The 931,169-nt window shown below is 37.1% G+C and overlaps 40 protein-coding genes, 3 long non-coding RNA genes and 1 other non-coding gene across 83 annotated transcripts; 20 read left to right on the forward strand and 24 right to left on the reverse strand.

Moving 5' to 3' along the window:
• Nucleotides 1-1,701: 1,701 nt before the first annotated feature.
• On the reverse strand, nucleotides 1,702-108,255 carry LOC118274874 (T-box transcription factor TBX3). 8 transcript variants are annotated; one of them, XM_035592626.2, is made up of 8 exons: nucleotides 107,745-108,253; nucleotides 68,789-68,902; nucleotides 67,924-68,077; nucleotides 30,822-30,917; nucleotides 11,795-11,953; nucleotides 10,585-10,661; nucleotides 4,771-4,907; nucleotides 1,702-4,162 (listed from the first exon to the last, which is right to left on the reverse strand). In XM_035592626.2, the coding sequence occupies exons 1-8, from the start codon at nucleotides 108,062-108,064 to the stop codon at nucleotides 3,585-3,587; spliced, it is 1,635 nt and encodes a 544-aa protein (XP_035448519.1). In that variant the 5' UTR covers nucleotides 108,065-108,253; the 3' UTR covers nucleotides 1,702-3,584. The 8 variants fall into 8 exon arrangements, with proteins under 8 accessions (XP_035448519.1, XP_035448521.1, XP_035448520.1 ...); XM_035592628.2 differs by lacking the exon at nucleotides 68,789-68,902 and adding an exon at nucleotides 70,305-70,418 and having other exon boundaries at nucleotides 4,771-4,889; nucleotides 107,745-108,250; XM_035592627.2 differs by lacking the exon at nucleotides 68,789-68,902 and adding an exon at nucleotides 70,305-70,418 and having other exon boundaries at nucleotides 11,795-11,941; nucleotides 107,745-108,247.
• A 108,029-nt stretch (nucleotides 108,256-216,284) lies between these two features.
• Nucleotides 216,285-218,058, reverse strand: LOC118275169 (adenosine deaminase 2-like). The gene has a single exon (XM_035593035.2). The coding sequence runs from the start codon at nucleotides 217,938-217,940 to the stop codon at nucleotides 216,423-216,425; it is 1,518 nt and encodes a 505-aa protein (XP_035448928.2). The 5' UTR covers nucleotides 217,941-218,058; the 3' UTR covers nucleotides 216,285-216,422.
• A 5,221-nt stretch (nucleotides 218,059-223,279) lies between these two features.
• Nucleotides 223,280-226,398, forward strand: LOC118275125 (adenosine deaminase 2). The gene has a single exon (XM_035592990.2). The coding sequence runs from the start codon at nucleotides 223,354-223,356 to the stop codon at nucleotides 224,884-224,886; it is 1,533 nt and encodes a 510-aa protein (XP_035448883.2). The 5' UTR covers nucleotides 223,280-223,353; the 3' UTR covers nucleotides 224,887-226,398.
• Nucleotides 226,399-237,797: 11,399 nt separating this feature from the next.
• Nucleotides 237,798-247,950, reverse strand: LOC118275140 (adenosine deaminase AGSA-like). 2 transcript variants are annotated; one of them, XM_050696742.1, is made up of 2 exons: nucleotides 246,537-247,950; nucleotides 237,798-238,083 (listed from the first exon to the last, which is right to left on the reverse strand). In XM_050696742.1, exons 1-2 carry the CDS (start codon nucleotides 247,825-247,827, stop codon nucleotides 237,869-237,871), a joined length of 1,506 nt encoding a protein of 501 aa, XP_050552699.1. In that variant the 5' UTR covers nucleotides 247,828-247,950; the 3' UTR covers nucleotides 237,798-237,868. The 2 variants fall into 2 exon arrangements, with proteins under 2 accessions (XP_050552699.1, XP_035448901.2); XM_035593008.2 differs by lacking the exon at nucleotides 246,537-247,950 and having other exon boundaries at nucleotides 237,798-239,446.
• On the reverse strand, nucleotides 240,616-242,246 carry LOC118275163 (adenosine deaminase AGSA-like). The gene has a single exon (XM_035593030.2). The coding sequence runs from the start codon at nucleotides 242,158-242,160 to the stop codon at nucleotides 240,688-240,690; it is 1,473 nt and encodes a 490-aa protein (XP_035448923.2). The 5' UTR covers nucleotides 242,161-242,246; the 3' UTR covers nucleotides 240,616-240,687.
• Nucleotides 243,228-250,512, reverse strand: LOC118275167 (adenosine deaminase 2). Of its 4 annotated transcripts, none has more exons than XM_050696743.1 (2): nucleotides 250,366-250,512; nucleotides 243,228-244,965 (listed from the first exon to the last, which is right to left on the reverse strand). In XM_050696743.1, the coding sequence occupies exon 2, from the start codon at nucleotides 244,802-244,804 to the stop codon at nucleotides 243,302-243,304; it is 1,503 nt and encodes a 500-aa protein (XP_050552700.1). In that variant the 5' UTR covers nucleotides 244,805-244,965; nucleotides 250,366-250,512; the 3' UTR covers nucleotides 243,228-243,301. The 4 variants fall into 4 exon arrangements, with proteins under 4 accessions (XP_050552700.1, XP_050552701.1, XP_050552703.1 ...); XM_050696744.1 differs by lacking the exon at nucleotides 250,366-250,512 and adding an exon at nucleotides 245,344-245,415; XM_050696746.1 differs by lacking the exon at nucleotides 250,366-250,512 and adding an exon at nucleotides 245,298-245,391.
• Nucleotides 250,513-252,507: 1,995 nt separating this feature from the next.
• LOC118275092 (adenosine deaminase 2-A-like) lies at nucleotides 252,508-254,657 on the forward strand. Its single transcript, XM_035592950.2, has one exon. The coding sequence runs from the start codon at nucleotides 252,566-252,568 to the stop codon at nucleotides 254,060-254,062; it is 1,497 nt and encodes a 498-aa protein (XP_035448843.2). The 5' UTR covers nucleotides 252,508-252,565; the 3' UTR covers nucleotides 254,063-254,657.
• Nucleotides 254,658-261,853: 7,196 nt separating this feature from the next.
• Nucleotides 261,854-268,197, reverse strand: LOC118275174 (trafficking protein particle complex subunit 3). Its single transcript, XM_035593044.2, has 4 exons — nucleotides 268,019-268,197; nucleotides 267,734-267,939; nucleotides 267,006-267,204; nucleotides 261,854-261,996 (listed from the first exon to the last, which is right to left on the reverse strand). The coding sequence occupies exons 1-4, from the start codon at nucleotides 268,055-268,057 to the stop codon at nucleotides 261,910-261,912; spliced, it is 531 nt and encodes a 176-aa protein (XP_035448937.1). The 5' UTR covers nucleotides 268,058-268,197; the 3' UTR covers nucleotides 261,854-261,909.
• A 276-nt stretch (nucleotides 268,198-268,473) lies between these two features.
• Nucleotides 268,474-277,915, forward strand: LOC118274775 (uncharacterized). 3 transcript variants are annotated; one of them, XR_004783505.2, is made up of 7 exons: nucleotides 268,474-268,919; nucleotides 269,402-269,540; nucleotides 269,887-274,708; nucleotides 274,937-275,031; nucleotides 275,380-275,607; nucleotides 276,226-276,359; nucleotides 276,947-277,095. XR_004783505.2 is itself a non-coding variant. In XM_035592473.2 (6 exons), the coding sequence occupies exons 1-6, from the start codon at nucleotides 268,620-268,622 to the stop codon at nucleotides 277,753-277,755; spliced, it is 5,613 nt and encodes a 1,870-aa protein (XP_035448366.2). In that variant the 5' UTR covers nucleotides 268,474-268,619; the 3' UTR covers nucleotides 277,756-277,915. The 3 variants fall into 3 exon arrangements, 1 of the variants encoding a protein (XP_035448366.2); XR_004783506.2 differs by lacking the exon at nucleotides 275,380-275,607; XM_035592473.2 differs by lacking the exons at nucleotides 274,937-275,031; nucleotides 275,380-275,607 and adding an exon at nucleotides 277,687-277,915.
• A 351-nt stretch (nucleotides 277,916-278,266) lies between these two features.
• Nucleotides 278,267-289,941, reverse strand: LOC118274571 (luciferin 4-monooxygenase-like). The gene is made up of 11 exons (XM_035592144.2): nucleotides 289,723-289,941; nucleotides 284,670-284,877; nucleotides 283,897-284,095; nucleotides 283,297-283,419; nucleotides 282,620-282,794; nucleotides 281,904-282,032; nucleotides 281,170-281,295; nucleotides 280,727-280,810; nucleotides 280,199-280,345; nucleotides 278,983-279,148; nucleotides 278,267-278,447 (listed from the first exon to the last, which is right to left on the reverse strand). Exons 1-11 carry the CDS (start codon nucleotides 289,876-289,878, stop codon nucleotides 278,314-278,316), a joined length of 1,647 nt encoding a protein of 548 aa, XP_035448037.2. The 5' UTR covers nucleotides 289,879-289,941; the 3' UTR covers nucleotides 278,267-278,313.
• A 1,609-nt stretch (nucleotides 289,942-291,550) lies between these two features.
• LOC118274573 (luciferin 4-monooxygenase-like) lies at nucleotides 291,551-518,573 on the reverse strand. Of its 13 annotated transcripts, none has more exons than XM_050696725.1 (22): nucleotides 347,049-347,169; nucleotides 346,485-346,646; nucleotides 345,850-346,057; nucleotides 345,303-345,495; nucleotides 344,851-344,973; nucleotides 344,248-344,422; nucleotides 343,793-343,924; nucleotides 343,294-343,419; nucleotides 342,913-342,996; nucleotides 342,280-342,426; nucleotides 341,731-341,896; nucleotides 299,593-299,759; nucleotides 298,429-298,636; nucleotides 297,909-298,104; nucleotides 297,153-297,275; nucleotides 296,564-296,738; nucleotides 295,331-295,462; nucleotides 294,761-294,889; nucleotides 294,382-294,465; nucleotides 293,589-293,735; nucleotides 292,216-292,381; nucleotides 291,551-291,772 (listed from the first exon to the last, which is right to left on the reverse strand). In XM_050696725.1, exons 2-22 carry the CDS (start codon nucleotides 346,632-346,634, stop codon nucleotides 291,645-291,647), a joined length of 3,159 nt encoding a protein of 1,052 aa, XP_050552682.1. In that variant the 5' UTR covers nucleotides 346,635-346,646; nucleotides 347,049-347,169; the 3' UTR covers nucleotides 291,551-291,644. The 13 variants fall into 13 exon arrangements, with proteins under 13 accessions (XP_050552682.1, XP_050552678.1, XP_050552679.1 ...); XM_050696721.1 differs by lacking the exons at nucleotides 341,731-341,896; nucleotides 342,280-342,426; nucleotides 342,913-342,996; ... (4 more) ...; nucleotides 345,303-345,495; nucleotides 345,850-346,057 and adding exons at nucleotides 328,583-328,748; nucleotides 329,513-329,659; nucleotides 330,062-330,145; ... (4 more) ...; nucleotides 333,356-333,551; nucleotides 334,702-334,909 and having other exon boundaries at nucleotides 347,049-347,166; XM_050696722.1 differs by lacking the exons at nucleotides 341,731-341,896; nucleotides 342,280-342,426; nucleotides 342,913-342,996; ... (6 more) ...; nucleotides 346,485-346,646; nucleotides 347,049-347,169 and adding exons at nucleotides 301,566-301,731; nucleotides 302,058-302,204; nucleotides 302,500-302,583; ... (6 more) ...; nucleotides 308,185-308,345; nucleotides 309,638-309,740.
• Nucleotides 311,896-322,556, reverse strand: LOC118274574 (luciferin 4-monooxygenase-like). Its single transcript, XM_050696734.1, has 12 exons — nucleotides 322,397-322,556; nucleotides 320,246-320,411; nucleotides 318,447-318,654; nucleotides 317,093-317,288; nucleotides 316,482-316,604; nucleotides 315,707-315,881; nucleotides 314,876-315,007; nucleotides 314,187-314,315; nucleotides 313,708-313,791; nucleotides 313,122-313,268; nucleotides 312,350-312,515; nucleotides 311,896-312,078 (listed from the first exon to the last, which is right to left on the reverse strand). Exons 2-12 carry the CDS (start codon nucleotides 320,390-320,392, stop codon nucleotides 311,951-311,953), a joined length of 1,635 nt encoding a protein of 544 aa, XP_050552691.1. The 5' UTR covers nucleotides 320,393-320,411; nucleotides 322,397-322,556; the 3' UTR covers nucleotides 311,896-311,950.
• Nucleotides 334,643-346,064, forward strand: LOC126911205 (uncharacterized). Its single transcript, XR_007705722.1, has 2 exons — nucleotides 334,643-334,780; nucleotides 345,929-346,064. It is a non-coding gene; the product is annotated as an uncharacterized LOC126911205 (long non-coding RNA).
• Nucleotides 349,469-360,035, reverse strand: LOC118275118 (luciferin 4-monooxygenase-like). Its single transcript, XM_035592979.2, has 12 exons — nucleotides 359,838-360,035; nucleotides 356,926-357,127; nucleotides 356,174-356,381; nucleotides 355,335-355,533; nucleotides 354,768-354,890; nucleotides 353,861-354,035; nucleotides 353,204-353,344; nucleotides 352,474-352,599; nucleotides 352,207-352,290; nucleotides 351,671-351,817; nucleotides 351,045-351,210; nucleotides 349,469-350,440 (listed from the first exon to the last, which is right to left on the reverse strand). The coding sequence occupies exons 2-12, from the start codon at nucleotides 357,079-357,081 to the stop codon at nucleotides 350,313-350,315; spliced, it is 1,653 nt and encodes a 550-aa protein (XP_035448872.2). The 5' UTR covers nucleotides 357,082-357,127; nucleotides 359,838-360,035; the 3' UTR covers nucleotides 349,469-350,312.
• Nucleotides 363,544-380,908, forward strand: LOC118275067 (fatty acid-binding protein). 4 transcript variants are annotated; one of them, XM_050696756.1, is made up of 5 exons: nucleotides 363,544-363,687; nucleotides 374,420-374,564; nucleotides 377,541-377,707; nucleotides 379,229-379,339; nucleotides 380,722-380,908. In XM_050696756.1, the coding sequence occupies exons 2-5, from the start codon at nucleotides 374,483-374,485 to the stop codon at nucleotides 380,782-380,784; spliced, it is 423 nt and encodes a 140-aa protein (XP_050552713.1). In that variant the 5' UTR covers nucleotides 363,544-363,687; nucleotides 374,420-374,482; the 3' UTR covers nucleotides 380,785-380,908. The 4 variants fall into 4 exon arrangements, with proteins under 4 accessions (XP_050552713.1, XP_050552712.1, XP_050552715.1 ...); XM_050696755.1 differs by lacking the exon at nucleotides 363,544-363,687 and adding an exon at nucleotides 367,400-367,552; XM_050696758.1 differs by lacking the exon at nucleotides 363,544-363,687 and adding an exon at nucleotides 373,818-373,837.
• Nucleotides 385,449-389,118, forward strand: LOC118274822 (fatty acid-binding protein 1-like). The gene is made up of 4 exons (XM_050696759.1): nucleotides 385,449-385,617; nucleotides 387,432-387,595; nucleotides 388,103-388,210; nucleotides 388,960-389,118. Exons 1-4 carry the CDS (start codon nucleotides 385,548-385,550, stop codon nucleotides 389,014-389,016), a joined length of 399 nt encoding a protein of 132 aa, XP_050552716.1. The 5' UTR covers nucleotides 385,449-385,547; the 3' UTR covers nucleotides 389,017-389,118.
• Nucleotides 391,819-393,816, forward strand: LOC118274878 (fatty acid-binding protein 2-like). Its single transcript, XM_035592639.2, has 4 exons — nucleotides 391,819-391,986; nucleotides 392,465-392,634; nucleotides 393,121-393,228; nucleotides 393,689-393,816. The coding sequence occupies exons 1-4, from the start codon at nucleotides 391,917-391,919 to the stop codon at nucleotides 393,743-393,745; spliced, it is 405 nt and encodes a 134-aa protein (XP_035448532.1). The 5' UTR covers nucleotides 391,819-391,916; the 3' UTR covers nucleotides 393,746-393,816.
• Nucleotides 395,482-397,958, forward strand: LOC118275186 (fatty acid-binding protein 1-like). The gene is made up of 4 exons (XM_035593056.2): nucleotides 395,482-395,643; nucleotides 396,242-396,411; nucleotides 396,843-396,953; nucleotides 397,715-397,958. The coding sequence occupies exons 1-4, from the start codon at nucleotides 395,574-395,576 to the stop codon at nucleotides 397,769-397,771; spliced, it is 408 nt and encodes a 135-aa protein (XP_035448949.2). The 5' UTR covers nucleotides 395,482-395,573; the 3' UTR covers nucleotides 397,772-397,958.
• Nucleotides 400,375-402,868, forward strand: LOC118275187 (fatty acid-binding protein 1-like). The gene is made up of 4 exons (XM_035593057.2): nucleotides 400,375-400,535; nucleotides 401,453-401,622; nucleotides 402,151-402,258; nucleotides 402,721-402,868. Exons 1-4 carry the CDS (start codon nucleotides 400,466-400,468, stop codon nucleotides 402,775-402,777), a joined length of 405 nt encoding a protein of 134 aa, XP_035448950.1. The 5' UTR covers nucleotides 400,375-400,465; the 3' UTR covers nucleotides 402,778-402,868.
• Nucleotides 406,013-411,226, forward strand: LOC118275188 (fatty acid-binding protein 1-like). Its single transcript, XM_035593058.2, has 4 exons — nucleotides 406,013-406,178; nucleotides 409,657-409,826; nucleotides 410,378-410,485; nucleotides 411,104-411,226. Exons 1-4 carry the CDS (start codon nucleotides 406,109-406,111, stop codon nucleotides 411,158-411,160), a joined length of 405 nt encoding a protein of 134 aa, XP_035448951.1. The 5' UTR covers nucleotides 406,013-406,108; the 3' UTR covers nucleotides 411,161-411,226.
• LOC118275194 (uncharacterized) lies at nucleotides 413,658-415,718 on the reverse strand. Its single transcript, XM_035593064.2, has one exon. It carries the CDS (start codon nucleotides 415,605-415,607, stop codon nucleotides 413,679-413,681), a length of 1,929 nt encoding a protein of 642 aa, XP_035448957.2. The 5' UTR covers nucleotides 415,608-415,718; the 3' UTR covers nucleotides 413,658-413,678.
• Nucleotides 416,174-431,648, forward strand: LOC118275053 (probable ATP-dependent RNA helicase kurz). Its single transcript, XM_050696719.1, has 19 exons — nucleotides 416,174-416,357; nucleotides 416,702-416,884; nucleotides 417,347-417,527; nucleotides 418,073-418,555; nucleotides 418,964-419,179; nucleotides 419,829-420,070; nucleotides 420,579-420,725; nucleotides 421,534-421,683; nucleotides 423,093-423,255; nucleotides 423,765-423,984; nucleotides 424,614-424,842; nucleotides 425,897-426,022; nucleotides 426,518-426,658; nucleotides 427,659-427,814; nucleotides 428,622-428,817; nucleotides 429,251-429,475; nucleotides 429,985-430,126; nucleotides 430,900-431,102; nucleotides 431,508-431,648. Exons 1-19 carry the CDS (start codon nucleotides 416,283-416,285, stop codon nucleotides 431,585-431,587), a joined length of 3,558 nt encoding a protein of 1,185 aa, XP_050552676.1. The 5' UTR covers nucleotides 416,174-416,282; the 3' UTR covers nucleotides 431,588-431,648.
• LOC126911250 (U6 spliceosomal RNA) lies at nucleotides 428,934-429,037 on the forward strand. Its single transcript, XR_007705764.1, has one exon. It is a non-coding gene; the product is annotated as a U6 spliceosomal RNA (small nuclear RNA).
• LOC118274873 (luciferin 4-monooxygenase-like) lies at nucleotides 432,681-441,682 on the reverse strand. The gene is made up of 11 exons (XM_050696733.1): nucleotides 441,460-441,682; nucleotides 440,470-440,677; nucleotides 439,100-439,295; nucleotides 438,585-438,707; nucleotides 436,621-436,795; nucleotides 436,131-436,262; nucleotides 435,555-435,680; nucleotides 434,913-434,996; nucleotides 434,279-434,425; nucleotides 433,457-433,622; nucleotides 432,681-433,119 (listed from the first exon to the last, which is right to left on the reverse strand). Exons 1-11 carry the CDS (start codon nucleotides 441,613-441,615, stop codon nucleotides 432,992-432,994), a joined length of 1,641 nt encoding a protein of 546 aa, XP_050552690.1. The 5' UTR covers nucleotides 441,616-441,682; the 3' UTR covers nucleotides 432,681-432,991.
• On the forward strand, nucleotides 450,280-685,801 carry LOC118275113 (apyrase-like). 5 transcript variants are annotated; one of them, XM_050696739.1, is made up of 12 exons: nucleotides 450,280-450,504; nucleotides 458,654-458,876; nucleotides 459,778-459,975; nucleotides 463,924-464,054; nucleotides 467,089-467,239; nucleotides 467,953-468,079; nucleotides 469,186-469,343; nucleotides 469,734-469,815; nucleotides 470,384-470,542; nucleotides 471,063-471,211; nucleotides 472,160-472,301; nucleotides 685,791-685,801. In XM_050696739.1, the coding sequence occupies exons 1-11, from the start codon at nucleotides 450,392-450,394 to the stop codon at nucleotides 472,283-472,285; spliced, it is 1,617 nt and encodes a 538-aa protein (XP_050552696.1). In that variant the 5' UTR covers nucleotides 450,280-450,391; the 3' UTR covers nucleotides 472,286-472,301; nucleotides 685,791-685,801. The 5 variants fall into 5 exon arrangements, with proteins under 5 accessions (XP_050552696.1, XP_050552695.1, XP_050552693.1 ...); XM_050696738.1 differs by lacking the exon at nucleotides 685,791-685,801 and adding an exon at nucleotides 637,192-637,202; XM_050696736.1 differs by lacking the exon at nucleotides 685,791-685,801 and adding an exon at nucleotides 532,751-532,762.
• LOC118274759 (uncharacterized) lies at nucleotides 468,622-849,487 on the forward strand. 5 transcript variants are annotated; one of them, XM_050696748.1, is made up of 7 exons: nucleotides 468,622-468,625; nucleotides 822,890-823,058; nucleotides 824,070-824,226; nucleotides 824,781-824,898; nucleotides 825,538-825,669; nucleotides 826,657-826,870; nucleotides 827,473-827,918. In XM_050696748.1, the coding sequence occupies exons 2-7, from the start codon at nucleotides 822,896-822,898 to the stop codon at nucleotides 827,625-827,627; spliced, it is 939 nt and encodes a 312-aa protein (XP_050552705.1). In that variant the 5' UTR covers nucleotides 468,622-468,625; nucleotides 822,890-822,895; the 3' UTR covers nucleotides 827,628-827,918. The 5 variants fall into 5 exon arrangements, with proteins under 5 accessions (XP_050552705.1, XP_050552706.1, XP_035448346.2 ...); XM_050696749.1 differs by lacking the exon at nucleotides 468,622-468,625 and adding an exon at nucleotides 798,439-798,442; XM_035592453.2 differs by lacking the exon at nucleotides 468,622-468,625 and having other exon boundaries at nucleotides 822,838-823,058.
• LOC118275152 (apyrase-like) lies at nucleotides 488,927-506,963 on the forward strand. The gene is made up of 11 exons (XM_035593019.2): nucleotides 488,927-489,192; nucleotides 497,953-498,175; nucleotides 498,779-498,976; nucleotides 499,919-500,049; nucleotides 501,478-501,628; nucleotides 503,566-503,692; nucleotides 504,234-504,391; nucleotides 504,816-504,897; nucleotides 505,576-505,734; nucleotides 506,171-506,316; nucleotides 506,793-506,963. Exons 1-11 carry the CDS (start codon nucleotides 489,074-489,076, stop codon nucleotides 506,916-506,918), a joined length of 1,620 nt encoding a protein of 539 aa, XP_035448912.2. The 5' UTR covers nucleotides 488,927-489,073; the 3' UTR covers nucleotides 506,919-506,963.
• On the reverse strand, nucleotides 518,543-529,415 carry LOC118274782 (uncharacterized). The gene is made up of 7 exons (XM_050697121.1): nucleotides 529,293-529,415; nucleotides 521,919-522,142; nucleotides 521,159-521,318; nucleotides 520,310-520,477; nucleotides 520,015-520,037; nucleotides 519,402-519,707; nucleotides 518,543-518,713 (listed from the first exon to the last, which is right to left on the reverse strand). The coding sequence occupies exons 2-7, from the start codon at nucleotides 522,088-522,090 to the stop codon at nucleotides 518,559-518,561; spliced, it is 984 nt and encodes a 327-aa protein (XP_050553078.1). The 5' UTR covers nucleotides 522,091-522,142; nucleotides 529,293-529,415; the 3' UTR covers nucleotides 518,543-518,558.
• Nucleotides 541,917-556,819, reverse strand: LOC118275225 (alpha-tocopherol transfer protein-like). Its single transcript, XM_035593126.2, has 6 exons — nucleotides 556,614-556,819; nucleotides 545,990-546,146; nucleotides 545,224-545,341; nucleotides 543,942-544,076; nucleotides 543,190-543,403; nucleotides 541,917-542,547 (listed from the first exon to the last, which is right to left on the reverse strand). Exons 1-6 carry the CDS (start codon nucleotides 556,774-556,776, stop codon nucleotides 542,393-542,395), a joined length of 942 nt encoding a protein of 313 aa, XP_035449019.1. The 5' UTR covers nucleotides 556,777-556,819; the 3' UTR covers nucleotides 541,917-542,392.
• LOC118275226 (alpha-tocopherol transfer protein-like) lies at nucleotides 559,400-569,950 on the reverse strand. The gene is made up of 6 exons (XM_035593127.2): nucleotides 569,648-569,950; nucleotides 564,815-564,968; nucleotides 563,922-564,039; nucleotides 562,800-562,934; nucleotides 560,734-560,947; nucleotides 559,400-560,141 (listed from the first exon to the last, which is right to left on the reverse strand). Exons 1-6 carry the CDS (start codon nucleotides 569,808-569,810, stop codon nucleotides 559,987-559,989), a joined length of 939 nt encoding a protein of 312 aa, XP_035449020.2. The 5' UTR covers nucleotides 569,811-569,950; the 3' UTR covers nucleotides 559,400-559,986.
• LOC118274755 (alpha-tocopherol transfer protein-like) lies at nucleotides 571,404-585,275 on the reverse strand. Its single transcript, XM_050696760.1, has 7 exons — nucleotides 584,896-585,275; nucleotides 582,178-582,334; nucleotides 581,742-581,863; nucleotides 577,041-577,046; nucleotides 575,437-575,555; nucleotides 572,533-572,746; nucleotides 571,404-572,118 (listed from the first exon to the last, which is right to left on the reverse strand). The coding sequence occupies exons 1-7, from the start codon at nucleotides 585,053-585,055 to the stop codon at nucleotides 571,964-571,966; spliced, it is 933 nt and encodes a 310-aa protein (XP_050552717.1). The 5' UTR covers nucleotides 585,056-585,275; the 3' UTR covers nucleotides 571,404-571,963.
• Nucleotides 586,175-594,463, reverse strand: LOC118274758 (alpha-tocopherol transfer protein-like). Its single transcript, XM_035592452.2, has 6 exons — nucleotides 594,253-594,463; nucleotides 590,322-590,478; nucleotides 589,796-589,913; nucleotides 589,309-589,443; nucleotides 588,434-588,647; nucleotides 586,175-586,648 (listed from the first exon to the last, which is right to left on the reverse strand). Exons 1-6 carry the CDS (start codon nucleotides 594,413-594,415, stop codon nucleotides 586,494-586,496), a joined length of 942 nt encoding a protein of 313 aa, XP_035448345.2. The 5' UTR covers nucleotides 594,416-594,463; the 3' UTR covers nucleotides 586,175-586,493.
• LOC118274763 (uncharacterized) lies at nucleotides 610,468-620,455 on the reverse strand. 2 transcript variants are annotated; one of them, XR_007705721.1, is made up of 7 exons: nucleotides 620,228-620,455; nucleotides 614,540-614,696; nucleotides 613,641-613,758; nucleotides 613,110-613,244; nucleotides 612,458-612,671; nucleotides 611,194-611,692; nucleotides 610,468-611,045 (listed from the first exon to the last, which is right to left on the reverse strand). XR_007705721.1 is itself a non-coding variant. In XM_050696751.1 (6 exons), the coding sequence occupies exons 1-6, from the start codon at nucleotides 620,385-620,387 to the stop codon at nucleotides 611,538-611,540; spliced, it is 939 nt and encodes a 312-aa protein (XP_050552708.1). In that variant the 5' UTR covers nucleotides 620,388-620,434; the 3' UTR covers nucleotides 610,468-611,537. The 2 variants fall into 2 exon arrangements, 1 of the variants encoding a protein (XP_050552708.1); XM_050696751.1 differs by having other exon boundaries at nucleotides 610,468-611,692; nucleotides 620,228-620,434.
• LOC118274765 (uncharacterized) lies at nucleotides 636,052-641,145 on the reverse strand. Its single transcript, XM_035592463.2, has 6 exons — nucleotides 640,931-641,145; nucleotides 640,217-640,373; nucleotides 639,844-639,958; nucleotides 638,314-638,448; nucleotides 637,387-637,600; nucleotides 636,052-636,256 (listed from the first exon to the last, which is right to left on the reverse strand). The coding sequence occupies exons 1-6, from the start codon at nucleotides 641,088-641,090 to the stop codon at nucleotides 636,102-636,104; spliced, it is 936 nt and encodes a 311-aa protein (XP_035448356.2). The 5' UTR covers nucleotides 641,091-641,145; the 3' UTR covers nucleotides 636,052-636,101.
• Nucleotides 648,326-665,240, reverse strand: LOC118274757 (uncharacterized). Of its 2 annotated transcripts, none has more exons than XM_035592451.2 (7): nucleotides 665,092-665,240; nucleotides 653,348-653,522; nucleotides 652,536-652,689; nucleotides 650,359-650,479; nucleotides 649,889-650,020; nucleotides 649,074-649,287; nucleotides 648,326-648,596 (listed from the first exon to the last, which is right to left on the reverse strand). In XM_035592451.2, exons 2-7 carry the CDS (start codon nucleotides 653,514-653,516, stop codon nucleotides 648,442-648,444), a joined length of 945 nt encoding a protein of 314 aa, XP_035448344.1. In that variant the 5' UTR covers nucleotides 653,517-653,522; nucleotides 665,092-665,240; the 3' UTR covers nucleotides 648,326-648,441. The 2 variants fall into 2 exon arrangements, with proteins under 2 accessions (XP_035448344.1, XP_050552704.1); XM_050696747.1 differs by lacking the exon at nucleotides 665,092-665,240 and adding an exon at nucleotides 660,127-660,195.
• LOC126911206 (uncharacterized) lies at nucleotides 676,759-677,639 on the reverse strand. Its single transcript, XR_007705723.1, has 2 exons — nucleotides 677,154-677,639; nucleotides 676,759-677,002 (listed from the first exon to the last, which is right to left on the reverse strand). It is a non-coding gene; the product is annotated as an uncharacterized LOC126911206 (long non-coding RNA).
• On the forward strand, nucleotides 686,598-697,207 carry LOC118274760 (alpha-tocopherol transfer protein-like). Its single transcript, XM_050696753.1, has 7 exons — nucleotides 686,598-686,716; nucleotides 687,538-687,760; nucleotides 689,270-689,426; nucleotides 690,737-690,854; nucleotides 693,135-693,269; nucleotides 693,874-694,087; nucleotides 694,974-697,207. Exons 2-7 carry the CDS (start codon nucleotides 687,601-687,603, stop codon nucleotides 695,126-695,128), a joined length of 939 nt encoding a protein of 312 aa, XP_050552710.1. The 5' UTR covers nucleotides 686,598-686,716; nucleotides 687,538-687,600; the 3' UTR covers nucleotides 695,129-697,207.
• LOC118274761 (uncharacterized) lies at nucleotides 699,031-706,743 on the forward strand. The gene is made up of 6 exons (XM_035592460.2): nucleotides 699,031-699,313; nucleotides 702,046-702,202; nucleotides 703,516-703,633; nucleotides 705,169-705,303; nucleotides 705,747-705,960; nucleotides 706,507-706,743. Exons 1-6 carry the CDS (start codon nucleotides 699,154-699,156, stop codon nucleotides 706,659-706,661), a joined length of 939 nt encoding a protein of 312 aa, XP_035448353.2. The 5' UTR covers nucleotides 699,031-699,153; the 3' UTR covers nucleotides 706,662-706,743.
• LOC118274754 (very-long-chain 3-oxoacyl-CoA reductase) lies at nucleotides 729,737-756,624 on the forward strand. Its single transcript, XM_035592449.2, has 6 exons — nucleotides 729,737-730,097; nucleotides 741,936-741,982; nucleotides 746,457-746,532; nucleotides 747,124-747,292; nucleotides 754,982-755,150; nucleotides 755,528-756,624. The coding sequence occupies exons 1-6, from the start codon at nucleotides 729,920-729,922 to the stop codon at nucleotides 755,855-755,857; spliced, it is 969 nt and encodes a 322-aa protein (XP_035448342.2). The 5' UTR covers nucleotides 729,737-729,919; the 3' UTR covers nucleotides 755,858-756,624.
• Nucleotides 794,190-815,647, reverse strand: LOC118274752 (potassium channel subfamily K member 18-like). Of its 2 annotated transcripts, none has more exons than XM_035592446.2 (3): nucleotides 815,269-815,647; nucleotides 797,082-797,801; nucleotides 794,190-796,510 (listed from the first exon to the last, which is right to left on the reverse strand). In XM_035592446.2, the coding sequence occupies exons 2-3, from the start codon at nucleotides 797,698-797,700 to the stop codon at nucleotides 795,714-795,716; spliced, it is 1,416 nt and encodes a 471-aa protein (XP_035448339.2). In that variant the 5' UTR covers nucleotides 797,701-797,801; nucleotides 815,269-815,647; the 3' UTR covers nucleotides 794,190-795,713. The 2 variants fall into 2 exon arrangements, with proteins under 2 accessions (XP_035448339.2, XP_035448340.2); XM_035592447.2 differs by having other exon boundaries at nucleotides 794,915-796,510; nucleotides 815,274-815,637.
• Nucleotides 833,602-837,357, forward strand: LOC126910595 (alpha-tocopherol transfer protein-like). Its single transcript, XM_035592456.2, has 6 exons — nucleotides 833,602-833,791; nucleotides 834,392-834,548; nucleotides 834,875-834,992; nucleotides 835,675-835,806; nucleotides 836,507-836,720; nucleotides 837,203-837,357. The coding sequence occupies exons 1-6, from the start codon at nucleotides 833,629-833,631 to the stop codon at nucleotides 837,355-837,357; spliced, it is 939 nt and encodes a 312-aa protein (XP_035448349.2). The 5' UTR covers nucleotides 833,602-833,628.
• On the reverse strand, nucleotides 837,192-849,561 carry LOC126911207 (uncharacterized). Its single transcript, XR_007705724.1, has 2 exons — nucleotides 849,487-849,561; nucleotides 837,192-837,434 (listed from the first exon to the last, which is right to left on the reverse strand). It is a non-coding gene; the product is annotated as an uncharacterized LOC126911207 (long non-coding RNA).
• An 11,114-nt stretch (nucleotides 849,562-860,675) lies between these two features.
• On the forward strand, nucleotides 860,676-873,767 carry LOC118274766 (alpha-tocopherol transfer protein-like). The gene is made up of 7 exons (XM_050696754.1): nucleotides 860,676-860,855; nucleotides 865,336-865,495; nucleotides 868,059-868,218; nucleotides 871,000-871,114; nucleotides 871,964-872,095; nucleotides 872,570-872,783; nucleotides 873,512-873,767. Exons 2-7 carry the CDS (start codon nucleotides 865,336-865,338, stop codon nucleotides 873,658-873,660), a joined length of 930 nt encoding a protein of 309 aa, XP_050552711.1. The 5' UTR covers nucleotides 860,676-860,855; the 3' UTR covers nucleotides 873,661-873,767.
• A 1,317-nt stretch (nucleotides 873,768-875,084) lies between these two features.
• LOC118274753 (alpha-tocopherol transfer protein-like) lies at nucleotides 875,085-886,826 on the reverse strand. Its single transcript, XM_035592448.2, has 6 exons — nucleotides 886,675-886,826; nucleotides 885,697-885,868; nucleotides 879,011-879,227; nucleotides 876,635-876,818; nucleotides 875,891-876,107; nucleotides 875,085-875,509 (listed from the first exon to the last, which is right to left on the reverse strand). Exons 1-6 carry the CDS (start codon nucleotides 886,696-886,698, stop codon nucleotides 875,352-875,354), a joined length of 972 nt encoding a protein of 323 aa, XP_035448341.2. The 5' UTR covers nucleotides 886,699-886,826; the 3' UTR covers nucleotides 875,085-875,351.
• Between the last annotated feature and the right edge of the window lie 44,343 nt (nucleotides 886,827-931,169).

Raw genomic sequence — 931,169 nt, forward strand, 5'->3', positions numbered from 1 at the left:
TAGAGGAGTCAAGAGTGTGTTACTGATGTGCTATGCTACGTTACTGTGGATGCGTTTGGGTTTGATCAACCTTATTCATTGATTTGTTACATAATTTAGTGTGTGATTATTTTCTTCTTATCTGGTGGAAAAGCACCCTTATTTTGATGATAGAATTGAAGAAGACAAATGAGTCTCAAATTGTATCGAAAGGATTCTCGGGGTTCGATTCCCGGGTGGAGCAAAGTATTTGCTGGGCTCTTATCAAAATTTTTCAGTAGCAGCACGGAGTCAGGAATTGAGGTATATGGCAATAGGCTCACCCCCTATTACATGGGACTTATAACACAAATGGTGAAAAGTGGGTGTACATTATATACCGGCATTACGTGCCATACTGAGCACCTCTGCCTACACCTTCGAAGATAAAAGGCGTTGCAACAACAACAAAAATCTCGCTCACTTCACTAGATTAACTTAACCTCTTATCCTAAGCACATCAGTGGAACGTTTCGCGTCGCACCTCACTCGCGTCGCCTAGCTAGGGAACTCATAATACTAGTTTAGCATACAGATCTAGCTAAGTGGGCGAATAACACGGACGCGATCTGATACGGACCGACCAATTACGTACGTGACACCTCTAGATGCCATCGTGTTGCCAGTTTACTCAGTAAGTCGAGTCCCAATTACGTGTCGTTGTTTTACGATGTAAAGTAATGTCGTGTAATTGTTTGAAATTATTATGGCCATAGTTAAGATGGGTTCGGTTAGATTCTCAAGCCTCGTTGGTCGAGTGGTTGCAAGTGCAACTGCCGGGCAAGGCGTCTCGGGTTCGATTCCCGGGTCGGGCGAAGTATTGATGGATTTTTTTCGGTTTTTCGAAAATTTCTCAGTAGTAGCACGGGCTCTGGAAATGTGCCCTGTATATGGCAATAGGCTATCTCTTACATGGGACTTACAACATAAATTGTGAAAAGTGGGTGTACACAGTGGCATTACGTGCCATAATGTGCACCTCTGCCTACCCCTTCGGGGATTAAAGGCGTGACGATATGTATGTATGTAATTGTTTGAAATTATTATGGCCACAGTTAAGATGGGTTCGGTTAGATTCTCTGCCTGTTAGCTGTTAGTCCGTTTCCTGATTGTCTGAGATTGTTTGTTGACAGGTTTCATTTTTTTTTTATAATTTATTTATCTATGGTTTTGTGGGTGGCTGTTCGCGGGTTTGCTGGTGACGTTTTAATAAGTTGGGTTGTAGTCGGTTGTTATTTAAGAAAAAGACAGTTGTAAGATGTTGAGAATCAATATGGACAAAGAGGTGGGTGAAGATTTCAGGCAATTTAAGTTCATTTTTTTTAAACTAAGAGACATTAATTTGTTCATTTTTTTTGCGTTTAGTGTCTCAAAAGTTCAAGCATTTGTAATAATATTTTCACTATTCGAAATTAGTCTTTTAAAAAAAATATTGGTTTAAAGTTGGCTCATCAGGAACATGATATATTTAAGTGATCAGTGGTTGAGTATGTGATTAGGTATGTAGGTAAGTTCCAACCTGTTCAGAATTCTAAGATATCCTGTAACTTTCAATTCGAAATATCGCACGGAACTCGATCGCAGTCCGCCGTGTCATTGGTTGTGATAATAATCTTGACCAATGACTGGCGAGAATGTGATGCGACAGAAAGAATCAAATAAGGGGTAATCGAAAGAAAACAATTATATTTTTTGTCAATAGATTGATCTATATATTTTAATGAATAATTTTTAATTACAACTGTTGCAAAATTACAGTCTCCTTCCATTTGACGAAGCTTAACGTTGTCTCGTTTGTTTGTTTGTAGAAAACATAGCAAAAACAATTCTATATTGCAATCAAATCACTTGCATGATGCGATGTGACACTTTGTTTGACATTGATGGAAAAATAAAAGAATAACTTGCTTTGTTTATGGTTTACTTTAGTACATAGCGACCTATGACGATTTATAATTAAAAAAAAAAATATTTAAAAAAAGAACGTCATTTTTTTGTCTTTGTTCATGTTGCAGTCAGTTTTGTGAAATCCGACTTTGACAATAATTACTAAGATATATGTACTTTTATTTTTATCTAATGTTTTGTCGTATTTATGTAGCTTTGAAAAATAATAGTTAGGTCATTATGTACTAAAACAGTATTATCTATTTACCGAGCTCTCTATTTCTGCTTAACTTTAATGAATTCCATGGAAAATTATATTCATTTTATAATTATTATTATAATTATATATTTTGTATTTTTAACTACAATATTTATTAACTATATATTACAAACTTTAACTTATAGTTAGATTTTTTTATCAATCGTTTTTTTTTGCTCGCGTCCGATTGTTGCTTTTTTGAGAAATCGTTTACTTTTTTTGTTACATTTAGCCAATTGAAGATTAGAATTTTTACAATAAGTATTTAAATATGTATTTATTTAGTAGACAGTGTTACAAGTCATGTTAGAAATTTTGATAATCAGAAATAACATGTTAAAAATATCATCGATTAATTCTTTAATCGTCTCTTACTTATAATTTAAAAGATCTAGTTATAATTAACTTATAAAACTGTCTACTGAAGTGATATTAATCTTTTTACACGATAATTTTACCAATTTTTACAACATTTCGAAGTAAAAATGGGTTTAAAACAGTTTAAATTTAAATAAATTTGTACTAAAAAAGCAGCAATCGGACCCATGCTATCTCACAGCACAATTGACAAAACATATTTTCAAAATATGTCTATTTATTAGTTAAACACGTAAATATACCTTACAAAATGTATTTACAAAATAAAGCGATATCATTAATAATATTTAATTATTCGAAGTGGGAAATGAAATTAATATTTCGACTTTACGGGTTGTAGTGGTGACGTCAACACAATATTAATAAAACACAAATATCCCAAAGATATAAAAATGAAATTATAAAAAGAACATCGTAAAGTGAATATGAAGGAAAAAAACGTCAAATAACAGGTATTCTAATTTTAACATCTAGAGAAAAGTCATGCAATACAAGAAACTCCATTACTCTATTATAAACCACACATTTTTATAAATTTGATGTTGTCACTTCACTTTTGGCATTCACGCGCAGCTCGTTTCCATGGTTACCTATAATATAACATCTCATCTACAATCCGCGGACAGTCGAAATCAGAGTATTAATTTAAAACTATTGCTATTGCGGTGTTGCTATGTGACGCTAACGTGAGGGTTGCTACGCTCGACGGGCGGTGTCGCGAGGACAGACAAATTAGGAATAATGGGATTTGTCAGAGATAACTGTTTAACTGTAACAAACGGGAATCAGAAATAATGAGAACAGAGATGAATGTTTCCAGGTTTTGACTTAGATGGAACTTTGTTGCTGGAGAGTCATGTCGCGACCTCGTCCGTCCGGAGAACCTTACATCGTGAATCCTAATGTAAGCTTAACTATTTACAATCAGTATACGAATATCGACCCGAATAGAACTCGAAAGAAAAAACAAAATAGGAACGATACAAAACGTCGGCCGGGGCCCACCATATAAATACACAGGTATGTACAGTACTAGGATCGATCAGTCCTGGGTCTCGACGTCGAGGCCGTTCACCATGCGCTCGATGCTCTTGAGGTCGGAGGCGGGCGGCGTGGCCGGCGTGGTGGAGCTCGGCGCGTCCGGCGGCGGGTCGGCGGACGCGGCGCGCGCGGGGGGCGAGCCCGGCCGCGGCCGCGCCGGCGACGAGCTCAGCGACCGCGCGCGCGGCGCCACCTGCTCGAACGCCGAGCCCAGCCCTGGCAGCGCGTACGGCGCGAACCTGTGCGCCTTACCCAGCGCAGCTGCACCATGAGGCCCGGGCGGCGCCGGCGGCGGCGGCAGCGAGTACTGCTGCAGCAGCGGGTGCAGGTTGAACAGCAGCCCGGGCGGCATCTGGTGCGGCGGGAAGAACGGCGGCGGGTACAGCGACGGTGGGTACAGGTACGGCAGCAGTGGCGGCTGCACCGGGGGACCCAGCGACACGTCGGGCGCCGGCGAGGGCCGCGAGGGCCCCGCTGGGGGAGAGGGCGCGCGCCCCGCCGAGCACGACGAGTCGGAGCCCGCCTCGATGCCCTCCTCCGCGCCTGAGTCACCGCCGCCTCCACTCGAACTGAACCAGGCTGCAAGAGAAGTGCTGTTTAGAACCTACAGGAACTTAACTACAACAAAACACCAAAACTGTGTGAAAACTATTGCATGTAAACTGGACAGTGTAATTACGCGCTAACGTGAACAATTCCATCGATTAATCAAACTCTAATAATGCGATTGAATGCATAAATAATGCTAGAAACTAATTTTATGCTAACAACGAACAATTTGAAATTAGAACGATATCATTATTGGCATTACACAACGCAATACGAATGAATGAACAAGTGAACTGAGAACGAATGAACTGAATCACTGAACGAATCAATCACTCCATACAACCCTGTAAACGCTCGCGTCCGGAAATCACCCATCGCCAATACAGTTACATAAATTATGTTCCATAATAATAACAAATTGTCTGTGAAATGTACAATGAAACTATTTGTTATTTCCTATTCTAGGGCTAAACTGGCATTAGGATTAGTCACCACTGCTTTGTTGGGGGTTGAATTATGCATCACTGTTGTTGTTCGCGAGCCGACAATTCATTGCTCAGCTATAAGAACTATGAGGTATATAAAACTGAAATGTGTACAAAATGTGTGGATTAATAAGAAATACAATGGATACTTACAGCTAGTGTTGTGCTGCGTGGAGGTGGCGGGCGGCGGCGGACTGGACGGGCCGCCGACGTCCAGCGGCCGCTCGTCGTCATCGTCCCTGTTGTCTGACCGCGCGGTCAGCAGCGCCTGCCTGCGGTACACGGACAGACTACTCGTGTTATCATCTTATTTTGTCTACCAGTTATAACAGAGGTTACATTTCGGAGGGATAGGGAAAATAAATAAGCCTATTATAGTAATAAACATTGTCTAAAGTTAATACTTTTAAAAGTTGGTACTTTTGACAGGGTTTATTGCTGTAATCCACCTATTTGCCTTTGCTATACAATAAACAAAGCACGAGTAAGAATATTTCATATTTTGGCAGTCGATATTAGTGTCGTTTTATTAGGGATTATACATAGATAGGTTGTAGAAAGGTTTGTAAGATCTTAAATAGAGTTGACATAAGATGTAATTGTCACTGTTTTTTATTGAAACTCGGAATTAGATTTCAGAGGATCAGCCTTACTAATTTCTTATTACTAACGAGGCCAAACAATTGTAAAACTTAATATTTTTCATTTAACCCTGTACACCAAACTATTTCACTACGAAAACCAAAACAATTTAAATCATCCGAAATGTCTTTGCAGCGTGGGGTGTGAATCGTTTGACATTTGACGTAATGGGTCGCATCGACCCCCGACCGCCGGAGAAAGGTTAATCATTTTCTAATGATGGTGAAATTTGAGACACCGTCGTGACGCCATTATCTATGGTGTTTTACGTAATAGTTTTCGTATAAAACACTTTACGCGTGAAAAAAGAAAATTGAAGGCCCATATTTTCTTTAAGGCGCAAGTCGTGTAAGTAATCCATCATTTCTATTCTATGTTTAAGATTGAAATCGCTTACTACATTTGGCTGATAGACTACACATTTGACAGATAGCAGCGTTTTCTGAAAAACTTGATACTTTAAAGTTCTGATCCACAACTCAAGCGTAGAGATATAGAGAGTATATAGAGAGAGGATGCTCAAAGTCCAGATGCTGAAGACTGGCTTGGACTGCAAGACATTCTGGACTCCTGCTTTTACAAAAATTTGGAAAATCTCCCTCAGTCATGGAAACGATGACTTTTAATCGCCATATTTGATTAAGAGAAGTGTAAACAATTGTGTATAATTGATAAGTAGTCTTGGTAATTGCTCGCTACCACCGCTGAGTTATTAAAATTGAAGATATGTTGTACAGTCACGCGATTATAAGTACCTGTTGAAGATTACTGTGATAGCTGACGTATTTACTTAGATTTTCTGGAGTTTTTAAAGGGCCTATTGTGTATAGTAAATGGTCTGGGCTTTGACTATGTTTATTAGTTTATCTTTTTTTGAGAGGGAAATATCATTCAATTCCTTCTCTCACCTTGAGCGAGGCGAGAGGGAGTGTTACACTCTTACTAACTTAACCTTGACTAAACCCCGTCCCTACTCTTACTTTTCGAGCCGGAGCCTCGGTAACTAGCTAGGCAATCCGCAGCTCTGAATTTTTATCTAATGAGTTTGTAATAGCAATAAATAAAAGTAAATGTAGATTTTTTTAAATATCATAAATTTACTAGTTTAACTGCGACATAAAATCAAATAACGAACCACAAACAAACAAATCAAAATCAGAAAACGAATTTTTAAATTAAGAATTCTTAAAAATAAAAACAAAACAAATTCGAATCACATTTTTTTTCTAATTCGAACATGAACACGAAAGGCCAAGCCAAAACATATCAATCCCCTCGCGCGATAAACGCGTACAATATTTTTAAACTGTACGAAACGAAAAAAAAAGAATAAATAAAAAAAAGATTCGTCCCAAACGTTTAGCTCACCCCAAAAAAGACAAAAAGGAAAGCAATTATTTGCCTTCTGTCGCCCATTGAACAAACAACTCTTTATCATCTACATTGTTTTACTGATCCCTAAATACGGTCCCATCTTGGGTTTCCGAGGTTCCGTACTGAATTCATTTTATTAACTCGTCTCATTGTCGACTGATAAAATTTAATTTGGACCACCCCTTGTTGTGTAGGGCTGGCACTGTTTAGTTTCTGGAGTATTAAGATTATTGGAGAATTATTGTTATTAATTTTGATTGGGATTGGGACTAATTATGCGATTCGAACTTTTGATGACATGGGTCATTGGTAGTGAGAATAGTCATCATCAACTATCTGACCGTAATCGAATTCACTTCGATCTTTTGTATTGAAAGTTACAGAATAGCCTATTTGTAATCGATACCTAAATGCATTACTAATGTTTACATTTTATTAATATAAAGTTCCATGTAACTGTAAAATACTATCGTTGAAAGATCTTAAACTTTTTTTTATCACAATATACAATTGGGTAGTTTTCTAGGTCAAAAAATATTATTTTGACATTTCAATATAATAAAATATCCCAAAAATAATCGTACGTTTTAATCAATTAATTTGACGATTAAACTTAATTTTTAATTTTTCTTACACTGAGAAAAGAATATGCTATTTGACCCAAACAAATTAAATGTCATAAATTGTGATTTCATACAAAATTCATAGAAAACTAAGTAACGTTTTTGACATTTCAATAAAAGTAACTAATTTGACTAGTAGGAAACTACCGTATTGACACAATATTTAAACATTGTAAAAATTGTACGCACAATTTCGACAGCCCTAACTTAAACTGTTAACATTAGGGTGTTCACGTTACAATGTAAACTTGCGACGCAGGGGTGGCCTGCCTTGTAATTTTGCCAAATTTTTATCCCTTAAAACGGCGCGGTTAGTTCGGGAGCCGCAAGGGGGCGCCACACTCTATTCTTATGCAGACAAGGATAGTATACTAAGTAGGTATGAGTAATATATGTTTTGTCTTTTTTTATTGTAAGTAAATTGGATATGAGTAAGTTGGTTGGCGTTTTACGTAGTTTTGTCTATTTCTAACATTATTAATAAATGATTTCGGTGACTGAAGTATCTATGAGGTATTTTTGACACTCCATTTTTACATATTACAAAAATCTTATAAGAGCCTAACAAATAAATCATATTAACTAAATAATACCGATTTGAATTTGTGTGTTTATTATCAATCTTTTACCTTGGCCTTAATGTAATTGAAAACACAAGTAGTTTAAAATAAAGTCCAATTCCTAAGGTAATTTCTAACTCTTGTTGTATCCACCCAAAGGTTGATACGTTTTTCATCATACTTGATTTATGTTATACGCTAATTCAAACTGATAGTAGTAATGGTTGAAAAAATATTTTCACTGCCAGTTACGTTACCTCAAAACACAGACCTCTGCTTACCCCTTTAACCGTTGAAAATGACCTCAAAACCCGTCTTAATTAGTAGCTGGAGACAAATGGGCATTCTCCCGGCGGTGGGCGATGTCAAAGGGGTGTAGTCTATGGTCGAGGTATGTTACACGGCTGTACTGGCGGAATGGGGGTAGGGTTGACTGAAGAATGTTCGAAGATTTGATTGAAGAATTTGTTATGTGGTCAATTATAATGACTATTGTGTAAGGTACCGACACTCTAGATTAGGAACTTAATTAGGCTAAACACTGTACTCAGTTATTTAATGGTTATTTAACCCAGTCCTTAGAAATTGTTTTCTATACAAAAACGTTACTAAGGATTAGTTTAAGTAAGGAGTGCGGCAGTAAGTGTATTATAAATGCAAAAGTTTGTGAGTTAATAAATATGTTTGTTATTCAATCACGTCAAAAGTTCAAAACGGCTAAAGGGATCGGAATGAAATTTGGAACAGATGTAGATTATGGTCTGGAATAACACATAGGTTACTTTTTATTTCACGGTAATGCGGACGAAGCGACTGGCAGAACCTAGTAGATTTAAGAAGAAGAAGAATGATAGATATTTTTATAATAACTATCGTGAGATATACTAAATTAACTAAATATTACGGTTTACTCGTGTAAATTAATGGAGAAAAGTTCTAGTTACTAGTTTCGAGTCACAGAGGGACCCGACTAGTGAATGACAGATGTTGTTTCTACTATGCAGAGATTTCAGAATTAGTTTATGATTGTATTTCAATGAAAATGAAACACTTTTCGCCTCCGAATTACCATTCCCAACACAGTCTACCTCGAACCAAATCCGGAACCCATTTCACTAACCTAAACCTTTTTTCTCACTCTAAACACGGCCTCATTACTTAACTAAATGAACAACAATATAAATAATTTAGCACTGGCAACCCTGCCGCCGGATGTGTTATGCGGCATGTGTTGCCATCGTACCGGCTTTTCCGAGCGCGGCGTTTGTCAAAACGTTCACGTTTCCCGCGCTTCCGGTGGCCATTTTAGAAGATTCGTTCGCAGCGTCCGTCCGCCGGCCGTCCGGTCGCCGCGCAGCCGTTGTAAGCGCATTTAGGACCGCTTCCGTTACCGGACGTGGCCGGTTCATGTTGTTTCGTGGTTTCAGGGTGTATTGGTGGCGATTACTGGGATACTGCCGTATCATAGGTATCCCTGATGGTAGTGTAACAAGGACTATGCAATAAAGCTCATAATAAGAACGTTTTGTATTTTGTATTATTTACCTACTTAATAATGGGTAGTTTCCTCAGTCAAAATTAAATTATGTCGACTTTCTAATACAATAAAGTAGGTATTAAAAAAGAATCACACTTTCATTCATATACTTGACCTTTCTAGTAATACGTCTGCTATTTGACGTAAAATTCGCATACTTTCATATAAAGTTTTTAAAGTCTCGAAAAAAGTATTGCATTTGACTAGTAGAAAACGAGTCTATTTAACACTTACCTACACTAGCTTTTACTTATACTCACAAACTATTCCTTTGTGAATAAGAACACTTTAATTTATTTCGTAAACTATAACAACTATTGAAAAGTATTTGGCAACAAACTAACTACAAATAGCATTAACAAAACGCCGCCTAATGCAAGCTAACGATGCGCGCCATAACTGATGGGTATCACCCACTAATTGAGCTCTTGTTCGAATTTCAAATAAGGTAGCGGAACGGCAACCTATCCCCACAGCCGGGCAAATTATACGGCGAAGAAAAAAAAATAAACTAAAGCTGATTTTATCGCGGAAATCCAATTTTCTCCCTTGCACGCCAAAGACGCTGGAAAAAAGCGCCAAGTCGAATGACTCCGCCATTTAAAGCGTTACCCGCCGTGTTCAAACCTCGAACACGAATAAGGAGGCGCCCGATTGGTTTAATTTGAATTTCCAACGGCTCGGGACTCGGAAACGACGCCCTGTCCTAATTAATTCTGAAGATTCACAGATACCACGCTAATTTAGTTAGCTTTTAACTTTACTTAAATAGTCGGTCGCCAGTTTGCGCCGCCATTTGTCTTTTTGAAGCCCACCAGCCCACCTACGTAGTTGAATTATATTAATAGATATATTTTTTCCATTCGTTCGGTTTACAAGGTAATAAATTAAGCAATTAACTATTAAAATATAGGAATGTGACTATTAAGTGATAGTTTGGACGTTTATTTTTTTTATTTTGGCCTCGTTAAGTAATAACTCTGTTGTATAAACGTAGTTGTCTGGCCAGTTATGTTGTTTCAATTTGAAAATGGAAAGCGTCGATTGAGACGCGGAGTAGTAAGTAAATGGAGTCCTCAATATCATGTTTCAGAGACTTCGTACGATGCGTAGTCACGTGATGTTACGTAATTCTAATTGGTTATTGACAGTGTATGTGTGTTGTAACTCCATTGACTTGCCACTGTTTTGTGGGAGATGTTCCAATTAGTTCCAAGGGTTAGGTACTTACTTCTTCTCCCGTTTGCCCGCTCCCGTATCTCGGAAGCCTTTCGCGAACGGATTGTTGTCGATCTTCAATTGTGTTATCTGTGGACAAAAAATTAATTAAGCGTTTTGTACAATATTAGATAAATAAGATTTAATGTCACGGGCATTAAGGAAAAATTTTGGTACAATTCTTTATAATTCTAACTGATCTAATTGTCAGTTATTCTCTTTCTACTATTACGATCTGATAGTTATTTCTCAAGAGAACTGATGTAACTTCTGTTGTAAAACATATATTATGTTGTACTTAAAGGAAATAAATTCTTACTATTTCGATATCAGAAGCGATATAACACTTTACCAACATTGCTTAATACCATTTCTAAACAATAATTACGAAACTAAGGCACTATAAGGTATTACACCATGTTTAATAAGTGATATAAATATATACGATTGTCATAAAACTATTCCATTTACTTTGCTTGCGAAGCCGGGAAGTAATGAAAACGGTTACTAATATATTATCATTATGTTAAATTTAAATGTTGATTTAGATTATTTCCTTTCTAAGTATTGCATTTGTGAGAATAACTTATGATATTACGTAATATTATTATTTAGAGAGGGGATTAATTTGCATTAATCCCTTTTGTTTCTTAAAGTGTCTTGTCACTTTATAAAATTAATGTGTTTTCATTTAATGTCAAAGAAAAGGGGACAGATGACAGCAATATGACATTAAAATATGATTTAAATGCAATGATTTCTAGATAACTAACACCTCGAGAAGTAATTGATTAAGTTCTTAGACCAATTGCTGTGACAGAAGCTGATATATTAATAGTCGATTATTAAACATCTATGCATATGCATATTTATTATGCTTCGAGACTGACTTGTTTTAAATATCAATTGATAAATAATTTATATTAATAGTTTTCTTTATTTTCCGAGACTAAAGGGTCTTGTGATTAGAAGTTATTTATTACTTCTTTTTTTAAAAGTAGGTAAACTTTTATTTATAACAATATATGTACTTAACTATAAAAAATCATAAAAAAATTCGTCCGCATCGACGTCAACAAGGAAAATACCTAGTAATGAACTTTAATTCAAGGATTCATTATGATACATAACTGGCGAAAAGTGTTCAATTCAATATACTCGTATGCGCTGTTCCTAAGGGAAATACATTTTTTAAATTTAACAAACAAAATATTAACACTCACCTTTTCATTTTGGTACGCGGTAACCGCGATGAACTCCGTCTCCTTGAAGACGTATGTCCTGAAGGTGGAGTATGGCAGCTTCAGAATGTCGTTGGCCCTCACCAGGTGGAACCTGGGCTGGTACTTGTGCATCGAATTCAGGATCGTCTGTGTAACACACTTTAGACAGCTTAGGAAAGTGCTCGCATCACTCGTATGTTCATGTTATTGCTAGATAAAGGACATTGTGGAAGTAAGGGAAAGCTTTTTCATAATTATAATAGTGTCATTAATCAGGAAATCAAACCTAGGATCTTAAGTTTTCTTAAGTTAAGTATGAGCTCAAAATATCATAGGAATCATGCTCATACTAAATTGTTTTGATACATGATTATCATTAAATTATCTCATTTTGCGATTGTAATCATGCTTTTTCTAGATTCTCAATTGAGAAACAGCATAATTTTACTACAGATCCGATAAAAACTGCATCCGAAAAGAGTATGACACCAACAATAATTATAGTTCTGACAACGCTTGCGTTAGTATTCAACCTATTAACTAGTGATGTTAAACCTATAATCTATATGTAAAACATGACAGCTGTTTATTTATCGCCATTCTCCCCACACGCGTGAAGCATGTAAACAGGCGGATTTTCTAATATTTTATTCCTTATACTACAATGTTTACAATTTACGATCACCTCACAGGCCAGCCGATTGACAGGCAATAAGTTTAGTTCTAGAAACATGAAGTGATAGTGTTCGTGTATTTTATTAGATACATATGTGATGAGAATAAATAAAATACATTCAAAGTTTTAAGTATATTTTATTTTTATTTTATACATTTTCATGATGCATTTTTACACGTGTCACTTCATTTTATAATTGCTCATGTTAGTACTCCATTAATTGATTACTCCGTGACAATTTCGCAAAATGGCGGCGATATTTTTTAGCGCGTTGCAATTCTATGAAACTATTTTATAGCTGGTTAAGCTAGTCCCACGTGTAAACGTGCAAAAATCAATTTCTAACGGCCATAAGAACGATTCTCATATCGGTAGCCTATTACGATAATAACCCATCTTTTAAATTCCACCGACGCTTCCAACCCCCATGTCATTAAGTATCATTATCGTCTGCACCTATGAATGATGTATGAACGCATCGCGATCTTTTACCGCGATCGCTGTTACGGGAAATCATCCTTAAATTGCAACAATAATTTGCGTGATCGATGGGAAATGGTTAGCGTTTGTAATAGAATTATTATGACTAGTTCAGTTGTGACTAGTTCATTATTAAGTAGGGATTTGTGGTGAAATAACTGGCGATTAAAGACAGCTGTTTAATCTTTTAGAAGCATTTATTACTTACTAAGAAAGGTGGTAAAATAATTCAGTAAATCTTTAAAGAGTAGCACACGGAATCTTTGTTTGTACGTAATATTTGGCACGAAATATTATCAGCTGTGTGTTTCTGTAAGTTGTTCTGAATTTAAACTGCAATGAAAGGAGGTTACTTACTTTTTTATATTGCCTGTTATTCTTTATTTGAATTACGAAATGTTTTGTTGTTGCTAAATTCGAAAAATGAAAACCAACATTGTTTTTTTATTTATCCGTTAAATGTTTGTCAGCCATTTTTATACTAGAAGAGATAGATGATTATTTTTAAACGCGTAGCACTTGTAGGTAGCGTAGCGTTGTTAAAAAGAAGAATATGCCTATGTATTCTCCTACATAATTTAAACTATTCAAATTCCCATACATAATTCTCTCTTTAATAATTCGTGTTACAAGCGTCCAATACCCAACCATTTCACTATTTCACTATATCATTGACAAAATTCTTCAACTACTTTTTCCCACAAAGTTTGTGACATCACGACAGACAGACACGCCTCCGTTTAATATTAGATACGTTTGACAAGCATCGTGAACTGAAAGACACATGTTACCACACGGGTACGCCCGCGAATTATGTGTTAAAATATTACTTTAGTTATAGGGCTGGCAGAACAAGAAACGTTAGGAATATTATTAACAAATGTCACGGTAAGCTAGAATGCATTTAAATTCTATCTTCGCGTAGTTTTTAAAAGTTTTTGTTAAAGATAGGTATGCTATATAAAATAATCAGTTATTTTAATATCAAAATAAGGAAAATGTGAGATATGTCCATCTAAACTTTTATTAAATACGTAGTTTTCAGCCAGATTACAGTTAAAACAATGTATTAAAAGAAATACTTGAATGGTAAAGATCTTTGAACAATGATGACATCTTAGTATGTGTGTAGCAGAAACTAGAAAATACTACAAGGTTCATTTAAATTGATTTTAAACGAATGAAAATAACTTTAAACTAACACGGTTCCATTCAAAACATTAACAACTCAAGATCAAAGGACCAAAAACAAAACAAAAAAAAAATTGAAAATTCAAACACGAATTTCCCGCTAATTTTCTACACAATTTAAACTCACGTCACTCATGACAGCCCTGTCAAAACGTAATGACAGGTCGCGCGACCCCGGCGGTTAAATTACTATGTAGCACTCCATTCTTTGTGGCCCCTCATACTCCGTGTCCACGTAACACTTATGATTTTTGTATGACCAATGTTAATGTACTGGACAGTTTAACGGGTCATTTGTCTTTTGCTTTTAGCTCGCAACTTTGTCGTTAATATTTAAAAACGGCTGTGATTCAAATTATGGGGGAATGTTGTAGGTTATACGGTAGTCTTTTGTTTTTGTGGAGATTCTTTTTTCGGTTAAAATGGATGGTTAGACTCTAGGTGCTTGGGTAAACGGGGCTCCAAAAGCCGGAGTAGGAACGGTTGTGATTCTTAGTAATTAAGAGTTTTTTAAGGGGGGAAAAACATCCAAAGCTTTGGGCGAGACAAGAGGGAGTGTCAGACTATTATTGACTAAAAACCACCCCATTCCTATTTCTGCCCTTAGAGGCGAATCCTCGGTAAAGTGGCATTTGGCTACAAGCTCTAGACCAACGGATTCAGAGATAATCGAGCTAAAATTGAGATTTTTGAATTCAAAATGTTCCATACTTCATATTCCTGCAACTAAGACATACTTATAACTGTACATCGACCACCAAACAAGCTAAAATTCCCTTCAACAAAATCCAAACTAATTTCAATTCTGTAACAACCATTTCAAGTCACAAATTCCTTTATACTTTAAGTAAACCGTCCATATTATATTAACAACATTCATATTACATTCGCATAACATCTAGATACGCCATTGTCCTAGGTATTGTAAAAATTGTCTGTTTGTATGCAAAACTGTTGTTTGGTATGCATTGCGGGTTTTGTGCCGGTCAGTATGTGGTGCGTATCAATATTCATGGCGATGTATCATGTGCATTGGTTAGTTATCTCTTTAGATTATTCCCATGATGTTTGTGCGAGGTTCACTTTAAGGGATTGTTAAATATGATTGTTTTTATTTCAAAATACGATTCTTCTTTGTTATACAATATTAAATTTTACCTAAAAGGGCAATAGTAGAAAAAAAAACTTTGCAAAGTTTATTTTAGTTTAAGTGTAACACGGATCAATTTTATTTTGTAAGGAAACGTACAGATTTTTATGATTGGTTGAAATAACTTTTGGGTCTAGATCCTTCCTTGTTTATAAACAGGGCTTATATATTGAACTAGAGACTGAAGATCTAAGAGAAGATACCATCGGTCTCTATTTCTTTACTAGTAGGCTAATAGGTACTTCTACTAGTCAGTGGTAGTTAGTTATCTTGCCCCGAAAGGAACGGTGTTATTTAATAAACAACAAAATGAAGAATATTTGAAATATAAAACATACTTAAATCCAAATGGTCCTTCCACCCATTCAAACTTCGAACACAAAACAAATCACCAGCCAGCACTAACTCATTAAAAAGGAGTTTTTATTACTTTTTATTAACAAATTGTGCGGCCCCCACACGTTCGCGCCGCCCCATTATCTTCAATTACTCTCATTAGATTTGACCAATTCATTATGACAACATCCGCTCATACTTAGAATTTTGTTTACAATCGTTCTGATTGGAGCACTTCCTATGTGGATAAATGCTATTAAGTTCTAATCAAGAAATATACAAAAGATTATTTCGATAACCTGTCTCTGTTTGATAGACTGGGAGGTCTGGCCATTTGACGTCATGTACGCATGCCATTTGTGTTTAGAAAACCTAAATTAAGTTTGAATTACGAACATAGAGATGTTCCAAATTGGAAGAATGACTTTTTGACATATTTTTTTAGAAATAAATAGTGATTATTGACTTGTGTCAATTTTTTTTTAAGGGGGACAATCATCCAATGACTTCTCCGCCTGGGCGAGGCGAAAGTGAGTGTCTCTCTGATTCTTACTGACTAAAAACCAACCCGTTCCCACTCCTACTTTTCTAGCCGGAGCCTCGGTAAATCCGCTAGGTAGTCCGCAGATCCAGACCAAGTCAATAATGAACAAAACAAATAATAATGAGTACGAAAGATTAATTGCTAGCGCTTCTCAAAGATACTTAAGTATAACCCAGCAAGAACAACCGCAGATAAAACCCTCAAGATACATTAAAAACATGCGTACAAAAGGACCAAGTGACTGTCATTTGCAATAAACGATAACGAACGCGTCTTAAAGACATCATAACTACAAATAAGATGAATAGCACGCTATAACAAGAGTGGACAAAGAAACCTTTTGTTTTAAACCCTTAAACGGATTGTATCATCAAAATTTACAACGCCATTAATATATATAACTGATTAAAATATCTATTTTGACGCTCCGATCATCTCATCAACTCAGAACGATGTAATAAAGACTTTTTTTTTCTCGAATGTTAAGCTAACGAACGCGCACCCAAAGTCGAAGCGATAACATTAAAATAAAATTATAGTTGTTCCTTACGTCGAGTTTAATTACCGGCCTCTTATTGGTGCGTCCAATTTCTTTATTTTACGGTTGGACAACAATTTATATGTTAATCGATGGCGCGGTGGTCCCGCGCGGCGCCGATGATGCATCGAGTATCGATTAAATGTAATCGCCTCCTCTCTAGGATGTGACGACATCTTGTTCCATTTTTTTGATTTATGACATCGCCCTGTTTTTGAATTTGGAATATGTTTTATTTTTTTCAGTAAAGACTCTTTGTTGTCGATTTTTTTTTGAATTGCCTATCTCTTTGGCTTATAAGAATGTTATTGCCTTGATATGCCAATTGTCATGTCATATTCCCTCACCCGGGAATCAAATTCGAGGCCACCATCGAGGCAGTCGAGGTTGTTAACATAAACATATATTAAAGCAACATAAAACGAGTCATGTTTTTAAAGCCATTTTACTTATTTCGTCTCTAGACATTTCTTAATTAGTTTAATTACATCTTGAGACATAAAAATTAAACTAGAATTCATTACTTGTTCGTGGCGAGAGGTGGCGCCACTAGTCAGAGCGTTGAAATCGCTTCGACACGCTCACAGATCATAAACAATAATTTGTTTGATTGTTCTATGATGAACTGTCTATGGTATAATCGTTGCGCTGCGGCGTAATTTTATTAAAAATAAAGAAACATCAAAAGGTTTTTACGATTTTCTGGAAGCTATTAATTCTTGTCTTGTTAAGAAACGGTGGGTTTTTATCATAGGCATTTCTGTAATTTACACAGCACTCACTATTACGGTAGAAAGACGTTACTGAGAAAAAAAGATAAACCCATTCAACAGAATATTTTTAATAAATTTAATTTTATCTTAAATGTATTATTACAATCTAAGCATAATTGATTTTGCGCAAATTTTCATCTTTACGAAGCTGTCACAGTGTTTGTTTAGTCGCGCTATTCACCGTAAGATGGCGCTACGAGTACACACATTTCTCAAGTGTCGTTATTCATCTCCAATATTTTTGGATCTGCCTAAAGTTTGTTTCTTAGAGGTTAGGTAGGTAGTTGAATTCAAAAGCGAATTAAATTCAGTAGTTAATATTTTAATCTGAATGCAATTTTTATGTTTAACAAGATGAAAATGTCTCGCTACCAGAGTAAGCTAAATATAATTCTAAAGACGATAAAATAAGAACTATGTTTAAAATATTTTTTCTATAAGAAAATATCGTGATTCAAAGTAAGAGCTATCGCAACTAAATAGAATTAAATATAGAACGCATATCGCATTCTAGGCGACGCATTGCCGCCCGTCCCCACATTCGCGCCAAACGGCTAATTCGCGCGGCAAGCATACGCGCCATAACTCATATCAACTAACCAATCGCCGAGGGAGCGTGCAAACATACCTGCGTCTCTTTCTAACCTACTAGAAACCCGAGCCTTGTTTGTTTTTCCTTTTACTTCCTTTGAAATCTTATTTTGAATTTTATTCCTACAGGGGCGTGGATGCAACGATGCGTTCGCTCACTCCCACGTACGGGACGCAACTGCCGTCTCCGTCTCGCTTTTTGTAATTTTAATTCGCAGAACGCTATCGAAACGTGATTCGAGTCTATAGAAACTTTTTTATTGCAAATGTTCGGAATCCGATGAGGCAAAGACGGGATTTCGGCAAAGCTTATGCAGTATCGAGTGAATTCGAATGATGCATCTTCATGTTTTAGTTGGGCAGTGTATATGCCGTCGCCATTTTCGTATGTGACCAAAATTGTATCTAATCTCTAATGGAAATCTGGCGATTCATTTGTTTTGTCGTCAGATTCGACATGTCTACAGTGCTTGCAAATTAATTTATCAGAGGAATTAATGCAGTCAAACCTTCCACTCATTAAGTAAAAGTAGCCTCAAGTTTAACATAGCGCACAGACTTTCGATCTTGGGCATCTACTGCAATGTTTTAATATTAAACATATTTCATCAAACGAAACGCGTCTCAAGAGACTATAAACTCCACTCTCCCGTCTCATCACAATAGTTGATAACTAAACCATCTTAGCAATGAAAATATATCCAATTAAGACAATCGCTTGAATATAATCCCTAAATCATTGCAATTCCTGTAAGCGAGGATCTATAGTAAATACAACCATGAAAACATTAAAACACTAAAGTCTATGCGTTGTCCTACACAGGAACATGAATTACTGTCTTGGATCCCGTAATAAAATAAATCAGAAGCTTGTAAAATAGACCCATTTCATTAAAACAAGATTTCACAATACAACCAACGGAAACGCGCCCCAAAGGACCACAAACTCCACTCGCTCCAAAATATAAAATCTCACATCTCAATTAAACCAAATATCTCACTTTGGACGCGTAAGGAGCCACACATTTTAAAGCTTAAGGTAAAACAAACGAAGGATTACTAAAGAGAAGCCGACCACCAATATTTGTGGCCAACAGTTGACAAGTAAACCGACTTAGTATTGTGTCAACATAAGGGGTTCACTAATGCCCCTTTTTACCACAAAAAGCATCGACAAATATTGGATCAAATGCGCAGTCGCTAAGGAGTTATTGTTTGTTATTTTAAAGTTTTAGGTCGCATATCGATTTTTGGTTATTGAAGTGTGACGGGAATTGTTCAGATTGTTTTGGTCTTGGTTCAGAAATTTTTGGTCCTAAGTTACGTTTCGTCTTCATAAATCTATCAAGAACTGTTAGCTGTACAATATTTGTAGTTTGACAATATTTTCAAAAAGTATGAGGTTTTGAAATGGTTACGAATCATCAAATTGTAACTTTCAATCTAGTCAGTGTAATATTGCTAAGTAAAAAAATCCATGAGATCCATCACTGCTTATAGTTTCTATATAGTCAACAGAAAAAAACAACCTATCAGTATAATCCACTATTACAACTTTCAATACTTTGCATCAAATTAACCAAATCACCTAAATAACAAACTTCATCATAGTATCTTCAGTCAGTACCTGAGCAATAAGACGCCAGGCATCCAACAATTTCAGTTGCACAAGAGTGGTCCCATTAACGATATCTTACTACGAAATATCTGTTTATGCAATCTGTGAGAGCTTTCAGAAGATATCGGAGAACAATGTCAATGGGTTTATAGTGACGCGAGAGATTTATAGACTAGAGTAAAGTAATGTAAGTGTTTGACGAGGAACTCGACTAGTTTCAAGCCATACTAAAGGCTCATATTCATGAACAGCATTACGCGACACACGACGCGGCATTTAAATTTGGTATGTCTCAAGAAACAAATCAATGATAAGAATATCGAATCACCTGAGCTAAAGAGCCAAAAAATTCTAAATATAAAATACTTCACTCATTATCAATACTAAAAAATCTTAATTTATAATATAACCCCAAAAAAAAGCGATAATCCCAAATCTTTAATTTAAGAAATCTCCCACCAAATCCCATGGATGCACACCACAGAACAATTGGAGTTGCGCGGGAGCATCCATTAGCGATTAACGAGCGATCGGCGGGCGGCCACTAAATTAAAATAAATATTTGCCGGGCTCGCCACAAAGCGACGCCGCTTTCATCCGCGCCGACACAGGTGCCGACCAAGACGTACAGTCAACCACTTACTTACTGCACTCCCTGACTATATAATTCTTGATTAACTTGAAGTTTTAACTAAAATATGGGAAACTAATTATTTTCAAGCAGTTAATGTTGAACCAGTTGTGCTGTTTATAGAGCAGGTTGCAGTTGCAACTTTCGTTTTCAGTTAATTTAAAATACATGTTGTGCATGGTAAGTGCATATGATAATCAAATAGTAGCATTGAAAAAATATGGTAGCTTAAGGCTTAAATGTTTTTGATAGATGATAAAAATTAGACATAGTTTTATCCATTGCCCAAACTTAAAATTTTGCAACACGAAATTTCGTGTCCAAAAATTCTCAACTAAAAAATAAGACAGTTTGAAACAGGTTGAATTTATTTTTCAAAATCGAACACTAATATAATATAATTTAACTTGCAAACCATACCAGCTCAATAAGCGTTGGTACGCAAGCGACGCATATCATTAAGCAGCGAGCTTTAACAGCGTAACGACGTATCGACCAGTACATATGTATCATGATAAAATAAACGATTAAATACATACGCCAGTTGTAAACATGTTCCGAACAGTTTACTGGCTATTATTTTTTATTATTTTATTTCTAGATATTAGTTTATGTCTGTCTAGAAATGTAATTTCTTGTTTGCCGTTAGTTTAGATCTGAGTAAAATGTAGGGAGACGGAAAAAGGCAAGTCTGATACCCAACTACATAGTTAGAACAGCTGAAAGACCACTTAGTGTCAAGATTCTACACCACATTAGCCACAGAGTGGAGCTCATGGGGACAATTAATTTGATCCAGAGTGCTGCCAGGATGATCCTCAATCATGAGGTAATAATCAGAGAGAAGAGATAGAAAGAATTTAGTTTCTTTTTTAGTTTACAGTTGAAAGGACCACTATTGGTCCTTTAGGTTTGATGCGTTTGTCATAAAGAGAAAGAAATAGTAATAAGTACAATTTAACATCAGATGGCTTGTATGTAAGATTTAATGTTATTGCTCTTGTAACAGGAGCACCGATACGCAAAGAGCTTCATTCAACACACCATCTACACAAACCTACTTAAAAATAATTGAACTATACTATAATCTTCCTACCATATTGTCAAGTTAAGCTAAAATAATCTAAAACTGGTCAAGTAACTTACTCTGACAACAGGAAGCCACAAGTAGTCAACACCAAGTAAAACCTCCTTGCTCGTTAAGCAAACATTTTGTCTATGGAGTGAAATGTACGCCTTTGTTTTTTCAAAGACCATAGACACCTGATCGTTCCGTATTGACATTTGGATTGATAGGAGTTTGGACAGGTGGCCGTAACTAACGGATACTGACAGTTAGATTTGGAACTACTAGTGTCGCTTTTGGAAAAAGGGAGTTGGGCCTCTTATGAGTATATGTTGTTAGTGATGGTAAAGTGGAACATACTTGTTACCATGTTTGCTCTTTCTGGGCTTGTCACAAGATTCTACTAAGAGACTACAGATATGATATGTTTAACAGGGACCATTCAGTAGCACTCTCTGATAAATCTAAAGTTTTTAAACAGCGATCTACAATCCGCTAGTCAAGTCCCTCTTATGTAGGGAAAGCTTATTATAGTCCAACAGAATATTGTCATTTAGTTTAACAAAACTCGAACGGAAAAAGATTAATTTTATAATTTACACATCACATGGAGATTTTTAAATTTTTGTTAAAACTTGACTAGAGTAATAGGTACCAGAGTTTATAAGCAGTGTCTTTAACATTTGCATGATCAAAATAAACAAACCAGTATCACTTTTCATCAGTCCTTTTACACCCAAAAACGCATTAAACTTTACAAAGGCACAAAACTGAAAAATACTAACAGCAAAAATGCACATCCATATAGTTAAACAAAATAAAAAACTACACAAAAAAGTCCAGTGGAAATAAAGGTGAGCACAGAAGTGTTAACATTTGACCAGGCCGCGCAAACAGCAGTGTGTACAGACCCTTTAACGGTGGATGTAATCTGTATTTGTGTACACTCAGCTTAAATGGTACTGTGTACGTTCTGTACGAGGCTTAAAGGATATTTGTAGGTTCGATGGATGCTAATAACCACGAAATTTTAAGGAAAATTGTAGTTTGAAAACTAACTAAGGTTTGCAGTAGCTCTCATTATGAGAAGAAGGTATTTTTTTCAATACTGGAATTCTTCTGGCTGATGGTTATGATTATGATAATGAGGAGGGAAGGTAACCATCACCAAAGAAACCTTTAAACTTGAGGTAAAGTAGCTCAGATTATGGGAAAGGTGAGATAAAAGCAAATACTCTAGAAAAAGGTCATTATTTCAACAGTGAAAGTCATTTGGCTGATGGATGAGCTGATGGCAATAAAAAAGGGAAAGTAATCATCACCAAAGAAACCTTTAAACAACAACTACAAGATATTTAGCTAATAAATCCAATCAAAGTGTTGATAATACTACTCAACACACGAAACGTAAATAAACAAGCGCTATCAAAGATCGACAAGCTACTCCACAAACGAAAAACAAATAAAGTGTAACCAACCAACGTCTGTAAAGAGACGATTGAAGAAAACAGACACATTAAGTCATTTCCATATGCACTACACGGAAAACTGCCGATAAAAGGAACTTTAGTACTAGAACATTCATTAAACATACATACATACCAAACACTAGATATTAAAACTATAAAAGCTACCATAAGTATAAAATCACTACACATCACCATTACACCAAGACCCCTCATGCGGATCAAAGGACCAAGTTAAACAGCTCTAGCTAAAATGGTCGTGTTAAGCTGCCATTTTGAAGAGAGCTTTGATTTCAAACGTGGTGGTTTGATGGATAGCTCAAGTAAAACTGGATGTCGGATAGTTTGATGTTAAGAATAATGACAGGAGCCGTAGGTATGTTCCACATTTTAATGTGGAAACTGAAAAGGCGTTAATGGAACGTTTAGAGGTAAAATGGATGGTAAATATTATCTTTTTATGGGTTCCGTAGGAATTGTAGGACGATGATGATGCTCTAATGATATGGTGGAAGTTTCAGTTAATGTTGGGCTTAGTTAAAATCATGTGTTTAGTTCCTCGTTGCTTAAGTACTGAGTAGTGGTTAAAATATCATCTGCACGGTTGGCGCAGTGGCTGGGCTACCGGCAACGTGCAACGTGTCCGATTCCTGCATGGAACAAGTCTTGTGTGATCGACAAATTGTTGTTTCTGGTCTGGGTGTCATATGTATGTGAACTTGTATGTTTAGAAAGCACCCACGAAACAGGAGGAAATACTAGTGTTAGGTAACGTTTAAAAAAATATGGTGCCCTTTGTCAAAAAGCGAAAGAACTCTACTTAAATACTAAGTTGTTACCAAAAACCCAAAAAATCTGCAACATTAAGATCTTAACCTTCAGACAGTAACAAAATATAGTGATGACAGAAATACTAATAAAAAATCATCTTATACGTACGATTAACATTTACCCAATCAAAAGTAATAACACTCACAATAAGTATAAGGCAAAGAAATAAAAAAACAAATTGAAACAGTGTAATTTGGAATACAAAGCCTAATTCAATACTTAAACAAAATAAAACCAACCTCTTTTATATTTATAACTATAATAAATGAGTTCAGGTCTCATAAAATTATATGATCAATGGCAGGGCGCCACCTGCCGTCGAAAACGCACAACTATGTCGACCGATGCGCCAGCGCCGTAGTTACAAAAACTCGTTGTTTTTCACGAAATTTAAACCTTATTTTTTTAGCGTGAAGATTTGAATTCCTTTGTCATTTAGCATTGCTATTTGTATAGAAATTAATAATTATGAAAATTCGTATTGTAATCTCACTTCCTGATCTTATTTATTATCTTTTGTGGTTAATCAATTAATTAGTATTCTATAAATCAATGGGTTTGTCAGTGTATTTCACTTCGTAGTTACTTAAATTATCAAAAATGTGGAAAAAGCTCGTTAATTCATTGCCAAGGTGTAATAAGTTATTTGGAGTGGAAATGAGTTATTTGGTTTTAAATTGTACTGTCTTAGTGCCTATAGTATCATATGGTAGAGCCTAATTTGTTACAATACAAATGGAAAGAATTAGTCGTGGTATTTCCTTCAGTGCTCCTACAGTTGTCTGATAAAAAGAAGAAAAGAAAAGGAATCACAACTTATGATTAAAAATCTAAACATTACTCGATTTTAAACTAGACTGATAGGACTAATCCGATAAGAAATGCCGGCCTCATTTATTTATTTAAGAGATTGATGTGTAAAAGAGTTACACTGTAACCTAATTGCAAAAATAAATATAATTTATCATTTATCACTGACTCAGGTCTTGAACCTAAAATGTTCATTAAAGCACACACACACACACACAACGTTACGCCTTTTATCCCCAAAGGGGTAGGCAGAGGTGTAGGTACATAATGCCGTAATGACGCAGTATAATGTACACCCACTTTTCCCCATTTGTGTTATAAGCACAATACTATTAATATTAAAGCACTACACATTAAAAGCCTATAAAAACTATATCAAATTCAAAAGCCTTACAAAAAAACCCTTGAACACGAAAAAAATAATCTTTATACTCATGTACAACAAATAGTTATCGATATCCCATAAAACATGGGTAACGTTATGGTGTCTGACACGCTTACCATCCGTATCCATGGCTAATCCCATGGGCCTACCGATATAGAGGGGGCTAGGGTTGTTGGACTATGGTGAAAAAACACCATGGTTGGAAAAAGCAGGGTGTTTCTTATAGTATGTTTGGGGATTGTAGAGATTATATGATATGATATGGGTTTTTGTAACGGGGTAAGTAAATGAGTGTTACCGCCGTACTCAGTTTTTTAATGGTCACTTAATCCAATACTTAGCTTAATTTTTTCGATACAAGGATTAATTTAAGTAATCATTGAGTGCGGCAGTTAGATACACATTTTGTTAGTTAAGTCTTGTTTTACTTGAGTAAAGAAGAACAGCTTTGTAACTGTCAATTCGAACTGCCAAAGTGAGCTCGATCGCATAACGCTCGATGACATGGTTATAGAAGTCTAAGTTTCAAAAATGTATTGTATTCCAACATCTAAATAAAAACACTTAGATTGTTTCATTAAATATCTATAGTAAAGACGATTGTTTCAAACCAGTCATTTGCTAGCCCTAGAAAAGAGCGGTTAGGGTGACCCTTAATTGATTGAGTTCGAAGATTGATCGACTACTTGTAACTGGGAATCGATATTGTAGGAAATGTTATCTATGTTTAAAATTGGAAATACATACTTTTTATAACATCATAAAAATATTAATTTTGATACGGATTTTGCTATATAGTACGATGTACGGTTATAAGCTAAGCTGTTAGACAAGAGTAACAATTAAAGTCATTGAAGAAAACCTGGTTACAAAGGCTGTAATTGTAAGGATGTTGTCATAATAAACACATAAGGGACATAAGAGAGTTAGAAGGACCAACGAAGCAAAAATGAATAAACGAATGACAAATTTGTTTAAACAGATCATAATTCAAACGAATCTAGCCTTAACCTATCCGTAATAAAAGTCAAACAGCTGACACACAACACCCTATGCCGTAATCACTTAAAATTAAAAAAGGACCATACTATTCTACCATTATACACCCAATTACCGACTTCACGAACACATGTCATTCACAAAAACAAACAACTAACGACATTATAACTATTTATTACCTAATCTATAACAAACGCCTGTTAGTTTTCCTACAAAACCCCTAATCATTTCATAATTAACTAAGTTTTTACGCCAATTTTTGGGCCAACCTTTTTTTTGGTCACGTCTTTAACGAGGTCCGTGGCACCCAAGGTAATAGGAGCTCTATTTTTGGTGGTATTAAGTGGATTATTCTTTGATGGTTGTTTGTATAACAAATATTTGTGTTGGGTGAAGAGTGCGGGTCTATATAATTAGGCAGCAGACACCTTGGTGTGATGATCGTTGGCGCCTCCGGCTCCTAAGGTGACCATATTGAGTTATTGCACCGGGACACTCTGATTTATTTGGTCCTTTGGTACGGAAACCTTTTGTGTCGATGATTTTATTGGTTTCATAAAGCGTTTGAGGCTTGAGAAGTTGTCGGCAAAATTGGTGTGTGAGAAAAGGTTTTTAGGTTTGATGAGAATTAACTTGATGTAGATATGAAACTTATCGTTCATACAGCATACATTTCAGAGTATAATATCAGCGAAAGGATAGAAGGAATGTAGTAACAATGTGTCTCAAATCTATATTACTATGAAGAATAATAGAGATAAAATTTATCAAGTATTATTATTTGACGTGTAAAAGTGTTATTTTATAACCTATTTGCAAAATAAATATCATTTATCATTTATCAAGACTATTTTATTTCTAGTCCATGTTAGCAAAACTTAAGCGAGGGAAGTCGCAGACAAAACCTAGTAAGCAATAAAATAATATCACCTTTGTAAAGAATTCGTAATATCTAATAACAAACTAAAATGGCATTGGTATTAGTACTAATTAAAATCATGAGAATGTGTGAACTAGCAAGTAATGGATATGCTACCTTATAAGCGAAGGAATAAAAACTAATATTCATTAATGGTTATAAAAAGAACGAGACAGAACATATTTGTAAACGATATATAATGTAATATGTATGCTACTTATAATTGTAGCTGATTAATTTAAAATAAATTAGCTAAAGTGTATCCAGTTGTACCTATAGACCCCTTAACTCGATGACAGAGCCATCTGTTTCTAATAAAAAGTCGAGTTGATTACATAATTATCGTTAATTGCGATTGGATACCATGGCTATGGCTAGAGAGAACTGCGGTACATTGGTATAAATTAATCAGCTCCACTGGAGTGATACAACAAACTCAAAGAAAACCGACGTCAAATAACGCTTGTGATGTGTTTCGTCGTGTGAGTGAGATTACCAGAGCTCCCATCTTCCCCTTCCCCCTTCCCGTATATAAAAGGCTAGCCACGCACTTGTAACTCCTCCAGTCATATCATAGTGCCCATGTGCAGCATTGATTGCTTACCATCAGGTGATCTGTCAGCTCGTTTGTCGCCTCATTGCATAAAAATTATATTTAGACGTCATCTTTATAATCACATCAGATCTCTATTCTTCTCTCTCTCTTCCAGTTTTGCCATGGTGTCCATGTGCGACACCGATTGCTTACCATCAGGTGATCATGTGCAAGTTTGCCACCTTACTCCATAAAAAAAACATATTCAGACGGCATCTCTATCACCACATCAGATCTCTATCTACTCTATTCTTCTCTCTCTCTTCTATTCTATAGCACATACATAGATACACCATATAAAGACCTCACACAGTTTCTAGAGAACAAAAAAGTCCATGCTATGACGTCACGCATGGAGCCCCTACAAACACGTCTAAAGTATGCGATTACTAACATTAATAACAATTTCTTGGCGAAAATTACCCCCTAACTGGTGTAGACATGGTTTATATGAGTCATGTAGTTGTATAACAATATACAGGGTGTAACAAAATACCCATATACATCAAGAAGCACTGATGAATACAGGTTGAATAGAATCTCTACACGAAGTTTCAGCTTAAAATACGTTTAAAAAAAAATTTACCAAATACGTGTCACAAAACTACAGGGATCACTCGCTAATATTACGAAACATTTCTTCTGTTAATCCGATCGCCTAGATCAGTATCAACCTGATTTTAATATCTAATTTTAATATTCAAAATTCATAACTTGGTTCCATGAAAACATGAGTTTAAAAACCCTTCCCGTATCGTTTGTTATGTTATCTAGAAACCGTGCACTTCATATGTATACCCCTTTTTGTTACACCCTGTTTAGCTGTTCTATAATTACTTCTGATTGGTGCAGGTCAATGGTTTGGATTGAAATTTTGGTTGTTACATGTTGATCTGTAGATACGAATAGACTCACTGCCATACTCAGAGATATTTAATGATAACTTAAACTATTCCTTAGTAACGTTTTGTATAGAAGACAATTGCAAAGGGTTAAGTAACCATTAAATGACTCTGAGTACGGCAGTAAGAGAGTATTATTTATTTCTTTATTTGTTGACATTTCAAAAGTACCTCTTTATGGGTTAATTGGATTTGACTTTGAATTTGATACAGTATGTTTTTAATGAGCTTTAATGAGTGTTAATAAAATATTAGTTTTCACGACAGTTTCCAACTAACTTAAAAATGTTTTAAATATTTTCATTAACTTCTTGTTTTTTTCAAAGGAATCTAGGCTTTAAAACGAATTACCGGTACATTAATAAAAATCTTAAAGATTTATCATTTCTAAATTATATTTTCCATTCAATTTCAATTACTTACAACACCATCATAGACAAAAACAAAAACTAAACAGGCCTCAAAACAAAAACCTCCTTGATCACCGTTCGAAAATTAAAAAAGTAACCGTCAAAATATATTGTCTAGGAACGCCCAAAGCTATTTGTGTAACGGACATCTACTTTTGGATGAAAAAACTGGATGATGAACATCATAACAGATGTTAATGATTCTATTATTTATGGTCGGGCATTTTAGACCCTTTACGGCGTTTACACGGTTTCCTAAAAACGGGAAAGTATGAGGAATGATGGGACTATAGACAGAAGGGGTCAAAACGTTTTGATTATCAAACAAAGGGTTGGAAAGATACCGTTAGAAGAAGATTAATAAGGACTGTTATAATCTCATTTGTGACTACTTTGGGATTTCACGTCATATACATATATTTAGTTACTTATTAAGTATTGGACTGCCTCGTTGCTCGTGTTAAAAGCGCGTCTATCAAGGACGATTTTCAGATCGTGCAAAGTATTATTATATAAACGAGCAGACGAATCACCTGATGGTAAGCAATCGCCGCCGCCCGTGGACAGCCGAGAGCGAAGCCAAGGCGTTACAGGTGCGTTGCCTTTTGGGGGTTGTTGGGGAATCGGGGTTGGGAAAATTGGGTAATTGGGCCTCCGGTAACATCACTCACACAACGCAAGCGTTGTTTCACGTCGGTTTTCTGTGAGGCCGTGGTATCACTCCGGTCGAGCCGACCCATTCGTGCCGAAGCATGGCTCTCCCACACATTATAATAAAGCCTATTTGTTTTTTTTTCAAAATGCCGTAATATTTATTATATTTGTAGTGACCGGTGTTCGCAATAGGCTGTAACATAACTTATATGAAGATACTATATTGTAATGTAAAACATACCCCAAAGGTATAATATAAAAACTGTATTTCTATACAGAAATAATTTTTAGTACTTGAAGACAGGTGGTGTCTAATTATATGGTAGATATTATGTATTTTTATTACAATCAATTTTATGCATCTTTGCATATGTAAATAGCGGATTTTATAAATACATTGTGTTGATAGCCCACCCATGTAACTGATTATGATATTTGTTTTTTAATATTTTAATGATTGTATGCAAAATTAGGAGTATTTACTGAACCTAAAAGATTCTGCGGTTTTCTGTTCTCCTATCGAGCTGGGAGATTTGGTAAACCCTCTTATGTAGAGGAGATCTATAGTATGGAATGTCTATATAGACATTTTTAAGGGGGACAATCATCTAATTACTTCTCTCGCCGTAGGCTCGGAGCCACAAACCACCCCGTTCCTACTCCTGCTCGTTGAGACTAGGCTATTAGCAGTCTATAGTGGACATTGACTGTTGATGATGAGGATGCCCATGTACCAGGCATAATATTTAAAAAATAGAGGTCATTGGCGTGTTATTGCAAAGACCTCCGTGATACGATCAACAGTGGACAGAAACTGGCTAAATACGTTGGCGATAATGTAACATTTATTTCAAATTTTCGAAAGAACATTCTATGTTTGAAATTGTACAAAACATTTTTTTGTGCGTTCTATTTTAGATTTTTTATTTCTAGCTAGTAATAAGACAAGGTTGCGTGTCAAAAATTGACCATTTATCTCAAATTTGATTGGACAATGACTTCATAACTACGTCATCGCTTGGCAGCCATTTGAAAAATATTATTTTAACTTCGAAAGTTATTAGTAGAATAGGAAATTATGTTTAATTGTTTAGTAGAATCAGATTAGAATGTTACCATGTCATAATTTGTTAAAATTATGGTATGATATGAAATAAAAAACACGAAGAAAATTATTTCGAGTGTCAATATTTAAACGTTAGTATAAATAGCATTTACACCGATTACTTCACAGTTTTATTTAAAGTGATTAATATGACACGCGGGAAAATGCACAGATAAAATATTGAAATGTCATTTACGATCATAGATTGTCAACCTTTTTTTCGTAGATACATTCATTAAAATTGTCACGATAGGTGAGGTAACCTATTTTGATAGATATTTTTTATAGTTTTTTTTTTTGTGAATGTTTATTTTATTTTTTTACAAATTTTCTTAATAAAACAAAATGATTACTAACCAAATGATCTGAGTGGGGTTCTCTTGGCGCACTAGGACCTGCGTTGGGCCACAGCAACTTTGACAACATCCGTTGACTTTGGCAATAGATGAGCTCCTACGAAGGAGAAAAAATGAACTTTAGTTGGTTTTGAATAAAGGCTCTTATCGCCTGACGGGAGTGTCGTTCCTTTGCTAATGGGGTGATTACAGGTTGGGTTAAATTATCGCCCATCGTTGTCAATCTTTTACACAATTAATAAGAAGGCAATTAGAGACAGTTTAGCGTGTTGGTTAGGGCATATAACGACATCCTACTTTTATTAAAATATTAGTCACTGGTCACGTTGATGTACAAAGAAAACACAAAAAGAAATTATACATTTGTCAGAAATCCAGTATCAGCGCTCTCTGATAAACCAGAGCCTTTTTTTAACTGTGATAGTGCGATCTCCAAAGAAAATACAACAAGAAAATTTACCAAGAACTGTTTGTTTCGCCAGTATTTACGTTTGTCAAAAATTTGGTATCAGCGCTCTCTAATAAACCAGATTCTTTTCAAACTGTGGTAGTACGATCTCCAACCTACTTACCAAGCATACTGATTTAGGAAAAACGTCATAATTATATAAATGTTCAGCAAAAGACTGTCAAGGTGTCAATACCTAATATCAGGATACTTTCTGAACGTGAAAAGAGTTATCCAAAACAGTTCAACTATCAGTTATTACTTCCAGTTACCTCAAAAAAACGTAATTAGGACGATCTCAGTCAAACGCTAGACTAAAAACCAAAAAACCTTATCAACTCCGCCTACGCGACATCGTGGAGGGTCTTAAACCTACATTTCGTAGAAGAGGTCCATAGCATAGCTTAACAAGCTCCACCGTACTCAATGAACGAGATTATTAATAATAACAACACGTTTTTACTTGATGCGCAAGCGCCGCTGGCGATCGGACTTAATGTCCGTGGCTGGGGTTACAAACTTGAGGTCGTATTGTAAAGAGTTTCATTAATTGTGATCTTGTGAGGGCGTTTCTTTTATTCATTCTTATTGGAATGCTTTAATAAATAATTAAAATTATAAGACTATATAAGAACATATTGTGCACGTAACTCGCTTCAATATTTTGGATGTATTGTAATTCTAAATAAAAGCTGTCTTTACTTACAATTCCTCAAAATACCTTATGTGATAATCAGCAATAGTTCTAGAAACTACTACACCAATGCAGTTAGAATACCGAAGAAAATGGAAATGTAGAAATAGCTTCGCAGTAAAATTTTCTTTAGATTACAATCTTAACTTTAGTAAAACACAACAAACATTCGAAGAAAAACACACAAATAACAGCTAAACACATTACGTGCACAAAATTGCATCTGTCAAAACTTTTGAAACGTCAAACTATTAAAAAATGTACCTTTACCAAAAATGTTGTCCACTCCTGGACGTTAAAAAGTATAACGAGATGGTAATAATAGGTTGCGTTCCGTTCTCGCCTGCAAAACAAACATTGGACAAGCGAGCTCCGAGACAGAGAGTGCTAAATTACTTTAATTATGGTGGAAAGGAACGGTGCCGTCATTTTCTGATTTACGTTTTACAATTTTTTAGTCAACAGTTTTTTTGAATTTCGATCGATTTCGCCGGATATGGATGTGATTTCTTTTTTTTCGTTTTTCTTTTTTTTTTTAAAACGTCTTATGATTATGTCATTTAGATTTTTCGTATTAGTAGATACTTCTTTAGGTTTATTTAAAAAATTGGTATGTATGTTGTTTTATTGTGTAATTAAGCACATTGTTGTTAAGCTTTGAATATTAAATGAGTGATTGCGTTTGTGGAATTATTTTATAGACATTAATCATAGATCATAAACGATTTGTTGAAAGGAAAACGGTATTTAAGACTAATAATAGTTAGATAAATACTTCAATAAAAATATGTTTTCTTAGTTATCACGAACAATTATTTGTATGTAGCTATCAGGAACATTAGTTTGTGATATAAAAAATATTTATTTCAAGTTTTTCCAAAACTTGAAATTATAAGATAAGTACTTACTATAAAAACAATACTTATTTTAAAATTTCAAACAGATTAATAAAATAAATAAATATTGACGTAAAAATGCAAGGTGTAGTATCTGTATTCACACTACACTGTGCAGTGGGCGGCCATTACAAGAAGTAACATATAACGTATTTATAGATATAATCTGTGGTTGATACAGCTGTCATTATTGTCGATTTTTTTTTTGTTTTTATTTTATTTGTTCAAATTGTAATCGGATGTTTCATTTTGTTAGTAGTGATGAAATTAAACGGTTTTATTTGTAGGTAAATATGTTTGATTGGTGACTGACTAGTTAGTCAAGTGGTTGAAGGTGTGACTGATGAGATAAGGGTCTTAGTTTTGATTCCCGGATCGTGTAATGAATGTTGCGGGGGAATTTTTGGTTTTTCGACACAAAAATCGTTTGTAGTATGGAGTGTGGATTTATACCCAGTGTATGACATTTTTTTTACATGAAAAGTCACTATATCACTTTTCCCACTAGAAACACTTTTGGACGCTTTTTAAATGATGCAGCGCGTTCCCATTGGATAAAAATGTCTACCTATGTCTTATTCCAGTCCATAATTTACCTCTGTACCAAATTTTACCCCGACCTCTTCAGCCGTTTCGACGTGATTGAGTAACAAACATACAGACACAAACTTTCGCATTTACAATACTACTAAAATAAGATGTGTATTACCTACTTGATAACTATCCTTAACACTTTAAGCGCCACGGGGGTCACCGGTGACCGACGTTAGCGGAGGATTTGCCTTCAACACTTTTCTATTGGCAGTCAAAGACTTAAGATTATACTGAAAAATAAAACCTCCCCCTAAATATAATGTGGATCGATTAGATTGTATCCATATTATATCCAACACGTTACCCCATGCCCGATCCCCATCTATAGGCCCGATGGGATCCAACAGCTGATATACAAAAACTGAGATTACCATACATAAAATTTACATAACATCACGCCTCAATTCCCAGAAGGGGTAGGTAGATGAGTAAAACAGTAGACTCTGACATTAAGTCTTGTTATGATTGTGCAAAAACGTTTTTATACTGATTCCAGTCAGATTAGATTATTTTGTATATTATTTGTGTTCACAAAACAAAACAATCTGATGAAAAGTTGGACATTGTAATATGTGGTCCTATGCACCGTTTTTTATGGTATAAGCCGGTACACGAGCAGATGTAATCACTAGATGGTAAGCAATCACCGAAACACCAGGGCCGTTACAAGTGCTTTGCAGGCCTTTTCGGGGTTAGGAATTTAATTCATCATATTATGTAAATTTTCTACTCACATCTAGTCTAAGAGCTGGTATTAATCCAATACCATTTCAGTTTCACATACTACTTTAGATGATTGCATAGTAACTGAGTTCAATCTCTGACTCTAACTACACTTAGGCATTAAATCCATCTCGTTATGAAAGAAAATTTTAATCTTAGCAATGATAAGATAGATATTTATTAAAATAGTAATTTGCAGCACCTAATAATAGAGTAACCTTTAGTTTCCTCCATCGTAAAGAGAGTTATTCCTGTCACCAAGTCTTAAAAACAAGATATATGAATACTCCTTGAATACTAACCTCTAATATTAAAGCTAACCTAACCAATTATTTATTAGAAATCAAGTAAGAATCATCAGAGAGCGTTTCATAAACATTAATTGCATCTAAGTACACGTCCGTCTGTCAGTAAATTATCAAAAACCACAGAACCAGTGTGGAGATCACGTAATTGTGTGTAAACACTGTTTACAACTTAATACTACGACATCAGAATTTAATTTACTGTTAGCCACGCTGTGTTTATAGGAAATTGTAGGTCTAAGATGATACGGGAGGCCTAACTCGCAGTCTGCGGCGGATAGTATCGAGGGAGATATTTTTTTCTCAGTTTTCATTACGTAGTAGATGTTTTGTCCTCATATCCAAACAAATTTGACCTCTATCCCATATGAAAACGTCAAGAGACGGCGACAGAAAAAAACATTATGTCAAGAACTTAATCAGGCAACGATCGCTTGAGCCCCGTGAGCTGTAATTAGCGGGCAGTTGTACGAAATATGAATGGAGGCTGCGCGGGCGCCGAGTGCCGCGGGCGCGACCGCAACACCCATAACATTGAACATCAGGTCACTACAAAGTCAAGTAAAGGACTCACATTATTCGCAAGTAATGATAGACCTTTTTTAAACAGCTCACGAACCCAGCATGACATCTAGTTGAAGTATCTACGATCCCGTCCGGAGATATTGGCCAATAAAGGCGAACCGTAGACGTATAAGGCAGCCCTCCGCCGCGACGAGACGCCGACAGAGCGAAAGATCAACGCTAATTAAGCGCCATAAAACCGAATATCGTTCTCATACCGTCGTTACCTTTCACCGCGGCCGACAACGAATTCTATTGAAAAAAAAAAAACCAACTCTTTTTGGACTTCACATACACGAGCGCACGATATGAGGATGGTAATAGATTAATGATATAGGTTGCGAGGTCTGTATTTAAAGGTGGGTTAGCGGGGAGGGCGCGCGCGCCGCCACCCGCGCCGTGCCAGGCGGGCGCGGGGCGCGGGGCGCGGGGACGCGCGCGGGACGGCCGCGCAGGCGCCGGTGGCGCGCCGCGGGGCGTGCTCGGCCCCACGCGTACACCTCTTATTGAGAAATTCCCGAGATGATGCATAATTCTCGTTTTGGTTTCCTCTCTGTAGTTATTTTACTCCTTGTTAACAATATTACCGATTCGGTGACCGACGCAGACGCATATTTTATCTGTTGCTTTTAAACTTTAACTGGACGCTTGATTTATGGGCATGGGTCGAGTGAGGTTGGTGAATGGCAATGTCCAAATTGGTGCTTTTAGACAAGTTATTATCTTTACACAGGAAACAGTAAACGAGATTCACAACACAACAGCAGTAAGTACAAACATACAAATACGAATTAAGTAAACGGACCTACATTCCCCGTCTCCAAATTCCCAATCAGACCCCCATAATCGTATAAGAAACGAAACCGAAAGTCCACTAGCTCCCGTTCACTTCCAAGCTGTTAAAACACCAATCTCTTATCAGACAGTTATGTTAATAAGACATGCTAATTCCCAAAACCAACAAACGGGGAGTAAAGGGAGCAAAAAAAGGAGTTAAGAGCCCCGAGGTGGAAAAAAGAGCAAGATTGGAGACGGCGCCAGGCGCAATTACGCAGCCACCAGCCACCGTGGCCGAAACCAAGGCTTGGAATGCGAACAGTATTCTAGTCGAGCCTTTTTTCAGTCTAGATTGTTCGTCGAATGCTTTGGTGGAAGTTTCTCGGAATGATTCGGAAAAAATATGACAATGTTTCAGAAATAGTTCCGAGTTGTAGACACGGCAGAATTTGGACTGTTGCTTGATTGAAGCTGGTTCTGTGTTTGACAGTGTGGTGTTGTGAGTTTTTTTTTTTGAGGCAAGTTTGTTCGGACTTTGGGAGTGGAAATTAATAGATATTTATGAAAATTTTACCTAGATAGTAATCAATGAGAATAAGAGGAGGATTGTGCCGTGATTTTAATGCCCAACATTAAATGTCGTTTGATTTTTTTTTTTCATATAAATGATGAAACGCAAATTGTATGTATTATTAAGATAATAGCTGGGTCATACAAATTACTTTTATTTTTTAAATAAAATGACACTTTCGTATACAACAAGTTTTGCTGTATTTTAAAACAGACGTAAACGACTCAAAGTTTTGTGCAGTAGCTTTCCGACGGGACTTGAGTTCAACAATGTTCAAGGCTTACTATTAAAACTTTGATTTTAGTTGTTCAGTGGTCGCAAGTTTTACCGGACAAGGAGTCTTGAGTTCGATTCCAGGGTCGGGAAAAGATTGAAAGATTCGGGAAAAAATTGGGCTTATTGCGGATTTTCAAAAAATTCTCAGTAATAGTGCGTAGTCTGGAATTGTGCCCAGAATATGGCAATTATTACATGTGACTTAAAACACAAATGGTGAAAAATTGGTATTGGTACATTGTATAGCAGCAATTACGTGCCTTAATGTGCACCTCTGCCTACTCCTTCGGGGATAAAAGGCGTGACGTTGTATTCTAAGCAAACTTTAACAAATAAAGCCAAAGCATTGTTTAAATAAACAGTTCAACGTTCCTACACACAAGGCTTCGTTTTCAAGCAATATTCAAGTTCCCTACAAAGCAACTTGAATCCAATAACTTATATAGAAAAGTTACTTTTTACTTCACAAAAATTAGGTCACAGCAAACGTTTTCACCAACCGATTACGATTACGAATAATCGAGTATGCAAATTGTTACTTAGAATCGATTGTGGACTGTAGAGAGTGAAATAGCCAATCGGCAACTTCCTAACAAAGGAGAATCGGTCAGGACCGGACATTCTAATCCGGTAATTTGAGCGTGGGTAGGCGTGACCGGACGGCCCGTGACGTCAGAGCTCTCGACCAATCAGAACGCGCCGGTAATCTGATTGTCACCCTTGTGTCAATAGAGAAATAGATGCGGTGTCTGCCTCTTGTATTCAAGGCTTTAGATATTGTCCAGAAGTAGTTTTGTTCGAACAAGAATGGTTGGATCTTAACCAGTACCGATGGATAGCGATGATGTAATTTTTTATATGTAAACTTTTCACCATTTGTGTTATAAGTCCCATGTAGTAGGGTGTGAGCCTATTGCCATATACTGGGCACAATTCCAAACACCGTGCTACTACTGAGAAATTTTCGAAAATCCGAAAAAAGCTCAGTAATACTTTGCCACAAATTTATTTTTATGCCAAGAAGTATTCCAATACGAACTAAAAATGTAAGTTGTCAGATATTTTAAATGTATGAGTATAGGTTAAAACAGGAATAGTGTTATCTCACTTCATCCCTTTCTAAGTAAAAACCCATCAGATATTCACACCCCTTAACAGCATACATTAAAAAAAAATCGCATCAAAAACACGACGCATGACCCTAACGTACTCTAGCCCAATTTACCATCAAACTACTTAAAACACATTGCAATATAAACCTTAATCCCTTTTAATAGAAGTCTTAAGAGTATTTTGACAACTGTCTTTAAAATTAAGTTAAAATATAGGGTGGTGACACAATGCATGCGTTGGATTAGTTGCAACAAGCTTACGTCACTAAAATAGTAATGGCTGCCGTATTATTATTAATAATAATAATTCGTTATTATTATTAAATTGGATATAGAGAGTGTTATAGTATGAAGTGATTGGTGTTGTGGCTCTAGGGATTTTAGGGGTGAAAGATGAGTGTTGGTTTTTAAGTGATATGTGTGGGTAGTTTATAGAGCAGTGTACATTATGGGCGAATAGTCTACTGCTTGCAACGCATATGTAAATAGACAATGATGATTGATGCCAAATCTCGAGATATCGTGAAAAAGAATTGTTCAATTATTGAACAAGGAAGGCACTTTTAAACGTTAAAGCAAATATAATAATATTAAAAATGTCTGTCAGTCCTCTAGTGAAGCTATTTGCTCGTTCCAAAGTGTAGATTCCTATGGAGAAGAACGAGCAAGAAACTCCATAGGTTACTCTTTTTCAATCAGGTTCGCAATACAAATCTTGTTACATATAGAAGCCAAATTAAATTTTTATAAAGACCTATTCCGTCAAACGTCAACTGTCAAAGATTACAAAAAATCCGAAAAACCCACAGACGGGTCACTCCATCCAACTCTCTTAGGCAGATATATCTCGGCCGCGACCGGGTATCTCTAATCTTTAAAACCCGAGTCGGAAGCGCCTCAATTAACTTTAAAACGTGTTCAAAGTCTGGTAATTAAATAGATAAAGACTTCGATTCTGGTGGTCTCGGGGACCGGAGACCGTAAAATGTACTTTTCGGTAGCGATAGAGCAAATGACACGGGACTGCGACTTACGTAAGTGGTTTATAATTTTGGAGATTTTTTGTTTTAGTTTTTAGCGTTCTTGGGATTGGTGACGGATTCTTTTTGGTAAACGAGCCGACGGATCACCTGATTGTAAGCAATCGCCGCCGCTTGTGGACGCCCGAAACACCAGAGGTGTTATAAGTACGTTGCTGGCCTTTTGGGGGTTAGGAATTTAAGGGTTGTTGGGGAATCGGGGATTGGGAAAATTGGGAAGGGAAGCCCAATTAAGATAATTTCACTCACACAACGAAACACAACGCAAGCGTTGTTTTACGTTGGTTTTCTGTAACGCCGTAGTCGTATCAATCCGGTCGAGCCAACCCATTCGAGCCGTAGCATGGCTTTCCCACAATTTTATAAAAGTCGTACATTTTGGGATTATTTGAAATGGTTTCAACTGTTTTTGCTAAACTATCATTTAAAAAAGGGAAGGTTGTTACTGTTACAATTAAATTGTGTCAGTAATTAACTATTACGGAGAAACATTCTTTCAATTGCTTTTTTTTCTCTAACGATTAATTTATAACTATACCTACGCCCAGCATCCATTTTTGCAAGTATCATGTAAGTAGTTATATAAAAGATGTTTGAAGATGATGCGGGTCGTAAGATCAGCGCGAATCGAACATGCGGGCGATTTCATTACTCGTCAAAGAGTAGTTTATAAAAGGTAATATGCTAATAGGTATAGAATGAATGAGAGATTTTTAACTGTTTCTAATAATAACAAGGAGTGGACCCTAAACAGTTTAGTATAAAAATGGCGAGAAGGGTCCAAAATAGCATAACGTCGATTAAAATAGTCAATAAGTAGACATTCCTAGAGACCCTATTCCCAATCTTCTCAATCCCCGATTCCCCAACAGCCCTTGATTTCCGAACCCCCAAAAGCCGGCGACGCACTTGTAACGCCTTTGGTGTTTAGGGTTTCCATGGGCGGCGGCGGTTATCGTCAGGTGATCCGTCTACTCGTTTACCGGCTTGTAAGGTATTTCTTAATATTTTTATTATTGTATAATGTGGGTAAGCGCTTTATTTTAATAAACCAGTCAGTTTCCCAGCCCGGTGTTTGATTGACGTTCCATTTGGCGACGAGTATTACGAACCTATTTAGTTTTCATTACGCGTGTGATTTTGCTCAAGATGCCAATCGGGAAGTTGGAACCATTTAATCTAAGTTCTAAACAATGGCCTGCATACATACGTCGGGTGAATCAGTATATTTTGCTAAATGATGTCAAAGATAACCTAAAAGTGCCCATGCTCATTACGGTCGTGGGTGAACCCACATATTCTCTGATGTGTGACCTATGTTCCCCTGGCTTCCCGGAGAATAAAAGTTACGAAGAATTGGTGAAGTTGGTTGCCGATCACTTGGAACCGCAGCGGTCAGAGATCGCAGAACGCCACGTGTTTAGGCTGCGGCGGCAACGTGACGGAGAATCCATGATGGAGTATCTACAAGATTTAAAACATTTAGCAACGACATGTAACTTCGGTATAATGCTGGAAGAAAACCTTCGAGATCAATTTGTATCGGGACTTGCAAATAGTGCAATGCGTTCGCGAATATTTGCTGAGAAAAACATCAAATACAAAGAGGCGGTGGAGCTGGCTCTGGCTTTAGAGGCCGCAGAGAGGCACGCGGAGGTGAGCGCGGCGACGACTGCCGCAGTAACGACCTCAGGTGCAGGCGGCGACGCGGGCGAAGGCCTACATAGGACCGGCACAGGACGACTACATACGAGCGGCGCGGGCACACGCCGGCCGGGGCGCAACCCAGGCCCGAGGGCGGACGGTACGGCGTCGAGGGGGGGCACCCCTGCGGAAACTCCACAGTGCTGGCGGTGTGGAAAGTCACATCGGCCAGAAAGGTGCCGTTATATTAATTACAACTGTGATGAATGTAACCAACGCGGACATTTAAAGGTGATGTGCAAAACAGTGCGTGTGCGTGGTAGTGGTCGGTCCAGTAGGCAAAACTTCGTAAGTGACGATGACACGGAAGACGAGGATTTGTTTAGCATCGAACTGGCGTCTAAAGGTAACAAACCTTATTTTATTAATGTGAACATTGACAGTTATATAATTAAATGTGAAGTGGATACGGGAAGTCGTATTACGGCTATCAGTGAAGATTTTTACAAACAGATGTTTGCAAATAAAACAATCCAATCGGATAATCTTATGTTACGTTGTTACTCGGGTACGCCGATTGACTCACTGGGGTATATTTTAGTTGACGTTAAACTTGGTAATGTTACAGCAAACAATTTGCGTTGTTATGTAATTAAGAACGGTGGGCGACCACTGTTGGGCAGAGATTGGTTAAAGTCACTTGATGTCAAACAAATCAATTTAAACGACATTATTACGGATCCATGTATTAATAAGTTAGCTATGGAATTTCCCGAGGTCTTTACTGATAAATTAGGTAAATGTAAAAAGTTACTCCAGTTGCAACTGACCGATAATGAGCCGATTTACGTACGAGCCCGGCCCGTACCGTTAGCACTTCGCGCGCGGGTTGAGCGTGAACTCGAGCGGCTCGAAGCCGAGGGTACTATCTATCGGGTTGAACACTCTGACTACGGGACACCCATAGTGCCAGTTATTAAGACGAATAGCGACATACGAATTTGTGGTGATTATAAGGTTACCATAAATCGTAAGCTAAAACGTGAATTTTATCCCCTCCCGCGCATCGAAGAGTTGTTTGCTACCCTAAGTGGGGGAAGGGAGTTTTCCAAAATTGACTTAACGCATGCATATCAACAGACAATGCTGACCGACGATTCACAGCCATGTACAGCGATAACTACACATATCGGTACCTTTGTGTATCGCCGTACACCATTTGGGCTATCTTGTGTACCGGAAAAATTCCAAAAGTTAATGGAAGAGACACTGCGTGGGGTACCTTGCACGGTAGTTTTCCTTGACGATATTTGTGTGACGGGGGCATCTAGAGCAGAGCATTTAACTAATCTAAGACTAGTTCTGGCTAGGTTGCGAGATATGGGGTTGACTGTAAAACTTAGCAAATGTTGATTTTTAGAACCGAGCGTTAAATATCTCGGGTTCATTATTGATCAGAGTGGTCTCCGTCCGGACCTAAAGAAGGTGGAGGCGATCGTTAATGCACCTACACCTAGTGATATCACACAACTACGAAGCTTTTTAGGTTTGCTAAATTATTATGGCAAGTTCATTCCCAAGTTAAGTATTTTATTACATCCACTGCATGAACTTTTAAAAAAAGGTGTCAGTTGGAATTGGAGTAATGAGTGTAATAATGCTTTTATTGAAGCTAAGCGAGTTCTGTCTGGTGAGAAAGTACTTGCACATTATGAAGAAGGTCGGCCTTTAGTGCTATCGGTAGACAGCAGTGCGTATGGCTTGGGCGCAGTGTTGGCGCATCGGTTCCCAGACGGCAGTGAGCGGCCGGTCAGCTGTGTGTCACGCACACTTAATAACGCGGAGCGCAATTATAGTCAAATTGACAAGGAGGCGCTGGCAATATTTTATGGCGTTACCCGCCACCATCAGTACCTTTATGGTAGACATTTTGAGTTACGTACGGATCATCAACCATTGAGTTACATTTTCGGAGCTAAAGTGGGTATACCCCAAACAGCGGCCAGCCGCTTGCAACGCTGGGCAGCGCGATTAGCCGCATACGATTTCACTATTAAATATATTAGTTCGAAACAAAACGGCCCGGCTGACGCGTTGTCACGTTTACCGCTAGCACTGGAGCGCCGCGACACCGAGTCAATGAGCTATGTTAATTTAGTGCAACAATGTATGCCGGTGAATTTCCATGATGTAAGCAAAGAAACAAATAAAGATGTATTATTGTCTCGAATAACGGGTTATGTAAAATATGGATGGCCATCCGTATCTAGTTGCGAAGAAGAGAAGCCCTATTTTGCGCGAAAGAAAGATATAACGTTAGATTTTGGCTGTTTAATTTATAAATATCGAATTATTATTCCCAAAACATTACAGTTTAAAATATTAGAGGAAATTCATCAAGGTCATTTGGGTGTTAATAAAATGAAAAACTTATCGCGCAATTATGTTTACTGGCCAAAGTTAGATGATGACCTTGAAAGGTTGTGTCGTTCGTGCGAGCCATGTCGAATGGTGCGCGATGCAGCGCCGCGTGCCGACCTGCATCCGTGGGAATATCCTTTGTTTCCTTGGCAACGTTTGCACGCTGATTTTGCGGAATATTTGGGACGAAAATACTTGATTGTAATCGATGCGCATTCTAAGTGGATTGAGGCACTTCCTATGGATCGCACGGACGCGCAGTCAACAATCACAGCGTTAATGACCGTTTTTAGCAGGTTTGGGTTACCATCGCAACTCGTTACGGATAATGGACCACCATTTCTTTCTCACGAATTTAAAAATTATTGTATGAACAATTGTATTTCACATGTGACGTCGGCGCCATACAGACCACAGGGTAATGGTGCCGCCGAAAATGCAGTAAAGACTGTAAAGAAAGCTATTAAAAGGGCAGTTCATAGTGGCGAAAATGTGTTGCAAGCATTAAATACATTTTTATTTCATTACCGCAATTGTGATCATGCAACTACGGGAGTGCCACCGGCAGTATTGCTAACTGGACGTCGGATGCGCATGCGACTAGATGCGTTACGGCCAGATGTTAAAAAAGTAGTACAGGCTGCGCAGCAACGCCAGATAGCTCATGCGGGAGGCACGCCCCAGCCCACAATTCCAGTTGGAGAAACAGTGCTCGCACGTGACTATACCTCGAGTCCGAGTAAATGGTCTACGGGAATAGTATCTAAAACTTCCGGACCGGTGTCTTACCGCATCGACATGGGAAACGGTGTCGAGTGGCGCAGACATCGGGATCAATTAGTTCCAGTTGGGAATAAGTCGAGACTTTCACTGTCGCGAGCGAGCATCGTTACTCATAAGGGGGAGAATGGGGTGAATGATCATAATGGAGATGATACTTTTGAGGATGCATCAGATGCATCAAATGAGTTGGGGACGGAGGCGGGTGGCGGGCAGCCTATGAGTGCCGCCAGATCTAGACTTAACTCGCCGCCCCCGCCGCCGCCGCCACCGGGGGCTTCGGCAAGAACAATACGCGCGCACGTGCGCGCCGTTAATAAAGATAAAATGAAACATGTTTATTATTTTTAGTATGGTTAAGAAGTGTTAAGTTTGTGTAGCATTATTAAACACATATTGTGGTAGGCAGTAATAACGACTTTAGGAATATTATTGTATCTTCGCGTACTATTGTATTTAAGTTTAACTATTCCTTTAGATTTTAAGGGGGAAAAGTGTAAGGTATTTCTTAATATTTTTATTATTGTATAATGTGGGTAAGCGCTTTATTTCAATAAACCAGTCAGTTTCCCAGCCCGGTGTTTGATTGACGTCCCAAAACCATAATTTTTTTTTAAGTTTTGTTACGAACTTAAATTAAATTTAAAGTAAAACTTTACAATACAAAGAGCTAATATAATTAAGAACTTCAATCTACCTAAACACAAAGCGCAACCTTCATCAATAACATGTTAAAATTATCAATAAAATATCAAAGTAATATTACAACTACCATACCTGTAACTGTACCGCATTCGGCTCCACAAAGAGCATTAAAATAAAACGCCGCAAGCGCACATCTAAATGACGACAACTTCTCATTGATTTTATTATTATATTTATGTCAAAGATTAAGTGGGATTAATGTCAGACGCGACAGCTTTTACGACTACAGGTAGCGATATTGATCAGGAGTTTATAAAGGAGTGTATGAAATAAATAAGTTTTAATAGCTGTTCTTTGAGTTATGATATGATACGTATTGTTTAGTTTTTTTTATAGCAACGGAAATATTTGTGTGTTCCGTTAAAAATGTATCTTGATTTTACTAATCTGTGATGTCGATGTCTTTAATTCGTTACAATAAGTATTTCAAGAGGCTAAAAATAATTAAAATTCATTACAAAGACGCCTGAATACTATATTGCGCCGATAAACAATCATTACACGGACTAAGTGGTATTTTATTAAACTGAGTTGAACATCTGAGAAGCCGCCGGTTTCCGCGACAACTACACCTCTGTGAAATCAGACTAATTGCGCATCTGCGAACAACTCATTGGCAATAACTGAGTAACGACAATACAATCATTCGTTCATTCGTCCATTCGGTCTCTCGTTCATTCGGCGCGTTTGCGCTCAAAGGAGGCCGAACCTCAAGGAGGCCGATTTGTTTAGTATAAAGACTCCTTTATGGGCTGTATCGCCTCATACGAATTTATTTTCGCAGTTATTATGCGATTCAATTATTGCACAATGTTCGCTCAGGTTTCGGTCGCTTTTGAGACCGCGGTACCAGTTTTGAGAATTGTGTCTAGTCTCATTTTGAGGGAAGGGTTAATTATTGGTTGGGCTCTGATTTAAATGTTGAGTAAGGGCAAAATTTTAACACTGATTTTTGTTAGAAATTGGCTTCGTTTAGTAGTTTTTTTTAAGGGGGGAAAATTATCTAATGACTTCTCTCGCCTTGGGCGAAGTGAGAGAGAGTGTCAGACTCTTACTGACTAAAAACCACCCTGTTCCTACTCTTGCTTTTCGAGCCGGAGCCCCGGTAAACCAGCTAAGCAGTCCGCAGCTCCAGATGTCGTTTAGTAGCTAGATTTATCAATAAAACATAGGTACAATATCCGTTTTTAAACTTCATCATAATAAAAAAGTTAATTGCAATTACGTTGCGAATAAAAACTACCTAATTATGAAACAACGATACTAATTAAACATACAATTTATTCTACAGGCCTTTACCGTTTACATTATTCAATAATATTTCATAAAAAACAGCAAAAAAAGTACCAAAATGAAGTGGCAACAAATAACAATTCGAAAAACATAAAACCCTTTTTGACGTTTAATAAAAAAAATATTTTTGAATCCAATATGGATTCCGTCAAACGGCTCCCGAAATTCGCGCTTCAATGACCGACACCGTTATAATCTGTGGCCTTTTTGAAAAAGGAACATGTTCCGTGATTATTATCTCTTCATCGTTCGGCATTTGAAATCGGTGAATCCTTTTAGAATTCGTAATTTTAGGTTATTCGCAAAACGTTTGGTATTGTCATGTGTTTTGCGCTGTGTTACGTGAATGTATCTTAATTTATTTTAGTTTTTAATGTCTTACTATGATGCTTTAACGATATTCTATAGATATCTAGATGTTGATGAAATAATTCATGGAGGTTTTCGAAAATGCATTTAAAAAAGTTGTTGAAATATGGCAATACGTTTAAAAAGATTTACGTTTTCCAAATCAGCTTTTAGATATTATGATATTTCGCGTGTATTGTATAAAATTTCATACTCATTGTGTATCAATAGCTACCGAATATATGTTTTATCTAAAAATGCGTTTTTTTTTTAATCATTTATTCCAATTAAACACACAACAAATACATACCTACGTAGGTAATTACTTTTGAAACGTCAACATTAATGAAGAAATACCTAATAGTCAGTCTGTCAGTCTGTCCGTCAGTGAAGCTAGGCTACATAGGCATAGACTACATAACATATTGTCCATGGACATAACAGTAAGTATTATAATTTTGAAGTTTACGCGCAATGAGAGTCCGTTGTGAAGTCGCGCTCATTAGCAGAAGCAATTAGCATTCTGTCCAGTGTCTGCCTAGCCCTCGTCAGAAAATAGCCAGCTGTCAACACACCGCCATCTTGTATTCTGCTACAAAACACTGGTATGTCTCATCTGTATTACTGAAAGTGTCTTTTTTTCCTATTTTACACTAGCTACTTCCGCGCGGTTTCACCCACTCTGATCGGTTCCTATTAAACGTAGCGGATGTTTTATATAATATTATACTATAACCTTCCTCGATAAATGCGCTATCCAACACAAAAAGAATTATTCAAATCGGACCAGTAGTTTCGGAGATTAGTGCGTTCAAACAAACAAACTAGATAATATTATATGTAGATATAGATTTGATGGGTATGTCCGTTTCAGAGAGAGATCTTCATAACACATCCTATGTGTTATGAAGATGCTTTTTTAAGTGGCGAAAATCATTCAATGACTTCTCTCGCCTTAGGTGATACGAGAGGGAGTGTCAGACTCTTACTGACTAAAAACCACCCCGTTCCTACTCCTGCTTTTCGAGCCGGAGCCCCGGTAATCCCGCTAGGTAGTCCGCAGCTCCGGGTTATGAAGATGCTGTAGGTACTCTGTTCTTCGAGTAGTGTAGTTATACCTATATGTCCGAATCATCAAGTTCGGATATAAGACCTTATGGGTCACACGTCAAGATATATTTTTAGTTAACTTAAAGATAAATAAATGTAAATGAACAAAGCCATGTTTAACAGCTAGTAAATTAGTGAGTAATGAGAGAAATCTTGCAGCCGATTGATGTTAATGATATTTGCCAACTAAGTAGGGACCATTTTGTTGTATGGCGGCGTTGTATGGCTCATTTTGTATGTATGAGTCAATACATACCTCATACATACCACTTAAGATGTTTGTATGGGATGAAAATGCTCGTTAAATACATTCCTATTTTTTTTTTTGTTATGATACTACTCTACAGATTTCGCTAATTTTAAGAATTGACTATTAAGATGAGCTAGCTGTTTGCCGCGGCTTTGCCCAAGTGTTCAAAAGAAAAATCTTATCATAATATCGCCTTATTGCGACGCGATAAAGGATAGATCCTAATGTGGGGCACGTTAACTGATTCAGAAATAAAAATATTAAGACCTCACACTCAACACTCTTACAACCACTCAACTCAAAACCACCGCAGATAAAGCTATACCATCACACACAATTAAAAACCAACCCTATCAGTCACAAAATATGGCATAAAATTTCTTTAAAATTGAGACCTGACACGCATACGACACCGCACATAAAGCTACACCATCACACACAATCAAAAATAAACCCCAACATTCACAAAATACGGTTTAAAATCCCTTAATCGTTGGCGAGATAAGTCACCTACCGCATCCACATTAGGTGGTTGGTGACAAAACAAATGATGGTGTTAGTAGCATCGACCGCGTTTGAAGTAGCCGCCGGTAGCACTCCGGTAGATAGCCTTCTTTTATAGAGATTATTAGGTATTTTGGACTATATATGGTTTCAGGGCCAATCTAATAAAGAACTAGACTCATACCAAATACCTATTAGAGTATCGGATTACTGAAAATTGCATAACCTATACAGACATCAAAATTGCGACCTGACACTCTTTTAAAACCGCTCAACACTGCATATAAAGCTATACCATCACACATTATTAAAAACCAACCCTAACACCCACAAAATATGGCATAAAATCACTTAAAAATTAAGAACTGACACTCTCTTAAAACAGCTCAACAGTCATACGACACCGCACATAAAGCTACACCATCACACACAATCAAAAACCAACCTCAACACTCACAAGATAAGATACAAAATCACTTAAAAACTTAATCTTTGGCCCTACCGCATCCACATTAGGTGGTTGGTGACAAAACAAATGATGGTGTTAGTAGCATCGGCCGCGTTTCAAGTAGCCGATGCTACTAAAGCGGTAGCCGGTAGATAGCCTTCTTTTATTGGCCATAATGGCTCCGATAGGATTACTACTGAAGTGAAGTGTACTTTAGATTATAATGATTTTTTTTCTCTTTCTTTGTTTTTGGGTAATGTAATGGATTGGACGTCTTTGATTACTTATTTGATATTTTAGCGGGGGGTTTGTAGCTTTTTTTTTACTTTTTTATACCACTGTCGGGTGGCAAGAAAGCCACTAGATGGTAAGTGGTCACCGTAGCCTATGAACAACACTTTACTATTATGTCATGATTATTTGAGTAAAGTATTAGGTATGTATTATTAAGTAACTGTTGTTCCTTCAGGTTTTTTTTGCGGCACATATTCAGACTCTAAGCAATTGCTTTATCGTCATCCTCATATTAGTCACAAGACGTCCACTACTGAACATAGGCCTCTCCCATTGCTTGTGTACTCAAAATTGTAATATTTTACCTCTACACTGATTAAAGAACCTGGGATAATCCTCAAAGCAAATTACTAGAACTCACTTCCTCAATTTATAGGCGAAATTCAACATCTATGGAAACAACATTACTTCTCAAAACATTCATAGTAACAATAACCACTCAATACCATTCCTTGTTCCTATAATACACTCGACCACCTATAGCCCTTAATAATGGGAGATTTAAAAATCTGTGGAAACTACATTACTACTCCAAAAATTCATAGCCACAATAACCACTCAATACTATTCCTTGTTCCTATAATACACTCGACCACCTATAGACTACCGATACGCTGATAACGTGTTTAAATCCCACTCTTTATTACCCCTTATCACCATTTGGTCATTCACCCACACATACACACAATTACTTTTATTCCTATACACATAAAACACCCACACATTCAACAAAAAAAAAACAAACTTAAACCTTGCTCTCGCTTCGGTCATTAGTCATTGGAATTTGAACTCTGAATCAAGTGAGTTAAGGGTGTAAATAAATTTGTTGGGGTGTTTATTAAAAGTGTGACGCGGAATTTTTAGGATGCTTTTCAAAAGTGAATCTTAATTTGTTTCGATTGGTATCAGTTTAATGTAAACGTGTTTCGGATTTTTCGTTTAAAGAACTAAGTAGTGATGTGATGTGACGTGTCACCCAATTAGAACTAATTGGTGGTTTTATTTTTAGGTAAAGACTACCTATGTTATTTGGGATATTTCCTGTGCCTAAGTGAGCTATTAAAAAAACTGACAACTTTTTGGTTCTAAAACTGGGACAAAGTGTCGAATAAAGTAAAACCACAAAAAGAATTACTGGGCTATTTTCGGTTTTTTTTTAATTTCTCAGTTGTAACACGGAGTCTGGTATTGTATCCAGTATATGGCAATAGGCTCACCCACGATTAGGTACATGGAACTTATAACACAAATGGTGAAAAGTGGGTGTACATTGTATAGCGACATTACGTACCGTAATGTGCACCTCTGCCTACCCCTTCGCGTATAAAAGGCGTGACGTAGCTAAAATTTCTATTCGACATTCAAAAAGACACCAAAACGTAAACAACACTACAAACTTTTAAACACAATTTATGATTAAATTCGAAACTAAAAACGAATTCCATATTCAAAATTCAAACAAGCAACATGCAAACAAAATCGAAGCGGATAGCATTCGAAATCCGAATTGAAATATCAAAATTCAAAATAAGAATTACGCGGTGACGTCAGACCACCAAAGTGCCGCCGTCGATGAAATCAATACTGTGATCAGTTTATGGTGTATGTAGATACATGGAATGCTACTTGAGTTTTAATACTTTAGTACGTTTTATCGCTTATCTTAAAGGGATTAAGGAGCTACCGGTCTTTTCTCGATAACGCGCGCGTTAGCGTTAATAGTTGATGCATATTTATTTATCGGTAATGGAGAACGAACCACCGAAAGTTTTTTCGTATTTTTTTTTGTTTATTCTTTTTTTGAATTTAATTTTTAATCCAGGTGCCAGGCTGTCCGTGTCGGATTTTTTAAGTTGAAATATTAAATATAAATTTTATTGTTCATTCCGGTGTTGGCGGTTTTATTTGTAAATTGTAATGCGTGTTTTTGCAAATATTTGTTGCAAGTGCGGTTGGAATTTGAAGTTTTTTGTTTTAAATAGCTTCTCGTATACTTTGTTCTGTATTTAAAAAGTAGTTTAAAAACGATATTATGAAATGGCGGAACGCTTGGCATTCCCTTGCCTTCATTTATTTTTTAAATACAACAGTCTTTTGGTTTTATACTGTCACGATCTGAATACAAGTCTTTTAAGCATTAGGCAGAACAATCCACATTCAACAACCTCTTTGTTAAAAAAAGCCTTAAAAATAAATACGTGCTTTACTATCACAAAAAGCTGATGAAAAGCCATTTTTTCTCGACGACAAATTGTTATAAAAAGGTGACCTTAGAGATGAGCAAACGACCTGCCGACCGCAATCAATCTCCCGCCCACGGCTGGGCTACGGCTGGGCTAGGGCGCCGCCCTAGGCCCGCCCAGCGATCAACGCTGGAGCCTGACACGCATTGATGAGGTGATTAGAAGAATGAAGGTGGTTACATGTTGCGTAATGGATTGTGTGGCTGTAGATTTACAAATTAATTATGAAATGTATAGACGACTTGCCTAAAAGGTTTTTATAAAAATACAATTTTAACGTTGTTTGTCATAATGAGCACCTCTATTATTAGAACTCGAAACGAGATATTTACCATGTTTATTTATGTCTATGAGTTTCCGATATTTCGGCACTGTTGCAAGCGCCATGATCACGGATGAAAGACATGAATAAACATGGTAAATATCCCGTCTTACGTTCTAATGTTAGTGTTAGTGACCATGTCAGTTTAAAAACAAATTTTAATAGGGATCGTCCAGAACGCCTTTACAGTCAAATATAACAATTATTTATTTGACAGTAAAGCCAGCCTATATACAAACAATTTAAAGTCAGACAAAAATGCACAGCAATAAAAAAAAACACACACACAAATTCATTTTCATGTGAAAAAAGGGAAATTCCATAGCAATGTGTAACAAATAAAAACAATACAAAATAGAGTGTTCATTTTCGGAGGCGTGTTGTGCAAATAAAGTGAGAATATAGAAAATATTCGTTCGTTCCGCCATATTGTTGGAGGCGCGCGTCAAAGTATTTTTGTTTGACATTCATGTCACTTTTTGTATAGGGTTGATACGCATTTCTATTATTAAGTACTTATTTTTTTATATCGTCACGCCTTTTATCCCTGAAGGGCTAGGCAGAGGATGTTACGGCACGTAATGCCACTGTACAATGTACACACCCACTTTTCACAATTCATGTTGTAAGTCCCATGTGAGCCTATTGCCATATACCAGGCACGTTTCTAGACTTCGTGCTAAAGGCAATGAAAGGCTGTCAAAAAATGACAGGCACTTAATGGAAAATACTCTAGGTATCATTAGTACAAGTTTGCTTTACGTTGACCGAAAACGCAAACCCATACTAAGGGTACCGATTTGCCAGCTGTAATAAACCAACCAATCAGAGCACTGAATGCGCTTTCGTTTCGATCTCGTTCAACGTAAAACAAACTCGTACTAAGCCCTCTGACACACTGTCGATTCTTAAGCTCTAGTACTTATAGTACCCACTAAGTAAGTACTAAGTTTCAGCACCAACAGTTAAGAAAAAACTAGACTAAACAAAAATGTGTTTAGTCAAAGATAAGATCTAATTTTGACCCGTTTTCAATACTAAGCACAATGCTGTGTGGGTTGGTCTCAAGCTCTCAAGTGTAGTACGAATCTTATGAGTTCAACGTATTCAGCTTGCGCCCACGCAGCAACTTTTTGCTTTACTTTACTTGTACACAAGTGTCATAAAGTGCTGAGTTTAAGCTTATGGAAGTGTACAACAGTGTCCTTAAGATACTTTTAATATAAAGAGGCTTAATTATAAATAAGAAATTGGATAATTTTTTGCGTTTTATACTGGTTATAAAGATTTTTGTTCTATAATATCACGCTTTTTAATCGGCATAGTTGCTTATAGGTATACACATTTCGTGGTTGTATGAGAATTTTCAAAAAATCCAAATCCTTGCTATTTGTCTTGTGTATTGATTCCGAGAGTTCTTGCTGTCGCAACAACGACCACTTGACCAACGACGCGTTCACATAGTTATATAAAAATCTCAATAAAAATTTTACACCTAGCACCTAGCTTCACTGACGGACAGACTGACAAGCTATTGTATTTATTTGTTGACGTTTCAAAGAACCAGAAATTTATGGTTAAATTGGAATAAATGATTTGATTTTGACTTGGCTTACACATATACGGCTAATTTCAATAACCTATCTATGTGTAGATTTGCTTACTAGAGATAGTATTTTGACATAAGCTCGATACAAAATGTCTCAAGATTGTATCTCCATAGATAGGTTATTGAAATTGGCCGTCAGTGACAGCCCTAACAAAGAATAAGACAGAGTATCAAATACTAGCAACTAAAGAATGCGGAAAATGTAAAATTGACGTTTTCACGTCTGACAACACAGGTGTGAGGGATACAGGGTGTAATAGAAATGTTGAAACAACCAGACATAAGGCATATTTGTTTATGTCGCGAGGGGCAATAACGATACCTGCTTGGAGGGCACTTATTGGCTCTTTGTAAAAGAATATCTGTTGATTTTTTTTTATATTTTTATCAAAGATTGTGTAAGTTTTTGAGAGTAGTTTTTCTAACTTTTTATTATTCGGTATTTTTAATGTTTTTTTTTAAGAGAGGAATATCATGCAATGACTTCTTCCGCCCTGGACGTTTACGAAAAGAATGTCAGCCTCTTACTGACTAAAAACCACCCCGTTCCTATTCGAATCCGTTTTCGTGACAGCCAGTTGAACAACATATAATATGCATATTGTGCATGCATAATATTTCAAATTGCTTGATAAACTAAAATGTATCTTCTCCTATTAAAATCTGATAATTATAAAAATATACTTCAGTTTAAAATTGTCAATTCAACTGTTTTGTATCACTTACAACTTCAGCGTGTATTACAAACACTCAAATCGGATTAAAAAAGAAAAGCTACGCCATAAATATGGAATACTGACGAATTTTAAAATTTAAACTTCGAACAGTGTTCGGGTGTTACCAATATCGCGACATGAAAGCTTTTCAATCGTTGCTACTTTATGGTATTACTGAATCGCGAGTTCGAATTTCATACGATTCTATTTTTAAATAAATGGCTCTGGCTCTTTTCTTTTTATATTTTAAACTTTTTAACCCTATGCAAATACTGTTCTAGATTTGAATTTTAGATTTTTTTTTTTTTTACTTTGAGTGTAATCTGTGTAAGATCTTTTTGCTTGATGTGATCAGCTATTTTAAAAGTGGAATTTGAAATTCTGGCGTTGAATAATGACAGTATTTGTGAATTCTTATTACATAAGATTTAATAAATAATATCAATACTTCTATAGTATTTTATAATACAATCATCAGATATGACAAATATCTTCATGAGAGCTTGCAGAGAGTAAATATAACGTCAAATCATCTTGCAAATCATTCATCAATCATCTTTTCATTCTTTCTTACATTCCATTGTCAAAACTTTCCTCAAAATGTCGTTCATGGTATACATTGTTCGGCAACCACTATCATTATTTTTACACTAGCACATCAAGCTACACAATCTATCATCAAAAGACTTTCTACTTCAATACAAATCGGACAAGGTTGCTAATCCTTCGCGTAAGGGTGTAGCTAGACCTGCTGTCTTATCAAAAGAATTTCTTCTTTATTCCAAAACTGATAAGGTTGGTAATCCTTCGCGTAAGGGTGTATCTAGACCTGCTGTTGAACACCAAGGTCTAGAAAATTCAATGTCACAGACGTCTAATTAATGAGCATCATTATCTATTGACCTTGAAGCGATCGACGTATGAACTGATGGTAAACTGACACGGGAGCTACATGGCGGACATTTTGACGCGCGCCGTGCGTCAAACGCGACATTTTTATGATATTTGTATGCAAATTATGACAGAATGAATGGTTTGAGGGCTGCTGTCATATTTCATGGACTTTGGTAAAGTCGTTGTGTTTTTGGTGAGGCTTTGGTTGTGGAGGGAAGCCATGAATTTATTAGTTGGGGTCGAAGAAAATTTCGTAAGTGTGTAAGAATATTTTTTGGAAATGGTTGCCTAGTAGTTATGTATAAAAAAAACAACAGTGTCACGTCTTTTATCCCCGAAAGGGTAGGTAGAGGTGCACATTACAACGTATACCCACTTTTCACTGTTTGTGTTTTAAGTCCCATGTAATAGGTGGTGAGTCTATTGCCATATACTGGGCACAAATCCAGACTCCAAGAAATTTTCGAAAACCCAAAAAAGTGAAGTTAAGAAAGTTAGTAAGAATTAAAGTGAAATATTGGAAGTCTAGAGAAAAGAGACAGCAGGATAAAACACAAGGTAAATTATTTAAAGCAAATAAAACTCAAAATCCCTACAGAAAAAAAGAAAAAGAACATGTGGGTGGAGGGAAAATAGAAAGATTCCCCGTTATATTCCCTGGCTCCCGGGATGGCCGCCATCTTAGTTTTGCTCCAATTCCCAACAATTTCGAAGGGAACTCTCCCAATCTTTACATAGACGATGTCCAAATCGACGAAACTACTTTCAGATGTTACAAAATTCATAGGATTCCAGAACATTTTGGAATATTTGAGCAGCATGCCTAGTTTCTGTATCATTTCCCTGTCGGAACCCCGCGCCGTCCCCAGTGGTAGCTTTGTTACAATATTTATGTCGGAACTTGACGCAAAACATATTCTGCGGATCCTACCTACATTTCTTTTAGACGTATCTACTTCGTTATTTACTTTGCCTTCATATATTACTTATTTAACAACCACATTTGGTATATTTGCAACAAATTTTGGATTTATTACCCCGTTTAATTACGCTACTCCATTTAAAATTCATGTCTGAAGTAATTAAGTAATGTTTAATCGTTTTATTACTTCATCAAATAATTTTCTAGAATCTAACGTGTTTGGAATGATGAAAATGTTCTTAATACCATGTTCGTAATAACAACGATAGTTAATTGTGACTGGTTAAGTAAAACCATAAACTTTACAACATTACCCAATGTTTAATGGATGGCTATTTCAGATCGCAGAACGGTTTCCGTCATTATTCCACGTCGAAAATATCCACTTTAACTATATAAACTGTGTACACTTTTACACCTAAATTATACCATCAAGCGTGCTGCTCAAACGGAACACATAAAAAGGAACAACACGTGAAGCCGTTAGTTTGGCACCCCCCTTAATAATAGGTGATTTGGCCTCCCCTTCGCCCACATATAGACACCGACAGCCGTATTATGACCAAACTATATTGGCCCCTACGTGGCGGAAAACTCAGAGAAGTGTCAGTAGCTCTCTGATACAAATTTCGAGGTGGGGCAGGTCTTTGTTATCTGGTGATTTGGCGTGGATGCGTGCTTCCGAGCCATCCTGGAGGTTTCAGTCTAATGCCACTTGTATTGGACATTTTATTGTCACACGCTGCTACTTTTCCGTGAGTTGTGAACCTCGAATTTTAGGAAGTATGTTCTCACTGACGTTTTTATAGGCTCTAAAGGTAAAATAAAAGTGAACTTTGAGTGTTTCTAAGTTTTGCGGTTTTTTTATTTCGGTTTATATTTACTGCTGAGGTGTGAGCGTAAGAATGTTTCAATGAATTTGGAGGGAAAGCGATTGCCGTCATCGGTATGGAAAAAAAAAGTCTGGTATTTAGGTTGCCTCGAAGAACAATTTGTTCGTTTCAATTTGAATTCCGAAACAAATGATTTGGATAGATTACATTTTGTTTGAACTAGATGTTTTCTATTTTTTTTCTTTGGCTAGTGACGTAATGAATGTTAGAATTCATATTTCGAATCTCAGGGAAATGAGGCCATAGTTTGGCAGAGTCATAACGAAAGAATTTTATATAGTTAAGTATAAAGTTATTCGTAAACTATTCTTAGCAGAATACTTAAAGAATCCGCGAGAGACTCCGAAATATGCATATCGTACCCGATAACCGCAAAGAATTTAATAGACACATCAAACTGAAAACTTTGGGTCGCCGCAATAAAATCTCCTTATAACGAACAAGACTTCGCTCCGAGAATCATTTGGAATATTTCAGAGAATAATTCTCGTATTATACCGTTGTATTATTTTTTAATGTTTCCGCGGCAATCCGGGCGGTTTGGTCGTTTGCATAAATTTTCGTGTGAGTTTATTAGACTCTGTGGTACATGGAAGTGTCGTTTTCTCAATTTTCCCGCCAATTTTTGGGTTTCAAAATGGCTGCCGGCGTCGACACGCACGGCCCTCACGCGATACCGGCATTCCCTTTCAGCGTTGTTGAATTATTTATTTGTTTTCAATACGTGTGATGTGGCCAATAAAAATTGTTAGCGTCTCTGTCGGACATATTGTACAAGTGATTGCGATTCCGGATGCGAGTGTGTTACGATTTTCTCAGTGAATGTTTGCGAGAGAAATATTGTCGGTGTAGAAATAAGTTGGGCGACAGTAATTGTTCTGGGAAGCGCGCGCGGTATGTGTTCTTGTCGCGGCGTTAAATTGTATTTTGATATGAAGTTATGTGTGTTCCGGTCTGTGCTGCTTTTTTTACTTGGTATTTTTTCTTTAAAATAATAAATGTCGTCACGCCTTTTAGCCCCGAAGGGGTAGGCAGAGGTGCATTTTGTGCCACTGTATAATGTACAGCCACTTTTCACAATTCACCAGTGTTAAAAGTTCCATGTAATAGTGGGTGAACCTATTGCCACATTTACAAGCTCCATGCTACTACAAGACTAAAATAGTGTTTCTGTAATGCCATCTGAGCTGGTCTGTAATGCTCTAATGAAAATGCCAAGGACTGGACTTTGGGCAGTTTTATAACCTAAACAATTGTGACAAGTAATTTTTGACCGATAAGTATAACTAGAAAATTCAAGAGACGATAAAAATAGCCATACAGGTAACTGCAACTATTTCATCACACCCAATGAGATAGATATCGTTCTTAGTAGACCACCCAGTCACAGTGAGTGTTACCTAACCATAACTTAACACGTTTCAGTTAATTGCAGCCAACTGCCTGTTATAGGAATGCAATCAAGTGAGATGGTGCTGTGATAAGGCGAGTCTCTATCGCTGTTGGACGGACGTTTGCGTTCATATATCTTATTGGCTTATGTCTTTACACTAATATTACTTACACCAATGAAGTAGAGTGACTACTGACTACACTTTTTAACACCCATTTACTTAGGAACGTAAACAGCTAGACTTATGTTTAACTTCTCTTATTTAGATAGACTTTTTAAAGGGGGAAAGATATCCCGTCTTGGGCGAGGCGAGAGGGAGTGTCAGACTCTTACTGACTAAAAATCACCCTGTTCCTACTCCTGCTTTTCGAGCCGGTGCCCCGGTAAACCCGCTAGGTAGTCCGCAGCTCCGAATCACCTAGCTAGGCCTAAGAGACTACAAATCTTATATTTAAATTTCAAAAATTGCTAAGAAAAGGATCCACTTTTCACTGATACCCTGTTACAAAATTTTAAGTTTCATAATATTGTAGACGTGAACTTATGAGCTTTTCCTTCTCCTCCAAAAAAATCCTGAAGCGCAGTAATCAAGGTGACTAAAACTAATTCCACAGAAATCAACTAAGTACTCATAATCAGTTCGCAAAATCCCTTGTCCCCTTTCAGATCAGAGCCAGTCAAGTGCGAAAATCAAATATTTGCGGAATAAGTTTGTCGAAAACTGAGGTGCGTGTATCGTCTGACACTTTTTGTGGAGCGAGGGTTTGGTCAATAGTGGCCGGCAAATAGATTAGCTGAGCGTCACTATTGGTTCTCGATTGGTGAGTGAGACGAGAGAGTAAGGTTCGAGATGAGATATTGTGAGAGGGGTTAATATTAGAGAGGTTAGACTTGATTTTATAAGATTTTGTGCTGAAGTCAATACAGCTTTATGTTTTATCATTTGTTTTATTAACACATACCAATACTAACAGTGATTGAAAATAATTGAGCTTAAAAACTAGCAATTTTTTACCTTTGAGATATACATAGCAAGAATTAATTTCTTGCATGAATGTAATTGAAGTCAATTCGTAACTTTGTGTGACTTAGTGCTGACTATAATCGATTTGTCATAAGTATTTTAAAATCATCGATAGGGGCAGTAAATAGAACAAAACGGCAATACAATGTAAATTTTGGTAATTATTATTAATTCTTAAATCGCAATTGTGTAAAAAAGTGACTTCAATTCGAGTCGCCATTGGTACATTGGTAGCGTATGCCAATGCCAAATCAATGTATTTGATCCCAACTTGATCCAATGCAAATATTTGATCCAAGTGAAGCGCGCAAACATTTGGAAAGTATCGTGTGTTGTGGGAACTGCACATGCGCTGTCACATTTTTTTACTTTTAAGGATTTTTTCTTTTGTTTATTTATAGTCTAACCGTTAAATAGCTACTAAGATGTAAAAAATAACACCAAAAATCATTGATAGGAAACGTGTTTATTGTGATTCCTAGGTCAAACAGAGAGGAATCGGTTGTTTTTAACTTAAAAGGCTCAACAGCTATCTTTTAAAGGCATAAAGAAGAGAAGGCAATTTTTTAATGATGGCTCACTCTCTGTCATAAAAATTATGGACAGAAGTGAACTGTATGATACATTTAATAAATCGACATCAACTTGCATGTTTGTAAATGCACCCACGACACAGGAGTAAATCCTAGTGTGGGGCAGCGTTATTATAAAAATAATAAGTTGCAATCCTTCTGGGACAAAGGTAGGGCAATTTTATTATAAAAATAATAAGTTGCAATCCTTCTGAGACCAAGGTTTGACTCTATATGTGTGCACAAATAACTCATTAATGGCGTTCCATGTCCTAGTGCTTTCAACAACTGGTGGAGACCACAGCGAGTAGCGCCCGGATTACGGCACTAGCCTATCGATTACGTCACCGAAGCCCTAATCCGACACGTAAAACTATTTAGGGCTGCCACTTAACGATGTTTGTGACGTCACACTACTTTTTTTGAAGGGGGAAAATCATCCAATGACTTCTCCCGCCTTGGGCGAGGCGAGAGGGAGTGTCAGACTCTTACTGACTAAAAACCACCCCGTTCCTACTCCTGCCTGTCGAGCCGGAGCCCCTATAAACCCGCTAGGTAGTCCGCAGCTCCGTCCCACTACTTTATTTATAGAAATGACACAAAATTATTATAAAACTCTTTCAAATTGAAACACTAGGTACTGATTCATAGATGAGTTTTTAGAATGCTTTAATATTTAATAAAAAAAAAAAAATATGATGATAAAGAGAGAGAAAATCTTAATTTACTTCCAATTAGATACTTTACTGAAGTACAAATTTCATGTCAATAAGAGTTTTGTTACAGAGTAACCGCCGTTCTCAGAGTCATTTAATGATTACTTAACCCAGTCCTTAGTAATTGTTTCCAGAACAAATTACACAGGAATAAGTTTAAGTAATCATTAAAATGTCTTTGAAAACAGCAGTAAATATATATCAAATGTATTTAGTCTTCAAACAAACTCATTCTGGTCTACATATAACACAGTTTTTGCGCGCATCCCTCTTGCGCATTCATAAGTAAATTCTAATTACGTATTACGAGTTGACAAGTTACCAGTAACTATTAGTGTTCAAGTTACGGCCTTTTATGGGAGTAACCGCCGCGGGTAATTTAGACCGGTATAGAAACCTGGACGAATGATCATAGACTATGTATACTTCATCGTCTTTGACATTGACAGCTCTGGCAGTTTGGGTTATTGTCTTTGCTTTGTGTTGACAGATTGGCTACTTGTTTTAAGTAATAGATAATATAGAGTAGTGGTGTTACTCCTGTTTTTCCTGAAGAGGAAACAGTTTTAGTAGTTTCTTTATGATAATGTTTGATTATTGTACTATTTCTTATAGCAAAACCCCTACAAATTTGGCAAACTTCACCCTCCCCTGTTTATTTAATAGACTCAAAATAATACTGTGCTGCATTCCAAATTCACTCTTACGTCCAATACTCAGATTTCAAAATCCACCAAATAAATACTTCATACCAGTTACACCTATTGTAGCCAATCTTTACAAAAAAAAACAGGTTTTAGACAGCCCTACCAACACAGCTAAAACATAAGGGCGTGTACACACGGTGTCGTTTGAAAAACGGCTGTGTTTACACTAGCGCATGACCCCAGCGATCAGATGACAAATGGACAACTAGCAACTATACCGTTACCGATACTATTCCGTAACTGTTACTGTCAATAATACTGTTTGATTGGTCAGTTTAATATTACTTAGGAGTGTTTTTTTAAGGGGAGTTAATATACAAGTGATGGTTGGTGCAATGAAATAGGTATGGAAAGGCAGAGACCGACTAGAGAACGACGCATTACACAGAGACTGGGTAGCAGTAGTTTTTGTCCAAGAACTTTTAAACTCTAATCTGATTGAACAGTGTAGACATTATAGCACACCCTCTAATGTAGAGGAAGTTCAGAAGAGGAAGGAGTAGGAAAAGGAAGCGATAGTTTCCATTTCCATCGGTGAATTTATTGCAGGCGACAGAATGACTAATGATCAAATACTCAAACGACACTCAATTTTAAGAATAGTTCTGTCACTACAAATTCTTTATAAAAAACAGAGACAGAACGATATTTAAGTACAACTTAAAATTGAGTAGCGTTTCAGTATTAAGCCAAAAGGCTCAAAAGAGATTGCACAACTGGGAGAAGTTACAAGTCTACCTAATTCACAGAAAAATACCAAACAACTTATCATAAGGTTACTCTATAACTCAATAAAGGAAAAAAAAACAGCGGCCCAATCAACTCGAAATCCGAAAGCGCCGTTTTATCACTGGCCAGTATCAACTTTTATGATTTTTAATCAACTTAAAATTATTTGAAAACCGAACGCCGGCGCCAGTCGTAATCAAGGTGCGTACAGAACAGAAAAACTGTTTTTTTTTTTCGGTTTTTTTTTTTGCAACAGATTATTACATTATTCGTGTGCACTTTGTATGGAGAAAATGGTCCCGTAAACTATTATATGGGACTCCTACAAAAGTTTTTTTTTGACAATGGCGAATTAGTTGCGAAGAAAGGGTTGGAAGATTGCGCTACTTAGATTAGTTCGCTCTTGAGGTTTTTTGGGCTTAAGATTTTTTTTCGTAAAGCCTTGATTTTTGAGACGGTTTCACTAAAAAGAGTACCAAAAGGATTACTTGTGAATTTTATCCCTTTTAACAAACAATAAACTGAATCACATTAGTTATATTTTAGAATTTCATAAACCACCTAAACCACCATCTTTTTTTTATGGAATAGGAGGCAAATGAGCAAACGAGTCACCTGATGGTAAGCGATCAGCCTAATTGTAACCTAAAAAAAAATATAACCTATCTATCACCCAAAACAATATACACAAAAGCTACCTATTCTCAAAACCGCTCGAACCGCACCGCTCGATAAATTAATCCAGTGGAACACTACCCAACCGTTAAGACGATAGCCCCTTCGCAAGATTTTATCGCCCTTAATAGAGAACAATTCGGTGGGGGCTGAGCATTTTGCCTGAATGGCTGCCAAAGGACATCACCTTTTGATCAATAACTGTACATAAATTACTGAACATATGGCCTTCGATGCTCGAGCGAGCACCGGCCCAGGCCTTTGTAGCACAGTTTGTATTTACAGGACTGTACGAGTATGTAACTCAGTTTTATTGGCTGTCTTGTCAATGTGACTTTTTAAAATATGTGATCTTAGAATATTATTTTTATTGCGAATGTATGAAAAGCAAGATGGTTGGGCGCCATTGTTTTTCTGTGAATTGTATTCTGTATAAAAAATTTGTGGTTTTTGCTTAAATGGAAAAAAAGGACAGATGATCATTTGATATTTAACAGAATTCGGTGATTTTGGACTAAAGAATACACTTGAAAATATTTTAGAAAACTGAAAAAACTGAAACTTCTTCTTTAGGATCGTAAGCTTCGCTAACTGCACCCTTAGTATGAGTTTGCTTTACATCGAACGAAATCGAAACGAGACGAGAACCAACCAATCAGAATGCCGAACGCGCTCTTATTTCGATTTCGTCAATCGTAAAACAAAGTTGTAGGTACTAAGGGTAGTGTATTAAGATATTTTTCTGCACAAAAAAGAGTATTTATTTAAGGTTTCCAAACTCCATAGTTACAAAAGTTCGAAAGTTATATGAAATAATTTGTTTATTTAATACTACTGCTACTCGCGGTTTCCTCTCCCCAATTTCCTTAAACAAACAATAGCTACTATTAACATAAAAACGTAAAATTCGCTTACGTAAGTTACGGGAAATAGTTGACAAAAAAATTAAAGCAAAAGAAGCCATAAGCCGTTTCATTAAGAAATATTTTGTAATAAAAGATTGACCCTTAAGTAGCTTAAGCCCAAGTTTTTAAATTCGATTATGAAGTAAACATGGGACTGTGCCATTATGTAACAGTTTAATGAACTTTCAACTTTATTTGAACGTATTTGGAGTTTGTTTTTACTTGTGAAATGTTTGTACGCCAAAATACTGAGATTAAGTTGTTGATACTCGTATTTTGAGTAGTTTTTCAAGGCCTGTAAATAAATAAAGACCATTTTGTTTAAGAAAGTAATCGGCACATATAAGTTGCTATCGTTGTTCTCAATATTTTAAACACAGTGTTAAACTCCTAATTTATACATACATACATAACCTGTCTCCCATGGGGGTAGGCAGAGACAATGCAACGCCAGTTGCTACGAATCTCACATACCTCTTTCGCTTCATCAACAGTCAGGTATTTTCATGCATGTTCGTTGCTTAAAGGTACTTTTAATTTGGCCCTTCATTAATATATCGCAAATCTGGTCACCTAATTTATATTCATAGGTACGTATTAAATTAATAAATAACTTGTAAGTATCTAGAGCTTAGTCTAACATAAACAACTTCAAACCCGCAGACTCTAAAACTTCACCCAAAAAATAGCTCAGCGCCAAACTTTTTGCAAGCAAGCAACAGATGTGAAATCGAACAAAGCCTACTCGAAACGAATTTAACGCTCGAAATACTTAAGCCATAGACAATTAATGCCCCATATTAAAGCTACCTCAGCTTCCAAATTTAAACAGGTAACCTCAAAATGTGAAATCAAGATGTTTTTCGCTAATCTTTTGAGAATAGGCCCCCCGATTAGACGAAGTGAATAGTCTTGATATTTGTGCAGCCTTTTGTAGTAAGGACCAAGATGTTTTGATGTTATTAGTATTGTTACTTTTGTGTATGGATCAAGTTGGTTTAAGTAGAGATAAAGTTAAATGATCAAGGTTTTTCTAAAGAGACAAAATCATCCAATTGACGTCTTCTGCCTTGGGTGAGTCGAGAGGGACCAAACTCTTACTGATTAAAAACCACCCCGTTCCTACTCCTGCTTTAGAGACGGAGCTCCGGTAAGTCCGTAGCCGTCCGGCTCCGATGTAGGTATAATGTACGCTACTAATGTACCTATTAGCCCGTTTATGAAAAAACCTAAACATGACAGTTAAAACAAAATGGAAAAAGCTTTTAGTTATAATTGTTCAATTATGATGCTTATAATTTATTGCACAAGAATCAAAGTTGTTTACGCAAAATAATAATTAAAATTTATTATTAAGAATGACGCGACACTTCAGCAATAACTTTGTAAAAACCAAATGAATTTAAAATAAGAACAAAATGATTTAAAAAAGGAACAAATAATTTTATACGCCATTACACCCTTTATTGATGTATTTATGGCTATAATTAATGAGTGCAATACATTTAAAGCAGATTGATTGATAAAAGGCATCGTCAATAATATAATTTTACGCTTTTTGCGACTTTAGATTGTACTTTTATTTGAAACCGTAACGGCAATCCTGGGTTTTAGCACAGCAATAAAGTTATTGTGGTTCTATAAAGGCTTTGACAGATGAGCGAATCGAATTAATCTAATAAATGCTTTATTTTATTTCGTAGTAGATTGGTAGCTACTATTACAAACTACAGAAGTAGTAACAGACTACCTAAAAATAAATTCTGAAAAATTTATAATAATTAAAAAATAAAATACACAAAATTGACTATCTTCACAAAAATAAATTTGTCAAAAGAAAATAAAGAAATCAAACGGAACGGAGCTAAAAAAGTGCGCTAAAAGTTAATATTCTCAATTCAAAATATTCATAAATCGAACAGCAATTGACAAAACGCTCTACAATTTATAATTTTATTTATTTTCAAATAAAAGTATTTAGACATACAAATCGAGTATACACAGTTCTGTCGGCTCACTTAATGTTGCCAGTGGTAATAAAAATTTAAGGTGTTGTAAATAATCCGGATTGCCGTCAATATATCGTCGGTTTGATTCACGGCTGAGGTTGGGGCGTTTGTTTTAAAATATTTATTAGCAGCTAGAGACATTTTGTCAAATGCGCGGTTAATTAGTTTGTGAATCGGTTCGTGGTTAAATTATTATGGACATTCCTTTCGGCTGTGTCAGTGGGAATAAGGATTGTTTTTTATTTTTGCCGCCTGCACAGTTTTAGTTTTTATTAGTGCCTTTGTTCAGTAGTGAATGTCTTTTGGCTTTATCAACAGTCTATAAGTGGCCACTACTGACCAAAAGCCTCTTATCGCATGGTCCACTCCACGCTTGCTCAATGCTGATTGGCGATTTCAAATTTATAATTAGCAATTATAAGTCCACTGTTCAGGTTTCCTCACGATGTTTTCTTTCACCGTTAGTCAGTGTGACTAAATAATCTTAGAAAGTACATATAACTCGGAATAAGTCACATTGGTACTTGCCGTTGGTAGGTTTTGAACTCGCACTCTCATGCATGAGAAGCGGGTGTTTTAATTCTTCTTATTTTGGCTTACATAGTTTGAAACTTTAATTTTGTATCAGAATCATCACTGTATATGGATATAATCATCGTCAAAATTGATAATGCTATTAAAACTATTATTGAGGTTAAAAGTGACACCGATAAAACGAAGCCTCGAGTAAAAACTAGTATCAATATAAAAAATAAATAAGTCATAAGCGACAATTACTTTAAGAAAATTACATAGCCATCAATTGCTCTATATAATACATTTTATAGCATAATTGAAAATTATTAAGTCATCAAGCGTTATTATCTAGTCCAGCCAATATTATATACTTCAGTCTGTTATTTACTTGATGCAGTTTACCTATAAATATGCTAAATCTAGACCTGTCTAGAATTTATTTTGCGTAATGACTAGCCTTGGTATTGGGTGACGATAGATCAGTTTTAGCTGTGAAGGCTTTGATTGGGTCATGTTTTTATCATGGTACAACATAGGAAATGTCAAAATTGTGACAAGTAAGAGTCTATGGCTAGGTATCTACCAGTCGTATTATAGTATTTCAGTCGGATTTCAAGTAATTGCGAATTTGAATACCATGTTGGAAGTCCAAAATCTTTTGCTCGTGCTCCATTAATTCAAAAAAGAATAATTTGTAACATTCTAAACTACAAGATACAGTTACAACAAACCACATTTTTTTACATCGCTTAAAAACAATAGCCATAGACACAATATTTTTTTCACACAGCAAAGGGCTTCACTTAAACAGCCTAATATTTCAAATTAATCGTTACTAACGATTGTGTCGATAATATCTATATGAAATATTGATGGCCGTCCAAAAATCGGCATGTTCGTCAGAGCAGGGGACGAAAAAAAAAAAGTTTAAAAACAAAACACATCTATCTTGTCAAACTGTTTTTTGTGTTACAGAACGGAGCTTTTGAGACAGAAAACAATAGGAATGTTCTTTAATTATTACTTATAGAGGTTTTTGTTGAATACTGTATTTATTGAAAAACGATATTGAGTGTTTTGGTAATATCACATAATTTAAATAACATGTTTTATAAAGTGAAGAAAATCTCTTGCAATTATCAACACAGACAAGTGAAAATCTGCAAACGTATCATTCATTTTTGTAACCCACCATCAACAAATAAAAACAAACAATAAAATCATACGCGACAGATGAGAAATACGTAAAAATACATCATTCGCATCGACGTAGTCAGCTGTTGTCAAAATTCTACGCATACCTCTCCGCGACCGTCGTTATTTCAATTACCTACGCCCCTCGTCAAAGACAAAAGGCCTGACATCCCGAAAAAAGGAAACAAAAAAAGCATACAAGCGCCCATCGAGTGAATTAAAAAAACAATTGTGTTATCTATGATTGGATCGCGGTCGTGTAAACGGTCAAGTGTAAGTTACTAAAAGAACCCGCCTTTTTCTTTACAGTAGCGGTTGTTCGTTTTTTGAAAATGGACTGTGCAATTTTTTTTTGCTAATGTCATTCCGAATCGAATTTCGGGTGGTTCCTATTTTGAATGGTGGGTTGTCTTTGGCCAGACATCTAATTATTGTGATTGACAGCTTTCATTATTATTTGACAGATGGATACTTTTTGGCGCCAATGTCTTGCAAACATTTTACAGCATATATTATGCAATATTTGTCCAATTCTAATGAAAAAGAATACCTATATAAAACATTGACGACATATCATCACATCCGCATCGAATAAACAATAAATTAACAACGAAACGATACAAAAATTAAAACCTGTCAGAGAAACATAGGGCTCCCTATCAACACGCTATAAAAAAAAACCTTTATACATTTGAAGTGTACGTTTAACATGGTGATAATCTATAGAATGAGGTAAGACGATGGGCACCCAATGTAAATATCAGTAATAACCGTGACTCGGACAATGGGACCCCGCAGACAGCGACAGGGGGCCTAGGGACCCAACCTCGTTTTAATTATAATATCACCCACATTATGAAACTTTTTGTCACAAAAAAATAATCAGACTGCTACTTTTCGGATGCAGTTGTTGATTCTATTGTTGGTAACTATTTTTGTGTGTAAATTGTTCGTTGTTGACTAAGGATGCGTGAAGTGGTGTATAATGGGGGCTTAGGAGCCGTGGTTTGGTAAAGGAACCGAAGTTTTTGAGGCTGTTTTGTAGCATTTTGTTTTGTCTGTGTTACAAGTTTGTTTAAGCAACTTTTTAGCTAAGTTTCTGATGTTTAGAAAGGTCGTTTTGAATTATGATGATTAATTTTTGTGACTGTTTATTCTTGGTCTGCTTAAGAAGAAAATACTTAGGCATATTAAGGTTTATGGTATGAAAAAACGTCCGGTTCCTTTCCCCCACAGCTCCGCAGCTAAAAAAGAAGTCGGTACTCACGAAACCATGCTTGTCACTTATGTTGTTCGTCAGTTTCAGCTTGTGGAAGGAGACCACCTTCTGCATCCACTGCTCGCCCGTCGACGGCGAGTCGGGGTGGATGTACATCCTCTTCGGCATCTCAGGGTCTGCCTTCCCAGCCACCATCCACCGACTCCGAGAACAAACGGACAAATTCAAGAACACACGATAACCTTCGCCTTCCACTAAATTGACTTAATAAACCAATTATATCAATCAAAGAATTCTATTCGTAATTGTAAGAAAGTACTGACCGATTGACACGAATTTTTTAATAGTTCATTAACTAATGAAAATTCTCGATACAATTGATTGATTGATCATCATTGGTCTCAGAAATCAATTTTAATTTGGCGATATAATCATTTACTTCGAAAGCAACCTTGTGATCGTTCTCAAGCGTTAGACATGCAGTGTTTATTAATGAAATACATGCTCTAAGTGATAGAAATAAGCAATGAAATGCTAACAACGGTGCATACGAAACAATGTGAATGAAAGATCTGCGTGCAACGATTATTCATACCGGAATGTGCGATGTCAAAACAAAATGTATGTAAATTGTAACAGAATATGATAATGCGGTTAAAAAATGGACTCAAATCCCCAACGATGGAATCTCGTCGCAAAATGTAACTCGCAAAAGAAAGAACAGTAAATATAGGTGGCATTGTCCCCGAGCCCTAACCTGAACGCAGATCTCAAACATCACACACAATTGCAACAATACGCATGCTTCTTGCCTCACGTTTATCAACGAATTACATTAAAATAAGATCAACTATCTTAGGCCCGTGTTCTACAATTTTCTTATTTTAATTTAATTCCATCTCTTTATTTATACCTGTTGTGGAATTTGTATCTGCAATCGTCGGCAGCTACGATGTCCATTAGCAAAATGTATTTTGCTTTTTTATCAAGACCAGAAACGCGAAGTTTGTAGGCAGGAAACATACGTCTGCAAGCAATCGAGAGAAAAACATGGGTTGGGACTTGTTCTTTTGCGACAACGATTTGACATCACGTCGATTGTGAGACATGTTGCTGAACTAGTTTCACTTTTTACGTTCATGTACTAAGAAACGCGTGTTTAGCTTGTGATCTTACGCCGTTTTTAATTAGCTTTTATTCATTTCATATCGCCTTCATAGACGAGTGACCGACAGGTTTACAGCCGAATGGATTATTCATTAGAACGCTCGAGTTTCGCATTGTTTTTCGTCTAATCAGAGCTACGCGATGAGGTGTCATAAACCATTTGCGACAAACAAAAAGCCCATGTTTCCGCCACGAACGACCAAAAATGGCGAGGAGCGCGTCCATTGTGCGGTTTTGCAGTGTCGCGAATCGTGACCAACGCACGTGATCAAATGCGGTGTTACACCAACTTACAAGAATACTGCACCGATACAAGCAAGTCCGAGAAAAAAACCGTCTGGACCTCGTTTAGAATCCCATCTCGTAATTGGTAAGTAATTTATGTACGAAAGATTTGTAATAATTAATTACCATATTAACGGCGCTAGGCGGCCGCCTTTGTCGGCGTCTGTATCGGTTTACGGCTGACTCACAGTCGCATTTTGGACCGGAATGCTCGGGTCGTATTAATTAACGGATATTAAATCGAAGTTTATCGGCCGCATCTCGATGTTGCCAAACCTGCGCCCGTTTGATACTCCGAGTCGATCCGACTGAGCGAGGATCGAACCTTATCGCGGCTTGTCATCGGGAATCAAACAATGTACGATCAAATACGATGATTATCGATTTCAGATGCAGCTCTGAGGGATGTGCACAGCACCCGGAAGATTCGTCTTATTTTTTGTCATCGAGATCTCCCAAGGAGATTGTCGCCGCGAGTTCAGCTCCAATTTTAGTTAATTTGGTAGAACAGTACGAGTCGCGTCGGTATTTCTCACCTCTGGTGTCGGCCCGGCTTTTTACATTACCGCTGCGGCGTTTGAGACAAAGATATTTTAATGATATTACCCATTGGATGCGAGTTGAATCCTTAATCGTCGGATCCTGGCGGAGTCCAGTTGTCGTGCGATGTCGTTGCCCTTAAATTAAGCGTGTTTCGTACAAATTGTTTGAGCGCAATTAACTAACGCATCGGAATCGTTTCGTGATGGGAACTAGTGCATTGCGTGGGGAGAATCACAAGCTAAATGAAAACAAGCGTGTAACGGAACGCTGTTAGAATGGAATGAGCATCTCCAATCAACGGTGATATCTATAAACGTGGAGCCGACAATGTGGCGTCAGGGCGACGCCAAATTCTCGGCCGATGTACATTGAGAAGCAGACACGTGAAGACGAGGGGGGTGATGTAGTCCAGCAGGCAATGGTTATGGGTCTACCTGTTGTGGAACTTATATCTGTAGTCGTCTGCGGCGACGATGTCCAGCAGAAGGATGTATTTGGCCTTCGCGTCTAGTCCAGAGACGCGGAACTTCATTTGAGGGAACATTTGTCTGCAAATTGTAAGGGGTGCTGAATAATGTCCCAAATTGGCGGTTTGCTGTAAGGATACACATAGAAACAACTTATATCTAATTAAATAATCGGTATCGCTCGCTACCTGTGCCTTATGAGAACAGATAAACCTTATTGCTAAAGTTGTGTGTGTGATACGAACTTAATCGAATGGATTTTATAGACGATTTCGCAGAAAAATGTTTCGGTAACGTGTCGTCGTGTCTCGATCGTATTTCATAGTATTGCAAAATATTAATGGGGAACTATTTAAATTCTAAGATTCTCCGTAATACCTTAAAGATAAAAGATCTCTTGATCATGGTAAAGTCGAAATTAATACATTTTTCCAGCTTATCAAAAAGACTTAGAGACTGGAGCCCTGGACATCTTGACATCATCAAGAGCCCCCATCTAGGAAGCGAGTGGTTCGAACAAGGATAATCAGAGTCTGACCAACTCATTAGGACCTTATTTATAGACTCTACGTGATGCTTAACCGACAGCTTGATAGATGTCGTGCCGTCTCCACACATGATCCGAATGCAGATTTTATAACTTATGCTAACAATACACGCATCTCTTTCTCTCCTCTCAATTTAGACAGAGAGGTCCGTTTCACCGTTTTACCAGCTATCTTTTAGTATCTGATTTTGAACACTGAGTGGATTTTGAAATCAGGTGTTTAGTGCATCCGGTTGCGGTGCTTTTTTTATTGTTTGTATGTTTTAGTACTGTTACGCGACCTCGGCGTAATTTGGATAGATTATACGCTCTATTTAAATTGCCATTAGGTACAGTATAGGTTTTACGATTCGGTGTCAAGCTTAAGTGCTTTCTTATATGTAAGTTATCTAGTAGGTGGTTTTATGTCAAGGGATCTTGTTAAGATACTAATTCTTGAAAATTAATAGATTTTCAAGGATCAAGTTTCGCAAGTTAAAGTTTAAAGTTTTCTGGCAAATCACATTCAGTGAAATAAGGTTTGTAGTGACGCATGTCACAGATGACAGAAGTCGCACATAGACGATCGACGAATTAATCAATGGATGACGTCATAAATCCAACATTGTATATATAAAGTTTATATGCGAATAAACATGGATAGACGAGCAACTGTTTGGCAGAAAGCTCACCAGGCACGATCACCACACTTGGTCAGAGGATCCTCTCCTTTTCTTAGGGAACTTTACTCTCTGTTACCTCAATAAAAAGTAAATTACTTTCACCATTACTGGACTCTATTGGAGTAGGTATCTAAACATAATATTCTCGAAATACAACTCTTATAACTACGAAAATAGGGTTCAAAATCACACATTATTTAGCAAACAGCATTTAATCAACGCTTAAACAATGCGTATGAGTACTTAATCTAGCCAATTAGTAGGTACCTACTATTCTAATTATCATTTTAACAATCAATTAGACTTCAGTTCAAATGTATTAAATGCCTATATAAAATTACAATCGGAATAAATGGTTTCATAAACTAATTAGTGTTGTTTTTACCATAGCTTATAGGTACTTTTGTAAAAAGTAGACAAGTGATTGTTTATGGTTAGACATCTGTCAATAGAAATATGATTTATGGTTTTTTTTTTATGTATTGAGTAGAATGTATATTGATTTATTATAATAATATGACGTATAGGTATGTCTATTTTATTTTATTTACTTTTCCAATTAGAGAATTATGTTAAATTTTAATGGAATTAATTATTACAACTGTATGTGATTAGAGTATCATAACTGGGTACACCAAATAGCATTTCTTTAAGCTTCTATCTCTTTGGTATTACTTAGAATTAACGTGAAAAAATATCACTTAAGACTAACGAAATTATCTGAAAAAACGGTGGGAATATGATTATTGTTTTGACAACTTTGACAGTTTTTTTTTCGGACCATAGACTACTGCACTACTTACAACAACTGTCATTATAGACTTTCATTTGGCAAATACAATAAGAGTATCAGTTTAATACAACTATTTTTATTAGTTTTCAGTTATTGTATTTTTAATTTCTTGAATCGTAATTCTGCTTACTTGCTATTTCAATTTACTTTCGACATTGGCAGAATAGTCGTAATGGGCTGTATTTGCCATTAACAAAAATATAATAGACTTTCATTTGACTACTAAGAGTGACAGTTTAACGTATTTTGTTACTAAATATTATAACAACTAAGTAGCCGTTATCCGTTTTTATTTATTTATATTTATAAAGCAGCTAGTTGTAAGTTGTAACTCTATACAATCGTTGTCGCTTGCAACCACTGTGTAACATAATATGGCCCGTTATTTGCAAACCTGTAGCTCGTCGATTTATTCTACTTTACGCTTTGATTTTGTTAAGGGAAAAACGTAAAATATTGATATTAACGTTTATGTTTAAATTAGGTATCTCTAGGTAAGTAGAGGTACTAAATTATCGTCTACTAGATTGTAGTAGGAGTTTGCGATAAGCGTTTTGCCAAAAGTCACATGTTTTGGAATCGTAGAATGCAGTATTTTTATAAATGGGAATTGCATTGAGCGCAGCAGTTAAATTTGGTAACAGACACTCAAGTAATTTTTTTCTTTCTTGAATGGAAACCGACTCTCCTTAATACAGTGACTATACTACATAGTCAAATTAGACATCCTAAATAATTTTCACCATTCACTAAAATGTCAACAGTTAAAAAACACATCAAATGTGACATTTATTAACAAACAGAAAACTTAAAAAAATAAACGAGCGATAAAAAAAATATAATAACACACATACATTTTCAAACTAAACATTATAAAATCAAGTATTCTAAAAGCGGCAACCATTTGCAATTTTCCCTTATAACATAACACGGCTTTGAAAAGCGAACTATTATTACGGAACCGTCATAATATTGAAATGATACAAAATTATAGACATTGTCAATCAAATGTCAAACGGTAGCGTTCACACTCCAAAGAGGTTGCATACCGAGAATTATAGTCTGGCCATAGACAATATTTATTGGCAGAATGTGTTTTATTATTGGTTTGTGTTGCGTTTTGTTGTTCGAATATTTTATTGTATGTAGGTAATAAATATATTGAATTATACAAGATTGCGTGTTGATTACAATTATTCTTTTAATTAATTAATTGATAGCTTCTATTTCTAAGTCTGTTGTAAGTGTTTAATCTTTTACACTTGTAATTGTCAAAGTATACCTTATTCTTCTTTGCTTAAATAATGAAGTTGATTTAGATTATTATTAAAATATTTGTATAGTATTAATTACAGTCTCAACATTTCTTTTTGTAGATTGGAATGTTAAAGAAATATTGAATGGAAAATTTATAGATAAACTAGTTATCGATTAACCGGGGCTCCGGCTCAAAAAGCAGGAGTAGGAACGGGATGGTTTTTAGTCAGTAAGAGTCTGACATTCTCCCTCGAGCCGCGAGAAAAGTCATTGGATGATTTACCCCCTTAAAAAAGGACTAGTTATTAAGACTGTCCATCGTGACATGACTTTATTACTTTGTTAATGTAACGCATTCCCACTGATGACATCATGTTCAGTGTAACGATACTGATTGACTGGGCAAAGTGATGATGTGTGAATACATTGCATTACTGCAGGGTTTAGTCGGACATCGAAAATAAAAAACCTAAAATCCGTTCATTTGTTTCGAAAACTGAAGTGCTAGGTTTAGTTTAGCGAGCCAAAGATCTTAATGTGTTGACTCAGATCTGATCTAGGTAATGCATAAAATATTTTTTATGATACGTAATGACTAAGTTTTTCATTGTGAATCATATTTTTTATGTAAACGCTTTGTATATGATACGGCAAAAACTTTTACAGGCTTTGAACAAGCTATCAATTTTATCATATTTTTTCCAATAACTGTACTCTACACGTGTTGCCAAGTTTCTTCTACGATAGAATTCTCATTAATTATGAAATATCAAACGCAATGAACCATTAATAAAACACTAAACGCAAAAACATCAATAGCGAAGTGAAAAAAAAAGAAACTATAATTTTACATGAAAACTTTTTGCTAAAACGATCCATTACCACAGCTTAATTGCGTGTTAAACGAAAAAAAAAAAAAAATACAACCAGAGAGCATAAATTTATCATTTTTGACATGTATGTCAAAATGGCGCCATTTTATGCTATGTGTGGTGATTAATTAAAAATCCCTCTTTCAATTACGGGGCGCGATAATTGGTGTAGTAGTGGAAATTTTCGCTTTTTTTTTTAAAAGTGCAGGCGGTTGTGGGGGTGTTCTCTGCACATTGACGCATTCTTGCGGCTTCGTTCGAGTACGGTGGGTGGCACTGTACTTTACTTGACTAGCGCTAACCGGGCGGTTAAGTTGTGGATAGTTTTGTACTATGCAACTGTGGATTAGGTGTTAAGGTGTCTTGTAAGATGGTTAGGTAGTATTTGTTTGAAATATGTGTCATTTTTAGTTTAAACTAATTTGGAATTAATGACATTTTGATTTTGACCACAAATTAGGCCCTATCACTCAAATTGTCAACAATGCACTTATCAATATATCTGATGATATCCTCATTATTCATATAATAATTCTTGCCCTAAGATAAGTATTTGTATTAACAAATACTCACACAGTTAAAGTTATATAGAAACTCAAACATACATTACTCAAATCATCACCACATTCTCACAAACTCTAAGCCCCACAACGAAACAAATTAATCCTAGTTTAACCACTAGTACGCGTCACATGGTGCCACCAGCCGGTCACTCCACCTTATCTTGCAACGAAGCGACGCCTGCACTACACACATGTATAACTAAATCAATGGCGCCTATTGACACCGAAACTGACACGGAATTTTCGCATTTCGCAAGAAATTTCGCATTACGTGATGAAAATGGCGTTATTTGAGTAATGTGAGAAGATGGTGCGTGGAAAAGTAAAGGGATTGATTTTATTTTTTGGTTAGTAGAGTTTATATTTGTATAGCAATTAAAACTGTAAGCACAGCTCCGTAAGACACGTGGTGATGGTAGAATAGAATACTTTATGTCACCTCACCTAGTCTTCTTGCGAATATCATAATATCCTATACATTTGACAGATACAGAGGGCTTAGTACGAGTTTGTTTTATGTTTAACGCGCCGAACGCGCTCTCGTTTAGTATTCAACGTAAAGCAAACTCGTACTAATGGTACAGAGCTGCAGTGTTCTCAGATAGACCAGATTTTTTTAAATCTTCAATCTTCACTTTCAAGCATGAAGATAATGACAAATATCTAGCCTTTATAGAAGATGTTCATAACCCAGTAGTGGATTACAGTCTTATATGAACCATATTTTGACATGAAACAATACCTTACTAGCGATAAATGACAACACAAATATAAATTCAGATAATACATCTAGTTTTTACTCAAATTACAATTCCATAATAGACAGCTATCATTTGCAACACATGAATATTACAAAAACAATTGAATAATATTTACACTTCAAAACCGTAGAGCAAAAAAAACTTAATAGTTCTAAATTTAAACAGCTGTCAGAAAGAAAATGGCGGCAAACGATTAACATACAAGGTGTTGAAGCTAGTTTCTAACGCGTAAATAGTATTAAAAATAATTTTTAATAGTCGAAAATGGAACGAATTAAAATTCCAAAGATTAAGGCTGAGGCATGCCTTCACGATGGCTTTATAAATAAAATTGGCGCTAAAATATTTCTTTTTGACATTCTATTTTTTAATTAAATTGTTTGACTTATGTCACAATTATAGTTGGAGGTTCTTTAGAACCTAATAATTTTAATACTTTTGCCGTCACTTAACCCAGACCTTATCATTTGTTTTCAATATTAAATCGTTACTAAGGAATAGTTTAAGTAATCATTAATCGTCTCTGAATTTACGCTATCGACTATCATGTGTTAAGTAATTATAAATAGCAAACTTACTACATACATGACAACAATTGATTATAATCACATATAAATAAGACATAGTAAATGATAAATGATATTTATTTTGCAAATAAGTTACAATGTAACTCTTTTACACGTCAATCTCTTAAATAACTAGATGAGGCCGGCATTTCATTGAAACAAACTCAGAGGTCATAGTCTCTTTTAAAGTCCACACAAAATCAATTAAAGATGTCGGAGAAAAATTGACAATTGATTAACTAAAACTAAATTTTCGAAGTGTTCAGAGCGTTACAACAACGTAAAGCAGTGTGTCACTTCTAGTCCAACTATAGCAGCGCCATGTGTGGTACATCCGACCTCTAACATAGCACCTCGATCGCCTATAAAGATAAGCCGAATTCCGCTACCGAACACCATCTGACTAATTAATAAAAAATAATTAAGGAATTTATACGGCCCCCATACGTTAGTTTACTTGAGAGAAATGTTTTTAGAAAATTAGGCAGGTAAGACGTATTTTTGTTATAGATGAGATGTAAAGAAAAAAAGTTAAAGACAATTTTGTTATGTTGGCAATAATGGTTTTACGTCAAACAACATAACCTTTTTGGCGGAAAAGTTCATGTTTGTAAGTTGGTAGTACAGACTTAGTCTTGTTAGTATCTGTCAAAACACTTATTTGAAATTAGAAACTTTTCTAACTACGCTTCGCTAGTGCTAGTGCCACACACTAAAACTAAAACAGTAAGTTTAAAGTAGTTTGAAACTTTGCAAAAGTTAAGAGTAAACATAATACCTAATTTGATTTAATAACGCCTCTATACCTAAGTCAATAAGGACTGTTTTCAAAACACTTGAACCGTGAAAAATTCTCAAAGCAAACTCACACACAGAAAGTAAATTAAACTTCGATAAAAACTGAAGTATCCTATCTATTTACTTAAAACAATTTTGTATTAAAAATCTCGACATTTCACACAGAAAACTTAAAAAAAAAAAACGAAACGTCAATTTATTTGACACAATAAAACATGACGAAAACACCATAAAGTTGCGCCTTTATTGTTTTAAGGCAAAGGCAATCGTCCCATACAGCCAGAGGTTGTATTATAGATATTAAAAGGACATTTGATGGCCCTGTGATTTAAGACAATGTGTGAGCCGTAAGTTTTAAATAAAAAATGCTATAAATAATGGTTAACAAAAGCGTTGTCATCTCGTTTCCTTATCCGAAGGCTGACGGTAGCTTTGATGACCGAATTGGAGGTGTGGAGTTGCCTTTGTGACCACATTTTTTTATTAAGTTTAATTTCGATGTGGTTAAACTGGGTTACTGTTTTAGTTGCAGTTTTGAAGGTAACTAGAAGCTATTTAACGTGTTTAAACGTCTCCATGTATTTTAAAACTGTGTAGAGTAAAGAGAAATGTCTTTATAATTCCGATACATATTCAGTAAAGCGAAATCAATAACCAAAAACTTACACAAATCATAAAACGAAAATCATACAGAACAATGTACCAAAACTAAACTTTCTTTCACAAAAAATAAATAAAAATTAAAATAAAAAAGTGAGTTCGTCTCCACGCCAGCCAGTAAGATGATAGATAAACGGCTTGTAAGTTTCGTACGGCGCCACACTGGGGTGGCCTCCCGTAACTAAAGCATGTATCTAATAATGAACCTTAAACTTGATTCCCTATCTCATTTTTAGGAGTTAAAATTCCAGTAGTTACTCTCACTGCAGTTAAGTGTTGTTCAAATTTGTATGTTGGTACTATTAGATTAAGTTTATAATGTTGGTACTATTAGATTAAGTTTATAATGTTGGTACTATTAAATTAAGTTTCTAATGTTGGTAGTATTGGATTAGTGCTGTGATTTTTTTTTCAAATTCTTTTTTCGAATTGATTTAAATATGGAGAAGGTTGCACTATTGGATGCCAAAATCATAATTGTGTTTGACTTAGTAACAGAAAATCGCCTAAAAACTAGCATTTGTCAAAAGGGATAGATTTTGAGCATTTTTAGCCGCATCTAAGCTCGATAGTACGATGACCTTAGAAAGCTTAGATAGGGGCAGACTCGGTGCAACTCGAATCAGGTCATGCAAAAAGTGCGAAGACATATACGCTAGATTTCATAACTAAAAGCTATGAAACTAGAGAAGGTAAATTTATTAGTAAACATACATAATTAAATGTAAATATTGATCGAGTTTTAAAAAAAGAACCGTAGCCGCCATTTCTTTCTTACCATTGGATTAGAAGAAATAGTTTCTTTTCTTTTTATTAACTAAGTGGGTCACCTGATGGTAAGCGATCAGCGCCGTCCATGGACACCCGCTACACTAGAGGAGTCACAGGTGCGTTGCCGGCCTTTTAAAAAGGTCTTTCTTAGAGAAAAGAAAGTGTCTAGTATAGAGTACCAATTTTGATTTTTGCTGCACCAAATGATAACTTATCTCACAATACTTACCCATACGAGAAACCAAGACACAATCTTTGCTCAATCCACTTTAGCTCTGAAGGTCTACACGAAAAATTATAGCAACAGCAAGCCTTTTAATTACGAGAACTTAATTAATATGGTAGACAACGCACCGGACGAACCTTACAAAAACATTTGCACCTGCATTCAATGTTGGATTGTTGGCTGTTGGCTGTTGGCCCTAAAAAGGTACAGCTTTGATTTTAAACCCTTTTCTGTGGTGATTAAAGTTGGTTTTGGGTTGCAGTTGTTGAATTTGGTTGTTGGTGACAATTTTAATTGGTTTCGTTAGGCTGGGATTTGTAGTTGAAGCACTATTAAGAATCTTAGTAGTGTTTAAAATTAGAAAAAGGTTACTTTATAAATGTTACAAGATAAATAATCGTTTTACGTAAAACTATGGAAATAGCAGATCCAGATTTAAACTTCACCAAAAAAAGAAAAAAACTAAAAATAATAACACTAAAACGCCTCAATCAAATTTTCACGCGCGATTAAACGGCTGGTTATGCCCAAACCGACAACCGTGATAATACTGAACGGGCAATAAACAAAACAAAAAACTAAAATCATAAACACGAACCCGAATCAAAAACATCAATAATAACCCTTCATGGCGTCACAGACGTTTTTATCCCAAGAAAAAAACGCATGAAAACAGATCGCGGGCCTTTTGATCCGTGCCACGACAAGTGACGATTAGTTGCAGCGACAAAAAGATGTCGAAGTTGATGTCGTTGTCATGTCGCAGTGTCGCGAAGGCGTCGTCGATGGACCGCCAGATAAGGTATGAGTAATGATATACTTGAAACACCACAATCGTTCCTTACAAAACGTATGGTATCTACTATGGTTGATAACGTTTAGGATAATGCTTTAGTTATTTGTTTTTCAAGTAATGATGCTGATAAGTTTAACGATGGATTTTATGATTTACTTGAAGGATTGTTTGGATTCTTTAGAGTTGAAGATGTGGAATTGTCATTAGAGTGTTCAGATCAGGATGGTAAACTAGATTCAATTAATAGTGGTTTAAGAAGTCATATAATTGTTGAAGGAAAGTTCAGAACAATGTAAAACAAAGTGAAATTGCCACTATAATTCGTAAAACCATTAAACAAATCAAGACCTAACGGAACCAACTCCTTTTTATTACAACACTTGACCCACAAAATTAAAATACAAAACCCACTAATCGTCCAACAATTAAACGAAAAACGTGATGGACTTACTAAAATAATCGATTCACTTTCCAAAGTAATCGACTAAACGTAATCACATCACTAAGAGAGCAACGAAACCTTTATTTGGCGATTAATTAGAATTAGCCAATTAGCCAAAGTCACACATACCTCGATCTATTTACGTGACGAGCATACTTATGTATCGTTATGGTGAGAATCTGAGGCGAACGTGACAAGCCTACGAATTCGTCACATGTCTTACGTCTTATGGGACGTCTTGACATTATTAGAGTACTCTGTGATTTGTGAACATGTTAAAAAGGCAAATTAGATGTCTATGCTACAATGTAATGGACGGTGAGGACGATGACACGGTCGAAACGGACATTTTTTCCTCAAACAGGTGGACAAATTGATGAATTTGTTATGTAATGTTGGTAGCGCATTTAACTGTTGTGGTTAAGTTTGTATGCAAATTTTAAGTGTGTGAGAAGCTATGAGAGACATCAATCTAGCCGATGATATACCTACGAGCAATAGAAGATTGCATTAGAATTAAAATTGAAATTGTCAAAAATATTACCAACTTCAAAATAATAATGATGACTACTAAATCATAAGTAGCAACATAAAGAAATAAATCGTTATCAATCGCGCGAAAAATTTCGAAACATCGTAGTTCCATGGAATTAGCGCAAAATTTGAACAAAAAAAAAAAGAAAGAAAAACGGCGACGCGCGAGCCACAAGCGGGAGGGAAAAAAATATAAAACCTAAGATGGCGGCTTGCTTACGACGAAATGTCGGGAATGTGTCCACGTGGAGCCGAATTCAGGGCCGAATGTAAACGCTCCCGTTCTATATGCTTTATTTTGGATGTCTCCCATTTGTTATACATAATACATGTAGGGTCCGTATCGCGGGATCGCGACTGTCAGAGAATTTTCGACGGCGCCATCCAGCCCGCCGCGAATACAGGCTGATGTCGTTTGGGGCTCAACAATAAAGCGTGAGAGCGAAATAAAGGGAGACAGGAATACGATAATAAGAAATGTGGTACACGCAACTTAAGAGAGTAATATTATTATTGGGAGACATGTTTTTGTGTAAGCAATTTTAAACAGGACACTAGAAATTCGTACCATGATAATAGTAATGTCATCAAAATAAACATGAACATTAAAACTAATCCTCAAAAAGTTTTACTTAAAACAAATCTCACTATAATTAAATCAGTCATGTAAGAACATAATTCAAAAGTGGCTCCTACTTTTAGTACCATCCTCTATGGTCCAGATAGCGGTGGATCGAACAGAGAAAGAACACGACGCGACATGAACTTATGAGTTAAACTCGCTGTGACTTTTTGTTTCGCTCCGAACGCGGAAAATTAGCTTTGTGAACAAATACGCTCAACAGACTGTAGTTTAAAGAGCAGACAGAAGTCTTGAAGTTATGGTGGAGAGTTTGGATTAGATGGTAAACTTTATGGTGTTCATTAGAAAGATGAATGTTGAAGTGTTTGTAATGTCTGATAATGACGTGAATAAGATGATTTTTTATAGGACAAGCCCGCCACTACCTCTTAAACCACTATAACTCCTGTAGCCAGGATCTGTAGATATCACCATGAAAACACCGGAATACTGAAGTCCGACGCGTCTAGGGACATGAATCATCATGTCTTGGATCCCGCAACGAAATAAATTAGAGGAGAAGAAAAGAAAACGATAGTTTGAGAACAAGATGAAATTAATAATTTCAAAGAAGTAGGTGATTCTATCTAACACAGTTAGTTATAGTTGCAATAAATCGATAATTTTTGTCACACACAAACATAAATATCATCATTTCTAACATCAAATATATTCTAAAACGATAAATATACAAAAAAAAACACAATTAAATCATTCAGCTCTTGGTTTTCTAGAAATCCTTGAGTTTCGAACTAATTTTAAGACGCATCTACTTTACTTATTTGTTGCCATTCGTTCTGAGTAATCCTTGGAGATGGGAAACTGGGTGGCGTCACCAGAATACAAATAAACCAGGTAATGTTTTAGAAAAATAAGCAAAATTCGCGTAATGTACGCTTGTCACGTGGCATTTGAGGTGAAGATGGAAAATTAGCAAGATTTAAATGTAGGCGCGTCTGTAATTTATTTAAGTATGCAAATTTAGCTTTAGGTGGTTTCTTGCAAGTCAAATATTCGGTTTACGTGATAATCAGCTTGTGTGAGAATAATTGCTAATTATTTCGCGGTATTGCTTCGATGCTCGCGGCCCGTGGATAATGCTGAACGTATCCAAATCGGGTATAATGCCTATTATAGCTGTTTTTTTATGTAATGATTCTAAGAAGTCGCCAGTAAAGTCTGCATCCGTGATGAGTTTTGAGAAATATAACTGCTTTTTATTCATTAAATCATCTTCTTTATGTCAATCTATATCAATAATCAATTCTAGATGTTTCATTTGCAAGATAGCCATAAATAAATGTCTATTCTTAAAAATCTGTATATCAATAAACTTCAAAGAAATTCAACATCACACGACAAAACCTTGTCTTTGACGAAGTTGAAACCAATAAATAATAGAAGCAACCTTCGAAAAATTAAGTGCATTATGGCCTTCAAGCTGCAAAGTGGCATCGAACAGAAAATTGCCACTTACAATTGCTAGTGTTAGATTATATTGAAGTTATATGCACGCGATGTCAACGATTTATTCCAATGGTTTACCCGTCGTTTCTTTTATTTAGATACAGTACCTTCTTTAGTACAGGTAGCTAAACAAATGTTTCTCTGTTTTGGAGCGTGTAGGTGATCTTTTTTCCTGAATATCTGAGTAACTGTAATCTGTGAGAATATAATTTTGCATCATTATAATCTTCCTTCAACACTAAGCAATTGATTCTTATCTCATGGTCTATAATCGACGATGCTACTTCATATCAGATCTCTAATCGTCAAAGTCGATATTAATATAAAACATAAAGGTACCTAAAGTACATGATACAAAAAACAGAACACTCATTTAAAATAACTAACACAAATCCCCATCTAACAAACAGCTGCATCAAAATCAGGCGACCCGTTTCCTAGATACGTAACACACAATATACATAATTTACTCCTAAATAGGCTGAAAAGACAAATTTTTCTCACAATAAAAACTCATATGCATTTCAAATTGTGTTACATTTGCATCTAGTTGTCTTTCCTTTTTTTATATGGTTTTTATGCTACTTAATATTCACCGTTTATAAGGGCGCCTGGTTAAGTTTTTAATTTATTTAATTGTGTTAAAAATATGATAAGTATGCTCGTAAGCTTTCGAGTGCTAGTTAATTCTTTTATCGAATAGGCAAGGGTGTTTTTAAGCCAATGGCAACATTGGTAAGTTCTATAGCTTAGAGGGGTGGACTGCCAACTATTTATTCGTCACGAACTAACTTTTTAGTGGAGTTCTGTTTTTTAATGAATGGTGTTCCCCAAGGATCGATACTTGGACCAATGCTATTGTGTAAAGTACAGTATAAAAATCAGTGTTTACTTAGAATAACATTACTTAATAATTTATTAGTATCAACAAACGCTATATGTCTTGGAGACAAGTCACATCCGGGTCGGCACAATTGTTACAAACGAATTCTTAACACGCATACTTAATGTTCTTCAATCGACGCCTCGTCCATCTCACTTGGGTATTTCGGACATATCGGCTGATTCGCGAATACGTGCTTAGATTGCATAATTCCGTCGGTTTATTTGGGTTTCCTGGTTATTAGCAATTGTTATTAGTTCTTGGAGACTCTATGTCTGGCGGCTCTGTGATTGATGGTGGTAAACTCGATGATGATGTTGATGTTACATTATGGAGATGTGATGCCTCATCGTAGATTTGATATAATTATTACAGCATAATGTGTTGTTCTTTACAGTAAAGGATAGACTGGTATAGATGACCAAATGTTCATGTTTTACTTGAAAGAAAGGAAGAAAGAAAAACAGTCGTCTAAACTATGTGCTAGTTCGAATACATACCAATAATACTTTTCCCAACTCGAGGATCTCAAAGTCATTATAATTACTGATCTAGATCAGATGCGATGGTCACTAAGATACAAGCCAAGTAATTGGAACAAAATTACTAATCTCCGTAGGTATCTATAAATAGGAATTGTCATCTCAATTGAACAGAGGGAATTAGGCATTGCTCCATTGTCTGGAATCCGGTGTATGACAGGATCGTCCTCCGTTGCATGACTGCATAGAACGGAATATTTGGCTCAGTAACGGTAGGTGGGTACTTTACAAAGATATACTTTTATCGGTTCTTCATCTTTAATCATCATGCTTACTAAATACAGTTTTGAAACTTAGTTTTCTAAACTGTGAGTTTAGGTTTCTTAAGATGTTTTCCTTCAGCGTATGTTTGTGGTATGGTGAACCAAAACAAAGTGTACTTATTTACAGAATCAAGTGGTAAGTAAGATCACTCCACGGTTTTAAATTTTAAGTCGTGTTTTAACTGACTCGTCATTTCAATATCATCATCAACCTAGTAACACGGGCTAAACTAACATTTGTTTTTTTTTATGGAATAAGAGACAAACGAGCAAGCAGATCACCCGTTAGTAAGCGATTAACAACACCAGAAGGGACACAGGTGCATTGCCAGCCTTGGAATACGCTTTCCTTGAAGTTTATATTTTTCTTGAACATCTACATTGTCCCTACCCTTTCGTGGAACCAGTCAACTAGCTTGACATTTTACCTAGCACAACGTCACAATGCATTAGCTATATCCCTGAACCGTTTACAATCATCAGTCGAAGCACGTCCGTCACACTCAGTTGATTCAGTCGCTACTGAGCTTACGGACCGTGCAGATGTTTATTTGAAGCAAACCATGAGACTAGGTTCTCAGTCGTTACTGATGAAATATCTGTAGAAGGCTGGTTATGACCAATAGGTCAGATCTGGTAGGATATACATTTAATGGTAAAAAACGTAATTTTGACATGGTTCATCAAGTGTTCGCTAGTGAGATTAATTTTATTAATAAACCTTATGTATTGAGATCTATGATCTATACTTACAGCAACAAAAATGACATTAACCTTTTGAACGCCAATGGCATGAATAGATGTCATGCGCAAGCGTGCCCTGTGCGCCACCGACATCTATAGATGCCAAGAAACAGATCACAGAGAAAAACAAAATAAACACATTCGATAACATTTTGGAATCCCTAATATTTTCAGGGTTATTTCGTTGAATTTTTATTTTTATTTTAATTTTTATTTTCGTTGCTTGGCGTGGAGGGCACAGCGAAGCGTTTATGCTCTGGCGGTCAAAAGGTTAAGCTATGACTGAGACTCTTAAAATGGAAATCATAATAACTAGTATGAAAAAATCAGCTGTAGAAGTAAATTTGAAAGAATTTTCTTTAGTCACTTGTACGGTATGACATCACACACAGACCCTATGTCATTAGTTGTCTACAGAATTCATCAACAAGGCAAATAAGGTCCATCTCTATCTATAAATGTATTTGGAAATTAAAAGCCATTGTAATTTAGGCATCCATTCCTAAAATAACCAGTAAATACAATTTAACGGTTCTAAACAAATAAATTGAAACGTTATAATGTCGGGTCTTGTCGTAAAATGAAACAACACCTAATTAAAATATACGAAACCTTTGCTTTATTTCTGAGAAACGACTAATAAGACAAACAAAGTTAGGTAGGTACCTACTCCACGTGATTATTATATTGAGAGGTGTAGGTGTGAGAAAATCATAGACATATTATGTGTGAGAATTCTAAAATAAATGTAATTAAGATGTTTTTTAGCTTTCAAAATATTTCATTACATAGTAAATATTGCATATTTTTGGAGCTCTGGAGCAGTATCTAGCCTTTACCCCCGAGCATTTATAAAAAGACTGATGACTGTTGATGAAGTGAAAGAGGTATGTATGTAAGATTCGTAGCAATTGGCGTTCCATAATTTCTGCTTACCACCATGGTAAACAGGCGTGAGGTTATGTATGTAAGGAGCAGATCTATAAAAGGACTCGGTGCCCCTTTTAGGTGAAAATGGTGACCATTGTCGTCCACACTCCTTAGTCTTTCTCCCCAAAAAATGTGCATTTTCAAGGTAAGTTGTTCCATCTTTTACTAGAAACCGTCATAGTGTTTTACATGATGCAATTTCTTGCATTCTAGCCAAGTGTCTAAATAGTTTAATATAGCAGTATTTTTAGTCTTACTTATAGCTTAGATTGCACTCCATCGTACAAGAAGCATTTACTCATACTACATCTCTCCAAAATGATAAAACTAACCTCAAAACCGAACAAACCCATCCTCAGTTCCCAAAGACAACCCTCTTTATACCTTAACGACCATAGACCAAAGTTCACCACAGACTATAAACAAGACTATGCCCATAGATAAAATATTATATAAATTCTGTGACTCAATTCGTTATCTGTAGGAATAAATCATGCTACTTAATAGCATTTTAAGTGGTATTATCTCAACTGATTAGAATACAAAGATTCTTCTTCGCTTGGATCAAAGAATCCTTTCTTATGACCTTCGGTCGAGGCTTGAAGATACCAGCATAAGAGGTCCTATTGATAAAATATGATGTCCTCTGTAAAGTGTAGGGTCAGAGCGTCAAATCGCTCAGATACGAGGTTTTTATTTCAGATGAAAGGAGTAATTGTTTACGAAAAATGGTGATTTCTGTTTTTATTTTTTGATGATTACTTGTACTATGGTCGTTGTGTTTCGATGTTTCTCATTTGGGTTGTGGTCTGTTACTTTGTCATTAAATTGGTCGGTAAAGCAAGCGATAAGTTCGGTGTTTTAGTCATTCATAAACCAGGGCCTTTGTTTAACAGTGGACGTCTTCCGGCTGATGATGATGATGATGAAACCATACAGTAAACGAGCTGTACCTGTATAGCTCGTTTGTGACCCCAGTGGTAGAATGAGCTTCAATTTTTTTAAATCATTCTTAATTGTTTAAAATAAATTTAGGTAATACGTGCAAGCCAATCTTGTTCCATCTAATTTTTAACAGATTTACAACTTTATCTATCATAGAATAAAGTCTTAATTTGTAGCCTCAAGTAATTTTACCCCACAAATAACTTTCTTACATCTGGTCATACAATACTACCTGACCTTTCTATGACGTCACAGTCTATGTGTCCATCTATGGGCAACCCTCCTGGTGTTTACAACCAGTTTATAAATTCCTATAATTAATTGGCTAGTTATTAATTTATTTCATTTTTTCTCTCATCAATATGAAGTGCCCTTGTATGGATAGAAATGATTATGTAATCAATATGACTAGTTGGAGATGTGTAAGCGGCATTCTTGATGATAATTTGTCTTTGAGGATAGATGACAGTCTCTAAGCGACACTGATGATGGTAAAATTGCCTTGCCTATTATGGGAATACTAAGAAAATTCAAAGAATTTAGCAAAAAAAATCTCGGTAAACCTCCACTTATATTTTGAACTCTCATTTTGCGTCACATGTTAAATGTCATACGTTGTTGATCTATCACAATATCTCTAATATCATATTATTATCTACATCTATACCAAATTCCATTGAAATTGATACAACAATTTAGCCACATAAGATTACAAACACACTTCCAAAAGAATATTTTTTGCAATTAGCATCTTACCTAAGTCCTTACTCTTCCCAATGTCAAATGGGGGCAATATAGGAGTCTTATAAGTCAATCGGCACCCTTAAGCTACAAGTGGCCAAATTCCGGCATCCATTGCAAATTGGGGAGTTTGGGGACAGAGGGAAACGACTTAACCCATTTTTTACACCTTTTCGGGGAAAGTTGGGTAAATTACTCTTCTAATTTTTAAGAGGGTGTTTTATTTATGGCTAAGTTTGTGTAGTTTTAGCAGCGGCGAAACTTACAGGTAACTTACAGGCATTTATGCGTTATTTTTAGTTGGATGGGACATTAAAACCAATCGAGACTCGATTGTCTTAGCAGGTAATGTCTCATAAGAAGTCTCATAAATTTGAAAATATCAATAAGTAATTTCCATCGCATCATGGGTCTGGATTTTGATATGTAAGATGTAAATAATACTGCACGGTTGGCGCGGTGGTTGGACAACCGGCTGCCGCGCAACGTGTAGTGTGTTTTCAGGTCTTGATATCATGTGTATGTGAACTTGTATGTTTGTAAACGCACCCACGACACTAGAGAAACTCCTAGTATGGGGCATCGTTTAAAACCACCGTCAGATCCACTATCAGAAATCCCCTCAGCGAAGAAAAAAACAGTCTCAATTGTCACAATCCAGTCCCGATTAGCACTTCAACAATTTTTTTCCTTTTTCACCATTAATCTATCCGTTTAATTGAAGGCGACAATAGTGAGAATTCTCCGTAATCTTTAGATTTAAAATGGCAGACCGTGTCTTAGCGAAACTGATTGACGAGCCACACTTTATGAGAGAGGCTAATTAACTTAAGATTCTATTGAAGCTGTGTGCTAATGGATACGGCGTTTAATATTGAGGTTTGTTTTTCTTTTAGTTGTTGAATTGATAAAGATTTTATATGTTTATATGTATTTTGTGGTGTAAAGAAAAACAAAGGCGGTTCCCTTCTTTTAAAAAGCTTTATTATTTCTCGAACATGGTAGTTGATTATTTAAATGTGCAAACACCGACTCATTGCATAATGCCATAGGACCACCTTATAGGACTAGTATTAAAACTCTTTAAAAAAATATCTTACTAATGCCTGTGTGACAGTGAACTACAATATTTAGAAGAGTTGCGATATTATAAAGAACTTTCTCACCCTCTAAAAAATATATATTCTTATAAATGTCTGTGTGTATGTCATTTAATGTCCTCCAGTATATTTATGGTATTACGGTCATGTACCATGGTGGCCATACTTTAAAACACAATGATTGAATATGTTTCGAGTTCCTAATTAGTAGCAATAATCATTTGTCTAAATAGTCTAGTCGGGCGGCGCCGGGTTCGAGGCCTATTCAAGTATAATAAAGTGACATACTACAGGTTAATGCAAAAGGCTCACTCGGGACAAAATGTACTGTATTATCAATGTTTGTGATTTACGTAGAAGAGTTTAATTTAAGTTGTGTGAAAAAATGAATCAATCGCATATGAATGCATTTGTCATCTTCCTCTCTCGACACTGTCGTATGAGCCCAGAAAGTGACTCTCACACTACAGCATTACTACTAAGAGACAATTAGAACCATATCTGTACCGTAAGTATGAGTTTACTTTACGTTGAACTAAAAGGAAAGGAGAGGCGCTCTGATTGGCCGGCGCGAATGAACCAACCACTCAGAGCGCTCCATTTCGATTACTTTAAACGTAAAATAATCTCGTGTTAAGCCTTGTGATAAATCCGAAAACTTCTAACCATGAAATTCCAACCCGACACAAAATTAACACTATTAAAAAGAAACTACTTTAATTCTTAACATCACACGATTACAAAACCAAACTAAATTAACTTAACCTTCTGACCATCCCTACACAATGCCACAACCGAACAGATCAAATAAAACATCGGAGCCTTAACGATAGCAATAAAAGTTAATGTTTTTAACTATAGCACCAAAACAGGGGATTCTTGGCAAAAACTGACGGTGGACCGTGAATGTTTATATACATATTATTTATCTAGGTATTGTAGAGTAGGGAACTAGTTCTGTAAAGTATCTGGGAGTGGTTGTTTTTGTTCTATGCAATTGTCTTTTGTTTTTGAGAAAATTTCGATTTTTTTTTTTTGTTAAGAGAAAATTGTATCTGGCTTTTATTTTATCACTTGTTTTTAACCGACTTCAAAAAAGAACATTCTTAGTTTGACTTGTATGTATTTTGGCCACGTTTGGCTGAATCGATTTTAATGTGGTTTTCAGCATAGTATTTTTTCTGACTCAGGGAAGGTTTGAGGTATAATACCCGACTTAAAAAAAATGGATGTTCGCACTTCAACACGTGTTTTAAGTATTGTCCGCGATTGATTCGTATTTCAAGTCAAACGTAGTTTTCTACAATAAATAAAGACTTAACAGCACCGACATAGAATCACAAATGGGCAATCACAACTCAAACTGCTGTTAAAATAATTCAGTTGCACTACGGAATGGTCAGTGTCAACCAAACGTGTCATTGTGTCATTGACCTCCCAAGGTGATATGCATTACTCTTGAAACATGCAAGGAGAGTGATGAGAAATCCATTGACACACAATGAATTAAAGGTTATTGCTACAATTTAAATGATAAATACAAGCAAAATCAGCTTCATTGATAGACTGGAAGTCCTCTGATGTTGCTGGTGTCCATAGGTGGTGCTGATTGCTTACCATCAGGTAATCTGTGTACTCAATCAACCTTTTTCATGGTATAAGCCGGTAAACGAACAGAATGATCACTTTATGGTAAGCAATTACCAGTGCCCATGGACACCTGAAACACCAGAGGCGTTCCAAGTGCGTTGCCTGTCTTTTGGGTGTTAAGAATTTAAGGGTTGTTGGGGAATCGGGAATTGGGAAGGGGGTAATTGGGCCTCCGGTAACCACACACAACGAAACACAACGCAAGCGTTGTTTCACCCGGATGAGATAAAATGTAGCTGTGAGAACAATTGAATAATTTTGGAGTATGTATCGGTTTCTCAAAGGGTCTCTAGTATTCTGAAATTATTAGTCATAAGTCTGGAATCGCTTCCAATTGCGTAAAAACCAGAACACTACACTACAAAATTGGCACCAATAACATTCTAGAGAACGCTATATTTAGCGGTAATCTAAAGTAATTTTATAACCGAGTTCTAAAATTAACTAATTTACTTACTAACATTGTGGCGTGTAAATGTTATTGCACTTACAGCGGCTTTTACGCTTTTACTAAAGCGATTCACGCTGAGAGAGTAAAGTGTAGTTATTGCAAGTGAAGACCACACGTGTCGTGTGGGGAATAAAATCTATAATTATTAATTATAATAAATTATGCGAGCGTTACTTTGTATGTCTGTTACTTTTGCATCCTTGAACTATATGATAGGAAAGTGTGAAGACAGATTCAAATTTTAGCAAGAACCATATGAAATTGTTTTGAAATTATTCTATAAAGGGTAAATTGGTGGCAAGAACTTTGTATAGAAAATCAATCATTTGCCTTGTACCTAAGTGATCTCATCATTATAATATAACTCTATAAGGAGTAAGGTTTTCTGGAGCTGCGGACTACCGGGTTTACCGGGACTCCGGCTCGAAAAGCAGGAGTAGGAACGGGGTGGTTTTTAGTCAGTGAGAGTCTGACACTCCCTCTCGCCTCGTCCAAGGTGGAACAGGGCATTGGATGACTTTCCCCCTTTAAAAATTGATAAGGAGCTATACACAGAAAAATAGGTACTCAAACTACGCAAAACGCAAAATGCCATTGTAGATAATACTAATAAAACCCAACAGATGTCACGAGCAAAACTAAGTGTTATACCAATAAAATTATTCTTATGTTTGTACGTAATAATTAAACTTGGTTCCTAGACATTGTGAGATGATTTAATATCCATATTTATCAACATTGTTGCAGCGATAATTTATTACGTTTCGTAGTAAAAGGATGTTTTTGAACTCCCTAGGTGGCGCCACCGGCGAGTTACGTCTTGTCGCTGTCAAACGGTTGTTTATTTGTAAACATGATTGTGTACTAGAGAAGCACTAAAACTAAAGTTTATGTTTAATGTTTGTTTTTAGTTTTAGTAGGTGTATTACCTACATGGGAAAAGTGGATTATTTATAAACATAAATGGTGAAAAGTGGGTGTACATTGTATAGCGGCATTACGTGTCGTAATGAGCACCTCTGGCTAACCTCTTCGGGGATTAAAGGCGTGACGTCGCTTTTTAAACTATTCCTTAGTAACTATTTTGTTCTGAAAACAATTGGTAAGGACTGGATTAAGTAACCATTAAATGACTCTGATTACGGCAGTGACTCTTAAATTTGTCTCAAAACTACCACCTACAGGTTACAACCAGAGAATTCAAAAACACTAATCGTCTCTCCACCTTAAAAATCAGTTAGCTAACAAAATAAGAAATGCTGATCACCGAAATTTGTCTTAAAAACTTTAAGCTTAAACAGTAAGTGATACGTTTACAAGAAGTGTAATTAAATGGTCGGTATCTTTAAGATCTTGTTTCTCAAATGCTTTGGTATGTCACCGCGGCGGTGGCTTTGGGAGTTTTTATTTAGGTAGGTATATTTTGTCCCTTTCATTTTGTTTTTAATCTAGGTTTGTTGTGGAAAGGTTTTTGGTTAAGGATTAAGTGTGTTTAGAATAGTAGAACATGAATTTTGGGATGAATAGTGATTGCTAATAGTCAAAATTGGTATCATTTTTGTTAAAGGGGGAAATCATACCAATGATTATACCGCTTTGGACGATGCAAGAGGGAGGCTCAGACTCTTATTAGACTAAAAACCTCGCCGTTCTACTCCTGCTATTCGTATTAAACACACTTGTAAAATTACTTTAAAATAATTATAGTAACTATTCCAATTACAGTTGCCAAGTTTGTGCAAAAGATGTCTTAATTGGATTAAATAAAAAAAAAAAACTATTACATACTAAAATAACCAACCTTTACGTTATTTCATTTACATGAAAAAACCGTAAAAATAAAAGAACTTTTTAAACGTTAATAAATGATGTCGGATTACCACCAAATATGACAGTATTTAGTCGGTTAAATATCTATTAAAGGAGGTATTCCCGGGTCTGTAATTAAGAGGAGAGCCGCGGTGTGATCGTGTCCCCTCGCGGTTTCAGTTCCCTCTTAGAGAGGTAGAGGGACCTTGTCGTGTGTAGAAATGGGGACTAGAAAAATTATTTCATTGGTTTGAAGATTAAAATTGTAGTGTATTGCATGTGTTAGGTTTTTTTTTTTTGAGAGAGGAAAATCATCTTATGTCTTCTCCTGCCTTGGACGAGGCGAGGAGTATCAGACTCTTACTGACCAAAAACCACCTCGATCCTACTCCTGCTTTTTGAGTCGGAGCCCCGGTAACCCGCTAGATAACTGGTATAGCGCTAATTTAGGTATGATTTTTTAACAAGCGAATTTTATTTCAATGGTTTTTAGATGACATTTCTGTAAAACTTTAATTTTTTTAACAACTAAATGTACAGTAAAGTAAAAATCTTCAGGTTATTGCAAAGTTTTTTGCTTTGGACTACTGTAAAAAACACCAATGCCATTACATTTTGATTAACAAACACAATTATTTTGCAATTCATCTAAAACACACAATTTTCTCATGCTTTCTGAACTACTCTTCAATAGTTATATTTCCTAACCTAAAATCATTACAGAACAGGACTATCCCACACCATCTTTGCAGCATGGCCAGCCTACAAGTTTCAGGGAGTAGGGGGCAGAAACTTTGCCGTTTCATTTATCCGTGCCAATGGGGAATTTTAATGCGAATAATTATATTAAATGTAATTGATTCGCAGATTCTTAACTGAAGGAGGTTCCATGGTGATTTGAAAGGGACAAGTGATCTCTGATAAATAGGTAAGTAGCATGTGAAGATGCTTCATGGGTCAAGTGGTTGCAAGTGTGACTGATGATCAGAACAATGAGTTTTTAGTCAGATTCTTGAATTTTTTTCTGATCAGTTCACCACATTGGCACTTATATTGCAACTCTCCATTAACGATTGTCTACCGGAGGCCTATTTACCCGTTCTCCCCAATCTTCCCAATCCCCGATTCCAAAACAAACCTTAAATTCCTTTCCCCCAAAAGGGCGGCAATGCACTTGTAACGCTACTAGTGTTTTGGGTGTCTATAGCGGCGGCGATTGCTTAACATTAGGTTATATTCGTTTGCTGGCTTATACCACAAGAAAGAAATAAATCAGAATATATTATCATTGGAGAAAAAAAAAATTGGTTTCTCTCATCAATCACAATCTTTAACAATTCAAATTGTAAGTGTTAAACTGGGCTAATATATCCTAGATTACTGGATAGGCAAACATAATTTCAATCTATGGAATCTGGTATTTTGTAGGCTCGTCCAGAACAACATGGAACTTGTCAAATAAAAGGTGTGAAATGGGTGTAGCATTTTATGTCTCTTGAAATGGGTCACCAACACCAAGCCAAATTTCACATTATCACGAAACGGTTTTATAAAGCAAATTAATTATAATTATTTGTCATTTGAAGGTGATAGTCTAACAAATTGTTATTATCTATGCATTATAAATTTATAACGAGGTTTAGATAGGTTCACAATAGGCTATTAAGTTAAATAGCATGCGTTATTCTAAGGCGGTTGTAGGCGCTATTAATTTCACCCTTACTTTAAAATTACACTAGCGCGCAGATAAGCTGCGCATTCTAAATTCAAAAACCGAGTAAAGGAAACATTATTCACACCTACATTCTTTTTTCAAATTCAATTTTTTATTACATTTTTTTACAAGCCAGTATCAAAGAAGTTTAAAATTTAAAGTATTTTTATCTTGTTCCATTTTTAATTTAGTGTTAAAATCCCGTAGTTATAGATAAGATAAAATAGCAAGGAAAAAAAAAACAAAGTAGAATGTTGCCACACGGAGCGTTAAGCGTGAAAAAAAGTTCCCACTTTAGCACTACATACACAAACGGTGTTGCCATCTAATGAATATTGACAGCAATTATTAGTAAGACAAGTTCTCACTACGAACGGTTCTAAATATGAATATTACGTGGAATCGTGCCATGGAGAGTTTTCAACGATTTTTCTTTTTATTGTGATCGCTAGAAATCATAAATATGGGCGGTGGTACAATTTTACACGCTGATGCTGTTTCGTAAATAAAGCAGTTTAATTGGTAATTTATTTAGATTAGAAATGCTTCGTTTGGTCTAATACGAGTATTGTCTGATTTTAATAATTTTGTATCATTGTTTGAGTTATAAACGATTGTCGATCACGGTGCTTCAATATGTATTTCATTACTTTTAGCTTATTTTACCAACATTGATATTAAGTCCCATCAGAACTTAACTAGAATTAATTAACAAATTACCACTAAAGTATCACAAGTCTGCCAAAAACTTGCAACCGCTAGCCATCTTTGTAAACGCAACTTCTCTCACAAGGAGAATAGGTGAGTAGCCGCGACGCGTTTGCGGGGACAGCGACGCCTCGAGGCGCCGTTGTCAAATATTTAAAAAGTAAAAAGGCTGAATGGAGTACTTCTAAGCTTTTCGATGTATTTAGCCCATTTATAAAGTCATTGATGAATGATGATAAAGATATGATTGAAATTGAAAGCTTGCATTGTGTGTGTGAGGTTACCGGAAGCCCAATTACCTCCCTTCCCAATCTCCGATTCCCAAACAACCTTTAAATTCCTAACCACCAAAAAGGCTGGAGTGGTTTTTGGTCAGTAAGAGTCTGACACTCCCTCCTCACCCAAGGCGGGAGAAGACATTGGATGATTTTCCCCCCTCAATAAAAAAAGCTAGAAACAGCACTCAATATTAATATTGCCCAACGTGAGAATCAAAACCAACACTCCACAAACAAACCTAATCAATTTAACCTACCACAAAAACACTACACTACTTAACCCTAAACAGCAAGTACCATCAATAAAAACTTTGTACAACGTGAAATGGCCACCTTATACCATAATTGATTTATTCAGCTCGCGTGTATAGCAAATGTTATTACAGTTCATATCGGGTACTACATACCTACTATCACTTTAAATGGTTATAATATCGGTACTGAGTACCGAGTGACAGTTTTTTTCTATCAAATTACTTTAATAGGCGTTGTAGGGTTAACGTTTGTAATTTTTTTTTATCCATTTTTGTTGTATTTATTGGCGTTGTTAGGTTAGTATTTGTAGCTAACGTTGTAAATGCTCATGTTTGTTTGTTTATAATGATCTTACGTCTAAACTGTTGAAGCGATTATGATGAATTACTGTATAGAGTGTGTTTATAAGACCTTAACACAAAAACGACTGAACAGATTTAGATGCAACTTTGACATACAGATTGTTCAAGACCAAGTACCATTAGTATGAGTTTGCTTTACGTTTAAAGTAACTGAAACAAGAGCGCGTTCGGCGCTCTGATTGGCCGACTCGAATAAACCAACTAATCAGAGCACCAAACGCGCTCTCGTTTCGATTACTTTAAACCTAAAGCAAACTCATACTAAGGGTTCTGATTGATTAGTTTTTTCTAAGAATTAAAAAACTCGTACTAAGGATACTGTACTAATCTTTAAAATACAATACAGACTTTTAGGGTCTATAACAACAAAACTGCAAGCATATTTAAAATTCAAAGCACAAACATAACACCCTCTCTTTCCTTGTCAATATCTATATAACTACATAGAGTAAGTAGGTACTTATAAACTAATAAAACATGGCGTAGCATGCATTGAAATAATTAATCAGTCATCACTTGTATCATTTAGATACTGTTGCTTTAGTCACGGCAATCTAGGGTTGCCATCTTTCCAACTGAACTTTTAGTCTCACTTGCGTCACTAGTCATTCAGGCGGTAAGCGTAGTCATAGGTGTAGTGTCAAAGTAGGTGATTTGATGATAGTTTTCTCCCATCAAAAAAGGGTTACCATCAATCTCCTTTCTCTTTTTCCTCTGATACGTCCGTTAAGGCGTTTTGTGCCCTTGCTTTACGTTAAACGAAAACGAAACGAGAGCGCATACGACGCTCTGATTGGTTGGGCCACTCGTGCCGGCCTATGAGAGTTTTCATTCTCGAATCAGGGTTTTTGAAATATCTTTTCGCAAATGGCATTTCCGTTTGTATGAATTAAAGTAGATTTAATGTCGCGATAAAGAAAAAAATAATCCAAAATCTTTGGATCGATCATCGACAAAAACTCTATGAAACAAAAATCGATCTTAATATAAAGAATTTATATTCAGATCGGTTATTAAAATCGTCAGTTAGACATAGCCAACCCTACAACGAATCTCAACAACGTTCACATACTAAATAAATTGTTGAAGCGACTTGTGAATGTAAGAAAAACGTCACATTAACAGTCTCTTGCGCACCCATCCGTTGTATTAGATGACTGTTGCAATTATAATTGTATCTTAATGAGAGTTGTATTCACACCACTTTCAGCTAATTTTAATGGGCACTAAATTGTAGATAGACCGTGTGTGATGAAGGAAAAGAAAGTGTTTTTGCAATGTTTTTAAGAGAAGATAGTTATTACTACCTACTCAATATATTTTATTTCGTATTACACTTCTTGCACATTGTATTTAATGGTGGACTTAATGAGTACCTAGTGGTAGGTATTCTCTAACAGTCAACCTTTGGCTGATGCAGAGAGACACAAAGTAAACACAACGCAAGCGTTGTTTCACTTCGGTTTTCTGTGAGGCCGTGGTGTCACTCCGGTGGAGCCGGCCCATTCGTGCCGAAGCATGGCACTCCCATACTTATTAAGTGTATTCAAAAGATATGATAATATGACTTTTCGTCGGTTAATTTAAGTATGAGTTTGACAGTTCTTCTATACATAGTAAGTACAGGTTTTATGCTCAAGTAGGTAATCTAAACATAGTTTTATATGGCTTTACTAATAACACTAATATACTAAAATTAGTGTTAGTAATGTTTAAAAATAATATTAATTCATCCACAATTCATCCATACTGGCCTCTTACCGTCCCCTTCTTACGAAATTAATTACAATATCACCGAGAATTGTGATAAGTGCGGCCATTATCGCTTTGTTTACATATCGAGTTACTTGCCGCGCCCAAAAGATGGCGGCATAGTCGAATTACTTATGACTGAACGGTTACACTTACCTACAGCTGATTTTATACTCATCTTGTAGATTTTATAATTGACCTAGTGTCTCACCCCAGCTTCGCAAAATTGCAATGGTGATATATTATGCATGTATTATACATATAAACCTTCCTCTTGAATCATTCTATCTATTAAAAAAACGGAGGTAATAATTAATGAGTTATGCTTTTGGTGTTCACACATTATATGCCTATAAGCCAATAAGTCTTGATCTATCTATATGTTAATGTTGCACCTTAATCTGTTCAGTTATTTTTGCGTGGAACTGTGATAAACAGTTCATTTATATGTACCTATAGTTATTAGATTTTTGTAAATGTCGAATTTTTTATTCGATGTAATGGATACACCTGCCGATAGTATCTATCTTGGCACCACATAGGTCATCAAAATCGCTTCAGCCGTTTAGGCATAAGATCATTAGGTACAAACGAACTAACAAAACCATAATCTCCTCGCTTAGCGAAAAGATTGGAGATTGGTGTTTAAAAAAGTTCAGATTTTTCAGAGGGCGCTTGCAGATATTATAACAACATTTTTTTTCGCACAATCCAAAACCAACATAGAGTTGTTTATACACTTCAAATAATAATTTAATAAATGATTCATGCAAACATGGAAAAAAGACATAACTACAAAGCTTTACTAATCACAAATCAACTTTAACACTTGCCGATAGAGTACATAATCGCGTGTTGCGATAATGTGCTGTAATTAGCACATATATACTGTCACTATACATAATGGGTGGTCTGTGAAATAAATAGCCACTCGGACATAGAGTTGTTGGTTTTTTTTTAATTAGCTTATCTATGACTCTAGAGTATAACTACTGATGTATCAAGGCAGTTGCGTTTTATTTTTTTACTAGCTACTTCCGCGCGGTTTCACCCGCTCTGCTTGGCTCCTATTGGTCATAGCGTGATGTTTTATAGCCATATAAAGAATTATTCAAATCGGACCAGTAGTCCGGAGATTAGCGCGTTCAAACAAACAAACTCTTCAGCTTATAATATTAGTATAGATATTTTTTTATGTCGTCACGCCTTTTATCCCCGAAGGGGTAGGCAGAGGTGCACATTATGGCACGTAATGCCACTACAATGTACATCAACTTTTCAAAATTTATGTTAAGTACCATGTGTGGGTGAGCCTATTGCCATATACTGGGCACATTTCCAGACTCCGTGCTACTACTGAGAAATTGTCTAAAAAGCCTAGTAATACTTCACCCGACGTGGGAATCAAACCGGAGACCCGAGAATAAGTTTAGTGATATTATGTCAAAATTGATTGTTACTATTTGAATTATGTATATTTAAGTTACGTACTTATTAAAATACTCTGATAAAAATAAGGTCAATGGCCGAATACAGATAGATAAATTAATTCATAAAAATGTAATCATTTTATTTATAAGTTTTCATTCACAATTTTGTTTCTTTTTATTAATGGATAGTTTTTGTGTCCGTTTATGTTACTAAGCTCCTAAATGGCTGCACCAATTTCGATGAGGTTTTTTGTACTTTTTTTTGTAATATGGTGATTAATTTCGGTAGTTTTAGTAATGTTTTATGTAGGTACTATAAAACTTGATATTTTAAAGTATTTTGCTAAGCACAAATAGATAGGAATAAACAATTTACAGAGAACTTCAAAGAAAATGAGAAGTTTCTCCATTCGACGGCATATTTTTCAGTCGAACAGTTATGGAATATGCAAGTTTGTGACCTATCAACAACATACCTAATCAATGCAAATAACGAACATTTAACCAACATCAATAAGGACTATTTTGGCATAACACATTCGTAACAAAATCTACACATATAGCCTAATGATAAACTCCTCAGTTGGCGCCTAGATGCCCTGGAGAAGACCTGTATAATTACTAAAATAAACAACAAGAGTTGCCCTCAAATTAATAAATCTTTGCCAATATTAATAATAGTAAATAATTGAACAGATATTATTGTGTACTTGTAACTATTCATATAATAATATTAAGATGTCATCTGTCCGTCGTTGTGTCAATAATTAGATGCATGTTGATAGTCCATAGATGCTTTGTAAACGCACTAGTAACTAATTTAACACTGTCAAAAATATATCTGTCACTACAAATACCTTACAAAACGACAGAGATAGCACGATATTTCAGTACAACTTAAAATAGAGTTGCGTTTCAGTGTTCTGGGGGGGCCTAGGTACTCCGGTTCTCGAATCCGAAGTTTCGTTTAATTTTCGGTCGTAGGTTTTATTGATTTACTAATAGAATTAATTGAAATATTTTTTTATTTTTAATTTCGTATCATAACCTATTTATTTATCTTCATTTCATTCGTTCATTTTTGTTCACGAAAGTAGCAATAAATAGAATTGTAGTATGCAATCTGCGAAGTTTTTTCGTTCGTTCGTTAAATTAGAGTAGGCCCCCTAGTGTTACTCTCTTCAAATCAAGAATGACTAACACATCTGTCTATCCCTCTCACGTAGAAAGGCGTAATATTACACTATTTATATACAAAGTTATTGATTACAAATTGCAGCCGTTTCTCCTTTGACATAGCGTTATCAATAAGGAATGTTTGCTTGTAGTAATTATGTCCGTATTTAAACAACTTGTGTTTAGAAACATGCAATCAATTGATATCTTAATGCTATTTGTTAGACTGTCGGTAATTCCTCAAAGAAGAAAGATAATTAGAAGATAAACATATTAATAAACATGGGTTTAATTCGCCAAAGGGCAGACTGGAGTGTGATAAATGTTGCATCCGATTTTCGTCTTTGTCGCACATTATGTAAGTTGTGATTATGAGTCTTATGTAGTTTAGGAAGAGTTCTAATTGCTATATTACCTAATTAGCTACTAGGTACATTTTCCTATTACGTGACTCCGTAATACTATGAAGAAATTTGAAAATTCGTTGTGGTAGGTACTTAGTTGACTCCTTGATACTTAGTTGACCATATTATGTTTATTTAAACAACTATGTGCTATTTATTGTAACTTATATTTTATCTTACAATTGTTAATTATTATTGCCGACTGCACTCCACACACTGACTTAGTATAACAGTGCGACCATCATGCACTAGAGTTGGGACATAACCTACTTACTATTTAGTGATATAATTGGGCCTATCTTCAATTTTTTTAGGCGTTGGACTAACATTTAGGACACCTAAGAGCAACCGCGAAAAACCTAGATAGTTTTATACACTCAAAAATGAATCTAAAATTGTATCTACACACAAACCAACACACGAACAAAACTATACTTTGATCTACAAAACCAAGGAAAACACAGAATACTTACCTTAATAACAGTCTAAGCGATATTTTTCGAATCCTGCGCAGCGATTAAGTTATTATTACAGCGCCGTGTCTATACCGTTTAAGATTGATTTTATGGATAAATCTATGGTTAAACCATAGTTAATTTATTACTTAGCAGTTTATAAAATGGTTTTATAAAGGTTAGTGCGCCTACGTAATTATAGTCTAAGGTAAATTTATTTGTATTGTTTATTTTATGCCGTGATTTATCCCTATTGGGCAAAGATTTTTTTTAAAGTTACTGTTGTTAGTTACTAGTCAAAGCTTTGGAATTACTTTAGATAGAAATTCGTTGGATAAAGTCCTCTAATAGATTTCTTTTAAATTTCACCGAGAGAAGTGGAAACTAGCGTTTTCTTTTCTTCTCTTCCAATATCTTTTTCTGATTTATTTCGTTAAGAGATCCAAGACAGTTATTCTCGTCCCTGACTTCAGTGTTCCGGTATTTTCATGGTTTTATCTACTGTAGATCCTGGCTTACAGGAGTTGCAGCGGTTTGGGAGGTTGTGGCGGGCTTGTCCCATAAAAAGAAATGGCACTCAGTAGGTATTTTGGCAATACCTAATTCTCTAAAAACAAGTGATTGATATTGATTAACCATACTAAAAAATAATTTAACTCTTAGCTTAAACCACAAAACACCTTTAAACAATTCTCAAAAAATTCTAACTATAACAATCCAAGACAAAAAAAAAGGTTTCCACGCACCAAAGAGGTTGGATGAAAAAAAAAACAAACTATAATAAAAAACAAAGTCACGTAATCAAATGTTTGTCTACGAATGATATGTCATTTGATAATGTGACAAGCGAGAATGACATTGCGTAGAATGTCAAACTACTTATGTGTCGGTTGTAATTATATGCGCATGGGCACATTTTGACCTAAGTTTTAGGCTACTGTATTAGGTAATTACCTATATTGTACGCCTTAATTTTTATTACGTTTTATTTTTTATTTTCAAATCTTTCAATTAGTTTTTCGTTAGAAAAATTTACTTGTATAAACTGTCAAAGGGATTTGGTATCTTTTTTTTGGACTAAAGATATTATTTTTTTCTTTTTGTCACGAAAAACGAAATTGCTTTTTTTATTTATTAAAAATACTAGCTAGCCCGGCAAACTTCGTACCGCCTCAAACATATTTTTCTCACCTTTTTAACCTTCACTGTACTTAATTCAAGACCAAAATTTGCTAAATCGGTCCAGCCGTTCTAGAGTTTTAGCGAGACTAACGAACAGCAATTGATTTTTTCATATGTACAGAGATATAAGATTAATGAAGTACCTACTATCTACAACTTATTTTTGTACATGCTTAAGTATAAAAGCCTAAACATAGAAATTCAACTTTAAGTTCGTTAAGTTGGATCTAGCATTCCTTGGAAGTTGGTTCAAAACTCATTGTGAATTCCACTCTACAAGTCCCTACCATAAAATAACCATGTAAATATGTAATACAATGTTTTTGTTACAGATTAGCCCCCCCTAACCAACTCCTAGGCGTGGTTGCAAGATAGATTAGGGGGTAAGTTGAAATATGAGGTCTGATCCGCCTACTTAGGGGTCCCTTGCACTTGAAACTTAGATTATCTAATATTGGATATAAGTAGGCCTCTTTGGTTGAGTGGTTGTGATTGTTACTGCTTAGTAAGGTGTATTGGGTTTGATTTTCGGTTCGACAAACTAATTGCTGCTTTGTTTTTGCTGAAAATTCGCTGTTAAAGCAGATTTTTAAGAGCCTAGAATAATTGTGCGATGCTTTTCGATATTTAACTGTAAAGTAAGTAAGTGATAAGTTTCGTCACGCCTTTTATCCTTGAAGGAGTAGGCAGAGGTGCACATTACAGCACGTAATGACACTATACAATGTACACTGATACTGATAATAGACTCATTATTTCTTACAAACTTATTTAAGAACACTACTATGAAATCACTTATACATGTTTAGGTACTATACAATATACTACTATACTATACTGTAGATCTGATATAAAGAAAAAAAATCTGTTGCAAGAATGGTGAGTAAATTCAAAATAATGTCAGCACAAAGTTTACAAGCAAAAGTTCGGGCACTTATTTTGAAAGACTCGGAAAGCGTAGCGCCACCGAAAAAAAAAAATTGTCCGTCATGTTTTCTTTTTTTTTTCTTACACCCCGAATTCGGGGAGATTTTTCTCACAAAACGCGCTTTGATGTTTAAGTGTTACCCGTTCTTACTCTTCCCGTTCCCTTTACTGATTCGTTGCGTCCTCATTCAAGTGAACTTATTTTCTTATGCTAGCATTTGATCTTTTATTTTTGCTCTATTTGTTTTACTTTAAAAAAAGAAGGATACACAACTTTTTTATAGAAACGGTATGACTATAATTTGACAGTTATGTTGTCACACACTATTTTTTTTTAAGATTGAACTAGCGGATGATGCCAGAGTTTCTATGAAATCTGATCCCACCTTCCAATAGTGTTACATCATTAGATAGGTAATATTGAGCTGAATAAAAGTTACTATGGCGCCAAGTTACAAATCTTAGTCCGTTCAGAGTTATTCTTTATTAAACACTAGCGACCCGCCCCAGCTTCGCATGGGTGCATTGGTGATATATTATGCCTGTATTATACATATAAACCTTCCTCTTGAATCACTCTACCTATTACAAAAAACCGCATCAAAATCCGTTGCGTAATTTTAAAGATTTAAGTATACAGACAAACAGACAAAAATAGCGACTTTGTTTTATACTATGTAGTGATGCTAGTTTTATCATTACGGAGCGTTTTTTATCGGTATTGATGATTTTTTGGGTCTTGAAAATGCAGAATGAAGAGTGATATAGGCTACTTATTTTTGTTTGATCACGCGACCAATGCCGTGGGTTACAACTAACAAGTAAATCTAGTAATAGAAAAGTTTTATTCTATATTTAGTTATCACTAAAGCTAAATATAGTAATAATAGCGTAGCGTGAAATAGTTTTAGTCAACACTAACATACACTGCTAACAATTTATTCAGTTTCCTAGAAAATAATAATGTTTTACTAACCAACGAACAAACTAATTCACGGTAAAAATAATTACCTATAGCGTGAATTTTAAACTGTTTTCAACTATGCTTCCTAGAATGTGAACATAAATAAATAAATAATTATGCGTCGAATTATAAATTATTAAATATAAATAGTTTTATGAATGAAATGATTAACATGTTTAAAATGAATGAACTCGATTGACCCACAAATTATTAAACAATAATAAATAAACATAAATAAAATAATAAATTAATAGTCTCTACGTAATAAGAACGTTACAGTGAATTAATACCAAAAAAATAAGATGAGAGCGTTTTTTTTTTATTTTGTTTTTTCTGTAGTCCGCCATCTTGCGCGGCAAACATTTTTAAGTTTTTTTTTTGTTGAAATCAATTTTGTTAAGTATTCGTCTCCAAGTCGTATTTGTAATCTATGTTATATGGTTTCAATGACTTTGAATTTAAGCTGTGGTTGTGTGTAATAAACTCAAAAACCTAAAACGATTCTTTAATCGTTATTTTCTTTAGTTAATCGGAAAATTAGAGCTATAGTTAGGAACTACCGACTCATAATATAATAATGAGGAACAAATTGTTTTGTTGGTACTGTTCATTTTTTGTTTATTTTACTCTTAAGGTTTCGAAACTATTGAACTGATTTTGACCGTTCTTTTTCTAGTTAATAGAAGTGTACATTATAGAGAGCCTATAGGCTATTATTTTTCCGAGTGAAGCCGACACGGACAACTAGTTCTTACAATAAAAATTATAGAACGAATCGTTTCAGATAAAATAAAACTTCTTACATTAATCGTTAAATAGAAATAAATCTCAGTAAAATAAAATAAGTAAATATGACTATGGCATTCTATAGTAAAAAAAAATCTTAAAATAGATTAGTTATCTAATCTGTAAACGCAAGCTTTTATTTTACAGTAACTAGGTAGTTAAAATGGATTAAATTATCGATCTAGCCGATGTCTACCAATTTATTAGGAGATATAATTATTTAAAAAAAAATCATAAACAATAGTTGTAGTAGCCATGTAACCATAAATCATATAAAACTAAATTTTGTTTACTTTTAGACACTTTTGAAAAGTTAATTCTAATTTCGAACCCGCCGCGCGCCATGTTGATTGTTGACTTAGCAGACAGACGTCATTAAAATTTTATTTTTTCACACATTACACTAAACAGTGTTGGGGAACACACGTTTTCGCGTGTCGCGTATTCGGTCACGTCAAATAAATTTGTCAGTAGTGATGTGCGTGCGTTACATTGTTTTATTACATGTTAGGTAGGTACCTATGAAATGGAGAGGTACCTAGTAGCACATAAAATTTTTCACGCACCATACCGTATTGTAAATAGTTGAACTATAATTCTCAGAAAACACGACAACTACATGGGTTACATGCGTGGTTAGATCTGACGTTTCCTATTTTCTTTTTTCTACATTTGGGTCGACCTTTGACCGCTATCTCGCCTGATGGTAAGTGATGATGCGGCCTACGATGGAGCACGTCTGCCCATAAGCAACCTATTCACTCGGGCTTTGAAGACACCCAGGTTATACCCATCAGGAAACACAGACTCCGGCAAGGAGTTCCACTCCCTAGCAGTTCGCACAAGGAAGCTTGAAGCTTGTTTCCTATTTTTTACTGTTTTTTCGGTATAAAAAGGTTAATTTAAGTTTGTGTGTAAATATTATTGTGTATATTTTGAGTTAAGAGCCTGTGTTTAATTGTATTAAGTAAGTAATAAGTTTGAGTATCGCTCTTAAAAAGTTCCTTCAGCAAAAAAGTTTTGAGTTCGAAACTAGAAATATCTTTACATCAAATTACCTAATAGACGAGGTATGAAAAATTAAGTATAACTAGTAATATTAACTAGTGCGTCATTTAGGTAATAAAAAATTATTAGACACGTATTATTTATTTTGTCATATAAGATAACAATAGGAGATAGAGAACGAATGAAAGTTTAGGAATAGGAGCAAATACGTAATCTTTGAAAGTATTTGTTTCGGTAAGAAAATAAAAAATATTTAAAAAAAAACTACAAGACGGAAATAAAATAAAAAATTAATCATCTAGTTACCCTATTCTTAAAACAACTTCTTTATAACTAATTAAAATAGCGAAAAGTTTTTGATAAATGCCCTGTCAATAATGTGACACAAACATGTCAGAATTATGCATGTTTCAAGAAATTAAAGCTTGTTTATTTGCATAATAGTATTCATCTCGAAATTACCTGCCAACTGCAATTTATGGAAGCATTAATCAGGTAAACAAAACAGAATTAAATACACCAAAATGGCTAAGAAGGCAATAAATAAGAGCCTTTTCTTATTTTAGAATAGATTATCTAAAATGTTATTAACTATTTATCATAAATAATATGATATAAATAATACAGTTTCAATACAAACAGTTTTAAACCAGTGTTTGTTTTCTACAGAAACAGCCAAAAAGATTTCTTGTCAGTTCTTTTAGAACGTATTCATTAAACAAACATTTACTTTTCACGTCGATTTTCGTCAGACATTTTAGCATAAAAATGTTCTTTCTCAGTTTTTCGACAGTCATACACAAGGAATAAACTAGGAAACAAAATAAAACTACAGTTTGAGCCTCGCGGGGTAATTAATGCGACAACACGTTCCGACGGATGATAGTTTTTGGCGAAAAAATACGCCTATGCTGACATCCCACCCTACGTGAGCGCGAAAAATAATTAGCAGAACTTGTTCACAACTAATTACTATGAAATACCTACAAAGACGGACCAATAAAACATCGCACTAATGTTCAGTTAAACCAACTCAGTGCTCTAAAACAAATAAACACCGGAACGAAACGCCTACACCTAACCATAAAATAGAGCAGCTTTAATAAGACCGGTAAATGTAATTAGGCAAGCACCTTTGTATGTATGAAATTTATTTTATCCTCTGGTGGCAATTATTCGAGCAATGTGACGTAATAGCGTGACTGGTGGGCCACAATTACTTAAATAACTTGCGCTAAACTTTACTGGATTTCGGTCTCATTATTTTGATATTTGATTTCACTCTAGAATGCGTACCTCATTATTTATAGTTCACCCATTTATGAAAGGTAACAGTTTACACTGCAAGCGAATGTTCAAAAAGGCCTAACTATTAATTGTTTTTGTAAACAAGTCCATGTGACTCCGCGAGCGGCGCCCCGCGCGGGGCCCAGCGCGGTGCGACGAGGTTATCTACAGGCCCTGCTCATCTGCTCACTTACCGGTCAGTGCAGGTGCTAGCGTATCGTTTGGCAGTTCATATCACACACAACACTGGCACGTTCGCGGTTTACAGACACGATCACAGACGTCGGTAGCGAGCGACGCGATGCGGCACGGGGCCGTACTGACCTGCCACTCTTGGTGATCACCATCTCGGTGCCCAGCTTGTGGAACTTCTCCCACAGGTCCTTGCCTTCGAGCGTGACCTTGGGGTCATCGACAACACCGTCGTCGTCAGGCGGCAACGGTGCGTACGGCGGCGGTGGCGGCTTGAGCAGCGGACAGGGCGCGGACAGCGCGGCGGCAGCAGCAAGCGCGGCTGGCAGGTACGGCGGCGGCGGCAGCGCGCCCGCCGTCAGCAGCGCCGACACCGAGAAGTCGCTCGGCCGCGGCGCCAGCAACGGGTGGAACGCGACGGCGTCGCGCCGCTCCGCGCCCTCGAAGCGCATGCCCGCGCCGCCCGGGGCCCACGGCGCGCGCTCCACGACCGGCGTGCCCGTCGGCTCCAGCGGTCGCGCTCGCGCCCGCTCATGCAACGTCCATAACGCGCCGGCTGGCGGCTCGTGCGACACTCGCTCTTCCCGTGGCGACACCCGCTCGCGCGGCAGGCGTCAAACGACTGGCCGCCGGCGGCGCCGCGCGCGACACCCCTCCCGCGCGCGCCGCCCAATCGCGCGTGTTTCCCCGCGCGCCCCCGCGCCGGGCGGGGCTCCGCGGCGCCGCGTTGTTTTTTGGTCGCAGGCGAGGTGTCCGCCGCCGCCACACCTCGCGCGCGCTCCGCTCCGCTAATCTGGTTAATGCGGCGCGCGGGGGACACAGCACCGCGGCGCAGCACGCAGGCGGCCAGACATCGCGCCCGCGCCCGCGCCCGCCGCCTCCTTCTAATTGGACACGTTTCCGTTGGTTCATCAATTGAGCTCGTTACGGCGTATCTTTGTGCGGCGCGCTAGAGATGCGGCCGCCGCGGCTGCCGGCGACACTAACTCCATGCTAAACTTTTCTTACTGTCTGTAGCTGCTGGGCGGCTGAGCTGTGCCTACAGCACTGAACAACTAATTTAAGTTTGTTTGTACCACTCAGACTCAGACTTTCTTCGCGTTTCATTTTGTTTTGGAATTTCACACAGTTCTAGTACCTAGTTACATAGTTTACAAGTAACTTATCTCTGGATCAATGTTGAACACACTCTCGCTGTTTATGAGAATATTTTGACTTACTTTAATGGCTCGACGAATTTAGTTTCTTTACTCTTCTACTTTAGGAGCTACTCTGATTAAGTTGAGCGCTAAGATTCGTTTTCACTGACACCGCTGCTCTGTCTGCCTGATATTTAACAGCGTGTGAAGAGCTTCACTATAAAATATAGAAATGTGTCGGTGGCTAGTTTACTTCTCACTGCTATTGTTCATGAATAATGTATAGCGGGCTATAATTTAGTGTTGAATTAACACTATTAAAAATAATTATGATGAGTAGGTATTTTTTGCCGCAGCGGTCGGTAGGTTAGGTACTTAGTGTGTGGTTATTTATCTTTCTACATTATTTTTCTCCCGATCTAGTACACCATCGCAAGTAGGTATTTATTATGTGTTTTCAGTAGATATTTATTTGATTATTCCTACGATTCTTAAAAAAATGTTTAGGAACCATAACATTTCATGCTGGTTGGTCGCTTTCAACCGGCATGGCTGGAAATCATTCGGGAAAGCTTAGGCCTGCCTCAATGATTCTCAAGATGTCCACGGCTGAACATAGGTTCAGTAGTGGACGTTTTGTGGCTGATATGATGATGATGATGATGACTCGGATTGCATAACATTTTGTTTTGCCATAATCTCCTTATATCTACCTACTTTACAGGCTTGTAGGAGATCGCAATTTAAAGTTCATTCAGGTTTATCAAGACTGAGACCAGTCAACACCGCTCTTCAACCGTTTCCATGGATCACAGATCAGGTACTTATAAGAAGAAAAAATCCTGGATAAGGCAAACCTTTTTAAAGGGTTTTATTTAGATTGGCCTGTTTGTTTGCTCATGATGAAGAGTCCCTCTGTAACTCGAAACTAGTAGAGCTTTTCTCAGTATATTTACGTGAGTAAACCGTGATCTTTAGTTGATATTTTTTCCGTTTTAAAATTAAGACGACTACTAGATATCTTACATACCTAGATAATATAGAATAATAAGATGAATTGATCATAATTACTTCTCATAAATCTACTTTAAGCCATAAAACAAGATATCTAGTCCATCATTAATGCTTGCCTAGGTATCAACGACATTTTAAAGAATTAAATGTAAAAATAAAATGTATGTCTGACGCCATAATTTACAGTGTATCACATAATGTATGTTAGGTATATCATCATAAAACTAGTTCTTTTTAAATTAATACTATCTTTCCGCCCGTAGCTGTATCGCTGTGCACCTAATTCAGTTTTTTCACGAAGTCAAAGTCAAAATTATTTATTTCAAATAGACCGGGAAGGCATTTTTGAGCGTCAAGCAAATATTACAATATTTAAAAAAATGTCAGTCTGTCGGTCAGGCCTCTAGTGACGCTATTTGTTCGTTCCAAAGTGTAGATTCTAGTAAGTAGGTCCCGATTTTGTCAGAATACTTTTTTTACTCTTGTAAGGCAACCGAGTTTCCGATGTAGGAATATTGGGATATAAATTAAATAATAACCTAAATTACTTGCTATCGAAAAAATAAACTAATGGTTAAATATTTTTTCAAATATATACGTTACCTCACGCCTGCCTCCCATTGGGGTAGGCAGAGACGTTGGAACGCTAATTGCTACGAATCTTACATACCTTCTTCGCTTCAGACAAACAAAACTTCAACAGTCATCAGTCTGGTGATGCATGCTCGTCGGTTTAGGGTTAGGGTAGGTACTTTTAATATATCGCCAATCAGTTCTCTACTTAATCAAATATTATATTAGATACCTATTCAGACGAAAATTTACAATGTCAATGTTAAACAGCGAATAAATTAAAAACTAGTTGTTGCTTGGTCGCAGTCAATTTGACGCTAATTCATTAATTTCATTTTTATTAGACAAAAGTGACACAACACTGTCTCTCTATTTTTTAAATGCTATTTGGTTATTTGATGAATGATGAACGCGAAGTCTAGATGGTTCAAAGTCAAAGTCAAACAATTTATTCCTGTTTAACCATAAATAGGTACTTTTGATATGTCAACAAATAAAGAAATAAATAATATTTTGTCAGTCTGTCCGTCAGTGACGCTAGGTTTTCGTTCCAAGTGTAGCTTTGGACGAGAACGACCAAGAAACTATTATGGTTACTCTTTTTAAAAAAAATACATGATTACAATTTCTATTAATTTCATGTTTACTTACTATTTCTATTTAATTCAAAGTAGAGATAAAACCCGAGATGATTATATTGTTAAACCCTATTAAATACGAATTATCTAAATGCGTATATTTTACACATTGAAAAAATAGGTAAGTATATTTTCAATTAGACCTACATTCGAGTACCTTGTTATAATACAGAATAAAACTCATCTTCTATGGTAAATTAAATAAAAATATAAATCTTTTTAAAAAAATGCCTCTATGCGGTTTCAGCTTTTCTCGGAATTTCAGCTTAATGGGTTTAAGATGGGTGTCTGGCAGTAGAAGTCATACTCTCTCACTTCATACTCTACAAGATAAACAAAAAACTTCTAATCACAATACAATTCTTTTTTGAAACGGTGTTTAAACACAGGTAGGTACACAACTAACTACATTACAAAAAAGTAGCAAACAAAACAATATCTTTTACACCATTCAAACATAGAAGAACACACATTATTCTCAAAGAAACCTAGCAGCATTAGTCCTTCTTCAGCCATTAATAGTTAACTACTTATGTGTGTACCAGTTTTACTAGTTGGGGAACTTGTATCCATTTTAGTTATCAACTCGTGGGACAAAACGCCACTGGATAGTTTGTCCTTGTAATAAAATATCAATTAATGTTCGCGCCTTTTCTCTTTGATACATGATACAGAAGTGTTATTTGGTCTATGTACCTACCTATTTGTTTAAGTGCGTATGTGAAATTGTATGTTTGTAAACGCACCCACAATACAGTAGGAAATCACAGTCTGGGGCATCGGTAAAAAAACTAAGTGAATACGTACATTAAACCTACTCATTTGATAGAGACGAGGCAACGCTCTCTTCAGATAAACTTGGACTTAGATGTGACTTGACTGTGATCCAAGTTCCAAGCCGATTGCTTGCATGAAGATTTTTTAAGGTAAACAACCACAGGTTTAAAAAGCAATAACACTACACGAGAAACATAATGAAGAAACCACTAATCAAGTTAATTATTTTACTGAACCAGATTTTTACGATATGTTTGGCATAATTCTGGCAAAAAGAGTTCTGATTGTAAATTTTTCTACGCCTTCAGGAACTTTAAGATCAATAATAACTTAATTATAGTGTTAAATAAACAAAAAATAATGTGAACATATAATAAATCAAAATTAATTCAATAGTAAATACAAGTTCTTTATACGAATAAAACTTTGCGCCGTGCAAGAAACTTGATAACAGCGCCATCTCTGGGTGAGTAGCATTGAACTAAAAAGCAAACTTACGTATTCAACGGTAAAATAAATGATTTTCTCTTAACTATTTCATATTAGTAACATTTTTATTCCATAATTAAACAGTTTTGATACTTAAAATTCTCATTCGGGTATCCTCAAAAATTATTCTAATATTTCTTTTCGATCTTCAATATCATCAATACTTAGGTAGGTAACTTAGCGAATATCCAAGTTTAAAGAAACAAGGCAGGTAGGGACCTAAATATTCAAAGTTAGCAATTATTAAAATGGCCGACTACACCACGCAATCACAATTAAACACTGAGTATTGATTAATTTCCATTTTCCTTAGAACTATTTTGCATGCACACAAATTGCCTTAAATTATTCCAACGCGATCGTGGCAGATCAACCTACACCTACTTTCGAACTTATTTAATCAATATTCAACCTTCCTTTATAGCTGTTAGGGTTGAAAATCGATTAAAGAATATTGGCAGTTAAGTATAGCATGATATGCTTACTCAAGTTAATTAAGTTTGACGGACTAGGTAACGAGAAAATATTTAAGTGGTTTGGCTAATTGTTACTGCAGCAACTCGATTTATGTAATTATTATTGTTAGATGTGATTTATGGCTTTATTAACCCGTAGAAGATACCTATGGAACTGCAGAGAGCTACGGATTACCTAGCTGGTTACCGGGGCTCCGGCTCGAAGAGCAGGATTAGGGAGAGAGTGGTTTTTAGTCAGTAAGAGTCTGTCAGATATTCCCTCTCGCCTCACCAAAGGCGGGAGAAGACATCGGATGATTGGCTAAACTTAATGAAAGTTAGGCAGTTATGTACTAACGTGGATACTAAAAATACAAGTGCTTGTTTGTTTAAATGTCTTGTATTGAGATTTAGAATTAAAAACTTGAACGAGTTTGGTTAAAGTATGTCGCGTGATGACGATAGAGTACCTATAAGTAGGTATCTACATTAAGAAATCGATGTATGAATTAAAAAAAAGATTATTTCATCCATAACTTATAACTAATCGTATGCATTTTGTTTTTTGTAACTTCCTGTTGGTTTTAGAAACCAATCAACTAATGTTAGTGACGTACCGCTTCATTTTGATATCGATATACCTATTAATTAGTACCGAATCGATCATCAAAAAGGCGAAATAGACTTTTCTGTCCTAAGACAGAGAAACACTTTTGCTCTTCCCGGAAATTAAATTCGAAACCTATTGGTCGAACTTAAGACCACTGCATTGGACCAAACATTATGATAATGAGTTTCAGTACAATTCCAGAAAATTGAAAAACCAATAATGAATCGAACCTGAGACCCTTGTTCGTCAAACTCAATCAACGAAGCAGGAAGCGAACTTACTTACCTATTAACTAATGCTTAACTTAAACTAATCGATTACACGATCGCGTGTCAGAAATTTGTCCATTTTCCATTAAAATCGTAAAATTGAGTCGTTTAGCAATAAACGCAATGAACGATGTATTTAATTGCTGGCCAATCCAAATAGATTGGTGTTTTAATTTAAGTATTTGGTTGTACCTAATAGTGTCAGCAGACGTCTATACACGTTTTGATTTAAAAAGTTGGTCCACATTAGGATTTTCCTGTGTCGTGGGTGCATTTACAAACATACAAGTTCATATACACATTACACCCAGACCTGAAACAGCAGTTTATGGATAACACAAAGAGTTGCTCCGTGGGGAATCGAACTCGAAAGTAACAAATGTTATTGAAATTGAAAAGACTGCACGGTTGGTGCGGTGACTGGGCAACCGGTGCCGCGTAGCGTGTAGCGAGTTCGATTCCCTTACGAAGCAATCTCTTTATGTAATCCACAATATCTTATTTCTGCTCTGGGTGTCATCTATTTGTATATTTGTAACCTAACTTTTGAACTTACGATACAGGAGAAAATCCTAGTGTGGGCTTAAAGAAATCAGACTATAGATAAGTAACCTAAACACATTTACTTACAAAGCGAAATAAATTCATTAAATCACAACCAAAATAGAAAAACGCCTCGCAATCTTCAAATGAGTCACAGTGACACGAATATTTCAATTCCCCATTATCTATCATCTCGAACGTAGCACACCTCCCCCTCACCTCAAATCTTCTAACACCATTAACACAATCATCGAATTTCTCAATCCGCACTCATACCTCCCCTCCTGATCTTAATACAACCATATCAAAGTGGGAATGAAGGAAAATCTTCAATGACAACGATTAGAAAATTCGGCGCCTTAGTGTGACAACGTTGTAAGTGATTGGGGTTCAGTAAGATATTTGTGTGATTTTTGGCGTTAAATTCATTTTGAGAACGGTTGATATTTTTGAAGAAGTTGTGTGGTGAATTCATTGGTTTTGATATTAGGTAATTGTAGTTAATTTTAAGATGTAATTAGATTATCTTGTATTAAGTCAAGTCGGCCAAACGTCGACCCATTAAATGTAAAAAAAACTTAATACTGGGCATTTTTCGGTTTTTCGAAAATTTCACAGTAGAACCACAGAGTCTAGAATATGCTAATCCTCTATAACATGGGAATGGGACTTATAACACAAATATTTAAGTCCCATACTATATAAAAAAAACTAGGAGTACAATCATAAAAAATATACAGAACCCTCCCAACAAAATAGAAAATACTCAAGCGTCAAATACCTAATATTTAAATACATTTATTAGAGGTTGCGGCGCGCGATGTGACCGCGCCGCTCGAGAGCTTGTTACCGAATGAGTATCCGCGACGCTCGACACTCGAGCGGACGATTTGAATATTTCTCGTTATACCCTCCTTCTAAGGTTTCCAAATACGAATTTGGTATTAATCAAATAATCATGTTTATTGTAATTTTTGTTGTGTGCTCCCAATTCTGTGGCTTGTCTATTGATTTTGTGGTTTTGGCATTTTTTTACGTTGTTGGTATTTTTATAAGTTGGAGAAGGTTGACCAATTTTATTAGTTGTGTTGATTCTTCTGTCATAGAGGTGAACCATGTCGCTTCTTGTTTCAAATTGAAATTCGACCAAACCACAATATATTTTGCCCGATCCAGGAATCAAACTAAGATAGCAAGTAGATAGATAGTTCTTTAACCGTGGGAGAGACATGTTTCGGCACTAGTGGCCCGGCTTGACCGAAGTGATACCACGACAACAACTCTTCCGTTGTACATTCAGTCAGAAAAATATCGGGAATGGATTATTTATTTATGGTTCCAAATTGAAATTTTTGTTTTTTTTGTTTTTGATAGATTGGCACAACTGTTTTCCATTTTGGGGCGGAGTTTGAGTTGCATCTGTTGTTTACATTAAATACAGTGCTATTTTTAGTTATATCATATTTAGTGTGTATTGCTAATTTCATAATGGACAAAAACATCGAACAAAGAGTTTGTCTTAAATTTTGCATTGCCAATGGAATTTCGTGTTCGGAGTCACTAAAAATGTTACAGAAGGCTTACGGTGAATCGACTTTATCAAAAACTCGTGCTTATGAGTGGTACAAAGCGTTCAAAAGCGGTCGAGATGTGATGGAAGATTTGCCTCGCTCTGGTAGGCCATCAACGTCTGCAACTGAAGTTAACATCGCAAAAGTGAAGGAAATAGTGACTGAAAATCCTCATTCAACTTTGAGAGAGATAGCCACCGAACTTTCTGTATCTCACGAGTCGATCCGTACCATTTTAACTAATAATTTGGGTATGAAACATGTTGCCGCTCGGCTAGTCCCAAAAGACCTGATTTTTTTCCAAAAACTCAATCGCATGAGAGTCGCTGAGGACATGCTAGAACGAGTCAATTCCGACCCAACATTCATGAAACGCATTGTTACTGGTGACGAGACGTAGGTTTATGAGTTTGACATGCAAACTAGTCAACAAGCTTCGGAGTGGCACCCATTTTCAATTGGTAGAAGACATAAAAGAATTCGCGGCGAGAACTGACCTCAATTCCGGAAACAGCGTTTAAAAAATGTTTTGATGATTGGATTATTCGTTGGCGTAAGTGTATCGTTTCTAAAGGAGCATATTTTGAAGGTGATAAAATAAATTTGGATGAATAACAAACAGTTTGTGTATTATTGATCTTTTCCCGCTACTTTCTTGACAGAGTAGTATTTCGTTGGGTAAGTAAGGTTACCGGATTCCTTACCATCAGGTGACCCGTATGTTCGTTTACCGGCTTATACCTACCATACAAAAAGTGCAGCGTTTACAAGTGTAGTATTTTACACTACATTAAATATCTATCACTAAATAATAAAATACATTTCTAGCTCCATACTTTAACACTAGTTTTCATTACTGAAAAATACTTATGATTTATGCCATGTTGACACACTTTGAACGGAGCCCCGTGCCAGTAGTAGCAGCCAATATTTGAGGCAGGTGCCGCTTGCCAACTTTACTGCTGATGCCAATTCCGTTACTATACTTAATGATATAACACATACTATGTAATGCAGTGTTTTCTACCGATAAGGTAGGTACAGGTGGTGATCTAATAAGATAATTCGGTGCCCCTTATCGCTGTTGAAGGTAGTTTTAGTAAGGCAGAAACCCACACACTAGTCTTTCTCTCCAAAAAGGTAGGCGCATTTTTAAAAATTTACTCCAGTCCTCAATATAAAAAGGTAAAGGTTATGATAGATTTTCTGTAAGCATATATTAAGTTGCTTTTAATACAAAGATGCTCATACGAAAAAGGTACACGTCTAAGGAAAACTCTTTCATGTGAGGTGATTTTTAAATTTTCATTTACTAAACTAATGCCCTGGTTTCCCCAGCTTTACCATCAAATCTTCAGCGTACTGTGACCACTGCTGACTAAAGGCCTCTCTTAATCACCACGCTTGTTCGATGTGGATTGGCTATTTCAAGCCTATAATTAGAAATTATAAGCCCAGGTTTCGTCACAATACTTTCTTCTCCGTTTGTCAGTGGTGTCTAAATATTCTTAGAAAGTACAATATAACTTGGAATTTTGGAAATAATCACGTTGGTTTTGTTCTGAAAACAATTGCTAAGGACTAGGTTAAGTAATCATTAAATGACTCTGAGCTATATCTATACTATATACCTATTATAGTTATGTATGTAGCAATATAAGTACGTAGCTACTCCCATAACCTTAAGATATTGACATTGTCACCTTACACGGCTTCGAGCCATAATCGGCTAACCATTATCGATTAATCGACACAAATGCTCATGTTATTTTTATTGAAACCTCATTAAATACTTACTTAAAGGCTAATAGGTACTTAGTAGTTAGTACTTAATGTGTAAGACCTAGGTTTTATAGGAAACTTGTGGACTTAGGTTATCTAGGTATTGCTAAGGCAGTAAAATCATAGATATTATGGATTATTTGAGTGTATCTATTATAACCTCACGCCTTTTATTTTATCTCCGAAGGGGTAGGCAAAGGTGCACATTACGTCACGTAATTTCACCACCACCACTTTTCAACATTTGTGTTATAAATCCGATGTAATAGGGGGTGAGCCTATTGCCATTTACTAAGTACAATTCCAGACTCTTTGCCCGACCCGGGAACCAAAATCTAGACCCTTGCCCATTTTGCGAATTTCATTATAATTTAAAACGGGATGTTTACCATGTTTATCAGTTTTTATGAGTTTCCGATATTTCGGCACTGTTGCAAGCGCCATGATCACGGATGAACAGTTCATCTAATGATATTATTAGTGACCGTGTCAGTTTAAAAACTTATAGTAGTTATTCACGGAGTATGATTACGTAAGTTTTCAAATGTAAGTAAGTTATATTTTAGTATCTGAACACTTAAATATCGAAAGTTAATGAAGTAAGCAAGACACTCGTTCTCATTTCATGCCATACTTCAAGACTTTTTTTATTATTTTATTTCTTGAACAGTGTCATTTTTACAAACTGCTAAAGATAATGGTAGTATTGCAATTAACTAATTAATTGTATGCACACATATTGTATTAATTAAGTTTTGAGTGCTTTTCCACCAGAGATGTGCTATGCTACGTTACTGTGGATGCGTTTGGCTTCCACCAATTATAATATTCATTGGTACACATAGCTTAGCACTGGTGGAAACGGACTCAGCTAAACTATGTTTTTTATATGGAAAGATGCGTGCTATGGATAGCTTCCCTATTATCGATACATCGTATACTCGAGCTGCGCATCTTCCTCGCACAGCTAGTATCTGTGGAAACAGTCACATAGTTTCACAGCTTAACTATTACATCTTCGTTGCATAGCTACATAGCACATCTGCTGTGGTGGAAAAGCACCCTTATGATGAGTAATGAGTAAATTTTAATTGGATCAAGATTAAAGGTGATATTGGTGTCTAGTTTCTCAAGTTTTTGATAGTGAAACAGCTGTTTGATATTAATTATAAACAAAGGAATGTCGGCCTTATGACATTTTTATTAATTAATTTTTGAATTAATATACATACATTGTAATTGATCTGCCGTAATTATGGTTTTACACCTTGGTTCAGTTTAGTGCTTAGTGTTTTGACAGCTAGGCTATTCTGTAACCATCAATTTGCACGTTCGAAGTGAGCTTGATCGCATTATTTTATTGTTTTGAAGACGTTGCCCCATTTTCGTTAAATGTGCAGTCTATAATATAAGCCGGATATTATGAAAACCACAGCAAGACTAGGGGTTTAGGGTATCTAATTTAAACTAGTCTGCCACCGCCAGACAACGCAACTGATACATCACATCAACAGCCCAGTCGCCACTACTGACCGAGCCTCTTCTCTCATGGAGAAGGTTTGAGCATTTCATACTTATGATTAGGAATTATAACCCCAGGTTTCCTCACAATGTTTTCCTTCACCGTTTGTCAGTGGTGTCTAAATAATCATAAAAAGTACGTGTAATTCGAAAAAAGTGACATTAGTACTTGCCTTTGGTAGGTTTCGAATTCGCACCCTAATGTATGAGAAGCGGGCGTCTAATAATACTAGGTAAGGCTGACACGAACGACTACGCCCTTTTAATAATCTAACATGAAAAGATTTAAGAAGTAAGATCAGATATAATATATTGTCTTACTTAAAAAACCCTCATATTTATTTCAAAATCGAAAACCATTTGCTTTACTCGAAGACACTATTCAAGACTTTCTTATTAACGACTACACAACCAATAAAAGCAGTTACTAACTCAATAATCCCACCTAAATAAATTGTCTGACTCTAGAATCGAAGTCGGAACACAGTGATACACAACATACTTTCACGCCACTAGATAACCTCATTAAACTAACAATGATTGTAAGTACACGCTGTAATTATTTACAGGGTCGGATTGGGTGGACATTTTGGGATGGAACCTGGACCCCGTATTAGATTTAGATTTCAGCCATGATCGTCTCACTGCAGGGCAAAGGACTCCCTCATTCTACTTTTCTCTGTTTAAAGCTTTTTTTGCGCCCCGTATGTCTAAATGGCAACTACGAGTATATTCAATGCAATGGCCATTAAACTTAAAATTTTGACGAGTCCAGTCCAGTGCAGTGGTTTTAAATAGCGATTGACAAAATAAATAAAAGTCTATTTAAACGCTTTTCAGATTAGTTTTAGTGTTATCCTTATTTTAGGATTAGGATATACAGAGTCTTCTGTGACTTTTACCTAAAAAAAAATCTCGCAATTTTAGAAAATTGTAAGTGATGTGAAAATAATTCGTCCTAATGACATAGGGCTGTTAAACTATTGTTTTGACTTGCGAAATTCTAAAGTTTGGTATGAGCCAATAGCTTCATTAGACAATGAATCAATGAATTTACAGAATGTCTTTGACATCCTTGTGATTTTCAAAAATTAATTTGTTTTCTCCTCTGTTTTAATAGAATTGTTCCACGTACCGTACAGAGTACATACTTACATAGTTTTCAGATAGAAATATAACTTAACTAGACGGGCAACAGAGCCCCAGTCCGTCTCTGTGTTTTATATCGCTTCACGGTCACCGCGTTAGATATACGAGCTGCGAATAATCAATATTTCTGCACTCTCTCTGGTAGTTACAGCCATTCCTTGAACACTTGAAGTTATTCATTGTTAGCCACTTCACACACGAGACGTATCGTGAAGTAGGTGTTTTTTTTTATAGTAGAGGATAAAAAGTGAGGGTTTTTTTATGGTATAAGTAAACGAGCATATTACCTAATGGTAAGCAATCGCCGCTGCCCATGGACACCCGAAACACCAGAGGCGATACAAGTGCGTTGCCGGCCTTTTGGGGGTTAGAGATTTAAGGGTTGTTGGGAAATCGGGGATTGGGAAGATTGGGAAGGGGAGTAATTTGGACTCCGGTAACCTCACTCACACAACGTTGTTTCACGTCAGTTTTCTGTAAGGCCGTGGTATCACTCCGGTCGAGCCGGCGCATTCGTACCAAAGCATGGCTCTTCCACTCTTGACTAGACTACTTAGTTGTAATATTTCAACATAGTCCATTAATATAACCAAACTAATACACAAACGTCTTTTTTCATTCTTGGAATGCGACCTCAGTACTATAGGGAGTTACTGGTAATTGTAACCGATCGTAATTAGTAATGGGAACTATTAGCAATTGTGGCCGCACCATAACCTATGCAAAACCAGTATAAACTGACCTTTGACTGTGTGGAATGATGGTGCAAAGTGAGGTCATGATAAACTGGTTGTGTAGCTTGATGTGTTTACCGTAATTACTGGTATCGGTCACTTAATACGAGCTGTTGCTAACCAAGGAATTACAGTGGTGTTGTATTTAGTACTGGGGGGTTAATGTTGCTTTGTTGTGTTTGAATTTTTTTTATTTCTGTTGTTCCTAACTGATATAATTTTGGTGTCTTCAATGCCTGAGTGAATATGTTGCTAGTGGGCAGGTGTCCGATATCATATAGGCCGCATCGTCGCTTACCACCAGGCGAGATAGTGGACAAACGCTGACCTATTTCCAATATAAAAGCTATATTAGTTGGTGATTAAGTGCGAAACATCTGAATTGTTCACTTTGTTGTAAAGAAATTAATCACTAATATTTTTTTAGGGGATAGAGGAAAGGCTGATGATATAGTGAATCAGTATTGAGCAGTGATTGGACACCCAAAGAGTTACGTAAGTAAAGTAGTGAACTATGTACGAAGCTCCATTTTTAAACAACAATTAGCTGTATAAATAGTACGATCAGCTGCTGACCAAAGCCTCTTCTCTCACGGGTTGCAGCCTTAATCACCATGCTTGCTTAATGCGGGTTGGCGATTGCACACGTATAATTTAGACATCATGATAAGCCCAGATTTACTCACAATATTTTCCTTCACCGTTTGTCAATAGTATCTAAATAATCTTAGAAAGATACATAGGTACCTATCTAGGTATGTGTCTTTTGTTCTAAACTATGTATACATAGGTACACTAAATCTAGATAGGTATAGGTACACAGCTATTTATTCTTCTACGTAGGTACCTAGGTAATACTAAAGTACGCTACGTCTTGAAACGCAAAGAATTAGGGCCCGCTATCGTCATATGAATCGTCCATACGCACATACGAGCCCTAGGCCCCTTCAAGGGTCCCTTACAGGGCTCCTGAAGCACTGAAGGACCTCTCACACATACGGAATCAGCGGTGCGTGCCACAGATCTTTCTAAGGCGTACAAGCACTTTTGTATAGTCTATGCCTTTACGAAAGAGTTTCTTTTGAGTTTACGAGTGTCTATGGTCGGAGTACTCGGCGTGTCTTGCGTTTGTTGGAGTGATTGATTCGTTTCGTGTGTGCGTGTGTGGGTGAGAGTTTTTTTTGTTATACGTAAAACTAATAATACCTAAGATGAGATTGCCACATTGACAAAGTGGTTGTAAGTAAGGGTACCTATCGAGTACTTATTATGTCTTGGTTTCGCTTCTCAGATTTTAAGCATTTCAGAATTTTGTGTCTGATATTACAAGTAGGTATGGGATTTTTAACGCAACAAGCAAAAACGATCTAGGTATCTAATGTGTTGTGTGTGTGTGTGTGTGGTATAGAAAAACTAAGATGAAATTACATACTAATGACAAAATTATTTCTATGCGGCTTTAGCTATGTAGATAAGTACACACTCAAATATTTGCTTAGGGTACAGCGCCATCTAGCGGAGAGTGGCGTTAGAGTTTTGAAACTTCGATACGAAAAAACATTTACCTTCACAAATGTGTTTTTCTAATAACAGATTGTAAAATTAATTAGAATTACATTTTTGTAACGTGATATTACAAAAAAAGCAATGTAGGAACGCCCAATCCATACAAACCTATGTTTAAGATATTATTTTGTATTATTTTGTAATGTCGCCCTTCTTTAATTTAAAATATCTAAACTATGCACATAAAAATGAATACAATAACGTATCAATGTCACTTGAATACTTTGTACAACTAATTAGGGTTGTCAGCCGATACCAACCGACATTTTCAGACGCAACCCTGTGTAAAAGTCACTATAAGAAAACTCAATGTCTTTTGCACATTTCCTAATCTATCGATCAAAATACCAATACACTATCAACTTAATCGGAATTTAAAAAAAATAACTTGAACCTTCATTCTTTAGGTTTCTTCTGCAGATCTCAAAATGCCAACTTAGGTACTTTCAAATTAGACATTTCGAAAAACAAAAAAAGTAAAAAAATAACAAACTTCTATTCTATACAAATATAGCACAGCGACGGGCGGCGTCGTACGTTAAAATAAAAAAATAAAAATAAAAAAAAAACAACAAAACATACAATTTTTCTGTAGAAGCCCCGGCATTGTGACGTTTGAGCTGCGTATGCGACGAAAACGAACAACCCGAGCGCTTGACGACACCCGACAGAGCGAGATAGAGATACACTAACACGCAAGAGTAAAAGAGACGGCTATGTTATGGGCGTTTCTACATCGATTTTTGTACCCAATTAATGGTCAGTGGGCTTCCAAGTAGGCGGGGCGTTTACAATCCAAGCTAATAGGGATCGAGCTAAAATGATCTATAGATCACTGTGCGGCGCTCGCGCACTGGTATTGTTATCGTTAATATCGTGGATTATTTATTTTATATCTACGTTTGATGGCAGAATAAATTTTCATGTGCCATTTTTTTTTTATTTATTTCAATTTGGATTTTTATCGATTTTTTGGGATCGGGAGGTCCTGTCATGTGGATTAAGTTTTAAATATAGTGTTTTAATTATATTTTTGACACTTTGAAGGTGATTCAGGTAATTAAATATTTAAGCTTGGTTATGGCTGGTGCGTTTACGATGACAGCCGACTACCTGAGGTGATGCGTCAGGTCTGTATACTGGAATATGGAGGTTATCGATTAACTGGTCCAAAAGGAAAATGCTGTTTACGATTCAATGTGAATTGGGTTTAGGATAAGATAACTAAGAAGAGTCAATAAGGGTTTAATGATATTTTAGATGAAAATAGGTACTAGGTCTGCAAAGGTCTAGTAGATCTGATAAGACCTATCCAAAAATGGGATCCATAGAATCCATGAATCTCACAGATGGTTACATAAGTAGATATGACTAGTATATTACATGTTTTTACTTGGATATAGTATTATTCGTTTGATGGATTATTGCTATTTCAACTTTAGGATTATACAATACAAATATATCATTCTTAGTATGCGTTTTCTTCCTGATACAGAGCTGCGGACTATCTAGAGGGTTTACCGAGACTCGGGCTCAAAGGATAGGGACGGGGTGGTTTTTAGTCAGTAAGTCTCACTCTCTCTTGCCTCACCTAAGGCTAGAGAAGTCAATGAATAACATTCCTTCCTAAAAAAAAACATGCGTTTTCTTGTCTTTGTCTTTGATCTATCCATCATTAAGTATCATCAACCTATTTTAGTACACTGCTAAACTTTTGGCATTATGACAGGCAGACGTGCTCCATCGTAGGCCGCATCATCACTTAGGTACTATTAGGCGAGATAGCAGCCAAACATCGACCCATCAAATAAAAAAAATATGTATATATCCTAACTTCTCGTGACACTACTGACAGAGGTTGGGTTGAGTTGAAAAGTTGAAGATCGAGCCCAGAAGCATGCTATCAGAAAAGTTTACATAGGCATGGTCCAGCTGTGACCTATATGGATCTGCGAAATTGCTAACCTATCTTGGGTATACCGAATTATCTGAGCCCAATATATTAAAAAGTCTAGACCCCTTATTAGGTACATCCTTAGAATAACTAGGTGCCGTTTTAATAAATAGGAGAAAATCATCTAATAACTTCTCCTGCTCTGGGTCAGGCGAGTGGGAGTGTCAGACTCTTAATTACTAAAAACCACCCCGTTCCTACTTTGATTTTAGTCGGAGCTCCAGCAACTCCTTGGTTTGTCCGCAGCTCCAGAACGGGCATCAGCCCTGAACAATTAGGTGCTTACATTATGATATGTGATAGTCTAGTTGCAAGTTGGTAGGGGCGTGAAACCACAGGCTTGAACAAGATAATGTAGTACATAAATAGATACTTCAAAATGTATCATAGGTTGCATTAATTACCTTCACCAAACCGACATTTAAAAGGTACTTACACACAATCACTCATATGTAAGGGAAATCACATAAACCATTAAAATAATAATAAAACAGAAAATTATGCAAATAGCTCTACTGTGAAACTTAATAGACATTAAAAAAAATCTCTATGCCTTTCATCAGATTCCATTACACACTGTATTTAAGCGTAATTCTAAAAAAAAATAATTCAATTGTCGATGGCAGCCGGCGTTCCGGTCCCTCGATGACGTATAATTAGGGGTAATTTGACACTTCACTGTGGCAACCCAGCGGAAACGCGCCAACCGCCATTGAAACAGATAGGTAAGCGTTTGGAAATTAGTTTTGTTCAGTTAGATAGGTTTTAGTTTATGTTTGATTGACAAGATAATTATTAAGTTCTTTTAATTTATTTAGGAATGAAGAATGCTATTGGGAACGTTTAAGTAGCTCTAGCAGTGGAAGGAAACGAGCCAATGATGGCAATGGTAGGAAGCCTCACTATAGCGAATGCAATTGCTGAGGAATAGATCCCAAATTGTATAACTAAAACCGAGGCTGTTACTAAACATCAATCACATTCATGACTCCTTACCATTGTTTAACAAAATCTGGTCGTTAATATTAATATCTCGTACTCATCAACCACTCTTAGATTTTTTTAAATTCTTTTTATATTTATTCTCCACGGGTTCTTGGTCCGGCGCCCTTGTCATACATTTTTAGAATAAATCTAATCATGATAGTGCCTATGTTGCATGCACACTACAATTAACCACAACTATAAAATTATAAGTACAAAAATACTTACGCCTTAACAACTCTTAGTTATCAACCCTCAACTACATTTATTTACTACATACTTACCTATTATATCTTATTATGTCACTCGACCAAACCAATTAACTCCCCAAGCTCCCATATGTCAAACTTTAAAATTACAGACCGTGACGTTAAGTAGGTTACGAAAGTTTCCTTCAAAAGAAACCAACAATATCTCATTACGTCAACGTATCGATAATAAACGACATTACTAACCCACAAATCATCGTTATTTACATAAATAAACGTATCATTGGGCCATGTCAACAACGGACGTCAATATCAAATTAATAACGATTTTTAAACAAGTCCCCCATTTTCCCCGCTCTATTATTATATTTTTTTCCATTGGCAACACACAGATTTCGAAAATCGAATTTTGAACATCTGTCGTCACTCAATACGAGTGTATTGTCTGTTTTTTTTTCTTCGTTCGAATTTTGAAAATGACAAAAGGCGTTCACATTGGCTTTGTGTCGTTTACGTATTTCGTATAAATTATGTACCTATTTACTTTGTTGTATAAAAGTAAATATACCTAAGTTGGTAATAGAAAAACAGCTACATATCTCCTTAGGTGATTCAATGTTTCCTGAGCTGCGGACTGCCTAGCGGGTTACCGGGGCTCCGGATCGAAAAGCAGGAGTAGGAACGGGGTGGTTTTTAGTCAGTAAGAGTCTGACACTTTCTCTCGCATCGCCCAAGGCGGGAGAAGTCATTGAACAGATGGAGGGACTTTCCCTTTCAAAAAAAATTAAATGAAAAAGGTGATTCTATGTTTATTCGTTGAAGAACTTATTTACTTCTAATATTGGTAATTATTAGGGTAGCCCATCATTATCATTATCATATCAAACATAGACTTCCAATGACTTCCAAATGGACCAACTTCTTCCAACTACTACCACACAGACGCAAATGGCATCCATAATGATCCAGTCTTTACCAGAGCTCTGGCTCGAAAAGCAGGAGTAGGAACGGGGTGGTTTTTAGTCAGTAAGAGTTTGACACTCCTTCTCACCTCACCCGAAGCGTCAATGATTCAAACTTATCGCAAAGGGCAAAAAAGTCAATGATCCAGACTTAACACCACCAAGATCAATTTCAAAACCTAATCTTAGCCTCCAATTAGACGTAACTCCACAAAACCCATCAAAAAAGCAAACCCAAACGACGTTTTTTAATCAAACCATGTTCCAGAAAACCGTTTCAAAACACAACTAAGACAAGTTAAGCTGAGGATTACATGTAGATGGTCGGCTTCGGCGTGTAACCAGTGTTGCATTACACACGGCTGGGGCGGCATCGATATATCAAATGTCTTTTACTAATATGGCGTCGGATAAACATGTGGTTTTGTTGTTAGAAAGAACAGAATGAGATTGTGATCTGAGAGGGCTTTGGATAAGGCTTGGTATGGTGGTGGCTGTGCCTTTAGGTATGTATTGATGATGTTGATCAATTTTTTTTTCTATTTAAGAAATTGGTAAGGTTATGAATGATTAGATAAAAAATTAATGAAACTTGAATGGATACAATAGATGAGTAATTTTTGTTTTAATGTCCGTCTTGTAGATTGTTTTAAAATTAATTATTATTGATTATTGACATGTATTTTTTTATTTTCCTACGGAAACAAATACTTTTGAAGATATTATATAGTTTTGAAATATCGCGTGACGTTACTTCTAGACACATTTTATACGTAGATCAAACAAATTATACATTTTATACGAAACAAATACGAAATGACGTACCGCAAGTACGTCATTTCGACGAATTCCTAAAGTTTGACTCGTTTTATCAAAGTATTTTTATCTTATATGGGAAAATATTATCTCGCCAATAATAAATTATTATTCTACCATAAAATTCAAAACAGTTTATAAAAACAACACAGCGTTCCATTTATGACAAAATTTCAAAACCAACAAGGTTTTATTACACCTAAATCCATAACAGGCCACTAATAAATAAAAAAAACCATCTCATTCTTAATTCAAATGCGACTCGATGTTGCCAACATGATAAGTGAAATTCCGTCAGAATGGCGTCTAATTGTTTGACATTAAACAGGGTAATTACAAGGAGAAACATATTCCATTAGTTATGGTGTATGGACAATTGATGGCACCGACTTTTTATTATACTTAACGAGCTTAGCAATTTCTTTTTTACAAAGGATGTTGTCGATTTCAGTTAGTGCGTCAATTAAATTATTGTCGCACGCACGGGAACGCTGGTTGAATGCCGTTGATGGAATAGTTTTTTTTTTCTTATGGAATAGGGGGCAAACGACCAGACGGTTCTCTTGATGGTAAGTGACCAGCACCCGCAACACCAGAGGAGTTAGTGCTTCTGAAGTTTTCTTTAAAATAAATGGAGCATTGGAAATAAATGTTGATCTAAATATATCCATGTACTAAATAAGACAACTGTCCAGGTGTCTAATTTACAATTAACCTCAATATTTATCTAATCATAAACTAGAATGCAGATTCATAGCTCATCATCATCATCATCATCATCAACAGCCTGTTCTCGTCCACTGCTGGACATAGGCCTCTACAATGGCACGCCACTGAGCTCGATCTTCAGCTCTACGCATCCAAACACTACCAACCACCTTGCGGATAGCTAATTACTTCTTAAGGTTAAAATGGTAAAGTTACCTAAAAATATTGCTAACTTCATTGATAAATAGATAGAAATCTGATATACATAGATTCTGTAGTAATGACGAAATCAAAAAAGTTGGATAACAAGAACGAAGTAACAAATGCTCTTTGTATGATACAAAGAGAAATACCGTGGGCAACCACTGTATCGGTAAGCTTTTCATATACCCCAGAACTTAGCAAAAAATATACTTAATTGCTACCCCTTTTTTCGGCACATTTTTTTACACTAACCACACTCAAAACAACAATAGAGTTCATAGACAAAAAAGCTTAAGAGTATCGATTCCCACCCACGTGAATCGAATAAAAAAACGTTTCTCATATCAGTATCGTTTTGAAAAACCGCAACTGTCAAAATATGTGAAATCGATTAAAAAGCGAGTACTCGATGCATCCTGTCTGCTGTGCATCGAATACTCGAAACGAACAATAGGGAAGGAAGTGGTGACCGCAAGTGGGAATTATTGGTACATCCCTAATTATACGATTTTACTATAATTTTGCGGGTAGCCCGAAGTAAGGAGTGAATATTTAGGAGCTAGGGTTGTAGCTGCGGATATATATTTTTATTTTCTTAACAAATACTCGAGTGAATTTTTAAAGGGAAGATTTCTATTGGGTGTATTATGTCTAGAAAACAAAAACTGACCTTTAAGTCCATACTTCTAATGCCGAGTATTAATGCCAACATTAGTAGACGTTAATTTTGGTTTCGAATATCAGAAGCAACAATAAGAAGAAAAAGGTGGTTAAATGTAAAATATAATTATCACAAACCAGAAATGTTACAAGTGCGTTGCCGGTCTTTTGGCGATTAAGAATTTAAGGATTGTTGAGGAATCGGAGATTGGGAAGGGAGTAATTGGGCCTCCGGTAACCTCATACACAACGAAATACAACGCAAATGTTGTTTCACGTTGGTTTTCTGTGAGGCCGTGGTATCACTCCGGTCCAGCCAGCCCATTTGTGCCAAAGCGAGGCTCTCCGACACTTAAGACACATCTTCATTACTAATTTCTCAATCTCAATCTCTCATTATAGACATGTGAAACAACAGTAAATATAAATCACCTACATAAAAACTACGTACTTAAGCAACAAAATCCCATCCAAACTTAGCCAACCCTGTTCCTTCAAAACTCACCAGCTCCATTGTAACGGTAGGCAATTTCAAATCAAACAGCATTAACGTCTACTTAAGGCCTTTGTGTTGCCATCGAAAAAAATGTTCCGTTCCATATTTAAATTATCGACAAGATTGCCAGTGTTGACCACTTTTGGTGGCTAAAAGTAACAGCCTTTTGAACGAATGTGAAAATTAATAAGTGCTTATGAATAAGATGAAATGATTGGTTTTCCTGTGTCATTACCAACTTGCCTTCAATTTGAAAGGGTTTATAAAGATTGTAAGTACCTAGGTATTATGGTAGCGTCAGGTGTTGTACACAAAAACAGGAGAGCCATGCTTCGGCACGAATGGGCCGGCTCGACCGGAGTGATACCACGGCCTCACAGAAAACCAACGTGAAACAACGCTTGCGTTGTGTATCATTGTGTGAGTGAGGTTACCGGAGGCCCAATTACCCTCCTTTCCCAATCTTCTCAATCCCCAAAACCCTTAAATATCTTACACAAAGCACTTGTAATGCCTCTGGTGGTTCGGGTGTCTAAAGATAGCGGCAATTGCTTACCATCAGATGATCCGTCTCCTCGTTTACCGGCTTATACCATCCAAAAAAAACAAATAGGCTACATTTTACACATTATCATGCACGGGGTTACTAGGACAATCATATCAAACGATGGAATTACTTGAATAAAAAACATAACACTCCTTCTGGCGCAGTGGGGTAAAAATAAGAAACCATTTCTTGACATAACAAAAATTGTCGACCACCGCCTTCCAAGTATGTAAAATATTCATAATTCGTGAAATCAAAGCATCAAAGTTCGAATCTCGAAAATAATAAAAGACGGCTTACCTATTGATATTTGAGAACAAATTAAGATAAATTAATAACCAGATAACATAATTACCCACAAACATTTCGTTAAGAATCCGCGTCGACAGATAAAAAAAGTTTTCGATACAGATCTGAAGGCTGGCCATCTTAAAAAAAAATATAACTGTCATATCTTTTGAAATAAGAATCAAAAATTCGTTAACGTTTTTCTCATGTCTGGCGTAGGCGGGGGGAGATGTGTGTAGTGAAATGTTGCAGTAGACTCATTTAGAACAAATTTTTGACACTCTGGAATCAGTATATGTCACTGTTGAGTCACTATATGTCACTGTTGAGTCACTATATGTCACTGCTGAGTCACTATATGTCACTTGTGAGTTGAGTCACTATATGTCACGGGACTTTTGGTATACCTACGATTTTCATAATAACTGAGTTACATTACAATTTATGAAAAGAAATGAAATGAGGGCTATTCTGATTTTTGACGTGTTAAAAAATAAGCTTTTTTGCTTCTTTTAAAATAGATTTCTCTTGAATTCTGGTAAACTGGGAACTAAGCGTAGGAACTAAACTGAAAAGAAATAAGAGAACTATTAGCAGATAATTACGGTTAGGTATATTATTTGTGCCTAACTATCATCAACTCAGAACTGCTGATAATACAGGAACTTGGAAACAGAAAACGTTTTTTTTTTTTAATAAAAATTAAAGATCTATTAAAGTAAATCATAACGTGATTTTTAGTTAATTTAGTATTTATCAATATAGTTATTATTACCTAAAAATAATAACAAAGTTCTTACCTATCCATAATTTAATAAAAAAAAAACACGTGTCTGTAACATGGTATTACTGCATGTAACTACACGACGTAGCTAGGGAGGGGGGAGTGTTGAGGTTAGTCGATCGACAATTAATATTAAGTTGGAATCTGTGGGATTCCGCGCCGCTGTCCGAATTTTATAGCGGCCGGCGCCACCCAAGCTGCGGCACAGAGAGCATGGAGCTGCCTCATTAAAACAATTTGTAAGTTTTACTTAATTTTTAGATCTATATTTAAAAAATAAATGTAAAGTGGAGTAATGTTTACCGGGGGCTCAGGTTCGAAAAGTGGCAGTAGGAACGGGGTGGTTTTTAGTCAGTAAGAGTTTTACATTCCTTCCCGCCTCGCCCAAGGCGGGAGGCGTCATTGGATGATTTACCCCGTCCAAAAAAAAAATGTGTAGCAATGTTAGAAAATTAAACTTATTTTATAAAAAAGGGAGCCGCTTTTAAATGTTAAAGTGTGAAGGTTCAGCTAAACGCGACATAACCGTGCACAAACTGAGATTCTCCTTTTTTGAAGTCGGTTAAAATAACAAATATCTTTTAATTTTATCTTGTTTGACCTTAAATATTATCTGACCTGGTGTAGTAGGTAGTGTCTAATTAAGTATTCATAGTTCACATGTGTACATTTTAATTTTTATAGAAACAGATTTAGTATTGGATATAAAATAGACACAGTCAATTAAAAACTTGAACTCTGCTCTCCTTGCCTGTTTTTAAGTCTTTGAAATATGACCATAATTCATTTTTATCACTATTGGCAAACCAATGGTAGCAAAATTACACCAGAAACCCAATACATTACTTATTAATAGTTAATAATACCTACTTAGCTACTCACAAAAAGTTCTTCAAAAAAATATTTCACAATCGAACATCATCTCCACAGCCGTGGTCCGCCCGCGGCGCCTAGACCGCAGCGAGTGGCGCGTTCCGACCGCGCTACATTATTTATGCGACAGACACACAACACTACGGACAATCGCATTCTTTATTTAAATAATAACTTTGTACCTACATACTGCTAGCTGGATGCTGGCCGGATTTTTTTTTGAAGTTTTTCGAATTCGAACGTATTTGATTTGAAATTGTGATTTGATTTGTAGGTTAGATTTTATATTTCAATATTCCTTCGACCTTCAAACCTTCAAGAAAAGAACATACACCTTTTTAAAAAGGCCGGCAACGCACCTGTGACTCCTCTGGTGTTGCGGGTGTCCATGAGCGGCGCTGATCGCTTACCATCAGGTGACTCGTTTGCTCGTTTGCCTACTATTCCATAAAAAAATTAACTCTTTATGCACATGAATGTGTATATAGGTGGGCTTAATGCCGTAGGCATTTTCTACCAGCCAAACCTTTAGGTGATGCAATGAAAAACCAGTGGTAGGTGCATGGAGCAAGCAAATTAAGAAAAGCTATATAATGTTCTGTTATCAGGTAAAGCAATATTTTATTCAGAAAATTTTAAGTATTATAAACTTTCAATAGACGCAACGTCACGTCTTTTTATTTCCCAAGGGTTAGGCAGAGGTGCACATTACGGTACGTAATACCGCTATACAATGTACACTCACTTTTCCCCATTTGTGTTATAAGTTCCATGTAATACCCCTATTACCATATCCCTATTGCCATATACTGGGTACAATTCCAGCCTCCGTGCTGCTACTGAGAAATTTCGGAAAAAGCGAAAAATACCCAGCAATACTTTGCCCGACCCGGGAATCGAACCCGACTAATCGCGAAACTTTCAATACAATTTTATAAAACAAAATTCAAATACCGTACCTTACTAGAATACTAATAGAGAGCGACGTTATTTTTTTTAAACGCGTAAATATTTCAAATATGACAGCTGTCAACAGATGACATTCACGTAATTTTTTAATTAGTCATTTTTTTTTGCGGGAAACACCCACGACGCTCGGCTGTAGGTAAAATTGAGTGTCTGCGCATAGTACAGGTGCAATGTGAATACTTACATAAAATACCGAGCATTAATCGAATACAATGATCGATAATCGATTATTAACTCGTTAATCGGACTGCCCGCACTGTTCGTTTAATTACATTTCGAGTAAAATTTTATTTTTAAATAACTTTCGTGACATTAAAATACTGTTTAGGCAATTTATTATGTTGGAAATGTTCATTTTTAGCAGTCGTAAAAATTAATTTGGTAATTTTAAAAATAAATTGCGAAGTTACGTTCGAAAAGTTTTTCAATTCGAATGTTATTGCATTTTGTGTTTCTATCAAAAACAATCATAGGTTTATAACAAAACTAAAGAAAATTAAATCCAAGGTAATAAGAATCACGATTTCCTTTTCGTAACTCTTTTTCATCATCATCATATCGTCACGCCTAATCAGAGGAGGTAGGCAGAGGGAATAGGCAGAGGTGCACATTATAGCACGTAATGTCACTGTAAAATCTACACCCACTTTACACAATTTCTTTTTTGGGTGAAACTGCAAGTTGCTCAATGCTCATGGAGTGCCCTCAGCCCTTAACCCTCATATGGCATCATCAGTTCGTTATCATCCAATCTGTCAATGCTGGATGTAGCCATATACACTTCTATAATAACACACAACTGAGCTCAATCTTCAGTTTCCAGCCTATAGGACCAAAACAAAAAAAAAATACAACCACAGGTATCCAATCAGAGCCTATCTAATAAAAAAAAAAACAGAAAAATATTAAGTCTAATGTAATGAATACGTTCAGTTAGTTACGTCCCGCGTCAAACAAGATTTTTGTAAAACGATATCAACCTACAACAAATAGACATTTGATGCGGCTGTCGTCGCCATCTTGTGGGAAAATTAAAAATATATCAGTGCTTTGGCGCGTGAATGTGACAGGTGACGGGTGACGGGAAAATATCGATCTTGTCTTTGGTTGGTAGTCTGTGGTTTGTTATGTTTTTTTTGTGTTATTGTTTTGTTTTTTTTTTGTCTTTCTGAGTGGGTTTTAGATAGTGTGGTTCGTAGTAGATGAAACTAATTACTAAGTATTGATAGCTTTAGTAAGTACTTAGATATAGACTGGTGGGCAGCTGGACTGGCGTTGATTCCCGCACAGATCAATGTAGGTTTGTGAATTACTGTAGGTAATTTTTAAATTACCAGTAATTCACAAATTATTGTTCCAGGTTTGGTTGTCATGTGTATGTTAACTTGTATGTTTGTAAATGCACCCACGACACAGGAGAAAATCAAAAGATGGAGCAACGTTTTCTTAAAAAAAGACTTGAGTAATAATATTTTATATCTTATCGTGTAAAAATATTATGCGTCATATTTTTTATGATTATATTTCGAAAACGATTAACCTATCTAATTTTACAAATTAAAACTCACTCGTAATTAGAACTCTATCTTACAAATCATTAGGTAGGTACAAAATAAGAAAACAACACTATCGAGTATCGACCAGTAGAAACGTTGGGGCAGGGAATGTATTTATGAATATGACTTGCATAACCCATACAAAAACTCCATTAGATACAGCAACACTCTCCAAATATCCAACCAATAGGAACATGTCATTTCACCAACAAATAGCGCTCTAGGTGTTAAATTTAACACCTCAATCCACAACCGAAAACCAACCTTATACTCAGACAGTTATAATCCAAAATCATAAACCACTAAGTTATCCCTTAAACAAAGAACAAAGTTTACACATTGGAATATACTCCTTATTACAACGAGATAGAGTTCACCGTTTCTACTGATCATGGTGTGACTATAGGCGTCAGTTTTCACACCTTACCATACAAGCTAATATCGACTCTCTGGGCTTGTGAACACGGTTGGTTTTCAAATGAAGGTGTGGTAGTAGTTGTGTTGTTTTTCAGTTGTATTGTAAAAAGGTGTCGGGTTTCGCGCCTCGGGCGTTAAGGGTCGGTATGCAGGTCTCTGATTGGTGGACTGTCCCTCCGTACCATTCGCTAGGTGTTGATTACCAGAGATAAGTGTCTGATATACAAACTTACTTGTCTGTGGTTATAGTTATGTCTGTCATACATTGGAGGGAAGGGAAGTTTTAAATTTGGAACGTTGAAGAAGAAAAAAAAATATTTTTGACATGTTTTTTTTTTGTTAATAGTTTACTTAGTGTAAAAATATCATATAGGCTAGGTAGGTATAGTTAAGTGTGGGAGAGCCATGCTTCGTCACGAATAAGCCGGCTCGACCGGAGTGATACCACGGCCTCACAGAAAACCAACAAGAAAGCTTGCGTTTTGTTTCGTTGTGTGAGTGAGGTTACTGGAGACCCAATTACCCAATCTTCCCAATATCCGGTTCCCCAATAACCTTAAAGTTGTAACCCCAAAAGGCCCGCAACATACTTGTAACGCTTTGATGTTTTAGGTGTCCACGCCGGCGGCGATTGCTTACTATCAGGTGATCCGTCTGCTCATTTCCTGGCTTATAACATAAAACGTGATTATTTTAGGACATCCAGAAGTCCTTGTACCTTCTAATTTATTTTTGTATTCTTAAGCTACTAAAACTATCTTAAAAGTACTCATTATAATCTAAAACATTCTCCATTAAATAAATCCAAAACAAGATGGCCAGACAATAATAAAATAAAACCTATTTCTGTTCATCATCGCCTTCGTTCAAATTCTATTCAAAGCCAACATAGCACCAGCTCAGCTGTCGTACCATTCAGTCCATTACCTAAATATCTAGACAAATAGACTAGGTAGTAAACCTAGGTTGATCTTGTCACGATTCATTACGGAATATCAAGAGTTTAATGGTTGTCCAAAACCAAGGCGTAGCCAGGTTTTAGTATCGGGAGAGGTTCAAGAAAGTAAAACGAACAAAACTTCCTTCATTCATGATAAAAAAAAAACAGTTTATGTAATTTAATATGTAATAAATAGATTCATAGTTAGTCATAGAGACCTTTGTCAAACAGGGGATGTACTATACTAACTAGAAAAATAACGCTCTGTAATGTCTAGGGAAGCATTTTTCGAGGGATTTCGGGGGTTTGAACCCCAAAACCCCCCTGGCTACGCCTATGTCCAAAACCAAAATCTATACTTAAGTCTTTGACTGCCAATAGAAAACTGTTGAAGGCAAATCCTCCGCTAACGTTGGTCACCGGTGACCACCACGGCGTTCAATGTTTTAAACTATGGAGTTTCTTGCTCGTTCTTCTCCATAGGAATCTACACTTTGGAATTAGCAAATAACTTTACTAGAAGACTTATAGACAGACGTTATTTATATTATTATACGCCGCTTTGAAGTTCAAAAGTGCTTTCCTGGTCTATTTAAAATAAATAATTCTGACTTTTGACTTTGCCCAGTACGCAGCATGAGTTCGAAGCAATAGTATTTGTCGATAGTCGCTAGCGACGACGTAAATTTTTTGTATGTCAAATTTTACAACGCCTCTACCGGTCACCTGTGGAACTAAAATTTGCCATACTTTACCTAGTCAAATACTATTGCTTCAAACTCATGGGTACTGAAAGCCCTGTCGACGACAAAAGCAAGCGACGTTGCCGCTCTGGGCACTGGACTCACTGGAATGGCAACGTCGCGGTTGTATACTCCTTCGTCTTCCCTCAATCCAAGTTATTTGGAGTCAGATAATTAAGTCAGTCTGTAATGCTCCATCCATCGTGTTGATAATGTGGTACCTAGTTTCCAACTAGTCAAATTCAATATTTCATTTTTTATCGAAATCTCAAAAGCGAGATTGCTACATTGAACGCCGTGGTGGTCACCGGTGATCGACGTTAGCGGAGGATTTGCCTTCAACAATTTGCTATTGGCAGTCAAAGACTTAATATATTATTATTAGAACTTATTACGGGATATTTACCATGTTTATTAATTTTGATGAGTTTCCGATATTTCGGCAATTAATATATTATGACGTCATATTTTTTTGTGTCAAATAACACATTTCGTCTAAAATTTATTAGCCTTCAAAATTCTGATAATAAGTACTTATAGTCAAATGAATGAATGAAAGTACATTAGATCATTTTGGGACATTAAATTGTATTGAAAAGTATTTATTTTTGACTTAGGCAACTACCCTATCCCAATTGCCAATAGTTTTCGATACAAAATCGTGAAGTTTAAGTGAACATTAAATGTTTCTATTTTCCACAGTAAGTAAATAAAGTTCCTGAACAACTTTTCTCTCGCTCTCTGCCAGCCCTACTAATCAAGATGGCGTGTATTTGTAGTGTTCCGCGTAACGCGACCGATGCGACACGACACGACGACGCGACGCGACAGATTCGGTGCACGATACGTGACGAGATTAATCGCAGTTGCGTCGTTCGTGACGCTGCGTTGTGTGTCTATTTATATGGAAGCAAGTCATATTTTAGTTTGTAGTTATACTATTATTTTTAAATGTTAAATAATTTACTTTTAAAACGATTATTTAGACAATTTTTCAGTCACCATGTGGTCTACCTTTTTAGCGGGTTACCAGGGCTCTCGCAGAGTAGGAACGGGGTGGTTTTTAGTCAGTATGAGTCTGAGACTCCTTTTCGTCTCGCCCATGGCGAAAGAAGTCATTGGATGATTTTCCCTCCTTAAAAAAACCTAGACATTTTTTTACATGATTACCTATAATTAAATGGAGGGGTTTTTTGAATGGTCATTCAGACCATATGTCTATCTGAGGCTTAGATAATAAATTACAAGTTGTTGCAAAATGTCAATTTATAAAGTTTAAACATCTAATAGCATTTTAAACGATAATAAACATCTTTCTCCGAATTTGAAAAGAGCATTTTACTACACTTTTTCAAAACCTTTTTCTATATCCAGACTGCTTACTATCTCTCATGAAATGTAGGCCCCCCTACTAGACCTAATTATCACAGTAGGTAAGACAATATTAGAACAACTTCAAATAGGTAACCCAAACAAACAAAATACCTTCGTTTCACCAGAACACCAAACAAAAACGAAACGCCGACCGAACAAAGACTCATAATTCGCGTGAAAACACACACACACGCACACACACACACACACACACACGACAAATAACACATAAAGCTGAGCCTACGGTATCCACATTACGACACTGAAGTCCACTAAGGCGATTACACTAGGGCAGGGGTTGCCAACCTTTCTTGGTCAATCACTACTTTTCGGCCATGCTTCTTATAAAATTTCTTGATAATAATGGTCACGGTAATTAGATTCCTACGTCATAACTAGTAAAATCCAAACTGCATTGGAGAATGGCCGTTTTATATTAAGTATTATCATTCTCTTGTGACTTCTCTGTTGCTATAACTTCATCAATTAATGATCCGTCTGCTCGTATATCCTATTCTATCCCATAAAGAAATCTAGTTAGGTTAGGAATCACTATTATTCCGTACTACTTTTTTTCTCCCTTTTTAACTACAATAAGATTTTCCTGCACCGTCGTGTTCGTTTTCATAAAAATAGTGACTTTTGGATTATTAAAATCAGTTGCTCCTCTCAGTTGTCTCCTTTGACATAATTTTAATCCAAGTTTTAACCTTCTACATATTATTTATTAGGCAGAGCTATTATCTTGTTTATTTTTAATTTCACGTACCACATTTCGTCTTCTAGTGGTCAGCGGCCCACCGGTTGAGAACCACTGCGTGTGACTAGAGACACCCCCTGAAATTGATCCCCTGGGGGACTCCCCCACTTGGGGAGAAAGGTTCTTTTGTGATCACCCCTCTATTTCCCAACTGGTCAGTGAGTTACAGTCTTGGAATTCAGGATTGCTTGTGTATGGGGATTTTTATGGCGCTGTTCTGAAGATGAGGTGGGTTTTATTAAAAGTGTGATTTAAAATTTGTATCTTCTTATGGATCGTGTGATTCAGTATGTGTAAAGAGATGTTAGTATGTATACATGATATGCAACGTCATGCCTTTTATCCCTGAAGGGGTAGGCAGAGGTGCACATTACGGCATGAATGGTTGTATACATGAATCATATAATTTATTGTACAGGGCAAATATGCTGTCAGGACTGCGTCGTTGTTCTAGTGATCGCAAGTACGACTACTGGACAAGGGGTCTTGATTCTTGCGTCGGGCAAGTTTATTGAGCTTTTTGGTTTTCCAGAAATTTCTCAGTAGCAGCACGGAGTCTGGAATTGTGCACAGTATATGGCAATAGGCTCACCACCTATTACATGGGACTTATAACACAAATGGTGAAAAGTGGGTTTTCATTGTACAGTGTCGTTAAGTGCCGTAATGTACACCTCTAACTACTATTAGTGTATAAAAGAAAGGAAATCTGAACAAGTCAATAAGTTTTAAAATACAAATATTTGCCGACTCCGTAATACACACGATATAATCACATAGAAAAGTTTCTCAGTTACACACGACCATATATTTATACAAACAGAAACTACATCACCTATTTCAGTGAGCAGCATTTCCAATGAAACCATGTCAGTTTAAAAACTTATATATTTTACGAACAACACTAACACTCACTAACATTAGAACTTAAGACGGGATATTTACCATGTTTAACTCATAGACATTAATAAACATGGTAAATATCCCGTCTTAAGTTCTAACATTAGAGTTATAGAACAGTTCTAAGAAATCTAACTTTCCAAGTAGTAAGTACTCCAGACATCTATTTCTGTATCAAAACAAGAATAAATGGACAATCACGGAACCCCACACCCATACATTAGACAGTTGACACTTGCAGATACTTCGATCTTTATCTATGTATAAAACTGTACTGGAAAATATACCAACTTAACACTACAACCCAGCCAAAGAAAACCCACCCTTATGCCCTTACAACAAAGTCTAATTCAAACGCAAATCTAATCCGTTACCTTGCAAAAACAACTACTTAGATTACCAAATGTAACAAGCGAAAACCAATCTTATGTTTAAGTAATAAAGTCCAATACACACGCAAATTGAATTGGTTGTCTTACAAAGTTAGGCTTGCAGTTCTGTTATTGGAAAATGGGATTTATTGGGTTTGAGTTAGAGTTGGAAATTGAAGCAAAGGTGGAAGTGATACGGAAGGCGCGCGAACGTCAATATTAGGTGGACAAGGCGAGCGAAGTAACGACGTACTTTGAATAAAACGAAGGGAAGTGGGTACTTTCTTGTGTAAGTAATTTTGTACAGCCACCAGCATATCAACGTACTCCAAACTGACAGTTTTATTCATTGGATTTTGAACTTTATAACAAATATGGTAAGGTTCAAAATGGAATGAATAAATTTGTTAGAAAAGGATAGGTTGAGGTGCTGGTGATGGTACAATAGGACATGTTGGTAATAGTATCGTGTGGGTTAAGTGGTATTCTGTATTTGGGGTGTTTTATGCTAAGAGGGGTCATTGAATGCTTGAACTGATTGATCGAAGATGGTTGGGGGTTCGAAGCCAATTTTCGTATGTTTGACAATGTATTTGCTTGTACTAAGCATTGGTTATGACAAGGATCCATTTTTGACATTTCAAGACGACCTGTATAATGCAATGTAGTTGAAACAAAGGATATTTGTTGTATTTATGTCATTGATACATAGTTAATAAACATTTGTTTTTGTTTTAATAAACGTTGCTCCACACTAGGATCTTCTCCTATGTCGTGGGTGCGTTTACAAACATACAAGTTCACATACACATGACACCAGACCTTTTTCACCAATATAAGGTACCTATATGTATAACCTATATAATAAGATTGCTCATTACTACATTAAGTGTAGGGATTGATAAAAAAAATCAAAGACGCTTTTACATTTAGCAGTGGCCATGTATAGTTTGATTGATAAGTTCTTAGATAGACAAGATAATATGATCATCGTGAATCATCTAATGACTTCTTTGACTCGGGCGAGGCGAGAGGGAGTGTCAGACTCTTACTGGCTAAAAAGTTCTACTCCTGCTTTTCGAGCAGGAGATAAACCCGCTAGGTAGTCCGCAGCTCCGGATCAGATGATAGTTATGCTGGAATAAAAATGAAACAACTCATTCAAAACCAAACACCAGTGACATTTTCCAACTCCATATCTTTATTTCCCCACCAAAAGGCATCAGAGACTTAAATCAAAACACAACCTATTCTAGAAACTAACTTGACCGAATACAACACAAACACCTAAAGTAACTTCACCTGTATGACGTCATAAGCACGGCTTACTTACAGTAGATACAAGTATATCTAAGTCTAACTTAACTACAACATATTAACTAGGTCACCGTTTAAATGGATTTCGTTAATAGCCTGTATAAGTATCTGCTTTTAAAAGTTTTACCGATAACTACTTAACTTTAAGTAGTGTGTGGATATTGTAAAATATTATTAGTTTGGGCATGTCCGCCTTTTTGGTGCTGTTGGTCTGTTTATTTAGCCTTATTTTTAGTTTCTTCGTCTTAGCTTTTTTTTTCTGATGGGAGAACATCATGCATCGGCGAGGTGAGAGGAGTATGAAACTCTTACTGACTAAAACCACCCCGTTCATTCTCCTGCTTTTCGAGCCGGAGCCCCGTAAACGTGGCTTCGTATTAGCTAGAAGTCTTTCACTATCTGAAGAATTAGAAATTATAACGAAGAAAATATTACCTATTTAAATCCTTTGTTAGCACCTAGACTTCTTCAAAGAAACTGTTCTGAATACGATCTTTAGCTCTTATCTACTTCATCCACAGCCTATAAGTGGCCGCTGCTGACCAAATGCCACGCTTGTTTAATGCGGGTTGGCGATCTGAAACTTATAATTAGAAATTATAAGCCCGAGTTTCTTCAAGATCTTTTCCTTAACCGTTGGTCAGTGAAAACTAAAAATCATACTTTTTCCTAAAAGAAATGAATGAGTCATATATGGTGATGTTTCGAACAGTGACAGAGAAAATAGTTGATATAGGACTGATTCTACAACCCATGTTTGTTAATATACTAGCTAAAGAAACAGGCGATTAGTAAGCACTTCACTATTTACCACGAAACGAACTTATTTCACGAATAGCTCGTCAGGTTATTGAGACTTCGAACAACAATAATTTGTCTGCGCTCCATTCCATTTACAAGCACCTACCATTTCAGGAGCTCACTCCAATCGTTCTAGGAACAAACTCCATGCTAATCCTTTGGAAACGTCACTTTAATACGTAACATTTCACGTCCCAATGGCTAACAGGCTACCCAGTCATAATAGACCGAACATTGGCTTTAATTTAAAGCTATTTGCTGTAATTTAAGACCAACACGTTCACGTACATTCGCGTGCAGAAGCAAGCGGAGGAATCTAGGGTTGGGGGGTTGTAGGGGGTCCTCCTACCCCCCACTGCCACCGCGCGACGTCCTGTCACTGACAAATGGCCCGGAGGAGAGCTCGACCCCGACACCCCTCTTCAGGCTCGCGGTGAAGTTACGGAGCCCATGGATAATTTTGTTTGGTGTAGGAAAGATTATGCTTATTTTATTTGCTGAATGTAACATTATTGCCTTTTATAATATGGGTTGATGTAGAAACAGTGTTTTCCTTACTAGTGTAAGTAGTTTTCAGTCAGTTTATAATGATTAAATCCAATAAATCCTACGTATTAGATACGAATGAATGAATGAAAATTTAAAACTTGTTGCGTGCATAAATATCAGTTTAGAGGACTATAAAACATACTTAGATCATTTATTAACGATCAAAAGAAATCATAACAAACCAGTAAAACATTTCACCCAAAATATTCCAAAGTAAATATTTACCTTCACGAAATATAATCCTGAAACTCCGCGACTGCACCGCGAGCCTCCCAGAGGGGTGCTATAATTTCATAGGACGGGCGTCGCCACGCTTATCTCGGGCGCGGCTGCAGGCGCCGCGAGCATCGCCTCTGCCTACCCCCACTCTATTGTATCGGGAATTTTCGATAAACCACATTCTTAGTACAGTAATAAATCATGAGACGTGTTTGTGGCCTTTGTTTTCTGAATTGCTGTAAGCTTTTTCAGGAGGGGACCGTTTGGGAGTAAAGATATAACTTTTGCGTGTATGATGGAGGTTTTTTGGTTTTGTGTGGAGGAGTTTTGGTTGGGTTTTGGGGTTATGTAATAAGGAGTTTTATACATGATAGGATGGATTTTTCTTTTTCATAAATGGATGTTCTTTAATGTTTATATTGTCATTACTAACTTCGGATGTAGGGTGGTGGATTTTTTTATGGAATAGGAGGCAAATGATCAGGCCGGTCACCTGATGGTAAGCGATCAGCGCTGCCCATGGACACTTTAAACACCAGAGGAATCACAGGTGCATTGCCGGCCTTTATAAAAGAAGTAAGCACTTTTCTTGAAGGAAGGTTTTAATTTGTTTTTGGGGTTTCATATAAACGGTGAATACTTTTATATTAGTCAGAAAAAATTACATTTGCTGAATCTTACCTACACATGAAAAACATTACTTTTTTGCATAATCATCCAAGTAACCCTAGTCCAATTGGTTACTAAGGTAACTGTTTTTTTCTGTTACTGTCTGTAATCTCCAACTTATCCGCCAAGCGTGGACATTAAGTACGACAAACTTACGCAGACAAGCCAAATACTCTAGTAGTGAACTATCAAGAGCTAATGATGCCTCTCATCCTCAGATCACAAGTCACATTATCACAACTTGCTTCCGAAGTAAATTAATTCGTTGTCCGTTTGAACGCGAGCGTACATGTGCGCGTGACGTTGAGTAATGTCACTGAACATAGCTAGTCTTAACGACACACCACTGCATAGACACCACATCAAATTATTATGTACAAAAGTTTATTATATTATAATTACACAGTTAGTGACAATCACAATTAGGTAACACACAGACAGCAGTAATATAGTTCAAACAATAATCTAGGTACAAGGTAGGGCGCCGCGCGACGCAGTCGCGCGCGCATGTGCTTTCACTACGGGCGTGTAGGGCCGACTGGCGACGTGAGGAGCGGTGGGAACGCCGCGGCTTGCGTTAGCGCGCGAAGCGCGTAACCGACGCGTCGGATGATATTCTCGTTATAACACAGCACGTAAACGACGCGACGGATGATATTCTCGCTACACACTCCCCCTCTAGTTCGGACATAGCGCCCTCGCGTTCGGACTAGCATCGAATTTACGGGGTCGACCACGCTTGCGCTTCTCACGAACCGGAGACACGATGTCGCCGACGAATGGCGTTAAGTGTGACACATGGTACCGTCCAATGTGTTCAGCTCGCGTAAGTCCCTCGATAACATAAGTGGTGGGACTTACCACTTCCCGAATACGATACGGGCCGTCTCTCCTAGGGATGAACTTCGCGGTTTGTCCACGGCCTGCGTCGTTCATACTCTGCGTCTTTAGGAGGACAAGGTCACCTACCTTATAATCCGGAGGCGTACGTCTACCTTCATCAGCATACTTCTTCCTGATGGACTGGGCCTGCTCATGGACATCCCTGGCATCTAGAAGCGCTGTCGACAACCTACGAAGGTAAGGCGTAATACTCGGTACGAAATTATCGTTATCCACGATGGCTTTCATATCAGCCACGACGTCAGATGGTGCGCGCAGCTCCCTTCCGAAGGTAAGAAAAGCCGGTGAAAACCCCGTACTCGCTGTCACGGCTGAATTCATCGCAAACCTTATAGCTGCGAGATGGCGATCCCAAGAGGCGTGGTCCTTCCCCACCAGAATTGCCAACTGGGGTTTGAGGTCCCGGTTCTTGCGTTCAACGGGGTTGCTTTCCGGGTGGTACAACGGCGTCAAAGACTGTTTGATACCCATCACGTGACATGCCTGTTGCATCACCTCAGCTACGAACTGAACTCCGTTGTCGCTGACCATCCTACGCGGGACTCCAAACCTCAAGAAGACTTCGCCGATTAAAATCTCAGCGCACTCTACGCTGGTGGCGGTCTCCAACGCAAACAACTCAACCCAGTGAGTACACACGTCCTCTATAATAAGAATCCAACGGTTACCTTTAGCCGTCTTCGGCAAAGGTCCAAACAAATCTACTGACACGACCTCGAACCGGCGAGTCGCAGCAGGCGTCTGCAGTAGTCCTGCAGGCTTCTTGTTGTCTGCTTTATAACGCTGACAAGCAGCACAACGTCTAACATAGTCAGCAACGAAGGTTCTCATACCTACCCAAAAGTAGCGAGCTCTGATGCGCTGCAGGGTTCTCTCAACACCGAAATGACCTGCGGTGGGAGCGTCATGGAAGTCAGCAAGGATGCCCTCTCTTTCATGACTCGGTACCACGAGACAGGCGGAGTCAGCGTCGTCAGCCTCGGGTGCACACCGATACAATACTCCATCAGACATCAGATAACCTCGTTCTGACCAGCCCCTCCCCCTAGACGGATCGGAGTCCTCCAGATCCTCTACGATCGTCTTCAGCTCGGGGTCTTTGAGCTGGTTATCACGTACGTCGGCAGGTGCCCTGTGCGGTATATCTACAGTTACTAAGCATACCTCGCATCCACCTGGGTCCTTTTCACAGCAGGCGGGGCGGCTTAGCGCGTCTGCAATCACGTTCACCTTACCGGGGGTGTACTGGATCTGTAAGTTATAAGCCTGAAGGGTCAATGCCCACCTTGCCAAACGGCCACTGGGGGACTTCAAACTCATCAACCAACGCAAGGGTTGATGATCGGACTTAACGATGACCTCTGACCCTTCGATGTAGCCCCTGAATTTAGTCACCGCCCAGACCACAGCTAGTGCCTCCCTTTCCGTGGTGGTATAGTTGCGCTCAGCTGGTAACAGCAACCGACTGGCGTACTCCACAGGCCTCTCGTCAGGGCCCTCCCCCTGCATCAGAACTGCTCCGAGACAGTAACCACTACTGTCGGTATTAAGTGAGAAGGGCTTACTTTCGTCGGCTTGACGGAGTATGGGCGCGGTGACCAGGAGTCTCTTGATGTGCTCGAACGCAGCCTGCTGCTCCTCATGCCACCTCCACGAGCTATTCTTCTTGAGAAGGTCAGTTAAAGGCTTCGCGACAGCGGCGTAATTCGGCACAAATCGCCGGAACCAGCTTGACGTAGCTAAGAAACCTTTAAGCTGCCTCTCGTTCTTCGGGGCAGGCATGTCAGCTATGGCTGAGGTCTTCTCCGGGTCTACCTGCAAACCACCGGGTACAATAATGTGCCCCAGGAACCGCACCGAATCACAGGCAAAACAACTTTTCTTGCGGTTAACACGCAGATTAAATTTATCCAGCCTATCGAAGACTGCCTCCAGATCCTCGAGGTGTTGTTCGAAGGTGGGCGACAGAACAATCAGGTCATCTAGGTTTCCTAGAATACTCACGGGTCTACCACCACCTCGGAGGTCTGAGGACGTCACAGCGCCGTCACTGGAATCGAGCGTCCGCACTGGTAAAACCAGGTTCGACCGGAACCGGTCGATCAGTCTCTGGAACGTGGCACCGGAGTTGCGCAATCCCATGGGCATTCTCTTAAACCTGTAGGTGCCAGAGGGCGTAACAAACGCGGTCTTGTCACGGTCCTCTTCCGCGACACTTACCTGGAAATAGCCAGAATGAAGGTCGAGCGTTGACATGTAGGCGGTGGTCTTCGCGGCATGAAGAACGTCTTCTATGCGCGGCAGTGGGTACCGGTCAGGCTCCGTCACAGCATTGAGCTTGCGGTAATCCACACATAACCGGACGCCACCGTCTTTCTTCTTCACCAACACTACGTTCGCGGCCCACGGCGACTCACACTCCTCTATAACGTCTGCTCGCAGCAGCTTCTCGAGCTCACCGTCCAGCAGCTGCTTCTTACCTGCCGACATCCGGTAGGGTGGTGAGGCGGTAGGCTCCTGCCTCTCGCCTACTCGAATGTGGTGAGTAGCGTAAGATGTAGCTGGTCCCTCGGTGGCGAAGCGCGCAGCCTTAGATATTATAAGCTGGTTGAGCTGCGTCCTCTGAGCAGGTGACAGCTTAGATCCCTCGTTTTCTCTCAGTGCCAGGCCGGTGGTGTTAACCTGCATCAGCTCTGCGTCACTGGTGGACATAAGACTGTAAGAGCGCACAAAGGGTACCTTCACCTTTGTGGAATCTGAAAAGTACCAACAACCACGTTGAAGGTCAAGCAAAATACCAGATTTCGTAATAAAATCTTGTCCGAGAAGCGTCCTATTCTCCGCCCCTGGTATAACAATAAATGTTGTAGGTACAATACGTCCCCGTACTACAACATTCGTATCGCACAACAACACGTCACGTGTATGTTGGGTCCCGTCGGCCAACCCTATCGTGCGGCGGGCCGATGTAAAACTAGTCCCGTTCTTTAACAAAATAGCATACAAACCGGGGCTAGCTAAGCTTTCGGTAGCGCCGGTATCAAGCACAGCGACACCTAATAACGAAGCCACTTCAATATTTATCGTCGGCTGCGACGTGGAGGAATCGTGTGTATAAGCACTTTGGAAACTTACCTTCCCGTCGGCGGCCGCGGCTGGTGCATCTTCCTTGCACTTGCCTTTACAAGTGGGACATTTCGACCGAATAACGCCTTCACGACCGCAACCATAACAAGCTAACTCATTACCTTTCGACTTACACTCGTCCATCGTGTGTCCGAAACGTTTGCAGCGTGCACAGCGTGGTCTAACACGTTTAGAAGTCGCGCTACTACTATCTATGTTCGAACTAGAGTCGGACGTAGTCGTTTGAGGGTTAACATTTTTCACCGCAGCCGTTTGCGGGTTAATATTTTTACCGGTCGAGGTTGAAGGGTTATCTTTATCACGTAAATTCGTGTTCGCGGTATTATTGTTGTGAGACGATGTACTAGATTGGTTCGCTTCGCCCAGCATCTCCTCTACGTACCTAGCTCTCTCAAGTAGACAGTCGACACTACTTACGCTATCACGCGGAACACGTTTACGGATTCTACGGTGTAACAGGCCATACACTATATCGAGTTGCATTTGTTCTGATAAAGGATATGGTAACCGCGAAATGTTAGCACGCACACGCGAAATATATACGTCGGCACTTTCACTTTGTTGTTCTGTCGCGAATATGTCGCGTAAGACCCTGTGGGCTGGGCGCGCCGCGCCGTACATGAAGCGCAGCCGGCGTAACGCGTCGTCCCAGCTCTCCACCGTAGGTCGCACTCCTCGCCACCACACGGCGGCGTCTCCGGTCAGCAGCATCGGCAGTCCTCGTAACGCGTGGTCGTCTGAGACGCCTGCGCACTCCTTGTAGACGAGCACGCTCTCGATGAACGCTTCCACGACGTCGGCGTTGCAGGCGGCTCCATCGAACCGAGCCGTGCACCGGGTAAAATTGCTCTGCGCAGTGTGCACCGCGTGCACTCCTGCAGCAGGAGGTTGAGTCGACCCCCTCATCACGCTGGCCAGGATCCTAGATAGCTGGTCTTCTGACATTGTGATCATATTCGTATCGCGTCGGTCCGTTGTGGTAGGTGACGCCGCCGCCATGTTGTCGTCCGCGGCGGTTCCCGCCACTCGCGTATCCGTGAACTCTTCGTCACTATCACTACTGCGGTTCTCGATGGCCGTCTGTCCGCGTGTTTTCGGCATCTTCTCGAGACACGACGGTTACAGCCTCGGTACAGTAGGTACACAACAGACTTCAACAGAGCGTGGAATACGTTCGCACTCGCGTAGGTACTTTCGAGCACGAGCCACGAGTTGGGCGCAATTTTGTAATGGATGTACAAAAGTTTATTATATTATAATTACACAGTTAGTGACAATCACAATTAGGTAACACACAGACAGCAGTAATATAGTTCAAACAATAATCTAGGTACAAGGTAGGACGCCGCGCGACGCAGTCGCGCGCGTATGTGCTTTCACTACGGGCGTGTAGGGCCGACTGGCGACGTGAGGAGCGGTGGGAACGCCGCGGCTTGCGTTAGCGCGCGAAGCGCGTAACCGACGCGTCGGATGATATTCTCGTTATAACACAGCACGTAAACGACGCGACGGATGATATTCGTTTTTAGAAATAACTCAGACTAAGTGTTCATAATATTATGGAATTTGGATGATGTCTTATTTGAGGGGAAAATCATTCAATGACTTCTTCCGCTTAGGGCAAGGCGGAGGGAAGAGGAGAAAGATTCAGACTCTAACTGACTACAACCATCCTGTTCCTATTTCTGCTTTTTGTGCAGACAGACATTTTTTTATTGTAATATTAGCTTGACGTTCAAAAGTGTCTTCCTAGTCGATTTAAAATAAATAATTTTGACTTAGACTTGACTTTAACATTGAATTTTACAAGCTATTGCAAAGTTTACATAGAATTTTAACTTCAAAGTCCTATCGCCTCTACTTTAAGCTACTCTATGTCCAACACAGTGCCTTTGTTCGTGAGGAGGGTGGTCAACTTATGGCGACCGCGTTACCTCCGCGGTGCGATCCATTGAGGAGGTGAGCAGAGGTGTAGATATCAGTTTGTGGTAATACTGAAGGATTGGGGATTTGGTTTGTGGAATTTAAACTGTATTGGAATGTGTTTTAAATTGATTGTTAGTTTTATTAAATGTTTGGATTTGGTTATGGTATTTTTTTTGTAATGAAATGGAGTTTCTTGCTCGTACTTCTCTATTCGAGCACCTAGCTTCACTGACAGCCGGAGCTGTGGACAACGTATAAGTTTACCGGGTCTCGGCTCAAAGCAGGAGAAAAGGAACAGGGTTTTAGTCAGTAAGGGTCTGACACTCCTTCTCGCCCAAGGCGGGAGAAGTCATTAGTTGATTTTCAACCAGTATAAAAAATATACTTGGCTAGATGTACCTAAATACCTTAACTGGCGTGAATACCTAGATATCAGAACTTTCATTTACTTCAAAGTATGTAGTAAACCATATAAAACTAGCAAAAATGCACCATATACCGCATGTAGAAGTAAAACAGTGTAATAAACAAAATGAGGTAAAAACACAAAAATAGCTAACTGCATCTATCGACATTTCAATTTCAAACATCACCCGTAAAAGCCAAAAGAACGAAACAAAAAAAAAATAGGTACTTTCAAAATTCGTAATGTTCCATTTCCCGCTTTTAAAAAGTCGGCCATCTTGTCTCGAACGTGTCAACTGATGGCGCTGGCAACTTGTTAATTGTATCCTTCCTCGGCGGTTAGTATTTCGCGCCGCAGTTCACAAGTTTTCTTCTACACGACCTCTCCATAACTTTATGGTCTGCGAGGAGTATTAAAAGTTTTGCTCTTGAGTTGTTTCGCCCTTGTCTAAGGAATGTTTGTTGATTTGTGGACTGGAGCGAAATGTTTTGTGTTTCTTGTAGATAGAGAGTTGAGTAAGTAAATTGAAGTGTAGGTGTCAATTTGTAACACTGAATTCTTTTTTTTGGTTTTGTGTGTGTTTACAGATATACAATTTTCACACAGACCCCAAGTGACAATATTTCGTTCGTTTTCGTTCGTTCGTAAAGCGAACACGTACTAAGGGTACACAAATTACATTCTTAATTCAAAGTTATCTGATACATAGCGGATATCCAGGCATTGTGAAACAAGTCCTAAATAGGGTAAGTATGTAAGTAAGTTAGGTACATATGTATATGTACGCTACCAAGAATTCACAATGTTAAAGAAAAACAAAACACTACTGCGCAAAAATATACGCAAGTAAAAATGTAAATAAAAATAACAACAAACATAAAGGCGAGCACACACTAACACACCCGGGTTTTAATACAGAAGCGGGTGTAAAACCCGGGTAGGGGGTATTATTACACCTACGCGGCGTGCGTATCTCGGTTATTTTCCGGATAATTTCCCACAGACTCTAGTGGGCAAGAGACCGTGTTAAAGATGGGGGGGTTTGTGACGTCATGTGTAGGTACTGTAGTCTACTATGTTTTGTAGGCGAGATTATTTTTTATGTACGTCGCTGTAGGGTTAGGTAAATAGGTGATGTTGGGTTTGTGTTGTGGTTGAAAGTATGGTATGAATGTGGATTTTCTTTTTGATATTTATAGTAATGTCTAGTAGGGAATAAAATACGTAAATTATTAATAGTAACAATTTAGTGGCTGGTCTGAATGTTAGTAATGGTGTCAACAAAAGATGCGTGAACACGATAAGCTGATAAATATTAATATATTTGAACACTATAAGCTGATAAATATTAATGTATTTTTTAAGGATTTTAAGGGTTTTTGAGTAATCAGAGATTGGGAAGATTGGTAAGGTCGGTTTTCTGTGAGGCTGTGGTGTCACTCCAGTCGAGCCGGTCCATTCGTCCAAGCATAGCTCTCCCACACTTAAAATCATCAGTGGTTAGGTAGCGAGAAAGATTTTGATCTATAATATAAATAGACAACTTTAATATCTATTATATCATTATTAATAAACAAAACGTTGTTCTACACAACCCGCAAGGTGTAAGCAGGGATGCAAATTACGGTACGTAATGTCACTGTACACGTACAGTATACACCCACTTTTCTCTATTTAGGTTTTAAATCCCATGTAATAGAGGGTGAGCCTATTGCCACATACCGAGCACAATAGTAGACTCCATACTATTACTGAGAAATTTTTGAAATATTGAAAAAAGCCCAGTAGAACTAGTATTAATTAATTTTTTTGTGTGAAAAGAGACTTTGGGTCAGCAGTGGCCACTTATAGGCTGTTGATGTGTGTTCTATACAACCTCACACAGCCCAAATACACGATACTAAAGAACGAAACAGCTACACTACAGTACACGAGGCTGATTTTTTTATACCAAACAACGAGATCCGAATTCGACAAAACTAGTTTCTTTCCAAATGACGAATTAATCACTTGAAAGTTACCGTTGGGATATTTTTTTTTTTCGAATATTTCCCGAAGCATCGAGACGGAACAGATCGTTGTGACATTTCGGTAGTACTCTTACAACGTAAGTAAAGCCGCGGCCATTTTGTCCGTTTCTTTATTTATTTTTTTATGAGTAATCGAGCAGACGTATTACCTGATGGTAAGCAATCGCCGCCGTCCATGGACACTTGAAACACCAGAGGCTTTACAAGTGCGTTACCGGCTTTTTGGGAGTTAGGAATTTAAGGGTTGTTGTTCGGGAATGGGGATGGGGAAGATTGGGAAGGGGGAATTGGGCCTCCGGTAACCTCACTCACACAACAAAACACAACGCAAGCGTTGTTTCACGTCGGTTTTCTGTGAGGCCGTGGTATCACTCCGGTCGAGCCGGCCCATTCGTGCCGAAGCAAGGCTCTCCCACACTTGAAACCGGGTAGGTACAGGCAGTGTGTAATCGTCTTTATTGTCACTTGACATTTGATTGACATATTTGACAGTTACGTGACGTTATGGAGATGTTCTTTGACAGATGAGTTTATTTGTCATTGATGGGTGTGTGTGGGTGTATTAGTTACTGACTTCCGTTCGCGGTTTTGCTTGTGTGAATTGTGTCCTCATAATTTGATACCTAGTAGGTATTATTATTTCTTATTATATAAAGATTGCGGTGCTAGTACATTCACTTGTCACTTGTTATGTTCATTTAAATGTTCTAAAACACCTTTCTCTTTGTTTTTACCACTAAACTCTACATATTTTTATCTAGCTACTTCCACGCTGTTTTACTTGCTCTACTTGGCTCCTTTTGATTGTAGCGTGATGTTTTATAGCTTATAACTGTCCTTGAAAAATCGGACCAGTAGTTCCGGAGACAAGCGCGTCAGCTTTAAATATTAGTATAGATAAGTATTATTATGTTATGTTATTAAGTAACTTGTAATCTCTCTCTGTTCATTTAATTGTCTCGAACACATATAAAATATGATGTACATACATACAAAACCGATTTCATTAAAAAACTAACCACGTAAAAGAAACTTCAGCTACTTATAACAAAATATTTCATAAATTTTGTGGTTACATTGTGTCCTCACCTTTACAATTTATAGGCAAAGAGTTGTGGCAATTATGCTCAATTTGTGCCGAATTTGGGGGCTCTGAGTGCACCTGTAACTTTCTAAAATAAACAGACTTGCAAACGATAGGCTTGTTTTAAGGTAGCTTTATTTTCGGCTAGGAAGGATGGTAAGTTTGTGAATAAAAATTGTAAGTACTGTTTTATTTTTAGAGCCCAAAGATTGTTGCTGAAATTAAAACAACATATTATAAGTTTTTATTAGCGATAGTACTAGTAATAAGTTTCTTCTTGACGGTTTTAAATCGAACATGAGGATATCAATCTATGTACTTATGTATATCTAAAAAATGACAGCGTTTAAGTAATCTGGCATTGTGTAACTTTACAGTAAAAACTAAACGAGCTTTTAATTTTGCCTGTTGGTCTTTTGTGGACAGCCCTAATATGACAGCCAGTGAAAAGATTTCGCTGCTACTTTCAGACTATTTCCAAATACTATCCTATCATTAGACTAATGAAACAAATAGTCAAAACAATAAAAATTAACTCATTTAACGCCATGGGGGGCAAAAATGACCGGCGCTAGCAGAGGATTTGTCTTCAACAGAATTTTGTAGGCAGCCAAAGTATTTAGTATAGCCATATTTTTTTACAAAATCTCTCTCAACTTACCCAACATCAAATATCACAGGAGCCGCTATTTTTTTCAATGCAACAATCAAATTTACTCCAACAATACATTATTAAACACTTCAATACACCGTTTAATCTCTAAACGTTCAAATGGACATTTAATTTTAATCCTACGGCAGCCATTTTGTTTGAATTACCTGAGGCTAAGCAAGTGATGTGAAGCTGATGACGGTTGTCTATTTAGCGAAGCAGAAATGGTGACCATTTTAAATTGTACCGCCTCATTATGTCACTATTGGATTGACATTAAGCTGGCAAAAAATGCTGAGCGGTTGCGAGTCGCGTTTTTGAGTTTTGGGTTCTGTACTTATGGTATTTAAATGTAAGAGCTGGTTATGGGTAGCCTTAGTAAGGGAAGAGGTGGGATGGTTTTCTTATACTATCCCTTGGTAAGTACTAGGTTATAGGTGGATGAAAATAGTGAGCTTAAGATTAAGCATTACTGAGCGTACGAGTCTGGCACTCTCGCCTCACCCAAAGCGAGAGAAGTCATTGGATGATTTAGCTTTAGTTTAAGGGAGGAATCCCTTACTAAACTAAAGCTAAGCTAGTAAATAGTTAGGTAGTGCAAGGGAAGAATACTTCAAGTATAGCATCTAATTCTTAGCATAGCATATCAAGTATAGCAACATTAGTTTCTCTTTAATCCTCACATAAAATATACCCATTAGCCTCTTCATAACAGAACCCTTTTTTGCTTTTTGAGGGGAAAAATCATCCGGTAACTAATAAGGCAGTCCGCAACTCCGGGTTACTAGCTTAGCTACTGTCACAACCTATTTATACTGTCTTATTAACACTCGCATAATATAGAACCCATTAGCCCTTTCATGACAGAACCCTAAAAACCCAAATCGCAATACAACAATAGCAGCGACATTTGGCAGCAAGACAATTATCCATTTAAGTGTACAAATACAATATTTGCTCAAGTGTAAACGAGAGTATTCTTAAAGGTTTGCATCGCCAATTGAGTTCAGGTAGAGTTTATGCAATTATCCTTGTTATACGGAGACAACTTACTTTTAAAGGGATTTGGGAATGTCACACGGGGTTTAGTTAGATCGATGTCTTCTTTGATGCGTGCGTACGTTGGGCGGTTTACAAGCAATTGCTACTAGTTTTTTTTGTTATGAGAGGTTATAAAGAATTATTGCAGTGCAGAAAGCAGTTAATTCTTATAACCATAATTATTATGTTATCGGTTTAAGTTTTAAGTCATGGTAGAGGCTCATATTCATGAGCGGCATTCCGCGATCACTCGCCGCGTCATGTTTCGCGGAATGATAACAAAATTAATCCTATGATATTGTTTATGAATCTAATTGTGGGATGATTTTTATATTGGTTAAGTTTCACCCAGTGATCAAAAATATAATGGAAAAGATTTTTTTTATATTATGATTTTCATAACATACCATTTAGAGAAGTTAACAGTGTTTTTCCACCAGAGATGTGCTATGCTACGTTGCTATGGAAGTGTTCGTCCACCAATCATATTGATTGGTGCACGTAGCTTAGGCACTGGTGGAAACGGACTCAGCTAAGGTATGTTTTTATATGGAAAGATGCGTGCTATGGATATGTACTATCGATGCGTTGATATGTTTGTGTAGTATGGAAGGCTTCCCTACTATCGATACATCGTAAACTCGAGCTGCGCATCTTCCACGCACAGCTACATAGCTTAGTATCAGTGGAAACGTAGCTAACTATATAGCACATCTCTGTTGGAAAAGCAGCCTTAGTGATTCCAAAATGCGAGCGTCAGGTGACAATTTGTAACGTAAGTATTTTGCAAAATTGTATTTTTCATTAAAAACTAGACTTAAATTTGTTTTGTTTGTTATGTAAAATAGTACTTAATATACATAATTCCAAGCTTAATTATCCTTTGTCACGTACACCTCCCGCTGTTTTCAAACCACCGCGTCGTTGACACCCGGCAAAAACCTAACCTCAAAAATTTCAATTTTTTTAACGTCACGCCTTTTATCCCCGAAAGGGTAGGCAGAGGCACCCGTTACGGCGCGTAATGCCGCTATACACACTTTTCACTATTTGTGTTATAAGTCCCATGTAATAGAGAGTGAGCCTATTGCCATTTTACTAGGCACAATTCCAGACTTCGTGCTACTACTGAGAATTTTTCGAAATCCTGAAAATAGCCCAGCAATATTTTGCCCGACCTAGGAATCGAACCCAATACTCCTTGACCGGCACGCACTTGCGATAACTCGATCAACGAGACAGTAATTAAAAAATATAACCCAAAAAATTCCACGTTTTTTTTTATTATTAGAACACGTATACATAGATCAGAAACGTATAAAAAAACAATTATCTATTCATGACAAAACATCTAAACTGACGAAAGAGTAGGCACACGCGAAAACATTCCTTTTACCATACCATAGCACAGAACAGAACAAGAGAAAAATAAAAAAAAAAAACAAAAACAAAAAAAAAGACGCTCTCTCAAAAGAACTGCAGACATTTAAATAAAGAGCATCTCAGCGCGTCGGCGCCAACGGTCCGCGGTTTTTTTTTTATTCAGCGACCACGATTCAATTTGCTGAGGATCGACTATGGAGGTCAGAATGTCAGGTTGTATGCCGCTAATTAACTAGGGCGCCGGCAGTTTATGGAGAATTACTTATACCTTGGATATTGTATGATCATTCATGGTTTGTGAGGCTAGGAGACGTTTTCTTTTTTAGTTTTTAAAAAAACGTTGCCCCCATTAGGATTTTCTCCTGTGTCGTGGGTGCGTTTACAAACATACAATTTCACATGCACATGACATCCAGACCCGAAACAACAATCTGAGGATCACACAAAGAGTTGCTTCGTGCGGGAATCGAACCCGCGACACGTTGCACGGCAGCCAGTTGCCCAGCCACCGCGCCAACCGTGCAGTCTGAAGAGGTAGGATTATTTTCTTGGCTATTTTAGGGAACTAGAAGCGATCTATGTTTGGTAATTCGGGTCTTACAGGGAGTATGAGAAACAAATTGCTTTCCATCAGGCGGGTCTTAGGCATTTTTTTTTTATTCAGCGACCACGATTCAATTTGCTGAGGATCGACTATGGAGGTCAGAATGTCAGGTTGTATGCCGCTAATTAACTAGGGCGCCGGCAGTTTACGGAGAATTACTTATACCTTGGATATTGTCTGATCAATGATCATTCATGGTTTCTGAGGGCGTTTGATGGGGAAGGATTATTTTCTTTGCTAGTTTGAGAACTAGACTAGATCACACGACACGTTAACTAGTCTGTTCCACGTCGGGCAATTCGGGTCTTGTAAAATCTATGACAAACAAATTGATTTCCATCAGACGGGTTTTAGGCTCCTACATCACCTAAGTAGTATAAAAAAAACTTAACATATTGAACGCCATGATGGACACCTGGGACCGACGTTTGTGGAGGATTTGCCATCAACAGTTTTCTATTGGCGGTCAAAAACTTAAATAAATAAAAAATTGCTTAACCTGTCAATTCCGGATCATAACTTCCTTATTTTTAGCCCTCAGTTAGATCGATAAATCCAAAAGAGCTGAAAGAACATCAAAGTCAAAGTCAAAATTATTTATTTCAAATAGACCGAAAAGGCACTTTTGAACGTCAAAGCAAATATTACAATATAAAGAAAACAAAATGTCAGTCGGTCAGTCCTCTGGTGAAGCTATTTCCCACCCAAAACAAAGTTAGTAATAAAATAATAACCACGTAATAAAATGGTTGGAAACCTATAATTCGGTAAACCCTTCCGAGTTTTTTGATACCTGGTGACAGAGTATGAGTTATGTTATCGCGGCGCGCGGTGGTTGGAGATGCGTGCGCGCAGCGGGGGCGCCCGCCATTGGACCACCCGACTGGACAGGGTTGTCGCGGTTGTGAGCTCAAGAGACGATGACAACCCTGTGAAATCGATGTTTGGATGTTTGTCCGTCAATCACGCTGAAACTATTGAATGGATTTTGATGAAATTTGGTATACAGACAGGGTATGAACTAACTTGGGTGATAGGATACTTTTTATCCCACAGGAACGAGGGTGAAGTCGCTGGCAGAAGCTAGTAGTAGATACTTAAAAAAAATTTTTGAGTGATTGTTGTTTCGGGTCATATGTATATGAAATTATGTTTGGAAACGCACCCACGACACAGGAGACAATCCCACGGCTGGGCAACGTTTTTAAAAATAAACAAAAATATGGTGTTCCAGTCATGTTATATTATTTCTAAAGTCTCTCACTTCAATATGAATTTTCATACACCCTTTAGACCTTCCTACTTCTATAAATCCATACCCAATTTCGACCGTCCAAGCCCAATTTCTTCCCCCCCACATACACTACAATATCGACATACCATTTCATGAAGATCCGATGATAGTAGCCGACAGATTAAGTATGAGTTATGCTATTAAAGTGTGGTCTGACGCAGCGGGGTACTTTTATACTGGACCACCCGATCGTATAGGGCTGGCTACAGTATAAAGACGGTTCAATATGCATCCATACGTAGTACATATACACGGTGTAACAAAAAGGGGGTATACATATCAAGTACACGGTTTCTAGATAACATAACAAACGATACGGGAAGGGTATTTTAAACTCATGTTTACATGGAACGAAGTTATGATTTTTGCCAATCGCGCCGCCGCGCAAATAAAAATTAGGTAGACAGGTACTAGGCGATCAGATTGACAGAAGAAATGTTGCGTAATATTAGCGAGTGATCCCTGTAGTGTTGTGACACGTTTGTATGATTTGAAACTAAGAACTATGCGATACCAAGTATTTGGAACCAACCTTTTTTTTTAAACGTTTTTTAAGCTGAAACTTTGTGTAGAGATTCTATTCAACCTGTATTCATCAGTGCTTCTTGATATATATGGGTATTTTGTTACACGTTGTATATACTTATTATATTACATAGTAATTACATTACGTACTGCCTTGTTGGTCGAGTGGTCGCAAGTGCGACTGCCGGACAAGGGGTCTCGATTCCCGGGTCGAGCAAAGTATTACTGGGCTTTATTCGGTTTTTCGAAAATTTCTCAGCAGTAGCACGGAGTCTGGAATTGTGTCCAGTATATGGCAATAGGCTCATCCCCTATTACATGGGACTTATAACACAAATGGTGAAAAGGGGGTGTACATTGTATAGCGGCATTACGTGTCTGATAATAAGGAATTGCCGCCGCCCATGGATACCCGAAACATCAGGGGCGTTATACCTAAGTGCATTACCGGCCTTCTGGGGGTTAGGAATTTAAGGGTTGATGAGGAGTCGGGAATTGGGATTATTGGAAAGGGGTAATTGGGCCTCTGGTACTCACAAAATGAAAAACAACGCAAGCGTTGTTTCACGTCGGTTTTCTGTGAGGCTGTAGTATCACTCCGGTCGAACTAGCCCATTCGAGCCGAAGCATGGCTCTCCCAAATTTTCTCAGAGCAAACTATGTAATTGCTTAGCAAAAATTAAAAATTGTGAAAATCTTTAAATCCTGTGTCTCTCCTCACCTATCTATCTGCAAGAAAGCATTGAAAATAATCATTACTTAACTGTACCGGTCGATCCAATGGCAATGACATACTAACCATTGAACAGTTTACAGTTTACCGCAGCATAGCACCTAGGTTCGCTTCCCATTTAAGGTAAAACACTCGAGTGTAACTCCTGTAGTATTTGCATAAAACATTGTAAGTATTTATTAGGTACAAGTGTTCGATTCTCCACAAATGTAGCGGTCAGTATATTTATTTGAAACTTGTGTTGTAGAAAAGATTATTGAGCAGAAGTATAAAATGTTTTTATTGAGAGTATCAGCCATGTCGTTAGTATATCTTCTAAGGTTACCTATGGCAAATAATGAGATGAAGCAGGGGGAAACAAGGAGAGATATTTTGACAGAGGTGAGTTTGGACAAGGGCGGTCTCTAAGGATAGGGATAGGCTAGGTAGAGGACTACCTAGACCTAAGGTCTACGGCCCCTATTACGAGACGAAATGACTGGTAATGACATATTATGTGGTATTTAAGATTGTGGTAAATAAGATTCTAAATATGATGATTTTACCAGTGGACTGCCTAGCGGGTTACCGGAACTCCAGCTTCAAAAGCAGGAGTAGGAACGGGGTGTTTTTTAGTCCGTAAGTCTAATACTCCTTCTCACCTCGCTCAAGGCGGGAGAAATCAATATTGATTTTCGCCCCTCGAAAAAAAAAAAAGTTTATGTGAAGTTAACCTTCTACCTTACCTATACTGTGGCCATCAGCTCTGAACCTAGCACTCTATATGGCGTTAGAGCAGTATCCCAAAGAAACGGTTTCCTTGAGCAGTTTTTCATAAGGAGACGTAGGGTTAGTGTTCCAAAGTTATAATAAAGTTTAAAACATTATGTTGTAAAGTATCGCTTGTTAGAAGTTATTCGCTTGTAAGTGAACGGGAGTTTCTTGGTTCTACATTTTAAAATAACGGGTAGTCTGATTCCAAGGGTCGGTTAGAAAATGTTAATAGTATAGTAATTTTTCGTATAGTTATCAAATATGTTTGTAGTAGACTCTCTTTCTGTACTTGTTCTAAACTACTTTGAGTAAGCACTCTTTCTCCTTTCATATCAATCTTATATTTTTCACACAAAATATCGAAAGTTTTATTAATAGTTTTGTTTTCTTTGATCGCCTTCAACGTTTCCTTTTATATCTTAATTCAGCACTCGCATTTTCATCTCTTTCTCATCTTAAGCCTATACCAATAGTGTCGATACCACCTTTCTTGGTGTTATGACCATCGAACTTTTGATCATTGAATTCAATTCGAGGTTTCAGAAATTTATTATATTATTTATGCTTAAGATTTCTAAGACAAGTTTACATAAATCGAATCTTGTCACAGAACAACATACACTTACATCAATTTCCTCTAGACTATCCCCATCTCACTCTAACACGTACATTTTGACATGAACATGACAGTGACAGCAACATTCCTAAACTGTCCTGTATCCCTGCTTATACCCTTCTTGCAGCATCACCACGTGCTCTCAGGCGGCGTCTTTTGTCGGCAGATCAAACGCCACGCGTCGCCGCGCGCTGTACACTGAGTTGCGCGGGCGCATCGTAGGCGTAAGGGACAAGCGTTTTGGTAATAGGGATTTAGGATTAACTGGATTTAGTTTAACCGTTGTCGAAGTACAGTTATGTGTAAAGGGTTCGATGGACATTGTGTTTTCGGTAGAATAATTTTGGAAAATGAAATGTGTTTTTTTTTTTTGTAATTTGTGCAATTTAGGTAACGGTTGAATTAGTAATGAAAAGGGTTTTATGCACATGTCGTTTTTAATGAAACCATATAAAGACATAATAGGACAAACATTTAGAAATTGATATTACAACCACTAAACAGCGATCTATTACGGACAACCTTTGGATGGATAAGCAGTAAGGGCGAAAATGGAAAAGGAATAAAGATTCGATTTAACCCGTCGTCGTGTGACCAACATCATCAAACGTGGATCCATGCGAGACACAAAGTATTTTCTAGTGTGTCTTATATACCGGCAAACAAGAGGTTAAAGCTGAAGCTTAGCTTGACTTTATTTTGTCATTCAGTTATCATATTTTTAACTAATATTCTAAAATAGATCATCAGATCGGCCACATCTTCGCTTCGTTGTCCGGACAGTAAGCGGGTTGGTGGCCAAACGCAGACCTATCAACGATAAAAAATTATCTCATTTCTGCCGGTATTTTTTTTTATGTATGTACACCGATTACGTGGGGTTTGTGACACCAACTCCTAAATTATCAGTGGATAGACACAGGCAGTACAATGAATAATAGTTACTTTTTTGTTTTTTTTCAACGTAGTTTTATGGCTATATAGCCTTTGATGCAGGCTTCTATCCCGCTAGTCTCCTGCATCTTGCACCGCATCACATCTGCATTTACAGTGCTGGAATGTAATGTCATACGGCGCGGGTGAGCCTTTCTAATCGATGGTAACCGGAAAGGGTATGTATGTATGTATGTATGTATGTATGTATGTATGTATGTATGTATGTATGTATGTATGTATGTATGTATGTATGTATGTGCTTTTGTTTTTGTGCCCATTTTGACATTGCGTTGTTTGTCTAGTAGTTGTAAGTGCTGCTGGTGAATGTGATGGCTTGGGTTTCCGGGTAAGGTTAAGAGATTTTTCATTTTTGAATTACTTTTACGCTACATATATATGTAGTATCATTTGTTATGTAATAGGGCTAAGGTATAATGCTGAAGACTCATTTTATGTAGCTATATTAGTACATCGTTAAGTAATCATCTGATTTCTATGATATCCAATATCAGTTTCATTAAAATTTCTTTCAATGTCTTACTATAATAAGAAAGTTTGTAAGTTTATATATTTGTATGTATGTTTGTTACTCAATCACGTCAAAACGACTGAAGTGATCGGGATGAAATTTGAAACAGGGTTAGATTATAGTCTGTAATAACACATAGGCTACATTTCATCCCACGGGAACGCGGGCAAAGCCACTGACAGAAACTAGTGTTGCATAAAACGAAATCCAATTTATTGTACCAACCAAAAAACTTCCGTAGAAATTGCAATTAACTTCCCGCTACAAAATAAGGTTCATGCCACATTTACGCATTTTATTCACAAATACCGAGAACACATCGACATCGCGTCGATACGGTCAATTAGTGCGAGGCCACACATGCGTATCGCGACGCGATCGCAAATCGCGTCGGTCGCCGGTGTGTGCTTGCGCGAATTTCTGTTACCGTCATGCGAAGATAAAATACGGGAGATGGGAATTGAGGCTTGTTTTCTTCGAAGCGATTCGAGTTTATAAGTGGTTGTATTGAACTTTGGTTTTAGGGTTGATAGTGGTTTGAACGCCCTCTGTACCACAAAGGGTTAATAGTGGTGCTCTCATAGTGATGGCATAATATATATCATTAAAATATTTATCAGTTTTAAACTGACATGGTCACTAACACTATTGTTAGAACTTATGACGAGATATTTACCATGTTTATTTATTTCGATGACTTTCCGATATTTCGGCACTGTTGCAAGCGCCATGATCATCGTAAACAACCCGTCTCAAGTTCTAATAATAAAATATTTATCTACTTACAATCGAAAAAGGAGCTGTAATGTGTAACACCGTATCAAATGTGTTAAATACTAAACTTTATCAAATATGAAAACATTTTTAGTGACTCACATCATACATTAGGCTCCTTCACATCAACAGCCTATGAAGTGTCCACTGCTGATCAAAGGGCTCTACTCACACGAAGAGTGTTTGAGCATTATCACCACGCTTGCTCAATGCGAGTTGGAGATTTCAAACTTAAAATTTGTTGCTGCTACAATCGTCGCGTCGTGTGTCGCGGAATGCTACTCATGAACATGAGTCTCTAGCAAAGCTTGTAGTCGAGTTTCTGGTCAAACAGTTACAAGAGCAAGCCGATAACATAATTATTAATTTAGTATGTCTCAAGAAAGTTCTAACAAAAGTATCACTTTCTGCCTCGCACAGCAAAACTGTGGAATGAGCTGTCGTCGGCGGTATTTCTGAACCGATACGACCTTCAAACCTTCAAGAAAGAGCGTACTCCTTTTTAAAAGGCCGGCAACGCACCTGTGTCTCCTCTGGTGTTGCGGATGTCCATGGACGGCGCTGATCGCTTACCATCAGGTGACTCGTTTGCTCGTTTGCCTCCTATTCCATAAAAAAAAAGTATAGCTTATAAAAATCTAAATACATTTGACCACACAGTATCGACATAAATACTTGACATGTAAACTACAAGCGTGGACCCGCGGGTCCGTGTACAAAAATGAATTAATACATAAATAAGGTCAGACGAGGTATAAATAAATAAATACAAATGTAAGCTACTGGCGCCACGCTCGCCGGCGCGGACGATCCTCTTATTGCCCAATATGTGGATACAGGTGGGGTGGAGATGCTGTTACAACTAATTTCTTTTAGTATAATACTATTTTGTTAAACATCATTATGTGAATCTTTTCTTAGGATTTTAATAAGCATCGAAAATCTTGTGAAATGTTTTCTACAATAGAAAGAGTTAGAAAAAAGCTACAAAGAAAGAGTCAGAGACATTAAATGGTCAGTTATGCCAGTCCTAAGCAATTGTTTTTTGGACTAAATCGTTACTAAGGAATAGTTTAAGTAATCATTTAATGACTCTGAGTAAGTTTAATGAATCTGAGTTCACGATATCAAATTAAAAGAAAATGTGTGAGAAACAATTACGCGACTTTTGATGAATAAGGAAATCATTTTTTTCTCGATAGTATATTGCACATACAAACTTTTTTTAATGATATTCGTTTAAAGTATTATACCATTATTCAATTTCTAAAACAATAGAATATGTACCTGTAAGTTAGCATCACTAAAATTAACACATAATCACGTCAAAAACAACCAAATCCACCAAAACAGCACCTCAGCTCCGCAAAAAAACACATTGCCAAAAAAATCCACCCGCAACTCTACTCCACGCCACTCGCACATAGGCTTATCCGATTTATAAACGCAATATTGTATTTGTATAAAACAATAGCCTTATTATAGGTGGTTCCCTGTCGCTTTTACATTCTGTTTTTATTTTGTCCCAACACAACTCAGGCCAAATCGTTGCCGTCCGTTTTCTTATTAATATTTTATATAACAAATGTTGGCTGTGCGTTTCTATGGATTTCTTTTCTTTTTGGGTGAAAGTTACTTCTTTGGACTAGTGGTAAGGGATCTTGCCTTTCAAGGCTTGAGTAAAGTGTAATTGAAATTTTTAGTTTTTTAAACTGGTTCGTTAGTAGAGTGATTGCTGGGTCAGGCAAACTGTTACCGTAAACTGGTACCGTATAGGTTTCTTTTTAAGATTAGGATTTATTAGAAATAACTTGATGCCTAGACGAATACCCAGTGGCAATAGACTTATCACCTATTATAAGGGACCCCGTAACATATTTTTTTTTATATCACGATGGACGGTGGCAAAGAAGCATACAACTCACTAAGGTGGTTACCGTAGCCTATAAACATTATGAATGAATGAATGCTGCATCAGAATCTGCATCGTAAATATGCATTTCTGCTGCGGATTGCCTATCGGGTTACCGTGGCTCCGACTCGAAAATCAGGAGTAGGAACGGGGTGGTTTTTAGTCAGTAAGAGTCTGACACTCCTTATCGTTTCATCCAAAGTGGGAGAAGTAATAGAGTAACTTTCATTACTCAAAAAAGATACATTTCTATCAACCCCTTCGTGGTTTAAGATGCGTAATATTATATATCTCATACATTTTATTACAAGGAAGTCCCCATCAACGCAATAAACTTTCAACAAGTGAATTAAAAACGTGTAGTTATCTACCTAACTGTTTTACCATTAACTCATCATCTTATAGAACACCCACGGTTAAATAAAAGGTGGTCTCAAACCGGTAACCATGTACTAAATAACTGAACCATACGAACCATCGGTTAACATACATTAATTAATACAATCATTGATCATCATGCGCACGCGTCACTCGTTTGATCAGCCGCCGCCCGCTGATTGGTCGACGATTAAAAGAATCAATTCGCATTGGCCCGTTCAAATTTGGAATGATCACTGTGACTAATTGTGAAAATTTTTAGTTGTTTATGTGCGCAAGCGTTTGTAATCGATTCGACGTGTTCACTACTTGATTTTAATTTATTCTGGTTTTGTAATAGACCTGGCTGATTGAAATAATAAGGATAGACATGTTTGGAAAGTTTTTCAAAATTAACACAAAACGGTATTCTATCTCTTTTATCTACTTTGTGTGTTCGACACAAGTCTTTGCTGGAGAAGAAATTATAATATATTTGTTCCACTTGATTACTTGTACTTCTACAATCTTACTTAATTAATATATGTACTATACTGTCATATTCATTAAGTTTTTAAATAAATACTCTATTTTTGGTTTATTGAAACTTTCTCAGTAGTAGCACGGAGTCTTGAATTGTGCCCAGTATATAGCAATAGGCTCGCCACCTATTACATGGGACTTATAAAAAAATGGTAAAAAGTGGGTGTATATTGAACCTATAGCGGCATTACGTGCCGTAATGTACACCACTGCCTACCCCTTCGGGGATATAAGGCGTGACGTTGCGCTATAAATTATATTTTCAATTCTTTTAAAAATAGCACAAAATTAAGCCGATAAATAAAGGAATATTGCTACAAATACTGGCCCATAACTTAAAATAGTTTCAAATCAAACCGTATAATTTATGTCCACAACATTTAACAACTGGCCAGTGTAATTTAAGCATAAATAATTAGGTAGTGTTCCTCAGTTAAAAATAAATTATTTCGACTTTTCAATACAATAAAATATTCAAAAATAATCACACTTTCATTCATAGATTTGATGATCTACTTAACACATTGAACGCCGTGGTGGTCACCGGTGACCGACGTTAGCGGAGGATTTGCCTTCAACAGTTTTCTATTGCCAGTCAAAGACTTAATTTTTTAATATTTCTAGCAAATTTTCTGGAAATAAGTCTGCTTTTTGACGTAAAAATCTGATGACGTCATAACATAACGGACTATTTCAATATAAAAATCATAGAAAATATAGTTTTTGACGTTTCGAAAATAGTATTGAATTTGACTAGTAAGAAACTAACATTAGAACTTAAGACGGGATATTTACCATGTTTATTTCTGTCTATGAGTTTCCGATATTTCGGTACTGTTAGTAGGAAACTAGCCTATTAAACGCCATATTTATAGTTCTTAAATTTCACTTAAAAAGTCACTTAAACCCAACCCTTCGTGTGTATTCCACAATCCCTTTGGGCGCTAATGTCACGCCTCCATAACGTACTTTACAACAACAAAACTAACAATCAAAAACCACAAAACAGCCAAAACGAACTCTAACAACATAACCTTTAAAGTACAATTTACAATGTCAACAAACTAGAGTAGAACGGGGTAATATGGCACACTAGTTTGAAGAATAAGACTTCAGGTGCCAAGCAAATTTAACTTTGCATACAGTTTCGTTTCTAAGTACAACGTAATAAGGTTTGAAATTGAATGTGTTGGTGATTTGCTAAGTTTGCAAAGGTTAGGTGACAATACCGACGCCATGTTGGTTTAGTGGGGAAGTGGGGGAACTATAGGGTGACTAATAAGAGGTTTATGGCACTTTAATTGGGTCCGCAATGGAAATTGATAGGATAAATACAGGGAAATCGATGGTTGGTGCTTTATTCAAACAACAAGAGCTTGCCTTCAAACCAGCCATGTGTGGTTAAGAGGTTTTTGAAGTGGGGGAGTTTTAACGAACTGTTTAGGAGTCGTTGTGTCAAAGAAAACTATAGGAAACGATGTAACAAACATTAATTAATTATGTCTGATGTTAATGCATTAATTGCCGAAAGAAAATTGTTGAAGGCAAATCTTTCGCTGATCGGTCGGTTAACGTGTTAAAAGAAAGATATATAAATATTTTAAGTAGTTACTTAAGTAAACAGGTATCTAATAAGTAGGTAACTACCTAATGGCAAAAGTTGCAAGCGAGATTCAGCAGTTCGTTGTTTTAACAAATGAGTTGGTCATTTTATCGTACCTAAAAATTCGCAGTATTGACCAGTTTTCAACAGTGTCAATAAAACGAATTTTATTTTGATTTCTATATTATCTTATAACTCGACATCGCCATTGTGATTATTTTTATTACTTTTTTCCTTTCAAAATTCGATTCTTTACCCAAAAATATTAGCCATTAAACAAGCAATCACATTCTATTTCCAATTCCACCCCCACCAATTACATAGACATCAAACAACGGGTCTAGAAGCGAAGCATCTACAAAAATTACTAGAGCACAAACTGAAAATATGGCCCAACTTCTAAATAATAACACAAAGAATTTCATATTGTGGGCTTCAGAACTTCAAGTGCTAATTTCAGGCTCTTTGCCTCAAGTTGGGTTTGCACTTAAGGGCAATCGGGGTGGAGTGGCTATATTAGGCTATATTGGGCTATATTAGAGCCAGCTCGTGCGAGCGAGCCGTCTCCATGACACCTTTAGATGTCCGGTCAAAGCCGCTACTAGTGGATTGTTCGAGAATTTTGTACGGATAGTGAGATTTCTTGTGATTTATTTGTGTTGAGAATTTTCTATGTGTAGTATTTTTTATTAAATCAAAGCAAGTAACTGTTGTAATTTGCGAGAAGATAAGTGGATTCTTTAATTTGCTAAACGATAAGGGTCTACTTAATTGACCTTTTTTGACGGGTACTTTTACTGACTAAAAACCACCCCGTCCCTACTACTGCTTCTTTTAAACCAAAGGCCTCCTCTCACACAGAAAAGATTTGAGCATTAATCACCAACGTTCCTTACTGCGGGTTGGCGCTTTCAAACTTGTAATTAGAAATTATAAGCCCAGGTTTCCACACAATGTTTTCCTTCACCGTTTGTCAGTGGTGTCTAAATAATCTTAGAAAGTCTCACATAGGTACTTGCCGTTGGTAGTTTTCAAACCTACACCCTCATGCATTAGAAGCGGACGTCTTAAACCTCTAGGCCACAACGACACCTATACTTAAGCAACAATAATATTCTCCATTCATCAAAGAATCAATTTGACTTCTAGGAATAATCTTGTTAATTGGTGTTAAAATACGAATAGTAATTAAAAAGGTTTAATGCAAGTTGCTTCTAACCAACTGATCTAGAAGTCATTTAGTTAGAGTGCTTTTCCACCAGAGATGTGCTATGCTACGTTACTGTAGATACGTTTGGCTTCCACCAATCATATTCATTGGTAGACATAGCTTAGCACTGGTGGAAATGGATTCAACTAAGACATGTTTTGCGTGCTATGGATGATGGATATCGCGAGTGGTGTAGCTATATGTGCATAGCATAGTACCTACTATAGTCATCATCATAGCACATCTAACTCGCACAGCAACATACCTTAGTATCAATGGAAACGTTTACATAGTATAGCTACATAGCACATCTCTTGTGGAAAAGCACCTTAAGGCCTATGTACAGCGGTGGACGTCTTGTGTCTGACATAATGACAATAATAACAATTCCTCCATGTAGAGAGGAAACATAAAATATTAAGTGTACTTACTTGGTGAAGTAATAACATAAATCTAACTTGAGCACTCCGTATCTAATTGGTCCTTTGGTGTATGCCGATTGAATTAAAAACTTGGATTCGCAGATGACGAATACTCATTGGCGCGTTGGTTAGGCAGTCGGCTGCTGTGCAACGTGTAGTGGGAACTAGCTACCCTGCAACGTGTAGCGGGTTCGATCACGGAGTAACTATGTCTGTGATCCACAAATTGTTGTTTCAGGTCTGGGTGTCATGTGTATGTGAACTTGTATGTTTGTAAACGCACTCACGACACAGGACAATTTCTCTGATAAATAAAGTAACTCACTACAACTCGGTAGGTAAGTTTTTAAACTGACATGGTCACTAAAACTAGAATTGGAACTTAAAATAAACAAATACTTAATATCCGTGATCATGGCGCTTGCAACAGTGCCGAAATATCGGAAACTAAAAAATATCCCGTTTTAAGTTTCAATTCTAGGTAGGTAAGCACCCGGAGCTGCGGACAACGTAAAAGGTTACCGGGGCTCCGGCTCAAAGCAGGAGAAGGAACGGGGTGGTTTTTGGTTAGTAAGAGTCTGACACTCCCTCTCGCCTCACCCAAGGCGGGAGAAGTCATTGGATGATTTTCCCCCTCAAAAAAAAAAAAAAAAAAAAATAGGTAGGTAAGTACTATAAATTGCAACCCAAAAAAACTATATAACAAAAAAAATATCACAAAAAAAACTCACAAAATCCTCGACAATACAACCATAGTAGGGTTTCTTCACCGACGGTCAGTGGGGTGGTAAGATGTAGGGGTGGAGGACGAGTGGCTCGGACACTCCAGGGTGGGGTCGACATTGGCTTTTGACAGTCCACATTGCTAAGGAGCAGTCTTGGAATTCTGGCGCAACATTACTGGGATTGTGTTGTACGTACTTTGATTGCTACCGACTGTGTTGTATTGTGTTGTATTGGTACTGCGTTTGTGACGTAACTACGTTGCTTTGTGCATACATTTTGTTAAGGGTGGGTGTTTTATAACTTTGTTTTGTTTATTGCATAGGTCTTAGATAGGTGATGTATGGATAAAAGAAAGGGTTTTATGTTTAGGTGTTTGTTCACTAAAATATTACATGGGTAGTTCTTCAGAGACAACATTTTCGATGTCTATGAGAATATTTTTGAAACCAACTAACAAAAACGCATGTAATATTTTTTTTAGTATAGCTTAGCTATATCAGTTACTAGGACAAATAATATTTTTTAAATAATTCCAGTCTAGTCTAAGGTTATAGCTATAATTTAAAAACTTTTTTTTGGGGAATGTAATTAATATGAGTCTGAAATTGCTAATCCGCCCTGAGCAAGCGTGATGAAGAATGCTCGTGATTTCTCTGTGCGAAAGTACTCGAAAATGGTATTCTAAAAATAAATTAAAATAATGTGAAATTAAAATAAATACAGAGCTCATTTACATACCATTTTCAATTGTTCAACAGATTCATCTGTAACAATTTCTGATTCATCTGTGCAGAAAATATTCGAACGTCGATATCTCGAAAACTATTTTTAAAAACGAGTCCCTCATTCGAATATACGTTATTTGGTATATCTATTTTCATATGAACACGTGTTACAGATCTTAAAGTGGAATTAAATTTTGGCCATATGAATCAGTCGAAGAATCAAATTTCGAAGAACTACCCACATACATAAATTAAACTTTCTTGTGACTGATGAAAAGTTTTGTTTGAATCCGTTGCATGTACCACTTATAAACTTTCCCGTCATTATATTTATGTAATGGAGACTGTTTTCAGATGATTCTTATTTAAACCGGTATATGAGCAGACGGATCACCTGATTGGGAAAATTGGGAAGGGAGGTAATTGAGCCTGCCGTAACCTCACTCACACAACGAAATACAACACAAGCGTTGTTTCACGTCGGTTTTCTGTAAGGCCGTGATATCACTCCGGTCGAGCCGGCCTATTCGTGCCGAAGCATGGCTCTCCTACACAACTAGTTCCGCGCACACTATACCTACCATCCTACAAAATCCAACCATTGACATTTTACAATCGCCCAAAACTTCCCTTATTATAATAATTCATTCATACAACACCATTTTTCCTTCCACACAAACTCTAACATCAATAGAAGCGTTATAATTTTCCTTTCCCCTACATCAAGCCTCCTTGTTACCGTGTGGTTTTTCTCACGATATACCACCGTCAACGATAGGAAAATTTCCATATTCATTAGAAAAATAAACTTTACTACCTTGGACATAATAGCTGTTCTTGCTTCTGTCATAGCTGGTATATAATCATATAGTGGGTTGGCTACGGTAATGATATGGTGTTAAAGTTGATTCTTATAACTAGTACGGGAATCGGCAGCTGTTTCGATGTGTTTCTTAGTTTTTCTTAGTGGCTAATATTGATTTTGTTGCTTTTTTGTTCGGTTTTTGGTGAGCAGGTGATGAATTATGGTTCGTGTGCGGTTTTGTTATTGGTTGTTTCTTTAGTCAAGTTGTTAGCATAGTACGATTATTATTGACCGATGATATTTACCGATATCGAAATATTGAAAACTGTTTGCGTTCAAAACGTAGCTAGACTAAAGTTTTAATTGTAATCATTCTTCAAGTAATCATAACATTCCTCTTCAAGAGGCAATACATGTGACAAAAACCTAAAATTTTCTAACAACTATATAATAATATATACCGGTATATGGCAATAGGCTCAGCCCTATTATGTATTACATGCCGTAATGTGCACCTCTGTCTACCTTTTCGGGGATAAAAGGCGTGACGTTGCGTTAAGAACGCAGTCAGGTTTTTTAGTTTTTTAAATTACCTTTTTTATACTGACTAAAATTCACCCCGTTTCTACTCCTGCTTTTCGAACCGCAGCCCTGGTAAACACAAATGAATATTTTAACCAAATATAATCAAAGTAATTTACAAACAACAATAAGCACTCCAACAATAGACTATCTACCTATGTAGAAATATACACACAACTTGATGAACCCAGTAGAACTAATGATGAGGAATATGAGGATGCTTGCAAGTGCATGGGTGGTCCATTAAATAGGAAACGATGGGGTCAATTACTATTTGACAGCGACAATTAACTGACAAACGGACAAACAGTCGCAATGTGTGTGAATAGAATGCGCATGACATTTTATATTAGGACTCCATATTGGAATGATGATGACGATGACGATAGAAGTAATGATGAGGTTGATGAGGAATTTAAAAATTTATATGTTAGTTGTGAATTTGTTTGTGTGAGTCATGTTGGGAGAATTTTGCTTCTTAATGGAAATGTGATAGACAGTCAATGTGAAAATCTTTTTCGTTGTTTTATACACATTATTTTTTGTATGGAATATCGGGCAAACGAGCAGACGGGTCACCAGAGGAGTCACAGGTGTGTTGCTGACTTTTAAGTAGGAAAACGCTCTTTTCTTGAAGGTTTGAAGGTCGTATCGGTTCGTAAATGACGAAAAACGAAAATGAAAAACGACGACAGTTCATTCGACAGTTTTGATGTCCGAGGTAGAAAGCGCACAATTGTGGCCTGTAATAAGCCCATTCCATATATGTATTCCCTACAAATAAATATTAAAATTGAAACTGACAGACGTCAAATGTTAGGAAGAAGAAGTTACAGTTTTTAAATTAAAACACGTCAAAACTACTTTCCCTTGTTCCGTAGAACAATACCCAAACATATCAAACATGACAATTTGAACACACTGAACGAAATCAAAATAAATTAACAACACTGGGCACACAAAAACCTAATCAGTATAATCCTCAAAGATATCATCAATACAATATCTTCAAATCTACCGCATCGTATCCCCTATCCCTTACAACCCTGACAGAAGTCATATCTACTTAATTAAAAACTAAATAAAAAAAACCCAAAAACAAGAAACCGTAGCCAATTCAATTTAACCGATACCTTTGTTAAAAAGAACCCGAAAACAAAAAACGAGGTCGCATTACATATTTTCCTATGCTGAACTTAAAGCAGGGTAAATGTATCTATTACCGGCCTATCACTTCGAATATGAGGTGACATGACATCGTATCATGATACTCTAGAAAAAAAAAACAAACATGACGGCTAATTCCACCTGTGCTTTCAAAAAAAGAACGGCGGCTAAAAAAAAGTTCAAAATGTCAAAAAAGACTCAAGAAGTCAGTGAGTGAATTTGTATTGGTAGTGAAACAAGAAGGATCTATGTTTTTAACAGTTGACTAGTTAATCGGGTAATCTACAAGATGGCGGGACGTGATTTATAAGAGATGCGCAGGCGCCGACGTTTTCCAGTCGCCGCGCGCCTTTTGGTGCTCAAAGTTTTTTTTGGATACTTTATATGTATTTTGGTAAAAGGGTTAACGTGTAAGTAATAGGTAGACAGACTTACTTTGCTTCTCGTAGTATATTGTCCTATTCCTATTAATTTACTTAATAAAGAGGTTTGCATTCAATTCCCGGACGATTTATAGCAAATGAATGCTTTCCTGCTATTACTAAAGTAGAAAATCCTTAGGTGACATTCTTAGCAATTGGCATTCCATTGTCTCTGCCTACCGCCTTGGAAGATAGGCGTGAGGTTATGTATGTATGTACTAAGTAAAATGCAACAAACATACAAAGATGGTACTAATAAAATTAAAGGTTTATAAAAGGTTTAAATACTATTTACATTCATTAAATCCGCGAAACTTTATCAAAAAACAAAACTTTGAGATGCGCCTACGCCTAACCGAGATCAAAGCACCGAGATAGTCGCGACATCGATTCCACTCGATTTAGGTCCAGAAAATAAAACCAAAAACGTTCAAAATTCCAACAGAACCACGTATTTATGTCAGACGAATTCATCAGAACATGTTTCCTAAACGAATTTGTCAACGAAATCTTCGAATACCAAGGAGACGGCTAATTGACCATAATCTGATGGAAGACGCTGATTTTTATCCAATAAATACAGATACCGTTTTAGTATTAATGCACCAATTGATTACAATTACTAAAGTCGATGGTAATGATGATAGAAATTTAAAAGATGATACGAACGGAAATGATCAAGGAAATATCCTTGAAACAAAAATAATAAGATACTAAACAGCCTATAACCAACGAGTACTAACTTTCTTCACTCACCATAATCACGAGAAAGAGATAGAAGTTTATTAAACTGGTTAAAATGAGATGGAAGATGTTAAACTTGTTGGAGGTTGAGTAGACGAAGATAGAGCTATCGGTGAGGTCGGTAGAGAGAAGAGGTTACACGCCGGTATGGGTGGTCAACCCCACACAGTTGGTCGATGACCATAAAAATGGGTATAAAATTGAAACATCAATATAATAAGCAATCAAGAGCCTGACCGGACCTAATTATACAGGGCGAGTGCATGTTATAAATTATTTCATGACTTATAACTACAGATTGTTTCAAAATTGAGAAGATGTTTATTCGGGTTTGGGTGTGTAGTAAGATGATTTGTGTTTGTTCTTGGGTTTGTTTGTCTAATTGTTTATTGTGTTTTGTGTGTGTTTATTATTTTTGTATTTTATTGTTATAAATTTTTAATTGTTAAGAAATTGCCTACCTCCTTTATACGTTGTTGTGTGCATATATAAGTTGTTTGGCACACATTGTTCCACTATAAAATTGTACTCGAATGTATTGTGTCTTCATTAATTAGGTTAATTCCTATCTAAATACTAACATTACTTTTAAATACTCAAGTAGGTACGTCTTTGATTAGACCTTAATGTCAACAAACCGAGACAATTTGACCATATATAAATTATATTAAAATAAATAGCCAGCATAGAACAAAAAAATATTTAGCAGGCTAAACATAAGACCAATGTCAATTACACTAAAACAAATTTTCACTCTTTTGAAAAATAAAATCCAAAAATAAATAAATCCGTTTGTTTAGTGAACATACTATATCAGTTGGCGTTGCCTGTCATAACTGGATAATAAGTATGATTAAATTTCGACTGCCCGCGGCTCCGTGCCGTGATATTTTGTTTGTTTTAGACTTTTGCTTTTTTTAGGCCAATTTCGTTGCGTTGGAGTTAATGTGGATGAGATTTTTGATTGGATCTACTGTTTCAAGTTGGTTTTTAGAGCGATCTCCAACCCATGAGCCAAGTGTGGAGATGAGATGATGGAAAACCGTCTAATGCAGAGGAGGTTTATAGTCCAGCAGTTTACAATTTTGTGGCGTTGAGTTAATATGGATGAGATTTTTGATTGGATCTACTGTTTCAAGTTGGTTTTTAGAGAGATCTCCACTCCGTATGCCAAGTGTGGAGATTATGGTAAACCCTCTAATGCAGATGAAGTCTATACTGCAGACTTTTTTAGACTATACATATATATAGTCCAGCAGTTGACTATCACGGGCTGTTGATGATATTTTGTTGATGCATATTGCATAATCTGAGGCAGAAATATAATTTAAATTTAATCATTCAGCGTACTAAGATGCTTGACTAGTTTTAAGCCATCGTAAGAGTTCATTACTATTTGTAGTTAACGCAACGACCAATTGAATTTCTTGAAGATTAATTTGATGTAACTTTGGTAAATTATATTCTACTGAGTAACCATGGCACATCCACAAGTTTCTCCCCAAATCGGTCACAAATTTAGCAGTCGCCATGGAGCTACGTTCCCATAATTTACGGGCACCATTGGTGATAATCACGTGGTATAGTCACAGCAGTTCTGATAGCGTGGGTGGTACAGGCACAGCACATCAACGTACACCTTTAGAGGAGGGATATTCAACCTTGAAATGTTGGAATAAAGTTCAGAATGTATTAAAGATGATTGGGTAGTTTAGGGTAGCTTGCTGTGCTGGTGTTCTTTGCTCTGTTGTTATGAACAAGCGTGATGAATAGGATCTATAGTCGTTTGTCGCATATTTTTGTATTGGTGGTCGAAAATTCTTTCTTCGATAAGCTAGATTTAAGATATTTTGGTAAATATTTTATGTATTTCTCCTAAACTAAATAAATATTAATTTTTACCTTGATTGGTTCGGGTTTACCGGAGCTTCGGCTCGAAAAGCAAGATTAGGAACGGGGTGGTTTTTAGTCAGTAAGAGTGTGACACTCCCTTTCGCCTCACCTAAGGCGGGAGAAGTCATTAGATTATTTCCCCCGTCAAAAAAGGCATGTTAATTATTGCCCTCAGTGTCATCATCAATGACTTATACATAGAGTCCAACTAGTGCAAACTGAAAGTTACTGAGAGAGGATGTTCAGCAAAGGGCATCTTGTGACTGATTGATTCAGGATCTTTTCTTTATGGTATAAGCCGGTAAACGGGCAAACGGGCGGCGACGGCAGCGATCGGTAAATCGGTATCGGTAATCTGCTAAATTTTTGACACCCGAAACACCAGAGGCGTTACAAGTGCGTTGCTGGCCTTTTGGGGGTTAGGAATTTAAGGGTTGTTGGGGAATAAGGGATTGAAAAGATTGAGAAGGGGGTAATTGGGCCTCCGATAACCTCATTCACACAATGAAACACAACGCAAACGTTGTTTCACGTCGGTTTTCTGTATGGTCGTGGTTTCACTTCGATAATTGAGCCTCCTTACTCCTAACTGATGAAAATATTAAATAGGTAACAATCGTAACAAATACAACTCCTGTTACTAATGTGACTTGCAAGCGATGACACATGACGAAACTACTTCAACCACTCGACTCCTAGTTTCCATGGGAAATGATAGCCTGGTCAATTCGCAACAAAATACTGTGCTAGTGATAATTACACACCTACAATATACCACGGTCGCGACCAAACTGTGGGTGGTATGGCTAGAGAGGCTATGGTTTAGGAAAATTTAAGGACAATTCCCATTCTTACATGGCCTATATCAACAGCTTATAATAGTGTTTGGGACTTTGAGACTCCTCTACCTAAGAGGGATCATACCCCTCTAACAGTTTTTAGTCCTCTTTACAATAAGCTGAAGTTCGCAGTATAAAAGATTCAGCTTAATATTATGAAACTGTTACTACTTTTTAACTTGTAATTAAATGAGAGATTATTTAGAGTAATTGAATCAGAATGAAGCATTAGTTTTTGTATTATAGTTATATCTTAAGTATGTCACATTATGTCACCATTTGTTTTCTGCCCTATCAGACGTCTTTTTTACCGACTTCCCAAAAAGGATAAGTTTCTCAATTCGGCCGGTATATATGTATACCGATTACGTCGAGATTTATGAACTGATTTGCGTGATTCTTTTTCTACACTGATTACGACACAAACTCTTGTTCTCTCAAAAATAAAAAGCAAGAACAATCAGAATAAACTATTCAATATTTTACAGAATCCGTGAAAATCCTCCCAAAACTGGCGACACTACACTAAGGCTATTGATTGCTATCAAATTGCTCGCTCGTGACTACGCTTTCGAATGGCTAATGTCTCTTTTTACGTAACTCTATAGTAATGTCCTCATAATCCGCTGTATGATGGTCACCGTAATTACACCTAAAGTACAAGCACTTTTTGAACATTATGCCTTTCTTTTTTGGCATGGTATTTGTGTCTTTATTTTTTTAGTGTTAAGAGTTATTTTTGAAGGTTAGAAAGGAAAGGCTTTGATTGGTTTGGGAAATGGGTTCTTTTGCGTTTTAGTCGGTCAGTGCAATTATATTGTTTTTAATAGTAATTTCTCCGGTATTTTTTGTTTTTATGTAAGTACTAGCTTCTGCCAGCGGCTCTGCTCGCGTTGCCGTTGGATAAAAATCCTATCATTCAAGTCAGCTCATACCCTGTCTGTTTACCAAATTTCATCAAAATCCGTTCAGTAGTTTCAGCGTGTTTAACGGACAAATATCCAATATACCTAATCAATTAATTTCGCTTCAAAAAAATTTCGAACACCACCAACTAGTTTAGCCACCCAAGTAGCAAACCACAGGGCCGATAAAAAGACATACGAAAGGGTATTCAGCACCCAATTTCCATCAGCCTACAAATCCCACTATAATAAGAAAATAAGAACACTCCCATAACCAAACACCAGCCACCATTCACAATGATTTATCGTCATAATTTCGCTTAAACTAACATAGAAACACGTTGAAACTCCATTCGCCACCCAGCTAGCAATATAATATCTACATTTAGTTCTAATCACGGTAAGGCTATGATTACAGGTCAATTTGAGGCGGCTATCATTATTTATATTTTTTAAACGAGCAACCAACTCGATAATGAGGTTTGGCATCACGAACCTGAGTTTCGAGTTAGAGGACACAGTTGTGGAGTCGTTTGTTTAGTATTGGTGCTATATTTTTTTTTTTTGTAAGTAGCCAGTTTTAGTTTTTATACTAAATTAATTGAAGCAATCCGAGGTAGAGTCCCGTTGTGACCTGAAACTAGTAGAGCTTTTCTCGGTGAGTCAACAAGATTTTGTAATTAAAATAGCTAAATTAATTATTATGTTATCGGCTTACTCACGTAATGTTTTGACGAGGAACTTGACTAGTTTCAAGCCATACTAGAGGCTCATATTCATGAGCAGCATTCCGCGACATACGACGCGGCGATTGTCGCGCTGCTACAATCGCCGTGTGTCGTGTGTGAGTAAGCCGATAACATAATAATTAATTTAGTATGTCTCACGAACATTATAATAAAATTAAAATAGCTGTCGTAATAAGAAGTGTTGTTCTGAATTCGATCCTTATAATAATATCAGGCAACAAATGTTACAAATAGTAGACACTAAGTTCCTAAAAATTGATGAGAGTTTGGTTTTGAGCAGTGCTTAGTCATAGATAAAATTCTCTACGTTTGCAAATATCTAACAAATTTCTGTTAATGAAGTGAAAGAGATAAGATTCGTACCATTGGCGTTCTATTGTCTCTACCTACTCCTATGGGAGACAGGTGTGAGGTTATGTGTGTATGTATAAATGTTAAATGAATAATTACTGAACTGTTATTACACTCTTTCTTTTCAAATTGTTGTCTCAAGTTATTAAGTACAAAAATATCTAAGTCAAAGGCAGTCTCCACAGCGCCCTCTATGCTCGGTACACAGGTGATAATGTGGCGATGTCGCTCCAGCCGCTGGCAACACACGATTATCCCATCTGACCACACAGCTCTCGACACAGATTCATTCACTCCTACATACATGTGCACGCCCCTTTATATTTTATCTTTAAAAAAGTATGCTTTAACTGTTTTATTCCGGTTTAGAGTTTGAGAAGTATTTTTTGGTGATTAAGGGGTGCTTTTGGAGTTGAGTAGTCTTAACCGGTGTTTAATTTGATCGATGAAGGAAGGCGAGGACGTCTAAAAGGGTTCTGATAGGTGACACCGAGACAATTTCATTGCTTTTTTGGGCTCAGTGATCCCGAGGTGCGGACTGCCTAGCTGGTTACCGGGACTCCGGCTCGAAACTAGGAATACCGGGATGGTTTTTAATCAGTAAGACTGACATCTCGCCTCGCCCAAGGCGGGAGAAGTGATTGGATTATTTCGAGCTGCGGACAACGTTACCGGGGCACTCCCGCCTCACCCAAAGGTGGTACACCCAAGTCATTGGATTATTTTCCCATATTAAATATATATAAATTAATTATTATGTTATCGGCATCAGTAACAGCGTGACAATCGCCGCGCCGTGTGTCGCGAAGTGCTGCTCATGAATATGAGCCTCTAGTATGGCTTGAAACTAGTCGAGTTCCTCGTCAAACAATTACGTGAGTAAGTAATAATAGTTTTTTTCAAGTTTGTTTTTATGTTTTTAAATGCTGGCAAACTAGCGGGAATAAACAGTTCATGCTCTATGTTATCACATCAACAGCCTATTTGTGTGAAAAATAAAGAAAATTCATAATTCAGCAAAATCACCTAGTTATATTGACAACTAGTAATAATTGTATATTTATTTCGCTTGGTCAATGTGGATTTGCGACTTCAAATTTATAATTAGAAATTATACGCCCAGGTTTCCTCACAATTTTTTCCTTTGCCTTCCTTTCCTTTTCCTTTTCCTTTGCACATATTACTCGGAAGAAGTCACATTGGCACTTGCCGTCGGTAGGTTTCAAACCCGCACTCTCATACATGAGAAGCGGGCATCTTTTACCTCCAGGTCACCACGACATTCCTCACATTACCAAAAATCTTATTACAGACACATAAGTAAAATCCCATACCTACTCTTCCATACTGTCCATGGTATTCTTTTTTATGGGACAAGTCCGCCACAACCTTCCATACCGCTGCAACTCCTATAAGCCAGGATCTACAGTAGATACAACCATGAAAACACCGGAACACTGAAGTCCACATCCCAGGGAAATGAATGACTGTCTTGGATCCCGCAACGAAACAAATCAGAAGATGTTATTAGAGGAGAAGAAAAAGAAAACGATATCTATGTCCATGGTATAGCTATGGTGTCGACACTCCCGTAATATGGTGCATGTGACGCGAGGGTGGCCGGCATTGTTCGGTAGCCACACACCATGACCCGCACCATTACTGTATCGTCGGCAAAATAGTCGAATCTATGGGAAAATATTAATTATATTCATAGGTGACTGGAGTACATGTACATACATACATATCGTCACGCCTTTAATCCCCGAAGAGGTAGGCAGAGGTGCACATTATGGCACGTAAGTAATGCCACTGTGTACACCCACTTTTCACAATTTATGTTATAAGTCCCATGTAATAGGTGGTGAGCCTATTGCCATATACCGGGCACATTTCCAGACTCCGTGCTACTACTGAGAAATTTTCGAAAAACCGAAAACACCCCAGTAATTCTTTGCCCGACCCGGGAATCGAACCCGAGACCCCTTGTTCGGCAGTCGCACTTGCGACCACTCGACCAACGAGGCAGATGAGGCAGAGGCAGGTGACTGGAGTATAATTTTTAAATTGGGAAATGACATGTCGTTCGTCTAATCAAGTATTCTTCAGAAATTACAAATTTATTTGTGAGACATTTGAAGTAAAACGTTCGTTTTTACCAAGGACTCATAAAACAACAAGTGTAAAATAAGCTACATTAGCATGTGTATATAGTTTTGCCTGTCCAAGTAGAAATAAAAGACATGAAAAGCCACCAAGTATAAAAAATAAAACATTAATTATATAAACATAGAAAATGTAGGTACCTAATGTTTATTTTGTCTGCGAACCACACCAAACAATCACTGCTTATTTTCACTCACATTAGTTTAGCGAAGGATGGTATCAATGAATTATGTGCATTCGCGTGATATCTTCATCCCCAGCGGGTGGGAGGCTCCACCCTGTCCCCACACCCCCCACCCTATCCCCACACTCCCCCCTACTTAGGTGATTGGATTTTTTTATAAAAATGCTCCTTCGCTGCACCATCGCACGTTTCTTTGATCTCATATATGTTTTGATGTATGTGATAATTAGGCAGACTAAATTTCTTTTAGTCTGGTCTAGGTATAGGAGCGCCAATGATGTGGCTTGATTCTTTGAGAGGGATCCTAGGTTTGCTGCCTTTGATGTTCAGGGTTTATTCAAGTGGGTTGGTTGTTTGTGTTTGTGCGGTATATGGTAAGGAGATTGTTATGTAGACAAGTTGCATACGATGGGTCTATTTGAACAGATATATAGATAATTATGTGTTTTGTAAATGAACTAAAATAAGTAGTAAGTAAGTAGTTAGTTAGTAGTTCAAATAAGCTTATAAATAAAATGAAACAATTCATCAATATGCTATCGGCCTAGTCACGTAACTGTTTGACGAGGAGCTCGACTAGTTTTAAGCCATGCTAGAGGCTTATGTTCATGAGCAGCATTCCGCCATACATGACGCGGTGAATGTCACGTTGCTACTATTATTAACCTGATAACATAATAATTATTTAAGTATGTCTCAAGAAAGTTATTATAAACTAATAAAACAATTGCTTGTTCCACGAATCAATTGTACCACAAACGTGCTTATTAATGACGTAGGAGCTCAAAAGATTATAATACAAAACCTTAACAATCGAATCATCATTATTCATCTTCAAAGTAAGCAACGTTTCGAATCACAATAACACTTAACAATAAAACCATCCCTTCTTCAAACACGACACTATGACAACGAAACACTTACATTTGTAAATCACAACGAAAGGGAACTCGCTATAAATCCAAATATTTATAATGTTACCAGAAATACTAACAAAAATTCGCGAAAGGGTGTCCCGACACGTGTCCGAACCTAGAGGGACACCGCGCCAAATTTCCCTGACCCGTCTAAAGCTTTCGATACAGTGGACCCCTCGAACATTAACAACGGAACGCTCACGTAGCTAGAGGTCTACATAAACTGGTTTATTTCTAAAGAGATTTCATTTAATACGTTTAAAATTTATTACACTGCTTGTTTGTTTGTTGGTCGATAACAATTTCGGTTATGAAGTGGTTTTTTATGATCCCTCTCCATCAATAAAGTTTATTATGTTCGTGGTTATTGAATTATCATTGCGGTGATAAATTACGTCTAAACGCGATGCGTGGGACCGAGCTTCGTTATCTTATTTCTTTTAATTAGTATCTTGTAATAAATTGGGTAAAAATTTTGCAATGTCATCATTTTGAAAAAATATTTATTGCCTCAAAGGCGGTACAAAGTGATATTGATTTCTAAGCTTTTTGCAGTCTCCAGTAACATGAATTGTAATTTTAAGTGAACTAAAATTCATGTGTTTACCAAATAAACATAAATAACTCCTAATGTTTTAAAAGGCCGGTAACGCATCTGTGTATCCTCTAGTGTTGTGGGTGTTCATGGGCGACGCGGATCGCTTACCATCAGGTGACACGCCTGCGCGTTTGCTACCTATTCCGTTAAAAATTGTACTTTTCTAATTAATGTAGATCTACTTTAGACAAACATCACTAAATAAGTTAGAGTAATCAAAGTAATTGAATATTTTATTGTGATGTTTAACAAATCTTGACCATTTCAAGTCACACACCCTAACACAAAAATTAATCTTCCATAACTCCAAGCAAAAAAAAAAATAGAAAGCGCAACTATTGTGCGTCCCCTACCCTCTAGGGGAGATGAGACAAATTATTATTTTCCATAATATCATCACACGACCATTACGCGTCGCCAGCGATGCGTGTCCAAAAATTATTAGAACATAACAGCGTTTTTTCGCACGTCCGCCACGTCGCGCAGTCGGGGAGACACTGAGCTTTCCGGAAGTTGTAAAGTAGTGATTTGTAACGCACGCGCCGCGGCGCCTGACGCCACTTCCGTTCGCCGCCATAATGACGCTACAGCAAGATAGTCCTGTCCAAATGTCTTGTGGGTCTCATCCCCTAAATCCACACCCTCAACAGTTTTATTGTTGGCTTCGTAGCTTTTACGTTTATGCTCTGTTTAGCTAAATTTCTCTTTCCATTTAATTACGCCGGGAGTTGTAATGTGTTTGGCAGATGACATGCCCTTTAATGACTCGAATAAATGTAGTTTTCGATTCGTCGTTACGATGTCTGCTGCTAAAGTGTTTGGATCGAAATCGAGGGTCAGTCTATGAGTCTTATTTTTGAGTAGTGATATTAAATTACCTGATAAAATACTCGAGATTTTTGCATGTACAAATTATGTGTGAACTTATTGTCATGTCTTCAAGTCCCGAGTAAATAGGTTACTCATAGGTAGACGTTGACTGCCTCGTTGGTCGAGTGGTTGCAAGTGCGACTGCCGTACAAGGGGTCTCGGGTTCGATTCCCGGGTCGGGCAAAGTATTGCTGGGTTTTTTTCGGATTTTCGAAAAATTTCTCAGAAGTAACACGGAGTCTGGAAATGTGCCCGATATATGGCAATAGGCTCACCACCTATTACATGGGACTTACAACATAATTTGTGAAAAGTGGGTGTACATTGTTCAGTGGCATTACGTGCCATAATGTGCACCTCTGCCTACCCCTTCGGGGATTAAAGGCGTGACGATATGTATGTATGTATGTATAGGTAGACGTGCTCCATTGTCGGCATCATCGCTCATCACCAGGTGAGATTTTAGCCAAACGCCATTCTAATAAGAATAAAAAAAACAATTGTGTTTGAAAACTTGAAAACACACTTGTAATACTTCGCTCAACCTGGGAATTGTACTCAAAATGATACATTGCTCGGCGATCATACACAAGACACAGAACGTAAATAACTTGCTTTATTACTTAAGATGAATATTCAGCATTAACTTAACATCCATTAAAACTCCGTTTTCTATACTCAGACACCCATACAACCATCTTATAGAAACTCGGTAATTCTACCATCAATCCACACCTTCAGTTCATATATCCATGATACAGACAGACAGACAGACTTCACATCAATATCTCAAGATTGTGTTTACGCAAATTGCTCAACTAGAGCCATCTGCAATTTGAATTCGAAATTACTAGGATTAACTTTCGTAAGCGTGGTTTCAGTGGTAGCGAGTCTCATTCGTACACATTAATGATATTTTATGATTAAATTAAGTTTTTTAAAATCTTTTTATCTAGTTTGGGACAGTAGCATAAAACGTCATCTTTCTATCACAAAAACAGGGATTGGGATTACAATTGACAAAACGATTAAGCAGATAATAAATATGTGTCACATGATACTTAAAACTGTGAGAAGGGTTCTAATAGAAGCAAATTTTTAGATTTTAGTCTTGCAAATATTTGGCTACTTTGTTTCACGGATAAGAATTGTTTTACATGAACAATTACTCTATACGCTCCCTTATCCAAATTTTACTTGGGGTCGTCGGTATACGTCTTTTTCTTCCATTCTCCCCATCACGATCTCCCATTTCTAACATATCTCGTAAATCTATCTTTTCTTCAGTATTTTAAAGCATCAAACAATTCATTTTGTATTACTAGGTAACTTCTTGCAATACCAATTCCTAGTGCTAATCTAAAATCATGCCCAGTTACTTTAGTCAACAGATCAATAAGGCTTAAAAGATTTTTGAAAAAAAATCCAAACTCTGACTGCAATAACAATACCTAGAACTAAATAATCTATAATCATGCCCATTTACTTTTATCAGCAGACCATTAAGGCTAATTTTTCTCAAAACTAATTCCATCCTTACAAACATCGCTCACACACAAACCACACCCAACCTTCCTCCAACATATAGACCACAATCACATACTCTCAATTCCTGTATTAAAACGTTCAATTGTGCCTTAAGATATCGTCGGACCGTTCGTCCGTCCATCCGACAGTCGGTCCTACGATTTATAGTCCCCAGTATCTATCTTTACGGGCGACACGACCGTGTTAAGTATAAAAAAGGTATTCAGACCTCTTTTGAAGTGCGTGCGAAACTAGTTTAGGTCCAGTCTTTTGAAAAAAAGGTTTCTAGAAGTAATTGGTTAGTGATGGAAGGTTTTAAAGCTGATAGTTCTAGTTGTGATATAAATAGGATTGGTTTTAAATGCAAGGTCGTAAAAGGGTTCTGTTATTCGATATGTTTTCTTGAATGTATGTTGTCACGAAGATTTTATGTCGATGATGTATGTTAATAGTCATCTCCATACTTATAGGCTGTTGATGTATTGATGTAAGTATAGGAGTCTAAAATTAATAACGTAATTGGAGAAAATGTGTGTAGCGTTAACTCTCCTTCTTAGTGATATTTTCAAAAAGTAATGTAAGAGAAATCACAAGGAGCAAATAGGGACTTAAGTCTATTAAGTCAGGGCTGATGCTCGAACGAAGCTGCAGACTGCATAGCGGGTTACCGGGGCTCCAGCTCGAAGAGCAGTGTTGAAACCAGGTGGTTTTTGCCCAGTAAGAGACTGACGCTTCCTCTCACCTCGCCCAAGACGGGCGAAGTCATAAGATGACTTTCCCCCTCATAAAAAAAAAACTTCTATCAGCCAGATGATAGAAGGTTAAGGTTTGTCAAAGAGAGCTGTTTATACACTCAGCTTATGAATACATTATCTAAACGTATTGAAATTCCTAGTCTAGTCTAGGCATCCAAATGTGTACCTAACATATGCATAGCAATCAAATTACACCATCCTTCCAATCACCACTTTATAATACAACGACAATCCATTCTAACCATCGTTTCCATGACTATTGACACACATAAACAACAAATTAAATTACCCACAGTAACTAAACGAAACCAGGGTTGGCACAAACAAACAAAAGTATAACAAACCCCCTATTTGTTGACATTGTTAGCGGTCAAATAGCAAAAATGTTCGCAGTAACGAACTCGTAATCCGATTCGTAGTGGTCAGTTCTCTAAACTTTCGATCGGCAATCAACTGTGCTAACAGATCTATTTCGTGGGCAAACAAGCCGGGGGCAACCCTACGCACACTCGCGTTTTGTTTACACTATTTGAGTGTTCCAATGGTTCCAAGTTCCAATGTTACACGGTGGAAAAGTTAAGTGATATGTTAGATATATGTTCTGATTTTATTTGGAGTAAGAATTAAGTGTTATTAACACTGCAAAATCTCCAATAGGGATGATGACGGGGTATGAAAATTAAAAATCGATTTAGTCCGTTAGTTAGGTAGTGAAAAAAGATTAGTCACGTAGTTTTTGGTTTTGTCATATAGGATAAGAATATTTAGATAAAACTTATCAAAGTATAGGAGTGGAAGCGAATATGACATTTCTATTGTGTCGTCACGCGATTTTTTAAATCATTATATCTTCGAAAGCATTTGTTTCGTAAGAAAAATACGGGTCTAATATTTAAAAATAATCTACAAGACGGGCATGATAATAAAAATTAGTCATTTACCCTATTAGACTTTTATCAAGACAAACTATGTACGTTCTATGTTTATTAATTATTTACGCAGCGAATAAAGACAGTGTGTGGCAATCTTTTAATTGGAAACATTAAAAAGATTATTAAAAGAGTTCACTGATAAACTTGCTGTCATCACAACGTAAATATGACTAAAGCCATAAATCGTACATCTCACAACAGAATGCCCACTTAGCGGTCTATTAATTGGGTCCTCAATAAAACAAAACGCATCATCAATAAAACCTTTTATAACTATTTACGCCACTCAACAAAAGCATAATAAAGTAATGACGAGGCCCATATAGGTTCCAATTAAAACAAATTTCGTTTAAATCTCGATTGCGGCCTATAGAAGTACGAATAATACTAAAAAAAAAAAACGCACTAAAAGGAACATCCTTATTACCATAATTAAAATCGACAAAACCGATTCACGGACTGAGAGTATGTGTATACCCCCATCACTTGAACCTTTTAATTGCCAGGATCTTAGTGCTCAATTTTATGCACAGGAAATACGTTATTCAGCCCACAGATTGTTTTTGTTCAGCTTTGTACACACGATGTCACATCGACCTTAACAAAACCAGTTTATTAAAGACTCGCTTTGCATAACCTTTGTGTACATTCAACAGGTCTTTTTATACTGGATGTCTAGCTTCATGTGTAGCTGTGTGTACAAAAGGGCCATATGATATGACAGATTTATTGTCAGTCCGAATGCGTAGTCAAATTAGACGGATATATCCATCTCCTTTCTAAACGTTTTTTGTGTGATTAAGAATGTTTTTGATAATACCGATGAATAGTAATATATTCCTCTGATTGTTTGGTTTCGGGAAGCGCATGTCAGTTTTTCATGAGAACATTTTGTGTGTGGAATTAATTGCGCTGTTTGAAAGATAGGTCGGTATGTTTTTGTGTTGTGATGTGATGTAAATTCGCCTTTTTAGGGATGGCGGAATCGCTTTTTAATACAGTGAAACCTCGTTAAGTGAGACTTCAAGGGACCTTCAAATTGGTATCACTTATAGAGGTATTCCACTAACCCAGTGTCTCAGATAATCAGGTATAAATAAACATTTGTCTCATTTACAGAGGGTTCCATTAATGGAGGTGAACATACGGGTTATTTCACATAAAGAGGTGTCATTCTTAAATAAAAAAATGTGTTATGTGCACATTATAAATGAATAAGAATAATTAAATCAACAAACAAAACGATGTTGTCTCAGTTACTAAGGTTTATGCATTAAAATTCACTTGCTGTCTCAGTTATAGAGGTAACTATGATGATAAATCGAAAGAATGAATTCCAGATAAAGAGGATTGTTTTTCCCACTAATAGAGGTAATTCAGTGCCAATGTGTTGGGACCTCAGTATGAGTTGTGGAGGTTTCTCACTTATCCAGGTCCCACTTAACCAAGTTTCACTGTATTGGTTAAGTTGGTTGTTGTAGTTATTAATATGGGGAATGGTGATGAACAAAAAGTAGTTACTGTAAAACAAAATATGGATTATTTACTTTACAAACAATGTGAGTTTTTTTGTTGCATTCAAAAGATGTTTCGCAACGTTTCTCATTTTTAGCCCCTGACGCAAAAAGACGGGTGTTATAAGTTTTTACTTCTTTATTGCCAGACACTTAAATTCACTGTCGATAAGAAACGTTATGAAATAATATTCTTTATCTAATTATTGCTATATATTTAATTTAAATTATATTACCTAACTGCTGAACATTAAATTTCGATCAGTATTCCATATTTCTTCATTCCATAAGAATCGTATAAACAAAAACTCAATAATACTCTTTCGGTTTCTCGACGGTTAATACTCGAACCGATAACCGTATCAATGACACATTAACTAATTAACTTAGGTCCAATTCCAACTAGTAAGTTTTACTTAGAAAACGAATTACCATGAAGTGATGTCTATAATTGACAGGTTGCTATGCGCCCATGAGTGATGGTGGTATAACACTATGTTCCATATCATGGATAGAGAAAAATATATTAGTCGCAGTTGATGTAGCACGGAAAAATGGAGTAGTGATGGGTTCTGCATGTAGTCTATACTTATAATAAATCTGTAGAGAAGTCAATTCTGTACATTAAATATATTTCCAAAATAACTATCAGCGGGTGATTAGTGATCGATACTGACGCCAAAAATGCAATCAGAAAAATTTTTGTCTGTCTGTCTGTCTGTCTGTCTGTATGTTCTTTATAGAAACAAAAACCACTCGACAGATTTCAACGAAACTTGGTACAATTGTTCTTCATACTCCTGGGCAGGTTATAGTATACTTTTCATCACGCTACGACCAATAGGAGCAGAGCAGTGAAGGAAAATGTTGGGAAAACAGGAGAACTTACTCCATTTTTTAAACTTCCGTCGCGTGTGCAGCCTTAATGGTTAAAGCTACACAGAAATCATGTATGACGGAAATGTTCTCCTTAAAATTGTTTAAAAAATATTCCGCGACAGCAAATGTCTATCTTTTATGGTTGACTCACAATAACACGTATAACTCCCGATAGCTTAGCAGTTCGGAGCTTTCTGATTATATTTGTCTACTCTTACGTTTATAACACTCTCATTCATTCATTCATTCATTCATATTATAATAAATCTGTAGAAGAGTCAATTCTGTACATTGAAAATATTGAAAAAATAAATAGCAGGGGGTGTTACTGGATCGATACCAAACCCAAATATGTGATTAAAAATGTTTTTGTCTGTCTGTCTGTCTATCTGTACGTTCAGGCATCACGTGAAAACTAACGGTTCGATTTCGATGAAACTTGGTACATTTATACCTTATTATCCTGGGCATAAAATAGGATACTTTTTATCCTGGAAAAATACGTAAAAAAATCTTTATTTTTCAGTTTTATTCTACAGAACGCGAGCTCAACAGCAGTAGCTCAATAGAGGGATCTCCTTAATTATTATGGGCCTCGCCGTATTTGAGTCCAATAGATATTTATAAGAGGTCATTGTCAGAGTTACTCAAAATGGAGAAATAAAACTTCCACGCGAAGACCGACATCCGCGCGGACGGAGTCGCGGGCGGAAGCTAGTCGCTAAATAAAAACGATGTATTGATGGCATTAACAGCTAATGCTATACTATACTTACTTAGTATGAAACTATGGGTTTTCTTCTTCTAAAAGATGATTTGTAAGATTTATAACACTATCTTGAATAATGAGGCCCACAAGTCTATTGAGAAGAAGACGACTTTTTTAGTTAAAACTGACCATATCTACTAATAGTAGAACTTACTCGTTTACCCAACGTATTAAGACTACTCTGTCTTAAGAATAATTTAGCAAAAGGGATGACGACGGGGTATAAAAATTAAAAATCTATTCAGTCCGTCAGTTAGGTTAATGTCAAAATATTAGACATGTATTCTTTTTATTCTGTCGAAAGTACTTGTTTCTGGAAGAAAATAATAAGTACATGTCTAACGTTTTACATTACGATCTATTGTAAAACGTTTGACGGATATTAACAAAAAAAAAAGTTATTACCTTTATAAAATACCAAATTAAAGAATTAACTAGAACGACTTTACATAAATTATAATTACAATGTCAATTAAATTAAGAAAAAATATCAAATACAAAAAACAACGCAACCGATCTCTAATTCAAGCAAAAACACACTTACTTATTCCTAACTTATTCCGTAATAGCGTTATAATAGCATAATTTTATTTAGTTTCACTACCTTAATGGTTGAGTGGTCTCAAGCGTGACTTCGATTCTCGGAACGTACAAAGTATTAAATCAATTTGACGTTTCAAAAGTGCCTAATTCAGGATTAATAGACATAAATGCTTTGACTTTCACAATATATATTTTTTTTTATTAAAGATTTACCGTCTGCTTCTGTATAAAGAATATTAACTACAGAAAGATATGTTTTAAGTGTAAGGAATTGACAAGATTATTTTATAAGAATTATAAGAAGTTCCTTTACCATCTGTCTATATGAACGTAATAAACTCAAACCACCAATTTAATGTTTGTTAGTTGGTTTGTTTTCATCAATATGTACCATTCTGAGAAAAGTTATAGGTATTTAATTTGCACTGGTTTTCCGCGAAACCGCGGACGGAAAGCTAAATTATTAGAAAATCATCTATCTTTGTAAAATACGGTGTTAAATTCCATTTATGTTAACATTACTTAACAGTAACTTAACAGCAACTTAACCGTTGTACCCCTACTTCTAAGTAAATATGCAAATATATTACAATGCTCATGTAATTACTCGTCACGGCCGATATGTTCAGATGACGACAGGTGCAATTATCAATGAATTTGCTAACATTACCCATTTAAATTATGCTATTATAACGCTATTACGGAATAAGTTAGGAATAAGTTATGTTTTTTGCTTAAATTAGAGATCGGTTGTTGTTTTTTGTGATTGTTAGCGAAGATCCTTTGGGTAAATAACGATACGCCTTTTATTTCTCGAAAGAGTAATTTGTGTTTAGCAATTGTAATAAAAGCTACTTTAATTTTTCGATAATTGTTATTAATTACTAGCTGACCCGGCAAACTTCGTACCGCCTCAAACATTTTATTCCTCACCTTTAAACCTTCGCTGGACTTTTACAAATAATTCAAGACCAAAATTAGTCAAAACGATCCAGCCATTTTCGAGTTTTGGCAAGATTAACGAACACCAATTGGTTTTTATATAAATAGATGAAACCTATGTGTTCTTTCTCTAACTGCACATTCTTTCCGTCAGTGAAACTGTTCCAAAGTTCAGCTTCGAAAATGGAGAAAAACGAGCAATAAACTCCATCGTTACCGTACTCTTTTCAAAAAAATGTTTTTTTACAATCTCACTTATACATTATTTGATCCTTTACCTATTGTATATGTCTATATGCATGTTGTTTACTTACTTTCCAATCTTTCCCACTCAAAAAAAACCGTGACGTCACTATCCAATCTCATCTCCCACTAACACAGAAGACACACACGACAATGAATCAGCGAAATCTAAATAATTCTATTGTCACAGCATCCCTCACCATAAATTATACGTTAGCGAACTCCCGCCACCCTGTAGCGTCACTTCCTGTTCTAACCGGAAGCAGGCAGCCGCCATTTTGGCGAGCACGCGGCAGGAAGCAGGCGCACGCGCATCTCCGTCGTCACTTCCGTTTTGTCTATGACTATGGGATTTTAGAGAAAATATTTTGAAAATTTTTAGTGTTTACTGCCCAGTGGTCGTTAGAGTGATTTATGTAAAGTTGTTAACTCCTATTAGTAGAAATGTTTGTTTGTGGGAAACTTAAATTGTATGGGAGATATAACTGGTAAAACGTTGGTATTGCATTTAGCAGATGTGTACCTCTATAGTGCTGGATTATAAAATTTGTAACGTCGCAAAAAATATTATGGCTTATTCTAATAACAGCAATGCCTAATAAGTAACCATTTTTCAAGTGTGGGAGAGCCATGTTTTTCGGCACGAATGGGCTGGCTCGTTATACCACTTACTACCTACTACACTACCACGGCTTCACAGAAAACTGACGTGGAACAACGCTTGCGTTGCCTTTCGTTGCGTTTTCTTTACAATACCCGATTCCCCAATAACCCTTAGACTTCCTAACACCCAAAAGGCCGACAACGCACTTATGACACCTCTGGTGATTTGGGTGCTCATTTACGGCGGATTATACCATAAAAAAATTGCATTATATTCCTTCCAAAGTACCAGGGCACCATAACACGCTAAGAACTTAACACGAATCCAAACCAAGACATAATAATTATATTGTCGTCACGCCTTTTATTCTCGAAGGGGTAGGCAGAGGTGCATATTATGGCACGTAATGCCACTTTACAATGTACACCTACTTTCCACAATTTGTGTTGTAAGTTCTATTGCCATATACCGGGCACATTTCCAGACTCCATGCTAATACTGAGAAATTTTCTAAAACCCAAAAAAAATAAATAAACACTTGACCAACGAGGCAGTCATAATAAAAGACAAGACATAATAAGATAACACAAATCCCACCTATTACGCAACAAATCAATCTAATGTTGGCACAGAAGATACACAAGGATAATTAGAAAGCAATAATTCAAGCGGTGATTTACCAGAATAAGTGAATCAACATCAATTCATACATGGCGGATAACGTGTGGTCATTATGAAGATTGACGTCTGACGCAGCGGCGCAGCTCATCAATTCTGACCAGCTGGGGTGGCTATGATGGTGAGTTTGATGGGATAATTTTGGTAGAATTTTTTTTTTTAGGGGGAAATCATCCAATGACTTCTCTCGCCTTGAGTGAGGCGAGAGGGAGTGTCAGACTCTTACTGACTAAAAACCACCCCGTTCCTACTCTTGCTTTTCGAAACGGAGCCCCGGTAAACCCGCTAGTCCGCAGCTCCGGATCAGGCATCAGCCCTACTGGGCCCCATCTGTGGTGGTCTGATGGCTCTTTGAGGCGCGCGCGGAATGCGACGCGCCGCACGCACGGTTCTGGTAGAATTGGGTATAAGTTTTTAAACTGACATGGTCGCTAACAATATCATTAGAACTCGAAACGGGATATTTACCATGTTTATTTAAGTCTATGAGTTTCCGATATTTCGGCACTGTTGCAAGCGCCATGATCACGGAAGTACTCTAGAATTGGGTAGTCAAAAATAAATTATTTTGACTTTTCAATATAATACAGTATCCCAAAACAATCGTACTTTCATAAATTTTTGAATTTTTCTAACTATTTTTTGAATTAAATAGCATATATTTGACGCAAAAATTTGATGATCTAAATTGTGGTTTCCTACAAAATTCGTAAAAACGTACGTATCATTTTTGACATTTGCTATTTCTGAAAACACACGCATGAATGCTTATTCAATTTTATTAAATGCAAATAAGCGAAGGCAAAAAGTACAACTTTTTCGAACACTCAGCAAACCGCCGAATGCAGTTTGGACTCTAGGACGGTCCCCAATTACTCTCGACCCATGGCCACCGTACCCAGCAGAGATAAGTCATGGTGGTTGTATAGGATTACATCACAAATTGAATATTATGCTTAATGTGCTTAACTTACGAATGGAAATCGAATACTCTCCTTTATTCAATTTGTGCTTGGTCAGTGGAACTACTGTGAGAAAAAATAACTTAGGTAATTTAGATTTTTACGAATTAAGTACGAGTTAAGATATAATTTTTCTTAAAAACATTGTATTTTTTACATTTTCATATGAATTCTAACTACCTATCTGTTTTTGAACAATTGGGCAGTAAACGAGCAACGCATATAACACAATAATGTAGTTGTAGTACTTTTTGACAACACCAGTAGAAGTACGAATATACGAGTGCGTTACGCAAGCGTTATCTTTATTGTAAGGTCGTGATGCTGCGGTCTACCTAGCGGGTTTACCGAGGTTCGAAAAGCAGGAGTAGGATCGAGGTAGACTTCTGTCAGTAAAAATTTGACAGTCTCTCTCGCCTCACCCAAGGTGGGAGAAGGCAATGGATGAATTTACCCCCTCAAAAAAAGGTCTTGATGTCTCATGTAGACTTTCCCACTTCTAAATCTGTAGAAGATTCATCAAAAACATTTCAGTACTTTAAAAATCACAAAAAATCACTAAACTATGAATTCAGAACAATCAATCTTCTAATCTATATATATAAAACTCTTCCGTTACTGAGTGACTGACTGACTGACTGACTGACTGACAGACAACGCACAGTCGAAACTACTGGTCGTAGACAGCTGAAATTTGGAATGTAGGTTCCTTGGGATATGTAGGGGAGCACTAAGAAAGGATTTTTGGAAATTCAACCCCCAAGGGGGGAAAAGGGGTAAAAACGTTTCTATGAAAAATCTTATTCCTTGGGTTTATAAACTTGAAACTTGGCATGAACACGTACATAGGCAAGTAAATATGTTTGACATTATAAGTTTTTTCAAACTACCCTGCAATCGTGATTTAGGGGTGCGATTGGGTGACTGATTTATTAACGCACAGCCGAAACCGCTCGGTATAGGAGTCTGAGATTTTGAACAGAGGTTCCTTTAGTAACATAAGTGAGCACTAAGAAGGGATTTTTGAAATGTCAACCCCCAAGGGGGGGAAACGGGATAAACTGAGCCGGGGCTGCGGGAAAGTTCTAACGAGATACCGTGGCCCCGGAACGCAAAGGGCAACTGAAGGAACGAGGTGGGTTTTAGTCAGTAAAAGTCTGACACTCCCTTCCGTTCCACCCAGAGCGGGAGAGGTCATTTGATGATTTCCCATCCTTAAAAAAAAATACTTTGTATGACAACTTTCAGTCGTCTCTTTAACATACATAATAACATACATAATTATGTACATACATGCATAACATTAATAACATCACGCCTTTAAATCCCTATTTTGTGTTAACACTACCCATACAAACAGCTAAAAGGAAACAAGTGAAGAGACGAAATTTGTCCGCATCCATTTTTACCTAAATTCTTAACGTTAATGAGATTTACTTTTTATTATCAGGTCAACCTAATAGCCTCACATGTACGTATAACTTCGTAAGAATTTTCTTTCAACTCCTAACCGTTGAGGAGTTGTACCTTCCGTCATCAGCTCATTCACATGGGATGATGACTATCAGACGCAAATACTTAAACAGATCTATGAAATTGTCAAAAACGTAATTGCCTGTAAATTTGAGGTTTGCCCTTGATTTCCCTGGAATACCATCATCAGATCCTGACTAGGTAACAACGGGACCAACTTGAAAGTATACTCTACCGAACAAAAAAAGAAACACGTAAATCGGTCCATAAATCTCGACGTAATCGGTATGCACAAATGCATCCCTGAGTAACACAGGCTATATTTAATTCCAGTTGTAACAAGATTTCAGCCTGTGGAAGAAAAAGCCCTGTCGAGATAATTAAAAAACGCTATATATAACCGAATTACACGTGGGCGAAGCCACGGGCGGAAAGCTAGTAACAATACTAAAATCCACATGGTAACAGCAGTTAGTAGATAAACGTCAATTGAGAGTTATGTAGATTGTGTCCAATTGGTTGAAGTGCACTGACGTCTGGCGACACCACTCCTGCGCAATTGTGCTCTAAACCAATGATAGCCACTCCAGTTTAATGAACAATAACTATTTGTAACCGTTATATTATTTTATATATGTACACATCTACTTGTGACGACTGTCATTGTAATCAGGTTAAAATGTAAATATTTTAATGGTATATCTGTAGTGTGTATGTGAAAGTCATACGATACCAGAGAAAAGTAGAGAGTGGGATTGCTTTTTATATAAACAAAATAATAATAAATACGACTGCACTAGTGGTGTGATGGCTGGGCAATCGGCTGCCGCGTGACGTGTAGTGGATTTGATTCCCGCACGGAGCAACTCTTTGTGTGGTCCACAAATTATTGTTTCGGGTCTGGGTGTATGTGAACTTGTATGTTTGTAAACACACGCACGACACAGGAGAAAATCAAAATAAGGGGCAACGTTTAAAAAAAGGAAAATAAAAGAATTCGATAAGATTAATTCGGATACTCGCAGTCACCATGTCGCATAGGTATTAAACAGCAGAACGAAAACAAACTAGACAACCAAAGGTGCCAATGTGTTATATACACAAACACGACAATCACACTTCCCTCACTTGCAATCAAAACCATACATAACTTAAAACTCCTTTAAACCACAATTCGACTCGTCAAACTGAAACAGTAGCGTAGTAGCACCTTGCTCTTAGAGTGTTGCCTTAAGCCACTTCGAACCCCCTACCCATGAATAAGGAAACCTCATCAACACTCCACCGACCCCTAGGTAGGAATGAATCAACAAATATTGAAGTATGCATGACAATTTGTGAGTAAAACAAATGCTACGTGTTAGATATGAATAGAATATGCTTCTTTTCTTACCTTTTGTGTTATTGAGTGACCTAAAATCCGTCCTAATGCCGTGATATTTAAAAAAAAACGGCAAAAACCGATATTTTTAAACACTGTGTGATATAGTAATGTAACCACTTGATTGGCAACTGCTCTCTTTTATGGTATAGGCCGGTAAACGAGCAGACGGACCACCTGATGATAAGCTGCTCATGGACACCCGAAACACCAGAGGCATTACAAGTGCGTTGCCGGCCTTTAGGAAGTTAGGAATTTAGGGGTTGTTGGAGGATCGGAGATTGCGAAGATTGGGTAATTGGGTCACCAGTAACCTCATACACACAACGCAAGCGCTGTTTCACGTGAGTTTATTGTGCGGCGACCGGTGTGATACCACGTTCGTGCACATGATACACATTCGTGCCGAAGCATGGCTCTCCCACACTTAACTTGACCATCAATAAAAAGCAGATATGATAACTATTTGAATTAACACTGTCATGTATTTGTTTTCAATTAGCCTACTATTATTCCAAATTCATCAAACTATTTGCATAAGCGCTAACATATTAGTTTTCAGTTAGCCAAAGTACCTACTTATTGTTCCAAATTCATCAATAAATAACTTGCAACCATTTCCCTGTCTACATTTCTTAGCCCATTTCTTTCACATTTCCTTACACAGCAGAGCAATACGTCACTCCGTACTCAGTGCCATGTTATCACCCTATCTTCAATCCACAAATTGTCGCCATATAGCTGAGGTGCTCACCGATATAAATCTACCATTGAAAGAGGTCTCCGTGCCCATTCACTGGTTCTATTCAACGAGTGAGGACAAACATACAGACAGCGCTACGTAAACACTCCTGCGGAGGGAGATCAAAGCACGATATGATACAGGACCACGTTTAATTTGGCGCCAACGCATGCGACGCCATTTTTTCCTATTTTCGCGGGCGCGGGCGACATATGTAGGTACCTAGTACTGAGTTTTTTTTTTTAGCTGCGTTGAAGAAAGTTGTTGACTATGCGATTGTATTGTTTTATTTGTGTTGTTGAAACATTTGTCTTATTTTTTTATTTTATTTTATTAAGGACAACAAACAACATTAAATATACACATGACACAATAAATCACACCTAAATGAATTATTAAAATTTTCTTGAGTTTTATTGATTATATTCTTGTGTGGTTAACATTATCGCAATCTTATTATCACAAATGACCGTAAAAACCATAATTAACAATTTTGTGCTAAAAACCAAAACCAAACGAAAATCACAATAATTTTTTTAATATGTAACATTATTTTAAAATAGTATCAAAGTCAAAGCATTTATTTCTTCCTAAATTAGGCACTTTTGAAATACCAAATTGTATTGTCCGTCAGTCAGTCTGTCAGTGAAGCTAGGTGGTCGTTCCAAAGTGAAGCTTCGAATGAAGAAGAACGAGCAAGAAACTCCATCGTATACATATTATAATCATGTATACGAAGGAGTTAAGATTGAGATATAAGAGTTAAGATAATTTAGGTATTAAACACTTCATGCTATTAAGACCTCATTTTATTTAGATAGGTACAATAAAGTACGACAGTTCCTATAAAGGTATACTTAGGTAACATTACCACAATACAATGCCAGTATCCTAGGTGTAGATCCATGAATAATTCAGATGAGGAGACACTTAGGGTGCAAAGGGGATGTCTAGACTGTGTGCTTTTGTACCTATTTGTACCTTTATACTGGTTGTTTGTTTACTTCATATTGTAGTGTTTTCGATTTGGTATTGCGTACCTAATTATTAACATTAAGTACAATTGATAAATTGGGTTCAAAGTGCTGCAGCTGGGCTATAGCTATATTTATCGCAAAACACATCACACATGACATACATAGCTCTACAAAAATGTTTTTTGTTGATTAAAAGTCTAAATAAATTGATACATAAGAATTTTCACAAGTTAAAAAGGCCTAAGGGTGACGGCTGGCTTTTCTGTCTTCCGTCGCACTGGTTTAAACGGACTCAGCTAAGCTATGTTTTTTATATGGAAAGATGCATGTTATGGATGGCTTCCCTACTATCGATATATCACATACTCGAGCTGCGTATCTTCCTAGCACAGCTCTTGCAATAAGAACGATTGCTAATATAACTTTACGCTTGGTAGGCTAACTTACTCATTTGCACTATTAGAGAAACGCTCTACAAGTTTCAACACACACCAGGACTCATACTTTCTTTATGTCTAGTTTACGTGAACTTTTCACTCACTTAAGATTTCCCATAATGTTCCAAAACTTATAAGTAAACCGCTCACTACATTTCTACTCCCATACGATACAACACTAACACCAAGCATTAAGATATAAATCAACCTCACACACACATTAATGAGCAAACCCTTTCAATCAAAATTAAACTCAATCCACATTAGAATAGAGTTTAAGTTAATTATAGCAAGGGTTTTCTTTAACCCGCCCACTTAATAACAGTGGCGATACAAACAGTTTTTGCACTAAGAAGTGTGACAATGTACCACACATCAAGCTGATCATAACCAGTATAAACTGACCCTTGAGTCTATAGAAAGATTATACAAAGCGAGACCATGATAAACTGGTTTTGTAGAACTTGATGAGTAAAGAGTAAAGAAAAGTAAGTTATGGGAGAGTCTAACGTAAAGTTGGACTCGCCCATTTGCATTTTGTTGCAGTTAGTTATAAGTCTTTGGTGTTGTGGTGTTGATTGAGTGGTTCAATCAAGTGCGATGTCTGTAAATGCAAGTTCGTTTCTCGGGCGAGGTAAAATTTTACTGGTGAAAATATATGCAGGTTAAAATATCCCAGTTCTATTTACTAAGGTCTATACATCTTTGATTTTTATCAAATAACAAATAACTTTGAATTGAGAACGTAATTTGTAGGTATGCGTGTCTAATATTATGTCATTACCAAACCGTCGGAATAAATACATGTTTAATTTCCATACCCCATCATGATCCCTATTTAAATATTCCAAACTCCTAACGCCAAACTAAGAAATGACTTGCGTGTACCTAGTTCCTTGAACCCAGAGCCGGCCATATTGCAAGCCGGCCATAAGACCTCGTGTCGGTAGTAAAACAGTGCACTTATGATGTTTATTATATTCCTGGCAGCCATTAATTGTTGCCTAGTGCTGCTATAGCTGGGATTATTCTAGCTTTATGTGGGGTAGCTATAGTTTATACAGCGTGTAACAAAATACCTATATACATCAAGAAGCACTGAAGAATACAGGTTGAATATAATCTCTACACAAAGTTTCAGCTTAAAATACGTTTAAAAAAAATTGGTACCAAATACTTGGTGTCGCATGGTTCTTGATTTTAAATCATACAAACGTAATACCTACAGGGGTCAATCGCTAATATTACGAAACATTTCTTTTGTAAATCTGATCGCCTAATAACAATACCTGTATCAAAATAATTTTGATGTTTGGTTTCTGGAATTTTATGTATTGGAAACATTCATAACTTCGTTAGTTTAAAAAACCCATCCCGTATCGTTTGTTATGTTATCTAAGAAACCGTGCACTTGATATGTATAGGTACCCCCTTTTTGTTACACCGTGTATAAGATTTAGGAATAGTTATTGTGGGGGAAGGCGCCGCCATAGTGTTTGGTTGAAAGTTTTCATGTAAGTATAGAAGAATGGGGTAAGAAAGTTTAAGTGTGGGAGAGCCATGCTTCGGCACGAATGGGCCGGCTCGACCGGAGTGATACCACGGCCTCACAGAAAACCGACGTGAAACTACGCTTGCGTTGTGTTTCGTTGTGTGAGTGAGGTTATCGGAGGCCCAATTCCCCCCTTCCCAATCTTCCCAATCCCCGATTCCCGAACAACAACCCTTAAATTCCTAACCCCCAAAAAGGATAGCAACGCACTTGTAACACCTCTGGTGTTTCGAGTGTCTATGGGCGGCGGCGATTGCTTACCATCAGGTAATACGTCTGCCCCATTACCGGCTTGTTTCATAAAAAAAAGAAAAGAGGGTTTTCTTTAAGGGGGAGGGGGAATCATTTCAAGACTTCTCGCGTCTTGGGCGAGGCGAGAGGGAGTATCAGACTCTTACTGACTAAACACCACCCCGTTCTTACTCCTGCATTTTAAGCTGGAGGCCCGGTAACCCGCTAGGCAGTCCGCAGCTCCGGGTCTAAAAAGGTCCGGCGTTTTTCTAGGAGCATGAATACTTTCGTCGTAGACATATCACATCAACTGTTCGTGATAGTCCACTGTTAAAGTATGGGCCTGCTCTATTTAAATTGTTAAAAATAAGTTTTAAACATAAATATGTGTAAAAATAATAAAGTCGGTTAAAAACCAACATCGTTGTCTAAGCGAAGCTGCGCTCACAGCTAGTATTGTACGTATAAACAAACACATACACAATACATCGATGTATCGATACTTTCACAGCACGTAGCCCACGGCTGATTGCAATCAGCTGTAACTCTTATTAAATTGCGCCAATTCGGGACATACTGTGTATAACCGCGCTTGTTTGCGCACCCTGTGTACACGGGGTGCAGTGTGGATGGTAGTGGTTTACTGGATGGGGCATCTTTTATAGGGATTGTTTTTTATGTTTGTTAAGCCTTGTATACTACTAACTATTTAAAATAGAAGTGTGAAGAAAATGGTACCTAGGTACCTATAATTATGTTTGAATAAGCACGTAATGTTTTTGGTTAAGACATGGAACAGTGTGCAGCTCTATTCGATGGTATAGGTACTTGTGCGCTATAAACTTTTTCAGATACTTACTATACATTAATTTAGTTCCAAAATTAAAAGATTTTTTTATTTTTGTCGCAAATGGCAAGAGATAAGTGAGTGCACTGAATGCATGTGCAGATAATGCAGACCCGAAGTGTGGCTCTGGCTCGAAAAACAAAAATAGGAACGGGGTGGTCTTTAATCGGTAAGAGTCTGACACTCTATAATCTATAATTTTTATGACCCAATATCATAATCATGAGGCTTGGACATAGACTTCTCCACTGAGCAACACATTGCCACATCTAGTTTCCCTAACTCGACATATCGAAGAGCTAAATTATCCTTATCAGGTAATTTATCAGATTTTATTCGGTGGTTCCGTACATTGAGCGTCTAATATTAAACAGAATAATTTCTATGATTTGTTTGTATGTATGTAATATTGTAATAGACACTAATAAATAAAAACATGACTAATTGCTGAAGTGTTAGATAGAAGTGTGTTCATAATGAAACAATGTCAGACCAGATTTCGTGTCTTATGGCCAAACTCAAAAGTCACTCAATTTTAAGACGACCTTAAGAATAGTTCTGTCCTTACAAATTATTTGAAAATGACAAAGATAGCACGATATTTAAGTACAACTTAAAATTGAGGAGCATTTCTGTATTTGGGCGTTAGCTACTTACTATTTTGTCCAACATGGAAATCGAACCTGTGACCACCACTGGAAGCGATTTCAAGTCAAAGTTAAAGTTAAGATTATTTATTTCAAATAGTTCAGGAAGGCAGTTTGAAACGTCAAATCAAATTTAATAATACTAAAAATGTCTCTCTATCGGTCAGTCGTCTAGTGAAGCTATTTGCTCGTTCCAAAGTGTAGATTCCTATAAAGAAGAACGACCAAGAAACTCGAAGAATAAACATTTAGATACTTTTTCTTTTTTTTTGAGGGGGAAAATCATCCAATGTCTTTTCTCGCCTTGGGCGAGGCGAGAGGGAGTGTCAGACTCTTACTGACTAAAAACCAAGTTTCTTCTCCTGCCTTTCGAGCCGGAGCCCCAGTAAACCCGCTAGGTTGTCCGCAGCTCCGGATTAGGCATCAGCCCTACTGGGCCCCATCTGTGGTGGTCTGATGGCTCTTTGAGGCGCGCGCGGAACGCGACGCGCCGCACGCACGGGTCTGGTTCTGGTCGGGCGGCGAACTACCCTTGCTCGCCGTCCGCAGGCCCGCACTTACGGTGGCCGGAGATCGTCACGCGATCCCCGACGCCCGGAGTGTCTCTCGCGACGGCTGGGGCGTGAGGAGGTTCGTTCTCTCACGCGCCCCACCTCCTCCTTTGCTAGCATGACTGCTTCGCAGAAGGAGGAGACGGCATCCCAGTCCCCCTCGCTCCGCACCATGGCTTGTACCAATGCCGGACGCGAGAGGTCGCCGTCGCCGACTACATCCCTGAGGACACGGCGGTGCTCAGCCCATGCAGGGCACAGCGCCACCGTATGTTCCACTGTGTCCTCAGGACGGTCCTCGCAGTGATGACATCAGAAACAGGAACCTACCGAAACTTCCATGCCCGGTAAGCACCTGCGTCAGGCGGTAGGTGAGGACGCCGTGGCGTCTCTCAAGCCACTTCTCAAAGAGGGGACTTATCGCTGCAATGACAGTGAGCCCAGCCCTCGGTTGCGACAGTCGTTGCTGCCATTCCGCCATGAGATCACGCCGGAGTTCGTCCCGCCACGCACTGATCTGGCGCAGCAGTGGAGTTTCGCCCCGGCGACGCGCGTCGGCGCGCAAACAGAAAACGCGCACGAGCACCTTCGCCTCCAAATCCCAAGGCAATAGTCCGGCAAGGAGGTTAGCCGCCTCCCCGGAGATCGTGCGATATCCGCGAATCACCCGGATAACATTTAGATACTAAGGCTTTTTAAACCGCTACAAAAATCCCAATAACTATTAAGCCCAATCCGGGAATCGAACTCAAAATCACTCGATAGAATACCAACGAACACAAAACTGATCAGCCTCTCTGATCACCCATCTAATTACCGACCTCAATTCGATATATCCAGCAAATTCAATATTTTGATTTCCGAGTAAATTATTTGAAATCGAATTACCCTAACGAATGTTACTGATACATAATTCGTTTTGCAAACGTACAGACAAATCAATTCACATGGGATCATTTTGTTTATAGGATTTTAAACCTTATTGTGTAGGTGTTTAGAACGATAGTGCTGTGTAAAATGAGGGTGCTACTGAGTTAGGTTATTGCCCAACTAACAATTTTGCCCTATAACCAAACCTTATATCTCAAAAAAGCTGGGTAAATGATGTATAAAGGTTTTGGTGGTGACTGATTGTTGTGTAAAAGCGTTTGACAACACAGTTTGGCTCTATAAGTTTATATAGCAAAAACGACCTATTAATAGTTGATGTAAAGGTTTACTTCACGACTTTATATAGCTGTTATAGTCAGGCGTTATAGCAACCTCCATTGTGACTAGTATACAACGATTGAACTTCATAACAGTTTTAACTGTCACCCTAATGCGCCTAATTTGCGCAATAAAGGTTCGAAACGAACTCCTATGTGTCGTTTGTTAAAGTAGAGATGACAACTCAGGAATAGGACGATATTACGATATTGAGGGTTTTAAGATCATCGTTACAGTACACAGTAATATAGTGGGCACAAAAAGTCTACATCGGAGTGATTTGGTGATACAGCTGAGTTTCAAATTATCTTTATATAGCTTAATTGTCTTATAAAAGGTTGCTAATGGCCATTATAGCTGTAGTGATAAACTTATATCACAAATACACTTTTTAGAAGCAGATTGTTTTTTTATAACTATTATAGTTCCTCTATTACACAACAGTACTATAACGGAGATCTTATGTGTTTTAAAACATTATTATTGTGTATAAAGTTAGGCTAGCAATGCTTTTAAATGATAATTCCGTTTTGTAAAAGCACTTCTATCGCTCTTCTACAACAATATTGACATTTGAATAATTCTTTTTGAAGACCCATTTATAGAAAATGGTTCCGTACAAAATACAGTTCACGTCAGTGATGAAATGGAGAATAATTCATTTGTGGACAGCGATTCCAGGTGTGACAGTTTTTCAGATTGTTTGATTGATTCAACTGAAGAAAAAAACCAGCAACTACGAGATGGTTTGAAGCATTGGGCTATTAATTATAATATTTCACACGAAGCAATAAAAAGTCTGCCTCGTTGGTCGAGTGGTTGCAAGTGCGACTGCCGGGCAAGGGGTCTCTGGTTCGATTCCCGAGCCTTTTTCGGTTTTTCGAAAATTTCTCAGTAGTAGCACGGAGTCTGGAAATGTGCCCGGTATATGGCAATAGACTCACCACCTATTACATGGGACTTACAATATAAATAATTATGAAATGTGGGTGTACACAGTGGCATTACGTGTCATAATGTGCACCTCTACCTACCCCTTCGGGGATGAAAGGTGTGACGATATGTATGTATGTAGTTATACTTCTCTGACGTCATACGTAGTACCTACACAGATTTATAAACCATAACATTTATTCATTAACAAAAGTATTCATCATATTTATGGAATAAGGACAAAAAATAAAACAAAAATAACAAACAAGCTCAAAAGGAACCCTAATTTCATGTAATGGTGGATGTAATCTATCATAATGAGTACTATAGTAGAGTTAAGGAAGCTGGAACTATGTTTATAACTTAAAATAAGAAATTATTTTAGTAAAAGCTCATTAATTCGAAGGGGGCATTCAAATATGTCGTAAAGCCATACATAGTTTATCAGTAAAATTACAGTCGCACAACATTTTCTTCGTAAGAGACGAATAATTCGATTAAGTACAAAATAATATCTTAGTCACCACGATACCCCGTCACTTTTCTTATTTTTTTATTTCTCTTCTAAAACACTGAGACACTGCAGCGACGTGAACGAATGTAAAATGAATGAATGATGAATTTTAGTGATGTAATGGAATCATGAACTCTTTTACAGTACCCAAAAACACTTTAGTAGTGCTGCGGTGGCTTATATATCACAAAATTGTCATGCCTGATACCCTTATAGTTCTACTTTAACACTGAATGGAGATATAATTGCGCCACTTTCTTTGTAGATGCACCTTCTTTGGCCTTTTATTTGACCACCGTTTAGTTTTTACAAAACGTTCTATGGCCTTCTATAAAACTAACTTTTGTTGGTTGGGTGAATGAGTGTACTGATTTGGTTTTGTTAAAAATGGGGTTTGGCTTGTTGGTTTTGTTGTGAGGGTCTTGAGTGGGAAGTCTGGAGTTTGATTCTGGGTCGAGTTTTTCTTTTTTGATGCCATTAATCAATGCAACGCATGTTTTTTCTACCATTATTCTTTAAAACCTTAATTCTACTTATGGTGATTCTAATTTGTTGGTTTTTTTAGAGAAGAAAATCTCTGATACACAATAGCACTGATGGAAACAAACTCAACGAAGCTTTCTTTTTCATGTGAAAAGATGCTTGCTATGGATGTGCATATAACTATAGCATATGGCTTTCTCTACTATCGATACATCGCATTCTCGAGCTGCGCATCTTCCTCGCACCTTTAGTTTTAGTGAAAACGGTCACATAGTTTCACAGCATAGCTATTACATTTTAGTTGCATAGCTACATAGCACAGCTACATAGCACATATCTACAGGAATAGCACCCTGAGCAGAGATACGGCGGTTACCTGCATCGTGCCTTGGACGAGCCAAAAATCAATTGGCGTCAGCCATCAAATTTAGTTGAAAGAAAACAGTAGTAATAAGCCTCACGTGGTGACCAAATCAGGATTTACAACCGATCTTAATTCAAAATCACTGGATCGACCTCGATTTGGACAGAATCACATTTCTACTTATGCTAAAAAACTGAACTCAATACAAAAATGTTTAAGATCGGTTACATATTAATTTCCCTCTTAAGTAGACAATACATTTGAAACACAATGGGAACGATCCGTTACATCACCATATGTTCGACCAAAATGATGAGTTCGACCGCAATTTGTGCGCAAGCGCACACACCGACCACACCAGTACGTGCCAATTACTAATTATGGTAACACAAAAAAAAATACCCCAGAATTAAGGTTTTTTAACATAATAAGATCGCGTGTGGGTGAACTTTTTTTGTAATATTTTTTCTACTATTTCGAAAATTGATTATGGATTGGTATAAAAAGTTAGTTCACCGTGAGTTTGATTGGTACTTCCTTCCTATGTTTTTGTTAGGGTGATCTTCGAAATGTATGATTGTCATTTGTTGGTAATATACCTAGGTATGTGTTTTCATTTAGTTTTTTAGTAGGAGAACAGTCATAACACGATTTTTAAATCGAAATTACATACCTATATTAAACTTAGGTACTTTACCTGAGATATTCACGCCCGTGAGCATTTTTTACATTTGATGCGTCGACGTTTGGCCGCTATCTCGCCTGATGGTAAGTGATGATGCGGCCTACGATGGAGCACGTCTGCCCATAAGCAACCTATTCACTCGGACTTTGAAGATACCCAGGTTACACCCATCAGGAAACACAGACTCCGGCAAAGAATTCCACTCCCTAGTAGGTGATATTCCATACCTATATATTTTATGATAAAAGCGTCAAAATGAAATTAAGGAATGATAAAATGAGACTTTATTTACGCATAACTTTTTTTTAATTTACCAAATCTTTTTAACAATGCCAATCTCCAATCCCACAACGTTTTTACCAAAGAATAGCGCGTGCCATCTTTAGCTGACAGTTGGCACAATTCTTACAAAACTATTGTTTATAATTAGGCCAAAATAATGACAGACCCATTGTCCCTACCCTAGGAGACAGAAGACGCGACACAGGAGACAGTTGCCAACAATTATCATGGGACACAAAAGACCATGAAAGACCCCATAGTTATTGAAATTAAAAAGCCATTATTAATAGACTGTACAAAATATAATAATGGTATAAAGATGTTATTGTTTTGTTTCTTTTTTTTCTTTTTAAGTAATTACTGATTAATAACAAAATATAATAAGTAGAAACGGAAATTCAATTAAGATACGTGAATAAAGAAGAGGAGGAACTGTTTTGTTGTTTGGTTTGGAGTGCAATTCCTGAACTTGTCTCAAGTTTATTGTTCAGGTAAAATACTTACATAATAATATTATGCCTTCTTAGTACTATGAAGTATAACCAAAGGATTAACAGTTTTTTAATGCAATAAAAATCAAGTTAGTATAAAGTCTTCGTTTTTAGAAAGCGCTGTGTGACATGTGCTAATATGTAGTTCATTACGGTGCTTTTCCACCAGAGTCGTGCTTTGCTACGTTGCTGTGGATGCGTTTGGCTTCCATCAATCAAATTCGTTGGTACACATAGCATAGAACTGGTGGAAAGCAGCAGTTACTGTACTTTGTTAGTAGTAGTTAAGTAGCAGATATTTTGCGACGGCGCATCTTCATAGCATATCTTACTCGCACAGCTATATAGCTTAATATCAGTGGAAACGGTCACATAGTTTGGCTACATAACAGATGTGAAAAAGCACCCTTTGTCGGCTCTTACGACAGATTAGAAATGGCGACATACGAATTCTACACGTATGTACACTATACGCATATTTTTCATGTGTATATATCTGTGAATATGGGTATACGAGCAAACGGATCACCGGATGGTAAGCAATCGCCGCCGCCCATGGATACTTGAAACACCAGAGACGTTACAAGTGCGTTGCCGCCCTTTTGGGGGTTAGGAATTTAAGGGTTGTTCGGGAATCGGGGATTGGGAAGATTGGGAAGCGGGGTAACCTCCGGTAACCTCACTCACACAACGAAACACAACGCAAGCGTTGTTTTACGTCGGTTTTCTGTAAGGCCGTGGTATCATTCCGGTCGAGCCGGCCCATTCGTGCCGAAGCATGGCTCTCCCACATAGATAACATTTTTATACTGAAGGGCATTCTGTGACATAGGTACCAACTCTATAATTTACAAGTCTTCGAAATCATTACAAGATCACGAGACCGCAGCCGACAACAATTGAATGGTAGAACGACATATTGCGAACGGGAGCCAACACAGATTAATTCCTTACCAATCACCAAGATAAATAAGACATAATCAACTAATTATTAACCAAAAACCAACCCTAACTCTACTAAATAAGGTCCTATCAAAAAAAATCAAGTGTAAACCTAAATTTGTTTCTCTCAAAGTAACAAATCGCCTCAGAATGGTTGAAAAGATCCGTTTTTTCGTCGATTGGGTGTCATTAGGACACAATTTGGGAGGATGTGGTCTTCCGTGATCATTGTATCGTCACTTCGTGTCAATTGTCGGTGTTTTTGGTAGCACGCGATGGTTAAAGATGGGTAAAGGTGACCCCTTGTGTTTTGGGGTGATTTGGCAGCTGCTGATGAGGTGGATAGACAAAAAAGAGCGGATAATTTGGTAGATTACTGGTTTGGAACTGTTGTTGATCATGTTAGAGGTAATGAGGGATTTGGTGTGTTGTTTTATGGAATTAGTTGAAAACAACGTCACGCCTTTTATCCCCGAAGGGGTAGGCAGAGTTCCTCATTACGGCACGTAATGTTAGTACAATGTACACTCACTATTCACCATTTGTGTTAGTTTAAGTCCCATGTAATAGGGGGTGAGCCCATTGCCATATACTGGGCACAATTTTAGACTCCGTGTTACTACTGAGAAATTTTCGAAACCGAAAAAAGCCCAGTAATACTTTGCCCGACCCGGGAATCGAACCCGAGACCCCTTGTCTGGTAGTCGCAATTGCAACCACCAACGAATCAGTCGATGGCCAAGTTGCCATCAATTATTTGTTATTTATTAGCTTTCGACATCTTATATTGCAGTGCATTGCATTGTTCTCACATAGTTTAAGCAATCGAAACAATGTAACCAAGAATTGTATTGTGAATCTGATTGAAAAAGAGTAACCTATGGTTCTTTTCTATAGGAATCTATACTTTGGAATGAGCAAAAGACAGACATAATTTTTTTATATATATTTGCTTTGGCGTTCAAACGTGACTTCCTATTTGAAATAACTAATTTTGAATTTGACTTTGACTTTACTCTAGTCGATGTTTATAGCATAGACATTGGAACGCAGTTGTACAAATATCAATTGAAGAGCTTTTTTTAGAAATCTTTATAAACACAACTTTGTGGTGAAAACTATTTTTTTTTCTTTCATAATATGTTCTGGTTTATTCGTAGTAATAATGTGTTCTGGTTTATTAGTAATTTACTTAAATCAGCAGGAAATAACAATAAAAAGATTTGGACTGCCATAAAAACTATAACCAACTTACAAAAACCTAATAATCAGCCGTTAGAACTCTTAAATATTAAAACCTCACCAGTAGACTCCTTAAATGAAGTAAACAATTATTTTTCGAACATAGGTTCTGAACTAGCCAAAAAAATTCCTTCCGGTCTTAGTCCACTTCCAAACAATGTCTCAAATACCGACTCTATCTCTAACTCTCTTGTTCTCCTCGAGACAACTGAAGAAGAAGTTGAGAAGATTATTATTAATTTACGTCCTGACTGTGGTTCGGGCTGGGACAACATCTCTCCACTTGTGTTAAAGTATTTAAAAAATATCATAGTTCCTCCTCTTACTTTTATCCTAAATAGATGCCTGGCAGAAGGTGTCTTTCCAAAATGTCTAAAAAAGTCTGTAATCGTGCCTATATTTAAAAGTGGGAATAAAGAGGATGCCTCTAATTACCGACCTATAGCTATGCTTCCAATCTTGTCAAAAATATTTGAAAGGATAATAAATAATAATCTCAAAAAATTTTTAGAAGACAAAAATATCCTTTCCAAAAACCAATATGGCTTTAGGAAAGGTATCTCAACCACTGATTGTTTACATAGTTTCAGCGAATTCATTGTTGACAAATTGGATAATAAAAAAAAATGTTTGACTATATTTTTAGATTTGCAAAAGGCTTTTGATACAGTCTGTCCACGACTCTTAGTAGATACATTAGAAAAACTGGGTATTAGGAATAATCAACTAGCTCTTTTTCAAAATTATTTAGAAGATCGCACCCAAATAGTTCGAATAGGAAATACGTTAAGTACAGAAAATGACATTAACATGGGTGTGCCTCAAGGCAGTATTTTAGGCCCAACTCTGTTTCTTTGTTATATTAATAACTTATGTAATCTAAATATTAACAACTGTCAAATACTATCATATGCAGATGACACCACACTAACCTTTTTCGGAGACACTTGGGACGAGACATTTAGCTCTGCTCAAAATGGCTTTAATATAGTTACTCACTGGCTCGCTATCAATAAGTTAACATTAAATGCAGCCAAAACTAAGTACATCACTTACTCAATACACAATTTCTCAACCATCCCTAATAACTTTAAAATTTACGCTCATTCTTGTCATTCCTCTGTTTTTAATTGTTCCACTTGTCCAAATATATCCAAAACCGACACAATAAAATACTTAGGCATAACAATCGATCAAAATTTAACTTTCAAAAAACACATTTTTAACTTAACGCAAAAGACTAGAAAACTTATTCATATTTTTAAAAACCTTAGACATGTTACATGCTGGAAAATAATAAAAACTGTGTATAAATCACTCTGTCAATCTATTCTCCGTTATGGCATTTCTATTTGGGGTGGCTCCCATAAATCTCACTTCCTTACAGTCGAAAGAGGCCAACGATTAATTCTAAAAGTAGCACTATCCAAACCCAGACTCTACCCAACTACTTCATTGTATAAAGACAGCAACGTCCTTACAGTTAGACAACTCTATATACTTGACATCATCCTCAAAAAGCACGCATCTATTGATCTCCCTTCAATCCAAAACAAACAAAACAAAAGAAGATACTTTGATGTTTGTAATCCAGTTCCAGTCCACACATCCTTTGCCCAGAAATTCCTCAACTATAGAAGTAATAATTTATACAATAAAGTAAACAAAAAACTTGAAATCGTTAAACTGTCCAAATTAGAATGTAAAAAAAAAGTTACTCAATGGCTTTTAGAACTAGATTACGAACAGACAGAACAACTACTCACTACTTTATGCTAGCGCATGTCAATCACACATTCTCACAACATGGTATACATGCATGCGTACATCACTTCACACACAAATATGTATTACTTCTCACCACATACACACGCACTCACCACACTCTTACAAACACACACAAGCAGTCGCACACACGTTAATTCACACACACACACGCACACGCGCGCGCGCACACATACACACACACACACACACTCAGATTGGTACTTTTTAAATTTTATTACTAATATTTTTTTATCTTTTTGTTTAGAAGAAGTTTTAGTTTTGTTTATTGAAATTATTTTCATATAAATTTATATAATTTATAAAATAATAGTCCATATCCGTCCGTCCGAGGGAAAGGCCAGGAGCCCATAGTACAGGTTTTCCTAGTTTGGGTTCCTGAATCCCACCACTTGTCTTTTCAACTGTTTTAAACCTGGTCGTGTAACTTGCTACAAAATTTATTATATTATTAATTATTATATAAGCTTAGTTTTAAGACCAATGTCTGTATTAATATGGTGGAAAATAAATAAATTTTATTATTATTATTTTATTATTATTATTATTCATGCCTGCTCGTTTGCCTTCTATTCCATAAAAAATGTCCCTGTAACGCGCCCAATTTCAGTATTCCGATATTTTCGTGGTTGCGTCTACAATAGAACCTGGTTCACAGGAGCGGTTATCTCCATATTACACTTATTATTCCTCAAAAGATTTGACAGATGTGCATTAAAAATCAAGTCAAATCTGTAAAATTTTATATACATACACAGTACAGGATACACAGTAGCTCCTAACAAAATTGCAAACAAAAATAAAACAAAAACAAGCAATCACATCTATCTTCATCAACATAGGAATGTAACCACCTGCCTCCCACAAACTAAAGCCCCAACATCTCAATCAACACAATTTAGGATCTTTTAACTTTATTTACTTAGTCAGTATGCAAATGTTGACAATCTTCAGGGTGGGGCGTAACAAAGGGGGCCGCGTTCTTTGATCCAGCCGGTGTCACCTGTGTTCCGAAGAACAGGAGATTTATAACCGGCGTCTTCCCCAACCTTATTGTATGGGACAACTGTCTTCTTAGTCTGAGAGCTGTTGACTCGCCAAATGAAATTCATCTTGTAAGGCTGGAAATATGTTAGATTTTAAATGGTCATGTACACTTTGATGTGTAATCTATATACTTAGTAGATTCAGGGTGTAAATAACCAGTATAAACAGACCGTTTAATGCAAATAGAACATACAAGCTAGATCATGATAAACTAGTTAATCAAACTCATGGTTTAGGTGTGGAAGGCTTGACCGGAGTGTTACCACTGCTTAATAGAAAACCGCCGTGAAACAACGCTTGTGTTTCGTTGTGTAAGTGAGGTTACTGGAGGTCCAATTACCCCCCTTCCCAATCTTCCCCGATTTCCCAACAACCCTTAAATTCCTAACCCCAAAACACTGACCATGCGCGGTTGCGATTACTTACCATCAGGTGATCCGTATGCTCGTTAACCGGCTTATACCATAAAAAATTGTGATTTCCAAGGCTAAATGACTACCATGTCTTGACTATTGGCCTAACCGTATTACAAACCATCATTTTACGAATACGTAGCGTCACAGGACAAACATTAGTCGGAGTGTTCAGCAGCTCCTAGACTATCTTTATTGGGAGCAAAAACAACTGATGAATGGCTTTTTGGGGTCCCAAGCTGTAGTTTCGCATTTTGGCTGTCCATCAATTGAAGTCTTGCGTGTGCTTGGCCCCTGATATTCTGATTGTTTGTGCTTTTTTCTTTAATTTGCTTTCGATCTTTGTGTTTGTAATGCAACTGTCGTTTGGCTGATGTACGGTGGGTAGATTGTCATTGGATCGAGTCGATATAAGGTTAATTGAAGTTGTATTGGTAGAGAGTGTATTTCAAAATTATTTGACTTCACAAGTATACAGGGTAAATCAAACTTACCTATTTCCTTTTTTATGAAATGAACCGGTAAATGAGCAGATTGATCCCCTGATGGTAAGCAATAGCCGCCGCCCATGGACATATGAAACACCAGAGGCATTACAAGTGCGTTGCTGATCTTTTAAGGGTTAGAAATTCAAGGTTTGCTGGGAAATCGAGGATTAGGAAGATTGGACAGGGGGGTAATTGGGCCTTCGGTGCTCAACGCAAGCGTTGTTTCACGTTGGTTTTCTGTGAGGCCGTGATATCACTACAGTTGAGCCGGCCCATTCGTGCCGAAGCTCTTCCACATTTACTATACATTTCCACTAATCTATCATAGAAAAAATAACTCACAAACACCAACACAACACCCAAATATCCTTCAATAAAACACACAACATCTTACAACACATCACCCATCAGAAACGGAGACCGCCAAACTTTTCCCCTAAAATAAAAATACTTTAATCTGACAATAGGACCATTCATACATTCGTTCCCCCGACAATCATTCGGTCAATTTGACAATGGCTGGACCCCTGTTTTGATAATATTTGCCTGTACCCCCAAACAATTTGATTTAAGTGGCTCTAGTCAGGATATGAATTGAATAATGTATCCTGTTACAATTATTTTAAATTCTCAAATTGAATGGCCGTGGTAAAACTTTGCTGACTTGGCTGTTGCTGAAGTGGTGGTTGCTAAACTGTGACAGACCTTCTCTAAAGAAGAAGTGCCATTGTACTCCGTTGAATTCCAATTTACCTACCTAATTATCGAACCTGAGAACTCTTTAATCAGTAGATACCTAATTCTACTTTAGTCCGGTTACGTACAGTAGTAATTTCTTTAAAAAAACCCCGACAATCTCCATTAAAAACGTCTATATCATAAATCACTCACGGTTTGGGAGTAAGCAGAGATCCAAGTACCAACGCAACGCATCTTCAACCGCCATGTCATTCTCACGACTCTGACCCGAGATGACCCGCGCAGATATAGCCCTTATTACAACGGTGTAAGAGCTATAATTGGGCAAAACAATTGTTCCGTCGTGACGCACATTTTTGGGAGACGAAAGAAATCTTAAGATTTCGGTTTTTGATAAGTTTTGCTTTTATGAATTGTAAATTTCACTTGGTTTATTCGACTGTGGCTGTGGGTGAAGCTATGGGTTCTTAATTCGATTCCTATGTTGACCAATGTGACGTAAGATCTCTCGCCGCTTTACTTAATGAATTTATTTGTTAAAATCAGGTATTTCGAATTCGGGTTCTGTTTTGGTAAAATCATAGTTAGAGCTATGCATTTCTCTGGGCTACCTAACTATAAAGACACCAGAGTCCCTACACTACACTGCGACAGTCTACGTTCTACTCTAGTACTGGTGTCCAAGCTGGTCACGCCGTCACATTGGTTGCTCAACCGAGTGGACCCCAGGTGAGTAACCTCTTTTTTGGGACAAGCCCGCCACAGCCTCCCAAAACCGCTGCAACTCCTGCAAGCCAGGATCTTTAGTAGATACAACTATGAAAACTCTGGAACACTGAAGTCGCCCGCGTTCCAGGGACGTGAATAAACATTCTTGGATTCCGCAACGAAATAAATCAGAAGATATTATTAGAAGAGAAAAGAAAACGAACTCCTAGACGAAAGTTTACTTTAAAAAAACCAAGACTTCTCCAAATATTTACTTCGATAGTACTGGCTACTCGCTCATAGATGGCGTTGGCTGTACCTTAAAAGATCGTATTGCGATACCGTAGCGACATCTAGTGCTTAATAGACACTATAAACTTCTGTATGCAGTACCAAGCAAAATTAAAATCAAATAATAATACAATGTAATGGTAGATTTATTATTTTACAATTTATTTTAAAACACGTTATAACGTACATTATTGTAAATAAAGAAAATAAATAAACCATGTATGAGTTTTTAGTAAATTTCAAGTGTTCAACTTTAAAATTCTTACTGTATTATAACTTTATAATACCTAGGCATAGTATAATAGCAAACAATATATATCGTCGTCACGCCTTTAATGCCCGAAGGTGTAGGCAGAGGTGCACATTTTGGCACGTTATACCACTGTACAATGTACCTACACCCACTTTTCACCATTTATGTTGTAAGTCCCATGTAATAGGTAGTGAGCCTATTGCCATATACTGGGTACATTTCCAGACTCCGTGCTACTACTAAAAATTTTTCGAAAAACCGAAAAAATCCTGTCATACTTTGCTCGACCCGAGAATCGAACCCTAGGCCCCTTGCAAGTCGGACTTGCAACCAGTCGGCCAACAAATTAAATTCTGATAATGTTAATGATCAACCAGCGATATTATTAGATAAACTTTTGATCTCAACTCATACATACTAATATTACTTTACGCTCATTTTGACACGTGTAATTAACAATGGTACCTACATTATAATTATGAATATACTAGCTTCTGCCAGCGGCTTTGCTCGCATTCCCATGGGCTAAAAAGTCAGCTGCAGCATACCCTGTCTGTGAACCAAATTTCATCAAAATCCATTCAGTAGTTTCAGATTGATTGACGCACTAACATCCAAACAAACAAGCATACATTTGTAATAAAAATTATTTTATAATATTTATGATATTAATATTATACTATTTCACATTTATAATTTAATATTAAAAATAATAAGTATATAGTAATATTATTATATTATGTCTAACAGTCGAGACGAGATGACACAGTAATAATTATTCTCACTCTTAACGCGAAATAAGGTACCTAAGTAATACTTATTCGCAACCGTCTGTCGCTTCACATAATTCTATACTTAATTAATCAAGTCTAACTTTCCAACAAGGACACATCAGTGATAACATCTCTCACAAACCTATCCCACCGTTCGTTGAACACTTTGAGCAGTCTCGCTTTACCTTCATCGTCCAGCGCACTGTACGTGATGGAGTTCAGGGCGAGCTGCTTCAGCATCCTCAGGTCCGCGTGCTTACTGGCCACGCCCATGAACGCCACGAAGAAGTCGTGAGACAGTGGCTCCGCGCTCCAAGCGCCAGGGTCGTCGCTGGACAGCACTACAGGCGCGCCCATAGCCAGGTACGAGGCCAAGGGGTGGTTCCTCACATCGTGCACCAACGACAACACCACGTTGGAGATCACATTCACTTCCAAAGCAATGTCCTTCTTCATCACAGCTGACATCAGAGACGGGTGCTTCGTCAGAGCGTATCCGTGGCCTATCCTCTTCGAGCCTAGAAGAATTGCGTCCACCAGGTTCTCATCAACTGCAGTTCCTGACAAATTAGTCTCTCCGGCGTGGAAGTAGTAATTTATCTCATCTTTTGCCTCATACAATATAGGAAGGTATTCAGTCAATGGTTTCCCTGTGTTCTCTTGACCAACGAGATCAAATCCTGCTATCATATCTGGCATTTCCACTTTTAACCTTCTCGTCATATTTAAAGCTGCTAACACACTCTCAAATCGGCTTTTGCTTTGTGTTACAATTAGTTTTACTCCAACGAAATCTGGATGGTCCTCAATGAATTTTGCTGTCGTATTTTTATACAATTCTACCATGTATTCCTTGGTGTGTTTCGAGCCATCTAATTCGTATACACCGTACAAACTTATTCTGATCTCAGCATACATTATGTTGTCATTGTAGAATTGTTTCAGTGTCTCATAACAATACCTTTCTCTTATTGGTCGGTAGGAAATCAAAGATCCCATAGTTTTGCCAACTTTACTGAACCTCTGCCAAACTGCGTTCATATCTTGGTAGTCACAGTCTACTCCTTTATCATTGTAGATTGTTAGATATTGTTTTAACTGAGTATCAAAGGCTTCTGTGCTACTAGCATTGTTTCTAAGTTCACTGACGAGCTCCCATTTAGTTGCACAAGGTTGGTCTGGAGTTTTCGTAGCGTAATAAAAACTCAAATCATTATTTGCGAAGCAGGCATACAAATAGTCTTCATACGTAAACTGTATCAGTACATCTTCATTCAATAGCAACGTACTATGCACATGCAACAACCCTCCTTTAGGCATTTTCCTTATAATTTTATAAACCTTCGATTTTTCTATATCTTTCTTATAAGTAAAGTAGTGTTTAGCAAAATTTATCCGCTGTGCATTAGAATTACTAAGTTCCTTCTCCTTCCATTTCATCAGTATATTATTGGCTATCGTTTCATTTTCATTCAGGCTTACTTTTCCACCAACAGCTGTGTGTATTTCTTCGGCTAATAAAGCACTTCTTTCTTGATAATATTTGGTTGGAACGTCAGCTGTATTTGCATTTATAAGTAGACACAGAGTGACACAGAAAACTGCAGTATCCATGTTTAAACTTTTATCTACACTTTGTTTATATGTGTTCTCGTCTTCGCAGTTAATAAAATACTGTTTGTTAGGTACTGTATAAGTTTTATCTGCATTATTTCATACCCGGGTCAGCTGTTTGTTATTGTTTTTGTAGTAAACATTATTAGTGTCATTTCGGGCCAAATGTTAAGAAACTTTGTCGCGAAGATTTTAGGTTTATACCTGACCAATGGTAATGTTTTTAGTCTTGTTGTTAGTTTCGTTTGTCTATGGCTTTTATTTTACTGACCAAAGGTATTTTTTACTTGTTTTTATTCGGTTTGTCTATGGCTGTTATTTTACTGTTAATTTTTACTGGCGAATTTTGTTTTTAAAACATGATTGTCTAATTTTAATAAATTAAAGTCATTGTTTTAAATAAATTTCAAATATAGTATGTTGTTGGTTTTTTAATTATTATATCGTCACGCCTTTTTCCCTGAAGAGGTAGACAGAGGTTCACATTATGGTACGGATTGCCCCTGTACAATGGACACCCACTTTTCACCGTTTGAGTCGTGTTGTTATACGTCCCATGTAATAGGGTTGGTTTTGTTTACAATAAACTTTACTTATCAAAAATTATATAATATGTATTAGCAAAACTACGTATTACAACTTTGCTACTACAAAAGGAACAATCAAGCACTCACGGACCTCTATTAAAACTTCCAATATATTCCGCAAGGTGGCGTCCGTATCGCGCTTGTGTCCAACAAAGGGAACTTGAGTAGTGGTCACTCTTGTCTTGTTACAGTTGATGGTTCGTGTACTAATCGATAGATGGCGTTGTTATTAGATGTGGACTGACTACTGACCAATGTTAATAAATAGGTAAGTACATAATATAAAATGCTTTTGTACTCTCGTGTTTAGTTTTTTTTTTATTTTCATAATATACATAGTATCATGCCTTTTTTGTATTATAGTCGGTAAACGAGCTGACGGTAAGCAATTGCCGCCGCCCATGGACACCCCAAACACCAGAGGCGTTACAAGTGCCTACTTACTAAGACTACTACCTAGTTACTAAGAATACAGAAGTATCTAGAACTTATTTCTAAAGGAAAATTAAACTAATTCAAGTAAGTAGCAAAAAATGTTTCGTGAGTGACATTCAAGGTTATTGCAACCTAACCCCGTTTGCGTAAGGAGGTGTGATGTTATTACTGCGTTTTCTACCAATAAGTAGTTTATAATAAAGATACTATGAATTGACAACATTTACTTTTTGTTCAACTTCATACGCACTTTTATTATTCAATATGGTCAAATTGGTCAATACAATTTCATGGCCAAATTGAGAAGTAAGTTAAGCCTTAAATAAGGGAGGAGAGATGATAAAAACTGCAATTATGTGATAAATATCCTTTTTTTTAAGGGGGAAAACCTGCTGAGCGAGTATCAGACTCTTACTGACAAGAAACCATATCGTTCCTGTTCCTGCTTTTCGAGCCGGAGCCCCGGTAACCTGGACTTATTCGTCAACTCGGCCGCAATAAACTCGTCCGCGAGGTCGAGTCGGGAAATTCAACCACTAATTATTTTTTTATTATGCATCTCGGCCGAACCACGTGGTCGAGTTGATGAAGCTATATATTCGTATCTTTTATTCGTCAACTCGACCGACATTGAAAATATGAGGCATTATTGTACAGTGACATACAAAAGTGTTTCGTTTCTAATTAAATGTTTGTTCTTCTGGGTATATTGTATAATATAAAATAACTTAAAATTAGAATTAAGGACAGATAAAAAGATGTTTTTTAATCAGACATTGCTCATTTGAATATTAGGTTCATTTCTTTCCACCGATAAAAATTCTAAGTTGCGAGAGAGAGACAAAACTATTTTAACTAATCAGGATATAATTATGTAAGGTCATGATTAAAATGCTACATTTTACAAAACTAAAGGGTGATTCTAATGAAACATCTACGATGTTTGTGTTAGCACAGCACGCATTTTAATCGGCCTAACAAAATAAATCTTTCCATGATATGCCTTAAACATTTTCTACTCAAATCTACTTTTTCTACTCGGTCGAGATGACGAATAAAAAAAAATCTCAAAAATTAACTGGGTCGACTCGACCGCATAGTGAATGTTCCTACGGTCGAGATGCACAATGAAATAATAGGTAGATTTAAATCTTCCCAACTCGACCGCGTGGTCGAGTTTATTGCGGCCGAGTTGACGAATAAGTTGTAACCTGCTAGGCAGTCCACCCATTCCTGGAAACACATATGGTGGACGAAATCTTGCGTACACAAAGCCATACCGTGCAGTCAAAAGACGTCATCAGTCCTCATTGCATGACGTCGACCTAAAATTGTGGTCTTTGCCATAATACCATATTATTTACATGCGAGAAAACGCTACTACGCGTACGATGTCGCGGGCACAGCTAGTAAATTAATAAAACTGATAACATAATAGTACATTCGACCTTTCACCTAGTACTAATACGAGTAATTAATTATGATACATCATAATCTAAACGCATTTTCCGTCAGATAGAATCGTTGATCCCTAGAACTGCAGGCGTGATGCAATTTATTTGTGTAATGTTAAGTATATTATATTATTTTGAAGAATTTCCACTGTTCCATCAAATTGACGGATGCAGGTTATTCAATTGTCGTGTTTAAGTTAATGGTGCATCAATTTGGTCTTAATCATCACTTTTGGAGCTGTCTGTTAACTTACGTGGAAGTCTGTAACAAGTAACAGATAGGGACTTTGGGGAGGAGAGAAGCATTTTCTAAATTCTTGATTTTTGATTGATTTCCATTACAATATTTGTAACTCCAAACGTGGTACTTACCTATCCTATTTATTTCACGTGTGATTTTTGACCCAACCCTTATGAAGCCGGATGGTTTTTGTGACGTCACCCGTCAATGTCGTGGGGGATACGTCGTGGGGGATATGTTGTTGTGATGCGTTTGGCTTCAAGCATATTCATTGGTAAGCATCGCACTGATTGAAACGGATTCAGTTGAGCGATGATGTGACCGACGAGCATGCCTATCTATGAGCAACCTGTTCACTCGGGACTTGATCTTGTTAATGTCTGAGCAATCATCATCATTGCATCAGTGCTCTAAGGCTGTTTTTCAAAAAGATGTGCTACGTTGCTGTGGATGCGTTTGGCTTCCGTCAATCATATTAAAAAATTACTTCGCTCTATTGACTATCGACAAATACTATTGCTTCAAACTTATGGTAGAGGTACTGAACACTTATTGTGTATTCAACATCATATTAATACTAGTTTTTTGTTCTCATTATAATTCTTCAAGTTTTTGCACATAAACAACAAACAAATTATGTTTCCTATATGTATATTAAACGATTATGTTTTTTGTTCGTTACTCACTTAATATTAAATTTAATCACACTGTTAAGTTGTTATTGTGGTTAAAATAAATTGTATTAGTTAAATCATATAGTTAATGCGAGTTCTGGGAAAATTGTCTATTCTATTGAATTATCTGTTTAGTTAAACGTGACATGATTATATCAACCGTTTTCTAGGTATTGGGGTGATGATTTGATCCGGAGCTGCGGGTTTACCGGGGCTCCGGGTCGAAAAGCAGGTGTAGGAACGGGTTTTTTTAGGAAGTAAGAGTCTGATACTCGGATCTCGCCTCACTCAAGGCGGGACAAGTCATTGTATGATTAGCCCCGTTTTTTTAAGGTGGTAGATCATCCAACTTGGGTGAGAAGAGAGAGTGTGTAACACTCTTACTGACTAAAAGCTACCTCGTTCCTACTCTTGCTTTTCGAGCTGGAGCCCCGGTGACCCGCTAGGCAGTCCGCAGCTCCGGAGCCGAAGCGATTACCGGGTTGGACGAAGTATTTTAGAGAATTTTCGGTTATTTCAAGAATTAGTGCGTTGTTATAGCTGATAGTCTTAACTAATTAAAATTATATGTATGAGTATATATTATGGTTATACAAAGTCAAAACTAACGAGTAGGTAATCACTCTATCAGAGAGGCAATCAATACTGATATAAATTAAAAAAAATACAATAACAATAAAACTTTGAATATGGGGCCTCAACCTACGCAGTTCAAGGCCTACCCAAGCATAATTTTGTATTAAAAAAGTATAATTAAATAATTAAAATTTGCCAATTTAAATAGTTGAAACATTAAAAATAATAATTTGTTAATTAACAGCGTTCGAAGGGACTCAAGTCCATCGTGCCCCATTACTGCTTTTTAAAGTATTACTGCTTTTTTTAAAGGGGGAAAATCATTCAATGACTTCTCTCGCCTTGGACGAGGCGAGAGGGAGTGTCAGACTCTTACATGAATATACATACGATACACACACCAAAATAACATGTTTTAGATTTTTTGTCTGTCTATTTGTTCGTTCCACCTAATCTCTGAAATAGCTGGACCAATTTTAAGTTTTATTGGCAGGTAGCTGATGTACCAAGGAATAAATTAAGCTACCTACTATTATATAATTTTTTTTATTAAGAAAAAATAAAACAACTCAAATTATGTTACAAATGATTATAGGTACAACGCGGATGAAGTCGCGGGCAGCAGTTAGTTTATAATAAAATACGCAAATAACTTGTCTCCAAGGTAAACTGGTTCATATCTATGGGTTTAATTAAATACCTGAATCATCTGTTATAATTTTTACGTAATTATAATTAGTGCGTAGCAAAGAAACGTTATGTATACGAAAATTTATTGTTTAAGAAGAAAAGGTAGTGTGGATTAGGCCTCTTCTGACTAAAACCCCCCGTTCCTACTCCTACTTTTCGAGCCGGAGCCCCGGTACCCCGCTAGGCAGTTCAGTGGACTATACAAATAATTTTCTATTTAGGCATAACATTAGTGAAATATTGCGTACTTGTTACAACGTACATCAAAAGACGTCATCCGTCCTCATTGTATGACGTCGACCTAAAATAAATAAACTACTTGGTATAATAACGGAAAAAATCAGCATGTACCTACGTCCCACTATTTTTTTCCGCAATGTCCCGTCGGACTGCCTTGCCCCGACCTGTTAAATATATTCATACTGTTGGTACTTGTAGACCTTCATTAAATCAATCATACAGAACTAGATCATAAATAAAAAAAAATATTGTAGTGTTTTTCGAATAGATCAGATTTTCACCTTATTTAATTCACCTCAAACAACACCCAAAATCTTCTAAAAATACAATTAAGCACTTTACTAAATAACTAACTGTGACACACCGACACACCGCTATAAACCAAGCGTTCATTAACCACGGGTTATCCACTCAACAATAAATGTTTTACGACATATATAAACGAGTGGACCGCACAGTTCCATAGTATCGGCCGAGGCGTGAACACTACGACACAGAGCCGAATGTCCACGGAACATGGACACAGTAACCGCTTTCACTATCTTGTGCCTCCTTATCGTAGAAGCAAGAATCATCCCAGATAACTACAGCAAAGAAAGGAGAGCATTACTAGACGAAGAAACACTCACAGCTGTCGGTGGAAAACAACACCTAAATGAAGATGAAACGATAGCAAACGATATACTCATGAAATGGAAGATGAACGAACTCAACGAGTCCTACATCAACCCGCAACATTTCAACTTCTCTAAACACTACTTCTCATACAAGAAGGACATTGAAAAATCTAAAGTGTACCAAATTATAAAGCGGATGCCCAAAGGTGCAGTGCTACACGTGCATAGCTCGCTAATGCTGAGCGCCGATGTTCTAGTGAAATTGACGTATGAAGACCATCTGTACGCGTGCTACTCACATGACGATGTGCGATTATATTTCTCGGAGACGACCCCAGACCGACCTTGTCCGACTAAGTGGGATCTTGTTAGCGAACTCAGGAATTCTTCCGGTGATCCCGCGGCCTTTGATTCACAATTGAAGAAATATTTCACACTTGATAAAGATGACGGTGAAGATTACAATTTCGTGGACATTAACACAGTTTGGAAGAGGTTTGATAAAGTGTACTTTGCTATTAAATCGTTAATTTCATACCGACCAGTGCGGGAGAAGTATTGGTATGAAACGTTACAACAGTTTTATGATGATAACATTATGTATATAGAAATTCGTTCCGGTCTACAAAGTCTATACGAATTAGATGGCACAAAACACAATAAGAAATATTTACTCGATCTCTACAAGAAAGTGACAGAAAAATTCATTGAGACACATCCAGACTTCATCGGTGTTAAATTGATAATAACTAAACACAGAGCTCAAAGCATCGACCAGGTGCTGGAAGCTTTGAACATGGCGAGGAGATTGAAAGTTGAGGAACCAGATATGATAGCAGGATTTGACCTTGTGGGCCAAGAAGACATAGGAAGACCGCTGACAGATTTTCTACCCGCACTATCTGAAGCGAAAGGCGATATAAATTTCTACCTACACGCTGGAGAGACAGCTTGGCTAGGAACTTCAGCTGACGAGAATCTGGTGGACGCAATTCTTCTAGGCTCGAAGAGGATAGGCCACGGGTACGCTCTGACGAAGCACCCGTCTCTGATGTCAGCTGTGATGAAGAAGGACATTGCTTTGGAAGTGAATGTGATCTCCAACGTGGTGTTGTCGTTGGTGCACGATGTGAGGAACCACCCCTTGGCCTCGTACCTGGCTATGGGCGCGCCTGTAGTGCTGTCCAGCGACGACCCTGGCGCTTGGAGCGCGGAGCCACTGTCTCACGACTTCTTCGTGGCGTTCATGGGCGTGGCCAGTAAGCACGCGGACCTGAGGATGCTGAAGCAGCTCGCCCTGAACTCCATCACGTACAGTGCGCTGGACGATGAAGGTAAAGCGAGACTGCTCAAAGTGTTCAACGAACGGTGGGATAGGTTTGTGAGAGATGTTATCACTGATGTGTCCTTATTAGATACTAATGTAGTTTAGACACTTTTAGGTTTAAAATCTTTAAGAATACAATTCCGCCTTTGACAAGATGGCGCGTATCGTGACCTGTAAATATAAACTCAGTACAAATGTATACAGTAAGTAGGAACTAAGAAGTGAGATTATACTTTATGAGTAGTGTCTGTATTATTTATCTATTTTCATGCAATCGTTTATTTATATCTCAGTGAATGCAATTATAAAATATACGCTTATGTACATAATTATGTCATCGTCTAGGGCTCAAAGTCAAAGTTTTCTTTTTCGACAATGTCTCTTAGATATCTTTGCACCTACGTGCAAAGCTCCGGAGCTGCAAACTACCTAACGGGTTTACCGGAGCTCTGGCTCGAAAAGCAGGAGTAGGAACGGGGTGGTTTTTAGTCAATAAGAGTCTGACACTCCCTCTCGCCTCGCACAAGGCGGGAGAAGTCAGTGGAATATTAACCCATCAAAAAAGAAGGTGAAAAAACGTCTGAGACATCGTAGTGTTTAATTGAATGACTGTGTCTATAAATAATATTCTTAGATAGTTCTAAGAAAACCTTAAACTATAGTTAGTTTAAGGTTGATTTTGCAATGTTTCTTAGACAGAAGAACTGTGTGCTATTGTCAGTTCCACGGTTTATCTTCAAAGACATACGTTATTACGAAGTGCATTATAATCATACTAATTATTTATTTATTTATTAGTGTTACGTGAACTTTATACAAATATATTTTTTAGATCGAAAGATTATATGTATCTGGTTTTAGAACAAATATGTATAAAGAGTTTTCAAGTAGGTAGTACTTTAATAATGTACCTATACCAAATTTATATTACATTTATGTTTATTAAAAAAAATCGTGTCATTAGTTCACTGACACACAATTAGATAGTTCATTGACACTAATCAGCTGATGCGTGCTATGTTTTTAAAGTTTTTTTTTAAATATCTCAATTACTAAGTAGTACGGAACTTGTAGGTCGAGTCGTCTCAAGAACACTCAATGTAAGGTCTCGGATTCAATGCTTGGCTCGGATAAAGAATAGGGTAGATGACTAATTCTTATTTTAATGTCCGTCTTATAGATTATTTTAAAATATTAGGCACATATTTTTTATTTTCTTACGGATACAAATACTTTCGAAGATATAATAATTTGAAATATCGCGTGACGTTACTTCTAGTTACGTTTTATACGTAGAAATGTAATTGCGTAAGAGTGGAAACCCCTAAAATTTGATTTGTTACTGCTCGATGAAAAAATACTGCTTTACCCTGTTTGTACCTTATAATAATTAAGTCGATTTATTTTTAGTTTTATCTATTAAAAGACACAATCATGTAAACGAGTTGCTATGTAAATAATCTTTAATATACATAGGTAATGTTAAGATATTGTATATGTAAATTAATCTTAATGTAATTTATACGATAATTAATGAGGTTGTAATCGATTAAGTTTTTATAATTATGTAAATAATTAATTAATTAATCTGTGATTGTTTATTAAATCTGATAAGTTTATCCTTTATTCTTTTATTTATGCGTTTTATTTCAGGCTATATGTCTTAAAGAAGCGAAGCTATAGTTTAATATAATTAAGTAGATTTTGTTCGTAAATTCATGCACATGGAATAACCTTTTTAGACACCATGGGGCTTAGAGTCCTTTTCCACCAGAGGTGTGCTATGCTACGTTGCTATGGATGCGTTTGGCTTCCACCAATCATATTCATTGGTACATATAACTAAGCACTGGTGGAAACGGACTCAACTAAGCCATGTTTTTCATATGGAAAGACGAATGCTATGGATGTGTGTTAAAGATGGCTTCTTACTATCGATACATCGTATACTCGAGCTGCGCATCATCCTCGCACAGCTACATAGCTTAGTATCAGTGGAAACGGCCACATAGTTTCACAGCTTAGCTATTACATCTTCGCAGCATCACATCTCTGGTATAAAAGCACCCTTAGTCTGACGGTTTGACCTGAGAGCTAACCTATGTCAACAGTTTTCATTAGAAATGTATAGTTTAGAAAAACATGTTTATAAGTCTAGATAAATTATAGGTTCATTAAGTGATGTAATTATGATAATTGTTACGTCAACAGTAGGTACTCAAATGTAGATAGGTAATGACCTGTTCTGGGAATCGAACCTAAGAAGACAGTTTACTTGAAAACAGGCGTACAATACTTATGTAGGTACCCAAGAAGTACTTTACACCAGCTATGTGTATGAGTCCCATTTAATAGGGGCGCCCCTTTTTCCACACACTGGACACAATTACAGACTCAATACCACGGTGAGAAACCTAAACAAATTAAATTAGATTACCTTACCCGTCCCGATTACCCAAGACAGATGTCTTGCTCAGCAACCGCACTAGCGACCCCTTGACCAACGAGGCAGTCAACAATATTATCACTGTCATCATCATCAACATCAACCTATAAGTGGCCACTGCTGACCAAAGCCTCTTCTCACACGGAAAAGGTTTGAGCATTAATCACCATGCTTGCTCAATGTGGGTTTGCGATTTCAAACTTATAATCAGAAATTATAAGCCCAGGTTTCCTCACGAATGTTTTATTTCCCTGTTGTATCATTGTAAATACATAATATTTTAATTTCTAAGAATAGTGATAGGTACTATCCCGGATCATAGGAAATCTAATGCGTAAGACGCGTTGTCGTATTATTTATCAATAAACGTTAGCAATAATCATCTTTAATCAACATGTTTGTTTTGTATTATTATGTTAACGGGACTTTTATTTTATAGGAACCCAAGTCATTCGTATATTATATGTAAACACAATTATCAAATGTTTATGAATTACCTACACTTACTTATAGAAATAGGAGTTCCCAAGCGGAATCAAACTCTCGACACGTTGGGCAGCAGATTTATTTAGAGTGACCAGCCAAATAGGAATCTATATAAAAAAATATTTATGTTTATAAGGATATATAATTTTTATGGAACAAACCGGTAAACGAGCGGACAGTTCACCTGATGGTAAGCAATCGCCGCCGCCCATGGACACTTGAAACACAAGTATGGGCGGCAATTTTGAAACACCAGAGGCGTTATAAGTGCGTTGTTGGCTTTTTGGGGTTTAGATTTTTAAGATTGAATCGGGGATTGGGAAGATTGGGAACCTCAGTAAGTAACTCCAGTAACCTCAAGGTTGTTTCACGTCGGTTTTTTGGTAAGACGCACGGTCTTATCACTCTCCAATCAAGCCAGCCCATTCGTGATGACGCATGGCTCTCCCACACTTGAATTCCATGCTTTTTTGATCAACCTGGAACTCATGACTTTACCTTCAACAATTTAACAAGACTGCAAGACTTTAGAAGCCTTTACAACCGCGACCCAATACAGCAGCATGTGGCATTGACAAAATTACAACATAACCAATAAAAAATGTCACAGAAAATCCTACACTACTTCGTGAAACATTTTTCTAGAATCTTCTAAAGTGAAAATTGGCATAGCAAAGCGTACGAACGAACAGACAGACAATAAAATTATTATTATAAAATTGTACGTGATTTTGTTATTATAAGGAGTTTATTCAATTCATTCTCTAATCGATACTATTTCATTCTTGTTTGGAGTAACGAAAAGTGGGTCATTTATTTTTTATAATGTGACTTAGTAACATAATATTGGAAGAATGTTCTCGAAGACTGTTCTGGTTGAGTTGTTAATGCAACTGCACTACTTTCTTGTTCGATCTTTAGATTTAGTGAACAGGTCACACTCTGAAGAACATTAATTACCTTGACTTTAGTATTTAAATAAACGGCTTTAGTTAATTAGTTGCTATGCTATCAGCTTATTCAAGATTAGTATCAATCCATGCTAGATACTAAGGAAGCTGCATTTATAGAGTTTGTTTAAGAAGAGAAACTCATCCAATGACTTCTCTGCCTTGGGTGAGGCGAGAGGGAGTGTCAGACTCTTACTGACTAAAAACCACCCCGTTCCTACTCCTGCTTTTCTAGCTGGAGTCCCGGTAAATCCGCTAGTCTCTATAAATATCTGAGGCCTTAATACGATTTTGCTTTATGTTTATGTATAACGAGAGCGCGTTCGGCGCCGTGATTGGCCGGCGCGAATTAACCAACCAATCAGAGTGCCGGACGCGCTCTCGTTTCGATCTCGTTAAACGTAAAACAAACTCGTACTAAGGGTTTAGATATTTATAGAGTTCCATTGCTTTCGAAATACATATTTGGAAAGGTTAAGAAAGAGACATCGAAGTTATCTATTATAACGTCATTGTAAGACCTTATTAGTTAAAGATAACCTCTGCTGACCGACATAGATTTTTGTAGAAATGAGAATTTACGTACTTACCAATAAACAATAAGGAAGTAAGTATAACTTCTAGTGTGGGAGAGCCATGCTTCGGCACGAATGGGCCGGCTCGACCGGAGTGATACCATGACCTCACAAAAACGCTTGCGTTGTGTGAGTGAGATTATCAATCAGAGACCCAGCTACCCCTTTCCCAATCCCCGATTCTCCAACAACTCTTAAATTTCTAACCGGCAACGCCCTTGTAACGCCTCTGGTGTTTTAAGTGTCCATGGGCGGCTGGCGATTGCTTACCATTAGGGGAACCGTCTGCTCGTCCATCGGATTTTACCATAAAAAAAAACTTAAAATCATTGACCACGGTTTACCAACTTAAATGAATGGAGAAAAGCTCTACTAGTTTCAAGTTATAGAGTAGGAGTAAGAGTGCGCATCGTCGCCGCGTCTGCGCACGCTGCTCATGATGGACAGTCCCTCTGTGACTCGGGAACGTAAGTAAACCGTGATTTTTACTTAATTAAATATGTCCCACGATAGTTATTTTACAAAAATAAGGAAAAAGTAAGTAGATATGCAGAGGAGATATCTAGGTAAACATATTTTATTTTCTTATTTTTTTCCTGTTCGTATTGGGGTATGAATTTACCAACTGGAAACTTACCAAAACAATTACTCATTGGAAGTTTTACTTTTTTCGCAGGAACACACAGTCGGATAACCTAAGTCGGTTAAAAATCTTACTGTATATAAGTATACATATGTGCCTCTACCTACCACTTTTACTTAATTTTTTCTGTGATTATAACGGTAAGAACTCGCTACAGTTTTAGAAGTTTACTTGTTTTGAGATATTGGGCTGCAAACTATGAATAACATAACAATAAGCATAATATGAATAACCTGATGGTGAGAAATGGTACAAGTTCTGCAACGTCACGCCTTTTATCGCCAAAGGGGTAGGCGGAAGTGCAGCTACACATTACACCACTCGACCAACGAGGCAGTCATTGGTAAAAGTTCGTGTGTTAAATGTATGTACGATGGTGAACCACCCCATGGTGCCATGAAATAGAGGAATGAGCCTATAGCCATACACTGAGCATACTTCCACATTCTATGGTATTGCTAGGAATTGAAGAAAGGCCTAAGAAGCCCAAGTTACTCTTCTGAACAATTTCAAATGGAAGTCTGCCAGGTAGACAAATGGTATAAGCCGGTAAAAGAGCATACAGACCACCTGATGGTAAGCAATTGCTGCCGCTCAGGGATACCTGAAACACCAGAGGCGTTATACGTGCGTTACCGGCCTTGAGGGTTAGGGATTTGAAAGTTATTGGGGAATAGGGGATTGAGCTTTCGGTAATTTCACTAAGAAGCCCAAGTTACTCTTCTGAACAATTTCGTTTTCAATTAGCGAACAGATCAAACCAAATATACCTAATATAGTTACTTAAATACACAATATGTTTACGTGGGTTATTAATATAGCTTTAGTCTCGAGATTTAAAAACAATGTCAACGTCACGCCTTTTATCCCCGAAGGAGTAGGCAGAGGTGCTCATCACGGCACGTAATGCCAGTGTATAATGTAATTTAAAAACAAAGCTGATTAGGCATCAAATTTTATACTGTAATAACTTCTTGTAGGACGTGCTTTTAAATATCAGGTTCAGGTTTATTAGAGAGCGTTGCATCCATCCCGATCTCTGTAATTACCTATATTTTTTTTATACTATTACATTATCCAATCACTGAAAATAATATAATGCACTTTGATACTGCTTTACGTCTATTGCGTTACAGCTATATGTTCAGTTGAAAACCAGTGTCAGGCACTAGATGTCTGGCATTCATGCTGAACTGGACCATTTTTGGTGCAACCGTCGAGAATTTTTAGTGTTTTTGTTTTGTTAATATTTATGTATATCCACATTTATTATATTTTTATTATTCTCTTTCTTACTTTATTTAGCGTGTACTGTTTGTACCTGATCTTGTACCAAATAAATGATATAGTAAAAATGTGCAGAAAAACAATTGTTGCTCATAGCATTGTTCAGGCGTCTTAATCGTTACTATAGTCAGCACTAGTCTAGTAGTCCTGATCCTGCCAGGTGGAAGTGGACGTCTGCCAGGTAGAAAATAGTATAAGCCGATAAACGAGCAGACGGATCGTCTGATGGTAAGCCATCGTCGCCGCTTAGGGACACATGAAACACCAGAGGCGTTACAAGTGCGTTGCCGGCCTTTTGGGGGTTAAGAATTTAAAGGTTATTGGGAATCGGGGATTGGGAAGGGGGCCTCCGGTAACCTTACTCACACAACGCAAGCGTTGTTTCACGTCAGTTTTCTGTGAGGCCGAGGTATCACTCCAGCTTTTTAAAGAGATTTTGCATATATAATAAATCTACTTTTATATACATACAATAATTCCTTAATTCAATAATGGTACAAAAAATGCATGAATCATGGAAACAGCTTGCATTATCTGTAAACTAAAATTAGTATCGTTAATAGCTGCGCCGTATAAATAACACAATTAGTTCTATTCACGGATGAGCAGCATTTTGTTACAAGGCAGGTTACACAGAAGGCGAATATCAGTGATCGGTTTTATCATAAAAAGTAGAGACAATATTTTGACATTATATAGTCCACTACGGGTCTCGGAGGTTTGTTGAGGATAACATAAGAGAGTTAGTCATAATATCAACTAGTTTAGGTGTGGGAGATCCATGCTTCGGCACGAATGTACCAGAACCACCGCAGTGATACCACGGCCTTCAAGAAAACAGATGTGAAACATCACTTGCTTTGTGTTTTGTTGTGTAAGTGAGGTTACCGGAGGCCCAATTACCCCCTTCCCAAACCCCGATTCCCCAACAATCCTTAAATTCCTAACCCCCAAAAGGCCGGCAACGCACTTATGCGTTACAAGGTGTTTCGGGTGTCCATGGGCGGCGGCTTTCCATCAGGTGATACGTGTGCTCGTTTACCGATTTATGCCATTAAAAACAAAAAATATTTTCGCCCCTGAATAAAATAAAATACTGTTCTATTCGATCGTCACCAAATGGTAACAGGCAAAAGTGGAGGATGGCATAATAAAATTTTAATTTAAACCTTAAATAAATCATATTTTACTTTATATGTATTACTTGTCCTTCTGTCCATTCCTGCCCAGTGGTATCACCGTCAGTGTCGGCGCCGCAATCGCAGCGTGAATGTTCACAGTTGTGCACCATTACATCTCTGTCGAGCCCCTAATTAGCTGCACTTGCAGTTATACAGCGGCGCATACCTCGGGAATTGAGATTTTTGCTTTTAACTATAGAAGTTTTAGTAGATGAAATAATCAAGTACACAGTTTGATATGATAAGGACTGTCTCGTTGATTAGGATTGCCTCCTTGAATGAGTAGTTTTTTTTTATGAAACACACCGGTAAAGGAACAGACGTATCACCTGATGGTAAGCAATCGCCGCCACCCATGGACACTTGAAACACCAGCGGCGTTACAAGTGACGTTAAGGGTTGTTGTTCGGGAATCAGGGATTAGGAATTGGGCCTCCGGTAACCTCACTCATACAACGAAACACAATGCAAGCGTTGTTTCACGTCGGTTTTCTGTGAGGCCGTGGTATTACTCCGGTCGAGCCGGCCCGTTCGCGCCGAAACATGGCTCTCCCACACTTAGAATACCTTAAAATGGGGTGAATAGATACAGAAGAGGGGCGAATAGGTAAATGTTGGGTAAATGTTCAAACATCCAATCCCCATTCTTGTGTCTATATACCCATTGAATTCTATTCACCCCGTTTTACCGTTACCTTAATTTTATTAAATAAACATACCTAAATGTCGACGTCTTTCGACCAAAGATATCTTCTTTATCTTATGATCCGTAACTCACAAGTCAAAGAACGCATTCCTTTTTTAAATCCCAGCGACGCTCTTATCTATTGACGGCCCTGATAGTTTACCATCAAGTGATCATATAAAAACATGCAATTCGCCTTTTATCTCAGTATCCAAAATAAAAACATTTAAAAATTCAAATTCCGAACTTACACCGTTACCACTCCTGCGCATCACAGTCACAGTCGATCTAGACACACGGCAGTGTGTCCGCCAAGTTCGAGCAAAAAACCGACACACCGGCCGTGGGTTATATTACACGAACCATTTCGGGCCAAGTTCGACCCACCTATAACTCAAAATCTATTTTATCTACGCATATGAAATTTCTAGTATCTGTCGAGATCTACTTACTTATCTAAAATACAAAATTTCATTAATGTACCTACTGTAGGTCTTGAGATATTGACGTCAGAAAATCGCTATTTTTACTATACACTCACTGACTGACTCACTCACTCACTCATCAAAAACCTAGTACTTCCAATGGTCGTATTGACTTGAAATTTGGCATGGAGGTAGGTCTTTAGGTCAAGGTAAAGGAAAAAATCTGAAAATGGCCAAGTGTGAGTCGGTTTTAAAAATAATAGGTGTAAATTCATACCCCTAAGGAACTAAAACAACAAAATATCTATATCTTCCAATGGTCGTACCGACCTAAAAGGTTACGAAGGTTTGTATTTAGTCAAAGTAAAGTAAAATAAGAAAAAAAGAAAATAAACCTTACAAAAATAAATGAAATCCCACCCATTGTTGTAAAGAAATGCCAAGTTCGATAATATTGGAATGCTTCGCCTATAAAAGAAGTGAGATCTAAATAAGTACCAAGTTCCATACACAGACCTCAGTTAAAAATGATATAACTTGGCAAGTTTTAATAGAAAATTATATACTTGACTCATTGCGTTTAGTAGGTTTATAACAAAGTGTGTGAAACTTGCCAACTTGTTATATCATTTTTAACTGAGGTCTGTGTATGGAACTTGGTACTTATTTAGATCTCACTTCTTTTATAGGCGAAGCATTCCAATATTATCGAACTTGGCAGCCTTTCACATTTATGTTTTGGGTGGGATCTAATTAAGCTAAGTTCACACTGACGCGGTCACGGGCCGTTTGTGAGGCTAATAGTTAGCCGTTCACACTAATTGGTGTCAGCCAGTGTGCAACAGGATTTATTGCCATCAATATGTAGACCACACAGGTTTTATTTGTTTGTTTATGACCATTAATGTGTTTATTGCCAGTTAAAATAATGTTGTCAGTTTTTAGTATGGCAACATTGTTGTTGAGACAATGTTTATAAGAGTCTTTAAGCTTATACCAGTATCAGCTAAAACCCTGTCTGTATACCTGGATCTGCCAATAAATACTTCATATTTAGGAAGTACCTACTCTGTTTTCTTTTCAATTGTTCCATCCAAAGGTTTTCTGGAAGAAATCATCATTGTGTGATAAGACCGGCCATTGTATGATGATGCCAATAAAGCATATATAAATAAATAAATAAGTACTAGTTGATGCACGCGGATTCGCTCGCGTGGATTTGTGCCTTACCTACATCAGCTACCTGCCAATAAAATTCCCTTCAAAATCGGTCCAGTCATTTCAGAGATCCAAACATACAGACAGATAGATAGACAAAAATGCAATTTTGGTGTAATTATATTAATTTATCATTTAAATATTATAAAGTCACTCCAATTATTATTTATTAGTCTAAATCTAGATTAACTGTTCTACGTAAAGATAACACAAAATTACTGGAAATCTTTCCGATCTTCTGAAAATTTCCTTATCGATTTCTTTACCTATCTGTTGAATGAATTATTATTAATTTATTATTGAATTAAATGCCGTTGGTAAAGGCACAGGTATTATAATCTTTGTTTCGGTAAATCCCCTTTTTTAAGGGGATTTTCGCAATCATCCAATGACTTCTTCCGCCTTGAACGAGGCGAGAGGGAGTGTCAGACTCAGTCAGACTCTTACTGAATAAAAACCACTCCGTTCCTACTCCTGCTGTTCGAGCCGGAGCCCTGGTAACCCTACTGGGTCACATCTCTGGTTATCTGATGGCTCTTTGAGGAGTGCGCCGCGTCGTACGCTCGGCTCTGGTTGTGGTCGGGTGGCGAGCTACCCTTGCTCGCTGTCCCCAACGCCCGGAGTGTTTCTCGCGACGGCCGGGGCGAGGAGGTTTGTTCCCTCACGCGCTACGCCTCCTCTTTAGCTATATTATTATAGCATGGAAAATAAATGATTAAATACTACGTAACTAGTTACCTATTAATTATTTTTATCAATAAAATTCCGTTCCGTTATTGTTAGTTTGATGATCCGATGTTGATAACAAATTGATAACTCTGTTGCCAAGTTATCAATTAGTATTAAGATAAAATATTTTGTAAAATAATGTAGGTAATAATTAGAGGTCATCAGAATCAAAATGGGTACACAATTAAATTAGTAAGACATTTTGATTTTCATTACGCATAAACTTAAATCTGAGAATGAATCATGAACCGCCTTTTTTTTCAAAATCAAATGTTGAATGATAAAAAAAATATGTGGTACGAAAAAATCTTCAAATTTCTGATCACTTACGTAAGACGGTGACGTAGCTCCTGTGTACACCAAGCCTTTTTAAGAGGGGGGGGGGGGATCATCCAATGACTTCTCCCGCCTTGGGCAAGGCGAGAGGCAGTGTCACTCTTACTGACCAAAAACCACCCCGTTCCTACTCCTGCTTTTCGAGCCGGAGCCCCGGTAACCCGCTAGACAGCCCGCAGCTCTGAGTGTACACCAAGCCTTACCTCAACAATTTTAATACGCAGATTAGGTACGGTATCACTACGACCGAAAAAGTGGAATGAAATAATTAACCGATTCGTTGCGGATGGCACGACAGACGTGCCATCCAATTTTTTTACATATGGCGTATGACACGCGTTTCGTGTCATTTTTAAATGTCTTTTATCTCGCTCAAATCGAAAATAAATACAATTCAAGGGTAAACAAGAAAAAAGAACATTTTATTCTGTACATGGCTGATGGCACAATAGGCGTGTCATCAACTGATATGGCGCTTGACACGACTGTCGTGTCACGAAATATTTGTTCGTCGCCACGCATAAAAGTGCACCAAAATGGGCGTCGCAACGAATCGGTTAATTGATCATTGTAATGTGGACGACGCAATCGGATTTAGATAGTCATTATATGTAGCTGATATCATTTTATTCACCTGTTTAATCGGACACAATATGATTGAGCAACTTTAAATTTTGCTGACAACAACCCTTAAATTACCAGTCCCCAAAAAGCCGACAACGCACTTGTAACGTCAATGATTTTTAGGGTGTCCATGGGCGACGTCGATTGCTTACCATCAGGTGATCCGTAAGAACGTTAGCCGCATTATTTATCCTCGTTTGCTGCACTTTATTATAAACTAGCCTCTGCCACCGGCTTCGCTCGCTTTCCCGTGAGATAAAAACTAGTCTATGTGTTATTCCAGATGATAATCTACCCTTGTTCCAAATTTCGTCCCGATCCCTTCGGCCGTTTCGACGTTATTGACTAACAAACATACACACAAAATTCAAAAACGTTCGCATTTATAATATTATTAAATAAAGCAACGCTACACATTGCAGCGTTTACCTTACGATGTTTATTTATAGTACAAATTATTATTAAGCCGTAAAACGTGATTAAATGATACTCAATTGACCTGATATGTAATCCGTACATAATTATCTATAAATCATCACGTACATATCAACTATTTTATTATCTAGGTATATCCCGCGGCTTCAGTTGTAACTAAGAAGAAACCAGGCAATAAATAACATGTATTAAAATTATAATCAAGGCAATTATACTTACTGGGTGTTTCGATTATGAAAATTCCTAAATCCATTCAGATAATATGGGAGTACATTTTGTTCAATAATACCTTGCCCAACGCTAGGATTTTCTCCTGCGTCGTGGGTGCGTTTACAAACAAACAAGTTCATATGCACATCACACCCAGACCCAAAACAACAATTTGTGAATCACACAAAGTCGCCGTGCAAGAATCGAACCAGCTACACAGCGTGGCAGGCAATTGCCCAGCCACCGTGCCAACCGTGCAGTCAAGTACATAAAGGTCAGTTAAGACTCACTTTCAATTCCATGCGACTTAAAGCACAACTAGTAAAAGCAAGTTATTGTATGATTTTTTTAAGAGGCACAATTTTATTGATCATTGTTAACTTACCGTTTTTTAATGTCCCAGGTTTATATCACATTAACAGCCCATAAGTGGCCATTGCTGACAAAAAAGGTCTCTTCACGCACCGAGAAGGTTTGAGCATTATACACCACTCTTGCTCAATGTGGGTTGGCAATTTCAAACTTATAATTAGAAGTTAAAAGCTCAGGTTTCCTCACGATGTTTTCCTTCACCGTTTGTCAGTGGAGTCTAAATAATCTTAGAAAGTACATATAAGTCGAAAAATAGTCACATTGATACTTTGTGCTTGGTAGGTTTCCGACTCGCACCCTCATGAATGAGAAGCGGGCGTCTTAAACCGGGCAACCACGACAGATAGGTTTGTATTACAAACTGCTGTTACCACAAATGTAATTAAGGATTTATAAGAAAGAAAACAAACATACTTACAAAGCAAATTAATATAATTTTCACAGCTATAGAAACAACAATCAAATAAGAAATACACATCGAGATTCTACACATGAACCCATTGATCTTTAACAATCGAATCAATGAACTTTGTCCAACGGATTTGAAACTCATGCACCAAGTTATGCTTTTCACTGTACGAACTATGGTATAGAGAATTCAAAGCCAACTGCTTCAACATTTTAAGATCTGCATGTCGACTGGACACTCCCACAAAGGCAACATAAAAATCATGAGTCAAAATCTCAGCTTCCCAAGGACCTGGATCATCGCTTGAAAGAACTACAGGCATGTCCTGACTCAAGTACGTAGCTAATGGATGATTCCTTGGATCATCGACTAACTTCAAAACAAGATTTGATATCACGTTGACCTCTAGAGCTATCTGTCTCTTCTTAACCTCTGTCATTAACAAAGGATGCTTCACTAAAGCAAATGCATGCCCGATCCTCTTTGTGCCAAGAAGAATAGCATCAAATAAGTTTTCATCTGAACTTGTGCCGTACCAATTCGTTTCTCCCGCATGACAATACAAATTCAGGCTAGTATTCGTTATTTCGGGATAAAATTCCTTCAAAGGCCTTCCCAAATCCTCTTGGCCGACTAAATCAAATCCCGCAAGGAAATCAGGCATCAGCTCATGAATTTCTTTAGCTATTTTAACATAATTTTTCACAGTTTGTCTGTCCACTAATTTTAGAGGAGCATAAATCAATTTGGCTCCGAAGAAATCGGGATAGTCTTTCTTGAATTTTTCTGTGACTTGCTTGTAAATTTTAGCTGTGTCTACTGAGGTATAAGTGTTGCCTTCCAAATCGTACAATGGTGGTAATACACTTCTTATTTCGATGTACATGACGTTATCTTCTCTTAAAGCCAGTAATGTGTCGTAGTAATACTTCTCCCACACTGGTTTATAAGTGAACAGAGGTCCCGTACGGATAAAATACTTCGAGAAATATTCCCAAACTGTATTCACATCGGTGTAAACTTCTTGAGGATTGTCAATCACGAGAGTAAAGAATTTTCTAAGTTTTGTATCAAATTCTGTAACATTAGTATTTTCTCTTATATCCTTTGCTCTTTCCCATTTAGTCCCACACAATCCAGTAGGGCGGTGTTTCGAAAACATAAAGCTTACATCGGATTCGTCTTCATTGAAACACATCCACAGGTCGTCATAATAAGTTAGTCCAAGCACGTAATCTGGACCCAGTATAGCTGTGTCGTGGCCATGTAGCATTGCACCTTTAGGCATACTCTTCAGTATTTTGTACAATTTAGTGTCTTTCACCTGCTCCTTATATTCGAAGAAATGCTTCGATAGATTAAAATCTTTGGGATTCCGGAAACCGTAATCTATTTCTTCACGCTTAAGGTCCATTATTATTTCATTAGCTTTTAATTCACTATCACTGAGTTCAATTGAATGTCCAACCATCATTTTTAGTTCCTTTTCTATAAGAGTTTCTCTTTCACGGAGCACATTTTCATGTATTTGTGACATGGCCATTACTATATTCGTCAACAAGAATATTGTTAGTGACCACATTTTGTCGGTTCGCGGTCCAATGTCGCACTATCTGAGATTGTAATGGCATATCTGATACCTGAATTGATAATGTTTATTTGTAACGACATGACGTAATAATCAATTTACTATGCCGATGTAAGGTATAGTTGGGCTAGTCTTGTGCAAGCATGTTCGTGCCTGTTGCGTTGGTGACAGTTACGAAACTTGAGTTCAGTCAGCAAAATATAACAATAGGTAAATGTATTGTTCGCAATTATATTGTGTTACCAAGGTTTGTTATTTATTTATACTTACTAATATATAAAGCTGAAGAATTTGTATGTTTATTTAAAGAAACTAATCTCCGGGAATACTGGTTCGAATTGGATAATTTTATTAGTTAAGTGATGCGTAGTCCATTTTCTATATAAAACATCACACCACGAGTATTAAATTAAAAATCGGGACTATTTATCTTTTAAACCATTCAATAGATTTAGCTGAAATTCGAGACAATGATTGATTGAGACTTAAGAAAAGATATAAAAATAAAGATAAAAATAAGATAGCTTCTTCAAGGCCAGCGTCTAGCCTTGATCTTTCTATTCAAGTGTTATAAGATGGATAGCACGGAAGCCTACTTGTGGTTGCGAGATTACTTCCAGTTAATCTTTAGGCGCAGCGATGTACTGCTACGTACTACAATGTGACGTCTACTTTTTCTTCAAGCTTTCTATCACTTGAGAGCTTGATGATTGGCGACTGGGCATCCCCCAGTTGTGCAGTCTCTTTTGCCTTCAAAGCTTAAGTCATTCTGTTCTGCATTTAATTCACCGAGGGAAATGTAAACTATTTAGCTTTTCTTCTTCTTTATAATATATTCTGATATATTTCGTTACAGCATCCAAGACTCATGTCCCTGGAATGCGTCGGATTTTAGTGTTTCGGTATTTTTATGGTTGTATGTAGATGCTGGCTTATAGGAGTTGCAGTGTTTTTGGAGGTTGTGGCGGGTTTGTTCCACAAAAACATTGCTATAACCAGTAAAGACTCACCCTCAAATACATGGGTCTTATAACATAACTGGTGAAAGTACAATAAAGTAGTATAATTTATTGATTCTTAAAGGATGGATTTGTATTTTGTATGTTTTTTTTAAGAGCCACAATGTTAAACATAGTTAAATACTTAAACACCTTTTTTAATATCCTAAGTTTGTATCACAAAGCGATTCTACAACCACTGTAACTAAGGATTAAATTGAAAGAAAACAAACGTACTTACAAATCAAATTAATATAATTTAGACAACAGCAGAAAAAAGCAATAACATAGCAAATACACAATCAAATTCTAAACATGAACGCGATCTGGTCCATCTTTAAGAACTGAATCAATGAATTTTCCCCAACGGATTTCAAACTCATGCACCAATTTATCCTTTTCACTATACGAACTATAGTATAGAGAATTCAAAGCCAACTGCTTCAACATTTTAAGATCTGCATGTCGACTGGACACTCCCACAAATGTAACATAAAAATCGTGAGTCATAACCTCAGCTTCCCAAGGACCTGGATCATCGCCCGATAGAACTACAGGCATATCTTGACTCAAGTACGTAGCTAACGGATGATTCCTTGGATCATCGACTAACTTCAAAATAAGATTTGATATCACATTGACCTCTAGAGCTATCTGTTTCTTCTGGACTTCTTCCATTAACAAAGGATGCTTCACTAAAGCAAATGCATGCCCGATCCTCTTTGTGCCAAGAAGAATAGCATCAAATAAGTTCTCATCTGTACTTGTGCCATACCATTTCGTTTCTCCTGCATGGAAGTACAAATTCAGGCCAATACTTGCTAGTTCGGGATAAAATTCCTTCAAAGGCCTTCCCAAATCCTCTTGACGGACTAAATCAAAACCCGCAAGGAAATCAGGCATCAGCTCATGAATTTCTTTAGCTATTTTAATATAGTTTTTAATAGTTTCCTTGGCCACTGATCTTATAGCAGAATAAATCAATTTTGCTCCAAAGAAATCTGGATAGTCTTTCTTGAATTTTTCTGTGACTTGCTTGTAACTTTTGGCTGTGTCTACTGGGGTATAAGTGTTGCCTTCCAAATCGTACAATGTTGGTAATATACTTCTTATTTCGATGTACATGACGTTGTCTTCTCTTAAAGCAAGCAATGTATCGTAGTAATACTTCTCCCACACTGGTTTGTAAGTGAATAGAGGTCCCGTGCGGATAAAATACTTCAAGAAATATTCCCATACTGTATTCACATCGGTATAAACTTCTCGGGGATTGTCAATCACAAGTGTAAAGAATTTTCTAAGTTTTGCATCAAATTCTGTAACATTAGTATTTTCTCTCATATCCTTTGCTCTTTCCCATTTAGTCCCACACAATCCAGTAGGGCGGTGTTTCGAAAAAATAAAGCTTACATCGGATTCGTCTTCATTGAAACACATCCACAGGTCGTCATAATAAGTTAGTCCAACCACGTAATCTGGACCCAGCATAGCTGTGTCGTGGCCATGCAGCATTGCGCCTTTAGGCATACTCTTCAGTATTTTGTACAATTTAGTGTCTTTCACCTGCTCCTTATATTCGAAGAAATGCTTCGATAGATTAAAATCTTTGGGATTCCGGAAACCGTAATCTATTTCTTCACGCTTAAGGTCCATTATTATTTCATTAGCTTTTAATTCACTGTCACTGAGTTCAATTGAATGTCCAACCATCATTTTTAGTTCCTTTTCTATAAGAGTTTCTCTTTCACGGAGCACATTTTCATGTATTTGTGACATGGCCATTACTATATTCGTCAACAAGAATATTGTTAGTGGCCAAATTTTGTCAGTTCGCGGTCCAATGTTGCACTATCTGAGATTGTAATGGCATATCTGATACCTGAATTGATAATGTTTATTTCTAACGATATGACATAATAATCAATTTACAATTATATTGTGTTACCAAGGTTTGTTATTTATACTTACTAATAAATTACAAAGCTGAAGAGCTTGTTTGTTTGTTTGAACGCGTTTATCTTCGGGACCACTTGTTCGAATTAAGTAATAAGTTTGGTGTTGCGTAGTCAATTTAGCCCTTACAACATCACCGTACGAGCATTGAATCAAATCTCGGCACTCTCTATCTTTAAAACCACTCAAGAGATTTAGCTGAAATTCGAGACAATGATTGATTGAGATTTTAGAAAAAATATAAAGATTAAGATAAAGATAAGAGCTTCTTCAAGGCCAGCGGATAGTTAGCACGGAGACCCTACATGCGGGCGCGAGATCTTTGGGTGCAGCGACGTACTGCTACGTACTACAATGTGACGTCTACTTTTTCTTTAAGCTTTCTAGCATTTGAGAACATGGTCATTGGTGACTGGGCTTCCCAGTGGTGGAGTCTCTTTGTGCCTTCAAAACTTAAGCCATTCTGCCCTGCATTGAATTCACCGAGGGAAATGGAAACTATTTGGCTTTTCTTCTCCTTTATAACATCTTCTGATATATTTCGTTGCAGGATCCAAGAATCACGTCCATCCAAGAATCAGTGTTTTCATGGTTGTGTGAGTATCCATAGTAGATGCTGGCTTACGGGAATTGGAGCGGTTTTGGGATTTTGTGGTGGGGTTGTCTCATAAAAGCGTTGCTATAACCAGTAAAGACTTACCCTTAAATACATGGGTCTTATAACATAACTGGTGAAAGTAGTATAATTTATTAATTGTCAAAAGATGGATTTGTATTTTTTATGCACTTGTAAGAGCACAATATTAAACACCTTTTTTATTATACTAAGTTTGTATCTAAAATCGATTATACAACTACCGTTACTAAGGATTGAAAAGAAAGAAAACCAACCAAAATTGCAAAACAAATTAATATTTAATTTATACAACAGTAGAAAACAACAATCAGACAGCAAATACACGATCAATTTCTAAACATGAACGCGATCAGGTCGATCTTTAAGAATTGCATCAATAAACTTTGCCCAACGAATTTGAAACTCATGCACCATTTTACGCTTTGCCCTATGTGAGCTATAGTATAGAGAATTCAAAGCCAACTGCTTCAACATTTTAAGATCTGCATGTCGACTGGACACTCCCACAAAAGTAACATAAAAATCATGAGTCAAAATCTCAGCTTCCCAAGTACCTGGATCATCGCTCGATAGAACTACAGGCATATCTTGACTCAAGTACGTAGCTAATGGATGATTCCTTACATCATCGACTAACTTTAAAACAACATTTGATATAACATTCATCTCTAGTGCTATCTTTCTCTTCTGAACTTCTTTCATTAACAAAGGATGCTTCACTAAAGCAAATGCATGCCCGATCCTCTTTGTGCCAAGAAGAATAGCATCAAATAAGTTCTCATCTGTACTTGTGCCGTACCAATTCGTTTCTCCTGCATGAAAATACAAATTCAGGCCAATATTTGCTAGTTCGGGATAAAACTCTTTCAAAGGCTTTCCCAAATCCTCTTGACCAACTAAATCAAAACCCGCAAGGAAATCAGGCATCAGCTCGTGAATTTCTTTAGCTATTTTAATATAGTTTTTCAAAGTTTCTGTGGCCACTGATCTTATAGGAGCATAAATCAATTTTGCTCCGAAGAAATCTGGATAGTCTTTCTTGAATTTTTCTGTCACTCGCTTGTAGCTTTTGGCTGTGTCTACCGAGTTGTAAATATTGCCTTCCAAATCGTACAATGGTGGCAATACACTCCTAATTTCAAGGTACATGACGTTATCTTCTCTTAAAGCAAGCAATGTATGGTAGTAATACTTCTCCCACACTGGTTTATAAGTGAATAGAGGTCCCGTGCGTATAAAATACTTCATAAAATATTCCCAAACTGTATTCACATCAGTATAAACTTCTTGAGGATTGTCAATCACAAGAGTAAAGAATTTTCTAAGTTTTGCATCAAATTTTCTAAAATTTGTAGATCTTCTTATATCCATGGCTCTTTCCCATTTCGTTTCACACCACCCAGTAGGGCGGTGCTTCGAAAAAATAAAGCTAACATCGGATTGGTCTTCCTTGAAACAAACCCACAGGTCGTCACAATAGGTTAATTCAAGCATGTAATCTGGACCCAGTATAGCCGTGTCGTGTCCATGCAGCATTGCGCCTTTGGGCATACTCTTCAGTATTTTGTACAATTTAGTGTCTTTCACCTGCTCCTTATATTCGAAGAAATGTTTTGATAGATTAAAATCTTTGGGATTCCAAAAACCGTAATCTATTTCTTCACGCTTAAGGTCCATTATTATTTCATTTGCTTCTATTTCTCTGTCACTGAGTTTAATTGAATGTCCAACCATCATTTTTAGTTCCTTTTCTATAAGAGCTTCTCTTTCATGGACAATTCCATGTGACGTTGCTATTAAAATATTTATCAATAAGAGTTTTGTTAGTGGCCACATTTTGTCCAATGTCCTTTTACTTGAGATTGGTATGTAATGATGTAACGTAAATATCAAATTTTCTACGTTGAGGTAAGGTAAAGTTGGGCTAGTCTTGTGCAAGCATGTTCGTGCCTGTTGCGTTGGTAGCAGGTGCGAAATTTGACTTCAATCAGCAAAATCTATAACAATAAAATGTATTAAATTAACTAAAAAACATGGTTTATTCACATAAAGAATATTCGAAGAAAAAGCTCTACTCTACTCTAGCTTAGAACCACAGGGTGGCTCTTCATCATGAGCAGCCTGTGCAGACGGCGCGACGTCGCCGCGGTGACGTCTTTTTTCTATTTTTTACGTGAGTAATTCGTGATTTTAGTTAATTTAGTATGTCTCACGATACTTATTATAAAAAACGTAATAAATTGTATGGTATGCAATTATATTATGTTATCAATATTCGTTTAGAAAACACATTAAGCACATTGTAGCTGTATGTTAAACGAAATTGAACCTTAATTCGTATGTAAGTTGTTATCGTGAAAAACGTAGGTACATACACTAAAGTTCCGTATAAAAATGTAAAAAATATTATCCAAAATATTTAGAAAAAAGAATTTAAAAACATTTCACTAATAAACTATATGACTTTTGAAGGTAAATAAAATGGATGGATTTTGTTTGACACAAAATCTCGTTGGCGTATTAATTACACTTATAAAAGGATCTAATGTTGCTTTTGTTATGTTATTAAATATTTTTGACGTTAACAAAGTAATTGTTATTTGGCATTAGAATGAGTTTGTTTTACGTTAAAGGAAATCAGAACGAGAGCACGTTCGACGCTTTGTACCCTTTTTTTAAGAAGGGGGAAAATCATCCCATTTCTTCTCCCGCCTTACTAGGTCTGGTTCTGGTCGGGCGGTGAGCTACCCGCCGTCCGCAGACCCGCACTTACGGTGGCCAGCAATCGTCGCGCGATTCCCAATGGTCGGAGTGTCTCTCGCGACGTCTAGACGTCCTCGCAGACGGTGTGTGGACGTTTATTCCCTCGAGCGTACCACCTCCTCCTTAGCTAGCATGACTGCCTCGCAGAAGGAGGAGGCGGCGTCCCAGTCCCCCTGCTCTGCTACATGGCCTGAACCAATTCCAGATGTGAGAAGTCGCCGTCGCCGACCACATCTCTGAGGACACGGTGGTGCTCAGCCAATACAGGGTACACCGCCACCGTATGCTCCACCGCGTTCTCCGGGTGGACCTCGCAGTGAAGACACCCAGGCGTTTCCTCCCGCCTAATCAGGAATAGGAACCTACCGAAGCTCCCGGAAAACACCTGCGTCAGGCGGTATGTCAGGATGCCGTGGCGCATCTAAAGCCACGCCTTGTGGGGACTTATCGCAGCAATGAGAGCGAGCCCAAAAAATTGGTACCTATCTCAGGGTCTATAAGAATTAAACACTACAAGAAAGAAAACCAATATTGTTAGAAAACAAATTAATATAATTTACACAACAAACAGATAGCAAATATCTGTTGAGATTCTAAACAAACACATGATCTTTAACGATTGAATCAATGAACTTCATCCAACGGATTTGAAACTCATGCACCAATTTATGCTTTTCACTATACGAACTATAGTATAGAGAATTCAAAGCCAACTGCTTCAACATTTTAAGATCTGCATGTCGACTAGACACTCCCACAAATGCAACATAAAAATCGTGAGTCAACATTTCAGCTTCCCAAAGACCTGGATCATCGCTCGATAGAACTACAGGCATATCTTGACTCAAGTACGTAGCTAATGGATGATTCCTTACATCATCGACCAACTTTAAAACAACATTTGATATAACATTCATCTCTAGAGCTATCTTTCTCCTCTGAACTTCTTTCATTAATAAAGGATGCTTCACTAAAGCAAATGCATGCCCGATCCTCTTTGTGCCAAGAAGAATAGCATCAAATAAGTTCTCATCTGTACTTGTGCCGTACCAATTCGTTTCTCCTGCATGAAAATACAAATTCAGGCTAATATTTGCTAGTTCGGGATAAAACTCTTTTAAAGGCTTTCCCAAATCCTCTTGACCGACTAAATCAAAACCCGCAAGGAAATCAGGCATCAGCTCATGAATTTCTTTAGCTATTTTAATATAATTTCTCAAAGTTTCTCTGTCAATTGATCTTTCAGGAGCATAAATCAATTTTGCTCCGAAGAAATCTGGATAATCATTCTTAAATTTTTCTGTCAGTCGCTCGTAAATTTTGGCTGTGTCTACTGAGCTATAGGTTATGCCTTCCAAATCGTACAATGACGGCAACCCACTTCTAATTTCAAAGTACATGACGTTGTCTTCTCTTAAAGCAAGTAACATATCGTAATAATACTTCTCCCACACTGGTTTATATTTGATCAAAGGTCCAGTACGGGTAAAATACTTGTCAAAATATTCCCATACTGTATTCACATCTGTATAAACTTCTTGAGGATTGTCAATCACAAGAGTAAAGAATTTCCTGAGTTTTGCATCAAATTCTGTAACATTAGTAGTTCTTCTTATATCCATTATTCTTTCCCATTTCGTTTCACAGCAGCCAGCAGGGTAGTGTTTAGAAAAAATAAAGCTTACATCGGATTGGTCTTCCTTGAAGCATATCCAGAGGTCGTCACAATAAGTTAGTTCAAGCACGTAATCTGGACCGTGCATAGCTTTGCCGTGTCCATGCAGCAATGCACCTTTAGGCATACTCTTTATTATTTTATACAATTTAGTATCCTTCACTAGGTCTTTATATTCAAAGAAATGTTTCGATAGATTGTAATATTTAGGATTCCAGAAACCGTAGTCTATTTCTTCACGCTTAAGGTCCATTATTATTTCATTAGCTTCTAATTCACTGTCACTGAGTTCAATTGAATGTCCAACCATCATTTTTAGTTCCTTTTCTATAAGAGTTTCTCTTTCATGGAGTATATTGCCATGGATTTGTGATGTTACTATTAAAATATTCGGCAATAAGATTATTGTTAGTAGCCACATTGTGTCGGTTCGTGGTCCAATGTACTTGAGAATGGTATGGAATACCTGATTTAAAATTTCTATTAGTAACGATATGACGTAATAATCAATTTACTATGCCGATGTAAGGTATAGTTGGGCTAGTCTTGTACAAGCATGTTCGTAGCTGTTACGTTGGTGGTAGGTGTGAAATTGGACTTCTGTCAGCAATATCTATAACAATAAAACAAATTGTAGCTGTATTATGTTAAACGAAATTGAACCTTTATTGAAATGTAACTAAGTTGTTATTATGAAAATAGTAGGTATACACCAAAGACTTGTATTAAAATGAACAAAATATCTGGAAAAAAGAAGTGAAAAACATCACACTAAAAGATTGTATGACTTGAAGTCATGGCACACAGTAACGGTACGGCTGCGGCATGGCATTTTTGCGTTTGGAAAAGCCAACAGCGAGCGGTCCACGCGCTGACAGCGCGCTTGTCGTGCCTCGTCTTTGTGATTTCAGACATTAAACAAGGTCGACTCGAAGCTGTTCCTTCTTTGGTTTGTTATGGTCAACAACTAAACCATAGCAGAACATTTATCACCTACCACCTATCAAGATGTAAATTGCTGAATACAGACCTCCCCTAATGACTTCTAGATCAGCCTACTGGAAGCCCCCTACATCCAGCGCCTTCTTACCACCTCTAATAGCTTATCTGTCCACCTTATCGGACGTTCTGCGCTGCTTTTGCACAGTACACACCACAGGGTGCAGCCTCGAGCTACAAAAAACAGTTTATCATGGTCTCGCTTTAAATAATCTTTTCGCATATTCAACAGTCAGTTTATACTGGTTTGTGTACCTTGATGTGTGGTGACGTGTTTCGTTTTGTATAGCTTGATGTGTCACTACATGTTTTGTAGTTTCAACTCAAGAACTTTTTTGTCTAGTCAAAGATATCTATTATTGTAAATGTGAAAGTTTGTGAGTGACTTGGTTGTTGGTATGTGAGTTTGTGTGTGTGTTTGTTACTCAATCACGTCAAAACAGCTAAAGGGATCAGGGTGAAATTTGGAACAGATCAAATCAAATCACTTTAATGCATCCATAGTGTACAGTGTGGTCTAAAATTTTATACAGTAATATGTTCCAACTATTAGGGATTTGGTGTCTTATTGTAAATTGTGAATAAATTATTATTTATAGGCAAATGGATTTGGTGCAATGTTGTAAATTATCAATATAATAAATTAATATCCCACGTAAATGCAGGTGAAACCAGTGGCCGAAGCTAGTTACACTGTTTCTGATATACTACCAAGTTGTGACTTAAAAAGTTAACCAACCGTTTAATAGGCTGTTAGTTTGTAAGTTATTGTTAACCGTGAACTAACGTACTGTATGTAATTTGACGACGCTTTCCCTTCACCGCTACTTCATTCACACGGCGGCGACGTAAAATAAGTTGTCTGTCAACGTCTCACATCAATATTATCTAAGACAGAAGCAGTTGAAATAGATATTTTAAGTATAAGGCCCATTGTCACAGTGTTTTTTTTATGGAATAGGGGGCAAACGAGCAGATGGGTCACCTGATGGTAAGCGATCAGCGCCGAATAGTTTTCAATATGTAAACGTTAAAAAAACCGACTTCAACCTAGATAACCCCTTCAACCGCCATTTTTCAAGTCGGGTAATATACCTTAAATATTGCCCTAGATCTGAACGATCTGACGTTTTTCTCTTAGTAAAATAGACCTAGGTACTTATAAAATAAATATTTAAAAAATGTATTTTATTTAAAACATTTGTAGGTACACAATTAAACAAATTTGTAATACATCAGACTTAGATGTTATGTTATATTTACAATAATAGCGATTTTATTGGACAAGGTAAGTAACACAATCACTACCGTAGTTTAGTTAAACATTTAATGATTACTTAAAACTATTACTTAGTAACAACTTTGTACCGAAAACCACTGCTAATTATTGGGTTAAGTAACCGTTAAATGACTCTAAGTGCGGCGGTTAGGCTAGCCTTCTCACACACGTCGAAACCACATCAAAACATAACAAACAAACAAAAAACCAAAAAAGAGCAAACTCTCGTCTCGTCTCAAGCATAGTTTCTCACAAGACCCTCAACAATTATTTAAAAACATACCCGGGAACATTAGCAAAAGAAAAAATCAAAAACAGTGGTGTGTATTACAAGCATTGGCATGCAAAAAGGGGGTTCGTTTTCAAAGTGGAAGGGAAAAAAGCGGCAAAGACCGCCATCACTCCCGCACTGATTTCTCGGCAAAGGGTTGGATGGATTAAGTGGCACTTTAGAGTACCGCCCTATGGTTAAAAAAAACATGGCCGCCAGGTCTATACGAGACGGAGTTCGCGTCACCTATCCCTTTAATCTTGTGATTGCGGTTTGCCGTCAGATCTCTAGACGTATGTTTATTACTTAGTGTTTTTGTGAATTAAAAAGTGAATTTTGCGTATGGAAGTTTAGTTTTTAAATTAAACGTTCTCATAGAACGTTTAATTTACTTATGTAGTGATACATACCTACATACTAGTTAACAGTCATGACTGTGATGACTCCACTTGTATCTTTAATAGAAGCTTTCGAACTTTCCGAACTTTCCGCTTGAACGACAAATGACTATAGGCAGGTCTATGCAAATGAAATAGCAAATATTGAATGGTGGAATACAGAAACTGCATTCTTACTATGCACCATGAATGCTTCATAAAACAGGTTCTAGTTGTCATTTTGTTCTTAAGAAAACTAATCATCATACATAATATATTATTATCTATATACTTCTATAGGTAGCTACTAATATAATAAACAGAAAAGATTTGTATGTAAGTACGTTTGTAACGAATTACCTCAAAAAGTACAAGACCGATTTTGATACTTTCTTTCATCGTTTGAATGCTAAATTATCGTCGCGTCTTTTATCCTCGAAGGTGTAGGCTGAGGTGCGCATTGCAGCACGTAATGGTACTGTACAATGTACACCCATTTTTCAGCATTTGTGTTATATAAGGCCCATGTTATAGTGAGTGAGCCTATTGCCATGTACCGCACATTTCCCGACCAGCATTCTGTGACCTTAATTAATTAGGTCGTCTATCCATTTTTTCTGACAGTGTTTTATATCCATATTTACCCACTATTTGTGATACATTTGTTCTTTGTCCCTTTGGAGTGGCTCATCCGACCGTTAGTCATATGGTATTGTGAAGCCTTGTAGTTATAGTTATATAGGACATTTTCCTGGAATTCTCTGTTGCAAGCTATGTCTGACAATCTTCTATTATACAACGAGCTTAAATTGAGTTTAGAGTCATCCAAACTATAAATTGATTGAACATGACTGAAAGAAAGGTCATTTAAGATCAGAGGTGTACTGTACCGTAATTTGCCAATTGACGGTACGTGATTATCTCAAAGAGTTTGGTTTGATTAGGTATGAAGTACATAGGTACTTTGTTTAACGTGAGATATCCAGCATAACTACTCTCTTGTTCATAATTTCTCAGAACAAAACTCGCTTTTGTTACCAAAATGCATTCTAAATTCTAAAAGTCATTTTCAATGTTTACTTCTATTTTATCCGTGATTCACGTAAAATTTAATAACCATCAGGGTATGCACGGGGTATGCACGTTGCGGAAGTAAGCAGGACTGATTTTTTGCTCGTTTCAGTCACTTAAACGGCTCCAGAAGTTCCTGCCATTTCAAACAAAAATTACTCTTGCTCAGTCGCTTCTCCTCTCCCTATTAGACTATGCTGATGTCTGTTTCATTGCGGCGACTGATGGAACTTCTTACAAACTCGTACGTCTCCAGAATCTGTGCATCAGCTTCATTTTTGCCTCCGGAAATAAGTCCCATGTGTCTGAATTTCGGAGCCGAGACTATTGCCATACCGCACATTTCGGCAGACGTCGGGTGTTCATACTTCTGTGAAATTTTCTCTAATCTCTGCATTCACGGCTCTCTACTGCCCTTAAGCTATCTTCGGGAACGTTTTGAATTTCTTGTTCCCAGAGACAAACCCTGTCGCTCCTCTTCATCTCTACTTCTCCGTGTCCCTCCTCATGCTTCGAGCCGTTATGGTGGATCCTTCTCTGTTCACGCTGTGAGGCTTTGGAACTCTCTTCCAAATACTATACGCGGGAGCTCATCATTAGATGTCTTCAGGAGACGAATTAAAGAACATTTTTTGTCGACATGATCATATATGTATGTATTTATGTATGTATTTAATTTATATTTTATTTTGTATGTATTATTTTGTCTATTGTGTAGTTTTTTTTTTTTTTTTTTTCTTTCTCTTGATATTTGTTGTTTAGTTAGTAGTTTTTATTTATAGAATGTGTTTGTAGTTTTAAAATTTTTTTTTGCGCACGTTGATTACCCGCCTATATAAAATCTCTGTTTAACTTTAAGGTTTGCTGTCAGAGAACCCAATTCTGGGTTAAGCTCGCCTTTGTACACAAGCTTACAAAATTGTATGTATCTGTTTGTATTTGTGTGTGTGCAATAAAGTATAATTAATTAATTAATTAATCAGCATTTTGTTTTATCAGTGTCACACGTTCAATAACACATGAGTTTCCCACAACACAATGAACGAATTAATATCATTATTACAATACCATTGTTACCATAAACTGCGATTTATCATTTCATAGGTCGACGCCCTGACTCAGTGGCAATCTGACGCCGGCGCGAGTCGAACGCGTTACAAACATGCGCTCAGTAATCCTAGCCGTATTACCAATATTATTCATTCACGCAAAATGTGACGACAAGTACCACGAGAAGCGGAAGCAACTCGTTGAACTTGAACTAAGGATGGCCCTCGGCGGTAACTCCACACTCAACGATAAAGAAAACATTGTAAACAACTGCTTGATGCAACACAAGTTCAACGAACTCGATTACGGATTCGACAACCCTGACCATTACAACCTTTCGCACCATTTCTTCAATTATAGAAAGCAAATACAGAAGTCTAAAGTTTATAAGATTATCCAGAGTATGCCTAAAGGAGCAGTGCTTCATGTTCATGATATGGCGATCATCGGACCTGATTATTTTGTGAATCTTACCTACATGGACCATCTTTATGTGTGTTTCGGTAAGCCTATCAAGTTCTGGTTCTCATATACCGTTCCAAATACTACATGTGATGGGGATTGGAAGCTGATGAAGGATGTCAGGAAGGCAGCAGCTAATGTGACGCAGTTCGACGCTGATTTGAGGAAACACTTCACCCTGGTCTGTGATAACCCTGACGTTGTTTACCCATCCATCAAAGAAACTTGGGATACCTTCATGGGATACTTCACCTCCGTATTCGGTCTACTATCTTTCAGGCCAAATTGGGAACAATATTTTTATGATGCTCTAAAACTGTTCAGAGCCGACAACATCATGTATGTTGAAGTACGAAGCATATTGCCCAACCTGTATGAGCTAGATGGTACTGTCTATGACAAGATAATAACAGCAAAAGCCTATAGAAAAGCGATAAACAAATTCCTCAAAGACTATCCAGATTTTCTAGGAGCCAAACTGATATTTGCTCCATCAAGGAAGGTGGATGCAAAAGTACTGGACTCTTATATACAAACAGCAAGACATATAAAGAGAGATATGCCTGATTTGTATGCTGGATTCGATCTGGTTGGACAAGAAGATTTAGGGAATCCATTAATAGAATTTGTACCTCAATTACTCCAAGCTAAAGACTTAAATTTCTTCTTCCACGCCGGTGAAACGAATTGGTTCGGTACATTGACGGACGAGAACTTAGTTGATGCCGTACTACTGGGTGCTAAAAGAATCGGGCATGGATATGCACTTGCAAAGCATCCAGCTTTGATGAGAGAAGTGATAAAAAAGGACATTGGAATAGAAGTAAATGTTTTATCAAATGCTGTGTTATCTCTAGTGAAAGACGTTCGTAACCATCCTTTAAATATTTTCTTGAGTTTGGACCTTCCTGTGGTGTTGTCCAGTGATGATCCTGGTGCTTGGGAAGCTGATCCATTGTCGGATGACTTTTACGTGGCATTCGTGGGTGTTGCTAGTAGACTTGCAGATTTGAGGATGCTGAAGGGTTTAGCTCTAAATTCTTTGAAGTACAGTGCTTTGAAGGCGGAGCATAAAGTGCGGGCGATACGTGAGTTTAATTCAAGATGGAATGATTTTGTTAATCATTTTGATTGTAAGTCGTATTAGAAACTTTGTACTTGTGTCTTTATTGTTTGTAATGATTATTATTATATATCGCCACGCCTTCTATCGCCGAAGGGGTAGGCAGAGGTGCACATTATGGCACTGTACAATGTACACCCACTTTTCACAAATTATGTTGTAAGTCCTATGTAATAGGGGGTGAGCCTTTTGTGTGAGGTAGTGAGTTTGTAATTATGAATCTTAATATTGAATTTTGGCAGTATAGGTATCTCAATGACTTATTTAACTAGTAAATGTTATACTTGTTAATATTACTTTAATAGTTCTGATACTAGCAGTTGGGGGTTATCCAAACGTGTCAATACTTTCAATTAACAATTTATTTATGTGTATGTACAGTTTTGGGTTACACATTAATACCTAATTAAAGTGTCTTCATTTTCCTCAAATATATCAATGTCTAAGCCGTCAACCATTGTTTTTGAGTTGTAAACTATTGCATGTTCTTTTTATAATGTATTTTTATCTTATAAAATTAACAAAAGCGAGACCTTAAATCTAAGTATTTCTTTGCTAAAGGAAAGCTCTCTAATTTGTACACTACCTATTTACTATATTTATTCTTATTATTTTATGTAAATGTATGTAAATACATACTACAAGCTTTTTAGTGTTGTTTTATCAGAATATAAAAAGAACAAATGCAATACTAATGTCGTTATGAATGTTATATTAAAACCAAAGAATACTTACTTTTAATTAAAAAGGTTTTTTATTTCAATTGATACAACATTCCTTTTAATTCTACGTCGATCGACGCGAGATCGACGGCGAAGAGACGCGACGTGGTAATTTTTTTACAAGTTTGTTTTTGATTGACAAACATCAATGTTATAATACAATTTTGCAACAGAGTGTTTTTCTCCGGAGATGTGGTATGTAGCTATGCTACGAAGATGTAATAGTTAAGCTGTGAAACTATGTGACCGTTTCCACTGATACTAAGCTATGTAGTTGTGCGAGGAAGATGCACAGCTCGAGTATGCGATGTATCGATAGTAGCATCTTTTTATATATAAATAAAAAAACATAGCTTAACTGAGTCCGTTTCCACCATTGCTAAGCTCTTACCAATGAATATGATTGATCGAAGCCAAACCCATCCACAGCAACCTAGCATAGCACATCAGGTGGAAAAGCACCTAAGGCCATTGCGGTGCCCGGAGGGCTATGTTCAGCAGCGGACGTCTTCTATGATGATTTTTAATCCAAGTACCACGAGTGAAACCACAGTCAGAAACTAGTGTAGGTACATTATCATAACGCCGGAACAAAATATTGTTTACAATAAAATTGTTCATTGTTTAAACAAGCCGCTTCAGTGCCGCCCGATAACGGCTCGTCTGACCTAGAGGAAACACAGCTGTTATTCTAGGTAGTATTATTTGTCACATAGCTACTTTGTTCGTGTATGAGTAATTAATATGTAATAATAACCTACGGTACCTACATAAGGAATTCTCGGTTAATCTATACTATACCTACTATATACTATATATACTATCTATACTAATATTATAAAGCTGAAGAGTTTGTTCGTTTGATTGTTTGTTTGTTTGTTTGAACGCGCTAATCTCAGGAACTACTGGTCCGATTTGAATAATTCTTTTTGTGTTGGATAGCGCATTTATCGAGGAAGGTTATAGGCTATAAATCATCACGCTACGATCAATAGGAACCGAGCAGTGCGGGTGAAACCGCGCGGAAGTAGCTAGTATAGTCATATTTGACTGTAGGCTGCGCACTACTTAGTGGATTACCAGGGCTCCGGCTCGAAAAGCAGGAGTACGAACGGGGTGGTTTTTAGTCAGTAAGAGTCTGACACTCCCTCTCGCCTCGCCCATAGCGGGAGATGTTGGATGATTTTCCCTTCTTAAAAAAAACATACAAATTAGATGACAGATTAGAACTACCAATTTAACTGTTTTTTTAGTCAAATAGACGCTAGAGCGAATGTTGAGGCATCTCCTCAAGGCTAAATCTTCAAGCTTCGTTATCCAATAATTTACCCGGAGCTACCAACTACCTAGCGGTTTACCGGGGCTCCGGCTCAAAGAGCAGGAGTACGAACGGGGTGGTTTTTTGTCAGTAAGAACGGACACTCGCCTCATCCTAGGTGGGAGAAGTAATTGAATAATTTCCCACTCTCAAAAAAAGGTATTTATGGAACGGCGTGGTTTTTAGTCATTAAGAGTCTGCCACTCCCTCTCGCCTCACCATAGACAGGTGGTCTTGGGTGTCGGGAGAAGTCTCTACCTATATCTTTCTAAGACCTATTCAATAATTTATCAATCATAACAACTAATAACTCTAATATATGTATACCTACTATTAACGCCCACAAAACGATCATATTTCACGTAATAATCGTAAAACAATAAAATTATCACCACAATAATAATTAATTATAATTCTGACTAATTCTCTATTGAGCATTGTTTTATTTTTATGCGAAAATTGATACTTTAGTGTGTAGATAAAATAGCAATAGGTGATTAGCGTAAATAAATAATTTTATGGCTACATGTCGACACGTGTTGCGATGCAAATATAGTTTCCGGGTTGTGTGAAGCGAAAACAAACCAATATTAGTATGTTTTCCATATTACTTATGAAATAAATAATTATCACTACATAGTATATAAAACAAAGTCGCTTTCTCTGTCCCTATGTCCCTTTGTATCCTTAAAACTACGCAACGGATTTTGATGCGTTTTTTTAATAGAGAGATTCAATAGGAAGGTATAAAAAATGATAATATATCACCATTGCACCCATGCGAAGTTGGGGCGGGGCGCTAGTTATAAAATAAATCCTAGAGTACAGCAACCTCTTTGAGGAGTGGCTTGAGAGACGCCACGGCGTCCTCACCTACCGCCTGACGCAGGTGCTTACCGGGCATGGAAGTTTCGGTAGGTTCCTGTTTCTGATTGGGCGGGAGGAAACGCCCGGGTGTCATCACTGCGAGGACCGTCCTGAGGACACAGTGGAACATACGGTGGCGCTGTGCCCTGCATGGGCTGAGCACCGCCGTGTCCTCAGGGATGTAGTCGGCGACGGCGACCTCTCGCGTCCGGCATTGGTACAAGCCATGGTGCGGAGCGAGGGGGACTGGGATGCCGTCTCCTCCTTCTGCGAAGCAGTCATGCTAGCTAAGGAGGAGGCGGGGCGCGTGAGAGAACGAACCTCCTCACGCCCCAGCCGTCGCGAGAGACACTCCGGGCGTCGGGGATCGCGTGACGATCTCCGGCCACCGTAAGTGCGGGCCTGCGGACGGCGAGCAAGGGTAGTTCGCCGCCCGACCAGAACCAGACCCGTGCGTGCGGCGCGTCGCGTTCCACGCGCGCCTCAAAGAGCCATCAGACCACCACAGATGGGGCCCAATAGGGCTGATGCCTAATCCGGAGCTGCGGACAACCTAGCGGGTTTACCGGGGCTCCGGCTCGAAAGGCAGGAGAAGGAACGGGGTGGTTTTTAGTCAGTAAGAGTCTGACACTCCCTCTCGCCTCGCCCAAGGCGAGAAAAGTCATTGGATGATTTTCCCCTCAAAAAAAGGGTACAGCAACGGTTTTGCAACGATCAACTTCTAATGTTAACATGAACATGTAAATCCTTTATTTACTAAGAGAAACCTATGCCTCCTTTAGGTACAAATAATGGCCACTGGAGAGATTTATAGAGGTAAAAATCCCACATACCCTAGTTTTTATCCCATAAAAGCCAAACACCTATTAAATGTTTTCCACCGTCAACGAAAAAAAGGTTATTTTACTAGGTACATAACAAATACCTCTTTTTCAACAGCAATCGGTTAAAAACACAAAGAATTACATTCATAAGAGTATCTATGTACGAGAGAGTCTATGTACCAGGCAACCATAATATACGAGGTAGTTGAATGAGACAATGAGTTCATTAGGCGAGCACCCTTCTTTTAAGGGTGTCACTCCAAGTTTCCAGCGTACAACCTAATACCAACTTATATCATAACCAGTAAAATATTCAGTAATCTTTATTCCCAAGTGTTAGAGTCTAGTTTTCTTTGATTAGTTGGTTGTGGACTGTAGTTGCTATGCTTAGTGCTTACAGAAAAAACTAAAGTGCATCTCTAGAATCTAGATGAAAGTGCTTGCCATCTGTTTTCCTATTTTTTTGTTTTAGATATGAAATTCTTGTAAGGTTTGCGTACCTACTGTGTGAGAGATATGACGTCTTAGTTTGCTTTGTGTTTTTTTAGTTAAAATATTTTTATCAGATCATTACCTTATCTGGCTTAACAGAGGGTTGAAAATCGCCAACCAACATCAATTTCGCAAAAAAATAGTCAAGATCTCGCTAGACCGAGATTGCATTCCCTGATGGGGACAAATGCAGGTACCTATTCTACTATGTCACCAGCACACAGGTTTAGGGAACCTACATTGACCACAGAGCTGCACGCACATACATCACACTAATATAGTAAAAAAAAATTTTTGTTTGGATGTTTGTCCGTCAATAACGCTGAAACTATTGAACGGATTTTGATGAAATTTGGTACCTATACTGACGAGGTATGAACTGGCGTGGTTGATATGATATTTTTATTTTTATCCAACGCGGGCGTAGCCGCTAACAGAAGCTAGCATAGCAGAAGTAAGTACGTTACGAAGGTAGATATGGAGGTAGCTAGATAATCTTCAATAGGTATCGATGTAGCTAGTTAGCTGCTAGCTGCCGATCTCGCCTCCCACTTGATTGCACTTGGCTATTGTATTCTATCAACAATCGTAATTAACGACACAGCTCATGTACAGAGTGGTCGCGTGTTACATCGTAATGTAATAATGAAAATGAGATAGGCGTGAAGGTGGATAGATCACTGGATGAAAAATGATTTGCGCCACCAATTGATATCCGCTCATCCGTCATATTCGGTCCGCAATTGCCACTTATAAGCTGTTGATGTGATGTGAATGTCGATTGATCGAAATTGGATTTAAGACTAAGGCCATAGAATACTAAGTATTCTGTGGTAAAGCCTTTGGTGTGGCTGAAACGATAAGCGATTTAACGATGATGATGTCAATGTTAGAGCACGTTTGCCTATAAGCAACCGCAATTTGAATAGAACCATTCTGAATACCTACTAGAACTTGAATTAAACACGTTAACCGCCACGTCGGTCACTGGTGTCCGACGCCTAGCGATTTGCGTTTAACAATTTTCTTTCAGCAGTTAATTCTTTAAATCACTAGTTCGGTGTAACAGTCATCCAATCGACAACAACAGTACGGTGCAGTGTCTCACTTGAAATGTAGTCGATGTCTCTCAATTGTCACTTCCCATGTAAAAATAGTCGATTGTACCTACTCGTGCCACTCCAATCAATGGGACCCATGCTCTGAATGTTTCTGGGATATTCAGTTTTATTGTCTACGTGTTTGATTCTAAAATTGATTGGTTTTTGTATGAGAATTGTGAAAATAGAAAGATACATGCCTCGATAGGTACTCGTAGAGAGTTAGGTATTTTTAAAACACTACAATACCTGACTAGATCACACCCAGACCTTTTTTTTTGAGAGGGGAAAATCATTTATTGGCTTCTCTCGCTTTGGGTGAGGCGAGAGGGGGTGTTAGACTCTTACTGACCAAAAACCACCCCGTTCCTACTCTTGCTATGAGCCGGAGCCGGAACTCCGGATCATACCCAGACCTAAAACAATAGGTACATTTGTAAAGTAGAATAGAATCGTCTCAAAAAGCATTCGCGATAGAGAAAAAAAACTATACCTATTAGCATGGAGTCTGGAAAGGTGCCCGTTATTTAGCAATATAATGTTAAAATTGGGTGTACCTCATAGATATATGAAAGAAGTTTTCTGTTTTTTATATTTCTATGGTGTACCTACATTCTACATTGCTTACACTTTTAATTAATTTTTTTAGAAAATACATCCTGGATAGTTACTTGTTCATTAAAAAAAAGCAACAAATTGTTGTTGGGAAAAGGTACTACCTACTCGTTTCAAATCAATAAAACAGAAATTCACAAGAAAATATACTTTAATTGCATTTTTCATACATTTTATACTAAAACATACATAGGTACATTTTGAGCTAATCACTATACTTACTTAGTAACTAGTAATGTATTCCTAGTAATCGAAGCGATTATGATAACTAAACATTTAATTTTTAATTTCTCAAAAGCGGTTCTATTTTTGGGAATGGGGAAGTACCTAATTAATTCATTGGTCAAGTAGGGATACACGTGGGCGAGCCATGCTTAGGTATAAATGGACCAGCTCAACCAGAGTATCATTTTACGAGCTTTTATTTAACTTTTTTGTATGTACGTGTGTGCGCGTTCGGCCATCTGATTGGTCTGCTCCAATGAAGCAACCAATCAGACTGCCGAAAGCACTCTCGTTATTATTTCGTAAAATCAACTTGGTTTAAGCTCTCTGTATACATGTTAAGTTGACATGACCATAACATGCTAAGCTGAATAAAAGGTTGAATTTTATATTTTTATTCTAAGAACAAACAAAATATTACTCTCGTATTTACAACTTTAAAAGTCTTATTCAATCAGTGCTTATCTCAAGTCCAAGTTAAGACTTAGGTTGAGCGCAATAATAATTTCGTTGTCAAACATTTTTTTAATTTCATTAACATTTATTTCAAAGTTAATTATTTAAGAGTTATTTTCTCAATTTTTACAAAATTCATTCAGTTTCGATTTCCAAAAATTAAGGAGTTCAATGTTTTATTTATGTAATAATATACGCAGATTTATGAGGGAATGTCTACAGCTAGCACAAGTGGCAAAAGTACGATAGTTTTATTATCATAACATTTATAACAGTAATACTTTACTATAGACAGGTTTTAAAAAAAGGTGTGGCGACACATGACAGAGGTCGTACATAGGCTATCGACGAGCAAATCAACGGAAGACGTCATAAATCCTACATCGCACATATGAATTTTACATACGAATATACATGGATAGAAAATTCCAATGAACAACTGTAACAGTTGGGCAGAAAGCCCGCCAGACACGATCACTTCGCCTAGTCGGAGGATCCTTCTTTTCTTAGGGAACTTTACTTTCTGTTCCCTAAACATACAATGAGCACGGTCTACTTATAACCGCGTCTTAAAATATTATTTTGTTGTTTAGATGTTTCATGTGTTTCGATCAATTATTGTCAGCTTTAGAGTGCTTTTCTACCAGAGATGTGCTACGAAGATGTAATAGTTAGCTAAGCTGTGAAATTATGTGACCGTTTTCATTTATACTAAGCTAGGTATGTAGTTTTGCAGCGCAAGTATGCAACGAATAATCGATAGTAGGGAAGCCATCCACAGCACGCACTTTTTCATATAAAAAAACAAAGCTTAGCTGAGTCCGTTTCCACCTATGCTGAGTACCAATGAATATGATGGGTGGAAACCAAACGCATCCACAGCAATGTAGCATCTCTCGTGTAGAATAGCACCCATATAGGGCTTACAAGATCTAATACTTGCTAAGCGCCATCTAGTGAACTTAATAAAAAACTTAACAACAAAAATACTCAATTAGAAATAACGTAACAGTTTTACAAACCTTATTTACAATTTAATTAATTTTGGCTTTTACTGCATTGATTATAAGGTTAATAATATTATAGCTGCAGATAAACAGTTGTCTTTGCTACTAACACCATTCTTATATCAACAAAATAGAGTTGAAAATTGCCTGAGCCAGTTGTAAATTGAGTTTGTTAGAATAAAATAAATATTTTGCTTGTAGACTTATAATGAGAATAAAATAAAGTTATACAATAGAATAAATGACTAGTCTTCACCAGCGGGCACTGCGTCTTCTAATCTCTTGATATATTTCACCCGTAATTCAGTTACTGCATCGCCTTTCAGTTGATCCTGCAAAGAATAAAAATGTTGGTTAACTGCCATCTATGATTTTGTACAGGAACTACTAACTACTGTGAATGCTTGTTAGAGTTTCGTTATGTGATCGCTAGATGGCACTACTTACGATGTTATTTCATACTTCAAATAAAATTATTTCAGGTACCCAGTAACGAGTTTAATTTATACTGTAATATTATTAAAATGAACATTTGATGGTTTATATTAGAATTTAGTGTAATTGTCTCAGGTAAGATAACAATTAAAGGATAGATTAGTTTAGCTTTTTGATTTACAAATTCTTAACATTTATAAGCAGATAATTTAGAAATCCCATTTCTTATAGCCTTATAGTCTGTTAAATAGATGATAAATGAAATGAAAATAATCTCGAATTCCGAGGTGAATTCCTAAATTGACTGGACTAATATACCTATGTAACAACTTTGTATTTACCGTGTTTCTGGCAAATAAATATATTATTATTATTATTCCTCGAACACTAAGTGTTTCTCCCATCTTAGTGGGGTTCTTAGAAAGCACGGGCCGAAGCCAAGTGCGGTCAATTTAGTATAGGTAATCTATGAATTTAAAAATTTTCTGGTTAGGCGACAAGTGTTTAATATGACTGCTTTTTGAAGAAGAAGGTAAGTTGATGGGCTAATATTTAATTCCTTAAGACTATGATGAAGGGTTTTTGGGATTACTCCCGTGGTTGATAGAATGATTGGGACAGTTTTGGTGTGAGTAATCTTCCACTGAGTTTTAATTTCTATTGATAAATCTGTATATTTTGCAATTTTTTCTGAGTGTGTGTTAGTGAGATTATGGGTGTTGCAAATGGCTATATCTATTATGTAAACTAACTTTTTCTGTTTATCGAGCATAGTTATGTCAGGTCTATTGTTGTAGATTGTTTTGTCTGTGATGATAGTCCTGTCCCAATATAATTTAAAATGTTCGTTCTCTAAAACTGCTTGTGGTTTGTATTTGTAGTAGGGTACCTTGTCGGAGACTAATTTAGTTTGTATGGCTAGTGACTGGTGAATTATTGCGGCAACTTGATCATGGCGGTGTTTGTAATCAGTCTGGGCTATGGCTCTGCATGCTCCTGTGATGTGCTGTATAGTTTCTGACGCACCATGGCATCGTCTACAGGAGTCGTTGTAATTGGGCCTACGGATAATGTATTTTTGGTAATTAGCTGTGTCGATAACCTGGTCCTGTATGGCAATCATAAATCCCTCCGTTTCAGGGAAGAGTTCGCCTCGCTGCAGCCACGCGTTCGATGCTTTCATATCGACATGAGGTTGCTGCAGGTCGAGGCGATGTCTTCCGTGGAGAGATTTACGTGCCCAGGCTGCTATTTTATCTGATTTGCTAGTTATGTGTTCATTACGTTGACGGTCAGTAGAATGTAGATTAAGTGGAGTATATTTTCTATCTATCTGGGAAATTGCTTTATGAAAAGTACTATTTTGGGACTTGAGCATGAAAAAGTTTCTTAAATTAGTAATCTGCTGATTGTGTAGATTTTGTATGTCTATGAGACCCCGTCCGCCTTCATCTCTCGGTAATGTAATTCTTTGCACACAAGATCTTGGGTGGTGTTTTCTGTTCTTGGTCAAAGATGTATTTATTAGCCGTTGTAACTTAGTAAGATCGGTTTTTGACCAGTTTATGATTCCGAAAGAATAGGTGAGTACGGGGATGGCGAAGGAATTGATGGACTTAATTAAATTACGGGATGTTAACTGCGATCTTATCAACATGTTTAACCTGTGCTTGTATTTAGCGATTAATTTATTTTTAGTGTGTTTTTGATCAATTTGGTAAGTTTGTTCGAAGCCTAAATATTTGTACGTACAATCTTGTGTCATTGGTTCTATTGTCATTCCTGAATCTAGTATGTATGGGTTGGGCTCGATAAGCTGCCCTTTACGAAGGGAAAAGGTTTTACATTTGTCAATGCCAAATGTCATGCATATGTCGTCCGAAAAAGTCTGTGTGAGATCTGCAAGAATGTGGAGTCCAGGTGTACTATTGCTGTAGAGTTTGATGTCGTCCATAAACATTAGATGAGTTAGTTCGAAATCTGGGAAGTCATTACCCTGTATTGTAAGGCCGGCTTTAGAAGAGTTTAAAAGATTTGACAGAGGATTTAACGCAAGGCAGAACCAAAGAGGACTAAGGGCATCTCCTTGGAAAATTCCTCGTCTAATGGGTATAGGATCGGTCTCTACTAGTTTTCCTAATTTTATTTTGGTGTTCCAGTGTTTCATGGACTCTGTCAAGAACTGTATGATGGATGGATGGATTTTATAATGTTGTAAAATGTAGACTAGCCAACTGTGTGGGACTGAGTCAAATGCCTTTTGATAGTCGACGTACATAGTGCAGATATCGTTTTTAAGTTTAACGCAGTGTTTCATGGCTACGGAATCTATTATTAACTGCTCTTTACACCCCTGACTATGTTTGCGACATCCTTTCTGTTCCTCCGAAAGAATGTTATTCTCTGTAATGTGTTTATATATTATTTCTGAGATACAGCCGGTAATTAATTTGTATATGGTTTGAAGACAGGTTATTGGCCTGTATTTAGCTGGATTCATGCGGTCGGAGTCTTTGGGGATCATGTAAGTTAAACCTTGTGTAATGAATTCTGGTATTGATTGAGGGTTTTTAATGAAATTATTGATATGATTGTAGATTGATGGATGTAAATAAGTAAATTTCTTGTAAAAGTAGTTATGAATACTGTCGCTACCAGGGGCCTTCCAGTTATGCGCTTTTGTAATGACGCTGACAAACACTTCTAATGGGATTGTATCTAATAACATATCTGGTATATTTTCTAGCTTTTGTTTGTCATTGTCAATCCACGCAGCAGCGTGATTGTGTTCTGATGCATTTGACCAAATTTTAGACCAGTATGTATGAAACTGTTCAGGGTTCGGACTGAGATTATCTGATGTTTGTCGACTTTGTGTGTTTGTTGTATCAGTAGCTAAGGTTCTGTAAAACTGTCTTTCACTATTAGTAAATTGTGAGTTTTGGTTTTTACGTTGAGTGCAATCATAATATCTACGGCGTCGGCTAGTTACAGCTGTTAGTTTTTGTTTTAAACTGTCCATAAATTGTTCGTCTGTTGTATTAGGTTCCTCGTAGCTAGAATGTTTACTGTACTTATGTTTTATTCTTTCAATATGTGTGATTAGGTTTAGATTTCTATTTCCATTAATGTATTGTGTCATTCTACCTATCTCTTTGCGAATAATATGTATCTTTCTGTCTAGCCGTTTCAACCAGTTTGGTCTTTTGTCTAATGGTGAGTTTTGTTGTTGTGTTGAGGTAATTGTTGGGTTGTGTTCTTTAATTTTAGACCCGTTGCAGACAGCGGCTGTGTGAGCAGCACAATATACAAGAGCATGTGTTTTTAAGAAGTCATCTTCGACTGACCCATATTTGGGTAAAACTGTGTTATTTAAGTAGGCAATTATATAAGCCAGCTTTTTGGAGGTTTTTTGTTTAGGGATATAAGGTCGTTTTGTGGGATCGGTGTGTAAATATTTATTGTATGTGTCCTCGAAAGTGTTTGTAATTTTTGTGTCAAGTGTTTCATCAGCAAAGACTGTATTTGTTGTTTCATCCTGCAATATAGCGTTACCTATTTGTGTGTTATATTGAGTATGCGGAATTGTTTCATTTAGTTCGCTACTAGATTGTTGGTTGTTGGAGTCTTCAATTGTGTAAGTATGTGGTGTATCGTATTGTGTGTTTTCTATTGTCTGTAAGTTCAGATAGTCTCTTACTTCTCGTTTAATTTCTTCTAACCTATCGTCTGAAATTAGTCTATTGTTAATAATTACTCTACGTTGATCGGCAATACGTTGTTCAGAGACATGTGCGATATTAGGGAATTTCTGTGTTATAATGGTGTGTAGTGGTTTGCGGTAAGCAGTTCTATTGGTTTCTATGTGTGTTATTCTAAAATATTCTCTTATGATTGCTTCGTTTATATCGTCAGTCCACCTTAAGCGAGTATTTGAGTTTACGGAGGTGTGCGCGTGTGTTTCAGTTATAAAAGTTTGTGAAAAACCTAATGTATCCTGAGTGTTATTACTGTTCTGAAGATCAGAACGGACCTCACTTTTTATAGACTCTAATAAGCATTCCGGGAGTAATTTGTTTCTTAAAATTGCTCGTTTCTGGTCTCCTAGTCTTTGTTTAGATATTTTTATTTCTGGAAATCTTTCGCTGAATTTGGAATATAGTGGATCTAAATAGCCCCGGACTTTGGTATCTAAATGTGTAACATAAAGGTAGGTGCGCCAGATGAACTCGTTCATTTCTCTTGTCCATCTCAATCGCGCGCGAACTTGGCCAGTGGTGGGTGCAGGATTGATGGCTTCTGCCTCCTGCACAACATCCACGGTTGCTGAGTTGATAGATATGGGTGAGGGAATAGAGGAAGAGTCAGTGTTATAGTTTAAACAAGAAAGGGGAGAAGAAGGAAGTGAGGGAAACAGGGAAGTTGATGAGGATGGTCTGCTGTCGCATTGTTCGGGTGACCCGGTAGGAGCCCGCGGACTCAACTCACTACCACCGATGGTTCGTATGCTGAAACGCCCAGCATCGGCTCCAGGCGTGCCCCGGCGATCGCCCCCGGGAAGCGATCCTATGCGTAATTTCTTCTTTGCTCTCGTCTCCATTTCGTCGATGGGTTACTATTGCCACGTTAGCCGCCCAGTAATATTATTTGTGCGTTGCCCGCCCCCCACGTGATCTGGTGTTCGATCGGGACGTGTGGTTAGATTTTAGGGGGCTTATTATTATTATTATTAAATGTTAAAACATATATAACATAAAGGGTTTCATGCTGATGGCAATTCACACAATCACATCTCTATTATTAGAGGTGGGCTATCAACGTAAATGGCGCTGATCTCTTACAATCAGGTGACTCATCTACTCGCTGGGCCATTATTCCATACAAAAATTACATTCTAAAATATTACCTGCACAAACCAGCACTGCACTTCAAGCTGTACCATCTGCAGAGCTCCTCGGATGGCTCCGGGAATCAGTGCGCAGTACCGCAACCCATTGTTGGGCATCTCCACCCAATCGCTCAAGGCACACTGGTCCCAGACCAGAGAGAACTCGTCTCCGGAGCTACTCCAGCTAGTCACTGTGGGCTGCATGTTTAGGTATAACCTGGAATTTTGGACTTTAGTTGATGATATCTGTCGTTTAGATGTGGAAATGGAGATGATGAGTAAACAATAGTTGGATAAATGATATTTATTTCTGTAAATAGGTAATAAAATAAAATTTCAAATAGCTAGATGAGGCCGGATAGATTTTCTTATTTCATTCTATAATGTAAAGCTGAAGAGTTTTGTTTTAACACCGAATTTAATAATTCTTTTTGTGTTGCATAGTCTGTTTATTGAGGCAGGTTATAGGCTGTATAGCATCTCTCTACGAGAAATAGAATCTGAGTAAAGCAGGTGAAAATGCTCGGGAGTAGCTATTGTAATATAAAGAGTTTCTAAAGTATTATTTTATTGATATTTTGTATCTAATGAGTTATTGAATTTATTCTACTTTCGTTTTTGCTATTCTTTTGCACTAACTACTAACATAAGCCCTAAACTAAAAAGTTTAACACACAACACTACCTCAAATCGCTTTGCAGACAGATTTTGCTAACAAATGAGCGTAAATTACTTAATTTCCAAACCTGAAAGCCTGCTGTATCTTGTCAGCGGTCTCCCTCATCTCCAGGCATCGTGTCGACGTTGTTCTGGCCAAGAAATCTTCGATTAGTCTAACGCCCATGTTGTAACCAATACGTTCCAATTGCTTGTTCACATCCTCAGGATTTTCAGTCTCTTTCAGCATTTGAGACACCAGAGCGCCATAAGTGAGGGTTAGGAGCTCAGAATTCTGTAAAATTATATCTGTTTATTAGGAATGGAGTGAAAACGGGGCGTTTTTAGTCCAATTAGATTGTTGACAAACTTACGACTTTCTTGGCATCGAGACGAGACGTTTGTCTAGACATTTTTGTAGTTTAACGTAGAATCTGTTCTATTTAATGTAGAATATTGTTATTTATCAACAAGAACACCTTTTTGCTGATTTAATTTAATTTACAATCTATCAAAATCAGGCAAACGTACACCACAAATCAATAGCTCAAACGTCAAAATATCGCGTTTTGTTTCATTCTCATGTAAACTAAAAACGTCATTTTACAAACAGCAATATTATTCCAATATACGAAAATGAAATAAAATAATTTAAATATTATAATTTTTTTGTTCATAATTTAATATAAAAAGTCAAATGTTTATAAAATCATACAAATTATTCTTGAATATCGAACGAACTAAACGAAAAAAAATGCGTAATTTGAGACCTCGAACTTAACCCAAAAACCTAGATTCCAGTACATCAATAAAAACGCAAGCTTTTGTTTTGTTTCTTGAAACGTCAAACTATTTCAAAAATGTCCACTCAAAGCCGTTACACAACGTAAATAATACAAATTGCTATGTTTTTATTGTTAATTGTTATAAATTACAATAAAAACCAGGAACTTTATTGAGTTATATTAATGAATTATGGAAAGAGATGAGGTCGACAAAACAAATGATGCGGGGACTTCGAACGACGATTCTCGCGGTGCTGTGAATTCTTTGATTCTCGATTACTACAAAAAGTTTGGTAGGAAGAGGGATTTAGAACAGTATTTCTCTTTATCTACGGCTCAGAGTGATATTAAGGACACCAGTGGTTTGTTTTGGCGTAAAATGAAAAGTGAAAACGATTCTTCGGATTCCGGTGGACGAAAGAGTGATTCTTCGCAAGAAGTTTGCAGAATCTCTATACGGTGCTCTCTGCCTGAACATACTAGTTCACAGGTAAATTACTTTTATTGTAAAATAGCCATTGTTATGTCAATATAAAAAAATCCGCCCCTAAAATGACCCACTTACCATTTACCTACATCACCTATCATCCACACTCTAACAATCACCAGAGAGAAACAATACTATAATAAACACTATTGTTAAGTAAAAGAGAGATAAACAAACATTGGTGCTGTTTCATTTACCATATTTGAGTAATAGTTACAAGTATGTTTTTTTTTTTGGAGGGAAAATCATTTATTACTGAATAAAACTAAAAACCACACTGTTCCTACTCCTATTCTTTGAGCTGGAGCCAGAAAATCAGCCAGGTCTCCTAAGGCTCGGTATCGGGCATCAACCCTACGGGGCCTCATCTGTGATGGCTTTTCACTTTTCTGTGTGTTGCAATTTGCACGCGCAGTAGTGGGTATATTTCTATGACCAATATTTTGAAAGATGGTGATGATACAAATTTTGGTTCCTATTTACAGGATGACGAAGAACAAAAAACAAAGACTGATTCCCCACACACTGAATCTCCTCCGATCATCATCGAGGAGGCACCCGCTGATGTATCAAGGCAGACTGATGACGAATCCTTCCACTTTGATGATAATAACTCACAGAAATGTAAGTAATCAATAGTAATTGAATGTCGGTTTAGTCACAAATGTAAGTTATTAGCAATAAATTTTAATGTTCAGTTAAACCTTGAAATAACATGCCAACCTTGAATGAAATAAAATTTTAGTATGACTTAGGAAATGGATTAAATAATAATGCTTTTGATTAGTAAGCATGCAAGTATTAAAGTTACAAATGAAGTATAAATATGACCAAGTCTTATAAAAAATTCAGTTAAAAAATAATCTAATGTGGTTATTGTTTTAATTTAGTAATCAACTATTTTTGCAGCTGTGAGTGAATGATAAAGATTTTTAATTCATGTCTAATCAATAAAATGTTCACATTTCAGCTTTAGATGCACTTCTTGACTTATCTACACACAAGCCGCTGTCCCCTACTAGTAGTATCACTTCTCAGAGAAAACTAGAATGGGACTCCCTTGCTGATGTTGGATATGGCAACGAAAGTGACAGAAAGAACTCGGCATCAAGTCTTAGCACTTTAGAAAGACTCGCTTTAAAACAACAATACTCTAACAATGATTCCAAGCAAGAAATTGGAATACCCACCTCACATTCTACTCCAATAGATGAAAATGACAACAAAACTAAAGCTAAAAAAGGCATAGGAAAGAAGACAAAGTTTTACAAAAAAGATGTTGATTTCGTTGAAGTTAATGTACCACATACTTCAGACGCAAATCCTCCTCCATCCATCAATGTCAATCTTACTAAACATATTTCTTTTAATGTTGAAAGAGACGGTGGTGTCACTATTGATAATATTAAGAAGGATGTCAGTGTGTCATCTCCCGAAAAAGTCAATGTAGAAACGTCTTGTGTAGGCATGGACAAAGAAATACAAACTACACTGCCTTTGAACAAACCAAAGGAGAAGTCCAGCAGTTCAGATGCCCCAAAACCAGTTGATCCTTACAATCAGAAGATTCCCGTAATGATCAGCTTAAATACTCTAAGAAAGAGATTGAGAAAGAAAAAGGCCAGGAATGTGAGAAGAAAATTGAGAACTAGAAAGCAGAAAGAAGTTAATAAGGATGAAACGCCTCAAGAGAAAAGTGGAGCTCAGTTGTCAGAAGCAGAGAGTTTTGAATACATGCCTGGACATGTGTATAATCAGAACAAGCTAAAAGACAATGCACCAAGACTGGACACTAGTGCTGCTGGGAACAAATCCAGTTTGGAGTCCAGTGGCCTCACTACAGACTCCAGCAAAGGATCCAAACATTCTCTCACCAAAGATTTAGAACAATGTATTGAGCTGTTAAAGCATACTTTGCAAAAGCGCTATGATGATGGAGATATGAAGAGAAAGTTGATTAAAGATATTGTGGAGAGGTTAGTCAGCTCGAAATATAGAAATGACTATAATTCTGACTTTTTGTCTGGAATCAGCAGCAAGAGATTAGGTATGAAAGGAAATAATACTACTACAAGCACTTCTGATGCTAATAATACTGAAGATAGTTCAAATAAAAAGCCAAAGAAATCTATTCTACGAAGCGAAAAATTTAATGCTAATGTTGTAGCTTCTACCTCGCAAAGTGCCCCAAACTTATTCAGTGCCTCTATTGAAAAGGTTACAAACTTAGTTAAGCCTGTAGCTTCTAATACTGAATCAGATGTGTCTAGTAAAGAAAAGACTTCTTCAGAAAATGGTTTCCCTAAAACCTCATCTGAAGAGCTGTATTTAAAATACCTAGAAGCTCTTAGACGTGAAGAAGCCTACAAAAAACATTTGAAGGATAAAGAAATGTTCTTGAAACAGAAGTTAGTGAAGTCTGACACATCTTTCAAAGTACCTGTAAGTCAGGAAGCGAAAATTAACAGTCGACTGAAAGATTTGATGAAAGACTTGACAAGAAACAACTATGATGATGGATCAGGGGATGCTAGTAAATTGGAAGGAGGCTCTTCTACCAATTTGGACATAGACAGATTAAGTGCCATACGAAACCAAAGAAGTCACTCTGTGTTTACTCTTTCCTCGAGTCAATCTGATGCCCCTAAACGGTCGAATTTGAAAAAGAAAATGCAGGCTGAGAGGGAGATGGAAGAAGCTGGTCCAAGTCAGGGTCACTATTGTTGTTGTCCTCACCATTACTTAAACACCAAAACGGAGTTTTCAGACAGCTCTGTTCAGGTGAATATTAAACATTGTGGCGACGATGTTCCAGTTGAAATGCCTTGCCAGAGTAAAGGAAAAGGTTGTTTCAAAACGTCAGGCGATGGCAAGAAGTCCAAATCGGAATGCCCCAAAAATGCTCGCGTTGTTCCTGACAGTCACACGGGAGATATTAAGTACGTATGTGTCTGTGGTGGTAAACAAGTGTCTGCGGCTGAAGTCGGCGACAATTTCATGATCTACAGGTGCTCTAAAGTGACTAATCGTGGCATACAACCCGAAGATCCTTCGAGAATGAATAACACTGGTATTCAATGTGGATGTTGTGAAATTAAAGATGATAGCATTGAATTACTACAACCACCTTGTAAGATGAATACTTGTACAGAAAGCAGTAGTACGGATAGCACGTCAAATCCTCGCAGACATTCGAAGGCTTCTCAAACGAATATGCTCATTAACATGTGCTTAGGCATGAATAACTACAAATCTTCGAGTTCCGAAATAAAATTATGTGGAACTGCCACTAAAAGTATTTTGGGTACGAAAAAGCACTTTGTGTGTGAAGCCACTAGATGCCTTCAGACCGAAATTAGTATAAACCCTCAAATCGCTGATCCCAGGTTGTCTGACATCAATATTATTTGTAACAACGAATGTGCTAGACTTATCTCTGAACAACGTAGAAGAGTTTCTGCATACAGTATAGAGTCTGAAGGAGGTAAAACGTTTAGCGATGTCAGTACTAACAGCACATCAGACAAGCTTTTAATGCAACCTGGAGACAGTTGTTGTAAATCAGAAATAACATCTAAACAGGGCCACGAAGGTACAGAGTCTAAACAGAGCTTGATTGGAAAGGATTATACAATACCCATTCTCGGTACTAATATGACTTTAACAGTGAATTTGGGCCCTGATCTTGTCAAAAAGTCCGGGCCAGTTGAAGCAGGTGTGGTTACTGAGAAGATATCACAAGCTGATCAAGAAACGTTAGCGGTTGGTGAAGTATCAAGATCTGCACAGTGTTGCTTGAATCCAGAGTGCTCTAAAATTTCCAAAACAGATGCTGTGGCTCCGCCCAAAACCACGTGTTGTTCAAAGGATAAATCTTCTGGCGTTACTTACAATACGTATCCTACTGAAACAGTGAAGGAAAAATCTCCTTTCAAACGATCAAACACAGATATAGAAAAGAAATTATCAATAAACACTTGCATGCAAACTGATGTGATTCAAATGAGAGATATGGAGACAAATCAAGGAACTGGAATGGATATCAACTATTCTTCAGTTAACACGTGTGAGAACAGTAGTCAAGTAGGAGGAGCACAAACCGTTAATCTAGCACTAACAAAAGGACCCAGAATTGGTCGCAATACAAAAGATAGCACTAAAACGGATAGTAACAGATCTCCACGTCGCAAAGCCGATTGTTGTAGCCCGAATAAAAACACGAATAGAAGTACAAAAAGCAATACAAATGATTCAAAATCTCCTAGCCGTAAGGCGGATAGTCCAAGGAGAAATAGGATTGATAGTCCGATTAATAAAAAGAGGGATAGTAGCGGACCAGACAGCGCAAGAAGTAATAAGAGTGGAACAAAATCTGATAGTGGCAAAGCTGATTGCTGTAGTTCGAAAAATAAAAATGCTGATAGTATCAAAACTGGTAGTTCAAGAAGTAATAAGAGTGAATCAAAAACTGATAGTGGTAAGGGCGATTGCTGTTCAAGAAGTAATGAGAATGAACCAAAATCTGATAGCAGTAGTGGCAGGACAGACAGTGCTAGAAGAAAGCATATTGAATCGTTAAATAGAATTGAGAAAGTAAATGTCGGTGTGCAAAAAGACTTACCAAGTGAACAAATGAAAATGAAGAATGCTGACGTAGAAACTAATGATATACCAACCAAAAATGCTAGCATTGAAACTGAAAATGGAAAAGACTCTGGCTCAAATGCCTGTTGTCAGACGGAAGATAAAGAAAAGTCTAGTTCCCAAGAAAAAGACAGGACAAATGCCCCAGAGAAAGTGCCAATGTCTTTCGACAATGAGCTAAAAGATAGGAATTCACCAGAAAGTTGCTGCTTCAATGTCAAGTGTCCTCATAACTTTAATAGTAACAAAGGACCCATCATAGATATGATACAAGACATAACACGACGATATTCCAAAAAGGATTTGATTAAGATTAAAAAGAACAAATGCTTTTCGGAAATAATTACAGTTCTGAACTATCTTTTGGAGACCGACGATAGTACAGATCCGGAGCGAAAGACTTGTTGTAGCACGAGCACGGATACGAAATCAAGTTCAGATAAAGAGAAAATGAGTAAACTGTCCGAATGTTGTTCGGATCGAATGGTGGACAAAAGCGTACAGCTTTCGTGCACGAAATCTTCTAAAGTGACTAGAGTTTGCACGGATTCCTCTGATCTCCCTTGCTCTTCAGACTTACCTACGACATCATCAGATTCCGCTGCCTGCAAAGTACTAAACAAGATCAAGAAGGAATGCGAGAAATTTCACCAAAAAGTAAAATGCAAGGGCAGAAAATGCGAAGTTTCTAGCAGCACTTCTGTTAACTGCGAAAAATGTAAGAAAGTTCACCACTGTGCCTGCAGAAGTCACAAGTGTAAGCGATCAAAGGCCTTTGAGAAGTTGCAGAAGAAATGTATCGCTTACAACTTGATAATACAGACTTCGGAGAGTATGTTGAGTGAGGAGACTGTTTGTGAGAACAAGAGTCGTCCTCTTAAGAATATTATATTGAAAGTCCCGAAAAAAGGGAAGAAGGAGGGTTGTTATAAAGTGGAGCAATGTTCTCGACGGACGAGTCCGGTGTGTAGTCCTAAGTGTAGTAAGAGTAGGCCGAAGAGTTGCCGCCACGACAGCGAAACATCTGATGAATACGCCAAGAGAATGGAGATGGCGACTGTTAGGGAGTATTTGGAACAGAATCGTCCGGACTTCGTGAAGAACACATCTCAGAGACAAGATTGTCTGAAGGTCGTCAGTGAGAGAAGGTTAGTACAGTCTATAAAGTAAATAGCACATGTTTCTGGGTTGATTATTTGATCGTACTAAATATTGCTAGGCGATTTTCATATTATTTTGTTTAGAGCTTCAGCGAAATAGGGTTTAGATTTATTTGGCAAAGATAGCCCCATTAGAGTATTTAGAAAACATTAAGTAGTTATGTAGTCTTACTAATAATACAGTAATTAAGAACTCACCGATATTTCTCACTTCAGAAATGAACGAGATCAATACCCAAGTTTGAAAATGGTTGTTGTACACAAACCCAGATGTATGGGTAATGTGTCATCTGCCCCTGTTTACTGTGGAGGTATCTTAACACTTTTGTCATTGTAAATTGAACCTTAGCGTAAGTAGTTTGAGCATAGAAAATATTAGAACGATCTATTTCCGAAAGGAGAAATTTTGAGGACATCTATTATCATCTAAATTATTCCCTTGCCGGGTCCTTAAATACATACTTAGAAAATTAAAGGGGCTTAGAATTGGAAAAAAAGAGAGGAGTAGGAACGGGGTATTTTTTAGTCAGTAATGAGTCTGATATTTCGGCCTCGCCTGGCGAGAAAGTCACGTGGATGTTGGTTCTTAAAAAAACTTAAACAGGTAAATTAAACCAATATCAACCTTTTTAATATATTTTAATGAAGTACCTTTGTAGGTATGTGCTACAAAAGTTGCGATTCAGTCGAGTCATGCATACCCTATGCGAGCGCGCCTTGTGTGTCATGCAACCCATGCGAACTTACCAAGCCGTGCATGCCACATAATGCATGCACACAGAATCCTTGCGAGCCGTGCTGCGACCCCTGCAGTCCCTGCACCCCTTGCTATGGTTCTTGTAGTCGATGTATAGATCCCTGTAATATGCGTTCCTTACAAACTATCGGTGAGTTCTTAGTTATTTTACTTGTAGGTTAGAAATTGTAGATAGTTGATTAGAAGTTGTTATTAAATATTTGGTAGAATTCACACTTAGTTCGGGTCTGCGGACGGCGAGCAAGGGTAGATCGCCGCCCGACTAGAACCAGACCTGTGTTGCGCGGGCTTCTAAGAACCATCATACCACCACAGATGAGGCCCAGTAGGGCTGAAGCCGACCTGGAGCTGCCTAGCAGCAGGTTACAGGGGGTCCGGCTCAAAAAGCAGGAGTAGGAACAGGGTGGTTCTTAGTCAGAGTCCGACACTCCCTCTCTCTCGCCAAAGCGGTCATTAGATAACTTTCCCCCTTTACAAAAAATGTAACTACATATTATTTTCAATGAGTTATCGCACTTAGAAAAAAATAAAGCTCCAATATTTGGTGGCGAGTTACTTTAATTCGCTTGAAGCGCCACCTACTGATTGCAAAATTGTTTCCACGTTGGCCGACCATATTAAAATAAAACAAAGTTAAGTCTATTATAAATCATTTTACGACGTGGTCTTTTGGTTTTTAGGATATAGTGTAAATAAAAATCTATATTCCCATTACATTCACACTTATTTGATTGTACTTACCTTTCAGAGCCAGCGAACGGGCTGCAAAGCGCGACCTGTTATCATTGCACGTGGAAAAACAACCAGATTTAACGAAGCTCACCTCTGAGGAGCTACGGCAACTTGCCAAAGACATCGGACTAGATTTGCGAAAGAAAAGAAGTGAGTAGGCTTTAATGAGTATTTACTTTAGAAGTCTCCAATTCAGTTACTATTTCAATTTAAAGTATGTAGGTACTATCGTTTTAATTATTCATCCAATAGGCAAGTATTTAGTGTAGGAGAACGTCCATTATTCTTTCAATATTTGACATTAAATCTGATTGGACAAACATACATTAGTATGCTGTATTTGACAAAGCCGTGGGCCGATCGACATTGCGACTATTGACGTCTATATTATTTTATTATTGTTTGTTTCTTTTGTTTTAAATAAATTATCCTTGAACAATGTTCAATATTTATTCACGATATTCCAATTTCAATTGTCTTTGTCTAATCTAAGTATAGGCAAGCTTTTAGCAAAACCCCTCACTTAAAGTTGTCACGTAAGGAGCGTTTTAATTTTTAAGCAAAACCAATAGGCAAGTATTTAGTGTTACTCCATTGGTCTTTTAATATTTGACAGCTGTTGTGATTGGACAAAAAACTGCTAGGTGCTCATAATCTTAGTAAAAGTTATTAATATTTTACCATAGGATCTTCTCGTGTGACTTTTATTTATTCATATGTATATTCGATGATTCCAGCTGCCCCAAAATTCATCAATGAACGTGAAATGAAAAAACATTCGGAGAAGATTTACAAAACCTTGCCGGAAGTGGTGCAAAAGAAGGAAGAAATGAAAAAGGAAAATATCAAGAAGACTAATTTATTGATGGCTAATATATTTAAAAAGGTGAGTTTAATACATATCTTACTGTGCTTTGAATTTATGATAGTTACCTATTTTTTATGAAACACGCCGGTATTCGAGCCGATGTATTACCTGATGGTTAACAATCGCCGCCGCCCATTGATTAATGATAATATTCTGGATTGTACTGTGGAAGTGTGGCAGAGCCATGTTTCGGCACGAAAGGGCCGGCTTGGCCGGAGTGATATCACGGCCTCACAGAAAACCGACTTGACAAGTGCAGCTTGCTTGCACGTTGTGTTTCGTTGTGTGAGTGAGGTTACCGGAGGCCCAATTACCTTCCTAATCCCCGATTCCCCAACAACCCTTAAATTCCTAATTCCCAAAAGGCCGGCAGCGCACTTGTAACGCCTCTGGTGTATCGGGTATCCATGAGCGGCGGCGATTGCTTACTATCAGGTGATCCGTCTGCTCGTTAACCGGCTTATAACATAAAAAAGGATTGGTATCAGAAATAAAATCTTGGCATATGTTGGTCTCTTGTAAATTAAAACCTTTATTTATTTCTTTTCCGACTTATAACATAAAAAAGATGGTATCAGAAAAAAAATTAAAACATTTATTTCTTTTCAGAATCTCCAGAAGCAAGCGTTGCGAGGATCAGTGAACCTCTCCAATTATTCACCTGTTATAAAGATTTGACACATATCAGTATTGTCCTTTGTTAAATTTGACCAAATGTAATGTTATATACCAGTTCGTTGACCAATTGTTATATTCATGTTTGTCCCAGAATTTATAAGGGTGTAAACCCGTTTTTAATTATTATTATTAATTATTAAATTTCTATTTTACTATGGAATTTGGTTTTTTAGTTTTACTCACTGCCTTATTGTTTAGTCTCGTATCCATATTTTATACGGGCAAAAATCATCGAATGTTTTCTCCTGTTTTGGGCGAGGCGAGAGGAAGTGTCAGACTCTTACTGACTAAAAACCGCCCCGTTCCTACTCCTGCTTTTGGAGCCGGACCCCGGTAAACCCGCTAGGTAGCCCGCAGCTCCGGGTCTCGTATCCATTTGGCAACATTATTTGTCTATTTATCAAGAACTCCCTTTTCGATTACTCATACTAAGGGTACAGGTGAAGTTCATGTTACATCACGTTACATTTTAATTTCTCCACCTTATCCCAAAAGAATTAAAATAAAAGGCTTTCTATAACAATAACAAATGATTATTATTTTATTAAAATAACCGCATCATAGCAGTTCATCCTTCTTAGCCGCCACCAGTTCTTTCAGCTTCCGTCTGTGTACTTTGGTTGATTGGGTCAAAGGCAGCTCATTCAGGAACATGACTCCTCCCCTCAAATGTTTGGTGTCTGTCAGCTTCTCTGAAAATGTGACAAAAAAAGATTGGATGTTTGGACTTAAATAAACCTGCAAGGTACAATCTTCATCCGGAGCTGCGGACTACCTAGTACCGGATGATTTTCCCCCCTCAAAAAAAAGGACAATCTTCCTAATCCCCGATTCCTGAGTCATTCCCGCTCGTCCACACTGTACGACTGTGAATGTTGCGTCCTATTCGTCTACACTGTGGACGAACAAAACGCATTATTCCCAGTCGTCTATACCCTGTCATCTTCACGTCTAGTCGAGACGATGGAGTGTGGACGAGCGGGAATGACTCCGATTCCCCGACAACCCTTAAATTCTTAACCCCTAAAAGGCCGACAACACACTTGTAACGCCTTTGGTGTTTCGGGTAATTCGGGTGTCTACGGGCGGCGACGATTGCTTACCATCAGGTGATCTGTCTGCTCGTTTACCGGCCTATAACGTAAAAAAGGGTTAGGGCATATAAATATAGACGTGTTATAATATAGTCAAAGTGTTTATTGAAACATCTAAACTATAAAATAATACCTTTAACCAAATTCTTGATCTCGTCCGCGGTGACTTGGAAACCTGGTCGTTGTACTACACAAGCCACGGGCAAGTCTCCGTCGTCCGGATCAGTTAGGCTGGTGACAGCCACGTCCAACACTCCAGGGTGCTGGCGAATCACTGCTTCTAGCTCCACTGGGGATATCTGGAACAGATTTGAAGATTTATACACTGTTTTATCCGGAACGCAGATCTTTGTTCTGGGGGTCATTGGATTTTTACCCCCTTCCTGATGTCAGATCGATCTGATGTGATCTGATGTTTGGTACAAACTCTTAATCTTGACTAGCAAACCCAGCGAAGTCCGTTTGGCGGCGAATGATTTTCCCTTTTACTCTTAAAATTTTCCTGTAGAGGCTATATCTGTATGTTATAGATTACCATACAATATAATTCAGTTACGTTTTTTTACAACTCCCTCCATTGTGGATATCAAAGGAAATGGCGTGATTTGTAGAATTATTGAGCTCATTTAAACGTTTAACATGAAAATATGTCTTATGTATTGTATTTTGTAGATAATAGTTTTTAAACGTGATTAGTTGTCGTGTTCAAGTGTGAATCGTGACCACGGTTTATATCTGAGCCTTACTTAAGTGCCTACTGCGAGATTGTTTTACACGTATACGTTTCTGACGGTCGGCGCTCTGATTGGCATATTCCAAATTAATCAACCAATCAGAGGGTAAACGCGGCAACAATAACTCGCATTCGATACGCTGTGTTCGTGACAGATAATGATAGTGTCACATGAATAAGATTTTTGGGATAATAGTTGTTAAGCGTGACCAGTTGTCGTTTCAAGTGTGAATCGTGACCTGAGTACCAACTGCGAGGTCACCCCCTATTACACGACTTACTGTTGATTGGCCTAAAGTGGGTGATAATCAACCAATGTAGAGGGCATAAACGCGTAACAATGTGCTCCTCTGCCTGTGTTAAAAGGCGTGACAGTTAATGTACCATCACAGAAAATAAGAAGTTGGACGCAGTGAGGTTCTTATACTTTTCAGCACTGATTACCTCCTGACTACCAAAAGAAACTCACCCCCTATTACATGGGACTTATACAACAAATGGTGTAAAGTGGGTTTACGTTGTATAGCGGCATTAGCCGTAATGTGCACCTACTACCCCTGCCTATCCCTTCGGGGATAAAAGGCGTGACGTTGCACGTAACAAAAAAAAACCAAACCTGATGGTTCTTGTACTTCAGCAGCAGTTTAATGCGCTCCACAAAGAAGAAGTTCCACTCCTCATCCCTGTACATCATGTCACCAGTTTTGAACCATTTGTCCTCAGTCAGCACTTCAGCTGTCGCCTCTGGGTTGTTGTAATAACCCTGCAGACATACTTGTAAAGTCAAACGCCTCTAGTGTTTCAAGTGTCCATGGGCGGCGGCGTTGCTTAACATCAGGTGATAAGGTATGCTTTACCGACGTTTTAAATAAAAAAAACACTAGGATTTTCTCCTATGTCGTGGGTGCGTTTACAAACATATAAGTTCACATACACATGACACCCAGACCCAAAACAACAATTTGTGGATCACAGAACGAGTTGCTCCGTGCGGGAATCGAACCCGCTACACGTTGCGCGGCAGCCGGTTGCCCAGCCACCGCACCAACGGTGCAGTCAAATTGATTTACTTAAGTTGGACTTAAGGACTTGTTACTTTGATAGGTAATTTCTAATACGTAGTTATTTAGTCAAGGAATCTTACCTTGAAATATCCAGGTATTTGGATCCATAGCTCTCCTCTTTTGTGTGGTTCCGTTACTTCTGCCCCGGTATCCACGTCTACCAACTAGAATACAATTTATAACATTTACATCAACAGCCTATAAGGCTAAAAGTGGCCACTACTGACCAAAGGCCTCTTCTCGCACTGAGAAGGTTTGAGCATAATTCACAATGCTTACTCTGGGCGGGTTGGCGATTTCAAACTTATAATTAGAAATTGCGAGCCCAGATTTCCAGTACTATCTCTATAATATAAAAATGAACCGCTAAATGTGTCGCTAAGCGCAAATCTCGAGAACAGCTGAACCGATTTCGCTAATTCTCTTTTTACTTTCACGAGAAAGTTCTTATGTAAAAATATCCAAGACGAAACCAAGTCTGTAGGGTCTTCTAGTATTTAATAGAAAAAAATATATAACATACCTTGTATTTAATGTGTGCCATTGGCTTTCCACTGGAACCCAGCGGGCATGCGTTGTTGGCAAGAGCCATGGAACCAACCTCACTCATTCCATAAACATCTACAATGTATGTTTTTGGATTCAGTCTCTGGGGACAAAAGTAAAGCACATTATTACATTACAATGATATTGATGGATGCTACTCCAGTGAAGAACTCAAAGAGCTATCAGACCACCAGATGGGGCCCAGTAGGGCTGATGCCTGATCCGGAGCTGAAGACTACCTAGCGGGTTTACCAGGCGAGCCGGAACACTTGAACTTGGACCACGGGGTGGTTTTAGTCTAAGACAGACTCTTACTCCCTCTCGACGCGCCCAAGGTGGAAGAAATCATTGCATGATTTTCCCCCTTAAAAAATTAAAAACTTGCGTGACACTCTCATCATTATCAACCTGTAAATCTCCTATTACTCTATTGAAGAAGAAGCCTCTTGCGTCATGGAGAAGGAATGAGCATAAATCATAAAGCTTGTTAAAAGTCGATAAGGAATTACTGCCACACTCAGAGTCACTTAACCTAGTCCTTAGCAATTGTAATCGGAACAAAATATTAACTAAGGAATAGTTTAAGTAATCATTAAATGTGTCTGAATACGGCAGTTAGTCTGATATGCTCTCAAGCCTCATTCATCGCGTGTAAACTTCATTGAAGAAGTTCATGGAAAATACCAAGGCAATGTTTGTAAGTCTACTCACTCTCAACTCTTCTATCATCTCTCGTGGCACAGCACTTCCCCCAAGATATAGCACATCGTAGCAGGAAAAGTCGCAGTTCGCCTTCATCAACGCAGTCATCATTGGAGGACTGCTTATCATGAATCTTGGCTGAAAGATAAGGTAGAAATGTATTTTACTTACTTAAAATTACTTTAATATTATTAAAATGCGAGTTTGTTTGACTGTATGTTTGTTTACGCGCTAATCTCCGGAATCTGGCCGATTTAATAAGTCTTTTTGTCCTGGGTAGCCTTATCGAGGAAGGCTATAGGCTATAAAACATCACGCTATGACCAATAGGAGCCAAGCAGAGCGGGTGAAACCGCGCGGAAGTAGCTAGTGCATACATAAAATGTATCACAATTATCATCATAACATCATCATCATCAGCCTGTAAAAGCACAATGCTGGCCTGTGGGCGTTTTCTACCCAAGAGGATTTGGCCATAATCTCCATGATTGGCAGGCGAGCACTTTCACTCGGATTTTTGCCATCGGCATTCCGTATAACGTCATCGGTACGTATCGCATGTAGACATTGCCGATGAGCGGTCCGTACAATGCAGATCAGTGGACGCAGTTGTATGAGTTTCTATACAAGGCAAACTAAAATCCGTTGCGTACGATGCGGGCCTGTGGACGCTTATAATATATCTTTATTCGGCTCTGCTGTACTCACTATCTTTCTATACTAACCTCATATTTTTTAATTAACTCCAGAATATGTGGCGTCGTCAGTACAGGTACAGATGATTGTATCCTCCCGTACTGAAATATTGGTCCCATAACGAAGTTGACCAAAGCTGACAACCATTGCAGAGGCGCCACGATGAGGACTGATCGTACTGGAGGGAATTGCTTAGCTTGAGGGCTGTAGAAAGAAAAATTTAAGTAGGTAGTACTTTGAGCATTGTCAATAAGAGTCATGGTGTAGGCTACACCGTGATTTGTATTCGTGTACATGTAGTTCAACAACTACTTTATGGAATAAAAAAAACGTATGAATCTAAACAGGGCATTTGATCGTTTGTTTCGATGCAACTAATATGGGCGGTGGCTAGGGGCAATTGGACTTTGCAAATTCAACGAATTCAAGCAGGTCAATTCCTTCCCTACATAAAAATGTTTGGAAGTAACATCTTTGTGTAATTCCACAACGGTTGTTGTTTCGGGTTGAGTGTCATTGGATTTATGATTAAATATTTGCATGGTATCTGATCTGGTGAAATGTGAGGATCTCAAAAATATTGTATTATCTGTTATGTACCACTTTTCTAGCAAATAAAATTGATTCGATTTGATTTCAAGGTACTTTGCCATCATTACGCGGATCGTGTATAGAAAGTAAGGTAAGTAATCAAAAAATATCTTACAAAATATAACCGCCACCAATTGACATATTCATGTGTGTTATTATAGCAGATTTTGGCAGTCCCGTGGTACCACTTGTGGACACTAGATAGGCTATTGTTTCCTGTGGATCGAAGTCTGCTAGCCTGAAAGAAAAATATTTACCTAATTATATTGAACTAAGTTTTTGACTTTTATGGGTAGTAGATAAATCGTAACATCGTTTCTCAAGCCTTGGGTTTCTTCAATTCTTTTGAAATGTATGAAAATCTGGCAATAGATCACGTCAAGATGTGACCATGTCTGATGGACGAAAATTAAATAGTATACTTAAGTAGCGACAGCGATTTACATGGGTATACGTTTTCATAAATATGGGAGTTATAACCACTAAAATAGTAAGAAAATTATTGGGTACGTACATTTTATAGCGGCATTATGTGCTGTAATGTGCACTTCGAAAGACCTTTGCCTATACTTCGGGGACAAAAGGTGCGACGTTGCAAATTAAATAAACTATATCCACAACAAAGCAAAAATAAATGCCTCATACGCAAAAAACAGTATTATATATAACTGTCACTAATCATTTAAAGATCTTACTCATATGTTTAAAAACTTACTTAAAGTCATTCACATCGATTTCTTCTCCATACGTCCCCATCATTTTAGAGAAGGACATAGCATCAGGAGTTGGATCAAAACTGATGACTTTTGAGTTCAAATTAGCTTGAGCGATAGCTTTTTGGACATCTGATACCTTTTCACTTTGGCAGAAGACGATTTTCGGTTTTAAGTTATTGAAGGTGGCTTCCAATTCACCTGTGGAAAAGATTTAGAGTAAATTATACTACTCTGACGATTTTTTTTTAATCTTTATTTTTTAAGGGACTTTTGAACACAGTTCACGTACTCTGACGATAGAAGCTTGGAACTTGATCTACTGTTCTAGTCTTTACTTATGCAAAACGCATTACTTACATGAATAAAAGGCCCTGAAATTTTTATTCGAGATCAGTAATCATCTCAACATTTCAAGTGTATTATTAATGACATTTATGTATATGTGTATACTAACTATCTAAAGTCAAAAAGTTGATGTATATTTGGTTTTTATTCGACTAAATAAATGTTATAAAACTATTAAAAAGTTTATAAAAAATGTTTATGTAGTGTTCGACTCTCTGATTGGTTGTTTTTTTTTTCGAGCCGGCCAATAAGAGCGCCGAACTTACTTTAACCGTAAAGCAAATTCATACAGGTATTTTAAATACGCGAGATTTGTATCATTTCATTTAAGACCTTTTTTGCAAACTGTCTATTTAATGAAATAATGAATATTATTAAAATAGAACATTATTATTTGGTGCCTTCTTAGCTACAGCTCTCCACTTACCAACTAACAGTGTTCTGTCAATAGTAGCAGTGGCAATGCCTTGGTACAACGCAGCGTACAGCGGTACGGCTAGGTCCAAATGGTTGGCACCCATTAAAACGATGACGTCACCAGTGTTCACACCCAGGTTCCTGAACGCGGTGGCACATCGTATAGTTCTTTTTAATACTGATGCGTTGGTTTCTGATTCTCCTGTTCTGCCGTCGATCTGTGGAGAGGAAACATATATTATTACGTATGTGAAATATTAGAATACATCGTGTCCTGCAGACTCTTACTGACTAAAAACCACCCCGTTCCTTCTCCTGCTTTTCGAGCCGGAGCCCCGGTAAACCCCCTAGGTAGTCCGCAGCTCCGGATATCGTGTCATGCTAAACCTTTTATTTTCCAAAATGGTGGTCACGGGAGATTTTACACCGAGCAAATTTTATAGTTTATAGATTTATTTATTATCCAATTACTTCTACCGCCTTGGGTGAGGCGAGAAGGAGTGAGACTCTTACTGACTAAAAACCACCCCGTTCCTACCCCTGCTTTTTGAGGTAGTCCACAGCTCCGGATCAGGCATCAGTCTTACTGGGCCCCATCTGTGGTGGTCTGATGGCTCTTTGAGGCGCCCGCGGAACACGCACCCTATGCACTGGTCTAGTTCTGGTCAGACGGCGAGCAATCCTTGCTTGCCGTCCGCAGACCCGGCCTTTATACACACCGGGAACAAAATTTAGACTCCATAGAGTCCATACGACTATTGAGAATTTCGGAATCGCTATTGATATACGTCTTTGGTGACTACAATGGTCGTTTTAGTAAGATAATAATTCCACACTCCTGTGTCTCTCCTCTCTAAGATCAAGCACGCTGTATCAGTTTACATTCAGTTCAAACGAGTGATGCACCATTCTTTCTTTTCCATTGTCTGATAAAATATTTTTAAACAAACTACTTACTACTTATTTGAAGATAAGTTTAAAAAACCCGTTAAAAACAATCGTGATTAATGAGACACGATGACAGAGTAATTTTAATAAAATTGTTGACGTAAAAATATAAATGCTTTACATATTTACTGTAGGCTGAGTTATTATAAAACCTTAACAAATAGATATGGGTGGTACAGCAAACATATCATTCGGAGTACCTAATTTGCAATGATAATTCAAAATAAATGGTTTTACGGTGCTTTTCCACCAGAGATGTGCTATGCTACATTGCTGTGGATGCGTTTGGCTTCCACCAATCTTAATATTCATTGGTACACTTAGCATCGGTGGAAATGGACTTAGCTAAGTTATGTTTTTAAAATGGAAAGATGCGTGCTATGGATGGCTTCCCTACTATCATTAAAACCTTTTTTTTTTTGAGGGGGGAAAATCATCCAATGACTATTCCCGCCTTGGGCGAGGCGAGAGGGAGTGTCAGGCTCTTACTGACTAAAAACCACCCCGTTCCTTCTCCTGCTTTTCGAGCCGGAGCCCCGGTAAACCCGCTAGATAGTCCGCAGCTCCGGAGGTAGTCCGCAGCTCCGGATCATTAAAACCTTACACCCTTTAGCCTATGGGCGACCACAACATATAAAGATGTTATACTTATGTGAACTTATTTGGTTTTGGTGGGTCAACTATCTATTTTTCTATCGCTTTGACTGAATATTAGTTTTACATTGTTCTCACATAGTTGAAGCAATCAAAACAATGTAACCAAGAATTGTATTGTGAATCTGATTGAAAAATAGTGACCTATGGAGTTTCTCGCTCGTTCTTCTCCATAGGAATCTACACTTTGGAACGAGCAAATAGCTTCACTAAAGGACTGACCGACAGACAGACGTTATTAATATTATTATATTTGCTTTGACATTCAAAAGTGCCTTCCTGGTCTATTTGAAATAAATGATTTTGACTTTGATAACCACAATAAAAACGGGCAGTTATAATGTTTATAAAAAAACAGGAAAAAAGACGTTGTTTCGCAGAGTCATTATTATGTGCAACTCTAAATTATATCATTTAATTTTTGAACTTTGCTCTTCTTGATAAATGATAAGTTTCGTTAATAAACCGAATTAAAATTCATTGTTTGTTATTCTTAAAGCCTCGTATTCATTGTAAACATTTTGCTTAGCAACAGTTGATCAACGTTGTTGATGAATAGCGAGAATGCTGCTGGAAACTTTGAACTAATATAAGCTGATGTTTTCGCTCGCCGGGCGTCAACTCTGCAGCATGGCGCGATCAACTCCGCAACACAAGTGTTGCCCGCAAAATGTTTATGCAACCATGTTGCTAAACAAAATGTTTACCATAAATATAAGGCTTTAGCCTCGTCCTCACAAGGAACATATTTTGTCGAGCGACATGTGGTCCCGGAGACATCGGGAGATGTCGGGCGACGTCGCCCGACATTGTTGACTGTGCGACAAGGAGCAGTTTCAACAATATTGTAGCGATGTCATCCGACGTCGCTTCACATCTTTAACTGATTCTTTGGCTTTAATTGATTGTCTGGTCTTTAAAAGACACTATGACCTCTCAGTTTGTTTCGGTATTTCTTCTTAGAGTAGTCCGATAGGAAATGCCGGCCTCATCTAGTTATTTAAGAGATTAACATGTAAAAGAGTTACATTGTAACCTATTTGCAAAATAAATATCATTTATTATTTATCATCGCCCGATGTCCCCAGGGACACATGTCATTCGACAAATGTTCTTAGTGGAGACATGGCTTTATACAGCACCAAATTAGTGCTTGATAGATTATGTCAATGACTGATAATTAAAAAGAATTGTATTTTTTTTTAAAGTAAAACAACAATTTGTTCTTTAGATATGCCTAGCTAATTATAGAAAAAACCAAGTGACGACATGTTTTGCAAAATTTTCCAAAAACATTATTAAAAAATATTATCTGTTTTTGTTTTTAAAGTAGCAATGTAAATATATGTTTGACGCGCTAATCTCCGGAACTATTGGTCGGATTTGAATATTTTTTGTTGCTTTGGATAGTGCATTTATCGAGGAAGGCTATATGCTGTAAACATCACGCTACGATTAAAAGGAGTCGAGCAGTCGGACCGAAATTATTGTATCTATTCTCTATTATTCTATCTACATATTTTTTTATCAGCTTCTCAGCTGATCCTGATAAACTTAATAGGAGTAATTATCGGATTAAAAATCTATTTACCTATTTATTCTAAGTATGCATTGTATCGTTATAGTGGCGGGGAGCCAGTGGATACAGGTGGCGGCTTGTCGTTCTACGTGGAGGATTAAGGGGGAGGAATTTGTTCAGCAGTGGACGTCTCTCGGCTGATGATGATGATGTTGATGATGCACTGTGTCTCACAGGAGCCAAGATACTTGGATTTGACGAAAAACATCGGTAAGATCAGGTTCCTTTGACCTTAGGGGGTAAGTTTGACTCAAATTCCCAACCAATAGGAATCCAGAACAAACCGTATATTGCTGCTGTTGCGTATAAGCAGGTGTTCCAGGTATCCATGGGCGGCGGCGATTGCTTACCATCAGGTGCTCCGTCTGCTCGTTTACCGGCTTATAAATACCATAAAATAAATCGTCATGCATTTATTAATAATCATCCTTCATCATGATATTTTGCGTAACACAAGCAGTTATTTATCTTATTTAAATTCTTTATGTAGGTACACAAGCTACAGTTAATGTACATAATGTCATAACAATATGTTATTGTTTACCATTCAGTATGTATGTAGATAAGTGTACATAGGAAGAGATATAAGTATAGAGAGAAACAACACAGTCGGAATTAAATATAATACTTTTTTTATGAAATAAGCCGGTAAACGAACAGACGGATCACCTGATGGTGAGCAATCGCCGCCGCTCATGGATACCAGAGGCGTTGTAAGTGCGTTGCCGGCCTTTTGGGGGTTAGGAATTTAAGGGATGTTAGGGAATCAGGGTTAAGGATGATTGGAAAGGGGGGTAATTGGGCTTCCGGTAACCTCACTAATAACGAAACATAACGTAAGCGTTGTTTCACGCCGGTTTTCTGTGAGGCCGTGGTATCACTTCGGTCGAGCCGGCCCATTCGTGTTGAAGCATGGCTCTCCCACACATATACTTGTTCATAATAACTATCTATAGGCAATTTCAATATCATTTTACGTCACAAACTGGAATACCTTGAAATAGTACCTAGTATCTAGATAAAGGTACAATTAAAACACTTGAATACCTTACAAGGTAATTGCCAATTCAATTATATTGAGACTATATTGCGAGACTCATAACATGACCGAAGGAAATATCTATTTATAGATTTGAAATTGTACGTGCTTCTCTACCTACGCCTTTGTAGATTAGCAAACGTACTTTTCTGTATGTTATTCAAATTCAAATTTCATTTATTTCAATTCAATTTAAGATCTTAATACATGTTTTTATTGTAAGACAAGAAGTTTATTATTATAAGACAAGATGTTCAAAATGTCACTAATAAAATAAACAACATTTCAATTCCGGTCATATTATGGTTATGGTTGCACTCCAGAGCAACGGACTACCTATCGGGTTACCGGGGCTCCGGCTCAAAGCAGGAGTAGAAATAGGGTGTTTTTTAGTCAGTAGGAGTCTGACATTCTCAATCTCTCGCCTTACCCAAGACGGGAGAAGTTATAGGATAATTTCCTCTCCACTTCCAGTATCAAAAACTTATTAAAAAAATAGGCTTTTTTGAGGGAGGAAATCATCGTCTCAGGGAGGAAGCCTCGTCCAATGACCTCTCTTGGACAAGGCGAGAGGAGTCAGACTCTTACTGACTAAAAACCACCCCGTTCCTACTCCTGGTTTTCGAGCCGGAGCCCCGGTAATCCGCTAGTCAATACGCAGTTCCGTAACAGAAGGCTTAGGTACATCATATAAATAAACCTTTTTTTTATTTGAGGGGGAAAAATCATCCAATAATTCCCCCGCCTTGGGTGAGGCGGGAGGGAGTGTCAGACTCTTTCTGATTACTTACCTGTGTTCACAAATAAATAAATTAAATTGAATTGAATTAAATAAACTCCTACCTGCATTACTAAATCAGGATCATCCTTTATACTCTGAAATATTAATTTGCCAAGATGATATCTGTCACTAGGAATCCCACTGTTGGCCACCACGCGATCCCCCAACTTGTCCAAATAGGGGGCCATCACTTCATTTTTGCACATAAATTGTTCCATATTGCACAGTTTTTTAAGAACACGCACTATACGTGTTGACGCGACTGAATAATCTTTATATATTTAACTTATTATGATATACTATATATATTTAGAAACATACCCCCCCCCCACCTTTCCTACCCCGTGCCTTGTCAAACGTCGACAGACTAAACAAGCTATCGCCCGCGACTTCGTCTGCGTTATTTTTTCCGCGTTCCATTGCGCAATTTGATATAGTAATGATATAATTAACATTGGTTTTGTATGAGGTTGGCCTTGTCGAACTTGAAATTTGTGTTTTTTTTTTAATAGAGTTTATTTATGTAAGTAAAACGCAAGATGAATAATCGTAATAAAGTACATTTACGTGTGCGTAATTCTCATGAATTTTAATTCGATTAATTGACGAAATTAGGATCTAAATACATTACCAGTTATATCAGTCTGTCTTTGTATAAAAGTCAATTGCTATTCGTTAGTCTTGCTAAAACTCAGAAACGGCTGGACCGATTTGGCAAATTTTGCCAAATCAGGTGAGGAAAAAACATGTTTGAGGCGGTACAAAATTTGCCGGGCCAAAATTTGGTACATACAGGATTTACGGACTCGGTGGTCTCAAGGGCCTGCCGAGAATGCTCATGGTCCTTCCTCGATTGAATAGAGTACAAGAGCTAATTATTAAGCAGCTATTATAGATATATTATAAAATGTTTCTCATTAAAACAAGTACCTACAGTTAAAATCGTAGTTTTACTAATTGAATTTTAATGTTGTTATTAATAATGAGACTTTTACTTTTCTATCATCAGAATAATGAATGTTTATGTAAGAAAACCAGACCCAGGAATCTAAGGGTTGTAGAGAAGTTGTGCAGAATCAAGGATTGCAAAGATTGGGAAGTGGGGGAATAGGGCTTCCGGTAACCTCACTCACACAACGCCAGCGTTGTTTCACGTCGGTTTTCGGTGAGGCCATTGTATCACTCCGGTCGAGCCGGTTCATTCGTGCCGAAGCATGGCTCTCCCACACTGATTATTTTCGTAACAGCAACCTGAATACAAATACCATGTGCAGACTGTACAAACAGACTTTCATATTAATTTATTAGTAGATAATCATGTTTTATTACTAACGCATTTACTTGATAGCGTATGTACTAGATAATGGCAGTAGTTTATAGTCGCAAAACTGATATTATATTAGAACTTCTTATTATATTATCATTATCTAATAATGAAGTCTGAGTCTGAGTCTTTGCTATCAAGGCTAGGTACGGTCTTATCACTATTATAATGATTGTTAAAATTTATGATAAATAAATTATATATTATAGTATACTTATTATGTCAGGAACATTTTGGTTGTTACTATGTTTATTTACTTTCTTGACATAATTTATTGACTCGTCTGCTTCATTGGTAGAGTGAGTTTTATTTCTTGGCTGGGCAAGTTACGACTGACTGGCTAAGCTACGACGTTATCGCTTTTCTGTTAGATGAGCCATTTATTCAGCTAAGCTTTGTTTTTACATGGAAGTTACGTGCTATGGATGCGTGTTCTGTATACGTGCTGTGCTTGCATTGGAATCGGCCACATAGTTTCACAGCTTAGCTATTACACCTTCGTAGTATAGCTACATAGCATATCACTGGTAGCAAAACCCTTATAAGGACATTAAAATAATATAAAATAACACAATAAATGTTTATTAACAAAATTAATCAGAAAATACATTAAACCCAAATCAAAAAAGAATATAAGGTTCCCTAAAATGGTACCTAGTGTTATTCCCTACGCATTGTGAGCGCCAGTTCTTTCAGTTTCTGTCTGTTAATCTTGGATGCGCTGGTGATAGGTAAACTCTTCATGAAGATCACTCCTCCTCTCAAATGCTTTGTGTCAGTCAAATTTTCTGTAACGAATATCATAAATATATGTACTATTAGCTTCTATCAAGCTGGCTTCACCCGCGTTGCGTTGCATTTAAGATTTTTTTAATAATAATAATCTGTGCTTTGTCGTCCTAGAGGCCCGGAGGTTTAAGGTGATCGCTTCTCATACGGAAAGCTGGTTCGAAACCTATCAACGGCAAATACCAATGTAACTTTTCCAAGTTATATGTACTTTCTAAGAGTAAGACACCACTGACAAACGGCGAAGGAAAATCGTGGGGAATCCTGGACCTATAGTTTCTAATAATAAGTTTGAAAACATCAACCCGCATTGAGCAAGCGTGGTGATTAATGCTCAAGCCTCCTCCGTGCGAGAAGCGGTCAGCAGTGGCCACTTATAGGCTATTGAAGTGTGTGAATCTGTGTTTTAGTCCTAACCATACCAATAAATAGAAAATACTACCTTTGACCAGGTCCTTGATCTCCTGCGCTGTGAGGCTGCAGCCAGGCTTGGGCACAACGCACGCCACCACCAGGTCCCCGCACTCCCTGTCTGGTATACCTGTCACTGCCACTTGGAGTACTCCAGGGTGCTTCATTATTACCATTTCGACTTCTAACGGAGATACCTGCAACGGAGAAAAGGTTATGGATTTAAATTAATAAACTTATTTTTAAAGTCAAAGTCAAAGCATTTATTTCAACTAATCCTAAATTAGGCACTTTTGAAACGTCAAATTGAATTGTCCGTCAGTCTGTCTGTCAGTGAAGCTAGGCGCTCGTTCCAAAGTGTAGCTTCGTATGGAGAAGAACGAGCAAGAAACTCCATCGTTACTCCTTTAAACTCAGAATCTAAATTCATATATTGTATGTATAGAAGCTAACATTAATAATATTCAATTTCAAAATATCAAGGTTGTATATAAATGGACTCCAAAAATAGAAATAAACTTTATTTTAAATAAAAATAGGTGACATTTAACGCATTTTGATTTTCAACAACTAATAAGTTACACCCATCGACGTCCTAACTCATGGTATAATTTTCGATAAATCGGACACTAGAAAATTCTATATATTGTGATAATAATTAATTCAATAATACTTATTTTCATTGCATAATTTTGATTAATTTACGAAGGGGTAGGCATTGAATGCACATTAGTGGAACGTTATGCGAAGCTATATAATGTACATTGTACCATTTCACCATGTATACAAGTCCCAATAAAGGGGGTGAAATGCCACAGTACTGGTTTTCCGTTACCACTGAGAAATTTTTGAAAAATCGAAAAAAAGCCCAGTTATACTTAGCCCGTCCCGGGAATCGAACCCGAGACCTGTTGTTCGGCATTCGCATCTGCGACCACTCGACCAACGAGGCAGTTAAATAATAATTAATTCAATAAAATCATAGTAAGTGCTATAATAAACTTTATGCTGTAATAGGCGATGGTAACACTTTAACTATACAAATAAGGGGCTAGTGTTGGCGCTCCCCCACGTACTAACTAAGTAATTCTTAGTTAGGAGATTGGTTTAGGTTGGTGAAAACGACAATGACAGCAACTTATAGATTTGGCATGTTACGGTAAATTTGTTTAAACCTAAGTTTATATTATTTGTGAAAGCTTGTAATTGGAAAATAGTTTTTAGCGAGTAATTTCTTGATTAGACATTTGGAATGCGCAGCAAACACAGTATAGCATATTATAACAGTATTATAACACAGATTTATTTTATACACGATTGAAATTATTCAATTCAGTGTTCCAATTATCCACCTTCTCTTAAGTCGATCTTTGTTCAACAGCAAAGGATAGTTTAGATACATACCTGGTGATTATTGTACTTCAATAGTGACTTGTATCGTTCCACAAAATACACGTTCCAAGATTCATCTCTGTAGAAAATGTCACCACATCGGAACCAGCCGTCGTCACTAAACGTCTCTCTTGTCACTTCAGGGTTATTGTGGTATCCCTGGAAAGTATATTAAAAAATGAATGTGATGATGTTCTGTTAAAGTACGCGTCCACAGGCCCACATCGTACGCATCGCACGCATCGTACGCATTCCGTATGACGTCACCAGTACGCATAGCATGTAGGCATTGCTGATGCGGATCTGTGGACGCAGTTGTATGAGATGCGTACGATGTGGGCCTGTGGATGCGTACCCTTAATAAGATGGATTTGGTTCTTGGATATTTATGAAAAAGTATTTAGGTGGTCCACCCACTGCACCGCGTTTCGTCGCGTAGCGTAGGATGGCAGATTTTACCATTGTACCTATACAAGTATCTCTATAAAGACGTCGAAATGCACGGGAAGTCGCCCTGCGCGCAGTTTCTACCAATCAGCGCGAAGCCTACTGCGGGATACTGCCTGAGCCGATGTGTCATACATCGGCTCCACACTCCAAAGTCCCTTTTTTTTAAGAGTAACGATAGAGTTTCTTGCTCGTTCTTTTCCATTCGAAGCTACACTTTGAAACGACCACCTAGCTTAGTGAAGCTAGGTATCAGTGAATAGAGATAGATTGACGGACAATTCAATTTGACGTTTCAAAAGTGCCTAATTAAGGATTAATTGAAGTAAATGCTTTGACTTTGACTTTGAAATCTTACTTTGAACACAGCGGGTCCCTTGAACCACAACTCTCCTTGTACGTGAGGTTCAGTCACTTCTTTATGTGTCTCTGGGTCCACTAACTGAAACAGTTTATTGGATTGTTTTAAATTGTTTTATTTACTTAACCTGTTTATTTGTTTGGGTCAAATTTTGTAATTAGAACTTATCCTATTTCTTGACGATAAATCAATCAGATTTTTGGTACACACATTTGTTCTTGATAACTATGTATAAACTATTAATACCTACATAAAAATATTTTTATGTATTACTTGTGTTCCATATAAACCAGAAATCGTAGCGTAGGAATTTATGATACTTTTATGAATATTTCTAGGTCATTCTGTTTCAATTACTTTATTATTACTAACTTACTTTACAGTCAAAGGAACCAGCTGGTCTTCCACAGGAGCCTGGTGGTGCAGGACAGTCGTGGACGAAAGCAGTTCCACTGAGTTCACTCATACCGTAATGTATGAAGACGTCTTCTGATTGTGTCAGTTTCTGTAATGGGAAAACAAAGATTAAGCAATTTTCATGATGGGGAATTAAGTCAATACCAAATAATTATGTATTTAAAGATTTCGAAGAACTCATAAAGAACTGTCTCCAAATTTCCGTCTGTCTTTACGAAAGTTGATTAAAATGTCATAAAATACATCTTACTTGTTGAGTAAAATTACTTTTCTGTTTGTGCCTGGAATCAGGTCGCTTCCAACTGGCCTATCATTGAGGGAGTTGGAATTTTTTTTAATCTTTCCAATCCCTAATTCAATGACAACCCTTAAATTCCTAACCCCCAAAAGGCCGGCAACGCACCTTGTAACGCCTCTGGTGTTTCAAGTCTCCATGGGCGGCTCGCGATTGCTTACCATGAGGTCTTAGTTCTGTTACCGGCTTATACCATAAAAAAGAGTTTTGATCATACTCGACTACATCACCAACCTTCATTTTCTCTACCAGTTCTGGTGATACATAGCTGCCTGCCAAACTCATTTGTTCAAAGCAGGTAAAGTCGCAGTTGGCTTGTTCAGCTAATGTCCTCATCAGCACTGGGTTGCAAAGGATGTAGTTTGGCTGTGAACACAGCAGTTTTTTTTAGGGGGAAAATTATTATATTATGACTTCTCTCGCCTTGACCGAGGCGAGAGGGAGTGTCAGACTTTTACTGACTAAAAATCCAGTTCTCTACACATACTTTTAACGAGCCCCGGTAAACCCGCTAGGTAGTGCCGCAGTTCCAGCAGCATTTATACATACATACATACATACATACATAATGCATACCCTCCTTCTGGCGCAGTCGGGTAAAAAAAAGTTTTGATCATGGACTCTTGAACCTTCACTACCAGGTACAAGCTGCCGCCAAACTCATTTGTTAGGTGAAGTAGTTTGGCTCAGCTAATGTCCTCATTAACACTGGGTTGCAAAGGATGTAGTTTGGCTGTGAACACAACAGTTTTTTTAAAGGAAAATCATCCTACGTCTGGGGAAGCCATGGAGGAGACGAGAAGGCCTGCAGACTCTTATGACTAAAAACCATCCTGTTCCGAAACTGCTTTTAGTTAAACCCGCTAGGTAGTCCGCAGTTCCAGCAGCTGCCTTTATGGTAAATTATTGAAGACCAGAACTAAAATACCGGGGCTGTGGAAGTGTGGACTACGGTAAAGGCTACTGGGGCTCGAGCTCAAAGCAGGAGTTGGAAAGGCGTAGTTTCTAATCGGTAAGAGTCTGATACTGAGTGAGGCAAGAGGCACCTTACTTTGGGGAGAAGTAATTTAATAACTATCCACCTTCTAAAAAGAAAAAAGATCAGAGCTAAAATGCCTCTTTCCTTTCTCTATTTTCCTCTGTATTTGACGTCACAAAATCGCGCCGAGTACGTATCCATCTTTTTTTATGGGATTCTATTTTACTTTCTTTCCACATTTAAAAATTGATAAAAGCTGTTTAATTCTATTTGCTTTTTTGGCATCAAAAGTATGGATTTAATCAGAAAGCGCAAGAAAAAGAAAATCATAATCATCAAAATCCGAGTGAATAGGTTGCTTATGTTGCTCTTGCTCCATCGTAGGCCGCATCATCACTTACCATCAGGTGAGATAGCAGCCAAACGTCGACCCATCAAACGTAAAAAAAAAACATATTTTTCATAGTGGATTTTTTATCATATCATACCCTATATTTATTCACTAGATCCCCAAAATGTTCTGGAGTGACTGGTTTTGATGTTTGTAGTCTAGTAAACTTGAGGACCGGAGAGAAGATGTAGTTGAACCCAGTTGTGATCCATTGCGCTGGTGATACCACAAACGATATCTTTATCGGTGATGGGAATTTACTCATGGTTTTCCTAAAAGATAAATATGACTTTAGGATACCTCTATTTTTTAAGCTGGTGGGATTTCTACTGGAAATTATATTTGGAGAACGTGGTTTGAAACAACTTCTAAGAGCCTACCATACTAAAGAAAGAAAAAAAAAACATTTATTTCACACGCAAAAAATAAACAATGACATGTAAGTGTATAGAGATTTGTCGATGTATGGATTTTGTCTGCGGTGAAATGGAACCAGTTCAGCATGTGCATCGAAACGAGAGTGCGTTCAGAGCTCTGATTGGTTGGTTTATTCAAGCCGGTCAATCAGAGAACCGAACGCACTCTCGTTTCGATTATTTTAAACGTAAAGCAAATTCATATTGATGGTACTGAAGACTGAACCGAATCGATTTAATTGAAATAACCATTGATATATGTCCACCCACCAGATATAAGGCAATGATATAGCCAAGTTCTCATGGGTTATCATAGCCGTCTTTGGGATCCCTGTGGTGCCACTCGTAGAAGTAAGGAAAGCTATTGTACTGCTAGGATCGAAGTCTGTTGGTCTGAAATAGAATGCCATTTAATATTAATTTTGCATACAGAGTAAAATAGATGGGATTTAATTAGAATTTTGTTTGATTCAGGACCTCCTCGGTTGTTTCAGTTTTGGCGTAAGGCAGGTAAGTAAGACCAACTAATAAGAAGACTAACCAGGGGACCTACTCCGGTTCTCAAATCCGAAGTTTCGTTTAATCTTCAGCCATAGGTTTTATTGATTCATTGATAAAATTACATATCAAAATCTATTTATATTCATTTCATTCGTTCATTTTTGTTCACGAAAGTTCGCAATAAGTAGGATTGTAGTATGCAATTTGCGAAGTTTTTTCGTTCTTTCGTTCGTTGAATTAGAGTAGGCCCTGGTTTGCATAATTTAACTTCTCACATCTACAAAAGGTCTGGCTAAACTTTAATTAATAATATGGTTTAAAGTTCCCGTTTCACTGTTTTAGCCATTTAAGACAAATTACTTCGCCTGTTTTGGGGGTTATTTTTTTCTTGTGAGCAACGTACGAATTTTAACGTTTATTCAACGATGCAGCGCGCGTTGTGTTGCGAAGGGTTAACATTTTGATGATTTTGGTTTATAAATCAAAATCTAGTAAGTATTAAGTTCTTTAGAGAGAATCACTTACTGAAATTTCTTTACTGACGCCTCGTCTGCATCATTCAAGAGTTCTGTCATTGTTTTATATATACTAATATTATCGAATGTCACTATTTTTGCATCAACTTTAGACGCAGATAGTGCTTCATTAATATCTCCTAGTTTTTTGGTCTGAGCAAAAATTATCTTCGGCCGATTAGTTTCAAATAATTGCTTTAGTTCATCTGAAATTGGAAAGCAGAGAAATTACTTAACGACTTTTAAAAAAAAGTCTGGTTTGATAATAGACAATGACTTACTTAAAAGTAGTTATAGCAGACGCCATAATATGATGAGAATAGTAGAATGTTGAAAAATCGGACTAGGTGTAGAAAAACTGGAGCTGCGAACTACCTCGCGGGTTACCGGGGCTCGGGCTCGAAGAGCATGAGTAGAAACGGGGTGGTTTTTAGTCAGTTGGACTCTGTCACTCCCTCTCGCCTCACGGGAGAAGTAATGGATTGATTTTCCCACCTCAAAAAAACTTACTAACCTCAATAAATACTTACTAACACATAAAGTAGCATCGATAGAAGCCACCTTAAGTCCAAGAAATAGCCCAGCTGTATGAGGTATGCAGTAATCTATGTGGTTCGGTCCCATCAGCACCATGACGTCGCCTTGCTTCAGCCCCATGTTGGTGAGGGAGACAGCACATCGGATGCTCCTGTCTAACGCTGAGCCGAAGGTTTCTGACTCTCCTGTCGCTCCATCGATCTGTGAGTATATGATCTTTACACTCAGTTATTCTTATATCGGGTTATATGTCATGTACTTACTACGTTCTAGGACTACTAATAAGAATGTCTTTAATAGACTCGTTAAGACTGCTTAAGTCCTCTCTTTCTTAATTTTGGCACCCCCCAAGGAGCGAAAAAATTGTTTGCTTAAAATGTTGCCGCACGTTAGGGCTTTCTCCTGTGTCGTGGGTCCGTTTACAAAGAAGTTCATAGCACATGACACCCAGACCCGAACAATTTGTGGAGCACACAAAGAGTTGCTCCGTGCGGGAATTTTGCATGGCAGCCAGTTCCTCGCACCAACCGTGCTAGTATGAACTAGCAACATGAACAATGGCAACATTATTTTTATATCCTACACTGCACTCATTGATCCGGAGCTGTGGACTACCTAGCGGGTTTACTGAGGCTCAGGCTCGAAAAGCAGGAGTAGGAACGGGGTGGTTTTAGTCAGTAAGAATCTCACAGTCCCTCGCCCAGGGCGGGAGAAGTCATTGGATGATTTTCCCCCCTTAAAAAAAAACACTGTACTCATCATCGCTTCATCATCTTTTTCTCCACACCTGTCTCTGAATTGTCATCAAGATAATCATAAAGACGATTCATAAATAACCTATAACCAATATTTGCTTTTTGCTTGCATGGAATTACATTTTTGATAATAATGCAGTCAGATAAACAATTTAATTTATTTTATTGCATTATATTTTTATGTAATCACTAGTATTAAAGCAAAACTGCTTTCCATTATCAGTGTCTGTAAGCTTAGAGATCTTTTAAATCAGTTTTATATGGTTATTTTTATTATATAGAGTGATTCAAAAGTAGGAGGAGGATTCAAGAAGTGTGAAGCCGTGTGAGCAAGAGTTACTAAAACTAAATCATTAGTATTAGATTACATATCACTATTAATGCTATTTTCTGCTTTATCACCTGCAGAATAAAGTCGGGATCGTCTTGCAGGCTATGCAGTATCAGTTTCCCTAAATGATGTCTGTCTGAAGGGATCCCGGTCTTCGCCACCACGCGAGCCCCCACCTCCTCCATGTACCAGTGCACCGCATCGTTGCCACGTTTCACCATTGTGGACTTTAGTGTTTCTGTAATAAAGACTAGTTTCTTAATCCCGGTTTATTTACACAAATGGTGATGTCTGATCTTTATGTAGTAAGGGAAGACAGTCATAGTTGCCTGATCCGGAGCTGCGGACTACCTAGCGGGTTTACCGGGGCTCCGGCTCGAAAAGCGGGGTGGTTTTTAGTCAGTAAGAGTCTGACACTCCCTCTCGCTTTGCCCAAGGCGGGAGAAGTCATTGGATGATTTTCACCCCTCAAAAAAAGCATGCATCTTTCCATATAAAAAAGTTTAGCTGAACACGTTTCCACCAGTGCTAAGCTTTCTGTATCAATGAATATGATTCATGGAAGCCAAACGTAATCACAGCAACGTAGCATAGCACATCTCTAGTGGAAAAGCATTGTAATCCCTCCCTTAGTGAGTTCCAACATCATATTATATAGATTGTATATTACTTACCTAATTAATACAAGAGTAGATCCAGGTTGCAACTATTGATGATTTACAAAAATCGTGCGAATATAGTCATCTTAAAGAAACGAAAAATTTAACTAAACCTATACAAATAAACTAAAACTATGATTTCTTAAAGTAAAAGGTTAATTGGTGTACTTCATAATTGTTGACATTTAGAATATTCAAAGACTAGAATCTGTAGTTTTTACAGTCAATGATGAAGCACATGCTTGTTGAACCTCAAACTCGATTGTTCTGAGATAGAAAAATAGTAAGTATGCGATAGAGGCTGTTCTATCAAGCAAGGCTCATCATGCAAGGATTTATCTGGACTACTTATCGTCTTACAGTAATGGACAATGGCTTTCATATGGTTGATTAGCAGAACTTGCTTAAAGGTGACGTGGATGTATATTTTTTTTAAACCTTGACCAACAATAGTATATTCTCCCGTACCGTGGGTGCATTTACAAGTTCGAAACAACAATTTATGGATCACACAAAGAGTTGCTCCGTGTGGGAATCGAACCCACTACACGTTGCCCAGCTACCGCGGCAACCGTATAGTCAATTGTTTAGTAACTCCAACCCGGGTTTACTGCTTCTTTGGGTAGAAACTGTGTTCTCATTGAGGCTAGGTGATATATAACAGTCTTTATAAAAAAATGTCTTTCGTTTATTTACAACGTTCATTTTTTACAATTGGCTATGGAATTATTAACAATTAAACATCATGATCGTCAGCCATGAAACGTCCTCTTCTAAATGTAGGGTCCAGTGACAAGATCAGCTTATAGTAGGAAGCGACTTGCAATTGTAGTTTTATTCCCTCGGCATTCTGAGTGCCAGTTCCTTCAGTTTCTGTCTGTTAATCTTGGATGCGCTGGTGATAGGTAGACTCTCCATGAAGATCACTCCTCCTCTCAAATGTTTTGTGTCCGTCAGATTTTCTGTAAAATAGAATTTCGGTTATAATCATTTTGGAAGTAACTATTCATATTTATAATAGTTCTGCGATCACAATTTTGTAGAACCGATGAACCGTTATGTATACGTATACTTAGGGCTTAGTACAAGTTTGTTTTACGTTTAACGAGATCGAAACGAGAGTATGACTCTATCTTTCGGCGGTTTGATTGGTTAATTCATCCGCGCCGGCCAATCAGAGCGCCGAACGCGCACTCGTTTCGTTTTCGCTCAACGTAAAGTAAGCTCGTACTAAGGGTACTGAAGTATTGAAGACCACACTAACCAAATGTAGTCCTGCTACCGTATTATTCTAAGCCACTAGTAGACAACATAACGCATAACTTACTCAATAATTTATATTAATAAATATTTTATTTAAGAACTAATACTCTAGTGGAATCTACCTTTGACCAGGTCCTTGATCTCCTGCGCTGTGGGGCTGCAGCCAGGCTTGGGCACCACACACGCCACCACTAGGTCCCCACACTCCCTGTCTGGTATACCGGTCACTGCCACTTGGAGTACTCCAGGGTGCTTCATTATTGTCATTTCGACTTCTAACGGAGATACCTGCAAGCCATTATTTTATATTATAATAGTCTCTTTTCAAATTTGAATTATGAGAAGACTGATACATGGCACGTTGCGTTCCGCGCGCGCCTTAAAGAGCCATCAGACTACCACAGATGGGGCCCAGTAGTGCCTGATCCGGAGCTGCGGACTACCTAGCGGGTTTACCGGGGCTCCGGCTCGAAAAGCAGGAGTAGGAACGGGGTGGTTTTTAGTCAGTAAGAGTCTGACACTCCCTCTTGCCTCACCCAAGGCGGGAGAAGTCATGGGTGATATTACTGCCACAAAAAAAGAGGACTGATAGATAGCGTCCCAATAGTACATACCTGGTGATTATTGTACTTCAATAGTGACTTGTATCGTTCCACAAAATACACGTTCCAAGATTCATCTCTGTAGAAAATGTCCCCACATCGGAACCAGCCGTCGTCACTAAACGTCTCTCTTGTCACTTCAGGGTTATTGTGGTATCCCTGGAAAGCATATTAAGAGTTATGACTAGGAAATACTGGACACTATAAAACACTATTGACTTTTTTTTAAGCACTCGATATCAATCGTGGTGCTTGTTGGTCCTCCGATGTGTGGTTGATTCACACTCATTGTAATATTAAAAAGAGTTTGTAATCAATGTGGTTCGGAGGCACTGCTCGGGCGCAGCTCTCGGAGTGCGGTCTCCTCACTTTTCGCCTCGTGCGTACTCTTTGTGCGCAGGGCCGCACTCGATATGCCACACTAGCAAGATACATATTGTAGAAAGAATCTTACTTTGAACACAGCGGGTCCCTTGAACCACAACTCTCCTGGTACGTGAGGTTCAGTCACTTCTTTATGTGTCTCTGGGTCTACTAACTGCAACAAAAAAAAAAAATATATTATAACGGTTTCAGAAGACAATTTCCAAGGAAAGGTAGACCGAAAGATTGCAAAATTCAACGAATCTAGAGTCAAGCTCCAAGTTAGGAAAAAACAGGCCGAGTATCACAAAGAAGCTGTGAAAACCTGGGTGTATTATAAGACCTAAGGTAAGGAAGGCACTAAAATGAAACAAGATGTTATAACATTTTACTTTGCCCAATAGAGCAGCTAGTTGTAATAATCCCAAAATAACTTACTTTGCAGTCAAAGGAACCTGCTGGTCTTCCGCAAGACCCTGGTGGCAGAGTACAGTCGTTGAAGAAAGCAGTTCCACTCAGTTCACTCATACCATACATTACGAACACATTTTCAGACTGAGTCAGTTTCTGCAATGAAAAAAGAAACGAATACCTTCAGTACGAGTTTGCTTTACGTTTAAAGTAATCGAAACGAGACCGCGTTTGGTGCTCTGATTGGCCGGCGCGGATGAACCAACCAATCAGAGTGCCGAACGCGCTTCCGTTTCGATCTGGTATTTTTTTATTATTACAACGTCACGCCTTTTAACCCCGAAAGGGTAGGCAGAGGTGCACATTACGGCACGTATACAATTTTTTACTTGAGTAACCCACTGTTTCGCCACTTTGTCATGAAAAGCTCTTGTGGCACAAAGCTGCCTTGTAATACTTTGCCCGACCCGGGAATCGAACCCAAGACCCCTTGTCAAACAGTCACACTAGCGACCACTCGACCAATGAGGCAGTCGTTCTAGTACTGTTATTAATTTCAGCCGATAGCCGTTTCTAAATTGTTCTGTAGGTATTATGATTTTTTTTGAGACTTGCTTGAGTAACGACTATCAGCTTCTTTGAAATTAGTATGTCGACTAACCTTCATTGTATCAACCAGCTCTTGTGGCACAAAGCTGCCTCCTAGAGTCATGTGTTTGAAACAGGTGAAGTCACACTTGGCTTGCTCAGCCAACCTCTTCATCAACACGGGATTGCAAAGAATGTAACCGGGCTGTGAACATGTTACATAATCTTGTCATTAAACCAATAACTGTTGTATCCCATATTTATAAGATTTATGTATCTGAGTTGGTAAGCCTTAATCTAATAGTTCAACTAGACGACATAATGAAGCATGTGGTACTGTTTATCTTATAGTGAGTCAGCTAGTGGCCAAACCATTGGATCGTACCATTTTAAAGGTAATTTGGAGTTTCTTGCTCGTTCTTTTATATTCGAAGCTACACTTTGGAACGAGCGCCTAGCTTCACTAACAGACAGACTGATGGACGATTCAATTTGACGTTTAAAAATTAATGCCTGGTCAATTTGAAGCATTCAAATTCGAATTAAATGCCTTGAATTTGACTTTAGGGAGGTACTGTGGTTAGGCAACTAGGACTTGGTGCTGCATTAGTCCGTTTGGTCAACTCATTGAATAATTATGATTAAGTTATTATTTTCTTCTCTACATAGTTCGGTATAAGGTATAAAATGGAATGGAATATTTATTGTAATAAGTACCCTGTATTTGTCCACTAATTCTCCGAAATGTTCAGGAGTGACTGGTGCTGATGTTTGCAGTCTAGTAACCTTTAAAACTGGAGAGATGATATAACTGAAACCAGTTGTGATCCATTGCGCTGGTGATACCACAAACGCTGTCTTTACCGGCGACGGGAAATTACTCATGGTTTTCCTAAAAGAAGAAAATGTATTAATTTATTAACAAAATGTATTAATTACCATCCCTAAATCTCACCATTGTTAGAACTATAAATGTAATTGATCTTTTTAAGGAACATTACCGCCTTTTTTAAGTCATTTTAATCGTATCGGCTTCGAACTCAAATCCTGGAGAATTGTTGTTTCAGAGGTTGGCGTCAAAATCGTCTACTAATGGTATCGAATTTGAACGCATCCTTCTCCGTGTGAGAAGATGCCTTTGAGTCAGCAAATTTAGACTGATGATGATGACTAAAGATACTGTAAGTATATCTCTACTTACCAGATATAAGGCAATGATATAGCCAAGTTCTCGTGGGTTATCATAGCCGTCTTCGGGATCCCTGTGGTGCCACTCGTAGATGTAAGGAAAGCTATTGTGCTGCTAGGATCGAAGTCTGTTGGTCTGAAAAGAAAAATGTACACCGTTTAAAAAAAAAGATTCACCGAAACTTTTTATTATCTAATCGCTCTTACGACCAACGAATGTTATGAAACTACGTGACCGTTTCCACTAATCCTAAGCTATGTAGCTATTGGAAAAAGATGCGCAGCTTGTGTACGCGATGTATCGATAGTAGGGAAGCCATTCATAGCACGCATCTTTCCATATAAAAAACATAGCTTAGTCGAGTCCGTTTCCACCAGTGCTAAGCTATGTGTACCAATGAATATGATTGATGGAAGCCAAACGCATCCACAGCAACGTAGCATAGCACATCTCTGGTGGAAAAGCACGCTCGCTCTTGCATTTAATTTTAAGTTAATATGTCCTTGATTCTGTTACTGATTCCAAAAGAACATTATATTTCTTTTTATTAAAACTCAGTCTTACTTGAAATTTTCCACTGATTCCTCATCTGCGTCCTTCAAAAGTTGTGCCAGTGTACTATTGCTATCATTGTCGAATGTCACGACTTTAGCATCCATGTTAGATAGGGATAGTGCTTTATAAATATCTTCTAATTTTGTGGTCTGACCAAAAATGATTTTCGGTCGATTCGTTTCAAATAACTGTTCAAGTTCATCTGAAATGTGGAAAATTATAATTAGATCGATAAGATGTATAAACTAGAGAGAATGAATGATATTTTTAGAATAAATTATTCTTGATAATGTTACCTAATCTAAAATAAATGATTTAATAGATATTGCGAAAATTGTAAATTACCTTAATCTAATCTTGCATGAATATAAAAAATAATCTTAATTTCCTTTGTCTGAGAAGTGGCTGGCACTGTCGATAATTCTACTTGCTGATAGACGTCATAAAATGTTATAATAAAGATAAAAGTAGGAATTAATGGTAAGCGTCTACGGGCCGGCATCGTACGCTTTCCGTATGACGTCATCAGTACGCATCGCATGTAGGCAGTGCTGATGATGCGGTGCGTACGCAGTTGCATGTGTTTCTGTACAAGACAAACTAAAATCCGTAGCGTGTGGTGCGTGCGATGCGTACGATGCGGGCCTGTGGACGCGTACCTTAATACCCATGTGAAACATAGGCGGTTAGGTATACCACGGGGAGTGCTCTGAGGAATTGTTTGGTCTTATACCTGCCGCTTCTTTTCGCCATCGACCTACACGACAGCATTTCCATCCCCATCATATAGATGGTTGGCAGGCCACAACTGTGCGCTTCTCGCGTAACTTTCTGTCTCGCACAGCAAAACTGTGGAATGAGCTGTCGTCGGCGGTATTTCCGAACCGATACGACCTTCAAACCTTCAAGAAAAGAGCATACTCCTTTTTAAAAGGCCGGCAACGCACCTGTGACTCCTCTGGTGTTGCGGGTGTCCATGGGCGGCGCTGATCGCTTACCATCAGGTGACTTGTTTGCTCGTTTGCCACCTATTCCATAAAAAGGTATCTGTAAATACACTTACTGACACACAATGTAGCATCGATAGAAGCCACCTTTAGTCCAAGAAACAGTCCAGCAGTGTGAGGTATGCAGTAATCAAGGTGGTTTGGTCCCATCAGCACCATGACGTCGCCTTGCTTCAGCCCCATGTTGGTGAGGGAGACAGCACATCGGATGCTCCTGTCTAAAACTGAGCTGAAGGTTTCTGACTCTCCTGTCGCTCCGTCAATCTATAAAATATGCTCGGTTTTATTCTCATATTGTTATGCATTTTTTTATGGTATAAGCCGGTAAATGTACACGGATCACAGGTTACAAGTGCGTTGCCGGCTTTTTGGGGGTTAGGAATTCCAGACCCGTGTGTGCCTCAAAGAGCCATCAGACCATCACAGATGGGGCCCAGTAGGGCTGATGCCTGATCCGGAGCTGCGGACTACCTAGCGGATTTACCGGGGCTCCGGTTCGAAAAGCAGGTGTAGGAACGGGGTGGCTTTTAGTCAGTAAGAGTCTGACACTCCCTCTCACCTAAGGCGAGAGAAGTCATTGGATGGTTTCCCACCTCAAAAAAAAAAGGGAATTTGAGGATTGTTGGGGATTTCGGGATTGGGAAGAGTGGAAATCCCAGATTGAATCTAGTTTCTAATAAAATGTTGATGAATTATAACTACCGCGAGTAGGAATATTTTGTTTCCAAGTAGACTGCGTTGATCAAAATGCCACAGATAATATGATAAGGATTGATATCTATCTTTACATTAACCTCTAGACACCTGAAGTGTATACAACTGAATGACAAATATTTATCAAGTGCATTCCGGTGCTTTTCCACCAGAGATGTGCTATGTAGCTATACTACGAAGATGTAATACCTAAGCTGTGAAACTATGTGACAGTTTCCACTAATACGCTATGTAGCTGTGTGAGGACGATGCGCAGCTTGAGTATGCGATGTATCGATGTAGGGAAGCCTCATAGCACGCATCTTTCCATATAAAAAACATAGCTTAGCTGAGTCCGTTTCTACCAGTGCTAAACTATGTGTACTAATGAATATGATTGGTGGAAGCCAAAAGCGTCACCAGCATAGTAGCATAGTACATCTCTGGTGGAAAAGTTCTTTTATACTAACTTCAACGAGGGGTTTTGAATAGATTAGCAGTTATAAAAAGTTTGTATTATTTTTGTCTGACAAAAAGTAATTTGCTATTTTGTGCAACTAATTACCTGCAGAATAACTTTAATGGATCGTCTTGCAGGCTATGCAGCATCAGCTTCCCAAGGTGATGTCTGTCTGAAGGGATCCCGGTCTTGCCACCACGCGAGCCCCCACCTCCTCCATGTACCAGTGTTATTTTTAACTTTTTGCATCACTACATTGTTTCACCATTTTCACTTCTTCTGTAATAAAGATATTGCGATGTCGCAAGTCAAAGTCAAAGCATTCTGGGAGATACTTCGGCACGAATTTATGACCGGAGTGATACCACGTCCTCACAGGAAGCCGACGTGAAACAACGCTTGCGTAGTGTTGCGTTGTGAGAGTGAGGTTACCATTGGCCAATCTGGTCTTCATAAATCATCGTTCCCAACAACACTTAAATTCCTAAGCCGAAAAGGCCACTTGTAATACCTCTGTTTCGGATTGCTTACCATCAGGTCTAGATGTTTATACCAAAATCACTATGATTTATATCGAATACTTTGAGGAGTTCCCTCGATTTCTCTAAGCTACCCATTATTATGTTGGTTAATTTACTATCAATGGGAACTAGAACTATCTATTCATGCAGTAGATTCAAAAAAAGCGAATATTTAAATCCGTTTATTCGTTTTGATAATTTTATTTTCGATGAACAAAACATACGAAATAATGTAGCCATTTTAGAATTTTTCACTTATGGTACATAGCAACATAATTATAAGTAATTTTATCAGATCATTTTTGTGAAGTCGGTAAAAAGTAGTTTAATTTGCTATTTTGTGCCTAATTACCTGCAGAATAAAGTCTGGATCGTCTTGCAGGCTATGCAGCATCAGCTTCCCAAGGTGATGTCTGTCTGAAGGGATCCCGGTCTTCGCCACCACGCGAGCCCCCACCTCCTCCATGTACCAGTGCACCGCATCACTGCATTGTTTCACCATTTTGACTTCTTCTGTAATAAAGATTTGGTTTATCTGCATATATTGCGATGTCTAAGTCAAAATCAAAGCATTTACAAGTGTGGGAGAGCCATGCTTCGGCACGAATGGGCCGGCTCGACCGGAGTGATACCACGGCCTCACAGAAAGCCGACGTGAAACAACGCTTGCGTTGTGTGAGCCAACAACACTTAAATTCCTAATTCCAAAAAGGCCGGCAAAGCACTTGTAATACCGTTGGTGTTTCGGATTGCTTACCATCAGGTGATCCGTCAGCTCGTTCATACCATTTAAAAAACATGATTTATATCGAATACTACTTATTCTACGATCGATAGAGTCTACGATCTTATTATGTTGGTTAATTTACTATCTTTATGTTTTTTAACTTATGATAATTCATGCAGTAGACTCTAAAGCGAATATTATGTAAATCTGCTTTATTCGTTTTCATAATTTTATTTTCTCATCAAAACTAGTTTAGGTAATAATGTAGCTACTTTAAAATTTGACACTTATGGTACATAGCAACATTAGTAATTTTATCAGATCATATTCTTTGTTATTGTAAGTTTTTATTACAGTTTTCTATACATATTACATTAGTATAAAATTATTCATGTATGCCAGATTTATATCTTTCATTACTAACGTAGTTTTACCCGCTGCTCGGTTCCTATTGGTCACAGCGTGATGTTATATAGCATCGATAAATGACCTATCCAACACAAAAAATTATTCAAACCTGACTAGTGGTTCCGGAGTTTTGCTCGTTCAAACAATCTCTACAGCTTTATACAATGTGATAGGCGTGGGACTTCTAACCCGTTAAGGCTGAGTACTACATCTAATTTTATCGACAAAAAAATAATATGGGGGGTTGAACCCCTAATTGAAAATATTGGAAAATAGTGACTTTTTTCGGTAAAAATTATTCACAAATTACTTTTTTTGTCACCAAAACATTATCAAACATATGAAAAAAGTAATGAATTAGTTAGCCAAGGTTATTAGCTACCGTTTGTCGTTTTTTTTTGTTTCTACGACGCATACAACCTTTGATATTAAAAAAGTAAAAAAATATTAAAATAGCCATAACTTTTAGGGGAGGGAATTCGACCCCTTCGACCCCCGACTTTGGTCGATAAAATTAGATGTAGTACTCAGCCTTAACGGGTTAGAAGTCTCACCCCTATCACATTGTATATTAGTGTAGATAATTATATTAAACTGTATTGTAATAACATATAGACTTACATCTACATATTAAACTATGTATAACTATGTAATAACAATGTAGACTTACATATTTTAAAATAAGATGTTAGAGTAAACCGACCCGTTCGAGAAAGCGATCATGAATAAGATCTTGGTAACGTACTAAAAATAGGTAGCTAATTTCAATTATCAAATTATTAACTATAGGTTTTGCCCGCGACTTCGTTCGCGTCAAATAATTACCTACTTCTGGCAGCACTTGGGTCTCCTACGTAAGTATATATAGTATTGTACTATACTTAGGGGCTCCATTTCTGTACGCCATTTGCTTAATCAAAAAAGAATAAGTAAAAATGTACGAATTGCACATAAATATTATGTATAATATCTATAACTCTCTGGTAATTTTAACATAAAAAAAGTATAATTATACTGAGTTTCATCACAAACGGACCAGTAGTTTATGGGTGAGGCGTGAACATATTTATAGACAGACAGACAACCCAACTTTTTTATCACATTTTTGTTATCGTTATCTACCTAGTAACACTTACTACATTTTTTTATATTTTCATTATGCAGAATTATCTCTTCTACAGTTTTATCATAATTATTATTATGTATATGTATAGATTTACACCTGTATGTAACTATGCAATATATAATATATGTATTATATGTACAAAGACGCATTTTATCTGATAAATTAGATTACTTTTGGTGATATGAACAACGAAAGGTAAACCGTGAAACGTGACTCTTTTTTTAACCGACTTAAAAAAAATAACTCATAAATACAGCCTGACTTTTTTTCACCAGCCATTTTTTTCTCAGGGTTAGATATCGTTGAAACATTCCATTTACAAATAAAAAATAACTTTTTACAAAAAGACATAACCGACTTCACTGAAGAAAGACGGTAAAAAACATTAAGTATGTAATAAAAAATCAGGCTGTATAATAAAGTTAAGTCTTTCTAAACCTCGAAGGGGAGGCAGAATTTTAACGAATGCAAAACCGTGGAAATCGGTTCGTGCTATTCTGGAGTTATAGCGTCCGGAAACTGTGACTTATTTTTATAGTCCGGAAGTAATAGCCTTCCTCGATAAATGGAGTATCCAACCCATAAGATTTTTTTCAAATCAAACCAGCAGTTCCTGAGCTTAGCACGTTCAAACTAACAAGCAAGCTCTTAAGCTTTATATTAAAGTATTTTTATTTATTATTTATTTTTAGCCGTGGTCGTCGGTAAAGTATAGATAGAAGGAAACTCAAACAATCACAATTTTATAGGTTTTGTTAATCATCGTACGGAACCTACACCAACTTGGGTGAAGTTAGACTCACACTCAGCCAGATATAAGATAATCTTTTGATTACTGAGGGAAAAAACATTTAGAAATGCTTATAAATTCGCTCACGTTCTGTTACAGACGTTTATTTAGATTAGATTTTAACGGTGCACCGATAATATTTTATTATATCAGTAGAAGGAAATTGGATCTATGTGTTAGGACGAGGCTCCATTTTTCTGTTGCGTTGCGTCGTGGTGACGAATTCCATTTATTTTTTTACAGACTAGTGGGACCGGAGTCTTAGGGTGCTTTCACCAGTGCGTCGCGTTCTCCGCGCGCCTCATAGAGCCATCAGACCACCACAGATGGGGCCCAGTTGAGCAGATGACTGATCCGGAGCTGCGGACTACCTAGCGGGTTTACCGGAACTCCAGCTCAAAAAGCAGGAGTAAGAACGGGGTGGTTTTTAGTCAGTAAGAGTCTGACACTCCCTCCCGTCTCGCCCAAGGCGGGAGAATACATTGGATGATTTTCCCCCTCAAAAAAAAAAATGGGTGCTTTTCCAAGTAATCATTAAATGTCTCTGAGTGTGGCATTTACCTACACTATTACGTCGTCACGGGCGATTTTTCTATAGATCAATGGGCTTGAGGCCGATCAGATCCTTTACTATGAGTTTGAATCAATTTGTTGGTAGTCGCTAGCGACGACATAAATTTTTTGTATGGCAAATTTTACAACGCCTCTACCGGTCACATGTGGAACTAAAATTTGCCATACAAAAAATTTACGTCGTCGCTAGCGACTATCGACAAATACTATTGCTTCAAACTCATGGTAGAGGTACTGGAGGTAGGGTGATATGCTGCATCGACGGTCATTACATTTGTATTTGAGTTGCAGCTGTGACGTCGTGCGTTAGCGCAATCCTGGTGAAGCGGACAATATATTCTTCTTATTCAGTTGCAACGATGTGACACAACATAGCGTAACAGACAAAATGGGTTCATTCTTATGGTAAAGGAGTAATAGAAAATGAAACAACTGAAAATCAGACGCCAGTTTTTATTTTTGAGTAATTTTTGTAGTAGGTATACTGTTTTATTTCATTGTCGTGGTAAGTTGGCGACCAACTCTTTTAGTTTCTGTCTGTTGATCTTGGATGTACTGGTCGTTGGCAGTTCCTTCATGAAGATCACACCTCCTCTTAGCCGTTTGGAGTCTGATAGAGATTCTGCAAAGAATATCATTGGTTTACTTATCTGCTCACTAGATTTTTTTATGGAATAAGCCCGTAAACGAGCAGACGGATCACCTGATGGTAAGCAATCACCGCCACCCATGTACACTTCAAACACCAGAGGCATTACAAGTGCGTTGCCGGCTTTTTCAGGGTTAGGAATTTAAGGGTTGTTGGGGAAACGGGGATTGGGAAGATTTCAAAAAGTAAATAAAAATGTTTATTGAATTCATCGAATTTTCATTATGGATGTCACTGTTCTTACCTGTGACCAGGTCCTCGATCTCCTGCGCTGTGGGGCTGCAGCCAGGCTTGGGCACAACACACGCCACCACCAGGTCCCCGCACTCCCTGTCTGGTATACCCGTCACTCCTACCAGCATTACTCCTGGATGCTTCATTATCACCTCCTCGACTTCTACTGGAGACACCTGAAATATGGTTTGTGGTTATAAAATCAATATCATTATCAAAAGACCACTTTTTCTTTTATCATCGTCAACAGACCACGTTTTCGTTTTTTGAGGTTGGAAAATCATCCTATGACTTCACCCGAGATGGAGCGTACGACTCTTAATGACTAAAAACCACCCCGTTCTTACTCCTACTTTTTGAATCGAAGCTTCGGTAACCCGGTAGGCAATATGCCCCAACTGACAGTCTATTTCTGGTCTTCTCTCATAATAGAGTTTGCCATTACAGTTCAGATGTATCGAACAGCACTTTTCCTTAAGTATGCAAAAAGTATAATCCCTTATTTGGATCTTACGACTCTAGTGGATCGTGAAGGAGTGGCAAGTCTATTCTAGTCACGGCAAAAAAAAAAATATACTTTTTTAACACATTAACTGCAACGTAGGTCACCGGTGGCCTACGTTAGTGGAGGATTTGCCTTCAACAGTTTTCTGATGGCAAATTTAGTCTAGCCAGGGCTTCAAAAAAGAAAATATCTACTTCTTTAGTATTATTAACAAGTCTTGAAGATATTACTAAGATGCTTCAGAGAAGATTTACGAATGTATTGACGCTCAACTGACCTGGTGACTCTTGTACTTCAATAATGACTTGTACCGATCAACAAAGAATAGGTTCCATGATTCGTCTCTGTAGAAAATGTCACCAGTTTTGAACCAGCCGTCTTCTGTCAACGTCTCTTTGGTTGCTTCTGGTCTGTTGTAGTAGCCCTGTAAATATTTTTAAAGGTTTGAGCGCTTGTACCACTTATCCTTGGTCAATTTTGAAATTGATAATTATTTTTGCCTCGCACAGTCAAGTCAGTCAGTCAGTCAATCAAGTCGCACTTGCGATCGCACTCGACCAACCGGACCGTGCGACCCGGACTGGGGTTCGATTCCCGGGTCGGGTAAAGTACTACTGGGCTTTTTCGGTTTTTCAAAAATTTCTCAGTAGTCGCTCGGAGTCCGAAAATGTGCCCGGTATATGGCAATAGGCTCACCACCTATTACATGGGACTTATAACACAAATGGTGGAAAGTGAGTGTACATTATATAGTGGCATTACGTGCCGTAATGTGCACCTCTGCCTACTTCTTCGGGGATAAAAAGCGTGACGTTGCTGATAATTATTTTTGATGCGTATATGTAAAAATTTTGATCTCTTACTTTGAACACATTTGGGCCTCTGAACCAAATTTCTCCTGGAACGTTGGGCTCTAATATTTCTTCCTGCGTCTCAGTGTCCACAATCTGAAACATATTTTTGAGAAGGTTATAAAAAATATTGATTGCTCTATATTATCATTTCTAATCAGTTTTTTATTGAATTCATTTTATTTAAGATACCTTTCAGGTGTATTTAAGAGGGGCAAATAGTCCAATGACTTCTTCCGTCCTCGGGGAGGTGAGAGGGAGTGTCAGACTTTTACTGACTAAAAACCACCCCGTTCCTACCCCTGTTTTTCGATCCGGAGCCCCGGTGAACCCTTTAGGTAGTCTGCAGCTCTAGACCCATATAATGTGTAGTACTATATATTTCCATTTTAAACATTTTGATTGAATTCAGTAACTTCCACCTATTGCAAGGGATTCGCTGACTGGTGCAAAAATCAGGCAACAATGTTTAATAACTAGTATGCACTTACTTTGACATCCACGCAACCGACAGGTTTCCCAAAAGACCCATTAGCTGGTGGATACTCGTGCTGGACGACAAGACCACCCAATTCAGTGATACCGTAGAGAACAATGACCTTATCTGTGTCTGCTATTTTCTGAAACATACCAAATTAAAAGTCATTTAATTAATGAAATGCTGGAAAACCAATGAGCTACTCATTGGTTTTCCAGCTTAAAATAGAAAATTAGAGGGCATATTTTTCTCCCTCCCACCGTAAACGCCCCGTCACACCGTGAGGCGGCAGCTGATCTACTATAGACCACCATAGGACAGGCCTGCGGGCGACTGATTGGGGGAGTCAGACGTCTGCTGTATAGGCGGGAGTAGATGTTAGCATAATGTTCCATGAGCGCCCCTCAAGGTAGGAAGCAGCCTCCCAGGGCCGCTAATAATCCGGGGCCTGCCGCAAACATAGCGGTAGGTTGTTGGGTGGGGTGATTCCGCCAAGGAAACCAGGGTTACGGCCACAGCCAGCGGAGAAGCACCGCGATGGTTTTAGCTGGTAAGAGAACGTTACGTGCCCCCGTCGTCCCCATTACGTAGGAAATCCATGAGGATCACCACCGCGATACAAAAAAGGGAACATTTTTCTACTATTCTTGCTTTTCACACAAAGATGTGATCATAGGAATAAAAGTTATTATTAGTATTTACCTTAGTTTGGTCCACAAGGTCATGCGGCACAGCGCTGCCTCCCATCGCTATGAACTCAAAGCAGGTGAAGTCACATTTCGCCTTCGCTATCATAGTTTGCACCATAGTTGGACTGGTCATTAGACAGGTTGGCTGTGAAAGGGCAACATACATTATGAATTCGTTGGTCAAGACAATCGAAAATAACATGACAAAACTTACTTAACCTTACTTAACAAAACTTTAACTTAGATTTTTTATTTTTTTTTTATTATTATTTTCTTAAGTTATTGTGTTAATTATCACGCTATTCAAATGGGGAGGGGCAGAGTCTTCTACTACAGGCATTTTTTTGTCTAAAAGAGGATTCTGTACACACTATTGTAAAGAAATTTTTGACACAATAAAATATTCTTATTCTTATTCTTATTCTTAAAACTGACAATAAGCTCAAAATCTAAGGCCTATTGTCCGCGTAAACCGCACGCTGGGAACGCTTTCATCAATGTGTTTATAGAATAAGCTGGTAAATGAGCAGACGGATCTTCTGATGATTACAATTGGTGCCGCCCTTGAGCATCCGAAATACCAGAGGCGTGCGCGTTACCGACCTTTTAGGGGTTAGGAATTTGACTATTGTTGAAAATTCAGGGATTGGGGAGATTGAGCCTCTGGAGACGTATGCTTGCTTCTTGCGCAGAAACAACGTTGAGCGACAAAGTTGCGTTCCCCACTCCTATTCAAATCAGCTTCATCATTTGTAGGTTCATCATCATCATCAGCCGGAAGACGTTCACTGTTGAACAAAGGCCTCCCTTACCCTTAGCCCTCCACTTAAGCATCTTTACTTACCTTATATTTATTAACAAGTTCAGCAAAGTGATCTGGAGTCAGTTCTGCTGATGTCTGCAGTCGGGTATACTTCAGGATCGGGGAGTAGAGGTGTTGGAAGCCAGCTGACAACCATTGGGGCGGTGACGTCAGGAACATCAATTTGGTTGGTGTTGGAAACTTTGTGCAACTCGACCTAAGGGAAGAATATTATTTTCACATCTCGTCTGTGTCTAATAGCCGTTTTTGCTAACAACCCCTAAACTATGTCTTTACTAAGAGTTACTTAACTTGAGAGGACGCTTAAATTAACTGTAGGTACTGTTAGGTGTCACTTATTGGTTGATGAAAATTTAAATGTAATTAATTGTCACCTACATAAGGTTAGATGTCCTTAAATTTTTGAGAAATTGGGTAACCTTAATCACACAATAAAACACAATACAAGCGATGCTCCCGTCGAGTAGGCCCATTCGTGCCGAAGCATGACTCTCCAAGTCTCCACAACTTAAATGGATTAAGTATACCGTATGAATGTAAGTGCTAACGCGAATAATGAGAACGCGCGGGCGCTCTTGACGGCTCGACGCGAACTGTTTTATACAAATAAGTAAATGCATATTACGATGAGTAGAAATGCTGACTTTACATGAGTACGGTTGCACCGTAAAATAACTGGTTTTCTTTCTGAGATATGATTACATAAAGACATTTTATAGGCAAATCTATGACCATCCGGTTTATAGTAAAAATTAGTGTAGCCATATACTAAAGTAAAATTAATAAAATTAATTACCACATGTAAGGTACTAAGATGTTTAAGTTCTTGTGTGTCAGCATCGCTGTTTTCGGTATCCCCGTGGTACCACTAGTTGAAGGTAGGAAGGCTACCGTCTCTTCTGGGTCAAAATCCGTTGGTCTGAAAAAGAGTTTATTAGGTTATTAATATGACGGAGAAAAATATTATACTATTAGGGTGCTATGTAGCTATGCTACAAAAATGTGAAACTATGTGTGAGTAAGATGTGCTATGAGGATGTGCCACCGCTAAGTAGTTGTGTGAGGTAGATGTGCAGCTCGAGTATGCGTTATATTGATAGTAGGCAAACCATCCATAGCACTTATCCGTAGTGCGCATCTATAGCACATATCCATAGCACACATTCATAGCACGCATCTTTCCATCCATTCCATAGGTGAACCCGTTTCCATTAGCTTAGCTATGTGTACCAATGAATATGATTGATGGAAGCCAAACTCATTCACAGCAACGCTGCCGCACAATTCATAAAAGGTGGTGGAAATTAAAAATGTCAAAAAAGAAGGAAGCTTCGTCGAAAAGTATTTTGTGTGTGAATTTTTTATCCAGGAACGAACGTTACAAGCTTAAAATTTATCTATACGTACTTGAAATTAGCGACTTCTTCATCATCCGCATCTTGTAAGATCTGTGCAAGTGTAGTATAGTCACTGCTTTCATTAAACGTAATGATTTTAGCTTCCACATCTGCTAAATTGAGTGCTTTCTCAATGTCCTTTGTTTTTTCATTTTGACAGATAATTATCTTCGGTCGATTCGTTGCAAATATTTGTTTCAATTCATCTGTAAAATTAAATTAAATTGTTGTTACTTACAAATTAATTATCACAATTTTGGATGTTTTGTTCCTCAGAGTTAACTTGCATTAAAACCGATACCACATTTTTTATAACATTGCCCCAGTCTAGGATTTTCTTCTGTGTTCGTTTACAAACATATCGACACCAGCAATTTATACTGCGCTAACTCAAAAAGCGTACTTTACAGTAGAGGCGTTTAAAGGGAAAAACGTGATAACTTTTACATTAATTAAGATACTTTTTTGAAATTTGGTATGCTTAATATTTAATTTATTCATTGTAATATCTCATATTTATATTTCCTTAATTATTTATATTTTTTGATTTAGCGCAAGTTAGCCGTATATAAACGTAATTCATCAAAAAAATGTTACATCTTATACACGTCTAACTAATGTTAGCGTAGTGTAGTACGGGACGTCGTAGTGCATGATCAATCATCTGATGCATATTTCAATATTTTATAAAGAACATGTACTTACTTACAAAAAGAATAGTCAACGTACCATTAATAAATTAATTAATACGTTAACACATAAGTATTTACTATGTAAAAGTCTGCTAGAAGTGCTTTGGACTTTTGATGATCGGTGAGTCAGTGAGTGACAAAATTAAGAAACTTTAACAAGTTGTCATTCTTAAACTACTGGTTCAAATTGACTGAAATTTTAAATATTAGTCGGATTAGTTACTGAAGATTCAGGTTTCTTGCTTTATCCACAACCGAATTATAGGGGGTCGAAAAAGGCCCGAATTGCTTCGAGAAAAGGATGGTACGGCCGTGCCGCTTTTTTTGCTCGACTTGGCATAAAAAAGCCGTGCCCCCAGATCGATTACATACTCGTATATTTCAAATTTAAGAATTTTCTCAGAAAGGGTGTCTTTTTATTAAAAATAGTAATTTAATAACAGTAGTTATTAAGAACTATTTTCTGCCATCAACTTTGCCCGCGTTCCCGTGGGTTAAAAAGTAGCCTATGTTTTTAATCCGGACCTGAATCTACCCCTGTTCCAAATTTCATCTCGATCCTTTCAGCTGTTTTGACGTGAAGGAGTAACAAACACATTCACATTTATAATATTAGTAGGATTATTAAATCAAATATACCTAAATATTATTTCTTTAACACTAAATACTCACTGACAACCAAATTAACATCAACTGGTGCCATCATGACTCCAAGAAACAGTGCTGCGTGGTGGGGTACAGAGAAGTGAATGTGGTTCGGCCCCATAAGTACCATCACATCTCCCTTCTTCAACCCCATCTTTGTGAGAGAGACAGCGCATTGGATACTCCTGAATGCGGCTGATATGTTTGTTTCTGACTCCCCTGTAGCTCCATCTATCTGTTGAAATGTAATCATGAAGATAGGTTAGATGACCAATTTTTATTTTAATGTCTTTCTGGTAGATTATGTTAAAATATTAGACACGGCTTATCATAATTATTTACAAATACTTTACGTGCCGTAATATGCACCTCTGCCAACCCCTTCTGAGATAAAAGGTGTGACGTTGCCAATATATCGTCGAAAGTATATACATATGTATGACGAGATATTGGAACAAAAATATCGCGTGACATCACATCTAGGTTGGTTATACGTAGAAACGACGTAGCTAGCTCCCACTCCATTCGTTTTATCTACACACTAGTTAAAAGTAGCCTATGTGTCATTCCACAACATAATGATTCTTTCTTCTTTGATTAATTTTATCTGAGTATTATTATGTATATGATAAAATAAATAAACACCATGTCTAACATATTTTCATTTCTTAACTGACGGACTAAATATTTTTTTTATATTTCATACCCCATCATCGTTCCTATTGCATGTTACTTTATTTTTTCTATTTATTTACCTACTTATTATGCGTTCTGCAATTATAATAACACAATAGTTGGACTTAATACCGTGGGCATTATCTACCATTCTGACCTTTGGGTGATGCAGAGAAGAGTACAGAGTATATAAAGTATAATAATATATAAAATTCTGGTGTTACAGTTTTCGTTGCCATACTCCTCCGAAACGGCTTGACCGATTTTGATGAATTTTTTTGTGCTTATCCGGTATCTATGAGAATCGGCCAACATTTATTTTTCATCCCCCTAAATGTTAGGGGTATTACAACCCTAAACTTTTTAATTTTCCGCGGAGGAAGTCGCGAGCAGAAGCTAGTAGTATATAGTATTTTTGTGTCAGTGAACTCCATTATGTATTACATAAGTACGAATTTTAATTAAAACATGTATTATCCTTTTTGTAATATATGCAAACAATTAACATATCTTTGTAATTACTATCATAAGGCATATTAAATTAACTAAAAATCACGGTTTAATCACGTACATTAAGTTTCGTGTCACAGAGGGACTCTTTATATTCTGCGGAAAACCTACCGGGTTACTGGTAAACTTGCTAGGTAGTCTGCAGCTCATCAAGCACACTTAGGAGTAAGTTTTCCTGATCCGGAGCTGCGGACTACCTAACGGGTTTACCGGGGCTCCGGCTCGAAAAGCAGGAGTAGGAACGGGGTGGTTGTTAGTCAGTAAGACTCTGACACTCCCTCTCGCCTGGCCCAAGGCGGGAGAAGTCATTGGATGATTTTCCCCCCACAAAAAAGAGAGTAAGTTTTTGTGTATAACCGAGGGAAAAAAGGAGGTTGAAGGCAGTTCTCTTAAACGTAGATTATTGAAAACGATTTCTATTTGATTGCGTACCACGGTTTTCCTTGCAATTTTCCTAATTATCATTCCTAACACAAAGTGTTCATCATTACCGGATCATCCTCTTTCTTTACCCTTAACCACTACATTTGAATCATCATCATCAGCCGAGAGACATCCACTGCTGAACAAAGGCCTCCCCCTTAGTCCTCCACGTAGAACGACAAGCCGCATTAAATTTAAAGGATAAGATATTTTATAACCTGGAATATAAAGTCGGGATCGTCTTGCAGGCTGTGCAGTATCAGTTTCCCTAAATGATGTCTGTCTGAAGGGATCCCGGTCTTGGCCACCACGCGAGCACCAACATCTGCCATGTACCAATGTATTGCGTCGTATAGAGGCCTCATATTGCTGTTATTGGAGTATCTGAAAAGTTTTAAAAGTTTCATAGATATTCAAAGTCAAAAGTCAAAGTCAAAATCATTTAAAACTAGCTTGCCAATGGCTTTCCCATAGATAAAAAGTATCCTATCACCCTGGTTAGCCCATACCTTATCTGTATACCACATTTCATCAAAATATGTTCATTCGTTTCAGAGTGATTAACGGAAAAACATTCAAAACATCAAATCTAACAATCTTTCACATTTATTGTACGACTAGCTTCTGCCAACGGCTTAGTAGTGCATTCCCGTGGGATAAAAAGTATCATATTACCCAAGCCAGCTCATACCCTGTCTGTATGCCAAATTTTATTAAAATCCGTTCAGTAGTTTCAGCGTGATTGACGGACAAACATTCAAACTTTCACATTTATAATATTAATGTGATGATGATGTGAAGCTATTTTATTATATTTCCATATTTATTTAAAATTCTCTAAATTTACATTTTTAAATAATATTTAAAACATACAATATAAAATAATATTTAAAAATATAAAAGTAGGAGCCGACCAGTAGCGGGAACATGGTCCAAGCTACCGGTGGTTAGGGCTCCAGAGACAGAAACCTCCTCACAATACGTGCCGTTTCGAGGAGTACTGCCTTCTGCATCAGGCCCTTGATCCATCCGCCCAACCCCAGCCTCCTAAGGTGATTGTCGAGGCTGTTGGGTATTAATCCGTTGGCCGACACGACTATCGGCACAATGATAGCCGAATCCACACTCCACATGTCGACAACCTCGTGAGCCAAGTCAAGATATTTTATTTGTTTATCTTTTTCAGCTTTCACGAGGTTCTCGTCATGAGGAATGGTGATATCGACTATCATCGCGCGGCGCGCTTGCCGATCTATCACCACTATATCAGGTTTATTGGCTACAATAGTCCTGTCAGTGATGATAGATCGATCCCAGTACAACGTGATATGGCCGTTTTCGAGAACTGGATCGGGCACATACTTGTAGTATGGAACCTCAAACTCAACAAGTTGATAGTGCAAAGCAAGTTGCTGGTGGATAATCTTGGCCACCTGATTATGTCTATGCAAATATTCACCATTAGCCAAACGACCACAACCAGAAATTATATGTCTTATGGATTCACCAGGACTATGACATGCCCGACATATGTCAACGGTCCCATCCTTAATAATATATTTCCGGTAGTTATTCGTAAGGATAACTTCGTCCATAATTGCACAGACAAATCCTTCAGTTTCACCAAAGAGATTACTGAATCGTAGCCAAGATACGGACGCCAGAAAATCTACACTGGGTCCATGAAGGGCCCGGAAGAAGCGTCCGTGGAGCTCCTTGCTATGCCATACCTCCTTGCGGTCATTGACGCTTAATACCACAGGTTTGCGCCAGTTCTCTTTTGCTAAAGATAGTGGAGTGAATCCATTGTCCACTGCTGCTACTTCTCGATGCATACCCTCGTTTACTTTCAGGAAATATTCCCTGAGGTTGCACACCTCACGGTTATGAAGGGTCTTAGCATTTAATAAGCCTCGACCCCCACACTTCCGCGGGATGTACAACCTCATGATCGATGAACGAGGTTATTATATTAGTTGTTATGGGTAAACTTTGCCGACTTTAAACTTTTTTATACTAAGTCATAGAATTTATTTAAATAGCTATTCTGTCTATAGAAGAGCTATTCAAATAAATGTCCACATGTTTACTATGGAGGAAGGAAGACAGATAGATCCTTTTTACCTGCTCCTTAAATGCAACCAATAACTGAGCTCATCTTATTGACACTGGCCGAGCAAAATATTATATTATATTTTAATATTAATATGTTTATTAGTCTGTACCGTACTCAGAGACATTTAATGGTTACTTAATTTCTTTTCAATACAAAATCGTAAGGAATAGTTTAAGTAACCATTAAATATCTTTAAATGCAGTACAGTCTTCTATAAATGTAATCAATAAAAAAATGTTTACTCTTCACTTACTTGTGTACAAAACCAAATATTGAGACGAGAATTATTAAAAAAAATAGAGATATTACAACAACAACCAACGATTTTTTCAAATAAAAAAAATCACTTTCCAGGACAAATAACAAGCGCTATCAGACAACAGTAGCTCTGAGCAAACTGTTTATAATTATATCGTGTCATTGTTTTAAGGATTTTATCTTCAACTAGCTGTTGCACGCGACTTCGTCCGCTTACATTTATTACTTCCAAAAGAATTTGTTTTTTTTTTCATAAAAGAAAATATTTTTAAAGAAAAGTAACTTGAGTTACTCCTTAGTACATTAGCTATCTACCAATAAAAGTTACGTCTAAATCAGTCCAGCCATTTAAGAGATTAACCAGACTACCTAGCGGGTTTACCGGGGCTCCGGCTCGAAAAGCTGGAGTAGGAACGGGGTGGTTTTTAGTCTGTAAGAGTCTGACACTCTAACTCTCGCCTCGCCCAAGGCGGAAGAAGTCATTGGATGCCCCCCCTTAAAAAAAAGACAAACACATAATTTACTATAACTTTCGTGAGACATACTAAATTTAATATAATGTTATCGGTTTACTTACATAACTGCCTCTAGTATAGCTTGAAACTAGTCGAGTTCCTCGTCAATCAGTTACGGTCAGTAAGCCAATAACATAACTGTAAAACATGTTATTTTGGTATAAGTATAGTATGTTTATTCATATGAATATAGTAAAAAGCGGCGTTGTTTTCAATAATACAGACACTTCAGCTTTATATGTTAGTCTTAATGTAGATATTAAACGCAAATGTGATAAATTTTATTACCTATCAAACAAAATAATATTTATTAATATTGTGTGAAGCGCATTATCTTGTACAGATAGTCAATATAATACCTACCTGATTTTATCTCAGATAATTTGGTTAAATGACGTCCAAGTTTATTCTTTAAAGTTAGGTAAAAATCCTAATTAATTCTGGCATTGAACTTTTTCTTCTCCATTCAAAGTAAAATTTCTCACGGCGTTCAAAACATCGTATGACGTTACTTCTTATGAGTAGAAATGTGCGTAAAAGTATTGCACCGTAGAAGTATATTTTTCTAGCTCGGTGAGTAATTTGGGAAAAAGTAAAACTGCCTTGTTGATATTTATAATTTCATATATTTATTTAAAGTTCTCTAAAATTATATTTTTAAATACACACACACACACACACACACAACGTCACGCCTTTTATCCCCGAAGGGGTAGGCAGAGGTGCACATTACGACACGTAATACCGCTATACAATGTACACCCACTTTTCACCATTTGTGTTATAAGTCCCATGTAATAGGGGTGAGCCTATTGCCATATCCTGGACACAATTCCAGACTCCGTGCTACTACCGAGAAATTTTGGAAAATCCGAAAAAGCCCAGTAATACTTTGCCCGACCCGGGAATCGAACCCGAGACCCCTTGTACGGCAGTCGCACTTGCGACCACTCGACCAACGAGGCAGTATTTTTAAATATTACTTATGAAATACAAAAAAAAAATATATAAAAAATAGAAGCCGACCAGTAGCGAGAGCATGGTCCAAGCTACCGGTGGTTAGGGCTCCAGAGACAGAAACCTCCTCACAATACGTGCCGTTTCGAGGAGTACTGCCTTCTGCATCAGGCCCTTGATTCATCCGCCCAACCCCAGCCTCCTAACATGGATGTCGAGAAGAAGAAAAGTCTTATGTAACCTACAGTGTGTCATTTACCTTAGAATAATTGTCAACCACACGGCTCTAATGTTACGATAACAAATTACTAAAATTATGTTTTATCTAATCTCTTCTTGTCTTTATTTTTATATACTAGCCTTGGCTAATATCTTTAATACGTGGTTTTGTGATAAAATATATTAGAATTCATGCTGACAGACAGTTTTCGAGAACTGGACCTTAGACCTATTAATTTAAGTCCTATGTAGAAGTTACTAAGCATAAATACTTTTTGGAATTGTGTCTGGTATAAATGGTCATACACGTAGAATAATGCATCGTCACGCCTTTTATCCCCGAAGGGGTTGTCCCGAACCCGAGACCACTTGTCCGGCAGTCGCACTTGCGAGCACTCGACCAACGGTCGGCAGTCACGTAGGGTAACTAATATTATTAATTCATAATCATATTATAAATGCGAAAGTTTGTATATTTGTTACTCCTTCACGTCAAAACGACTGAAAGGATTAGGATGGTATTTGGGATAGGGTTAGATTATGGTTTGGAAGTTATTTCCAGTTTATGCGTTAACAAAAATATCACGGTTTACTCACGTACATTCATGGAGAAAAGCTCTACTAGTTTCGAGTCACAGAGGGACTCTTCATCATGAGCAGCGTCTGCAGACGCGACGACGTCGTGCAGCCTACTGAGCCAGTAAACTGTGTTTTTTATTTTACTTAACTTAGTATGTCCAACGATAGTTATTATAAAAATATATAAATACACAATTGGGTACACAGTGGCATTACGTGCCATAATGTGCACCTCTGCCTACCCCTTCGGGGATTAAAGGCGTGACGATATGTATGTATGTATAAATACACTTTTTGGAAACAATTGGCTATTTGACAGTTGTAACAATAAAATATGAAACAAGTTTGATATGTAAGCTTTAAGGTATACAATCACTGTATAATTATTGGTTTGCATTAATATTAATTATAATATTTTATTTTTGATATTTAAATTTGTGATATTTGAATCTGTGCATTACGAGACCAAAACGCAGCGCGGCCATGATTGTACGTCAAGGGACGTCACATTTTATTAAACATTACCGCCGTACGTAAACAGTGACAGCACAACTCCACCACTGTTCTGTGAAATGTGACGTCACGTTATGGAATGTCACGTGACACGCTGTTTTCGCGCGACAATTCAAATGAATGAAGAAAATATGTTATTTTTCTATTAAATAATTATATTTCAAGAAAATAAATTATTGTAAGACGTAAAAAAGAAACATCTGAATATAATACAAAACTTTTTCGAAAACTGTCAAGTAGCCAATTCCAAAAAGTGTTAAAAGTACAGTATTGTTGTAAGTGGTTTATTACCAGGTACAAACCCGGTATAATTGATAGAAATCATAATCAGAAATAAATACCTGACTGATAAAAAGTGGGTGTTTCATCACAAATGTACACTTCTATTTATCTCGTCGGGATTTAAAAGTGTGATGTTATGTACGTACGAATATACAGCGTGTAACAAAATACCCATATACATCAAGAAGCACTGAAGAATACAGGTTGAATAGAATATCTAAGGTAACCGAACCAAATAAGGCCTACCTTATTTTTCTTACCGCCTAGCTCGTAGGTTTAAAATGACAAAGGGCTGATAATTTCAAAATCTTATATTTATTTATTAAACTTTAAAATAATGGAATCAAAATGGCTTTAGAAACAAAAATTACAATTTTGTAAACACAAATAACTAAAGTGTCACTTTGGCCTTATTGGGAACCCTATGTCTTATTAAGGCCTCAATAAAAACTAGTAAGTATTCAACTTCTTAATTATAACAAAACTTTGTCAATGCTTATAAAAAATGTAATGAGATCTTATTAATTAATTTTGGTCATTATACATCAGGCTAAACGAGTTTCTCATCATGCATTACCAAAGTAACATCTTTGAAGTCATAGGTACCCCATCATCAGTCAAACGAATGAGAATAACTTCTTGTTCTGTAGCCAATTTAGCGACCGACCTAGCTTTCGTGTAGTCGAACTACTCTTTAGATGGTGCGTACTTCTTTGGAAGTTATATCTGGCTGCAGCAGCCTACCGGGTAAAACAGGGTGCATAAAATTCGAAGGGTGAATAGATACTATGAAGAATTTCCCGATATTCATTCACCCCTTTTCTGTATCTATTCACCCCGTTTACCCCTTTTTACCATTTTAACAGCGTTTTCCATCTTTTGCAAAATCCATTGGCTTTCTTTTTAACAGAAGCTGATGGTCCGTTTTCTATGAAATTACTGAAAAACAACTATGCCGTAATAAGGCCTACAGGTTTTTTTTGTAGGCTTTATTAGGACATGGCACATAGGTAAACAAAACAACGATTATATGAAATACACCGATATTATAGCTATTTCACTAATGTGAGGAGATGGCTAAATGTATAATTGTCATACAGACAAAACACGGCACGTCGTATACTGATAAATATAAAAATACTAACAGTTTACGCTACTCGAATTTTATAAAAACTAAAGTGCGCTCCACGTCGTGATTGTTTTCGACTGTAGGTTCCAACATAATCGCGGCACGGGTTGCTTGCTGTGCTCAAATTAGTTAAGTAATGTGCATGCACACTTCTACAAACTTTGGCGACCATTTGACATCGGGAAGAGGGAAATTTTCAAAATAGGCTTTATTGGGGCATAGGCCTTATTTGGTTAGGGTACTATACACAAAGTTTCAGCTCAAAATACGTTTAAAAAAAATGGTACCAAAAACATGGTATCGCATGGTTCTTGATTTCAAATCACAACACTACAGGGGTCACTCGCTAATATTACGAAACATTCTTCTGTAAATCTGATCGCCTAGTACCTGTATCTACCTAATTTTGATATTCGGTTTCTGGAATTTTATGTATTGAAAAAATTCGTAACTTCGTTCCTTGAAAACATGAGTTTAAAAAACCCTTCCCGTATCGTTTGTTATGTTATCTAGAAACCGTGCACTTAATATGTATACCCCCTTTTTGTTACACCGTGTATATGTAGGTATGTTCAACTTATAAAATGCTTAAAAAGGATAATTGTTTATTTTTCATTTAATGTTTTTATAACAACGATGTTATCTCATTACCTTTTTATGAAGTAAAAAAGTAAAAAAAACAAAATAAAAATAAATTTACCAACGATAATTAATGTATTGTATATAAATTGTTATTCATATTAGCATAAAAACAAAAAAAATCCCACGGAACAAATCGATGATATAAATGATATAAAATTGTAAAAAAAAACAATTTTATTTGTAATTGTAGAGGGGGGGGGGATCATCCAATGACATCTCCTGCCTTGGGCGAGGTACAAAGGAGTGTCTGACTCTTACTGACTAAAAACCACCCCGTTCCTACTCCTGCTTTTTGAGCCGGAGCCCCGGAAAACCCGCTATATAGATAGTCCGCAGCTCCGGGAGTGTCTGAAACTGTTTTTTTTTTTTTTTTGAGCGGGGAAAATCATCCAATGTCTTTTCTCGCCCTGGGCAAGGCGAGAGGGAGTGTCAGACTCTTACTGACTATAAAACACCCAGTTCCTACTCCTGCTTTTCGAGCCGGAGCCCCGGTAAACCCGCTAGGTAGTCCGCAGCTGCGGATTAGGCATCAGCCCTACTGGGTCCCATCTGTGGTGGTGTGATGGCTCTTTGAGGCGCGCGCGGAACGCGACGCACAGTACGCACGGGTCTGGTTCTGTTCGGGCGGTGAGCTACCCTTACTCGCCGTCCGCAGGCCCGCAGAGTGCTGACTCTTACAGACTAAAAACCACCCCGTTCCTTCTTCTGCTATTCGAACTGGAGCCCTGGTAACCCGCTACGCTATATGGTATATCGAGACGATATAAGAGATGGAGACGAAAGAAGCGAAATAAAAGACATGTATTTATATTTTTCTGTATATTTATTGCCTAGGCAAGCTAAGCACCAGTTCTTTTAGTTTCTGTCTGTTGATCTTGGATGTGCTGGTCGTTGGCAGTTCCTCCAAGAAGATCACACCTCCTCTCAGCTGCTTGGAGTCAGTCAGCGATTCTGGAAATAAAATAACACAGTTAAAGCCTCATTTTTATTTTTACTAATTCCTTTAAAGCACTAACTAATATGCAGATTTTCAAAGCAGGATAAGAACAACAACTTGTATTGTTGAACAGAAGTTCAACAATACAAGTACAGTACAAATCCTTATAATATTTTTATAATAACTATCGTGAGACATACTAAACTAACTAGTTTTGAGTCAGAGGGACTCTTCATCATCTACTGAGCCTACTGTAGGCTGCGCGACGTCGTCGCATCTGCGCACGCTGCTCATGATGAAGAGTCCCTCTGTGACTCCAAACTAGTAGGGCTTTTCTCTCCATTTTTACGAGAGTAAACCGTAATTTTAGATAAGTCCTTACTACATTAATAGAAGACTATAATCTACCTTTGACCAAGTCCTTGATCTCCTGCGCTGTGGGGCTGCAGCCAGGCTTGGGCACAACGCACGCCACCACCAGGTCCCCGCACTCCCTGTCTGGTATACCTGTCACTGCCGCGTGCAATACTCCAGGATGCTTCATGATCACTGTTTCAATTTCCACTGGAGACACCTGAACAAATATTAGACAAATATGATGGACTGCCCACTCGGAATAGGCCACCAAACAACCCTTAAATTACTAACCCCTAAAAGGCCGGCAACGGATTTATAACGCCTCGGGTGTTTCAAATGTCCAAGGGCGGCGGCGATAGCATACCATCAGGTTATCCGTCTGCTCGTTTACCGGCTTATTCCACAAAAAACCAAAGGTGCGAAATGTTACATACAACTTTTCGCCACTGCTTTTATTAGTTACTGCTTTTTTTGAGAGGTTAACTCATCTAATGACTTCTCCCACCTTGAGCGAAGCCTGAGAGAGTGTCAGACTCTAAATGACTAAAAATCATACATACATACATATCGTCACGCCTTTAATCCCCGAAGGGGTAGGCAGAGGTGCACATTATGGTGCGTAATGTCACTATGTATGGGACGTAAGTCCCATGTAATAAGGGGTGAGCCAATTGCCATATACCGGGCACATTTCCGTGCTATCACTGACAAATTTTCGAAAAACCCAAGTAAGGCCAGTAGTTAATACTATGCTCGACCCGGGAATCGAAGCCGAGACTTTTTGCCCGACAGTCGCTCTTGCAACCACTCGGCCAACGAGGCAGCCTGTCAGTGACTAAAAATCATCCAATGACTTCTCCCGCCTTGGGCGAGGTGAGAATGAGTGTCAGACTCTTACTGACTAAAAACCACCCCGTTCCTACTCCTGCTTTTCGAGCCGGAGCCCCAGTAAACCCGTAGGTAGTCCTTAGTTACACTGACCTGATGATTTCTATACTTCAAGAGCAATTTGTATCGTTCCACAAAGAATAGGTTCCAGTACTGGTCTCTGTAGAAAATGTCACCAGATTTGAGCCAACCGTCCTCTGTTATAACTTCTTTTGTCACCTCTGGGTTATTGTAGTATCCCTAGAAATAAGATACAAATATTATTAATAGTCATTGGGCATACAGTCATGACCACAGAGCAGATAAAAGTGGTGACATTTGGGCATTCAAGTGCGGAAGAGCCATGCTTCGGCACGAATGGGCCAGCTCGACCGGATTGATACCACGGCCTCACAGAAACCGACGTGAAACCGGCTTGCAGTGTGTGAGTGAGGTTACTGGAGGCCCAATTACCACCCTTCCCAATCGTCCCAATCACGATTCCCAACAAGCCGTATATTCCCCAAAAGGCCGCCAACGCACTTGTAACGCTTCCATGTCCATGGGCAGCGATTGCTTACCATCAGGTGATCCGTCTGCTCGTTTACCGGCTTATACCGTAATTTTTTTTTATATAGGGGACATTGTAGATAATTTGCTTACCTTAAATACAATTGGACCTTTGTACCATAATTCTCCTGGAACATTTGGCTCCGTGATGACTTTATTCGTGATAGGATCCACTAGCTGAGAACAAAATCAGGATTAAAATCAGTATATCAGGTACTACATAAAAATCCAGAGAGAACCACCTTGCACAAGGTGTTATAAGTTCAGATAAGAATGAGAACTCTTTATTTTTATTGAGTGGGGAAAATCATCTAGTGATCTCGCTCCTCGCACACGCACACGACACTGCGCCAATGTCGTTTTGACATTAGTAGGCACATCACATCACATCACACCAACCGCCTATTAGTTGCCACTGCTGATCAAAGCTTCTTCTCGCATGAAGAAGGTCATTTCAAACTTTAATCATTTTATTAGAAATTATAAACCCACGTTTTCTCATGATGTATTCCTTCACCGTTTGTAAATGTCTAAATGTTCTTAGAAAGTACATATTATAACTCGAAAAAAGGGCTACCACCGACATATTTCGTAGTTAGTAGGAACATGTATGTCCGCAATTGCTTTCACGAGTCGTGTGTCCGTTAGTTTTTCTATTCGTAGAGGAAAACAAAGCAAGATGGACGCGAGCGTGCCATTAATGTCAAAGCTACATTGACGCAGTGTCGTAAACAAGTGCGAGTGTCATGTGGGGCGGGGCTTATAATCTGGGTACTTACCTTGGTCTGTATCCCATGAATTGGTCTCCCGTAGGATCCGGCCACAGAATACATGTCATTCTGCACAGTCATCCCACTCGCTTCACTCATTCCGTATAGAATGTATACTTCGTCTGTCTGGGCTTTTTTCTGGAAGAATAATGATTAGATTTTTTAAGAGACAATTCATAAATAAATCCTGCTAGATTAATATACTTCGAACCGATAAACAAATTATAGAAACAGAGTTAATTTAAATGACGTCTCCTCAATGATGAAGAATTTGATGATTGGTTATACCTACCAATCATCAATCTCTTTATAATTGAATCATGAAATCCAGAATCATATCATTTTGCGTTCTATTGTCTCTGCCTACCCCAATGGGGGACAGATATTTAGTTCTAAGTGTCAGGGAGAAGATTTCAAAGATGAGGTTGACCACTAGTATTTTTGTCATTATTATCTCTGTTTCCAATTACAAATAAGCTAATTTTGCTAATACTGTTACGTTGTCGCTATAATTTGATGTTTACTCGAAGAATGAACTCATTGACCAATTACCGAAGAGATTTTCAAATTGTTTCAAGTGTCAAAATATTTTTTATTATCTGTCTTACCTTGACTTCATCAATGACATCTTGTGATACTGCGCTCCCACCCAGTCCTACATACTCGAAGCACGTGAAGTCACATTTAGCATTTGCCATCATCGTTACCATCATGTTAGGACTGGTAGCTAAGAAGGTAGGCTGCAACAAAAAAACTTGTCAAGAAGACTCGCAGTGATTTTTTTGCTTGTTATAGACTATAATATGCTCCGGGTATATTCCCAGTTCAAATAACTTGGTATTAAATTTTGGCCCTTCAGAAGTTTTTCTGGAGCCTTTTCCTCAATAGTCACATTTGCGACCACTTAATCTTTAGATATAAAAATCAATTGCTGTTCGTTAGTCTCGAGATCGGCTGGACTGATTTGGAAAATTTTGACGATAAATTGTTTGTGGACGTCCAGGGAAGGCTTAACAGGTGAGAAAAAATGTTTAAGGCGCTACGAAGTTTGCCGGGCAAACTAGTTAATGTAATACAATTTTAAATGGAACCAAATTAAAGTCTACTAGTGGTCGCCTAGTGGCCGAAATTCGACCATATATGATTTAATTTACAATACCACTTAACGTACGTTGAAGGATAATTTTTATTTAACTCAAACTCTTTTATAAAACTCTTTTCATATGAGACGTGAGAATATCATCGCAATGTCTATCGATTTTGACGTTTTGTCAAATACGATCAGATACTATGCATGTGCGTGTAATGTTTTATTTATTGATTTAATGTACTTTATAAGCATTATTTTTGAAAAATATTAGCGTTCTCCACTTCTCCTACACATAAACTATAAGTGTACCAAATTTTATGCTCCTACGTCCGCGCAATTATCGTAAAAAGAGGTCCAAAGTTTTTGCATCACGTATTAATATATAGATGAAAGTTTTAACTTTAAATGCATTCAAGACCTACCTTATATGTATTAACCAGTTCAGCAAAATGCTCGGGCGTGATAGGTGCTGATGACTGCAATCGGGTATACTTGAAGACGGATGAGAAGACGTAATGGATTCCCGCTGACAGCCACTGAGCTGGTGACGTCACGATTACCAGCTTCGTTGGTGTCGGGAAATTGGAGAAGTTTACCCTTTAAAAGAAAAAATGGAGTTAGAGTTAGACCAGATGTTAAAAATATATTCTTGAGTAAGCCAAGAAGGACGAATTTATTCACCATTGATGATGATGATGTCTTAAGAAGCCCGTTTCGTACCAATTTGAGTTTTTCCGACTTATATATACTTTCTAAGATTATTTAGACACCACTGACAAAATTAAATGGTGAAGGAAAACACTTGAAATCGCTAACCCGCATTAAGCCAGCGTGGTGATTAATGTTCAAAATTCCTCTTCTCCGTGTGAGAAGAACCCTTTGGAAAGCAGTGACCACTTATAGGCTGATGATGTGATGATGATGATAATAAAGATTATTTAGTTAAGATGAAGTTAGAAATTACCAGATATAAGGCATTCCAATTGTTAAGTTCTTGTGTGTCAACATGGCCGTCTTTGGAACACCTGTAGTTCCACTGGTGGAAGTTAAATATCCCACTGTTTCCTCTGGATCGAGGTCTGTCGGTCTGGAAATAAATAGTTAGTAATAAAGTTTATTCGGATAGCGGAGTAGGAAAATTGAATTAACATGAAGCCTTAAATCTGACTGCACGGTTGGCGCGGTGGCTGAGAACCGGCTACTGAGCAACGTGTAGCGATTCCCGTACAGAACAACTGTTTGTGTGATCCATAAATAGTTTTTTCGGGTCTGGATGTGATGTGCATGTTAACTTGTTTGTTCGTAAACACATCCATGGCACAGGAGAAAATACTAGAGTGGGGCACGTTTAAAAAAATAACCTTAAAATCTGATTCAATGACCTTAAACCATTTCTTAATAAAGTGTTACTTTGTGTGAGAAAGTTGATAAAAATACTACAATCACTACTTCAGAGCATCTCCAATATTATTATGTGTTCTCCAAAAATTGCAGCGTCAAACTAAATCAACTCTTAAGTATACTCACTTAAAGTTCTTTATCGCTTCTTTGTCCTGAACGTCCAAGAGTTGAGCTAGTGAAGTATGCCTCCCATCATTATCAAAGGTGACCAATTTAGCTTCCACTTCAGATAGAGTCAATGCTTTTTCAATATCCTTCATCTTCTCACTTTGGCCGAAGATGATATTTGGTCTGTTCATGTGGAAAAGGTCTCTTAGTTCATCTGAAAAACACCAAGCTCATAAAGCACCAAGTTATAACCGAATTGGGCTGAATGTTAGTTTTTATGAAAATAAGTAAAGGGGAGAGAAGAGAAGAGAAGAGAGAGATGGAGTGGCGAGAGAGAGAGAAAGAGAAAGATAGAGATAAGGATATAGAGAGAAAGAAAAAGACAGGGAGAGAGAAAGAAAGAAAGAGAGAGGGAGAGAGAAAGAAAGAAAGAGAAAGAGGGTGAGAGAGAGACAGAATGAGAGAGAGGGGGGGGGAGAGGAAGAAAACTACTAACTAAAAAAAACTACTTAATTATGTGCTGTAATTAGAATTGTTTTAGTAAAGCAAGCAAGCAATTGAATCTATACCAGAAGTTTACTGCCCGTTAAAAATAGATTAGATTAATTAGATTAGTGACAAAATATATGTATTACAATCTATGACTACTTCCATCTACATCTTATCCTCGAGATAGTTCGCCATACTTTGAGTATTGCAGTACAGTGCATCGCTGCATACAAATGCAATATTTACTGAACACTTTACTATAACCAAGACGTGATACGCTACCAGATTGCACATAATTGTTAAGATTGTTTTCTCCACAAATACCTCTATAGCCTCGTACGAGTATGTATAGTATATACCGCATAGGGAGCTCTTATGACTTAATTTAAATCACATATTTGTTATCATCTTGGCTGACAATATACGAAACATGAGCGAAACAGGCCCAGTAGGAAATTCATAAAGTGCATTTTTGTTTTTGAGCTACTTTGAAAACTCTTTACAAGTACGGCATTGCAAAAGCCGCGCCATAAGTCCGTGACATTCCTAGACAATGGGATTGGGATCGAGATTGTCATTGTTATGTATTTTTTTTATGAAACACCGGTAAACGAGCACACGTATCACCTGATGGTAAGCAATTGCCGCCGCCCATGGACATTTGAAACTTGGGTTACGAATTTAAGGGTTGTCGGGGAATCGGGGATTGGGAAGATTGGGATGAGGGAAGTTGGGCTTCCGGTAACCTCACTCACACAATGCAAGCGTTGTTTCACATCGGTTTTCGGTGAGGCCGTGGTATCTCTACGGTCGAGCCGGCCCATTCGTGCCGAAGCATGGCTCTCCCACACTTGGATTTTATGATTAATACTCACTAACTCCCAAGGTAGTATCAACTGAGGCCACCATAATTCCAAGATAAAATGCCGCGTTATGGGGTATACAGAAGTCCAGGTGATTTGGTCCCATCAGCACCATGACGTCTCCTTTCTTCAGCCCCATGTTGGTGAGGGAGATAGCACATCGGATGCTCCTGTCTAACGCTGAGCCGAAGGTTTCTGACTCTCCTGTCGCTCCATCGATCTGGTAATTTAGAATTATCACTAAGTTTAGTAGATGTTGCATACACATTTTCTTTTTCATTATACGATTTTAATCTTTGTCGTTGACTAACAATACAATAAGATTTTTAGTTTTAATTCCGCTTATACGTGTATTTTTTAACATGCGGTGTGCAGCATTGCATGGTCGAATTTGAGCTGCGGGAGCCGCCGAGTCAACACCTCCTGAGGTTGCTCCGTGGAGGAACGAAACATATGTATGTCGAGTGGTATATTGCATGTTATGTGTGTGTTTTTCTATTACACCTCTGCTACATTAGCATTTAATTACGGGCGGTGCTGCACGCCGCATGATAAAAAATACATGTATAAGCGGAATTAAAACTAAAAATCTTACTGTATTGTTAGTGTACCATGGATTTCCGCAAAGTAACGCCTGATTCTATTTTATATACTTTATTGTTGACTTTAGCGCTAATGGTATTATCATGGTATTTACTCAGAGTTTCAGTCCTATTTGCTCAAAACCTTTTATGAGTAGCGATAAAATCTTTCTTTAACTAAGATTAGTGAAACATTTCCTACAGTTTTCGCTACAAACTGTTTAAAGAGTCTTGTTATACAGTAGAAGCTCCTTATTCGCGCTTCCTTCATTCGCGTTTTCACTATTCGCGGATTGAAAAATTGCGACCCAATTCCCATATTCGCGGTTTAGATTTCTTTATTCGCGGATCGAATCGAAATATCGGTGCGTAACCTAAAAAAAATACATTCGCTATCCTTTGTCAACGCGTCAGTAGAAGGATTCAAAAATAAAATAGACCTTATTACAACTACGTCTAGATTGTGACTTCTGCCTAAACCTAGTGTGACCTAAACCTGATGATAATAATATTATCATCAGGCAATCTGTATGATCAGAAAGTTCAATTAAATATTTTTTTATCTACTATTTGCTTCTTAATTTCGTCATCTAGGAACGTATCCCCTATAACCCCATACAAATTACCATTCCATATTCACGGTTTCTGTATTCGCGGCATATTTACGGAACGCTTACCCCGCGAATAAAGAGCTTCTACTGTATTATGTTTTCCGTTATATCATTATCATCATCATCATCATCAGCCTGTTCTCGTCTACTGCTGGACATAGGCCTCTCCAATGGCACGCCACTGAGCAGTACTTTATAACAGTAATAGGTGTTTGAAATTTAGTCACGTTTCTCTTCAAGTCCTAGGAAGTTAGTCACTTACATATTGATTATCTAGCTTTTGCCAGCGGCTTCTCTGTGATAAAAAGTATCCTATGTATTATTCCAGACCATAATCTACCCCTGTTCCAATTTTGATCTCGATCTCTTTAGCCGTTTTGACGTGATTGAGTAACAAACATACATACAAATAATTTTAGTAAGATAGTAGGTAACTGTCACCTATCTACAAACACTTGGCTAGTATACTCTTATAGGACGTAAGTTATCAAGGAAGAATATACTCTAAAAATAGGGAAGTTAAGTTCAATTTTACCTGCAGTACAAAATCAGGATCGTCTTGTAGGCTCTGCAGCATCAGCTTTCCAACGTGATGTCTGTCTGAAGGGATCCCGGTCTTCGCCACCACGCGAGCCCCCACCTCCTCCATGTACCAGTGCACTTCATCATACATTCGAGTAGCCATGATTGGTAGTTACTGAAATATTATTTTTATTCTTATTTAACACGTTCACTGCGGATCACCCATAATCAGCCCGTCGCGGGACTTCCAGCTAGTGCGGACGCGAAATGTGAGAACTTTCCGCCGGTGCGGGACAGTTGACAGGTCATTATAGTATTGGCAGGCTAAAAGGCCGGAGCTGCGGACTACCTAGCGGGTTTACCGGGGCTCCGGCTCGAAAAGCAGGAGAAGGAACGGGGTGGTTTTTAGTCAGTAAGAGTCTCACACTCTCTTTCGCCTCGCCCAAGGCGGAAGAAGTCATTGAATGATTTTCCCTCCTTAAAAAAAAAGGCTCAAAACGCCCGCCACGCACTGTCTGAAAGTTTATGGCAGGCTTGTTTGGACCACCACCGCATCAGGTGAAAGTAATACATTTTATTACCGAAGGTGTTAACTTTGTACCGCCTTAAAAATTTTCTTTCGCATTTTTTTAGCCTTCTCTGGACTACCACAAATAATTCTAGACCAAAATTTGCCAAATCGGTCCAGCTGTTCTTGAGTTTTAGTGAGACTAACGAACAGCAATTGATTTTTATATATATATTTATTTATTATATGCTATTTTGTACACATTTAAGTAGCATAGGTTACATTACCTTACCTAGGCGGTTATCAAACAATTATGATATTTTGGTGTTCTTAAAGAAATCATCATTGTGTGATAAGACCGCTATATAAAACGATAAGACCTTTGGATGGAATATTTTTATATTCTTAATTGAGGGCTTAGTGCGAATTTGTTTTAAATTTAAAGAGATCGAAACGAGACTTCGTTTGACGTTCTTTACCCTTAGTACGAATTTGCGAGAGCGCGTTCGGTGCTCAGATTGGTTGGTTTATTCGAGCCGGCCAATCTATGCTTTTTCTAATCAAATTTGAAGACTGTGAATTAATTAAAACAAATACTTTATTTTACTTTTTACAAATTTTTCAAAAACAACATAACAACAACATAGTTTCTTCAAAATTTACATAATATATGTAATACAAACATATCAGATAAGATTAACGTAACCATTATCTACCTAATTACTGTAGATTTTGCAAGATAGTCAATACAAAGAGCTCCAGGCATTAATATTTAATCTAGACTACTTATTCAAATACATTTTTTTTTAATAAAAACGTTGCCCCACTTTAGGATTTTCTCCTGTGTCGTGGGTGCGTTTACAAACATACAATTTCACATGCACATGACACCCAAACCAGAAACAACAATCTGTGGATCACACAAAGAGTTGTTCCATGCGGGAATCGAACCCGCGACACGTTGCACGGTAGCCAGTTGCCCAGCCACCGCGCCAACCGTGCAGTCAAACATTGTACTTACCTACTCTATAGATATATATTCTACCTATACGCTCTCAAGTTTACAATAGGTATATATGTACATATTAGCTTTGTAAAAATAAATAATTATGTAATACTTGAATACTTATTTATTTATAATATTGATATTGATCATGTTAAAAGGCCGGGCATTGACTCATCGGTTAAGGTTGATAAAACGTATGTTACTGAGATATTTTTTATTCAGTTGTGTGGTAGAGTTGATGTCGTGGTGGCCCGGATGTTTAAGACCCCTGCTTTTCATGCATTAGAGTGTAAGCTCGAAACATACCAACGGAAAAGTACCAATGTGACTTTTTCCGAGTTATATTGCTCTTTCTAAGATTACTTAGATACAACTGACTAATGGTGAAGGAAAACATCGAGAGGAAACTTTGGCTTATTTATTCTTTTAAATAAAAAAAAAAGATAAAAAATATGGCATACTTAATTTTTGTGCGCCTTCATTTGAAAAACCGGCTATAAACATAGACCACGCCGTTACGAACAAAAACAGTTTGAGTATTTATAGATCGACTTTAAAAATTTGTTTTTTTAGTTTCAAGGTTTCGCCTACAGTAGTCCTACAGCTATAAAGTTAGGTCTCCGGTCTCCAGGACCCGCCCAAGTGGGGCAATTTTTATAAATCTCCTTTTAGCAATATTTTGTACAGTTAATAAATAATTACTTAATTGTTTATTATGAGTTATATTAATTAATATTATAAACGATGAAGTCATTTAGACTTGCTTTGATTAAATGTTAAATTCACTCATCCCTTTTCGTTCAACTTAATTTCGAAAATAACTAATACCCAGAAAACGCTCAACGACACCTAGACAGGCTAAACTACCACTGACAAAATCAATAAATAAAAAAAAAACATATATAGATTACTTACATACGTACAACAAATAAAAAAAAAAATGACACAATACAAAATAAATTCACGCAAAATTTCGCGAACAAAAAAATGATATTCTCACTTCGCGAATCACACTACCGCTACGCACCGTGAATGGTAGCACTATGTGCGATATTCGCGCATAACATTATCTGCTACCGATCATATGGAACGATTATGAATAATGTATAGTAAACAATGGATTATAATAACTCGATTATACTAAAGATAAGTTAGCTTTACGTTTTCGTTTATTCGTTTTTAAAAAAAACTTTGCTTGGAACTAGGATTTTCTCCTATGTCGTGGGTGCGTTTAGAAACAAATAAGTTCACATACACATGACAACCAGAAACAAAAATTTGTGGATCATACAAAGAGTTGCTCCATGCGAAAATCGAACCCGCTACACGCTGCGCGGTAGGCGTCTGCCCAACCACCGCGCCTTTTACAATTACAAACATGTATGATAAATCTGTACTCTTTTTTAAAAGATCGATAATGATGGAACTGTGCCCAGTATATGGCAATAGGTTCGACCCCTATTACATGGTAATTATAACACAAATGGTGAAAAGTGGGCGGGTTACCGGGGCTCCGGATTAAAGCAGGAGTAGGAACGGAGTGGTTCGCCCCACTCAGGGCAGAAGAACTACTGGATAATTTGCCTCCCTCAAAAAAAAGTTAAAATACATTGCAAATTATTATGAAATATGTTTTTAGGTCTATTTTAGAGTATGGAGTCAGAGTAGCAAAAAAAGAATAATAGGTACACAGGATGTATACATATTTAAAGATACAACATTGTCATACATCAATAATTATTGATGTATGACAATGTTCTATGTGTATCTTATCTATTGTTGTATCTATGTACAACAAAATACTAGATGCCCCGGAGGATTAAGCTGAGGTGCAGAATTTGCATAATAAATAATACAATGTAACACCAGTATTTCTAACCTTCAAGAAAAGAGCCTCCTTTGGTGTTGCGGATATCTCTAGGCGACGCTGATCACTTAAAACTCGTCAAGTGACTCGTTTGCTCGTTTGCCCCCTTTGAATACGCCCTTCTTCAGCCTATAAGTGTCCACTGCTGTGTAGTGCTGAGCAAAGGCCTTTTCTCACACGGAGGTTTGAGCATTAATCACCTCACTTGCTCAATGCGGGTTGGCGATTTCAAACTTATAATTAGATTTGACCCAAGGTTTCCTCACGATGTCTTCTTCACTGTTTGTGCCCTATTTCATAGACCAGAAGGTGAGCTGATTGCCGTTCATCGAGTGCAACTCACTGAGAAACTGGATCAATCGAAAAATAACCCAAATCATACTTTAATAGAATTGAAAATCCCGATACCTAAATAACTCAACAGTTAGTAACCTTTTTATAGTTGTTACCATTCTGTCTGTATGTTTATGCATTAACAAGTTCAATATAACTTCAATGTTATACAGAAGGAACTCAAGAATTAACTATTCAAGTACAAATTAATTAAGTGATTAATATTCATGTTGCCCTATAAATCGTTTACACTTCAATTGTGTATGATTTATTAACCGTATTTGTGTTTTGTTATGAAGTATTAATTGTATGAATTTATTTATGTGGCTTCCTATTTTACATATTCTTTTTTTATGGTATAAGCCGGTAAACGAGCAGACAAATCACCTGATGCTAAGCAATCGCCGCCGCCCATGGACACCCGAAACACCAAAGACGTTACAAGTGCGTTGCCGTCGCTTTAGAGAGAGTTTATGTTCAACAAAACCCTTTCTTTTTGTTCGTGTAAAATCATCAGACTACTATCGCCCCCACTTACTGACTGAAAACCACCTCATTTCAACTCCTGCTACTTTCTGGGGCCTCAGTACCTATACCTACGGGCAATACCAGCAGGGTTTTAAACGAAATCATTCCATACTCATTTTAGTGGAAAAATATTGTTTCATTTATTTTATTAAACTTCTTTAATACAAAATTTCATTCTCTAGGCAAGTTCAGCACCATTTCTTTTAGTTTCTGTCTGTTGATCTTGGATGTGCTGGTCGTTGGCAGGTCCTCCAAGAAGATCACACCTCCTCTCAGCTGCTTGGAGTCAGTCAGCGATTCTGGAAATATAATAACAGTTATAACCTCATTTTTAATTTTAACTAAAGCAGTAACTACTAAGCAGATATTCAAAGCAAGAAATTAAATACATTACATTACATTACATATCGTCACGCCTTTAATCCCCGAAGGGGTAGGCAGAGGTGCACATTATGGCACGTAATGCCACTGTGTACACCCACTTTTCACAATTTATGTTGTAAGTCCCATGTAATAGGTGGTGAGCCTATTGCCATATACCGGGCACATTTCCAGACTCCGTGCTACTACCGAGAAATTTTCGAAAATCCGAAAAAAGCCCAGCAATACTTTGCCCGACCCGGGAATCGAACCCGAGACCCCTTGTTCGGCAGTCGCACTTGCGACCACTCGACCAATGAGGCAGGCAGGAATTAAATAATAATAATAAAATCGAGTATAAAGGGTGAAAGGGGTTTCCACCAGAAATGTGTTATGCTACGTTGTGGATGCGTTTGGCTTCCACCAATCAATCCAACCAAGCACTTAGTACACGGTGTTCTATGGATGTGTGCTATGAATGGGTTTCCTGCTATCTTCCTCGAACAGCTACGTATCTTAGTACCAGTGGAAACGGTTACATAGTTTCACAGCTTAGCTACTACATCTTCGTAGCATTGCTACATAGCACATCTCTGGTGGAAAAGCACCCTAAGACTTTTTTGCCACTTTAGTCATTTTTTTTGGTGGTTTGATGATAGGCACGCTTTATTTCAAAAAAATCTAGGCCATAACTAGTCAATTATACTTTTACATTAATATTATACCTTTGACCAAGTCCTTGATCTCCTGCGCTGTGGGGCTGCAGCCAGGCTTGGGCACAACGCACGCCACCACCAGGTCCCCGCACTCCCTGTCTGGTATACCTGTCACAGCCACTTGGAATACTCCAGGGTGCTTCATTATCACTGATTCCACTTCCGATGGAGATACCTTAGAAAAAAAGTAAAAGGTGATTTACAACAACCTTTTCTAATTTTAATACTTGAAGTATGATCAGTAGTGGCACGGAGTTGGGAATAGTGCCCAGTATATGGCAATAGGCTCACCCCTTATTACATGGAACTTATAACATAAATAGTGAAAAGTAGGTGTTCAATGTACGGTGGCATTACGTGCCGTAATGTGCACTTCGGCATACCCCTTCAGGGATAAAAAGCGTGACTATACTTTTTGTACTTGATGTAGTTATGATCCATTCCCTAATAACGCACAATAGACCTATTTACCAATTATCAGCGCTGCCTATAAACATCCGCAACTCCAGAGGAGCCACAGTTACGTTACCTACTTTAAAATGTAAATGATTTTATTACCTGATGATTCCTATACTTCAACAGCAGTTTATACCGATCAACAAAGAAGAGGTTCCATGCTTCATCTCTGTACAAAATGTCACCAGATTTGAGCCATCCATCTTCTGTCAGCGTCTCTTTTGTCATCTCCTCATTATTGTAGTAACCCTGAGAAATTGGTTAAAGATTAATTTTAATAGATAATAAGAGCCTAAACAAGGTTGGATCGTCATGAATTTTTTAACTACTAATTAGCATCATCATCTTCAGCCGAGGGACGTCCACTGCTGAACAAAGGCCTCCCCTACTAATTAGCATATTAACGCCTAAATACTGAAATGCTACAGTATTTTAAGTTCTATATAAAATTTTGTATATTGCTGTTATTTTACTAAAAATTCAAAGCAATGGAACCAGGTACTTGATTCTTGAGAGCGTTTTAAAATTGAGTGGCGTTTGCGTATTTGACCATAAATAACGTACTTTCCTAGAGCTGCCGGCTATATAGCGGGCTACCGAAGCTCCGGCTCGAAAAGCAGGAGTAGGACCGATATGGTTTTTAGTCAGTAAGAGTCTGACACTCCCTCTCGCCTCACCCAGAGAGGCCACAGAGACGTCACTGGATGATTACCCCCCTCAAAAAAAGTAACTTACTTTGAATACGCTCGGACCTCTGAACCATATTTCTCCAGGAACATGTGGTTCAGTGATAACTTCATTCGTTTTTGGATCCACTAGCTGAAATTTAAATCACACTAATATTATAAACATGAAAGTTTGTTTGTTTAGATATTTGTCCGTCAATCACGCTGAAACTACTGAACGGATTTTAATGAAATTCGGTATACAGACATGGTATTAGCTGACTTGGGCGACAGGATACTTTTTATCCTACTGGCACTTGGGTGAATCCACTGGCAGAAGCTAGTGAATAATGCCAAGTGACCATAAATTAGTGTCTAATTTTACCTGAACAGATTGAAAAGCTATTTAAGTTACTTCTTACATCGGAATTATTTTATGATCTAAACTTACTTTGAGTTCTACTCCTCCAATTTGTCTTCCATAAGACCCTAGTGGTGTAGACTTATCTTGCTGCACAACATTACCACACACTTCACTCATTCCATACAAAACGTATGTCTCTGCTTTTGTCATTTTCTGTAAAGATCGTAAGTATTGTAGAGAAGAAAGAAATAAAGATTTTTTTTCTTTTATTGAAAGTCAATAGAATACTGTTGATGGCAAATCCTCCTCTAAGGTGATTTCCCTGGCGTTTAGTATGTTAAGAAATTTAGTTCTTTCTTTTAAAATATATTTATTATACATTTTTTCCTGATAGCTTCTAAATTACTTTTAATATTTTAAAAAACACTGTTTATAGCAAAATAAACAGTGTTTCTAGGTCCCACACTAGAATTTACTACAGTAATTAGTAGACGACACCATGATACATCATGGTGTCGTCTACTATTCTAGAGAGATAAAAATCACCTTAAAATTGAAAGAAAAATTTATTAATGGCCTTACATACCTTTACTTCTGCGAGGAAATCTTGAGTGACAGCGCTGCCTCCAACGAGTACGTTTTCAAAGCAGTTGAAGTCACATTTTGCTTTCGACATCATTGTTGTCATCAATGTAGGACTGATCAGAATGTAGGGGGGCTGTAAGGAAATCAAAGAATAGGTATAGATCATTATGTCTCTCCTTTTCCACTGATCCGTATCGTACGGACCGTCACCATCATCAGCAATGCCGACATGCGATGCGTACCGATGACGTCATACGGAATGCGTACGATGCGTGCTATGCGTACGATGCGGGCCTGTGGACGCTTACCTTTACTCTTTCAGCCACTAGTCCGGCCGCCATTGCTATCTTTTCGGCATCCATTTTTATATTGTCGCAGTGTGGTTTTACGACTCTGGTGTTTATATGATGTCTAGTTTGGTAGCTTACGGTAAAATACAGCCCTAAAGGCAAGTACCTTATATTTGTCTACAAGTTCACCAAAATGTTCCGGCGTGACAGCTGCCGATGTCTGCAGTCGAGTATACTTCAAGATCGCAGAGAAGAGGTAGTGGAACCCAGCTGACAGCCACTGAGCTGGTGATGTCACTATCACCATCCTAGTTGGTGTTGGAAACTTGGAGAAGTCTATCCTGGAAGAAACAGTAAAAGATTTCTGTGAAAGACTTTTAATAACGTAGCCTGTTTTTGCATTTTTATAGCGTAGCATATGAGTTTGTTTCTATGGAATAAGCAGCTAAACGAGCAGACGGATCTGATGGTAAGCAATCGCCGCCGCCCAAGAATACTTGAAACATTATAGGCGTTACAAGTGCGTTGCCGGCCTTTAGGGGTTAGGAATTTAAGGGTTGTTGGGGAATCGGGGATTGAGAAGATTGGGAAGGGGGGTAATTGGGTCTCCAGTAACCTTACTCACTCAACGAAACACAACGCAAGCGTTGTTTCACGTCAGTTTTCTGTGAGGCCGTGGTATCACTCCAGTCGAGCCGGCCCATTCGTGCCGAAGCATGACTCCCACTTAAAGAGTTTAGAAGAACTATTAATGTTGGAGACAACTTACCAGAGATAACGATTTCCTATGTTCAGGTTCTTATGTGTCAGCATTGCAGTTTTTGGAACTCCAGTAGTACCGCTGGTAGAAGTCAAGTAGGCTACTGTTTCTGCGGGATCGAAGTCTGTTGGCCTGAGGAAAATTTTAAAGTATTGTGTAGTTATGTTTTTCAAAACTTGATATTTGTTGGTGTGTCTGGCTGGGGAGGTAAAGGTGTATTAAGTAGAATCATGCATTGTATAACAGTATTCAGGATAGGACAAGATGAGGGCGGTAGTTTTTAGTCAGTAAGAGTCTGATCCTCGCGCTTCACCCGGGTTCACAAAAATAAAGTAGAAAAAGAAAGAAAGTGAATGAACTAAAACTTATTAAATTAGATATTTCCACCAAGGGAATTTTGCGGCATGGGTTAAACAATATAACCGAATAGTATAAAATCTAAGGAACCGAATAACACTTACTTAAAGTTCTTCACTGCCTCCTCATCTACCTTCAGGAGTTGCGCCAGTGTCGTATGGTGACGGTCTTCATTAAAGGTCACAACTTTAGTATCCATGTTTAATGTCTTTAATGCTGCATCAACATCTCCAGTTTTCTCACTTTGACAGAAAATTATCTTCGGTTGATTCGTTTTAAAGACTTGCGTTAGTTCGTCTGAAATGAATTATCAAAATTATATTTTTTATTTACCACTAGCTGACCTGGCAAACTTCGTACCTTCTCAAAATAGTTCTTTCTTATCTTTAAAATCCTTCCCTGGAATTCCAAAAATAACTCAAGACCATGATTTGTGATATCAGTCCCGTCGTTCGCGAGTTTTAGAGAAACTAGCGAACAGCAATTGATATGTATATACATGTATATAGAGTATAAAAAGCCAACAACGCACTTAAAATCCCTCTAGAATTGTCCAGAATCCATCTGTCCATGAGTGGCACCGAATGCCATCAGGTGATCCATATGTTCGTTTGGCATCCAATACCATAAAATCTAAGAAAATAAACTCACCAACTCCCAAAGTGGCATCAATTGAAGCCACCATGATTCCAAGGTATAAAGCAGCATTATGTGGTACACAGAAGTCCAGGTGATTCGGTCCCATCAGCACCATGACGTCGCCTTGCTTCAGCCCCATGTTGGTGAGGGAGACAGCACATCGGATGCTCCTGTCTAATGCTGAGCCGAAGGTTTCTGACTCTCCTGTCGCTCCATCGATCTGAAGTGGTATTTAATTTTTTAAGAGTTGTAGTAAAGAAACATATCATCATCATCATCATAAATCGAGAGACGTCCACTGCTGCATAAAGGCCTCCCCCTTAGTCCTCCAAGAAACATATATGTATACTTAAAGCTTTAATGTACAATCAGTGAGAAGATTTCAGTTTTAAGCAGTTTGGTTTTGTGTTGTTAATCCAATAGCATGAGATTATGGCTAGCGAGAGATGAAATGCATAGTATAGGCTTCTAGTGTGGGGTTTAGTAAAATATTAAGGCAAGACCATGTCTTTGTCAAGAGATTTGGAACTGCTAACCTTTTCGGCGCAGTTTTCGGTGCCAACACTCTTACATCATACTTACACAGCAACGTATTTTTGTCTTTGAAAATACGTATTAGTAAATATATTTTCTATTTAAATCTATACCTGTAGAATAAAGTCAGGGTCATCTTGCAGGCTATGCAGCATCAGCTTCCCAAGGTGATGTCTGTCTGAAGGGATCCCGGTCTTCGCCACCACGCGAGCCCCCACTTCCTCCATGTACCAGTGCACCTCATCGTACATTCGAGTAGCCATTATTAGTTATTACTGAAAAATAACCATCATAATTTTATTTCTCGGAGTGTAAAGAACATAAAATATAATGTAAGGAAGACTTTTCTTGTAATAGATGGTTTTTAGCTACCTCTATTCCTAATGATATGCTATACATATAAGAGAGAGGTACAATGCCATATTATAATGTTTCTACTGTCTTTCTAGATGTATACAAAGCTAAATTTATGAATATGAGAATATTAAAGTTTTAAAAAATAAAAATGTTAGTTATTAATGTTGTTACAAATAAAAATAATGGACATATTAATCATTTATTACTGTATCACACTATATAAAAAAGATTAAATATTTACACCAGATTTAAAACCCAAAATATAAAAAGATACCTTGAAAAACATGCATGAAGTCAGATAAGAAAAGGTCAAAACTAACCTGGAATATTCTGCTATTAAAATGTCTTAAAATACGTGTTTCAATGAACATAAGTATCTGTGCAATAAATGTTTTGACAAACTGCATTTATTGCCAGGCAATATCTTCCTACTATCTGATTAGACCACTTAGATCAATTGCCATTATCTCATGGATTTAGCTCGCATCGCTTGATATGACTTTTGATAGGCATTTAGTTAGATAATTTGCTTAATTTTACAGCCGTATTTACTTTGTTTACTGTGTATACCTTCTTTTTTAAGTGTCGTAAAACTTGACGATGTAAAAAATATTAATCTATCAACCATAATTTCAGAAGGAGATGATGGGATAAATTTGATGCCTACGAAAAGCATTGGCCACAGAAAGTTCTATGAAGATAGGAGTGGAAGGAGGGTAGGGAGGCCTTTGCCCTGCAGTGGGACGACCATGGCTGAAATAAAACCATCATAAATGCAATTCGTCCAGTAATATTATAGTGACTGACTATTATAGAAATGATATCTTCTTCTTATGAAAAAATCATCCAATAATTTCTCCTGCTTTGGGTGAGGCGAGAGGGAGTGTCAGACTCTTACTGACTAAATCCACCCTGTTCCTACTCCTGTTCTCTGAGCCGGAGCCCTAGTAGCCCGCTAGGTAGACCGCAGCTCCGGGTCGGGCATCAGCTACTGGGCCCCATTTGTGGTAGTCTGATGGTCAGTAAGAGTCTTACACTTACTCATGCCTCACCCAAAGAAGAAGAAATAGGATGATTTTTCCTAACCAAAAAAAAAAAAATGCTTTTGCATGTTTTGTGTTATATTCATTTCATTTCCCGAAATTCTTATTGGTAGTAATATTTTTATCTGAGGAAGAAGTCGCGGGCAAAAGCCAGTTTATTACATAATATTATTTATCTTTTTTAAGACGATCACGCTATAATAGTAACGCACTTGATAACCGAGTGAGATAACAACGTTGACTAATCATAATGACTTTGCAGTTTTTGTTTGAAGATCAAAGTTTATTTTGGTGGTCTATTATGTTACATAATAACATGCCTTATCATGGTAAGTCGGATAATTTACAAGGTACATATTTTCCATTATTATTCAAAATTCGTTGTATTTTTTTTATCCAGATGGTGCTAGTGTAGGGCAGGTCATTTTGCTGCTGACTAGCGGGTTACTACTAGCGGGTTATCGGGGCTCTGGCTCGAAAGGAGGAGTAGGAACGGGAAGTCTGACACTTCAGACTCTTACTGACTAAAACCAACGAAAGGGAGTGGCCTTTCACCTAGCGGCAGAAGTAATTGGATGATTTTCTCCCCTTAAAAAAAGGGTCAGTTAGGCTAACCCCAGTTAGGTTAGTTTTGACAAACAAATAAATAAAAAACTTGAACCTCGTGAGTAAATTATATTTATTTTAATATCTTCTCTTTTACAACTTATTTCTATTATAAACACATACATACATAGTGCATATATCTAATATTACATTACAATAATAACAAATGTAAATGCGTGTTTGTTTGTTTGCATCGTCCTTGTATTCATTAATTGGTTTGCCGAAGCAAGGCTGTTTGCAGGTAGTATACCTAATGATATACTGACTATGAATAATAGTACTGCTTTACTACGAGTAACACTTAATGAAACAAATAAATCAAAGTGCCTTTAATGTTTATTTATTTTTATTGCAATACAGAATAAAATATACTTAATTATTATAATTCTCTTCTTAGTACACGTTCATAAATCCAGATCTTATTATTACTAGTTACAATAGGATAGAATTTTTATTTTAATGTCCGTCTTGTAGATTAATTTTAAAATATTAGATCTGTATTTTTTCTTTTCTTAGGGAAAAAAATCTTTCGAAGATATATCGATTTGAAATATCGCGTGACGTCACTTCTAGGTTAATTTTTAACGTAGCAGAAATGACGTATGTGCTCCGACTCCTAAACTTTGATTCGTTTTATAAGCATTGTTATCATATATTATGACAAAATAAAAAATACGTGTCTAATATTTTTTTCATTACCTAACTGACGGACTAAATAGATTTTAAATTTTCATACCCCGTCATCATCTCATATACATGTGAATTGATTAATACTGAAATTATAGAATTACGAAAATGTCTTTATTTGCTTATTGTACTAAAATTGTAATTAATAAGATAATATTTCATTCTTTTCATATTCGAAGGGGTGGGTTAATGTGCATAATATATTATATGATATCTATAGGTATACAAAATAATATCTATCCTTTCAGACACTGGACACGATTCTAGACTTGCACTCATATCAATTCATTTTGAGAGTCCGAAAAATACTCGTACCCCAGCTATATTTTGCCTGACCAATAAGAATAAGAGAACCTTTACTTTAAATCTTTAATTGATTGTGCTATATAATAAATTGTTGCTAATTATCAACGTCAATTTAAGTGCTATCTTCAAAACTATTTTTATTAGTAATACATTTAATTAAAGTGCTATCTACAAACTACTTACAGTAATACATTTTATAACATACTCATATTATAAACTATCAAATACAACCCAATACCGCTTCGGCAGAATTTTCTTTAATTTATTTACAGAAAAACAAGCTATGGCTCGAATAAACTTCAGTACCCTTAGTACGAGTTTGCTTTACGTTTAAAATAAACGAAACGTTCGCGTTCGGCGCTCTGATTGGTTGGTTTATACGAGCCGACCAATCAATGCACCGAACACGTATGGTTTCAATTACTTTAAACGTAAAGCAAACTCATACTAAGAGTACAGAGCGCCGAACGCGCTTCCATTTCGATTACAATGTTATTTCCCAAACAACATTAAACTAGCGTGATGATCTATAGTGAAAGTCAAATCATTTATTCCAATTAAACTATATACTTAGGTACTTTAGAAACGTCAACAAAGAAAGAAATAAACAATAGTCTGTCAGTCTGTCCGTCAGTGAAGCTAGATGCTCGTTCCAAAGTGTAGCTTCTTCGTTTATACTCATTCCTTCTCCGTTCAAGAAGATTTCCTTATCCAGCTATAAGACACTAGCTACTTCCGCCCGGTTCCATCCGCTCTGCTCGGCTCCTATTGGTCATTGCGTGATGTTTTATAGCCTATAGCCTTCCTCGATAAATGCACTATCCAACACAAAAAGAATTATTCAATTCGGTCAAGTAGTTCTGGAGATTAGCGCGTTCAAACAAACTCTTCAGCTTTATAATATTAGTATAGATAGTATAGATTTACAGGCTGATGTTTATTTTATTCCCTAGGTAATTCTAAAACCATCTGTTTCAGTTTCCTTCGGTGTACTTTGGTCGATGCTGTCATTGGTATCGCTTCCACGAAGATCACACCCCCTCTCAGTTGCTTGGAGTCTGAGAGTGATTCTGTAAGAATATTAAGAAAATAGAGTTAGTTATAGTGTTAGTGTCAAAAACTTTTGAGAAAACAGAGAAAACAGGTTCAAAGGTAACGAAGTCAAAGTCAAAGCATTCATTTAAATTAATCCGTTTGAAACGTCAAATTGAATTGTCCGTCAGTCTGTCTGTCAGTGAAGCTATGTGCTCTTTCCAAAGTGTAGCTTCGAATGGAGATGAACGAGAAAAAACTCCATCGTTACTCTTTTTAAAAAATGTTTTTGTTTTATGATCAAATGATCATCATTGAATACGTCATTAAGTCCACCTATGTGCTCTTTATGGTGTAAGCCAGTCACCTGATGATAAGCAATCGCCGCCGTCTATGGACACCCGAAACACCAAAGGCGTTACGAGCGTTCGAGTCGGCCTTTTGAGAGTTAGGAATTTAAGGGTTGTTAGGAAATCGGGAATTGGGATGAAAGGTATTTGGGCCTTCGGTAACCTCACACACACAACGAAACACAACGCAAGCGTTGTTTCACGTCGGAAAAAATGCTTTCTTGTATGCACCAAGCTTTTTAAATGAATTAAATCATCAGTACACATACACAACCAAAACCTCTATCAATACCTTTAACAAAGTTCTTGATGTCATCAGCAGTCGGTTCTTCTCCAGGTCTTGGCACCACTACTGCGACTGGCAGGTCACCGCACTCATCATCTGGTATACCCGTCACAGCCACATCGAGGACTCCTGGGTGCTGACGTATTACTCCTTCTATTTCTACTGGTGATATCTGAGGTTTGAGGGTAAAGGTTACAAATTAGTTAACTCGTAGGTATCTATAGAATACTAGCAAACCCGGAGAACTCCGTTTTGCCACCAATAATTTTCCCTGTTTTCTTGCTTTCCTCTTGATTTTTTCCTAAATGTTCTCTGTTACAAACCTCGCGGAGCCCGAGACCTTTCCAACGAATGCAAAACCGTTGAAATTGGTTCGTGTGTTCTGGAGTTATAGCGTCAGAAAGGGAAACCCGACTTATTTTTATATAATAGATAATCAGGCGTTACTTTGCGAAAATCCATGCTACACAAACTACACAATTAATCTTTAGTTTTTGCGATTGTGGATACATTTTCAGCATGCGGTGGAGCACCACACTCCCCCGCCCACAATTACGAACTCGTATCTTCATGAAAAACGGGCGTCTTATACCTCCGGGCCACCACGACAAAACACTTTACTGAATACGAACCTGATAACTCTTATATTTCAGAAGTAACTTAATCCTCTCCACAAAGAAGAAGTTCCAGTTTTCGTCTCTATAGAAAGTGTCACCAGTTTTGAACCAACGATCTTCTGCGAAGGTCTCTTCTGTAGCCTCTGGGTTGTTGTAGTATTCCTGTTGGAATTATTAAAAAAATATATGAAGGCCTTATCAGAAAAAAGAGCTGAAGAAAAAAATAAAAATGCGTGATTGTGTCTGGGTCGATATTATTAACCGATCTTACTCAAAATTCAAGATCCATTTTATTTTGGATTAAGATCAGCCCTTAATATCTACTCGTCCCAAATTGATTGTGTACCCGACCAAATTAGGTTGAAAGCAGCAACTACCCCGACATTGCAACATTCGTTACAACGGTCGGGCACCCTACCTCAGTTGCCTTTACACAATGTTACTATTATTACGGCAATTGCCATGTTCTATGGTAATTAAGGGCCATATTACAGCAGTATCCAATAATTAAACGGTTTATACCATTTTTAAAGTTGAAAATAAATTCTTACCTTGAAAACACTTGGTCCTTTGAGCCACAACTCTCCAGGCACATTGGGTTCGTAGATATCTTCTTGTGTCTCTACGTTTATTATCTAAAACAAAAAATAAATAAATAATAGCAATCAAACACAATTGAGTGATAAAAAACATGTAAACTCACCTTGCCTTGCTTACATTCGCATTGCCTACCAAATCTTCTTCGTATTTATTTTTATATAGAATTTTACCAAAAAGAAATTATTAAAATAGGACTATTAATGTAATATTCTGCTTACCCTGTACTGGAAACATCCCAAGGGTTTTCCACAAGACCCTGGTGCAATATTATCACCATGAAAGGCAATACCTCCAAGTTCACTCATGCCAAAGACGTTTATGACTTCTGCAGCAGGCGCTACGTCCTAAAATAAATATTAATCATTTTAAAATGCTATTAAAACTGAAACTGACAATGTTTTATTATGTGTAATTTTTTTTTTCACACTAGGATTTTCTCCGTGGGTGCGTTTACAAACATACAAGTTCACATACACATGACAACCAGACCCGAAACAACAATTTGTGGATCACACAAAGAGTTGCTCCGTGCGGGAATCGAACCCGCTACCCGTTGCGCGGCAGCCAGTTGCCCAGCCACCGCACCAACCGTGCAGTCAGAGTTGTTTCCTTTGCTTTAAAAACAACTGGGACACCACGGCTTATATCGGGAAGTTTTCAAATCGTTGTTATTATAATTGTTCTAAGAGGAGACCAAAAATAGCAAAGCTAAACAAGGTTATACTTAGTGTGATGACAAATGGACTCTATGAGTAGAACTTAGGTATGTAATCCGCAATGCGATTATGAAATCAAGCTTAAGTATGATAAACTTGAAAAATTGACTATATTATTAGTCCATAAAGTTTCTTCTCCAAAACCATATTTTCTCAATAATCTTTCGTCTAGTTGAACTAGGCTATCAATCGAAATGATTTCTTATTTTACTTCTATATCTTTAAAACTAACCTTCAATTCTTCAACTAACGTCTGCGGCACAGCACTTCCACCTAGCATGATGAGGTCAAAGCATGAGAAGTCACAGCGGTCGCGATCATCAGGCTTGATCAGGGTTGTCATCAGTGTGGGGCTTAGGACCGTGTAGGTCGGCTGTAAGGACCAGAATCCAGTCTTTATTCCGTTGACTCTATAATATTTTTAGTTGCAATCCTCTACTGCCATGTAATTTGATCCTTTTCAAGTGTGGGAGAGCCATGCTTCGGCATGACTGGGCCGGCTTAACCGAAGTAATACCACGGCCTCACAGAAAACCGATGTGGAACAACTAATTCCGGATTCCGAAACAACTCTTAAATTTCTAACCCCCAAAGAGCTGGCCACGCACTTGTAACGCCTCTGGTGTTTTGGGTGCCCATAGGCGGCGGCGATTGCTTACCATCAGGTGATTTATCTGCCAGATACCAGAATAAGATTTGCCCCGTTTCAGTAGCCTCACTGACCCGAGGTTTAAGCTACTACTTTTCTCTTTGTTTTTATGAACAAAGAATAAGTCAGTCTTGGCAAACATAGACAGCAGAGCAAGAATCTTTCTAATTAATATAATATATTCTACTTGAAATTGTATCCTCTAAAAAATAGCTCATAAGATTGTAGAAAATATCTTACCTTATAAGTATTAATCAGATCATAAGCATGTTCTTGCGTCAAAGCTAGTGTGGTTTGCAGTCTGGTGAACCTCAGTAAGGGTGACAGAATAAAATTCAATATGGCTGACAGCCACTGCAGTGGAGCTCCCACCAACGCGATACTGGTTGGTGTTGGGAATGTGGTGTATCTGGACCTGTTCCAAACATGAGGAATATTATTTAGGTAGATAGAAACAAAATTTGCCCTTCAGAATTGGCTATTTGATTTGTGTTCCAAAAAATTGTCATTGCGGTAATCGACCCCGTGAAATACTGTGCCTCTCTGTAGCCTGTTGAACAATGAGGATGGGTATTCACCTCCATTGATGAGATACTTATTACAGTATTGTATGTTTTGTAGTATGGGATTATTATTGGCTTGCCTACAAATTATATTATGCCGTCGGTAAAGAGTGCCCTAGACGGATATATAGAGACCAGATTGGCCATTTATTAAAGAAGGGCCAAATTAACCGACGAGCATGCATGAAAAGACTGATGACTGTTGATGAAGCGAAAGAGATGTGTAAGATTCAGGCGTGAACCATGTTTTTATTCCGTATGCCTACAAATTAGCAGTAAAATTCAAATTATCTAATTTAACTCCAAAATCATATGCAATACATTCAAAGAAAAAATCCCAAAAACGCTTTTCTTATATTGAAATTCAAACCACTACCGTCGCCACTTACTATCGTTTACGCCCATTTCATTAACGGTATAATAAATTACACACACACTACAATTTAACTGTCAGTTAGTCTTAGTAAAACTCATAAATACATTTACAAAACATGCCTCTTTCAAGAGTATCAGTCCATGTCAATCACATGTGTTTATTCTCACACTATATCGAATATAAAATTGGAAAAGAATTGATTTCTTACCATACGTAGGGTGAAACGATAGCGAAGTTCTTGTGGGTAACGGCAGCCGCTTTAGGCATGCCTGTTGTTCCACTGGTCGCTATGAGAAATGCTACTGAGTCCTCAGGGTCGAAATCTGCACACCTAATAATCAAACCAGGATCGAAAATCCAGAATTTAAGTACGTGTATATGAAACTAGTCAAGTTTGTCGTCAAAAAGATATGTGAAAATGTCGATAACATAATCATTAATTTACTATGTATCACGAATATTATAATAAAATGAAATAAAGAATGTGTTTTTCGGCTTATTCACGTAATTATTTGATGAGGAACTGGACTAGTTTCAAGCCATGCTAGCAGCAGCGTGACAGTCGCCACGTCGTGTGTCACAGAATGCTGCTCATGAATATGAGCCTCTAACATGGCTTTAAACTAGTCGAGTTCCTCGTCAAATAATTACGAGAGTAAGCCGAAAAAAATAATTATTAATTTACAATGTTTTTGGAGTTATAGAAGTTATTTTTTCAACAACCACATATTAAACTACAAGCTACTTTAATCCTACTAAATCAATGAGAACTTACTTAAACTCCTCTATAGAAGAATCATCACCATACTGTTCCATGAATTCATTAAAACTGCAAAGATAGTCTCCCTTATCGAAGCTGACTATCTGAGCATCCAAGGTCAAATTATTCAAAGACAGTTGAACATCTGAAGCTCGGTCACTTTGGCAGAAGATTATCTTCGGTTTCGAGAAGGCAAACGTCTGTTGTAGTTCGTCTAGAAGAAAAAAGGGGGATCATAAACTACATCCTTATTCGCTGGCAATAAGGATGCAATTTGTCATGTTTGTAGTTATTTTGGTCCTACTGTGTTGTTAAATCTGTTTGTCATCTAATCATAGTGCGATTGAATAGCTGAATCTAAACACTTAAATGGATCACGCCCATTTTCCCATAGTAAACAGTATGAAAACCTCATAATTACATGTTTCGAAGATGTCATTTGTGCACGTTGATGTGAATGCCATTATGTTTCAGAAATGTATAATTTATTTGTATAAAACGACAATAGAGTAGATGACTAAGAAAATTTATTTTAATACCCGTCTTGTAATTTATTTTATGTTATTATATACCCATCTTGTAATTTATATTATGTTCTTATGAAAACAAATAATTTCGAATATACTCGTAGATTAATTTGGAAAATCGCTTGACGCCACTTCTAAGTATGTTTTATACATAGAAATGACGTATGTAGTATATACTTACCCACTCCTAAACTTTGGTTCGTTTTATCTAAGTATAGTTTTCTTATACGAGAAAATAAAATTCATATCTCATCATCATCCCTGTTTGCCTATTAATACAATTTGCTAAGACATAAAAGACTTCAAAAGACAAAAAACGCCACCTACTTGCAGTCAAAGTCCTATCAACCGCAGCGACTATAACACCAAGATACAAGGCTGCATACAAGGGTATGGTGACGTCCAAATGGTTGGGAGCCATCAGTACCATCACGTCTCCATGCCCAAGACCCAGGTTCTTGAAGCAGTTCGCACATTTTACTGTCCTTTCTGTTACTGAACCGAAGGTTTCTGATTCTCCTGTCGCACCTTCAATCTATGGGTGTAAAAAATCTTTTTGTATAATATTAACTATTGCTAGACATAATACATTTATTGTAATACTAGCTTCTGCCAGCGGCTTCGTCCGCGTTTTCGTGGGATAAAAAGTCCTTTCCTATCACTCAAGTCAGCTCATACTCTGTTTGTATACCACAGCAAAAAGTTTCAGCATGATTGATGATATAATATTAGTGTGATAGGGCTTAATCACGTGAATTATTGGAGAACAGCTCTAATTGTTTCAAGAACATAGGGACTTACGGATATCGCGTCACTTCACGCCAATATCTGTTAATAGTACCGTACCGAACTAGAAGAGATTTTCTCAATTAGTTTACGTTAATAAGTCTGATATTTAAATGTATTGATGTAGATAATAATAATTAGTCTGTTACGATGACTAGACCACTCTTCTCCGTGTAAGAAGAGGCACTAGGTCAGCAGTGGCCACTTACAGGCTGTTCATGATTATGATGATGATGAACAGAAGAGTTTGATATAATTTATAGAGTGTGTTATGCTAGTTAGAAAAGTTTTACCTGTAAAACAAAATCAGGATCATCCCTTAAGCTTTGTAAGAGAAGCTTTCCGAGATGATATCGATCTGAAGCGATGCCAGACTCAGCTATAATACGAGATGCGATCTCCCCGACGTACCAGTGCACCGAGTCATTGTTCATCTTAGGGATACTCATTTTTGGTCCTTTGAATCGACTTTGGTCCTTTAGAGTTTAAAGTGGCCTGAAACAAAATTATAGAGTAAAAGGATTGACGCAGAAGCTGGGCTTACAGTTGATCTCCGCATGAAAATTTTTTTTATGTTTGATGAGTTGACGTTTGACTGCTATCTCGCCTGGTGGTAAGTGATGATGCGGCCTACGATGGAGCACGTCTGTCCATAAGCAACTTATTCACTCGGGCCTTGAAGACACTCAGGTTATACCCATTATGAAATACAGACTCCAGACAAAGAAGCAAGTTTGTAAAATATCGCACAAAAGCAGAGCTAGTGTCCAAAGTAAGGTATACTTTTTTTATTCATACGACGACACTCAGTTTATCCCGATTTCTTAGAACAATTACAGTAACTTAATAAGTTACTGTATATGTCAAAGACTTTTTATCACATGTTATAATGCGTTTACTATCCATGATAACAGTGTCATCCGATGTGCAGCAATGTAACTGCAATTAATTAATATTCATTGCCAATATCATAAGTATCATATGAGCCATTAAACAGACAAATAGACATTGAATTCTATATCTGATGTTCCAAAGTTCAAAATTCATTGCAAATAGCAGGCTTATAGTATATTTTATATTCATGTTGCTCACGCTTTATGCCTTGAAGTGACAAGGAATTGATGGCCATGTCAACACGTCAATCAATTGACATATCAAGGAGGATTTAATGATTTTGATACGTAATAATATATAGGATAAGGATTGTTTTTACTTGGCAAGTATGTGTTAGTGTCCTAGGTATGAGGCAGTGCTTCCTAGTTCTTCCTATTCAAGGATCAAGGTCTTTTGAGGCTTGTTAGGTTTGAAATAAATTGAATATATTTTACTTTCAGACATTAATAGGAAACAATGTTACCTAAAGAGTTGTGGAGTTTCTTGCTCGTTCATCTCCATAGAAATCTACACTTTGGAACGAGCAAATAGCTTCACTAGAGGACTGACCGACAGACAGACGTTATGAATATTATTATATTTGCTTTGACGTTCAAAAGTGCCTTCCTGGTCTATTAGAAATAAATAATTTTGACTTTGACTTTGAAATAAAACGTGGTCCTTGAGTCCAAAATTCAAATACCGAAAATTAATTTTAAGTTTACGGAAAACCAATTAGTATAAAGAGATAATCGTTTTTAAACATAAAATCTATTCTGTGTGAGTTTGAATGTAACTAAGATTTTGTCTATTTCTACATTTTGTTTATTATTTGCTCTTTTGTTTTATCGTCTGTCTGTTTACTGTAAGTTTTACCGGTGAATAAGCGTATTGTTAAACTTTTATCTCTTTATAATTTTTAACGAGTTTGGATAAAAGGACCAAGATTTTACAGTGATGCGATTTTATAGAACAAAGTAAAAACAATGTCGCTTTTCTGTCCTTATGTCCCTTTGTATGCCTAAATCTTTAAAACTACGCAACGGATTTTGATGCGGTTTTTTAGATAGAGTGATTCAAGAGGACGGTTTATATGTATAATACATGCATAATATATCACCATTGCACCTATGCGAAGCTGGGGCGGGTCGCTAGTAATAAATAATTTGCAAGTCACGGTGCCAACTGCAAGAACAGTCTACACACATTTTTATTTATTTATTTTTATGAAACACGCTGGTAAACGAGCAGACGTATCACCCGATGGTAAGCAATCGCCGCCGCCCATGGACACTTGAAACACCAGAGGCGTTACAAGTGCGGCTTTTTGGGGGTTTGGATTTTAAGGGTTCGGGAATTGGGGATTGGGAAGATTGAGAAGGGGAGAATTGAGCCTCCGGTAACCTCACTCACACAACGAAACACAACGCAGGCGTTGTTTTACGTCGGTTTTCTGTGAGGCCGTGGTATCACTCCAAAACACACATAAAATAAATAGACGTAATGATATAATTTATCATTATAACGTCAATATGATAAATATAGACCGAAGGAAACTGTCAATCAATCAATTAAATGAAATGTAATTGATTAAACATAATATTTTTTATTATCAGTACTTATTAATTTACTGACAAGTACTAAGTAAATAAAATTAATGAAAGTGCTTTCTTTAATATTGTTGTTTTTATTTCTATAACACTTTCATATTATTATATAGTATGGAGATAAATGAGAGAATAATGCACTTTTAGCTTACCTACTGGACCTATTTTTCCTGTAATGGGCGGCCAGCATGATAACAAATATATGGTTTAAATTAAGTCATAAGAGGTTTCCCTACTCAGTATATATCATACCTTTTATTCTCCGATGGGGTACACGAGGTATTTTTTTTTATTTACAACACATAGCTACATCATTCAGTATAAAACTACATTTTTAAAACAGGCAACCGCCCTCCATTTTTGAAAGTCACGCAATATACCTAAATCGTTTTCCTTAGTCTGAAAACTATGGATTCTGAGGTTGGGCCTCTAAATTGCAATTGACATTTAATTTTTTATGACAAAATCACGATTGTTGGTTTATTCGCCATAATTAGATTTCATTATTTCATACAGTTAATATTTTTAAGAATAAGAATTATTGAAGTATAAGGTTTTTAATTAAAAGACTTAATTTTTGAGATTTTTATCATAATGATTGAACTTCAATTGTAATCAATTGAAGTTCAATCATTTGAATAAATATATTTGTCCAGCCTAGGCACTGAAAGTAAGACTCCCGAAACGCCGTAAAAAGTTAAAACAAAAGTGAAAAATCTACTTACAGTTCACAAAGTTCAAAATCACACAAAAACAAAATTCACTTAAAGTTCAAATTCGAAATATAAATACAATAAACTTTTCAAAACAAAAATATTAGGACACCGTTTCATTGGCAAACAATTTTGGTCCTTACACACGAGTAATAAAACTGATAAATTGAACTTTAATGGAACATGAGGATGTGCTGCTTGGTCAAAGTCTAGTACAATTGTGTCCCATTCAGTCTGCAACTAGGTATATATCTCATTATATATTGTATATATGTACCTACTTAAGGTTACCGACACACTGGGCGCGAGGGAATCGATACATTAGAATCGATAGGTACTAAATTATAGTCTTAATAGAAAGTTTTATGTTCGAGCTATTGGAGTAGCTATCCTTTAATTTTCTAGTGATCACTAATACCTAATTTTTCTTCCTTACTATTTTGTCTATACTGGTATTATAAAGAAGAGTTTTTTTTTAATGGGATAAAACTGCCACTATCTCCCAAAACCGTTGTAACTCCTGTAAGTCAGGATCTACAGTAGATACAACCATGAAAACACCGGAATACTGAAGTACGGTGCGTGCCAGGGACATGAATGACTTTCTTGGATCCCACAACAAAATAAATTAGCAGATATTATTAGAGTAGAAGAAGAAGAAAACAATAGTTTCTACTTCCCTGGGTGAAATTTAATGCAGGAGACAGAATGACTAAAGTCTAAAGACACAAAAAGAGATTGTGCAACTGGGAGAAACCCAGTCGCAAATTACCAAGGAAATAAATAAAACTAAATTGGTCTTATTATATTTGATTCCAGTAATAGGTATGGCAGAAACGCCTAAATGCAAGGAAATTTGTCGTAGATTCCACAAGTTTCGTATATACCTAATAATAAACTACACCTGATGAGACAATTAAATTAAGTATCTAAAACTTCGACCCAGTACCCTTAGTACGAGTTTACTTATTGTTTAACGAGATTAAAATGAGAGCGAATTCGACGCTTTGATTCGTTAGGTCATTCGGGCCAGCCAATCAGAAGCGTCAAACGAGCTATCGTTTTGTTTTCGTTCAACAAAAAGCAAACTCATACTAAGGGCACAGCAGCTCTCAATCAATGAATGGGTAGCAGAATGCTCTACATTTTTGGTGACCTATCAGAATCAATCAGATCTCCAACAATGTCCCCAAGTCGCCTGTTTAGCAGTGGACATAATGGCTGACGGTACTTTTTTTTGAGGGGTGAAAATCATCCAATGACTTCTCCCGCCTTGGGCGAAGCGGGAGGGAGTGTCAGACTCTTACTGACTACCACATCGTTCCTTCTCCTACTTTTCGAGCCGGAGCCCCGGTAAACCCGCTAAGTAGTCCGCAGCTCCGGATCGGCTGACGGTACTTAGGCAATTAATTATGAAAATTCATGAATATCGGTCTAGCCGTTCTTGATCTTGATTTATAAATATTGATTGTATACTTTGTTTTACATAAACATCTGTTAGATAAATAATTTACTTATGCAGATAAGCTACTTCGCCTATAATAATAAATGATGTATTACTTCCTAAGAATATCGCGTTGATTGAGTCGTTTTAATTAAATGCAAAATTGTCTTGTAAAAGGTGCATGTATAACAAATTTCATCAAAATCTGTTCAGTAGTTTCAGCGTGATTGGCAGACAACAGCTAAACAAATAAACTTCCACATTTATAACTAACTAACCCGGAAACCTCGTACTGCCTCAAATATTGTTCTCTCACCTTTTAAACCTGTACTGAACAAACAATTTCAAATTAAAAATTAGCCAATCGGTCCAGCCCTTCTCGAGTTTTAGCGAAACTAACGAACAGCAATTTATTTTTATATGTAGGGAAGATATTTGTTTGAATTCATATTAAAATGAGTCCAATCAGCAAACGGTTTTTTGCCTCATTGCCTGTTTTCCTCATTCTCACCCAACGTACTGAATACGCATATAAAATTTAGTAAAAATCGGTGAACCCGTTTCGGAGGAGTACATGGGACCTATATAATAAATGGTGAAAAGTGGGTGTACATTGGCATTACGTGCCGTAATGTGCAGGTGCACCTCTGCCTACCCCTTCGGAAATAAAAGGTGTGACTTTATGTAATTTTTTTAAAGTTGATAAGTCTGCGTTTGACCACCAACCCGCTCACTGTCATTACTTCTCCCGCCTTGGGCGAGGCGAGATGGAGTATTAAACTCTTACTGACTAAAAACCACCCCGTTTTTACTCCTGCTTTTCAACCCGGAGCCCCGGTAAACGCGCTAGGTAGTCCGCAGGTCCGGAGCCCGCTTACTACCTTGCCTTATATTAGATTTATTTTGCGACTTCATTTTCATCAAGTGTATCACCACCTTTACGTATTTCTCAAACGATCGAATAGCCATTTCTTGTTCAAATATGTAGTAGGCATAAATAATGTGTTAGATAATGGGTGTTCTTTGCCGCACGAAATTATAGGGTGAAGTTGCTACGGCTAGATAAAGTGGACAATTGTACGTCAAGGACTTTGTGTTAAACTGTACCTCGTTATAATGTTGCATCGAAATAGACTATGAAGGCTATGATGAGGTAGTGGTACAATAAGTTGGAGGTTTCAGGTTAATATATTGATACTCCCAGCACCAGGGGACTAGGGGTAGGTTTTAGCGTTAGTTTTTATTAAACATTGCCTGGGTGCGTTTACAAATAAATAATTTCACATACCTACACCATGACACCCAGATCCGATACAACAATTTGTGGATCACACAACTCTTCGATTAAGGCAAGATTGAGGCAGAAGAGGCCTCTCTGGTTAGTCTCGGGTACTAACCAGACTTGAAGAATAGGGCCTTTCCCGGGAGTCAGGTCCGTGGGATCACCACTGCCTAACAGCTCGCCACTAGTTGTCTTGTGAACTGATTATTATTATTATTGCATAAAAAGTAGTCCTACTTTGTACCGACCGAAATGCCGTGCGTTATTTCATTAATTCATCAAGTCATAATGAATTGTGATTTTTTGTGCATTTTTTGTCTAATGTAATACAGTTTGATTGATAATAATTATCATTACAAGAAGATTATGGCTAGTCATCATTGTTTTGTTATTTATTTTTCATTTCCGCATATGTATCTATTTATCAACATTACTCCCGTAATGTCCCCGGTGGTCAGCTAGGCAGTCCGCAGCTCAAAAGGGTTTGCGCAGATATTTATTGAGCTTGTTGAAAATCAAAACATCCTCTACAAAAGTAGAACCCCGAAACCTATTCTTTGATGGTTTTCACACAACAGCACATAAACTACCCGACAAAACAATACAGCTTTTAATGGAATAAGCCGGTAAACGAGCAGACGGATCATCTGATGGTAAGCAATCGCCGCTGCCCATGGACACCAGAGGCGTTACAAGTGCTTTACCGACCTTTTGGGGATTAAGGAATTAAGGGTTGTTGGGAAATAGGGGATTGGGAATATTGACAAAGGGGTTAATTATATCTTCGTTAACCTCATTCACATAACGAAACACAACGGCCGTGCCGGCTCATTCGTTCATTCGTGCCGTAACATGACTCTCCCACACTTGAACAGCTACAGTTACTAGACAATAAAAAGTATTGACTCACGCAGTTTATTTTTATTAATATTTGTTTTTTTTTTATGTCAACCGACAAATGACATACTAATGACTGATGTCACATAATGACATTTATTACGTGTAATTTTGTGTGGTTGATTATGTAGTAAAATGAATTATTGTTTACGCTTCATAAAACAGCAATAACATGGAATAACTTACTGTTAACCGACTTTACAGTCTCTACAAATTGGATCGCTATTACTAAAATTATTGTGAGTATAAAATTGTTTTACATTACTTTGTAAGTCATTAATAATTTATTTGTATAATAGCTTCTGCTAGCGTCTTCTGTCCGTCCGTCCGCGTTTCTGTGGGATTAAAAGGGGATTGGGTTATTCCAGACCGTAATCTACTCCTGTTAAAATTTCATTTCGATCCCTTCAGAAGTTTTGACGTTAAGGAGTAACAAACAAACACGCGTACAAACTTTCGCATTTATAATATTAGTAAGAAGGGTACTATATAATCTCTCTGCGCATATTTGTACCTATATTTATTCGCTTTCGAAGGTACTAGACTAATTACAAGCCATCATAGTAAGTTTTTTATCGAGCAAAACGCCTTAGTATATCATAAAGCAATTTGTATTTAGGCAAATAATTAGCACTATTGCGCCTTGTAAATATGTAACAGCAAAATTATGATTATGGTATTGCATAATATCATCTAATCACAGTAGAACAGTAGTTGTTCAATATATTTTTTAAGTTTTACAACTGACATAGAAATACCTGCGTAAAAATTACATCGTCATTATGATAAACTCAAAGTGATATCATAAATGTTTTGTCATATTTGTTTATGCTTCTTGAAAGTGAAACCAGGAAGCAAAGAAAATCATCCAATGCTCTCTCCCGCATTAGGCGTGGCGAGAAGAAGTGTCAGACTCTTACTGACTAAAAACCACGCCGTTCTTACTTCTGCTTTTCGAGCCGGAGCCCCGGTAACCCGCTAGGCAGTCCGCTGTAGCTACCTACATATAGACTGCAAGTTCGCCTTTTCTTTGGCAAATAAATAGCTTAAAACCTGTATCTATAAACAAAACTCAAGGCAAGTCACTGTGGCTAAATTGCACTTTAAAGTACAGTAGCCAGCAGAATAACCTATACCTTTCCGTCAAAATTCTTTATTACATTTTCAACTTAATTTCTTTTGATTTTAAAGTCGAAAATTCAATGAATAATTTATACACTGGTGTAGGTTGACTTGCTGGTCACAGTACTAGTCAAGTGGGCAAATGGACGTGCATGACTAGTTCTAGCTAGACTGGTTTGACGACATTTTAGTAATTACGGCATAATACTAGTGTACTGATTATGTTAGCTGGATTTTATCATGAAATAACATAGAGGAGATGCCATAATAGAATTACCACCCTTCCTAATCCCCGATTCCCTAACAACTCTTAAATTCCTAACCTCCAAAAGGCCGGCAACGTTGTTTTAACGCTTCTGGTGTTTCGGGTTTCCATGGGCGTCAGATTGGTTACTATCAGGTGATCCGTCTGCTCGTTTACCGGCTTATATCATAAAAAAAAATCAGACGATGCTAGATATGGTGGCTCTGGGTCCCTCTCAACGTTGTTAAGAAAAGACCAGAAACTATAATAGGCTATGATAGTAACTATGATAATTATTTAAAAATAACGTCAATTCTGATGACTAGGAAACTTCCACATGAAGATAGATCCATTGTTGTATGAGAAAATATCTTATTTAGATATTGACAAGACTATAAATAGACTTATTAAATATCGATAAAGTAATAAATTCATTGAGATCGTACGAGTATTATCGCAACCGTCTTGGGTTTCGAAACGATAGGTACAAAGTTCAGCTAGTCAGTCGAGTTTAAATAAATACAATTTAATTAATCATAAGAATCCAGTAGAATTTATAAGGTTTCATTGAATTTTTCCGTAATTTAAACTGCTATGAGATTAGTTTTACATACTTAGTATGTCTAAGTAATTGCCCTGTGGTGTTGGTGGCTTCATAACATTGATTAAGGGTGCTTTTCCACCAGTGATGTGCTATTTAGCTAAGCTGCAAAGATGTAATAATAGCTAAGATGTGTAGCTATGTGACCGTTTCCACTGGTACTAAGCTATGTAGCTGTGCGAGAAAGATGCGTAGCTCGAGTATGCGATGTATCGATAGTAGGGAAGCCATCTAAACTGCGCTAGCATCTTTCCATATAAAACATAGCTTAACTGAGTCCGTTTCCACCAGTGCTAAGCTGTGTGTACCAATGAATATGATTGGTGGAAGCCAAACGCATCCACAGCAACGTAGCATAACACATCTCTGGTAGAAAAGCACCCTTAAACCGACCCGGTACCTAGATACTCCTGCTTCGACCCGGAGCCCCGGTAACCCTTTTGGTTCTCCACGGCCCTAATATTTAGCTTGGCCCTGACATCGAACTATATTAACTACGATTCAAGAGGCAGAAGGCCGCTAGCACTAAAAATTAACAGAATAGTGTAAATTTTGCATCGATTGTGTAAAACGAGTAGCTAAAGAGATAAATAAATACTCAAAGTATTTACTATATCGTAATCTCAAGTCATTGATGATAAGGATGCTTTTCCACCAGAGATGTGCTATGTAGTTATGCTACGAAGATGTAATAGCTAAGTTGTGAAACTATATGACCGTTTCCAGTGATACTAAGCTATGTAACTGTGCGAGGAAGTTGCGCAGCTCGAGTATGCGATGTATCGATAGTAGAGAAGCCTCATAGTACGCATCTTTCCATATAAAATGCATAGCTTAGCTGAGTTCCACCAGTGCTAAATTATGTGCACCAATGAATATGATTGGTGGAAACGAAATCTATAGCGCATTCATAGTAACGTAGCATAGCACATATCTACTAGAAAAGCACCCTTAGACTTGTTTAGAAAAACTGTTGCAGGACTTAATTTAGAGTTCATGAAGGACAGAGAATATTATAGTGGAAAAGGTGTAAATGGAAAAAATCTAACTCCTAATTGCATTCTAAATCATTATTTAAATAATAAACTTTGACCGTTCGAATCTCACGCCTGACAGTACTGACGCCAATCCATCGAAGCGTCCAATAGGTGATTATCATAATCATCATACATACATATATCATATACGTACTTATACACAGATCAAAATAAACAGGTTTAACCTTGGAATACTTAAAACGCTTCGTCACGTAAACATGGTCAGAGTGTTCTACTTTTTTCCATAATGGTTATAACTTCTGACGCATTGGTCATGTCTAACTGGTATTTTTTTAAGGGGGGGGGGGGATCTTCCAGAGACTTCTCCTGCTTTGTTGAGGGAGTGTCAGACTCTTACTGACTAAAAACCACCCCGTTCCTACTCCTGCTTTTCTAGCTGGAGCCCCGGTAAACCCGCTAGGTAGTCCGCAGCTATGTCTAACTGGTCTGGGGTTTAAAATGGTGATGTGGATTTTATTGTTCATATTAAAGGCATAAATAAGACAGCTTGGGTTTTTTGTGGTGTAAGCCGGTAAACGAGCAAACGGATCACCTGATGGTAAGCAATCGCCGCCGCCAATGGACACTCGAAACACCAGAGGTGTCACAAGTGCGTTGCCGGGTTATTGAGGAATCGGGGATTGGGCAGATTGGGAAGGGGGGTAATTAAGCATTCTCATTTTTATAGATGTAGTTTAAAAAAAATGCAGAATAAAAGAAAGTTTTGGGAAAAAATACGTGGAAACTATCAAATTATTAATTTTAAATTAATTTGAATACCGACTACTAAACTAACGTCATTTTGACATAACAAACGTCAAACTGTTTTTTTTTAACGCAAGAGTCATTCCCATTATGCCTAGTTCGAAAGAGGTTACAAGCCGCGGCGCGAAGTGCAAAGTACGATCACGCGTTTCGATTAGTTGCCGGCGCGTGCGCAGGTGTAGAAACCGCTTTATTATATATCATACTGCTTTACTAGACTGACGCGTTACGCAAAGTATTGTTTTTTAGTGCTCATTGAGCAATAGTTGTTGTCTGTGTGTGGTTCTTGTGGTGTAAATAAAAAAAAAAAAATACGTGTTTTACTTTTTTTTCCGGTGAGTGTTATTTTGTGTTTTTTTTTTTATTATTTTTTTGTTTTCCGTGTATTTGTTGTGTAGTGTTGTTTATTTTATTGTTTAAAGGTATTTACGAGTTTGTTATTATAGATAAACACACTGTCAAACAGTGAGCAATTAATCGTTTCTCGGTTTTAATCAGAATAAATTGTTAATAGAACGTATTTTTTTAGATTATTGCCAAATAATAGAAGTTTTTGGAGTTGACAAATATTTATTTATTTTTGACAAAAGTCTACCTTTTCTCAAAGTTTTCAATTGTTTATTTATTTTCTTAACAATTTTCACGTTTGCAGCCTATAATAATACTTTAGTATAATAATAGTTGCAATACAAGTTAAATCGTATCTACTAAAGATATTATCAAAATTGCAATAATCTTGCGATCAAACTTTATTGATAAGTTATTCTATTATCTGAGTAAACTTGTCATTTTTTGAGCAAACTTGGGTTGGGTTAAGATAAAAGAGTATTAGTCAATATTAGATTACAAAGTACGATTTAAAAATAAGTATTTACAGCATAGGTGTGCTATGCACCTTCTTTTCCCACTTTTAAAGATCAGTCGTCTTTCTGTATTCTACTATTAGAAACGAGATTATTAATTTTATTGTTGAACTAGCTTCTATCAGAAGCTTCATTCGCATTCTCATGGGATAAAAAATTACCTAACTATGTGTTAAAACCAAACCATAATCTACCTCTGTTCCAAATTTCATCCCGATCCTTTCAGCCGTTTTGATTTAAAAGAGTAGCAAACATCACTACTCACAAACTTTCGCATTTATAATATTAGTAGAATAGTAGAATCTAAAACAGTTTTGTATCCTTGAGACTCATCGGGTTGAATTATTTCGGTCACACTTGGTCTCTAGTAGAGTGATAATAGTTGAGTATGAGTAAGAGCGGCAAAGATTTCACCAGTTATATTTTTAGCTCCAGCCAGGAGGCTAACCTATGATTTGTATCATCATAATAATTATTAGCTATGCTATGCTCTTGAGGGTTCTTTTTCACCAGTGATATGCTATAAAGCTATGCTACGAAGATATAATAGCTGGGCTATGAAACTATGTGACCGTTACCACTAAACTATGTAGCTGTCCGAGGAAGATGCGCACCTTGAGTATGCGATGTATCGATAGTAGGGAAGATAGGACACATTCATAGCACGCATCTTTACGTATAAAAACATAAATTAGGCGAGTCCCTATCCCTTTCCACCCATGCTTTTCTATGTATACCAATGAAAATGATTGGTCGAAGTCAAACGCATCCACAGCAATGTAGCATAGCACATTTCCGGTGAAAGAGCACACTAAAAAAATATACTGAGAACTACTACTTATTATCGGTTTGTTGACTGAACAGTGGCTCTAGTCCCGTTGAATATACCGCCTCCAACTTGGGAAAAGCCCAAGAGAAACGATGTTTCTTAGGTATAATAGGTTATGCTAATTTTATTAGGAAATAACTTTAGCTATGTAGACCAATAACCCCATTTATGAATAGTAAACTAAAGAAGTTTAGGTATTGTACTTCTTTCTAATTTTGACTATGAAACGTTACTCCGCATTATTTTTGTGTGAGCATTCTGTCATATTTGACTCCTGTTAACCCGGTGATTGTAAACGAGCAGACGAATCACCTGATGGTAAGCAACCGCCGCCGCCAACGGGCACTCGAAACACCAGAGTCGTTAGAAGTCCGTTGATCGCCTATTGGGGGTTAGGAATTTAAGGGCGGTTGGGAAAAAGGGGATTGGGAAAGGGGATGATTGGGCCTCCGTTAGCCCATGGTTTGATCTAAAATAGCTAGCTAATCATAATGTTGTACTGACTAGATACTGCAAAAAGTAGATGTTAAATACTTAAATACTTGCATCAACACTAAAACTCGACTGCCTAAAATAGAAAGCGCCATAATGTAACGAAATCTATTGTTTTTTGGTAAAATATTTGTGATTTACTTGAATTACTTAACTCAATAAAGGAACAAAAGCCGTATTACTTGAATATCTCTACGAACAATACGTTTTAGCATAATAATATGGCTTTTACATTAATTATTCATCAAGTAATTATGCAAACAATAAATAATTAACATAACAGGTGGCTTACCATTGTTGGTATATACAATGTAATGTAACTAATTGTTATGTACTATTAACTTCTGTCAGCGGTTTCGCCCGTATTCCTGTGGGATAATAATCATGGTAGCTTATGTGTTATTCCAGACCATAATCTACCCCTGTGCTAAGTTTTATTCTGATCCCTTTGCTCTTTTTATGTGGAGGATTAACCAAGAAACAAACATACAAACTTTCCCAATTATAATACAGTCATATACCGCAAGCGTTGATTAATTTCGGTTTGAAGCCGGTCCATTTGTGCCGAAGCATGGCTCTCGTCGCGGGCTACAGATTTTAATTAAAAAAAATAACTTTGTCATGTTATATAACAGATTATAGGCGTAATTTAATATGTAACCATAAATAAAACCTGTGTTTGACAAGCAAAAAATTACTTTATTATTGCTTACATAAAACTGTAAATGAATTATGATAGGATTTCTATAATGCGTTCGATTGATTCAATCACGTTTAATGGAAACTTTGAACCGAACGAAATAGGTACCTATAGTTTAGACATTACAATCTATATACATATAATAAAATCGTAGAAAAGTGCTGTCTGTACATTGAAAATAAAAATAAAAAAAATAGCAGGGGTTATTGTTATGTCGATGTCGAACCCAAAAATGTAATTAACTTTTTTTTTGTCTGTTTGTCTGTTTGTCTGTTTGTCTGTTTGTCTGTTTGTCTGTTTGTCTGTTCGTCTGTGCGCGCTAATCTCAGAAACGGCTGATCCGAGTTGGATGCGGTTTTCACGAATATATTGTGGGATGCTTAAATTTACATTTAGTGTTTGTTTCATGTCAATCGGTTCATAAATAAAAAAGTTATGTCAAATTAAAGAATCACGTCGAACATTCTATGCTTATACCATTAATCTCCGCAACTATTTGACGGATTTGGTTGAAATTTGGTACAGATATAGTTTAGAACCTTAGAAAGGACATAGATATATTTTTATTTCAAAAATCAAAAAATAAAAATAAGAAAAAAATTATTTATAAATAATTCTATGTCGATCGTTACACGACTTCGGTTCATGTTATTGTTTTAATTCATCGAAAAAAGTAAATAAATAGTAAAAAGGTATGAAAAAAATAATATCAATATAATAAAACATTTAGTACAAAGAAAATGCTCTAACGGAGTATAGATAATTCTATGTCGATCGTTACACGACTTCGGTTCATGTTATTGTTTTAATTCATCGAAAAAAGTAAATAAATAGTAAAAAGGTATGAAAAAAATAATATCAATATAATTAAACTTTTAGTACAAAGAAAATGCCCGAACGGAGTATAAATAAATAATCCAAGTTGTCTTTATCCTCGATAGATGGCGTTGGGATCGAAATAGATCGCGCTATGGTTTCGTTACATTCATTTGGTTGGGTATCGGCCGAGCGCTTCGGTACTATCGTAGAAAAAGTGTATTATCAGTCGTATGATTATTTGTCTGTAGTGGTCCTGCTGTTTCGTATATTCTAAATTGGTTTCGTTGTATTTGTCAATTAATAAGTTTATTTGTTGGGTTTTCCTGGTTTTTTGGTTAAACTATTTAACGTAGGTTTAGTTTGATATCGATTATTAGTAGTTACTGTAGTTAGTTTTTTTAATAAAATTGTAAGTCTAATTTATAAATTAATTAGAATTAGATTAGATTTAAGTCGTTTCTTTTAAATTATTTAGTTTAAGCTTGGTTATTATAGCATAGAGGATAGGTTGTAATATAGTTTCTTTTTTAATTGTTATAAATTCGTAATTCGTAGCTTTCTTTAGTTTTAAGTTAGTTTAAGTCCGTTTTTAAACTATTTTTTCAATGCCCTAAGTGAGTATACATCTATTAAATTCAAACGCAGAGCTCATTATGTTGATTTTTGAAGAGTTCCCTGGAATATCTTCCACATCTCATTTTTGAAGAAATCCCGCGAGATCGGGAACTATGTGGTTAAAACCAAAAATTTGCCGGAAGTCACTATTCCACGCGAACGAAGTCGCGGGCAAAAGCTAGTATTTTAATATAAAGAACTATTTATTTATATACAATCTTGTCGTCAATCACCTAGTGACCTTTTACGGTCGGTTGATTATTTTTAAATTAACGGAACGGATAATTGGGGCATGATATCTTATAATTCTCCTCAAGACTGCTGGACAAGGGGTTTTATGGCCGAAATTATTCTTCGATTAATTATAATTTAATAATTATTATTCGATTCCTGTGTCGGGCAAAGTACTTACTGGGCTTTTTTTCGGTTTTCTCGATAATTTCTCGGTAATACGAAGTCTGGAACTGTGCCAAGTATATGGCAATAGACTCACCCCCTATTACAGGGGACTTATAACACAAATGGTGATCACTGTACATTATGTGTTAGGTATAATATGTATGTTACGTACGTATGTATGTTTATATTGAACTTAGTGTACTGCACATTACTTAGTGTAATCTGCACCTCTGACTACCCCTTCGGGAATAAAAGGCGTGACGTCGATCTTATGTATTGAAAGTACTTTTTATAAGTTGTTTTGGCGCGAGGCGAAAACTTCACGCTGTATAATTTCGGCCATAAAACTCTACAGTCCATAATACAAATACTAAGGTTATTGCCATCTGGAATGCACGCATCGCTGCTTCGTATGAAACCTAAGTAAATGCGATATTACAGCTTTCTACGAGCATTAGTGTTTGTTGTGTCTTTCTGTCAGTCAGTCACGCAGCAGACTTAGTACCTAATGCTTTTTTAATAGGTACCTTTTATTAGAAATTATATTAAATGTATACCTAGAAAGAAAGAAAGAAAAACAGTTTATTTGCACCAATTAAAAATAATATACATAATAACTTGGCTCACGAGGTTGTCGACATGTGGAGTGTGGATTCGGCTATCATTGTGCCGATAGTCGTGTCGGCCAACGGATTAATACCCAACAGCCTCGACAATCACCTTAGGAGGCTGGGGTTGGGCGGATGGATCAAGGGCCTGATGCAGAAGGCAGTACTCCTCGAAACGGCACGTATTGTGAGGAGGTTTCTGTCTCTGGAGCCCTAACCACCGGTAGCTTGGACCATGTTCCCGCTACTGGTCGGCTCCTATTTTTATATTTTTAAATATTATTTTATATTGTGTGTTTTAAATATTATTTAAAAATGTAAATTTAGAGAATTTTAAATAAATATAGAAAATGATATACATAAAAATTAATTTAAAAAAGGTTAAAAGTATTCACGGTGCAAAAGGGCCATATTACCTTTTAAATATCCATTTATTAGGTTAGAGATAATAATTAATAGTTCCTGTATTTAGGGAACGGTGTAAAGCACCCTAAAAAAGGCGACTAAGGGATTTTGTAACTATGTTTATTCGCATATAAACTTCATATGTGCGATGTAGGATTTATGACGTCATCCGTTGATAGTAACATTCCCTTTTCAATCCTTGTCACTACATCGTCTTTCAATCCACACCTTTCTCAAATAAGTTGTGTTCGACCAAACACATGATTTCTTTTAAAGTATAATCCACATCCACATCTTTCTCTAATTTGTTGGATTGTTCGACCAAATACAAGACTCTAATATAGGTAACTATGTTTACTAATAAATTTCTTTGAAGCCAATTAGAGTACGTTGGGGTAAGATCGGCGCAGGGGTAAGAACGTACAAATCAAATATCTCACTCCGTGTTAACCGGAGCGAGTGGTGGTCACCGCAGGACGGAGAGGAACTTAATGACGTGCCACGCAATCTTGATCAGCATTAAAAAATATAGCCAAATAAGTGAGATATTTGATTTGTACGTTCTTACCCCTGCGCCGATCTTACCCCAACGCACCTTATCTAATGATTTTGTAGGAAATGAATCGATTGCATCATTCTTAAGGAAATGTTGAATTGTTATCACAATCGATTCAATATTTTTATTAAGAAATCTTGTGATTAACTATAAACTCTGCGATAATCTTTATAAATAACGGTTTACTCACGTAAATATATACAGACAAGCTATATTAGGTTGGTTAGGCTGTTTCTAATAGGCTGTGGGACGTCGCCGCGCCTGGGAGCCTTAGGAAGAGTCCCTCTGTGACTCGAAACTAGTAGAGATTTTCTCAATATTTTCACTTATTCAGGTACGTGAGTAAACCATTGTTTTTAGTTAAATTAATATGTTTCATTAGTATTTAAATCTTCAGTTTAAATCTTCTTAATTCAGTAAATAAGTTAATGTATAAATATTGTAGCTATATTTTTCTACCAGCATCTAATACCTTAATGTTTTAATCACTTAATTTATAGCACATTAACTACTTACTTACTTAAAATTAATTTATCAAGTAGGTTTATCTTTTGTTATTAAATTAATTTTAAGATACTGACTGTACGATTGGCGTTGACTCCCTCTTGCCTCACCCAAGGCGGGAGAAGTCATTGGATGACATTCCCCCTTAAAAAAATCAAATCACAAACAAGATAATTAAAAACTCTACATAATAGTTACTAACCTGAACTAGTTCTAACACACAAACAACCATACTATACTATACTTAACCACTCGCACACACAACAGCATCAACAATCAACCTATCTGCTTTCTTCAATCGATTTGCAACCTTAACGCAAAAAGATAAAGTTGAAAATCCAATAAATATGTGTGATAGATTGGTATAACTTGATCTGCTTGTATGTAACATACATTTGTATTATGTTTTCAGAGTCACACAAACTGAGAAGAAATAACACAGTCGTCAACTGAACGCGTCTGAACACAGTCTGCAATGGCGAGCATAGACAAATACCTCAATGTGAAATACAAGCTGAAGTCTTCGGAGCAGTTCGAAGAATATTTGAAGTTTATTGGTAAGTTAAATAGTTTTTGTTAATTTTGATTGGTAGATAATAATAGTATACATATAGTGTGATGGTCAAAATACTCAGTAACATAATTTTAAGACGCTCTCTCAAATATTTCTGTTGCTACAAATTCCTTATAAAAACAGAGATAGAACGATATTTGAGTACAACTTAAATTTTAAGTGTGGGAGAGCCATGTTTCGGTACGAATGAACCGGCTCGACCGGAGTGATACCACGGCCTCACAGAAAACCGACGTGAAACAACGTTGCGTTGCGTTTAGTTGTGTGAATGAGGTAGCCGGACGCCTAAAAACCCTCCTTCCCAATCTCCGATTCCCCAACCACCCCTAAATTCCTATCCTAACCCCCAAAAAGCCAGAAACGCAATTGTAACGCCTCTGGTGTTTCAAGTGTCCATGGGCGGCAGTGATTGCTTACCATCAGGTGATCCGACTGCTCGTTTACCGGCTTATACCATACCATAAAAAATCTACTCATGAGATGTTAAACTTTTTTATAAATAAAAGATAATAAGTAATGTGTTAGAAACAGTCACGACAATTACCTAAAAAAAGTCTTAAAGAAATCTAAAGACTTCCTATTGCGTAGGTATATCATTATCATCAGCTTGTATCTAGTTTAAAAAAAACATATTTTTTATACACGTCTCTAATCTCATAGTTTAAATGCCAGGGTTTTTCCCATTTACATGATAAATAGGTTGGTTTTAATTATGCAGCATTCAAAGTCCGAAGTTTTTTCTGCTCAAGATAATAAGCTGGTCTAGACGTGTTGACTACGTCTTTTATCGTTAACACTTTATAAATGAATAAAAAAAATATTGATTAGTCAAGTGGTCAAAAAATGTATCCTTCTTAGATGTTTTGATAAATAAATTTCATCATACAGATGACTGTGACATTTAAATTTGAACTTTAGATCGTATGTCGTATGATATATTTTGTAACGTCATTACAAAAAGGTGGTAAGTGCGCTGCCAGTGCGCTTGCAGCCTTTTTGTATTCTTTCCAAATAAAAAAATCGTCGCCGTGCCGGAGCCGAGCCGGCCCGTACTCGAAAAGTGTGTGTAACCTATATGATATTCTCATGCCTCATAGTATTCTCTTAAAGTCGACCTTTAAAAATCTCTAACCAAAAATTTGTGAACAAACTTAGTTAGGACTTAAGTTCACGCTAAATACAAAAAAGCCGACATTTACGCGCTTGTTACTATGTTCTTCTGATTGTTTTGAGTTTTCCATGGGCGCTTGTACCTAGTCTTGGGCAACCGTTCTGCTCCGAAAAACAGAAATTGCTTACCATCAGCCTGATCAGTTTGCTTATTTATCTCCCTATTCTATAAAAGATCCACAACAAGACAGTCATTATAATGTAGGTATCTTTATTATATAATTATATTGTGGTTATGTACAGCGCATTATGTATAATTTAATGGCTACCCATGACAACACTATAATTGAACATAATTTTATAAGACATTGTTTATTCAGGGATATAATAATTACTTAGCTAATTGTTATACAGTTCTAGATCTTGTTGGTGTAAAAATATAATAATAAAAAAATATTTGTAGCAAAAAGGAAACTATTATTATATTTTTCTAGCATCTAAACTGCTTCTCCACGAGAGATGTGCTAAGTAGCTATGCTACGTAGAAAGTAATAGCTAATTTGTTTGTGAAACTCTTGTGAACGTTTCCAGTGCTACTAAGCTGTGTAGCTGTGGGAGTAAGATATGCTATGAAAGATCATGTACCGCCACAAAGTGGAAGATAGCAGCTCAATAGTATACGATTTTGTCAAAATCGATAGTTGGAGACCCATCTAAACGTTTTTCATATAAAAACAAAAATCTACCTAGTTGAATCTGTTTTCATACAGTGCTAACACTACAATACGTACATGTGGTTACATTATATTCATTTTGGAATATAATTGATGGAAGCCAAACGAATCCACGGCAAATTAGCATACAATATCTCTGGTGGAAAAGCAACTTAAGCACTCACTTTGCATCAAAAATTCTATGTATGATTTTTTAAAAAACTACATTGCAACAGTTTAATTTACATTGCTATTTTTTTAATCTATACTTATAGATATTTCATCAATAATCGAAAACTTTGCATAGTCGTTTTTGAGTAACGATTAATAAATAAACGTTCGTGTTCATTTATAAAACGTATTAAATGTACCTAGCGGTCTGACAGTTCAAATTCTAATTCACTATATTAACATAACAAATTAATTATTTACACGTTTAAATACAACTTACAGATAATTTACAATGTGACGTTACTATTTATTCGATTGATTTTCAATACTATTTTGAGAAAATTACATTTGTAGCTAGTTTCCAACAATATTTTGAATGCACGGTTGGCGCGGTGGCTGGCCAACTTGCTGCCTCTCAAAATGTAACTGGTTGCATGCTTGCACAAAGCAAATTTTTGTGTGATTTAGATCTATGAGTAAGGTACCAGCGCGGCTCATATTTAATATTATAAATGCGAAAGTAACTCTGTCTGTCTGTCTGTTACGCTTACGCCGTTACGCCTAAACCAGTAAACCGAACATTTTGATGAAATTTGGTACAGAGATAGAATAAACAACATAGACTACTTTTTATTGCAAAAAAATAGGAGAGTGGGTAAATAGGGGATGAATGGTCACATGGAAATTAGCCATTTTTAAAGCTGTAACATAGGGGAGAGTGGGTAAAAATAGGAGATGAATGATCATATGCAAATTCGTCATTTTTAAAGTTGTAACAGTGAAACTTTGTATTTAGACACTTAATGGGACGAACGAAAGAACATAGGCTTATAGCGAATAAAAAGGGTAGAAGGCGTTTTAATTTTGACCACCAACCACGCGGACGAAGTCGCGGGCAAAAGCTAGTGAAATATATAATTATAGAAAGTTTTTCTAATACTCATAGCTCTCTATCTCCATTCCAGGAGTTGGCATGATCTCCCGTAAAGCCGCCTGCGCAGTCAACCCCGTAGCAGTGCTGACCAAGGATGGAGACACCTACACCTTCACGATGACCACCTCCTTCAGAACCATCACCTTCAGCTTCAAGTTGAACGAGGAGTTCATTGAGGAGAGAGCTGATGGTGTTAAGGTGAGAGGCTTCTTATTTTTTATGGGGGTAAATGAGTAGATGGATCGCCTGTTGGTAAGCCGATAATGGACACTAGAAGAGTCAAAGTTGAATAATGAATTCTAATTAAACCATAAATAGTTTCTTTTGAAGTGTCAATAAATAAAGGAATAAATAATGGTCTGTCAGTCTGTCTATCTGTGAAGCCAGGTGCTCGTTCCAAAGTGTAGCTTCGAATGGAGAAGAATGACCAAGAAACTCCATTTAACGAGTTGGATGTATTGGTCTCTAAAAAAATAACGTAGGTATACAATTTCTCTGATACATTTTTCCAATTAATAAATTGAACAAATAATATGTAGGATAGTAATTTTATGGGCACGGACTAAGAGTCCGTGGAGAACAAATGTAAATAGGAAAAAAACATATATGTAGGACATAACTAGGACAGACCTACGACTAGGTGAACCGACGACATCGTCAGAGTCGCAGGGAACCAGTGGATGCTTGTCGTTCTACGTGGAGGACTAAGGGGAGGCCTTTATTCAACAGTGGACGTCTTCCGGCTGATGATGAGAATTTTTGATTGCAATACTCTCAATCGTTGAAAATATAGAATTTTGGACTTATAGATCAATATTATAAGGCCTTGTATCACATAGATATCATTCATTCATAAGTCATGAGAAATCGATAAGTCTGATTCGCTATTACGAGAATCTAATGCATGATACGAGGGGTTATTCCACATGAATATTGATTGTGAAATGATAGAAAATCGCTGGCCTTTGTTCAATGGCCACTTTGTTATGGAAATTGCGGAAAAATTGATAGTTTATTGAGTGAAGGTTATTCTGAATCGAATAGTAATGTTTCTTGGAAAGTGCTTTGTAGAAGTTTCTGCTAGTCATTGCCTCGTGTAATCGGTTAGCATTGGAGTATCTATATTTGGTATATTGTATGTATGATGTAGTAAGGGCAAGCTTATTGTTGTTATACACCGGGTAACTATAACATTCCAGTCTCCCTACTCCTTAACACGTTGTCATTATCATCAACTTGTATCCATCCTACTGCTGGGCTTTTTTTGATGTTGGAAAATCATGTAGTGTAAAAATTACCCCGTTCAGGACTAGCTGCTCTTCGAGTTGGAGCCCCGGCAACCCTTCAGCCTCTTCTCACTCTAAGATCTTATTAATCACCATGCTTGTTTTAAAATTGTCGTGATATTTTTTTCACATTACATGTCATAAAGCCAAGAATAATGCACAAATGTCCTACGACAAGTGTCGCCAGCTCGTTGGGCAAAGTAGCGTAGACGTTGGTTGATTTTGGTCGACATGTCTAGCAACATCGCGCGACAAGACATCGCTACATACAGTCGCGCGTTGTCGCCCTACATTTTAAGCAAAAATTTGCTTGATATGTCGCTATTTATCCCCTAATGTATCCTTGGCTTAACTCATAATATACAAAAGAATAACTATATTTTTACTATGTAAATGTACTCCATAATTAATTTATACTTTATGACATTTCCAGACCAAATCCTTGATGGTGGCTGAAGGTGACACGTTAATACAAACCCAGTCGGAGGACAATGGGAGGAAGTCTACCCATGTGCGGACTTTCACACCGGACCTACTGACAGTTGTAAGTATACCTGTAAACCTTGAGAAGTAATTATATGTTTCTGGTGCTATTTTTATTTTATATTTTTTCTATAACTGTATAATTAACTGTCGTGAGACATACTGAATTAATGAAAAATCCGCTTTACTCACGTGAAGTGACGAGAAAAGCTCTACTAGTTTCGAGTTCGTGCACGGTGTTCATGAAGAAGAGTTCCCTGTGTGACTTGAAATCAGTAGAGTTTTTCCCATTAGTTCTTGTACTTATGAGAGATAACGCAGGAACAATTTCGATGATTATTAAAACCCCTATCACAGGTGCCGTATGTTAGAGCTGATTAAATGTAATGTTACTTATTAAATTGGGTTGTCAGGCACTACATATTTGAGATCAGCAGTGATCTCTGATAAACTTGAAGCTTTTTGAACTGCAATCCAATTTTGACCCGCTTGTCAAGCGTGGAGATTATAACAGTCTTCTTATGTAGAGAAGGCTCGTAGACCACCAGGAAACTATTACACGCAGTTAATGATGATGTCCAAAGAGTTTATATATGATATTTTTGTCAATAAGATCCCTATTTGTCTTAACCCTTTTCCCATAATAAGTAGCCCTTGCCTTAATAATGAGCCTTTAATTACAAGCTAAAAGCGACTAAACGGCTCATACCCTCGTTTAGAAATTATAATGAGCGTGCAACTAAGGTAATTGTTGGTTAACAAGAATTGGAACGTGGTTTCCTTAGAACTGCTTCAAATGAAGGCTAGAGAGCATCCATATTTAATTTCCCTTTGTCAAGCCTTGGGGTGGTTAAATTTTAAATGTATGATGGTAAATTATTTATAGGTATACCTAATTATGGTCTAGTTGTCTAGTTGGTAACTAGACTGCTTTCTTGGTCTTTGTAAAGAGTAATGGCGTGTTAGGTTATGTAACCTAGCCAAATTTCACTTAACGATTGTCTACATCGAGATTAGAAAACTATATTACCTAAATATTTTTTTCCTTAAATGGCAGGTCCGAGTCTCCAATGTTGTCGCCTACACTGCTAGTGTTGAGTAAATTATATAGGATTGACTTAATTTTTGACACTTCTCAGTGTCATCCCTGTACATTGAGTTTCCTCCACTCTCGGTGCACAAGTGCCAAAGTGGCATTTGGCTACAGGCTCTGGACATCTTTATCTCAACGCAGTGAATTGGTATGACACTGACAAATGCACATGTATTATACCAGACCATAATCTACCCCAGTTTCAAATTTTATCTCGATCCCTTCAAGCGTTTTGACGTGAAGGAGTGACAAACAAACAAAGAAATATACAAAACTTTCGCAATAATAATATTGGCTGGCAAAGCCGTTGACAGAAGCTAGTTATTTTATATAATTCTTTTTTGTTACAGGTATCCACTGCAGACGGTTGGGAAGGCAAGTGTGTGAGAATATATGAAGTAGTCAAGGATTAATTAAATTAATAAATGTGTAATTAGTTTGTTATTATTTATGTTATACGGGTGGTCGTTATAGCTGAACATATAAAATTATTATTGTATTTTTGTAAGTCAATAAATATTTGGTTATTTACTGTAATTTAGTTTTTATCTCTGCCTATCCTCCTGGTATTTGTCCTTGTTTTATTCCAGACTTATCATAATACAAAATTATAAACCAGCAACATTTAATTTATATCAAAATAACAAAAACACTTACATAATATTATATTATCTTATAATATGGTTCAAATTAATATTAAAATTACATGAAAGTATTGGATCGACCTTTACAGTGATCAATGGATCGTTTAAAAAAATACAATATTTATAAACTCGCTACGTTATATACCGTAATTACTTTTTTTTCAATATTATTTATTTTATAGGCATAAGTAAGCAGTAAAAACAGCAGTAGTAACAGGATAACACTGACGCGTGAACTCCTTAAATAAGTTGATGGCAGCAGATGAAATAGATTTGGCTACAATCACTAAAAGATGCCTAACATCCATCATATTCAAATTAAATTCGTGCACTACAATTTACTTAACTACGGATCTTTCGTTTAGACACTAACATTCAACCCAATAAAAACCGTATGCAAAATAAGCATAATAATTTAGTGCGCCTATCCATATTTTTATAACAATCGGTTGCTCATTATATTCATTGCTATAAAGAAAAAAAACAGCGCCAATCTTACTTAGGAAAGTTTACACACGCGCTCGATAGATGGCGTTAGTAGTCCGTTTAAAACTCGCTATGGTTTCGTTCACAGCGTTTCACTAGGTTCGAAGGGACTCTTGGAAGTTATAACAGTTAGGTGTTGCCACACACTAAAGCGAACTCCGTCGTGTATATATTTTTGGAAAAAGTCGACATTGGGATCGTGTATAGTCGATCTTAGTGTTGACTTTTAATAATTAAGTGAAATATCGTCTGTTATCTCTTTAAGGGGTATTCAGAGGTAGACCTACCACAATATTTCACCATTTATCATAATCGCGACTGCCTCATTGGTCGAGTGATCGTAAGATCGCAGGATCGATTCCCAAGTCGGGCAAAGTATTAATGGGTTTTTTTTCGGTGTTTTGACAATTTCTCAGTAGTAGCACGGGGTCTGGAATTGGGCCCAGTATATTATGGTAATAAATAAAAGGTTAATAAAAGGTTTTATTGATTTACTAATAGAACAACTTTAAATAACGTTTTATTTTTAATTTTTAATCAAAACCTATTTATTTATCTTTATTTCCTTCGTTCATTTTTGTTCACGAAGGGTCGCAATAAATTAAATTGTTGTACGAAATCTGCGAAGTTTCGGACGAAACTTCATTTTTCGTTGAATTAGAGTAGACCTCCTGATTTTACCAATCTTTTCTTAATCAGAGAGCACTTTTATAGCATTAATTATGTTTGTTCTACATCATTAATAATTGACAAAAAGGTTTTCTTCTAAACTCTAATTCGTTTTATCTAAGTGTTGTTAAGTATTGTCCCAACAAAAATATTTCAATACCAATCACTTTCCATATTTAATTTTTATGTTACCTTAGTTTTCTCTTTTGCAGAATCTTTATTTAATTTTAAACCATTCAATTGCCAAGACTACAGATTTAACTAATTAAATTAAATCACAGCCGTTAAATATCAATAATTAGAAGATTATCACTGAGTTTAATAGCATTATCTGATAATGAAGATAAATTTAATTGAAACATACATTTTATATCCATTCACATCGCACTTGGTTTAGGATATAATTTCAAAATATTACTTCTAGATCATTCTTTTGATATCAAAGTAAACACTCCTTGACTGCACGATTAGCGCGATGGCTGAGTAACTGGCTATCGTGCAACGTGAGGGTTTGATTCTCGTGCTCCATAAATTGTTGTTTCGGGTCTGGGTGTCATGTGTACCTATGTAAAATTGTATGTTTCAAAGTCAAAGTCAAAGTCAAAAAAATCCGTAGGAGTGTGGGGAAAGTTCGAAAAAAAAAACACTAATTGACACTAATTTAAAAAATAATCGAAAAAAAAAGCCTGATGCAATGGGTAGTTGGATCATTGGGAGTCCTTTATCTTGCCCTGCAGGGTGTTAAGACTTAATTGTGAAGTTAAGATTTCACAATAACTTTGACACTCCCAGATAATTAAAATTGCACCTTACCCCTAAAGCATTAAAGTGCAAAAAGCGCTTCTAAAGACCACACAATATCTCTTGCACTTTGATCCATATAATATCACGCCTTATTTTATCAGAAAGGGAACGGCACGTACCTATCTACTGATAAATAAGTGCTGCAGATCTGTACCCTTAATACAAGTTTGCTTTACGTTTAAAGTAACCGAAACGAGAACGCGTTCGATGCTCTGATTGGCCGGCTTGAAAGGACCAACCAATAAGAGCGCCGTCGTTTTGATGACGTTAAGCGTAAAGCAAACTTGTACTAAGGGTACTGTGTAAAATTGCAAATAATGGTAGTACAGCAATTTGGGATCAATCCGATATACATTAAAGATAAGACGGTTGTATAAATGTAATAAAATTAAATATTAATTGGTATTTTATAACTTGTACGTCATAATATAATATGTCGTGGTGGCCCGGAGGTTTATGGGTGCTTTTCCACCAGAGATGCGCTATGATGTATTTGGCTTCCACCAATCATATGGTACATATAGCTTAGCACTGGTGAAAACTGAGTCAGCTAAGCATGTTTTTTATATGGAAAGATGCGTGCTATAGATGCGTGCTGATTATGTTTGCTAAGTATGTGTACTATGGATGGTTTCTCGCGCATCATCCTCGCACAGCTACGTAGCTTAGAATCAGTGGACACGGTCACAAATTTTAACAGCAGCTAAAGATGGAATATCTTTGTAGCATAGTTACATAGCATGTGGAATAGCACTCTAAGACGCCCGCTTCTCATGTATGAAAGTGCGGTTTCGAAACCTACCAATGGCAAGTCCCAACGTAACTTTTTCCTAGTTATAAATGTTCTTCGAAGATTATTTTAACACCACTGTCAAGGAAAACATCGTGAGGCACGCGAGTAAAGCCGCGGGCATCAGCTAGTTTATCAATTATAATCTAAAATGGGCGTGAAATGAGGTTACACACTAAATGACCTCATTTCCTTCCAAATTGGCAAAGAGCGAACATTCTAGTAAAAGAATTGAATCAACCAATTTTATTTTATCTTTAGATTACAAAGTACTAAAGTAGATATAAGTAGCAATATCTACTAGTACCTATAGTGTTTACATCACCTGATATTTAATCATTATTTAGCAATAAGATAAAGAAATGTAACAATTATTACATTTATTACATTTGCAGCGAAGAAATTGAGTGGTTTATGTAATGTTTAATGCTTACTTACTTACTTTATGAAGGCAAATATGTACTGTAATTGTGTTTCGAAAGTGGTAGATAAGAAATAACAAATGAAAAGCAATTATTATTGTAATTACCTACTTAACGATTATTGCCTTTTTTTAACCGACTTCAAAAAAGGAGGTTTTCAGTTTGACCTGTATGTAGGTATGTATGGTAAAACGGGGTGAACGGAATTCGTGGGGGGAATAGATACAGAAGAGGGGTGAATAAATCTTGGGAAAATGTTCTAAAATCTATTCACCCTTTGAATTATATTCACCCCGTTTTACGGTACATATGTTTGTGCGCGATTATCTCGCGATTGGCTGTACCAATTTTGATGCGGTTTTCAGCATAGTATTTCCAGAGCTAAGAGAAGGTTTAAGGCGCTTAAAAAAATTGGAGGCGTTAAAGCAATTTGAAGGCGGTTCGAAAAACATAATAACTTCTGTACCGACACAAAATCTATGATTTTTATCGTAATGCAAGTATGATATAATCAAATGATAATACTGTTACTACTACTTAAAAGACAAAGTTGTATGTTTGCTTGTTTGTTTGTCTATGTAACTGTTTTTTTCACGTACTTGCCATTTCTATGATAATCCTCGTTTCCATGGTCGGCGATGATCCGTAGCTGTCAGGTGATTTTTTATGGGACAAGCCCGCCACAACCTCCCATACCGCTGCAACTCCTGTAAGCCAGGATCTACAGTAGATTGTATCTACTTTACCATTACCATGCCATACCAGATTGTATCTACTGTAGATCCTGGAAATGAAAACCATGAAAACACCGGAACACTGAAGTTCGGCGCGTCTCAGGGACATGAATGACTGTCTTAGATCTCGCAACGAAATAAATCAGAAGATATTGTTAGAGGAAAAGAAAATAAAATTATAGTTGCGATGTGGACATCGCTCAATGAATTTGAAGCAGGGGAGAGAAGGATGATATTTTGTATTTTGATTTTTACGTAGGAAAAACCTAGTCTAAGAGCTGTTAAAGTTGTAACCGATGACATTTCGACACACCTTTGTGTTAAAGTTGTAACCAATGACATTTCGACACACCTTTGCACACTCAAACTATGAAAAATCCAGTTAATCATAGTTCCGCTTTGAAAGATCTTTCTGCACATTCAGCAGTCAGTTTATGTCTGATGTGTTGTGTACATAAAGAAAGCCGTTGCTATTGAGAGTTCGGGATGCAATAAAACTTATCAGCCAAAACAAATATAAGATTATCTATATATCTATATCCAAAGGATTACCTAGCAGCTATATAACCCACTGGCTCATCCTTGAATCCCTTCAGTTTGCTATTCGAAGTAACCAAACCTATCAAAATGTCTTTCCTAGGCAAGGAATACAAATTTGAGAGGCAGGAGAACTTTGAGGAATTCGTGAACTCTTTGGGTAAGTTTTTTCTTTGGAGTTTAATTGTCAAAATCATTGTGGTTATCCAGAAATGCATCTTTTCATATTAGATCCGAGTGATAAAACTTTTGTTCAGGATATTTTGGATTATTTATTATCAATGACCACCGAAACTACATTTATTGGTTGTGGTAGCATTTTTTTTTTCTTCTAATTATAGTTTTTGGGGATATAAGCACCAGTAAATAATACTTTGTTTTAAGTTAAACGTATCAAAAAAAAAAGTGTGTTTATTATAATGTACTCTTCAGTTATTTATGGGATTATACCCTATAAAGTGTACAGACAATTATTTACAAGCAGACGTTTACATTTTGCTGAAGTACCTATAAACAATGGTTATAATCGGGCGTGTATCGATGCAACTTTTATCTAATCTCAAAAACTGCAATCGGCTTACAATTTTCTTGAAACATTAAGTAGCTCATGACCTCATGTTATGACTTTTGTATTTGCAGATACACTATCAAAGTCAAGAGTATTAAAATGATAAAACCTAACCCTTGTATTTTGTATCTATTGCCTGGTTTTTTTAAGGATGATAAAACATCCAATGTCTTCTCTCGCCTTGATGATGAGATGGAGTGTCATACTCTTACTGACCAAAAACCCCCTTTCTAACTCCTGCTGCGATCCGGAGCCTCGATAACTCAGTTATCCGCAGTTCCAGAGATACTGCTTAGTTGTAGTAGAACCTTAGCAAACATGGATAGCCATGTGTGCAATTAGAAAATTTTCATATGAAGACTTAAATGATATCAAACCCAGTTAATTATAAATGTTTTTTTTAGTAAAGGGCGACAACCGGTCCTGGCATAATATAGTAAGACACGACCTTACCCTGTTATTTTACTAGACGTTCAGTATCTTTGCATTCAATACCAATTAATTAGGAATCCTTCACGGCAACCGTTTCTTGACTTTTGGCGTCTATCATAAGCTCTCATGTTGCTGGCAAATCCACCTTTGTTTACAAATATTCTTCCACAGAGTAGACACGTGAGAGTTCCATTAATATGATTATAATTAATTGCCGCTGGTTGTCGGGTTTTAACATCTGCATTGCGTCCAAATTGGCGTTTTTCTATGCAATCGAACCACCAGCAACATACACAAAAATATTAATTCAGTCTATCAAGTTCAAAGATTATGCTAATCTAAAGGCCGTTGTTTAGATAAAACATGGCGTCACTGACAATATCGGTAAAGCCGTGGACTTGACCGATTGGTGCAGATATTATGTAATTTATGATTATACATCCAAAATCGATCAACTGTCGCATTGGTTTCTAAGCAAAAAGAGTTGAATTTTCGTCATAGAGTGGTAAATGATGAAAATTCTTCTCAAATCAAGTAATGCATAAATGAATGTCCTTCCGAATGCATGAACGTTCAAGAGATGTAAGTTGCATCACCATTTGCAGTTGCAGCCAATGAAAATAATCAAAGAACAGTCGTCTAGCAGAAGTTAGTTAGTAGTTATAGACTTTTTTATGGTATAAGCCGGTAAACGAGTAGACGAATCACCTGACAGTAAGCAATCGCCGCCCAAGGATACCCGAAACACCAGTGTTACAAATGCGTGGCCGGCCTTTTGGGGGATTGGATGTTTTTTTTTTTACATTTGATGATGGTAAGTGATGTTGCGGCCTTCGATGGAGCACGCTACCCATAAGCAACCTATTCACTCGAGCTTTGAAGACACTCAGTTTATCCCCACGAGGAAACACAGACTCCGACTTAATTTATTTAAAGTAGCAAAAAATATTTAAACCAAAGTCTTTTTCTTACAGGTCTTCCCGCAGAGCAGACTCAAGGTTACCTCAACTACAACCCCATCTTGAAGTACACCAAGAATGGAGACTCGTACACCCTGACTTCCGTCACTGCTCAGGGCACGAAGGAGGTCTCCTTCAAGTCTGGAGTCGCCTTCGATGAGACCGTAGCTGGCAAGAAGGTGACTTTCTATAACTTCATGTTTTAGATCTCTTTCAGCATTTCTTTATCAGTTTATTTTAATTTAATTTCTTTGAGACTTTTTATGAGATGTTCTAAATACATGTTTGTGATGTAAGACATTACAAACACAGTAAACAATTGTAAAATATTTGTATTGATGCTTTAAACATAACATTTCATCATATTTGTCCTTATATTTATTTGTTTATTCGCATTTTTAATATTTGCAATTTACTTCATGTAGGTACTAGCTTTATTTTATTTCATGTAGATGCTAACTTTTTTATCTTTTAATCACTGGATGAATCAATCAACTTAACTTTATTTACTATAAGTGTTCAGAGTCTGCTATATTTAAATTAACTATTTTTAGAACAAACTTGATGATAAATAATTGTGTCTTCTGCTTTCCTATAACTGCTATTCATCAATGTTCATTGTTGTCCACCTTCTTTTCATCTTCTTATTCCATTATAATAATTGGGCTTTCTTCCTCTTCTTTCAGGTCAACACCACTTACACCGTTGACGGTGACACCATCACACAGGTCCAGAAGTCTGATGATGGAGTCCTCACCATCACCAGGACTTTCTCTGGAAATGAGTTGGTTGTGGTAAGTTACTGTGGAATCATATTATACTACACCAATAGTGAATATGACAGTCGTTAACGTCATACTATCAATAGCCTGTGATAGTCTATTGCAGGACTATTTTAGGAGCACGCAATTTAAAGGGTAATGTTCATCAGAGATCTCTATTAGATAATTATTTTATGGGACAAGCCCGCCATAACCTCCCATACCGCTGCAAGTCCTGTAAAGCAGGATCTACAGTAGATACAACCATGAAAACATCGGAACACTGAAGTCCGGTGCGTCCCAGGGAAATAAATTACTGTCTTGGATCCCGCAACTAAATAAATCAGAAGATGTTTTTAGAGGAAAAGAAAAATAAAACGATAGTTTTTACTTCCTCGGTGAATTTAATGCAGGAGACAGAATGACTTAAAGTCAAATATTATGTATTAGTTTATGCCAGCGGCTTCACCTGCGTTCCCGTGGGATAAAATATCCTATGCAATATTCCAGACTATAATCTACCCCAGTTCAAAATTTCATTCCGATCACTTCAGCCATTTTGACATAGTTGAGTAACATACATATTACTTTCGTATTTATAATATTAGTAAGATGCCCCAATTAGGATATTAAGAACCATGAGATTATATTCAATTGAATTTCGTTAGCACCTCGTGCCTTTTCTTTTCTTGAAATAAAGCAAGAAGAAAAATAGGGTCACTATTAAACACACTTTCACAAAACAACTTGCAATAATTAATTTCAATCGTTTTTTATTTCAGACCCTGAAGACCAACAAATGGGACGGTGTTGCTACTAGATACTACAAAGTTGTTTAATTTATTTTATTGTACCTCAAAAGTATTATTAGCTGCCTTTCGGACTTATTATATTTACTATTTGAATTTATTATTGTTATTAAAATAATTTAATTTTACTTAGATTATTGTTTTATTTCCTAAACAGAAGACTAATCTTAAAATACAAATTAATTTTGCCATTAGAGGGCTTTCTTGAATCCAATTCCGATTGATAGATATTGATGTTATGAAATTTCGTACTCTTGAGTCGCAATACTAGCGGTCTTTGTATGTTTGTCCGTTAATGACGATGAAACTACAGAAGAGATTTTGATGAAATTTGGTATACATACAGGGTATGAGCTGACTTGGATGATAGGATACTTTTATATTACGAGAACGCGGGCGAAGCCACTGGCAGAAGCTAGTGATTAATAATTTAAGTGCAAATACTAATTACCATCGTATCATTTGTTTAATGATTAAAATAAGGCAAATCAATCGTGATCATTAAGTTTCAGCTAAGATAAAGATTGAATTTTAGGATTTGTAAAGATATTTCAACAAACGAGAAAATGAAATAATGTGTCTTCATGATGAAATGATAATAATTGTACATTTACGACTTTATAATTTCTAAATGACCACTAAGTATTTGGAGATAAATTTTAAAATAAATCCTAAATAATTCTATGAATAAGATCTCAATTAGCTTATCAAGAAGTTACAGTTTATCAGTGAAACTGACTCTCCTCAGACTGCATTTGATCCAACGAGACTCTTTTTATGGTATAAGCTGGTAAACGAGCAGACGAATCACCTGGTGGTAAGCAATCGCCACCGCCCATTGACATCCGAAACACCAAAGACGTTACAAGTGCGTTGTCGGCCTTTTCGGGATTACGAATTTAAGGATTGTTGGAGAATATAGCACCCTAATGACCAATTACTTCTATCGCTCTGGGTGAGGCATGAGGGAGTGTCAGACTCTTACTGACTAAAACCCACCTCATTCTAACTTTTGCTTTGAGCCCCGTCGTCACTCATGGGTTCTTTGTAGCCTCAGGAGCCCAGAGTAAGCAGGGGTTAAAATTAAATAAAATTGAATCTTCGAAATGTCTCTAAAGGCGTTTCAATGTTTTTCGTATCATGGATGCATCCTGCATCACACGTAGAGCAAGCTCACACTAAGAACGATTGCGTTGTTCAGTAAACTATGCCAAAAGTTCAGATATGTTAACTGTCATTAATTTCGCCAAACCGTGGCAGTCCACTGCTGGAGTATTCAATGAGAGCGCTGATTCGAAACCTACCAACGGCACCAATGTGATTTTTTCCGAGTTATATGTACCTTCTAAGATTTTATACCCCACTGACAAAAGATGAAGGAAAATATCGTGAGGAAACCTGGGTTTATCATTTCTAATTATACGATTGAAATCGCCAGTCCGCGTTGAGCAAGCGTGGTTATTCCACTCAAACCTTCTCCGTGTGAGAAGAAGTTTTGGTCAGCAATGGACTGGTTATGTATGTATGTGTGTGTGTGTATGTGTGAGAGAGAGAGAGAGATCATTTTTGGAAAAAAAACCGAGTAATTCAGGTATGTATAAGCATTCGGAGTAGGTCTATTAAGAGGACCCAGTGCCCCTTACAGGTGTTGAGGGTGGCCACCGGGGTGGTTTTAGTGAGGTAAAAATCCCACACTCCCTAGTTTTTTATCCCCAAAAAGCTAGGCGCCTTTTGAAGGTTTCCCCCGTCACCAAAAAAAAAAAAGGTATGTAAGGCAACCACAATCAACCGTTTATAAATAAAATTGATATTGATAATCTGGGTCATAATGTCAAACTAAAAACTAAATATCGCTGTAACATTATTGACGTGGTACCAATAAAAGTTTTATTGTCTGCAAATGATAAGCCACCTGTAATGGAATATCGGAGTATTATCGGAATGACTAATTTATAATTGGAACTTGAACATTTGACTGATACCCAAAGTTTTTTGAATGGAAAGGCAAAGTCACTTACTATTATAACAGTAGATGAACCTCTGTCTACACTTGATAGAATGACTGACTTGATGTTCAATTCGTTTTCTTCTCCTCTAATAATATCTTCTGATTTATGTCATTGGGGGATCCAAGACAGTCATTCATGTCCCTGGGACGGGGTGTTTTCATGGTTGTATCTACTGTAGATCCTGGCTTACAGGAGTTGCAGCGGTTTGGGAGGGTGTGGCGGGTTTGTCCCATATAACAATGGCTTGATGTTCAAACTCTTCACATAATGCTTAACAATACTTAAAGTGTTATATCATCCCGATTATTTTCAAAGTGTGCCAACTGAACAAGTAATAATACAAAGTATAAATACAATAAAACTGCACCTTGTCCAAAGATATGTCTTCGGATTTCGGCCATTTTACTTAAATTTAAAGAGCCTACACACTTGCCACTTTCTATATCACATGACCAGTGATACTAATGATTTTGTTTTAACTACTAAGTAACGACCCGAAAAATTTGGTTTTAATTTTATCTTAACAGAAAACTTGTCATAATACCTGAAACGTCTCTCTCCTTTTTATGTACCAAAACCAATAACTATGACTGACTATGCAACCAGGAATATAGAATAGGGGGCAAACAAGCAGACGGGTCACCTGATGGTAAGCAATCAGCGCCCCCATGGACACCCGCAACACCAGAGGAGTTACAAGTGCGTTACCGGGCTTTTAAGGAGAAGTACGCTATTTTCTTGAAGTCTACAAGGTTCTTAACTATTACGATTGGTATCTATCACTATTTATTCCCTTTTATTGCCACTATAAAACCAAATAAATTATAATTTATCAGGTAGATAAGTACTACGATATAAGGTTACGAAACTTCAAAAGTCAGGCATTGAAGAATAGTTTTTTCTAAAAACTAACCGTGAAAAATGGCTTTCCTTAACAAGACCTACAAGTTTGTGAGCCAGGAGAACTTCGATGGCTTCCTCAAGGCATCTGGTACGTTATTTTAAATGCTTTTAGTGGATCATGTTCCTTTTTAAAGGATGATGAAGATAACAGTGACGTAGCCAGTTTTAATTTTAAATTTTAACCACCAGTGGCTCAATTACCCCCCTTCCCAATCTTCCCAAACCCAGATTCCCCAACAACCCTTAAATTCCTACTCTCCGTCAGGCCGGCAATGCTTGTAACGCCTCTGGTGTTTTACGATAGCGATTGCTTACCGTGGATGATCCGTCAGCTATTCTATAAAAAAAAATTACTTAGGTATTATTTATTCTAAAAATACATGTACTTAATATTATTACAAGTGAGGGGGTAAAGAGATGTTTCGTTTAATTTATCTTTGTCATCATCCACTGTCTTATAGTTGACTGTTAGAAAATGTCAATGAAAAAGAATAAAAATATGAAATACTTTACCAATACATAAACCTAAGAAAAATATTAAATGATCATGACATTCATCATTTCAGGTGTCCCCGATGACAAGATCGAAAAGACTCAGAGCTACACACCAGACCAGAAGATCACTAAGGATGGTGACACCTACACTTACATCGTGTCTGGTGCTCTAGGCACAAAGGAAATCAAATTCCAGTCTGGAGTTGAATTCGATGACAAACTTGGCGCTGAACAGACTCCCGTAAGTGTTATAGTATCTACTAATGCAAAGATCATATGAACAGCCTATTTATAAGTGGCCACTGCTGACCAAATGCCTCTTCTCGAGAAATTTGTCAGCCCAGATTTCCTCACGTTGCTTTCCTTCATCGTTTGCCAGTGGTGTCTAAATAATCTTAGAAAGTACATAAAACTAGGAAAAAGTGACATTTGTACTTGCCGTTGGTTGGGTGCTCACTCACACAACAAAATACAACGCAAGCATTGTTTCGCGTCGGTTTTATGTGAGATTGTGGTATCTTACAGAAAACCGACGTGTAGTATGTGGTAGCACGACCGGAGTGATACCACAGTAAGTGGAAGTTAAGTGGATGCATGGCTCTCCTACACTTATTGGATTGAATGTCATGAAACTTTCATTCCAGTCAAAATTGACTACAAAACCAGAGATTTAAAAAGGAATAAAATGGTGTACTCGGAACTCTAATGTAGGTTTTTTGTTCAACAGGTCAAGAGCACAATCGTAGTTGACGGCAACACAGTCACTCAGACCGCTAAGGGAGCCACCGGAGTCGCTACCTTCAAGAGAGAGTACAACGGAGACGATTTGGTTGTGGTGAGTTCATTTTAATAAATTTTCCAATAATACTGTTCCATTAACTAAAAATCACGGTTAACTCACGTTCCTACATTAATGAAGAAAAGCTCAACTAGTTTCGAGTCACAGAGGGACTTTTCTTCATCGGCTTACCGTGATTTTTAGTTAATTTAATGTCTCAAGATAGTTATTATAAAAAATACTGCTCCAGATTTGGAATACATTGGTTTCCTTGAAACTTAAACTCTGCAAAATATCTTCATATCTATGTTAGTCATTTTAATTTGGCAAGTGCTCGTTGTTGCAAACTAAACAACATAAACACAAAATACTGTTATACTTTATAAATAATTAAGAAGCAACAAAATAACACAGACTAATGGGTTTTAAATACATCTATAAAGGAGTACCTCAAGGTGCTATCTTAGGACCATCACTATTTTGTAAAATTTTCAAATTATTTTGTTTGTTCTTTCAGACCATCACCATGGACAATTGGAACGGATCCGCCAAGAGGTACTACAAGGCTGCATGAACAAACTAACCAACAAACGAATAGTCCATAATTTAATTTATTTTTGTAATAAAATCGAAATTATTAACTAATTCTGTTTTGTTTTTTTTTTTGTTATTAGAGTCACACGAATATTTTATGTTGTGGCACAAACGATACGAGATCTTAACCTATAATGAAATAGTAATACATTTTGAAAATATACAGTGATCCAAAATATATTGAACGATAATAATCTACTAATTGACTATGATCTTGAATAATACGGTAACACACTAAAGGTTGTTGCTATAAAGATTCAGTGCATAGAAACTTGCGGACAACTGACAAGGGGAGTCAGGTGTCTACTGCATGGGCGCGAGTAGGCGTTAGCATTGTGTTCCACACGTGTTACTCGAGTCGGGGAGGCATCTTCAAGGCCTGTTACGTTGTGGGAGCTGTGTGCACGGCCACAGGTTAAGGAGGAACACCGGTGTCGGTGGTTTTAGCTGGTAAGAGTCTACCACGCACCCCCGTCCGTACTTCTTCAGGACATAAATAATATAACACGATATTTAAAAAATTACGCCATGTTCCAAAATTACGCCAGATCAGTTATTTACAATTGTTCAAGTATTTTTCCTCATATTACTAAACATTTTTTAACTATCTTAAAGTAGAACACTTTTGTTGCTAATTGCTTGGTGATAGTCCATATCAGTATCATATTTATCATGCTCATCATAAAGTTCAGTATCGATAATAAAGACTTAACTAAAAAATCTTTATCTAAGATACTACAAGACGTTCTTTTTGCCCCCTATCAGTTTTTGATGATAAAATTGTCACCGGTAACTTCGATTACTAAATTAATGTGATGTTTAATGAAAATTGCAGGTAACGTTTATATACGGCAAGTGTTATTTATCATTCAAATATTGCGATTAAAATTCCGAAAGGAAAAAGTGTTTTATGGTATAAGCCTGTAAACGAGCATCTGATGGTAAGCAATTGCCGTCGCCAATGGACACTCTATGGTATAAGCCGGTAAACGGGCACTTGATGGAAAGCAATTGCCGCCACCCATGGACACTGTAAACACCAGAGGTGTTATAAGTGCGTTGCCGTTTCGGGGTTGGGAATTTAAGGGTTTTTGCGGAATCGGGGTTTAGGTAGATTGGAAATGGGGTTGGGGGCCTTCAGTAACTTCACTTACACAGCTTTTTGCTTTTCGGAAAAAATCTCAGTAGTAGCACGGAGTTTGGATATGTGCCCAGTATATGGCAATAAGCTCATCCTATTATATAGGACTTTTTGTGACATTAATTGTGAATAGTCGGTGTACATTGTACAGTGGTATTACATGCCATAATAAGCACCTTTGCCCACTCTTGATAAAAAGGCGTGACGAAACTATAAAATGGAAGGTGAATTTTCCCTTTTCAAGATGTGACTATCAAATTCAAAATATCATGCTTGATAGTCTTGAGTCAAGAGTCACATCACTCTATTCCTTATAGTGTTATTTTAGTGTCAGACTCTTACTGACTAAAAACCAGCCTGTTTCATCGCCTGTTCTGCAAACCCCTGCAACCTGTTTAAAGTCTTCTGCGGCTCCGTATCTGGCATCAGCTCTACTGAGCTTCATCTATGGATTAATAACATTTAAAGTTATAATTAGCAATCGAACTTCCGATATTGCAAATTTAATAACACAATAACAAGTACAAATTAGTCATTAAAAATCCTTTTGTAAAATCATTTTGGTATCGTTTATATTCCTTATCATATCTATGAGATTAGTTTTCATAATAAATACTGTTAGTATTGGGAACCTAACAATCAGTTGACCTGAAGATCTGAAGCAAACATGTCTTTCCTGAACAAGAACTACAAATTCGTCAGCCAAGAGAACTTCGATGGGTTCCTCAAGGCAGTTGGTAAGTGTTCTTTTCCCGTCATCAAATTTTAGCAGCCTGTGAAAGTCCGCTACTAGATTATTGTTACTTCTTTACAATACATGAGAGTAGGCTAGCTTGTCCCTATTTCGTAATATACCTGTCAAACATCATCATTGGTATAATACATATAACATTATACGGCAGGATTACGTTACTTCTTTACATGAGAAGGTTTGCCATAATCTCCAGGACTGGGAGGTTCAGAGTTGCCAAAGAGCGCTTTATCTTCTTCACAAATTGGTTTTATAGTTCCATTAGTTTTGACACTGTATTGTTGTTACATTTTTCTTACATATGTATACAATAGGTAAAGGTAATAATTTAAGATTAATTGAAATAAATGTTTAGACTTTGACTTTGATGCTGCTGTATGGTATCTGTCATTAAGGTTCATTTCTCAATAACATCGTTATCAAGGGTACCTGTAAGAGTCTACTGCTGGACCATAAGCACTTGGCAAGTTTAAAAGGATTAGTTTTATCAGAATGCCATTGCATGATCTCTTTCAATGTGTTTAATTTCCTCATTATTCTTTTATAAAGAAATGTTATTCAATATAATTTATAATTAATTACAGGTGTGCCTGAAGATAGGATTGAGAAGCTGATGAAGTTCGCTCCAGATCAGAAGCTGACCAAGGATGGAGACATTTACACTTACTACACAGTAACATCTGATGGGCCTCAGGAAATCAAATTCAAATCTGGAGTAGAGATTGATGAACTTCTTGGCTCCTCAAAAGTGCCTGTAAGTAAATAAGGGTGATTTGCTGTGTCGTAAATGCTTTTGGGAACATTTTGAACTATTTCTAGACCACATCAATTTAGGAATCGAAATCAAAGCTCCTTAATGAAGACAAACTTACATCTACTTAATTTTTTATGATTTTAGACTCAATATATATTTTTTATGAGGAGTAATTGCCATTTGATATTCTTTTCGAGTAAAAATGAATAAAATTCAAAGTCAAAGTCAAAGCATTTATTCCAATTAATTCCTAATTAGGTACTCTAAAATAACAAATTGAATTGTCTGTCAGTCTGTCCCTTAGTGAAGCTTGATGCTCGTTCCAAAATGTAGCTTTGAAATTAAAATCTGTACTCCAGAATTTATTACACAGTGCCTTATTTTTTTATCAACAAGAAGTAGCATTGTTTAACCAATGTTTCGTCTTCCAGGTTAAGAGCACATACGTGGTTGAAGGTAACACAATGACACAGACTGTCAAGTCTGCTGAAAAGGGAGTTGGAGTCTTCAAGAGGGAGTACAATGGAGATGATCTTATTGTGGTAAGCTAATTAAAAATTTTGGCACTTTTATTAATTCCATTTAATATGTTACATGATATGTTTGACTGCACGATTGGTGCGGTGGCTGGGCAACTGGCTGCCGCGCAACGGGTAGCGGGTTCGATTCCCGCACGGAGCAACTCTTTGTGTGATCCACAAATTGTTGTTTCGGGTCTGGGTGTCATGAGCATGTGAACTTGTATGTTTGTAAACGCACCCACGTCACAGGAGAAAATCCTTATGTGGGGCAACGTTTAAAAAAAAAGAATGATTGCATTAATGTTACGTGACTACAATTTTTCCAAAAATTATGTTCATTAGCTTTATTTTATAAATGCTTTTGTATGCTATATTATTCAAATTCAAATTCATTGTAGATCACAGGTAGGTACATAATACATTTGTTATCATAATTTTTTGAGTATTTTACTAATACATTTAAATTCCATAAGTAATAGACCTATTATTCGAAAATTTTATTAACCTAATACTTTTTAATCAAGTGATCAAATCAAACTTTATTTTACTTTCGATTCTATTCTATGCTATACTTCGATCGACATGTCTTATGACTTTATAATAACTCTCGTGAGTGAGACATACTAAATTAATTACTAAATTATAGCCTGCGCATCGTGTCTGCGCACGCTGTTGAGGATGATGAGTCCCTCTGTGACTCGAAACCAACAGAGTTTTTCTTCATTAATTTACGTGAGTAGACCGTCATTTTTAGTCTTATATTTTGTTATTTTTCTTTCCAGACCCTTACCCTTGATAAATGGGATGGCGTTGCGAAGAGATTCTATAAGGCCGAATAAATTGGTCTTCCTCATCACACTCTAGGCTGAAATGTGGTCATCACGTCAGAAGCAAGCTTTAAAATGCCTCGTCATTGTTCGCGTTCCTTTTTAATTTTATATTTTTAATTTATTCTATTTATAGTTAGATATTGTTTGTGAAAGCATTTATTAATTTTTATTTATAATAAAAAATCTCTACCAACTACACGTCATTTTTATTTCTTGAATCTACATATTGAGGCTTTCTATTCTAAGTGGTAGGAATAATTGCGAGAATCCCATTATTGGCATTAACTCCTCCTTTGTAGATAAATAGATAGTTACGCGCGATGCGCGGATGACTTAACGGGTTGCCGGGGCTCGAAGAGCAGGAGTAGGAACGGAGTGGTTTTTAGTCAGTAAGAGTCTGACACTCCATCTCGCCTCACCCAAGGCAGGAGAAGCCATTGGATGATTTTCCCCCATAAAAAAAGGGCAGAACAATATCGGAATCTTTGTAAAACTTTTCAAAAATTCACTAGTACATGAGTGTATTGACTATCGTTTCTTATTTTTGGAAATAAGTACGGTAGCTAATAAGATAAAATATAAACATCGAATACAGCATTTAACATGATTGCATTTATTTTAATCGTTGTTTATCAAAAAAAGTCATCGTGGCTTGTCAAAATTACTAGGAAATTAAAAATTGATCATGATACCACTACCATAATCTCGATAAAAAAGTGTGCAAGGCTCGATATGCCCTGAAGGCTACTACAAAATTTTGCAAAAAATACGTAATTTAATATATTATTGCAAGTGTGTTGTATTTATAGTTACTATGTATGTGCATCCAAGCTACTTAAACGTGTAATAATCTCAGCAATACACAGCAGACTTATGGAACATCAATATAAAATTGAGTTCATGTCATAATGTTAGTTATGTTTGTTATATGTTGGTGACACTTAATAAATAAATAAATAAATAGTTACCGTACTCCTCCGAAACGGCTTTACCGATTTTTGCCACATTTTATATGCGAATTCAGTGGGTCTAAGAATCAGCTACTATTTATTTTCTAGACATCATTTATAAGGCAAAACGATGTTTGCCGGGTCAGCTAGTATACGTATAAAATCCATACAATACATATCAAATTTTTGTATAAACTGTACCTACATATTATCACGTTTCTTTTTTTGGGTGTGTGAAATAAATGTTTTTGTTTCTTCATTTCAATTATTCTTTAAAAACATATACCTAATGTTTTTATAAAAATAACAACTATCATTCAAATCAAAGTATTACTCAGCTATTTTCGGTTTTCAAAAATTTCTCAGTAGTAGCACGGAGTCTGGAATTGTGTACAGTATATGGCAATAGGCTCACCCCCTACCACAAATGGTGAAAAGTGGGTGTACATTGTATAGCTAATGAGCACCTCTGCCTATTCCTTTGGGGATAAAAGGCGTGATGTTGTACATAACAACCATAATTTAAACTGCGGTTTACTTGTGCAGTCAACAGTTAACGTTTACTTTTAATCCGAGATAAGATTGGAAATGTAACTAGACCTTTATCTGTCAATGATTAGTAATCTATCCTTGTTCGCTTTTAACAAACAATTTACAAGGTGTTTCAAGAGTTAGTAACTAAGTTATGTTATAAACATGGAGCTAATACAAAGAGGAGATGCCATAACTTTTTTTTTGCGGAGGGAAAATCATCCAATGACTTCTCCCGCCTTGGGCGAGGCGAGAGGGAGTGTCAGACTCTTACTGACTAAAAACCACCCCGTTCCTTCTCCTACTTTTCGAGCCGGAGCCCCGGTAAACCCGCTAGGTAGTCCGCATTTTCCGGATCAGGCCTCAGCCCTGCTGGGCCCCATCTGTGGTGGTCTGACGGCTCTTTGAGGCGCGTGCGGAACGCGAGTGATGCCATAACTGGATTTCATTTTAACAAAATGCGTGACACTTTACGGGATGCGAGTGCGAGATCTTACAAATGTTACAAACGTGTTCTCACTTGACAAGTTGGATGATATACAGAGATTTATTGATTTTATATTTGAAAACACCGACTGCTTCGTTGGTCAAGCGCTCGCAACTACAACAGCTGGGCTGGGTGTCTACGGTTCGATTCCCAGGTGGGGTAAAGTACTATGGGCTGCACTGGGCTCTTTTTTGATTTCCTGAAAATTTCTGATTAATTCTTACGTCTGGAATTGAGCCAAGTATATGGTAATAGGCTCACCTCCTATTGCATGGGACTTAAAACTCAATTGGTGAAAAGTTCTGCCCAGCCCTTCGGGCATAAAAGACGTGACATTACGATATGAAACTCTCACAAAAAAGCCAGAATAATCAGTATGATGCAATAAATTAATTAGTTGCAATTGAATCATCCAACAAGCTAAATTTTCTTCTTAGACATCTAGTTATTTATAATCACGAATAGATCAGCCATGCTAGCATGCATAGCTTCAACCTTTCTACCCTGATTAATAGCTAAAAGATTATAACCATAAAAATTAAACCCCATTTTTAATACTTAACTTTCTTGTCACTACACCTCAGCAATATTTTCTCTCAATGACTCAACCTTATCTAGAAATCGTTTGATGGCTCTAATATTATCTTTATCTACCCGATTACTGTTAGCATATATATAGCTAGGCTCTGTATTACCATAGGCATTGGATTGTGATACACAGTTGCAACTATCAACATGGCTTTTCTCGGTAAAACTTACAAATTCGTGAGCCAGGAGAACTTTGATGCTTTCCTCAAAGTTGTCGGTAGGTATTACTTTACAATATATTATTTATTTAGATTTATTCAAGTGATTTTAATTTTTATACTTAACTGCCGCACTCAATGACATTTGATGATTACTTAAACTATTCCTTAGTAGCGATTTTGTTTCGAAAACGATTGCTAAGGACTAAGTTAAGTAACCATTAAATGACTCTGAGTAAGACAGTTAGTGGCTTATTTTATGTTTTGATTTTTGGGCTTGAGACATACTTTCATTAAATGGCAGGTATAATTTGTATTTGATTTATTTAAAAGCATTTCTACTCAATACTACTATTAATATCAGTTGTTTACATCAGACTTGTTATTATATTACTGTAATTTCAATTTCAAGATTATTCACAAAGAAAATTTACCATTTTGCTTAAATTTATATATTTTGTTACTGTCAGACTGCCTGCCGACATTTGTTAATACCAGACATTTACAATCTATTTTGTACATTCATGAGACTATGAATGAAATCTGTGAATGATAAATGGATATGATTTCTTTATCTAGATACTCTAAAATACTCGTCTAACATATTTATACCTACTTGAATTGTGGAAAACCATTAATAATTTAATTTTTATTGCACACAGTAGACGTTTTTGAAAATCTAGAATCATTAACTGCTGATTTCAATAACCGTTCTCAATCCAAAATCTTTACATCAAGATCGATTTTTGACATTAGTTTCTGTTCAAAATGAAGATCGGTCCAAAGATTTTGGATTAAGATTGTTTATTGAAATTGGCAAAATAAGTCCCAGTGATGTGTCTTAGGTACTTTTGGATAATTTTACATTTGAGAGATCCAATCAATTTCTTGCAAATGTCTAAAGTAGCAAGTAAATAACTTAACTGGTATCAATTTGACTCTAGAATCCATAGTTACACAAATTTTCTTGCCACAGGTGTTCCTGATGAGAAAATCCCTGCCATTCTGAAGTTCGCTCCTGACTTCAAGCTGTCCAAGGATGGTGACACCTACATCTACTCCACAGTCAGGTCTTCAGGTCCTACTGAAGTGAAATTCCAATCTGGAGTGGAATTCGATGATGTCATTGGCGAGGATAAGACTCCCGTAAGTATTTTATGGATGCATCATCGTCATTCTCCTTCTATTAAATAATCATTAAAATATGTCATTATCTATTCAATATCATCATAATAGGTTGTGGAAAAAAAAAGTATTCATCATATTAAATCATGTCATTATGGACATCATGGTATTATGGACATGGTTTATTATGTCAACTTTAAAAAAATATCTCATATAGTCTAAACCCAGTCCGTGAACTATGGACTACCTAGCGGGTTTACGGGGTTTCGGCTCAAAAAGCAGGAATAGGAATGGGGTGATTTTTAGTCAGTAAGAGTCTGACACTCCTTCTCGCATCGCTCAAGGCGGGAGTAGTTTATCTCTGGATGACCCCTTCAAAAAAGGGATTGTTTTCGGAACAAATTCTAATGAAAAAAACAATCATTAAATGTCTCTGGGTAAGAACTAAAAGTCTAATGATTTTAGTAATTTATTGTCATCACCAAAATATAGTATGATGATAGAAATAAAAAATCAGTGGAAATGATCAATACTCATGGTGTTTTTCAGGTCAAGAGCACATACACAGTCGATGGAAACACAGTCACACAAGTCATCAAGAGTGACAGAGGCAGCGCTAGCTTTAAGAGGGAATTCAACGGTGACGACCTTGTCTTGGTAAGTATTTCTGATTAAACTAATATTATTAAGTTTAGCTCAAAATTCTAATACTAATTTTTCTAGTAATTGGGAGATGAATATGCGGCCAAAAAGTATATTTTATAAAATTTGTTGACAAATAAAGCAAAATTTTTCGATTTAACAAAGGCTTTTGATTGATGAAGCTTTGAGTTGAATATGCGTAAATAAATTTATTCTATTCGAAAATATAGTATAGTTCTAATATATACTTTATATACATCATAGCAAAATAGTGGTCCATTAATTATTACAGCTTTAGTTAGTAACTTTATGACATACATTTTAGTGGAGTGTCGCAAGGTTCTATCATAGGACCAACGTATATTCGGTACCTTACGACATTGCTTTTTTATTTTTGGAATTAAACATTAATAGTAATACATGTTTATGTCATTTTGTATTGATTAGTTTTCTAACCATTATTTGTTTATTTTTCAGACCATCACAGTCGACAAATGGGACGGCCAAGCCAAGAGATTCTACAAAGCAGCATAAATTAAAATAAAATTTTAAGTTACGTATTTTATTAGGTTAAGTAATTAGTAATTTATTATAATATTTAATAAAAAAAAGCCTTTACATTTTTATACTTTAGTATTTTTATTTACCCGCCAGAGTCGAACAAAATGCATTTCTATATATTTATTACAAAACACAACCTTTGAAATCACGTTTTATGTGTAAAAAATTCCGGAACTGCGGACTGCCTAGTGGGTTACCGAGGCTAACGAACAGAATCTGATTTTTATAAATGACTAGCTGCCCTGGCAAATTCATACTACGCCTCAAACATCTTTTTCTTAAACTTTAAACCTTCTTTCGACTTCCACAAATAATTCAAGACCAAAATATTAATTAGCTAATTTGGACTAACAGATAGCAATTGATTATTATGTATGTAAATAGTAAACACCAGTTCCTTATTACGCAAAATGTGTCAAAAATATCTAGAACTATCTACGCTCAACCTACTACAACATGACATCATCACTTTTATATCTACAGAAAACTGATAATAAATACGTCTAAATATAATACTTGATTGATCTTTTAATTTCCCGTACAATGATAAGCTTAAGATATATTATCATTAGTAGTAACAAGTAATTAGTGTTGCGCCATATTAGGGCGTGCTTTTGGTGCAAACTGATTGTCTATCCACGTCAGAGGCGTTAGATATCTGTATGCTGCAGATTAGATTATAATACCACTTTTTGCTATTACCAAAATGACACGTTGCGTATTTTTGATCGACTTCAAAAAAGGAGATTCTTAGTTTGACTGTATGTATGTTTGTTGTGTGCGGTTATCTCGCGTTTGGTTGAACGATTTTGTTGTAGCTTTTTAGCAAAGTATTTTTAGAGGTAGCGGTATAGAGAAACTTTTTCAGACATAGTTTCAAGCCATGCTATTAGGCTTATATTCATGAGCAGAATTCGATTAACAGAATTTCGACAAACTTAACCAAAACTAACCAAACAGGATATTGAACCCATATACTCGAGCTCTACATTATTGTAACTGGCGCTAAAGATTACGAGATCATCGATTAGATTAGATTAGATTATGGAATCAAAGTCCACGAAGTCACTGACTGTTCCACTGACTCAGTGGCTAAAGTGATGTCATTAAAGCTGACTAGGCCACGTAAGTACACATTGAGCCTACAGAAATAATCCTACTAATATTATAAATGCGAAAGTGTTTACGTTTGTTTGTTTGTTACTCCTTCACGCAAAAACTGCTGTAGGGTAGATTATGGTCCAGCTAAGGGTTTTTTTTTTTGAGGGGGGGAAATCGTCCAATGACTTTTCTCGCCTTGGGCGAGGCGAGAGGGAGTGTCAGACTCTTACTGACTAAAAACCACCCCGTTCCTTCTCCTGCTTTTCGAGCCGGAGCCCCGGTAAACCCGCTAGGTAGTCCGCAGCTTTGATCAGGCATCAGCACTATTGGGCCCCATCTGTGGTGGTCTGATGGCTTTTGAGGCGTGATGAACGCGACGCGCCGCACGCAGGTCTGGTTCTGTTCGGGCGGTGAGCTACCCTTGCTCGCCGTCCGCAGGCCCGCACTTACGGTCATTGAGATCGTCTCGGGATCCCCTACGCCCGGAGTGTCTTTCGCGACGGCTGGGGCTGAGGAGGTTTGTTCTCTCACGCGCCCCGCCTGAGCAAGTAGCTAAAAGCATGACTGCTTCGCAGAAGGAGGGCTACGGCATCCCAGTCCCTCTCGCTCCGCACCATGGCCTGAACCAGTGCCGGGCGCGAGAGGTCGCCGTCGCCGAGAGACATCCCTGAGGACTTGGCGGTGCTCAGCCCACGCAGGGAACACCGCCACCGTATGTTCTACCGTGTCCTCCGGGCGGTCCTCACAGTGATGAGACCCGGGCGTTTCCTCCCGCCCAATAAGAACAGGAACCTACAAAAAACTCCCATGTCCGTTATAAGCACCTGCGTTAGGCGGTAGGTGAGGACGCCGTGGCGCCTCTCAAGTAAAACTCCTCTGAGGGGACTTACCGCTGCGATTACAGCGAGCCCAGCCCTCGGTTGCGACAGTCGTTGCTGCCATTCCGCCATGAGATCGCGCCGGAGCTCGTCCCGCCACGCACTGATCTGGCGCGGCAGTGGTGTTTCGCCCCGGCGACACGCGTCGGCGCGCAGACTGAAGACGCGCGCGAGCACCTTCGCCTCCAAATCCCACGGCGGTAATCCGGCAAGGAGGTTCAGCAAAGCCTCCCCGGAGATCGTGCGATATCCAAAATCACCCGGATGGCCATGACCCTCTGAGACGTGAGCAGCGCCCGAGCTGGCCGCCGCATCAGGTTCGACGCCCACACAGGGGCGCCGTAGAGGGCCATGGACCGCACGATCCCCGCGTACAACCTCCGGCAGGAGGCATTTGGCCCCCGAGGTTGGGCAGGAGCCGCTTAAGTGCAGCCCCCGTCCGTTCCAACTTAGGAGCCAAACGTCGAAAATGCTCCACGAAGTTCCATCGACTGTCGAGGACGAGTCCTAATACTTCATCGTCGTCTCGATGCCGATGGAAACTCCTCCTGCCGTTATGCATGGGACCCACCCGGAGGTGGCGCGTTCCCGCGGCCATGAAAGTAGATTATGGTCTGGAATTACACATAGTCTATTTCTCATTCCACGAGAACGCGGGCGAAGCCGCTACCAGAAACTGATACTACATATTTGGAGATTAATAAATTGATAAAAATGTCTAAAAATGTAGATACTCTTGTCATGATGAGCTCTCATCCGGCTAGTTTTCAATAGACCTGCCCTTAAGAACAGGAGTGTCATATACCCGACCCGGTACTGTACCTCCGGAGCTGAACATTTCAGTAAGATTCTAACACTACCTCTCGCCTCGCCCAAGGCGGGAGAAGCCATTGTTTAATACTCCGCCCTAAAAAAAATTTTTATAAACAGCTAAACCATAGCTACATCAGTGACCAAGGAACCTACAAAAATAGACTTATTATGTTTTACTTTTAATTCAATAAAATAAGCTAATGATAGCATCATAGCATGAGTGTAAAATATATTCTATAAATAGACTTAATCCCAAAAACTTACCAAATACAAAAAAATCACCTTTTCCTAAAGTTAAAAAATCACGATGCATCATCAATATCAAAATCAAAGTCCGTTATTTCAAATAATATATGAAAAAATAAATCAGAATTGAATCACTCGATCACGCATAGTATCTATCAAATTGCAGTTTATCATATCTAAGTAGATTAGGCTTGGGATATAAGTGTGTGAGCTCCGTGATTTTTTCACATTCTATCGTTTAACGGAAGAAGAGTCAATAAGCCAAAATGTCTTTCCTCAACAAGAACTTCAAATTCGTGAAGCAGGAGAACTTCGATGGATTTCTCCGTGCTGTCGGTATGTGTGCAAATTTTATCTTACTACTTGTATTTTGTGAAAATTTTTAAGCATTTTATTAAGATAAGCCGGTAAACGACTTACGGTAGCGGACGGTAAAGCAATGCCGCCGTCCATGGACTGACATGAGTCACTAAGGCGTTACAACGTTGCCGGCCTTTTGGGGATTAGAAATTTAATGTTGTTGGGGAATGTTGGATGGGGAATAATTTGGCCTCCGATAGCCTCACTTAAAACGAAACACAATGTGCAAGCATGATTGTTTAACGTACGTTTTTCGGTGAGGTCGAGTAGATTAGGGTCTGCAATAACACAAAGGCTACTCTTTATATCTCACGGGAATGCCAGTGAAGCCGCTAGTTACAGCTATTAAATGTATGTAAATGAAAACCTCCTCAATTTTTAAAGTTAGTTAAGAACGGTGTTTATTTTTCTCAAATAAATATCCCGCCCTGTTACGTTAACCTTTTAAAGTGGAAAATTGTGAAAAAAAAATTAATAATGATTTGTGTTATTTTTTTAAGGAAAAGTTTTGCTTCGTTTATTTGATATTTTTATTAGGAATTAAAATAAGCAGTTAGTAATCGATTCTACTTCCTGATTTAAAATAGTGTGACCGTTTTACTTCAAATCCATAAATACAAAAAATTAAAATTATTGCCCATTTTAATTAGATAATAAAATTAGTTTACGTAACACTATATTCTAGAAAATTCTTGGTTACGTTAATTATATCTTTTAATTTTCAATTAGGTAACTATATAATCCGATAAGCCCTTATCAAAGGCACAACTCCGGATACATACAGAGATTTATCGCCTATAGGTACATTTTTAACAATTTTTTTCATGAATTTATCAGTTTATTTAATCGACTGATCTCTTGTTACGAGTTAATTGAACTAACTTGTAACATTAATTTGTTACATTTAGGAGTTACGTATACCTACCTATTATTTTTTTAGTGATTAGGCAGCAGGTGTTATTTGATCTTACTCCGATAAAATACAAAATATTTTACTTAGGTAAAAACAATTAACATGCTTTACCTCGTCAGAAAATACCTAGCCTGAAACTTACACACATTGGTACATACAAATAAAAAAGGAAATTTACTTTGATAGACCTTTAATCAAATCTGCAATGATGTAGACATCACACTATCTTAGAAAAACATGTATTGCAATCATAAAATAATTAAAATTGCCTTCCAACCAACCAGCGGCGGCCTTACCCATTGCGAGGCTCCGGGCGGCAGGTCTTTGCGAGGCCCTTTGTCCTTCGTAAAAAGTATGTGATGCGAAAGTAGGTCTGGTTGTTTGGTTTAGGTACTTGTTATGGTTGACGAGAAATACTAAAGTTATACAAATAAATAAAATTTGAATTTTAAAAGATTTTACTTTGAAAGATTTGCAAAATTAACAAATACAGAGATTTTATTGTAACTTTCGTGAGAATACTAAATTAATTATTATGTTATGCTTACTCACGTAGTGTTTTGACGAGGAACTCGACTAGTTTCAAGCCGTACTGGAGGCTATATTCATGAGCAGCATTCCGCGACACATGACGCGGCGATTGTCGCACTGCTACTGCTACTGCTACCAGTAGCAGTAGCAGTAGCAGTGCGACAATCGCAATCACAACAATGCGACAATCGTCGTGTGTCGAGTTCCTCGTCAAAACACTACGTGAGTAAGCCGATAACATAATAATTAAATACTTTTCATTTTAAAATTGATGTTTGCGACTTTTCCTAAGACTAAAATTTTTAATTAAAACAGAATAATCTAACGAATGAGCTACGTCATTTTCGATGGAAAGAAAAGCAAGGGCTGAAAGCCGATCTTGTGTCATCGAATTCCTCAAATATGTTTTAATGATTTTTAGCCTCGAAAACCTCCTTTCAGCAGACGCAACTGTAACAGGTGTGGTGGCAATTATTCTAATTCGATAGTGGGGTAAACTTCGGTTAATTTTTTTCTATTATGTATTCAGCACCGAGATAATGTCGTCGTTTCCTTCATACACACGAATGAATATATTCAGTTCTTCGTACAATTCATGTCCATCAATATCACATGATTCTCCTACTGTCATAGATATTTGCAAGTCGCTGCATCGTTTCAAAAGTTCACTATCACTAATTTCCTTTAATCTTTTTGTATTATACATGAAACCAAATATGCTCTCATGGTGTTTAAGTGCCTCAAACCTAGGATGACAGCTTGCGCGCACGTTGTCGACAATAACATAAAAATAGTTTATTTTGAAAATCTCTTCCGCATTCAATTCATGAACTTCATCTTTCCCTTCATAATCAAAATGCCTTTTTTTACGTCGTCTTCTGACTTCTTTAAACTGTCTGTCAATCTCATTTTCCTCGGCTATTTCTCTCGCTGTTACAAGAGATGACTGAAAACCATTTTCTCGATAATTATCGAGCCAATTTGTGAATGCGTCTATCTGTTGTATAGCCACATCTAATTGAACTTGCTTTGTAACATTTTACTTATAACATTTATTTTTGTAAGAATGTCATACCATATGACAAGTGAAACTACAAATTCGTATGTAGTTATTTCCTTTTCTATAGAATGGCATTCACTGAAAATACAATCCGTTGTATTTTTGTTAAATTTTTAAGATTATCTAAGCACCACATATGGGATCGGAAAACATCGTAAGGAAACGCGTTTTGCCTAATTAACCAGGCGTCAACCTACCGTATCACGTAACGAACAGCGTATCAGCAGCGCCTAAAATTACGTAAAATCGGATTACGGCCAACGACACCGACTAGATAAACGTTAGTTAGTTGTACGGAGAAACGTAATTCGGGGACGGAAAACGTAAGCATTTTGGGGAATATTATTTTTTTAATTCACCGTTACTAGCCTGTTCCGATTAAAGGCGATTACGTTATTATTCCGATTATCATTTGCAGTAAAACAACTAATACAAACCATTCTGAACGGCTCGAGGCGATACGGTGACGATCCATTTACTTTCCGATCCCATATGTGAATGCTGAGACCCTAAAGCATCACTATCCTATCGCAGAAGTTGGTATTTAATTCACTGATGCTAGACCTGCATTTCCAAGTTTCCTGAAAGTGGGCGATAATTAAATATTGTAAAATTAAAGCTGTTTTAGTAATTTTAATGGAATTAGTTAAGTAACTAACTTTATTTTAATTTACCGCTATGTTATAACCTGAATAAGTAATTAAGGATCAAAATAAAAAGTTTAAAAAAATCTATATTTTTTTAAATTTGCTTGGGTTGTGTAGCGCGAGGCCCTTGCAAGAGCGAGGCCCCGGGCGACTGCCCTGTTCGCCATCCCCTAAGGCCGCCTCATGCAACCAACGATCAGACCTTTTACTAAAAAAATACTCTAATTTATCTACTTTTTCGAAAAATTTTATATGATTGAATGAGACAAAACTTCTTCAAAATCCTCAAAATTCTGTATCCAGGTTTACCCGAGGAGAAGATTGCTCAGATCCTGAAGTACTCTCCTGACCAGAAGTTGGTGCAGGATGGTGACAGCTACACCTACATCACCAACGGCCCTGAGGGTGTCAAGGAGATCAAATTCAAGTCCGGTGTCGAATTCGAAGATGTTATTGGCACTGACAAAGTTCCCGTAATATTTTGAATCAAAGTATTTGGATATTATTAGAGATTGTCTCCGTATGATTTATTTTAAACTTGAATTTAGCTAGCTAACTTTGTTTTGCTAATAGACAGTTAGATTAAGGAAGACACTTTTATACTTTTGTAATGCGAATTCAATCCGCATTGAGCAAGCGTGGGATAAAATTAATATTCCGTTCCTCCTGAGTGAAGAATATAAGCTGTTTGTCAGCAGTGGGATATTCTATAGGCTGATTACAATGAATCGAGAATAAAAATATGAAGCAGAAATTCGTGAAGAAAAAAATTAGCGTAATTTTTAAACTGATAGGTAATATACCAACTTCTTCCACTTAATTTTTAATCAAAGTGCTCTTATATCTCAAGACATCAAATATAAGTAGAATAGGTCATTGTTGTGGGTACCTATTTTTTATGGAATAGGCAAACAAGCTAGGGAATCAGAATCACCTGATGTTAAGCGATCATATCCCATGGACACCCGTAAACCAGAGGAGTTGTAATCAAGGATTAAACCAATAATTGTTGTTATGTTTTCAGATCAAGACCACGTACACAGTCGACGGCAACGTAGTGACACAGAACATCTCAGCTCCCCAAGGCACAGCCGTCTTCAAGAGGGAATACAATGGCGATGAACTTACCGTGGTAAGTTATTTGCTTTAAAAACCAAACTTTAAACATTATTTTGTTGTTTTCTAAATCTCGCAATACAAAACTAAGTAAAACCTATATAAAAGAGCTGCGGATTAAGCATTTTACCGGGGCTCCGGTTCGAAAAACAGGAGTAGTGAACGGGGTGGTTTTTAGTCAGTAAGAGTCTGACATAATCTCGCTCGTGTCGAGAGAAGTCATTGATATTTTACCTCCTCAAAAAAAGACCTGTATATGGATCAAACAGCAGTTTCTATAATACTATCGTTAAAATTAAAAAAAACACGGTTTACTTGGACTTTAACGGAGAGCTCTACTACTTTCGAGTCACAGAGAATTCGTCATGAGCAGCGTTGCAGCCTAAAAATTTTTTCAAACATTTAAACTCTTCTATTAACGATTTTGTTTCGAAAACAATTGCTAAGGACTGGGTTAAGTAACCATTAAATGACTCTGAGTACGGCGGTAACATCTAAAGTTAACCCGTCGTGTGCCCGAACGCAGATCCACGCGAAACACAATGTGTTTTCTATTGTTGTCTTATATACGGCATACGAGAGGTTAAACCAAATATATTGAAGCCAAATTAACCCAAATATATTTTTGTTTCAGGTCATCACCGGTGACAAATTCGACGGTGTTGCCAAGAGGTACTACAAGGCTGAATAAACTCATAGCTATTAGTAATTACGTTAATTTATTTTTATAAATAATAAATATTATTATTAATTAAAACTCTCTTTTTATTTCATTTTCGTATTAGAAATCGCTGTAATTTTCTCTTTATTTGACTTTTTCTAAACGAAATGGTTCGGGGTTTACAATGCATTTAAAGCCTGTTCCACAACGTCTATAGCCGCTAATTTCCCAGATCCCTTTGAATTAAGAACTTAATTTGTAGGAACTATCTCGACACCAGCAATTTATAATACGCTAACTCGAAATTCAGAAAAGAACTTTTTTTATGCCAAGTTGCTTAAAATGTGTGTTTACATACGTTCATAAAAAAATTGAGAAGAAATATGCAAAAATAAGAAAGTTACAAATCTTATAAAACGCTAGGTAAAGGTTCTTTTTAAATCCCACTCGATTTCATATTACGCCAACTATTATTAGCGGAGTGTGCGCGCGGATCACTTTGGTCAAAGTCCGTGCAGACACTTTCTAACTCATAGTTAGCGTAGTTTAGTCGCACGGACTTTTTGCGTTCGTGTGTATACTTGTTCGTTTGTAAAATGAACGACTTAGCGACTTTTACGTAGTAAATACTTATGTGTTAACGTATTAATTAGTTTATTAATGGTACGGGACTATTCTTTTTGTAAGTAAGTACATTTCTTTATAAAAATATTTAATATGCATCAGATGTTTTTTGATCATGCACTACGACCTCCCGTACTACACTACGCTAACATAAGTTAGACGTGTATAAGATACAACATTTTTTTGTGAATTTCGTTTATATACGGCTATCTTGCGCTAAATCAAAAAATAGAAATTTTTAAGGAAATATACAATATGAGATAGTTACAATGAATAAATTAAATATTAAGCATACCAAATTTCAAAAAAGTATCTTAATTAAGTGTAAAAGTTATCACGTTTTTCCCTTTAAACGCCTCTACTGTAAAGTACGCTTTTTGAGTTAGCGTAGTATAAATTGCTGGTGTCGAGTCTGTCACATAAGTTTATTGTACAGGTACTAAACGCCGATTTTTTAATCAACATATAACTTGTATTCATAGTAAATTGACGTCTGTTATTTTTGTATTGAAAAACTATAAAAAAAATAAATTATAGGTTCCGATAAGCAACGTACCTATGACAATTTTAAAAAGTTGTTACTTGTTGTTACCCAGTTGCTACCTAAAGCATGAGGGAGTGCCATAATATCAGCTTAATGCCCTTAATAAGTTACTGATTGCTTTCAAAACGATATAGAATTACGACCACACCTACCAACCAAATGAGGTTAAGCAGACAAGTCGAAATTAGTTGCCATGGGGTTCTCGATATACTATCATTCAAGTGGTTTGATAAGATGCAGTATAGTTAGTTACCTACTTAGAAGTATCTGGATTGGTATCTTAACAGTAGCCAGTAGCCACACCTCATAGAATAAAATATTTGTTACCTAAACAGACCCCGAAGCCTACCAGGACAAACAAACCTTGCTGGTCATCAAGAATGCGTCTACTGAGAAAGGAGTTTCTGTAACCCTAGTATGAGATTACGTTTAGAGTAGTTGAAATGAGAGCGCGTTCGGAGCTCTGATTGGTTGGTTTATTCTAGCCGGCCAATAGGTCTTACTCTCGCAAGTTACCACGGCCCGATTCGGAACAGAAACACAGATTAAGGGTAAATCATCCAGAATAGGCTGGATGTTAATCAGAAATTCTGAGTTTCTGACACTCACTAGTGGTAGTTACTAATTCTGACTCTCCCTCTCACCTCACATGGGCGAGACGAGAAATTTAACGATTTTTGAAGTTGAGTCGAATATCTAAAGATAGATTTTTACTAGACGATATGACAGTGGGTGTGACTCTCGGAAAATAAAATGTAAATAGAAATGATGATATTCCATGTAAATAGTAGGTATCTAAGTATTTTACCTACCCACTCGAGGCGTGGACTGATTACAATCTTGATTTAAATTATCAAACGGTAGTACGTAAGTAGAACACCATGAAGATAAATTAATTTGATATGAAGATACAGATAGATACCCATCTACCTATATTTTATTATTTTACAGGAAGGCGTCAAAGTAAATGGAACGCCTTTGCAACAACTCGGAATAATATAGATAAAAAGGTTTTTCAAAGATCCAAGCCATTATCCACTATATCATAATAAGTTAAATTAGCCTCGTTGGTTGAGTGTTCGCAAGTACGGCTGCCAGGTATGGGTTCTTGGTTTCGATTTCTTGGTCGGGTGCTGCTGGCATTACATGCACTTCTGCCTACCCCTTCGGAAATAAAATAAGCGTGACAATGCAGATAAAATAAACCAAAATAATTATTATAGTTATAACTAAGTGGTCATAATCGTAGTTAATTGCCGAGTAAAGTCTCAAGTTTCATCCCCGGTTATACTATAGGTATTTTATAAAATCTACAATAACTAATTAAAATTAAAACTACATTTGAAAGAACAAAACAGATTTCTTTTATGTTTAAATATTTTAATCAGGTTTAACCAAATACAAATCGCAGAACACGCATATAGGATTTTCAATTTCTAAATCAGCTCTAGATGTAGCATTGCAACACTGACATGTTAAATAATCATCTGATGTAATAGGAGTAAATGTTGCCATACAAAACATATTTAAATGTCCACTTTTACACGTAAAACCTTCAATTTGTTCATCACAGCACTGACACACATATTCACAGGAATTTTCTAACGCATTTAACACATTTTGATCTAATTGAATCTCCGTTTTATATTTCTTCGAATAATATTCCAAATATTTCTTTGTACCGTATAGAGACTCCATATCTAGATCACTTAATTGACCCTCATCTTGGCATTTTGTGCATAAACTGTCTAATAACTGATTTGCATGTAAATAGAGGATTTTTTCTCTCACAACATCCGTGGAAGTCTCCGGTAATGTAATGTCAACTAAGCGTAAAACTTTCCTTAATCCAGAAATGTAAGTTAGGAGGATTAAATAGATTTTAAGCTTATAAATATCTCGTGCACCTGATGCATAAAGTTCATTATAGTCCAATTTTGGCATCCACTTTAATTTAGTAATTTGAAACCGTAATAATTCAACACAATCCCAATAGTGCGTCAATTTCTTCGTTGGATTTGATAATAGAGTATCAAGCATACATTCTGGTTTCATTTCTTTGCCAATAAATATTATTTCTAACTTAAGAGCTTCTTTTCTAGCTTGTACTTTGCGTTCAACCATAGCTAAAGCGCACATTACATTGTTCGGTGAGAATCGTAGACTGTACAGTTCGTACAATGGATAAGGTTCCTTAATGACTAGAGGGATAAGGTCTACTTTTAAATTAGCAGACAGAGTAACATTAACTTTATAAATTGCAACATTTACTGCTGTTACGTAAATGCCATCGCAGGAATAAACAATGTCCGATATTCGATGATCATTGATATTATTTAAATATTGACTAAGAATGTTGCCATCATTATCAATGGCTTGTACCAACAAATGTCTATGTTTGCTAGTGATAAAAATTATTTTATCATTCATTTTTAAATATTTTAAGGCTACTGCCGTCATTCTGTCCTTATGTGGCCAAAGCGGACAAGTTTTTAGAAGCTTAATGCCATCAGATTCTAATTTCAAATCGAAAGCAGATATTTGTCCCGTTAGATTCGTGCTGACTATGAAAAAGCTGTCTTCTGATTTCGGTATCCACCGTATGAGACTCATATCTTCCATATTTGTAGTAACATATCCAATTAGTTGCGGTTCATTCATACTACTGAATAATTGCCAAAATAGAAGTATACCATTCTTCTGTGCTGTGACGAAGCAGCAGGAATCATCGGAGTTTAACTCCGGAGCCCAGCAAATGGCGGATGTTTCAAGAATATAAACAGATTCCTTGAGTTCCTCAAAGTATCCTGGCTTTTTGTTGTGCTCTAGAAGTTTTGTAATGTAGGGTGACAAGTTCAGAATGCTTTTCCATACTATTCTATCTTTGACAAAGAATTCTACTCCTCCAATATTATTTAAGACTGCCAGAACAGAATTACTCTTCAGAAAGTCTTGTGGAGACCACTTGCACATAGTTATGCTCGTCATTTCTTGGGTAAGAGCTTGATTGTGAGGCCAAAACGCTGAATCTAGCAACATGTCTGTGAAATCGGCGTTTCTCATTTCTGACTTTAAGAAATTTGCTTTACACACTTCTGTGGCAGGACTAGTTGTAGGGCTGACTAAAGCACTCTCAGCAAAGTCAAGATTTCTGTCTAAACACTCCAAATTATACCCATATTCGAGAAAATGCAAACGTTTGCTTTTACGCACAGCTAGTACGGAGTTTCGCCATGATAAATGAGCTATTTCGTTCTTTGTCACAGGTGTACAGCGTTTTGTTAGTTCGATATAAGTTTCTTCTGCCATTATCTTTGTTCTATAATTTATTTTATGTGTCGGTGTACCTTAAATTCTACAATATTTCCAAAATATTAAAATAATTCAGTCGCTCAAGTCTGAAATAAACACGTGAATCTGACGTTTGTCAATTGACAGTTGACACATTGGACAATACTGACAGTTGACAGTGATTTCATAGTGTGGAGCTAAATTTCATTTCGTTCATAGTCGATTAATTAATCGAATAGTTTAATTTAATATCGCATATGAAAATCAAAATAAATAATCCGCACTTTACAATAATAACCTTAAGTTAAGTACTTAATATTTCGCCACACTTGTGTATGTGGACTGTATTGTGTGTGTCCATATTGTTTACTTGCAACTTTTTACTTCAACACCTTGCGTGCTTTATGTTGCGGCTTTTATTAATATTATAACGATTCATTTTATGATCTGTATTATAATAATTGAAAAGATTATTAAAATGTAATATTGATTTATCCTTACAAAACGAACTAAAATAGTAATTAACGCTATAGATACTTAGTAAGTTTTTCGTATCACAACTCTAGCTGTCAAAGTATTAAAAAAAATAAAGTCATAACAAAAACACGTTGTTTTGATGATTATCGTGTGAGGTTTTATTACTGATATTTTACTGAATTCATGGTGTTTTAATTAATAAATGAATTAGTAAACATGGGGAAAGGACGCTATAACGCTAAAGCTCGCCAAGTCGTGAAGACTGACATAGATAATTCGAAAACTAGTGAGGTAACCAATTTTCATTTATTTATTTTATTTTACAGACGAAACATGTGCTAATTATTGTAAGAAGTTATTAAAATTGTTGATATAATACTAAAGTTATTTTATAACTACACTTCTATAATATTATTTATGCGAAAAATTATCATTGCCCATTTGCCATCATTTTCCTAAAGATAAAAAAAAACTTATGTAAAATAATACTTGTATCGTTCTAGATATATAATAACAAGCAAAATTAGTTTTATATTAGTATTTTTTTAGTTTTATAGGTAAAATTTATGCTTATTGTCAGTTAACACCACTGTACATGAGATAAAATTGACTACTTACATTATTTCAATTTTCAGATTCAATTAGAATTCGCCACCAATGAATATGGAGCTACAGACTCGACCAATTTACTGGCTTTACCGTCAAAGAAACGCGACACTAAGATTGTCAAAGAAAAGAAAGAAAAAACTAGATTTCTTTCAAAAGCCCAAAGGAAAAGATTAGAAAAGATTGTTGAAAAGAAAAAGAAGAAAGAAAATGTAAGTATAAAACGTGATACCTTATACATGCATACTTCATTCACTGCATGGTTGATGTGGTAGCTGGGCACATAATGTGTAGCGGGTTCGTTTTCTCCACAGAGCAACTCTATATGCGATCTACAAATTGTTGTTTGGTCTGGGTTTCATGTATATGTAAACTTGTATGTTTGTGAACACACCCACGACACAGCAGAAAATCCTAGTATGGGGCAAACTAGTATTTAAAAAACAAGTACATATGGGTTAGTCCTTCAAAATTACCTAGCTCAGTAGGGAAAAAACTAGAGAGTCTGAGAAATTACCGCACTAAACCTTCCCTGGTGACCATCATCTGCACCTAAAAGAGGCATCAAGTCCTCTTAGTAGACCAACCCCAGAGCCTTCATGTGCTATGTCTGTTATGGTACCTTCCAATAAACATTTATATATCATCCTTGATGAATTGACTTTATATTTCAGAGGGCATCTCTCCTTGAATCTCTGTCACAAGTGCAAGCGTCTGCCGAGGAAGTGCAGCAGTTGACGGGCATATCTGCTGTCCAGACCATTGGGCTGAGGAAGCTCAATGAGCTGAACTCCGAGCTGACTACACAAACAGTTAGTGAGGAAACTGAGAATAAGAAGTTTAGTAGTATCGCTGGTGAGTAAACTAATGTGTTTTCTTTTAAATTCAATTAGGTACCTACAGGGTATGCAATCTCAGTCTCGCAAGATGAATGAGATTGCTTTACTTAACGATTTTTCGCCCATTTTAGAAGAGAAGACTAAGTTATTGTTCCTTTCAATTATGGTTTGATAGTTAGATAATATGTGTTAAATTAGAAGTAACTAGTAACCGGGCGATATAGTCTCTAAAAGGCAAAGTCCCTTATTAAATTACGAGTGATGTGGTGGCCTAGAGTCCTTCCTTTAATAAGTAAAAAGTTAGTTACTTAATTTGTTATCTGATTAGTGACTTTAGGGTCAGATCTAGACTCCATTCTCCAGTGTTTGAGACCTTCAAACCATCTGATTATTAGGCACTTTAAGTACCACTAACTTCTACACTTTCGTGAGACATACTAAATTCATTACTATGTTGCACATGACGCGGCGACTGTCTGATGAATTTCTAGCATGGTTTGAAACTAGTCGAGTCCGAGTAAACCGATAACATAACAATTAATACGTTCAAATTCACCCCAGGTGCCAAGAAACGTCTTCGACTGTTAAAAATGGATAATGCAGAGAAAATTAAAAAGAAAAAGTATGATCCTAACGTAGTTGGACTGGAAGAGTCTTCGGAAGACAGCAGCTCGGAATCTGAAGAGGAAAACGATGATAATGATGATGAGGAACCAGAAATTATCAACGGACATGATGACAAAGAAAAAGAGACTCCAAAACCAGTTGATAAGGTTGATATTACTGTGGCAGATACAAATGATTCTAAAGCAGAAAAAACAATAGAAATTCCAGATGATAAGAAAGAAAATGTAAAGAAAAATAATAAAAAAGAAATTAAAGTTGAGAAGAAACCGTTGCTTGAGCATCCTACGGTACATGTGGAAGTGAAAAGAGACCCTAAGATTCAGGTGGCAAGGTTGAAATTGCCTATACTGGGCGAAGAACAGAGGATTATGGAATTGATCAATGAGAATGAATTCCTTATTGTTGCTGGTGAAACAGGTATGTGATACGTTTAACATAGTGGGTTAAGCAGAAATGTACCTAATCCGTTTCTATTATAATAACAAATCAACAAAATGTCATTAGCACATGCGCGTATAGTTCCAAAATACCTACCTAGTTACTAGTCTTCCTATAACGCGGCCGCAGACGCCTCGGTGCTAACAGCAGAACATGCAAAAGCACGCCCGCTTTATATTTAGTTGTTTTGTTATAGTGATAAAAATAAAACTAACAAATACACAAAAATAAATTCTTTGGAAAAGTTGATTATAATCATGAGTACAAACACGTGTTTAAATATCGTTCACTAATTACCAGACACCCTATATAGTTATTTCATTCAAAAACGTATCAAATGACTAAGTCCTCATCTTTGCTTTATTATAATCCCCATTTTATCCACAGGCAGCGGTAAAACAACCCAGATTCCTCAGTTTCTCTACGAAGCTGGTTATGCAGAACACAAAATGATAGCCGTCACGGAGCCCCGTAGGGTGGCCACCGTGGCTATGGCCGCCCGAGTCGGGTATGAACTCGGACTGACCAGTAAAGAAGTCTCCTACCTCATGAGGTTTGAAGGCAACGTTACTAAGGACACGAAGATCAAGTTTATGACTGATGGTTTGTATATTATACTTATATTGCTGGCCTATTTTAACTTTTAAACATTTCTCTGGACTTCCACAAATAATAAATGGTCAAATATTGCCAAATCGGTACAGCCGTTTTAGCGAGACTAACGAACAGCAATAGATTTTTATTTATAGATACTCTATTTTTTATAGTAAAAAAAATACATGCTTTGTAAGCATGTATTTTTTTTAAATAATGAGTTGGTAGTTTTGGTTTGGGTTTAGAAATAAAATATTATTTACAGTATTCACTCGCGTGTAAAGTTTACGTACAAAGTTGAAAATTCTGTGAAAGATACCCCGACTAGTTTCGATACAAATTTGTATGCGCTCTGGTGTAGCATGAAATTAATCGAGTGTCTCTAAATTAGTGGGGGCATGGTTTCTTTTAAAGTACACTTAAGTTAAAGTTTTATCCTTTACTGATATTATACGTAAAGAAATATCGTTTTGTTTCCACTTAAAATTAAAAAAGGAAAATAGTTTTATTTAATAAACCTTAAGCTTATTTTTTATAATTATATTTTTTTCTCTATATCACGATATTTTTTGTAATCAAACCACTACCACCTAACCACAGACACAGTTTTTATATAAATCCCATACCTAATTTATAATCATACCAATTTCCATTACAGGTGTACTCCTCAAAGAAATTCAATCCGACTTCCTGCTCAGCAAATATTCAGTAGTCATCATAGACGAAGCCCACGAAAGGAGCGTGTATACAGACATTTTATTAGGTCTGCTGTCGAGGATAGTTCCTTTGAGGAGGAAACGAGGATCTCCCCTACGGCTCATCATCATGTCTGCCACGCTTAGAGTCGAAGACTTTACGGAAAATACTAGGTTGTTCAAAGATCCACCGCCGGTTATAAAGGTGAGTTAAACTATTATCATAATTTCTAATTATAAGTTTGAAATCACGAACCCGCATTGAGCAAGTGTAGTGATTAATGCTCAAACCTACCATAAGTGACTACAGTTGACCAGAGGCCTCTTCTCGCACGGAGTAGGTTTGAGAGCATTAATTACTACGCTATAGCTCAATGCGGGTTGGCGATTTCAAACGTCTAATTAGAAATTACACGCTCAGGTTTCTTTACCGTTGGTCAGTGGTGTCTAAATAATGTTAGAAAGTACATATGTATAACTCGGAAAAAATCACATCGGAAGTTGCCGTTGGTAGGTTTTGAACTCGCACCGTCGAGTCGTGTATGAGAAGTAGGCGTCTTATACCTCTAGGCCATCAATATTGTGGGAATCGAACCTGCGACATGTTGCATAGTAGCCATTTACACAGCCACTGCGCCAACCGTATAGATCGTTTCAGAGACTCTCTCTCAATATTACTTTACTAATCACCTCATTAACTTTTTATTTAACAGATAGACTCGCGCCAGTTTCCAGTGACGACGCATTTCAACAAGAACACAAACAGTGATTATTTGAAGGAAGCGTATAAGAAGACTGTCAAAATACACACTCGGTTGCCAGAAGGAGGTATATTGATATTCGTGACTGGACAGCAAGAGGTAAATCCTAAAACATGTCATTTATTGGAAGTTACAACAGGATATTTACCATGTTTTTCAATTTTAATGAGTTTCCGATATTTTATCCGTGATCATGGCGCTTGCAACAGTGCCGAAATATCGGAAACTCATTAAAATTGAAAAACATGGTAAATATCCCGTTGTAACTTCCAATTCTAGTGTTAGTGACCATGTCAGTTTAAAAACTTATATCATGTTATTTATGTTTAATACAGTACTTGGTTCCGATGATTTGTAGTGTAGTGTTAAGGTAAGCGTCCACAGGCCCGCATCGTACGCATTCCGTATGACGTCATTAGTACGCATCGCATGTAGGCATTGCCGATGATGCGGTCCGTACGATGCGGATCAGTGGACGCAGTTGTATGAGTTTCTGTACAAGACAAACTAAAATCCGTTGCGTGTGGTACGTACGATGCGGGCCTGAGGACGTGTACCTTTAGAAGCTACACTTTGGAACGAGCATCTAGCTACACAGATATACAGATTGACGGACGATTCAAAAAGTGCCTAATTAAGGATTAATGGAAATACTTGCTTTGACTTTGATTTTCACCTTTCATAACCCGTATCTATTAACACCGACATCGTCTTAATTCTCTTTATATCTTTCCCAAACTCTGTTTGCCGTACTCAGAGTCATTTAATGGTTACTTAACCCAGTCCTTAGCAATTGTATTTGGAACAAAATGGTTACTAAGGAATAGTTGTCTCTGAGTGTGGCAGTGTGTCTAATTTCAAACCATTTTTAATTAAATCTATCAACTAATATTCTAATAACTTCCAGGTGCACTACCTAGTCAAAAAGCTAAAGGCTGCCTTCCCTTACCGTAAAGACGTGGATTACACGAAGCTGATCACCAAGAACAAGCCGGTGTCCGACGCTGATGCTGCACTGGACTCCGAACCTGAGGATATTGAGTCTGATGATGATGAGGTAGGTTACAAGAGTTTTGTGGAACAGAATATAAAAAAATAACCCAATTCCACGAAGGATTATTGATCTAAATAAGAGCGGAAGAGATTGACCTAAATAAGAACGGACATATTATGCTTACTTATCACCAGGGTAGCCAAGTCTGGTCGAACTTAGGTCGTCAAAACACAAAAACATATCAATGCGCATTGGAACACATATTTACAAAGCCATATATTGTGTACTAGCTACTTCCGCGCGGTTTCACTCGCTCTGCTTGGCTCCTATTGGTCATAGCGTGATGATTTATAGCCTTCCTCGATAAATGCACTATCCAACACAAAAATAATTATTCAAATCGGACCAGTAGTTCTGGAGATTAGCGCGTTCAAACAAACAAACTAACTCTTTAGCTTTATAATATTAGTATAGATTTATCTTATATTGTGTATTTATCTTTGTGTATTTTTATGGTATAAACATCAGGTGCGTTACAAGTGCGTTGCCGATATTTTGGGGGTTAGAAATTCAAAGGTTGTTGGAGTATCGGGAATTGGAAGATTGGGAATTTGGGGGGTGATTTGGGCTTTTGTAAACTCACTTACACAACGCAAGCGTTGTTTCACGTTAGTTTTCTGTGAGGCCGTGGTATCACTCCAGTTGAGCCGGCCCATCTGTGCCGAATCATGGCTCTCCCAAATCAAATCAAATCAAATCAAATCAGCTTTATTGTGGACCATAGGTATGCATTATAAATACAGATCTTAAATAATAAAATTAGTTCAGCTATGTCCCGCCGTTGAGGCATACAATAATAAAATATACATCAGAATTTAAAAAAACAATAAAATTATACATTATTAATATTCCAAATTATAAATAACATCCAAATTAAATGTCAAGCCTTATAAGTCGTAGTCGTAGTTTATTATTGCCTATTACATTCAGAAATTTATTTGTTAAACATAGGTACATACACACATAACAAAGGTCGTACGGATTAACAGAGCGCAATAATAAGTCAAATAAAGTAGGTATAACTATTGCATTCTTATTGTTTGTCAAATTTATCCTTAAGAAATTCGTCCAAAGTGTAATAGCACTTTTCAATAAGTAATTTTTGTAATGTAGTTTTAAATTTAGATAAGGGCATTTTTTTTATTGTATCTGGTATTTTATTATATACTTGAGGAGCAAGACCGAAAAAACTTTTTTTATATAATGATGTTTTACATCTTAAATTACATAAAGTGTTTAGGTATTGAGAGCGAATGGGTATTTTTTTGACATCAGCCATTTTTTTAAATAAATTAGGATTATTTTTGACAAAAATTGCGGTTTCTAAAATATACAAAGCTGGGAGAGTTAAAATTTAGATATTTCAAATTTCAGTGTTCTATTAATTTAATTTGTTTTTCATAATTTTATAGGTGGAGCGAGAAATGAAACGCGCCCGCAAAGCTCGTAGGAAGGCTAAGCAGAAGTCTAAGACTTTACCAAAGATCAACCTGGATGACTATGACATGCCCGAGGATGATGGCCAGGCCGACCTGGTGGATGATGAGGATAGCGAGGGACATCTTAGTGATTCAGGTTTGTTTTATAATAATTTTGGAAACAGAGAGTAAAGTTCCCTAAGAAAATCCTCTTTTGATCCTCCGACCAGGCGAGGTGACCATGCCTGGCGATTTTCTATCCATGTTTATTGGCATGTAAACTTTAAATGTCTTCTGAATTTTTTAATACACATTTTTGTAGGAATTTAAGAAAAAGAAATAACTAAAAAGACGAGCCCCCCAATTGCCCACAATTTTCTTTTCCGCTTCCATTTTTGATAATATCCCTAAAACCTTCTCTAAAATCTGAAGAATATTATGCTGCAAATCGCATCAAAATCATTTCAGCTAAACGCGAGATAATCGCGCACAGACATACATACAGACATACAAGTCTCACTAAGAACCTTCCTTTTTAGAAGTCGGCTAAAAATTGCTCTAAAATACTATTCATATTCACAATTTCATCCGAGAGATGGCACCACATTCGAATAAGGACACCCACATCACTCCACTAACCAAAACCCAATTCTCAAACCTTTCTAGACGCTGAAGAAGACTCCCTAGCACCGTCCATCAAGTCCTGTCGCCAACCACTATGGGTGCTACCTCTGTACTCAATGCTGAACCAAAATAAACAAGCCCGGGTATTCAACCCCGCACCGGCCGGAGCGAGGCTCTGTGTTGTTAGTACTGATGTAGCTGAGACCTCAATCACTATACCCTCAATCAGATACGTTGTGGATACTGGCAAGAAGAAGATGCGGTGAGTAGTCTTTATTGTGTGTGTGTTAAGTGCTATTTTTGCTTGGCGTGTTTTAGTGGTGAATCTAGGCAATTTACTTTTATAACACGCGCGCGTGTTTTCGCATGATTAGCTGTTAGCAGCAAGGCGCCCGCATGCGCTTTATCAGAAGACTAGTTAGTAGGTATTTTAGAACTACGCGTGCGTGCGTTAAAAATGAAACTAATGAGTAAAAAGTTTCATTAAGAAAGTTGTTTGAAATCATGAGTAGATTCACGTGTTTAAATATCCTTCACTAATTACCAGTCACCCTATATATGTAGATAATTAAGTATAGTTGCATATGGGTTATTTCTCATTATTTCTTTACAATTTAAAATTCGATATAAACTGCAATAACATGACATGTTACTTTTTATCCTGAAAATGCGAGCATAGCCGTTGGCAGAAGTTGCTATTAATCTGGTCTGGGATGAGACGGGGATTGGGAAGATCGGAAAGGGGGGTAATTGGATCCCTCTCCCCACACTAGTAACGCCTCTGTTCGAGAGTCCATGGGCGGCGGCGATTGCTTATCATCAGGTGATCCATCTGCTCATTTACCGGCTTATACCATAAATGACTAATTAAACATAACCCCCCATTTCCAGAGTATACGACCATACAACAGGGGCGAGTGCGTGGCGCGTAGTATGGACATCCCAGGCCAGTGCGGAGCAACGCTCGGGGCGCGCCGGACGAGTGTCCAGTGGACATACGTACCGGTTATACAGTAGCGCAGTGTTCCAACACGAGTGTCCTGAACAACACCCCCCTGACTTATGTAGGAGGCCTGTCGATGATCTAGTGTTGACGATGAAGTGTATGGGGATTGATAAGGTAACTACATAATATGTTACGTGTTTTATAACCTAGAGCCTTCCTCGATAAACGCACTATTCAACATAAAGTATTCATAATTAACTATTTTTGTACAAAATTAATCATATTATGTTACAACTAATGGTGATTTCAGAGTTTCGTTCGTTTTTTTTTTCACAAAAATTTTGTCTGGGAATACTGAAACCATTTGCATGTCACATGTAATACGTTTTATTTTATCTATTTTCATAATAAATAATTGTGTTCATAAGTGTGGATAAGCCATGCTTCGGCACGAATGGGCTTTACAGAAACAAACGTGATACAACGCTACCCCAATTACCCCCCTTCCCAATCTTTCCAATCCCCCATTCCCCAACAACCCTGAAATTCCTAACCCCCAAAAGGCCCGTAACGCACTTGCAACGCCTCTGGTGTTTCGAGTGTCCATGGGCGGCGACGATTGCTTAGCATCAGATCACTGTTATTTTTTTATGTTAAAGAAATACTTCTATTTAAAAACCAAGTTCATTCAGAACTTATACAGATGTTCATACCAGGGATGTTATGGATATGGAATTTCGGATATGGATATGGATACGGATAGTGGATTTTTTTATATCGGTTCCGGTTTCGGATACGGATAAGAAATTATTCCAAATTATCCGGTAGTTTCGGATAGTTTCGGTTACGGATATTGGATTTCTAAGGAATTTCAAAAGTAACATACAAATAGATAATCAAATGGTTTTATTTATAAATAGGTCTTCATTGGCAGGTACTTTAATCTGCCTAAAAGTTACTTTTCGTAACTTGTCTCATGTCTCATTTAGACTCCGCTCCTATCCGAAATTATCCGGAACATTTATTTCAGTTTCGGTTACGGAAATGGATATTTTTTTATTTCGGATATCCGATAGTTTCGGTTACGGATGTGGATATCCTTAACATCCTTGGTTTATACAGATAGAGAAGAGTACTTAGTACCGCCAAGAAGGCAAAAGTAATTTTTGAAACTAACCAAAATAAATGACTTGGACCAGTTATGATAATAATTATTCTCCCTCCCCAGGTAGTAAACTTCCCGTTCCCGACGGCCCCCGATAGAATGCAGCTCCGCCTGGCTGAGAAGCGGCTGGAGGCACTCGGTATACTGGAGAAACCACCGATGAAGAACATCAGGAAAGATGATGAAGAGGTATCAGAGTATTCTTTTTGTTGTAATTTTTAACCGATTTCAAAAAAGGAGGTTCTCAGTTTGACCTGTTTGTTTGTATGTTTGTGCGTGATTATCTAGCGTTTGGCTGAACCGATTTTGATGCGGTTTTTAGTATAGTATTTTTTTGACTTAGGTAAACTTTTTAGAGATATTATCTGACTTATAAAATGGAGGCAAAAAAGAAAATTTAAAGTTCCTTTAAAAAAATAACAGTTTTATGACATTACATACTAATTACACTTTACTCAATAGGAGTTTTAAATACCGATGGTCAATAAGAACGGGAATCAAACTTCGATTCCCGTGTTGAGTAAAGAGTAATAGACTCATCCCCTTGAATGATTGATGAAAATAGGTGTTGGATATGTTAAGTAATATGCATTTAAATGTTAAACATTTATTTTTATTTAAGAAACTTGTCCACGTTTAAAACTAATTGCTAGGTACAATATTAAATAATAATTTTCCCCACAGGTATTAAAAGTGACTCCGCTAGGTAAGGCAGTGTCTGCCTTCCCCCTGTTACCTCGCTACGGCAAGATGTTAGCGCTCAGTCACCAACAGAACCTGCTACCCTTCACTATAGCGCTGGTATCTGCACTCACTGTGCCAGAGGTGAGAATCTCTCTCAACTTTTATAATTACCAATTTATTCAATTTTGGACCTTATTGTTATAAGGTCCAAAATGGTTGTAGATGTGTGTATCAGAAATATAATAACTAATTCAGTATTCAGTCTATTCTAATGCTATATGTATCCAGCAATATTTTAATTATTATGTTATCGGCTTACGTTATAGGAGCCTCTAGCATGGCTTGAAACTAGTCGAGTTCCTCGTCAAACAGTTACGCGAGTAAGCCGATAACATAATAATTAATATTTTATTTAACCCTAAGTAACTATAAACCCTAGTATTTAACCCTACCTAAGTTGTGGTGACCCGGAGGTTTAAGATGCCCATGCTTCTCATACATGAAGGTGTGGGCTCGAAACCTACCAACGGCAAGTACCAATATGACTTTCCGAGTTATATTGGTCCGAGTTATAGTTTATAGTTACATTCTAAGATTATTAAGATACCACTGACAAACGGTGAAGGAAAACATCGTGAGGACTTATAACATAAATAGTAAAAAGTTGGTGTACATCGTACAGTGGCATTACGTGCCGTAATGTGCACCTCTGCCTACCCCTTAGGGGATAAAAGGTGTGACCATACTTGACTGCACGGTTGGCGCGGTGGCTGGGCAACTGTCTGCCGTGCAACGTGTAGCGGGTTCGATTCCCGCACGGAGCAACTCTTTGTGTGATCCACAAATTGTTGTTTCGGGTCTGGTGGGTGGGTGTCATGTGCATGTGAAATTGTATGTTTGTAAACGCACCCAAGACACAGGAGAAAATCCTAATGTGGGGCAACGTCTTTTAAAAAAAAAAATTAAGACACCACTGACAAACGGTGAATGAAAACAACGTGAAGACTTATAACATAAATAGTAAAATTTGGATGTACATTGCACAGTGGCATTACGTGCCGTAATGTGCACCTCTACCTACCCCTTTGGGGATAAAAGGTGTGACGGTACTTTTTTTCTAATATACATATGTAATCTCCAGGTAATGACAGGCAAACCAGACAGTTGGCCCGCGACCGGCAACGTGCTGCTACTGGGCGACCCTGGAGTGTTGCTCCGAGCTATAGGCGCTGCTGAATATGCCTACGTTAAGGGGGAAGAGGAGATCTTCTGCGCTAAATATGGACTTAGAGAAAAGGTAAATATGGCTGTAAAGTCCACCGCTATAGTTAAACGTATGATGTTATCAAATTTCTGAGTCAAATCGCACACTCATAGACAAACTACTCACATATGGTGAAAAGTGGGTGTACATTGTACAGCGGCATTACGTGCCGTAATGTGCACCTCTGCTTACCCTTTCAAAGTACTCATATTTTACTCAAATTAAATTAATTAATGAAAGTACGATTATTACGGGATATTGTTATTATATTGAAATGTCAAAATAATTTATCTTTTGACCTAGGAGACTACCCAATTATTTACCTACACTTTTTACCGAGATCCCCAAACGTAAAAAAAATTGCCGACATAGTCCAACGGATGCTAAACAGTTGCGCTATGCTTGCTAAAGCATAGCGCGGAGAACTGACAGACGCTCGGGCAGAAAGGTTTTCGAGCGGAGACCGCGTACTGGTAAGCGCAGTCTAGGAAATCCACCCACAAGGTGGACAGACGACCTGATTAAGGTCGCTGGTAGCCGCTGGATGCAGGTCGCTTCCAACCGACCTACCTGGAAGTCATTGGGCTTTGTGGCTGATATAATTATGATGATCATGATGTACAATCGATTCAAGTTTGATTAAGTCTTATAAGTTTTTAAACTGACATGGTCACTAACACTAGGATTGGAACTTAAAACGGGATATTTACCATGTTTTTAAATTTTAATGAGTTTCCGATATTTCGGCACTGTTGCAAGCGCTATGATCACGGATAAACTCGTCTAAGTCTTCGTTCTAACTCTCCAACTCAATTAATCTCTTATCCGTTCCCCTACCAGGCTATAAAAGAAATACGCAAGCTTCGTAAGCAGCTCACTTCAGAGATCAACCTCAGTGTGGCCGGGGTCAATGTGGCGGTGGACCCCGAGATGAAGCCCCCCAATGATAACCAAGCGAGGCTGTTGAGGCAATTGGTACTCAGCGGTTTGGGAGACCAGGTCGGCAAGAAAATAGCTCTTGATGAGGTTAAACAAGGTTTGTTGGGTATTATTATTATTATTCGAAATGTCTTTTTGAATATTATTAGCTCGGTATTGTTTAGCTTTAGTTTTTTCGGCAAATAAGTCAAGATAGTTTCATAAAAAAACTCAATATTAAATAAGAATGAACTATATACCCTTACAAATACAGAGAAGATTATCATGGCCCCTGCGCAAGGATGATACATCCTAAGAAATAGAGTCCACATTACCTAAAATTATCTGCACTACATGCACTGCACTAGCATGGTAAAAAAACATCGTATTAAGAATTGCGTTATTCAGTTTCTGTTCTCTAAATAAAAATGAACTTTGAAGCTTTAGAAATAGAGTCCATTATTCTTTACCATCTACAAATTATAATAATCACTCACTACTTACTTACTACAAAAAAAATTACAAGCAATTTTAACCCTTAACACCAACAGGAGAAGACAAAAGAAAGTTCAAATACGCGTACCACTGCGGCGAATTAGAAGAGCCAGTCCATTTGCACTCCGATTCCATTCTGAGGAAGTCCATACCAGAATGGGTGGTATTCCAGGAGTTATATGAAACTGGAGCCGAAGAGAGAAGGAAGATGGTGATGAGGAATGTGACTGCTATAGAACCAGAATGGTTGCCTTTATTGGTGCCTCAATTGTGTAATTTGGGTAAGAGTTTTTTGGTTTTTGTTATTTTTAAATGCTTTCTTAGTAGATTGGTATACGCAAGTGTGACTTGGGTTAGGGATGTCGAGATTTCGAAATCAGGTAATTACCTGATAATAGCAATTGCTTACCTGATGGTAAGCAATTGCTATTATACACCCGAAACACCAGAGGTGTTATACGTGCGTTGCCGGCCTTAATTGGGCCTCCGGTGACCTCACTCACACAACGAAATACAACGCAAGCGTTGTTTCACGTCGGTTTTCTGTGAGGCCGTGGTAGCACTCCAGTTGAGCCGGCCCATTTGTGCCTAAGTATGGCTGTCCCACACTTAAAGAGGGGTTACAATTGAGGTTATTGGAAAATTAAAGATCTGACCACCTCATTTAAATAGAAAGAAGAGAAAGAAGACAGAAAGTGTGTAGCCGCTATTGGTCAAATCATCTTATGAAGCCCAAAGGAAGAGTAACGGTTTTTTTTATATTTCTTTAATTTTCTTTTCTGTATTCTAGGTGAACCACTAGATGATCCACCTCCAAGATACGATGAGAAGTCAGGACGAGTGAAATGTCATTTCAAAGGTACTTTTGGGAAAGCTGGTTGGGAGCTACCGACTGCTGAAGTGGACTTCCCAGAGAAAACGGAGAGATACAGGTAATTGATGCTGTAAAATTTTATTTTTACTTCTTTGTAGAATATTTTTATTATGACAGTCTACGAAGTTTCGATTCGTAGGTTAGGCAAAAAGTGATGATGAGTTTTTACTACTAGACTATTTCGAAAAATAATGAGACTCATAAATTTTAAACTTTGCTCTAGTGTTTTTATAAATTCGACGTAAAAAATATGACGTCGAGGTCTGCAATAGTTATTGACATCCAATCAAAAGTTGCATTTATTTCAAAACCAATAAAGTCCAAAGTCGCATACACATCCAGAGTTTCAGAGGAATTTCCTCCCACGGACCTTCCGATTGTGGAATGAGCTCCCTGCCGAGGTTTTCCCAGTAGGCTACAATATGGGGTACTTCAAGAAGGGAGTAAATAGGTTTCTTAAGGGTCGGTAAAGCGCATGTAATGCCCCAAGTGTTGCAAGCGTTCATAGGCCACGGTAACTATTACGCAGTTTGTAATGCTTTCAAATAACGACAAACTTTTTAATGCACAGACAATTAATACATTACACTGTAATAATTACAGACAAACAACATTAAATTTCTTATACAAACTGTAGGTGGCGCTAGTATACATAATATAATATTTTTTTTTTTACTAAACAGCTTAGTAGTTAGTTAGATATTAAACTGGTACAAATAACAGTAACCACTTACAATCAGGTGGGTCGTGTGCTGTACTGTCACCGTCGTGGTATAAAAAAAACTAACATTCAATATCCCACACTATTTTAAACTATACATTTTATTCCAGATGGTTCGCCCGTTTCCTGCTAGAGGGCGCTGTATTCCCTAAACTAAAGAAGTATACAAGTTCTCTACTATCGCCACCTTCAACCATGGTGAAGACTTGGGCGAAGTTGCAGCCCAGAACCGAAGTGCTTCTGAAGGCGTTGATTGCGAAGCGCGCGGGTACCCGAGACGCTATGCGAAGCGTTTGGGAGGAGAATGGTTCTTGTAAGTATTATTAATTGTTAAATGGTTAAAAGAACTATAAATTATACTTAATAGCTGCTTCGAAAAATGTGCTATCTTATGGTAAAAATTGTATCAAAGTTCTCATAGTTTTAGAGTTTATTGTGTTCATACAGATAGATGAATAAGGAGACTTTAAAAAAAGTTGAAAATTTAAATGTTAACTGTATCGTCGGTGTAACAAAATAAACTTTTTGTCTTACTAAATATTAAAAATAAGTGCGTATTTTTTAGAGTTATAGGATGTTTATTCTTTTATTTAATTTAATTGCTAGTATAATATGATATACTTATGATAATACTTAAAATTATGCTTTTAGCATAAATATTTAAAAAATAATAATATGTAACTTAAAATTTTAACATCATTTTTGTTTTAATCCACAGTCCTTCTCGACGAGTATCTAAAGTGGGTGCCGGAATCCGCTCACAACGAAGTCAGCTTGTACTGGCCGCCTCTGAAATAGTCCTGTGTTAAATATATTCCTGTAATCTTGTAAATATTGTAAATATAACGTTATTGGAAATTATTTGTCTTTTCTTTTACAATAAGAGCCACTACCGGCACGGCACTGTGTGGCATGGCGACGAATTTTGATACTAATTAAGTTATTTTGAATCTTATTTCATTGAGTTTAGAAATTATTTTACTTTATTTTGATACCACGATGCCAATGTACAAAAATCGTTGGATGCTGTGTCATGCCATCAGTGAACGCCTGGCCTAATATAGCTAATATTATATTCTTTTGGTTAATTATTCTTTTAATTTATGATATGTTATATCTATGAGACGCCACATCTATGACACGTCTTGCGCTATAAGACATCACAGGTACCGCTAACACTGTTTTTTTGCGTTGAGGAAAACATCAATAAAACATAGTCTTACAAAACAATTTCTTTTATTAAAATCAACAAGTAACTGGTAGAAAAGGAACGTTACGTTCGACAATCGTATAATACACTTCATTGTCATACATATTAGATCATTTTATATTCATTTAAATTTGTTACAAGTTTATTGAGTTTAACCCGTCACCGATTCGCTTACCTTAACAAGTAAAGGTAGCATAGTGCAGAAATATTTTTGACTTTATCACCAGTCAATAAACTTATAATTTGGACAGTTTGGGTTAGCACATAGTAGTGTATGGTAATGGGCGTTCCTTTATAAAGGTAAGCGTCCATAGGCCCGCATCGTACGCATTCCGTATGACGTCATCAGTACGCATCGCATGTAGGCATTGCTGATGACGCGGTCCGTACGATGCGGATCAGCGGTAGTATGAGTTTCTATAGAAGACAAACTAAAATCCGTTGCGTGCTAGTATCTGAATAGGGTAGATGACTAATTTTTATTTTAACATCCGTCTTGTAGATTATTATAAAACATTAGACATTTATTTTTTATTTTCTTACGGAAACAAATACTTTCGAAGATTATTATTAAAAAAAGAGTTAAAATATCGCGTGACGTCACTTCTAGATACATTTTATACGTAGAAATGACGTATTTGCTCCCACTCCTAAACTTTGATGTGTTTTATTTAAGTATTGTTATCTTATATGACAAAATAAAAAAATACGTGTTTCACTACCTTACTGACGGACTAAATAGATTTTTGATTTTATTGTAACTTTCGTGAGACAATCTAAATTAATTATTATATGTTATCGGCTTATTCACGTAACTGTTTGACGAGGAACTCGACTAGTTTCAAGCCATGCTAGAGGCTCATATTCATGAGCAGCATTCCGCGACACACGACGCGGCGATTGTCGCGCTGCTACTGAACTAGTTGAGTTCCTCGTAATTTAGAATTTTAATGTTCATACCCCGTCATCGTCCCTATTAAAATAATGATTATTTATACTCTAGGTAACTCTAGGGCTAGTTGTCTTAATAATCTTCTGTGAACTTTTGTTGTGGTCGTCATAGGCATGGAATCCATGAAGATGACACCTCCTCGCAACCTCTTCGGATCTTGCAACGTATCTGTGTATGGCAAAAAAAGGAAAAATTGATAATTAGTTAGGTAGTAGGTCTACCTACTTCAATCTGTCTATCCGATTTTTAACTTTATGTTTCTTGATATAAAATCGAAAATACGATAAAAAAGGGGCAATGCCTATGGTGCCTATGGGTGGCTGGGCAACCGGTTGCCGCGCAACGTGTAGCGGCTTCGATTCCCGCACGGAGCAACTCTTTGTGTGATCCACAAATAGTTGTTTCGAATCTGGGTGTCATGTGTATGTGAACTTATATGTTTGTAAACGCACCCACGACACAGGAGGAAATACTAGAGTGGGACAAACTAAAAAAAACACCATACCTTTAACTAAATTCTTAATTTCTTCAGCACTAGGTTTGGCTCCAGGTTTGGGCACGACGCAGGCTACCGGCAGTTCCCCCCACTCGTTATGTGGTATACTCGTTACTGCTACGTCCAACACACCAGGGTGTCTGCGGATCACTCCCTCTATTTCTAGTGGCGACATCTGTGTAAAACACCATATAACTAAATAATTTCTTCAGCAGTAGGTTTGGCTCCAAAGCAGGCTACCGGCAGTTCAATAACTCGTTATGTGGTATACTCGTTACTGCTACGTCCAACACACCAGGGTGTCTGCGGATCACTCCCTCTATTTCTAGTGGCGACATCTGTGTACAAACATAATATTTGGTTAAAGAGGCTCTTTTAAGAGTAGTCTTTTGAAAGGCTTTAAAGATGATATTCATATGTTTTTGCCCTTTGGTAAAAGTGTTTGCGCATTCCGAAATATCGAGTAAAACGAGTTTTAGTACCGAGATCCGGCTGCAGATTTGTGTAGTTTATTGAGTATCTTACATGGTAAAATCAACATTATTACTCATATTATTTATGAGTATAATATAATATAGTTAGTTAGTAGTATAATCTACCAAGTTGCAAATCAAAATGGGTGGTGGTCTGATGGCTCTTTGAGGTGCGTTCGGAATGCCTCGGGTGTGAGGAGGTTCGTTCTCTCACGCACCCCGCCTCATCCTTAGCTAGCATGAACTTATAACCGCTGGCTTACAAAGCTGTCAGTATTATCAATAACTTGGATACGTAGGCAGTTGCCCTCTATTCTAAAAATAAAACTGAGCTCACTATAGCTAAACAAATTCTTACCCTATAATAAAAACACTTGATTTGCATTCTGATCCTCTCCACAAAAAAATAGTTCCAATTCTCATCGAAATAGAATATGTCTCCGGTTTTCAACCATCCATCGCTAGTTAAAAGTTCTTTAGTGGCTTCAGCGTTGTTGTGACAACCCTGAAACAAAAAAAAAAAACTATTTAGTATTGATAAATGAGACGTGGGTAATGATAATATGACACAAGTAAAGGTTATTTGAATGGGCTTGTATTGTTTTATAGTGGAGTAAGAAGACCATAGTTTACCAACATGAAGTAAAATAAGAAAAGATTTTTATGGAAAAAGCCGGTAAACGAGCAGAACGGATCACCGATGGTAAGCAATCGCCGCCGCCCATGGACACCCGAAACACCAGAAGCGTTACAAGTGCGTGGCTGGCCATTTGGGGATTAGGAATTTAAGAGTTGTTGGGGAATCGGTGATTGGGAAGATTGGGAAAGTCCTCCCTTCCCCCCTTCTTGGGCCTCCGGGAACCTCATTTACACAACGAAACACAACACAAACTTTATTTCACGTTGGTTTTCTGTGAAGCCTTGGTATCATTCCGGCCGAGTAGACCATTAGAGGCGAAGCCACGCTTAAAGTTTAGGAAGCAAGTTCTTACCAGGAATGGAACTGGCCCTTTGATCCATAATTCTCCTTGAACATTCGGTTCGTATATCTCTTCCTGTGTATCCACATCTAATAACTATAAAAGAAAACACAATATTTTTCATTAAAACCATATTAATTAAGTACTTAAGCTACCTACAAAAGCTATTATATTGACGGTAGGTAGCTTATTATCATCATCAACAGCCTATTAGTGGCGACTGCACCAAAGCATTCTTTTCACACGGAGAAGGTTTGAGCATTAATGACTACGCTTGTTCAATGCACCCGTATTGAGGTAGGTAGTTAATATACATTAAACCTTTTGATTTTGACAATACTTGAAATGACGAAAATCAGATTTTCACTTTGCGTTACGTTAGCGTAAGTTATTTAGATAAAATATTTTAACTAAAAAAACACGGTTTATACACATACAGTTATGGAGAAAAGCTCTACTAGTTTCGAGTCACAGAGGGACTGTTATTGACGAAACGTGCAGCGTGCGCAGATGCGGCTACGTATCCTGCTTTTCTCCATTAATGTTGTGTGTGAGTGATTTTTTATTAAATTTTGTATATTTTATTATTATTTTTGGAGCGTCCTACCGGTATAATTTAAGTCCCTATTGTGTCTAGCAGTCTTGAAACCTCACCCGATATTGGAAGCAGCTCATCTGTTTTCCGCACGACCCTGGAGCAGGATTATCCCCGAAGAACCCGAGACCGGCCAGCTCACTCATTCCAAACAGATTTGTTACTTCTGTGTTCGGTGATAAAGTCTGAAATTACTTGGCAAATAAGTACGTATATACATAATTATGTAGGTATGTTATAGGTTAAGAAAATATTTTTTGGTAGCAAATAAATGTTTAAAGCAACAATCTGAACTATTCTATAAGTATTAGTACCTAATCATAATTATTTATTTTTCATAACTAGGTATTATTTATCATTATTCAATGAAAATTATAAAATGCTCGGTGCAATGGACTAATCTCAATCATGTTCCAGTCTATTTTCATATATGTATGAAAAAAAGTTCATATATTCATAATACCAATTGGTCGACCGATAGATAATCAGATAGAGATTATATTAACGCCAAAATACTGAAACGCCAATTTAAATATCTTGCTATCTCTGTCATTAAAATAAGAGTTGGTAGTGACAGAACTATTCTCGAGAGCGTCTTAAAATTGAGTGTAGTTTGAGTGTATGACCATAAGCACCTTAATTTCTTGGATGAGGTTCAGAGGCACAGGGAGGCCACATAGCATGATTTCTTCGTAACAGGTCAAGTCAACTTTATTCAGTTTCAGCAGAGACGACATCAAAGTTGGGGAGAATATGGAATATGTTGGCTAGAAAAATAATAATATAATTAATTTAAAAATTTAAAAAGCAAATAACTTGCAAAATAAAAGATTTTTATGTCACAAGTTTGATATAGATGACCCGGAGCTGCGGTCTACCTAGCAGGTTACCGAGGCTCTGGCTTAAAGTGCAGGAGTAGGAACGGAGTGGTTTTTAGTTAGTAAGAGTCTGATGCACCCTCTCTCCTCGCCCAAGGCGGGAGAAATCATTGGATGATTTTCTTCCCTCGAAAATACCCAAAACAAACGCCTCTGGTGTTTCAAGTGTCCATGGGTGGCGGCAATTGCTTACCATCAGGTGATACGTAAGCGCGCATACCGGCGTGTAGGTACCATAAAAAAATACCCTGTATTTGTTGATGAGATCAGTCATAAGTTCCATGGAGAGTTTCTGGGAGCTCTGAACCCGAGTGTATCGTAGTACAGCTGATCTGATAAAACTGGTCATCGCAGTGGACCATTGGAGGGGAGATCCAATCAGCACCAGCTTTGTCGGTGTCGGGAATTTCGTGTATTTGGACCTGTAATGAAAACAAGACAAGATTTCTTATCCAATGCGCCATAAAAATTTGTAGGATTTTTTTGAGGGGAGAAAATCATTTTATGCCTTCTCCCGCCCTGAGCGAAGCGAGAGGGAGTGTCAGACTCTTACTGACTAAAAACCACTCCGTTCCTACTCCTGTTTGTCGAGGCGGAGCCCCGTTAAACCCGCTAGGTAGTCCGCAGCTAAGATAGCTGATTAGTTTTTATTTCAACGTCTGACTTGTAAATTATTGTACAATATTAGACACGTACCTTTTATTTTCTTACGGATACAAATATTTTCGAAAATATATCGATTTGAAATATCGCGTGAAGTCATTTCTAAGTACATTTTATACGTAGAAATGATGTATTGCGACTCCTAAACTATGATTCGTTTTATCTAAGTATTATGGTTGTATATGACGAAATAAAAAATAAAAAAATACGTGTCTAATATTTTTTCTTTGCCTAACTGCTGCTAGGGAGTGGAACTCCTTGCCGGAGTCTGTGTTTCCTGATGGGTATAACCTGGGTGTCTTCAAGGCCCGAGTGAATATGTTGCTTATGGGCAGACGTGCTCCACCGTAGGCCGAATCATCACTTACCATCAGGTGAGATAGCGGCCAAATGTCGACCCATTAAATGTAAAAAAAAAACTGACGGACTTAATATTTTTTTAATTTTAAGACCCCGTCCCAATAGGGATGATGACTGGGTCAAAAATAAATTATTACAACTTTTCAATACAATAAAATATTCCAAAATAATAACACTTTCATTAATAGATGAAATACTTAATTTTCGATTTTTTCTAGCAAAATTTCTAGAAATAAGTCTGCTATTTGACGTCAAAAATTTATGACGTCATGATAGAGTATTTCACACAAAGTTCATAGAAAAGATCGTTTTTGACGTTTCGAAAAAAGTATTGAATTTGACTAGTAGGAAACATGCCTATTGTCATTATAATATTAGAACTCTGTAAACAGTCATGCATTTTATAAGCATAACAAATACGTATAGTCAAGTTGATTCGAAAATCTGTTAAATCTTTTTGTCGACTAAAATATAATTCTTCCGTATCCGCAGAGTAGGTAGGTCGGTATACGTTTTCAATTTATTTCGCGAAGGATTTTCGAAAATTGAAAGGATTTGAGTGTCATCGGGAAATCCAATCATACTTCACCCGATCCCAATTTCAATCCAAGACCAATTAAATTTGATTCAAGTCGAATGCTGAATTACGATCTCTTTCGATCGTGGTCTCTGAACCAATTATGACAAATTGATAAGTCAAATAGGGTAGATGACTAATATTTATTCTAATGTCCGTTTTGTAGATTATTTTAAAAAAAAAAATACGTGTCTAATAGTTTTTCATTACTTAACTGACGGACTAATTAGATTTTTAACTTTCATACCCCGTCATCATCCCTATTATACACATCACATCAACAGCCTATAAGTGGTCAGTGGTCACTGCGGACCAGAGACCTCTTCTCGCACGGAGAAGGTTTGAGCATTACCTGATCACCACGCTTATTCCAAGTGGGTTCACGATTTCAAACTTATAATTAGAATTTGTAAGCCCAGGTTTCCTCACGATGTTTTCCTTCACGAATTGTCTAAATAATCTTAGAAAGTACCTAAACTAAACTTTAACGTAAACTTGGAAAAAGTCACACTGGTAGTTGCCGTTTGTAAATTTCGAACCCATTCTTACAAAAGAAGAGGGCTTAAGAAGAGGGGGTTTTAAATCTCCGGGCTAATACTATTTGGACTTACCAAATTTGTGGTAAAAGTATAGCAAAATATTTGTGTGAATGAGCTATAGCTTTAGGTACACCCGTGGTCCCACTAGTGTTCACGACAAACGCTGTTGATGTTTCTGGATCCAAATCGGTACACCTAGAAAAAGAAAACAAATATTATGACATCTTATCTTCTCTCTCTCTCTCTCTCTCTCTCACTCTCACTCTCGCTCTCACTTTCGCTTTTTCTCACTCTCACTCTAACTCTAACTCTCACTCTCACTCTCACTTCGCTCCATATTCTCTTTTTTTTCTTTTCAACTCTTTCTCGTACTTTCTCTTTTTCTTTCTCTTTCTCTTTCTATCTCTCTCTCTCACTGTGACTGACTCTTTGTGTGATTCACAAATTGTTGTTTCGGGTCTGGGTGTCATGTGTATGTGAAATTGTATGCACCCACAACACAGGAGAATATTCTAGTGTGAATCAACGTTTCTTTTAAAAGAAAATCTTTATTAATAACTTTATAATGATCAATGAATATAACTTACTGGAAATCCTCTACGGGCGTATCATCTTTATACATTTCCATGAAATCGATATAATAGCAGAAATCTCCTTTGTCAAACGTAATGATGTGTGGATTCAAATTTAGGTTGAGCGAGATCATTTGTGCTGTCGAAGCGACATCGCTCTGACATACGATTATTGAAGGCTTGGTAACAGCTAGGAGCGGCTGTAGGTCGACTGAAAACAGAATAATGTATTACTGCCACACTCAGAGTCATTTAATGGTTACCTTAAATACGATTGCCATATGTAATTGGGTAGTTTCCTTGGTCAAAAATAAATTATTACAACTTTTCAATACAATAAAATATTCAAAAATAATCACACTCTCATTCATAAATTTGATGAACTACCGTACTTAATTTTCGATTTTTTCTAGCTAAATTTCTAGAAATAAGTCTGCTATTTGACGTAAAAATCTGATGATGTCATAATAGAGTATTTCATACAAAATTCACAGAAAATATAGTTTTTGACGTTTCGAAAAAAAATATTAAATTTGACTAATACGAAACTAGCCTATTATACTTTATCTTAATGATAGATACTGCTACATAACCTCTCAGTGTGGGAGAGCCATGCTTCGGCACGAATCGGCTGCCCCAACTGCGAGTGATGCTTGCGTTGTGTTTATATACTAGTGAAAAAAACCGGAGGCGTATTTACCCCTTCCCAAAAATAATCTGATATTTATTTTGGAAATAGGTTAAATGTACCTAACTTTTTACACGTCAATCTCTTGAAATAACATAGAGGAGGCAATAAATATCTTTCCAATACTAGTATTCCTACATCGACCCTTAATAGGATCAACAACATACTTGTTCAACCTCTGGTGTTTCGGGCGTTCATGGGCGGCGGCGATTGCTTACTATCAGGTGATCCGTCTGCTTGTTTACCGGTTTATACCATAAAAAAAGCAAAATAACCGGTTACAGAAAAGCTGCTTAAAAATAATCTGTTTTACTTTTTTATTTTGGCGTGATAATGTTTAATTTTAGCTACATTTAAAACGAGTAGTAAGAGTTTGGCCTTGAACTATTCCGCCACATGGATACTTGAAACACCAGAGGCGATGGTACAAGTGCGTTACCGGCTGTTTGGGGGTTAGGAATTTAAGGGTTGTTGTTCGGGAATCGGGGATGTGGAAGATTGGGATAATTGGGCCTCCAGTAACCTCACTCACACAACGAAACACAACGCGTTGTTTCACGTCGATTTTCTGTGAGGCCGTGGTATTACTCCGGTCGAGCCAAGTCTATTCGTGCCGAAGCATGGCTCTCCCACACTTAGAAATTAGCAATACAAGTAGATGTACTTGTGTTTTCAATAGCCTCAGATATAAACTTACCAGGCGGCGTGTCCGAGTAGATGCCACATACAACGATCCCTAGATACAGTCCAGCATACAAAGCAATACTTAAATCTAAATGGTTTGGAGCTAATAACACCATGAGTTCTCCACGTTTGATTCCCAATTTTCGCAGACTCAACGCGAAACGAACTGATCTTTCCAAAACTGATCCAGACGTTTCTGACTCTCCTGTCGATCCGTCAATCTGGAAAAATAATATTTGTTGCTTTATTTTTTTTATGGGATAAGCCCGTCAAAGCCTCCCATTCAGCTGCAACCCCTGAAAGCCAATTGATCTACAGTAGATACTTCCATGAAAACACCGGAACACTTGGCTCCGGTCGCGTCCCAGTTACATCCGAATGACTAGTCTTGGATCCCCAACGAAACAAATAGAAATTAGTAGAGTAGATGAAAAGGATTTGTTGCTTGAGTTCAAAAAAAGAAACAGCTGTCTCATGTAGGTATAGATGGTGATCAGCCCTCATTCTAAAAATACCCCAAAAAGTCCAGGATCATTAACCTAATTAATTTCAAACTTACAATTATAAGTTACTAGTGACCCGCCCCAGCTTCGCATGAATGCAATCGCGATATATCTGATGCATGTTGAATACATATAAAGAGGTTTCTGGACATGAATCAGTCTATCTATTAAAAAAAACCGCATCAAAATCCGTTGCGTAGTTTTAAAAGCTTTTAAGCATACAAAACTACATAGGGACAGAGAAAGCCAATTGTTTTATACTATACTACTTCCGCGCGGTTTCACCCGCTCTGCTTGGCTCCTATGAAAATTTTCGTTGGTCATAGCGTGATGTTTTATACGCTTATAGATTCCTCGATAAATAAAACTGTCCAACACAAAAATAATAATTCAAATCGGACCAGTAGTTCCGGAGATTGGCGCGTTCAAACAAACAAACTCTTCAGCTTTATAATATTAAGTATAGATAGTGATCAGCCCTCATTAATAATATGTATTACCTGCAATAAAAAGTCAGGATCATCCTTAAGCCCTTGTAGAATCAATTTCCCCAAATGATGTCTGTCGGAAGGGATTCCAGATTTAGCAACTATGCGACTGCCTAGATCGTCCATGTAATAGAAAACCGCGTCGTTGACTCTCCTCTGAGGCGGCATGTTGAATATATTAGAGGTTTCTGGACACTTTAGCAACTGAAACAAATGATATTTAAAGTAAAATTATACAAAACAGGGGCGTCTCGTTGATGAGAAACAGCTTTTGGCTGCTTTTCTACCAGAGACGTGGTTATGCTGCGAGGACATTATTATAAAATAATAGCTTTTTTTTTAGGTGGAAAATCATCCAATGACTTCTCCCGCCTTGGGCGAGGCGAGACCACCCCGTTCTTACTTTCTGCTTTTCGAGCCGGAGCCCCGGTAATAATATAATAGCTAAGCTGTGAAACTAACTGAAACTAAGCTAAGTAGCGGTGCGAGTAACTTGTGCTATGAAGATGTGTAAAGTAGCTGCACGAGAAAGATGCGCAGCTCGAGTATGCGATGTATCGATAGAAGGGAAACCATTCATAGCTGTTCATAATGAAGAGTCCTTCTGTAATTCGAAAGTAATAGACCTGTTCTCCATTAATTTATGCAAGTAAACCGTGATTTTATAGTTAAACTATTATAATTAAGAAAATTTGACAGCCTCGTTGGTCGAGTGGTCGCAAGTGCGACTGCCGGACTAGGGGTCTCGGGTTCGATTCTCGGGTCGGGCAAAGTATTGCTGGGATTATTTCGGTTTTTCGAAAAGTTCTCAGTAGTAGCACGGAGTCTGGAATTGTGTCCAGTATTACATGGGACTTATAACACAAATGGTGAAAAGTGGGTGTACATTGTAAAACGGTCGTAATGTCGTACGTGTCGTAATGAGCACCTCTGCCTACCCCTTCGGGGATAAAAGGTGTGACGTTGCTTTTTTAATTAAGAAAATATCAAAACCCTAATTCTGCCCGAAGTCATTATTCTTAGTTTTCAATAATAACCTAATTGAGCCGGTTTTAGGCGACAGTATGGGTGACCAATCTATTATGGTCCGGTCAAGGTCAACCGTCGTGAGAAAATTAATGTGTAACATGAATAACAGGATACTGATATACCTGAATTAATTTCTAATTACAGAAACAAGACTGCTTGCTTGGATATACCCTATATTAATGATTTTAAATTTAATATTTTTTAAAGTCAAAGTCAAAGTCAAATCATTTATTCCAATTAAACCATATACTTAGGTACTTTTGAAACGTCAACAAAGAAAGAAATAAACAATAGTCTGTCAGTGAAGCTAGGTGCTCGTTCCATGTTGACGGTAGAGCAGGTAACATTTTTTTTAAAGGAGGAAAATCATCCAACGACATCCCTCGCCTTGGGCGAGACGAGAGGGAGTGTCAAACTCTTACTGACTAAAAACCACCCCGTTCCTACTCCTGCTTTTCGAGCCGGAGCCCCGGTAAACCCGCTAAGTAGTCCGCAGCAGGTGACATTTAATACCAGTTGGCACCACTGGTGGTGGTGTTACAAGCACAGACTCTCTCATTTGAATGAGATCGATCTCTTTTAAACCTGAGAGCTTTCTCTGATGAACTTGTACTGTTTTCAAAGTCAAAGTCAAAGCATTTATTTCAATTAATCCTAAATTAGGCACTTTTGAAACGTCAAATTGAATTGTCCGTCAGTCTGTCCGTCAGTGAAGCTAGGCGCTCGTTCCAAAGTGTTGCTTCGAATGGAGAAGAACGAGCAAGAAACTCCATCGTTACTCTTTTTAAAAAAATGATTTTTACAATATCTCTGATACATTATTTGATCATTTACCTATTGTATACAATGTGATAGGGGCGAAACTTCTAACCCGTTAAGGCTGAGTTCTACACCTAATTTTATCGTCAAAAAAAAAAATAGGGGGTGTTGATCCCCCTCCCCCTAAAAATTATATTTTTTTTATAGGCTATTTTAATATTTTTTTTTACTTTATGTGATATCAAAAGTTGTATGCGTCGTAGAAACAAAAAAAAACTGGCCAAGTGCGAGTCGGACTCGCCCTTGAAGGGTTCCGTAACAGCAAGTAGATGACATAATATAAAAGGTTGTAAAATAACTTGGTTTTACATAGTGTTTGTATGAACGACAAAGTTATATTTGCGGTTTTTGAAAATGTTTTATTTCTTAAAAACTAATAATGATATCTCGTTCAAACCAATTTTCGTTGTTAGTTTCTATTGAAATCTACAGCATATATTTTTTTCAGTATTCTCACTTTCTTATTTTGAAAGTTAGTGGGGGGACACTATTTTTTCCACTTTGGAAGCGTCTAACTTTCAAACGATTGATTTTGACGAAAAGTGTTTTTGGGACCCTTAATGTCTTTTTTAAAGACCTATCCATAGACACCCATCACGTATATGTTAGTTGAAAAAAAAAATTTTTTGATTCATTTCCATGTATGGAGTCCCCCTTTCATTTTTAAATTTATTAATTTTTATTCAAAATTCGAATAGCGGTTATTGAAATACATCATCCTACAAAGTTTCAACTATGTAGGCCCAATAGTTTCGGAAATATATGGCTGTGACATACGGACGGACGGACGGACAGACGGACGGACAGACAGACATGACGAATCTATAAGGGTTCCGTTTTTTGCCATTTGGCTACGGAACCCTAAAAAGACGACAAACGGTAGCTAATAACCTTGGCTAACTAATTCATTACTTTTATCATATGTTTGATAATGTTTTGGGGAGAAAAAAAAAACATATCTGTATTATTTTTACCGAAAATTTTTACCGCTATTTTTCAATATTTCTATTGGGGGTTTAACCCCCGATATTTTTTTTTTGTCGATAAAATTAGGTGTAGTACTCAGCCTTAACGGGTAAGAAGTCTCACCCCTATCACATTGTATATGATGTAGGAACAATGTAAAGTAACGCCTAAGTCTATTCTATAATATATTATTTACATCTAATTTATATTTTTTCTTTATCCCTATCCTCTCTTTATTTTTGTAAAGAACCGAAAATATGATGAATTCTCAGCTTTTTTTTCATAAAAAGCAAAGGCACAGCAGAACATCTTTGAAAGATGCTTTGAGCAATTATTGCTTTCACAATATAGGTCTCATCGTATCGTATGAAAATAAAAATAAAAAATGAACGAAAATAAAACATAAAATAACTAAAAACCGACTTAATTAAATATTTATAAAATTTTATAATAATAATTAAATTAATATTAAATAATTAACTTACTGCTAGTGATATAAAAACCTACAAACACTTTTACACTAAGAATACACTGGTATACCACATTAAAATTTATATAAGACTAAAGCTACTTCATACACAACCTCACTATAAAGTAGGCTGGCTATGTATGAAAATAATAGCAAATAGATAGTAGTAAATGTAGAAAAATAAATTATATAACAAAAACATAGGTAAGGGATACCTGTTTTTGAAATTTTAAATGGCACTTGTCCAAATTTTGTTCTTGTTTTTCTTGAATTTCCACGTGTAATAAGTAATAAAATAAGTAACAAGTAATAAAATTAACTAGATCATATCCCGCGACTTTGTTTGTTTTTAATAGTTTTCAAACTTATCTATGTCTAGTTTATATGCTTTGGAACGATATGAGTATGAAAAATGTCATTAAATGTCCTTTTATTTGAAGGGAAGGATATTTTGAAAATACGAATACGATATGAACTCTGCTGCAATTTTAAGATTTTTTTTTATGTATTGACATGTTTCATGTTTGTAGTATTTTAAAATTCGTATACAGGATGAATTGTAAAGATATTAAAGATTTTTGAATTTATACCAGCAAAAGTATAGTTTAAAGTATATTATGCATTGAATTAAAAAAAGAACTAAAGAACGTGCTTTAAATCACTGAAAAGCTATACAGCATATAAAAAAAGTATATTTAAGTAAAACCTTCCCACATTAAAAATTACCTAAATGAATGAATAAAATGACCTGAATGACTCGAATCCTGAAAACTCATTGAATGTACATTCGGAGTTTTCAGGACATAAAAATAATGGTGAAAGACAAACAGACAACCAGCTTAATCTTTTAGGTACATATACCTATGTATGAATAAGCGAAAACATATAATTGATAATGGGCCATTAATTTGGAATATTTATAAAATTTTCTAGAAGGTTTTTTGATTTTTTTTGTCTAAGTCCAAATTAAAACTATATGATAATAAGTCTGGTTTATCAAAAATAGTACTTGTTATTACACCATAATAATTCTGGTATATAATAATGCTTGTTATAAGAAAAAGTCTCTTAAAGTGTAGGAGAGCCATGCTTCGGCACGAATGAGCCGGCTCGACCGGAGTGATACCACGGTCTCACCGAAAACCGACGTGAAACAACGCTTGCGTTGTGTTTCGTCGTGTGAATGAGGTCCAATCTCCCTTTCTATATCCCATCATCAACAACAGCCTATAAGTGGCCACTGCAGGCCTCTCCGTATAAGAAGAAGATTTGTACCTCATTCACATAACGAAATACGAAGCTTGTGTTGTTTCACGCCGATAGTCTGCGAGGCCGAAGTATTACACCGGTCGAGCCAACACATTAGTGCTGAAGCATGGCTTTCCTACACTTAAAAAAATATTCCATAGAAATCTGGTATAAACCACATTAGGCCGAAGTTTGTTTTTTATAAAATACTAATTAATAAACTGGTATAGCGTATAAAATAGTAATTATTAGATTTTTTTTAATAAAAAAAAACTATTTTGACCGTAAAAGTGTCGTTTACGCAATAAAGGCCTCGGGTTATTTTTTTTTAAAAGAGATAAAATATATGTAGGTATTGTTATGAAATAGCTATTATATCTATTAATAGATGTTGAACATCGTAGGTAGAATAAACACAAACAAATTTGTTTACTTGGGAAGTAGGTATGTTTACAAGAAATGGGAGGACGAATGCGAATGTGTGACAGTTTACTGCTAGATCATGGGCCTTAACGCGACGGATAATCTAAAAAAAATAAGGCAAAATTGATATAATACAAGTACCCATGTGCCAGGCATCCCCAGGACGAATAAACTAAAAAATAAAGGCAAAATTGTTATAAAACCCATGTGCCAGAATTCATTGCAATTCATTACAAGTATACAATGTGATAGGGTTGGGACTTCTAACCCGTTAAGACTGAGTACTACATCTAATTTTATCGCCAATAAAAATAATATAAAGGGTTGAACCCCTAATTGAAAATATTGAAAAATGTGATTTTTTCGGTAAAAATAATTCACAAATGATTTTTTTTCTCACCAAAACATTATCAAACATATGAAAAAAGTAATGAATTAGTTAGCCAAGGTTATTAGCTACCGTTTGTCGTTTTTTTTTTTTTGTTTCTATGACGCATACAACCTTTGATATCAAAAAAAAGCAAAAAAAAATATTAAAATAACCATATTTTTAGAGGGAGGGCCATCGCATTCGACCCATTCGACCCCCGACTTTTATCCATAAAATTAGATGTAGAACTCAGCCTTAACGGGTTAGAAGTCTCACCCCTATCACATTGTAGATTTCTTTTTGTGAATTAAATAAACAAACATTGATACACATAATTTTAATATACGTAGGAAATATGCAAAAATCCATACTAATAAAATTGACGTCATATACCTAATAATAATGTAGGTATAGATATAAAATACACAGACAATCGTTGTTGACATTTCGGAAAAAGTATTGTTTTTATTGTAGGTATAAACTGGTAAACGAGCAATCGTATCACGTGTAACATCACTGACGTCCATAGACACTCCACAAATTATATTATTACTAGCAGACCCAATAGACGTTGTCCTGTCTACACGTCTTTAATTTGAAAATTTGTCGGATCCAATGTAAAACATTCCAAAATCAACAACTACTAATAAATTAAAAAATAATTAAAAAAAACATTGTCCAGCGGACAAAATTGTGAATCTAAACCATTCTCAGATCCCCTTGAACACAAAAATTTCATCAAAATCGGTCTGGTCGTTTAAGAGAAGTTCAATGACATATGTACACACTTACAGATAATTATGTGCAGTAGAAAATCGCTTCATTCAATAGGGATGATGACTGGGTCAAAAATAAATTATTACAACTTTTCAATACAATAAAATATTCAAAAATAATCACACTCTTTTTTACACTTACATTTAACTACTATTAGTGCATAGTTATAAAGTCATTTATGTTAGAGATGCGCTTAAGCCCTTAAAGGTACGCGTCCACAAGCCCGTATCGTACGTATCGTACGCATCGCACGCAACGGACGTATTTCTATACAAGACAAACTAAAATCCGTTACAACTGCGTCCACTGATCCGCATCGTTCGCACCGCATCATCGGCAATGCCTACATGCGATACGTACTGATGACATTCTTGGTAAATAATAATAAATTCACTGCCGATGTTATTAAGTTTTCCTTTTTTTGTTGGAAAATTACTAAAGTAAGAAGCAAGCAACAGGCAGCCAACTCATTTGTAATTGCTCTGGTACAGCGGGTGCCCATGGTCGACGACTATTGCTTACCGTCTGGTGATCTGTCTAATTGTTTGGCTAAACAAACAAAACAATCTTATTAACATTATAAAATAAATAAACCAGCTTTACACTAACGCCTGATTAAATTGTAATAGCATTACGCTTATCGGCGTCTATCTAAATAGCCAAATATGTATAAACTCCACAAACTATGAATAAATGATCAGGTGCTTTAATCTTGTATTTTGTTTTTCGTTTGTTTGTTTGAACTCACAAATCATCGGAACTACTGCTTCGATTTGAAAAATTATTTTTGTTTTGGATAGTTCATTTAGCAAGGAAGGTTTCAGGCTATAAATTATCACCATACAATCAATAAGAGCCACGTAGAGCGGGTAAAACCGCGTTGATGTAGCTAGTTAAATTATAACTCCGTTGAACTTACCAGTTTCTAGACTGACCTATAAAAAAAATATTTTCTACGTTTGCTGGGTCGACCTTTGGCTTCTATCTCGTCCGATAGTAAGTGATGATGCGGCCTACAACCGAGTACGTCTGCCCATTAGCAACCTATTCCCTTTTTGGAAAAACCCCGAAAACTCTAAATCCAGACTTCGTTTTACAGCTGTGCTGTACAATGTTAGAATTTTTAGAAAAACCGACACAATAATACTTTACCTGACTTTAACCACCGAAACATACGTAGGCAGTTAAGTGTAGGTTAGTTTAGTTACCTTAATTCATCGACTGCCCTCATTTCTTTTCATATTTGTCAAAACGTTTTCAAGGAAATCTAACAATAACCGGCCCACGGACGTCCTCTGTTACCTCTGTAGCTCTCTATCGATCCGCTGTATAGACGTCATAACGATATATTAACAAGCGAAGCTTTGAAACGCTGCACGTGTTTCACATTGTCGTAGTACGCAGGAGTAGCTTTCAACGTCACGCCTTTTATCCCCGAAGTGGTAGGCAGAGGTGCACATTACGGCACGTAATACAATGTATTTATTCTCGCTCACGCTTTACTCTTCGCTATTTATTTGAATTTTAGAAAAAACCGAAAAATGCTCAGTTGTACTTTGCCCGACCCATTAATCGAACCTGAGACCCCTTGCCGCATTTGCGACCACTCGACCAACGAGGCAAACCAGTAAGCTGGAGTAGGCAATTTTTTTCAATATTATACTCCATTTTTTTTATTAGAAGGGTTAAAACATCCAACCAATGACTTCTGCCGCCGAGGCGAGAGGGTGTATCAGATTCTTACTGACTAAAACCACCCCGTTTCTTCTCCGGTTTTCAGTCGGAGTCGCGTTAGAGTCGGAAACTCCCTCTCACCACGTCTAAGGTGGGAGAAGACATTGGATGATATACACCACTTAAAAAAAATTGTATTCAAAATAAAAATTCACGAGCTGTTCATGATTAAAAAAAAAATACAATAAATACTCTTCCTAATAAACTACTCAAAGAAAACGAATTAAACTTTAGCCATGAAGGCTGCCTACGTCATTTCCCCATTACCTTCCCACACAATGTAAATAAAGATAAAAGTTGATTCTAAAAAAAAAAAATAAAAAAATATACTTGAATGGTGTTTAACTACAAAGTTGTCATTTCCTTAATAATTAATTAATTTATTTTTCCTTCTACAATTTTTATGGTTGTGTGTATCATTGCAATTAAAATGTTATCTTTTGAACTCTGAGTCCTCATTCGTGATCATGGCGCTTGCAACAGTGCCGAAATATCGGAAACTCATAGACATAAATAAACATGGTAAATATCCCGACTTAATTTCTAAAAAAATAACTCTACAATATAGGGATGATGATGAGGTATAAAAATTAAAAATCTATTTAGTCCGTCAGTTAGGTAATGAAAAAATATTAGACACATTTTTTTATTTTGTCATAATTATAAGATAACAATACTGAAATAAAACGAATCAAATTTAAGAATGAGAGCAAATACGTCAATTCTACGTATAAAACGCACCTGACATCACATGATATTTCAAATCGATATATCTGCGAAAGTATTTTGTTGTTTTCGTAAGAAAATAAAAAATACATGTCTAATATTTTAAAACAATCTACAAGACGGACATTAAAATAAAAATTAGTCGTCTACCCTATTGTACGAATATAACTACAGTACATTAGTACATATAGACCCACTAGGTACTACAGATCCTGCGCGTAGAAATTACATCAATAAAGACATGCTTCGCCCCTCCAAACCAGCTTGAAACTTCAGTGTCTATCCACGAGCAGAGGGGGACGGTCGCGCGCTCGCTATGCTCTAAAATAAATACATAAATAAATAATCTTAGTGTATTAAAAAAAATATATAAAAAAATAAAAATGTTGGTAGTGTGGGGTCTTTTAGGTATATGTGTGTGCGTGAACGGTTTTGCTTTGCCGTTTGAAGGACTGTATAAGCTGGATATTATACATTATAATGATTTTCATGCAAGGTGAGTGTTTTTTGTCTGTGTCTTAAGGTTCATTTTCGTTTGGATGTTTAGTTAGAGAGTGTTGTTTATGCAGATTATGGATTTTTTTTCGTAATTGTTTGAAAAAATATTTTTTTTAATTCATATTTTTTTAGGTTTTTCTTCTTCGTTAGTAAGTAGAAGTAGTAGTAACTAATTGATAATTTATTGTAAAAAATGATTTGATTTGTATCGATTGTAGTTTTACGCGGTTTGACCTAGAAATTAGTGAAATGTTAAAGGCCAAAGGTCAATGACATATGCGGACAACTGTAGCGCCAAATGTCGTTCGATTTTACATAATATCATCGTTCTTTCTCTTATTTAGAGCATAAGTATAATGAAACAAAAAATAGAACAATTGATACTATCTAATATTTTTCTTTTTTCATTATTGCAAACGTCAGTTCTGTTATGTATTGTAGAAAAATATAAAGATGAACGATATATGTAGCAAGGACGTTGCGAAATTCTTTATGATTTATATTATAACTTTCGTGATACAAACTAATTTAAATTTAACTATTATGTTGGCATGTGTATGAGCCGAAAAGGCTTACTCACTTAACTGTTTGACGAGGTTTCGCTCATTTCATGAATATGAGCGTCGTACATGATGTAATTTTTTTTTTGATAACGGAGAAAACCTATAAAAGACGCCTCGACGATCTTTTTGGGCATAAAAGGCGAGACAGTGTGGGAATTTTACCTCACTAAAACTACCTCTGGGGCCACCCTAAACACTTGTAAGGGGCACCAAGTCCTCTAAATAGACCTGCTCCAGAGCCCCCACGGTGCAACGCCTGTTACGGCACATCCCTAGGGAGACTAGCGTCTTCCATGAGCTTCACTATGCAAGTTGCACGGCAGCACGTGACCACTGTGCCACCGTCTTCCCTGAGGTCACTGGGTGGGTGCCTAGAGTCCCCACCCTATGCTCCCGTGGCCCCAAAGGACCGCTTGCAGTTGATGCAAGCCGGATTTCAGGGTATTAAGAAGCGACGCTTTCTACAGGCAGGATCGGCTCTCTCGCGATCCCGCTTAGCAGCCTCCTTTTGGGACATTACAATCTCACAAAAAGAGACTACTTCCCTCCAATTTTCTGTCTCTGCCAACATAGCCTTAACTGCTGCTGACATAGACAAATCTCGCCCGATCTTGGTAACTAGGACTTCAGTAATAGCCTAGAGTTTTGTTTTGTGTCCAGTGTTTAGACAAAGGTTTTACTTTTCAATTACAATTTTCAATTTTCAGCCATGATCGTCCCACTGCAGGGCAAAGGCCTCCCTACCCTCCTTCCACTCTTCTCTGTTTAAAGCTTTTTGAAGACAATTCTTGTTATACATGTCGAGTTCGTCCCGCCATCTACTTTTGGGCTTGCCGCGGTTTAGGTTTTACTTTACCGTTACATAAATTCACAAGAAAATACATAAAACAACAATTGTTCCCTAACCTAATAGCTTGTTTGCTCAGTTTCCAGAATCTCTATACCTATCCTTATCACAATATTCATTGAAATCGTTACAGCTGTTTCCGAGAAAGTGTTTATGAGTGCATTAATAAACATGAATACAAATATTGGTTATTTAATAGCTTTGTAATTAATGTTAATGACCAATTTACCGATGTAGTTATGGTGTATAAGGGAAACAGTGATTATGTAATTAATTAACTATGTAAAGCATAAATTACATTATAATACTTTGACTATACTTTGAGATTGGGGAAAATCGCGCAAGTGGTGTCAGACTCTTACTGACTAAAAACTTCCCCGTTTCTACTCCGGCTTTTTGAACCGGAGCCTCGGTAATCCCACTAGGTAGTTCGCAGCTGCGGATCAGGAATCAGCCCTACTGGGCCCCATTTGTGGTTATCTGATGGCTCTTTAAGGCGCGCGCGAAACATAACGCGACGTACGTAGAGCGCCCGCGTCCCCTTGGAATATAAAGGAACCTATGTGTTATTCTAAATCGTAATCTATCCCTTTTCCAAATGTAATCCAGATCCCTTCAGCCCTTTTTACGTGATTAATTAAGAAACATACACATAAATTCACAAACTTTTAGGCATTTCTTAAATTATAGCAAGATCATAATAATTATATTCTAGTTCTAAATCTAGACATAAACCTGTAACTAGTTTAGTAACAAGCTTAACTGTTAATCTCAAGGCTCTAGGTTCAATCAAGGTCGTACTCTATGCCCTAATTGGGCAAAGTATGTTAATAGTCATGTCGGTAGTAAACGCCTTAAAATAATCTAGGTTAAAAATAGTTAAACATGGATAATATTCACTAAGGAGCATAATTTTTCAATTCATTAGAGTCAGAATAGTCTTAAAAAGTACACATGACTCATTGAAATGAAATGAAATGCCACATTGGTACATGCCATTGGTAGGTTTTGAACCCACACCCTTATGCATGAGAAGCGGACATCTTAAACGTTCTTTGCCCACATATTAAAGAGTATAATTCTTTACCAGTCTATGTTTTCTAAAGGGTGTCTTTATGATTAGGTTACTTAAAAGCAGGCGTGACCCATCATTAATCGCATCATTGCTTACCACCAGCCGAGATAATGGTTAAATGCCTAAAATAACAAGTTTACAAATAGGTAACCAACTAACATAACAAGGTTACGTTTTTTTTGAGGGGGAATGTTACTCCTGCCTTTGGGGAGGCGAGAGGGAGTGTCAGTCTCTTTCAGACTAAAAGCCATCCCGTTCCTACTCCTGTTTTTGAACCGGGGCCTCAGTAACCCACTAGGTTGTCCGCAGCTCCAGGTTGTGCTTCAGCCCTACTGGTCCGTATCTATGGTGGTCTGATGTAAGAATAACAACAGTCCCTTATATGCTGTTGATGTGTGTGATGTGATTACTTGTTCCAAGATATTTTCGAGCTGTTTTAATATGTTTATTTATTTATTTAAAACTATAGCACATAAACTGTGATATTGGTAGACATTAAGTCTGCCATGTGCCATGGTCATTCTCTGAGATATATAACTTCTATTTCCATCCTACTTTAAAGACTTAAAAATAATTGTGGATACATGCTAATTAAGATCTTATTACGTTCTCATTAAGGTTCATAGTTAGTCCATTGACGTCTCTACCATCATGCAAAGGCGTGAGTTTCACCTAATACTAAAACCATTTACATAAATACACATTGTTAATTTCTCTGTCCATTCGAACATGTCAAACAACATTAACTCTTAATGTTTTTAAGATAGAGTTGATTATACGTTTGCGGCGTAGACATGCCATTCCCATCTTTAAAGATAAGTGGTTCGTTATCAATTTGTTATCAATAACAACATGAACGTAAGCAAATGTTTCGCTTAGTATTTGTATACGAATCATTGGCTGCATATTTTGTTATCTTATCCAGTATAAGTACTAATATTTTGAAGCTAGAAGCTAAAGAATTAGAAGGGTTTTCTTTATATTTGCATATGAAAAAATGGACTTTTTTTGGGACAAGCCCGCTGCGTCTTCCTAAAACTGTTACAACTTCTGTAAGCCAGGATCTATAGTACATACAACCACGAAAACACCAAAACACTGAAGTTCGGCGCGTCTCAGGGGCATGAATATTTGTCTTCTTTTTGAGGGGGAGAAATCATTCAATGACTCCCAGGGACATAACTGTCTTATTTTTGAAAAATCATCCAACGACTTTTCTCGATTTGGGTGAGCTGAGAAGGAATGTCAGACTCTTACTGACAATAATCAACCTGTTCCTACTCCTACTTCATTCCCTTTTAATCTATATGGTTAGGTCAGGTCGTCTGCAGCCCCAGTCAGGGTATAGCCTGGCCTCCCAAATATATCGGATTCTAATATGAATAGAAATATACATAGAAAATTTTAATATAACTAGAAAAACGAAGGAATGCAAAAAAAATATCCCATTATCAAACAAATAATAACTCTCGCTTCCATTTTGTGGTATTGATGACATTATGGATTAACATATTGAACCATTTACATGAAAATTGTTTTATTAAACGTTTATCTAGAGTGAAGCTTATCGGATTATTACAATAATATATTCAAGCCTTTCTCTTCCTTGATCTTTAATATCAATTTATATGCCAAATGTCTCAAACACGAGTAAATACTTTATCAGAGTACTAACTTCTTCCTATATATCTATTCATTATTTGCGTAGCTGAAATCATAAAATCACACTATAATAAATGTGAATGTTTGGATGTTTGCCCGTTAATCACGCTGAACTGAACTGAACTATTAAACGAATATTGATGAAATTTGGTATACAGACAGTGTATGAGCTGACTTGAGTGACAGAATTTTTATCCCACGGGAACGCGGGTGAAGCCGCTTACAGAAGCTAGTGTCATAAAGTAAATATTCGTCAAGAAAATTAAGGAAAAGCACCTGAGTAAAGTTGGGATTGAAATAACTAAATAAATAAAATAATATGACACATTTATTAAAGGTTTAACACATTTATTTTATTCTATTCAATATTACTTATATGACACAATTATTATAATTGAATGTGATACGTCTTATTGATCATTACAATGGTATTCTTAAGGAAAAAAAGAAGAATTATCTCATTGACAGCTCATACAGAAACTATAGCAGATATTCTATAATAGAAAACAAATAATAATATAAATATAATTAATAAAAATTCTACGAAACTGAGTAATAAAACGACTTTGCTTCCACCAATCATGTTCATTGGCACACATAGCTTAGCACTGGTGCGTGCTATTGAAAAGCATGGTGGAAAGCATCCACCATGCTTTATTTACCATATTTTATTTGTGTATTTCGAAAATCCCATGTGATAAGGATCGCCCTATATTTCTTTTTAGGATTCCGTAGCCAGGCAGGCAATAAACGGAACCCTTATAGATTCGTCATGTCTGTTTGTTTGTCCGTCCGTATGTCCGTATGTAACATGGATAGAAAATCCCAACGAACATTAATTGGGCAGAAAGCCTGCCGGGCATGATCACCTCGCCTGGTCAGAGGATCCTGATTTTCTTGGAGAACTTTATTCTGAGTATAAAACGATAGTGAATTCTTTTTTCAGAAGTTTATAATTCATAGGCTTATACTCGTTTATCCTCTATTTCAATCGATAGCCGTACCAATCACAGAAATATTACAAATTAAACACTTTGTGTGTTATCTAATCAATGATTATTGTTATACATATACATACTGGTTGTAATGATTACAATTTGACCTTGCTATTAATCAGCTGGCCGGTTCACTGATACAATAATGTCAAGATTCTGTGACGAAATCTGTGGACGGTATTTTGCGAGTTGACCGACAAGTGTATTAATTAATACCAATACTGTTATATATATATATATCAGTAAATTATTATCTGCCTCGTTGGTCGAGTGATCGCAAGTGCGACTGCCAGACAAGGGGTCTCGGGTTCGATTCCCGGGTCGGGCAAAGTATTACTGGGCTTCTTTCGGTTTTTAGAAAATTTCTTAGTAGTAGCAGTCTGAAATTGTGTCTGTATATAGCAATAGGCTCACCCCTATTACATGAGACTTGTAACAAATGGCCAAAAGTGGTGTATATTGTATAGCGGCATTATAATGTGCACCTCTGCCTACCTCTTCGGAGATAAAAGGCGTGACGTTGTGTGTGTGTGTGTGTATTATACTCTGATAAAAAATTCGCATAAATTTTCTGACTATGACAATTTTCTCATCAACCTATCGAGAAAGTCCTCTGCTTAACTGTGATCTAGATGATGATTTAAGCGTGACTCCGGTAACCTTATTCTCACGTCGGTTTTCTGTGAGGCCGTGGTATCCATTTTTCCAGAAGCATGGCTCTCCCACATTTAAATATCTTTTTTTAATCTTTTCTTAACTTTTAAGTGATGTGAAGTAGATGATTTTCCCCTTCAAAAAACCTAACTGGAAAAAAAATATGGTCGGTATTACTGATTCACCAAAATCTACGCTTTGTTTATTCAGAATACTTACCTTTATTTTTCATAAAAATGGCTCACATCACATCCTTTTAGTAAATTGTTTATTAGGTACTTATTTTCCGTATCTTAAACAAAATGTGGGTACAAAGATGTTTCTGTCATTACATAATGGAACGGGCTTGTACTTTCTTTTTTAGAATAATAAAGAATTTTCATCAAAGTGATGGTTTCTGAAAGTATATTTCAAGGTAGAGTATTATTATTAAAATGTAGGTATTTGCGATATAAAAGAGTCGCATTGGTGGTCGCAAACGTGACTGTCGATGCTGTTATTCTTGTTTTTTATCATCTGATGGTAAGCAATCGCCGCAACCCATGGACACTTGTAACACCAGAGGCGTTACAAGTGCGTTGCCCTCTGGGGGTCAGGAATTAAAGGGTTGTTGCGGAATCGGAGATTGGGAAGATTGGGAATGCGGGTTCGTTAATTGGCCTCCGGCACCTCCGGTACCTCACTTACACAACGAAACACAACGCAAGCGTTGTTTTAAGTCGGTTTTCTGTGAGGCCGTGGTATCACTCCGGTCCAGCCGCCCATTCGTGCCGAAGCTTGGCTCTCCCACACTTAAACCCATAGTGTTAAAGCTATCATGTTAAGATGAATAATGCTTATTTGTCCAATATCACATAAACAATGAAAAATATCTATCAATTAAACTAATGGCTATTTGAATGTATTGTTTGTTTGTGCGCTTGTGTGTGTGAGTATAATATGTACATACATACAGGTCAAACAGAGAACCTTCATCTTTTTTAAGTCGGCTAAAAGAAAATGTGAACGAGAAGTAAGGACTAGTTAAGATTTCAAGTCAGATACTTGAATTGCAACAATGTTTTTGTTTATCTACTACAACCTTGAAGAATCTAGAGCAAGTCATGCGTTAAACTGTTTTTATCTCAGTGCGAGTAAGCAGTAGTTTCTGAACTTAGTACTCGTAGAATTGCGAAATATATCAAATTCTTTATTGGATTGTTTTCCACTATAAAACCTCATCTCCACTAGGAACATTTGTCGAGCGACATGTTTGCCCAGAGACATCGGGCGATGTCGCCGCGACATTGTTGAACTTCTTTTTCTCTGTTCTGTGGTTGAAACTGTTCCTTGTCGCACAGTCTAGAGGGCTCGATGCTTAATTAATTGATATAGAATCTAAAACGCCATGGCACGTACATACACTGGGTGGTTGTGGTAGTCAAGAAAAAAATTTCAAACAAAATATATTATAACCGATAGCTGAATTCTGGAAACTAGACTCTATATATTGCTAGGAGATTAGGGTCCATAGCTTGATTATGTAGCAGGGAAAATGTAGAAACGAAACTCGAAGAAATGAGTGAGTGAGGTTATCGGAGGCCTCAAAATGCTGACAACGCACTTGTAACGCCATTGGTGTTTCGAGTGTTTTTGGGCCGCAACGATTGCTTGCCATCAAGTGATCCTTCTGCTCGTCACATAATCATAAAAAAAGTAAATCCCCGTGCGTCAGTCGGTTAATGACAAACTTAAAAACAACTAAATGTATATTTATGCGGTTTCCTCAAATGATAGAGCAGTTTTTGGGGAAGGATAATTTGTGAAAGTGTTAATAGCTCTGTGGGAAGGCCAGTTATTACTAATCATTGTGAAAAAGGTATTAGGATGGTTTACCACCAGAGATGTGCTATGCTTGCTGTTGATGCGTTTGGCTTCTACCAATCATATTTATTGGTACACATACATAGCTTTGCACTGGCCAAATACAACCTTCTGTCTTCAAGTTTCATGTGAATAAGTTGGTTATGGGCAGACGTGCTCCATTATAGGCCGCATCATCACTTACCGTCAGACGAGATACGTGATCCATAATTTGATTTGGTCAAACGTCGAACCGTTACAAATAAAGAAAATGTGTCAGATTTCAGCACTTATGTGATGATTTCGAAATGTTTCAAAATCAAAGTCAAATTTATTTAATTCAAATAGACCGGCAAGGCACTTTTGAACGTCAGAGCAAATATTACAATATTAAAAAAAAAATCAAATTAAGTCTTAATACGAAATAAGCCTATTTCCACACACCAGCTACAAATTCAGACTCTGTGGTGCTACAAATTGTATTAACGGATGCCTATCTTCTTTTCCAGATTCGAAGAAACTTCAGTGGACACTCCAAGCTGTAGATACAACAACAACTCCTGCATCGGTGGTTTCCCTCGCCTCTACAAAGAGATCCACACACTTTTAGAAGAGAAACCACACTCTATAGTCCTGAACGCTGGAGACAGTTTCCAGGGAACCTACTGGTATACCCTGCTGAAGTGGAATGTTACCCAGGAGTTCATGAATTTGATACCCCATGATGCTCATGTAAGTTGAGTTTTTATATTGTGAGTTTATGTAACATACTATTATTATACTGCCTCGTTGCGCGAGTGGCCGCATATGCGACTGCCGGGCAAGGGGTCTCGGGTGTCTCGGGTTCGATTTTTGGGTCGGGCAAAGGATTACTGGGTTTTTTTTGGGTTTTAGAAAATTTCTCAGTAGTAGCACGGAGTTTGGAATATGGTATTTTACTCTATGTGAGAAAAAAATTTATTAATTTACAAATGAGATAGTTTCGTCAATAAAACGTCGGAAAATGTTAGTTTCAGTACTTTCAGTACGTTAAATCAGTGCTCTTGTGTTAAGTGTGTTGCTTAAAATTAAATTGTTTTTTATGTTCTCGGTACATTTTTTTCTCTTTAATAAATATGTTCTTACTTGCATAGTTCTTAATTAAGTAGAACTATTTATAACTTATTTGATAGCGTACCTACATACGTGCGTAGTTGGTTACGCTCTATTAGTTTGTGACTAATTATGATGAAATGTTGTATGAAATAGTTGTATATCTAGTTTAACTGAACTAGGATTACAACATTAAAATACACATACATTACATACATAAAATTAATACCGTATACAAAATGTTATTTTAATATTCCTAGTGAGGAATAAATGCTATTTTATATTCGCACTTCTGACTATGCTGTTGTGAATTTTATGACATGTATGCCCATAAATTTATTAAGTCTTCTCGCTAAAACTCGTGAACGGCTGAACCGATTTGGCTAATTTTGGTCTTTATTTGTGGAAGTCCAGGGTAGTTCTAAAAGGTGAGAAAAATGTTTGAGGCGGTACGAAGTTTCCCGGGTCAGCTAGTACAGTATAAAAATGATTACCTTTCCTAAATCTTAATGTAATTTACTTTTTACCTTTTCTTTCCCAGGCACTAGGAAACCATGAATTTGACGATGGGCCAGAAGGTCTGGCTCCATACCTCAAAGCCCTCAAGGCTCCAGTCCTCGCAGCCAACATGGACGTCAGCGAGGAGCCAATCCTAGCAGGACTGTTCATCCCACACATCGTTCTGAAGAGGAAGGGGAGGAAGATTGGAATTATTGGGCTGATCACTCCTGATACTGCGGTAAGTTTATATTTATGGAACACGCGTTTTTCGATCTTTTTTTTGACGGGAGTGTAATCATCCAATGGCTTCTCCCGCCTTGGGAGAGGCGAGAGGAAGTTTCAGATTCTAAGTGACTAAAAACCACTCCGATCTTACTCCTACTTTTCTAGCCGGCGCCCCGGTATCCCGTTAGGCAGTCCACAGCTCTGGATCACACGGGACTTACAGCATAAATTATGAATAGTGGGTGTACATTATACAATGGCATTACGTGCCATAATGTGCACCTCTTACCAACTCGCTTCCTCTTTTATATACTTCTACATAACTATAGTCTTCTACTACGTAATGACTGTGGCTTACTTCCTATTACTATGAAAAGGAAACGGAGATGGAATACTTATAGACTCTGTGGCGACACATTGATAAGTAACAAGTGACAGATGACAGAAGTCGCACATAGACTATCGATGAGCAAATCAACGGATGACGTCATAAATATCCTGCATCGCACATATGAAGTTTACATGCGAAATAACACGGATAGAAAATCCCAACGAACAACAGTTGGGCAGAAAGCCCGCCAGGCACGATCACCTCGCCTGGTCGGAGGATCCTCCTTTTCTTAGGGAACTTTACTCTCTGTTCCCTAAAACTCCATAATAACCTTCTGAAGAATGGATTGGAAGTGCATATGCATGCAACCTTGCAACCTAAATGTTTTCAAATCTTAAGTGAATAGGTTGCTTACGAGCAGGCGTGCTTTAATGAGGGACGTGTACTGGTGGTACAAAGATAGACGCCCGCTTTTCATGCATGAGGGTTCGGATGCGAAACTTATCAACAACACGCACCAATGTGACTTTTTCTAAGTTATACCTACGTACTTTCTAAGATTACTTAGACACTGACAAACGGTGAATGAAAACATCGTGAGGAAACCTTGGGTTATAATTTTTTATTTTACGTTTGAAATCATCAACCTGCGTTGAGCAAGCGTGGTGATTAATACTCAAACCTTCTCTGTGTGAGAAGAAGCCTTTGGTCAGCAGTGGCCACTTATGGACTGTGGATGGCGACGTAAGCGTGATTCATCGTCGCTTACCATCAGACGAGATATCGGCCAAGCGTTTTTCTATTACTACACAAAAATGGTTGTATTACAATTTATCTATAGAATGTCATTATCATTTGCATTATCACAATATTTCTAAATAAATAACAATTATAAAACATTACTTAAAAACAGAGAAATGTAGAAAATATTTTGTAATGTAGAAATGAGGTAATCCTCGTGTTACTTATTGCATATTTATAATTATGTAGAAAACCTAGACTTCGTATCTATTTTACTGTAAAGATAAGCACATAATATTCTTATGTAGGTAATTATGTTAGGTACTTACTGGTATGATTTCGTCATGACAATAATAAACTATTGATTATAGTGTGCGCGGAACTAGTTGGCTGCTCCTTAGGTGGCGAACAGGAGATTTTTTTGTGGGTAGAAAATCATTCAATGACTTCTGCCTCCTTGGACAAGTCGAGAGGAGGGAATGTTAGACTCTTACTGACTAAAAACCTGTTCCTACACCTGCTTTTCGAGCCGGAGCCCCGATAAAACCGCTAGGTAGTCCGCAGCATCAGCCCATTAGGCCATCAGCCACATCTGTGGTGGTCTGATGAGGTGCACGCGGAACGCCACTACCATACGCTCGGGTCTGGTTCTGGTCGAGCGGCGAGCTACCCTTGCTCGCCGTCACTAGGTTAACAAGGGTGAGGGGGTGGTTAGACTACTGCTTGCAACGCATATATAAATAGACAATGATGATTGATGAACAATATCGAGATATCGTGAATAGTAATTGTTCAATTATTGAAACAAAAGACAAATGAAGTTTTAGACGCGAGGCCAGCTAGTACCACGTGCACAATAGTGACGTCACACATGCCCCATTATTACTTGCCTATAAAAAAATGCTCCACATGAGTTACACATGACGTCATACATATTTGTAACTCGCAATCTTATAGAAAATTCATAGCTAAAATAGTTTTGACGGTCCGAAAGACGTATTGAATTTGATTAGAATTTGTATTTCGTATATTACAATGGGAATATCCAGGATTTTTATCCTTTGGAGAATAGTTATAACTTTAATGCGTTGCCAGCCTTAAAGGTTACTGCGGACTGCCTAGCGGGTTACCGGGGCTCCGGCTCGAAAAGCAGGAGTAGGAATGTGGTGATTTTTAGACAGTAACGCCCGAATACTGAAATGCTACAAAATTTTAAGTTCTACTTAAATATCGTGCTATCTCTGTCATTTTATAAAGAATTGATAGAGACAGAACTAGTTTTGAGTGCGTCTTAAAATTGAGTAGCGTGAGTATTCGGACATAAGACTGACATTTCCTTTCGCTTCGCCCAAGGCGAGAGAAGTCATTGGATGATATTACTCCCGCAAAAAAAAAAAAAAAAACTTTTGGGGTTCTCCGCCAACCTTACTCACACGGTTTTCTGTTATGCCGTGGTATAACTCTGGTCATGAAATTATCTAAGCCAAACGTATGAGTTATGAGGTACTTACATCATGCGGAAATGCGTGTTATATCACGTCGAGTATATACGTTTTAAGGTGAAATTCGCGTGCGGACTTTTCAATTCGATTTTTAATGTTTATGTTACTTGGTCATGCAAGTTTTGAGGTGTGAACTTCATGTGGTTAGCGTGATTATAATTATTGTACAAAGTAATTAAGTTCAGTATATAGGTCGATTAAGGTATTATAATTATTAGGGGATAGCAGTGCTTTGTTTAATTGTTGTTATTTGAATTTATAGTTAAGGTCAAAGCACATTTAGGTAACAAGCGCGGCTCCGGCTCGGCTAAACAACGGTTTGTGGCTACCACTAGCTGCCAGCGTGCTTACGGCGCGTCGCCCGCGAGGTGCAAGCTTGCAGTCGGCGCACCGACTACGAGCGATGCGACGTTGTTTCGCTTGCGTCTGACGGGTGGGCCGCCAGCGCCCGCCTCGCTGTCGGCGAGTAGTAAGCACATAGCCCGCAAGTTTCGTAGGTAGTGTGCGGTCCGTACACTGGAAGCGCACGAACGCCTTAACAACTTCAGACCCCGAACAACAATTTATGGATAACACAAAGAATTGCTCCGTGCAGTAATCGAACCCGTTACACGTTGCGTGGTAGTCGGTTGCCCAGCCACCGCGCCAATTATGTAGTTGAATTAATTGAACATAGAATTTTATAATATTATATTCTTGTATACGCAATAACCAGCTACCTACCGCTACCTTAATTATTATAATTAACATGTTTGCGTATAGGTACTAAGTACATAGGTAGGTACAATTAAGGAAAAACACAGAATCGATACTTATTATATATTAATTTATTTGTGCGAAATTGAATTATGTACCTTTGTTTTTGTAATTACCACTAGCAAATACATTTTCTAACGTATTTTTCCTGAAAATATTCTCGTGAAAATGACGGCAGAGTAATTACAATGATACCTTATGATCAATACTTGTTTTACAGTTGTTCATTATAATTTATACAGCTGTATAAATAAAATATTTTATACTTAAACGTGTGCAAATAAGGATACACTCAATCCGCAATGCGCAATCATAGTGATTAATGCTGAAACCTTTTGATTTCAAAGAATTACTTCGTTTGGGAATTGAACCCGCTACCTGTTGCACGGTTGCCTAGCCACCGCATCATCCGAGCAGTCATATAAAATACTAGCTTCTGCCACGCGGTTCCACCCGCTCTACTTAGCTCTTCCGCTCGTCTTTCTCGATAAACGCACTATCCAACACAAAAATAACTATTCAAATCGGATCAGTAGTTCCGGAGATTACCGCGTTCAAACAAACTCTTTAGTTATATATATTATAGTATATACTATATTATTGATATAGATATATTTTATTTTCTTTGCAGAAACTATCATCACCAGGCAAGGTGAAGTTCACTGACCCCAAGGAGGCAACTAAGCGTGAGGCTCGGGCGCTGTATAGGAAAGGAGTGGACATCATCATCTTACTGTCTCATTGCGGCTTCGAAGCTGACAAGTAAGTTGAAATAACTTCTTTCTCTTAAATTTTGCCTGATTACAATACCTATTTTCCCGTGTATCGTAGGTAAAACATAGGTTTCTTTTATGTTATGCCAAAAACTAACGACAACAATTGTAGATCACTTAAATAGATGCTTATCGCAGTAAACGAACCTAGGGCTCTTTTTTTGAGCTAGGAAAATCGTCTAATGGCTTCTCCCGCCTTGGGCGAGTGTCAGACTCTTACTGACTAAACGCCAAACCCGTTCCTACTCTTGCTCTTCGAGCAGGAACTTCGGTAACCTGCTAGGCAGTTCGCTGCTCTAGGTCGGTATTAGCCCTACTGGGCCTTATCTCTGGTGGTCTGATGGCTCTTTGAGGCGCCCGTGAACCTTTTTTTTTGAGATGGTATAATTATCCTATGACTTCTCTCACCATGGGCGAGGCGAGAGGGGTGTCAGATTGTCTTGACACTAGTTGAGTTTTTATATGTTACGAAGTTATTTCATATAGTTTTCTTTGGTGACCAATCTCTCTTACGTAAGAAACAATATTATATCTATCTACATAGTAAAATAATAACAAAAAAAAAACAATGTATCTTAAATTACTCCTACTATATGTGTAACATACTTAACTCAGACACAACGTGACTCTCACATAAAGTGCTATAAGATAAAACCATCTCAGTGGTCCATTGAAATTGTTCAACCGACCGTTTGATCCTACGATTGTCTATTGTTCCATAAACGAGACGAGAACATACGATAAAATTGCTCAATTAAAGTCCATATGTGACTTCACTGGGATAGACTACGTACTTAATAAATAAATGAAATAATGATACATTGTGTGTCCGGGCTGATGACGTAATAGCAATTGTTGCTGAAGCTGAATTTTCATCAGTACCTACCTCTACCATGACTTAGAAGCAATTGGCAGTATTTTTTGATAGTCCCTACCAACGACGTATATTCTATGTATGGCATATTTTACAACGCCTCTGCTGGTCAGCAGTGGAACAAAAATTTGCCATACAATTTATTATTGCTTCAAGCTTATGGTAGAGGTACTGAAAACTTTTCATTAACAGCCCGGTAGGTCTACGTTGGTCTCAAACGTCCATAATAAAACTATTTGAAAAAATAGGAACCGTTATCAAAATTTAAAGTGGCACCTTCATTTCGGGTAATATACTTAAAATCTCCTAAGTATGAAAAATACTATGTTGAAAACCGCATCAAAATCAGTGCAGCCAAACGTGAAATAAACAAAGGTCAAACTGATAAACTCCTTGGTTTAGGTCGGTTAAAAATCAAAGTCAAAGCATTTTTTCAATTAATTCTTAATTAGGCACTTTTGAAACGTTAAATTGAATTGTCCTTCAGTCTGTCTGTCAGTGAACAAAAGAGGGTTTTAACGTAATGTCCAAGCTTAGTAAGCAGGATAGAGATCGAACTTCGGGTGCTTTTCCGCCAGAGATGTGCTATGCTGCATTGCTGTAGATGCGTTTGGCTTCCACCAATCATATTCTTTGGTACACATAGTTTAGCACTGGTGGAAACTGACTTAGCTAAGCTATGTTTTTATATGGAAAGATGCGTACTATGGATGGCTTCCTTACTATCGATACATCGCATACTCGAGCTGCGCATCTTTTTCGCACAGCTACTTTGCGGCAGCGCATCTTCATAGCACATCTAACTCGCACAGCTACATAGCTTAGTATCAGTGGAAACGGTCACATAATTTCACAGCTTAGCCATTACATTTTCATAGCATAGCTACATAGCACATCTCTTAAAAAAGATAAGATTTATCAGAGAGATATAGTGAAATAATCTATTTGCTTTTGACATAGGTATCTGACTCATAAGGTAGCAAATTACATATCACGAGACGATCACGAATGTGACAATTTCTTTGTTATCTAACTCTATAATCTTAAGTTAAGCAATTTTGGAGATTAGGTCGGACTGACAGACATAAAATGTCAATAGACAGCTGATATCAATGTTATAAGTAGTTAGCAAAATTGCAGATGCTCAATTGTTGACCTAATAAGATAAAGAATAAAATCTATTTATGTATTAAAAGATAGGAATTTTCTTTAGTAGTCAGGTACAACTCTAAGCCCCGATTCCCCAACAACCCTTAAATTCCTAACCCCCAAAAGGCCGATAACGCACCTGTAACGCTTTTGGTGTTTCGGGTGTCCATGAGCGGCAGCGATTGCTTACCATCAGGTGATCCGTCTGTTTTTTTACACCATAAAAATATATATAGGTATAAAGTAAACATGGACGAAGCCACCGGCATTAGCTTGGCTATGAAGAATGGCTGTGCTAATAATGCTAACTATTTACATATAATCTTTCTAAAGAAATACGCAGATCTATACAAATTTATTTTTACTCAATTCAAAACGGTGTTAACATTTGTTTAAACAAATGTGCAAATACCATGAGTAATGAAATTAGTACTTAACGCAAATTCTGTGAAAACGAGGAAAAAGTACAGAAACGTTTTATTATTTGAACAAAGACATTTTGATGCTAATTATTCAATTCAGGTTTCCTTGAATCCTCTATATTGGTGATGTCGTCGACTGCTGACTAAGAAACACACACATAACAAAGAAAAGAGGTCTGTTGATGACAAATTATGGTCATTGCACACAAAAACGCAATAGCACGGCGTTTTTGCTTTGAAAATAATACAAAATGGCTGTAAGCACCCTGTCAGCACGCGGACGACGCGCTTACACCCTTTTTATATTGACCTTGTAAAATATGTCATATAGAGGGTGACTCGACGTCCAAATGGCACCAGATAATCGGCAAGGTTCCAACTGTTATCAGAAAAATATAAAAAAATTTAAGTCCTACAGTTTTATACAGTCCTAAATTACAGTGACTTATGTGTTATCCACAAAAAAGTACACGCTGTGCCAGTCTTTTGACTCTTGCAGTGGACTGTCACCCACTGCTATCAATGATGGTGATTAAAAATACTTCCATATCTAATTGGTTCCTTATTTATGTTTACAGGGAAATAGCTCGTGACGCAGGAGAACACATAGACATCATTGTGGGCGGCCACAGCCACAGTTTGCTCTGGAACGGCAAAGCACCTAGCGGGGAGATTGTCGAGGGTCCCTACCCCATGTTCGTTGAACCAACTGCTGATAAGAAACATGAGGTAAGTAGAAGAGATACGATTTTAGCCCCTGTAGGACTACTCCGGTTCTCGAATGCGAAGTTTCGTTTAATATTCGTCAGTAGGTTTTATTGATTTACTAATATAATTACTTAAAATAACGTTTAATTTTAAATTAACATCAAAACCTTATCTTTATTTAATTCTTTAATTTTTGTTCACAAAAGTTCGCAATGAATAGAATTGTAGTATGCAATCAGCGAAATTTTTTCGTTCGTTCGTTCGTTGAATAGAGTAGAGTAGGCCCCAGAAAAGATAGACAGAGCAGCCTGTAATTTATGAATGTAATATCAACTTTTTATAAGTTTTAAGTATGGGAGAGCCATGCCAATGCATAGTTCGTAAACAAATCACCTGATGGTAAGCAATCGCCGCCGCCCATGGACACCCAAAACACCAGAAGCGTTATAAGTGCGTTGCCAGCCTTTTGGGGGTTATGAATTTGAGGATTATTGAGGACTTGGGGTGGGGAAGGGAGGTAATTGTGCCTCCGGTGACCTTACACAACGTCACTTCGGGTCACGTCACTTCACGTCGGTTTTCTGTGAGGCCGTGGTATCACTCCGGTCGAGCCGGCCCATTTGTGGCGAAGTATGGCTTTCCTACACTTAAATCAATCTTCACTTGAATCTGACAATTTTTGTATAAGATTTTCTCTTATTGTGATCTCAAATTCTCAATGTTCTTTTTTTCAGGTTCTGATAGTCCAAGCATCAGCCTTCACCAAGTACATGGGGAACCTGACCGTATACTTTGACTTCCGAGGGGATTACGTCAAATGGGAAGGCAACCCGCTGTACCTAGACCGGTCCATTCTTGAAGGTAAAGTGTGGAAGTAATATTACTACCATAATAATTAATTAGTTTCATCAGCTCAGCAGAAATTCAGCTAACATTCCAGTGTAAAATTACCTTACCTTGATAATTCGAGAAACTGTGAAATACTTAAATTAAGTCCGAGGTCCGAGGATTCAATTCGACCAATTTTTAAACTATAGAAGAGATTTAGATTTAGACTTGGGGTTCTTCTGTAATCGTTTATTAGGCTATACTCAAACCTGGAGCTGCGGACTGCCTTGCGGGTTACCGGGGCTCCGGCTCGAAAAGCAGGAGTAGGAATGGGGTGGTTTTAGTCAATAAGAATCTGACACTCCCTTTCGCCTCGCCCAAGGTGGGAGAAGTCTTTGGACGATTTCCCCCCTCAAAAAAACCTTTCTATGCCAATTCTTCCTAGAACGAGCGCAATGATCATACTTAAAATAAAATAAAATAATGAATAAAGGAATTAAAAGACGAATATTAATATGTTATCTAATTGATAACTATGTTGCATAATATTAAGGTTATTCTATAATTAGATTAACACTAGATAACTCTTGCATGATAACCCCATGTGATATGAACTTGACATTGCTTGAATGCTAAAAATTACAAACATATATATTGTAATTCATGTGAATGTTTGCATTTTGATGTTATTAATACATCTACGATGTCGTGGTGAAATCTGGCTATTTGGCCACATTTTGAACGTACTTATCTAAATCATTTTACCTACTTAAATATGATGTCTTTGAATCCAAGAATCAAACCCAATTTTACGTCGCCTTACCTATTGATTAAAGAGACAACATTTTCTACCCCCAAGAGGTAGGCAGAGGTGCATATTACGGCACGTAATGCCGCTATACAATGCACACCCATATTTCACCGTTATAAGTACCATGTAATAGCGGGTGAGTCCATTGCCATATACTGGGAACAATTCCAGACTCCCTGCTACCACTGAGAAATTTTTGAAACACCGAAAAAAACCCAATAATTCTTTGCCCGACCAGGAAGTCCTACCCAAGACCCCTTGTCCGGCAGTCACACTTGCGACAACGAGGCAGTCAATAATTTTAACCTATCCCAATATCTGTTTTCAGATCAAGTGATAAAAGATAAGTTGGCTCCGTATGCGAAGAGAGTGCATGAGGCTGAGAATGTTCCCGTCGGTTCAACTGTCAACACCATGCGGTTTGACGACTGTGTCTTCGGAGAGTGCACCATTGGCAACCTGCTTGCTGATGCCATGGTTGAAAACGTGAGTAAAGATTTTTGAAAACAGAACTTTAATGATTATTATTAAGGTCTAAAGTTCAATGTCCACTAATTTGTTCCCAAATGATATCTTTAATAATGAGAATTTAATGATTATATCTGTACCCTTAAAATGAGTTTGCAATACGCTTAACGAGGTCGATATTAGAGCGTGTTCGGCGTTTTGATTGGTTGGTTCATTCGAGCCGGCCAATTTGAACGCCGAACTCGCTCTCGTTTCGTTTTCGTTTAATATAAAGCAAACTCGTACTAAGGGTTTAAAGGTTTATTCAAACAAACAAACTAACAATTAATGGATTTAAAGGCAGTAAGGCTTATAGATTTTATTTTGTCTTCGATCTGTGTTTTTAAATTAGGTTTTATCTTATTTCAGGCTAACAACGCTACTTCGAACGACATACATTACATGTCATTTATCCAACGAGGAAACATTAAGGCATCAATTATGGAAGGAGGTGAGTTACTTTATAACACATACTAGCTTCTGCCAGTGGTTTCGCCTGCATTCCCGTGGGATAAAAAGTATCCTATCATCCAAGTCAGCTTAAACTGTCAGTAAACCAAATTTCATCAATATCCGTGGTGGTTTTGGCCAGTAAGAGTCTGATACACCCTCTTGCCTTGCCCAAGACGGGAGTAGAAATTGGACGAGTTTCCGCCATAAAAAAACTACATAAATTAATTGATTATAATGTTATCGGCTTACTCTTGCAACTGTTTGACATGGAACTCGACTAGTTTCAAGCCATGCTAGAAGCCAATGCGATCAAGCCATGCGAAAGTTAGAATAAAATTACATAAATCAAGATTTTTTTTTATTGTAAACCTTTTTTGTCTATCAAAATTACTTTTTACATGAATTTTGGGATACTCGTTAAAAAGCCAAATAATAACGTATAATTTATTATGCCCTTTTCATCATCGCCTACTTACGGTTAATTAGATCAATACCTAACAACAACCGAAAGTTTCACAATTTTCACTCCTATTCCGAATCTACTAAATGCGCATTCTCTATTTCAGTGGTAACAGCAGGATCAATATTCGAGCTCTTGCCATTCAATGATCGAGTGGAGGTCTTCGACATCCAAGGGAAGTACATACGTCAGGCTCTGGAGAGGAGTGTCATTGACGCTTGGGCTTACAATCCTTTTAAGGGACCCTGGTTGCTGCAGGTTTCTGGTGAGTAGGGACTTATTGGTATAAGTTAAACAATAATAGACTCTATTCTTCGAACGATCGTAGTTCTTTTTTATGGTTCAAGATGGTAAACGAGCTGTCGGATAACCTAATGGTACGCAATCGCCGCCGCCTTAAAACACTAGAGGCGTTACAAGTGTGTTACCGGCATTTTGGAGATAGGAATTTAAGGGTTGTTGGGGAATTGAGGGTTGGAAAGTCGCAAGTGCAACTGCCGGGCAAGGGGTTTCGGGTTCGATTCCCAGGTCGAGCAAAGTATAATTTTCAGTAGTAGCACGAGGTCTGGATTTGTGCCCAGTATATCCTTTGAGACCTTACCACAAATGTTGAAAAGTGCGTGTAAAAATTATACAGTGGCATCAAGTGCCGTAATGTGCACCTCTGTCAACCTCTTCGGGCATAATAGGAGTGAAGAAACTCTTTTTAAAGTCCCATTAATACTTATTAGCCAACACTCAAGAATGATCGCTCTCTCTAAGCAGTTCAAATGCTATTTTTAAAGGTCTTCGAGTAACCTACAACGTCTCACTACCTGAGAATCATCGCATCACCTCTCTAGAGATCGGAGAGAGCAAGGAACCTCTTGATGATAACAAGATATACCATGTCACTGCACCTTTGTACCTCGCTAATGGAGGAGATGGTTTTACCGTAAGTATTTTTTAAATTTTTACTCTATATATTTTACTCTATATATGTAGGAATAGGGGTCAATTTTTCAAGTTATCTATAAGATGTGTGATGACTTCTGAATAGACAATCTTCATTACCTTCCTGTACCCTTAGCATGAGTTTGCTTTACCTCGAATGAAATGAACCAAGCGCCGCACGCTCTCTGGTTTTGATTTCGTTAAATGTCAAACAAACTCGTTCTAAGCCCTCTGTACCCTTACTATGAGTTTGATTTACGTCGAACGAAAACGAAACGAGAGCGCGGCGCTTTGATTGGCCGGCGCGAATGAACCTACTAATCAGAGCGTCGAATGCGCTCTCGTTTAGCTAGTTCGCAACTCGCATGAAGCCCTCTGCTCTTTGCGCGGGTGTCGTAAAAACCAACTAAGAGACTATGCTAGACTAAAGGGATCGCGAGACGATCTCCGGCCACCGTAAGTGCGGGCCTGCGGTCGGCGAGCAAGGGTAGCTCACCGCCCGAACAGAACCAGCCCGTGCGTGCGGCGCGTCGCGTTCCGCGCGCGCCTCAAAGAGCCATCAGACCACCACAGATGGGGCCCAGTAGGGCTGATGCTTGATCCGGAGCTGCGGACTACCTAGCGGGTTTATCGGGGCTCCGGTTCGAAAAGCAGGAGTAGGAACGGGGTGGTTTTTAGTCAGTAAGAGTCTGACACTCCCTCTCGCTTCGCCCAAGGCGAGAAAAGTCAGTGGATGATTCTCCCCCCTCAAAAAAAAAAAAAAAAAGTCTAAAGGCCTCCACAAACAAATGAAATAAAAATTGGTTGGTTTCTAATTACTAGTCTGCTAATAGGGATGATGACGGTATAAGAATACCCTATCATCATCTCTATTAAGAAACCCCATCCTTTAAATAACAAAATTAAATTAATATTAAGTTAATACTTAACTCTCCTTTTTCATTTCCAGATGTTCAAAGAAGGAAAGCATAACGAAAGAGACATTGGACGCGATCAGAAGATTGTAGAAGAATACATCAGATCTCACTCTCCTCTCGACATTCAACTGGACGGCAGAGTAATAGTTAATAGTTGACTGATTTAAACCAAAAAAAAAAACAAACCAAATTCATAATAAATTTATTGAAATTATACATCTTACATATGTGAACATTTCAACCATTTGCGTGACGTCATACAGTATCTAAAACTTAAGTGTTAGATACTGGATGACGTCACAGCCCGTCATGAATATGGCTCCCGATGTAGCTTGAAACTTGACGAGCGTTCCTCGAAAAGCTCACTTGAGTAGAATGTATATTTCAATTAAAATAATCACACAGATGATTGAAATAATGGAGGGTTAACATGTGCTCACTTTTTTAAAAGATGCTCGATGAGGCTAAGTTACTTTGTAACTGAGTTTGATAGTCAACACTTTGGTCAGCGTAATGATGCCTCCATTATCTCATTATCTGTGGCCGCTCTTGATACAGTGTGTTCTGTTTTATTTAAGTGTCTAATTGTGAATTTATTTATGGTAAAGTAAATATTATGGCGTGATTTTAAAAGTTGAATTGTGTAAAGAAGGTTTGTGTATAATTGAACAAAAGTAGCAACTAGGAACATGATATGGATATATAAAAAATTATAAAATTATAAACTTGAAGTTTTACATTTTTTGATTAAAAACTTGTCTAAAAATCTATTTGAACAATCTATGAAATAAATTATAAATATAGTTATTTTATGCAAATTATTTTTTTATTTTAAATCAACACACTGTACAAGAGACGATTTAGACACCCAATTTTAAACCTAATTACTTTAATATAAGGTACATTATGATTTTAAATGTTGTGATATCTATCATCTTTTGCTATTGCATCCTTCATTAAGTCGCTGTCAAACAGTGCCTTAAAATCTTTCTATTTCATTCCTATTATGTTTTGTCTCTTTCTAATTCGTAATTTAAAAAAGTCGTTAAATTAAACGTAGAATACTCTATTAGACAAATTGCATACAAGCTAGTCGAATTGAAATTTATAGAAATGTCAATGTATATGACATTGACGTACGATGAATATGTCAAAACACATGTCAATATCACTGATGACTTATCTTTCCGACATCCTTTCAATATAGGACTAGTAGAAATTCGGCCCACTATCATCCCTATAAAGTGGACTTCCCTTGGGTGCGAACGAAACGATTCGAATTCACGTTCCTAATTCGTGCAGCCAGGGAATGGAACTATCTGCCGGCTTCTATTTTTCCTGAGAAATACAACCCTGTTCTTTATCTGTATTTCTATGTATGTGTGCTCCATCTTCGGCCACATCTTCGCTTTGCTGTCGTGGCAGTAGGCGGGTTGGTGGCCAAACACAGACTTACTTATCAACGATAAAAAGGAACCTGATGGCCGTTTTTAACAACCACCCCTACACATCTTTTAACTAAAAGTTACCAAAACTAACGCCATACCGTTTAGTTTAGACCTCTTTAATTAAGAGGTTGATGTAAATGCAGTGTATGAGTTTTCTATTCAATTCGATTTGAGTATCGTAGTGTAATACGTATCTATAATAGCGAATTTAATTGTGATCATCTTTTTGTAGATATAATGATGATTTTAAGTAATTTTTTATTCGTTTTTGGAGAAGTCGTGGTCAAGAAATTAGCAAAGTTAATATCAAGATGGACAATTCTCTAATAACTTCATTTATTTAATTGGCTTTAGTTGAAAAAAAGTCAAGTTTAAAGTTAAAGCTTTGATATTAACTTTGGGCCGCGCTGATCGCTTATCATCAGGCGACTTGTCTGCTCATTTGCCACCTATTCCACAAAAAAAAAATATATTACATAATTTCATCCTCAATGAGGCACTTTTGAAACGTCAAATTGAATTGTCTGTCAGTCTTTGAAATTATGTGCTCGTTCCAAAATGTTACTTTGAATAGAGCAAGAAAATCCCATTGTGGCTCTTTAAAAAAAGAGGCTGGCACTCCATCTGTTAATGTAATTTAAACCATGTGTGTTAACAATTAAGAAATAATTTAGAATGTGTTGTCATCTTCAATGTTAATAATAATTAGTTCTAAGAATTTAAGACATTTTTTTTAAATTTATATTTTAATAATGGGTGCCATTCTTGCTTAGGCGCATCGTTTATGTTTAAACGATTAAAAATGTTTTTTTTTGTGTATATAAAACTCATAATAAAACATACCTACGTCTTAGTAAGAAAATAAATTATTATTTAGAAATTATTATTGTTTTTTCTTTAATATCGTAATACCTTAATCTAAATAATATAAATCCCATATTTTTTAATATCGCGGTGGGCGAAAGTTTTAGACGCTTCTCACGCATGAGGGCGCGGTTTTAAAAACTGAATCTCAAAAACCACAGCGGCAGTCTGCAGCTCCAGACAGAGTCTGAGTGTTATATTATGTATATCAATTAATTTATTTATTTAACATTTTATTTACAATCATAAGTACCTATATATGCAGATTTAATGCCGAAAGACATTAAAGACATTCTCTCCCAGTCACCAGCAGAATTAGTTTTGTTTTAATTCATACAAAGTAACACACTATTATGGTTTGACAAAAAAAAATTGCTTCAAAAGCTTTTTAAAATTATATGTATAAAATATATGCAATATAATACTAAAATACTCAAACAAAATTCATGTCTAACCAAAAAAAAACACAACATTATTGTTAGGAGATCCAAAACTCAAAAATATTCACGAGTTTATTTACACTAAAAACTAGAGCAACAAATATCAAGCCAGACCAATCAAAGTTTGACACGAAACTCACATCACTTTTCACTCACACACTCACATAACAAAAATACCCTAAATAAAAGTCAGGTCCCATCAAAAATGCTACCCATAACCGTAAAAAACAGTATTTTTCCCGCCCCTAACAGAGGTATGTTCCAGTTTTTGTCATACACACTAAAAGTACCCTGTGTATACCATGCCTTATGCAAAAATACGAAAACTCTGCGTGAGTCGCCTTTGGACTCGTAGGTTCCGTTCTCTGATGAGTTGGCAAGAGTTGAGACCGACTCTCGCAAAGCGGTTGCAAAGTATTACCACCGTCGTTTGTCATAAAGAAGAGAAGAGACTGGTATTCAGCAGGGGTTTTGAATTCAATACAGATGTTTCTGTTGAAAAATAAAACGATTTAATTGATGCTGGGTTTGAATCAAGACCAGAATAAATTATAAAAAAAAACATAATATTTAAGGGAAAATAAGCAAAAATACTTGCCTGTCATAGTTTCAAAGTCAAATCATTTATTCCAATTAACCCATATACTTAGGTACTTACCTTAGGTAGTTTCAAAAAAACTTCAACAATTAAAGAAATAAAATAAAAGTCTGTCACAGATTGGCTGCTTACACACAACTCGAAAAAAATAACTAAAAAACGTTTTCCACATATTTCGACGAAACTCTAAAAAGAAAAAAAACGCCATCAGGTAAATGGTGGGTGTCGCAAGCCTAATGAGAGTGAAGGAGCATCCATATTTGACACTTGTTCATTGTGTTTCACTGAAACGAGGTAGCTAGAGCTGCTGTGTGGAATGAAAGATGGATGGCATGGAGTAAAACCAGGGCGCATAATTGGGTAGTTTCCTAGGTCAAAAATAAATTATTTTGATATTTCAATATAATAAAATATCCCAAAATAATCGTATTTTCATTCATTCATTTGACGATATACTTATTTATTTAATTTATCTTGCTATTTTTTGCGTAATAAGTATGTTATTTGACGCAAAAAAATTATGACGTCATAATTTGCAATGTCATACAAAATTCATAGAAAAGTAACGTTTTTGACATTTCGATAAAAGTATTGAATTTGACTAGTAGGATAATACCCTATTGTAACCGTCTTACTAACGCTACCTGTCTAACAACCGCACGCAGAGTCATTTAATGGTTACTTAACCCAGTCCTTAGCAATTGTTTTCGGTACAAAATCGTTACTAAGGAATGGTTTAAGTAATCATTAAATAACTCTGAGTACGGCAGTTAGTCATCATCATCATCATCAACAGCCTTCAAGTGGTTATTGCTGACCAAAGGCATCTTCTCACACATTTGGCAGAGTAATCAGTGAATAAATAAAAAAACAAACATCCGAACATAGTACCTCCTCATAAGTTTTTAAACTGACATGGTCACTAACACTATTATTAGAACTTGAGACGGGATATTTAACATGTTTATTTATGTCTATGAGTATCCGATATTTCGGCACTGTTGCAAGCGCCATGATCACGGATATAAACTATTTCTCCTCATATATCGATAGTAACTCCACCTTTTTTGAAGTTGGTAAAATACAATTAATTTATAAAACCGATGTTAATGTTGAACTAAGCAGGATGCAAAAAACATAATATCTTAAAAAAATATATCAACCTTAAAGTTATTACAATAATTAAACCCTCTTAATAGTATTTCGCACAGAATACTTGTGGCCATTTAATTTGAATGAGACTAGAATAATAATGCAGTACTTCTACCTACCCTTTCTAGAGACAATAGGCGTAATGTTACAACCCTTGCAGTTTTCCTTAATTAAGTACGATAATAATAGACATTTTCGTTATGAGGAAACTGCTACTGATATTATTATATTTCTTTCGGAATTTTAATTTTTTTGAAACACATTCCGTAGTGCACACTTCATAAAATTTCTACTCTTCTAAAATTTAATTATATGTCAGTATGAAGTTCTGTTCTGGACGTGGATGATAGAAACAATGGATGCGCTATAAAAATACAAGGAATAGTATATTTCCGTGTCTTTATGAACTAATGTAGTTTTTATGTGATCTGATTTTTATTATTATTTTATGAAAAAAATCTAAATGTTAGTACTTACATATCATTTTAAACTATTTACATAATTGAGTAGAACATTCTAATCAATTAATCAATCAGCATTTTGTGATATCATAACAATATGTAAATATTCACGTTTGACGTCATCTACATCTCCTAGCTTAAATAATTATTGTTTTAAATTATCCTGTTCTCCATCAATTTACATCATCACTAACCGAAAAGCCAAACGCGACCTACAGAGCATACAAAAATTACCGCATCCACCATCCATCCACACTCCAATCATTTTAATGTGTGCTTATTATTTTTTTATTTGCATTATGAGAACAGGGCAGCGACAATTTCTTTTACAGCTCTCTGCTATGAATTTTGTATGAAGCATGAACGTTGCATTCATGTTTTTAAAAGGACTCTCTTGTACTGGTATTTTAGATTGTAGAGATTTTTTTTTCAGGACAATGTTGAGGTTTTGTGTTGCAAAATCTGTTGTAGAAATTTTGAAAAGGCTTATAATAGGTTTGCAGAGTTGTGTTTAAAAAACCGATTTCAAAAAATAAAAACTAAAATAGCGAAGAATGACTATTATTATACTACTGGTATACTTTATCCATTAAAAATACCCTTAACCGACGAGCATGTATGAAAAGACTGATGACTGTTGATGAAGAGAAAGAGGTATGTAAGAGTCGTAGCAATTGGCGGTCCTTTGTCTTTGCCTACCCCCATGGGAGACAGGCGTGAAGTTATGTATGTATAAATAAATACTGATAGATATCCACCCACTGATAGGATAGAAGTCGGTGCCATAAGTTCTAAATAAAATTATTCATTAAAACCTTAATAGATACCTAATTGATATGTAAGCTGTTTACAATTTTATGGCCAGTATGATGATATAATGAGTACTTGACTTGAGAATAGACTTATAACACAAATGAAGAAAAGTAGGTGTACATTGTATAGCGGCATTATGTGACCTAATATGCACTTCTGCCTACCCCTTCGAGGATAAAAGGCTACCTCCATGTTACAAAAATCTCTTTTTTAACATGGCTACTGACATGTTAAAAAAGAGTACCTCCTCCTTTTTTGAAGTCGGTAAATAGCAAGGAAATAATCTCGAAATGATTTCCTGTATCATTTAGTTTTCTTGTCACGTATATTTTTGGTTGAAGGAAAAAAATTGCAGGAAATGTCACGGAACGAGGTCCTTTTAAGACTAACTGATGGTTGGGATGAATAGCATTGCCATTAAAAATAGCATCACGACGCATTTTCCTCTTAAATTTACGACAGAAGTGTATACTGTTCAAAAATAATAGCAAAATTATGGTTAATAAGATCAATTTAAACATAGCATAGCACATAGCTTAGCACTGATAGAAACAGAGCTAAATTATGTTTTTTATATGGAAAGATGCGTGCTATGGTTGCGCGGTATGGATGCTTGCTATTGATGTGTGCTATGGATGGCTTCTCTACTATAGATACATCGCATACTCGAGCTGCGCATCTTCCTCGCACAGGTACATAGCTTAGTCAGTAAAAACGGTCACATGGTTTGATAGTTATTACATCTTCATAGCATAGCTACATAACACATCTCTGGCTGAAAAGCACCCTTAATGTTTCTTAATATTTGACCTGACGATCAAATCTGTGATCGCATCTTCATCTTAAACAATTGCATATTTAATAACTCAATCCAATCAATTTATGTCTAACAATAAAATTGTCCCATTGGCAAACGAAGGTTACAATCAGTTACTTTGACAAAATACAATAAGACATAATTTCATAAATAAAAAAATATACGAGTAGTGGTAATTCGAAACTTATTGTCTAGCCTCAAGGTTTGAAATCGAGGTTGTTTTCTCTAAATCATAATTAAATACGTGACAAAAACATTTGAAAACAAATAGAGAGTGAGTATTCAATGATGATGTCAAAATGCAATGCTGGGTCTCAAGTCTTCGCCAAATTCATTCAACATTAGATTTATAAGGTTTCTGTTAGGCCTTCATAGACATCAGTCGAAGTTAATATATATCCCACCCAAAACATAAATGTGAAAGGATGCCAAGTTCGATAATATTGGAATGCTTCGCCTATAAAAGAAGTGAGATCTAAATAAGTACCAAGTTCCATACACAGACCTCAGTTAAAAATGATATAACAAGTTGGCAAGTTTTCACACACTTTGTTATAAACCTACTAAAGGTGCAATGAGTCAAGTATATAATATTAAAACTTGCCAAGTTATATCATTTTTAACGCAAGCCCATATCATTTAACTGGATCTGTGTATGGAACTTGGTACTTATTTAGATCTCACTTCTTTTATAGGCGAAGCATTCCAATATTATCGAACTTGGCAGCCTTTCACATTTATGTTTTGGGTGGGATTTCATTTATTTTTGTAAATTTTATTTTCTTTTTTTCTTATTTTACTTTACTTTGACTAAATACAAACCTTCGTAACGAATTTTAGGTCGGTACGACCATTGGAAGATATAGATATTTTTTGTTTTAGTTCCTTAGGGGTATGAATTTACCTTCATTATTTTTAAAACCGACTCACACTTGGCCATTTTCAGATTTTTTCCTTTACCTTGACCTAAAGACCTACCTCCATGCCAAATTTCAAGTCAATACGACCATTGGAAGTGGTCTAGGTTTTTGATGAGTGAGTGAGTGAGTCAGTCAGTGAGTGTATAGTAAAAATAGCGATTTTCTGACGTCAATATCTCAAGACCTACAATAGCTACATTAATGAAATTTTGTATTTTAGATAAGTAAGTAGATATGACAGATACTAGAAATTTCATATGCGTAGATAAAATAGATTTTGAGTTATAGGTGGGTCGAACTTGGCCCGAAATGGTTCGTGTAATATAACCCACGGCCGGTGTGTCGGTTTTTTTGCTCGAACTTGGCGGACACACTGCCGTGTGTCTAGATATCGATACAAAATAAATAAATTATCGATATAATACAATATCTACATAATCGATTTGTATCCAAAATACTCAGATTAAGAATGAATTTCTATCGTATAAGAATCGTGATTGATCACCGCACTCGCACTTTCGAGGGTATGGAAGACACTACCAAACCAGACCGTAGAATACTAATGCTAATTTATTTAAACAGAATAACTCAAAGGTGTCTGACTCATATAGTGACCTATCAACGCACAGCCCATATCATTGGACGGATCGGGCTGAAATTTGGCTTGCAGGTAGACGATATGACGAAAACATCTAAGAAAGATCAGTGATCAATTCTACCCCAAAGGGAAGGAAGGTTTGTATGAAACTATATTAATTTTAAACCGATCGAGCTGATACGTGGCATGCATAAAGTTACTATGACGAAAGCATCTCCTAAGGATTATAATAAATGCCATTAATAATAATCTATAAGATAAAAATAAGTCGGGTTTCCCTTCCTGACGCTATAACTCTAGAACGAACGAACCAATTTCCGATTTCCACGATTTTGCATTTGTTGAAAAAGTCTCGGGCTCCGTGAGGAAAAATCAAGAGAAAAGCAGGAAAACATGAACAGAAAGTCATTGGTGGTGAAAAGGGGTTCACCGGGTTTGCTAGTACTTCTTAAAAATATTTTAGCATGATTTGCTCGACAGTAATGTGAGATTCAAATATGCATTGTCCAGTACTCGATCATGCAGCCATTGTGCTAACTGATCAGCTGATTGTTTCTCACACAAAGTCTTTCTAGTAAAGGGTCCGATAGAAGGGCTCGCAAGGTTAAGCTAAACAATTAAAATACGTTTTTATCTCAGAACCTTGAACTGGCAGTTGCACCTGTGTAGTTTCTATTTATGTATTATCCATTGTTTATTATTGTATTACCTAACACACTTTATAATGCCTCGTGGCAACTGCGGCTACCGGGCAAGGGGTCTGGGGCTCAATTCACACGTCGTCGGAAACAATATTTCAGTGGTAGCATGGAGTTTGGAATTGTGTCCGGTATGGCAATAGGCTACCCCTATTAATTAGATCAATGGGACTTATAACATAAATGGTGAAAAGTGGGTGAGTGTATATTCTACAGTGGCATCACGTGCCATAATGTGCACCTTCTACCTACCCTTCGGGGATAAAAGGCGTGATGATAATATACAACTTTATAAATTGAATAGTCGTAGCTTAACTACTGATTATGAGGAGATTCTATCTCAGTATTACGATTATTCTTAAAATTAACAACAAATCTCTTGTCTCATACTGTCGTGAACAACTCGCGAATTGTTCGCAAACTATTTGTTGAAAGTGAGTCTATTGTCAATTTTCTATTATATTTATTGTATCAATTATAAAATACGTTGATAGCATTTTTTATACAAAGTGTCTGGACTTTTTCATTCAGTTGTGCTAGGTATTAAATTAATCTTTTTCTAAACGTCTGCGCTAAACATTAATTCTGTATCAACTAATGGAACAATTTTAGATGGCAAAGGGAATATAATAGAATTAAATTATAGCATTATGGAATGCAAATAAATATATAATGAATATGAATAATATCAAAAACAGCGTAGAACCCAGAATGCTACCCTGCGTAAGCCCTTTTTAAGAGGGAAAAATAATCCTATGACTTCTCTCGCCTTGTGTGTGTCGAGAGGAAGTGTCAAACTCTTACTGACTAAAAACCACCCCGTTCCTACTCCTGCTTTTCGAGCCGGAGCCTTGGTAAACCCTAGGTAGGTAATCCGCAGCTCCGGATGCGTAACCCTACAACATAATTATGTTCATAATTAACTATTGGAAAACCAAATACATTATTGAAATGTCTTCTTGTATTACATCGTGCCCAGTATATGGCAAACTCACACCATAATTCCATGAGACTTATGCAAACACAAATTGGTGAAAAGGGTATACATTATCATTAGAACTTAAAACGGGATATTTACCATGTTTATTAGTTTGTGAGTTTCCGATAGGCACTGTTGCAAGCGCTATGATCACGGATGAACTGAGTATATGAGTGTACATTGTACTACAGTGGCATTACGTTGCATGCGTAGGCAGAGGCCAATGTACATGTACATAATGCCATGTACATATCATATACAGATACATTTATCCCTTCGAACCCATATCCTTGGTATAAACTACAGTACATCACGGCATTTATCGTGTAAAAATTAACACCGTTTACTTAAATTTTATAATCCTACGATTAACGAACAATGGAAACAATTGTTTTTACTATTTTCCTTGTGAACTGATTCGATTTCAATTTGTATTATATTTTTGATGCAATAGGGTTGTAGATTTCATTTTTTATGAGTATTATTAAATAGGTTTTTATAGGCTATATAGGTTTTATTAACAGGATACCGGTAAAGCAGCTAATGGATCGCCTGATATAAAGCATTAATAATCGCCCATGGCCACTTGCAACACACGAGGAAATTTTTTTTAAATTTAACTGTTGATCTATGGAAGTGGATTCTAATCAGTGGTCTGTAGAAGACAAAAAATGGTTCGCAAAATGAAAAATAAATAGACATGACTACATACATCTGTTTAATAAATACCACAGTTTAAAGCTCAAATTCACTTACATCAAAGGAGACACCTGAGAGGAGCAACTTTTTTCAATAATCCCAAAGTTACTATTCATTATAAAAGTGTTCTTTGACCAGGTATAAGTAGAGAAACGCGTGATTCATGGTTTGATCCCTGAATGCATAGACCAAGACTTGCTTTATGAAATAGGTGTCAAATATGCTGTCCGCACTGACGGATCATCTAAGCCTAATCACATGAGAGATAGACGTCATGTCTAAATACGTATAGCAACATCAAAGGAGTCATAGATGCGTTGCGGAGACTACGTTCTTTTCTCGATAGATAACAAACATAAAATGCCGTATAACATATTATACAAATGTCGCTGAGATGATGGCCCTTTTGACATGGGCATGTGGGATTGAAATGACTGAATATTAAAATAATATAAACATATCTTGTCATTGTTAATATTTAATTGTTTATTTTTATATATTTACTGTTTTATTATATTTCGCTGTTTCTTTGTTCTTATTGTCTTATATTATTCTTCTATTCTTATTTGTGTTTTATTTTAATTCTTTTATTTCTGTGCGTATCTACTGTTGATTATTGTATAATGTGTGTTGCTACGAATATTTTAAGCCTTGTATCCATGGTAAACATTTTGTTTAGCAACATGGTTGCATAAACATGTTGCGGGCAACACTTGTGTTGCGGAGTTGATCGCACAATGCTGCAGAGATGACGCCCGGCGAGCGAAAACATTAGTTTATATTAGTTTGAACAAAGTTTCTAGCAACATTCTCGCTATTCATCAACAACGTTGACCAACTGTTGCTAAGCAAAATGTTTACGATGAATACGAGGCTTAACACTTTTTTCGCCTCGTCGAAACATTTAACACCAGAGGCATTACAAGTGCGTTGCCTTTTGGGGTTAGGAATTTAAGGGTTGTTGGGGAATAGGGGATTGGGAAGATTGGAAATTTGGCCTCCGGTATCCTCACTCACACAACGCAAGCGTTGTTTCACGTCGGTTTTCGGTGAGGCCGTGGTATCACTCCTGTTAAGGCGGCTCATTCGTGCCGAAGCATGGCTTTCTCACACTTAAATTACTATAGAAGCGACAGCCCTATTATCCTTGTGGTAGACACTTAGCGATAGAGGTCGCTATGGTAAATGCTTAAATAAAAACTTCGCATTTACTCCATTTCCTTGGCCTATTCCGAACTAGGTTGGGGTCGGTCCTGGTTGTAATTAGATTTTACTTAATAACTTAACTACTGAACGCATTTTAACACCCGAAGGAATAAGCAGAGGTGCGCAACTATAATGACAATAGAAAAAACAAAAACTAATATAACATCATTTATAAAAAAACGAATATAACTATTATACCACTATTTATATATTATGAGTCCCATGAAAATGGGGCGAGAAAATTCTAAAACGGAGAAAAACTGACTAGCAATTATTTAGAAATTATCGCAATCTGAAAAATTATATAACTAAAGTCTGTACAAAGAAAAATACAACATGGTGGTTTTATTAGAATTAACACACACAATACATGAATCACTAGCTTGCGTGCAGCTGTTACAATGCCACGTAAAGGCCTTATTGTCACAATACATGGAAAAGAAATGGACCTAAAATAAAAGAAATACGACAATTTCAAGCATAATTTAAAATTATAAGTCAGAAGGTTCTTTTCCATCAGAGATGTGGTATGCTACGCTGCTGTAAATGCGTTTGGCTTCCACCAATCATATTCATTGGTACATATAATATGTAGCTTACCATTGGCGAAAACGAACTCAGCTAAGCTATGTTTTTAAAATAGTAGTTGCCAAGGTTCAGACTCCAGGATCAACAGACTTGTTTTCAAGACACGTGAATGAAATTGCAACTTAAAATAGATGGAAATAGACAAATATTTTTTGCTGACTATTTTGTTACGGTTCAAGGAACATTAGTCTACATTTGCCAATATAGACTCAAGGCTGTCGTCTGACAATAGATTTTAAAATGGAGAATGTAAAACCTAAAGTTAGAATTAGAAATGTTGTTATTTTTGTGCAACGGAATTCTTTAATTAGTCGTGGTGACTATGCGGGATTCTGATCGATTTATTATTTGTAATATAAGGTGAGATATACAATAATTTTATTCATTTTTTTTTTAATGGTATAAGCCGGTAAACGAGTGGACGGATCACCCGATGGTAAGCAATCGCTGCCGCCTATGGTCACCCGAAATACCAGAGGTACGAGTGCGTTGCCGGCCTTTTAGGGGGGTAATTGGGCCTCCGGTAACCTCACGCACACAATAAAACACAAAGGAAGCGTTAAATCACGCTGTTTTTTTTTTAATTATAATTTTAAGCTTGATTTTTTTAATATATTGTTTAAATTTAAAATATATGGTCGATAATCGCGTTTTGTTCAGTTAAGGTTCTTAAGTTCGTGTCAATATTTCATTTAAACTTTTATTGAATTTAATTTGAATTGTAAAAAGTAACAGTATGTTTCAATTATATTAAAATTAAGGCAACTAATGACATGCAATTTAATAAATACTAATTTAAAAACTATTATCAAAAATCATCGCTTACGAAGCATTCATAGTCAAATACATATATGCGAAATAGTTAGTTACTAAGCAATTTTATTACCACCAAATCTTAAAACTGGTTATTTATAAAATGAAAGGTTTACAACATCAGATGAAGTTACGTCAGTTACATAAAAAAACATAAATTGTGCACATGTACAACTTTCTCTCGGTTCAAGAGATGTGCACAGTCACGCATATGTGTGCCGTATGGTTAGAAATAGTAGACAGGTATAAGTGGCTACTGCTGACCAAAGGCCTCTTCTGACACGCAGACGGTTGTACAAGTATAATTAACTTTTAATCAGCACTGCCCATTGACAATCGCAACACAACAGAAGTTGCAAGTGCATTACAGGGCTTTTGGGTGTCAATTTTTAGCGGATTACCGGGGCTCGATACTGCCTCGTTGGTCGAGTGGTCGCCAATGCGTCTGCCGGACAATGGATATCGGGTTCGAGTCCCGGGTCGTGGGTGTACATTGTATAGCAGCATTAGCTTTTTTTTTTTTTTTTTTGAGGGGGGAAAATCATCCAATGACTTTTCTCGACTTGGGCGAGGCGAGAGGGAGTGTCAGACTCTTACTGACTAAAAACCACCCCGTTCCTTCTCCTGCTTTTCGAGTCGGAGCCCCGGTAAACCCGCTAGGTAGTCCGCAGCTCCGGATCAGGCATCAGCCCTGCTGGGCCCCATCTGTGGTGGTCTGATGGCTCTTTGAGGCGCGCGCGGAACGCGACGCGCCGCACGCACGGGTCTGGTTCTGTTCGGGCGGTGAGCTACCCTTGCTCGCCGTCCGCAGGCCCGCACTTACGGTGGCCGGAGATCGTCTCGGATCCCCGACGCCCGGACTGTCTCTCGCGACGGCTGGGGCGTGAGGAGGTTTGTTCTCTCACGCGTCCCGCCTCCTCCTTAGCTAGCATGACTGCTTCGCAGAAGGAGGAGACGGCATCCCAGTCCCTCTCGCTCCGCACCATGGCCTGAACCAGTGCCGGGCGCGAGAGGTCGCCGTCGCCGACCACATCCCTGAGGACTTGGCGGTGCTCAGCCCACGCAGGGCACACCGCCACCGTATGTTCTACCGTGTCCTCCGGGCGGTCCTCACAGTGATGACACCCGGGCGTTTCCTCCCGCCCAATAAGAAACAGGAACCTACCGAAACTCCCATGTCCGGTAAGCACCTGCGTCAGGCGGTAGGTGAGGACGCCGTGGCGCCTCTCTAGCCACTCCTCAAAGAGGGGACTTACCGCTGCGATGACAGCGAGCCCAAGCAGCATTAGCTAAGGCGTAATGTTCGTCTCTGCCAACTCTTTCGGGGATAAAAGGCGTTGCACTTTGCACTGGGGCACGAAAAAGAGTAGGAACAGGGTATTTTTTAACCAGGAAGGGTCTAACACTCTTACCTCGTCCAAGGCGGGAGAAGCCATTAGATGAGTATGAGCTCTAAAAAAGGGTGTGACGTATTCTAAGATTAGGGATGGGAAATGAGCGTCTTTTTGGAAATTACCAAATGTATAAGAAAACTTAAACTAGCGATACAAATAATATAGACCATGTACCTATTATATCGATACCCTATAGCAAACCAGTTAACTCCTTATTAGTACCGGAGGCCCTTAAAACTCTATCATCCTTTATGTTCCATAAGAGGTTAACAAAAAAAAAAAAAAAAAAATTGCCGAAATATGGAGTTTGCTGGTCTGCCATTAATTGGCACCATGGGGATGGGGAAGATTGGGAAGGGGGTAATGTCTCATAAAAAAAAAAAAATTATACTAATACTTTCGGTTGAAGTCTTGGTCCACTCATTAGGATCATTATTAAAAAAAAAACAATCTAAGTTCGACGAGTACAGAATTCTTGAATATTGTATGAAGGTGTTTCAAGGGGAACATTTCATTTTGCGATGTCATACATCGACAAGAAACTATTTTTAAAGGCTTAACATTATTTGCTCGTAGATAGCGCTACGTGTATCAGATTATCGATATCTTATTATCGATAGTTTCAGTTAGCATCCCCTCTCTAGTCGAAAATAAAACATAGGTGCGCTTCGAGGAAATAAAAATTAATATTTTTAATAGTTCCTTGAAGCGCAACTAACGGGTGCGCTTCGAGGAATAAAATAGGTGCGCTTGGAGAGGTGCGCTTCAAAACAGTTGCGCTTCGAGGAATACCTCACTGTTTTGATCTTTAATATTATAATTTAGATGTTGTATTGTTTATCTTTTTTTTTATTATTATTATTTTTGTTTGTATCTCTGTACTCTGTACAAGAGGTCTCGTCCGGTTTCTATGAGGCACATTACCCTCATAGAAACCGGACAAGAAACAACGCTTGCGTTGTATTTCGTTGTGTGAGTGAGGTTACCGAAGGCCTAATTAGCCCCTCTTCCCAATTTTCCCAATCCCTGATTCCCCAACAACCCTTAAATAGGCCGCCCCAACAACCCTCCTAACTCCCAAAAGGCCGGCAACTCACTTGTAACGCCTCTAGTGTTTCGGATGTCCATCGGCGGCGGCGATTGCTTACCATCAGGTGATTCGTCTAGACTTTTACCGGCTTATACCATACAAAAACATATTTGAATTTGATGCAAAATATTGTGCCTACATAAATAAAATGTTAAGACGACGTATTTGCATACAATTGAGAGAGGAAATCAATATTCTGGTCACGACTTGTAGTTTTTGACGTAGCAGCCATGGTTAGCAGACAGTGAAAAGTGAAATGTAGTATTTAGCATTTTTTGTTCAACTTTCATGAACGAAAAGTGATTGCATAGTTTAAAGTAAAAAATGTATGCATTTAAAGTCTAAAAATGTATTTTTGTGACTTGAATTATATAATTTTAAAATGTATTTAAATTTTAGTGTTAAAATGCGCTGTATTTTTTAAATAATATGAATTTAATAATGTTTAAATTTTAGTTTTAAAATGCGCTGTTTTTTTTTAATAATGGAAAAACTTTTTTTCTTCGTTTTATAATTTCAGTCAATTGTTTTTTTTAAAGTACCCTTAACCGATGAGCATGCTTGCAAACACTGATGACTGTTGATGAAGCGAAAGAGGTATGTAAAAATCGTAGCAATTCGCGTTCCCCAATGCGAAACAGGCGTGAGGTTATGTATGTTTTTTTTTATCAATTCTTTCAACATATTGAAATTACGCTTTAAAACATGGTTTTAGCATTAGTGTTCTATATTCTTCACGTTTCTTTGTATGTATACATATATTATGAGATACTACTTTTTGTACCAATGCCAAAATTTATATTTAGTCATTTGGCATGGCTCTCATAGTTACTTTCGCGTCATGCGGACACGTTTTACGCATGATCTAATTTTTACTTTTTTCCTTATTTCCATTTTAAATCAATATTACTAGAAAATCTTTTATAAAGACATTATTTTAAAACGATGATTTAATTACGAATTAAGCGTTTAATTATGCAATTACCCTTATTAGCTAAAAAGATATTAACGACTAACAATGCTTCATTTTTCCAAATAATTAAACCAAGTTCAATTATGGTAAAAATTACAAAAGTCTGCAGTGCAATTACACAAGCAGTTATCAATTTTAATTAAACCTTATGCAAGGAGTGATAAGGTTAAAATTCATATAAGTTTATTTCACGTTCATTTGTGTTTACAGATTAGAGTAGTGGGCTAAGCGTAGATTGTCCGTGCAGTCTTATTTAAACATCGAATAGTGAATGTCGTCGCGGAAAAAAATCGACATTTTATTTTTAAATTTTTAAACTAAAATTTAATTATTTTTTTAGTTTTAGTTTTTTTTTGTTATATTTTTTTGTTTGTTTTTTTAGTTTTACTTTATCAATGTTTGCGTTATATAGTTTTTTGTTGTGTTTGTGTTTGTGGACGGTCAGTTCCAATGTTATACGAGGGAATGACTTGTATCAGTTGGATATTGTGCATTACAATGACTTCCATGACAGGTAAGATATTTTATTAGCATATTTTTAGTTTTTATGGGATTTTAGTTTTTAGTAGTGTGTCTTTAGTTTTTTGTACACTGTCATACGGTTTAACGATCATTATCCAATATTAACACATTTAGCGCCATAGGGGGCAAAAGTGACCGGCGTTAGCGGAAGATTTGCCTTCAACAGATTTTTGTTGGCAGTCAAAGTGCCATTATTATGAATGTGAAAGTGTGTGTGTCTGTTTATGTATCCGTCTGGTACGGCAAAACGGAGTGATGAATTGACGTTTTTTTTAAAGTGGATATTAGTAGTTGAAGAGATGGACAGTGACATAAGCTAGTATTTCCGCCGTACTCAGAGTCATTTAATGGTTACTTAATCCAGTCTTTGGTGATTGTTTTTGGAACAAAATTATTACTTAGGAATACTTAAACAATCATTTAATATCTCTTAGTTTGAGATGGTATCTTTCGAACCCTCTACTTCCCTAAAATTGGAGGTGGAATTTTGTATGGGATGTTCTGAAAGTTTTAAGGTAGAAAGACGGACAACTAGGGACTGATCCAAAAAAAATGCTTATTTTTTTTATTAAAGATCACGCTACCATAAATAAGAGTAGAGTAGAGGGTGAATCCACGCGGGGCTAGCTAGCTAAATAATAAAATAAACTACTTAACAGATTAGTTGTATGATACACAGACAGATTTTTCCTGGTAGACAGTACCATCTACCAGGAAAAAACCCATTTGTTATTCCACATTTCAATCTATATCGTTGCCAAATTTAGTTAGTATATACCCGTTCAGTAGTTCTGGCGTGAAATAATAACAAACATATGTACATACATTTATACAAACTTTATTTTCTATACTAATAGAGAAATAAAAGAGTTTGTGTGTTTCAACGCGCTAATCTCCAAAACAAGGATATACCATTTATTGAAGAAGGTTATAGGCTATAAAACATCACATTACTATCAATAGAAGCAGATAAAAGCGGGTGAAATCGTGCGGAAGTAGGAAGTAATATAAGAAGAATTACACGCACGTAATTCGTTTAAAAATTAAGTACCTATAGTTATTAAAAATAATTGGCTTTTAAAAGATTTACAATAATTACAAAAGGTTAATTTTGCAGAGGAAAAAATAGGAAAATTAACGAGGAAAATGCTCGTGCTTGCTAAATTGGTATTGTATTAATAATACAGAATTTCATACTAAACGCAATGCAACGTCACGCCTTTTATCCCCGAAGTGGTAGGCAGAGGTGCACATTACGGCACGTAATGCCGCTGTACAATGTACACCCACTTTTCACCATTTGTGTTATAAGTCACATGTAATAGAGGGTGAGACTATTGCCATATACCGGGCACAATTCCAGATTCCGTACTACTACTGAGAAATTTTCGAAAAACCGAAAAAAATCCAGTAATCCTTTGCCCGACCCGAGAATCGAACTCGAGATCCCTTGCCCGGCAGTCGCAATTGCGACCGATCGACAATTAATATTACAATTTCATACTTATGCGATTACATTATTATGTATTATAGCAACGAATACACTGTTAATAAATGAATAATGTGTTGAAACACATTTTTACTAACATAACAACACACTTTTATTGTTTCGAAAAGGCTAACGTAACATCGTCCACAGCCTATAAGTGGCAACTGACCAAAAGCCTCTTCTTGCACGGAGAAGGTTTGAGCATTAATCACCACACTTGCTCAATGTGGGTTGGCGATTTCAAACTTATAAGAATTGATAAGCACATTACTCACAATGTTTTCCTTCACTGTTTGTTAGTGGTGTCTAAATAATCTCAGAAAGTAAATATAAATCGGAAAAAGTTACATTAGTACTTGCCGTTGATAGGTTTCAAACCTGCGCTCTCATGTCTAAGAAGCGGGCGTCTTAAACCTTCAAACCACCATTACATTTAAAAGACACATTTGAATCAAAAATAAACTCTAAACAATAATTGATGTGAACTAGTTCACGCGTGAATTTAGCGTTCAAGGTCGTTATTGCGACATTTCCAAACCTAATGTCACATGACAGAGGCCACAACTGCAGTTACTGAATGAAATTTTAACCTGTAACCTTAGTACAAGTTTGCTTTACGTTGGACGAGAGTGCGTTCGGCGCTCTGATTGGCTGGCCTGAATGAATCAGCCAATGAGAGAGCCGAACGTTTTGATCACTTTAAACGTAAAGCAAACTCGTACTAAGGTTAAAATTTCATTCAGTTACTGCAGTTGTGGCCTCTGTCATGTGACATTTGGTTTGGAAATGCCGCAATAGCGACCTTGAACGCTAAATTCACGCGTGAACTAGTTCACATCAATTATTGTTTAGAGTTTATTTTTGATTCAAATGTGTCTTTTAAACGACGTGGTGGCCTGAATTTTAAAACCTGCTTCTTATGCATAAGAGCGGGCTTCAAAACAAACAGCGGGTAACAATGTGATTTTTTCCGAGTTATATGTGTTTACTTTCTAAGATTATCATCAATGACAAGACGGTGAAGGAAAACATTTTGAGGGAACCTGGGCTTATAATTTTTAATTGTAAGTTTGAAATCGCCAATTCGTATTGAAGTAGGAATGGGGTGGTTTTTGGTCAATAAGAGTCTAATACTTATTTAGAGAGCAGAGTGTAAAGTTTCCTAAAAAAGGAGTAAAGATCCCTAAGATCGGAAAGGGAGGATCCTCCGACTAGGCATGATGATTGATCATGCCTGGCGGGCTTTCTGCCCAACTGTCGATCATTGTAATTTTCTATCCATGTTTATTCACACGTAACCTTCACGTATGCGTCGTGTGTCTCGTTATCTGTTCTGTCATCTGTCACTTATCATCTCATATGTCGCCACACTCCCGCTTGCCTCATCAGTGATGGTAGGAGACATTCGATGATTTCCCCTCCCTCAAAATAGGAAGAGTACGTTTTTAAACCCACTTATCGAACTTAAACTTAACATTGTGATTACAAAATATGGTAAACCAATCTTACCGCTAGTAATTTGTTAAAGTATAAATAATAATTAGTAGATAATTATGTCCATTTGTTCATACAATGTGTACCTACTTCTTGCTTTAAAGAATTGAATAATTATATGCATCGCTTCATACTATGTAAGATCCTCACATTAAAATTTGTTATTTCCCGACATCTGATAATGCTCTATATTTTTGGTAGTTATAGAATCTTTTTAAAAAAAAAATAACTAGGTTTTTCACTTTAAGCTTCGTAGTTAAAAGTCTATTTTTAACCACTTGAACCAATGAGGCAGCCACACTCAGAGACATTTTTATTTTAAGTTCAAAATAATATAAATACATAGTTTCAAGTAGGTACAACCCCTATTATTAACTTTCTGACACAACTAATAAATATCAATTTTCCTTTATTTATTTACTTAATGGATTTTAATAGTAAAATTATGTGCACATATTAAAATGATTATTACTGTAATTTACATTTATAAATAAATTGATTATAAGTACATATCGGTAATAAAAGATGACACGTGTAATTACTGGTGATGAGAGCTGGCGAGGATGATAAATTAAAAAGCTAATTTGAAATTTTCTGTTAAAACTAGTGGACCAGACAGACGTTGTCCTGCCTACACGTCTTTAATTTGAAAATTTGTCGGATCCAATGTAAAACATTCTAAAATCAACAACTACTAAAAAATAAAAAAATAATTAAAAAAACATTGTCTAGCGGACAAAATTGTGAATCTAAACCATTAGCAGATCCCCTTGAACACACACAAAAAAAATTATCAAAATCGGTCCAGTCGTTTAAGAGAAGTTCAGTGACATACACACTTACAGAAGAATTATATATATAAAGATATATGTCCTATTTTCGAATTTCGACGTGTATTCTTATAGTACCTTTAGTCAGTAAGAGTCTGACTGGTGAGAGTGAGCTCTCACCTGAACTAAGTTGGGAGTCATTGGAAGCTTTTCCCCCTTAAAAAGGCGTGTACCGACCTGCAGTTGCGGACTACCGGGGTTACCGGGACTCCGGCTCGAAAAGCAGGAGTAGGAATGGGGTGGTTTTCAGTCAGTAAGAGTCTGATACTCCCTCTCGCCTCACCTTAGGCGGGAGAAATCATTGTTTGATTTCCCCCCCCCCTCAAAAAAAGCCTCCATGTACTGCATACTCGGTGATAATCACACAAAAAGTGTACCTACATGTTGTATGAAGGTCGAATGTAATAAGTGGCCATTTTTATGCTGCAACCAAGTTATTATTAACCTTAAGTATATTATAATTGGTGCCATGGTCGCATGAGAACCAAACATGGGTATGAAGAAGTGCCTGGGTTACTTATAGTATGTAATGTACTGTTTAGACATCAAATTAATTATTATGTTACACGACGCGGCGATTGTAGTAGCGCGGAATGCTGCTCATGAATATGAGTCTCTAGGATGACTTGAAACTAGTCGAGTACCTCGTTAAACAGTTACGTAAATCGATAACATAATAATTAATTTAGTATGTCTCAAGAAAGTTGTAAAAAAATATATATGTTTAGACAAAATTAAATAGTGCCTTCGGTCACCTCACTCATAAAACGAAACATAACGCAAGCGTTGTTTTATGTCGGTTTTCTGTGAGGCCGTGGTATCACTCCGGTCGAGCCGGCCCATTCGTGCCGAAGCATGGCTCTCCCACACTTAAATTTTATTCGACATTGTGCATCTTGAGTATTATAAACCGTTGGTTTTGTAGCACACAAACTTACAACCACTATTCCATTCATTGTTTCACATTTCACACCTTTATCATTAGTTGTCGACCTTGGTACAATATTATGTATCTATCAATGAAATAAAAAAAAAACAGGTTTTTCAGGTCAATAACCTTTAATGTAAATATTCTGAATAAGTTTTGTGCTTATCAATATTTTGAATGCCAAATTTTCTTTTTGTCACATTAGAGGATGTTCATTGTTCAGTAATTCACATGAGGCTCTAATAAGAGACGGGGCCTCAACAAAAAATCTTAGAACCTGGAATGATGATGAGAAAATGGGATTGCGCGTACGAAGTCGTGGTAGGTCGTGGTGACCCGGAGATTTAAGAAACCTATCAACAACGAGTACCAATGTAACATTTTCCGAATTATATATGCACTAAGAAACGGTGAAGGAAAACCTCGTGAGGAAACCGCCAACCCGCATTGAGCAAACGTGGTGATTAATGCTCAAACTTTCTCCTTGTGAGAAGAGCCTTTTGGTCAGCAGTGGTCAATTATAGGCTGATGATGAAGGGGTTTTATATATTTTTATTTATTTCACTTCCACAAAACCATTGTAATGGTTTGACTGTAGGATCGCTGAAATATAGGTATTTAAGTACAATATCTTAGGCGTTGTAACACACAAGCTAAGTAGCTTAAACATAGCGAATATACAGGGTGTCCCTGAAATCGACGTCCAACGGGCACTAGATGATCAGCAAGGTTCCAACTGTTATCAGAAAAATATAAAAAAAAGTCCTGCAGTTTTAAATTACAGTGACTTATGTGTTATCCACGAAAAAGTACACCCTGTGCCAGTCTTTTGACTCTTGTTGCTCCAAAACTTTTTTCGTCTGCAGTCTTCCTTACATTATCCTGAATAGTGCTTCAGTAATATGGAATCATAAATTCTTAGCCAACTGCTTTAGATTGGAAAACAGTGTCAGTTTTAGATGAACCAAATACTCTGAATAAAATTTTCAACTTACTTTAAGTGATTGTACTGAATAAATTACGTATGGCGCTAGTAGTGGCAAATTTCACCAAAGTTGGCGCAATTAATAAGGATTATAAAATGGTATAGCACTTTGCAAATTATTTCTTAAATTCGACACAAAAAAGATTTTTCAACGAAACTCCGTTTCGATGAATTTATTCGAACTTACGAATGCTGCAAGCGAAATCACGGGTAAACAGACAATATTGTTTGACAAGAGATCCTCGCTGATTTTCAACATGATGATAACAAATAGCGTGCTAATTATAATAATTAAAAGTGCTGTCTAGTGCATACGAGGTTATAACGTATGATTTGAGTACACTATTAGAATTTTTAGTAAGTTCAAATAAATTCATCGAAACGGAGTTTCGTTAAAAAATCTTTTTTTGTGTCGAATTTAAGAAATAATTTGCAAAGTGCTATACCATTTTATAATCCTTATTAAATGCGCCAACTTTGGTGAAATTTGCCACTACTAGCGCCATACATAATTTATTCAGTACAATCACTTAAAGTAAGGTGAAAATTTTATTCAGAGTATTTGGTTCCTCTAAAACTAACAATGTTTTCCAATCTAAAGCAGTTGGCTAAGAATGTATGATTCCATATTACTGGAGCACTATTCAGGATAATGTAAGGAAGACTGCAGACGAAAAAATAAAGATTTGTAGCAACAAGAGTCAAAAGACTGGCACAGGGTGTACTTTTTCGTGGATAACACATAAGTCACTGTAATTTAAAAACTGTAGGACTTAGAATTTTTTTTATATTTTTCTGATAACATTTGGAACCTTGCCGATCATCTGGTGCCTGTTGGACGTCGACTTTAGGGACACCCTGTAAATTAGGATTGCTTTAATTTGTAGCCGAATATTCACAGTAAGTAACGGATATGAAGCAAAACAGTTGTCTTCAGTTCTTTCACACGGGTATCACAAAAACAGTTCTGTTATGTTATCTACACAAGTCACACTATTATCATTCCATTTGTCATTTGATTCCTATAATTATCAACTAACTTAGCTTCTGCTATCAACTTCACCCACATTACTGCAATAAAAGTAACCTCTACAGGTGTTATTTTGTCTCGCGGGTTTACCGGGGCTCCGACTCGAAAAGCAGGAGTAGGAACAGGGTGGTTTTTAGTCAGTAAGAGTCTGGCACTCTCTCTCGCCTCGCTCAAGGCGGAAGAATTCACTAGAAGACTTTCCCCCTCAAAGTACTTATCAAGTTTTGTTAGAAAACGCTAATCTTCAAAACTATTGGTTTGAATTTAAACATAATTTTTGTTAATCAGTCCTTTTTAGTAAAGAAGACTATAAGATAGGCGTTGTACATGTAGAAGCACGTCGGTTAAACATGTAGGTATAAGCTATCAAACATCACGCTGCAATTATTAGGAGTGACGAGACGACCCATGCGGGAGTAGCTATATTCATCCTTTAGCCAAAGACTACAAACAGGAGCAGGAGTAGGAACGGAGTGATTTTAAGTCAGTAAGAGTCTGACACTCCCTCTCGCCTCACCCAAGGCAAGAAAAGTCATTGGATGACTTTCCCACCTCAAAAAAATCTAGATTTTTTAATAATAATTTTGACATGTGAATTTGGTCTTTTGTAGCCTATTTAAGTAAAATATTAAATTAATTGTTTCAATACCATAAAACTATGCATGTTGTGATGTTCTATAAATAAATGACAGGAAAACAAACACGCATGTCCGGACTACTATATACAAGGCGAGAGGATAATAATGTTCAAATTACAAAAATATTCCTTTTGTTGGTATTGGTAAACAATAACTATATTTAGGAATTACCTGTTATATATTTAGACATGGCATTAATTTTTTAAGTTGTCACTCTAATTGTGCGAGCTTGTATCGATGGAGATGTACCCTTACTTTATTTAAAGGGGTAAAATCATCTAATTATGTCTCTTGCCTTTAGGACTAGTTTGCTTTACATTGAATGAAAACGAAAAGAGAGCGCGTGCGCTTTGATTGGCCGGCGCAAATGAACAACCAATCAGAGTGCCGGACGCCATTAAATAACTCTTGCCATCGTAGGTGAGGCGAGAGAGTGTCAGATTTTAACTGACTAAATAACACCCCGTTCCTTTTCCTGCTCTTCGAGCCGGAGCCCCGGTAACCCGCTAAGTTGTTCGCAGTTCCGGCATCAATACTGGGTCCTCGATCGTAATAACTTTAAGCACATAACATGTGTGTAATAAAACTTTAAGCACATAACAATGTAACGTGTTACTGAAAAAACCACATGTTGCAATTTACTCTTCTATAGATACAATTTGTCAATACAACACAATACAATCGATTTTGTGTCCCATTGTCAATTTGTATTCACTGTTTCTATGGAAAACCTTCAGACTATTTCAATTGTGACGTCAATATGACGCATTTGAATGTGTATGTGTGTGTGTGTGTGTGTGTGTGTGTGTGTGTGTGTGTGTGTATATATATGCGATGCTTACTAGCATCATCAATAACTATGTCTGGTACTGTAAGATACACAACACAATTACAAACAATCACACAAAATTGTTTTTCAAACAAAACTTAGAAAGAAGATTCAATTCGCTAAAAATCTGTTCTAGTGATTTTAATTGCACGGTTAGTGCAGTGGCTGCGCAACCGGCTGTCGGACAACTTGTAGCGGGTTCGATTCCCGTACGGAGCAACTGTTTGTGTGATCCACAAATATTTGTTTCGAGTTTGGGTGTCATATGTCTGTGGACTTGTATGTTTGCAAAAGAGAAAATCCTAGTGTGGGGCAACGTTTGCAAGCGCCATGATCACGGATAAACAGTTGATCCGTGGATCAGTTCAGATTAGCAACAGTGCTAAAACATCGGAAACTCATAGACATAAATAAACATGATAAATATCCCGTCAGATCAACAGTGCTGAAATATCGAAAACTCATAGACATAAATAAACATAGTAAATATCCCGTCTCAAGTTCTAATGGCAATATTCTTTCTACCCAGATTCGAGGAGACATCAGTCGTCTACCCAACATGCTCATCCAACGACACCACTTGCTTGGGTGGGTTTGCCCGTCTTTACCAGGAAATCCAGACCCTATTGAAGGAACGTCCAGGAGCCTTACTCCTGAACGCTGGAGACACTTTCCAGGGGACCTACTGGTATACCCTGCTGAAATGGAATGTCACCCAGAGGTTTATTAATATGCTGCCCAATGATGCTCATGTAAGTATTGTTATGATGTAGTCTCCATCTTAGGAATGAACAACCCACTCTATTAATTACTAAAATTCATTAGATTTCGACTGTATTGTTTTAGTAGTTTAGTTTAATTTTGAATTTACACACCATAAATCTTCAGAATTATGCCAAACTATGCTTACTGACGATATAATTACCTTACTCTTGAGTAAGCAACTATCGTTGCTGTAGACCGCATTAAGTGTTTTTACAAGTTAAGTTACTGTGTGGTGGCCCAGAGGTTTAAGACTTATCATGCATGAGGGTGCGGTACGAAACCTACCAACGGCAAGTACCAATGTGACTTTTTTTCAAGTTATATACTTTCTAAATTACATAGACATCACTGACAACGGTTAAGGAAAACATGATACAACCTTCTCTGTGTCAGAAGAGGCCTTTGTTCAGCAGTGGCTGTTGATGTTAATGGATTTAAGTTACTGTTGAAAGTATCATTGTAGGCCAAATTATCCTGGAGAGCTTCTATAGAACCAAGACTCTTATACTTACCAGTTATGTTCACTACTAATCAATAAGAATATTCCTTAAAATCTATCTTCTTAATTTTAACGTTCTCTTTTCTTCAAGGCCCTAGGCAACCATGAATTCGACGATGGAATACCAGGGCTATTACCATACCTCAAAGCTATGAAGGCACCAGTGGTTGCAGCCAACCTCGCCAGCAGCATCGAGACAGGATTGAATGGCTACTACCAGCCTCATGTGGTGGTGCATAGAAGAGGACGGAAGATCGGCATTATTGGACTTATTACTAAGTCTACTGAGGTGAGTGTTACCGAGAAGTTCTTTAGTATTTTTATGAGGACGATAAAGTGTTTTGTTTTACGAGGTAATACGATTAGTTTCAAGCCACGCTAGGGACTCATACTCAAGAATATCGCAGCAACAGTGACAGATGACAGAAGTCACATAGACGATCGATGAGGAAATTAACGGATGACGTCATAAAATCCCTATATCGTGCATGTTAAGTTTACAGGTGAATAAACATGGATAGAAAATCCCAACGACAACAGCTGGGCAGAAAGCCCGCCAGGCATGATCAACTCTCCTAGTCTGAGGATCCTCCTTTTCTTAGGGACCTTTACTCTCCGTTCCCTAAACTAGTAATTATTGTTAGACGAATACCTTTTGCCTTTCGATTCAGTGATGTATCCTTTTTGTTTTCTTTTTCAAGATATATTCTTTTGCAAAATTATGAATAGTAATTTCTAATAATTCGTTGATTTAAATTAATTCGTCAAGCAATATCAAAATACAAACTGTTACATTGCTTAGCGTAGTTTTAATCAACATTGGTATTTTGTTTCGTAGTTTTATTTCTTATCTTATATTTTTACGGTATAAACCTTTAAACGAACTGACGGATCACCTGATAGTAAACAATGGCCGCCTCACATGGACACTCAAAACACCAGAGGCGATCCAAGTCTGTTGCCGGTCCTTTGGGGGTTAGCAATTTAAGGGTTTTTAGGGGATCGAGGATTGGGAAAATTGCAAAGGACGGTAATTGAACCAGTAACCTCACTTACACAACGAAACATATCGCAAGCGTTGTTTCCCGTCGGTTTTCTGTAAGGCCGTCGTATCATTCCGATCGAGCCGGCCCATTCGTGCTGAAGCATGGCTTTCCCACACTTGAAAAAATATATTATATCCAACTGATTTAACTTAGACATCTAAAATATTTAATTCTCTTGTTTGCAGCTCCTATCCAATGCAGAAGGTGTGACATTCCTGGAGCCAATCCCTGTGGTGCAGAAACAAGCACAGTTGTTGACAGACCAAGGAGTTGATATTATTATCGTGCTTTCCCATTGTGGACTCGAAGTTGACAAGTAAGTAGAGATTTTATTATTAATTGATGAGTCCACGTTTGACCGCTATTTCGCCAGGTCATAAGTGATCATTTACGACCAGGCGATTTCGCCTGGTCGTAAAATTCAATCAGACCAGGCCGCATTATCATGCGGCCTACGATGGATCAGGGCTGCCCATAAGCAACCTATTCACTCAGGCCTGGAAGACACCTAGGTAATGCCCATTAGGAAACACAGACTCCGGTAAAGAAATCCACTCCTTAGTAGTTCGCATAAGGAAACTTGAAGCGAAGCGCTTCGAGAGCGAGGGTTTTACAACATATTGCATGCTTTTCGACAAGGTAGAAAGGGAAGAGATGGGGAGGAGGTGCGTCCGTTTTACCCACGTGTAGCTATTATTAGAAAACCTGATATAATATATTTCCAAGTATATATTTAGTCTTCATGCTTGTACAAAAATTAATTAGTTTACCCGATCTGTGTCACAAATTTAATTACAATTACAACACAATTGAGACTAAGCTAAATAGTCAATACTTCTTATTCACTCGGTTAAGAGTTGAACGTATTTTTAAGAATACTTATGTATTTATTAGAACTATGTACTTCAAAAATATCATGGATACTTATTGCATAATATAGACTATCATCCCAAATTCCAACCAAAATTACCATCAAATCAACCACAGTCAATATTAAAATATATCACCCTGCATTACTTTAACCATCCTTCCTCGACTTATAAGAGCAATGTTTTATTAGCATAAATTCAAACCAGTGCTTCATCTAACCAGTGACAATTTTATTGGAAAATATAGTCGATAGCTTTACCTTTGCATTTAAATCGATTCTAAGTCGATGAAATAAAGTCTTGAGATAAATCTAGATGCATAGATCAGGGTTTATGTTTAATCGGTTATTGGTTAAGAAAAGATTTTTTTAGGAAGAAGATAAAAGAAAGGCAATTATTTTTTTAGGATAGGTTTTCCCAAATTTTTGTAGATCAAGGACCAATTTTTAACTAGGAGATTCGTCTTTTTTTGTTTTATAGCATTATTTCATATTGTCAGTATGTATATGTGAGGATTATCCTAGATCAAAGGGTCCCTCAATATGTTAACTTAGGAAGTTCTAGCGTTTATATTGCGCGTTGCATTGTTCTCACATAATTATATGTACAATATTGTTTTTTTTTTGAGGGGGAAAATCATCAAATGACTTCTCTCGCAAAGGGCAGCTCCGGAATTATAATTATGTATCATTGATAGAAAAAAAACACAGAAACGTATTCCTCCCTCTTTGGGACGAGATGGAGTGTCAAACTCTTACTGACTAGCGTAACTTAAAAGCATAGTGTAGTCATTTTGCTAACATTCAGGATTGATAAGTTTGTTAAGGTAAAAAAAATCGAAACACAGAATACTAATCCTATTTTATTTTTTGCAGACAAATGGCAAAGCAAGTTGGAGAGAACATAGACATTATAGTCGGAGGTCACTCTCACAGTTTACTCTGGAACGGCGAGGCGCCGAGCAAGGAAACTGTTTCTGGACCCTACCCTATTATTGTGGAGAGTGAGGCCAAGCCTGGACACCAGGTATGTCTAATCATTAGCTTTATTATCAACAGTCTGTGATATCAGTCTGGGCATCTGGATTGCAGGTCTGCTCTGAATAGTAGTGTTACATTGTTCTCACATAGTTGAGGCATTCGAAACAACATAACCAAGAATTATATTGTGAATCTGATTGAAAAAGTTAACCTATGGAGTTTCTTACTTATTCTTCTCTATAGAACTCTACACTTAGGAACAAGGCAATAGCTTCACTAGAGGACTGACCGATAGACATTTTAATACTATTATGTTGCTTTGACGTTCAAAAGTGCCATCCTGGTCTATTGGAAATAAATAATTTCGACTTTGCTCTCCTCTGCGGATATTAGATGCTCTCTGCTACCCAGTTTCAGTCAAAATGTGGAACTTGATCACTGTCTCTAATTCAAAGTCTTTCTATTAATGCATGTTGATATTTGATAATAATAATGGAGTTTCTGTTATATTACGAGATCCATCCAGATACTTTGGATTAAGATCCGTTATGTCCTAAGCTTTAAACAGAGAGGAGTGGAAAGAAGGTAGAGAGGCTTTTGCTTTGCAGTGGGACGATCATGGCTGAAATCTAAATCTAAATCTAATGTCCTAATATACTTAACTTCGACTGTTTATATTTGCAAGAAGAGTTGTTATATAAATGTGGAATATACGAGTATAATATACCTGTTTAAACCATTTTCAGTCTACGCACGTGGCCTTAAATGTGGATTTCAAACAGTTAGGTAATTTATGAAAACAAATTCGATTTGCATCGCGGTCTGTTTCATGTTGTGTCAAAGTTCGTAGACCGTTGCAAAATAAAACGATAAGGTGATAATGCAGTTATGATTACCTCTTTGATTTATAGTGTATTTTTAAATGTGTGATTTACTAGTAATTAACTCGTTGGTCGAGTGGTCGCAAATGCGATTGCCGGACAAGAGGTCTCGGGTTCGATTCCCGGGTCGGGCAAAGTACATATTACTGGAGTTTTTCAATAAATCTTCAGTAGTAGCTCGGAGTCTGGAATTGTGTTCAGTATATATAGGCTCACCTCCCTATTATATGGGACTTATAAAACAAATAATGGTGAAAAGTGGGTGTACATTGTGTAGCATTACGTGCCGTTATGTGTACCTCAGCCTACCCTTTCAGGGGTAAAAGGCGCACAATTCCAGACTCCGTGCTACCACTAAGATTTTTTTTTAAACCGAAAAAGCAAGTAATACTCTGCCCAAACCGGGAATCGAACTTTCATTTCGAATTCATACTCGCTATCATTGTAAAATGTAATTTCAGCAAATTAACTTATATTTAGTGCCAAGTTATATGACAGCGAGCCAATTATTTATCAATTAAGTTAATATCACAACAAATCAAGTGGAAGTAATTAATACCTATTACTAATTAATTAAAATTATTAACTGTTTCATTATAATTGTGGTAAATGAGAATAATATGCACTGAATTAATTCTCTATTTCTTTATAATAATGTTGTTCATTTGCTATTATTGTTTTGCTTTTAATCATTAACGTTTTATAAATAATTATGTTAACATTGACTATGGCTTTTGGCTCAAATCATTCTGTCTCCTGCATTAAATTCACTGAAGAAAGTGGAAACTATATTTTTTTCTTCTCCTCTAATAAACTCTTTTGATTATTTCGTTGCGTGATCCAAGAAAGTCATTCATGTCCTGAGACTTCAGTATTCCGGTGTTTTCATGGTTGTATCTACTGTAGATCCTAGCTTACAGGAGTTGCAGCGGTTTTGAGAAGTTGTGGTGGGCTTGTCCCAATTATAGATAGGTAACTTAACTTAGCATTCGTGATTACTAAACTAAGCGAATCACTTAAGTTGAACCAGGATTCATTATTGTTAAAGAACCTATTAGTTTATTTTCCTTTACTTGATGAAACACTTATCTTTTTATTCCAGGTTTTAGTGGTAACAGCATCAGCTTATACCAAGTATTTAGGCAACATGACAGCATACTTCGACAAGGCAGGAGAGCTGAAGTCTTTTGAAGGATCGCCAGTCTTCTTGAACCGGTCTATTCCTGAAGGTATGTGTTATTGGATCCTTAATTCTTCTTTATAGATTTCAAAGATAAAGACAAGTTTAAGTGGATAATGTCTTAACTTGGCTTGAAATCTGGCAAGCTTTTTTTGGTATAAGCCCGTAAGCAAGCTGGTGGATCACCTGATGGTAAGCAATCGCCATCACCCATGAACATCCGTAACACCAGAGGCATTATAATTGCGTTGCTGGCCTTTTGGAGGTTAGGAATTTAAGGGGTTGTTCAGGAATTGGGGATTGGAAAGATTGGGAAGATAGCTAAATGGGCCTTCGGTAACCTCACTCATACAAAGAAACACAACGCCCACATTGTTTCATGAAAGAATAAACTTCATTTAACTAAATATCCTATTATTAAGAAGCGCATTATGGCAATCATGCATGTATTTCAGGTAAATCCTCCCGAAAACATTTTCATTTCAAAAAGCAATTCAATTTGGTTGTTTAAAAATCACAGTCTAGGAATATTTCACCACCTCTACTTAATTTAAGAAACACTAAGCTAATTCATCTCACTATTTCCCCAGATCCTGAAATCAAAGCTCTTCTCCAGCCCTATACGGAGCATCTCCACAAAATCGTGAATGAAGTGGTTGGTTCTGCTACTGATGATATGGAGATGGACTCGTGTGCTTACCAGGAGTGCGCTCTTGGCAACTTCTTTGCAGAGGCATTCTTGAATATCGTAAGTATACATTTAAATTCTTTTTAAAAAGACGTTGCCCCATACTTGGATTTTCTCCTGTATCGTGGGTGCGTTTACAAACATACAAGTTCACAAAACACGGACACAAAACGATTTATGGATCACACAGAGATTTGCTCCGTGCGGGAATCTAACCCACTATAGGTTTTTTATGGTACAAGCACAAGCTGGTATACGTGCACTAGAATCACCTGATGGTAAGTAATCGCCACCGTCCATGGACACTTGAAACACCAGAAGCAAGTGCGTTCCCGGCTTTTTCGGGGGTAGGATTAAGTTCCTCACCCCCAAAAACCCCCAAAAGGGTTGTTGGGGAATCTGGGATTGGGAGGATTGGGAAGGGGTGTAACAGACATACACATTTATAATATTAGAAAGATAACGACTTTTTCTTCTTTTCCAGTCACACGAATTACACCCAACAACGCTACCTTCTATTTCCTTCCTTCAAAGATCAATGATTCGCAGTTCTTTACTAAAAGGAGGTGTGTGAGTATTTTATTTATTAACTCCAATATTTTGGAAATGGTTTGTACGTCTGTGTACTTTTCTTTTTCTGCGTATGTAAAAGAAAACAATATTTCCAATATAGTTTCTTTTGTAACTATAATCAGGGGCCATCCATTAATTACGTCACACGTTAAGGGGGAGGCAGGGGGTCGACGAAGTGTGACTTTATGTGACAAGGGGGTGGGAAGGGGTTTTAAATTACGTGACGCCACATTTCAATTATTATAATCTAACTGTTAAAACACGAACTTGAAAATATTGTCGAATAACAAAAAAAAAAAAATGCAACTCTATCTGTATCTACCTAAGGTTTTAATTGTTTTGTCAGCCACTTGCACCACTAGCACTAGTATTACAAAATTATAATATGTCTAGTTGTAGAATTATAGAATGTGATGTCACAATGTGATCAATTGTGACAAGGACGGGAGAGCCGGTTAAAAAGCACAAAATTCGTGTGATGGTCCCGTCATTACAAAAGGAAGACTTCTATATTTTAGATTTTGTGGTCGTATTAGCTGACCTTGTATTTTATACTCTAACACTATTTTCTTAAAAACCAATATTGTTTATTAACTCCTCTTCAATCGTTCTCCTAACCTTTTTTCTCGATACAGAATCATAATGTGTATTTCTGTTATTTTAATTTCCAGATATCACAAAGGGCTCGATAATAAATATGTCACCGTTTACGAATAGAATGGTGACATTCGTCATCTCTGGTATTCACATTGTGGAGGCCATGGAACGGTCAGTCATGTTCCCTTGGAGGCCGAAGCCCTACATCGGACCTTATACACCACATTTTTCTGGTAAGTCCATTCTTCGTGATTTTTATAATTTATGGTGTATCTCGTCTCTTTCTTCTTTGTATCTATGACTCGGAGTTAGAATATAGATTCGACTATTGGAATTATAATTCCGATTGCACACAGAGAGCAAGAAAGAGAGAGCGGGAGGGGATAGAGAGGGGAGAGAGAGAGAGAGGGGATACAGAGAGAGAAAATTGAAATGAGAAACGCCACAGGCACATGTCGGCGTTGTGTCGTTGAAAAGTCTAAGTAAAATTACAGCGACGAAACCCATATAAAAGGTGGTATCGTAACTTATTCTTCTGAATAGTTGACATGTGATTTTTTTTTTTAACTTAAGCATTACTGATATTATTGAGATGCTACTTAACCTTAATTTTATATGTACAGAAATAAAAAAAGATCTAGATATAACAAATTATATTTTGTTTTCAAGGCGTGAAAGCAACAATCAACACGACGTCCCATGAAGTGGTGGAGATGCTGTTCAGGGTCGGAGACCAGTACGAGAAGTTCGACGTGGACAGAGACTACCAGGTCACAACCCTGGACTTTCTGACTAGAGGAGGGAATGGGTTTGCGGTAAGCATAAATTCTTTTAGCCTTTTGAAACTTATTGTATTTCTTCAGAGTTTTATACCTATATAGTAGTGTTTTAGAGTTATTTCCATTATAATTCTCGAGGACCGCCTCTTTGGTCGAGTATTCGCAAGTGTTGGTCTCGTCTCGGGTTCCATTCCCTGGTCGGGCAAAGTATTACTGGGCTTTTCGAAAAAAATCTCAATAGTAGCACTGAGTTTAGAATTGGGCCCAGTATATGGCGAAAAGTAGGTGTATATTGAAAAGCAGCATTACGTGCCATAATGTGCATCTCTGCCTACCCCTTTGGGGATAAAAGGCGTGACGTTGCAAAAATAATTCAAAAAAAGCTAATATTATCTTCTAGTACATATCTCTTTCAGCTAATAATATCTTTTTCTTCTCACTTTTAAATATTAGCCAGTTTGAAAATGATATTAACTTTATAGATTAATACTAATTTCTGTTATTTTTTCCAGATGTTCAAAGAACACGGTCGCAATATGACTGTGTTGGGAGTAGACAGTGATATTCTAGAGAGGTACGTCAGGAAAGCATCGCCCATCGTACCCCACCTGGACAAAAGACTCACCCTAGTTAGCTGATAAAAAATAAACCTTAATTAGTTTTAAATAAAGTATTTTCTATGATGGCTCGTGTTTTATTGGCTTTTAAAATCTACAACCAATATTAGGTAGGCAGTTGTTGAAAAATAGACTTTCCTGATTGGTAATTAAGGTAGATTTTTTTAAATTATGAAGTGATGTGAATTCTCTGTAATACTAAGAAACCTATATGAAATTTAAACTCTGTGAAGAAATACTGCTGACCAGTAAATTAAGATCGGTCAAAGTTATCACTTTAAAAGTTTGTTTAAAGGCTCGTCTACATTGGATTTTCTTTGTTGGATCTTTTCTTATAGGATCTTTCAAAATCTCTACATAGGATCTTTCGACACTGGCATAATGCTCATGATTTTGAGCTGGTCATGTAAATTAACGGACTGCTTAGCATGTTACCTGGACTCCAGCTCAAAGAGTATGAGTAGGAAAGGGGTGCTCTTTAGTTAGTAAGAGCCTGATACTATCTTTCGCCAAGATGGGAGAAGAGATTAGATGATTTTCCCCCTTTAAAAAAGTTTCTAGCCACATTTTCCAGATTCACAAATAATAATTTTAATGAAAGAAAATAACACTATTATGTTACACGAAAATTGTTTTATTCAAAATTCAAACTAACTACAATGGAAACAGGGCTTTAAATTAAAATTCGCTGAACGCAATCCCGATCGGAATCCATTGATTAGCTAATTTACGATTCATTGAGTTGAAAACTTAAATCATTTTAAATATTTTAGCCTTTTGACTTTTGTTAGTTTAATTGGAATTCTTTTTAGGTTTGATATTATTGTAGAGAGATTTTTCTAAGGGGAAAAGCCATCCAATGGCTTCTCACCTTTGGGTGAGGTGAAAAATTGTGTGTGTGTGTGTGTGTAAAGTGATTACGAAGGTTTTGTAACATTGTAGTGCACTGTCACGGTCTATATTTATACAATCATCTTGTCATGTAATGGCTGTATTAGCGAGTTACCGGGGCTCCGGCTCGAAAAGCAGGAGTAGGAACGGGGTGGGATTTTAGTGAGTTAGAGTCTGGTACTCCTAAAAAGAAACTCTGGCCTACTACTGAAATGTGTTTGAAATACTGAAAAAAGTCTAGCAATACTTAGCCGACCCGGGAATCAAACCCGAAAACCGTAGCTGAGCAATCGCACTTGCAACTAGACAAAAAAAATGCATTTGTGCAATGTTTAACTGCCAAAGAAAATCCAAGACGTCTATCTTGCTCGCCATTGGTAAACGTCACTTGTCACCATTTGACAATGAGTCAGTTATTTGCTATCAGAACGTGTTGATTTAATAACGAGATGAATCTACATAATTAATTTTGATCAGACAATGACTTGTAACAGCTGGTGACCAGTAGGGTGTCCAAAATACTCAAATTGTGAGGACAAGTATACATAACTTCACGCCAGTCTCCTATGGGGGTAGGCAGAGACTACAAACCGCCAATTGGTACCATTCTTATACACCTCTTTCACTTCATCAAAAATCATCAGTCTTTTCATAATATGCATGCTCGTCGGTTAAAGGTATTTTTAATTGATAATGGGGTTAAGTATTTATAACATAATCAAAAATTTCAAGGCTCAAAGTATTATTAAATTGAAGTTAACTAAAATTTTGTATACAATTGTAACTGCAATATACTGAAAAACGTGTCTAGTTACATTAGGGCTAGCTCCATTTCATACAAGATTCATTGCGGTTTTCTTATTGGATATCATTTTCAATAATAAAAGCAATGGACGAGTTAATGCACATTTAAAAAAAATGCATTTTAGCGACATAATTCTCTGCTTATTCTTTCAAACAATAAATAAATTAATAATTAGTAATTTAATTTAAATCTCCCAAAAATTTCACAAAATCCTAGTCACTCTACTCCACCTCATTGCTATTCCTACCCCTAAATCTTTTAGAATTAAAACCTCCTTTAGTTTAACCAATTAATTTTAATAATATGCTAATGAGATCTTTGTTTTTGAGGTAGCTGCGAGCAGACCGCTTGTTACACTGTCCACCTGGTTACAATTCTCAAATCCAGTCAAGTAAGAAGTTTTTTCAATTGTAGATGTTGGTTTACTAGATAAGGCTTGTAATTTTTTTAAGGGGAATAGTTTTTGTTAGGTCATTTTGTGCGTTCAAGTGTGGGAGAGTCATGCTTCGGTACGAATGGGTCGGCTCGATCGGAGTGATACCACGGCCTCACAGACAACCGACGTGAAACGTTTCAACTGTCTGCATACAACTTGCAATACATTGCAGACTTTGGTTTCTTAATAGGCATGTTTCCTACTAGTCAAATTCAATACTTTTTTCTAAACGTCAAAAACGATATTTTCTATGAACTTTGTATGAAATACTCTATTATGAAATTATCAGATTTTTACGCCAAAAAGCTAACTTATTTCTAGAAATTTAACTAGAAAAACTCTAAAATTAAGTAGTTTATTAAATTTATGAATCAGAGTGTGATTATTTTTGAATATTTTATTGTATTGAAAAGTTTTAATAATTTATTTTTGACCTAGTCATCATCCCTATTGCGAAATATGACACTACAACACGTCACCTCATACAAAATTATACCACATCTAGTAACAAAACATCTTTGTTCGCCAAAAAATTTTATCACGAAACTTGGAACACGGCGATGGGCGAGTTCCTTCGGGAGTTTCGATGGAACCCGACAGCTGGCGCTGTCCGGAAATAAAGGGAGAAATCACTGATTATGTTCACTAAGTATTATTTTGTTTGTATAACTTTAAAACTTAATGCTTTTGTTGTTTACTTGAAATTGATATATAGAATAGAATCAGGCGTTACTTTGCGGAAATTCATGCTACACTAACAATATAGTAAGATTTTTAGTTTTTATTCCGCTCATACATGTATTTTTTAGCGTGCAGCACCGCCCGCAATTATGCTCATGCAGCAGGGGTGCAACATAAAACACACACACAACATGCAATATACTACTCGAGTGGTAAAAATTTTACTGTATTGTTAGTATACTTGAAATTGATACTTTGAAATGCGTAAGTTATTATAGGAAATATGTCTTAATATGAGAGAATAGTACAAAAGGATCTTTGGATTACCATAAAACTGTCACAATTTTTAGTCCAATGAATGGTAACTCAGCTTCCTTGTTGCTTATAAAAATATTCGAAACTTACAAAATCGATTAGAAATCGAATCCGAAACCTCACGACTTTCAAACATCCAACAAACTTCCACTCAATTTTCTATCACATTTTTCTATAGAAATAAAACACATAATAAAAAATTCCACTTTCATACAAACAAACTCAAAAACCAATTTCGAAAAATGTTCAAATCGGTAACCAAACATACTATCTATTTTTCAGTTCAGTGGCTCGCACGTGATTTCAGGAGATTTTCACACGTGTTTCAGGGTTTACAGGCGATCCACTCGTTATGTACTACGTGACGTAGGAGCTGAGGCTGAAGCTGAAACGCTTCCTTTCATGAAACGTGAGGAGCTGAAAGTTTCAGGTTATGTCGTCATTTTATTGTTGTACGAGTAGGTATGACTGAAAATTGTAACTGTAGAAAATATTGTGTATGTTTTTAACCGACTTTAAAACAGGAGGTTCTCAGTCTGACTGCAAAAAAAGTCCTTTCGTCAAAAAAAGTTTACTCTAATAATACAATAATACACACGGCAGAACGGAGTATCCCTAAGCAGCCCGACCCGGGAATCAAACCCGAGACTCCTTGGCCAGCAGTCGCTTCTCAGTCAATCGCATAGGATAATCCTTTATTCAAAAAAAGTTTACTTTAACAATACAATAACACACACGACAGAACGGAGCATCCCTATGCAGGCCGAACCGGGAATCGAACCCGACACTCCTTGCCCGGCTGTCGCACTTGCGCCCACTTGACCAACGAGGCAGCCAAAAATAAACATTGCGACTTTAGGATTTTCTCCTGTGTCGTGGGTGCGTTACAAACATACAAGTTCACATACACATGACACCCAAACCCGAAACAACAATTAGTGGATCACATAAAGAGTTGCTCCGTGCGGGAATCGAACCCGCTACACGTTGCGCGGCAGCCACCGTGCAGTCGACTCTGATGTCAATGTTTCCTGAAATATCTGATCTATATATAAAACCCTGTTATTTGACTAATAAATACGAAACTGTGGGTTTGGTAGCTACGAGTATAAAGTAATCTTAACCACTGAAAGCTATAAGATATTAATATCATTAAGCTGAAAAAAGCGATAAAATTTTTAAATAACTTGCAATAATAAAACGTACCCTAATTCTTTAACTGCTGTGTTGATTAAATGTTGCAATTGCCGACTAAAAGTTCCGTGTTTGGTTCCTGTGATAAGTAAAATGTTCTTAGACTATCTTCCAGGTTTTCCATTACACACAAATAGCACTTAGTCTGGATTTTTTCTTAATGTTGTCACGCCTTTTATCCCCTAAGGGGAAGGCAGAGGTGCACATTATAGCTCTGTCTGGATTTCTGTCAAAAACCCACCCTCATGATGCTCAAAACATAACTTCCCAAAATTGTAATACTACTTCAATTATTAAAAACCGACATTACATAGTATGATATGGCATAGACACCTCTACTCTCTAACCCTAAACCCCCTATTTGTACCAATCACAGGCTTAATACCCAGGGGTGCAAAAGACCCGCTCTCCTGTCAAATAAGATCGGAGTTACATATGGGACCACTGTGCAGCTACTTATTCATGTTTGACTTTCACAAAGGTATAGTTCAAACGGTTTTTGGGATCCGGTCAATGACTTTTTTTTAAGAGTTAGGATCTTAGTTCGTACAATCTCTCGGCAGAAGCCACCTGACGAAACTGACCACAGCAACTGGAGAAGTTGTTGCCTCTAAGCCGGCGGTTCTTTCGGAAATAGAGGACTTCTATAGCCGGTTATACGCTTCGCATGCATCTCGCCCTGATCCCGAAAATGAGGACTCTAGAGCTACATTAACGCGCCATTTCACTGAAGACCTGCCAGAAGTCAGCATTGGCGAAGTCGAGATTGCTCTTGGGCAGCTTAAAAATGGAAAAGCCCCTGGAGAGGACGGCGTTACCACAGAGTTGCTAAAGGCTGGAGGCAAACCCGTACTGAGGGAGCTCCAAAAGCTTTTTAACGCTGTCCTATTTGAAGGAGAACTCCAGAGGCGTGGAGCAGAAGTGTGGTCGTCTTGTTCTTCAAGAAAGGGGACAAAAGCCTTCTGAAGAACTATCGACCCATTTCGCTTCTAAGCCACGTCTATAAGCTGTTCTCAAGAGTGATCACGAACCGTCTTGCGCGAAGACTCGACGAATTCCAACCACCGGTACAGGCTGGATTTCGGAGCGGATACGGCACCATAGACCACATCCACACAGTGCGGCAGATTATACAGAAAACCGAAGAGTATAATCAGCCCCTGTGCCTAGCATTTGTGGACTATGAGAAGGCCTTTGACTCGATAGAAATCTGGTCTGTCCTGGAGTCCTTGCAGCGATGCCAGGTTGATTGGCGATACATCCAAGTGATGAGATGTCTTTACGAAGCCGCCACTATGTCCGTCCAAGTACAGAATCAGCAAACACATCTCATACCATTGCATCGAGGAGTGAGACAAGGGGACGTCATATCCCCGAAACTGTTCACTAATGCAATGGAGGATATGTTCAAGACGCTGCACTGGAAAGGACGTGGCATCAATATCAATGGCGAACACATCTCTCACTTGCGATTCGCAGATGATATCGTCATAATGGCAGAAACGCTGCAGGACCTACAAGGGATGCTGAACGACCTGGCTGACTCCTCTGCACGCATCGGCCTACGGATGAACTTGGACAAAACCAAGGTCATGTTCAATGAACATGTTCTACCGGAACCGATTGCGATTCACGGAGCCGTCCTCGAAGTTGTTCAGAAATATGTCTACCTCGGGCAAACGTTGCAGTTAGGTAGAAACAACTTTGAGGATGAGGTGAATAGGAGAATTCAGTTGGGTTGGGCAGCTTTCGGAAAACTCCGTCGAGTCTTCTCATCGTCAATCCCACAGTGCCTAAAGACGAAAGTCTTTAACCAGTGCGTCCTACCCGTAATGACATACGGTGCCGAAACGTGGACACTTACGGCTAGACTGGTCCACAAACTCAAAGTCGCTCAGCGGGCTATGGAAAGGGCTATGCTCGGTGTCTCTCTCCGAAATCGCATTCGAAACGAAGTGATTCGGCAGAGAACCAAGGTGATCGACATAGCCCACCGGATCAGCAAGCTGAAGTGGCAGTGGGCCGGCCATATTAGCCGCAGGATCGACAACCGTTGGGGTAAGCGAGTCCTGGAGTGGAGACCGCGTCTCGGTAAACGTAGTGTAGGACGCCCCCAGGCGAGGTGGAGTGACGATCTGCGCAGGATGGCTGGCAGGAGCTGGATGCGAGTCGCTAGTGATAGAGCAAAGTGGCGAACAATTGGGGAGGCCTATGTCCAGCAGTGGACTGCTATAGGCTGATGATGATGATGATGATGTTAGGTATGTTTTTGTATACAGTATGGAGTTCACTCATATGATTTAAATGAAACTACAAGTAGTACTAGTCAATAGAAGCATAATACAAGTAAATATTTCAACGATATTAAAAACAAATATCAAAAAAAAACATTTATTAAATAAATCAAGTATTAAATTCTCACAGACAGAAGAGCACACAGAAGACCTGTAATGTTGGCTAGCCTGTCTCGCTCATTTTTCATATAATATAATCTAATATAATCGTAATATATAATATAACATGTGTTTTAAATTACCGAAGCATGGCTCTCCCACACTTACCTCTTCTCCTCAGTCCTCATTAACTTAAATTAATTATCCTCATTAGCTTTTTCGTCAGCGCAATTTTCGATCACACGAGAGATGCTCCACATTACGTGGACAGGTCGAAAATTTCGCTGATTTTACTATTCGTTCGGCCATATTGAAATTAATTAGTTCCGGTAACCGATGGTTTTAAACTCATTTCACCTGTTTTCATTAAATGGGCATATTTGAATGGTAATTTGTGTAATAGTGCTGTAGTGTGGTAATTAAATGTGGACTAATTTGAGAGAGGAGCCTTTCTCATCATTAAAATGGAACCTCTTCCATTTGGCGTGGACATGTGGCGCGTCTAAAAACCCCATGGGCTTGTGGGCCCAAGTGGTAAGCGAAGAAGAGGCAGACTTTCAGCTAATTGAGATGGTGAGATAAGAAAAACTGCTGGCCAATACTGGATTCAACTCGCCCAGTCTGGAGAGGACTGGACATCTTTCTTAGAGAGAGAGAAGAGGCTCAGACTCTTTGATCCGTAAAGGGGCTCATTCAGACTAAGCCAAAAAACAAATATGAGAACAGAATATAAAACTAAACGCAATAGAAAGAAATTATAAGAACCTTCAATATTATAAGGTGATTCAATATTATAGGCAATTTATTTTCTTTATTTACTTTTTAATTTTTCTAAATAATCCGTTTTTTTATTTTTATTATTTTCATTTGAGAGTACCATTTTGGTTGAGACTGATGACTGTTGATGAAGCGAAAGAGGTATTTAAGATTCGTAGCAATTGGAGTTAGCCTTTGCCTATATGCCTATATATGCCTATGCCTATCATGGGGATGAGAGACATGTTGAGGTTATGTATGTATGATATTTTTGTTAAAGATAGATTTTCTAGTCGGTGTTTTGCTGATTTATACAAACCATTAACGTATATCTCTCTGATAATTTCTTTAAGAAATAGCAAAATTCGTGGATATTTATAGAATTTTTGGAAATTAAAACCCAAACAAATAAGTACTCTGTGGTACTCAGAAATTAAACTGAAAATTCCTTGTTTTGACGTTAAATTAAATTTGAAATTACTTGACTTAAGATTTAAGCAGGCGTCAATTTAACAACGATTTTGAATGAGTAGCATGATTTTATATTCTTTTCATAATAATTATATTATTTTTACATTTCAGTACTTTCAGCTTTTAAAACACTTCTTTCATTTATTATGTGTGGGCGTTAAAATAATTTTAGGAACAATTTTTGGAATATTAGAACCTTTTAGGGCATTCTAGTAGCTGATCAAAGCATTGCGTGGGTGTCCTAAAGCGACGAGTGAAATTGTTCCTTAAAATAAAATCTGAATTTTGATAATATTACGGACATAATATTTTAAGTTAGCCAAGAGTTCACAAATAATTGTATTTATATAAAAAAAAATACCGTTTCCTCCACACTAGGATTTTCTCCTGTATCGTGGGTGCATTTACAAACATACAAGTTCACATGCACATGACACCCAGATGAAAACAATTTGTGGATCACACAAAGAACCCGCTATACGTTGCACGGTAGCCAGTTGCGTTGCCCAGCCACCGCGCCAACCGTGTAGTCAAAGTTTGACATATAATTAAAAATAAAGTATGACATAGCATAGTAGATTTCTTATCTTTAGTTACGTTGTATGAGTATGACTAGACGATGAGCGGAAAGCCAGAATCTTAAGATAAAGGTTTTCCATTACCTAACTAACAGACTAAATAGTTTTTGTGTTGGGTAGTGTATTTATCGAGGAAGGATAAAACATCACGCTATGACCAATAGGAGCCAAGCAGAGCGGGTGAAACCGCGCGGAAGTAGCTAATTAAAAAATAAATATGACATAGCATAATAGATTTCTTATCTTTAGTTACGTTGTATGAATATGACTAGACGATGAGCTGCAAGCCAGAAACTTAAGATAAAGCTTTTTCATTACCTAACTAACAGATTAAATACTTAGTTTTTATACCCCGTCATCATCCCTATTGTACCATTCGGTGAAAGAAAATAAAAATAATGTTCTACTGTCGGTACTTAATTTTACTTTAGATACTTTTAAATCTCCACTGTTTGCTTTGTAGAAACTGAAGATTGTTGATACAAAGATAGGTAAATTATGGAAATGTCTGGCAACAGATGACAGATGACGGCAAAATATTACTCTCGATTTTTCGAAAATTTCTCAGTAGTAGCACGGAGTCTGACATTGTGTCCAGTATATGGCAATAGGCTCACCCCCTATTACAAGGAACTTACAACACAAACACACAGGTGAAAAGTGTAAACTGTATAGCGGCATTACGTGCCATAATGAACACCTCTGCCTACCCATTTAGAGATAAAAAGCATGACGAAACGACGATATTTTCAATACATATAATTATTATTATAGGTACCTACATATCTTAAAACCTTTGGGAGTATTATACGTACATTATAATATGTTTTATTACACGCCAATTCCAAACTTAATGCTACTTGAACAGAACCTTTTATCTTTATTAGGCAGATATATGGATTCTTAATGGATCACAATGCGAAATTCATGTACCTTACTAATGCTATACATTTTTCTTTCATATTATATTGACGTATGTCATTTATCGTGGGTATAGAATTGTGGTGAATTAATCTTTGGTATTAAAAACTAGAATGAATGAGCCTTTTAGTAAGCTTTTTGATTACTAGCATCTGCCTGTGGCTTTACTCGCGTTCTTGTGGGATAAAAAGTAACCTATGTGTTATTCCAGATCATAATTTACACCTGGTTCAAATTTCATCTCGATCCCTTCAGCCATTTTAACGTGATTGAGTAACAAACATATAAATTAACAAACGTTTGCATTATTTTAATTTTGCTGCCATTACAAATTTGTAGCAAAGTCTGTATATTCTATTTATTCTGGAAACAATGAAAAATTTTAAATATGCTAACAAATCAAGTCTGCGTTCGGCCACCAACACGCTTACTGCCAGAAGTAGTACTTATTTACTTACTTACAGCGTAGCACATGGAAAAAAACTAAAATCTGGTGTTTTTGTTTCATAAATAATAAACTGCGTTTTTTATCTTAATTGCGTCAATACCTAATGACAAACAATACGAGTAAAAACATTTTTAATTCAGTTTTATGTCCCAAAATATCTCTTGAGCTTAATTAACATCAGACAATTAATTGACACTTTTCATTAATCTTTAAAACACAAAAAAAGGTTTTAAAAAATTTAAAAGATTTTAAAAATTTTAAAATATTATTTTGTCTTAAAATTTTAAATAACTCATTGTATTCTAATAGTTTCTTTTTCGTCATTGATGGATGGCATTAATTAATTGTTACTACATTTTATTTTTAAAAGTACTTTATTTAAAAAAGTGTTAATATAGGTAATATTACTGTCCAGTCACTTTTCTTTAGAAATAATGCTTAATGCTTTTTTAGTAAGTATCTATATTAAAAATAGATGATTGTACTTTTTTAAATCAAGTAAACCAAACCGTAACCTAAAGCTATATTTGTATTAAAAATCCCTCTTGCCTCGCCCAAGGCAAGAGAAGTCATAGGACGATGTTCCTCCCTTAAAAAAAGAGGTCTTGAAAGTAGTCGAGTTCCTCGTCAAATAGGTGAGTGAGCTGATAAATATAATCACTACATAGTATAAAACAAAGTCGCTATTTTTGTCTGTTTGTCTGTATGCTTAAATCTTTAAAATTACGCAATGGATTTTGATGCGTTTTTTTGTAATAGGTACAGTGATTCAAGAGGAAGGTTTATATGTATAATACAGGCATAATATATTACCGTTGCACCCATGCGAAGCTGGGGCGGGTCGCTAGTAATTAATAAAACAATATTTTTGTAAGTAATTAAATGACATAATATGTACAGGCTAAAAACAATAAAATCACCACACTAAAACTGCCACATCCAGTAACTCAACATCTTTGGTGGAATATTTATTCAACCAAAAAAAAACCGTCGTTTCCCCAAGATTTTATGGGATGGCTGTTCAAATATTTGTGATATTTTATACAGACGATAAAAACGTCATTAAGGCTACATTGTAAGGGAAACGAGGAAATTACATTCCCCCGAGGTTTGGGAGGGAAACAGAGTATTGTTGATCAATTGTCAATAGAAGATTGTGGAATGGTTTACAATATACCTACATATAATTATAATATTATATCGAACTGCAAGATTGACGCTGGCTGCCGTGCAACGCGTAGTGGGTTCGATTACCGCATGGAGTAACTCTTTGAGTCGTCCACAAATTGTTTCTTCGGGAATGGGTGTCATGTGTATGTAAAATTGTATGCTTGTAAAAATCCTAGTATACCACGTTTAAAAAATAATGTAATATAATTATATGATGCTTTCAAGCTCCAAAACTGTCATTGTTATTGTAACTTAAAACACTATTTGAATCCCCATAAATGACGTTCTTTCTATTTTAAAGGACTAGCTTAAAGAGTACTAGGTATTCTAGAGTATAATATACTGAAATCGTTTACCATGTATCAGAAATAGGAACGGGGTGGTTTTTAGTCAGAAAGAGTGACACTTCCTCTCGCCTCCCCAAGGTTGGGAACAGTTGTTGTTATATTTTGTAATCCTGAATAACATCACGTGTTTAGATATCGTTCACTAATTACAAGTCACCCTATATATCATCAAGGTACACCATCATAGACAAAGCCAAGTTATTGAAGACCGACGAGGTAATAAATAAAACAAACAAATACCCTGTAATCCTCCATTTAATCCAAACTTAAAGTTCTAAACGTCCCAGCCATCCCCATGTACTGATCGTTGAATTTGTCTCGTTGTCGCTTCGTCTCGTCAGTGCGAGCCCTGTTCATCTCCTTCATGACTGCTTGGTGTTTTTCTGAACTTAATTGCTTGACGAGTTTTTCTGAAAAAGGAAACACAAAATTATAGTTATCAAAGCCTCTTTGTCATACGCTCATTTATGTGGGAGAACCATGCTTCGGCTTGAATAGGCCGGCTCGACCGGAGTGACACCACGGTCTCGCAGAAAACTGACGTGAAACAAACGCTTGCGTTGTGTTTTATTGAGTGAGTGAGGTTACCGGACGCCCAATTAACTGCCTTACTAATCTTCCCAATCACCGATCCCCTAATAACCTTTAAATTTCTAACCCGCAAAAAGCCAGTAACACACTTGTAACGCCTCTGGTATTTTGGGTGTCCATAGTCAGCAGCGATTGCGTACCATCAGGAGATCCGTCTGGTCGTTTACCGGTTTAAACCATAAAAACAGTAATTAATTATGCTAAAAATTAATACATTCATTTAGAAAACAATACAACAACTCGATTTTCCTTGTTTTTTTGCTTTTCTCTTGATTTTTTCCTGATTTTTTTTTTGCCTATAATCCTCACAGAGCCCGAGACCTTTCCAACGAATGCAAACCCGTGGAAATTGGTTTGTGCGTTCTGGAGTTATAGTGTCAGGAAGGAAACCCCGACTTATTTTTATATATGTAATAGAAATATATTATACACGTCTTGCCTATTTATACGGGACAATACTCTAAGTTTATATAATTATAATTAATATACTTATGTAAAACTATTCACCATGCAAAACTGCTAACGAAGGCGCCTTCCCCCCGTATTCTTCTGGAAGAACATCTTCGGACAGTAGTTCTCTCAAGGCTTCCAGAGTTGGAGCCACGTGCAGCCTGCTAGCAATCTTGTCGGAGAAGAAAGGCTTTATGAGCTTTATAAAACCATCAATGAATTTAGAACTGGTTAGGAATATAATCCCTTTTATTTTTGAGCCGTATCCTTCCTGGAAAAGAGAAAAGAAAATTATTAAACTGTAGAAAAAAATCTCGGGAATTTGTAGTATCTGTTGTAGGAATTGTAAAAAATATCTATAAACAACATTGAAGTTGTTTTATATAGCAACAAATATTATACAGTCGACCCTCGGTAATTAAAACCCTTCGATAATTCGAACTTGTCTCAAGGTCACTAGAAATCACTTAATAGTTTGAACTAAAAGAGTAATTGCTACGTAAATCAAATCAAATAATTTATTTGCATTATACAGGTATAAAAGATGTTACAAATAAATACAATGTACTGCACCCTATTGTAAGAGAAGCTATTAGTAACTGTTTAATTGTGCCATCATCAGAAGAAAGGTACTACAACTAAAGGCACATCCTCCGCCAATGTCGGTTACCGGTGACCAGAATTGCGTAAAAACTGTTAAGCAGTTAAACAACAGTAGAAATCTTACAGTTTGGATACGATGAAGTCATTTTTTTTTCAGCCACACTCAGGTCTCTTTCTAGAGCTTTCTCTAGCTCTTAGATGAAGCCATTAAGATCAAAAATATACTTCTTAATTATTCTTTTTCTTAAGATATTTATAAGCACAATCATCGAAACTAAATTAACTATACAGTATGGTGATTACTGACTAAAAATCACCCCGTTACTACTCTTGTTCTTCGAGCCAGAGCCTTGGAAACTCACTAGGCAGTTCGTAGCTCCGCAAAAAAATGATTCGCATTTATACTTACAACTATAATAACTTTGAAGAGTTGAACAAAATCTGAAGACTTGACATCTATCGTTGATTTGAGTTTGAGTACGGAGACCCTGTGGTACTCCTTGGTTAGATTTGGTAGGAGCGTCAAATATCTGGAAACACAAACAAAAATACAATTTTACAAATACATTAGAAAGAGTGCAAACGAGACCACTGATTGAGGGGTTTAGGGGTCAATTCTCGGGTCTGGCAAAGTATTACGATTTCAGGTTTTCAAATGGATAAATCCGATCGATCTGAAAGTTATTGGGGAGACGTAGGCACTAGACTACTAAACATAAGTCATTTGATGGGTCGACGTTTGGCCGCTATCTCGCCTGATGGTAAGTGATGATACGGCCTACGATGGAGCACGTCTGCCCATAAGCAACCTATTCACTCGGGCTTTAAAGATACCCAGGTTATACCCATCAGGAAACACAGACTCCGGCAAAGAATTCCACTTCTTAGCAGTTCGCACAAGGAAGCTTGAAGCGTAGCGCTTCGTGTGAGTGGGTATCTACCACAAAGCGGTGGTGCTTCGCCGATGGAAAGGACGATGAAATAACAAATATTCTGCTGCGGTTGACACGGCAGTGCCGTGCAACGTGTAGCGGGTTCGATTCTCGCACCGAGTAACTCTTTGTTGCTCAGTGATTTACAAATTGCTGTTTTGAGTCTGGGTGTCATGTATATGTGAAATTGCATGTTTGTAAACGCACCCACGACACAGGAGAGAATCCTAATGTGGGGCAACGTTTTTAAAAGAAAAAAAAACATAACAATTAACTTACCCTGTATCTAAAATAGGAGTAACATCACTATCGAGTATGTTGACAACTTGGAAGTACTTGGGGATTAATGTCTTAAATGTTGCCAACTTGTCAATCTGTTTCTTTGCCCTTTCTATGGAACCATTGCTTGTTACTATACAACGTTCTATGTAGTCTTTACCTGGAATAGAGGAAAAAGAGATTACTCTACCGTCTACCCAAAATACTTCATAGCATTGAGATAAGAAGAAAGTGTTCTTAATCAATATTATATTTTAACATGAATGCACGGTTGGTGCGGTGGCTGGGCAACTGGTTGCCGTGCAACGTGTAGCGGTTTCGATTCTAGCACAGAGCTATTGTTGGTGTAAATCACAGATGTTCTGGGTCTGGGGTGTGATGTGTATGTAAACTTGTGTGTTTGTACATGCATTCACGATACAGGAGAAAATCCTAGTAGCATATTGATCATCTGATGGTAAGCAATCGCCGCCGCCCGTGGACTCCCGAAACACCAGAGGCGTTCGTTACAAGTGCGTTGGATATAAGGGTTGTTGGGGAATCAGGTATTGGGGACGGGTGCAATTTGGCCTCCGGTAACCTCACTCACTTAACGAAACACAACGCAAGCATAGTTTCACGTCGGTATTTTGTGAGGCCGTGGTATCACTCCGATTGAGCTGGCCCATTCGTGCCGAAGCATGGCTCTCACATACTATTCTCTGCACGTCTGACCAACCATTCGAGGACTAAAATGAGTCAAGGCATGATATGTACTTACTAAAATCTTTCTTCACTAAATGCTCTTGTGTCTTCAACCATTTCTCTATAATAGCGATTGCTTCCTCTCTATCTTCTTTCTTATCAAGGTTATGTTCTCTTCTTATCTCTTCTACTACTTCTGGCCCGAATCTTATGAAGTGATCCTCCGGTTCTCTTATCGAGTCATCCATAATGGTATTTAAATTTTATTTTCTAGTTAACTCCCTTCTGAGATCACCGTTTCTGTAAAGAATTAAATTACAATTAAATTATAACTTTCGTGAGACAATACTAAATTAGTTATTATGTTATCGGCTTACACTCACCGATTAACACTTAATATTAGCAGATACAATTTCCCAACTATTTGACAAGGAACTTGATTAGTTTCAAGCTATGCTAGAGGCTAATATTTATGGTAGTAGCAGCGCGACAATCGCCGCATCGTACGTCGCGGATTGCTGCTCATGAATATGAGCCTCTAGCGTACCTTAAAACTAGTCTAGTTTACTCGTCAAACAGTAATGTAAGTACGCCGATAACATACTTATTAATTTACAATTTATACTGTAAGAAATCTATAAGCACATTAGAAATTCTATTTGCTTATAAAAAAAGACAATCGGTTTGTATAATATAATATAACAACTACAAGTTTGTCCTTAACTCAAATTACATTTAGAATTTCACAATGAACATGAATGACTTTAAAAATTGAATCGTAATCACTTTACAAATTCATTTACAGTAAGCATTAAATTTTATGACAATGCACAATAAACTTTACAAAAGAATATTATGAATATGGCCAGAATTTCTAAGCATGACATGCTAGTCTGTATACCATCACATATAGGGTCCAGTAGGACAGATGCCTGACCTGAAGCTGTAGACGACTAGCGGGTCACCGGGGCTTCAGAACGAAGCGGGAGAAGGAACAGGGTGGTTTTTAGTCAGTAAGAGTTTGACACTCTCTTGCCTCCAACAAGGCGGGAGAAGTGTAGAAGTCATTGGATTATTTCCCCCATTAGAATCAATAACCGATCTTAATATAAAATCATTGGATCGTTTTAAGTTTTTGACAGAAAGTTCACTAAAATCAATTAAGTTCATAAAGCTTAAAAAATCAAATAAAACATTAACGGAGATAAGCGCGTTAAAACAAACATTTATTTAAATTTCATTTGAAATAATTTATAATTAAATTCAATCATATTTTTGTATTGTATTTTATGTCTGTAGGTACTTATTTAATATTTGGTCATCAACTTTATTATTTTAATTGTTTATCTATTTAACTGTGGTATTGTTATTTTTTTCAATTTAATTGCGGTTGTATCTATTGTTTGAAGTGACATGTAAATTTTTTCTTCGTCTAATAACTCGATAAATTATGTAATCCTTGGTTAGCTATAATTGAAGATGCATTGTGTTAAATATGTTAAATGTATTTTTTTTTAGCTTTGTATCATTTTTTATACTTAATAGCATGGCGCTTGGCCACCATCTCGCCAAAACTCCTGAACAAATTCTAACCAATGTTCGCACAAATATACAGCGTGTAACAAAATGACCATATACATCAAGAAGAACTGAAGAATACAGGTTGAATAGAATCTCTACACAAAGTTTCAAAAAAAAAATTGGTACCAAATACTTGGTTTCGCATGGTTCTTTCAAATCATACAAACGTGTCACAACACTACGGGGGTCACTCGCTAATTACGAAACATTTCTTCTGTAAATCTGATCGCCTAGTGCCTGTATCTAACTAATTTTGATGTTTAGTTTCTGGAATTTTATGTATTTTAAACATTCATAACTTGGTACAATGAAAACATGAGTTTAAAAAACCCTTTCCGTATCGTTTGTTATGTTATCAAGAAACCGTGCACTTGATATGTATACCCCCTTTTTGTTACACCATGTAGAGGAGACCTTGAAAACAGTTTTTTTTTTATTCTATTACAAAGTCACCTCCAATGAAACAGTAGCTTTTTTAAATCAACAATTTGCCTAACATCTTACCACACACTTACTTTGAAAACACAAAAACGTCAACTGAACAACACACTATAAAAACTTCGAATAAAACACAGTTTAAAAAGTTAGAAGTAAAAACTGAAACACATAAAATATTCACTAGTTTTTACTAAACTGTATAACTAGATACATAATATATAAGTATATATGTAATGTCTAGACTCACTAAAAAAGGTAAACAAATTATAATGCGCGGATTGACACGTGAGCAAAAATATGACTGACTGCATATGAAGCAATGTACACACTACCTACTTAATGCAAGCGTATCAGTAATTTGAGTGCCCCTGACAAAGAAAATTACACGTTATGGTTATAAGAGTGCTTTTCCACCAGATATGTGCTATGCTACGTTGCTGTGGATGCGTTTGGCTTCCACCAATAATTTTCATTGGTGCGTAGCTTAGCACTGATGGAAACGAAGTTAGCTATGATTTTTGAAGTGCTATGGAGCACACATTTTTCCATATAACATAAATAACGCACAAATGGATGCGTGTTATAGATGCGTGCAATAGATGCGTGCTATGGGTGTGTGTTTTGGATGGCTTCCCTAATATCGATACATCGCATACTAGAGCTGCGCATCTTCCTTGCACAGCTACATAGTTTAGTATCAGGGGAAACGGTCACATAGTTTCACAGCTTAGCTATTACATCTTCATAGCATGGCCGTACAGTTTCGTATGGTGTGTAACCGCCATAACGAATGTTAAACACATTGACGTCAATCGTGTAACAAGAGATTCATTTTGTACGTAATGTTCGTTGTAAACAATAATTTAACTATTAATAATTAAATAATTAGCTTGTCGTTAAAATGTCAGGCAAATTATTAGCTTGGTGATTGAATGTCGTTAATTATATTGTGTAGTAACTGCAGAGTAGATATTGCTGACATTACTCTTTTCAAGGTTGACAGTCAGTCGATATTAATCCGATCTTAATCCAAAATCTGCGAATTTTTCTTTTTTATGGTATAAGCCGGTAAACGAGCAGACGGATTACCTGATGGTAAGCAATTGCCGCTGCCCATGGATACCCGAAACACCAGAGACGTTACAAGTGTGTTGCCGATTGCCGGCCTCTTGGCGGATAGGTCTTTAGGGGTTGTTGCAGAATGGGGGATTGGGAAATTGGGGAGGAGGGTAATTGAGCCTCCCATTAACCTCACTCACACAACGAAACACAATGCAAACTTTGTTTCATGTTGATTTCCGTGGTATCACACCGGTCGAGCCGGCTCATTCGTGCTGAAGAATGGCTCTTCCACAAACAAAACAAGTTCACTTAACATTAAACAAGAAGGCACTCTGACTACCTGGCTCCAATGAACCAAATAAACTCGTATCAATCTCGTTCAACGTAAAACAAACTCGTACCAAGCCCCTTTTTTTGTTGACGGGGGAAACCTTCAAAAGGCGCCTAGCTTTTTGGTGCAACGCCTGTTATGGCACTTCTCTATGGAGACCTATATTATGTTACACTTATACCTCTCTCGTACTAAGCCCCATAAACGAGGATATTATGGCGAATCTTTTATAGAAAAGGCATTTTAATAGTAAACGGTCACAGACTGCTGACTATGTTGATGACTGAACTACTATATAATGTGACAGTCAAGGACGAGATTTCAAGTCAGAATTATCTTTTTGTGATTTTAAATCTTATGAGTAACTACACAGAGTCTAGTCTAGATTAATTTTATCAATGTTATGAATAAAAATAAGTTGTTTATCTCTCTAGGTTCTGTGAACTAACGACCTACCTGTCTAGTTATTCTTTTTCTTGTGTATCTACGGATTATATATCAATAACCTCTTGTATAGGTATGTTTTTCAACAATATTTGTTTAAAATAATAAAAAAGGAAATGTCTAGGATTATGAGCTTTCTGTACATAGGGGTATTTTTTTAAGGGAGGAAAATCATCTAATGTCTTCTCCCGCCTTGGGCAAGGTAGGATGGAGTGACAGACCTGTACGGGCTAAATAGTTCAATATATAAATAATAATTGCTGCCCTTTATGCCCGAATACTGAATTGCTACTTAATTTTAAGTTGAACTTAACTTTCTCCGTCTTTTATGAAGAATTTATAGAGACAGAACTATTCCTGGAGTGACTTAAAATTTAGTGACATTCGAGTAGTTGACTGTTAGTCTCGCTAAAACTAGAAACTGACTGGACCGATTTGGTTAGTTTAGAAGGCGAGAAAATCATATTAATTAAAAATTTGATCTTAAGCCAAAATCTTTGGATCAATCTTCTTTATGACAGAAACTCTATAGAACTAATGTTAAGTAATTCAAATATCGGTCTTAATCGAGGGGGAAAATCATCCAATGACTTCTCCCGCTTTGGGTGAGGCGAGAGAGAGTGTCAGACTATTACTGACTAAAAACCACCCCGTTCCTACTCCTGCTTTGAGCCGGAGCCTCGGTAACCTTTTACGTTGTCCGCAGCTCCGGTAATATAAACATGTTGCATCGGTAATATAATTCAGCAGTAAATATATTCATGCGCGGCAGTAAACAAGATTTTTAAATTAATAGGTACTTAAAGCACTTTAGACAAACACTAATTAATAAAATAAATCTAGACACCTTGGACATTTTCAAAACATAATTAATTTTAAAATTTTGTAGTTTTTTTGATGTTGAAAAATTTTATTAATTTTAGTATTTGTTGTTGACCTTAAGTTAAGCAAAATTTGCATTAATTTGCAGACATGAGATAAGACTGAGACATGTAAAAAATTAAGATACCGGTGGTTTAGTACACCTTATTACACCTATTTTTGAGTGCTTAATTTTGGTTTTCAAGGTCGTCAAGAAATTGTTATTACGCAACATTTTTTGAAAAGACAGATTGCTAGAACCAGTTTGGTGGTTTTTTTTTCGTTCCAAAGATGAAGGTGACACGTATTATATGTGTATATGTGACTAGCAAACCCGGCGAACTCCGTTTCGCCACCAAAGATTTGAATTTTTCCTAAATTTTCTTTGCTATAAACCTCATGGAGCCCGAGACCTCTCCAACGAATGCAAAACCGTGGAAATCTGTTCTTGCGTTCTGGAGTTATGGCGTCAGGAAGGAACTAAGTATACGTATGTGCGACTCGCACATTTTCGCATGAAGAGTCTTGAGAGAAGGAGATGGGTTGCTGATTTGAGTGCATTGCATAAAATTGCTAATGGCTCCTTTGACATTCAGTTACTTGACCAGTTAAACTTTAAGATACCTACTCGATCTGTGCGCACTCCACAATTATTTAGTATTCCCTCTAGCAATAACAATGTTTCTGAAAATAATCCGTTGTCCAGAATGTGCAATCAGTATAATGTAATTTGCCATAAAGTAGACTTGTTTTTAAATAGTTATAAAGAATTTAGAAATTATCTATATAAATTGTAATAACATATTACTTCACTTTCGCTGTTACTAATGAAGCATGTTAAACATTAAATCGACACCAGCAATTTATACTACGCTAACTCAAAAAAGCGTACTTTACAGTAGAGGCGTTTAAAGGGAAAAACGTGATAACTTTTACATTAATTAAGATACTTTATTGAAATTTGGTATGCTTAATATTTAATTTATTCATTGTAATATCTCATATTTATATTTCCTTAATTATTTATATTTTTTGATTTAGCGCAAGTTAGCTGTATATAAACGTAATTCATCAAAAAAATGTTACATCTTATACACGTCTAACTTATGTTAGCGTAGTGTAGTACGATGGTCGTAGTGCATGATCAATTATCTGATGCATATTTCAATATTTTTATAAAGAATATGTACTTACTTACAAAAAGAATAGTCAACGTACCATTAATAAACTAATGAATGCATTAACACATAAGTATTTACTATGTAAAAGTCGCTAAGTCGTTCATTTTACAAACGAACAAGTATACACACGAACGCACTAAACTACGCTAACTATGAGTTAGCGCAGTGTTGCACAGATTTTGACCAAAGTGATCCCCGCGCACACTCCGCTAATAATAGTTGGCGTAATATAAATCGAGTGATTTCAAAAAGTACCTTTACTTAGCGTTTTATAAGATTTGTAACTTTCTTATTTTTGCATATTTCTTCTCAATTTTTTTATGACGTATGTAAACATACATTTTAAGCAACTTGGCATAAAAAAACGTTTTTTCCAAATTTCGAGTTAGCGTAGTATAAATTGCTGGTGTCGAAATGCCGTGTACAGTTATAATTGGACTTCAGATTAATGTACTATTATGTTGTATTTACTGTGCGGAATGTCTTAGTCTGTAGTCTGTCACTGTACCTATGAAAATAAATAAATAATTAAAATAAATAAATGTATATGTTTGTAATAAGACACCGTTATGGAAGAGAAATAAATTAAATTATTATTATGTTTGTTTGCTGCCATTCAGGGACCGCAGGGTCCAGGACCTTTGGAAGGCATACGGAGAGCCGATGCCAACTCGCAGAGGCCCGTTCACCAATTTTAATCTAAGTGAAATGGAATATCAGCCGACAATAAAATTTTACCGGAATTATTATTTACTAGCTACTTCCGCGCGGTTTCACCCGCTCTGCTTGGCTCCTATTGGTCATAGCGTGATGTTTTATAGCCTATAGCCTTTCCCGATAAATGCACTATTCAACACAAAAAGAATTATTCAAATCGGACCAGTAGTTCTGGAGATTAGCGCGTTTAAACAAACAAACTAACGCTTCAGCTTTATAATATTAGTATAGATTTATTTATTAAAAGGTACATGTTAAAGAACTTATGAACTAGTGTACAGTCCGACAAAACTATATATCTAGTTTACCGGTATGCACTATGGAAGTGCACTCAAGGACAATCCCCGGTTGATGCTGGACTATTGTGAAATAGGCTCATCCCCTATTACATAGGAATTATAATACAAATGGTGAAAAGTGGGTGTACATTGTATAGCGGCATTACTGCCGTAATGTGCACTTCAGCCTACTCCTTCGAGGATAAAAGGCGTGACGTTACAGTATTGTAAGTCAGTATGAAATATGGTAAAAAGAAATGATAGGGTTATGGATGTGAGTGGCTATGAAATAGTTAACCGGTTAACTATGGAATACTGTGGCCCTTGCCCCTGACTAAGATTGATACATACGGTTAAACACGTATGTATCAATATTATTATTGTAATGTATCAATGGACTACCTAGCGGGTTTACCGGGGCTTCGGCTCGAAAAGCAGGAGTAGGAACGGGGTGGTTTTTAGTCAGTAAGAGCGCCCACAGCGAAAAAAGTTACTGGCCGATTTTACACCCTCAAAAAACAAATCAATAGGTATCAACAATAGTTTTGAGCACATACCTTCTAATACAGGAACTTCCATTCAAAAATATTGTTAATCCTGACAACAATAGAGTATGTTTGCAAAATTTTCCGACTGAATTTTACAACGCAACCAACTTAAAACACACTTTAAACGGCCACTGAATTTAAAAATAATATACCAAAAAAAGAAAACAATATTAAATTCACTTATCGCTTCACTATGAAGCGGTCAGTATCATCTGAGCTGTGAGATAAGAATGATACAAAGACGCTATGTTTTCAAAATGCTACATATACTGACATATGACCATGAAACCGCATGCAAGCAAAAAAATACAGCCAATCATTGGTCATAGGAAAAAATTGCTCATTACGCTCGTTTACAGCGGGCTGGTTATTTCAGGCTCCGTTATGCAGTCGACTCTTGTTAATTTGAAAATGGAGGGACTCTTTAAATATTTCCAATTTTAAATTTTCGTCAAATTAAATCCTAATTCATGGAACAATCTGCCTTCACTAAGAGACTGATCAAAACACAGACATATATTTTTATTTTTAAACATAATTTTAATAGCTGACTTTTAAAAGTGCCTTTGACTTTGATTTTGTCAACTTTTCCTTTTATAACTATGTTTATTTTTGTCATCCAATTTAAATTTGACGATCTCGAGTTTTATACTTAACAACACATTTGACTATGGATTCTAATCCAGATTTTATACTCTATCATAATGTAAGTAGAGTTCAAAATACTTCAAAATAAATTTATAACTCACTATTTTGAGAAGCAACATTAGCATCTACTTACCAGGTATCCGTTTTAAAACAATTATCTTTAGTTATAGTCTTTATAAACACAATATTCTTCACTAGAGAATCAAATATCCATCCCTTATCTTCTTTTTACTAACTAAATACACGTTTTATTACATATTTAGTTCACACAACACACTGTTATTGTCGTTATAACAAGACTACTATGATAATATGTCTTCTACACTTATATGCGTATAATGAAGTATATAAACATAGTCTGGTAGGCTGTCTGTTTATCTATTTGCTTAATAGAAACTCTTATCTATAGAGATACTCAAAGATATAGAATTCTTGTTGTGGGAAGTGGAATTCTTAGAAATAGAAATACCTTTTAAGGTGTTTATTATACCTAAGTATACAGTGAAACTTGGTTTAGTATTTGGTTAAGTGAGAAATCTCTACAATTGGAACTCATACTGAGGTCCCAACACATTGGCACTGAATTACCTCTATTAGAGTGAAAAAAAACATTTCTTCTTTCGATTTATCTCTATAACTTAGACAGCAAGTGAATATTAAATGCTGCGGACTGCCTAGCGGGTTACCGGGGCTCCGGCTCGAAAATCAGGAGTAGGAACGGGATGGTTTTTAGTCAGTAAGAGTCTGATACTTTCTCTCGCCTCACCCAAGGCGAGAGAAGTAATTGGATGATATTCCCTCCTCAAAAAAAAAGTTAATATTAAATGCATAAACCTCAGTAACTGAGATAACATCGTAAATATTAAAACTGTATTAAAATGTGCATAATTATCTGGTTTATCTAAAATAACCTGTATTCTCACCTCTATTAATTGGTGTCATATGTACATATGTAAACGCACCCAAAATTAAAGAACAGGGCAATGAACCTATTAAAAAAAATAACAAACCCTCTCATGAAGAGGAGGCTTACAGTTCAGTATCTATTTAATTGACTACGTATTTCATCTTCATTATTTCATTTTCATTGTGTTTCACATATAACTAAATCAAATCAAACCACTTCAATGCATCCATAGTGTACAGTGTGGTCTACAATTTTATACAGTAATATGTTCCAACTATGGGCCCTATTGGGCACCGCAAAAGTACTTAATCAACTTACATAGTAATTGGTAACATTGTTTTAAATAGTATTAAAAGAATTATAATTATAACATTTATAGGTAACATTTTCATTAATAATATAATAATATATTAAAATTCATAGCTTGGTAACAATTATTAAGACTATCAAATTCAAATTAACTAATAATGCGGACGACGTCGCGAGTATAACTAGTTTAATAATAGTACTATGATTAGCAATTTCGTCTTAACCATACTCTATTACAAACATTATGTTGTTATTATTACGATGACATTGTATTACGGAAATTATGGACCGGTTAAGCGTGAGTCGTATCTTAGAGATATTATTATTATATTATTTTTGATATTCTTCTTTAAAAAAAATCTATCTTCACACTAAGATTTTATCCTGTATCGTGGGTGCGTTTACAAACATACAAGTTCACAGACATGACACTCAGACCAAAAGCAATAATTTGTGGATCACACAAAGAGTTTCTCCGTGCGGGAATCGAACCCGCTACAAGTTAAGCGGCAGCCGGTTGTCCAGCTATCGCACCAACTGTGCAGTCACATATGTTTATCCCCAAACTAGGATTTTCTCCTGTGTGATCCACGAACTTGTATGTTTGTTAACGCACCTACAACACAGGCGAAAATCCTAGTGAGGGGCAATGGCTTTTTGAAAAACATAATCTAAAATCTTTTGTCCTCTATAGAAATTCTAGTACTACGATAAGAAAATTAGCTCAAACACTTCTTATGACGTGAGTCTAGGTGCTTACCCGCTTATCTTGATTGATTGACTGATAAAGTATTATGATAATGTCACTCTTCATTTTATTCTTATCACAAATCTGCACCTATATAGAACTATAATCTATCTCTCTCCGGTGGTGTCGGTCTTTCGTCTCATCGAGTTATGAGAGTGAGGGAACCAAGGAATAGAGAGTGCATCTGTTTGCGCTCACACTTGTATACTAAAATATCTGCTGCATAGTGAGCTAGTCTAATTAGACTGATGGGTCACCATGATCGGAATGTCTCGGGAGATTTGTTATAGTAGTCTAAGGATTGACAATCTGAAGTAGCGGTAGACTCTTCTCATCTATTGGAGAACTAGTAACCACTGGGGTAGTTTTGTTCTAAGCTGGTAATGATTTGGTGGTTTGTCCAGACTTGACTGCTCTTTTTTATTGAAGGAGAAGATCATCCAATGGCTTCTCCCACCTTGGCCAAAGTGAGAAGGAGTGTTAAACTCTTACTGACTAAAAACCCCGGTAGGCAGTCCGCAGCTCCGTAGGTCCGTCAAAAGACTTAATTCGTGGGTGTCTTAAAACTGAGATTAGTTATCGGAAGTTGGCAACAGCGTAATAATTTTTAGTAATATAACTGGGATTCCTAAATTGCATTTAGTTGTAGATGTTATAGGATTTTCTGTGACTTCTCCACACCTTGGGTCAGGCGAGAGGGAATTTCAGACTCTTACTGACTAAAAACCACCCCGTTCCTACTCCCGCTTCGTCTCGAAAAGCAAGAGTTCCTACTGCTGGAAATATATTTATCGAGCAGTGGACGGCAGAAGACAATTGCTTCAGGAAAAGTATCCACTTGTCCTCGAGTAAAATTTAAAAAATAAAAATGTTCACTGTTTAAAAATTATTACGTTTGCTGTACATAATTCAGCAAAATTGACGTAGGTACGTGTATGCCAATTTTTTATGCCGACTTTTTTGGCGTCATGAACCATCCGTTTTGTGTCTGTTTCTACGTCTTTTAACATTAAATTACAAGATAAATATTCGGATAATGTCAACTTCGTATATTAAATAATAATAAAAATAAATAAATGCGGTGTTTTAGCAATAATTAGATTCCGCTGTATTCCGTCTAGCATTACTGCGGTCTTGAGGGTCAACCAGTTTTTAACTTCCTTTTGCAATATTAATGTTTGTTTTTAAAAAACACTAAACCACTTTTATTATTAACTAAAAAACAGGTTTTTTTTATGAAACTCGCCGGTTAACCGAGCAGACGTATCACATGACGGTAAGCAATCGCCGCCGACGGACCCTTGAAACACCAGAGGCGTTACAAGTGCGTTGCCGGCTTTTTGGGGGATTGGAAAGGGGGGGAATTGGGCCTCCGGAAAGCTCACTCACACAACGAAACACAACGCAAGCGTAGTTTCACGTCAGTTTTCTGTGAGGCCGTGGTATCACTCCGGTCGAGCCGGCCCATTCGTGCCGAAGTATGGCTCTCCCACACTTTGAACTGTCTTGACTTTACACGTTTAATCACGTATATTAATGGAGAAAAGTTCTACTAGTTTCGTGTCACAGAGCAGCGCAGCCTATTTTAGTTGCAGCGCAGCACAACGTCGCCGCGTCTGCGCAGGCAGCTTATGATGAAGAGTCCCTTTTCATGGTCGTATCTAGTGTAAGTAGATCCTGACTTACAGGAGTTGCAGGGGTTTTAGTGACGATGAGGCGGGCTTGTCCCATTAAAATAGGCACTTGCTAGTATTCGGTCAATTTCGGGGATTAAAAGAGTAACTGTATTATACTGTAGATCAATAATCGGTATACTTTCAGTGTTATTTTTCTATTATATCGTGTTTCTTTGTGTCCACGAGGTCATAACTGACTGTCAATTTTAACAAACTTGAACTTTTATGCAATTAGCTATGACTTCTTGCGCAAAAGCACTAATAACGCGCAGTAACTCGTAATTTTTTGTCTGTCAACGTAATTGAAGTAGTTGGTAATGCTCATTAGTGTTTTTTAAAGGACTTCAAATAAAGTATGTAGGTAGGTATGTCTGTGCGCGATAATCTCGCGTTTGGCTTAACTGACTTTAACGCGGTTTTCAGCATAGTATTTTTTAGACTTAGGACGTTTAGGTACATTATTCGACTTACAAAAATTAGTAGTTTCAAATATTTTTCCATTGCTTTTGGTTTCAAATACTTTAGCCATCATCATAGCCAAGCATCGTCAATAATAAGCCCATAATAGTCCACTGGTGTATTGTGGGCTCATCTATATAAAATAGTCTAGTAGACGCTTAGTAGACTCGTTGGAGATTGTTAGGTAGACCTCGACGTTTATCTTTGATCGTTGATAAAATACCTTCCTATATTATGGGGTGCCACAAGTTATGCCGACACTTGCACTTAACCACGACACTGTGTCAATGTGGCTTTGACTTTGGTTGTCACGTTTGCGTCCATTTTACTTTGTTTTTCTTCTACGAATAGGAGAGTTTTTCCAGTACACTGGCTGACTGCAAACACACAAGCCTACCTATGGCAAAGCAACATTGGCGCAGGGTCGTGAATAAGTACCATTTTTGTTTTTGAGGGGTATAAATTATGCAATTACTTTTTTTGCCTTGCGCGGAGCGAGTGGAAGTGTCAGACTCTTACTGACTAAATACCACTCAGTTCCTACTCCTGCTTGTCGAGCCGGAGCCCCGGTAAACCCGCTAGGTAGTCCGCAGCTCCAGATCAGGCATCAGCCATACTGGGCCTCATCTGTGGTGGTCTGATGGCTCTTTGAGGCGCGCGTGAAATGCGATAGTGACAACCAATATCAAAGCAACATTGGCACAGTAAAGTTAACAAAAGTGCGAGTAACTCTACACGTGATAAATGCACGTGTAGCCTCTTATATACTAAGTAAGTATATAAGAGTGTAATGTCGTCTACGTAATTATATATTGCTTGCAAAACGGCTAATGACGTTTTAGTACGTAAGTAGGTTGAAATTGATACTATGCCCGTTAAATGGAATTATTGAAATGTGATACGCTGTTATTTTATCAACTTGTTAGGGCTATATTTCACCGGGACACCACGGTGGCGTGAAGCAATCGCTGCCGCCCATTGACACTTGAAACACCAGAGGCGTTACAAGTGCGTTGCCGATCTTTTGGGGGTTAGGAATTAAAGGGTTGTTGGGGAATCGGGGATTGGGAAGATTGGGAAGGGGGTAATTGGGCCTCCGGTAAACTCACTCACACAACGAAACACAACGGAAGCGTTGTTTCACGTCGGTTTTCTGTGAGGCCGTGGTATCACTCCGGTCGAGCCGGCCCATTCGTGCCGAAGCATGGCTTTGTCACAGTCCCGCTGGCGTTGACAGTGAGCGTGAGAGTAAAATCAGCCTAAAAATACTTTGAACTTCTTTCGGGGAGTTACTTAAATGTAGAAGGAAGTAAACAAGAAAAATGACATTTAATTATAGGTAATTATTATTATTGATGTAAACTGAATGAAGTCTAGAATACTTTGCCTTAATTGCTTTAATCACTTTGTAACTAGGGTGATTAGGTCATGGGATTAATTTCTTAGAAACTAAACGCATATTGTGGTTGAATTATAAACGAAGTAACATACTTAGAACAACGAATACCTGGAAGCAATTTTTTGATTTTTGTGTGGAATATGGGAGAGTTATGCTTGGGCACGAATAGGCCGGCTCGACCGGAGTGATACCACGCCTCGCCAGATAGCCTCGGAAACGGATGTGTTGTGTTTCGTCATTGAGTGTGGTTAACGGAGGCCCTATTACGGGAGGTCATCCCTAACATCTCCCATCCCTGAATCCCTAAAATTTTCAAATTCCTAACTCCTAAAAGGCCGATAAGGCACTTGTAACCTCTGGGTGTTGCGGGTGACCATGGGCGGTGCCAATTGCCTCCGCTTCGATCGGTCTGTTCATTTACCTATTTTTTTATTAATTAAAATTTACATAATTAACTTTTACATCAAAAATCGCCAAACTGTATTACAGTTTGTTGGCGATAGTGGCGCTCTCATACTTATACAATGTTATTACTTATTACCTGCTTACCTTATAGTAAAATACGGAGTTTATTTCGTGATTGAAGTAATAATATAATTACTATAAGTACATTTGCCACCATTAATAATTAGGTACCCTATATTACTATGCTGGAACCTAGAATAAAAGATGGCACCCATTACCAGTACATATGTGACTAGCTGATCAATGAGATCTTTCTAGAAAATGTTTGTTCTGTAGCACTTACTTACGTTGCTTATGTTACGCCTTCATTTTATTAAGAGCAATCCTCTATAGTGCGCAAATTAGTTATCTCATAAAGTTAGGTACTATAATAAACCTAGAAAATTATTCGATGATATGTATTTTTTTTCTAGCAAGCTTCACCATTAATTACAAAAGAAAAATAAATATTAATAAACGGTTGCCGGTTTGGTTAAAGGTTTTCAGATTCCATTTTCAAAAACAAAGTTGATTAAATTGAACTCTCAGTGAATAGGTACTCAATACGTTATAGTAGGTTATTTTTTTATTTTGTTTTTTTATGACTAAAACCGAAATCGAACAATAATTTACATAAACTTACTACTACTATAGTTTTTGCGCTAGTGACAGTTGCCTGTATGACGTTGACGTCTCTCAGTACCACATGATTAGGGATGGACATTAGAAAGATCTTTTTTATCGCTATCGATACTCGCAGCGTACATTGAATTCTCATTAATTTCTTATCTACATTTATTTAAAATTATCTAAATTTACATTTTTAAATACTACAACATACAAAATAAAATAATATTTAAAAATATAAAAATAGGAGCCGACCAGTAGCGGGAGCATGGTCCAAGCTACCGGTGGTTAGGGCTCCAGAGACAGAAACCTTCTCACAATACGTGCCGTTTCGAGAAGTACTGCCTTCTGCATCAGGCCCTTGATCCATCCGCCCAACCCCAGCCTCCTAAGGTGATTGTCGAGGCTGTTGGGTATTAATCCGTTGGCCGACACGACTATCGGCACAATGATAGCCGAATCCACACTCCACATGTCGACAACCTCGTGAGCCAAGTCAAGATATTTTATTTGATTATTATCTTTCTCAGCTTTCATAAGGTTCTCGTCATGAGGAATGGTGATATCGATTATCATCGTGTGGCGCGCTTGCCGATCTATCACCACTATATCAGGTTTATTGGCTACAATAGTCCTGTCAGTGATGATAGATAGAAAGATAGATAGAAACAACTGCTGAGCCTGTACCAAGCGCAGGTTCGGTCATGTATGGAGTACTGTTCTCACTTTTGGGACGGCTCGGCTAAATGCCAGCTAGATGCGCTCGAACACATTGAAAGGCGTGCCAAGAAGCTCATCAATGATGATGCGCTTGTGGAGGCCCGGCTTCAAAGCCTTGAACACAGGCGCAAGGTCGCAAGCCTTTCCGTTTTTTACCGGATACATTTCGGAGAGTGTGCGGGGGAATTGCACAACTTGATTCCCCCTAGTCCTTTTCCCATTTTCATTATTCACATCCTCTGTGTGGCTAACAGGCACCGACCAGATGTTGCGCCAATATGTGTTAGTTGAATCAAGTTATATGTACCTAATGTAGTAAAATTGAGGTTATATTATATCATTGCAGTTTTTTGTGTTTTTTACGAAATACTTTTGAATAATTTTGGTTGTGTTATGGTTGTAAGCAAGGAGCGTGTGTGACGTGTCGAAGATCTGACACGTTTGGCTCTTCATTCAGCGCCCCGAACAGTCGCTACAGTCGAAGACAAGTTTTTACATTCAATATTCTGCACTTAGGGCTTATGCACAACACGTTTTTAAACGCGCCGTCGACGCGCGTTTTGGAAACGCGCGTCGCCGGCCGTTCTCTTCTCCTGCAGTGCAGTTTGTAGTCGTTTGTATCGATACAAACGCGCGGCACTAGCGCGTGTGGATCGATAACACGCGCGTTTGCATTGCTACACACGCGTGTCTGTATCGCTACACACGCGCGTTTGCATCGCGACTGTATCGCTACAAACACGCGTCGACGGTGCGTTTTTCTCCTACAGAGCAGTTTGTTGTCGTTTGTATCGATACAAATGCGCGGCCCCGGCGCGTTTAAAAAACGTGGTGTGCATAGGCCCTTAGAAGCAGTAGGTAGGCACTAACCTTTTAAAAACTAAAAAAGGGACAGGAGGATATATAAATAAAACACCAATATTAGTATAAAATATGTATTAATCATCTTGAATAATTAGGAGAATGTCATCGTAGAATTGTGTAGGGGTTCGGGGTACGTATATTTTCTTGGTATCTTTCCCAACTGAGATACCATATTATACAGGCTGAGATGCACGCCACTGACGAATAACTGATAAAGTCGCCTCATCTTCCAAGACTCTTCTGCCAATAGAGTTACAGCGACCAGTCGCAATCGTACAATTTACACAGCGATCTATGTCGTCAATATTCGATTGATAGGCTTGTTGCAGTTGTCCAAAATAGAGAGTCAGGTAATTTATAGATTCAAGATCCGTCAAAAGTCCTTTATAAAGCCGAGGTCGTGGGGTTAAACAATAAAACATGGAAAATACGTGCGCACTTAGAGCGAAACACAACGAACGAGTGTCATCCAAAGAGTATAATAAGTATAGGGAAAGTGTCATCTGTCAATCGGTGACTGACTGAAGTCAGACAGAAGTGTTTTAAGAAGTTTAAATCAAAGAGTACGTTATACATACATTATTTTACATACATTATTACACAACTTAATTTAAGTTTTCTCGCTTCCTAGATAGAAACAAGGTACCATATTTTGTGATTTCCCTTAGAAAAATATGACGGTTTTTTTAATATACATTTCAACTAGTTAACTGCTGGGCCCAAAAGTCCCCTTCTTCTTTTAAGAATGATACGGAACGTTACTGAATGTGTCATCTGCACCATGCTATGCGGTAATAGTATAAGAAAAAATTAATTGTATTTACACAACTTATAATTCAAATCGATTTCGTACAAAAAAATATACTGACAACCCAACTTAGAAAATGCTAATTACAAAATAAAATATTACAAACAGCAAAAAGATATGTTAGTGAATGATTATTTTCTGAGCGGCGATTGACACAAACTGACATAGGTCCACCAAGCAGCGCGCCTCAGCGGTCACTGCCGGTCCGCGTAGGAATGAAAGAGAAACGAATAGATGTCATGATCGGACGACATTTTGTTCGATTCGTTCTGAGTTATTTATCATGAATTATAATAAATGCGGCAGATCCTTTTATTATTTTAAATTACGTCACTGTTATTAATTTTATTAAGATATGTTCATAAATAATATAGTTACAATGGCTAGAATTTCAATTTAAATGGTTAGTTTATGATTTTTTTCTATCGAGAAAATTTATAGAAAACGTGTTTTGAAGAAGGTGGTCCATTTATAAAAATGATCAAGATTAACATATATTTTTTTTGTTGCTCTAACATGTAAACATTGGGCAAAAACACTGTTAAATCAATCCTATTTTGACAATGCACAGCGCCTTAAGTCTTAAATCGTCGTATTGCTAAGCCATTTAAACCTTTTCCACTTTAAGTGATGATAATGTTATGGTGCGATGTGAATTGGTTTAAAAATTCAATCCTAACTCACCTTTGAAACCAAAATCATCCAAAATACTTTTATAACACCAAAAAAGCAAATTTGGCACGAATGGGCCAGCTCAACCCGTGTGATACCATTACAAAAAACTGATGTGAAACAATGCTTGCGTTGTGTTTCATCGTATGAGAGAAGTTGCCAATCTTCCAATCCCCAAAGTAACAACAAACCTCAAATTTCAAACGCCCAAAAGGTCGGCAATGCACTTGTAACTCCCCTGGTGTTTCGGGCGTCCATAGTCGTCGTCGATTGCTTACCACCAGATGATATATCCGCTCTTTTACAGACTTACCACATACAAAAACAAACGCCTGAAGCTTCTCTCCTACAAGGAAATAAACCTCCAATATCACATCACGTATTTCGATACTCCATATAGAAGTGGTATTTTCAAAAATGTAGCAAAAGATATCAATGCGAGGTGGTATCGTTTGTCGCAATATCGAAGCCGCTGGCTTGCACGTTCCACAAATATCACAGTCCAATGCATAGCGCTTCATACAGTCAGAAGTGGAACTGAAATCTTCATCATTTTATAGATATTTTTGGTGCAGCTTCAATTGATCGAATGATGGCAAGTTGCGATTATTGAGCTAAAGGTCTCGATTCTCTAATGAAGAAAAATATTAGTGACTAGCTTTTGCCCGCGACTTCGTTCGCGTGGAATAGTGACTTCCGGCAAATTTTTGGTTTCAACCACATAGTTCCCGATCTCGCGGGATCTCTTCAAAAATGAGATGTGGAAGATATTCCAGGGAACTCTTCAAAAATCAACATAATGAGCTCTGCGTTTGAATTTAATAGATGTATACTCACTTAGGGCATTGAAAAAATAGTTTAAAAACGGACTTAAACTAACTTAAAACTAAAGAAAGCTACGAATTACGAATTTATAACAATTAAAAAAGAAACTATATTACAACCTATCCTCTATGCTATAATAACCAAGCTTAAACTAAATAATTTAAAAGAAACGACTTAAATCTAATCTAATTAATTTATAAATTAGACTTACAATTTTATTAAAAAAACTAACTACAGTAACTACTAATAATCGATATCAAACTAAACCTACGTTAAATAGTTTAACCAAAAAACCAGGAAAACCCAACAAATAAACTTATTAATTGACAAATACAACGAAACCAATTTAGAATATACGAAACAGTAGGACCACTACAGACAAATAATCATACGACTGATAATACACTTTTTCTACGATAGTACCGAAGCGCTCGGCCGATACCCAACCAAATGAATGTAACGAAACCATAGCGCGATCTATCGAGGATAAAGACAACTTGGATTATTTATTTATACTCCGTTCGGGCATTTTCTTTGTACTAAAAGTTTAATTATATTGATATTATTTTTTTCATACCTTTTTACTATTTATTTACTTTTTTCGATGAATTAAAACAATAACATGAATTAAAACAATAACATGAACCGAAGTCGTGTAACGATCGACATAGAATTATTTATAAATAATTTACTTCTTATTTTTATTTTTTGATTTTTGAAATAAAAATATATCTATGTCCTTTCTAAGGTTCTAAACTATATCTGTACCAAATTTCAACCACATCCGTCAAATAGTTGCGGAGATTAATGGTATAAGCATAGAATGTTCGACGTGATTCTTTAATTTGACATAACTTTTTTATTTATGAACCGATTGACATGAAACAAACACTAAATGTAAATTTAAGCATCCCACAATATATTCGTGAAAACCGCATCCAACTCGGATCAGCCGTTTCTGAGATTAGCGCGCACAGACGAACAGACAAACAGACAAACAGACAAACAGACAAACAGACAAACAGACAAACAGACAAACAGACAAACAGACAAACAGACAAACAGACAAAAAAAAAGTTAATTACATTTTTGGGTTCGACATCGACATAACAATAACCCCTGCTATTTTTTTTATTTTTATTTTCAATGTACAGACAGCACTTTTCTACGATTTTATTATATGTATAGATGATTGCTAAGTTAAAATTATAAAAAAAATATTATTCGTCAGTGTGATTATAAAATGATTCTCAGTTTTGATTTTTGATCTGGGTAAGATAAGGCTTTGTTCGACTTTATGAAAACTTTGTCAATAGTGTCAAAAAGTTTGGAATTAGTATTTCCCAATATTAACCAATAATTACCCTCTATAATCGTATACAACTTATGAGTCCTACTATCTAGGACCATTTTATAATCTAGGATCTTTTAGAGGAGGCCCTTAATCTAGCAGTGGACAGTCAAGGACCGTTGAAGATGATGATGAACTTAGAAATTACTTAGGTATAGCTATTTCAAAACAGTAAGTTCAGTTTTTTTAAATGTTTTATATTTTTTTAATCTTACAACTAAGAAATATCCGTCAAGAAAACCCAATATTTCCATTCTAAAACTACATAATAAAATTCCTTAAAATACGGCAAGTAATAATTAGCTTTTCCCTGACTTCGCTTGCGTTAGCACATGTATTTTATGGCGATTTTGGCCACGGTATCTATTAGGTTACGTGATACGTGATAATATTTTTTTAGAAGTAACTATAACGTCAAAATGTCGTGGTGGGCCGGAGGCTTAAGATCCAGCCTCTCATGCATGAGAACTCAACCCCAATTGAGCAAGCGTAACAATTAATGATCAAATCTTCTCCGTTCGTGAAGAGGCCTTTAGCCAGCAGTGGCCACATATAGACTGTTAAAGTAGTAAAATAAAACTATAACGCAAGCGAAGCCAAAATACCAAGCTACATACTATAGTTTACATTTAACCAAAAATCTACAAGAGATTTAGTCCACACTCAAAGCTCGGAAAGATCCAGGCATGCCAAGATATTCTTGATTAAACTTCTCAGCATTTCTCTTCCCTTCTTCTGTGCGAGCGCTGAACATCATTTTCACGTAATCCACATACTCTTCTTTGCTCAATTCTTGCACCATCTCCTCTGAAATCATGTAAAAATAAATCATTAAATTATGTGTGTTCTGTTGACTATCTTTAGGAACGAAACTGGGGATATATTTCTGGCGTGTTAGATTTGTCATATAGAACCGTAGGAGGATCCTTCTTTTCTAAGCAACTTTACTCTCTGTGCCCTAAACGGGTGCCTCTTAAAGGTGCTGATAACGATCGGACGAGCTTTATTAGGTTAGTAATACAACAATCTCACACTTCCTATTTTTTCCTTAACAAGCTAGACGCATTTTGTAGGCTTTGCTTGTTAACATAAGAGATAGATAATTAGTACAAGATGTTGGTGATACTGCCTCGTTGGTCAAGTGGTCGCAAGTACGACTGCCTGGCAAGAGGTAACGGGTTCGATTCCCGGGTCGGGTAAAGTATTACTGGAGATTTTTCGGATTTTCAAAATATTTGAGTTTAGAAATGTGCCCGGTATATGGCAATACGCTCACCTCCTATTACATGTGGACTAAATAACATAAAATTGCGAAAAGTGGTTGTACATTATACAGTGGCATTATATACCAAAATGTGCACCTCTGTTTACCCCTTCGGGGATAAAAAAAGGCGTGACAATGACGATTGGGGATTCCTCAGATCTTTGCTTTCTCATTTTGATCCTTACCTTGTAAAATCTCCACAGACTTCTCAGTGCCACCATACTCGACTGGCAAGATATGTTTAGGAACAACTTTATGTAAGTCCTCCAATGTACGTTGGACGTACATTCTATTGCCAACCTTTTCACTTATAAACTGTTTCACTGTGTTTATGATCAGCTCTATAGCTTTAGACTCTGTCACTATGTTAATACTCTTCATTCTGGCTCCATAGCCTTCCTGTGGAATAAAAACGTGTCAAATATTAAAAGTAGGGTAGTAGACACGGTATGAAAATCAAAAATATAATTAATCCATCAGTTAGTTAATAAAAATAATGTTACGTCATGTCATTATGTCTTGGCATTGTTCTCATATATGTATACATTTCTTTATAGGAAAAATGCATTAGGGAAATTGTAATCATGTATTTTTAAAAGAGTAACGAATGGAGTTCTTCTCCATTCGAAGCTACACTTTGGAACGAGCACCTAGCTTCACTGACAGACAGATTGACAGACTATTATTTATTTCTTTATTGGCGTCGATGCGGATGATTATTTGATTCTTTATAAAATAGTAAGTAAGTATTAGTTCACTTTAATTTTATTTTGTTCTATATTTTAGTTGTAAATATTATGTTATTTTTTCCATGAAGGCAACCGAGTCTCCAATACGAAGTTGTTTACAATACTACTAGTGTCAAGAATCGACTATATTGCCAGTATCGAGAAATATTATGTTATAAATAAATCCATTACGTATAGACGATACTTACGACCAAAATAGTGACGAACTGTTGCAAGTCGACCGTGCTCATCTTGGATACAATGTCGAACATGTTCAGCTCCCGGCAGTCGTATATTATGATGAAACCGTTCACGTAATCGTTGGCCTTTATGTACTCGCACAGCTGGAAAGTAGAATAATATAATTGATTAATTATCGTCTTGAATAAAACTGATTGTAGTTTTTAAGTCTAAGTTTTATAAGGTATTTTTTTAAGTACGAAAAATTATTTAATGTCTTCTCCCACCTTGGGCGAGGCGAGAGGGAGTGTCAGACTCTTACTGACTAAAAACTACTTCGTTTCTATTCTTGCGTTTCGAACTGGAGGCCCGGTAAACCAGCTAGGTAGTCCGCAGAAAAGTCAGATAAGTTGTCTCTCTTAACTAGGAGACAAATAAATGTCCCACCATAACGAGCGAAGCCCACCAATTTCACCTGACATATAATATATGGCGACAACGCGCAATTTATGTCCACTGGTACAACAAATGAAATAGTGCGATTTTCGAAACATCACTTGATGCATTCAGAGACCCGCGATGTTGCCAGACATGTCGAGCGAAGTCTGGCAACGTCGCGCTACTTCATTCAACTTCGATGGCGACACGTATCGCAGGACATTTGGCTTAATAATTCTTCGCTAAATGGGACCAAAAAATTCTTCCGACGATTAACTGCATTTAACCTTTTCTTTTGGTCGTTAGTTCAAAATAAGTCAAAAGCATCAATTTTCTTTATCGCCTACATTTTTTAAGTCTGATAATATACCTAAAACTTATCTTAAGTCTGAAAAATACTATGCTGAATACCGCATCAAATTGGTTTTATTCAATATCTATACAATGTGATAGGGGTGAGACTTCTAACCCGTTAAGGCTGAGTACTACATCTAATTTTATCGACAAAAAAAAATATGGGGGGTTGAACCCCCTCCCCCTAAAAATTATGGCTATTTTAATATTTTTTTTTACTTTATGTGATATCAAAGGTTGTATGCGTCGTAGAAACAAAAAAAAACGACAAACGGTAGCTAATAACCTTGGCTAACTAATTCATTACTTTTTTCATATGTTTGATAATGTTTTGTTGAGAAACAAAATCATTTCTGAATTATTATTACCGAAAAAATAGCTATTTTTCATATTTGGGGTTCGACACCCCATATTATTTTTTTATACCTTAACGGGTTAGAAATCTCACCCCTATCACATTGTATATACATACATGTTACACTGAAAACCTCCATTTTTCAAGCTGGTTGAAATACTTACAATTAAACAATACTGGAAATACAGCATGAAACTTTCAGAAGTAAAGTTGAAACTTTTGATTTTAATCAGCAGGACGCGGTAGTAGTCGTCGGTAGGTGTGGGTAGAGGTAACAGCGATCTGAAATTTGGGAAAATATTCGAAATACTTATACCATTTGCTACATTAATAATTTTCAGTGTCCGACGAAAATAAACTACAGGAATAAAACAATAGCAATATAATATTTTCGTTAAAAAAAATGAAGAAGCTATATTATTTTTAAACGTTGCCTCACACTAAGATTTTTTCTTATGTCATGGGTATGTTTATAAACATACAAGTTCAGATGACACCCAGACCCGTAACAACAATTTGTGGATCATACATAGAGTTTCTCCGTGCGGGAATCGAACCCGCTATACGTTACGGGGCAGAAGGTTGCCCAGCCACCGCTGCAACCGTGCAGTGAACTACATAATACTAGCTTCTGCCAGCGACTCCGTACGCATGAATAGTTGATTCCCGTTTTTCTTGTTCCCGCAAAAATTCCGGGAAATCCTCTCTCAGTACTCCTCTACACTCTTTTCCGTGCGAGGATCGACCCCATATTATGTTGCCGAGCTATAATAACCTTAGTACGAGTTTGCTTGACGTTTAAAGTAAACAAAACGACAGTGCGTTCGTCGCTCTGATTGGTTGGTGCGAATGGGCCAACCTATCAGACAGCAGAATGCGCTTTCATTACTATTCTATTTCTACAAAATTAAATAATAAAAATCAACTTACGCAACTTTCAAAATGTTTTGCAGTTCCGCCTTCACGTTGGTTTTTGTGAAGAATTTTGGTAGCAGAGTCTTCATGGTGCACAACCGGTCAATTTGCTTCTTCGCCTTCTCGACGGAGCCCTTGCATGATATCAACGTCTTCTCCAAGTACACCTTGCCTGAAAGCATTTTCAAGAACAGTTTTATTTAGCGGTCAGAAATTGGTGATGTGATCCTCGCCGTGTTGTATCTCGCACAATGCTGCTCAAGACTTAGAGCCCCTAACGTGGCTTGAAAGTAATTAAATTAGCTCGTCAAACAATCACAGACTATAAACATGATATAAAAAGTCAAACATAATTTATTAAAAAAATAGATAACATAAAAAAAACTGTAGGTAATCTCGGAGGGGGTAGATTTTACTAATTATGATTGTAGCTGCGGACTGCCTAGTGGGTTATCGGGGCTCCGGCTCGAAAAACAGGAGTAGGAACAGGGTGGTTTTTAGTCAGGAAGAGTCTGACACTTCCTCTCGCCTCGCCCAAGGCGGGACAAAGCATTGGATGATTATCCTCCACAAAAAAAGAGATTGTAGAATCCAATTTTTCTTTGTCAAAAAGTAAGTCAATGTCATTTATATCTATTTGTTTTTCTATTCACTAGTTCGACTGGTGTTATCTAAGTCATTTGGTACATAATACTAATGTCAAGTTGGTTACGCAACCAACCAGTTGTCGGTGGCCGATGACCAAATCAACCAGTGTCTAGTGTTTGTTTTGCTATCTCTTTGTAGACACAAACGTTTGGTTGGCTACAGTGATTGGTTGTGAGATTACGGTGTCCTAAAGATACCTATCGCTATGGATCTCTGCTAAAAAAGCACTTTCAAGGACTATGGTCCTTTCTGTCCAGAGCTGCGGAGTACCTCCGGAGCTGCGGACTACCTAGCGGGTTTACCGAGGCTCCGGCTTGAAAAGCAGGAGTAGGAACGGGGTGGTTTTTAGTCAGTAAGAGTCTGACACTCCCTCTCGCCTTGCCTAAGGCGAGAGAAGTCATTGGATGATTTTCCCCACTTGAAAAAAGGGTCCTTGCTGTGGATGCGTTTGGCTTCCATTAGTCATATTCATTGGTACACATAACTTATTAGCAGTCGTGGAAACGGACTTAGCTAAGGTATGTTTTTATATGGGAAGATGGCTGCTATGGATGCGTAGTATGGCTGTGAGGCGGTAGCCGATCTGCGACCTACATAGGAGAGGCATTTTGAACCATTCCAGCCTCCATGCTAAGCTACGTAGTATATACGTATTGTACTAGTTAGGTATTCTATGTTATATTAAAGTACTAAGAGTATAATAATTAGTTATCACCTACTCGTGAAAATAGCATAACAGTGTTAACAGCTAATGGTGTACAATTATAACTATCGAAGTATCGAACGTGATGCCGTTCTTGGTATTGGTTTCATACTCGTGCCATAATAAATCGTTATAAAATCGTGCAGTAGGTATGTTAATGTGTAATATTATAGAAGAATAATTATAATGTATTTTCCCCGTTTCATGCTAAACGTGTAGTGACGGAGAATTCATACCATGAAACAATTAATATAAAATGTAGGAGAGCCATGTTCTGGTATGAATGGGCCGGCTCGACCGGAGTGATACCACGGCCTCACAGAAAACCGACGTGAAACAATGTTTGCGTTGTGGTTCGTTGTGGCTACCGAAGACCTAATTACCAGCAATTTCAAGTGACTGACTTAATTAATTGAAGTTAAGACTTATATGAACTAATTGAGAAAAGATCGACTACTTTCAAGTCATATCGGGACTCTTAATGGTAAGCAGTGTGTGCGTGAATAACGAAAATTATTTATTTATTTATTTATTTATTCAATTTCCATATTACATTACATTACAATATACTAAGCCCCACAAAACCGTTTTAATAGTTTGACTGTGGGGTCGCTGAATCTCTATGTTAATAATATATGTTTTTACAAATTAAAAGTGTCTAAGTAATATAATTTTAATTTACGTTTAAATCTAATTAATTTTGCTTCACTCCTTATGTCTGCTGGCAGATTGTTTAATAGGTAAGGTATTCTCTTGTATAGTGTCCTGTCACCATAGTAATTGGACAAGAAATATTTAGTTATTCATCTCTATCGAACGTCGAAACGGCTTAAGGGATCGGGATGAAATTTAGAGCAGGGATAGATTATGTATTATCACACAGGAACGCGGGATAAGCCTCGGGCAGAAATTAGTAGCTTATATATTTTACAAAATTTTAGTATAAAAATTAGATTTGTCTGCATAAATTATGTCTGTGTATAGTCATAAAAAATCTTTACACAAGCTTTCGAAAAAAAAATTCTACGTAGGTAATCGTGGGCAACATTCATCAATGTAATGTTTTAATTTGTAATAAACCTTGTTAACATATTATTATGTTTTTTATAACATAAATTTCATGGACTGTTTAAGAATTACGGTTTTCTCATATTAAATCGGTTTTTACGATTAGGATGTAGAACCGGTTTGGAACATATTTTTTCCTATAATCATTAACATTTTTTTTAATGGTTTATAGGCCCATAGAAACAAACAAAAAACATTTCAAAATTAAGTAATTCTGTGACCTTTTTATTGAATTAATGATGTTTTGTAAGTTATACAAGACTTGACATAATATTTATTAGGTGTTTTTATTTTGTGAATTATTGGACAAGTCCATTGATTTTAACTACATCATACGAAAGAGTACATCAAATGTGAGCCATGCTTCGGCACGAATGTTCCGGCTCGACCGGAGTGATAGCACGGCCTCACAGACGTGAAACAAAACCGTCGTGAAACAACGCTTGCGTTATGTTTTATTGTGTGAGTGAGGTTAGTGGAGGCTCAATTACCTCCCTTCCCAATCCCCGATTCCCCAACAACCCTTAAATTCCTAACCCCCAAAAGGCCGGTAACGCCTTTGGTGTTTCAAGTGTCAATGGGCGGCGACGATTGCTTACCATCAGGTGATCCGTCTGCTCGTTTAACGCCTAGCTTCACTGACGGACAGACTGACGGACAATTCAATTTGAAGTTTCAAAAGTGATTAATTTAGGATTAATTGAAATAAATAATTTGACTTTTGACTTTTTACACCATAAAAAAACATGTGTAGGTATAAGAAAAAAAACCTGAGCAATGAACCTATTGTCAATCAGACCGCCCTTGGAAACTTTGTTGGTAGTGTAAGTACCAAGTATAATTAGTTTTATGAGTTTCCCGTAATTATCATTATATTACTTAGTTATTTTATGGCTGATATCCTGCTATAAATTTTATTGAAGCCAAGGATACACTAGGTGACAATTGTCCTGTGTCACGTGTCGCCAGCGACGTTAGGTAATTTTGACTGCACGATTGGCGCGGTGGGTTCGATTCCCACACGGAACAACTCTTTTGTGATCCACAAATTGATGTTTCAGGTCTGGGTGTCATGTGTATGTGAACTTGTATGTTTGTAAACGCACCCACGACATAGGAGAAAATCTCAGTGTGGCTACGTTTAATAAAAAACGTAGTGCGACGTTGCTGGACTTTGGAAGACATGTCTGGTAACACCAACGTCGCTGTGGACATAAGTTGCGCGTTGTCGCTATATCACATCATCACTTCAACAGCCTATAAGTGACCACTGCTGACCAAAGGCCTATTCTCACACGGAGAAGGTTTGAGCATTAATCACCACGCTTGCTCAATATGGGTTGGCGATTTCAAACTTTTAATTAGAAATTACAAGCCCAGGACGATGTGTTGTTCGACGATCACGATGTTTTCTTTCACAGCTTCACAGTAGAGTCTAAATAATCTAAGAAAGTACATGTATAACTTGGAAACAGTCACATTGGTACTTGTTGTTACTTTTTTTTTTGAGGGGGAAAATCATCCAATGACTTCTCCCGAGGCGAGAGGGAGTGTCAGACTCTTACTGACTAAAAACCACCCCGTTCCTACTCCTGCTTTGAGCTGGGGGCTCCAGCTCAAAGCTCAAAGTAACCTTTTACGTTGTCCAGAGCTCCGGATACTTGTTGTTGCTAGGTTTCGAACTCGTACCCTCATACATGAGAAGCGGGTGTCATACACCTCCGGGCCACCATGACATCACCATATAAGACAGGTGAAATTAGCCGGCTTCGCTTGACATGTCTCTGATACAATGTCTTGGGATAATAGTGACAATCTGATCAGTCATTATCCAGTCATAAATGCTGTAATTAACACGAATAAGTTTTATAGAGATGGATGGGAGCAATTATTGTCCATTTAAGTATATCATTCACGGAGCAATAATCGTATAAATAATAATTATTCAGTAGGTACTTAAGGTTAGCGTGTTACTAATAAAGTAATATAATTTATGTAGGTACAGTTTATCCTTCCTAAAAAGTTACACATAAACTAAAACAACATGTCTTTGTGCGTTTTATCGTTCCATGAGCAAGAAAGAGTTTTTTTTTATGGTATAAGCTGGTAAACAAGCTGACGTATGGGACAGCACGAAGGAGGTGGCTTGACCGAAGTAATACCACGGCCTCACAGAAAACGTGTGAAACAACGCTTGCGTTGTGTTTTGTTGTGTTACCAAAAGTCCAATGACCCCATTTCCCAATCTTCCCAATCCTCCATTCCCCAACAACCCTTAAATTCCTAACCCCCAAAAGGCAACGCACTTGTAACGCCTCTGGTGTTTCAAGTGTCCATGGGCGGCGGCGATTGCTTACCATAAGATGATACTTCTGCAGTCAATCATTGGTTCTATACTTGACTTCTCGTCGGTCATGTCTGTCTGCCGGCCCATAGCGATGGAGCTTAGAGAGTGTAGCAGTTCGCACAAGGAAGCTTGCTTGTTATTGATTACCTTAATTAAAATCTGTTTGAAAATCATCATTTATGATACATAATTTCATGAAGGTCAAGGTACCTATATCTATGACGTTATATGACCAATAAGGTCTAATTCCAAAAATCTGGTTTGACAAGCCGGTACCAAAATCACGTGTCAGTACAACATGTGTTTTTTTTTTTAAACTGGAATTCAATTTTTCGATTTCGAACAAGTTATTTTTTTGTTTAATTATAATAAATCAAATTTTTGTATTCACGATGACGTCTGATTGCTTTAAGACTTGGAAGTCGTCTTTAAGGATTATGGGATTATCATAATGTTTTTTTTTTTTTATTTCTTAGTAGAAACTCACTCACTTTCCCAGTTGTAGTATTACCTAGTGGTAATACTACAACTGGGAAAGTGAGTGTTTGTTTGTTTGTACTTTGTTCACGTTGCAACGAAGAGAGTAATAACATACATGATGTTTTGTGTGAAGTTAGTTAGGGAGTTGACAGTGACAATGGCTACTTTTTGTCTCTCTCTAAACTCCACTTTTTTAATAAATATTATGTAAATAGATAAACAAATTGCAACTAAATAATATGTAAGTATTCTTGTGGTAATAATTATATTTAGTTGTAGTTCATTGTAGTGTATAACATTGGTTCTCTACAAAAAGACCAAGTGCCTGTAGAGAACTAATAATTATTTAAAAAAATCCCTACTTCCCTAAAAATAGGGGTAGAACATTTCGCAATTTTCAAGTCGCAGAGCTAAAAATTGGAATTAACTATTTGTGAGTAACAAAAATATCTTAAAAAAGCGCGCGCCAAGCCGCGGGCGGAAAGCTAGTCTGAAATATTTGCTACAAACATGTTTGATACGCTAATAGTGTGCACATAACATGAAACTAGTTGCGGACACAATCGCAACCGTGTTTGACCCGTATTTTTGAAATCTCTAAACTCAAAGAAAGATTACTAATGCCTCACATGTGTCGTGATGGCCCGGAGGTTCAAGCTTCTTATACATGTATGTGCGGGTTCGAAACCCACTGACGGAAAGTAACAATGTGACTTTTTCCGAGTTAAATAAATGTACTTTCTAAGATTATTTAGACACCACGGACAAACGGTGAAGGAAAACATCGTGACGAAACCTGGGCTTATAATTTCAAATTATAAGTTTGAAATCGCCAACCTGCATTGAGCAAGCGTGGTGATTAATGCTCAAACCTTTTTCGTATGAGAAGAGACCTTTGGTCAGCAGTGGCTACTTATAGGTTGTATATGTGTGTGTGAATGCCTCACTTTCTACATGGTAAACAGCTTAATCAGCCATTAGGAACAATTAAGTACAGTAACGTTTTCACCCTTTTCTTTCTGTGGTTGGTTTACCACCAGATATGATAAATGATATTTATTTCTGTAAGTAGGTTAAATAAATAACACTTTTACACGTCAATATTTCAAATAGCTAGATGAGGCTTATGTGCTATGTAGCTATGCTACAAAGATGTAATGGCTAAGCTGTGAAAAAGTAATGACCGTTTCTACCAATACTAAGCTAAGTAGTTGTGCGAGTAAGATCTTATGCTATGAAGTGCCGCCACTTATGCTATGCCGCCACGCAAAGTAGTTGTGCGAGGAAGATGCGCAGCTCGTATGCCATGTATCGATAGTAGAGAAGTTATCAATAGCACACATCCATATCACGCATCTTTCCATATAAAAACATAGCTTAGCTGAGTCTAGTGATTTTGATTTAATTACAAAAGATTAGAATAAAGGTCCAGCCAATCTGGACAAACGACAATGACATAACAAGTAAATAAAATTATTATATTTTTTAATTTTGCTTTTATGCTAATCTTCTTAAGATGAGTTGTTGCATTTCTGGTTATACAAACACACATACACAAAAACATGAAATGAAACCAATTAGCACACGACTAAAGAGACACAGCGTTCTTTGTATGGTATTAATTTTTATGACTTCTTTTTGTTACCTAATTAATTCCTTTTTTTTATGTGGTCAAATACCTACTTAAAAATATAACGTAATAGCGTACGCTGCAGTGTTGTATGTGTTGTAAATAAATAAATAAATAAACCTAAATCTTGTAAATTATAATCTCCAACCCACTTGCCGTGGTGGCCTGAAGGTTTAAGACGCCTGCTTCTCATGCACGAGGGTAAAACCTACCAACGGCAAGTACCAATGTGACTTTTTCCGAGTTATATGTACTTTCTAAGATTATTTAGACGCTAGACCACCACCACATTTAGACAAACGGTGAAGGAAAACATCGTGAAGAAACCTAGGCTTACAATATCTAATTATAAGTTTGAAATCGCCAACCCGCATTGAGCAAGCTTTCTCAATTCTCAATTTGGTCTGCAGTGGCCACTTATAGACTGTTGAAATTGATGTTGAACCCGCTTGCCAAGTGTGGGGATTTGGCAAATTTACTTATACGGCAATATTATCATCTAGCTGTCAACAAGGGCTGAGAATCATGATGAAATAAATGACAGAATTTATACATTTTATACAGGAAGGAACTACAGGTTTTTATGTAATAAGCCGGGAAACGAGCAGAAGGATCACCTGATGGTAAGCAATCGCCGCCTCCCATGGACACCCGAAACACCAGAGGCGTTACAAGTGCGTTACCGGCCTTTTAGGGGTTAGAATATTAAGGATTGTTGGGGAATCGGGGTTGGAAAGATTGGCAATTGTTAATTGGGCCTCCGGTAACCTCACTCACACAACGAAACACCAAGCAAGCGTTGTTTCACGTCGGTTTTCTGTGAGGCCGTGGTATCACTCCGATTGAACCGGCCCATTCGTGCCGAAGCATGGCTCTCCCTCACTTGAGGTTGGCCTTTTTATATTAAAGAGTTTTGAAATTGCCTCATATTAAATTTTAACACTATTAAGCAATAAAGGTCCTAGAGTATTCACAAATAACATTAGCCAATCGTCACGTTTTAAATTAAATTTGCCAATAATAAACAACCTTTGGTTCTTGATTGCTTTATTGGACTAGTTACTATTACTAATGGTATCGAACGGGGATTTCCAATGCAAGTAGACACATTAACTATTCCACTTTAATTATGCAAATTCTCTATAATCCTACATTTTATTATATTATTTTAAATGCAAAAGTTTGTATGTTGTTTCTTCGTTGCTGTTTACAACAAAACGGCTGAAGGGATCAAGATGAAATTGGAAATAGGGAAAGATTATGGTCTGGAATAACACATAGACCTTTTGATCACACGGGAATGCCACTGGCAGAAGTTGGTATATAATAAATGCAAAAATGTTTGTGTTTGTTTTTATGTAGGTATATTTATTACTCTTTCACGTCAAAATAGCTGAAGGATTGGAAATGAAATTTGGAATAGGGGTAGATTATGGTCTAGAATAACACATAGGCCACAAGATGATAGTTCTTAGTGATGATAATATATTTATGTTTGCTCCTTATTTCACTCGTTTTTTATTTCTGTGAATGGAAAAAGAGCAAAAAAAACTACACTCGCCATAAGACAACCCCCTAAGACTCCCTTCCACCGACTCTTACTGACTAGAAACCACCCTGTTTCAACTCTTATACTGAAGCTACGGCATATTTGGTTAGCTTTGGCCGTGACCTAGTGTAGTGGTTAGGTAATCGGCTGCTGTGCAACGAGTTGCGGGTTTGAATCTCGCACGAAACAAGTGTGGTCCATAATTTTGTTATTCCGGGTTTATAAATTATTTATTTATTTATTTTCAGTCATGGCTATCCCATTGCAGGGCAAAGGCCTAAGGGTTTATATCTATACATATAATAAAATCGTAGAAAAGTGCTGTCTGTACATTGAAAATAAAAATAAAAAAAATAGCAGGGGTTATTGTTATGTCGATGTCGAACCCAAAAATGTAATTAACTTTTTTTTTGTCTGTTTGTCTGTTTGTCTGTGCGCGCTAATCTCAGAAACGGCTGATCCAAGTTGGATGCGGTTTTCACGAATATATTGTGGTATGCTTAAATTTACATTTAGTGTTTGTTTCATGTCAATCGGTTCATAAATAAAAAAGTTATGTCAAATTAAAGAATCACGTCGAACACTATTCTATGCTTATACCATTAATCTCCGCAACTATTTGACGGATTTGGTTGAAATTTGGTACAGATATAGTTAAGAACCTTAGAAAGGACATAGGATATAATAAAAAATAAATTTATTCCGGACATACAGCGCCATATATTGTTCAATTCCGTACTTATAGTACTTATAGTACGGAATTGAACAATGTCGGGCTGTTCCTATACTCCGTAGATTGATGGCGTTGATCGCGCAATGGTGTCATTACAATTGTTCAGTTCATGTTATTGGTTTTAATTCATCGAAAAAAAAGTAAATAAATAGTAAAAAGGTATGAAAAAAATAATATCAATATAATTAAACTTTTAGTACAAAGAAAATGCCCGAACGGAGTATAAATAAATAATCCAAGTTGTCTTTATCCTCGATAGATGGCGTTGGGATCGAAATAGATCGCGCTATGGTTTCGTTACATTCATTTGGTTGGGTATCGGCCGAGCGCTTCGGTACTATCGTAGAAAAAGTGTATTATCTGTCGTATGATTATTTGTCTGTAGTGGTCCTGCTGTTTCGTATTTTCTAAATTGGTTTCGTTGTATTTGTCAATTAATAAATTTATTTGTTGGGTTTTCCTGGATTTCTGGTTAAACTATTTAACGTAGGTTTAGTTTGATATCGATTATTAGTAGTTACTGTAGTTAGTTTTTTTAATAAAATTGTAAGTCTAATTTATAAATTAATTAGATTAGATTTAAGTCGTTTCTTTAAAATTACCTATTTAGTTTAAGCTTGGTTATTATAGCATAGAGGATAGGTTGTAATGTTTTTTTTTTTTTAAACTTTGCCCCACACTAGGATTTTCTCCTGTGTCGTGGGTGCGTTTACAAACATACAAGTTCACATACACATGACACCCAAACCCGAAACAACAATTTGTGGATCACACAAAGAGTTGCTCCATGCGGGAATCGAACCCGCTACCCGTTGCACGGCAGCCAGTTGCCCAACCACCGTGCCAACCGTGCAGTCAAAGAAAGAAAGTTCGGAAAGATTATAATATTTCTTTAGTTTAAGTCCGTTTTTAAACTATTTTTCAATGCCCTAAGTGAATATACATCTATTAAATTCAAACGCAGAGCTCATTATGTTGATTTTTGAAGAGTTCCCTGGAATATCTTCCACATCTCATTTTTGAAGAGATCCCGCGAGATCGGGACCTATGTGGTTAAAACCAAAAATTTGCCGGAAGTCACTATTCCACGCGAACGAAGTCGCGGGCAAAAGCTAGTAATAAAATAAAGTAAAATAAGGTCACCCCTTTTATCTACGGAGGGGTAGGCAGAAATGCACAATATGGCACGTAGTGCCACTTTCCAATGTACTTTTTTATGGAATAAGTGGCAAACGAGCAAACGAGTCACCTGATAGTAAGCGATCAGCGCCACCCATGGACACCCGCAACACGAGAGGAGGCACAGGTGCGTTGCCGGAGAAACTTTACAATGTACACTCACTTTTTACCATTTGTGTTATAAGTCCCATGTAATAGAATTTTTGTTTTTCTAATTTGGTACAATCGTGAACTTCAACTTAAATATAATTTGTGATATTATTAATAGATTAAAAACTTTAACTATATACTTAGGTACTCACTAAAATCTTTCTTGACCAAATGATCCTGTTTTCGTACCCAGTCATCCAGGATTTTGATAGCTTCGTCCAATCTCCCAGGCTTATCCAAATCATGGATCTTCCTTATATTCTCAACTGTGCCTGGTGGCATTCGCAAGATCTGATTCTCATATAACAGCTCCATTTTTGCACTATTTTTTTTTTTTACTTTTTTTAACTAGTTTATAAGGCTTTTTTCTAACCGTTCACTTTGCAGTACTCCGTTGGACTGTTGGATAGTGAATGAGTATGAGTATATAAAGTTACAAATCGACTTCTTATGTCATAACCGACGTACAGTCGTCGACACAGATTTCGAAACGGTTATCCAACTAGTATAATCGTAGTCGGTTTGTTAGACTGGTGTTTAACTGTTGGTTAAGAGATTGGTTTTGGTGTTTGGTTTGGTGATCCTTGAAGCTAAAATGGGGAAGTTTTTAAAGTTTCTGGATTTTTTTTAATGCTATAAGCCGGTATATAATGATGATGATTATATTACCTGATGGTAAGCTATCACCATCGCCAATAGACATCCGAAACACCAGAGGCGCTACAAGTGCTTTGCCGGCCTTTTGGGGGTTTGGAATTTAAGGGTTGTTGGAAATCGGCGATTGGAAAGTTTGGAAAGGGGGTTAGTTGGGCCTCCGGTAACCTCACTCATACAACGAAACACAACGCAAGCATTGTTTCACGTTGGTTTTCTGTCAAGCCGTATTATCACTGTGGTTGAGCCGCCTATAGCGAGGCATAGCTGTCTCATACTTATCAGGTCTATCTACTTGTTTAATTGTACTCTAGACATTTGTTAACACAATTATAATTTTAAAGAAAAACCGAAAACCTAAATTGCATTTTTTATGATTGAGAATTAAAAGCCACTTAGGCTATAAAATATAAAATCTATGGTTGAAATAAGAAAATAATAGATCAGAAATATAATACTGATCGAAAAAAAATAATTAAAAGACAAAGTGGTCGTTTGACCACAAAGACACACAAGGTCATTCGTGGCTCAAAAAATCTCAAAATAAGGTCGTCATTGGTCAAAGAAGTCACTGCTAAATTTTGGAAATTGGGAGTCTTGAATTAGAATATTTTTATGGTAACTAATTGGGAGAGAACAGTAACATTACAGAAACCCTGCCACGAATTTTTGAATTGCCAATTATCTCCAATTGCAATCGTCAAATTCTTCTCACCTCGTCATCCTCAAACCCCCTAAAGGTCGGTACCAAACTTGTCACGCCTCTGGCTCAGCAATGAGCATAATCAATAATTATGATATCGAGCATTGTAATTCTAAATTCCACTTAAAATTTCCGGAAAAAAAGTTTATCTTATATCTTATCCCATAAAAAAACGAATCACGTAATGTTAAGCAATCAGCGTTGTCCATGGACCCTTGCAATATTAAAGTAGTTGCAAGTGCGTTGCCAGCCTTTAGGGGTCAGGGGTTTGAGTGTTGGGAATTTGGGGATTGGGTTGAGGTTTTCTTTCACGCCATAGCTTCTTTTTTTCCGAAAATTCTTAGTAATGGCAGGGGATTTGGAACTATGATGTTAGATATCATGATCGATTATGCTCATTGCTAACTCCTTGTTTCGTATATGACTTTTAACTTAAGCAATTAAGGACAAGAGTTATAATTTGTATGTGCACCTCTCTCACCTCTCTATAGGGTTGATGTCATTTTATAACACATAATCAGCATCTCTGAATAATCATAAACCTATTTTTTTATAACTTTGTTTCGAAACCATTGTTTTACAAAGTAAATATATGGAATCGCTTTTTATTGTATCATTAAGTATTGACAAACTGATCATAAAATTGTGTTTGCATTTACTAGGGCAATTAAAATAATCAATCCGGTTTATAATAGATTGGCATCAACTTTTAAGGCTACCTTAAGGTCAAAACGTACTCAACAAGCACGTCTCTGGATCAGCTCCAGGCATTTCTTCTCAGAGTAGTCGGATAGGAAATGCCGGCCTCATCTAGCTATTTGAAATATTGACGTGTAAAAGTGTTATTTTATAACCTATTTACAGAAATAAATATCATTTATCATTATCATTTGCTAGCTGCCAGCGTGGTTATGCGTTGTCCGCGAGGCGCAAGCTTGCAGTAAAGAGGTACCCTAAAGGCTACTGCTTGAAATGTTCGGTATTTTCAGAGGACGTTGCTGCCCGGTTCTGACTGACTGCCTCGTTGATCGACGGGTCGCAAGTGCGACTGCCGGACAAGGGGGCTTCGAGTCCGATTTTCGGGTCGGGTATTTTAATTTAAATTTTAAGATTAATGGGCATTTTTCGGTTATACGAAAATTTCTCAGTAGTACCACCACACGGAGTCTGGAATTGTGTCAAGTATATGGCAATAGGCTCACCCTTTATAACATGGAACTTATAACACAAATGGTGAAAAAGTAGATGTACAATAGCGGCATTACGTGCTGTAATGTGCACATCTGCCTACCCTTTCGGGGACAAAAGGCGTGACGATGCGTTGTTACCCGGTCTTCGTAAAACGTGTAGTCACTTTCCAAAACTAACAGACTATGGTTTCAATTCTTTTTATACGTTCTACTCACCCAACACTACAAGGTAAGGTTACATTATTTATTCTATTCTCTCAATTTCGATAATGTTTAAAATGATTTGTAGCAGCATAGCCAATTTTTATTTCCCAAATAATAAAATGAAAATCGTTTATATCAAACTAAAATATTTTATTTTCAAAACCCGTCACTATACTTTTTAATTATATTACAATATAACGATATTGTGAACTTAAATGACTTTGTTTCTTTTTAGATTGCAACATAATGATTAAATAAAATGTCAACACAATAAAATTTAAAATAGTATTTCATGTGACATCCAGTTAGGATTAGGTATAATTTTATTTTTATCATTAATTTACATAAAATGTGTGATAAACATATATACAATCAGACTTGGCATACTAAAAATAACTACAGAAATCACATAAAATCTGCTAACAACTTTGCTATACATTTTGTGCATAATACGTATTGTTTGTAGTTGTCAAACATGATTATGGGCTCCCAACACGGCCTGAAACTAGTTGAACAACCTCGTCGAACAGTTTTCATGACTAAACTTTACAATTAATTATAATTTTGTTTTGATACCAAAACTTAACTAAATATCACGGTTCTATTAGGTAGGTAGGCTACGCGACGTTGTCACGTCTGTACATAATATTCATGATGAAGAGTCCCTCTGAGACTCGAAACTAGTAGAGCTTTTCTCGAATAATGTACATGAGTAAACCGTGATTTTTAGTTCAGTTTTTATTTAACTTAAATATAAAGATAACATTTGCAAAATTAATCTACACTCATATTTCTGAAAGACCCTGCCATGCCCAAGTACTCCTCGTTGAACTTCGCAGCCACTCGCTTGGATTCATCCGTGCATGCCTTGTTCATCATTTCCATATATTCTACGTGTTTCTTCGACGATATTGCGTCTACTAACTCGTCTGTAATCAAAATAAAGTAGTAGAATTAGAATCAGGTGTTCACATCATCACATCAACAACTTATGAGTGACCACATCATCACATCAACAGCCTATAAGTGACCACTGCTGACCAAAGCCTCCTCAAAATTTTGAGCATTAATCACCACGCTTGCTAAATGCGGGTTAGCGATTTCAAACTTATAATTTGCAATTATAAGCCCTTTCCTCACGATGTTTTCCTTCACCGTTTGTCAGTGGTATCAAAATAAACTTATAAAGTAGATATAACTCGGAAATGATCAGGTGTGGTTGCGAAAATCCATGCTACACTAACAATATGATAATTTTTAGTTTTTATTTTGCTGTAGATGTACTTCCAATATACTTTGTGCAGCACCACCCTCCCGCAGCCAGACGTTCACTGCTAAACCTTTTTTTTTGAGGGGGGAAACTCATCTAATGACTTCTCCCGCCTTGGGTGAGGCTACAGGTAGTGTCAGACTCTTACTGACTAAAAACCACCTCGTTCCTTCTCCTGCTCTTTGAGCCGGAGCCCCGGTAAACTGGTGAACTTTAACACCTCTAATGTTAAAATTAAAAATGTTTCTCACCATGTATCTGAACAATAGATCTCTCGCTGCCTCCATATTCAATAGGCAGGATATCTTTAGGTACGTACTTATGCAAGTCTTCTAAAGATTTTTGCACGTGCATCCTCTTGGCAATCTTTTCACTGACGAATTGTTTCATCAACTTTATGATCAGTTCCACTGCTTTCGAATCTGATAGCATGTGGACACCCTTTATTCTAGCACCGTAGCCTTCCTGAAAGTATTTGAATGGATGTTGAGCTTAAAACTACTATTTTTTTATTGAAGAGCTGCCGATTTCAATAACCGATTTTGATCCAAAATCTTAAGATTAAGATCGATTTTTGATATAACTTCTATTTGTTTATTTATTTCTTTTCTTTTTTAAAAACGTTGTCCTACATTAGGATTTTCTCCTGTGGTTCACATGACACCCAGATCCGAAACAACAATTTGTGGATGATACAAAGAGTTGTTCCATGTGGGAATCGAACCCGCTACACATTGCATGCCCAGCTATCGCGCCAAACATGCAGTCATCTATAGAGCGATCAGATTTGTGGTTTTGGCGGTCAATCGTACGCAGCAAAAACCTGTGGTAAAAAATGTGTAAATCGCTTTTCAATGCATAAAAGACAGTTGACAGAGGTTACTTAACGTACATAAGTCAACTATACGTAATTAGCTATCAAGGAAATTACATCAATAATACCATTGTTATGGTTTAATTTCTTCGAAGGTATTTTCTCTGTCTCCCATGCCTGTCGTAATTCATATTTCTTTAATTACATAGTTGCTATTTGTGGCGAATAAATTGCCCTTTCCACTACATCTTTGTCAAGGAAATACCTTGAAAATCCTTCAATTAAGTCATCGATTTAGTATTATTATATCAATTAATGGTATCAGAAAGAAAAACGTGATATAAGTTTTTAAACTGACATGGTGACTAACAATATCATTAGAATTTAAAACTGGATATTTACCATGTTTAATAATTGGTCGGATGAGCTGTTCATCCGTGATAGCATTTGCAACAGTGCCGAAATATCGGCAAATCATAGAAATGAATAAACATGGTAAATATCGCGTTTCAAGTTCTAATGATAAAACCGATAGTTCATACATTGTAAGTTTGAGTACCACATGTCCAATTCGTTCACAATAATCTATTATTTTATTGTAACTTTCGTGAGACATACTAAATTAATTATTATGTTATCGGCTAGTTGAGTTCTCGTCAAAACAGTACGTGAGTAAGCCGATAACATAATAATCTATTAAATAAAAATAAGTCGGATTTTCCTTCCTGACGCTATAACTCCAGAACGCACGAACCGATTTCCACCGTTTTACATTTGTTGGAAAGGTCTCCGTGAGGTTTATAGCAAAGAAAATTCAGGAAAAATTTCAAGAGAATTTTCAGAAAAACAGGAAAGCAGGGGAAATCATTTGTGAAACGGTGTTCGTCCGGTTTGCTAGTATTACATAATAAAAAATTAAATTAAAAATTTTAAAAACCCCCGACAAAAAAACTTAATTTCTAACTTCTTAATAAAAATAATAAAAGAAACTTAATCTTAAAGTACCTAAGAATATACTAATAATTCTAAAAGAAAATACGTCGCGTTGGGGGACGCTCCTAATTATTTCTTACTTATCTACGATTTTTTCGTAAGTATCACATGCTTGGCGTTAACATTAAAGTAAATTGATGTTTGAGTACTTAACTATAACGCAGAAAATAGAAATACAGCGGCGCGGGCGGCGGTGTGCAGTCCGTATTCATGCGGTCCCCCAACGTGACGTATTTTTTTTGACGTATTTTCTTTCAGTGCGGTTTCATTTGAGACCCCATCCCAGTATATTTGCAGACCTTCGGTTAATCTCCCCACTTTCACCGCCCATAACTCTAAAACGGCTCAACCGATTTTCATCAAACATGTCTAAGAACACTCGCACATAAGTCCCCTTTAATACGACAAAAACTAAATTGAAATCATTGCATCCGTTTGGGAGTTATGATGCCACAGACAAACAGACAGACAGACACCACTCTTTTTGCGTCGGGGGTTAAAAATACTCACCATTAATATGGACATGTATTGCTGCAGGTCCACAGGATTCATCTTCGTAATTACATCCAGTAGATTAGTTTCTCTGTAGTCATCTACTATAATGAAACCGTTTACATAATCATTCGCTTTGAGGTATTCGCTCACCTGAAAATAATTCAAATAGATTATAATTATTATAAGATTGAGAGTAATTATACAGTGTATTTATTCAAATAATAGTTATAGATATTTTTTTAATGAGGGAAAATCATCCAACGATTTCTCCCGTCTTCGGCGAGGTGAGAGGGAGTGTCAGACTTTTACTGACTAAAAACCACCCCGTTCCTACTCCAGCTTTTCAAGCCGGAGCCCCGGTAAACTCGCTAGGTAGTCCGCAGCTCCGGAGTCAAAGCATCAGACCTAATGTGCCCCATCTGTGGTGGTCTGGTGGCTTACTGGTTAAAGATTTACTCACGTAAATATTGAGAAAATATCTACTACTTTTTTATAGTATAAAGCGGTAAACGAGCAGACGGATCGCCTGATGGTAAGCAATCGCCTTCCATGAACACCCGCATCGGTTGCGTTACCGGTCTTTTGGATGTTAGGAATGTAAGGGTTGTTGGGGAATCGGGGATTGGGAAGATTGGGAAGGAATTGAGCCTCCGGTATCCTCACTCACACAACGAAACACAAGTGTTATTTCACGTCGGTTTTCTGTGAGGCCGTTATAACACTCCGGTCGAGCCGGCCCATTCGTACCGAAGCATGGCTCTGCCACACTAGTTTCGAGTCACGATGAGACTGTTCTTCATGAGCAGCCTGTGCGGATGCACATCGCGAAGCAAGCTGGGCGACAGCGCTGTGATAAAGAAACGAGCTTTTCTCCATATTTATGTGAGTAAACCGATTTTTTAATTAAGTGTATTTATTGATATGGTCAACAATTCATAAGTAGTGTGGTTATGGCAAAGAAGAGTTCATATATCACCCCCCCCCCATAGGTAAGGCATTAAACATGCGACAGAGACTGAGCAACAAGGCTGTCTGACCAAACCTAAACCATATAAACTGTGATCTCAGATCACACTCCCAATTAGTTTGTATAAACAAAATTAACTCCTATCTAGTAGAGGTAAAGGTTTAACTTACAACGACAGTGTATCGGAAATAATCCATGATAGTTTCTGCAGTAAGGTGCTTGATTCTAAACTTAATGAGTAATATTCGGTAGAAGTTCGGTGTCAACTTCGGTAATGGGATCATCCATCTGAAAGAAGAAAACATTTATTTATTTATACTTTATTGCACACATACATAAAACACATTTACATTGTAATTAATAGTAATTAAAGTACAATAGGCGGTCTTATCACACACGGCGATTTCTTCCAGACAACCTTTGGATGGAATTTATCATATGATCTGGGAATGGGTAGTGCGTGCACAATAATTCAAAAGGGAAAAGAAAAGAAAACAACAAAAAAAAATTGACATAATTCTAAGTAATAAATAAACTAATATTATATAGTGTGTGTGTGTGCACATGCTTATGTTATTTATATTGTCTAGATCAGTGTTATTTATACAGTGTTATTTATATTGTCTGCCTCAACCGGTGGTCCGATCGCCACTAAAGGTCTGTAGAAGACAAAAAAGGTCGTCGGTCGATTAAAATAATGATACAGCAAAGTTAAGAATGAACACTCATTGCAATGTCTTTCGCTTCAGGCGCACAAGTGTGAATACTGGGCAAGGGGTCTCGGGTTCGATACCCGCGTCGTGTAAAGTATTACTGGGCTTTTTTCGGTTTTTTGAAAAATGCTCAGTAGTAGCACGGAGTGTAGAATTGTGCCCAGTATATGGCAATAGGCTTACCACCTATTACATGGGACTTATAACACGACACATATAACATAAACGGTGAAAAGTAGGTGTTCATAGTACAGTGCCATTACGTGCCATAATGTGCACCTCTGCCTATCCCTTTAAGGATAAAAGGCTTGCAAATATGAGGATATGATATGTTCTGTTTATTTACTTACGCATTTTCTGATACATAGGCCAAGTCCTTGGCGTCGGTGCACGTGAAGAATCGAGGCATCAGGGTCTTGAATGTGCATAGTCTGTCTATTTGTTTCTTCGCCTTCTCGACAGAGCCTTTGCACGATATCAACGTCTTCTCCAAGTAGTCTTTGCCTGGAAATGGTTTTATTATATTATAGTTTGTTATTGCATATTATGGCAATAGCCTCACCACCTATTACAAGGGACTTACAACATAAATTGTGAAAAGTGGGTGTACATTGTACAGTGGCATTACGTGCCATAATGTGCACCTTTTCCTACCCCTTCGGGGATTAAAGGCGTGACGATATGTATGTATGTAGTTTGTTATAATATAAAAATAAGTCGGGTTCATTCATATTCATAGTCCGCAGCTCCTATTGTATTGGCTTAAGCTGTCAAATTATGCATGTTTTTTTATAAACAAACTAGCGACCTGCCCCAGCTTCGCATGGATGCAATGGTGATATATTATGCATGTATATTATACATATTATAAACCTTACTCTTGAATCGCTCTATCTATTAAAAAGACCGTATCAAAATCCGTTGCGTAGTTTTAAAGATTTAAGCATACAAATGGACATAGGGACAGAAAATGCGACTAATGTTTTATACAATGTGGTGATAAATATTACATTAAAAAAATAAATTTCATCACCATAACGAGACCTCATGGAGGTTTTTTATTTGACCTCCCTAACATATAACCTTGGCCATCATACTTTAAACCGGTTTGAACCTTAACCCACTTGTAATAGGTATGTTTATTTCTTGAATACTTTGCTCAAATTGTATTAATTGTTATTACCTAACGACTTGATGAACTTCGTATCGGTTCAAAATTATCATTACTTATATGATTTTTAAAAATAAGGTCGTGGTGGCCCGGAGGCTTAAGACGATCACTTCTCATGCATGACGGGTTTGAAACCTACCAATGGCAAGTACCAATGTGACTTTTTCCGAGTTATATTTCTGTACTTTAAGTCCAAGATTATCTAGACACCACTGATAAATGGCGAAGGAAAACATAATTTCTAATTATTGCGTTAAACAAGCGTGGTGATTTATGCTCAAACCTTCTCCGTGTGAGAAGATGTTTTTTGGCAGGCCACTTATAGTCTGTTGATGTGATGTGATTAAAAAAAAACCATTATGTTTATTATCAACACATTATTTTAAAGTGAAAATAAATGCAATGTCATTTGTTTTTTGTCATATAAATTAATGCCAACCTGATACTAATTTTTGTATTATTATAAAACTCAAAAAATCTTATTTAGCTAAACCAGTTAAGCTATATTTTCGAATATTAAGAAGGGAAACCAACCAGTTTTTATCATACTAATCACTTTAATATTATAAATGCGAAAGTTCATTTGGTTGCATTGCATGTTTGTCCGTCAATTACGCTGAAAGTACTGAACAGATTTTGATAAAATTTGGTATATGGACAGGGTATGAGCCAACTTGGGTGATAGGATACTTTTTATGCCACACGAAAGCGGACGAAGCCGCTGTCAGAAGCTAGTTTTTTTTATATAATGTTCTAGTAACCCGCTCCAACTTTGCTTAGGACCCGGAATTCATAATTTTCTAAGTATTTATTTTTCGTAAGAACTTGTTCGTAATAATAGAATATTATCAAATCAAGTAAAAAATATATATATATTAAAATTTATTTCGGTGTAGCCATTTAAAAGCTATATGCGTCGTACATATCTTGATATCTTTTTTTTTATTTAGACATACTTTTTATACATTGTTACATACTCTTCCTCACTCTCTCCTGTGTCGTGGCTGCGTTTACAAACATACAAGTTCACATACACATGACACCCAGACCCAGAACAACAAATTATCTAATAAGGACATGCAACTTGACCTTTTTCTCAAAATAATATTAGATTTAACATTTTTGACTGCACGGTTGGCGCGGTGGCTGCGCAACTGGCTGCCGTGCAACGTGTCGCGGGTTCGATTCCCGCACGGAACGACTCTTTGTGTGATCCACAAATTGTTGTTTCGGATCTGGGCGTGATGTGTATGTGAACTTGTATGTTTGTAAACGCACCCATGACACAGGAGAAAATCCTAATGTGGGGCAACGTTTTTTAAAAAAAAATTTTAAAACCACAGTAGATCTTATCTATGACCAATACCGACTCAAAAACTAGTCCAAAGAAAAATGTATGCAGTGACGCAGATGCATAATGAAACAGGAGTTTTTATAGTTAAAATTGCTCTAAATCGGTTTCGGTTTTGGTAGAAACTCGTTTTCTCAATACGTTGCTCTATTTCGCCGTAACAGACGGACAACTACAGACACATAATTATGCAACAAGACACAAAGAATCTGTGGGAAACTAGGGCTTATTATATTTCAAACTAGCTTCCGCCCGCGGCTCCGTCCGCGCGGATGTCGGTCTTCGCGTGGAAGTTTTATTTCTCAATTTTGAGTAACTCTGACAATGACATCTTATAAATATCTATTGGACCCAAATACGGCAAGGTCCATAATAATTAAGGAGATCCCTCTATTGAGCTACTGCTGTTGAGCTCGCGTTCTGTAGAATAAAACTGAAAAATAGAGATTTTTTTTCTACGAATTTTTTCCAGGATAAAAAGTATCCTATTTTATGCCCAGGATAATAAGGTATAATTATACCAAGTTTCATCGAAATCGAACCGTTAGTTTTCACGTGATGACTGAACATATAGACAGATAGACAAAAAAAATTAATCACATATTTGGGTTTGGTATCGATCCAGTAACACCCCCTGCTATTTATTCTTTCAATATTTTCAATGTACAGAATTGACCCATCTATAATATACATCATTGAATTGAATGAATGAATGAGTGAGAGTGTTATAAACGTAAGAGTAGACAAATATAATCAGAAATCTCCGAACTGCTAAGATATCGGGAGTTATACGTGTTATTGTGAGTCAACCATAAGAGATAGACATTTGCTGTCGTGGAATATTTTTTAAACAATTTTAAGGAGAACATTACCGTCATACATTATTTCTGTGTAGCTTTAACCATTAAGGCTGCACACGCGACGGAAGCTTAAAAAATGGAGTAAGTTCTCCTGTTTTCCCAACATTTCCCTTCACTGCTCTACTCCTATTGATCGTAGCGTGATGAAAAGTATACTATAACCTGCCCAGGAGTATAAAGAACAATTGTGCCAAGTTTCGTTGAAATCTGTCGAGTGGTTTTTATTTCTATAAAGAACATACATACAGACAGACAGACAGACAGACAGACAGACAGACAGACAAAAAAAATTCTGATTGCATTTTTGGCGTCAGTATCGATCACTAATCACCCGCTGATAGTTATTTTGGAAATATATTTCATGTACAGAATTGACCTCTCTACAGATTTATTATAAGTATAGATAGATTGCCAACCCCCATTGAGCAAGCGTGGTGATTAATTCTCAAATTTTCTTCGTGTGAGAAGAGGCCTTTGGTCAGCAGTGGCCACTAATAGGCTGATGATGTGATGTGAGTAGAACATAACAATAGGTAAGTAGGTTTGTATTGTGGGTTTGTTTATCTTAAACAGTAATAGGTACCTATGGTAGTAAAATATTATTGCTTAGATACTAAAAATTGTCGTAAAGATCGAAGAAAAGGTTAAATAGGGTGTCTTATTTTGGAATGCAAATCAGATCTACACCTGTTCCACCGGTTATTTCTGTGACTGGGCAATTGGCTGCCGCGCAAAACGTAGCGGGTTCGATTCCCGCACGGAGAAACTCTTTGTGTGATCTACAAATTGTTGTTTCGGGTCTGGGCGTCATGTGTATGTGAACCACGACACAGAAAAAAATCGTAGGGTGGGCAACGTTTATTTAAAAAAAAATGTTTTGGGGTTTGTGTAGAATCTTCTGCGCATTTGGACGAAGCCTCTAGCAAAAGCTAATCTTTTCATCCAAAAGCGGAACCCGATGACTTAATAATGTAGTAATTAATGTACATAATTAAACAAGTATAATGGAAAACTTGATTTTGATAAGGTTCTCATAATTATATGAATAGCCTTGTTAAGGTGATGAGGCCTAAGGACAAAAAATATTTTTATTGAAACAGTGGTCATAGTTTTTTATATTTATTTAAAGAGAGTTGTCTTATGACCAGTCTTGATAATATAGAGACATTTGCTTACTAAAGATAGAATTTATGAAGAGGAGATGTCATAACTGGATTTCCCTTTAACATAGGTAATGTGTGACACTTTACGGGACGCAACTTATTAAAAGTGAAACAACTTATGCTTCCTTTAAAAATATATTATACACGAAGAATGATAAATATTCAAAATATTAAGAATGTCAGAAATAATTTACAAAAAGAATAAAAGTAAACGAGATCCGAATTAAAATCTGACTTTACTCTAAAAATAATTCGCTGTGACCTTGAATTAAACAGGAAAAATATCCTGAATAAAACAGGAAAAAGAAATCGAATAAACAATCCAAAACAGTAAAATTGTTTATGTATTTAATGTGGACTGCAATAAAGAAAAATAGACTTGAAACAATACAACTAAGACCTTAAAAAAATACTTAAAAGAAAACCGACGTGAAACAACGCTCGTGTTTCGTTGCGTGAGTGTGGTCACCAGAGGCCCTTCCCAATCCCCGATTCCCCAACCACCCTTAAATTCCTAACCTCCAAAAGGCTGGTGACGCACTTGTGTTTCGAGTGTCCATGGGCGTCGGCGATTGCTTACCATAAGGTGATCCATCTGCTTGTTTACCGGCTTATACCATAAAAAAACAAGTACTTACTAAAGTCTTTCTTCGTTAAATGATGCTGTTTTTGAATCCAATCGTGCAATATGTTGATAGCTTCTTCCAGTCTTCCAGGTTTGTCTAAATTATGGATTTTTCTGATAGCTTCCTCAGTGCCCGGGGGCCTTTGCAATACGATGTTTGATCCAAAATCACCCATTTTTAAAACTCTCTAAGCTAAACTCTTCTTAACTTAAACACAATATAAACACGTAAACTTATATTTTTGAAAATGGAATTCTTTAATGTTTTTTTTTTTTTATCTTAACCTCCTTGATACGGAATCTCTTTGATAACTATTAAAAATGGCCAGTGGACTTATATTTATAACCTTCTGTTTATGTATGATTCGAATCATGTTTCAAAATTGGAGGTCGCTTAGTGTTCGAAATACAAGTTCGAAAATTCAAATTAGATAACATTTTTAAATAACATTCTTTTAGATTAAATTAATTGTCTTTGTTTTATTTTATTTTTTTACTTTAGTGGCAAATGTGTTTTTTATGGGAGTGTGATGTTTTTATTTCTACACTTTTTCTGTGACTTTTAATGTACCTCTTGATTTTGTGCGCCTTAACGCCTCTGGTGTTCCGGGCGTTCAAAGTCAAAGTCAAAGCATTTATTTCAATTAATCCTGAATAAGGCACTTTTGAAATGTCAAATTGAATTGTCCGTCAGTCTGTCTGTCAGTGAAGCTAGGCGTTCATGGGCAGCGGCGATTGCTTACCATCACCTGATGAATCACCTGACATAGTATAGAAAGATTGTAAGATTTATGCATAAAAATAAATATCAATGTGCTTATCCTCTGTGATGTTATAATAATATATCTTTTTCGACTTGCACATTATGTTTTTGTTTTATAAAATAAATACAAAAATAAATAAATCAAAAAGACAGGTTTTTTCGAAACTAACCTATGAAATCATATACAAACGTAGATTGTATTTTTGAATAATAATTATGTAAGAATACACTCCGTCTAGCATTTATACATACATATTATGTATACCGAAGATATGACATTAATTTTATTTTGTGTCTGCGCATTTACATTATTTAGTAAATGCGTTGCTTCCTTAAAAACGCTTCAAGAAAAACTCGCGTGGGCGGCGTGCTTAACTCTTAAAATTAGCATAAATGAAGTATACATAAAAACATTGACTGCCTCATTGGCCGAGTGGTTGCAAGTGCGACTGCCAGGTTCGATGTCCTGGTCGGGCGAAGTATTGCTGGGCTTTTTTCGGTTTCTCGAAAATTTCTCAGGAATAGCACGGAGTCTGGATCCGGTATATGGCAATAGGCTTACCCCCTATTACATGAGACTTATAACATAAATTGTGAAAAGTGAGTTGTACATTGTACAGTGGCATTGCGTATCTTAATTATGCACCTCTGCCTACCCCTTCGGGTATAAAAGGCTTGACGATATACTTACATGAAAATATTATTTTTATGGGGGAGTTTCTATCCAAGTATTGCCAGTCCGCCTACGTAGTTTCAGTACTAGATCTACCTAGACGATTTAGTCCCAATTCGGGCAAATATTACTGGACATTTTCTCGCTTTCTCAGGAGTAGCACGGAGTCTGGAATTGTCCCCAATATATGGCAATAGGCTCACCCCTATTACATGAGACTTATAACATAAATTGTGAAAAGTGAGTTGTACATTGTACCGTGGCATTAAATGCCATAATGTGCACCTCTGCCTACAAGAGAAAAAAGGCGAGACGGTAAAAAAAATCTAAGTCTTCTAGATTCACCAACATTTATTTTGTTTTCACCAATACAATACAAAATAATAAAACAAATAGATCTAAAAGCAAATGTAACAAATACTTTACAAATGTAATGGTCTGGAATAACACATGGGATACTTTTTATCCCACAGGAACGCGGATGAAGCCGCGGGCAGAAACTAGTGTAATTATCAGTGATAGGAATAGGTAGTACTTATTAGCCTAAACTTTGGAGAACAGGGAAAAGGAATGAAGTACTATATTTTTCCCGGACAACGCTTATATACAATAAAAACAATATGCCATTTGGAATAAATTCGTGTTTTTACCTAAAGTTTGCGAATAGACATAACACAACACAGTCGTTACAACTATTATCGTTTTTATAAAAAGAAAAATAAAACGCAGTGAATAGTACCTACGGAAAAAAATATAGTACTAAGGAAGTCTCCGTTCCTTTCTCTGTTCTCTGTTCAAAGTTTAACCTAATGCAAAGGCACTACCTATTCCTAACACTAGTGATTATAAACTAAACAAATGACATACAAGCCTAAGTAAAATATCAAACAAAATTAGTCAACAATTAAATTCCTAAAAGAGCCAGGCATTCCCATGTATTCCTCGTTGAATTTGTCTATCGGTCGCTTGGTCTCATCCGTGCAGGCTTTGGACATCATCTTCAAATACTCTATGTGTTTCTCAGAAGATAATTCTTCTACCCAATCCGCTGTAACCAAAATAAAGGCATTAAAACATATTTTTATAGTAATTATGTTACAGGGACTGCCTCGTGGGCAAGGAGTCTCGGGTTCGATTCCCGTGTCGGGCGAAGTATTGCTGGTTTTTTTTTCGGTTTTTCGAAAATTTCTCAGTAGTAGCACGGAGTCTGGAAATGTGTCCGGTATATGACAATAGGCTCACTGCCTATTACATGGAACTTACAACATAAATTGTGAAAAGTGGGTGTACAATGTACATTGTACAGTGGCATTGCGTGCTATAATGTGCATCTCTGCCTACCCCTTCGGGGGTAAAAGGCGTGGCGATGATGACGATATATTGCAGGGCCGCACTGGATACAGATGTTCATTTATTGTTGATTTATTTTTATACTTTATTTAGAATAATGTAAATAACTTACCATGAATTTTCTCATAAGATTTTTCTTTACCTCCGTATTCTTCTGGCAAGAGATCTTTAGGTATAAAGTTATGTAATTCTTCTAAAGTTCTCACAATTTGAAGCTTTTTAATAATCTTCTCTTTTATAAATTGCTTAGCAGTCGCAACGAGTAAGTTTATAGCTGTCGATTCGGTGATAATGTGGATATTTTTTAATCTTGCGCCATAGCCTTCCTGAAAATTATAATACCATCAAAAACATCCTGTAAAAAAATCCAAGTTTCGCACCTAATCAGTTTTTCTGCCGTAAAAAGTTGTGAGATCCATGTAATACCAAGTCGGTTATTTTATTGAGTCCCTACTTAAGGGGTCTTCCCTCTTAAGTTATTATGTAAATTGTTATCATAAATATCAACATTACATTTACTTTACGTTTTAAATCGACACCAGCAATTTATACTGCGCTAACTCAAAAAGCGTACTTTACAGTAGAGGCGTTTAAAGGAAAAAACGTGATAACTTTTACATTAATTAAGATACTTTTTTGAAATTTGGTATGCTTAATATTTAATTTATTCTTTGTAATATCTCATATTTATATTTCCTTAATTATTTATATTTTTTGATTTAGCGCAAGTTAGCCGTATATAAACGTAATTCATCAAAAAAATGTTACATCTTATACACGTCTAACTAATGTTAGTGTAGTGTAGTACGGGACACCGACCTCCCGAACGGCGTTGGCGTAATTTGTTACGCCGACGATACGCTAGTGTTAGCGCACGGGAGGTCGCACCAGGCGGCGGCCAACTTAATGGCGAGAGCGGTTGCGACAGTTGTTGATAGGATCCGGCAATTGGGACTCGAGGTGGCGCTCCACAAGTCCGAGGCCATGTGCTTTCATGGCCGCGGGAACGCGCCACCTCTGGGTGGGTCCCAAATAACGGCGGGAGGAGTTTCCATCGGCGTCGAGACGACGATGAAGTATCTAGGACTCGTCCTCGACAGTCGATGGAACTTCGTGGAACACTTCCGACGTTTGGCTCCTAAGTTGGAACGGACGGGGGCTGCGCTTAAGCGGCTCCTGCCAAACCTCGGGGGGCCAAATGCCTCCTGCCGGAGGTTGTACGCGGGGATCGTGCGGTCCATGGCCCTCTACGGCGCCCCTGTGTGGGCGCCGAACCTGATGCGGCGGCCAGCTCGGGCGCTGCTCACATCTCAGAGGGTCATGGCCATCCGGGTGATCCGTGGATATCGCACGATCTCCGGGGAGGCGGCGAACCTCCTTGCCGGATTACCGCCGTGGGATTTGGAGGCGAAGGTGCTCGCGCGCATGTTCAGTTTGCGCGCCGACGCGTGTCGCCGGGGCGAAACTCCACTGCCGCGCCAGATCAGTGCGTGGCGGGACGAGCTCCGGCGCGATCTCATGGCGGAATGGCAGCAACGACTGTCGCAACCGAGGGCTGGGCTCGCTGTCATTGCAGCGGTAAGACCCCTCTTTGAGGAGTGGCTAGAGAGGCGCCACGGCGTCCTCACCTACCGCCTGACGCAGGTGCTTACCGGACATGGGAGTTTCGGTAGGTTCCTGTTCCTTATTGGGCGGGAGGAAACGCCCGGGTGTCATCACTGCGAGGACCGCCCGGAGGACACAGTAGAACATACAGTGGCGGTGTGCCCTGCGTGGGCCGAGCACCGCCAAGTCCTCAGGGATGTGGTCGGCGACGGCGACCTCTCGCGCCCGGCACTGGTTCAGGCCATGGTGCGGAGCGAGAGGGATTGGGATGCCGTCTCCTCCTTCTGCGAAGCAGTCATGCTAGCTAAGGAGGAGGCGGGGCGCGTGAGGGAACAAACCTCCTCACGCCCCAGCCGTCGCGAGAGACACTCTGGGCGTCGGGGATTGCGGGACGATCTCCGGCCACCGTAAGTGCGGGCCTGTGGACGGCGAGCAAGGGTAGCTCATCGCCCGAACAGAAACAGACCCGTGCGTGCGGCGCGTCGCGTTCCGCGCGCGCCTCAAAGAGCCATCAGACCACCACAGATGGGGCCCAGTAGGGCTGATGCCTGATCCGGAGCTGCGGACTACCTAGCGGGTTTACCGGGGCTCCGGCTCGAAAAGCAGGAGAAGGAACGGGGTGGTTTTTAGTCAGTAAGAGTCTGACACTCCCTCTCGCCTCGCCCAAGGCGGGAGAAGTCATTGGATGATTTTCCCCCTCAAAAAAAAAAAAAAAAAAAAGTGTAGTACGGGACGTCGTAGTGGATGATCAATCATCTGATGCATATTTCAATATTTTATAAAGAACATGTACTTACTTACAAAAAGAATAGTCAACGTACCATTAATAAACTAATTAATACGTTAACACATAAGTATTTAATATGTAAAAGTCGCTAAGTCGTTCATTTTACAAACGAACAAGTATACACACGAACGCACTAAACTACGCTAACTATGAGTTAGTGCAGTGTTGCACGGACTTTGACCAAAGTGATCCGCGCGCTCACTCCGCTAATAATAGTTGGCGTAATATAAATCGAGTGATTTCAAAAAGTACCTTTACTTAGCGTTTTATAAGATTTGTAACTTTCTTATTTTTGCATATTTCTTCTCAATTTTTTTATGACGAATGTAAACACACATTTTAAGCAACTTGGCATAAAAAAAGTTTTTTCCAAATTTCGAGTTAGCGTAGTATAAATTGCTGGTGTCGAAATAAAATAAATCAACTTAGTCATCGCACGTAATCATTCAATACAAGTATCTATACTTGTGTTTTCATGCGTCAGTATACCATAATTAGAAAAATAAAAATTACGTGTCTAATATTTTACAATAAATAATCTACGAGACAGATATTAAAATAAAATAAAATGTCATTCACCCTAATTCCTGGCAAATGCAAGTACATAATTATGAAAATACATACAATTAATGCATTGATGAATTGCTGTACATCGGCTGTGCTCATTCTTGTAACTAACTGTAGCAGGTTCAATCCGCGGTAGTCGACTATTATTGTGAACCCGTTCACATACACTGTTATATCTATATTGTTTATGGTAAAAAAAGAATAAATAAACAAAATGTATTTGTCACTAGTTGTCACCCGTTTGTCGTAAATAAAAACTCCTAAAGCAAACACGCATTTTAACTGAATCAATTCCTACGAAACTACCATCAAGCTTAATATCAAAAACATAGTGGTCACAATCGAGCCAGATTTACGAACCGAGCTAATTGCAAAAAACAAGTTATCGAAGATATCGGCCGGCCAACGAGAACAATAGCGACATCGCATTCCGAAGGTCCGTCATTAATGAATGAATAGAAGCAAAAAAAGGTGCAATGACTACTAAGGAGCTAATAAACGTTTTAGAAGACACAGCTGCTTTATTACAAAAAACGCAAGTAAACATTAAGAAATGTCCTAAAACCAGGCTGACAAAAGGTTACGTCGAGGCAAGAATAAAATGTATAGACGAATATTGGACAACATTCAGAGAATCTCATCAACAATTAGTCAAGATAACAACGAAAGAACAAAAACAAACGTTAAATTACTTCGTTAACGAGGATTTCTATACTTATGAAGATTTATATCTTGTGTTATTAGCCGACTTGCAAGACCTTTTGTCGACGATAAACGCATCGTCCCTACCCACATCATCGAAAAATAATTCATTTACAAATACGACTAATGATCAACTCGTTAGGCTGCCGAGGATACAACTACCAAGATTTAGTGGGAATTATGAAGATTGGCCTACCTTTCAAGACTTATTTATTTCATTAGTTCATGAAAACACGGCGATTAGTGATGTTCAAAAGTTACACTATTTGAAGAGTAGTGTCACTGGAGAGGCCGAGGTGTTATTGAAACCTATTCAAATAACTCAAAGTAATTATGAACAAGCATGGAGTGTTCTCAAAACCAGATACGGTAATAAAAGATTGATTATCAATTCAGTTTTAAAGAAATTATTTTCGCAAAGAAAAATAAATACTCAATCTGCAAATCAAATAAAGAGTTTATTGGACGTTACAACGGATTGCTTAAACAACTTACAAAACTTAAATATAATTACGAGCTCTTGGGATCCTATAATCATTTTTATAGTGATTCAGAAAATGGACACAGAGACTCACAAAGAATGGGAACAAACCGTTTGTACAAATGAAGACGATAAATTACCTACCTGGGATGACTTAAGACAGTTCATGCAATCAAAATACCGTACCTTAGAACTTGTAATGTCAACATCGGGCCTCCGTGAGAAGTCTATCAAAGAGCGTTCACACTTTGTTACTGCTACAGCCTCAACTTCACCATCGTCGGGAGATAGAAAATGCGTGCTATGTAAAGAAAGCCATACCTTATGCCACTGTAAGGAGTTCTGCAAACTGCAACCTGCTGAGAGAGCTGAATATGTTAAGTCAAACAAACTTTGCTTTAATTGTTTGGTACCAGGACATTCCGCATACCTATGTAAATTGCGAGTCTCATGTCGTATATGCAGTCGACGTCATCACACTCTGCTACACCGATCTAAGGACGCTACTTCTTCGGTACAATCTGAGGACACTGAACAACCGAAAGTAGTACAACACGGCGTAGAAGAGAAGGAGGAACTAGTCAACACTACAATCGCGTCGCATCACAGTACCAAACTAAGCACAAGTCTAGCACTACTGGCCACGGCAACAGTTTTAGCAAGGAACGAACATAATCACACTGTTGTTCTACGTGCACTGGTAGACCAAGGTTCGCAGGCATCATTCATTAGCGAGAAGGCGACACAACTACTTAAATTAACCAGGCGTACAGCAAGAGGAAGTATCATTGGAGTGGGATCTACAAAAACTAACGTCAATCACGTGGTACAACTAAGGATTGGTTCTCGATTGCATTCAAGCTTCGAGATCAACATTGAAGCATACGTCATGAGTAAACAGTTAACCACGAAAATCCCTTCCAAAGCTGTTACTGTCACACATTGGCCACACCTAGAGGGACTCAACCTGGCTGATCCGGAGTATCACAAACCGGGTCCAATAGACTTGCTCCTTGGTGTTAAAGAGTATGCACAAATCGTGCAGCAACAATTAATCAAAGGTCCTCCGGGTTCTCCATGTGCACAAGAAACAAACCTGGGATGGATTCTGTTTGGAGAAATCAATACCAGTGTAAGAGAAGAAAGTTTTCTGGTCCTTCATCAACAAATAGAAGTAGAAAACATGTTAAAATCCCTTTGGGAAATTGACACAGACAAGAAAAGAAAATTAACAAGAGAAGAAAAGCTATGTGAAACTATATATGAAAAAAATCAGACAAGAACAAAAGAAGGAAGATATGTAGTAAGCTTACCATTTAAAACTGAAAAACCCTTATCTCCTAATGGAAACACTAAAGAAATAGCAAGAAAGAGACTACTACAGCTTGAAAGAAGATTCAGAAAAGAGCCTACACTAAAAGAAAACTATCAAAAGGCCATGCAAGAATATATAAAATCAAACTACATGGAAGAAATACCTGAAAATGAAAGTAATAAAAACAAATCTGTGTACTTACCTCATCACGCAGTTGTCCGCGCTGACAGAGAAACTTCAAAGACACGCGTCGTATTTGATGCTTCGGCTAAAGGGTCGAATAACGTTTCTCTCAATGATGAGCTACTTGTAGGTCCTCAACTGCAAGACGACCTTAGAGATATTGTTATGCGATCGAGACTATATCGTGTCTGCTATGCCAGTGACATCCAGAAGATGTATCTTCAGGTTTTACTACACAAACAAGACGCCGATACATATCATCGCCTTCTGTGGCGAGAAGAAGAATCAGATCCAATCAAAGAATACCGTATGCTTCGTGTTACTTTTGGTACAGCTTCAGCACCCTATCTAGCAGTCAGAACTCTTCATCAAGTGGCTGACGATGAAGGTGAAAACCATCCAGAAGCCGTACGAGTTATCAAATCAGATTTTTATATGGATGATCTGATCTCAGGCGAGGATACAGCAGAGAAAGCTATACAGACAGCTCAAGAAGTGTCATCTATACTGCAAAAAGGTGGCTTCATATTATCAAAATGGTCTTCGAATTCTATGGAGTTTATGCAATCTATAGAAGCCAATAAGAGAACAACACGAGTACACTTAGATTTAAAATTAGATGGAACTGTGCAAGCCCTAGGTTTGATCTGGAATCTAGGAACAGATCAATTTCAATATAAAATAAACTTACTTCCAGTGTCAGATAAAATTACAAAAAGAACAATCTTATCTGACATGCAGAAATTGTTCGATCCTCTGGGATGGATCGCTCCGAGTTTGATCTTGGCTAAAATGTTAATACAAAAATTATGGTTGGAAAAGACTGGCTGGGACGACAAAATAAGTCAAAACCTGATTGACGAGTGGTTGACTATCCGTAAGGACTTTGAAGGAGTAAAAGAAGTACATATTGATCGATGGCTTGGCACATTAACGAGTGAGGTAGACAAAATAGAAATTCATGGCTTCAGCGACGCTTCCACGCGAGCATACGCAGCTGTAGCTTACGTCCGAATAAAGATGCGGGATGGCTCAGTGTCAACAAAACTGCAAGCAGCTAAGACTAGAGTGGCACCGCTACGAACTGTGTCACTACCACGGTTGGAGTTATGTGGAGCGCTGTTACTGTCGAGATTGCTTAAGCAAATACAACAAGCCATGCGAATACCTACCGTAAACATCTATGCATGGACAGATTCAACCATCGTCCTTGCGTGGTTATCAGGCGATCCCCACAAATGGAAGACATTTATAGCAAACCGGGTTGTAGAGATAGCTGAAAATGTAAATAACAACCGGTGGTTTCATGTCTCATCTGAAGATAATCCTGCAGACATTGGGTCACGGGGTATGTTAATAGTTGATCTAAAAAGGTCCAATTTGTGGTGGAAGGGTCCAGCTTGGCTCTCTGAAACAGAAATAACATTAAAACAAGAATATGAATCTACTGATTTAGAAAGAAAAAGAGATACAATACAAGCAAATTTAAAAGTAAATATTGAAGAAGGCCTAACGTCACAGTTTAATGAGTTTACTAATTTACAAGAACTGATACAAGTAATAACATACTGTCGAAGATTTTTAAATTTTAAGAGAAGCTTAGATAACTTGGAGAAGAACTTTACTACAAAGGAATTAGAAAAGTCACTTATGAAATGCATAGAATTAGTACAACAACAAGAATTTAAAGATGATATAGAAAGGATAAAATCAAATAAAGCATTAAAAGGAGAAAGTAAAATTAAAACATTAAATCCTTACCTTGACGAAGATGGTATCCTCAGGGTGGGCGGTCGACTTCGTAACGCGAATTTGGATGAGCAGGTTAAACATCCTGTTATATTAGGAAACAAGAACACTTTGGTGCCTTTGATTATCGCCGACGCACATGCTCGCACACTGCACGGTGGTGTTCAACTTATGTTAAGTTACATAAGCTCAAGGTATTGGATTGTACGAGCCAAGGCACTTATAAAATCCTGCATACACAAGTGTCTTATATGTGCTAGACTAAAAGCGAAATCAAGAACACAGTTAATGGGTGACCTACCTAAAGTGCGAGTCACTCCTGCTCGAGCTTTCCTACACACCGGAGTTGATTTTGCAGGCCCATTTAATATAAGCATGTCTAAAGGAAGAGGCATCAGAACTCAGAAGGCATACATCTGCGTATTCATATGTATGTCAACCAAGGCAATGCATCTTGAGTTGGTAAGCGATTTAACCTCTGAGGCCTTTATCGCTGCATTCAAGCGATTTGTTGCAAGAAGAGGAAAATGTAGTGATATATGGAGTGATCAGGGCCGAAACTTTGTTGGGGCCAACAAAGAACTGATGGCTGCATGGAAAGAGGCAAATCTGGTCTTCGAAGGTGTAATATCAAACACACTGGCACTGGAAGGAACACAATGGCATTACATACCAGCGTACTCACCGAACTTTGGAGGCTTGTGGGAGGCCGGCGTAAAATCAGTAAAACACCATTTGAAACGCATTCTAACCACCAATCTAACCTATGAAGAAATGACTACGGTGTTGTGCCAAATTGAGGCTTGTCTCAATTCTAGGCCGTTGTGTCCTATCGATGATAAAGATCCAGACTGCATAGAAGTCCTTACACCTGGACACTTCCTTATTGGTGAAGCTCCTATCGTGGTACCGTCACCTAATTTCAAAAACATAAATATGCATTCCCTATCGCGGTGGCAGTATACACAAAAGTTGATTGGCGATTTCTGGCGACGTTGGCAACAAGAATACTTGACAAGATTACAACAACGTCCTATTTGGTTAAAGAAATCAGAAGAGTTCAAAATCGGTGATGTTGTCTTGATAAAGACCGACGGATTACCGCCAGGAAAGTTTTCCCTTGGTCGTGTGGTAGATAAGCATCCCGGAAAAGACGGCATTACTAGAGTCTATAGTATCAAAAGTGGCAACAGCGTAGTGAAGAGATGCTGTTCCAAGTTGTGCGCATTGCCAATTGAAAATGAATGAAGTTTATGCTAAATTTCACATAAAATACTCTTAAGACTATTATGATTAGTTTAATAAGTATAGTAATAGTAAATATCCATTTTAAGATTTCCTATTGTTATGTTTAGAAAAGAACTATGTCCTTTTGGTGGGCGGCATGTTATATCTATATTGTTTATGGTAAAAAAAGAATAAATAAACAAAATGTATTTGTCACTAGTTGTCACCCGTTTGTCGTAAATAAAAACTCCTAAAGCAAACACGCATTTTAACTGAATCAATTCCTACGAAACTACCATCAAGCTTAATATCAAAAACACCAACCTAAAATACTGACTGCATCGTTGGCCAAGTGGTTGCAAGTGCGAGTGCTGGGCAAGGCGTCTTAAGTTCGATATCCGGATCGGACAAAGTATTGCTTTTATCTCCGATGGGGTAGGCAGAGGTGCACATTATGGCACGTAATGCCATTGGACAATATACACCCACTTTTCACAATTTATATTGTAAATCTCATGTATTAGGTGGTGAGCCTATTGCCATATACCGGGTACATTTCATCTTTTTTCATAAAATCCGAAAAAAGTCTTGCAGTTCTTCGCCCGACCCGGGAATTAACCCCAAGACTCCTTGCCCGGCAGCCGCACTTGCAACCATTCGGCCAACGAGGCAGTTACAGTAATAAAATTATATAATGTTATTTACTTACAATTACAGTGGCTTGAAAGTACTGAAGGATTTCTTCAGGTGTGTAGTCACTACTGAACCCTTTAATTAATATTATTCTGTAGTAATCTTCTGTCAGTCTTGGAAGAGGGACATGCCATCTGCAGGAACAATTATGTAATATTTTATTTACTGTTTATTTACATGAAATAAATCAACCTGTAAATGTCGTACTGCTAAGTAAAAGCTTCTTACACGTTGAGTAAATCGCTACTACCTCGCTTAACAGATTGATGTTTTAATAGTTTTATAATTTTACAGATTTATAGATAGATAGGTTGATAGATTGATGATAGGTTGATAAACTTATAGATTGATAAATTAATACATTTTAGATTAATAGATTGATATATCAATATATTGGTAGATTGGTCAATTGGTAAATTTATAGATTGATAGATAATAATTTACTTACGATTTCTCTAAAACTGTGTGCAGCTCAGTTTTCAAATTATATTTTGAAAATAGTTTTGGTATTAAAGTTTTAAATGTACATAAACGGTCTATTTGTTTCTTCGCTTTTTCCACCGAACCCTTGCTTGATATGATAGATACTTCTAAATAACGCCTACCTAAAAACATTAAAAATTCATTATTCAATAACATTTTTTTTTTACATTAATGATGGGTCGACGTTTGGCCGCTATCTCGCCTGATGGTAAGTGATGATGCGGCCTACGATGGAGCACGTCTGCCTATAAGCAACTTATTCACTCGAACTTTGAAGATACCCATCAGGAAACACAGACTCCGGCAAAGCATTCCACTCCCTAGCAGTTCGCACAAGGAAGCTTGAAGCTTGAACTACTCTGCACACTCACCGAAAAGTAACCGATAAAAAACAGAAATCATAGCACGCATCTTTCCATATAAAAAACATAGTTTTGCTGAGTCCATTTCCACCAGAGCTAAGCTATGTGTACCAATGAAAATGATTGGTGGAAGCCAAACGCATCCACAGCAACGTAGCATAGCACATCTCTGGCGGAAAAGCACTCTTATACCTAACGGATTTAAAGACTTTTTTGACCTTGCAAATGGTCATTAAGATTTTAATAAAGAATAATTTGGCTTTTTGTACAAATAAACCTTCACACAAACTAGTTTTAAATAGTTTTATTATAATACGAACTAGCCGACCCCGCAAATGTTAAGTGTTGGTTTTCTTTCTTTTTAACCGACTTCAACAAAAGGAGGAGGTTCTCAATTAGACCGTATTTTTTTATGTATGTTAATTCTTACGTAAGAAACTTGTCCTAACAATAACAAACCCCACCAGATCGGTTCAGCTGTTCTCGAGATTAGCGCTTAGTAACACATTCAGTGATTCATTTTTATATTATAGATTGCCTGCCTCGTTGGTCGAGTGGTCACAAGCGCGACTGCCGGACAACGGGTCTCGGGTTCGATTATCGGTTCGGGCAAAGAATTACTGGGGTGTTCGGTTTTTCGAAAATTTCTCAGTTAGCACGGAGTCTGGAATTGTGTCTAGTATATGGCAATAGGCTCATCTACTACATATTAAATGGGACTTATAACACAAATGGTGAAAATTGGGTGTACATTGTATAGCGGCATTACGTGTCGTAATGAGCAGCTCTGCCTACCCCTTCGGGGATAAAAGGCGTGACGTTGCGTTGCTTTTATCATTTAATTAAACCATATAATATATGATATCATCTTGTTTGACAATGTATAATATAAGCCAAGTACTAACTCAAAAAGAAAAATACATTTTTCTTTTTGAGCTAATTTAAACACTCTTTACAAATACGGCAATCCAACAGCCGTGCCACATGTCCGTAATATTTCTAGACAACCTACAACAATACAGCTCTTCTGTGGCCAAGGTACATGAAGATGTTCACACAGAATTTAATAATTGATATATTATTTTTAATTTTCGGTTTTCGTTGAAATATTTAGATGTATTATGCTTCTGTGGACGAGTCCTATTTGTAGTTGGCATTTAAGTCATATGACTGATCTCCATACTGTATATTATCAGCATAATTTAGTTGTGTCGGATCTGGTATGAGGAAGCGGGTTTAAAACTTGGCAGGTTCCAATGCACTTTTGTAGCCGGTTCGATTCCCGCACAGAGCAATTCTTTGTGTGATCCACAAATTGTTGTTTCGTGTCTGGGTGTCATGTGTGTGTGGACTTGTATGTTTGTAAACGCACCCACGACACAGGAGAAAGTCCTAGTGTGGGGCAACGTTAAAAAAAAACAAACAAACAAAAAATTATGATGAAATAAAATAAATCATCCAGTTAGCTAGCTAGTTTTATAGAATTGGTTAAAAAGTCACCAAATCATATTTTCTATTGGATATACATCTAATAACAAATAAACACAGGCAATCCTACTAATATTATAAATAAGACTGTATGTTTGTTTGTTACTCCTCCACGTCAAATCGACTAAAGGGATCGTAATGAAATTTGGAACAGAGGTAGATTATGGTCTAAAATAACACATAGGCCAAATCCCACAAAAGGACGAAAACCCGTGCGAAGCGGCTCGCAGAAGCTAGTAAAATATAATTAGAGTTAGAATAAAAAATATCTTATGACATAACAAAGGCATGTAGATTGCTAGATAAGCCGAGAAAACCTATTGTCTTCAGGTTATCATTTGATTTAATTAATTATCCAATTACAGATCTGAAGGCCGCACACAATTACTTTATACTAGCTTCTATCATCGGTTCCGCTCTCATTCCCATGGGATAAAAAGTATCCTATCACCCATAGGTACCAAATATCGTCAAAATCCGTTCAGTAGTTTCAGCGTGGTTGGCGATAAAACAACCAAACAAACAAACTTTCACATTTATAATATTAGGGTAGATGCAACTGTTAGCAATAACAATTTTACTCGAATTATTTTTATATACCTCTTATCTTGTTGTTCCTGCCTTCATTGAGTCGATCCTGTCGGCCAATGGGCTGATCTCTAAAAGCCTCGACAACTATCTTAGGAGGCTGGCGTGAATGGATCAAGGGACTGATATTTAAACCTTCTACGTACGAGAAGAGGTTTTTGGCCAGCAGTGGCCTTATAGGCTATTGACTGATTAATTTAATTAGATTTGTAAATGAGTAACAATACATAGTTAAAATAGCTTACTAAAATCCTTCTTGACTATATGAGGCTGCTTCTGTATCCAATCTTCCAGAATATCGATAGCTTCTTCCAGTCTTTTCGGATCATCCAGATTGTAGATCTTTCTTATATTACGAACGATTTCTGGAGTAATATTTAGCAGAGAACTTTCAATTGATTCCATTGCCGACAATTTTACCGAAAAATACGAATCGATAAATTTAATAGTAATATGTGTTAGGTAATGCTATTTTAGTTGAACTGGTTGTCTGATGTCAAATACTAAATTATTTTTATATATAGTGTTGACTGTATTTGCTAGAGATTGGCGTTAGACTGGTTTTATTACGACCAGTAGTCTATTATAAAACTTTGTATCAATCGTTCTTAGTCACATGTTTATACTGGGGACAAATTATAAATTATTTATTTTCTAGGTAAGTAGATTTTCTTGTAGCTTGGTCTAGCGTGATGTTTTATATCTTATAACCTTCATCGACTAAAGATTTTTTCTTTTTGGTACCAGTACTTCCGTGGATAAGCACGTCTAAATAATCAAATTATTTAATCTATAATATAAAAATAAGTCTGGTTTTTCTTCCTGACGCTATACGCTTATTGCTTACCATCAGGTAATACGTCTGGTCGATTACCGGCGTGTTTCATAAAAAAAATCCAGAACCGTTTTCCATGGTTTTACATTTGTTGGATAAAATTCAGGAAAAATTAAAGAGAAATGAAGGAAAACGGGGAAAATTATTGGTGGCGAAACGAAGTTCGCCGGGTATGCTAGTTTAAGTTTTTTTTAATAATTATATGTAGCAAAGTTATAAGAATTAATCAAAACTGTAATTCTATATTTAAAATATAATTACGATTGCAAAAAATACAATACAATAAAATATTACTCATTATGTTAAACTTAAAAGTTCGAAAAGCAGGAGTAGGAACGGGGTGGTTTTTAGTCAGTAAGAGTCTGACACTCCCTCTCGCCTCGTTCAAGGCGGGAGAAATTATTGGATGATTCCCCCCCCCTCAAAAAAGGGGCTGTATACTGTTCACCGATATGAACGCCGTATAACGAGTAAGCCTATTGAAGAAAGAAAAGAAAGATTTTTTTTTATATTTTCACCATTGTAAGAATGTACTATTACACCAAATTATTTAATTTCCGAAAATCAAACTCATAATAGACATTTATAAGTCATCATTACATACATACATTCATAACCTCACGCCTGTCTCCCTTGGGGGTACGATTACCTCGTCATTATAATATTTTTGATTAAATAAAAGCCTCAACCTACAAATATACATTTAATGCTCTGATTATTTTATTAAAAATTACAATAATGTCACCATAAAAATAATATACATCTTATTAGGTACGATACCTAATTTGATAATTTATTTATTACAATTAAATATCCAACAGCCATTGGTATTGCCTAAAATAATAATTTAATTTTAATTACAGACTTATGTCTGTAAAGCCAAATAATTACAGGTTCATTTTACAGATCGTGCATCCGTTGGCAGCGTGATTTCAATGCAAACAAAATCTTCCCTCTTTACAGTTCTACGATAAATTAAAATGAGCCTTAAAACTAATAAGTTAAGGTCTAATCTACACTCAAAGCCCTGAAGGATCCAGGCATGCCTATATACTGTTCTGTGAATTTGTCTGACTGTCTGCAAGATTCATCCGTTTTGGCATCATTCATCTCGACAAAGTATTCCATGAATTCTTGGGATGTTAAAGTTTCTCGCCATTGATCTGTAATTGAAAAACAATGATTAATATTGCTTGGTATAATATACATAAAAACTGCCTTTATCATATTTATTTAGCCCCATGTGTTGTGATAGAGTCGTGATGGACCAAAGGTTTAAGACGCCTGCTTCTCATGCATGAGCACCCTCATTTCGAAACCTACCAACGGCAAATACCAATGTGACTTTTTCTGAGTTATACGTACTTTCTAAGATTATTTAGACACCACTGATGAACGGTAAATGAAAACATCGTGAGAAAACCTAAGCTTATAATTTCTAATTATTAGTATGAAATCGCCAACCCGCATTGCGCTAGCGTGGTGATTAATGCTCAAACCTTCTCCATATGAAAAGAGGCCTTTGGTCAACGGGGGCCACTTAAAGGATGTTGGTGTCATGTGATTGTGATAGGGGCAGAAAATACAACGAGGCTATTACGACCCTAACAAACGTCTTTAGTTTCTAAAACATTCCTGCATCTGATCTTTCGATAGATCTGGTCACTTATGGGTCTTGTCAAAAGTAGTCCTTGAGCGACCTTTTGAAAAATCTCTCTTATGAAATGGAACTTAAAACTTATTTGTTTGATCAAAATTAAGTAACGACCCGCCCCAGCTTCGCATGGGTGCAATGGTGATATATTATGCATGTATTATAAAAACGTATCAAAATCCGTTGCGTAGTTTTGAAGATTTAAGCATACAAGGGGACAGAGAAAGCGACTTTGTTTTATACTATGTAGTAAATCAGGGCTTTTCTTTAGGGGAAAACAAAACATAATATTTACATGTCCATTAAACAACGTCAGTTAACGTAATTAATTCCCATAAGGTACAGCAGTGCGCGATAGTGCAGCCACTTTACGCTGCTAATTATATTACTTCGTTGGCCATATAATATGGCTGGAAGCATATGTGGACCTTCAATGTAATTATTACATACAATTAATATAGGAACTTTTTTAAGAGGTGGATAGGGTAGCAGCAACGTGACGCCTTTTATCTCCGAAGGAGTGGGCAGAGGTGCTCATTACGACACGTAATGCCCACAATGTACACCCTCTTTTCACTATTTGGTGTTACAAATCCCATGTAATAGGGGGTGAGCCTATTGCCATATACTGGACACAATTCCAGACTCCGTGCTCCTACTGAGAAATTTTAAAAACCCGGGTACCGAAAACGAGACCCCTTGTACGGCAGTCGCACTTGCGACCACTTGACTAACGAGGCAGTCGGTGGTGGTGGATAGGGGTATACGAAATGTTAAATTTGACAAAACCCTATCATCAGTTGTGTTGCAAATCTTTTGTGATAGGGCCTGAACGTAATGATGAATTTAGGACGAATAGATGTAGATGTTGCAAGACTGTAAGAGCCTTTTCACATACTACACTTTGGAACGAGCACCTAGCTTCACTGATGGACAAATTACTATTTAAGGTTCAATTGAAAAAAATATTTGAATTTTACTTTGACTTCGTATTTTTATCTCTTCACACCATCGATCGCTCAATTTACAATATTAGGGCAATCACTGTGAACGTTGTTGCTACTGATAACATCAAAAAGTCCTGATCCAAAGCTACGGACTGCGCTGCCCTTCGAGCCGGAGCCCCGATAAATCTAGCGGTCAGTAGGAACGGGGTGGTTTTTAGTCAGTAAGAGTCTGACACTCCCTCTCGAAGGCGCCCACCTCACCTCACCAACCTCCCTCGCCTAAGGCGAAAGAAGTTATTGGATGATTTTCCCTCCTTAAAATAGCATCAAAAGTGAAAATTCCTTACCAGAAAGGACCTGCAGAGGCTTCTCAGTTCCACCATACTCCACAGGCAGTATATCCTTTGGTACGAATTCGTAGAGAGTATCAAGATTTTTGTGCATATGTATTCTTCCTGCTAATTTAGTACTTAGGACTTGTTTGAGAAAACTGACTAGTGTGTCCAGCATTTTCGATTCTGTTATTAGATGGATCTGCTTTATCCGAATCCCGTAGCCTTCCTGGAATGAAAATAATATTGTTAGATAGTAATGTACTGGAATGTACCATAACAGGTCTTGCACCGTGGTGGAGTATGTCTATTAGAGGACCCAGTGTCAGAATGGCCGCCGGCTTGGTTATAGTGAGGCAAAAATTTCACACTACCTAGACTTTCTCCCCAAAAAGCTAAGCCGAAAATTTCCCCTGACATCGAAAAAATAGCTACATAGTAGCTACAGGGTTCTGTAGCCTTAAGAGGCTTATTTTGTTGAACCCCTTGATCACTGATACATTAGTATAGGCAGATAATTTCTGTAGCTCATTGGTTCCAAATATTCAGTTAAACATAGTCACGATAGAAATAATAGTGTTTAGTAGAAATTAAAAACATCATTGACACTATCGACATCATCTTTTAATTTACAAGTTGTAATGGTATTAATAAACCCAATGCAATAAGTAGGTTAATATATTTAAAACTGTGAGCAATCTGCTTGTGGACCTGTTGCTTTTATATTTTATTAGGAGTCACTTTAAAATGTAGAGGTGCCTAATAGCTACTCACGAACAGTTTCACTTATTGACCACAGGGGCATGTTTTTTAGCATATAACCTTACACAATAAATGGACTTTCCAATAGAAAAAGATAGAAAGAAAAGAAAAGTATATTCGATACTGACCGTCATTAAAGTGATGACTTGTCGTAAATCCATCGGTGTACATTTTGTCACGAAAGTAAGAATATTTGCGTCCCTGAAGTCCAGTGTAACTACAAATCCATTATTGTAGTCGTTTATTTTAATATATTCACATATCTGAAACAAACATTTTGCAAAATATTATATATGAGTAATTTTTAATGGCTTTAATGAGGGCTGTATAAAACTAACGATATAGTTATGCTAACATGCTTAAAGTGAAATTGCTGATAATTATAAAAATATAATATCGTCGTCGTAACGTCACGCCTTTTATCCTAAAAGGGGTAGGTTGCAAATGGGTAGCACTACGGCGCGTAATGCCATGCCAAAATCGCAAAAACAAGATGGCAAAATGCCCATGTCGAAAGGGAAACCACCTCAAAATAATTCAGTTTATTTTACGTTTCACGATACCGAAACGATACCACGTTTGGTAATCTGATTGAGCAGCTTCAATGAAACTTACCATTACAACATATTTGTAGAAAAGATGAATGTGTTCCGAGTTATAATCATCGGATTTCACGTTGAACAGTGACGCGCGATAATGTTCCTTAGTTAGTCTGGGTAAGAGTGCATATTGTCTGAAAACAAAAAGGCTAGATGTAATGTGAAGAAAGGAAAACTGTACGTAGAGGTACATATTTTATATTTAACAATATGGAGATACAAGAATTGGAATACTAGAATAGAAACATGGTAAATATCCCGTTTCAAGTTTTTAGAATTTAGATAGTAGATAGTATCAGCCAACAGAATTTATCATTACCCTTATTACGAGTTTTCTTTACATTAACCGAAATCGTCAATAGATTGGCCGGCGCGAATGAACCAACAAATCAGAGCGCCCAACGCGCTTTCATTTCGATATCCTTTAACGTAAAGCAAATTCGTACTAAAGCCCCTGAACATTTCCGTTAATACTTATCATCAGATGGTTTTCGTCAAGAAGAGTGATGAACATTTAATTTTAGTTCGTAATTTATACTCACACAATAGGTTTTAAAGAATCAAAATGTCCTTTGGATACTGATCTTGGATAATACTCTGGCAATAAAGTTTTGAAGGTGCACAGTTTGTCTATCCTCTGTTTTGCTCTCTCCACCATCCCTTTGGCTGAGATCAACGTTCTCTCTAGGTAGGCGCGAGCTGGAATTAGAAAAGAGTTTTTTATGGTATAAGCCAGTAAACGAGCAGACGGATCACCTATTGGACTAATCAGGTGATGAATTTAAGGGTTGTTTGTTGGGCCTTCGGTAACCTCACTCACACAACGCAAGCGTTGCTTCACGTCGGTTTTCTGTAAGGCCTTGGTATTACTTCGGTCAAGCAGGCCCATTTGTGCCGAAGCATGGCTCTCCCACACTTCAAAAATATGTATTATGAAACATCAAGTTTGTTAGGTTATTAATATATTATAAGGTTTTTTTTTGACGCTGCAAATGGGAAAGACAGAGGTTTTGTCTAGAATTATCTCTTGCTTCTAAAATCTTCTAAAATGTCCAAACTACCGCGACATGCTTATTTTTTATGATTAAATTTGACTAAGTATAACAGTAAAACACAACAACACCATCAGATTGCACAGAATGCAAAATTTTCTTCTGAGAATAAGAAGCTATCTTGTTTTAGATTATGTTATGTCAGAGGTTCAAGGAAAAAAATATAACTGGTTAAGTGGAGCATTCAAGCAATTAATTCACACACACAAGACAATACTAGGCACTTAAAATAATTGCACAGAGTTCATTGTTGAATGGCAGCCTTTTTATGAGCATAATCTTTGACTTGCCGTTTTTATGTAGATTACATTTGTTAGGTATTATAGTTTTTATATAATTATAAAGTCCTGTTTTTGTTACGTGTTTTTTGAGCTCTGACTGCTCTTAAACTGCAATCTATCATTAAACAAATAGTATAAACCAGTTTTAATGGGCTTATATTGTATGGACACCTAAATTAGAAGTAGGTACCAAATATCTGATCGATCAGACAACAGGAAGGGGGTTCAATTATTACTAAATTGGACCCAAACAAACAAAAAAACAGGACAAGCTACATAAACCAAGGAAGGCCCCGGCTCGGCTCTTACACTGCTTTTGGCTACCATTAGCTGCCAGCGAGCGTACGGCGCGTCGCCCGCTAGGTGCAAGCTTCTAGTCGGCGCGCCGACTACGAGCGATACCACGTAATTTCGCTTGCGCCTAGCGGGCAGGTCGCTGTCGCCCTGCTTGCTGTCGGCGAGTAGTAAGTACGTAACCTAATTAGGTCTCTAGGAAACAAATGTTTTTCTTAGTTTCTTCTCGTCAGTTCAAAGATCTTTTCTTTGACATCATGTTATACATACTGTCATCTTAATTACTATGCAATTAAGTTTAAAATCAAATGAAGTAATTAACCAGTGTTGTTATCGGACACATAGGTATAGCTACTTTGGTCACTGACATAGTTCTTTTTTTTATTCCTGAATACCAGTGCCAATGCCAGATAGCCTATAACCTTTCACCGTAATGAGATTGTAAAACGCAAAAAGCCAAAACAAATAAAAAAACACAATGACCTTATTTTTTTATTGTTATGACTATCATTAAAAAACATGTTTGGTGAATGCGAAGGAAGCTAAAGAAGTATTAATGTAAGAATAAATAAAAAAAAATTGACAAACATCACATTAACAGCCTATACATGGCCACTGCTGACCAAAGTCTCGCCCAGAAAAAGTTTGAGCATTAATCACTACGCTTACTCATTGCGGGGCAATTTCAAATTATAATTAGAAACTAGTCGCCGAGACTGGCTGCGGAGATGGCGAGTAAGAGTGTTGCAGGAGGGATTGTGTCCCGAGTAGTGAAGTGAGTAGTTCGCCGTGTAGTCTGCAAACAAGGAGATCTCTACCCGGAGCTGGGACGCTATGTCACTGTTGTACAGTGTGAAGAGAACGGGAGACAGTACAACTCCTTGCGGAACGCCAGCCCTCTTTAGGTGAGAGGTGGAAAGTGTCCCTTCGATGTGATATCGGAAGGATGTGTTCGACAAAAAATCTCTCAAGATTAGCACGAGACGGTTTAACACGCCCTGTTGCTATAGCTTGAAGATCAGGCCATTGTGCCAGACTTTGTCGAAGGCTTTCGCAAAGTCAAAGAACAGAACCCCCTGTTAACGACCGATTTTTGGCTTGATGGCCAATGACTTCTCTCGCCCTGTGCGAGGCGAGAAGGAGTGTCAGACTCTTATTAACTAAAAACCACCCCGTTCCTACTCCTACTGTATGTCAACAACCGTTTGTTATTGATACTAACCTAAAATGTTTGTTTGTGTGTGCGTGGGTTGTTGTTTTCGATTAGTTTTTATTCGACATAAACATTATTTTTTGTCTCCGATGCAGGTAAATTATAATTTATGTGCATTTTATACAAATTAGTTATATTATTTATTGAATTGCAAACAAAAAAGTTCAATCACAATTTCGATATAAACTGTTCAGGTAAACTGTTATTTTTTATGGTTTAAGCCAGTAAACAAGCAGACAGGCTACCTGGTGGTAAGCAATGACCGCAGCCCATGGAAACCCAAAACACCAGAGAAGACAAGTGCGTTGCCGGCCTCAGGGGGGTTTGTAATTTAATTTAAGGGTTGTTAAAGAATCGGGGAGTGGGAAGGGGAATTAGGCCTCCAGTAACTTTACTCATACAACGAAACACAACGCAAGCGTTGTTTCACGTCCGTTTTCGGTGAGGCCGTGGTATCACTCCGGTCGAGATGGCCCATTCGTGCCGAAGCATGGCTGCCCCACACTTAAATTTTTAATATACCTTACATTTTTTATTGCAGTTTTTCTGTCGTAGTTTGCACGTCATAGCATTTTTAATTAATGTATTATGTAATTTGTACACTAATGGTAATACTACATGAATTATACGAATAATTAATTTCGAGATAAGACCAACCATTGTACGCATATTACTTAAAATGTATGTAACCTACGCATTTCATAATATATGTGTACCATAAAGCATATATAAATAAACTAGCTACTGCCAGCGACTTCACCTGCGTTCCCGTCAGATAAAAAGTATCCTATCACCCAAGTCAGCTCATAATCTGTCTGTATACCAAATTTCATCAAAATCCGTTCAGTAGTTTCAGCGTAATTGACAGACAAACATTTATAATATTAGTGTGATAAATAATTTAAAAAGTAAAATAAAATTATATTGGTATTGTTAATTTTATATACCTACTTACTAGCTGGACTGGCAAAGTTCATACCGCCTAAAACATTACATTGTTCTCGCGTTTTAAACCTGCCCTGGACGTCCATATATTATTTCAAGACCAAAATTAGCCAAATCGGTCCAGCCGTTCTTGAGTTTTAGTGAGGCTAACGAACTGCAATTGATTTTTATGTATGGAGATTACAGAAATGAATGATAACATAACACAAATATTATTAATATGATTAAGCCACTTCTGTTATAAATAAATACCACGTATACCTGAGATAAGTCTTAAAAAAAATTAACACTTTATATGGGTTAGCACTGCTTGTATAATTTTTTTCTTACTCTTTGCTCTTTGTCATATTTGTTATATTGTAAACAATTTATTGTGGTCTTTATTTTTTTAATTATTTTATCTGTGCATATTCTTAATTAGCTAAATACAAGCAATTATTATTATAAACAAACATAAGATAACTATCTGTAAATATTTACGTAATAAATAATACAATTAAAATTATGTTTATACAACATTAAATAATATAATAATATCCGGCCTCAACCAGTTATTTTAAATATTAATGTGTAAAAGTGTTATCTTGATCTTATATATAACATATATAAACAAATATAACCAAGTTACTAAAATAAATATCATTTATTTATTTATATTTTATAAGTAGAAAATATTAATAGTACTTACAAAAATCCTTTTTGACAAAATGCTGTTGCTTTTTCACCCATTCTTCCAGAAGATTCACGGCATCATCCATTCTTCCATTTTTATCCAGGTTCAACTCCCTTCTCACTTGTTCCAGAGTGTCTGGGTGAAATTGCAGAAGTCCATCTTGTAGCACTGACACCATTTTATCCAGTCACTTGATCGGCTACTCACAGTAAACTGAATGAGATTGGTTAAATGTGTGTTTTATCTAACTACATATAATATTTTGTCCTATTATGTATGTTCGAAACTCGTTTTAAGAGCCACCAAGACCTACGTTTTATAATATGGATTGTTATTGTTAGATTGCTTCGTTGATTAAGTGGTCGCAGGTCTGCTGGGCAAGGGGTCTCGGGTTCGATTCCCTAGTTGGGCAAAATATTATTGGGCCTTTTTTCGAGGTTTCGAAAAATTTCTCAGTAGTAGCACGGTTGTCTGAAATTGGGCCCGGTATATGGCAATAGGCTCACCTCCTATTACATGGGACTTATAACATATAGAATGAAAAGTGAGTGTACATTGTACAATGGTATTACGTGTTGTAATGAGTACCTCTGCCTACCCCTTTGAGGATAAAAGGCGTGATGTTGCATATATTGTATGACTAATTGTGACGTCACTTTTTATTCCCCAAGGGAATAAAAGCCCAAACCCAAGGGTTGAGGTGGACTTTTCTTCTTTTACTAACTACTTCCGCGCGGTTTCGCCCGCTCCGCTTGGCTTCTATTGGTTATAGCGTGATGTTTTATAGCCCATAACCTTCCTCGATAAATGCACTATCCAACACAAAAAGAATTATTCAATTCGGACCAGTAGTTCCAAAGATTAGCGCGTTCAAACAAAGAAACTCTTCAGCTTTATAATATTAGTATATATTATATTAATAATATTATTATATACTAGCTTCCGCCCGCGACTCCGTCCGCGCGGATGTCGGTCTTCGAGTGGAAGTTTTATTTCTACATTTTGTGTAACTCTGACAATGACATCTTATAAATATCTATTGGACCCAAATACGGCAAGGCCCATAATAATTAAGGAGATCACTCTATTGAGCTACTGCTGTTGAGCTCGCGTTCTGTAGAATGAAACTGAAAAATAAAGATTTTTTTCTATGATAAAAAGTATCCTATTTTATGACCAGGATAATAAGGCATAATTATACCAAGTTTCATCGAAGTGGAACCGTTTTTACGTGATGCCTGAACATACAGACAGACAAAAAAAAATTTAATCACATATTTGGGTTTGGTATCAATCCAACACACCCCCTGCTATATTTTATTCTTTCAATATGTTCAAAGTACAGAATTGACCCTTCTACAGATTTATTATAATATGAATGAATAAGAGCGTTATAAACGTAAGAGTAGACAAATATAATCAGAAAGCTCCAAACTGCTAAGCTATCGGGATTTATACGTGTTATTGTGAGTCAACCATAAAAGATAGACATTTGCTGTCGTGGAATATTTTTTAAACAATTTTAAGGAGAACATTTCCGTCATACATGATTTCTGTGTAGCTTTAACCATTAAGGCTGTACACGCGACGGAAGCTTAAAAAATGGAGTAAGTTCTCCTGTTTTGCCAACATTTCCCTTCACTGCTCTGCTCCTATTGATCGTAGCGTGATGAAAAGTATACTATAACCTGCCCAGGAGTATGAAGAACAATTGTACCAAGTTTCGTTGAAATCTGTCGAGTGGTTTTTGTTTCTATAAAGAACATACAGACAGACAGACAGACAGACAGACAAAAAAATTTCTGATTGCATTTTTGGCGTCAGTATCGATCACTAATCACCCACTGATAGTTATTTTGGAAATATATTTCATGTACAGAATTGACCTCTCTACAGATTTATTATAAGTATAGATAATGTGGTGTAAAGCCTTACATCACGACTCGTGAGAGTCGGTATTCCACAATCCTCCCGCCCTGAGACCCTCAAGGAAGAGGAGGATCGCGTTCCCTATCGACGTAGGGTAAACTACCCAATTATCAGCACTTTAAGAGTTAGTCCTAATTTAAGTCAATTTATTATTGTGAAAAAAAGGCTTTCACCCGTTAAGGTAAATTTTATAGTTATAATATTTAATAAGGAAGACAATAATAAAAGAAAAACATGATTGACCTCTATCCAAGATTATTTAGACAAGTAAGAATAAAAAATGGGTCTGTCACCATTTACTGGCACCATCTCCACCAATTACTAGCATAGAGCAACCCAATTATCAGCACCTCACTATCACTGTTAGGAATTGCATTAAAAAAATTAGTTACATTATTAAAACCTGTTTTAATTTATTTTTTACATAGTTAGTAAGTAGGTAACAAAATAATTACTTATAAACTAATAATACTTTTATCTGTATAAGTCGAGCAAAAAAAAGCGTCTCGGCCGTACCATCCTTTTCTCGAAGCCATTCAGGCCAATTTCGATCGCCTATAACTTCATTGTGGATAAAACAATAAGCTTGAATTTTCAGATATTAAGCAAGCATTGTACAAAAATAGTTTATTTTAATTTTCATTAAATTTCAACCAATTCTTTAAGAATTATAACATGTTAAAGTTTCGAAATTTTGTCACTGACTGACTGATCATCAAAAGTATAAAGCACTTTTAACAGACATAGAAGCTTAAAATTTTTGCATAAAATTAGTATTTAGTACCTAAATCAGGGGAAAATCAAATACTTTGTAAATTCAGTCCAGTTTTTTAGATACATCAACTGCATCAATAACTTTGTAATCCTATAAAAATTTATGGGGTTACAAAGTTATTGATACAGTTACAATTTCATCACACCAATAACTTTGTAAACCCATATAAATGTATGAGATTACAAAGTTATTGATGCAGTTACATTTTATTGTTTAATGAAATAATTGAATCTACAAAAAGAAGTGAGATACCATCAAAAACATTCTGTAAAAAAATCCAAGTCGCGCACCTCGTCAGTTTATTATGTATCGTAAAAAAATGTGAGATCCATGTAAGTAATACCAAGTCGGTTATTTTATTTAGTCCCTACTTAAGAGACCTTCTGTCTTAGGTTATAATGTAAATTGTTATCATATCAATATTACATTAATTTTACGTTTTAAATAAAATAGATTGACTTGGCCATCGCATGAAAACACAAGTATACCTACTTTTGTTGACATTTCTCGTATTAAATTGTTTAGTCTATTTCATGACAATGAATTACGATGGTCTATTGCACGATTACCTACGTACGATGGCCAAGTAAATCTCTTTTTTTTAACACCTTTCCGTTCAGATGGTTTTTCAGTAATTAAAATGTCCTGTAATCTGACTGGTGTTAGTAAATATTGTTGATTATCAAGACATACCAATTGCGCACTACTAAAATAATCTCTAAAGTTGTCGTAGCTTGCATACCATCTACAAAATCTCTGCTAATAATACTGGTAATAAAACAAAAAATAAGAAGAGAAAAAATAAATAGAAAGAAATAAGAAGAGATGATGATATTCTAGGGAAACCAATTTATCAGCATGCTTCTGATCCAATTATCAGCACCATGCTAACATTTGGATTTTGATGGTATAAACTAGTTTTACAAAGCAAAATCAATTCTTTGCATAAAATAAACATAATTTACATAAAAAAATATGAAATTAGTATTTATGTACTTTTTTCCATTTATCATCACCAGTGCTGATAATTTAGAATTTACAAAATATTCGATCCATTTATCAACACTACCTATTTTACCAATTAATCACCAAAACCTCAAATTCTATTCTTCAGATTATCATCAAAAATTATCTCAAATATCAGAGAAATCATTAGTTTCAATATTAAATTTGTAAAAGATACGATATATCATAAAATGTAAACACGTGACCTTAACGGCGATCACAAGAAACTGGCAAAAACAGAAGAAACTGCAAGACACAAATGTTTGTTTACATAATTTCCATCAATTTGAGGTCTCAAAGTATGATTTTCCCAATAGCAGGATTCCAAAAACATACATTTATTTATTTATAAGTGTGGAAACCCAAATTAGTAAGTGAAAACCTTAGAATTGGTCGATTTATTCAGAGTGCTGATAATTTGGTGCAGTGCTAGCAATTGGGTAGTTGCCCCTATATTGTATTCCCTAAAACTTTAGTGAGGATGGTGGTTGTATGGATGGCTGCTTGTTTCTGTATGATGTGTATGTTAATGTTGGAGTCTAACTGTGTGCAATATTTGTGGATACTTTTAGCTACCATTCCGGACGCTCCTATGACTATGGGTACGACTTGTGCTTGTGTGTTCCATAACCGGGTTATTTCTTTTTGTAATAAATGATATTTACTTAGTTTTTCTATTTCTTTGGCTCCTATATTGTAATCTGATGGTACTGTTATATCTATTAAATATGTTTTGTTATCTTTTTTATTTATGTAAATAATATCTGGTCTATTGTGCGTAACTGTGACATCTGTCTGAACTGGAATCTCCCACATTATTTTGGCTGTATCATTTTCTTTGACTTGTGGTTGAGTGAGCTGTTCTTTCCACCATAAGCTGGTTGTTTCCATGTTGTGTTTTTTGAGGAGGGTCCAGTACACGTACTGCACCACGTTATTGTGTCTCCTGGTGTAATAGGTGCCAGCCAGCTGCTCGCAGCCCGCCATAATGTGTTGTGCGGTCTCGTCTTTGACACCACATAGCCGGCACTTCCCGTCCACCGCTCTCTTAAGCACGTCTCTTTCGTGCTGCCTGGTGACAATGGCTTGATCTTGTAATGAGAATATGGATGCTTCTTGTGAGGGAGATATTGCCTGCTTTTTGAGCCATCTAAACGAGTAATTGGTATCTATGTTTTCTTTATCTATCTGTAAAACTGTCCGTGTAGAGGTTTAGCTTTCCATTTTCCTATTGTGTATTTTATTTTAGCAGACTTTATTTCGCTATCTGTACATATTGTATTATTATTTATTTTAAATTCTATTCTATTTTCTTTTGCTTCCTTATCTATCGAATATTTATCTCTAGTTTTATCATGCATAGTTATTGTTTTTATAATGTAGTCTGTTTCACGTTCTAAATATTGTTGGTATTTAATTATTTGTGTTTTGTGCAACATTTCTATATTTATCAGCCCTCTGCCTCCTGTTTCTATTGGTAAATATAATCTATCTAAATCCGCTTTTTGATGGTGTGCTTTGTTCATGTTTAAAATTTTCCTAGTTTTTACATCTATATTTTTTAAATCCGAACTTTTGTAATTGACTACTCCAAATGAATATAATAAAACGGGAACTGCAAAACACCTGGTGTTTTCCAATTGTGTATCTTCCTCAATGCAATTCGTAGTTTATCTAAACCTATTTCATCCAGATTTGTCTCTTCAATATTGCTCATTGCTGTTTCTATTTCTGTAATCCATTCCGCGTTTTTATTGTAACTAATGGGTTGTGATAGTATTGATGCCCAGAAATGTTGTATTTCGTCTTTCGTCGGTAAACTGTTTATAGTATTATTATGTTCTGAAAGTGACTTGTAGAATTTATGTTGGTTCTCCTGAAACATTATGTTTTGCGTTTTTCTTTTATCTATGTCGTCGTATCTTTTTAGTCTAGCGGATAGTGCTTTAATTTTTTGTTTTATTATTTCCATAGTATTATCACGATCATTGTCACTGAAAATATTGTATTTATCGAATAGTTTATTTTTAATGTTATTTATTTTCCTACTATTTATTCCACTTCTAATTTCTGTTAACCTACCTAGTTCTTTTCTAAAATCTTCTATTTTATTTTTAATTCTTAATTTCCAAGGGGGGTCTTTTTTGGGTTTCGGTTTATTGTTTAATGTATATGGAGTCTGGTTGTTGATTTTAATCAAAGTACGAGCTACTGCATATATAACATCGTTTATGTGACGTAATGAATTATCAAATTCTAAAACACTTGGGAGGTATTTATTTATTATTTGCATGTTAGCTATAAACGATTTTGAAAATTTTGGTTTCGGCAAAAACTTTCTATCTTTAATGTCGGTGGCTCTAACTTCAGCTAATATTTGTAAAAACTCTACTATAACAGGATGTTGGTCTTCATGAATCTCTACAATTTCTGTATTATCTGTGTTAATAGTTGGTGAATTTGCTTCAATTTCCATAGTCGTTCTTTCGTGTGATGTAATAGGCACAGGTGTCGTGATTGCGTCTTGTTGGAAATCTATTTCTGTTACAGGGGAATCATTTAAAGGTTCAATAGGTGAGTTCTGCACTTTGAGTTTAATTTGGGCTAAAACTTCGTCTGATATAAGTCTACGGTTAAGTATCGTGCGAGCTTGGTTTGAAAGTTTATTTCCGTCAAATCTATGTATTTTTGGGTTGTCAGGGTTTCGGGAGCAGAACAAATCATAGAATCTTTTAATATAGCCCGTTCCACCAGTTTTAGCTTTGAAATAACAAAACATTAGTTCATGCTGTTCTTCCGTAGTCCATTTTCTTCTACTATCTATATTGTCAAGTGTGTGTGAGTTTGTGTTAGGTGTTGGTGATTGTGTGATTGATATCGGTGTGTGAGATCTAGAATTATTGGGTGTTAGTGTTGTTGAGTGTTCGGAAATTAAGCTAACTGTATCCACTGTTTGTTCTGCTTTGTTTTTAATTAAAGCTAATTCTTCTTTAGATATGGCTTTACCATTAAGTATTATTCGGGCTTGATTGGAAAGCTTATTTCCATCTAGCTTATGAACTTTAAAATTGTTTGGGTTTCTTTGTTTAAATGTATTATATAGTCGTTTGAGATATCCTGGTCCTTCTGCTTTAGATTTAAAATAACAAAACATGAGTTCTCGTTGTTCTTCTATTGACCACTTTCTTATTCTTAAATTATCTTCTGAACTTGTCGTGGTCTGAAGTGCGGAGGTACCGGCAACACTTTGGGTCAAAGACCCGCATTGCAAAGCATCCTCGGCGTGACGGTTGTGTTCGGCTGTTGCATTTTCAGGTTCCCCGACTCTAGCCCGCCTGTTCAGCGTAGAGCCACTGACGGTTCGCATGCTGAGACGTCCAGCGTCAGCTCCAGACGTGCCCCGGCGATCGCCCCCGGGAAGCGACCCTATACTAGAATTACTTATTTCTCTCTCCATCTTGAAGGTGCACTAGAGCTTCGTTGGTCACTGTTAGTTATTTAACTGTATTAACAGTTAACAGCGTCCGCCCCCCACGTGGCTTAGGTGGTCAAGCCGGACGTGAAGCTAGATTTATGGTTATATTATTATAAATTAGACATTATAATTATATTATATATTATATTATAGTATTAGTATAGATTTTCAATTTCAACTTTCTACAAAATTATCGTTTTGATAATGCATCATCACCTATGGTTGGCATAATTTGAAAGGTCAGCTCTGACGTTTGTCTATCTATGTACCGCTATAACTTGTTATGAATGCTCTGGAATGTCATCGTAAAGAAATAAAAATATTCAATTCATACTTAATATTAATTTATTGCTTCGTTACTCATACGCTTTCATAAAGGATATCATTTATGCGCGTCATTTTTATCTGTATATTATAGAAATGCCTTTAAATAGATTAATTATCTAATAATAATAATATACAAGAGGACGCCATTACAATATCATACCTTCAGGTTAGTTACTATGTTGATGTTACGTCTGTTTTCAGATCTATCGTAATTTCCATATAGTTTCCTTGTCAAGATCATCGTTCCATCAATCTCTTTCTCCAGATTTATCGTAAATTAATTCATTTTCAAAATCGAAAGTAGTACTTTATTTTATACATACATACAACATAACCTCACGTCTGTCTCTCATGGGGGTAGACAGAGACAATGGAACGCCAACTGCTACGCTTTTATTATATTAATTTTTAATTTTTTTGAAGGGGGAACAACATCCAATGAATTCTCCCGCATCGCGTAAGGCGAGAGGGCAGTGTCAGACTCTTACTGACTAAAAACCACCCTGTTTCTACTCCTGCTTTTCGAGCCGGAGCCCCGGTAACCCGTTAGGTAGTCCGCAGATCATACGTGCCTTTTTTTTGAGGGGGGAAAATCATCTAATGGCTTCTCCCGCCTTAGGTGAGACGAGAGGGAGTTTCGGTATCTTACGGACTAAAAACCACCCCGTTCTTACTGCTGCTTTTCGAGCCAGAGCCCCGGTAACCCGTTAGGTAGTCCGCAGATCCTACGTACGTAGGAACCTTGGGTATACATAGCTAAGTTAAGTATACCCAAGGTCATCGACACCAGTATAGCTTGTTTCATTTTTTTTCTAGTTCGTAAAACATAAAATGAAATGCGTCATGATTAGTTTTTAGAACGAAATTATTATTTCGTTATGGGCTATAAATAGCGTATGAATTTGAATATTATTATGGGAGCCTTGTTTTTGTAAGTTATTTCAAACATAGTGTGTGGCTGCTCTGTGTTAAAATTAGTCTCTTTTAGGTACCAATCGTATAAAAGAACATTGGAATAAATAAGTCAAGTGTGGGAGAGCCATGCTTCGGCACGAATGGGCCGGCTCGACCACAGTGATACCCCGGCCTCACCGAAAACCGACGTGAAACAACGCTTGTGTTGTGTACCATTGTGTGAGTGAGGTTACCGGAGGCCCAATTCCCCCCTTTCTAATCTTCCCAATCCCCGATTACCCAACAACCCTTAAATTCCTAACCCCCAAAGGGCCGGCAATGCACTTGTAACGCCTATGGTGTTTCAAACGTCCATGGGCGGCGGCGATTGTTTACCATCATGCCCGTCGTGTGATCCGTCTGCTGGTTTACCGGCTTATACCATAAAAATGGTATATTATTTTGTTTTGACCCAAAATCGGATGTTTTTTTTTGAGTTACCACAAAAAAGACTGTTTTTGTACATTACAATGTTTTTTTTTTATATTTTATGGGTCGCCGTTTCTGAGAGGTTGCAAATATTTTTCCAATAACCCATTATATTCGGCAATGACGTTATATGTATTTCCTTAGAACTGATTAAAATTCAGTCTGCAAAACACATAGTTACCTAACTACGCAGGTTTAGGATGTAAGTGTGCTTTTCCACCAGAGATGTACTATAGCTATGCTGCAAGTATATAATTTATAGCTAACTTGTGAAACTATGTGACCGTTGCTACTGATACTAGAGAAAATGCGTTGCTCAAGTATGCGATATATCGATAGAAAGGAAGCCATCAATAGCATACATCCCTAACACGTTATATTGAGGATAAAAATGCTCAAATACGATCACTAGTTACACGTTAACTTAAAGTATTTATTTATTCCAATGCAGTCTAGGGATCCTGTGGCATCAAGCAGATATTTTTTTTATGTGAAAGATTAAATTATATATTATTATTATTTGTATAGAAGCATTATTTCAAAATTGTAAGTGTACATATGTGGGCACTATGTTTGAAATAACCCGCTATTTTATTTTCTTTACAAATTGGTTTTATTGTCCCGTTAGTTTTGACGTATTGTAATTACATTGTTCATACATATATTGTATACAATAGATAAATAGTGTATCAGAGAAATTGTAAAAAACTTCTTTTTTAAAAGAGTAACGATGGAGTTTCTTGCTCGTTCTTCTCCATTCGAAGCTACACTTTGGAACGAGCGCCTAGCTTCACTGACAGACAGACTGACGGACAATTCAATTTGACGTTTCAAAAGTGCCTTATTTAGGATTAATTAAAATAAATGCTTTGACTTTGACTTTGACTTTGACGCATCAATAACACGCACGCATCTTTTCATATAAAAAACATATCTTAGTTGCATCTGTTTCCACCAGTGCTAAGCTATGTCTACCAATGAAAATGATTGGTGGAAGCCAAACAGCACAGCAACGTAGCATAGCACTCATGGCGGAATGGCAACAGCGACTGTCGCAACCGAGGGCTGGGCTCGCTGTCATTGCAGCGGTAAGTCCCCTCTTTGAGGAGTGGCTAGAGAGGCGCCACGGCGTCCTCACCTACCGCCTGACGCAGGTGCTTACCGGACATGGAAGCTTCGGTAGGTTCCTGTTTCTGATTGGGCGGGAGGAAACGCCCGGGTGTCATCACTGCGAAGACCGCCCGGAGGACACGGTGGAACATACGCTTGCGGTCTGCCCTGCGTGGGCTGAGCACCGCCGTATCCTCAGGGATGTGGTCGGCGACGGCGCCCTCTCGCGTCCGGCACTGATACAAGCCATGGTGCGGTGCGAGGGGGACTGGGATGCCGTCTCCTCCTTCTGCGAAGCAGTCATGCTAGCTAAGGAGGAGGCGGGGCGCGTGAGAGAAAGAACCTCTTCACGCCCCAGCCGTCGCGAGAGACACTCCGGGCGTCGGGGATCGCGCGACGATCTCCGGCCACCGTAAGTGCGGGTCTGCGGACGACGAGCAAGGGTAGCTCGCCGCCCGACCAGAACCAGACCCGTGCGTGCGGCGCGTCGCGTTCTGCGCGCGCCTCAAAGAGCCATCAGACCACCACAGATGGGGCCCAGTAGGGCTGATGCCTAATCCGGAGCTGCGGACAACCTAGCGGGTTTACCGGGGCTCCGGCTCGACGGGCAGGAGTAGGAACGGGGTGGTTTTTAGTCAGTAAGAGTCTGACACTCCCTCTCGCCTCGCTCAAGGCGGGAGAAGTCATTGGATGATTTTCCACCCTAAAAAAAAAAAAAAAAAAAAAACGTAGCATAGCACATGTCTGGTGGATAAGCAACCTAAAACATAACATATTATTGACAAAAAATATTATATAAGAGGGATTACGAAAACATTTCACAATGTTATCACAAAAAATTCGCTAAAGAAATTAATCTTATATTGTTCGTTTATGAATTTATGTTTATAGTCCAGTCAATTTAGTATTTCACCTCGGAATTCGAGATACCCAGCTGTAATTTTGTATATACTTGTATATTGACCCCCTAAAACTTGTCTCAAAACCTACATATGGTAGGGTGTAAGCAACTATTAAATTTTAAGGTCCAAAGGTCCCGAAAAACGTTTGTTTGCGCTTTTTTGAAAATATCTTATTTTCTATGGGTATTTGGTATTTGCATTCAATACCAATATTGTAGAATACAAAATTCTCTACAACTTTTGCGTAAACTTTTTTTTATACGGTGAACCGTTTTCGATGTAGAGGGCGGAGAGTGCGCGGTCACTGCATCTCTTCAAAAAATTTTTTTTCGTCTAACCTATCAGTGATGGTTGTCTATGGATAGAACATTAAAAAATACGTAATGGTTCCTAAAACAATTTTTCGTCAAAATCAATTGTTTGAAAGATAGACGCTTCCAAAGTGGAAAATTGAGTAGCAGTGCGACAATCGCCGCGTCGTGTGTCGCGTAATGCTGCTCATGAATATGAGCCTCTAGCATGGCTTGAAACTAGTCGAGTTCCTCGTCAAAACATTACGTGAGTAAGCCGATAACATAATAATTAATTTGGAAAAATGAAGTTAAAAATGATATAACAAGTTGGCAAGTTTTCACACACTTTGTTATAAACCTACTAAACGCAATGAGTCAAGTATATAATTTTCTATTAAAACTTGCCAAGTTATATCATTTTTAACTGAGGTCTGTGTATGGAACTTGGTACTTATTTAGATCTCACTTCTTTTATAGGCGAAGCATTCCAATATTATCGAACTTGGCATCCTTTCACATTTATGTTTTGGGTGGGATTTCATTTATTTTTGTAAGGTTTATTTTCTTTTTTTCTTATTTTACTTTACTTTGACTAAATACAAACCTTCGTAACGAATTTTAGGTCGGTACGACCATTGGAAGATATAGATAATTTTTTTGTTTTAGTTCCTTAGGGGTATGAATTTACACCTTCATTATTTTTAAAACCGACTCACACTTGGCCATTTTCAGATTTTTTCCTTTACCTTGACCTAAAGACCTACCTCCATGCCAAATTTCAAGTCAATACGACTATTGGAAGTGGTCTAGGTTTTTGATGAGTGAGTGAGTGAGTCAGTCAGTGAGTGTATAGTAAAAATAGCGATTTTCTGACGTCAATATCTCAAGATCTACAATAGGTACATTAATGAAATTTTGTATTTTAGATAAGTAAGTAGACCTCGATAGATACTAGAAATTTCATATGCGTAGATAAAATAGATTTTGAGTTATAGGTGGGTCGAACTTGGCCCGAAATGGTTCGTGTAATATAACCCACGGCCGGTGTGTCGGTTTTTTTGCTCGAACTTGGCGGACACACTGCCGTGTGTCTAGATGTCCTATCCATAGATAACCAACACGGATAGTTTAGATGAAAAAAATTTTTTTTGAAGAGGTGCAGTGTCCGCGCTCTCTCCTCCCTCTATCTCGAAAACGGTTCACCGTATAAAAAAAAGTTTACACAAAAGTTGTAGAGAATTTTGTATTCTACAATATTGGTATTGAATGCAAATACCAAAAGCCCATTAGAAATGAGATATATCCAAAAAACCGCAAAAAAACGATTTTTGGGACCTTTGACCCTGAATTTTAAGAGTTGCTTACACCCTACCATATTATGTAGGTTTTGAGACAAGTTTTAGGGGGTCAATATACAAGTATATACAAAATTACAGCTGGGTATCTCGCATTCCGAGATTCTTACCTAATTTAACCTTATTTGACTGGACTATTAGGTAATACATTATTTTGCATAAATATATTTTTGACTATAAACTAACTTTTCGCCTGCAATTTTGTCTGCAACTACATTTTTTTAAATATCTTTTTATCAACATATGAAATCTTTTTTAACCGACTTCAAAAAAGAAGGAGGTTATATTTGTCCAGTATGTATGTATGTTTGTGCGTAAAAGTGTTTGTTACACTTAGATTATTTTTCAGTTTTTGTTGTATGTTTACCTGCATACTCAGGTAACTGTTTGACAAGGACCTCGTTTAGTTTCAAGCCACGCAGGGCAGGCTCATATCATAGACTCTTAAGAGTGTTTTTTTTTTATTTATTTTTTACGATTGATGGGTCGACATTTGACTGCTATCTCACCTGATGGTAAGTGATGACGCGGCCTACGATAGAGCACGACTGCCCATAAGCAACCTATTAACTCGGGCTTTGAAGACACCCAGGTTATACCTATCAGGAAACATAGACTCCGGCAAACAGTTTTACTTTCTAGCAGTTCAGAATTTAGCCATAGAAACGGCATACAAACTTAAATGTTACGTATCGAGAAATAATAGCCGTTTTAATTATTAAATAATTGGATAAATTAACTACTGCAACTAATTACGTAGGTTACTGTGAGAATTTTATAATTTTTCCCTAAGACAATTAAAAGATAATTACGTAAGCGAGCAGGAAAAAATAAATCTAAAACAAACAAATCTGAAAATATAAAAAAGGAGTAAAGTTTAGGAGTGTGTAGTACCTAAGTCGTGACGTCACCCGATATTTCAAGTCAATGTATCGCCGAAAGTATTTAATTTTGTTTAAAACATAGGTACATGTCAAAATTTTGAAAATAATCTACCAGTATAACATTTAAAAAAAAGTTAACTACCCTAGTATTCTCAAATTGATCCGGAGCTCCGGAATACTTAGCGGAAAAGCAGGAGTAGGACCGGGGTGATTTATAGTAAATAAGAGTGACACTCCCTCCCACCTCACTCAAGGAGAGAGACGAAATTGGTTGATTTTCACCTCTTAAAAAAAAATCCTAGTAGTATATGTATATACTAAGCGGTATTTGAATCCACGATACGTTGCGTATTACCTATTAGCTCCTACGTAATTAGTAAAAGCTAACTAGCTACATCAATTAAGTCAATCATATTTTATAAAGGAGGGGGTAAGCCTATGGCCTTGTACCGGGTTCAGTTCCGCAGTCCATGTTGCAAGTACCTAGTAAATATACATATAAATACAGTAATACAATAATACTTTGCCCGACCTCGACCCGAGAATTGAACTTGAGATCAATCATATCTATTACTGTGAATTACATGGAGTCTGTCTGGGATTTAATATTATACTTGTTCTTTATTTTCCAATTAATAGAATGATGTCGGGGTATAAAAATTAAAATTTTACTTAGTCCGTCAGTTAAGGTAATGAAAAATTTTAAACACGTATTTTTTAATTTTGTCATATAAGATAACAATACTTGTATTACTATTACACTTATACTAAACAACACAAAATTGGACGAATTTGAGGACTTAATGTCTTATGCCATTTCGGTATTTTGTAACGAGTTTCATTTAGACGTCATTACAACTTATAAATAACGTTTTAACGTTGTATGCCGTTTGTTTATTACGCGGCCATGTTATCAGGGTTGAGAAAATTTTGTTCTCCTTTTTTTCTTTTCCCACAGGTGTCCTAAGAGCTGAGTGACTGATTTAAAACAGACAGCCGTATTTAATAAACCTGTACATTTGAAACTATTATCTCCAACCCTCCTGCCAAGCGTGGATCCTATTTTATAAAGTAGTTATTTTATATTATTTTTTTATAATATTTATGATACACAAAGTACAACGTGTCCTACAAGCCCCCTATTACATGAGACTTTTAAAACAAATGGTAAAAATGGGGGCACATTGTACAGTGATAATATGTGCCGTAATGCGCGCCTCTATCTACCACTTCGGGGATAAAAGGCGTGATGTTACTAAGTGATAAGTAACGTCGCAAACAAAACCTAGTCATACAATAAAAACTTTATCTCAGTACGGAACGTATCATTAAAGTCAAATCAAGCAAAAGGTCGACCGGAGTGCTTAGGTCCTGCACATTTAACATAACTGGACAACTTGATAAATGCATTGATCGTAAACGTGACACTACACGTGATGTCTATGTTATTTATTATGTATAACAATGTTATTCCCCACTATACTCATTATCCAGTATGGTTTTATCTTTATAAAGATTAGAAATGCTCTATTGTAGCATAAAGCTGACAGTGTTGAGATTTTTTAAACAGATGAGGACAAATTACCCCCTTTCTAATCCTCCATTCCCCAACAACCCTTAACACCTTCACTGCGGTAATAAAATGTATTACTTTCACCTGGTGCGGTGGCGGTCCAAACATGCGTTCAATAAACTTTCAGACAGTGCGTGGCGGGCCTTTTGAGCCTGCCAATACTATAATGTCCTGTCATATCCCGCACCGGCGGAAAGTTCTCACATTTCACGTCCGCACTAGCTGGAAGTCCCGCGGCAGCGATTGCTTACCACCAGGTGATCCGTCTGATCGTTTACCAACTTATATCATAAAAAAATAGAAGTAGCTAGGTATCTGGAAATACTTATTAATACAATGTCATATTTACCTCTTATAAAGTAATAAGATAATTCTATTGAAATAATATGGTAATTACTGAACACATGAATTAATCATTTATTAGACCAGTTTACTAGTTTGACTGCCTCGTTGGTCGAGTGGTCGCAAGTGCGACTGACGAACAAGGGGTCTCGGGTTCGATTCCCGTGTCGAGCAAAGTATTACTAGACTTTTTTCGGTTTTTCGGAAATTTCTCAGTAGTAGCACGGAGTCTGGAATTGTGCCCGGTATATTATGGCAATAGGCTCACCCCCTATTACATGGGACTTATAACACGAATGGTGAAAAGTGGGTGTATATTGTATAGCGACATTACGTGTCGTAATGTGCACCTCTGCCTACCTCTTCGGGGATAAAAAGCGTGGCGTTGCAGTTGCTTTTGCTTTTTACAAGTTTTAAAGTATGGAATGATTAAATGAACAGTTTAAGGGTGCTTTTCCACTAAAGAAGTGCTATGTAACGTTGCTGTGGATGCGTTTGGCTTACACCAATCATAATCATTTGTACACATAGCTTAGCACTGGTGGAAACGGACTCAGCTAATGAGTAGTGGAAATGGACATGCACAATTACACACATCCATAGCCTGGATGTGTGTACTATTGATACATCACATACTCGAGCTGCACATCTTCTTAGCACAGCTACTTATCGGCGGCACATCTTCATAGCACATCTTACTCACACAGCTACAGAACTTAGTATGAGTGGAAACGGTCACATAATTTCACAGTTTAGCTATTATCTCACAGCATAGCACAGCTCTGGTGGAAAACCATCTTGAAGGCCGTGGGGGTAATAGTGATCTGCCTTCAACAGAATTTTGTTGGCAGTCAAAGTGTTAAATGAAACAAAAATACTAAATAATATTCCTTTATTTGGCACTTAAATAATATATATCACCTCTTCCAATTTATTTATTTATTTATTATGTACAATTTATTTTTTATATTAATCTAATTGTTCTATAATACAAACCACTTCCATGATAAAAACATTTTGATGAGAGCAGTGTGAGTCCTTTTTTTAAGGGGGAAAATCATCCAATGACTTCTCCCGCCTTGGGTGAGGCGAGAGGGAATGTCAGACTCTTACTGACTAAAAACCACCCTGTTCCTACCCCTGCTTTTCGAGCCGGACCCCCGGTAAACGAGCTAGGTAGTCCGCAGCTCCGGATCAGGCGTCAGCCGTACTGAACCTCATCTGTGGTGGTCTTATGGCTCTTTGAGGCGCGTGCAAAAGTGAGTCTTAGGAGCGAAGTTCTGATTGCAATTCTCAATGCTCTTTAGTACTTAATGTGAATCTTTATACAAGACTAAGGGCCGATATGAATAGCCTATCCCAATCCAAAATGTGTGGATAATTAGCTACTGACTGTAACATTATTATGGCCGATTGGACCTATCTATTGGATAACAAACAACATCATTAAAATGTCTATTTATATAAGTTTTTAAACTGACATGGTCACTAACACTATTATTAGAACTTGAGACGGGATATTTACTATATATTTGAAATATCGGAAACTCATCGAAATTAATAAACATGGTAAATATCCCGTCTCAAGTTCTAATAATAATGCCTTTTTATTCTTGTTAGTACTTTTGCGGTGCCTAATAGGTCCCATAGTTGGAACATCGTACTGTATTAACATTGTAGACCAAACACTAGACTATGGATGCATTGGTTGATTTGATTCTACCACGAGATATAATTTTATCCTACCAATACAATAAAAGTAAAAGTTTGTATGTGTGTTTGTTTGTTACTCCTTCACGTCAAAACAGTTGAAGAGATCGAGATGAAATTTGGAACAGCGGTAGATTATAGTCTGAAAAAACACATAGGCCACTTTTTATCCCATGGAAAAGCGGGTGAAGCCCCTGGTAGAAGCTAGTAATTTACAAAGATTTTTAAAAACATGTTTTAGTCCACACTCAAAGCTCTGAATGAGCCGGGCATTCCGACATAGTTCTCAGTGAACTTGCTGGATTGTCTGCATGATTCGATGGTGTTTGCTTTGTTCATCACGCTCATGTACTCCTGAAACTCTTTGGAGTTTATCGCTTCCACCCAATCTCCTGTAATGTAAAAAATGTTTGTTTAATTTAGTGATTTCATTTCTGCGGGCAGCAGCTAGTCTAGTCAAGGTACTATCCTCTGATTTGATAAGAGTATAATTATTAATTTTACCCTTTAAACATAACTTTCAAGTAAATAGCCTCACAAGTAAATAGCCTCACCTCCCTATTACATGGGAATTATAACATATATGGTGAAAAGTGGGTGTACATTGTATAGCGGCATTACGTGTCGTATTATGCACCTCTGCCTACCCCTTCGGGGATAAAAGGCATCAAGCTGCGTTGAATATAACTTTTATAAAACAAAGTTGTTGTCCTCTGATTTAATCAGAGTATAATATTAATATAACTTTTATGAAAACTAAATTGATTGAATTGCAGAATTACGTGTATTTCTGAATATGTGTATTGCTATTATTTGGGTACAGGCGCTTACAAATATTTCACAATGAATATTTGTACTACTGCCTATGCCTCATGAGAATGTATTGTAAGTATTTGTGTTTATAGAAATAAGTAGTAGTATAAGAATCATGTTTAGATATCCTCTCGCCTGCGGTACAGGATTTTCTTAGTTCAGACATCTAACATTGTGAGATCAATTTTAATTACTGCAGTTGTATTATTATAATAACTATCGTGAGACTGTCCTCTGTGACTCAAAATAGTATCTACAGCTTTTCTCCATTAATTTAGTATGACTCTCAATATTGATTATAAATGTCTTTATTTTTTTATTTAAATTATTTCCAAAATACTTACTATTCAACTCCAAAACAGATTTCTCCTTGCCACCATAGTCTGATGGCATGATTTCTTTAGGAATAAAATCGCTCAAGGTATCAGCAGTCTTATGCAAATGTATTCTGTCAGCAACTTTAGCACTGAAGACTTGTTTCAGCAATGATATTAAAGTATCTATCATCTTGGAGGACGAGATCACGTGGATGCTCTTTATCCGACAGCCATAGCCTTCCTGGAAATTATAAAGAACAATTTAAAATGTGATTTAGACATTTTATACCTATATGACCTCATTGTAATGGTTATTTTTCAATTGAACCGATTTTTATGTGGTTTATCAGCATAGTATTTTCCAGACTTGGGAGGTTTTAGGTAAAAAAACCCGACTTAAAAAATGGAGAAGGCGCATATGAAATTTAGAATGCGGTTTATTTAAATAAAGTTTTATGTCTACACTCATTTCTAATTGCTGTTAATATAGTAAAATTGTGGCAAAGGTCGAGTAGCATACTGGGTTTACCGAGAGTCCGGCTTTAAAGGCACGGGGGACGGTAGGAACGGGGTGGTTTATAGTCAGTAAAAGTCTGACACTACCTCTCGCCTCGCACAAAGCGTGAAAAGTCATTAGATACCTAATGACAATCTCAAAAAAATACACAACGGTACTTACAGTCATCAAAGTGATAATTTGCCTCAGCTCTATAGGATTGATCTTGGTGACGAAGCTCAGGATATTGATTTGCGTATAATCCAAAATAATTTCGAAACCGGCACAGTATTCAGCCTGCAGCATGTATTCACTGAGCTGAAATTAAAAGCAAAAACATGTTTTTGAGCACATAAGCATCAAACCTATTCATTATACCTAGGAGGTTTAAGACTTTACTTCTCATGCATGGGTGCGTGGTTAGTATATATGCGTAGGTACTTTCTAAGATTATAAAGCAACCAATTTTAAAATTTCGTCTATCTCTTTGTGAGAACTCATCAAAATTGGTAGAGCAGTTTAGGAGAAAAAGCATAACAAGTAAACTTTTGCAACAAATTTAATAAACCCTTAATTTATTTCTCCAGTGAATAACTAACAAACGTAAACTATATTAGTTTTACATCGGTCAAAAAATTTGGTCAAAATGACCCCTTAGTGTCAAACATACCCGATTTTACGGTATTGATAAAAAATGAAGTGTAAAAAACTTACCGCAGTCAAGTATTTGTAGTAGCTGAACACGTATGAAGACTCCAGGTTTTCGGAGACAAGCTTGGCGATGTAGACCCTGGTATACTGAGGAGTCATTTCTGGGATATGTGCTGTGTGACTGGAATATACAGAAGAGAATAATTTAACTAGGTGTCTTTGTATCCGGGCGTCGGGGATCGCATGACGTTCTACGTGGAGGACTGAGGGGGAGGCCTTGTTCAGCAGTGGACGTCTCTCGGCTGATGATGAGGATGATGAATCTACTTCGTCAGATACGTATGACGTATGTCCACTTGAGGACAATGGTATTCTTTTTTATTGTCTAATTTGGTTTGGTTTGGTTTGAAAGACACCTTCAGAAAATTTGGTGTTGTGGCTAATGTGTTTTATTAAACAATTATGTTAATACTTTGAAATTTTTTTTTTTATCCTCAGCTAAGGGGTAGGCAAAGGTGCACATTACGGCACGTGATGCTACTGTACTATGTAACCCACATTTCACCATTAATATTATAAGTCGGATGTAATAGGGAGTTAGTCTATTGCCGTATATGGGGCACACATAAAGAATCCGTGCTAATTCTATGAAATTTTCGATAAACTGAAAAACCTAGTAATACTCACTCGCTAATAATCACTCCACCAATAAAATTGGCAGTCGACAGAAAAAAAAACTATAATAAAAAATAAGTTGCCTTTTCCTTCCTCACACTATAACTCCAGAAAGCTCGAAACCATTTTCACGGTTTTGCATTCGTTGGAAAGGTCTCAGGCTCCGTGAGGTGTGTAGTGACGACAATTTAGAAAAAAAATCAAGAGAACAGCAGGAAAACAGGGAAAATCATTAGTGGCGAAACGGAATTCGCCGGGTTTGCTAGTTATATCATAGAAGTACTCACATAATTTGATGTATCGGTTCCAATTCTTTCTTGACATCGATGGGACTGAAGAATTCTGGCATCAAGGTTTTGAAGGTACATAATTTATCCAACTTCTCTTTCGCTCTCTCCACTAAACCTTTTGATATAATTATGAACCTTTCTAGGTATTCTCGAGCTGTAACCAATAAAATACAAAATTATTTATTATTATAAAAATATTTTTAATATTATTTTAAACTTAAAATCATAATACGCATGCTGTGGTTACCTATAATTGTAAATACAGATAAGCTTAAGGTAGTTTGTATGTAACTGTTATTTCTATTGTGCAATATTGCTGTATTTATGTTGGTGACACTTAATAAATAAATAAAATAAATAAATTATGTAATCAGCTGTGAGTAAGCTGTAACTATTTGACGAGGAACTCGCCTAGTTGCTTGCAATGGCTTGCCATGCTAGAGGTTTATATTCCTGAGCCGCGGACTACTTAGCAGGTTTACTGAGACTCCAAAAAGCAGGAGTAGGAACGGGGTGGTTTATAGTCAGTAAGAGTCTGATACTCCCGCTCGCCTCGCCCAAGGCGGGAGAAGGCATTCCCACCTTAAAAAACAAACGGGCTCATATTCGTGAGTAGCATTCGAAACACGACGCGATACTGCGAGAGTAAGCCAATTAATTTAGTATGTCTCACTAAAGTTATAATAAAATGACACAAAATACAACAGGAAATAACCTATTGATTCAAGCTGCAACTGGTTTGGCATTATGGTTTTTTGCTAAGTAATAAATTTTGTTAATACAGGTTTTACACTCATTCTCAGATTAAAAATAAAGTCATTGCTTAATATAGAGTGCCTTTTTTAAGGAAGGAAAATCATCAAAATAATCCTCTTGCCCTGGGTGAGGCTTGAGGGAGCATAAGACTCTTATTAACTAAATACCACCCCGTTTCTACTCGGAGGTTTACTCTTGAATCCAATTATCGATCGACATTGATATTGTAAAAGGTAATCTTATGTTGCAACACTAGCACCCATTGCATACAGATGTGGCCCAATAGGGCTGATGCCTCATTCGAAGCTGCGGACTACCTAGCGGGTTTACCGGGGATCCGGCTTGAAGGGTAGAAATAGGCACGGTGTGGTTTTTAGTCAGTAAGAGTCTGACACTCCTCGCCTCGCTCAAGGCGGAAAAAGACATTGGATGATTTTCCCCCCTTTAAAAAAAGCACCCATTGCATCCGTATTGCGTGGATATTAAATGAACTAAATGGCGTTCAGATTGGCTTTATATTCCGTACTCTGAATGCTAATTTAACAGCTACGATTGGGTTTGTATAATTTTGACATTGAATAATTATTGATATTTTATTGGATTGAAATTGCATTGACATTAAGATTGGATTCAAGAGCAAGCACTCTGCTCAGTGCCCTTAGTCCAAGTTTGCTTTTCGTTGAAAGTAATCCAAACGTGAGCACGTTCGGCGCTTGATATGGTCGGTCGAATAAAGACCAATCTTAGCGCGGTAATGGTACGGAGCTGTGGCCGCAGTAACTTAGACATGATTACTCATTGGAAAGATTCTGAATATATCTAGTTTACCAGACTTAATCTAGATTTAAAAAGACAAGAATATTTGCCCAACTGGAAGAAGTCATTGGATGATTTTCCCATTTTGAAAAAGCACCATTGCATCCGTAACGCGTGGATATTAAATGAACTAAAAAATATTCGCATAAAGTTTGGCTTTATATTCCGTACTCTGAATGCTACATTTAACAGTAGGATTGGGTTTGTCTTTGACATTGAATAATTATTGATATTTTATTGGATTGAAATTGCATTGACATTAAGATTGGATTCAAGAGCAAGCGCTCTGCTCAGTGCCCTTAGTCCAAGTTTGCTTTACGTTGAAAGTAATCCAAACGTGAGCGCGCTCTGATTGGTCGGCTCGAATAAACCGACCAATCCGAGCGCCGGTAATGGTACGGAGCTGGGCCGCAGTAACTTAGACATGATTACTAAACATTGGAACACATTCTGAATATATCTGGTTTACATTCAGACTTAATCTAGATTTAAAAAGACAAGAATATTTGCAAATGAAACTGGTTAGAAGGTCTTTACTAGGTTTCACCTTTTCTGAAGGTTACAATTGTGACCTTAGGCGATCAACTTGAGCTAACAACTATGAATAAAATGTAAAAAAAATATGTAAAAAAAAAAATATTCGCATAAATTGTTTAGGAACATGGTTGATCGTGAGGTTGTAATTAATCACATATTTATTAGGATTATACAGGTGTGTCGTATAAATATTAAATAATATTATTTTGTCATTGAAGTATATTGTATAGACATTTAAACTTGGCTTAGTCAAAGGTTTTCCTTAAAAATAAATCTCTCATAAAATATTTGAATAACAACTCTATAATCTATACGGCTATACTCACATGTGTAGTTAAAAGAATTCGTGCACCGCTAAGCTCCTCTCCGCCCCGCTCCGCGTCAATGGAAACGCGGCCTAAATGCGTTCTTTAAAGTCAAATATCCGATACACCTAATATAATGTAACATGTCGTTTCGGGTCTGGGTGTCATAATAATATGTGTGTCAACTATTGTATGTTTATAAACGCACTCAAAACAAAAACAAAAAAAAAATCAACCCAATCATTACCGGTGGTATTATTTCATATGTTTGTACGAAACACTCTGTATATTCTTCCATTTGTTTTTTAGGCCCAGAAGTTATTAAAAATAATTAAAATATTCAACGATTAAGATAATAATGATTTATGATGTTGTAAAGTAAATTTTATGGATTTGTACCGTCTTTTTTTTAGTATAGGTAAGTCTAAACGAGCAGAGGGATCACCTGGTGGTAAGCAATCGCCGCCGCCCATGGACACCCGCAACAACGGCGTTACAAGTGTTTTGCCGGCCTTGTAAGGATTAGGAATATAAGGGTTGTTAGGGAATCGGGGATTGTGAAGAGGGATAATTGGGCCTCCGGTAACCTCATCACTCACACAACGCAAACGTTGTTTCACATCGGTTTTCTGCGAGGCCGTGGTATTATTACTCCTTTCAAGGCAGCCCATTCGTGCCGAAGCATTGCTCTCCCACACTAATATTTGTTTATTTTCTTCATTGCAAAATTTATGAATCGTACAAGGATATTATAAATGAACAATCACATTGTTATTTTTCAAAACAAAGTCATTAAAATGCACAAAAATTAAGTTGAAACGATTGACAATAATTATAATTAATTATTGCATTTAATTAATTTTACGACAATGCATTAATTGTTATTATTCAAAAATAAACATTCAAAATGTAATGGACGGTTAAATAAACTTATTCTTAACAAAAGTTTGTAATGTTTTTAACCTTGTATATCTTTTAAAAAGGTTTATTTTTACTTCACGGTATCCTATACCTACCTTCGGTACCTAGGCACCACGGTATACAACAAAGAAGGATATAAATAATAGTCTGTCAGTCAAAGTAGTGTCAGTCTCTCCGTCAGTGAAGCTAGCTTCGTCACCGTCACCGTGGTATATCCGCAGTGAAGCTAGCTTCACTGACTGACAGACTATTGTTTATTTCCTTCTTTGTTTCAAAAGTACCTACCTAATTATATGGTTTAATTGGAATAAATGATTTGACTTTGACTTTATATAAAATGCAGCAAATCGTGATGTCATAATTATGATTTTTATATACCACTGTTTAATTGGATTGTGTATCTACACTCAATCTTAAAGATTAATCTTTAATATTAAAGATTGAATAAATTAATTAATATTTCAAATCAATATATCGTCTAAAGTATTTAATTCTGTAAGAAAAAAAAATACACGTTTGTTATGTTTTTAATTAATCTACCAGACGGACATTAAGTTTGCTTTTCCACCAGAAATGTACTTTGCTATGTTACAGTGAATGCGTTTGACTTCTGCTAATCATATTCATTACTATACATAGCTTAGCACTAGTGGAAGCGGAATCATGTTTATGTTTTTTATATGAAAAGATGTGAGCTAGGAATATGTGCTATGAATGGCTTCCCTACTATCGCTGCATCGCATACTCGAGCTGCACATTTTTGCACAGTTGCTTTGCGGCGGCGCATCTTCATAGCACATCTTACTCGCATAGCTACGTAGCTTAGTATCGGTAGAAACGGTCACATTTGTTTCACAGCTTAGCCGTCACATATCCGATGGATAAGCATCCGCAAACAAAGGAACGACCTAATACCAGATCCCATGTTATTAATGACTTTTTTAACAAAACCCTAATAATATTTTTGTTTAATACAATAATTGAATGCCTAACTTGTCACTCTACCATCGACACAATACTCGTAGAAACATTGACAACCTAATTAAAAATTACGTACCTAAGTAATAATTAACACATATTTTGTACCAATAAAATTAAAACAATAGTAACTATTGCTTATCGTGAGAATGTACCTATTCTTGCTAAAATACCTTTCAAAAAAAAATCTAAAGATTATCGAACCCGGAATCTCCCGTTTTATAGCTACCTCTGACAATAAATTATATCTAATTAAATATCCAAAGCTATGACGTTTGTTATATTATTTCGTGAGAAAATATATCTATTTGGTGATTTTGTTTAGATCTATACCTAATCCTTATTATAAATGCAAAAGTTTTTATGTATGTTTGTCTGTTTGTTACTTCCTCACGTCAAAACGGCTGAAGGTATCGAGATGAAATTTGGAACAAGGGTAGATTATGGTCTGAAATAACATATAGGCCTCTTTTTATTCCACGAGAACGCGGACAAAACCGTTGGCAGAAGCTAGTAATAATAATATAAAAGTTACTCTATTATTTCCTTGTTATTGTTACTTATAATACGACACAATATCTTCGTTTTAAGGGATCGAGAAAATATTCAATGATTCTCGCCTTGGGCGAGGCAAAAGAAGTCATTGACGAGAACGCGGACAAAAGTGTCAGACACTTACTGACTAAAAACCACCCTGTTCCTGCTCCTACTTTTCGAGCCGTATTAGCCCCGGTGACTCGCTAGGCAGTCCGCAGCTCCGGGTCGGACGACAAAATATCTTACCTACATACAATTCGATACCATAATAATTATGGCTTTGAAAAGAAATACAATACTAATCTTTTAAAATAAATTAACAAAACATATTGTCACATATTATAATCCAACTTATTGCACAATATTAATACATTATATTGCATATAAGGCATTATTTCTTGTCAACCTTTAGGTGTTGCGGAGACATTATGGTAAGTGCAAACGTGTTTGACTGACAGGAAAATTTTGATAAAAACTACTTAATACCTAATGGACCAATAGATAGATGTATGGTACAAATAGGTACATACAATAATATATTATACTTAAATACATACATATTTAATAGATACAGCACTCAAAACAAAATGTTTATTATTTAAAGCCCATGTAGTTGTGACTCTATTGCTTAACTATACCAGGCACAATCCCAATGCTCGAAACCGAAAAGACTTGAATTTACAAAAAAACACTTAGTACTAATCTAGGAATCGAACCCAAAATCTATTACTCGACGGTCGCAGTTACAACCACTGTACTAACGAGGCACTCATCACACTGTACTCAAATTATAGCAAATAAACCAAAAAAAAAAAATCCAGAAAAAAAAACTCACGAAAATCCTTCTTAGCGAAATGCGGCTGCTTTTGCACCCAGTCCTCCAAGATATCGATGGCTTCCTCAATTCGTCCCGGTTTATCCAAGTTCAATTCTTTTCTCACTTCAAGCAAAGTATTAGGTCGAAACCTTAAGATACGGTCGCTTAAACTTTCCATTTTGCAACCGACCACACTGTTTGGGAGCCAATCAAAAACTGAACTGGACAGCAAAATTTTAATGACTTATATCAACTCGTACGATGTAAGGTGTTTAAAGTTGTTCTACTCTTAGTAGCTGCAAAAGCGACAATCGACTACAGAGTTGGAGGAACTCGGTAACGATTTATGTTGACTAGTTTCTGCCAGTGGCTTCGCTCGTGGTCCCGAGGATAAAAAAAATAAAAAGATGTGGTGTTTAAAAAAAATATAGGTAGAAAACTCATCATTTAATTATCGTCTTCTCGCATAGGGCGGCTAGAGGGAGTCATGAAATTCTAAGCTAAAGTAAGAGACATTTCACGACATTTTTGATTCACTGACCTATAAGTAACACGTAAGAGAACAAGGAAGAGGTTAGTTTGGGCGCTTCCTCCTGCTAAGCAAAATTTTGATAAGAGATGGTTGCTGAAAACAGCCGCTAGACTCTTACTAACTTAGCCAAAGCCAAGCTTTTCCTATCCGGAGCCACTAGTCACGTCCGCAACCTCACCAAGCATCGACCATAATGGGAATTATCCAGAAAGTCCACCTCTGTATACCCTTTAAAAAAATCAAAGAGATATTAATTGTTGGTTATAATTTTACTTTTGTGAATTTAACTGGTTTGGTTCTCTAATTAAAACTGTAATATGTCCTCTTAAATTATTAAGACTTGAATAGTTTTGATAAGTGCTTATTTTATGCAACCGTGACCTTATATATTTTTATTATTGTTTTAGCTTAATTATTCGAGTTGCAAATTCACAAAGCATTTTTTGGATAAAGAACACTAGACTGATTTTTATCAGATACTAAAATGGTATAATTTTGGAGATTTTTAATTGTAAATGGACCGGTTTGAGACATTGGTTTTTTTACGGTATAAGCCGGTAAATGAGCAGACGTATCACCTGATGGTAAGCAATCGCCACCGTCCATGGACACCCAAAACACCATAGGCGTAAACAAGTGCGTTATTGGGGGTTAAAAATCTAAGGGTTGTTGGGGAATCGAGGATTGGTAAGATTGAGAAGGAGGGTAATTGGTGCGTGTGCTCACATCCTATTAGGTACTCCTACTATGACACGTGACTGCACAGTTGGCGCGGTGACTGGGCAACTCGCTGCAGTGCAACGTGTCGCGGGTTCGATTCCCGCACGGAAAAACTCTTTGTGTAATCCACAGATTATTGTTCCGGGTCTGGATGTCATGTGTATGTGAAATTGTATGTTTGTAAACGCACCTACGACACAAGAGTGAGAGTCCTAATGTGGGGCATCGTTTATTAAAAAAAAAAAACATCGGCAAAGTTTACAGTAGCAAAATTTTTACCGCTAACTTTGTCAATTGTACATTGGAGCCTAGCATAACAATAATTAGATAACCTAGACCTTTGTAAGGTCATTAAGAAACGTAACATTACGAAGAATTTAATTGTACAATGTTGATAATTGAACATTCAAGTATTGTAGACACATACATGTAAAGTCTAGTCAGTAAGAGTCTTTTTTTTTTTTTTTTGAGGGGGAAAATCATCCAATGACTTCTCCCGCCTTGGGTGAGGCGGGAGGGAGTGTCAGACTCTTACTGACTAAAAACCACCCCGTTCCTTCTCCTGCTTTGAGCCGGAGCCCCGGTAACCTTTTACGTTGTCCGCAGCTCCGGATCAGGCATCAGCCCTACTGGGCCCCATCTGTGGTGGTCTGGCTCTTTGAGGCGCGCGCGGAACGCGACGCGCCGTACGCACGGGTCTGGTTCTGGTCGGGCGGCGAGCTACCCTTGCTCGCCGTCCGCAGACCCGCACTTACGGTGGCCGGAGATCGTCACGCGATCCCCGACGCCCGGAGTGTCTTCTGCGGCGGCTGGGGCGTGAGGAGGATCGTTCCCTCACGCGCTCCGCCTCCTCCTTAGCTAGCATAACTGCTTCGCAGAAGGAGGAGACGGCGTCCCATTCCCCCTCGCTCCGCACCATGGCCTGAACCAAAGCCGGACGCGAGAGGTCACCGTCGCCGATCACATCCCTAAGGACACGGCGGTGCTCAGCCCATGCAGGGCACACCGCTACTGTATGCTCCACCGTGTCCTCCGGGTGGTCCACGCAATGCCGACACCCGGGCGTTTCCTCCCGCCGAATCCGAAACAGGTACCTACCGAAACTTCCATGTTCAGTAAGCACCTGCGTCAGGCGGTAGGTGAGGACGCCGTGACGCCTCTCTAGCCACTCCTCAAAGAGGGGACTTACCGCTGCTATAACAGCGAGCCCAGCCCTCGGTTGCGACAGTCGTTGTTTCCATTCCGCCATGAGATCGCGCCGGAGTTCATCCCGCCACGCACTAATCTGGCGCGGCAGTGGACTTTCACCCCGGCGATGCACCTCCGCACGTAGGCTGTATACGTGCGCGAGCACTTTCGCCTCCAGATCCCACGGCGGTGATCCGGCAAGGAGGTTAGCCGCCTCCCCGGAGATCGTGCGGTATCCACGGATCATCCGAATGGCCATGACCCTCTGGGATGAAACCAGCGCACGAGCTGGTCGTCGCCGTAAATTTGGCGCCCACACTGGGGCCCCATAGAGGGCCATGGACCGCACAATCCCCGCGTACAACCTCCGGCAGGAGGCGTTTGGTCCCCCGAGGTTGTGTAGGAGCCGCTTAAGAGCAGCCCCCGTCCATTCAAACTTGGGAGCCAAACGTCGAAAATGTTCCTTGAATTTCCACCGACTGTCGAGGACGAGTCCCAGGTACTTCATCGTCACCTCGATGCCGATGGAAACCCCTCCTGCCATGATCTGGAACCCACCCGGAGGTGGCGCATTCCCGCGGCCATAAAAACACATGGCCTCGGACTTATGAAGCGCCACCTCGAGTCCCAGCTGCCGGATCCTTGCAACGACTATCGCAACCGCTCTCGTCATCAAGTCAGCCGCCATTTGGTGCGACCTCCCGCTTGCTAGCACTAGCGTATCATCAGCGTAGCAAACCACGCTGACGCCGCTCGGGAGGTCGTTGCGCAGCACCCAGTCGTAGCCTATGTTCCACAGGAGCGGTCCCAGGACCGATCCCTGTGGAACACCGCGCGACATCTCTCGCCGGTTCCACTCACCTCGGTGACCGGGGTAGATGACAGATCTGTTCGTCAGATAAGCCTCGACTATACGACGGAGATAGGTAGGCACCCGATGATATCGCAGTGCCTCCAAAATGCAGCTCCAGGGCAGAGAGTTAAAGGCGTTGGCGATGTCCAAAGACACCGCCACGACGACCCTACCCCTGGATACTGCAGACCCCGTCGTAAGGTCCCTCACGCGCATGATGGCATCCACCGTAGAGCGCCCTCTGCGGAAGCCGAACTGGCCGTCCGCGAGGTCCGGCCCTGTTCCCGTCAGGTGCGCGACGAGGCGGTTTGAAATTATTCTTTCAAATAGTTTTCCCACCTCGTCGAGTAGCACGATGGGCCGGTACGCGGACGGAGAGTCCGCAGGGCGCCCTGGCTTCTTCACGAGGACCAGTTTACCCGCCTTCCATGATAGCGGGAACTGGCCCCTCTCCAAACATGCGCTGAAAAGACCAATTAGTCGAGGCCTGAGAGTCTCCGAAGCCAGGACCCACGCCTTCCCAGGCAATCCGTCGGGTCCCGGGGCGGTGTTCTTGGCGCCCATCCAGCGCACCGCCACTCTCAGCTCTGCCTCGGTAGTCAGTAAGAGTCTAACAAGTCATTTGTTGATTTTCTCCCCTCAAAAAGAAAACCTATGCATAGATTCTTCTATTATAAATACTTACAAATTCAAATTCAAAATTCTTTATTGTGGACCATGGGATTGAACATAATTACAGGACTTAAATAATGAAATAGATCAACTATGTCCAGCACTTTGGGCATACAATAGTCAGGTATGAGCATGAGTAGCACATTTAAAAAAAAAGTATTACTGGGCTATTTTCGGGTTTTCGAAAAAATTCAGCTTGTATACAGTGCTTATACAGCTTTAATTCTACATTTTATTTCTTCCTTGTGTTCATTTGCGATCAGTCACCGACTATGAGTAGATTGGTTACGTGCATTGTACAATGGCGAGTGTGGCTCCCAGCTGAGACTACTATAGCTACAACTGGTCAGGGGCCTTAGTCTGCTATTGCAATTGTGTCAGAATGGTGATCACTGAACAGTGCAAGAGGGAAGGAGCTATACAATCTACATAGCTCCGTCCCTCTTGCACTGCTCAGTGATCGATCATTCTGACACAATTGTAATAGCAGACTAAGGCCCCTGGTCCTAGGATCAAACGCCGTTTTAAGCGGGTTTCTACAAAATAAACTCAAATATATGTAGAAATGCTACTCGAGTGGATGCCTACTGCTTTCCATTATCCGGAATGCAAACTAGTTTACCGGCCAAGTGGGAAAAAATTGTACTTTACTCGGCCAAAACAAAAAAAAAGTAGGTGTTGTTTATTTTTTTAGCCAATACTCGGCCTATAAATGCGTCATACCAAACCAGTTTACAAAATTTACTGGAAAATTTAAATGCCAAAGCCAGTACAATAAGTTTATTTAATAATAATATTTTTATCGCTTTTGAAAGTGACGTATGTAGACATAGGTATAATTATGTATATTGAAGGTTATTTTAATTGTTCATTACATTACTTACTAAACATCTTTTAATTCCCAAAGGAAGTGAATTATATTTAAACACGTGATTGTAGTCATGATTTTTTATGGTATAAGCCGGTAAACAAGCAGACACATCAACAGATTATAAGCAATCGCCGCCGCCCATAGACACTAAACACATCGGAGGCGTTACAAGTGCATTACCTTTGGGGGTTAGGAATTTCAGGTAAGCATAACCTTCCTACCCTTAAGCGTTATTAAGTAAGTAAGCAAGCTGTTTTTGAGGGGGTAAAACCATTTAATGACTTCTGTAGTCTGCAGTTCCTGATCAGGGATCAGCTCTACTGGGCCCCATCTGTGGTAGTCTGATGGCTCTTTGAGGCGCACTGGCGTTCTGATTGGGCGGCAGTTACCCTTACTCGCCGTCTCTCGTGCCGAAGCATGACTTTCCTACCCTTAAACATTACTCAATTAGAATCATTCTGAATGATATCCTGAAATAATTCTATTCTGAACAATCATTATATGACCTTGAGATAAGCTAAAACATAATTTGTCGTGTGTCAATGTCAATGCATTGAGTTCTCGATTTGTTTCGATTCGAGTATCGTTTATGTCACTCGGCTACTCGTCTAGCGAGAACCAAAAACATATAGTATTTGTTTAGATGATTTCAGTTGTTTGCACTAAACTCAATCAGTGGTCTGTTTACTTTTTTTAATGCTTGTAATAAGGCCATCCAGAGGTCAATATAAGGCTTTGCTACTTAATTTAATCATTGAATATGACGTCAGAAGTAGTTTTTTTTTTAAATAGGTTAGTAATTTTCTTTATACGTACTATACCTATATATACACTCCCTCTCACCTTAGGATTTTCGCCATTGGATGATTTTCAAAAAAGTGTATACATTTAATAATAATAATTTTACTCATGACCTCAAGTTGTTTGCTCCAAATAACAAACAACTGATGGAACTACTGAAAATAACTGAAAAATTTAGTAGTTCCATCAGAATGGAATTTGGAGTAGATAAATGTGCTGTCATGCATGTGAAGCGAGGAGGGATTGTGGAATCTGAGGGTCTAGAACTCTCAGATTTCACAAAACTAAGAGCGCTCTCCGCAAATGATACTTACAAGTACCTGGGTATGTCAGAGGGATTAGGCATTAATGGGCCGGACATGAAACAATCGTTACGGGAACGCTTCTTTGGCCGCCTGAATAAAGTACTGAAAAGTTCATTATCAGGCGGAAACAAGGTGCGAGCCTATAACGGTTGGGTCATGCCGGTTCTGATGTATTCTTTTGGTATACTCAAGTGGACTCAGACTGAACTTGACACCCTGGATAGGCGAGTCCGAACACTGCTGACTGCAAATCGTATGCATCACCCTCGTTCATCGATCATGAGGTTGTATATCCCGCGGAAGTGTGGGGGTCGAGGCTTATTAAATGCTAAGACCCTTCATAACCGTGAGGTGTGCAACCTCAGGGAATATTTCCTGAAAGTAAACGAGGGTATGCATCGAGAAGTAGCAGCAATGGACAATGGATTCACTCCACTATCTTTAGCAAAAGAGAACTGGCGTAAACCTGTGGTACTGAGCGTCAATGACCGCAAGGAGGTATGGCATAGCAAGGAGCTCCACGGACGCTTCTTCCGGGCCCTTCATGGACCCAGTGTAGATTTTCTGGCGTCCATATCTTGGCTACGATTCAGTAATCTCTTTGGAGAAACTGAAGGATTTGTCTTTGCAATTATGGACGAAGTTATCCTTACGAATAACTACCGGAAATATATTATTAAGGATGGGACCGTTGACATATGTCGGGCATGTCATAGTCCTGGTGAATCCATAAGACATATAATTTCTGGTTGTGGTCGTTTGGCTAATGGTGAATATTTGCATAGACATAATCAGGTGGCCAAGATTATCCACCAGCAACTTGCTTTGCACTACCAACTTGTTGAGTTTAAGGTTCCATACTACAAGTATGCGCCCGATCCAGTTCTCGAAAACGGCCATATCACGTTGTACTGGGATCGATCTATCATCACTGACAGGACTATTGTAGCCAATAAACCTGATATAGTGGTGATAGACCGACAAGCGCGCCGCACGATGATAATCGATATCACCATCCCTCATGACGAGAACCTCGTGAAAGCTGAAAAAGATAAACAAATAAAATATCTTGACTTGGCTCACGAGGTTGTCGACATGTGGAATGTGGATTCGGCTATCGTTGTGCCGATAGTCGTGTCGGCCAACGGATTAATACCCAACAGCCTCGACAACCACCTTAGGAGGCTGGGGTTAGGCGGATGGATCAAGGGCCTGATGCAGAAGGCAGTACTCCTCGAAACGGCACGTATTGTGAGGAGGTTTCTGTCTTTGGAGCCCTAACCACCGGTAGCTTGGACCATGCTCCCGCTACTGGTCGGCTCCTATTTTTATATTTTTAAATGTTATTTTGTTTTTTATTTTTATAAGTAATGTTTAAAAATATAATTTTAGAGTGTTATAAATAAATATATACATAATTTTACTCAGAAATGCCATTATTTCTTTACACTTTTCTAAGTATTTGTTTCCATAAGAAAATAAAAATATGTGTCTAATTCTTTAAAATAATTTACAAGACGGACATAAAATAAAAATTAGTCATCTTCCTTCTTAGAAATTTTAAGTCCAGGTTTCCTAATGTTTTCCTTCACCGTTTGTCAGATTATATTATTATGAATTAATTATCATAGAGACACGGAAGTATAACATTTTGATTATCTATTTATAAATAAACAATAAAAACATGTACGTAAGTATATAAGTCGCGTTACCTCTTTTTTATACTAAATTAATATTCAATATTCATGATATTATATTCGACATTATTGCGGTGGTAAGCAAGTATGCACATCGGAGCTGCGGACTACCTAGCGGGTTTACCGGGGCTCCGGCTCGACAGGCAGGAGTAGGAACGGGGTGGTTTTTAGTCAGTAAGAGTCTGACACTCCCTCTCGGCTCGCCCAAGGCGGAAGAAATCACTGGATGATTTTGCCCCCTCAAAAAAAGCAAGTATGGACATGTCTGCCTGTGAGCAACCTATTGACACACACACACATGTCATACTCTTCAATAGGTGCCTTCTGCTGGAGCAGGTCGGCTCTCCCAGCGCGTTGGACGGCACTGCCAAGTCAGCCCAACTTGGCACAGCCGTCGGTAAATTTAATTTAAGGGGGTAATAGAATTATGTTAATGTGTAAGTATTTTTAGTAATAATTATAGTTGTAGTTTGTAACATATGTACTTTAAATATTGATTATTTTTACTATAAAAAAATATTTATGACGAGGGCACGGACCAGAAGTCCATGGAGAACTAATAACTTATAAATATATTAAAAAAAAAAATCCTTTCATCAAAACTCAAGATCCTTCTGAAAAATTGATTGGCAAAGAATAATAATATCTGCACCTTGGAGGTTCGCACAAAGCAGCTCAAAGCCAATGTTAACAGCTATACATATTTACCGGACAGGACACGTTTTATTTTGAAGGGTACAATCATCCAATGACTTCTCCCGCCCTGGGCGTGTCAGACTCTTACTGACTAAAAACTACCCTGTTCATACTCCAGCTTGTCGAGCCAGAGCCTCGGTAAACTCGCGAGGTAGTCCTTAGCTCCGTTACCGGACACCATAGTGGTATGCCCAGTCACGTCACCAAATTAGACAAAGAGTTAAAACAAATCTATCGAATTCGCTACACGCTACACAGTAGCCGGTTGCCCAACCACCGCACCAACCGTGCAGTTTTTATTTAAAACGTTATTTTCGCATTATTTCGCAATACATACATAGTTGCCTTGGTTGCAATTGTTATAACCAAAGTCACATACATATAATAATAATACATCTTTGTCAACTTTAATACAATTTGACGTTAATTTATGATAACAAGGCTTGCGGTGTAAAATCAAATGTTCAACATTGTTCTCGACAACTTTTTGCAATGTTGCTGTTAGAGCTAAGTATTAATTATAATAAAAACACATTTATATATAAAAAAATATGTCCTTGACAAGTTTTACATGCAATTCACTATGGTCCTTGTCACGTCACAACGTCACGCCTTTTATCCCCGAAGGGGTAGGCAAGTGCACATTACGGCAAGTGATATTATTTTTTTCTGTTTTTTATAAAATAATAATTTATGAATGTTTATATTACTTTTATATTTGTTTTAATTATCGTTTTGTTTTTTGGTGCATCGTGCCCGGTGCAAAATAAATATTTTTTCTTTCTTTCTTCTTCTTTCTGATGCCACTATACAATGTACACCCACTTTTCACAATTTGTGTTATAAGTCCCATGTAATAGGGGGTGAACCTATTGCCAAATACTGGGCACAATTCCATACTCCGTGCTACTGCTGAAAAATTTTCGAAAATCCGAAAAAAGTCCAGTAATACTTTACCCTTGTATTCTCGTATATGTTATTCGTAACAATTAATATTTTTTGCTACAAGGTTGCCAAATAATTAATGTGATTTTATATGCCTAGCATTTTTTCTTTGACACGTTTTTCAGTTTATATGTAATTAATTGTTGTTAAGATTAACAACATCCTATTGTTTTGTGACCAATAACATAACTTTACTCTTTTAGGCAATGTGAATAGTTATAACATAGAACTTTAAAACGAACGAACGAATGAACGAACGGTTTCATCCATGATCATGGCGCTTGCAACAATGTCGAAATATCGAAAACTCACAAAAACTATTAAACATGGTAAATATCCCGTTTTAAGTTCTAATGAACTAGTGACCATGTCAGTTTAAAACCTTAGAAAATGAATATTGTATATATTTAGAACAGTCGTACTTTTTACAGTTTTTTGAATGTATTAATTAATTTTACCATTTTTTTTTTCTATTTTCTGTTTTGTTTTGGTGCATCGTGCCCGGTGCCGAATAAATGATTTTTCTTTCTTTCTTTCTTTCTTTCTTCTAAATTGTATGTTTGTAAACGTACCCACGACACAAGAGAAAATCCTAGTGTGTGGCTTTAAATAATCCAACAAAAGGTTACTTAGACAATTTTATCCAAATAACACAAATCTGTCTTCAGCTCTTCATATCTAACCTGACGGTGGTATAGCATACCATGGGGCTGGTGGATAGATTCTATCTGCTATCTGCTATGTTGTAAATAGTGGTATCAATCACTGAAATCCAAAATGTCTTAGATTTGATGCATAAAATAGACGTTTATAGACAGGATCGTCTTAGAAGCAAAACCATGTTTTGTGGTGCATACAAAATGCATCTATTCCAAAGTGCATGGTGTGTTGAAGTATTGAATTTCTGTATCTACCTCTTTTTATATGGAATAGGTGGCAAACGAGAGTCACCTGATGGTAAGCGATCAGCGCCAGCCATAGACACCCGCAACACAGGAGTCACAGGTGCGTTGCGTTTTAAAAAGGAGTATGCTCTGATAGCTTTTGGTGTTTCGTCGCGTGATCAGTCTGCTCGTTTACCGGCTTATCTCATAAAAAAGTAGTCACGGAAATAAACTTTACCTATACTACTTTATATGCATAAAAATTCTTGTTGCACTGGTATATAAATAGTATCGCAGAATATATAAATTATTACTATTATTAAATTAGCATTTTAGTCACATTATTGCTTAATTTTAAAATAATTTAAGAGAGTTGATTGCATTGGTTTAAAAATAGTCTCTTAGCAAATATAAATCTTGTTAATATTTAAGACGATTTGTAGACATTTTAATACTTATTAATATTTATACAATTAGTGGAGATGATTGGATGTCTGTTCAATGTATTTGCATACAAATTAGACAAGGATGTACATATCTATTTATACCTAATGTAAAATTCACTCCCCTAAATTATCAGTTAGTTAATAGTTACTTAGCGTGATGTAGCACCTAAACTAACTTCTTACTTGAACTGTTATAGTGAAGAGATATCATCAGAAATTTATCGACCGATTTTAAATATAAATAAAAAACTATTTACGTACTTAAAACCAGATATTTCACCTTGTCATTCAATTAATCAAAAAATCATTTGAAAAAGTTGTTATTTTGAACATTGCGTAAGTTCTTTTTAGTTTTTAATTTATATAATGAAATTAATCCTTAAAATGAATTTCGAAAAGTGGGTGAATTTTATTTTGGATATTTTTATAAGCTTCATCTCGTAGGTTATGCGGGCGAGTGACTAGAGGAGTCAGATGTCTACTGTATGGGTCTCCCACCCAATAGGCGTTAGAGTCATTACTCTTCGTCCCACGCGCACTCGGGAGAAGACGTTAGAGTAATGTTCAATGCGCACTTGTCGAGGAAAGTAAGCCACCTCCAAAGCCCGCTATGTGGATCTGCCGCAAATATAGCGGTACTTCGAGGCCTGCCGGGTGTGATGATCTTCAAGGGCCTTCCAGGTAAAGTCCATAGGTAGAGTTTTAGCTGGTAAATGTCGTCTTTACGATATGCAAAGTCCATAAGGATGTCCATCGCGTTATAAAAAAAGTGTTAGATCATGGACGGATCATGTTAAATCTGAATGTCAATAGTTCAAAAAACAAGCGAATTAATTCGCGGATTTTGAACGTTTCAATTAACTTTTTATAATAACTACTTAGGTATTAAATTAACTAAAAATCTAAAAACATAACAAATATTAAATTAAATTAATTATAACCTATTCTTAAATACATGGAAGTCTAGGCAGAAATACACAGCATACTTAATTAAACCTACTTACATCCTAATATACGTCATATGTTAACTAAAAAATCTCGGTGATACTTACATAGATTAATGGAGAAAAGCTCTACTAGTTTCGAGTTACAGAAGGACTCTTCATCATAAGCAGCGTGCGCAGACGCGGTAATGTCGGGCAGCCAATTCAGTAGGCAAGCAGACCCGTTCGTAAGGCGTGTGTAAAGAGCCATCAGACCACCACAGATGGGGCCCAGTAGAGTTGATGCCTGATCCGGAGCTGCGGACGACCTAGCGGGTTTACCGGGGCTCTGGCTCGAAAAGTAGGAGTAGGAATGGGGTGTTTTTTTAGTAAGTAAGAGTCTGACACTCCCTCTCACCTCGCCTAAGGCGGGAGAAGTGACTAGACTTTCCCCCCTTAAAAAAAACTCAGAAGGCTGTCGTCTATCGTCGCTGCGTCTAAACTAGTAAAGCTTTTCAATACAATGTACGTGTGACTAAACCGTGATTTCCTAGTTAATTTAGTATATCTCACAATAGTTCCTATTATAAAAATATACGTCATATGAGTCCCATTTAACAATTATTATGATAATAAACAACAACAACATTTTTGTGTTTTTTATTGACATTTAAAATGTTAAATATGACGTCAGAGCCGTTAGTTCCGTTTTACATAAGTTTAGTGGTGGCAAGAGCATCTGCCCACCATGAGATTATCGGTTCAATGACCGAGGTAACAAAAATAATGTGAGTTGTACTTTTCAAACATTGTAGAGATTGTGAAATTGTGATCATTGAAATAAAGGTTGGGCCTATAAGATGGAAATTAAATAATTTGTAAATTTTTAAATTGTCATTAACACTTAATACGAAGTTTCAAATTGGTCCCGGTTTTTAGTAATAGACTCACTCCCAATTACATGGTAGATACTTTATAACATACATAATAATGTGAGGGTGGCCCGAAGGTTTAATACTCACGCTTTTCATGCTGAGGGTGCGGATTTGAAGCCTATCAACGGTAAGGATCAATGTGACTTTTCCGCGTTGTATGTTGTAAAAAGTACTCTAGCATATTTAGACAAACGGTGAAGACAAACATCGTCAGGACTCCTGGGCTTATAATTTCTAATTATAAGTTTGAAATCGCCAATCGTTACGATTATTGCTCAAACCTTCTTCGTATGAAAATAGGCTTTTGTACAGCAATGACCACTAAGTGTCTACTCCATCATAAATAATCTTTATGGTAAAAAAGTATCAAAAATATTATTATGGTAATTCATTAAAATAATCGAGGCATACTAAACTAATTATTATGTTATTGGCTTACTCATATATGAGCCACTAGCACGGCATGAAACTAGTCGAGTTTCTCGTCAAACAGTTACGTGAGTAAACCGATAATATAATATAATAATTTACATAATTTAATTTCGTTTGTTTATTTTTTAATCGATTAATCGTTTCTTATAAAAACGATTAGTCTTAGTGACGTAAAAAATATGATGTCACGCCACAGAATCTGGTTTATACTTAATTATTTTTTTGTGGAATAAGCCGGAAAACGGGCTGACGGATCACCTGATGGTAAGCAATCGACACCGGCTTTGTACACCAGAAAATCGAGATACTCAAGATATCGTGAAGAATAAATGGTTTAATTGTTTAAAAATCCGCGTCTGGGCACGCTGCTCATGATGAAGAGTCCCTCTGTGACAAGAAACTAAAGAGCTTTTCTCCATTAATGTACGCGAGTAAACCGTATTGTTTTAATTGATTTATACTAAGTCTCACGATACGTATCTATTGTATAAAATAAGTCGGGTTTTCCTTCCTGACGCTATAACTCCAGAACGCACCAGTCGATTTCCACGGTTTTACATTCATTGGAAAGGTCTCGGGCTCCGTGGTAGGAAAACAGGAAAAGCCATTGGTGGCGAAAGAGATTTCGCCGGGTTTGCTAGTTATAAAAATAAATAAAAGACAAATGGAACTTTATAAGTTAAACGCGAGCGCCGAACAAGTTCCGGGCAAACTATAATATAAAAAACCAACCAACCAACATATAATACAATTTCCTCGTTTTAATATCAGTACCTACAGATAATAACCCAAAATATTGTACCTATCAATTAATAACAGAACCATAGTATGGGTAGCTAGCAGATATCTTCATAAATCATATTATTATTCTACACTTCCTAGCCAAAATATTGAGTAGTGGCTAATGACGTCACACACTTGTATCGAGTGTTTATGTTTCTTAGTTGAAACCATCTTGGCCATGAGTAAGTACTTATTGGTCGACTAGTTTGTCAACGTAGTTTTGCCTGTATTGATGTTCTATTCTATTTTTTTAATGTAGATTATTCTAAATAATAAAACTAGTATGTTTTTGTTTTCTTACAAAATTAAATACTTTCGGAATTCGAAATATTCTGTGAGGTCACGATTTACTACGGTATATTTCAAAAAGACACATTGGTACTTGCTGTAGGTTGGTTTCAAACCCACACTAACATGCATGAGAAGCGGCCGGCTTAAACCTCCGGGCCACCGAGCAATAGAAAGCATTTCCTTTAGTTTATGAAACTCGTATACTTAACCAACTTACTAAAAGTTCTGTGAGCAATAGTCTAGTGAAGCATTTCTTTTTATTGATGAAAAAAAAATAAAAATGACAAACAAACAGTATTACTTTTAAATTTTATTAGTATAGAAATATGGATTAGTGACACCTATGTAGATAGGTCTACGTATGTCATCACTTGTATACTCGTACGAATGACGTCACATAGTCACATGTCATACTGCGCATAATTTTACTTTAGCTACTATCTACTTGACAGTTTTTTTTATAGTACATTTCCATCTTCTATCGTTGAAAGATGACGAAACACCAGAGGCGTTACAAGTGCGTTGCCGGCCTTTTTGGGGTTAGGAATTTAAGGGTTGTTGGGGAGTCGGGGATTGGGAAGATTGCATTGCACAATGCAAGCGCAGTGACACAAGCGTATTTATTTAGCTCTTCATACACATAAATGTGTACAAGGTGGGATTTGCCTACTAGTTTTTTGACATAAGCCCCATACAAAATGTGTCAAAATTCTATCTCTAGTAGGCAAATGTACAGATAGATAGGTTATTGGAATTGGCCGTAAATGCAGCAGGCATATTTTACCTTTGGGTGATGCACAGGCAAATTAATGGTAGGTGCACAATTTTCTGTGAGGCCGTGTCGAGCCGGCCCATTCGTGCCGAAGCATGGCTCTCCCACACTTATTGTAATATTCTCATCATAAAACACTCGCAGTATTGAAGTATTTGAATAACTCTCAGACGCTTTAAAGTAGTCAAACTGGACTTTTTTCTTTTATAAGTAGGTAAGTACTTTTTCTTATGAATCGGTAAATATCCATTAGTAGTGACTATCAAATGATTTAAGTAACTTATACAATTTCATTAAAAATTATATATTATTTAATAATTATTGTAACTTTTGTGAGGCATACTAAATTAACTAAAAAATCACGGTTTACTCACGTATATTAATAGAGAAAAGCTCTACTTACTAGTTTCGAGTCAAAGTACACAGCCTATTTTTTTTTGTAGACCATGACTTTTTACCTCTACTATTTAACATTTTGTTTTTTTTTTGGTATAAGCCGGTAAACGAGCAGACGTATCACCAGATGGTAAGCAATCGCCACCGCCCATGGACATCCGAAACACCAAATGCGTTGCCGGCTTTTTAGGGGATAGGAGTTTAATGGTTGTTGGGTGGTTGTTGGATATTCGGGGATTGGGAAGATTGGGAAGGAGTGTAATTGGGCCTACGGTAACCTAACTTACTTGTCACGTAGATTTTCTGTAAGGTGATATTATGCAATGTGATAGGGGTGAGACTTCTAACCCGTTAAGGCTGAGTACTACATCTAATTTTATCGACAAAAGTCGGGGGTCGAAGTGGTCGAATCTAATCTAAAAATTATGGCCATTTTAATATTTTTTTTACTTTTTTTGATATCAAAGGTTGTATGCGTCGTAGAAACACAAGCGGTAGCTAATAACCATTGGCTAACTAATTCATTACTTTTTTCAAATGTTCGATCATGTTCTGGTGAGAAAAAATCATTTGTGAATTATTTTTACCGAAAAAATCACTATTTTTCAATATTTTCAATTAGGGGTTCAACCCCCATATTATTTTTTTGTCGATATATTTAGATGTAGAACTCAGCCTTAACGGGTTAGAAGTCTCACCCCTATCACATTGTATACAGATAATATATTATATAGATCTTTTCTGAAACCTCTAATCTACTGACAGGGTCCTAAATGACCCAGCAATGCCAAGTATCTGATCATTATACTGATCAGTCAGTCGGTGTTTCTCATCAGTACGAGCATTGCAGATCATTTTCAAGAACTCAATGCTTTCTTCTGTGCTTAACTCTGAACGCCAGTTTTCTGGAAACAAAAACGTTTAAGGTTAGTAAGGTTTTTTTTTTATAGTTCTTTGACGTATTTGTAAATCGACCCACGATACAATGAAATATCTCTAGGTCGTCGTCGTGTTAGATTTTTTTTTCAAGTTATACAATATAAACTCGAACTAAAACAATGACTGCCATAAGTGGTCGGGCAACAACAACCGGCTGACGCACAACGTGTAGCGGGTTTGATTGACGCACGGAGCAACTCTTGATCGACAAATTGTTATGCACCTACGACACAGGAGAAAATCCCAGTTAAGAGCAATGTTTAAAAAAAACAAAATTAACCATAAATCTATTTTGCAAAATAAACAAAATTAAATACATAGAAAACAAAAGAGTTGCTGCGTGCGGTATTCGAACCGGCTACACGTTGCGCGGCAGCCGGTTACCCGTGCAGTCATAATTATGCTAATCCTAATCCTAAAATATAGTCTTAAATATCAATCTCAAAAACTTCTTGCTCTGACACCTAGCTAGACAAGTTGCATCATATCCTGTTTAGTTTTTTAACATCGCTACACAGGTGCACAGAGCTACGATTAAAGAATAATTACTTGTGGACATACACAACTGTGATTATTTATAATTAACTTTGTTTATCTAGTTCTACTATGTAGATAATAATATAATCTAGTGACATCTTTATAAAAACTAGTTATAGTAATAAAAAATATACCCTTTTAACAAAGATGTTTTTATGGTATAAGCCGGTAAACGAGCAAACGAATCACCTGATGGTATAAGTAATTGCCGCCGACCATGGAAACCCGAAACACCAGAGGTATAACAAGTGAGTTGTCAGCATTTTGGGGTTAGGAATTTAAGGGTTATTGGGGAATCGGGGATTGGGAAGGGGGATAATTAGGCCCTGTGCGCCCATACGCCTCCTTTGTTTGTATATTTTATTTAAAAAATAATGTTAGGATTTTCTCCTGTATCGTAGGTATGTTTACAAACGTACAATTTCATATGTACATGATTTCCAAACCCGAAACAACAATTTATGGATCACACAAAAAGTTGTTCCGTTCGGGAATCGAACCCAGCCACCGCACCAACCGTGCCGTCAACGTTATAAACTTGTATGAAATTTATACTAACCATACAACTCGATCATAGTAGCTTCATTCCCCCCATAGTCTTTAGGCAACATCTCTTTCGGCACATACTCATACAATTCCTCCACAGTCTTCAACACATTAATTCTGCCAGCTAACTTGTTGCTTAGCAGTTGTTTCAGTAAAGTAGTAAATACTTCCACAGTTTTGGATGCTGATATTACATGCAGGTCCTTTATACGGCAGGCGTAGCCATCCTGGAATCAAAAAAAATATTTTTTTTTATCTCTTTTAAAAACGTTGTCCCACACTAGGATTTTCTCCTGTGTCGTGGGTGCATTTAAAAACATACAAGTTCACATACACATTACACCCAGACCCGAAACAATAATTTGTTGATCACACAAAGAGTTGCTCCGTGCGGGAATCGAATCCGCTATCCGTTGCGCGGCAGCCAGTTGCCCAGCCACCGCACCAACCGTGCAGTCATAAAAACAATTGTTTGATAAAAATAAGTAATTTTTATATTGATAAATCTTAATTGTTGTTGGTGATTATCGAAAAATGATAAGTGTGGGAGAGCCATGCTTCTTCACGAAAAGGCCGGCTCGACCAGAATGATAACACGGTCTCACAGAAAACTAACGTGGAACCACACTTGCGTTGTGTTTTGTTGTGTGAGTGAAATTACCGGAGGCCCTTCTTAATCCACAATTCTTCAACAACCTTAACTTCCTGACCCACAAAGGCCGGCAACGCACTTCTAGTACCTCTGGTGTTTCGGGTGTCCATGGCCGGTGGCGATTGCTTACCATCAGGTGATCCGTAAGCTCGTTTACCAGCGTATATATGTAATAAAAATAAACGCAGGACCTTATCAAGCAAAATCCAACACACATTAGCAATGATTATTCGACATGATAAGGTTGTGTGTAACAGTTTTTAAATGAAATTAATGTATACAACTTACCACCACTATAGATAACGCTTCACGCAGTTCCAAAATATTGATATTGCTGACCAATTGTACTACGTTTATATTTCTACAATCTATCACTACCACGTAACCCAGGCGATAGTCGTGGAGCTTCGCGTATTCATTCATCTGAAACAATTACTTCTATTAAGATGGTTGCACTAGACAAAAGAATGACTTTAATAAAGCCTCAGAGTGATTTTTTAGGGAACAGAGAGTAAAGTTCCCTAAGAAAAGGAGGATCCTCCGACCAGGCGAGGTGTTCATGTCTGGCAGGCTTTCTGCCCAACTGTTGTTCGTTGGGATTTTCTATCTGTGTTAATTCGCATGTAAACTTCATATGTGCGATGCAGGATATTTATGACGTCATCCGTTGATTTGCTCGTCGATAGTCTATGTGCGACTTCTGTCATCTGTCACTTGTCAGAGTGTCGCCACAATTTTCCACCATAGATATGCTATGTAGCTATGCTACGAAGATGTAATAACTAAACTGGGAAACTATATGACCGTTTCCATTGAAGATGAAGGATGATGCGCAGCTCGACTATGCAAGTTATCGCACCCTTAAGCCTCGTATACACCCGAAGCTGCAGACTACCTAGCGGGTTACCGGGTCTCCGGCTCGAAAAGCAGGAGTAGGAACGGGGTGGTTTTTAGTCTGTGATCCATTTTGTGTGATCAAAATGTGACATTTGACATCACAGAAAACAATGTAACGACAATACAGCGTCATGCGTGTAAGAGATCTTAGGACGGGGACTATAATGTCCTGGGGTAAGGTCGTCGTGGTGGTACTTCTGGACATCACCAACGCCTTCAACTCCTTGCCATGGAGTTGCATTTGTGAGACACTCCGATATCATCGGGTAGAAAATCTATATACTATAACTAGCGGACCCGACAGACGTTGTCCTGTCTACACGTCTTTAATTTGAAAATTTGTCGGATCCAATGTAAAACATTCCAAAATCAACAACTACCAATAAATAAAAAAACATTGTCCAGCGGACAAAATTGTGAATCTAAACCATTCTCAGATTCCCTTGAACACACACAAAAAATTTCATCAAAATCGGTCCAGTCGTTTAAGAGAAGTTCAGTGACATACACACTTACAGAAGAATTATATATATAAAGATATTATAAAGCTGAAGAGTTTGTTTGATTGTTTGTTTGTTTGAACGCGCTAATCTCCAGAACTACTGGTCCGATTTGAATAATTATTTTTGTGTTGAATAGTGCATTTATCGAGGAAGGCTATAAAATATCACGCTATGACCAATAGGAGCCAAGCAGAGCGGGTGAAACCGCGCGGAAGTAGCTAGTAAGATATAATAATACATTTGCCGGAGTCTGTATTTCCTGAGGGGTATAATCTGGGTGTCTTCAAGGCCCAAGTGAATAAAATGCTCTATCGTAGGCCACATCATCACTTAACACCAGGCGAGAATGCGGCCACACATCGGCCCATAAAAAAGGTATACAGAATTTATAAATAATAAAATGTGTTCTTATACTCACTAGAATCGTGGATCTTTCATAGTTCAATTGTGCTTCAGCAACTTGATCAGATACGAATTTTGCAATGTATAATCTGTAATTATTCTTCAGGAGTTTCGGTAATGACACGTGTGTTCTGAAAACAAAGAAAGTCTATGAAAAGCGGTATTTGGCAATGTTCAGATGTTCAGATGGCAAGCGTACGGGTGCTTTTCCACCAGAAATGTGCTATGCTACGTTGCTGTGAATGCGTTTGGCTTCCACCAATCATATTCATTGTTAGCTTAGCACTGGTGGAAATGGGTGCAACTAAGATATGTTTTTATATGGAAAGATGCGTGCTATGAATGTGTGCTATGTAACATTTAACATTACACATAATTTTATAACTTACATAACACTACTTGTGTCCATAGCATTATCCTTATAGTTGTATTTTTCGAAATATTTTGGCAACAAAGTTTTCCAAGTGCACAGTTTGTCTAAAGTAGTTTTCGCTCTTTCTAATGATCCTTTTGCGTTAATTATACAGGACTCTAAATATGGACGACCTGAAAAAAATAATAAGATAATTATTGTTAAATAATACTAATTATTTTTGGACCAACAACATTGTCAAAGTCGTGACTAGCCAGGCAAGTGGATCTGCGAACAACGAGCATGGCTAGCTCATCGCCCGATCAGAACCAGACCCGTGTCGCGTTCCACGCGCTCCTAAATGAGTCAGCAGACTACCACAGGAAGAGCCCAGTAGAGCTGACTACCTACCGGGATACCGGGGTTCCGACTCGAAAAGTAGGAGTAAGAACGGGGTGGTTTTTAGACAGTAAGAGTCTGACACTCCATTTCGCCTCGCCCAAGGCGGGAGAAACCACTGGAAGATTAAGAGAAAACCAAGCAACGTGGAGGAGGCCGATTGGGAAGATTGGGGAAGAGGGTAATTGAGTCTCCGGTAACCTCACTCATACAACGAAACACAACGCAAGCGCTGTTTCACGTCAGTTTTCTGTGAGGCCGTGGTATCACTCCGGTCGAGCCGGCCCATTCGTGCCGAAGCATGACTCTCCCACACTTTAAGGTTTAATACTTAAATTAACGAAATACTTACTAAAATTCTTCATAGTAAAATGGTTTTGTTTAGCGATCCATTCTTCGAAACTGTTCAGTTTCTGCTCCATGCTTTCCCGGTCTAGATTTAATTCTCTTCTAACCTCTTCTATAGTCGAAGGGTTAAACTCCATAATTTTTGTCTCTTTTAAATGTTCCATTTTTGTGTATGAAGTTACTGAACGTGACTAAGAACAGTTTTAAACTGAGCCTTTTGAGTGCTAAGTTATATTGTTATCAAAGAAAAATCTGTGTTTACGAAAACTGGTTTCCATTCTTATGTTTCAATGAGAATGAGGGCGTAGACTGGGTTTTGTTTAGGTTTTCGCGTATGTTTGTTTGTATGTTCTTGCTTCGGTAGTAGTAAAATGCTCTGCTGGACTTGTACTGAGACAAGATGGACCAAATTAGGTCGTTTTGTCTTTGTCTTTTTTAAATCAGGGCGTTTACAAACATGCAAGTTTGTTTGACGCCCAGACCCGAAACAACAATTTTGGTATTACATAGAGATGCTTCGTGCGGGAATCGAACCCGCTAATGTTGTGGCGAAGTTGCCCAGCCACCGCACCAAAACGTGCAGTTGTACTTTTTTTGAAAGTGTGCCCATACATTTGTTACATTTCTGAGTAAAGATTATTTATTTATTTATCTATTTAATTAAACATTTTAACATTATTTACAAAAAGAAACTAAAATACATTTACCTCAATTACACTTTATTATATCGAGTTATCATCCACTATATCATAGATTTTTCTCGGTGAATAAACCAATAAAAAAATCATAAATGAGAACAGTAAAACTTACACTAGACCCTCAATTTTTGTGTAATGAATATAATTAATCTGGACACAAATTATGACTAACCACGTTGTATAATTACTCAGATAACATGTATCGCAGGGTCCAGTGTAACATCTATTATAAACTTACAAAATATTACCTTTTTCCACGGGCTTTGCTCATGTTACTAAGATAAAAAGTATCCTAAGAATGTGTTTAATCTCGGATTCACTTTAAGGTAGCGGTCGTCAACCTTTAAGCAGGGATCCACAGAACGCATCTTTCCATATAAAAAACATAGCTTAGCTTAGTCTGTTTCCATCAGTGCTAAGTTATGTGTGCCAATGAATATGATTGATGGAAGCCAAACGCATCCACAGCAACCTATCTTTAGTGGTAAAATACCTTAAATCTAAATCAAGTTACTAAAAACAATAAAATCAAAGCTTACTAGTAATGCAGACGATTATATAATATTATTTTTTAAAGTAAATTTATAGAAACTCTTTTACCACAATAATATCTTAAGAATAAATACAAAAATATTACCTAATTATAAAATTTAATTTAGCTAAGTGTTTTTTACTGGTTTTGATATTTTTAGGTTATGTAAGAAAAAATAAGGGGGGGAAGCTAGGGTAAGGTTTGGTGGGAATCGCTGTTAGTGAGATCAGCATTGCCTATAAAATGCCAAGATGCCTTCTGCTGTACTCGTGGCGGAGTACCGTAACAAGCAGAGCCCTAGCCAGTCCGCGTCATCCACGTCCTCGCCGTCCTCCCTGGGACCTGCTGCAACCGCGCCGCCGCGCGACCGCCACCTCGAGTTGCAGCTGAGCTAACGGATGCAGGGCGCAAGGCGAGTATTCTGCGCCTTAAAACAGAATCGACTCACTAGGGAGGAACCCCGACACAAAATCGAGCATATCCGCAGGCTCTGAAGCGGCAGCCCCGCTAGCGGATTAAGGCACAGTGGGCTAATCACCTGCTTGCCCGACAATTATAGATTAACGAAACGGAAACAGAGATAAACCGGACCGATCCCTTACCAACGACTTTTGGCATGAAAAAACGGACACGAATTGCTATTTGGAATGTGCGAACGCTTGTCGATGACAGCAGACTAGCCCAGGCAGAAGCAGTGATGCTTAGATACAATCTGCAGATACTCGGACTGAGTGAAGTTAGAAGAAATGGTTTCGGGGACCTGAGAACATCCGGGGGTTTGACCTTGCTGTATTCAGGTAAAGAGAGTGAGGAAGAGGTGCGTGAACATGGAGTAGGGTTCCTACTTTCAAATGCAGCAAGGAAAAGCCTTTTGGATTGGAAACCGATCTCGGACCGGATCATATACGCTCGATTTAATTCAGACGTCCGCAAAATTTCAATCATCCAGTGCTATGCCCCAACTAATGCAGCAACAGAGGATACCAAAGATGACTTCTACAATGCTCTGAATGCTACCATCAAGAAAATAAAGAAGCAGGACATTGTCGTCGTCATGGGGGACCTAAACGCAAAGGTTGGCAGCGACAACACTAACCGCACGCGGCATATGGGTACACACGGACTTGGGGAGTGTAATGAGAATGGTGAGCGATTTGTCGAGTTTTGCCAGAACCATGATCTGACCATCGGAGGGACATTATTTATTCATGGCGACCACCACAAATACACGTGGAATTCACCCGATGGCACCACGAAGAACCAAATCGACCACCTAGCCATCAGCTCCAAATGGCGTTCCTCATTACTAGATGTGCGCAACCGTAGGGGAGCCGATATTGATAGCGATCACCACCTGGTTGTTGCTGAAGTCCGGCTTAAGGTCGCGGTGGCCCGCGTAGCTGGAGGACCTGGCAAAGTTGGGAGAAGGTTTGAGGTGGGCAAATTAAACGATCCAGATACGCGCAAATCATTCCAACTTGAATTGCGCAATCGTTTTGCCACACTCGACACGGCTACTGACTCATTGGACGAGGAGTGGAATCGGATCAAAGTGGCCTATACAGAGACCAGCTCCATCGTTTTAGGGCGTAAGAGCACTCACTCAAAGGAGGACTGGATGTCGCAACGTACATGGGACCTGATAGAAGACAGACGGAGACTTCACCTGAGACGCCTCGAAGCTCATGATGACGCTGTTCGAGCCGAACTTAACGTGCAATACCGTCAAAAACGCAAAGAGATCTATCGCAGTACCCGCAAGGATAGAAGGCAGTGGGCTGACGGTATTGCAGATCGCGCTCAACACGCTGCGAACACAGGTAACTTAAAGGAGCTATATAATGCTACAAAGTCCTTGGCAGGTGGCAGTAAGTCCAGGAGAAAAAAGCCGCTGAAAGATAAAGATGGGCAACTCATTGTGACACCAGAAGGGCAGCTGGCACGCTGGCATCAACACTTTGTAGAGGTCTTCCGGTTGCCTACGACATCAACACCTGGCGAACTTCATTTTAATTCCCCACCACCACAGCTGCTCGATATTAATGTAGACCCACCTTCAGCCTTGGAAGTGGCAAAAGCAATCCATTCTCTGAAGACAGGCAAAGCGCCAGGACTCGACCTTATCACTGCGGAGATGCTACAAGCAGACTTACCTTCCGCTGTCGATGTTCTGACGCCTCTAATTGAGAGAATTTGGATTTCAGAGGAGCTACCGGATGACTGGAACAAAGGCCTTGTTATTACAGTACCTAAGAAAGGAGACCTTAGTATGTGTGACAACTGTCAGGCATCACATTGCTCTCGATTCCTGCTAAGGTTTTCTGCAAGATCATTCTGGACAGGCTGGTAAAGGCAGTAGACCCTCTCCTCCGCAGGGAACAGGCTGGTTTCCGATCGAGCCGCTCGTGTACGGACCAGATCAACACTCTTCGTATCATATTGGAACAGGCATCAGAATGGCAGAGAGAGGTTTACCTCACATTTGTTGACTTCGAAAAAGCCTTTGATACGTTGAAGTGGCCAAGCATCTGGTCTCGTCTACTGGAAATTGGAGTGCCACCGAAGATTGTCCGCCTGTTGGAAAGTATCTACAGAAAGTACTCCTGTAGAGTAACTCACAACGGTCTCATCTCGGAAGACATAACGGTGCACTCAGGTGTCCGCCAAGGCTGCCTTCTGTCACCGCTGCTTTTCCTGGTCGTCCTGGACGGAATTATGCTTCGCATCACAGGTGAGCGGCGCCGCGGGATAGAATGGGGACTGTCCAACACACTGGAAGACTTGGACTATGCCGATGATCTTTGCCTGCTGAGTCACACCCATGCCGACATGCAAGCTAAGTTGGACGATTTGCGACAGGAGGCAGCAAAAACAGGGCTTAAAATTAACACCCGGAAGACCAAAGAGATAAGATCTGGCGTGAAGAATAAGTCACCGTTGCTGATTGGCACAGAGGCAGTGGAGCGCGTCCACAAATTTACATACCTCGGGAGCGTCGTGTCGGAAACTGGAGGAAGTGAGGAGGACATCGCCTCACGGATCGCCAAAGCTCGAGCAACTTTCGCGCAGTTGAGACCGGTCTGGCAGTCCCGAAAACTGACCCGAAGGATCAAGCTCAAGATCTTTGGGTCCAACGTCAAATCGGTGCTGCTATACGGGTGCGAGACGTGGAAGGTAACAAAGGACATCTCCCGCCAAATCCAGGTCTTCGTTAACCGATGTTTGCGTCGCATTCTCGGTATTTACTGGCCCGAGACCATCTCCAACATTGACCTGTTGGAGAAATGCCACGAAAGCCCCATCGATCGCCAAATAAAACGCCGCAAGTGGGGATGGATTGGCCATACTCTCCGAAGAGGCCCCGACCACATTCCAAAGCAAGCCTTAGAATGGAATCCCCAGGGGAAAAGGAAGCGTGGCCGTCCTCGGCAAACCTGGCGACGTACTGTAGTGGCGGAAGCGGCGGGCATCGGCATGACGTGGAGCGAGGTGAAGCGGGAAGCTCAAGACCGATCGAGATGGAGGACCTCTGTGGACGCCCTCTGCCCCATCTAGGGGTCATAGGACCTTAAGTCAAGTCAAGAAAAAATAAAAAATATGCGCATACAAATTTCAAGGCAAATCTAAGTTCGCGATGTCCACTAGTTAATTTATATTTATATATCCAGTTTTAACTTCAAGACGATGATCGCCTTTACTCACATAATATAACTTTTACACACACCTATAGAACTGACAACAGGCATTTTCTTTTTTAATTTCGCGCCTTTTTATCCCTGAAGGGGAAGGCAGAAGTGCATATTATGGCACCTAATGCCGCTGTACAATGTACACGCATTTTTCACCAATTGTGTCCCATGTAATAGGGGGCTTATTGCCATATAATGGACTCAATTCCAGACTCCGTAAAAAGCCCAGTAATTTTTATAAAATTTTATAATTATGCGTATTCAGCTACTATTTATTTTCTAGAAATAATGTATAAGGCAAAACAACGTTTGCCGGGTCAGCTAGTATTATACAATTTTATTTTTTAATCAAAGACAGAACCCAAATAGGACAAACAAAATTCGCAAAAATTAACATTAAAAATCTACTTAAATGTTACAAAAAAAGAAACAATGAGATGACGTAAAATAACAAAAACTGCATTGTAACGATAACGATAATGATAATAAATATTATTTTAAAAACGTATTTAAACATTAGAGTTTCGCATGCAAAAAATAACCTTCAATTTTCATAAATAAGTTAATCTTAACTTTAATCGTTAACATTAACTTCATTCAATTTGTTGTTAAAATCGTCGTTAACTTGCTATTATATAACGTAGCATGTTATATATCGCAGAGGTTTTGAGGCAAAAATATGTTCTTGTGACTGTAATCAATCTTTTTTATGGTATAAGCCGGTAATCGAGCAGACGGATCAACTGATGGTAAGCAATCGCCGCCGCCCATTGACTTCCGAAACACCAGAGGCGTTACAACTGCGTTGCCGGCCTTTTGGGGGTTAGAAAGGTTGGGGAATTGGGCCTCCAGTAACCTCACTCACACAATGAAACACTACACAAGCGTTATTTCACGTCGGTTTTCTCTGAGGCGTCTGTGGTATCACTCCAGTCGAGCCGGCCTATTCGTGCCGAATCATGGCTCTCCCACACTTATACATAAATGTCTTATACACTCTTCTTTTTTAATACAAAAGTTGTCTTTTTCAGGCCTTTTTTGAGAAGGGAAAATCATCAATTATTTTCTACCGCTTATAGTGAGGCGAGAGGGAGTTTCAGACTCTTACTGACTAAAAACCACCCCGTTCCTTCTCCTGATCGTTGAGCTGGAGCGCCGGTAGCTAGCTAGGTGGTCCACAGCTGGGTACTTTTCAGGTCTACCATAAAATTCTTCGATGGAAAGATCACTCGCCCGCAGAATAAAAATAATTAACCAGTTGGCTGTGCAACGTCGGTGTTAGTTTCCACGTCACCTATGTCGTATGTGTTCAAGATTATTAGATCGTATAAATCATGAAGCAGTATAGTAGTCATGAAGAAGTACAAAAAGGAAATGCCATAATGTGATTGTGTACTGTGACACAAAATATCAGCCCATAATTATTAAATAAAAAGGTAAAGTATATGTATATGATGTGATGATGCAAAGGCCTACTCGCCACCACGCGTCCTTTGACCAGTGCATGCATTTGTGGATATGGTGGACAAAAGGCGGCCTACAAATGACAAATGCATCTTGCTTAAAAACAATAAAACTGTCTACGAAGCGGAAACACCTAAAAATAGATACAGTAATCAACATCTAACCTTAGTAATTTATTTAATGGTATATCGCATAGTTCAGATGAACTGATGGTAAGCAATCGCCGTCGCCCATGGACACCTCAAACACCAGAAGCGTTGCAAGTGCGTTGCCGGCCTTTTGGGTGTTAGAAACTTGATAGTTGTTGGGGAATCGAGGATTGGGAAGGGCCTTCGGTAACCTCACTCACACAGTATTAAAAACACAACTGAAACTTTATGAAACATTTAATTTATTTTACAAGTTTTTCCAAACTAAGTATTCACATTCATTAAAAACTAATATGTCAAATATTATCCACGTCCATGTTTGCTATGTATGTATACAATAAATATTATATCCAAGCCAGATAACTAAATAGCCCTTCAGCAATGTCTACTATAGAAGTAAAATTCACACAATTCACATATTTAGTTAATCCCTGGTAAGAAAAATGCAATGGAGAATGGAAAAAGAGTTTACAGATACATCAAAATGTCCAGAAGAAGATTTACTGAAAAGGAATACCCCAAAAACACAAAATCTTTAGATCAATATAGATTTCGGACATTACAACTTTAGGAGCTATATTTCATCAGGACATCAAGGTACCAAACTAGACACCAGAGTCATAACACCATACTGCGACAGTATCAAAATGGAATTGACGTCGAAAAAATAGCATTGGCGACCGAATTGGTGGTGACTGACTCCTGCGCTTGACCTCTCTCCAGTCGTGTCGATCTGCCCTCCCACTGGGTGTGAACCACCCGAGAGTGAAAGAACAGCGAGTGCACCTATGTTTGCGCACAGGCTAGTCCACTATGATATCTCCTAGACAGTGGCCTAGTCTATTTAGATAGACTGCCCACCATGATCAAAATCAATCGCGAGAACTTATATGGTATGGGAAGTATTTTACATCATAAATATTCATTTTACATTCTCCAAAAGCAGAAAGATCAGTAATAATATACTAAAAAGAACTAGGAACTTAATCTACGGTTAATTTTCTGAACGATCCAGGCATTCCCATGTATTCTTCATTGAATTTGGATGTCTGTCGTTTTGATTCATCACTGACCAATTTTTCTGCATCTTTTATTAATTGTCTTGCCTCTGGTGTTCGCAGGGTTTCCTTCCATCGTTCTGAAATGAGTTAGAATTAAAGTTGTGTTATTGTTATATTGACAAGCCATATAACCTATACCGTACATTATTTGCTACTTATTATTAAGATATTAACAGCTGCTTTGATCGTGATGTAGTTTACTGCTTGACTGTAGTACTCTTAGTACAAATTTCCTTTACATTTTACTAGATCGAAACGAGTGTGCGTTCGGCATTCGTCGTTCGTGTGACGTCACGATTTATTAATTTTTTTAGGGAAAAGTGAGCTCACTTTTTTCCCAGTCCTTAACATTATTCCGAGTTATCTAAGTGTTGTAATCTTACAAATTAAAAAAAAGCATGTCTAATATTTTTACTTAGATGACGGACTAATTAGATTGTTAATTTTTATACCCTTATTATTTATTATTTCCAGCAGTGAATGTTTTATCCGTAAATCAATTTCTAAGTACGAGATATATCCGGAAAAGCTTCAAATAAATGTTTTGTACTCACCACTCAACTTCGCCACCGACTGGTCATCACCACCGTAGTCTTTTGGCAAAATTTCCCTTGGAATATGCTTTTGAAGGTCTTCATAAGAATTGTGGACGTGGACCCTGTTCGCCACCTTCTCTCTCAAGGCTTGTTTGAGGATGAAGACCAGCTTATCAATGAAAGGAGGTGCGTTGAGTATGTGGATACCCTTGATCTTGGTGCCAATACCTTCCTGGAATTATAAAAAGTGTGAATTTAGACGATGTTTATTGATTCACGTTTTGAAGTAGTCGAGCAGTTGTCTGAATTGGAGCAGAAGATGACAAAAGGAGAGGGCGGACTTCGTTGAATGAGCGATAGGAAAAATTTACTATGAGATATCGTTAACAATTTCCCAGGACTGTTATAAACGCTAACTATACTATATCCTTTTGTTCGTTGTGTGCGTTTGTCGTCGTTTGTCGATTTCAATATCTACGCTAGGTAAAAAAAAATCACAGGGGGTTGGAAGGAAGAAACAGAACTACTAGCTTTTTTTTTTAATTTTAAAGAATCTTCGATCACTTTAAAAATAATTATTACGTTTACGACAAAATGGCATTTTATAGGCCTTTCATACAAAATACATTACCAATTAAGAAAATACTCGTATCAGAAAACATTTATATCAAGAAAATCTATATTCTTTGCTCTCAAATAGCCTTCTTTTTCTTTGGTGTGCTTCATCAGAGTTTTAATCAATCCCCAGAAATTGTAGGAGGTTTTTAATCACTTTTGTGACTCTTAAGCTTCGGCAACTAAGACTATAATAGCTTGAAATCTTTCATACTTACTGTGCATAAAACTTCAGATTTCTTGATAGTAATAGGGTTCAATTTGCCGAGGAGACCAAAGTGTATGTTTGTGAGATCGATCACGAACCGCTCTGACGGTGTGTAGTCGTAGTTGATTCTGTACTCTCCGATCTGAAAACAGAAATGGAAGAAGTTGTTGAAATATCGTGAACATGTCAGCTACTAGGTGTATACTGCCGAATCAGACAAAACTTGGGATGAGACTTTCGAATTATGTCTAGTTGAGGTCGTAATGGGGCTGCCAAAATGACTTTAACTTCAAAGGAAGCAAATTAATAGTACTTTTATAGATAATATCACATGTTTGTTTTGAACACCAGACACATGGACACTTGAATCACCAGAGACGTTACAAGTGCGTTGCCGGCCTTTTGCGGGTTATATATGCAATGTCAATTTCAATACGGTTAGATTATAGTATTTTTAAGTTATAGTTTATTGTGACTTACCAAAAAGCAGTATCTGAAGTATGACAGGATGCTGAAGGGATCCAGTTTCTCAGTGAGGAACTGGGTCACCATTACCCTGGACTGGTCTACTGGATGCAGCTTCGGTAGGGGAACGTAGTGCCTGAAAATTTTGGAAATAAATTTTATTTATACATTTATTATTCCACAAGATGTCCACTACTGGACATGGATTTGACCAAACCTACTGCTAGGCTCACTATCACATCGTTTACGCACGCTGCTCATGATGAAGAGTCCCTTTGTGACTCGAAACTAGAAGAGCTTTTCTCCATATGTTTCGTGAGTAAACCGTGATTTTTAGTTAATTTAGTATGTCTCACGATAATTATTATAAAAATATGACTAAATTTCTTCAAGAGCCATTAATTAGAAGCCTTCACTTTTGACCATGGACTGTCCACTCAATTCTAAACAGCTTGTTCCATCCTAATAAAATCTATTGAAATTAAAATCAGTCTTTCAAATAATTTATTTGTATATAATATAAATAATTCTTCATCTGATATTGTGTCAATTGAGCAACTATAACTAACTTGCTGTAAACATTTTTTAATGAAATATTGCTATAACCTTTTTAAAAGACACTTATAAATACTTGATTTCAATCAGCGCAATTTAACTTTACAGTTAAAGATACATTAAAGGTCAATGGCATTTTAGATTTTAATGCTAGATATAAATAAAGCCCAATTTCCAAATTGCAAAAAATAAATGTACTTGAGAATGACTTGATTGATTTATTATGAGGTGTAGAAGTGTTAAAAAAAGGTGTGAATGAGTTGATAAAAAAGGATAACTTAACGGTCTGCCCTGTACTTGAAAATGACCTCGTTGACCACAGAAGATGTGCTACAACTACAATTGGTCCTAATCAATAAAGTTTGATTGAATTGAATCATGGATAAGCCGGTAAACGAATAGACAAATCATTTGATGGCAAGCAATTGGCGCCGCTCATGGAAACCCGAAACACCAGGGTCATTACAAGTGCATTGCCGGCCTTTGTTAGGCATTTGAGAATTTTTGGGGATTTGAGATTTTTTGTGGATGTCGGAGTCAGGGTGATTGGGCACGGAGGTAGTTGGGCCTCCTGGGTACTTGATTTAGATTAGATGTAGGGGAATCGAGAATTTTTGGGGATTTCAGGGTTATAATGATTGGGCACAGGGTAGTTGGGCTTCGTAGGTACTTGATTTGGATTAGAAAAAAAACCTTAAAACTTGTTAAGGAAGGTAAAACACGTACACCATCACATAACTGGCAAAAATATACAATGCAAAAAGAACGTCCCTTTAAAAAGATAACGTTAAGTTTATTTTTTACATGTTTTTGGGTCATCGCACCTGATGCCGACTACATTTTTACTTGTTTTCTTTAAATAATATCAGGCTAATTATTTTGCTTCTATTAATATTCCTGCGATTCTAAAAGCGATACTGTAGCTACTAATATGGAATTCCATATGCTTGTGAAACCAGTTTTAAAACGAGTCGATATGAACTGTTCTACAATTTAATAGCTTGAAGTCAAAAGCCTCGGATGTATATTCATAATAAGGCACGATTCATATGGCTAGAAATCGCAATATTTCATTTAAACGCTTTATAGTAACAGGTGTTCAGACATTTGTGTATTGGTTACTTAAAAACTATATTGATCAGTCAGTATAAATGGCATTTAAATGGTTATCAAATATTTAAACGTTTAAAATATAGTCTGGGTGTCATGTGCATGTGAAATTATATGTTTGTAAACGCACTTCACGTACAGTGTTAGATTAAATCCTAGTGTGGACAACGTTTTTTTTAAGAAACATTTTATAGTATGGGACCACTAGTGGTCAGCAAAATTGTATGGGCTTGATTGTCAAACCTAAATTAGCTGTTCTATACTATCAATCGACTATTGCGAAGGTGTATTTTTTTCTAGATAAATCTATACCTAAAGATTGCGGTGTGAATTATCAGATCATTCAGCCAATGAGCATATCAAACTAACATAAATGGTAACATTGAAATTCTTTCTTCAATGTAGAAAGAAAATCCATACTATAACGCTAACCAAGTTTTATGCCCTCTATGGAACCTTTTCCTGATCCTAACTGAAGAGGAGATGACAAACATCTTTATTCTACTTAAAATTTCTAAGCTACTCACACAACATCCCACTGTGTTTCAAACTCTTCAACAGTCCTGTTCATGCAGAGTTCTGGCATCATTCCTCTCGAGGTCAACAGTCTCTCAATCCTTCGCTTTGTGCCTTCTGTGGAACCCTTTGCTATAAGGAACACTCGTTCTAGAAGATTCCTTGCTGAAATGTTGAGAGAAGTTCCAGTAAATATAAAGTAAGAAGATCAAATTATGTATTAGGGAACTTGGTACTGCTACATTTTGGAACGAGCGTCTAGCTTCACTGACAGACAGACTGACGGACAATTCAATTTGACGTCTCAAAAGTGCCTAATTTAGGATTAATTGAAATAAATGCTTTGACTTGCAGTAGTTAGCCTTTTTACCAATTAGTTGGTTGTGTAGAAGCTAGACGAGCTTTCACTTTCTGTTATAATCTGGCTAGAATTATGAACCCAAAGCTGTGAGAAAGATAAAATTACAAATACTTGTGATACATTCTGATTCCAGCCGAAGACGTCTTGTTTGGCTATTATCCACACAGTAATGTAGTCATGCAGTTATAAGTTTTACTGACAAGCATCGTGTGTTCGGAACGCGGATTCACGCGAGACACAATGTGTTTTCTATTGTTGTCTTATATACGGCATACGAGAGGTTAAACATAATTTAGGGTTATATTTGACAGAGGCACTGATATTACTGACGCGACTAAACTCGCTCAAAGCGCCATCTGCGTGTGAAATAGCCTTATTTCTATTGTCAATACATTCGAAACACCATCTAGTCCGTCTAGTTAAAGAAGAAACCTCATTGTTAATAAACTAATTTCAACTCACTTATATATTTGCTGGCTTCAACAAGATGATCCTGTTTACTGATCCATTCCTCAATGATGTCCAAGCAATCCTTGATCTTCTGTACATCATCTATTTCACACATTTGCCGCACTTTCTTCACTGACTCTGGGGTCACCGTTATTAACGGGTGATGTGGTATTTCTTCCATTTTGGTCTGGAAAGAAGAAAAAGGGTTATGTTACTTTCTTTTTATCCACTGATGGTTAATTATTACAGATCTTAAAGGTAGTCTATACTTAATAGTTTTTAAGTTTGAGAATGCTTTTCCACCAGAGATGTGATACGCTACGTTCCTATGGATGCGTTTAGCTTCCACCAATCATAATTATATTCATTGGTACACATAGCTTAGCATTGGTGGGAATGGACTCAGGTAGGCTATGTTTTTTATATGAAAAGATGCGTGCTATGGATGCATGCTACGGATGGCTTCCCTACTATCGATACATTGTATACTCATATTATATACTTTGTGCGGTGGCATATTTTCGTAGCACATCTTACTTGCACAGATAATAAAATTAAATAAATCTAATATACTAAATATATATGTGTTATGACTTAAATTGAATTTTCATTAATTGACATTATAGAATTTTTAATTTCGAAAATCTTAACAAAGACTTATTGTGCAAAATGGTTTCTCGGAAAATAGTAATAGGTTTGACTTTAAGTTAAAGAGTACAAAAACATTATAAATGACTTAAAAGTGTGATAATTATGTAAAATACAGTATTGGGCTTCGTTAACTAACAATATAATATTATTATGTCAGTATATAGATTTTAAACTTATAATTACATAGTAATCACTTCGCAATGAGTTCCCGAGAACACGGTAAATTGCATACACGTTTTAATTGTGTTAGGAACTCGTTTATGAGCAGTGACGTCACATTATATGGTCAGTAAATTATGAGTGCTTTGGTTATAGGATGACCTGTTGTGGCTTTTGTTAATAGTTGGGCTTAAAGTTTAATAGATGGGTCTGGTCATCTGGTGTTATGTAAATATAATTTCATTTTATATCTTAATTATTATGTTATTGGCTTACTCTTACAGGAACTCGACTAGTTTCAAGCTATGCTAGAGCCTTATATAGAGTGATAGATTGAGCTCATAGGCACGTAAGTAAGCCAATGACATAATAATTAATTTAGTATGTCTCACGAAAGTTATAACAAAAATCTTCCCTGATATTCAATGAGTAATTCAGAATAATCAGCATTTAATTACAAAACCCAAAAAAAACAGTTTTTTTTTTTTAAAGAGAACCGCCATGTTAAGCCTATACCTAACCGTTTTCAGTTTTTCGAAAATTTCTCAGTAGTAGCTCGGAGTCTGGAAATGTGCCCGGTATATGGCAATAGGCTCACCACTTACACTTACAACGTAAACTGTTAAAAGTGAGTGTACATTGTACAGTAGCATTACGTGCCATAATGTGCACCTCTACCTACCCCTACGGGAATAAAAGGTGACGATATAAAAAACAAATATAAATTGATATCTAAAAATACAATCATCTCTTAAAGTACCAAAATACTCTAAAACTTTAAGAAAACTTTAAAACAGAATAACACAAAGATTAAACTCAACTCTACGGTTGAATTAACTATTGATTAGGGATTCTCGCCTCTCTAGTCAAGCGATACTGACCGATTTATTGCAACAAGGTTTAAGGAAGTAAGTGTGATGCCTTTAAAGGCTATTTTACGATCCATTACTATATTCTTGATGTCCTTTTTTTGAGGACAAGGTTTTGTAATTTATATTAGTTGTTGTTGTTTTTATATAATACATCTGGTATAGTAGTTTGAACTGTATTGCTTTTCTTTTAAAAACTAGGTTAATATTGTTCAGATTAAAAAAAATGAATGGAAATAAATGAAAGGTGACTGTTTACGAACGGAAAGAAGCATGTAAGATTCTGTAGAAGAAGAAGATGTTTCTGCCTACACTTAAGAGAAATCATGTAATATGTATCTATGTATTATGTATGAATGGAAAAAAGTAGTGCAATATTATGTATTTTTACTAATTAATTATTCCTAATTATGCTGAATAGATTTAATCAAAATATAAAGCCCGATTCAATCGATTACCCATTTTTAGAAAATTGTGCATTGCAATAGTTAATTTAATCCAAAAATTGGTAAACATACATATTAAATAGATATATTAATAGACCTTCTCCGTACGAGAGGAGGCTTTTGGGCAGCTGTTACATCCCAAAGTGCCTGTATGTGAATAAAATTAAAATAGTTGTCTTTAGACAAAATCTCATGCGCCTTACCCACGCTTGAGACTCAGACGCGAAACATTAAATCATGCATAAAACGCGTAGACGTTGCATAATGATATATTTCTAACTTAATTATACCAGTTAACCTTGCCACACATTGCGCAGCCTACAGCATGCAAATATGATGAAATTTCAAAAGTTTTTTGTTGCAAATGAATTTTAATTTTGAGAAAATTGCAACATTTAGATGCAAAAATTTGTATGTCCATATTGTCCATGGTCAAAAATCTCTGTTGCGAGGAAATGGCATTCGATCAGATTTAATAAAGTGATAAAAGATATAGCGAATATTAGTATCACCTGTTTTTTTTTAATAAACCTTGCCCTACACTAAAACTTTCTCCTGCATCGTGGGTGCGTTTACAAATATACAATTTCACATAGGTACAACCCGAAACAACAATTTGCGGATCAGACAAAGAGTTGCTCCGTGCGGGAATCGAAACTGCTACACGTTAGTCGGCAGCCGTTTTTCCAGTCACCGCACTAACCATGCAGCTATTCAAGTGTGGGAGAGCCATACTTTGGCACTATGTGATGTATATTATGTATTAATTTTTTTTTGTAACATCATCTGAGTATTTTTTAGTTTATTATAACAGTAGTAGCGCGACAATCGTCGCGTCGTGTGTGTCGCGGAATGCTACTCATGAGTATGAGCCTCTAGCATGGCTTGAAACTAGTCGAGTTCCTCGTCAAACAAATACGTGAGTAATCCGATAACATAATAATTAATTTAGGATATTTTTATGTTTAGTTATCAATACTATTTTATATCTTTGAAGATTTAAAAGATAATTTAATTAACTCTCAAAGGTATCATTAGAGAAAAATCTTTATTAAAACGAACAAAGCCTTAAGGAAAACAAACTTTAAAAAAAAGAACTGACCTTTCCTAACCCGGATACCCAGTCATACGTATATACTAAAACCTGCCTAGATCTAGGTGCTAATTATATGAGCCTCGAGCACAACACTTCAGTGTTTGAATAAATCATTAATTCAACCGATGATGTGACAATGTGACGGTCAAAATAATCATGACGATTATAATGCTATAATAATTGTTTAATAAATATGGAAAATTTCGTAAGGATGCTTTCATATATTATGTTAGAATCTATAAGTTAATTGGATTTTACCTGGGACCTTTAGGGTAAGGGTAGTTTTTCTACTAGAGATGTGCGATGCTACGTTGTCCAGCTGTTTCAGAGAATAGCCAGGAACAAACAGACAGACGAACAAAAATAGTTAAAAATGTTATTTTGTTGTATATGTCGTGTGTAGAATACACACGATATATGTATGTATGTATTTATGTATGTAGTTGATGACATGATTTTTTCGATATTACAAATGGGCACTTCTATTTTATTTATAACAAAATTTAACGGAAAACAATATAATTATAATATAAACAAATAAGTTAATAATCATAGAATTTAGGATTTTATGTTAGCGCTTGATAATATTATTCATTGCAAAATAACATGTAAAAGGTTAATATTATTTTATAAACTTTGCAGTAGCTCGATGAGTTTCGTAATCAAAACACACAATAACGCTTTGCTCGACCATGGGATCCGGTACACTGACCTTTGGAGGCTTAGGTTAAACACAAACAATGGCTATGTCAATAATATACTGGAAATAATGTACAAAGATTATACTGACTTATTATTTCTATTGCTTACGACTGTTTAAACCATGTTCAAGTATGTAGACTCAGTCAATTGACTGTGGGGTACATATACATAATATTATTATATTACAATGTGTTTATGGACGGTTAATGAAGCGAAAGAAGTACGTAAGATACGTAGCAATAAAATTAGCGGTCCAACGTCTCTGCCTTTTTTTTGAGGGGGGAAAATCATCCAATGACTACTCTCGCTGGGGCAAGGCGAGAGAGAGTGTCAGACTCTTACTGACTCAAAACCACCCCGTTCTTACTCCTACATGTCGAGCCAGAGCCCCGGTAAACCTGTTAGGTAGTCCGCAGCTCCGGATCAAGAGCCCTACTGGGCTCCATCTCTGGTTGTCTGATGGCTCTTTGAGGCGTGCGCGGAACGCGACGCGCGGGTCTGGTTTTAGTCAGTCGGCGAGCTACCCTTGCTCACCGTCCGCAGGCCCGCACTTGCGGTGGCCAGAGATCGTCGTACAATCCCCGACGCCCGGAGTGTCTCTCGCGACGGCTGGGGCGTGAGGAGATTCGTTCCCTCACGCGCCCCGCCTCCTCCTTAGCTAGCAAGATTGCTTCGCAGCTAACATGGCTGCTTCGCATCGTCTCTGCCTACTCCCATGGGAGACAGGCGTGAAATCATGTAGTTATGAATATATTAACTTATTTACGAGCCAACCAGACTATTTTTAAAGCTATACCGAGAAGCTAGTTGCGAATGGAACTCCAACATCCAACATCCAACTACCTTCAGTGCACGACAAATGTTTGCAATGTTTCGCAAACATTTGCATATACACGTGTTAGTTGGAAAACAAACATGACTTGTACTTGAGCTGGCGTATACAGCTACATACTAAGATATGGAAAACCAATATAAACTGACCCCTGAATGTACGGGGAGATTATACAAAGCAAGATCATTATAAATTGGTTATGTGTAACTTGATGTGTCGTTCTGTAAGTCAAACCAGCCAAGAATATCACACGTGTTGTATGGCAAACAGTTTAGTCAAAGTATAATTGTTGAGTTAATGGTCGTAGGTAAGATATTTTTCTTAGAGGTTTTCGATGCATTTATATAAAACGGAAAAAAAATCTGGTTAGATTTTTATAAGATTTTCCATTGATTCTTATTTTTTAAATAAAGTGTTGCCCCACACTTTCAAAATTTTCTCCTGTGTCGTGGGGCATTTACAAACATACAAGTTCACATACACATGACACCCAGACACAAAACGACAATTTGTGGATCACACAAAGAGTTGCTCCCTGCGGGAATCGGTCTCACTACCCGTTGCGCGGCAGCCTGTTACTCAGCCATCCCACTAACCTGTGCAGCAGTGCACCAAGCAGCATATTAAATATTAAAAAAAACCTAAATTCTATCAAAAGTCATTATTTTACGCGAATGAAGTCACACGCAACAACTAGTACAAATTATTTCCAAGCGATTACATTGACATTGAGAATGTTACGCAGATAAAACAGAAATATTATAATATTTTACCTAAACAAACCGCCGCCTACTACCTCAAAAAAATTAACATAGGCTTAGAATACTTGTTTAAAAAAATCTTGACAAAGAGATACTAATTCTTGCAAAAAAAACAATAATTCGTAAAAAAATTTCAAATTACAATATCTCTAGTGAGTGCTAATCGACATAATATATAAGGTGTTCTAAAAGTAAATTAGTTTACAATAGTTTTTACATAGTAATTAAAATATTGTAAACTATAGACACAAGACTACCTCCCATTAAACCGGAGCTGCGGTCTACCTAGCGGGTTTACCGGGACTCCGGTTCGACAAGCAGGAGTAGGAACGGGGTGGTTTTTAGTCAGGAAGAGTCTGACACTCCCTCTCGCCTAGCCCAGGGCGGGAGAATTTATTGGATGATTTTCCCTCCTCAAAAAAAACCCCCACATTAAAGCCTTGACAGATAAGTTTAAAACACTTCATTTACCTAAACAGATACACTTAAAATAAAATGACGATAAACGAATAAGTGTCATCAACAATTTTAAATCCTTACGTAGAGTGTGAAAAGGTTTCAAACGTCATACGAACACAATATTTGCATTAAAAATTATCAAATCTATGATAAATGTACACGTCTAAGCATTAACGTAATTTAGCCCTTTTGAAAATTTCCGTGAAATATCAAACAGGTTATTGTTATCACGGATATTTTGAGTGGTTCTTTAAATTACATGTAATGTTTATATTGGAAATATGTAGGTTACAATTTTTGTTTATGATATAAGGTCGGTAAACGAGCAGACGGATCACCTGATGGTAAGCAATCGCCGCCGCCCATGGACACTTGAAACACCAGAAGCGTTACAAGTGCGTTACCGGCTTTTGAGAGTTAGAAATTTACGGGTTGTTGGGGAATCGTGGATTGGGACGATTGGGAAGGAGAGTAATTGGGCCTCCAGTAACCCCACTCACACAACGAAACACAAGGCAAGCGTTGTTTCACGTCGGTTTTCTGTAAAGCCGAGGTATTACTCGGCCGAGCTGGCCCATTCGTGTAGAAGCATGGCTCGCCCACACTTAAAAATAAAATAGTACCTTTACATATCAACATTTGGATAAAGTTAAGCTTGTCATTGACTAACTGACAACGTCAGTCGCGCAACTTTCTGCCTCGCACAGCAAAACTGTGGAATGAGCTGTCGTCGGCGGTATTTCCGAACCGATACGACCTTCAAACCTTCAAGAAAAGAGCATACTCCTTTTTAAAAAACAAAGGCCGGCAACGCACCTGTGACTCCTCTGGTGTTGCGGGTGTCCATGGGCGGCGCTGATCGCTTACCATCAGGTGACTCGTTTGCTCGTTTGCCTCCTATTCCATAAAAAAAAAAAAAAAAAAAAAACTGAACCACGGTCGAAAATGTATGAACTTTAATAATAATATTTTTCACCACAATCAAATCCATAGGTTATCTAATTACCATAATAAAGGTCCGTGACAAAGTTTGGCCTTCGATTCCGGTTTGGGATATTGCAAAGGTACAAAATTATACATAGATTAATAAATTATTACAAATGGGACACGATCCGTGTGTGATGATCGATAGACAATTTATTTTCGGTTTTTTTTTTATAAGAAACTAAGTAGCACATGCCAGCGGCTTCGCCCACGTTTCCGTAGGATATCAATAAAATTATCATTTCACCCAAGTTAGCTTCTACGCTGCCTGTGTACCAAATTTCATCAAAATCCATTCAGTAGTAGAAACTACTGAAAGTTTGCTTTCACATTTATAATATTATCGTGATTTAAATATCTTTGGATATACTGAATGACTGAATAATGTCTTCTGCAGTTAGTTCTTGCCATCTAAACTTAGCCTAAGAATACAAATGGGAGATTGGCAGCCCTTAATCCTACTAATACTAAACATGTGATAATTTTTAATGTATGTAATTACTTTTAAATTGTCCCCAACTAAATTTGAGTGTAAAAAAAGGCATTATGTTTAGTAGTTTCTAGCAACTTTTTATATGCACAATTTTGGAAAACAAATATAAAAATATAATATTATTCCTAGACAACTGCAGTTTTATTGCAAAACAGGTTATGAAAAACTTAATTATATATTTTTTAAACTTCATGTGCTAAAAACTTTATTGTACCTTTATGCCAATTACCATTTAACAATTTTAATATTCACATGCATTAAGGAAATATAGAGAGGTGATGTCATTACTGTATATTCACATGCATTAAGGAAATATAGAGAGGTGATGTCATTACTGTAATTCCCTTTAACACAATGACACTTTACGGGATTGACACTGATTTGTTTTGGCATCTCCTCTTTGTACGTGCTTCATAATGTGGACATCACATGAATATAAGTATTAGTTTTATAGTTTGTCTATAGTAAGTCGTTTGTTTACAGTAAGTCGGTAAACGAGCAGATGAATCACCGGTAAGCCAATCGCCGCGACCTATGGACACCCGAAAAACCAAAGGCGTTACAAGTACGTTGTCGGCCTTTTGGGTGTAAGGAATTTAAGAGCTGTTAGGGAATCGGGAATCGAAATACGAAGATTTGGAAGGCGAGTAGTTCTGCATTCGGTAACCTCACTAACACAATGAAACACAACGCAAACGTTGTTTCACGTCGGTTTTCTGTAAGGCCGTGGTATCACTGCGGTCGAGTCGGCCCATTCGTGCCAAAGCATGGCTCTCCCACATTTTAGTAAGTATTAGTAAGTATTCTAGCTTTATTGACTAAGACTTGCACAAATGCACCTCCTTTCTAATGACACTGAGATCAAAAAACCGTTTGTAACACTTTTACTAAATCGGTTAATAACTGGTTCACAATAAATTGCCTTAGTGGCTAGAGAATACAGCTGTATTTCTTAAAATATTGTCAAACGGGACGGACCGGTTTGCCGGCACGGTACAAACTGGACGGTTTAAAAACCATATAGCTGGTGGAATTATCCTTTATTGACCTTTTGAACAAAATAATTGCTATTGTTTCAGATGTAAGAACTTCGTTCTTAAAGGCACTAACATTTAAAGCTGAAGAGTTTGCTTGCTTCTTTCTGCAAATGCGCTAATCTCCGTAATTGCTAGTCCGATTTGAATAAATATTACCTCTGCGAATATTATAAAGCTGAAGAGTTTTATTGTTTGTTTGTTTGTTTAAACGCGCTAATCTCCGGAACTAATGATCCGATTTGAATAATATTTTTTGTGTTGTATAGTGCATTTATCGAGGAAGGCTGTAGGCTAAAACATTACGCTATAACCAATAAAAACCGACCAAGTGGGTGATAAATTATAAAAATAAGAAAATAACTCGTGTCTCTGTCTCTTCTTAACGTCTAAACCACTGCACCCATTTGGAAAATTCGTTTTGTGTTGGATAGTCCATTTATAAAGAAAGGTTAAAGGGTATTGAACATCACGCTACGATCAATAGGAACCGAGCAGAGTGGAAGTAGCTAGTTTTCAAAAATACATACATAACCTCACCCCTATATCCCATGAAGGTAGGCAGAGGCAATGGAACGACAGTAGCTACGAATCTTACATACCTCGTTCAATACATAAAATAAATACGCAGCACTGTCTTTATGTGTTTTATGTAATAATTATTAATGTAATTAGTTCTCACCTGAACGAAACGACCGTAAACTATATTAATGAGCACTAAGTACAGCCACTTTTCCCTAGAAACGTAATTATACCTAAGTTCTAAGGTCAGCCTTGTGAGATAGAAATCATAATTACACGTACATATACAGTATAGTCTGTTCATGTCATCATTTTACATCTATCATCTGCCTATAAGCAACAGCCTAAGTTTCCACTGCTGACCAAATGTCTCTTCTCAAGTGGAGAAGGTTTGAGCATTAGTTGCCACTGCTGACCGAAGGTCTCTTCTCACATGGAGAAGGTTTGAGCATTAATCACCACTCTTGTTTAAAGCAGATGAGTGATTTCAAACTTATAATTAACTGCTTGGTTATACTAAACACCTTGATTTTTTGCTCTCATTAAAGTTATTAGAAAATCATTTAGTTTCTATTCTATGTTTGCATAATAATTATAAGTGTTTCATCGTATAATTAAGCGATGTATGACAGGTTAATGGATATAATTGCGATATAATGATGTTATGACAAACAAAGGACTGTTTATGTATGGTTTTTTTAGTAATAATAATGTCGAAGGTATATGCAATTTGCTATATTGGAACAGAAGGTGTCACTGTTTGATTGTTTAGACTTTATTAGTAAACGAATGAATGCCAAGTGTGAAGTTTTGAGATTCGAGAGGAACTACAGAATTAACACAGACTCTCAGGAAACAACGCTCTTTATAATAAACCTTTTTTAGGGGGGAAAATCATCCAATTCTCCAGCCTTGGGCGAAGCGAGAAGAAGTGTCAGATTCTTACTGACTAAAAGCCACCTCGTTCTTACTTCTATACTATGGTAAGCAATCGCTGTCGCCCATGGACACTCTAAACACCAGAGGCGTTACAAATGCGTTGCCGGCTTTTTGGGAGTTAGGAATTTAGGGGTAACCCTCACTCAGATTCGGTAACCTTACTCACACAACAAAACCTGGTGGTATTACTCAGGTCAAGCCGGCCCATTCGTGCCGAAGCATGGCTCTCCTACACAAAAATATTGAAATTTTCAATATTAATATTGAAGTTAAACCACTCAATAACCAGTAGCTCTAGCAATTCCTGCACCAATGGAACAATCGGCTATAAAAGCAACCTTGTTTACATATATTACAGTTATTTAACTCTTATGAGTAAGTACTCAAAAGTACATAAAAAATAAACCAAGGATTTTACCTCAACATATACAACTATGTCACTCAAAAAACCACAAAACTAGAGGACCTGACTACGAGGTAAGGTGGGTGAATCATCGTGATATATTTTTTTTATTTGTACAAGCCTGCTACAACCTCCCATACCGCTGCAACTCCTGTAAGCCAGGATCTACAGTAGATACAAACATGAAAACACTGGAACACTGAAGTCCGGCGCGTCCCAGGGAAATGAATGACTGTCTTAGATCCCGTAACGAAAAAATCTGAAGATGTTATTAGAGTATGAATTTAATGCAGGAGACAAAATTACTTAATCTAAATCATTGTGATATATCAGCCATCGTCATATAAATGTCGTGGTGGTTCGGAGGCTTAAGCTTCTCATACATGAGGGTTCGCAACCTACTTACTGACTTTTTCCGAGTTATAAGGACTTTCTAAGATTATTTAGACACCACTGAAAACATCGTGAGGAAACCTGGACTTATAATTTCTAATTATAAGTTTGAAATCGCCAACCCGCATCAAGCAAGCGTGGTGATTAATGCTCAAACCTTTTTCAAGCGAGAAGAAGCCTTTGGTGAGCAGTGGTCACTTATAGGCTGTGGATGTGATGTGATATCAGCCACAAGACGTCCAATACTGAACATAGGTCTACTTATCCTACCTATGATAACCAGATTGACCGGTTAAAAGTGACCAGCATCCCTACCATGAAGCAAGTACAAAGAGGAGATGCCATAATGTCATTGTGCACTGTGATGAAAAAAAAATGGCCATACCCAATAGTATTTTAAGAAAAATGCTGAAGATAGGTTATAAAAAAATGGCACATTAAAATGTGGACATTTGGCACCGTTTTTGTATTGTGAGAGTAGAGTGGGCCATAGTTTGTAATGTCCAGCGCTCTACTTAAATGCTACTCATTATATTAAAAAATATATATATAGGGTAAACTTGTCATAATAATAATGTACACAATTCCAGACTCTGTGTATTAAGTATAAAGAAAAAATAGAAATTTTATAACGCATCATTAAAAAAACACGTTTCTTCACATGACTGGTATTCCCCTTAATTACGAATATATTAGTTTGATATCTATTAACACCAGAGATTAAGAAAAAAAATACGAATCCATAAAATACAATGTTCTTAAAAGAAATTATTTAACGAAAAAATATTACCAATAATTTCTTAACACTACTCACAATTTTATGAAAAGTCGTTAGATTTAAAACTCTATACCTACCAACTAAAGTACGTAATATAATTAATTAATTTATTTATAGATCCAATTTTTTTCAACCAAAAAAAAAGTAAACAACACCAAAAAATAATCTTATTTTAAAAGCAACCCTACCAGTTGACCTTAAGGTTTAAATTTAATAAAAAAATAAATTGACTTACCGGATTTACTTATCCCCACGACTGTATCACACTAAGTTTGCTAATATAATGTGTTTTCCATTCTATTTGTTACTCTATGTAAGGTTCATAGAACAGTAATGTAGACTCGACTAGACCGGTTTGTTGCCTACAACCTCTGTGAGGCAAATCTATGATTATAAGATCAATTAATCTTTTATGGTGAAATCATCCTTGAAGATTTGTTAAATTGGTGCTATTTGAGTGTAGGTAGAGATAGCTATTATTAATTTTTAATAGCCTTAATATACTCGGACGTCTATCAAGGCTTTGGTTTTGGTCAGGCCCGACCGCCTAATTTTTTTTAAACGTTGCCCCACACTAGGATTTTCTCCTGTGTCGTGGGTGCGTTTACAAACATACAAGTTCACATGTACATGACACCCAGACCCGAACAACAATTTGTGGATTACACAAAGAGTTGCTCCGTGCGAGAATCGAACCCGCTACCCTTTGCGCGGCAGCCAGTTGCCCAGCTACCGCACCAACCGTGCAGTCAAATTGTAACGTGTGTCGAGCGGTTGGACTGACAATACTGATGTTCGGGTCCCCGACGCTGACCAAACGTCGTTTAGTAGTAAGAAATTTCGAATTGCCGTGTTTTTAAGGAAATATGTATGTTTTCGAAGGCTGTAGCCATATTTAAACGTAATATTTTTAACTTTTTATTTTTATAATGACCTTCGCTATAGTGTCGAACACATTCTGTGGTTAATAATAATACGTTCACTTTGGATGTTATTCATTTGTTACTTTTTTACTGCGTAAATTAGACTATAAGTGAAAAAATGTTGACTCATCAAAAAACAAATAAGGTCAATAAGTATCGATTACCAATGACCCCCCTTCCCAATCCCCAATTCCCCAACAACCGTTATATTCCTAACTCTCAAAAGACCGGCAATGCACTTGTAACGCCTCTGGTGTTTCAAGTGTCGCGGCGACGGCGATTGCTTACCGCCGCTCCGTCTACTCGTGTACCGGCTAATAATTCGTAGGTAGAAACAGACTCAACTTGTCCCTACTGGCTATATTCTTTGGCCTCCCATCTAGTTGTGAACACACATGTCAAGAACAAGAACGGTGCGAGATACAAATATTTGCCATGTTTTTCCGGCTTCAAGTCCATCGTAGGTACCTATTTAAGGCTACCTTTGTAGGTACATTAAGTATCTTCTAGTATTGTACGATGCTATACTTAATGATTTTTTCCTTATAATATTTTAAAAGTATAAGTACTTTTTCTTTTATTTTTTACTTTGCCTTTGGATAGTATAAAACTTATATTATGTGGTTTATTTTTTGAAAGGTTAGTAAATATGTAAGATGTTTGAATGTTGCGTAAAGGTTTTACTAGTTATTCTATATAGCTGTTGCCCGCGACTTCGTCTGCGAAAAATGATGAGTTTTGACAGAATTTGGGTTATTGATTTTTTCTAAATCAAAATTTGCTTAAGTTATTTTACGATGACGAAGTTTGCATTAAGTATTTTATGTGGACCTTATATTTTAGTCAAATGCGAACGAGGCCCCTGGCCAATGACTATAGTTGCGCATTCACTAAAACCGCAACAACATCGCGAGTCGCGACACACGAATGTTACTTCTAGGCGACTTCTAGGCTTCGCGACTGTATCGATGCAGATGCGCAACAGCATCGCTACAAAAAGTCGCCGAATGCGAGGGGCCTTATTCTGAACTTTAGAAAAAAAAAAACTGTTTCTTTCGATTCTTTTGCAAATAATTTCACATAGTTGACATAATAATATTATTATAATCTAGCACCTACTGAATTAGAAGGAATTCTACGAAATTATTTGCATGCAGGTAAAATACATACCTACTTCTTTAAGGGGGAAAACGTCCAATGACTATTGCCGCCTTGAACGAGGCGAAAGGGAGTGTCAGACTCTTACTGACTAAAAACCACCCCGTTCCTACTCCTGCTTTTCGAGCCGGAGCCCCGGTAACCCGCCAGGCAGTCCGCAGCTATGGCTATAACCTCAACGTTATTGCGTATTATTTGTGTCAAGAACCTCTTGACACAAATGATGTAAAGTATCTAAATTCTTCTGCTTAAAAGGACTTAAGTCAATCTTAGGATTTTAATCATAAATATTAACATTTGGTATCAGCAAAGATAAAGCTTTTAATGTAGAATGTATTGTAATAAAAAAACATCAAATGACTGGTCAAGCGCCTATCAATAATGTATCAGCAATCAGCCGCATCCCTACAACTGTAAAACTTATTGCTATCAATGTGATAAATTAGAAATAACTTTTAAACAATAATGTGTTAAATCTTCATAACAACCTATATCAACAATATGTTGATGTCAGTTTTATTTTTTAGTTGCCACTACTATGACGTACGTTTGAACATTTATCACTACCGTTGCTCAATACAGGTTGGTGACTTCAAACTTATAATTAGAAATTATGTATGAGCCCTGATTTCCTCAATATTTTTTCCTTGGGTTCCCTCTATCTGGCAGAATTTTAATGCTCCGAAATTTGTTTGGCATAACACACTTGGCAGAATCTTCTTTAAACGAATATACATATGACATAAAAATCATTTAATATAATTATTGTTTTGTCGAATGTTTATATGTCCGAATTTACAAAGGCATACTTTTAAGATGGTAGAATTTTATTTCGCATAATTACGTTTGGCAAAGCTTAATTTTGCATAATTTTGTTTCACATAACGTTTATTTAGAGCGACGATTGTTTGGCATAATTTCGCTTGGCATATTAAGAAGATGGTAGAATAAAAGTTAGTGAAGTGACAGGACCGAATCGCTGCAAAACCTACTGCACGTAGTCTTGTTTGTCCTACCCCTAGAGTGCAATTTAAAATCGCGTAGGCGCGGAGGGGCGAGGCGGCCCGCGGGCTGAGGAGCAGGCGGCTATAAGCGAGCCGCCGCAGCTGAGGCTGGCCGGCGAAGCCGGCCAATAAGCCGAAGTTGCGGTGGTGAGCGAAAGCCGTCTGCGACGATTACCACGCGTGGGGCCACCGGAGCCCCGCAGCGCCGGAGCCGTGACAGAAACCATGCTTACTTGCTTGCATGCTGTTTGCATGCTGCTTGCTTGCTTGCATGCTGCTTGCTTGCTTGCATGCTGCTTGCTTGCTTGCATGCTTGCATGCATGCTGCATGCTTGCTTGCATGCTGCTTGCTTGCTTGCTTGTTTGCATGCTTGCTTGCATGCTGCATGCTTGCATGCTTGTTTGCTTGCTTGCATGCTGCATGCTGCATGCTTGCATGCTTGCATGCTTGTTTGCTTGCTTGCATACTGCATGCTTACTTGTATGCTGCATGCTTGCGTGATAGATGAGTCTTTCAATTATTATGGATGTTAAAAGTATGCCAAAAGACGATTCTAACTGTGAACATTCTGAGATACCGTTGCTCAATACAGGTTGGTGACTTCAAACTTATAATTAGAAATTATGTATGAGCCCTGATTTCCTCAATATTTTTTCCTTGGGTTCCCTCTATCTGGCAGAATTTTAATGCTCCGAAATTTGTTTGGCATAACACACTTGGCAGAATCTTCTTTAAACGAATATACATATGACATAAAAATCATTTAATATAATTATTGTTTTGTCGAATGTTTATATGTCCGAATTTACAAAGGCATACTTTTAAGATGGTAGAATTTTATTTCGCATAATTACGTTTGGCAAAGCTTAATTTTGCATAATTTTGTTTCACATAACGTTTATTTAGAGCGACGATTGTTTGGCATAATTTCGCTTGGCATATTAAGAAGATGGTAGAATAAAAATTAGTGAAGTGACAGGACCGAATCGCTGCAAAACCTACTGCACGTAGTCTTGTTTGTCCTACCCCTAGAGTGCAATTTAAAATCGCGTAGGCGCGGAGGGGCGAGGCGGCCCGCGGGCTGAGGAGCAGGCGGCTATAAGCGAGCCGCCGCAGCTGAGGCTGGCCGGCGAAGCCGGCCAATAAGCCGAAGTTGCGGTGGTGAGCGAAAGCCGTCTGCGACGATTAGCGCGCGTGGGACCGCCGGAGCCCCGAAGCGCCTGAGCCGTGACAGAAACTATGCTTGCTTGCTTGCATGCTGTTTGCTTGCTGCATGCTTGCTTGCATGCTGCTTGCTTGCTTGCATGCTGCTTGCTTGCTTGCATGCTTGCATGCATGCTGCATGCTTGCTTGCATGCTGCTTGCTTGCTTGCTTGTTTGCATGCTTGCTTGCATGCTGCTTGCTTGCTTGCTTGTTTGCATGCTTGCTTGCATGCTGCATGCTTGCATGCTTGCATGCTTGTTTGCTTGCTTGCATGCTGCATGCTTGCTTGTATGCTGCATGCTTGCGTGATAGATGAGTCTTTCAATTATTATGGATATTAAAAGTATGCCAAAAGACGATTCTAACTGTGAACATTCTGAGATATGATGGTTCTACTTTTTAATTATTATGGTTATGAAATTTATGCCAAAAGACGATTCTGACAGTGAACATTCTGCAATATGATGGTTCTACCTTTCAATTATTATGCGTATCAATTTATGCCTAAAGATGATTCTGACTTACAAAATTATGCGTTTTAATGTATTACAAATGATGGTATACCAAATGATTTTCTGCGAAATGAAGTTTCTGCCATGCGTTGTTATGCAAAATAAAATTATGACCAAAAAAATTCTACTAATAAAGGTAGACCCTTTTTCCTTCACCGTTTATCGGTGGTGTCTAAATAATCTCAGAAAATAAATATTATAACTCGCAAAAAGCCATATTGGTAGGTACCTACTATAGCTGTTGGTTTGTGAACCCGCACTTTCATGCATGAGAAGCAAGCATTTTAAAACTCCGGACCACAACGACATTTAAAAACAAAACAAACAGTAAATATTAATTTTGGAACACTTGAAAGTTTTCAAAATGGCCTCCTTTGAACAAGACAAGTTAAAAACAAGATGGTGGACGAATGGTGGGAAAACGGCGGCAAATAGGCCTGTGTCGTAAATTTCAAAAATGGCTTATTTCGGTAGTTTAGTTCCTGTATTACCCCAAAAAATAATATTTCATGATAAAACTTATATTTAAAGCACATATTTTAAGTTTGAATAAAATATTTTTAAACTGACGTAAAAACACAAGAAAGTGTCATGGCGTCGTGAAGGACGTCACATAGTGGCAAACAGGTATATCACATTAAGGCGAATGTTTGTTTTGTTTAAATAAAAATGGAAACTTCGTATTTTAAAAGCTGTATAGTGCCCCAGTGTATAAGTACAAGTATAAAAACTCCGACTTAAATTATTCATACGTGTTCCGGTCAAGAAAAATATGCGAAAAAAGTGGTTAAAACTGGCAAGGAGGACTGATGCTCATTGTTTATCAACGACATCGAGAATGTATTTTTGTGAAAATCATTTCGATCATTTCGTAAGTATTATTTAATAAAGTAGTGACTACATATTCAACTAGTAAATCTTAAGAAGAACCAAAGCTTTTTGGTTTTAAATTACAATGCAATTGCATTTTGCATTGTATTGTGTTAAACAGTCTTCATATTTTTCCAGTTGCCAAACGATATGCTGAATTATACAGAGTACCATATTATGGGAACGGTATCTTATGCATGAAACCAGGTTGTTTACCACGTAAATTTGAATGTCAAGAAGACAGAAGAAAACGAAGCTGCACCAGTGCAGAGCGGCCATACATGATAAAAAAACAGAGAATAAATAAACGTGAAAATGATAATAAGCAGTATTTTAGTATTGTTTATACTTACATAGAAGTTTTAACATTACGAAATTCCGATGAACAAAAGTCAGTGTTCGATGCGAAAAATCGGCCTAGCGTAACAGCGTCAATTTTCGGTAAATTATTGCTGTTCGCTTTCATAAAACCAGGTTCCATGGCAGTTTATTATCGGTATTGTTTGATATGGGTGGAAATAGCACTCTCAACTTGTCTAAACACGATAATAATAGCAAAAAAACGAAGTGGCTTGTGCTGTTGTATGGAAATCTTAACCAAACGTCAACAACAACAATGGCGCATATCACTATGTGACGTCATACGTTCTGATTGGCGTTCACGGCGGATGGGCGCGTGGTGTATTTTTTTGATTTTGTATTTGTAAAAATAACAATAATCTTATTATTTTGTGAGTAATTATGCCGGTTTTCCTTGATTAAATATCACAATTTACGCCTAGAAACATTCATCCATTGATTTCATTGTTAGTTGACACAAGCCTATTATGGAGCTAGCACCTTGACAACTTCAAATGGAATAAAGAGGTCAGAGAATTTAACGAGTTGTCAAATTTTGGACGCAGTTAATCTAAAAAGTAATCTCAGTTTGTGTATGAGTTTAATTTAAAGTTCACTTTGTTTATTTATGCCTGTATTTTTTGGTTATTTATTTATCTGGAGTTGGGTAAGGGAAGGTGGTTGCTTTTTCTGTTTTTGTCGTGTTAATGTCTGGTTTGATGATTGCAAAGTTTTATTTTTTTATATGGGACAAGCCCGTCATAATTTCTCAAAACTGCTGCAATTAATGAATGCCAGGATCTACAGTACAACCATAAAAACACCGGAATACTGAAGCCCGGCGCATACTAGGGACATGAATGTCTTGGATCCTGCAACGATATAAATAATAATATTAAAATATATTATTAGAGGGAGAAGGAATACGATAGCCATATACTTTTTTATTTTGACATATAAGTTAACAATACTTAGACAAAACGTATTTGTTTCCATCATAAAATAAAAAATACGTTTCTAATATTTTAAAATAATCTACAAGACGGATATTTTGAAATACTAGCACCGATAGCATCATTTTAAAACAATATACAATTAACTATTTAGTATGTTAACTAACAAAATGGCTAGGTTATTCATGCGAAAAATAACTACATTTGTGTTTGTCTGTTTATTTAATACAACACAATATGAAACACCAAAATGATTTCGAATTAAAATTATAATGAATTTGTTATGTGCACACAACGTACGGAGTGAGTAAATGTTGGCAATGTGTTATTTGCATTTTATGTGCATAATGTCATTTTGTGTTTGGTTTTTGGAATATTAATTCTGTGATACAGAAATAGGAGCCCTATCTAAGGTACATAAAACAGATTCTCAATTAAATAATGCTTTCCAATGTTGATCAAATGGATTGGTGATTGTTTATTACACTCTGCCGACTCTTGGATACATTGCAAAGTACTGTCTTTACCTGTCAGCATTGTTATCATAATTTAGCTACAAGATATCCACTCGCGTTCCGCGCGCGCCTCAAAGAGCCATAAAAAATAAGTAACAAAATATGTGTTATTTACTTTTTAAGTTCTGACACTCCCTCTCGCCCTGCCGAAGGCGGGAGAAGTCATTGGATGTTTCAAAAAAAAAAAAAAAAAAAGCCACAAAACATGCATTACTAATCATATTAAAAAATAAGTAACAAAATACGAGTGGTCTCGTGGTCCGTGCCTTTGTAATATTTTCCTTTTAACAATAGGTCTAATCAATATATGTGTAGTACCTATGTATGTTACACACTACAATTAACCACAACTATAAATTATTACTACAAAAATACTTACGCGTGTTATACTTAAACTCCAATATCAATCATCTTACAAAATGAGCCCAAAATAAACCCGGTTGATATTTTAATATCTCTCATTTCCTGAAACAATAAAAATAGAGTACCGAAATAAGGCATTCACCTAATTCCTTAGTCAGTGATGCAGATTTGCAACTCTTTTTAGTATTTTGGTTGTGTCTTGTGGAATGGTAATCTCTGGGATAATAATCTTCTGGCACGACATTTGGTAGTGAGGGGATAGTGTCGATAGGAACGTGTCGATGTTTCGATTTTACTAAGACATGTTTTAATTTTATTATAAGTTTCGTGAGACATACTAGATAAGGCATCTTCTGTGTTGTGAATTTAATTTACAATATACAATCTTATTATATCAGCGTTTTCATTGTATTTGTCTTTCATATGCCACTGTTCAATGTCTTTTTTTTGTAATAATGGTATATAATTTAATTAGTAAACAAACTATTACCTACTAAAAACTTTTCCATTTTGAGGTCCCGAAGTGACAAAATATTACTACAACTAGCCTTGCGTATGACTCCGGTAGGCACTCATCCCAGCGGGACTGGTCTGCGATGGAAACTTCTGTGTAACCACTGGCAATACATGATATTATCACATTGAGCTTAAAACAAAAATGAGAGTTGCGTAAAGCAGGCAAAAATATTTTCTAATTAAGAAAATGCATGAAAAGACTGATGACTGTTGATGAGGCGAAAAAGGTTTGTAAGTAGCAATAATAATTGGCGATCCATGGTCTCTGTCTACCCCCATAGTAGCCAGACGTGGGATTATGTTTGTATGTATAACACTTGATTTCCACTTTTGTAGACTAAATTACAAGACTACAAATAAAAATAACCACAGAATAAAACTTTATCGATACTCTCTACACGGTCTCCTCACTAGCTAGGTCTCATCTGGTACACAGACGAGAAGGCATCCGTTTCACTAATGCACTGGGTCATTCCTTTTTACATAAACCACTATCAAGTCGTATTGTGTTGTTTGTTTGTTTGCTCTTTAGTGTATTGGGTCATTTCGAGTAGAAAAGTAAATTACATTTAATTTTGTATGTTAAGTTGGTGGATGATTTTAAAGGTTTTCAATATACCTAATTTTTTATGGAATAAGCCGGTAAACGAGCATACGGATCATCGGACGAGCAATCGCCGCCACCCATGGACACCCATAATTAACAATTGAGGCGTTACTAGTATTTTGCCGGCGTTTTGAAGATTGTTGGGAATAGGCTAGTTTCCTACAAGTCAAATTCGGAATACGCTGGGCGGACTACGCAACACGAACTACGCGGGCCGGACTACGCTGTGCGGAATACGCGGGCTGGACTACGCGAGCCGAACTACGCTGTCCGGACTACGCTGGGCGGACTACGCAACACGAACTACGCGTGCCGGGATACGCTGGGCGGACTACGCAACACGAACTACGCGGGCCGGACTACGCTGTGCGGAATACGCGGGCTGGACTACGCGAGCCGAACTACGCGGTCCGGACTACGCTGTGCGGAATACGCGGGCTGGACTTCGCGAGCCCGACTACGCGGGGCGAACTACGCAACACGAACTACGCTGACCGGACTACGCAACACGACGGACTACGCGGGCCGGACTACGCGGGCCGGACTACGCGGGGCGGACTACGCAGTGCGGACTACGCGGGCCGGACTACGCGGGGCGGAATTCGCGGGGCGGAATTCGCATGGTGGAATAAGCAGGGCGGAATACATAGTACGGACTACTCAGGGCGGAAGCCGCCGTCATACCGACCCGTTTGGACCGACACAGGACCTAGTAGTTGAATAAAAATATACATATTTTAAATCCAAAGTCTATGCTTACCATGAAGCCTATATCTAAAAGTATTTTTTCCATACGTAATCAATCAAATTACGACCCTATAAATACACACACATGACCCAAAATTTATTACCTCCCTCTCTTTTGAAGTTGGCTAACACCATAACAGTTTTTTTTCGCGAAAAATGAAGTGGTTTTTACGTAGAGGAGAGGTAAGTGAAAGAAAATTCCTTTTTAAAATTCATGAGAATAAATTGTTGAGTTACTTTCGTTGAGTAATATTAGGCCAAGGTAGAGTTACTTGCCAATTTCGTGTTGGTGTTCAGATTCCAGTGGCTTTATTTTTATACATACATAGTATCTTTGCATTATTTTTGAAGAAGTGGTATGTAGAGGTTAACTTGTTGTAATAATTGTTTTGTGATATTATACCACTTAAAGATTTTATTAATTAAATGCTATGTCTTACATTCATTTAAGTGTGGGAGAAGCATCCTTCGGCATCGTTGAGCCGACTCAACCGGATTGATACCACGGCCTCAAAGAAACTACGGTGCCCTTTGGTTCAAAAACTTTTCAAAAAATAATTTGCTCACAACCACTACATAAAACACTTTCAGGCCTTTTTATAAAATGAAATAAAAAAGTAATAAAAAACTTTTATTGTTTTTATACAGTCCAATGAATAATATTTCAAACTATTCTATTGGATTTAAGGTCCATTACTTGAAAAAAGTGAATAACTGTAAGTTATAACGGGTTTTTAAGGGGGAGAAAATCATCCAATGACTTCTCCCGCCTTGAGGGAGGTGAGAGAGAGTGTCAGCCTCTTACTGACTAAAAACCACTCCGTTCCTATTCCTGTTTTTCGAGAAGGAGCCCTGGTAACCCGCTAGGTACCTAGTCCACAGGTCACGTGTGTAGGAAAGAACTGCTGGATGAAGGTCGCTTCCAATCAGGTCGCTTCAATATCTGAAAGTCTTTGGGGGAGGCCTATGTTCAGCAATGGACGTCTTGTGGCTGATATGATGAAGAAGAATAACAGTATGGCGACACATGCCAAGTGACAGAAGCAGCATATAGACTGTCGACGAGCAAATCAATCGGATGACGTCATAAAAATCCTAAATTGCACATTTGTAAATAAACGTGGATAGAAAATCCCAATGAACAACAGTTGGGCAGAAAACCCGCCAGGCATGATCACCTCGCCTGGTCGGAGGATCCTCCTTTTCTTAGGGAACTTTACTCTCAGTTTCCTAAGACTGCAGCGGGAATTGAACACGACAAAACGGTTGCTAACACAGCTACCAAATAAACTAAGGACGAGGGGCCTAGTTTAAAAGTCGCGTTAGAACCCCTACACCAAACTCAGTTCAAACCACAAACTAGTTAAAAAGTGAATAACATAACTGAGCCACGATAAACTTAGTTACAAGTTCATAAGTAAACCATTTGAGTTCCTAAACTAACTGTAAATAGATAGTGACTGCTTAAAACTCTGTTAAACTAACTAAAGTTATGCTGGCTAGATATTATTTTGAATTAGTTTAAGTTAGGGGCTAAGGAAAGGTTAAATATAAAGGCCTCCTTGATAAAGTGGTTGCAAGAATTAGGTACTGTTGAGTAAAAGAAACTAGGTTTAATTCTTGTGTAGAGCCACATTACCTTATTAATAATTATTACAATAACTAGCTTTTGCCCGCGACTTCGTTCGCGTGGAATAGTGACTTCCGGCAAATTTTTGGTTTTAACCACATAGTTCCCGATCTCGGGATCTCTTCAAAAATGAGATGTGGAAGATATTCCAGGGAACTCTTCAATTATCAACATAATGAGCTCTGCGTTTGAATTTAATAGATGTATACTCACTTAGGGCATTGAAAAAATAGTTTAAAAACGGACTTAAACTAACTTAAAACTAAAGAAAGCTACGAATTACGAATTTATAACAATTAAAAAAGAAACTATATTACAACCTATCCTCTATGCTATAATAACCAAGCTTAAACTAAATAATTTAAAAGAAACGACTTAAATCTAATCTAATTAATTTATAAATTAGACTTACAATTTTATTAAAAAAACTAACTACAGTAACTACTAATAATCGATATCAAACTAAACCTACGTTAAATACTTTAACCAAAAAACCAGGAAAACCCAACAAATAAACTTATTAATTGACAAATACAGTGTAACGAAACCAATTTAGAATATACGAAACAGCAGGACCACTACAGACAAATAATCATACGACTGATAATACACTTTTTCTACGATAGTACCGAAGCGCTCGGCCGATACCCAACCAAATGAATGTAACGAAACCATAGCGCGATCTATTTCGATCCCAACGCCATCTATCGAGGATAAAGACAACTTGGATTATTTATTTATACTCCGTTCGGGCATTTTCTTTGTACTAAAAGTTTAATTATATTGATATTATTTTTTTCATACCTTTTTACTATTTATTTACTCTTTTTTCGATGAATTAAAACAATAACATGAACCGAAGTCGTGTAACGATCGACATAGAATTATCTATACTCCGTTAGAGCATTTTCTTTGTACTAAATGTTTTATTATATTGATATTATTTTTTTCATACCTTTTTACTATTTATTTACTTTTTTTCGATGAATTAAAACAATAACATGAACCGAAGTCGTGTAACGATCGACATAGAATTATTTATAAATAATTTATTTCTTATTTTTATTTTTTGATTTTTGAAATAAAAATATATCTATGTCCTTTCTAAGGTTCTAAACTATATCTGTACCAAATTTCAACCAAATCCGTCAAATAGTTGCGGAGATTAATGGTATAAACATAGAATGTTCGACGTGATTCTTTAATTTGACATAACTTTTTTATTTATGAACCGATTGACATGAAACAAACACTAAATGTAAATTTAAGCATCCCACAATATATTCGTGAAAACCGTATCCAACTCGGATCAGCCGTTTCTGAGATTAGCGCGCACAGACGAACAGACAAACAGACAAACAGACAAACAGACAAACAGACAAACAGACAAACAGACAAACAGACAAACAGACAAACAGACAAACAGACAAACAGACAAACAGACAAACAGACAAACAGACAAACAGACAAAAAAAAGTTAATTACATTTTTGGGTTGACATCGACATAACAATAACCCCTGCTATTTTTTTTATTTTTATTTTCAATGTACAGACAGCACTTTTCTACGATTTTATTATATGTATAGATGGTTTGCAATGCGGCAGAGGCCTTGCCCAAAGCGAGAGAAGTCACAGGTGATTTTCCACTCAAAAAAAAAAAAATACTGATTCCGTTTTCACCAGTGCTAAGCTAAATGATTGTACACTTGTAACGCCTCTGGGGTTTTGGATGTCCATGGGCGGCCGCATTTGCTTACCATCAGGTGATCCGTTGGCTCGTTTACCGGCTTTTAGTATTAAAAAAATTAAGTGGTGTGATTATGTTTCTTGTCTGTCTTAACACTAAGTCTAACACCTCCAATAATCCATAATTATGAACACTATGTGGCCACAACACGCAAAGCCGTAAATAAAATCTTATTCAACGCAGAATCTGTGCGGCGCTAGTGGCCATAAAATCCTGCTGATGTGAAGGGAGGTTTACTACCTCTGATCGAGTGAAGTGGATGAGAATTCTACTACGATTTCTCGATAGCTTCAACAATATTTTTACTTATTTTTTATGGTAAAAGCCGGTAAATGAGCAGACGGATCACCTGATGGTAAGCAATTGCTGCCGCCCATGGATACCCGAGACACCAGAGGCGTTACAAGTGCGTTGCTGGCCTTTAGCGGTTAGGAATTTAAGGTTTGTTGCGGAATCGGGGATTGGGAAAGGGGGTAATTGGGCCGCCGGTAACCTCACTCACTGTGGTTTTCCCCCAGAGCTGTGCTATGCTACGTTGCTGTGGATGCGTTAAGCGTCCACCAATCATAGTCATTGGTACACATATCTTAGCACTGGTGGAAATGGACTCAGCTAAGCTGTTTATGCATGATGTTTATATGGAAAGATGCGTACCATCAACGTGTGCTATGGATATGTGGATGGCTTCTCTACTATTGATACATCGCATACTAGAGCTACACATCTACACAGCACATCTTATTCACACAGATACCTGGCTTAGTATCAGTGGTTACATAGTTTTATAGCTTACATAATTACGTCTTCGTTGCATACATTTCTGGTGTTAAAGAACACTAACAAATTAGACTTTTAACCAAACAAAATGAGTTCCCTTCGAGATCCAATGGTAGTTGCCAACGAAATATGAATCTAGTTGACAGGTACCGACGGATTCAATTTGCGAATAATGTTCAATTTTGCACGTCAAGTGTGTGCCTGTCGACTGTCCTATCGACTGGCCGATATCCTACTAGCACTATATTTTTTTATTAATATACTTTTTTTTATTCAATGCTCTTTGAATTTGATGATGAAGTTAAATTGGATTTTGTGATGTTGTTATTTAAGTCTAGTATTGAATGCGTTGTGTTAGAGATTACACAGTTGAGTATCAATAAAATGAGTCTTAATTAAGAGTATGATGACAGGGTTTTTAGTCAGTAAGAGTCTGACACTCACTTTAGCCTCGTCCAAGGCGGGAGAAGTGATTGAAGGAGTGATTTTCCCCCCTCACAAAAAACCCCTGCTCAGATAAATTAGCAAGCAGATTATGGGCATATTGCTCGAGGATTTTAAACTGCCTAGTGCAAAAATTATAACCCGAAGTATCAATTTCTATTTCAATTAATAATATCTCGCAAAAGTAACTATTTCAACAACGAGGTAGTCCAAACCTTATTGTATTGCGTTCATTCTTCTACTTTTTAACCGACTTCTAAAACAAGGAGGTTATCATTTCGTCGGCAACTTTTTTTTTTAAGTATGTTTACCGATTATTCGAAGATGTCTTAATCGACTTGGATAAATCTTTATTACATCTATCTTATCTAGATAATATTATAAAGAGGGACGATTTTATTGTAACTTTCGTGAGACATACTAAATAGTCGAAAAACTAGTCGAGTTCCTCGTCAAACAATTACGTGAGTAAGCCGCTAACGTAGTAATTAATTTAGGGACAATTTTAATTGTTTTTTCGTTTGTTTTTTTTTTGTATTAAATAGGCGCCGAAACTACCGGACTGATTTGAAAAATTGGAATCCTACATTATGATGAGCACATTCCATATTTAATAAAAGAAAAAAAAATAGGAACCGTCTGAAAATTTTGATAATGTAAACCGATGAGTGAAAAAAACTAATAACTCTTATATTGTTTATATTAAATAATTACGCAGACACTTTCGGTTAACGACTGAATTTTATTTTTAAAAACAAATGACAACTGAATGCAGGCAGTTACACATTACTTCACAAGAAGGTGTTACTAGTTATACATAATATATTTTGTTATCTGTAAATTATTACAACACCCCCACTTAACAAAATATACAAAGAATCCCAGAAACATCAGTTTGACATAATGCCCAACATTTTTACAAATTTATAATGTTTACAAGATGATAAACCTTTGGTTAGCAAGTCTGCTGGCATATCCTGAGTAGAAACATACTGAATTCTAATTAACTTATTTTTAATAGCATCTCTAACGTAATGATGACGAACATCAATATGTTTTGTTCTATTATGTGACTGCTGACTAATTGCAAGCTTTAGGGCACTTTGATTGTCACAAAACAATGTTATTACATTTACATTTCCTGTAAGTTCACCTAGTAAATTACTCAAGTATACTGCCTCTCTTGCAGCTTCAGACAGTGCCACATATTCAGCCTCTGTACTAGAGAGGGAGACTGTCTTCTGTTTCCTGCTTTGCCATGAGATCACAGACCCACACATGGTAAAACAGTAACCAGTATAAGACTTGCGGTCCAGACTGTCACTGGCCCAATCTGCATCAACAAAACCCTTCAATTCAGTATATTCTTTCCTATAAATTAAACAATAATCTTTAGTCTTTTGTAAATATTTCAAAACTCTCTTGGCATAATGGTAATGGTTTTCATTATAACAATTATTAAACTGACTAAGATAACTTATAGAATATGCAATGTCAGGTCTTGTTAACACAGCCAAATACATAAGACTGCCTATTAGTTTTTGATAAGGAATATCCTTTGCACATTTTTCAGATTGTTTTATATCCAATTTACACTCTATTGGGGTATCAACAGTTTTACATTCAGACATATTGAATTTATTTAACAATTGTTCTATGTAATGACTTTGGTCCACAGTTATAGTATTACACTCCTTGTTAACATTAATTCTCATACCCAAATAACGTTTCACAAAACCTAGATCTTTTAATTTAAATTCTGAAGCTAATGATGATTTTAATTCCTCTGTCTTTCTAGTACAATTTGAAAAAATCAGAAAATCATCAACATACACTGCTACAATGACTTTAACTTTATCAGAATTTTGAGTAAACAAACAGGGTTCATATTTACTATTTGTAAAACCTAAATTACATAAACAATCTCGTACTTTTTCATACCATACCAATGAGGATTGTTTTAACCCGTAAACAGCCTTTTTAAGTTTCAATACTTTGCCATTACTTTCCTTTACAAACCCTTCAGGTATAGACATATAAATATCTTCCTTTAAATGACCATTTAAAAAGGCTGTTGTTACATCTAAATGTGTTATATCCATTTCCCATTGTACACTGAGGGCAAACAACATTCTCAGTGTAGAATGCTTCACAACAGGAGAAAAAATGTCAGAATAATCAATACCTGGTCGTTGTGTAAAACCTTTTGCTACAAGTCTGGCACGATAACGCACTTTGTCATTCACATCTAGCTTTTTGTTTAACACCCACTTACACTGCACTATAGAAACACCACTTGGGACATCAACTAGTTCCCATGCATCATTATATTCAAATGACTGCAGCTCCTCACGCATGGCCAGCTTCCAACTGTCAGCTTCTGGTCCAGTCAGCGCTTCTGAGAAGTCGATCTGCTCTGTCTTAGGTGTATCATCGTAGGCACACATGTTACTGAAACCATAACGTTCAGGGGCTTTCCGTATTCTCTTACTGCGTATGTCTACCATACTATGAGTATTTGTCGTAGTTCCCTACTTATTCACCATCACATTGTTGGATGGGACCATGGTATCATCACCAGCATCACTATCAGGATCTGAGTAACAAGGAGAGCTAGAGGTATTCAGAGATTCCCTTACTGTAGATTCCCCCACTGAATCTCTGTTCTCTAGATCTGTCTGTAATGTGTCAACTTGTGCAACTGGTACTTGAGTGTTTTCTATCCCTTGTTCTTCTTGTATCCAAATAGCATCATTTTCCTTACATTCTTTATATGTTTTTCCTTCCAACACTGTAATATCCCTTTTTACAGTCACTTTATTTGTTCTAGGATCATATACTCGATAGCCTTTAATGTTTTCTGAAAAACCCATAAGAATATATTGCTCGGCTTTTCTGTCCCATTTCAATCTTCTTTCCTTAGGAATATGAATCATTACTGGACTGCCGAAAAGGCGAATATGACTCATATCTGGCTTCTTTCCATACCACGCTTCATAAGGAGTAATATTATCCAAACTCGAAGTAACTGACCTATTTTTCAAGTAAACTGCTGTATTAGATGCTTCTGCCCAGAACTTCTTTTCTAGTTTTGCATCAAAAAGCAAGCATCTAGCCTTTTCTACAATAGTTCTATTGGCTCTCTCACATATACCATTTTGTTCAGGTGTGTATGCAACGGTTTTCTGATGAATTATTCCTTCTTGTGTCAAATACTTTTCCATTTCACCACTACAAAATTCACCACCATTATCTGTACGCAAAACTTTAATTTTTCTATTTTGCTGGTTCTCCACCATAGCTTTAAAATCTTTGAATTGCTTATATACTTGATTTTTGTGTTTCAAAAAATAAATATAATTCATGCGACTGAAGTCATCCACAAATAAAAGAAAATATTGCGCACCACCTATAGATTTTGTTTCCATGGGACCGCATAGATCAGCATGAACTATCTCTAAGGTTGCATTACTTCTTTCACCAACATGTGAAAATGGTAGTCTTGTCTGTTTGCCCTCGCAACAGGTCACACATTTTTCCTTCAACATGTTACTGGTAGTGGGATATGACAATCCATTCACAATGCCATTCTTAATTTTTTCCATATCACATCTATTAATATGTCCGAGCCTCCTGTGCCAAAGCTCTGCACTAGCAACTGCAGGTGCTGCTAACATGCATTCTGTCTCATTCGTTTTTAATTTATAAACTCCGTTAATTGACTCTGCAGTAGCAACTAACTTATTCATTTTGTTGCGAATGTAACAATTATTATCGTCGAAAACAACACTGTTTCCATTCTTGATAAGTTGACTCACTGACAATAGATTTGTCGTCAAGCTTGGCACGCACAGTACATCTTTAATTGTGATATCGTATTTACGATCAGTCGTTATCAATACGTCTCCGGAACACAACACTGGCACTTTCATATTGTTTGCAACGGTGATCTCTGATAAACATGGATGGAAATTTGCATTGTTTATCCACTCTTTATTTGCAGTCATATGTGCACTTGCGCCCGAGTCTACGTACCATTCACTTTTACTATATTTTCCATTAAGAAATACCACACTAAAAGCGTTAGATTGCTTATTTTTCTGCAATAATGGACACTGGTTTCGAAAATGGCCGGTTTGTTTACACTTGTAGCAGGTTACTCCTGTCACTTTGGACTTGGACGCGGACGACATATTGCCGCCATTTTTGTTATTTGGCGTCTTGTTCGTTCTTTTAACGGCGAATGCAGCGCCACTTTCCGTTTCGGTCATTGTTGGAACCTCCATATCAATTAATTTTGATTTTATTGCATCTGTGGTAATCTTAATACCAGAGTGTTCTATGGCCATTATCATTGGAGAAAATTTATCTGGCAAACCGGCTAGTAATAATGATCCTAACCACTCATCTGTAATTGTAAATCCTGTGCCCTTTAATCTTTGCGCCGTCTCAACAACTTGCGTGACATATGCAGTCATTGAATCGCAGTTTTCTTGTCGTATGGAGATCAAATGACGCAACAATGTTATTTTCCTCGAAAAACCGGAATCATCAAACATGTTCTTTAGTTTGTTCCATAGTTCTTGCGAGTTGTTTGTTTCTCTAATATGCACGTACAATCCAGGATCTATAGTTAAAATCAACTTTGCCTTTGTTTTTGCGTCGTCTGCAGGTTTTAATTCGATGCCGGCTATTGGTTTGATGTAATGCACCATGCCTTCGAGCACCAACAAATTTTCTGCCGCAAAGCTCCATTCATCATAATTCTCCCTGCCTTTCAATTTCGGTACACTCTGAATATAGTTTACAGCCATATTTCACGAAAGTTTGCAGTTTTTTAACTAAAAAACACGGGAAACTGATTGCCCATAACCTATTAAATAATTACGCAGACACTTTCGGTTAACGACTGAATTTTATTTTTAAAAACAAATGACAACTGAATGCAGGCAGTTACACATTACTTCACAAGAAGGTGTTACTAGTTATACATAATATATTTTGTTATCTGTAAATTATTACAACAGTTTACGCTGTGGAAATGACACAGAATATAGCGAAATTATCCTCCTTTGAGTTTTTAACCTTACTCTGCGTCACGTAGTAATAATAAAGTCACCTATATCGTTAAAACCATATAGGGCCAAATGACAAAAAATGAATAGGATATTATTTCGAGATACAGAGTTAAGTATAAAAATAGAAAATAAATATACAGAAAAACATACAAAATATTGAAAAAAGTACGATTATTTTTGGATACTATATTGTAAGTTTTCAAACTGACATGGTCAATAACACTTACATTAGAACTTAAGACGGGATATTTAACTTTATTTTTATTTATGTCAATGAGTTTGTTATTTCGTCAAACTCATAGATATAAATAAACACGGTAAATATTCCGTCTTAAGTTCTAATGTTACCATCAGACCACCACAGATGGGTCTCAGTAGGGCTGATGCCTGATCCGGAGCTGCGGACTACCTAGCGGGTTTACCGGGGCTCTGGTTCGAAAAACAGAAGTAGGAACGGGGTGGTTTTTAGTCAGTAAGAGTCTGACACTCCCTCTCACCTCGCCCAAAGCGAGAGAAGTAATTGGATGATTTTCCGCCCTCAAAAAAAAAAGTTCTAATGTTAGATAATACTATATCTATTGTATTGATAAGATAAAATAATTTCTTTTTTACCTAAGCAACTACCCAATTATTAGACATTAAAATGGAATTAAAGTTGATATATTAAAATGCATACAATGTAAAAATTCATCGGAATTGCCTTATACTCGTGTGTATACAATAATTAAATGTATTACATGAGTACTTATAATTGTCAGTTATTTTATAAGTAACTTAGATTGACTTAATAATTGAGTAGCAAGCAAGGCTTCTAAGAAAATAGACACACCGAGGACACGTTGTTTTTGCCGCTAGAACTAGAATAGAGATAAATTTACTAGACTAGGCAGGCAATATTGTTAGGCTTAGGTGTTAATAAAATATTACCTATAATATGTAGCTTAAAAAGCCGCAAGCTTGAAATGAAACTGGGCTGGACACGTCTGACGGGCATGTCGGACGAGCGATGGACAAAACCCACAACTGAATGCGGCCCACTCAACGTCAATGGATGTACGGCAGGCCCAGAAGGAGATGGCGGGATGAACTCGATGCCTATAAAAAGGATTGGCCATAGAAAGCTCTACAAAGAGACGAGTGGAAGGAGGGTAGGGAGACCTTTGCCTTGCAGTGGGACCACTATGGCTGAAAATACAGGGTGACTTTGAATTCGACGTATTTCTCTCGGGAGGTGATAATACAACTGATTTCCTACAAAATTAGCCCTGAGGTCCTTGGGCGGAAAGTGGCTAGTTTCTGAGAAATTCAACATTTTCGGTTTTTGTAAAAAAATCCCGAATTGATTACAAATCATATAGATTATCAATAAATAAAAAAATACTGGTTGGATTTTATAAGTTTTGGTTTTAATCGGTTGCCAATACAGCAGTCATCATTTATAAATACAAATAATGGCATAAATGTCATTAGTTTTAAAATAGCAAGTAATTTATTATCAAATTTTGTTTTGTATCACTAATTTGGTCAACAGGAAACTGGATTTATTTAAAAAATAATATATGACATTATGCGTACAAACTATTAGAAAAATTTCCTTGGTTTATTAGCTACACAGAAACGTAAAATTATTCACAAAATTCTCCAAAACAAATGAATTAATTAATGATATTAAGTAGAGTGTAAAGAGAATAGGGCAATTTCAAAAACTCCTTAATTAGCAAAATTTTGTTTAAAGTGATCTCCCCTACGACAAATACATGCCCGAAGACGCTTCCTTATCTCTATGACGTTCACTCTTGGGCTGAATATGCGTCTTATTTCGTCACTGTGTTCAAATATATTTCGGAGAAGAATTTCGACGCCGGTCAATTCCCTCAAACTATTATTATTCCATCAAACTATTAAATTCCCTAAAACTACTAGAATCCAACCAGTATTTATTTATTTATTGATAATTTTGTAATCAATTCGGGATTTTTTTACCAAAACCAAAAATGTTGAATATCTCAGAAACTAGCTACTTTCCGCCCAAGGACCTCAGGGCTAATTTTGTAGGAAATTAGTTGTACTATCACCTCCCGGGAGGAATACGTCGAATTTAAAGTCACCCTGTATAAATAATGTTGCTTAGTCTTATAAGCTATTTTAAGGAACAAGTTTCATCGAAATCCATTCATTGGTTTTAGAGATTAGCATGTGCAAACAGACAAACATACAAACAGAAAATATATAAATTTTTATCCAATTTGTTTTCTGTTACGGATTTCTTATCATCCTATTTTGTTTTTATTGTACCTAATATAAAATAAATAAAGTGTAATAAAATATTTAATGTACAAATCCAAGTTTTACTGTTTTATTGATTTTAATGTTAGTAGTTTACCTAAGAGTTTAAATTTGTTTTCAGTTTATGGCAATAGGTAGTGTTAGCCCCTATTACATACAATGTACTAATATCAAGACGCCAGCAGGTGAACTCAGTCCTTTATATCAAATTTATTTACTAGATTTTTAACCTCATTGCTTTTTTCAAACTCTTGAAGACTGGAGCTGACCTGGCATCATTATCAATGGCATACATTACACATCTCTACTTCGTCACCGATATAGTCACCATGGTAGTGTTTGCTTACTTTATGTTTCGTTGTGTGAGTGAGGTTGCCGGAGTCCCAAATACCCCACTTCCCAATCTTCCTATTCCCCAACAACCCTTAAATTCCTAACCCTCAAAAAACCGGCAATGCACTTGTAACGCCTCTGGTGTTTCGGGTGTCCATGGGCGGCGACGATTACTTACCATCAGGTGATCCGTCTACTCGTTTACCGGCTTATACCATAAAAAAAAGAATATCTGTTAGTATGAGTACAAGGAATCAAGTAGTTTTACTTAAGGTCGAAAATCCAGTCAAATAAATTGATAGATTAGAGTCGGTTGGCTTACTGGCTGGTCTATACATAACTGGCAAAAACTTGATCTTGAATTTATAATGTTTATGTATAATCCTTGCTAAAAATTATAATGATTTTATAAATTATAATTATTATTTACTTAAAAATTCGTAAGGCAGATCACGTTTCCGACAGCACTTGTATTTTTGAACCAATAAGATTATTAAAATGTAAATGCATACTTATTATAAATGCATAAAAATATCGTATTATTTGTTTGTGTGTGTGCCTAAAGAAATGCCATACAAGAACTTATAAAGGCAACGTCACGCGTAATATAAAACTCAGTCGTGATTACGAAGGCAAACAAAATAATACCTATACGTATCAATTAAATACATAGCTTCCAGTCGCGATTAAAATAAGTGTCATTGGAAAATAAACCTTATTGTACGCTCACAATAATATGGGTTCAATTGAAAATCCTCTGCTGAATATCACTCCAGCAATAGTGAAGAATGTGAGGAAGCTGTACGGTTTAGATGACCAGAAGAGGTTGGATGAAGCCATCAAGATTTTGGAAGATTGGGTTCAGAAGCAGCCACATATCATCAAGAAGGATTTTAGTGAGTTCTTTTAGATTTCTACTTCTTTGTTTGTACGTAGTTTTAATAAATCACTGACATAATAATGGTGTAAGAAAACTTAGTGAGAAAAGCTTACTACATTTTTTTCATTGGGAAGTATGAAAAATGTCATGTTGGCCTGGAGGTTTAAGTTGCCCGCTCCTCATGCATACGAATGGGAGAATGGGTTCGAAAACTACCAGTGGCAAGTACCAATGTGACTTTTTCCGAGTAACATAAATACTTTCAAATGTTATTTAGACACCACTGACAAACAGTGAAGGAAAACATCGTGAGGAATCCTTTTTTTTTTTGAGGTCGGAAAATCATTCAATTTCTTCTCCCACCTTGGGCTAGACGGGAGGGAATGTCAGACTGTTACTGACTAACAACTACTCCGTTCCTTCTCCTGCGTTGAGCCGGAGCCCCGGTAACCTTTTACGTTATCCGCAGCTCCGGATATCGTGAGGAAACCTGGGCTTATAATTTCGCCAATTTAAGTCGCAAATCGCCAACCCGGATTGAGCAAGCGTAGTGATTAATGCTTAAACCTTTTCCTTGTAAGAAGAGACCTTTGGTCAGCAGTGGCTAGTTCTAAGCTGTTTATGTTATTATTATTGATGTTGTCATAGGACCTGTTTTGAAAATTTGTATAACAAGTTTTAAAATTAAGTTTGATTTTAATTTTAATATACATAAACTTATCTAGACTACACAATGAGTCAATGTATATGATACTTTTGGTTTTTCCAAATATTAAGGTCGTTGCATTGTATTACAATATTTTGATATTATTATGTAGTTTTCGAAAAACGTTCAAAACAGGTTATGTAAAGTAGATGCTACAAATCTAAAATTTACTCTTGAATGAATATCCATTTAAACTCTACAATTATTAGTTCGTTAAAACCTTGTTCTCTCAACTATAACCACAAAAAAAATACAAGAACAAGTTTTCTTTTTTAAGAACGGTGTAGTCAGTGGCTCGTTCTTGCGGTGTGGTTTAAGATCCGCAATCTTATGAATGTGGAACGGGTGTCTTAAACCATCACGACACCTAAGGGCCACCACAATTCTCGATATAACAACTCAAAAAAAAAATCCTATCATTCACACTTGATGCGATGATGAAGGAAATTAAGATTTTTTCGTATTAAAATACATACGAGTAAAAAATTCAGTAAAATAGTAATAATAATATAGTAATAATAATATAGTAATATAATATACGACTGATTACTGCAAATATTGACTGCACGGTTGTCGCGGTGGCTGGGCAACTGGCATCCAAGTAACGCTGTAGTTGGTTCGATTCCCGCACGAAGCAACTCTTTGTATGATCCACAAATTGTTGTTTCGAGTCTGGGTGTCAAGTGCATGTGAACTTGTATGTTTGTAAACGCACCCACGACACACGAGAAAATCTTAGTGTGGGGGCAATGTTTAAAAAAACATTACTGTTTATGTTGTCAACCATATTGATCGATGTTTATTATTATTTGTTTTCAGGCAAACGGTTTTTAGAGACGGCTATCGTATCATGCAAGGGGTCTGTGGAAAAGGCGAAGAAACAAATCGATACTTTATGCACTATGAAAACTATGGCGCCGAGATTCTTTGTAAAATGCAACTTGAAAACTGAACTACAAAACATTTTGGAAAAAGTGTAAGTACGATTAGAGAGAAATCTATCTATAAAGGTAAGCGTACACAGACCCGCGTCACACGCATCGGACGGATCGTATGAAACGGAATAATTTTTCTGACTAGGTCCACTGTATCGGTAGCGATCGATTTGCCGAGGCGAATATCAGCAGTCGGATTGCTGATTCTGAATTTTGTTTGTTAAATGTTAAATGAAAAAAAGAACATATGTTAAATGTAAAATGTTTGTGAGAAATCGAGAATGGAGGAAAGCGCTGAAGAAGTTGTTATTGCTTATTTATTAGTCGAGGCGCGTCCACTGATCAGCATTGTGTATGACGTCATCAGTACGCATCGCATGTAGGCATTGCTGATGAGCGGTCCATACGATGTAGATCAGTGGACGCTGTTGTATGAGTGTTTATACAAGACTAACCAAAATCCATTGCGTGCGATGCATTCGATGCGTGCAATGCGGGCCTTTGGACGCTTACCTTAAAACTATATGATATAAAGCTGAAGAGTTTGTATAGTCCATTTATCGAGAAAGGTCCAAACCATGAACCAAGTAAGCACTCTTAACAAGGTAACGATTAAGTGAATGTTGTGTTTATTTTTAAATAATATAATACCTACTGATCCTGTTTAAATTAAGTAAATGTCATGTTTCAAGTGAATGTTTTAAATAGGCTTAAAGTCATAAATACCTACAATAATATATTTTGTACTTTCGAGGACAAGACTTTTTATGATATCAGATAAAAGATCAAAATGTTATGGAAAAGGTATTTTGAATGGTTAAAATTACAAGTTAATTATTATGACAATGTTTATTTATTTCACACTTTGTTACGCAATTAAGAAGTGAATGGGTAGACTTGTAGCTATGTTACGAAGATATAATAGCTAAGCTGTGAAACTATGTGACCGTTTCCACTAATAAACTAAGTAGCGGTGCGAGTAAGCTGGGTTATGTAGATGCACCAATGTATCTGTGCCAGGAAGCCACAAGCTTACATTAATAGCACGCATCTTTCCATATAAAAAAAACTTAGCTAAGCTGAGTCCGTTTTCAGCACTGCTAACTCACTGTATTTTGGTACATGATTTGTGGAATTATTTATAGGTATTGAATTATTATTTATACACATAATGAAACACAACGTAAGAGTTGTTTCACGTCGGTTTTCTGTGAGGCCGTGGTATCAATCCGGTTAACACGGCCCATTCGTGCCGAAGTATGGCTCTCCCATACTTAAGTGTGATCAAAAAAGATCCAATCAACCAAGAAGCAGTGCAATATAAAATGTAATATTATTATTTCTCTTGCAGATGGGTCATTCCTCTTCCGCAAACGTCAGAAGATCACTGCAGAGTGGTTTTAATCAAAACTTTCGATAACAATCTCACGCCGGAAGAAATCCTACAGTTTTTTCAATACGTTTTAATTGTAAGTATATGTATGATAGTATTTTTGTTATTTTGTTCATAAGTAATAGTCTTCTTTATTTTAAATTACCATTTTATAAAGTACTAGCAAATCCCCAGCGAATTTCGTTTCGCCACCAGATGAGGTTTTCTATTGTTTTTTTTTCTGTTTTTATTTTTTACTATTAACCTCACGGATACTGAGACCTTTCCAACGAATGCAATCCCGTGGAAATCGGCCCGTGCGTCCTGGAGTTATAGCGTCAGGAGGGAAAACCCGACTTATTTTTATATTATAGAATACGGTAACATAAAATCTAATACAATTAATCCAAACAGGAAAACATAAAAAAGTCTCTGAATCAAAATTTAAATTTAGTGAAATAAATTAATTCTCGCAATTAACATAAAATTCTCATTTAACATTGTTTTGAACATGTTTTGAATTATTCAAGTACCGATTACAAAATGTATTTTGACATAGTACCAACACTATCAAAATAAGTCTGCATCGTCTAGATGTTTTGTAAAAGAGGTAATTAAAATAATAGTTAATGACATTATTATTCATTATTATAAAGCAGATTAAAAAGGTGTGTCTGCAAGCGTGTTGATCATTCTTCTCCCACCATATAAAAAGTGTCTGGCCTAGTATTTATCTTATAACTTTTGAGGCTAAAACCTCGTCACCACTAGGAACATTTGTTGAGCGACATGAGTGTTCCCAGAAACATAGGGCGATGTCGAACGACATTGTTGAAACTGTTGTCGCACCACAGTTAACAATGTCGCGGCGATGTCGTCCGACGTCGCCCGACATCGCCCGATGTCTCTGCAATATACTGGGTACAATTCCAGACTCCATACTACCACTAAGAAATTTTGGATAAACCGAAAAAAACTTAGTGATATTTTTACCCGACTGCCAAGGAAGGGTTATGTTTTTCGCGCGTATCTTGTATGTATGAGCCTAATATTCTTTATTACCTCATTTCTTCGAAACGGCTTGATGGATTTCGACAATCAGGGTATCGTTGGATTCGTCTTAATTACCCAAGTGTTCTTAGATATGTGACGTAAAACAAAAACCAACATGGCGGCCGTGAGGCGCCCTAGATAGGAGTAAAAAAAAATAATTTTTATTTGCTACAATATGGGTATCAAATTAAAGAGCTCATCATGAGGATTCCAAAATGGTATATCACTGACATATAGAAAAAAATACTATGTGCAATTATGTTCTTTATTATCCAAACTAAATACTCATATAGGTACTACGCGACGCGATTGACTAGCGGTGTCTGAACTTAAAAGTGAAAAGTAATAATAAAAGTACGTCTTAACTAAATTATTTACAATTAATTTATTTATAAATAAAGGACTAGCGACCCGCCCTCGCTTTGCTGAACGTTAAATAAGGAATCTATCTACATAGTCGTTTACCTATAGCCCATGCGACGCGTCAACTGTAAAGACCGTTTTTTTGTCAAAAACTAGTAGAAATTTTGAAACAGTATAAAGAGCAAATTTTATCTTCATTTAATGTAGAAAATTAATAGACTATTTAAAAGCATAAGGATTAATACTATTACGGACAAAAACCCCTCAGAATAAAAGATCCAAAAAAAATATTAAATAGACCGACCGTTTACGAAATTGGTAAATAGTAAATTTTACTGCCCTTAATCCTTCTTCTTTTTCTAATTCCTTTACTCTCTTTGTGTTACGCAATCAATCTAAAATAACTGGATCGACGTGTGTTATTTTTTTATTATCTTGGTATTGGAAGTAGTTCTCTCGTGTCGCGGGTGAAATCTTGAGAAACACATAGCCGTATTATAACTAACTAAAAAGTGTTAAATAAAAATAAATAAATTTAAAAAATTAAAAAACCCGACTGCATAAAAAACACTTTAAATAAAAACTGAAAAGTAAAAAACAAGCTTAGTCTAAAAGTGTAGATAGCAATGCTATTACCACAAAATTAAATAATTTTATAATCAATACACAAAAAATAATAATCTTATGCGAAACATACTTGAGTGCATCAGTCGGGACCCATATTGAATGATTTTAGTCTAGTTTATTTAATGGGTCCCGACTGTTACTTTTTAATTTTTTAAATTTATTTATTTTTATTTCAATCAGGGAATTGAACCTGACACCCCTTGTCGCAGTCGCACTTGCGACCAATCGACCAATGAGTCAGTCAATAAAACAATAAATTATTTGAATTTATCATCGTCAATTTTATCATCATCTTCCATTTTTTTTTTAATATATTTTTTTATTCATCTTCCAGCTAGCTGACTACGTTCGGGCGAACGACTACGTCGACGGCTTCATTATAATAGTTGACTACCGTGACGTAAATATCTTCAACCTCATTACAAGACTGACTACTCCCGATGTCCACCCCTTCCTCAATATTTTGATTGTAAGTAATCACTAATATATACGCAAGGTCACGCCTTTTATCCTCGAAGGGGTAGGCAAAGGTGCACATTACGGCACGTAATGCTGCTGTACAATGTACACCCACTTTTCACCATTTGTGTTATAAGTCCCATGTAATAGGGGGTGAGCTTATTGCCATATACCGGGCACAATTCGTGCTACTACTGAGAAATTAAAAAAAGGCCAGTTATACTTGCAGTCGCACTAGCAACCACTCGCACCTGCGACTGCCGAACATAGGGACTCGATTCCCGGGGCGGGCAAAAAATTACTGGGCCTTTTTCGGATTTTCGAAAATTTCTCAGTAGTAGCACAGAGTCTGGAATTGTGCCCAGTTATGGCAATAGATGGTGAAAAGTGGGTGTACATTATATAGCATTATGTACTTTAGTGTGCAGCTCTGCCTGCCCCTTCGGGGATAATACCCTCACATAATATAATAATTACTTCCACGCATCGAAATCGAGACCCTTGGTTCGATAGGTTTTGTTTTATAATATTCAAATAATTGTGAAAACTAATATTTAAATTCGAATAAGTATTCAGAGGTATATGTAATTGTAGATTTAAAACTTTATTTTCAGAAAGGTTACGGTGGAAGAATGAAGAATATGCATTTAATAACTGAATCAAAGGCTGTGGACATTGTAGTCACGACTGTTAAGCAATTCATAAGTGAGAAGCTCGGTAAAAGAATTCTAGTGCACAAGAACTTAGAAGAGTTATATGAAGTAGTGCCCAGAGATCTGCTACCAGAAGAGTATGGGGGGAAACTAAAGTCTTATCACAAAATGCAAGGTAACGAAATGTTAATAATCTTGTCCAAATATTCACCATCGATGACTGCCTCGTTGGTCGAGTGGTCGCAAGTGTGACTGCTGGACAAGGGGTCTCGGGTTCGATGCCCGGGTCGGGTAAAGTATTACTTTTTAAAGGACTTTTTTCGGTTTTTCGAAAATTCCTCCTTAAATTCCTGATTCCCAAAAACTAACGTAACGCACTTGTAAAGCTTCTGGTGTTTCAAGTGTCCATGGGCGGCGGCGATTGCTTACCATCAGGTAATACGTCTGCTCGATTACCGGCATGTCTCATAAAACAAAAAAAAATCGGCCTACCCCTTCGGGGAGAAAAAGCGTGACGTTATGTGTGTGTGTGTGTGTGTGTGATGTTCACCATGTTATAAACTATTCGATAAACAGTCAGCTGCTTTATATCATCTCTTTTAAAAGTGATGTTACCGGAGGCCTAGTTATCCCATTCCCCAATCTTACCAATCCCCGATTCTTCAACAACCCTTAAATTCCTAACCCCAAAAGGCCGGCAACGCACTAGTAACGCCTCTGGTGCTTCAGGTATCCATGGGCGACGGCGATTGCTTGCCATCAGGTGAACCGTCTGCTCATTTACTGGCTTATTCCATAAAAAGTATTTAGTAACGTCATGGTGGTCTGAAGGCTTAAGGCGCCCGATATTCAAGCATAAGAGTGCGGATTTCAAACCTACCAACGACAAGATTACTTTTTCCGAGCTATATCTACTTTCAAGTGTATTTATACACCACTGACAAACGGCGAAGGAAAAAACGGACACCAAAAGTTCCTTTGACATACATTTTTAATTCCAGATTTCTCTTAATTATTTCCAATCATAACAAAATTAATAGTGACTTTTATCTTGTTTACAGCTGAATTAGTGGATGAAGTGTCTTCTGAGAAACACATAGAGTACTTGAAGATGATGTCCAAAGCCTGCACGGATGAGACCAAACGAAACACGGAAAAATTCAACGAAGAATACATGGGAATGCCTGGCTCGTTCAGGAATTTAACTGTAGACTAAGATTAGATTGGAGTAGTTTTAATGGAGTTATAGAATTAGAATTATTTTACGGTTATCCTATTAGTATTTAAGGCCAACAAAGCAAGCAATTAGAAGATGATGTGATAGAAATTGGATAAATAGCTTAAAGTCAAAGACATAATATTCTAAAGAAAAAAGAAATAAGAAAACACACTGAGTTATCCTAAAACATCATAAATTAGGGGCAAAACCAGTATTTCAGTTTTCTGTGGGCAGAACGAAGGCCTTATTTAAGCCAGAAATATATATAGGGACAAATATCCTGCGAAACGTTTCGTCAGCGACGTTGGGTGAAGTTGCGCAACGTTGCCGGCCTCTTTGGTCGACAGTGGGTCGATATGTCTGGCAACATCGCGCGACATGGGCTTCAAAGTGCATCGCGTCTTCTAATGTCGCTGCTGACATGAGTCACACGTAGTCGTGTATTATCAGAAGGAGTTTCTTGAGGTCACACGATTAATTCATCTGACGTCGCAGCATAAGTTGCGCGTTGTCTCTATATATGTCAGGTGAAATCGGTTGGTATTGCTTGACATGTCAACGATACATATAGGGAGACATTTGTCCTCGGTGAATCCGACAAAGCGCCACTTATGTCCACAGTAACGTTGATGTTGCAAGACAGTGTTTGTGTGGGAGAGCCATGCTTCGGCACGAATGGGCCGACTCAACCAGAGTGATACCACGGCCTCACAGAAAACTGACGTGAAACGTTTTCTTGTGTGAGTGAGGTTACCAGAGGCTCCATTACCCGCCTTTCCAATCTTCCCAATCCCCGATTCCCCAACAACCCTTTAATTCCTAACCCCCAAAAGGCCGGTAACGCACTTGTAACGCCTCTGGTGTATCAATTGTCTATAGGCGATGGTAATTGCTTACCATCAAGAGATCCAGGGGCCCGTTTACCGGCTTATTTCATAAAAAAAATGTCAACCAGAGCTCGGCAACATCGCACTCCTTTACCCAACTGGCTACACAATATGTCGCAGGACATTTTTCTGGTGTAACTTTGACTTTATACAACGTACATAACTTGAGTGACTCATCGATTTATTGTATACTAGCGACCCGCCCCAGCTTCGCATGGGTGCAATAGTGATATATTATGCATGTATTATACATATAAACTTTCCTCTTAAATCACTCTATGTATTAAAAAAACCGCATCAAAATCCGTTGCGTAGTTTTTAAGATTTAAGGAGTAAGTAGTCAACTCGGACCACATACCTACGGCCCATTTGGGACGAGTTGGGGAAATTAAATATAAATTAAATTTGTAGTGGTCAACTCGTCCCACGTTTTTTTTTGTATGGATTTTTAAACTTTTTCAATGTTTGGTACAGTTAGCAACACAAGATTAAAAATATTTTTTTTCTTTACTTTCGTTTTGTTCATAGATTATTTCGTATTAAAAAATCCTGACGAAGTAAGAACCTCCTTTTTTTAGTGTCGGTTAAATAATTTATTACCTAAATTATTTTTTGCAATCGCACAAATTCATGTGATAACCAAAATTACTAAGAATAGTAAACATGTGTGGCTTAAACAATGGTCATGGCGGTCACTTATGAAGTAAATGATAACAAAGATAGAATTAAGTTCCTAGAAAATCTTCTGTTTTCAACAAAGTAATAGAAATTTATTATTTCCACACTAACCCTTTTGCTACTGACTGTACTTTATCTCATTGTAATAGTGACGTGGGACGAGTTGACCACTAAAAATATTATTTTATTTTATTTTCTGCAACTCGTCCCAAATGGGCCGTAGGCATGTGGTCCGAGTTGACTACTTACTCGATTTAAGGCTTACAAAGGGAAATAGGGACAGAGAAAGCAACTTTGTTTTATACTAAGTAGTGATGTAAATGTTATTATTGTATCTGTCTCAGCAAATTTTGAAATTAAAATAACAAGTGAATAACTGAATCGAATGTAACCTAGTTTATGTTTTTTGCTGATTTATTATAATTCTTAAATGCATAATTATGTAGTAATAAATAATAGTGCAATCTAATCTTGTTTAAAATAAATGGTAGTTTTTATCAATTCAGTTTTATTCCACTGTTTTTATTTTTCGTAGACCAGGGGCCTTACTTTTGAAATGCATTCCGATCGATCGACATTGATATTTTGAAATTACGTAATGTTTTTGAGCTGCAACTCTAGTTCCCCCTTTCATCTGTTTTGCATTGATTTTCAATGAACTAAATGGAAATGAGTTTGGATTTAAATGTTATTTAACAGCTAAGATTGGGGTTGTATAGTTTTGACATTTAATAAATAGCGACATTTTATTCGATTGAAATTGCATTGACATTGAGATTTGTTTTAAGAGTAAGGCCCCTAGGCATAAGAGTTCCAAATGTAATGCACTTTAATGAATTTATATATTACAAGGCAAATCTTTAGATTCAATGCTACTATGAAAATTTTTGCAACCCTTATTATTACTTGTTCGTACTCGAGACCCTTAGCTCGGTAGCACCGTTTGCGTCGACTAGACCAACGGCACTCGAATAAAGGGCATAATTACCAAAGGCTTAATTACTCTCCTCTAGAATCTTCCCAATCCCCGAATCCCTAACAATCCTCAAATTCCTAAACTTCTAATGTTTTGGGTGTTCATGAGCGGCGCCGATTGCTTACCATCAGGTGATAAGTCTGCTACGTTACCGGCTTATCCCATAAAAAATAAGATTTTACGCTATCGTTTTACAATTTAAAATAGGCACCTACATATTTAGTGTTAATTTATATTTACTTAAGTCTATAAGGTAATTAAATAAAATACCATTAATATTGATAAATACTAAAAATTACTCAAAGGACTAGATCGAGGCCTCATTCTAGGTTTCATTGTATTAATTCACCTATTTAGATATTTAATTAAAATACAATTCATAATAAAATTATGTATAATTAACCAATACCGCCTTAAAATAGATCTAATAGGCAATTTGTACGATCTGTCATTCCATTCTATGTTTAGGCATTGAAATAATTATGAAATCTTGTGTCCTTTCTGTCATACTATATGTAGCTGGCAATACGAATTAGGTAAACCCGTAAACGCCTACACAATATGCGTAAAACTGACTACAGTCCCGCTACAGCCTACCCTTTTTTAAACCAAGGGAAACCTTAAAAAGGCGCCTAGCTTTAGAAAAATTACTGAGGAAACTATGTTTTTACCTCATCTAAAACCTACCCAATGGTACCTGTCCTCCTCACACCCAGCCATCGCAGGAGACACAGCGATCGTCGGGGAACGCGTGACGATCTCTGGCCACCGTATGTGTGGGTTTACGGTGAGCAAGGGTAGCTCGCCGCCCGACCAGAACCAAACCCGTGCGTACGACAAGGGCCAGACTACTACCACCAGACCTAGGTTCAGTAGGGCTGATGCTCAATCTAGAGCTGCGGATAAAGTAAAGAAGGAGAATGAACGGGGTGGTTTTTATTCAGTAAAAATCTGCCACTCCCTCTCACTTCGCCCAAGATGGGAGAAGTCATTGTCATTGCACGATTTTCCCCACACAAAAACAAAAAAAGGGTACACTGTGTATCCTCAAGAACAACCTTGGAACTCCCACGGTGTGACGTCCGTAACGGCTCATCCTTAGTGAGAACTTTTTTTGAGGGGGAAACATCATCTAATGACTTCTCCCACCCCGATTCAACCCGACTAAAAACCATCCTGTTCCTGAGCCCTGGCATCACTAGCAGGACCTGCGCCTCTCTTGATCCCCACTGTACAAGTGTACACATTACATGAGATTCCCGTACCACCGTCTCCCCAAGGTACACAACTGGCCATAAAATTATCTATGTGTGCGTGTGTTAAGAAACAAATAAAAGGTTATAAAAAGGCTTCTATTGATGTAATATAAACTAGTAGTGATTAAGGTCGCACACAAAATAGATGTGAAATAAAAATAAACAAATTGACTGTTAGAAATAAAATTTATGTGACGTTGGAAAATTTTGGACGATTTTGGCAAAATGAGCTCTATACAAAATCCTTTACTAAATATCACTCCAGATATAGTGAATAGTATAAGAAAGATTTATAATCTGGATGATCCGAAAAGGTTGAATGAAGCCATTAAAATTCTAGAACATTGGATACAGAAGCAACCTCATATAGTCAAGAAGGATTTTGGTAAGTAAAAGTACGCTTGCAAGTATTAAAAAACAATATTCGAAATGTCACAAACGATAGTTTGCTCTTGAGTCTTGTGCAATTGCATTTACGACGTTATTTTTATTTAATTTAAGCTCTAAATTAGAACAGTGTTATTCAAAATGGTAATCGTATCAATATTGACGAGTCATTATTTTTAGATGTTGTAACAGATTGATTAGTGAAAACAATAATTTATTTGTGACTAGTTGACCCGGCAAACTTCGTACCGCCCCGAACATATTTTTCTCACGCTTTAATCTTGCCCTGGACTTCCACAAATAATGCATGACCAACATTTCCTAAATCGGTCTAGTGATCCATATTAAAGTATTGTTGTGTTTGTATTTTTTGCATTCAATAGGCTGCAAAATTATTTGATTGATTTCATAGATACTATACCATATTTTTATATTCTTGCTATAATTTCGTGAAATATACCTAACTTCATTGAAAATTTCCACCATCCGTGAGTCATTGCAGAGTGCCATTTGAAAACTAGTGCTGGGCTCATTGGGCTTATGAGCCCTATACCTACTAGCTAATGTCAAATGAATACTTTTCTTTTTTCTTCTTCTTTCTTTCTTACTGACTAAAAACCTCCCCGTTCCTACTTCTGATCTTCGAGCCACGGCAACCCGGCAATTGCCGGCAGTTCCACAGTTGTGGAAGATTTAACATTTTCCAGAGTTCCAGACTCGTGCATCAGCCCTATTGGAACCCACTTAGGTGCTCCGATGGCTCTTTGATGCAGCTAATCAGTTCTATCATATCATATCCTGAAACAATAAAGCTATAAAAAAAAAATAATGAAGTTTTACGATTGAAAGATCGCCTTGTCTAGATAAACGGCTGTTGTTTCTATTTTTAGATTTTTCTTAGTATGTCTATATTTTCCACTAATAAACATGTCTGGCTTGAAACCAGATTGGATAGTTTTGACTGTAAAATCAAGCAATGTAATAAAATGTTAGCAACCAGAATCTGACACTCCCTTTTACTTCTTCTTAAGTAATAATAGTAATATGATTTTGCCCCCTTAAACTTGAACCCCCCGCCCTTGAACCGACCAGTAGTGAGTGGAAAATTTCCCTTCAACAGCCTTCTTTTTGACAGCCAAAGATGTAAAATTAATTAAATAAATTATATTTCCTACGTCATTGTCAGACTACATGTACTTCGATCGATAACCAGTAAAACCTGATCAAACAATTATCGATAAGTAAATTTCCGTATTATATCTTTTTTTAGCTATTAATCTACTCCGAGAGTGCTATATTTAGCTGAGGAGGTCTCGTGACCCATAATTAATTAAGATGATAATGATGATCATTCACCCAGTTTTTGTTATGGTCCCTATACTTGATTTTTATGTGAATTTTTACCATTAATTTTATTACAATAATATACCTAAATAAATATGTTTAACTAGCAGCTACCCGCGACTTTAGGATTTTAAATTATTTGAATTTTCTTTGCTATAAACCTCACGGAGCCGACCTTTACGACGAATGCAAAACCATGGTAATCGGTTCTGGAGTTATAAAGTCAGGAAGGAAAACCCGACTTATTTTTATACTAGCTACTTCCGTGCGGTTTCACCCGCACTGCTTGGTTCTTATTGATCGTGGCGTGATGTTTTATAGCCTATAGCCTTCCTCGATAAATGGTCTAGTCAACACAAAAAGAATTTTTCAAATCGAACCAGTAGTTCCTGAGATTAGCGCGTTCAAACAAACAAACAAACTCTTCAGCTTTATAATATAATATTAGTATAGATTATAGAAGATTAGTATGTCTTGCGTATTCTACCAGTTCCGGGGTACATTTACATTTTTGGTAGTTTTTATTTTGCAAGACCAGTTGTTAGTTTAGGTTTTTAGTGATTGCAATTTCTCCCTCTTCGTGACCACAGATCAATCTTATTTTTAATGATAATTTTCTCGAAGAATGCAGACTTCAGGATGCTACTTGTACCTTTAACCTTCATAGATAAAGTAAGAATAATAAAATTACACCTAATTATGATTACAATTAGGTGCAATTTTTAATTAACACGATTCTTGTAAATGCTCGTCATTATTCTCAATCAACATCTCAGTTCCGTTTTAATTATGCACATGTTACTTTCCCGCGGTTTCGTCCGCTTAGTTTAATGTTTTATAGCCTACACAAAAATCATTTTTCAAATTAAACACGCTGAAAATACTGAACGGATTTAGTTTAAATCTGGTATACAGACAGGGTATTAGCTTTATTTGTGCCTGCTACATATTTGAACAAGAAATGGCTATTCGATCGTTTGAAAATCGTAAAGCTGGTGATGCACTTAAAGAAAATGGAGTTGCAAAATAAATATAAAATCACACTAATATCTTCTACATACCTATAAAAATCTTCTGTTGGTTAGTCTCGCTAAAACTCGAGAACGGCTAGACTGATTTGGCTAGTTTTCGTTTTGAATTAAGTATTTGTGCACTGCAGGTCCTAAAGGTGTGAAAAAAATGTTTGGGGCGGTACGAAGTTTTTCGGGTCAGCTAGCTATAAATGTGGAAGTTTATTTGTTTGGAAGTTTGTCCGCCATTCACGCTGAAACTACTGAACGAATTTTGATGAAGCTGACTTCTTTGATAGGTTACTTTTTATCCCACAGGAATGCAGGCGAAGTCACTGGCAGAAGCTAATAATAAATAATATTATAATGTTTTCAGATAAGCGGTTTTTAGAAACAGCTCTCATAACATGCAAGGGGTCTGTGGAAAAGGCGAAGAAACAAATCGATACTTTATGTACTATGAAAACTATGGTACCCAAGTTCTTTGTACCGTACAATTTGAAGACTGAATTGCCAACAGCTTTGGAAAAAGTGTAAGTTATAATAATATTCCAGTTTCGTAGTGGTTGTCTGAGCGCATTTTATTCTAAAATTTTAATTTAAATCATCGAGTCAAATTGAGTCATTAACCGAATCGATATTTAGAAAAATTGATTAACTAACCAATCGATATTTTGAACGTGGAATTTATTTACATAGTGCAAACTGGTGATTGCTAAGGGTGCTTTTCCTCCAGAGATGGGCTTTGTAGCTATGCCAAGACTGATATAATAAACGTAATGACGATGTAATAGCTAAGCTATTAAACTATAATTATGATCGTATCTACTAATACTAAGCTATGTAGATATGTATGCGATGTGTCTACCCTCCTAGGGAAGCCATCTACAGCACGCATCTTTCCATATAAAAACAACAAATACCGCAGTCAATATTAAAATTAGCCTTTAACTTGTTTTGCTTATTTATTTTTATTCATATACATACACATATTCATACATATTATACAACATTGCTTTGACGTAAAAGTGGTACATTAATTTTGACCTAGACCTAACCGCTTATTTTACTTAACCGGTTTACAATTGACTTTGCCCTTGATCTACAAATAAAACACCAAAATAGATGAACAGTAACCTTAGAACGAGTTTATTTTACTTTTAAGTAAACGAAACAAGAGCGCGTCCGACGCTCTGATTGGCCGGCGCGGATAAACCAACCAATCAGAGCGCCGAACGAGTGAGCCTTTTGATTAGTTGATTGAAAGTAAAGGAAACTCGTAATAAGGCTGCAGATATTGATGACTATTATCGGTGACATAAACGGGATTTAATTTGGTAGTCTGTTCCGTGTAAGGTATGACCTTAGCTTAATAATTTGTTTCAATGTGTTAGTTAATTCTGTCTTAACCTTTGAGCCTTTTTCGAGTTAATCGCTTTAATGGTAAAAGTGGTAGGTGTTTCAAATGTGGGAGAGCCATGCTTCGGCACGAATGGGCCGGCTCGACCAGAGTGATACCACAGCCTTAGAGAAAACACGAAGTGAAACAATGCTTGCGTTGTGTTAGACTCGGCATGTTCAATTATTTTTTTGAAACGAGAAAGTTATCCTATAATTTCTCTCTCCTTGAGTGAGGCGAGACAGAGTGTCAGACTCTTACTCATTAAAAACCACTCCGTTTGTTCTGCTGCTTTGAGGCCGAGCCCCGGTAACCTGTTACGTTGTCCGCAGCTCCAGGCCTATAATTGTACCTACTATTTTTTCATTTCGGAGAACATCCTGGATTGACATTATAAGAGCATTTTTTCATTTATTATATTTCATCATTTCGTTATGTTCCTTACAGATGGCATATCCCGCTTCCAAAATTGACAGAAGATTACTGCAGAATAGTTTGGATCAAATCATTCTCCAACGATTTCACTCCTGATGACTTGTTGCAGTTTTTCCAATACTCTATTATTGTAAGTAAATAAAATAGTTATAAGGTTTGATTCTTTGAAGTTGAACAAGAACTATACAGGGTATAAACCCTACAATATTTTTTGTAATTTTATAGTTTTTGGTTTGGTGTTATTCATGCAATATTAGCCTTAAGCAGTTGATTATAACTATTTTAACATACCTAAAATAAACATTGAATTCCTTAGTTTTTGAAAATAAAACTATAGGTTTTTTTGTGTGTGCGGTTCAACTTTATGACTCTGATTCTATGATCTCTAGTTGATTTATACACCTATTAGGCTATGATGGAACTGATATACGTAGTGTGGTATAAAAGTCCCTAAAATTAAAATGAAAAAAAGAGGTGTGATTTTAGTAGGTAGTAGATAATAGAGAATAGTCTCCACTGTAAATGAGAAGAACCTGAGATAATTAAACTTGAAAGGTATCTAACAATAATTAGACAACTAAGTAAGCAAAAAGTAGCTCGACCTGGTGACTTGCACGGGTTTTATAGTCATAATAATTGTAAAATTACACGAAGATAAATAAATAAAAGAAACGAGGAATATTACATTAATAAGCACCTATAAACTTAAGAACAATGCATCAAGAAATTCCCATTATAATTAATATACAAGTATAGGTAGTGACGTCTATGTATATTTTGCTTATCTACTTGAAAAATTTGTCCTTGAGTATAATATGGGTTTAAGAAATATATAAAAAAATTAATTATCCTCAAATTAGAGTGTCTGGCACAAAACAGAAAATATTTATAGTAGATCAATGATTAGGATTAATAGTGTATTGAGCAGCAGTCATGCTAGCAGAGCTAAAGAGGAAACGACGTATGTGAGGGAACGAACCTCATCTCGCTCCAGCCGTCCTGGGAGACACTCAGGGCATCAGGGATCGCGAGACAATCTCTAGTTACCATGTCTGCAAACGGCAAGCAAAGGTAGCTCGCCACCCGATCAGACCCAAGCGTACGGCGCCTTGCGTTCCGCGCGCACTTTTAAGAGCCATTAGACCACCCCAAATAGGGTCTAGTAGAGCTGATGCCCGATACGGATCCGCGGAAGACTTAAAGGGTTGCCGGGGCTCCAGCTCGAAAAGCAGGCATAGGAACGGGGTGGTTTTTAGTTTATAAAAGTCTGACACTCCTTCTCGCCTCGCCCTAGGCGAGAGAAGTCATTAGAAAAGAGTTACGTATAGTGGATGCAAGTAGTCGAGTGGAGTTGTAAGGGCATTTTTCGATCTTTGTAACTTATGAGTCGAATATTTTCTATATGTTTTTTTTAATCTTTATTTAATTAATTAGAGGGTTTAGTCACACAATGATTATGTCACCCTCATATTAATTAACTTTAACATAACACACACACACAGATGAACATTAACATAAAAGAACTTAATATCTATTAACAATAGTGTTTTTTGATAGTAGGTACAACATTCTTGATTCTATGTATGTATTAAAGATAGCTATTTACCTGTTTCTTTCTCTAGTATCTAATAATATTTAAAACGTTGTTTGTTTTTTTATTTCCAGCTTTCTGAATACATTCGAGCTCATGACTACGTCAATGGTTTCGTGATAATAGTTGACTATCGCGATTGGAACATGTTCAAATTGATTACAAGAATGACTACTCCTGACGTTCAGCCGTTTATCAACGTTTTAATTGTAAGTATCTATACTTACCTACTTGTATTATGGACCTTACTTACTATAGTTTTTTAGCTGAGCTTGCTTATCTCTGTAACTGCCGATTTTGTGTCGAATAAAATATAATCAGATAGATTTTTGCCAGTTCGACCGGAGAGAAACAACGCTTGCGTTGTATGAGTGAGGTTACCCCACCGGCCCAACTACCCCCGTCCCAATCCCCGATTCCCCAATAACCTTTAAATCCCTAATCCCCAAAAGGCCGGTAACGCACTAATAACGCCAATGGTGGTTCGGGTGTCCATACTATAAAAAATAGTCACACCACACAATCAAGCAATTCAAGCAATTTCAATGACCTAATATTAGTATTTTGGTATAGTAATAAAGTTTAAAATTAAATGAAACTAGATGTTTCATGTACTTTTCAGTAAAGTAATACAAACATTTATTATTTTCAGAAAGGCTACGGTGGACGATTGAAAAGTTTGCATATAATAACTGAATCGAAAGCAGTGGAACTTCTTGTGGCGACTGTCAGGCAAATGATAAGTGAGAAGCTTGGTAACAGAATACAAGTACACAAGACAATAGAAGATCTACACGAGGTAGTGAATAAAGATCTTCTTCCAGAAGAGTTTGGAGGAAAACAGAAGTCTTGTGAGAAGATACAGGGTACGAATGTATTATAATTTCCCAAAGACGGTATTATTTTGTATAAATATAAAAATAGATCGAATTTTCCTTCCTGTCGCTATAACCCCAGAACGCACGAACCGATTTCCACGGTTTTTCATTCGTTGGAAAGGTTACGCCAGGTTAACAGCAAGGAAAATTCAGGAAAATGTCGTGGTGGCGAAACGGAGTTCGCCGGGTGCTAGTTTTGTATATTGATAATATTCTTTGCTTTTTTCTTTCGATCTGTTCTTATCAGAATCTTGTCCATTAAAACTTGTGCATGCCTCTTTTCAAGAGAATATTATAGGATTTTACATGGATGTCCTGTACTTAGTTTCATCATTATTATTTCCGCTCCTTTTCTTCATTCATTGTTATAGTGTAATAGTTTATTTTGATGTTAAATTTGTGCAATACAAGTATTTTAATCTGACTATACAAAACTTAGTAGGTACCTTTTAAGAGCCCTTGTTTCAACCCTGGTCCATTCGAACAAAATGTAATTTCAATGTGTAAACTTAATAATTTTCTTTTCTATTACAGCTGAATTAGTGGATGAATTGTCTTCTGAGAAACACATAGAGTATTTGAAGGTAATGTCCAAAGCCTGCACGGATGAGACCAAACGTAACACGGGAAAGTTCAACGAAGAATACATGGGCATGCCTGGGTCATTCAGGAATTTAACTGTCGACTAATTGTATTGGAAATATTCACTATTTACTATTGTTATTAGATTCTATTTGTATATTTTCTATTTAATAAATATAAGAAGACATTCTTTGTTAATGGTATAAGCCAGTAACAGAGTAATCAATCGCCGTCGCCCATGGACACCAGAAACACCAGAGGCGTTACAAGTACGTTGCTGGCCTTTTGGTGGTTAAGGATTTAAGGGTAATTGGGGAAATCGGAGATTGAGAAGATTGGGAAGGGGGTAATTGGGCCTCCGATAACCTGACTCACACAACGCAAACGTTGTTTCACGTCGGTTTTCTGGGAGGCCGTGGTATCACTCCGGTCGAGCCGGCCCATTCGTGCCGAAGCACGGCTCTCCCACACTTTTAAATTAATCTTAATAACAGAGTAACGTGCGTCAATCTGAGTGGCAATTAACGATTGGTTCAAGGACACATGCTACTTGCGACCTTTAAATACATTGTATATTTACATAATTATAATATAACTTAACCTCTCTACTCTTGTCTGATTAGTTGATTAATAGGCTATTAATCAACTATATATATTATATAGTTAATTTTAATATAAGAATTGTAAATAAACTTGATGATAAATTCGAACATGTAATACGATTCCTACAACCTATTAGTATGTATTATCCTAAACTAGCTTTAACCAGCGGTTTCACCCACGTTCCCTTGGATTAGGATACTACCCTTTTATCATTACACCATATCCGAGCCTTAAAAACTAAGCACCTCTGCTCAAGCATAACGTGCTATATAAATGCGCCGCCTCAAAGTTGCTGTGCAAGGAAGATGCGCAGCTCAAGTATGCAATGTATCGATAGTAGGGAAGCCATGCATAGCACTCGTCCATAACTCGCATCTTTCATATAAAACATAGCTTATCTGAGTTCGTTTCCACCAGTGCTAAGCTATGTGTACCAATGAATATGATTGATGGAAGCCAAACGCATCCACAGCAACGTAGCATAGCACATCTCTGGTAGAAAAATACTCTAAATCTTCAGAGAATAATAGACCATGCTACGTCACATCGTAAGTTCTACCGATAGATAAACATCACAATTAGTTCAGATATCAAACAACCCATTAAATCTATGGACATAAATACTTTATGACATGTAATACCGTAAATAAAAGTCATTAACTTAAGTAGCCATAAAATGGAAACGATGCAACTTTATCTTTCATTCTTTTCATTAATATACTGTAGACAATATCTTTGAAGATAATTTCGAATCCCTGTTGCCACTGCTGACCAAAGACCAGTTAAAACTGTACAGTTAAATCGTAAAATGTGTAGTTACTTTAAGTTCTGGGCAAAGTAAAAGTATATTATAAAAAAAAATTATGTGTTAATCTCGATAGGTAAAACGGACCCTAAAATAATTGTATTCGTAATCTCACCCTTTATTCAAATTCATGGAACTTACAGCATAACTAATAAAAGGTATACACTTTTCTTACATACACTTTGTAAAAGTTTGTTTATTTAGATGTTTGTCCGTCGATCACGCTGAAACTACTGAACGGATTTTGATGAAAAAGCAACCACTGCGATCACAGATAATAACAATTAACCGACGCCCCACAAAGGAGAATAACCAAAATAGTATGGGCACTGGTAAAAAAAAGTTGCTGCCCCCAGGGTTGACTCTTTGTTGGTGGGTTAATACTGTTGGACAATGTGTGCAAATGCAAATTAAATTCCAATCCACAAAAAAACCCTAAACATTAAACCCTTAACTACATCATGCATTCCAAAATAATTCGTGCACACACCACAATAGGAACAATGGATGCCGGTATTAAGGTTAAGCGGTTCCTAATGGGGAGCAAGGCATTTCTCGTTAAAATCTGCTCCTCAAAGCATTGCTTTGAATAAAGGAAACCATGTTAATTGGTAATGCATATGAAACGCTATGGGATTATATTTTGAGGCAATTTGGAATGTAATTGGCGAGTGATATGGTTTCTTTTTCTTTGTCTTATGGTAAGTATAATTGTCTTTGTAAAGTGAGTGTGAGTATAAATATATACGGGTTTGGTTCTGGAGGTGAAGATTATAGGTCAATTGAGTGGAGTTGCTTAATTTTAAACTGTCAGGCACGGCTTCATAAAAAACCGACGTGAAACAACGCATGCGTTGTGTTATTGTTATTGGAAGCTCAATTACTCCCTTTTCAATCCCGATTCCCCGACAACTCTTATATTCCTAACCCCCAAAAGGCCAACAAAGCACTTCTAACGTTTCTGGTGTTTTGGGTGTCCATAGACGGCGGTGATTACTTACCATTAGGTGATAAAAAACTTAGCTAACTTAACGAATACCATAATAATATAAAAAATTGTCACACCTAAAGAACCTGTGTCTAAAAAACGTTGTGGAAATAGTACCCATTTGTTTGTGCATCATATTATAATTAAAGTGAGATATTGCAAGCTAGGTTTTACTTAATAAAGAACTAATTTTCTCAGTAATGAAGAAGAAATTTTAGTTATATCTGCTAATTAGAAGGTACTTACTGCAGTTGCAGTTTCTTCTAGGTCCATATTATGAAAATATTTGCATTGCAAACCTTGTAATATTGCTGAACTCATTTCAACGTGAAAGTTGAACAAAATATCTTAAGTTACTCTTTTACTGAACTTTTCATGCAAATGCAGTAACTGCAACTCATGAATGCTGTATGAATCACACTATCACACTAATATTATAAATGTGAAAGTTTGTTTGTTTGGATGTTTATCCGTCAATAATATATACATTATACAAACAGAATAATATGAGCTGACTTAGGTGATAGGATACATTTTATCCCATGGAAATGTGGGCGAAGTCGCTGGCAGAAGCTAGTTGATAATGATTAATATGCTTCATACCTTTTATCTTCTGTAGAGCTAGACTGAACTTTATAAAACTACTAAATAACTACACTTTGCGAAAAACGTTTAATGTTGTATAGGTTAAAAGTAAGTTTGGCTGTTGGGCAAAAAAAACGTACACATTCAAAATTCTTAGTAATAGTATGAAATCTAGAAACTCAACTATCTATCAAAATCAGGTGTCATACTAAAAATGCACCCATTTCCACTTATTTTACGAGTGCCAAATACCTAATCTATACATATAATAAAATCGTAGAAAAGTGCTGTCTGTACATTGAAAATAAAAATAAAAAAAATAGCAGGGGTTATTGTTATGTCGATGTCGAACCCAAAAATGTAATTAACTTTTTTTGTCTGTTTGTCTGTTTGTCTGTTTGTCTGTTTGTCTGTTTGTCTGTTTGTCTGTTTGTCTGTTCGTCTGTGCGCGCTAATCTCAGAAACGGCTGATCCGAGTTGGATGCGGTTTTCACGGATATATTGTGGGATGCTTAAATTTACATTTAGTGTTTGTTTCATGTCAATCGGTTCATAAATAAAAAAGTTATGTCAAATTAAAGAATCACGTCGAACATTCTATGCTTATACCATTAATCTCCGCAACTATTTGACGGATTTGGTTGAAATTTGGTACAGATATAGTTTACAAAGAAAATGCTCTAACGGAGTATAGATAATTCTATGTCGATCGTTACACGACTTCGGTTCATGTTATTGTTTTAATTCATCGAAAAAAGTAAATAAATAGTAAAAAGGTATGAAAAAAATAATATCAATATAATTAAACTTTTAGTACGGTACAAAGAAAATGCCCGAACGGAGTATAAATAAATAATCCAAGTTGTCTTTATCCTCGATAGATGGCGTTGGGATCGAAATAGATCGCGCTATGGTTTCGTTACATTCATTTGGTTGGGTATCGGCCGAGCGCTTCGGTACTATCGTAGAAAAAGTGTATTATCAGTCGTATGATTATTTGTCTGTAGTGGTCCTGCTGTTTCGTATATTCTAAATTGGTTTCGTTGTATTTGTCAATTAATAAGTTTATTTGTTGGGTTTTCCTGGTTTTTTGGTTAAACTATTTAACGTAGGTTTAGTTTGATATCGATTATTAGTAGTTACTGTAGTTAGTTTTTTTAATAAAATTGTAAGTCTAATTTATAAATTAATTAGATTAGATTTAAGTCGTTTCTTTTAAATTATTTAGTTTAAGCTTGGTTATTATAGCATAGAGGATAGGTTGTAATATAGTTTCTTTTTTAATTGTTATAAATTCGTAATTCGTAGCTTTCTTTAGTTTTAAGTTAGTTTAAGTCCGTTTTTAAACTATTTTTTCAATGCCCTAAGTGAGTATACATCTATTAAATTCAAACGCAGAGCTCATTATGTTGATTTTTGAAGAGTTCCCTGGAATATCTTCTACATCTCATTTTTGAAGAGATCCCGCGAGATCGGGAACTATGTGGTTAAAACCAAAAATTTGCCGGAAGTCACTATTCCACGCGAACGAAGTCGCGGGCAAAAGCTATATTAGAATAAATCTATAGAAGGTTCAATTCTGTACATTGAAAATATTGAAAGAATAAATAGCAGGGGGTGTTACTGGATCGATACCAAACCCAAATATGTGATTCATTTTTTTTGTCTGTCTGTCTGTATGTTCAGGCATCACGTAAAAACTAACGGTTCGATTTCGATGAAACTTGGTATAATTATACCTTATTATTTTGGGCATAAAATAGGATACTTTTTATCCTGGATAAATACGTAGAATAAAAATCTTTATTTTTCAGTTTTATTCTACAGAACGCGAGCTCAACAGCAGTAGCTCAATAGAGGGATCTCCTTAATTATTATGGGCCTCGCCGTATTTGGGTCCAATAGATATTTATAAGATGTCATTGTCAGAGTTACTCAAAATTGAGAAATAAAACTTCCCCGCGAAGACCGACATCCGCGCGGACGGAGTCGCGGGCGGAAGCTAGTATAAACTTTTAAATTCCTGCACAATACAGCACCATCTTACTTACCATACCAATAATTTAAACACCACTACACTCTTGCTACTAAATAACACGTTCAACAATGCTATTTAGTACAAAGCGCTGTAAGGAACCATTAAAATCATTTGCCTTGCAAAATGCTGCTAAAAAGATGTGCATATTTTTCCTGAAGTCCGTTAAGTTTTAGTTGCAAGCTATTTTCGTTCTTTTAGTGTTAAAAATACAGTGGCTTTCTCCTTGTTTTTGTCGAATAGTAGTAAATGTTAGTCAGACTTCTGGTAATAACTTAGTAGAATATAATAAGGGCATTGTATATGAGACACATATGTACCTGGTTAATACATACAATGTTGTTATTGTTTTTGGTTCAACGGTAGATATATCACCATTGTACTTTTTTGGTTGGTGTTGTAAGAACCAACTAGGAGCCTGTATGAATATAGATCGAGTTAGAGTAATGGCAAGGTTACAGACATCCGAAACTCCAGAGGCATCAGGATTGGTTGAGGATTGGTGGGAATTCATGGAGTGGGGAGATTGTATAGGGGCGTAATTGGGCCTTCAGTAACCTCACTTACACAACGAAACACAACACAAACATCGTTTTACGCCAGTTTTCTGTAAGTCCGAGGTCAAGTCGCCAATCGTGCATACGCACGGCTCTGCCAAATATCATGGCATGAAACAGGCTCTTCTACTGTCAGTATTATGCCATATCATATTATCTTATTCCTCTGTACCCCAATTTTTCACCACCAAAAAATAAAACTCACGGTGTTAAGATTGCAAATATCTCTGAAGGTATAACCAGATCGGGTGATCACATCGAAATATCATACAACGCTACATCGACAATTTCATCTCATGAATTTTAAAAAGGAAATTTCCCTTCAACTCACCTGTTGCATGGCAGGCGAAGTTCAGAAGTATAATATTGTTTTAAAGTTTAGATAAAGGGTGTTTCTGGGATATGGTTCGGCGACAAAAGGATAAAGAGTGATTGATAGACATGTTATGTGGTTAGTCTAAGTTTTACTGAGATGTAAATATTAATGTGTGACAAATTCAAGGGTTAGATCAACACATATCTATTTTTATATGTATATCCAAATACGTATACCATTTTTTTAAACTATATCAGCAGGAGTCACCGGTATTTAAATCTTATGCAGTAAATAAATAAAATAATTATGTGGAATTCATTAAAATTATTTCTTAGCATAGCATAGTGTCAGCCCGTTCGGTCTAAAATTAACAAACTTTCATCCCCTTTTTCATTGCCTTGGGCAAAGAATCGATCAAAATCCTTTCTTAACTGATGCCTACGTCATAACATCTATCTGCATGCCAGATTTCAGCTCGATCTACCCAGTGGTTTGGGCTGTGCGTTAATAGATCACTTTGATAGTCTAGTCAGTCAGTCAGCTTTGCGTATTTTAGACTAGCAAACCCGGCGAACTCCGTTTCGCCACCAAGGGCACGTGTTCTTCTGCTATTCTCTTAAAAAAATCTTAAATTTTCTTTGCTATAAATGTCACGAACCCTGAGACCTTTCCAACGAATGCAAAACCTTGGAAATCGGTTCGTGCGTTCTAGAGTTATAGCGTCAGGAAGAAAAACCCGACATTTTTATTTTATAGATAATCTCAGTTTTTTCTATCTTCAACTTCTGTCTTATAACTTTGTGCTGCCATAAGCTTGGTAGGTCAAGAGAGCTCAACTTTCCAGGTATTGTGATTCTATTTATGTTCAGCGCTCGCTGACTATTGAATTTTCTTCACCATCTCTTTGAGAGTGTCTTTGCTGTAAGGGATTTAATGTAGGCTACTGGCTTGGGTATAGCATGAAATATTGTATGGCAAGGAAGGTGCAGATTCTGATGTTGAAATGTAGTGTCTGTTTTGGTTTGAGTGTTGTGTAATATGCGGGTTCTGGCCTGTTAAGGATCAGTGAAATTAGATTATAGAATTTATTGACATAACTGTTAATTAACTATACAGCCCGCCGACACTTGAAAACCTTTGGGGGTTAGGAATTTAAGGGTTGTTGTAGAATCGGGTATTCGGAAGATTGGTAAGGGGGTAATTGACACAACGAAATACAAGCGTTGGTTTACGTCGGTTTTCTGTGAAGCGATGGTCAAGCCGCTCGAGCTGCCCATTCGTGCCGAAGCATGGCTTTCCCACACTTATTAAACTCTCGGAGGTATTTGAGATAGTATTTGTAAACATGTCCAATGTTTATAACCTACTGAAAATACTAGTGGAAACTACAATTTAAATACTAACACTATATTCTGCCTTTCCTGTTACCAAGAAACACAGTATTTTATAAAATATATTATGTCTAGCTGACAATATCATCACCGGAGATAAAAGTTGCTCTCATAAATTCATACTTATAGCCGTAGTGTAACCTCGAATAAATAAAGTGCTCCCCTAACTTAATCATCCAACTTTCCTTTGAAAATGAAGTAGCTTCATCTAACAGCATTACTATGAAAAGATAAAATAAAAGATAAAAGATAAAATAAACGGGGAAAAGAAAAAAAATTAAAATGTACTACTTTTTTTCTTCGCGTATCAAAGTAGGGAGAGTGCACCACTTTGCGTCCCGCCCTTGTGCCGTGGACTTAGTGTTGGGACACAGAATCCCGGGATCCGAAGTTAGCCCGGGATTTAGGTTAAAGTTTGAGCTTATCTGGTTTCAATTAGATGCTTGGTTTTAGTTTCTTATGAGGTGCTGTAGATGGTTACATAGGTACTAACAATGTGAGTTAAATTAGGTAATATTGCATGGTATAGTTGTTTTAATTTAGTGGGCTGTGACAATAATTTGCGTGATAATAATAAATCCTAATTTAAATATTATTTTATTTTGAAAGTGTAGTATTTAAAAATGTAAATTTTGGGAATTTTAAACAAATAAATCCTAATTTTATATTCTTCGATTATTTAAGGTTTATTATAATTTTTCATTTATATGTTTTTGCCAAAATTTATCAGAGACACTGAAAACTAACTTTTGTTACTCTTAACGCCTGTTTCACCACCTTCATATACCCGATAAACTTACGTGATACATAGTTAATACGAATTAGATATAGCGGCTATCTAGACATTGTGAAACAGACCTTTAATGTTACTTTTTGGAGGATAAATAAAGTACCCATATTTTACTATTAATTTTTCGATTTAAGTTCTATTATAATTATCAAAATATACCATTATACATTTTTTGCTATTTTAAACGTGGCCCTCACTTGGATGTTCTCCTGTGCCGTGGGATCGTTTACAAACTAACAAGTTCACATACACGTGATACCCAGACCTAAAAAATCAATTTTTGGATCACAAAAAGAGTGGTTTCATGCGTGAATCGAACCCGCTACACGTTACGCGACAGTCGGTTGCCCAGCCACCGAGCCAACCGTGTATTTAAATTGTCACAGTATGTAAATATAGAAAAGTTTTTATTATTCCCGGCTCCATATTCATGACACATCACTACAACCTGTCTCATTCGCAGCAGGACTGTAGCACCCTCGACATGTCGACGTTTTTCTCGAGCTCTTGTTGTACCTTCTCACTTTCAGAAGTAAATGATGCTTACAACTGTTTTGGGGGGCTTTCCCTTTGTACAAATAGAACACCCTGGTTTCTTTAAAAGTTTCAAATGTCAAAAGGTATGAGCTTAGTGGAATTTATGGACAATAGGATAAAAAATCTTTAGGATACGGTTAATAATACAATGTCATGCCTTTGAACCGTCTATGGGGTAAGCAGTAGTGTAACTCTCTAGAACAATCATTTTTATTACGCTACCTATGGTATAAGCCAGTAAACGAGCATACCTACAGATCACCTGATGGTAAGCAAATACCGCCGCCCATGAACACCCGATACACTAGAGGCGTTACAAGTGCGTCGCCGGCCTTTTGGGGGTTAGCAGTTTAAGGGTTGCTGTGAAAGTTGTTTCACGTCGGTTTTCTGTGATGTGATGTGTGTGTAGTATCATTCCGTTTCTGTGAGGCCGTGGTATCACTCCGGTCGAGTCGGCCCATTCATGCCAAATTATGGCTCTCCCACACTTCCGTACTATCACTAAAGATACATTTCCAAAAAACCCCAATAACACTTTGCTCGACTCGGAAAATCATTCTGGGAGATCCTACTCGGGAATTTCACTCCCGAATTCTCGACCAACGAAGCGATAAGGTATGATGTTATGATGAATTTATGCACATACATACATACATAGAAAACTGAGTGCATTTTCTTAGAACATGGTAAACTTTGCTTCTTTAAAACCGCAAGACAAGCGAGAAGTTTAGTCGTTAGTAAGTATTTTACATTAAATATAAAACAAGTGGCTAAACTTGAGTTCAAAATATGCGGACATGGCATGGAAATTGCATATGTTTAGGAGTATGTTATATTCTGGATGGTCGAGTGATTGCGATGAGTTGTCGAGCATATTTTTTTTTGAGAGGGAACTAAGTGGTATCACTATTTTTGTTTAGGCGTACGCAGAGGTGCACATTACAGCACGTAATGCCACTGCACAATCTACATCCACTTTTTAGGGTTCCGTAGCCAAATGGCAAAAAACGGAACCCTTTTAGATTCGTCATGTCTGTCTGTCCGTCCGTCCGTCCGTCCGTCCGTCCGTCCGTATGTCACAGCCATTTATTTCCGAAACTGTTGGGCTTACATAGTTGAAACTTTGTAAGATGGTGTATTTCGGTAACCGCTATTAGAATTTTGAATAAAAATTAATAAATTTAAAAATTAAAGGGGGGCACCCCATACTTGGAAGTGATTGAAAAAAAAATTTTTTTCATCTTACATATCCGTGACATTAAGGTTTCTAAAACCACTTTTCGTCAAAATCAATCGTTTGAAAGGTAGACGCTTCCAAAGTGGAAAAATGTGTGTCCCCCCCCCCTCTAACTTTTAAAATAAGAGAGTGAGAAATCTGAAAAAAATATATGCTGTAGATTTCAATGGAAACTAACAACGAAAATTGGTTTGAAAGAGATATCATTATTAGTTTTTAAGAAATAAAACATTTTCAAAAACCGCAAATATAACTTTGTCGTTCATACAAACACTAGGTAAAACCAAGTTATTTTACAACTTGTATATTATGTCATCTACTTGCTGTTACGGAACCCTTCATGAGCGAGTCCGACTCGCACTTGGCCGGTTTTTACTATTTGTGTTACAAGACAAAGCGGGTGAGCTTATTGCCATATACTAGACAATATTCCAGCCTCCGTGATAATACTGAGTTTATTTTCGAAAAACAGAAAAAAAACAAGCAATAGTTTGCCCGTCGCGGGAATCAAACCCGAGACCCGTTGCCCAGCAGTCGCACTTGCAATCTCTCGACCAACGAAGCAATAATTATACATACATAACAAATTATTATTATGGTAGTACTAAACCTAAATTAATAGTTATAGCAATTTTATCATCTAAAACAAATTGCCGTGTTAATTTTTACAGGCGCTTTAAGCTACATATTGCTTAAATATTTTATCAGGCACCTTTATACTTATTACTAAATTAATTTATCTCAGATCTCGAATAGTATGTATCGTATGTATATTCATATGCATGTAGTAAAAAGCGGTTACTTCAATATTACAAACAGACACTCCAATTTTATTTATTAGTCTAGAATAAATAGAAGTCTTCATACACACTACAAAAATAAACCATTACACAAAATAAAATCACATATCTACTTCAAAAAAGAAATAACTTCAACAAACTAACATCGTCACCTAAGTATTCGACACGTTCGCTACACGTTACACGTAACGTGTTACATGTTACTCGTAGCACGTTCGTGTTGCACGGTCACTGAACATCGAATCTCTTTTACTTTGAAGTTTGAATCTTTGGACGTGATTTGAATTGCTTTGTTATAATGGGTTAGTTTTTGAAGGTGAGTTTTGGTAGGTATAGATGTAGGTAAGTCCTTTTAGAGTAGGTACCGGGTACCTGTACATACTGCGGACTACCTAGCGGGTTACTGGGGCACCGATACGAAGACCATGAGTAGTTCCTACTAATCTGGTCTATGACTGCACGGTTGGTGCGGTGGCTGGGCAACTGGCTGCCGCGCAACGGGTAGCGTGTTTGATTCCCGCACGGAGCAACTCTTTGTGCGATCCACAAATTGTTGTTTTGGGTCTGGGTGGCATGTGTATGTGAACTTGTATGTTTGTAAACCCACCCACGACACAGGAGAAAATGCTAAGGTGGGGCAAAATACATATAAGTGGATAAGTTCTATCCACTTATAGTATTTAATATAACCGGGTGTGAAATTTATTATAATTGCAATTTATTATTGGTTTTGAATTTTAAATATTGATTGTAACCTTGATTTTAATTTTTACTTATAATTGTTGTTTTTATCTCGATCGAACCTATTATCATCATCAAAGTATGTGCTAATGACTAGGTAACTTAGCTTTACTTTTGGTTTGATACTAATTTAAGCATGTGGTGTTCACCTATAAGTGATTGTTACACTGTAATATTATCATTAAGCATGTGTTAAAACACAAATAACATAATTGAAATTGTGTAAACAATTGTTGGTGAACCTATTATAATAAATAAAAAAAAAAATAAAAATACTCCCAGTCTCTTACAAAACTATACGACCATAAAAAGACCTTCTATCTCTGCTGACCTCTCAAAGACATAAGTCAGAATAACTGAGAGTCTTAGCATTGCATTCTAGTTCTGTCGCATCGCAAAGCTAATGAAAATAGTTTTAAGTCTTCCCCGTTTAATTGAACCGGCAAGGACTGCATTCAGTTACATCGCAGATACCTGGCATTGTGGTATTTTTAACAGATTGTAGAAAAAGGAGGGGGTTTCCATTCGGCTGTATTTGATTGCCTTTTCGCGGGACCCGCCCCAGCTTCGCATGGGTGCAATGCTGATATATTATGCATGTATTATACATATAAACCTTCCTCTTGAATCACTCTACCTATTACAAAAAACCGCATCAAAATCCGTTGCGTAATTTTAAAGATTTAAGCATACAGACAAACAAACAGACAAAAATAGTGACTTTGTTTTATACTATGTAGTGAAGCCGGTAAACGAGCAGATGGATTACCTGATGGTAAGCAAGCATCATTCATTTTTTTTAATCCTGGTTGAGGCGGGAGGGTGTGTCAAACTTTTACTTACTAATAACCACCGTGTTTCTACTGCTGATTCGAGCTAAAGTCACAGTGAGTCTTAATTGTGATAGTAAGCTACAAGATTTTAATTTCAATTAAGTATACGGCTGACTGAATATCATAGTACCTGGTTGTTAATCTTTTTTTTATGAAACACGCTCGTAATCGAGCAGACGTATTACCTGACGGTAAGCAATCGCCGCCGCCCATGGACACCTGAAACACCAGAGGCGTTACAAGTGCGCTGCCGGCTTTTTGGGAGTTAGGACCTTAAGGGGGGATTTTGAAAATTGGGAAGGGGGGAATTGGGCCTCCAGTAACCTCACTCACACAACGAAACCGTTGTTTCACGTCGGTTTTCTGTGAGGCCGTGGTATCACTCCGGTTGAGCCGGCCCATTCGTGCCGAAGCATGGCTCTCCCACACTTAAAATCTTCATTGTAATAGTCATAAATGTATTGTTTAATTTTAGTACCAAAAATTAAATACGTACAATACGTACACCAGTCACAAGGAGATTAATAAAACGAATTATTATGCTAAATGAGTAACTTACAGTTCACATAACCGGGAGTATGACTGTGACTGGTTAAATCGCAGGAATCCGCTGTGAATCAAACCGAAGCTGCTTAACTTCTTAACTGTAGGGTATGAATGGGACAAGCTTTTCTTTTCTTTATGGTATAAGCCGGCAAACTAACAGACGGATCACCTGGAAAGCAATCACCGCCGCCCATGGACACCTGAAACACCAGAGGCGTTACAAGTGCATTGCCGGTCTTTTGGGGGTTAGGAATTTAAGAGATGTAGTGGAATTGGGGATTGGGAAAATTGGGGAGGGGTAAATTGGGCCTCCGGTAACCTTACTCACACAACGCAAGCGATGTTCCACGTCAGTTTACTGTAAGAATCGTGTCGAAGCATGGCTTTCCCACACTTACTGCCGCACTCAGAGACATTTAATGGTTACTATTCCTTAGTAAGGATTTTGTATCGAAAACAATCGTTAAGAACTGGATTTAGTAACTATGAAATCACTCTAAGTACGGCGTTTAAACTTTGTTCTCTAAAAATATTAAATAATAGGTGTCACTAAGTACAAAGCTTATAATATAGAAAGTGTAATATGAATAATCCTTATGAACTGAATCGTTGTCGTTTTCATACTCCACGCAAACTCCATGCAACGGGGTTATGTCTAATGGAACACCTATTATTAGTTCTGAACTAAGTTGCCTCAGCAATCTGCTCAACTACTTCACATGATTTACTGAAAATAACCAGATGTGGGAGTTTGAGAATGAAATGGCATTTATTTTATAGCAAGTATTCCTTTGCGGTCACATAATAACGTCATATATTTTAATCTACGAAGGATTAGAGTGCTTTTCCAACAGAGATGTACTATTTAGTTGTGCTACGAAGATGTAATAGGTAAGCTGTGTTACTACGTGACTGTTTCCACTGATACTAAGCTATGAAGCTGTGCGAGTAAGATGCGCAGCTCAATGTAAGTAGGGAAGCTATCCGTAACACACATCCATAGCACGTATTCATAGCACGTTGTTTTCCATATAAGAAACATAGCTTAGACGAGTTCGTTTCCTCCAGTGCTATGCTAAGCTATGTGTACCAATGAATATGATTGGTGGAAGCCAAACGCATCCACAGCAACGTAGCATAGCACATTTATAGTAGTGCGTGATATAGGTAACCTAGTTAGTATTCTAGCATTTAAATACTAACTTTGAGACCTAGGATGGGGAGATATGACCTAGAACTAAAGTGCGTACAGAACCAACCATGCGTTCTGTTTCTCATACGCGATTTCATGAAGCGTAAACCAGTGAGGGTTGTTGTTAATACCGTATATTAGTTCTTATTTTATTAGCTTTAGGATTTATTTTTAATTGTACTTTATTTTACAGTAAAGTTGTATGAATTTGTTAGTTAAAATGTTTATTTTAATTCAATTTTATGATTACTTTGATGTCAATCTTATCATTTTCAAACCATGTTTATGGAGAAAAAAGGCGTATTTAAAGAAAGAGAAAAAATACATCGGATCTTTCACAAAATTCTAAGAAAACTCAAAAAAAAATAATCATCAAAATCAAACCGAATACTGACTTGATGCTTATTGTGTTATTTTATAGGTATGTTACCATGCCCTAACAGGGTTTCATGTTGAAACTAATCTGCTAATATAATAATCTATGTACCTACACATGAATGCAATAAATGATTAGAGTTTAAGTTAAAAAAATTATTAGTCTTTCAGTTTTTAACAGTTCCTCCGGCTTTTATATTTTAAAACTATTTTGAATTGTCCTACAATAAAATAACAATTTACACGTGGTTCGTTAAATTAAAACGTTTCGGTTGGTTGTCCAACCGTGGTCCGAATGTCATATTTGTATACCAAGGTCAGGACTTTTTTCGTGAAATTAAGTCAAGTAAGACATAAAAATAAGATTTCGTTTTAGATGGTAAAGGAAGACCTTCCAAAGATCAAAGTTGACGAAGAAAGACTAGAAAGAAGGAGACTATTAGGTACTAAAATCTGTCTCGGTAATCACTATGAGAGCTGCGGACTGCCAAGCGGGTTTACTGGATCTGGTTCAAAAAGCAGGAGTGGGAACGAGGTGTTTTTTTAGGGAAGCCATCCATAGTACCTACACATCCATAGCACGCATTTCCATAAAAAAAACACATATTTCCACCAGTGCTAATTTATGTTTACCAATTAATATCAACAATTATATACCAAACGCATCCACAGCAACGTACCTTAGCACATCTCTGGTGGAAAATCATCCTTACAATGGGCTTTTTTTTTTTGAGGGCACATCATGGCAATGGCTTTTCTAGCCTTGGGTCCCGACTGCTTAGAATTTTACGATGACTCTTACTTGACTAAAAACCACCCCGTTCCTTCTCATATTATAAAGAAACGCAGCCCCGGTAAACCCGCTAGGTTGTAAATTAGCTTTTTTATTATTTTTTTCAGCCCTACTGTTTTTTATCTTTGATATATACAGATGCCACTCTCAGGCAGTAAATACGAATCGCGGAACGACGACCTCTCAAGTCAAAATCCATCACGGGTCTGGTTCTAGGCTAGAGAGTGAGAAATATTGCTCGCCGTCCGCAGGCCCGCCACTTACGGTGGCCGGAGATCGTCGCGCGATCCCCGACGCCCGGAGTGTCTCTCGCGACGGCTGGGGCGTGACGAGGTTCGTTCTCTCACGCGCCCCGCCTCCTCCTTAGCTAGCATGACTGCTTCGCAGAAGGAGGAGACGGCATCCCAGTCCCCCTCGCTCCGCACCATGGCTTGCATGGCTTGTCGCCGTCGCCGACTACATCCCTGAGGACACGGCGGTGCTCAGCCCATGTAGGGCACAGCGCCACCGTATGTTCCACTGTGTCCTCAGGACGGTCCTCGCAGTGATGACACCTGGGCGTTTCCTCCCGCCCAATCAGAAACAGGAACCTACCCAAACTCCTTACAATGGGCTAACATACAGAAAGTGTTACTACTATAAGCTATCAATCAAGTAGGCACTGAGTATCACAAATATGTTAATTTGAATTTCAAATCAAAATAGGACGTCAACACATAATATTAGTTTTAATATGCACCGAAAAATTCAGGAAATACATTAAATTCGTTACTTATTTTAATGGTCATAGAATTACAAATTATATTTTTATACAAGTAGCCTGTGGCCACAGAAGTTGTATAATTATATAAATTTCATTAATATGGTAATTGTATACAGATCGGTATTGTATATTGTATAATTTTATGACCCTTGTTTGATATTAAGTACGTACATAATAAAAACCGTTCTAAGGAGTGGAATTCCTTAGTCAGAGTAAGTTTTTCTAGAAGGGTGATAACCTGTTTAGGGAACAGAGAGTAAAGTTCCTTAAGAAAAATAGGATCCTCCGACCAGGCAAGGTGAACGAGCCTGGCAGGCTTGCTGCCTAACAGTTGTTCTATGGGATTTCAAAACTTCAAATGTGCGATGTAGGATTTATGACATCATCTGTTGATTTGTTCGTCAATCGTCTATGTGTGTCTTCAAGTTTCGTGTGAACAGGTTGCTGATAGGCAAGCGTGCTCGATCGTTAGCTAAACTCATCACTTATCACCAGGCGGTTGGTGGCCAAACGCTGACCAATGCAACTTATAAATCAGTTAAAAGTTTTCATTGATCTGAAATAGAAGATGAGCCTATGCATATAAAGTACAAATCCCACGTTTAGAAATTTTTGAACACCAGAAAATGTTCAATTATATTTTATAAGACTTGAGACATCTTGCTAAGCAGTACTTAGCACTTCCGACCTCTCAACCGACAAGGTGATCTAGTTTTATCAAGCTTTACCTTAGACTTAGATCAATGCTATAATCTAGCACTAAATGGAAAAAAACTAGTCACATGTTCTATGTTCTTGATTGATACCAAACAAATAAATATTCAATAAACTGGTATAGCAATTGACTTGTTTGAAACTATAGGAAAACTTTGAAACCTAATTAAAATTTCCGCATAAGCAGCATCGTCGTCGGTTGTAAGTTGAAAACTTAATAACTTGTATAGCATTTAAGTTTCTATTCTGGTAAAGGTTTGGCCATATTTAGGGGGAAAAGCGGATTCTAAAGAGATGATGATGATGATGATAAAATTCATGAAAGAATTTCGCAGATGCGGACAACGTAACAGGTTACCGGGGCTCCGGCTCAAAGCAGGAGAAGGAACGGGGTAGTTTTTAGTCAATAAGAGTCAATAAGCTGTCAGATTAAACACAATATTGATTTTGAAAACATGTTTCGTGTTTAGCAAACGTGTTTGGCAACCTTGATAATTTTACAAAAAAAGAACCGAAACTTGAAATATTAAAATAGTTATGAGATCAGTATTTGTAAGAATGTTGATAAGTTATAAAACCCTACTTCCCACTAACCTAAAATGAATTGTAAGAATGTATGGATAAGGTTTCATTTGATAAAACCCTAAAAACTGTTGAACGATACTCAATACTTTGCATAAAGATAAATTATGTCTTTTACTTTGTTACTACGAGCTAAGCCACTGGCGTAAGCTAGAAGATAAAGGAAATTGTCTCTTAACAGCTTTTAAAAAAGGTTCAAAATACCTGTGTAGCGACACCTGACAAGTGACAGATGACAGAAGTCGCACATAGACTATCGACGAGCAAATCAATGGATGACGTCATAAATATCCTGCATCGCACATATGAAGTTTACATGCGAATTAACACGGATAGAAAATCCCAACAAACAACAGTTGGGCAGAAAGCCCGCAAAGCATGATCACCTCGCCTGGTCGGAGGATCCTCCTTTTCTTAGGTAACTTTACTCTCTGTTCCCTAAACCCGCTTTCTACAGCACCCTGCCTTTACCCAACCAAGTAGTTTGCGGCAGACTTTGTAATACTATCGAAGAAACTCCTTCTAGTGTTCGAGTGAATTGTATTGACGTTTCTATTTAATAGTTCTATTTTGGTATACTTGAGGCTATTCCGTAATGGCCGGAGGTTTAAGACGCCAACTTCTTATGCATAAGAGTTTCAAACCTACCATCCTCGACCCTAACGATGACAAGTACAAATGTGATTTCTTCCAGGTTATGTGTACTTTCTAAGATTATTTAGACACCACTGACGAAAGGTGGAGGAAACCTGGGCTTATAATTTCTAATTATAAGTTTGAAAATGCCAACCCACATTGAGCAAGCGTGGTGATTAATGCTCAGTACTTCTCTGTTCGAGAAGAAGCCTTTGATCAGCAGGGGCCGCTTATAGGCTGTTGATGATACATATAATAAAATTATGGCTATGTTTTTTATATGGAAAAATGCGTCCTGTGAGAGCATGCTATGGAAGGCTTCCATACTATCGATACATAGTATACTCGAGCTGCGAATCTTCCTCACACAACTACATAGCTTGGTATCAGTGGAAACGGTCAAATAGTTTCACAACTTAGCTATTACATCTTCATAGCATAGCTACATAGCACATCTCTTGTGGAAAAGCACCCTTAACACTGAGAAATATCAATATGACTTTGTTCGACCCGAGTATCAACACTGACACCACTTACTTGTCTACAGTACTTGTAACCACTCGATCAATAAGCAGTGCATTAATAATGAACCCATGTTTGTGTTTACCCTTTTACAACTAAAAAGCGTTAGATCATCTAAGATATATCATCAAACACTCCCAATAATCTCATTACTGCTACAACTTAATGTACCAGCACTAGAACCTATACCAATCCGTCAATAATCTCCAATACATTTTGAACTTTATCCCTAGAACAAATAAAGTTCCAAATCTATACCTGGTGAAGTGTAGTTTGATGTGCATATGTCTTGCGCACCCATCCAAATCAGAGGTCATACGCTTGGCTGCAATCAAATTATGTTTCATTACACATTGTTCAATTAATGTATAAGCTGTTTGTTATTATTGGATTGGATGTAATGTTAATTTAAATATTAGTGTGACGTCTAGGATATTTTTTTGAGGGATGAAAAATATCCGATGTCTTCTCCGCCTTGGGCGACGCGAGTGGGAGTGTCTGACTCTTACTGACTAAAAACCACCCCGTTCCTTCTCCTGCTTTTCGACCCGGAGCTCCGGTAAACCCGCTAGGTAGTCCGCAGCTCCGGATCAGGCATCAGCCCTACTGGGCCCCATCTGTGGTGGTCTGATGGCTTTTTGAGGCGCGTGCACGGGTCTGGTACTGGATTAAAGTATAGTTATACCAAGACTAGTAAACGCGGCGATTTTCCCTGTTTTGCTGCTTTCCTCTTGAATTTTTCTCTCACGGAGCTCAAGACCTTTCCAACGAATGCAAAACCGTGGAAATAGGTTCGTGGGATTTATAGCGTCAGGAAGAAAAACCCGAATAATTTTTATATCATAGATTCATAATAATCGGACCAGTAGTTTTTGCGTGATACGTAAACGTATGGGCAGATAGACAGATAATTTCCCCCATGGGAGACCGAGGTAAGGTTATGTATGGTATGTATGAAACACAATTTATTTTTCCATTTACAGTCCCAAAGACTAAAGAATTATAGTCGAAAATCTTTTAAGTATAGGTATATCTTGTACAAATACTTAACACTGTACTCAGAGCCATTTAATGGTTACTTAACCCAGTCCTAAGGGCGTGTCAGCATCTCCACGTCACGATGTCGTCAACGTGGACCGGTGCGGTAACGTGCCACGTTACGTTGACGTGCAAATTTACGTTAACGTAACGTAAAAATGAACGTTGACGAGGTCGAGACGTGAAAATGTGGACACGTCCTTAGCAATTGTTTTCGATACAAAATTGTTACTAAGGAATACTTCAAGTAATCATCAAATGTCTTTGAGTGCGGCAGTTACTCATTTATTTAAGGACTACTGACATTTTTGTTTATGACTTGTTTACAGTTTTGATTTTAGTCAAAACCGGAAAGGTAGACATTACGAGTTGGAAACTTCGAGCAAAATTACGTAAGTAGGTACTGTACCTATTAATAAAAAAATCAAATTCGCATTAATTTCCTTGTAACCTGTTTATTTATTGTACCTAATATTGATTACCTTGTTAATCAAGTTTTGCTGACGCGACTGTCGATCATGAGATCTTGGGTTTTATCTCTGTGTCGGCTTAAAGAAAAATAATTTCGACTGTACGGTTGGTGCGGTGGCTGGGCAACCGGCTGCTGCGCACCGGGTAGCGGGTACAATCGGACGGAGCAACTCTTTATCCACAAATTGTTATTTCGGGTCTGGTTGTCATGTGTATGTTTGTAAAGGCACCCACGATACAGGAGAAAATCTAAGCGTTACGCGTTGGGCAACGTTTTTTAAAAGAAATGAAAAAAACTTTTTTCTCTGATCGTCGCAAATATCTTATGCGGATTGCTGCCCTTTCTACGTCTTTTTTCGACCTACCGTCCGTGAGTTAATGCAGGGTGCCACACGAAAATCAGCGTTGAGTGTTACCTCGCTCAACAAAATGCTAAGTATTCCGTCATTTAGTTCGTCAGTTAGGTAATGAAAAAGTATTAGACATGTATTTTTTAATTTTGTGGTATAACATAAAAATACTTAGATAAAACAAATCAAAGTTTAGGAGTGGGAGCAAATATGTCATTTCTACGTATAAAGTGACGTCATGCGATATTTCAAGTCAATATATCGAAAGTATTTGTTTCCGTAAGAAAATAAAAAATACACGTCTAATATTTAAAAATAATCTATAAGACGGACATTACAATAAAAGTTAGTTATCTACCCTATTACCCTAAATGTAGGAGATTTTATATGTTGAAGAGTTGACTCTAATACGACACGTTTTAGAAATATTGGAATAACGTTTTAACCGGTTTAACTAGTAGGTACTAAGAATACTAAGATCGTTGAAACCCGTTGTTGTATCGTTGTTGTGTTGTATCATCGTAGTGGCCGTGTAGTCCAGTCATTTGGTAGATAAAAAGGGGGTTACCTGGAATGTTTTCCGGGAGTTTTGAAAATTGGTGAATTTATAGATTTGGGTATGCTCTTTTCGAATTTCAACTTTGCCACCTCGTACAACCGCCGCTCGCGCCGCCATATTGAAAAAATGGCACCTAAAAACGGTTTTTTATTAATATCTCCGTTCCGACGCATTTTACGAAAAAATATTTATCTACAAAATTAAACTAGAAAAAATTTCCTACAATTTATGTATTGATAACTTTTTCATAAAATCAATAGTTTTTGGCGTACGAGCGCCGCAAAGTATTATTCATCTGCACCACCACGTGTACAAACAATGTGTGTTGTGCAGCAACGACTGTCGCAACCGAGGGCTGGGCTCGCTGTCATTGCAGAGGTAAGTCCCCTGTCTGAGGAGTGGCTAGAGAGGCGCCATGGCGTCCTCACCTACCGCCTGACGCAGGTGCTTACCGGACACAGGAGTTTCGGTAGGAACCTGTTTTTGATTGGGCGGGAGGAAACGCCCGGGTGTCATAACTGCGAAGACCGCCCGGAGGACACGGTGGAACATATAGGTAACATAACACATATAACATCAGAAACAGGAACCTACCGAACCTACACACATTGTTTGTACACGTGGTGGTGCAGATGAATAATACTTTGCGGCGCTCGTACGCCAAAAACTATTGATTTTATGAAAAAGTTATCAATACATAAATTGTAGGATTTTTTTTCTAGTTTAATTTTGTAGATAAATATTTTTTCGTAAAATGCGTCGGAACGGAGATATTAATAAAAAACCGTTTACAAACAATGTGTGTTGTACAAACATTGTTTGTACGTAAGTTTCGGTAGGTTCCTGTTTCTGATGTTATATGTGTTATGTTATATGTTCCACCATGTCCTCCGGGCGGTCTTCGCAGTTATGACACCCGGGCGTTTCCTCCCGCCCAATCAAAAACAGGTTCCTACCGAAACTCCCGTGTCCGGTAAGCGCCTGCGTCAGGCGGTAGGTGAGGACATCATGGCAACTCTCTAGCCACTCCTCAGACAGGGGACTTACCTCTGCAATGACAGCGAGCCCAGCCCTCGGTTGCGACAGTCGTTGCTGCACAACACACATTGTTTGTACACGTGGTGGTGCAGATGAATAATACTTTGCGGCGCTCGTACGCCAAAAACTATTGATTTTATGAAAAAGTTATCAATACATAAATTGTAGGAAATTTTTTCTAGTTTAATTTTGTAGATAAATATTTTTTCGTAAAATGCGTCGGAACGGAGATATTAATAAAAAACCGTTTTTAGGCGCCATTTTTTCAATATGGCGGCGCGAGCGGCGGTTGTACGAGGTGGCAAAGTTGAAATTCGAAAAGAGCATACCCAAATCTATAAATTCACCAATTTTCAAAACTCCCGGAAAACATTCCAGGTAAAACTACCAAATGACTGGACTAGTGGCCCTTAGGTTAAGATTTTCAGGCATAAGAGTGCTGGTTCGAAACCTATCAATGGCAAGTACCAATGTGACTTTTTCCGAGTTATATGTATTATCTAAGATGATTTAGACACCACTGACAAACGGTGAAGGAAAACATCGTGAGGGAACCTGGCCTTATCATTTCTTATTGTATGTTTGAGAATCTTCGTAAATCTTCGTGTTTGACAATTGTAGAAACTTTCGACCGATGAAGTAGATGATTGTATCATCGTGCCTTTTATTCTTGAAGGGGTAGGCAGAGGTGAACATTATGGCACGGAATGCCACTGTACAATGTACACTCACTTTTCACCATTTAAGTATGTTATATTATAAGCCCCATGTAATAGGTGATAAGCAAATGATAGAAACATAATATTTTTTGAAATTTATATTTTTTCAAAAATTAAGCCACTGTGCTATTTATAGCGTTACAAACAATATTTGCAGTTATTCCTAGATTATACTGATGATGTTTTTCTTAATATTTCAAAGTCAAAGTCAAAGTCAAAATTATTTAATTCAAATAGACCGGGAAGGCACTTTTGGACGACGAAGCAAATATTACAATATTAAAATAAAATGTCTGTCTGTCGGTCAGCTAGTTGCTCGATTTACCTATTAATTTGTTGAGTTTGAATTATTTGTTAACTTCCTATTTTACCTATAATATTTTTTTCCATACCTATTAATTAATAGTGTCCATTACTTTACAACCTAGTCTTCATTCACATCTGGTAAAGAGTACAAATTTTGCCACTCAATAATGTAACGTATGACACTAACAATTAGTTCGAAATTCAAATAAAAATACTTAATTAAGAATTACTTCCCGCATTCAACAATCTGGATGACCTACAAACCCTCGTTCAATGTCGTACTTATCAGCCCGCTAGAGCGAGACGGCGATATATTTTATATCTGTCTCTTTCACACAACTTGATCGGTCTTCGTCTATTTTCGGGCGGGCCACTCGGTTCGCTCATTCGATATCGGACACACTCGTTCATTCTCTGCGCATGGCAACTTTCTTCGACCGCTAGTACGCATGCGCGAATCGTGTCAAACGGTGACGGTGCGGCTCTCACTAACCTAACCTCTCACTTTTATTTATTGTGAAAACAACAAAATAATCTGTTAAAATGCAGACCGATTTTTACGGAATGCCCGTACATCCTACGATTGTGGCCTTAGGCAATCTGAGTGCGTGTTTATTTTTTTTTTATATGTGTTGTAGAGCGTTTTTCGTTCCATTCTATACCTATATTATTGCTCCTAAGTTTCACAGAGTGAATTTTAAAGCATACGGAAAATGGGCACGTAAGTACTTTTACACCTATTTTATCTAGTTATAATACCCTTTTTAATATAGGGAATGTAAATTATGATTGATTAGTGCGCTTCCTAACTCGGAAGGTCGGTCACTGACCTGTGTTCGGAAGTTCAATGCAGAGCGTTGCATTTCCAATCGATCGATTCCATCTGCAGGGAATTATATAAATTTTTATTATTAAAACTAAAAGACATAAGGACTATTATTACGTGACTATAATTAGTCTTATATAAAAGTTATTTTAATTAATAAATTCTAGGTATTTGTTTGCGAACCTACTTTCGTGTTAACTTTCTTTTTTTCGTTCATGTATGGCCATCGATTTTGCGTGAGGTGCCATAACTATTTTTTGGTTGACATTCAAGTGTGATACTGATACTTTTTACCCGACTGCGCCAGAAGGAGGGTTATGTTTTTCGAGTGTATGTATGTATGTATGTATGTATGTATGTATGTATAATTGTTTGGCACGCTCTGCAGCCTAAACGGCTTGATGGATTTTGACTTGAGAGGTGTCGTTAGATTCGTATTTACTGTGAGAGTGACACTGGATATATGAAAATTAAAAAAAAACAAAATGGCGGATTTTTGGCGCCAAATTCGAATATTGCTCACTCTCTAGCCTGAACGACTCGATGGATTTCCGCTTTATAGGGGTCGTTTGATTCGTATTTACTGTCAGAGTGACACTAGATATATCAAAATAAAAAAATAATAAAACTAAAAATAAATAAATAAAAAAAGTAATTTAAAAAACTAAAAAACCCGACTGCGTTTCTTTATACATACAGTCGGGACCCATTCTAGAAAGCAAGCCGTATGTGCCCTCACAAAGTCTTTATATTTAGAATGGGTCCCGACTGCTTAAATTTTACGATTACTTTCTTGTTTTAGGGTTTTTTCATTTTAATATTATGTATAAAGAAACGCAGTCGGGTTTTTTAGTTTTTTAAATTACTTTTTTTATTTATGGTATATGGAGTCAAATGAGGAGATGGATCACTTGATGGTCAGCTTCTACAATAACAGTGGAGTATCAAGCGCTGTGTCGGTCTTTTAGGAAACATTTTCATATCATTGTCGTATTATAACTAATTGATATAACTACGATGATACGAATAAGGTAGGCAATTATAGTACGTTAAAAGGAAAGAGGCTCTATCCAATATTATGGTCCAGTACTCTTTAGTCGTATAACTGTGGTGGGTAGATGGCCAAATCACCAAATCTGGATTTTTTATAGTATAAGCCGGTAAACGAGCAGACGTATCACCTGATGGTAAGCAATTGCCGCCGCCCATGGACACCCGAAACACGAGTGGCGTTACAAGTGCGTTGTCGGCCTTTTGGAGGTTAGGAATTTAAGGGTTGTTGGGAAATCGGGGATTGTGAAGGGGAGTAATTGGGCCTCCGGTAACCTCACTCACACAACGAAACAACGTAAGCGTTGTTTCACGTCGGTTTTCTGTGAGGCCGTGGTATCACTCCGGTTGAACCGGCCCATTCGTGAAGTGTGTATGCAGGTCCTTGTGGTTTTGTTTGGTTGTGTGAGTGAGGTTACTGAATGATCATTTCGGCCGGCAAAGCCGACATCTCCTCTGGAGTAGCAGGTGCCCATGAGTAGGTAGCGTTGATCGCTTACCATCAGGTCAGCCGGCTTGTTTGCTCTGTAACTATTCAATTAAAATAAACAACAGTTTAGTTTTTTCAAGGAATAATAGACATTAAGTTATTAAGATAAAGATAATTTTTATTTGAATTTATTATACTTAGTTAAATATTTTTTTTCGGATAGATACTCGTAACTAGTTGGCTGGGTTTGTGTATAAATATTTAATGAAAAAAACACGTTTTTTTTTTGTGCTGGAATCAACCATTGAATATTGTAACTTTCGTGAGACATACTAAATTAATTATTATGTTATCGGCTTACTCACGTAGTGTTTTGACGATTAACTCGACTAGTTTCAAGCCATGCAAGAGGCTCATATTCATGAGGAGCATTTCGCGTTTCGCCAGTAGCAGCGTGACAATCGCCGCGTCGTGTGTCGCGAAATGCTCCTCATGAATATGAGCCTCTTGCATGGCTTGAAACTAGTCGAGTTAATCGTCAAAACACTACGTGAGTAAGCCGATAACATAATAATTAACCATTGAATATTTTTAACGTAGGTAAATATTTTTATTCTCATTATAGGTGTAATATACATATTTATACATTATTAATATCGGTTTTTATGCGTAGTTACTAGTTATATAATGTTATGGTCTGTGGTCTGACCAGTTTGTTGGGAAGTCGTAAGCGCGACTGCTAATTTATAAATCTAAAAAGAGTTTTATTTACGAATATGTCAAAATGTTTTGATGAATACCAACAATCACGTCGTGATTTTAAAAGACTTGGCGTAATATTGTAGTCGACTGCACAGTTGACGCGGTTGCTAGGCAACCGGCTGCCGCTCAACGTGTAGCGGGTTCGATTCCCGCACGGAGCAACTCGTTGTGTGATCTACAAATTGTTGTTTTGGGTCTGGGTGTGATGTGTATGTGAAATTGTATGTTTGTAAACGCACCCACGACACAGGAAAAAATCCTAGTAAGGAGCAATGTTTTTTAAATTTTAAGGAATATAAAACTGCACAATGTTTTCAATTAATTTCTGACCTAATTGCACTCCGATGTGGTTGAAAATACATTGACAGATACAAAATATAAGTAACTTGATTCTCATACGTCTTGCCTTCAAATATTAAACCATTTGTATTTTGTAGGGTAAATATTCACATTACTTTGATTAGAAATTCGTAAGCATTCGTTACGTAGTTTGTTTATAATTAGCATACAATTACTTATAGTTAGGTGTTTACCTATTTGAAGATATTCGATGACTTGACGATTTTCATTGTAAACGTTGAGTGAAGGTCACATTTTGGGTGAATTTTTCCAATTACCTGTATCATGCAATGTAGTGTTGATATTGCAATTTGCAATTTTCATCGGATTTTGAACTTTGAAGTGCATGATCGTGATGGAACTGATGGATCATGTGTAGGGCGACACATACGTATAAATGTTCATTGGTTTAATTTGGATTGGACAACACGACTTTTTTACTGTCTCGATTTTTAGGTTAAACGAGTCATCTACGGAACTAAACTGGTATTATACTATTATTATTATCAAATCAGAACCCTTAGTATCAGTTTGCTTTACGTTTAAAGTAATCGAAACGAGAGCGCGTTCGGGGTTCTGATTGGCCGGCTCGAATAAACCAACCAATCAGAGCGCCAAACGGGATCTCGTTTCTAATAATATAATCAATCAACGATTACTTTAAACGTAAAGTTTTACTGAAAGTACTGGTAGTTACTGTGGTCAATGTTTGATCACGAGCTTTCCCTCTATTACAATCAGACTTATAATTTTACTAGATTCAATTGATGTAGGGTTTCGTGCATCAATGACTAAAGTGCAAAGACCTTCACTTTTGCACTTCACAAGTTGACTTATAACTGTCGCTTTAAGGGCATTTCATACTCGGCAATCGGACCCAGAATCATGTCGACGGTTGAAAGGGTAATTGATCTAGTTAATTTTATTTATTTATTTTATTTGTAACTAGTTAGCCGTGATCTTCCTTCTGCAGAGCAAAGGTCTCCCTACCCTCTTTCCACTCCTCCCTATGTAGTCCACCCTCCTCTGTGAAGTGTTTTCTGCAGCCAATTCTTATCGTAATTAATCTAACCGTAATTTTTTTTCACACATCATTGGATGGAAAAAATTCGCTGATTCGTAATATCGCAAAAATGTCGCTCTGATTAATATTAGCCTTTAACCGTCGATATGCTCAGTAGTATAGTTATTACTGTTTTATAACTACCTAATTACTAGATCAGCAGCATTGTCATGTGAATATAGGGTTGCCTGCATTGCAATGTAGTTAACAATACCTTCTTACCATATTGTTAATTATGCACTTATGAAATACTGACCTAATCTAGTTACAAAAGTACTTAGTTACTTAAATAATAGATACAAAGTAGGTACTTACTACTTATTGCAAAATAATTTTACGTCATAATAGTTAACTAAAGTAAACAATCTTATTAACGCAAAGGTACCGGTTACCGACCGGCCTCCTCTATCCGACCATTTTAGTTTATTTACGCTAATTTGTGTATTTATCGCGCGAAAGTCTTGAAATACGCCTTATTCAATACATTAATTCATCATTCACCTTCAGTCAAAACTTGGGTTTGTGGGGTTAACGCACATTCCGACTGTCCTGCGAAATATAAAAAAGGTGCAGTTTGCGTAAATTTTCATGCGAAAAAAACATAAATCAGTGAAATAAAAGATCTCGATTTTGACGATGATCACTCGGGTAAACTAAGAATGTATTTACTTTATGTGATTTATTGGTTCATTGAGTCCTTATAATTTCAATATGCATACAGAAATTCCATGTTTTTATAGATTTATCGATAAATTAATGTTGGACGGAATAAGGAGCCCTACAAAATGACGACATACCGAATACCGACCAAATTGGTCGGTAAACGGAATTTTAAGGTTTATGAATGACACTAATTTTCTGTAACGTGGGTTGTTTTGGGAGTGTTTTGTGATTAGTTTCTTATTCTTAAAGTTATCCTTAGATAATAGACCGGTATCCGACCTATGCTAACTATAATGGATTTTTTGTAATTTACGTTTCAAATTAACATATTTCCGATTTATTTACGATTCCTTCACTAAGACTTGCTAGAAGTAAACCTTTATATTTTATGTTTATTTCGAAGAATTTCATGAATACGATATTGTTACAACTTAATAAGTAATAGTAGAGTAGAAAGTAACTAAAAAAAAAATGGTATAAATTTCGGTTTAGACGTTTTATTATACAAATACAGGATTGGTCGTAGTCTGGATACGATTTGTTTCCCTGTCCCTTGTTCCGACTAACTAATGGAATATAGGTTTTGGTGTTTTTTTTTTAAATTACATGATAAGCACATCATCGGTAAGTCATCAGGATGAACGACAAAAACGTTAGTAATAGGTATAGTACTTGTACGTAATACCTACGACATATAATGTTCCGAAAATAACTACGGAGGTTTATTGTACCTACAACCTACAAGTAGTAAAGTAAATAAAATAAGTACCTACCATAATGTACGATACATAGTATGTAATGTATAGGTAGGTACATACAAAAGTTTAGTCACGAATTTACCTAATTACGTATCGTAATAATAGGTATCTACCTATAGGTACTTAAAGACCATTCGCATTAAACCAATACGAACAATTTCTTTATTAGGCATAATAAATTAAGATCGACATGGTGTTGGTAAATCTTATGCTGAAGTACTAGGAAACTTAATTAAAAAATAAGTAACTACCTACACGGTAGGTTGAAAAGTAGGCGTCACATTGTATGTTCTCTGCTTACATCTCCAAGTGTTAAAAAACGTAATGTTTTATTAAATTTTAAAATTCATAATCGTAATTTCAGTATCGAATCCAAAAACAATGCGTGAATAGTTTTAGAAAGATTGTTGTTTTACGAATTTCTACTCTACTGCTAAGATATAGAGTTGATTTTACAATGTGCGTTTGGGTCGGTCGGTTCCTGAGGAGTCGGTATCACGGACATCTGTCGGCAGTCGGTCGGTATACGGGGACTTTTTTTTTTTTTTTTTTTTTGAGGGGGGAAAATCATCCAATGACTTTTCTCGCCTTGGGCGAGGCGAGAGGGAGTGTCAGACTCTTACTGACTAAAAACCACCCCGTTCCTTCTCCTGCTTTTCGAGCCGGAGCCCCGGTAAACCCGCTAGGTAGTCCGCAGCTCCGGATCAGGCATCAGCCCTATTGGGCCCCATCTGTGGTGGTCTGATGGCTCTTTGAGGCGCGCGCGGAACGCGACGCGCCGCACGCACGGTTCTGGTTCTGTTCGGGCGGTGAGCTACCCTTGCTCGCCGTCCGCAGGCCCGCACTTACGGTGGCCGGAGATCGTCTCGGGATCCCCTACGCCCGAAGTGTCTTTCGCGACGGCTGGGGCGTGAGGAGGTTTGTTCTCTCACGCGCCCCGCCTCCTCCTTAGCTAGCATGACTGCTTCGCAGAAGGAGGAGACGGCATCCCAGTCCCTCTCGCTCCGCACCATGGCCTGAACCAGTGCCGGGCGCGAGAGGTCGCCGTCGCCGACCACATCCCTGAGGACTTGGCGGTGCTCAGCCCACGCAGGGCACACCGCCACCGTATGTTCTACCGTGTCCTCCGGGCGGTCCTCACAGTGATGACACCCGGGCGTTTCCTCCCGCCCAATAAGGAACAGGAACCTACCGAAACTCCCATGTCCGGTAAGCACCTGCGTCAGGCGGTAGGTGAGGACGCCGTGGCGCCTCTCTAGCCACTCCTCAAAGAGGGGACTTACCGCTGCAATGACAGCGAGCCCAGCCCTTGGTTGCGACAGTCGCTGCTGCCATTCCGCCATGAGATCGCGCCGGAGCTCGTCCCGCCACGCACTGATCTGGCGCGGCAGTGGAGTTTCGCCCCGGCGACACGCGTCGGCGCGCAAACTGAACACACCTATAAAGTAGGTGGGAACCTGTCTATTAAGTTATGCATCTGTTTTTGAGGCTTCTATGCAGATTAAGGTTCCGTCATTATATAACAAAATATTACGTAAGATTACCGTGGCATACTTCATGGTGAATTATTTATCGAGTTTATTGACTTGCGAGTATATTATGCTGGGCGCAGTTACATATACGTCCTTATTATGTTTGTTGTGTCAATACTTAATAATGAAGCGATACAGCTGTTAAATAACAAGTTTTAAATAACAGATTGGCGAGCTGATATGATAGTTCTGTGTTCTGTATTTGTTATATCACACAGGTATATTTTTATTATAATTTAAACATTGATGAACAACTAATATTCTACGAAGTACTTATATGTCAGGATAAATCTATCTATCAGGATAAACAATCAGTATAAATAAAGGTAGACAGCAATTTCAAAATATGAGATTTGTACAACGTTTTTCCTGTATCGAAACAAGTATCTGTCTCTAAAAAACCTTTTTAATAAGGAATCTTTTTTGGGACATTAAGTCAGCAAACGAGCAGACGGATTTCCTTATGATACGATTGGTTAGCAATCGTCGCCGCCCGTCCATGGACATTGGAAACACCAGAGGTATTACAAGAGCTTTAGTGGTCATTTAGGGGTTAGGAATTTGAGGATTGGATATTTATGTAAAAGGTACTCACATCCCGAATATCATAGTTGAGGTTAAAGCGTAAAGGGTCGCCGAGGCCGGTTCGCTTTGCGTACGCGTACTTGAAGGTCTCGACGATGCGGTGCCAGTAGAGGTTGGAGCCGGTGGGCGCGTCTGTGCCGTCTCCTACCCAGTCTCGCAGCATGTTGAGCATAAAAGCCAGGACCGACCCTGACCCGGGCAGCGGTACTGAATACAGTGTGTACTCGTCCGTTAACGGCACCTCGATAGGATCTTGCCACTCTACCCTAAAAAGAAATGTAATCAAATTGTTAATGGGGCTCTGGTATAGGCTTTAACATAACTGAAGCATGGGCAGAAATTGCTGATAGGAACAATAAATCTGACACTAATATTATAAAGCTGAAGAGTTTGTTTGTTTGAACGCGCCAAGCTCCAGAACTACTGATCCGATTCGAATAATTATTTTTGTGTTGGATAGCGCATTTATCCCGGAAGGGTAAAGGCTAAAACATCAGGCTATGATCAAACCGCACGGAAGTAGCTAGTAAATATACAAAGTCCTTGCTTCTCACCTGTAATTCATGAGGTCTTCTTCTGTAATTATACCGCCGAAGTTCTGGATGTCGCGCACGAGCTGCTTGGTAAGGGAACCGTTGTGTATCGCCAGTGGGCCCTCCTCGGCGATTATATCCAACGTTTTGGCCAATGTTGGCTGTGTAATTATATCGCCCTCGTTCCACACTTCGCCAGTCGCCGCGTTCACGTACACCTCCCTTTTGGAAGAAGTTGTGTTAAAACATCTTGGCAAATATATGATTTTTGTCAGTATCAGTGTAACTGGAAGTATGTTAATAGCTGATCGTGTTATGTTAGTAAATTTTTATGATAAAAATTTAAATACAAATATAAATTACTTACCGCATTGACGGCTCGGCTTTGATCCGGTCGCTGTAGCTCCTGAGCACTCGTGCCATGTAGGCGTTGACGCGATGGCCGTCGCGGCAGAGCTCGGCGGTAGGCGCGACGAGCTCTTGCCACGAGAGAGATCCGTAAGCTTGATGGAGTTCGCCGTAGCCGACTAGCTCTCCGGGGACGGCGATGGCGAGGCCGCCGACGGTGGACGACGCGTTGACGTACATTTTCTCGTGAGTCGCGGCTGGTGCTCTCTCGCGCGCGTTGATCACGCGCACTTGCCCAGTTCGCGCGTCGTACACCGTGGCGAGGAACCCACCGCCGAGCCCCATGCATTGTGCGCACGCGACACCCTCACAGAATAACGTTGCTATCGCTGCATCCACGGCAGAGCCATTTTTTTCCAGGATTTTACTAAAATAATTAAAATTTCATGTTAGATTTTACAGGAGCAAAGCTAACCACTAATTATATTTTTTTTCAAAGCTTGATATTTCACAATAGATATCAAACAACAGACGAAGTACGTACCGTCCAATAGAAGCACATTCGTAGCCATTGGCGGCGACGGCAGCGCGCGGGAAGCGCGGGTGGTTTTGGCCGGCCCACGGCTGCAGCACCAGCACGGCCACCAGCGCGCCCGCGACCAGCGCCGCCAACACGCTGCCCACCAAACACCACCGCCGGGACTTGCAACCTCTACAACCAATCAAACCACCGATCACTTTCAATTACCCACTGGTTCTATTTTTGAGAATTAGAAAATAAAACAAGGGTTCTACGCGATGTTACTGATCCTATTGAAGAAGCCTCAGTCCTTATTTTCATCAAAAAATGTAGTAAAGCGCAGGTTTAATTTATGGTAGAAGCTGGATCAATTGTTACTGCTGCTACGAGATCCACTATCGATAAATTGGTCTAGGAAATAATATAAAGAACGAAAACCTGATAAAAGTTCTGTATCGGAAATAGATCGCCATAGTAAAAAAAACACATGAAAATCTAATAAAAGAGGTCGAGCGCGCTAAACAAAGAATTGTCTGTTTTTTGTAAAAACAGAACAAAGATCACTGAACAAGTATTGTGGTCTTCGTGAAGTAAACAATCAATCATTACCTTAGATGGTGTCTATTACCGAGTCACTGCTCACAAACATTTAACAATACGCATTCTGACAAACACTGAATAAATAATTTTGGATATCTAATATTTATACGGATAATGTTGTAAGTATTGATAGAAAATTATGCAAAACTTTTTTGGAGATTTGGAGATTTGAACATAAACTGAAAGACTTCCTCGAAATGACACTAGAAGCGTCAATTTGATTTATTTTTTAATTTGACTGTCGCTTACCAAAAAGTTTATAATGCAATGTCTAACCACCAAGAAGGATAATTGTGTTTTTCAAGTCCCTGTTTGTCTAAAACAAGCCATTTTTATGGGCCAGCAACATTAAAAATCCAGTCATCTGTTGGTAAGCAAACGGCGCTACTTATGGATACTCGCAACAATTATTGCTGATCTTTTTGAAGGGGAAAATCATTCAATGACTTCTCTCGCCTTGGGCGAGACGAAAGGGAGTGTCAGACTCTTACTGACTAAAAACCACCCCTTTCCTACTTCTGCTCTTCGGGGTGAAGCTCCGGTAAACCCGCTAGGTAGTCGGCAGCTCCGGATTATTGCTGCACTAGACTAGCATCTTATGAAAATAAAAATAATCGTGACAGCGTGAGAACGACAATAATAAGTTTCACAGAGTTTCTATGAAATGTATTAAAACATCATTAGTCTTGTTTCGTAGAACGTAATGTTTACAATATTATTATACTATCGCGTTGTTTCAGCAAATATAGGGTTTTTTTTTATAATATTCATCATAAACATCCTTCTTTATAATAGCTGTGAAGGTCACGAATATAACAATTAAGTACATAAGCATTTATGTGTGTATAATAATTAATATATTATATATTCTAGGTGATAAGATATTTTTTTTATTAGTATAGATTGTATAAAGTAGCATTTTCTTTTAAATTAATTTGTCTGATAAAAGTTCTGTATCGGAAATAGATCGCCATAGTAAAAAAAACACATGAAAATCTAATAAAAGAGGTCGAGCGTGCTAAGTAGCATTTTCTTTTAAAATTAATATGCATTTCGAGATTTAGAGCTTTATAGGAACCTACCATGCAAGAATACTATACAATCTTACTCAATAATAATGTAGTCACTAAAGCACAGTTGAATAACCTTAGCAAATAATATAGGCACCAAGTACCAAAGAAAACGACTCAGGTTTTAAGTAATTGGTACCTAAATGGAATGTCAAATGAACTACCTAATTTACCGACATAGTTATTCTCTTCTAGTTTCTAGAGCAATGGATTAAAAATCGAGTACCAGTCTAATTGTTGTCGTTATCTTCGATAAATCTTCAAGATAAAGGTATCAAGACGTAGACACGTGCCATTCAACTATGTTAGTAAGTAAGTACTCGTAGTCTGTTAGACTGCCTGGCAAAAACTCAAGAACGGCTGGTTCACTTTCACTCAGCCCAGATAAGGTTCATACGGCAAGTAAGCAAATCAAAATCCACATTATTGCATGTGAAGCCGAGGCTCCACTAAATTGTAGTAAAAAAAGCGGATCAAATATAAGTACATTATCAGCCGAATTATTGAAATACTGATCCATGATTGATATCAGAATAAATATGTATTAATGGATTGGTAAGTAAGGGTTTACCGGGGCTTCGGCTCGAAAAGCAGGAGTAGAAACGGGGTGGTTTTTAGTCAGTAAGAGTCTGACACTCCAACTGGCCTCGCCTCGCCCAAGACGGGAGAAGTCATTGGATGATTTTCCCCCTTAATAAAAGGGTATCCTATAAACTCATTAATAAGTACCTATTTCTGGAAATCTCAATAACATTTATAAAGGTGGGAAAATTATAATGATTATTGCATTAGCAAAGCCAATAGCGGGCAATATCGATTATAATAATCTATATATAACATAATTATAATAAATGCATTAAAACAAGATCCGTCAATTTACAAATTACCTACTAGATTAAATATATCGATAATGGGTGACGTATTACATAGGTACATAATATGTCGCGCGTCGAAACGAACGTATTCTACCACAGCTGTGTGTAGACAATTGATAAAACTATGTGCTCTATCAACAATTCTAATGAATTTAAGGAATTCTTGACGTTTTTAGAAATGATTATAACAGACCGACATAGGATCAATGTTTCGACTATAAGTCATGCATAATCTGTAATGTATAGGTCAATAAACGAGCGAACGAAGTCACCAGATGGTAAAGCAGGCGTTACAAGTGCATTGCCGGTCCTTTGAGGGTTAGGAATTTATGGGTTGATTTTATTTCTATCTTCTCTAAAATAAGAAAATAAATTGTTAAGTGTTTTTTTAACGTTGCCCCACACATAGGGTTTTCTGCTGTGTCATGGGTACGCACCCATTAAAAACATACATGACTAACACAAAGAGTTTCCGGATTGCGGGAATCGAACTTGCTAAACGTTACGCAGCAGCCGATTGCCCAGCCACCGCACCAACCGTGTAGTCATATTGTTGTAATTTTGTTTTAATTATTTTATTTAATATATTTTTGTCATTGTTACAGTGGTTACGGGCTGCACCGATGGCATCGGCAAGGAGTACGCTAGACAGGTAATAATAGGTCATAATTAACATATTATAGTTAGTTATTTATTATTTTTTCCATGTAAAATACTGTCATTTAGCCGAACGTGGTTGCCGCAGGGCCGACCACAAGATTAATTAGAAAAGACCAGGAGAAATGAAAGGCATTTCTTCTCAAGAGTAGTTCTATCCAATCAAGTTATTACTTAGGTACTTGGGACTTATAACATTTCTTGATTATGAAATATGTACTAATTGAGAACAATATTTACTATTAGTCATTAGTCCTTAAGTTGTGCGCGACAAGGTTTTACTTATTACTAGTGGTCGCCTAGTGGTCGAAATTCGACCATATACGATTTAATTTACAATACCATTTAACATACGTTCAAGGATAATTTTTATTTAACTCAAACTCAAACTCTTTTATAAAACTCTATTCATATAAGACGTGAGAATATCATCGCAACGCAATGTCTGTCAATTTTGACGTTTTGTCAAATACGATCAGATACTATGCATGTGTGTGTAATGTTTTATTTATTAATTTAATGTACTTTATTAGCATTATTTTTGAAAAATATTAGCATTTTGGACTTCTCCTACACATAAACTATAAGTGAACCAAATTTTATGCTCCTACCTCTGCGCAATTTTCGTAAAAACAGTTACAAAGTTTTTGCTTCACGTATTAATATATAGATTCTGTGACGGGGTCCTTAATTGTTATACGCATATTATGTAAGAACTATATCACATTAAGGAACTCAATAAAGATATATTATATATAATTTGAATTGAACATAACTGGTACGCACGTAAATATGTTGAGAGAAACTGTAATTTACCACCCTATTTCTATGTACCTACATTCTAAGGAAATAAAGATTTATTATTATTAAAAAAAAGACTACTGGTATCGGGTCATAGTCATAGGGACTCTTCCTCATGAGTAGCGTGCGCAGATGCGGCGACGTCGCGCAGCCTAAGGCCAGCCGTACACGGACGGCTTCAAGCAGTTATAACCGACTGCTTGAAGCCGCGACTGCGCGATGAACTATAGCCATTCATTCGCTGCCGTACACACGACTGCTCGAGCAGTCGCGACCGCTTCAAGCCGTCAACTGCATGATGAAATTTCATCGTGCCGTCGACTGCTTGCGAGCGGTTGCGAGGCATACACCGACTGCTCGAGCCGTTGGCTGCGCTAGAGCAGTCAACAGCTCTCCGACTTCCCTCCCCCGCCCTTTGCGGCCTCGCGGCGTCTGCTGAAAAAATCAAAAGAAAATTAACTGCTCGAGCAGTCCGTGTACGGCCGCCCTTACGGTCAGCGCTTGCGTTGCGCGCCCATCGTGCCCTCTGCCGGCAAACACACGCACTGTCTTCTAACTCTGGCGGCATTTGCGATGATGTTGGGCCGCTCAACACGGTCACCAGCGGTGTTGATAGTGGGTGCTTATCGCAGTTCATCATCATCATCATCATCAGCCGAGAGACGTCCACTGCTGAACAAAGGCCTCCCTGTTCCTCCACGTAGAGCGACAAGTCGCCACCGGCATCCACTGGCCCTTTCACTATCGTAGTTGATCCAGGATTATTCTAGATCAGACATGAGATTAGTTCGTGATAAACCACCTAAGATAAAGTTTATTTTTAAGTAAGTACCTATTTAATGTAACAAGCAAAGTAACAACTTAGGTATTGAATGTTTAAACAGCATTTTTTTAAGTTTTCGGCTTACTATAAATTTTGGTAAATATTTTAAGTGTCAGACTTTTTAAACTCATTATAAATAGACGTGACTTTGGTGTTAAAAGTATTTTTAAATATTTTGTTTAAGTATGCCTAAGTTGCTTTAGGTTTTTTAGAGGTGAAATTGTTTAGCGTATTTAGATAAAGTCTCAGGAAATGTTATAGCTAAACTGTGAAACTATGTTACCGTTTCCACTGATACTAAGCTATGTACTTTTGTAGCTGTGTGACGAAGATGTGCAGCTCAAGTATTCAATGTATTGGTAGTAGGGAAGCGATCCATGGCACACATCCATAGCACGTATCTATCCATATAAAAAAAACATAGCTTAGCTGAGTCCGTTTTCACCTGTGCTAAGCTATGTATGTGTTGGTGGAAGTCAAACGCATTCACAGCAACGTAGCATAGCACATCTCTGCTGGAAAAGCACCCTTAATCTAAGTATCAAAAAGATTTACGTGAAGTGGTAAACGTCACCAACTCATCACACAAATAACATAGCACAAAATACGTTCGATATAAAAAACAACACTAGCCTATATAAATTCCTGCTTACGTCGATCAAATAAATATTTATACATACTATGTATATTTGCTGTGCTATTCACATTATTACGTAAATATGCTTATATATAATTAAGCACAGGTACGCAAATATGTACCCATTAAAAAAAAAACTAGTAGTAGTTTTATAAGCCATTCATAGTTCTTTTTTTCATTTTAATTTGTCGAGACCACAACTATGCTAATCGAGTAAGAGTTTTTTAACTGGATTCTTGGGTCAAAAAAAGTATTATTGTGATTTAGAAATTCGTTAAAAATGTAAAAGTAACTGTTATTATAGTTTTTATTAAGCGAGTGTGGGAGAGCAATACTTTGGCATGAATGGGCCAGGTCGACCGGAGTAATACCACGGTCTCACAGAAAACCGCTAAACATGAAATAACGCTAGCGTTGTGTTTCGTTGTGTGAGTGAGGTTACTGGAGGCCCTATTACCCCCCTTCCCAATCTTCCCAAACCCTGATTCCCCAACATAGTTACCTTTAATTCCTAACTCCCAAAAGGCCGTTAACGCACTTGTAACGCCTCTGGTATTTCGGGTGTCCATGGGCGGTGGCGATTGTTTACCATCAGGTGATCCGTCTGCTCGTTTACCGGCTTATACCATAAAAAGTCAGTTAAAGAATACTATACTATGTATTTAACTGACTTGACGACTTAATGCGTCAGTAGGTAAACCAATAACAATTAACTCGTTCTTCATCAAACAATTATGTCTCTGAATTGTTGTATTTTAATTTAAGACTTTAGAACTAAACATCGTAAGATTACAGTCTATATAGTAAGGTGCCTATAGTCTTTATACATATATGTAGGTATGTAATTAATTCGTTAATTGGGATAATATTTATTTGTCTGCTTCGTTGGTCGAGAAAGCGTGTTTGTATTAATCGTTACCCACATAACGGAACGCTCCCGAAAAAAGCAAATTTTATTTTTGCTTTTATAATGGAGTTATAGCGTCAGGAAAGAAAATTCGACTTATTTTTATATAATAGATTAAGGAATGCAATAATTTAATTTAAGGATTTTAATTTGAGTAAGGGAGGTAGGGGAGGGATGGGCACTTTTTCACAATTTAATGCATAAAAAGTCAGATTTTGTAGATAATCTACATTTATTGCCACTTTCTATTGCTCCATACTTTTGGCTAGATATCTTATAAAGAACTTTCTTATAATAATAATCAATCTCCTAATTAGAAGGTAATTAAAAAATTAAGTCAAAAGTGCCCAAGGCTCCCTATGGTAGGGAGCATTGGGCACACCCGGTGGGAGGCTTGGGCATGGCCTGTAAAACACTTAACATCTATAATAGACTCCAAAAATATACGTAATAACAACAAAAAAAAAAACATCTTAAATATATCACGACTTATCTTAAATTAGTTATAACCCATAAAGGCTTATATTTATATTTATCAGCTGTTGTTTTTATTTTTGATCCTTTTGATACCTCTTCTATGGCTCGTAATATCAAATCTTTGGGAATTTCTCGTCGTAAACCTTTCTTTTTGAATCTTTCTGTAATTAAAAATATTTCAAATAGTTTAATTAAAGCAGGTAATTATAATTTTCAAAAGACCTCCTATACGCAATATAAAGAAGAGAGCATTGGACATGCCCAAACCTCCCTCACATCCGAATGCCCATTGCTCCCTCTGTACACATTTTCAACACAATTATGGGCACTTTTTTTTGTTTAGGTATTGAAACGTGAATTTTAGTTTAATTTATTAGTTAGTAAATATACAATAAAAATATAATAAAAAATACACATACCTTTCGTTACTTTTCTCTGTATTACGATCCAAATCCACAACAAAATATTTACTTTTACGAGCGCATAATCTTCAAATGTGTTTGTGTTTGACAACTGACGGTAATAACAGATAGTCTATGGATGAATAGTTTTGCCAGACGGTAAAGTAAACTACCAAATTAAGAAAAAAGAAAAACCTATGACAGGATCAGAATAAAAGGGGGGTGCCCATGTCTCCCGACTGCCCATCCCTCCCCTACCTCCCCTACAGCTGTTATCCTACCTTATATGTATTGCGGTTCTCCCTTTGGCTGAGATTCAGTATTTTCAGTGAAACGACTGGCATCTGCCATTAAAATTTTAATGTTTAATTAAAATCCATTTTTATTGATTTAATAATAGAATATTTGTTTGTTTTGTTGCAGTTGGCCGCTGCGGGCTGTGATATCGTTCTAGTCAGCCGTTCTATGGAGAAACTGCAGGCAACTGCTCAGGAAATAGGTAAATTACTACAAAACATACATATTTTTAATATTGAGCTTATACAAATTTTGATCTAATATAGTTAATTTGACTTTGATTATGATGTATCAATTAGCGGGTAAGTAACAAAAGGCATCAATAAAATATTGTTGCAGTAACTGCAAGACACTAATGCAACTATGGTTTTCAGTACCCTTAGTATGAGTAATCGAAACAAGAGCGCGGTCGGCGTTCTGATTGGTTGGTTTATTCGAGCCGACCAATCAGAGCGCTGAACGCGCTCTCGTTTCAATTACTTTAAACGTAAAGCAAACTTGTACCAAGGGTACTGGTGTATTGACCATGTTTATGTGTCCCGAGTGTAGCTTGAATCTAATCGAAAATCCTCGTCAAATAGTAACGTGATTAAGGCTTAATCATTAAGCAGTAGGTACGGTAAAACGAGGTGAATAGAATTCAAAGGGTGAATAGACACAAGAATGGGGTGAATAGATGTTAGAACATTTTCCCAACATTTATTCACCTCTCTTCTGTATCTATTCACCCCTCGAATTCTATTTACCCTGTTTTACGGTATACAACAATATTAAATGAATTCAATTGTTACAGAGAAAGAATTCAACGTCTCCACGAAGATCATCCAAGTGGACTTCACTGCTGGTGAGGAGATATACGAGACGATTGCTAAGGAAATTGTCGGTCTGGAGATTGGGACCCTTGTGAACAATGTCGGCATCTCCTACTCCTACCCTGAATTCTTCCTGGACTTGGTTGAAATGTGAGTAGCTTGTATAGTGGATTTTTATATTAAGTCTTTGACTGTCAATAGAAAACTGTTGAAGGCAAATCGTGTTTTTTGCGTGCGACGGCGTGCAATGTGTTTATTTGTTTATTTAACTGATCGCTGACTGTTTGCTCTGTTGGTCGAGTAGTGCAGAAAGTGCGACGGTCTCGTTTTAGATTCCCGGGTTGGGCAAATATTACAGGCCATTTTCGGTTTTTAAAAATTCCGCAGTAGTAGCATGTAGTCTGGAATTGTGCTCAGTACATGGCACTGAGAAATTTTCAACAAGAGCATAGGCTCACCCCCTATTTCCAAGGCGCTATTTCCAATTTCATTATCCCAAGACCATCACTCAAGAGAGAAGGAGAAGTAATTGGATGATTCCCCCCCCATTACTCAAAAAAAACAGACCTTTTGTTCCTAAACACACCTTTACAATGGCGCAACAGTATTCAACCACACCATAATAAAACACAAAACACGTTGTCCATTCAAAAAATTCCAATTTCCACTAGTGATGTGACGACTCACGAATTTCTAAACCTCAATATGACGGGTCCTGGCACCCGTTCTATCCCACTTGACAAGCTAAATGCCAGGAATACCAAAAGCTTTGGTTTTCAATGGCGTCGAACAGGGATTTCAGAATGTCAGATCGGTATTTTATCTTGGTCTACCTTCTCGTTTTGAATGGAACACGTTTTACGCACATACATACATAATATTATGTACATACATATTTATAAGACTGCCTCGTTGGCCGAGTGGTTGCAAGTGCGACTGTCGGGCAAGGAGTCTCGGGTTCGATTCCCGGGTCGGGCGCGAAGTATTACTGGGCTTTTTTCGGTTTGTCGAGTGGTGTATATTGGCATTATGTGCACCTCTGCCTACCCCTTCGGGAATTAAAGGTGTAACGTTACAAAAAAAAACATATTTATTATTATGACGTACACAGTGGTATTAAGTCTTATGGTACTTTGTATTGATTGGTGGAACGCAGGGATTTAATTGTACTAGTGGTCGCCTAGTGGTTGAAATTCAACCATATACGATTTAATTTACAATACCACTTAACATACGTTCAAGGATAATTTTTATTTAACTCAAACTCAAACAAACTCTTTTATAAAACTCTATTCATATGAGACGTCAATATCATCGCAATGTCTATCGATTTTGACGTTTTGTCAAATACGATCAGATACTATGCATGTGTGTGTAATGTTTTATTTATTAATTTAATGTACTTTATAAGCATTATTTTTGAAAAATATTAGCGTCCTGCACTTCTCCTACACATAAACTATAAGTGTACCAAATTTTATGCTCCTACGTCCGCGTAATTTTCGTAAAAAGTGGTCCAAAGTTTTTGCATCACGTATTAATATATAGATTGTTGCTACTTGCTTAGGTACTTACGTGTCAATCCGCACTGAGGAAGTGCGGTGATTAATTCTCAAACTTTCTCCGTGTGAGAAGAGGCCTTTAGTCAGCAGTGGCCACTTATAGGCTGTTGATGTGTGTGATGTGACGTTGCTACGTAGGTATCCAGTATCAGGAGCTGCGGACTACTTAGCGGGTTTACCAGGACTCCGGCTCGAAAAGCAAGAGTAGGAACGGGGTGGTTTTTAGTCAGTAAGAGTCTGACACTCCATTTCGCATCACCCAAGGCGAGAGAAGTCATTGGATGATTTTCACCCATTAAAAAAAGCTATCCAGTATAGGCTTCAGTCCATTACCAGGTCATCAAGAGTATAGAACTTAATTGATTACCAATATGCCAATATCAATAAAAATATTGCGTGACTTATTAATACTGGCAACTGCGTCATGCCTCTATAAAAAACAGTCGCATATTCTTCTGTACTGAATGACCATTCAACACCTAAAAAAAACTGTTACGTTCAACGCACTTAAAATAATATTGACTGACGATTTATCCTCTTGAAAAATTAACACTTACAATGTGCCAAAAGATGAGTTCATATTAGGTCATCATCCGATGATGATAATAAAATATTGATTCAAGTGCTAGTAAAAAAGCACGTGTCAAAATGTTTGTGTTATTGGGTGTATTGACCCGTTAAATAAAGGTCTGTAGTGCTGAAAAAATATTTTTAAAGTGCTAATCAGTTGTAAAAGCAGGAAGATGTTTTTATGGTATAAGCCGGTAAACGTGCAGACGGAACACGTGATGGTAAGCAATCGATGCCGTCCATGGACACCCGAAACACCAGAGGTGTATCAAGTGCATTGCCGGCCTTTTGGGGGTGAGGAATTTAATGGCTATTATATATGAGATTGGAATAATTGGGCCTCTGCTAACCTCACTCACACGACGAAACATCGCCTGCGTTGTTTCACGTCGGTTTTCTGTGATGCATGAAGCGTGAAGTATGACTCTCCCGCACTTGTACTTTAAAACAAGCTACATTATAGTTTTTCTTTTCACAACGTGATGAGATATTACTAAGTTTTGTTTATTTAATTTAATAAGAATACAGTTGAAGACGACAAATTCAACAATATTTGCCTGAACAACGCCACTAGAAAACCGAATTTTATATCAAAACGTCAACAACTCGACACACACAAAGCTCTAGAAATATCTTTTGAAAAGCTATCAAAAGCAACTTCATAGAGAATAATATCGGTGCAAGCTATCAGAGTACGGAGACGCCAATCGTTGGCAGTTCACCTCTGGTAATAATGCGGAAAAGTTGAACATTTGTGAGTTGAATGCAGCCCCGTCGGTTCCATACCGCGCGTATTATTGCGCCGCTGAAATATTCGCTATTGCAATTGATATGAGATTATTTTTGATGTGGGTTCTTGATATTTGCTGGGGATTGGAATTTGGATTTATATTTTTGAGATATAGGTATAGAATAGGAAGAGCTGCGGACAACGTAAAAGGTTACTGGGGCTCCGGCTTAAAGCAGGAGAAGGAACGGGGTGGTTTTTAGTCAGTAAGAGTCTGACACTCCCTCTCGCCTCACCCAAAGCGGGAGAAGTCATTGGATGACTTTCCCCCCTCAAAAAAAGGTATAGGTATAGAATAGGGTAGATGACTAATTTTTGTTTTTTATGCCCGTCTTGTAGATTTTCTTTTCTTACGGAAACAAAAATACTTTCGAAGAAAATCGTGTGACGTCACTTCTAGGTACGTTTTATACGTTTATCTGCGTATTGTTATCTTATATGACAAAATTAAAAATTGCGTGTCAAATATTTTTTTATTACCCAACAGACGGAATAAAGGGATTTTTAATTTTGATATCCCGTCATCGTTCCTATTACCTCTATTCAGAATCTATGACAACTATGTAGAAAGTTATAAGTTCGGTTTGCAAGTCGAGTGAAGGACTCTCAGTAATACTACAATCCCACAAAAACATTTCATGTTAAATGTTGCCAAGACGAGACCATATAGCTCGCACTGTCAAAAAGTAATCAGATCCCGTGTAGAGCCAAGTTTCTAACCCTACATGCCCAGACCTAAATCGATAAGCCCTAATTTCACACTCAAGTTACGGGGAAATTCTACAGCCATAGCTCGTACTGCGTAGTTCGTAGCGCGTAGCAGAGTTTTTACGCTATAATCTCGTAGGCGTGCAAACCTTGGACGTAACTGGCGAGTCGGCCGCACGGACTTTTTGCTATTCGTCATATGGGCTTGAGCTTAAAAATCTATTCAATCTTCTAAACTCTTTCCGTGCGGCCAACTCGCCAGTTACGTCAAAGGTTTGCACGCCTACGAGATTATAGCGTAAAAACTCTGCTACGCGCTACGAACTACGCAGTACGAGCTATGGCTGTAGAATTTCCCCGTAACTTGAGTGTGAAATTAGGGCTTATCGATTTAGGTCTGGGCATGTAGGGTTAGAAACTTGGCTCTACACGGGATCTGATTACTTTTTGACAGTGCGAGCTATATGGTCTCGTCTTGGCAACATTTAACATGAAATGTTTTTATGGGATTTCATTTCTTTTTGTAGGTTGCTTATGATAGAAAGATAAAATGAGCGACAAATACAAGTATTTTTTTGTCGCTCATTTTTTCTTTGTACCACCATAAGTAGCGCTATTCAACATATCCCGTGAATACGAATCGGAATCATGATAGGTGTCCCCATTGCCGGTACAAGTATACACTTGTAGTTCGTCCCAGTGGTCTACAACATATCGCACAATAGCAGTCCTGACTTGCAACGCCATCTCAACGTCTATTCGTTCATGCATTAAATATGTCAAGGAATGGAAGAGGCAGGAACCGTCTCCCGGCATATTAACCACACGATGGCGGCGGGGTCCCAGCTCCACTTCATGTAAAACTTTTACACTATCCATGTTCAGTATCTAAGTAACGAAATACCTATACCCTAGCTTAACCTAGTAACAAGGCTATGTAATGCCAAACTGTAAACTAAACCTCTCAATTAAATCTTAAAGTAAATTATACCTACCTACTGGACAAGTGTCAATGAAATGAGCGGTATAGGTACCTGTAGATAAGCCTATTAAACCTAGTTCTAAAATATCTACACAAAATTATTTTTAACACTAGATTAACAACTATCAATATCGTAATTTTCTACCTACTATACAATATTCAAACCGTACGTAATCCTAAACTACTTAAGTTAAACCTATTAACAATGAAAATTAAACAATGACCTACGTATCAAATTATTCTCACTAAGTCGTACCTACATAAACAACTATAAACATATTATACCTACTAACCTATACTACTTAATTGCAAATACCTACTTATTCAATCTTTGAATTTCTTAATTAAATTTGTGAGAAAATTGCAAACGTAATGCTAATACTTTTTATCAATGAAAATTAAAACACTAGTACCTAACTAAACCTTCACCTACTAAACTACTAAATTTATAAGAAAATTGCAAACGTAATCCTAATACTTTTTATCAATGAAAAAATTAAAACACTAGTATCTAAACCTTTACCTACTAAACTACTAACAATTAAATATTAGGCAAATGGTTTTTTTCTCCGCGATAGCAAACTTTTAAATCACCGAAATATTCCGAAAATTTTTCATTCAGCGAGACAACCGTCAACGACGTCTGCCCTCGCGCGTCTGCCCGCGTTCGGGTGCCGCGCTCGCTGACGGGCCGATTATTTTTAGCTACTGCGCGGGGACGAGGGGGCAGGCGGCGGGCGTTGGCGCATACTATACTTACGATGCTTATGTTCAAAAGTGTAGGTTGATTAATAAACACTTACCGAAGTGAAGTGTAGTAATATTATTCATATCTAAGTACTTATGGGTAGGATAATGTTTTGATTTGATGAAAAGTTCGTGTTCTATGTACTTGTGTATAATTTTCATCATCTCAAGCAGGAAATAGGGAATTAAGTTTCCCTATTTCAGATTTTTACCCCTCCGCGGCCGCATTCAGACCTCTAGCGTCAAAAGTTGCGGAAGTCTCGAACAAACTTTCACCCCCTAGTTTAAGGGGTTGGGGGGTAAAAGTTCCAAGTTTTAGGATTTTTTTGTTGTTTGGGTACTAATACTAGCTTACATACCAAATTTCAGTTTTCTAGGACTTCAGGAAGTACCTTATGAATTTTGTTGATCATCAGTGAGTGAGTGAGTGAGTGAGTGACGAAATCGGGGTATTTTAGATATCAATAAAATCTAAAGTATAAGAGCTATGCAATTGAAACTTTAGAGGTTTATTAAGTCTACCACTGGCATTATATCCTGAAAATTTTGTTTATCTGGTATAACCCAAACTCAAGTTATGAAGGTTCAAAAATACGACGAAGCGCTTCGAGAAAAGGTAGGTAGTGCCCTTGCGCTTGCGCTTCGCTTGGCTCGTCTTGGCGGGCACTACCGTGCCCCCAGATTACAATAGACACCTATTTCAATGGCTCTTACCTTGCAACTATGTGCATAGAAATTGCATTCCTTTGCTTAACCCCCTCGATGAAGAGGAGTAGCATTAATATCAATGTCTATACAGTTTTATTAAGTTATATTATCAAACTCAGTTACATTGGATTTAAAGAAAAACTGATTAAAATAACCTTCACAATTAATTTGTCCTTTCACCTTAATTATTCCCTTAAAAACAATAAGACCTTACTGGCCTTTGAATGCTTTAAGTGTTAAAAACAATAAAATGACTAAGGTAAGTTCGCCTGTTAGCGGCCACGTTATGAAACGGCCTTTAAAAATGCCTGAAAATAAGATAACTGACAACATATTAATAGTAATTAGTACATATTTGTTTAATCTTACACGATTTCTGTACATTCATGACGATCTGGCAATCGATCGATCCAGATACATGTGGACGTGAAAAGGCGAACTTACCATACAAAAATTTTATAGTAACTTTCATGAGACATACTAAATTATTATGTTATCGGCTCTAACATGGCTTAAAACTAGTCGAGTTCCTCGTCTAACCGTTACGTGAGCAAGCCGATAACATAATAATAAATTTACCATACGCTATTGAAAACAAGTAAAACGTTAAAGAAAATTTACTGCCGTACCGACTCAGAGACATTTAATGATTGCTTATACTATTTCTTAGTAACGATTTTCTATACTATTTCTTAGTAACGGTTCTGAAAGACTGCTCAAGACTAGGTTAAGTAACTATTAAATGACTGAATACGGCGGTTATAATAGGATCTGATTTGAACAACTCTGAGTCTGATCCATAAAGTGACTTGCATACTAGGTTTTACTTAGTATTATTACGGAAATCGGCTAATAATACATTAATTGATATTTATGTTATACCATATGATTGACCATTATGTAAATATGTATAATATGTATGAATAATAAACTCAATAATACATTATTATATAGTTCAAGTTACATTATAATGTTTACGTCATTCTGTATAAAACACTAGTCACACGTGTAAATAAGTATAAAACAAGTTTATTAAAAGCAGGAAAGGGAAAAATTACTAGATTTTAAACCAATAATATGAGGTTTTTTTTTTCTGTGTACGAAGTACATAATAATTTTTTTATCCGACTTCAAAAATAAAAATAAGTTTCTCAGTTTGACCTGCATGTATGTGTATATGTATGTTTGTGCGCGATTATCTCACGTTTGGCTAAACTGATTTTGATACGGTTTTCAACATAGTATTTTTTAGAAGGTATTAGGGATATTATCTACTAAATATCTATATTACTAAAAATAGAGGTAAACAAAAAGGGAAAGGGGATGATAGTATTTCACATCTTCTTGTTTGTTAATTGATCGTAGTAAAGTTTTCCTAAATTATACTGTATTCGTTATTTTTTACATACTTTCTTTGTAAGGTATGGATATTTGATTTTAATTCTACTACTAATTATGTAAATAGAAATTAAAAAAAAAAACATCTTCGTATGTGGCCACTGCTGAATACAGACCTCTTCGCACACGGCAAAGGTTTGAGCTTGCTTAATGCGGATTGGTAATTTCAAACTTATAACTTGACACTATAAGCCCACAATAACTGTCAGCGGTGTCTGAATAATCTTAGAAAGTACATACATATAACTCGGAAAAAGTTACATTGTTACTTGCCGTTCGGTAGCTTTTGAACCCGCACTCTCATGCATGAGAAGCATCTTAAACCTCAGGGCCACCACGACATATTTATACAATAACCATCTTTTCCTCTTTAACAGGAACAAACTCTTCGAAAAGCTGTTGAAGGCGAACATCGTATCGGTGACTCGTATGACCCACATGGTGCTGCCAGCCATGGTGGCCAGGGAGAGGGGTGTCGTCATCAACATCGGATCCGCTTCATCCATGATCCCCAGTCCTATGTTGACTGTTTATGCTGCTACTAAGGTTGGTATTTTTTAATAATAAAAAAATAAGATTTACTCAGCTACAGACACGTTGAAAAGAAGTAATTGGTACAAAATTTAATTAAATTTAACTGTTTTGGTACAGTAGGCTTACTGAAATATATCAAAACTTGCCTTTTCTAAACAAAGCAGTAGGTTGATATCGATTACTAAATGCTAATAAAGAGCGTTCTAATAAAATTTTGATCTCAGTTGTAGTTAAAAGTAATACTACCAAGACTAGTTACTGCAATCAGCAGCACTGTACTTTTATCAATATCTGTAATAAATATTATCTGAAATTTGCAAAATGCTTAAACAAATACTGACTTTCTTATAGTGACCATCGTCAAAATATCCAAACTACTTCTCTTGCAGGCTTACGTCGACAAGTTCACTGAGGGTTTAGACATGGAATACTACAAGAAGAACATTCTATTCCAATGCGTCATGCCTGGATTCGTCTGTTCCAACATGTCAGGTATCCGTAGGAGCTCTCTCTTCGCTCCCAGCGCCAAAGACTTCGTCAGATCTGCCCTCAGCCTCGTCGCCGTCGAAAAGAGGACTCCAGGCTACTATCCTCATGAGTTCTTCGTAGACTGCCTGAATTTCATATCATCAGCTTCTTACCACTTTGGAGTATGGATCGTCACCCGGTCCATGCAAAACAGCCGTCTGAAATGCCTGAAGAAAATGAAACGACAGTAAATTGTATTTTGTTACTGGTATTTTTGGGGGTCTCTTACTCTTATTCCGATTACTCTAAAGTCTAACGCTTTTCTCTTATGCTTTTATCTGTCATCATAAAGTCGAGGATACACTATGGGAACGAATATCCTATGACATGCATCGGCGTTATGTCAAACAGCGTCTGATTTCACTGGACTTATGTCACTAAGCGACGTTGATGTTGCCAAACATGTGGTCCAGCAACGTCGCGCTACGTCACCCAATGTCCCCGGCGACACGTGTCGCAAGACATTTGTCCTCTAGTGTATCCTCGGCTTAATTGATATAGTGTATAGTGACGTGACGTTCTATAACCAGTAGTGACGTAACGTCACGTCATAGGTGAATTTCAATTGTTTCTATGCTTTTTCTTGCGCTGTATTTAATGGCAATCTGCGATTTGGAAGTTTCTAGTCAAAACTTCAACTCGACAGACTGTCGGTAAAACTGTTTTAACCAAAGATACTTATTTGAAATAAAGTAGTCAATTTCATTATATTGTGCATTAGTGTCCGACTTAGGGTTGGATATTAGATATTCAACATTCAATGTTTATAATTGTCAGTCATATTTAGTTGTAAGAATGACAGTACTTGGAATGGTACGAAATAAAGTATGGTTTAATGATGATGTGATTATGAAATTCGAAATTTCGTCGACTGTATATTCGACTGTGCTGTTTTGTACAGTTTTGGCATGTTGGATTGGCAGGGAATGTATATTTAATAAAATTGGTATTAAATGTGTATTGTTTTTTATTAATTTTGGTGGTGGGGTTAAGGTGAAGCCAGATGCGTTTAGTTGTATAGAATTTATAGTACCAACGTGGAAAAAAGCTTAGATAACTAATAGAAATAATTGCAGTTATTGATAATGATGATTAATTATTCTTTTTAATTATTTACTTCTATACCAACATCCAAATTACATCAAGCTCTGTCTCCTGAACTAGGCAATTGCTTGTATCTCAGGAGGCAGTACCTTCAACATTTCATTTCATACAAGTAATATTTACAGCACAGAATGCTTAATAACAATTACATATTTTAATTTATACTGCATTTTAGTTGCTAGCGATAATGTAATTGTGCAAAAATTGTTGGAACCATAAAAACTGCTGTCGAAATTTCTACTTGGATAACTTCCCAAAACACAATTTTTGCACTTATTCCATTTATAGTCAAGAGTCATTTTACTATTTTTACCGACTTCACAAAAAGGAGGAGGTACTATGTTCGGCTGTTTGTATGTTTTTTTGTTTTTTGTATGTTTGTTCATCGAATACTCCGTCAATAAAATTGTCGACGGATTTTCAAAATTCTTTTTTTGTTCGAAAGTAGATAGTTCTGAGGTGGTCTTATTTAATTTTATTGTCACCAAGTTAGGATCTGACGATGGGATCTTAGAGAAATCGAGGGAACTCCTCAAATATTATAGGGAACTATATAGTGATTTTGGTATATTCATCTAGAATTGAAGCATTTACAGTCAAAAAGTAACCTTTGAAGAGGTGGAACTGATGAAGAAGACCAGAAATGGTCAATGAAACTTCATACTCACATAGAAATCACAATAGAATTAATTAAGTGACTGTGACAATACAAATAAATAAAGTAGTTATTGAGATAGAGAATTTTAACCGACTTTTTTAGTTGTGATACTGAGTATCGCAACTAAAAAGTGTGAAATAAAATACTTTTTACAAAAAATCTTATAGTATAATATCATCATAGTGACATTATACTCATGAATATCAGCTCACTCCTCTCCACTCCTGAAATCCATGACCTTCTCAAAATAGAGCATTTGGCTTCACTTTCTAGATACATATATTTGTACATACATACATTGATATAGAAAATTGTACATAAATCTGCAGAATTAACCCCTTAACAGCAGTAGCTGTTTCACTGTATATATTTGTTTACCTCCACAAAACAAAAGGATTTGTAAGTATAAAACAAAAAAGGAGAGGTGGTGGGTTATTTATTTTTATGATAGGTATCGGCCGGTAAAAGAGAAGACGGATCACCTGATTTTTTTATGGAATAGGTGGCAAACGAGCTGACGCATAACCTGATGGTGAGCAATCGCCGCCGCCCATAGACACCCGAAATTAGAAATTTGAGGGTTGTTGGGGAATCGAGGATTGGGAAGGAAGATAATTGGGCCTCCGGTAACCTCACTCATATAACGAAATGCAACGTTTTCATCTTGGTTTTCTGTAAAGCCGTGGTATCACTCCGGTGGAGCCGGCCCATTCATGCCGAAGCATGATAGGTACTCTTACACTTATTTTTAGCAAATCTGTCAAAAATCCTTGATCGAGAACTGGTCTTGCGAATAATTTACCTTGAGTTAATTTTAATATGGTTCCTTGGTATTAAGACTGGTTTTAAGCTTTATGAAGAAAAAATTAAAGTCGGTGACACAGCTTCTATTTATGAATAAGGTACGAAATAAATACATTTTGAATAATTTAAACGCAGGATTCCAATTGCTTAATAAGACAGAGAAGAGTGGAAGTCGGTCAGTCGGACGATTACGGTTAAAAATAAATAAATAAATCCCTATTGCTTTGGGTTCGATGCCTAAATCAACTATGTTTTGTGTTAAATAGGATACTATAACTATTATTCGTAACTTTATATATTATGTACTAATTAAAATTCCATCATACTTCGGTACCCATAGTACGAGTTTGGTTTATGTTGAACGAAAACCGAAACGAGAGTGCGGTCGGCAGCGACAGCATTGAACGCATACTCGTTTTGATCTCGAAAAATGTAAAAGAAACTCGTACTAAGGCTTCAGGAATCATTGCATTTGAATCAGTTAATTTTAACCACAATTAAAATCTATCAACTCAATAGATTTTGTTTTGATGAATTTTACTATTGAACAAATCTTTTATAAGGTTTAAAAGAATAAAATTAAGGTTTTTTTCATAAACGCAATTGTAACGTGTTTTAATATTTTGTTTTGTAATTTACTCATCAAAATCTTATGGCATTTTATTTTCTTTTTTTACAGGACAGGAAAGCTGGGAGCTTAATTTAACTTAATTTTAGGATAATATAACTTTGTTTTTTGTTACGTACAAATTTTGTTTTTGTCAATTAATTAATTTATTTTTTTATTTAAATAATAAACGTTTTTGTTACCAAATATATGGGTTCGTTTTATTTTATGCCAATCATGTTTTTAAAGTTTGTCCTACTTTTCTCCTGTGTCATGGGTGCGTTTACGAACATATGAATACATAACATACATACACATGACACCCAGACCCGAATCAACATTATGTGAATCACACAAAGAGTTGCTCCGTGCGGGTATCGAAGCCGATACACGTTATACGGCAACAGGTTGCCCAGCCACGGCATAACTGTGCAGTCTAATTAAGAGATATGTACTGTTAAATAAAAAATAGGTAAATGTTTTATATGATGTTTCTGGTGTAGCGAGATAGGTCCTAATGCTATGATAAACCGCTTACCATCAGGCGAATCCACAAAACAGATTTTATCTGTTCTGGGCGAATCTTTAGCTTTGTAGAATTACACAACAGGCCGGATATCTGTCGATATCTAGAATTTAATAAAAAATATAATGTGTCCCGATCCTAATCGAGTAGAAAAAATTATTAACTTATGACGCGATTGTCTACCTTATGCGTAACGAAATAAAATGTATTATTGCTTACACTATGGACTTGTCACAATGTCTGGATAGCTGCTATGTATCAGATATAACTTTGAATTAAGAACGTAATTTGTAATGGACTATCTGTCACATAAGAATGTCGGGCACATGAAGGTGGTAAAACAGGCGCTAAGAATACCGCCATCTTGTGAGTAAAAACACGCAACTTTTTACATTCTATGGAACAAAAAATAATATTATGATTTAAATGGAACTACAAGTAGTAGGTACTCGTCCAAAAAAGCATAGGTAATACAAATAAATATTTCAACAAAACTAAAAAAAAAATTGTAAATTTCAAACTAAATAAATAATCTAGTATTAAATTCTGTGGGATTAGCTTCATGTTTCTTGACAACAGTAGAGCAGTAATGTTGTAAGTGGTCTAGGAATATTACAGATATGCGCGGCTGTTATAATGCCGTATTTGTAGTGTGTTCAAATTAGCCCAAATAGAATAATGCACTTTTTGGTTGACCTACTGGGCCTATTTCGCTAATTTATCGTATATCGTTAGATCATACCAAATATGTGGTTTAAATTAAGTTAAGGGTTTCCCCATATGGTATATTAAAAAGGCTACCAGCAAAAAGTATACATCACCACCAAATCCAAAGAGAAGCACCTGCCAAATGTTTTTATTCCTTTTACACGCGAACAATGTCAAAACCAAATGTCATTAAAAAATAGTGCAACCAAAAAAAATTTCGAATGTTTCGAAATAAAGTAAATAAACATGTAAATATATCCAGAAAATGATAAAGTACTCCGGTACGATGTTTGGTACTTGGGGATAAAATATGGGTAAGGCAAAAAATTCAGAGTGTGCACTCAGTTTCAACCTAAATCAGTTGCTGATGGTTATAGGTTCCGTGGTGATACTGGTACTACTGTTCCTAGTCGTATGTCACATCACGAGTGGGCGATGAAGCTATGGGGAAGGCGTCCAAAGCCTGCTACAATGTCGACGTATTGCAAGTGCTGCTAATCGCTTTCGCCTTTGTTACTTTACTGATTGTTATGAGTTGGATGTGCAAATATTTCCAAGGGCCATAAATTGCTATTGAATATTGAATATTGAATGTGTTGCTCAAAAACGATGGGAGCGAAACCTTTTGCTTTAGAGTTCAATTTTAATCAAATGCTAACAGTGTTTGGTTCGCTCGTTATTCTAGTATTTCTCTTTTACTTCGTCTGTAGTGTATTATCGAGTAAGTGCGGCTGTTAATTACTTATCAAAATGGGGAAAAGTACTTGCGATTTTAGTTTGGATGTTGGACACATCATTCTTGCTACATTTGCATTTCTTGCTTGGCTGATCGTTTTGCGATGGATGTGTAAATACGTGTCAAGTCTACCGCCAATGTAAATGCTTATATTCGAAGACGATGCTTCATACAAGAATTCTTCAGTAACAATTTTAATGCTTTGAGCGTTGGCAAGATTCCACAATGATCGAAGCAAGAAATGTATTCAGGAATTTTGTACCTTTCGGATTTGTCTTATTACTTTTGATGATCAAACACAGCCATGTGAAGCATTAGAAGAGAGAAGATCATCCTTCAAACAAGAAAGAAATTCTTGCATGTGATACTGAGTGGAGCATGTGGAATAAAAAGGAAATAAGTATGACTATACTCCGGATCAGAAGATAGCAGCAACCGCAATCCTCGTTTCATTGTCCAAGCAATATTTCAAATGACATTGTCTACAAACCATGGAACTTTCACGCCAAATTTTTATGTTGAAATGTTAAAAAACCAAGAAAAACAAAATAATTTTGAAATGTCGTTTACAGTGAAATTTTAAACGTATTATTTATTATAATATTATAAACTGTAGTGAATTAAATATATTTTATTCAATTGCCTTGCTTTATTTCGTGTATTCCCTTTAGAATATATTCTGAATTTGACACATACAAGAAAGAAAAATTGGTTTTTTCATTCATCATTATCATTAGTGGCCATAAGACATCCATCACATCACTAAAGAAAAACCTCGAAGAATGGAAAATTAGCCATAATTTTCACAATTAACAAGTGGCTTGGTGACTGCAATTAGGTAGGTAACTCAAAGAAGACTAGAAGATGCTCTTAGCTATTGCTCCATGATTGCTCGCCGATAGATCTTGCAGATTATCTGATGGCAAGTGATGGACAACCGCAGCAGTATGTCAAATTGCTGCTCTATCTACGCTTATATTGCCTTTTTTAAGGTATAAGCTGGTGAACGAGCAGACAAATGACCTGATGGTAAGCAATCTCCGCTACCCATGGATACCCGAAACAACAGTGGCGTTACAAGTGCGCTTCCGGCCTTTTGGGGTGAGGAATTTAAGGCTTGTTGGGGAATCAAAGACTGGGCAGGTGGATAATTGGGCCTGCAGTAATCTGACTCTCACAAAGCGTTATTTCACATCGGTTTTCTATTAGGCCGTGGTATCACTCTGTTCGAGCTGGCCCATTCGACGCATGGCTCACACTAAAATGGCCTCTTCTTTTTCTATATAAAACAAGGTCAAGTCTCCTTATTAATTGTTAATTGTTCTATTTTGGCATGTTCAGATTCTATAAGTAACTTCATCATTGTTGTTGGGTAATTCAATGAGTTTTTAAACTAAATGTTTACCAATGTGAAGTCGTTTACACAGTTCAGTCGTTCTTTGTACCCTGAATAAATTAACTCTGAATATATTTGCTTAAGTAGGTACAGTGAGGGCAAATAACGTTAGTCAAATAATTATTATCTTCACACTAACTTAAAATTCTGGATTAGCAGTCGTAACGAACCGAAGTTTTAGTTTGGAGTCCTGGATTGCAGCAACAGGTTCCATCGCTTGCTGAAACACAACGTTTCATTGTGTAAGTGAGGTTACCGGAAGCCCAATTCGCATTTGTAACGCCTCTGGTGTTTCAAGTGTCCATGGGCGGCAGCGATTGCTTACTATCAGGTGATCCGTCTGCTCGGTAACTGGCTCATCTTCTATAAAAAATATCCATACGTTACATTACATAGTAACATCATATTTTACAATTTTTGTCTGTCTATTTGTCTGTTTGTTCTGGCTAATCTCTAAAATACATAGCTGGACCGATTTTGACGGGAGTTTTATAAATTGCTCGGTCAGCTGATGTACCAAGGAGTAACTTAGGCTACTTTTATTAGACAAAAAGTCCATCCTACGCGAGCAAAGCTGCGGACATCAGCTAGTCCCATAATAATATTTTTCTCATGCAATCTGTACTTCACGTAGGTTACTATTTATATTTACTTTGTTTAATGTTACTACACAAGATTGTATGTGTATGTGGTCATTTAAATATTTGTTATGGCAGCTCATTAAAATCCAACGTGATATAACAGCTGTTTTATTCTAAAGAGGTAAAATAAAGTGTAGTTATAGACACGTACACAGCACATTTTAGTATTACCTATACTGTTGTATATAAATAAAAGATTGATAAAATATGAATGAGCTTATTTATCCTATAAATCTCCCGATCGATTTCAATCACGGTGGTCAGTCTATCTAACTAAACTAGCCCACTACACATGAGATATTATAGTGTCAAAATATATGCGCAATCACCGATGCACTCTATGTTCTCTCATTCTCTGAAACCAATAGGAGGCCAGACTGACATGACAGAAGAGAAATCATGCTTATGACCCACTTTCTTTCCGAGCCACGGGTGTGCCACCACCAAAATACTTGACTCAGGGCTATAATGATAATTTTAATCAGATACCTAATTCCATTATCATTATTAACTGCTGAACTAGAGACTCTAGTTCAACAGTTGAACTTACATCCAACCAACATGTACGTGTTCACTAACGTCAAAGAATATTCTAATTAATATTTAACTCCAATCCCGCTTTGTGCACCAGCTTCTATGAAAACTATACCGTAATGAAAATTTTAAAGATTCACGCTTTGGTTTGACATTTCGTGTGGTGAGGTTATAATATAAAGAATTTGTGGTGACTGTTGAATATTTAAATCTCCACGACCTGCCTGCCAAGAATGGAGATTATGGTAAACTGCTCATATGTAGAAGCGGAGGCCCATCGTTCGGTAATGGGCTCTAACCATATATAATGATGATTGCTTACCACCAGACGACAAAGTGGTCATATAGATGGTTGGAAGGCCACAACTGTGCGTTTCTCACGAAACTTTCTGCCTCGCACAGCAAAACTGTGGAATGAGTTGTCGTCGACGGTATTTCTGATCTCATTCAATCTTGAAAACTTCAAGAAGAGAGCGTACTCGTTTTTAAAAGGCTGGCTATCGCACCTGTGAGTCCCCTGGTATTGCAGGTGTTCATGGACGGCGCTGATCGCTTACCATCAGGTGACTCGTCTGCTCGTTTGACACCTGTCTATTTATGTATAGAGATATGATTGAATACTGCCTGAGTGAAAAAGTACGATAAATCTATTACTTCGATGGTATTATTTTTAATGAATAATACAATATTAATTTTAAATGCAGTTTGTATTGACAGACAACGGTAACCTTATGTTAATCAGGAGCATCGACAAGCAAATTATAAAAATCACTAACGAGTTGATTGCTAGTACAATTTGTGTAGGAGCTTTCATATTTATCTTAACAATACCGGTATACCATGTGTGACAATTACATATCACTATATTATATGACAGGCTACTTCTAACCCCAATTACTTACTGATTAAAAACTATCCCGTTCCCACTCCTGTTTTTCAAGCCGGAGCCCCGGTAAACCCGCTAGGTAGTCCACAGCTCCAGATGCAAGCGTTCATAGGCTTTTTTTTTTTTTTATTTCGAGGGGGAAAATCATCCAATGACTTATCCCGCCTTGGGCGAGGCGAAAGAGTGTCAGACTCTTACTGACTAAAAACCACCCCGTTCCTTCTCCTGCTTTTCGACCCGAAGCCCCGGTAAACTCGCTAGGTAGTCCGCAGCTCCGGATCAGGCATCAGCCCTACTGGGCCCCATCTGTGGTGGTCTGATGGCTCTTTGAGGCGCGCGCGGAACGCGACGCGCCGCACGCACGGGTCTGGTTCTGGTCGGGCGGCGAGCTACCCTTGCTCGCCGTCCGCAGACCCGCACTTACGGTGGCCGGAGATCGTCTCGCGATCCCCTACGCCCGGAGTGTCTCTCGCGACGGCTGGGGCGTGAGGAGGTTTGTTCTCTCACGCGCCCCGCCTCCTCCTTAGCTAGCATGACTGCTTCGCAGAAGGAGGAGACGGCATCCGAGGCCCCCTCGCGCCGCACCATGGCCTGAACCAGTGCCGGGCGCGAGAGGTCGCCGTCGCCGACCACATCCCTGAGGACTTGGCTGTGCTCAGCCCACGCAGGACACACAAGCGTTCATAGGCTACGGTAACCACGTACCATCAGGTGGGCCATGTGCTTTCCAGCCACCATTGTGGTATAAGAAAAATCGTTTTATCATTAGCATCCTATAACTCTATTCTACCTACAAAAGGATACAAGGAAAACATCCAACAGCTAGTTTACGTAAAAAATCCTTTTCTTTCATACTACAATGGTAGTTGGGAACAATGGCAGCTGATTCTAATTGTGAGGCATTGTGGTCCACGCATGTACGCGTGCAGCCGCCGACGTACGTGACCATTGAACTATTATTTACATATAGGCGGTGCATGGAGGATGAATCTCTCGGCAATGGTGCTTTATCAGGCTGGAAGAAGGATTTTCAGTCTTAGTTCTTAGTTTTTTAGACTTAGTTTTCAGTCTTAGTTACTTATCTCAGTCTTAGTCAAGAAAAGATGTAATTGAATGATAAATAAATGATAAAATATGTTTATTTTTGCAAATAGGTTACAATGTAACTGTTTTACACGTCAATCTTTCAAATAACTAGATGAGGCCGGCATTTCCTATCGGACTACTCTGAGAAGAAATGCCGAAACAAACTCAGAGATCATAGTCTCTTTTAAAGTCCAGACAAAATCAATTGAAGATGTTGGAGAACCGTGTAAGCTGATTCTGTAGTGGTCTTTTGAGGAAACAACCTATTTGCAAAAATAAATATCATTTATCATCATTTATCGAAACACTAGAGACATTACAAGTGCGTTGCCGGCCTTTTAGGGGTTTGGAACTAAGGGTTGTTGGAGAATCGGGGATTGGGAAGGGTTAGGTAACTTCCACTCACACAACGCAAACGTTGTTTCACGTCAATTTTCTGCTCAGCCGTGGTCACTCCGGTCGAACGGGCCCATTCGTGCCGAAGCATGGGTCTCCCACACTTCTATTATTGTCATTCCAAACTGCTAAATCATTACTGATCATTTTAAGTTATACAGACACGTCTGTCGTCTACTCCACGAGTATATAATGACAGCTTATTACAATATTAAATTTGGATTTCATTAAGTAATTTACTAGGAGCAGACTCACATCTAATCTAGTTTAATTTATTTTTAAATTAATTATACCGTAACTAAGACGGGTACTTTGTAAGCCTTACGTGTGTGATCTAGTGTTCGTACTGGAAGTGGCTTCTTGAATTACGCTCAATGAGATGAGAAAATATTTTATAGTAGGCCTGTATTAACCTGAAAAATCTTCCTCTCTGTTCAAAGATTTGCTCAATTAACGGGTTATTTAAAGTGCATGTTTTTATCATTAGACTCAATTTATATCATAAATGATCTCTGCCTATGGCCACCGCACGGTGATATAAAAGTGTGATGTTATGTGACATCCTGCTGTCTAGTTACAATTTTATTTTTTAAGGTGGAAAATCATCCTATGGCCTCTCCTTGGGTGAGGCGAGAGGGAGTGTCAGACTCTTACTGATATAAAACTCCTTTTCGAGCCAGGTAAATCTGCTAGGCTAGGCACAGTCACTTAACTTATAAAGTAAATAACCATCAGCATCAGTCGAAACACATGAATTGATTACCACGGTTGACAGGCGACTTGAATATAACACAGGTCAACAAAATTTTAAGGTAAACCGCTGCCATCTTTCGACAGCTGGTTGCTACTTTAAGACATACAAGTATATATGTACCTAGGTCTAAGGCTGGACCAGTAGATATAAAATTCAAGTATTTATTGCATCCATGATGTACACAGGTGTTGGAATATACAATATTTAGTCTGTCAGACCCTGTTGGGCTCAGCAAAATATAAAATTGTTCCGTTGATGCTCCTGCTGTTGTCTGCCCCCTCCATAAACTTTAATTCCACGTCCACGTAACTGAGTCAGTGGCGAATTTAATTAAATCCCTTAGCGCACTGAAGATTGATGGCAGTCTGAAGAAGGGAAGAGTTGCACGTACCGACGATATACACTGTTTTTGTAAGTCATTTCTATATTTTATCACCTTGTGAAATTATTTTCGAACATATGTTCTAACTTTATGACTGAGGAGTGAGAGAAAAATGTTCAAATCTTCCCGGGCAAAGTTGATAGTAATGACCGCACAGTTGGTGTGGTGGCTGGGCAACCGGCTGCTGCGCAATGTGTAGTGGGTTCGGTTACCGCACGAAGCAACTCTTAGCGTGATCTACAAATTGTTGTTTTAAGTCTGGGTGGTAAGTGAAGCAAGGTTTCGAAAAATTTTACAACAGAGTAGATTGATCCATATATACCAACAATACCGCAAACGTTACAACTCTCAACAGCAGACAACCAATACTATCTTCTTCTCCTCTAATAATATCTTCTAATTTCTTTCGTTGCGGGATCCAAGACAGTCATTCATGTTCCTGGGACGCGCCGGACTTCAATGTTCCGGTGTTTTCATGGTCGTATCTACTGTAGATCCTGGCTTACTGGAGTTCAGCGGTATGGGAGGCTGCTGCGAGCTTGTCCCATTTAACCCGCCATTGGTGACCTATATGTCTATGAGACCGGGTAATTTAAAAACTAAGAATAATTTTTAAACTGTTTATCGAATTAGGTTGCGATTTCGAGTAGCTGCTTTACTACACGCCCTCTACCATTAGTCCACCCCGCAACAGCAATGCGGGCGTTTTATTTTTATGTCCTTTCTATGAAATTTTATCTCTTTTATTTTCTATTTGTATATTTATGTCATTTTGTGTCCTTCCAATGTCAATGTCCTATTTTATATCGTTTCTAATTCAAAATATCTATCTAAAAAATCTAATAATAATAAAAAAATAATACATAAACCACAAAATCACGGTGCAGGAGACCAGGGTCACTGAATATGTAAGACAAATACACGTCACCATTGGCGGGTTAATAGTAGACAACTAATAACCAGAACCCTCACTACAAGTTTGCTTTACGATAGCTCTCACTTCACCTTAAACGTAACGCAAACTCGTACTAAGGATACATTACACTAGGTACTTACTTCTTTGATTAAAAGAACATAATAGTACTAGTTACCATTACCGGAGTTTCAACAAGATTCTAATAGAAATAATAAAGTAAGTACATTTTATACTAACTAAAAGCTACAGATTTCAAAGAAAGGAACTCTTTGAGTATATTCTAAAAGAGAGTATAATATTAATATTACGAGCAAAATTATAATAATTAAATTTCTTTTATACAGACTTACACATAGACTCGTTTGTGATTTTGTAATTTTAAATCTTTTATATTAAATTGCATTCATATTATGCAGTAGTTTCATTATCATTATCTTTATAAAGTAACATTAAGTAAGAAGTATTCATTTTTAAATCAGTATTCCACGTAGAATAGGCATGCTTTAACACATGGGCCGGCTAGACTGGAGTACCATGGCATACCAGAAAATCGACGTGAAACAACGTTTGCGTTGTCTTTCGTCGTGTGAGTGAGGTTACTGTATACTGTGCCCTTAATACGAGTTCACTCTACGTTGAACGAAAACGAAACAAGAGTCCGTTCGGCGTTGTGATTGGCCGGTGCTAATGAACCAACCAATCAACCGAACTCGCTTTCATTTCGATGTAGTTGTTCGACCCCACAACTTTTTGATTTGAACAATTTTTTTTGTGAAATTATTGTTTCTGGCCTGGGTGTCATGTTTATGTTTGTGAACACACCCACGAAAAAGAGAAATCCTAATGCGAGGCAAAGATTTTCTTTAAAAATAAAACGTAATACAAACTTGTACTTAGCCCTATGATATGTAGTATATACTAAAACGTCAATATCGTACTTTTATCTGCTATACCAAGTGATTCGTTTGTTTTCAAAGTATACATTGATTTGCTAGAAATTACTTGAAAACAATTTAAAGCCACATATGTATACAAGATATAGACGCTAAATAAAAACTGGTTAAACATTTTACAGCAACAGTATTTTTATTTTTAGTCATTTGCTTTTTAAAATAAAACAAAAGTAAATTTACTAAACGTATGGATTCAATTCCAACATTGCTGACTAGTTATTTAATGTTGTTCGACATGAATTTAGGGTTCCTTGCGAAATATTTTGGTGTTTCTCTTCTAATGTTTTTTTTTATGGAATAGGGGGCAAACTAGCAGACGGGTCACCTGATGGTAAGCGATCAGCGCTGCCCATGGACACCCGCAACACCAGAGGAGTCACAGTCAATGTAAGTGTGTTTCTCTTTTATGTGTTTATTCCAATTTGTTAGGTCAGATTCTTACTGACTAAAAACCACCCCGTTCCTACTCCTGCCTTTCGAGCCGGAGCCCCGGTAAGCCCGCTAGGTTGTCCACAGCTCCGGATCACGCATTCTCTGTATGTTTAATTTATATTAGAATATTTTATTAAAACTGTGTCTAGCCATGCCATGACAAATTGTATGTAAATAAAGCAACTCACCACGTTATTGTAAACATGATAGACAAGACAATGAATAAGTTACAATAAATAAACTATTTATTTTCACACAGCAATATATTTTCAAGAAATGGACATTAATATGAATTAACTTTTTACTGATCTGTTTTTCGACTACTAGGTATTATTTTTTCATTGAATAGCGATTTATTTTGTGGCACGTGACTTACTTATGGACTACAGTAAAAAACTCTACAACGCAAATGTAATTATTTTTTAGAATTATACTAGCAAACCCGGCGAACTCCGTTTCGCCACCAATGATTTTCCCTGCTATTTTTTTCTTGATTTTTTTCTGTATTTACTTTGCTGTAAACCTTACGAAGCCCGAAACCTTTCAAACGAATGCAAAACCGTAGAAATCGGTTCGTGCGTTCTGGAGTTATAGAGTCAAGAAAGAAAACCCGACATATTTTTATATTACAGATAAAAATATCAGGACATGTAGAACCCATACTCAAAGCCAAAGCCAATACTTGACCAAAATACATTTTCAATATATGTACAACAATTTGTATCGCAATCGCACAAAACAAAATACAAATATGCTAAGCGTTTGTATTTGCTCACATTGCTGAATTGTGAATTTTAAAAACGTGAATTTTCCAATATTCATACATTTAAACATATACATACACTACTTGTATATGAGTACTGTCGCCAACCCGCATTGGACAGGACTGCCTAGCGGGTTACCGGGGACCCAGATCGAAAAGCAGGAGTAGGAACGGGATGGTTTCTAGTCTGTAAGAGTCTGACACACCCTCTCGCCTCGCTCAATGCGGAAGAAGTCACCGAATGATTTTACCCCGATAAAAGCTTGAAAAAAAAAAAAAACAAAATAGGCATAACTGTCAAACGAGAGTCCCAAGGCATCGTTTCACGCCGGTTTTCTGTATGGCCGTAGTATGAGAGAGCTATGTTTTAACTGGAGTAATACCACGGCCTCACAGTAAATAAAGTGAATCTGCGCTTGTGTTGTGTTTCGTTGTGTGAGTGAAGTTACCAGAGGCCCGATTGCGCCCCTTCCCTATCTTCCTAAACCCCGTTTCTCCAACAATCCTTGAATTCCTAACCCCGAAGGGTCGGCAACGCACTTGTGATCAGTGCCTCTGGTGTTTCAGATATATGTATATGGGCGGCGGCTACTGCTTACCATCAGGTGATCTGACTGCTCGTTTACCGGCTTGTACCATAAAAAATATCACTCCAGTTTCGTGAAGAATCATAACTATCCCACGTAGAAATAAGCGCATTCTATTCAAATTAAGCAACTGTTTTACAAACTCAATGACATCAAAAGGTCTAATCAAATCAAAATCGTTAATAAATAAATAAATATACGAAACTAAATACATTGTTCACCTTTAAATACTTCATAGTTTCGTGTATACCGTAAACAAAACCCAGGCGAAACTACTGGAACACAAATTAAATAACTTTAGTCCCGACAAGTGAATCAATGAAACATTTCACCTTTTAATAAACTGCTAAACTTTTGACTATCGAACTGGAAAAGGATATAAAATAAACGGACCAACGGACCCTAAGGTCTAAGGTCCCAATGTCCCGTGTCCAAAAGGGTCCATTTAGAAACCTGCTAGTTGTAATTAATTTCTAGTTTCAATTGTTAATTTGGTCAATGAGAATATTATACTGTGTAAATATCGTATCGTTGGTGGGATATACGGGGTGATAGGATTGTGAACAAAATATAGTAGTCCAATTTATTGGGGTGTTTATCTTGTTAAATATTATACTTATCATCATTGACAGCCCGTGATAGCTCATTGCTTTATTATGGTGCTCCATAACCTCAAATTTTAGCAGTCAGTTAAAAAGTACAGTCGAACTTGAGTCCACTCACTTGTAAGAAGAGGAGAGGTGGTAGCAATCGTACTCTAATGAAGAATTTGAAACTTTTTAACTGGCAGCTAAAAACAGCTGAACAGTACAGTTTCAACTGAATCGGACCAATAAAATATAAAACTGCGCAGTTAAATCGTAAGGTGTGTAGGCTATATGGACCTACGATTCAACTTCAAGAAAAGAGTGTAGGTACTCCTAAAAGGCCGACAACGCATCTTTGGCTTCTCTAGTGTTGCGGATGTTCATGGGCGGCGCTGACTGCTTATCATCAGGTGATCCGTATGCTCGTATACCTCCTATCCCATAAAAAAACTGTACAGTTCGACTGTACAGTTAAAAATGTTCAGTTAAGTTGTAAGAAGTGTAGCGTAGATTACAACAAGCTCTGCAGAATTCTTAACAGTATGTCTCTAGTGTAAATGAGGGTAACACTATTTGAGTTCCATTTTCCAAGTGTCCATGTTTGTTGACGGTCCGATGGTCTCAACTTTGTCCAACCCCACTTGTCATACAACCTTTTGTTAAACTAATTAACTTGCTTTCGATTGGACTTGTAGTTTGAATTCGCTTTAAATTTTGTTTTGTGTGATTTGTTTTGTTTTGTTTTTATCTTAGTTATATAATATATAGTAGTGATAAATGGTAACAATGGTAGAAAAGTGAAGTGAGTAATTCATTCATGAGTATGTTGTAGGTTTTTAATATCGGGTATGAGCCTTGAATCTATCAGTTTATTTATTTATTTAATAATATATTATGTTAAAAAATATCATGATAATGTAAACACATACACGGAAAATCAAAAAATTACAGAGATACAGACTAGTGTTTCCATCAATTAAAGATATGCACAGCATTCCAGTGTAATGTGTATGCCAGTTAGTCCATGAGCGGCGGCGATTGCTTACCGTAACCGTCTGCTCGTTTATCGGCTTATACCATAAAAATCAATAAGCTTGATCTAAATTATGTCACTCTAAATTGAATACGAATGCAATGTATGCATTGTATGTTTTTTTATTGCAGAGGACCACTCGTAGTTCATTGTATGTGTACAATATTTAAAAAAAAAACAGATAGATATTAAATATATTTTTTATATTCATCCCTAACAAGCCTCAGTTTCAGTTCGCAGGGAATACCAACGATATTTTCATTAAAAAGGTATAAATACTGAAGCTGAAAGCTAATTAGTACAATCATAAAAGTAGCTCTTACGGTACTTTTGAATATAATCCTGAATTACAGGCAACCAGGCTGTATTTCAGTTTTAATTATCTTTCACATTATGAAACACGTATTAATATTCGTGGAAACTGCTCCATTTTGAAATTAAAATTGTTATTATTATGAGACGACAGGAGTAGGAAATAAAATTGAATTTTGTCACTCATAAGTCTTTTTGTCGATAAGAATTGTAGCCAATTAAGAGATTTTTTATGTGATAAACCGGTAAACGAGTAGACGGGTCACCTGATGGTAAGCAATCGCCGCCGCCCATGGACACTTGAAACACCAGAGGCGTTACAAGTACGTTACCGGCCTTTTGGGGTTAGGAAATTAAAAACAGCGCAAGCGTTGTTTCACGTTAGTATTCCGTGAGGCCGTGGAATCAGTCCTGTCGAGCCGGCCCATTCGTGCCGAAGCATGGCTCTCCCAGAAAAGATCTCCAACCATGCTGCCAAGCAAAGTGATTACAGTAAACCCTTTTATGATGTAGAAAGGGCCCATAACTCAACAGTGGACTCCAAAAAACCCACAACAATGCACAAAGACACAATTTTCAATACCAAAAAATCGAAACAAAACATTCATACTTCACCGAAACCTAAAAGATTTTCAAACCGATACCCATTAATCGTGATCCGATGTTCTTGCAGCTATACTAAGCACTTACCCCAGGATTTCCTGAGAATCGAACTGACCTACCTTATAGAAACGTTGGAACATTGATATATCACTTCTCGTCAAGGTACATTGCGCGCTCGTAAGACAAATGGCTTGAAACACGCGTGGTTACACCGTAATGGTTTATGTATTGATAGTGTATATGTAAGTAGTTGGTTAGTAAAGGCTTTTCTTCATTACTTTTGTCTATTTGTGAACAAAAATGTATCTTTATTGGTTCTTGAGTTTAGGGGTAAAAGTGTGATAATCCATATTCTTTCTTTTTTTTAAAACGTTGCCCCACATTAGGATTTTCTCCTATGTCGTGGGTGCGTTTACAAATATACAAGTTCACATACACATGACACCCAGACCCGAAACAACAATTTGTGGATTATACAAAGATTTGCTCCGTGCGGGAATCGAACCCGCCAGCCGGTTGCCCAGCCACCGCCCCAACCGTGCAGTCATACAAACTAATAAAATACTCATTTTTAATATTATAAATGGGAAAGTTTTTGAGTTTATATGTATGTTTGTTACTCAGTCACGTGAAAAAAGCTGAAGGGATCGACACGAAATTGGGAATAGGGGTAGATTATGGTCTGGATTAACACAAAGGATATTTTTTATCCCACGAGAACGCGGGCAAAGCCGCTGGCAGGAGTTAATTGTATCATATTTATCAAAACTTAGTTTTGCCAGTCTAGGTATAAAAAAATTATACTTCAGTTATCAAAAAATAATATGAATATGTGAACCGTACTTTTGCTCTTGAGTTTTCTGTTAAATAGTTAAGCTATTCAAACACAGGTATTAAAATAAATAAGACAGCCTATCAAGGTAGTTTTTACTGCACACCTATCAAAACATAGGTAATTAGGTACCTAATTACATCATAATCGCATATCAAACACACCATTTTAGGACAATAACAGAGAAAAAGATTTGATAAATGGAATGACTGATCAATATGAAAATAGCAAGCAAAGCACGAAAATCTGCTAATACAATGTTATAGTAGCACAAAATAAGGAGTAGAGACGGTGATAGGTACTTAGTTTTTTTTAAAGCAATAGATAATATAGTATTAAAATATATTTGAATTACGTTGTGTTTCATTGAGTGAGTGAGGTTACAGGAAGCCCAATTCCCCCCCTTTCCAATCCCCGATTCCCCAAAAACAGTAAGGCCTACATGTAACGTCTTTGGTGTTTCGGATATCCATGAGGGGCGCCAATTGCTTACCATTAGCTGATCCGTTTGCTCGTTTACCGGCTTATACAAAAAAATAACTAATAAAATAGGTGATGGTCTATTGGTTCGATGTTATTGTTAGAGTTTCCCGACTATGGGATTGTCTCCTGGTTTGTTTATATTAATAAAGATATCCATTACCTGCTCACACGTTTGTTCCATGCATTCTACAAAATGTTTCTTTTTGATGAGGGACGGAAACATTCTAAAGGCAATAGCTGTTTGCAGCACCACCAACTACCAATCCATGTTTTTTCTAAATATAAAATTAAGCACATCTGCACCTTCTTTAAAAAAAGCTACACTTACTAATAACCAGAATTATTGCCATAAGGCAATCGACTCCACGATTCCGCTGTCCACATCAAAGCAATATGCGTTCGATTCGGACCTTCCGAATGTTTGGTCATTAGTCAAAGTCATTCGGCCCACTAACTTACTTTTTTCTATTATTATAGCAAATATCCTTGCATTTTGCTCTCCACTGGAAACGGAATTGACTTATTGAAGAGCCAAAAACGAATTTGAAGCTATTACTTTTTTATATTTCTTCAGCAACGTTTGCGGTCAAAGACTTATAGTGCTTTTCCACCAGAGTTGTGCTATGCTACGTTACTGTCGATCAGTTTGGCTTCCTCCAATATTATTCACTTGTACATGTAGCTTAGCACTGGTAGAAACGGAGTCAGCTAAGCTAAGCTATGTTTTTATATGAAAATATGCTATGCAATGCATGTGTGCTTTGATGAAATTCGAACTGCGCATTTTCCTCATACAGCTACATAGCTTAGTGTCAGTAGAGACGGTCATATAGTTTCACAGCTATTATGTCTTCGTAGCATAGCTACATAGCACATCTCTCGTGGAAAAGCACCCTTAGGGTCTATAGTTATCATAATATATTATCTTTCTGAGTTTTTTTAAGTTTACTTAGGATGTTATTCGTCACCATCTCCATTAGACGTTAGGTTTTATCACAAACATTTTTCTTTAACGTCATTATTTGTAAAATCTATGCTTATATATCTCTCCTCATCCAGTTTTATTATACTTTATTTTTATGTAAGTAGCATTTTCATTAGTTACTAATACATCTAATAGTAGGAAAACTTTTTAAACTTGTACTATCAACGACAATACTCAAGAACCTTATAATTCAATTAATAAATATATTTAAGACACCCGCTTCTCATGCATGAGGGTGTGGGCTCAAATCCTACCAACGGCAAGTTGTAAGTACCAATGTGACTTTTTCGAGTTATATGTACTTTCTAAAATTGTTTAGACACCACTTACAAATGAGAAACGAGCTTATAATACCTAATTATAAGTTTGAAATCGCCAATCCACATTAAATAAGGGTGGTGATTTATGCTCAAACTTTCTCCATGCGAGAAGACTTCGGTCAGCACTGACTACTTAGGTATGTCCTATGTTAAGGATAACTCCAGTCTATTCTTCTCCATAGCTAACTGTTGATGATGATGAGCATCATTAATTACATACCTTAACGACACATTCTTATAACCACATCATAAAATAATGACCTTGAACAAAAAAAAAATAATATTATATAGGTAATAGTTTCACAGAACTTGCCACCTCATTATAACAAAGAAATGGGGAAACTTAATAGATTCTTTCTACCTATCTCTTGGCGGAGGGATGCTGAATTTATGACTTGCTAGCGGCCTGTCAGGGAAGCCCAAGGGGCCGCTAAATTCTTATATAATTGAACTTCCAGACAATGCCAGATAGTGCGGTGTAGAACGATGTTGTTAATAAGTTCGGCGCTTGAATTACTTGGGAATATCACTTTGAAGTGAAACTACTACACTAATATCCAATGATGGATATCCAATAGTCGATTGAACTTAGTTGAATTTATTTCTTTTATCGTTTGGTACTTTTCTGGCAAATACAACATTACTTGTACTTTCATCAATATTGTTTTTGACTGAGGGCCTATGAACACCACGTTTTTTAAACGCGCCGTCGACGCGCGTTTGTAGCGATACAGACGCGATACGCACGCAAGTTAGACGCAGCCTGTAGACCTTTGCACACCTGACGCGCTTGTGTAGCGAAACAGACGCGATGCAAACGCGCGTGTGTAGCGATGCAGACGCGATGCAAACGCGCGTGTGTATCGATACAGACGCGTGTGTGTAGCGATGCAGACGCGTGTGTGTAACGATGCAGACGCGATGCAAACGCGCGTGTGTATCGCTACAGACGCGTGTGTGTAGCGATGCAGACGCGATGCAAACGCGCGTGTGTATCGATACAGACGCGATGCAAACGCGCGTGTGTAGCGATACAGACGCGATGCAAACGCGCGTGTGTAGCGATACAGACGCGATGCAAACGCGCGTGTGTAGCGATACAGACGCGATGCAAACGCGCGTGTGTAGCGATACAGACGCGATGCAAACGCGCGTGTGTAGCGATACAGACGCGTGTGTGTAGCCATGCAGACGCGATGCAAACGCGCGTGTGTATCGCTACAGACGCGTGTGTGTAGCCATGCAGACGCGATGCAAACGCGCGTGTGTATCGCTACAGACGCGTGTGTGTATCGCTACAGACGCGTGTGTGTAGCCATGCAGACGCGATGCAAACGCGCGTGTGTATCGCTACAGACGCGATGCAAACGCGCGTGTGTATTGATACAAACGACAACAAACTGCTTTGCAGGAGAAAAACGCGCCGGTGACGCGCTCATCCCATGCCTATAAATCAGAAATTTTCAAAATTTACCTATAATAATATGTTATTAATTAATATAATTTATTAATATTGATGAAAGTACAAGTGATGTTGTATTTAGCACTAAAGTTTCAAACGATAAAATAATAAATAATAGGTCTCAATATCGACCTTATCATTAGACATTGCATCTACAATCACAAAGCAGCTCATAAAGTATATAGTTAGCAACTGCGGGTATCAACAACAACAATTTTCATAGAAATCTACACCAGTTACTTTCATACAAAAAGATTTATTATAACACACCATTCAGGTAGAATCTCAGTCCATTTTCGCTTACATCACCCGCCACCCTTATCGGGCCAATAAACAATAGTCGTTATGACTCAGGACCATCTATAAATATTTATACCACGGCACCTCTATGAGATATTTGGTTCATTTTCTTTTAAAAAGAATCGTTATACTTCGTAGCTATTGCTGTTGTTTGGTTGTTTGTTGTGTTGTGTGGAGATGGTTAATTATGAGCTTGTGTAATGTAATGTAATGTGTGTTTATGTATAGGGAATATGAATTCCTTATTCTTACTTTAATAACAAATAGCAACCAAAAAATAGTAGCTATACTAAATATTATGATACTAGCTTCTGCCTACGGTCCCGTGGGTTAAAAGTGTCCTACGTGAAGTTCCAGACCATGGCCTACCCCTATTCCAAATTTCACTCCGATCCCTTCTGCCATTTTGACGGTTTTTAGTAACAAACACATACTTACAAATATTTACATTTATAAAGATTTCGTTGTAATTTTTTTGTAATTCTGACAAGATCTTTTGGCATCAAGGACTCACAAACAGCTGCGTTTGTGATATATGAAGCCTCAATAATTTCGCTGTGCGGGAATCGAACATGCTACACAACAGCTGGTTGTTCAGTTACCGCGCCAATCGTGGAATCAAATGTGATCATCTCATTTGTGTCAACTTAATGTATGATAGTCCTTCATTGTCGAATAAAAACTAGTAACAGTAACATCTGTAAAACGTCGTACCACCTTCCTTCAACATCAACACAAATTCTTTTCTCAAATAAAAACTAAATTCTTAAGTTCTTAACAAAGAATCGCTTAGGAATCGCTTTTAAATTCCCTCCCCGATAGGGGGAAGCGAGCCCTCTATATCACGTCAGCACTCCGTTACGATACGCTACGTGGAATTTTATAGCTTCCAGTAAGAAAAACTATCAGTTTTATATAAAGAAATTCTCTTTGAAATTGATATATTTTCAGTTTGCGAATTAGATAGATTAAATGATAATTTTTAAACGACTTTAAATAAAAGAAGGTGCTCAGTTTGACCTTAATGTATTCATGGATGATTGTGCGTGATTATATCGCGTTTAGCTGAACCGATTTTGATGCAGTTTTCAGGTTACCGGGGCTCCGGTTTGAAAAACAGGAGTAGGAACGGGGTGGTTTTTAGTCAGTAAGAGTCTGACACTCCCTCTCGCTTCGTCCAAGGTGGGAGAAGCAATTTGATGATTTTCCCCCTCAGAAAAAGTTCATCTCTTCTATTCATAACAAGAGCGTTGTTTATTATATGATGACGAAATACCCACAAGCCGAATGGACCTATAAAACGTCACACTTTATGGAAAGCTTTCACATGAATCATGGATCAGGTGGTATGTGTAGGCACCACAGACCAGTACAGTCATGAACTAATTCCAAAAAAAGGCAGAGTATAGCTCGTGCATGCCAAAGGGGCACCTCCATAAAACATGTAGTTGGCGCGAGCACGATAAGCAATAGCCAACTGTGCGTGCTGCGTTTACACGCATCTGTGCGCAGGGTTGACACTTTTTTGTAAAGAATAAATAAATCGTCTGATTCCATTGCAAACTATCAGTCACGTCCTGAATTCAGATGTAGCTGAAAACAGGATAAACTGTAATGCCTTGAACTGGGAAAACGACTGCCTCGTTGGTCGAGTGGTCGCAAGTGCGACTGCCGGGCAAGGGGTCTCGAGTTCGATTCCCAGGTCGATCAAAGTATAACTGGGTTATTTTCGGTTTTTCGAATATATCTCAGTTGCACGGAGTCTGGAATTGTGGCCAGTATATGGCAATAAGCTTACCCCCTATTTCATGGGAAAGATAACACAAATAGTGAAAAGCGGGTGTACATTGTATAGCGGCATTACGTGCCGTAATGTGCACTTCTGCCTATTACAGATAAAAGGCGCGACGTTGCGTTGCGTTACATAAAAAAACCTATTTACATAATATAACACAAGTCATAAAAATATAAAAAAACCATTGTCTCTTTAACATAAATCCTTAAAATAATATTTAAATTCCTCCATTTGATTTCTCGCGACAACCCTTCGATATTTCGGAGCATCTGTCAGTATTGTCGAACGAGGCACTGAGATCAGAGCGTCGCCTCGTCAGGTATAAATCAATGGGCGCCGCCAACAGGGCCTGTCCAACCTATGTTTATTAAAGTTCCTTGCGAATTCAAGAGTTATTTAGTGCTGTTTTACCAATGTTATAAGTTGGGGACAAAGTTTTCTTTTTTTCTTCTCTTTTTAGCCTTTTTTTTATTTACTTTACTTTTTGAGTATTTGTTTATTTTGGGTTAGAATTAGGTTTGTGGGTTTGTTTGTTTTTTGGTATTTCTTTTATATGAGACTCGTAACTGGTAAAAAGTCGGTGTTATACTTTTTTTTATCTTAAACTATATAGATAGGCGTTTGCTTGCGATCTCACCTGATGGTAAGTTACGATGCGATACCTAAGAGATATTTCGCCTTATATGACTCTTGTGCATGTGATATCTTCATCCGGGGCACCTTACTGGTTACCAAAGATTAGTCTCGAAGTAGGAGTAGCAACGGAGTGGTTTTTAGACAGTAAGAGTCTGACACTCCCTCTCACCTCACCTAAGGCGGGACAAGTTATCGGATGATATTTCTTTCTCAAAAAAGTCGACATACACTTTAAATAACTACTTATAAGAGTCATGACGGCGAAGGTACTCTAGCACGTAAAAATTCAAATCAACAGTCACTTAAAAACAAAACACAGTTTTAAACATTTCACAAAGGCAAGTCACCCATACAATAACGGGCAGTGGTCAGAGATAAATACCAAGCACGTATGTACGACGAATAGCTAGCGGTGTCTGGTCACCTGTGCTCAGACGGTTAGAGTAATCGCTAGGAACGGTCTACTTGCATATGGATGTGGGGTACCTACCTCTAAGCGATGGTTGAGAAAACTGACACATGACTTTTTAGTTTTATTTTAAGGTAAGTTTTTGTTTAAATAAGTTTGATTGTTGTCTTACATTTATCGTTTTGTAAAGGCTCTTGATTATTTACTGTTAGACTATGGAAATCTACATAAAAGTATTTGCCATAATCACCATACTTGGCATGCTGTTTGGAGATCTTAGTTTCAATTTTATCCGAGAACGCTGATGCTCATCATCATCACAGCCTAATAATGGCTACTGTTGACCAAAGCCTCTTATCATACAAAGAAAGTTTGAGCATTAATCACCACGTTTGCTCAATACGGGTTGGCGATTTTAAACTTATAATAATTAGAAATTATAAGCTCAGGTTTCCTAACGATATTTTGCTTACATCGTTTTTTGTCAGTGGTGTCTAAATGACCTTAGACAGTGCATATAACTCGAAACAAGTTACATTGGTAGGTACTTGCCGTTGGTAGGTTTCAAGCCCACAACATCATACACAAGTAATCTTAGATCTCTGTGCCACCACGACTTACACATTTCACCACGTGAAATACAAAATAATCACTACCAAAATAAAATGATACTCTAAACACAAAATCTGCTAAATAGTTCACAGTGATCAGCCAATAGTATGACGTCATCAAAGGTAATTCTATCGGAAGCATTACACAGCATTATGAGAGACAGTGCCACTGAATTTGATATATATCACTAAATCGCCAATGAGCTGCAATGAGGCAAAGAATATAGGCGTAGACATGTCGTTTAATAGTGAGTTTTCTGCCTACCACGCAGATATTACTGACTAATTGAAATTCAATACCTGAACAGTTTATCAAATAACATATTGTGCAACGCAACGTCACACCTTTTTATCCCCGAAGGGGTAGACAGAGGTGCACGTTACGGCATGTAGTAATAGAAATTGACTTCACTTGAACGCGCATGCATGCGTTCAAGTTCCAATTCGAATAGCCCGTTACATTTCTGAGTGCGGGAAAATTTACTTATCTGTCACATTTGACAGCTGACAGCGTCAACATGACAGTGCTAGTTCTAGTGACGTTCATTCAGTTGATTTTCGTCTAATAATATTTATAATGTCTAACCATTGCGTTGCAAATTCGATCCCCAGTCACACCAAAGAATCACTAATAAAATAAACCAAAATCAATTATTCACTTCCCAAATCCAATCCCAAATGCACTTTGGAAAAGAATTGCTCTTAATTCGAAACGAGCAGAGCAAAGTGCACAAAGTACTCTCAGTTTTGGCTGAATTTCGCCATTAATTACAAAACAGGTCCCCCCTATTGCCAGGCAAGCGCATTAACAGCGCTAAAATGTCGTTACCATCGACGGCCATGTAAGTTTTAGTATCAATTAGTGATGTACTGTGCTCGGACACTTAGCTACATTTTAGTGGCGTTGCTGGCAAATTGCAGGTCGTGGACATTAAGACGTGATGTATTTAGGAACTTGTGTTTTGTTGCAGTGTCGTACTGTTGCTTAGTTTAAGTAAATATTGTGTTCGGTTAAGTTATTGTAGTCTGTTTTGTTTGAGTATAAGTAGGCACCAAATTAATGTGCCTAATAGCTGTAAGAGGTGTTGGCTTTGATGTTAATCAGATTTCAATTCGTTATTGAATTGATTATAACCGACGAGGACGCATGAAAAGACAGATGACTGTTGCTGAAGAGAAAGAGGCGTAACATCTTTGCCACACCCATGGGAGATAGGAGTGAGGTTATGTATGTATGTATGAATTGATTCCAATTGAAACAACTAGGATTTTTCCACATTAGGATTTTCTCCTGTGTCGTGAGTGCATTTACAAACATAAAATTTCACATACACATGACACCCAGACCCAAAACAACAATTTGTGGACCGCACAAAGGGTTCTTCCGTGCGGGAAATAAATCCGTTTTTTACCTATTTGCACTTCTTATACCTTTAAGTTAATCTATGACGTATCACTAAATCATTGGAGCTCAATTTTGTCAGTTGCTGCACAGCAAATCGTTTTGATATCTAAACTAAGCGTTAATAGATATACGGTAAAATGATGTTTGGTTGCATAATCACATCAACAGCCTATAAGTGGCCACTGCTGACCAAAGGCCTCTTCTCGCACGGAGATGATTTGAGCATTAATCACCACGCTTGCTCAGTGCGGGTTGACGATTTTAAATTTATATTTAGAAATTAATATAAGCTCAGGTTTCCTAATGATGTTTTCGTTTACCAATATAAGCTAAGGTTTCCTCACAATGGTTTCCTTTACCGTTTGTCATTGGTGTCTAAATAATCTTCTACAGTATATGCTAATTTCAAACAAGTCTTATTATGACTTGCCGTTGGTAGGATACGAAACCGCACTCCATGCATGACAAGCGGGCGTCTTAAACCTCCGGGCCGGTACGACGTCAGTGCTTGCATAATTTGTGTTAGACAAACTCTTAATATTTATCTCTCAAAAGTTATGATATACAAAGAATAAGTAAATAATATGGAGATATATGGTTTTTAGTATAAGGTTGTATTTTAAATGACTAATATTATATGACCAGTCTAGCTTCTAAGTATCATACTAAAATATTGAAATACAAATTTAATGTAAGTAATACAATTTTGTCCGAAAACTTAGAAGCATGTTTTTGAAGAAACGCGTTTATAAACAACGAAAAGCACTAGGCTTTGTCTGTATTAAATAAGTATGAGATGAATGATTCTCTATTTGTCTATTCGTTTTGTACAAATAAGGCCAGTTAAAACAAATTCTACATTACCTATATTTCAAAACCCAATAAAATGAAATAATTATATTTTTTTATACTTACGTCGATTTTTAAAAGTTTTCGTTAGACAGGTAATCAATATAGAAGCTGCTGGATCCAGCACATGATACTGGTTTTAACAGCGTGAATTAAAAAACACAGCTAAATAAAATAAAAACATTTAAATTCGATTTAAAAAGGATCGACTTATTTTTTTTACCGTCTCCATTTTTTTGAGTAACATTCCTAAAACCATCTCCTAAATCTGAAAAATATTATGCTGAAAACCGCATCAAAATCCGTTCAGACAAACACGAGATAATCGCAGACTGATTAAGATAATCGGGCATTGAGAGATTTTTTACCAGTCCAGCAATATAGACTAAAAACCAAACAACCAGACTGGCATACAACCGTACACATTCACTTATATAAATATATGTATCTTTATTTACTCTCTCATGTGTATGTACATGAGAGGGTAAATAAATAAATCCTCTCATATTATGATATTCCGTATGGTGGATTTCAATATCACAAAGTGCAGAGATGCCAGAATGTCAGAAGGCAATATTTGCGCATAAAATGCCATCGCCTGTAATGCGGTCGGGTATTTTATAATATTGCGCTTAGGAATTCGTATTATTTAAATAATAAGGACTGTTTTTGTTTGTTAAAAGAAGTGAATAAAGATTTCTGTTGATACGAGTATTATTTTTATGGTTTATGTATCTAATCTCAATCTCTATAAGAAGATAAAAAATAATAGCTGTTCTTTAGTCTCGCTAAAACTCGAGAACGGCTGGATCGATTTGGCAAATATTGGTCTTGAATTATTTGTTTCAATTCCATGAAAATTTAAAAACGTGAGAAAAAAGTATTTGAGACGGTACGTAGTTTACCGAGCCAGCTGGTTTATTTATTATGTATCTAATCATATTTTTTTATAGTTTACAAAACTAAAACATCTTCTAATTCTAGAGTATTTGCCATAATCTCCACATTGGCCATAATCTCCGAATTTGACAAAATCGCTACATTTAGCTGACAGGTTGTAAATCGCAGCTAAAGGACATATCAAAGGTTGTCTCTTGTGTCTATGTCTAATGTGTACACCTTTAACCAGCTCTTACGATACCCAAATGAAGAGTTGTGTTGACTACAAGTTATATTATCCACACTTTTTCCAACTTGATGGACAAGCACCCACCAAACACAATTCAACAATATCTACCCATCTATCGTTGAAACTACTTCCAATACCAAAATATACGCCGCTTGATCTAAAATTAATTAATTCCGGAATTTAAATGGATTAACTATCAATGTGTTAAGCTCTAGTTCACATTATTATTTGGTACATGATTTCCAGTTGATAGGAATTTATGGAATACTAATTAAATTGGTAATTGATAGCTCTTTCAAGCGATGCGATCGTGCTTTGTGAGTATCGTAGCATGGTAACATGGGGCAATCATTAATGTTTGTATAGTTTAGGAGTGAAAACATAATTAAATTAAATAATTTGTATAGTTAAGTATAGGATGTTAGGTTTCTGTTTTCTATGGTTTTAGAACTCAAAACGGGATATTTACCATGTTTTTCAATTTTTATGAGTTTCTGATCACTGTTGTAAGCGCCTGTGTGTGTGTGATATTAAGGATAGGACGGATGAACAGTTCCGTGTTAGTGCAATACTAGTGTTATTTACCATGTCAGTTTAAAAACTTATATCTGGGGGCCTACTCTAATTCAACATTCAACGAAAAATGAACAAAGATGAACGAATTAAATAAAGATAAATAAATAGGTTTTGATATGAAATTTAAAACAAGCCGTTATTTTAAGTAATTGTATTAGTAAATCAATAAAACCATGGCCGAAGATTAAACGAAACTTCGGATTCGAGAACCGGTTTTCTATGATTAGTTTCCGTTCGGCTTCTAACTCACCTGGTGATAGAGATTGATGTAATGCAAGTCACATTGGTGCTTTGCTGTTAGTAGGTTTCGAACCTGCAGCCTCATGCATGAGAAGTGGAAAACAAAGGGTCTTAAGTCTTAAACCTCCAGGCCACCACGATCCACCAGGCTGCACTTTCTGTAAAATAGGCCTCAAATAAAAAAATAGGTTCTAACAAGGAATTGTATACCTAACCGGTTGTTTCAAACTCAAAAACATTTCCTTAAATCGAAAAGTTTGCTTGTACTTACTCTAGTTAAAAGAAACTTCCCATATCTTTAACCAAATTACTATTACCTACACGTTCAATATAATTAGAAAGCCCAAAACAAACAGCGAAGCGTTTAGTTGCGAATCCATAGCATTCTGACTGCGACATGCAAACTAAAACAGCGAAATCAGCAATTTGCTTAAACGGTGGCCATTAAAGATGCCATTGCCGAAAAACAAAAGTTGATTCGGAGATAGCGATTTGCTATTTGCAATCTAAATGCAGACTACATAGGTACGTGCTATAAAACTGCTTTGAAAAAACTGTTAAGAACGTTGTCGCGGTGTGGGTTTTCATACAAACTTACGAGTTCCGATTCATAGAAATATATGAAGTGATTGTCATGGCGTTTGATAGTCACACGATTTGTCAAGATTGTTAATGATTAGTTGAAAACATAATTTTTCCCAAATCTATTATGCGCATGCAGATCTTCGCTAATTGTCGTATTTTCAACACCGCGACCGAAGTTGAGTTGTCGCAATTGTGACTGCCGGGCTAGGGCACTTGGATTCGATTTCTGGGTCGGCCTACCTTGGCTGACCCAGAATTCGAAACCATTACTGGGCTTTTTTCGGTTTTTTGAAAAATTTTCGGAAGTAATACAGAGTCTGGTATTGTGTATGGAAATAAGCTCACTCCCTATCACATGGGACTAACAACACAAATGGTAAAAGTGGATGTAAATTAATTTGACGGTGGCATTACTTGCTGTAACGTGCACTACTTTGGCCTACCCTTTTGGTACAATATTATTGAGTTTTAATAAAATCTGTGTATTGGTTATCAAAAATTAAGACTTCAAACTTGTATGAAAAGCCACTCCACTTAAATGTTCCCAAAAACAAAAAAAAACACAGTTAAACGAATCAGCAAAATCCATAGAATAAACAGAAAAGAAACATTTTATAGATATTTATTGTTAAAATATTCGCGGCACAAACTACTGGAGCGGTTGGGAGCTCATAAAATCCATAAAGGATGGGACACACCGTGTGGGCAATCTTGGTTCTTATCTAGTGTGATATTAAGGCTGTTGTAGTCTGAAGGGATAGGCAGAAGTATGCATTGTCAGTTTGGTATTTTAATAAATTGATGTGAATGTTCAAATCTACAAGTTATATTCTGAAATGACTATGAAATTAAGCTTCCCGTGAGACAAAAAGTTTCCTATCACCCAGGTCTCCAGGTTCGTGCTCTGTCTGTATACCAAATTTCATCAAGATCCGTTCAGTAGTTTCAGCATAATTGATGGATAAACATCCAAACAAACCAATTTTCACATTTATATCATTAGAGTGGCAATAAAAACTACCCAGATTTTATTAGGTTTTTTGTCAGTAAAAGTCTGACTTCTCGCCTCGCCTAAGACGGGAGAAGAAATTGAATGATATGCTCCCCTCAAAAACAAAAATATGTATTGTTTGAACATCAACAAAGCCAAACAGTTAGTTAGATATAACGCTCTGTACCCTTAGTAAACTCGTACTAAGGGTACAGAGCGTTATATCTAACTAACTTTACGTTTAAAGTCGAAATGAGAGCGCGTTCGGCTCTTTGATTGGTTGGTTTATTCAAGCCGCCCAATCAGAGCACCGAATGTGCCGTTTCGACTATTATAAACGTAAAACAAACTCGTACAAGATAGTAAATATTAAAGCAGGATTAAAGTTTAGCCGGAGTTAATTAAACTGCAGATAATAATTTCCATGGTAATTCATATTTCCAATATACTATAATATACTAAGGGTGGGAACTGGTATGGCTTGATAGGTTTTATATTATTTCTTGTGTGCTGTTTAAGAATTGAATACTTTAAGCGATCACGGGGATTCTTTTTTGTGTGTTCTATTATTTTTCATTCACCCAAGTCCGGTCATACATTGTTTGCATACCAAATTGTATTAAAATCAAATTGTCTTGATACGGTTACTGAGATGATGTGTCATGGATATGGTGCAACGGCCAACGGCACGAAATCGTGCATTGATTCTTATTCATAATCAATTCTTAATTCGCGCCGCGTCATATAGATGTACAGATCAACACATTAATCGCCGTGGTGGTCATCGGTGACCGACGTTAGCGGAGGATTTGTCTTCAACAGTTTTCTAATGGCAGTCAAAGACTTAGAATTAGAATTCGAAACGGAATATTTACCATGTTTTTCAATTTCTATGTAAATATCCCGTTTCAAGTTCCAATTATAGTGTTAGTGATGACTGCTTCCATGCTTTCTCTCATGGACGAATTAATGTGACAACAGTCTCTTGAGGAATTTTATCCCATTCTGAATATTTTGACAACATTTTTTTAACGTTACGTGCTGATGAATCTGTTGTGTTTAGGAATTCTAACTGTTGTTAATTTAAAGGTCGTTTAACGTACTTTCAATTGATACAATATTAATAATGTGTAATGTATTCGTTACTGGCGGGACATGTTTTAAACTTACAATTTTCCAAGAGGTGCAAGAATTTTTGTGACGCCGAGTGTAGATTAATAACATAACAACCAAACCCACCGAGCCGGTCCAAACAAATCTTTACTTGCAGAAAATTCTTGAATTTTCCGACAATGTTTGTAATACCCTCGTGTGTTGCTGGCTTAAGAACGAGAGCTATTGTTTCTCGTGGAATTTCTGCCGTGTACGATAGAACTTTACATAATCAGATGGCATCGACAAACGTTTTCAAACGGCAACGGAAGGGTTGGATGTGTATATGGGACTTTTGAATTTTTTTGCCGTTTATTTTGCATTTTAGATCGTTTCGTATAGATTTGTGGTAGTCTTCTTAGGAGTTCTTAGTCGGTAGTAAGACGCTCGCTCCTCATTCATGAGGGCGCGGGTTTGAAATCTATCAACGATAAGTACCAATGTGATATTTTTTTGAGTTATATGTACTTTCTAAGATAATTGAGACACGGTCGGTCGACGAGTCGGTTTTCTGTGAGGCTGTAGTACTTGTATCACTCCTGTCGGGCCGGCCCATTTGTGCTGAAGCATGGCTCTCCCATACTTAAACGTAGATTAAACGGGATTCAAATGCCATTGTTTAGCACTGACATTTGGGTTCGGTTCCCAAATTCAAAATTGTCGTCAGCACTTTCGACATGTACTTCATAATGACACTACTCCTACAATATATTCTAAGACTCTTCTTTATTGTAACTTTCGTGAGACATACCTACTAAATTAATTATTATGTTGTAACTAGTCGAGTTCCTCGTCAAACCGTTACATGAGTAAACCGATAACATAATAATTAAGACTCTTCTTAGAATATATTAATACATTCTACTATTTTCTCTAAATCACTTCTCAAGGAATTATAGAAATATACAGATCATATCACACCATTTATTTTCAAAAATCACTTTTCATTTTCCATCGACCGAACTCTATTAAATTTTATTCCAATCCAGAGGTTAGGTTCCAATATCAGAAAATTCATGATCCCATAAATTGTACGAACTGTAACTGAATGTAAATCTACCTGCTTCATAACTTAGAGGATTTGAACTTATGCGAATACGATATGCAAAGATTATGACCATCCGGTCTCAATTCTGAGATGAATTTCTTCAAGAATGCGAGTATTCTTGATGCTTTCATTTTGTGTTTAAGATCTTGGTTTAGAAGTGGTGTTTTAGTTATTTATACTTCGTTGGTTGAATGGTTCTTGGTTGGACTAATTGTGTGTGGTTTTGATGCTAAAACTTGGTAAGTTTATTAAGTTTTAGATTTTAATCCATTGTGTGTCTAATGCAAGACAGTCAGACAGACAGACATTTGTCAAGTGTTGCTTTTCGTGTTTGACACGAAACGCAACGGGTTAAATTGAAAAATGATAAGTATCATAATAATATTAAATTAAAATGATAAGTCTCGTCTTGTTCTTGCATTTGAGGCAACACTATATTAAAGTGTGTTGTTCATTAAAACAGATTTTCTGTTTAATTTATCAAAATCACAGCATACTTTTCTTGCTACAAAATGCAAAGAATGAATTGTACATTGTGTCAGTCCTTTCGATACAGCTTAAGTATGAAGCAGTATACAGTATTGTATATGCCAGGAGCTGGATTATGCTTGCAGGCAGCGTTCCAGTGAAGCATGCATTGTCGACAATCGTATACCAAACGTACCAGTATTGATTTTCATAAGCGGTTCGATGAACTGCTTCCTGAATTTTGGGTATTTTGGGCTTAAAGCGTACTATATGTTTACCATACACAATTGTTAGTTACACACTGAACCTATACCTTAAGTGGTGAATCTTGGTACTATTACTGGAGATTACTTTGTCCGACCTGAGACTGGGAACCCAACTTATTTAGTTAGGGGAACACTCCGGGCGTTGGGGGTCGATGATATCTGACGACTGTAAGCTTGGGCCTACAGACGGGGAGCACGGGCGCAATCGACTCGCACGGCTGATTCTCGATGCGGAGCCGTAGAGGACTTAACAGGTTGCTGTGGCTCCAACTCGAAGAGTAGAAGTAGGAACAGGTTGGTTTTAGTCAATGAGAATCTGCGCACATCCTCTCACTTCACAGGACGGGATTATACAATCATCCTATTAATACACGCACTCAGGATACTATACAGCAAAAATATTGCCATAAAGAAAAGATAGGCAATGTACTTGCAACACTTCTGGAGTTTCGGCTATTAATGAATGAATGAATGGCACTGTTAACTTGCAACAGATTCTGATGATCACAACACGTGATCAAATTCATAAAAAAAGTATCAAAAAATCCACCTCCATACCCAAAAATAATCTCATATCTTATATACCAAGCCATGTTTCACACTACAAATCCACAAATGTTCAAACATCGAGAGCTCAAAAAGCTATTACGATGATAGTGGCACAATTTTCGATTGTTCTCCCGTGAAAATCGTCGGCTAGTTTACCGTAAATCCAGTGTTGTACTATTGTTTGTGTTCGAACACTTTCCGTGCTTAGAAAACGTGTGTTGCCTTTTAGATATTGTGGATTTTTACTCCATTGCTGTAAGTATAAGGCTATGTTTTACGACGATGTAGTATAAAAATGTACTGATGCACTATGCTAGATTAAAGGGTACCTTATAAAGTTACTTAGAAAGTTCTTGCATTTGTGTTCGACGTTGCAATGTTTCTGAATCGTTCTCATGTACATGTACAGTTAATGATTGGAAAAAAATATCAGAAAAATTATAAACATAGGTATCTACTTTTCCATTCGAAGTTACACTTTAGACCGACCACATAGCTTTACTGATGGAAAGATTGACAGGATATTTATTTATTTGTTGACACTTCAAGAGTTCCTATTTATAGTTTAATTGGAATAAATGCTTTTAATGCTACAGAATGAAGAAAAAACTATAGAGATAATATTGGTTTCGTAGAAATTTTCCTAGCAATTGCATAGTCTCGGATTGTGCCCAGTATAATGCAATAGGCGCAACCCCTAATACAAGGGACGCATAACATCAACTAGTGATAAGTCGATCTTACAATAACTTCCTTCTCCGGGATCAAAACTAAAAGGCAAAGCATATTAATTATATTATAATTATGATCTTTACATAATCACGGGACCACAGGGTCCCGGACCTTTGGAAGGCGTACGAGGGGCCGAAGCCAACTCGCAGAGGCCCGTTGAACAATTTTAATCTATATGTGATGGGACATCATCCGGCGATTATCCCTGTATGCACTATGGAAGTACACCAAAGGACAATCCCCGGTTGATGCAGGACTATTGTGAGATATGGTAAAAGGAAATGATAGGGATATGGGTGTGGGTGGCTGTGGAATAGTTAACCGGTTAACTATGGGGACTATGGCCCCTGCCCCTGACCAATATTGAAAAATACGGATAAACAGGCAGGGGGTGACTCGCAAACTCAATAGTGGGCCCCCGGAAACGGCCGCTAGCATGTAGCGACAAGGGAAGCAACATCCGTTGAGCTGCTTGAGGAAGGGGGGGCATCCCACGGCTATCAGAGCAATCCCGGAAGTACGGTCAAGACCCCTACCAGCATCTTACTGGGATACGTCCTTCCCCCAAGTGGAGCTGAAGGCAACTCCACTCTTGCGAATCTCCACTCAATTATAATTATGATTAATTATTATGTTTTCCGGCTTACTCACGTAATTATTTGAAGAGCAACTCGACTGCACTGCACGGTCGTGTATTGCAGATGCTGCTCATGAATACCTCTAGCATGTCTTGAAACTAGTCGAGTTCCTCGTCAAATAATCGTGTAAGATAGATTTTACTTGCAACAGACACCAGTCTCAAGTTTATTGTATCCAAATTGTTTGCTATACATTGTTAAGTGATAATGAGAGAAATAAATGAATTACGAGAGTAAGCTGAAAAACAAAATAATTACCTAATTTACTATGTCTCACGAAAGTTATAATATACCTAATTGTATTGTGTTATGTTGTATTTCTTTCCTTTCTGCGGTAATGATGAATGCTCGCCTTAATTTATCTGGTTTCAGTTCCTACAGGGTCATTAATTGGTATAATTTACCCTTTATGGGTTAAATCGACGTTGTTATTCGTTAATCTGGATGATTGTGCTATTATAAGGGACAATAAGTGGCAGATTTCGATATTCTTCGTTTATTTCTATAGCAATGCATTTGTAGGATGTAGGACTATTGAACTAACTATCTAAAAAAGCTACCTGATTTTTAGGAGTAAACTTACTTCATCATCATCAACAGCCTATATGTGGCCACTGCTGACCAAAGCCTCTTCTCGCACGGAGAAGGTTTGAGCATTAATCACCACGCTTGCTGTATGCGGGTTGGTTCACCGTTTGTCAATGATGTCTGAATATTATAAAGTACATATAATGGGTAAAAAGTCATATTGGTAAGTTTTGTGCTTGCATAATTATATGAGGACTGATAAACCTCCGGGTAACCTTACTTAAAACAATTTTATAGACTAGTTTTTTCTATTCCATGGTTATAATCATCAGCAGTTCCTGAGAGTCCAAGGCTCGAGTGTGGGCCTTAAGGATATCAAAGAGTGCTGCTGGTATCTATCACATTTGTAGGATATCATACTTAACTTACCTATAATATTTCCAGTAACGCCTTACAAAGAACATAAATCCACTCCAAATATTAAATGATCCATCTGTTTCTCGTTACCGCTAAAATATCCTCACACGGGGAAACAAACAAGACTTCTGGTTTTACTCAACTTTTGTTCTTGCCCAGTTTTCGGGTTGAAATAATTAGATACCCAATTTGGAATCCAAGCTTTGGGCATTGTTGTGTTCGGGAGATTTAATTTCTTTATATTTGTGTGTATTGCGCATTTTCTAGTTTTTGTTTTTTCCTTAACCGACAAGCATGAGAAGCCTGATGACTGTTGTATGCGACAGAGGTATCTAAGAATCGTAGTATTTGGCGTTCCATTGTCTCTGCTTACCCCTATTTGAGACAGGCCTGAGGTTGATATGAGTGCAGTGGCTTTTCATTTTAATCTAGTCTCAATTTTTCATACACAACTATTTAAAAGTGTGATATTCTTAAGGATATCCGCTATAGAGTATAGCAACTCATTTAACACACAAATCAGACGTGGCCTTTTGACACCGCTGCACTGGTGTATCGGGTGTCGATAGGCGACAGCGATTGCTTACTATCAGCTGATCCGCCTGCTCGTTTACAGGCTTATAACATAAAAATAATCCATTTCAGTGATACCTAAGCTAATTGCTTCGTTTTGTAAGTCAGTACCTACCTCTCGATTCCCTTACCCAGAAACGATGATACCATTTCATCTTACATGGTTCGCAACACTTTTGAGATGTTGCAGATGTACTTATACTACGGGAACCTCTTATCGACAGAGATAGAGATCATTAGCAATCTTGAAACCATAAAAAACATCCAAAATATACCCCATCAATCCAAAACAAAAAGAGAATGCCTTAAAACCCTTCAATACACAACACAAACGAATTTACTGGTTATTTCTTAATTATAAACCGTGTTTAACCCTCCAATGATAAATCAAAACTGTTGGGGTCGCGGACAATGGGTGCTTATGGTCGTCATTTCGTTTCGGGGTCGAAAATACCCCCGACATGTAATAACAGGGCCCTGCCTAATTTAAGCTATCAATTCTTGTTGCTAATGGTCTTATATTATTTCGGTTACTTTAACGAATCATGTGTAATATTTTTTGTTTTTGTGATTTTTCCTTTTATGTTGTTCTTTTAGAGGTGGAATTTTATACTGGGTCACGCTTCATAGTTTGGTGTTTTCCACTATTACTGTAAGATAATGAAAAAAATACTGCTTCGTTAATCAAGAGTTAGTAAAACTGAGGAGCGGGTGGAAAGTACGGGTTTCTTAGGATCTTCACACTAAAAGTACGGAGTCCAGGAATATTTTGCATTGACAATAGGATCGTCCTCTTTTAGATATACTGCACACGAGCGGCTTGTTGCTAACAGTACAAGCAGAGGTAAGATCGACATGGAATTTATAACATTCGAAGTTGAAATGACGATAGCTTGCAGCTGTTCCGCATTGTTGCATTTGAAATGTCATCGCTATCGTGTGCACCTACTCCTGCTTAATTGTAATACCTTTAGCCAATGGATTCACATTGTTATGTGTGCTTTTTGGGTGAATACTCGTAGGCGCATATGCTTAACGCTCGCCATGTGAAGCATAGGCTTATTTATTCAGGGCGATAGAATAATATTTATCCTTCCAGCATTGTATTGAAGATTAAGTAATTAAATAAAAAAATCTAAATCAAATTTTAAAGTCTTTATTTTTCTATTTCCAATGTGTTTATTTTTACATTTCATACAATTTTACATACAAATAAATATATAAAGGAATCATAATACAATAATTTATTGTTTATCAATAACTTCACACTTTTAGTAATAATAGATTCCTAATTTTAATTCGTGGCAAGGGTTTTTAAAAACTATACGTAGGTAGGTACCAAAATTTCTTAATCATAATAAAAATAGGGATTTTTGGAAATCAATAACGTTACTTAAATACTCAATTTGAGAATAGTTTTATTTATATACCACTGTTAATTAATAGACTGCCTCAATTTGAACTTATGCATATTTAGATACTACTATTTTAATTGAGTATTTGTAAGTATGTCCAATATTTGGCGTTAAGCTTTTCAGAATTTTACCGGGTTCCGGCTCGAAGGGCAGAAGTAGGAAAAGGGTGGTTTTTAGTCAGTAAGAGTCTGACACTTTCTCTGTTGATTCGTCCAAAGCGGGAGAAGCCATTGGATGATTATCTCCTTTAAAAAACGCTTCTCAGAATATGGGGTGACTTTAATAGAGGGTTTACCTAATGACTAATCGTCGCTTACTGTGAGAGCGATTTGTGCGAAAATATTCAACATCTGTAAGAAAAATATATGCATTGGTCAATTAATAAATACACAACAATTCAGGAACAATTTAAATAATTAGGTATAGTTCCTTTTCTAACAGTTACGTGAGTAAGCCGATAACATAACAATTAATTTAGTACTTATGTCTCACAAAAGTTAAACCGTAAAATTTAAAGAAAGTATTTGACAGTTTTAAATTTAGACATTATTTTGAATTTAGTCCACACTAAGTGCCTACCCAACCAGGTTGAGGGAAAGATTAAAAACTAAAACAACAGCTCACCTCAAGGCAGCCTTGACAAACAGTTGAACAGTCGTTTCACAACTGCCTCATATAATTTAGTTTTATATGATACGCATTAGATATAAACTATCATTAACATACATATAGTAAAGTATATTTTGGCATACGACCGTATTTCTATCCATACAACAATTTAATAAATCACTCAAACTTCCTAACGTATAGTAATCTACGTACAAAAAACTTTTAATCTTATAACCTTATCTAGTTTTACACTTCAATAATTACTCTTATTACAATTATTATAAAACACAAGTTACACTGTCCTATTTAATCCCTAATCTCAAATACTAAACTAATAAAAATAATTAACACATAAGTTCAGTCATTTCTTTACTTAACTCTTGGTTAAGACTGTATCAAATCCTTGAAAACTACAATGGCCTCAAAATTATTATGTGCTATAAAATCGGGAACGTAATCTGGTGTCCACTTACATAGGAGTCACTCTCTCTGGCTCTTTCACTTCTTTTAAGGTATACACAGTTCGTCTTATCGCTCCACCTTCCAACCGAGCATTCGAGACATGGTGTAGGACCTCAGGCAGTGACTCTCCATCCGAATGCATCACTGTATCATCAGTCAAGTTCCCGCTTTCGTCTCGTCAAGATCTATGAAGAAACTCTGATGTTAAGACCTTCTGATTGTTCGCTTTCAAAACCTTCTCGTGATGCCTCAACCGATGGACAATCTCGTCGTGTAGAACATTAAAACACATGGCAGTGAGTGCTAAACCGGTCATGATGTAAATTGAGCAAAACCACACGGTACCTGATGATGCACCGTTCTTCTGTGTCGCACCAGGAGCTAAGTGTCCAAAACCAATTGTGCTGAGACTCATAAAGCAGAAATAAACTCCGTCAATAGGACTCCAGCCTTCTAACTGATAAAGAACGAGAGCTCCAAAGAAGATGTAAGTAAAAATCGCCGCTAAACATAACGCAATAGGAGCTAAGATTGAAAATCCTCGAAGGGATACTTTGGAGTCTGTATCAGTGCAGCTCATGGAGTCACAGTCTCTTAGAAAGCTGAGTCCTTGTGTTTTATCCTTGATTGAGTTTGTGCTGACGCTGTGTGCTTGTGATGCGGAAATTATGGTCCCTGATGGAGACCTGACGTAGTAAGGTTCTTGAAGATGTAAGGTCTGATGTCTGAAGTCATCCTGTCTTCTGACTTTCTCCTTTCTCTCTTTGCTGGTCATTGTTCTCTCGTCGAGGCAACAGTATCCACATTTTGTGCAGAGGCAGCAGCATAGTGCTCTACTGAACACGCTTCTGGCTAGTCGTGATAGCAAGGCTCCTACTACAGAGAGGTATAAAAGTGTCAGAGGTATACCTATGACTGCGTATCCTATGGTGACCGCCTTTCCTAGTGCTGTCCTTGGTGCAACGCTGCCGTAACCTGTGACGAAAGATTCCATTATATGTATAGTCTCATACAAATAGGATAAAGGGAGGATCAGTTGTTTCTCACTTTATATTTTCACAGTAGAGTTACTATGAGCATAATAAGTAATGAGGTTGTTGCAACCTACATAAACGTTTACTTATTCCGTTTATGCTAATATTTAATCTACTACATTTTCTATTAATATTTCTATATTTATAGAAGAGTAATGTTTACCTTTAACTGTACTGTAACTTATGTACATCGCATTACTAAGAAAAAACATAGATCGATATTTAATATCTTCAAGTGCCATGCTTTGGCACGAATGGAGATACCAGACCTCACAGAAAACCGACGTAAAACAACGCTTGCGTTTCGTTGTGTGATTGAGGTTTCCGGAGATCCCTTTCCCAATCTTCCCAATCCCCGATACTCGAACAGCCCTTAAATTTCTAAACCCAAAAGGCTGGCGTCGCACTTGTAACGCCTCTGGTGTTTTGAGTGTCTATGGGCGGCGGCGATTGCTTACCACCAGGTGATCCGTTTGCTCATTTACCGACTTATACCATAAAAAAAAACTTACCAATAGTCGTGAGCACAGTCAGAGAATACAGGAATGCTTTCGCAAAATTCCACTCGTAGTCATCGACGACCAACGCAGGAGCTGACTCCAAGGCCCTCGCACCGCCATATTGCGCGGAAACATCAGCTGCTACCCTTGCCACCAACTTCTCTTGAAATCTGGCAATCTCCTGAGCTGCCAACCTAGTCCAGTTCTCCTTATACAAAATGTTCAAAGACACTGTGATCTCCCAAATGCTTTCAACCGTCTGAGACCTGAGTTCTGCACTAGCCTGACTTATAGTCCCATTTAGTTTTGACAGAGGAACTGTTTTTTGGCCTTCAGAAGCCTGGTATGAAGTGGTAGCGAGAGTTTTCTGGTGTATCTTGGCCGCTCCACCCTCAATAGCTAGGAAGATGAAAGCCCCAACCAGTGTGTAAGCCAGGAGCAGAGTGAAGATACCAAGATTGGTCACACAGCCGGCGATAAAACTCTTCTTTTTACTCTTCTTAGTTTTGACGCAGAGGCAACAAGTCGTGATGACGTCATCGTCAATCCTGTAGCCTTCTTTACCATTCTTCTTGTATTTCCCATTAGAGTGGTTCTTCTTCTTTATATTCTTATCCATGTTCGCTTTCATGAGCTCGATAGTTCTCTATGATAATATTCTAATATGATGTCCAATCTCACTTTGACCCACCTTCTGGATATCGAAAGTGATATGAGAAGCGAGATATCCATCTGTAACAAAAGTAAAGTTCTTTTATTTCTCTCAGGATTTTTATTAGTTTCAAATGAGGTTTCGAGTCGGCGATATAAACTCGAATTCAACAGAATAAATAAGTTTACTAGAAAAAGGCGGGCGTAATAAAAGGAAAGGGGAAGATAGAATAAATCCACTAAATATATAGATAGATAGATTAGCATATGGTACATATATAGGATAGGGAATGTGTTGTCTTGAATTATTGTACTTTAGGATGAGTAGGGCATTTAATTTAATTTTTTTGTATTTGAATAAAAATACTCTTGTCGTCACCAGTGTATTGGAATGCTTTTCCACCAAAGATTTGTTATGTAACTATGCTGCGAGGATACAATAGCTAAGTTGTGAAACTATGTGACCGTTTCCAGCGATTCTAAGCTATATAGCTGTGCGAGGAAGATGTGATGTATCGCTATTAAGTACATCTTCGTAGCATAGCCATATAATACATCTTAGTTAAGTCCGTTTCCACCAGTACTAAGCTATGTGTACCAATTAAAATGATTGCAATGTAGCAAAGCACATCTCTAATTGAAAAGTACACTTAATGTTCCTTTTATTCGTACGTCGTATTATAAGTACCATACCACGACGATTTTTATTATCATTAACACTAACAGACTATTTCTTAAACATGTCTTTGCTTATAATATTCAACCCATTATACAAGTCATTTAATAAAAGTAAGACACTCTTATATAAACAGACAAACAAACACTACCATCTACGATATTACTAAAGATTTTCAGACAGTTCCTTTCCTAGATTTTGTTGTGAAGCTTAGTCCTGACAATAGTGGATTTACTTTCATGAACTTACTTTTATTTTAGGCCTTGGTTTAGGCTCGTTTTATGACCTAAGTATATACACCAGCCATCCAAATAAAGTTTCTTGATTTTACTCGTATTATGGAAGCGCTGTCGAAAGGAAAAAGTCTCTGACTTTAGCTTTTTTTATTTCGATGATTAGGTATAGTGACGAAGATTTCTCTTTTAGTTCTGTTTTCAGTTTATATGTTAGAATGTATGTATGTTTTTTATGTAATGTTTACTTTGAGAAGTAAATTATATACAGGGGTAATTAAAGTTATTAAGCAATAGTTAAATGTATGGTAGAACGCATGGTAGATAAGTGTGGGAGAGCCATGCTTTGGTCAGGCTCGATCAGAGTGATACCACGGCCTCACGGAAAACCGACGTGAAAGATCGCTTGTGTTGTATGAGTGAGATTACCGAAGGCTCAATTACCCCTCTTCCGAATCTCCCTAATCCCCAATTCTCTAACAACCCTTAAATTCTGAACCCTCAAAAGGTCGGCAACGGACTACTAACGCCTTTGGTATTTCAAGTGTCCATCGGGCGGCGGCGATAGCTTACCATCAGGTGATCCGTCTGCTCGTTTACCCCAATCCTATAATATATTTGTCACCATCCTCACTCTTCTCGCGGTTATCAACAGCCTGAAAAATGGGTGTACTCAGTGGCATTACGTGCCATAATGTGCGTAATCTGACATTACCCCTTCGGGGATTAAAAGCGTTTGACGATAATGTACATGCTTGGAAACAGAGCTGCATTACTATTCTACTCATAATAAATACACGGGCACAATATTATGCACTACACTAAACCCATTTACTCTATATACCGATGCTTAAGTTTAATATCTCACTCGGAGCAACTTGTTCTAATAGCGCACAAGTTCACGCGATATCATCACGTATATCTATATTAGTGACACAATCAGAGTACTTGTGTTTTGCTGTGCAAATTGCGGGAACTGTGAGTTGTTGCTTTGTAAGATCTTCGCGGTTACTTATGAAAACGGGCACAATTAATGGTAGAAGGATGGACTGGACTGCAAATGATATTATACATCTATAATACCGATGCTTAAGTTATAATACCTTCACTCTTGAGCAACTCTATGTATAAACTTTAAAAAATAAAACCGCATCAAAGTTCATTGCGATAAAGAATTAAGTATACTATATTAGGGACACAGATACAAAGAAAGTGACTTGTGTTTTATACTATGTCGTTATGATTGCTTAAACTATTCCTTACTGATTTTGTTCAAAAACAATTGCTAAGGATCTTGGCGGTTATTAGTGGTATGAAAGTACCCATTAAGTGAATCTGAGTACATACGTTGACACTGTTGATTTACATACATACATCACCTCACGCCTGTTTCCCGTGGAGGTATGCAGAGACTATGCATGCAAGTGTAGAAGAGCTATGCTTCGGCACGAATGGGATGGCTAGACCGGAGTGATACCACGGCCTTACAGAAAACCGACGTGAAACAACGCTTTCGTTGCGTGAGTGAAGTTACCGGACGCCCAATCTCCCCAATCCCCGATTCATCAATAACCCTTAAATTTTGTAACGCCTCTAGTGTTTCAAGTGTCCATGGGCGGCAGCGATTGCTTAATAACAGGGTGATTCATTTGTTCGTTTACCGGCTTATACCATGAAAAATACTAGATGTACAATAAAACGCGTCTACCCTAAATTAATAGATGTTCCCAAATTAGCACAACAACCAAAAATAGGTTAAATGAAAAGCCTACTGCCATACATCGAGCACAATTAAATACCCGTGTCACCAAAACCCTTTAATAAATAGTTCCTAAATCCAGCATTTCCCTACTAATTGCGCCAATAATTAAAGTGAAAATAGCCATAAATAAAACCATGTATTTATGAACAAGCAAATAATTTACCAAGTTCTACCATTAAGGCGACTTAAATCAATGTTCCGCGAATCTCTTTGATTCCACTACATTAAATTCTGAAGATATTTAACGGGGAATTTTATTAAAATGGCTACTGCAGTGTACCTACGTACAAAGTTGATTTATTTTTATGATTCATTGGTTTGTTCATTATATTGAAATTAATTTGTTGTTGCTTGAATGGTTTTTAAAGGAATATTTGTGAAGAATATTGCTGCTTCTCTGAAAGTAAATCCAAACAACTGGTGATGTTTCTAGAAAAAAACACACTACTTTTTAATTATAGGTACACGTTTTTCATTATTATCTCTTTTTCTTACAAAATAGGTTAAAGCTATTGGTGCCACATTTGCTTTAGATACCCGCTACCCCATGTGAATGGCGCATCGCGATCCGCGCGCCTCAAAGAGTCTACAGACCACCACAGATGGGGCCCAGTAGGGCTGATGCCTGATCTGGAGCTGCGGACTACCTAGCGGGTTTCCGGGCTCCGGCTCGTAGGAGTACGTTGGTTTTTAGTTAGTAAGAGTCTCACACTCCCTCTCGCCTTGACCAACGCGAGAGTCAACTCATTGGTTGATTGTCCCCACAAAGACACTCGCTACGCCAGAGAAGTAATTAGCCACTGTTTGGGGGAAACTAGGTCCATTTTTCACGTCAATAAAGATCAAAAGACATTGGCACTGAAACAGCTTATTACGTTATTTATATTAAAGACTAGCTACACCTTGTATACTTACTACGTAGTTCTTAATTTAATGCATAGATGGCGTTAATATTAAATTGAAACGCGTTGGCACATCATTTCCTATTATACCTTATTTTAATATTTGTTCTGAGACCAAAATCGTAAATAAAATTTTAGTATCAAATTGAAAATACTAACTTTGATACTACATCACATTTTTATACCTAAGTAGGTCTCTGCCGACCCCTTTTGGAAACAAGATATGATATCACGTCGCCTCGTGATGCGAAGGTATGTTATCGTGTAATAATTCCGCTATGAATAAAATAACAAAACGGCGCCATGTTATATTTTCATGTAAGATATCGTGAAAGGGTGTCATACAACATTGAAACTTATCGCCTGAAATCTTCACGCGTCTCGAGTAACATGAAATATGTTCAGGTAAGGTTTTTTTTTAATACGCAATTTTCTTACGACTGTTTTTTCTTTTAAGAGGTAGGTTCACTTGGTAATTTAACCTTCAGCACCAACTTTGGATACACTTTTTGCCAGTAAAGGTAATTAATTTTATAATAGAAAGCGTTTTTAATAAATACTGTGTACAAATCCAGACTTTACCTCTTGATTAATTGAGTATTTTGGAAGTCAATTATCAATGTGGTAGCTTAATATTAAAACAGGAAAAAAATATGCAACTATTCGCACTTGCGACCAATTGACCAACAACACAGTAAAAAGATAAGGAATTTGATTTCCTAATTGATTTTTTACCCTGACTACCTCTCGAGTGGTCGCAAGTGTAGTCGCAAGTGTCGGGTTCGATTGCCGGGTCGGGTAAAGTAATGCTGAGCTTTTTTCAGCTTTTCATAAATTTCTCAGTAGTAGCACGGAGTCAGGAATTGTGTCCAGTCTATGACAGTAGGCTTACCCCCTATTACATGGGACTTATAACATAAATGACACCTGTGGCAAGTGGTAATGTGCACCTCAGTTTACCCCTTCGGGGATAAAGTCGTCACGTTACGTTCTGTCTTTAAACCCATGTCCAACACTAGTCGTACCTACTTATATCAGAATCAACGAAAAAATCGAAAACTAAAAAATAATAAACCCACTTAACCAATAATAAACGCTAACCAAATACATTTAAGTCAGCAATTTAAAAAACATTTCACTAAACCGGTTTATATAGAAGCAATTTTCTCAACGTTTAATACAGTCAGTAATATGAACACTAGGTATCCTAAGCTTCCAAATAACGTCGTAGGAGTAGGTTCTTATAGCGCTGCATAACTAGATCACAATTACTATTGCGCTGAAATAAGGAGTTTGTGAATTTGGAGTGGAAGTAAGTGGAGGGGAACAGTGCAAAAAATTCTCTGCTAAACATACTTAATTGAGAATTTTCTAAATTTATTTATTTATCAAGTGTCACCAACATAAATACAGCAATATTGCACAATAAAAATAACAGTTACATACACACTACCTTAGGCTTATCTGTATTTACAATTATGGGTAACCACAGAATGCAAAATAGTTACCCAGTAGTTACTAGCTGTTCATTACTAATTATATGACCTCCGTCATTGTATCACGTAAAACCCTACATTTATTTTTTGCAGCATAAATAATTTGGGTTTTTGTTTTCAGTCTTATTCATGCAAGGTCAGTATTAGCCCCATATTAGGATTTTATCCTAATATGGGGCAAAAAAAATCAATAAAACAGGTTCATTGGTTTAAAAGGTAGAGTGCTCCTTACGGAAATCAGATCGCTATACGTTGCTCGGCAGCCAGTTGCCCAGCCACCACGCCAACCGTGCAGTATTAACAATAAATTATAAGTGTGTTGTCAGCCTTTTCAAAAATAATACTCTCTATCTTTACGTTTTATCTTGGCAGTTGACTTCAGCATTTTACCATACTATTCATAAACTGAAACTAGAATTATAATCAGAGGTGTTCTGACTTGCATTTATCCAACGAGACTACTTTCAAATGCAACTGCAACGCTTATTGCCTGCAGAAAATTTTTGGGGGACAATCGTCGCTGTTCTACGAAATTAAATTCTGTAAACATTATCCTGAACTGCATGAAATGAATAGAAGAATTCTGTTGTTGGGAAAATTAGTTTTGTAGATTGTTACTTGTATTGGAGGTATGTGATCTTATAAGATTATATTGAAATGTATGTCAGTGCAGCGATGAAACTGCATCGTTGGTCGACGGGTCATAAGTAAGAAATCCGAGCACGGGGTTTCGGTTTAGATTCCTGAGTCCAAAACATTATCGCGGTTTATTCAATTTAAAAAAATCTTAATGTAAGGGCCAGTTAGCCCCTCACACTGTAATTTTGTAGCTGTAGGAGTTGTGGTAGTACATAGAACAGATTACAAGTTACTGGGTTTAGTTGCGTTTGAGTTTAGTAAAAGTTACAATTAGTGTTTCTTTCCTTGACGTTAAATGGTTAAAAATGCTAGTTATTTTATGTGCTATACATTGGATGACGCGCATTTGATATTGCTGCGTCGACTAAACGGTTATGAAACCGTACACTTAATAACAAACACGAACCTCCGAATTGTGACCAGTATTCTATGATAATAGCCTCATTCTCACGTGATTCAATGTAACATAATCGGCAAAAAGTTTAATTGATCCATTTTTTCGCACCTCTACCTCTTATAAGGCATTACTTTATGTTGTAAACTTTAAAATATCAAACATCCTAATACCTCCAGACCATTACCTCCTACCTCCTAGCCAATGAAGAGCTCTTATCTTAAGACCCTAGTCGTGCAGCTGACAGTCTGACAATCCCGATTGGATTACACACGAGTGCCGAATGCCAATCAAATTCAACCTAGACGCACAGAGAGCGTACTAGTAAGGAATGTGAGGATAGTATTGAGTTATGATGTTAGTTTCTTGATTTTGATAAATGGCTAGCGGAAATTTGAGGTGTGTTGTTTATGGTTAAGACTTTATTAATTAATGTGACTATTATTAATAAAACGTGGGAGATTTTTAGGAACTTTCTTTTTCTGTATTTTTTTTACGGCGGAAAATCATCAAGTGTCTTCTCCCGCCTTAGGTGAGAGAGAGTGTCAGACTTCTACTGACTAAAAACCACCCCGTTTCTACTCCTGCTTTTCAAGCTGGAGCCCCGGTAAACCCGCTAGGCAATCGCAGCTCCGGGACTTTAAGTACTTTTAGTTCTTTGGGGAATTAATTTTTTTGGGTTCTATAATATCCTTGCTTAAAAGCACTGTCTTATTATTTGAATAGTCACAAATATGGGTGCAGAGTAAAGAATTAGAGGACAAATTCTTTTTCTTACAAAGAAAAAAACATTGCCACACCCTAGGATTGTTTCATGTGTCGTAAACGAGCAGTGGGTAAAACCGCAGGAAAACAGCTAGTCTACAATATAAACATTTTTATCGCAAAATATTTACGAATTTGTATGAACAAAGGTTATTCCAAAGACAGCACGTTTTAATACAAAATGTTTTTTTCTTAAACACGAATTTGTTTATTTCAGATTAAATTTTTAGTTCACCACTCTATGTAATATATTTCTGATATCTTAAAAATTTAATCAAATATCTTGTAAAGAAATAATATAATATGTTATCTCGATACCTTAGGGACGACACGATTTCATTTTTATAAAAATTAAGAAGATATTTTCTAGATTTTTGTTCTGATATTCAATCGTTTCAAATATATTTTGAGATATTTCTTTTTTGTTTTTAGCATACCCAGTGGGGATATAATTTGTTCTAGATTTAAAATATGTCTCATAAACTATAATAAAATTCTGTTCAATATTTTCTTAACATATAAATATTTTTATGAAATAAATGGGTAATATTAAAACAAGATAGTGGTTGTTATTTTATAAAATATTCGCTAAAAGTCTATAGCTCTCAAAAATACTTTGCACAAGGACTTTTACGACTCAGTTGATTATTACTAAAGATTTAAGAAACAACGTTTTGTTTTTTGTGTGCGTGTGCGTTAGTTACTAGGCTTAATTACCCCCTTCCCAATATGCCCAACCTCCGATTCCCCAACAACACTTAAATTCCTAACCCCAAAATCCAGCAACGCACTTGTAATGTCACTGGTGTTTCGAATATCCATGGGCGACGGCAACCTCAATCGTAGCTATTAAAATAGCTTCCACCGTAAGAAATATAAAGCCAAACTAAATACTATTTAATTCATTTAATAGCCACGTATTACGAATGCAATGGGCTCAAGTATTGCAACTTAAGAGTACGAAATTTCGATAGATATTAAAATTGATCGATCGGAATTGAATTCAAAAGTAGATAGAATATCATCACGAAAAGACGTACTGCACTAATAAATCATAACCGCCAAAACCGAAATCAATTTAATTTAAAACCAAAGAACCCGAGAAAAATCCACTCAATACCCATAAAGTAATGTAACCGCGAAATCCAATTTCAGCCACCGATAAAGATTCTGCATAAATCTGTGATTTAATCCAATAATAGGGCATTTTAACCACTGTGCTACCTAATGTTGAACAATTCAATGCTTCGTGCCAATTCCAATGACTTATTTCATTACACCCTTGCGGGTTACGTTTTGAAAGCATAAATTTTGAAATTGATAATAAAATTTTAGTACGATCACATTACGTTGAACGTTATATTCAATCGTATTGGTTGGTGGATTTGTTTTTGTATGGTATTTGTTGTTTTCCTATAAGGTTTGTGTAGTAGGATTTAGGATTTTAGGTCCTACTTGGTTGTGAATTTAAAATGGATTGATGGTTTTTAATGGTGTCTTTTAATTACCTGGTCGTAATTTTTATTTTATTAATTATCTTATTTAAAATATATAAAAAAAATAGTATACGCCGGTAAAAGAGCTTCACTTGATGGTGAGTAATCGCCATCGGCCATGGACACCCGACACACCAGAGGCATTACAAGTGCTTTGCCGGCCTTTTGGGGGTTAGGGATTTAAGGATTGTTGGGGAATCAGGAATTGCGATAATAATTGGGCCTCTGGTAACATCACTCACACATCGCAAGCGTTGTTTCACTTCAATTTCCTATGAGGCCGTGGTATTACTCCGCTCAAGCCAGCCCATACATACCGAAGCATGGCTCTCCCACACTTAAAAGTAATTTTCCCCCAAAGGAACTCATGGCGGGGCAAACTTTTTTTCTCACACGTATTTAAGTTAAGATCCGAAGTTTGTCGGAACTTGCCGATTAGTTACGAGCACAAATCCGAAACTGATGTAAAAACGGTGTTCCGACGTGTAGCGGAGTTTGGCTGAAAGTTTCAGTGGTTTCATAACGAGTTTAATGCTGTTGTGCTACCGTCGATCCTGAGCGGTTTGAGATTGCCTGCTATTAAAGTATTGCTGAGAGATTTTCGCTTTAATTTCAGTCTTACGTTTATAATTATCGAATGGTGATTGATAATTATTGGCAACTGTATTCTTTAGCTCATAATTTTATTTTAAAACCAGATAAACTATCAAAGTTAAAGTCAAATCATTTGCTCCAATTAAACTATAAATAGTTTTGAAATAAAGAAATAAATATTAATTGGTCATCTGCCCGTCAGTGCAACAGTGAGATATATTTACTATAATGGAGATTTCTGTGCAAAAGACATTGTGTTTCTAGAAATCGAAGCATGTTTCAAGATCAGCTTATAATAATTTTAATAAAAAAAAAAGATATGGAATCTTTAATACAAAACCTATAAATCAATATTATATTTTTATAATATTGTTGACGTTATTTTAAATGTGAGAGAGTCGTTTTTTGTTTCTTATTTTATTTTTCTTTATTTTAGTTTGAAGTTGTATATATTTATTACCAATTTAAAATCTTTCCTGTGATTAATTCCCTGTGATGATTCCCTGTAATTCCCTGTAACTAAATAAATAGGGTATTGTTCAAAGTCAAACAACAATCATTTAACGTACAACATCAAAAATGTCCAATCACCCACACCAATACAACCTGACTTAGATGAACCCTTACAAAAAAACCTTAGAACACTTAAATTTAGAAATTCCACAGTTACACTACACTACCTTTCTCGAATATTCGTGATACGACCTGGAATACAGGAGTGGCGTTGGAGCCGACAGGGCCCAATTTAATTGAACAGTAGCCACTGACACTCTCACTGCTGTAGCAGAAATTGGAAACGCCGAAATAAGGCTCCCTAGGCATTAAATTCAGTTGGTTCTCTAGCATTTTTGTTTTTGAATACTGGTATCTTTTTGATTGTTATTTGAAAGGATTTTTGTTTGTATAGTCAGAGTTTTTTAGTTAAAGAAATAACTAATATAAATGCATAATTTTGTTTTTGAAACGTCACATCATCTTTTATCCCCGAAGGTGTAGGCAGAGGTGTACATTTGCGGCACGTAATGCCGCTATACAATGAACACCCACTTTTCACTAATTCCCATGTAATAGGGGTGAGCCTATTGCCATATACCGGGCACAATGTCAGACTCCCTGCTACTACTGAAAAAAAATCGAACAACCGAAAACAACACAGTAATTCTTTGCCAGACCCGTGAAACAATTGAACCCGAGACCACGAGACCACTCAACCAACGAGACAGTCTATGACTAAAATTATTTGGCAATAATATTGGAGGTCACTTAAGGACACATATTATAACAATAAATATTATTGTGTTCAGTTCATACAAAAACAAGTGAAGCAATTTTAAACCTTTAAATTGTTAGTCTAAATTCTGATAAATAAATAAAAAACCTAGATTTTATAAGGAGATGTCTGGCTTAGCTACATATATTTAGTTACATTGACGCAAACAACTTGATTAAATCTAGTTTTAGATATAAGGTATCTAAATAAAAACAATACCGTACTAATATTATAAATGAGATAGATTGCTTGCAATATTTAATGCTAATCTGTATTGACGACAAAGACACCGATTTCAATCTCTTTTTCTACCATTGTTTTTTTATTTGTAATATTCATTTGCAATCAGTCTGTCTTGACTATAAACAGATGTAGAGTGTGCTTAAAGATAATATCATTGTTTAATTTTCTTTTCAAAGATTTACAGAGTATACTTTTTATTTCAAAAATATCACTGTATTGACTACATGTAATGTACCCTTAGTATGAGGTTGCTCTGGCGCTCTGATTGGTTGGTTCATTCGAGCTGGTCAATCTGAGTGCCGAACGTGCGCTCGTTTCATTTTCCTTCAAAATAAAGTAAACTCCTACTAAGGGTACTGAGCCTGCTTGACATTAATCTCAGGGGAGACGAAGCCGACAGAAGAACAAAATATAGATTCCGATTAAATTCTTAGTTTAACTCCTTTTCTTTCCATAATGTGAACCTCTGCCTATCCTTTCGGGGATAAAAGGCGTGACGTTGCATTTAACTCTTTTGTTCTTAACTTAAAGGCGAAATCGAAACAAGAGTGTCAAAGACTTATAATTAATCGAACCCTTTTGACATTCCCATTGATAAAATTCAAATCGTTTACGACCTTCCGTGTTGAAATCAAAGGTCTGATACTTTTTGGCAATCTCGAGATAAGCAAATAGGATGAATTGAGTAATTTATTTTTGAAAAGGTTAAATTAAGTGGGAATCTTGAATCTGATAATGGGATAGTACGTTTTAAGCTATTTGCTTTAGTGGTTACTTTGAAATAACTTATGGGTTTTGTTATGTTAGGGTTTTAAAAATATTAGTATGTTATATCCACACACATTGAATGCGCGTTGCTATGTGTCTAAACTGCACAGCTGTTGGCAAAGTGACTGGGCAACTTGCTACCGTGAAACGCGTCGCGGGTATGATTCGCGCGCGGAAAAACTTATTGGATGATCCTCAGATTGTTGTTCCGGGTTTGGGTGTGATATGATACAGAAGTAAACGCATCCACTACATAGGCAGAAACGATTATTATTTATTAAGAAGTTCTAAGAATAATAACTCTACACTGATATAATTTTAATATGCACAAATCTCAATCTACACTTTAATTATTATTGACCTGCACACAAATTTCCTTGAAATTTCAAAATAAAAATCAAAATCATCACTTTTTTCTATTTCTCGGTCTCTTTCCTTAGTAAATTCCCAAAGTTCTTTACAATTTTTTATAAGAAAAAAATCACTCATTTCTTAATTTTCATCTTAGAAAGCAATCGTTGACCTTTTAATAATCGAGGGCTCTCTGACGTGACCTTTATCATTCAAATTGAATCCTGTATCTGATTATTCTGCATACTAAAGTGTTTTCCCATTATAATAGCGCGTGTAAAATCTAATATTTTTACTCATAATCAAGTTTAATATTAAATAAATATTCATATAAATGTATTAAGAAAAACTCTAGGCTGTAGGTAGGCTGCGCGACGACGCCTGGTTGCTCATGCTCATTTTTTGGAATAGGCCAGTAAACGAGCAGGCAGATCACCTGATGGTAAACAATCGCCGCCGCTCGTGGACACCCGAAACACCAGAGGCGTTATATGTGCGTTTTGGGGGTCAGGAATTTGAGGGTTGTTGGGAAATCGGAGAATGAGAAGTTAATCGTTGTTTTAGTTAATTTAGTGTTTCTCACGATAATTATTATAAAAACGTAATTAAATTATTACATCCATATCACAATCACAGGATTGTGACTGATACTTTAAACAAAGGACTATTGTTTGCCAAAAGGGACGAACCAAGTTTTTAATTTAATTAACAACACAGTCTTATTTCACACGAAGTATAAGGCAATCGGTGTCTGGCCCCAAGTGTGGGAGGGCCATGCTTCAGCATGAATGGTCTGGCTCGATCGGAGTGATACGACCTCACAGAAAACCAACGTGAAACAACGCTTGCATTATGTTTCGTTGAGTAAGTGAGGTTACCGGAGGCCCAATTATGCCCCTTCAAAGTCTTTTCTATTCTCCATTCCTCAAAAACCCTTAAATTCCTAACCCCCAAAAGGCCGGCAACGCACTTGTATTGCCTCTGGTGTTTCAAGTGTCCATGGCCGGCGGCGATTACCAGCAGATGACCTGTTTGCTCGTTTATACCATAAAAAAGGCGATTGGAAATTAAATTATTTTGTCATCTCTACTATTAATTCGTAAAAAAAGGCGCTAAATTAACCATTTTATACGCTACGCTACTGGTAGGTACACCAACAAAAATGTACATACATATGTGTCAAATCAAACCGGTAGAAATCTTAAAAAGAACATTCTATTTCACAAACACCCAATAATCGTCATTTGAATGCCGTATCTCCACAGATTGAACTAAACCCAATACATTAAAAACTTTACACCCTATAAACGCATAGTTCAATTGATGGGTTAGCCTATCAGAATACAGTTTACGACCCTAATGAAGTGCTATTGGTTAATTCAGTCCACATTACCTAGTCAAACCCGATATATTCCATTTATGACCCACTATATGGAGTATTGAATGGGTTGTAGTTTTATAGTTTCAGTGCGTAGCTATTTATTTGTTATCTATTTGAAGTTATATGGTTTTTGAAAAGTTTTATTGGTTTTTGGATGTATTGTGTTATTGAAGCGGCATCACTCGCGTTCTCGTGGAATAAAAAGTATCCTATCACCCAAGTCAGCTCATACCCTGTCTGTATACCACATCATAATCCGTTCAGTAGTTTCAGCGTAATTGACGGACAAACATCCAAATAAACAAACTTTCATTTTTAATAATATAGTCTGATTGTGGTCATGACAGAGAGCAATACGTTGTCATCATCCATTTTTTTTTTTTGATAGAGACCATGTAGCAGCAACGTGCCCTAATAAACCTGTACTCTTAGTGCAAGCCTGGCGCGTTCGGAGCTCTGACTGGCAAATGCAGATGAACCAACCAATCAGAGCACCGCACTCGATGTCGTTTCGTTTTTGTGTAATGTAAAGCAAACTCTTATTAAGGGTACTGTACCTTTTAAACTCCATTTTCTCGTCTGTGGATTAGTTTCAATAATGTTATTCAATTTTCTAATTAGGAATAAAAAAAAACAAGATCTAACAGCTGTTGTTAAAAGTACTTGAAACGTTAAAAAAGTAAATACCCGAACGAAAAATAAATGAAAATAAAAGGTCCAACAGATTTGCAACACAAACGCATTTTGTTTTTAATATTTTTACAAATCCCGGTCATAAAAGGTCATTAAAATCGTTTTTTCGACATCCGGGTACAAAGTGCGCGGATAACGGATACCCGGGTTTGACCCTTGTTAAAAGGTTTGACCACACTGCTAATACAAATAAAAACAAAATATTAAGTATTTTTTAAAGCGTTTTCTCTGCACTGCCATTTTGCACAACACACCAGTTTTTTTTTTTTGAGGGTCGAAAATCACTCAATGACTTCTCACGCCTATTAGGCGAGGCGAGTGGGAGTGTCAGACTCTTACTGACTAAAAACCACCCCGTTCCTACTCCTGCTTTTCGTACCGGAGCCCCGGTAAACCCGCTAGGTAGTCAGCAGCTCCGGATCAGACATCACACCAGCTGATCTTGGAATAAAATCACATCAATAGGGATGATGACGGGGTATGAAAATTAAAAATCTATTTAGTCCGTCAGTTAGATAATGAAAAAATATTAGATACTTTTTTTATTTTGTCATATAAGATAACAGTACTACTGTCATATCTACTTAGATAAAATCGATCAAAGTTTAGGAGTGGGAGCAAATACGTAATTTCTAAGTAGGTATAATACTTACCTAGAAGTGACGTCTCGCGATATTTCAAATCAGTATAACTTCGAAAGTATTGTTTTCACTAAGAAAATAAATAAAAAAATACGTGTAAAATAATTTAATTTTAATGTTCGTACATTAAAATAAAAATTAGGTACCTACTCTATTGTTCCAAATGCGTATCAGAAACATTAATTACACCACATGTAACGACAGCCTACCCAAATAATTCACCAAATGACTACTACTACTAAACTTGATCTCTGACTGACTACCTCCTACTATCTATAGTTTAATGAATCTACCTTAATATTTATCTACGAACGTACCATAGCCTTCATAGGAAAACAACAGCATCGAATAACAATAACCGTAACAAAATGACATTCCTATACTAATCACCATTTACCCCCTTCGACACAGATAACCGATCGTTAATCCCCATCCCCATCAACGTTTATGAACACCACACATCCCCATTTTAAATTATCGCATCAGTGATTCTATAAAAAGTAACGACCCCTTCAGACGAACTGTGCGACTTCGCGCGACTCAAACTGGTGAGAGATTATCAATTTGACTTTCATAACAGCCCAAAGTAATGTCCTTAAGCTGAGTAAATGGACCGAAATTGATAATAAAATTAATTTACTTGCTCCCTAAAACGAATTTTCGTAGGAACAGGACTGAATTTATTCGTCTTTATTTCAACGTTGTCGTCGATACAATGGCTTTTGTTGCGAGCTTATATTGTTTTAGGTGTTGGTCTGATGCTGCCTTAATAGATTGTGTACTGTACTTATAATAAATCGCGTTTTACTTAGGGAGACAAAAGGTTTGATATTTTGTTCTAAAGTTACATTATCGTTGGGGGAAATTTGATGTTTACTTTGTGAACGCATCATAACGTTAGAATTTTTTACCCTGGAAGGATAAACAAATGTAGTAAGGTGTGTGTAGAACTGTCAGTTCCAAAATATGATCAGAATGGGCATGGCTAAACTGGCTCTGTATTCCGTGGAAAATGTCAGACAACTATTACTATTGAGATATTTTCAAATAACCAAAAAACGCTCAGTATCGTTTTATCTGTTGAGCCTTTATTTTTTGAAAGCGAAAGTCATCCAGTTCCTTCTCCCGCCTTTTTTAAGGGGGGATAACATCCAATGACTTCTCCCGCCTTGGGTGAGGCGAGCATTCTCCCGCCTGAAGCGAGGCAAAAGGGAGTTTTAGACTCTTACGGACTAAATTCACCCGTTCCTACTGCTCTTCAAGCCGGAGCCCTGGTAACCCACTAGGTAGTCTGCAGCTCCGGACGATGATGCAGCCTAATTTGAATAATGTTATTTAATATTTTAATTACGTCAATATCTGTTTACGTTTAGTTTTTCTTTATTTAATCCCACGTATTATGACGTATCGTCTAGTAGAAGGAAAACACAATAATGTTTGTGCTACACAAAGAATAATTAATTTTAATTGTTTATATTGTGTAGGTAAATAAGGTAATTGTAGTTAGACTAGGTAAGAAAATACTTAAATGCGTGACGTCTAGTCTAGATGATGAGAAACACTGTGTTTATTGTGGCAGACAAAGAATAAGGAATAAGTAATGCTTCGTTGGCCGAGTGGTTGTTAGAGCGACTGCCGGGCAAAGGGGGCTCGGGTTCGATTTCCGGATCGGGCAAAATATTGCTGGGCTTTTTCCGGTATTTCGAAAATTTGTCAGTAGTAGCACGAAGTCTGGAAATGTGCCCAGTATATATTATGTATATTGCAGTAGACTCACCACCTATTACATGGGACTTACAACATAAATTGTGAAAAGTGGGTGTACATTGCACAGTAACATAACTTACGTGTCACAATGTGCACCTCTGCTTACCCCTTCGGGGATAAAAGGCGAGACGATATAAAAGAAATATTAAGCTTTAGTTACTGCCATACTCGGAGACATTTAATGATTACTTAAACTATTCTTTAGTAACGATTTTTTTTCTGAAAACAATTGCTATGGCCTGTGTTAAGTAACGATTAAATGACTCTAAGAACGGCGGTTAGAGTAACTTAAAGTACATACATAGTACGTAACTATGTGTACTTTCTAAGCATATTTAGACATCGCAGACAAACGGTGAAGGAAAACATCGCGCGGAAAGTTGGGCTTATAATTTGTAACTATGAGTTTAAAAGCACCCGCATTGAGCAAGCGTGATGATTAATGCTCAAACCTTCTCCGTATCAGAAGAGGTATTTGGACAGCGGTGACCACACATCACAGGCGATATGATATGATGAGAAGCAACTTTGATTGCACGGCTGACGCGGTGAGTGGGCAACCGGCTGCTACGTAACGTGTAGCGGGTATGATTTCTGCACGGAGCAACTTTTTGTGTTGTACACAAAATATTTTGCTCCGGGTCTGGGTATCATGTTATATGTTAAATTGTATGCTTGAGAAAATCCTAGTGTGTGGAAAGGATTGTTATTATTTTGTTCATGCTTGATAAAAATTTACTCATCTTACTATATTATAAATGCGAATGTTTGAGAGTTTGTGCGTTTATGTGTATATTTGTTCCTGAACCACGTAAAAATGGCTGAAGGGATCGGGATGAAATTTAGAAAAGGGGTAGTTTTAACTGGAAAAACACAAAAGACAGATTTTTCCCTCGGGACCGCAGGTGAGGGCTAATGTATGACAATGGATTCATACTCTAGTATATGGAAATCGTAACGTCACAAACATCAACAGCCTATAAGATAAGTGGCCGCTGCTGACCAAAGCCTCTACCCACACGGAGAAGGTTTGAGCATTAATCACCACACTTGCTCATTGCAGGTTGAACAAATCATAACAATACTGGATTTAAAGGAGTAGACACCTCAGTCTACCCCTTTAGAGATTAACAGGCGAGATCATTCGAGATGTTCCAAATTGGTCTAGTAGTTTCGTAGCCTATTCTATTAATAAATAAAATAACGAAACAAAGAAATGTTTTTTTTTAAGTAAGTATTAATGTTAAGATATATATCTACATAGATTTAATGGCTGGTGAGAAAAAAAAACAATGTAATATCGTGTATATTTGGAACAAACATTTATGTACGTAGATGCATAATACATACGTAGGTTGGTTTAAAAATAGACGCGTTATTTATAACTGTTTTCTTAGAAAAAATGTTTTAGATTATATTAAGACTATTAGCAAAGGTTTTAGAAGAATCTAGATATAAAAATAATATACGGGCTTACCTTACACTTCAATATAAATGGTGTTCTCGTTTCCTACACATATAAACTCACATATTTACACTTATAACGTCAATTTTGTTTGTTAATAATAGTGAGTTATAACCGTCTTGTTATACAGAGGAAACAACAAAGAGTTTTATGCGAAAATCCCTTTTCATCTTCAATAATTTTCACTTATCTGTCAACATTGTACATTTCACAATTAAAACTCATATAACACAATTCACAGTCAATTTGTTGGTATAAAACACACTTTGAATAAACAAACTATTGTTTAATTATTTGATATTGCATTTAAATTAAGAAATTTCAATATAATTCTTGTTTTTATCAGCAAAATATTCTAGTTCGCAACCTCAAATTCGGGGAAGGCGGCCATATTGAAATGTTGTGCGCATGCGTCAAGTTTTCATCTAACGCATGCGTAAAGGGGTGAAATGAAATATTAAAAATGGCATTGTTTTGGTTATACGTGTATGAAAAATTAAAAACGTATCTCTTGTTGAATATAAACAAGAGGAAACTTTGAGAGATTTCTTTGTACGTTGATGTAAAAGGTTTCATTAGAGTAATGGTAGGATTTAGTTTATTAAAACAACCTGTATATGGAATGGAATAGAATGAAGTATGGTATTAGATTTTAACATTTATTAATGGATACTTTTGGTTGGTTTTGGATTGACGTAGATAGAGTTACTGCAGCTTAAAGTACTGGGATTTAAGTTTGAATAAGATTATCAGAATTCTCAACAACAATAGTTTTTTACTTCGATGCAAAAAAAAACTGTTAGATCAGTCATTAAACCCTACAGTTAATAAAAATATAAGACTATAGAAATTGTCGATGACGCACGATAATTTAAGAGTGGCAAATAAGATTAAAGTCCCATGACATAATTTGATGTGAAGCTGCGGGCTATCTAGCGGGTTCACTGGGGCTTTTTTTTCAGGAAATCATCCAATTACTTCTCTCGCCAGGGCAAAGAGTGGGAGTGTCACACTCTTACTGACTAAAAACCACCCCGTTCCTACTTCTACTTGTCGAGCCGGAGCCCCGGTAAAAAAAGGCTAGGTTGGTACGAATAATTTTTGGAAATAAGATAGTTTTATATTATATTCCTTTCACCAAAACATGAGTCCAAGATAAGGGCAGGTGAAACCAAATTGAAAGTATTTATTGAGTCTCTACGCCGTAGACCGCCTTTGAACATTACTCATCGCGCTTGCTCAACGCGGTTGGCGATTTCAAACTTATAATTAGAAATTATATGCCCTGGTCTCCTCACTATGTTTTATTTCACCGTTTTTTCAATGGTGCTTAAATACTCTTAGAAAAGTACGCGTACAAATAATCCGGTAAAATTAACAGTTGGTATTTGCCATTGGTGGGGTTCGGACCTGCACTTTCATGTATGATAGCGGGCGTCTTAAACCACCGGATCACCAAGACATTTCGATTTTTAATCTAAAACCAAATATATTATTTTTCACTAAGATTAAGTACATGATTAAGATACTAAAAATAAAAATATTTTTAGAAATTCTCCTGTTAACAACTAAAGCATCTCTTAAGTCAAATACTCCTACGAACCGTAAATTCCGTTTATATTTTTTAAAATATAGCCTAATTATTTCAACCCTCTCCACACTACAAAAACAGGGTACAAAGATGTGAAACCACAACTGTCCGGGGCCTTTGAGACCCCCAACGAGGGTTGATGAGTGTTTAACAAACGTAATACGCACTGCATGAATAATTACATATACCCAAAAGAGTTGGTAGACGAAGGGTTGAGAACATACTTAGGTTGCGTTACTGTGAAAGAAAGTTGAGGTTGGTTATCAGTTATTTTTTTGTTTGATTTGATTTTGAATCAATTGTTAACATTAAATGATACTTTAGGGAACAGAGAGTAAAGTTCCCTAAGAAAAGGAGGATCCTCCGACCAGGCGAGGTGATCGTGCCTGGCGGGCTTTCTGCCCAACTGTTGTTAGTTGATCTATGTGTTAATTCGCATGTAAACTTCGTATGTGCGATGCAGGATAATTACGTATCCGTTGATTTGCTCGTCGATAGTCTATGTGCGACTACTGTCATCTGTCACTTGTCACTTGTCAGAGTGTCGCCACAATACATTTTTGAATGTAGCTAATAGCTGGCGTTGGCTGAAAGAGACGGACTGAATCAAGCGCAGTGGCATGCTATTGAAGAGAGTAATAATGATGATGATCATAATAATCAATGACTTATATAAGACTAAACCGACGTAAAACAACGCTTGCGTTGTGTTATAAGTCCCATGAAACAGGATGTGAGCCATATACTGGACACAATTCCAAACTCCGAAGCCACTACTGAGAAATTTAGGAAAAACTAAAAAAGCCCAGTAATACTTTGCACGACCTGGGAATCAAATCCGAAACCTCTTGTTCAGCAGTCGCACTTACGATCATTCGACCAACGAGACAGTCTGATTACAATTATTGCATATCACCCTGACTTTCCAAACAAAAAGCAATGTTCATAAATCCTTGTTAAAAATATGACTCGGTGCATTACATTTTTGAGCGAAACACGTCAGAAACTGAATGCAGCTCTGAGGTACTTTGCACCAACTTGTTGCATTTTATAGTCATCTTCACACGTTCATAACATGCTTCACAATCTTGAGAGGTATTCGTAACTAGGGATTTTTGGATAAACTGTAGTATTATGTTTCAAATTCTGAGAAAAGTGTACCAGATTTTGTGTGAAGAAAGTATATGAAATTTTCTTTACGAGACGCTTATTTTTGAGACTCATATATCATCTTTATATGGTTTTTTTAAGGAGGGAAAATCATCCAATGACTTTTCTCGGCTTGGGCGAGGCGAGAGGAAGAATCAGACTCTTAGTCCCGCTAGTTAGTCCGCAGGTCTGGGTTGGCCATCAGCACCTCAAAATTGTAGTCATTTCCGAGATGCCAAAATCGAACTTGTTCGTACATATGACCAATGATCCTACTTACGTTGTCCGACCTACAAATCATACCCAAAACACCTTGCTCGTTCTTACAACTAGTCAACCAGCGATGTAACCTTAATAATCTGACACGACCACACAAAAGAACAAGCAAATAGCTTCACTAGAGGACTGACCGACAGACAGATATTTTTAATATTATTATATTTTCTTTGACATTCAAAAGTACCTTCCTGGTTTAATTGAGATAAATAATTTTGACTTTGACTTTTACTTTGACAAATCCATCCATAGCAAATATTCCATGGCGCAACGCAACCTAAATCTACAACAGAGGTGTTAAACTAAAGTTAAGTTTGTCATTTTAAACGGGGGCTTAGTTTAAAGTTCATCCTTCGTACGGCTAGCTTTATAATACAGTGTCATAAAAGGAAATGTCACTACTTACATATTTAAACAACGTTTACAATCCTTCCAGGGATTAATGTTTTATTTATATCCTTGAGAAGTGCTCTTTAGCTTTGTGGTTTGAAGTACTACAAGTAAACTAGTGGTTTTGATACATGGATAGGATACCTTATTTAGAAGAAGGAAAATCTTTCGATATTTTCTCCCACCCTGGGCGAGGCGAGGAATGTTTTTTTTCTAATAGGACAAGTCCGCCACTAACTCCCTTACCGCTGCAACTCCTGTAAACCAGGATCTACAGTAGATACAACCATTAAAACACCGGAACATTGAAGTCTGGCGCGTCCCAGGGAAATGACATGAATGACTGTCTCGGATCCCGCAACGAAATTAATCAGAAGATATTATTCCACTTCCCTCGGTGAATTTAATGCAGGAGACATAATGCATTAAGCCTAAACACACAAAAGAGACTGCACAACTGGGAGGAGTGTCAGACTATCACTGACTAAAAACCACCCCGTTCCTATTCCTGCTTTTCGGGCCGGAGCCCCAGTAAACCCGCTAGGTAGTCCGCAGCTCCGGATCAGGCATCAGTCCTACTGGGCCCATCTGTGTTAGTCTGATGGCTCTTTTTGACACGCGACACGCCATACGCACAGGGGATTTAGTACCTACGCAGGGCTTTACTTCACCGTGTTTTTAATAGCATTAAAAGGTAAACAACATATGGATCCCCTTATGGTAAGCGATCAGCGCCACCCATGGCCACGTAACACTTGAAGAATTATAAGTACTTTGTCGGATTTTATTATTTACTTGTAAAGGTCGTGTCAGTTTTTCTTTGTAATTTCATTTTGTAATTTTAAAGTCTGTTTGTATTGAGTAAGTCACAAAATTATCGGACCGATTTAAATATTTTTTCTTTAATAAAACCGTTGCCCCACACTATGATTTTCTCGTGTCGTGGGTGCGTTTACAAACATACGAGTTCACATGCATATGACGCCCAGACCTGCCAAAAAAGTACGTTGATTACACAAAGAGTTGCTCTGTGCGGGAATCGAACCTGCTATACGTTACGCGGCAGTCGGTTGCCCAACCACCGCACCAACCCTATATTGTTTCCTAACACTGTATGTTTTGTAACACAATATGTAGGTTACTTTTTTACCAATATTCCTACAAGATCAATACCTTTTTTTGAGGAGGAAAAATCATCTCATTACTTCTCCCACTTTGGATGAGACGAGAGGGAGTGTCAGACTCTTACTGACTAAAAACCACCCCAATCCTACTCTTACTTTTCGAGCCGGAGCCCCGGAAAGCCTCTAGACAGTCTGCAGCTCAAGATCGGGACCTACTCATGAGAAAATATGCGACGTGGGTTCACCCACGCGCATCGCAAGCGATGACCTGGTTTTTTATACATATATTGGTACAGACACAAATAATTATACGTTGAATTGTTTATACAATGTTAACAGAAATAATTATAGTGCAATTACTCTTATATGACAAAACAAAGACTCGTAATTAATTGCTAAGAGTGATAATTACTATAATAGGTCCAATAAAAAGATGAAGCCTATAAACTTCTTGGACAAAACTGTATCTATATATTAAGTTGAAGAGTTTGTTTGAACGCGCTAATCTCCAGAACTACTGGTCTGATTTGAATAATTATTTTTGTGTTGGATAGTGCATTTATTGAGAAAGATTGTAGGCTTTAAAACATGACGCTATGACCAATTGGAGCCAAGCATTAGGTGCTAAATTATATAAATACGAAAGTAACTCATGTTTCTGTCTTTGTTTTATGCCTAAAACCTAAACCACTGTACCGAATTGAATAATTATTTTTGTTTTGGATAGTCCATGTATCGAGGAAGGTAATAGGCTATATAACATCACGCTATGATCTATAGGAACCGAATAGAGGGGGTGACACCGAGGTGAAGTAGCTGGTGGGTTTGGGCTAAGCATATAATAGAGTATCATCATCACTGACAAGCCGTTGACAGTCCCATGACTATACCTGGGCTCACTATATATGAGAGGTTTTACTATTAACTCCAAATCATTATTTTCGGTTTTTCGAAAAAACATCTCAGTAGTAGCATGGATTCTGGAATGGTTTAGGAACGGTATGTTTGTTTTGTCAGTAAGAGTCTGACACTACCTCTCAGCTCACCCAAGATAAAATAAGTTATTGGATGCTTTCCCCCTCAAAAATAAAAAACGAAGAGTACCTAATAAACCCCTAAATATATCAGACATAGGAAGCAAAAAACTCAAACCTCCTTGCTCATCAGTCGAATATAGCATTACTCGACCAAGAATAGAACTAACAAAATATTAAAATTCTAAGGTAATTTGTATACTATTTTCAACTCAGACACTATTAAGTATCTACAAATAAGTAGTAAATATATGTTTTTCTTAAAAAAAAAACAAGTAAATACATACGTCAGCTCTTACATTACGCAATTGGCTAAAATAATAAATATTTTAGTTAGTATGACACGAGGTAATAGTTGTGGCTTTTTACTTTTGTAGAAACTCCTCAATATTTTTAAACTAGCTTCTGCTAGCGGCTGTATACCCAATTTCATCAAAATCCGTTGAGTAGTTTCAGCGTGACTGACGGATAAACATCCAAACAAACAAACTGTTACATTTATAATACTAGTGTGTGCATGTATGTGCTATGTAGCTATGCTACGAAGATGTACTAGCAAAGCTGCAAAACTGTGTGACCGTTTCTACTAATACTAACCTATGTAATTGTGTGACGAACCCATCCATAGCACCATACCATTTCCATATAAAAAAACATGGCTTAGCTGAGTCCGTTTCCACCAGTGTTATGCTATGTGTACCAATGAATATGATTGGTGGAAGTCAAACGCATCCACAGCAACGTAGCATAGCACATCTCTGGTGGAAAAGAACGAATGGGCCGGCTCAATGGAGCGATACCACGACTTCACAAAAAACCGACGTGAAACCACGTTGTGTTTTGTGGTGTGAACAGGAAGCCCAATTACCTCTCCTCCCAATCCCCTATACCCCAACAACCCTCAAATTCCCCTAAAAGGCCGGCAACGCACTTGTAACGGTAACCTGTGGTATTTCGGGTGTCCATGGGTGGCGGCGATTGCTTACCATCAAGTGATCCGTCTGTCGTTTACCGGCTTATACCATAAAAAAATACGTAATACGAGATGGAGAATTATTCAATAAATCAAAATTAATTATTATCATGTAAAACTACAAGTACTTATGATTTAAATAAATAATAATTTATTATCCCTAGATGTTTATATAAATACAGAAAAAAATATCATAAAAGATTAAAATAAAAACACCCTTTTAACTTATTGTAAAGGTGAGTTATATTGATAAGGGTGTACATTGAGTGGTATAATTTTTTCACCGTCCCTACTCTTCCCTCGGGTATGGTTAGTACCGACTATTAGGGGGACTTTAAAATAACACAGAAGCATTGACTGACAAACTAGAGATTTTTAGCGATCCTTTGTCGAGTAAAGAGATTATAGCAAAACCCCTTTTGTCGTCTGAGACATAAGTTACGTTGTAGTAATAAACCTGTATATCCCAAGATAGTCTACTGCTGAACTATACAACCCCCTTCGACAAAAGAGGATATATATGGTCACGTTTGTATACAGTCTATTGGTCATAGCGTGATGTTTTACAACCTATAGCATTCCTTGATAAATGAACTGTCTAACACAAAAATAATTATTAAAATCGGACCAGATCAGCGTGTTTAAATAAACAAAAAACTCTTCAACTTTATTCGTCAACGTCACGCCTTTCATCCCTGAAGAGACAGAGGTGCACATTACGGCACCTTTTGCCCCCATACAATGTACATCCATCGTTTACCTATATTTGTGGTGGTGAGCCTATTGCCATATACTTGGCACAATTCCAGACTCCGTGCTACTACAAAGCCAGTAATACTTTACCCGACCAGGGAATCGAACCCGAGACCCGTTGTTCGGCAACCGCACTTGCGACCACTCGACCGACGAAGCAGCACTTCAACTTTAATGTTATAAGTAGAGATAAAAATATTAGTGACACAATGTGACACAGCCCTTATAAGTATTAGAAAAAAAATGAATTATTTATCATCACGCTATGTCTACGCAAGTAATATAAAGTCGAGGTGCGTTTTCCAATCAACCAGTGCGTGTCAACCTTCTTGCTATTAACACGAACAAAATGGAAGCGTTGAAACCAAGTCCCATTTTGGAGTTCAATGAAAATCAGTTGGCAAATGTAAGGAAAAGTTTCGGTTACGACGATGTGAGTAAGCTGAAACAAGACTTGGATCAGTTCGAGGATTGGATCAGCAAACAGCCTCATTTTACGGTGAAGGAGTTCGGTGAGTGATTTCTAAATATTTTTGTCGAGTTAGTAGGCAAGAGGTGTGAGCTGCGGACTACCTATATAGTGTGTTTACCGGGGCTCCGGCTCGAAAAGCAGAAGTAGGAACGGGGTGGTTTTTAGTCAGTAAGAGTCCGACACTCCCTCTAGCCTCGCCCAAGGCGAGAGAAGTCATTTGATGATTTTTCTCTCTTGGAAAAAAGGGAACAAATGTGTCGGGTTTGAAGAAAGAAAAACAAGATTCTCCTTTTCTAGATTATTTGATACTTACTAACAAGTTAAAAGTCGGTACATTAACAACTTACATTGTTCTCACAGGTAACCAAGAATTGTATTGTTAACATGATACTAAAAGAGTAATTCTATGGAGCTTCTTGCTCGTTCTTTTCCATAGAACTCTACACTTTAGAATGACCAAATAGAGCAACTAGGGGACGGACTAACTGATCGACGGACAGACATTTTTTGATATTGTAATATTTGCTTTGACGTTCAAAATTGTCTTCCTGGTCTATTTAGAAATAAATTTTGACTTTGACTGGCTGAACATTTACGCTATAGGAATTTGTAGCATGCGGTGTGCAATAATATTCCTACCGAGATAATAAAAGCGAAATATTTAGACAGTTGTTGGTATAGTATGTACCCAGTTGTTAGAGTGAAAATCCATATTTCCGCATAGTAACGCCTGATTTTATTTTATATCTTAAAAGTCTATACCAAATCTATATCTCTTCTCCCACGGAGAAGGTTTGAGCATCAATCACCATGCTTACTCAATGAAGGTCGACGATTTCAAACTTGTAATTAGAAATTATAAGTCCACACAATGTTTTCCTTCACCGTGTGTCAGTAGTATCTATTATAAATAATCTTAGAGAGTACACATTACTCGGAAAGAGTCACATTGGTACCTGATGTTGGTAGGTTTCGAACCCGCACCCTTAAACCTCCAAGCCGCCACGACAATAATCAATTATCATATTACACTTTTCTATTTCTTCAATAGACCGAGACTTTCTGGAGCGCTACCTGATCTACTGCAAGGGGTCCATCGAGAGAGCGAAGCAGCGCTTCGACAAACTCTGCACTTACACCAACCAGATGCCAGAGTTCCTGAGGAACTGGGATATCAAAAATGAGTTCCTGCCCCTGTTTAATATATGGTAAGTTAAGAATGAAATCATGAGTATTTTTTTTTTTAGGATAGGTCAGCAAATAAGCAGACAGATTGCCTGATTTTAAGCAATGGGCAAGCATAGAATAACTCTTTTCGTGATCCAGAATCTGTTGTTCCGGATCTGGATCTCATGTGTATGTGAAATTGTACGTTTGTACCTATAAGACAGGAGAAAATTTTAGTGTAGGGCACCGTGTTTTATAAAAAATCAGTTGTCAGTTTTTTGGGAATTAGGGGAAGCATTGGCATTAAAAGGATTGGCCACAGAAAGCACTACAAAGAGATGAGTGGAAGGAGGGTATGGAGGCCTTTGTCCTACAATGGGACCACCATGGCTGACAAAAAAAAGCATAAGGCCATTGATAACCTTACCCACGGTTGTTTTCGGTAAATCTATGCTATTCCAAATATTGCACGTACGGACGACTGCAATACTGGGCAGCATCGCGTCGTTTCCTTACAAATAAATAATCAGCCTGCTCGTTAACCAATACATTCCGTAAAAAACAATATTACTTATTAATTTTCTACATTTTTCAGCCACACATACATATTACCGAAGCCAGGCCCCGACAACTATCGAGTTATATTAGCGAAGGTCACAGGAGTAGACGATGACAAATTCGAATTGATAGAATTCTACAGATATTTGATTGTGGTAAGTAAAGTAACACCATTTACTGTTTACCTTTGTTTTACGAGAACATACATACATACATAACCTCACGCCTGTCTCCCATGGGGGTAAGCAGAGACAATGGAACGCCAATTGCCACGGTTCTTACACACTTCTTACGCTTCATCAACAGTCATCAGTATTTTCATGTATGCTCGTCGGTTAAAGGTACTTTAAATTTGGCCCTTTTTTAATATATTGCCAATCTGGTCGCTATATGTCCGTCTGGGGCGCCCTCTACCGACGCATACATACAAACTTCCAATTTCAATTACATTGAAACTACTTCGCAGGGATCTTAGTTTTAAACTTAATATTCAAAGATTTCGACTGCACTAGCGCGGTGGCTGGGTAACCGGCTGCCTCGTTGGCCGAGTGGTTGCTAGTGCGACTGCCAGGCAAGGGGTCTCGGGTTCGATTACCGGGTCGGAAGAAGTATTACTGGGCTTTTTTCGGTTTCTCGAAAATTTCTCAGCAATAGACTCACCACCTATTACATGGGACTTACAACATAAATTGTGAAAAGTGGGTGTACACAGTGGCATAATTACATATCATAATGTGCACCTCAGCCTACCCCTTCGGGGATTAAAGGTGTGACGATATGTAATATTATTTCAGCTGGGCGCATACATGATGCACAATGATTACTGCCATGGTTACGAACTGGTCGGAGATTGTAGAGGCGTCACTATGGGACTTGTAAAGAAGCTGAATCCAGTTATCATACATAAAGGCCTTACGTTGATTTCGGTAAGTACTTATATAATAATAGCGGACCCGACAATGTCTTGTCTACATGTCTTATAATTTGAAAATTTGTCGGATCCAGTGTCAAGAGCTTCCAAAATGAACAGGGTACTGGTAAATTAAAATTAATTAAAAAAAATCCTGTCCAGCGGACAAAATTGTGAATCTAAACCATTCTCAGATTCCCTTGAACACTTATGTGTTTCATCAAAAGGTCCAGTCGTTTAAGTGAAGTTCACTAACATGCCACACTTACAGAAGAATCATATATATATAAAGATAAATCTTAACGCTTATAGTAAAATTAGCATACATGTTTTACGAATAGTCATGAATGGGTCTCATTTAAAAAAAAACCGGTGACGACGTTTAAGTACGCTTGCATTAAATGTCTCTGAGTACTTGCGAAGTTAGTAAATGGCAAATCCTCGCACAAATTCCCAACCCCTTTTGATTAATGGGGATTGATTATCCGATGACTTCTCCCGCCTCGGGTTAGGCGAGAGGGAGTGTTCAGACTCTTACAAAATAAACATCACCCCATTCCTGGTATTCGAGCCGGAGCCCCGTTAAACACGCAGCTCCGGATCAGGTATCAGACCTATTGGGCCCTATCTGTAGTGGTCTGATAGCTCTTTGAGGCGCGAAACGCGACGAGCCGGATGCACGGGCATCTCTAACCCCTAAAAGACCGATAACGCTTGTAACCCTCTTTGTTGCTTGCTTGGAAGGTGCTGATTGCTTACCATCAGACCTACTTCTAGAATTGAACTTAAAACGGGATATTTACCATGTTTTTCATTATTTATGAGTTTCCGATATATTTCGGCACTGTTGCAAGCGCCATGATCACGGATAAACTCATAAATAATGAAAAACATGGCATTTTAAGTTCCAATTTAGTGTTAGTGACCATGTCACTTTAAAAACTTATATCAGACCTACTTGTCTACCACCATATGCCATAAAAAATCTACGTTTTATTTTCAGGAAGCCTTAGGACAGAGAATGAAGAAGATCCATCTCATCAGTGGTTCCAAGTTCTTTGATACTGTTGTTGTGGTCTTCAAGCAGGCTCTCAGCGCTAAACTGGCTCAAAGACTTGTGATACACGATAGTTATGAGTCGTTATATGACCATATACCTAGGGAGCACCTTCCAAAAGAACTTGGAGGAAATGAGAAGTCTTCTCAGGAGTTGAACGGTGAGAGAATTATTTTTATACCATTTTCTTTTTTGTAATTTCGTTTCCATTTCTTCCTATTAAGTATTGTTTTTGAGTGTTTAATCTTGGCTAAGAATTTAAAAGCTCCTTGGAATGCCTAAAAGACTAAATTTTAAATATTATTAGGAATACTGTGTATTTTTTTTCTGATATAAGTAAATGTTGTCTTTTTAGTAACGTAATTCTTTAAAACCAAGATCAGAAAAAAACTGAAAACAAAAACATGAAGTAATGCAAAGCCATTAGTTAAATTTTTCTAAGAAAAACGATCATTTTAAATTAAAACGACCTCAATTTCTGTTTGATGACTGCCTCGTTGATCGAGGGAAAGGGGTCTCGGGTTCGATCCCGTATCTGGCAAAGTATTACTGATCCTTTGTCGCTATTTCGAAAATTTCTCAGTAGTAAATAGCATGGAGACTTACCCACTATTACAAGGGACTCGCAACACAAATGGTGAAAAATTGGTGTACATTGTACAATGGCATTACGTGCCTTATTGTGCACCTCTGCCTACTCTGATGATAAAAAGCGTGACGTTACATATATACCTATATATACGTTGCAATTTCTGTTTTTAGACTTGAACTTCAAAGAAATCAGCTCTGACAAGCACATTGCAGTTATGAAGAAGATGGAGGCAGCTACCACGGACGAGGCTTGCCGCCAGTCAGCCAAGTTCAACGAGGAGTACTCAGGAACACCAGGCTCCTTCAAGACATTGTGTGTAGATTAAAAAATGTGTCTCGGTTGGTATTAGGGATAAATACGGCAGTTTTCTTAGTAATAGACCTGGGTTTTCATCCAGGCTTGGTTTGTATAGAATTTTGACATTTATTTTTGGCAAAATTTTTAGATAGGTATTGATTGTATATTGGAGATAATTTAAGCCGTAAAATGTGCAGACAGGACAAAGGTTTTAAGCCTTTATAAGGCGTAAAATGTGAAGATATCATGAGAAACCGTAATTAAAAAGGATTAACGACTTTTAACTTTTATGGCAAAATATATGGTATAAAACTATAAACTATGATTATTTATTTAATGCACACTATAATTTATTAACTTCAACTAGACTAGACCAGTCATAAATAAAATTGAAGAGTAGGTTTTTAATATTAAAATAACCGATTTTTTAACTACATGGCGTATAAATAATTAAATAAATAAATATTAGTACATACTGTACATATTACGTCGAAATAATATTTTTTACAATTTTTGTCTGTCTACCAGTTCGTTCCGGCTAATCTCTGAAATGGCTATACCGATTTTAACAAAACTTTTATTAGCAGATAGCTGATGACAAAAACAGTGCACATTAAGAGTAAATCTTAATACAAAGACTTAAAAGTCTAACAACGTGATAAAAATTCGGTCTGTGTGAACGTCATGTAGCTGATACTATTTAGGACCTTACACTACTTTTATTAGTCGGTAAGCGACGAGTGAAACCGCGGACATCAGCTAGTCAAATACAATTACCAATACCCTCTCGTTTATGACATTTTAATTTATATCATCGGTTTTTATGATTCTAGTACGTGATGAGTCAGAGTGCATTCAGTACAATTATTTTATTTTATTATACCTATACTGGGAAGGAAATCACCGCTTTGCTTGAGAGGTCAAAAATGCGACAACTGAGTACCTATCTCAGCGGATTTGGGTTAGATTCAAGGTCAGGCATAATGTTTTAATTTACAATAAACCGCAGAATATTAAAAAAAAATATGGGATACGGAATTCGTAAGATAACTGGAGAAAAGTGATTGCTGCTTCTATTATCCACCATAAGATCATATTTACCGGGAGCCGGCGATCGCGCGATGATTTCCGGCACCGCAAGTGCGGGTCTGCGGATTCTGCACTCGCCTCTAAGAGCCGTCTGGCTCTGGTCACCACAAATGGGGCCCAGTAGGGCTGATGCCCGATCAGGAACTGCGAACAATGTAATCAGGGCTCCGGCTCAAAGCAGGAGAAGGAACGGGATGGCTGTTCCGTCGTTTAGTCAGTAAAAGTCTGACACTCTCGTTTGCCTCTCCCAAGACGGGAGAAGTCATCGGATGATTTCCTTCTCTCAAAGAAAAGGAGCCAAAAAAAGAAGGGAAATGCAAGTCACGCATAATTAGTAGAATTTGCTAAAATGTTCAATAGTGGGCGTCTCGTGCCTGGTCATTACGGTAATGATGATTAATCATCACGAGACGTGAAAATAATATACTAGAAAAATCGAAGTTATTTTCCAGTTACAGAGAATAAGTACAAAATTATGCTAATTCTAAACATTTATGTAGGTAACTTTGGTTTTTTATAAGTCCCGGCTGATGATGTTTATTTTCGTGTTATTACGTGTGCAGTGCACAAATAACTTGATATTACTTACCTACATTATTAAAAATAATTTAGAGGGCAAATCATTCGGGTGAGAAGGTAACTTTCAAAAATGAATTTCCTGTTTTTGTTTTGGTTTTATAACTGCATTTTCTTTACGACTGTCTTGGTGGTCCAGTTGTTGCAAGTACGTGCCATTTTTAGTGCTCAGTGACATGAGCAATTGAATTCGATTCCCATTTTGGGAGAAGTAAAAACATTTTTTTTTTGGTGTTTGTATAATTTTTTACATGTATAATTTTAGATGAAGGGTGTATTTCAAATACAAATGGTCTGCCCAACTGCTAGCATAAATTTCTTCTTCTTCGTGCCGGTATTTCCGAACCGATACGACCTCCCACCGATTCCATTTCAAAAGGCCTGCAACGCACCTGTGACTCTTCTGGTGTTGCGGATGTCCATGGGCGGCGTTGATCGATTACCATCAGGTGCACCATCTGCTCGTCTATGACATATGACATAATATATACTATGACATATGAAATTACATAATTTTTGATTCGAAGGTTACAAGGCTTAAATTGACATAATATGAAATTCAAAATAGGCCTTATAAGTACTTTTAAAAAATATCTACAGTAATACAGTAATTGAACTTTGTCCATTTGTCAATATTTATGATAGCATAACCATGAAACTAAGTATCTCATTACACTGATATTATAAATGTAAAAGTTTATTTGATTGGGTGTTTATACGTCAATAACGCTGAAACTTGTTTAAGTGTGGGAGAGCCATGCTTCGACACGAACGAGCCGGCTCAACCGGAGTGATACCACGGCCTCACAGAAAACCGACGTGAAACAACGCTTGCGTTGTGTTTCGTTGTGTGAGTGAGGTTACCGGAGGCCCAATCCCCCCTTCCCAATCCCTCCCTTCCCAATCTTCCCCATCCCCGACTCCTGAATAACAACCCTTAAATTCCTAACTCCCAAAAAACCGGCACCGCATTTGTAACGCCTCTGGTGTTTCAAGTGTCCATGGGCGGCGGCGACCATCAGGTAATACGTCTGCACGATTACCGGCGTGTTTCATAAAAAAAAAACTACTGAACGGATTCTGATGAAATTTGCTACACAGGGTATGAGCCGATTTGGGTGATAGGATACTTTTTATCCAACGGGAACGTAAGCGAAACCGCAAGCAGGAGCTAGTTCTCTAATAAATAACAAGCACTACTCTATTAAAATAGTCTGACGTACGTTAGAAATGCGATAGTATCTTGAGATTAAACAAAAAACTTAAATATCTGTACATCTATAAATAGAATTAAGGTTATTGTTCTCACGAAAATTGTAACAATTTGTCTTTGTTTCCCACACGCATAGAATTTCCATTCTAAAAATAAAATTAATTTGATATGAATTTAAAATATAAGTACCTAAGTGTGACTATAGTCTAAGTCCTGCTTGGGAATATGGTCGGGACCCCTTCGAAGCGTATGGCCTATCCAAAAATAGCCACACTTAAAAGGTAAAAAAGGTTACCTTGGAATCCCCAAATTAAAAAGAAGCGGATCTGCGGGCTACCTAACGGGTTACCGGGGCTCCGGCTCGAAAGGCAGGTGTAGGAACGTGGTGGTTTTTAGTCAGTAAGAGTCTGACACTCCCTCTTGCCTCGCCCTAGCGAGGGAAGTCATGGATGATTTTTCCCCCTTAGAAAAAGACCTACTTGGGAATATGTTCGGGACCCCTTTGAAGCGTATGGGCTATCCAACAATTGGGATTCCAAGGTAAAAGGAAGCGTGACCGTCCTCGGCAAACCTGGGGCTGCCGTGCAAGAGGGAAGGAGCTATACAACCTACATAGCTCCGTCCCTCTTGCACTGCTCAATGTTCGACCATTCTGACACAATTGTAATAGCAGACTTAGGCTCCTGGTGACGCACAGTGATAGCAGAAGCGGCGGGCATCGGCATGACCTGGAGCGAGGTGAAGCGGGAACCTCAAGACCGATCGAGAAGTAGGACTTCTTTGGACGCCCTCTGCCCCATCTAGGGGATATAGGACTTTGTCAAGTAAGTCAAGATGTAACTATGAATTTGCATTGTGCATAGCTTGCCAAATATTTTTTAAGTGTGTCTAGTTTTCAACGTTTGTAGCTACAATGTTCGATGATAAAAACGTTAGGAAATCATATATTTTTCAAAAAAGTGCCTAGCAATAATTATGTGTTTTTGCCAAAAAACTTTGACTTGACTTGCCAAAAAACATTTGAAAGAAAAATAATTATCTGATATTTTTCAAACAAGTTTCAGGGTCATTTGATGTATTTTTATAAAAAAAAAGATACTTAAATGTTTTTTTTTAAATGCCCCACACTAGGATTTTCTCCTGTGTCACATACATATATAGTCTTCCTTACCGATTTCGGCAACGGCGACAAAAGAGTTGCTCCATGCGGGAATCGAACCCGCTACACATTGCACGGCAGCCAGTTGCCCAGCCGCACCAACCGTGCAGTCAAGTCAATTGAGAGGGAAAAAGGTGGCATATATAAAGGCAGGCTATAGTAGGCACAACAAAATGAACTGCCGAATCTATGAATGTGTTAACTAAAAATAAATAATGAATGTATTAAAAATAATGTGGAAAATCAATCAATTTTCCGCATACAATCAATTAAGTTACTAATTAATTTTCCACTTTCCAATCGATAAATTGAAATTATAATATTATTGAGATTTTTACCTGTAGGTACGAATTATATCGAATTATACTCACTCTCTAATACATGGGACTTATAAGTAACACAAATAGTAAAAAAGTATGTGCCGTGCATAACAGCGTCATTAGACCACAAACAGATGGGGCCCAGTAGGGCTGATGCCTGATTCGGAGCTGTGGACTACCTAGCGGGTTTACCGGGGCTTCGGTTCGAAAAGCAGGAGTAGGAACGGGGTGGTTTTTAGTCAATAAGAGTCTGACACACCCTCTCGCCTCACCCAAGGCGAGAGAAGGCATTGGATGATTTTACCAGCCCCCTCAAAAAAAAACATGTCTGTCAAAGTTTTAAAACACGTTTTTGCAAATAAATAGAAAAAACGTATTAGCATTTTGTATTAAATTGGAGTCTAGACATGCACCAGACAAAATATTTGATTATGCAATATTAAGAATGAATATGCAATATATAAAAACTTATTTGTATAGGATATAAAATCTAAGTACTAAATCAAATATCATGAAATGTTTTAGTGATTTTCTAACTATATTTAATATACATACATAGGCCTTTAATATAAAACATAATTATCACAAAGTTACTAGGATATATAAGTACACACATAACCTCACATCTGTCTCCCATGGGGGTAGGCAGAGACAACGGAACGCCAATTGCTACGAATCTTACATACTCTTTCGCTTCATCAACAGTCATCAGTCTTTTCATGCATGCTCGTCGGCTAATTCGGCCCTTCTTTAATATATCGCCAATCTGTGTGTCCGTCTAGAGCGCTCTCTACCGCCCGCTCCTATCATATCCGTATATTTCTTTTGTAAATCTGTTTTCACCATCCTTTCTACATATCCAAATCTGCTGATTGCTATATTTAAAAAAATGCATAGGAACATGGATCTTGACTGTCTCGTTGTTCGAGTGTTCGTAATTACGACTACCAGGCAAGGGAGCTCGGGTTCGATTCCTGTGTCGAGCAAAGAATTACCGGTTTTTTTTTTCAGTTTTTCGAAAATTTCTCAGTAGTAGCATGGAATCTGGAATTGTGCCCGGTATATGGCAATAGGCTCACTCCCTATTTCGTGACGGCGAGCAAGGGTAGCTCACCGCCCGAACAGAACCAGACCCGTGCGTGCGGCGCGTCGCGTTCCGCGCGTGCCTCAAAGAGCCATCAGACCACCACAGATGGGGCCCAGTAGGGCTGATGCTTGAACCGGAGCTGCGGACTACCTAGCGGGTTTACCGGGACTCCGGCTCGAAAAGTCGAAAAGCAGGAGTAGGAACGGAGTGATTTTTAGTCAGTAAGAGTCTGACACTCCCTCTCGCCTCGCCCAAGGTGGGAGAAGTCATTGGATGGTTTTCCCCCTCAAAACAAAACCCTATTACATGGGACTTATAACACAAATGGTGAAAAGTGGGTGCATATTTTACAGTGGCATTACGTGCCGTAATATGCATCTCAGCCTACTCTTCGAGGATAAAAGGCGTGACGTTGTAAAAGAACATTAATCTTATAACTGTACCTTCGTGAGCAATGTGCATAAAACTTTATAAGTACAAAAATCGAATTATTATTGTATGCAGTTCATATAAAACAGACGAAAAAATTACAAATTACTCAGTACGTGTGAAATCTTTACAGAGTAATCATTATAAAAAAAAAGTATGGAAAAATTAAATCCATGTCCGATTTTAGAGTTCAATGACAATCAGTTGTTGAATGTAAGGAAAAGTTTCGGTTATGATGACTTACACAGGCTGAAACAAGACGTGGATCATTTTCAGGATTGGATCAATAAGCAACCCCATTTCACGTTGAAAGAATTTGGTGAGTTTTTATATTATTATTTCAAGTGAAATAGTTTGATATACTTACATCGTTGGTCGAGTGGGGTCTCGGGTTCGATTCCCGGCTTGGGCATAATATTACTGAGCTTTTATCGGATTTTCGAAAAAATCTCAGTAGTAGGACGGAGTCATGAATTGTGCCTATAACACAAATGGTGAAAAGTGGGTGTATATTGTATAGCGGAATTACATGTCGTAATGTGCAACTCTGCCTCCCCCTTCGAGGATAAAAGATGTGACGTTGACATTTTGTTTATTGAAATAATTTGTGATCATTAATTAACCCCCAAAATATGATGATATATATTATATTTATTCTTTTGGCTTTCAATATGGTTAGTTAATGCAGTTTTAATTACTATGCACGATTTTTAATAATTTAGTAGCTGTTGAAAATGATAAAACTACTTTTAAACGTATTTTTCTATAAAAAAAAGTTATGAATCCAATTCCATTAGGCATAAAACAAAACAGAAATAATATTATATCATTTACATTATAGCAATCCCTCTTTCTATTATTTGAAAGAGTAGAAACAACATAATACAAAATCTCTTTTATTTTAACTGTTCCATTATAGACCGAGACTTTCTGGAGCGCTACCTGATCTACTGCAAGGGGTCCATCGAGAGAGCGAAGCAGCGCTTCGACAAACTCTGCACTTACACCAACCAGATGCCAGAGTTCCTGAGGAACTTTGATATCAGAAATGAGTTCATAGGACTCAATCGATCAGTGTAAGTATTTTCTTTGATTTTTTGGTGCGGAGAAAATCATACAATGGTTTCTCCCGCAGAAACAACATATACGTTCTATTTTGTCGCGAAAGTAAAGTTACCGGAGGCCCAATTACCTCCTCCTTCTCTATCCTCAATCCTTTAAATCCCCGACTCTCCAACAACAACAACGACCAAAGCTCTAACTCCCAAAAGACCGACAACGCACTTCTAACGCCTCTGGTGTTTCGGACATCCATGGGCGGCGGCGATTGCTTACCATCAGGCGATCATTGTTTACCGGCTTATATCATAAAAAAAATCATTTATATTTCTCATTTTTTCAGTCACACCTGTATACTACCAAAGCCTACTGCGGACAACTACCGTGTTATCATAACGACCGTTTCTGGTGCTGATGATGAGCTATTTGATCTGATGAAGTATTATAGGTATCTGATTGTGGTGAGTAACATTTAAATTATAGTATGTACTAGCTATTTCCTCGCGGTTTCATTTATTGCTTCGTCTTACTTGATTGTATCGTGATGTTTTATAGTCTATAAGAGTCTGACACTCCCTTTCGCCTCGCAGAAGTAATTGGATGATACCCCCCTTAAAAAGCCTTCCTTTAAAAATGGGCTATCCACCAAAACAAGAATTCAATTCCGGTGCAACTCCCGGGCAAGGGGTCTCGGGTTCGATTCCCGTTAAGGTCGAAGTATTGCTGGGTTTTATACGGTTTTTCGAAAATTTCTCAGTAGTAGCATGGAGTCTAGAAAAGTGAATTACAACGTGAAATGTGAAAAGTGGGTATACATCGTACAGTGGCATTACGTGCCATAATGTGTATCTCTGCCTAAGCCTTCGGAGATAAAAGACGTGAAGATATTAAAAAAAAAATCCTGTGTACCGATGGGATAATTTATACTAATTACTAATATTATAAAGCTGAAGAGTTTGTTTGTTTGTTTGAACGCGCTAATCTCCAGAACTGCTGGTCCAATTTTAATCATTCTTTTTGTGTTGAATTACACACACATTTATCGAGGAAGGCTATAAAACATCACGCTATGACCAATAGGAGCCAAGCAGAGTGGGTATAACCGCGCGGAAGTAGCTAGTTTTATAATACTTTTTATTTCAGTTGGGTGAATATATGATGAACAATGATTACTGCCATGGTTACGAACTGGTGGGAGTCAGTACCAACGTGTCGATGACAATTGTGAAGAAAATGAACCCAATCATCATGCATAAGGCTGTTACGTTGATTACTGTAAGTAGAATTTGTTATCATATTTTTTTAAACATTGGCCCACACTAGGATTTTCTCCTGTGTCGTGGGTGCGTTTACAAACATACAAATTCACATACACATCACACCCAGACCCGAAACAATGATTTGTGGATCACACAAAGAGTTGCTTCGTGCGGGTATCGTACCCGCTACACTTTGCCGAGCAGCCTGGACGTGCAGTCAATTAGTCCAATGTCGAACAGTGACATCGATTTTATCTTTATGGTATAAACCGGTAAACGAGCACAGATCATCTGATGGCAAGCAATCGCCACCGCCCATGGACACCTGAAACACCTGAGGCGTTACAAGTGCGTTGCCGGCCTTTTGGGGTTAGGAATTTAAAGGTTGTTGGCGAATCGGGGATTGGGAAGGTGGGTAATTGGGCCTCCGGTAACCTCACTCACACAACGCAAGCATTGTTTCGCATCGGTCTTCTTTGAGGCGGCTTCGCCCGCTTTATTCCTGAGAGATAAGAAGTATCCTATGTGTTATTCCAGACCATATTCTACCCCTGTTTCAAATGTTTTGCCGATCTCTGCAGCTGTTTTGATATAATTGATCTCAAACTCACAAACTTTCGCTTTAATAGTATTAGTAAGATAAAAAAATTTGATTATATATTAGTAAGATAAAAAATTTTGATTGAAAAAACTTTTGATTTTAATTTTCTTTGCAGGATGCTCTAGGACAGAGAATGAAAAAGGTACACCTTGTAAGTGACTCCAAGTTCTTTGAAACCATCCTGGTGGTGTTCAAGCAAGCTTTCTCAGCAAAACTAGCTAAAAGACTGATAGTGCATAACAATTGGGAGTCGTTACATGAACATATACCTAAAAAACATTTGCCAAAAGACCTTGGAGGGGATGAGAAGACCATGAAAGAATTGGCTGGTAAGATTTTTTTTTATGGAACACCCCGGCAAACGAGCAAACGTATCACCTGATGTTGAGCAATCCAGAGGCGTTACAAGTGCGTTCTCGGCCTTTTGGGGGTTAGGAATTTAAGGGTTATTGGGAAATCGGGGATTGGGAAGATTGGAAAGAGGGGAATTGGGCCTCCAGTAACCTAACTCACACAACGGAACATAACGCAAGCGTTGTTACACGTCGGTTTTCGATGAGGCCAGGGTATCATTCCCGTCAAGCCGCCCCATTCCTGCCGAAGCATGGCTCTCCCAAACTTAAAATAATATTATTTACTTTTAATTTTATAAAAAACTAAATTCACTAACAATCACGGTTTACTCATGTATTATTTATAGAAACTAGAGTTCGAATTCGAAACTGGAGGACTAAGTTAATGATGATGAAAGAGAAGTGTGTACTATAGGATAAATTATATTGATAATCATTATTCATCAACTTCTTTTCAGAAATGGATTTCAAGGCAATTAGTACAGATGAACACATAGCAGCTGTGAAGAGGATGGAGGGAGCTACCACAGACGAGTCCCGGCGACCGAGTGCCAAGTTCAACGAGGAGTACTCAGGAACACCAGGCTCCTTCAAGACATTGTGTGTAGATTAAACATAGAACCAAATGCCATGTAAAGATAAAGCAAGCAAAGCACATCAAGCTACCTCTTCTTTTAACAGATTTTTAACCTTATACCTTTTTAAATACGGTCGAAAATCTTTAGAAGAGAATTGATAGATTGACGTGCTGATGTTAGTATGTTGTGAGTACCGGGACAGATTAAACATAAGTATCGCCAAAAATCGACGTGAAACAACGCTTGCGTTGTGTTTCGTTGTGTGAGTGAAGTTACCGGAGGTCCAATTCCCCCCTTTCCAATCTTCTCAATCCCCGATTCCCAACAACCCTTAAATTCCTAAACCCCAAAAGGCCGGCAACGCACTTGTAACGCCTCTGGTGTTTCAAGTGTCCATGGGCGGTGGCGATTGCTTACCATCAGATGACTCGTCTGCTTGTTTGCCATCTATTCCATAAAAAAGGCTGTTGTTGTTAATGAGGAGAAATGAGAAGCTGATATCTGTGTTATTATAAAGGAGAATAATTTTGATTATTTTGTTTGTTTGCATTTCATGGGTGGGTAGTTCTTCGAAATTTGATTCTTCGACTGATTCATATGGCCAAAATTTAATTCCACTTTAAGATCTGTAACACGTGTTCATATGAAAATAGTTAAACCAAATAACGTATATTCGAATGAGGGACTCGTTTTAAAAAAATAGTTTTCGAGATATCGACGTTTGAATATTTTCTGCCCAGATGAATCAGAAATTGTTACAGATGAATCTGTTGAACAATTGAAAATTGTATGTAAATGAGCTTTGTATTTATTTTAATTGTTAGCATACCATTTTCGAGTACTTTCACACAGAGAAGTCACGAGCATTCATCATCACGCTTGCTCAGGGCGGATTAGCAATTTCAGACTCATATTAATAACATTCCTCAAAAAAAGTTTTTAAATTGTAGCTATAACATTTATAGCTAAGTTAATTTAAAAATAAGACTAGTAAAAAAATGGACAACGCAACAAGAGCATTATTTTATGATTCATATGCGGTTTTGACCATACGAATCAGGCACAGATGAATCAGGATTTTGCTTACAATCATGCATAACTCATCGTATATACAGACTTCATTCTTATCATTTTTCTACACGAATGTATAACTAAAAAACTTCACACGAAACATAGATTGAAGTTTTAAAACTGTAAAGTAAATTTTATAAAATACGCATTGTAATCAGGATGCCATGTAAACCAAACACAGATGAATCAGATATTTACCTTAGTAACACCTGGATCTAAGCCAAACAGCCGCACGTCCGCCTCCTAGCTTGTCCGTTGCACGCCTGGTTTCCCTCCGCACAGGAAGCCAGACTCTCATTATTAATACCCGACCAAGTATGGTCATTCGTAGCTTACGCCATATTAATCAGTATTATACGCCGGACACTTCTTATTTATTTATTTATAATCATACTAACATAGCTATAACGAATGCATATTTTTTTGAAGAGGACAACTCATCTCCTTTCGATGTAATTATAATTTATATTGAAGTATCAAAGGGAAAATGCGAAATCGACTACTTTGTTCCGGAAAATGGCAAACGGACACACCATATGAATCAGAAGAACAAGCTTTAAAAAAAAATATTTTGTACCTAGACTGCAATTATTTAAAAAATATTATTTGTCCTAGTAACTGATATAGCTAAACTATACTAAAAAAATATTACATGCCGTTTTGTTAGTTGGTTTCAAAAATATTCCCAAAGACATCGAAAATTTTGTCTCTGAAGAACTACCCGGGTTCCAAAACTTCTGGATCAATTTGAATATTTTTTCTCCATTTCCAACGTCTGTTCATTAAAAAGCTATTTTTTTTTCGATATTTCTATTAGATTAGAAACTCTCTGCTTGAGAAATGTCTTTTAAATACCACGTAAGCGAACTAATTGTTATTCTGATTTAATATTTATTATTTAATTGTTATAGTACACATTTGCATGTTTAATTGTTTTTGTATAAATATGACTTAAGATTTAACCTTTTACAATTTTTGACTGCTTGGATTAAAAATATATAATTTTAACTATTGTTATGTAAATTAACTATTTATTGTAAAGAATGAGACTTAACTGTTGACCTTAACGATAATTATAATTTACGATGTTTTCTTAACTTAAAACTGTTGAAAATAAGAATAAATAAAATACACTCAATAAAATACGACTCCAATAGTTTATATTTTACTCTCATACACTTTTCCTCACATACACCCACACTCTCACAAACACACTCCTCGTAAAATAATCGTCTCATTCACGCTCACACATTACAGAATGACTTATTCCGTTCATTGTCTTCTTTCTAAATTTATTTTTATTATAAAAATCCCACCATGACTACTAGTGAACTTATGCAATGTATAGATAACGCGTTCTCTATAAAATGTCATTCTGTAAACTTTGCGGAGGAGTGTCATGACATTATACAAAATCATACATTTAAGACTTTAACATTAAATATTCGTAGCTTGAATCGTAATTTCAACTCTTTCTTAATAGTATTAAAACGATTTAAGACGGATTTCGATGCAATAATACTTACTGAGTGCTGGCTAAAGAATTCCCCAATTATTCCACAAATTGAAGGATATAATTTTTACCACACGTCGAAACACGTGAATAAGGCTGGTGGGGTCGTTGTTTACATTAAGGATGTTTGGTCACCAGTGGTTCACGAACCAACACTGACCGATGCTGACTGTATTGTATTGAGAATTCCTAATGTCATTACAATATTGGGAGTTTATAGGTCCCCTTCTTTTAGTGATACTAATAATTTTATTGACTCCATGCAAAGAATTGTACCTATGCTTAAGTCGAAACCTTGCACTTTATTCACAGGCGATATCAATATTAATATTAATGATGAGCACTCTGGTAGTGTCTCGACTTACCTCTGTGCGCTTGCTGAACTGGGACTGAAACCGGCTGTAAACAAGCCAACAAGAGAAAATTCTTGTATTGATCACGTATTCTTTCTTGGTGACATGCATGTGGAGACTGTAGTCTGTCCATCATCTATAACTGACCATAATATTGTCATAACTGGCATAACTGGAACGATCGTAAAGCCAGCCCCTTCTCCCAGGTATAGACTGCGTGTTGATTATAGTTCTATTGCAGATGAACTAAGTAACATTGATTGGTCAACTCTGTACAGTATATCTAATGTCACGGAACAAACCGACATTTTTGTAGGTATAATGAAGAAATTGTTAGATAATCACTCCCAGCAAATGCCATTGTCTCGATCTAAAATTATCTTAAAACCCTGGATGACACAAGGATTAATTAGATGTTCCAAGGTAAAGGATAAATTGCATATGGAATCTAAGAGATTTCCTACATGCAATGTTAAGGCGATAGTTTTTGCGAGGTATAGGAATTTTTATATAGCTTTAATACGGAAAGTCAGGAACCACTACCAATCAAACCTATTAGTTAAAACTAAAGACAACCCTCGTAAACTCTGGAATACCATCAATGAAATCACCAATCGTAAAGTCACTAAAGGATCCCAAAACCTTGATCTATTATCTATCAAGTGCAACCCCGAAGAATCAATTAATATGTGTAATGCTTACTTTGCTTCGATAGGTGAAACATTTGCCAATGAAATATTAGTAAAGCTAAATTACACACAAAATCAACTAGCGCAAAATGTGAACACCAGCAACTCCCCCTCTTCTTCATTTTTTCTCGAACCGACAGATAGAGAAGAGGTGAATAGTATAATCTGCGGTCTCAAACCTAATACAGCGCCAGGCCCTGATGGCATCTCAGTCCAGTTCATAAAGATTCTTAAGAATCTGATTGCTGAACCTCTCGCTGCAATTATCAATACTAGTTTGACTACTGGAATAGTCCCAGATGATTGGAAATTCGCTGCAGTTGTACCAATACATAAGGGTGGAGATACTGATAGCCCAAACAACTTTAGACCAATCTCTTTGCTACCAGTATTTTCGAAAATCTTAGAAAGAGTTGTTAATAAGCGTTTAGTTGATTATATTGAGAGTAACAACTTTTTATCACCAAATCAATTTGGCTTTAGGAAGAAACGCTCAACAGAAGATGCAGTTAAATTGCTTACTGATCATATTGTACAAAATTTAGATGACGGCAGTGCATGCGTTGGTGTTTTCCTTGATATTGCCAAAGCCTTTGACACTGTGTCAATCCCAATCCTATTGAAACGATTGGAAAACATCGGTGTCAGGGGTATTGCTCTTGATTGGTTTGCGAGCTACTTGACTGGTAGACAACAATGTTTAAAAATAGATTCGCGGGTTAGCTCTCCAGGAAAACTATCGTTCGGCGTTCCACAGGGTAGCGTTCTTGGACCTACCCTGTTTTTAATTTATCTAAATGAACTAGCCTCGTTACCACTGAAAAATGCTAAAATTATCTGTTACGCGGACGATACAGCTATAATATTCCAGGAGGCTTCCTGGAGTGACTGTTTCGTAAGTGTTCAACAAGGTATGGTTAAGGTAATGGGTTGGCTGTCGAATAATTTGTTGACTTTGAACACTTCCAAAACTAAGTATATATGTTTCCATAAAACTATGATATCGGCTCCGTTGACTACTCCTGACATCATAATTTCTGATCACGATAAAAATGTTGAAAATGCAGACTCTGGTACTTGCAACGCTATTCAACGAGCACGTACTATCAAGTATCTGGGAGTCATCATTGATGAAAAATTATCCTTCAGGGATCATATTGCAGCTTTGTCCACCAGAACCAGAAAAATAATCTATGTCATGAAACAAATTAGAGATGTAGCAAGTGCCGATCTCGTCAAAAATATCTATATCTCCCTCTGCCAATCTGTGTTAACATACTGCATACAGGCTTGGGGAGGTATTGCCACGACACACCTAATTTCATTGGAGAGGGCACAGAGATCTGTAATAAAGGTTATGTTGAGTAGGCCTATCAGGTACCCCACGGAGAAACTTTACAAAGAGTCTAAATTGCTAAGCATTCGCCGTCTTTACATAAACGCTTCTGTAAGTGCAACATACAAGCAGATGTTAACCTCCAATGCATACCAAAATTCACTGGAGAGAAGAACCTTTAGAGCCCATGTACCTGCAGTTAAAACCTCATTTGCACAAAGATTTTCTGTTTACCTGTTTCCACATTTGTTCAACAAAATCTGTAAGGTCTGTAAATTCAAAAATGAAACCGTACGCGAAGTAAAGTCGAAAACCAACAAGTATTTGAATAATTTAAATTATCACGAAGTTGAACAGTTGTTAAGGTCTATTCGATAGTAAACTTAATGTTTTTCACACTCGCACACCAGGCTGTTAGATTCATACACACACTCACATACACGCACATTCATACACATACACATACATTCACACATATACACACACATATCCATACATATACACACGCACATTTATACACGCATACACTCATATTCACACACTCACCTAATTACCTCATTTTATTTGAAATTCCTATATTTTCCTTTTTTTTTGTATTTTAGGTTTTCTTTGATAATTACTATTAGACTAGTCCTAAGGTAAACGCTGTATTATTGACAGCCGCGATACAGGCTGTGCCTAGTGCGGTTGTCACTGTGTAAATTGGAAAATGTATACATTGAGTTGGTAATAAAGAAAAAAAAAAAAAAAAAAAAAAAACATATAATGTGTTTTGATTATTCCTTCATGATAGGGTAAATTCGCCTGTTCCCTTCCACCCACCAGTTTTATGGGTCGGCCTTTAAATAAAAATTCTCGAAAATAAGATAACAACCAAAATTATAAACGACATTATAATTATATAGTTGTTATAGATTAGAGTCAGGGGTTACTTTATGTAAATCTATGCTACACTAACAATACTAGAAATGTTTATAAGTTTTTAAACTGACATGGTCACTAACACTATAATTAGAACTTATGACGGGATATTTACCATGTTTATTGAATTTGGTGAGTTTCCGATATTTCGGCACTGTTGCAAGCGCCATGATCACGGATTAAATTCAATAAACATGGTAAATATCCCGTCATAAGTTCTAATTATAGAAATGTTTAGTTATTCTGCGGCTTCTATCTTCTTCTGCACACAGCATGCAGTGTGCAGCCTCATGCTCCCGTCCGCAATTAAATACTCATGTAACAGAGGTGCAACACAAACACACGGTTGGCGTTCAAATGGGCGAACTGAGAACAGGCGTGAAACAACGCTTGAGTTATGTTTTGCCGTGTGAGTGAAGGGTAGTAATTCCCATTCTCAATCCTGAAATCCCCCAATTCTTAAATCCTTAATCACCAAAAAGCCGGCTACATTAAGTTCTCTGATGTTGCGGGTGTCCATTGGCGGCGCTGATTGTTTACCATCAGGTGATCCGTCTGCTCGTATACCATAAAACATACTTTATGAAATATAGTATAATACAAAAAACTAAATACGATAATTAATGTTCATTTTAGTTGTACTGTGATCGAAACTTCTACACTGAATACAGATAAAAAACAAATAGTACTTTACGAGTAACTACTATAAAACTTTACGCCAATTTGCAAATATCTCAGATACATTTTGAAATTCTCGTCAGTCAGTCAAAATTTGCAAAATGGAAGCAATCAAACCTTGCCCAATTTTGGAGTTCAATGATAATCAGTTGGTTGAAGTAAGAAAGGTTGTTGGATATGAAGATGTCAATAAGTTGAAACAAGACTTGTATCATTTCCAGGATTGGATCAGCAAACAGCCTCATTTTGTGCTGAAAGACTTCGGTAAGTCTATTTTGTTATTCATTAACACATAAAACGCCGTGGTCACCGGTGACCGACTTTAGCGGAGGATTTGCCTTTAACAGATTTATATTGGCAGTCAAAGAATTAAAACCAGTTTGATTACTTACCTTTTTTTATAAACCTAGGGAGGAAACCTAGTATCGTGAGTGCGTTAACATACATACAATTTCACATACACATTACACCCAGACCTGAAACAAAAATTTGTGGATCACACAAAGAGTTGTTCCGTGCAGGAATCGATCAGCGTGGGAGAGCCATGCTTTGGCACGAATGGGCCGGCTCAACCGGAGTGATACCACGGCCTCACAGAAAACTGACGTGAAACAACGCTTACGTTGTGTGAGTGTAGTTAATGGAGGCTCAACCCCCTTACCAATTTTCGCAATCCCCAAATGCTCTAAAAGGCGGGCAACGCACTTGTAACGCCTTTAGTGTTTCAAGTATCCATGGGCGGCGACGATTGCTTACCATCAGGTAATCCGTCAGCTCGTTTACAGGCTTATTCCATAAAAAAACGAACCCGCTACACGTTTCACAGCAGATAAGGAAATTTCCTTTAAAAGTTAATCTACGAATCTGCATTTTTAAGTCGCGTAATATACCAAAAACCGTCTCCGAAGTCCGCATCGTAGTCGCAAGAAAACCGCATCAAAATCGGTTCAGCCAAACGCGAGATAATCGCACTAAAATAAATACAAAACAGAGGTTAAACAGAGAACCACCTTTTTTTAAGCCAGTACACATCATAGAAACGCCAACGAAAGTTTTTAGGAAATACAACATGTATTTATTACAATAAAAAAGTACAGACATTTGTCAATAGATACATTTTTTGTTCCAACTTCTCTTTCGTTGTTTTTGTCAAATAAAATTATATATGCACATCTCAAATTATGGTAATATCATTATTATGCATAATGGCTATGACATAATAACAACTTACGATTATAATCATTAATTATATGGCATTAAAGTCTGTTTTATAATATTGACTAATGAAATTTCCATTTTGATAGAACAATAGGCAAATACTACTGCGGCCTACTGTAAAATGTAGTTGGTTTTCAGTAGGCAAAATACCTATTTCTTATCGACGATTTAGGCACAAAATCTTATAAATACTAAATAGGTACTTATTGATTGATTTTTTTTTATATACTAGGTTTTAATGATGGATTTATAATCAATTATATTACCATTATGCAGATAGTACATTCATAATGGAAAGTACATTAAATCTGCTTAGTGGAATCAAATAAACAGAAAAGTCAATGGATTATGACCTTGACATAGTTTATCGAATACCGGTTTTAAGGTGCTTTTCTACCAGAGATGTGCTATGCTACGTTGCTGTGGATGCGTTTCGCGTCATTTCAGCTCATAAACTATCTGTACACCAAATATTATCAAAATCCGTTCAGTCGTTTCAGCGTGATTGACGGATAGATACCCAAACAATCAAACACATTTATAATATTAGTGAGATCATTAAAATATTTATTCTAACTGCCGTACTCAGAGACATTTAATGATTACTTAAACTCTTCCTTAGTAACGATTTTGTTCCGAAAACAATTGCTAAGGACTGGGTTAAGTAACCATTAAATGACCCTGAGTATAGCTGAATGCCCTTTATAGATCGAGACTTTCTGGAGCGCTACCTGATCTACTGCAAGGGGTCCATCGAGAGAGCGAAGCAGCGCTTCGACAAACTCTGCACTTACACCAACCAGATGCCAGAGTTCTTACAGAACTTTGATGTCAGAAATGAGTTTGTTCACTTGTTTAATATTAGGTGAGTAATTAAGTCTTTAGATTTCATGATGTGTAAATAAACAAAGATTAATCCGTGTTTTCATAAAATTGAGGATGAAAAAGCCCAGCAACACTTTGCCCGACACGGGGATCGAACTCTCGCTTTGTTGCGACCACTCGACCAACGAGGTAGTCAGTGTTGAGATGAGGCTAGAATACATCTTAAAGCATCTGGAAATTAATCTCATCATACATCATCATCTTATGACTGGCTAGTGCTGACGAAATTATGCCTCTTCTCACATGGAGAAAGGAAGTATTAATCGTCACGCTTATTCAATACGGGTTGGCGACTTCAGACTTGTAATTAGAAATTATAACCCAGGATTCCTCACAATGTTTCCATCACCGTTTGTCAATTGTGTCTAAATAATGTTAGAAAGCTCATATAACTCTGAAAAAGTCACATTAGTACTCGTCGTTGGTAGGTTTTGAACCCGTACGCTCATGCATGAGAAGCGGACGTCTTAAACCTCGGGTCAAAACGACATAAAAATTAATGCACACAGCTTAATATGTTAAATGTTTGCTTAGAAGAAAACAAATATTTAGCACAAAGCCAAACATAACCATTGCTTAACTGAGCCTTAAAAAATACTCCCCAATTAACATGGAAAACAGACAAACAGATTCTTGAGGCTAGCCTATAGTTTTAGCATAGCACATTGTAAATATACACATTGCGTTGCAATATTTGCATGAATCACTCAAGGTGGTTGAATTAAAAATATTATTTCAATCGATAACGAATGGAGTTTCTTGCTTGTTTTTCCCCGAAACACTGGTTCTGACTTAGCTTCACAGATGGACAGACTGACAGATTATTATTTATGTCTTAATTTGTTGATGGTTATGGTTTAATTGTAATAAATGATTTGATCTTGACTTTGACCACCTTGGGCATTCCTTCTCTATTTGTGTGAGAGAAAATAACCCTTCCAAATCTTTCCAATTCCCGAACATCCATTAAACTCCTAACCGCCAAAAAGCCGACAACGCACTTGTAACGCCTGTCGTGTTTCACGTATCATTGGGTGGCAGCTATTGCTTACCATTGGTGATATTGGTCATCCGTCTGCTCGTTTACCGGCTTGTACCATAAAAAGCACATTTTAAATAATTATTCTTAAACCTATGTTAAAGAAGATGATGATACTGTTTCCAGCCAAACCTGCATATTGCCGAAGCCAAGTGCTGACAACTACCGGGTCGTGTTGACAACTCTAAATGGAGTTGATGACGACGAGTTCCAACTGATATCTTATTACAGATACCTGATCTTGGTACGTATAACCCATCAATTTTTTATACTGTCTCGTTTTTATCTCCGAAGAGATAGGCAGAGGTGCACATTACTGCACGTAATGCCACTGTACTATGTACATCCACTTTTCATCATAGGTTTTTGTAAGTCCCATTTAGGGGGTGAGCCTTTTGCCATATTTTACTAGTCACAATTGCAGACTTCATGCTACTACTGAGAAATTTTCGAAAGACTGAAAAAAGTCCACTAATACTCGGGAATCGAACACGAGAACGAGTCAGGCAGTAAATTGGAGATTTGAGGGATAAAAATTATCCTATCACCAAAGTCAGTTCATACCCTATCTATACACTACATTTCATCAAAATCCGTAAAATAGTTCCAACGCGATTGTCGCACATACATCGAAACAAACAAACTATCACATTTATTATACTAGTAGGATTATTAATTACATTTCACATTATTATTTCACAGCTGGTGCAATACATGATGCACCACGACTACTGCGTCGGCTACGAGCTGGTGGGAGACTGCTCCAACTTCACGTTGGGGACTGTCAAGAAAATGAACCCAGTCATTATCCATAAGGCTCTTACTATGATTGTTGTAAGTAATTTTTCATCAGGTGCAGTTTATTCTTAGCTTGTGGAATCTAGATCCATTGTCGGTTCGGTTTTCAAATACCCGAAAAACAAGTACTTAAAGTAAAGTTTTTATGTTAAAAACTTAAATAATTCCCCTATTCTGGTAGAATCAAGCAGTTTTTCTGATATCTATAATTGTGGTAGTAAGTGAAAAAAAATATTTTTTACTCATCAAGATTAAGTCATCAAGATTAAGAGTATGTATCAAATATCAGATCATCTATCATCAGGAAGGGAGTAAAATCCCAATTATTAAAGATACAAAACAAACGAGACAAACTTAATAAAACCTTTCGTGAGACATACTACATAATTATTATGTTTTTCGGCTTACCCCTGTAATTATTTGACGAGGAAATCGACTAGTTTCAAGCCATGCTATATTCATGAGCAGAAGTCCGCGACACAAGTCGAGTTCCTCGTGAAACATTTACGCAAATAAGCCAAGAATAATAATTAACTATATTAAACCGTTTATTAATATCATTTTTATCATTTTCAGGATGCTCTAGGCCAAAGAATGAAGAAGCTGCATCTTATAAGTGGTTCCAAGTTCTTCGATACGATAGTTTTGATATTCAAGCAAGCTCTCAGCGCCAAACTGTCACAAAGGCTGGTGATACACAATAACGTGGAATCCTTGTACGAGCATATACCAAGAGAACACTTACCTAAGGACCTTGGGGGTGGTTTACAAACTATGCATGAATTGTGGGGTGAGTTTTGTAAAATTTCTCAAAGCTCTTCTGTCTCGTGCAGTAAAACTGTGGAATGAGTTATCGTTGGCGGTATTTTCTAACTGATACGACCTTTAAACTTTCAAGAGAAGAGCGTATTCATTTTTAAAAGGCCAACACCGCTCCCTTGTCTTCTCTGGTGTTGCGGGTGTCCCTGATACTTTACCATCAGGTGATCTGTCGGCTTGTTTGCCTACAATTCCATAAAAATATATATAATGAAAGCGCCTGTCGCTTTTATATAGCATCTCGCCTAAACGGTGTTTATGTATGTAATTTAAAACAATACACAGTACAGGCGATTGAGCGACTGTTTGACAAGAACGATTACAGTTAAAACCACAGGTTAAAACTATTGGTTGGTGAAAGCTATGGCATAAGTATCTTGACTGCACAGTTGGTGCGTGGGCTAGGTAACAGCAAATTACCGCCAACCATTGTGTGAGTTCAATTCCCGCACGGAGCAACTCTTTGTTGTTTTGGGTCTCGGTGTCTTCTGCATATGAACTTGTATGTTTGTAAACGCACCCACGACACAGGAGAAAATCCTAGTGTGCAGCAACATTCTTAAAATTAACTTTACAGTTTGTTTTAAGCTTATTGCATAAAATTAATGTCTATTAATTGTTTACAGAGAGAAATTTCAAAGAAGTATGCACAGATGAAAACCTGGCAGTGGTGAAGAGGATGGAGACGGCTACCACAGATGAGTCCCGCCGACCGTCTGCCAAGTTCAACGAGGAGTACTCAGGAACACCAGGCTCCTTCAAGACATTGTGTGTAGATTAAACATAGAACTATATGCTATATACGGGCACATCAAGCTATCTCTTCTATTAACAGGTTTTTAACCTTATACTTTTTTTAATACGGTCGAAAATCTTTAGAAGAAAATTGATAGTTTGATGTGCTGACGTTAGAATGTATTTTTTGATGTCTTTGATAGTCTTAAGGTTCTGTTTTCATCTGAGATGTGCAATGCTACGTTGTTGTGGATACGTTTGGTATACACAAAGCTTAGCAATGGTGGAAACGAACAAAGCTAAGGTATGTTTTATATACGGAAAGATGTGTGCTGTGGATGGCTTCCCTACTATCGATACATCGCATACTCGAACTGCGAATCTTCCTAACACAGCTGCATAGCTACATAGCACATCTCTGGTGGAAATGCACCATTAGTTACCATTTTGCTTCAAAAGGACATTTTGGTGAAGGATTGACAAAATGGCTGTTGAATGGTTGTTAATTTTTGTTTGTTATTAAATGGAGATTATTAAGGAGTTTTTTATTTATTTATTAGTGCAGTTTGTAAACTCTTTCGTTACTAGAACAAAGTCTTAAGCGCAGTTTATTGCTGAACTATAATCATGCTGTTAACATTTATGGATTTTTTTTCAGCTCTATACTAATTAAATGCTAATTATTTAATATGAATGCTCTAACCTTCTCCGTGTGAGAAGAAGCCTTTGGTCAGCAGTGGCCACTTACAGGCTTTTCGCACAATCGCCGCGGCGTCGTTTGTCGCGGAACGCTGCTCATGAATATGAGCCTCTAGCATGGCTTGAAACTAGTCGAGGTCCTCGTCAAACAATTACGTTAGTAATTCGATAACATAATCATTTATTTATTTATCATTTTTACAATTAATACAGGGTTATGCATATTTAATAGCAACTAAAAATCACTAAGGAATAGCATCTTAAAACCACCATAATATATTCAACTTTGCCGTTATCACATGAAAAATGTATTATAATAAAGATGTATCACACTCTTATCATAATACGTTCCGAGAAAAAATTATCAATCTATAATGGCATATTATGCAAAATAAGTAGGTATATCTATACATATAATAAAATCATAGAAAAGTGCTGTCTGTACATTGAAAATAAAAATAAAAAAAATAGCAGGGGTTATTGTTATGTCGATGTCGAACCCAAAAATGTAATTAACTTTTTTTTTGTCTGTTTGTCTGTTTGTCTGTTTGTCTGTTTGTCTGTTTGTCTGTTCGTCTGTGCGCGCTAATCTCAGAAACGGCTGATCCGAGTTGGATGCGGTTTTCACGAATATATTGTGGGATGCTTAAATTTACATTTAGTGTTTGTTTCATGTCAATCGGTTCATAAATAAAAAAGTTATGTCAAATTAAAGAATCACGTCGAACATTCTATGCTTATACCATTAATCTCCGCAACTATTTGACGGATTTGGTTGAAATTTGGTACAGATATAGTTTAGAACCTTAGAAAGGACATAGATATATTTTTATTTCAAAAATCAAAAAATAAAAATAAGAAATAAATTATTTATAAATAATTCTATGTCGATCGTTACACGACTTCGGTTCATGTTATTGTTTTAATTCATCGAAAAAAAGTAAATAAATAGTAAAAAGGTATGAAAAAAATAATATCAATATAATAAAACATTTAGTACAAAGAAAATGCTCTAACGGAGTATAGATAATTCTATGTCGATCGTTACACGACTTCGGTTCATGTTATTGTTTTAATTCATCGAAAAAAAGTAAATAAATAGTAAAAAGGTATGAAAAAAATAATATCAATATAATTAAACTTTTAGTACAAAGAAAATGCCCGAACGGAGTATAAATAAATAATCCAAGTTGTCTTTCGATTTCGGATCGAAATAGATCGCGCTATGGTTTCGTTACATTCATTTGGTTGGGTATCGGCCGAGCGCTTCGGTACTATCGTAGAAAAAGTGTATTATCAGTCGTATGATTATTTGTCTGTAGTGGTCCTGCTGTTTCGTATATTCTAAATTGGTTTCGTTGTATTTGTCAATTAATAAGTTTATTTGTTGGGTTTTCCTGGTTTTTTGGTTAAACTATTTAACGTAGGTTTAGTTTGATATCGATTATTACTGTGATAGTTACTGTAGTTAGTTTTTTTAATAAAATTGTAAGTCTAATTTTTTTTTTAATTAGATTAGATTTAAGTCGTTTCTTTTAAATTATTTAGTTTAAGCTTGGTTATTATAGCATAGAGGATAGGTTGTAATATAGTTTCTTTTTTAATTGTTATAAATTCGTAATTCGTAGCTTTCTTTAGTTTTAAGTTAGTTTAAGTCCGTTTTTAAACTATTTTTTCAATGCCCTAAGTGAGTATACATCTATTAAATTCAAATGCAGAGCTCATTATGTTGATTTTTGAAGAGTTCCCTGGAATATCTTCCACATCTCATTTTTGAAGAGATCCCGCGAGATCGGGAACTATGTGGTTAAAACCAAAAATTTGCCGGAAGTCACTATTCCACGCGAACGAAGTCGCGGGCAAAAGCTAGTACATAATATAACCTTCATATACAACACCTTATCGATTCTAAATAGCTTGTTATCTTAATCACCGCCTTATATGGTTATATCTTTAATATATCTGCCATATTTTAAATTCTTTTTTATATGGAGTAGGGCCATTAAATTAACGAGTTGATCAGAGAATTATTCTTCTTTTTTCTTTGTTTTAAAAACGTTGCCCCACATTAGGATTTTCTCGTGTGTCGTGGGTGCGTTAACAAACATACAAGTTCACATACACATGACATCGAGACCCAAAACAACAATTTGTGGATCATACAAAGAGTTGCTTCGTACGGGAATCGAACCCGCTACACGTTGCGTGGCAGCCGGTTACCCAGCCACCGCGCCAACCAGGCCGTCAAATTATTGGGAACTTCGAATTTGAAAATCCTTCGTTGTGACATGTATATGAAATATGTATCCAAGAATTATTGGAGCTGCTGATAACCTAAGGAGTTACTGGGGCTCCAGCTTAACTCAGGGCTAAGAACGGGTTAGTTTTTTAGTGAGAAAGAATCTGACACAATTACTTCCTTCCCAATCACCGATTCTCCAACAATTATTTAATTCATAACTCCCAATAGACCGCCAATGCACTTGTAACGCCTTTGGTGTTTCGGGTTTCGGGTGTCCATGGAAGGCGGCAAATACTTCCCATCTCTGTGTTCGTTTACTGAGTTACACCACAAAAAAAGAACTGCATGTGAGTGGAAATCTTTGTCATAGTCTGTGTATCCAGAAGGATTACCTGGGTATCTTTAAGGATCGGGTTAATAGGTTACTTATGGACAGACGTGCTCCATCGTAGACCGTATCAGTGCTTACCACCACGTGAAGCAGTGACCGAACACATACCTGTTTCCGATATAAAAAAAAAATATGATGATGATTAATGACATGATTGACAAATATATATGTTAAATAGCATTAAATCACTAAGATTGATTTTTAATGTGGCAAATTTTTAGACGCCTCACCAGATGGTAAGCGATCAGTACCGTTCAAGGACATTTGCAACAAAAGAGAAGTCCCAAAAGCATTGCCTGTACCTTTAATACGAGTTTGCGTTTAGCACCAATCAGAATTGGTTGGTATATTCGAGCCGGCCAATTAGAGCGCCGAACGTGCTCTCGTTTCAATTACTTGAAATATAAATAAAAATCATATTAAGGGTACTGCTCTTTTCTTTAAGATTTGAAGATAAATATGAGCTTCTCTTTCGGCGATAAAGGTTTATATATTTATTAAAATTTAGTGTCAAAAATAACATAGGTATACAGATGGACTTAATGCAATACTCCTTTAGGCATTCTTTGGCAGTCAAATGTTTTTATACAAAAATGTAAATTCTTTAACACCTAATATTTCAAAGCCGCGCCAAGCTGATAGCCATACACGTTATTAATGCAAATATTTCGGAAGCCAGTAAGGTAAACAACAAAATAGCAGGAAACTATAGAAAATGATAATCTGCCAAAAATCCTAAAAGTCAATGACTCAAGGCTGATGATGATCGTAAATTAAAAATACACACAAACTTGTCTATGATGCGACCTTACTCTAGAACTTGAATTTAGAATTAAGGTCAGTAGGAGAAAAAATTGGAGGTCGGTAACCCGCGGGGCGCTGCTATCACAAGTTTATTACCCGACTGCGCCAGAAAGAGGGTTATGTTTTCCGAGAGGATGTATGTATGGAATGGGTCCCGACTGCTTCAATTTCTTGTTTTTTCATTTTCATATTATAAAGAAACGCTGTCGGGTTTTTTAGTATTTTAAATTACCCTTTTTATTTTTTATTTTTTTTACTGGCTCGTAGATCGAGTGGACGCTAGTGCGGTCTCGGTTTCGATTTCGGGATCGGACAAAGTATTACTGGGCGTTTATTGGTTTTTCGAAAATTTCTTAGTAGTAGCATGGAATTGTGCCCAGTATTTATGGCAATAGGCTCACCTCCACATATTACATGGGACTTTAACTCAATCAAAAGTGGGTTAACATTGTATAGCGGCATTACCTGCCGTGCCGTAATGAGCACCCTTGTCTACCCCTTAGGGGATAAAAGTTAAAAGGTGTGACGTTGTTTTTCTTTTTGTATGGTTTCTTTTAAGATTCGCTGTTGAACTTAGGTATAACCATCGGCAGGCATTAACATTTTTGAAAATAACTTTTCCTCAATATATTCACATTCTTATCACATATTGACTAAAAGGTGCTTTTTATAATCTTTATATTATTAGATAGAAATTTTTACTTTGAGGAAAAAACAACATTAATGACTTTGTTATCAGATTATTTTAAAAGGGTACAAGTCTAAATGTCTTAAATAACCGAGTTAATGGGTTGTTTACGCGATGCATCGACCGTTGCATCATCTCTTACAAACACGCAAATTATGCTGACTAATTAATATAAAAATAATCCTAGCCTTGTTGTAAGCTGTGGAGCCTAACAGGTTACCGGTGCTCCAGCCCGAAAAGCAGGAGTAGGAACGGGTGGATTTTTAGTCAGTAAGAGTCTGATACTCCCGCTCGCCTAGCTCAAGGCAAAAGAAGTCATTGGATGATTTTCCCCCCTCAAAAAAAAGTCTACTTATAATACAGTACAGATGGGGCCCAGTAGGGCTGACGCTTGATCCGGAGCTGCGGACTACCTAGCGGGTTTACCGGGGCTCCGGCTCGAAAAGCAGGAGTAGGAAAGGGGTAGTTTTTATTTCATTGGATGATTTTCTCGCTTCAACAAAAAAATGCCTAGTTATATAGCTATTATATATACATATACAGTTGCAAGATGGATCGATCTGCCTCATAATCAGTGTATAATAAATCGATGTACATATAAAAAACTGTCACTGATTTATACCATACCATATTTTAATGAGTTCATAAATAATATTTGCTTAAGGCAATTTGTCTAGCAAGGCCGAGTATAAAAAAAAAAAACAGCAATGTCCTTTTAAAATATGGCTCAATAAAATTTTATAGATGATATTAGAAAAAAAAAGAAGTTTCTAGATTTATATTTTAATTTGACCTCATAATATTAGAGCTAAATATAACAAGGTTTTTTTAAAGGGAGGACAATTATCCAGTGTTTTTTACCGCCTTGAGTGAGGCAAGAGGGAGTTTTAGACTCTTAGTGACTAAAAACAGCCCGTCCCTACTCTAGTTTTTCGAGCCCGAGCAAAAATGAAAATTATACATGTAAAAATCAATTAATGTTTGTTAGGCTCGTTAAAACTCTAAAAGGGCTGGACCAATTTCGCTAATTTTAGTCTTAAATTATTTATAAAAGGCCAGGGAAGGTATAAAAGGAGAGATTTTTAAGGCAGTACATGATTACCGCTTCAGCAAGTAAGAATATAAAAATGATTTACCATATTACCTGCATCATATCATGAAATCTTATAATCGTTAATAACAAGAACTAAACAAAACGTCTAATTTATTTTCAACACACACACATTACAATACATAAACAATTAATAAAAGAAAAATCTTGTTTTTTATACATCTACAAAGATTTTAACAAAACAATTAGATAAGTAAGTACATTTTTGCGAATCGTTAAACGTTAAACAAAAAACATACAATGAAAACTAACATTTTATTTAACCCTTCTACTGCACATCTGTCTTGGTCACGTTCTTTTTAGTTCAGAACCACAGTTACTCGAATAAGGTAGATGACTAATTTTTATTTTAAAGTCCATCTTGTATATTGTTTTTAAACATTAAATACGTATTTTTTATTATCTTTCTCCTAAACTTGATTCGTTTTATCTAAGTATTGTTATCTTACATACCTATATAAAAAAATACGTGTTTAATATTTTTTCGTTACCTAACTGACGGACTAATGAGATTTTTAATTTGCATACCGCGTCATCACCCCTCTTATGTACCCTGGGTCTTAATGCTTTAAATTTCTAACAGCCTATGATGAGAAGGACTGCAAGGTGCACCATTCAATATGATTAGCAGCTTGTCAAAAGTGAGTTAACATATTAAACGCCTTGGGGGGCAAAAGTGACCAGCGCTAGCGGAGGATTTGCCTTCAACAGATATTTATTGGCAGTCGAAATATTAAGGGTATAATGTATTCACATACAGTCAGTGAAGGGTTAAAAACAAAACAAGTAATCACAATTATTTTGCGAATAAATAAATGTTGAAACGTATTTTGCGAATTGTTAAACATTAAACAAAAAATATAATAAAAATAAAATTTCATTAAAGTAATGTATTGTATTCTTGCTTATCTTACCGTGTATATTAATTATTTTTATATTTTTCTTTGCTTTTGCAAAACAAAATAATGCGCAAATGTTCGCTTTTCATAAAATGTTACTTTTTTGTTATGTTTTTTGTTTTGGTAATGCATTTGTGTGTGTGATTGTATAATTACATGTTACATGGAGTATAATATGAAATAGCACGTCTGTAATTTTGCAAAGAGGATAGTTAGAAGTTAGATATTAGTTCTGCAACACCAGAGGAATCATAGGTGCGTTACGTACGTAACGTAGCTTTTTATGGGATTAGCTGGCAAACAACGTGCCTGCGTTTTGAGGGTTGAGGATTAGAGAGACTAGGTAGAGAGCAGATAATTGGGCCTCCGATAACCCGACTTACACAACGAAACACAAAATATTATTGTTTTAAACTGATTTTCTATACGGCCGTTAGGTCTCAACGTTCAAGCGTCAAGCCATTCGTACAAAAGTGTGGCTCTTTCACAATTAAAAATAATACTCGTGATATTATTACAGAAACGATCGATAAACTGATGACAAACCACATGACGTTGTATAATTTAAGTAAAAGAGTGTGCCAAATATATGAAGATGGATCCCGGATTTGATGATTAGTCATTTCACATTTCACAACTCTTGTAGTCACAAATAGGAGCTTTAATCGTAACATAAAGAAATCTATTGCGATATCAAAAATCTATTTAAATAATCTTACTTATTAGAAATGCGAATGTTGGTGAGTTTATAGGAATGTTTGTTACTCAATCATGTCAAAATGGATGAAGGGGTCCCGATGAAATTTGGAACAGAGTCTGACGTTACAAGTGCAATTTTTGGAGGTTAGGAATTTAAGGGTTGTTGGGGAAAAGGGGATTTGGAAGATTGGGCTTCCAATAACCTTACTCACACAACGTAAGCGTGGTTTCACTTTAGTTTTCTGTGAGGTCGTCATATCACTTCGGTTGAACCGGCCCATTTGTGCCGAAGTATAGCTCTCCCACAATTAATAAAGTTTAGTAGTAATTTTGTTAAGTCAAATGGGGGAAACCTATGTTTTGCAGTAGACGCCTTGTGGCTGATATGATGATGTTGACAAAAACGATAAAATTGCTAGCGTAATACGCATAAGACATATCAGTCAGTCATTTCTCATTCCCACATAACGTAAAAGGGCTATTCATGACGTCAAAACATTTTTTTTTTTTTTGTTATTGTTTTCAAGATCACTTTTTGTTCAAAATCCACGTGTAAAACCTTAAATCCCACATAAATACAACACTATATTATTTCAATATGACGCATGTACAATGACGCCATCATTCTTATACAGGCTGATAAAAAAAGTATGTGGAGCGATAGAATTTCGCATCCTGCATAGCAATTATGTGTTACAAATGAGTTGCGAAGCGATTTACAAAGAAAATAACGCGCTGTGTTACACAAGTCGGGTATGGATGTATGGATTTACTACTAGAATGGTTGAATTAACTAAGGCCTACCGTCCACATTGCGTCATTTGACGAATGGATGAATAACTTTGCAGATTCGTAGATAGTATTTTTTTTATTATAACTTTCGTGAGACATACTAAATTAATTATTATGTTATAAGCATACTCAGCGTGACAATTGCCGCGTCGTGTGTCGCGGAATGCTGCTCATGAATATGGACCTCTAGCATGGCTTGAAACTAGTTGAGTCCCTCCTCAAACAGTTGTGTGAGTAAGCCAATAACATAATAATTAATTTTTTTTTTTGCGGGACAAGCCCGCCTCTACCTCATATACCGCTGCAACTCCTGTAAGCCATCCTGGCATCTACAGTAGATACTACCATGAAAACACCGGAACACTGAAGTCTGGCGCGTCCCAAGGATATGAATGACTGTCTAGGATCCCGCAACAAAACAAATCAGAAGATGTTATTAGAGGAGAAGAAAAGGTAAACGATAGTTTCCACTTCCCTTGGTGAATTTAACAGAATGACTTAAGCCTAAACGGATAAAAGAGACTGTACAACTGGGCGAAGCCCAGTCACCTAGTACCACGGAGACTTAACTTCGTAGATAGTATATTGTTTCGATGCAAGATGCAAGCATTTGTCATTTGTAGGTCGCATATCGTTTAGATGCATGCATGCATTTTCAAGTGCATGAGAGCCATTTTTCAAAAGAAACATATGCCTTTTGGTTCGTTGTATGATTGGTTACCGATCTTCCCGATCTTCCCAATCCCCGATTTCCAAATAACTTTTAAATTCGTAACCCCCAAAAGGTCATGATGTTTCGATTGTCCATGGGCGGCGGCGATAGCTCACCATCAGGTGATTCGATCGATTAATAAAAAAATGATAGATACTTAATCTTACATATTATATGTCTTCGCCGTTTAAAAGCTAATCCTCAATAACAATTAATATAAAACAACAGCTTGACAATATCCATGTAATATTTTAACCATAAGCGAGGCTAAACACATAGAATTAACGACTTCACAGTCAATAATCAAGGCAAAGACATAAAAATAGTTAATCACAAATTTATGCGAAATCTTATTAATATTATCAATGCAAAAGTTTGTCTGTATGTTTGTTACTCAATCACGTCAAAACGGATAAAGGAATCGGGATGAAATCCGGAACAGGGGTATTTTTACTCCACCCAAATCTGACGGGAACGCTAGTATGCAATCCTTTACAATAGATTAACTGCCAATAGAAAACTGATGAAGGCAAATCCTCTGCTAACGTTGGTCACCGGTGACCAATGTGGCGTTTAAAGTATTAACTAAAAATCACGGTTTACTCACGTACATTAGTGGAGAAAAATCTCTACTAGTTTCGAGTTACATGGGAATTCTTCATTATGAGCAGCGTGCGCAGACGCGGCGTCTTCACGCAGCCCACCCTTTACAATATTACTTTATAATAGATATTATTTTATAATGGCGAATAGTGGGTATACATTGTGGCATTAAGTGCTGTAATGTGCACCTCTGCTTACTCCTTCGGGGATAAAAGGCGTGACGGCGAAGAATAGACTTGAACTTCGAGTTTCATCACAGTTTGATTGTAATTAGCAGGTCTATGTGATATTGCAACTGCTTTTTATCTGACGATAAATAGAAGGTTCTTTGTAATTAAGTAAACATATGGTGTTTATGTTTTTTTATGCTTTAGCAAACATATACCTACATTTGAATAGTGAAAGTGTAAAGAAAGGCCAAATTAAAAATACCAATAACCGACGAACATGCATGAAAAAACTGATGACTGTTAATGAAGCGAAACAGGATGAAACGAAGACCTGATCAACCATGATCGACCAATCACCAGACTGGTTAAAGTGAATTTGTTCGCGGTCCGTCATGTCATTGGTTGTGAAAATAAATTCGATCAATGACAGGCGAGGGTGAAGTGAAGGGAGAGTCATACTCTTACTGACTAAAAATCACCCCTTTCCTACTCCTGCTTTTGAGCCGGAGCCCCGGTAAACCCGAACGGTAGTCCGCAGCTCCGGATCAGGCCCTACTGAGCCCCGTTTGTGTCCCCATCAGTATAGCCATTCATTAACATAAGTCATTGGATGATTTTCCCCCTCACAAAAAAAAAAAAACAATATAGCCTAGGTTTTGGTTCTGCTCTTTTCGCTATGTGGTTAATTTATTTTAGATTTATTTAATTTTTTCATTCACATAATTCTTGTTCCAAAATTAATTAAAACCGCCTATTATAAGAAATAAACTAATTTGATGCAGCCATTAAAGAGTGACGTCATTCTATGCGTGCATACATTTTAAAGATCCATTTTTATTTATAAAGGAGATAAGTAACAACAAAAAGTTAAAAATAGGAGATAAGTCATTATAAAAACCTAAAAATAATTACCTTTATTTTAGCTAGACAAATTTAAATGTATTTACATTGTGTTCTTGTGCAACATGTTGTATAATTTGCAGACTTGAATATAAATAGCATTATAATTAAATACATTTTATACTAGCTTCTGCCAGTGACTTTGCTTGAGTTCACGTGACATAAAAAGGAAATCTATTTATTATTGCAGATCATAATCTATTCCTGTTCCAAATTTTATCTTGATCCCTTCAGCCGTTTTGACGTGAAGGAGCATCAAACATATAAACTTTCACATTTATTATATTAAGGATAGTATAATATTTAGGATGTAGAATTATAATTAATTATAAACTTGTTTATTTCTAGAGCTAACACCCGATTAAAAACAATAATGAAATTGTAAACTTATAAACAATATTAAATATTTTTATCGTAATTATAATTTAATTTTAATCACATTTTTTATCCAACAACAATAACGTTATTGTAATTTATAAACAATCAACAAAATTACAGAATCATTATTTTTATTTTATAATAAAAAAAAACCTTGAAAATTTATTCACACGCTTTATATCCATTAACTTTAGCATCGACAAGTCAAAACTCGGTCGCGTGTCCATTGCATTGGACGTGTTGTAAATTTAATTTAAAAAAATATTGTTTTATTTATTTTTTTGTTATAAATATTTTGTTTATTTCATTTTCGCGGCAGTGATTTTTTAATTACAAAAATATTATTTGTTATTAAATTGTGATCTTGGAGTTTACTTGTGATCTACAAAGGTACTTTTTTTAGTTTTTTGTTTTTATTTTTTTTTGTTATTTTACATGGTAATTTTTTATTATTATGTATGTGGTATGATTATTATTTATATGGACTAGGCGAACTAGGTATATGAAAAAAAAATTGTAAGTTATATCAAATTCTATAATTACTTTTAAAATAATTAAATTTAAATTTAAATATACTTTATGTAATACAGTATTTTAGCTTCAAAACTCAAAGTCTATAATTATATATATTTGAATTACTACTAGGTACCCTACATTTGCTTCCTCTATGTCTCTTGCAACACTTTCTAATATTGCCAAACGCGATAATATTCTTTGGATTGAGGATATGTGAGGCAATAGTATCGATAGTGTTTATAAAATACCTACAAAATAAGAAAAACAAAGAGATTTTATATAACTCCGGAAATAATGTATAAACTCCGGTAATCCTACTAAAATAATAAATGCGTTAGTTGGCATGCTTGTTTGTTACATACGTGAAAACGTTTAACAAACATACAAGTTTACATAAACACGACACCCAGAGGCGAAACCACTATTTGTGGATCACACATAAAGTTGCTTCGTCCGGGTAACGAACTCGCTACACGCTGCACGGCTGCCGGTTACCCAGCCACAATGCCAACCGTGCAGTCAAACACTCATCAAACAAAAATGTATAAACTAATTGATAGATAAACAAAGTTGCGTATTCGCGCCGATTATCCGAGGACCGAGACCAAACCTGAGTATTCGCGTACCGTGATTGTTTTTAAATCTGGCATACAGGTAAAAGTTAAGATTTCATCTAGACTCAAGCTTGACCTATGGCAATGGTAGACCTGTTATTATATCATCTCATAAATAATGAATGTCTAGATAAAGAGACATATTGGCGTAACTTAATCAAAGTAAGACTATTTGATACTTAAGTAAAAGTAACTGTAGAACGTGAGTTTTGAGTTCTAATCTCGATCAGAAAAGGTTTTTGAACTTAACATGCACGTTAATTCTGACGAGGAAAGTATAAATAAATATTAGAATATCGGTTGTATAAAATTCTTAGTCCTTAAAAGAAACATGTACACTAGTTGTACCAAGGTACGTATCTATACAACAAAAAAATAAAAGAAAAGAAAGGACGAGTGGGGAAAAGAAAAGAAAAGGGAGTACATAACGCATTGATTGCACGGTTGGCACGGTGGCTGGGCAGCCGGCTGCAGCGCAACGTGTAGCGGGTACGATTTCCGTACGGAGTAACTCTTTGTGTGATCTACAAATTGTTGTTTCGGGTCTAGGTGTCATGTGTCTGTGAAGTTGTATATTTTAAACGCATCTACGACATAGAAAAAAACCTAGTGTGATGTGGTAATACGTATATATTTGCTATGCTAATAGGATTCAAATTACAGCAGATAAACAAATAAAAACAAGGTGCAAAAAACATATAAATGGCAAACCAAACAAACGTTCAACCTTATTACATAATGATACATAATCTAAAATATTATAATAATATATTGATTAGGATTACAGGAAAACCTTGTTGCAAACCTTGTTAATATTGATATATTATAGTATTTTGGCAATGGACTTATTTAAATATATTTAATATGCTAAATGGCATTGCACCTAAAATCGTGAGATGATGTTAATCCTTTATCCTCTTGGAAATTAAATATAGTAAATATAATACTAGTTTGTTCTAAGGTCATCAAATGCATAGTGTGATTAGTTAGTCGTATGCATTTTTAAACAGACAACAAATTTTAGAGTTGTCGAATATTTTATAATAATGTCAAGGGATAGTCAAGTTTCGTCAAAACAACAGCATCATAGGAAACCGATATCAATTAATGCTTTAGTTGTATTTCGATTGAATAGTAGGATTGCTTTGGCCTCTCTTTAGTAGCCCACAATGCATTTTTTACTTTTTTATGGTATAAGCCGGTAAACAAGCTGACGGATCACCTGATGGTAAGCAATCGCCGCTGCCCATGGACACCCGAAACACTAAAGGCGTTTTATGTGCATTACCGGCTTTTTGGTGATAAGGAATTTAAGGGTTGTTGGGGGTAACCTCACTTAAACAACGCAACAACGTTGTGTGTCACGTCGATTTTCTTTGAGGCCGTAGTATCACTCCGTTCGAGCCGGATCATTCGTGCCGAAGCATGGGAGTGGCAGTGTGGGAGTGTGGGAGAGCCCACACTTAAAACTCCTCTGGTGTTGAGGGTATTCATAGAAAGCGATGATTACTGCACGGCTTAAACTAAAGAAGCGTGAATTAAAAGGAGCGAATCCATGTTGCAACGTTGCAGCCAGTCTAGAAATATGTATATAATATTTCTATCACTTATTACATCGTTTTGTCTAAAAATACTTTTTTTAATATTCGATAAACAAAACCAGTTTTATTGCATCAGTATTCTAAAGACTGATTCCATTGTTATATAACATATAACTTAATTATATGTACCGGTATTCAAGATATAGTATGTTTAGCAACTTATATAAATTAGGTAATCAAACCATCGAATGGTTGCCATTGCCAGCATACGTAATTAGCGAGCAATGGTGTACCGGTTAAATTACTGAGTCAAGCATAGTACTCCGGGGCTTGACCTTTTATTTGTGAGGCTGGGGGAAAATCATCCAATGACTTCTCCCGCCTTGGGCGAGGCGAGAGGGAGTGTCAGACTCTTACTGACTAAAAACCACCCTGTTCCTACTTCTGCCCTTCGAGCCGGATCCCCGGTAAACCCGCTAGGTAGTCCGCAGCTCCGGATCAGGCATTAAGCCCTACTGGGCCCCATCTGTGGTGGTCTGATGGCTCTTTGAGGCGCGCACAGAACGCGACGCGCCGCACGCACGGGTCTGGTTCTGGTCGGGCGGCGAACTACCCTTGCGCGCCGTCCGCAGGCCCGCATTTACGGTGGCCGGAGATCGTCCCGCGATCCCCGACGAAATACATGCTACCTGAGTTTTTAAAATTGTATGCAATATATTTGCTACGTTTGTCACCACCTTTGTCTTGTTCACAAGACCAAAAAGTGATGGTCAGTTAAACAGTGAGTTGGTATAATTATATTAATTTGTTTTAATACATATGGTTATAATGTTAATATTATTTACCTACGACATAAAGACGTCAATTTCGTGAGAATTCACATAATCTGATTGTAATACATAGTTATAATTGTTATTGTTATTGTGTAACACGAAAGACTTTTTTATATGTAAAAATTATTCAAAATATAATTACATAATGTGAGTATTTTTCGAAAAAAATAATTGAGTTTTATTTAACTACTAACAAATCCATTGTATTTTTTTTTTGTTTTTACTACTGAGAAAAAAACTATTAATAGTCAGTCCGGTACAAATAATTTAAAAAAAGACAATAAAACTACCTATATACATAAGTTTCAAAAAATAATTATGTAACATTAACTAAATGTAAATGTTTCAAAGAGTATCCTTCCTTAAAATATTTTGTATTAACGAAACTTAAAACATGAAAAGTAGGTAAATTGGTAAAAAAAATATTGTATATAAAGGAACTACAATTATAAAAAAACGAGATGAATTATGAAAAACGAGTTATGTGACTAATAACACAACAATATTTATTTAAATAATTATTTTTTAATATAACCTAAATATTATGTTCAATCCATAATCATAATGTAAATTGTAATTGAAAACGAATTACCAACAATTACAAAAGACGGTTATTATACCAAAAATATCTCAAACAGATGGACATAATCCGAAACTCTCCGAATGATTGACGACGAAAACTTCTAAGCACATAATAAAACATAATTAATAAGAGTAATTTTAATTAATTAGTGATATACAGCATCTTAATCTCGGTCAATTTATTTATATATTCGAAGTCAGGCCAAATTGGTTCATTAGAAAGACCTTTTTTAATTAATTTATATTTAGTACTGTGAATGTGATTATTTTAGGCTTGTCATAAATGAATGAATGGATTGTCTGTAAAATATATAAATAGGAGGAGGGAAATCATCTAATGAGTTTTCCCTCTTTAGGCAAGGCCAGGAGTTTCAGACTTTTACTGACTAAAAACCACCCCGTTTCTACTCCTGCTTTTCGATCCCCAGTAACACGCTAGGCAGTTCACAGCTCCGGACTTAGAGCTGATGCCTGATCCGGAGCTGCAGATTATCTGGCGGGTTTTCTGGGGCTCCGGCTCAAAATCCAGCAGTGAAAACAGGGTGGTTTTTAGTTAGTAGGAGTCTAGCTTTCCCTGTTGCTTCGAAAGGGCAGGCAGGAGTGGTAATTAGATCCCACTCAAAAAAAGCATTGGGAATGTGGTTTTCGACATTCTCAGTAATATATTATTATTATTTTTCATTAAATTCTTCTCCTAATCCGATTTGATCGCAACAAATAATCCGAATCTATTTCTTAATATTGCACTAAGTACATTATAATATTATTTTATATTTGTTCACAGATGTCGATGGATGAGATGCATCCAATGTTTCCTTACACCAAGGAAGACGTGCAGGAGATCAGGAAGGAACTGGGGCTGAAGGAGAGCACCATTGAGGGAGACATCGATGCTATCATCGACTGGTTCCAGAAACAACCACATCTGGCTGAAGCTGGTATAGGTGAGAATCATAATTTTATTATATTCATCTCATTAAATACTTATTTTTATAAATGCAATAGTTTGTGAAGGAATTATTGTGTTTATTTGTTACTCAATACGTCATAACGGCTAAAGGGATCGAGGTGAAATTTAGGATAGGGGTAGTGTTTTTTACATTTGATGGGTCGTATGGCCGCTATCTCGCTTGATTGTAAGTGATGATGCGGCCTACGATGGAGCACGTCTGCCCATAAGCAACCTATTCACTTGGGCTTTGAAGACACCCAGGTTATACCCATCAGGAAACACTGACTCCGGCAAAGAATTCCACTCCCTGGCAGAAACTAGTGGTGCTTATCTAAGAGAATGCCTTTTCATTATTGAAAAGGTAGACAGAGGTGCAAATAGATACAATGTAACACCCTTAAGCTACTATGAGTCATACGCGAAAGGCGTGCGCTTATTGCTAAATACCGGATACCGTACAAGTCGTAATTTAATATGCTATTAACTAAAATATTTACTCGACTTAAGGATCAAAAATTCAGCAACGCAACGCACGCCTTTTATTTCCGAAGGGGTAGGCAAAGGTGCACATTACGGCACGCAATGCCACTATACAATATACACCCACTTTTCACCATTTGTGTTATAAGCCCCATGCATTAGGGGGTGAGCTTATTACCATATACTGGGTACAATTCCAGATTAGGCGGTACCACTGAGAATTCTTCGAAAAACCAAATGAATGCCCAGTAATACTTTGCCCGACCCGGAAATCGAACCCCTTGTCGCCATTGCGACCACTCGACCAATAAGGCAGTAAAAAAATTCAGCTTTTATAATATAAAAGCTATTTGTCGTTCTTTGACCTACGAATGACATAATAATATGAGCTTGTATCAGGTCTAAAATTGAAAAAAAATAGGAGGTGTGTTTAATTAATATTTCATTAATTGTCTAAGTCAACATAATAATAATTACGTAAAGTTTTTATTTTAGCTAAAAAAAAACAATACAAATACAAATTCTAAGTAATATTTCCCACGTATTTGACGTTCATACGCTTTTATAGAGAAAAAAAAAAACTCATTAAGTTACTTGAGGACTTCATTTTTAATATAATTAAACATTTTGTTTAAGTGCTAATGTATTTTTCTTTACTTAATGTACAAAATAATACATTGCGTAGGTCATTAATTTAAAAAAAAATGGGTAAATGAACGTCGTAGTTATTCGTTTTAAAAATACGTACCTGATACACCAGATAATCTATACATAGTATAAAACAAAGTCGCCCATTTTGTCTGTAGTCCCTTCGTATGCATAAAACTTTAAAACTACGCAACGGATTTTGATGCGGTTTTCACTAATAGAAAGAGTATTTTCTCCGACAGGTTTTTATATATAATTGAAATACATTGAAACTATATTAGCTGAGTTATAGCGATTTATGTCCAAGAAGTCAGAAAAAAATCTAATTGAAGATTGCATTTGTGCGTGCGCCGCTTATACCGTTGGATACAAGTAAGAACAATGTATAGCAAAAACATTGGTCTTTATTAGTTCTACAAAAAAGTCCGCGATGACATATATCCAGCTTTTTTATTTAAGTCACAAAAACTACTTTTCTGTATTAAAAAAACATTTAATTCGTTGGGTGATGTTTAACTGGTGATATAACCAATAATACATATATCCTTATCATAATAAGTAAGTTCATCATCACGAGCATTTAATTTAGATTATTTTTGCAGTTTACAGTGTGTTATTTAGACATATAGTTTAGGAGATATCACGATATTAGTATTGCGGCACGGTACGGGCCGGCCGCGGCGGCGGGGGCAGCGTCCCTATAAATAATATTAAAAAGTAGGTACTACGACTTTGATCTATACATATAAGACAAAATCTGTACATTACTTAAATATTTTTTCCAAAAACTGATAGGGGGGGCGATCAAAGAAGAGTCACAGAAACCAAAAAACATTTTAATATTTTAAAGGTCGGTTAAGGGAAAGAGAAGTTATTGTGAATTGAAAATTAGTATCCAATATGTGTTGGTGCGTTGACTGTATTTGTCGAAGTAGCGGGATACACGCAAACGAAGTTGCGCGGGTCAGCTAGTAATACATATTATAATAACAATAAAATCTATATTCGCCGAAATATGGTACAAAAAAGGTGGTAACAGTAATTATGTAGCTAAGCATATTTCGTCTTCAGTAGGCATGCAACAACTTATATATTAGTAACACCAAAGTATAGGGTTACTAACACAGGTTACTAAAAATAAAACTACAGACGACAAACACAACTGACTGCACGGTAGGCGCGGTGACTGGGCAAAAAGCTTCCGTACAACGTTGTAGCGGGTTCGATTCCTGTACGGAGCAACTCTTTAGTGATCCACAAATTGTTGTTTTGTTGGTCTGAGTGGCATGTGAACTTGTATGTTTGTAAACGCACCCACGACACAGCAGAAAATTATAGAGTAGGGCAACGTTCCTAATAAAAAAAAACTAACTAAATAACAGAGTCATATATTATTAATATTTCTAATTATTTTCTTTTAATTCCAGAAAGACCGTTCGTGGAAAGAATGCTGATTGTAGCCAAAGGGTCAATGGAGAAGGCAAAGAGAAGAATAGACAACTACTACAGATATAGACTGCTAGCGCCAGAGATCATACAGAATAGAGAGAAGGTTCTATCTGACTCACAGGATCTTTGGAGTTCATAGTAAGTACTAGCTGATGCGGACTTTGTGACTTCATTTTCTAAAATAAAATGTAGCCTATAAGTTACTTCTTAATACATCAGCTAAAAGTCAGATAAAAATCGTCCTAGCCATTTTGAGGAAGATTGGCTTCCCAGATCCCCGATTCCCCAACGACCCTTTAATTACTAACCCCCAAAAGACTGGCAACGCACTTGTAACGTCACTGGTGTTTCAAGTGTCCACGGGCGGCGACGATTGCTTACATGTTACAATTAGGTGATACGTCAGCTCGTTTACCGGCTGTGTACCATAAAATAAAACTTTTTTCTATAGAAATATACGAGTATAATTGTGATTCACAACCGGTATACAACAGCGTGGCTGTCCCACATAAGACGTAAGATTATGATGACGTAGCGACGCGACGGTCAACACGAGGCCAATAAAATTAACGATTACAACACACCTAATGTCATCCTATTATCGCACGTGTTTATAAATGATTAGCCAACTCTTTGTAAAAGTCAAAGTCAAAATTATTAGAGTACACAATCGAAAAGCGATGGTGTTTTTGTCATACCGGTTGTAGTAATCACTGGCCTTATGGCACCATCGTCGATTATTTATTTTATTTTTGTGAAGTTAATATCTTGTTTTGCCTGCAATATCTTGTAACAGAGCATCTGACACTGTTTTTCACCCCTTGCTCAAGGCGGCAGAAGTCATAGAATAATGTTTCCGCCTCAAAAAATACACCAGAGGCGTTTACAAGTGCGTTGCCGATCCTTTGGTATTTAGAAATTTAAGGATTGTTGGGGAATTGGGGATTTGGAAGATTAGAGAATTGGACCTCCGGTAACCTCACTCACACGACTAAATGTAACGCAAACGTTGTTTCACGTCAGTTTTCTACAAGGTATCACGGCGGTCGAGCCGGTTCACTCGTACCGAAGCATGGCTCCCACACTAAATACCTTTTACTCAACGAACTCTTAGGAAACTGATTCGTATGCTATAATTTATTGGTTGCAATCCAGCCTTCACGGTGCATGAATTCAAGTTACTATAGTACCAAGCGTTGGTCAATGCCCTATTAACTTAGATTCTAAGTTACTAGTTAGTGTTTACGTACTAAAATACTATTTACTAGTTTAGTACTTACCTAGTTTTATGTATAGTATTTTATGTTTTATAAAGTTGCAAAACGTTAGCTTACAATTTAATGTGGAAAGACTAGAAAGGCCGTGCATGGCGGTTAACGATTAACGATACCTTGCAATATTTATTGGGGAAAATTACCGCGCTTAAAATTTGAAGTAACGAATAAGGGGTTTTTCCAGCAGATATATCCTATGTTAGCTACATGCTATGAAGATGAAATTGCTAGGTTGTGAAACTATGTGACCGTGACAATTTCCACTAATACTAAGCTATGTTGCTGTGCGAGTAAGATGCGTAGCTCGAGTATGTGATGTATCGATAGTAGGGAAGCCATTCATAGCACACATCCACGCACCTTTCCATAAAAAAGCTTAGCTATTGATGCGTTCTACGGATGCGTGCTATGGATGCGTGCTATGGATGCGTGTTATGGATTATGGCTTCCCTATTATCGAAGCATCGAATTCTCGAGCTCCGTATCTTCCTCGCACAGCTACATACTTATTATCAGTAGAAACTGTCACATAGTTTCACAGCTTAGCTATTACATTAGCCATATAGCATATCTCTAGTGAAAAAGCGCTTTTAAACTCCCTAATTAAGTATCATATTATTCAATTAACATTTGAAGTAAAAAAAACAAAATGAGTACCTGCTTCAACTGACGTTGATGATTCTGAGATTATTTGATTTATTAAGATGTTATTGTTTTTATTATATTATGTTAAACTGAGAACAATAGTCATGACGTCAATTGTTGTGAAATTTACTTTTTTTCTTAAAAGACGTACCTAACTAAAATAATGCTCAATAATAGTCACATCAACCTATGTTTAACCAATATAAACTGGCCGTCGAATGTGCGAAAGGATCATACAAAGCGAGACCATAATAAACTGGTTTTGTATAACTTGACGTGTATGTCAAGTAGTCGTGGGATTTTATTTGGAACTGGTTCAGAAATTTTGGTTTAAGATTTAAAAAAATATGTCTTTGAACTTGTCATAGGGTCTATTGTTTAGCCTTTTTGTAGTACATGTTACACACACTTAATTGCTTTGACTTTATCATTGAGCAATTTGATATGTCAAATTAGCTACGGAAGTCATTTTGTTTTTTATACACAATAATAACACAAGTGTTAACTCTTTCTAGCTTAAGCTTTTAACTGCCATCAGAAAACTGTTGAAGGCAAATCCTCCACTAACGCAGGTCACCGGTGACCTACGTGACAGTTAACGTGTTAAGCATGTTGTCATAAGTTTTTCTTCCAGTATTTATTTAATTTTCACACACACACTCACACAACGTCACGCCTTTTATCCCCGAAGGGTAGGCAGAGGTGCACATGCACATTACGGCACGTAATGCCGCTATACAATGTACACCCACTTTTCACCAATTGTGTTATAAGTCCAATGTAATAGGGGTGAGCCTATTGCCATATCCTGGACACAATTCCAGACTCCGTGCTACTACCGAGAAATTTTCTAAAATTCGAAAAAAACCCAGTAATACTTTGCCCGACCCTGGAATCGAACCCGAGACCTCTTGTTCGGCAGTCGCACTTGAGACCACTCGACCAACGAGGCAGTCATTTAATTATCATATTTTTATATATTATTTTTTCTTAATTCCAGCCTGCAGCTGTCGATGCCCAAGATGTATAAATGCAACAGAGTGTCAGTGTTTCAACTCCTCAGCCCTGACCCGAGTGCCTTCTCCTGTGAAGCTTTCCTTAGGAATACTTTCATGGTAATTTTAATTTTTTGTTATAATTTGTTACTATTTGTGATAGATGACAGAAGTTGCACATAGACGATCGACGAATTAATCAACGGATGACGTCATAAATCCTATATCGCATATATGCAATTTAAATGCGAATAAACATGGATAGAAAATCCCAACGAACAAGAGTAGGGCAGGACCTGCCACGACAGACACGATCACTTCTCCTCTTTTTCTGATTTTAGGAAACTTTACTCTATATTCCTTAAAGTTTAATTAATCGAATGTTTCGAAGAGTTTGTCTAGCCTGAGATATGCTTTTTGATTCTCACTTTACCATTTTTTATTTGTCTCACCTGTCTTCTGTTAGATAGACAGAGTCAAAGAACAGCTACATGACACCATTCTAACATATCTCTTTCACATTAACTACACTACATCAACCTCTGTCATGCAAGTTGAACCCTCAGGTTGAGTTAAGTATTATATTGTTGTGCTCGGTGCATAATTTAAATTGTAATAGTTGTACCTGTCATAAACTGCATAGCAATCGGTAATCAAGCTACTACACCAACCATTATACACATCTGATCCGGAGCTGCAGACTACCTAGCGAGGTTACCGGGGCTCCGGCTCGAAAAGTAGGAGTAGGAACGTTGGTTATTAGTCAGTAAGAGTCTGACACTCCATCTTGCCTCACCCAAGGCGGGAGAAGTCATTAGATCCCCCCTTACGAAAAAAAGGGAGAAGTCAAGTCGTCTTGTCTAAGGAGGGTGAAGTCATTGGATACTTTTCCACCCTTAAAAACATTATACACATATCATCAACAATGTCACTAAGATTTTTTGAACAACTTTTCGTCTTATATTTCAGCTCGGTGACGTTAGAATGAAACACGATTATTTCCTTGGTGATATTTGGATTGTGGATATGAAACACGCCACCTTCTCCCATCTCCTCAGATTGAACCCAACCCTGATGCAGAAAGCCGCACACTTGTTCCATGTAAGTTGGAAATAATTATTATATTTTTCTGCTTAATCGCGTAATTATTTGACGAGGAACTCGACTAGTTTCAAGCCCAGCTTATTCAGGAGCAGCATTCCGCGACACACGACACGGCGTGTCGTGGGTGTGTTTATTAACATACAAGTTCACATACATGTGACACAGACCTAAAACAACAATTTGTGGTCCACATAAAGAGTTGGTCCATGCGGGAACCGGCCTTTTACACGTTGCACGGCAGTCGGCTGCCCAGTCACCGCACCAACTGTGCACTCAAAATGACTGTATAAACTTCAACACTCTTACTAAACATAACAAATCTCTTAATAAAGAGACAACACATAGTTCAATAGAGGATTTCGACGGGTTTTGGTGTTATATGTACAAAAATATATCGTAGTCTTAACTTCTTCCTTTTTTGCAAAGCAATTGATAGTCGATCAAGCTAATATCCCCCTCTTCAAATTCCAGGAAGGTCTTGGTCTTCGCATCCACTCCATCCATGTCCTGAACGCCAACAGCCTGCTGCAACACCTCGTCAGCTTCATGAGGCAGTTCTTCAGTCCCAAGATCATTGACCGCGTGATTGTACACGAGTCTCTAGATGCCCTGCACATGAGCCTACCTAAACGGTATCTGCCGAAAGACTATGGCGGTGACGAACCTGCTTTGGCTGAGTTTAGAGGTAAGAATCTTACTAATCCTATTTATAATATAAATGCGAAAGTTTGTATGTTTGTTTATTTGTTACTCCTCCATGTCAAAATGGTTGAAAGGACGACGAAATTTAGGGCAGAGGTAGATTATGGTCTAGGATAACAACATAAGCCACTTTGTATCCCACGATAATGCTGACAAAGCCGCTGGAAGAGGCTAGTTATAAACTTAATAACTATATTTCTTACTATATACTATTAAATTTTACTCTCTGTGTTTCTGACCGTTTGAATGTGATCAAAGGAATCTGAGTTTTATCGGGACACATTTAGTGTATAATTTGTAATGAATTAGAGAACAGCAGGTTTTACCATCAGGTTCTGATTTATTAATCATATTTAGAAACGCCTACTAAGTTAGCTTAGCAATTACACCTAACAGATATATCATTTTAAAAATATAATTTGTTATTATCTCTGATATGGCTGGACTGATTTTAACGGGCCTTTTATTGACACACACACGTCACAACTTATATCCCCAAAGTGGTAGGCAGAGGTGCACTTTACGGCACGTAATGTAGCTATACAATGTACACCCACATTTCACCACTTGTGTTATAGGTCTCATGTAATAGGGGGTGAGCCTATTGCCATGTACCGTGCACAATTCCAGACTCTACACTACTGACAAGAAATTTTCGAAAATATATTTTAACTGTTTCAACTGTTAATAACCCTTTTCTCCCATTCCCAGATAAATATGAGAAAGAGATAAGAAGCACAGTGACAAAGCAGTTCCTTATAAGCTCCATGAAGATGGTTTCCAATGAGAAGAAACGCCCGAACTCCGACATCAACGAAGAATACTTGGCTGGATCCTTCAGGAAATTAGATTTCGATTGATTAATTAATTATTATGATATTTAATGGTCTTTAATTATATTAATGTTAATTAAGTGTAGCTATTAATTATTATTATTATACTGTTTAATATATTGATTTTATACTTATGGTTTTGGCATTTTTATTACATTGGTGTGATTTTTAGTTAACACTTCATGCCTTATGGATCAATTAATGTAATGTATGAAAAAAATCATGTAATAATTATTATCGTGAGACATAAAAAAATAAATAAAAATGAAGGTTTAATCGCCAGAACTGAGAAAGGCTCTATGATTTTCGAGTCACAGAGGGTCTCTTCTCTCGGCTAATTAGAGCGTATTTATATATTGTTATACAATAAAACCCAGCACATATAATTATTCCGGAGCTGCAGAGTACCTAGTGGTATTACCGGGGCTCCAGCTCGAAGAGAAGGAGTAGGAACGGAGTAAGTAGTTTTTAGTCATTAAGAGTCTGACACTCCCTTTCGCCTCGCTCAAGGTGGAAGAAGCCATTAAAAAAAGCACGCATAAAAAGCCCCTCAAGTTTAAATATAGAAAATAAAAAATAACTCCATTATTTTTTTAATATTTTATTTATTTGAATATCTCACTCAGACACTTAAAAAACTAATCTTAGTAACAATTAGATACTTATAGATACAGTATTTCTAATTAACGCGAATTAACAAAAACATGTACATCTTATGTAAGACCAATCCTACTAATATTATAAATGCGAAAGTTTGTTTGTTTGTTTGTTACTCCTTCACATCAAAACGACTGAAGGAATCGAGATGGAATTTGAACACGGGTTTATTATAATCTGCAATAACGTTTTATCAATCAGAAATGCTAAAATAAACTGTAGAATTGACAAAAGAACACATTGATTTTAAAGTAGCAAAATTTTTTGTATTGTTTATGTAGCACCCAATCGTCTAGTCTGTTCTGGACTGGCCATGCCAAATCTTAGAACATCTAAACACTCAATATTATTTTTCTTGTTATTGTATCTTAGATTCTTAGTTAACAATCACAATTGATACCCATTCGACCACCGTGGTAGTCGACTATAATAGATTAATTCTCAGAATTTTGTTACTTAGACTAAAAACTGTTTCTCAGAAAATGATCAGCTTCAGAAATGAAGCGCGACAAAATTCTATCATCAATCGCTTAGAGATTGACACTTGCCTAGACACCATAATAGTATTGCTTAGTTCCAAAAATCACTTTAATTACAACTAAAATTTTCTCACTAAAATTATTTTGCTAATGGCCCAATTCACAGTCTATAAGAGTGCTTTTCTACCAGAGATGTGCTATGCTACGTTGCTGTGGATGCGTTTGGCTTCCACCAATCACATTCGTTGGTACAACACATACCATAGCACTGGTGGAAACGGAATCAGTTAAGCTATGTGATGTGTGCTATGAATGGCTTCCCTACTATAGATACATTGCATACTTGAGTTGTTATCTTTCTCTCGCTGTTACAAAGCTTAGTATCAGTGGAAACGGCCACATAGTTTCACAGCTTAGCTAATACATCTTCGTAACATAGCTACATAGCACATCTCTGGTGGAAAAACACCCTCAAGCTGCTATCTACCAGATAAATCTACGTTTAAACACAATCTGCCAGCTAAATTTATCAGGAACTTATTGGGGAGTGAAAATGACCTTAAAATACTCTAGTTCTATAAATTAATCTAATTCTAATTTTCTGAATGTTCCTTCTACTCCAAATTCGTCTGTGATTTTTGATGGTGTTATCCTTTTTGATTCGTCGGCGAAGAAATGTTTCTCCTGGTACGCATAAAACCGCTTCCATGATTCTGACATGAGAGTTTCACACCATGCATCTGGTAAAATAAAAATAATAACTTATTAACAATCTGCCTCGCTAGACGAGTGGCTGCAAGTAGGACTGCCGGGCCCTTGCCCGGTTCAGAACGGTTTCGGGTTCGATACCCGGATCGGGCGGGTCGGTAGTCTGGAAATGTGTCCGGTATATGGCAATAGCTTCACCGCCTATTACGTGGAACTTACAACATAAATTGCGAAAAGTGAGTGTATGTTGTACAATGGCATTACATGCCATAATGTGCACCTCTGCCTGCCCCACAAGCACCTACATAATTGTCATAATTATTTGATAACATATTAATTTTCTCTACAACTCTACCAAAAAAGCAAGACAAAATACTATATTTAACATAATTATCAACAGAAGCACAACTCACCCGACAACTCCTGCACAGTCGTATTAGCAGTACCACCAATATCGCTAGGAAATATGTCCCTAGGCAGCACATTGAATATCTTTTCAAATCCTTCATAGAGATGCAATCTTTCTGCATGTTTGGGCTTCATAATCTTCTTGAAAAGGGCTAAGATTGAGTGACCGAAGACCGGCACGTTGACTAGATGTATGCCTTTTATCTTGATCGCGTAGCACGCCTGTGGGTCAAAGAAGGTCTATTTTAAACGGGTATTTTATGAAAAGTCGGGTAAGTAAACTGGTGGTGATTTGCTGATAAGTTTTGTGTGGGTTAAGATTTTATGGGAACTCTAATACTCTGTGTAAAAGTGGCTATTGAGCAAGGGGTTCGGGATAGATTCCGTGTCTAGAATTTTTCAATGGTGGTTGGAAATGCGACTGCCGAACAATTGGTATTAGAATTAATTTTCGTTTCGAGTGTAGTATCAGTAGGAATATTATTTTTGGAGCATTTTTTTACTTCTGCGGACCACTCGTCTACAGACCACTGGTTGGAAATCACTGTGGTAATAAGCGAGTAATTTTCTATATGCACTTCGATGTAGATACCCTTCTTATGGAATAGAGAACAAACTAGCAGATTCGTTCTCTGATGGTAAGCGATCATTGCAACACCAGAGGAGTCACAGGTGCATTGCCGGTCTTTAAAAAGGAATACGGTCTTTTCTAGAAAGTTTGAAGGATTTGAATAGCTTTAAGAACTTACCGTGATAAAATAATAGATTTTTGATATCAACATGGGCGTGAACTGCATGGCATGGTTCAGGGTTGCGTTACTGAAGTCCAAGACCCAATGGTCTCCATGTGTGACCTCATTGAATATTCTGTAGTCTCCCATCATAAAGCCTAGCTTGGTCACATCCAGAACGAGAAAATCTGGATTCACTATTCTGTAAAGAAAGACAAAATATATTGGGTTAGTATAAAAGTAGCTACATTTAGATAATTAAAACTGTCTCGTTTGAATGGTCATACTGTGTAAGTACTGTTTTTTATGGTATAAGCCGCTAAACTAGCTGACGGATCACCCGATAGTAAGCAATTGTCGCCGCCCATGGACACCCGAAATACTAGATTCGTTACAAGTGCGTTGTCGGCTTTTTGGGGGTTAGAAATTTAACGATTTTTAGGGAATATTTTGATAATTGGGCCTCCGGTAACCTCACTCACACAACAGAACACAACGCAAGCGTTGTTTCACGTCGGTTTTCTGCGAGGCTGTGGTATCTTTCCGGTCGAGCCGGCCCATTCGTGCCGAAGCAAGTAATAAGTATTATAATCTAACACACAACTGAAAACGACTTTTAAAATAAAACTGTCCAAACAAATGGGAGTTTCTATTACCACTGGCACGCCAGTAACTCAACTCCAAACTGAGCTAAAATGGCTCGGACGTCAGCTGGAAGTCTTAAAATTTTCATGATCTAAGTCAGTGGTTCCCAACCTTTTTTTGGTCAATGACCACTTTTATATTATTGCGCTGAACATAGTTTTAACCTACTTTAGAAAAAGAAAGAGGTTCTTAGTTTGACCTGCGTAGGTATGTAACATGCTTGTCTGCAATTATCCCGCGATACGCTGAACGGAATTCGATGCAATTCTCAGACAAATGTTCTTTACACTTAAAAACAGGTTTAAGTATTATTTCATCGTTACATTATTGACGTGTAAAAGTGTTATTTTATAACCTTCTTACAGAAATAAATATCATTTATCATTAAATATCAAGCAACTTATATAAGATGATTTTAAATATAGGTACTTTTAAATAAACTATTTAAAATTATGTCCTCTGCGGTCCAGTGGTGATCCACAGATCACCGATTGGGAACCACTGATCTAAGTCGTGACAGAAACGTGGCCAGTAAACCGACTTTGCAGACCACCTGTGCATATTTAAAGGTTTCTTCGGATGCAGGTAAATTGGATGACTTTTGGATTTTCGTGGATGTTTTTGGTGATTAGTTTTAGAGAAATTTTGCTTGTGTAGTTGTGAATAATTAAAAATAGGATATCCAGTTGAATATTATTGCCCTTATATAATAAGGGCATTCAATCTCAGATCAAGAGTATCTTGAAGAAAGAGTATCGTGAAGAACATTTTTCTTAAATTCATTTTGCATCTTCAATCATTAATAATTTTATGTCATTTTTGATTAAAGATGATTAAAGATTTTTTTTATTATTTAATCAACAAAACCAATACTAGATCATTAAAATACAAACTAGCTTTAACAAAACAAAAAAAGTCATTTAATTTCTTGTTTACATAAAACTTCATCGCTTTTATACTAGATGGCGCTCTACGTATATTTCTATCAAAGTAATGACCTTACGAAAAACTAGTTACAAGTCGATTTAATTGGTTCAAACACTCTTTTAAATAGTAATTGCGTAGTATAGAAATGTGTGTCATTCTAGATATTATTATTTTAAGGAAGTATTTTCAATATATTATCTATTATGTAATCAGTCGGTGTCAATTTGCATAAATCTTAAATTAGAACTAGTAAGAAAATGTGTGGACATTGACAAGTCAGTACTCTAAGTATCACTCTGAATAAACCAACCAATCAGAGCGCCGAACGCATTCTCTTTTCTATTACTTTAAACTTAAACTATTACTGGTAAATCAAACTTGTACTATGGGATATACAGATCTTATTAGATAATTAGAAGTGCTTACAGTTGCAACATAACTGAGTTAGTTTTTTTATTTTTGGATTATGGCGGGAAATGGATAGACAGATATAACTTGAGAAACATTCGGATCACCAATAGATAATGGCTGGCAACGCCATTCTTTTGGGATGAGGGCGTGGGTTTATTATTCATATAAATACAGTTGACGCGGTGGCTGGACAACTGGCTGCCGTGCAAGGTATCGCGGGTTCAATTCTCGCACGTCGCAACTCTTTGTGTGATCCACAAATTGTTGTTTCGGTTCTGGGTGTCATGTGTATGTGAACTTGTATGTTTGTAAACGCACCCACGACACAAGAGAAAATTCTAATGCGGGACAACGTTTTTAAAAAAAGAAAAGAAAAAGAAAGAACAATTAATAATATTATTTAAATCTCACCTGAACATAAGAACCCTATGATTCTCCTTAGTCTTCATCGGAGGGACGATCCAGAATCCCTCCCTCAGGTACCTCTCCATATTAGGAGGGAAGGGACTCCTCCCGAGCAAGACATCAGGCATTTTATTCCTGGCTCCGAAGTAGTTGTCAATCTTCTCCTTGCATTGTTCCACGCTGAACCCTCGAGTGATGAGGTGGCCTATGATCATGCGGTCATCTGGAGGAGAAAGACATTTTTTTTTTTATAATTGAGTTAAATAAATGTTTATTTTTCTACTATCTCGTTCGTGGAGTGATGATTAGTAAGAACATGAACTGAGTAAGAAAATCAAGTAAAGTAGGATTTTTGACAGTCGGTATTCTGAGTCACATATTTAGGTGTAGGAGAGCCATGCTTCGGCATGAACGGGTCGGCTCGACCGGAGTGATACCACGGCCTCACAGAAAACTGACGTGAAACAACGCTTTTATTGTGTTTCGTTGTGCAAGTGAGGCTACCGGAGGCGTAATCTTCCCAATCCCCATTTTCTAACCCCCTTAAAAGCCGGCAACGCACTTGTAACGCCTCTGGTGTTTGGAGAGTCTATGGGCGACGGCGATCGCTTATCATCAGGTGATCCGTCTGCTCGTTTACCGGCTTATAATATAAACTTTTTTTAATTGAACTGTACCATAAACACAAGGGTTTTCTGTCTTCCCCCTTTTCTCAAGTGACTCATAACATTATGATGTTATCGTAAAATCACATTTACTATGACGAACAACAATAAATACAAATCAAAACAAATATCTATTTTAATTAAAATAAATTTGTAGTTTGCGGTCACGAAAATTAGCATAAACCTATTACAGTACGATTACGGAAGGCGCTCTATTCTATACTTATGCAACACAAACAAGTATCTAAGTAAGGTTTGCAATTATAGGTATAAATAAAAACCTCAGACAGTTTTTCCTTAACTTAGCGGTTAAAGATAAGTCACGCTATACTTAAGTTGTAACTTGATTGTAATAACCGGAAAAAACTACTTATTAATTCATAATTAGTAATTGCATGCCATTTAAATGAGAACCATGGTAGAGCTACTTTCCGTGACGTCATTTTGCTTTGAATGAATTAATAAACTTTAGTTTGTTATTTGGTGATGAAATAGATAAAGAGATGAAGGTACTGCGGTTGTGGCTCGAAGAGCAGGAGAAGGAACGGGGTGGCTTTTAGTCTAACTTTCCATCTTCCTTCATGGTGCTATCGGATAATTTTGACCACTCAAAAAAAAAACAGTATATAGGCTCTTAGGTACATATTTTACCAATTATAGTGCGGCGACACATGACAAATTACAAACAGAAGTCGCTTATAGACGATGGACGAACAAATCGACGAATAGCGTCATAAAGTTTACTACATTAAACATGTATAGAAAATTCCTACGAACAATAGTTGAGCAGAAAGCCCGCCAGGCACAATCTCTCGCCTGGTTAGAGGATCCTCGTTTAGATCGATCTAAGAGAACTTTACTGTCTGTTCCTTAAAATAATAATTTCAGTAACTTGATATGTTGTATTGTATAGTCAATTATTTACCAAAATCTAAATTAATTTGACTTATCTGATAGAAAAATCGGCTACTTCTAGAATATTAGTCATAGTTGTCATCAATAATTCAAATTAAAATTATTTATAACATAAAACAAAAATGTCGTTCTAGCAATCCTTCTGCCTACCCATAACAGGAAAAGGCGTGAAGTTGTTTATATAACACAAATAAACGTAAGATATATTTATGTTTATGTATGATTTATTTAAATTATCAATTCGGTATCGAAAATAAAGATAATTTTAACATTATTATAGCAATGTCCGTATTTGAGTGGACTGCGAAATAATTATGAATTAATAATAATAATTGAAGGCTGATCGTGATTTGTTTTTTAAATACATTTGACATAGAAGCAAAGATTTACATACATCGATATACTTAATATGTCGCAGAATTTTTATTAAACTGCTTTTCTACCAGAAATGTGCTATACTACGTTTCCTTCTCATAGTCATATTCATTGATACGCTATGTTTTTTACATGGAGAGATGTGTGCTATGGATAGCTTTTCTACTATCAATACATCGTGTACTCGAGTTGCGCATCTTCCTCGCACAGCTTAGCTTAGTATCTTAGCTTAGATAATTGGACTGTCCAACACAAAAATAATTATTCAATTCGATTCAGTAGTTCCGGAGATCAGCGCGATCGGTTTATTTTTGTTGCTTGTTAAACGTTACCCAGCACTGGCATTGTCTCCTGTATCGTGGGTGCGTTTACAAAGATATACATTGACATACACAACCCCCAAATCCAAATCAACAAATTGTGGATAACGCAAAGAGTGGTTCCCACTCTCCCATTTGTTAGAAATCGAACCCGCGACACTGTCATCTTACTGGCTCACAGTGTATCAAGAAAAACGAAATGAAAAAAAGAATTAAAATACCTATATTGCGTTTTTTTCTGTTAAGTAAAACTTCTTAAGCGAATCTATCTATAAATCATTAAAATTAATATAATCACCTATAATTGGACATTTCCTGTCCTGTTACGATTGCAAAGAGATTTATACCTTGTCTAGCAGTAATTAAGTTACAAAGTTCAATAAAACTATTTGTATGACTAAGAGGTATTTCCCAATGAGTATAGGCTTTAGTAATCTCATAGTTTTTTTTTTTATTTATAGAAGATTCTCGTCATAGCTTGCTTGTAAACAATGAGGTTTTAGTTTTGCTTAATGAGGATGGGAAAAAAGGAAACAAGATTAATGTCCGAATACTCAAACGCTACTCAATTGTAAAACTAGTTCTGTCCCTAACAATTCTTTACAAAATGACAGAGACAGCACGATATTTAAGTACAACTTAAAATTGCGTAGCATTTCAGTACCTATTAAGGCGTAAGAGCCTTATTATTTAATAATTGTGTTAAATCTCTAGAGTATATCAGTCTACATCTACAGTGTATCTCTATAGTATAAAACAAAGTCGCTTATTCTGTCTATATTTATGTATGTTTAAATCTTTTAAACTACGCAACGGATTTTGATACGAAATTTTTATAGATAGAGTGATCTCAAGAGAAAGGTTTATAGATATATGTATAATACAAGTATAAAAAAATCACCATTGCACCCATGCGAAGCTGGGGCGGGTGGCTAGTAAATAATATAATTCGAATGAAGCTAATAATAATAGTTTTATAATTTAACCTACAATAATATAAATAAAAAACTTAAGTGTAAAATATGTTAATATTTCTTTTTATAGTTATTAATTCAATATAAAATTCAAAAAATCAAACGGATAAATGTATTGAAATAAAATAAATGAATTCATAATATGCAATATTAAAAACAGCATTTATTTTAATTCTCTATATTTAGAAATCAATAATTAGTACCTATGCGTAAACCAAATCAGGTTTATTTAAAAACACCAAGAGAAAAACACGACATTTGGAACTAGTTATTTTTAAACAAATAGTTAAAAACATTTACAATCACAACGTCACGCCTTTAATCCCCGAACGGGTAGGCAGAGGTGCACATTACGGCACGTAATGCCGCTATACAATGTACACCCACTTTTCACCATTTGTGTTATAAGTCCCATGTAATGGGGGGTGAGCACAATTCCAGACTCCGTGCTACTACTGAGAAATTTTCGAAAAACCAAAAGTACTAGTAACTTTGTCCGACCCAAGAATTAAACCCGAGACAGAGACCCGTTGTCCGGCCATCGCACTTGTGTCCACTCAACCAACGAGGCAGTAAAAACACATTAACAACGTGTTTATAATTTTCTTGAACTACTTATTTTTTTACTAGAAAACTGAGTTTATGACAAATTGGTCCTTATTATCAGAAAAGAATTGCATTGACCCTAAACTTCATCACTATTGTGACATAAAATGAAATCTATTTCCTTCCTCCTAAGGTATTGTTTTCTTTAATTGCAGCCAATACTTGCAATTGTATATCAATGCCATTGCAAACAGCATATTTACAGACGGCATTTCAACACTCTAATAGAATTTCGACCTCAAACTAAAACAAATAAAGCTTAAAATCAATAATATTGGTTTATTTAATACGGATGATGGCAAGGAATGAAAATTAAAAATCTATTTAGTCCGTCAGTTAGGTAATGAAAAAATATTAGACACATATTTATTTATTTTGGTTATATAAGAATACTTAGATTAAGCGAATCAAAGTTTAGTAGTGGGAGCAACAGGAACATATAAAATGTACATAGAAGTTCAAATCGATATAATATCTTCAAAAGTATTTGTTTCGGTAAGAAAATGAAAAAAAAAATACGCGTCTAATAATTAAAAAGACGAACATTAAAATATATAAAGTATTTATCTAACCAATTGCTATGCACGTGTCACTTTAGACACCAACGTGATATCTAGCATATAATTCTTAAACTAATTTTAGACCTCATACATATAAGCTATAAAGCTTAAAATCGAATATAACAGCTGTTGTCTGTACTATTTGACGTAAGCAGACTAGTTTAATCGAATAGTTATAAATGTAACAAGTTAATTATTATTGAGGGGAAAATTCCATTATTGATTCCTCAGCTATTTTTACAATTCAATTTGACGTTTCAAAAGTGCCTAATTTAGAATTAATTAAAATAAATGCTTTGACTTTGACTTTAACAAAACCCTAAGCCTAAGATTACTCTTAACTACATTTTGAGTTTTTACTAAACTATAAGTGATAACGATTAATGATAAATTATATTTATTTTTGCAAATAGGTTACAATGTAACTCTTTTACACGTCAATCTCTTAAATAACTAGAAAAGGCCGTATCTTTTTTTTGTTTTTTTAGGGGGGGGGAATTATCCAATGACTCCTCTCACCTCATGCTCTGGTTCAGCAGGAGTAGGAACGTGGTGGTTTTTAGTCAGTAAGAGATTTTCCCCTCTCAACAAAAAAAGGTATTTTTTGAGATGGAAAAATCATTCAATAACTTCTCCCGCCTTGAAAGAGGCGAGAGGGAGTGTCAGACTCTTACTGAGTAATAACCACCCCGTACCTACTCTTGCTCTTCGAGCCGGAGCCCTATTTGAGAGAATTCATTGGATTATTCCCCCTAAAAAAACGAAACAAAAAGATATTACTAATAGTTTAGTAAAAACTCAAAATGTAGTTAAGAATTATCTTAGGCTACCTATCTTAGGGTTTGTTAAAGTCAAAGTCAAAGTCAAAGCATTTATTTCAATTAGTCAAAAATTACGCACTTATGAAACGTCAAATTGAATCGTCAGTGAAGCTAGGTGCTTGTTCCAAAGTTCTTCGGATCTTCGAATGGAGAAGAACGAGCAAGAAACTCCATCGTTACGATTTAAAAAAAAGATTTTTTTAACAATCTCTCTAAAACGTACATTAGTCACTATAAAATAGAGCGAACCATTTCTATAACTGACACACATAATTATGTATTCAAAACTCATCTCTAACAAGAGGATTTTAAAATCGAAATTTCAATAACCCTTAGCTTGACCGGTGAATCGTAATAAGGATCTCTTGTACCTCTTAAGGCAGAATCGGAAAAGGCAGCAGAGGATATTTTTAAAATTTTATGATCTTTCTTGGTACTTAGGTACGAGAATTCCTTGTCGTAGAAATTCATTCGTATGAACATTGGTAAAGCGTCTAGTCTGTATAAATGGTCTTTCTATTTGATACTCTATGTCTGTGGGTAATGGTATAAAGTTGATTGTTTTTCTTTTAATAATTATATTATTCTAATTTCTTGCCCTGTATATCTCAAAGTCAAAGCAATTAATCCTAAATTAGGCACTTTTGAAACGTCAAATTGAATTGTCCGTCAGTCTGCCTGTCAGTGAAGCTAGGTGCTCGTTTCAAAGTGTGTTCTCGGTAGGTGTTTTCCCAAAGGATCAAGATTTAACACATTTTTATGGAGTGTACGTAAAAAATATCTATGATATATAAATCTACAAGGAGACTGATAGGTTATTTATTTAAATCGGACATCAATATTGTGACTACACTGATTTCATCAGATTAACATTGTAGTGTCAAATTTAAATCAAACATAATTATTATTACTATATTTCGCGAGGACGACACAAATTAGCCAGTGCTAATTTGGATCCATGAGCCAGGATCCATATACAAAAATATCTCCGAACTAAACCGTATTTTTCAGAATACCTGAAGAGTTTTTTTACAATTATATGTATATTCATTATTAGTCTATTCTTTCTCTGCCATTTCTCTGCCCTTTGCACGTTTAAATCTTTAAAACTACGCAACAGAATTTGATGCGGTTTTTTAATAGATAGAGTGATTCAAGAGGAAGGTTTATATGTGTTTAATACATGCATAATAATATATCACCATTGCACCCATGTGAAGCTGGGGCGGGTCGCTGGTAAATAATATCTACAAATAACCATAGTTCAAAGTCAAAGTCAAAGCATTTATATCAATTAATCCTAAATTAGGCACTTTTGAAACGTCAAATTGAATTGTCCGTCAGTCTGTCTGTTAGTGAAGCTAGGTGCTAGTTCCAAAGTGTAGCTTCGAATGGAGAAGAACGAGCAAGAAACTCCATCGTTACTCTTTAGTTATAAATAAAGAAAATTACTTACGTAACAATCCTTGAGGTAGATGTGGCTGCTTTTGATACCACTCCTGAACACTAGCCACCATTTCATCCAAAGCTTTCTGCGTCACATTGTACGATTTCAACAAATTCTCCAAATCAGAGTCTCTGATGTTCATCAACTTTTGTACATTCAGAGAATAGTCGAAGTTCTCGTACTGTGAAATAATAATTATTATTACATTATTATAAAATAAAGTCACGGCTTTTATCCCGAAAGGGTTAGGCAGAGGTGCATGTTATGGCTTTTAATGCCGCTGTACAATGTACACCAACTTTTCACCATTTGTCTTAAAGTTCCATGTAGTAGAGAATGAGCCTATTGCCATATACTGGTGAGAATTCCAGATTTCGTGCTATTACTGAGAAACTTTTCGAAAAACGGAAAAATCCCATTAATACTTTGTCCAACGCGGGAATCGAACCCGAGACCCGTTGTCCGGCAGTTGTAGGTACTTGCGACCCTTCGACGAACGTTGTAGTCATTATTATAACTGCCGCAATAATTGTATTGTATAATAATAATAACTATTTAAGATATGTAATAGTAACTGCTTTAAAACATTATTATAAAATTATTTTAATAATTGCATTGTCATGCCATATATTTATTTTAATAACACTATTATTATATAACATCCCCATCCAAGGTTTTATATAAAAAACAAATTACAACCATGAGATATGATTACCAAACTAAAACGAAAATTCGGTAGATATTTTTATAAAAACAAAACAAAAAATAACATTATAAGGATAATTTTTTTGATGCTTTATGTTAGTAGTTATTTCTTTTTAGATATTTTTAAGTTGTAAATATGTTACACAAAGTTATTATCATCATTAAGTTACTATTATGGTTATATATAATTTATAATCTATAACAGAATTAAAATTATAAACATTAATTATTTTTTGTAATTCCTACTTAAATTTTAATAATAATATAACCTATTACACATACCACATTCTCGTCTCCGATAGTCATTTTGCACTAGTATAATAAAATTATAAGAAAAAAAATCACAAGAAAACACACACAAACACTTTGTTCTCGTAACACAAACCGACAAAGTCTGCACAGCCCACCGTCAACCGTTTTATTATATTGACCGCCCTGAGAACGAAGCGAAATCGGTTTTGCCGCAAAATCTATTTTTAGACACACAAAATTTACAATAACATCTCTTTAGTTATAATTTAATGAGAGTTAGTCTGTATTTCCCAATATATATTATAAATAAATATAGATTAGGTTTATATTTTGGTTTCATAATTATTATTATGATATAATTTTTCGTATCTATAAAATACATTCTAATTCCAATTTTAAATGAGACTATACTATAAAACTATTATTGTAATGTAGAATTATTATTTTAAAATAATTATTTCGTATTTATAAAATAAATTCTAATTCCAATTGTAAATGAGACAATACTATTATTGTAATATTATTTAATTTAGTTCGTTCTTAGATATTTCTAGAGTTAGTCATTATTTCGGTATTAGGCTGTTTCTTATTGTTTGATTTCTAGTTTAACAATAATTCGTATTGTATATAGAGAGAGGATTAAATAAAATAACTTTAATAATACAAAATGATATTTTATAAGATCAAATTAAGTTCTTTTGTATAAAGTTCAGACTTTATATTATGTTGTGCTTTTGTACTGCCTCAATTATCGTGTGATGAACTTAGTCTGTCTTTGTATTGATTCTTGAACTTAAAAAGAATGTATTTCAACGATAAGTTCATTTTAAAATATGAAAATACATACATACCCTCACGCCTGTCTCTATGCGATTCCTGTGTTTCAGTCAACAGTGACAATTTTTTTAACTACTACTAGTATTTACTATTAAATGCTTAATTTAAGATATAAGTATTATCATTAACATTACTATTATTATCAGTTATTATCATTTTCAATATAATAGCCCAGTTTTTTGTTCATACAGTTAGTTGTATACATATACAGGGTATTTACAATTTCCCATCAACCGTGGGATTATAATGCACATTATTACGTCGTTTTAATATATTTAAATATAATATAAAGAGAATAAACTTCGAACATGGGCATTGTAATAATTTAATTATAAATATTCCATGCGAAATAGTAATTAAGGTTCTTTTTTAATAAATTATGTAGTGTATCTAATAAAAATTTGCGCAAAAACTAAATTGTTCTGGGATTTTGTGTATACATAGTAAAGATAATGTTTTACTTATTACGTTTTAATAGAGTAGATGACTCATTTTTATATCTAACTTGTAGATTATTTTAAAATATTAGACACGTATTTTTTATTTTCTTACGGAAACGAATAGTTTAAGAAAAAATATTAGTTAGGATAGTTTAAACTGTAGACATAAATCTATCCCTTGTAAATTTAAATAAAAAAAAAAAATACAAATCACCAACACGTCATAAGCTCTAAGAGTTTATCTCTACGACAAATAAAATCAATATAAGCATAGCCGTTTAGGAGTTCAGTGACATATACAAACTCATTTTATGTTATATCAACGCATTCACTCTAAACAAAAGAATAAGTTTGTACCCTTTTTTCATTATGCTTTTAAAAATAAACGAGGAAATAATAAAAAGAAAAAAATAAATATTTTTAAAAATGGCAAAAGAAAATCCATTGTTTTTTTTGTCTTTAATTTTGTTTTTTTAACGTATAAAGTTTTAAGTAGTTAGGAATTTTACCGGTCTATGTCTTAGCGTGTTACTAAGCTTAGGTATGGTATTTTCAAAATCTTTAGAACCTCGATAAAAGTAAAACGTTGAAATGTTACTGTTTATTTTACCTATGCCCTTCATGTAACTTTTTTAAGAAGGGAAAATTATCCCCGCTTATCTCCCACCATCCTGTTTTCTATATCTTCTTCCACCTTGTTTCAGACTCTTACGGACTAAAAACCATCCCTATTCCTGGTTTTCGCCGTAGCCCCGGTAACCCGCTAAGCAGTCCGCAACTCCGAACCCTTCACGTAACATATCTTTAATTACACACAAACATAATTGTGACTATTATGCCATATTATTACTAAGTAAATCACATGACTATAGTCACAAGATTATAGTAATATTACGTGTTAACATTTTCGCATAATCATCTTACATAGGCTACTACAAACACAAACAACATTTTTTCAAATATTTATTCGATTTATTAACACATACAAATATGTACTTAATAGATAATCAATCAATTAGTGGAATTTAAAGTCTGTAATGAGATGGATAAGGTTCTAATTTGCATGTGTAGTTGACGATGTTGTATGGTGTAATTTGTTTGATTTCGATCTGCCTTTTGTTCATTGATCAATAGATTTTATATCAATAAGAAAAAATGAGTCATATTATAAGCTAATAGCAACGGTTTTTGTATGGAATTATTATTAGATATGTGTATGATTATGCTTAAGCAATAATAATAATTAACAAAAACACAAAATTTAGTCGACTGCTAGTTTAGAGCATGCGATGTATCGATAGTAGGGAAGCCATTCATAGCATATATATTTCTATATAAAATCACATCTTAGTTGAACCCATTTCCACCAGTACTAAGCTATATGTACCAATGAATATAATTGGTGGAAGCCAAACGCATCCACAGCAACGTAGCATATAAAAGCTGGCTTATGGTTTTAAATACTCAAAGTAGTATACACCTCTGCTTACCCCTTCAAGGATATATGCCGTACCGATACATATAATATATACAGCCCTAATCTAACCTAACTACATTAAAAAAGGAAACAAAATCTAGAACATACATATAGAACAAAGACTTACTTATATAATTGCCTTATACTATTTCCTCAATGACAAACAACATCTTGCTATTGTTACAAGTTACTTGAAAAAACTAGCAATAATTAACTTGATTAACTAGATACAGATAGCATGAATGAAATGTTTATTTGAAGGAAAATTCTGTATTATGATGAGTTGGGAAGGTAATGTTGTTTTTCTTGTTCTGTAGGTAATCGTTGAGTGGCTTCCAGTACATACATGCTACAGGGTTTTTCACCAGAGATGTGAGATGCTACGTTGCTGTGGATGCGTTTGGCTTCCATCAATCATAGTCATTGGTACACATAGCTTAGCACTGGTAAAAACGGACTTCGCTAAGCTATTATATTTATATGGAAAAATGCGTGCTATGGATGGCTTCCGGACTAATATTATCGATACATCGCATACTCAAGCTGCGCATCGTCCTCTCACAGCTACTTTATGGCGGCATATCTTCATCAGAAAATACATAGATACTTCAGATACATAGCTTAGTATCAGTAGAAACAGTCAAAGGAGATTGTCCAAATCTGGCTATTTTTGAACAGGCTGCTCAACAAAAATGTAATTTACCAATAATTTTATTTATATTTTAGTAAATGTCTGACGCTAATAACTTTGTATCAATTTTTACTTTAAAAAAAACGATTTTTATTGGTATTTGTTATGATAAGACCAAGTATTTGTAGTAGTTTGCTTTGAATTTGACTTTAGTGCTGCCAATCTGCTGTCAATCTGTTGTGTGTTTCGTCAAAATGACAGATATTATTCGCTTTGTTCTTTTGCATTGTGAGTATTGAAACTCCAATTTATTGCGTAGGAAAATACAAAGTAGACACATTAGTAGGAAAACATATTTTGTATATATGACGAAGGAGAAATCTACGTGGTGTTTTGAAAAAGTGTGACGTCATCATTGCTGACGTCACAGTTGTTGTTCTCACGATGGTCACCCATTTTGGGGCTTAGAAAAACTTCACGAGTACTGTAAACTTAGTTTATTCAACTCCCAGGGAGGTCCATACTGTACGGCGATCGGAGTGCAACTGCCTCGATTGCCTACAGTGCGGGCGTATTTATAGGACTCGGCGCACGAGCACGTGCTTACAAGTTTTAGGTTAAGTATTGAAATTACAATGATAACGTTAATTTTACATCGTATTAAACTTAAAATAATCAACTGATGATTAATAAACTGATTTTCAGGACAATCAAGTGAATTAACCAAACTTATTCTACTTTCTCTGATTAGTTGATGTGGTTGCGCCGACACGGCCATACTGACAGGCGGTGCGCGCTCTGCACCAGCCTCGTTGATTTTTTTGTTGATTCTTGTAGATTCTTGGTGATTCTCGTAGGTTCTCGGTGATTCTTGTAGGTTCTCGGTGATTCTCGTAGGTTCTCGGTGATTCTCGTTGGTTTCGTTATGTTGTGATGTGATTACCTGTAGGCAAAGAAAGTATTTTCTCTGAGAAGGATTTCTGTTCATTATAAATTAGTTGTTAGTCTCGTAGAGTTCTCGGAGGGTCTCGTAGAGTTCTCGGAGGGTCTCGTAGAGTTCTCGGAGTTTAATTTGGAATTTTTGAAATTTGAAAAGAGTAATTAACTATGCAATACTTATCTGTTTATTATGGTGGGTTATTTTCACTCTCCAGGTCGTGGTTTTGATGTACTTGCGGCTGTTGATTCGTTCCAGTTGATCAGGTGGAAGAGCTGATGATGAAGCGGCTGGGGTAAGGGCTTCTTGCAATCCCACTTCTGATGACGAAGGAGAAATCTACGTGGTGTTTTGAAAAAGTGTGACGTCATCATTGCTGACGTCACAGTTGTTGTTCTCACGATGGTCACCCATTTTGGGGCTTAGAAAAACTTCACGAGTACTGTAAACTTAGTTTATTCAACTCCCAGGGAGGTCCATACTGTACGGCGATCGGAGTGCAACTGCCTCGATTGCCTACAGTGCGGGCGTATTTATAGGACTCGGCGCACGAGCACGTGCTTACAAGTTTTAGGTTAAGTATTGAAATTACAATGATAACGTTAATTTTACATCGTATTAAACTTAAAATAATCAACTGATGATTAATAAACTGATTTTCAGGACAATCAAGTGAATTAACCAAACTTATTCTACTTTCTCTGATTAGTTGATGTGGTTGCGCCGACATATATATTATATGAAAATAACACTAAAGGCAGGACAGCCATAAAACATTATGGCTGCAACTGCATGGTGGGTCATAGAACAGTAGGTTGATGTGCACATATAATAACTATTATTTGGTTTTTAAGCTGGGGAAGGTACCAGAAAATTATTAATCCACCTGCCGAGTTCCTTGACCATATTTTAATTACATATGAACCGGATTAATAATGCAATTTAATAGAAAAAAATGTCTTTTTTCATGCATAATCAGTTTCAATAAAATGTAAAAAAATATCTAAATATAAATCTTGATACAAAACTAAGTTTGTATCTTCATTCTTACTTATATGAACTAATAAATCAAACATATATTATTAGCTGAAGTGCTTGTTCAAAAATAGCCAAAGTCCCATACAAGTTGGTCAATCCCCTTTTGACAGCTTAGCTATTACATCTTCGTTGCATAGCTACATAACACATATCTGGTGGAAAAACATCTTAATGCTACAGCATGTATTAATATGGAAGTACAAGAAATACGGATTGTACTGCACATTCATATAAGATAATCCTTTTTCTCGCCTCTCACGGCAGTCGGGAGAAAAATCTTCACTTTTTCTCATTCCTTTGTCATGAAGATCAGAGCAGTAATCCAGTAAGCTACGTAGAATTCAATGTTTCCTTTCCAGAATTTCCAGATTAACGGGTTTTTATTTTTTCCATTCTCGCATCGGAAAGGGCGGAATGGAAAATCGAAACTGCCTGTAGTTGGCTGTCAAACTAGTTACGAGGATTAGGTGTTAGGTATTCCGTATCCAGGTGTCAGTTTTTGAAAAGAATTTGTTTAGGTATTTTGTTTTTCTGTGTCTGCGTCAAAGAGGTTTTGGTTAGCAGTGGTCACTAATAAGCTGTTGATGTTATGTAATATGATTGTGATTTAGAGGTTACAAGTACGACGGCCAAGAAAGGTGGTCTGATTTGATTTTGAGGTGGATTCAAGTTATACTTAGGTACTTTTATTATGGTACTATCTTTTGAGAGCTGGCGATTGTTTGAGGCATGTGCGGTCTAGAAACCACTACGTAAAATAGTGATGACAAAAATTAAAGGCGCACTGTTCTTTTAAGTTTTTAAAGGATTTATATACCTGTTTTAAGTATAGTTCTAGTATTAAGATTTGTTAATTTATCTTTCTATCACAGTATCTTAGTTTCAGGTGCAGGACGAGAGTTCTTTGGGAATTTGTCTATGTACCTCTTATCTTAACAGGATTTTCATTGATAAAACAAATATAATTCATATCTTTTCCCGCAATGGAGTTATGGACATACTATAGAAAGATTTTTTCTTGGAAATTACCATTATCTCCCTGTTTCGTTTGATCCACGACTTTTTGGCCACCCTGCATACAAAGTTCTTCTATATTCTGTCCGTGTGTTATACATAGTAAATAAATAAAAAGCAATATCCAAGTTTACGGTATAATCTGTTCTGTCTTCATCACATCCAGAACCAGTATTTGCATCTACAAGACCTATAAGGAAGTTTTATCTAGTCTACAAGTCATGAAGCACCTAGATTTTGATCTAGAATTAAGTATTCAAAATATTTTTTCCGAAGCTAAAGTTTTCCTGTTCTTTGTGCAATCATTTGTCTTTTTTGATCCGAAGAAGCATTTCCTTAGAACTCTTTGAATGTTTTTATATTTATTTTATTTTGGTATGAAAAACATTACGTGTGTTGAATATAATACATATATTATGTATTTTTTACTGGATGTGTAAAATTTGAGGAAAACAATTGTTTTTTTTGCGGGTTTTCTGGAATAGGGTCTATGACTAATTTTTATGCCCTTGCTTGCGTTGTGTTTTGTTGTGTGATTGAGGTTACCGAAGGCCCTATTCCCCCCTTCCCAATCTTCCCAACCCTTAAATTTCTAACTCCCAAAAGGCCAGCAACGCACTTGTAACACCTATGGTGTTTCAAGTGTCCATGGGCGACGGCGATTGCTTACTATCAGGTGATGCGTCTCCTCGTTTTTTTGTTCCATAAAAAAATAAGGACCAGTATTGTGGTCCTTTTGCTCGCATTGACGTCATAGCACTTTGTTTAATTTGTTTTAGGATTTTTGTTTGGGGATTTTAGATTGAAGGTGTGTTAGGGTTTTTTGAGCGCAGAAAAAAACATCCAATTAATTTTCTTAGGGAGGGAACCACCCCGTTTGTATTCCTTTTTTCGAGCCGGAGCCCCGGTAAACCCGCTAGGTAGTCTGCAGCTCCGGATCAGGCATCAGCCCTACTGAGCCCCATCTGTAGTGGTCTGATGGCCCTTTGAGGCGCGCGCTAAATGCGACGCGCCGTGCTCATACGCATAACGTTACGTCACCAAAAAGTATAAAGAAATTATTTTCAAATTGCAATGCTAAAAATCTGTTTGTGTAAGTTATATTCATAAAGAAGGTTTGTAAAGGTTTACACCCGGTACAATGTCAAGGTTGAGAATAAAAAACGAAGGTTTCTTTGTTCAGCAGTCCCATTATATTAATTTGTAGTTAAGGTTAATAAAAAAAACCTTTTTTTTATAAAGGTAAATCAAGAAGGAGTTTTTTTTTTATTTAGTAAACAAATATCGTCATGCCTTTTATGACCATATATTACCTAAATGGGTATGTAGAGATGCACCGTATGACACGTACAATGTACACCCACTTTTCATAATTTTTATTGATGTCTCTGTAGGCCTAGCCTATAACCATTATACTGGGCACCTGAGTAATGTTCAAAAAACCGAAAAGACCCCAGCAATAGCTACTGTGCTCGATTTGGAAATCGAACCCGACATCCCATGCCCATCAATCGCACTTGCGACCACTCGGCCAAAAAGGCAACCTCATTTTATACTGCCGACCAATTGCTATGCAGTTTAGCTAATGTTATTTTTGTTAAAAAATTCTTTTAGCTAATGTGAAATACATAAATAAAAAAAAAATGTAAATAGACATTAAACAATTACAGTTTTCTCAGTAAAAGAAATAACTTTTAATAACAAACCAAATCACCCATTGTTCGTCCCACAAACTTTTCGGAAAAAATAAAAAACAATAACAAAACAAAAATGGTATTATGGTAAATACCCACACGTTTGCAAAAATAACGGAAAATACCCGACAATTCTTGAACATACGCTTAGAAATACGTAAACATGCCTAGCTTGTTCCAACTATGATCATAATACCAATACCAATAGCAAAATATCACGAATTTATTTGGATGAAAATAGATAGAGGTTTTTTTTAAGATTCCAAAAATAACTTTGTGTTCACTTTACGTCTATACACGATTACACATCAATGTAGTGTGGAAGAGCCATGCGTCGGCACGAATGGGCTGGTTCGACTGGAGTGACACCACGACCTTACAGAAAACCGACGTGAAACAACGCTTGCGTTGTGTTAGTGAGGTCATTGGAGGCCCAAATTAATGCCCTTCCCAATCTTCCAATCCACGTTTCCCCAACAACCCTTAAATTCCTAACTCCCAAAAGCCAACAACGCAATTGCAACGCCTCTGGTGTTTCGGGTGTCCATGGGCGGCGGTGATTGCTTACCATCAGGTGATCCGTCTGCTCGTTTACCGGCTTGTATCATACAAAAAATCAAGCTATTCAATCCAGTATAAACAGGCCGTTAGATGTGCGGAAATATCATACAAAGCCAGACCATGATAAACTGGTTAAAATATCTCAATGTGTGTTTCGGTACCTTCTCTCGTGGGTCAACTGATTCGTTTCCATAATTAGATTTTTATCATATAAAGAGTTAACCACTTGAATTTAAAACATGCATAAAACAGGTTTGTAAGACGACCTTTTTAATCCTAAAATAAGATCGTCTGGTTAAAAATATTTTTTAACTGGTTCTACCAGACAAATATTTTATGACATATTATGATACATTTGATTTTATTCTTTTGCTTAGTGCTTAGATGGTGTGTTTAGGGTACTTTTTTAACAGATACGTGATATGCTACGTTGCTATGGTTGCGTTTGGTTTCCACCACTCATAATCATTGGTACACATCAAAAAACTCAGTTAAGCTATGTTTTTATATGGAAAGATGCGTGCTATGGATGGCTTCGCTACTATCTATACATTGCATATTCGAGCTGCATATCTTCCTCGCACAGCTACATAGCACCCTTTATTTTAAAATCATACAAAATATCCATCATCATTACCTTCATATACATATACATAGCATCTTAAGGTTAAAGTAAGCAAGTTCACTCCACTACAGGCTCCAAGCACCATTTCGTTGGGCTGATACCCAATACGAATCCGCGGATAACCTGACAGGCTGCCGGGGCTCCGGTTCAAAAAGCAGGAGTAAGAACTTGGTAGTTTTTAGTCAGTAAGACTCTGACACTCCTTCTCGCCTCACTCGAGGTGGGAGAAGCAATTGGAATACTTCCCCTCAAAAAAAAAAAAAAAACCCACAGCCAGAACTGTATTTTCTCGAGTCTGTAATTCCTTATATCTGTAATTTCTCAAGTCTGTAATTACCAGCCCATGCTTGTACTCATCCAAGCGAAACAGTAACATGTGTCTACAGTAACTATAATTACTAGTTGCGCCTTTGAAACAGGTTTGGGAATCCCCTTTCTTTGTTTATGTTTTTTTGGTGCAAAAAAGAACCTTAAGGTTATATAACAAAAAGATTACATTTTAGAACAAAAACAGATCCGTCTTATTATAGAACGTATGGTGTAATACCATAAAAAGTACACTCGAAATGTATTATTCTTGACACACCGTTGATCATTCCGGATCTGCGAACTACCTAACAGGTTTACCAGGGCCAGGGCTCCGGCTCGAAAAGCAGGAGTAGGAGCGGGGTAATTTATAGTCAGTAAGAGTTTTTTTTTTTTAAACTTTGCCCCACATTAGGATTTTCTCCTGTGTCGTGGGTGCGTTTACAAACATACAATTTCACATGTACATGACACCCAGACCCGAAACAACAATTTATGGATCACACAAAGAGTTGCTCCGTGCGGGAATCGAACCCGCTACACGTTGCACGATGGACCCGGGTACGTCCTGGACCCGGGTACGTCCTAAAACTGCGACCAGCCACCGAGGAATGGGCAGCAGCATTCTCAAAATTTATCGGTGACCTAACTGCGATCCCCAAGCCGCCTGCCAAGCGTGGGGATTATGGCAACCCCCCTTTCACTATGAGCGACAACAATATTACACGGCCCCCAGTCCCCGGCAGCTCCGCTATCCCTGATCTAGGTAGCGGATCAGGTAACGACGGAGCAGGGGGTGCTAAGAATCCCCGGCAGAGAAAGCGCTACCACCCCCGACGAACTTTGGCCCTGGCAACGCACAACATCCGCACACTGCGGACTGATGAGAAGATTGTCGAGCTGGAGGAAGAATTGAGCAAAATGCGGTGGGACATCTTGGGACTATCTGAAATCCGAAGAGAGGGTCAGGATACGATAATCCTAGATTCCGGCAACTTGCTCTTCTTCCGGGAAGGAGACCGTAAATCCCAGGGTGGTGTCGGATTTCTCGTCCGCAAGTCTCTCGTCAACAACGTGTGTGAGGTCGATAGTGTGTCGAACAGGGTAGCGTACCTTATACTCAGAATATCTAACCGGTATTCGCTGAAGGTCATACAGGTATATGCGCCGACCTCGACACATTGTGACGACGAAGTAGAGGCTCTGTATGAGGAAATTTCAAAAGCCATACACTCCTCCGAAACACACTTCACCGTTGTGATGGGGGATTTCAATGCAAAGGTGGGCACACGGAATAGCGATGAGTTGAGAATAGGGCCATTTGGATATGGGCAGCGAAACCATCGGGGCCAGCGGCTGGTCGACTTTATGGTGAGGGAGAGACTCTATTTGATGAACTCCTTCTTCCAGAAGCGACCGGCCAAGAAGTGGACATGGATAAGCCCTGATGGTTCTACCAAAAATGAGATCGACTTCATCATGGCGACCGAAAGACGTATATTCAGTGATGTCTCTGTGATAGCGAAGGTGAAAACCGGTAGCGATCACCGTATTGTCAGGGGCACACTGAACATCAATATAAAACTAGAGCGGTCACGCCTGGTGAAGTCCACGCTCCGCCCTGGACGTGCCCAGATCCAAAACCCCGAGCAGTTCCAACTCCAACTGCAAAATCGCGCTCTAGCTGATTGTGGAAACGTGGACGAGATAAATAATGGGTTGGTGGAAACTGTCCGAGCAGTGGGGTCAGACTTCTTCAAGACCCCCGCCGAAACAGGCCCCAAAAGCTCTCCGACGGAACCTTAAAACTTCTTAAGGATCGTAGCGAGATGAGGCTGCAGTCTTCAGACGATATGTCTGAATACGGCAAGCTCAATAGACGAATCTCGAAATACATGCGACGTGACCTGCGGGCCTATAACGCCGCAAGAGTCAGAGACTTAATTGAGCGAAACAAGGGCTCAAAAGTCTTCGCAAAGAATTCGTCTGTTGGGCAAAGCCAAATGACGAGGCTGAAGACCGAGGATGGCAGCGTCATCTCGTCGAAGTCCGAGATCCTCGGAGAGCTCGAGAGGTTTTACGGACAGTTATACACCTCAACACGGCAACCCATCATCGGTACAGCTCGGGACCCAAGAGCTAAACTGACGCGGCACTACACTGAGGATATCCCAGACATCAGCCTGTACGAGATTAGGATGGCTCTCAAACAGCTTAAAAACAACAAGGCGCCGGGCGATGACGGAATCACGTCGGAACTTCTGCGAGCGGGTGGAAAACCGATACTTTTAGTCCTCCAGAAGCTATTCAATTCCGTCATACTCGAGGGAACCACGCCGGCAGCATGGCAACGGAGTGTGGTGGTTCTGTTCTTTAAAAAAGGCGACAACTGTCTGCTAAAGAACTACAGACCTATCTCACTTCTGAGCCATGTGTATAAGCTGTTTTCGAGGGTCATCACGAACCGTCTCGAACGCAGGCTTGATGACTTCCAGCCTCCCGAACAAGCCGGATTCCGAAAAGGTTTCAGTACCATAGACCACATTCATACGCTGCGGCAGGTTATACAGAAGACCGAGGAGTATAACTTGCCACTATGCTTGGCGTTTGTGGACTATGAGAAAGCCTTCGATTCAATCGAAACCTGGGCGGTGCTGCAGTCTCTCCAGCGGTGCCACATCGACTATAGATACATCGAGGTTTTGAAGTGTTTGTATAACAACGCCACCATGCGCATCCGACTCCAGGAAGAGACTACGAGGCCAATCCAGCTGCGGAAGGGCGTGAGACAGGGAGACGTTATATCTCCGAAACTGTTCACGAACGCACTGGAGGACGTTTTTAAGCTCTTGGACTGGAGCGGACGCGGCATCAACATTAATGGCGAATACATCACTCATCTCCGTTTCGCCGATGACATAGTCGTAATGGCAGAGTCGCTGGAAGAGCTGAACACCATGCTCAGCGACCTCAATACCGTTTCCCAACAGGTGGGCCTTAAAATGAACATGGACAAGACGAAAATCATGTCAAATGTCCATGTTGCACCTATACCGGTTGTCGTTGGGAGCGATATACTCGAAGTTGTAGACCACTACACATACCTGGGTCAGATCATCCAGCTAGGTAGGTCCAACTTCGAGAAAGAGGTCGCTCGAAGAATCCAACTCGGATGGGCAGCATTTGGGAAGTTGCATGAAGTCTTCTCGTCAAAAATCCCGCAGTGTCTGAAGACCAGGATGTACAACCAGTGTGTGTTGCCAGTGATGACGTACGGTACCGAGACATGGTCCCTAACTGCTGGCCTTTTAGAAAGGCTCAGAGTCGCCCAGCGCGCGATGGAGAGAGCTATGCTCGGAGTATCTTTGCGCGACAAAATCCGAAATATGGAAATTCGCCAAAGAACAAGAGTTACAGACATAGCTCTCAAAATATGCAGGCTGAAGTGGCAATGGGCAGGCCACGTCGCTCGGAGGACTGATGGCCGCTGGGCCAGGAAGGTGACTGAGTGGCGACCGCGGACCGGAAGACGCAGCGTGGGCAGACCTCCCACTAGGTGGACCGACGACATCGTCAGAGTGGCGGGGAGCCAGTGGATGCAGGTGGCGGCTTGTCGTTCTACGTGGAGGACCAAGGGGGAGGCCTTTGTTCAGCAGTGGACGTCTCTCGGCTGATGATGATGATGATGATGACCCGTTGCACGGCAGCCAGTTGCCCAGCCACCGCGCCAACCGTGCAGTCTGATACTCCCTATTGCCTCGCCCAATACGGGAAAAGTCATTGGATGTTTTCCCTCCCTTAAAAAACATCGTTGACCATCGTAAAAAATAACTAAAAGAAGTAAAACTATTTCTTAAATGTTTTAAAACCAGCAACAGATTATCTAGATATTTTTTGTAAATGTAGTAAGAAAACTTCTTAAGACAATATGACCTAGATATTATCGCCTTGTTACTACTATTGAGACTTAACAACTTGACTGAGCTACTAACAATGTTCTATGATGTACAATAAAAATACTGCAATACTATTTCTAAACAACAAACTATTTGCCGATAGTACTTTGATTACCATGATGTATTTGTACGTACGTACTTTTTAAGTAGTTATTGAAAGGTTTTGCTTCACCTATAAATAATTAGTGAGACAAGTAACCTTCAACCTTGAGATACACGTGTTGGATTTAATGGCTACTCAATAATAAGAAACGATCAGGCGCAACGCTTATTTAGACCACTTATTTACTCTTTTTTAAAGGCCGGCAACGCACCGTGACACCTCTGGTGTTGCGGGTGTCCATGGGCGGCGCTGATCGCTTACCATGGTGACTCGTCTGCTTGTTGGCCACCAATTCTATAAAAAAAAACCAAAATAATATCATGAGTTTGTATTTTACACTATACTTGGTAACGAAAAAAAAAAACACGAAAGGATTTAAAGGCTAAACGGTTAATTCTGACGTCTTAAAACATATTTGCATTACCGAAAATCGAATAAATTCTGTTAATACATTTTTAAATAAGAAAAATAAAACATGGAATGATTGATGACGACATTTTGAGTACTGTTTTTATAGCGATAACGTCTAATTTTAGTCTAAATAGGTTTCTCCGTTGTTTTTATCGAGCTAATTATTGTACGGTAGGAAATATCAATGTGGCATTTATAATAATTTTATGCAATTATGCAATAGTGCACTATTTATAACTTACGTAATGTTGAACTAATTTTATTTTTTATAAATACTACTTGAACATTGAAATTTAATCTAATGTTTGACTTTGATTTTACATGAATTTAGTGATCTCACTAGAATATTCTCATGAGTTTTTAAGAAATAAAACATTTTCAAAAACCGCAAATATAACTTTGTCGTTCATACAAACACTATGTAAAACCAAGTTATTTTATAACTTTTATATTATGTCATCTACTTGCTGTTACGGAACCCTTCATGGGCAAGTCCGACTCGCACTTGGCCAGTTTTTTTAAAGGAGAAAAATCATGCAATGTCTTCTCCCGCCTTGGGCGAGGCGACAGGGAGTGTCAAACTCATACTGACTAAAATCCACCCCATTCCTACTCGTTTTTCGAACCGAAGCCTCGGTAAACCCGCTAGGTAGTCCGCAGCTCCGGTTCATTCTTATTTGTTGTGGGTGCGTTTTTAAATATACAGTTTCATATTTATACATGACACCCAGACCCAAAACAAGAATTTGTAGATCAGATAAAGAGTTGTTCCGTGCAGGAATCGAACCCGCAACAGGTTGCGCAACAGCCATACTGAGCCTCTAACATGACTAGAAACCAGTCAAGTTTCCCGACAAACAGTTACGTGAGTAAGCCGATAACATAATAATTAATTTTGTATGTCTCACGATAGTTATAATGACAAAAGAACCTATGGATCATTTGACATTTATTTAAAAATAAGAGAACCTATTTATCATTGTACATTTATCTTTAAAAAAGAACGTAACAAATAAAAGATCTATTTCATCCATTCACTACAATATCTATTCTCTATTATTTTCTAAATATATTTTGGCATCGGACGAAAGGACCATCAATCGCAGAATCTACATTGAAACAATTAAACACACATAAACACAGACAATGCCACAGATTTCTTATTGACTAGATATGGCAAAAATCACAACGCCACGCCTTTAATCCCCGAAGGGGTAGGCAGAGGTGCACCTGCACATTACGACATGTAATGCCAACGTAAACCCACTTTTCACCATGTATTATAATTCCCACCTCTTTTTTTTATATGGAACACGATCAGACTTTACATACATGCTCGTCGGTTAAAGTTACTTTTAAGTTAGCCCTTCTTTAATAATATCGCCAATCTGGTCGCTAGAAGATGTCCGTCTAGGCGGGCCTCTACCGACGGCCCCAATTATAACGAAAACAATAAGTATTCTTTCTATACGGTTTTCGGTCTGTTATCATTAACAGTCATTAGTCTTTTCTTGCCATGCTCACTGGTTAAGGGTACTATTGCATAACGTAGTGCAAAATGTAAACGCATAACTTATATAAGAAAATATTACACACGTGAGTTACAACGTGCTGTTAGTTAAATAAAACTAAATAAATTAATCTGAATTGCCAGGTTAATGACCATTTTACTTGAATAAACAAAGAACAAGCAATGATTTGACTGTACGTTGACTTCAATACCTCTCTCTGTCATCATCATTATCATTTTGAGTTGTAAAATAATTCACAAAAAAAATCTGCAAAATTTAAAGAAAATTTACCTCTCGACTTGACTTGATTTTAAACAGGACTTAAAATTTTGCCTGACTCGTTGGTCGAGTGGTTCCGACTGCAGGGCCTCGGGTTCGATTCTGGGCGAAGTATTGCTGGGCCTTTTTCGGTTTTTCGAAAATTTCTCAGTAGTAGCACGGAATTTGGAAATGCGCCCGGTAAATGGCAATAGGCCCACCACTTATTACACACATATAACATTGTACAGTGGCATAATGTGCACCTCTGCCTCCACTTAGGAAAAAAAGGAGTGATGAAATAAAAACATATATGAATGTTTGCTTAACGTTCGGGTACGGTACGATGAGTTTGTTAGGGTTTACCATCTATTACAAAGTACTCATAATAATTATGTCTATCTTATGCCAAATAAAAACTAACACACGCAATGTGCAAACCCATTAACTGAACCACAGCAACTTACATAGCAGCTACTTACAAAACCTCAACATACCTACCACATCCAGTGTCCCTGAATCCTTGTCCTCACACCATTCGCCACTAAGAGTGACCCTTACCACTAACCCTTCACTGACCCTAGCCATTGGGCGTATCGTCCATGAGTTATAGTCTAACAGCGGTCAGATATACCCGCCTATTGTCTAACGATTAGTAATTGATGCCGCGGCGCCATTGTCTAGTTTGTGTATTGAGAGTAATGTTGTATTGGGTACAATTTAAAAATAAATAGACTATGAATACTCTATTTGCGTAATGAATATCGTGAGACGTACTAAATTAACTAAAATACGGTTTACTTATTTTCATTGATGGAGAAAAGCGGGACTCTGTGACTCGAAACTAGTAGAGCTTTTCTCCATAAAAGTGGGTAAACCGTAGGTTTTATTTATTTATTTCGACTCTTATAACTAACATTACAGGAAATAATAACCTAATGCGTTAGCGAGGCCTTTTTTTAAATATTTACTCTTACATAAAAAATAACTTATATACACTATTAACTTAGACACTAATAATAGTTTTGAATACTTTGTAAAAATAAATATAAGCTTGAAGAAAAACTACCAAACAGGTTTAGTGTAGTGTTAAGATCAATTTCATGATCAGAAGCGGTTTCAAAGTTCAAATTTTAAAAGTGATAGAAAATGTCGATAGGTTATCAAAAATATTGATTTTCCTGCCTCGATTTCAAATTTCATCAATCCCTTCAGCTGTTTTGATGTAAAAGTGTAACAAACAAACATGCAAACTTTCGCATTTACGAGTATAATATTAGTAGGAAAAGTAATCATGAAATAACTCTTAGGTGTGATCCAGCAGCCATTAATGTTATGTTAAGTACATAATAATAATGTAATCTTATTCTCATTACTATTTAAGTACATATATTTATTATACACGCATTTTTTCCTAAAGCCAAAAACAACCTACAAGTTAAAGATCTTGATTCTAATTAAAATAGAATAACTGAATAATTATTTTCGAGATTCATTTCTAGAATAATACCAGAACCAATCTATTACATAAATAGTTATACGTGTGACATAATACGGCAAAATAAAAAAAAAACTAAGTGTCTAATATATTTTAATTATCTGTCTACTACTTAGTTATTTAAATCTTACTTCTGTCGTACCAGAGATTGGCCTCAAGTTAGACAAAAAGAAAACTAAACAAAAATAATGTGACTCTAATATTTTAATCATAGTTATTACTTATTACATAAGTAAGTAACTATCTCACGGTAATTACAATTTAAATACTATTGTAATAAAGTTTTTATTTGCACAATGCAGTCGTCGTTGAAAATAGCGCCGAAATACGATGGAATTTTCTGCTATCTTGTTTTGCTAATTGAAGGTCTCATATATATATATAGGCAAGAATATATTTTGAAATAAATTAGTAAGAGACAAAAAAAACTGATGTTTTCATTATAAGTCCATCCGAAAATATGCGTAATTGACTTTATATCGTTTTCTTCAGCAGCAGTATCAAACAAAACAAGTATCTAATAGTAATTATTATCTAATATGTTACTAGCAAATCCGGAGAACTCCGTTTCGCTACCAATGATTTTCTGTTTTTCTGTTTTGCATTAGAATTTTTCTTGAATTTTCTTTGCTATAAACCTCACGGAGCCCGAGACCTTTCCAAAACCGTGGAAATCAGTTCGTGCGTTCTGGAGTTATAGCGTCAGGAAGGAAAACCCGACTTATTTTTATATTATAGATGTCAACTAAAAACAAAAGAATAACAATTACATATGTGAATGGCCTTCCCTTCAAAACAAAGTCAGAACTAAAATATAATTATGTAAAGTTATTAATAAAATAGACATAAAATCTAATAGATTCTTATCCATTCGCAAAATTCTATTTTTGCTTCGTGACAAACTGTAGGTAGGTATGTATAATTTTGAATAATAAAAATAATTCTAGACGATTCTTACATTACGTTATTATTTTTAGTTAGTTAGTTCGCTAGACATAATATTATTTAACTTAAACAGGTTTTCAAAACGCGTTTCAAAATATTTTTTTGCTTTCCGCATTTACTGTGGGTCCATAAATATGCGTATTTTTTTGTTTTGTTGTTCATTCATATTTTTATATGGTTATAAACTTTGACTTTTCAAAGTCAAAATTATTTATTTAAACTAGACCAGGAAGGCACTTTCGAACGTCAAAGCAAATATAATAATATAAATAACGTTTGTCTGTCGGTCAGACCTCTAGTGAAGCTATTTGCTCGTTCCAAAGTGTAGATTCCTATGGAGAAGAACGAGCATTATAAGCCGGTAAACGAGCTGACGAATCATCTGATGGTAAGCAATTGGCACCGCTGCCCATGGACACCCGAAACACCGGAGGCGTTACAAATGCACTGCATGCCTTTTATTAGGGCTAAAATTGTTCAAGTTTCCGCAACAGAGATTTGCTACTCTATACAACATACTGTATATTTAATAGGTTCCATTTAAGATTAACGACACCGTATCAGCCAATTTGTCATACTCCCGCTAATTAGTGACTCTGAAGTGTAGTTAGTCAATCACTTAGGCGGTAATATGTAATATGTCTTAGTAATTAGGTGGCTGAAAATAGGTTACTTAGTGCTTATCTATAGACTTGCTTGTGATAATTTAAGCTTGGCAGTGTCCCATAACAGCTCACAACTTTTTTTATGGTATAGGGAAACGAGCAGACATTTTTTTTATGAAACACGCCGGTAATCGAGCGGACGACACTTATTACCTGATGGTAAGCAATCGCCGCCGCTCATGGACACTTGAAACACCAGCGGCGTTACAAGTGCGTTGCCGGCCTTTTGGGGGTTAGGGATTATTTAAGGGTTGTTTTTGGAATCGGGGATTGGGATGATTGGGAAGGGGGAATTGGGCCTCCGGTAACCTCACTCACACAACGAAATACAACGCAAAGATCACCTGATACTAAGCTTTGGACATATCCCATGGACATCTGTGTCTCTTCTGGTGGCGCTAGCGTCCATGGGCAGCGCTTGTCGCTTACCATCAGGTGATCCGTCTGCTTATTTGCCCGTATTCCAAAAATCCGAGTTTGTGTAAGAGGGATGAAAATGGTAATCAGAGGTGACATGCTATTCATCATCATCATCATCAACAGCCTAAAAGTCGCCACTGCTGACCAAATGCTTCTTCTCACACTTAGTAGGTTTGACCATTAATGACCACGCTTGTTCAAAGCGGATTAGCGATTTCAAACTTATAATGGAAAAATAGTGTTACAATCTTTAAAAAAGCGTATGATAAATTCAAACACACCATTTACAATTTTACAAATAAAATACATGACACAAAAACCGATTTGAAACAGACGACTAGATTAAAAATTCATAGCATACCTTTACGAATTTAAATAAATAATCTATATAAAAGGGCGTAACTAGGAAATAATAAAACGTTCAATAAAATATTTAGAACTAAAACACGTTTTATATTTGATATAACATGTTATTTTTTTAAACAAACAATAAAAAATAAAATATTCAGATTTGATATTCTATTTTTCTTTTGTGGAACACGACGGTAAACGAGCTTACGCATCACCTGATGATAGGCAATCGCTGCCGCCCATGGACACTTGAAACCGGTCTTTTGGGGTTTGGAATTTAAGGGTTGTTGAGGAATGGGGGATTGGGTAAATTAGGAAGGGAGGAAATGGGACTCCGGTAACCTAACTCACACAACGAAACACAACGTAAGCGTTGTTTCACGTCAGTTTTCGGTGAGGCCGTGGTATCACTCCATTCGTGCCGAAGCATGGCTCTCCCACACTTAAATCGTTATCTATATTTCATAACAATGCATAAAGTACTACAACTAAAGGGGACAACGCGTTGACCACCCGCCGTCGCCTTTTTGTATTGACGTTACGAAATGTATCATCCGATAAGTTATATGACAAGTTAATTGCTGGGTTAGAGAGTTTTATAATACCCACAGGAAGAGCAGAGGTGGTGAGAAATGTCTCTCTATGCTTACATTTATCAAATTATGTATCAAATACAAAGTGAATCTAATTGTCTTTACAACCGCCGAAATACCACAAAGAGCGAACAAATACATCAAAGCGATACAACCCATTATCGCCTCTAATACAAACTAATTAAAGTCCAATTTAAAATCGATTGGATGGACAAATTATTAACTGTATTCTGCGGTCGGTTTAGCCTTTATGTGTATGAAGATAGAGTTTAATTTTGCGTGGTAGAAGTGTAAAATAGAGAAACGGTTTCCAGTAAGTTTGCAATTGGATAGCAGTCGTGTAATGGAAATTTTGGTGTTGCATGCATTGAAAATGGAAGTTCTAATCTAATGGGTTGCCATATTCAGTAGCAGTTTAAATAAGAGGAACGTATCCAATTATTGTGTATGTCATTTGTAAAACAACAGTTATGTTTTTTATGGGATGAACCTAATCGAATCTAATCGGCGCTGCCCAAGGACACTTGAAACACCAAAGAAGTTACAGGTGCGTTGCCGGCCTTTTGAGGGTGAGGGATTGAGGCGACGTCGCGCAGCCTAGTGACGTTACTTCGCCGTGTTTGCACGTGCTGCTCATAATGAAGAGTCCCTCTATGACTCTAAACCGTGAGTTTTTAGTTAATTTATGTGTCACGATAGTTATAATAAAAATATAAGAACGAGCCAATTGTTAATCGGCGATACATCTCTGGACACCGTGATATTACTTATTGAAAACTCGAAATCAAATGTTATTTTTCTTACTCAACACTGGGCCTTAAGTCCAATAAATTGATCTTACATTCAGTACAACACGTTTAAAGTAAAGACTAAATCAAAAACCTAATTCATAATCACAAATTCTACCACACTTCACTCAAAATTAATTATTAACAAAAGCCCCAAACACAAGGATCTACACCCTACACTATTACGTACTTAACTGACCCTGAGGTCCACTGACCAAGAGAATTTCTAATTTGGACCCCAAATTATCTAGATATTGGTACATTTAGGTGTCTCTAAAAGCTACTATAATGAACTGAGGCTATTATCAAAATATCGCCACACAAAACGGTTGAATACTAAATAATTTTGTGCTCAAATTGGATTGAAATGTGCTTTTAGAAAATAGATTATTATGATTATAAATTGAAAATGTATTGGAAGGTAGAATTGGTTCTGGAATTTGGGAGCAGATTTGTGAGAATATATCGTGTCTGTAAAGCTTTCAAATGGTTACTAGGTATTCAAATGAGTTACACTTTATGGTTATTGAACAACAATTTCACTAATATTATAAAAAAAAACAACGTCACGCCTTTTATTCGCGTAAGGGTAGGCAAAGATGCACATTACAGCACGTATTTTTTATACAAAAGTAGCCCATTTTAATTTTTTGAGATGTGAGTGCTTACTGAGTTTTTTAAGCTCTAAGAAGATTTTTTTACAATAGTAAACTGGGACGATTTTCATTTTGAACCAAAAATTTTGATGGGAATTTTGTGTTAAAAGTTACACAAACACAATATCACACCTTACCCAACCATCCAAAAAAAAAACGGTGTTATGTTATTTATTTCTGCACCGAAAGTGTCGTCGTTTTCATCTCATCGTCGGTACAAATTGCGTTTGCTATCCAATTTCCAACTGAGTGTCGTGTGACGTGAAAAATTTTCCACGTTAGCTCTCCTGTGTGCTTTTATTATATTTATACCACTTATCTGGTTGAAGTTTATTTCATGCGGAACGGTATTTTTATTCTAAAGTTTTTTGGATTTAGACTATATCCAAATACGTGGACTGGTGTCCACTACGACATACTTACATAAACCACCAGCTTCTTATGCATGAGAGTGCGGGTTCGAAACTTAACAATGACAAATATCAATGTGAATGAGCTATATGTACTTTCTAAGATTATTTAGATACCACTTACAAACGGCGAAGCAAAACATTGTGAGGAAATGTGGGCTTATAATTTTATAATATACCTAAGTTGCATAGTTTAGAATCAGTGGAAACGGTCACATAGTTTCACAGCTAGCTATTACATTTTCGTAGCATAGCGAAATAGCTCATCTCTGGTGGAAAAGCATTTTTAATCTGGTTTTTTTCACATTGATTATTTTTGCATTCCATGTAATTGATTTCAACGCCAATCATCAATTCCTATTGACACAAACAAACATAACCTTAAAACCTCAATAAAAATTAAACTAGCAACACTTTAACCTGCAACTTTGCCACCACTTTTCTATCAGGCGCACTACTAAAGCACGTAGCCCTACACTCGTTCCCATTTCATTCCACCGTGCCGTGCGTGACCAATCTATCATTCAAAGGAAAGATTCAAAGCAAAAAGCGAATAAATTATTCTTTGATCCTACTAGATGATCTTTGGGAATAAATTTACCTATCACTAGTCTGTGGGGAGAAGATTTTGAAAGTGTTAGTCGTTTTTGCATATAGTGTGTAGTTAGGGGTAAGTGTGAAATTTTACGTGACTTAAAAAGGTTGTTCTGATATGTTTGTGAGATTGTCGGGGTTCTATATGAACGTTTAGTTTATAGGTTTGTCTTTAAGTCAAAGTCAAATTAAAAATTAATATGTTTGAAATAGACCAAAGGAACGTTAAAGCAAATATTATAAAAAAACAATCCATCTGTCTGGTTCAATTAGCTACATGAGAACCACATAGGTAACACCAATATTCAGGTAAGGGGATCGAAAAGAGAATAACCTTAAGGACAATAAATAACGCCTACGCCTACGCCTACTAACGCGCGTAGTGTTTCGGGTGTCCATAGGCGATTTCTTACCATCAGGTAATCCGTCTGCTCTTTTACCGGCTGATATCATAAAAAAATGTAGAAGAGACTGTAGCCCAAGAATGGACAATAATGCAGGCTGTTGATGTTGATAATATTTTATTAAAATCTAAAGTAATCTAAACTTAACTCTTTGTTCTTATATAATACATTCCAGTCTCCTTTCCATTACACCAATATCCACACAATAATAAAAATTACAACACCACTTACAAACGGGGCAGCACAAAGCATTCGAAAATAAAGACAATTTGCATAGAAAGCGCCGGTTTCCCAAATGCATATTCTTGTGTAAGTTATATTACAAACCCGCTTTTACCCATATTAACAACTTCCCAAAAACGTTTTACATCATTCGTACATACTTCAATATTATAAGTGTGTCTGTCTGTTTATTTGTCCGTCTTTCATGGCAAAATATGATTTATTTAAGTGATATTTATTTTTTCAAATAAGATACAAGACTTTTACACGTCAATCTAAAAAAAAAAATAAGTAAATTAAGCCGACATTGGCCATCGGTATAAAAAGAAATGCCAAAACAAACTGAGTCTCTTATAAAGTCCAGACAAATCAAATAAAGAATATAATGCGAGAACCGATTTAATTGAAGATCGTTGTAAGCATAGCGTGACATAGGCTAATTTTTGCTCTGTGTCTATCCTCTCACTTTCCAAAATAGGGGGTGAAAGTTTGTGTAGATAATTTCGCATTTTTCTGGGTAGAAAGCTAAAAATTAGTATGCAGATAATTTTATTTGTGACTAAAGAAAAATCATCTAATCAAATGTCATGTTGTGTTGTTCTGTAAATCTGCTCCAAAACCACAAATAAGAACTAGATGATTTTCTCCTCTCGAAAAAAAACCCTTAAAAAGTGCGAACGTAACCAGGGGCTGAAGCTAGCAATTTATAATATCGAAAATGTCGGAATCCCTTTGAGAGCATCACGAGAATAAATATTTTGGTCTTTTCGTACAAATAATATGAACATTAAATTTCCAAATTTGGCCCTTGTGTCCACAAAATGGTATTTCATTTGCTGTAGCTCCGAATTCAATTCTATATTTTCAAAGTTTATTTGTACAACCGAGTAACTGATTTTAATATTTATTTTCGTACATTATTCAGTTATGATTTTAGCCTTATATGTTTTCTATTAGTCAATATTTTGATTAAATATTGGAGTTACCTAAAAAAGGAAAGTAGGTACTACAATTATTGTAATTGGTATGTTTTATGATTACATTTAGTATTTATGAGTGCTTCATTGGTCAAGTGGTTGCAAGTGCGACCACTGGGCCAGGGGTCTCGAGTTTTATTTCCAGGTCGCGCAAAGTACTGTTGGGTTTTTTCTGTTTATTGAAAATTTCTCAGTAGTAGCATGAAGTCTAAAATTGTGTCCAGTATGTGGCGATAGGCTGATCCCCTATTACTTATCACACAAATGGTGAAAAGTGGGTGTACATTGTACAGTGGTATCATGTGCACCTCTGCCTACTCCTTCGGGGATAAAAGGACTGACGATACGACGATGATAAAATAGGTACTATGTACATAGGTATGTCCCCGAAAATTGTTATGATTCACTAGATACGTAACAAAAAATCTTAGATAAAAAGTTATTCTATATTCTAAATTTCAAAAATTAAACTTTCCTAGAACAGGTAAGAAATAATAATAATAGTTGAGTTAAGGTAAGCGTCCACAGGCCCGCATCGTACGCATTCTGTATGACGTCATCAGTACGCATCGCATGTAGGCATTGCCGATGATGCAGTCCGTACGATGCGGATCAGTGGACGCAGTTGCATGAGTTTCTATACAAGACAAACTAAATTCCGTTGCGTGCGATGCGTACGATGCGGGCCTGTGGACGCGTACCTTTAAACGCCTCCGTACTTCCAGAAACACACAGGTACAATCGAGACACAAAGGAATTTTATAAAAACACTACTTATTATAATACCAAAATGAAAATTGTATTAGCAGCCGGTTTTTCTCAGTAATCTAAAAGTGTTTACAAAAGATTAAAATAAGGTTCCCTCAAATTAGGACACAGCTATCAATCTTATGACTGTCTGTATTTTATTTTTTGCACTTTTATTTATTTAAAAAAAACATCCTTTAACACGTTGACTTACAAGTTAAACGATTTTTTAACACTTTTTTTCCTTATGATTTTATAAAACCGAGACTACGTCAGTTTCATGAATAACTAGATTCTGCCAGCGGCTTCGCCTGTGTTCCTGTGGCAAAAAAAAAACACCCAAGTTAGCTCACACCCTATTCGTATACCAAACTCCATCTAAATCCATTCAGTAACTTCCTATAAGGATCCCCTGTTTAAGAGTTAGGCTTCCAACCGCTTGACCAAGAAAGCAATCATAGGCTGATCTAGTTTTTCTAGCTCAATTCATATTTCCAGCAACGAACCACTTTTTACCCCAGCGATCAATTTGTAGAGTACCATCTGGCCATACCCTCCGATCTTTTAAAACCGCCCCTATTTTGTTAAAACTATTCATGACATTTCAATTCGGGGTTAAAAAAAACATAGAGGCAACACCGTGACCTCAAAACAGAAGCGACAGAATGGTTTATTCATGAATGAAGTGCCTTACTTTGTGCCTACATCGAGCGTTCTCTCTAAGGAGATAACGGGAACGTTTTTTTATGTATGTAAGAGTGCTTTTCCACCAGAGATGTGCTATGCTACGGTACTGTGGATGCGTTTAGTTTCCACCAATCATCTTTATTGGTACACATAGCTTAACACTGGTGGAAATGGACTCAGCTAAGCTGTGTTTTCTATATGGAATGATGTATGCTATGGATGGCTTCCCTACTACCAATACATCGGATACTAGACCTGCGCATCTTCTTCGCACAGTTACATAGCTTAGAATAAGTGGAAACGGTTAATACTTTCACAGCTTAGTTATAACATCTTCGTAACATAGTTACATACATAGCACCCCTCTGGTGGTTGCTTCGAATGGGGAAGAACGAGCAAGAAACTCCATCGTTACTCTTTTTAAAAAACCTCTGAGTCACCACAACACATAGTACAAAACAATAGCAGTTAATAATCTTCTCTAGCCTCGAAGGTACTGGTGCTAGAAACTTGGAATTCTAAAGTATGAATGTGTATGGTCGTGCGCAGTTTAGAGTCAGCGTCCACCGTAATCCCTTGCGTTCTCAGTAAGGCACGGACTTTGTTCAAAATATGGAATGGATTATCCTGGAATTGTGAGATGGATACGGTCGTGTGTTTTGGGTGGAACTGCTTCATTGTGAAAGTTATAAGTTTTTTTTTCTGGAAAATTTATCCAATATTGTTTGATGATTCTCCCGCCTTGGGTAAGGCGAGATGGAGTGTCAGACTGACACTGACTAATAACATACAGTTTTATAGTAGGTCAGTATTCCAGACTCTGTGCTACTTTGTTACCGGGGCCGCGGTTTGAAAAGCAGGAACGGGGTGGATTGTTAGTCAGTAAGAGTTTGACACTCCTCTCGTCTCGCCCAAAGCGGGAGAAGCTATTAGATGATTTTCCATCTCAAAACAAAAAGAAAGAGTCCGTACTACTAATGAAATTTAATAAAAATGCTTTTGCCCTCCCCATTAATTTAGCTCAACAGACGGTAACCCCTTGCTCAGACTTGTAGGAGGATCATTATTTTTCGAAACATAGGAATCTTTGTTCTTCTGACACACAAGAAAACCGAGTTTAGAAACACAACGTGCCCACGTATGTTTCCAACGATATAGTTTCATTAAGTCCCTAAGTACATAGTTAATGAAAGAATGTTTATTTTAAAACTATTTTATTTTTGAAATGTTTTTGATTAGAAATTTTATTTTCATTTCTTGTACATTTTTAATGTTATTTTTGATTACATAACATTTATAAATTGCGACGGTTATTCTACGAAGAAACATACTGTTTATTACATAAATGAAATAGATACGAGAGCCGAATATACTTTTTCACTACCATGTCTCTTTCCGTGGGTGTCTTAATCCTCAAGCCAAATGCTACTTAGTGACTACATATTTCATAGAGACGATCGGCACAGCGCTATCTAATAAACCTAAACTGTGACATTTTTAAGCTCTTATGTCCAACCTATCTACTGATGAGATCATGGTAAATGGTCTAAAATAGAGAAGATTCCTAGTCCCTATTCCTATAACAGTAGTAATATATCCGGAGCTGCGGACCACCTAGCAGGCTTACCGGGGCTCCGGCTCGAAGGGCAGGAGCAGGACCGGGGTAGTTTTTAGTCAGTAAGAGTCTGACACTCCCTCTTGCCTTACCCTGGCGAGAGAAGTCATTGGATGATTTTGCACCCTTGAATAAATAGCATGGTGCAGCATAAAGTAAAAAAAGAATTTCCCAGTTGAAAAAACATCAATCAAACAGACAAAAGTCACTGGATTCATTTTCCCGGAAAAAAATAAAAATAAAAAACAGTAGTAATATGTCACGAGCTGTTGTCGATATTGTAATAATCCACGAATTATTCAAGATTGAACTTTATAAGTGATTTAAAATAATACTTAATTTTCTTTGTCCTTTTATAGTTATGTTAGCAAACCAATGTTTGGTTATAATTCTAACATTTCTTATGTTAGTTTCTTTTAATATTTTTTTATTAATATTAATTTATTCTTTGTTCTTGTTTTTGCTTCAGTTTTTCTTGAGGGCATTTGGACCTTTTCTGTTCTACTTTTTAACATAGTACAACAAGATATTTGTACTACAAGGACTTATTACTAAGAATTTAGTTTATACGTGGAATCTATACATGTATAGAAAAGCGGTAACATTTTTGCTGTCTGGTCGTTTGAGGGATGGCAAGAAAATTTCGTTCCCTAGCGTGTCCCGCGTCCTTTTTAGTTAGCATGACTGCTTCGCAGAAGGAGAAGGCGACATAAGTCTGGTTTTCTCGTTGATAATTTATCGATTATTGGAATTTTATATTTAAAATATTTACTTTTCTTTAGCAAAATTTGGTGGCGTCTCACGCCTCGTTGGTTGTCACGAAGATAGTGGAGTTATACACAGATGAAGGTTAACTACTTTAACGCATTTCTATTTAATTTTGAAATTATCAACCTTAGAATACACTAATAATATGGTGTCTGGCCGCTTACTCTTGAAACTAATCTTAATGTCAATCCAATAAAACCTCAATAATTATTCAATGTCAAAACTATACAACCCCAATCATGACTGTTAAAACAGCATTTAGCATAGAGTAGGAATAGTTAAGCCAAATTCAATAACACTTAGTTCATTGTTGTATTTCTCTACAGTTATAAGGCAGGGGTACCAAACAATCCGGAGCTGCGGACTACCTACAGCAGCAGTAGGAACGGGGTGGTTTTTAGTCAGTAAGAGTCTGACACTCCCTCCCGCCTCGCCCAAGGCGGGAGAAATCATTGGATGATTTTTCCCCCTCAAAAAAGAGTACCAAATAAGACACCCTAAGTAGAAAGTAAAAAAAAAGTTGTATTCTAAACATTAAAGAAAGTGAAATTATCATCTAACTTCTTGCATTCGTAAAAAGTAATACAAGACATAGGAATTGTGTTGTCTGTTTGTTCATGTAACTATTTTCACTCATGTGTGTGATGTGAACACTGTATAAATCAATTGCCCTTTTTCAAATAATAAGGTAGATTATTATCGCTATCACTAGTTTCATCAGAGGGCTTAGTACGAGTCTGTTTTACATTCAACAAGATTGCCACGAGACCATGTTTGGTGCTCTGATTGGTTGATACCAGCTCCAAGAGTCGGCCTCGTTCCATTTGTGATATAAGACCCAAGTACCTAATAGGATTACGAGTTTTTTTTAAGTTTAACGAGATTAATAGGGGTGAGCCTACTGCCAATACTGGGCACAATTCCAAACTCCGTGCTACTAATGAGTAATTTTTCGAAAAACCGAAAGAACCCCGATTTGGCAATTGAACCCAAGAACCCATGTCCGGCAGTCGCACTTGCGATCACTCGACTAACGAGGCAGTCGAGGTAAACAACCAATATTATTTAAACTTCTCCACAGACAAAGTCATAGTCTAAGCCTAGTCTCACATAAAAGTCAGTTATTCTTATGATACCACAAAAACGAATTAAGGATCATATTTATGGCATACCATAAACAATGTCTGCGCCCATAAATCTCTATAACGGCGGTTATTTAACTTTTTAACACAGTTTTGGCGTAGGAAACATTTTTATCGTTCTTAAGTCAAAGTTTACTGATTTCACAATGAGATGAAACCGTCTAAGTTGTTTAGATACAACGGTGTTATGAAAGTATGTTGCGTAATTTTGTTTGTACTATACAAACATACATATTATATATATATATATATATACATATATAGATTAACTCACGCCTGACACCCATGGCAGAGACAATGGAAGGCCAATTGCTACGAATCTTACATATTTCTTTCGCTTCATCAACAGTCATCAGTTTTTTCATGCATGTTCGTCGTTTAAAGGTAGATATTTTTAATTTGGTCCTTCTTTAATAATTATATCGCCCATCTGATGATCTGACTTCACTCTAGTGAACAAATCTTCTACAAAACAACAGACGACACTCGCTCGTAACTCCATACAATTAGAAACAGAATAATTTATCAAGCTAAAATTCCATAATATTTTTTTAAATCCCCACAAAGCATAAGCACAATACAGCTGTTAAAAAAACATGCAAAAAAAACATTTCAACGTCGTCCAAAAAAAGAAAATATACAGCGAAAAGTAAAAAGCACTTTTGATCGTCACTGTACCGTGCGTACTTACTTCACAGTGAACGGTTAAGCTTCTTTAATTTACTTTAAACGGATCAAACGCAAACCTAAGTACAGTCGTGTACACAAAAGAAATCACTGTGCACAAAATAAATCACATCAAGCCTAGCAAGTCGGATTTGAATCCAGCCATTGTACAATCGCCAGCAGATCTACCTACACCAATCTGTCAGTTTAATTCATTGGATTTCCGACTTTATGTAAAATGAAATAGAGTTTAAAATGTAATTGGATTGGAAAGTGTAGGTAGACTTGCTGCCGGTTGTACCGTCAAAGAGAAAATGGCAATGCTTCGATAAAAATCTTTTTTCGACGCATTGCTGTTCCTTTGTGGGAAGTATAAGGGTTGGGTTAGACTTGGATACTTTTGTTGTGGTTGTGGGCAATTGTGTGAATAATAACATTGTTATAATGGCTAATTCATTCCGTCAAGGCCATTTATTTACTCGTCTGGGGTTACAAAATTAACACCAATAGCCTGACAAGCAAAAGGTCTTGTTCATCAATATAATTTTGAGAGTCAAAAACGTCCAATAGTTGGGCAGTAACCCACCACGAATTACTAAGCCTAAACGTAGAATCCTCAATTCCTCAAACAGTCTTGTTTCTTAAACATGTTCTCTTCTGTTTACATTTAGTTTATAATATGCTACCTTCTGCCAATGGCTTTGGCCGCGTTCCCATGGGACAAAAAGAAGACCATAATTTATCCCTATTCCAAATTTCATCCAAATCCCTTCGGTCGTTTTGACGTGATTAAGTAACAAACATAATATACACAAACTCATAAATTTTCGCTTTTTAAATATAAAGTAAGATAACAATAGGTACACTCTAAAAGAGGTGGTCATTCCGTTCATTTTACTAAACCTATTTTTTTTTTTTTTTTTTTATTGTTATATGGGACGACGTTTGGCCGCTATCTATCTATCTATTTTATTTAGTCTACATCTACACATCTGACAAAATCCTTATTTTTATGCCGTGCAGTGAAATTTATGCCATTTTTACTATCGCAGAAAAAGAATAATACTAAAAGGAAGAAAGCAACATAAAGCTAATGTCTGTATTGCAGTTTATTTTTATTTTAAAACTAGAAGGAGGTAAAGGAATAGTTTTAAAGAAATTCTTAAGATTTTTTTTGTTTAGTTAACTGTTCTATGCCTGCCCTACTATTGGTCCCGGCCCGGAAGTTTACGATGCCCGCTTCTCATGCACGAGGGTGTCGGTATTTGTCCGTATCAGTACAAGTACCAATGTTACTTGTTACGAATTGTACAGGGTGATTTTTAATTAGACGTATTTCTCTCGGGATGTGATAATACAACTAATTTCCTACAAAAATAGGATTAGCGTTTTTCAAAATTTTTGGTTTTGGCCAAAAAATCCCGAATTACAAAAATGACAATAAGTTAAAAACTACTGGTTTGATTGTGTTGATTTAGTTTTTATCAGTTGCTGATATATTAATAAACATTCCTAATACAAATACTGGAAGAAATATCAAACGTTTTAAAATAGCCTATCAAATCTTGAAATATTTTTTATTACATTTAATAAAAATTTTTTTTACTCCTTTGAGAAATAACACGCTTATGTTTATAAATTACCAAAACAAAGATGATAATAAGAGAAAACACCTCGTTACCACAATTTTTAATCCTTCCGAAAAAATATAAAATTAAATCATAGCTTTTGAACGTGAACTTAGCTAATTTAATTGTAATGTAACTTTGTTTTTGGGAAAGTAAGAAAGTTTCACTGAAGCCCTTCATTGGAGGCAAACAAAAGGATTTGAAGTTAAAATTATTATTGTTAGCAGTGTTTTTGTACATTTTTTTATTATTATAGTCAACAATAAGTTAATGTAGGCTCGTTAGGCAGAGTATAGAAGGAATACATATTTTTTATAATCGGGCCCGTCGGTAGAGGGCGCTTAGAAAGACATATAGCGACCAGATTGGCGATATATTAAAGAAGGGCCAAATTAAAAGTACCTTTAACCGACGAGCATACATGAAAAGACTAATGACTGTTGATGAAGCGAAAGAGATGGGTAAGAATAGTAGCAATTGGCGTTCCATTGTCTTTGCCTACCACCGGTTATACATACATGTACATATTTTTAAAAACCCTTTATTTTATTTTCTATCAAAGTCATCTTCTGTCGAAAAGCAGGAGTAATGGTTAATTAGCCAAGTCTTAAGCAATCGTTTTCGATACAAAATCGTTACTAATAAATCTTTTAAATAATCAATAATGAGTGCGGCAGCTAGAAATTAAGGTTCAAAATAAAAAAAAGTAATTTTTTTTTCTTTTTCATCATTTAGTTTTTAAATTGGTGGGGGGGAGATTAATTGAAAAATCGTAAATTCAGTCTTAATTTAAACACAATAAATGAGCTTTGCTAGTAAAATGTCCAGAGAACAATACATATTCACCATTAACTCCAACCAATGACCATCAAACCTTCAATTTACATCATTAACGACAAACCCCATCACTTACCCTTTTCAACACAAAACAAAACACCCAATATAATTGAACTAAACAGAACACGCCGTACCTCAACAACTTAATGAAAATCAATTTCATTTTTGGCCCAAAATTTCGAAGCATTGTGAAACAAGCCTTGGGCAAAATTTACACCTCTGTGCTAATTAAGATAATGTTTGCAATAAAGAGATTCGTTGAAAAACATTTTTGTTCGCAACTGTACTTACAAAAAAGGGGTTTTGAATTTAAAAAGAACAAAATTTATTATTATTGTTTGGAATTTTTTAACGGGGTGCTACCTACTGATTTTTATCTGTGTCCGAGCCGCGGGAAGCGTTGAAAGTTGAGTAATTTTTTTTATTGTATTTTTTTTTGTTTATTATATAGGTATTTGTTTGTTTTTTTGTATTTTATATCTGTTTGATTGATGTTTTTTTAACTGGTAAATTCTTTTTTTTTTTTACTTAATAGCAGCATGCTTTTTTGAAGGGGGGAAAATCATCCAATGACATCTCCCGCCTTAGGCGAGGCGAGAAGGAGTGTCAGACTCTTACTGACTAAAAACCACCCCGTTCCTACTCCTGCTTTTCGAGCCGGAGCCCCGGTAAATCCGCTAGGTAGTCCGCAGCTGCGGATAGCAGAATGCTGAACGATCTATTTTAATTTATTAATACAATTTGACTTTTGCATGAATGTTATTAAAAACCCTGAATTGAATTATGACAATATTTTAATGACATTTTACAATCAATTAATATGATAAAGTTGAGGAGTTTGTTTCATTATCTAATCTTCGAAACTAGATAGTCCATTTATCGCGGAATACTGTACATTACGCTACGATGAATAACAGCTAGGTAATAGGTACAATAAAAACACCTATTGTTACTGAAAATAATCAGATGTGGTTGTTACTCAATCTAATATTAAAGCCATTTCCAAAAAAATTAACGATATTACACCTTTAATATCTCAAACAAAGAATCGCCAACTGTATAATTCAGTAGCTACATAATTAATAAACCAAAAACATACATAACCTTCCCATATTCTCGAGGGAACCCGGGAAATAAAGTAAGCGAGATAAAGGCAAAACGCTTTATGCTAATTATCGTGCCGAACAGCCCTGAAGGGATAAAAAAGTATAATAAATTCCGTTTCTCAAGTGTTAAACGGTAAGAAAAAAGTTTATTGCCCCTTCTCCCCCCTCTTAAATGGTGGGGTGATACCTATTTCTTATTTTGTTTAAAATATTTTAACGTTTAATCGCTTGTTTCGGACGAAACAAGGTAATTTAATGTAAATCTTCAGTTAAAAAGTTCGAGTGAAACGATTCGTTTTGAACGTGTAATTATTATTATTGTGTTTGATTTAAGGAAGATTTTGTAAACACTGGTGTTGTTATTGATGAGAATTATTATGGAAAAAAATAAATTGGGTAATAATTTTAATTTGTAAGTTAAGATGGGGTGCCATTTTGTATTGTCATTTATGTCTGCATTCACGAGACGATCTAACTCACGGAACAGAGAAATACCATTTTCTGTTCTATGATCAACTTGGATTGTCAAAGTCAAGATTAAATATTTCAAATAGACCAGGAAAACACTTTTGGACGTTAAAGAAAATATTCCTATTGTACATTCTATGATGAACCTTATACTGTAAGTCACTCGACAAAAAGTCTGCTCAACCTGTGCCTTGCCCCAGAATTTGAAAAGCTTATACCAGAAAATGGAAAAATACTATTATAGCATTAAGTATATACTATGGAGAAGCAGCGCGACAGTCGTCGCGTCGTGCATCGCGGAATGCTGTTCATGAATGAGCCTCAAGCATGGCTTGAAACTAATCAAGTTCCTCGTCAAATAATTATGTGAGTACACCAAAAAACATAATAATTAATATGCATACCTACTGTAAGACTAAGATCCATCACATACATACATACATACCAAAATAAATTGCCAACTGAAGCCTGCAAGCGTAGCTTTTGTACCGTTACGGACCACCTACAATTCCATAGTACACATATCACATCAAGCTACAACAACCAATTTACCTTGAACTAGCTATGCATCACCTTTCCTCACATCCGAAGGTCAGTTTAAACTGGACGTGTATAACTTCATGTGCAACCATGTGAACCAGTTTTGGTCCAATATGCTGATAAAGTTCCTTCAAAGTTGCTTGTCTTAAATTAATTTCACACTCCGTAACTTGTCTGGCTCCTGAAATTTACAGCCTCTGTTTTCTTGCGGTGTTTCCAAAATTATTGCAACGGTGACGAAGGCCTTTTGGAAGTTTCCTGAGGTTTTGCTACTGGTTTGGGTGTGATTGGATAGTGGGTGAGAATGGGAGGATGTGGTAGGTGGTGGTTATGATGAGTGGTTTGTGGATGAGGTGGCTGTTGAGTGTGTATTTTTTTTTCTATATTTTTGTATGAGAATCTGTTCCAGTTCCAATGCGTTTACTTCTATTATAAGTTTTCAAATGTTATTTACACTGGTTTATACTTAAGTAATTTTTTTCGTAAATAAGTAAGATTATCTTTTAATTTTAATTCTCTAATGCTGTTTTTATGAATACTATTTTTGTTTCCTAAATTATTACGGCAACTACTAAAACTGCTGTATGGTCTCTGTTAGATGTGTAGTCCATTAATCAAATCTTGCAATAGTCGCGAAAAATGTAGAGGTAAGTAAAAATGAATGACCCGGAGCTTCAGACTGCCTAGTGGGTTACCGGGGCTCCAGCTCGGAAAGCAGGAGTAGGAACGGGGTTTTTAGCCAGTAAATCTGATACTGAAATCTTCGAAAACGAATATCGTTGACAAGTAAGCTTTTTTCAAATTTTCCTCCCTTAAAAAAAGGTACAAATGAATCCTATCCTTGACTATAATAGTCAAAATAACAATATAATTTTATTAAAGAAACAACTTCTAAACAAAACCAATCATCTCCAATACTATCTCTTTGGAAATCAGAAAACGGTCGAAACTTGTGAGATATTGAATTCCTTTCAAAAATAACTCTTTGCAGTTTAAAGTTTCGTCATTGTTGAAAGTTTAGTGGGGAGACAAGAATCAATAGTTTTCAAGTATTCCCTTAACAACTGCTTCGTTGGTCGAGTGGTCGCAAGAGCGACTGCCGGTCAAGAGGTGTCGGGTTCAATTCCCGTGTTTGGCAAAGCACAAACTACAGGGCTTTTTTCGGTTTATCAAAAAATCTCAGTAATAGCACAGAGTATGAAATACTAGGCACAGTATAATAATATGGCAATAGGCTCACCTCTATTACATGGGATTTATAACACAAGTGTTGAAAGGTTGGTGTACATTGTACAATGGCATTACGTGCGGTAACGTGTATCTCTGCCTACCCCTTCTGGAAGAAAAATAAAGAGGTGTGACGTTGAGCTAATTTGAACACTCTATACAGAACATACGGCAATGTAAACAACTGCGTGAGTACTACTTAGGGCTAATATAACTGGCATAACTTACTCGTTTCTATAATAATATTCCATTGTGTACCTTTGTCTACTTATTCTGAAAAAATACTGTTGACGTAAATATCCATTCATCCCTCAGAAAAGGTGTTACGTCCCTAAACCCCAGAAATCAAACAATACGTCTAGCTCTAACCACAAGCAAGCTTTTAACCTCCAGACGAGCATTTTTTGTAAAATTAAAAAGCCCATTCATAGCTTGAACATCGATTCAGGTTTTTCTTCTAAAAATACTCCTAATGAATTTAAGACGTAGTCACCTGGCATACGACCTTTTTCAAAGTCACCTCTTAACCCACAAGGACTTAATATTTAACTACATAATAAAGTAAAGCAAAAATGTTTGATGGTTTAAACTTTTTTTAAGTCTTTGACTGCCAATAGAAAACTGTTGAAGGCAAATCCTCCGCTAACGTCGGTCACCGGTGACCACCACGGCGTTCAATGTGTTAAACAATATAAGAATAAGTTTACTGCTAGGTGGACCGACGACATCGTCAGAGTCGCAGGGAGCCAGTGGATGCAAGTGGCGGCTTGTCGTTCTACGTGGAGGCCTAAAGGTCTTTGTTCAACAGTGGACGTCTTCCGGCTGATGATTATGAAGTGTTAATAATTATTTGATGGTAAGCAATCGCCGTCATGCAATGGACACTCGAAATCACCAAAAGCGTTACAGGTGCGTTACCGCCCTTTTGGGGTTAGGATATTTAAGGGTTGTTAGGGAATCGGGAATTGAGAAGATTGGGATGGTGAATTGGGTCTCCGGTAACCTGACTCACACAACGCCAGCGTTGTTTCACGTTCGGTTTTCTGTGAGGCCATGGTATCACTCACAGTCGAGCCGGCCATATTCATGCCGAAGCATGGCTCTCCCACATTTAGATTAGCATGTAAAGAAACAAACAAACTCCTCAGCTATACTCTTCAATACGTTAATCGTTGTTTTAAGGTATTAAATAAAGCGAAAATTAAATACGACACAAAAAGAAACAATTTCCGAAAGATCCAGTAACAAATACTTGATACTCGCTCACCGTATCCATAATTAACGTTGATGTTTATTAGAAAATATAATTTTCTCACATCTCCGTATATTCCTCTCACGTAATACAATTATATGACAATAGACTTAAAATTACTTGGAGCGAGGAGGCCCAAGATGTGTTGCGGTATGAATATTAAAAATAACTTCTTCGGTCCACGAAATTCTACCTTGACTGAAGAAGATAGGGTTGAATTTCAGTTATTTGGCGGGGATGTATGAAATGCGTCTTGTACTGGTGAGTATTCTAAAGTGGGACACATAAAGTAAGCTTATTCGAGTGTTTAAAAGTGATATGTTTGCGAGGTTCCCTCGGTTAGGGAGGAAAGAATTATGCTGTGTTTTGATTATGTTTTGATGTGTGGATTTATGGATTAGGGTTATGAAAGAGGCAAGTGAAGAAGATTCCAGATAAGTTGATTTTTTTTTAAATTAACAAAGAATCACCGTTTACTCACGTAAATTAATGAAAAAATGTCTTTATTATGGGTGTCGTAGGATGCAGATTGCATAAAACTGACCGAACTACAAGTCGCAAAGGGAAGCTAAAACTCAGCATTCATTGTCATGTGGATGTAGTTTATGTCTGGTTTCTATAATAAATTATCAGTACACAATTTGGTATTTTTCAGCTCTTTAACGCCTTTTAGTTGTTGATGATCAACTTGGTCCAAGAATGTGATAATGCGCCATCATTCCATTCACTTACTTTTTTCGTTTCCTAAATAAACCTCTACTTGTGAGATATTAGCCTAACAAATTTTAAACAACATATAACTTATTATCGACGACAACAACCAAACTGAAGCCCCTTGCTCTATAGGTAACATTAGCGCACACTCAACCGACAAAGCAAATCTATTACCGCTACTAAACTCCCCATTAAATTTTGAAACATGATTGCATTTAAAAAAAGTTGCAGCAGCCTTCATTAAAACCGTGTTCCACACAAAGGACCTCAGCCGACATGACAGTCTCACTCCTCTCACTCAATCACCTCAAGTATAATGACGTAGAAAAAGGTTTTGTTCCCTACCTCAACCTCTTGAAAAATAATAATTACTAGCAAGTACTGCCGTTGAACAAGCCTGACATCAAGCTACCCTGATAGAACGAAAATCTACAAAAGACTTTCAGCTTTATTAGACTTGTGCGAAAGTTGAAATTGGAAGGGGAGTTTTGGACAGTTTAGGGTAGTTTTAGCTGCTGTTTTTACCAAGATGAGAGTTCTCTCCTTAAGGTATAATGTGAGTCTTGCTTCCAGAGGCGGTCAAGTGTCGTGAAAACATTTGAAAATCGCTGTTCTTATAGATGTTTTTTGCTCACGATTGTACTTTGTGTAAATTTTATTTGATTGGAGTATTTTTTGAGGAGTTTTGGTCGGTTAAACGAGTGTCGTTTTGATGGTCGTGGAACGTTTTGGGTTGACCTTGAATTTAACTGTTCATGCTCTAGTGCTGGTTGGAGTACTACATAAGAAGAAAAATCGCGTCTTCACGGTTTTCCTTAGGCTTTTTATTTCGCACCAATTTCGGTGAGGAGATCTAGACTGAGATTATAATGGACGTTATTTATATCAGCCACATTAAACTGCGATTTATGAAGGCAAGGTTAGCAAGCACCCGGAGTTACGGACTACCTAGCGGGTAGGAACGAGGTGGTTTCTAGTCAGTGAGAGTTTGACACTTTCTTTTGAGTCTAGAAGACTCGAGAAAGAGTCTCACTTCAAAAAAGGTTAGCTATAACATATTAATCAACACTTTATTTGACTTTGGATTTCCAGAAGTTAGGAATTAGTAAAATCAGTTCTTTGTTATTGCTTAATTAATCTCTGATTTAGTAGAAGTCCTTTATAAGTTTAAAACCATCAACAACATTATGCCAAATATCAATCGTAATAACATTAATTTGCTGTCAAATCAACAAAAAATCTAAGCAGTTACATAAAATCTTTTACTACCTACACACCACGGACTTCAGAGAAAACAGCAAAACAGCCAGTACATTAAACAATTCTTTGCGCTCAAACTAATAAATTAAACATTACCGTTTCGCGGAACCAAGCAATAAATAAGTCCATCCATCGGTTCTAGTGAAAATATGGCTGGAATCAACTTCCCTGCGACAATCGCCAATAAAACTTTCGTCATAGTCGAGAACTTATTTAAAGAAGTATTTACAAATATTTCGAGTAGAAATGTAAGAGGTATTCTTCTTAGGGCTGCTATTTATAGTCGTAGATGATGAGGCTGTTGATTTCTTAGTTGAAAGGTGTTAAACAAACCTTCAAGAAAAGAGCATACTCCTTTTTAAAGGGCCGGCAACGCACTTGTGACTCGTCTGGTGTTGCAGGTCCATTGGCGGCGCTGATCGCTTACCACTAGGTGACTGGTAAACTCGTTTGCCACCTAATGCATAAAAAATTGTCTCGTATTAAAAATATTATATTTAAATGATTGTGAACGATAACGTCTACATTAGCGTTATCTAAAAGAATTTGTAGCTAAAATAAAGCTAGCGGATTACCGGGGCTCCGGCTCGAAAAACAGAAGTAGAAAAGATGTGATTTTTAGTCAGTAAGAGTCTGACACGCCCTCTCGCCTCATCCAAGGCGTGAGAACCCATTAGATGATTTTCCTCCCTTAAAAAACGTAAAATATTTTTTTTAATCCACTTTTTAATCTCATCCTCAGACGATCGAGCAACCCTAATTCCAAGTTCTCGGATCCCATGTCAAACTGTCGACGAAGAAAGCGTTTTATTAAAGATGAAACTTTTCACATATCTTATTTATTTATTTATATACAACTTCACATCTGTCGATACGAGTATGTATTGTGAAAAATTATTTTCAAACACAATGTAAATTGTTTTGTTTATCTTCTGTGTGTTATTTATGATTTGACTTTAAAGTTTAGTCATTTGAATTCTCTGCTATGTATGGTAACGTCATCCACAGCCTTCTTAGCATGACTGTGGTAATCTTTATCTAAGCTCCTAATAATATCGTGGTCTCGTGGCGGCCCGGAGGTATAAGACGTCACATGCTTTCAAAGTTTTCGAGTTACCTATATGTACCTTCTAAGATTATTTAGACTACAAAAGACTAATGTAATGTAAGCTTTGACATTTTAATCCAAAATTTATGGTTAATGCGGGATTGTACGGTTGGTGCGGTGGCTGGGCAGCCGGCTGCCGCTTAATATGTAGCGGTTTCCATTCCCGCACGGAGCAATCTTTGTGTGATCTACAAATTGTTGTTTCGGGTATATCCTAGTGTGAGTCAACTCAAGCTCAAGTGAGTCAACTAAACTAAAAACCTATCACCCGTAACTCAGATCTCAATCTTAAACAGCAGCCATACTAGACGTCCAGTATAATACTAAAGTCTTTAAATATCTTTTTGCTCGTCTCTCCCATCTGACAAAGTTATCTCGTTAAATGCACCAAGAGTTTGCGAGACAAGAGGCCAAGTTTGAAAACCTCAACCGATATAAGATGGTCTCTTTCATATAGAACATTGGGTACTGAGAAAAAATACAGCTGTAAGGACTACAGGGGTCTCCTTAATTTGGCCGTTTAACCCGTCTTGATATTCAAGAAGTTCATATTTGTCTTGGGTTGAAGAAAAATTGAATGGTCCCGCATTTCTTAGTGTTAGTAAGTACTTAATGGTTGGTTGGTTATTTATTTGCGGTTGACTCAATTTGTAAATGTGATAAATTGTGTATTAATGGTCTGTTTTTTTTAAAGAAATGGTCCCAAGTGTAAGTTAACTTGCAAATAGTCCTTTGTAACTCGTATTTATTATGATTTATATTTCTTTTATTAAAACTTTGACTGTTACTAAAAACTTTTTGAAGGTAAATTCTCCGCTAGCACCGGTCAGTTTTGCCCCCATAGCGTTTAATGTGTTAATATGGTTAAAATGTCAAGGGTATAAAATAAAAAATATCATCTGAGTCAAAAGTATCATTGTAATTTTTTATTAACTATTATTAGATAAATTAAAACTTGTCTTTAACCACATTTCTTATCATTTAGGTGTCCTGTGATCTTGGAATGTGAGATAGTCGGCTTAAAACTTAAGTAAATTATAATTCTTGAATCGGAAGGCATAAGCACTTAAGTCAATTCTTTTTGCATGCAAATATTTTAGAGGAGAAGGTTTTACGACTTTAGTTTTATCACGGTTATATAGAAACTAGTTGTATTACAGTCGACTATAGTGACTGAATGGAGTGACAGCGATTTAAGTACTTACAATCCATCCGATTATCGTAAATTCCGTGATCTTTGGCTGAATTACTCCTTTTCTCATGATGATTCTATTATCATGGGAACCGTAAAATACTACATAAGGTACTAAAGAAAAATATTTTCAATTAAATGCTGGATTCCTCAATATCCTCATTTTAAGGCGATTTTCGAAACGAGTGGTTAATCTTCAAGTTAAAAAGTTGGCAAAAAGAAATCCAATGTAATAACGGCTAAGCTAAAAGATTAAAGAAAAAATCTTTTAAAAACATAATCTTTGCTTTTACTTCGCTGAAGTTCAAAGTGCTAAGTATCTGAAGTATTTAAGTTCATTGGTAATGTACACTTGAGTTGAAGTTATTTTATTTCTATTGTTTCTAGTCAGCTGCTAGCTGGTAGGTTAAGTATTTTTTTTAAGTGAGTCTCCTAACTGTAATGTACCTAGTAAAGTTCAAAATGAACGACAAATGGCTGTCTTGCAACGTGTAGCGGATTTGATTCCCACACGGAGCAACTCTTTTTGTGAGAACAAACATACAATTGCACATGCACATGACACCCAGATCCAAAACAACAATTTGTGGATCACACAAAGAGTTGCACCTTGCAGGAATCGAAACCGCTACACGTTGCACGGCAGCAGTTGCCTAGCCACAGCACCAATCGTGCAGTCGATTAATAGATCAACAACACAAACATCTACACTATAAAATTACTCTACAATATACTAATAATAAGGAAAGGCGCAGTCTTGTATAACACACGGTATTACCAAATCAGGGTCCCCCTTGCATGAAACATGCTTTCACCGTTGTGGGCATTGTCAAGAGTTTACTAGTCAGCACCGTCGTGTGTATGTGCTGACCAAATAGTTTTGTTTTTGCGGGACATTTTTAATTTAACTTTCTAATCGGTTTTTTTTTATCTAATAAGCCAGCCAGGTGATTAGTCTGCTCGTTTAAGCAGACTGATCACCTGAGGGTAAGCAATCGCCGTTGCCCAGGGATACTTGAAACGCCAGAGGTGTTACAAGTGCGTTGCCGGCCTTTTGGAAGTTAGAATTGAAGGGTTGTTGGGGAATCGGGCATTTGGAAGAGTTTAGGTTTAGGTTAGGTTTTGGTTAGGTTTAGATTAGGTTTAGTAAAATTTGCCATACAAAAAATTCGATGTATGTATGATTCCAAGTAGTCTCTAACGATTATCGTCAAATAAACCTTAAGCTTCAACCTCATCGTAGAGATACAGATTCAAAATAATTTAAATATTGACCTACCGTTTCTTAACATTTTGGTCACCCTACAGCGGAGGGTGATTCCCGTATGTTTTTACACCGAAACCCTTATTGGATTTCTTTCATTGCCGCCTATAAGTGGTGATAAACTCTAAAGAAAAAATACCTGAAGTTAGACGTTGAAAGATTTATATTGTTCCGTTCACGCCCCCTAGCCTTGAAAGTTGTTTTCCTATTTGGGGACTTTGTTGGCTATCGGTAATACCTGTGTTATCTATAGCTTTTTATTATTTGACTGCACAGTTGGCGCGGTGGCTAGGCAAATGGCTGCCGTACAACGTGTCGCGGGTTCGATTCCCGTACGGAACAACTCTTTGTGTGGTCCACACATTGTTGTTTCAGGTCTGGGTGTCATGAGTAAGTGAAGTGGAAACTATCGTTTTCTTTTTCTTCTCATCTAATAATATCTTCTGATTTATTTCGTTACGGGATCCAATTATATAGATAGTCATTCATGTCATTTATACGTATAAAACGTACCTAAAAGTGACGTCCCCAGATATTTCAAATCGATAGTATTTGTTTCCCTAAGAAAATAAAAAATACGTGTCTAATGTTTTGAAATAATCTACATGACGGTCATTAAAAATACTCGAATAAGTCATCTACCCTATTGTATTTTCTTCTGTATTGCCGTAGAATTTTAAAATGATACACTCAGTTATTACTACGACTGAGTTTGGTGTCGAACTAAGCACATCTTATTCTATAATCTAGTTTACGATCACTAAAATCCACCTTATGTATCATTCATTTTCATTTTAAATACATAAAATAATAAAGAAATTCATGAAACGGTTTTCATTTCTTATATTAAAATAAATAGAAAATAAAATAAGTCATAACTAAAGTAGTTAAGTCTTTATTTAGCACTTGCATAAAATGAGTGTTGAAAAGATAAACATATATTATACTAAGTTTAGCTATAGCTAGCACATCTTTATTACTAGTTTAGTGAAGTCATTGCCCTCAAAATAAATGAATGAATTAAAAGTGGCCACATACTATCTTTCTGTTAGGGTCATCGCAGACATAAACGGCACGGATGCGGCACGGCTATTTTGTTTTGAAAACAATATAAAAAGGCTGTAACCACGCTCGACGGCCCCTACGTAAACTATCGAAACTACAAAAAAGCCATTTTCATTTTATTGCACTAATAGTATGTGGAGATAAAGATCTATTATTATATATATAAATTATGTTCCAATTGTATACCTACAACTATTTTTCAATCGAACAGAATCGTAACTGCATAAAATGAACACATTAAAACATCGAACCTGCCGTTTTCGATGATATACGCGGTCAGCGCTGCGCGAGCGAGACACGAAACTGCCTGTTTCGTCAGTGTTCCCCGAAATGTGAGTGAGGACGCACGTGTATTTTGAGGTTAGGATTACGTTAGTGTTTTTTTTTTACTTTTAATTCAAAATGAATAGGAGAGGTATACACATGGTAAATATAATATACTATCGAAAGTGGTAGATTCGATACTGTTCTAGTACAAAGAGCAAATTTGTACTGTCGAATCTACCACATTCGATAGTATTCCTTGGTATTTGTACTGAGCAATTTATCGAAAGTGACACATTCGATACTTTTCTCTGCTATGAACACATCGAATGTACCACTTTCGATACTTTACTACGGCAAAGTAATAGATTGTCCTACAATTTCGATAGATATAATATGTTTGTCTTGGATTTTCAGCATCTCCTGTGCGATGTCAATTCACCGACGAAGAGTGGAAATATTTAAATGATATTTACAAAGAAACTGATGCGGTTGACGGGGATTTTCTGTATAACGATTCTGAAATCGTTCCATCTCCTAAATCTGTCCAAGATTTTTATTGTCCAACAAACCAAACCTTTTTTTACATTTGATGGGTAGACGTTTGGCCGCTATCTCACCTGATGGTAAGTGATGATGCGGCCTACGGTGGA

The sequence above is a fragment of the Spodoptera frugiperda genome, chromosome 11, assembly GCF_023101765.2.
Source record: "Spodoptera frugiperda isolate SF20-4 chromosome 11, AGI-APGP_CSIRO_Sfru_2.0, whole genome shotgun sequence".
NCBI lineage: Eukaryota > Metazoa > Arthropoda > Insecta > Lepidoptera > Noctuidae > Spodoptera > Spodoptera frugiperda.

Bases quoted from the DNA above. Each gene is read 5' to 3' on its own strand.
- LOC118274874 (XM_035592626.2), bottom strand. From the start codon at position 108,064: ATGCGCTTCGAGGGCGCGGAGCGGCGCGACGCCGTCGCGTTCCACCCG. The intron at 68,903-107,744 runs GTCAGTACGGCC...GATTGCTTGCAG, and splicing joins GTGATCACCAAGAGTGGCAG to ACGTATGTTTCCTGCCTACA. The intron at 68,078-68,788 runs GTATAAATAAAG...TTGTTCTCGGAG, and splicing joins AGATACAAATTCCACAACAG to TCGGTGGATGGTGGCTGGGA.
- LOC118275169 (XM_035593035.2), bottom strand. From the start codon at position 217,940: ATGGATACTGCAGTTTTCTGTGTCACTCTGTGTCTACTTATAAATGCA.
- LOC118275125 (XM_035592990.2), top strand. From the start codon at position 223,354: ATGGACACAGTAACCGCTTTCACTATCTTGTGCCTCCTTATCGTAGAA.
- LOC118275163 (XM_035593030.2), bottom strand. From the start codon at position 242,160: ATGGCCATGTCACAAATACATGAAAATGTGCTCCGTGAAAGAGAAACT.
- LOC118275167 (XM_050696743.1), bottom strand. From the start codon at position 244,804: ATGTGGCCACTAACAAAACTCTTATTGATAAATATTTTAATAGCAACG.
- LOC118275140 (XM_050696742.1), bottom strand. From the start codon at position 247,827: ATGTGGCTACTAACAATAATCTTATTGCCGAATATTTTAATAGTAACA. The intron at 238,084-246,536 runs GTCTTTGGGAAG...GCGATGATCCAG, and splicing joins TCTATCGAGCGATGATCCAG to GTCCTTGGGAAGCTGAGATT.
- LOC118275092 (XM_035592950.2), top strand. From the start codon at position 252,566: ATGCGCTCAGTAATCCTAGCCGTATTACCAATATTATTCATTCACGCA.
- LOC118275174 (XM_035593044.2), bottom strand. From the start codon at position 268,057: ATGTCTAGACAAACGTCTCGTCTCGATGCCAAGAAAGTC. The intron at 267,940-268,018 runs GTAAGTTTGTCA...ATAATTTTACAG, and splicing joins GTCTCGATGCCAAGAAAGTC to AATTCTGAGCTCCTAACCCT. The intron at 267,205-267,733 runs GTTTGGAAATTA...CCAAAATTCCAG, and splicing joins AAGATACAGCAGGCTTTCAG to GTTATACCTAAACATGCAGC.
- LOC118274775 (XM_035592473.2), top strand. From the start codon at position 268,620: ATGGAAAGAGATGAGGTCGACAAAACAAATGATGCGGGGACTTCGAAC. The intron at 269,541-269,886 runs GTAAGTAATCAA...TTCACATTTCAG, and splicing joins TGATAATAACTCACAGAAAT to CTTTAGATGCACTTCTTGAC. The intron at 277,096-277,686 runs GTGAGTTTAATA...ATTTCTTTTCAG, and splicing joins TGGCTAATATATTTAAAAAG to AATCTCCAGAAGCAAGCGTT.
- LOC118274571 (XM_035592144.2), bottom strand. From the start codon at position 289,878: ATGGAACAATTTATGTGCAAAAATGAAGTGATGGCCCCCTATTTGGAC. The intron at 284,096-284,669 runs GTAAGTGGAGAG...TCTTTTCCACAG, and splicing joins TGACAGAACACTGTTAGTTG to GTGAATTGGAAGCCACCTTC. The intron at 280,811-281,169 runs GTATGTTATATA...ATTGTATTCTAG, and splicing joins TGGCACACATTAAATACAAG to TTGGTAGACGTGGATACCGG.
- LOC118274574 (XM_050696734.1), bottom strand. From the start codon at position 320,392: ATGAGGCCTCTATACGACGCAATACATTGGTACATGGCAGATGTTGGT. The intron at 316,605-317,092 runs GTACGTATAGAT...ACTCTTTTTCAG, and splicing joins GAAGAAGTCGCTAATTTCAA to ACCAACGGATTTTGACCCAG. The intron at 312,079-312,349 runs GTAAGAACAGTG...TATTCTTTGCAG, and splicing joins GATCGAGGACCTGGTCACAG to AATCTCTATCAGACTCCAAA.
- LOC118274573 (XM_050696721.1), bottom strand. From the start codon at position 346,634: ATGGCTACTCGAATGTACGATGAGGTGCACTGGTACATGGAGGAAGTG. The intron at 330,146-330,747 runs GTAAGTACCCAG...TTTTGTTCTCAG, and splicing joins TTCATGGGATACAGACCAAG to CTAGTGGATCCTATCACGAA. The intron at 292,382-293,588 runs GTATGTATCTAA...TCTCCGTTGCAG, and splicing joins TGAAGTACAATAATCACCAG to GTATCTCCGTTAGAAGTCGA.
- LOC118275118 (XM_035592979.2), bottom strand. From the start codon at position 357,081: ATGAGTATCCCTAAGATGAACAATGACTCGGTGCACTGGTACGTCGGG. The intron at 355,534-356,173 runs GTAGGTGGCGTT...TTTTTCTTCTAG, and splicing joins TGATAGGACTTTGACTGCAA to ACGAACTACAACAGACGTTT. The intron at 352,291-352,473 runs GTAAGCAGAATA...TTTTTGTTTTAG, and splicing joins TGGGATGTTTCCAGTACAGG to ATAATAAACGTAGAGACACA.
- LOC118275067 (XM_050696756.1), top strand. From the start codon at position 374,483: ATGGCGAGCATAGACAAATACCTCAATGTGAAATACAAGCTGAAGTCT. The intron at 377,708-379,228 runs GTGAGAGGCTTC...TGACATTTCCAG, and splicing joins AGAGAGCTGATGGTGTTAAG to ACCAAATCCTTGATGGTGGC. The intron at 379,340-380,721 runs GTAAGTATACCT...TTTTTGTTACAG, and splicing joins CACCGGACCTACTGACAGTT to GTATCCACTGCAGACGGTTG.
- LOC118274822 (XM_050696759.1), top strand. From the start codon at position 385,548: ATGTCTTTCCTAGGCAAGGAATACAAATTTGAGAGGCAGGAGAACTTT. The intron at 387,596-388,102 runs GTGACTTTCTAT...CTCTTCTTTCAG, and splicing joins AGACCGTAGCTGGCAAGAAG to GTCAACACCACTTACACCGT. The intron at 388,211-388,959 runs GTAAGTTACTGT...TTTTTATTTCAG, and splicing joins CTGGAAATGAGTTGGTTGTG to ACCCTGAAGACCAACAAATG.
- LOC118274878 (XM_035592639.2), top strand. From the start codon at position 391,917: ATGGCTTTCCTTAACAAGACCTACAAGTTTGTGAGCCAGGAGAACTTC. The intron at 391,987-392,464 runs GTACGTTATTTT...TCATCATTTCAG, and splicing joins TGGCTTCCTCAAGGCATCTG to GTGTCCCCGATGACAAGATC. The intron at 393,229-393,688 runs GTGAGTTCATTT...TTGTTCTTTCAG, and splicing joins ACGGAGACGATTTGGTTGTG to ACCATCACCATGGACAATTG.
- LOC118275186 (XM_035593056.2), top strand. From the start codon at position 395,574: ATGTCTTTCCTGAACAAGAACTACAAATTCGTCAGCCAAGAGAACTTC. The intron at 395,644-396,241 runs GTAAGTGTTCTT...AATTAATTACAG, and splicing joins TGGGTTCCTCAAGGCAGTTG to GTGTGCCTGAAGATAGGATT. The intron at 396,412-396,842 runs GTAAGTAAATAA...TTCGTCTTCCAG, and splicing joins TTGGCTCCTCAAAAGTGCCT to GTTAAGAGCACATACGTGGT.
- LOC118275187 (XM_035593057.2), top strand. From the start codon at position 400,466: ATGGCTTTTCTCGGTAAAACTTACAAATTCGTGAGCCAGGAGAACTTT. The intron at 400,536-401,452 runs GTAGGTATTACT...TTCTTGCCACAG, and splicing joins TGCTTTCCTCAAAGTTGTCG to GTGTTCCTGATGAGAAAATC. The intron at 402,259-402,720 runs GTAAGTATTTCT...TTTATTTTTCAG, and splicing joins ACGGTGACGACCTTGTCTTG to ACCATCACAGTCGACAAATG.
- LOC118275188 (XM_035593058.2), top strand. From the start codon at position 406,109: ATGTCTTTCCTCAACAAGAACTTCAAATTCGTGAAGCAGGAGAACTTC. The intron at 409,827-410,377 runs GTAATATTTTGA...TTATGTTTTCAG, and splicing joins TTGGCACTGACAAAGTTCCC to ATCAAGACCACGTACACAGT. The intron at 410,486-411,103 runs GTAAGTTATTTG...TTTTTGTTTCAG, and splicing joins ATGGCGATGAACTTACCGTG to GTCATCACCGGTGACAAATT.
- LOC118275194 (XM_035593064.2), bottom strand. From the start codon at position 415,607: ATGGCAGAAGAAACTTATATCGAACTAACAAAACGCTGTACACCTGTG.
- LOC118275053 (XM_050696719.1), top strand. From the start codon at position 416,283: ATGGGGAAAGGACGCTATAACGCTAAAGCTCGCCAAGTCGTGAAGACT. The intron at 417,528-418,072 runs GTGAGTAAACTA...AATTCACCCCAG, and splicing joins GAAGTTTAGTAGTATCGCTG to GTGCCAAGAAACGTCTTCGA. The intron at 426,659-427,658 runs GTGAGAATCTCT...TGTAATCTCCAG, and splicing joins CTGCACTCACTGTGCCAGAG to GTAATGACAGGCAAACCAGA.
- LOC118274873 (XM_050696733.1), bottom strand. From the start codon at position 441,615: ATGCCGCCTCAGAGGAGAGTCAACGACGCGGTTTTCTATTACATGGAC. The intron at 434,997-435,554 runs GTGAGGTTTCAA...TTTCTTTTATAG, and splicing joins TGAGCTGCTTCCAATATCGG to TTATTAGATGTGGATACACA. The intron at 434,426-434,912 runs GTAAGAACTTGC...TTTTTGTTTCAG, and splicing joins AAGGGCCAGTTCCATTCCTG to GGTTGTCACAACAACGCTGA.
- LOC118275113 (XM_050696739.1), top strand. From the start codon at position 450,392: ATGTTGGTAGTGTGGGGTCTTTTAGGTATATGTGTGTGCGTGAACGGT. The intron at 450,505-458,653 runs GTGAGTGTTTTT...CTTCTTTTCCAG, and splicing joins TATAATGATTTTCATGCAAG to ATTCGAAGAAACTTCAGTGG. The intron at 458,877-459,777 runs GTAAGTTGAGTT...TTTCTTTCCCAG, and splicing joins TGATACCCCATGATGCTCAT to GCACTAGGAAACCATGAATT.
- LOC118275152 (XM_035593019.2), top strand. From the start codon at position 489,074: ATGTTTGCGTTATATAGTTTTTTGTTGTGTTTGTGTTTGTGGACGGTC. The intron at 504,898-505,575 runs GTGTGTGAGTAT...TTTAATTTCCAG, and splicing joins CAGTTCTTTACTAAAAGGAG to ATATCACAAAGGGCTCGATA. The intron at 505,735-506,170 runs GTAAGTCCATTC...TTTGTTTTCAAG, and splicing joins TTATACACCACATTTTTCTG to GCGTGAAAGCAACAATCAAC.
- LOC118274782 (XM_050697121.1), bottom strand. From the start codon at position 522,090: ATGGATGACTCGATAAGAGAACCGGAGGATCACTTCATAAGATTCGGG. The intron at 520,478-521,158 runs GTAAGTTAATTG...TTGTGTTTCCAG, and splicing joins ACTCCTATTTTAGATACAGG to ATATTTGACGCTCCTACCAA. The intron at 518,714-519,401 runs GTGAATAGTTTT...TTCCTTTTTCAG, and splicing joins TTCGTTAGCAGTTTTGCATG to AAAAACTCGTCAAGCAATTA.
- LOC118275225 (XM_035593126.2), bottom strand. From the start codon at position 556,776: ATGGAGCTGTTATATGAGAATCAGATCTTGCGAATGCCACCAGGCACA. The intron at 545,342-545,989 runs GTAAGTTGATTT...CCCAAATTTCAG, and splicing joins CAAAACATTTTGAAAGTTGC to ATCGCTGTTACCTCTACCCA. The intron at 542,548-543,189 runs GTAAGGATCAAA...ACATGATTTCAG, and splicing joins GTCTGTGGAGATTTTACAAG to AGGAGATGGTGCAAGAATTG.
- LOC118275226 (XM_035593127.2), bottom strand. From the start codon at position 569,810: ATGGGTGATTTTGGATCAAACATCGTATTGCAAAGGCCCCCGGGCACT. The intron at 562,935-563,921 runs GTAAGTTAAACC...AATTATTTTCAG, and splicing joins ATTTCCGATACACTGTCGTT to GTGAGCGAATACCTCAAAGC. The intron at 560,948-562,799 runs GTGAGTATTTTT...AAATACTTTCAG, and splicing joins AATACATGTCCATATTAATG to GAAGGCTACGGTGCTAGAAT.
- LOC118274755 (XM_050696760.1), bottom strand. From the start codon at position 585,055: ATGGAATCAATTGAAAGTTCTCTGCTAAATATTACTCCAGAAATCGTT. The intron at 572,747-575,436 runs GTATGTATTTTC...TATAATTTTCAG, and splicing joins AATTCATCAATGCATTAATT to GAAGGCTATGGCGCAAGATT. The intron at 572,119-572,532 runs GTAAGTTATTTA...TTTTGGTTACAG, and splicing joins ATCTTATGAGAAAATTCATG to CGGATTGGGTAGAAGAATTA.
- LOC118274758 (XM_035592452.2), bottom strand. From the start codon at position 594,415: ATGGTGTCAGTGCTACAAGATGGACTTCTGCAATTTCACCCAGACACT. The intron at 590,479-594,252 runs GTAAGTACTATT...TTCTAATTCCAG, and splicing joins TTTTGTCAAAAAGGATTTTT to CTCGCGCCTACCTAGAGAGA. The intron at 586,649-588,433 runs GTAAGGAATTTT...TTTCAATTACAG, and splicing joins GCCTCTGCAGGTCCTTTCTG to ATCAATGGCGAGAAACTTTA.
- LOC118274763 (XM_050696751.1), bottom strand. From the start codon at position 620,387: ATGGAAAGTTTAAGCGACCGTATCTTAAGGTTTCGACCTAATACTTTG. The intron at 613,759-614,539 runs GTGAGTACTTCT...TGTATATTCCAG, and splicing joins GAACCGATACATCAAATTAT to TCACACAGCACATATCCCAG. The intron at 611,693-612,457 runs GTAAGTATTTTG...TTTACATTACAG, and splicing joins ATCTGTTTTGGAGTTGAATA to GAGATTGGGTGGAAGCGATA.
- LOC118274765 (XM_035592463.2), bottom strand. From the start codon at position 641,090: ATGGAACATTTAAAAGAGACAAAAATTATGGAGTTTAACCCTTCGACT. The intron at 637,601-638,313 runs GTAAGTTGTATA...TTTTGATTCCAG, and splicing joins AAGCGTTATCTATAGTGGTG to GATGGCTACGCCTGCCGTAT. The intron at 636,257-637,386 runs GTTAGTATAAAT...TTTTGTTTCCAG, and splicing joins TACTATGATCGAGTTGTATG to AAAACTGGCGTTCAGAGTTA.
- LOC118274757 (XM_050696747.1), bottom strand. From the start codon at position 660,180: ATGGTAAGCGATCAGCGCCGCCCATGGACACCCGCAACACCAGAGGAG. The intron at 650,480-652,535 runs GTGAGTAGCTTA...CAAAATTTTCAG, and splicing joins GAAACACAGTGGGATGTTGT to GCACTACGTTCCCCTACCGA. The intron at 648,597-649,073 runs GTGAGTACAAAA...AACTCATTTCAG, and splicing joins GTCGGTGGCGAAGTTGAGTG to AACGATGGAAGGAAACCCTG.
- LOC118274760 (XM_050696753.1), top strand. From the start codon at position 687,601: ATGGGTTCAATTGAAAATCCTCTGCTGAATATCACTCCAGCAATAGTG. The intron at 689,427-690,736 runs GTAAGTACGATT...TTTCTCTTGCAG, and splicing joins CAAAACATTTTGGAAAAAGT to ATGGGTCATTCCTCTTCCGC. The intron at 690,855-693,134 runs GTAAGTATATGT...TTCATCTTCCAG, and splicing joins TTTTTCAATACGTTTTAATT to CTAGCTGACTACGTTCGGGC.
- LOC118274761 (XM_035592460.2), top strand. From the start codon at position 699,154: ATGAGCTCTATACAAAATCCTTTACTAAATATCACTCCAGATATAGTG. The intron at 699,314-702,045 runs GTAAGTAAAAGT...TAATGTTTTCAG, and splicing joins TATAGTCAAGAAGGATTTTG to ATAAGCGGTTTTTAGAAACA. The intron at 705,304-705,746 runs GTAAGTATCTAT...TATTATTTTCAG, and splicing joins CGTTTATCAACGTTTTAATT to AAAGGCTACGGTGGACGATT.
- LOC118274754 (XM_035592449.2), top strand. From the start codon at position 729,920: ATGCAGACCGATTTTTACGGAATGCCCGTACATCCTACGATTGTGGCC. The intron at 741,983-746,456 runs GTAATAATAGGT...GTTTTGTTGCAG, and splicing joins GCAAGGAGTACGCTAGACAG to TTGGCCGCTGCGGGCTGTGA. The intron at 747,293-754,981 runs GTGAGTAGCTTG...CCTCTTTAACAG, and splicing joins TTCCTGGACTTGGTTGAAAT to GAACAAACTCTTCGAAAAGC.
- LOC118274752 (XM_035592446.2), bottom strand. From the start codon at position 797,700: ATGAAAGCGAACATGGATAAGAATATAAAGAAGAAGAACCACTCTAAT. The intron at 796,511-797,081 runs GTAAGTTTTTTT...CTTTCGTCACAG, and splicing joins GACTGTGCTCACGACTATTG to GTTACGGCAGCGTTGCACCA.
- LOC118274759 (XM_050696748.1), top strand. From the start codon at position 822,896: ATGGAAGCGTTGAAACCAAGTCCCATTTTGGAGTTCAATGAAAATCAG. The intron at 824,227-824,780 runs GTAAGTTAAGAA...TACATTTTTCAG, and splicing joins CTGCCCCTGTTTAATATATG to CCACACATACATATTACCGA. The intron at 824,899-825,537 runs GTAAGTAAAGTA...ATATTATTTCAG, and splicing joins TCTACAGATATTTGATTGTG to CTGGGCGCATACATGATGCA.
- LOC126910595 (XM_035592456.2), top strand. From the start codon at position 833,629: ATGGAAAAATTAAATCCATGTCCGATTTTAGAGTTCAATGACAATCAG. The intron at 834,549-834,874 runs GTAAGTATTTTC...TCATTTTTTCAG, and splicing joins ATAGGACTCAATCGATCAGT to TCACACCTGTATACTACCAA. The intron at 834,993-835,674 runs GTGAGTAACATT...TTTTTATTTCAG, and splicing joins ATTATAGGTATCTGATTGTG to TTGGGTGAATATATGATGAA.
- LOC118274766 (XM_050696754.1), top strand. From the start codon at position 865,336: ATGTCGATGGATGAGATGCATCCAATGTTTCCTTACACCAAGGAAGAC. The intron at 865,496-868,058 runs GTGAGAATCATA...TTTTAATTCCAG, and splicing joins TCTGGCTGAAGCTGGTATAG to AAAGACCGTTCGTGGAAAGA. The intron at 872,096-872,569 runs GTAAGTTGGAAA...TTCAAATTCCAG, and splicing joins AAGCCGCACACTTGTTCCAT to GAAGGTCTTGGTCTTCGCAT.
- LOC118274753 (XM_035592448.2), bottom strand. From the start codon at position 886,698: ATGACTATCGGAGACGAGAATGTG. The intron at 885,869-886,674 runs GTATGTGTAATA...ATTATTTCACAG, and splicing joins CTATCGGAGACGAGAATGTG to TACGAGAACTTCGACTATTC. The intron at 876,819-879,010 runs GTGAGATTTAAA...CTTTCTTTACAG, and splicing joins CATAGGGTTCTTATGTTCAG to AATAGTGAATCCAGATTTTC.